This window comes from Manduca sexta, chromosome 10 (genome assembly GCF_014839805.1).
Source record: "Manduca sexta isolate Smith_Timp_Sample1 chromosome 10, JHU_Msex_v1.0, whole genome shotgun sequence".
In the NCBI taxonomy this organism is placed as follows: Eukaryota; Metazoa; Arthropoda; class Insecta; order Lepidoptera; family Sphingidae; genus Manduca; species Manduca sexta.
The window spans coordinates 10,548,343-11,455,614 of record NC_051124.1 but is presented as its reverse complement, the minus strand read 5'-3'; the positions used below and the strand labels follow the sequence as shown (position 1 = coordinate 11,455,614).

The 907,272-nt window shown below is 35.7% G+C and overlaps 39 protein-coding genes, 2 long non-coding RNA genes and 1 pseudogene across 67 annotated transcripts in view; 22 read left to right on the top strand and 20 right to left on the bottom strand.

The window, feature by feature from the left end:
• Positions 1-1,876: 1,876 nt before the first annotated feature.
• Positions 1,877-6,596, bottom strand: LOC119188959 (annotated as a pseudogene).
• A 406-nt stretch (positions 6,597-7,002) lies between these two features.
• On the top strand, positions 7,003-23,257 carry LOC115441898 (GMP synthase [glutamine-hydrolyzing]). Of its 4 annotated transcripts, none has more exons than XM_030166819.2 (16): positions 7,003-7,223; positions 12,464-12,586; positions 15,895-16,081; positions 16,315-16,432; positions 16,638-16,794; positions 17,173-17,319; positions 17,687-17,783; positions 18,105-18,193; positions 18,568-18,740; positions 19,232-19,412; positions 19,648-19,782; positions 20,566-20,737; positions 20,979-21,096; positions 21,509-21,623; positions 22,034-22,225; positions 22,366-23,257. In XM_030166819.2, the coding sequence occupies exons 2-16, from the start codon at positions 12,485-12,487 to the stop codon at positions 22,465-22,467; spliced, it is 2,085 nt and encodes a 694-aa protein (XP_030022679.1). In that variant the 5' UTR covers positions 7,003-7,223; positions 12,464-12,484; the 3' UTR covers positions 22,468-23,257. The 4 variants fall into 4 exon arrangements, with proteins under 4 accessions (XP_030022679.1, XP_030022680.1, XP_030022678.1 ...); XM_030166820.2 differs by lacking the exon at positions 7,003-7,223 and adding an exon at positions 7,290-7,458; XM_030166818.2 differs by lacking the exon at positions 7,003-7,223 and adding an exon at positions 7,496-7,649.
• On the bottom strand, positions 23,248-25,666 carry LOC115441899 (protein MCM10 homolog). The gene has a single exon (XM_030166822.2). It carries the CDS (start codon positions 25,455-25,457, stop codon positions 23,337-23,339), a length of 2,121 nt encoding a protein of 706 aa, XP_030022682.1. The 5' UTR covers positions 25,458-25,666; the 3' UTR covers positions 23,248-23,336.
• A 622-nt stretch (positions 25,667-26,288) lies between these two features.
• Positions 26,289-32,707, top strand: LOC115441897 (protein phosphatase 1 regulatory subunit 7). The gene is made up of 6 exons (XM_037437140.1): positions 26,289-26,501; positions 26,582-26,813; positions 27,340-27,468; positions 27,716-27,878; positions 28,623-28,931; positions 29,680-32,707. Exons 1-6 carry the CDS (start codon positions 26,495-26,497, stop codon positions 29,851-29,853), a joined length of 1,014 nt encoding a protein of 337 aa, XP_037293037.1. The 5' UTR covers positions 26,289-26,494; the 3' UTR covers positions 29,854-32,707.
• Positions 32,708-35,629: 2,922 nt separating this feature from the next.
• Positions 35,630-41,063, top strand: LOC115441896 (fumarylacetoacetase). The gene is made up of 9 exons (XM_030166814.2): positions 35,630-35,885; positions 37,182-37,289; positions 38,125-38,249; positions 38,532-38,672; positions 39,186-39,283; positions 39,390-39,545; positions 39,779-39,985; positions 40,324-40,472; positions 40,796-41,063. Exons 1-9 carry the CDS (start codon positions 35,802-35,804, stop codon positions 40,991-40,993), a joined length of 1,266 nt encoding a protein of 421 aa, XP_030022674.1. The 5' UTR covers positions 35,630-35,801; the 3' UTR covers positions 40,994-41,063.
• A 1,698-nt stretch (positions 41,064-42,761) lies between these two features.
• Positions 42,762-53,104, top strand: LOC115441928 (zinc finger protein 267). The gene is made up of 14 exons (XM_037437208.1): positions 42,762-42,946; positions 43,083-43,257; positions 44,899-45,030; positions 45,719-45,856; positions 46,316-46,741; positions 47,692-47,802; positions 48,341-48,481; positions 49,102-49,232; positions 49,518-49,725; positions 49,941-50,059; positions 50,814-50,985; positions 51,733-51,858; positions 52,174-52,371; positions 52,908-53,104. The coding sequence occupies exons 1-14, from the start codon at positions 42,861-42,863 to the stop codon at positions 53,079-53,081; spliced, it is 2,337 nt and encodes a 778-aa protein (XP_037293105.1). The 5' UTR covers positions 42,762-42,860; the 3' UTR covers positions 53,082-53,104.
• A 438-nt stretch (positions 53,105-53,542) lies between these two features.
• Positions 53,543-65,346, top strand: LOC115441911 (H/ACA ribonucleoprotein complex non-core subunit NAF1). The gene is made up of 5 exons (XM_037437184.1): positions 53,543-54,120; positions 58,168-58,328; positions 60,814-60,920; positions 63,164-63,300; positions 63,828-65,346. The coding sequence occupies exons 1-5, from the start codon at positions 53,729-53,731 to the stop codon at positions 64,438-64,440; spliced, it is 1,410 nt and encodes a 469-aa protein (XP_037293081.1). The 5' UTR covers positions 53,543-53,728; the 3' UTR covers positions 64,441-65,346.
• Positions 65,347-67,009: 1,663 nt separating this feature from the next.
• On the bottom strand, positions 67,010-118,938 carry LOC115441926 (zinc finger and BTB domain-containing protein 44). 3 transcript variants are annotated; one of them, XM_037437053.1, is made up of 12 exons: positions 118,893-118,938; positions 117,854-118,047; positions 117,123-117,450; positions 104,307-104,496; positions 102,077-102,256; positions 80,354-80,470; positions 79,965-80,091; positions 78,332-78,464; positions 76,924-77,287; positions 76,543-76,683; positions 74,765-74,821; positions 67,010-73,357 (listed from the first exon to the last, which is right to left on the bottom strand). In XM_037437053.1, the coding sequence occupies exons 2-12, from the start codon at positions 118,045-118,047 to the stop codon at positions 72,915-72,917; spliced, it is 2,274 nt and encodes a 757-aa protein (XP_037292950.1). In that variant the 5' UTR covers positions 118,893-118,938; the 3' UTR covers positions 67,010-72,914. The 3 variants fall into 3 exon arrangements, with proteins under 3 accessions (XP_037292950.1, XP_037292949.1, XP_037292952.1); XM_037437052.1 differs by lacking the exon at positions 118,893-118,938 and adding an exon at positions 118,330-118,855; XM_037437055.1 differs by lacking the exons at positions 74,765-74,821; positions 118,893-118,938 and adding an exon at positions 118,330-118,855.
• LOC119188904 lies at positions 87,185-88,558 on the top strand. Its single transcript, XR_005112153.1, has 2 exons — positions 87,185-87,222; positions 87,531-88,558. It is a non-coding gene; the product is annotated as an uncharacterized LOC119188904 (long non-coding RNA).
• A 1,321-nt stretch (positions 118,939-120,259) lies between the features above and the next one.
• Positions 120,260-141,356, top strand: LOC115441906 (inositol-3-phosphate synthase). The gene is given in 13 exon segments (XM_030166830.2): positions 120,260-120,379; positions 121,534-121,674; positions 121,676-121,707; positions 121,999-122,111; positions 122,568-122,725; positions 133,832-133,965; positions 134,625-134,745; positions 136,128-136,278; positions 136,867-136,958; positions 137,402-137,510; positions 137,841-138,017; positions 138,399-138,574; positions 138,665-141,356. Coding segments are annotated over 13 exon segments (1,620 nt in total). The 3' UTR covers positions 138,761-141,356.
• Positions 141,357-142,273: 917 nt separating this feature from the next.
• On the bottom strand, positions 142,274-386,262 carry LOC115441916 (atypical protein kinase C). Of its 5 annotated transcripts, XM_037437257.1 has the most exons (14): positions 386,019-386,262; positions 384,600-384,796; positions 383,766-383,886; positions 156,349-156,399; positions 152,721-152,806; positions 152,007-152,206; positions 150,795-150,951; positions 149,997-150,217; positions 149,554-149,734; positions 148,593-148,805; positions 148,049-148,216; positions 147,569-147,684; positions 146,798-146,927; positions 142,274-145,597 (listed from the first exon to the last, which is right to left on the bottom strand). In XM_037437257.1, exons 2-13 carry the CDS (start codon positions 384,756-384,758, stop codon positions 146,840-146,842), a joined length of 1,761 nt encoding a protein of 586 aa, XP_037293154.1. In that variant the 5' UTR covers positions 384,759-384,796; positions 386,019-386,262; the 3' UTR covers positions 142,274-145,597; positions 146,798-146,839. The 5 variants fall into 5 exon arrangements, with proteins under 5 accessions (XP_037293154.1, XP_037293152.1, XP_037293156.1 ...); XM_037437255.1 differs by lacking the exons at positions 383,766-383,886; positions 384,600-384,796; positions 386,019-386,262 and adding exons at positions 351,754-352,396; positions 369,347-369,554; XM_037437259.1 differs by lacking the exons at positions 383,766-383,886; positions 384,600-384,796; positions 386,019-386,262 and adding an exon at positions 179,790-179,956.
• A 145-nt stretch (positions 386,263-386,407) lies between these two features.
• On the top strand, positions 386,408-395,469 carry LOC115455372 (F-actin-capping protein subunit beta). Its single transcript, XM_037437261.1, has 6 exons — positions 386,408-386,646; positions 386,771-387,155; positions 387,623-387,822; positions 389,546-389,657; positions 391,395-391,545; positions 394,789-395,469. The coding sequence occupies exons 1-5, from the start codon at positions 386,644-386,646 to the stop codon at positions 391,520-391,522; spliced, it is 828 nt and encodes a 275-aa protein (XP_037293158.1). The 5' UTR covers positions 386,408-386,643; the 3' UTR covers positions 391,523-391,545; positions 394,789-395,469.
• A 2,639-nt stretch (positions 395,470-398,108) lies between these two features.
• On the bottom strand, positions 398,109-410,882 carry LOC115441925 (eukaryotic translation initiation factor 5A). Of its 2 annotated transcripts, none has more exons than XM_037437071.1 (4): positions 410,647-410,882; positions 406,896-407,143; positions 404,278-404,479; positions 398,109-399,597 (listed from the first exon to the last, which is right to left on the bottom strand). In XM_037437071.1, the coding sequence occupies exons 2-4, from the start codon at positions 407,102-407,104 to the stop codon at positions 399,526-399,528; spliced, it is 483 nt and encodes a 160-aa protein (XP_037292968.1). In that variant the 5' UTR covers positions 407,105-407,143; positions 410,647-410,882; the 3' UTR covers positions 398,109-399,525. The 2 variants fall into 2 exon arrangements, with proteins under 2 accessions (XP_037292968.1, XP_037292969.1); XM_037437072.1 differs by having other exon boundaries at positions 410,581-410,695.
• Positions 410,883-422,132: 11,250 nt separating this feature from the next.
• Positions 422,133-493,782, top strand: LOC115441938 (myb-related transcription factor, partner of profilin). Of its 2 annotated transcripts, XM_037437333.1 has the most exons (9): positions 422,133-422,304; positions 437,051-437,168; positions 443,730-443,821; positions 444,163-444,264; positions 458,932-459,045; positions 459,409-459,581; positions 460,024-460,131; positions 491,069-491,211; positions 491,415-493,782. In XM_037437333.1, the coding sequence occupies exons 5-9, from the start codon at positions 459,016-459,018 to the stop codon at positions 491,654-491,656; spliced, it is 696 nt and encodes a 231-aa protein (XP_037293230.1). In that variant the 5' UTR covers positions 422,133-422,304; positions 437,051-437,168; positions 443,730-443,821; positions 444,163-444,264; positions 458,932-459,015; the 3' UTR covers positions 491,657-493,782. The 2 variants fall into 2 exon arrangements, with proteins under 2 accessions (XP_037293230.1, XP_037293229.1); XM_037437332.1 differs by lacking the exons at positions 422,133-422,304; positions 437,051-437,168; positions 443,730-443,821; positions 444,163-444,264 and having other exon boundaries at positions 458,934-459,045; positions 459,409-459,563.
• Positions 493,783-497,633: 3,851 nt separating this feature from the next.
• Positions 497,634-538,463, bottom strand: LOC115441924 (chromosome transmission fidelity protein 18 homolog). Its single transcript, XM_037437291.1, has 16 exons — positions 538,195-538,463; positions 537,688-538,111; positions 537,181-537,334; positions 536,602-536,781; positions 536,020-536,239; positions 535,529-535,657; positions 534,732-534,891; positions 534,288-534,468; positions 533,496-533,644; positions 533,072-533,303; positions 532,584-532,739; positions 532,048-532,192; positions 529,027-529,118; positions 528,361-528,504; positions 502,641-502,695; positions 497,634-498,197 (listed from the first exon to the last, which is right to left on the bottom strand). Exons 1-16 carry the CDS (start codon positions 538,280-538,282, stop codon positions 498,094-498,096), a joined length of 2,613 nt encoding a protein of 870 aa, XP_037293188.1. The 5' UTR covers positions 538,283-538,463; the 3' UTR covers positions 497,634-498,093.
• Positions 538,464-540,500: 2,037 nt separating this feature from the next.
• On the bottom strand, positions 540,501-558,904 carry LOC115455113 (cyclin-dependent kinase 5 activator 1). Its single transcript, XM_037437316.1, has 2 exons — positions 558,133-558,904; positions 540,501-543,120 (listed from the first exon to the last, which is right to left on the bottom strand). The coding sequence occupies exons 1-2, from the start codon at positions 558,868-558,870 to the stop codon at positions 542,737-542,739; spliced, it is 1,122 nt and encodes a 373-aa protein (XP_037293213.1). The 5' UTR covers positions 558,871-558,904; the 3' UTR covers positions 540,501-542,736.
• Positions 558,905-570,090: 11,186 nt separating this feature from the next.
• On the bottom strand, positions 570,091-575,474 carry LOC115441914 (eukaryotic translation initiation factor 4E-binding protein 2). The gene is made up of 2 exons (XM_030166839.2): positions 575,236-575,474; positions 570,091-571,274 (listed from the first exon to the last, which is right to left on the bottom strand). Exons 1-2 carry the CDS (start codon positions 575,381-575,383, stop codon positions 571,069-571,071), a joined length of 354 nt encoding a protein of 117 aa, XP_030022699.1. The 5' UTR covers positions 575,384-575,474; the 3' UTR covers positions 570,091-571,068.
• A 32,562-nt stretch (positions 575,475-608,036) lies between these two features.
• On the bottom strand, positions 608,037-617,860 carry LOC115441927 (2-phosphoxylose phosphatase 1). 3 transcript variants are annotated; one of them, XM_037437204.1, is made up of 8 exons: positions 617,619-617,860; positions 617,478-617,547; positions 616,757-616,909; positions 615,781-615,919; positions 613,798-613,961; positions 612,674-612,748; positions 612,102-612,276; positions 608,037-611,446 (listed from the first exon to the last, which is right to left on the bottom strand). In XM_037437204.1, exons 2-8 carry the CDS (start codon positions 617,506-617,508, stop codon positions 610,273-610,275), a joined length of 1,911 nt encoding a protein of 636 aa, XP_037293101.1. In that variant the 5' UTR covers positions 617,509-617,547; positions 617,619-617,860; the 3' UTR covers positions 608,037-610,272. The 3 variants fall into 3 exon arrangements, with proteins under 3 accessions (XP_037293101.1, XP_037293100.1, XP_037293099.1); XM_037437203.1 differs by having other exon boundaries at positions 617,478-617,530; XM_037437202.1 differs by having other exon boundaries at positions 617,478-617,860.
• Positions 617,861-618,259: 399 nt separating this feature from the next.
• On the top strand, positions 618,260-622,134 carry LOC115441935 (X-ray repair cross-complementing protein 5). Of its 3 annotated transcripts, none has more exons than XM_037437295.1 (4): positions 618,261-618,395; positions 618,701-619,094; positions 619,446-619,595; positions 619,839-622,132. In XM_037437295.1, the coding sequence occupies exons 2-4, from the start codon at positions 618,798-618,800 to the stop codon at positions 621,504-621,506; spliced, it is 2,115 nt and encodes a 704-aa protein (XP_037293192.1). In that variant the 5' UTR covers positions 618,261-618,395; positions 618,701-618,797; the 3' UTR covers positions 621,507-622,132. The 3 variants fall into 3 exon arrangements, with proteins under 3 accessions (XP_037293193.1, XP_037293192.1, XP_037293191.1); XM_037437294.1 differs by having other exon boundaries at positions 618,261-618,494; XM_037437296.1 differs by lacking the exon at positions 618,701-619,094 and having other exon boundaries at positions 618,260-618,494; positions 619,839-622,134.
• Positions 622,135-622,948: 814 nt separating this feature from the next.
• LOC115441937 lies at positions 622,949-623,666 on the bottom strand. Its single transcript, XM_030166865.2, has one exon. It carries the CDS (start codon positions 623,556-623,558, stop codon positions 623,058-623,060), a length of 501 nt encoding a protein of 166 aa, XP_030022725.1. The 5' UTR covers positions 623,559-623,666; the 3' UTR covers positions 622,949-623,057.
• Positions 623,667-623,737: 71 nt separating this feature from the next.
• LOC115441936 lies at positions 623,738-628,220 on the bottom strand. Of its 4 annotated transcripts, XM_030166862.2 has the most exons (7): positions 627,951-628,220; positions 627,189-627,227; positions 625,509-625,702; positions 624,795-624,964; positions 624,585-624,675; positions 624,301-624,474; positions 623,738-623,948 (listed from the first exon to the last, which is right to left on the bottom strand). In XM_030166862.2, the coding sequence occupies exons 2-7, from the start codon at positions 627,208-627,210 to the stop codon at positions 623,805-623,807; spliced, it is 795 nt and encodes a 264-aa protein (XP_030022722.1). In that variant the 5' UTR covers positions 627,211-627,227; positions 627,951-628,220; the 3' UTR covers positions 623,738-623,804. The 4 variants fall into 4 exon arrangements, with proteins under 4 accessions (XP_030022722.1, XP_030022723.1, XP_030022721.1 ...); XM_030166863.2 differs by lacking the exon at positions 627,189-627,227 and having other exon boundaries at positions 627,951-628,218; XM_030166861.2 differs by lacking the exons at positions 627,189-627,227; positions 627,951-628,220 and adding an exon at positions 625,947-626,179.
• A 114-nt stretch (positions 628,221-628,334) lies between these two features.
• On the top strand, positions 628,335-653,613 carry LOC115441934 (tudor and KH domain-containing protein homolog). Of its 4 annotated transcripts, none has more exons than XM_037437298.1 (13): positions 628,335-628,564; positions 630,680-630,871; positions 638,080-638,298; positions 639,454-639,611; positions 640,105-640,267; positions 642,528-642,691; positions 643,112-643,225; positions 643,811-643,909; positions 645,252-645,362; positions 645,628-645,742; positions 646,191-646,317; positions 646,887-646,981; positions 648,194-653,613. In XM_037437298.1, the coding sequence occupies exons 2-13, from the start codon at positions 630,685-630,687 to the stop codon at positions 648,520-648,522; spliced, it is 1,881 nt and encodes a 626-aa protein (XP_037293195.1). In that variant the 5' UTR covers positions 628,335-628,564; positions 630,680-630,684; the 3' UTR covers positions 648,523-653,613. The 4 variants fall into 4 exon arrangements, with proteins under 4 accessions (XP_037293195.1, XP_037293197.1, XP_037293194.1 ...); XM_037437300.1 differs by lacking the exon at positions 628,335-628,564 and adding an exon at positions 628,573-628,785 and having other exon boundaries at positions 640,105-640,225; XM_037437297.1 differs by lacking the exon at positions 628,335-628,564 and adding an exon at positions 628,573-628,785.
• Positions 653,614-667,437: 13,824 nt separating this feature from the next.
• LOC115441905 lies at positions 667,438-678,106 on the top strand. Its single transcript, XM_030166829.2, has 3 exons — positions 667,438-667,516; positions 674,330-674,531; positions 677,049-678,106. Exons 1-3 carry the CDS (start codon positions 667,514-667,516, stop codon positions 677,276-677,278), a joined length of 435 nt encoding a protein of 144 aa, XP_030022689.1. The 5' UTR covers positions 667,438-667,513; the 3' UTR covers positions 677,279-678,106.
• A 9,377-nt stretch (positions 678,107-687,483) lies between these two features.
• On the bottom strand, positions 687,484-696,553 carry LOC115441922. The gene is made up of 12 exons (XM_037437207.1): positions 696,153-696,553; positions 694,788-695,841; positions 694,204-694,384; positions 693,351-693,970; positions 692,143-692,338; positions 691,785-691,845; positions 691,677-691,751; positions 691,112-691,217; positions 690,524-690,618; positions 689,616-689,738; positions 688,861-688,990; positions 687,484-688,522 (listed from the first exon to the last, which is right to left on the bottom strand). The coding sequence occupies exons 2-12, from the start codon at positions 695,741-695,743 to the stop codon at positions 688,336-688,338; spliced, it is 2,730 nt and encodes a 909-aa protein (XP_037293104.1). The 5' UTR covers positions 695,744-695,841; positions 696,153-696,553; the 3' UTR covers positions 687,484-688,335.
• Positions 696,554-696,732: 179 nt separating this feature from the next.
• LOC115441912 (5-methylcytosine rRNA methyltransferase NSUN4) lies at positions 696,733-703,873 on the top strand. The gene is made up of 10 exons (XM_030166837.2): positions 696,733-696,996; positions 697,072-697,258; positions 697,472-697,706; positions 698,153-698,331; positions 698,688-698,816; positions 699,529-699,712; positions 700,279-700,399; positions 701,201-701,325; positions 702,164-702,301; positions 702,785-703,873. Exons 1-10 carry the CDS (start codon positions 696,910-696,912, stop codon positions 702,930-702,932), a joined length of 1,533 nt encoding a protein of 510 aa, XP_030022697.1. The 5' UTR covers positions 696,733-696,909; the 3' UTR covers positions 702,933-703,873.
• Positions 703,874-704,891: 1,018 nt separating this feature from the next.
• LOC115441909 (sialin) lies at positions 704,892-721,033 on the bottom strand. The gene is made up of 11 exons (XM_037437120.1): positions 720,777-721,033; positions 715,936-716,168; positions 711,445-711,535; positions 711,093-711,241; positions 709,402-709,549; positions 708,706-708,872; positions 708,194-708,343; positions 706,706-706,838; positions 706,146-706,301; positions 705,743-705,828; positions 704,892-705,491 (listed from the first exon to the last, which is right to left on the bottom strand). The coding sequence occupies exons 1-11, from the start codon at positions 720,808-720,810 to the stop codon at positions 705,312-705,314; spliced, it is 1,527 nt and encodes a 508-aa protein (XP_037293017.1). The 5' UTR covers positions 720,811-721,033; the 3' UTR covers positions 704,892-705,311.
• Positions 721,034-722,247: 1,214 nt separating this feature from the next.
• Positions 722,248-744,165, top strand: LOC115441907 (graves disease carrier protein). Of its 2 annotated transcripts, XM_030166831.2 has the most exons (7): positions 722,248-722,832; positions 724,595-724,821; positions 739,341-739,529; positions 740,527-740,683; positions 741,427-741,568; positions 742,245-742,256; positions 742,806-744,165. In XM_030166831.2, the coding sequence occupies exons 1-7, from the start codon at positions 722,769-722,771 to the stop codon at positions 742,981-742,983; spliced, it is 969 nt and encodes a 322-aa protein (XP_030022691.1). In that variant the 5' UTR covers positions 722,248-722,768; the 3' UTR covers positions 742,984-744,165. The 2 variants fall into 2 exon arrangements, with proteins under 2 accessions (XP_030022691.1, XP_030022692.1); XM_030166832.2 differs by lacking the exon at positions 742,245-742,256.
• Positions 744,166-745,685: 1,520 nt separating this feature from the next.
• On the bottom strand, positions 745,686-774,844 carry LOC115441921 (serine/threonine-protein phosphatase 2A catalytic subunit beta isoform). Its single transcript, XM_037437122.1, has 7 exons — positions 774,567-774,844; positions 762,505-762,714; positions 758,194-758,498; positions 752,908-753,093; positions 749,505-749,558; positions 748,982-749,061; positions 745,686-748,834 (listed from the first exon to the last, which is right to left on the bottom strand). The coding sequence occupies exons 1-6, from the start codon at positions 774,666-774,668 to the stop codon at positions 748,989-748,991; spliced, it is 930 nt and encodes a 309-aa protein (XP_037293019.1). The 5' UTR covers positions 774,669-774,844; the 3' UTR covers positions 745,686-748,834; positions 748,982-748,988.
• Positions 774,845-776,239: 1,395 nt separating this feature from the next.
• Positions 776,240-778,348, top strand: LOC115441904 (guanine nucleotide-binding protein subunit beta-like protein). Its single transcript, XM_030166828.2, has 5 exons — positions 776,240-776,483; positions 776,734-776,942; positions 777,376-777,582; positions 777,709-777,960; positions 778,087-778,348. The coding sequence occupies exons 1-5, from the start codon at positions 776,375-776,377 to the stop codon at positions 778,267-778,269; spliced, it is 960 nt and encodes a 319-aa protein (XP_030022688.1). The 5' UTR covers positions 776,240-776,374; the 3' UTR covers positions 778,270-778,348.
• Positions 778,349-778,460: 112 nt separating this feature from the next.
• On the bottom strand, positions 778,461-780,376 carry LOC115441903 (diphosphomevalonate decarboxylase). The gene has a single exon (XM_037437121.1). It carries the CDS (start codon positions 780,212-780,214, stop codon positions 779,054-779,056), a length of 1,161 nt encoding a protein of 386 aa, XP_037293018.1. The 5' UTR covers positions 780,215-780,376; the 3' UTR covers positions 778,461-779,053.
• Positions 780,377-780,899: 523 nt separating this feature from the next.
• LOC115441910 (wiskott-Aldrich syndrome protein family member 3) lies at positions 780,900-816,360 on the top strand. Of its 3 annotated transcripts, none has more exons than XM_037437082.1 (10): positions 780,900-781,119; positions 807,724-807,882; positions 812,186-812,337; positions 812,934-813,202; positions 813,533-813,707; positions 814,075-814,209; positions 814,985-815,147; positions 815,366-815,490; positions 815,685-815,927; positions 816,052-816,360. In XM_037437082.1, exons 2-10 carry the CDS (start codon positions 807,761-807,763, stop codon positions 816,240-816,242), a joined length of 1,575 nt encoding a protein of 524 aa, XP_037292979.1. In that variant the 5' UTR covers positions 780,900-781,119; positions 807,724-807,760; the 3' UTR covers positions 816,243-816,360. The 3 variants fall into 3 exon arrangements, with proteins under 3 accessions (XP_037292979.1, XP_037292981.1, XP_037292980.1); XM_037437084.1 differs by having other exon boundaries at positions 780,900-781,123; XM_037437083.1 differs by having other exon boundaries at positions 780,900-781,127.
• Positions 816,346-818,042, top strand: LOC115455306 (pollen-specific leucine-rich repeat extensin-like protein 2). The gene is made up of 2 exons (XM_037437206.1): positions 816,346-816,359; positions 816,464-818,042. Exons 1-2 carry the CDS (start codon positions 816,346-816,348, stop codon positions 818,040-818,042), a joined length of 1,593 nt encoding a protein of 530 aa, XP_037293103.1.
• A 4,362-nt stretch (positions 818,043-822,404) lies between these two features.
• LOC115455153 (inhibitor of growth protein 5) lies at positions 822,405-825,016 on the top strand. Its single transcript, XM_030183838.2, has one exon. It carries the CDS (start codon positions 822,652-822,654, stop codon positions 823,474-823,476), a length of 825 nt encoding a protein of 274 aa, XP_030039698.2. The 5' UTR covers positions 822,405-822,651; the 3' UTR covers positions 823,477-825,016.
• A 1,820-nt stretch (positions 825,017-826,836) lies between these two features.
• LOC115453141 (low density lipoprotein receptor adapter protein 1) lies at positions 826,837-844,102 on the top strand. Of its 2 annotated transcripts, none has more exons than XM_030181794.2 (6): positions 826,837-827,016; positions 836,368-836,544; positions 837,253-837,358; positions 839,790-839,964; positions 840,712-840,771; positions 843,709-844,102. In XM_030181794.2, the coding sequence occupies exons 1-6, from the start codon at positions 826,968-826,970 to the stop codon at positions 843,790-843,792; spliced, it is 651 nt and encodes a 216-aa protein (XP_030037654.1). In that variant the 5' UTR covers positions 826,837-826,967; the 3' UTR covers positions 843,793-844,102. The 2 variants fall into 2 exon arrangements, with proteins under 2 accessions (XP_030037654.1, XP_030037655.1); XM_030181795.2 differs by lacking the exon at positions 826,837-827,016 and adding an exon at positions 833,299-833,438.
• A 1,470-nt stretch (positions 844,103-845,572) lies between these two features.
• On the bottom strand, positions 845,573-851,642 carry LOC115453142 (lysozyme). Its single transcript, XM_030181796.1, has 4 exons — positions 851,219-851,642; positions 850,723-850,899; positions 849,572-849,645; positions 845,573-845,740 (listed from the first exon to the last, which is right to left on the bottom strand). Exons 1-4 carry the CDS (start codon positions 851,268-851,270, stop codon positions 845,594-845,596), a joined length of 450 nt encoding a protein of 149 aa, XP_030037656.1. The 5' UTR covers positions 851,271-851,642; the 3' UTR covers positions 845,573-845,593.
• A 1,134-nt stretch (positions 851,643-852,776) lies between these two features.
• Positions 852,777-854,344, bottom strand: LOC115453143. Its single transcript, XR_003939543.1, has 3 exons — positions 854,183-854,344; positions 853,758-853,912; positions 852,777-852,923 (listed from the first exon to the last, which is right to left on the bottom strand). It is a non-coding gene; the product is annotated as an uncharacterized LOC115453143 (long non-coding RNA).
• Positions 854,345-859,802: 5,458 nt separating this feature from the next.
• On the bottom strand, positions 859,803-870,998 carry LOC115441939 (lysozyme). Its single transcript, XM_030166868.2, has 4 exons — positions 870,840-870,998; positions 863,101-863,286; positions 862,135-862,208; positions 859,803-860,329 (listed from the first exon to the last, which is right to left on the bottom strand). Exons 1-4 carry the CDS (start codon positions 870,904-870,906, stop codon positions 860,183-860,185), a joined length of 474 nt encoding a protein of 157 aa, XP_030022728.2. The 5' UTR covers positions 870,907-870,998; the 3' UTR covers positions 859,803-860,182.
• An 8,556-nt stretch (positions 870,999-879,554) lies between these two features.
• LOC115454056 (coiled-coil domain-containing protein 47) lies at positions 879,555-886,888 on the top strand. Of its 2 annotated transcripts, none has more exons than XM_030182799.2 (11): positions 879,555-879,795; positions 880,834-880,978; positions 881,188-881,288; positions 881,920-882,024; positions 882,545-882,719; positions 883,064-883,197; positions 883,442-883,600; positions 884,438-884,628; positions 885,033-885,186; positions 885,407-885,541; positions 886,664-886,888. In XM_030182799.2, the coding sequence occupies exons 2-11, from the start codon at positions 880,840-880,842 to the stop codon at positions 886,766-886,768; spliced, it is 1,398 nt and encodes a 465-aa protein (XP_030038659.1). In that variant the 5' UTR covers positions 879,555-879,795; positions 880,834-880,839; the 3' UTR covers positions 886,769-886,888. The 2 variants fall into 2 exon arrangements, with proteins under 2 accessions (XP_030038659.1, XP_030038658.1); XM_030182798.1 differs by lacking the exon at positions 879,555-879,795 and adding an exon at positions 880,016-880,078.
• On the bottom strand, positions 886,885-888,758 carry LOC115455060. The gene is made up of 2 exons (XM_037437088.1): positions 888,608-888,758; positions 886,885-888,521 (listed from the first exon to the last, which is right to left on the bottom strand). Exons 1-2 carry the CDS (start codon positions 888,635-888,637, stop codon positions 888,051-888,053), a joined length of 501 nt encoding a protein of 166 aa, XP_037292985.1. The 5' UTR covers positions 888,638-888,758; the 3' UTR covers positions 886,885-888,050.
• A 582-nt stretch (positions 888,759-889,340) lies between these two features.
• LOC115455363 (sperm flagellar protein 2-like) lies at positions 889,341-894,856 on the top strand. Its single transcript, XM_030184014.2, has 2 exons — positions 889,341-892,733; positions 892,801-894,856. The coding sequence occupies exons 1-2, from the start codon at positions 889,429-889,431 to the stop codon at positions 894,839-894,841; spliced, it is 5,346 nt and encodes a 1,781-aa protein (XP_030039874.2). The 5' UTR covers positions 889,341-889,428; the 3' UTR covers positions 894,842-894,856.
• Positions 894,857-894,913: 57 nt separating this feature from the next.
• Positions 894,914-907,272, bottom strand: part of LOC119188947 (beta-1,4-N-acetylgalactosaminyltransferase bre-4-like) — an 18,563-nt gene continuing 6,204 nt past the window's right edge. Inside the window, exons 3-9 of the mRNA XM_037437234.1 lie at positions 903,547-903,630; positions 903,328-903,463; positions 902,916-903,013; positions 895,960-896,143; positions 895,505-895,627; positions 895,159-895,254; positions 894,914-895,060 (exon numbers count right to left, since the gene is read on the bottom strand). Of these exons, the coding sequence (XP_037293131.1) occupies positions 894,916-895,060; positions 895,159-895,254; positions 895,505-895,627; positions 895,960-896,143; positions 902,916-903,013; positions 903,328-903,463; positions 903,547-903,630 (866 nt within the window). The 3' untranslated portion in view covers positions 894,914-894,915. The remainder of the gene's footprint in view (positions 895,061-895,158; positions 895,255-895,504; positions 895,628-895,959; positions 896,144-902,915; positions 903,014-903,327; positions 903,464-903,546; positions 903,631-907,272) is intronic.
• LOC115451728 (beta-1,4-N-acetylgalactosaminyltransferase bre-4) overlaps positions 904,128-907,272 on the top strand; it is a 22,470-nt gene continuing 19,325 nt past the window's right edge. The window contains exon 1 of the mRNA XM_037437236.1: positions 904,128-904,246. The gene's annotated coding sequence lies outside the window, so the exon portion shown is untranslated. The remainder of the gene's footprint in view (positions 904,247-907,272) is intronic.

Here is a 907,272-nt window from a genome sequence, read left to right as displayed (position 1 = left end):
AGTGAGTGAATAAAGTGCAATGTGATTAATGTTGATCTAATGGTCTTACATTTTCTCAGGCGTTTTCAAATCAAGCATGCTAGCAGACTTGTTCACTGGTGTCTCCTTATCCTTAATACGTTCTTCTGTGTCGCTATGTTGTTTGATACATCTGATAATGTCGTGTAGTTCTTTGGTAAGTCGGTCCCTGTGGCTTTTCGGCAACGATCCAAGAAGTGAACAGCCGAATTCCTTTAAATACAGTAGCCTTGTTGATAAACACCTTCTTGTAGTGCAGTCTAAATATAATAGTAGATTGTAAGCTTAACTAAAGCTTACAGATCTGGGCAGCAGATGTTTGCAAGGCTTTTTTACACGATTGACTAAGGAAGGTAATGTTTTTTCTTTGAGTCTTGCAAGAGTGAGGGTTCACAAAGCATGAGGTCCTGGACGGTTACCTCAAAGATCGTCACTAAAGGTGATCACTGACTAACGGTAGATGCCACAACTATCGAGGTGCTAGTTACGCTTTAGGAAGGTTTTCTTTTAGAAGTAGTAAAACAAAACCTGCGTTTCATGGTAAGACCAAATCGCAAAGGAAAAAACAATAAATAAATAAAAATCTTCAACTAAAAACATACCTTGTCAAGTTGTTTACCGCCAGCCGTAGCGGATACTTGCCACACACCGCTGTTCTGCTGCTGGTTGGTGGCCGGACATGAGCAGGATAAAGCTTTCGAGCACTACGTGAAGACCTGATGACTATAACAAAATCGTTTGGTAAGATCATTTATGCATGTCAACGATAAATTTAGGTGTATGGTAGGTAATCGATGTACGAACACTACTTATTGGCACCCCCAAAGTCAAAACCGAGGAGAGGCCTTTTAGTCTCAATAGGGCTCATGGCACAGAAGTTTGAGGCCCTTTTGGAGCCAAAAAATCTGACTCACATCTGTAATATTTGTTAGTGCTGTCATTTATATAGATTCAAAATATGATAGCAATAAGGACACTTTTGAAATATAGCTACTACTTACTTGACAGTTGATAACAACAGTTCTGACGCCGCCTTCCTGGCTTGCATTGGGGTCGATGGTGTCGAGAGATTTCACACTGAAGCCTAGGCACTGCAGAAGGGCGCATAATTCCACCACATCTGTGTACGCGTCCTAAAATATTATGGTATAAAGCAATTTAATACATAGCTACATTTCATTCAAACTATATCTCAAAAATACTTGCCGTTAGAGACATTTTTGTTTGCACTTGTTGAATTGTGAAATTATTATCATAAATATTGTATTGGACGTAGTTTATTATGCATTAGGAAATCTATTCTTTTGCAAAAGAACTGATTCTAAACATTGGCAAATTTAATAATAAAATCCATATATTTTGAACTACCCACAAAATAATGTCAGATAATATAGAAAATATTTAGATATACAAAGTTGCCATTAATAAATACCGGAATGTTCAAATTGAAATATGATTTTTTCTATAGATATATTTTTTTAACATAAATAATATCCTGTTTTTTAAATTAAAGACCTGGCAAATTTATAAAATCATAACCAATAGAATGTTTTAATTTATAATACAGCTTACCATACTTTACAATACTATTTACCTGAGAATCGTGATAACAAGTTAACGACGTATTCTAACTGTTAATATATTTTTCGAGTAGAAAATATATTCGAACGAAGCTAAAAATTAGTGATACCAAAACTGCTGTTCTAGTATTAGTATTATAATTACTACATAGTTTAATACAAATAGTCAATTCAAATTCATTATACATTAAAATTTAAAGACCCTATAGGAAGAGGGCTTGTATGAATAATGTTAAAAAAAAAGATTAATATTAGTATGTGGAAATAAAAAAAAACGATTTTAAATATAGATATTTATTACGAAATCTTATAATACATCCACAATTTAAAAATCGAACTTAACATTCAACACTGACTGTTACTGATGTTCTTTATTTAAATAATAACGACCAAAGAGGTTTAATTGTAGGTCATGTAGCGTGGAGTGGCGGAGAACTTGGCGTACGACTTGATGACTTTGTTGACGGCTTCGAGGAAGTCTTTCTCCGTGGCCACCTTACGGCGGGCACGGATGGCGAACATGCCAGCCTCTGTGCATACAGACCTGCAATAAAACAGTAATTAAAATAAATCCTAGAATGATGAATTAGTTACCATTAATACATTTTCTGTAATAAGCGCAGCATTTCACTGGCTTTGCTAAAAGCTTCGATTACTAATAGTAATAGTACTATAGTAAAATAGCTAATAGCTAAAATGACTACATGACTTCATTGCTCATCAATCTGACACATTAGATGTCATAACTGAGTCATGGTAATAACTAATTACACTGTGTACAATGTTCTTAACACAACAGAACTTGCACACTGTTGCCTAATAACATAAATAGACAAAGAACTATTACTTGTCTAAACAGACCAACATGGGAATTTTTTGTGTTCTATACAAGATTATATGAAAATATAATGAACATTATATGAGAAGCTAGCTCTCACCTGATCTCAGCGCCAGTAGAGTTTGGGCACAGCCGCGCCAGCAGATCGAAACGTATGTCTCTCTCGACGCTCATGGAGCGCGCGTGGATGCGGAAGATGTGCGCGCGGCCCTCCAGGTCGGGCAAGCCAAACTCAACCTTACGGTCCAAGCGGCCGGGACGCATCAGCGCCGGGTCTAGCGTATCCGGCCGGTTGGTCGCCATGAGAACCTGGTGGAGTTTAGGTATAACATGAATTTGGACGAAAGAAATAAATGTCACACAATAATATGTGTTTTTTGTGATCAAGCAAACACAATTTATCGGCCTCATTCTAGTAATGGCAACCAGTCAAATCCTGGGCCTCTTAATTAACATTGAGAAATCTGTTTTGTATAAGACACAATCAAAAGTATTTCTCATACTAAAATGAAATTATGTACTCACCTTAATATTTCCTCTTGGGTCGAAGCCGTCGAGCTGGTTAATCAACTCCAACATGGTTCTTTGCACTTCATTGTCACCGCCGGCGCCGTCGTCGAAACTGCAATAAATACGTTGTTGTAATTCTAAACTTAAATATTACAAATATAAGGTGCATTTTTCTCTTGTAAGCAAAATGTGTTTTAAAAGGATAGATGATTCTATACATGACTATATTATTGAATTTTGCTAATTTTTTTTTCAAAGGAATCTCCGTTGAACATTGTTAACATGACAAATAAAAATGGTACAAATAATTTTTTCTATTATAATGCTGTATGTCTATCTATATGTAATTGTATTTTTGCGTTGTTCCACTCACCGAGCACCACCAATAGCGTCGATTTCATCGAAGAATATGAGACAGGCTTTCTTACTACGCGCCATTTCGAACAGTTCGCGCCCCATACGGCGCGCCCTCGCCTACGTATTTTTGAACCAACTCCGAACCTGGCAGGCAAAGTAATCTTTAAACAAAATGCTCAATTCCTTTACAAAATAGAACATTTTCCCGTGAAGACTTATAAAAATATGTATTTTTTTTTAAATAATGTTTGACAATGTGTAGCCTTGTAACTAATCTTGATGTTACAAAGTTGTTCATCGTTATTTTATATTGGGGAACTGTATCAGAACACTGTCTATGCTTATGGACAGAACTCTTTCTTTATTCCCCGTATATCAACATTATTTTGTGTTTATAAATACAATTTCGCACTAGTATTTTCGAGTCCATTTCTAGGCAACTCACTTAACACGGGAATTGAACCCGCGACCTTTGGTTTTAGAGGCCGCTTCACTACCTCTGCGCCACTGAAGCTATGCTTAGGTATATCCAAAAATAGAGCTAATTAAACAAAGTACCATTACCAACCATAACTTAATAAAACAAGCATTGTATAGAACTGCACTGTGCTATCACTCAAAGACAATAGGTATCACAATATCGAATCTTCGAATGTAATACACTGGCTACAATGTCCTTAAAACCTCTCAAACTTACCAATAACTCTAATGAAGCAAGCGTCAGTGCGGTTGGCGACGGCCCTCGCGCATAACGTCTTACCAGTACCTGGCGGACCAAACAGCAACACGCCTTTAGGCGGCTCAATACCTAGCTTCACGAATTTCTCAGGCTGTAAATAAAAGTATATATTAGCGAACTGTTTGTGACTAGAACAACGAACAAGTTGCAGGATATATTGTGACAATTTTTAAATTATGCAAAATTTTAATAATCAAGATTATTTATTTCCAGTATAAGTGAAGATACTTTAACGCCAATCAAAACAATTTGAGTAAAAACAAAGGTCTTTATAGCTTGGCTGAAGAGGTAATCAATATATATATATAAAAATGAATCCCTATTTCCCTTGGTCACGCCATCACGCGTGAACGGCTGGACCGATTTCACAATTTTTTCTTGTTCTGTTTGTTATTGTCAGGAGGTTCTTATGAAGCAAAATTTAAGAAAACTTAATGAAAATATTAATTTTATATAACTGTCCATTGTTTAAAATAGCTGTCAGCGATTGACAGAATGCACGATGCAAGTTCATAGTTAAGAGGGGACAACGTCTGTCAGGTCAACTAGTATGGAATAATTACAGTCCTCACATTAGTACCAGAAAAAAGGTCCCCCATGTAGATAAAATTCTAACTCACATGCAACAGGGGAGTCTCCACTACTTCCCTCAGCTTCTCTATCTGTTCCTTACATCCACCAACATCGCTGTATGTTACGTTTGGAGCTTCTCTTCCACCTGCATCATCGTCACTGTTGGATCGATCTTTGGTGGCAGAGGTATGTGGATCTGATACTTGTTACGGTCCACTCTATAGAATATAATAGTTTTTAATATGACACTTATGTCTGTTTGATTTATTAAGTCATATTTTTACATAATATATTTTAATTATGGTATTTTTTATCATTTTATTTAGTAATATTGTAGGTTGTATTGGTAAAAATGTAACCAAGGTAATAACTCAATTTGAAACTCTATACTAATTGAGCTAAAAACTTGGTGCATTTATGTTGAGGTTAACATAAGAATTTGTCTATCTTGAAACAAATTCCACATATTTCTACACCCTCCGATGTTTAAAATGCATTTTAAATAAAATAATTTAAAATCTATAAGCTTTACTTTGTCTGTTCTTGTCCCAGTAAAACACAAACGCCAACTAATCTTCACAAAAAAAGAAAAATAATATTCTTAAGTATACCTCAAAAACTACTAAAACATTACATAAGCAGAAAGAAAAAAAAGAAATAAAATGAAATGCTGGCTGGTTAAAACAATCTATAGTAATAGATAAAAAAGTTTAAAAACTCACCCAACTCTCATTCCTTCTTCAATATCAGTGGGGCAACAGAATCAGCGAGGTCTACCACAAACTTGGCAAACTGCTTCACATTGATTATGTACTTGGGGTCATTTGAGTCCGCATTGATGATTTTTGTGCATCTAGCCACCTGTGAAAAGAATGGTGTGAAACATTTGTTAAAAACAAGAATATGTATTTAGGTTTTCATTGGAACCACAGTTGTTGATACATAATTTTTTTTTATAATCATAAATGTAACTATTATTTTGATATTGTAGTAGAAAAGCAGTTTATAGCAATATTGCTGTTATAAACACACACACTCATGCTTTTTATCCCTGAAGGGGTAGGGTAAAGTGCAACTGGAGCCCCACTTTCTGCCATATGCCCCTTGTCTTGATATGATAGGGGCATGAATATTGCCATATCGAGCACAAATTACAAAATCAGCCGATACTAAGTAAAACGCAATATCACTGCTTGAATCAGGTATCAAACCTGAGATCTAGCACTGTTCTTGTGCCACAATACAACTATGCCTGAGGCAGTAGTTTTATTTATAAAATGACAATACATTTGGTCTCCTTACCACCGCTTTCACAGACTTTTGTCTAGTTTCAGATGAATTTATATAAATTTAAACTAGTAGGTAAACACATTTTAAAGGCACTAAGAATATAATCATTTATAGTTAACCTGCAAGGGCTGTTCATTTTGTAATGTTTGTTTGTCGGCAGCAAGATCCCAAAGAGCTGGTGGTGCCAACCCTGTGTCTGATTCCTTGATACCCGTAAGTTCGTTCACCTTCTTCATCACTGTCTGGATACCTTCCTCCACCTCTTTGATGATTTTTGTATACTGCCCCTGGCCCTAAAAATTAGAACAGCATTATTAGGTTCGAAAATTTGCCAGTCATCGACACCAGAACATACAAATAAGAAGGTGTCTACGCATGACTCTCAAAAGGGCTATGTCGCCCTCGTCAAGAGCTGAAAAGAAAATCAAAATATAACATAGTAATTGGAAATTGAGACTAAACAAAAGGCAATAAAGGTTACTAGCCATTGTGAATAAAAAATACATGAATACATACATTTTATCTCTTTTTCCGGCTCCTCCTTGTCATCTTTAACTTTTCTCATATCATCTCCTAAGTGGTCTGGCATTTTCTAATATTTCTTTGCACTAAAACAGTATTTTACAGATGAATTTACAAATCCAGCGTCCGTCCGTCACCAATGCAAAATCTAAACGTTTCTTTCCACGTCATTTGTTAGTGACATCAGTTATTATATAGACATACAGAATGAACACAATATTTTTTTTAATATCGCGTATAACGAAACGCTTTTTTCTGTATAATTTCATGCAGAAACTTTAAACTTTATAATATCCTTTTTTATGTAATTGACTAACAGTTTATTAATTATTATTAATTAATTAACATCAAAAATCATAAACAAGACATAAAATTAAGAACTAGATTCGTAATAATAAAGTAGTAATATCTTTTGAAAGGACGAATAATGTTTATTTTATGTTACGTAAATTGAAACAAGTGTTTAATGACAAGCATTTTATCGAATGTATGAATTTTGTGAAATCATATACATCTAAATATACAATAATATTATTTTTTTTATAATTAATATTGTAATTTTGGTAGAAAAATGACCAAAATTTAAAGCTATATTTTTAATATATGTAAAATTATAAATATGTCATTGTTAAAAGCAGAATGAACGCGTTCATTGACAAGCACGATGCGTCCGGCGCGCCATCTGGTTGCACATTTTAGTATTAAAATTTTGTATTCGTAGTGCTGAATGGAGAATCACATTTTTTCGTATTTTTCATGAACTTATTCTTCTAAAATATTAAATAATTTCTTTTAGGTAAGTGGAAAACAAGATATATATTTATTTCGTTAGCCCTAATATCGTACTTTGCGCAATTGTAATGGCTGCTATGAGTTTTTTCTCCGGTTATGACCCAGAAATTGCTGTCAAATCCCGGTTTCGAACACGATTTTCAGTGCGTTACGTGCATTTTTCGTGAAATTATATGTCACGGTAATAGTGTGAGGTGTGAATTGATCGGAAAAACATGGAACGCGCGTAAATCGTGGCGGTAAGTGTTATTTGGTTTGGATACGTGATGTCGCGCCGCTGCATCGTTTTCAATATTTCGTGTTAACAAGAATGCCCGATATTATCTACACGTTATCTGTGATGTTATCAACTGATCTCAATCATCTTATTTCTTTGGAATAATGTGTACATCTCGTGTGACCGCTGACCATGTTTTGCATTTTGCGAAAGGTGAGTTGTGTCTTTGTTTTAATGATAACTCGGCGTGTTCGACATTCATTATATCGCGTTAATTCACGCCGCTATTATTTCAGTCCGTACGTTACATCATATCCTACGTAGGTTTATTATTTTTTGTTAAAATTTATCATGGTTTGTGATAACCCTATTTATTTAACCTTTACAATAGAAATACGATTATACCGACAAGATTGATATGCGGGTAACATTTAGATTCACCACTCCGTTGAGGTAAGTTTGTGTCATACTATCCATGTATTTACTTCTTTAAATAATCTTATACTATAGACGGCTTCAAATACATAACCCTAAGCCCTTACATGTGTACACTCAATGTAAATGATATTTAGCCTTCATTTATATAAATATACTCATGTTTACTCAAGTGCCAAAAGATTTGTCATAATCACATGAAATCAGTTACATACTAATATTTCTATTTTAATTTCATTTAAATTTTACATTCGGCTCTAAAGTATAGAAAGCATATCTCTAAGAAAAGTATGTGGTGAATTGTTAACTTCTGCATAAAAAATAATTACTTGTGCAGTATATAGTAGTGTTATATCATATAATCAAAAATAAGTTCAGGTGATGCAATATATTAATTAATCAACAACACTGAAAAAGTCTCCACTGTTATATCAAGAAGCTAATGTTCATAAGTCAAAACTACCATTAAAATATTACTAAATAAATGATTAATACAGATGAGACAGCTTATATTATCTATAAAGTTCCATTGTCACTTTCTTATCTATTAAATACTTAATGGAGAAGTATTATACTAATGAATTACAAGTTTCCGGATCATTATTATTTTATTACATTACTATAAATTCCTATTTTAAATTTTATTTATGTTAGAAAAATAAATTAATAATTTTTTTATTTCTTAACATTATAAAAGACAATAATTCATGGTACCACCTTTAGATCTTTATTATGATTATTGAAAATTTGTACTGAAAGAGATATAGAATCATTTGTGCAAAAATATTGTGTAAAAATATAACATTGATCCTTGTAATAGAAAGCTAAGCCAAGTTGTAAAACAATTACATTTTACCGCATTATATGAAATCTTATTAGATTTCCTAGAACCCAATTATTAATATAACAACTTATTGTTGCCTAAGATCTAACACCGCAGATGCCAAAATGGGCAAATTTTTGAGAGATTAAATAAAATTTTGTTTGTAGTATTTAATAGCTGTTTAAAAGTTAAGTTCATTTAAACATGGAATAAATTGCTTTTCATTGTTTCAAAATTTTGTGTTATAGTTCAAAAGCAACATTTTAATTTCAATTGAATAACGGCTACAAAAAGTATTTCATATAAACTTTGACTTATGACGCTTTTAAAAGTTTAGCAATATTATGTAGTTTATTTTTAAAAAAATGTCTGAAAATTTCAATTATACTATCTGATTTATAAATCATTGTTTAATTCTTTTAAACTAAAACTAATTACTATAAGCAATCTAAGATGGTAACAGAATGAATTAAGTTATTTGTATTGTGTACTATTTTACATAACTTCATTATAATTATAAAAATAATTTAATGTTAGATAAGTCAATGAGTTTTAACTAGTTTTTTAAAGACTAATGATTTATACAATTATAAACTTATGTTGTGTTCAACATATTTTTTTTTTATTAAAAGTGAGCCTAATTAAGGTTCATAGTGTAACTAAACAAATATTGGCAGGTAATTCACTCTAGTTAGTGATTAGTTCTCGCAGTTGTAAACGTAAAATATTAATAATCATGGATATTTCGGCCTTTAAAATTTAATATGACGAAATTTTAAAGGCAGAAATATCCATGATTATTAATTATTTTTACATTTTTATTCAACTGCGAGAACTAATCACTAACTAGACGTGAATTTAAATTCTTTACTTGCCAATATTTGTTTAGTTACCCAGATTAAAGCCGAAACAAAATGTATGAAAATGGACCTTGAGGTATCGCCTTAAATGCAAATTAGCCTATGTTTAAGAGGAAAAGGATAACCAGTTTAGTATTAAACAGTAGAGTAATAAATTTATGTATACTAATATATAAAACTGAAGAGATTATTTGAATGCTCTAGTCTTGGGAACTACTGGTATGAATTAAAAAAACCTTTTAGTGTTAGTTAGCACATTTATCGAGCAAGGCTATAGGCTATATCTCACTATGACCAATATTAAACAATAATAAGAATTAGTTCCATCATGAAAATTATATATTTCTAAAAATATGTTTTATATAGTTATTAATTTGTATTACATTTTATTACGTCTTATATAAAATGTGTAATATATTTTCGACACAGTTTGATGTCTTATCACTAATGTGAGTCAATGTCACAAATGCCACGGACCCCCAGTCTCAAACTTTGGGAAATCAATTATTTCTGTTATCATGCAAACTATAATATTATAATAGAATAATTGTTTATCAATCATGATTGTAGCATGACTTGTGTTCACAATTGCCCTTATTTCTACTTATTTAGCATAAATGGAGGTAAAATTTATATTTTATAATATAATAAATGAGTGCAGAATGTTTCCTATCAATAGCTATTTGGATCAGTCTTGTCAGTTTGTTACATCAATTAAACGAGTTAGGGGCAAAAGTGATTAGGTTGTCTGTAGATAACTTTGTTTTGTTTGTCACTGTTTCCTAAAATTTAATTTGTGGGTATTGAAAACCACTATCACCAGATTAGGGTGCGATCAGACTTGCGTATTTTGGGCGTGCGTTTTCCCCAGACAGCTCATCAACGTATAAGCAACCTACAGGCAACACTCGAGTAAATAAAATTAGTTACGCACTTTAGGAAAAAATAAAAGCGCTATGGTTTCGGTGCATGCACGTGATGCTTACGCTGGTCAAACTTTGGACAAATATTCGGCGAACTGTTACTCCAAAAAATCGTCTTTAATATCTACTCAACAATAATATGCAGATTGTAAATCAAAATAATGTGTGTATACTTTTAAATTCAGTAAATAACGGTAGCTAACAACACACAACAAATTTTATCATTGTTTAGACATTCGCCCATGCAATCATTTATTGATAAGATTTATTCTCTATTATCTCTGACAAGGGACAAATATTTTAATTGATTCGTTTTTTTCTCGTAAATATATGTTTACTTGTTTATACCAAATTTATTACTATAATACTTTTATTACAGAAATATGACCTAAGGGCCTATATGCCGTAACGTATTTACAAAACACGTAACATGCTATTCAATCAGGCCCATCTATAATTCGTCATTCTGATCCTTCATGCCTTCCGTTTATCCAACTACACTCGTGTACTACTTCCATCCGCAAGTTCTATCCCTAGTTTTGTAAACAATTTATCCTCGTGTAAGCTCGTATTTATCGCCGTAGCATCAACGTCAAGGCTAACTTCAAAACTACGAGCGTACACGTGCCTCCACTGTGATATGCCGTCTCAACTAATCAAGGAGACAAAATTAATTACGCATAACTATTATTTATTCATCAGATTCCATATTGCTACTAAATATCAAACTGGTTTGCGTGGACATGCGTACGAACGCGTCATAAGAGCGTCAAATACGCGCAATGTGTACACGCAGCAAATCTTGTTCGACGGTAGACGCTTTTTCATTATACCTTTTATACAAATTCCTTCGTCATCGCTACGAAATGTGTTCGGGGAAATCCAGATGGCGCTGTTTTTGTAAAGGGACATCCCAGGACCTTGAGACCTACAAGTGACTTGAAAATGCACTACCATTGAAACTAAAGTAACAGACTAAAAATATACAGTCCGAATGACAATAGTCTTTGTTTTGAAAATTGCATTCATCTATACGCGAACACATATAGATCCGCACATGTTTACATTTCACGTGGTATGATCTATAAATAAACAGTGTCATACGAAACTACAACAAATACACTACACTTATTCCTCCTTTCATTACACAATCGTGTAGTGAAAATTGTAGTCCGTAGTGTTAATATAGTTAGTGGATTAGTGCGACACCGTGACAATGTTTGTGCATCATGCATCGTTCAGTTGCTATGTTTCGCTTTGTGATGGTCGTATTTAGAGATTTTTTCTCAAGGTAACATCTGTCAAGAAATGTATTCGCGCGATGATTTTTGTTATGTTGTGTATCATAAATAGACTGAATTGGGAATGACTACCGTATTTGTAATATTTTATTATAGCTAATATTTGTCACATTTTTTTAATGTTGTGTTCACGCGTTGTCTACGTTATGAATCTTGTTTTATCTGCGTTTTTGTTTGTTTGAACAGTCTAGAACTGTAGGAACATTTATCACCCATGTAATCTATGCAAATAAATAAAATTTGCGTGTGTCCGTATAAAAATAATATGATAATAGTGTTTATCGTATCTTCATCTTTTAACGGTAGTAAAAATAACATATAAAGTTTTTTGAGTATGTTTTGCACAAGAGGAACTGTATGGTTTTAATTTTAATACTTCTTAAACTGACGTACATATTTCGGGTTATTTTTATTCGATCATCATTATATTGTTCTTATTTAAGTATAATCTGTATAAACACTGGTAACTTTACATACGTTTCTTGTAACCCTGAGGAGAATTCTTTCAAAAATATTAAATTCGCTAGCATTCAAAATGAAAAGTATTATATAGACTGACCTATTCAAGTTTTCAATATTACTACTCCTTAAAAATAACTTCTAGCCAGTAGCAGCCATTATAACTCAAAAAGTACCAAATTATTTATTATTTCAAAATAACGAATAAATCCTTTTTTCCCGCCAGTGCTGCTGGCGAGTCGGCGAGATGCACACAGCGAGTGCAGACGGACAGTTCCGCGGCACCAATGGTTCGAGCCAGGCACGTGACAAGGTCGCCATATTGGACGCCGGCTCACAGTATGGGAAGGTAATCATATTGTCATAATCTTAATCGAAATGGCTCACAAAATTATCACACTTTAGTTGAAGTGCTGGCCAGTTGATAGGCTGATGGTCAGTGGACAAGACAAGTGTTGGAATGGAGACCGCGATCAAGGTAGGGGTAGTTCATGTTACACGATGTATTGGCAAAACTTGACAAAGCCAGTGGACAGCGGATCAATTCGGGATTCTCAAGACTGGGATCGTTGGTGCTCAATCGAAAAGAGCTACGGACTGGATAGCAATAAGATAATGGAATCTTTTTACCTAAAATATTATCAACCGAAGACTTGTCGGCGCACGAACGACCCAATGCTTCCCACGGATTTGCGCTTGAACGTGGGCGCTGATCTTTCGCCTATGGTGGCTTGCTTCTATACTTTCTACTAAAATAATTATTTCCCTGATACCTCGACTGTTAAAAAAAAATAGATACTAATTCCAGTCACCCTTACGTTTAGCTTCATATTAATGTAATCCGAAGAAAAATTGTTATAAACTAACACACCATTATATTATAACAATTATGATACGTAATAATCAAAATGAATAAATTATTTTGATGTTTATAAAAAAAAAACAACATAAAAACATATCCGCATATTTATAGGCTGCCAAAATTTTATCCCGTGTTCGGCTTCTCAATCTTCGGATAACAACACACAAGTCAACATCAAATCACCCAAAAAATACAAACATAAAAAAACCTGAGATAATGCATAATCGTCATGTGGAACTTCTTCAATAATAAATTCATAGGTTTTGGTATATTCCAACTTGATATGAAGGTTGGTAGGCCTGTCACATGAAAGTGTATGACATGTAGGTAATACGACTGTCTATTTCTGCTGCTAAAAACGATGTGCAAACATTTTGTGTATCGCCATAGTCAGGGGGGCAACCAGGACAACAACTTTTCGCCAAGTATGTTCCGTGCCATGATGTGAAACGGGAGCAACTCTTTATAATTAAAACTTCTAAAGCTGTATTGCTACCTTTTTAAATCCACTCGCAGCGGTTAACATTAAGAGCGAGTCACCTGCTCGACTCTACATTTGTATTAAAAAAAGTAAAAACTTTTCTTCGAACTGGCCGGTGCAAAGACAGCAATTATTGAAGACGAGTGCGCGGTCAGTCGACCGGTGAATGTCTGCGGCGAAATCCTTTATTTTCCACGAGTTAAGTTGCCTTTGATGAAAAGATAAGGTTTATTTACTACATATACACAATATTTATGATTAAAGTGGCAGCCCGTAATTGTCGCACTGTTCGCGAAAGCTTCTTTCAACTTACAGTTGATAGTTTTTACAATTACCATCTTCCAACCATCCAATATTAGTAGGTAGATGGATAGAGCCTAATCAATCAATTTACACCGTTACCATATTAAACATAACAATAATATTATAACATGGTTACCGACATGTGGGATGTGGACTCTACAATTATTGTCCCGATTGTTGTTTCTGCGCATGGATTCATACCAAAGAGCCTCGACCAACATCTTCGGAAGCTCTCAATTGGCCGTTGGGTCCGAAGCCGGATGCAGAAGGCAGTATTGTTTGCTATACTCCCGAGTGTCGACATTGGGCCGTAAGACCGGTGAAACCAACATTATACCACTGAACCTCTAAGTGGTGGTAGCGGTAATGCGTTTTTTTTTCGCGAAAAATAAATAAAAAAGTACAGCTCGTGCTGACCGGAATAGTAGTTCCGAGTAACGCTGATTTTCAGGCTCCTAGTCTAAAAGTCTGCACAAACTAAACACGTTCGCGTGCGGTCAACTCCCCAAAGATGTTGATAAGGATGCCATATTAATGGTAATAATTCATACTCGTATAGTCCAACTCTATCATTATTACTCTAATATGCGTCTATTTTTTTTTATTCGCCGTAGATGGTGTAATGGCGATAAAGATCATTTTATCGTATACCAACTTTTGCTCACGGCTTTGCCCGCATGTAGAAGTTTTCCGGGATAAAAGTCCCGCTATATATTTTACCGGCGTAGAAAGCAGCCTATAACTTTCCCAAAGTTTTAAAGTATATCCATACGAAATTTCATCAAAATCCGTTTAGTAGATTTTGAGAAAATCGATAACATACAGACAGACAGAAAAGGGGGCTTTTATATAATATGTATAGAAAGAAGAATGCATTCAGCAGTAACTCTTATATTTAAACTGGTGGATAATTTACTGGTACATTATGAAACAGGGGCTTAGAGTAACTTCTCCATGTTTAGAACAAAGTTATATATAAATAATATTGTAATGAGCACTTATATTTCGAATCAAACCCTTCAAAGCGCTAAATCACCTAAACAAATTAATCCAAGGTTTTTTATATTTTTATATCGGGTCGGGCGAAGTGATATTTGGCTTTTTCTACTCAATATAGGCTCGCCCCCTATCACATCATGGGACGGAACACATTTGGCGAAAAGTGGGTGCCCTAGTTGCGCCTCTGCTTATCCTTTCGTGGATAAAAGCGTGATGTGTGTGTGCGTGTTTACTTCGCGTACGTCGATACTGAATAACTGTTACGTCAATCAGTCGTTAAATCGACGATCACAAATGCGTAGGCGGTAAAAGTTTATTTGATTATCGTAGCGTGAATCTGACACGATGCGGTCCGTAACCGAAATTATCTTTAATTAAATTTATCAATGAGGTTTACTCATGTGTTGCCAAATGTTCGATAATGTTATAAATTACTGTATTTCTTAACTACGTCACAATTATGTTTAGAATAATCAAACTGCTCCGATTTATATCATGTCATAGTAATTTTTAGGGCAATATGGTAATTAGGAAATTACCATTAATCCAACTAAAACCATTAGTTAATTAAAGAAGATCCCTCTATGCGGGATTTGTTAAACTTTATAAGCCTATATCTAAACCGTTCGAAATTAGCCGCATGCATCTTATCTTCTCAAACAAAATTACAGTCAGACACTTTTGTTTTAATGACGATACTGCAAATTAAATATATTACTTTCATTTATCAAAAACTAGGTGACCCGACAGACGTTCCGTCTTAACTATGAATTTGCAGCGCGCATTCTGTCAATCGCTGACAGTTATATAAAATTAATATTTTTGTTAAGTTTTCTTAAATTTTCAAATTTTCCGCGCAATTTTTATTATTTTTTTCTTTCATAAGAACCTTCTCTTGGCAATAACAAACACGACAAAACAGTGAAATCGGTCCAGCCGTTCACGCGTGATGGCGTGACCAAGGGAAATAGGGATTCATTTTTATTTATCAAAAATCATCTCTCCTCCACAGGTAATAGATCGCAGAATACGCGAGCTATGCGTCGAGTCGGACATACTGCCGCTGGACACGCCCGCGTACCACTTGAAGGAAAACGGCTACAGAGCGATCATCATCTCTGGTGGACCGAACTCAGTGTACGCAGAGGACGCGCCCAGATACGACGCGGATATATTCAAGATCGGGTTGCCGGTACTAGGTAAGTACTTATAACAATTAGATCTGATTGTAGAAAAAAAAAAATAGTTATTCCAAATTTGCAAAAAAAATTATGTCATATTTTAGTAATATTATAATGTAAAAAAAGAAAATCATTAATTTGTAGATGATGTCATTTACTTTGCTCACATCGATTTTATCAAAGTATACTATTTATTTTAACTAGTTGTAAAAACAATGAATGATAGCATAGTTTTTGTTTTTATCCTCAAGGAATATGCTACGGCATGCAGATGTTGAACAAGGAGTTCGGCGGCTCGGTGCTCCGCAAGGAGGCGAGGGAGGACGGACAGTACGAGGTGGAAGTCGAGACCACCTGTCCCCTTTTCAAGTGAGGAACTTATTATTTATATGTAGAATTAATTTATCTGGTTTTACATGAACACTTTAATAATATCTAGATCTAGTTTTGGAACTGAAGTCACGAAAAGATGTGGCTATGACGTTTTTTAACTTATTGTTGGCTGGTTATATTGCGAGTAGAGTAGCTGTTCTTGTTCTCCTTTGTACATGTATATTAACATTTAAATTGTCAGTCGCCTAGAGAAACTGCAGCCGGTGCTGCTGACCCACGGCGACAGCGTGCAGAAAGTGGGCGAGAGGTTCCGCGTGGGGGCGCAGTCCTCGAACCACCTCATCGCCGCCATCTACAACGAGCAGATGCGCCTCTACGGCGTGCAGTTCCACCCGGAGGTGAGTCATCATATCCTTACACGTCAACATTGTCTCATTGCTATGTTCAATAACATATTCTTACACGTCAACATTATCTCAATGCTACGTTCGATATATTTTTAATGGTGACAATTGTAAAGATTTATACAGGATGTTTAACTTTTTATCTTTTTATTCTGAAAATAGCACTACATTTTACAAATCTGTTTGTAACGGCAATATTTATATTTTAATTAATTGACCTATTTGGTGCACTCTTGTTAAACTATCCTCTAGTCTTCATGCAGGACTGTCAAGCCTTTGAGTGTATCTGATTTGGCTATGATGTATACTATCGTAAAGTATTATAATATATTTATTAAATCACATTAATAATGAAATATTGTATGCTACCAGGTGGATCTAACGCCGAAGGGCAAGCAGATGCTGTCTAACTTCCTGTTCGACATCGCGGGGCTGTCGCGCTCGTTCACGCTGCGCTCGCGTCGCGAGGCCTGCATACAGTACATACGCGACACCGTCGGCGAGACCAACAAAGTGCTCGTGAGTACAAACATATGGATAGATTATGTATAGTGGGTCTAGAATTGGCCCATGTATGTCTGGTTAGGCCGCCATAATTTCTACGAGGAACGTTGGACAAAATTTTATTTAGACTACACTGTATTTAACTTTAAGGTCGTTGTAGTTATTTTAGTAGAAATATACAGGGTGTTATTCAGTTTAGGTGTTTCAGATGTATAGATTTAAATCATTACAGAGCTTATGCTGAGTTCGTCACCGACTTGTCATGGTATGGACAAGAGGTTGACTGCTGCGTCAATAAAAGTTTTTTGTCTTCTTTTCTTTTATTTAGAATTTATTGACACTTAATAATAATGTTTTATACATTGGAATTTGGTTTTCTTAGGTTTTGGTGAGCGGTGGCGTTGATTCCACAGTCTGTGCAGCTTTACTACGGACCGCGCTTCGTGAAGACCAAGTTATCGCTTTGCACATTGACAATGGTAATTGACATAAAATATCAGGAAAAGATTATTTTGATACTCCAAATAATTTATAGAAATGATACTGACTTCTCTTTGGTTATTAAAAACATATACCAAAATCCAGTCGCGAAATGTCCATACAACCCGATTCCTGCGGACTTGCCTTTATGTAGAATTTCTGTAGAATCGAATTATCTTCAGAACAATCTGTAGACCTCATTTGTGCTTATTAGTACCTATAATATGTTCTGTCAGGTTCCCTTCCAATTTTTTTTTCTTTCGCCACTGCTACGATCTTTCACGTAACTATGAGTATCTAATTGAGTTTTTTCTGTACAGGTTTCATGCGCAAAAACGAGAGTGCTAAAGTAGAGAGGTGTCTCCGTGAGCTAGGTGTCCGTCTTCACGTCGTTAATGCAACCCACCAGGTAACATTTTATATTATATACTTTCTTGAATTGTATTTGTAGTCTACAGGGTGTTTATATTCTGGATTATATTCGGTTATCTGTAAAAATAAATATTATGTATGGTTTAATTATTGACAGATTTATCACCAACCGTTTGTATTTTTTTTTTTTAGAATTGTAGTGTTGAATGTGTCACTAAGTTAAGCGCTTTTTGCTCTGACTAGAACTTTAATATGGATGTACTATAAAAATACAGTTAAATCCAAAAAAAAGGTCACAAGAAAATGTGGAAGCAATAATTTTTCGAGTAACGTGCTCGAATAGCTAAGTCCGGCCTTGATTGTTCACATATACCTTGAATACCTTGATTAATCATCCCGATTCGTCGTTAGTTCCGTCAGGGCAGCACGGTGGTGCGCGAGAGCGGGCCGCCGGGCGTGCCGACGGGCCGCAGCCGCCACACGCCGCTGCTGTGCCACGCCACCGCGCCCGAGGACAAGCGCAAGATCATCGGCGACGTGTTTATACGCGTCGCGGAGCAGGCCGTCCACGACCTCAATCTGCCGTCAGTATTCATACTTTAATACCTATGGTAAAAACACGCCCCCGATTCCATAAGCCATACCTTATTTTCACAATTCATAAAAACAAGCAAAGTGGTTATAACAATTGAATCCAGAATACCATTCCACGTTAATTTCATAAAAATTAAGTATGGCTATGTTAAGTTTACATTGTCATAAAGAATAAGGGCGGATAGTCTGATTATGAATTAATAGTATTGAGATTGTTAGAGTGATTAAGAAAAAAGTAAAATTGGTATGAAATGCAAATCTGATTATATAGGGTGTATAAAAATAATACTATTGCAAAAATTAGCAATGATCACAACCCATTTTTATCAAACACAATATTCTAATATTTCTGCTTACTGATTTTATAGGAAATACCTATTTTTATTAAAAAATACGGTTTAGCATTGCTATATGTTCGTTCAAATTTAAATCGTATTTATTGGACAACTAAGACCAATTTTCCGTGTATTTTTTCCTACAGAGAAGAGCAAGTATTCCTGGGCCAGGGCACGCTGCGGCCGGACTTGATCGAGTCTGCGTCGGCGATGTGTTCGTCGAACGCGTCCAACATCAAGACGCACCACAACGACACCGAGCTCGTGCGGGCGCTGCGCACGCGCGGCCGTGTCGTGGAGCCGCTCAAGGACTTCCACAAGGATGAGGTAGGCAATTACCATTTTACCCTTTGTTATAAATTTTTTTTTATCACTTTGCGAGATACTCACATACATAGTAAAAAATAATAACATTTAAAATTCTCAAATAACGACATTCACATGCAAAATAATACTTTTTTTTTTTTTTCAAATCATACAATCTACTTTGCTAGTATGCTTATTTGAACTTAATACAAGACTACTGTTTCAATAAACTACAATTAGAACCATGTGGTACCAGGTGCGGGCGCTAGGTATGGAGCTGGGCCTCCCGCCGGCCATGGTGGAGCGGCATCCATTCCCGGGGCCCGGGCTCGCGGTCAGAGTCATCTGCCAGGACGAGCCGTACATGGAGAGGGACTTTGCCGAGACACAGGTACGAACTAGGAACACAAATCTGTTTACCCAACACCATGATCCTAAAAGACTATTTCAATACTCGAAAGACAAAAGTGTGATTTATTAGCTTTCTTGAGGTATTTAAATTAACTAAGTTGATTCTAGTTAGATTAAGCATCTCATTTTTTTTATTTATCTTAGTACAGAAAAGTGACTTCTAAACTTGATTGTAAGTTGTTGAAACGTAATGTCGTACATCGAGATTCATAGCATCTCTATTTTGGTCCCTTGTAAAACCTAACAAGCATCATAATGTTGACTGGTGAGGCTGACTCATCTCCCGTCAATCAACATGTGGCGGTACAATCGATGCATACACCGCCATCTTGTCAACATCGCCGGAACTGCAAGAGGATCGATACAGTGACGCAACTACAGTGATATCACACAGCAATCACGATAGATGGCGACGTCGATCCTAAATCACGCTTGCACAATTTGAGCGACGCGTTGCATATATACCATCTCCGAATAGAAACCGTCGGAGGGGCCGCGGCCGGTCAGGCGCAACATCTGCCTGACTGGGAATCTCCCCCTCTATAGAGGAACGCAACCATCTGTTCCTCTACAGTGGCGTTAACCTTTACGCCGCTAAAAACACTATTAGGACCCTACTTCACTTGCTATTAGGTGCAGTAGGGTCACCTGATAAAAAAAAACATCTATCATCGACAATTCTTTGTTAGTTATCCCTTTCCCACTTGTCTGTACTATGGAAGTTTAAATAGCTAAGAGGTAATTGTCACACAATTATTGTCAGGTGATAGTGAAGATAATGGTGGAGTTCGCGTCGATGTGCGTGAAGTCGCACGCGCTGCTGGGCCGCGTGGTGAACGCGAGCACTCCCACCGAGCAGGCGGAACTCAAGCGCATCTCCAGCAAGTCGCCCGTCGCCGCTACGCTGCTGCCACTTAGGACCGTCGGCGTGCAGGGTACGAACTAGATTTTGGAACTATTATGTATGTAGAATTAATGTGTAAATATTTCCGATGAAGTAGTAAGAAATTATTTTTGTATCTCTACTTGCCTCTCATATGGCGTTATTGTCCATTATTTGGAGCCAAGGAGTGTTTGATCATTGCCTTTGAGACTACATAAATAAGACAGTATCTCTTTGTTAATATAATGTAGGTGCTCTACAAGTATGTTTCAACAATTATTCGACATTCTCAGGTGACGCGCGGACGTACAGTTACGCGGTGGCGCTATCGACGGAGCGCTACCCGCCCGACTGGAAGGACATGCACTACCTCGCCAAACTCATCCCGCGCGTCTGTCATAATGTTAACAGGTAACCGTACAATATGTATCTTATATAACATACTCTACCGAAAGTATCTGCATTTTTTTATACTTGCACGCCAAATACACCCCATTGCATCTGATGGTAAATGGAGTCCAATAGAATGCCGACTGACATGAGATGATTACCCCTCGGCAGTCGACAAAATATGCCTGGTGGAGCTGAATATGCATAGGCTAATCGCGGGTTTTAATACCTTATGTAGAGTCTTCGCCATCTGGGCGGATATAAAATATATCCTACAACCTGCATAGTTATCTCCAACGGTGTCGAGAGATGTATATTGTAGTGCAAATACTTTTATTTTGTGCTTATGAGCCTTATCCTGAATCGGCAAGGTGACAATTTTATAATAATGAAGAAACACTTATAAACAGTGTGATATAATATCTTTATTCAGGGTATGCTACGCGTTCGGCGGTCTGATCAAGGAGCAAGTGACGGACATCACGCCAACGTTCCTCACACAACACGTCATCTCTACCATACGCCAGGCCGACGACATTGCTACACAGGTAAGGGCACATCACAAATCTATAAATAGGCGTGCACATCATACATTTCATATAATACTTCTCGTTGTTTCAATTGTTTATATAATATTGTTTTTTAGGGATACTACCAGTTTACTCGTGCCTATTTACTGTTCTTTTCAATAAACGATTTGAATGGCTTTATTCAACCCATCGCGAAAATTGACCAATTAGAACAAAGTTTTATCTGTCATGCTTCCATGTGACGTACTTTGATTGGGTTTCCTCAGAATTGAAGATTGAGAAAGGATCGTTTATTGAAAACGGCTATTAAACGTTATATTTATTTAATTGCACATATTGTTATGTAAAGGAGGACTTAATGTCGGAGGCATTCTCTACCAGTTAACCATTCAGGAATAAGCTAACAACATACTGTATTGTGTTTGTAGGTGTTGCTGTCGAGCGGGTGCGGGCGGCTGGTGGCGCAGATGCCGGTGGTGCTGATCCCGATCCAGTTCGACCGCGACGCGGCCGTGCGCGCGGCGCCGTGCCAGCGCTCGGTGGTGCTGCGCCCCTTCCTCACCTCCGACTTCATGACGGGACTCGCCGCGCTGCCAGGCACTGAGGCCATGCCGCAGGAGGTAACCCCACGCATCTACTAAGCAGTTTCTACATTGATTTGTCCCATCAAATATGTCCCTTTCAAAGCTTATTGGTAGCATAAAAAAACTGGTATTTTATATGTATACATATAAATGAATGTCATCTTTTGTTTATTCAGGTGTTAGACAGAATGCGAAAGGAACTGATGAGCGTGCCCGGTATATCGCGCGTGCTATACGACCTAACGCCGAAGCCGCCCGCGACCACCGAGTGGGAATGATGGGCGCCAACAACACACTTTTATACATTTTTTTACTGAACAACGCACTCAGGGGGCAGTGGTTGCAGTTACATTGTTGATTGTTCTACTTGAAGTCTCGCATACGAATTGCAGAGAACATGCGAAGGATCGTTCCTACAGACCATGCCATCCTCTAGTATTGGGAAATAATAGTTTTGATCGTCATACTATACGAATGACGCCGCCGGTTCATGCAGCGCGCCGTACTGTGGACGACTACATGGGACATTTTGTTTTTATTATTGACTGTTACTTGTAAGTGCCTAGATGAGTAGACGATCTCGTTTATCGATGTTTCTATATGCAATATTGTGTAATCTCTGCACAAAATGTCAATTTCCGAGATCGCACGTAACTACTCTCAACAAGATTCTGTGACGGGTGGCCGCGCCCGCATGATGTATCCCATTTTGTAATTTAATGAATTTTTGTGTTATGAAAATTGTTGTTATAATTTTATTGACCTGAGCAATGATGCTATATCAATTTTGTTATGTCAAAGGTGGCAATAACCAGACCACTGCCCAGCATTGATGAAGTTTTTGTAAATACATTGGTGTCACATGTTAACAATAGCTCCACTGATCAGTTTTGTAACGTAGTAATTTATTATCAAAGGCTGTGTAAAGAAATTTAAAAGCCCATGATTGTTCTGCGCGACAAGGTTGTTATAAATAAATCTTGTATGAAATCGAAGACACATTGTGTTTATGGAATGGTTCAGTGTTATTGACTGGAAGTTTCATAATAAAAATTATATTATGCTTTATTTTTATAATGATTTTTATTTTACATACACAAATAAATACAATCACAACACATACAAATAACTAATCAGTCATGATAGGTTAGCTGTCGGGCACCAATAAATTAATATTTTTTCCTGAAGACACTTGACCACCAATAAATGTTTCTTCTTCACCTCTTATGGATAAGCCTTCTGACAGTGAGGTCACCTTCTTTTCTCTAAGCATGGGTGCCTTTTCCCACCGTGACCCGCGGCAGTTACTGCATGTATGAGTAGGGAATATGTCTAAAGAAACAGTCCTGTTACTACAATCTAAACATTTGAAGAATCTCTTAAAAGTGTCTAAAACTTTAAGAGGATGCCTCTCATCTTTGCATAGTTGAGAAGCAGAGAATGCAGTGTATTTGCACTTAGCACATCTAACTGCTTTACATGCCAGTTTGAAAGTGTTCAACATCTTTTCTTCCATAGCCTCTTTCTTTTCAAGTTTATTAAAATATTTGTCCTGTTCATCCTCTTCATGCTGTTGAATCAAATTCTGATGTGCTGAAGTGGCTTCCAGAATCTTCTTAAACCGGTCAGACAATATTTTTCCATTCTTGCTTTCTACCTCATTTGGCTTTGACCTTTTAGCATCATTCTCATTACCGTCAGACTTGTTAAGTTTCTCCAAAGCCCGTTTCTTTCCTGCTTCAGTTCCTTTTATGTTGTTAGGATCTATTTTAGCTATGCCTCCACTTTTTTGGATCAATCTTAGAGCATTTGCTTTAGCTTTGTCTGCTGCTCTTTGTCCATAAGATATGTTAAGGTCTATTGTCCCACTTCCAGTTAGAGCAAATCCTTTTCCTAATTTTGGAGAACTTGCAACTCTCTCAGCTAAACTTAGCTGTGATTTGTTGTTAACAGGGCTAGAATTGTTGAGCTTGCTCAACCTCTCATTATCACTAGTCCTTTGTGTTGTGGGACTGTGTAATGCTGCTGTATTATTCTTCAACGGACCAGCACCATATGGTGCTTTATTGGACATTAATTTATCCCCTTCTAATTTATTGTATTCACTCAGAGACATGAGTCTGTTTTGATCCCTATCCTTAATTTTCTTACTATTCCCATAAGGTAATGCTGAATACGCCTTGCCTCCATAAATAACAGTATTTTTGCCTAAAACTTTCTTCTGTAAGCTCACAAGACCCTTGCCCATGGTTGAGGACTGAAGCTCTTGTCTTTGAGAATATTTCTGATACTCCTGTTTAACATGGTATATGCAATGTTCACACTGACTTAAATTTACAAATGCTGTACAAGGTTCACCATTCTTTTTCTTACTTTTACATATACCTAGGTCTTTAGACTGGCCTAATATCATAACTCTATCAGTGTTGTCAACACTAAGACAAGCTTGGTCTGTACTATTTTGTGATTTATCCAAAACATTAGGATTCAGAACTGCCACTACTGTTCCTTCTGTCGTCTTCCAAAGATCATTGTAAGCTTTACGGAACAAAAATATTGATACAGTTTTCAAATCATCTCTTAAATCACTGAGAGTCCATATTACAAATTGGTTTCCTTTTTGTGACTTTTTAACTGCACTTTTTCTAACTATAACACCAGCTATCACCCAGTCTTTTGATAAGTCTTCATTTTCAACATGGCGTTTCACTCGCAACATGCTTATTGCTTCTCTACCTTGCATGCGTTCTAATAGAGCGGCGCTTGATATTAACGGCTTAGTTATTCTTATACCAAATGTAGGATCAGTGTAGACATCTGAAGGACCCTTGTTCTTAACTTCTGGGGCACAAAATGTATTTTTACTACTTTGTACTGAGTCAGGTTTTTTAATAAAAGAAGTTTTACGAGAAACTTTAGTATCTATATTTGTCTGTCGTAACCTGGTTTCGAAATCTAGCCTATTATCCCTCTTTTCATGTTCTTCGTTGTCCAATAGTTTCTTTATTTCTGAACCGTATTCATTGTATTTTCTTTCCGTGTAATTTCTTTTTTCTTCGTCGTCGGACGAGTCAGTATCTCCATTGTGCACTGCAGAGGCCTCGTCAGGTTTTTTCACTAAAATTATTTCATTTTGGGGTACATTACTCTCATTTTGAAATATGTTTACTTCTCTCACAGCTGTTTTTTTTTCCTCTCTCTCTTCATTTTCATCTAAGTCTGCACATAATAATTCTTCAAGTTGAGCCAGTTCATCATTCTCGTCCATTTTAAATAGTTTTTTGAAAATCAAATCACAGAGATAGCAGTTATTTAAATAAAAAGATAGGAATAAGAACAATAAACATTAAAAATTTTCATGGTACGTCAACTGCAGATTGGCGCCAAAAACCACGACAACTTGACAAATAAGCTTCGTTCAAAATCAATCGGCAACTTTTGAAGAGAGTAAAATTTTGAAGTAAAATAACATGAGAACTACATTTTTTATTTCAGTGTTTTATGGACTACCTACATTCAATGATATTCAAAAAAATACATCATAATAAAGTGCTCATTGGCTACAATTCTGAATTGAAAATCGATATGCGGCTAAATGTTAAAAGCCCTCCTCCAACTAAACGGCGCGACGCGACGCGACGTGCTATCGTATTTATTAGAAGCTATCTATTCGATAATTATAATTCATAAAGAAAGAAAATTAATACGTATTTCTAAAATATATTATCTTTTCTTTGGCTGTTTTAAACTTATTTCAATATCAGTCACAGATTACTGATTAGTAATATCACTATTATTTCATTTATTTCATAGTGAAAATGCCTCTATAATCGTTGATTTTGTGTATATGATTTGAATTTGCAACCAACCCCATTTGAAAAACAATTTAATCCTCAGCCGCAGGATGTCTACTACTGAACATGGGCCTTCCCCAAAGATTTCTAGATCAACTTATTGGAAACAGCCCGCATCCAGCGACCTCCTGCGGCTTTCCTCCTCCGCGAATTTTCCAAGATTAATTTAGTTGTTGTCATTACTCAAGGCTGTTTTCTAGGGGAGGGGCCTTAAAGGAACTATAGACAATAAATCTCATAGACAGTTCATTATATTTGACAATCACATTTGACACTTGACAGTAGATTATTTTGACAGAAAAAATATTTTCCGGAATTCCAAATAAATTAGAGCAGCATCATTTAGCACCGCATATTTAACTATAAATCAGAATTTATCCAGCAAGTGATAAAAACATCGCTGAAGAAACTTTGCCTTAGTGTTATAAATATATTCAGAAAGTTAGTTAATATGGCAGGTAAGAATATAACTAATTGATATCTATTCTCTAACATTCCTCATATTTTATGGTTTGATTTAATGCATTGTGGTTTTTAGATCAACATGATGCGCCAATGACTAACAACGAAGCAGATGAAATTCCGGCGAAAGATTCTGCGCAGAATGGTAAAGCTGAACGTGATTCGCCGCCGCCGCCCGCGACCCCGCCGCCGGCCGACGAAGACACCCAGGAACTCATCGTAGTGAACGAAAACACTACGGAGTTGGACCTGAACCATGGAAGGATCGGGAAAATCGAGAATCTCGAGCCGCTGAGACGTTTAGAAAGGTAGGTATAATGATTTCTTATGTTTACGCGAATGTTAGACATTGAAATTAAACTAATTTTCGGATTCTATCGCGGTGCTAGTATTTTATTTTCTCCCGACGTTTCGAAGACTTTGCAGCCTTCATGGTCACGGGGGGGACTCCCCGTGGACTCAGTCCCCCCCGTGACCATGAAGGCTGCAAAGTCTTCGAAACGTCGGGAGAAAAAATACATGATAAATAAATAGTTTAATTTTAAGGTAGGTATACTCAATGAGCCATTTGAATGGCCCAATATTTTTTTTCCTCTTACTCACATTGTACTTAAGATTATCACGTCTGTGTTTTCAAAATTACTAATGATATACTTTTTTAGGTTGCATAATAAATGACAGGTATAGTAAAGGAACAAAACAAATGTATTGCAAATAATATTGTTTAACAGTATTTTCCTTTAAGGCTAAATTTGACTTGTGGCAGTCATGGATAAACACATAATATTGTTTATATATCCTAGTTATATTATATATTTCTTTATTTCATTACAGATTGTATCTTAGATGGAACTTGATCAAGAAGATTGAGGGTTTGGACACTCTGAGCACTCTAGTGGAGTTGGAACTTTATGATAACCAGATTGTAAACATTGAAAATCTGGATAATCTTGTTAATTTGGAGTAAGTATCAGTTTAATTTTTTAATTCAAATACAGTCAGCATAAAATACATTTAAATACAAATTTTCAATAGTGTAAAGTAATTGGTCTGATTATTTATTTTTATAAAATGTGTTCACTTTGTAAAAAGTACATTGCAAGGTAGAATATACTTAAAATCCTCTGAAAATAACATTTGTGCTGACTTACTTTCATAGTAATACTTTATATGTATATTTCAGAATTTCTATATAAAGCATTTTTTTCAGGATTCTAGACCTGTCTTTTAACAGAATCAAAGAGATCACAGGCCTAGAAAAACTTACAAATTTGAAAAAACTGTTTTTGAGCTCCAATAAGATATCTGAAATAAAAAATGTGAACCATTTCCCAAAACTGGAGTTGCTTGAGTTGGGAGATAACAGATTGAGGGTGAGTATTTAATGTTTCCTTCTTTTAAACTTTTTAGACTGTAGACTGAAAATGTTTGGACCTACAAAAATGGCTAGGGCTTTCAACCAATACAACACATTATTCTTAAATAACCTGCAATAATATATCAAAAATACTGTAATATGCTTTCAATTATCGATTCAGTAGACTATAGGATTGTGATTAATGTCTTTGAATATCTGTACATACATAATATAGGGTGAGTTGCCCTTCATGCCATGCATCCCATGCCCTCCCCCCTCCATCCCCCTGGTAATAGGTGGTGAGGTTTTAGACTATTTTTATTTCTGAATCCCTCCCCGCTTTCGAGCCTCACGTGCTTAATCGACAATCGTGATAAGTTTGGTACATACAATGTTTCGTGATATGTATTATTATGTGAGGAAATAAAACAAATTTAGTAAAAAATGTGGAACGTCTTATGACTGTCTCACACATTGAGGGGATTACCTATATGAAATTTTGACTTTCAGTCCCTCTAGTCATAAGTCAGCCAATCCATCAAAATTAGCGATTTAACATCCCCCTGAGTTAAAAACTGCCCTCTGTATGTCATATATGGTAATGTAAAGTGGCACAGAAGGAATTAACAATTCATAAAATTGTGTTTAATATTTTGCTGTATCATTTACTACACAAAGTGGCCAAGATTGTAATATCCAAGAGAGCTCTTATTTTCATTTGTTTCAAAATTAACTGTAAAGAACACCTCTAATCTTTCAGGAAATCAAGAACCTAGAAGGTCTGAAAACACTCAAACAATTATATTTAGGAAAAAACAAAATAACCAAAATACAGAACTTGGATGATCTCACTGAACTGCAGATATTGGTTTTGCAAAGCAATCGTATAACGAAAATCGAAAATCTGGAAAATGTGACTAATTTGGAACAACTTTACATATCCGAGAATGGTATTAGTGTTATTGAGAATTTGGATAATCAGGTGAAATTGGAGACTTTGGATCTGGCAGTTAACAGAATAACTGTGATTGAGAATGTCAGGCACATGGCTGACTTAGAGGAGCTTTGGGTGAGTTGGACCTATTTCAGAGTGTTCATAAAATATTAATATTGATATTGATAATTAAATGTCCAACTTTGAATAGCAGTATCTCTATATTATTAGACTTTGAATATCATATATAGGTTTTATGTATTTGAAACACCTTAATCTATAAGTGCATATTGATATTGTGTTTGCTGAGTTTCTCAAATATTTATCTGACATTTTTATCTTGATATCTTCATAGTAATTTGTTATCATAATGAGATGTTTTAGTGATCTCAGTATTACACACAAATACATATTCAAATATTGTCATCTTTTTCGTTAGTTATGCTTAAATTGATTTTTAAATTTCCCTCAATTAAATATGGCAATTAAGTTTCATATCAAATTTAATGAATACCTTCATATTATTTGAAACGCATCTGCAAAAGTGGTTGCTTGTAAAAGAATTTCTAAGATTAGATTGGTTGAGATCAACTAATTTGATATCAAATACTATCTTCCAGAATAAACGAAATATTGCTTGTGGAATTGGAAGTTTATAAAACTCTAAAGCGTGTTATTGTGACTGTTTGTTTTGAGATAAAAATGCTGTGATGAATTATCTCCTTTTTCTTTTATTGCAAGATATTGCAGTTTTTTAAATCAGTGATTAAAGTATTATTTTAACCAGCCCAGCGACTTGCTCGTTCGGTATTCTGTTGTATATATAAAATTGCAGTTCATCGAATGTATGGGTGGTTATTCTAAACATAGTAAATCTTTACAGCTCAACGACAATCAGATAGCGGACTGGTCGTCTATAGAATATCTACAACAGAACAAGAAACTGGCCACCATATATTTAGAGCGTAACCCGCTTGCTTCAGACCCGGCTTACAGAAGGAAACTGAAGCTCACGCTGCCTTCGCTACAGCAGATCGACGCTACTTTGTGTAGATAAGAATTTTATCATTACTTTGTAGCATTGTAGTTTAGTGTTGGGCCGCCGGAATAAATATTTGGAAAACATATATTTGAAATTCTCTTACTATAAACATCTTTTATCGTATCAGTGAAAAGTTTAAATTAATCTCTTACAGCTTTCTCTTTCAAACCAATATGAAATTTTAAACTCTACGACTTTTTGATGCTAGATAATAAAGTTAAAAATGATTGAACCAGTCCATCATGCTAAATAGTATCAAACGTTACACTCATGAGTTCGCCATCGAAATTATAAATCATAGCTGTAGGTATGTAGTGTTTCTAGAAACTATTTTACCTACTGTCGCAGTTCAGGTATTTTGGTTATCACATAGCTAATATTAAAAATAAAATCGCTACTGGTTAACTTCTTGCCTAAATTTCCCGCAGCCCAATGTATTCCGTAACGATAGAGGCAGCCTTTGCAGAAATGTTTGTATTTACATTGATTGCAGTTAGTATGTTTCGTAGATGTCTGCTTAACGTGTTACTCTTCCATTTGTCGACTGATATGTAAAAATCTCAAGTAGTGATGTCATTATTTTAAATGGCTAGATTAGAGGAGGCTGGGTTAATATGGCTTTTATGTTTATTTATTTAATTTACAAACCAAGGCACTGGTGTCTTTATCTAGCAAAAGATATTATATTATAGCAATTTTAACCCAGTCTCCTCTACTAAGGTATCATTTTAAACAAATGATCATCCATAAATTAAATCAAGCGCGAAATTGTGGATTAAAATCTTCCAGTGAGCTCTGTGTTACGACTTTACAAAGCTGCTATTATATTAAAAAAAACTTAATAGTTTTATTGATTTTATATATAGGATTTAGCAGTCTATTTATATTTCACATAGGCGCGCAAAGTTTATGTAATTTATGGATGGTCACTATTAAGTCAACCAAAGCATTCTAAAGTATATTTATATTCAGGTTTATTGTAGCCATTCGGTAATACGCAGAATATTCCTATGCCAATATACTCAATTTTATATATAAAAATATGAACCAACAAGCTGAAACGACTCAATAATGTAAGTGCCTCGAATCATTGTCCAAATTTATCGTAAAAATTAGATCAAATTCTAGATTCTAGATTACGCGCTGAACTAGACTCTTAAGTGATAGTACTAGTATTATGGGACACGTAGTTTAGACGATTGAGTGCCATTCGTGTGTGAATTCGAATCCTGCATAAGAAATATTTGCAATAATATTGAAATCCTGGCAGCATTTAACAATGAGCAGTCTCATGAATTTGAGGTTTCACAAATGGACACTTTTGATTTACATAAAGAAAATTATAAAATATCGTCACTGTGAAAATGAAACGGGAATAAGTTCGGCGAATCGTAAATGCACTCTGCACATCTGCCGGCCCATTCTGGGTTAAAGGTGTGAGGTTATGTGCACATTAAAAAAGGGGAATAGCGTATTTGATTTCATTTGTTTATTTTCAAATTCAAATATTTACCTCATATAAATTCTAACACAAAAAAATAGTAATAATTCCGTAAAAATCAAAAAGTTTAAGCCTTTTAATTTTGATCGATGACGATGACGTCATAGTAAATTACAATGCGTGCGAAAGAATGAGACGGAGCGATATCCCAACTACGCGCCCACTCTTGCACATGGCAGCATTTGAAATAAGAATTACTGCCTCATTTTTAAATCAATTTCAATGGATTTTCCTCAGAAGGTCTTATTTCGTACTATTTGCTATTACATATAGAATATTATAAAAAATAAAATATAGGAAAATAACCTATTGTGTTGCGACTTACAGTAGAGTGATTGTGGTAAGGTGTGGTCTCTGGCTATAATAGTAGTCATAAAGAAAAGGAATAATGAGGCTACGAGTAATTAGAAGCACAACTAGTAAAGCACTATTATAAAATTATAAATTATTATCGCACATTTACATTTAATGTGTGCTTTGAAATTTTAATGTATTAGGCGAAAATGAATTGATTAATATACAAAATGTGTCCCTGTTCATAATTCATGATTAATTTAGCAGCTGAATATTAATTTGTAATTTAACGTTTCATCCAATAAAGTAAGTCGCCAATGACCCTTAATGTAGGCGAATTAAATAACCTTGTAAAAAAAAGATGCAATACATTTATGTACTTTTACGAATTTTCACTATAATACAAAATCCCTAATTGAAATATATACGGTACTATTGAATGTTTATTTATGAGATTTAAAAAATAAATGGAATTGAACATTTTCTGAATAAAATAGTATACTATGTAACATATTATTATATGCATTATATTTAAACAAGACTCCTTCGTTACGTTCCTTCATATATAATCGGTGAGCATGGTCGACTTTCCCAAAAACATACTGTCCATATCATAAATTTTGTCTGGAACATGAAAAAAATTAGAGAAACGTGTCAAACAAAATAAATTGCTCATTACGTAATTCGAAATAGATTTCAAATATATTTTTCTTCTTGGGGTAAATCGGCTGTGGACCACTTATATATATGTATATTGTATTCTATAACAAGTCGACTACGTACCTACATACGTCTACATCGTGCCTTTTTGCGGCAAAAGTATTGCATTTTTAATAACAATTTGTCTAGTGTAACCCCCACGGGCCCACACGCAGTTAGAATAGGAAGAAAAGGGTTCATATTTGTTCCAAATAGGAAATAACTCCCAATATTCTAACATATTCAAAGAATTAGGAGTATGTGTATGATTCTTGTATGTATTTATTTTACCACACTCCACAAAGTTCGTGTTTGAAATGTACAATTGTTGATGTTAATGTGAAATGTATGAAATAAATAACCTTATGAAACATTTGGAATGTTTAAAACCAGTATATCCAGAATCCTGTCCCATTATCCCGTCGACCGTGACCTCAAAGGACCTTTGAACGAGACCTTTATTTGCATGGGCTATTTATATCGCGCTCTGTATAACAAAGGAATCTTTTTCACATTATATGGAGGTATGAAAGTATAACTGTACTTTTCGACACAAGAATAGTTTGCGATATTAAGTATGACAAGAGCCCACTATTATTCCTCGATTTATTAAAATGTTAGCATGACTGCATACGCGAAGCAACTGTTATTTTTAGAGTAAGATATAATAAGTACCAAATTTTTGCAAAAATATTTCATGTATCGACAGAAGAAACACAACGACATGTAGACATAAGACGGCCTTAGGGGGACGCAAACTGGACAATCCCCGGGGCCTCGGGCTGACTGGGGCCGCGCGCAATGCCTTGAAAAACCCTTTTTTACGATCTTACAGACGAGACTGGAAACTCCAGAACTTTTTTTGGTCCACCCGGGGTCTCACGCTTTTTTTTTCACCTGGGCCCTCACGTCGGTTAAGGTCGCCAATATATACAGGCTATACATTTCGGGCAAATATTACATGAAACATAAATGTTTACTTCTTTAAACGTTCAAATAAAATCAAATACGAGTAATTCAGGCCCTCCTTATTTGTCATTCGGCCAAGGACTACAACTTGACGCTGCAGACCACCCATTATTTTCAGGCAGTCGCGGACTCTCCCGACACGCCTGTCCAGAACAAGGTAATTGTTCCCGGAGCGCTGCGGCACGCCGGCCCGCTCGTTAGTAGTAGGGTTGAATTTGATATGTGAATCACGGACTACGAATGTATAGAGGATTTTGTTGTTGGAAAATGTGCTTCGTTATGTATATATTAAAGATTAATTATGATTACGAGCAATCGTGTTTTTTTAAAAGAAACATCGAAGTGAACTCATTTTTTTATAGTTCGTTTGAAGTATTCATTTTGTAGTACCGACATAGGCGCCGGGACAGGGGTGCACGTGCACACCCGTCCGTAACAAATCACAATAAAAATAAATGAATGACAATGGGAACTATCGACCACAGGGGTTTATTATGGTTTAGCGTATACAAATACCTTTTATTAAAAAAAAATGATGTTATGTAGTGTAGGGAGGTGCAACTGTATCTACACAATACAGTAGTTGTGTAGATTACAGTTGCACTTCCCTAAAGATAATCTTGGCCTTGCCCTGAGTACCCACCTCATTCGGAAGGATTAAGCTTCGAATATAAGTTGTTAAACGTAAAATATTGGGTACATTTTGATTCCCTCATTTCTATTTTTATATCATATCATGACTTGCAATAGTTCAATTACAAAACATTATGAAATATGTATGTGAATCAGGACCATTATTTTTTCATTATGGAAATTTCTTCAATACATTTTTCAATAAATCTTATCTCACCCCAATCTCCCCAAAAAAAACTAATAAATATTTATATATATGTATATACCGATCTATGTATAGATAATATATACCCATACAGTATAATTGCAAAACAAAACGAATGACCGTATTTTTAATAATAAAGGTAGAACGCAGTGTTGTTGACTATCCGTTGGAAATATCATTATGCTAATTTATACAAGATGCAAAAACAAACAAACACACAACACGCCTTTACCCCCAAAGGTGTAGGCAGAGGTGAACCAGGGCACAACTTTTCGCCAGGTGTGTTCGGTCCCATGATGTGATAGGGGGCTAGGGGACTGAAACTGAGCAGAAAAACCCTATTTCTAAAAGGGATTCGAACCTTATAACGCTGTCGTCCTGCCCATGCAATACAATTACGCCACCGAGGCAGCTAAGATTGCTTTACGTCACATTTTTCTGTGAGAAGTGAGATCACTGGTCCTCAATAACTATTAATTTATTTCCCACTGGCTCACTGGCTCGATTGTCTTGCGTTTACTGCACCAGCAACTTTTAGAAATATATATTTACAGAGTAAGTAAATTTTTTTTTAATATTATTATTTTTTTAAAATTAGGCAAGTATTTTAAATATTAATATTGTACGGTGTGACATGGATATTGTAGGAAAAAAAAACAAAATTACAAACAAAACAAGGATCCAAACAGAAATGTATGTTACAAAACTAAAAAGAATACTACCTAACTATCTTGTTGCTACTAGCATACGGACAGGTCCGTATTCAGTAAAATAATTCGTAGGTTGATAATTTTGTATTATTATTTCTGATTAGTAAAACTTTTTTATATTCTTAACTAGTTTTCGTTTATATTATTAGGACAATACTGTTTAAAGATCAATATCGATTAATATTTCATCTAAGCCTCTAAAAATATCAACCATTGCATTACCTACGTGTTAATCACCTGTGACCTCTTTACAAGCCTGAATAAGAACCTAGGACTACCGACTCATTTATTCACTGGTCTCTAAGCCCATAACGTGGTTACTATTATATTCAAGGGCCAACCCACTTCCTCAATATAATCTTGTTTATTGAATCATATGACAAAGTCTATGAATGTTTACAATAACAAGGTAAGTATTTTTATGTTCTATGTACTCGTTTTCTGTATAGTTATGTATATCTACATTACATATTATGTACAGCACATAAATAACAAATTTAAAGAGTAAAATGTTTGAGAAACAACTTCATAACCACTTTTTAACTGTGTAATGTGTGTTTTTAATTTTTTTTTATTAAAATAAAAGTGGTCAATTGTTTTTTAGCGATATATTTTTTAATTTTCACCCTGAAACCATGAAGGCGGTACAGTCTTCGAAATCTGGGTAGTAAAAAAATAAAGAAATAATGTCTAAAAACTGATAAGTAGTATTTCAATTTTCAGATGAAATTATACCGCGATGATTGTGTCTTTTCATTCATTTCGTTTTCATATCACCTACAAAGCGCTCGACGACCTTGACTTTACGAAGAATCCAGTCGCTCGTATCGCGCCGGCGACGCAGGCCGGCAAACGAGTTACATCCATATGAAATTAAAATAACCTGTACAACTAGTATCGTAGTCCCGCATACACTTTTCGAACGATATCCACTGCCTGTAGACGTTCTAACATGAAGTCATTTGTGGAATATTCAGGAGAGACAGATTTTCCCATCGAAAATTTGCCGTACGGTGTTTTTACGTCGGCGAAAAATGTAAGTATTACGTTCCTTAGTACTTCTTATAATAAACAATCAATTTGTTCAATACAAAAAATTGCATATAAATTTAACGAATTGAATTTATATGCAATTTTTTTTAAATTATCATTTTTATATCAATGAGTAAGTTAAAACTTCAGTATTGGACTTTAATATGTTACATACTTTGACATTGCTGATAATGTGGCTAAATTGAATAGTCGTGTGAATTGCATTCGCCGCATTTCTTTACAGTGTGTTATCAGACAGACGGTTTATAAGTTTGTTTAGAATGATAGTACATATTGCTCTAGAACGATAAAAGATGGAATTGTAAATATAAGTTGAGGTTTTTGATTAGATTATACAAAATGAAGAGGCAAAGATTGATACGAATTTAAGTTATAAAAAAATATTTTCTTTGTAGTGACCAATGTGTAATTTTTGGTCACCTTCCAATTATAGTCACTAACCATTTCTATAATATTTATTACAAAAAATATACCAGGGACGTATTTCAGATTATCGGGGGACTTTTCTAAAATATTTTAAAAGAAAATATGAAATATTCTTATTTTGTTCAATCTACAAAATAGAATAATAAGAGATATTTAATTAATTCAGGTGACGTGATAGCCTACAAGTTAACTATGGTATAAAATATTATGTAAATTAACCGTGATCAAAATGATGTCGTATTGGTGAATATTTTAAGCTCGTCTATAAATTATATTCAGTACACCGTTCCGGTTTCTTCTAATGAATTCGAGTGATATAATCTATTTAATGTTTTGTATAATATACAAAATAAAGTGTGGTAAAGCTTAAATAGTACAAATTTGATAAAACATTTTATTTGGGATTTAATTTCAGTTATAAAGCTTAAGAGTAGAATTGTAAATTGCATAGTGAGTGTACCGATAAGGTTCCGATTTATCTGCATTGTGATTTATGTAAAAGATGTATTTGATCTAATATCTACATCTATCTGCATCGGTGTAGCTACAGATCATAATCCGTAGACATATCTAGAGAGCTGGCGCTGGTGGAAGCAAATAAAAACGCAGCCGAATGCAAGGAAAAGCCTGCAACACACAAGGCCCTTGTAGGTCTTTTTAGGATGGGCAAAAAGGCTTCTAAGGTAGACGCCGCCCCTACTGTCCTTCCTCCTCCCTAGCTGCATCCATGTTTATTTGTATGAATCTAAATAAAGAAAAATATGTTTCTAAGCATATTGATGTTCTTATATCAGTCAATAAAGGAGAGGAAATAGAATATACTTAATAAGAGATTTTGATTAATTATTTTTAGGTCAATAAACACATCGGAGTAGCCATTGGAGAATGGATATTAGACCTAAACATCATCGCACATTTATTCGACGGACCTTTAATGAAAGATAAACAAAATGTTTTTAAGGTAAGTGATTTCGTTATTTACTTAGCTTGTCAGAACTTTTCCCCATTTAACATGGATTATAAATAATAGGTTTTATGTAAAAAGTAAATTATTTACTGACTCATTAATAACGCAGCTTTCCACAAAATAATAAAAAAATATTTTGACCAATTATTTTTCATTGGGTACTGTGCCCTAGAAAAGGGAGTCCAATGTCTTTATAAGCAGATTTGATAATTTTGGTACTTTGAAAAACTTGTAGTAGTAGTACTTCTAGTAGTAGGCTCCTTCAGCATTCTGAGATGGATAGGAGGTACCCATACAACTTCGGAGTGGGCATGACCCACACTTCCATTGCCCTAATCATGCCTATGAAGTAGGTTATTGCTTCCTTACTGATATCGTACATTTGACTTGGAAAACTTGTTTACAATCTGTAACTTGTAAGTTATAAAACTGAATAAATTATGTAAATTTAAGTTTACGTATTGCACAATATTATTTAGTGATTGTTTACACAATAACACTGATGTGATTTAACTACGTGTTATCTCATTATTTACATTACATTGGCAATAATCATTATAAATATGAATTGTAGATTAGGAGATCCTAAGTTCAATTTCTAGGTCTAGCAACGTATTGTGTACATTTTCGATTTCGTTACGACTCGTCCGTGATTGGACACTTCACAGTACTCAGATATTAGGAAATGAATCCAAACGTTTTTGGAATTTGTTTTTATTTCGCCAAGTCCAACCTCTTACTGGAGTGGAATAAGTTGTACATGCAAGATGTTTTATTAATGATAACCAAAGATGGCTAATTTATTTTTATATAAATATTTTATTCCTAGGAAGAAAATCTTAACGCCTTCATGGGTTTAACTAAACCCCATTGGATCGAAGCCAGGGAAACACTACAGAAGCTGTTAGATAAGTCCAATCCTACAATACAAAATGATAAAGATTTGAGAGAAAGGTATACCATAGTATAATTATTTATAGTGTACATAATATATACTTATAAAGTAAACCCGACTGTTATGGTGAATATAGATATAATTTTAAGACAATTTTTAGGTCTGAACTATAACAGTTTTTACCTTCGCATCCGCTGTTACCTATACCTATATCATACTTTATGTGAATTTAATCAATAATGAATACCTATAAATAAGCAGTTAATATATTTTTTACTACATTATAATCAAAACAATACATTCTACTGTTTATAATGTGTGTTATTTTTATTGTATTTCAGAGCGTTCGTAAAGCAAAGCGAAGCTCAAATGCATGTTCCTGCTGACATCGGAGACTACACGGACTTCTACTCGTCCATACACCATGCCACGAATGTCGGGATCATGTTCAGGGGGAAAGACAACGCGCTGCTTGATAACTGGTATGTACATTTTATTAATAGACTCTATTATTACCTTTCTATTGATTAATTGCCTAGCGGGCTAAATCCTATTAGTGTTTCTAGAGTAAGGTCGAGCTTCACAGCTCTGTCTCAGAATATGCGTCCCGCTGTCAACTCTGGCTTACAGGAGTTGCAGTGGAGAGTGACGGAATAGTTAATATGGTGTCAACTGACGAGAGATGATTATTCCTCACCAGTCGACACTATATGCCGGTCTGTTTGCACAAGATATACACAGGCTTATCCCGGCACGCGACGTACTTATACGGCCCACTATGGCGAGCTTTATCATTTTGTATACGGTGATTTCTATTTGGACGGATACAAAATATATCTTACCAGCACCAACTATAATTATTAAACCTCATATATAGATATTGAGTTTTTAGTTATTTGGAGAAATAAACTTGTTAATTTCTTTATCCAGCACACCCCATCGCCACATAGAGATATATAAATCTATTTTATTCATGATATTCTGTTTTGTTTCAGGAAATATTTGCCAGTCGGATACCACGGTCGTTCGAGTTCAATCGTTATTTCTGGCACACCTATTACAAGGCCTTTAGGACAAACTTTGCCTGTTGAAGGTAATTTTTCAATTACAAACTTTCTAAAATTAAAATTCAAAATTATAAGATTTTAATATTAATTGAGTAAGATTCTTTTTTAAGTTGGTATAAAATATCTGTTCAGGTGCGGCACCTCACTTCGGTCCTTGTCGGTTGATGGATTTCGAATTAGAGATGGCCGCGTTCGTGGGCGGACCCCCCACGAAACTCGGTGAAAGAGTCACGGCTCAGGAAGCTGGGGACAGAATCTTCGGGTTCGTGCTTATGAATGACTGGAGTGGTATGATGTATTGAACAATATTTAAAACTTTACAATACGAATTGTTCTTTTTTTTGGGAAATAATACTTAATTTTCTAAACGTGGACGTACTCAAGGTATCTTAAGCATAATGACCCCCTAATGACCCCCATATGAAGAAATATCAATTAATTTACCGTGGCGAGAAATGTAATATTGATAAAAACTTCAAATATATCGAATCAGTCATTCAGTCCATAATTATTGTTCACAGCACGAGACATCCAAAAATGGGAGTACATCCCGCTAGGTCCTTTCACGGCTAAGAACCTGGGCACGACAATATCCCCCTGGATAGTAACGATCGAAGCACTGCGACCGTTCGTGACGGACAATTTCCCGCAGGAGCCCGAGCCGTTCCCGTACCTCAAACATGACGATAAATTTAACTTCGATATTAAACTTGAGGTTGATATTACACGTAAGTGTTAAAAAATCTGAAATACCTTTCAGACAAAATATATACTGTTTATCTACATATATATTATGATTGTCTATTTTTTATTGCTTTGTATGACGAGAAGGGCTTGCCGTTCGCCTGATAGTAAGCGATACGACCGCCTATAAACGGCAGGAAAACCATCCAACACCTTGAACTACAAAGTATTGTTTGGTATTCCACTGCGCTCGCTATCCTTAGACATGAGATGTTAAGTCTTATTACGCCTATTAGTTACACTGGCTGCAATGTGAATGCCTCCTTATCCGAAATTGACAAAATCATCGTATTTTAAAGGCAAAATTTCATCTCCTTTACAGCCGAGAAAACCCCAGTAGCAACAACAGTTTGCCGCTCAAACTATCGCTACATGTACTGGACTGTGAAACAACAACTCGCGCAGCAGACCGTCACCGGCTGTAATCTCAGGCCTGGAGATTTACTCGGTTCAGGAACTATTAGTGGCGAGGTAAGTTCATATAAGCCATGGCTTAAGACATAGCATAAAATATTTGTGTCCACTACTTTGTTATAGCTAATTGTGAACAATATCAATAAATCGAGTAATACAAACATTTTTGCTCTATAAATCCAGTTTAAATCCAGATATACAAACATTTTCGCTCTGTTAACTAATGAGTTTTAAGACCCTCACAAAAAATCTGAGTCCGTCCCTGGTATAATAAATATCTAAAAATCATTATAGAGTAAAAGTGATTCTGAGACGATTTTCTATATAATTTTTATGGATTCTTGGTTACATTTAACATAATATAAAATATATTTTTTTAGACATCAGACTCCTTCGGAAGTATGCTAGAGCTGGCATGGAAAGGCACTAAGCCCATTCGTCTACTTAACGGCGAAGAAAGAAAATTCATCCAAGACGGTGATACAGTGACGTTGCGAGGATACTGCGAGAATGAGGGTGTTAAAATTGGCTTCGGGAAGTGTGAAGGCAAATTGTTACCCGCCGTACCCTTGGAATGATTTATTGTTGAAGTAATACTCATATATTATGTTATTATATTTCTATAAATAAAATTATTAATCATTTTGAGTATTTTCTTGAAGTCTAATTAATTGTACAATTGACAAAAATGTATATATTGATTCTCCAATCAATAATTATATTTGTCAGCCCTAGCACTCCCTCAAGGGCTGATATTGCTAAATACGGGTCACACCGTCAGTGGCCTTAACGAATGCTAGTTAATTGGCAATTGCCGAAGGAGAGTAATATTTTTTCTCTATTCCTCATGTGTGCGTGTGGTCCTGGGTGGTTTCCCGGTCGCCACTTCCTTAGCCTATCCATGGACACCGTAGTATGGTATCTGAATTCCTCAGATCACAGATCTGCTTCCCCCATTGATCCTCCAATACAAGACATAACAGTAAATATAAATATCAAAATTGGCGGTAAATCACGGTGCATTTTACAGACATATAAATCTTATGCAATGATTTTAATAAAAATAACAATAAAAAGCAATTGTGACAATCGTCATTGTAGTATTCTTTAGGAATGCCGAATAACGTCATATTGCAATATTTCCCTTCCACAAACAGTCGACTGTCTAAAGTCAATTATTGTATCATAAGTCTAGTAAATGGATAAGATTTGATGAGATGCTTTATGAAATCCAGAAGATGCCGTAAGTATCGAGTATCTAAGTGACGGATGAAACTGAAGTGAAAGAACTGTGATAAAATGTTTCGTGTCTATTTAAAAGTTTATCGGGTTTCCCTTACGGGATAGATTTAGAGCATCTAAGTTGATTCAACTCGTCCGGAATTGTTACTTCAAGAGGTTACATTAGCTGCTACTAAAGCTGTAACAAACCATATGTATTCGGTACTGAGAAAGGGATGCTCCATCAAGTATCGAGTAACGAAACGTTACTCACGAATCCATTTCGTTACTCGCATTTTTCGTAGTTTGTACTACTGTATCGGTTCGCGTTTTCTAGTACCGATGATGCGTGTGTTGAAACGGTTTGCTGACCGTGTGTTTCACGCACGCGCGCGCTCTTCGATGAACTTTAGAAACGTACGTACATTGACGTGTATTCTACCGATAGACACGAACTTCCATTTAAACTAGTTGTTGCTTTAGAATTATAATCTATGCATGATGAATTGCGATGTTATTGTAATCTAACATATTGTCACGGGTAAAATTTTTACAACACTAAATCCATTGCAAATTCAGTAGATTCCGTCTACCGTTTCTAAATTTTACTTAATCATACAAAATTTAGATTAAATTACGATTACGATTATGTCTTCTATAAATTACGAATGATGCTACGACGTCCGCGTCATGCCGTATGCGTACGCAATACGACTCGATTCGTTGTTCTTGTCTATTTTATGTTATGAGGTATCAAAAGTAACTAGTAACGTAACGATACGACAGTAACGAGTACTAATTATTGTAGTAACGAATACATACGAACACTTTTTTTCGTTACTCTTACACCACTAGCTGCAAATTATCACTATCACTATCACTAATGATAGTGTGAATAGTCTTAGAAAAAACATTTTTTTATCGTTCGTTCTTATCTTTTACGGTTTTGGATTCTAATGACTGTAGTTACAGCAATAAATAAACATATCATTTTTAAATAATTTTCTTTACTGGATATTTGTATCGATATATCGTTAAAAATATCTTCGCTACTAATATCGATAAAAGGAATTCAAAATATCGATATATGATATATCGATACTTTATAACAAGCCTAGTCTTCAAGAAAAATCAATATTGGCCGCCTAGTTCCTTTGTCTCTGATTGGCCGGTTTTTCCTGAATTATTTAATTTTGTTAAATTTAAAATATATAATAAAAGAAAATGGTTTGCTATTGTTGTGTGAAAGGTTGTAAAAATAATACAAATATCAAGAAAAAAGATCCTAACTACATGGTTTCATTTCATGCGTAAGTATTATATATGATAGTTTAATTTAAGTATTACTTTCTTTTTAAGAACAAAATTATGGGTATATATAGTTAACATAACATCACACATATAACTTTTCCAAAACAGACTTTAAGTTTTCCTTTAATTAAACAGATTCCCAACCAATCCAGAACTAAGAATAAAATGGCTAAGGGCAATTGGAAGGCCTAAGTGGGATCCTCCAAGCCATACGCGCATTTGCAGCGTTCATTTCAATTACGATCAAATAACTCATGAGAGCTCTAGGAACAGGATCAAGGATGACGCTTACCCAGTTAATGGTTTGCCTGTGAGTTAAAGAGCTATCATTATTATATTTTTTTGTAAGAAACCTAATGATGATATTAGTAAAGCGTTCACTAGAATAAGTATAAGAGCCGTGACTTGATTAAAGATGTTGGGAAGATATTAGTTTTTTGATCTGTTAAAAATAAAAAACATTGTATAAGTTTTCTAGCAAAATCTAAAAAAAATCTAGCAAACCAAAATAAAATTGTAATCAGTAGCGGACCTAAAGGCGAGAAGCCCCAGAAGCAAAATTTTGTAAATTAAATAAATATTTTTCATTTATATATACGTAGGTATAATATACCTACGTATATATATTAACCAATTTAAGGTTAAACCAATTCAATGAGTTTAGTCGATCAAAACTTCTTCATTAATTAAATCGATTGTTAAAAGAAATCGAATCGGCAACGCATTAATACATCGCGAATTTTTTTATTTTTATTTTATTAGAAATCGAGCTGTCAAAATGTAAATCAAATGTTGGACGGAATATAAACACTTATCTTACGAGTTACGACAGAGGCGGCACTTAGTACATTGATTTTGAGCATACATGCGTTCAGTTTAGGTAAGATTTTATATCAACGTTGCGCATAAAAAATGACGCAAGGCTGCCAACTTACTATAAATCTGCTCCTCTCTAAGGACGTTCCTTATTCAATCGATAGATAGATAGATATAGATATCGATAAAAATTGATGAGCATAAATCTTACGCAGGTATAAATTATGCTGTTATTTATAATGTAGAATTTTAAAAACAGAACGTCCACAATTAAAAAAAAACTTTATTTAATAACATAATAGGAGTTATATCTCGGAATAATAAGAGCAATTATTTCGTTAACATACAAGACACAAATTCCTTAAAGAAAAATTGAAGGTGGAATCGGAGGAGGAGGCTCAACTCAACGTATTCGACAGAAAACTCAAGTTATAATGAATTAGCATAGAAAGTCCAACAATAACAAATCTAGTGTTAATATTGACAGCTTATTGTCAGCTATAATGATAGCCAACATATTTTCTAGATTTTTAGGTCTATTAGTTATTACTAGCTGTAACCTAAATTTTTGTCAACCTACACTAAACTTAAGTTTTCCAAGAGTTTATTTACTTGCTTTTTTGGAAGCTAGGGTAATATTTTGGGCAGGGTAGAAAATGGTAGATACTTTTTTGACTAGGAGAGGAACTTGGACGAAATAAAACGATCTTGCAATTAAAATTTACTTTTATTTTTTGTACTTAGGAAAAAATTGGGTATAATTTATATTTACAGTCATCTAAGTATTTTTCACGCGTTACCTTTTAACATGGTGCCATTATCTTTAACAATATTATAAACAACAATGTAATAACAATATGTCATTAAAATCGGATCATAAAAATGAATTAATAAAGCCGCGAAATTAAAAAAAGGAACATCCCTGATGATAAAATAAAATTAAACGCAAGTCAGAATAAACTCGAATTCGCAGCAAACTGTGTGTTATCGCTATATTACTACGTAATGTTATGCATGTGCACATAACACAGTAATGATTTTTAATTATTTTATGTTAAATTATTGTACTTAGGAAAATTAACTATAATCAAGTTTATACAAACATATAATGAGTGCGTTTGTGTCGTATTTCAAGCCCAATTCAAACTTCGAAGCTACTGATTTGGAGGTGTGCAGAATATGCCTGGCCACTGATGTGAATATGAACAGTTTACAACAAGGAGTATTGAAATCATGCATGGAGTCTATTGGTGGTTTGAATGTAAGTGTAAGTTTACATGACTTGCATTTTTCATTTCAAAACCGTACAAGCTTTTTGCAGGGCCTTATTTGCAAAAGAAAATGTACTTACAGAATTATGTGTCACTTTTTCAATTCAAAAGTTTAATGTTTTTTTTCTATATAGAAAAAAAAATGAAATATGATGTTATAACCGACTTCCAAAAAAGGAGGTTCCCAATTCGACTGTTTTTTTTTTATGTTTGTTACCTCAGAACTTTTGGGGAACAGCACTGGGTGAACCCATTTTGATGATTTTTTTTTTATTTGAAAGCTGGTGCTTCCCCCGTGGTCCCAAATTAATTTAATTGTTCTTGGACCCTTAACTTCGGAGAACTCTTAAAATGATGATCTCAATGTATATTGAGATTTATTAACACAAAAAGCAAAAAATAACAACTTTTCAACGAAAAATTATACCTTCTTCAAAAACCACTAAAACCAAAGAATAATGAATTCAGTGAGTAATTAAAGTTGCTAGTTAAGATAGATAAATACACGAACAATGTACGAAAACAATGTTTAATTTTTACTCGACACCAACTTCAAAATTGTTCACCAGAATATACTTAGCTAATGAAGAACTATTTTTAGATTTTTGACGGTGTTATAATTTTTTCGTAAAAAGTTCTTTTACATTATATTTTTTTTTATCGCTTGTAAATATTCTTTTGTAGGAAACTCATAACATCGAAGGATTACCACAGTTTGTCTGCAATGAATGTGCAGCACATTTGAAACGGTTCTACAGTATAGTAGAGAAGAGCATTATAGCCCAGGCATCATTATTGGACATATTTGCTCAACATGGCGAGGTAAAATTATATCTTGAGATTTAAAATTAAGGGTAAAAGGTCTTTAGGGTGAAATCCGAAGCACTAGTCCGACTAAGTCCGCTCCGCTCTCGACAACAAGATATACGAAGCTGTCCACGTTGCAGAGAACCGGCACCATTGGCGCAATATGGTCCGGATTAAAGTGATAGGGGGTTACGACCCTCAGCACTGACGACATCGACACAAGGAGGAGGACCTATTTTCCTGATTTATTTAGATGCTATTATGATATATTTATGACATGTATTAAACTAACCTATACTTACTAATAATCATACTTTTCTAATGAATTGCTTCATTATATTTCACATAATTAGCAGTGAAACAAAACACTCCTCATTAACAGAAATGGTCCTACATTACAAGGGTTTACATTTGACTATTACCAATCTTGATTTGTAGTGTTATAGCTTTGCTTATTAAACAATATACTTACAGATAACAAAAAGCTTAATCCAAGGCCTGGACCGAAAACAACTGAACCTGGTCTCATCTCTAAATTATTATAAACAAACTAATATTTATGAATTCAAATACAATTATGAAAATGAAACACCTAGTGATGTCAAATCTGGATCTAACACAACCGATGAATGTAAAACCAACACACAGGCAAAAGATTATAATATATTTGTAGATGAAATTTTTTATGAACCAGCAGCAGAAGACGTTGGTTTAGAATGTATAAATCCTAACCTTATTATGAAAAGTAAAGATGAAATAGAAGCTAATAATGACAAAACTGATGAGATTGAAGTAGCAGTTAGTAGTGCTCAAATATTAGGAAACATAGAAAACTACGATGATAATGCCACTTTTTGGGAGGATTGTGATGAAGACCCTGTGATTATATATAAGCAAAACGTGAGTGTATTCAAAGCATTCGACATTTTAAATAATATTTTTATAACCAGGTCATATGTTTGTTAGCCTGACAAGGGCCGGTCAATACAAACACACCGGACTTTAGTGCGAGTGCTGTAGGAGCTCGCACCCCTTAAAAATTGACCGAAAATGCTGAGGGCAACACACTAACGGGTTACAAACCTCGGCTCAGGACGGTCACTGGAAGAGGATGAGACATCAATTATGGATTATGGATGTGCGTAGTCGTAGCGTACCAACAATCTAACCATTACCGTATTCGTCGGCACGTGGGCTGTATTAGAAGGGTAGGGGAGACGGGAAACGCAGCGAGATCCTCGGCGGCGAGAACGGAACTGCGGTTTTGTGGAGTGCAAGAGTTTCAAGAACTCGTTAGCTACGTATAGCCAGAGTGATATCGTTCTCTTGGTATATAAGAACTAATCGCGGCTGTATTTAGCGCGGTCGAATGGAGAAATAATATATTACTACCTGCATTCTGTATATGAGTGAGGTTGAACCCTTTGTAACACTTTTAAATGATTTATGAAATCTATTTTTTTAATTACAGGTGAATTTCGGTCGCCTGATGGTATGCGATACGACCGCCCATAAATAGTAGCAACACCATACAGAAGTTTGAATTACAGAATGTAATGGCACTCCACTGCGCTCGTCATCCTGAGACATTATAATATGTTAAGTCCCAAAATGCCCAGTAATTATGCTATCTATAATAATCTTACAAATCGGAACATAGCCATGCGTGCACGCTACCGTTTAGTGGTAGATATAGACATTGCGGTGGTACCTGGGGACCCATTTACAAGACTTAATACCAGTAAATTATGTATGAATTACTTTTTAATGCTTGGAATACTCGAAATGGAAAATGCTATATCAATGTTAACCTTGTCTTTTAACGTTCTAACGTATTTTTAGGAAAATGAAATCGTTGCCAAAGAAAACCCGAAAAAAAGAAATTAAAAATAAAAAGAGATGATGGATTAACTCCAGATGAAGTTGATATGCAGGATCACTTCGATATTGTGAAACTGTCTGTAAGTAATTTTAATATTTCATTCAAAGCTATTTTTATCTATGTTAAAACAGTTACAGGTTCAGCAAAATCTTGTGAAGAAAATTTTGTGAGTAAAATTAGAAGAGCTGACAATCACAATTGCGTAAAATGAAGATTTTTTAAATCTGGAAATAACAACTTAGTTACGACTTTCGATCCACCTCTTGTATGTGTATATCTATACATATAAAACAAAGTTCTCTTTTCTGTAAGTCTGTATGTTATCGATTATCTCAAACTCTACTGAACGATTTTTTTATTAAATTTGGTATAGAAATAGTTTAAGACCCTGGGAAGGTTATAGGCTATTTTATATCCCGGAAAACTTCTTCACGCTGGTGAAGCCGCGAGCAAAACCTAGTATATAATGTATATACAAGAGAGCAGAGAAGATTATATGTGGTGTATTAAAAGAATGTCCATCATAGTTCCATCACTGTTACATCACTGATTTCACAAAGTATTTAACTTTCTTTCAGAAGGACATTGTCTTACTTATCTATATCACCTTTCCATAGTTACAGGAGCAAATAGACGAGTGGAAGATATCAGTAACAAAGAGATGTCTTAACAGCGAAACGAAATATCGATGCGAGATATGTACCAAAACATTTGCGCACATCAACACTTACAACATGCACAGCAGTAGCCATGATCCGGTATATACTGATATTTTATTAACTACTAGCATACATACATACATATTATCATGCCTCTATCCCATAGGAACTACTAGCGTTTACGGGTAAAGGAATTTCGTAAAATTTATTAGTAGAACCGAACTGTAGATGCAAATCTTCCATGTTGCTGGTGGTGTATATTTTATATCCGCCGGGATCGCGACCACCGTACCAAGGTGTTGTACCAAATGGCCCACGTAAGTGTGTCGCGTTTTGGCATCAGCCTCTGTATATCGAGTGCTGACAGGCCGGCATAATTGTGTTGACTACCGAGGGATTATCATCTCTCGTCAGCCGTCATTCTATTGAACCGTACTCCACTTACCATTAGATTCAATGGGGGCAGTTTGCGGTGCATAAAGAAAAAATGAAGGTTAGTGTAATTTCAGAGGATCCAATGAATTCTTTCTCTTTTTCGATCACCACTCGTCTCTGAAAGATTTACAGTGCACGTACATTCCCCATGGCAATTACCACTTACCATTACCCAACGGTTTGTTTTAATCTGTCCTTAATATTGACTTTTACCATATTTCATATTTGGAATTATAATTTTTAAACAAAACCCACAAGGGTTGAATATCGTAAAATCTTTGCAGAAACGTGGCAAAGCAGAATGTCCCGTTTGCAAACTGCGTTTCAAAAACTCAGTGATAGCGAAGTCTCACAGAAACAGAATGCACGGAAAGAAATTTTATTGCAAGGAATGCCCTAACGTCTTTAATAATGTGTAAGTCAAACTCTGCTTAAACAATTCACTTTTAAATTATTTCCTTGTTAGACAATGATGAACTAGTATAGAGGTGAAATAGATAGCCTATCTAGGTCATTTTTAGAGAAATATTTCTCGTAAGCTATTTTACAATTTGCGCTCTTTATTTTAATATAAGAACAATACTAATCCTGTATTCTGCCACGGCGGGCGCTGCGATCGCTTTATTATATCCCCATCATGGATTTCACACATAGCCAATAATAATGTTTAAGAAGCCTTCAATTTACGTAATATTTTCAGTGCTATGGCGAAAAGGCACCACCGCTGGCACATCGGGCACGTATACATTTGCGCGGGGTGTCCGTTCACGACCATGCACGAGTCGTCGCTGCGCCTACACGTCCGCACGGCGCATGCGCGTGATATCACGTGCATAACGTGCGGACGCGCATGTATGACTTCGCGGGGACTGATGCTTCACCACGCCACAGCGCATAGGGATAGAGAGGTGTGTCGATACTGTAAATTGCGCAATGTGGAAAGATCATTTTTGTTTCGCTGCTTGAATTTGTAAATTTGTAATACATTTTATGATTGTAAAATGACATTTTATCACAAAAAAATTGTTCCTTCCTGAAACATTGTAGACCCCAGTAATTGTGCAAAGCAAATATATATTACATACATATTTATTACATCTTAGCTATTATCTCACTGTTGCAGAAGACTGATGGAAACCCGGCGTTCAGTTGTGAACAGTGTCACATTAACTTCGAGTCGGAAGGTGCACGACGCGTACATATTTTGACATCCAGTCAGCATAGACAGAAACCGGACTTATGGTCAATATTTCATAAAAATATATATAATTATCCTCGTTTATATAAGCTAGATTATTATACATATCTTAATCTAGGTATTTTTCAAATAAATATTTTGTTTTTTTTTTATAATTTCGGTTACATCACCACATCATAATTGAATATTTTTTTATAAATAAATTTATCAAAACTAAAAGCGGTATCTAATACGCCAGCACTTGTATAAACAGTTATACTTTATTTTATGTTATGTGTTTTTTTTTTAATTTTATGTAACTTCACTATATGCGTGCGTTTCAACCTACACGTAGTTTGCTACTAGTCACAAATGAGATAGTATAGTTATCTCGCCTCTATTGTGCGTGTGCGCACTGTGAAAGCGTAATTTCTTGGAATGTATTTGAGTATTTATTTTTTGGCATGAAAATTGACATTTACAGGCATACATAATATATTATACATTCTTTATCAGTTTGTTACGCATAAATGTGTTTAACTATGATTGTTTGTGTTAATATTTTAATAACTTTATTTTATTTGTTATAATTTTTTTATACTTATTTGCCGACTAGACCCCTGTACGTCATCCGGGTTTCCCATTGAAAACCAGAGCTGTAGTATTACTGCGGCATATAGCTGAATGGGGGCCTATTATAATTGGTGCAATAATTAGAATTTATATGTATTTTTTCTCTTCTTTTTAGTTAAAATTGTTATTATTGTTCTCAACAATAAACGTCTTTCTTACTTCCTTTCTTACTTATCATTGTTACAGTGATCCAGTACCAGTAGATCCTTCCCTGAAGAAGACCTGCAGTAAATGCGGCGTCGAATGCAGCTCCTTGCTAGAGTTGATGGAACACACAAGGGCCGAGCACCGTCGCCCCGCTCAGAAGAAAACCAGTTGGAGTTTACCGGGAGATATGTATCCCGTTCAATGTGAACATGTTGGTATATTTTTCTATTTAATTCTTATTAGGGCTCTGGGTATTCATCGTCATCATCATCAGCCGCAGGATGTCCACTGCTGAACATGGGCCTCCCCCAAAGATTTCCGTTTCCAGATCGATCCATTGGAAGCGGCTCGCATCCAGCGACCTTCTGCGACTTTTATGAAATCATCTGTCCACCTCGTGGGTGGATATTGCCATATTTCCGTCTTGGTGTTGGCGTTAATTTATTACAGCGCTATGTGCCAGGCTGCTGAAATGAACTCCAATAGTTTTGTTGTAGGTTATGGTAGGTTTCCAGAGTATGAAAATATGGTAAAATATATTATTTTGTTGAATAATCGTGCATTGTAATAAGAACCAAATGCATGTGCCAAATGTCAGCACGATAGCTTCAATGGAAGTGGGTGAAATATTGATTGTAATATTACGAGACATTTATTTATACATGTGAAAGTAAATTTGCTGGTTGTAGGATATATTTTATATACGCTCGGATACACAAGGTGTTAAAATCCGCCATAGTAGCCCACGAAGGTGTATTGCGTTCAGGGATCAGCTTATGTATATCCGGTTCCAGCAGGCCGGCATAATTCATTCGTCTGTCGAGGGGTAACCATCTCTCGTCAGTTGACATTCTATTAGACCCCACTTTACTTACCATAAGGTGCAGTGGAGCCACATGTCCAGGTACGTATAAAAAATAAGTATCTTTTGAACCGAAAAACTCAACGGTTATTACAGTGTGGTGAAATGGTGAACAATCGCAAGGAACATTGGCAGCACATCCGGAAGATGCATCCCAAAGAGACGCATACTTACCAGCCGGTCATCACTATGATTTGTGACACTTGCGGGAAAGGGTTTCAGGTAAACAATTACCATACTGTCATGTTAATTACATTTGGAGCTCATCAGATACTGGTTTGAAAATTATAGTAAAAGCTCTTGCAACCATGTGTATCATAATAAAGAACTCTGAACCTGTTGACTACTGATCGCGTATAATATTGTGTAAAAAAATGACAAAAAGTTGTCTTAGAAGAACTCCGATTTTGTATATTAGATCTTAAGTCTATCAAATAATATTTGTGTATATTCTATGTCAGTGTAGCTACGTACACTACGTGATAATGTACTCAAGTTACTTGCCAGCTATGTATAATGTATATGGCTATATATCAGAACTCGACCAAGCTGCACCTGCACGAGCTGCGCCACGAGGGCCCGCGCGTGGCGTGCGGCTCGTGTCCGCGCGTGTTCTACGACAAGTACGCGCTGGCGCGGCACGCCAGCATGCACGCCGCCGTGCCGCGCCCGCACGCCTGCAGCACGTGCGGCCGCGCCTTCCGACTGCGCACCAATCTGCTGCGACACGCACGGGTATGGACATTTGTTGTTTTCTTTGTGACCACTGACCAGTGCAGCATTACAGCCTTTTTTAATTGTACCGCTGCCGCATATAACCTACTATATTTGTCTTTGTTTATTCATGGAAATTTGTAAGGTAATGAATTAAAATGAAGTATAAGATTATAACCCCTTTATTTATAGACGTTATTTATCTAAGGCCGGATCATTACTGTGATAACATGTCTGTTTCTCAGCTTTCTGTAACTGACAGGTTGTTGTTTGTTCAGCTTTGTTTATCTGACAGCCAACTAGATTCAAGTTGTATCTCAATATTAGCCAATCACAATGGCCCTATGTCTCCATGCTGCGAAGGCTGCCATGCCGTCAGTATTGAGAAACAGACTTGTTATCACAGCAAAGATAGAGCTTAGATAAATAACGTCTATGAATAAGAGGGTAAGACTTATATCACAGGCGATTACTATATCAGATTCAAAATCGTTTTTAATATTTTTATTGCGTGAACAAATTTACTGTAGAATAGTAATTAAAATATTTTATCGCAGGTCCATACATCGGTCAGGGCATACGAATGCACGTTGTGTGGAAAGAAATTCAAATATTCAACGGGTGTCAAGTTACACGTGCGCACTGTACATCACAAGTTACCGCATCCGCCCAGGAAGAAGCGAAGCCGCGCCAAGAAAATGAGCTCCGCACCTAATAATGAGAATAATTAACTGAATAAATAAATGTAAATATGTATAGTATTTCATTTAAGTTATTGTTATTTTAGCGCCTTGTGAAGATGATCAGACACAATTTGAAAGTCGCTGCAGATAGAATTACGTGCAGCACACTTCGATTATGTCATGTTTAGTATATAATTATTTTTTCATGAACGGTTGTTCATACTTACACTGTACATAGTATTGTAATTCTTGGTTGTAATGCTCTTTGCTTCCGTATAATATTATCTTTATCCACCGAACAAAAGAAATAATTTTATTTTTGAAATTATATAATTCAAACATTTGTATTTGGTTAGTATAGACTATGTTATAATAATCGACTAAGGTACTTCCCTAACATCAACATAGCTTGCAAATTTATCTATGAAAATTTAATGACGAGGCTGTATGGGCTAGAACCCTTTGCCTTCCCAATAATAAAGGGAAAATCAAAATTAAAAAAAAAATATCTATGAAAAAAATGTCAGTTGTCATTTCACTTCGATTATTTTGTTTCGTCACGTTTTATTCTTTTAATTCAAAATAATTTTAATTCCACCTCGCATATCTCCAGCAGCTGTTACACGGAGTTCCTACATTATTAGAATACTCAAAGACAATATATCAAGTAATTTGTAGAGTCGAAGCATAGAACAATGGAAAGTCCTGCTCACAGCAATAATAAAAACGTGTCGCTAAGTTTGATCGCGGAGTACGGCGCTTCGGACTCGGACTCGGACGATACAGAAACTCGGTCGAATGAGTACACGGGGAATGAGGACTCGGACGCCCCGGAACTCAGTGAGATGGTGTTGAAAAACAATATAATCAATGCTTGCGCCCACGGGCCGCTGTCAAGGCCGAAGGCTCGCGAGGTCGAACAGACGACGCGGCATATGATCATTGACAGCTCGGAGAGTGGTGTGGTGGAGTACGAGGTGACGGAGTATCGCGACCTCGACACAGAGTCAGAGTCGAGCTCGTCCAGCGACTCCAGCGACAGTGAAGTAGACTCGGTGAAAGATGTCGAAGAGGCTTCTAGTAGCGGGTATGTTCATTCGTTTATTATTTAAATTCATGATTTTTCTATTCACCTACATTACAATATAATTAAAAGATATCAAAACATACTGCCAGGATTGTATAAGATCTAAGATTCCAGACATTCTGACTAAGCATAAACAAAATATTAACAACAAAGTCATTGAAGTAAATTAATAGCCTTTTGTAAGTATTCTCTGAATGAAAGCAGTTGTTTGGATTTAACATTTCATATTTAAAATACTCTTTGTTATAAAATAGTTCAATGGAAAGACTAATATATTATCTGAATAAATTTAGTATGATGAGCATGAATTCGTATTTTGCTAGTTGGTAATAATTATAAAAATCACGATGTAATTGTGCTTACAGCATGCTTAATGACGGTAATTGAATAATGTGTTAATGCTATGCTAATATCTCCCCAGCTGTTACAATGGAAAATATTTTTTATCTCTGTATAAAGGTGAGGTTGCCTGTTCCTCTACCTACATGTAAAGATTTCCCGGTATAAATATTTCTCACGATAAAAGTAGCCTATGGCACTCAGGCGTGAAGTAGCTTCTTAGTAGTAAAAAAAAAAAATATTGAGTAAGTTGCTCTTGAGGGGCGGTGCATGTGGTGCACCTCTAGGGCTTGTATAGCCTTTTCTGCTAGGCCTGCTTTGACCTCTTGAGGGGATATTAGTTGGGGGATGCCCTTAATGACGTAGCAGAAGGCAATGTTTCTGGGGGCGGGAGAATGTATAATAATAATAGTTACTATCATCTAGGAACTTTATACCAATTAGAATAGACTTAAGTTATATAATGTAGATGGTATATGTTCCGGATTGGCATTTTAGTATGTTGTATTCTAATGGGCAATAAAATGTAAGAAGGAATGGCTCAACATGGACACATTCAAGAGTAGATATTATTATATAACTAATTACAAATAATAGGGACAGTTTGTAAATTTTTTGTTACTATTAAAAATGTATATCACCTAAAAATTCGACAGAAAAAGAATTTTCATAATCTACGAAATAAATAAGTTATAAAGCTTTAAAAGTTGGCGGAAGGGGTAGCTGTTAAATAAAATTTGAAATCTGTGATGTCATAAAGAGTCACCGGCTATGTTTTGTGTGTGCAAAAGAGATAAAAACATACATCCTCACTTTTGCTCATAATCTTTTTTTTAATTATATTCAATGCAGATTTCACATAAGAATTTCTGTTTAATATTATTTTCTGGGACTTATAAAATATCATGTAAATTGTAAACATAATATTATTGCATGGAAACGTAGGAGAGCTAATTTTGGATGTGAAAAATTAAAAAGTACTAATTATCTATACAGAATAAAATAATTTTGGAATTACTTGTGTAATGCAACAACAAAATAACATTCATGATGATATATTGAATAATATCTTGTGTTAAACTCATATATCCGTATATCAATGATTCATGGAAATTTTGTTGACCTACATGTGATATGTAAATTTTTAGCTTGTTATTGCATAATTTCTCTTGTTTATGAATAATTGAGCATTAGATGTACACATGAAACAGTTTAAAGAAATTAATTATTGTATGACTCCAGTATCTATGTAATTTAAGAATTAGGTTTCCCAAGTTGTTGTATTGAGTTAAATTTCTGATTAGAAGTATATTTTTTTTATGAGGTAAAAATTTATGGTAAAAACAAAGCTAAAAATTTATGGTAAATGAGCAGCCACTAAACCCATGGAATAAATACAAAACAAATAATTATGCTTATTGCTTTTAATATGCTGCTAAAACTCGGTTACCATGAATTCTTACAAAAATACCAGATATTCAGGTATTTCCTTTATATATCTATTAGGGCCAGTAACTTTATCTGAAACAATTCATGTAAGCAGGGACAAGTTTAGCCTTTTTGGCAATCATCAAAATAAATCTTTGTTGGAATCAGAGGTTACTGCACAGACCTGTAACGATTTCCAGATATGAATTGAATAATGTGTTTTTATTCAATTCATATTAGGAATTTCCTTTATAAAATAGTGACATCACAATATAGATCTAGACATGTTAAACAGTGGGTGTATTGCCTGTCTTTCAATGACAAATTCATAAGGTATTTGTTTATAAAAACCAACTAGTTTTATGATATATACCATTAGCACAATAAGTATTAAATTTAGAAAATAACATTGATTTAGTACTTATTTTTTTCATCATTATTTCTGGTATTTCAAGTATAACTTGACTATGTATATCTAGTACTTAGTAATGTCATTACGACCATAAGTAAGTGAATTACAATGATTGCCTCATTACTATGTATTACTAATTCACTGTGTATTACTAATCCCACTCAACAAAGTAATTTACACAATTTACTGGCATATATAATAATATAAACCTGCATTGCTGTGTTGTGTTTTATAGCAAAAAAATTATGTAATTTTCAAATCAAATTTTTTTACATACATAATTTGTTTAGCAAAGTAGTAACAAAATTTATACTCTTTGTTTTTTAACTAAATAAAACACATTTAGCTTGTATGCAGGTGTTGCTTGCAGCATCGCTCGCGTTAAACACTTCCCCGATACAAAAGTTTATAAATTACTCTACTGATCCATAAAGCCATCTATTTAAAAATGAGATTAAAAAGTTCAATTACTTTCCATGGTAGCAAGGTAGTGAAATAAGAAATAGCCTATGTGTTAATCCATGTCTATGTGTGTGCCAAAGGTGACCTTAATCCATTCATTCATTTCTGGGATTACTTCTTACAAAGAAACTTTTAAATTTCTAATATTAGTAAGATAAGAAGACACATTTTCTTTAATCCCCCACCAAAAGTAAGGGTTTTATAATTAACATTGGGCTCCAGGTTTCAAATTGAAGATTGAGTTAGTATTCTATAAATGTATTAGTGCAGTAAAATCAATATGTTTGTTACATACCTAGTATTACACAGAGAGAATAACAAACGCTGACTCTACTGACAGAATCAATGACACTTTTTCCTTTTTAAATGGTACCGAACACAGAGACTGCTACAAACAATACAACCTTTATTATAATTTTTTTTTCCAATAACGAATTTAATTAGAAGTTTATCAAAAATAGCTTTTGCCCGCGGCTCCGCCCGCGTTATTAAGTTTTTCAGGCTAAAGTTTTCCGTTATAAAAGTAGTAGTTTCCCGGGAGCCTATGTTCTTCCCAGGGTCTCAAACTGTCTCCATACCAAATTTCATCTTAATACGTTGGGTAGTTTTTGAGTTTAACACGTTCAGACAGATGCGGGGGACTTTGTTTTATAATATATTTTTTAGAACTTTTTAAGTGGAACAATCCCGTCATACATGATAGTTGCATAACTTTAACCGTTTACGCAGCGCAGGCAACGGAAGCTCTCAAAACTAATAATTTTCTCCGTTTTTGCAACATGTTTCATTACTGCTCCGCTCCTATTGGTCTTAGCGTGATGATATATAGCCTATAGCACTCCAGGAACAAAGGGCTATCCAACACAAAAAGATTTTTTCAGTTCAAACCGGTAGTTCCTGAGATTAGCCACTACTGCTCCGCTCCTATTGGGTATAGCGTGATGATATATAGCCTATAGCACTCCACGAACAAAGAGCTATCCAGCGCAAAAAGAATTTTTCAGTTTGGACCGGTAGTTCCTGAGACTAGCCATTACTGCTCCGCTCCTATTGGGTATAGCGTGATGATATATAGCCTATAGCACTACACGAACAAAGGGCTATCCAACGCAAAAAGAATTTTTCAGTTTGGACCGGTATTTCCTGTGATTAGCCATTTCTGCTCCGCTCCTATTGGGTATAGCGTGATGATATATAGCCTATAGCACTCCACGAACAAAGGGCTATCCAACGCAAAAAGAATTTTTCGGTTTGGACCGGTAGTTCCTGAGATTAGCGCGTTCAAACAAACAAACAAACAAACAAACAAACTCTTCAGCTTTATATAATAGTATAGATAATGTCAGTCACATCACGGGTTTTACTGCTCAAAAATGATATACAAATATATGAGTGTATTGTTACAGTGATGAATTGGAGCCTGGCGGGAAAACCAAGATTAAACCGCTGAAAGTGACAGGGGAGCTTGGTCTGGACGAGTTGCCGCCCATCGAGGATCTTGCCATCAGTCTGCCGGCGCAGGAGTGCACTAGAATAGGCACAATCACAAGCATCGTTGAACGATTAGGTGAGGGATTTTTTTTAGACATAATAAACGTATATCACGCCTTTATAGCCATTGGGGTAGGCAGAGGCATAGGAGAGATCACCCACTATTCGCTATGTGTGTTCAGCCCTGTGATAAAGGGGGAGACTGTCGCCATGAGGAGAAAAATCCAATATCACAGCCTGACCACCGGTATTCGAACCCAGGATCTCAGAGCGATATCGTACCGCGTCCGCGATACAATAAAACTACGCGACCGAGGCAGTTATAAGACTCGATGTCGAAATAAATTATCGGGCAATGTATAACCGTATTTATTTTGCTTAGTATGTAGTCTTTTTCTGTTTTCAATATACGACAAAGATATTATTTTATGTATGTGCGCCCAACATTCATACTTCCAACATACGTCTATTTATTATAAATCTCTACGAGACATCCATAGCACCAAATTCATCATCATCTCATCAAAATAATATACTTTATTAGTTGTTATAAAATAAGCATGCACATCGACGTAGAGCCGTATCGCTAATGGCGTATGGTAAAAGAAAGTAACCATAATTATGTGATCCGGATGTAGATTACGGAGAGAAGCCGCCGTCACCGTCCGCTGAACAAGGCTTTTTTCCCGGCCCTCGTTATCATATTTTTTTGCAATCAATTCAGCGAATGGGGCATCACTTCCTTTGTTACTTCATTTGTGGTTTTTAATACACTATTTGCATCTTTGTATTGGTTTATTTTAAAGGAATTATTACCTGGTAGGGGTTATGGGTAATCGTGTTGTCATTAGGCGAATCAGTTGCTTGTTTCGTTATGCAATAGTTTAAGAAAACATAGACTGATTCTCTCAATATAGTTGTAACTATCTGTTTGATTGTCTCAGCAGAGATGGAACTAAGATAATGTTTCTTTTCTTTTTTATACAAGCTCGGCTAAGTAACAAGATCACGAGAGGTGATCCCCATCCTCCCCTTGCCAGTCGGTACAATTATACTGTCCTATTTGAAACCGGAATTGCATAGATTGATTTCGAACCGCGACACACTTACGTGGGCCACTTTGGCGAGATTTATTGTTTACACCTTGAGTACTGTGTGTGGTCGCTAACCGGTCAGACGCAATCATCCTATGAACAGTAGCAGTCTTGCCACAGTTATAATTAACAGACTTATTTTCTCGACACAGTTGTATCTAACGACTTATCTTGAAAGAGTTGTATGTACTCGTAATGGACTTATTCTCTCGACAGGGTTATATGTAATGGATAGATCCTCTCGACATAATAGGGGACCGGACAAATTTTCAGAAGGTGTTTTAAATTGATCATTGTGGATATAAATAGCCAAGAAAAATAGTATTTTGCACAAATAAAGCTTAAAAAGTGTCATAAAACCATGCCTAAATGTTAAATATATATAATTCCCGCGCAAACGCTACATTATGTCATTTTGTCTCGTGTGACGTCATACGTGGATAAAGCAACTTGTCATTTGAACAATGATTCAATAATGCCAGATTAGGGTTATTTACCCTAGATTTAGGGTAAAACTGAATCAGCAGGGTATTTTTTTATGGTAATTTTTGGGGTAATTCTACGAGTTAAGGTATTAAAGCTATTGTTTCACGGTATTGTAATAAATATTGAGCTTAGAGAAAGATGTTTCCTACAAAAATTGTAGGCCATGAAACAATTATAATTGAATCTCAGGCAATCTCAGGTTACTGTGTAACAACTAGAATTCTATATAAATAAATATTCTATTCCATATCATGTGGCAGCTAAAACATAAATAAATACATCTCATAACCATAACCTCCCTGGGTGTACAAATGATTTAATTAATTGAAATATTCATCGATTTATTTTAAACCGAAACACTATTTTTTATTTACTTACATCAAAGTGATCCTCACAGAACTAAATCGGTGAGTCTGCAGACATTCCGTCGTAGGTTCGTCTTGCTAACTGCAACCACTTTGTTCGTATATTTGCTTTTCGTGGTACATCAATAAATAATTTGTTTGGTAAAGATATAGAAGTATTATTACATTCAGGTACGACGCACCAACGATATTTTTTGCGGTCCATTATGATTAACGATTACACAATCTGTAAACGTTAAGCTGGAAGATAGTAACAACGTCCCGTATAAATTAATATTAATTATTTGAGCAGTTCTGTGTCAAAAAATATCTGTAAAGCATTAAAATAACACAACGCGGTATGACATCCAGATGACGTCTGTTTGTTTACATTTTACCCACGTGTGACGTCATGCGCCGTGATTGGTGTTTCATTTGCCGTAAAGAATAGACTAAAAATATTATAATTATTGTATTTTATTTATTGATTTAAAAATACAAATCACAACTCTTTTACAAAAACAAATATGAGATAATATTTTTAATATTACAAACTTTACTTTAAACTGAATTTCAGATTTTTTGGTAATACCTGTCCGGTCCCCTATTGTAACTAACAGACTTATTCTCTCGACAGTTGTGGTGCGGGCGCTGCCAGCCACCCCCGCAGTAGACATAGACACGGTACTGTTCGTGGACAACGGCGCCAAGGCACTGGGGAAGGTGTTCGATGTCTTTGGACCCGTGAGTATTAGCTGTTTTTGACAATATACCAGTGGCGAAGGGTCCATATAGTCCGATTCCTATCGGCTTCCCTTTTTGAATTTATTTAAAATCTAACTAATTATCATTAGAACGATTTGCAGACCACATTTATGCATATTAGTACCTATATTATGTTGTGTAAGGTTACCTTTCAGAAAATATCAGCCATTGCCACTGCAACATACATATACGGGAATTTGGTGCACTGTCTTAGAATAAGTGTAATTGTAGAGGATTACGTAAGATGTGTTGAGATGTATGCGAGTCAAAGCTACGCCCCGCGTTGTAAATGATAAAACGGCTATGCTTTTATGAATAAAACTAGCACACTTGGGTGATACTGTGTTCCATAAAAAACAGACATTCACAATTTTTTCCTTAATCTTTAATACAATAAAATTTGTCTCTAGATTATACTATTAACTTATAAACAAAAGAATTACCATACTCACACACGAAATACAGCTACGTCATGTACAGTCAACCACAAAAACAGCTGCACAAATTCAAAATTCACATACTGGTTAAGTTGTTAAGAGATTATGATTATATTTTTTTATGCGTCATAATTAAATACAAGAGGCGAAGGGTTCATATAACCCGATTTCTGTCGGCTTCCCTTTATATAGAATTTATGTAGAATCAAATTATAATCATTATAATGACTTGCAGACCGCATTTATGCATATTATTACCTATATGTTATGTCTGGTTCTCTTTCGGAAACTTTCACCTTTCGCCGCTACTAAATACATTCATAAATAAAAAATCTATAAAAAATTATAATTTTTCTTCGTCTAAAAAAAAGTAAATCTTCATTGTTTATTTTGGTGAAGATTTTTTTTTTTATTAGAATTAAAAATACAGTCAGCCTCGAAAGTTGTTTAACGACTTTCGTGGCTGACTATACTGTCCTTATGAAGTAAATCGAAAGGTCCATTTGGCTCTCGCCCAAGCTTTATTGGGCTCGTAATTTCAGTGTGAAGTGAAGACGCTTATAAAACTGTATTTGGCTCGAAAATTGTGTTTTTATTGATGTTACGAAGAAATGCTCTTCTGCTGATTTATTTCAATTTATAAAAATGTTATGATGCAGCGGGTTTTGTGCCTTCGTGTGTATTACTCACGCAAAATATATCATTAAAGTATAGCGAGTTTTGCTAAGACAATGGTGTTTTATCTTTTGTGTAACGGTAAAAGACTCTTATAATTTTGAATTGTTTTTGATGCAGATTTACACTTATTATTCTTTAGATCAGGAGTTCCAAAGTATTTTTAGCCATTTCACCCTGCTTCCCAAATAAAAATGCCCAAGCTTCCCCTTCTCTTTAGTGCAAGGAAGAGGAAGCCAGCTGCTTACTGAGTATCCTAATTATTATGAAAGTATGTTTGATACACCTTCACGCTTTTACTACTCAAACCTTGATGAAATTTTGCTGTTAGGGGCACAGGTCATAATGTCACCTATCGTCTGAAAAAATTTAGCTTCCGAGGGATACAAATTGATTGACAAAATCTATATTAATGCCTCCCCCTTATATATTGCCACGCCCCTACTTTGAAAAGCAATGCATTATATCTTATGTTTTACATGCGAACACTATCTCGGCGTTCTTTATTCAGTAATATATTGCCAATTACGATATCCTTTACGTTTATAAAACGTTTATTTAAAACTTAAAAGGGGAAATCTGTGTCGAGTTCGCAATAAATGGCCGCACGATCGCTGTAAAAGTACACGCGGGAAAAATGTTGCCAGCATTTTAAAATGTTCCCTTTATGGTGTAAAATTACTGGTTGCGACAAATATGGTGAACAATGAAATGTTAAATCATAAATGTAACGAGAGTTTGCTATAAATGGTTGCCGGAAATGTGTATGTTTTTTTGCAGGTCGAATGATTTTATATTTATTAGTTACTTCCATGAGTTTATAGTTTATTGATAGTATTCGGGTTAAAATACTTTTTAATGGCCATTGTACTGCATAAGGATTTTGTTGTAATTTAATTACAAGAAGTACAAGTCAATAGGGCTACCGCAAGTCCAATTGCAGCCCGTGAACAATTATTACATTACAATTTACAAACCTATGCAATTCAATTATGATCGAAACAAGAATTTCTGCAACGTGGCTTGTCAGCTTTAAAAAAACACGGTAGGATTTAATTCTTTCCATACAGAGTAAGACATACCGGCTAAGTAAATTGTGTGGTGTTGCAGGTGACGGAGCCGTACTACTGCGTGCGGTTCAACTCGCAGGAGCACGTGAAGGAGCGCGGCGTGCAGACCGGCATGGACGTCTACATCGCGCCCAACGCGCAACACACCAGCTACGTCTTCCTCTCTGATCTCATGAAGTAACTACTCCAAATACCTATAGAGATTATGTTCTAGTCTCACTTTACACGTGTTTTTGCTCGCGGATCCGACCCTATATGTTATCGCATTTAACACAAATACCTATAGAAATTATGTTCTTGTGTCAAAAGTGACGAGTGTAAAGACACTCGCGGATCGGTCCGTGTGAATACATTTTCCTGGTATAAAAAGACTATGTGCTATTTTAGATTATAATACTCTGTGTCAAATTTCACTCAGATCCGTTCAGCCGTTTTGGCGTGATTGAGTAACAAACATCCATCTCAGCTTTGGCATTTTAAATGATTTGTAGGTTTTTGTTATTTATTTTTTTACATTTTCCTAAAGGTTAGGTTGTAACTACTGGACGGATTTTGAAAATTGTTTCACTAATATGAAGTTTTATTTATAACTTTCTATCCCAGGAAGATACATTTATCCCGGAAAAACATTTTCACGTGGTCGGAACTGCGGGCAAAAACTACTCTCTCATAAAATACCTCAATCAAATGACATTTGTTTCCAGATTAAAAGGCTCGGACGCGTCGTGGTTGAACGATGTAGAACCACCGTCCAACCACGTGGACTACTCCGACGACGAGGAGGAACGCAAAGCGAACAGGCTGAGGAAGGAGAAGGCGTGTCAGAACGCCGAGAACAGCGAGAACGACGACTCGCCCTCCCGCGGCACCAGGAAGCCGGAGCGCCGCGGCACTCGGCCCTCAGAGTCCAGCAGCCGCTTCGGCAGCGGACCCAGCCGCGCCAGGAACCCCTTCAGCCTGGGGTCGCGCCGCTCCGGGCCCAACTTCTTCCCGCGGTTCGCGCGGCCCTGGGGCCCGCCGATGGACCTGCGCACGCCGCCGCCTCACCCCAGCGACCCCGCCGGCTACGGACCCTACAGCGCCCCGCCCTTCGCGTCCAACGGCGCCAGGTTCCTGCCTCCATTCAACCCGTCGACGCCGCCGCCCTTCCAGATGTTCCAGTTCGGGAACGGCCCAAGGATCCACAACCCCGCCGTGATGGGTGTCATGCCCCCCCTGCGCCACAATGCGCCGGTGTTCGGCTCGAACTTCTGCAACGGCGCCGGCCCCCACCCCCAGTGGGCCAACAACGCCACACCACCGCCGCCCGGAACCTAAATGCTTATGTTTAAGGCTTAGCTCATAAATAGTTTATAGTTATGTTAGTAATTGTTTTACGATACTAAAGTGTGGTTATCCAAAAATAAACTTATATTTATATTTAAATAAATGATTATGATACCTCCCCATCTGTTAATTTTATGTCAAAGATGTTCGATTGTAAAGGCATGGCCACACGTTCATATCAAATTAATTAATTCACTGTTTATGTTCTACAGTCTATGAGTTAAAAAAAGCTTGTTTAAAAAATTATAATATTGAATGTGGACGCGCCATCAAAAATATAGTATCATTTCGAAGTAGGGTTCGGTATCCATTTTACTACTAGTCGCTCTTTGTTCCATTCAGATATTTGTATATAGATGTTCAGATTATTCCATGATATTGTTATAATGATTTCATTGTGAATCGTATTGCCGTGAAAATTAAGCTTATTGTTGTATGCACCAACAAAGATATTGTTGCTAATTGATAATATTAGCGAGTGTAGCTAACTAGTAGCTATTTTGGAGTCTTTACGCAAGATTTTATATGCGCAGGCGATGCGCGTTTATCGCGATAAATATTACCACTCATCCACAATCTATCTGTCAAGTAATCTGTGCTAAAGTGTGGACAACTACTTAACTATCCATTATATTTTGCTGATATAGTCCTATGCGCATCTTACCGTTTCCGAAAGGTGCTGCGTCTGCGCATATAAAACGTCAGTGTGTAAAATCCTTACAAATGTAACGCGCGCCAGTCTTGTCCTCGATGGACTCGCGAGTGGAGCGTAACTTAGTCCAGCAACTTAGTTAATGCCTGCATTTGTTACAACATTCAATATCTTATGTCAATAATGAATTTACCAATTTGTTGTCTGTCTTCTATGTCTTTATTATACTTAAAGTATAAAGGGTAGTTTTTTTAATTTAAACCTATACCTGACACGCTTTAACATGTCATGTGCGTATGCGCAATATATACACTTATCACGATTTAACTGAAAACTTGGTACGAGTACAACTAGCGCGTTGAGGTCCTGGGTTCGAATCCCAGGTCGGGCCAAAAACCAATTGACTGGGATTTTCCCTCTAAAACATTACTTAGCCACAGCTCAGTCACGAAGTTGATGTGTTATGATACCCTTGTGCCTTTGTAAGCACGTCAAGTCCTTATTTCTGTGCCTGATCTTCGGCCATGTCGGCTTGCCATCTCACTGGACTATGAGAGTGGAGGAACAGAGAGTGCACCTGTGTATGGCGCACACACTTGTGCACTATAAGATGTCTTCCGTACCTGGCTAATTCCGATAAGATTGGCCGCCGTGACCGAATTTCGGCTAGCAGGGATTCATTCAGGCACTTAATCACTTACCATATTATGCATAATACGCTTCACATGACTGTCGGATAGACGTTTGTTCCTCTGTGTCCTCACTTGAGAGAGAGCGGCTCTATTTTATATCTGTACTGAGCATTTGTAGCAAAATGCTACTAGACATCCATTTAACATTTTATGAGGACCTATTAATCTTGTGTACAAGATTAATATTCTACGATTTAGAATCGTTTTCTCATCTCAATCGGATTCCGAGAATGAACCATAAACCTTTTTTGTAAACATGTCAAAAGAAACTTTTTTCTGATTGGATTATTGAAAATGGTGGTTAATGAACACTATCAAGGCGAGGGGTAGCCACTTCCTTATTTAATGCTAGCCTAGTTTATGACTAGGGTATCAAATTAAAAACAGGTCAGCAGTAGTGGTGAATTTTTGAACATACTTTTGTAAACTCTACAGCCTATCCGAGATATATCTGACAGATGCAACTATCTCAGACAATAACATGCTGCATCGCCTACGCATTGCATGGTCGTCTGAAAACACTACTAGTTTATGCTACCATGGTAGTATCGCAACAGGTTACAAAATTTCTTCAAGTTTCTGCTGAAATAACCCCTTACCTTGTTACCCGTAGAACATCAGCTTACAATCATTGCGTTTTATGCTACCTGGTATTTCACCGGATTTAGGAGATACTGCAGTCGAGACAGCACTGATTATTACCCAGGATAACTGAATTTGTAAGTTAGGTCAGGAGGTTTCATCTATGATAAGGTAAAGTGAAGGCTCTTTTCACACTAGCGAATTGCAAGCGAATTTAATGAGGCGAAGCTTGTCCAGCGTATAAAGACCAGAGATGGTCTCAGAGGAGTAGGCGATTGAGTCGGGAAACCTCCCGGAGCCTTATGTCAGCTTTAAAGAAGTCACTAAATAAGACTATTAACTTCCCTTGACCATTGATGAAACAACATGGTCTAAGCGTGGCACACAAGTAGTTTTACGATTATAATTTACGAAGTTAAACGTCTTATCTAATAATATCTATTTTCTTGTCCAGCGTGGATATCTTAGAATAATAAGTAAATCCATATGATTCTGATGTGAAAATAGAATTATAATATTTGTCACCATCACAGAAACGTCATGGGGCACATTATATGAATAGTTATAATGTCTGTTAGTAAATTATACTCCACACTTCTGAGTAAATTTCTAAGGCATATAAATCAAAGTCTAATAATTTTTGTGATTTCTTTATTAAATATTTCATTGTTAGAAATTAACTAACTTTCGAATTTCGTAAATGTTAAAATAAAAAAAGTTCATAATAATAAAGATTACATCTAAAAAATACTGCTCTCGGACTATGCAGAACAAAAACACATGTTGATTCTGCTGCCCGTCAATTGACGAACCGTCAACCGAAACTGGTTAAAATATAATAATTTGTTTTTGCACTCACATGATCACAACGTAAAATGACATACATTTCACAATACAGGAATATAAGAACGTTTACACTACAACTAAAGTTACGGCGACAGGGGCCGAGCCACGGGGACACACTAGTCTTACATGTTGGCCCGATACACTATATACTTGGAACAAATTGGTAAATTTTCAATATTCGTAATGAGTAGTTTGAGACTGTATATATTGAAAAAGTAACATCAGCTAAATACTTGAAAATTAAACAAAGCAATATATAAATCTTATTCAAAATTGAAAATTGAAAGTAAAGAGTAATATCAAAATTATTCAATCGTGATTTTGTTATTCTATTGGCCTTAAACAACACCAGAAACAGAGAACATTTCTTTTCCTCCAAAAAATAATTAAATAAACAAAAAATGATCAATAATTATTTCCAAATTTGTATCGTATCAACGTGGCTCGTACCCCATCTATTGATACATACGGAGAAGCTTACATATTAGAGTACAATGTTATTGTTGACAACCTACGATTAAAATATTAAGTTTTAAGGGTTCATACATGACACTGCCGCTTGCGTTCTCATCCATATTTCAAATAAATACGACCAAAATTAACGTATAAAAATATCATAACTTCCAACACACCAGAAATAAATGCTCGGAAAATTAAATATAAATCAGCTGTTAATAAAATATAACATTTGTTGACTTAATAAAATAAACATGTTATAAAGCTTTCACATATAATATGAAAATAAATCAATGATTTTCGACAAACAACATTCAAAATATGGATAAACACACATTGATATTAAAATAACCGATACAAATATTTATGGACTAATGCTCCATATATTCCTCTATTCAAACTTACAATAAAACATATTGTGACGCCTACAAAACAAACATACAGAAAACAATATTATAAATGCAATCAACCGATTCAAATACTCAACATGCCATAAATAAGGGAACTGTTGCATTGCCGACCACAACTATCGATTCGCGAGTCAACATCTTTTATGCATTAAAGTACGGTTCTGTACACGACTGCAGACATAGAACAACGATTTTCATAAAAAAAAAGAAGTTTTTTTCTATAGTAATTATATTGCTGCCTTATAAGTAAGATCCGCCATTTTTGAATGCGTACTGCGATTTACAGCTGGTATGGAATGCGTTTTAATTCTTTTGGCTTAAATTTTTAAGGTAATTTAAGGTTCAATTTTGCAATTAAATTTTAGACTGATAAATACTAGAATGAAAATTATGAATTCATTTTGCCATGAGTGATAATTATTAATGTGTATACCTCTTCCATGACATTCCGTCTTTCATCCGAACAAATAAGGCGGATAGTTTTGTTTTGTCTAAAGTTTAACTTATGATTCTAGAAATAAGTACCTTTTTCCTTCAAATCCATATTGTACATGCTGGCTCGCGAATCGACACATAAAAACATACCAAACGTGTTGAATGATTGGCAAATGTTATTTAGTTAATTGTATGCTTAATAGTCGATTGGACGACATTTAAATCATGTATTTGAAAAAAGAAATGAGATTTTTTTTTAAATAGCATAAATTGTTAAAATATGAATAAGGCCACTTGATGTTAAGATCTTCCGCCGAGCAAACGGCCTTGAGCATTCGTTCGGCGGTAATTTGCAAAGGTTAACGAATAATTGCTTTTAAAGAATTAATTTCAGGTCTTTCTGAAAAATTTAAACTATTAAAATGTTTCTTATAAAATTATCTATCTAATGATGTTAATTGTAAATTAATATGTGTACTTTGGACGCAGCATTTTGCGGAGGGAGTACCTTAAGTTATTTCCACTGCCTGTGGAAAGTATTATGAGAAATGTCGTGGATGTGCCGCCGACCAATATAGAAAAGGTTAGGGAAGGGAATATGGTATTTAAGCCGCTAAAAACCATATGAAACGCAGCTACTAGCCATCAATTTACAAGATCAACGTATAAATGTATATAGAATTAGTAATGTCGACAACGTCTCGTGTGAATACACGGAAGCACTTTAAAATCTAATTAGACGCCATAACATTAGTGATATATAAAATCGATTAAAAATATCTTCAAATCACATGATATGCACAAATTTGATACAAATAATATAAACAAATGACATTAGCCAATCAACCAACACGGGAACATAAACTTTAACGATAACACAATGCCAATAGGGCGTCCGCAAACACAACTTAAATATGTAAACGCATTTAAACAAACCAACTGACACAACTAACTGCACGGATGATACGTCGATTACGTGTGAACTTAGCTTTAGTTTTATTATAAAAATACAGATTCTTATGTTAAATAATTCTCAATAAGCTTAGCTTGCCTTCTGAGACTCATAATTAAATGCCTCTTGAGGGCTACCTAAATAAAATGAAATATTAAGCGAGTTAATACGTGGTATCGAGCAGTCTTCCACATAAATACGTAAAGTAATTACTTTAAACGAAATTTATTAGACGATACACGATTATCGACTAAGTCATACAAAAAAATACTTAAAATGATCGATTACAAAATAATAAACTTAATGCTAATAGTCAAACGCAATGTCGCCTTGTTGAAAATATGCAAACAAAGTTCTCTCGTTAGATGTGTTTTGTTATCAAGTGTAATTGTTTTTAAAATGCTGTCCACGACTAATATATGATGATGAAAAAATATTATTATAATTTGAAATGGATATACGCATTAAATTTACGTTTATTTTGAATTACAAAATTGTACATTTACATTTAATTACTTTTTTGTTCATCATTGTTCGCAATTTTTTTTTAGTCAATAGACATGTAAAAATGATTATGTTAAAATATACAGTTTAAATTATATCAATAACTAGAATGGTTGATTATGGTGTGGTACAAAACTCTAGTTGCATATTTCCAATGAATACAGATATTGCGCCGAAAAAATTAAATTACATTCCTAATCTAATATATCAAGGGTTATAATTTTGTATCGATTACAAGTTAGGAACTATACTACTGTACAGAAAATAATGATTATGATTTTTTCCATTATGAAATTTTTAATACTTTCAAAATATTTTTTTTTATAATTGCAATAACTTCGAAAGTGTACGAACTTTACAAATTAATACATGTTTAAATAAAGGAACTGACCATTTTAAAACATTTTAAAAATGCCAATCAATGGCTGTTTGACAGCCACTATTAGCTACAAGCAGCTGTCATACGAGTGGGGTTATTATATATTGCATATTATGTATATTTCGCTCAAAGTTCATAACAATTATAGGCAGAGACATACGGTTAAGGACTTTCCAATCAGTGGCCTGAATGCGTAATATCGCAACATGACAGTTACTGCAAGAAACCTATTGCGAAAAGGCAGTAAATAATTCAATTCAGGGCCTCGATGCGCATTCCTCACTAAAATCCAACCCAAGTCCATTGCAGTTATGGACTTTGAACAAAAACATCTACCATATTCTACGATTACTCATTGCTTTTACAGGCAAAAATGATTAAAGAAATATATTGTTATTACCATATGTTCGCTAAAAATAAGTAGCTAAGTCGTATCACTTGTTCGTGTGGTGTTGCCGAGTTTATATTTAATTAATATTTAGAATATTACGTTCCTAAGACACTACGAAACTACATTCTAGTATTCACAGAGATTGATACATATTAAGAAATGGAAAAGGCGATTATAGCGTGTGCGCAACTACACGTCATTACACTAAATATAAAATTATACGTAGAAAATTATAATTATAGACAGCCAATCAGATGCTACGGTTTAATATGACGCGCTTGCCCTTAGCACCGACCTTGCGTATCGAAACTAATTGAATTTATTACATTTTGTCAGACATTCCTCACATTTCATGTAGAAGTGAGGTGAGAAATCTTAAAATCTAGATATCAAATTAAAAGTAAGAGCCGCTAAAACAGTCAGTACTTGTTTGTTTGCCCTAATTATTGTACAAGAGCTGCTTACAATGACACGTACTTCATACTGGTCGGTGCTAGGGACATTCACCCTATAGACACGACTCAGGAATACTTCGCTACACGCGAGTCAGTCTCTCTACATATATCAGATCATTCGAGACCTTTACAGCTGACGCCAATATTTAGCCGGTTTGGAGTTAATCATTTAACTGTCGTTTGTGTTAAAATAAACCCTTTAACGCCACTTTACGAGGTGATACAGAAATTATTAATCAATAGTATAAATTGTACGTCTCCGTTCTACTTTGGTAGACACATGAGCACTATTGGGTAATTCTCTCAGCTCTGCTTCATTAATCTATCCTTTTCTGACAAGTTTTAGGCGTTCTTAGGATCTACTCGTGGCTTACTTCAGGCCGGTGGTTAATATTAGCGCCATCTTTATTCGCAGATTATATCGAAATATTTCTGAGCGACGTCATCACGGAGATTAAATAGACGAAGAAACAGTGAAGGCAACTTCAAAGTGCACATATGCATTAAACACTGCGTATCTAAATAATTTTCACTGTTCACTATAATATTGTGGTAAATATGCTGCCTCTAATGTAGATATTCGCAAAATATTACACATCTATACGTTACCATTTTATTTTAAAAATATGCACTGCGTGAAAAGGAACCGATTCGCGTTCAGTGTATGCGGTAAACGAATCACAGATTGCAGAGCGGTCGGTCTGTCATGGCGGCCATAAATACTCTGACAAATCAATCGGTTTAAAGCGTTTTTCATCACGTACGTATACTCACACAATTGGTATAAAATTATATTATTTGTAAAAGATATTAAAGCTTTCCTCAGTAATTTCACTGCGTCCACCCAATCCGATTTTTGAAGTCATTTTTTCGTACATTTATTTCGACGTTCATTTTCACGCAGAACACCGACATAATAATATTGTGACAAATTTGTTCTGGTATACAGGTCATCTAAATGAGTATCACGATTAAATTATGTAAAGCTTATGGCATTATGTTACATCGTACCTTCCGATAAAATAAATATCCTCACAAATTTCTAAATGCATTAGACAGTCATTGAAACTTTGAAGATGTTCCATCATTGTAGTAGCATCACGTATTGTGTACCGCAGGAAGACATTTGGACGAAAAAAACGCGATAAAAAAATATGTTTATTAGTGACATTTAACACACCCTTAGAGCGGATTTAGCCGATGTCTTGGCATGCGTTTACACCACATGCTGTAAATAGCATGATGAATAGCATAGTGTAGACTTCATAGCATGCTTGAGTCAATATGTGTTTGACATGAACACGCACGCTATGTTATGCTTAAAGCATCGTCTAAATGAGCTCCGAGTATTACTAACGTGTTCGCTATGTAAATAATTATTTCCATTGCATTTCAGACTGTGACTGTTCAGTAAATGCTACCACAATAATACATTGTCTAACTTCATACCAATCTCAAATACGAATGTTATGGGAATTAGGCACGCGAGATGTTCTTACGACTACCCTCTCCCTGTCAACTCTTACCTCGACATCGTTACTCCGAATCAATTAACGAAACGTGGAATTACTTAACATTGCTTATCGTTTCGGCCTTGTCCTCTGTAGGGAAACGCGATCACAAATTGGGAATGGGCATCAAAACATAACAGGGAGGTTAATCTCGCACAAATTCAACTCACCGCGCAGAGGACAGTCGCTGGCTCCTCGGATTATGTGTTCTCGACGGGCCGTATGGTGCAGTCGCCCACGGTGGTGATCGGAGTGATGGTGACCGACGAGGGTGCGGACGACGTGACGGTGGCGATGTCCCCCGACTGGTCGCTCTTATCATCCTTGTCATCGTTATTGGTGGGCAGCTTGACGATCTGGCAGTCGCCGACGGTCATGATCTGCGTCTCCATGGCGACGGGCGGCACGTTGTCCTCGGGCTCGACGCGCGAGTCGTCGTCGTCGGAGGAGGAGTCGGAGACGTCGATGGTGCGGTCGTGCGAGGCCTCGGTGGTGATGCTCTGGTCGGTGTCGACGTTGCGGTCGGGGTCCACGCTGGTCACGCCGTAGCTGTACGCCAGCGGGTTGTATATCATGTCGGTCAGGTAGGAGAAGTCGCCGAACGGTAGGTTTGATGCGTTGTAGTTCTCGTTCGGTCGGCCGTCTGGGAAGGAAACATGCAAATATTATCATTTATAAGCACACTTTTATAATAATATTCACAATTAAGCGTATGAAAGATTGGAACGATTTCAAACATTTTATTACCAAAATATAAAGAAAACGTATTAATTTAAATTTCTATTGAATGTTTTTTTTTATAAATTGAATTTAACAGAGCTTTATAAATGATATTATTTTTGTTATGAGCATAACTATTTGGTAGATACTCATAACAGTATTTCCATAAGAAATAGCAAACAGATACACACAACTTATCATATTAAAAAATATTAATATAACCACATATTAAATACCTCTTTGAACCAAATAGAAGCAAACGAAAATCTAAAAGCGAATATCGTTTCCACAACCATATTTATAAAGAAAACAAAACAAAGGTCTAAAAAAGCAGTAGCATCATAAACAGTTATGTTAGGAAAAGCGCATATTATCATATGTCATAATATGTTGTCTAAAATCCACCAAGATGTTGGAAAAACATAAAATTGTTAGTTGCTTGGTGCACAAAACACATTGTCAGAATGATGGTTAAATATTAACTTGCACTTCATGGCTTGATCTATGTAACTACGACTTCAATCAATATATAGATTTATAGTCATGAATTACCTTGTACACATTTTATAACTCATTTCGTTAGATGTTTTAAATATTATCACGAAAGTATTATTATTAAAAAGAAGTCGTGTTAAACCAAGTTCAAAATGCTTACATAGACTTTGGCCATATAAGAGTGTAAATTTTGATTTATAATAATTCTACAAAGAATGAGCAAAAAACTTCTCGTTCAATACACATTCCGTAGGTAAATATTAGAATGAATGAGAAACCAAGTCAACAATTAAACTAACCAAGTCATTAATTAAATCAACCAAGTCTCTGATTAAATACTGAAGAAAATTAACTAACAATATTATTACATTGGCAATCATTCTATAATATTATTTAATAGTCTTACAACATTAGCTAGTAAGAAATTAGATAAAAGCATCTTAGCTTAATAAATCTTATTTCACTAATAATATAAAACTGAAAATGTCTTGGAGGTTAACACAGAAACAGCTGAACGGACTTAGATGAAATTTTACACACAGATAGACTATATCTCGAATTAACACATTTTATCCCTGTAAATTGCCTCTATAGGAAATAATGGATTTTTTAGTGTCGTATTATAAATGTAGCTATGAATCGCTTGGTGGTTCCAGGACTTTTATAACGGGAAAAGCTTTTGACGCGGGCGAAGTCGCGAGCAACACCTGTATGCTATAATTTTTGCTCATTCTTTACACTCTTAAAATACCGATTAGTACTGACGATACCCATAATGAGGATATTTATAATATTAATTAACCATGCTTATTTCAATAATTTGGTGTGTACTAACAAATTTTGCTCAATTCCGCGGCTAGCCCGTACTGCATCGGTATATCGATATCTGTACCTAAGGAGAAATAAGTTATTTAGCTTACAGCAATAATATCGTTGCGTTGAACCTATTTTACATTACTAATTGCAATTACTTTGATATTTTAATTAAATAAATGCGGAATGTTAGACAGGAATATAAAACATTTTATAATTACAATTATCATATTTAATTAACAAAATATTAACATATTGACGTATTTTGTCTACGAAGCTGGTGGCTCAGTGTTACCATTTTCAAAACAAATCTCTTAAAAAAAAATCATTTAAATACTTAATTATTGCAATTAAGTATTCATCATATAAAAAAATATTGTGAGAAAATAGATCCAACGCAACAAAACACAAAAAGCAAAAAAAAAATATGCATAAGACAAGGCGTCTACATATACGCATATTAATCAGAAACAAAATCATTAATGTAACACTAAACGCACGTCACTAATTATCAAACACACGCACACACAGACACAAAAAAAACACATTTGCAAACAAAAAGATGTGTAATGATAACACGAAAAAACTCAACGATATAACGTTTATACAAAACAAAAAAAAAATGTTTATGACTCATTGTGAATTATTCCACTGGTTTGAACTCAAAACGAGAATTAATTGCTTTAAGTGGAACACATCGTAAAAACGGCGCGGAACAATACAAGTGGGTAATTAAATACGGTACATGTAAATTATGGTTATTCCCAGATTTGCGGTGACGTCGACACGCGGATATAGGCGAATGACCGGTGGTGCAGGATGGGGACTCAACTAATGAAAATCATAATTTAATTAGATTAACACAATATCTTAGAGTGTGTCCTAATAAGGCCCACCATCAATATCTGCTGATTTTTGGTTAGTTCTTTTATTTTTTAATTTTATATGTAGTGCTCTGTTGAAATTGAATCGAAGGATATTTTTTTCATTAAATGATTTTAATAAAATTTTAATGCAAATATAATTTGACTTTTTGCTTTTAGCATTTACAATAATTACTTTAAGTAATAATTGTAATTCTCATAGCTCTTTACACTCTTTATCTGATAAAATTACTCAAAGATTTAACTACCCAAACTCTTGCATACACTTCTTGCATACAAATGCGAAAGTAATTATATGTCTCTTCGCTTTCACGTCTTAATCACTGAACCGATTTCGATATAATTTAGTTTGTGACACTGGGAATAACATGAGATATATTTATCCTGGACAAATATATACCAGGACTTTTATTTCGGAATTACTTCTTCATGCGGACGGAGTCACGAGCAAGAATTAGGATTTTTTATTTTTCTGCGATATTTATTTTTTAATTATAACTTTATAAAAATAATCTTCAAGTTATATTGTAATACAGCGAAGACATTACACATGTTTAAATTTGCAACACAGACATAAGCCTGACGCGCTAATAATTGTGCACGTACAAACACATGATGCGTCTTAGATTCACGTATAATAACCGCCAAACAACTTGAGGATACTATTGCGTGGCGAAGAATTTTTTGTTCGTTAGTGCAGTTATACTTCACCATCATTAGCCTAATGGAGTCTACTGTTGAACACAGGTTTCCTCTAAAGATTTCCAGATGGACCTCGTGAAAACGGCTTGCACTGAGCATGCATCCACTTGCGTACAAAAAAACCCTACCACACTGTTGTGTGGCCAAGTTGTTTGCCGGCTGTATACGTGAAGGTGCGCGTGTGTGAGTGCGTAAACATGTGCGTGTGGGTTACCTTGCTTGGGCAGGAAGTAGTTCTTCGGCGGGCGGCCGCGCTTGCGCTTGAGTAGCAGCTGCTGGCCCGACGGCGTTAGCTGTGACAGCTGAGCACTCGAGCCCATCACCGACCCGCCCGTCAGCACGCAACCTTCCATATCTGCAACAATATTGTGAATAACTTAGATGATTTTCGCGGCTATGTTCACGTAAGGAGGCTTACTCGCTTCAAAAGTCTCTAAATGTTTATAGAGATCCAAAGCGTTATTTATTTAAAAAAATAGGTTAAATGTTTCCCACGGCAGTAATTCCGAGATAAAAAATATCCTATATGTTAATTCAGGTGTTCGTCCACCCGCGTGTTAAATTTCATTATATGTGAGTATAGTGAGGTATGTACCGAGCGAGGTCTTGGGCGGCCGGCCGCGCTTCTTCTTGATCTTGGGCGTGAGCGGCAGCGGCGTCTTGCGCGGTCGACCGCGGCCGCGGCGCGGTGGCTCAGACAGCCCGTCGCCCTGCTCGAGCGCGGCGTGCGCGGCGTGCGCGGGGAGCGCGGCGTGCGGCGCGTGCGCGGGCGGCGCGTGCGCGGGCAGCAGCGCGGGCGGCGCCTGCGCGCGCGGCGGCAGCATGACGTCGCCGCTGGCGGTGAACACGAGGTGGCCGGACTCGCGGTGCGTGGTGCGCACCATGCCCGACATCACCTCGGACGTGCTCTCGCGCTTGCTGGACGGCAAGTCGTTCGCCATGTCCACCGTTGGGTCCTCCTGCAACACAACAATGGTTCATTGTATATACTCATCAAAATTATAATGACAATTTATCATAGAATATTAACAATTTAAAATTGAAATTAATTAAATAAATCGCTCGGCAGACTCGCCTTATGCAAAATTTTAACACTATAATATTTTAACACAATTATTTGAATTATAAACTTATCCCCATGATTTTATAAACTATAAATATTACAAGTATGTTGCCAGCCTGTTTTATAAATTAACAAAATTACAACACAAACTATAATAAACACGAACTAGCGCAGAGGATGGGTATCGTCTTCTTTCAAAATTATCTTTTTTTTTAAACCTTGGTTAACCCTTTGCTATATGCCCTAAGTACACATAAAAACCGGTCTATAAAAGTGCAGTCCACTTACCACCCGTTCAACCCTAAATACGTTGATTCTTTTTTTATTCAAACGTGGCAGTAACTACAAAACACCTGATGTTAAATAAAACCCTACTTTACTTGAAAATCGGTACAATAATGCCAGCCTGACTAATTGCTCCTTAGAACTCAATCACACAATAGACGGGACTACACATACTTTTAGCATACGCACTTCATGAACATATTATAGTGGAGATGAGCTTTAAGCTAATTGTAAACCAAGAACTAAAGCTAATTTAGTTCATCTTATACGACTAAGCTTACAGAACACAGCTTAGAACACATAGTTTGCGGTCTGTACACTAGCATGAAAAAATAGATGTGCTAATAAAAATAGAAAAATATAGTCGGTCGCTTGGATATGTCATTTCCATGCGTTTTTTTAGCGTTAACGAATGTAAAAAGGAGTCTTGGCTACGGTCCTAGTTTTGCGAACGAAGGTAATTTGACTTAGATTTCTTATTTAATTAACCCTTATGGAGTTTACAAAGCGAGCCCGTAATGTCCTAGCTTCTTTCGATCAATTTCGGCCATACAGATGTCGTGCTGGCTATGTTGGCCAGTAGCTCACAACTCCAGCGTCACGTATAACGAAAACGCCAAGCCACAGCCGTATGTTCTATGTATTAAGAGCTTACCCGCTCGCAGATCTTGGTGTGCACGCGCAGCTTGTCGGAGCGTGCGAAGGAACGTCCGCAGCCGCCACATGTGAAGGGCCGCTCGCCCGTGTGGGTCAGCTTGTGTCGAGATAAGTGAGACGACCGCTGGAATCTGCAATATAAAGTACTTGTGTTAGTCGTACTATTAAGAAAAATTGTAATGTGGACTATAAAATTACAAAATATATAAGCCTATTCCCATCTTACAATAAATACGTCAAAATGGACCCAGTAGAAGCGATGCTAGGGTAGACCACAAAATGAAAATAAATACATTCGTACATAACATACATAAGGCATTAAAATAACCATTCCTTGCCTCGCCGCTGTCGGGCAAGAATTTTCCACCAGAGACAAGCAAACGAATAAACTGATCTCCCTAAATAATATCCGCCACCCATAAACAGTTGCAATCTGTAAGAAACTGGTATCATTCAAACGTAATTAAACTAACCGCACACATGAAAGGGCGTTGCGATATCCGACTAGTCGATAATAGACACTCAAACTGATCACCGGATGACATATGACTTCAAAATGGACACACCGATCTCGCAACAGTTTGGACTAACCAATAGATGGACTGTACGCGTATGTACTATGTTCAGTTGAGGGCAGAGTATATAAACTACCCTCTCTCAAGCATCGTGGCTCGCGGCGATTTTTACGAGACCGTATCTACCTATTATTAATAAAAAAATTATTGACGTTATATATTCCAGATTTTATATGGTAGAGAGATTAGATAGAACAATGTCAATTTTAAATTGGCCGGTATGACCGTAAGCGCCATCTTACAGAAAACCAGCGTAAAAAAGTTTTAACAATGTGAAAGAAATTCGATAAACCGAATAACCACACCCGCCACTTCCGCATTCCACTCTTATTCCCCATTTTAAGCCCGAAAATGCAATCACGGTTCTTTTAGGCTTGTTTTTAGTGCTGCTCCTATTGCTAGAAATTAGTAACATCAAAGCCCTTAACAACAACGTAGACAACAAAAAAAAATGGAGTAACAACTGATTTGTAGTAAAGCATTTCTTCTAAGCCTTCAGGAGTTTGGTTTATTCTTAAAAAAATAGGTTAAGGTCAAGTTCGAAAAGATAACTGTAATTTAGTGCATCTGATTAAAATGGAACATCGAAACATTATCAATATCTACAGTCAATCAATGTTTACAATGAACTCATTTTCATTTACTGCCGAGGGGAGATCCCTCGCGATCGTAGGTACAATAATGTCGAATATTCATAGCTGTGACGCTCGCAAACCGGCTGTGAATGCACTGATGGACCGAGACGTATTTTAGAATTTATTTGTTGTTTGCTAGATTTATACTGCCTAGTTATTCTTCATACCTACAGGACATAAATATTTTAGACACAGTAGAACGAGAAAGCAGTCTGTTACTGCTTTTTCGTTCTTACTGTTGTATGTTATGGGTTTTAAGGTATTTCCATTATTTTAAAGGTCCACTATTCTACCCACCAGGTTGACAGATAACCTCATAAAAGTAGCAGGACAGGAGTTCGCTAATCTTTGGTGGACGTCTATGTTCAGCAGTGGACTTTACGTGGCTGATGATGATGATTTGTAAGCACAGCGTCGTTACCTGAGGTCGCATACATCGCAGACGTGGGGTCGGCCGTCCTGCGCGTCGTTGGTAGCCGAGTCGGACACCGAGCCGCTCGAGTCCGTCTCCTCATCATCGTCCATACATGCTTTGCCGCCAGTTTTCTCTGCAACATAATGTGCAATGTAAGTTGATATTTAATAGGGTAGTTGCCTGGGTTCAATTTTGTACATTATTCATATGTAACAGAAATTAACACGAAAAATATAATTTGTGAAATCGCCATCAAAATTGGTTGAAAAATAGTTTAAAATATTGTTGTGAGCAAGTCTACCCCTAACACACTCTTCCCTATATCTAGAAAATGAGTCCTACTCCACTGTCATTAAAGATAAAATACATAGTTGAAGACTTTAACTTATGCTTACCATCAGAATCATCGTGTTCATTATTGGAAGGTTTCTGCAGTACCGCAAGCTGGACCACTTTGATGCTGCCGCCGATCTTTTTGTCGTGGTCATGTTTCATCGCGTCGTGAGCTGAACCTGCCGACAAAATATGCACGTTAGTTACAGCGTCTGAGTGGAGTGGTATTCCAGTATGTGGATTCCAATATACGCTGGTGGTATATTTTATATCCGCCCGGATAGCGACCACTGTACACAAGGTGTTGGAACCCGCCATAGTCGCCCACGTAAGTGTGTCGCGTTCCGGGATCAGCCTGTGTATAAACGGTTCCAACAGGCCGGCATAATTATGACGACTGAGGAGGCCATATCATCTCTCGTCAGTCAATTCATTATATTGGACCCAACTCCATTTACCATCAGGTGTAGTAGGATGAATTTGCCGTGCCATTTTAAAAAATAAATAACAACACAATATGCCTATAAAATGAGTTTATACTGCTAGAAGAAAGTAGGATCGGTCAATAATTGCTGGCTTGAAGTTAACATCATGATCCACAGCACTTGTCCTATAGTCTTTGTTTCGTATTCCCGAGGTTGGCTTTGACTAGTTATGACTAACTTTAAACCAGTCTGCAGTTCAGATAACTACTGCGTCCTTATTCACCACCACTCTTTATTCAGATGTGACAACTTATTACGTGACTTGATTTGGTTAAACCGGAAAATTGACAAATAAAATATTAAAAATCTAAACTTCAAAAAACCTGTGGCGTCGGCCGCGAACGGCGTCCGCAATTTGCGGTTTACTTCCGAGCATGACCGTTGTTTATCGCGAAGATCTATCGGTAACACTCTCAGACGCTTCAAACTACTTATTCATTTCCCGGATCGTGTTCGCACTCTGGGTTTCTTTGTGACCGAAAGTTTTAGTTTCCGAAACCCACAGGCCACTACTTAAACCTTATTTTACTTTCATTAGAACTATATTTTTTTATACAGGGTCAATTTTACATTGCCTTAATAAATTAAACCACATACTCGTCTTCACCTTTGCCGACATTGTGCCAAAAATCATCCATTAATAACGAATATTTTCACCAAAAATCCTGGTTTTAGTTTTCTGATTTTTTGATCATTTTTTAATTTAATGCGAATATGGCGTGTGCGTGAGTGTATTTCTGGCTGAAAGTATGATGTTGCTGCTGCGACACATTCTCTTAGAGTAGTAGTAGTGGCATAAGGGCGCGTAATATTAAAATTAGTTTTTTATTAATATTTATTTTGTTCAAAACTTACACTTTTTCATTTTGCATCTTCGGCTGAAATAACTTATGGTAAAGTTTTATTTCCAAGTATATAAATATGTGGTTTCATTTAGTAACGCAATATCAAAATGACCCTGTATATTGCAATAAAACCATGTCTGTATATATGCCGACACAAAAATTTGACCCATACGGCTAACAACCGTTGACAAAAACAGCGAGAAAGCACACGTGTCATTAGAACCGAGTTTCTAATATGTTTATAATTTTTCTATGACGTGGTGCGTGAGGTCGCCGAGCCTCGGTCGGTACTAGTAATGGTTTACCTTGTGAGGTTAAGGATAAATGAAATCCTATGTAAATATGTTTATAAGTAATTGAATGGAGAGTTATTGGTTTATTCATTTATCATATTATTTAATATGCAATTTTAATAGGAAAATGATACGTATTTCTCAAGTGGGTACTTATTAAAATGATATAATCAGTTGTTAAAAACACAGCAAAGTCAAAGAAAAGGCTAATAATTATTAAAGTTCCTGAAATTGTAAATGTAAAGTTTCATGACCTTCCTTTTATTTCAGATGCTGTTATTTGAAGAAAAATGAGCCTTATGATCGAGCCTTTTAATAGGTATTGTAATTACGGGGGTATTAATAATATTTGACGGGTTCGATTCCCGCTTTAACGGGCATTATTAAAATATGAATGCTATTTAAATTGTCTTTAAAACCAAAATGATGTCTATTCAGCAAAATTTTCTATCTTTAAGATACTGCTATGTTTTACCTTTGATAACTTCAATCCACAAGATTATACTTACAAGAGAATCTGAAGGTAAAACTTCTGTGATATCAAACATCGAAGAAGGCATATATTACTAATAGATATGTATTCAATACGATCTACATAGCTGGCGAAATGCGGGACCAACACACTTCTAGTTTCCCAAAATGGCAGTCATGATGCTATTCTTTAGAACATTTCTAATGGATTTGATTTAAGGCTAGCTTTTCCGGTGTAATTTAGTATTGGATTGTTAGACATTATTTAGATACAGATCTCCAGTCAACGAAACAATTTAATATAATTACTAAGTACAATTTAATGGTACAGTGGTGAGGAAATGTCATTGTACTATTATTCCCACGCGGCGTTACTTCATTAACACCGATTTGAGACAGATAAAATTCCGATATACAGTTACTTTGATATTTGATTTCTAACTTTTTATAACCGTAATTGATGTTTGATATTTAAATAGTATAAATTTTATTATGCTAGGTGAGATTTTTATAATCTACTAGTTTTTGCTTGTGGCTCTGCTTGCGTGAAATAGTTTTCTAGGATGAAAATCAATAATATGGAGCCTGTATTTTAAGTCACATCTCTAGCAACAGATCGGTTAAAACTGCATTAAGTTTCATAAAGTAGATTTTGCGTGATGCATGTATAAACATACAAACAAAAATTCTAAATAGATTTGCTCTAATGAAAACACGCTATATTCGGTTTGCTTCAATAACTATAGTGTTTATCGTAAAGTATATAATAATATACATAGGCCTGTTAAAATTTTATTACATATAATAAAGATATTGGGACATAAAAGCAATTTTTTATACTAATATAAATGTAAGTTTGTAAATATATTTGGATATCTTTTTACGTGTTTTAGCCTAGCAAGGACGGCTTATACCACACGAGACTTGGCGCTCGCAACCCTTGAAAATTAAGCGACCATGCTGAGGGCAACCACGGGTTCCGAACCTCGGCTCAGCATGGTCACTGGGAGAGGATGATACATCAACGATTATGGTTGCGCGTCTTCATAGAGATCTTTTGGGTATTTGTTAGGATCAAACCTACTAACCTCGGCTCGGAGTCCTAGTAAATTATGTGTTCTATAAAATAATACACATTATTATAATAAATTGAATACAGGTTTTTGATTATTTAGCATAAGATAGTTATTATTCATATTAAAAAAAACTTAATGTCACTGCCCGCGGCAAAATACATTTACTTGTATCCCAAATATACAGATACCGATCTGCCTGCATCCAACGTAAAAACCCATTGCACAGCTGACGTCAACACTTTTTACCTTATCACAAACGAGAACATGTTAAATAGACTATGAGAATAATTGCCATCACAAATTCATCATGCAGAACTTTGTACAATTTCTATGAGAGCAAAAAACATTCTTTGTTTGACCACCGAAGTTCGCACGGGCGGTGTTTTTTACCATTATAATTTATATTAAATAAAATAGTTAGTTGTGGAAGGTGTTTGTGAATCACAAAAAATACGTGCTACATCGAGATTTATCGCTAAGATATAAATAACAGTGTATGTTAATTTTTTTGTTTGTAAAATTAAATATAAAATGGCGTTGACTGTAGTGTAACACCTCTGATGAAGTATTGTATGAATAAAAATTTCGCTTCCAACTTCCACATTTAAACAGATGGCTAATGTATGTTTGTATAAATAGTTTCTCGCGCGATTATGATAGATAACACTCGTCTACACGATTATATCTCATCATATAAAATTTCATTAACGCATTGAGGAAACGGAAGGGATTATAGTAAACGAGAAATACATCCTCGTCTCTGGAGTGCGAGAAACTCTTCTATAAACTCGCGTTATGAAATTAAAGTACACAAATTCGTTACATCAGAACTGTTCGGTTGCTACATGTAGGTAGGTACATCACGTCTGCTTCCACCCCTCGCGGTAGACAGTTATCTATAGTTTTATATACGTCATGGATGTGAGAGATGGCGTGTCTGGCTCAACATTGCTATACAAATTTAAGCTTTCTAGAGAGCTATACGCTGAGCATAACATCTCGTTATTATAGTTAATAAAGAGGACTGTGTAGATTCCATTTAGGGTTCTGATTTTCAAACAATTTGTAAACTGTATCGTAATTTGTGAGGAGCATAGACCAAATTACCTGTTTTAGTAATAAACAACACGCAATCTACAAAAATGTAAATATTACCGTCCGGTCCGGCGGTCCTTATGCGTTATTCATCAATCGTTCACTAAACACGTTTATGTTCCTTCCTTACGTCAAATAAAATAGGGGACCGTCCTGTGTTTGATTTTGTACATTATTCTATATGTACTGGTTAATACTATGAACAAGAAACCCTCCTGCGAAAATTGCATTAAAATTGGTTAAAAAATGAGCCAGTAATTCATATTTCAAATATTACTATGAGCCGAAGTGTGCGCGAAGTGGGGATATCGCTTCATCTCTTTCTTTCGCACGCGTCGTAATTCCCGATGACGTCAAATGTGGGTATTGCGCCTCTTTTCTGTTTCTTGTTACTTACCCCTTCTATTGAAATTGAAAGTCTTATAACTTGTTGATTTTTTACCGGATTTTAATAATTCTTTCTGTGTGTTAATTTATATAACGTAAATATTTGATAATAGTGAAGAACAAAAATGAGTCTGGTACCCTATTAGTTTAAAAGAAGACGCTGATAAATAATGATTTAAATCTTAATTGGGCACATTTCACTAAGATATACCTCTGAGTGATTTCACTAAGATATCTCTATATTTAATTTGTTATAGTACCTAGTTTTTAAAGATTGTTAATATAGATTTAGGGATAATTTTATAGTATAGTATAAGTAAGTAGTACCATAAGAAAATCAACACTACTGTATTAGGTCTACCCTGTAAAAGTAGTTGTTAAGTGGCAAATAAAATAAATAAATATTTTTTTTTAAAAGCAAGGCAATGTGACCCCACAGCACCTGATGGTAAGTGGAGTGAGGTCCATTATAATGACGACCCCTCAACAGTCGATATGATATTGCCGGCCTGTTGGTACCGGATATACAGACTGATCCCGGAACGCGACACACTTACGTGGGCCACTATGGCGGGTTTGAACGCCTTGTACGGCGGACGCTACATATATAAAATATATCCTATCATCAGCATATGGAACTACTGCTTCATAAATACATTACAAGAAGTGAGTTAGTAGGTATTTTTCAAGCCGTGTGTACTCGCACGTAGTAAAACCCATTTCAAAGACAATCTCGGTGTCGTGCCGTTAGTACACGCCATAACAATTTAAATTACTTTTATGGTTTTAATTACTAGATAAACTAATTTAAAACTATGTTAACTGCGTTATGTAGTGTGATTATTATTACCCTTTGGTCTGTGGACAACGTGTCGGCGACGACGAGGTCCCTGTTCGATTTCCAGTTTGTACAATTGGCTATAAAGTTTTCCGATCGTAGACTTTGAACCCAAGCGTTCGGTTTCCATTTCCAATACCGGATTTGTATTGGAATTTATGTATGAACTGTTATTTATGTCATGTAGCCTTTTAAGAGTAACTTCGTATTGACATTTCGAACTTTTTAGGAGAGAGGAGTTTTTTTTATTAAATTATTCATGATATTTTTTTTTAAATATTATTGCTATGTGCAAAGTGCATGGTCGGGGTAACAGTAAAGCGATAAATCGCAACAAAATTTGTAGTGGCTATTTTATTCGAGTCGAAATCAATATATACGCAAGCAAAATTTATTTATTAGTTTTGATCAGAACATGCCGTTGAAATTTTTGTTTTATTTTTAAACTTTCAAAACTGGGTTGTATAATAATAATAATTTCTACTACTGTTTTTAACATGGAATACAATTATTTGTTCTTCTTTTTTATTACATTATTAAGTGCTTTATTTATTAGAAATTAGCAAAACATTCATATGTCATTATTTGACATAAACAGACTAGTTTCAAAAGGTCATGCACATAACCCAAAAAAAAATCCAAATATATCATAAAAATTTTAGAATCAATAAATAAAAAAGTTTCTTTAGTACAAAGTGCGAAATGTCGGTTACGACATTTTCTTTTAGGCTTTAATTATAACAATGGTCGGACCTGTGTCACATAAGTTTTATAGACCGCAGAGGCACTAAACACCACCTTATTCCCTAGGGGATAGAAGCGTGTTTTTATCGTTAAGTTATAACCTTCCCCAGAGGCTCGTGGAATCAGTTCAAAAACATGAACTGGAAATATTATCGACAATTTATATTATAAAATTGTAAAGTTTACACGTCGGAAATCCTTATTTATTAAGTTTTATTTTAATACCGTAAGTTATTGATGTGGGAACACTACTGGCTTATATTTTTCTGATCTTAGCACTGCAAACTGACTTTATTCTACCTAACGAGAAACAGTGAAAAGAGAAATTGCACTTTAAGTAAAATGTTGAACAGCGAGGTTGTATATCTCGCTGTCTTCTTCTTGCTTCTTCACTTAAAGGACTTAATATAACAGGAAAGAGGATATTTAAATATACGTGTGCCGACGACCTGTTCCACAGCTTAATTAAACTTCATGATAAAGCGAGACTCACCGCTACATACATTTAAAACTTTGTTTTCTTATGTTAACTCATTTTACCATTAATTAACAACGCGTGCGAAACATAGCAACAATAATAAACGTAAGCCAGTGTAAATATGAACAAGTACGCCCAGCAAGAACAAACAAACACATAATTTTGTTAATGCGCGACGAGGCGGCCGCACGCTCACAACTTTTGCCTTTATTGTACACGGTAAATGGATATTAATATGATTTCTCTCGGGCCCTCGTGTGTATGTCTACGTATTATTAGATGTAAGCTATTGGCTATGTGCACGTAGTGCGGCTTGCGTAACTTTATGTATAAACTAGTTTTGCGTGCTGTTTCGCGCGTGGATTTCGAATTGTGACTTTAACAAGTATTCTAGACCCATTCTTGGATGTGACAACCTGCTTTTAAAATTCACCTACTATTATATCATACAGCATACCTTGACAAAATTTCAAGTTCCTGGAGCCGCAGGTTTAAACTGTATATTGACAATCAGTATTGATTTGCAGAAGAGCAAGCAACAGAAGAATTATTGGTGTGATGCAGGCATTAACAGAGGAAGGGAGAAGAGATTTATTGCGAGGAATGTGACCGTGAAACGCAACTATTACCACCACTTTTCACCCGTTTTCTGCCAGATGTACTACTTATTCGGTCGAGTTGGCTCACTCACTCCGACAAGCTGTCTGCGATGTATTTCCGCCATTTGAAAAGTGGGGTTGAAATGTGTTATATTTCACTGATATATTGACCATCTTTACGGATGATGTTTGATAATTTAGTGCTCACATATTATATAAGAAACATGCATGCGATATTTCAGGCTTCAAGAGCTAACCGGTTTAAGTCCTGCGCTCTCTGTAAGTGTTGAGAATATTATATCAGCCCTATGTTATAAACTGTTCCACTGCTAGGCACGGGCCTGCTCTAGTAATGAGAGGGAATATTTCTTAGTCCACAATGCCGCCCTAGTGCAGATTGGCAGACTTCTCATTTCCCTAAAAACTCTTATAGAGAACCTCTCAAGTACGCAGGTTCGTCACGACGTTTTTCTTCACCGCTAAAGTAAACAATAATTCTCAAAGAATATACACATAAGAAAAGTCAGAGGTGGGTGCCTTGACTTTTGAACCTGCGGACATTCGTCCCGGCAGTTTGTCCACTCCCAACTAGGCTATCGCCGCTACAAGATGATTTACTAAGTGAAATTTCAGATAAGCTTCAAATCTAGTTCTAGATACTTATTCACCAATAAGCGTTTCAATATCTTTATATATAATAGATGCTCTTTAACTATTTTGGCTATTCTCAGTTAAAATATGTAATTATCCAATACCTTCCTAAGCCTAAAAAGAGACAAATCCGAACCTGTACTGCACACAATTTGAATCGCATGAACATAGCTACAGGTATATGCGACGGCAGACGTGCGCTACGATCGATTTCGTTGATACTACAATGTATTACACATAGGAGTACGTCCGCCGTATCCGTCCGGTTATGAACCTGCGCTTTGATATTTCTGCAACCCAATAATTTAAACTGCTATATTGAGGTGCTGTTCTTCCGCCCTTAGCCCGTAGTAGGTCGGGTCGTTCTGCGTGGTAATGAAATTTAAACTGCTATAAAGAGAAGGTTTGGTGTCTAGAAGAGATTGTTTTTTAGCGATAAAGCCTGTTGAATTTTCTAATTTAAAAAAATCATGATTGTATTCGTTTGATATGTGTACAATAAAGTGTTGTCATTTATTCATTATATGATTGTGCATTGAAGTGAAAACTATTTTACGGATCACGATTTTTTATATTATAATTTTGTCCCGAAGACTGCAGCCTTCATGGTCATGGGGGGACTGAGGTTTTGGTCATATAAAGAGGTCCAAAAGGTCTAAGTTACAATATTATTGCGGCATGCACCATTGACGCGTGCGCTGCGTGTGCTCAATGCTTTGTCCAAGTATTGTATTTTCATGCTGATCTATTGTACTACACTATTATATTGGGTATTACCTGTAAAATAGTTGTATTTGGAAAAAAATAAATATCTACCTACATTTTACAATTATACAAAATATCAATATTGTTTTATTTATTGACGATCCGATCTACGCAGAATGAGCTCACAATGTCTTGCTAGCAGCCGGACTACACGAACAGATTGTTAGTTCTTAGGTGTATAAGCTATTTATCTCAAGTATTAACAAGGACATGGCCGCGAGCAAAAACTAACTTATTATAAGAATTAATTATATTGTAGATGTATATATGAACGAAATGTTATTAAATAACCTTATTTTACTAACTGGTCTACGCCGTTAAACATTTGACATTAATAAAACGCAAAGTTCAAATTAAAATAATTCTAAATTAACAAAATGCTTTAAATTATGTTAAATTTCAATTTTGTTTATTTAAATATACATTTGTTTAAAATGTCTCTTCTTATTGAGTTCATATCTTTTTGACTTATAAACATTTCCGAATTTTTTTATATTCTTAAACTAGCGACCCGCCCCGGCTTCGCACGGGTGCAATGCTGACTATTTAATGGATGTTATTATTATACATATAAACCTTCCTCTTGAATCACTCTATCTATTAAAAAAAACCGCATCAAAATCCGTTGCGTAGTTTTAAAGATTTAAGCATACATAGATAGGGACAGAGAAAGCGACTTTGTTTTATACTATGTAGTGATATATAAGTTTGTTTCAATTTATATTCTAGCGTAATTATGAGAAAAGTATAAATCTTTATAATTCGAAATCACCGTTCCTGAATTAACAGAATGCACGCCCATGCACTGCGGGACATTTGCCGCGGCCCAAGGCTCACAGTCCAGTGTGTATATGTCATGGTTACACACATTAAGGCCTAGGAGAGCTGACGAACATATCCTAGAATTGTCCCCTCAGTCCATCCTAAGGTTCCTTTGCCTTTCCCCACTCTTCCCTTCCCCATATACCTCCTCCTAACTTTCCTCCAAAACCCTGCAGTTACTAAGTCGAGGGTTTCTAGGATCCCATTCGCAAATTACCCCCGGTGTTGACTGTGGGGTCGGGTAAAAATAAAAAAAAAACAATCTATACTAAATACGAAATACATAATTTGAAGAACGGGCTTGACCTGAACGGGAACACAACAAAAACCGAAATGGAGTCTACTGTTTCTTTCTATCATGTCATTGATATCACGCAAAAATCACCCCTATGAATCATCTCTTGCTTCCGATAATGTATAAGGGTTATTCAATTTGGAGGTCATAGAATCCATTGGCAAGTTATGCGCAAGGGCTTTTATGTTTTGATTCGAAGGTAATAGTACCCATTGGTCTTATTGGCCATCTGTATTAGGGTGGCGGTCCAATGCCGTCTAGATGCGGTGTTTTGAGTCGTGGCGGTTGCCAGGCGAGTTACTTGCTCGTCTCGTCGAACAGTTGTAAAGAAACCCTTCCGTCCAAGTCGGCAAGGCATCGCGACTGTCATGGTAAGTATTAGATGAATAATTTGCTCTCATAAAAAATGGTCAAGTAAAAATCTGTCTTAGTGTTCCTATAACCCTTCCTGAGTCCTAAACTCTCCATACCAAATTTCATAAAAATCCGTTCTGTAGATTTTGAGAAAATCTATAACATACACACAGACAGAAAAGGGGACTTTATTTTATATATATAATACGTATAGATTTCACTACAATAAAAATTGTTTTCTATGTTAATTTTAAAAATCTTACAGACGGCATAGGCTTAATATTAGGGTTCCCGCGATCTTTGGGTACGGAACCATGATAAAACAATCTAATATTGTACAAAGTCAGCATTTACCTAAACAGAACTGAATGATTGTGCACAATTGCCGCGAAAGGAAATTATATTAAATTATTGTCTTACGTACTGGCTCCATTGTTGGGTTTCTTGTCCACAATTTTGTTGATCGCTGTATACGATATATCATTTTATTACAACGTGTTGGTATGAACTCGTTTTATGATCTGTTAGGTACATTGTTTCTGATTTACGGTAGAATAGTATGTGAAATGTGGGTAGGATGATTTTTATTGTGTTTATGAGCGCTTTTTAAGGTAATGTACAGGCATGTCGAAGGTATTCTCTACCAGTCAAGTATTTTAGAAGCTATCTATTCGCAAAACATGTCTTAAAACAAATTAAACTTCATAGTTCTACAAAATGCTATCTTAACTTTGGTAGTTTAATTTACTTTTTTTTTTAAATCTGTATCATCTGTTCACTTGACACTAAAATGACACTAAAATTGTTGATTAAGTGCATCTTCTCTTCCTAAAGTACACATAATTTTAATTTACAACTAACACTTTAAAATAGTCCATTTAAGGTGGTAGCTCAAGGTCCATTTTCATACATTTTGTTTCGGCTTTAATCTGGGTAACTAAACAAGTATTGGCAAGTAAAGAATTTAAATTCACGTCTAGTTAGTGATTAGTTCTCGCAGTTGAAAGAAAAACGTAAAAATAATTAATAATCATGGATATTTCGGCCTTTAAAATTTAATATGACGAAATTTTAAAGGCAGAAATATCCATGATTATTAATTATTTTACATTTTCTTCAACTGCGAGAACTAATCACTAACTAGACGTGAATTTTTAGTTACCCAGATTAAAGCCGAAATGGACCTTGAGCTACCACCTTAATAAGGAATATTTTTATACTTGCAAATTTAATAAAAAAACCTAAAATTTATATTTTAATGCCACTGATTTCTCGCCGAAGTCGTGCGTCGAAAATGTATGGAACAAATTCTCAAGGCCGTTTGCTCAGGGCAGTGTCTTAATGTAGTGCAGAGATAATCGTGAGGTGCATCCAAAGTACATTAAAAATATTTTTTTTACTTCACAGATACATAAATATAAAGAATTTTTAGACATGTAATCCGTCATTCGCTCGCACAAGAATGATGTCCAACAAGTACAATAAATATATTATGCAATTTCAACGTTAATATTTGATGCGAGCCTGATGTTTTTTCAGTCCCGTATTGTCCCTATAGTAATTACTTTTTATACCGGAAACACATTTAACGAGGGCTGTCTTACGGGCCAATTTACGTCTAATATGGCGATGTTTGACCTAGCAAATTACAGCTATAAGCGTCTTCCCACCCTGCAAAAAAAAAGACAAACAGGGCTCTATACGTGCTGTATAAGATAAATGCGGAACGGATAGTTATTCAGAAATAAGAATAATTATTCTTATAAATTGTTTAGACGTATCATAAGTGCAACTTTGTTCGCCTACATAATAAATAGAGTATTTTATATTATTTATTTTATTTTACACAAGCATAAGTTAAAGTGCCATTTTCGCGTTTCATGTATGAATTACGGAAAGTGGGTCGCCCTCGATCGAGATTCAATTGTGCCGCGTCTCCCCATCCCCGTCCTCGCGCCTTGTGACGTCGACGATTAGAGAATCGGACGGAAAATATTGATATGTCGTGTAATAAATCGGATGGTTACGATACTAAAACGGTTTAAATAAAAAATATTAATTATATTATTATTACATACTTTCCCACTGCTGGCCTCGGACCTCTTTTACTATTGATAGGGATTAGGCCTTAGTAAAAAAAACTCGCACTTTTTTGTATTGCTTTGAATGACGAGACGATCTTGGCATTCGCCTGATGGTAAGCTATACGACCGCCCACAAACAGTAGAAACACCATACAACATCTTGAATTACAAAGTATTGTTTGATATTCCACTGCGCTCGCCATCCTGAGACGTGAGATGTAACTCTCATCATGTCCAGTAGTTACACTGGCTACAATGTCTTTAAAACCGGAATACAACAGAGACTACACACTGCTGCTTAGCGGCAGAAATAGACATTGCGGTGGTACCTACCCAGGCGGACTCACTTATGAGAGACCTACCATCAGTAAAGTTAGTAGACTTCAAACGCCTTCAAAATTCCTATAGAGAACTTCTCAGGTATGCAGGTTTCCTCACGATGTTTTCCTTCACCATTAAAGCAAGCGATAATTCACGAAGAATATACACATAATTTAGACAAGTCGGAGTTCATTATAAATAGTCAACGTTTTTAATAACCTTGAAATAACGGTTGTTCATAGAATAAGCTGTTGATATAAGGCCAATTTTAAAAAACGAACGTTAATTTTTTTACAAATTTCGAGCAATCAGACTAAAAAATAATTGACATGCTTGCGGATGACTTATTTCGATTGGTTTGTTCTAGGCATTGATCCGTAGTTTATTTTAATTGATAGTTAAAACAATATAGACGAAACTAACGCTTGTCAATGAAAAATTATGACACGGAACATATTTGCCCAATTGTCCCTTATTTGACTCGATCGGGGCAAAATATTCTGATAATCACTAATCAATTGATTGTGAACGTAGATCTCTTATGTCGCGGAAGACTCATATTTTTCTTCATAATGAATTCTAAAAGTAGAAGCGCGTGTCACGAAACCGTTAAACAGTTGAACCATCTTTCTACTCTTAAAGTTCACAATTGTTAAAAAAAATCTCATTCAGTTCATGTTCGGAAGCCAAATAATCATGCTAGATTTAGACCGTAGGCGTTTATAAGCGCTATTAAAATAAAAAAAAAAATCAATGAGGCAATATAAAATAAACGAATTGAAACCAGACTTCTAAATACGTATGTAAATCATGTTTACAATTTTTTTAATAGTTCCAACAAATACAACTACGTGTTCACGTGACGTCAAACGGTTTAAAAAAAACACATTAAACGAACACCAACTATTATGTATGGTAATTTCATTCTTTATTCAAATTAAACGTGTAATATTGTCGTAAGTTAAAAAAAAAATTTTTTTTCGGCAAACGCTTTAACTTTGTTCCGGCTTGCTTGTTTCTAATTTAATGTAGGACGAATTAGTATTTTGAATTTTTATTCACATCGTACTTTTCATATATGATAGCAGACTTTCGCTAGGAATAAATTAAATTTACAATGTGAATGTTTTAAATTATAATTTATCATAATATACAGTTGGCCATATTTCAAAAACTATTATTCTCAATAACAAACAAGCCTATAAAATGTAAATTACTATAAATTATGTATTTCAAAATCTCTATTCGTTAAATGTCATAAAAAACCGAACATTCAATCGAACACACTAGATTATGATATCAATAATACTGTCGATCTGTCCTAATTTTATTTATTATACGTAAAATACTAAGAAATTATATAAAAAGCCACCATAAAAAATAAATTGAAAACGATTTTAATTTTCCGGTTTTATCTAAATTATTTAAATACCTAGCCACTGTTAAACCAGATCGATCAAATTGGGACTGTAATTAAAAACTGGACACATTTGCATACACATTTTTATAATACGTACGAAGGGTGATTTTTATGTAATCAAATCACGCGGCAACTGTACGTTCAAATTAACTCACACAAACGGTTATTGTATTGAAATAAAACTATTGTTTGGATTCTATGGCGGTTTTTTTATATTATATTTTTCTTCCGACGTTTCGAAGACTGCAGTATTCATAGCCACAGACGCAACTGGGTCGGGTGGTCCCCCAATAAAAAAAAAAACGCGATAAAATGTGCAATTTTTTTATTGTCTAACATTCGCGTAAACATAAGTATTGTGAAAAAAAAATGTATATAAATAAATGATACCCTCTAGTTTTGTAGATGGTCATGGGCGGCGACACTTAACATCAGGTGAACCGTATGCTCGTTTGCCCCCTATAATATTATTTAAAAAAATAACACATGCTATATATGTAACACTCTGTTATAATTAAAACGCTGGGTAAGTAAAACATTTTGACTATTCGGCATTGTAACAAATATTTTCAGATTCCACAAACGTATTATGTATCAATTCTAAGCCGGGACTAACCTGTTGCGTCACTATTGGCACGCGTATTTTTTTGTAAAAAATATTATTTCGTTTGATTTCATAATTAACATTTCTGCTTACATTTTTTTCTATTTTGTATGTCTAGTTTACAAGAAACAAACTGCATAATCTATTTTTTTCTATTCATATACATAATATGTATAATTCTATTAGTATAATGTTTCTGAACCTGCCTTGTTTTTCTTGTGATCTTTACGCTATACTAATATTTATGTCGGTGTTTGGCAAGAATTAACAAGATTAAAACATATAATACAACAATTAAAACAGTTAATAAATCTATGAGCGAAGAGAAGCCCAGACAGAAAAATTGAAATAAAAATAATTATAGTAACCTAAATATGCCGAAGTTTCTCTTCATCAAGAATAATGTATGATCTGTCAATTTCCGTGTCTAGGTATTGTAGAACAACATAGGAATTATTTAGTAAAGGTTCAGGACTGCATGTGTTAGTTAGATTTATTTAACTCCTCAATAAAGCAGCTAATGTGTTCAAAATCCGTTAATATAATTAGATAACACAATATATTTTCGCAATAAACGTTATTAACTATTGCGTGACGGAGTTCTGTACCGCAGTGTAATTTTAACATTTCTACAAACTACATCATTACTTCAGATCCACCTACGCGTGGTGCATTCAGAAAACACTGCAATTTGTCTATGGCCGACATTTTGTGTTCATAGCGTGACATTTGATTTTTAAAAGAAATCACGTTGGCCACTATTCTTTATTTATGACAATAATAATTTATTTTATAATGGACTAGTTATTTAAGTAATATGGACCAGTTTGATTCCAATATTTTATAGCTATTTTCATGTCAGTTATATAATTATACAAATTTTTATTGTATTTTTTGCGTCGAAAATGGAATTATAAATTTTATATATCTCGATTTATGCTTTAACGACTTAAATGCTATCATTTAAGATATAATGATCGAATTTGCAATATTTTACCAATGTAGTCCAAAAATAATACAAGCCACTAGAAAATATTTCGCCCAAAGTAAACTCTCTTTTCTCCACACTTATCGTACATTTAAACGGCCTTTAAATACATCTAGCAAACTTATTGAAATAAATAAAAATGACATCTAAAAGTCTTAATAGTGATGTAATGTTATACTTTTGCGTTGTTTAATAAATACTAGCAGACTTATAAAAAAAACCTAAAAAAGACTAATACATTTTACCGATAAATTATTCTATTATCCGTGAATTCACATAAAGCCAAAAAAATATTAAATTAAATTCCCCACGTCATTTTTTATTTACCATCACCGCTCCCATTTTAAGCAATTAAATCAAACCCTCTGCATCTAAAGGTTACCGTAAAATATTTTACGAGACCGTGTTTATTACAAGACGCTGTAAAATATTAAAGCTATATTATTAAATTATGTTAATTAACTTTAAAATATATTAAAATTTTTATCATTTTTCTCAAAACATATTTTAAATATTTGAAAATTCCGGTCGGTTCAGTGTTTGACGCAAGTTCATTCCAATGTGTATGTATGTACTTATGTATATATAATATATATGTATGTGTATATATGTTTTATATCTTAAGTTTACTTAGAACGTTAAAATAAAACAAGTCTCGGATTTTATCTTTTTATATTATAATTTTTTCCCGAGGTTTCCAAGACTTTGCATGCTTCATGGTCACCGAAGGACTGAGGTGTTGGTCGTCCAAAAACTCAGTTACAATATCTACCTACATTTTAAGCGCTTTAAAAACAAAAAAAATTTCAATTTATAATATTCACTTAGAACGCCCAACTCACAGTAAATCAGTCCGACAGCGTAAATCAATCTCATTAATAAATGATACCACAATAGGTTATATTCTAAATAAAAAATGATATTTTTTTAAAAATTCTACAATCGGCTGGAAAAAAAACGTTTAATATCTATGGCCCTATCGTTCATCATTTAGCCCTGTGGAAACAGGCGGTATGCAAATGGTTCTCAGGTAAAAAACTCAACCGTTGCGGGCCCTTTATTCAGAAAGGCGAAGCTTCAATTGTAAAAAAAAGGCCAAACACATCGACCGGTAAGTTATTTTATAATTAAACAAGACGTCCTAGGTAATTTACGTAAATTATAGGAATAAAATAATAATAGCTCACATGTCGTTTATCAAAGATAAATAAAAGTTATATTTATTAAGTTTCCAGATATTGAAATGCCATTGGCGCAGACTCGTTAATTAAATGATAATACTAAAAATAATATCAGCTGTATCTACTTTTATTTTTATCATCCAATTCGGACAAAAATAACGTGTTTAAAATATATGCGTTATGTCATTTTTTTTTCGTCGTCCATAAGCAACCTATGCATTCATTCTTAGATTGAGACTATCATTTCATTTGAATATTGATCGCAAAAAACCTGGTATTTCCGTAACCGACCTGCGTTAATATTATTTTTTTTCACTTGACATTACGTTTATTTCTGTCGTAATTATCATTCAGCAAACACTTGAGATAACAAATAGCAAAATTAATAATGGCATATATCATCTGTCGCATTAACATGAAATCGCGGGCGCGAGTCTAAATGTCGCAGCTGCATTATTCCATTATTCCTCGGAATTTCTTATTAATATTTTTTTATTTGACCTTTTCGATTATATGCTTATTTGTTTATTCATTTATCGTATATTCTAATGTTTGTATAGTATATAACGATGTTCTCATGCATCACACAATAAAAAAAAAACTTTTTTAATTACGTTTATACTACACCGTTTTTGAACACGTAATTTTACCGAAATAATGAACTAGACCGCGACGAAAATAGAAAAGGTTTAAAGCCCTATAAAAATACCGTTGATCTCTAAAGTACCTTATTAATTAACTTTAATTTAACACGATATTTTTAGAAAACTAGATTGAAATGTATAAAAGTAATAAATATAATCCTTAACCACCGGTGGCTTGAGCGTCGCCATCGAATGGTGATTGATTTTTTGATTTTTTTTATTTGCATTCTTTTTATGTATTTGTCTATACTGATGGTAAGCGGGAGTAACGACTCCTGAGTGCCATACTTTTAATCCCGGAAAAATTTAAAGCGGGACTTTTATCCCAGAAAACACTTTTTCATGAGTGCGGAGCCGGGAGAAATAAATAAAAAAATTCTCATTGAATTCGTCATATAAATTATAATAATAAATACTTCACATTTTATTTTAATGAACCAGGGCTAAAAAAATTTAAATTCATATACATTATCCTCATAAAGAAATCTAATTAAAATACTTAATGCAATAAACAACGATAGACTACAACTTTACTTAACAAATAAAACTTCTTATCTAACTTAATTAACTTTTTAATAATTAAACATTAAGTCGAAATATAAAACGAAAAATGTATTCAAAATTATACTAATTACAAAACCGACATCTTGCTTTATTTGTTGCAAAAACAAGTTTAATTCGATCATATTTTATATGCGATAAAAACGAACATAGGTACTTTAATTATTTAGACTGGATCATAAAGCCACTTAACATTTCGTGACGTTGCATCTCTACCGGATCAAATGAAACGATAATTCTTTGTTCCTTTATCGTATACATTATGCCCGTAGCTCAATGCCCTTGGAATAAATAAAAAAAACATTCACAAGGAATGCAACAATAAAGCTTTATTCAGATAGTATTAATATATGTGTGCTAGTGGTGGTATATTCTTTGTCACATACAAAAATCTGTTTTTGGATACTAGACTGATGTTCAAAATTTGAAAACAGAAGCAAAACCAGTTTTTTTTATGCCAGCAATTAAATATATAATGGAATTTATACAAAAAAATCAAGTCATTTATTTTTATAACCGTGAAAAAGATGCAACTACATAATAATATATTATTATATTTCACACAAAAGATATGCAGGTATTTTTTTCCTTATTGAAGGCATGGTCAATGCCGTAAATGGATCTACGTTCTCCAATGTTTTAAGTTTATATTAATTAAATGCAACTTAAAAATAAGGAAAGAATGTTAAATAAAAAGTCCCTAATAATATTTTCGATGTTTTAAAGTTTTAAGACATTCATGAATTAATATTGTTATGTTAATAAGCTGCATTTTAGTGTAATAATTTATTTTGCGGTTCCATTTAAGGAATGTTAATTTTTTTTCATTAACTTTGTCTCGCGGCGACTAATTAATTTTTTAATTTCCATAAATTGCGTGTGCGATGAACCATGCAATTAGTATTCCTTTTTTTGAACATACATGACACAGTTTCCGAACAGTTCTTTTTTTATTTGACATGGCTTCAAAATATATTATATTCAATTTAATTTAAGAATAATTTAGTTTAAGGAAATCGTCCAGATCATTTTTTATTGCAAGGAAATAATATATATCAATATATTAACTAAAATAATAAGATAAGCCACTGGCACATTGAACATCGTGACATTAAGAATAAATTATCGTATAAAATATTGTAAAACCCAAATTATTACTTACGGACGCTCAAACTAATTTAAAAATGTTTTTCTTGCAAAAAATACTTTATTTGCTTCAAAATTGCGAATGCAAAGATGTAAATATAAAAAAAGCCAGACGGCGAGTTGGTTTTGTAAAATAAATCCGCAAAAAAAGCAACCAACGTCGACGTCTGGATTGCAAGAAATACTTATGAATGCATACTTTAAAATTATTACGAGTTAAATCGAAGGACGAGACTCAAGTGTTACTATGTGAAGGTATATTTTTTGTTTAGACGCGTTCAAGTGCAACGACATTAATATGTGTTATTTTTAATCGCGTTATGATTCTATGGCGTGCTTATCGAATTCTCTCGTAGTTCCTGTTTATTCCTTGTGAATATTCTAATCTGACGCGAGGTGACTTATGCTCTATTTTTATTTAATAAAAAAATAAATACCTTATCCAATGTCTATCAAATTGTAGCAATTAAAGTAGACCACTAGAAATGTAAGTAATCTTTTTTGGAAATCTAAATAATGAGGCGAGCAAATTGCTCGTCTGGTAACAAAATGTCACTGTCCATAAACAGTTGCAAATCGAATCGTACTGTTGAACTGCATTGGTTAAAATAAATTAGATGTTAAAGTGCTTTTCACCGTAAAACGGGCTCTAAAACGCATTTTTAGAAGCTATCTATTCGAATTTTATAAAACACTAGCTTTCGCTCGCGGCTCCGCCGACGTGATAACGTTTTTCCGGGATAAAAAGTATCTTATAGAAGGTGAAAGATTTTTTTAAATCGGTTCGGTATTTCCATTGCTTAGCCTCTACAAACCTACAAACAAAAAACTCACAAATTTTCCTCTTTATAATATTAAGTACAAAGAGAGAAAAAAAAAAACATATTTCTACAAAATACTCTCTAACTTAGGTAGTTTATATTTTTATAATTAGCATGTCAGACTTTATGGTAGCCTAAAGTACCTATCTCCAATATTCTATATTACTACCTACCTAGTTTAGGACATCAGCCCACAGTGCTATGTCTATGACCTATCCGTATTAACACAATATATATTATTATAATATTTAGCATACAATACAGCGTTAATTTCCTTCGGAACGTAACCACTTCGACTCAAATATGGCCATGTTTACTAACATGTTCCTTGAAATATACTTACATATTTACATAATACGCTCTTACGCGAAGAAAAACATCGTGGAAAAATCAACACATCACTTCAATATTATTATGTATCGATCAGATTTTATATTTAAGTTTAATTTTCACTACATTTATGTTTGAAGTAAACGGTGAAATCGCTCGAAGGACTTGAAGTTTGACACACAAGATAGACCATACCTTAATTACTATAAGGTACTTTTTGGACTAGTTTTAAGTAAATATTTGTCTAAAAAAAGTGATGTTTTAGTATTATAAGTTAATATAGGTATTTTTTTTAGTTCACCAATCTACTGACAAGGTATTCTATAGAATGCTCCTTGCATTCTCAACTTTACGCGATCGGAGTATACTATAATTTGGCCATCATTTAGTCTGCTATATAATATAATGTAATATTTATTGGATTAAACTGAAAAGCCATGCTGTTTGCAGGTGATAGGATATCCTATATATTTTATATCCGCCCGGATAGCGATCATCGTACACAAGGTGTTCAGCCCGCCATAGTGGCTCACATAAGTGTGTCGCGTTCCGGGATCAGCCTGTGTATATCCGGTTCCAATAGACCGGCATAATTGCGTCGACTTCCGAGGGGTAATCACTTTTCAACATTCTATTAGACTGCACACCGTTTACCATCAGGTGCAGTAGTGGGTCACTATGCCCTGGTCATATAAAAAAGTGGTACATTTGGCCATACCGTTGATTTGCATCTAAATATAACATGCGCCACCAAGTAACTGGCTTTGTATATTATTTTAATTCTAAAAAAAATCACTAAACATTTCGACCTCAACACACATTGCGAATGCTTCTAATGACAGGATGTTTTTTTTACTTTCAAGTGGATATTATAATTTGCTTCTTGCGTAAGCGTCTGGAACACAATGAGACAGAAATGCAAAGCCGTGACGTCACAATGCACCACGCATTGCGAAACACAACAATTTAAATATACCATTGTACTAACGTGGATTTTTTTTTATTTTATGGTTCTTAGTTGTTCTGTGAAAAGTACAAAGTATTATCTGACAGTTAAGACCTTATTCCTCGAATCAATGTTAGGTTTTGTTTTTTTTTCTTTATGGTTTCGCCATATAGTCTTATTTAGCCAAGAAAGGTTTTGTTATAACATCAAGTACAGATTGTGACATTAATCTGACAGATAACTAATCAAAATAATAAATTCTAATAAAACTTGAGAAACATCTTTTATTATTTGTATTAAGACCTTGCGCACTGTCTAGCGCTGATCGCAAAAAATAAGTATTATTACTTCATATTATTATTTAATATTAAGTTAAAATAACTAGCACAGCATTCTGTTGGGACCAATGTTTGCATATACCACAAACATTGTCATATAGCGCACTGTCAAAACAATTCTATGTATACCTCAAACAGCAACATTGTCAAATCGCTCGCTATAGTAGAAAATTACCAATTGGCTCATACATTCAAAGACTCACCGGGCGAAGTGACCTTGCTGATGCGTTCGTCAGTCTTATTGTCTTCTTGAAAGCGCACTGTCATCGGCTTCTTCTTGACGCGCATCTTCTCGTCTTCTGGGGAGAGTATGGACACGCGCTTTTTTGGACGGTCGTCGTCTTCGCGCTTCAAGTCTGCCGTTGTGGACGCGGCCCCGAGGGCTGTGGGTGATTAGCGTCGATAAGTATTATGTGGAAGTGAGGGCTTATTACACAAAGACTTTCAAATAAGCGGAAGATGTAAGTACTTGGTGCGCAAGTTTTTGTGAAAATGTTTGATATGAAGGGAACAGTTTCCAATTGGATACCGTTTACTCTCTTTTGCATTTGAAAAATGTACAGCCTCTGAAGTAGAAAGTAATAGGAAGCAAGAGTTTTAGACGTAATATTATAAGAATCTCTGATTAAGATGCTTTTCCATACCTTGAACAAGGTGTAGTGTACGTTCGAACGAGCAAGCAAATACATTTTGAAAATCAATATTTTAGCAACATCTGGGCTAATTATTTATAGATATATTTTCATAATAATTACCTACAACTTGATATATGCAGCATTTTAAAAACCGCCTCTACTACAAACTAATCCTTTATAGAAAAAAAAAATGCCCAGGCCAAATTCTGAAACTCATGTTTTATTATGATAAAAATTTTAAAGTAAATATTAGATAAAAAAAAACCATTAAGAAACAAGATGCATCAATTTGTGCAGGATATGACATTGACCTTAATTTAGGTAAAAGTTGTCCTTGTTTCAAAGTCGAGCATTAAAATCAAACTGCATAATATTTAATAAATGCTCTATTATAATAAAAATTAGGTCCTAAATGGTAGTTGCTCTTACAAATTTAAGTCTATTTTAGGTCCCAGACTGCCCCATGTTGTACGCCCACGTTCTAATGTTGTTACTAAGGTCGTTTTGAACATTAAAAATAATTGGTACATACCACACACAACGTAAATCAAACAGCTCATTTATGTCGCGTTTTGGTTAATTGTTGCAAGGGTATAGAGTATAGACTACTATGTAAGTTGTACATTATCTATATGTATTTTTACTACAGACTAAATAAATCCAGTACAAATATTTGTTTTAAAATATTGTACATACTCTATGTTTGGCTATGGCTTATGATATGATAGAATTTTAAAATCGATGTCCGCCTTTAAAAAAAATCCAAGCTTTTATACAGGGTGTGCAATAAACCACCCCCAATATATACCTAAAATATCCACAAAGATTAAAAAATATTTTCGTCTACAAAAACGGGATTAATCTAATTAGTATATGATTAAAAAAGTCGACATTACTCGAGTGGAGCGTTGACCTTAGTACAAAGTACGGGCGGCGCGGGTACTACGCGGGTGTTTCGGGTGGGAGGGAGGATTCGTTGCACGTGTAGTACTGATTCATTTGTTACACGTGCTGATCTGAGCACGGTTCATCGACCGCAGATGTTTTCGATTGTCTTCTGATTAAAGGTAAGTATGATAAACCAGTTAAATTTCTTGTTATTATTAGTGTGCCATGTAAATGAGCTATAATCGCCGTGAATAATTATAGATCCCGATGATAAACTACACCCTGTATAGCAATTTGGTTAAATATAAAAAAATATATAGTATTCACATATGTGAACATAGTTGCACTTACGACAGGTCAAAGCACATGATAATAATAAATTATTATAATTATGAGTTATATAACTACAGACATTTAGGCTCTTGTGTAGTTTATTTGGCCTGGTAGGTTGCCTATCTGACCTAACAGGCCAAAAAACTACACACATGTAGATAAACAAATGTGATAATATATAAATATGAAATTACAGATATATTTTTAAGGACTTTTTTTTTAAATTTACCTTACTATTTTTTTCGAAAATCTGATATTGAACCGTCACTTAATCAACGAATTCCAATGTTTACAATGTGTCACACGCTGTATACAACCAGTTACTTTTATTTTATAGATCCCATAGATGGACAATTGTATACTCATAAAAACCGCCATAAATATCTGCACCTATAGCTTAGTCACAATTTCACATACTAGATAGGTTAGTGTGATAGTAAAAGTTACAGTAAAAAATAAAGCCACGAATGCGCATTATCACATCACGGTGCGAAATAACACAGGGTAAAAGTATGCGCACTAGCACTGGTTGCACTCTGCCTACCCCTTCAGGAAATGTGATAATCTAGTGACTCACCCTGATCATGCTCAGTCTGTATGCTGGCGACGACTTTATCACCAGCTCGGGAGGCGTTCCTGGCCTCCTCCATCTCCCTCGCAGCTGCCGCGAGGATGTTGTTGACCGCCGTATGCGTATTCACTGGATCGTCACGCCGTCGCCGTCGAATCTCCTCGGCGCGCATCATCGACTGTTGGTACATGTGGATCTAGCGAGAAAGTATAGTATTAAAATAATTGTTTTTACTGTAATGAACATTGAGAAAATATAGAATATTTTAAATGTTTATTTAATAGACTATAAGAGTTTTGTACGTAAGTATACTTGCACTTTCGTACAACATTGTATTATACAACATAATGATGGAATAAACAGGAACCTGTATATTATGGAGAAAAAAAATAACACGAAGTTAATAACGTCGTGACTTTATAGTTAAACATTTATTCTAGACCCTATATTACTGATTAGTTTTTAATAATACATTATAGCGTTCATTCATTCATTCTTAAATGCCTGATATCCAGAGCTAAAAAACAATTTCCTAAGTAGGTTTCATAAGTTCACTTTAAATAATTGTATATAATTGAAAAATAAACACTAAGAAGGTACTATATTTATATTACTAAAGCTAGCAACCTTAGAAAAGGAAGTCGAGTCTGAGCAAATTAAGTTACAGAGAAACTACGAACGAATAACTTCAGTTATCTTTGAAAAAAATATCAATTTCCCGCCACTACTGGTACTGGCCCCAATTAAACCATCTTTCAATATTTTTTTTTACTTCTTGTGTCTCTTTGTAGATGATAGATTAATATTTATTTACGAAAATTTTCTATAGTTTAAGAAATTATTGTATAATGATTTCTTATGTTTACACGAATGTTAGACATTAAAATTAAACTATTTTTCTGATTTTATCGCGGTTTTAATATTTCAGTTTTCTCCCGACGTTTCGAAGACTTTGCAGTCTTCGTGGTCACAGGGACTGTCCCCCCAGCGATAAAATCCGAAAAATTGTTTATTTTAATTATTTTATACACCAGAATTGCTTTCCATACATTACGGGATGACATTAAAAAGTTATTATTCCGAGGAACCGGTATATGTTTACACAGATAAAAATAAACTGAGTTCACATATTTTCGAAAAGCCAACCTGTCATATTTAAACGATATTTTCGTTTCGTAAAGATAACGTCTGAAGATTATTTCGAGGGGAATATGATTATTCGTTACAAAATAAAATATTGTTGGCTGTTTTTTTTTCTGTTCGTTAATTACTATATGTTTCATATTGTAGATATTTATGCTGCTATCTTATGCCACTGTTTTTCTACGTTTGTCGCCGTGTTAGAGCGGAAGAACTGTTGCATTACGTTTAAAGTATGACTATTGGTCAATAAAGCAAGAGATTACTTGACATCATGAGGTTTGCAACGAATGACTTAGAAGAAAGACTGCCACTATTGCATGCAGATATTCACTATTGAGATCTATGTAGAACAGCTTTTTTTATGAGAAGTGTTTATTTTTATTGCTTTGAATGATGAGACGAGCTTGCCGTTCGCCTGATGGTAATCAATACGTCCGCCCATAAGTAGAAACACCATCCAACACCTTGAATTACTAAGCATTGTTTAGTATTCCATTTCGCTCGCCATCCTGAGACATGAGATATTAAGTCTTATTATGTCCGGTAGTTATACTGGCTTCAATGTTCAAATCGGAATACAACAGTGACTACACACTGATGCTTGGCGGCAGAAATAGAAGGTGCAATGGTGACTTATGCTTTCCATACAATATACGAGCTTATTCAGTGCGCATAAAAATGACCTTAATTTCTACAATTTACGTAGTGACGCGTCTATGCTACGTGTGTAACGTAGTCGTAGAAGTTACAACGTGACAACGATAATCATTCGAAATACTAGTGTTCTCTCTATCACTCCTACAGACTGCGCCTATGGTATACTAAGGGGGAAAGAGACAAACATGTAATAACCAGGACCATTGTACGCTAGATTTTAGCAGATTTAATATAACGGATAACGATTATTATCTAAGGTCGGCAAGATGATTCCGGGTTATAAACTTTCGGCATATAAGTTTACGACCGACCGTAAAACCTCTTCGCAAATATTTTTTTAATAAAACGAATTAAAAAACACATATACAATTTATATTATGAATGACTATCTGTGCATTCGAGTTCTTTATGCGATACTTAACCCTTTTGAAATATATTTCTTGGATCTTTTGTCTTCATGTTTACTATCGGGTGTACGCGATCAATACTACTGTATATGTATACGTCTATAGATTACAAATGATCGAAGAAAGAGCACTTTCACCAGCGTTACCAAAAGTAATAGAATCCCTAAACAAGTTTTGAAGGCTCCTGTGTACTATGTTTGGTTCATTTATACATGCTTTCTACCTGAGTTATATGTTCTTAAATATTTAGGATATGCTCTCTACACTCTTCATAAAATATTATAATTTTGTGAAACTCAACTCAACAAACCTCTGAGGGACTCATTTGCATTTCACTACTTATGAGCTAAATTACGACGATTACCAAAGTTTGAAAAATATTTTTCACAGAAAGAAAACTGACAATGACAAAAATATTTCTCACTTCGTGCTTATCCTAAAAAACAAACACTAAAAAACAAAAATAATTTAACATTACTTATATACTGGTTACCAAATTTGGAATCGGTGAATAATTGCTAGTTAAGCTAACCATAAAAAGAAATCAGTCGTAAAAACCTCCTTCTTTTTTGAAGTCGGTAAACAATAAACTAAAATATTACACTGCATTTAAATATATTTAAATTTAATTACAATAGTGTAAATGCTATTTCCGTACAGCACGAAGGTAATTGATATTTCGACCTACTTTTGTATCGGTTCGCCAACTTGAGCTTGCGGGTATTCGGTTTAGCCACTAGTAACCATTAACAATCTATACAAATAAATTTAAGTGTCTTTCTATGAAAATTAAATGGAATGATTTATTTGAATCCGTAAAATGTTATACATTATTTAGATTCCGTCAATATTGACTCTACCACCAGTTCGAAAAGCAGTTCTCACCAGAGAAGAATGGGCAAGAAACTCTGGTGTTGCACTTTTCAAACTCATTTTAAGGTATAAACTACAGTATAACAATTGAAACTTAAAAAACTAAACGCGTTTTTAATTTATTTTTTGTCCGGACGTATGGGCTAAACAGAAATGACTTATGACAACAATAGCTGCTGGATAAAAGATATTTTTGAGTGCAATTTGGATTAAGTTATTTTGCATAAGTACTAAAGCAGATCCACCAACGAGCGCTAGTCCAAAAATAAGTAGATATAACACATTTCGACGTTATGTGATGACTCGTCAAATTGTTTTTTTATTAAAGCGACCGTCGCGTTGGTCTGGTCATCAAATCTATTTAAGATATCCGATAATATAGTACATAGTACGAAATGTACTAATTTTTGAAAATTCATCTATAGGTAATTGGTGTACCATCAGACCTCGTAGAAAATTATCTGGAGCGTAAGAGGTAAATATAAAGACCTCATTGGACACATTTCTCATGTTAGTACCTTCGCATAGGCCGTTTATTTTTCACTGTTACCAGATTGCTCAATGACATCGCCCCAAAAGTATTTGAAGAGCTTTCAGGAAATTGGGTTCTTACAATATTCATAGAATAGGAAATGTTTCGGTGCTTTTCAGTGTTAAAAATGGGTGTCAAATATGTCGGGATGATAAATACACCATATTTTGCTCCGAAGACTAAATTTCTTCTTCCAAAATTACCCCTATGGCGTTATTTGGGAAGAAGCCCGCTATCTAATAACCGTAGTTTTTTTAGACAAGGTACACGCTTCGGTAATATAGTATACAATATATTTGCCAGAGTTGAAGATAAGAGACAAGAAGCACGACAAGAAGCGTAGAGGACGAATAAGGTGATATTAAAAAAAAAACGAAGACATCTCGCATTTATCCCTGAAGGGGTATGCAGAGGCGCAACTAGATCACCCACTTTTCACCAAGTGTGTTCCAACCCATGATGGAATAGGGGCCGAGCCTATCACCATATCGGCTAGAAAAACCCAAATATCACTTTGTCAGGATTCGAACCCAGGACCTCAGAGCGCTGCCGTACCGTGCCTGCAGTACAACTACGCCACTGGGGCAGTCATAATAATTATAAGGTCAAAAATATTGCGAAAGCATCCCGAGTGTAAGAAGTTTAGAAAACCTCACAAACGCCAACGTCATTCGTTAAGGTAACATCTAAAGGCCTTTCAAAATACACATTCAGTAAGAAACATTTTCGTCCAATAACCAATTTTCCGACCAATTAAATGTAAAAAATATGTATTTAATATAATTTAACACCAATATCATCATGCATTATCATTTCGAAATAATATTAAACAACACTAAAATAAAAGATAAATATTGTAACTAGATAACTTGCGCTACATATTATATAAATATAATAATTACCTGATAAACAATAATTATTCTATATTGCACGATAATGTGTGGAATGTTGTAGAAAATGTGTATATTTTAATTTTATAGCCGCGTGATTTTATAAAATATAATGATTTTTGTATTTGTGAACGACTAAACGGAAATCAATACGCCATATTGTAAGCAACTTGGCAAGACAGTATCAATACCATATAAATAAAATTTAGAGTTTTTTTACACGACTGCGGCAAACCGCGCTGCACCTGATGAAGTGAAGTTTTTATTGCTTTGACTGACGAGACGAGCATGCCGTTCGCCTGATAGTAAGCAATACGACCGCCCATAAACAGTAGAAACACCATCCAACAACTTGAATTACAAAGTATTGTTTGGTAATCCACTGCGCTCGCCATTCTAAGACATAAGTTGTTAAGTCTTATTATGTCCAGTAGTTACACTGGCTACAATGTTCTTCAATCCGAAACACAACAGTGACTTCACACCGCTGCTTGACGGCAGAAATAGACATTGTGGTGGTACCTACCTAGGCATACTCTCACGTATAAGGGACTTATTACCTGCGACTGACGAGAAATGATTATCGCTCGTCAGCGAACTCATTTGTGACTTCCTGAAACAGTTACTGGACTATACAATGCCTATTTTACACCTTATATATGGTGATCGCTATCCAGGCAGATCTAAATATCCTACCCTAAGCTGCAACTGAGATTTTTTATTTTAATTTTGAGATGACCAATTCCTAAGACATAAGATCTGCTAATTCTCATAATACCCATAGACAATGACCTTGAAACTATAATTGTTTACTCTTAGTTTGGCGACAAAAAAATTATCAATTTATCTACCCTGGCGGACTCTGGCTCTACTACCATCTAGCTTGTTCATTAATACATTATGTTAAAGGTCATACATGTCATATGCAAAGATATTTTATTGCTATTGTTGTACAATTGCGCTTTATTTCGAACTATTAAATAAGCAAACATTGTATAAGTAGGTAGGTACTTATTGTTCTGTTCGTTTTTATTCTAGAAAATATTTGTATTCAAATTTTGAATATTTATAAATGGAACGTATGAACGTTATAGTTTTCTACGTATATTACAGGCTTACACGAATTATTTTTTTTAATTATTATTGAGCATAAAATGAGTTTAATTATAATTTTCCCTAACGCAACCTTAAACTCAATACTTAAAAAACTAGCCGGCGAATCACAAAGAAATCCTTAACTTTCTACATGTATGTTATATAATTACGTACATCGTTAGTACAGTCGAGTGCACTAATCACTTGTGAATGCAAATTGTTCGCGGCTATAACAATAGCTCCGTTATAAAATAATATATGAATAACATTTCTTGTTATTACTTTAACATGGTAATTTAATTTTTTAAATTGCGTGTGATCCATGTTTTTACACTTCTATTAAAGCCCATTCACACTGGCGACTTGCAAGTGCACCGAAGCGACTAATGAATATGTGTTCAACTTAACCAGTCTACATCATTTTCAACCCTCATCGTCATTAGGACATGGAAGCTTATAGCTGGAAACGCCTTTAAACGCCGAAAACTAGTCATGGATTCTGTATTTTCGGGCTATTTTCGTTTATTCCTCGGAATATTCACGCTCTTTCTAACCTACGCCCTCCGGGATATCACTCTTTCTTCCCGGATTTCAACATAAACTAAATAAAATTTGATACCATAAATACTATAACATCATAAACGTAGAAGGTTAGAAAAAAATGTAATATCGCATATAGCACCACAATGCCACGCTCTCACAGCGCTAGCGTGAACTTAGCCTTACTATAAAGGCCGTTTTGTATTGTCTAAAATCTACATGTATCGTTGATCTATATTAGCCGACTTGACTGATGACGTCACGCTTGAGGAAATATTATGAATAAATAAAACTACTTCTTTTGTTGTGTCTTGTCTTTGAAGATTGTAACGCCTTTTTGAATGTGATCAAAGCGGCGATACAATCATCCTAATATTTTGAATAACAATCTTCGTATGGTGCGATTGCAGAGCAATACTTTTACTTTATAGTAAGCGTTTCTAGTAAAGCTGCTTTGTTGGTGGTAGGATGTATTTTATATTCGCCCGGATAGCCACCACCATACAAGGTGTTAAAACCCGCCATAGCGGCCCAGGTAAGTGTGTCGCGTTCTGAGGTCACTCTGTATATATTCGGTTGCAACAGGCCGGCATAATTGTGTCAACCGTCGAGGGGTAATCATCTCTCGTTAGTCGACATTCTATTAAACCCCACTCTACTTACCATGAGGTGCAATGGGGGTCAATTTTTCATGCAGAAATAAAAAAAAATGATATAAAAGGTGGCATATTCAACTCTTTGGAGACGCAACAACTCCTGTTGAAAAACCATTTTTGAATGTAGTACTATAGGGCGATGTGGTTACTGTTTGATTTTGGGCCTAATTTTCCAAACTATATAAATTCAAGTACGCAACTATGTTACAGCACTTTCCTCGTAAGACACCTTATAAATCGGAATGCTAGTGTTAAAAATGTGACGCGTGACGAAAATAGTAAAGATATTAAACTATATAGAATACATAGTCTATAAACACACACGAATTTGTACTCACAAATAGGGCTAGTTTTCGTATCCTACTAATATTGTAAATGCGAAAGTTTTTGAGGATGGATGTATGTCTGTTCCTCTTTCACTAAAAATCTACTGAACCGATTTGGATGAAGCTTCACAGTGATATTGGTTATACATCAAAATTACACATAGGATACATATCAAGCAGGTCAGAAAAAAAATTATCCCGTAAAACTCTTTCACGCGAGCGACACCGCGAGCAAAAGCTATTACAATTCTCTTTGGGGCTATTCAAAGAGCATTACAATGGGCTAGTAATACACGTGTTCGACGTAATTTTTTCTTTTTTTATGACGTATTTTTTTTTGCCGCCAGTACTTGACGTATACAAAATAGTTTTTACATATTGTGTTAACTAAACACACGAAGAAAAATATGTTGATAACAGAAATACTTACATAACTCGAAAAAAACAACTATACATACAATAAGGAATTTATATAATCAAATACACTTCAATTAATTTGTACGTTGGTTATTACACCTAACTAGGAAACGATAATTAATTACATTAAAAAATGAACCTATAATATTTTTTACATTAACACTATCGATTTTTTACTCACACAAACATAAAAAAGCCTATTTTTGCTATTAAATTTAAATGTTATTAATTTAACAAAAGTTCACCACACGCTGCGGAAACAAAAAATATAATCATTAATTAGGCATATTTTAGCATAACACAAGTTATTGTGTTGAATTACTTAATGAACAAATAGTAATAATAATATAATTATATACAAGTTCAATCTGAAGTATATAATTAACACGCATAAGTAATTAATAAAAAAGCCCTAGTAAAGCATTAAAGGTGAGACCCCACCTGCGAGCTTCAGAGCGTCAACTAGCAACATATAGCACTTAAATTTATTAGGGAGTTAGTCTACATTAACTTTTCTTTTATTAGTGTCTTGTAGATCGTGAGAAGTCATCAAGAGGTTCAGTGGCAAAGGGACAAATTTTCAAAAGACAACCAGAGGCAAAAAAATTGTCTTAGTTACCACATCGCTGCCAATTTAACAGAAAATAAAATGTAAGACAAACATAAATAAGCTAAAAGGAAAGCCGCTAGGAATCGGGTTGATAGACACTTCACCACTGAAGGAGTTACATATCTTGTTATTGCTTGACGTTTTGTGGAAGAGTTTTTGCGTTTAGACAAACTTTATTTGACATAGGATATGTAAACAAATTAAAGATGCCGGTCATGTTAAAATTCCTGATGAAAATCGCCTAAGACTTAAGCCACTTGCAACGTGCAAACCTAATTCCAATTAGACATTTTAAAGGTAACCAAATAGAGACTTATCTAAGACGATTATAATATGCAAAAGGAAACACCTTAAGATAGTATATGTAAACAAAAAAGTCATTGTAATGTCAAACACAAGTGAGTCAGATACGAAAAATATGAATTACGTCACCGTTTACTTGATGATAAATTGACTGATTAAACGTTTTAATGTATTTTAAATTTAACGCACTGGAAAATGCTACTCTTGATTTTTATATTAGCATAAATGTTCACATGTCCCGCATATAATTAACGTGAGTGACGCGCGCAACGTCATATAATGACCTCTCGTGTATGCGTAGCTTTATCATTGGATCAAAACATGTGAATGAAAAATGACTGATAACATTTTCTACATAACTCGATAAAATATAACATAATGCGCAAATTTTTCTAGATAAATATATTAAAAATATTGTTGAAATATTTACTAAGCGAAAACTAGTTTCAATTTTCGAAATGAATAAAATATATTTTGTAAAATGCGTTAATATTTTTGCTTCATGAAAATTACAAATCAATAATATTGTGTCATCATATATTTTAACCATAAAATGTTCCGTGATCTGGATTATTTCTAAGAACTGATCCTATTATTGCGTGCAACCGCCCACCATAAATATTTAGCTCAATAAACAAAGCTATTAAAATTAAACGTTAAATTAATTATTCAAAGAGCCTTACTGACTATTGTACTAATATAAAAATGACTAATGTATGTACACTATGAAATTGATGAGGCGTCTTCGAGCTCCTTACATGGCGAGCACTGACACTGTCTTAATTTCAATTATCTTATTTCCTACGAGACTATTTTTTAATTTGAAAAATATGACAATCTATCCTGTGACTATTTAATCATGCAATCGTGAGTCAACTATTTTTTTATTGTAATACCGGTAATTATACTGATTCATATTTTATTTTAAATTGCAGATTTGCAATCTTTATAACAAATACCGACACAAATAATAAACAAAAATTGCAGATATAAGAATGTATATTAACGGTATAAAAAAGTAGATAACGCAATTAGAACATATTTTTTCGAATTTTTAATTTCGTGTATACAGGATGTTCCATAAACACGGTATACAATTTATATCACATGTAATTGGTATGCAATTATTTTCTAAAGTATGTGAATCAGTTGCATACAATTTTTCTTTAAGAAAAAGATCAAAACTGTATCAATGGATTAAATATCTTCTTCATAATCATAATATAACATTGCATAACCAAAGACGTGAGCATCTGCAATCCGCAACAACCTTTACCTATTTATTTTTTATTAATACTATTTAGCATATAGCTAATAACACAATTTTGTCTAGTGACATATATTATTAAATTTTCAATAAAAATAATAATATAAGTTGTTATTTTAGGTAGGTATCACTGATGCCAAGTAGTAGAGTCGATACGTTAATGCATCCTGGTATGGTGGACATAGTAAACAATATAATTATTGAGCATTATAATACTTTTTTTTAAACAAGCACGAAAAAGTGACCCCCTGCACCTGCTGGTAAGCGGAGTGGGCTCTAATAGAATGTCAACTGACGAGTGATGATTACCCCTCGACAGTCGACACAATTATGCCGGCCTGTTGAACCCGGATATGTATAGCCTGATCCCGGAACGCGACACTTACGTGGGCCACTATGGCGGGTTTTAACACCTTGTGTACGGTGGTCGCTATCCAGGCGGATATAAAATATATCCTACAACCAGCAAAAATTACCTAACATTTAAAAAATAAAGATATTTAAGTACAATGCAATGTTTCTCACTAAAATTCTAATTGTTTTTCTACTGTTATTGGCAATCGAGATGCCTATCATGAGAAAAACTAGTTAGCTTAGACAATCAGAAGTAAAAAAAAAACATCAAATACACTAAATGTGTTATAAAAATATACAAATAACTATGTATTTTATTACTACAAATATCTAAAAAAAACTGCATTATAATTTAAATCTAATAATACATGTTAAGCATATTAAGTTTGATAGATAATAGCGTAATAAACTAAATAAGCTAATAATAATAACATAATATTATTATTTAATTTGCACCTATCAATAAGATAGGATAGTAAGATTTTTTATCTGAAATATATTTAAATAATGATCAAATTATTTAAATATATTTCAGATAAAAAATCTTATACACATTTATACTGGTACATATTTGTTAATGTTTATTTGTCACATTTTTAAGAAATATAGTTAAATTCTCTTTAAAATGGGGGAAATCTGAGATAAGATTTTTCAGTATTTTCTAATATTATAAACATAAAAGTATATAAAACTACTGAATGGATTTGAAAGAAACATAATGCAGATAAAATAGATCCTAGAATAACATATAAATTTTTTATCCTAGAAGATTTACGCAAGCAAAACCGCGGGCTAAAGCAAGTACCTTATTACTACCAGTCAACATGCTATATAACTTATAATGTAGCTTACATTTAAAATGAAAGTATTTATCTACTTGGCCTTACTTCTAAGATCTAGAATTTAGGCTAAGGATAGATGTTTGATTAGTAAATTCAGAAGATCTGAATTTGACTCCCAGGGGTCAGTTTTCTGGTTTGATTTATCAAGGATTGATCTCCCAAGAGTTTTTGACGAAATTTAACCGATTTTATAAACAATGAATAATTTCTGTAACATGGGACTAAAGACAGCCTATTTTACAGTACGATATAGATAAAACAATGAGCCTGACATTTCCATATTCCTTTGAACAGTCCATTAATAAATCATATTTTGAATTATCCAAATTTTCCTGTCAAGCCCTAAAATGTAAACATTAAATAATTAACACATGCCAAGGTAAGTGATGTCATTATAACAAATTTTCATGAATCAGTGTATAAATATTTTTATAAATTGACAATAAATTGTTTATTTAATTTTCTAACACCTGTACAGGTAAACATCAGACATAGTAATACATATTTGTATGTAGAACTATATTATATACTGAAATAAATATCAAAATATTTTTTTGGTAACACAGGAAAATATATATTCATTGATTATTTTATTTCTACTATATATCCTTTACTCTATAATTACCAAGAACATGGAATTTTAATAATAAAATAATTCAATCTTCCAAATTCTGTATAGAGGTATGTTGTCATCAAAGAATTCTTCTATACAGCTAAATAAATTTAATACCCAAATAATTCAAGTACTGCTTCATTCTTAAAGGTATTCAGTCACAATAGCAACAGGCTGTTATTCGAATGCATTGTTTACTACTTCATGGAAGAAAGTTGCAATAAGTATTGCATGGTTAACAAAATACCTACTTATATATTATAGTAATAGTAACCATATTCATGTGGCATCTATACTGGCAATACAATAATGGAGCATTTGGCAAGAAATAGTGGAAAAATCACCACTTTCTGCTCACTATGAAAGCAAAATGTCAAAGTACCAATATTCATTATCAATAATTTTATAAAATATCATAAATTATTTCATTTTATTGCATGATTTAGTGCGGAACCCTTCACTTTATCTGTTCCTAGAATAAATACAGTGATAATATTCATGTATCCTTGTATAACATCAAATACAACTTTAAAATAACATAATTTTACATTATATATTTATTATTCTAAGAAACAGTACAGCATATTTAAATAGTAAATAAATTGAATTCACGAAATAAACCCCTATTTGAAAAAATACAAAACTATTCTATTGTGCAAATCCACAAGATTATATTAATGGTTTTTAGTACAAATCTCATTATACATGTAATTTAAAATAATACAACAAATTTTAATTCTATTAGATCATTTAACATTAAATGATGTTCAAGAGTAATTACTTTTTTCTCTCTAATCTACAATATATGATAATGTTTTTGTCAAACCCATAAATTAAATTTGATGCAGCCTATCTAATGAATTTTATGCCCAGTACATTTCAACACTACTTGTAGAATGTAAACAAACATGATTTTCAATAATACAGTACCAGCTTCTGCAGTGCATCAATGTTTTATGTTAATTATATTAACAGTTATTCCAGTGTATATTCATTAAATAAACTCAAAAACTTGGCAATGCAATGCATTTTATTTTGTTTGCTGGTGGTAGCATAACCACCTGGATAATGACCACCATACACAAGGTGATAAGACCCTCCATTGTGGCCCACATGTGTTGCATTCCGAGACCAGCCTGTATATATCTGGTTCCAACAAGCCATCAGTCAGCATTCTGTTGGACCCCACTCCACTTACCATCAGGTACAGTGTGGTCACTTTGCTCTTCCCATAAAAACCCTGCCTGCAAGTTGCATTTGAATATGTACTATATAAAATATATGTGCAAAATCTTACCTGTTTCAACCTCTCGACATCAGTTGCTGACCGAGGCTGTGTAAAGGATGACTGTGCAGCTTGTGCCACCTGAGCTGCCTGTGCTGCCTGTACTGACGTCTGAGGGTATGACGGGTACTCCAAGTTCACATTCAACATCTGTGCAGCATTATCCCGGGCCTCGTATGCCAGCCCTCGGATCTCTAACTCTGACGCTGTGTGCATCAGGGACTGCAGGTCCAACTCTTGGACGTCCACAGAACCCTTGTACATGAACTCCACAAGGAGGTTGATCTCTGAGAATGGTATCCCCTTCAAGATCACAATGGGATGTTGACATGGGTTGTCTCTGGTGGAAAAATACACACATTCAACTATTTATCACAATGTTGTAATTTGAATAATAAATTATCTCATGTTTATTAAAGTGGACATAATTTTTTTGTTATCATAAGATAAAAATATTATATTCGTCTTGTATGACTTTTATATAACATTTCAACAACTATTTTGTGATATGTTTAAAAAAAATGTTTATTCTAAGACAGAATGAATTGTGAAAATATTGGCTCTAATACAATTTACAGTGCTAGCATTATAAATAACTTCACTAGAAAAAATAATGATGTCATAATGACTAAATGGTTCAGGTCTTGTAACATGATTCAAATAATATAATAATTATTTTCAAAGCAATAAAATTGAAGATTAAATGCATGGTAATTTTTGATGATAGAATATGATGTACTCACTTGAATATTTGCTCGAAGTAAGGGCTGCAGGCGGACAGCACGAGCTTGTGCGCCTTGAGAGTCCCATCGCGGCAGGAGAGCGTGACGTCCGCCAGCGCCGACGACGAGTAGATGGTGGTGAACAGCTGGCTCAGGTTCTGCAGGTGGTTGTTCCACTTGAGGTGGAACGTTTTGTCGCTCACCAGCCCCTGCATCTGCACCACCACACGCACTTATACAACACAAATCACACCACTTCGCGTCTGATAGTTAATCGACAGAAAACCGACTCTGCTGCGACCGCTACATAAAATTATAATTATTACAACTTATTTTTAGAACGATGCCCGTAAAAAACACTATACGTACGCGGTATGACAGTGTAATATACCGTAGGTACGCGCCGCCGACGGAATTTAGAACTATAAAATTTTATTTATATTATATTCGGCAAAACGAAATTTTTGACGAAACACACGCCGGTCGAAAATTCTTACCTCGTATTCGCTTTACCCACTTCCAGATTTTTCACAAATAACACCGAAACATTTCACAAAATTAATACAATAATTATGTTACACAGAAAGCCGTGTCGTAAAAAACAGAGTGGGGCACGCCGTGGCCCCCTCCTTGCCCCGGCCCCCTCGCACACAATCAATATACGGAATATGAGAGCGCGGCGCGCCCCCTCGCCCCCCGCATGCTTTATTATACCGTAATTAATATACAACTTTATAAATTGTATTATAGACCGGCGCACATACACCTAAGCACAATGAATAATTTAAAACAACTTTCAATGCGCTATAATCAATAGCCGTCTAGGAAAATTTACAACTGTGGGAAATGAATGTTCAATGTACCGCGGAAATATATAACCACCTACACTCTTCCTACCTATAACATTTTTTTTTTTATTTTTTATCGTAAACAGGACTCCTTTGACTTTCCAGGTATTTTTGCATTGTTTATTGCATATTTGCGCCGGTGAATATATTTTATCAAAGAATTCAACCCGCCCGGAGCCCCTTCCTTTAAAATAAATTAGTTTAGTACCTACCTATACACATATTTGCTGTTGTAGTGAATCGTGTGAGTGTGTGTTGTGTAATAAAAGTACCTACTTCACTGTTCATTTCAATCTCTTTTTACTGCTCACGCATACAGACGCAGTTGGGACTCGAGAGAATAGGCTGATGTTGTTTTTTGTTTTTATTAGATTCCATCTTTTCATCTATACATTGCATTAGTATGAGTAATACATTCAACATTGTGGCATGGTTTGTTGGAACAGGAAAGAATGATGCGCGGCAATGCGCGGGTTTCTGGATATTTGAATATTTGATATTTGCTAGGTACTTTTAAGTGCATAAAATTTAGATCGTTTTGTTTCTTTTTGGAAAATATTACTTTTGCTTGTACCCGTTTGGCGCTTAAATTGAACGGTTAATCCGTGGACTTTTAGTTCTACTACACTTAGTCAACGGATTAACCGTTCAATTTACTCAACGGATTTACCACTGTAAATATTCGCTTATTATTATTGTAAAGCAATAAATAATTAATGAAAGTTTGAATTTCTTTCTTGAATTCCAACTAAGATATATACCTATTCCAACTAAGATATATACGTACAAATCTTTTGTTTAATTTTTCCAATTGAAGATTATAACTTTGATAACTTATTATTCGATAGCTATAACGACTTTAGAAATATTATAAACTTTTTTTTGACTTATAAACTTTTTAAAAATAATAATTCTAGATTTCTCTAAAACAAAAAAATATATATTACATGCGAAATATTATTATGACACGTAAGGCCACTGAAGCCTATGTAACTACTTTTTTTTAAATAAAAATTATAGAACTAACACTCAATATTTAAAAAATAACGATTATCATAATTTTAACACTTTTTTTTTAAATATAACACCACTTTTACCTTAGAAACAATGTTTTACAAAAGCTATAAATAATTACCTATTTTGATTGTATTTATGTTCGGGAAAAAAAGTGCCAAATTGTTTTAAAAAAACAATTGGATGCATATATAAAAGGTACAGAGATTGAAACCATAAAAAGAAAAACTACCAATTTAGAATATTTTATAATAAATATTTCACAGTCTGTGATGGTAGCGAGAATAACATTTCAACATGGCATATTTCCGGTTCTGTATAGTCTGTTGCGGTGTTGCTATATCAATGAATTTGTTGACATTTGACTGTCAGTTTATTATAGTTTATTTCCGTCAGTATTTCACGCGGTGCGGTGCATTGAGAGACATCATTTGGTTTGCAATTTTACAAAGATTCACCAGTGCCACGATTGCAAAACTTCGAGAGATTTCCCCATTCAATTATTGTATTCAAAATATAGACTAAACTGAAGAAATTTGGACTGAATAACATTAAATTATACGAAATGGAAAAATCATCGAATTTAGTAATATCAAGCCCTAATTTAAAATACACAGATGATTACATTATATCGGAATACGAATACGAAGAGACATTAGTAACCAGGAATGGAAATGATATATTGGTAAGTGTTTCAAATGACATATACTCTCAACATTCATGCCACCGGCGAGTATCGATCTGTGTACATTCCAGAATTTTGTGAAACGGGATGATTCCACCGCCCTAGGGGCAGGTCGAAAATGAAAGCAGTCGTGTTTTCACGTCAATTGAGAACTATTTTCATTCATGCTTATCATTTCATTCTTACTTTCTACTCATTACGCGTATTATCGCTACGTTTAACATAACCAGTCGTTTCGTCTTATGGCAAGGTTGTATGAATTAAGATCATTTATCTAGTAGGTTGTTGGTATTTATAACCTCAAATACATGGTGGAGAATTCCTAGGTTTTGGGTGTTACGATGCCGGTCAGAAGCGCGTGTAATTGATGTAATAATGTGTGACGGAAACTGCGAAATTACCTCCATTGACGTTATACGAGTGGCGGCACAAATTGAAATCGCGCCATATCATTAGTTTGTCTCGCAATGTTATGGAAATATTGTATGTCATTTACAGCTGTGTGTAATAGGGATATGATATAGGAAGTAATATTTTCCTCACCTATATTTATACTTATTTGCTGATCACGCACACATCTGTTATAATTGAAATTCAAAGTTTATTGCACGCCATTCATTTTATATAAACAATTTTATATTTTAATACACATGACAAAATTGTGGATCTTGTGTAACCCGTCAAAATTGTAAGAGAGGGAGAAACTATATAATTTGTGTGTATAGTACATAGCTAGTGTTTTTGACTGACTTCATGATGTGATCTTATCGCCATATTAAACATAAATTTACCAAACTCCGGGCTGATTCTGAGTAGAAAAGCCCAATACCACTTTGCCAGACCTGAGATTTGAATCCAGACATCACAGGTATAAAAATAAGTATCTTTCAATTCATATACACACATCTCTATAAAAAGCTATGCTTTTATAAGGTGTAGTAATTGTATCTATTAATAGAAAGATCAATAGAATTATCTAGAATATAATCACATTAATAAAAAAAAAATTTTTTTTCATAATGCTGATTCGGTAAATACAGTCTAGTTATAATTACGCACAATGGCCCAACTACTTTACGGGCTAAGTGCAGAAAAAGGAGCCCTTAACCATAACCATACAGTCTAGCTCTCTAAAATCATATCCCTCCCAACAGGCGCGACCCTTCCGCAAATCCATGTCCATCAGGACACAGAAGCGAGTGGGCAAGGTGGGCGTCATGCTCGTAGGATGGGGTGGCAACAATGGCTCAACATTCACTGCAGCTGTGTTGGCAAACCGGCACCAACTCTCATGTGAACACCAAGAACGGCACACTTCAGTCGAACTGGTGAGTGCTGGTGAATTTTAGTCTTTATAGTTAAATTGTTTTAGAGTTACCAGTTTCCTTATCATTGTGAGGCTGTTGAGCTTAAGCCTTTTTGAAATATTGGTTTCATTACTAATTATTCAGCCTTATAAAGTTAATTAAGTAATTAGTACCTTTTAATAACATGTAAAAAAAAATTACAGACCTCTTTATTATCAATAAAATTGACAATGAAACTTACGCTAAACCACACTAAACCAAAATTCTATAACTCCTCTTTAAACAATCCATCTGATAATCTTCTGTCACCAGGTTTGGTTCCATCACGCAGGCCTCGACAGTGCGGCTCGGTATAGACGAGAAAGGTGACGAGGTGTATGTGCCAATGTCGTCTTTATTGCCCATGGTGAATCCTGATGATTTGGGTGAGTATGAGGGCGGTTTATAAGTCCACATAGTTGCGGTCTTAATTTTTGACAATAGATAATTACAAGAACTTTTTAAATTTTAACCATTGCCAAAGGAGAACAATGTTAGTTTTCTTTGTGCTATTTGAAAGCGCGAGGCCCAGGACGGTGGCACTGTTCGGCTTCAGTAGACCTCCACTGAGCCTTCTTAGTTTCGTAGTGGTACTACTGAAAGAACAAAAAGCAATTTTTTAATAATGTAGGTGAAGCTTGCAGCTCAGCACGCGTTGAAGATCATTCGCAGTGTGAAAGTCTACTGTGTTCTTTTCTAGATTAAAAAATCTAAATTTTAATTTACAACTTCGTCTATGAAAGTAATTACATACAAATCATTTCAATAGTTTCTGCATTTACCTATAACAAATGAACATTTGTTAATTCAGCATTTATATCACCAAACGTTTTGTCCGCCAGTGATCGACGGTTGGGACATCAGCCCGCTGAATCTTGCCGAGTCTATGGTCCGCGCGAAGGTGATAGACTTCGACCTCCAACAGAAGCTGCGGAAAGAGATGGCCACGATGAAACCCAGGCCCGCCATCTACGACCCCGACTTTATCGCCGCTAATCAGGTAAGTGTCACACTTCTACGGGAATATAATCCTTGAGGACTTAGAGTGGAGCCTAACTGGCACTCTGTTTGACTATAATATCACGCCTATATTTCTGAAAGTGTAGGCAGAAGTGTACTGTTATAGCCTAGTAAATAAAGAATATTAGCGATTATTACCGGCACTGCCCGCGTGAAAATAATTTCCCCGAAAAAATGTTTGTCGTGCAACTTTCCGGTGTTTCTGGTAGATCTTTTAAGGTTACTGTGAAATATTGTTTTACTAACAGAAAACACATTTGAATAAAATTTATAGTTTAATGAAGTTTTTAGTCCATTTTGTACATACATTGTTTACTACTACAAAATTTGATCGTATGCTTAAGTATATTTAAAATTTTAAGTCACCCATGCGGGTCGTTGATTGGATGATGATGCTATCGTGACTGGCGTATTTTGATCATGATAGACAGAAAACTGATTTGTCAGATTTACGTCAGCAAATACTGCGAATGCGTCCGACATGATGACGAAAAACTTGTCAACATGCTACTCGTATGATTAGAACTGCTTAGTCCGATAAAGAAATGAAAAAATAAAAGGAAAATAGTTTTTAGTACAAGATATGCGAAATTTGGTCCTTCGAGCCACCTTAAACTTCACACCTATTTAGAGATGTTGCCCATATTAATTGTGAAAATTGTGCGTGCGGTTCTTTAAGAATAAATGGAGGTTTTAAAGAGGAAAGTGAATTATTAAGTCGAAGACCTTGTCACTAACACTAAACTGCGACAGCATAACTGCTGTTTTACACTGTTTTCTCCAACGTGGTCGAGTCGACCAATTAAAACGGCTGAAAATTGCCTATAGCTTGGTTCCTAGCCTCCAGTGGCGAAGAGTGACATTTTTCAAAAGGTAAGCCGATGTAAAACAAATGCCCTAGTAATGATATTGAGGCAAATTTAACGGAAATAAAAAACTAAGACAAACATAAATGAAGCTAAAAGGGAAGCCGGTAGGAATCGGGTTCTATGGACGCTTCGCCACTGCTAGCCTCACCTTTAGGATCTTCGCCGCACCCTTTTAAATAATGTTGCACAAATTTATTGCTTCGGCTTGCCCTAGGAAATATAGTTTTTGGAAAATCGTATTAGCAAACTGATCATTCCCATTCTGTGATCCCAAACCTCAGCTTTACCGATCCTCGGCCCACATACTTCTGCCACAATATCAAAGTCTTAATGATTTGAATGATTACTTTTCTTTCTAACAACGCTTTAAGGAATACAATCCGCCGTATAGTTCTACCTAGAAATGTGTCATTAAATTTTGTGTTATATAAGTGAGGAATTTTCTATACTATATCGTTAGAATTTTATCGCCATGCGGTCGTGTTGCGACATTTGGATTTATGCATTGTATACATTTGTTCTAGAATTTTCTCGTTTTCGTTGTAATTCTCGGGATAGAATAGAATGTACATCTCAGATCTAATAGGTTGTATGCGACATTTGTATGTATGCATTGTATACCTTTGTTTTAGAATTTTCTCTTCTTTGTTATAATTCTCGATATAGACTACAATGTGCCTTATCAGATCTAATCGGTTGAAATGGACTTTCGCATCAGATTTGTGGTAGTCGCTTTACCCGCAAGGATAATGAAAACTATAGTTCGATTAAAGGCCTGTTTCCCAATGTTTCAGTAGATGTTATCCGCTAGTTAACGTATAAGACAGTTATTGCTGAATGCATTTTTTGTTCACTATTTATTCGATGGTTAGTTTTTAATAATTTAAAAAATTAAATAGCCGCTATCTTGTTATAACTTTAGTATAGATTTTATTACTTAATAACACATTACTCATCCCTCTTTTCTGGAAAGTCGTAAGAGCTTGAATCATATGACACGATGACTGTTATTTTTATTTGTTATTCGCTAGAAATGTCGGTTAAAAAATGTCTTTCACCTGCTTTAACACTACACGTATAGTCAGGCACAGTATTTTCGATCGTATTGCGGAAAGCACAGCACGTTTATAGCCTAAGCCGGTAAATACCACCTCGCCATATTGTCGTAAAATAGGGAACCAATATCATGTACTCACAATGTTAACTTTAAAACGAAAAACCAAAATGGCGCCTCAAAGCAGGTATTCACCACCAAAACAGGAGTTCACTGGTAAACATGATCTCTAAAGATTTCCAATCTAAACGGTTCTACGAAATTCAGACTAAGCCAATATTTGTATATCACTGAAATATTTTTCGCAATACCGGAATCAAAATTGCTTCGCATTCCAAACCGTGTTCAGCAATAGTTTCGTCCCTCTGTTCTTATCTTCCGAAATAACCTAGTTAATTTGTAAACATTCTTCTTAATCTATTTTAATAATTATTATATATGCTGTAATAAGTGACCTCGGCTATTCATAACTCGCTGACACATCGATTTCTATTACTTTGGAATGAAATGAAATTACAAATGAATCTAGGCACAGTTCCAATATTTGCAACATTGAAAATGTGCAATATAAGTGCGGCGGGAAAATTAGTGCCAGCCGTTTTAATACAATGGTACCAAAAAGACCTACTTCTATTGGTGGTAGGTTTCTTATATGTGAGAGTCCACCTGGGTAGGTACCACCACGATGTCTTTCTGCCGCCGAGCAGCAGTGTGTAGTCACTGTTGTGTTGCGATTTGAAGGACGTTGTAACCAGTGGAACTAATAGTCATAATAAGACTTACTATCTCACACCTCAGGGTGGCGAGCGCAGTGGAATACCAAACAATGCTTTGTACTTGAATTACAAATGTTGGATGGTGTTTCTACCGTTTATGGGCGGTGGTATCGCTTACCATCAGGCGATCGGCACGCTCGTCTCGACATTTATACAAATCCATACCAATACTTTTATAATATATCATCCGTATAAGACATATAAATAATTAATCGTATATTATTAAATCATCGATCGCTAATAGTATTTCCATACGCAAAGTTTCCGCGGGAACCGTGAATCGTTGCCAACAACATTAAATACTAATATAATTGTGAAATTAAATGTCCATTTGTCTGTTCACTAACGACTAAACAATTGAACTGTTTTCGATGAAATTTGGTCCTGAATACGCTTAAACCCCAGAAAAGGATATTAACCCCCTTATTCATAGACGTTATTTATCTAAGGACGGAGCATTGCTGTGATAACAAGTCTGTTTCTCAACTTTGTTTATCTGATAGCTTGCTCTTTGTTCAGCTTTGTTTATCTTACAGTCAACTAGATTCAAGTTGTATCTCAATATTAGCCAATCATAACGGCCCTATGTCTACGCACTGCGAAGGCTGCCTTGCCGTCAGCACTGAGAAACAGACTTGTTATCACAGTAATGCTCCGTCCTTAAATAAATAACGTCTATGAATAAGGGGGAGACTATTTATTTGTAACAGCGCGAATGCCAGGCGAAGTCGCGAGCAGAAGCAAGTAATAAACAGTTCACAACGCAGTTCGTTAATTAGTGTTAATTCCGATAAGCAAGGCATGGCTTCTGTTTCCCATCGCGGTCGCAAATAAACGTCTCACTAGCATCGTGTGTGACGACATCACGTGTTGGGTCATGCATTCCCTGGTCTGTTGGCAGTGTTTAAAGAGCTGAAGGCTTAGCTGTGAGTCCCGGTTAGGACAAGAATTTGTGACCATTTCCGATGGGATCTTACGTACAGGCGGTTGCATAATTAAGCCAAATATTTATTGCGATATGCGTATGTATATTGCGTTTACGTCACGCTTTAGTGGGATAATGATAGATAGAAAACTCCGATAAGGTATCTTTTCCCCTGCGGCTGCAAATAACGCCTCGTCAGATACTACATCGTATGTTCATGACGTTGGCATCACGTGGTGCGTGACGCATTGCACTAAATAGTTCATAGAATTCTCGCGCTATGTTTGTTATGATATGACTAATATATATCATCGTATATATGGATATGAGCGTGCGTTTACTATACTTAGTATCGCGCGTTTTAATTTGGGCAATGTGCTTCAAAAACAACTAAGTTAGGGCCTTAACACGATTCCTATCGGCTTCCCTTTTATAATTTATCTAAAATCTAATTTTCATTAAAACGATTTGCAGACCTTATTCATACATGTTAGTACATATTATATGTTGTATCGGTTTGTGAAAATGTTACCCTTCGCTACTGCTGAATATTCTTGATATATGTCTTTTATCGGGCTAATAATTCGTATTGCGCTATACTGCCGTGCTAAGCTCAAAAAAAAGCGGTATCAAAAAAAAACAATATCTTGTTTTTGTGTCGTCAAATAGCTTAAAGAAATACCCATCCAATGGACTCACCTACGTCACAGTATCTTGTTTAGAACTTGGTAAAAAAAACCTTAAAAGAATTTCTCTATCTCAGTTTTAGATACAAAACTATATTTACAAAACTGCGATTATCTCGAAATAAGGTTTCCCTGACATACCGCTTTTGCGCTTAGCACGGCAGTATATCAGGCAGTAAATTTACTTTGTAGTATAGAAAAAAAGAAGTCTCTTATTGGACCGTCCAAAACGTGAAAAAATAACGCCAAACGTATCCAACGTGTGTGGCCTTGTCCTGAAACATTCCGATCAATTTCACGGCAATCACAAACGGGCATCGACAATCGCATTTCCGCGCACGCGTAGTGCGTACCACACCGCTACTTATGACAAGTACATCGGACATGCATACATTGACGATATTGATCAACGAAGCGATTGCAAGTTCATTGTTGCTGTCTCGCTCTAATGCTCTTGTCTGTGTATGCGTCTGTTTGGCTGTCTGGCTTTTGATTGGGAGCTGTTTGGTTTTGTTTTATAGGTGTTTTGTTTTTATTTCTTGCTGTTCTCGTTCGCGGCTTTGAAATGTGTTCTGTTTGTTTACAGACGATGTTTAAAGCTTTTGAAATATGATTAGTCGTTTTCCAGATTATTTCGTCTTTTATTATACTTGTATAGTAAGTTTGGAGTATACTTCGTGTATTCAAATTAATATTAATATTTAATACTTTGCTGTCCACGCTGAATATGAATTTCGAATAGTAAATGTTTGGTATAGGCTTTCTCTGTATATTTGTCAAATAGGTTCTATGGCCAGCATGCTATTAAAGTTAGCAATTAGGAAAAAGTGTTTCCTTTTTAAAAAAAATAGCGTTTCGCTACAGATTCACGGATAATAAATTGTCTCTTAGACGGATGACGGAAAGCAGATAGCCTATTCTTCATAAATTTATAAGTTTCGCTGTTTGTTGTTCAGCCCAGAGAGACATCTGTGTTTACGTATAGTGTCAGCTCTGAGAAAAACCTAGTGATCCTTTTTAAAGGTTGGTTGGTTGGTTGGGTTGTTTTTCATTATTTCCGAGCACCAAAGCATGTTTTATTATAGCTTTTTGTAAATTCGACCTTGTAGCACGAAGCATCACTATCGTCTTTGATGTTGACATATATTTTATTATTTCATAATATAGGTACTTACAAATAAAATGGAAATTGTACGGATCGTGACTTCGTTTCCCTTTGATGTGTTTAAATCAAATATAGATATTCGCTTTCTGAAAATGACTAACATATTTTTCGTTTAGAACGTATTTCAAAATTTAATTTAATTTGCATCAATATTCGACAATTCGAATATTGATGCAAATTAACATTTTTTTGTATTCATTATGCACATAATTTGTTACAAGTAATTTCTGCCAACTGCGCGTCTTAAAAAGTAAAGTATCACACGTCCGGTGTTAGAAATATTGATCCTTCATTTTAGACCAGATGTGTGTGACCAGATGAACTCGGAATAATCGTAGTACCTATACTAAAACGATATATTACGTCTTTACTTTTTATATATTGTACAGGAGGGAAAATATATACATTTTAAATATCGCAAGCATCAAAGGGAAGTTTAGATTGAATGCTGTCATTAGTAAAGACAGTGTTTGTGCACACCTTCCCTACATTAAACTGCGGCTCGACATATTCACATTGCAGCGAAGAGCTCCTATTGTTGTTTCATATCGCAGAACATTAAATTATAAATATTCTTGGTAAAGGAAATAGTCATAATTCAAACTATTTCATAATATTTTAATATTCATTGTAAAGTGAGGATTTTAAGAGTCGGGTGGAAAGATAATTCATACCTGTTTGCTATTTAATATTTGTTTGATTTCTTATGTTAAACATTGAAATAATCTATTTTACAGATTATCGTGGTTTTATATATTATAATTTTCTCCCGACGTTCCGAAGATTTTGCAGCTTTCATTCTCATGGGGGAAGAGATTTAGTCGCCCGAAAAATCTGTTACAACACCTACCTACATATTACAATTATACAAAAAGCTTTTTTTTTTAATTTTATTCAGTGACCATGAATGCTGCAATGTCGAAACATCGGGAGGAAATCATACCTGTATTTTTTTTAACACGCTTTTATTTTAACTTAGAATTCAGAACTTTACATATTTAATTTTAAACTAATCTTATAAAACAATATGAAGACGAAGAACGCAAGCTGCATATTATACAACAAACATTGTTACCGTCACACAGGACGTCGGTAATTATGTTCCGAAGGCCACTTTATAACTGCTTAGCAACTGACGCTCCAGGCTTCGACGTCAGCGGTTTCGTATTATGCATTTCATGACGTTTAATACATAAACTTAGCATCACGCTGTAATCTCGTTTTAGGGGTAAGCAGAGGTGTAAAACACTGGCGTTTCGCTAGCTACGTTTATCCTATGTTATAGGGGCAACCCTATTCCTATTTACTGGTCTGATATTGAGCAAAATGACCTGATATCACTTTTCTCATTCCGGTTATCGAACCTAAGACGTCTCGATAGTCAAATTACAAAGCAACTACTCTACTGAAGCAATAGGGGACCGGACTCATTTTTGTTCTTTATTATTATCAAATATTTACGTTATATAAATTATAACACAGAAAGAATTATTTAAATCCGGTAATAAATCAACAAGTTATAAGTCTTTCAATTTCGGTAGAAGGGGTAACTAACAAGAAACAGAAAAGAGGCGCAATACCCACATGTGACGTCATCGGGCATTACGACGCTTGCGAAAGAAAGGGATGAAGCGATATCCCCACTTCGCGCCCACTTCGGCACATAGTAATATTTGAAATATGAATAACTGGCTCATTTTTAACCAATTTTAATGTAGTTTTCGCAGGAGGGTTTCTTTTTCGTATTATTAACCATTACATATAGAATAATGTACAAAATCAAACACAGGACGGTCCCCTATTATGTTTTAAAACGTATGTATGTAGTGTGTATGCTTGTTGATGGGTTATCCAATCATATGGTTCGTTAGTAAGGATGTAAGACACCTTGGTGCGAACAATTTTAATTAGAATTTTGTATAGTTATATACTAAGTTATAACGTTATCAATGGCAACGGGTCAATAGTACCCAATAACTACCGGCTTCCCTTTTTGGTAATTATATTATTATTTGTATTCCATACTGCATTTATACATATTATTAGTATATGTATTACGCATAAGTTGTGTGGGGTTCTCTTTAGGAAAATTTCATCTTTCGCCTTTGAACATTATGGCCCCGAAGGACGAACTTAACGCAAACAATATGAAAATGTCTAGTCTCGTGACATTGTACGGAAGGAGCGGGTGAGAATAGAATTAGGTCAAGGCGTTCGCATCGCATCTGTATAATAAACAAATGCATTAGAAGTATATAGCGCGCGTCATTGGTCTTTATAAACGGAATGAATTTAGATAGAAATTATTGTCATATACTTTGTTGCTCTATGTTTGTAAATGATCCATAATAAATTGATTGAGATCATTTAGGAAACGGCTGACTTCATTCACAATTGATATTAAACTACTTTCGGATTCTATCGCGGTTTTTTATATATTAGTTTTCTGCCGACGTTTCGAAAACTTTGCAGCCTTCATGGTCACGAGGGGGGGGGGGGGGGGAGAGCAATAGAATCCGAAGAGTAGTTTAATTTCAATGTCTAACATTCGCGTAAACATAAGAAATCTTCATCCCCAATCTTTGTTTTCGTTATGAGTAGTATTTTTGTTATTTTTACATAAAATAGTTAGTTACCTCATCTAGGAATATTTTTTATATTTAAGATGCGCTGTAGGTATCGAACTTGTATTTAAGTGGAAATTTAAAATAAAACAAATGCATTCTTAATGACATATTCAGTTTAGACGAATTATTGATAAAGGATTTTAATTACTTAAACATCAAAAATTATACGAAGCATAATAAAATGTATGTACTGGGGACATTGAAAGTACAATTTTTTTTAATTCGCGTTAATAAGCACGTACTACGCTCTTTCCTTTATGGTCTGGTTCACCAGATGGTAAGAATCTATTCAAAACATATTTTTTCTTAGAAGATTGCAAAGTTTTTGTAAACTGGCATAACTAAACTCACAGTTGAAAGTTACTGTAATTCAATTTGCATTTATTTCGTTCTACCAGTCCTTATTTAAATGTTGAGGCTATTCAATTTTAAGAATGGCAATGATATGACTTAGTTTTAACAACCGGCTGGCTTCCTGGCATTAAAACCCTCTAAGAATCCAGACTCGCTCAAATTTTGGCTTCAAGTATTACCAGATTTGGGAATGGAATCTAATTTCTCACGTTTCATAGCTCGTAAACGCTGTCAATATACCAAGACACATTCCAGCCTTGCATCGAGTTAGAAAAATAACACAATATAAATTTCTTTCTCATTGTCATACACACACGTGACACCATTGTGTCGAACGATTTTTCCAAAACATACGTCCAACGTGCGGTGTTTGTAATTCCATTGTCTATGACTCGACACCAGGAACGGAGGTGTTTTCCATCGACGCAAGCGGTATGTTTATAAAACACGCGACTTGCTCGACGGTGTTTGCACCCGTGTTTTTTAATCATAACTCGGCATGCAGTGTTTTACAGTAGTAATCTTAACTTAATAATATAATAACTACCACAATGTCCATTTCTACCGCCAAGCCGCAGTGTGAAGGCGCTGATGTGTTCCGGTTTGAAGGACATTGTAGCCAATGTAACTACTGGACATAATGAGACTTAACATCTCATGTCTCAAGATGGCGAGCGCAGTGAAATACCAAACAATACTTTGTACTTCAAGGTGTAGAATGGTGTTCGTAATGTTTATGGGCGGTTATATCGCTTACCATTAGGCGAACGGAAAGCACGTCTAGTCATTTAAAGCAAAAAAAATATGGGCGAAACATCACCTTCGTCACCGTATCAAAGATATGTGTCGCCTTAAAAGGAAACGGAATGAAGGGTTCACATTATGGTGGCGTTTGTGAACGATGATTCAACGTTTTACCCATAACATAGGGCTTCTGGTATTAACTATTGCGGCTATTAATACGATCAAATTACATAAGATATCGGGTTACGACCGTAAACGTTTCTGTTTTTTTTTTTATACATGGACGACTAAGTGCCCCCGTTGCCCCGTGGGGTCCAAAATAATTTCGACTGAAGAGAACTGATTACCCCTCGACTGTCGACACAATTGTGCCGGCCTGTTGGAACCGTATATACATAGGTTGATCCCGGAACGCGGCATACTTACGTGGGCCACAATGACGGGGTTTAACACTTTGTGTACAGTGCTCGCTATCCGAGCGGATATAAAATATATCCTACCATCAGCACACAATATAAACAAGTAAGCAAGGGATCAGATGATAAACGGTCATTTGAATACCCACGCCTGTCAGCGGAAGTGGTTCTCGCTACCAATCTTTGACGGTCAGGAGAAGGGATAAGAAAGATGTAAAGGATTTTTTTTGGCTTCGAAACTGGGATGAACTAGAAATAGAAAGGAAACATCGTACGTTCTTGTCCAATATAAACTATACAACGCAACGAAATAAAGTTGTTTTTTCACTTCATTCAATCAGGATATAAAATATATAATAATATCAGCCCTGTATACACTGCTGAGCACGGGCCTCCTCTACTACTGAGAGGGTGTAGGCCTCAGTGAACCACACTAGTCTTGTGCAGATTGGTAGACTTCACATACCTTCGAATTTTTTATGGAGAACTTCTCGGGTATGCAGCTTGCCTTACGATGTTTTTCTTCACCGTTAAAGCAAGCCATTATTCACAAAGAATATACACATAACTTTTTAGAAAAGCCTGAGGTGCGTTTGGGTTTTGAACCTGCGAACATTCGTCTCGGCAGTCCGTTCCACTCCACTAGGCTATCGCCGCATTAATCAATATCGAGTGTTTTAACTTAATTATAATCAAGCAGAAATACATTTTTATAGCAACTGTCTATAGTTAAGAGGCTTACAAATAGCCCGAGGTCTCACTCCAATCTGCATTCCATTACGATATCCATTAGCTTATTAAATTGCTGGACTAAAGCCGTGTACAGATTTACTACAGGCATGTAATGTAATAATTACTTATTTTTAGAGTTCCATATTTTAAAAAGAACTCTCATGATATGTGTCATGATCCATTTTCGCATATCAAAATAAAATTGATATTAAGTACTCGGGTCTTCGATTTCAGCTGTGAAAACATTAAACTTGAAGTCAACGCGATCAAAAGATATGACCGTTTATGTCGCATTATTTAACATATTTTGCGATTTTACTAGTGAATCAAAACCTATAGGATATTTCCCTTTGACCTAGAATCATATTGGCAAGAAGCTATGTCTTACAGCACATGTCAAGGAAAATATCTGAAAACTGCATATATGTTCTTAAGTAAGAAAAAGGTAGTTTGTGCGGAACCGTCATTATAAAATATATATGTGAATTATTTAAAGACAATTTATACGTATTTTAAGGGCCGGCGCATATATAATGGTGCGTAGCGCGGAGAATTGTTCACGATATTTGTTTTTCGATAATAAATTGCATTATGTTGTTGAGTTAATTGATTTTAAATATTATTTCAATGAAGGGAAAGCCGATTATAGTTTACGAGTAAGAATTCTCTACACTGCGCATCGCCATAGTTCTACTCTACCAATTTGAATCTTTAACAATACTCGTATGTTGTCGGCAGGCGGACCGTGCGACGAACCTCATCCGCGGCACCAAATACGAGCAGTACCTGCAGATCCGCGCCGACATTAAGGACTTCCGCGACAAACACAAGCTGGACAAGATCATCGTGCTGTGGACTGCCAATACTGAGAGGTGAGCACAACATTTATGTCGTCTTTTTAAAGGTCATGCTGTAGACGTGTTTGTCTACAGGATGAATGGACAGTACTGAGAGGACAGTAACACTACCAGAAATGGTGGCTTGCTGTTGCTTTCTTGCTAGTGAGAACTCCGAGGGGCCAAATAGAGGCTTAGCTTCCGAAGGGGTTGGTGGTACGCACCAAGGTCCCGTGCCTCTGACCAAAATACTTACAAAACATATTACGTATAAAGTTAAAACCGGGGACGTTACGTTTGCTGTTGCGTCGTTATTGGTAGTGTTACAGACATTTAGGTGGAATATTTTGCCGCGAGTGAAGCGCAGTTGTGACGCTGCAAATTCGAGGTCCCCTAAAACGGTAACACACTATTGGGTGTGTCCGGCTTCACTGGCGAAGTATCCATACAACCCTATTCCTACCGGTTTCACTTTTAGGATTATTTAAGTTTGCCTCGGTTTTTGCTTTCTTTTAAATTGGTCGCGATATGTTAGCTAAGGCATTTTTTTTCGCGGGTTACCTTTTGATAAATTTCATTTTCCATCACTGTTTGACTCATTTACCAGTAAAGAATAATGCCATAATGACGGGCCTATAAAAAACAATAGTGATGTGAAAAAAAAACTCAAAACAGTAAACGCAATGGTTTAACAGGTTCTGCGAGGTGCGGCCAGGAGTTCACGACACCTCCGAGCACCTGGAGAAGGCGCTGCGGGACAACGACCCCGAGATCTCTCCCTCCACCATCTTCGCGCTGGCCGCCATCGATGAGGGCGTGAGTTACTTCTTACTGATTTATTAGAGGAGTAATTTGATTTGTATTCTTTAGTACGAAAATAAAATATTTTAACAAAAAATTAAACTGCCTTCAAAAACCACTCAAAACTAAAAAATAATTTCACATAATAGGTATATACTGGATACTAATTTTGGAGTCGGTGCCTAATTAAAATTGCTAGTTAAGTGAAGTCAAGTCGGTAAAAAATAAATTAATCTCTTCTAGCCGAATTTCGCCAAAGGACACTTCTTTTAATATTATTACGAGATAAGAAATTTATATTACACATATACATAATATTATGGTCATATCGATTAGTGTTCTGTGTCGTGACTGGTTTGACGAGGTTTAACACTAGTTGATGCTTGCAGTTAAAAACCATTTCCAAATCATAATTATTTATAGTGAGCCTGACTGATCGCGGAATCCCTCGCGTTCAATTCAAAACATAAACAGGACTACAACTTTCTACAATACTATACGTAATTATTTTTACAGGGATCATAAATTAACAGCAGTTAACTATTAAATATTAATATTTGACTCATAAAAAAATTATAAAGGCGTAAAAATATGTGAGATGATTAAATTGGAAGAATATTTTTCTGCACAATTTAATTGTTAATCGAGTATTAATAATTTATCAAATTCATACGTCAGAATTTCAACTGACATTTCTTTTATAACCCAACCTAACCTAACCAGCTAGCAACTTAAACAGAGAAAAAACTTAAGGTTTAAACTATTCTCACTCATGGCACCTTTAAAATTACAATGACGCAAGTGCAACATCGACTTTCGTGTAATTACAGAAAGTCAATTTAATGGTTTTTGCACTTGTTCATTGTAATTATAAAGGTGCGATATATTCTCCAACAACAATAAAATTTCAAAATCCATATTGTACATAACTTGGCTCATCTATATACTATTATATAAAGCTGAAGAGTTTGTTTGTTTGTTTGTTTGTTTGTTTGAACGCGCTAATCTCAGGAACTACCGGTCCAAACTGAAAAATTATTTTTGCGTTGGATAGCCCTTTGTTCGTGGAGTGCTATAGGCTATATATCATCACGCTATACCCAATAGGAGCGGAGCAGTAATGGCTTATCTCAGGAACTCCGGTCCAAACTGAAAAATTCTTTTTGCATTGGATAGCCCTTTGTTCGTGGAGTGCTATAGGCTATATATCATCACGCTATACCCAATAGGTAGATATTTGGTATGGAGACAATTTGAGACCCTGGGAAGAACATAGGCTTCCGGGAAACTACTACTTTTATAACGGATAACTTTAGCCTGAAACACTTTATAACGCGGGCGGAGCCGCGGGCAAAAGCTAGTACTATATATATTAATACTGATCTCCGTGTCGTCAGTGCGGGTACATCAACGGCTCGCCGCAGAACACGCTGGTGCCGGGCGCGGTGCAGCGCGCGGAGGCGCGCGGCGTGTGGGTGGCGGGCGACGACTTCAAATCCGGACAGACCAAGCTCAAGTCCGTGCTGGTCGACTTCCTCGTGTCCGCCGGTCAGTGCACAACTATTGTACAGTACTCGTACAATATTATTGAGTCATACATAGCTGCTGCTTTAACGGTGAAGGAAAACGTTTTGAGGAATCCTGCATAACTTAGAAGTTCTCTATATCAATTTTGAGGGTATGAAATTTACCAATCCGCACTAGGCCAGCGTGCTGGACTAGGGCCTAATCCCTCTCAGTAGTAGTAGTAGTAGTAGTAGTAGTAGTAGTAGGCCCGTGCCCAGCTGTGGGTCAGTATATAATACAGGGCTGATATTATTATTACTATTATATACATGGCAGAGAAAATTGCATATTGGCTTTAAAATTGTGTATCCTGACCTTTACGATAATTCAGTAAATAAGTGTGGCTTCAAACCATCGCTTCAATCCAACCAGAAATATATATATTTGTATCGTAATGGTTTTAATGTAGAATAAATGTCATGCCAATAAGTTTTATACTGTAATAAATATATCAAAATGTATTCAGCAATTATGTGTAAAGCAGATTTTTTTACAATAAAAATTTAACAATAGTTTTATTTACCTTACTAGTTCTTAGTAAGTATTAATGCATATATTTTACCCCTCCAGGACTCAAACCCGTGTCGATCGTGAGCTACAACCACCTGGGCAACAACGACGGCAAGAACTTGTCCGCGCCGAAACAGTTCCGATCGAAAGAGGTATTTTTTTTTAATACAACTAATCCGCACGCTTCATAGAAAGAAACGACCGCTCATAAACAAACACCACCTAGAAACCAGTGATATTCTATTCAGAGATTGAGACCCTAAGTCATAAAGTCGAGTTTAGACTGGCAAGTTCTCTTGCCAATATATTGCGCTCGAACTTCCAGCTGCGTACCTATACACCAATGGCACTATTTTAATTTTAATATTCTATAAACATGCGAATCGCCACAAGGCCTCCAAGTTTCAATATTTGCCGGGACTGTTAGTAAGGTAAAAATCGCTTGCGGAAGATAACTATTGCAAGTTCTCTTACTACTAAAGATTGCCTAAGATGTAAGTTTCATAATGTCCAAAAATAACGCACTGTGCATACTGCTGCTTGCCGGTAGAAATAGACAGTGCCGTTGTTAATCTTGGTACTTTTTGTTTGTCAGATAACCAAGAGCAATGTGGTGGACGACATGGTGGAGTCGAATCAGATCCTGTACCAGCCGGGCGAGAAGCCTGATCACGTGGTGGTCATCAAATACGTGCCGTATGTCGGTGAGTGAGAATATATTTTCAATTGTAGAGTAACAAGTTTTGAATGCAAAATTCTGGAGTTCCAAATTAATAAAGATTGACTGGTCCCTAGCTTAAATAACTTGCAACTAGTAGTTGGTATACAAATAAAAATAGTAAAAAGACTTTGTTTTAGTGGCAGCATATCTAATTAGATATGCTGCCACTAAAACAAATTAAACAATAGTTTTATTGGACAATTGTCCCACGTTGTATACTCACGTTAAATAATTAAAACTATGTGAGTCTTCTCTGTGGTAAAAGCGAGTATATCATGTTGATAGTAATTGGTAATACTCGATGTGATTGCAGGTGATTCAAAGCGCGCAATGGACGAGTACACGTCGGAGATCCTGCTGCACGGCACCAACACCATCGTGGTGCACAACACCTGCGAGGACTCGCTGCTGGCCGTGCCGCTCATACTCGACCTCGTGCTGCTCGCTGAACTCTTCACCAGGGTCGACTTCCGCGAGAAGGACGGACAAGGTACGTGCACAAGCGTTGTAATAGGGAACATATTTTTGGACTCGGGCTGTCGAGCGAATATCATAACTGTGACTTTAAAATAATAATATAGTTTTGAAAAAAAAAACAGTCGAATTGAGATCCTCCTCCTTTTCTTGAAGTCGGTTAAAAATGTACCTGTCCCCTCAGAATATACTAAAAAACGCGATTAATAAGTCGATGTCGTTGGATGTCTGTGATTGGTCGAGAGACCAATATACGTCAGTGACGTGGTAGTCTTCCAGCCTATCACAATAAACGACACGGAGTCGTCTTAGAATTTGTGCTTCATGCTCCCTATATCATTATAGAGCGTATAGCCTAGGGATGGGTGGATAATAATAGTTGCAATATGTCGTGCAGAGTGGCAGAGCATGCACGCGGTGTTGTCGACGCTGTCGTACCTGCTGAAGGCGCCGCTGGTGCCGGCGGGCGCTCCGGTAGTCAACGCGTTGTTCAAGCAGCGCGCCGCCCTCGACAACCTGCTGCGCGCCTGCCTCGGGCTCCGCCCCACACACTACATGCAGCTCGAACATAAGGTACTCCCCACGGCATGAGAAACCACATATTGGTTTCATTTATTACCACAATGTCAAAATGATCCTATATCATACTAATCGTTCCCTCAGGTGCCGTTCCTGATGTCAGCCCTCCACAACGGCTCGATGTTCGGCTCCCCGCCCAACAAGAAGCAGAAGGTGGCGCACACCAACGGTGACCAGTGAACACCCACCGCAAACCTACCCACCCGTAGATATACTGATATACCGAAACGAAACGTTTGCCTGTGATCTGCAAACTTGAAGTATCGCGCCATCTTTATGTACCATGGCATTTTGAAAGTAGTGTTGATTAGATGAATGAAGTATATTGCCTTTGTGAACACACAGTATGAAAAAAACGTAAACAGCGTAAATACTTCAGCAACAGATGTTTGCTGGAAAGCATCATAAATCTAGGACACGTCATATTGTACTTCACGACCAAATTTAATCCTGCTCGGGTTAATCGGGCAATGAAATTTAAAATCTATATTATCACATACGCGAACGATTCGTTTCGGTTATTTAACTTTACCAACACATAAAGTATTATTTATTGTACGTATTACGATCTGAGAACTATTCATATATGTCCGTTTGATGTTCTGATATTGACATTGTATCGAATATACTGCGGTAGCCAAATCGAAATATTTATATCGAAATTAATCATTTTAAGGTACTTAACGTTTATGTATTGCGTTTCCTATTTAAGTATTTTATCTGAACGTAAGCGAGTTAAGTTATATTACCGTTGTGGTTAGTGGTTTATCAAAATATATATTTATTTGGTTACATTCTGTGATAACCGTATCGTTTGTGATCTGAAGGTTGATGAGTTAAGATGTTTAACTTATTTATTTTGTTTTATGCGTTACGCTTAGATCGATGTTACATCCATTGATGGCTTTGTCGACATTCCCGTGGGCTTATATCGTATTGCATTAGGAAAGCGATGTATTTAACCAACGACGTGCTTGTTCGCGGGCGCGTGCGTACTGGTGCGGGCGCGTCCGCCATTACGCGCACGTATACCTAACATAAACGGGTCAGATCTTTTTAGATTATTTACAAAGATTTGTCACAAGATTCACCACGTTATGTTAGTGATTAATCGCTTTGCTATTGTAATGAGCCTAATAAGCTCACCGCATCGCTGAATTCGACCTTTTGCCCTCTAACTTTTATTAAATTTGAATATTAGAATGCCCTAAAAGTGAATTCCAAGTACTAAAGAAAAAGGATCGAATTTCGCTTGGAACCAATGTGGAGATCATATCTTCTACATTTGTTTAAGGTCTGAATGTATGTTTAGAGTTGGATTTTTGGAAAATTTACAGAAGCCTATTGATATCCTTATAATGTTATTGCTCGGGTATAACTGAACATCCACCCGCGACCGTCTTGTTTGCTTACTTTGTTGGTTTCATTATTTATTTTTTTCGTTAAGTTTGAAATTGAAGCAATTTATTATATTTTAATCGAAGAATTATTTGGTTTGGTTACATTTAATAAAATTAATTTATTTTTGTTGCTCCTTACAAAGTTTCCGAACTCGACGGTCGATACATTTGGAGTATATTTACAATATATGTATAAGTGTTAATATAACGTCCGTAAATTCATATTTTATTTAAAACAATAATAGTTGAACCATCAAACATTCCATATTCAAGAGAATCGATGAATTCCGCTTTTAATGTCGATAGTTTCCCGTAGGTATCGAGAGAATCATCCAAGATGTATTTAGTATACTAGAATATAAGGGTTTGAATATCAAACGTACGGGATAGATATCTACCATAATATATCAACATATAATTTTCAAACTAAACCAGAGCGTAGTATTTCCCTGTGAGATTTTATGCATTTGAATCACTTTTCTGTTCATGCTATCAAATATTCTATGCAATCAAGCTTCAAACAGGCCGGCATATTTGTGACGACTGGCGAGTGGTAATCATCTCTCGTCAGTCGACATTCTATTGGACTCCACTCCACTTACCATCAGGTGCAGTGGGGCACAATGTGAGTGCCGGTATAAAATAAAATAGTGTGGCAGCGATCTGTGTCAATTCGTTTATAAAATGAGCGAAAAATAACGAATCTCATTTCTCATGATTCCATATTTATCGCTACACCAAACATTTAAAAAAAATTTAAAATGTTTATTTTCTCTGTTAGTTCTATTTATAGATATGATGTTAATTTCAGTATTCGCTTAGTATTATTTTATGTATGTAAGGAGGTGCATTTATTTAGTGCTAATTAATGTTACGTATTTTTCCACGATGAGGCGAGCGTACCCAATATATTTGTATTAACTACCTTATTAAAACGTTGTGTACATAAAGAAGTTTAATTGTATTTTGCCCCCTATCATGGGGCAGAACACACATGGCGATAAGTGGGTGCCTTGATTGCATCTCTGCCTATCTTCGAAGATAGACGTGTGTGTTTGTGTTCGTTTAAAACAAGTCAAAATATTGTTTAATAATATAATTGTATACAGCGCGTATTATAAGGTCTAAATTATTTACGAAATAAGTTATCGGAGTTTTGTTTGTGATTACGAGATCTGCTCGCTTCATGCACACGAACTATATATTTATTTACATGCAAATTTTATCTCAAATATTAGTGTTGAGTTCGTATTGTATTAAATTTTATTGTTATATGGGTCAATTTTTGTCGTCATTTTAATACCAAAATGTATTGATTTGAATTTGATGTATTAGATGTGCATATGAATTCAAATAAATTTATTTTAAATGTGTAATTGTGGTTTATTTCGTTGTAGTAGTAGCTTTTGTCAAACTGGTATACAATTCAGTAGAGTCAAATATAATTTCTTGCTACTAAAATGGAGTCATTTCAGACGAAAACAATGACATTGACATAAATCTATTTTATTTTTTATTTATTATTATTATTTTTTTGTATCATTACTGACTCTTGGCTCTTAGGCCGGATTGCAGGATGCGGACGGGCCAAAGGCAGATCTGCAGCAACATTAGGCAAAATATTGTTTATAACGAGAAAGGAAGAAACTCAATAGTGGTCTATCTGAATAAATGTTCTCACAATGCGACAAGTGTTGAGGATGACTGCTTTTCGAAGAGTGATGTATAGGAATTTTGGTGGATAAAGTGTCTGTAAGGAGTTGTGGAGCTGTGTAGGAATCACGCCCGTGGTTGACAAAACTATCGGGACTATTACTGCTTTTTGAAGAGGCCATATTCGAGTAACTTCGTCTTGAAGTTCAATGTTTTTGGAAAGTTTCTCAGCTATTGTCGATTGAATGATTCGGTATTGCTATATCTAGGATGTAAGCAGACTTCTGGATTTTATCAATATAATATCTGGTCTATTGTAGTGTATCGTCCTGTCTGTCTGTCGAAGTAATGTCTGTGTGTCAAGTTTTATAACATTACTGCCGGCGAATACTTGTAATAAGGGGTTGACGAAGCTGTAAGTTTGTACTTAAGGGCTAGGGTTTGAAGGATTATTTGTGCAACCTGATCGTGTCTTATTATTATTATTTACTATATTTTATTTAAAAAAAAATAACTTAAATACCTTTTGCTTTTCTACCGATTTCCAAATAGAGGAGTAGGTTCTTAATGCCTGTGTTCTAATTTTTTTTTATAAATGTATTCATGATTTAAGAATTCAGGAGATAATAATATAAACACATAGGATTAATCTTCTTTATTTTCATTTAAGCATAGAATATTACAGTATCCCAAGTTCTCCAGTCTAATTTGACAGTACTCATAGCGCACCAAGCCACGATGAAAACATTAAGTAACAACGGTGTTTACATACAGCTGACAAATTAAATATCGTAAACCAACGTACATTACCTTACAATGTATACCACATTTTATAATCAAGATAATACATGCGAACATAACTAAAAATACTTAAAACTAACGATACACAATATTTGTTCTAGTTTGCGAATGTAACCTTTCAACAATTCCTCTTATCGACTAATTGTTAAGTGTCATTTGTCATGCGGTTAGTATTTATACATATAAATTTTTGGTAATAAAACATCTATGTCGACATCAGAAACATTCGATACGTGCCTTTATAATAGAAATGGAAATGATAATGAACGCAACACTAGCCAGCCGTGGTGACGTATCACTCGCGGATAAGTTGGAATGTTAACTAATTACATCTAAAGCGTAATAGTACCAAAATACTGTAGCTTACAAATAATTAAATACTTTATATAAATACAAATGAATACAGCAAGCGCACGTCTCCGAGCCGCGCGCCGCCACACGCCCGCTCTGCAACGCACTGTATCGACTCACTCTCCCGTTCCCTTCTACTCTACGAACGGAGATAGAGAAAGAGCACAACCCGGCGAAGCGCAGTCGATAAACAAGCTCCAGAGCGAAACACAATAGCACAAAATATTATTCAACACTATAACATCAGCAACACATCGATAAAACACATCCTCCGTAGGGCAACAACATGAATATAAATTAGTTAAGCCGCACTCTCATATGGATTTATCGGAACTCGCAACACCTTATTTGTGATGATCATTTTTATGACTATTTTAGTGCGCTCGGAATTTAATAATTATCGATAAGTAAGTTTATAGGTTTTGCTGGATTCCAATAAATCGCATATGGAGCAAGAAAACACACCGCGGGAAGATATCGAGCGGAAAAATCGACGCGCGTGTGATCACTATAATATAGGTGCAAAATGTCTAATAGATAGTTCTACGCACTATTTAGAATAGTCAGTGGACTGAGAGGGCCGCGCATGCGCCGCCACCTCGCTTCCAATACAATATTTTTTTATATAATAAGTCTTTTCTTCTACATTAACAATAATTTGTTATACTTTTCAATAACAGATGTTTTCAATTTATATTCTTTAAATATACATGATCTTAAATTTGTTTCAGTGCTCAATATTATATAGTTTTTTTATAAAATTCGTTGGCTACCTAAACGAGTGGTGTTTAGCTATGAAGGACAACAGAATCTACTGTAGGGAATATATCTCGCACCCAGCGCTATGGGCAGGCTCATATCAAGTGAAATGAAAGCAAAATATTAAGGCGACTGTTCATGGCGCTGAGAGCATATTAGCATATAGTGGCACAGCGTGCTGCGTACTACATTTCCTGCTACAATATTTATACTTTACTATACACAAAAATAAGTTAATATTTTTTATTTGCACAACATCAACAGAGGATATTACAATCTATTCAATAATATTGTATGTGATTTTACTTGTTATATATTAATTCTGAGCAAGGCGTGATGCGATAAATGTACAATTGAAAGAATATATATTTTTTCCTACACTACTGCACGCAACACACTGCGCACTGTGTTTAGAGATTTAGACACGAATCTAGCTTATATCTAAGCTCTAGAGAATACACTAATCTGATAAGGACTTATAATGCTTTTATTCGACTCGATAGTCGCAAATTCACTACTTTTAATTCCTCACGTGCGTTTCATTTGAGCAGATCGACTGACTCATATTAACATATATAATAATTTCAACTACAATTACAATTTTATTGCTCGAAAAACATAATTATTGATAATTTTGACGTCCACGCACTACTCACTAGTGGGTCATATGTGTCGATAGTTTACTTTCAAATATCGATTGTATCGACTTCCTCTCATAATGTCGATAACATTTTCAGCAATAAATAATAACTTGGTAAGTAATAACATAGACGTGCGACAAAACAGTACTTACTATGTAGTACAAATATTTAGGGGTTTTTGAAATCCCGATAACATTGCAAGTAATTGAAAACTATCGACACTAAAACCTCAACTTATTTGTAGAAATTTGAGTTGTTTATAAGATCTTGGAGACATTTGCATAATTAATATTTTGTACAATTTATATTATAATATCCAATCTCTAATTTCTGCAAGTAAGTGTAAACATCGATACCGTACGTCAAGATATTTATGGAAGTACACAACTCGTTTCAACTTGACAATAATTAAACAGACACTACACTTTTCAAAAATATTCAAATCTTATATCATATAATACATAGACGATTAATTATTTACAAGAAGCTTTATATCTCAAAATATATTTGAGAAGAGTAAGTTAGTGTTTGAAATGTGTTCGCTGTACCCTACCTAAGTGATATAGCTTTGTATGACACGCGCTACAAATTAGGAGCACCAATATTGGCTACACTCTCGAGTTAAACTAAAATTCAATACTAGTTGAGATAAATAGACGGTGGTACTCAATCCCATACGTTTTGGGTTGTGAAAATAATGCACCCCATTATTTAGTAAAATAACAGGAATATGTATTTTGAATACGTACAGACACTACAGTAACTCTGTTATGTACACACATTAGGACATGTTAGTGTTAATAAAATATATTTTGCAATCACAACGACCATATATGAAAGCAATTTATCGATACTTGTTGCTATCTTTTAGAAGACGATTGTAGTGATGAGGGTGTGATATAGTGTGTTGGTAAAATGCGTGGAAAACGAAAGTGTTTGACGACTCACAGTAAGCGGTAAGGTCTGTGTACAGTACAGTGTGCAAAACACACAAACGCGCTGCGATCACCACTCGTTTACATGGCTTCATATACACTTTATCGATATCTTTGAAACGATTTACATAATTTTTCCAATTCTGTTCGATTTTATAAATAAGAACTGGGTTTTTGCGTAATTTTCTCAAGTCCGAAATTATTTTTATGTAATTTAAGAATCGATTATAAAATCGATATTTGCAAACACAAAATATATTTTTTTGCAAGTATAACATGAAGCCATATGAACGCGTGCGGGTTGTGTGATTAAGTCGGGTCGTGTCTCGGCAGTGAGTCGCGCTTGTGCCTTCTGTGGCGGGGTCAGTTGAGCGGCAAGCAGAACATGTGCCGCAACAGCGTCGGCTTGCGGGCCGGCAGCTCCGAGCACACCGAGTCGTAGTCGGACGACGACGACTCCGCGCCGTAACCGTACGCCTGCGACCAGAGGAACGTCACACTCGTGGCGGTGATAGGCCGAGTCAACACTATCCACCGTTAACAATATACGATCCCGATCGCTTCTTTTGATCGTTTGCGAAAATGGATCGATAAGATTTTTTTTGCTAACTAATGACTTATTTTGTTTGGTTAATTCTCGGAATCGGATCGAAGATTAAAATTGGGATCGTTTATTGAAATAAGCTGTAAACGATTTGAATTCTTAACTTCGGATCAATGGTAAGAATTGACCAATTAAAATATGTCATTTGGGAGTAAATAAAATGTATTGGTTCATTTTCGTTATCGAACCGAAGATAGCGACTAGGTTCGTTTATTGAAATTGAACGTTAGGCAGAATACGTAAGGATCAACATCGCTTAAAACTTTGAACAGGGATTGGCCTGATATTGTATTATTGCGTTGCGTTTAGTTATGAGCGATGTTGAGCGTTAAATGTTGCACCTCAACAGTTCAGTGGCACTCACACATTTAAGGCCATACCTGGTGTGAATATGTGACTAATTGGAACAATAGGCAAAACTTTTGAAAATTAAAAAAAAAACATTTACTCCAAGTCTAAAAATTTAAATTGAAATTAGATTGAAAATGGCAATAATTCACACACTTCACAAAACAAATCACAAAAAAAAAAAATTTTTTTCTATTACTCACGAGACAAAAGTTAAGCCGAAAGCATGAGAATGTAACGTAAAACTGAGAGGAATCAATTTTCCATCACATTCTAATATTGTTATAGTTGTGGCAACAGTGAGGTGGCTGTTTATATGGAAAAATTAATTAGTGTATAAAAACGCGTTTATAAATATTGGAATGATAGAGAACACTCAAAGCCAAATAATCTATTAAAAACATGACAGAAAAGATTAGATAAAAAAATACCAGGATATCAGACATTAGCAAGAGTTCTTTTCACAACAAACTCCATATACCTATTCACATCACCCGCGTTCGAGATTCAAATGTTAAATGCGGAATGAGATGGAATATAAAGAAAGAACGAGACAGATGTAGTCATGGAATTTAAATATCGAATCGATAAAACATAGCAACAACCAGCCACGATTTGAGGAGAATAATCGTTTTTATGTATGTTCTCCGTGTAGTGATGCCGGAGGTGTACCACGAGAAGCGTGTTCATAGTAAGAAGTACTCGTCGTTAGTGACGGCGGTCACCTGCGCGGGGTCGTGGTAGGGGTGCAGCAGACAGGCGTGGTGTCACACGCAGTCCTCCAGCGACATCAGCAGCGGGTTCACGTACTCGAAGCCCTCGAACTCCGACTGGTCGATGTCCGCGATCACCGTACTGTAATGTCAATAACGGAATTTGTAATAAATGGTGATTAGTAAATAAACATCTGCAACTAAATGTGCTAGAATTATTTTTTTCCCATGTATGCGTGTTTCAGCATAACTCATTTTATAATGTAGCTGACCCGACAAACGTTGTCCTGTCTTAACTATGAGTTTGCAGCGTGCATTCTGTCAATCGTTGTTAGTCATTTTAAACAACTGACATTTAAGGAAAATTCATATTGTCATTTAGTTTTCTGAAATTATCTAGTGTTCCGTTCAACTTCCTTAATCGTTTATTCATAAGAAGCTTCTCCTGACAATAATTAACACAACAAAAAAAGAATTAGCGAAATTGTTCCATCCGTTCACACATAATGCGATGACCAAGGGAAATAGAGATTCATATTTATATATATAGATGTTGTAGTATCGATTTTAGTTATTTTCCAATTCTAGACAAATAGTGTTAGAAGTATTTAAAAAATCTCCACGAGTGCCGCTGGACATAAAATTCGAACGTAGGAGTTTTATCGTCCGCAGTCCTTGCTACCACTGGATCCTGGTGCCCTGTCGCTCGCATCTGCAATCTAGCCACTATGCTGTATAAATAATATCTGTTGTAACATTAGGGACTATAAGGATAGTACTTACTCGTTGTCGGGCGTGAGATGCACTGGCTCGTCGGTGAACTCCGGCGGGAAGTTGGCGAGGTCGCGTTCGCCCTCCAGCCGCGGCTTGAACGGCGGCACCACTTGCTTCTGCTCCAACTGGAAACACAACAAAACATCTTATTCGTACATATTGCTGTAGTGATTAGAAAATCCCGCGCACTCAGGGACGCCTATAGTATCAACGGCAGTTTGATGTCTATCCAACTATAAAGCTGTATATTCCAGGGAATCCCACAATCTACCCACAATATACAACCTGGCAAACATTATTCTCATGTGGACAGTGACGCTTGTGTTCCAAAGACCAAAAAACAACTACTCCTTTAGCTTTAAAAATGCAGATTAGATTTTTTAGCGTTTTTAGAAATTACTAGATATAGTAGGTTTGGTGCAACATCCTGAGGTGGGCACGGAAGGTGCCTCATTTTTAACAAAATCGATGGTCAGGCCGATATCTCACCATCTCCCACTCGATGCTCTTGAAGAACGGGTGGTTCACGATGTCGAGGAAGCCGTTCTCGCCGCAGCCGAGCCGCTCCACGGGGTTCTTGTTGAGGAAGCCCTTCAGCACCGACGCCGCCTTCACCGACAGCGAGCGAGGGATACGGATCGTCTTCTCTAGGATCACCTGTAAACATACCACACGGAATTAGTTATTGTACTATAGGCCTTACTAATAAACGATGTGTATAGCTATCTATCATAGTAAAATTAGCTCGACGAATTTTGTTGCAGGTTACGGAAACCTTTAAATGTATATAAAACAATGAATTAAATATATCAAAGCAGAGTTCTAACACAAATATACTAAATAGCCATGATTTTTTTTGCTTGTTATTATATATGCTTTTCTATCAAAATCGTACATTGAACTGGATGGCTTCAATTAAACAAAAAAAAAAAAACAATTTTTAAATGGAAAGAACAGAGATTTTTGACCCAGGATAGTTTCCTTACAACTCCTTCGCTGTTCTTACTAGACTACGGCCTATATATGAGCATACCTGGAAGAGATAGTCCTCAGTGTTCTGGTCAGGGTTGTCAGCGGCCTGCGCGATGTCGAAGGGCGAGCGTCCGGCCAGCATCTCGTAGGTGAGGACGCCTAGCGCCCACCAGTCCACCGAGAACCCGTACTCCTCGCCGCGCAAGATCTCCGGCGCGATGTAGTTCGGCGTGCCGCAGAATGTGGACGTCGTGTCGCCTGGCCTCACGCCCTCCTGTAGTTACATTAAAAATACAATATATTATAAAGTGGTAATAGGGGACCGGCCTATGCTTGATTTTGTACATTATTCTATATGTAATGGTTAATAATACGAAAAAGATGCACTCCTGCGAAAACTGCATAACAATTGGTTAAAAAATGAGCGAGTAATTCATATTTAAAATATTGTAACGTGCAGAAGTGGGCGCGATGTGGGGATATCGCTTCATCTCTTTTTTTCGCACGCGTCGTAATTCCCGATGACGTCACATGTGGATATTTCGTCTCTTTTCTGTTTCTTGTTAATTACCCCTTCCACCGAAATTCAAATACTTATAACTTGTTGATTTTTTACCGGATTTTAATAATTCCTTCTGTGTTATAATTTATATTATGTAAATATTTTATAATAGTAAAGAACAAAAATGAGTCCGGTACCCTATACTAGTGGTTCTTTGAAGACTGGGGCTTCCATCGCACCTGTTGTCTTGATGACGGTGACTGTCTTCTTTGCTTTTTATTGTAGTACATAAAGCTCATGGAGAGTAACATTTAGCAAGGGATGTTGTGTACTTTAATGATCGGCATATTAATGGCGGAATGTCTAATTGCTTCATCAGTCATCGCGAGTCTGAATTTTAGTGACTCATGTTGACTCGTACTCACTCATGTTGACTCGTGCTCACTCATGTTGACTCGTGCTCACTCATGTTGGCTCGTACTCACTCATAGTGACTTCTAGTGACGCATGATGACCGTACCTTGCACATGCCGTAGTCGGTGAGCTTGATGTGCCCCTCGTGGTCGAGCAGCACGTTGTCGAGCTTGAGGTCGCGGTAGATGACGCCGCGCTCGTGCAGGAAGTGCAGCGCGAGAGAGATCTCCGCCGCGTAGAACCGCGCGTGCTCCTCCGGGAGCCGCCGCTGGCGCTGCATGTGGAACCTGACGGCCACCACCACCCGAGAATGTGTTTAGACAAATACTTCAACTACTTGATGCTTGCAGACAGGACCAAACGTGAATATGTGATCAGAAATACACAAGAATCACAAGAAGTGACGTCATCGTTTCTTGTTTATGAGCAGTGTGTAGAGTAGATGCCTCAATAAATTATCGATACTTATTTTTAAAATTAATAAGATAATGTATCAAAATTCAAACAGGCCGGCATTATTTTGTCGACTGTCAGTAAAACCCAACTCACATGAGGTCACCGCCGCGCACGAACTCGATGACAAAGAACAGCCGGCTCGGCGTCTGGAAGCAGGAGTGCAGCCCCACGAGGAACGGGTGATTGGACGCCGTCTCGAACACGTGCTTCTCTGTCTGCACCCAGTCGATGTCCTCGTCGTCCGTCACCAACGCCTTCTTTATCACCTTCATCGCGTATATGCGCTTCGTTCGCTTCAGTTCCACCATCAGCACCTGGTATTAACAAATTGTTATGTTTTGCGTTAGAAGTAAACAAGGGACAAGTACATAGGTAGGGGCTGTAATTGCTACTTCTTCTGAATCGTAACCTTAATCTGTAGTACATATTATTATGATAAATGATTTCGTATTGATCGAAATAAATAATAATAAAGCCCTTTCTAATGGAACAATAATTAATTTCGTTTTATCAAAATAGAATATTCCCGCAGTAGTAGCAAAATGACTCTGAAAAAAAGCGTGATCATGGAAGACCAAAAATGCGCTAAAACGACATGGACGAGTTGCTTGCTCGAATTGAAAGCAAAGAAGTCAACACTACAAAGAGTCGCAAGTGTTGGAGGGGGTCTATAGTTAATGGAGGTTGAAAAGGCTGGTGGTAATAAAGACGATAAAAATGGTCTGCTCTCTTAAATGTGAAAAAATGAAATCACCAGAGCTGGTGTTGGTTAATCTATCATGTGATTCACGCGTTGGTCTTTCAACCAAGCACAATCATCTACTCCCACAATTAAACAACGAGTACCATTGTGACGTGTTTGTTATGCCACATCCTACGGCCACTGATTACCTTGGCGTATGAGCCGCGTCCGATGACCCTGATGAGCTCGAAGTCGTCGAGCGAGTACTGGCGCTGCGAGCCGGGCTCGAGGTCGTGCGCAGGCGCAGACGGCGCGGGCGCGGGGGGCGTCTCCGCCGCCGGCGCCAGCTCCTCCGCGCTCACCCGTCTGCATACACCAAGCAAGGATGTTACTTATAGGTAACAATGGTTCTTATGGTGGATAGTAGAATTGAATTTGTAGTATGCATTTCAAATAGCTATTTAATTCTAATCTCAACTAAGTGTACGTTAGCCACACCCGCATAAGAACATATGCATATTTTTAATATTGTTTTGTGTTTGTTTATTAGTATGTGATCACACGCGACATAAGCATAGGTTAGTGTGGGGAATTCCCAAAAATAAAATTATCAAATAATTGAATTTAATAATAATTAAATAAATATAAAAGAGGTAATGGATATATATAGTCCATGGACACAAATGGACCCATGCTACAATCACTAGCGTAGACGAGCGAGTGCAAATTGCGAGCGAAGCGCAAACAAATCTGCGCGCGTGCAGCTCGCGAGCACTATTCAAACACGAGCATTCGTCAGGTTTGCACGTAGACTAACCCTTTATATGCAATTTCTACACAGCAATAAAAATATTTCAAACATTGGAACTGAGCAAAGCTCGGTAATTAATCATGCGGTATCATCAGTCGCCATGCGAGCGGCGCGGATAACGGCCAGCTCGCCGCGAATCTAAATCTGTGCTCCGATATCAGATAGTGCTATCGCTACTCCCACTACACTCACGCTCGTTGCGCTTATTGATTTTATAAAGACTGTGAAATTGGTAACAAATTCAAAACTTCAAATTATGTTTATCTTTGTGTCATTTTTTTTAATCGAATCAATAAAACGGTTTACTATATTTTAATTAAAGAAAAATGTGGCTTTTGACAAATAACTGTTATAATACAGATCCAAGAAACAGTTCGCAAACATCTTAACAATGTCGTAGTCATCCAAAAGGACCACTTTTCGATACCACCAAGTAAGAGTAAACAACATAAGTAGCAACCCATTAAAAATATAACAATTGTGTTGAATAGCAAAGGGTAATCATCTAATGTCAGTCGACATTTTATCTGGACAACATTACACTTACTACTAGATGCAGTGGGGCCAATTATCCGTGCTAATATAAAAAAACATAATTAGGAAACTATACCTGACGGACGAGGCGCGGCCGAGCGTGGACTCCCCATTGGCGTCGTCCTTGACCTCGATGGGGTCGACGTGCTCGTTGGAGCAGGGCTTCTGCACGAGCTTGTGGCACTTCTTGTGCACCAGCAGCTTGCACTGGATGCACTTGAACCCCTGCCGCCCGAGGCCCCATATGCGGTCCTGGCAGAACGCGCAGAACGCACGCTGCAAATGTAACAATGCTGTGTTAGTACTTAAAAAAGAAAATTTTATTTTCTTCTATGAGACGAATGTCCGCAGGTTCAAATCCCTAGGGCACACACTTCTGATTTTCCTAAATTATTATGTGTGTATTATGTATCGCTTGCGTTAACGGTGAGGGAAAACATCGTGAGGAAACCTGCATATTCGAGAAATTCTGTATTAGAATTTTGAGGCTGTGTGAAGTCTACCAATCTAAGGCCTTACTCTTTCTCCATAGTAGAGCTAGCTCTAGTTGTTCTATATTAATATATAGGGAAAGGAAATATTTAATATAATAGATATGTTGGATAAAATGCAGGAATCAAATTATCAAATACGTAAAATGAAATACGAATAAACAATATGCGAAGATGATAAATAAATGTTGCAACATTAAAGGAGAAAATAATCTTCGCTTATTATAAAATTACGCTTTGATTATTTAATCTATTTTTAACATCTCTCCGATGTATATAAGGCGTTGATGTGCACTCACTCTGTTGAATCTCTTAGCCTGGAAAATGTGTCCGTTGACTCGGTAGAGCTTCCGCCACCGGCGCGCGCCACGTCTGTATATGCTTCCTGAAACATTCGACAAACATAACGATTAATATACGTCGATAGGGATATACCTATAGAAGGTGATTTTATATTATTATTTAATATCGATAATTATGCAATTGACATATTGAGTTTTTAGGAACTAATTCATCTTTTAGTGTTGTATGTTCATTTGTGTAGTTGTTTATGAATAAATGAATTATTCAACGAGCAAAGCCAACACCGATGTGTATAAAACTGATAAAAAAGCAAACATTACTTCTCTCAATTATAAATGAACAGCTTCAACGTTTATTATGTAAACGATATAAAGATAAACCACACGATATTACGAGGATAAAACAGAGATGAAAAAATAGAACAATTTAATTTAGTACATTAGAGATAAGGTGCAAAATTATTTAACAATTGTAACGGCAAGAAGACATAAGCACCAACTTCGATTGTATGATTTATTTTGAAACTTTAGAAACATAGCGTATATTAACACAACGCTCCACGTCACACAAACCCACGTGCAATCATTGATATGGTATTTCGTTATTCGACATAACATTTTATAACAGACAAATGTTCATTTAACAATTTCACTTATCGCTTTAATAAAATACAATAAAAATATCCTATCAGAGATTTACAGCTGTTTTTATTAAAACTCGAGATTTCGAGAACGAACCAATCAAAATAACTCATTTGTCAAAATGTCAAAAAAACTTTGTTTTGATTAGTCCATTTTTGAAAAGCGATTGGGATCCTTATTGCAAATGGTGGTAAGTATAAATCATAATGCCCAGATGATTTTAGAATTCAATGATAAAAAATGATCCGAAAAGCATAAAACGGACACGACAAACGTGAACATGTAAACGAAAAAAACAAGACCAACCAAACCTGACCCATTTGTAACTCTTGAACCAGAGCTATAAAGAATAAAAAATACCACCAACAAATCGCTGGCAAGCATGCTTGGTGCAAAAGGATGTATAGAAATGACATGCTGACAGACATCTGTTTCATATCCAGGCTCCGAATGAACTTAGACACGTGAATAGCAACAGCTGACAATACCGAATAACTAACAGACGTAAAGGTTATTACCTAAAGACAGAATCGACCGATACATGAAAACGAACCCATGTAAACACCGAAGAGCCTCGTCTGGTCTTGAGCCTGGCAATCCAGCACAAGCGTCCCGAGCGCCATTCACACACAAACACACACTGGCACTATACGTAACCTGTCAGTAGCTTGGCGAAGTTCACGGCACAAGACATGGGCTACGGACATTGTTGTCTGTTGGTGCGAGCCGCGCTGCGAGTGTCGAGCCCGTCCGCGCCGATACTGAACCGTTATCTGGCTGTTATCTTATCGATTTAAAGCGAAATTTGAAAAGCCCGATGTTTGCGGACGATTGCAACATTTGTTTTGTAGATATAGATTTTTTTATTGAATGCAACTGTTGGTTACATCACTTAGATATAGTGTACAGTGTAGCTGATAATGGTGTAAAAATTAGGCCATCGTCGCTAGTAAAATCAACTGGAAAAATGGTTCAACAAATTCTAAACTTCAGCTTGATGATACTTTTGTGCCCTTACTAGCAAATATTTTTCTTCATTATAAGAAACTATAAGCCATTTAAAAAAATTCACATTAAGGTAAAATTGTTCGATGGAAACTAATATGTATAGATAATTTGAAGTTTTCATTTCAAATCATCTTTTTGTGTTCCGTAGTTTTATTCCCGGGTCGAGCAATAATATTCTATGACAGTTTCCCGGGATTCGTTTTACTTAAAAAGCATAATTATATGACATTCAATAAGCAGTAACCCTTATGCCAATCTCCAAAATAATGTAAGATTATGTTGCCCCCCCCCCCCCCAGATAGACATGGGGTGAAAGCGACAATATGTTGACATTTCTTCATCATCATCAGTCAAAGGCCGTCCGCTACGAAACATATCCCTCCTTTAGTTTATTATAACAAGTTAGAAGCATGCAACCCCCGTTTTCAGGCGATAACAATGGATTCAGACAGTATGAAATCGCTTTACAGATAATAGTTTCATCTGATATGACTAGTTTTGCGCCGCTGCGGTCGCCCATTCACTATTACCAGCAGTTGTTCCCAGAGTGGGAGCGGTAAACTCGGACAAACTCAAATTGAGCTCTACCATGCCACTTACATACCGGTGTTAGGGTTGCCACACAATATAACGAGTTCTAACTCCTTCATTATAGTTTAATAAAATATTATTTTAAAACTATATGAAACACTACAATTGACTGACAAGTATTTTCTATTACACCATCGATTCATACGTGAAAGTACAATACCTACATTGAATACACAAAACTAGAATGATGTGAAAACATGTCTTTATTTATATAAATGCATTGCTGTCCAAAAAGCGGCGATAGCCTAGTTGGGTGTGGAACGGACTGCCAAGACGAATGTCTGCAAGTTCAAATCCCAAGGGCACACACCTCTGACTTTTCTAAAGACATGTGTGTATTCTTTGTGAATTTATCGTTCGCTTTAACGGTGAAGGAAAACATCGTGAAGAAACCGGCTCATCTAAGAAGTTCTCTATAGGAATTTCGAAGGTGTGTGAAGTCTACCAATCCGCACTAGGCCAGCGTGGTGGACTGAGGCCTAATCCCTCTCAGTAGTAGAGGAGGCCCGTGCTCAGCAGTGGGCAAGTATATAATACAGGGCTGATATTATTATTATTTTTATTATTACTGTCCAATGGTAGCATAAAACAAACGAAATTTAAAACATATTGTATGACACATAAACACGTCCATAGGTATGTAAATTTGAAAATGGAACAGAGCAGCAGCCCTGGCAGCATTTGGTCTAACATTCACATGCTAATGCGAGGCGTGTGCGGGGCGCGGGCGGGGGGCGACGATTCACGCAAATATTGGCGCCCAACGCGGTGCCGCGCGTCACTTCATATCGCGATTCACTCTGTTCTTACTACCCTATTCGATAGCGTTTCTAGCTTGTAAACATTTCTAGTTTTATTGGATGGCATTTGGCAATATCAAATCTTTGAACTGTCGATTTCAAATATCGCTTTTGAGTTATGATATTATTTTATACAATGTTAACCGAAATGTATAGAAACTTTCGGTTCTTTGTCTAAAAGACTGCTGTTTGTGAGATATTAGAATAAAGTTCCTTGATGTTATTCGACATGGAATTCGAAGAATATCAAAATAAACAATTTTCTTTTTCAATAGGAGCTTAAAAAAGCTAATGATGAACCAAACCCAAGTAACTCCCAAATATTTTGGAGAAAGAACTGTAACAGTGAAGCTATTAAACCAATTAAAGAATATCCACTTAACAGTAACCACAATTTAGTACAAACTTGCCAGCTTAAACGCATAAATATAATCACAGCATGACAACGGTGAGCACAACACAGTTTAAGATAATGTCCAGTACCTCTAGCGATAATAAATGAGACATAAAAATACAACAGAGACTCAATGGCGCAAAGCCGACGAGCCCCCGTTGAAAAGTGAAGCATGTCGGGGTTTACTTACTGTCTTCGCCAGCGCACGGCATGCCCGGCGCCGCGGGCACGTTCGGGAATACTGAAACAAAACAATAATATCGTTAGCTCTCCGAGTCCCACTTCAGCGCAAAAACCATTGCGTGATGTACAGAGGGGTAGTAGGGCAAGTCGTGGAATAGAATTTTTATTTTGTTTGATATAGCAAATAGATAAGTTTTTTTTTATAAAGAACATTAGTATACGCACATATTTGAAATGATTATTTATTAGTTTAACAAGTATCAAATCATTTTTTAACACAACCTTATGTCAATACAACTAAAAAATCGTTAGTTGATATTGCATTTCAAATTTAATAATAAAATATAAGTCTACAATAATTGATTTTAGTTAGCATTAGAGTCAAAAAACGCTTGACTCGTTTTTGATACCGATTAATGTACTTAACTATTTACAAAAGAGTAACGAATTTTATATTACAAAACACTTTTCATAAATATTGGTTAACGCATACAGTTTAAGTCTACAGGAATCTATAAAACAGGAATAAATGTATACAGTATTACATTGTTGGCGTTATTCTTGATTATGGCAAAAGCGTTTCCCTGAAATTTAAAGTGCTAACAGCCCAGTTAAGATCGAAGTTGGCATACTGTTACTAGTAACATGGCGCACCACTCCCCACAGCGCACGAACAAAAAGAACGCCAACGTCCACCCGCCATGTCCGTTACGTTTATTCTGACCAAACGAAATTGCATTCTAGTGTTGTAAAGAAAAATAAGCTATGAAATTTGATGAGACGCAACGACGCTTGTCTGCAGCGTGGGTGTGGCTAGAGTTATTTTCAAAATTTAATAAACTTTAGGAGTTATGTAGTAGTGGAGAATGCTTTAAGCCCCGCGGCTTCCCTAGCTATACCTAAGGTTTGCAGTCCACGTCGCTTCTTCAAATCCGCGACAACTAATTCACATATTTATGAAGACGTGCTCGTGGCAAAGATTCACTTGAGTGACAAAATTCGGCCAACCAGTTATAAAATAGATAAGAATGTTGCACCGGAGTTATGAAGACGTCTTCAGATTAAGATTATAAATATTTTTATATAGCGGTTAAAAATTAATATAAGTTAGATTTTATTATGGGAAGTTAACAGTGAGATTTTCATGTCTAAAAAGTACTGACTTACTCACTGTTAACTTGAGCAAAATCTAAGAGATTAGTATTTCCCGAGATTAGCGCGGTCAAATAAACAAACTCTACAGCTTTATTTATATATTATTAAAGATTACATTTAGTTTGAATCACTCTATACAGAGTTCTTCATTGTACCGTCCCAAAAAATATATATACGATATTAATAACGATAAACATTTTGATAAATATTTACACAAAATGTAAAAAGAAATAGCGTACTTAAGACTATAAAAAAAGAAGAAATCGGTCTGAAAAAGGACGAGAGACGTCGTTTAGTTCAGCAATTTCGCTACGGTTCACAAGTTGACGTAATTGGAAATGGAATGGAAGAGACAACAATCATTGATATATTTTTGTATCGTTAATAATAGAAATTGAGACGAAATATGTATCACCTATCATTATAATTGATCATTACAATGTAACATTTTGTGTGATTGGAAATATAATAACCAAGTAACGATATATGGGTGATTAGTATTTAGTATTAGAACCAAAAATAAAATTGATAATGCATTCAAGTTTTGAAACATAATTGTATCTCATAAAATATGCATGTATTGAAACTCTGCCAAGTAAATATATTTATTAACATAACATTAGTATCACAAAAGCATACAATATTACTTACATCCAGAGTTCTTTACATTACTTTCAAAATTATCGTAATACATCGTGGCAGTCCTTTACGCACATACTTTCCTCATACATCCGACTCACTACGAGTTAAACACGAGACGCGCTTAACATTAAACAAAAAACAATTCTGACAACGAAAACAAACTTCAGTATGATATTCCATTAAGTTATAACCTTTTACATTGTTCTGAGTTGCAAGCGTACAAAAGAAAAAAATTACGAACATCCAACCGAACATTTGTATTTTTGAATTTCGAACTATTCGAGCCTTGCGTACACATTCGGAACTTTTCGCAAACATTCGGCATCGCTCGTAAATAATCGTGTTTACTCAGTGTTTGAAATTAGAATGTTTTCAAATTTGGAATGTTCTGTACCACTACAGCCGAGCGTACTGGTTCGTTGTTTTTGTCAGTTAGCTTTCGTTCGGTATTGGCAACGTTATTTAGAAGCTTCCTTTTTCAGTTATTTTGGTAGACAGAGTGCACTTTGCAATATGAGATATTTTTTTGCTCTAGTTACTTTGTTTTATTACGTTACATACATTGGATGGAGTATAACGGTTTTCTATTTGATGAAACTCAAGTGTAAACTCTTTATACCTTTTGTGTTTCGTAGAAAAGCTACTATATATTTTACGTCATTCGTTAGAGTCTCATGTTTATTTTCGACAATGTCCATATAAATATTTATTTATAAAAAATGTATATAATAATACGATGGATGGACGTAGCCAAGTTTTGACAATCCAATACCAATATACCTCATCACTTAGGCAAAGAAAAACACCGTAAGAACAAGAAAAAAGGAAAATTATGTCGGATATAAATCAACGGAAAGCAGCAACGGGAATCAGCTAAGAGTAAAGTTAGTCGTTCCGTCGCGTCTGGGCGCGTTGCCGGCCGGGGCGGATGCATTAACTTAACGGGACGGGTCGTGTGACGTCACTACAAAGTATACACGACACGCGGCTCGCCACACTCATGCCCCAGTTACTTCGGGATCTTATAGTACAGCCTTGACTTACTGATGACTAATTTATTGGAATAAGAATTTTAAATAGTTTACATTTAGAAGTTTCTCTTAGAATAAGTCAAGCGATGTCCTTGTCTTTAGACGAGTGATCTAATTGATCTTAATTCCGTTTAATCTTACTTATAATTACAAAGTTTGTGAAAATTAATGGATGTTTAGTTGTTTGTTAGAAGCAAACGTAGAAACGTAAAATTTGGCACACGGACAGAGCATGTTTTGGATTAACACTTAGGGTACTATGGTTTTTATCTCAGTAATTTGTACCCGTGTGAAATAATTAATTTTGATCAAAAAATTTTATCTGATTTTTAAAAAATATGTTGCCAGCATCTTAAGTCGCTGCCGTTACATCTTAGCACCATCTTGATCACATCAGCATTCAAACTAAATGAATATCGGTCCATTCGTAAGATACACACCCCGACCCGTCACCTTAAACTTATATCATCCCTCTTTTTTCCTGACTGTTGAAAATCCAGCGTATTCCTATTATCATAAAAAATAGATGTTGCTTTAAACGTCGACAACGCGACCATTCCAGTGCGGATGGTCTTGGCTAATGACGTACACCGTAAAAAACTCACATTTACCTGAGCTTTTTCAAAGCATTTTGTCACTGTTAGGCGATTCAGTTTGCAAATCCCTCACAAGGTACTAGTACGAGCGCCGGTCGTATAAAACGCTCGTTCACGCCCGATGCGGCACTAAAAGCGTCCGAGTGCGGCTAATAACTTGTCCTATTTGGCACTTTACCATCGCTTATTGGGAGCGAGCTTAAAGCGCTTTGCTACGGAGCCGTGTGCATAAAAGGAACGCTTTGTCTGTGCGTTCTGGGAATGTTTTGGACATTTGGTTAGTTTTTGCAGAGTAACGTTGTTATATAATTGATTTAAATGTTATTTAGTAATAATAACTGTTCCTATAACTTGTTTTGACTTGCAAACTTGTTTGTTTACATGATATTTTTTTTTGGCTAAAGGAAGACGCAAATAGTAATTTATTTTAATCGGTTCTGAAATATAACAGTATTAACGTTACCAAATATAAATACTAATCACTATAGCTACACTCTAAGAGGTAAGTGTTTGGTCGTACACATCGGGAGCTACGAAGAAGTTCGTGAAGAAAAGCCACGAAATAAATATTTATCGCTCAAATAAACATTTGTCTCGGTCCGGGGATCGAACTTGCGTACTTGTATTTAACAGGATTAACTTGCCGTTGCAACGAAAAGCGTCAAACTTACGAAAGTCGATAGATTATTGAAATATTTTACGTATTTTATCGCGGTTTCTTACATTATAATATTCTCTCCACGATAACAACTAAAAATTTTATAAAAAATGTATATTTGTAAAATGTAGCTAGATATTGTAACTGACTTTTTGGACGACCAACACCGCAGTCCACCCCGTGACCATGAAGGCTGCAAAGTCATTGAAACGTCAGGCGAAAGTTAAAATATAAAAATCAGCGGTAAAATCCTTAAAATAGTTTTATTTCAATGTGTAACATTCGCATAAACATAACAAGTCAATAGATTAACCAACGCATTACAAATGTTTTAACTTTCATCGATTTTCAAACCGGCCAAGTTTCTTGAGACTACAACCCGATCAATTTGTAGGGCGTGACCCGGCATACGATAATTTAGGTTGCGCCCGTAGTCGTAAATCCGCCGGCTAATAGTGCCGCATCATTTGTAACGAGGTGCAATGCAGCAATACGAATACGCATCGTATTGTTATATGAACGGCGCAGTAGTATTGAAATAGATGATTTTAAATACCTATATTTTTCTGGGATATTAAATAAAATTTGTTTATGAATTGTAGAAGTAAGACTTTGTAAGTAACGGAGCAACTAAAAATAAAAATAAAGAAATTTTACGTCGAGACTTTTAATTTTTTGTTTTATGTTAATAGACAGTAACAAACCATTCCACATACCGTTGTATAGCTACTTTAAATACAGTCAATCCCCCTTATTCATAGACGTTATTTATTTAAGCTTTATCTTTGCTGTGATAACAAGTTTGTTTCTCAGTGCTGACGGCATGGCAGCGTTCGCAGTGCATAGACATAGGGCCGTTGTTGATTGGCTAATGTTCAGATATAACTCTAATCTAGTTGACTGTCAGATAAACAAAGCTGAGAAACAGACTTGTTATCAAAGCAATGCTCCGTCCTTATATAAATAACATCTATGAATAGGGGGGATTTCTTCATAGTCATTACTTATCTTAAACATACAGCCCTGACCGCACATTAAGTTTCAAGTCAAGAACCTACGAAGGACTTCTGATCCTACACGACAAACATCTGAAACAAACATTTGCGGATCATGCAAACATTTGCGCGAATATGTGGACTCGCGAACTTTTGTTTCGATTAATTTTGAAAATACTAAGCAATGACTTTACCAAATCTAATGAACCATTCAGTATCAAAATAATGTATATTTGAATCTGTAAATATTGTTGGGATAAAAATAGTTTTGTGATGGTATTTCTGATACATTTTGTCATACATTGAGCGTTTGTTAGACCGAAACAGTTGGTCATTGACAGTCCTACCGGTCAGTTGGTTGGTGCAACAATTGTGAAAGTATTTCTGTAGTCAGTAATAGTTCTATTATTTTAATCAAATGGCTTCAGTATCTAAATATTTTTTTTCTTTAAGTCTTCTATCTACATCTACACTCCTAAAAGGTACGAATGCATATGGCGTACCACCTACCTTTTTAATAATATGAATAAATAAATATATAATTAACCGAACGAATGTTGGCAAAAAGAAAGAAACGCCAGGCAAACAAAATAAAAACGACACAAAGCCAACGAGGAACACGGACGGGCGTCAAAACCAATACAGTTCCTTCAGGGCGAGGAGGAAAACACTGGACCACTTGAATTGCACGCCTCGGCTGCGGCCATTGTCGCGCGATTGTCATAACTTTTTTGTTTTTTAGTTGTTTTTTTTTCGAAGAAATATCGCCGTCACAGCTGTCGGGCCTTTGGGCAATTTGTTTAGCTTATTTTAATTTTTAAAGTTTTTATTGCGAGCGAATCTGGTAGGTTTCAAAGCGTTGGGAAATGGTTTCAGGAAAAACACAATATCCCAAATGATTACTTTGGAGTGATTGCAATTATAACTGAGGAGGTGATTAGAGCTATTAGGAGTAGAGTACCAATCACCATAGATATTATAAACACCGTCATATTATTTTAAAATAATTTTAAATTTTGTATACACAATTGCATATTTCCCCAGAATGAGTAATAAATAAATTTAAGCTTTGATTTATTTGTAGCGGAGACTATTGTTAGGTATATGGACAAATACATTTTATTTCTGAGGCGTAAAAATTCATAAATAGATTTTGATAAAATATAACGTGGTATATTTTAAACCCACGCAAACCAAATAAGAGAATTAGGAATTTTGCAAGCTTTTAAATTCCTTTTTTAGCTTAAAAGTGCTACTTTAGTTACATGCCTCGCTAAAAAACTCTGAAAAATTCAAAAGCTGAAAAACCGTAACCCGAACGGATGCTTCGAATATTTTTTATTCACCACTCAAAATTTCCGTGTTGAAAATAATAAAAACCGAGTTTTTAAAAGCTGCGTAAGTTAAAAAAATACAACTTTTATCCGTTTTCCAATGCTAAAACCGTATTCATTTCGCATTTCAAAAGTCACGGACCCCGTGTCAAACGGTAAAGGCCACACTTCGCAAAAGTTATTGTTTTTTTATAATAAAAAGAACATGGTCCGTTTGTTCCGAGGGATGTACTTTTAGGCTTTCGGTGATGCGATACGATTCTAAATGATCGCTTTTAGGTTCATTTTAGCATGGCATTTGGCGATTCTCTGTGATGGAAGTTTATTGTCGGTACATTTTTAGTTATAATAATTTGGGTTTAGTGTTTTGATAAATGTCATTGCGTACGAGTTATTTCGAGTTTTTCCTCTAAAATAGAAAAAAATAAGAGTTTTTCTATTTGAGAAAACACACTGGATTTGCCTTTGATTACAATTTGTGCTCAATATAGTGATGGTTTTGATTCCATCATTTCATTAGACGGAGATATGTAACGAAATACCTATCTAACCTTTCCGTAATAAAAGCCTGAAAGTAAGTTTTATGTATATTAGCTTAATGTTAACATTCTTTTATGAATTATATTTTTGTTTTATTTTACGATTTTTGTTCACACCTTACATTATTAAATATATAAATCCTTTAAACAAAATATTGTCATATCGTATCGTCGTGAGTTCATCGTTTTTTTTTGTGATATGTATAAATTATATACCGTATTTAAACGTGAGCAATGTTTCCAGTTATTGAGGCCACAATATTATGAGTCAATGATAATTTCGCGAGTAGTGTTTACCCATATCTGCGGCGAAATTGATAAGTGATTAGAATGACATAACCGTGCGAAACAGTAAGAGATAATAAATATAATTAAGTTTTTTCTTGAACTGGCAAAAAGCGGCGATAGCCTTGTTGGTGAAACTGCCGAGACGAATTTCTTCAGGTTCAATACCCATGGCCACATACCTCTGATTTTTTTTAAATGATTTGTGTAGGTAATCTTTGTGAATTATCGCTTGCTTAAACGGTGAAGGAAAATATCGTGAGGAAACATGCATACCTGAGAAAGTCTATATAGGAATTTTGAGGGTGTGTAAAGTCTACCAATCCGCTCTAGGCCAGCGTGGTGGACTAAAACGCAATGTCAAATGACCCTGGCGTTTGTAAATGAAACAACAAAAACTCAAACATAAGTTTAAGAATGTACTTATCTTCTGGAAAACAACGCTTTATAATAAACTTCTCGAATCGTAGATGTAAATTATTTTTTTTTTATGTTTAACCAAAAGAGTAAAATAAAATCAATAAAAAAACGTAATTTTATACGCCCAAATTCCACTATTACTATTCTAAGAGAATTCGTCGCAGCGAAAACATCACACTTTCAGTCTAAAATACACTTGCGCACACACGCCATATTCGTACTAAACTACAAATAATTAAAAAACAGAAAAGTAAAAGTGGATTTTTTGGTGAAAATATTCGTTATTCATGAATGATTTTTGGCACCATAACAGACATAAAGACTAGTACGTGCTTTTATTTAATATGAAGGTATTTCGTTCCGAATAACATAATTTAAAGCAATCCTCTAGTGATATAATCTATGCGGACGATACACTCTAGTTTCGCGATAAATTCGGATGGTATAATGCTTAACTTATTTGCATCACTCCAACAAAGATACGCTATAAATGAACTCATTCAAACTTTGATATTGCAAGTGGTGCATTCTACTTAATAAAATTCATAAACTGACTGACTCCCTCATTCGTCATTTAGAGCGGCGGCTTTATATTACTAGATGGATGACACTGGAATTGTTAACGTGACGTAATCGGATAAATATGAAAACTCTATATAATTATATTAATTATAATATATTTTATTATTTAAAATTCTACGTAATTCATGTCAAGTCCCTTGGTATTGCAGATGTTCATGGGCAGCGCCGATCACTAAACATCAGGTGAATCGTATGATCGTTTGACCCCCATATAATAAAAAAAAAAATCCTTTACGTTCCATATCATATATATAAGGAATTTATGACAGTGAAGTGGCATTCCATAGTCTCTGCCTACCTCTATGGGATATGTAGTGCGTAGGTATCACATGGCTCGGTAAATGAGCTCGCTCGCTTATTTGGCGTGCACCCAATCACGCGACAATTAGCCGAGTCCCACGCCAGCCCAATTAGACTCCCGCCCGAGCTACGTGCGTCTTGAAGCACCAGTTTGGGAATTTTAAGTGGTTTATGATATATGATATTTGGATGTTTAATATGAAGTGTTTGAGAAAAGAAAACATAAATGGAATTTAAAAAATATTTCAAATATATTCTAGTTACAATAACCGTATTCATTACTTTTTAAAATGATTTAATAATTCAGTGCAATCGAATGTAAAGATTGATCAATCAAGCTAGATATAATGCAAGGTAAAGTTTTATTTTTAATGTTCAGCAACTTATACTCAATACATACTAACTTTGAGAAACTCAGTTATGAAATACATAAATCTGAAGAGCTACGAACCAAGTCACAGTTCCTAAAAAATTTTAGACATATTATTTTATAATATAATTGACAGAATACCTGATTGCTTTAAATAAGTATTTTGCACCGAACGAACACTTTAGAGAAGAAAAGTAGAAGAATAATTGACAATGTACAACTTAAAAATAGTTTTAAAAACTCCTGACCGCACGTTCACACTGATTAATGAATATAAGAAACAAAAGCATCTCTGGGGTCGACACAACAACGCGCCCCGGCACCGAGGGTTGTATTAACGCGGTAGCGCACCTTAACAAACACGACCCCGGCAAACATCCCCCTTAAACAAATATTGTTAACAATGAGGGAATCGTGCGACTACGGGCCAGCGTATACATGGCGGAACGCAGCGTAGCAATTTCTTTCTGTCAAACTATTATCGACATTGTCTTCATGGAAATAATATTCAAAATCAATTAACACCACAATGTAATGCAACTAAATGAACCTGGATAAGGTTTTTGAGTTACTGTCGTATAAAAACTATTTCCTATGTTGTAACAAATAAAAACAAAAAATAATAATACATGTAAAGAATAAGTACATTACATACAGTACATTCTTGAAGTAGGTTTAGGTTGCTAGTACATAACAGTTTTATGTAAATTAACTGAAATATAACGATTAACGTCGAAGAGATCTCGTGGTTGTAAAAAATCCCGTGGGTCAGGATTTACGCGAAAAAAACTTTGTGACACACTGATTTCCACACGGGCGAAGCCGCGGGCACAGCTAGTAAATAAGAAATTATTATTGCATAAGCGGCGATAGCCTAGTTAGGTGTGGAACGGACTGCCAAGACGAATGTCCGCAGGTTCAAATCCCAAGGGCACACACCTCTGACTTTTCGAAAATCATGTGTGTATTCTTCGTGAATTTATCGTTCGCTTTAACGGTGAAGGAAAACATCGTGAGGAAACCTGCACATCTGAGAAGTTCTCTATAGGAATTTCGAAGGTGTGTGAAGTCTACCAATCCGCACTAGGCTAGCGTGGTGGACTAAGGCCTAATCCCTCTCAGTAGTAGAGGAGGCCCGTGCTCAGCAGTGGGCAAGTATATAATACGGGGTTGATATTATTATTATTTACATGTAAAGATAATCTTGGAATTAAAAAGAGATTCGTCAACCGTCAATATTTAAGCAAACTACAAGGTGGCAATGATAACAGGAAACAAGTGATTATTTCCTACTGTCAGAATTATCATTTTTTTACTGTTATCGGTCCTCTGTACTATGTCAATATGATAAAAATAACTGCGCGAAAAAAATAACTTATTTATACAATAATAAGGACATACGATCATACCTATATCTGTCTAATGATAGGCATAATAGGAACTATTCCACACATAACTTTAACTAGGGCTACCATATTATGAGTCGGACAGAATACACAAATATACACCAAGGTGTAATAGAATACTTAATTTAAAAGGAAATACACAAACCTTTTTTTTTAATAAAAAGGCCTTGGACAAACTTTAACTTTATGATAAATTCAGTATGCAAATTAAAATTTCATAAACGAAAATTAGTTAAAAATACGTTAAACCTCGTATAAGTTATGGACTGTCAATTAACACGGCTGAAGGCAAGTTCCACGGCGCGGTGTAAACTCAATTTATAAACAAAAAACAAATACATTAAATGATAATATGGGCGTAAGTTTCCCTATAAAACATCGAACTAATATCGTAACACGTGAAACCGACGTAGGGATGACATTGTTTTATGCTGATACCAATCAGACGACAGAGTTGCTGGATCAAATTGAATATTGATTGTGACCAGAGACTTCTATTTCAAAAACTTTGTAAACTTTTAAAAGTTTGCAAGTCAAGATTATAATCTTAAAACAGTGGGCCGTGAGATTAGTTTACACATACGTACAATACATAACCCGATGTTATTGTTTAAACATAATATATAATTTATTAATTCTTTTCCTAAGTTATATTTTTTCTATAATCATAAAAGAGAGTCAAGCTTAGGCAGCGGATTTCAGCGCGTAGTAATTCATAAAAACTATTTTCTATGTAGGAATGCAAATTTAGTAAATTCCCGAGAAACCAGAACGTGTGGCAGCCCTAGCTTAACGGCGTATGTCGGCCCACAAACAGATACGTTTGTCTAAACGCCAATTTCCCACGTCTAATAGATTTACTTTTAACAAGTTTTCTTTTCGACTTTTCTTTCAGTTATAGCCCGATTCTATTGTGGGGTAACCACACGTATAATAACTATAAGACAAATGCCTTGACTGGCAGCTTATGAATTTCTATGTCAATGAAATATATCAGCAAAACAAAAAATATAAGAAAAAACACTTTTTCATCGCATAATATTACTATCATAATGTAGTAACAAAGAGTATATAATCCTTAGTCAATGATGTTAAATATATCTAAAGAATTTATTTTATCCAATCTACTATCATTCACGTAGACACATTAATCAATAAAAAATTAAATGCTAAGCCTTCACACGTTCTTTATACATAACATAACATAACATAAGTAAGTAGTAAAAAGATAAGTATATAAATTTAAAATTTCACGTTTTAATTTAGATTAGAGGCTTTAGATCTCTAAAGGAGTGTATAGAAAAGCAGCCTTAGACAGTTAAATTGAAATAAAATTACGTTACGAATTTTTTAGAGCTATTTTTGAATTTTTTAATCCAGACGTTTCGAATACCATCCAGCCTACATGGTTATAAAGATGAGGTATTTCATGTTCGTCTGAAAAGTTGAAGTTACTATATTTGCATTTTGCCTTCATTTTAAACTATACAAAATAAAAAAAATAAATAGTAATAGTCTTGCATAATATTAAATTGGTTAGGTTACCCATTACGGTAGGTTTTACTGAATGTACTTAACTGGATAGCAGACGTAAACATAGTAAAATGTTCATATCAGTCACAATACAGATTCAGCCAACGTACATGGTATTTGTTAACATAATTTGGCAGTACTGGATAAGTCGTAACATCGAACTATCCTCACCGTTAGGTGTATTGCATTAAATTTGCTGTACCAAAATAAAAAAAAGTTAATAACTAAAATCCACAATTTACCGAAATCACAGGGACCCTACGGTGGTTTCGTTATCGCGGCTCGCAAGGGCTCAATTACTTTGTTTGCCAAGCGCACCTGACTTGATCGAATCTGGTAACCTCTGCTAATGAAAATCGACCTAATAAACTATTGGAATATGATTGGACTTTGGCAATTTGGTGTGATGTTATCATGTTCGTTTACTTTATTACTGATAGTGTACGATTATGAAAGTATTTTTGTTAGTTGTCTTTGTCTCCGGAGATAAAAATAAGTTATGTGTCACCGAACGACGTCTAATAAGTTCGATATTACCAATTTTATTAACTTTACAAGGAAAAACAGTAAAAACTATGAAATCGATTTCGTAGCAATTGCGTAGATGGTCTACGTAAGCGCTACGTATCGCGTAGACTCTATTTTCCGCTACGCAACTACGCAACTGCAGTTACTGCACTTTGACTGTAGCGTTGTAGCGAAACTTTCTTCGTAGAATTTACATTAGCAATGCATTAAAACTTCTCTAGCTTTTTGTATTGTAAAACTATTTAAAAGTACATCGGAACCGGGTCGGCGGTCGTGCATTACGGGCGAGTGCGGGGCGCGGGTGGGACGCGGGGTGCGACCGCTTGCCAAATTGCCCGCTCGCGTTGGACAACTTCGCTAATAATCGCAACTTCAAGCCGGCTAAGAGACCGCTTGTTTTTGCCAAAGTGCTTTTAAACATATTTCAATTGTAAATAGGGTTTTTGTTTATAAATTTGTTGCGAGACTCGAATCTCCCGAACTCTACAATTATCGTTCTTTTCCTTAGTCAAACATAGATCATGATTGTTTTAGCATTGGAGTTGTTAATTGATTACATATTTTTTTTATCAGGTGCCTATAAACTACTGTTTGATTACCTTGTTGATATAAGACATCAAATATTTTATTTAGAACAAAGATTAATATTATGATATTTGCAACATAGTTATTATTAGTTAATATACATAACTAGAAACCAAAGTTACCTTTAAACGCTATCATCGATTCCAATATGCATACATTATCAAAGTTCTAACTTGTAACGTTGGAGATTGCAACTAACTTTGAACAGTTCACTGCAAGTATCTCTATCTAATTATTCAATAAACATAAAATCTAAATTAATTTCTAGCATTATAATTTAGATCTTATTCGTTAAGCTTAAAGCTTATTTTTTTACGTAATTTATTCGTATTTCCAGTAAAGTCCATAATTATATTTGCCATAATATTTTAACTCGTCGTTAACTTTAACATGAAGAAGGAAAACTGACACGCGAACACTTAATTAAAGATTTTAAAACATTGATAATGTATGTTTTTGTGGACATTATTTTTAATAATAACATATTTCGCGTAAACTTTTTTTTTAAAACCTTGTCGCTCTACATCTTAACCATAAATTATGATCATATTTAAACCTTTAATTAACAATATTTCGATAGTTTAATATAATAAAGATATATATGTAAATAAGGTTCAAGATTCAACGTTACGTAGCACTCAGTTGCTCTGACAAAGGACTGCTTTAAGACCAGTTCAGTTAGTTTAAACCGAATAGCATACCACCATTCACCACTGATATAAAAAGCTATGTATCAGTGGCGAATGGTGAAATTATCCAAAAGAGAACCCAACACAACATATAGGTATTAATATGCATAAATTCGGTATGCAAATTGTTCTAATGATAATTAGATACTACATAAAACGAAGCCGGCGCGAAACGGTTTATATGGACCCTTAGCCACTGTTACAAATAAAAATACATAAAAAGTTATTTCCAATAGACCTCAGAGCGTAGCTACGTATTAGCGGTTGTTACAAAAAACAAGATGGATAAACACAATGCTTTTGTTATGAGTCCCTGAGCGTGTATTTATTTTTAATATCTGAACGGGAAATCCCCCCCACTGCACCTGATGGTAAGTGAAGTGGGGTTCAATACTTTGTCGACTGACGGGATATGGTTACCCCTCAGCAGTCGACACACTTATGTTGGCCTGTTGGAACTGGATATACACAGGCTGATCCGGAACGCGACACACTTACGTGGGCTACTATGGCGGGTTTTAACATCATGTGTACGGCGGTCGCTATCCGGGCGGATATAAAACATATCCTAATATCACCAAAAATACATATTATATAGACAATATCTCATGCCAAATGGACAAACATAATTCAACGTCATTAAAACACACAACAGTCACATGCACTTCATATTAAAAAAGTCTAGAGATGATCTCGAGAAGAGATGCAGATGAGGATTCAGTACTAATAATACAATCCGAAATATTTATTTACGCCTCATCAATACATCCGTACCAGGGAATCGAACCACGCAGCCTTGCGCGCCAGCATAACAACTTGAATCTTACATTAATACTTGAAAAAGAAACATTATAATAATTCAAAACGTCTAGCCGACGTCGACACGCGCGACGCCGTCACATAAAATCAGGTGCGAAAAATTAGCACAAACTCGCGCAGTACCATTTAAACTTTGCCAATTATTTTGCACACAACACTCGACGTTTTATAAAATAAACAAAAGCGCAATCGTTACTCGCGAAAACAACAGTAACGAATAAATTAAAAATTGTATTATATTTCGTGAAAAAGTTATAATTGGATGTTGGGATCCGTCTGTCGCCGTGCATTCATTGGGGGTTTAAAAAATATATGTATGTTACAGACACTGTGCAGTTTAATAAATTTTGCTTTAAACATGCTACAAATTTATACGTATCTATACTAATATATAAAGCTGAAGAGTTTCTTTGTTTGATTTTTTTGTTTATTTGAACGAGCCAATCTCAAGATTTATTAAACCTGATTTTGAAAACTTCTTTTACTAATATGAAGCTACTTTATTCCTGAGTGTTATAGGCTACTTTTTATCCCGGAAAGGGGGAATTTATCCTGGAAGATCGTTTCCATGCGGGCAGGGCCACAGGCAATTTTATATGTTTGTAAATTTAAAGCGTAGATTAAATATTGTTGGAATAAATCACTTGGAAGATGCGAGGAATAGGTAACAGAATGTAAAGAACAACTATTGAAATTTTTGTCTATTTTTTGACGTATCACACCAAAACGAATCATTGGATTCAATATATAATAAATGAATAATATTGAGCTTTATTTCCTCTAACAAGGTAACTCGGGGACTGATGAACATGCGGGCGAGACGGGCCACACGCGTAAAGAGTGTCTTGTGTTACGAGGAGGTGTATCGGGAGGTTATAACAAAGTCAGATAGACCTAAGTCCACGCAGACGACGTTGTGGGCTAGTAACTACATAATATACTGAAACTGCGTCTCACAACCCTCACAAAACAAACACTTAAGAGTTAACTTTATCACTCCAACGTTCATAACCTAGCCATTACATAGAACATAAAATTTACAACGTGGCTACAACATCAAATTGCAAATTAATTTGTAATGTTACAATATGAATTTTATTCACCAGCGCCATCTGGCGGTAATTTGATTGTTTAATTGCAAACCCACCCACACTTTGAAAATATTTTAATATAACGGAAAATATTTTCCATTCGACAAATTTAGCAATGCAAATAATTTGACTGACGGCGAAACAATATTGCCGATCCGTTTTCAATTAAGTTCATCATACTGCGAATGTGATTTTTGTAATGGAAACATGACAGTTTATTATTCCCCGGCAACTGGTGACCACTTAAATTGCAGATTGTATAATGCGTAATATTGTGTATAGCATTCAGGGATGGAAATAATGAAACGTAAACAATTAGAACTACCTTTTAAAATGATGCCTTTGTTGGGAAGATTAATTACATCGAATAAATCAGAGATAATTTTAAAGTAATGTAGATATTGGATTTGATTTTATTTCTGAATATAGCTTAAATCTATACTTATAATAAATCTGTAGAGAGGTCAATTCTGTACATGAAATATATTTCCAAAATAACTATCAGGGGGTGATTAGGAATCGATACTGATGCCAAAAATGCAATTAGTAAAATTTTTGTCTGTCTGTCTGTCTGTCTCTATAACCGTTATAGAAACAAAAACTACTCGACGGATTTTAACGAAACTTGGTACAATTATTTTTCATACTCCTTAGCTGGTTATAGTATACTGTTCATCACGCTACAAATAATAGGAGCAGAGCAGTGAAGGGAAATGTCGCGTCAGCACTCGGCGCCACCTACCACTGTTCCGCCTTCAAACACCGCGAACAAATATTCTAAGGTTTGCGCCCTTGTCGCGGGCCATACGATTGCTTAATACTATATCTCAGAACTTGGATATATTTATATGTAACCTGTCAGAATTCACTGAAATGGCTCATAGATGTGTTGAAGTAGATTGTTAAAATTAAATCTGTATAACATCGCATTGGTTTCAACTGTTATGGTGTTATAATATATGTATAAATAAATAAATAAATAAATAAATAAATGTTGGGAAAACGGGAGAAGTTACTCCATTTTTTAAGCTTCCGTCGCGTGTGCAACTTTAATGGTTAAAGCTACACAGAAATCATGTATGACGGAAATGTTCTCCTTAAAATTATATAAAAAATATCCCACGACAGCATATGTCTATCTTTTATGGTTGACTCACAATAACACGTGTAACTCCCGATAGCTTAGCAGTTCGAAGCTTTCTCATTATATTTGTCTACTCTTACGTTTATAACACTCTCAGTCATCCCTAATTAAAAAAGTTAACATTATTAAATATTCCATAAAAAGAATCATAGAAATCGGTATAGAAACACCAAAGTTATACATGAAATACGCTAATAATAAGCCATCACGCGTGAATACTGAATCATGCTATATGCTTCCTTCGATTTCACCAGGATCCCATCATCAGAGCCTGCCCGGACAATCGGACCACCTGCATACCATCATACATTAAAAAAAACATCCCGACAAATTGAGCACCTCCTCCATTTTTGAAGTCCGAAATCCACGCGGGCGAAGCTGCGGGCGGAAGCTAGTATTGAATATATGCCAATATTTGAAAACTAGTAGTGATTGTCTTGGCGGCGTATTTGTATCAAAGGCGCGATACGACTTTCGCCCTAAGGTTTCGTGTTCGAATCTCGGATCGGGAAAAATGTACTGGTTTTTTCTTCTCAGAATTAGCCCCAGGTCTGGAATTTGTGTCAGACATGGAGATAAACTCGCCTGTTATCACATCATGGGACGAGAAACACACGGCAACAAATTGGTGCACTAATTTAGCCTCTGCCTACCCCTCTGAAGATAAATGGCGTGTGTTTGTATATTTAAAAGTCATTGTGTATTCGCATGAACTTATAATCATTCGCTTTAATGTTATTTGTCGCCAAGGTTGGATCCAGGGGGGGGACCATGGGGGTCATGACCTGGGGGTCAGCCCAAGGTGGGCCTTGGGCTGGGTCCACGACCTAGGTGGGCCACTAATTAAAATTGTTAAACATAATATTTTATTTAAGCACTTTCAATATTTAATTAATTTTATACAATACTTTGTTTGTTGGCAAACGTATTATTAATAAAATACCTACTTTTTCCTTGTGTCTATTATTTTCAAAATTAAATTAAATTATACATTCTTGTGACTTGACCGCGACTGTGCCCCCCCTCCCCCTCCGGTGCCAAAGCTATAATCTAAAAACAAACATATTCTAGTAACGCCTTATTCGGTTTCGCAAAGATATTTTCGTTCCACGATATGATAAGGGCACGTCTATCGTCATTAGGTACTTATTTATACAAATTTATTATCCGCTATAAAATATCTAACAAGAATTTACTCAAGTCTTTATGGCGGTTATACCTTTGGGTTGTTTTAATCGACAAGTAATTGTAGAGTCAATTTTAGTGATGGGCTGTGTATTGTTTTATCGACAAGTCGTCAATATCGCACAAAACAGCGTGGTGACAATGCGTCGAGTGATGAATACGTTAATATACATTCGCGGACCGTTGTTCTTTGTCGCGTGTCGCGTCATATTTGTCTCTTTACGGGTCGCTAATATGTCACCAAAACCAATATTTTAAGTAATTTTTGTATGCATTTGTTACAACGATTAATATAAATTTAGTTAAGTATGGAAAATACAAACATCGACAAGCATACGTCGGAGCTGCGACCACCGCGTCGAAGTTCGGAAACGGCTGCATAAGAGGATGCGCCACGGCGAGCACCTCGCAAGTGTTCAACCCGCAGTAGAACGTCTGCCACGCACACTCGCGCACGCACTCCACAGTCTGCGTCCACGACACTGTCACCCTCATATCGATTGATCACAACACTACTCAAAACGAGGTCAAGGCACATTCACCATTCATTTCTACACAACACAATATTAATATTTAATAGCGCAACACGTTCGACGCCCGCCGACATCGTATCGCACTGTACACACAGATTAGATAACGATCGAGGACCCAATGGCATCGAGTCGATGATGCGCGTGATTTAACTAGAGATGTATCGATGTTTTTGTCGATAAGATAAACGAGATGAGAGCCCGACCCGTTCACCCGTGCACTTGTAGCGTCGGTTTAAGTTTTCTTAAAGACGGTGCACATTGTGCGGCGGCTTCGTTATCTCTAGTCTATAGATAACATTTCGATAATGTCGATAGCGAATGTAGAGTTTGCGCAACGCCGGTACTATCGAACGATATGGAAAATTGTAAGGAAACATTTGACTTGAAGGTCGCGGCGCCAATAAAAAAGGACCGTTCGTGCATGTCGATTTAATGTACAGATTTTGTGAAACGCTCGTTTAATTATGATTTGGTTGGTTCGTTGATCAAAGCGGTTTCGAAGACAATCGATTCAGGACGAGTCGAGGTTAATCGTTCTTGTTTTTTACAAAGACTTTCGATCACGTACATTTGATAAGCTATTAAAACTCTATTGTAATCTAGCTCTATTATCTTAAACATTAGCGTAAACATAATCACATAAAATCTTGATACTATTCAATTAACCTATATTCAATAAGGATAAAGGAAAAATTGTAGCCGTATTTTCTTCCCAACCCTTAATGGAACGATATTTTCTAGTTATACACAATCAGAAATCTTAACAGTTAGTGATGTTTGCATTGCTCTATTTGTGTGTTATTATTTTAGATCAATTTGTTATTAAATGCAATTCTGAAGTTAGTTTATGACACCAATTGTTATATATAAGGTACAAATTACTGACATAAATATCGCATGAAGTTAGTAGTTAGTTAGGTGGCGGTATTATATTTTTATCCGCTGGGATATTGAACAAAGTACAATACGGTGTAAAACCCGCCACAGAGGCCCACGTAAGTGTGTCGTGGTCCGAAATCAGTCTGTGTATATCCGGTTTTAAACAGGCTAACATAATTGGTCGACCGTCGAGGGATATACATATTTGAGAATACCGTCTGTATACTTATTGTCTTTGACCTAACGTAATTAAATCTCGCGAGTTTCCCGGCACTGACCTCAACAGTTTGTTTAGGACTTATTTGGGGCACGAGGGTTGGTCAAAAGACACACATGCCGGCATTCTTGATGAACTACCCCTACTTAGTGATCTTTCTAGACTTTTGGTTTGTTAATGACTGTCGAATTTTCAACAATAAATTGCAAGTCATATGCCTATGTTGTTTATTAATTATAGCTTTTATACAGGCGAGCATGAGTCATTTTCCGTTAGCCGTTAATCATTTTCCAGCACATAATGTTTCTACATATAAATAATATTATATATTGGAATAAAAACAACGAGTCTTTATCTGTAGCCTGTACCTATCCCTATGAACCACTCCTACAGCCATTCCCACCGAAATCCTATACCCGTTTTCCTTCATCCTTCACTTCCTTTTTCCTTCCTTTGTAACCCTGCTGTCGTTAAGCTGGGGAAATCCAGTATACCGTTCACAGGATTACCCCGATGTTGACATTGAAAACAACCTACCCCTATGAGATGGAGGCATGATATTTATGTATATTACAGTGGCGAAGGATAATTTTTTTCAAAAGGTAACCCACGGCAAAAAAGAAATGCCTTAGGTAACATATTATGCCCAATTTAATAGAAAACAATAACTAAGACAAACGTAAATATACCTAAAAGGGACGCCGGTAGGAATCGGGCTGTATGGACGCTTTGCCACTGGTATATTAAACCATTCATCCACACCTATCTATATTGAAAACGGCTAATCAAAATCAAGGGACGTAGAACTAACACCCAGCGCTATCAATGTTACAAAAAACATTTGCTCACACATTTAGTCAACAATGCTCGGTAGCTGATACCGCTTCGCACACATTCGTATTGAGATGCTTAATGCTGAAAACAACGAGTGGATATTGTAGTGCTGATAAGGTTATTTGATATAGTTTTATTCAATATTCATTGTACAGTCAGACGCGGAAGTAGCTGAACAAAATTAAGAAGCCAAAACGTTTCTACTGATTAATTGCCGTGGGGTGTCCATCTCTCGTCAGTCGACATTCTATTGGACCCCACTCCACTTACCATCAGGTGTAGTGGAGTCACTATCCCGTGCCTGTTTAAGGTTATAGCTTAAGGTCCATTTTTCATACATTTTGTTTCACCTTTAATGTGGATAACTAAACAAGTATTGACAAGTAAAGAATTTAAATTCACGTCTAGTTAGTGATTAGTTCTCGCAGTTGAAGGAAAAACGTAAAAATAATTAATATGCATGGATATTTCGGCCTTTAAAATTTAATACGACGAAATTTTTAATTTTAAATAGTAAAAAATAATTTCAATAAACATATTATTTTTCTATATCTAAAATAAAGAATGAGGTTGATCGTGAAATTACGACCACGTTCCTTAAACAAATATTTAAAAAAATTAAAAACATAGTAAACTATTTGAAGTAAATTTTAGTGTAGTAAAAACTATTGTTGATACGGACACAAAAGTTTAAAGGCGAATCGAATTTCGAATTTGTTTAACTAGTTTTGTGGCTGATTGTACATAGATTTTCGGCCAAAAAGGAATGGTCAATTAAAACATTAATAAGGTGAACCGGTGTGTAATGTGCCAGTGTTTTTAAAGGTGCCACTGTTTTGTCTATTTCAACCGCTAAGCAATATTGCGTCCCGTGGAAACATTATAAGTTTATGACAGTATAATTATCGAGCATTGAGCATGACCTGACGAACGTAGTGTACAACGTTTGTGGTTCAGAGTTTGATTACTATTGATCTGAAGCTCTTTACTTGTCTACTGATGGAATTATACGAAACAATGAAAACTCGTAACAAAGCAACACATTGGAATAATTTATTATCGACCTATCAGTATAAGCTTGTTGATGATTTATTTATGTTTTCCCTCGTTTACGTTTCGATCGTAAATACTAAGCATCAAGGCGACACACACAATATCCTTTATCAAACATTACACTGCACAGTATAAACCTATTTTTACATTTACCTATATAGAGACAATACCACAAATCATCCTATGCATCTAATTTTTCATCGCTTTAATACAAGTTCCCTTTAAGCTGGGGACTACAAAACCGTACAAAATATGATACAATTCTCGTTCTTTATGTATTTATTTTGTACTTCATATACAAATATATATAGGCAGACTTAATGCCTTAGGCATTCTTTACCAGTCAACCTTAGTGGTGCAGAGATAATTATAGTAGGTACATGAAAAGTAGGTTGGAGAACAGTAATATAATTAATAATAAATACATACGGAATATTAAAAAATTTAAACCGCATGTTAATCAGTGTTTACACGAAAGAAAAACAACACACGAGGAGTGCTAATCGAATGAACCGATCACAAAACAGTATGTTTACAAATAGAAAAACAACGTAAGAGGATTCGGCAACGGCTAAAGCCGAATGTACACATCGATACGCTTTGATCAGGCTAATTAGTGTGCGAGCCTATGTACCCGTTTATTACCAATATGGCGGCTTAATATAGATTGCATTATCCTAATTCGATTAGCTGATGTGGTGAATTTCCATCTATCATCTCAATCTCATTAGATAGGTTATTGGGCTTTTGTGTATCAGTTTCGGTTTATAGATAACAGATGGCGTTACTAAACATTGTTAATATTATAATATACCATCATTATAACGGGTGAATGTAAACTGATTTCGCAAAAATTATCTTGGTGTTTGTATAAACAAATTGTTTAAGTATCAACAAAGCAATGAAAATGTTAATATCACCGCCATCTATCGACAGCGTCGTGGAACAAAACAAAACAACAGATGACAAAAACAAAACATCACTAACGATAATAATCCGATCCGTAGATGTCGAAAGGTGACAGCAGGTCCCCGGGCACCGCCGGGCACGGGTGGCTCGCGGCGGCATTCAGAAACTCGGTCCAAAACGCACTCATTTTCGCACATCGATAGTTGTCAATCGAGTCACATCACTATGGACTATTCGAATTTATTTATTAAAAACAATTTAATTCATTTTTTGTCGGTGTTCTATTTCTATGTGAGTACACACGCGGCGTTCGCTCGGGCACTGGGTTGTTATCAGTTGGTATCAGCGCATTGTCTCCGCGCCGTATCGCCTGATAACGCTCGCCCACAACAATTACGTGAAGCAATGATAATACCGCGTTACAATGAATTGTGATTCGCCGGGTTCGATTCCGGTGTAGGAATGTATTATTGGGAAATTGAGTGAGTCATCGCGAGTTGTTAATGATTAATTATTTCGCATAATAACATTCTCACAAGGAAACTAATCAGGAATTGGTGGTCACTGACAACATGCGGATCAATTGAAATGGTATATATAAAAAAAAAAAAAATTCGTATCGCCATGTGGTCTCGTATTTCAGTGTTATCTTCTTTTTTTTATGTAAATTAAAAAATATATACTTATTTCCTTTGGTCACGCCGTAACTTGAGAACGATAAAGGCGAATCCAGGAATAATCTTTTAAAAGTTTTCTCATACGTTGTTTGTACGTAAAGAAAAATTAAGAAAATTGCTCAGAAAATTGGAAAGTTTCAGAAAACTTAACGACTATTTTAACTTCTCGCACTTGATAAATGTGAATTCAGTAAACAGCTGATTGTTTTATTTATTTTTGGATAAATATAAAAAAAACATAGTGAACTCTTCCTATACCGATTCATGAAATTGTTGAATTACTTCACATTCACCGATATTGATGATTTTTTAATGTGTTTACTGGTGGGTCTCCTGATGTTTTAGATTCACAATTGGACTCGGTAGGTGGCGCTGTACTTGGGTTCTAATATTTTATCTCATTTTAGACCAGAACAACGTCTCTCAGGGCGACTAGTTTATAATTCAACGATCTCTTACCTTTCTTTCCATGTCGTTTCTTCGTCGGTTTCTGATCACACAATAATGCCAGCAGTTCCAGTAAACAATCACTCTCTCTGTTTTGCACCATTATTGCATTTTTACGGTCCTTCATTGAATTTAAAACGTTCACACAATTTGTAAGATATAACTTTATTTATTCCCTAAACTATAGAGAGGTCAAAAAGTTTTGCGACAGTTAGGTGCTGAATATTAAATACAATGGCATAGACATTTGATGTCTGATACAGACAGACAATAGTATCATATTTTATGTTTGCATTGCCAATACTGTATCGTGTATTTTTCAACAATTCGTACTCAAATCCCAGCTAATGAAATCCCTACATTTTATGATAGTATTTTTAATCACTTTATATTTTTTAAAATCAATGATATCATTATTAATAGCGATTATTTTTTAAATACCCACAACATTTCCACAACCATATCCTCCATAGAATTTGAATATGCTCCACAAGTTTCACCGTCCACGTACCTTCGGAACGTTTGCCGCATTATCTGCAAGAAGTATTAATCAAGGGCCACGTGACGTCATTACACGAACGTACTGTAAATGTACCATGTTTAATACAAATATTATACGAATCTATATACATAAAATTAAGATGTTTGTTTGTAATTTTGAATTACATGTCAGTTATTCATGTATTACTAATACCTCGATAAATTTTGTTCGTTTCTCAGAGCTTATGTTTCGAACGGCTTAACTAATATTGACGAGGCTTTCATTGACGTACAGATGGGTTGTCAGATAGTATGAAAGATTATAATCCGCGAACGTATTTTCATGTATTTGAAATGTGGTACAATTTTTATTTTCTGTAGAAAGATTAAAGCGAATGAGCCGTGAGTAAAAACTATTATTACATAACTTTTACGTGACAATAACCGTTGTAAGCGATAACTTTATTTAATATTTGTAATCGTTACAATAATTTTTATTCCCGCGCTATGCTCGCAAGCTATATTTTCCATTTAAAACCAGGCCATGGTTATAGCCATTAATGTAAAAATGTAGCAAAATAATGATTAGTTGAACGATGATTAATACCGATAGTATTTTTTTTTATTGATCACCAACACAATGTACACAGATACATAGTAGTATCTCATAATATTATTGATCAGCCTAGCTAAGTGCTATTGTAATTATAGGTGAAGACTGCATGCAAATAATATATACCAAAAAATTGTGTTTCTAAAATTACTAATGTATCATTATACCAGGTATAGTGGAGATTAAAAATAATTAAAATGAATAAATTGAATTGTTCCAATTAAAAAATCTTAATAACATATATTGACTGTGGAATACAGCCTTAAATTAAAAGTTATAATACTGTTTACTGAGTTAATAATACTGTCCTACTGCTGGGCACGGGCTTTCTCTACTACTAAGAGGGATTAGGCCTTAGTCCACCACGCTGGCCTAGTGCAGATTAGAAGACTTCACACACCCACAAAATTCCTAAAGGGTAAAAGGTTAGCTTGTAATAAGTCAATATTAATCTTCTCTTATTGGGGTAAGCAGAAGTTATAGATTTCCAATTTCACGGTGCTCACGCTTTATTATCGCTTCGAACAATTTCATCAAACTCTTCAACTTGTTGGTTTAAAATTGTTCAACCCGGTGAAGTTAGTGGAGGCCATCAGAGGACGGCGGAGTGGTATGATAAAATATTTTTGATCTTATTTTAATATTTGAATAAGATGTGATTCTACAGTGAACATATTGTTAATTGTCGGCAGTCCGTTCCATTCCCAACTAGGCTATAGGCGTTGGATAACTAGTATATTACTAGTATACTATATGTCCTGTGATGTCCAATGACGTAATATCCCTAATGCTAAGCATGCACATTAGTGCTACAAACAAACAAATGGTACCTCCACTCTTGCATGCGAGGTCTAGCACCCACTAAACATTTTATCTTGAGATATGTTTGCGAATACATTGCTCACGTGCGCCGGCCACCTCGGCATATCAGATCTGAGCTGGGGCCAAATGCGCCACAATCGGCCACTTGCGGCCTCACGGAGAGATAAACAGCTATAGGATTTGGACCAACTGTGACCATTGTAGGAATACTCTTTTGTACTATACATATAATAAAATTGTAGCAGGCATTATAGATATAGAAGAAAAATTAATATGAAAGGTCGTTATTAGAATAACAGAAGCGGAAACAAGAGTTTTTAGATGTTTTGTCTATCTCAAAGTCTGTCTGTATTATTGTATATGCAAAAACTATTGCATGGTATTATATGCAGTTTTCTAGGGTTCCAACTTAAAATATAGGCTCCGTTTGATTCTGCAAGAATATAAAATGTACCTATCTATACTATTATATAAAGCTGAAGAGTTTGTTTGTTTGTTTGTTTGAACGCGCTAATCTCAGGAACTACCGGTCCAAACTGAAAAATTCTTTTTGCGTTGGATAGCCCTTTGTTCGTGGAGTGCTATAGGCTATATATCATCACGCTATACCCAATAGGAGCGGAGCAGTAATGTCTTATCTCAGGAACTACCGGTTCGAACTGAAAAATTATTTTTGTGTTGGATAGCCCTTTGTTCGTGGAGTGCCATAGGCTATATATCATCACGCTATACCCAATAGGAGCGGAGCAGTATTGTCTTATCTCAGGAACTACCGGTTCGAACTGAAAAATTCTTTTTGTGTTGGATAGCCCTTTGTTTGTGGAGTGCTATAGGCTATATATCATCACGCTATACCCAATAGGAGCGGAGCAGTAATGGCTAAACTCAGGAACTACCGGTCCCAACAGAAAAAATATTTTTGCGTTGGATAGCCTTTTGTTCGTGGAGTGCTATAGGCTATATATCATCACGCTATACCCAATAGGAGCGGAGCAATAATGGCTAATCTCAGAAACTACCGATTCAAACTGAAAAAATATTTTTGTGTTGAATAGTCCTTTGTTTGTGGAGTGCTGAAAGTTATATATCATCACGCTATGACCAATAGGAGCGGAGCAGTAATGTCTAATCTCAGGAACTACCGGTTTCAACTGAAAAATTCGTTTTGTGTTGGATAGCCCTTTATTTGTGGAGCGCTATAGGCTATATATCATCACGCTATGACCAATAGGAGCGAAGCAGTAATGGCTAATCTCAGGAACTACCGGTTTGAACTGAAAAAATCTTTTGTGTTGGATAGCCCTTTGTTCCTGGAGTGCTATAGGCTATATATCCTCACGCTATGACCCCTAGGAGTGGAACAGTCACGAAACATGTTGCAAATCGAGGACAAAATATTAGTTGTGAGAGCTGCCGTTGCGTGCGCTGCGTAAACGGTTAAAGTTATGCAACAATGATGTATGACGGGATTGTTCCTCTTAAAAAGTTCTAAAAAATATATTATAAAACAAAGTCCCCCGCTGCATCTGTCTGCCTGAACGTGTTAAACTCAAAAACTACTCAACGTATTAAGATGAAATTTGGTATGGAGACAGTTTGAGACCCTGGGAAGAACATAGGCTCCCGGGAAACTACTACTTTTATAACGGAAAACTTTAGCCTGAAAAACTTTATAACGCGGGCGGAGCCGCGGGCAAAAGCTAGTAACTTATAATTGAGAGCCTGATGTTCCACTAGCTTATCTATTTGAGACACCAGTCTCAAACTATATAGTATAATATGTACGAGTATATTCATTCATCTATTCGGTTTATCAACAGATCAATCGTTATACCTTTTTTTTATCGTGGGCACGGCTAAAGGGCTTCACTGCCCATGATGGTAAGTAAAGAGATGCCTGTAAGTATGTCGACCGGTAAGAGATAAATATCCCTGGACTGCAAGTACAGTTATGCTCGCCTCCTTAATTACTTCTTCATTTTGCTTCACTTTGCTTTGCTTTAAGAACCCCGAGTTATAGATAATACTTAATATTAAAGAATTATAAATTCAGTGATATTATTTTCTCAAAATTTATGCTGTTTCGTTTAGGGACGGTAGATTATAGACATCGTTTTTCTACTCAATTACATTTTCCCGAAGAATGATTTCGCTCATCCGATATTCGGCTCTAGTTCGTTGGGTTTGTTGTGAAGTTAAAATATAACATAACATATTTATTATGATAGTTTTATTTTAGTATACCATTTACGAGATCAATAGCTTGTACATTGAATCTCTCCATTGGTTATAAATCGTGAGGATGTGACTTCAATTCCTACATCGGGAAATTAATGTGTGACTTTAAATTAAAAGTTTTTTTATTTGAAGTGCGTTTACGTAAAATTGAAATATTTTATCAGTATTACAGTAGTATTTAATGATTTCTTATGTTTACGCGAATGTTAGACGTCTTTGTATTATGATTTTCTCCTGACGTTTCGAAGACTTTAAAGCCTTCATGGCCACGATTGCACTGGAATAAAGCGCAGTATTAACTTGTGAAACAACCGGTTTCTAAGGCAGTCAGGTTTAGTCCTCGTTACCATAATATTTTACAAACATTAAATTAAACATTTGTGACGCACATTAAATCAGTGAACATCATTTCGCATGCCTCACACTACCTAACCATCGCACCTTAGCTCTCAACTCGTAAATCTTATTAAAAACAACAAATTTACTTTCACATCACACTAAAACAACACCATGTATATCTTTAAAAATCCACGAGCCCACTCAACACAACAGCGCTGAAAACGCAACTGATCGCTGACGTTTAGAATTTATTTAGCGCAAACTCTATCTAGATACGTGGGCCGTGTATCTGTGCCCTAGATTCGCCACCGTATCTCTCAAGGTCTTAGGGGTTTGCGGGGAGGGGGGTCTTTGGTCTAGCCGATAGGCCAGCAAGTTTATCAACCATCTAGCGAAGCGTGCGGCTTGGAACGGGCCTGTTTGACTTTTTGAAACGGGGAAAGGATATCGTTTAGAAAGAAAAAAAAAACTAAATTTGACCGTTGTCTCAGGACCAGATGGCTGTAGGTGTATACAGCATAAGGAACATTACATATATCAGTGTCGTAGGATCCGTATAACCCGATTTCTGCCGGCTTCCCTTTCGTAATTTATGTAAAATCTAATTATCATTAGAACGATTTGCAGACCTCATTTATGCATATTGGTACCTATATGCTGTGTTGGGTCACCCTTCGGAAAATTTCACTCTTCGCCACTGAGAACTGCCGCCAAGCAGCAGTGTGTAGTCCTTGACGTGTTAAGGTTTGAAGAATTGTAGCCAGTGTGGACATAATAAGACTTAACATCTCATGTCTTAGGATGGCGTGCGCAGTGGAAAACAAAACAATACTTAGTAATTCAAGGTGTTGGATGGTGTTTCTACTGTTTATGGGCGGTCGTATCGCTTACCAACGGGCGAGCGGCAAGCTCGTCTCGTCATTCAAAGCTATAAGAAAATATATAGATATTCGTAAAATTTGTTCCAGAAATGTAAATAAATATCTATTATCTTATCAATCATAGTTATTGATACAGTATAGTTGGTAGATTCTGAGAAAGATGCAACGTACTAATTGTTTCTATACAAGCTCTCGCTCGCGGTTCCGCCCAACTTAAAGACTTTTGCCCGGATAAAAAACTTGTTCCCGGGATCAACAGTAGCCTATAGCACTTTGGTCTATTCCAACATCCTCTTACTGAAAGAATTTTCAGAACTGGAACGCTAGTTGCAGAGATAATGGTGTTCAAACAAAACTCTTCAGCCTTATATCCTTACATATTATAAAACAAAATCCCCCGCCGCATCTGTCTTTCTGTCTAAAAGCAATAAATAAACTCAAAAGTACCGAACTAATTTCGTTGACATTTAGTATGGACATAGTTTAAGACCCTGGGAAGGATATAAGCTACTTTTCATCCCGGAAAAACTTTCACACGGCGCAGCAAACCAAAACTAGTAACACATAAATAGATGAGATGGTGGTGGTGGATGCAGTAGGTACATACGTAGTATCACGCCTCCATCCCATAGAGGTAGGCAAATACTATGGGTTACCACTGCAGGATTCTGCTGTACTTCTCTCCCTTCCTCCACCTACCTCAATCTTTTCATGCATTGCGGCTGCAATGCAAACCGGCTGGTTCAGGACACTTTTGACCTGGCCTTTACTAAGAATGTCAGATGGCTGACATTCGAAGGTTCGGTGCGCTCGACCCTAACAGGCTCTTCCATCCACATTCGCCTTATATATCCTCTTTGTCAGTCTCTTATCATCCATCCTCTCCAAATGCCCAAACCACCTTAGCATACCCTTCCCAATTTTAGTTACTACATCATCTGTCACTTCACACATGTCCATCACCGTAGTCTTCCGCACACTATCATTCATAGTCATCCCACACATGCTTCCTAACGCTACCACTTCTCCTTCCTTTTATTTTTCTTTCATGCTTTCACTACCATACATCAGAAGAAGTAGATTTATGTAATTAGGAATTCTCTGGTATTGCAACTATTTATAGAGGGACAACATACCACAACCGGCAAGTGGTCTCCTCATTAAAAAAAACAAGCAACCCTCTTAACTCTTTTATGAGTACCTACCGCATGACCTGTTAAGGAGAGTGGACACGTTTGAAGACCCTTGCTGTATTCTAGCATAGTCATTGCACTAATAGTAAATTGTGTCTGAAGTCCAGCGATGATAATATTGGAGTCATCAATCATTATAAGAGCCAATCGAAGTGTTATAGCGTTACCCATACTTTTGATAAACTTGAACTTTTGATTATTTCCAAAAGATAATTTAGAGCTCTAAGTAATTGTAGTGGTACTTTAATATCAATTTATTTTGTCGCGAGTTTTAAACGATCACTGGTTGCTTATCTTATTAATTAGCTTCAAAATTGTACAGTCACTCACATAAATAACGGAACAAATTAAAAAAATCAAATCGTCTCACGTTAGGTTTAATTGAAACATTTATTTTTCTTTGCGCGAAGTAAAGTAGTTTAATTTTATTTTTGTGAAGAATAGACATATAATATGTCTATTCTTCACAAAAATCTACGGTATGGGGTAGAATATACGTCGAATATACATTTGGTAAGAACACAAAATATAGTTATTTACTATGTGAATAAAAATATGTATATAAAGGCTAGGAACGGAAAATTCAGTGGTGGCAAAGTAGGCTATTGCGAAGTCTATTATGACAAATAGTAATAGAACAATATTATTTTTATGCCTTATTAATTATTATTATTTTCATTGCCTTAGAAACAATTAATAAAATAAAAATATATACTTTCTCACCCTTACGGCAATACATTTTATACGTCAACATGTAGGACGAAGCTCATTAAACAAGCATTTAAATAAAACATTCTAAACAAATTTTGTACACCAAACGACATTTCCATAATTGAACAATTTCACAAAACATATAAAAAGTCGAGGCATTAAAAAGAATAGAAATATAATCACTTACAGCCCATCATAATCGGCACAACGGGCACGCTTTTCATAACCGAGGATTACCGCTTTGTCCCGTCACCTCGAAGTGGGGCGGGCGGCGGCGGGCGGCGTGCAATCCGGCTCGTGCTCACCTCCATTGAATTCAACTAAGGTGAGACGTTTAATCGAGCGTGTAATCCGTCACGGCGAACACGCCGACTCGGCGCCCGCTAGCCAGATCGCGTTCAGTTTCACGCCGCATTTCACGCTCGCTGCAAATACGTATCGTAATAATAATGCGAAAAGTTAACCGTACGCGGCGGGTTACCGTTGAATCTTTAGCGTGTTTAGATTTGCAATGGGCGTGTTTGAATGTATGAGTTGTTTATGAACAAGTTTCTCGTGTTACGATGAATGTGAATTAAGTTCGAATGTACATGTTGACACACGAGTATTTGCGTTGAGTAACAAGTTTAGCGACGTTAATGATTAGTTTTAGGCTAAAGACATAGTAGAGAGAAATTATGTTTTATTTCATAGAGTAAAATAAGTATTTTTTAAATATAACAAAACAATATTTATTCTGGCTAGATAAAAACAAATATAACTGATTGAATATTATTTAAATTAGATGTAATATGTGCACCCACCATTTGCAAATAAAAATTTATACGCCCTGATCAAATTTCAATTACACTGAAACCAGGACTTGGCTAATTTCCGACCTCAGTTAACACTAAACGAAATAAGCTTCGTAACCCTTCGAACAGATACCTATTTAAGACTTAAATTGCAAAATCACTATACCGAATAATTGATAAACACCAAATATATTTTGAAGTACCGCGTCCCGTTCGTCTCAAACGCGCCCCACCGCGCCGTCTTCATAAATCTGCCCGAGAACATCACCTAATGAAAACCTCATGTAGCGCCAGCCGCGCATTTACATAATACCCACGGGGATGACGCAAATTAAAATCATAATGCCGCCATTGTATAAATCACCGTAACGCTGACAGGGTTGTCTTGTGACTGAGACAATGGTGGAAACTTTCTTACTGTGGAAAAGGTTGTAAGACTTATTATTGTAATTAACGCGTTTGGGGATAAGGAAGGCTTTTTATAGGAGAATAGAAAGAAGAATAAGTCGAATTATGTAAGGAATTTGATAAAAGTATTTTACAATTCATGTTTGCGGACATGTCCTTTTTTTGCTGCAGTGGAATGACGAGGCTACCATGTCGTTCGACTGATAATAACTCGATCGCCTATAACTAGTCGTAATACCATACAGAAGTGTGAATGACAAAAACCTGTATGGAACTCCACTGCGTTCTTCACTCTAAGAGTTAAGATGTTAAGTTTCATAATGGCCAATAGTATAATAATTATACTGGTGTCAACATCCTTTAAATCGGAACACAAGAGTGGTGCCATAATGCCAGACGGCGGGCAGACATTAGAGCGATGCCCACCTAACCAGACTCTGTCATACCAGAGATGTATAAACTATATACCTTATTTTTATTAACGTAGAGCACAATATTATGGTAAGTAATTATTAAAAAACGCTGTCTAGTTTTGACAATCACGCTTCGGCCCCGGTGTCACCTGATATAATCTCTGCAAGCTCCTAGGAAACGATACCTTAATACCTATAATTTAAATCTTAAAGTGCAAAGTTAAAATCTATAATTTAAAAATCCAATAAAATATTAGTTGTAATTCAAGACTGGGCTGCATTGGCTGCTCGAGACCAATACTCAACTCAATATTGGAGTACCATCCAACATTGGAACCAATCAACAGATACTCGGATGCTGTACTTGTATGAGTTCACAGATTCGCTCATCAATTAATTTGCAAAAAAAAAATCTCACACGCGATCGTTTCTTCGTCAATCATTTTTCGTGGAAAAACTGTATTTGAGCAACGATGACCTCTGTGGGATAATTGATATGTTGAACAAAAGGTCATGGATCTGTTTATAATTATTGTCACATATATACTCACGCCTTCTATATCCGAAGGAGTAGGCAGAGGCGCAACAGGTGCACCCACTTTCTGCTGTGTTTATTCAGCCGTAGAGGGCAAGTCTATCGCCATATTGGACACAAATTTCAGACTCCGGGTACTGAATTGAAAAGCCGAATAACAGTGCCCGACCGGAAGATCGAACCCAGGATCTCAGCACTGCAGTCGTACCTTAATTTGTACATCTACGCCACCGATGCAGTCATAAAAACAGTCGTCTGTTATCTCCTATAACTTCACCCGATAGTCATGAACTGTCGTCATAGTACATATTCGGAGAACCACAAAACAATATTTCACAAAATAGGTAAAAAAAATGATTATTTTTTTACTTTGAAAGTACAAATTGTGAACTATTTTTTTTTTAAACTACTAATGCAATAGACAACCCTAAGTGCAGAGTAGGCCATAACGTTTTATAGGCGCGCGCGACGTTCACGGCCGCTTGTTATATTAAAATGTTTTATTGTTTGATGGCCGCCGTAATATCTCGAGGTTCCGATGTAAATTGTAAGCGAAACGTGTTTCTTACGTCTCATCCGCGCTAAATATTGTACGGCTGCTCGTAAATGCGAACAAGATGTTACTTTTGTTATCCTTTGGGCTGTATTCTTCGCGGCAGTATGGAGTTGTTACGATTTTTGGCGGATACAATGTCAATACATGTGATTTTATGTAATTTATCGTAAATATTTCAAGTCTTTATACAATGTTTGTTTGTTGAGATATAGATGGAGATATCTTCCTAGTGTAGTTTAAACAAAATGATATATACTAATATTATACTGTCCCACTGTTAGGTACGGGTCTCCTCTACTACTAAGAGAATTTAGGCCTAAGTGCTGTGGCCTAGTGCGGGTTGGCAGACTTTACATACTATCGATATACTAGTGGAGAACTGCTTAGGTATGGAGATTTCCTCGTGATATTTTCGTTCATCGTAACAGCAAGCGATGAATCACAAAGTATACATTTTTAAAAAGTCATAGGTGCCTTGGGTTCGAACCTGCGTACATTCGACTCAGCAGTGTGTTTTACTCCCAACTAAGCCATCGAAGCTTTAAACAATGTTCCACTCGGGGTTAAATAAATTCCATGATACATTACATAATGAACGCTTCGAAGAATTGTAACAAACTTATTACCACACAAGAAAGTAAGCTACATGCATAATATTTTTTACCAGGGTTGCCAACTCCAAATAAGAAAAATATTATGGGGACACGAGGCATGCCTGTTTAAAACCACAAAACATAAAAAAAAAACAGAACATGTCCTGAGAAAACACGTCTGGCAGACCCCTAAACTACATATATAGCACCATCAAATCCTTCATATCTACGTATGCCTGCTCATAAAGTTCCTCGTGGGAAATGTTCGCGTCTAATTTGGAATTCTGAACATTTAACGATACAATACTCGAGTATTAGACAGTCGGAGCCTCTATCGTACAATAGACGGCATACAATACCACACCAATTAGTTGATACGCATCGCTTATGTTCTGACATTAAGTAAGATTCCATAATTACATTCGGTGATATTTGATTCTCGTTTATTACTTTGGTATTTAGTTATTAATAATTGTTATGCTATTGGTAGGTTGATTAAGTAATAAGTAATAATAAGATTTAATTGAAAATAAAATTACATAATGTGTTTTACAGTTAAAAACAGTAGTTTAACAAAACAAATTTCTAAAAACAAAAATAAAGTATTTACCAGGGGTACCCAAACTAGACCGTATCTGTACCTTGGGATACCATTAAAAATTAAATATCGTATATGTCGCCGCAGCACTGGTAAATTTCCGGAGCGATAGTGGCGCCATCTAGCATTACATCGAGGAAGTATTAGAAAAGGAGGCAGGTCGACTGCTGTGAATATAAGGACCGGCCGAACGCCGAGAGCTCAGTCTTGTACCAGCCTTGTAGCAGTCTTGTAGCAGTCTTGTAGTAGTCTTCAGCAGTCTTGTTTCACGCTCGAACCGAGCACATTGTGTATTCCGCTAGTGTTGCTATGCAGTAAATTGTTAGTGAAGTAAAGAAGTGTTTCAATAATTGAATAACTGTCTGGAAAATAAATATAGACCGGTGATACTTTACCGGTCATATAAAAAAATAACCAAGTAAACAGTTTCACTCCGACATATATGATTTGTAATTGCTTGGTGAGCATTAACATGATTATCCAAAAACTTTATATTTAAAGTGTGGTATAAAGCCTTACAATAATAAAAATAAATAATATCAGCCCTGTATTAATATACTGTCCCACTGTTGGGCACGGGCCTCCTCTACTACTGAGAGGGAATAGGCCTTAGTCCACCACGCTGGCATAGGGCGGGTTGGTAGACTTCACACACCCTCGAAAATTCCTAATAGAGAATTTCTCAGGTATGCAGGCTTCCTCACGATGTTTTCCTTCACCGCTAAAGCAAGCGATAATTCACAAAAAAATCCACACACAATTTTTAGAGAAAAGTTAGAGAGGTGTGTGCCCTTGGGATTTGAACCTGCGGACATTCGTCTCGGCAGTCCGTTCCACAACCAACTAGGCTATCGCCGCTTAGCCTTACAATACACGTACACGCACGCACACACACACACGCACATACACACGCACACACGCACACACGTACACACACATATATGCTCCTCTAGAGACACTATCCCACTTTTGACTGCCTGTTATTTAAAAGTGTAAACAAAATGTAAATCCGTTATTGGCCTTAAGATAAGTGTATCAGATTGTGTCACTCTAGTATTAAGGGCTGTGGATTTTTTAAATAAATAAATAAATAAATAAATATCGAAATACAAACGTCTTCATTGTTGTTAAGTTATCAGATCGCATGTATAGCTAAGGTATTAACTCTGGAAGGCCTAACTTTACAACTTACAAGCCTTAACTCTACAAACACTACATTTTGATCCTAAAGTGTCTTGACCATATGTTCCGCCGTAATTTTATCTAAATAAAACCGAAACGTAAAAGCTTCGTCTCGATTAATACGATTATTAATATTATTAGACGTTGTAGCTCTAACATGAGTGTATAATTAGGTAAATAATGCAAATCAAATTCTATGCTGATGAAGTTACGCATTTTTTTAGCTTAGCAGATGAACGAGATAACAGTCCACCAACAGATAAGTGGTTACCGGCGCCCTTAGACGTCGGCAATGCCATGTCACCTAAACCTCTATTTAACATCATTTAAAAAAGAACATATAGAAAACGTGGATTTGGCATTGCATGGAATAAGCTTTGAAACTCCAAAAGGCGACACACCCCCTCTAATAAACTCTATTTATAGCGAGCTCGGAGTTAGAACAATCCGTGACCAGCCACGGGATCGATACGCCATTATACCGCGGCGGCTATACGCGAATAATGAAAACACTTCACTTGTTGAAAACATCCAATGTTTGTTCAGCTTTATTAGTTTCGCCAATATGGTTCGATGTGTTGTATCATATGAACGGCTCGGCTAACTTCGGACGCGTTATTGGATCCAATATTTGTGTTGCGTCTTTCAGTTATTGAAGTTTATTGGTTGGAATACTTAAACAAAACATTTATTGGGTAAATATGCCGTACCATAAATGTTTTGTTAGATGTTACGTAAATTATTTAGCCTTATACAGGATCATTTTGACATCACGTTACTAAATGAAACCACATACATATCTATTTGAAAATAACACTTTACAATAAGTTACTTGAGCCTTAGATGTAAAATAAAAAAGTGTAAGTTTCGAACAAAATAAATATTAATAAAAAGTAATTTTAATATTACGCGCCCTAAAGACAACCAATACTATTAGAGAATTCTTTGCAGTGGCAACATCATACTTTCATTCAGAAATACATCCACGCACACGCCATATTCGCATTAAACTACAAAATGATCACAGAATCGGAAAACTAAAATCAGGATTTTTCGCGAATATATCAGTTATTAACGGACGATTATTGGCACAACATCCGCAAATTTTAAGATGAGTATGTGGTTTCATTTAGTAACGCAATGTCTAAACCCTGTACAATATTGTAACAAGTCTAATAGAAAACTAATTGATAAGTCCAGTGGCGAAGAGTCTATATAATCCGATTTCTCCCAGCTTCCCTTTATATAGAATTTAATGCTTATTAGAACGATTTGCAGACCGCATGCATCCACATTAGTACCTATATCTTGTATCAGTTTCCCTTAAGGAAAATTTCACCTTTTGCCACTGTAAGTCACTAACTTTATTTTTGTGATGTTACACAGAAGAGTTTAGTCCGAGATAACGTGTCAGGACACGTCTGTAGCTGAGATGTGCATCGGAGCGTGGCTGTATCGGCCGGGCCAGTGTGAGCGTCACTGACAGGACATACTATCGATCGCGACACGCTTAACAGTTTAGTTCTAAATTTAAACTTTAACCCCCTTATCCATAGACGTTATTTATCTAAGAACAGAGTAAAGCTGTGATAACAAGTCTGTTTCTCAGTGCTGACGGCATGGAAGCCTTCGCAGTGCGTAGACATAGGCCCGTTGTGATTGGCTAATATTGAGATACAACTTGAATCTAATTGGCTGTCAGTTAAACAAAGCTGAACAAACAGCAAGCTGTCAGATAAATAAAGCTTAAGACTGCATTAGAAAAGAAATAAAACAAACTATTAATAATGATACGGACATGTTTTCCAGGATAACACGTAGTTATATAATATTTCATCATGATTAAACCAGGTTGTTAGATGTAAATACACTTAAATATAACATATAAAATACATATGCAGTCAGATGCTTTGATACTACCATTGCCAAAACAACTAGCTCAATATTATCTAATGTAGCGCATAATACTAAGTATATATACATATTAAAATAAATAAGACAGCATTGCCCAACAAATTCTCTAAAAGTTTATGTTAGTTATACAGAAGATAAACTCAGCCCACACTAAGATATCTCTACGGATATGTACATCATCAAGATTGGTGGAGTCGAGCGGATTGTGACCGCGTGCGGAGTCACTAAGACAGAACACACGATCGATGCGAGCTTAAGAGATTGTTTCAAGCTTAGACGTTAGTGAAGTTAAGTTAAAACTATTATAAATGAGTAGTCTTCGTAGTCCTTTGTCACGTAAAATCGGCTTAATAGACATCAGTTTAAGGTACATTATTATGTGTAAAATTTTAGGAAGAAAGTAATATGTAATATGATAGAAAAGAGCTAAGTATTTTTTTTTATAATAATAATAATTTATTTATTTAAAAAAGTACAGTATTAATACGTAAACTCTAACAGTCTGAGTAAAGCTGTATAAATAATACAATTTTGATAAAATATGGGAGTATCTGTAGCCGAACTAGGAAGAACCTGTATTTCGGTGTAAAATTCCAGACGGATATAGTCGCTTGCGGTGTTAAATAATAAAACGCTGACTGTCCCTGAATTTCGTAACATAGTGGAACTTATTCTGTCTAATATTATGTTTAGAGACTATAAACTTATTCTGTCTCATATTATGTTTAGGTCTTCTTTTGGACTATATACAGATGAAACTATATGTTACAGTAAACTTGTAGATGTTGGCCGCAGTGCGTGATGTTACTAAGAAAGGATAGATAATATAAACGTGATGAAAACTTAATCCATATAAAACAGTGATAGCAGCGTTTAATTTTGATAATTATTTTTTTATTTACTATGCTGAGGTTCCCGCAATTTATACTAAAAAACGAACCGTTAGATAATGCCATAGAAACAAGCTATAAAAATAGAAGTTCCGCTTAGCATTCATTTTAATTTTTGCACACCATAATGTTGTCCCAAATAAGAATTTTAGTACACTCAATGCGTTATTAAGACTTAGAAATATAGAACCTAGCTTCTAAGATACATATTATAGCATTAGAGAAATAACTTTTAAAGATATTTATAATGCAATATAGTAACGTGACTAGACGTCGGATGACGAGCTGAGACTCTGATGGATAATACAACCCGCCCGTTTTATTACGTCTTGTATGGACGCAACGCGACGTGATGCAACGTCCGACACTATATTTCATTGCACATGTTTATGGATTGCGTATCCATCCAGTACATTATATATATCTACACATATTATAAAACAAAGTCCCCTTTTCTGTCTGTTTGTATGTTAAAGATTTTCTTAAAATCTACTGAACAGACTTTTATGATATATGGTATGGAGATAATTTATAACCCTGGGAAGGTTATAGGCTACTTTCTATCCCGCGAAAATATATAGCGGGACTTTTATCTCGGAAAACTCCTTCACGCGAGTGAAGCCGCGAGCAAAAGCTAGTTTATGTTTTTATAAAATAATTACATGATTTCAGGGGATTACAAAGTAAACAAAAAATCATAATGAAAGGCACTTTTACAATGCAAAATGTTCATTGTGCAATGCCGAGTCGGTTGTAGATTTTTTAACTATTTTTTTTTAAGTAAGTTAGTGACATCAGCTTTAGTCTCTCTTCATTTCGACTTAAACATTATTCCTGATGAAATATTGCAAGTGAACAAGGGTCGTGTGCTCGGGTGACGAGTGGGGTCTCCCTGATGGATGACGTGTCACCGCCCGTTATATTACGTCGACGTGATGAGACGTCTCACACTATATTCCATCGAAGTTGTTTACAAGTAGTCAATAAATTATAATTTTAAGGCTGATGTAACTGCGTAATATTTTTTTAAATTATTTTGCTTATAACATATTATAATTCAAATATAAAATATGCAATAAAAAGAAAACAATTGTAATTTTTCTTTTTTCTGTGTATCATGTAGTGTAGTTTATACTTTAGACTGATCTTGAAAAGAGCATCACCAGAGTTTTTTGCCCGTTCTTCTCTGGTGAGAACTACTTTCCGAACTGGTGTTAGAGTTAATATTGACGGATTCTAAATAATGTATAACATTTTACAGACTCAAATAAATTATTTCATTTCATTTAAAAACAAAATACTGGGACTAACATACTTATCCTGTTTAATATGATTCAAACATTTATTGAGTACTTTTTTTTTTAGTAGGCAAACGAGAAAACGTTCCGTCTGGTGGTAAGTACTATCCGCCCCTCATAGACTAAAGCAATGCCAAAGGCACAGCCAAGCCGCTGCCTACCGGGAAGTGAGCACTTTTTCTAAACCTCGGTTTTTTTCTTTTTTTTTATTTATTTGAGATACCATTAGATAATACATACAGTACATTTTTTAATACAAAGATATTCAGTATAAGAGTGTATGATTACCTTTTGAAGATATCTACAGCTTACATAAAGTTATAGTACAGCTTACATAAAAATATTATTTTGAGAGTAATTAAGTATTGTGACCAAAAAATAAAAAAAAGTTTAAAGGACAAGTCATAACGTTCGGGGAACACCGATGCAGCCATTACTTACGTAATCGGCGACGACTTTATCGTACTTACTGTAGATGATTACGGGAAATCATATTGTTCATTGACTGGACTTACCTGCAAAAAAGGAAACAAAATATTAGAACACAGAAAACAAAACCATCAATGTAAATTTGAACTAGAATGAGAGTGTCACTGGCATAAACATATTGAATAGCTGATTACTCCCAAACTAGCTGTGCCTGCGACTTCACCCGCGTGGAAATCAGTGTGTAACAAAGGTTTTACCGCGTAAATCCCGACCCACGAATTTTTTTATAACCACACGATTTCTTCAACAGTAATAGTTATATTTCAGTCAATTTACATACAACCACATTGTACTATTAACCTAAACCTGCCTCAAGAATTACACTATCTTTTAGTAAAAACCGTACAAAAATCTATTCAGTACATTTTGAGAAAATCAATCACATACAGACAGACAGCTTTTGGGGACTTTCTTTGACATATATATAAATCACGACTAAATTAGTTTGTAAAAACTGATAACTGAACATGCCGTGATGCTCTTATGCTCTTACCCTTGTTCCGCTAGACGTCTTTGCACAATACAAAGACATCTGGCACAAACAAGAACTACAATTCCAAACGGACCTACATTAACCACACAGATTATTAACGGTAAATGTGTGCCCTTTGTTTCAAAGGTCACATGACCTGCCCGATGTCCCCAGTAGTACGGTCCATTTCTTGCTCCGATGTACACGGCCTGGAACAGTTGGTCCCCGACGATTAATCATGGCGAAAGTTTAATATAACCCCAACAAAAATGGGGTCACCGCGCAATTACTGTAAATTTTATTAATGTATCTAACGCTAGCGTGCCGGGATTCATTTGATATTATTAAGGGTAAATCCATTAGCGAAATTGGATTATGAAACTGTTTTGTTGTTTAATGTGCATTAAGTCGCAGCGCTTTCTGTTTAGTACAATGCAACCTATACTTTTTAATGGAGTTAGTGTAACCACTGGACATAATAAGACTTAACGTCTCACGTCTGGATGGCGAGCGCAGTAGAATACCAAACAATTATTATTGGGTTTTTCTACTCATTGACAACCCGGAGTCAGCATATCATGGGACGAAAAACATACGGCGGAAACTGAGTGTATCAATGGTGTCTCTATCTACCACTTCGGGAATAAAACGCGTGAATGTATGAAACATAATACCGTAATTATGCATAGTTCAAGTGATTAACCCTTTAACATTTTTTTCGATGAATACAGTAAACGTCCAATGTTCCGCGAAACGGCACAGTATTATGATTTTGCAAATTATGTTGTTTCAGTGAATACAAATCATCAAGGGTCAGTTAGTGCCAATAGCAACATTTGTTATAGTCCTTGCCGGACTAACGAAGTTCGGACAAGTCGATTTACAACTGTTTAATCTATCCGTGAAGTTAGCGCGGAAACTTAGCGCGGGGTGATGGATGCGTTTGTATTCTATTGACAGCAACAGATACTGATTTGACTATAGGGACTAGGGACTTAGGGAGTTAGTCATTAGGTTTCATATATAATATTAGCCCTATATTATATACTGTTCCACTGTTATAAACAGGCCTCCTCTATAACTGAGCGGGGTTAGGCCTTAGTCCACCACGCTGGCCTAGTGCGGTTTGGTAGACTTCACAAACCATCAAAATTCTTATAGATAACTTTTCAGATATGTAGGTTTCCTTCAATGTTTTCCTTCACCGTTAAAACAAGCTAAACTTCTCAAAAAATACACATATAAATGTATAAAAGTCAGTGGTGCGTGCTCTTGGGTTTAGAGCCTGCGGACATTCGACTTCGCAATCCGTTCCAGTCCTAATTAGGCCATCACTGCTTCTAGGTTTATAGGTTTAGGTTTCATAGATGAGATTAATCAAATGCAAATACTTAATTATGCGTAATTAATTCTACTATATTCGGTGAATTAGAGGTTCGAACATTATTATAACAAGGTATCGTTTGTTCATATTTATTTGCTTTGCTTAAGATAATACAGGTTTCCTGCATGTGAAAAGCCATCAGTTAAGGCACAAATTACCTGCCAATTTTAATTGTTGAGTCTACACTCAGAAATTACGCTCACAAACGCTAACATAGAGTTCCGTTTACTATTTTAGTTTGATGGCATACGCAAATATGAGAGCACGAGGTCACCCACATGCATATTCTTCCACTAAGTTATTACAACGGAGAGTACGCAAGCTTCCCACATTTTATTTGCTCGTGCGAGTAAACTACTCCAACTTTACCGACTGTTCACTCAATATTTATCTCGTATAAAATAACTTTTCCATTGTTTTGCACTTGGCACGCGAACGTTTTTTTTAATATGGTAATACTTATGTAAACGTTTGCATTTACTACATTTCTAGCGATGTGGGTTACTTGTATTTGCATACATTCAACAAACTGTCTCAATCTGATTGCAAATTCAATGCATATTAAGTCCACGCTACAACACGGTTGAGGTAAACAGGTAATTAGCGAACCGGGGTCCGAATTGAATCCTGCATGATTTAATTAGTGATGATATTACAGCAATTTCGGATACATATTGCAAATTTTTTGTTGGTGGTAGGATATATTTTATCCGTCCGAATAGCGACCACCGTACACAAGGTGTGAAAACCTGTAATAGTGGCCCACGTAAGTGTCGCTTTTCGGGGTCAGCTTGTGTATATTCACTACTTACTTGTGTCGACTACCGAGGGGTGATCATCTCTCGTCAGTCGACATTCTATTGGACCACTCCACTTACCATCAGGAACTGTGGGGAAACTGCCGTGCCCGTTAAAAAAAAATCGTCGCCAACTATCCTTTTAGAACCTACAAAGGTACACAACTTTATTACCCATTTCAGTAATCGAAGCCAGAACGTCACGGATCACAATCTAAAACCCAAGAGCACCACTCACTCCGTAACAAATTTGGACATACACAGCGAAACGAGTCCCTCGGGCATACATCAGTGTATCCAAAACAATTTCCTTATAACAAGCACGTCCGAGGCCGTCGCAAGGTCGGCAGACACGTACGCTGATGGCCGCCATTTATCACTAGTCACGGTGCGTGACTCGCTCCTCACTCCCTCATCGGCGAGTGAACGAGATCATCTGTAACGCACTCAATATTGTGATACTAGCGGGAGTGACTAGTTGATTACTGTAATAATTCAGTTATGAATTACGATCTAATGTTGTGATTTGTTTTTTTTTTTGAGCAATGGCAATGTTAGGTACTCATTAGTATTATAAATGCGATTTTTTTTTATCATTGTTTCGCGCAACAATTGCGTAATGAATTAGTTTAACTTTATAGAGATTTATTCTGAGAGCTATATTTTGCAGCGACTATTGTGGGACGTATATTCTAGCAAGATTTTCACGCGGTTTTAAAGGGTAGGGTAGGTAGTAATTTGTCTTGATTGCTCAATTGAATACATATTGCCAACTACGGCAAGTGGTTATAGTACAAAAACGGAACACTATACTAATAATATCAGCTCTGTATTATATACCGTCTCACTGCTGTGCACGGACCTCCTTTACTGAGAGGAATTAGGCCTTAGTCCACCACGCTAGCCTAGTACGGATTGGTAGACTTCACACGCCCTCAAAATTCCTATAGAGAACTTTTCAGGAGCGTAGGTTTCCTCACGATGTTTTCCTTCACCGTCAAATCAAGCGATAATGCCCAAGGAATGAACACATATTTTTTGAAAAATTAGAGGACTTTGAGATTTGAACCTGTACATTCGTTTCGGCAGTCCGTTCTACACCCAAATAGGCTTACGCATCTTTATAACTCTGAGTTATCTTAATATAATTCTACAGCACTTAATGCCTCTGCCTACTCTCTTCACAATTTAAACCCCGCACTTCATTATATGAATCATCCCTGCTCGATAGTGCGACAGTAACAATGAATAACGATAATATCAAATCAACACAGTTGAGGTTTCCTCTATCAATAATAAATTTAAATCATAATTAAATTCATAATCTCTCAACAATTAATTAGTGATGTGGTTTCGTTATAGTGATATGTCAACGCGGTTTATAACTTGGATAAAGTCGGATCGTTAATTAAAACTGTGGTGTGTTTCAGTGGAGAGTGAAATTTTCCAAATGTGAACCTTACACATAACATAGGTACTAATATGCATAAATACAATCTGCAAATGATTCTAATGATAGATTTTATATAAATTACGAAAGGGCTACCGGTAGGAATTGAGTTATACAATTTGTTATACAAACAATTAGTTTAGATATGTATTTTCAAATATGTCGTTCCTGAAAAACTGGAGTTTTGTCTGTACACCCCTTCGTTACGAAGCTCTCGATATGTAGGACCGTTACGCGACGAAATAAGATCACACTCGGAGTTTTAAATTCAATACTAAACCGAATTGAAAACCGGCATAAATTGAATACAGCGCTACAAGACGCTTCAACCGCTGAAAATCACTTTAATGCGACACAATTTATGGCTCAATCTGGGTGGATAATGCGTTAAATTCAGCGCAAACAGCGCATTGTGCTCAGCGGGTTTTGTTTAGCTGCAAAACGGACAGAGCCGGAGGCGAGCAGATTGCATAAATACTTTAGTTGACCGAATTTCGACGCAATTGTATGTCAAATAATTGCGCTAACACATTTGGAAGCTGTGTAAATGCAGAGGGATTAGCGAGTCGCCGGTGAATTCAAAACTGATTTAGAAGCAGATTTTGGGAATTAAGTAGTGGCAGCGTAGTGGTTGGGTGTGTGGCGCAATCCGGCGGCAGTGGTGTTGGGTAGGGTGTTTAAATTATGACGATTTTTTAGTATTTTCCCTTTGACGTGTGATGGTAATTTTTATTTGCAAGAATATTATGTCCGCTTGCTTGTATCTTTCTTAATATATTAAGTATGTGGTATAATGACAATGTTTAATGTAAAATCTTTTAAAGTTCTGGGTTCAATTCTTGATCCGATTTTATTTCTATGAATATAGGTATCACGATATAGGTATACGCTATCTCCTACACTAATTGTTTAGGCACAGTTCTATTTATATATATCCCAGTAAAAGATCTAGGTAAGACTAATGTTAGACTGTATGCATTCTATAATACTATATCTATAATATTCTATTTTTCTTGAAGTATTTTATATAAATTGATTTTAGCATTGCAACTACAAAACAATAATCTAAAAACAAAACGTACAACGTAATATATTTTGCGTTGTCGTATTTTGACCTAAATATACCGATAAGATTTGATAATATATTTTTTGTTACATTTAAATTGAAGGTTATCGTAGAAACGCAATGTCTAGGTATTTGTGTCAATACAATAATTGCAAAATCACTTAAAACCAATTTACTCTGCCGATTTTTTCCCCAAAATAATATTTATTTATTTATAAAAAATAAATGAAACAAATTTCTGACAATAATAATTAAAATTACATAACATTAGAATTTGGATCTAATAGGTAGTCAGAATCCAAATAGAAGTGTATAAAGCTTATCAAAAATAGGTGACACGTACAAGTTTGATTAACAAAAAAAATAATTTAGTAATTATTAAGGACGAATCACACTGATAATACATAATGATTTCTTATGTTTCTGCGAATCTTAGATATTAAAATAATACTATTTTGCGGATTTTATCGCGGTTTTTATATTATTATTATTATTTTCTCGCGGCGTTTTCAGGACTGTAGCTTTTGTGGTCACGGGATTTTGGCACTTCCATAAGGAGTGCCCGTAGTGTAGTGGCGTAGTAGCGATGAGCCGACTAAGATGCATACGGCTTAGAGGTCGATTTTGACATTGCACACACACAAAAATGTATGTGTGTTTCACATATATTTGTCTCGACTCTGGGAGATTTAAGACCCAATATCTCGAATATTTTTGACGTTGGAAAGCTGCATAATATGAATTTGACATACATTAAAATACGTTATGAAATGGAAAAAATTAAAAGTAATTTCCAAACATTGCATTTGCATATCACAAATAAGACGAGATAGCGGCATTATACAGCCAATGACCCGATGATCTCGTTTCATGAATGTAGAAGGAGACTTATCATTATTGCATACGGTGAATAGAGGTATAAAGTATTGAAATGAAACTATTTTTCGAATTTTATCGCGATTTTTATATTATAATTTTCTCCCTGGAAGAAAAAACTGTGATAAAATCCGCAATATACTTTTATTTCAATTTCTAAAATTCGCGTAACCATAAGAAATCTATATGAAGTATGTTGATGGAACATGAGCTACAATTCAACAAATCGATATAATATAACTAGAAATATCTATCTGTCGATTATGTAGACTTATCTTTCAAAAAAACATCTCACGAACGCAATCACAAGAAAATCATCAAATATTGCACCAACCGACGTCTACATAATTTACGCGAACACTAACAACCGTCCTAATTCCACGCATTTACATTCGGATCACTCCGTCCCAGCAGGAGATAAGAAAGCGGTGCACAAGCGCTCGGCGAGCCGCACCCGGGCGTGGCATTATCTCGGCCGGTAACTTTACCGTAGATCGTAATGCCGGGTATCTACAGACCGAGCGAACGAACGAAAATGAACGTGACCGAATGACATTCAAATACTTTATGGATTAATTCGCGATAAAAAATTATTTATACAGATCATTATCGCGAAATAATTCGTAATTTTAGTTAAATATCGAACATTTATTTAAACATAAAAATATATTGTCAATGAATGATTCGATGGTCGAGACTGGACGCTCGTGGATATGTTTGTTCGCGTTTGTTTGTTATGATTGGCGTCCATTCAAGTAGAATTGAAGCGTGGACAATCGAAACGGATTTACTTTAAATGTGCGGTATTCGGCTCGGATACAGTTCTATAATAAATGCGTAGTGAGCGAATTAATGCGACCGGATCCTATTCGACTCGCCTCGCTTAAGCCCTGTTCGGACCACGCCAGTATTTTAGTCGATTAACGAGAAGTTTAGTAACTACACATGTCCGAACACCGAAAATATTATCCAGTAAATTAATTCAGACACGTTTAGTAACTAAATCACACGCTACTCTCCTAAAATATTAGCGTAGTCCGAGCTAGGCTTTAGTCGACGCTGGGCATTAGCGTCCGAACGCGTTCATTCGCTTGGCCTGTACGCGGCATAAGCCGACGCGAGTTGCCGGCCCGTAAGCCGGCGCGGCACACTCGGGTAATCCAACTTCGGGCACAATTCCACCGGGTATTAATCACCCGTACGTAGTTTCGGTTAATGTCATATGCCTCCGGGGTGTATAGACGGAGAGTTTGGCTCAACTTGGCTAACTTGGTCTAAATTTGTTACGCTTCGACTTACGTATTGTGAACGAGGAAGTTAGTGTATTCACGTCACATATACATATATACGGTAAATATATTTATATACGAATTATACGGTTTTAATTCATAAGAAAAACATAAAGTTTTAGCGATAAATCCATACGAGAAGCTTCATCGATTCTTTAAAGTTTCGAAATAAGGAATCGTAAATTTTTCTCTAAAGATTGAAGTCTTATGAAAGCTTCTTAGCTACAATATCATTACATTTATTATATATATTTTCATCTTATGTATACGAGTATATATAAAATCTGTGAAGAATTGCCAAATCATTTGTTATCTATTTAATTTAGCTGTTTTTTACTCAATTACGCTAGAACGGCGAAACGGATTTGAATGAAATTTGGCACAAAGATAGATTATAGTGTAGAATAACACTCAGGCTCCTTTTTATTCCAAGAAAATATATAGCAAGATTTTTTAGCCCGAAATAACTTTTCATGCGTGAGTAAATATATATGACACCGGTAAGTGTCTATACCTAATTAGAAAAAACTACAACTGGTGAGTAAAAACCATAGCAAGAAAAAAATAAGTCTCAATTTCAATCGTTAATTACAATTTACATAACGTTTATTAATAAATACATAATTCTTGAAACCAACTACACAAACAAATACCAAAATTCCACCAAGAGTTCAGTATAAACTGCTCACTAACTGACCACCTGTGGGCGAACCGAATGACATTTATAAGTAAGCTATCTACAGTCCGACGGCTTCATGTCCTTCGTCTAATTGTGTTCAATTTGAGCCCTTATCAGATCTGAGGTCCGTTATTTATGGCCGTAGAAAGGCATTCGAGAGGTCTATTTAATTCAATTTAGATATGCTAATCACAGCGGCCGTAGATTGGCAATCTTTTGTGTTAAATACATCCTGGTTTAATTAAGAGACGATTTATTATAATGTCTGAAATCGGAGGTGGGAAAGTAATTCGTGATGTATAAATTACGAAATCTGATTGTGAGTTTAGATTTAAGAAGACATTTTAATAGTCGTGTATTTATATTGATTCTTTAAGAAGGGAAAAAAGACCTAAATGAATAATCTTTTTCTAATGTAATCTTTAATAAGAAGCGGCGATAGCCTAGTTAGGTGCAGAGTCGAATGCCCGCAGGTTCAAATTCCAAGGGCACACAGCTCTGACTTTTCTAAAATTATGTGTGTATTCTTTGTGAATTATCGCTTGCTTTAACGGTGAAGGAAAACATCGTGAAGAAACCTGCATACCTGAGAAGTTCTCTATAGGAATTTCGAGGGTGTGTGAAGTCTACCATTCCGCACTAGGCCAGTACCCAGCAATGTTACAGTATACCTATAATACAGGGATGACATTATTTATTCATATTAGTCATGTCATCTTTTCTGACATTACTTTCACGGGATAATTCTCAATAGCAAGAGATAATTATAAAAATACTGCAAGATATCTATAACATTTCCTTCGACCATCACAGACATAAGATAATATATTTGTAGCTTATAATGTCCATTTTAGTTACATATGTTACAACATTTTTCAGACAGATCACAGCGGAGCTTAGACTAAGGAGCAGTAAAGACTTCTAATTGGTCTACTGGTGGTAGGTTTCTTATATGTGAGAGTCGGCCTGGGTACCAATGCAATGACTATTTCTGTCGCCAAGCAGCAGTGTTTAGTCACTGTTGTTTGAAGAGTATTGTAGCCAGGGTAAAGAATACTGGACATAATAAGACTTAAAATCTCATGTCTCAGGATGGCGAGCGCAGTATCATACTAAACAATATTTTGTAATTCAAGGTATTGGATGGTGATTTTACTGTATATGGTCGTATCGCTTACCATCAGGCGAACGACAAGTTTGTCTCATTATTTAAAGGCATAAAAAAGACATACAAAGTCGTTTTACCACAGATCGACTTTCACAAAATATGACAAAAAAAAGACTGTTCCAGACATAACTTATTACACAACCAGCGGTCCGCAATATAAGTTAGTCGATGAAAATTCTATTCATTTAACAGCAGTTGTGCCGGCCCGGCGTCGGTCCGGTGCAGTAAGACGACTTATAGTGCCCGGCCCCGTGATATAAATAACTTTCGGCGTTTGCGGTTAGTTCCTGTAGGAACAAAACAGAGTTTGTGAATAAATAGTTATAATAATTAATATTACGAGTACCACAGACGGCAGAACAAGTAAGACAAAGAGACAAGTGACAAGAAGTTTGATTTGACAGGTATATGAAAGTCACAATGGATGCGTTCATTTAAATTCTAACAGTTTCCAGTCGCAGGACGTGGTTCTTGTTTTTTTTTATATATCTGAATGTTGCTCACCCGATGGTAATTTCTATTAAAATAGCAACATTATGCAGAACAAAGTACTGAACTGCACGAGTCTTCAGATATGAGATATAAAATCGTATAATATCCTTATTTTCTTTAAAAGATCCTTTAAATCGGCTCGTAAAAATGCTGGCACGATATAGTTTGGTGGTCGAAATAAACATTGCTTTGGTACCTAGTATCTACCTAGCCGGATTCCGTATAATCGCATTCCATCGCATAATGCAACTATGTTTGCTAACATGACGTAATTTTTTTTATTAGATAACTATCGCGTAGTAACAAAATCTAAAACCAATTTCAATCAATATATCGAATCGCTTCAAGCAGAAATAAATTCCGAACTAAAATCTAAATAAACCACTACGATTTCAGCGAAATCAGATTCGAAGATATTAAAAAGTCAGTTTGCAATGTCCCAATAGACGTTGCAACTTGGCCTCTTCAAATTGCGGAATCGTCAACTTTGACCCAACTTGTGTAGAACTCAAATTGAATGAACGAGAAAGATGCGAAGTGATTGAACTATACAAGCAATGTTATGATATATATAGGATATAGTGTTGGCATGATTAGCTTTGTGTATTCTATACTTTTTACACTACTAATAAAATTACATTTACGGTGAGCCATAAAAGAAGCTGAACCATTACAAAATTTCAAATCGCCTTTAAACTTTAGTGTCTTTATCTACAACCGTTTTTTCGACACTAAAATTAACTTCAAATGGTTTACTTTATTTTCGATAAAGAAAAAAAAAATTATGATGGTTTATTTGCACGACCGTTTGATTTTTTTTCATTTGAATAGCTAATTATATGGCAGAAAGTACAACTGGACGAAACAATTATGAATTAAGGACGTTTATGAATGCCTTTACATCTAATAAAGATCATTACCGTCTTCACCTCAGAACAAGAACAAGCATAGAAGGAATCTAAATTACCCTCATATTTATTTATATATACTTATCCTATTTTTTCAAATAGGCCAAAACCGTTGAAAAGAACGAGACAAATATTATGTAGCTAAGGTCGGCTTGCGTACACTTTAAAATAATCAAATGGTTACCTTTGGTCCTCTTTATGATGCCGAATTAAAAAGCAAATAAAATGTCAAATGTTCCAACTTGCCAATCTCAAAACAATGTCACAAACGCGTTCACACAATTTAGTTACGTTATACTTCAGCGCGTACTTTTCTAAAGTGGCTACATGTTGTGTAAAATTATTGTTGTTAATTTTAATAAATACACAGTGCTGTTTAAGTAAAATATAGCCCTAGGAACAAGCAATGGCCTGCGTTATTGTGGGGGTGTAAATCTCATTCTTCTCGTAAAGAAAATGAAACTGAAATCATCAGCTTCCATCGGTGAGTAAACAAAAAACCTAATATATTTGCTTAAACCCTGTACATAAGTGCAAAAGTGTTATTAATTATACTTTATTATGCTCTAGTCATATTATAATCTGCTGTTGGCCATTCGATCCAGTCATTATTAAGTATTTCTCATTTTTACCAATTTACGTAGTCGTGTTCAATAGTGTTGTGCTGCATATTCTTTCGATAACATAAATGTTGGTATATTGTAGTTTACTATTTTGCATAAATTGCCTTTTACATACTTTCAATATACGGTGGTGTAGTGGTAAAAGCCACTTGGAAACCGTGCGCGAAGGCTGGGGTCGAGGAAACTATCTGATTTTCATAGTGTGTTTCATACAATGTGTTTCATTGCAGATTCCCTACAGATGATGCTATGAGGCAAAAATGGATCGATGCCATAGCTGGTCCCAATTGGCATTGGAAAAAACAGCACCGTGTTTGCTCTAAGCATTTCGACAAAGTTTTATTAACATTGAAATAAGTTATCAAACATATGTGACATGAATGATACCGCTGTGTTTTAATTTTACTGTCCCATTTTAGTAGCTTCTGTCAAATCCCACCTCTTGGGTATCTTTTAATGCCTAAGAAAGTCAGAAAAGAACAGAAGGCGTACTGGCTTTCTCCTAGACGAAATTCCGGCCGATTTCTTGTTTGTTACTCACAGCAGTTTCCATTCCTTCCGAAATTTCTAACAGTTTCTTAATTTAATAATCTAAATGCTAAACCATTTTTTGTTTAGTAAATGACGTTTCGGAAGGCATGGAAACTGCTGTAAATAGCAAATGAAAATTTGACAAAATTTAGCTCGAAGAACGCCGGTAGTTCTATAGTTTATTGTAATTTAACAGCTTTTTACCGAGTGCTTTTATATACCCAGACTTTTTTTTGTACTTGAATACCAAATCAGGGTTTTGATATCTTTTTTAGCCTTTAACTAAAATAGCAATTTGCAACGGTTTGTAGTTGACTGACCGAAAAGTGTTTATTTTAGCAGGTCTGTGAATTTACCATAGCCGATAGACAAAGCATCTATCGATATCGATAAGATGTCAGAAGGGAACGCAACACAATTAAATTTCTTGCTGTCTAAGACACAGTACACTCAAATGTGTTACTTCTATGCTTGTCATTGTTCTGAGGTCTTCACAACCTTCTGTATTGTGACATATCACATTATTCGCCACGACAGAGGTTGTCAACATTTACATTAAAATAAAATCCAAGAAAATAAAGCTGGTTTACACCAACACAGCAAGCCGAATTGTGAATACTGGCCATTTATTAATTCGCGATCCATTGGTCCGCATCAAAGGCCATCTCCCCTCCCGCGCCCCGCTGTCCCTCGCCTGTCGAGCTGCAATCGACATCGACGCGTACAAATTAAATTAGTTATTCTGTATATAAGCCGACACCGAGCTTTTGATTTATTTAACGCGAGCGATATCGGTGGCCGTGAGCGGTTATTGGTTATGATTAGAGGATTTCATTTTAATTACTATTTGAATTTCCTTTACTTTTTGATTTATAAAGTTTTCGTATTGATTTCGATATTTATTTATATACGATATTTATTTTGTGTAAGTAATACCAGCGCATCTCAATGCCACGAAAAGCCTACTTAAAAGTTCGGAATGGCTGTACATAAATAGTCGTTGTAAGACAACAATATTCACATTCGTTTTCTCATTTAGCAGTGCTACGAAAAAATAAAACAACGACACATTATTACTTCACAAAATCCCGCACGTCGACGAAAAACAACATAAAGAACAAAATCCTCAGCAACAAGACGTGTCTAAAATAACATTCATACTTTTTATATAAAAAAAAAAAAAAAATACCCGCGCGTGCAATAGGAAAGAGGAAACAATTACAGCCCTCACTTACGTAACGCCAGTACAAATCTCCCTAACTCGTTGCCGTCGGAAAACTAAAAACAGAACGGACTGAAGGCGAATGTCTGTAATCAGTGCAGCGGAAACTGAATAAAAAAGGCACCGGAATGAAATACACTTGCTCGCCGATAGGGTTGGCGCGCGCACCGGGATATCACGTTAGCAGTCGGTACTACAGTGTAGGAGTATACAACAATGTGCTAAGTTTTTTACATTAGCATAACCGTGTATTTGAATTCACACGTGGCGGTGTTCACTTTTTGAAATCCGCATTATAGGCGGGACTTTTATACAAGTTGAGGGAGTTGGTGGAAAGATTTAGTGATAGGAAGTACTCAGTATTTTTTGTTTATCTATATTTCACTATCTAGAATAGTGTTATTTATTTAATGTATCAACAAGAACTGTATATTGTAAGTAGTATTTATGCTTTATGTATGACAATAGAAAAAGCAAAAAGCTGACATATTTCCCGACTAAAACTTTAAGTATACGCTCAAACAGTGACAAACATGCACCAAACTTCCGATAAAAACATTCAAACTTCTCAAACCGGATAGAAGCTCGACCGGAACACGTACCGGGACGCGTGACAACCCTACGCGAGTCCGGGACCGGGAATAAGTTCCGAGACTCACTTGCAAAGTGGCTTTTGTGTTTTGGTTGAATTTTCTTCGGGCAGCACGGCGCGGACCATTCCAATTGTATTGAGGTCGTCGCTTCCGATGGAGCGACAATTAGATTTGTCGAGTGCGGACTGATCCAGAGACGTGCATCGAGTGTGGTCCGTTCTGCGGTTTGGTTGGGAACAATCTTTCCCATTTATATCGATATATTCACAAAACCGTTTAAATGTATATATGGGCCCTGTACTATATACTGTCCCACTGCTGGACATGGACCTACTCTATGAGAGTGATTAGCGTGGTTAGTGCGGTCTAGTGTGGATTGGCAGACTTCGAATACCCTCAAAATTATTGTAGAAAACTTCTTGGTTGTGGAGGTTTTCTCACTATGTTTTCCTGCACTGCCGCTTAGAAAAAAGTCTTTGAAATTTCAATTTTGATTGGATTTAAAGAAGTATGTACCTATTGCATTATGCTTTTACTTAAGTTTTATAAAATAGATTGGATTTTGTAACCTATGCTTATATGTCTCACACGCCACAACGCTTTCGGGATTGGATATTCCTATGTATCATTTTTTTTCTTTTAACATCGAATCCCTGAATTATTTCTTGAAATATACTAATACATTGCAGCTACTTCTTATAGCAATTCAAAACAGCTTATAATGTTAATTAACTTAAATAAACAGTTTTATAAACTTGAACAAGGAGAAGCTTAAAATAAATCCCCATATTTTTTTCACAAAAACCGCGCAAAAGCGCAATTTTTCATGAAATAAAATTCAGAAAATAATAAACAGTAAAATGTGACACAAAAACAAACAGTGAAAAGCTAGAGAAAATTCAGTGAAGCGCGTTGCCGCCGAGGATTTTCATAAACCGGAAGTCTGAAGATATTATAATGCGGTCACATCGCGGGCGGAAAGCGCGTCACTTGAAGAGATTTTACGCTGTTTTAAACAACGCTCACGATTTTATTAAGTTTACATTTGCCAGAAAAATAAATCGCATTATGTTGTTACAAATGGAAAAATTAAGTACACGGTACATGAAAGAAAATAAACGAAGCGAGTGATTGCTTTTTATTAAATTTGGTAGCCGAGTTTTGTCTTCATGCTTATCTACTTAGTGTATGAATATTTAAGTCTTATTGATTTTATTTTTATAACCAATGAGAGTGACATGCTATATCATTTATATTAATTTCATTTTCCCCTTAACGCCAAAAACAATATTCAAAGACATAACCTAGTCCAATCCAGCACTTATATACTGCACTTCCGAGCAATTTCCTTAACTATAGAACCAATCTCAAACCTCAACCTCTCATAAATAGCTACACTATCCTCTAGCGATTGATAACCTTTTAACTTCCTAGGATGTGACTTCCACATAGCCGTCAAGCAAATCTAGACTTTTATTTTATTGCTTTGAATGACGTGAAGAGCTTGCCGTTCGCCTGATGGTAAGCGATACGACCGTCCATAAACAGTAGAAACACCGTACAACACCTTGAATTACAAAGTATTGTTTGATATTCCACTGCGCTCGCCATCCTGAGATATGAGATGATAAGTCTTATTATGTCCGGTAGTTACATTGACTACAATGTCCTTCAAACCGGAACACAACAGTGAGTACACACTGCTGCTTGACGGCTGAAATACACTTTAAAGAGGTACCTAACCAGGTGGACTCTCATATGAGAGACCTACCACCAGTAAGTCAAAAACTTCAAAGATATGCTATCAACCGAAACGCTGGAGTCCACACCGCGTGCCACTACGGGCGCCTCGCCGCCGGCACACGACGTCGCCACATTTGCATAATAATGCTGTACTAGCTACTCCGCCGGGCTATTTAATGAAAATCGCTACACCCGACGACACAAAATAGCGATTCGAAACGCTGTTCCGCCATTAAACTGTTTCACGTTCAACTGAAGTTAGCTAGTCTTGTTGTGACGCGTTCAAATCTACGAATAATATACAGAGTGGAATTTTATTTGCCGTTTTCCAGAAACGTATGCACTCAGTCAATGACATACATTAAATCTACAACACAAAAAATGAAAATAGGAAAAAATGGCTATACGAAGTAAATTTCGTATCATAAGATAGTCTGACTTTCCTGATTATTGTTATTTTTTATTTTGATTTCTAAATGCTTCTAAACTTGATATTAGTTACTAACTACGTATGTTTCGAAAATATAGTGAATATAATTTCAATCTGTATGATTAGATTTTTTTATATTTGTGTTAAATTTACTTCATTAATAATAGTGCATGCATACTGACGAGGAAAATAAATATTGCAAGGGTAGGTATCTACCCAAATCGGTCCTGGCATACGTGACTCCTATCATCTTGTACACTAGAGAAGTTTCCAGTACTTGGTTATAAATGTCAAAACATTTAAATTTTGATATTGTCAATATATTACTGCAATAGCGTAGTTGGGAGTGGAACGAACTGCCGAGACCAATGCCCGTAGGTTTTCAAATGCACACACCTTTGATTTTTCTAAAGTAATGTGAGATTTTTTTGTAAAGTATTTTAAGGCTGCCAATTCGCACTAGGCTAGCGTGGTGGACTTCGAGTAAGCCAGTCCCGCCAAGCTGGCCTAATTTGGCATCCTGGCGAGTAATCCTTGCCGATGAAATCCAACCCAATGGTCAAGACAAAGCATTCAAACAAGGCCTAAATACTTTCAGTAGTGGAGGTAGCTCTTACGCAGCAGTGGCATAGATTATAATACAGGGCTGATATTATTATGTGATGTTAATTCCATCAAAATTTAAGGCCTTAATGAAACAAAAAAAAACACAAACCCGTAATCACCGCCGGATTCTTTGTTCCACGTTATTAATTATTAAAGGGTATTACGTATCCGAGGTCGGTGTAAACAAAAAACAATAAAGTTTAATTACGACATTAATGTGGGCCTCGGAAGATTACACTTTTGTGAAACGCGGCCTTTTTCGCAGATATGAATGTAAATATAATAATCAAATCGTACGTGATGTGAGATTGTTTATGTTATTGCGGGTCGCACACCTCCGTTGGCATTAAAGGGTTAACATTGCCTTTAAGGGATTACCTTGTATTATTTTGAATAATAATTGACTGCCAATAATAAATAGTATTGGCAGCGATTCCATTTCTTATTTGAGTTTCTTTTGTAAAGCTTTTGCATTTCAGACAGTATTTCGTCTAGTAGTAATGTCTTATGAAGATCATGAGACTACGGGTTGGTTTTTTAAAGGTTAATAATTCATTTTGGATTCGTATGGTGAATCCTTTCCAGGGAGAGTTCGCCGTAAGAGGGGATTCGTGTGGTACAGTGGACAGTAACATTCACTTGCCATAATACATATTACACACTCAGTATCTCCAATAATAATAAATCTACTAATATAAATTGTTCATTCGCTAACTGACTGCCTTGGTGGTGCGGTTGTAATGCGTACACGGTACGAGTACGACTGCTGCACTGAGGTCCTGGGTTCAAATCCTCGGTAAGGCTGAAAAACTAATAGGGACTGAGTTTGTTCATCTTAAAAGTTACTCAGTCGTAGCTCGGAGCCAGGAAGTTAGCGGAGTGACACTCCCGTGCCTCGGAAAGCACGTAAAGCCGTTGGTCCTGCACCTGTTTCTCTGCGGTAATTTCGGATTGCCGTTTCACCGGATTATGGTAGTGAAGGGACAAAGAGTGCACCTGCGTATTGCGCACACACTTGTTTATTATAATATCTCCTGCCTACCTGGCTGATCTTCGTCGATATTGGCCACCGTGGCCGAAATTCGTCTAGGAAGGAATAATTTATTCAAAAAATAAAATATTTTTAAAAATTGCTCACAAATCATTGAATTCAAATCAAGAAACACAATTCATGCCAAACTTTGTACTTTATATACAAACTCAAATTGTATACAAACCGACAAATCGTGGACCGGCACGACGCGACGTACCGATATAATCTGATCAACATTTGCCGTCCACCGTCGCTTCGCGGCGGACTCCGACGCTGTCGGACTAATCAAAAAGCAATTTAACACTCTAAACTTGGCACCAAGTTTTTGAACAAGTTCAAAATTAACTGTAAATCTTACGGTGGAATGAATTTGAGTGGAACGCTTGCTTTTCTTGATAACGTGGCTCATTAAAGCGCGCGACGGATTAGATTTAGCGCGGGGTTCGACTCATCGGAACTGGATCGGACGGTGTCGGTAGAATTTTGATACGCAAAATCTTAAATGATAACGTTCTTCTGTTATGGTAAATTGCGGTTAGGTTATGTATAATTTATAGAAAGATTTCGTTGTTGTTGTTTGCGTAAAGAAAACTGTCAACTTGGTCATGATGATTGAACAAGCGTAGGTAGCTATTTGTGTTATCAATGAAAGTTCATGTATATTCGAGCAGACATGCTTCAACTTCCCAGTACTTCCACGTAATACGGTTGCCTGTAATTAGATGGAAAGGTATAACCGCTTTTTAGGTTCATTATAGCGTCACTTGATGCTAAAATGACGTTTCAAAATTAACAAATAAACAAATCGAATTATGTTATTCTAAACTTAAAAAACATCAAGCATCAAGCAACCCTATTTCGCATGAAAATACAGCGCAATGTCATTAGGGGGGGGGGGGGAGAGGGGAGGTGCACACGCGCGAGGGAGGCCGAAGTCCGTATTCGGGCGCGGCGCTGGCCGAAAGCGCCGGACACGTATGATTCATGATGTTTGCCCGACGCAACGCTACGTCGCGCTTCCGGTGCGTTATGCGATACCGCTATTGATACAAATTGCAAATTGGATGGTGGCTTTTGCTTGCTTAATAGTGCAGAGCTACCGAATTACAGTCCAAAATTTAAACGTAAAACATGTAATATCCCTGCATTTCACAATAATTTTTAATGGATACCTCATAATGACAACAGGCTTGATCGATAGACCAATAATTATGTAATCGAAAAAGAGTTTCGAAGTCCGCTTTAAAAAAATCTCTATAATTCCAAATTGAAAAAAAGTCTAACCTCTTTAAATCCAACTATGAGACAAATAAAGGGGTGATATTCCAATAAATTTATGCACACACACCCTTAAACAGTTAACTATTGTTACCAACAACTATAACCCTTATTGACGGCTAAATATTTGTTTTAGGCGCCCGAAATAACCGAATAGTTCGCGCCAGTGTTCGCAGATTGATGCGTGCGGCGCTGGGAGAGGGGAGGGGCGGGAGAAGCGGACCGGGGGAAGGGGTAGCGTCGCCAAAATCAATCTTACGGTAAAGGCTTTGGGAAAAACTAGCACGGAATTAATTCATGGTGAGTTGAAGTTATACTTTGAATTATATAAATAGTAAGTCTCATAGATTTGGTAATTAAAAATGATAGGACAGTAAGTGCAATAAAAAAAATATTGTGCTCGATATGACGATAGGCTCTGTTCCCTGTCACATCATAGGACGTATACAGCCTTGTACTATGTGAGTGTAAATTTCTACCTTTATAATGAATTAATTAATCAACGATTATGTCTCACAATGATTGCCTGCAAAATGCATTAGACTGATTACTTCTTTTCCTCCTACACATATTAAAACCTTCTTTATGTAGCAACATATAGGTATATTAACCCGTCATGACTTGTCAAAATTTTATTTTCAAATATGTACAGGTAGCTGAATGTTTGCCGCCAAACATTGACAGCTACGCGTGTGACGGAAAAATAACCTTATTATGTAGTATATAAGGTTATAATCCCGTGACACACGCAAATGTCATGTAGCTGTCTTGGCTCGCCGGCGAGCCACGAGAGACCAAGAGTTAAAGAAATAATTTTTAACATAATTGTATATAACAAGTCCCATTAATATCACGGCTAATCCACAAATAACAAACAATTCTCAAATAGATATCACATAAACGTATTCCTCGTTTTATCTCAAGACCTCTATCGCGAACCTCGCCCCCCCCCCGCGCCCCTACAACGCCCCCGCAAAGCTATTTTCCCCCATCAACTGTCAAAACCTCTGGCAAGATGCGGTCTCGAATAAAACGTAGAAAAATATGTTCCAAAGTGTTTCCCTTGCTATGAAAATGATATTAATGGTTAGGGCCCTTAAATATGGAATTCTATTATTCAATGCTTTAATTAATTAGTGATTAGATTATTCACTAATAGCACTCATAGCGCTGAGGAACATAATATATAATATAGAACGAACAAGCAAGTAAATCTGTCAACTTCGTAAACAGATGGTAATCAAATAAGTTATATAATATGTATAATATTTACATTAGTTATCAGATTGTTAACTGACGGATACTGTTTACTTAGATATTGTGAAACAGGTACCAAATCTCATGATTCTCGGAAATTCCATTGGTTGTGAATGTGTTTAATGCGAACCCAATAGTCCTTGTATAGAACTGTTTGGTTGCAGAAAAAAAGGAGTGGCAAGCAGTGGCGTAGCGCCCATACAACCAGATTCCTATCGGCTTTCCATTTAGGTTTATTTACGTTTGTCTTAGCTTTTGTTTCCTAAATTGCTGCGATATGTTAACTAAAGCATATTTTTTTGTCTCGGTTTACTTTTTATAAAAATTCATCCTTCGCCATTGGAAGTAAGTCATTAGATGGTCTTTTTAAAAATATATTGATACGATACCTACCATTACTATCTACCATGAGTTATGTTTTATATAATTTATAGAAACAGCAAAATTGTCTGCTACGAAGTGCTGCGCTGAATTCGCGCTGTCGCGTCCCGCATACTTTCCGCCCCGTCATTTGATTTTTCTGTCTAGCCAACTACGTGACTGAGTTTAATATTTAGAAATAGATTGGATTTTTCAAATTCACTACTTGCATTGACTATTAATGTCAGTGGAGTGGAAGTGTGCTATATATACTTAGTATGGGAAAAAAACCGTAAATAGACTATTTTCTTTGTTAACTGTCTGTCTAACCAAGTGTAAGTGTGTCACGTTCTGGGATCAGCTTGTGTACATCCGGTTCCAACAGGCCGGCATAATTATGTCGACTGTCGACGAGTAATTATCCCTCGTTAGTCGACATTGCGTTGGACCCCACTCCATTTACGTTAGGTGCAGTGGGGTCACTAAGTCGTGGACATATAAATAAACAAAAGATATCACCAAAATCTCAAACGATATCTTAAGTCACAGCATAGGATTTTGACAGTTGAATTTTGTTTACTGAACACTGTAATAATGTGCTCACGGCTGGGTACGAGAGTGAGAGTGACCGGCCTGAATTGGTTAAAACATACATTAGCCCCATTTCGGGAGCAGATAACGCGTCCAGCGATTTTTCCAACGCAATAAGGTTTCAATTTGATTGATGCGCGGCCTTGGCAGATCAGTAAAAATACACAGTAAATTAAATAACACCTACCAGGTATTTTGTTTGTATTTTTTTTTTATATTTGCAAGGCAAAGTGCACTGCACCTGATGAGAAATGGAGTGGGATCTAATAGATGTCGACTAACGAGAGATGATTACCTCTCAGCAGTCGACACAACTATGCCGGAATTTTTGAACCGGATATACAGCCTGATCCCGTAACGCGACACACTTACGTGGGCCACTGCAGCGGCTTTTTATACCTTGTGTATGGTGGTCGCTATCCGGGCGGATGTAAAAATATCCTACCATTAGTATCAGCCTGGTGTTTCGAAATCACCCGATATTACAATAGGCTCGCTTTAATATAACATAAGACGGAATAATGCGTGTCGAAATTCGGGTCAACTAGTTCCGCAACTTCCTACCCCTTGGAGAGTTAAGAGAGGCGTTTTTTTTTAGAATTTGGCTGTCGATGGAAAGTTTCTATATAAAAATATTTACATTTAATGACTTTTAAAGAAACAACCAAAGACTTAGTCGCCGACGTTCACACGAACAAACATGTCTCCCGGGGCGTTGCTTCGACAGCATCGACTCGCGAACTTTGCTCGCGCGCGCCGCTCGCCGACAAGAGTCGACCTCAAGGGATAACCGGGGTAAAAGCTTTGTATACGGTATGAAATACGATTATATTCAATTTACTTTGTTTCAAAATACTTTGAATTCTGTTGAAAGGTTTGCAGTGATGGGAATAGAATGTATGGGATACCAATTTTTTGGTTGTTGCTTCTCTGGTAAGGAAGTTCCTTTTCGGAATAAAAATACCAGTGTGAGTATGATTTATTATCTTTCCGCTAATGTTAGATAAAACTTTTTTACGAATTCTGTGTACCTGGTTGATATTATAACTTTGACTTTTCCGATGATTAACACCTCATTCCCCTCGTGTCCACGAAGGCTGCAAAATCTTCGAAACGTCCGAAGAAAATAATATAAAAAACAGCGATAGAATCCGTAAAATAGTTTAACTTCAAGATTAGTGTGCTTTTTAGGGATAAAAGTAGCCTATATGAGAATTATATTATTATAGGTCTGTTCCTTCCGGGTAAAGTTTTATCTAAATATATCCAGGAGCCTTAGCCAAGATGACTTTAAACAATTGGTAACGCTAACGTTATACATTAAGGTTATAGCTTAAAGTCCATTTTTCATACATTTTGTTTCACCTTTAATCTGGGTAACTAAACAAGTATTGACAAGTAAAGAATTTAAATTCACGTCTAATTAGTGATTAGTTCTCGCAGTTGAAAGAAAAACGTAAAAATAATTAATATGCATGGATATTTCGGCCTTTAAAATTTAATACGATGAAATTTACCTTTATTTAGACACACACCGGGAAGTATTGGAGATCCTGGGAGCCTGTTACATTACATGCGAAACTCGACATAACTACCATAACACACAAGTAGCGTCAACAATCTTTCATCCTATTATAATCTATTGTAAAGCATTCGCCTTAAGGAATCCCTTTGTTTTAAAACAAAGTAGGCACATAAAGGGGGAAAATTCTAAAGGAAAATATAAGACGATTTTCTTTAAGCATAAAATACTCTCTCGAAAATGAAGATTATCCACGTTGTATTACGAGTTTTTGGTGAGGAACAAAAATTGAGTCAAATGCAAAGTACTCTTTGAGGAAAATGTTAAATATTCCCACGTTAATTACGATGCACGAGGTATTATATATAACATATTATAAATCAAAGTCCCTTTTTTGTCTGTCTGTAAGTTATCGATTTTTTAATTCAAGGTATTGGATCGTGTTTGTAATGTTTATGGGCGTATCACTTACCATCAGGCGAACGGCCAGCGCGACTCGTCATTCAAAGCAATAAAAAAACAATCAATTTCAATAATCAGTCACCCCCACTTACTACACAGTTTCATTAAAATCCGATATCATTTCATACCGGTATCGGATTAAAATATTTTCAATTACCTTAATTAAAACTTTGTTTAGAATTTTTCTACGCGGACGTAGCGGCATGCAAAAATACACGATAATGCACCCCAGGTATAGAAACAAGGCGTGGCATTGTTCAAGATATAATAAGATATCCCTTACAATACAAGCATAGCACTGCGATCTCACCAGTAGGTGGGCACGGCGTATCGTGTTCAGACGCGTCCACAATGCACTTAAGTGCTTTGTGGTATTATTTTATCAATACACGTCGTGTTATCGTGTACAAAATGGCTTTTATAGTGCAGTTGTTTATGAGACCGCTGTGGCTTGGTTTATTCATGCACAACGGTTTTGGAGTGTAAGGCCGTGTTTCATAAGTTTATAGTAAATTTTATGTGATAGTTATCGTATTAAGACCGGCGAAGCTATGGTGGAGCGCAGCAGAGATTTTTTTGCTGTCAAACTATTATAGACATTGTCATTATCGAAATAATATGCAAAATCCATTAACACAAGATTAAATTGCATTACATTTTTGTGTTAATTGATTGTGAATATTATTCCAATGAAGATAATGTCAATAACAGTTTGACAGTAAAAAATTCTCTGCGCTGCGCTCCACCATATATGCGCCGGCCCTTAAACTGCTAATGTAAATAGTAGTAATTTTATTACCATTTATTTGGGAGCATAGATTAGAGTGTAATTTGTTTTTGGTAGGCTTATGTGACGAGTAGTATTTACTTAGAAGTTGTGAAAAAGGCCCTCATATTTATTATATACTAGCTTTTGCCCGCGGCTCCGCCCGCGTTATAAAGTTTTTCAGGCTAAAGTTTTCCATTATAAAAGTAGTAGTTTCCCGGGAGCCTATGTTCTTCCCAGGGACTCAAACTGTCTCCATACCAAATTTCATCTTAATACGTTGGGTAGTTTTTGAGTTTAACACGTTCAGGCAGACAGATGCAGCGGGGGACTTTGTTTTATAATATATTTTTTAGAACTTTTTAAGAGGAACAATCCCGTCATACATCTTTGTTGCATAACTTTAACCGTTTACGCAGCGCACGCAACGGAAGCTCTCAAAACTAATATTTTTTCCTCGATTTGCAACATGTTTCATTACTGTTCCGCTCCTATTGGTCATAGCGTGATGATATATAGCCTATAGCGCTCCACAAATAAAGGGCTATCCAACCCAAAACGAATTTTTCAGTTGAAACCGGTAGTTCCTGAGATTAGACATTACTGCTCCGCTCCTATTGGTCATAGCGTGATGATATATAACTTTGAGCACTCCACAAACAAAGGACTATTCAACACAAAAATAATTTTTCAGTTTGAATCGGTAGTTTCTGAGATTAGCCATTACTGCTCCGCTCCTATTAGGTATAGCGTGATGATATATAACCTATAGCACTCCACGAACAAAAGGCTATCCAACGCAAAAAGTTTTTTTCTGTTGGGACCGGTAGTTCCTGAGTTTAGCCATTACTGCTCCGCTCCTATTGGGTATAGCGTGATGATATATAGCCTATAGCACTCCACAAACAAAGGGCTATCCAACACAAAAATAATTTTTCAGTTCGAACCGGTAGTTCCTGAGATAAGACAATACTGCTCCGCTCCTATTGGGTATAGCGTGATGATATATAGCCTATAGCACTCCACAAACAAAGGGCTATCCAACACAAAAAGAATTTTTCAGTTCGAACCGGTAGTTCCTGAGATAAGACAATACTGCTCCGCTCCTATTGGGTATAGCGTGATGATATATAGCCTATAGCACTCCATGAACAAAGGGCTATCCAACGCAAAAAGAATTTTAAAGTTCGAACCGGTAGTTCCTGAGATAAGACATTACTGCTCCGCTCCTATTGGGTATAGCGTGATGATATATAGCCTATAGCACTCCATGAACAAAGGGCTATCCAACGCAAAAAGAATTTTTCGGTTTGGACCGGTAGTTCCTGAGATTAGCGCGTTCAAACAAACAAACAAACAAACAAACAAACAAACAAACAAACTCTTCAGCTTTATATAATAGTATAGATAGGAAAAATACGTTTTAATGTACTTTTACGTGGTAGAAGGTTTGCAAACAGATTTATTTTAAAAAATACAACATCAGTTAAAGAACATTTCTACTTTTTATTTAGAGTTATGATAACTTTGTTATGAGACTAACAACTATCTCTCTTGATAGTAATGTAACCGAAAGCATTATGATAATTGTATTATTTACGTCCTTGTGTATCTCATTACATAATAACATTTAATAAATATTATTTATTTATAAAGCTTTAGCATGAAGAAGCAGTTCAGTAGGCCGGCATGATTGTGTCGAATGGAATGAGATAGCCATCCGTTGCCATTCGATACTCTGTTGAAATATAACTATTTTGCAGATTTCATTGAGGTTTATTATTATAATTTTCCGAGGTTTCGAAGGCTTTGCAGAATTCGCGGTCACGGCGCGGACTGAGGAGTTGGTCATCCGAAAAGTCAAATTTAAAAATATCTTCATTACAATTTCATCATTTTATTTCAATGTCACATTCGTGTAAACATAAGAAATCATTATTCGATACTCTATCTGGACAGCATGCATCTTGCTTACCATCAGGTGCAGTGCAGCCACTTTACGGTTCCTAAAAAAAGTCCACTCTTTCTATAATAATAAAAATAATATCAGCCCTGTATTATATACTGTTCCAATGCTGGGCACGAGCCTCCTCTATTACTGAGAGGGATTAGGCCTTAGTCCACCACGCTGGACTAGTGCTAGCTGGATTGGTAGACTTCACACACCTTCAAAATTCCTATAGAGAATTTCTCAAGTATGCAGGTTTCCTCACGATGTTTTCCTTCACTCTTAAAGCAAGCGATAATTCACAAAGAATATACATATAATTTTAGAAAAGTCAGAGGTGTGTGCCTGTGGGATTTGAACCTGCGGACATTAGTCTCGGCAGTCAGTTCCACGACAAACCAGGCTATCGCTGTTTTTTTCTTTTATCCCTTTCTAACACCTATTAAATAAAGTCCACAATATTTATTTAAATTCTCTCGTAGCTTTATGCCTATAAGCCCATGCTGGTCCACGTTATCTATCCATGACGTCACGGTGCGCGCTAAGCCGCAATTTTAATTAATTAAGTAGGAAAACGTTAGCTCCGGCGCCGAATTATGCACTCAAATCCGACGCTACCGTAATTATCGGTAAATCCGGTAAAATTGAACCGGAATTTAATCATCCCACAATTTACTATGACGCGCTAAACGGGTTTTAAATTATAAAAATGTTAATGGATATGGTTCGGGATTTAGGGGTGTTTAATGCCGCCAAAGCCAATTTTGACAAGAATTCTTATTAAGTTTGAAAGTCTTCAAAGCCAGTGTATTTACTGGCTTTGATGACATTTCTGAGGTTGATTAAAACCAATTGCCATACATTACTAGGCATTTCAAGTCTGTAATACTATTTATATATAGTCGTATGGAGGACATGAAATTTTTGTTGATTAATTTATAAGAAATTAAATAGGAATCTAAAAATATACGTGTATATTCCGAATATCTATAACTTAACATGTTTAAGTATGATTTTTACACGCACTAGTCACTCGTCACTCATCTTTACATATATTATAAATAGGAAATTTTGAGTTTGTTTGTTTATAAGTTTGTAGTAGCCAATCTCTAGAAGTATTGAATCGACTTTGAAATTCATAGCTATAGGCTTTTAAACCGGTTTTTTTTTCACGGTCAAAACTTTTTCACATGAGCAGAACCGCCGGCAAAAGTTAGCAAGTCATAACCTTAAGATATCATTTAAGATATTGCTATGATACTTAGGAGCCTCATAGGCGAAAATTACACACACAAATTTAATATTCCAGCCTACACTAACCCTCTCACGTACAAGTCAAAATAATCCCGTTACTCAACAAGATTGTGTGAACCCGGTGCGATTAATATACCGCAAATTGAACGGTGCGCGGGGGGGGGGGGGGGGGACGAAATTACCGACCGGGGGAATTGGTAAGGTGCGCCGTGCGCCTAGACCCCAGCCTCCGACCCAGTCACCTTGATTACAAGCTGAATAATTAAACAACGCGTGTCCCGCGAGGCGTTTGCGCGTAATACATATATACATAGTATCACGCCTCTATTCCATTGGGGTAGGCAGTGATTATGGATTGCCACTTTGCACGGTTCTGGCATGCTTCTCTCGTTTTCTCCACATTCATCAATCTATTCATGCATTTCCGCCGGTTGACCTGGCTTTTACTAAGAATGTCAGATATCTGACGTTCGAAGGTTCGGTGCGGTCGACCCCTGCCGGCTCTTCCATCCTCATTCGCCTTATAAATCCTCTTTGTCAGTCTCTTATCATCCATACTCTTCAAATGCCCGAACCTCTTACGCGTAATGTTTAAGGCCAATATGAATTTTCAAGAGATTCGCGGTCCAAGTTGGTTCGCTTGAAAATTTCAATTAATTGAAGAGTTGTTCAACATTCAAGATAAAACACATCAAGGATGATGACAGTACAGAGGAATTCCAGAAACCCGACATAGAACTTAAACCATAATTTAACTAATAAGCCAAAGAGAACACATAAAAATAATATCAGCCCTGTATTATGTACTGCCCTACTGTTGGGCACGGGTCTCCTCTATTACTGAGAGGGATTAGGCCTTCATCCACCACGCTGGCGTAGTGCGGGTTGGTAGACTTCACACACCCTCAAAAATTCCTAATAGAGAATTTCTCAGGTATGCAGGTTTCCTCACGATGTTTTCCTTTACCGTTAAAGCAAGCGATAATTCACAAAGAATACATACATAATTTTTAAGAAAAGTCGTAGGTGTGTGCCCTTTGTATTTGAACCTGCGGACATTCGTCTCGGCAGTCCGTTCCACAACGAACTAGGCTATCGCCGCTTTTTAACACATACCGGGGCGCATTTAGCAAGAAGTGACGTCCCAAAACGCGTCCACTAAGCGAGGGCTCGCCAGACATTTAGTATGCAAATTATGCATGAAAACGTTGTTCAACCGTGCGCCTAGATTTTTCATTTAAAATTTCCTAACTTTGGCCGGTATCCGGCGCGCTCAGGAGAAAAACTCTCAATTAACTTTCGATTGAAAATTCTCCGCAACGAACACGAGGCGTTTTAAAAATTTTACAGACATGAAAATACTTTTTGTATTGAGAGAATATTTAATACGTGCTCGTTTGTTATGGAAAAGATGATTGCGATACTTTACAATTTACATGTGAAATCAACCTTTTATACTACCAAGCGGCGGCGAAGGAATCTTTCAACAACATTCCCTGTTTAAGAACTTATCATCACTCTTACAATACACTGGATGGGTAGACAGTCGCGCGTCGATTGCACCACACTCAGCAAACTTGCTCACTAATTACGAACCACTCCTAGGAAATTCAGTTTGGAAGCCACACCGGTTTAGCCGCTAGGGTTGGTGGATTCCAAATCACCTTGGTTTAATTCCTATTAAATTTCCAGTATTTACTTATAAAAAGCGTAGATACTTATTATTTAGATTGATTTATTCTCGAGATTGTATCGAAGATCACGATCGGGATTGCTTGTTGAAAACAACCGTTTAAGAGCTATTTATCAAAATATCTGTCTTGTTAATATTATGTGAGCAAATACGAGCTTATAGGAGTATTAAGAAATTCAGATTCTAAAAAAATAAAGCATAATAATATATTGTTTATTTCTGCAATAGATGTATAAAGTTTTTAATCTGTTTGCAGTAATATCTGAAACTAATTAACTGATTCCAAAATATCTTTCATTAATAAAATTTCGCTACTTTCCTCTTGAGTGATAAAGGGCAATGTAGTCTTACACATTTTATTTATTTATTTATTTAGGATTGCAAACTGAGTTTACAATGATAATTTACAAATATATCACACATGCATAACAAACAAAAAATTATTGCAACTCTGATTATATGCAACCACAACATGAGATGTATTTATTACTTTTAATTCGGTAAAAGATTTTCACTTAAACGAAGCCAGGAGCAAAAATGTTTAATGGAAACAGGTTTCCATACGAAGAATATTCATTGGTATTATGAATTAAAAATCCCTTGTTTTTCCCAAAAATGCGTTAAAATTTCGCAAAACTGGTAACCCTAGATAGGATCAAGGCGATCTGTAATTAAGGGTCGAGCTTCACCGGCGCGAGTCAGAACTTCGGAAAGAAGTTTAATGTACTTACTAGCAGTTCTGCGGACGGCGGGAAAATTGAGGACTTACCTGTAGAAATGAAAAAGTTATTAGTATGACGCAGATATAAATTTATCATCTTGGACTAGGTTGGCTGTCTCTGTAGCGTAGTTGTAATATGGTACGATTGCAGTGCTGTGGCCTCGGGTCCGATCCCCGGGTCGAGCAAATTGATATTGGATTTTTCTACTCAGTATACTCGTAGTAGTATCAGGCCGGAATCTGGAATTCGCGTTATGGCGATAGGCACGCCTTTTATCGTATCATGAGATGAAATACACAAGGCAGAAAGCGGGTGCGCCAGTTGCTTCTCTATCTACCCCTTGAGAATAAAAGGCGTGAGTATGTCTGGATAAACACTGTCACTCGTCCTATTTCCGCTGTCAAGTTCAATATCTGAAGGAATTATAGCCAGTGGAACTATTAAGTATTGAAATTGTAGTTCTACGAATTCTTGTGCCTTGGTCTCTGTATAATGTATCGTCTATTAACAGCTATAAAATAATTTAATTATACCGCAAAGTACGGAATTTATACATAAAAAGAGCTCCTTTAAACATGAAAGAAAAGCTTTCTTCCCGATGTGCGTAATTAAAAAATCTCTGGCTCCCAATACCCTGGTAAATACGCGGCTAATCCGTTTAGCCGCGAGGCGGGTAACCGGTCTAATAACCGCCTTGTAACATTCCATCATCTCGCCGCGCTGCCGACGACGATATTTTTCTTTATTGTTAATAAAGTATGAAGTAATACCAAATACAGGGCCATTTTGACATCGCGTTACTAAATGAAACCACATACTTATTTACTTGAAAACAACACTTTATAATAAGTTCCTTGAACCATAGATGTAAAATAAAAAAGTGTAAGTTACGAACAAAATAAATATAATAAAAAGTAATTTTAATTTTAGACGCCCTAATGCCACTACTACTATAAGATAATTAGTTGCAGCGGCAACATCATAGTTGCAGTCAGAAATAAACTCCCGCACACGTCATCTTCGCATTAAACTACAAAATGATCAAAAAATCATAAAACTTAAACCAGGATTTTCGCTGAAAATATTCGGTATTAATGGATGATTTTTGACACAATGTCAGCAAAGGTGAAGACGATTATATGGTTTCATTTAGTTAGTCAAAATGTCTGTATACTGAGTCGAATTGTTGTCGATATTTTTTTTATTACGGTTAAATGATACGAGCTTGCCGCTCGCCTGGTGGTAAATGATCCGACCGCCCATAAACAGTAGTAGCCTCATTGCATGGCACTCTTCTATTCCCGCCACACTGACACATAATCATGTTAATCTCATAATGCCCAGTAATTACGTTGGCTACAATGTCCTTCAAACTGGAACAGCCATGCACGCTAGTGGCGAAGGATGAAGTTTTCCGAAAGGTATCCCTACACAACTTATAGGTACTAATATGCCTAAATGCAGTATGAAAATCGTTCTAATGATGATGATGATGATATTATTACATAAATTAGGGAAACCGGCAGGAATCGGGTTATACGGATCCTTCTGCTTTGTTACTGTTATGCTGGATAAATATTATTTCTTGGCGGTAGAAATATACATTGCGGTGGTACCAACCCAGACAGCCTCACGTATATTTGACGTATTCACTCATTACCTATAAACTGCTGAAGGACTTGGGATAATATTTGGTGCACAGATAGACCATGTGCTGGATTATCACCTAAGTCACATCTTGCAAAGCGCACGCCTAAAGGTATTTACGCTTGAACGACAAATGTAAAAATAAAATAACCTATATCCTTTCTTTCTCTTGCTTCATCAAAATCAGTCCATTTATTAAGTCGTGATAGCATAACGAAAAAATCGTATGTATTAAATTAATAATAATAACATAATAATAACATTAGCCCTGTATTATATACTGTCCCACTGCTGGGCTCGGGCCTCCTCTACTACTGAGAGGGTTTAGGCCTTACTTCACCACGCTTGACTAGTGCGGGTTAGTGGACTTGACATACCTTCGAAACCATTATAGAGAACTATAAATAATGAGGATTTCCTCACGATGTTTTCCTTCCTTCGCCGTTAAAACAAGCGATAATTCACAAATAATACACACATAACTAGAAAAGTCAGAGGTGTGTGCCCTTGGGATTTCAACCTGCGGACATTCGTCTCGGCAGTCTGTTCCACACCCAACTAGGCTATCCCCGCTACGTATTTAATTAGTATGGTTTAAAAGCACTTATAGCCAAATCATCATATTACTATACCCACTATCGCCGTGTTTACCATCTCATTGCCCGATCGCATGTCCAGAGTGTTTTCATTGAAATCGACGTTACGTAATGACCTCGGATACAACTAAGCAATTACAGCACGTGTCATCAATCACACGCGACCTGATGGTGTTTTAAATGTTTCACACAAACTTTACTAGTTAGGTGGTTATTGGATAATGAATTATAGTTTTGTTGTAATAACGATGTTATTTAGATAGCATTTTGAGTGGCGGATGTTTTGTTTTTTGAAACTATTAATATTAGTGGGGTTCAATAGAATGTCGACTGACGAGAGATGATTACCCCTAGACAGTCGACACAATTATGCCGGCCTCTTGGAACTGGATATACACAAGTTGACCCCGAACGTGACACACTTACGTGGTCCACTATAGCGGGTTTTATCACATCGCGTATGGTGATCGCTATCCGGGCGGATATAAAACATATCCTACCACGAACAAAAAAACACTATCCGCATGTTTTCTTCGGACATGATTATAGAAAATTTTAAGTTAATAACAGTTTAACTAGTATAAGCATTATTAGGGCAAGGTAATATTAGTTCAGAATATTGCGCTGAATGACCAGTTCTCAAATTACTCTCATACTTTTTGCATCCACCCTCCCAGTTAACCCTTTCGACGCGACATCAAAATGATAATAAACGAAACGTCAGAACGTTCCATCCACGTAGAGCTATAGCTTGCGTGAAACAAGCCATGTACCGGTGGGTTTTTTACGAGTACCCGTTTACGATACGTGAGGGATCGCGTGTCCTCTCTACGGGTTTATTGCTCTGCGAAAGGTTTTGGGATATATTACCTTTAAAGTATAGTAAGCGTGTGTTGGAGTGGAGACCGCGTCTTGGCGAACGTAACGTGAGACGCCCTCCGGCCAGATGGCGGGACGACTTACACAAGAGGGCCAACGACTGGATGCATAAAGCAGTAGACCGGGCTCTGTGGCGTACCTTAGGAGAGGCCTCATGGCTTATCCAGCAGTGGACGACAGGCTGATGATGATGATGATAGTGGGCCCAAAATTGAGGTGTGTACTTAATATATTTAGAGGTGAGTTCTCTAAGGTTTTGAGACGTCTATCGCCATTTGAGGATGGACTTTCAAGATGTCCATTTACCATAGGCACTAACTTGCAAAAGACAACAATGTTCAGTCGCGCAACGTTGTGGTATTGTGACCACACTTCATTGCAGATGTGGACGGGCTGCGGGAATATCAGGATTTATAGATGCACTAGTCGCCGTGTACAGGAAATACGATAATTTGAAAATGGAAGCATTTTCATGTCTACATTAATATTTTATGTTGTGTATGTGGTTTACTAACATATTTCTTATCTCTACGGAATTACAAATTGGTAATTTGACGTGGGCATTAAGAATACAAAACAACGCAAAGTCGCAATACACTGAGGTGGAGTGGCCACACTTTATCACCAATGTGCACGAGCTTCGGGAATATCTGAATTTATGGACATACTACCCGTATAGGAGATACGGTAATTTGAAAATAGAAACATTTTCATGTACAATTAATGTTTCATGTTATGTATTAGAGGTTTATTAACGGCTCGTATGCCTATTCGAATATAGACATCTGAATTCGACTAAACTAGCTTACAATACGAAATACTGCATAGTCGCGCAACACTGGTATTATGCCCACACTTATCACCGCTGTGGATAAGCTCCGAGTATATCGGGATTTATGGTCGCCCTCGTCGCACAGGAGATACAGTAATTTGAAACGGGACAAATTCTCGTATATTCCGTTATGCAGGTATTCAAGGATTACTAGCGTACTATTACTTTTTACACGGACGATCAGATTTGTAATAGGTGTGTATGTGTGCCACTTTTCGGAAGTTTCTAAATAAATATACTGAAAAAGTAACTACTATGTAATGTTTCTTCGATCGAAATAACGACATAAATATGTAATCAAATTTTGAAATACAACGATTTTTTTATATTATTTTTTTCTCCCGACGTTTCGAAGACTGCATGCAGCCTTCGTGGTAACGGGGCGGACTTAGTGAGACGCAGTCAGCTTAGAGAAAATTATAATATAAAAAACCGCGATTAAATTCGTAAAAATAGTTTTAGTTTAATGTGTAATATACGCGTAAACATAAAAAATCACTATGTTAATCAATTTGTATAATACAAGTGTACGTAACATTATTGAATACCAGCAAACAAGCAAGTTGATTGATGGTAAACGATCACTGATCACCATAGTTTTAACTAATAATTGATTCATTTGATGATGAATTGATGAGGGTGTGTTGCCATACAAAAAAAAGAGATTCTTAAACGACGTTTAAATGAGCAAGAAAACTTGCAAATGTTGGCTAATCTAGATATTGCTATTTTGGTACAATCTCTCAATGGCTTAACCGATTTCTAACATAATATTTCACGCTTTAAGTTTGAGAGATGCTCACCGTCGAGGGGTCTTTGCTACGTTAAGTGGCACTTAAATTAAGGACCTGTTGTAAACTTACTGTACAGAATCTTTTTTACAAACCCAACCGTGACGGAAAAGTGGCCAACTTGAACCATTAGCTCATAATTGGCTTACGCGGGTTGAGCCCCGGCTTAGGCTTAAGTCGTAACGGCTTTAGTTTTGTACTGATGAAATGTGTTATGTCCGTGAAAGTTGATGAAGTGTTGGTCAAATAGTCTCCGTACAGTGGCGAAGGTTGAAATTACCCGAAAGGAAACTCGACACAACTGATAGATATTAATATGTATATAAGCGGTCAGCAAATCGTTCTAATGATAGTTATAGTTTAGTACTGATGAAATGTGTTATTAACGTGAAAGTTGATGAAGTGTTGGTCAAATAGTCTCCTTACAGTGGCGAAGGTTGAAAGTACCCGAAAGGGAAACCGACATAACCTATACGTAGTAATAGTATGCATAAATGCGGTTTGCAAATCGTTCTAATGAGAATTAGATTTTACATAAATTACGTAAGGGAAGCCGGCAAGAATCAGATTATATAGACCATTCGCCACTGGTAGCGTAAAGCGTGTTGAGCTGTGCAACGAGAAGCCGCAAGTTCGATCCGCGTGGAGACTAGGTCTGTTTTAACAATAATGTAATTTATAACTCACCACATAAAACCTATACTATAATTAATTGGAAAATAAATATACGTATATCTGTTAGGCCGGCGCAGCTAAACCTCTTAACCGATTTCAATATGAAGTAAACTTGAACACCAAGAATGGGTCATTATAAAAAATATTTTTCCACAAGGCCGAAGTTGCAAATAGTACCAAGCTTACCCTAATCTAAAAACCTTTCATGTAATCAAACGCAGCCCGACAAAAAAAGTAGTCAAATGAAAAACGTGCGCTGCGGAGGACGTCGGCTCCGAATTTTTTACGAACGCGAACATCGAATAGGCGTTCCAATCACTGACCGATGACGCGGTCGATATAGAGGCTTTAAATAAAACGATACTGAGAATACGTCCATACACGTCGGCAAAGCGGACATCGTTAGTATTAACGTTAGAATTCCACGAAAGCGGACATTGTTGGTATTAGTTTTAGAATTCTAAGAATCGAGTGCCACGATATTACTAATGGGCGAGTAGACTGATTTCTTATGCTTACGCGAATGTTAGTCATTGAAATAAAATATATACTTTTTTTTTGTTGAAATCGCGTAAATTGTTTTGGAAATTAGCGTGTGCCGATATAACACGTTTTTTTTTTATATTATTAAGATTATTGATGACCGAAAATCACAATGCCAGTGTCAGTCAGAATAGTCCATTTTGGCATTTGCTACAAATTAAGGCAATCCTTTCAACCTTTTCTCACGTAACATATTTATGAATTCGAATAAATTATAATTTATTTGTTCAACTTGGGAACACAATCCAAAACCTCACGTCTCACTGCCCCAGGCTATAACTAGATTATTGACACGATATAGAAGCGAGCGATAAGTATATTTATATTTCCAAGCCTTCACAAAATATCACACATTCCAACCCGAGTCCGAGTATCTGTTTGTGTCATGAAAGCTTCGCACTTGAGTACGCGAGACGCAACAATGGCAGCTTTTAGACTCGACGCAGCATCCGTAGACTCACGAGGCGTTTTGAGACTCCTCGTAGGACTCGTTTGAGACGCGGATGACGTGTGGATAGAATAATTACTACATTATGGTATTTGAGACCAAAATTGGAGCCTGTTATATATCCATGAATCGAAATGGCTTTTAGAAATTTGATCTAGACGAAAAAGCCTTAGGCTATAGCTGCATGAGCGTTGCAATAATTATATACTTAAACGTCTGAGAAACCCAACTGATATTTTAAGAGCAATAGGGAGATAGTCCTGAAATGGCATTAAGTTCCAAAATTGTGTGTCATTGATATGAAAACTAGAAGACTTGATCGTAGAAGGCCACAACATAGAAATAATCGAAATAGGCACTATAAACATAACAACATCTAACACGACGATCGACATCATCGATAAAGAAGGTATAACTCAAAAAAAAAATCGTCGACCTACATTATTTCCCTTGCCGCCGCAAAACTCCGGGCACAATAAAGTGATTTTCCCTTCAGGTAACGCCCTTAGAACTAGGTGTATTACTTTTATCGGCATTTAGATCGGGCATTTGAATAATGCCTATTATTTACACAAACGTAACGCGACTTACCTGAGCCCAAATAACTCGTAATGGGGAATAAAAATTGTATTATTGTGAATCATACTCGCTTCGGCGTCGTTATGAAGGTCTGGGTAATGTGCCTTAGGTATTGCGGATTATGATTATTATTAAATGTTTTCATAATTAATGATGAGACAAGTTAATCATCATCATCAGCCGCAGGATGTCCACTGCTGAACATAGGCCTCCCCCAATGATTTCCAGATCGCCCTATTGGAAGCAGCCCGCATCCTGCGACCTCCTATGACTTTTATGAGGTCATCTGTCCACCTCGTGGGTGGACTTCCGACGCCGCGCTTGCCAGTTCGTGGCCCCACTTCAGAACTTTCTTGCCCCATCGGCCATCAGTTCTGCGAGCTATGTGTCCTGCCCACTGCTACTTTAGCATGATAATCCGATTGGCTATGACGGTGACTTTCGTTCCTCTACGTATTTCTTCATTTCTGATTTAATCGCGCAGAGAAATACCAAGCATAGTCCTCTCCATAGCTCGCTGAGCGACTGTGAGTTTCCAAGACAAGACAAGTTCATATATAATATTTAGATATAATAATTTTCTGAGACTGTTATATTTGTCCATCTGCTCCACTATAAGCGAAAAGCATTCGAACATTATATTTGAAATTGAACCTGTAAGTGGATGTCTTGTTTTCTGAAGGAAGCGTATTCCAGAGTATTAATAATTGGTATTAGAAAAATAACTGAATCATATCTCGTTACATTACAAATCGATGACACACGAAATCATTCGACATCGCATTGTTCACAACACATTACAATGCACAGAACCCCATCCATAAATATCGCGCGTGACACGTCCCTTAGTAAGAGTTTCAGTGAAAACATACGCAGCCCTTCGATATTTTATTCAGATACGAATTTGAGGTTATGTCTTTGGAGCAAATACGCGACCTAATGCAATATGAAAATTTATGTGGGGTGTTATTCCGGGAGCATTGTGTGCGACCATCAGGTGATATTAGATGGGAAAATAATTATAGTAATATATCTGTTTTGTCTCTTTATTGGGCACACATCTCTATAACTATTAACTATTGAGAGGTTGTAGCCTTTACCTACTACACTACTGCGAATTGAAACACTCCGCATACCTTCAAAAAATTATAAAGGTCTCTCATGTAGTAGGTAGGATACTTCGCAGTCTTCCTTCAGTAGCCAGCAATAATTAACAATGCGTTACATAACTTAGATGTCAGAACTGTGCCAGTTTGAACCCGCGACCTTCATCTCGCCAATCTGTTCATTAATTATTTGTCTGTCTATTAAACCCATACTAAGGATACGACATAGCAAGCTGCCGTTATGTCAAGACCTACCGTCTAATTAATAGTCCCCGGGTCCCATAGCTCCAAGGGTCTCAATTTTGTCAAGAATACAAGGACTTATCCCGTGACTTTGTCTTTTGTAAAGTACGCGGGACGATACAAACGAAGACACATTCGTCTTACTTATACAGGGTTATTTTAACATTGCGTTACTAAATGAAACTACATATTTATCTACTTGAAAATAGCGTTTTACAATAAGTTATTTGTGTCGTAGATGTAAAATAAAAAAGTGTAAGTTTCGAACAAAATTAATATTAATAAAAAGTAATTTTAATTTTACGCATTCTATTACTACTACTACTATTCTAAAAGAATTCGTCACAGCGGCAACATACTAATACTTTCAGTCAGAAATACACTCATGTACACGTTGTATTCGCATTAAACTACAAAAATATAAAAAAAAATCAGAAAACTAAAAAATTGCAAAATTGTATACTTTTGGGTTTTAAACCTTCGGAGATTGTCCGCAGTTCGTTCCACTCCACACACTTTAGATAAGTATGTGGTTTCATTTAGTAACGCAATGTCAAAATGACCCTGTATATACAATACTAGCTTTTGCCCGCGGCTCCGCCCGCGTTATAAAGGTTTTCAGGCTAAAGTTTTCCGTTATAAAAGTAGTAGTTTCCCGGGAGCCTATGTTCTTCCCAGGATCTCAAACTGTCTCCATACCAAATTTCATCTTAATACGTTTTGTAGTTTTAAAGTTTAACACGTTCAGGCAGACAGATGCAGCGGGGGACTTTGTTTTATAATATATTTTTTAGAACTTTTTAAGAGGAACAATCCCGTCATACATCATTGTTACATAACTTTAACCGTTTACGCAGCGCACGCAACGGAAGCTCTCAAAACTAATAAATTATACCCGTTTTTGCAACATGTTTCATTACTGCTCCGCCCCTATTGGTCATAGCGTGATGATATATAACTTAAAGTATTCCACAAACAAAGGGCTATTCAACACAAAAAGAATTTTTCAGTTCGAATCGGTAGTTCCTGAGATTAGCCATTACTGCTCTGCTCCTATTGTGTATAGCGTGATGATATATAGCCTATAACATTCCACAAACAAAGGGCTATTCAACACAAAAAGATTTTTTCAGTTCGAATCGGTAGTTCCTGAGATTAGCCATTACTGCTCTGCTCCTATTGGGTATAGCGTGATGATATATAGCCTATAGCAATCCACGAACAAAGGGCTATCCAACGCAAAAATATTTTTTCTGTTGGGACCGGTAGTTCCTGAGATTAGCCATTACTGCTCCGCTCCTATTGGGTATAGCGGGATGATATATAGCCTATAGCACTCCACGAACAGAGGGCTATCCAACCCAAAAAGAATTTTTCAGTTTGGACCGGTAGTTCCTGAGATTAGCGCGTTCAAACAAACAAACAAACAAACTCTTCAGCCTTATATAATAGTATATAGAAGTATAGATATAAAAACTAGGTAACATAAATAAAATAATTATTATAGTTTAACTACACAAAAGAAGTGAAAAAAAAAAACATCGCCTTGTCGCAATAAAAGTCTATTTCACATTACATAAACGACATTAAAAGAACATTTCGAACAAAATCGATAATCCCATTCCAAACCAACACTCAAACGACAAAGCGCAACGATGCTACATCTAAAGAAGAAAAAATAAAACAATTGCTAATTGTGAGCACCAACGTGAGCGTAAAAAGCGCAAAAAACCAGCAATCATAGGCTCCCAAGCGATATAAGCACTCGATCGGTGCCGTTCGAGTGCCGTCGAGAATGCCTGTTTTTGTGAGGAGAGTGGGGGCGTTTGTACCGGTGCGATATAAAACAGATACCAAAATACATCTAGTCAATTGATGTTTAGCTATTGCATTTTTTATTTCGTTTTGAATTGCTCTTTAATTTTTGATTGGGTAAATTGTGGAAATGGTTTTGGTGTTTTGAGAGATTTGTATTACAGGTGCTTGATTATTACATGTAGTTTTGACAAACACATTTTTATAAATACGCTATTTACAAAAGAACCAACACAGCGTGACTCTTTAACTTTTTAACACTTAAGCTTAAATCTTTAACCCAAGTTTTATAATTAGATATTTTTAGTTTTCAAATTACAAATAAATTATTTACAATATAACATCCTTCAAGCTCAAAAACCTTATAAATAAATATCAATTACTGAAATGTATGTCAGCGCATAACTTTACAATGGCTGCACGAATCTTTTTTGTTAAGGCGATACCTCAAGGTCCATTTTCATACATTTTGTTTCACCTTTAATCTGGGTAACTAAACAAGTATTGGCAAGTAAAGAATTTAAATTCACGTCTAGTTAGTGATTAGTTCTCGCAGTTGAAAGAAAAACGTAAAAATAATTAATAATCATGGATATTTCTGCTTTTAAAATTTCGTCATATTAAATTTTAAAGGCCGAAATATCCATGATTATTAATTATTTTTACGTTTCTCTTTCAACTGCGAGAACTAATCACTAACTAGACGTGAATTTAAATTCTTTACTTGCCAATACTTGTTTAGTTACCCAGATTAAAGGTGAAACAAAATGTATGAAAATGGACCTTGAGGTATCGCCTTAAATAAATTTAATTACCGGGACAAGGTTGGTACCAAATGATAATTTTGAATCAACAGGAACAGTTGGAAAAATTTAGCAATTTCGGGTGATATTTTTATATTACAATATTTTTTCGTAAAGATTATCTCCGAAAACAACTAACCGATTTCAATCATACTTTTTTGAGAGTTAAGTTAGTTCCAGGTTGAATCATATTTTTAATCCCGATAGGAGGCGCTGTTATCGACAACTTTAAGTAGAAAAGTAGTTTACACAAAATTCTGTAGCAGGACAATGTCTCCGGGGCCCACTAGTCATTAAAAAAAAGACGTTAGTTCACGAAGGCCGCATCACGAAATACATAAAATATCGGCTCAAAATTATCTACGAAAATAATAAATTGCTACGGACCGTTACAATCTTCCACGGGGATATAATGGTTTCTATAAACTATTCATTGAATATAAATTACTTATAAGCCTTTATTTTCAGCAAGGCCGTATTTCACTGTGGTTATTCAGCACATTTTTATGTAATAAAGTATAAAAATGAGCTTTATTTATACAAAAATGGTTATATTATTGTAATTCAGAAAGTTTCATTAAATTTATACGAAAATAAATTCTTACAACCGCTTTTAACGTTTTAGTGAGATCTTTTGAAAAATAAAACTGTTTTAAATGGTTATTAGACACTTTCGGAGACTCGGTACTTGATAAAATTGCTGTATCTCAATATTAGCTAATTACAACATCCCTATGTTTACGCACTGCGAAGGCTGTCATGCCGTTCGCACTGAGAAACAGACTAGTTATCACAGCAATGCTCCGTCCTTAGATAAAAAACGTCTATGAATAAGGGGGTGAGCGTTTGACAGATCGAGCCAATTGGTCATTGACAGTCGTATCGTTCGGTTAGTTGGAGTAATTTTAGTGAAAGTATTTCTGTAGTCAGTGATAGTTCTTTTTATTTTAATGAAAATTGAGTCAGTTTCTACCAATATCTAATTCATTTATTAAGATAGACAGTAAAACAGATTTTGACGGAAAAATCGCAATAATATTTCTTTCGAGAATATTTTCGAGATATACTCATCAAGTAATCGTATTCCCAATCTTGCGTAATATTTACACTTCGATTTTAAAGTATGATCCATATTTACGCTATTACGTCTCCCTGCAATAACCGTTAACATAATGATCACAGTTCTTGTACAGGCTACCATTACCGTTATCGTCCAGTAATTAGCTGTGCCGACCTTCCGATGTCCCCGAGCTCCCCATTTGTCGGTACAGGGTACGTATTCATTAATTTCACTCCCAAGTAATTCCTCCAGATATTTCCAGATAGAATTTTACGATTTCCCCCGGTCCGGAGTCGGAGTTTTACTGTTGTCCCTTTTTAGTTCAAACGTTTTATAATTTCAAATGAAAATTGTTTCAATAAAGTATTTTCGAGTGGAACAAAGGGCGTTTCGCGATGAAATTGAAAATATTTCATCTTGTTTTGTTAAATTTGATATTTTAATTATTTTTAGTTCGAATCGAGACGTAAAGCTATGTAATGAGATATTTGTTTCAGTAAGCCGATTCTTTAAGTAGTTCGCTTTTGTTTAATTAGTATCATTTGAGTAGTACTAAGAATTTGTATTCGCGAAGGTTCAAAATTAATATATTCTTTATTTGTTCTGGTGTAATATTGACTAAATGTTTCGTCCGAAATTGATGATGCCTCATTATAGTTAAAATGTATAAAGGACATGCCTTTAACCGATTGCTATCAACACGTCAATGACACACCAATAAACAACACAAAAATTTGTTTTTGTAATACAAACCATAATACACCAACAATTACGACTCAAATCCATCACCGCACTATCTAAAAGCCCATTCTCTCGAAGAAAAAGCGCTTTTAATTCTCCATAGAACGTTGAAAAATGCCGGGCATTTAATAAATATAATTTATCCCGGGAGGCGTCGGGGAATGCGGGTCTAGTCGCGCCGGCGGTCAATCATGGCGAGCCGGCCGCGCGAACGTCAGTTAACCTAGAATTTATTTACTGGTTAGAATTTATCGCGCTGCAGCGTGCACGTACTTGTGCGGTGCGATATATCGGCATTTGTTATACTATATATACCGATATACACCGTGGTTTTATAGTTGTTTTGGAACCGAAAATTTTATATTCTGTGTCTATAATAAAGTTTTAAAAAATACCAATGAAAAAACAATTTAAACATTAAAATTTCACGTACTACTGTGATCATTACCATCGGTGCCATTCATAACTATGAATAACTGTCGCGACGTTACTATCATTATCAAACTCGAACGAGTGAAAAATAATATGATCAAAAACAATTTTTTAAAATTATCAACAGTACAATTAATTCACAATTTTTTTTTGGTTCTCCTAATTGTTCTAAGTAACCACATTTTGGTTACCAAAACGAGTTACATAAAACTGAATTATCATTAAAAGTATTTGCAGACGGCATTTATGCATATTAGTACCTATATTATGTTGTGTTAGGTTACCTTTCAGAAATCTTTGCCTTTGGCCACTGATATACCTATATATTGGAATTGTATGAGTGAGTTTCGATTAGTTTTATGAACATGCTTAATATAATAAGTTTTAAATGTATGTTTATAGTCAACTTATTTGACATCACTGTAATGTGATGTAAAAAGAAGGCTTTCTTCATCTGTTGATCAAATTGAGTACCTTATTTTCATTGTCAGTAATCAAATTCCGCATATTGAAATAAAAATCCGCTCATTGGCTTTATTTATTTGAAGGTTTGTGAATTATCACTTGCTTTAACGGTGAAGGAAAACATCGTGAGGAAACCTGCATACCTGAGAAAATCTCTTTTAGGAATTTTCGAGGGTGTGTGAAGTCTACCAACCCGAACTAGGCCAGCGTGATGGACTAAGGCCTATTCCCTCTCAGTAGTAGAGGAGGTCCGTGCCCAACAGTGGGACAGTATATAATACAGGGCTGATATTATTATTTTTTTTTAGGTATTTTTTGTCTCAGTGTTTAAGACACTTATTATTATGTTATTATTAAACTTACCAATATTATAAAGTTAAAAAGAGAAGGTTCAACTTGTACGGACCAGGACAGTTGTTCAGAACAACTCTGGTTTTCAAACTCTGCTATTTTCCTCAGGTCTTTCACGCAAGTTTATAAAAAAGTTTATATAATATAAATGTAAAATCAAATAACAGGAATATGTTTGCTAAATGTAACGAAAAACACAATGTGTTTAACTAGACACATGGTTCTAAACAAGTTTTATGCGTCACTATAGTCTACGTCAGAAGCGGAGGTAGTAAACTTTCATGGTACAAACATCGTTGTAAAAGATGATATGAATAAAGAATAAGATGCGATATTTTAGCTTTTAACGTTGAGTGCGGTAACACTTATGATGTATTCAGATTTTCATGGGACGAATTATAACTTATTATATTTTATCATAATATCGTTTCGAAGTATAAGATATTTTATAGCACAAACATACACTGCATTTATGGGGGTAGACAGAAATGCAACTATGGCATCCACTTGTCGCCTTGTGTGTTCCGTGATCCGTCCCACAATCATTATAACAACTTTATAAATATATTATTCAAAATCAGTACATAATATGTCTTATTTCCCTGTCTCCCCTAATAAGTTTTCCCGTTTAAGTCGCATTTTTTGCTGGGTCTCTTGAAATTCGTTTTACTGAATTTTATAGTATTGAACTTAAAACATTTGATGTATATTTTTGATCTCATTGTAGCCACATTTACCCACCCTCCTCTCTGACGTATGACGTAACCCAACTCAGTATGTGCAGTCATCGAAGCCGCAGATTACAGAGGTGACAGCCGTCACCCGACCCACGCCAGATTACATCGCATCGTTAGCGGAACGGCCGGCGTATGTGTGTGACAGTCAATAATCGTCTAGCGCAGTGAGTTTAGGCATACATAATTTACAGTAAAAACAGTATTCGTTGCATATTCTTAGCACTAATTTATGCAACGGAAAATAAAATTAAATGGTCGTCTAAACCAGTAAAAAAGGGACCATGAACATCCTCTAACGATTAAATAAATACAATGCTACAGATTCTACGATCCTATGTCTGTGTCTACGTGACAGATTAGTCAAATACGCCACAGACTTCAGGTCCGCATTTCCCTAATCTCCCCGCACGTAGCGCAACAGCCTACCCGGTGTGTCCAGTTATCGCTGCATATAGCAGAGGGTGACAGCCGTCTACCCGTCGCACACCGGATTACATCGCATCGTTAGTGCAGCGGCCCACGTGTGTGGGTGACACTCAATAATTGTCTATTTGCTTTGTCACTGGATGAATGTTATATGCATATTTGTAGCTCGTATTTGGGTTGTGTAAAAATCAATGCTTTGTGATTTGTCTATTCTTCTCTAGAGTATATAAGTAAAAATATACGAAGAAAGAATAAAACAAGTAACAAATGAATCGCAAACATTTGCATTGATAAAACATTAGTACTAATAAAATGACGGCGCCAACATCGCCGACGTCAGCTAAATGATTATAAATGTCCATAAATTATGTAGATCTGAAGCAATCGAGCACCGAGCTTGTGTCCGAAGTGATACAATTTTAAAATTTTATCTACAATCTCCATTTGGCTGAAGATGATGATTACATAAATCGGCAAATGAGCAAATCGGACGTCTGATATTCAGTGATTCTACGGCAATATCCATAATATCATAAGAATTAAGAATGAGCCGCCGGGCTCGAAGATAGCAATTTGGGATTAAGGAATTACGTGTTTAGCACGCACCTCAGGAAACACAACGTTATGATATCATTTCACATAAATTAAATCACCTGTAAGATATGTGAAACACTGACAAGCAGGCCTATTCACGATGTCGACAAATATCTACACTCTCCCACTATACCTGGTTTATATAAATTTATCGTTCGTAATAGAGCGATAAATTGCTGACGGTCGCCGGCACTTTATTATTAATTTGGAGCGAGCGTGCGACCGCGAATTTATCCCCATCCACTAAATAATGAAGAGCTATCTTCGCGAAAAAAAATACACACAAAAATAAGGAAGCGAGGGCGAGACAAAAGCTGCGGGCGAGGGACAATTAGACCTCCGCCCGGCCGGGCGCGGGGCAATTTGCAAACTCATTTGCGCCATTAATAGGTGACGGGCCGAGTGTTTTTGATGTCAGCTGGAAAATGATACGAGCGGTGTGAATGCACTCGAGTGTGAGGCAAGACCTCCGTGACAATAGCTGGTTTAATGCCAACTTGAAGGGCCAACGGTGAGTATTATTTATATTGTCGATTTTTTTAGTTTGTTCAATTGGTATAGAAAAATCGCTAAGATATTTGAACTTTAAAGGTGTGGGCTCACTATACCGTTTCATACTATGACCGTGCTAGGGCCGTATCAGGCAAAAATATATATAATTTGTGTTGAAACATATGACACTATGCCCAGTACACCGTTGCGTTATCGACTAAAACTATCGCGTGCCATGCACGGTGCCGCTACGCTCCGTGCATAAAACGCGACGTTGCTAAACCGGTGCGCGCAGGCGGGCAAAAGGAGTGCTACGCTGTTAATACGTTCTAGTGGATATAATAGTCCATGTTATGTTTCTTCCCGTGCCGGATACGTTCATAGCACGGTCATGGTATGATCCGGTTGTGTCGACAGACTCTTTTATGAAAAAACTTATGCAGCTGTTTATTTCTAATACAGAAAATAATTTTATTATCTAGCTATGAACACATTCACAATAGTAAAGATTATAAAAAAGGTAAATAAAATAAACATCCATTTACGTTTTTTTACAAAACAAATAAAAAATTATGTAAGAAAATTGTTCCCATTCTCTAACGAACTCATTACCGCTATCACGCTCTTGTCACAGAATTTTGACATTTCCTCTTTATACAAATAACGGCCAGTTTTGTTTACAGCTGCTTTGATAACGCGTTGAATAGTTTTCGCGGCCGTATTGGCCCATTGTGAAGCTGCTCCTTCAGAGATAAAGGCGTGACTGCGACTTTCACTCAGAGCGTTCTCGAAGCCGCGCCTCGTTAGAAGCCTTCTCGTGTAATGTGCTTGATATTTCGCGGCCGCATCTCATTGTTGCCACGGTGTTGTAATGAGTTGAGACTTTTAAATGGCCCCGTTGTGGTATGTATAAAGGTAAAAATATTTTTTTGGCTCGAGCCGCAGTGCTTTTAAAAGTGTGCATTAGGTTTTTGTATATTTTCGTTGCCACAGTTATCTTATGTTAATGGGCGTCGTTTATGAAAATAATGAGGTGTTTTTAACTTTTTATTTTGAAAAGCTTAAATGAGCGCTTTTAAGTCTGAGGATTAATAACAGTGTAGTGAATAGCAATTTATTCAGACATTCATTAATTCCATAGTTGGTTCGCATACTAAATGTCTGTAAGTAGACAATGGTTTGTTGACACAGGCTGGTTTATGGTCGATATTTAATCACCAAGCAGTTAAATGTCATTCTTGCTATAAAAAGTTACTACATTAGATTTATGAAAATCACTAACAATTTAAAAATATTTATTTTATTTATTCGGCATTAGCAGGAAATAACAGTTTACAAATGCAATAACCTCCGACACAAAAAACCTCGAAAAAGTAAAAAAAAAATTATTTATCGTTTAATTTTATTACAAGCACCTAGTAATATTTTAACTCGCACGTCTAGGCGTCTCGGTAGATTGCTAAAGCAGTATTTTCATCTCCCTGGTACGGGGTTCGACTCTTGGGTATCATATTACTAGATTTTTAAAGTAAAGTTAAACGATAAACACATTTTATTTTTTTTTTACTTTTAACAGGTTTTTATATTGTGGATTAGTAAAAAAATAATTAAAAAAATATTTCAAATTACGTATTCTTTCCTCCAGCGTAAGGCTTCGATCGTTATCTATCCATCCAGCACCTACTCATTTAAACCATTTTTATAAGCCCACATACGCTTCATCTGCTGTATGATATTGAGGAGTTGGGTATTCATTAGATTACTTGATGCTGCAGCGTCAACTCAAGGTTACTATGTCTTGACAATACCGCCCAGGTAACCACCAATACGGCAAATATAAAATTAATTGGACTTGTTAAAGTAAGAAAAGAGTTGATGATATTCATAAATTATAGCTAAGAACCATATCGATCATATCAGCTTTCAAACACTAAAAACTCAAAATCCGTCCGGAACGTTCGTTCGTTCGGGAGGTACGATGTCACAGACAGACATACATCCTCTTATAAGATGCCTTTTTGCATCAGGTGTTAAAAAGCACTAGTTTTAAAAACATCACCAACACCGCTACAACGTCTGTAGCACAGCTACGCGCTTTGCTACGCTTGTAGCACACAAAACCTCGTAGCTGAATCAGAACTACATTTACCAACAACGATTTACTTTACTCAGCTTATTTATTTTCAAACTCACTCACAAAGAAAGCAATAAAACTTGTACAAATAAAATTAAATGCAATAACTCATAAGCACACTTCGAAAAAAATATCTTTAAGTTTATTCGCAGACGCTCGAATACTGTTTATATTAAACGTCAAGAACGGAAATAATTTAGTACAAGTAGCCGAATAAAAAATAAACAAACTTTCCTTTGAAATTCAGCTCTCATAAAAAAGGAACGCGTATTTTTCAATACTCTCTGAGGAAAAACTGTGTGCAACATTTCCAAAGATTTATCTTTAAACGGTCCTTGTAAGACGATCAATGGGAACGTGCAAACTGCGATCTTACTGCTCCTTTTATTTAGAACCATTTTCCTTCAGAACTATAACGCCGTTAATTACAAATAGCCATCTATTTACTGCACTCAAAGATGAAAAGGAAAAGTGCTTTGAAATTACTTATTATATTAATTCTCTGTAATTAAAAAATAGTAACCCTCTTTAAGAAGTTGATGCTTTTGGTAGCAAAGAATAATAATTCCTAATACCTCTTTAATAAGTTTGCTAAGGTACCCCGGTGAGAATTATATTATACGGATCCCTCGCCGCGGAGAATAAATGAAATATCAGAACAAGCTTTAATCCTTTAGGTAGCAATAAAGCGCTAAAACATCTGTCTCATACTTAACTCAACTTTACGACCACGGCTCCAGCTTATAAATGGATACATTTGTTACTCTCTTTGCTTTATGTTCTTAGTATTAAGAGTCATATTTTGTTACGCCAGGACAATAGTAAATAAGGTGTTTAAATAAATGTTAAAAAGCGACGTGATTAATGGAGCGAAGCGCTTTACGAAACTAGTACCATTTATTTTTTAATAAAAGTGTTTAACTACCTGGCCAGTTTGAAGAAATGAGTTTTAAACGCCTTCCTACATTAAAAGTTGAGTATGTGTGTGTAGTGGCAATGGGGAATATATATGTGACCTAGCAACAGTGCGAATTCCGTCGTACCGTTGCTAGGTAACAGCGAATGTCGCCGTTGTTCCATTTTCAAATCTTTTGTATTTATACTATTACACAAAGCTGAAGAGTTTATTTGAACGCGCTAATGTCCGGAACTACTGGTTCGAAATGAAAAAATCATGATGATCATGATAGCCCATTTATGGACGAAAGCTATAAGATATATAGCATCACGCTTTGACCAATAGGAGCGGAGCATCAATAAAACATGTTACAAAAACGGGGAAAATTTATTCCTTTCGAAATTTTCCGTCGCGACTTTTACCCTGGATTACTATGACTAAACACGCTCCCGCTAGTAGCGACTACTGTATACTATAAGTGGAATAACTCATAAATCCTTACGAGGAGTCGCATTTTAGGATCAATTGGTGTTTAACAATAATCCAGTCTGGCACAATTCCGCCGATAAGAGCCTAAACGTACGCTAGTTGGCATATTTAGTATTGGTATTTACCACTTTCGCCAGTGTCATAAAAATCACCAAATACATCAAGTAATGACGCGTATGAAAGTGTATCGCACAAGTTGACATTGGACAAGATTATCGGATCACATACGAGACGGCACTCAAAAAAATACATTTTTAGTGTACCCACGTTACGTTCGGCAATAACTGTAAAACGTTTAAGTGAGTACCTAGGGGGGGTGAGAAGAGGGGGGGTTTATGGCTCGTAAATCCTGTTTGACACACGTGTACACGTATGTCAGGAAAATTGATGAATTGCTCGGTGTCCCGCGGGATATGTCTGTGTAAAGAAATATCTTACGTAAGGCGTGTTTTAGCATTTTGGTCTTTATATATAAATTACTAAATGGCCAATCCGTCGTGGTTAGCGCTGCGACTGCTCGTAAGCAAAGTAACCATGGGATTGAAAAGTAGATGAAATTATAGACAAACTTCACGACATAGGCATTCTCTACCAACCAACTCTTTGATGAAAAGTACACAAATGACATGATTATATATAGACGAATTTCACATTATATGCATCTTCTACCAACCAACCAAAGTGCAGATGTAAGCTAATCCAAACAACAAAACGGCAACACGGAGATCGCAAAACAAATTCCAAATCCTCTCGAATCACTCCTTCAAGATCTCGGGTAGAATATAGGCAATACTATAACCGGAGTAGGTATTACGAGTGAAGTACCGCAAGACTATCGGCGTCGAGCACGTATCGAGTGAGGATCCGATCTGTCTATAACGTAAGTACGTTGCTTGAGCGCCGTCGCGGGTCGCCGTGTTCTAAAGTTGTACGGTCGTTTCTGAAATTTCAATTTATTCAGATTTTTGAGTAGGAAGGATAAATCACGTCTGTAGACATATTATTGCGGAAGTGTATTGCTTGTGTTTTTGTTTTGTGCCTAAATAATATTATCTATCTATATTATAAAACAAAGTCCCCTTTTCTGTCTTTCTATGTTATCGATTTTCTCAAAATCGACTGAACGGATTTTTATGTAATTTGGTTAGTTGACCCTGGAAAGGTTATAGGCTACTTTCTGCCTTGAAAAAATATATAGCGGGATTTTTATCCTGGAAAACTCCTTCACGAAGGCAAAGCCGCGAGCAAAAGCGTTAGGATAAATATGCAAAAATGGACATATTTGAATTCTTGCATTGCGTTGAGTGAAGTTTAAGTTCCAAAACTTTGACAACAATGTACTGAACGTTCAAATCAATATCCATACAGCAAATAACCTCTCAATATCAACGCCGTAAATATATCGCAAATTCAAATTTCGAATTTCGAAACGGTAACCCTACCCGCCACTCGCGCCACAGTTCTAGACATGCCGCGGTACAGATGTCGCAGTATCGGAAACTATTGTCGAGCCACTCCGCACGGATGCTAATAACGTTACCGGATTTGTGTTCGAATCGGAAATATTTTCCAAATTCGAAACGTGTTTCTACGATATGTTGTGTACGATATAGAAGGTTATATTGTTGCGCTGACTTTGGGTTATGGAAAGGTGTATTTTTGTTTGTTAGTCAATAAAGATATAAATTATTTAATGTTTTAAAAAAAGAATATGTACAGGAAGCTTTTTATTCAGACAGCGAATTAATATATTCCAATGTCATGGATCAATGGGTATTTTACTTTTTTATGATTTTATCCCGAATTCTAATTTTAAATTTCTTACACGATAAAACGTACACTCATCAAATAAATTATCTTTTGCAAAAAATGGCAGGTCATAAGTATTCTTAAACGGCGAAAATGTATGAGAACAATGAATATGGAAAAGGCGAAAGAAGTGTGACAAGATCGTAACATGTGGCGCTCAATAGTCTACCGACCCCTATTAGGTAAGGGAGTGAGTATGTATGTATTTCCAAAATGATTTGTTTTTTAATTTAGTCATCTGTTTTCTTTTTTATTTTTATAAAATTACTTCGTGAGCATGTCCACGTGTAATGCCAGTAATGTAAAGGTCCAACAAAAGCCAGCATCTCACAAAAAAACCTATCCAATACAAAACTAGGCCATGTTAAATGTTCTGTACGTGAGTGCCAATACCAGTGCGCAGCGGTGCACCGTGTCGTTTGGCACCGCGGCGCGCGGCGCGTCCACACTCGCGACTTGTCTCCGACCCGTACTAGTTAATGTGTTTTGGCAAGGACACTGTCCTCTGGATTTTGTTGCTGTTTCTCGATTATTCTTGTGCAAGGTGTTCTGTTATATAAATTTTAATTATGTTTTTGGCATGATACATTGCCGTTTGAATTAAGTGCTAGTAATCATCGCGTTTTCTACTAATATGAATGTGAAGTTTTTGAAAATGTTTGTATGTTTGCCAGAAATAAAAACTAAAGCATTTGTATGAACTTTGATATAATAATAATAATATCAGCCCTGTATTATATACTTGCCCACTGCTGAGCACGGGCCTCCTCTACTACTGAGAGGGATTAGGCCTTAGTCCACCACGCTGGCCTAGTGCGGATTGGTAGACTTCACACACCCTCGAAATTCCTATAGAGAACTTCTCAGATGTGCAGGTTTATTCACGATGTTTTCCTTCACCGTTAAAGCGAACGATAAATTCACTAACAATACACACATGATTTTTTTAGAAAAGTCAGAGGTGTGTGCCCTTGGGATTTAAACCAGCGGACATCCGTCTCGGCAGACCGTTCCACACCCAACTAGGCTATCGCCGCTTGCCGCCACTTTGACATACAGGTGGATTAAATTCTGGATTAGATAACATAATATTTATGCGGGAAAAAGTGAAGAGTGCAACTTTCATTCGAAAAAAGAACTTTAAAGCTGGCAAAGCCTTACGCCATGCTAGAAGCAGTGAGTAGGAACTAGTTAGGAAAAGCAACGGGCAATGTGGCGAGTCGATATATGTCTTTTCTGGGCGTACATTACGTTAAACGTATAATATTTATCAATTGATGTATTTTGAAAGCGCCCTTACGCTATTTATTAACACTCACTCAAGAACCCCACGCGCGTGGTGGAATTAACAATAAGTTAATTCCACCACGTTAGCATCACTTCACGGCGGCGAGTTAGTTTCCACCCTCGACTCGGTATTGACACCGGCTGGAGGGTTGAAACGTAATCGGGAAGCGTGGGCGCCGTGCCAGAGGCTGACGCGCCCGAACCGCGGAGTGGCCGACACTCGGGGTCGACCAAAAAAAATACGGTAAACGCCTTGACAATACACGGATTAATTTTGGTACGAGTGTTAAATGAGTGAATGAAACCTTTTTAATGTGAGAATGTTACTGGCCGGTATGAGTTTTTGAATATGGAAGCCTATTTTTTTTTAGTCCGGTACCATGATAGGACGATAAGCAAATTGTAAAATAATTCATAAAAAATATCATTAGGCTATTTTTTTACTATGAAGTCAGCAATACGTAAGCCAAGGAAAACAAACTGAATATTTAAAAAAAAAAAACAACATAAAAATGTTTCTCACATATTTTAAACCAATTTGAAAAGAATGATTAAATTGGTTATTGGTACGCTCATAAACTTATTTACTATTGAAATGCACTCAATACGCATATTTAGATAATATTTATTCAAGATTCTAAAAAAACCTATCTTGTTGATGGACCGATCGCATTTTTGCATACTTTAATAAATTAGAAAAAAGGAAATAAATACATTATTCATATTTCTCGGATGATAAATGACTCGTCGCTTAGACGTCTCCATGCTCATTATAATATTTGAGTGAATTTTTTGTAGGTCCGGACAAATCTCATCTCCAAGTATTTCGTTCAAGTCGTAGTTTAAAATACATATTAACGATTGAAAGGCTTAAGCGCCTTTTTTTTCGAAAAAAAATAATTAATTTAAAAGTTTAAAAAAAACGTACTGATTTTAAATACGTATGAAACTTAGTGTCGCTTAAGTCAATTAGCCTTTCAAATGTCGATATAAAATTTCGTGTTTATAATATTAAAGGATTAAAAATACATATCGACAACTGAAGGGCTAATCGACTTAAGCGACATTTATTTTCGAAAAAAATTAACTCGCTTAAAACTGAAAAAAGTGTCAATTTTAAATACGTATGAAACTTAGTGTCGCAAAAAAAAAATGTAGCTTAAGCCAATTAGCCTTTTAACTGTCTATATAAATAATTTGTTTTTATATTATTAAAAGATTAATGAATTTTTTATTTGAAAAGACTTCTTAATATCTCGTAACAACACGTTCAATTTAACAGAATTTTCTAGAATAAAACTTTCATAAAATAAAGCTGCCACAAACCTTAACCGCTCCACTATATAATTCAAGCTCGTCACACGTACTTACCTGAAACAAAATAAAATCAATTACATTATGTACCAAACTGGCCTCACTTCCACTACTTCAGTCAATCTTTATTAACTATAGTACGCGTCCGTCGTAAATACCCAAGTAGTGAATCATGTTTAATGTATAATGACGTCACTGCACACCACGCGACCAAACTTCCCCACGGTTTATCGCCTATTTCGAGTTGAATACGAAAACAGCACGAGTTAGTTATAGTGCGCTTTAAATGTACTATTATAAAGGTTTAAAATGGTGTGAGGTACTAAAATATTCCTTTGGGTGAAATAGTGATAATGCGATTTATGTTTAAATAGTAACATTAATCATAATTATTATATTTACAATAAATGTCAATACATTTTGTAGTAAAGTAAGGATACATATTCTATAATGGACACGTATGTACTTTCGAAAAATATAAATCCCGGTTAATTCACGCGTGTTCTAAACCGGAATTCACATCGAAGTCGGACCCAAAAACTCACAGAGTATCGAGTATACAACAAAAGCACTAAATCACAACGTTACTCTTCGAAAATGGCCAAAGTTCCGCACCTGATCTTGAGCATCAAATTGAACATATGTCTATGAAGTCGCTCCGACGCATTGATATAATTCATACTGACTAGAGTTACCAACTTCTTCCCAGAGAACGCTGTGTAAAATGAACACTCGACTGTGAGTATAAAATATAACTTGGAAACGAATAAGGAGAAAATAGATCTTTATCAGGATATTTACATCGATCGCAAGAACTAGATGTCAAAGAATAGTAATTACTTACTTGTATTTAATAAATAAGTCTTTCCTTGCTCTAGCCTATATTCTATTCTATTATGTTGGCATAAAATGCTTTTTCAAGCGTATTGATAATTTGATTGTTTGCACGGTTGGATGTTTGTTGGTAGAAAAATTATAAACTGGTGAATAGATACTGAAAATGGTCGCAAGAACAAGCTGGATGCAGAACGCTTTTTTTTTTTTTTAAATTAAGGGAGCCTTATATTCGGTAGTGAAATTCATATGGTTGATGATGATGATGAATTGATATGTATATAGATATCAAGCCTCGCGTCTATTTGACATATAGTCATTTTATCACAAAAGTTAAAAAATTTGGTAAATGTCTTTTGCGAGACTACGAATAAATCTCCACTATCTTATGGTTGGGAACTTCTCTGTAAATTCTGTCTCCATACCAACTGCAAACAGCGCAACCGCTGTTATTATATAAATTAGTAATGCTTCGCCTCGCTGTAAGCAAGTTGTGTAAGTCTTGAGTGGTGCATTGCGCGATGTTATTCACTTTGTGTTTACAGAATTCGGTTTGCATTCTAGAAGTTCATTTATATGAGCGTTCATTTTGTGAGAAATGTTAATAATTTTCTCACTAGTTTATATGAATAAATTTCAGACATAATATAGATATTTATAGAATAATCTAATATCTGTCTATTAATGTCTTTGTACGTACGTAAAATTGTGCAGATTTAGATGCAGATTTTATCATTATGGAGGCTGGTATTACAGTAAACAAACATGGATTAAAACTTAAAAAATATGTAATAAAAAATCCAATCGTGAACAGCCGTTGGCACAGCGCGTAACGATATCTGTTTTTCGATGACAGAATAGACGATTTTCAGACGCGCAATTAGCAAATGACGGTTTCTATTTGGCAACAACTCAAAAAATAACAAGTTCAAGGACTAATCATGATTGAATATACAGTATTATTTACTAACTGTGGCCACGCCTGACGTCACATCGACTGTTACGGAGGATCATATTTTTAATTAAAACATGAGAGGCGGTATATAAACATACTTTGTGCGTAATCTTCCAGATTATTTTAATTCAAATTAAATCAGATGTGATGTTTTCTTGAGTATAAATGTATTTTTCCGTGAATTATTAAAGCATTTAATATATAATTATGTTTTAGGGTTCCATAACACAAACACGTCCTACGGCAAGACACACATAGGTACATAGTAAACGTTCATGAAAAACGATAACCGCATTCGCTCCGCAAATAATCCCATTATGCAGTCCTATCGATGCCGCGAACGTCTGGCAAATATTCCGCCAAGATCTCGCGCCACTATCAAAGAAATTTGCGTATCAAACATTCCCTTATATTCAATAAAACGCCGATAAAACTGAGCGCTATTTTTTTCCCGCCGACGCCAGGACATTCCGCTGGCAAGCTTCGAGCTCCAAGACTGGCCTTCGCTTAGTTTTTTTCTCTCTACAGATCTCAAAGAGCGTCGGGTGTTAAATTTGACTCTTGTACCGAGAACTCTAGAGGAATTTCAAGTGAATTTAAATTCTAGCCGGCATCTCTTTGTCGGGGGTCAAATCGTTTTGTGAACGAACAATTTCATTGTTTCGCGTCGGAGTGGATAGACTTGAATGGATTTGATGTATTGTGGAAAGACAATTTTGTGCTTTTAATGAATTGTTTTTAATTTATTATCGTTCAGCTCGGGGTTGGAGCGAAGAATAGAATAAAGACATAGATCATGACCGCAAAACGAAGAATTAAGGTTGCTGGCCTGTTAATGATTTTATATTTTCTAATATAATATTGTCTTTGAATATTTGTTGACAAATTTTAGTTTCCAAATAAATTTAATCAAAGCATATCGAGCCATTAAAAAGCGGCGATAGCCTAGTTGGGTGTGGAACGGACTGCCGAGACGAATGTCCGCAGGTTCAAATCCCCAAGGGCACACACCTCTGACTTTTCTAAAAAAAAAATAATGTGTGTATTCTTTGTGAATTTATCGTTCGCTTTAACGGTGAAGGAAACCATCGTGAGGAAACCTGCACATCTGAGAAGTTCTCTATAGGAATTTCGAAGGTGTGTGAAGTCTACCAATCCGCACTAGGCCAGCGTGGTGGACTAAGGCCTAAGCCCTCTCAGTAGTAGAGGAGGCCCGTGCTCAGCAGTGGGCAAGTATATAATACAGGGCTGATATTATTATTATTATTATTATTCCGAGCCATTAAAATAATCTTCGCCATTTTCTATAACGTAAAGAGACGATCGGTTCTACAAGGATTTATATAATTAATTGCCAAAAGAGGAATTTCAAAACGCTATACGCATAGGAAACTGAACAGTGCTCCAAAAACAATTAAGGGAAAGTATATTATAGAAGATAACACCTAAATCACTTCGACTTGTAAATTAAATTCTACCTTTCCGTGCATTTTGTTTCATCTCTTCTAGTATACGCTATTTAATTAGCTATATAATTTAGTATTATAGATGCCGTTTAATAAACAATGGAAAATATAAAGCTGTAGAGTGTAAGCTGATTATAACACGAAAGGAGTGCGTTCAATTCCTAGAGTGGAAATGATATTTCTTCGTAGCCGGCTTTCAATGAATAAAATTATGGTTTCTTTGATTTGAATAACCATTTCATTGGATTTGCCTTTCAATGCTTTGAAAAATCTTAATAGCATTGGAATTGTATGGCTAACCATTACTGATAGGTTTATTGACTTTATTAGATGTGATAATAGCTTTAATACCCAAGCTAAGACCGGAGAATTTTACATCATTAGCTAACAGAGAAGGTTCTGGAACCGTGAGGCATTAGCCCGCTTTGGACTAACATGATTCTTGACGATACAACCATTATCATGAAAGATTGATAGCTTCTAGGTATTCTCTTATAACCTCATTTTGATTTTTATCCAATTTATAGTCTAGTTTGAAGCAACACGATGAAAACAAACAAAAGCATCCCACCTTTCACCTCTGCCATTTAAATGCCAACTCGATCACCAAACTGGTTATCGAAACATTTTTTTCGCTCCCAAAGCAACATTCAATTTCCTTTCATGAGGGTCGATCGCGAACAGGTCGCAGCACACCGGCCTTTATTAACTTCGGGCCAAACATCGGCGAACATTTTTGAACAAGTTTTTGTTGCAAACATTCGCGTCGAACATTTTGGAACATTATTGTCCCACTGTGATGTCTAAAAAACGACGTTAAGTGGAAACCTTTGGTGATTTTTTTGTGTGTTTATCAAGAACGTTTCAAATTGTTTTTGTCAACTAATCTTATTGGCTTTTTGTTTGTCTGTAGTTGGCTGTTAAAATGACACGTAGATGGATAAGTTGTTTTTAGTTCCTATTGAACTACGAAGGCATACCTATTTCTAAATGTTAATTTATTATATATATTTTTACTTGATTGAATTTTAAACAATGTTATTTGTAAAATAATATCTTGTGTTGGCCGTGTTAAATCTTTTAAAAAATCTATAAAATTTATACAATCAATTTAATAACATTTATGAGCAATTTTCCATGAATCCAACACAGCCATTTCGCCACGACACTAACCGCGAGCACTTCACACGCTGTTTAGCGGTCGCGCGACCAAACTAAACAAACAGAGCAATTACAAAAGCCACCGCGATCACCTAACACGCCATTAGCCAGCCACCGGCCGTACATCCATTAATACTCTGTGAATTTGTTATCAAAATATCGTATTGCAGTGGGCACAGATACGTTCATTATGCGCAATAACAAACGTTCATCATGGCCGCAAACCGAGACCGCTCTAAAATAAACACAGCGCGGCGCTAATGCGTTTCGGTTACGTTCTCTATGCTAGTTATAATGCGTGGTGAAGTGAGGATGTGTGTTCTAATACAGCAGGACAGGCATACAGTGGGACAGTATATAATACAGCGCTGATATTATTATTAAGTATATTATATAACGTGTTTCTATTGTATTATGTATTTTGTTTGAGTAATCGTGTTTTATTTATTTTTTTCATCAAATACTTGTACACCTTGATTTATATAGTATGATATAACGAGACAAAATACCTACTAAACGAAGTCCAGTTTCATAGTCGATATAAATTACAATAAAAAAAAACCATATTCCCCACGTTACATTACAAATTCATCGCATATTAAGGGCTCATTTCGATTGTAAACACAAAACGCACGCCATATCTAAAGTACCGACTACAGTGTAACAATAACTAAACGACTATCTACAACTCGTATGTTTATTTGCTGACCATACTGCTATAATTCGATTGTGTTTAATTGGAGTATTGATGCAAAATAGAGCATTAGCTTCGCAACGGTTCGTTCGATAACTAAACAATACGACAGAATAATCGCGTTTGAGAATTATAATGCACGTAATTAATTAACGAGGGTTATTGCCGATTGCGTTTGCTCGCTAGTTTGTACGCATTAAAGTCCATTTTGGCGATGAAAATGTTCGATTAGATAAAATATTCCCGCGATTACAAGAGATCTTCCTACAGCGCTAAAGGCATGGACATTGAACAAGTTTTAAATACTTAACATTCTCTGCCAGTCAGTCTGAGGTGGTGCAGAGATAAAAACGTAGGAGGTGCACGTCAATATATTTAAGGTAGTACATATAAAAGTAAAAAAAAAAAATCTTTTTAATTGATTTACTAATACATATTGTAAATGTGATATTTTTTTATAACAGTAACGTCTCTTTCTCTCTATTAGAGCAAAGTAACGGTGTGACTTTATATTTCAGAAAGTGCTCTGAACTAGCGCGAATACCAGGATAAGTCTTGCATGCCGCGCCGATGCCATCACTTTTTTTTGTTTGATCTTTATTTAAGGAGCTTGGTCGTTACTTCACGACTATATCGCTCCGTATGTCTGCTTTTAACGGTGCCTACTCACTGTTGATAATATCAAAATATATTTTTTTAATAAAGCCCTAGCCTCTTCCGATGCGGGAACTAACAAAAAACTATTTATATTGCCCCCACTGAAGCTCAAAGTATGGGGTTCACTCACACACTCCGACAAAACATGTTGTACATCATCTCCTATTCTACAGCCAGAGGCAATTTGAGGATTCTGACGCCCGGTGCCATCACTTTAAATTTTAATAATTTCACCAACGCTTATATATTCAAACATAATAAACATACTTCATCTAGAGGCCACACTATTACTTTACACCCTTGCCCATTTATCCTCTACAGAGGTCTCTTATTAAAACTTATGGTGAGACCTTTACGGGAATCACACCCATAAGACGCATAGAGGTCACACCCTTTAAACTTATTTGTGGACCGTACCGTGTCCCTGAGACTAATTTGCGGACGGTACTCAACTCCCGTTGGTACGATTTGCCGCTTTGATTACAGCCAGATTGTCACCGGCACATTAGCAGGACAATGCATGTACCATTGTTTAGGCATTCCGTTTATATTAATGAAATTCTGGCATCCGGCCAAACATATTGTAATGGGTAAGGTGATTCCTGCTAGAGATTGTTATGCGAAGGTTGTTTGGAGGTGATTAAATGCACAATAGGTGGGTAAATGACGGTTATACCTGGACTGTTAGCCCCTAACTTAGTTTGTTAGTGATGTGTACTGAAATGTAGGATATAAAATACATGGGCGCGCATTCTTTTAGAATTAATTAAAAATATTGTTTCATGATTAATTTAAAACGTTCGCTATTTAATCATTAAATGTTATTTGACATAGAAAGCAATTTATTTTAGTGAATTCATTGAAGTATTGCTTTGGTATAAACTGTAATAATATAAAGTTGCATTTTTCCTAAGCATGGAGTTTTTTTTCATAGAATATAAATTAGCTGCATCAATCACATGGTTACTTTACATTTTCTTAGTTGGGGAACAAGTTATTAAAAAAACTCTGTAAAATTTCTCTTTTGTTTTGAATAGCCTTTTTGGTAAATCACACCAATCATATATTTACCTCACAATTCAATTCATCAGTCAAATCAAAAGCTTTTAATCTCAACCTTATTGAATTTCTTTCACAACCCTTGAAACTCATTAAATGAACGCGCGAAGCACTGTTGACCTTATATCTTCATTTAAAAGTCTATATTTGTAAATGGTAAAATTTTCGACGTCATTCGAAAACTCATTTCAACAATAATAAAATTATGTTCATTATGAATTTCCGACGATGCGCATTAATGCGGTTTGCTTTAGCAAATGAACGGATTATTCCGAACAAAGATTTAATGGATGCCAGAGGACATTGTTGTTTTGGACAATACGAGACGGCGGCAATGCAATTCAATGTTATTATTTCATTTAATATGATTGAAACTGTATGACTAATAATATGAATTCACAAAACACATATTTATGCGGAAATAAAATAAATACAATTAAAATTGTTTTTCTCGTCTATAATATCACAAATAAAATATGATGTTGCAATATAGTTCTTATTAACGTATAATATACCTATATCCATACTACTAAAACTATATAATAGAAACAACACGCAATCTATTCAGACCAAACTAACAGATGACGCGAACACGTCAAAACAGATATTTATCAATGTTTTTCTTTATTCATTCTGTTATAAATTACTTATACAACACATTTATAAAACAAATACTTTTACATCACACACATACACATGACCGTTGGACACACACACGATATACAAGAAATCTTGCTAAGTGCGAAACAGATCCGTGCTAGTCGATCTATCCGAATAAGTTCTGTACACATTTTTTCTTTATTAATATTAGTAAGGATATCCATCTTACTGCACACTACGAATAGTATACCTGCTATGGTTAAAAAAGATAGAGTTGTTTGAAAACCATACAAACAGATGGCGTCGTAATCTTACTAATATTCGTTAGACAAACTTAAGGTACGGAACTCTAAGAAAATACTGTATGAAGAAGTAATTCATCATGCAGTTTCAAACAAAGAAACCTCAAACATGCCAAGGTTTTCTTTTTGTTTTAGCAAAGAATACGATCTACCACTATCGTCCAGCCTTCATTGAATGCACCTGGACGGTTATGTTGGATTCGCCGCCTTACGACCTGGTGTTGAGCCGATCGGAGGTGGCAAACGTCGGGTGACCGCCGGCCCGAGTCCCTTACACTATACCAGTAGTGAATGGTGAAATTTTCTGAAAAGTAACCCGACACAACATACAGGTACTAATATGCATGAATGCGCTCTGTAAATAGTTCTAATGGTAATTAGATTGTACAGAAATCTATATATATAAAATAAAGTGGTGTTAGTTACATTATTTATAACTCAAGAACGGATGAACCGATTTGGCTGAAAATTGGTGGAGAGGTAGCTTAGAACCAGGAGACGGACATAGGATACTTTTTATCGCATTCCCACGGGAACGGCACGTGACATAAGACGTAGAATAAGAAAGCAAAATTTGGTATGGAGATAATATAAGACACTGGGAAGGTTATAGGCTACTATGCCGGGAAAATATATAGTGGGACTTTTATCCCGGAAAACTCCTTCATGCGGGCGAAGCCGCGCGAAAAAGCTAGTTCTACATAAAGGGCAGGTAAAAACAAATTCCCCTACTATTACAAAGTAGTGTTGCCCAAATTCAGTCTTGGTCTTGCAGTCTTGGTCTTGTTCTTGCGTTTTTGCAAGACCAAGACCAAGAACAAGACCGCGTATTTTTAGCAAGACCAAGATCAAGACTGACCGTGCAAGACTTGAGCAAGAACAAGACATAGCCTGCAAGACTCTTGCGTCTTGCAGCTAGGACTTAGCGCTATTTCACTGAGTAGTTAGGTGTAACAGTTCGGTGTATAGGTAGGTACGCTTAGGAATTCTATAAGACGCAAAAACTGTATCAAAGAATATGAAAAACTGGACCTATGCGCATTACGACTAATACCATAAACATAGCGAATAAAAAATATCTATTAAAATCAAACTGAGTGCATGCATAGCTATGTTTTAACCATCGGCACTTTGATAATGCGGCATCAAAGGTTTTGTACTTACTTCTCAAAGAAATTTGCCGCTTTTCGGAAGTACATGGTTATGATACACGCGCCGGCGGCTTCTTTTGAAATCTAAAACAATCGTTGCCGCCACGCCGAAATCATAACATTTGACACTATTTGATTGCCGCCATAGGGTGTAGGTATACTCATGCAAAATAATTTCGAATTTTAAGAGTACCTACAGGTGTTCCAAAGAATAAATAAGTTTCAGAGTGCTTAGAATGAAAATGAATACATTATACTGATCACGCAAGTAGTATTATGATTGGGATAAAATGGTAAGGATAGCCCGACTAGAAATTTAAAAGTGCGACCAATGGGGCCCCTCTTGGGCTTCCCTCTTGGGGCCCACTTTGGGATGTCACGCAAAGCCCTCTTGGGCCTCCATTGGGAAATCCCAAATGGGCCCCCATTGGGAAATCCCAAATGGGGCCCAATTAGGGAAATCCCCATCAGATCCCAATCTAAATTTATAAAAAATCTAAAATTTCAAAAAAATCAAAAATAATTTTGAATTACGGACTCTGATGGTACTATAACTTTATATTTCGATTAGAAAGTGAACTATTGGTTGAATGCATCCTTGTCGTCAGTTGGGCTTAAACTCGGGTCCTCTTGATCATCAGTCGTTCACGTTACCACTGGTCCAAGCGGGAATATTACATTCGTCGCTTCATTTGATGTACATCGAATCAACTAGATGATATTACTAATATTGCGGTTAAATGTTTAATATTTGTTTCTGTTTTTCGTTTATCTTAGTTAGATTTATTCAAGCGGAACTATTAGCAATAATTTACTATTTCAACGTTGGGATTTCCCACTTAAATCCCACTCAAGCCCCAATTAGGAAATGTTAACAATAATTTTTCATTTTTACTTTGGGATTTCCCACTTTGGCCCCACTCGGGTCACAATTGGGAAATATTAATAATAATTTTTCATTTTTACTTTGGGATACAATGATAAATCGTAAAACTCTTTTATTAAATTTCTTATAAGTTGAAGGTTCAATCTCTTTCTAGACAGATAAGTATTGTTCTTTAAAATACAGTCAAGTTATTGTAATTAATTTGTTTTTTTACATGTTTTAGCAAATGTAAGCTTATAAATCATAAATGTTTATTAAGAAACAGTTACTTCCATGGAAAACGACATATAGGTCAGTTGATTTTTCGAATTTCTTATCAAATCTTCAGTTATTTATTAATCTGTTTGATCTTTACTATGGCTATGTTAATTCAAGCTCACAATGTTCCAATTCTAGTACGTTTTTCTAAGATTTAAAGTAAACTTTAATAAATAGTAATAGACTAATAGGTAATTGCAAGACTTGCAAGACTCTTGCTGCAAGACCAAGACCAAGACCAAGACTGGGAGCGCAAGACCAAGACCAAGACCAAGATCAGGTGTATTGGCGCAAGACCAAGACCAAGACTGGCTAAGTCTCGTCTTGTTCTTGCATTTGGGCAACACTATTACAAAGCAATGAAGGGCAATGATTTTGACAGCCTATGTATGTATGTATCCAATTTTATATTCCACTCTAGTGTCGTTCTTCATGAACCGATATCGACAAATTATGTATCTATCGATTCGTTGTACGATGGTTATAAGGTATATTTTCCAAAATACGATTTAGTATTTTTTTTTTGCCTGAAAACGTATACAAAGCTTTCTCCAACGGGGAACCGAAATCGACCCTAAAACTTGCCGGCTCACGGCGCTATGTTCGTAGCGAAGGGTGACATCTTGCCAGAAATCGGGTCATATGGACACATCGCCACAGCATTATACACCACTCTACAATAAAAACTAAATGCCGCGGTGGTCATCTTCGGCACATTGGGGACGGCTACGGGCTTCCTGTGAAGAAAGGTGTATGGTTTACGTCCACAACCGCCCTTACGAAACGTGCCTTGCCTAGAACTCAGCTGTCTAGACTGACTCGTGTCAGACAAGAAGATAAATTCATAGTTTTGCGTTGCGTTGGAACATTTGGGATTACTAGGTCCGACATGAATAAATAGCCTCTATTTGCCAGTATAATAAGTTGTGAAAACAAGAAGTTTCTTAAGATAAGGACTGAAATATGAGTATTTCTTTATATAAATGTAAGTAATGAAATAGATTTTATGAAATATTGTCAAGAAAAATTCTGCCTTATTTGTTTGTTTGTTTAATAAATTAGTTGTGTCAAATGATACATAGAATAAATGTTTTAACACGAAAAAAAAAACAGATGAGATGGAAAAAGTCTTAATAATAGTATGTAAAAACTATATCTTTACGTACATTTATAGGTATAGAGAAATAATCATTTCACACTGAGTTAGTATTAAATGAAATTGACAAATATAATATACGTTCAAAACAATAGTGCACGATTCCTTTCATAACACAAGAAGATAAAATATTTTTTTTTGATATCTCAATAGTCAACGGACCTATATCTACTTCACTCAATACAAGACGCAGCACATTGTTACATACACAATTAAAACAAATTCAATCCATCAAGATAAAGGGAGCGTTAGTTAACGAGTTACGCAACTCGCAGGTAACAACGCGATAATCTTAGTAAAACTTTATTCGTATTCAGAACACACCATTCGTTAGGGCCGGGGCTCGAGCGGCCGGCTGACCTCTCAGGGTTGCCGCGCTCAAGTTACACTAATTATATTAGGCAAATTCAACCCGTTATATTTTAACTTTTAACTCGGCCCAATTTGAGTTTTCGCATCAAAGTTGGTTAAGTTTGGCAAGTGGCTCGGTTCTGTAGTGCCTTTTGAGCGTCGGAAGACTTGAAAGTTTGTAAAAATAGTGTTACGAGTTTGAATTTAGGTTTTAAATTCGTATACTTAAGCTCATTGCTGGACAGAGTAAAAACAATATTTTTTTTTTACTTTATTTTATTTATAGCTGAAATTTAGATGTTTTTTTTTAAATGTAAGTGTGATATAAAACAAACTGCTGACGTTAACTTATCCATGAAACTATATTATGCAATCTTTGATTGTACCAATATAAATTCGAACCGGTCTTTTTTTCATGTAGACCTCAGTTTTCATTTCAATTAAAACGAATTAACAATCAGAATCAATTGCTACTGAAAACTGGTAACTAGCAATGAACCAGAATGTTCAATTATAACTTTCACTCAGCTTCATTCGGGTGAATGAATTTCACTGAACAAAATTATACAAAGGAAAATAAAAAAAAAAAATGTTTAAATAATTCAGAACCATTGTACTTCTAGTACTAAAAGAGTTTCAGGATTGCTCACGTAAAATAAATTCACAAACATTAAAAATTTAAACTTTATAGTTTTATGCAGATTGATCAAAACAACTTTGAAAAAGAAGGGAATTATCGTTGCAGTGGACGTAATGGAACCACAAAAAACAATTACTTTCCTCATTGAGAAAATTGTTATCTTTCACACTCACGTATGCAAAACGCGCCATCCCTATCAATTCGCACACGAACCCCGAACTCGAAAAACACCACTTATGTTCTTTAGGATAAGGTTTATATCCATAATAACCAGAGCCACAGTTCTCGCAAACAGTTATAATAAAATTTTATATCTTTCCCAATAACTACGGGCAATGAACAGAAATTGGCTAACACGTACACACATCGGTAATCTAAAGCCGCTGGTCATTCGAGAGTGTAAACACGGCCTAATATAAAGCCTTGTATTTTGGCCTATAATGGCGCAAGAAATGACGCTCGCCATGTTTGGCAATGTTATTGGATGAAGAATATTAACTAGGTAGTAAAATTTCTTGTTTGTGAGAATATCTACGTCTGAATACAAGCAACAGGCAAGATTTATCTCTCAGTAGCTTAGCTCACATAGCTCAGATATTTTCATACTAGTTTGCTGACCGCAAAATAAGCTTTGTTCTATGTGTAATTATCACAACCATGCGAGCTTAAACAAAGTTTAGCCCTTGGCCTGCAAAAAAACAAAAAATTGAAAATAAAAAATGACTCATTACTCGTTTTTTAGGTATAAGCAATGTACTTAATACATTTTGTTGGCTCACCATTACAAGGTTCTGTGATATATTTGCAAATTGCATCAGCACTTATCACATAATTATACGTCATTTTCATTGAAAATTTCCAAGAATCCAGAAAGATTAATAAAGGGAGAAATTATTTATTGTCTTTTTTGTCATTTTTATTAAAATATTTTTTTTAATCTAATTTTGGCAACATAAATAAGTTAACATGGGACCTTGTAATAGTAATATGTAGATATTAATTGTTAGCAAAATAATGCTTGTTTTACAAGTTGTTCAACGTATTCCGAAATAGACTTATGAAAACACGCCGCAACATAACGTAAATAATTACGTTCGGGAATCGGGATGTAACAATTATCCTTAATGCTAATTGAAAGTAAACTTAATGTGTTACAATTTACAGGTGATTTAGGAAAAATAGGTAAGGAGGTTTTGTGGGGTTGTGTTCTTAGGTAATTTGCCCAGATAGTCTTAAATAAATAAATAAGTAATATTTTGTGGGAAGGTTTGCACCATATCTCCCAAATTATTAGGTAATAGTAGCCTAAATAATGCATTTTCTTATTTAATATGTCGCATTGCAACTTGCAACACTAGCCAGACACAAATTGCAAAACACTGCAATTCTATACGGAGTGTAAAAAAAAATATATTGAGGAACTCCTCCTTTTTTAGAAATCATTTATAAATGATACTCTAAAACAACCTTAATCTACCGTCAGGTATAACCCAAATGTAGGGTATATTAAAATTCGGACCGCCTAATCTCGGATACCGCGGTGGATCGCGGTGGCAGATTCTTCACAATTAAAGGATTATAATTAGAAGGTCGGCCACGTCGCGACTTTATGAGCCAATCTCCCCGGCTCGTACCGCTTCGCCCCGTCCTACCCCGCCTCACTCCGCTGTACACTGCTCCGACGCTGTTTAAACGTGCACTGAATAAGACAATTGCTGTAAACTGTTCATATAATTAAGATATAAAATTGATTGCTTTGTGTGTTGTAAAAAGTTTAGATAACAACTACTGGCTAATCTGTCTACTATCTGATGTCTAACATTTTCGCATTCCCAACAGTGTGCAAACACGCTTGTATATTTTAAACGGACCTTCCGTTTTTAAATAAATCACATTCACCACCACATGTTATAACGTAAGATGTTGTTATGTTTTGTCACTTCTTATTATGTTTTATCCTTTTTTGTCTGTTTTAAGTTTCTACTTATATATCTAAATAATATTAATGACAAATATTATTAATTTTGCACGTCACATTGCTAATTGTAAATGCTACGACATTGTTTTTATTATATGCCGTGTATCCTGCGTTGGTAGGTAGGTCCTTAAATAAATAAAGAGTATTTCATGATAAAAGTTACGCTATATATTATCACAGGATAAAAAGTAGCATATGTCCTTTTCAGGGTCCCAAACTATCTCCATACCAAATTTCATCGAAATCCTTTGGGTAGTTTTTTAGTTTATCGCGTTTAGGCAGGCAGAAAGATGTGTTTTTTTTTAAAATATATTTTGTTTTAACTCTTTAGGAAGAACAATTCCGTCATACATGATTATTGCATAACTGTAATCATTTACGCAGCGCACGCAACGGAAGCTCTCAAAGGGTATAAACTTTCTCGTTTTTGACATATTTTATATGGATACTCCGCTCCTATATGTCATAGCGTGATGTTATAACCTATAGCCTTCCTCGATCAACAGCCTATCCAGCACAAAAATATTTTTACATTTCGAACCGGTAGTTCCTGATATTATCATATTCAAACAAATTCTTCAGCTTCATAAGAATGGATAAGAAAAATAATTAAGGCGATACCTCAAGGTCCATTTTCATACATTTTGTTTCGGCTTTAATCTGGGTAACTAAACAAGTATTGGCAAGTAAAGAATTTAAATTCACGTCTAGTTAGTGATTAGTTCTCGCAGTTGAAGAAAAATGTAAAAATAATTAATAATCATGGATATTTCTGCCTTTAAAATTTCGTCATATTAAATTTTAAAGGCCGAAATATCCATGATTATTAATTATTTTTACGTTTTTCTTTCAACTGCGAGAACTAATCACTAACTAGACGTGAATTTAAATTCTTTACTTGCCAATACTTGTTTAGTTACCCAGATTAAAGCCGAAACAAAATGTATGAAAATGGACCTTGAGGTATCGCCTTAATCTCGTAATAACTTATTTTATGTCGTTTCCTAAGTGAGTCATAACTCGTAAGTCTCCATTTAGTTTTGTAATTTACCAACAAATACCTACTACTTTCTCAGCACAACTGTTGCTATAAGTAGAATTTACGACACGAAACAGCACATATAAGTTTTCCTCAGTATCCAAGTAGTCCGCGGACTGTTTTAAAGAATGGAAACAATTTTTGAACAATACACAACAGTTGAAACAAATAGAACAAAAACCTAAGAGTGTATCGTTCCACTATTGTTACCAAGCTATTGATGCCTTATAAGTTTTCCACTTTGTATGAGGAAAGTAACGTTTATATTCACCGTTGACTTCGCGTGAAAGTGTTTTAAGAAAAAATGTAATCAAACGAAAAAGGAATACAGCAGTGGCGAAGAGTGAAATTTTCTGAAAGGTAACCCGGCATAACAGATCGGTACTTACTAATATGAATAAATTCAGTCTGCTAATTATCCTAATGATAATTAGATTCTACATAAATTATGAAAGGGAAGCCGGTAAGAATCGGGTTATATGGACCCTTCACCACTGGAATACAGGTCGTTATTCAATAACAGCGTTGCTTTCTATAAGCGAAGTCTTTTAAATCGGTAGTTCTTGAGATTCTAAAATCATCAACTTATTACCTACATTACTAAATGCCTTTAATTAATATTGCTTTTTGTCGGTATTGTTTTATTATCAAAGAATAAATATTTGTAAATATTGTATTGTTTTATCTATAGAGTTGTATGATAAATAATGAAATTACAAAACATTTTAAACATTACAGTAGCATATTAAGTGTGTGAGAAAGGAAACTTCATAACTTCAAAATTTTAATATACTTTTCCACATTAACTTCAATCCAGATACTTTTTTTTCTATATGAAAGAAATAAAACGTTTAAAATTTATTTTAGTAATGGAAAACGATTATTGATAGAATAAAAAATAAATAAATGTGATTTGAAATTTTAAATCTGAATAGCTACTTTCGTGGTTGACTGTGCACAGCAACCGTCTGAGAGATCGATACTATGTAACTCACGGATATTTCGCCCTCCGAGGAGCGTAAATAAAAACAGACTCGAAAGGTGCGCTCACAAATCATTTTCACGAATCCGATCAGATTATATCCGCGCTGTGTAAACAACATTCCTGTCAACATTCGTATTTGGACGTTCCTCGGATAATCTCCGCTCAGCAAATAACCTGATGTAAAAGAATTCAATTTCCAATGATAATATTTTTACTCAAGACGCGAGGTACTCGCCTCGAGTGCCAGTGAGAGCGGCACCTAACAATTTGCATACTCAAACTGGGACGGCGCGCGGCGGACGATCGCACGGGCCGGGGGCTCATTTTCACAAGTGTTTTCGATTTATAGTAATGATGGGAAGTTGAGTGTCGGAATATCAAATGACTTTACGTTACAGGACTTATGGTTTACAATCGCTTGACTTGAGTGATTTTATTGTTCCTAATATACTTAACTCCATGGAACGATTAGTCGTTCAAGTAAAAGTAGAGGGCAAAAGAGGTTGTGAACCCGCTCCTACCCGTTGGACAGACCGAATTAAATCAATGACACACTCTTCTGTAAACGATTGCTTCGACTCTGCCAAACATCGAGGCATATGGCGACGCATTGCGAACACGGCAGCTCTTTAACTGTTTAAAGAGCTGCTGTATTCGCAATGCTGTCTGTGTTTTGGGCTGTCCCAAACATGACCACAACCATTCTGTCAAGAGTGTACACTACGAGGAAGAAGTATATTCTTATGGTAATCAGCAACAAATATCCTTGTATTGTAGCAAATTTTACAGATTGTATTTTAGCTGTTACTTTCACAGCTTCTGATGAAACTGGCTGATAGTGGTCGTCACACGGTCAAGCAAGCATGTAGAGCAGATTAGTCATGTCGGATTGGATAATCGAATCAAATATATAGCTGCGGGGACAAAAATTGACCATTTCAACAGCTGACCGTGCGTCAACATCCTTACGTTGTACTGAAAAGATAGAAAAACACACGGACGTATATAGCTCATGTTCGTAGCCTCTATTCATGACTCGAATCCAAGACCATTCTCACGTGAGCTCCAACATTACATTCCAAATTCAAACATGTACATACATCGGTCCGATTGGCCACTAATTGGTTCGTGTCAGATTGGCGCGCAAGTATACGATGGCGATAACCAGGGGAAGGGTGAGAAGGGGACGAGGACAGGGGACGTACGGTCGGTGTACAACAAATTACCCTGCTCTTAGCCGCGCAGTATAACCGCAGTATGTAAACTGGGAGTGGCTTACGACCTGTCCCGGTGGTGTAATTTATAAGCATATTGTTACTTGGATCATGTCAAACCTCGTGTTCAAAGCTTGCCAGAAATTTGAGTACCTAGAAGAGGTAACTGAGACTTTATATTTTTTTTTATTTTGCGATTTTCGTATGGTCTAATAATGTATCCAAACTGCAAAACATTAACCTTAACAAGGTCTTACCTTTTTTCCAATACTATAGGAGTTTTTGATCTCTAAAAACAGGATAGGAAGTATAGGACTAATGTAGCCTTTTATGACGGTAAGTAGCGGATTCAAGTTGATGATTGTCTGTCTTTGATACTAAATAAGTTAACAGATGAAGTCGAAGACCCAGCACCTCTGTCTTTGACACTAACGAGACTTTCCCGCCCTCACACCCACCACTACAACTCCTGTAAGCCAGGATCAGCAGTGGCACGCATTTTATGACACCGAGCAGTGAAGCTCGGCGAGTCTCAGGGTAAACTAATATGTCATTATCCCGCAACGAAATTAATCAAATAGAAAGATAGGTAGGAGTTGGAAATATGGTCTTTGACACTAGCTAAGTTTATGATTCGTTCTGTACTTATACGATATAAAATAGTCCAATCACCTCGCTATCCTCCCATGACTTAAACCCGAAGCTCCCGAGTAGTTATCAGCGCCCATCACATGAGCCGGGCGTTATTAACGATTGACGGGATGCGACGCCGCCGACCCGCCGGTGTGCCGACTGCCGACGCAATCTACGGTGTTATCGGGGCCCCGACCCCCCGCGTACCTGACAGGGCCGGGCTCAGCAAACGTGCTACGTGTTAATTTCTGACGTTTGCAGACAATTTGTTATTACCTCGATAGTGTCAGAGCTCGAGATCGCTGGTTTAATTAAGCCCGCTGGACTAATTGGGTGTACTGTTCATAATAAAATTCCACCTCGTTATCATTTGAAGTGTTATTGGCATCAATGTGTATTATAGAGGTAAAGATATGTGGTTTGTTAATTGTTACTAAGCGGTAATGTTTATTAACTAGGTGTTCGCAGCATCGCCTGCGTAAAAACCTTTCCGCTACAAAAGTATCTTAATCATTGTAACGATACAAAGTGCCATTTGTACGACGCCAACGCCATCTGCTTAGAAAAACAGAGAAGTATTTCAAATACAGGAGTAAATTACCAGAATAAAAGTAGCCTATATAATTGTGTCGCGTTCCGGGATCAGCCTGTGTATATCCGGTTCAATAGGCCGGCATAATTGTGTCGACTGTCGAGGGGTAATCATCTCTCGTCAGTCGACATTCTATTGGACCCCATTCTACTTATAATCAGGTGTAATGGTACTATGCCGTGCCGGTAAAAAAATAAAATGTACACCTAGTATTTTTATCTATGTGCTTTTTTATACAAGCCTTTTTTGTTGTTTTATAAGTGAGTGATGAAAAATAAATGAAAAAAAAAAGAAACATAATTCCCGTATCCTGGAAATGTAAGTACAAACGTTTATTCCGTTGTATTATTAATTTTCTTGTCATACGCCACCGACCACGCTCGAGTTCTTGGTATTTCGATGCGAAACGTTTGTATGATTACAGTGGTAATAGAACGGTTGTGGTAATTCCACGAGTCGCGACTACGCGACGGCGAGCGTCGGCGCCACGACCGTCTCGCTAGGTATGTGGGTTTTCAATTGTTTTACGATACAACTGAATGATGTGACTAGTCGCTCGCCTAATAATATTAATATATCAGACCTGTTTCTAATACAGCGAGTTATTTTATTGCCTTAGTGAGCACACGTGCAAGCGATCCACTTGATGGTAGGAGGATGATAGGAGACATTCGCCGACAATGGACTAAAGCAATGCCGGAGACACAACTAAGCCGTTGCCTACTGGGTTAAGAGGTTAGGCCTTAGTCCACCACGCTGTCCTAGTGCGCATTGTCAGACTTCATATACAGGTATGCTCAAAATTATTATAGAGTAGTCGGATGTGCAGTTCCTCAAAATGTTTTCCTTAACCGTTATAGCAGGCGATAATTCGCGAATAAAAAATAACAAAGAATACACAAATCATTTTGTTCCGATTTAATGTAGCATTTTTAAATTTATTAACCACTAACTTTGCCCGCGGCTCTGTTTGCGTGAAAAACGTTTTCGGGAAAAATAGTAGCCTATAGCACTCAGAAGTAATGTAGCTTACTATTAGTGAAAGAATTGTCAAAAGTGGTTCAGTATTTCAAACAAACAAATGTTTGCGCTTTAATATATTATAGTATAGATAATGATATTACTACATAGCCATGCGCCGCCTTGTAACCCTCTCGCACCGTCCCTAACACTCAAGCACGTACATTTTAATACATAATTTGTGCGTAGTTAAATGAATGAATGTACGAGTGGCATGTAGGTCGTCGCCGCTCGCTTGTTAACTTTCATTCGGAGCCAGGTGAATGGGACGCATAATTACATTCGCTGTAAAGCATTCTCGACGTTTCCATTCATTCATTTCATTCGGTGTGTTCATATCTCAGCGTGGGCGGTGCGAATGCGTCGCAGTTTTTCACCACTTTGTGTGAACTAAATGCTTTTTAAATTGTGTTATTCGTTCTCGTGTAAAATGAATTCAGGTCACGATAACGAATTAATTTATAATACATAAAAAAAGACACTAAAAATAGTTAATAAAAACAATTATTCCTTAACCACATAATTCCTTAGTGTACAAACAACTTATACGCATATGAACAGATTCCTCTTTACTTATCACCATGTAACGGATACTGTATCCATTGAACAGCCCCCCACAATCTTCCCTCTGCACATAGAAACATTCCAGTCAAAAGGTAAATCCAATAATTACGCGCCGCACAACATTGCTCAAACTCGTTAACCTGTCCCACTTGACATACACACACAAGCACGCCCTTCAGGGTTGCCACTTATGAAAATATGTATTAATACAAGTGTAATTAGGGTAACCGCAAAGGAAAATGTTAATGTTTTCCTTATAAAAAACTACCTATATTTATATGCCCTGATATTGAATAGAGACTGCCATTAGGTGCTTTTATAAATACTTATATTAGAACGTCTCTCATAACCCAAACCCAACAATGTCTAATTACTATAACAAGGTCATAAAAAAACGTCCTCCCGTACTTTTACAAAAATGACAACACTCCGCACGTCCATACTATATTTTACTTTAGAACGAATGGATTAAGTCACGCGCATCCAATACGGATATCTATTAAACAGAGCCCAAACCACTGTTCAGTATTTTGACTCCATTTTGACGAGTATACTAATTAGTGGACGTTCATAAACCAAAATCAAATTCGAAAGTATACATTTTAAGAAAACAATCAGCTGACAACCTTATAGTATACATACAAAAACGACAACACCCCGCACGGCCATACTAAGTATTGCGTTACGTTGAAACGTACCGAATGGATGAACCGACGCGTACCCGGTACAGTTAACTGTTAAACTATGCCCCTACTGACCGTCCGTTTGACTCCATTGTGACGGGATAGGTTAGTAGATTTAACTTGGTTTGCAGACGGTGATGAACCTGTTTTCGTGTTTGTGAATCGAATTTAGCATAGTATCTGTATTTCAAACATTTCATAGCGGTATTCATAAAAAATATGTAACAATCAGTTCGAGATTATTGAAAACACATTGACACAGATTAGTATGAACTTGTGTGTGTATGAGAGAGACACAGAGAGATATAAAAAGTGTGTCCATGTTTTCATAAATATTAAAGTGCTCTATGATCACGCATTAATAATCCACCAAATATAATCTCAGCTTTAAATAAAATAAATAAAATACTTTATTTATCACATAGGCGAACAAAATTGCACTTGTAATACGTCAAAAAAATTATAAAATAACAATTATTAATTAATTCTAAATAACATTTAAGATCACTTATGTAACTACGGCCATTTCATTTCGACCTTGACATTTTGATTGACCCGCACAACACCTGCGTTTTTCCTTATTTGCAATAAAAACTTACAATATCAAATATAAAGAAACAGATGTTATCGCTCGGTTATTTTTTATGTTAATCTCCGAAATCCCCTTCGAGGTCCTCGGCGAACTGACAAATAACATTAAAAGGAAAATAAAGCGCGCCCGATAAAATCTAAACACTGTTTAATCCTTACATTTTTAAAACAAGGACATTGAGTTGTGTTATTGAATTAAATCTATGATTATTATATCGGATTATATGTGTGTATTCTTTGTGAATTATCGTTCGCTTTAACGGTGAAGGAAAACATCGTGAGGAAACCTGCACATCTCAGAAGTTCTCTATAGGAATTTCGAAGGTGAGTGAAGTCTACCAATCCGCACTAGGCCAGCGTGGTGGACTAAGGCCTAATCCCTCTCAGTAGTAGAGGAGCCCCGTGCTCAGCAGTGGGCAAGTATATAATACAGGGCTGATATTATTTTATGTATATTATTATATATATTTATTATGTGTTATTATATAAGGTAGACAGATATCTTTTCACCCGTTAATTATATGAGAATTTTAAAGCATTAGCGGAAGTATGTTTATTTTCAACTCGCCTTTACCCGCGGCTCCGTCCGCGTCATAAGTTTTTCCGAGATAAAAGGCCCACCTTACATTTTTCCACGATAAAAATAGCCTATAGCATTTAGTCCCTATTTTTATTTTCCAAGGTTAAAAATAGCCTATAGCATTCAGTCCCTATTTTTATTTTCCAAGGTTAAAAATAGCCTATAGCATTCAGTCCCTATTTTTATTTTCCAAGGTTAAAAATAGCCTATAGCATTCAGTCCCTATTTTTATTTTCCAAGGTTAAAAATAGGCTATAGCATTCAGGGGTAATTTAGCTTTCTATTAGTGAAAAGATTATCAAAATCGGTTCAGTAGTATCAGAGATTAATCCCTACAATCGAATAAGCTAAGCTAAGAGTCGAACAGCTAAAATCCACTTTATCATAAGTGTATAACATAAATAAACTTTCCTTTACTGGAGGTAGGTCTCTCATATGTGTGAGTCTGCCTGGGTAACTACCACCGCAATGTCTATGTCTGCCGCCAAGCAGCACTGTTGTGTTCCGGTTTTAAGGACATTATCGCCAGTATAATTACTGGACATAATGAGAATTAACATCTCATGTCTCAGGATGGCGAGCGCAAAGGAATATCAAACAAACTTTGTAATTCAAGGTGTTGTATGCTGGTTTTACTGTTTATGGGCGGTCGTATCGCTTACCATCAGGCAAACAGCAAGCTCGTCTAGTCATTCAATGCATAAAAAAATAAAAATAAAGCCAAGTGAAGCTTTAGAATTAATAGACGGCGCCGAAAGGAGCGATTTTATCTCCGTCGGCTACATACCGCTGTAATAAATAGCTTAGTTTATGTCCAAGCATTTTGAACGAGGCGTTTGTTGACGTACCTTCGGATAATTAACTACTCTATTTCAAAGCTAATTGAGTTCTATTTTTATATGTCAACAACATTAATCATACGTTATGACATGATTCAACTTTGTGTGTAGAGCCTCGCAAATAACTATGTAGTATACGCTTTTTTTGTATGTACAGTTTCCAAACGCCTTTAATCAAGTGCTTTGCTAGATTATTTAAAAACGTTGTGTGCATATTCTAAACTACGATGCATTTTTATCTACAGCATGGAAGCCGATTAAGGTAGTACAATTAGTTTACTATAGCCAAAAGTTCAGCGAAACCCCGTAATGCATCATTAACCTGTCTGTAATAATTACCGATACAGTGCCGTTACATTAGTCTCATTGTTCCACCGTCACAGATATCCCGTCTAATCTTAGCAGATACAAATCTAGATTGTACGCGATCTAGATTGTCGTAAGTCGAGTTCGCGTGAGCCGAGATTCGGTCATTACAGACCAGCGGGTAGTGAAGTGGGCCGGGGGAAGCAGGGGTGTACGGTACATTAGGCGCTAAATGAAAATGCCGCGATAAATGTCCCCGCGCCACGCAGTGTTGCCAACATCACGCTATGAGCACTGAGCGCGTCGTCCCGACGGTTGCTATGCAAATATCTTGAGATGTTTTATTTTTATTTAAATAACTAATACAAGAAGCTTATATTGCATACATGATACAAGTATTGTGGATAATAATAGAACTATTCAACCATATTTTCTGTCACTCTTTATTTTAAACTATGTATATGCAATCACGGCAGAATGTTACTGTGTTGCAATTTGAAGGCATAAACCAACAAACAGTTCCATAGACATAAAATATAACGAAAGACATTTACTTAAAAACATCGCACACGGTAAACACTACAGTTATTAACACAATATCCAATACGAAACAACAGATTAAAAAGGGCAACACCAACACTCGGAATTATGGCAATGAATTAATTAATTTTTTTGATTGCAGCTGGCAACACTGACCGCGCGCGATGAATGCGCGACGGAAACTAGGTCGCTGCGAGAGCTACAAATACATTAACGAAATAAGACGGGAAACTTTTATAATTAATGTAACAAAATACTCTCAAAGTGTAGGATTAATCACTAACTTTAATAAAGATCAAAGTTTTCCGTTTGATTGCTCGCGGTGTACTGTTGGCGGGTTCATAATTTTTATTACAAAACATTTAAATTGTTACTTATTAGTAATATCCTTTTAATAAGAATTGTACACCTACTGTCTTAGGTTGACGAGCGATTTTTTATTTTTTTATACTACCGCAGCCAAATGGCCCTACAACACCTGATAGTAAGCAGAGTGGAGCCACATAGTGTCAATTCAGAATTGACGAGCGATGATAATCCCTCGCCAGTTGTCACAACTATGCCGGCCTCTTTCACCCGGATATACACAGGCTGAACCCGGAACGCGACACACTTATGTGAGCCACTATGGCGGGTTTTAAAACCTTGTGTATATAATATATCCTGCCACCAGCACACCTAACCTAATTCAATCTTTAGATTGTGACTCCATCGATATCAGACGATGATTTGGCCAATTTAAAAATTAGTAAAGACATACAGTTGTAGAGGAGGCCCGTGCCCAATAGTGGGACAGTATATAATACAGGGCTGATATTATTATATTATTATTAAAGACACAGACCAATTTTTATTTGTCTATATTATGTGTGACTGAGCAATGTTTCAACCACACAAACACATTACGCATATATCTCCGAAGGGGTATGCAGAGGCACAACCAGGACACCCAAATTTCGCCAAGTGCGTTCCGTCCCATGATAGGGGGCGAGCCTATCGCCATGCCGGATCATTTTTAATGTCATGAATCAACTAATGACATTAAAAATTATCTAAATCCGTAACTACTAGTCAGTAGACTTAACACTATAAATACTTATTACTTACAGAGAATACCCAGGTATGCAGGTTTCTCGCTATGTCTCCTTTATCCTCCGAGCAGGCGTTAATTAACTATGTACACACGTAATTCAATAAAGTGGGAGGTGCGTGTCCCGGGACGGAGCCCCGAATGAAAACATTCATTTACCTTAAGCTCGTTACTAAAGTAAATTCATATCGTCGTATGGTTGTGACATATTGTGAATGCTAATGTGTTTGCCGGGTTGTTCTTCATCGAACATTATGAAGAGTCCTATATGCTAATTTTATCATGGAAACATATGCAGGTATCGGAGATTTTTTTTCGTGGAAAAAACTGATACAGGCGTAGTCGCGAGCAAACGCTAGTATGTATATAAAATTAAAATACGATATTGTAAGATATCTAATACCATAAAAGGCTTTTGGTTGGACACCGAGGTCGGAAGCAAATAGTTGAGTATCAGAGAAGTACTTGTTTCAATTCTGGGTCGAACGTTACAACCTCTTTTATCTACAACTCACCACTGGCTCATTAAATAACAGCGTTCCACTTCAATATATGTTCCTAAAAAGGCTTCCGTATGTAGTTAATGTACAGTATTGGCCTATTTATACTGTCGTTTCGATAGAAACAAATAAAATATGGACGCCCATAAACCAGTCAGTGCTGGCAACTATAAATTCTGTGACAGATAACGTTTTACGTCCTTCTACCTACAGTGTATCACAATGTATGGGACGTGACGTCACTAACTGCTGCCGAGTGGTTAATAAATCTTCTATTCATGTATATATCTTCAAGAGGGTTGTTGAGGTACTCAAGTCTTCTAGAATAGTGCGGATAGGGCGCTCAAGTACTACGGTAAGATGACCGCATTCCTTAACTTCAAATAACTTACCTGTAGCGTAAGCGGGTTCTAGGTCGTCTTCGTCGTCGGTGTGGTGCCGGCTGGAGGCGTGCGAGTGCGAGTGATGGGGCACGCCCACGTGCACCGGCTGGATCGGCTGCTCGTAGTGTTTGTGGTGGTCGACGTACACGCGGTGGTGGTGCGGGCACGGTGTCGGCGGCAGGTAGTCCGCCAGCGTGCCGCCGCGCGTCAACGTCGAGCCGGCACTTAAAGTCCCACCACCAGAACACGACGCGAGCGCACTTCTCACTGAACCGAGGTCGAGGGACGGCCTCCGAGACAGCTCGCCGTAGCTGTCACCGAACAACGCACTTGCTGGCACGGCATGACGCACTTCGTGCTGGTGGTGAGAGTGCCCGCCGTTCGATGACGAGTGGGGCGACGCGGAGTGGTCTCTACTGTCGCGGGAGGTGGAGGCTGTGTGTATGATGCTCTCGTCGTGGGTCTCCATCACTTCTCTCGCGGTGGGAGGATTGGAGTGCGAGTGTACTGCGGACGTTCCTGCCCGGCGCGGACTCCGCCCGCGGTCGGGCAGCACGGACGACGCTGACCAGTATCCCCACGCCATTTTTACAAGGTACTATCCATAAACCGGAAGACTTGAATGGAACCTGGAAAGTCGGTCGAACGACTTGACAACTTGACCGGGTCACGTAATCCGATAGTGCGGCCGGCCGTGTCGGCGCGACGAGCGGCAATTGTGTAAACGAACCTAATCTCCTTTGACGTCGGCGCTACGCCGGAGCGGCGCACGGAGCTATGGCGCTACGAAACTACGCGCGGCCGGAGACGCCGTTCCGTAACCGCACGTGGTACACGTGATATCGACAAGGTTTTGACAAGTCGACTTGAAACTGTCACGCGATATAGGGAATAGTTGTTACTTTGTAGAAACAATATTCCCTTAAGTTTTAAAAGCATAACAAGATCTTCATTTTGATATTAAAATCATTTCAATGCTTGTTGAAACTCCATTTGCTATACAAAGTCGCTAAACGTGATTACTTCAATTTGCACAGATGAGAAAAGCGGAGATGAAAATGCAACCAGACAGCATTCTCTACTATATTAATTAAACTCGATCAGTCTCTTAACGGAATGTGGACGCGGATAAAATTAGCACGACGCGAGGCGACTGCGAAAATTGGACAATATCCGTGCGGACATCGTAATTGACTAATTGCAGCGGGCTCTGTCCCAATTATTTATAAATTAAATGGGATATTAAAGCGTCGCATCTGCAGTACGCCGCTGTTCGATGACATTGGATCTATTTAGGCACTTGTCACACTGTACACTTCATTAATAACGATGCCAATATTCAGGTTAAAGTTGGTAAAAAATGCTCCTTTTTTGTCGTTTAATTTTTCAACCGCTCACCATTTTTCGTTTGATTATTAATATTAATTATACGATAAATATTAACATTATCTTTCATAGCAATATCAGGTGTAAATAAGATATTATTACGGGATGAAATATCGATTACCGAATGAAAATTGACGTCGGTTCGTACGGCGACCGTTGGGTTTCGATACATATTTTATTGCGTCAATGTTTGTGCGCCAAGTGGCGGGCCGTTTGCGATTCTAATGGAATGCTCGCTCACATTTGACGTTAATGTTTTCACGTAGATTTGTATTGACATGATTTTGTGATATAGAAGTGATTTATCGCTTCGTTTTAATGTTTTGCATTGATTTTTACACTGAGTTGAGTCGTTTGTTATGTTTTTATGTGTGAGATAGCTATGACAGATACGACTGTAAAATGAATAAGGTTCGACTAAAATTATGCTATTGAGTAAAAAATCTAAATCAGTTATGGTGAAAGAAAACAGAAAAATCTACCTATTTATGGAATAATATGGAAAAATCTTAGAAGAGTGGATCATTTACGGAACGGTAAGTAAGTGATCCACTCTTCTAAGATATTTCCATATTATTCTATAAATAGGTATATAACTTAAGCCCCGTAATGACAAACAAAATTTAATAATGCCTTAACAAAGCACTCTCTTCGACTCATCATTAATTCAAAGGTCAAAATCCATCACAAAATACATCAAAGCCGAAACACACCAATAGCTTATATTCGAGATCCAACCGTGCTCACTGAGAGCGCGATGCGAAATTCGGCGCGCGCTAAATGAGACGGAAACCGAGTGATGGACACCGATAAACAACGAGCGATGCGACGCGCTTAGCCGCTGGATTAGACTGCGAATGTATGAATTATATGCTCGGGATTACGCGAACGTTTCGTTTTACAAATATCATTAATAAATTTTGCGCTGCGCGTTGATTTAATGCGATTATTGTGAATTATGTTTGGACTCATGTCAGAGCGTGTGAAACATGTTTTGTTGATGGGTCCTGCCTGTATGCTGAAGCAGTGACGCAACGAATACCGATGGTATTGTATGTATATAGTATAGCTTATGAGCTGTAGGAAATAAACCAAAATTTGACAATTATATTTGTATACGTTTATTTGCTTTAAAATTATCATGTTTTACCTTTAGACCACTAAACCATATTGTTTTTGAATCCTAAACAAATGCCACTTAGTAAAACCTAACTAAAACTATAACCTAAAATCAGTAACCGTGCCCGAAGCGCTGTGCCTAACCAAACAAAGCTTACGCCAACTTTGCCTAATCTGAATCGTACAATAAAAATCCTCTATTCACCGAATTCAATAAAAACCCGTTTATACAGGGTGTATTAGGACGAACATAAGCTTATCCCACCCTTCACGTACAAAGAAAGGGGTAACGACAACAAAACATAAATTAACTAAATTTTATTACTCCAAAACCCGTTATTAAAGGCCATATCACAACAAAACCCTACTCAGAAACAATTGGAATTATAATATTTACCCCAATGACGTCACACAAGGGGTAATAACTCACCGATGCCGATAACTGTAAGCGTGAGGGGCTCGCACGGAATACAGGCGACAGTGTAAGCCTTCGAGACGCAGGGCGGTTTCACAATATGCATATATTTAACCACTTGATTTATGAATATTGAAATTAAGTATTTGCATTTATGTTTAATGAAAAATCGAAAAAACAAATTCATGCCCGCCAGTTACTAGCACGCGACAAATAAGGTAAATAGTTGTACTGAAACATAGATTATTCTAAAGATTACTAGATAATATAAAAATATAACACTATTACAACACAAAAGTTGTTTATCGCAGTACACGTCTTATAAATAACAACACAAATTCGCTAACAAAAATAATTTCGACAAAAGAACGTCGCACATTCGTCGCCGGATTGTTAATAACATCAGCAAATCCAACTTTACACAAAACATAAACTACACACAGTTACAGGCAAAGTTAGCACACAATCCTTTGGCACACTTCGGTAATTTCTTGCGGCAAACTTGTAAAGTACTATATATATAGGGTGGTACAAAAACGACACGGGACGCTGCCCGTGGCGCATTCAACTTATTTCATTACTCTGGAGTTCTTTGACGGCGCATCGTGACTACACTCGGCTGATATGAAAAGACGTTAGACAGGGGTTGATATAATTAAAAGCCAAGACGTCGAGTTTATGCTGCGCAGTTGGTCTTGGCGCGATGCTAAAACTGTATGAGCTTTTTGCGTGTTATTTAGTGATGTATGAATTCAAGTGCATTATTTATTGAACTTTAAACGAACTTATAAATACGTATGTATATAAATAATTATAATTAGACTGCTATTACGCTATAATCGGCTAACAATTGATAGTTTAAAAATTCTGTTCGCAGAAAACCAAATTATTCTAAATAGAGTTTCGGCCAACAATATGGCGGCGTTGAACACTGGATTCGATTTAAAATTTGATACCGTAACGCATTCGCTACAAAAAAGGGAAAATATTTTTAATTTTTTTACAATAACACGTTTGTATTTTTATGTGTTGCGTGGATAGGGTTGTCATGCAGTGTTTGTGCTATTTATTTTCTTGTTACTGAATATTATGTTAATCTCAACAATGTGTTAGGTATAATCTAATATTGAGGAAAAATAGTTGAATTTTATTTAATAACATATTCAACTTGTTTTTGTATAGACAAAGTTGTAGGGAGAACTGCAACTATTTCTTCTCAAGATATTAAAGACGCCTGGCTCATCTCAGTATGGATTATTTCAGTTCTAAGCAATTGCATCACATAAAATTCATACTATAATCACCTAACATATGAATTATTCTAAGAAGTATCACACACATTGCCACTAGAATAAATAAAAATAATTTACACTAAATTTTATTAATTATCACTCCAAAAAGCTTGAGTAAAATTAACGACGTAAATGAAAATTAATATCACGTTTCTGGATTCAGACAGCCCTAGTTATTCACGGCGATGTGTGCTGAATGTATGCACACATTTTATTAATAAAAATACCGGACGGATGAGACGACAGTGACAAATTTTCGTGTTTTGAATAGCGTATTTGTTTCTGGTGTCGCTGTTTCAAGGTAGAAAATGTTTTATATGAAAACTCACGGAAAAATACAGTGTTATTTTCTGTTGCAGAATGTTATAGCGTTGCATTTTTTAAACTTTAATACATATATAATTTGTGAGTCACACGTAAAATTTTCGTGTTATATTTATAAGGTATTTGTATCAGAAGGCGCTACGACGCAATGAAAATAATGAATTATTCAAGGATATACTTTGTGACACTTTATACGTAGACATTAAGTCTCATAATGCCCAATGATTAACAGCTTAACAGTAACACAAGAGTATTTGCGGCTTTGGAAATAGACGATGATTTCTATTTAGAGCTATTATCAGTGTTTTTATCGAAGAGAGAACGAACAGCAATAGTCACAATTTTTTTTTGGTTTAAATGACGATACGAGCTTGCTGTTCGCGTGGTGGTAAGCGATACGACCCTCCATAAACAGGAGAAACACTATCCAACAAGTTTAATTACAAACTAGGTATCGTTTGGTATTCGACTGCGCTCGCCATCCTGAGACATGAAGTGTTAAGTCTTATTTTGTTCAGTAGTTACACTGGCTACAATGTGCTTTAAACCGGAGCATAAAAGTGACTACACGCTGATGCTTGGCGGTAGAAATAGACATTGCAATGATACCTACCCAAGCGGACTCTCACATATGACAGACCTGCCACCATCGGTAATCACCTAAAAGAAACTAAACTTTATTAAATACTAGTGAATTCTTTAGTATTTCGCATAGTCCGATACAAAAAGACAACAATGTCCCAAAACGTAACGCAAACCCATTAAAAACGCAATCGCAACGTTCGATACTCGTATCGCGTGAATAATCCCACGGTTTTACGACACGCTCCCGATCGTAAACTGGCGTGGGACCTCGTGCTGTATCGATACCGTTGGGAGAGTAGTTGTGTTACCGTTTGCGAGTTTAATGCAAATGGAAATAATATCCACGTTGGTCGAATAGTAGACGACTAGTAAACGGTAGGAAATATTGCGTATTTGAGGTAGAGTTATATGAATACTGTTCCAAAACCCACAGATTTTTTTTAGAACTATGTTATTAAATCCAAATCCCGAAAAATGAACTATATACGTATAAATCATAAGGTCCTCCTCCTCTGTTTCTTTAAACTAATTAAAATTTAATGTAGTTGCTACTTTTATTATGGTTTATGTATAGTTAATATTAATACTGGTGTTATTAAATTTTTTTGGTCAATACATGTGACACCTTAAAATGTTGTACATTTAAGCCTATTTACTGTTATATTTTATTGGAGCTAGTTATAATATAACAATTACTGGTTATCCTAATTATAAATAAATAAATCATATTGATAGATACTTCACAAAAACACATAATCTAAATACAGTCAAAACTCTTACCATAACAAAAAAAAAGCATGCATAATAAAATCACAAAGAGACTGTACTGTCGAATTAATAATGCTTGTACAGTCAAAACATCTCAATTGTCATTAGGGAAAAGGGAAAATAAAATTTGTAAATTTGGGTGGAAACGATCGCGGCCGGGTCAAGATGTCAGACGCTACGGTTCGTCGTAATTATTATTGCTTTTTATTCACATTTAAATTATCATTATTAAAATTGCGGCAAATTAGAATTGAGTGTATTTGCGAGACCATTAAATAACCGTTTGAATTAATTAAATTTAATGCAATGAATATAAAATGTTATTTAGAGCGGCGCTGTAGACGGTTTTGTCAATAGCATCGTTTATTTCGATAGAAATTTGCCGCGGTATCATAGAAAAACTGGCGTGATGAGGCAGATTTGCAGTTGCCTACGATTGCCAATGAATTTGCACAGATTTACTGTGTGTTATTAATTGTATTAAAACCAATGCCCTTGAATATCCGAATTTAAGTCTTATATAAAAAAGAAACGAAAATTTTAATTATTGTATAACCAATAACGATCACATTTTTCACAATATTTCTAACACTCACACATCTCGCGTCATTTACAGCATGGCTTCTGTCCTTGCGAATGTCACACTCAATTACTTTAAAACTTGATACAACACACTGTGTTACGTGTCCGTCGGTACTAAATATAAATTTGTTCAGTTCTTTATTGTAACTGAGCCCGTAACCAAGATGACTCTACAATCGTTAACGCTAACATTATGTATAGGAATGGCATATCCTACAATAGACTTATCGTTCCGATATGTATGTCATTCCCATATTTTTTTGTTTTCTATTACCGTTGATGATTCTAGAACGCATATTGGCTACGACCTCTGGTCTAGAGAACAACTCTGCTTTGATATGCTTGGATCTTTTAATATCGTATAAAATATAGTATTTATTAACTTTAATCTGTCTGATTAGAGTGGATACAAATGAGACGCTGTTCGTTAACGTGACAAGGCATTTCATACACTAACCGCTATTTTCAATAAACGAACTCGATCGTTTTTTATAAACCATCATTAAAATTAACCAATCAGATCAAAGTTTTGTTGTCATGATTATAAATTATTTATTTTGATTGGTTTTTCGTGATCGGTTCAAATATTTAGTTCGGGATCGCAAATTGAACACGGTATGGTGCCGTAATAATACTATATTAAAATCTAACAACGATATTATATCCATATTTTTCTACATCTAATAAAGTTAATGGCAAACTCGGAACTTGTCTACGGTCCGGGTAAACACAATGGATGTCACGGTGTCACACGCCGTCCGGTGGCGTGTCGCGGCGCGTCATTCCCCGGTAAATGACACAGTGACGTGTTTACATATAAAAAGAATAATAGAATAAAAAGCACGCTATAATAGCACGTTTAGTTTTATAACAACTAATGACAAACTCTGACATTGTCCGGATATAGTAGACACTATGACTGTTACGATGTACGTCACGCTGACCGGTAGCGTGCCTTGGTGAGTCATATTAACTGATAGAGTGACGTGCTTAATTTTTTCTATTAGAATGATATATTTATGTGAATGTATATTTATGTATCTTGTTTTAAAGACAAACTCGGAGTTATGTCTGGATAGAGTTCACAATGGCTGTCACGGCACACGACACGCTGTCATCCGGTTCTGTGTCACGCAGCGTTATGCACGCTAGATGACAGAGAGCGACGTGCTCGGACCTCTGTGCGACTTTGTGATTAATACAATTTCGACACTATACTGTCTTATGATATTAGAATAACAGTAATTTTTTTGTAAGTGCTAAAAGTTCTGTCGAAATAAATTTAGAAACCCAGTCAAATTATTTCGACGAATTATAAAATTTATTTCACAATTAGATAAATGGAAAAAAGAAAAAATTCAAACCGTTACGAAAACTCTTATACTAATTTAGAGGATAAACATAATCCGAAAGTTGTGTTTAACTCACAAAAGGTAAACTTTATAACCCAAGTTACGCTCCTAATTCTTAAATTAATGATACTCGAAATACTTATTATTGTACCAATAAAAATAATTACACCCAAAGATATCGTAAACAACACCCTAATGACAATAACAATAAAAGGTATTATAGAATAAAATTAATAATTCCAGGTGTATAATAATTTTATGTGCCGGTGTAATATTTTAAGGTGGCGTCGGTGCTAGGGGTTTAAGTGGGCGGGGCTGTTTTGACACAATTATCACCTCGCGCGATGTGAAGTGGCGTCATAATGCGTCTTTAGGAATGTTACGCAATCTCAACGCCTCTTTGTTTTTGTGTAAGCATCGCTTAAGAATAATGGAAATGTTCAAAAAATAATACAACACACCTCTGGAAGAGTTGTGACAATGTCTACCGTTCTGCCGGGCGTATTTAGCTTAGTATTCTTATGCGAATGGCAGGGATAAGAGACCGTAGGGCTTTGTAGAATCCATTCTATTTGTAAAAAAATATGATATAATAAAAACATATAGTTTTTCGTCTGATTAAAGGACAGAAATACAGCAAAATTCAACTCCGACACGGATATATGAAAAAAAAAACGATTAAAATCTGCATCCAGTTAGAACTTCGCGAACAATCCGACGTAGAAGTTGGTACGAAACGGCACAAAGTGCCCCTGCGCGGACAAGACATTGGCCCGAGTGGAAGATTAAATTACAATTTTTAATTTATTCATGCAATAAACCCGGCGGGCCGATGACTTAATGCGATTAAGTAACCACTCTACGGTGCGGCATTTTTTCACCGTGACCGGCTACCGTTTTATGCAAAACTTCGCTCCCCTATCTACTTTAGATTAGGAATGCTACTTAAATACATTAGTAGCTTGAAAGAAGTGTTTTTCTATGAAGTCGGTGAAAGAGTACGTGCGTCCCTTGATAAAACGTGATCAGGACTGCATATGAACAGCGATAATACCAGACTTACTGTGGCTGCTTTGTCGGCTTTTAAGGAAAACACGTTTCATAATCTTACTTCATGGAATTTCATAATCTTACTGATCGCGTGCGAAACTGAAGTTAGCACTACTTCAGTTGCTACAGCAATGCAACGATATTATTTCATGGTTCTTAATAACCAAATGACAATTGAGGTGACACGCAGTTAGCTAGCTCGACGACGGGTGCCACTGTGATTTTTTTTATTTATTCCGGCGGACTGCTGAGATACTACTTCACGCTACGGCGGAACAACCCAGGATTATAGGAACTACATGCGCGCCGGTAAACTACCTCAAAGCTTAATGGTGCGGCAAAGAAAAGAGTTAAGGTACCTACTAATTTAGGACATGATGGTTCTCCATGGATGGAATTCCCATTAAAAATAGCAACATGACCCTGACCTTCGAATTACAACGCACTGTACAATACATAAGGTTTTAAATCCTATACTGCCGGCAAGAACACTGGCTGGAAATTACGATATTCTTCACAGAGCACAATAGTGTTGAGACTACGCCAACGCTCAGCATGCGCTTTAACCTTTACAAATATAAAAACCACAAAGGATTTGTTTGTAAATGTCAACAAGACCGAAGTAATTATGGTTGACCTTTCCTTGTATTTTGCCATTAAGTAATACTCACTTGGAGTTTTATAAATCGGCCAAGTTTTAGTTTTGTAGGTCGACGTAGGGCCCTCTGAGGATGGAGGGACGCGACACCTGCTCGCAAATTACTGGAGTTTCATTGTATAACATACCGGTGGATAAAGGTATTGTTTAACTTACTGCGATATTAGGTAGAAATTTTATTTTACTTATATGGTACTTTAATAAAATCAATTATTGCTATTTGTAATTTAAATAAAGGCGGAGGTTCGAGTATTTAGTTTATTCGCACGTTAGCAGAACGTTCACATGTTTTAATATTTTATTGTCTGTCTTTATGTGCCAATCTCCGAAACGGCTAAACCAATTACGACAAACTTTTCATTGGTAGGTGTCAATGGCGAAAGGTCCATATAAACCGATTCCTACCAGCTAGTGTTCCGTACAAACTTATATGTAAGGTTTCTAAGTAAGTACATATTTACGGTTGTCAGATTTTTCCAATACATGTGATGTAAGAAATAGCATGTTGCCATATTTCACGATTTTAGGTATCGGAAATATCTTACAGGTTTTGATTACCTAGTGCTATCGTATAATATGCGACTTGAACGGTCATAGCTTTTGGTCACACTGACTTAGAAGTTTAATTTTTGTCACAGTTGAAAGAGACTGCAGCAAAAAGAAATAAAATTTATCTTCCTTAATTATGTTATGATGCAATTGAAATAACCGATAAATGAAGGTACTTTTTAGATAACATTAAACATTTCGATTTATCGTTAAGAGTTATTCGCAATAGATTTTAACAAGGTTGAAAAGGTGGTACCTACTTATATTAAGTGGGATAATGATCCGACAGAATGGATGCGGTAATCACTTTAATTATGTATATCATAACGCAAACCAGATGGCTTACATGTTAATTGCTAAACCCTGCTAATTCGCCTATTTGATATAAATTTAAACTGGATAAATTTGAGCAAAAGAGCCTTGACAGACAGATGTATAGAGATACAAATGGACAACAAAGTCATCCTGTAAGGGTTCTATTTGAAATACGGCACCCTAACTAACTCTGTATCAACCTGTCGCGGGACCCCTTTGTTTACAGGAAGGAAAGGCTTTGGTCTACCACTTTACCCTAATAAGGGTTGCTTCCCTTCACCTTCAAAATTCTTATGGGAATGCGTACTTCATATGCAACCCTAATATGCCTTAACCCTTTCGCGGCAAAGAAAATACTTGGCAGTCAAGTATTTTTCATTTGATGAGTCTATTTTAAACAAATATCAAGTCTTTACATATGGGGCCGAATATTTCTGAAACTATATTACTGTTTTCATTCAATCGAATGATTGGCGTGTAATTTAATATTTAAGCCAGTGTTTTAGCGCAAAAATCTCCATCTCTTTTGTGAGAAACGTAAATGCTTTATTCGTTTTGGTTTATTGGAGACAAATATGTATGATTTACTTAAAAAAATAATCATATTATAATTCCGCAAAATAATAAAATTCTGCAATAGGGGTTTCGGTTACATGAAAATAATTGTCTATGAACGATTTTGTTCACTCCAATCGAAGAAGCATTGGGTAAAGAATAACATTTTATTAATTTTCATGGTTTATGTTAATTTTTGTTAATACTGACAATGTAAAACTTCTAGATTATGTGACAAATGACTTATTTTTAGCATATTAACAACTACAAACAGTTTTAAATATTTGCATAAAAAATGTAAATCAACAATTATACGCCCGACTAGGTTTTCACAATTAGAGAATAGAACAGAGCCCAATGTTAACATATACTTAATATAGGTACATATAACCCCGAAGATATACGTATATTATTTAATCTTATGTTTGTTAATTTGAGGAAATCTAAAGTGTATGATGTAGTTGAATAACGCTCATTGTTGCCAAATAGTGATAAGTTTGAATAATATTTACGGACACACCCATGGGACATTAGCTTGAATAAGTAACGGTGTATCTAAATTAAGTAAATGAAAATATAAAATAAATTGATGATTCAGATAAATAGGTATAAGTTAATTGTATAGCAGAATATAATACAGCCTATGTCAATGGGAATATTTTTAAGACTTTATATAACGCCGTAAGCCCAAAATTTAGCATTACTTTGATTATGTCTATCGAAGAGGAAAACCATTAAATCTTAAACCAATAAAAAATCCCGATCAGCAATCCACTAGCGCAAATACGAAATTTTGCGGAAAATTCTCATTTCTGAACTGTCAAGCATCATTAATTAGCGGCAGAGGTCATTAGTGGCGATTAAAAAAAAAGTAAGTGGCCGCTTCGAATATAAATACGCCCAAATGAGCTCCAATTGCAGGCGGAGTCGCGGCAAAAGTATTAATTACGAGGAAGTTGGCGTGTTTCCGACATTGATATTAGGCGATAGATTAATCGAGTGAAATTAACGTGTCGAGTGTGTAACGGAGTTGGTGGTTATTAGAGAAATAAATTATGCGTCGCTGCTGTTGAATATTACGGCTCCCTTTGAATATTAATGTTAAGATTACACACGGAAGCGTATTCAGAGCGACGGAATTAGGACGTGCCTAAGTAAACCGGGCTCACGGCTCGCGAACAATTTCATGTCGCGCCGCTTATCCGCACGGAGAGCGGCCAAGTTTTTCACAGCTTCATAAACAAACACGGTGTCGCACTGGGACTTTAGCGCCCGGCCGCGCTTTTTAAGGTCAACCAGCACTTGCGTACTACAGGGTTAAAAGACCGCGCCCGCGGTCCGAATTACCCCATTAAAAAAGAAAGCCGCGTCTAACCTCGGCGACACTTGGATTCGACGTACTAGTTTGAGCGCCCTCCGCGGCACACATGGGGCCGCGGCCGCATGCCATGGCGATCATAAACATAGTGTGATCGATATTAATGTGCGTTTGTTTTTCTTGCATGTCAATAGGAGATGAGGTTCGTTTTCGGCGAGTTTTGATTTGCCGACTTACGCAACGGGAGGTGCACGTGGACGAGGCGCGTCGGCGACGGGTCGCGCGCGTGCTCGCGAGAGCCCCGGGAGCGGCGGTACTGCGGCGCGGCAGGATCTGTCACTGGTATGCTCGTGGCACAGGCAGCGGCCGAGTCGGGCGAATCGCCGCCGGTCGAGCGCCCGCGGGAGCGATGTGCGGCGGGCAACGCGGCCGGAGCGGGACTGGGCCGGCGGAGGCCGCGCCTGCGTGCCACAGCTCTCTCCTCCCCCGATTGATGTAATATTTATCTTGGATTAAGAACTAGATAAGGAGCCACCGCGAGCCGCGCCACGGCCCGCTCCGGTTAAACTTTAATTATATATATATTTGCTAGTGAGCGGAATGCAACTAGAATGTACATTTTTAGCGTTGGCCAGGAACGTGATACACTTTAGCAGAATAAGCGATTGGTTCATTTTATTAGCGGGCGGCGGAGGCTCGTCGGCCGCTCGGATCAATCCGCGCGGTCGGCGGTTGGCGCTCGTCGCCGCTCGGTGGCGCTCGGCAGGGTTCGCCGGCGCTCGGGCCGGTGTGACGTCACCGCGGGACGCACGCGCGGCGACAGGTGGGCGCAATGCGCCGCACCTATCATATGATTATGACGTTTCCTATTGGATTTGGTGCCGGGACGTTTGGTTGGAAATTGGTTGCGGTAAGTTTGCACACTGCGATCGCCGGCCGACGGTTGGGGCTGTACCCATCTAGCGTCTCACACGTATGCAGTTGATTCGATAGCTGTTTTCAATTATGTGACTATTTTTGTATCAGGTGGTGGCCGGGTTCCCCAGAATCAGCCTAGGTCACAGAATGGTTTCATTAGATTGGTCATATTTAATTCGGGTACTGTAGGGTAGCTTAATATTTTCAATCTTAAATTTAAGTGATACTACATTTTTATATTACACTCAGGTCATTAGGTGCATCGTGACGCGTTACCCCGCTTGCCTACATTTAACTAGGCGCAGTGTTAAACAATAGGCGAGTGTATCGATTGGCACAATATTGCAAAGTGCACAACGTAGGCTTTTTTATTTGTGAATCAGAGCTTACTGAATTCTATTATGAGAGGTTCTACAAAGGTTTGCTAAAAGGAGGATATCATTAGGGATAATTATGGTTTATTAATTGTATTTGGTCATAAACTAGTCATTCAACACGCGGTTGAATCCGCGAGAAAAAGAATTCGATATATTTTGTATAGTAAGCATAATTTCTCCGATAATGTTCAAAGAAAAAAGTATAAGGTCGGACACAGCTCACAACAAATGTAAATTATTCCGGCGAAAACTTTAAAGATATCTTTCAAGTCGGCACAAAGAGAACAACCATTGTGAAGATAACGGAACACGCGGCGACCAATTATTTACGATAATTACTTTCTAAATGAACCTGTCAACAAAACACTTCCTCCATGTTTACATCTTACGGCAAATTACCTTCGGATTTACTTTAAAATTTTTGTTATGGAACTTTAATAAGTAGGCAATATTATAAGAAGTAAAATAACACGCAACAAAATATAACAAATTGCTAATAGGGTATGTAGTTTTAAAAAAGTAGTTTTCAGAAACATTTTATTTTATTTTTACAAAACTTATTAACTATTCTGAAATATGAATATATAGCTGCATTGCAATTGTATTTCAAAGCTTGAACAGAAATCGTAGTTTTTTAATTCTAGAGATTACATAACTTGAACCTTACACTCTGCAAAAACATAAAAATGAGTTGAAAACACAAATTTGCAATTTGGACTAGTGCCAATTAGGAACACTTATATGAAAATAAAAAAAAATATGAAGTAGGTTTAACTACATTTTTTATACCATGAAACACTTAAAATTAATAAGCAACACTTAAATGTGTAAAACTGTGAATAGTGAAAGGAATACTATCATTTCTCTTTTGTCACTTATCATAAACACTATAACGTTAACGATGCAACCTTAGTTTACACTCAGTGGCGTGGTGCGTTTTAAGCTGTGTCTACACGGAATAATAAAACTCGGGGAAATAAATTAGTTGATCAAAATATTATGTAGTGTAGATGAAAGTAACTGTTACTGCTCATGTCCATAATGTTAGAGGATATTCTTAAGGTGTGGCTGATCTGTCAAGAAAATATATGATTGCTTTAGTGGCGTAGTTGTATTATGGTACGACTGCAGTGCCAAGGTCTCGGGTACGATCCCTGGGTCAGGCAGTAATATTGGGTTTTTCTACAGAGTATCAGCCCGGAGTCGGGTATTTGTGCCCGATATGTTGATAGACTCGCCCCCGTCGCAACATAAGACGGAATAGACACGGTTAAAAGTTCATACACTAATTGCACCTCTGCATACTCCTTCGGAGATAAAAATCGTCAGCGCGTGCGTGCGATAATTTAAAGAAAAAAAACCCCTGCCTTTGCAATTTATTGCCTTTATAAAACTTAATACGACGAAGAGCACGCCGCAGTAACTTATAAAACATAGTAATGCAAAAGTTTTCGTGGTTTATTACTGATTTAAAGCTATTACAACAGCTTATTGCAAGACGAAGTAATTCATTAATATAAAAAATGGGTACAGATACGATTGATAATCATGCCTTAACATGACTGGTGATCTTGTCAGTGTGGACACACCTCAACATTTTGTTATTATCGCGAAATGTTCCGGCTCAGTTAATTACCACTCGTAATAGTCCTATGAAAACTTTCATAGTTTCCACGGTAGCGGATGTTAGTTTAAAGTGCGTTCTTTGCCAATTAAAAGCTCAAATTGTTTTTATCTGAGTGTTGGTAGAAATGTTAAATACATTTAATTTTCTTGTGATTTAATTTTAAGAGTGAACTTTATTCAACGATGAAAAAGTATTTTAATGAAGTTTTCTGAGTCAAATGTGTTTTATACCAACTGATCTAATTGAATGGAATGGTATAAAGAAATTATAATAATATAATAATAAATCTTTATTTGGAATAAATAATACAGTTTTTTTAAACATACAATGTTCGAAAATATCTGTATTAGTTGGGTAACTGTGTCGCAGATATTAACGCCCACCTCCGTAAAGTCGAATGGCAAAAGGTTCATTATAAACGGATTCCTACCTGCTTCCCTTCTGTAATATATATGAGCCAACTTAAAATAAACGATATTATAAATAAATAATTAATATTTATAGCATAGTGGGCTAAAATCTAATTATAATCAGTATAAGTTTTGTGTCGGCTTCCTTTCCGAAGATTTCATTCTTCGCCACCGAATTATTCATTCACAAACAGGCAAAAATGAAACGCTAAATGGCCTAAATTTAAAACATTAAAACCTGTAATCAAGTCAAACCTAATTAAACTTCCTTCAGAAACCCATTTAATACGTCCAATCCTGTAGCAGCTTGGCCTCCGTGTCAAATTAGCGAAAAGCGCAAAAAGCGCTGTCGGATTAATCGTTTGAAATCAGTTAATAACTCGAAATGCGATTGGCGGACGCCGTTTTGTGAAACTTCGCGTTCTGTAGACAACCCTACTGTATTGTTATTAATATAAGGTTTAATTATTGACGAAATAATTATAAAAAATATTTCTTGAGTAGTTCGAATTACAGTCGGAATTGTTTTCATTATAACTTAACTTTTTAAAGAGACGATATAATAGGAATGGAAATTTGTATTATGTTTTAATTTTAAAGTATCAAGATTTGCTGAAAAGCAATGCAACTATACTTAGTCTGGCCATAAATACTGTTACACTTAATTATAAAAAAATATTACATTTGAATTTCGAATCTGTCATTTTTATACGATTGTTCATTGTGTTTTCTCATTTTGGCGCCAATACATTGTAAAATATTTTGCGATATTAAAATGGTGTGGGGTGATAAAGAGAACCGAATCGCTGTGATAGCATTACACAAAGTAGGTATGGAGCCAAATGCAATTTTTAAAACTCTCCATACACTTGGTATTAGTAAAATGTTTGTGTACCGGGCTATTAATAGGTACAATGAGACCTCCTCTGTTTGTGACAGAAAAAGATCTGGCCGTCCACGTAGTGTTCGTACGAAAAAGGTGGTCAAAGCAGTAAGGGAAAGAATTCGAAGAAATCCTGTCCGAAAGCAAAAGATTTTATCTCGGGAAATGAAGATAGCACCTAGAACCATGTCGCGTATTTTAAAAGATGACTTAGGACTTGCAGCCTATAAGAGACGCACTGGCCATTTCTTAACTGATAATTTAAAGAAGAATAGGGTGGTAAAATCGAAACAACTACTGAAGCGGTACGCAAAGGGAGGTCACAGAAAAATTTTGTTTACGGATGAGAAAATTTTTACAATTGAGCAACATTTTAACAAACAAAATGACCGTATTTATGCTCAAAGCTCTAAGGAAGCTTCCCAATTAGTCGACAGAGTGCAACGTGGACATTATCCGACTTCAGTGATGGTTTGGTGGGGTGTTAGCTATGAAGGAGTGACTGAGCCATATTTTTGTGAAAAAGGTATCAAAACATCGGCACAAGTGTATCAAGATACCATTCTTGAGAAGGTAGTTAAGCCCCTTAACATCACCATGTTCAATAACCAAGTATGGTCCTTCCAGCAAGACTCGGCGCCGGGTCATAAAGCTCGGTCCACGCAGTCTTGGTTGGAATCGAACGTTTCGGACTTCATCAGAGCTGAAGACTGGCCGTCGTCTAGTCCCGATCTTAATCCGCTGGATTATGATTTGTGGTCAGTTTTAGAGAGTACAGCTTGCTCTAAACGCCATGATAATTTGGAGTCCCTAAAACAATCTATACGATTGGCATTGAAGAATTTTCCCATGGAAAGAGTGCGTGCTACTATCGATAACTGGCCTCATCGTTTAAAGGACTGTATTGCAGCCAATGGAGACCACTTCGAATAAGCTTTTTATATTTTTAATTGTTTTATATTTATGTATTAAACTGACACACTGTAAAAGTAATAAATGTTATTTGCAGTTAACAATTTTCTTTTTTCTTTATTACAATATTTATGGCAAGACTAGGTACTACAGGAGCAAAGCTAGAGAAATTAAATTGCTCTAAATATTCAACTCACTCCCAATTCGAACATGGCTCAGCTGAATAAAGACGTATTGCCATTAGAAAAACACTATATTAAAAATATAATTTACTACGATAATAACACCTGTATAATCTAAAAATAATTTTACTGAACAGTCAGCGCGTGTCAGTCCAAGTCGTCAGCATTCACGTTACCAACACGGCGAACAGTACTGAACCCGCGCAACCCTCGCGGGAAACACGTCTGGTTGCGTTTTTTTAAGCATTTACGCTGTTCCGTTGTTTCCGCCGAGTGACGTCACAGTCGCGATTAAACACAGCCTGTTGCATACCGTTTAAATATACAGAATGTTGATTTATCGCAATGCAGGAATAAAAAGGACGCGCCGTTTTTGTTTTTTATTTACAATACAGTATTACCTTTGAAGTGGACAGACATTGCGACGTCCGAACGGTTCGGGATTTATTGATGTTTTTTTTTTTTAATACAGTGTGTTGCTTGTAAAATTAAATATAACATTTATAAAAGATCCTGTAACAACTTATAATACTTAAAGTATTAGTTTATTTGTCATTATTCAGCAATAACGAGCACTCCTTATGATAAGACCTATACTAGCACATCAGTGGCGACGGGTGAAATTTTTCAAAAGATAACCCGAGGCAAGAAAAATTGCCTTAGTTAACATATCGCGACCAATCAAACAGAAAACAAAAAGTAAATAAACCTAAAAGTGAAGCCGGTAGGAATCGGGTTGTATGGACGCTTCGCCACCGTAGCACATAATAAGTACGCTAAATTGCTAACAATTTATTTAAGCTATTACTAATAATAGCTAATAGAATAGTAAGTATCGACTTCCTTTACGAAAATACACATTTCGTCATATAATATGCTAAATTATTTCACAATGGTGGTTTCAGTGCGTTTAAATACTAATCCACTCAATAAACGTGATCAAAGTAACAAATTTTCAAAACCACTTCCATTTAATTTCAATCATGAATCTACAGAGCCATTTCAACGCTTTCAATTCCCGTTCACTTTGTCAAAGTTAAATTCGATTAATAAAATATTCATATTCCAAATGGTAGGGCACTTAAAGCACTTATCCACTTAGGCGATAAACATGTTGAAGCGTAAATAAATATTGTATGAAACTATGCGGAGTGAGTTAGTAACGATTGGCTGTACCCAGCGAGTGTAGACGTGCTACGAATGCTACGCTGTATCTACGTGCTACGAACGTAACCGCGCTACGATCTAAGACCGCGTTGCTTTTAGCTGTCCAAATGAAAATCTTATAATTAATTTTTGGGATATATTAGTGATATTTCATTTTGAAACCCCTATTTAAAATCTTTTATACTAGATATTTAGCGCGTAAACATTTATGGGAGAATTTAAAATGAATCAATCCGTATGATTGTAACATACGGGCATTTACCTTATACAAATTCAAGCACAACACTACAAAGAGCCGAATAATCCAGTTTCCCGACGATATTCGCAGTGGGCCGATCGTCCGGCGCTGCGGCAACAATCGTGAGTGTAAAAGTGATGCGGCCAAACGGCCCGCATACAAACATTTAGCTAGTTCCAAATACAGCACGGCGCACCGAGCCGCTTTGTTCGCTCCACTGCACCGGAATATCGTATTTGATTACGGTGGTTTGCGGGCATGGGACGTTAGAATGTATTTGCTTATTCCAAAAGCGCAATGCTGTTTTTTTTTCGTGAAATGAAATGTGTTTTCTACATGTTTTACGGATGTTTTTAAAGTTTTATTTAATCATGTTGTACCTTCCTTCTGGGTTGAAATATGAAACGTGTATAAACACGAAATAGCTAATTTATTTACTAAATAAATAAATAAAATTTGCAGTACAAATGGGCGAATTCTACTAAAGTAACATTGTCACGTGACAGACCGATAAAAATTTTAAGCTTTGATGTGGTGAGGGTTGTTTCGGTGGCTCGAAATATTTGATATCAAAGGAGAAAATACCAAATAATCGATTCTTATCGGGTTACCTTTGCAAACTTGTAAAATATGTGACAAGCAGTCTATAACATATAACAAAAATTAATAGTAGGTGTTTACTTTCCCTTAAACTGATCCTCCCACGTGGTTGAAAAACGTATCATGTCTCTAAGCATAAGATAACTCGATAAGTTATATTTAAAAATGTTGTATCATTAATCATAGCTCATGTAGTCAAGTATTAAATACAGTTTAAACGCAATATAAGAAACTTATCTCATTCTCGGACAGAAGAATTTATATGTTTAAATTCTTATACTATTCAATTACAAAACTAGACAGTTAAATTAATCGCACATACAAACCTAAAAAATAGCGAACGAGATCGTAAATTGACTTTGACCACGTACTGTTTTGAGTAACGACCTCTGAGCGACGAGTCTACGACCTTTCGAACACACAAAAAGACGCTCTCCAAAGTCAAAAGCACAAAGCTTTGCACTCTGGAGGTAAATCAATCTGTCGTACACGTAAAGTGCGAGCGTAATCCATTGATTTATAACGTTTCACACGTCCTGGCGGTACGAACAAAGGAATATTGGCTCAGAGAGCTTTCGCTTGGGTTAATTTGCTTATACTGCTCTCTGTCTCTACACAGAGTGGCGATAGAGACACGCTGGGGACAATTTTGTTTGATAGCATGCACTTATAACTTCAATATTTTTTAGTCAAAACTAGATTTTTCTTTTTAAAATTTATATTTGGATTACTTAAAACGACGTGACGTCTTGAGTTCCATGCACTAATTAAAACCGTTACTATACAGTAATTCATAGCGTTTGATTTAGTATTTATTTCCAAAAACACTGATAAATTTACCAATCATACAAATCATGAAACAATCAAGATATAAAAATAGCCGCATCGAAACAAAGGCAAGCGGCGCGCGGGCTGCCCCCTCCCGGCCCGGGTCGGGAAGCTCTCGTCCCCGGACCAAGTTGTGAATAGTTGCGGGCGCGTCCGTCCGTCGGTCACTTGCAGCTCATTTAACTTATCCCGCGCGTATAATGGCCACCGCCCGTCCGCGCTCGTGAGAACGCGCGACGCCTCGCCAGTGCCAGTTTATTGTTGCTTTGCCTGGCATTTTATACTTGACGGAGTGTTTAAATGGTGCAGTATTTTTTTTCGCACTGGATATTTTAAATAAAGAACATTGGTGCTATTTTACAAAATAGATCACTCATAGTCTACAAAAAGGTCAATTTACCATTTTAAAAATAAAATAAAAAGCGACACGGGCCTTACTGTTTTAAGTAAAACAAAAAATAAATAAAACACTAGCGAAATACGAATACTCGATCACTCTTTTGTACCACAAACATATTAAATTGCTATATACATTACAAAATAAGGCCAGCATAATGCGCCACTCTCTCATTTTACCGTGCCCATACGTTCAACAACATTATGATGCGTTCCCGAGCGCTGAGCACTCTTTAGATTACTGTTAAATAACTCGCTGCTTTATAACACTCGTAAAATATGGAAATAGATTTGGAAGATGCAAATAAGAACACGCTCTTATGTTAACGTGTAAATATAACGGTATTTGTTTTAGAGGTGGTAAATACAGTTTTAAAAGGTCGACAGAGTTAGAATATTATGATACCTGCGGTGTTGCAATTATTTATAAATTAATATGATTGCATATCATGAGAAAACAGGCGAGTGCAGATGGTGAGTTATTACCGACCATAATCATTCAAGTTAATAGACAAATCCAAAACCGAACGCCAGTTTCTATATTGACGTTGAAAGGGCAGTATAAAGTGATAAAACAAATATTTTTTTATACCAACGGCACAATCCTCATCCCTCGGGATTCTAATTACATCCAACACACCTGTATCGCAGTTACGCAGCGTACATTGTGAGTATTCTTTCAGGCGGCGTCAGGTGTTAAACCCTGGCGGTAGTAATTATGGAGGCCGAGGGAGACGCGCGCGCGAGTGCGACGAGCCGGCCTTTCATTACGCCTTGTTCATTAGAAAACCCCAGAGACAGTGTAAGTCAATCTCGCGCGAGAAATGCTCCGTGGTTTCTGAGCTGTGGTCAAATGGATTTGGATATTTTGTATATTACGAGGCTCGTAATTGGGATAGTTTTTTTTAAAAGACGTATTCCATGTAATCACTTCGGTAATGTAATTATTTTCACTATATTTTTTTTTTCAAATCGGAACTTGTAAGTACTGCCAGTATAAAATCTCCCGACGTTACCATATTGATTTAATTAATACGAATAATTAATTATGCCAAGGTTGAATATAAAAATATATTTTCAATTTAAGTTTAAAGTGGATCCAAAGTATCCATAACCAGAGACAGTATGTTGCCAAGGAGTTTCGGTGGCACGCTGTGGCCGGTCGCCAACGATCCGCAACTCTGCCAGCGCTCCGCAGGCGTCGCCGCGCCTAATCAAGTTCTTACCGAATCACAACTTTCGCCCTTGGCCGATATCAGTCGCTTGGAATTGCATGGTGTAATTATACAGGAATTTTAAATAAAATAGTATTATAATAGATTCAGTTAGTCCTAACTAGACACACTGTTCGGGTTTCTACCATCCTTGAACACAGAAATAATATTTCAATATCTTGTTCAGATAATAATATCAATAAAAAAGCGCTACACAAGGCGCAACAGTAATACATTCGACGAAAAATACAATTTTAGCAGCCATCTACACCGAAACATACAAAGCAACATACACTCGTTCACAACGAAATAATGTAAACCATTAACACACCCACAACGAAGTACATCGAAAACTCATCGACAAAACTCCTGTCGAACAAAAGCCTTGGCCAATAAAGCATGCATTTCACGTGGCCCGGAGCCCGAGGCGCCAACTAAAAACTTATAAAACACGGGTTTCAGTGGCAATTAACGTCGGCGCTGAGGCTCGGCTCTCGTTAAAACTTCTTCATTACCAGATACCGTGTCGGGAACTTAGCGGTAGCGGTGTTGTCTATATCGTATGCAAATACTTGTTATGATCAATTGAATTATTAAGTTAGGAATGTGATACAGTTTTCGATTGTATGCATATTTTACGGCTGTTAATATTTTAGAAGTCTTATTTAGTAATAATCTTTAATTTAGTTTGCTTATTTCATAAATCGTCTGTTCGGGTTATAAAGAAATCATTCATCAAATTGCCAGCGTCCCATAAGAACTATTTTCTAATAAATATTTCATTTCCAGCAGAACCTAACACTTCATATAGAATTTATTTTCAATTTTTATTTTTCTATTCGCTGAAGGAATTTTCTCTTATAAAAGAGATGAATTGGTTCTTACCTTTATCTGTACGAGCATTGGGTCCGGTCTCAGCGCCGCTTGAAACTACGGTCAGTGAAAAATGAGAAATGAAATTAAAGAAAATAAAATAAAGCGGCTCATCGCTAACTTTTCCAGCTTAAAGTTCTTTAACTTTTCTTTGTGAATTGGATTTAGTGGACTCCTGGGAGCTTTGAGATGTCTCGTAGTAAATGATGACTCGGTAATGTGAAATATTGTTTTTCCTGTTACCATTTGTGATCTTGGAGATTCAAAAACATCTTAAAGCTTCCTTGAAATGTCACAGTGTCAGTAGCTTAAATTTCCTATACTTATATTTTAAAGTATAAGTTGACTAAATTAATGTTCATGACATTGTATATTTATATGTACAGCAGTGGACTTTATGAGTTTGATGATGATGATAGAAGGTAATATCAGAACTATCGTTTTGATTCTAAAAGATTATTAACAGAAAGCTACCTTATCCCTAAATCTTAGATTACTTTTCATGCCAGTAACTTTTACACAAATAAATCTGTAAGTTAAAAACGAATACTTTACACTGTCGTAAAACCTGACTGTGACGTCACCATATCGAAAATATTTAGTCGCCATATTTCCTCGCTCGAAATATCCAATGTTCAACGCAATAACATATTTAAATGCGAATCTCGCCGTTGGTTACTATTCACGAGGGAGGATGCATGTTGTGCGCGTCATGGCATTGTGAAGTTTTTATTTGGCGCATATTGGCTTAGAGGACGTCCGCCGCTGCACTAAGTGATTGTGACACGGAACACGTTGACACACCGATGTGTTATAGTTGGTTTATGCTTCCTTGGATATATAATATCAGTCCTGTATAATATACTGTCCCACTGCTGGACACGGGCTTCTTCTACTACTGAGAGGGTTTAGTTTTATACAGGGGTGGACAAAGGCGTAATTAGTAGGCGCACCAGTAATTATTAGGTGTTGCGTCCGGCTTAATAGGATTCAATCGAACAAATAGTTTGGTAGTTCTAATAATTTTGGAGGAGAATAATCGATTTATTCAGATCAGATCATGGTCTCTGAATATGTGCAACTTTATAAGAGCCGAGTTTGGTAAAGGCAGAATTTTGGATGAAAAATAACATAACTGCTGAAGGGATTTAAAAAAAAAAAACTATTGAACCAATCTGGAGGTATATTCTTTCGAATGCAAAAGAATTTTCCACAAAAAAACAAGGCAAATTAATAACCACCTTCTTTTTTGAAGACAGTTAAAAATAATAGGTATACTCCATAACGCATTGGAACCAGTCGTGTCTATATTTATAAAGCGGAGAAAAAAGTATTTGTTGTCCCTACACACGTTGCGTATTAATTTTCAGACATGTCGCTCTGTGGCGGGCACGCATCATTATTTTAATGACAGGGCTGTATTCATAAAAATAAACACACACATATTTTTTTATAATGAATGTATGATAGGTGACGAATTTTTTTCTATTTTCGCCATGAAAAGTTATTTTACTCTTAATGTTAAGTATTTACAGTGTTGACTAATATAATGTGCATAAACGACACTTGCGTCTCGCGTTGATTGCCAGAGTTATCCCGGTCTCCACTGAATACATAAACTTACGACGGAAATCGACCATTTTACAGTTAGTTTATTAGATACGTATACAAGCACGTAGATCGCTTTATAATAGGTAAAAACTAGTAAAATTCACAAAAGAATTGTCGGCATCATCGTCAAATATAGGACTTACCTTCCACCCTTTGCTGGTACATCGCATGATAAACCATTGCACACATTCAGCATAAAGCCGTCCACTTACCTGAAAAAAAAAGAAAACGTTTTGTGTAAACACGAATCGAGAGCACTCAGGACCAAGTTGTGAGTCGCATGGTTGTCAAGTTACCAACTCGCTCTACATATTTCATTACGTTGTGCTCGAACAAGTTTATGTAAATAAATTCATCACATATTCGCCCACGATTTGAGAATTGTTTCTGTACATATTATGTTTAACTTCTGTTTATTTCTAGCATCAGTTTTCTCTGAATGTTATTTCTTCATCATCTCGTCGAAACGAAGTAACATATAACTGGATTGCTTAAATGGTTCGAAATAAAAATACGAACAAAAACTAAACTTGATAGGTTAGCAATTTTCTTTAACTTAACAAAATAACTCCTAGATCTTTTCTTCCAAGAGGCCTATTCACATAGAAAGTCCTATTGAAAACCCATAGCTCAGACAACAATTTCCTGCACATAATTTAGTTGGAAAACTGTGAGCTCGCGCATCATTAACCCGTCACTCTGTGTGTGGCGCGGCTCAAAGGTGGTAATTTCGCGTGGCGGGTGAGGTCGCCATCCCAGCAAAGGCGGCAGTCGATGCGGCAATTAAAGCGATTGTGAACGGCAGACTTATGCCAGGCAGCTTCAATGGAACATTGCGGTGCAGTCACGCGACGCTCGAGGTCAAGTAGAAGTGGAACGGTATGGTAACAAAACTTTAAGGCTGTTTTTTACATATTTTTATTGCATATGAATGACGAGATGATCATGCTGCTTGCCTGATGGAAAGCAATACAACCGCCTATGCACCAGCAACACCTTACATAACCCTGAATTACAAATCACAGCATAGCAAAATATTAAAAATGCCCTGTAATTATGGTGATTTATTCATTTTAATATGTTAACGCTAGGCATATATAGATCTGTCAAAAATCTACGTTAAACAACAGCTAGGATGTCTTTAAAGTACGCCCCCGTAAGGCTCTATAAGTACATATGGAGAACAATGTAATCCCTTTATTTAACGTCTAGAATGCGGTGTCAATTATTCTAGCATATTATGTGTAAATATTAAACATGTAGCACTGACCAACGTTTTATCCAATCTCAATTATAAAAAAATGTATATGACCAAACAGAGTTTACTTAAAAAATGATTAATAACAATTGATAAGTCACCTCACTGATTAAACCCTATCCACTGCACTGATGTGATAATGGTGTAGTTACATTAGCCGAGGACTAAACTCTTGACGTATCTACTTCAGCTAATCGCCGCAAAGAGCTATCGTTGAACCGAGCTGTGCGTGCGAGTGATTGATTCTAAATCGTTGCCTTGTTTATTTTGTTAGATTACTCTTTGTTATTTACTGTGTAATTATATTCTTTATTTATAAGGTTACAGTGAATTTGTAATTTTACTAATTTGCCCAAATGTTACAAATTATTGCGTATATCCCATGCACATTATAATAAAATATAATAGACTAGGTGTTGCTAATGGTTTCGGCCGCGTAAATGGCCTTCTCCACTACTAAAATGCCTAAATCACTGTAGCGATCTACAGTACCATCTTTGCGATACTAGCACCATCTACTTGAAATTTAAATACTTTCCACGGGAGCAAATTACCGATATAAAAAATAGCCTATATTATGTTAATCCAGGACATGGTTTTAACGTTTGCCAAATTTTATCATTAATCAAAAAACATCCAAATCCATTGGGCTGTTTCTGAGTTAACTTCAAACGAATATCCAAACATTTTAACGTCTGTACATATTCACAAACATTCGCATTTATAGTATAAGCAAGAATAAGTAAGACTAGTTTTTCACTCCTGCTCCAACCGACTCTCGCAAAAGTAATTTAAATAAATGATGCCTGTAGGAACTACTGAGTGATACTGTAACTCTTGAAAATTTAATATCTTCAATAGCAACTAAGACGACGGTATATTCACAAAAACTATACTTTGTTAATTTATTAGCATTGCACTGGCTTCTATGAGCCATCTAAACCAAAATACGCGTACATAAGACAGACACTGCCATCTACCAACGCATCATCATCATCCACAATCTGTAGAGTCCCACTGTTGGGTATAGGCCTTTCTCATATCATGCCATCTTTTTCGGTCGCGAGCCAATCGCATCCTACCAACTCAAGAATACAAATTATACAAAATCACCGCTATTATATTCGCATGAAAAATTGCACCAATAAGTCCAATATGACTCGGTGGCATAGTTGTATCACGGTACGACTACATACATTGGGTTTTCACACTCATTATCAGCTCGGAGTCTGGAATTTGTGCTCGATATGGCGATAGGCTCGCCCCCTATCACATCATGGTACAGAATACACACGGCAGTAAGTGGGTGCAGTAGTTGCGCCTCTGTCTACTCCTGAATCAAATGCGTGTGGCTTGTGTGACAAATCCGACATAAAACTCGAGGTACCAGTTTTTACGACACATTAGTAACTAGTGTGAAATGTTATTTTATTTGCTTTGTTTGAGAACTCAAAATCTGTGACAGTCATAAAATAATTTGGAATACACCATAGTAAAATAGAAATAAAGCAACACCAAATGTTTTGAATGCGTTGTGTTTCTGTGTGGTTAAAGGAAAAAACCATTAACGTATTAAAGATGTTTTTTTAGCAGTGGGTTAAAAAATGAGATACTAAAACACTAATGATGTTCATCAAATCCAAACATTGTACGCAATTATTTGGTCTAAAGGTCAGCATACATCGTTAATGTGTAGACAGTGATGGACCATTAATTCAAAATCATTCTAAATCTAATATTAATATCAGTAAAATGTATATTTCATTGAAATCATAATTTCAACACGACAAACCGTTTATATGAATAAAACTCGAATTCTATAGCAAGTAATTTTAAACCTTTAAAATAATTGAGCTAAAAAAATTGCTTAGCCATTTTGTTTTTTATTCAGCGCAGCACCTAAGCCGCCTATTCATTAGCAGATGGACCGAATCGGATACAAACATATGGATCAACTGAAATCTCATTCGTTATCATTCAATAGAGACAAAACAGGATGACTCCCGCTCCCGGTCCCGTTCTCGTTCCCGTTCCATTCCATTCATCGGCATACGAAAAGTAATAAGGTTGGCATTTCCACGGTGATCTATCTGTATGGCAATTCGCATTTGATGAATGCCCCGGCTCTGATGCGAAATAATTTCTTCCATTCATCCGCTAAAATATTACGCGCCGTCTCTCTGACTAATGAATTCATTTCTATAACTCTTCAGCTAGACAACTGTAGCTATCGATAAAGATGACGAATAGTGGAACTGTCGTCCTCGTTTTGTTAGAGTTTGAATCGAGAGCTAATGCGTTCCACGCGATGGGAATGCTGATTGATGTTATTGACGCAAACACTGTCGCTTTGTTAAGAGTGGAAACGTGTTAGACTTTAATTGATAAACCGTATATTTTAATGTATTGTGGCGTGTTATGTAGAGATAACGCAATCAAATTAAGTGTCTGCCACGAAGCCGTTATAAGTCAGTATTTCAGCGCGATCAATATCAGGCAAGACATTATTATAATATGAAAACTGCGAGTAAAGATAGCCTCTTATAAAAAGCTTGCCAAATCTGCCCCCATTCGGGCGCGATCGCTTAACATACGACCTGCCGTCATACGTCGCAACTGTCGACCGATATTTCACCACTTTCAAGTGCCATTATCATGGATTCTCGAGCCAAGAAAATTTCAAAGCCATTCCCGGCGCTCCGCTATAAATACCGCCGCAGCGGTAATAATTACTCCGAATGGTTAGCCGAGACCCCTAATTGTTGCTAATAAATCCGTACGGTGCATAAGAAAATTCAGCGCTGAAGCGCTTTAATGCACCGAACCGGCGCACCGTGATAAAGGTGAGAAGCTTTTGTGCGGCAAAAAACAATACTGCCGCTGAGTGGGCACTAAATTGTAGCCAGAGGAAAAACTGCAGCGATAACTTATCTGCCGCCAACGTTAATACAAAGTTGGCTCCGGCCGGGGTAAATAATTTGCTAAATAAATCTGACCGTTCCGTTCCCTATCACTGCCCCTTAAGGCGGGTCGGCGACGTGGCCCCGCCGAAACTGTGGACAAACTTAAACAAATACGCTCCCAATTACGAAGCTTGCGGCAAACCGCCCGTAAACGAGTTCGATGCGATATCGCCGCGACGCAGTTACACGGCGCCATCACAAAAACTTTCACGTACAGAGAATAAACTGTAAATATAGTTGTTTCAAATTGTATGTTAAGTTTTCCTAGCTAACTTTTACGTTGCCCGACTGCAATAAGTGCAGTTGAAAAGTCGGTACACAGCGCAACGTAAGCGAAACAATCATGCCATTTGGAACATCGCGGCAATTTATTCGCATGCTGATATAGTATTGCGCGGATACGAATGTAGGGAAAGAATACCGGCTGTTGTGTAAGTTACGATCTGCATTATAAGCCAATATCGTCCCGCTGGAGGTGAGAGCGGAGAATAATGGTTTTTGAATATCCAACGAGGTACCCGCCGCCTAAATACGTGTTCCGATGCTTCGCTCGAACATAACATTTTTCTTTTCGACGGGGAAACGTACCGTCGCAGCGGATCCATAAATGTATCGCGAAGGCGGCATCTTCTTTTTGCGCGGCAGGTGGAGTTTTTAAAAGGCCTTTGTGTAACTTTAAGCGGGTGAGCGAGCGATTAAAGCGTTTTATTCCGGATAAAAGTTTCAATTAGGTAATTCAGGCGTGTAGCGTTAAATTTTTGCAGAAGCCGGCGCTAGTATAAATAGGTTATGCTGAATTAAGTAAGTTGCTGGAAAAAGAAAATTTTATCAGTTTCGTTGTGAACTCTAGGCGTGAGTTTCGGTAATTTTGAATTATACGTTTGTGTTTTTACCATAAAGTGGGTATCGACTTGTAGACAATTTTGAATTTGTGGATTTAAAATTATGATAAACATTTTAAATCAATATTTTACGTAATTATTGCTTTTTAAATTTCCTTTAGTCAAAAAAAGTTAATATTGTTTTGATTATTGATTAATATTTCCTGCTAGGGTAATAGCCTATACATAGATAAACTAAATATCGAGTTTGTAATTTAAACACACCAGTCTTTCTGTAAATAGTAAGTAGTACATCTATCTAGACTACTAACTTTGAACTCTAGATAAATGTTGCTTTAAATTACATACCTTAACGAGGTCTATTTTCAAACTCAACACCGAACACACCGCCAAACCCCACTACAAACACACATTTAAATTCCGTTCGCATAATAATTACGTTGGCACATCTAAATGGCTCGCAAATTGTAGTTGCTGTGATTGCGCAGAGGCAAAACACGAAACAAGTCTCGCCGCAAACAACAAAGTACAGTTTGTCAGAATTAATTTCAATTTAATTAATTTACATGCATGTGCGCTACCATTTAGGGTAGCCTAGGGGGCAGGAGGGGGGCGAGGTTGTATTGTTACCTCAAGCCACGTTCGCTTTGTACAAAGATCACTCTTCACAGTAAACGGATTTACACTTTGGAGATTTCATTTGCATATCGTATTTACTTTAAGACAGGTGTTCCGGATATGCTGGAGATTTTTATGTGGAAGCAAAATTGAAAGAAGGTAGGGTAGGTAACTTATCTAAGGTATTGGATTTTTCTTTTATTATGCATGTTTCTGTATGTTAAGTAGCAAATAGGACTTAATTAAATATATTTCTTTAACACTGTTATCTAAATAATATAGGTATGTTCTTTCTCCGAGTATGTACTACCAATATATCAATATATATAAAATAAATATTTTTTATTTTCAACAATCAATTCTGAGACTGTTTAAGTTACTGAAATTTTGTAAAACCGAACTAAAAGCATCTATAAAATGCCACGTCCATGAAACAAACAGATGAAGGTACCTCTTCTATCGAAGTACCAACTAGATCCAGAGAAAGGCAAACGATCGGGAAGTAGGGAGGTGTGCTGCGGGGACCGACCGGCGGACGCGTGACCAGAATCGGGAGTCACCAGCCGTGGCGTGCACAATTGGGTAACTATTGGCATTTATTAAAATAATACCGGAACATTTGTGTGTAAACTAGTAGAACTAGTGTATGGCGCGCGCGCGTGTGTATGTCTGTGTCTCTCTCTCTATCTCTCTCTCTCTCTCTCTCTCTCTCTCTCTCTCTCTCTCTGTGTGTGTGTGTGTTTGTGTGTGTTTGTGTGTGTAATTGACAAGTTTCATTTGCAGATAGGATGTTAATGATGACGAAATTGAGAAAGCAATTTTCTGTTATGTACATGTACATGTTCTATAATTTCATAATTTCGCTATAGGAGGCTGTTTACCATCCTGTAGCACATATATGATAACTACTTTCATATTAGCATCTGCAATACGCATGCGCAATATTAAATCCGCAAACTCCCTGGCAAACTTCAAACCAAACAGGATTATAAAAAAATTAAAACGTCCAACATTACCAACTTCCAATCCGGATGTATGGTCAGCGCTGGTAGTTTTTTAATCTTTTTTTTGTTAATGCACAAGTCCAATTGGCGTTGGTCGGTGTCCAAATAGGTCGTATCGGTCCTTTGTGAGCGGGCACCGCGCCGCGCCGCGCCGCGTCCGTTCCACGAATCGAGATGCCCCTCGTTGATTTATGACGCTGCCGGCGCGGCCGCCATGCTCATAACGTAATTACAGTACACTCGGACGCGGAATTCTATAGCGATTTGCTTTTACAAATGGCCCCGAGCGTCCCCTGCTCGTATAACTAAAACGGATGTCGCATCTCGCCAGATACTCTTCTGTGTATTTTAGTCTAGACTGTCTAGATTGTTTTAATGCAATATTTAAAGCATGGTTTCCCAAACTGGGGTTATGGGGACAAAATTATAACTGAAAATAATTAAGAAAATAGAAGCGAAGGCGAGCTCTTCGTAATATTGAGTTAAATAAGCTTAGAAATAATGTATATATATCATCATCATATCAGCCACAGGAAGTCCACTGCTGAACATAGGCCTCCCCCAAGGATCTCCACGTCGACCTGTTGGAAGCGGCCTGCATCCAGCGACTTCCTGCGACCCTAGCCAGGTCGTCCGTCCACCTTGTAGGCGGGCGTCCGACCTTTCGTTTGCCTGTATGTATATATAATCTATACTATTATATAAAGCTGAAGAGTTTGTTTGTTTGTTTGTATGTTTGTTTGTTTGTTTGTTTGTTTGAACGCGCTAATCTCAGGAACTACCGGTCCAAACTGAAAAATTCTTTTTGCGTTGGATAGCCCTATGTTCGTGGAGTGCTATAGGCTATATATCATCACGCTATACCCAATGGGAGCGGAGCAGTCCAAGAAAATCTCACGAACAACACGTTCAAATAGAAAAATTCTTTTGTGTGTTCGATAGCCCTTTGGTCGTGGAGTGCTATAGGCTATATATCATCACGCTATACCCAATGGGAGCGGAGCAGTAATAGCTAATCTCAGGAACTACCGGTTCAAATTGAAAAATTCTTTTTGTGTTGGATAGCCCTTTGGTCGTGGAGTGCTATAGGCTATATATCATCACGCTATACCCAATGGGAGCGGAGCAGTAATAGCTAATCTCAGGAACTACCGGTTCAAATTGAAAAATTCTTTTTGTGTTAAATAGCCCTTTGGTCATGGAGTGCTATAGGCTATATATCATCACGCTATACCCAATGGGAGCGGAGCAGTGGTAGCTAATCTCAGGAACTACCTATTCGAACTGAAAAATTATTTTTTTGTTGAATAACCCTTTATTTGTGGAGTGCTATAGGCTATATATCATCACGCTATGACTAATAGGAGCGGAGCAGTAATGGCTAATCTCAGGAACAACCGGTTTGAACTGAAAAAATATTTTTGTGTTGGATAGACCTTTGTTCCTGGAGTGCTATAGGCTATATATCATCACGCTATGACCGATAGGAGCGTAGCAGTAATGAAACATGTTGCAAAAACGGGGAAAATGTATTAATTAGTTTTTAGAGCATCCGCTGCGTGCGCTGCGTAAACGGTTAAAGTAATTCAACAATAATGTATGACGGGATTGTTCCTCTTAAAGAGTTCTACAAAAATATATTATAAACCAAAAGTCCCCCGCTGCATCTGTCTGCCTGAACGTGTTAAACTCAAAAACTATCCAACGTATTAAGATGACATTTGGTATGGAGACAGTTTGAGACCCTGGGAAGAACATAGGCTCCCAGGAAATTATACAGCGTGACTTTTATAACGGAAAACTTTAGCCCGAAAAACTTTATAACGCGGGCGGAGCCGCGGGCAAAAGCTAGTGTATATATATAGAAAGAGTATATTATGCGTAACATATATTCGATTTTGCTGTTGGTAGGATGTATTTTATATCCGCCCGAATAGCGACTGCCGTACACGAGGTGTTAAAACCCGCCATAGTAACTCACGTAATTGTGCCGTGTTCCGAGATCAGCCTGTGTATCTGGTTCCAACAGGCCGGCATAATTGTGTCGACTACCGAGGGGTAATCATCTGTTGTCAGTGGACGTTCTATTGGACTCCACTACACTTAAAATCAGGTGCAATGGGATATTTTGCCATGCCCTTATAGAAAAAATATTAGCCATAGTGTTTTCATATCACTATTCTCTCTCTATTTGATAAAGGTTGAGAGTGACTGACCTAAAGTACTAAATCTTGGAAAACCATTCGACCAATGTCTTAAGACAATAACAGCTTTATGTATATGCCATTAAGAGCAGTTTTCTCTCATTCCATTAAACATCACCGGCGCATACGTTCATTTAGTCAGTCGACCAGTGCGTTCATATAAGCTTAATGGGAGATCGGTTACACTAAATTACAACATATGTTATGATACGAACAATGTATGTTATTCTAAAAGTCTAGCAAAACAAGACCATTTGAAGTAGTTAATGTATTGTGTACACTCACAAAGCTCGCAATTTCATCAAGCAGACGCAACTACTGGGCACATAAAATCCGCATTGTACGCACAAGATAAGCGCCGATTTACAACATAATGTTTAATTAAAGTATTCACGGTACATCAACACGCGTACACTACAATTTAACCCTTCCGCCGTAAAGTTTACGATTCATATTAACTATTCGTACAATGTTACGTTTTATAGCCATTAAAAACATTTACGATGATATCACACAAGTGTGTATGAATGTGGGAACGTAGTGCAAACAATATTCCAAAGGAAATCTTTATGGCGTGGCTTTATCTGGCTCGAAGGACCATAAAATTACTTTAAATAGAATTTGAAACACCGCCTCGGTATTTGAATAGTTGCTGTATTTACTTTCGTATAAAAATTTAATACTTATCACAAATAAATTATAAGAATTGATATTTAAGATATTTACTGTTTTTGAAACTCAAATTCAAATACTGAATAGATTAATCAATTATAATAATGATTACTGGCAGATTACCTTATTTCTCTACACATATCATGATACAGTAAACCATGCAAATTATATATTCATATTAAATGTTCTATATTTCCGGGTTTAATATAAATGCAATATTTATGATAAACAGGATTACACGACCACACAGTGACATTATTGTATTATTTATCCGTGTAAATATAAATAAATAACAATTCATTTATTCCATAGTGTGGTTTTTCATTAACTCCCAAACTAGGCCGAACCTGTCCTGAGAGAATCCTAGCTAAACATTGGCACACTACACACTTACACTTTACACTACTCCTTTATATAAAAAATATATTAAAACGCATATGATTCTTGCTTCGAATTGCTAATTTAAAAACAACTGAATTCACGTTGATATATTTTTATTGCTTTTAATGCCGAGACGAGCTGGCCGTTCGCCTCATGGTAAGCGAATAGCGATATGCATACATACATACATAGTATCACGCCTTTATCCCATAGGGGTAGGCAGAGACTATAGATTGCCACTTTGCACGATCCTGGCATACTTCTATATATATGACCGCCCATAAACAGTAGAAACACCATCCAACACCTTTAATTACAAAGTATTGTTTGGTATCCCATTGCGCTCGCTATCCTGAGACATGAGATGTGAAGTTTTATTATGTCTAGTAGTTGCACTGTCTACAATGTGCTTGAAACCGGAACACAAAATTAACTGTACACTGCCTGCTTGACGATAGAAATAGACATTGCGGTTCTACCTATTCAGGCGTTCTCTCACAGATGAGTGACCTACCACCAGTAAATCAGACCACTGTTTACTAAAACCATCCGAAATGCAATTACGTTGACTCCACAAAACAAAGCTGGAGCGATGATGATCCCGTGCTCATAATTTAAAGAATAAATATCATAACGCAAACACCGACATAGTTCCACGTAACTAAATCCATTTCCGACTCGTAATTTCCACGTAAACTGGCCGTGCAGCACCGAGTCAAATTTTCAACTTTCAATAAAAGCACGAACACTCATGCAGAGCTATTCTGTATTCATATGTTTTATCAGCGATGTGACGAGTTTGAATTTGGAATTGTGGAAAATTCATTCAAATCTTCTGTTGAAGAGAAATGATATTTGATATTTTATTATGTCCGTAACGAGCTCCGAGTTCTCTTACTTTTTTTTTCAATGGGGATAAAGATCTCTCGATTCATGCTGGCTGGTATGCCGACGGATTCAATTATTGTAGTCTCAATTAAGATGGCAGTGGCGAATATCTATATCTATATATCTATAAGCCGATTCCTGCCGGCTTCCCTTTCGTAATTTATATAAAATATAATCATCATTAGAACCACTTGTAGACCGCAATTATTAGTATCAATATGTTGTGTAGGGTTCCGTTTTGGAATATTTCACCCTTCGGTACTAGATGGACTACTCTAACTTATAACTTAGCCTACCAACTACATTAAGTGTAAGGTGAAAATCTCCGAAAAAAGAAAGACGGGTTTAAAGTCTTTAGTGACACATATTGCTATACAGGCCGATTGCAGTAAATTACGATTATGCCAGCCAATATTGTACTCTAATAACGTGGTTTCATTGCATTAACGTAATTTATGTACGTAACAAATTTTCAGTAAATTTTTATCGCAAGCTGCGCCGACCGCGACGCACACCATTGCGACAACCGCAAACTATCAACAATTACTCTGCATTAACTTTTCCTATCAATATTGGGTGTGAAATGGAAAATGAGGCGTTTGTTAATTGTGCGTTTTATTTATCGTTGCGTTTTCGGTAATTAATAGCTTGAAAAACGCCCGACACTGTCGGCAAGCTTGTAATTTGTGGCGTCATTAAATATTAATTGATAAACTTTGTAATGAGGATCGGCTTTTGTTTTCATTTAAATTATCGTATTTGTTACGCATAAATTGTTCAAAAGTTTTTCATTGTGTTTAATTAAATTATACAATATATTGTTTTACTGTTGTGTAAACTTGATTGCTTACAAATATTTTTAATCTCTTATGATACATATATAATTATTAGATATAGCATAAAGATAATAAGGGATGGAAAGATTCATGTTAATGAAACTGGTCGTGTTATTGTTATACAAATTAAGCCTGATTATTGCCAATATTTTACAGAAATGTATAAATCATAAACAACAAATTATCCATAGTGGTCTCTATTAACTTCAAATGATAGTAATATCTATAATAATAGGCATAATATATTTCATAAACAAAATATGTTGATTGCCATGATTTTGGTCGCATATTAGACTATTAAGTTTTAATAGATCATAGGATAAATTCGCAGTTTAGAAACGCTCTGTGAGGCCGTTTTATATTTCACTACCGTATTAAGTTTTGATTTATAGGTTTTAAAAGATTTATACGAGCAAATCTACAATAATATATCCTGCCACATCATAAAGTGTGAATCGTGACGTCACGACACTACTAAAAGATGACTGTTTCGTGCGCACGCCGCGCTCCATAAAACTATTAGCTTAAAATTTGTCGTCCATAAATTTATAATGCTACCAATTTACGGAGGTGGCTGCACACAACAGCAATAGGTGTATCTAGAGTGGCCCTAAATCTGTCCGGTTAGGATTTTATTGGCGCGAAGTTCTCAAGTTAACGGCTGTGGTTTCGACACCGTTTGTATCATCGGTTTTCGAGTTACGTATAAGCTAACTGAATGAACCTCATAACTAAAAAATAAAGCCAAACTACCCGGCAATATGACCTTAAAATAGCTCTATCTTTAATATTTATTTATTTATTTAGTGCACTTAATAAACCAACCATAGGGTGGTGCAAAGATAAAAAAGGTAAGTGCATCACATTAACATGAAAATTGAAAAGATAAACAAAAAAAAATCGTACATAAATGTAAATATACGATAAATACCTACATAGCAATAACACCTTAATACTTAGGGACTAATCATGGACATTCTAATTAATAATGACAAACACTTTTTGAATTGCCTTGAGACTGAAAGTTTTGAAATAAGTTTTGTTGGCGATGCAACCGCCATATTTCGTGCGATGGTTCGCGATCGCGATGACCATTGCTCGCAATTTATATATTCATGTTTACGTTGAAGAGGTAATGGTTTCTGTCGAATCGTAGGCGATACGTATTAGTGTCAGTACGTTTGATAAATAGCTTGGGTTTCTAGAAGTATACATTTTAAATTGGGAAGTGATAACAGTCATATGGGTCCCTAAGAATTTAATTATTACACTTTATATATGAAGAATATAAAGGCGTACTTAATGCTGAATGCATTTTCTACTAGTCTACCTTTAAGCGGTGCAGAGACTAAAAAATATCAGAGAGCTAACGTTAAAATTCTGATTATTATAAATTAACTAGCTTTTGCCCGCGGCTCCGCCCGCGTTATAAAGTTTTTCAGGCTAAAGTTTTCCGTTATAAAAGTAGTAGTTTCCCGGGAGCCTCTCAAACTGTCTCCATACCAAATTTCATCTTAATACGTTGGGTAGTTTTTGAGTTTAACACGTTCAGGCAGACAGATGCAGCGGGGGACTTTGTTTTATAATATATTTTTTAGTACTTTTTAAGAGGAATAATCCCGTCATACATCATTGTTGCATAACTTTAATCGTTTACGCAGCGCACGCAACGGAAGCTCTCAAAACTAATAATTTTTCCCCGTTTTTGCAACATGTTTCATTACTGCTCCGCTCCGATTGGTCATAGCGTGATGATATATAGCCTATAGCACTCCAGGAACAAAGGGCTATCCAACACAAAAAGATTTTTTCAGTTCAAACACGGTAATTCCTGAGATTAGCCATTACTGCTCCGCTCCTATTAGTCATAGCGTGATGATATATAGCCTATAGCACTCCAGGAACAAAGTGCTATCCAACACAAAAATATTTTTTCAGTTCGATGTGATAGTTCCTGAGATTAGCCATTACTGCTCCGCTCCTATTGGTCATAGCGTGATGATATATACCCCATAGTACTCCACGAACAAAGAACTATCCAACACAAAAATATTTTTTCAGTTTGAACCGGTAGTTCCTGAGATTAGCCATTACTGCTCCGCTCCTATTAGTCATAGCGTGATGATATATAGCCTATAGCACTACACTAATAAAGAGCTATCCAACACAAAAGAATTTTTCAGTTCGAACCGGTAGTTCCTGAGATTAGTCATTACTGCTCCGCTCCTATTGGTCATAGCGTGATGATATATAGCCTATAGCACTACACTAATAAAGAGCTATCCAACACAAAAAGAATTTTTCAGTTCGAACCGGTAGTTCCTGAGATTAGTCATTACTGTTCCGCTCCTATTGATCATAGCGTGATGATATATAGCCTATAGCACTCCACGAACAAAGGGCTATTCAACACAAAAAGAATTTTTCAGTTTGGACCGGTAGTTCCTGAGATTAGCCATTACTGCCCCGCTCCTATTGGGTATAGCGTGATGATATATAGCCTATAGCACTCCACGAACAAAGGGCTATCCAACACAAAAATAATTTTTCAGTTTGGACCGGTAGTTCCTGAGATTAGCCATTACTGCCCCGCTCCTATTGGGTATAGCGTGATGATATATAGCCTATAGCACTCCACGAACAAAGGGCTATCCAACGCAAAAAGAATTTTTCAATTTGGACTGGTAGTTCCTGAGATTAGCGCGTTCAAACAAACAAACAAACAAACAAACAAACAAACAAACAAACTCTTCAGCTTTATATAATAGTATAGATGTTACATTAAATTAATGTACGTGCTTGAACAAAAATGGTCTATTAAATTGAGCAGAAAAAGGTCTATGCAATATTAATAAAATTTACAACATTCAATAAATCTCTCGTAAACAATTCGACCTAATCGATTGTAATAAATATCATTTTGCAATAAACTCTTTATTGTATTATAACAATAAAAACAGAGACAATTGTTTGGATATAAAATGGATAAATGCCTTACATTTTCAATTCGCTATATCCGTTTTATATTTGTTCATAAAAAGTTTAATATATTTTATATTAATTTGTATCGTTAGTCCAGATGCAACAGATGGGTGTAAGTTCGGTTCTCAGGTTAGGTAGCTTTAAGTGAATTATCGATTCCGAACTAATTGAAACAGATTTTAGCAAATCCTGATTAGGACTAGTCGTTTCCAATTTCACTCCTTCGGGACTTTAAGAAGAGTTTCTATAAATATTATATTTCCGTCTAGAGGACCTAAGCCCAGGCAATACTTAAAAAAATATTGTTCAATTCGTATTAAAAGAATCCATTGTTGTCCTTGTCTCGGGTTTTGAACACAGCCAATTTCGATTAGATAATAATTCGGCCAAGCAAGCAACCACACATCCAATCAACATTGCATTGACACAAGCGATCTAGACATCATCTCGCTACATGTTATCACTCCGATATCACAAAGGAAACGGCGCTGTGTTGTTGCCTTTGTATCAAGCAAGTTTGATTGCACGATATATTGTGATGAAAATTTGTTACATGTATGTATGTCTGGAGCCTTTGTGACGTAGACAATAGGTTAATCAAGGGAATAGAGATTATAGATATAGTACAGCATCTAGTTAGTGAAGTGAAGAGAGAAAACATTATATTGACAATGGAAAATTTTATAGGACACAGCTTTGCTTATAAGTTGGTAAAGTTATGAACTTTTGGTTTTCCATCAACGTTATTATGAATTTCTTAATAATATTACTTATGACAAAATAATATTAAGCTTATGCAAACGGAATATTGTGTACGCGACAATGATGCACAGTAAACGCAATATAATTATCAGTTATTTCATAATTGTATATATCTACATAAATTATGTGCACGCGCAGAATGCGGGCGTATCAAAAGCGCATGATGTTGCCGAGTATAAAACACTCTTTCTGCATAGACCCTCTCGATACGACATAGCATATTGTGGCCTTCTTTTTATTAAAACCCTAAACTCTCATAACGCAAAATTGACAAGAAAAAAAATGGATCACGAACAATAGAAAACTATAATAAATATAACAGAAGAGACGTAATAATAAATTGTGTGCGGGGTTATGTTTATTCGTCCGGTCCGAACGATGATTGTATTGCTGTGTACGGAACATTGTAATCATACATGGGACCTCGGTAACCGTGGTTAGGTTACTATAATTTATTTTGAGAATTTCTTTGTACTAGGCAAGGATTTGGTAAATAGCCATTTTAAATAAAATAAAATAATAAAATAAAATACTTTATTTATCACGTAGGCGAACAAAGTTGCACTTATGATACGTCAAAACAAAGAATAAGAATAATTATTATTTCTAAACAACTATTAAAATCACTTATATAACTATGGAGATTTTAAATTAGGGATAAAGTTTATACAAAAGACTAGGTACAAACCGAAGTAACCAGCTCGGGCTGGCAAGTAGGGGAAATAGAAGGGTAACGCGTCGCGATCCTCACCGGCGAGGACATGAGCCCTAACCTAGCTAACCTACCAGCCTTTCACTAGCTACCTAAGTGATGACTACCCGAAGAAGAAAGGCAGAAAGAAACTCCGGGCTTTCTTTTTTGTCACCAATTGTTCAGTACTTCTTTTGTATTTTTTCCAAGTCTTTCTTGTACATAGTCACAATAGTTATATAAGCTAATGCACGCACATCACCGTTAACATGGGATAAGATGAAATCCAATCGACTAAACCTGGAGCGGCATAAAATAAAATTAGCGATAGCAAATAAAAGAGAACATAGATTCATACTTAAATAACGGCGTACAGCGTGCATTCGCCTACATTTACAATCATAGTTTTCAATCATGAGAAAAGAAAAAAAAATAGTGATATTGAACAGGCAAACACAACATGATCGGGTGGTCGTCTTTCAAAAATTACATTTCATTAAGATATGATATGATTATGTCAAATTAGAACTATAGAAATGTCATTATTATAAAAAAAAAGCATGTGAGACATGTAACAAAGACATTTTAGGCAGTTAATTAATTACTAATGTGTGCTAACATGGTGGGTCATTGTGTGCAGGACAAACTTTCCAAACCGTCTTATTATTAAGGTAATCAGACACAGTATAGTATCCTTTACACATTAATTCACGCTTAACATAACACTTGAATTTTTGTTCGGTCAAATTGGTAATTTCGAAGGGAAGTTTATTTTATTTACGGACGTTTTTTGAACAGATAACAGAAAATCATTATTGCTGTGTATGGAATGTAATATTGCTTTATGAATGAAGAGATGAATAAGTCAATCGCTTGGATAAGCGAAGACTATTCATAAACAGTTATAATGCCATTCGGAACTCTGAATACAGTGACATGTCATTCAATTGCGCTCATAAGACATTGTATAGACATATATGAGATGGATAAGATATAAGCTGATAATGATGATGATAGACATATTATGCCAAGCCTTATAAAATCCAATAATAATTCTGGTAACAATTTTCTTCGCCTAAAACACAACTGTGTGTGGGTACACACTTGCTCCATACTTACTAACAGAATTTCATATAATTATAACAAAATAAATATATGCACCAAACTTTTATACCGAAAAGATAGACGGAGGCGTAACCACGGCACTCACTTTTTGCCAAGTGTTTTCACTCCCATGATATGACAGGAGGCGAGTCTATCGTATCGCCTATACCAAGATAAAGACGAAAAAAAAATGTATGAATTAAAATTCCACAAAAACCTAACAAGAAACGATACTCTCTAACCGTTTTTGCCAAGTGTGTTCAGCCCCACGATATAACAGGAGACGAGTCTTTCGTATTGCCGATAAAGGCGAAAAAAATATATGAATTAAAATTCCACAAAAAATATATGAATTAAAATTCCACAAAAGCCAAACAAGAAACAATACTCTCTAACCAGTATAAGTAATTACACTAGGGACGAAGGGCCCATAGAACCCGATTCCTATCGGCTTCTCTTTCACAATTTATGCAAAATCTAATACGAACGATTTGCAGTCCGCATTTATGCAAGTACCTATATTTTGCATGGGGTCCCCTTTCAGAACACTTCACCCTTCACCACTGAATTACACTCCACTATATATAGGTATTGACTGGCGACTTCCTGCTTTTATTTTACTTGGCTTTTGTACCGTTCAATTATCATTTATCACAGACACGAAAATGAAACGTCTATAGTGACACAGTTTGAATTTCGACCCATTCAAATACAACCTCGTCACTTAAACAGTCTGTCTCTTTCACGCTTATTATTGCAACAAAATAATTTTCCAACTCATTTACGCCAGAGATCTACTTATAGCCTATGTAATATGTTCTGTTTAAATGTTGGATATATGTATTATGGAAAGTATATAGGAATTAAAATGTATAAGTTCAAACAAACTATAATAAATACTTCAGAATTCAGTCTCATAGTATGTCAATGGAGCAAGTTAAAATTTTCCAAAAGGGAACTCGACACAACATAAAAGTAATAATTATATGCATAAATCCGACCTGCAATACGTTCTAATGATAATTAAATTTTACATAAAATACACAAGGGAAGCCGGCAAGAATCGAGTTATATAGACCCTTGGCCACTTGTGTGTACTCCTTTACCGTATACTTCTATAACTACATTCGCGAAAGTTTGAAGAATTCATTTTCAATTCCATTCCCAATATTCAATCACAAACAATCTCTAGAGATCATATTCGCACGTAACCCCGGCAATTTCCCAGTTACACTGTAAACTTCAAACAGGACCGAAATAGAAATAGCAAATAGCAATTGAACCGTGAATAATCGTCTACGGGCAGGTGCTACGTGTTTGCGCTACGAGACTACGCTACGCATCTGCTACGGGTCGTGTGAAGGATAAGCCGTACTACGCTAGCCAATAATAGATGGCATTTTCAAACTCAACTACCTTCACTAGTGTAGTTCGACAAATAGGTACATTATCGTAAAAAGTGTTTCTCGTAGTGTCCTTCATTCGTTTTGGACAAGAGTGAGCAGTTTGAAAATTTATTCTCAATACTACTTTAAATTTTCGGCAACGTATTTACAGTGGCGAAGTTCAATTCCTGGGTGAGATAATTAATATTTGAGTTAATTTCGGAAAGAGTACTCAAAAAAATTATCCCTACTACATCATTAAACACGTAGCAACCAAATATGACGTCACAATTTTACTACACAAACTATGCTAGTTTCCGCCAACTATTTCTGAGCACAAACACACTGCATCTAAACTGCACACAACCGCCTCTCATATGCATTAGTTGCACTGAATTTATAGTCACAGTGTAAACCAAAAATTTACGCTCAGCGTGCGGCGAGAGCGTTTGAATTAACCAGAACGCCGTTATGCAACGGAGCTTTACAGGAACTCAAATAAATCGCGGTAGAGACAACGCTGGGAGATAACAAGGTGGTGGGAATAATATTTGGGACTTGAAACTGTAACACTTACATATCACTGATTAGTAAGTATCTTTTTCGCTTAAAATAATGTAAGGCGAAGAGATAACATTTTATGTAGCCCACTTTCATTTGTAAACTATCTCCAATGAGACGTTGTCGTAATACACTTTTGGAAGAACATGACTTGGTTTCACATTTTTGGGCGATGACATCGCCAAGCGCATTACCGAAAAACCCACATAAAGTTGCCAAGTTGATCTAGCGCTCTAAAAGTCAAAGATACAACACTATTAACCATCCAAAGCTATTTATGAACCGCTTAAATACATCCATTAATAGATGCCTTAAAATAAACGCCTGGAAGCAGTATTTATTTATGAACATTTTCACAGAAATGCCAAACTTACACGACACATCCATTAAAACAACGTACATATTTCACGTGCAAAATACACGGGCCTGATAAAAGCCTGTACACGCGTGTAGTTCACTATAACCCCATCCGGAGCAAGTTTGAGGCTAAAATTAGACGAGTTTAGTAAATGCGTTAGGTAGTAAGGCCTGTCGGCTGTAAAGTAGTGGAGTTAATATTGTATAGCGGCGGAGAGAAACTCGTAGCGAACGGCTACGTCTGTTCGTATTTTGTCTGAAGTTCGTAGTGACGTTATCGAGGTTTTGTAATATTTCTAACAAATTGTTTAATTAATTGGATGCACTGAAATTGTATTTTTAATAGTTATTTTTTAGTTTTAGTTGTGAGAATAATATTTTCGCGAGTATATCGGTTAATGACATGCATTCATTCAGGTAATACCTACAATAAAGAAATTGTTGGTTAATCTGATTAATAAATTAAACATGATATTAAAGCTGCATTGTATGTGTTATAGACGACGGTTAGTGATTGATCTACTCCATTCATGTCGTACATAAAGCAACTGTACTCTTTAGAACATACCTGCGTGATATTCCAGGAACATAAAATGCAGTATACGACACATACAGCACGGTACGTAAATACACGTTCCCAGCAGGAACTCTCCGCACCGTAACACATAAATTCACAATAAAAAAAAAACAACAACAAAGAAAACGCAAGGCCGCGATACGACAAAAGCCAACCGCAAAAATGTACGCCAGAAATACTAAATCAAACTATGACTGTACCATATATCATCCGAGCCAAAGAAATTCTAACAATTGTTATAGCATAAAGGCTTCGCGACAAAAGTGCGGCCATTGAGCGCGATCTGCGTAGGCCTTTCATCGGCGAATTTCGGATCGTAAAATTTTAATCGCGCCGAATTCGCAGCGGCGTCTGAGAGCGGGCGTTATTAAATTTAATTTCTTCACGTACGTGCCGTCACGTCGGCGGCTGGAATTTTTTTCGCTGCAAGAATTTAGTGCGATAAAACTGTTTTTAATTGGGCGAGGAGTTTCAGTTAATAAAATCGACAAATTCGATTTACACTGTGGTCCTAAGCGACTGAGATAAACAATATTTTTATCCTGCCTCATCTATATTAAGGAGGCAATATAAAAGTGACTACACAGATATGAAATACAGATTCATATACAAAACTCTTGACCTAAAACTAAGACAAAATCTTTAGAAATCTGGAAACAAAACCCTTCCCTTATACATAATAAATAGCCAGCGCGACCTTGTTGTTTAACCTTTAAATTTTACAACACGCTCTCGGAGTCCATTTTGAATAAAATATGCACCGTGTGGTCGCAAAATGGGCAGTACCATTCCGCCGATTACATTTTGCAGAGTGACACATACATTCGCTTTTTCCCTTTGGTGACCTTTAAAATATGATTCCTTCCAAACCGAATTTCGGTTATGGCGGTCAATCTGAATGGAGATCAGCCAGTAATCAGGAGATATTTTAGTGCACAAGTGTGTGCGCAATACTCAGGTGAACTCTGTTTCTTCGCTCTCATAATCCGTTAAGAGGTTAATCCGACATGACCGGAGAGTGATCAGACGCGGGACTAGAAGCGTTACGTGCTTTCTGAAGCACGGGGGTATCACACTGCCAATTTGTTATCTCTGAGCTGCGACTGAGTAAATTTTAAGAACGAAAAACTCAGCCACATTTATTATACTTGTTATAAAGGCGTACAAATTCACCATCGAGGTAGTAAAGTTTTTAAGATTTTTGGAATATATTCGTTTGATTATTACTACAATTACTATTGTGATACATTAAAATTTTATATACGTTTAAAATATGTATATACAATTTAATTAAAATAAGTTTTTTATAAAACCAATAAGGACGGGCAATTTGTTCGTCTAATGAATCTGACAATAAACAGCCAAACGAATGAACCCGTCTGACAATAAAGAACAGCAGAACTATGAAAGTACTTTATGACGTTGCTCTGAACTCGTCAGTTTGCAGCAGACGAGACAGATGTTAAGCCCCGTAATTGTTAGTAATTAGAACCTTTAACAGTTCTATTAAAAGGTTGGTGCGAGGAATAGACAAGCACGGGTATTGTCTACATACAAATCTGACGTAAGATTGACATACTATCACAAAAATAAATATGTAAATCATTTGAATACCTATTCATAAAAAAAATATCTACCGGCTCACATGATGATGACAACATATATACTATTTATAATAAAACCATTTGTAAGCAACCATAACCCTGAAGTGCAAAATAGCTCAAGTTTCAATAGTAACGATTTTTTAATTATACTATATTTTATTTTCGCAATCAATTTATTATTTCATACAATTAACAAACAGTATTTATCAATAAAGCCCATAACATTTCTCATTCACAAGCACATAGTCGGACACCTCCCGACAGTGGCGAACACAGCACGACGAGGGGGGAGAAGAAGGTGACAGGGGCCAAGGGGGTGGGGAAGGGTTCTCGCATCCAACGGAAGCAAGTGACAATGAGCGTGGATGGCGCCGCGCTGAATCCACTATAATGAAGCCTCATTTCACTCGTAACTGACTCAGAAAGGAGCCTAGATGGCTATTCTAGGCGCTGGAGGTATTTTTGATGACGTTATTTAACGCTGTTTGGTTGCCATAATTATTATTCGAGGTTGTTTGAAGATATTTTTTAACGCGAAATTTGGTGAAACAAAATTGCATTAAATGAAATAATTATGCAAAGTTAAATTTAAATATTTAACTGTTTATTTTATAACTTAAACGTATAGCATTGTTGCCACTTTGGTATGGTGACCTCGCATTGCAGTAGGATCAGAGCTGGTGGAAGACAAATAATTATCTTAGAAGTAGTTAATTACTCGGTACAAGGTACTGGGCGACACATTCACATCTTATAATCTTATAACATTTTCAAGTAACAGTCATAATACTATTTATTTTATCTAATCCTATATTATCTAAGTACCCAAATTTGTATTATTACTGTAGACTGAACATATCTCAACAAAACTTTGCTAATATCTCGAGCAACGCATGCTCTTGGCACACAACAAATTCGTCCCATTTAAACCCGTGTCTAATTAACTGCGATAACGTATAGAAACCGCACAATTAATTCACACCCAAACAAGATATCAGGGCTCAAGAAATATGACGTCACACGGGCCGTAAAGTCGGCAACTTAGCTCTGTATTAAATTGTAAATCGTCGAGATTAGCTAGGCGGCGGCGGGGTCCGAATATCCGGGCATGTTTATAGTGGCGCAGACTCAGTCCAAACGGCTCGTGCGGTCGACGCCTCTGGACGGAATGTACGCGTGATGAACTTTTATTGCGAGGCGGAATAGTTTGTCGGTGTGCGCTGTGCTTTATTTATTGCCACGCGGAGGGTCAAGTTAAAGTTGGTTGTAAATTGAATATTACTTTAGACGTTAAACAGCAATATATAATAGTCGGTAGTTACTAACTCTCTCTCTCTCAGTAGTAGAGGAGGCCCGTGCTCAGCAGTGGGCAAGTATATAAATACAGGGCTAATATTATTATTATATTATTTTGTTACTAACTAGTCTTACTTACTTCTAGCCTACTAACATTACAAAAGTTAAAGTAAGTGAATTTTTTTGGATGCTAGTGTGTTTTTTCCTGACAACACTTATAAATTACAACGAAGCGTATTACCTTGCAAATCCACACAAACTTATACAACAAAACAAAGTCTCTAAATAGAAAACGTTACAAGCAAACGAAGCTCAAGGAAAAAATAACTAAGTATTTAGTTAGGGGCAGACGTAAAGCTTCCATCTTTGTAACGCGCAACAAAGACAACAAGATAACAAGATTACGAGTAACCCTCCGAACCGGCACGGATTTGCGTGGAAAAAACTAAACACCCGCATTAAAATAAGGAAAACTGTTTACTTTAACTGATTCAATGCACCGTTAACAAGGTTCATGTTAGAAATTAGGATTTATTTTTAGAGTAACAATATAAATAATACGGTAATAGGATTTTAGAGTAACAATATAAATAATACGGTCATCTGATGTTAAGAAATTTCGCTACACACCCACAATACAATAAGAATCACGCGTTGCTTGTCATCATCATTATCATCAGCCATATGGAGTCCACTACCGAACATAAGCCTCCCGTAAATATTTCCAAACGGACTCGTAAAAAGCGGCCTGCAACTGTTCCTGCGATTTCTATCAGGTCGTTTTTCCGCCTGTTGCCTTGTCGGTGAAAAGGAAAAGAAATTGTATTTGAAAGCAATTACGAAATATAATATTTTAATATAAATTTACGTTAACCCTTTAGCGATCCTAAACGTAAAATTAAGGAAGGGACGGGTGTGAAAGTAGTCTTCTCCGACAGTAAAAATATTACACTATAAACATTTGTTCTGACGTAGAAATCGAAGCGGTAACCTCCTGTTATGATTAATTTGTCAATGTCATTTGAAATAAGTGAATTATTCAATGCCATCACACGTATAAACATCTTATTTGATTTTGATTGTAAAGAAAATAAATGATTTCGGATTTCTGATATTTCTATGAGAAATTCTTTATGTTGCGACTGTTTTATTGACTTTTTAATAACACCATCAATCACATAGATAAACGACGTACATTTTTGTAGAATAAATCACAAAATAAATTATGTAGTTTGTAATATAACTGTCAATGTGTCTATATGTTATTCCATTAGGCGTAAACCGTCAGCTTGATAGAAGATTAACATCGGCTTGGTTAAATAACAGAATTTAATATCACATAAAAAAGATTTATAATTTGTTATTCGAAATCATAACTAGGTTATTAATATTAAACCTACACATATATATATTTAACAAAACACAACATATGAATGTAAATATATCGCGGTAAATTCAATAATTCCATAACATTTAATCAATAAACACGTTTTCCATTAGTGTAATACCCGTGGGTATTGTACCAATTATTATGCATGCGAATGGTTCGACCATACGCTGCCGGTCAGGGTCAGGACAGTGAGATCGTGCGTTGTCAGGAATAAAAGAAAACAAAAATGTGACCACTTTGTCGCTCTATCATCCAGGCCAAAAACTACAGCATGGCTACTACTTTTAAAATTTGTGTAGAAATTATTAAAAAAAAAATATTTAATACTTAAATGTATTCCTGAGTACTCCTGAAATATTACAGGCGTTTTTATATAGGCAATCTTACGTTTGCCACTTGGATATTTCCTTTAAAAAATCCGACAAAGATGGATTCAGGTGCCGACTGTTTTTAACCCTTATCACTTTTTGTCTTAATTATTAATTGCAAAGATAACGAGCATGGTAAACTGTATTCTATAAAAGTTTAAGTTGCTAACAATTATGGTTCAAAAGATACAGCGCCTTAAACTATGTTTTCGCAATCGTAACGATGACTTGCAAAATCGAATCCAAACGAGCAATCATTCACAATTAACAAATCAAATAGAAATTACATTACGCAATACATTTATGTTGCGAAATTCCCAAAAAAATAAATGATTACACATTGTTACGAGCTCTCACGTACGTGAAAGCTGTTGTGTGATACAACTGAAGTTCTTTGTGCGTGTTGGGTGAAGACTTTCTCTCAGCTATTCGTAATATTACTTTAGATTCATATTTAATTATAAATGTAATGTCCTTGGTTTTGTTGCGAAGTGTATATGGACTGTGAGGTTTTTGGTTCAAACCCCAGGTCGATTATTACTTTGTTGATTTTCTGCTATGGCGTCAGTTCAGTAAGACGCACATGTTTCACACAATAGCCAGTGTAACTACTGGACATAATAAGACTTAATATCTCATGTCTCAGGATGGCGAGCGCAGCGGAATACCAAACAATACTTTGTAATTCAAGATGTTGGATGGTGTTTCTACTGTGTATGGGCGGTCGTATCACTCATCAGGCAAACGTCAAGCTCGTCTCGGCATTCAAAGCAATAAAAAAAAACCGTCACAAGTTGACAAAGGGACGATCGTAATAACTAACTAATTTCAAGAGCGTGTGTGAACAAGCCAGTGTAATATAAACTCAGTCACTTGCAGCCAATACCGTGCAGTGCAACTAACGAGGACTTAAGCATCCGCTAATGACCACATCTATCACCGACTGCACTGGTCGCACAAATAAAAACAACTCCAACGACTCATCTACAAACAAAATTGTGATGTTTTTCGCTCTTTTAAATACCATCTAGAGAAATAGATCCATTTATGATTGCTTTAACTTCATTATGACAGAGCTATAGAAAAGCAAGTGAAGGTTTCACCACATAAACAATATCAGATAGATTGAGGTTTGTGTTTTTTTTTTATTTGGAGAAAGCTAAATGCGACCAAAATACTTCTATATCACGAACTCAGCTGCAAAGCCTACAAACTGCCTGCCGAACTGGCATATTCACGGTGTAAGCAAGACTAACCACGGATTATTTACTCTAATATACACAATTTGTATTCAGTAAGGTATAATGATTTCTTATGTTAACACATGTTAACCATGAAATAAAACAATTTTTCGGATTTTATAGCGGTTTTTTATATTATAATTTCCTCCCGACGTTTAGAAAACTTTGTAGTCTTCATAAGAACCGCGATAAAATCTGATAAATAGTTGAATTTCAAAGTATGGATATTATATTACAATAATACCAAAACTTTTAACGTCGTTAGTTGTTCATGAAATTGAATCTACTAAACCAATTATACATCTAAACAGTTAAAAAAAACAACTCATTAAAATTGAACATAAAAATACAACAATAAAATGCGCAACAATAGAACAACAATAGCGGACCATTAACACGAGTGCATCGTCGACATTAAAATTTATCTTTACGATACTTTCATTACCGTATAAACGCGCATCGGCGCGGGCCGGGCCGGGCCGTGTGCCGGTTTAGAATATTCAATGAATAATGGGCACAACACTGGTTGAATAACGTTCACTTTACTTTAGCCATTAGTTTTTGTGAAACCAATAATAATAATAACTCTCGGTCGTCCGCTCGTTCGAACAATTATAATTCATACATTTTTTTGATTAAGTGAATGCGCGGCGACCACTGTATTTCAATTATTACTTATGTTTCGTTATGTTACTCTCATGTAAATTACTTTTTCGAGAGTAAAATTATCTTGCTTTGATTCTTTTTATACTATCCCACTGCTGGAATGCACGTCCTCTGCTATTGAGAGGATTTAGGCCTGACGCAGTATTTTTTTATATTTATGGCACCAAGCAACTTTGTGCAAGCAAGAACATATTTTTTTTTACACTGCAGTAACCTCCCTGCACCTGATGCCAAGTTAGGTGTAACCCTACGCAGTGGGGTTCACATAATGTAGACTGACGTGAGATCACTATCTCTCCCCAGATGACACAGTTATGCCGGCCTGTTTGAACAGGATATATACAGGCTGATCCTGGACCACGACACACCTATAAAAGCCACTGTGGCAAATTTTACACCTTGTGAACGCCAGTGGATATCCGGGCAGCTACAAATATCTTACCACCAGCTTCTTGATTTGTCGGTGTGCTATCGGCTGTTTTGGAATGATTTCTTAATCCTTGACATTATACAGGGTGTAACACGATAGTGTCCAACTTATGCAGATTTATAGAGAACGTCAATGTGCATCGACTTAGTCCCTATGTATGTCGCCTGATATTGCACAGTTTTTTAGATTTGTTTATGTCATATTTCGTATATTTATTTTTAGTAAATATTATAATTTGTAACCTAGCTTAGTGTAGGCATACAAAAATATGTTAAAATATGTATTATTACAGAACTCATTAAGGAATTGTCACTCTTAGCTGATATGTATGTGTAGCTGATATGATATTAAATAACTACCATCGTTATGTCAAAAGTGAAAACGGCTCTTCAATACAATAACTGTTACGTATCTCTTCGTCATATCTGTGAATGAATGGAGAACGTAATGTAGAATAATTAAACAAACGAATACAATGAACTGGCGTTGAAAAAGTGTAATTAAAGCGTTTGATTGCCAGATAGCGTATTGTTAGAACGTGTAGGTGTTATGAATCATCGCTTTGTTAGTTGTCAAGTACACAACCGTGGTTCATAAAGGAGATTCTGCGTGTTATTCATGTCTGAGTCCTTGTAGATGGATAGAATGAATTTATGTGTTTCTAATTAAGATGCAATGTGGCCAGACTAATTGATAAAGGTTGTAGGAACATGCTGGATGCAGGCGTTTTCGTCAGGTCCGTCTGGAAATTTTTAGGGGAGGCCTATGATCAGCAGTGGACTTTATGTGGCTGATTTTGGATGATGTGGAGGATATTGAAATCCTGGTAGTAAATTATAGAGACGATAATGCCGACAATTTTCCACATATAATTTGTTGCTTATTATGGAATAAATACTAGACTAAAAGATTATAAATTTATATGACGAGACGATCGACATATACAGTCAAAAGTAATACAACACTATCCGAAAATTTAATTTTAGGGTAGTGGGTATAGCGGGTCACTGGCCACTGGACTAGACCCTATGAATAAATAAATAAAAACGTATGTAAACACCATGAATATTAAATATATTCTCACATCATAATATCCTGTAATGCGCATTGCGTCTTTACCTACGAATGTGTAAGCAGAAGTCCAACTAGGGCATCCACTTTTCACCATGTTGTCATGGGGGCGAGCTTATCACTAGATCCGGCACAAATTTTAGTCTCGGACTTTAACTGAGTAGAAAATCCCTATATCAATGCAAACATCCTAAATAGTAAGATAAAATATATGAAAAAAAAAACACTTCAAAGCTAAAGTGAAATCTCATTTGGAACAAACCGGGCCCCGTTTTTTATTGTGACAGTCGGTCGTCGGAGTTGGCACTTTGCTAAGTTAGATGTAGCCGGTGCGAAACCCCAGCGGGGCCGGAGGCAGCTGTGAACTTCGCCGAAACTGTCGATTGTTTCTATGGCGCATTTCACACGGGACGTATTTTTTAAACACGACCACATTTATAACCAAAAATCGAGTTGTAGATATTTTGTCTTATTTTTCTATAGCATACATGGACTTTTCTTGACTGGGGCAATGTGACTATGGAAAAAAAGTAGCATTGACGATAGATGACGATTTATTTTGACTGCCTCGGTGGCGTGTTTGTGTTGCGTGTCCGGTACGATTGATGTGTCAAGGTCCTGGGTTCGAATCCCGGGCAAAATGATATAGGTTTTTTCTATCGAGTATCAACTCGGAAGCTGAAATTGTGCCCGGTAAATGGTAATAGGCCCCTCCTTATTACATGGGACTTAATAGCTGGGGACATGTGAATTGTAGGTGTTAGACTTACACGACGTAGCAGTGGCGAAGGCTTCACATAACCAAATTCCAAAGACTTCCCATTCATACTTTATATAAAATCTAATCATTAAAACGATTTGATGGCCGCATTTATACATATTAATAGAACCTATAAGTAGTGTCGGGTTCGCTTTTGGAAAATTTCATCATTTGCCAATGCTACATAGTATAGACTCGAACCAACATTTCGAATCTTTCTTACTGTTTAGGTATAACATGGCTCTTCACTGCGCTTGTCTCTGAGATTCAAAAATTACTATTCGTATTTTATCGTAAACATTAGATGTACCGCCGAAAGTACAATCACAAAAAGGTTGATTCAGTTAAATAGTATTTTATAATTTTGCATAATTTTATTAAATTGTTTTGCAGAATTTTGTGAGCCATGATTGGAGTAATATTTCATTAATTTTGACGAAAAAGATAGCAGATGGATGTGGGCTGGTCAAGACCGGGATGGCTGGCGCTCATTTGGCGAGGTCTACATTCAGCAATGTACGGCGATAGGCTGATAAATGGAATTTTGATACTAAAAACTTTGTCATATTCAAAAGATATCAAAACTAATATTTATGTATATTAACATAAATTATGAAATTTTCGACACGCACATATCCGTTTAGACAGTAAACAGTACGGAAACTTTCGGGTTCTCGTATCAAGGTATCCTTTCCGGTCCGGTGTCGAATCTCATCCGCCGCGTCGTAGACAACGCCCCGAATGCCTTTGTATCGTTATCCGTCGCTCGGATTTCGGATACACCTGTAGTTATTGTTGTTACATGAACACGCAATTAGCTCGGAAGTGAGTTTTCGTTAACTGATTTTGTATCTTATGTTTGGTTTTGTATATTAGGTTTATTTTCGCAAAATAAAGATCATATCCGCGCTATAATACACCAACTGTGTGAAATATAAAAAAATACCACGAAAGGCGGATATAACTACTTTCTACAGACATGCACCATGCATCCAACTACAAACATTATGGTTACAAAATCCATCACGCGCACTTCAAACTGCTCAAACTAAAAACTTATCGCACTTCGCAAACGGAGTTTGTCTTCGCTACTAGATTTACGGAAATTTCACGCTAAAAAAGAACGCATTATCAAACGAGTTTACGACTCACGACGGCTGTAAAACGAGTTTATTTTAGAAAATGTTATATTCCCAGTTCGGGCGACGGGAAATAAGGCGATAAACTATATGTATATATAGTTATGTATACGTGCTATATGTATGTATATATGTGACGTATGTATATTATGCGCGTATTTATGTATATATTATTGGTGGTCAATAATTTCATTTATTACTAGCTTTGGTCTCGGCTTCACCCGTGTGAAGGAGTTTCCGGGATAACAGTCCAGCTATATATTTTCCCGGACTAGAGAGTATCCTATAATTTTCCTAGGGTCTTAAACTATCTCCAAACCAAATTTCATAGAAATCCGTTTGGTAGATTTCGAGAGAATCGATAACATACAGACAGACCGAAAAGGGAACTTTGTTTTAAAATAAGCATAGATTACTTTTTAGTAACCCTATATTATTATTCTATTCACTAAACTACCTTCTCTTTCTCCATTTCTTATTTCCATCCTTTGGTTGTCTGGAAGTTACTGCCTAGAGCGATAAGATCGCCATGTATACTTCTTGTTTTGAATTTAAGTTGGTTAACTTGAGTGCAAAAAATGTTTATAAATAAACTGTGTACGATTTGCTTCTGCCTATGGTGACATATTGTCTTTATGTTCTACGAGCAACCGCTAGCGACTTCGCGCGCGTGAAGAACTTGCTTCAAACGCCGGTAAAACATAACACGTCACTAGCGCCACCTATTAAAAAAAAAAACAACTTAAATATTATACTAATTCCCAAGGGAGCAAATTATCGGCATAAAATAGCCCATGCATTAATCCAGGACACAGTCTATCCGCGAGCCAAATTCATCCAAATCAGTTCAATTGTTTTTGTGTTTACTTCTAACAAACATAATAACAATTTTTTACATTTATAATTTTAGTAAGATTAGTCTATTGTAAATTTAAAACTTGGTCCCGATTGTGTTAGCATATTCAATTATATATTGGTGCAATTTAAATGCAAATATTGTATAATTTATCTAGTTATTTTTATTTTATGCAAGATCAATTTGTTTTAATTAACCTTGTACGGGTTTTAATAATTTGTAATTAATGTAAATATATTTTTGAATGAGCAAATACCGTCATATTAATAACAAAACCGTACATTTAAAGTTCACTCTATATACTTCTCCGTTATAATGTCTCATTCAATACAAGAAGTGATAGAAGGGGAGCCGATGTCCCTTTATAAAGAAGTATCAACCCCGGGCAACTTCGGTTAGGATTCTAACCTCACCTGTGCCACAACCTTACCCCACTATACATTATAAGCTTGCCAAGATCATGATAATATTAAATAACTTTATTGTTAAGTATGCAATACGGGACACGAGTGAAACAAACGCTGGCTCGTAACGCACTCATTTATTAGCCCATCGACAAGGGCGTGTACGCAGCACGCTATACTTATAATTACATACAGATCATTTAGGCTTTGTTTAATACACATAAGGTAACAAACACACCGACCCGGCCTTCACACACACGATACGCACTTTCAAAATCTCATTACCGGCAGCGGTTTAAACCATAAACCATAGCCAAACTAGAAGCAATGAGTCAAATCAGCGAGCGGCCACGGTTGAGCGGCCAACGGGAGCATCCAGTCAAAATGAGACAATTAACACGGCGGGCCACGGAGCGTGCGGGCATCGCGAGGGAATTGCACACGCTAGAGCTCCGGATGCGATGTATCGATAATTTGGGTAGTCAGTACTCGATAGTTGAGTAAGTGACTTCTTCTTAAGTCTGCTTTTATGTCATCCTAATTTTGGGTGTATTATTTACCCTCTTCCTATTCCTTATTCTCTTCTTCTTTTCCTTCCTATTCCTATCTTTCCTATAATTTCCTGCTTGGTAATCCGTAGCTTTTCAAGCAGGGAATCAGAGGAAAGATGAGTTTATGTATTTACAGTAATTCAACAACAAAAAAAAATCATGTCAATCATAAATCTGCCCTTTATAAGTTTTCAGGCTCTCTATAAGTTTCAATAAATAAACATTTATAATGTAAAATACTTCTTTCTTAAAATAATTCTTCTTGGCGTAACATGTTTCGCTTGAAACCTGAATTCTTTTCAGTTGTATTGACAATCTTGAGGTGATGATTTTTAGTATCGATACTCAAGGCTCGTAACTGTATACCCTATAACCGCCCCCGCCACCACCTCCGCCGCGCCGCCCCCGCTCCCGCCGCCGCTCGTGCGCGTTTGATTAAATCTTGTTCAGGTGCCGATTATTTGCCACTACGGAGATTACGTCACGCTGCGCTCTGGTTGGCGCGTTTACTACCACATTGACCATAGATCAGTTTCATATGTTAGAGAAATGAGGCCAGAACGCAAATTAGGTATATCAATAAATTAAAAAAAAAACACACTGAAACTCGATTTTAAGAAACGAATATGAAGTTGGAAGGACATTCAGCTTCACATTTTCAGTCAAATTCCAATTGGGTATTGTGTTAAAGGTGTCTCGGACCTTGGTACCTACAAATATTCACACAACATATATCTAGATCAACAAATTATAACGTATTAAAGGGTAAATTGAGGTGCAATTGGTTACACAATTTGAGTTTATCACTTACTTAGGCACCATTCGTTAATTGCAACTGACATAATATATTTATTAGTAAACAGAGTAAAACTTACATAGATACCTATTATATTTATTACATAGATACCTATATTTTCGTAAGTACGCTACTGTTATAATAATAGAGTTCAATTTATTTAACCAGATGTCTTCGTAAATTAGCTGAGAAAGAAATGAATCGTTTACCGTACGAATACCTCGCGGGACGATTCCGGCGACGCACTCACTTACCTGAAAAAAGGGAAAAAATATGTTAATTTAATACGAAGGGTGGAGAACTTGTTACTTTTCTTTGTTATCTTCGTATAAGTTCGTTGAATTATGATAGCGGTGCTAAGATACCGCTTCGTATACTTTCGTTTCTCGTGTCAGGGTTTTGTCCGTGGTCTATCTAAGACAAAAATAATCACACTTTATCCCCTAATTAGTATTGTTTTTATCATCAATTTCATACAGCTTCTGAATCGTCTAAAAAACTATATTCCGCCGATAACAAAATGCAAGACAGATCAACCGTTGCTAAGAAATAAAAAAACAAACGAAACACACTCTTATTAATAAGTTAAAACAGCAACTAATGTTTAGCACACATTCAAAGCACCTCCAAGTCGCCGGGTATTTCTCAATTAGCTAAATGAAACTAAGGCTAAAGTTACGGCTAACTAAAGCAAGATGTTAGCCGTCTGCCGCGATTAGTTTCTCGTTTAGAGTAAGACGTGTCTGACTAGTCTTGGAGCAATGGCTTTGTTTAGCGAAGATGTAGATATTTCAATACTTTAAGATCCCTGATTCGTTGTTTGGTGTTAGAACATAGTACCTAATGATCTTTACGCGAATTTTAGACATTAAAATAAAACATTTTTTCAGGATTTTATCGCTTTTTATATATTATGACCGATAAAATAGTTTCATTTCGATACATACCTACTATAAATACTTTTTGGTATTATAAATTACTGCCTCCGATTACCTCGGTGGTCTAGTATTGCAGGATTGTCGAGGTAAGGTGTCGTTATTTAACCGGTTTAAATAAGGTTCTGCAACAGTATAGATCGATGATCTAAAACGCGTATAATAACACATTCAAATGATGCGTGTGAACCACAAGTCTGTCGTGACAACGCAATGCTCACACATTAATAGATGAAAAATATAGCATATTTTATTTGCATCTATGTATGTACTTCTTCAATTATAATATTAAACTTTTTAATATACTATGTAAAATCGTATTGATATGAGTATTGTAAAACCCCTTTTTTGGCTAACCGACCTAAACACTAATTTCTTATTTCTAATACAAGAATTGTACTCGAATCAGATATTGATGTGTGTACTCAAAATACACAGTAATTATAAACTACTTATTCGTAGTCTCCAAACAATTAATTTATTAGTTATATAGATTCGATCGCAAACTCAATTGACAATCAAGTCATTCCTACCAAAGTAGCGAGGCAATCAAAATCCAGCATCATACAGAATTAAATGTCACCGCTCAAAGACCCATGTTTCCAAATTAGTAACATTTCCTTGTGAAACGGTATTAAGACTCAATGGACTAAAATTAAATGAGTAAATACATCTAAGGGTATTATAAATAAGAACGACATTTAAAATTAGCGTATCCTTTTCAAACGCGATGTGTGCAAAATCAGAGGCGAAATTCTGTATTACAGACCACGGGGAGTTCTTATGGCGGGAAATAAGCAATTAAATATAAGTTATAAAAGATAAGGCATGTTAAGCGTGATGAAATATGATCAAAAATCTATAATCAGTTAACTACATATTGCTCGCAGTTTTATCTCCGTAAATATTCATCCAGGGATTAAATGTATTAGATTGAAAATTAAATAATATTATAATAATACTGATTGTTACTCTAGTAGTAATATAGTCATTAGTTAATATCAGTTCAGATATTTTTAGAATCGTTATAGAAATTTTACACGAACTGTAATACCTATTTATAATAAAACTGGCAACATTACATTACATAATATAATTTGTACGCATTACGAAGATTCCGCGTGGAATATCATATGTAACGTAGAATAAGAGACCAGCATCGGCGTATCCTTTACAAAACGTGTGCGAAATCGGAGCATTCAGAAATAGCCGCCGGGTCCCATCCTCGGGCGTTTATCTGATATCAAAATAATTTTCTAATTTTACAAACTCAACAGGACCGGATTTGTAATGTACAAAATGTATATTCTATATTCTACCTTACTAGCTTTGCTTTGGATAATAGCTGTAGAAAGGTGAAATTTACCAATACAACATATATGTAGGTGCTAATATGTATCAATCATCATGATCATCATTTCAGTCGGGAATCGTCCACTGCTGGACATAGGCCTCCCCCATTGAGCGCCACAGGGACCGGTTCTGGGCCGCCCTCATCCATCGGACTCCAGCGACTCTCACCAGGTCGTCGGTCCATCTCGTGGGGGGGCCTTTCTACGCTGCGTTTTCCGGTTCGTGGTCGCCACTCCAAAACTTTTCCGCCCCAGCGGCCATCAGTTCTACGAGCTGTGTCCTGCCCACTGCCACTTGAGTTTCGCAACTCTAAGGGCTATGTCGGTTACTTTAGTATATGTATCAATGCGGTTTGCAAAAAAAAAAATACCTGATGATAATTAGATTCTACATAAAGTGAAGCCGACAGGGCTGGGGTTATATAGACCCTTTGCTACTGATAACTGCACGGTCCATTCGCGGTATAAATGCCCCATAGTTTATATTTTATTTATTTAGTAGTCTTTCTGAAATTATTCTTTATCTGGTCTATTTGTGTGTCAGATTCATTCAGCAGTTTATGCGTTAACTTCTGAGATATGTACAAACATCTTCAACTAACTTGGAATCAGTGACGTGGTAATAGAAATGATCACTGCTGCTGTGCCACAGGAAATTTTGATTTTTTGCTGGTTCCACAAACTGCCTACAGAGCTCTCATACAAACCACCAGCATTGTATTCCTGGTTTTGCGTGATATTAAACTTGAATGATCAATTTCCAATTCAAATCAATTCCCAAATCCGTCCCAGTTACCGAACACACGCTCGCCTTTGACACGCGAAAATAGTCCGGTCGGATTCGACACGGACAGGACTAATGCACAGCCGTCGCGTTATAAATACGCTCTACCTGGCCCCCGGCTATGGTTATCATTTTTCCATATATACCGGGACATGTCACCGGATTACCGGTCATTCCGGTCAATGTATTAAATGTCCCGCTATAGATACTTCGTAATAGTAAATGAGTGGAATACATCGCCAATACTCGTACACTATGAACTTCCCCAAGGTCATATCTGGGTTGAGGAAATTTTAAAATGTCCCAAATCGGCTTCAGAATGTGTGGTAACCCTACATCCAGCCGGATATGGCGACGTGATGTACTTATTTATTTCTTATGAGGGTCTCGACTTTAACCTTTCGCTTTGACAAATGGCGCGGTTTAAATGTTGACGTTTCAATATTTCACTTTCCCAATGGACACGTAAGAAGTAGGAATTAAATGTTTTATATTTATAATACTAACTAGCGACCCGCCAGGCTTCGCACGGGTGCAATGCTGACTATTTAATGGATGTTATTATTATACATATAAACCTTCCTCTTGAATCACTCTATCTATTAAAAAAAACGCATCAAAATCCGTTGCGTAGTTTTAAAGATTTACACATACAAAGGTAGGGACAGAGAAAGCGACTTAGTTTTATAACACTAATTAATAACGAGATGGGCGAGACGTTAGGGTTATCAAAACCACTATAACTAGCAATAAAAAGTAACACCAATTTGAATATCGAATCATAAACCACTTCACGGCATTAAAATGAAATAATTTATTTGAATCTGTAAAATGTTATACATTATTAAGATTCCGTCAATATTAACTCTATCACCAGTTCTCAACAAAAAAGGCGCAAAAAAAGGACATTGATAGATTATATTAATCCTCAAAATGTATCAATGTCTTCAAAATAGTCCCCACACCATTTCCCTAAAGTTAGAAACAGACATACTCCGGTAGAGCCTAAATGTTTTCAATACAGTCCCTACACGTTTTCGTTAAAGGTACGAATTAATCCAGGCGGGTTGTCAAAGGAACCTTATCCCGCGCCAAGCGCTCGCGCAGTCCATCAAACAGCGCGCAAACAACACTCAATTTTATACCAATTAGCGGTAAAAGTGACAAGTCACTGTGATCGACAGCATAATTGTTCTAACGTCGCCTGCGAACAATGGGCGAAAGCGGATCAAAGCGTCAAAGTGCGGACGTTTGGTGAACTGCACGCAATTTGGTCACAGTCCAGTTTATTTGGGACTTGTTTTGGTGTCGAACTGGTCTTTGGTGAGTGCGGTGAGTGGTGACACTTGGTAGTATTGTTCCGTTGGTTACGGTGGCAAGAACAAACAATGCGCTAAGTGAGAAAACAATTTTTTGTTTTATTTTTAATTTGTAGCGACCACGTCGCACTTAATATCACGTAGACTTAGATAAGTGATAAGTCTAAGAACCTGAGGAAAAGGCGGCAATCAGTATTATTTTTCCTTACAATGATGCACATTTTTATACCTCCATATCACGTCCATATAACAGTTATCATAGTTGATAGATTACTAGATTAGGCAATGATTTTGTACATTAACTCAAAAACGAATGAAGCTACCTTCGAAAATCTCTTAAAATTTACAAAACATCGCAAGTGAACACCAACTGGCCCCCGACTGCCAGCCAGATCTATCCAGAGCACAATAGTACAAACCCGACGATCGGTCCACTCTCGAGATTACAAACTATTGAAATGTTAAAACTGAGGCGCGTCGCGTCCATGTGGACCTAACGTAGATATCATACGACGATATTGTTTCTTTTGTCGTGCTCCGATAGTTCTGCGTAGAGTTTTTTAAACCTATTTTAATAGTTGGCTAAATATGATATACTTGTATTTAAGTCTGTTTTTTTAAAAATTTCTAAGTAAAAGTTGATTTTGATGAATTTTGTTCTCAACTTAACTATTAAGATAAAAAGATTTCTCATGTTTGTTGGCTGCTTAAGAACCTCGATAAACAATAAAACAACGGGTAATAAACTTTATTATATTACTTTATTAATAAACTTTATTATTAAACATGACATAAATTTTAGCCCGTAGAAAAAACTTATGAAAGCATACTTCACTGCATTATTAAAAAATAAATACACAAATCAAATTAAATTTAAATTTCGTATTACAAATAAAAGAAAACCACAGCGAAACCGCAAAGCAGTAGTCAACGCACGTTTCAAACCGCAGTAGCGCAGTGTACGCGGACATCAAATAGGTTACAAAATAATAAATAAAACGGCAAGTTTCGCCGTAAATCGAATCGCGGGCGGCAATATCCTGTAGATCTGTATCGTCACGAGCCGATCGCTCACAATCCACACCGACGGCTAACAGAGTTAGATTCCACTCCATTTGTGAATAATTGACTAATCGTATTGAGGGTTAGAGATGATCTACCGTCTTAGTATATACAGTTGATTTGTAAAGTAGATACACGGTAGACAGTAGGTAAGCCAAATTTTTTATGACCAAAGTTCTGAGTTGAGTGTTCGTGTCGTGAGCTTTGTATAGGTGGTAGTCTTTACCAAAAACATAAATATAATGTGGGTTTTTCATTCTAACAACATAAGACGTGTTGTTTGAATGTTTAATTTCTCTGCCTATGCTTTTAAAATAAAGTCGTATGTTTATGAAAATCACTCTTCTACTCTTCGGGTTTTATTGTGAGTTTTTTATGTTATAAGTTTCAAAGACTTTACAGCCTTCATGGTCACACGATGTACTGGGGTGTTCGTCGTCCGAAAACACAAAGTTACAATATGTACCTACATATTACAATTATACAAAACGTTGAATTGTTTTAGCTGTTAACAACCGCGATAAACTGCGAAAAATAATTTTATTTCAATGTCTAACATTCGCGTAAACATTAACAATCTTACTTATAAAAAACTCGTAAAACTATGCTTGGTTAAAACACAAATTTACTCGATCAGCTGTAAGTCAAAACCGGCCATCTTGCCTCTTAATAAAGTTTAAACTACGAACCGGTGATGTTTTTGACAGCTATTTAATCAATTCTTAACCACCTCTTAACGCTAAAACAAGTTTATAAATAAGACTGTAAATCTCTCCTATCATAACCAATACATTCAAAACTATAAAACCCATCAATTACTTAATAGATATTACCGTTCATAAATCCAGGTGATACATTAATTAATTCTCCATTACGCGCACGCCCGATTGCTTCACGACAATACGGTTAAATTATATTCTCACACTCGACCGGTCCGCGCAACTGGTACGATCGAAAGCCGTTTTTTTTTATGAGCCTTTCACCATTAGCTGTCTATTTATTTATTTATTTATAATTAAGAAAACCAGTAGTTGTTACATTATTATAGCTCAAATAAAATAAAACAGTAATAATAGGTTTAAATGCACAATATTTTAAGGTTCGCAGCATGCTTTGACAAAAAAAAAAATAACACCAGTATTAATATTAACTAGACATAAACCATTAAAGCGTACTTTTTTACAAATAAAAGTAGTTTTCGATGACTCCTAAGAAAACTATCGTATTCAAAAAAAAATATTCACGTCGAATTGATAACCTCCTCCTTTTTTTGAAGTCGGTTAAACATAGTGATTTTCACTTTTCAACGTTTCATTATGTATGTACTGTTTATTATCAAACCTATTAAAAAAATCTTCATTTATTACCTTTTTTAGAGGGTTTGGAACTGAGTTAGTATATAGAGAAAGCTGAAAGGTGCACATTACAGTACAATAGATAACGATACGCTATAAAAGTGGAAATCACATTTTTTTGCAGATACGATAGTTTACTTAGGAGCTTCCGATGTCTGTTAACTATTCGTAGTTATTAATTACAATATGTATGTAGTTTGACGATAGATTGAATGGATTAGTTAATTGTTCTTGAAAATGTATGCGCTATAAAAATAATGATCAGAAACGATAGATAGTGTAAATGAACTTTTGTACCGAGGCGCTGACACAGCTATTTTGCTTATGAATGCGGAAGTTGGTGACAATATTTGAATGGTTGTATGCGTTTTAGAAGTAACCGGAGAAACTGGTGGTAGGTCTCTTATATGTGAGAGTCCGTCTCCGCTTGTCAAGCAGCAGTATGTAACCACGGTTGTGTTCCGGTTTGAAGGACATTGTAGCCAATGTAACTACTGGACATAATGAGACTTAACATCTCATGTATAAAGATGGCGAGCGCAGTGAAATACCAAACAATACTATAATTCAAGGTATTGGGATGGTGTTTCTACTGCTTATGGGCGGTCGTATTGCTTACCATCAGGCGAACGGCAAGCTCGTCTCGACAATCCAAGGATTAAAAAAAACAGTGATCGCGTAAAAAGATAACACTACCGTCCTACACTTATAATCATTTGTACCAGGAGAGGCTTCTCACGTGAGCAACACCTAATATCGCATATAAACAAACCCAACTCCTCTACAGAAACAAAACCATCGCATTTCCAACACCAAGAGCCAAATCCGCAAACTTCCCAGCGTATATTTAAAATAAATACGAATAGCCAAAAAACTATTTTACATAACAAACCATTTGAACACGAGAAATAAATCTGAAATTAAAAAACCGGAGGTCACCTCCCCCTTTTCAAATAAAGGAAGTCCCCCCCTGGAGTCTTGGAAGTATTTTCTGATTACAGCGGCGGTGAATTAACATGAATTATGTCAATAAACTGTCGCCCGACGGAGCATTGTTTAAATAGTAGTTTTTAACGAGTTTTGTACGACAGGTTTCTCCGTTCTCTTGATAAATGGATTTCGTACTATTTTGCATATCTTTTTTCTTTGGTATATTTTTTTATTAAAGGGATTTGAGCGGGGGGGGGGGGGTTCGGGGGGTTGAAGAAGGCTTCATGTGTTCATATTAGTGTGTGTAATCTCTCCTACGGCGGTAATATATCATGAAGTAAGTATACACATTGTATTTACTTTTATATTGGATAAAATTATTACTTCATAAGTACTTTAATATCTTAATTACTTATTAGTAAATTAATATATCCTCAATTTCTCAAAGATATCAACCTTTAAGAAACCTTCCCATTTAATAAGGACATAGTTAACACGCGTTATGCAATCACGAACTATTCACCATGACTTCAAATCTCCAATCAGACAACCCACACCCACTCAAACAAACAAGGAAAATGAACAAAAACAAACTACAAACTTGATTAACACAAGTACTCCACCATTCACAAAATATAAATACTTGAACACCGACAAGTATTACGATTCAAACATGCGGTTAACCAACAAACCAAATCATCCACTTTCGTACAGAGCACATTAGAGCAATGATTACGCCACGGCCGAATGACACGCACAATTCGTTCTATCAACCGAATCGGTGGCAGAGCGCAGGTCCGTACCCAGATATCAATGCAATAATAATAATATATAATACTATATATACTAATATCAGCCCTGTATTGTATACTTGCCCACTGTTGAGCACGGGCCTCCTCTACTACTGAGAGGGATTAGGCCTTAGTCCACCACGCTGGCCTAGTGCGGATTGGTAGACTTCTTAGACCTTCGAAATTCTTATAGAGAACTTCTCAGATGTGCAGGTTTCCTCATGATGTTTTCATTCACCGTTGAAGCGAACGATAAATTCACAAAGAATACCCACATGATTTGCGAAAAGTCAGAGGTGTGTGCCCTTGGGTTTGAACCTGCGGACATTCGTCTTAGCAGTCCGTTCCACACCTTACTAGGTTATCGCCTTTACAACCACGCGATCTTTTCGACATTGATCGTTATATTTCAGTCAATTTATATAAAAATGTAATGTACTATTAACCTAAACCTACAGAATTGCATTAGCTGTTAGTAAAAACCGTACAAAAATCCGTTCAGAAGATTTAGAGAAAATCGATCACATACATACAGACAGCTTTTGGGGACTTTGTTTTATAATATGTATATATGTTAATAAGTTAATTACATCTGATATAACCTATTTTAGTTAAGTATAGATATGTTGTTTATTATGTTTAATAAGCAAGAATTGGATCGCAAATGTTTGGCTACATAAGTGGGTGTAGTTTTGATTATGTTGAATTTGGTATACGTCATTTTATTTGTACCGACAATTTTTCAGAAAATGTTCACGATAATGCGCACCGTACTCGGTTTAATCATAACACAATTAAAGCAGCGAATCCCATAAGTTCGTTTATCAACAACACGAGTAGGTTTTGGGAGACCGACCCCCAATGACAACACGTTAGTTAGTTAGTTAAGTAGGTTTTGGGAGACCGACCCCCCAATTTAATTTATCCCTATCTCCGGGCCTGGCAAAGGGCGTGCGCGGCTCCACCGCGTCCTCCATCGGTCACGCATCGCAATGCAACATAACTGGGCCCGATGTGGTTTTTGTTGCTCTAATACGCTGGTGACATGGAATAAAGTCTAAATTCGCGTGTCGTAATCGTTAAACAGTTTAATCAGTGTTAAGTCCGTGTTATAAAATGAATTCGATATAAGATTGATGTATGTAAGATACATAATATTATAATCAATAGTTTGTCTTCATATCACACGTTAATTAGCGCACGAGAATAAGTAAGAAATTAATGATTCGTTAAAACGCTAAATGATAAAAATATTTATTTATTGCAGTGCATACAAAACATGTTAAAAGGCGGACTTAATCCCAAAGGCATTCATTCTCTACCAGTCAACCTGAGGTGGTGCAGATATAGAACATAGTAGGTGCAAGTTAAAATTAAAAAATATATATATATTATTTGTTTTTTAATTGAAATAAAGACTAAGACCCGTTCAGAATATTGACAACAAAAGATAGATACGTATATACTCCTATTTCACCAACACCAAATTCCATTACATACAACAATAAACGTTTCTGGCATCTGTTACTATCCGTAGCGCACTCTCCTTTTAAAAACAACTTTTTTCCGTGAAACACGCCGCCACTTTTATATTCACTACAAAATCTAGTTCTAATGTATGAAGCACTTAACTGCACAGATAAAAATGGCTTTAAAATGTTATAAACTTGTGCAAAATGACGATGAGTTTTAAAGTGAAACTAAACGTCGTCCGCGTTGAAGTCGCGCCACGCTGGCGACGTGGCGTGCTGTCGTATTTTCAAAAGGATATTACGCTTCATGGGGCCACAGTGAAGTTAATGTCAACCCCAATAACACCATACATAAGATGTAAACATATATACACGATATAGATTCTAATTTAGAGTTTATTAAATTGGTGAAATTTATTTGCCAACGATGCGTTTCCGATGCAATTTAAACGCGGCACTTTTACGTAAAAATAAGTGCGGTGAAAACGCATGTATAATTAAACGCTGTCTAAATATACCCTTAATGTTTTGAACAGAAACATTTCTATCCAATTTATGCTTCAAAATCATACATTTAATATGTAAGAATACGTCTATAATGTCTCGTACAAATTAAGATTGAGTTTATAAGTGCTGATCTATAAAAAGATCCTTCACAAAAGCGGTGTACTTACACGCAATGACAGAGAATAATGGCTCTTTAATCTTCTACCAAAGTCTGATTGATGTAATGTGATTAGTAGCAAGTTTCTACGTAAAAACTTTATGTATTTGTGAAATAATGTAGTAATGATTTGTTATGTTTGACATGGAAATAAAACTGTTTTACAGATTTTATCGGACGGTTGACAGTGGTCAGTCCGCCCCGTAACCATGAAGGCTGCAGTCTTCGAAACGTCGGGAGAACCTCTATATATATCTATACTATTATATAAAGCTGAAGAGTTTGTTTGTTTGTTTGTTTGAACGCGCTAATCTCAGGAACTACCGGTCCAAACTGAAAAATTCTTTTTGCGTTGGATAGCCCTTTGTTCGTGGAGTGCTATAGGCTATATATCATCACGCTATACCCAATAGGAGCGGGGCAGTAATGGCTAATCTCAGGAACCACCTTTCCAAACTGAAAAATTCTTTTTGCGTTGGATAGCCCTTTGTTCGTGGAGTGCTATAGGCTATATATCATCACGCTATACCCAATAGGAGCGGGGCAGTAATGGCTAATCTCAGGAACTACCGGTCCAAACTGAAAAATTCTTTTTGCGTTGGAAAGCCCTTTATTTGTGGACCGCTATAACCTATATATCATCACGCTATGACCAATAGGAGCGGAGCAGTAATGGCTAATCTCAGGAACTACCGGTTTGAACTGAAAAAATCTTTTTGTGTTGGATAGCCCTTTGTTCCTGGAGTGCTATAGGCTATATATCATCATGCTATGACCAATAGGAGCGGAGCAGTAATGAAACATGTTGCAAAAACGGGGAAAATGATGAGTTTTGAGAGCTTCCGTTGCCTGCGCTGCGTAAACGGTTAAAGTTATGCAACAATGATGTATGACGGGATTGTTTCACTTAAAAAGTTCTAAATAATATAACAAAGTCCCCCGCTGCATCTGTCTGCCTTAACGTGTTAAACTCAAAAACTACCCAACGTATTAAGATGAAATTTGGTATGGAGACAGTTTGAGACCCTGGGAAGAACATAGGCTCCCGGGAAACTACTATTTTTATAACGGAAAACTTTAGCCTGAAAAACTTTATAACGCGGGCGGAGCCGCGAGCAAAAGCTAGTATATATATATATATATATATATACTAGCGGACCCGACAGACTTCGTCCTGTCAAAAAGATTTGTAATATGACAGTTTTTTGTTCCTATCTATTTTATTGTCGGGGCAAAAATTCTCCTGAACAGAACCTTCACCCTGGTGATAGGGCGTTGTGAATAAAAAATAATTATTAAATAAAACAGATATAAGCATTTAAAAGTAAGTAATCGCTTTATTGGTAATCATCATAATTATTAACAAAAATCAGTTTTATTTTCATTGTAGTGCTTTATGATATACAATATTTTTGTTTGATTCCCTGGCGCATAGACAAATAAATCTGATGGTTTTCCAACACGGGAACAGGCAACATACAATTGACCATGGGAGAAACATGGGTTTTCCAGATTAATACCACAAACACTTAATGATTGCCCCTGGGACTTGTTTATGGTCATAGCAAAAGCAAGCCGCACTGGAAACTGTAGTCTTTTAAATTCAAATGGCACATCAGTCGGAATCATTGGGATGTGCGGTATGAGAACATCTTCTCCTTTATACTTTCCTTTCACTATAGTTGCTTCTATCACGTTGTTTAGTAATTTTTTTATCGCTAACCGTGAGCCGTTGCAAAGACGCGGTTGGTTGATATTTCGCAACATTATAACTACCGATCCAACCTTTAATTGAAGATTGTGAGGTGGCAATCCTGGCAAATCCAGCGAGTTTAAAAATCCCGGTGGATAGTTGACTACATCATCTTGGTTAGTAGCCGAATCAACTGATTTATATATCCTAGCGGACCCGACAGACTTCGTCCTGTCAAAAAGATTTGTAATATGACAGTTTTTTGTACCTATCTATTTTATTAGTCACAATGCGATATCACTTTTGTTGAGTTTCAGAACGCGACATTACATTATTATATTCTGTGCTCCAACGCACACTGCTTTGATGTTAGGAACACACCTACATTGCTTAGACAACAGTGAACTTTATACAATAGCAATAAAGCTCAAATTGACTCTACGTATTAGTTAGAAAACGTTTGTATGGGAAATAGAAAAATGCTGTTTTGAGGATTTTCCCGGCAATTATTCGAATTTTTCTCACCTTTTAAACCTTCCCTAGACCTCCACGAATAATTCAAGACCAAGATAAGATAAATCCGTTCAGCCGTTCTCGAGTTTTAGCGAGACTAACGAACAGCAATTCATTTTTATATATATAGATATATATAAATGAATCTCTATTTCCCTTGGTCATCGCATCACGCGTGAACGAGTGGAACAATTTCGCTAATTCTTTTTTTGTTGTATTCATTATTGTCAGGAGAAGGTTTTTATGAAAGAAAAAATTCAAAAAGTTGCGCGGAAAATCAGAAAATTTAAGAAAACTTAACGAAAATATAAATTTTATATAATTGTCAATTGTTTGAAATAACTGTCAGCGATTGACAGATTGAGTGCTGCAAATTCATAGTTAACTACTTAAGACGGGACAACGTGTCAGGTTGCTAGTAATAATATAAATAACCGCGATCAATTTCGTAAAACAGTTTTATTTCAAAATAATGTATTATCAAACTAACGAGGGAGACTAGTAAAACAAAAGGCAACGAGTTCGATTTTCGCATCGACAGAAAATATGATGCGCAATTACCTACATATCGTTGCAGAGAGTACGAGGAAAACACGTCGCGTTCCATAAAAGCAATTTTTAACTGTTATTAAACAGGAATTAATGTTACGTGAGCAGGTTTTCTTGGTGAACGACAGCGATGCGGATGTTGTTTTAGAACAGCGACAGTTTGTTTAGGTGAGAAAGAGTGTGAGACATTTCATATGTATTATTGTGTTTTAGAATACTAATGTCGCGCAAATAGGCTCCATTGACGTCTCGAGTGGGACCGTGTTGTGAGGTATGACCCCCAGAAAGTGCACAAATTAAGGAATTTATGTTTTTTGAAGAATACATATCGACGGTTGAAAGGCTAATTGACTTAAGAGATTTTTTTCGAAAAATTTTGACCATGTTAAGAAAACATAGAAAAAGCTGCTGATTTTAAATTTGTATGAAACTAAGTGTCGCAAAAGAAATGTCGCTTATTTCAATTAGCCTTTCAAACGTAGATATTGTATCTGCAAAATTTTTGTATCAATACTTTTACTTTGTCCAATATGTAGATTAGATCATATTTTCAAAACACGCTCAAATTTCATAACTAATATGATGACTCATTCCCAGCCAAAATAAAACATTTATTTTTAACCCTTATCGTAGAATTTACAACACCGACGCACAAAACCCTTTATGCAGCGAAGCTCCCGCTGATATCGATCCGCGCAAACAATATACCTTCAACACAAAGTTCACCTTCGCCATTTACTAAATGTTTTCTAGAATTTTCCGCCATTTATTCGAACACGTTTACGTTGAAGGTAGTCACGTATCGGTCTGCTAATAGGTTCATCGCAGACCAACGGTTAGGTAGATTGTAAACTGGATTAGGCGAATTTAGACTTGACCCTGGTAATGGAAATACAGAAAGGGAGTCACCTGATACTATTTCATTAGGGAGTTGTTTCATAATGGTCAAGTTAAATTGTAAGCGCCAGTTACGTATAAGACAGGTAATGCTGGATGTACGCTTTTTTTAACCATTTATTCAGGTGCTTTTGCATTTGACCACCTTATATTCTACAAGCTTAGACACTCTGAAACAGGCCCTTGATGTAATAAGAACCGAAGATAAATATATTTTAAAAGGTTTAGAAATGTTTTAGACGTGTCTTTTATCACATTCGGGATTGGGAAGGTGAATTGTTTAACAAACTATAAAGATGGCGCCTTTCATTTGATATTAACATAGTCTAAGTTGTCCATTGGAAAGCATAAGTTTCATTTTCTTTTTATTAGTAATAGATGCTACATTCACTACAGTTGTATTCAATAAACTCCACACTAAGAACTTATTTCATAAGTTTCAAGTAAATTTCAATGTCGATATGTAATTTTATTACCATTTATTCGGCAGCATAGGTTAGAATGTGACGTATATATTAGGACGGCTTATACTACTTATGTTACGAGTAGCATTTAATCAAGTTGTGAAAGATGCCCTAAATCTTCTTAAATTCACCCAGTTTAAAGCACATCATAACTAGTAATTTTGTTACAATGTTGACTTACAACCGAAGCTTCACAATCAGTTTGTAGCAAATCTTATTACATTTTATATCACAGTGACGTAATTCAATAATGCCCGCACAGCAAGCTGAAACAACGGCTTCACAAGAGCGGAGATTTCCTCGGACACGTGTCTACCAGTCCGCTACAAAGGAGATGTTAGACGCTAGACATGTCTCGAGTCTCGACGTACCGCAGGTGTGCAGGAAATGGATGAATCGCTTGCATACCACATTAATCATTTCAATTGATAAACACTTGCATTAAACATGTACTGGGGAATTTCATGCTTTTAGAGATGTTATAAATTAGAAATTACGAAAGCAGGTAAGATAATCAAAATATTACCTATTTATCTATACGGCCTATTGGCTATATTGTGATGTTATATAGCCTATAGCTAAAATAAAGCTTAAAAAGGTTATGCAACAAATCATTTTTCAATTCGAATTTCGAACCAGTAAGTTCTAAGATTAGCGCAATCAAACAAACCAATTCTTCAGCTTTGTATAATAAGTATAGAAGTCTAGATATGTCATTACAAAAAATCATAAGTTGACCGTTATACCAGAAGTGGTTTACGTCAGGTGAAGTAATTATAATTATATTTATGACGTCTTCTTGTAAACGCTTTAAGACTACATTAATCTAACTTTATTATAACATTAATCTTAACAGACTCCAAAAATAACTTACAAATAAAACAAACGAATAACAATTCAATCGACAAACTGCATCAAGGTGTAGAGTGTGCCGAGTACCAACTACCTGAGAATCAAGAACAGAACACTTCGACAGAACTTGCACAACTTGTCCAAACTTGGCGTAAGTACACACTGAGGTGCGCCACTTTGCGTTAATTGTTGTGTACTTTTGCTTCAATTTGCGGTACGTCTGAATTAGCTTGAAGGTATACTATGAGAAGTGTCAGATGTTATCGCAGCTTTATAATATTCGATGTGAAAATAGTTTTCTTTTTGTCTAGTTGTAACGTCTCAATTGCGGCACAACATAATGATGTTTAAATAGAATGCTTGAAAAATACTTGTATTTCCAATAACGTTCTATTGTTATTTCAACGATATCTATTCAGATGTTTTTACGCGCAAAAATAGTAATAATAACCGTTTTTACCTTAACAGGAAAAACTAACCAAGGAATACAGAGTCATATTGGCATTGCGTTAATAAATGAAACTACATACTCGTCTTTACCTCTGCTTACATTCAGGCAAAAAAAAAAAATATCTTTATTTTAATAAGGATGATCAGACATGATCTTGCGACCCTAATTGAAGCAAAAGTTATTTATGAATAATGAAAATTCCAGTTTTACCTTTCTGATTTCCTTATCATCTTATAGTTTAGAGCGATTGTGGCATGTTAACTGAAAGTGCGATGTTGCCGCTCCGACGCATTGTATTACATTAGTACTAGTACAATTGAGGCGTGTAAAAATAAAATTATTTTTTATTGATATTTATTTTGTTCGAAACGAAATTTTACAATTTTTATTTTACATCTACGATTCGATAAACTAATTGTGAAGTGTTATTTTCAAGAAGATATGTATTATTCATTCAGTAAAGCAAAATAACCTTGTACAATATCTCATATATTTTTCTTTAAGCAAAAACTGCCTCTTCACATTTGTCACCAGGTGCCTGATTAACACCAGGTGCTTAATTACACAGTACATAATTCCTGCGAACATAATATTACAATATACGCAGCAATATCCGTCACACGTAGGAGCGTATTTTTTTAAATAAAGAATAAATAGTGTCTTAGTATGTTGTTCTTGTTACACTATAAATGCAATTCCATTTTGTACTCTATAGTTTGTCAATTAAGTTTAATTCACATTATTCAGGCGAATATATTGCCATATACGCAGCAATCTCCGTCACACATAGGAGCGTAATTTTTTAAATAAAGAATGAATAGTATCTTAGTATATTGTTCTTGTTACACTATAAATGCTATTCCATTTTGTACTCTATACTTTGTCAATTAAGTTTAATTCACATAATTCAGGCGAATATATTACAATATACGCAGCAATGTCCGTCACATACAGTGGCGTATTTTTTTAAATAAAGAACGAATAGTATCTTAGTATATTGTTCTTGTTACACTGTAAACTGCAATTCCATTTTGTACTCTATACTTTGTCAATTAAGTTTTTATTTGAAGAACGCAGCATCGTTAGTAAGAGTTTTTGCAAGTAGCCTTAATTCTTCTAAATCTAAGTAATTTATCTCGCTGTTAAAATGTTTCCTCGTAAAAAATGTGGCAGAAAGAAATGGACTAGCTCTACAGTGGCAGTTGAAGTTGTTTTACTTGATTTTTAACATTTCTTAAGTACAGTTAACTAGTTATTGCGGATTATACGGAAAATTATTTAATTTACATTTTTTTTATTAACATTTTTGATTTTATTCCAGCCATGATGGACTATTACAAAAATAGTGTTTCATACGGATATTGAACCTTAAATCCAAATCAACTAGAGATAAAACTGCCACGCTACTTTATATATTTGACACATGCATTTCAACAAAATTGATATAATGTTAAATTTTAAAGCAAATTACGGGGCATAATAAGACTTAATATCTGACGGTTTTATACAATGCAGAGCTTTAAAAAAAATAATGGTGTTTCCACAAGAGTATATAAAGTGTTGGCCAACCTAAAAATCAAATCTCGAAATCGTCAAAATCCAAACGGAAGACACAACAAACCTCATTTACAACAAATACGAATCATTAGTTCCAATAAAAGAAGCCCGCCACGACTTCCGCGGCAAGATTGTCAAGTACAGAGATTTTACGACTTTACGACGGCCATCTCAATCAGTGCGAGGAGCAATTTGCCACAATTGAAAACAAATAAACGCTGCCGTCACCATTCGGCGAGTATCCGACACAGAGTTACAATTTACACTTGGGGCCGGAGTGTACAATTATTTTTATTGGGCTTGCGTGAGCTGTGTTGGTTCGTGGTCTTTATTTTAAATTAACGTTGAGCGCTTCGGAGGACAGGTGCAACTACGATACTTTGCTGGACGTATTTCCGTCCCATGTTATGAAAGACGAGCTTACTGAAATATCAAAAACCCATTCTTATTCCAGGGTATTCACGCATTTCTCAAAGATTCGAACCCAGGCCCTGAAGGTTATCGGAACTGAAGATAAATTAAGTTTACAAGGAACTTTTTATTTTAATTATTATTTCTCCGAACCGTTAATCGGTAATCTTTCTCATGTCATCAATAGTTAAATTTAAGTACTTTTAGTTAAGGAAGTTAAAATTATCAGTAAACATAAATATTCGTGAGATAAGAAACCAAACATCTTTTCCACGTAAAGACATCGTGTACTGATGACTAAATTATACAGTACGTAAGGTTAGTCGAGAGACATTTTTCAGGAGGGGGTATTCAGTGCTCGATGCTCGTCAGAAATATATAATATTGTCCTAATTTTTTTACCAGAATTTTATCACCTATGTACTTACGCCTTTCAAAGCCAGCTTTGAAATGTGAAGGGAACACGAATCATATTTAATGGTCATATTCATACATAATGTCCGGTAAGACAGGCAAAACAATAGCACAACTGTACCCACATGTCGGGAGCCTTTTTACGAAATTAATTTGATTTTTACTCTGTTATTTATCATTATTTTTTCTTGAGTATATTGTTATAAGTTACATGTAAGCATGAATGTTTATGCTTATATGCTTCAGATATGCCTATAGATAAATATAGAAGGAGTCCTAAATAATACGAACTCACCATTCCTAGATATGACCCTGCGCAGCATGTGTCCGAACCGCCTGGCGCCCATACATATCCTCTGCTCGCGCAGCACCTCGTCCGTGCAGTCGCTGTCACTGCTCGCATCGTCCTCACTGTCGTCCTCTGACACGAGGGATCCGCGCGTGACAGTCCCCTCGCCACCCTCGCTGAAGCTGAGGGTCGGCTCGCTCGCGCCCAAACTCTTTGGCTCCGCCGTCCAACCCTCCAAATTATTTACATCGTTGAACAAATCGTCTAGATTAGTCTCTAATAAACCTTTGGCACTGCATATCACTTTACTTTTGGCATCGTTGCGCGTGACGATCGCGTCCACGCTGTTCGAAAGGCACTTTTCCCGTTTCACTGTCTTCGCATCGCAGTCCATCTCGTGCGACGCGTTGATGTTATCGTGCGTTTTCGTTCTGTGTTTTATCCGCAGCGAGTTCTGCGACACTGAGTTCCTCTCCGAAGGCCTCGTTTCCGGCACGCTCACCTCCCTCGGCATCATTTGATTCGGGGGATGACTCGCGCGAAATATATTCGACAACACTAACATTTTCACTGTTTTTAAAGCACCAACACTGGCTAAGTATTCCATCACTGCATTCCTTTTTCATTTCACCGCGCGGCTCGTTTGGCACTGGGGATGTATTCAAACGGTGGTCTCGTGTTAGCGATACGTTTGGGAAGATATAACCGCCTGTTGCAACACAATAACGTATGCAAATGTAGTCTTCACGAAAAAGTAGGTATTATTCATTCGCATAGAATATTTTGATGCGGTCCGGGCTAAGTCGATATTTCGCCGCGGGGCCAGCGCCGACGGTCGACACGAGTGCATAAATAAAATATGTGCAGGGAAACAATCGGCCGCGTCCTCGTCCAAGGCTTTCACTCGTTTCATTAATGCATACGAGTCGGATTTAGAACCGAGCTGTGCCCTGAGCGATATAAACGGCAGCAATAATTTAGTAAAAAGATTTAGGCGCGTCGTTAGGCATTAGCCGGCTGAACTGGCGAGATTTTCTTTATGAGATCGGTTGTGATATCGCATCAGTCAGCCGGGAACAAAGCCACGTCTGGACCGACGACGTGATAACATTTTCAGAACGTAAACGTTATCAACCACGGTGACTTTAGCTTCTGTGCTGAATATAATTTACTCGAGATTAGGTACATTCCGCGCTGTATTTTAAAGGTTATTTACGTCATTTATTTTTCCATTTCTTGTAAAGTATTTTAAACCAGTGACGAACAAAATTGTTCGTTTCGCTGAATACATTAATAGAATTAAATAAATTTGATTTTTTTATATTATTCGAATATGGCTCTTCCCGCAACAATGCTGTCATGTAGTGACATATTGTTTAATAACAACAAATAATAAAAGTCTTTAGGCACACTTAATTGTGTTTTTCGGTGACCATAAATGTAAATTCGTCAACTAATTATAAAAATAGATCCAGGAATGAGGTAATTTTGAGCTCACGTTAAAATTCAAATCTTATGTTCAAGCTATCAGAAATAACGGTACTCTTGTTTCCATTTCACACATATCTCAAAAAATCATGTATCGCCTCGGAATCGAACCCGCGTTCAGCCACTCGTCACCAGGGCCTATATATAAAGCACACCTATCCTTCAATTTAAGCATCAACAAGGCCACAAATTCTGCCGGTAGCATACTATTTCAGACATGGAAATTGAATTTCGTGACTCCATAAAGGTAAAACCTGAGAAGTTCAGAAGCCATTTAGCTTAGAAATAGCGAGGTTTTTCATTCCATATTCTGCTAAAGCATTTTACACAGACATTTGTTCCTAAGTCATGTGTGAGTTCTGTTTTTCAAACCTTTCGAAATCGTTTCCCTTTTTAAAGAGAATACATTCACAAATTCTCTAACATTGCGTTTTTTTAGGGTGTTATTAAAGTATTATGTCTGTGTAACTTCTCATTACGTGATTTTCGTCACAGATTAATTGCCTAGAATATTTTTTGATACGATAATTCTTTACTAAAAACATTTAGTACCCAATATTTCAAGTTCGCATATCTATTTCCATTAATGCGAGTTACCATCAAGGTACCAGGTTAGCATAACTTCAGTAAACCTAGGTGTAGCCCACACGTCCATTATGCAGCGACTTATGGCGCGGCTGGCCGGCTTTTTGCCGTAATCTTGTTCGGCGGACGTGTTTCGCTTACGAAATTTCATAAACTAGCTTTTTTACCCGAATCCCTGGATAACGCTGTAGTGCTGACGTGGCTTTTATCTTATTCAGATTGTATTTAAATGTGTAGTTAAATTTAAACCTGTTTTTTATGAGTTTTAGCTTCTTATGATGTATTCCTATCGGATTTATTGAAATCTCGACTTCGAAGTGGTAATAAGAGCTCTATTATATAAATGGCAAATGTGTAATACACCTATGCATCTGATAAAATAAAAAAGGTTAAATGCTGTAAAAATATTAATTATTTTAGATAAGTCACAAATTCTGATGATAATTATAATTTTCAAAACAACCGTGAAACCGTTCAAGATCCCACGTTTTTGTATCCAGTTATACAATTAGTCAGATTACATTTTCCGGTATAAAAACTTATTATTTTTGATGCAGAGCAAAAAATGTGCCCTCGAACAAGTTATACTTGATTGTTGAGTGGTTAGTAATAAGTTAAGGCTACTTTTTTTTATTCGATATAAAAAACTGGTTCTAACATACATTATGGCGATATGATAATTTTGCCAGCGGGCGGTCATTTAGAATAGCAAACGGTGAATACAAGCAGTTGATAATTTACCCAGAATAATAGAGATAACTTCCTTTTGGACCTCTAGAGAAAAAAGTTAATTATTTGTCTTAAAAGATAAAACATTTTTTTTCAAATCCCACTTAACTACTTAAAAATTATATGGCCGAAAATGGTTTTATTACTTCGCCAAATAGATAAAGTTATTGACCCGCTCGAAAAGGCCATTAGTGCCCAGTGACGTCACGTGACATAACAACAAACATGGCCGACACACCAACCATTTGACTTTTAAATTCACAACTTCGAGCAATAATAGGTATAAATTATTGTCACACAAAGTTGTATTTACCATCACCCAAAACGATGGTCTATAGAAACGTCATAAAAATATAGAGGAGAATATGTTTTTTCGTTCGCAATTGTAAATTTGGCAGCGTGTTCGCACACTTGTAAATATGATGTTAATCGTGTGTGCAATCAAATATTTCCTCTTACGAAAACCTCTCAAGGTCTGATGCAAGGTGAAGGTCGTCTGAGTAGGGACCCCCGGGCAAGCGTAAATGTTTTGGATAATTATATTGAATGTTTTGTATTGACCGCCATGGTCATTCTATATGTATGATAATAATTATGATCAATGAATTTATGAATGGTTATTATGTAAGGAAAGTATAATAACACACTGAATGTATTCTCACCAGATACTTTACGACGACATAATTGAACCCCATTAACCTCAAAGACATTTACATTAGACTATAACGATCGTTTTCTATAAAATAACCCAATTATAATATTATACATAGAACATATTCATATTGAACAAATCGTCGCGCGACAGCAGCCCGTGTGCGATATCTACCACAACCATATATATTTCTTATTATTCTGTAGTCAGTTTGAATAATTAAGAGAACAAGTGAATAAATGCCACTGTTATTTAACAAAAACAAAACACTAACAAGTCAATCCAAATCAACCAATACAAGTATTTAAAAACAAATAAATTCAAACCGTTATAATTTTGTAAAGTGAAATATCGCAGAAGCAATATCTATATCTTAATATATCTATATATATAAAAATGAATCCCTATTTCCCTTGGTCGCGCCATCACGCGTGAACGGCTGAACCGATTTCACTATTTTTTTTGTTGTGTTTGATATTATCAGAAAAGGTTCCTAGAAAGAAAAAATTCAAAACATTGCGCGGAAAATTAGAAAATTTAAGAAAACTTAACGACAATATTAATTTTACTTAACGGTCAGTGGTTTGAAATAACTGTCAGCGATCGACATAATGCGCGCGTGCATACATAGTTAAGACAGGACGTCTGTCTGGTCAGCTAGTCACTAATAGATTAAATATAGTACGATAAATATTTCTAGAATACCATTTGCATATTATTGACGTGAAGAAAAAAACAAACTCTGCGCGAACGAATGAGCAAAGATTTAGGTTAGTGCGAGAAGCATTATCATGTTACTGAATATGTGACGTCTAATAAATTGTGAAGGTTTTGGATTAATTTTAAACCTATTATGTAGATATGATATATGATAGATATGATATGATATACTAAGGATTTGAGTTATCCAGGTAAATAAATAGATAAAAAGTTTATTTTAATTGATATTTATACAGCATACATAATATAAAAATAGATAATATAATTACAATTTAATTTATGTAACATTGTAGTTACAATCAGACTCAACTTAGCAATATGCATCCAAGAAGCAATGGTGGTGATATTGCACGTATGATCGTAAAGTGCGATAAGTAAAAGTTATGAGTTTTTCAATTCCAAAAAGATGTAGGTAGTAATTGCTGAAATTAGAAATGAGGTGAACTGAGACGTGCTTTTAAGATCCAATATCCAATTAAGACAATATTCTGGACAAAACGGTGATAGACTAATTGCATAACATTAATTAATATATGTAGCAAAAATCTTTATAAATGATTAGATACAGAAAATGTAGAAACACTTCACGTATAAAACAACTCCCAATAATATTGTTGGTTCATCATACAATATTGGAAAAGCAAATCTCATCTCTCAAAATACACACATCTATCAACCTTCAAGCAAAACATCCATCTATCTAAATTCTAAACGAACTCCACTCATCCATCTTAAAGAACTTAAAATTTACTAGACGATATCATCTCACAGTTCAGATCACTGAAGAACACTATATTATCATCAAAACAATCGTAACGTATATTGTAGTCAGAAAAGTCGATATCACAATACTTTACAGCATTGATTCCCAAAGTGGTCCCGGTGGGTCTACGTTGGCGTGACCAAAAAATGGGGGTCCACAATTCGTAAGTAGTGGTCCACGAAAATGTATCTGGATTGATAGTAAAGTACTAAAATTTTGCCTTGACTTCACCCATCAATGTAGGCAGATAATATTGATAGGGGTCATAAGAGGCACGATGACAACAACATAACTGTACAGACGCCCTCCGCGACGGCTGGGCGGTAGTTGTACTGCACTCTCTTTGCGAAACAAAAACGACGTTCCACCGGAACCAGCAAAATTTTGAAAGGGGGCTATGAGAAAAAAATGTTTGTGAACCTCTCTTTTACAGTGTGGCCGCGTCTAACACCGCCACGGTACCATTACTTGCTTGTGTTTTGCACCTATAATTTACAATATTGGCCGATGCGAATTACACACTGCCGTTGAAAGTTATGCTCGGATAATGCGCTTTTCCGCGAATATTTACGTAATTTCTATCGCTGTGTTTGTTTTGATTCAGTGAATACGGTAATTGCGCTCAAACGTCAGTAATTCTTGATGCGCAACATGCCGAATGGTAATGATGCACGAAACGTCTTCGTGAAAATTCTAAGTATCTAATCAAAATGTTCGCTTTTATATTATGTTACTCACATGTTGCGCGTATTCTTTGTCCAATGAATACAATATATGGATTTATTACTTTACTAAAAAATTCAAAACTTTTAAGAGTCTTTTTCAAGAATAATGTCACCCAATTAAAAAATCACGAGTCATCTATTATAAAGATATTCATTATTTTAGATATTTTGACTAACTTTGTGACAATTGCATTTCCTTATCTCAGTTTCCTCACGTCTCTACTAGCATGAATTTTAATTCGATTCTACAATCCCGTAATCTTCATAACGCACGCTACCGAACGTTAAAAATGAAACGAAAAGATAATCGATTAAAGAATAATCGTATAACATCATCACGATCTCATTACGAATAAATCGCGATATCGTAAAAAATAATCGCTCTAGACGTGGGAATGATCGCCAAATTTTGTTATTACGGTGGGAACGTTCCAATTTACACTGAATTGACGGGATCGATCGTGACGCCTCGCCGTCTAGCGTGATCCCGGGACGCGCGGGATGTGCGAGATGGAATCGTGAACGCGCGGCATCTCCGCATCCCGGGAGACGATAGCAAGCGGGAAATTGACAAAACCTTACCCCTTCGACGCTTAGTCTTATGTTTTGTTTGGATCTACGCGATGTTGATTTTTGTTGGAGACAACGTTCGGTGACTTACTTGTAAGCGCCGAATAGAAGCCAACTGGTTGTAGCATCGATTCTTTAGCGAAGTTTGTTTACGGATCTAGCCATTTACATTATTTCGAATAAGATTTGTTGTTTCGAAAACAGCATTATACATAACATTATCAATAAAAGAAAACACATAGTTAGACCATGAAATCTGCCAGGAAAAGTGAGAAAAGAGATAGTACTAAATAGTTCTCATTACAATTAAATTAACAGTAAAAAAACTAAATATAAAATTCAAAGGTTTACCAGCACACAATCAAACTGTACCGTTGACAGCTCAGCTGTGGTACAAAAACTATACAAGATTTCCTGCTGCCAGTTATTCAGTTTCAAAACTGTAAATAGATCAAACTTTTTGTACCGACGGCAACAAAAACTGTACGAGTGATCACGTAGCAAGTTAAACAGCATGGAACGCCCACCGCGCCGAACGGCGGAACTAAGAAAGTTGCCGTGTGTGACTCCGTCGAGTGTAAAGATATTTCTCTCTGTAATAGCATTTGTTTGATGAAACTTTGTTTCTGTATTCTGTAGTTTAAGAGTTTTGGCAAAGATTTTAGAGGTTGTTTTTTCCAAGTTGACAAAAAATTAAAATTTCATTTGTAATTGGACGTAGATACGCAAAAAGGATCCAGCCCAAAAATTACACTTTTGAAATAGTGAAGATTTAAGTTTAAATAGTATTTTTGCTCTTTGATATTCTATTTTATATTTTGATACATAATTTGAATAAAATGTTTTTACTGGTAGAAAATATTTGGCATACTGTGCTCATTTTCGACCATACTGTGGGTTGGATCCTTTTTGCGTATCTAAGTCCTATTTGTACTCGGTTCTTCGGCTTTCGAATGACATCGAGTCAACTGATAAAATAAACGAAATGTATTACAAACAGCTACAGAATAATAGATGGTGAGGGTGGCTATAGATATACTATAGCTATGTAGTTATAGTATATCTATAGACACCCTCACCGTATTATAGCTACGATCCATATTTCTCGAATCATACGAAATTGACACCTATACCCAGCACTAAATCATTTATAAAGAAATACTGAAAGAGACACCCAACAGCACACCAGCATTATCATTACAAAAAGAACCCTATTCACTCCACGGAAGATTATAAAATACACTGTTCCCTTGTTTTACATAATTCACCGCACAATAGAACAACCTTTGGAGATATAATCAATTAGACACGAACAGAAAAGCGATTAGCGCAACATGAACGATGACAAATAAATTGCACGTTGTATTTACGTAACAATAAATCAATATAATCGACAGAGCTGTGAATATTGTTATGACACTTAGGTGTAACAAATGGTTGATAAAGACAAATATAATTAATGCAATTTCGCTTTATATAAGATCACAATGTCGGTAAAAAATTATAATTAATGGTTTCACAAGTGTCCAGGATTATCAATCATATGATAAAGGATGCAAGCATGACTTCCGCTGCGACTTTCGTGAAAATATGAGAGTGCGACAAAGATAGCAATATCTTCCCATTAATGCACATGAATGAATGGACACGAAATCAGATCAGATTTTTTTGTATCGAAAATTTGTCAACAAAGGTTTATTTAGCAACACATTTTTCACAAATTAGCTATTTGTATTGTAATCATAATAATTTATGCATCTATAAAGGAATTATTTGAATACCAAATGATTTCATCTACTAACATACTGGCATTTGTATTACCATAAATTATTTCCCCATTAAATACAAACAAAATAAAAATAATTTTATATTAGTCTGTTTGAATTTAAATTGCGACATATGAAATCCAAAATTACGCAAACTAATGCAAATATCATGGGAATAAATCGAGGCATTAATTGATTGGCCGCACCATTTCGAGGCAGACGGTAATGATTGCACACAAATAAATCTTTACAAATTGTACAAATTATATCTAATTCAAGGCACTTTTGAATTTGTGCAATATAATTATAACAAACGAATAGTTAGTCCTATATTTATCGCGAGTTGAGAGTTTAAGAACTAATTAGCTGCCGTATTATGATACATATAATATTATTATGACATACAATAGTTGTAGCTATTGATATCGAAATAAGGGAATAAAACACTACAGTAGTATACTACTGTTATAACACGCACCATATACAAAAGTCTCTACAAAACTACTACGCCAGCGCCACCTAATAAAAAATTGTGATAAAAAATCATTATTTCCTGGAAGCAAATTACTCGGGTAAAGAATTGCCTATGTATTATTCCAGTACATTGTCTACGTATATGCCCAAATGCACCCAAATCCGTTCAGTTGTTTTTGCGTTTAGTTCTAACAAACATCCAAACGTTATCATAAACTTTAACATTTAAAATATTAGTAAGAGAACATTATGATGAATATAACTAACCTTTATCCAAAAGCAATGCTTTAGTCAGACGTATTAGTTCAAAAACTCATACATAGTCCGTAGCGTGATCTGAACCTACATTCAATTCATTTTGTCTATCATAAAAATAAATGTCTCCAATGAACAGGTCATTACCGTAAGTGCGTGTGACCAATAGAATCCGAGTGATGTAATGAGACGTCAAAAAGCCGCCAATCGTACATAACGCCGACGACTATTGTTATTACAAACGATGTATATTGGATGGAAATCAGGAACAGAAGCGCGCAATTGTGACCAATTGTCTTCGCGGATTGTTAAGATAGTAACACAACGGTCATGCTTAGAATTATCAACAATTATAATTACTGTGATGTTTTATGAAATTATCCCAATTATAAAAATATTTTTTATTTTAACTGGACTGAACATTAAAGCATTATAACTATGTTGAATAACAGAAATAAAATATTGATGGTTACATTTTCTATTTGTGACATGACCCGCCCCAGGCAATACTCTTAACAAGAGTTGATTAACCAATGATGACCAATTAAGTATTTTTAACGGCTGATAAATAAGTTTTAAATGTAACCATCAGTTGTTTTCCCGTTAAAGGCTGATTTTGGTAAGATAAAAGTTATCTATCTAATAAATTTTAACACGACCGAGTATAAAACTGAAACAATTGAACAACTTCATTCATACTGCTATCACTTTCAATTTTTTCGCCTTTTTTTTCAATAATATAAACAATTTTAATAGCATGATTGGAAACTTAAGCCTAAGTTAAAAAACGTAAAAGAACTAAACCAAAAAATCTTTAAAATCCTCTAATCTTTTTTCACACATCGCTACACAGAGGTCAAAGGTATTTTTCACACGCAAAACTGAAAATTTACAATGACCATGAACAATAATTTTAAAAACTATTAACGGTCAACGAACCGTCGACGTTATTAGAGGCAATAAAGTTACGTACGTAATACTCATTTATTACGTACTCTACGAAATAGGACGTAAATATAATAAATAAAACTTAAAATTTGTCTCGACCCCGTAACAGCTCATAATGTTGTCGGTAGACATTTTATTAACTGTAACGGCCCGCTCCCGTGCCGTAGTAACGCTAAAATGTTTAATGTTTCAGACTTATTCCAGACTAATGGCGAATATAAACCTAGAATCTAGGAGAAAATGTTTGAGACATTAAAGTTTGTCGACGGTAGAAATTTAATTAACTAAAATGAATCCAACAGACAATTATCGTGGTAACGGAGATAGATAATTAAAACTAGTTATTGAACTACTTTGTAGGCTCCAATTTTAACTAGTAAATTTTAATTTCTAAGTTTAAAAACAAATTGTATAAAATTAACTTCAATTTTTGAATACAAAACCGATACAGTCAATTTTACATTCGCGCCGTATCAACCATTTATTTTTTACACCATTTGTCTGTAACTGTAACATCAACCTGTATTACAAGCCGACCGGCCGGTATTACTGTACAGTGACGTCATAATTGCCCGTGCGATCGGGCAAAAAAACTCGCCCAGCACTGAATCTCGCGCAAGTAACGGTGCCCGCAACTCGGTCACGACCGCCCGGTGCGTCCCGGCCCTAATCGCTCGAAATGCTCTGATATTAAATGGATACATTAGTGGCAAGTGTTATGAGAAACTTGTGACGTCACCGTACATTACCCGGCGGCCGTTGGCGAATTTTTCCATCGCGATGGCGTCATTTAGACAGATGACCCGAATAGACAGATGCTTATAGAACAAATAAATTAATTAAACTCTAAAATTAAAGATGACAGAAATGGTACTAAAATAGATTATAGAATACTGGAGCGCAAAGCTAAGTAAGAACATACATGAAACGAACCGTAGGCATTAGTAAATTTAAATAATAAACATCATGCTGATTGCGTAAGATTAATACGACCCGATACATAATAAATAGTATTGTAATTTAATTTTTTAGCATACAAATAGAAAGTTCTGGAACTAAACACAACTGTACATTGAATATACTGACATTCCTTAAATCTAAAATTATGCTATGAATGAAATAATTCGCATTTCACTCCTTAATAATTTAGTCAATGTCAAACCGTGTATACCTTACCCTGCCTTTTGTCGGATACCTATTTTCAATGATATGTTCATTTACATAATTGACCCCAGCGATTGACCCACATATCGACTAATTTCGTGTCCAAGGTGATTCGCAGAATTGCCACTTTATGCAGCCGTTTATTATACACGTTGCTAACAAAGATATAAGGTATTAATGAAATATAATTATGACAATCCATATTAATTTGTACTGGTAATACTATTGCAAACGGAAAACATGTAAATTAATATTTAGCGAAGGAAAATCTATATTTATGTAAACAAAGTACCATCGTTTGGATCAATGGCTTTATAAGACTACACGCCATTCAATTATAGAATACAATATAGCTGAGAGCGTATCCAGAATATTTGTTAATAATACATGAAAAAATAAATACTTCTACTTTCAAACTAATACCCCTATCACATCATGGGTCGGAACAAACTTGGCGAAAAGTGGGTGGCCTGGTTGTGTGTGTGTGTGTGTGTGTGTGTGTGTTTACTCATACAAATTTCTTAATTCATCTGCTTTTCATTTCAAATTCTCTTACAATTTCGCATACCGAAATCAGTATCGCTTAAGTAAAGGAAATAGGAGCTCGTTACTGTATCGACTGGATAAAAAAACATGAACAAAGTGCAAACACTCTTAAGACACCGAAGAGCGAACCATCTTGAGGCAAAAAGAAACAATGGAAGGACGGGAACAAAGGAAAGCACTACCGGCACAATCTTCTCAAATTGAAATATTTTCACTTAAAACATTAAGAACATTATTTAGAATAATAGATTAGCTATAACCTAATGAGAATGTTAAGATCGTGGATTTTATAAACGATGTGATTTAATTAATATTATGTTAGTTTAATTACCAATTAGCAAAGACAAGGAAAATACAGTAAAAAAACTACATTCCTAAGAATATTCCATAAGAATTTCAAAGCTATGTGAAGTTTGTAACCCGCACAAGGCCAGCGGAATGAACTAAGGCTTTTATCTTCTTAGTAGTAGAGAAGACCTGTGACCGGCAGTAGAACAATATATAATACAAGGATGGTATCATCATAATGCATCAACTGAATCATCATCAGCCACATGAAATTAGCTGTTGTACTTTCCAGACGGGCATGTCAAAAGCGGCCTAAATCCAGCGTGTTCCTGAGATCTATATCAAGTCATCATAGTGTTATGATTACTAATGAGCAATTGAATTAACCCTGTATAAGTTTCTACAAGTGATATTAGATATGTGATAACGATTAGAGAACTATCCAAAATAAAAATACAAATGAAAAGTTCAAAATGAATACCTAGTACTCAACTTATCTAGCTTCAAGATTAAAGAGGAAAACCTTCCATCAACCGTGGCGTCGTTTCGTAAGGATTACGTTGGCGCCATTTTGAAAGCCCCCAACAATCGTATCAGGAATCCATCATCGAATCCCGTACGCGACAGACATGATAAAGATCTATGAACTTGCAGCGTAGAACGTTCAGGTGAATATAGAAATAGGTATTTATAGAATTGGTTTACATAAACCGTGTAAAAACAATAGTAGTTCTCTATTGCTTCATGATATTGCTATCTTACAGATGTTTCCTATGTCTACTTTCTACATGTTATAGTTCTCACGTATGCGAGTCCATCTCAGCGTCTCACACGCATTGTATTTTTTTGCCATCAAGCCATAATCGGTACACAGTACTGTTGTGATGAATACAACCGAAGTTTGAGGGTCATTGTAATTACATACAGTTAACTAGCTTTCCGCGGCTTCGCCAACGTGAAAGTTTTCTGGGATAATAGTCCCTATATAAAATTTCCGGGATAGAATGTACTCTACGTCCTTCGTAGGATTTCAAACTATCTCCATACCAAAATTTATCGAAATGCATTTAGTAATTTTGAAGTTTATCGCGTTCAGACAGATAAACAGGCGCGGTGGGGGATTTTGTTTTACAATATGGAACGATGGTATTTACAATTACATATCTCAGGATGACGTTCGCAGTTTACTGCACTGCACTACTGATTGGTTAGCAACAAGCCCTAGAATTTTAAAAATAATACTATTCAATGCTCTTGGACAAAACAAAAATCTGACTGGATATAAAAAGTGTATTTTTTACAACATGTTGCAAATAATCTAAAGTAATCATAATTGTGGTATAATCGTGTGAATTTTCTCATGCTTGTCCGTTCGTATCAAAAATATATCTTTTTATGTTTTTTTTTATTATTGTTATCTACACTATTATATAAAGCTGAAGAGTTTGTTTGTTTGTTTGTTTGTTTGTTTGTTTGAACGCGCTAATCTCAGGAACTACCGGTCCAAACTGAAAAATTCTTTTTGCGTTGGATAGCCCTATGTTCGTGGAGTGCTATAGGCTATATATCATCACGCTATACCCAATAGGAGCGGAGCAGTAATGGCTAATCTCAGGAACTACCGGTCCAAACTGAAAAATTCTTTTTGCATTGGATAGCCCTTTGTTCGTGGAGTGCTATAGGCTATATATCATCACGCTATACCCAATAGGAGCGGAGCAGTAATGGCTAATCTCAGCAACTACCGGTCCAAACTGAAAAAATCTTTTTGCGTTGGATAGCCTTTTGTTCGTGGAGTGCTATAGGCTATATATCATCACGCTATACCCAATAGGAGCAGAGCAGTAATGGCTAATCTCAGGAAATACCGGTTCGAACTAAAAAATCATTTTGTATTGGATAGCCCTTTGTTCGTGAAGTGCTATAGGCTATATATCATCACGCTATGACCAATAGGAGCAGAGCAGTAATGAAACATGATGCAAAAACGGGGACAATTTATTAGTTTTGAGAGCTTCTGTTGCGTGCGCTGCGTAAACGGTTAAAGTTATGCAACAATAATGTATGACGGGATTGTTCCTCTTAAAAAGTTCTACAAAAATATATCATAAAACAAAGTCCCCCGCTGCATCGGTCTGCCCGAACGTGTTAAACTCAAAAGCTACCCAACGTATTAGGATAAAATTTGGTATGGAGACAGTTTGAGACCCTGGGAAGAACATAGGCACCCGGGAAAATATATAGCGTGACTTTTATAACGGAAAACTTTAGCCCGAAAAACTTTATAACGCGGGCGGAGCCGCGGGAAAAAGCTAGTTATAAAATATTTCGTTTCGGCCGGCCATTTTAAACATTCCTCGGTTATATTATATAATTTTATACCATTGAATTATTTAGATATACGAATTAAGAACTGTATACACTAATTACATTATGTGTATTGGAAAGATTTGCATTAAAGTCCAGGATAATTTTGTCGACTGTTGAGGGGTATCCATCTCTTGTCAGTCGACATTCTACTGGACCTTTCCACCTACCACCAGGTGCAGTGTTGTCAAAAAATAAATGAAGCTAAAATTACATAATTTATCACTAAACCTCACATTGTCTTAACTTCAACCATTTACGTCATTTTGTTTATGTTGTCAGATAGAATCAGTCCTTATTACAACTATAATTATCAATACTATATATCAACCCAGAGATAATTTTACATCTTCTACGACCAGCTCAAAAGACCACGTGTATATATAAATTCAAAAGAATGCACAACACTGCACCTCGCAGAGTTAGCATTAATAACTTTCTCCTCATGAAGTCTAGACTTGGCACGTGAATACATCCCTCTCTGTCGGTCGTAGAACAAGTTCTTTACACCAGAGTGAATCGGCAACAGAATGCACGCACCACAAATGATGCAGAACCGCTGTGCCCCTTATTGGTTATTTTCGGCCTTGAGTGAAAGTCTCTGTTTACTGTTGCAAAATGTAAGTACGCGTTATTGTTTGTTGAGATAATTTTATTTGATATATATAGCGAAAAGGGTGTTTGCACCGCGCTCGTGTTTGTGATGGGAAGTGTTAGGAGCATGTGGTAACCGGTTCGCATGTTTGACATGTTACGTCAAGCAAGCGAAACTGGACCGTTTGTTCTTAATTATAAGCTTCGAAGTTTTGAAAAGCGTATCAAAATATATCATGATAATTTTTGTGGTACTTCTACAGAATGAAAGAGCTCGCTTTACATGACTGTACATTTCATTCCTCCAAAACCTTTTGCTTTCCGTAAAGCCCTAAAGTATCGCGAAACCTCATAGGTACTATGGATCATGGACTTATCATCAGGTAGCTCGCTGGTTCTGGCACCAACTTTATGATGCATGGCACTTCAAAACACGACCCAACTACCAAAGGTATTTAATCTTGACAGTCTCATTGTTCTCGGAATAAATCCACACAACCATTGCTATATTTTGTAAACTTGCTAAGTAAATACGTTGATATCCAGTTATGCATATCACAGATGAAACGTTTCAAGCGATTCTAGCGTCTACAGCAAAGTAAAAAGGAACGAATTCGTGTGCACACCAAAGAGATGGCGTAACTGATTACAACGACCGTATCTACGTATAATAAATTCTAAATTTTACGTCCGTCCGTGAATTCATACAGTTAGATTAAGACTTCTGAGAAGTCTTGGAATACTTAGGTTATAGACAACTATATATAAAGAAACGGAACGGTCTGTTTGGGTATTTGTTACCAATTCTCCGAATTAATATTTGAAAGGAAAAGATATGTTCCGTTTTCATCTGGAGTTAAAATTGATTTTCAGAGTCGAGGTCTATGCTATATTATAATAGACGAGTCTAATCTAGCATATTATACCAGAATAATGTAGGACAAAATCAATTCAGAATATAAAGTATGTTGTTTTTATCATGCAAATTTACTTTTTGCCTGTCTTTTTGGTTTTGTCATGCTTGTATCACAAAAAGAACAATTCGTAAGATTCTTATAAAATATTCTATAATATCTTGATATACAATATTTTATTTTATCACAATTCACAATCGCTCCTCTTAACATATTTAACTTTAAACCTTATTAACATTTAAACAGAGCCCTTTACGTCTCAACGTTAACTTTCAACTCAACGCAGTCAAAACATCAAAGCTACTACATAAATAATATTTTTGGAACGTGTTGTCTGTATTTCAGTTGGCAAGTACAATAAAACTGCGCGAGTATACAATGCCGCCGAGGTGTTCGCGTAATGATATCGTTGAATTATTCCAAACATGGCGCGGGCCACTTAAATATTTGGGCTTTGGGCCGTTACCATGAAAATTTTCACAGTTTACATTTTTATTACGCTCATACGGCCTTTGGAGGATTGGTACTACGTTTGTTGTATATGTTTATTTTATTTATCTGGTAGTGCGGGTTGTTTAGTGCTCCAAATGCATTCAATTTGAATAAGGCGCTAACTGATATTGTCATAATAAATGTCGTTTTATGTAATAAATTCAGAAGGATATTTGACCAAAAATTATTAGTATTATTTTTAAATTTTATAACAGCATTTGAACATTACTGAAAACGAAGTTAAAACTCTTAATAGTTCCTTGAAATTACCATTCTACTTACTACAAAAAATAAGCATATAGTACCTTTTTAAACCAATGTTTTGCTTGCATACTTAATACGATCATCCTAGCGACCATCACAACTGTTTTCTGCCAACTAAAGGCTCTAATAAGCAGCGAACCCAAAAACAGATAAAGCATGTCAATATATCTCCTAAAACTAGTCTGAATTGCAAATACGAAAAAAAGCCTTATAAAAATCCAATGTCTTGGAAAGAAATCCCGCGCGCAAACATTGTTTTACACAAATGTACATGTAAATATACTTGTTACATTGTTTGTGAGTCACCAAATATTTCGCAGCCAGATCAAGGTTCCACGGAGAGGCTATTGGCCTATCCGACTTACTTAAACCAAAACCATATTATAACCCTTAACCCGCACATGATAGGGTTCATAATAAATCGTAATCCACCCAACAAGCGGTGTTGATATCCGATATATTTTATGTCAAAACGCACTCTCGGCGATATTACAGTAAACTAGTAGAGCCGTGTACGACACAACTCTCGGCCACAGTGGAGCTTGTGGAATTTCGTGCTGCGAATTCGTTGAAAGGATTTAATGTTCCGTTCGCCATAACACAGTATAAAGTTTCGTCATATAGAAATGCGTAATGGCCGGAGTTGCGAATGCATCCGTTGTTTTTATGTCAAAAAGCACTCGGAGCAAATGAGGCAGAGTTCAAAACCCAGGGCGATGCGACCGGCGCCGGCCGCGCGCTGTCCGCCGAGTTCAGTCCGGCTAATGCGTACTCACACATGTTTTATTTAATCCAAACTCCGCATTCGAAGCCGGTATCGTCGTACATTTTTTGCACTCTTTGCTGTCAAGAGGAAGGTCAAAATAATACTCTTTATAATGCACCTTGAACGCGACTCGTGAGAGCTTCTATTTGTATATTCATGTCTCAATAGACGTGTCTGTTTTCACCGCCAGATAACAATATAGAGAAATCCTTTGTTTACCGCGGAGCATTGGCGGATCACACACTTATCGATACCGACTCGGAACCGATAGCGATTCGCAATGCGCTAATGTAATCTGAAACACGGCTCAGTAGGTCAGAAAGCGACCGCGAACACGAGGGACCTTCTTATCGGGCCCCGGCGCAATCCGAAATTTCGAAACCTAAACCTCACGCGAACCGCAATGTGGGTCACGACGTTATCTGCCGCAACAGACGGGTAAACAAAGAGCACGCCGGAAAGCCGGGCCCGAATCACCGGCTATTGGCAAAAACTGCATCCGTTACATGGCAAAACAAACACAAAGCACCTCGTGCGCGCGGCGTCGCAGGCGGGCGCGGCGTGCGCCGTGCGGCGGCGAGGTCATCGTTTCCATTCTAGTTCCGCGTAACCACTAACACGAGACGCAACGGAACCGCGCTTGGTGCAATCCAGATTTCGAAACGCGAATTGTCGCGCGCGCAGCTGATCGGTGGCATAGACGCGTGCGCGCGCCGCTTCTCGCCGCGCCACTGCTCGCGGCCCGCGGGCGCAGAGAACCGCGCCGCCGCCACCGCCACCGCCGCGCCAATTAGCCGCCGACCTCCGCTCTGCTCCACGGTCCACCGTGGAACCGACAATAATCAACACTGGCGGACCGCCGCACTGGCCGAACAATGAACCCTGATGAGATGAGACCGTTTCGAGCACGTCACTTCACAACATTCGCGACGAGCCGACACTTGTACACGCATTGTAATGGCAAATTTGAGTTATAATAGTGTTTGTATCATTATGCAAATGTATGCACGAACAACGTCATATTAGCATATGTAGAACCGTCAAACTTGAAGGTAAACATTTTGAGGTAAAGCCGCGCATATGTTACACTTCTCTATCTACGATTCATACATCTGAATTCAGATAAACAAAGTTAATTAGGTGAATTCAATTAAAATACCTCAATAAAAATATTTGTAAGGTATTTCAAAAATATTTCGAATATTTGCAAACATGTTGGTTTCTTTTTGCGTTCATTTAACGAAGCTATTCCCCAAGCTAGTTGCACGTCAGCGGGTAGGAAGGCCGATCAATCACGTATCAATTGGCGGCCAATTTGCAGTCCATTTCTCGGTGCGGCCCACTGGAGTGCTCTGGGGTGGTGTCAACTGCCAATGCCGGAGCGGCTTGCCGCATACAACATGGAATTTTGGAGAGAACTATGCATGGAATTTCACTTAACTATAACAACTGTGGATCTGTGGCATAGCACTGGCCATTTCTACTGAAGAACCAGAGGGTATATATCTATCATAAATATAGATCACAGTCTTCACACAGAAATATATTACAAAAACACTTATGACTCTCGAGTAGCTTTCCATTTCTTGATAAAGTGTTAAAAGACTAAGGAAATTCAAATTGAATTAGACAACTGTTCAGTAAGTTTACATACAAAAAATTGACAGAGATGGACAGTCGCTTCAAAATACTTATTTACTTATTTTTAACATCTTAACCAAATCTGAAATATCACATACGACATAGGATACACAAATTATCTCAAACCACTTATACAGCCATCGCCACACTCCGGACAGTCAGCTGGCGCGCACGCCGGAACCTGACGTCGAGTGGCGAAACGAAATTGACGCTGACCGCCGATGCGCGGGAGCAAATTGCGGACGTTAGCCGATTGCACGGGCAATAACTTTATATTGTTGCAATGAAATCTTCCGCTTTGGCGAATAAACGACTATTTTTATTTTATGAGTGTATGATTTCATGGAACACGGAGAAGTAATATAATCACGATTAGTTATATGTTAGTGACGAAGGTGAAATAATCGTGTCTACTGCTAGATGTAAAATTGTCTGGAAACGCGACCAGCAGCACGTACACGCACACCATTTTCATGAGAATGTCGAAAGAATCTTTGACTTTTCCACTTAACACCATGACAGACGTTTTCGATAAACGATCCCAATCGCAATCTTTAATCCGATTCCGAGAATGAACCAATCAAAATAAGTCATTTGTGAGCATGTCAAAAAACGTTGCTCTTCTTGGTACCATTCTTTGTTGGAATTTTGGATCATTTTCAATATAGATCGAAAAATAGATTGCATGATAAACAATAACATACTTATATAGTTTCGACACATGACAAATTTTGAGGCAGAACTATATATCTATCCGTTCTTCTTTGGTGGAAAATTACTTGCCGAACTGACGATAGAGTAAAATGTACAGAAGCTAAATAATGCTTGACATTTATGGGTTCAAATAAATTATTTAATTTCATATAAACACAATGTTCAATCATGACAAGTGCCAAACGGCACTCAAGGCCAATACAGCAAACAAATCTACATACAGCTCAAAAATGCCATAACGATTGAGTCAATTACGCCCACATACGCGGGACCACTAAATATTATGACGGCTTAAATCAACCAGCGGCTGTCACCAGGGTCCGATCTAGGTATTCAGCCGCTGGGTGCAAAAATATTCGCCGCCCTTTACATTAATCATCATCAGCCGCACTGATGAACACGATCCAGTAATCCAAAGATTACCAGTTTGTCTTACTGGAAGCAGCTCACATCCAACGACCTCCTACGACTTTTATCGGGGCATCTATCCACCTCGTGGGTGCCTCTTAGATCAACACAATATAAATCGTAAACTTATTATTAAAAGAAAATACCTTATAAATAATTTGTAACAAGCTGCCTATCACGGTAAATTTTATATTAGCTTTTCTAGAGAGAAAATTGAGTACTTCGTGGCGCTACTCCCCCCGGAGCCCCCTTAGTTCGGGCCCTGGCCGTCACTATAAAAACTTTATTAGTTAGTAGAGTCGCAATGAAAACTGGCACGACGACCTAGCTCCGACAATACTAGCTGTTACCCGCGGCCATATTCGCTTTATTATCGGAGAATCTTTTCATTTCTTTTAACTGTCGTAATTTCTCTATGGAAGTTGGTAGGAATTTTCAGTTTTATGGCTATTGTGAGGATGTTTTCGGGTGATCGTGACGGATTGTACGTTGAATAAGGCGTGGGAAAAATGGAAACGGAAATCAGAACCTGGATACGACAGAACCCTGTTGATTTAGGGTATCTGCAGTTTTGAAAGAAAACTATTTTTCTTATTTTTGTTACGCAGAATCCTATCTATGCTGAATGAAGTCATAGTATCTTGAAGTCTCGCAACCGGTCTTTTAGTTTCCTATTTAATTAAATTTTATTGTTATTTTGATCTCGATATTTAACATTCGCGTAAGCATAAGAAATTAGTATCTGTGGTGTGTCAAGGTTATTTATATTTTTATATTTCAACGAGACGAGCGAGTCGCTTACCAAGCTGTATGTGACAAGATTCACCACTTTGAATTATTATAATTAAAGAACTGTATAGCACTCACACAAAGCGATTTTTTTTTATTATTTTGTATGATGAAACGAGCTTGCCGTTGGCCTATTGATAAGCGATACGACCGCCCATAAATAGTACAAACACCACCTTGAATTACAAAGTATTGTTTGGTATTCCACTTCGCTTGCCATACTGGGACATGGGAGATGTTAAATTTTATTATGTCCAGTAGTTACACTGGCTACAGTGTCCTTCAAGCAACACTACGGTGACTACATGCTGCTGTTTAGCTGCAGAAATAGACATTGCAGTGTTACCTACCAAGGCGGACTCTCACATGTGCCAGACCTACCACCAGTTAATACAACTGTAAATAATACAATTTGTCTATTAACATCAGTTACTACGAAACATAGCGGATATTCTGTCATTGAAAACCCCAGATATTTACAAAACTGCTGTATCTAACACTCTAACGCATCATCAAAGCCACCACTCCACTACGTCCAGTGTCAAGTCAGTGTCAGTGACACCCCGAACTAGCCCGATCATTACATAGACAATTGTCTCGCATAGCTCCATTTTACAAGGGTTAATTAACGTTAATACGCAAATACACTGCTTCGTTAACCATACTCGTATGTGGAGCTAGGATTCACAAATCCATATTAAACGGAGTGATGACGTCACGTTAGTAACCTTTTTTGGGTCGGAGCCAGAATTGTAACTTCAGTATTTGGCTTAAGAGTTTCCAGATCTTAGCATATTTCGGTCAATGGAATTTATTCAGTGGCCACTTGTGGGTGACATGGCTCGAGACGCAATATGAGAACAAGTTTTATTAGCGAAGAAATATATTAGAGCTCGTTCTGTTTGTCAACTTGTGAAAATGTGAATCCGTATTTTATATGAATGGGGAGTAGAGGCGTAACTGTATGAGGTATAATATCTTGGCTGAGTAGGTGAAATAAAAATGTCATTTGAAACAGTAATGCCTCCATACGTTTATCTTATTAGTATATGTTGAGCTGATGAATTTCTAGTATAAGGCAGGTAGTAGGCATATAATCAACACACCACGCAGATCTCCTCTACTTTTATATCAGCTTAGTTCTCCCATTGTATATGAACAACTCCGAAATTGGTTGAAATTGTTTCAGCTTCAAAAGTGATAATACAATAAATAAAATTCAAATACCCCAGTAGACTAGTAAATATCCTACACGTGATGTTCAAATCTTATTTAATTGACAAGTAGTGAGAGTAATAAATAGAACCAAATAACTAATTTATTAAATACCTAGCCTGGTAGAACAAATTTACCTCATGTTAAGTGATCTGTTGTCCGCAAACACACAAATCCAGCTTAACCTCATCCGCAATCTCCAAAAATAGCGAAAAACACGCTCCCGATACAAACACATTAAATTATTTGTAATCCCACACGACCGCAACTTGACACCGCATTTTCCAAACACACCAACAATGAAATCGAAGAGTTTATTTTGGCTGTACACGTGTATTGATAATTAGAATTAATACGTTCACCAAAGGCGTCTCACCGCGATCCGCAATCCACCTACACAACATCACGGGACGAGAAATTACACCGAAACTCATTAATTAGCATTGGCAAGTTTTTGTTGTTTGAATCTTTGGATGTTTCTTGGTTATGTTGCTACTCGTATGTTTTTAGTCTTTACTAGTTCTTTTGGCGTGAACTGCTGCATTGATTAACGAGGGGTATTTTGTCTTCTCAGCTTTAGTAGCGCCAAAGGCCAGGGAGAAGGAATTGGAGACATGAAGCTGTTTGACAAAGGAAGTTTCGCACGAGAAGAGAAGAAGGAAAACTGCAACGGAGTGTCTATGACTAGAGAAGTAGGCACAGCGGTTTAGGATTCATGGATCGACAGAACCATGAGTTCTTAGGATTTAGAAGTGATGATAGCGTCTATTTAAAATGTACAAAAATTTTATTTTTTTTGTTACAGTCATCTTAGGGATAGCCATGAATGTCTAACAAAGGATTAATGCCTTCACCCTGGATCTACAAAACAGTGACAACCCCACACAAATTCCAGTTAATCCCGAATCGACGTCACATAAATCTGAGTTGACATTTCTATGAATAATAGCGCGGTAGGTACATTCGTGTGTACGAGATGGACTATGCGTATTCGGAGCACGTCTGTCCCGCTCTCCCCTCCAAGGGAATGGGAGGAACGTATGCATGTTTGACTATTTGGAGGAAACACTCCAGCCATAATACATTTTAAGGGTAATAGTGTTGTTTAAATTTATGATTCGATTTCTCGAACGTTAGTAATTGGAATAAAACTGGTTTCTATTAGATTATTTTTCGATAAATATTTTTTTTTTTTATATTGCTTTGAATGACTAGATGACTACACCGTTCGCCTGATGGTAAGCGATACGACCCCCTATAAACGGTAGAAACACCATCCAACACCTTAAATTGTATATTGTTTGGTATTCCACTGTGCATGTCATCCGAGACATGAGATTTAAGGTTATAGCTTAAGGTCCATTTTTCATACATTTTGTTTCACCTTTAACCTGGGTAACTAAACAAGTATTGACAAGTAAAGAATTTAAATTATTTATTAGTTCTCGCAGTTGAAAGAAAAACGTAAAAATAATTAATATGCATGGATATTTCGGCCTTTAAAATTTCGTCGTATTAAATTTTAAAGGCCGAAATATCCATGCATATTAATTATTTACTTGTCAATACTTGTTTAGTTACCCAGATTAAAGGTGAAACAAAATGTATGAAAAATGGACCTTAAGCTATATATAACCTTAAGTCTTTTTATGTCCAGTAGTTACAATGGCTACAGTGTTCTTCAAACCGGAACACAACAGTCACTACAACAGTGCAGCTTGGCGGTAAAAACAGACATTTTGGTGGTGGCAGGTGATCTCTCACATATAGAGACCTACCACAAGTATTTTTTTAAATTAATATTTTTACTTTAAAGTGCACTCGCGACAAAACCTTTTGATTTTCTGCTTTTATTGCCCGGCCCGCTCATGACGACTGTAATACGTGAATCATTCGTTTTATTTAACTGACAGAATTAATTAAGTAAATTCTATAATGGAAAACAAAATTATATAACTCATAATGCTCAAGATACATCGCGGAAAACCGCTTCACGATATAATTTAGTAGGCTAATTTCCTGCTTATTTTTGTGACAATACGTAAGCTACAACATTCATATAATAAAAATTATATTGTCAATTAATACAGATTATCTTTGAAGATATGCAATGTTATTTACATCATTTAGTCCTCGAACGAACATATTGGTCACTGCACGGCTAATATCCATCACCATCTAACGTCAATACTCCACAGTAACAGCGAAATCAAGATTTTTAAGGCCTATAAACTTACAGACTAAAAACACAACAAAAAAATGTGAAACAGGAATTTATTATTAGCACATTGCACAAACTAATATGTCTACATAGCTTTTACTCTATAAAAAACCGTATTCAAGTAGTTTATCCGCAGTCAAATATGTCATTCTCAAACCCTCAATTATCGCAGGGCTCGCCAACTTTTTATAATTTAATAACAGGCTTTTAACTACCGTTTTACAACACGTTGGTCGAAATCAATTAACGCGCGATCGCGGCATTACGAACACCGATTATCCACCATTAGTCCAATTAAAACAACAGCTTTTCATTTTATCCTTTCCTTGTTTCCACCTGCTCTTACACGATTATGCCCTGTTTTAAACTTCCCTTTTATATAACTCTAGTAGATGATTTCGTATCTGCTTTATTGAATTGTTGACAATACCTACCTATATGAAATTTCCACTTTGCTCCTGAACCAGAACCGATTGCGCTGAAATTTTTTGAAGATATTTTAAGCCCCAGGGAAGAACATAGGCTACTTAGTATTCAGAAAAAACTTTCAACCGGGCGGAGGCGCGAGCTAAAACTAGTGCTATAGCCACAAAACTAATGCAATAAGTTAATTAAAATTCCCTTAATAGCCCAAACTACACTGGTTAAGTTGGTCTTACAAGCGCGCGCATTACGCCAACATTGGCCGCAATGTTTGCACTGTATTAGAGCAAGTTGGCCCATGTTTGCACAAAGTTTGTGCCGCTTCAGTTTTATTTGCAAACAGGAGACGCCGCAGTAAATCCTTGCAGAAGGCTATATCGGTTGTACGATGTCGAAATGAACTGAGGTACTTCTAGCTTATGGTTTACTCCGTACGTCAGTTGCAGCCCAAAGCTAAGCAGTTAGTTTAGCTTAGCTCGCTTAGCTGAGAGAATTAGCCATTGTATATGAGTTTATATATTTTGCGGATTGCACATAAGTATAAAAAAAATTCTCAGCTATGCGAGCTACGCTAAACTATGCTTTATTTGCAGCCTGCAATCTGTTTGAAGAAAACGTATGCTATATTCGCGATCAAGGTACATATTGTTTACTCAACGCCTTATGCCGTCAATCCGATACGGCTAAATTACATCATCAATGACTAAATTCTCACGCCAATTATTAAAATTAATTATAACCAGCCTGTTTTGTTTCTTGAAGAACTAAACAGAAGTCAATTTTTAATATTTCATCTCCAGTCACTCAAAAAAAAAAACATAATAGAAATCATTACTTACACGTACTTAATTTGGTGAAAACACATGTTATTCACCGACGACCTCTACTTTATCCGCTCATGTACAACAAAGCCCAATAAGATAAATTAGAAGATAAACATCGCCTAAGACGGCATACTAAAATAGATACAATCAAAACCCTACATGGACACCACAAATTGGATCGATTTACCCCAAATTAAAAGATCTAAGACGCAATATCATAGCATCGGGATATTACTCAATAAATATACTTAGCAATAGAAATATTAAAAAACAGCATCACGCCTTTACCGTTTAGGGCTAGACAGAGGTCTCACATAAGCACATTTCAACAGCTAAGTCCCATGGAACGGGCGAGCTAATTCTTATTTGCTGGGTACAACTCTAAACTTCGGGCTGAGAGAAAAATCTATAATATTTTACCCTAACTAGGGATGGAATCCGAGATGACAATTGAAGTAGCGCGTACAATTATGCCATTACCATCAGAAGATTTTTTTGACAGTTTTTCAGCCTTATACAACACAAAAGAACCCGGATAACGTTGCTCTCAGCGCCAAATAAAATCAAAAATGTACGTCGCCGAAATGCCAATCTGAATATGGAAATGGCCGGCCGGCTCGCAATGCGGGTAGATAAGAATTTTATAGGTAAAGTACGTGGTACGACCGCGGCCGGCAAAACAGAGAGCATGTGCAAAATGGACACGATAAGTGAACAATATACGGCGTGTATCCGCTACTATTTCTCACAGAATATGTATTTGTACGGATACGATGCTGTTTTTTTGGAAGACAAATTTAATTTATTTAGGTAATTTGTAATTTTAACAATAATCTTATAGCTTTGACAGATATTATTACAATTCAGCAATGTGTCTACGTATGTCGAAATATCTTCTGTAGCCATAACTATTATCATTGACTTTTATCCCACTAATTAATAGACAGCAAGTTGCCAGCCTCCAATGAAAAAAAAAAAGATTATTAAAACATATCAAATAACCAACTAGAAGTGTAAGGGAAAAAAGTATTTAAAAATTCCACTCTTCTGGTTTCACATACTTAATAATCATAATTACTGTTACTTTAACAATTAGTTTTATTCCTATGAGGAAAACATCAACAATTACTTCTGCAGATGTATGTGCAGATGAAAAAGCATGCGGAATCCGACCGAAGTAAATTATCGATAAAGACATAAATTAGTTAACATAAGTACCAAGTTTAAGGGCACATGTAAAGCATTAACTTTGTATTTTATTATAAATATCTCCACGACATGATAAAATTTAAAATAATACCAAAATATTTTTGCAATATATGCAATTCAATACATTTAAGTTTGATACACGGTTGTAACTATTGATTCATGAAATCTAAAAAAACAATTAACAATAATATAATAATTTATACGAACACGTTAATTTTTAGACAGTTTTAAAACCAGCTCTAAGTATTAAATAAAATAAAAATCAAAGCAAAATCGCATCTATAACAATATTCTCGGACAAAATGTCCGGATAGAGGAACGTAACGTTTTGTTTCGGCCACGTCGCGCGGACACTCGCAAATAAATAATTTATTTGCGAATAAATTATTCATTTATGTTAATACGTGATTCGGGGGACAAATTTCTTGTATCTCCAATTCAGACGAAATGACTTGCTCTAGATACTTTATTATGTAAATGTCGGATGAGAAAATATTCAAGTTCTGTGATATTAGCTGCTGTAATAACTTATGTAATGGGTGTACATGAATAGTCGTCGTCATATACAAATAAATTCATACTTGTATATCCGAAGGGGTTGGGCAGGGGTGCAACTTATTTGGACAACGTTATCAGGTCGTTGAACTATCTTTTGATTGATGAAATGCCTGCTTATAAACAGGGCATATGCTAATCGTGATTCCACATAATTCAGACTTTTTATAGCCCAGACAGTTAATGAAAGTAATTTTCTATAGCATCTTCCACTTAACTCACATTATTTATTGCTTTTGCCTGCGATGCGTCCGCGTGAAATTATTTTTCCGCGATAACTATTTTCCCGGGATAAAAAGTAGCCTATAGCATCCAGTAGTAATGTAGCGTCCTATTAGTGAAAAAAATAAATAAAATAGGTTTAGTAGTTCCTGACTACCGCGTTTAAAAACAAAGTGTTTATTATATAATTATATATTAGTTATTATATCATCGATACATGTATTATGTACTACGTACTATTACATTAATTCAAACTGACTTTATTATGGTCAATATTGACAGCTTGTGGTTGTGTACGAAGTGGCGCTCATGATATAAGAACTCGAGTCTAAGTGTAAACCTATATTTGAATAAAAAATATTAGTCAAATAAGTAAAATTATTTGTTGTTCAAGTGAATAAATAGGTTATAACAGTGACTGTTCAGATTTTGAACAAATAGTTTATACGATCGTTCGTGTCTATAGAATATACGTCAATGATGAGTATAGATTAACCTTCGCAAACGATTCCACAGGGAGTTATCCACCTTCATCGATAATTATACAACCCATTGTCTAATTAACTACACAGTTTAATACAACATAAAAGCCGCTATAATATAGTCCCGCTTACGAATATGCTAATTAGCGGGAATCGTAGCACGTCGACAACATTATTAGTGGAGTTAGCGATTGTGTATCGAGAGCTGAAGGTCGTAGATATATAAAGGATTGTATGTGGATTAGGAATGCTATAATCAATAACTTAATGCGAAATTAACTATATCTTTGTATGGCTGTTATGGCTAATACTTTGAATAGATTTTGATTAGATTATACGAAGTAAGCTTGAATCCCAGGAAAGAATAGCGATATTATATTTTATATATTAAGTACAAACTGAATTCTAAAACGGCGAGCAGGCGAGCATCACATATTTAATTTAACCCGTCGACACCAACAATGGTCAGGGAGTCAAAATGTCAGAAGACTTTTAAAGCCCCGTACCCCTATTCTAAAAAAAGCGGCGATAGCCTAGTTGGGTGTGGAACGGACTGCCAAGACGAATGTCCACAGGTTCAAATCCCAAGGGCACATACCTCTGACTTTTCTAATAGTCATGTGTGTATTCTTTGTGAATTTATCGTTCGCTCTAACGGTGAAGGAAAACATCGTGAGGAAACCTGCACATCTGAGAAGTTTCTATAGGAATTTCGAAGGTGTGTGAAGACTACCAATCCGCACTAGGCCAGCATGGTGGACTACGGCCTAATCCCTCTCAGTAATAAAGGAGGCCCGTGCTCAACAGTGGGCAAGTATATAAAACAGGGCTGATATTATTATTATTTACTCCTATTTTTTAATAAATGATTTGATGAAGCTCCGTAGTCAGTGAGATTTCTTATGACCAGCAAAATACCAATAATGCAACGATTTAGGTTAACTGCACAATTCCACTAGCATTAGAGAAATTCACAGATGATTATCAAACAAACCCGCGAAATGGCCTACCATTCCTATAAGGTATTGTTCATCATCATCATCCACAATCTGTAAAGTCCCACTGCTGGGTGTAGGCCTCTCTCATACAATGCCACCTTTTTCGGTTCCGAGCCAATCGCATCCAGGTTCGACCCGCGATCCTTACAATGTCGTCCACCCCTCCTGCCGATGGACGGCCCACGCTACGCTTGCCTTGTCTTGGAGGTAGGTTAAGGTATTGTTACGGTAAAAATATTTTTGCGAGGGTATTTGTGAAAAGTTTTGCTAAAAACACAGAACGTTTGACAGACCGAGGGAGTCGTACCGGTCGTATGGTGTGTGTAATATTTGTGCAAATATATTGATAAATATCGCTTCATTTCTTAACAATACAATAAAAAATACTTTTATATGTTCTAGAAGTTACTCTCCCGCGCGTCGTCTGGGGCCAAACAATTGTCTCAAACAGCCACAAGTTAACAACGTTAAGTACACAGCGTACAAGCGTTATATCAGCTAAACGAACTATAATTAGTGACCGCGATGAATTGATATTGTTTGGCACAACCAGATCGGTTTAATTAATAGTAACACGCGTAGTCATCGCTTAAATTGACTAACCTAATGTTTAGTTTGCTTTCATTCTAACAATTGTTTCATATTGAAAGGGTAGGCAGAGACGAAAGTGCATTCACCCTACGACGACGTAGTTTCCGTACCATGATAGGTGAATATTGTGTCGGGAATTTTTCAAGTGCAAATCGTGTATTTTGTTCAAGACGAAAATCTTAAACATTTTTTAATTGCCGGCCTAAAATCTAACCCAAATCTCACAATTACCAGAAGTACACTGCCACCATACAAATAACATTATAATTTTAATTTCTAATGCACGGGATACTTCTCTGATACTTACATTTTCATGTGACAATTATGTTGATTCGCTCGTTAACAAAACATATCTATACCATGTATTAAAATGATAGACCACGCCCTGGAATAACATATGGGCTACTTTTTATCCTGGAAATTCTGGAAACCTGGATTTGAAATCAGATTCGTTATGATAGATGATACAATAGATGGCGCTCCCGTCGTACTGGCGACGACAAGGATCGCTACAAAATGTGAGGGTTTTATGGCGGGAACGGCTTTCACGTGGCGAAGGCGCGAGCGACACCTACTTTTTTCATAAAGAGAATCTAGGCTACATATATAATATTTTACGCTAATAAAATATTATACTGTCCTTTCCCAAGTTCTTTTTGCAGCGGTATTATATAGTTCACTCCGAAAAGGGCAAAGTATCAGTTTTATTCCCATCATATCATTCTTTCTGTGCAAATAATTTTTGCAACGTTCAATAATACAACTACAATGTAAAAAATTGAGAAAGAGTATCACAACATTACATAATAATATATGTATAAGTCCGGTTTGACAATCCGCATTAGACCAGCGTAGTGGACTAAGGCCTAATCCCTCTCTGCATTAGAGGAGGCTCAGGCCTAGGAGTGGGACAGTATATAATACAGGGCTAATATTAATATTATGTTTTTTGCACGTATATATTTCTCCCCGCAATGAAAGGTTATATAAAACCACTGGCGAAGATGCGTTATTCCTATTGTAAATACTATGCATACTTACAGTTAAAAAAAACTCCTGTGAATAACATTAAGTATAACAGCTTATTTTACTATATTATTATTATAAAAGATTGTTGTTATGGAGTTACAGTAAACCTTGAGTAAACCTAATTTATCTAGTACCGCCATCTATCTATAACTAACGGAACCACTTCAAAACGTTTACGTTTGCGTTTGAACAACCCAAAACCACACAAAAGAGCGTTGTGCCGTTTATCAACCTGTCACGACACTCTTTAGTACTAATTTTTACATCCACGTATAAAAGTAGAGTGAAGCAGCGTCGCCTTATCTTATCTAACGATGCACGCGTTTTTTATATTCCTCTAGAGCCGTTTGTAAACAAAAAAAAGGTCAATTAAACATGTAGTTTTAAGCGCGTTGTGTAATGGGTAGGTGGAAATATTTGTAGACTAGTATTGGGTATTTTTAACCATCCTGGACTGAGGTAATGACCCCAGGCAGATATAACTTTGTACCAGTGTACAGACACAAGGCGCTGGTCCTGGAGGGGCGCAGAAATGACACCAGGTTTCGGGTCATGTGTGTGCGCAGTTGTAAAAACTCACACCGGATCCACAAAAGGTTAGATCTAGCAATGACCAGAGTAGCTAGAAAAGGACTAGTTAATTTAGTTACATATGATGAAAAACTCGTCAAAATGGTTGATATTGACTAGACACGTTTCAGGGTTACACCGAAGTGCAGTAAAATAGGCCGACACAATTCTGGCAACCGTCGAGAGAGGCAACGTCCCTCGTATTGACAAATCGTTATATAACTTAACTTCTAAATAACTCCCAATTTTCACCTATATTTTTAGCCGTATTAGTTTTAATTCCTTACTTAAATTATAATACCAATTATCAATCATTCATTATGTTTAACTGCTAAAACAAAACAAAACAAAAAAATCGTATTAAAAACCGTAAATGAAAATACTGCCACCAGCTCGCAAATGTCAATATATCTGGTAAAATATTAGTCAACCTTGAATCCAAGCTGGGGACGAGAACTGGTTCCAAACAGAAAGTAACACAACCGGTATGTCGCGTATACACGACTACCTAATAATACCGCAACGCATTGTAATGCGTAAGTATTATTTTCCCATATTAATGACTAAAACCTTTTTGTACTAATATCTGATTGTCTATGTCTAAAAATAAGTAAGAACATGCTACTAGTTACCGTTATTTTGTTACTAAGTGATATTATTATGCCGAACTACAAACAGCTAATTGAAGTATTGTATGTCCCGCAATTTTTGAAAGTAACATTACCAATATAAATAAATTTGACTAAGGGTATGTAGTTTATCCTAGTATTTCATTATGATTACTTCATATTCACTCATATCTATTAGATATATTTTGACAAAATGCACCGTGAACAACAATACAGCACCAACTGCTTCAATACATTACAACTGCGAAGGAGTGGTACAAACTCAAACACTAACCGGGAGGGAAGGAAGGGGGATTACGTATCAAATATCGGAACCTCCCTCCAACACCTTTGTGAATAAAAACCTTCAATTGTGAAAAAAAAAAATTTTTTTTTTCTCATAAGCTTTGCCCGATACTACTCTACCATCTACATGAAACAACACTCACCATGAACAGTCAGCTCCGAGTCCCTGTTCAGCTCGTACAAGCGCAGCGCCTCGTCCAACTCCAGCTGCGTGGATATGGTGCATGGGTCACCTTCCTCGTCTACCCATTTCATAGTGAACACCTGGTGAAAATCCACAGAATTGACATTAAATTATATTTTATAATTCATACATGTAGTAATTGTTAGAAGCATAATTCTATTGAAGTGTGTATTATTAATTAATATTTTTATTAAAAGTGTTAATAATTTTACTAATGGATGTTTGGATAATAACATTTATAGTATTGGTACAGCTCATTGAAAAGTGTGTCTTATTTATTTATTTCATTAGGTATACATTCTCTGTCATCTCTACTTTTCATAGCATTGATCTATACTATACACAATCCTGCACATATATTGAATATTGCATTCCACTTTTATATGTCAAGGTAGGATTTCCAAAAATCTTTTTACTGTACAAATGTGACTATAACAATACATTTATCAACTAATTGTACTAACAAGCTTAATTTCTTTGTACATAAATATAGATCCTTACAAAATATAAAAATATTCCATGCAACAGGGTGAATATTTTTTTAAAGATTTCAGAATAATAAATACTACAGTAATGCACACATAATATAAATTAATTTCCTTTATAACTTATCTATAAATGTATTTATTTGTCAATGACAAAAGAATATTTATTTTAAAGTAGGTTACAAAGAAATCTCATCTACATTTTTCCCTTTTAATTTTTATCATCACATTTTACTATTCATGAAACATAACATTAGTTTATTACTAAATATAATATTACATAAAAAAATTATATAATTGGATTGTACCTGATCAGGTGGAAATCGGCATATAGCCACCATCTCCTGGGTGAACTCTTCGAAGCTTATATTGTGGTTGATGTATGTGATCATGACATCACCACTATATACTGTCTTTACGCGCACATCGTTAGCATGATTGTCCTGATTCACTAGTGGTGTCGGCATTTTGGCACCGGAGAACTTGTCGACGGGTGATATGGTTCCTGGAAACAGATATCATTTTATGTGAATATATTGTATTCTAGTAATTTTTGAATCTTGGACAGATATTCCATTTAGAATTATAAAATCAATTAAAGTTATTTCTAATTAGAAATGTATTTTTTCTTTGTAGTAACAGTGACTTTCTTTTGATTTTTTATTTATTGGAAATGTAGGTCATACTAATCTTTCATTAATTCAATCAAGTTAGTTTTTGCAGATTAAATATTCACAATATGAGTTCTGCTATCACATCATAGAATAAAACAACGGGCATAAATGCATGATGTGTGTGTGTGGGTTCTGCTATCACAAATAAAAAAAAATACTGATGTATGTATGCTTAGCACACATACTGCACATAGGAAACTTTTAGCGTCCATAATGTGGGAGATTTTTAAAGTTATAATGATAATATGAAGTGAGTAGCGACTAAAGCTAAACCATTTGAAAAAAAACTATCGCCTTCAAATATCTTTGCTAAATATGATAAAATAGCCTAAAGTACAGTCACATAGAAACATTCCGCACAGTTTACAGACAATAAGCTGTTATCAAGTATGTGTACATATTAGTTATTTATATATGCTTCTAAATATTATAGATAAACTTTTAAGATACATAAGACTTTTATAAGTACATATATAACTTAACAAAAGTAGTTTACATGTTGTTTATTATTCCTTTGTTTAGCATAATTTATAATAAAATTTATTAAGTAGTCTACATGAATTTATAAATAATTTACATTTTAAGGAACAGATTGATCTTTAAAATATTATGTAGAAATGCATTTATGGTATTATGAATCAGAGCAAAGCTATGAGAAACCAACAAGCAGCTTGTAGAATAACTTAGAATTTAACATAAAGAGTAATCAAGTTGACCATAAGTGCTACCCTTATAGGGCGAACAGTAGTGTTGTAACAAGGAACTGAGGCATTAGCATAAATTGTTATCAATACACAGCTTAATAGCATTGCAATGCATGCACTTTCCACACCCTATAAGGTTTCTTTCGCTCATAACATGAATATAACCTATCAGCTAATCAGATTATCATATACAACACTTTTGTCATTCAAAAATAATAAATAATTGCGATTCCACCATGCCCGCTTCCTGTTTAGGCCTACATAATAGTCGCATTATTAAAATATCTTGTATAACATTCCCATATAATGATTCATTTGAATAAGCCGTAATTATGTACACAATACAAACCCTTTTAATGTGTCGCAGCGTCACAACAATAAAGTCCTCCAGAGGTATCGTGATAACTGATCACAATTCCATTGATAACAACAAAGAATTGAGTTACACACAATAAATTCTCCGATTAAAACTAATAACAACAAAACTTTGACACACACAACACAAATTCACAAACTGACATATCGTAGGAAATAGTTTAGTTCAACTTGAAATTATAAAGCGAAATTTTGTGCTATAGTTTTGGTTCTTTTCACTACCCTCTACTGGATGAGTGAAACAAAGACAGATATACCGGCGTCTATCAAGGAAGGCAACATAACAAAGTCAGTTAACAGTTATGACGTGCCAGCTGTTTCCTGTTTGACAGTGTTGGTACTACTGCCAATCATTGCTTTGTTATAACACTAGAATGTCATCTTTATTATTCGTTCGGAAACAGACATTAAGTGAATAAAACTGGTGACACCCAAAACTAAAATATTCTAATGAAAAACCTGCATCTGTCAAATTACGTCAAGTTATCATATTCGGGTCGGGACTTCCTATTATTTGTAATTTTTATATTTTCCGTTTAAACACACTGAATTTATTAGATATAATCACCTTACCGCCTTCCTGATAACCTGCATCGAAAATGGTAAGTTATGTCCATCTTTTTCTTGACCTACTAAATGTTCGTGCTAGATTATTTGTTATGATGACTAATACACAAGAATTACCGAATATTTGTAAGCGTAAACGATGTTTTGGGTTTGTTGCAGACTGACCAACAAATGGATTGTGCATTGGATTTGATGCGGAGGCTACCGCCTCAGCAAATTGAGAAAAATTTGACCGACTTGATAGATTTAGTTCCGAGCATGTGTGACGACTTGTTATCATCAGTAGACCAGCCTTTGAAGATAGCTCAGGACCGCAGCAACGGGAAGGATTACCTGTTGTGCGACTATAACCGTGACGGGGACTCGTACCGCTCGCCGTGGTCGAATACCTACGACCCGCCGCTGGAGGACGGCTCGATGCCCTCCGAGCGGTTGAGGAAACTCGAGATAGACGCCAACCATGCGTTCGATCAGTACCGGGAGATGTACTTCGAGGGCGGCGTCAGTTCCGTGTATTTGTGGGATATGGACCATGGATTTGCAGGTAATGCATTTAGCAATAATTAGTGACCCTAAAATCTGAGATTCTTTGTGAGAGAACATTTTAATACCGAATAATGGCTACTTTCTACTTCAATGGCTACAAGTTTAAGGTCCTGACATTATTAACTCCTATAGTTTCAATATTTATTATAATCTAGTAATATGTGCAAGTCCATTTTATCAGTGAAGTAATCTCTGTTTTCTAATGTAGGAAGAAGGCTGTGGATAAAACTATGTTATACATTACAATCACATCAACGGTTGGAAGGTTAATTGACAGTAGCAGCATGTTCCTGCAACATTAAGTTTAAAATGACCAATTTTTTTCTGTTTTTTTAACCTAGTTAAAAGATTTCTACCTTGCTTTGCTTAAATCAATAAGCCTTTCAACCGTCAATATGTTCTTGAATTAAAATTCTTGATGAACCATAGATTACTCATGGTTCCTATCAAAAAACATTATTGCAGGTGTAATATTGATAAAGAAAGCGGGTGACGGTTCACAAAAGATCAAGGGTTGTTGGGACTCAATCCATGTGGTGGAGGTGATTGAGAAGAGCTCTGGCCGGAATGCCCATTACAAGCTGACCTCCACCGCCATGCTGTGGCTCCAGACCAATAAGGAGAGCAGTGGCACCATGAACTTGGGAGGCAGTCTCACTAGGCAGGTGAGGGTAGCAGAGGTTCTTTTATTTATTTGTTTCGGTAACTGCCCTTAATAATACAAGCCCTGATTAATATACTGCGTACTGCTGAGCACAGGCCTCTTCTACTTTAGAAAGTGTTTTAGGCCTTTGTGCATGTTGCTGGCCTAGTGCATACTAGCAGACTTCACATACATTTGAATTTTTTTTGCACTTATACTGTGTTATTTTGACTTGGTGTTTTTTTTTTTTCATTTGTTCTAAGAACTAGGTTCTTAGCAGTAAATTACAACTTTGTCTATAAGACTAATAAGCAATACAAGTCTAACTTAATTTTCTAGGTTATTAAGTTTACTACAATTAAGAATAATAATAATAGGCTTAGAGAGCTTCTTAGAGTCTGGTAACATAAAAAAACACTTTGTTTGTTGTAATTATTCACTACACTTTATTATGCTAGTTCGAAAGGCTTAGTGTTTTGACAAGCATTTATTATAATGCAGTATTGTTTGTATGAAAACTTAAAAATTATAAACTTATGTCACACTTTTCAAATACCCTTTTTCCTGTAAATTCATGTTAGTAATGCATATGTAAATTTCTGGTTCTCATCAACTAATACCCTAAATGTATGATTTTTGCATATTACAACTTAACTACATTTTCAAACTTAATAATATACAAAAGAAGCTTTTGCTTGCAGCCGCCTGTGGAAAAAGTTTTTCTGGAAAAGGAATAATTTTAAGATTTTGCAAGTAAAAAAAAATAGCAGCTTCCTATTTGTAAAATATTTATGCTAATCGTTTTAGTAGTAACAATAGTACCTGAGATTAACACATCCAATGAAACAAACTCTTCAGCTTTATTTATTAGTATAAGATAAATGTATTTTTTTAAACAAGATTTTATAGGAATTTACAATAAAAAAAAATTTTTTTACTAACATTTTTATAGGGTAACAATATACCACTGTAAATAAGTGTAAAAGCATTTTTTAGTATAACTCTCTATGACAACATTTATTTTCTCCTTATCAATTTAACAGCAGTTGATAAATATTGATGTAGCATTACCTTGTGTGAAATGTTATCACTATATACCTTATAAGTAGGGATTTGAGCTGTTGATAATGCAATTAGGAGTAATATTAACAAGTAGGCCCTTTTTAAATATGCCTTTATTTGGAGATGTCATTAGATTAGGATATTTGATTTTGTACACTTTTTTATATGGTTAAATGTAACGCTAAAAAGAAACAATTCTGTAAAAATAGAATCAACATTGGTTAGAAAATGAAGTAAAAATTAATGTATAAACATAAAATTAACAAAAGTGGGTCCATACTGGGACATACCTCCATCTCTTTCTCATGCCCGCATTATTAAGACTGTTTACACTGGTGACTTCACGCCTGTCTACCGTATTTCTTTGATAATTTTAAGTCACCGCTTCTAACAGATTTCAAACACTTGTTAGTTACTAATTTTTGTGCGTATTTTTAATATTTTTTTCTGCATTATAATATGTATTTTTTGCATTATAATATGTATTTTTTGCATTCATTTCATTATCATTTACCCTGTTATTTGAATACAATAGATATTATGAAATATATTATTCTTCCCTGGATATATAGGTAGTGTAAACGAAACTGAAATATGACAGCTTTTGTAAAATTAGATACAATACATACCTATCTAATTTAAAATATATAGACGTTGTGTAAATATGAAAGTGACCATTACAGGCAGAACAAGACTCGGCGGTGAGCGACGTGACGCCGCACATCGCGAACATCGGACGCATGGTTGAGGACATGGAGAACAAAATCAGGAATACGCTCAACGATATTTACTTTGGTATATCACTATATCTAACACTAGCTTTTGCTTGCACAAAGTTTTTCCGAGATAAAAGTCCCGCTTTATATCTTCTCGGGATGAAAAGTAAACTATGGCACTTAGGAGTGATGTAGTTTTCTAATAGTGAAAAAAATCGGTTTGGTATTTCCTGAGATTAGTGCGTCAAACAAACAAACTTTTCAGCTTTTATATCTATACTATTATATAAAGCTGAAGAGTTTGTTTGTTTGTTTGTTTGTTTGTTTGAACGCGCTAATCTCAGGAACTACCGGTCCAAACTGAAAAATTCTTTTTGCGTTGGATAGCCCTATGTTCGTGGAGTGCTATAGGCTATATATCATCACGCTATACCCAATAGGAGCGGAGCAGTAATGCCTAATCTCAGGAACTACCGGTCCGAACTGAAAAAATCTTTTTGCGTTGGATAGCCCTTTGTTCGTGGAGTGCTATAGGCTATATATCATCACGCTATACCCAATAGGAGCGGAGCAGTAATGGCTAATCTCAGGAACTACCGGTCCAAACTGAAAAATTCTTTTTGCGTTGGATAGCCTTTTGTTCGTGGAGTGCTATAGGCTATATATCATCACGCTATACCCAATAGGAGCAGAGCAGTAATGGCTAATCTCAGGAACTACCGGTTCGAACTAAAAAATCATTTTGTATTGGATAGCCCTTTGTTCGTGAAGTGCTATAGGCTATATATCATCACGCTATGACCAATAGGAGCAGAGCAGTAATGGCTAATCTCAGAAACTAGGAGTTTCAACTGAATAATTCTTTTTGTGTTGGATAGCCCTTTGTTCCTGGAATGCTATAGGCTATATATATCATCACGCTATGCCCAATAGGAGCGGAGCAGTAATCGCTAATCTCAGGAACTACCGGTTCGAACTGAAAAATATTTTTGTGTTGGATAGCCCTTTGTTCCTGGAGTGCTATAGGTTATATATCGTCACGCTATGACCAATAGGAGCGGAGCAGTAATGAAACATGATGCAAAAACGGGGACAATTTATTAGTTTTGAGAGCTTCTGTTGCGTGCGCTGCGTAAACGGTTAAAGTTATGCAACAATAATGTATGACGGGGATTGTTCCTCTTAAAAAGTTCTACAAAAATATATCATAAAACAAAGTCCCCCGCTGCATCGGTCTACCCGAACGTGTTAAACTCAAAAACTACCCAACGTATTAGGATAAAATTTGGTATGGAGACAGTTTGAGACCCTGGAGAGAACATAGGCTCCCGGGAAAATATATAGCGTGACTTTTATAACGGAAAACTTTAGCCCGAAAAACTTTATAACGCGGGCGGAGCCGCGGGCAAAAGCTAGTATCAGTATAAATTGAATAATGTTAGCTGGAATCACCCTTCTTCCACACATTATAAATTCAAATATTTAATTTTAGCATCATCAAGAATCGTTCTATTCAAAGGAAAGTGTCGTTCGTTAAACTAAAATGATTTTGGTCTATTTTTTCACAAATCCAATTGTAATTATGTTATGTTACTATAAAAGCAGCAAGTAGTTACATTTTTCAAAAGCTTTGTGCCCTTTGTTTAAAGGTTGGTAACACCAACTCCTCTGGTATTGTCGATGTTTAAACAGTACTAGATTACCATCAGACTACTTTCAGTTAAAATACACTTTAGTTTTTTCTTCATAAGAATTCTGATGTACCAGGGCGACATAGCGTTCGTAGAGTTATCTACCACTATGTGTTGTTATGCAGGTAAAACTAAAGACATAGTGAACGGCCTGCGGTCGGTGGTGCCGGCGGAGGTGGCGCTGCGCACGGCCGCGCTGCAGCACGACCTGGCGCTAGCGCTGCAACGCCGCCACGTGCAGCGAGACGACTGAGTGCATCCGTTACTGCTCTATACGTAAGTAAAACTTACATATTTCCTGTCTCATTAATAAATGTTGTATAATAAAATAATTATAATATCAGCCCTGTATTATATACTTGCCCACTGCTGAGCACGGGCCTCCTCTACTACTGAGAGGGATTAGGTCTTAGTCCACCACGCTGGCCTAGTGCGGATTGGTAGACTTCACACACCTTCGAAATTCTTATAGAGAACTTCTCAGATGTGCAGGTTTCCTCACGATGTTTTCCTTCACCGTTAAGGTGGTAGCTCAAGGTCCATTTTCATACATTTTGTTTCGGCTTTAATCTGGGTAACTAAACAAGTATTGGCAAGTAAAGAATTTAAATTCACGTCTAGTTAGTGATTAGTTCTCGCAGTTGAAGAAAAATGTAAAAATAATTAATAATCATGGATATTTCTGCCTTTAAAATTTCGTCATATTAAATTTTAAAGGCCGAAATATCCATGATTATTAATTATTTTTACATTTTTCTTCAACTGCGAGAACTAATCACTAACTAGACGTGAATTTAAATTCTTTACTTGCCAATACTTGTTTAGTTACCCAGATTAAAGCCGAAACAAAATGTATGAAAATGGACCTTGAGCTACCACCTTAAAGCGAACGATAAATTCACAAAGAATACACACATGATTTTAGACAAGTTAGAGGTATGTGCCCTTGGAATTTAAACCTACGGACATTCGTCTTGGCAGTCCGTTCCACACCCAACTAGGCTATCGCCGCATATATTAAATGTTATATGCCAGAAGAATATTTACTGGAGGTAGGTCTCTCATATATGTGAGAGTCCACCTATGTAAGTACCAACGCAATGTCTATTTCTACCGCCAAGCAGCAGTGTTTAATCACTGTTGTATTCCGGTTTGAAGGGCATTATAGCCAGTGTAACTACTGGACATAATAATACTTAACATGTCATGTCTCAGGATGGCGAGCGCAGTGGAATACCAAACAATACTTTGTTATTCAAGGTGTTTGATGGTGTTTCTACTATTTATGGGCGGTCGTATTGCTTACCATACTACGTATACGTCTTACGATGTCTGGAATTTTTTAGAGTTGGCCATGTTCAGCAGTGGAATTCCAAAAGCTGATGATATCACCTAATATATAGCGTAGGGTAAGCGGACATCGTATGTATTTTGTACCTGAAGGGTAACGAGTCAAATAGCCGCCATATTTGTTTGTTGCTAGTGGTAAAATATATTCTATATCCGCCCGGATAGCAACCACCGCACACAAGGTGTTAAAACCCGCCATAGTGGCCCACGTAAATGTGTAGTATTCCGGGATTAGCCTGTGTACATCCGGTTCCAACAGGCCGGCATAATTGTGTCAACTGCCTAAGGGTAATCATTTCTCGTCAGTCGACATTCTATAAGACCCAACTCCACTTAACATCAGGTGCAGTACGGTCACTTGGCCGTGCACGTATGAAAGAAAATTGTTCGATATTTTGAACTAAAACGAACCGCCTAAACCGTAACAAATACTACCATTTGACACACTCTTACTAGATGAACAAGAGTGTTGTGTCGTGGTACAAATGTAGAGGCATACGGAATCAATTCTACACGCGTTATTTCGCGAGGTCTGAAAATGCTTTACGCATTTGTATAGCAATAGATAGTAGATCGCTGGATGAAGCGCTTAGTAAGATTTTGGTATGCTATTTGCGGAGGCCAAGATCGGCTATCCGGTTTTGGCTGCTTTTGCAGTTCGCGAGGCAAGAATTCTTCACAAAGTGTAGATATAATACGGATTGAAATCGTAATATAATAAATATATATTTAAGTTAATTATAATTCGGAGAAAATTCCAGACTTATTCGTCGAATCTAAAAATGACTACTCCAATATATAATGATTTCTTATGTTTACGCGAATGTTAGACATTGAAATTAAACTAATTTTCGGATTCTATCGCGGTGCTAGTATTTTATTTTCTCCCGACGTTTCGAAGACTTTGCAGCCTTCATGGTCACGGGGGGGACTGAGGTGTTGTTCATCCGTAAAGTCAAAGTTACAATATCTACCTACATTTTACAATTATACAACTTTTTAAATTTTTTTTTTTTTTTTAAATTTTAGCTGTTGGTGGTCCGATCTACGCAGAATGAGCTCACAGTGTCTTGAAGTCTGGCAGCCGGTCTTTTGGGTTCCGATTTAATTAAATGTAGAACTGGATCCCAGGCTTGTGCAAGCTTCCAACCATCTTCCCTATTGAAATTAGGATGTTTTTTAATTTCAATAGCCTCGCGAATCATCCTAGGCAGGAATCGGTGTTCTTTGGCGAGGATTTGTGGCTTGTCTAGTCGCAGATAATGATTGGCGCCTCCCTCAGAGTGTTCAGCGACTGCAGACTTCGTCGAGCGTCGGTGTTTCACGTCAGCTATATGTTCTTTTACGCGGGTCCCTATATTTCTTTTTGTTTGCCCGATATAACACCTCAGTCCCCCCCGTGACCATGAAGGCTGCAAAGTCTTCGAAACGTCGGGAGAAAATAAAATACTAGCACCGCGATAGAATCCGAAAATTAGTTTAATTTCAATACTCCAATATATATTTAAGTTTTATAATTCGAAGAAAGTTCCAGACGTACATAATCATCGAATCTAAAAATAACTACCTCTTACATGTCATTTGAGCCGTTAACTTTAGTTGTCAAGCCGAAACCGATCGTCTTAAGTATATTCTATTTAAATTTTATATCCATACATGTTTGTATACTGCCGTACGTAGCGCAAAAGCGGTATGTCAGGGAAACCTTATTTCGAGATAACCGAAGTTTAGTAAATATAGTTTTATAGTCTTGTATGTACAACTGAGACAGGGAAACTCTTTTAAGGTTTTCTTTAACAAGTTCTAAACAAGATACCGTGACTTAGGTAAGTTCAATGGATGGGTATTTCTTTAAGCTATCTGATACATAAAAATCTAGATTTAGATTTTTTTTAAGATACCGCTTTTGAGCTTAGCACGGCAGTATAATGTGTACAATATATCTAGTAATAACTCATACAGTCGACATAATTATGCCGCCCTTTTGGAACCGGATATACACATGGTGATACCGAAATGCGACACATTTACGTGGACATTTATGGCGGGTCTTAACAACTTGTGTACGGTGATCGGTATCCAGATAATACTTTTGAGGCACCTGCGTTAAAGTGTAACAACTGAACAATCCAAATATTCTAGTAATAAAACTAGTTTTTTTAATTTCAGATGAGGTGGAGATATTGGGTGACACGAAGACAGACGTATAAGGAAGCGACACATTGTGAAATGAACGAAAATACAAAAACTTATGAACAAAAAGTTTTATTTTAAAAAGTTTTTCTCAACCGTTAATAAAATTAGTAATACATCAATGCGCCGTGGTGCTTTGAAATAGTCCGTATATTTATGTAATTACGTCTTCATAGAATGTATTTGGAGTAAGAGTTGTGTATAGTTGTTGAGAGCATCACATGCGCGATACTTCTGGTAAAGAATTTAAAAAGTTAGAAAACATTCCATCTGGTTATTTAATGCTTTAAAATGGCGATTTCAAGCGCTCAAATAAAAACTTGAAATTACTAAAGTATTAAGTAGTTTTAGGACGTTTCAGAAAGTATCGCGCGTGTGTAATAATAGTAACCTATCCAATTTTTGAAATGTATAAGTTTTATTATTAATTCGGCCCAAATATCATCCATCTCATTTTGCATTTTTTATCGCTTAGTTTTTTTTTATTGTAGATTTAAAATTGTATTTTTAAATATAAGATATTATGTTAAATAAGAGATCGGTTATTCTATATGCGCCAAAGGGCGAAGAAAGCAACGCGCCAATTAACAATGTTGCTATTTATTTCACATAGTAATAGATTATAATTGGCCTCTCTAAATAAATATATATTCTGAATGCGTTGTTATTACCTCAAAATTATAAAATTTATATTTTTGTAATTTTGTATTTACCCACCTTTTGCTCGCGGTTCCTTCCGCGCGAGAACATCCCACAATACTCTAGGCACTCTATCCCATATTTCATGGTTTATACGTTTACTTCTAGCTAATATAGATAAAACTTTACAAATAGAATATGTTGATAATTAATTGAATATAGAATGAATACGATTTGTTGGATTGAATGTCACAATTCTCAATAATATAAAAAAAACAAAGGGATATAGTCGGGGGGCCTTACTCCGTCTACGGGGCACATATGAATTGGACAAGTCCCGATAGATTTACCCGCAAGTCGGAGCTATAATATGCTGCAAGCAGTGGGGGCCTAAAGTGAAGTGAACAACACAAAAACCAGGGTGTTGTACTCCAAGGGTTACGAAGAAAAACATTACCTACACTCCTTCAATTGGATAAATCTGGCTAAAGAGGCGTCATAAAGATCTGCAGTCTGTGGCCTCGCATTAGTGAGCCCGCCTCTAGTTTCCAAGTGCTGTTATGGTTTTTGTCGAATATTGCGTGATATAGATTCTGGGTCACGGAAACTGTTATGGTATAGAGCGTGTAATGAAAAAAAATCGCAATTTATGAGCAGTTAACTACATGTTACTTGTGTCTTAAAGATGTAGGCAGAAGCGATAGCGCATCTTATGTTTGTTAAGTCTATTCTCGTGCCTTATTGTGGGCGTAAGCAGATCTAGTCATATATTGTGTAAAAAATATACTACGTAAGTTATATACTCATACTAGACATAAATTTTAACCGGCGACTTGCCATTTTTCCGAATTGAAAAACAAACTGGAGTGGGAATCGAACCCTACACCTTACAGTCAACTAGAAGTAAATGCCTAGTCGCAATTGCTCTTCCAATATTAATTTGTAAGTAGTCTTTTGTCGATTGTTTTGCCTCTTCATAGCCTGCATTGTAATTATTTCGGTATGTGAAATCCTTCTAACCAAATTTTCGGCCACGGCGGCCAATCTCAACGGAGATCAGTCAGGTACTCAGGAAATATTAGTGCAAGTGTGTGCACAATATACAGATGCACTCTCTGTTCCTTCACTCTTATTTCGGTGAGACGGAAATCTGACATTACCAGGAAGGGATTGGGCGCTGGACCAACAGCTTTACGAGGCATCACACCGCCAATACCCAGACTCCGAGCTGCGGTGACTGAGTTAATGTTTTTAGATGGAAAAACCAAGTCACAATTATTATGGTTCCACCCGGGATTCGAACCCAGGACCTAAGCGCAGTTGTCATACTAGTACCGTGTACAATTACGCCACCGAGGCAGCCTTTCGGTATAACTTATCTTTTCCTCAGATCTCTTAAATACTTACTTATCTATACTTACGTTTCTTCTTGAAATTGAATCTAAGTAGGTCTGCTGAAGCGACGTACTGCGAATATCTTCACATTCTTAACTTTGTACTAACATCATTACGTTAATCGTGCTATTGACGCTTAGTATGATTAACTGAATTCAAATTGGCACAAGTCATTTAGTACCTCAATGATATAAAGAGAAACAACGTTTAACGTGAACACTTCCAATTTTGTTCAGTAGGTATATAATACTGATACTGACTAAGTTTTAGATCTATATTTTTTTTTTAAATATTCAGTTTATGTCTAAAAATAGCAAGTTCCTTACTCGTATTTTATACTATAAACATTCTCATAAGCATTTATAGAATATTATGCTCTGTAGTGACCAAAGCAATGACGTTCTAATTTCCTTACCAGTAAGATAGATCGTTTCTATATGCAGTTTCAGATAGTACCTGTCTATACATCGTGCGTACATCGATTGTCAATCAAAGCCGTATCGTCCACAAGCAGTTATCAACCGTAAAGTGCAAATAAAAAAATAAAAAATAACTAAAAGGGTTATGAATCACAAGTCACGGTGTTTTGTTTTGTACAGATTTAATTCGACAGATTGTTAAATACTTATGACTGTTTTACATTAGTTATTGGCGTTTACTATTAAATTCGGTAATGTGTTTGCACATAGACACACACGAAATGTCGACAGATTGCAAGTGGATATCGAATATTAGTTAGGTACTAAGTTACCTATTATCGAACGATTTATACCAAACTTACGTATATACAGAAGTTTAGCTTCAAACCGTCTTCAATTCAATTCTCTTCTAACGACCCGTCCTAAGCCCAATATATAAAAAATAAGTTTTAAAATTCCTAAATAAAAATTCGCACATTTCTGAATCCCGCACCTTTGCAACAAGGTTAATTTGACGCCTTCACTTATCAATTACATCGATATTCGCGGACTACCCACCAGCTATACACAGAACGGGCGGCTCCGGGATGGCGGGCGGCTGGCGGCAAGGCTGGCGTCGAGGCTGGCGACGAGGCTGGCCGGCCGCCGCGCTCCGTATAGCTCGTTTCACAGATTGCACAACACTACGGATACCGTGCGCAAGGAATCAATTCCTATAATAACTTACGGGTGCACCAAATAACTAATTCTAAACGATGTCTATCCATCGGCTCAGACGTCTGATACCCGACACGGATTACACACATTGGGGTATATCAACATTAGATTCACAAAAAGAAAAAGTATTTTTACTAAAGTATTTATTTTACACCTCCCGATGTCTTTACATTATACTTTAGGTTTTTTATAAAATAAAAACCTGATTACAAGCTGCTAAGTATAAAAACTTTACCAACAACAACGATTATGCAATTTCGAAAAAAATATACACTGCCGTTTACCTGTCAACTTAAACTCGTTATTGAGTAAAAAACAGCCTAAATTTTAGTCTACAACCTGCGATGTACGAATTTTGAATGCATAAAAAAATATCATCTCCTATAGGGCCTTACCTTACATTCTTACATTAATTTTCGTATAATCACATCGTCTTTGACAATCTGATGTTGAAAAACTTGATAAGTCCACTAACATACAAGTGAATATTAATCCTATCGAGCCCCTCGAAGGCAACACTTGCTAGTCGCCGCGGCGGCACTACGGTACAGGGACACAGTACACAACATTGAATTAGGCAATCGTAAGCCACTCGGTGATGTGTTCGAACGAGCAGAAGGCGAGAAGGCGACAAGAGAGCAAGGAAAGGCCGACTTCAAAACCTATAAAAAGTAACTATTTGTCCTCTACAAATGCATCGTCATCAGTCTTCGCTGAAGATAAACTGTCAGGAGACGTCTTCATAGTCAGTCTTTATTGATTTCAAACGAACTGCGGAACGCACGGAATGACGCCGCTCGGGCGGCTGCGGGACGTGTTGCACGCGCGGCAGGCGGACGCTCTGCCGCGGAGGCCTAATCAATCACACACCACATTCAAGAATTTTTCTTTATTTCTATTTTTTTGTGTATTTTTTTCGTTTTTTACTTTTATATGTATTAATTAATTTAGCATTAAAATATGGTAATAACTTCAAGTTTGCGTCCATCTTTTCGTCGGATATTGACCACTATGATACAGTATTAGCATTCCCCACGGAAATTTTCCCACATCGACGTCGATCGACAAACTTTCGGCGGTACGCGGAGCGCAACGTAACTTTAACGTTAAGTAGACGTTGTAAGCGAAAAGAGAACAAACAAAACAAAAACAAACGTGAAGTTCCGGCAGGTCGGACGCGGCGCCCGCGATCTCTACTCTACTCTCTCGCACTCTACTGTACACTCCACACCACGCGTGTGGCGCCACACGCGGGCGCGGCGTGTCCCGTGTGGAACACTCAGTCAGGGACCGGCCTCCGCGTGCCCAAGTCATAGACAATGCATCAAGTCTCAGATTCAATTCCATATGAAGCACATCGTGGGACGCACGATGCGGTCGATGTTCAAATACATTGCGAGAGTAGAGGCACCCCGCGACCTCCGCGCCCCACCATTATATTTTAAGTTAAATTATACATAATATTATGTTTTACATTTATGTAAAAGATGTTGATTGTAAAAAAATTATAAGTTTGTTATAACCCTATAAATGCTGAGTTGGTTTATTTGTCGAGAGCTGTGTTTGCTTTCACTGCAATAACGCACTCCTCACCGCAAGACTTCAGCACGGTGCACTGGAACAAACAAAATAATAACTTAATACATTGTGACACAACACTATTATTATAGCAAGCCAAACTTGTACATTACTTAGATCGACTAATGAACCGCTTAAACCGTTCAAGCTCAAAGGTATGAAATTTGGGATAAGAGCTTTTAGTTCACACTGATTAGACGAACTAGAAAGGATTTTTAAATTAAAGTAAATTCGTCCCGTTAAAGGTCGTTAAACACTATAATGAATACGAGAACACAAAATAATAAAGGTTCCAAAACTCACAAACTGAATGCATTAAAAACATATTTAGGTAATATAAAATCTCTGTAATCACAATTTAGAAGTACATAGATTACATGATTACGAATTATCTAGTAGGTTAATGTTTCGCAGATTCTGTTAACATCGAATCGCGTTGACACGATGCATCGCGCCGTCAACTGATCGATTTGACTCGATAATTTACAGCTTACACTATCAATAGCATCGGACCAGTCTGAAACGGTCACATGAATAATTGAATCTCGTAAGTTACGCGATCGATTGGATCTAAACTATCGATGCGATGATATAAATTGTTATGTAAATGTTAATTGATTAAGGCTGTTTGTTTTTGCTTTGACGTAAGTAGTCGACAATACTATCAAGTACAGGTTTTTCTACATTTTATTTCTTTCTGTTATATCTTTGACTTTAAACATTTTGAAAAACTGACGTAGCTGCTCGTTTCGACTTGACTCTATAAACCAGGAAGTTGGCATAATTCAGGTAACCTGCGATACAACATTTATTCCAAGCTGTGAACTTTTTTTATTGCTTTGAATGACGAGACGAGCTTGCCGTTCGCCCGATGGTAAGCGATACGAGCGCCCATAAACAGTAGAAACACCATCCAACACCTTGAATTACTAAGTATTATTTGGTATTCCACTGCGCTCGCCATCCTGAGACATGAGGTGTTAAGTCTCATTATGTCCAGTAGTTATACTGGCTACCAATGTCCTTCAATCAGTAATATCAATCGTCTATCAGAATAGGCATCCACAAACAGTGACAAAGAGGCCGAAATATCAATATTCCCAGCAATAAAACAAGTAAAAATAAGAGTAAGGGAGAACAGAGCTTGTCTATTTATAGCGTATTGATTTATACGAGCCAAGGCATTCGTGTCCTTATGCAAGGTCGCCTTGCACTCAATGAGTAAAATCTAAATAATCATAACCGGCCGTGAGGGGCGATAATTGAGAGTTCGTATTTTACATGAGATATTATCGTTTAATATAATTATAAGCATTATCTAACTTTATAAGCTAAATTATATTTTTAAATAATTAGTTCATTTTGACTGTTCACACTAAAAAATGTTGTCAGAACAGGATCAGTTCGAAAGCTTTACTAGTACGATACAATATACCCTTCTCCATAATACCTTAAGTTTCCTTAAATCCACTATCACTTATATTTACATTGTTCATAATCGGCAATCATAAACAATAACTTTTAACTTGTCATTTATTAAAGAAATCTTTTTTGTTTAAACCTATTTAACTTTTAAAGGTATTTATGTACCGAATGTCCTCTTAAGCCATCATCCATGCGGCTGGCTAGAGCGCTAGCCCAGGTAAAGGCTGGAGATATAATTTACGAGTTGATTTAGCACCGATGCACTACAAAGTGTACCAGAGACTCTATACTCGATGATTAAATATTATTACTAGTGGTGAGTCATCGCCGCACATACATGTACACATTGACGTATATTCTATAGACGCGAACGTCCAAATAAATTATTTGTTCAAAATCTGAACTAAAATGGCAACAAAAACGTCGCTGTTATAACCTATTTATTCAATTCTACTTATTTGAGTAATATTTTTTATTCAAATCTATTTTTACGCTTAGACTCGAGTTCTTATATCATGAGCGCCACTCCGTACACAAACACAAGCTGTCAATATTGACCATACTAGTCAGTTTGAATGGATTGCAGTTCAATCCAGTTGAACACAGTCAATGTTCGGTACGCCAAAACTAATACGTAGTACATATAATATATCGATGCATGTATACGATTTTACAATGTATTTACACTGCAGTATAAATGAGAATGTTTAATCTGGATGATAGTAATGCAAGAAATATTTATTTATTCGGCTGTTACAATTAAATATAGGTTACAACATATGCGCACTACGTTTGAACCATGTGTCGCAGGTCCTTACTAATTAACAAAGATTACACACAACAGACTTAGTTCAAAGCGTACCTAATTGAAAAATACTAAAGAAAAAAAAAACAAAACAATAATCATTAGTTATGTACTACACTTACACAAGAAAACAAAAACCAATACAATACATATATGAGGTATCAAAAAAAATATAAATACTCTGTAATAACTTATAACCAAATTATGAAATCATTAAAAAAATATGGAAAAAACTCTGTCACATAACTAACATTTTCTTAGACCGTGTGAGATTATTGGAAGGTCTAAAAATATAATTCCTTTGTCTTTACAGATCGACAATAAATGCCCGATTCTTTTTATCTCTGAAGTCGAACACCAGAAGGTCCAATACTATTGGACATTAAAGTAGCCCTAAGACCACTTTAATGAAATAAAATGTACTATGTTAGGAACCGTTTAGACTTCAAATTTAGTTAATCAGTTTTTTTTTGGATTTAGCACTTAACTAACACTTATAAACTTGTTTGTAAGAAATGTATTCAATGAAACAAAAATAAATTTTGTTCCGTACTGCCGGTACTCAATTTTAGCGTGACTTACTTCGATTTGTAGTAATTTTCACACTTTTATAATCATAACGATCGTTTTATCGCACCTAATCACGACTGGAGTGTAAAAGTTCATTATCACATTTAAAAAAATATTCTTTGTATAATAAACTGAATATATCAATAATAATTATATATCGCGGGTACATGAAAGTATTCATGTACCGTTTGCGAAGGTATCTGGATTGGTATTCGTCTATTTCTGCTATCAATCAGTTCACTCATATTATCAGCCAAGCGTCTCTTTATTCATCAATAATGTAACCTGTATTATATGTCCCAATGCTGGGCACGGGCCTCCTCTACTACTGGGAGAGATCAGGGCTTAGTTCACCATGCTGGCCTAGTGCTTTATTCATTAGTTATTACCAATGTTCAATTAGAATAAAATTGGTTTACAACGCGCCTGGAGATAAACAATACTGATATCAAAACTAGTATGACAAAAAAGTATTATATCTCCATAAAATGCTACAAAGTTGTCTGTAACAGTATATTCGTATAATGTAATAACTTATCGATATGAAACATTCATCTAAAAATGAGTAACAAGGCAATCTAAATTTATTTTTACCCATTGTTTTCTGAGAAAGGTAACTTGCTGGAAACATTTCCGTTGCCAAGTTTAGGTTTAAAGTGGGATTGATGCCAGTAAATTTATGTTCGTGGGCTCAAATAGGGTGCGAATTGCTCACTCCAATCATTCTAAATATTTTGTATCATCGACAATGTCTAGATAAGGCAATCGTAAATTACAGGATGTCGCGGGTAGTGTACACCTAAGTCGATTTTTTTGTGCATGGGACCCCGGTGTTGGCTACACCGAGGGAAGCCTGCCAACGGTATATAACCTGGTATACTGGTTTCCCCTGACTTAGCAACTGCAGGGCCCTGGGGAAAAGTTGGAAGAGGATAGTTGGTAAGGGAGTGTTGGGGACGAGAAGGGACCATCTTAGCATGAGTGGACAAGCCGAAATGCTTAGTAATATCATAATAATGATTATCAATTTGCTTTACTGTTTAGGTCTTACTGCATCATGTAAATTGATAGGTAACAGGAACAGCATTGTGAAACTGTATGTTATCCAGTTATTTAATGTGTGCTTACAATTTACAATTGAAAACTTCACCTAATTCGGAAAGTTCTATGTGGAATTCTAGTATTAGTAATAAATCTTTAGCTTTCTTTTTCAGTACCATTCTTACAGTGATCGACAGGGTCTAGACGGAGCAATACGATACGGGGTGAGACGCGGGCGATACCTCGAGTCTCTTTGTAGCAACACTACAATATTACTTCAATAAATTATAGACAATGTTTGTTTTTACGTCAAATATGTTTACCGTACGATATTAATAACGAGTTAATTACTTTTCCATATGTTACTTTTTATAGGGAATCTGTCAAACCAGATAAACAATTTATACTGTGGATAGAATATACAAAGTTTCTCGCGAATATAAATCAGCTGAATTATTTACCTTTTTTTGGTTTTTAACTTATTGTTGTTTTAACTAATAAATATATTAAATCAATTATTTTAATGTTATTGTGGTTTGAACTTACGACCATTGCGACAGCCTTTATTAACAAAAGACAATTTTTTTTAATAATTAAAATGTTTAAATCAAAGCAAATTACACATTCACTTGAACATAAATGCTTACATAATAAGCCCTCAAACACTTCTATCTGATAACTTATTGTTGAAGATTTGACATTAGCATGGTACATGTCGTGTTCAATTTCTACTATTTATTTGTCTCTAAATCTTCTTAAAATAAATAAAGGATTGTCAAACTATAACTATATTTGTCTCTAAATGTTCCTAAAATAAATAAATAAACGTCAGGGTTGTCGAACTATAACTAGTCGTACAGTGTAGGTGGTACTCACCAACAACTCTTTGCCGCTGTCGAAGTCGGCGCGCAGCTGGGTGCCCAGGTCGCCGTCGGGTATTTTGAGGTCCTCGCGCAGGTCGCCGTTGTCAGCCATCAGGGTCAGGTAGCCGTCGTCAGAGATGTCCGTCAGCTGGTAGTCCTCACGCTTCACGTGTGGCACATCCATGTTGTGGGTGGAGGGGCAGATATCTTCGTACCTGGATCATGATAATTGACATTTTAGTAGCATTCAGTGGTCATACATGCACACTTTGAATCTGATGTACATTCCTGAGTCTAAGTTCACATTCCTTGACTGTCTCTTTAGTTTACAAAAAAATACAACAATTCGAGAAGCATTTATTAAAAAAAAAATTGTGTGTGCAGAAATAATAGTACTCTCTTTTGTAACAAAGTAGGGGGTGGGAAAGTAAAATACATTTCGATCAAAGGACATTAGCATCACTATTATACAGCTCGCAAATTGAAGTGACTAGCAATTGCGTGAGGTCTATAATAATATATTTATTTATAAAATTTATGTAAACACAATCATTTTTAGTTCGAATATACCATCCCACAACTGTATAAAAAACAATACGTTCCATAAAACGCTGTTTTCAAAATAAACGAAGATAAGTTCCGAACAATAAACAAAGAATTCCATACAAAATGCATTATCAGTATGATAAAGGTGTTTGCATAATGTAATGCGCTCCCGAGTTGTCAATCTTCGTGACATGTCACGTGATCAGAGGACATTCGGGATTAACACGCGACAAGGTCGTCTGGCCATCACAATTTACATGCGGACTAAAGAAAAAGTTATTTATACTATCAGTATTGAATCATTTTGCTTGTAGATGTCCATAATAATTTCTTATGTTTACGCGAATGTTTGACATCGAGAAAAACTAGTTCTAGGATTTTATCACGTTTTATTTTTGTATTTAAACTTTCTACTGACATTTCGAAGACCGCAAACTTAATAAGAATGTATATTTGTTAATTATTGTGACGGAATTTTAGAACGATCAATAACTCATTCCGCCACGAAGGCGCTGTTTTAGAAACATTGGATGAAAATTATGATACAACAAACGTCGATAAAATCCAAAAACTAGTATTTCGTAGATCTACTAATAGCGAATTATCAATAAGACTATGTAAATCATGGCCTATACTATAAAAATTAGTTTCATTATTTTCTTTATGATATTTTATTCAGGAAAAAGCATTTCTGACGAGCGGAGTCGGGAGCAAACGCCTACAAAATTATGGTTAGTAAATTTGTTCCCTCTTTATATAAAACGGCAAACCAATTTCGGTTCAAGTATCAGTTAAACTAAATTTATCACTGAAATTGGTTCAGGCGTCTTATAAATATGAGTTTGAAGGTGTAAAGAATCTCAAAACCTATTTTGAAAACAGAATTTCGTTCCTTCCTATAGAAAGTCAAGATAAAACACGAAAGCATTGATTGATGAAAACTGTATTCTCAGATAAGACAAGATAAAAACGTGATGCCGAAACAAAGAACATGAATAATTACGAAACGGGTGTGCATTATCAACAAGTCTTCATACTGCCAGCTTAACAAATAGTTGGCTTATGACAATAAGTTATTTGCATAATTATTGTTTATTACTAAAACGTGTAACGTTGCCAATCGCCACATCCCCGAAGATGGGCAGATCGAACAGCATTTCCATTTAGTGCGAGCCTAAACCCATTTCAGGTTGAATTAATGGACAATAAGACTTGTTTCGGGTAGAAAATTGCCAAAAATTCAATGTTCAATAGATCAAGTACTTACTACACTGACGCGATTTCTATTCAGTGCGAGCCTAAACCTATTCCAGGATGAATTAAAGGGCAATAAGACGTGTTGGATCGAAAATTTACAAAAAAAATATGTTTGATGGATCAAATAGTTACTACACTATAGACGCGACGAGATTTCGCCTTGAAATAGATAGCTTTATAATATGTAAATATATTTTGTATCCCTGGACGGTGATCCCGCAGCACAGTGATGCAGCGAGACGCATAGTCGGGCCTGTTGTTTGCTGTTCGAGTACCCGCAGCACGAGAGCAATATAGAAACTGCACTCGCGACTCTATGGGCTCGAAGTTTCAACTTTATGAACACCTATTTTCTGCTATCATTTCTATCTCGTATGACTCATGTTACTAATCTCTTACGAATATTTATCATCCGATATGATTAACTTAGTCAAACCTAATTTACAACTTTAAGACCCTGTTTCAAAGCTTTTGAGTCAATGTTACCCACATAAATATAAGAAATATAAAATGGTAATAAAATTAAAATTAGCTGTTTATTAATAAAATTATTTATACTTGTGAAACAGGCGCTAAAAATACTCGACATAACATTTGAAATTATAATAAAAAAAAAGAAAAAAAAAGTTTATTTGTATGTGGTGTACAAATAAAAGAAGATTGTTACTGTCACTGCCTTATTGTTAGGATTTATACGAACGCGACGGTATCCGAACTCTAACCAACTTAAGTAATAAGTAATATGAAATACTCTTGTAAAATTGCAATAAGTGCAAAACCCCGCACAATCAGGGTTAATTCTTAATTCGCTAAGCAAAAGATACTCACTTCTTGCCGTTGAAGATATCAATGCCGACCAGGTGGACCTTGGCGTGGCCGTGTTTGCCAGTTTTGGATGTGGACATCTCGACGATCTTGCACGGGCGACCCTTCAGCATGACGAAACCGTTCTTGCGCAGGGCCGAGCACTGCATGGGGAAGGTGGCCGAAGCCCCGGAGTCCCCGGTCTCGAAATGTGTGTCTTCGATGTCACCCATATTGTTATGTGCCGAGTTCCGACTACGGTCAGGAGTGATCTGAACGGGGAGAAAGTCTATTACAATATATATCACAAATGTTGTGTTACTAACTACTGGACATAATGAGACTTAATATCTCATGTCTCAGGATGGCGAACGCAGTGGAATACCAAACAATACTTTGTATTTCAAGGTGTTGAATGGTATTTCTGCTGTTTATGGGCGGTCGTATTGCTTACGATCAGGCGAACAGCAAGCTTCTCTCGTCATTCACAGCAAAAGAAAGAAATGGGAATTATGGTGATAAATAATAATTTAAAAGATGCCCTTAACTCAGTCTTTAATAAAATTCACGTGTCATAGAAAAAAAAATTGAATCTGATACAACGCTAAACACAGACATCTGACATGAGTCAGCCCTACACACATCACAACTTATAGACTGTCATCGACTTCCGATTTTTGTTGGATATATATAGAATACACCAAAACATGCTAGAACAGCTTCAAGACGAAGAAAATCGGTTAACAATTTTTAAAGACTGAAATCGGATGTTTGAACATAAAATCCGATTCTGAAAAAAACTGGAATCAGCACTCTACACTGGATACTTATTTATTGCCTATTCAAAAACTACAATCACTTAAAAATCTCAACAACTCAACACAATATCAAGTCAGTTATTATACAGATAAAAACACGAATTGACGAGAAATAGAACAAAAATTACGACACAAAAGTACAAATTTAAATGCAATAAAAAAATAAGACAAAATGTAACACACCTTGCTAGGTGCCATATCGAATATAAAATGTGATAAATTTTGCTAAAAAACTAAAATAATATTTAATCCTCATACTAATGGTTGCTATAATCCCTTAATCTAGAATTTTTTAAATTATTTATAAATCTTATCAACCAAAAACTGATTTGTAAAGATTGATGGGTATTTCAAATAATATGTTGTTACATCATTTACTTCTTTTATAAATTGACCTTTAGATTAATTATTATCCTTTTATTGTTTGTTATTTTTGCAAATTGACTCAGTTTGATACTTTTGAAAAAAAAAAACTATTAAAGTTTAAATTATAAGAACTTACAATCGCACACTACATAAAAAGAAACCTTAATCTACACGTTTAAAGATTAAAATCGTGTAGCACTTGCCTCTGCAACGTCCCGCGCGATAATGTCGTCCTCCCTACTTGTAGTACATTGACTACAAACACGAATCAGACAATGTACTAACTAATAGAACCTTGGCATTAACTGTACAGTGATTCACGTGCGAGTGACAAAAAATTTAGCACCAGGTTGTTGACCTTGGGTCAATGAACTCTGGCGCGTGAAATCAAATCATGAAAAGTGAAAATTTATCTCCTGAAATGATAATGTCAAATAGAACTATTTATTAAGAAGTCATTTAAAGTATCATAAAAAATGGGGTTTCGACTTTTATTAAATCTAGCTTTAAGCTATAAAATGAATTAGATGTTTTAAATTAATTGTCTGTTAAATTATTTTTAACAATGATCATAAACTGAAATTAAGTCCAAGACATTAAAACGCCTCCTTAGAAAAAATATATTAAATTTTAAATAGAGAACTATGAACAATGATACAACAATTTAGTACAAAAAATGAGCCAATTTTAATGTTCATTGGAATTGTAATCTCAAAAAAATATATAAATTTTATTTACATGTTTGCAATATTTTACTTTCAAATAAAATAATTTTATCAATCATTATACAAGGTAGTCATGTATTTATTTTAGTAAAACTTATAAAAATGAATGTTGGAAAATAAAGTATATATGCCATGTATCAAATTTAACAGCCATTATAGATTTATTATCCAACCAAATTCTTGAAAACTGTTCATCATGGATAATGTGAAATAACTATCACCTAACTACTAAAACAAAGTTATTGGAGTAGTAAATATCATTGTGTCCCTGGACGGTGATCCCGCAGCACAGTGATGCAGCGAGACGCATAGTCGGGCCTGGTGTTTGCTGTTCGAGTACCCGCAGCATGAGTGCAATACATAAACTGCACTCGCGACTCTATGGGCTCGACATATGCAAAAGGTTTTTTTCAAACATGCTTCAATCATTGCATTATTCTTATGATTTAACTGATGCTTTTTTTTTTATTTTGATATAGAATTTTCAGTTCAAAAGAATGCTGAACTGTGATTAAAGTAAATTAGCAACCAACTTTCACATTTATGATATAGTTTCTAACACACTATGTTTAACACAAAATTGCTTTAATACAAAACACAAAAATTATGACACCAATATGGAACTAGATAATTAACACAAGATTATTTTATTGAAGACAATATACTTAAAATAAGACACCAATGTGGGATTAAATAAAAAGTTATTTTCTTTTTAATTTGGTTAATGAATATCATATACAACTTTGAGAGGTTAAATTGACTAGATTTTCTAGAAGGCATTCCCACTTCATGTTGACCGGGTACAATCACTGTTACCATATGTGATACAGAATAAGCATGATAACCCCAAAAAGCCATGCAGATTAGACAAGTCTAATAATCAGTTTTAACTTATAATCAACATTACATATGAATCTTAATTTGAAAGGGCCATTCACTTTCCTCAAAATCCATGTGCCATAACTTTCTTCACATCTCATATGTCTAATATTATTGTAATTACCATGAGTTGAATAGGAAGAAGCATGGTTTTATGTGTGTTTTATGCATGCTTCCAAGAAAACATTTGGATCACTAATTTGTTGCGAAAATCATAGAAAAAAACACAGTCTACCTTTATCTAGCACACTTCGTAACAAAGAGAATACTCCGCAATCGACGAACGAAAACCAATTTTACTAATGATAAGTATGATATGAATCACTGGAACATTGGAATGGTAAAGCAAGCACAAAAGATGTCAAGTCATACGCTCCTACACCTTTATAACCTATAACTCAGTGCGCCGGACCATTATAGGTATGTTTTTGAAAATTTTGACACCACCTAACCCCACCTACCGCTGCATGCAGAAAACCTTTGTGGGAGTGTGCCCAGATAATGATTTTCGGCACCAGGCACTTGACAAAACGAGATTCTAAGCACAAATACTTAAAAACAAATGATAATAAATGAAACCAGGCCTGAGGAAGACTGGTGACGACCAGCAGTCAACAGTGTGGTGCGCCTAACATGTGGCTTCCCAAAAGGGACATCTTGGGCATGTCTTCCGTATGACAAATTCCACACGATATTCTCCACAAACCATATTGTTGTGTACTCACAAATTAATTACACGCGGATAATATAACGGAACAATGTGAACTTGATCTTTATACCGAAATAGAGATAACGAAAAAAATAGATATTTGACAAACGTGCCGGCGCCGCGGCACATTACATTTTCATTATTTACACTAAAATCACACGGCGGCGGTGCCGCACTTTCACAAAATTATATTCACCATAGAAAATACTTACGAAAACAATAAAAATTACTATTTATAAAGGATTCACGACAAAACTAAGATATTTATCGACACTCACATGTGACCGACGGGTTCTTCAACCGAAAGGTCAATTTGCGCCTGCGTAGCACCTACAACACTCACTTCCTGTCGCGGGGTTCACAAAATGTCCGAAATGCCGCTTGTGATTGGCGGTAAATATGAATTACGATATTAATGATGATATTAATAGTTGCCGATGTTGTGCTGTCGCGTAGATAACTTTAAAAATGACGAAGAAAAAGAAAATGAATATCTTTTGTACCTAAATGCCGTAAAATTGCAACAAAATTAAATTAATTCTGCTTCCCCTTCGTACTGTTTTAGCGACGATAGCATATCGTACTTTATATGTCCAACAGATGGCGCTGTATGAAGGACGTCGATACAGATAATAAAATATATTGAATTATATCGCTGGTGTGGTAAGTTAAAATCCCTTTTTTTAATTTATAAGCACCTTTATATTTTAGTACATTGATAATATAATATACTAAATTACAAAAATAATACAGTACATATTAATAGTATAAAAATATATATAAATTTGTAGAAGTATATACGATAATTTTGTGTACTTCAATAGAGATGGCGTTACATATAATTGAAAAGAGTGTCTTTTGAATTTTTATAAAAGGTTATAATATTTTAGGGGTGAAAAATAAAACGTACAACTTATTAAACGTTAGCCCTTTATTATTTATATGACGAAAATTTACCTTTTTACTTCACGCTGATTATAACATCCCTTTAAAAACACACCAGTATATGTTCCGGCCAAGGAAGTATGTGTATATATTTTATACTAGTTTTTGCCTGCGGCTCCACCCGCGTGAGAAAGATTTTCCGGGATAACGTTTTCCGTTATACAAATTACGCTGTATGTTTTCCCTGTATAGGAACTTTAACCTTTTACTGAGCACAAGCAACGGAAGCTCTCAAGAGGAATCAGTTTTCCTCGTTTTTGCAACACTTTTTATAGATTCTGTGCTCCTATTGGTCATAGCGTGATGTTGTATACCCTATAGTCTCCACGAACAAAGTGCTATTCAACACAAAAATAATTTTTCAATTTGAACCGGTCGTTCCTGAGATTAGCGCGTTCAAACAAACAAACAAACTCTCCAGCTCTATATAACAGTATAGATGTATTTAAGATAGCTTTCGCTCGTGGCTCTGCCCGTGTGGAAATATTTTTTCCGGGATGAAGTCCCGCTTTATATTTTCACAGGATAAAAAGTAGCCTAAAGCACACAGGTGTAATATAGCTTCTTATTAGTATAAAAAAGATTGAAAATCAGTTGAGTACTTCTTGACATTGACACGTTCAAACAAACAAAGTCTTCAGCTTTAAGTATATATTAGTATAGATTAACTAGTCATTACAGTAATGATCACTAAAGTTATAAATTTAAATATCTAAGGTAAATACCTACTTCTTTAAAATATCCGCGTCCTTAGCATTTTGGAAATCGGCGTCACCAAGGAGAAGCAATAGCTTACCTAAGTAGCTATTTCTTTATTTTTATTGCTGAGCAAGTGACGCGTTTAGTTTTAAGTGATGTTCACTGGCCGTTAACACTCACCCCCTTATTCGTAGACGTTATTCATCTAAGGACGGAGCATTGCTGTGATAACAAATTTGTTTCTCAGCTTTGTTTATCTGACGGCTTGCTGTTTGTTCAGATTTGTTTATCTGTCAGCCAACTAGATTCAAGTTATATCTCAATATTAGCCAATCACAACGGCTCTATGTCTACGCACTGCGAAGGCTGCCATGCCGTCAGCACTGAGAAACAGACTTGTTATCACAGCAATGCCCCGTCCTTAGATAAAAAACGTCTATGAATAAGGGGGTCACAATTTATCCTCTAATAATCAATGATGCCTTGCGGGACAAACATGAGGAATAGTTTAGGGAAGGGTTCTTTTAGATTTCACATATTCATTTAGCAATAGAAACCCAATAACGATCTGTCACTTTACATCGGTTTAATACCAGATAATGGTGCTAACCTAAAAATCTATATCAGATACCGCGAACCTTTATTGATTAACGTGACATTAGGTGTTTATAAAAAGAATTAGCCTGCAGCGTGACCTGCGGGTTTGGCTTTAGATATTTGGCGCCTTTTTTGTGGACAAAGTTTTTTTGGTTTTTATTGGCATAGATTGTCAATTATTTTGGCATGCCTGAATTAGTCCGATGCGTGCTACTTCTGGCATCAGTGCCATTGGTTTGCGTTCCTTGATCTATAGAGTTACCGATGGAATCTTCCCATTAATGTTGTAGAGTTAGACAAATTTATGTCCACAGAATGGTTCGATCGATTAGCCTGTACATTTATTTCCAAATTAAAGGAAACAATAACTAGTTTGGACCTTTTCCTATTCCTGTTCAATCATTTCGCAACATCAGCGAATAAGTATCACGATTTTTTTTGGGATATAATATCACCATCTCTAAACCTTCGAAAATCACACCGAAGAGGTGGAATCACCATGCAGCCTGATGCAGTTGATATGAATAAACAAGATCATCTCCATTTTTTTTTTGTTTCTAGCTGAAATAACAGCCTTATAATAGCATTTTTCGTCACTCAGTATCATACAGGGGCTAAGTATACATTTGTATGGAAAACAACTTAATTTTTTTGATTGGTATTTTATAAAACGCCTGGAAACGAATAATTGGGTTATCATGTAACACGCACAGGGCCAACGGAATTATGCGCGTACTTTGTCGTTTGTGACAAATATTTTAGCACAACATAAGGAAAACGTTCAGTTTTTAGATTTATCATCTCTTAGTGCACGTTAACTATTTTATTATTTAGAATGAATAAACGTTATATATAAGTAAGAATTTGATGATTATTATGAGTTTTTAGTAGCGAAACTGAGAACCTTTTGGAATATTTTTGCAGAATACGGTACCTACTACAATTGATGTATTGAAATCGATAATTTACCATAGACAATATAGTTATTTTAACTGTGGCAAAATGAATTCTGAAAATTGAAACCATTAATAGTTCATAAGTCCTGTTGTTACTGTATCAATTGTGAATGCAATTACGTAAATTATATTAGACAAAGGTAATTTTAAATGAAGTAAAATCAGCTTTCATAAAGTATATTGTGAATTTGAAAAAACGTTCTTAATAAGTCATCTTCTACATTTTGCAAATTTTCAAGAAAGGTCTTTATCGGAATATAAGTCTTCTAGTATGCTTCGGAATAAAAAGTAACTTAGTACTTACTTAATTTAAAAAAAATTTGTATTCATACTAATAATATAACTTCAGTAATATCTGAGTTTACTTTAACAATCATCCAAACATCACAAACCTACATTCATGTTATTAGATAAGATTTGAGTATCATCACCATCAAATTAATAGTGCAAATCCGAGCCCGGCCGGTAATGATCCGAGCTATAATAAAAGACAATTCTTCACAATGGGTCGCCACCGCAAGGGTTTAAAAGCTTTCTTCAATAAATCACTCTCGGGGGCCGAGTCTACCCTCCGAGGGTTCGTTCACAATATAGATACAATTACACAATCGTTGATGTAGTTATTATAGAGCGATTAAGTGTTTTCGCGACTCATTGTGGATTGATTTTTAAATAAAGAACGTATTGTCTTTGATTACTTGGTGATGTTTTTTATGTCGCTGACCAAAATGTTTAAAGGAAGCGCATTGCATTCAGCTATAAAAGTAGTTAAACAAATTCGAAGCTTTAAAATGTTTCTTACACATTAACTTCAGTCGAAATATTTTATGTCTTTATCTTCATCATTATTAAAGTTAACCCAATGAAGTTTTTTTTGGTGAAAAACGATTATTGATATTAGAGGTGGTTTGATATTTTGATTTTTTTCTGCTATTTTCGTCGCTGACTGTGCATTCCTAGCACTTTTATTGAACTACACATAATTGTAGTTAGTCCATGGTGTGGCGCAATAGTTTGGATCCGGGTCAAACTGTCTGAAACCGGCTCTTGAACATAAAAGGTTTGTCCTACACGTTACTAATAATTATTATTAGGCTAAGTAATAAACATCAGTCATGTTAGAATATGTAGTTCAGTTCGTGCAGTCTTGACAAAAAAAATAATAATATATAGAATGTAACTGCTATCTTATATGTTTCATTTTATAATCTTCTTTGTCTTTAGGTCTGCTAAGGAAGTATTGCGATTTTTAATGTAGTCTTGATAAGTTGACATACCTACTAGGTAATATATAATAAGAAATAATCGACGTTTTCCCGCCCACCTCGGCGTTAGTTTTGGAATCACAGAAAAGGATTTTTGGTGTCTAGTTTTAAATTTAAACTGTAGCGATATTAGTTTATCTTTCTAAATACTAATTTATTAAATTATTAATAGTTCTTCTATTTCTGTTTGACTGCCTCGGTAGCGTAGTTGTAATGCGTACGCGGTATGAGTGAGCTGAGATCCTGGGTTCGAATTCCGTGACGGGCAAAAAATAATTGTGACGGTTTTTTTTTATCTTAAAAACTTTTTCGTCGTAGCTTCGAGTCAAGAAGTTGTCGGTGTGATACCACCGAGCCTCGAAAAGCATGTGAAGCCGTTGGTCCTGCGCCTGATCTCTCTCCGGTTACAACGGATTGCTGTCTCACCGCAGTATGAGAGTGAAGGAACAGAGAATGCACCTATCTATTGCGCACACACTTTTGCAATATCTCCTGCGCACTTGGTTGATCTTCGTTGAGATTGGCCACTAAAGCCGAAATTCGGCTAGGAGAAATTCATATTACTAATCAAAGTAACAATTATGAATACCATAAAAATGGTCAATGAAAAAGTATTATTTGTGCAAACTTAATTAAGGTAATTCCTAAAACTCATTATTAGTGTACGTATATATAGATTGTAGGTAAGTAGGTAGATACCTACAGTCTATACACAGTCACTAACGCAATATCCTTCATCATCCCATTCGGTTAACATAAGTCCTGAAATAATGAAGGCAATAATAAATTACGACATAAATTTACAATACAGCGTCATTTCATTTCATTTATCAACCGAAAAATAATACAAAAGCGGCTCAATATATCTCGTAAATCCCATCACGCTCCATAACAAAGCGGACAATGTCATCAAAATATAGTTTTTGCAGACAGGATGTTGCCAAACGCATTGAATATGTATGGGCCTGTATAAAGGGCGATAAAAGTCGAGTGCGGCGATACGAGCCGAATAAATTCAGCGCGTAAATGAAACCGGCGCGGACAATGTAGCGCGACTCGTGACGCGCACGGGCCATTACGCGCGCCAGATTACCGCGATTCAAATGAAATCATTTACCATATTATTGTCATTTGGCGTCGCTCGGCCCTCGCACGCTCCGCTCGCCCGCAAACTCCATTTCGCCGCCTAAACTCGTACGCGGCTCAGGCAATTTTTTAAATGTACCCGCTCAAATAAATTATGTAGCGAACGGAGAAGGCGCTGCGGACAAACAAGAAATAAAACGGATGAGCGCGACTCGCGGCTCGCCAGAGTGAGACAGATACGGCTTCCACGCTCCTCCCCATGGTTCCCCCCTCTGGGCGACTACCCCGCGCGCCGCCGCCACCCCCGCCGTTCCACTTGAAGACGGCCCCGAGAGCTAAGCTCCCGTTTTATTGTCACTTACACCTCAGCCAAGATTTGTTTGCCACACAAATCTTGTTACTTATAACTAGGTTGAGCTTATTGCTTAGACGTAAGGTTCAAATTTCTCTCGAACCGTATTCGATAGAGGCAAAGTTAAGCCGGTAGAGTAGTATACAAGACAAGTAAATTTTGAATCAGCGCTCTGATTAAAGAATCAGACGTTGAAACGATTGCTTATAAAGTATTAAGATGGTTATTTTGGATTGTCCGAGAATATTTGATAATAATGTCTTCTTATTGTTTCGTTACGCATTTTGAAAGATTCTACGAAATCATTTTGGAAGATGGATATTTAGAATTCATACCTATAGTACGTTTTACGTTGTTGACTTATTCGTTATATTTATATTTTATGTTAGTGAAAGAAATACTCGTAACTTACCGACTATCCTTTGGGGGAATAACCTGATTGGTGTTGTAACTAATACAGAGTGAATTACACGAATTAAGGAAAAATAACCACAACCACCTGTTCTCGAACCAAAGTAGAGACTTAAATTTGTTAAAAGTATATGTAAAAATGGAAGATACGACATCGATCCGTATCGTATTCCTGTTTAGAACAGTATCAGTTATAATTATATAATATGAAATCCAATTAAAATATTTTCTATTATTCTTTGTAAAATGATACGTAGATATATTTCATATATTTTACTATTGGAAAAACTTATTCTAAGTAGAATTAAATAACAGTTATAACAAAAATTGTCGTACACATATTTATAATATTGCGGTGAACTAAAGGTTTTTTTCAGCAGTCTTTTAATCATAAACTATACCAGGATACAAGGATCTGTATTTCGATTTGTGACAGTTGTCATTTTTAACCAACTTTAAACCTTTATATAAAATAAAAACCTATAGTCAAGTAGCGACTGTGATACCCAGGACAATTTTCTCAATTATTTAGGTTCTTAAAATTTCCAGAAACATTAATATTGTTTTTGATACTTAAAAATGCGACAATTAAATAAGTTGATTCATTTCTATGATCTAGAACAGGGTTGGCCAACTTGGTAAGACCCAAGATCTACTTTTCACTGATGATACTCTGTGTGATCTACCAAGCTACATACTTACGTCTTGAAATCTTAAATGAAACAACATAGTTCAGTACACAATTTATTATTATTTTGATTAAAAAATGGTACAAGACAATGCGTGCAGCAGTTAGTGATTAGGTATGTTGCGCGGTCTGTTCTACGTATTTATATTTTTGCCTTGCCACGATCGACTGGACTTGTTGTCGCGATCGACCAGTCGATCGCGATCGACCGGTTGGCTACCCCTGATCTAGAATATGTCCGGACCAGTATTGAACTTCTTTCGTTTCTGCTATTTAAAAAAAATAAGTACCACTATCCTGATTCGTAAAAATACATATTTTCCGATAAATCAACAGTAAAATTATTTTAATCTGTCAACTACACTAGAAAATAGTTTTTTTTTAATTGAGTTTTTCAATGGGATTTAGCTCGGTAAATTAATTGGCAGTAAAATTAGAAATTAATGAAGAAAATAGGTATTAAGACCTAAGCATTATCATTATCGATCAGGCGAAATCCACTGCTAAACTTAGTCCCTAATGATTTCAAAAAGGATCTATCAAAAGCGGTCTATTAAAAACCTATGCATAGGAGTTAATGATACCTATATTTATATTTTGGAATTGATTATTTACCTTATAAAATTCGCAAACGAGTGGATTAGAGTGGGAGTTAACGCTTATTCATAACGGATTAATGGATGAATAAATTACGCTCTTAGATATCCACCGTTAAAATTTGTAGTCTGATAAATGATTATACAATGTATTCTATAAGATTATTTTTATAATTATAATTGTAATTTTAAATTCTCCACCTCATTTTGTGTCCACTTTGTCTTTTATATACTTAGGTACTATTCAAAATTGCGTTTTGTTTCTGTTTTAAGACATAGTTATAAAAAAAACTATAAATTGCAACTTTTAATTTTGAAATGATAATTTTTTTTCAAACATAATTTAAAATTCAATTTGAGATTAAAAACTCTTTCCAAAAACTTTTTTGAATTGTAATGTTCTATTCCAATTTCGAAAAAGGAACCAATAGTAAGGTGGCGGGTAACTGAGCACCGGCTGAAACAAGAGTTTAGTAAAGGGGTCACGAACAGCATTAGAAGTTAGTTTACTTCCACCGCTAATAATAAAATGACGTCTAATTGGATAGGTTAACTGCTCCGGGATTTGGGAATCGGCTGCGTAAATAGTTATGTTTTGATATGGAAGTTTGTTTGAATGTTTAAATAATTATTATTTGATACTAGGCGTTGTTTGCGGATTCGCTCCCGTAAGTCGCTGTCAATATAAAGTCCGTAAAACACAGAGAGGCGCCAGCGTCATCTATTTAAAAAAAATAATAAAAAATCAGATTAAAAAAATGTTAATTACCTGGTAATAATTAAATAAAAGGAGTCTATAACTAAAAGGAGTCTATGTGTTATTCCAGGACTGCAAAATTTTATTTAAATCTGTTTACTTAGTTGTATTTGTATTTACTTCTAACAAACTTCCAAATATACGAACATTAAAATATTTTCATAAATTTTCGCATTTTTTGTATTGGTCAGGTAAGATAATAGAAGAATTAAAGAGTAAAATAACCTAATGAAGATTAAACAATCCCTCTTTATTTACAAATTTATTTATTAGGTTTTCCAGCTGACTTAACACTACGATCATATTGGCAATATTTTGACTTATACGTGATATATTTCTATCGTTGTAAATTGCAGGAAGGGAGGAAATTATGAAATGAGAATAAATTATTTTTACTCGCTTTTTATCTATCTCTATTGTGTTCGATGTAATCGAAATAAAAATAAAGAAAAATATATAAATACGTTTTTGACAATTCCATTATTCGGACTGAATGTGCAGCATTTTTGTTTATATGCTCTATCCACAATCAAACAACTTAAGATGAGGAGCTTTTATAGTATTAAAACTCTTCAGCTTTATATAATAGTATAGATAATATATACTCTTCAATAACATGTGACCCAACATAGAACATTCAAATTAAAATCAAAAAGCGTTAATAAATAGTATTAAGGTCTCGTGTCAAATCAATAAAAAATATTGTGTAACATGTTTATTGAACACGAGTTGTAAAAGAAAATACTTTTAACTAACTTTGTTCCTAGAGTTTAATCGTGAAATCTACATCAGAATTCGTTCATCCATTTATACGCGACGCGTAGAATTCGGAGCTTAAGCTAGCTAACGAGTAAGTGTGGGTATACCTGGGATTAAGGAATTTGTTCAATGCTCGTTCGGATGATGCTATACTACCGAATGTCAAAATGGGGCCGTAAGGTCTTACGATCCGGTACCGGTCAGTGAAACAAACATAAAAATTCAACTTACCCCCTAATTGGTGGTAGAGATAATGCGTTTTTTTCTTGCAAAAACAAAAAGCTAATGAGCAAATGTGCTGCAACCTGATGTGACTATCTCCCAGAAATACCCATATTATCAAGATAAGTATGTATACTGTACCACCTGTAAAAGAAAGGAACGAGGACCAGGAATCAGTGATGGCCTAGTTGGGTGTGGAACGGATTGTCGAGACGAATGTGAGCAGGTTCAAAACCCATGGGCACACATCTCTGACTTTTCTAAAATTATGTATGTATTCTTTTTGAATTATCGCTTGCTGTAATGGTGAAGTAAAACATCGTGATTTAACCTGCATACCTGAGAAGTGCTCTATAGGAATGTAGAGGGTGTGTGAAGCATATAATCCGCACTAGGCCAGCGTGGTGGACTAAGGCCTAATCCCTCTCAGTAGTAGAGGAGAACCATGCCCAGCATTGGGGCAGTATATAATACAGGGCTGATATTATAAAGATCAGAAATAGGACAGAATTGTTCTGTATTTAGGTGCTCCAGAAATTCTACTTATTTCAAAAATATAGGTAACAGTAAACTACCACTACTCACTTCACGTTGATTTTCTATTAGTGATACTGCCCGGGCCCATTCCTGATGTCAAATATATGTATTTTTACTATACCACTATATTTTACCAAATTCAGACATGAAATATATTAGTAGTATAGATTTTGTATTTAAAAAGACATTCAGAAAAGATTTAGTACTCGTGTTTACATGATGTAGGTATTTCGTTGCATCATCGACGGAACTTCAACTTTATAATAATAAATTAACTTATTTTTTTTATCGGTTACTTGTTTTTGTTAGCCATAAGTGATTGAAGGATTTCTCTTTTTATAATTTGTCTGAATGCGATGACTTAAGCTTGGTGAAAAGGTGCCTGGTCATAAACAAATTTAATTTTATTTTGCTCATGGATATTTTTATTCACCAAGGTAGAGACTGTCATACACGAGTAAAATTTGCCATGGCACAAGTGTCTCCCATTCTGGAATCAGCTAATGTATATTCGGTTTCGAACAGGCCTGCATAATTATGTTGAGTGACGAGTGATCTCTCGTCAGTCGATACTCTATCTGGATGCTGTGTCACTTATCAGATTCAGTGGAGTCACTGTGCCTGCTGTGCCTACCTAAGAAAATTAACCTTGTCACCTTGAATTACAACTTTGAAGTGAGGAAATTCAAGGAAATAGTTCGCAAATACATTGTGATCAGCAAAAACATTGTTGTACTGTTTTAAGGTTGAATTTTGTTTGTATGATATGTTTTAGGTATTTTGCTGTAATAAACTTTTTTTATTTTTAACTTACAAGTACATTATTGTACCGTAGTACGTCACTGCGCTACTACCGTATTTTAAATATCTTTTTTTTTATTATTATCGCCTGTTAATAATTTCCAATTTTATTTTATTGCACTCTACAATACACAAATTGGTATTATAATACTTAGTATTGTCAGTGCATATCTTATCATCAGGTATAGGACTCTCTTTTTATATGTATTCGTAAATCGCATCAATACTAGGCTAAACAAGTAATCGAAACTATGTTCTAACCGCAGTCCTGACCGCGTTAGTAATAAATTGTAATATTGTTTCATGATCCCGACTCTGTTTAGTGCTTGCCTTTCTATTATCTATGGTCAACCTGTCAGACTATACCGTTTTTGTAATACATAAATACCTTGCTTCAACAATTAATTATGGGAGTTATCTACATAAAAATTAGATACGTTTATCGTGGTCAACTGCTGGACGTAGTCCTTACCTGCAGGCCAACCGTCGCGGTCCTGAACCTACATTTATCTCCCAGCTGTCCCTTTTTTTTGTTTTTACGTGATACTGATTCTACAATGCACTTGGTTAATAGGCTTATTAAAAGACCAAAGAAAAAGAAAAAAAAATGTAATTTTTAAAAATATTAGATGTCAAAATGTAATTGGATGTAGCGCGGCGGGTCGCTGGGCGCGGTAATCCATCCGGTCACTCATTTAATTCGGCTCGTTTTGAAGCAATCTTTTTTGGCCCCCCGAGCGTGCCGTTAAAAGTATTTCCAAACGTATAAATAATTTACGAAATGAGGACATAAAGTTTGCGGATCGACCCCCGCTCGCATGCAAATCGAGTTGGAAGAAAGAAGTGTCGGCGGCGGCTCGCGGCTCTATCTCTTTCGCATGGCGCGCGGCGGGCGGCGGAGTGCGCGCGAACAAGAGAGTGCCGCGCTCGGCGGCGTCGCGCGCGAGCGAGAAAGAGCCAGTCGGTAGTTGCGTTCGGTTAAGTGAATCAGTGCCCGCGCTCGCTATTAAATCAGGCCGCGGGAGCGGGGAGGCGCGCGTGCTAAAATGCTCTTTACGGCGGGTGGGGTTTTGTTTGCCGAGGGCGGTTTCGGAGCGATTACTCGCCGGTGGCGGCGGCGTGTCAGTCGGTCGGAGGCGCGCTCGCGAGTGCTCGTGTCGCTCGGACGATGTCGGCCGCGCGGTGACCGCGCTATCTCACACGCGCTCTTAGGCGGGAAAACTTCCCGCCCACAATACTGCAAAATATTTTCGGACGCTAATAAGGTAATTAGTTTCTATCGAATATACTTTATGATGTGATGGTGATTATGAATGTGTTTTTATTTATGGACATTTCCGTAACAAACATAGTTGAGTGTTTAACTAAGAATAATAATTAATTTGTCATTTAGAACTGCGCTGTAGTTTTTGTTTAACTAATTAATCAGTGAGCAATCAATAGTCTCTTAAAACATTTTATGTATGTTTTATCGTTTATGAACTATAAATTGGAGTTATCAAGCAAATACTGGCTATACCGGTTTATCCAATTAATTTGAGTATGTAGGTATCTGCCATTAAAGTAGGCTGTATATATTATTTTTTCAATATTTAAAAATCTTCAAAGTGTTTAATTAAAAATTCTACGAAAAAATATACATTCTATATTAGGACTAGAATTAACTAGCTCGGCTTCGAAATTCGAATATAATATGTATATATAAAAATGAATCCCTATTTCCCTCTGTCACGCCATCACGCGGGAACGGCTGGACCGATTTCACAATTTTTTTGTTGTTGTGTTTGTTATTGTCAAGAGAAGGTTCTTATGAAAGAAAAAAATCAAAAAATTGCGCAGAATATTAATAAATTTAAGAAAACTTAACGAGTTAAGACGGGACAACGTCTGTCGGGTCAGCTAATTATATTTATATTTTTATAATTGGAACATCTTGTGCAAGACTTAGGTATTATAAAAAGACGTTACATACGTACATACTCTTTTTTAAAATCTTTTATAGTTTGTTTTTTAATTACTAAGTTTGCAACAGTTATTCCGGAAAAAAATCCCATACAAACGTCATAAACACAATAATATGATGGAATATCTTCATTATATTATTGGCTCTCTCGTGTGCTAGAATCCGTTCTAGGTATACCTATTTTGTCTGTTTCTTCCACCAAGCAGTCTAATTAATGTGCATTACGATCCCTGTTTTATAATAATTTATTAAATTAAGACGCAAAACAGATTACAATTAAAAGCTATAAAAAATTATAAAATATACAAACATAAAACTAGATTGTATTCCTAAATTATTTAAAGTTCAATTTTAGAAATGACGTAGTTTGCGGGTAGAACAGACCTATATAAATTATATATTTTTTTTAATAAAATTAAAATAGTTTCTGATTAGCTTGCCAGTTAGCAGCACGCTTACTGCTAGCGAACGGCTCAGAGACTGTCTCGCATTGAGATTTTAGATACACTTAATATTTGTTAGATATATGAATGGTCGACATGAATTTTATGTGAACGTCTAATTAGAAAAATAAGGGGATTTGTTATGCAAAATGATGAGAGAGAATAGTTGAAGACGTTATTAAAAAATACCAGGTACTGGATATACTCGAAATTATTGCTTAATAATAATATCAGCCCTGTATTATATATACTTGCCCACTGCTGAGCACGGGCCTCCTCTACTACTGAGAAGGATTAGGCCTTAGTTCACCACGCTGGCCTAGTGCGGATTGGTAGACTTCACACACCTTCTAAATTCCTATAGAGAACTTCTCAGATATACAGGTTTCCTCACGATGTTTTCCTTCACCGTTAAAGGGATCGATAAATTCACAAAGAATACACACATAATTTTTAGAAAAGTCTGAGTTGTGTGCCCTTGGGATTTGAATCTGCGGACATTCGTCTTGGCAGTCCATTTCACATCCAACTAGGCTATCGCCGCTTAAACTATGGCATTAATGTTTGATACACACACTAAGATAATTTTCGTATTTAATTATAGAACTTTCGAAACATATTTAAAAACAACCGAGAAAAATAAAATGCGAATTATTTTCGCGATAATAGAATTTTCCATTAAAATTGGAACCGCTATCTTAACGTCTAAGATCTTTCTTAATATGATTTTCTTTTTTTTTAAGAAGTTCTCCAGCAGAATACACGTTTATTAATTATGGGTGTTGAATTTAGCTGCAGTATTTTGTTAACAATATTGTCAATGTTACCATAAACATGGCGAAAAGCAGTTGGTTGCGCCTGCGAGGGTAAAGGCGTAATCGCGGCTTTGGTTTTTACATCAACTTTGTTAATAATTATCTCTGGATAAAATAGAAATAAGCATTATGATCCATGACAATTCCAAATAAAATCACAATTGAATTAATGATATATAATAATAAATTTAATTGAAATAAAAAAGTTCAAATTAAAATCAGGTTATTGATTTAAATATGTCTATTGTTTTTAGACAAATTTAATGTCTGTTTGTACTTAGTCCGATGCATTGACTATTGCGTAAGAGTGATAGAGAGCTAAAAGTCTCAATGTTTCCCAAAATGAAATCCCTTGGAATCCTATACTAGTTAAAAGTTTTAATATGAATATTGACAATTTTAGAAAGATATTTCATGTGATCTATATAATTATATATGATTCCCTAAAGCTATGGATATACAAAATCTCTCTTAGTCTCACTTACGTTGCATAAAATTATGGAACTCATATTATACGGTATTAATGTTTAATTTAGGCTTCTATAAATTTCCATAAGCGACCTCAATTACCTACTTATCAACTAATGATTGACCGCCATTTGAAATAGATCTGTTAGAATAAAGTTTATTTAACATTATTACAGAATTATTACTTATTTATTTTTTTTATATCTTCGGAATAGATCTGGCAAATCAGCAGTTAATCTGCGTTGTTTGTTATCATTCATTGTAAAGACTTATAAAAGGCCTGTTTCACAAGTTTAAACCAAATTTTATTTGACAGTTATCGTATTATACAAATCCCAAATAGCGACGTCTCTTTTGTAGTCCTTATTCCTTGTTTCATTCCTTTGGTAGGTCTTTAGGCAGCGGCTTGTCTGTGTTATGGCATCGCCAAGTCCATGAGCTGCGGCGGTCGCTTACCATCAGGCGGGCCGCTAGCTCGTCTGCCTATACTGGCAAATAAAAAAAAAATAAAACGAGTCCATGAGCTGCGGTGGCGGCTTACCTACCATCAGGCGGGCCGCTAGCTCGTCTCATATACTGGCAGATATAAAAATAAAAAAAGGTACCCGTGACGAAAGGTCCATATAACCCAATTCCTACTAGCTTCCTTTTATGTAGAATCTAATTATCATTAAAACGATGTTCAGACCACATTCATGTATATTAGTATCTATATGTTGTGTCGGATTAACTTTTAGAAAATTTCCTCTCTCGCTACTGGTAGTTAGTGGGTGTTAGGTGGCTGTGGAGATCACTTATCATCAAGCAAATGGTTCCATCGGTATAGGTTATAAAAGTAGTTTATTTTGTTGTAATAATAAATAGAAAATCCTTTATTTGAAAAAAACGTGGTAGGTACAGTATGGAATCTTAAATAGTCATTTCTGATCAATCAACTTTCATGATCCATGATCCACTTGCTTGTATTTTAATATATGACGTAATAATGAGGTCAACAAATCTCTTAGTTAAACTAAGCGCAGTTTTATGGTACTATGTTTAAAATATTTCCATCCCGAAAAACGCTGGAGCTTTAATTATGGACAAGGTTATTCAGGATAGTGTTGAAGGTTTTATATGTATTATATCAATTTAGCTGGTTGATATAGAAAATGTCATTGTAGTTTCCATAGTGCTGGAAAATAATGAGAACAAAAATGGTGTAACGGTGATACATACGATGTATCGTAAAACTCAGCTAATAGTAAATAAAGTCTGCTCTGTTTATAAATTCTAAGGGCGTTATTACTCTGCAACATATGCCATTCCTAACAGATAGTGGAGTCATGACAAAAACTATTCCTCCCTTAGTCACTTAATTACCCCATAGGTTTACTTATCAATGGCGAAGGGTAACCTTTTCCATAAGAAAACCCGACACAAAGTAAAGGTGCTACCAAAATGTATAAATGGTATCTGCAAATCATTCTAATGAATATTCGATTTTATATGTTACGAAAGGGAAGACGATAGAAGTCGGTTATATGGACTCCTTGCCACTGATACTTATATATAGAAAGGGCATACACATATATGAGATAGATTTATAGTCAATGGACGGCGAACAAGCAAGTACCTACTTCACTTAGTAACAAAGTAAAGTAAATATATTTTTTTATCTTTGGAACTTGATAAAATAACCATTGCACATGGGAGCTCAAAAACATTTCACCGTAAGTCTTGAATCCCAAAGAAAATTCAATCATCCAATCTCATACTTAAATCATAAGTCGGTGTCTCATGATTTGCGTAACTGTGTACAAAGAAAGTGATCACGACGCATAACAACAGCGTCTCAAATCGTGCGCATCGTCCGCGTCGCGTCGACTCAATCACTCGCTCAGTAATACAATAAAGGCCAATAAGACATTGCGTCCAATAAGCTCAATTACTGGCAAATACGAGCATTGTATTGATATGCAATCGCGACCGGCGCCCGCGCAATTGTACGTGGCGCTAGCTTACATATACGCACTACTTACTACAGAGATTTTATGGACTTTTGATAGTGGGACAATAGCAATGGCATTGATGGGGTTGTTGCTACGATGTGCTTCGAAACCAGTGTGTTAATGTTGTAGCACCTGTAGGTCCACGTAGCGTAGGTGCTACGAAATGCTACGTAATGGGCTGTTAATGTTGAATACGCTAATAATAATAATAAAATTTAAAAAAACGAATATAACTTATATTAGCTCTGAGTAGATCTTTTAATTAAGCTTAATTTGATTACATCAAAGTGGGAAGTCTTGAGGAAAAATTGTGCACATTTAATACTTATTACTGCTAAAACAATTTGGTGATCGCGAAACTCAGGAACGCTGTGTAAACCAAACTCCTGAAATTTTATAGTATAACTATTAAACTATGACGTTAAATTTACAAAAACAATAAGTTACATATTTCATCGCTATGACATATTTTGTATATCCGACATTGACTGCTTCGGTGGTGTAAAAACGTACGCGATACAAGTACGACTACCGTGTTGATGTCCTGGGTTCGAATACCGGGTCGGAAAAAAAAAATTGTGACTGGGTTTTTCCATCTTAGCAATTACTCAGACGCAGCACGGAATCAAGATATCGGCGGTGTGATACCCCCGTGGCTCGGAAAGTACGTAAAGCCATTGGTCCTGTGCTTGATATCTCTCTGGTCATGTCGAATTACCGTCTCACCGGACTATATAAGTGAATGAACAAAGAGTGCACTAGTGTATTGCACACACACTTGTGCACTATACTATCTCCTGCGTACCTGGCAGAACACCGTTAAAATTGGCCGTAGTGGACGCAATTCGGCTAGGAGGGATTCATTCATTTCCGATATTCATTGATAACTCTCATTAACGAAACTTTAGCGAAACTAAATATAAATCATCACTTAAACGGGATAAAATAATTTTAATTCATATATTCGAGTTAATTTACGTTTCTTCGATGCAATACGTTTTAATTAATGATTGAGCTTGCCCGTAACTTGAAGCTTAACAAACTCACAGTAAGTTCGCGTTGTTTGTACTTAAGTTGATATTAACTCCTTTGCTTAACCACTTTGGGAAACTCCTTTAACGTATGAATTCAAGCTTTCAAACTATTCTCTGGTAAATAGGAATAGATTGTAGACAAAATAATTCCGTAGATGAGTTAGATTTTGAACATGCTAGAACGAGTTGTATTTATATAAGTTTATTTTAGATGTGGTAAAAAATAGATAGACTATGTGTTCATTTTAATGTGATAAAGAATAGGTAAAATTGGTTAGAAAAGATTATGAAAACATATGTGTGTAAAGTTTTTCCTAAAATATTACATACAAGCGCGCTTTACGAATATTGCAACATGTTCGATGAAAAAACCACACTGCAGATTTTTCAGTCCGTACTCTGAGGTCTTAATTAATGGAAATCAACGACTTTTCCTTAATAATAACATTTTGATTTTAAGAGCATTACCGTAGATACTAAATACTGTTATTGTCTTGTGTCTACTCGCCAGAAAGTTGGAGAAAAGGGAAGCCTTTTAGTTTAAGCCCTTTTTCCCATAATTTTATTATAATAGATGGCCGATACTTGTAAATGGTTCATTTAATGGTAAGTGGTCACCGTTGCTGTCAACCGACTGAAGACTTGAAAAAAAGCGGCGATAGCCTAGTTGGTTGTGGAAAAGATTGCCGAGACGAATGTCCGCAGGTTCAAAACCTAAGACCACACATCTCTGACTTTTCTAATATGATCCGTGTATCCTTCATAAATTTTGAGGGTGTGTGAATTCTACCAAACCGCACTAGGTCAGCGTAGTGGACTAAGACCTAATTCCTCTCAGTAGTAGAGATGGCCCGTGCCCCGCTTTAGGGCAGCATATAATACAGGACTGATATCATATTATATATTAGACTTAAGACAGACTTTTGTGAATAAGGAATATCGTAATTGAGTTGTGTTATGCAACGTGATAGCTTACAATATCATAGGGATATTTGAAGGCAGTACTTGAGAATGCTAGTTATGAAGTACTAGGTTTTACCAACGGCTCCGCCAATACGCCATGGATTAAATATCACCATTTACTTAAGCGGCATAAAAAATAGTATATATTATTGAAATAAAACTACATATTAAATGGTTGGGGCGTACCTCGTGCTTACTTAGAGAACGCTTAGTCTCAGTAAGGCAAGCGAGGTTATTGCCAAATAAATATAAACCAACAATTGCTAAAAGAAATCATAATAGCTCAAAATCCCAATTTATTAACTTTCATAATAAGCAGTCAGTGTTATGTCCTAATTATATAGTTGTTATAACTCACATCTATTTTGCATTAGCTCGCGTGTACATCAGCGCTAACGAGGGGCTTGTGATGAGATATTTGTATCTGTTTGGATGGCATCAACCGTACACAAGATGTAAACCGCCTTAGAAGCCCATGGAACTGTATTATGTTCCGAAATTAGTCTGTGTATATCCGGTTTCAGACCGGCATAATTATGGCGATTGGCGAGGGATAAACATCTCTCTCGTAAGTCAACATTATAATTGGACCCCACTGCTGCTGTGCCAGTATGAAAAAAATTGTTTTTTCTCGGAATTAAATTCTCACAGTGCATTTTTCGTGAATAAAATGGAACTTCAGTGCTAATTCAGAATTTAGTCCCTCTTTATGCCAAACAATAAAGTACTTAGAAAAAACTCTGATACTCCTAAAGTTCTAAAATAACTACTAATCAAAACCATCAAATCTTCTATCCAACAAACAAAGAACTGAAACCAAAAAACATTATGATCTAGTTCTTTTTAGCACAGAGCACTTCACTAATGGAGCACAAAGAGCCATAATTGGATTGGATCCGCGAACTGCGGTGCACCGATACAGTTCGATCTGGCTTATGATGTTACTTTGTTATCTCATTTCATAATTGCTCGAACTTTTCGTTTTGTACATTTACTTCACGGTAGTCTGTGATTTGTATAAGATGAAAATGAGCAAGAAGTGTAACTAATAATAATGGACGTAGGGGAATTGTGTTCTGCCAATATCAAAAAAAATAATCATGTCTGTTACAAGGAATCTTCCGGTTTATTTGAATTAAGAATAATACAAACTGAAATCGTTTCAAGAAGATCTGTAAGGTCCTTTCTGATGTATTTATTCCCTATACATAATAGTAAATTATGCTTTACGCTTTGACAACTAAAAATAACCTTTATGAACTTTCTCAATTTATTCTCATACTCCAAGTAGGCTTTCTGTAGATTCCCAATAGAAATAACCTTGCATGATGTACCTGACTACTTCAATCATGCAATGTAAACAAATTTAAAATTCATAAAACGTCGAGCGTGATCTCTAAAGACGTCAGAACAATATGACACGTTTTTTTCTAAGCAATCAATTGATTTGCGATGTGGCGTCGAGCGACGACTCCTAAGTAAATTATTGTCTATAATTGCTGGACATCAGAGGTCGTGGTTTCATGTAATATAGAGCACTTACTAGAACTAGACTTTGACCTGCGCTATATAAACACTTTTTGTAGGATTTTTTCGTTTAATGTCTGTGGTACTCAGATTGTCTAACTGGCTGAATTCTTGAACTGATATTTAAATTCGATATTCAAAAATGAATATATTTGTTTCTATAAAAATATTGAATAGTCGCATCAGTACATACATGAATTTTATATTTTTTTTCAAAGATAAGGCAACAACAGAACTTTATTCTTCTGATGATAATGTACTTATATATGACAGCTCCTTAACCACAATAAACTGGAGCAACATTATATTATATTTTTTAACTAGTAAGTACGTATAAAATTGTAATGATGCAAAATGAATGATAAGTATCGTGTTTGTATCGCTTTATAAACCGATTATAGGCCAGATATCCCCGGTTACGAACGATGACTGACAGCTACATAGGGCTGATGCCGCGCCAAGCGGTGCCGCCATTTTAATCAATTAGTTTTTTTTCCTACAGTCGTAGGTCAATGGTTTTTTTTAAATTAATATTTAGGAGTTTAAAATAAGTTCATAATTTGAATTTCGAATTAGCACCTATTTAATTTTGATGTGACAAAAATAGATTATAGAGATTCGAAATTTAAAAATATTTATTTTACGGTAACTTGACAAAAATTAATTTAAAATAGTTTTCGCGTTTCTATACGTCCCAAAGGTTAAGTAATTATAATTTGTACCCCACTTACCATAGTTACTTTGCCAAGAAAAAAAAACAAATATAATTATTAATCAATTACTAAAAATAATTCATAAAACATATTATTTTAATGTTATTCAAAAGGCATTTACCTTAAAAGAGCTGCTTTATAAGATAGTGATGGAATTTTGTCTGAGTTGATCCCAGACACTATAATATTTTCTTATTGAAATAAAAAGATTACGTTCCTAACGCGCGCCGAAGTGACGTGACCGGTCTACAAAATACGCGAATTTCTTTATGAAATCATTTTTACAAATTCACTTACTTAATGTACTCTTGGAATATTTTAGAACTTAATTACTTGATTTTAACTTCTAAATTGAGTTTATTGAATATTGTAATAATTTGAGGAGAATTTAGAAACACTTATTTATTTTCAATCGTATAGTACCTATTTGCTATTTAACGGTGTGGAAAATAAACTTTCAAAATGGCGATCTGATTTCATATTCTCTTTTTGTTTTATATCTGCTATTATTACTCGACATTGGCAAAATCACCGATAAATAAACGCTGGCAGCCATTATATAAAAGAAGAAGAACTTTTTCACACAGGCAAATGCTATCTTCTTTTTCAACTTCACGCCGATTATATTCCTTGGAGTCAAATTGTCCAATCCGGACAAAAATGACCAACAATGGGTCAATCTTGCCCACACACGCCACGTGACCGAGTTTTTCCGAGCGCACGGATTGTCGCGCCCCGATTGAACCATTGTCAGTCATTAATAGTTAATTTAAACCGTTCAATTGATCTCCATTACAGTTTATAAAACTCCGATATGAAATGAACGAGTTGTATCCGCCCGTGATTAAATATTATTGATTGTTTAGTACGTGGACAAGCGGGTTTGAATCGTAAAATGATTTGTTTCAATTGTATTTAATGAATTTAACATTACGTGTTGCACTGCGCGGTATCGATTGCAATGCATCTTATGTAAGTATTATATCTTAGTTTTCTATGGGATAGTGGAAAAACGACGTAGCATTATATCTAGCAAGAACTCTTATAATAAAAAGTGTAGTTAACATTAATTGGCAATAATAATATAAAATTAATTAAATATATTCAATGGCGCTATGGATATTGAGAATTCGAAAATAAAATTAAAGTATAATAGTAATTGGCAATAATATTATAAAAACAATTAAACATATTAAATCGCGTTGTGTATATTGAGAATTCGAAAATTAAATTAACGTATAATATCTATTAAATCAAAGATTTATTGTTACTATATTATATAATTACGAGAACTGGTAAGTCGATGTTCCTTTGCAATATTTTTTTCATTGCTCTAGCTTTGACTTTCCTGGAAGAAAAATTTCATTGTGGACTTACGGCATAAATGCTATAGACTTTAAATGTACATTTTACTCATACCACTTAATAACATATATGTGTAATTATTATCTGCAATAAAATTATTCGATTCTATTAAAATGTATCACTCATTTCACCGTACCAGATCGGAAAAACCAACCACTTTCTCAACAAGATTACTAAAAATACGGTAGCAATATCAAAGTAAAAACTCAATCACACGAGCGACGTAAACAAATTTGCGTCGACCAACAGTCCATCGAGTTTCCAAAGTAAACAAGCAAATTCACTGATCGATAGCCAATCAAACTTAATTACCGGCGAAATTATATTTGAACATTTAACTTGGTACAACTCGTGTATTAACTCGTTTAATCGAATTCAGTTTAACGACTTATACATACATTATAATAATGTTTGGTCCGGTTTTATTATGTTTCAAGCACAGTGTATTATCAAATAGATTGATAGTGTTATCCATAAAAAATATTATCATTGATTAATCGATTCAGGTTTCGTCTAATTTTATTAGGTGTATACTCGTCTAAGATTGTTTTTTGTACAGTCGATGGTTTTACAAAATGTCAATTCGAATACTTAATCATAGCTAATTTTATTATAATTTAATATGCTAAAAGCAGCTGGTATTAAAAAGTTCCAACGAAATTCTGATTTGCAGCATTAAATAGCCGTTAATAGAATAAAACATGAAAAGGGTAGTGAGATAAATCAGTTCCCACACTTGGCGGTTCGTCACAAAAGCCCTTCTGGGCTCCGGCACTCGGCGAGTGTTGTACCGGTGACGATAATCTCGCCTTCAAAATGAAGTGCTTTTGCCATCTAAAAAGGTTATGCATTATTGTCTATGGATTCCATTTTCAAACTGATTTTTATTTTTTAATGAAATAAGTGGCTGGTGTGTTTTTGTTTTTGAAGAGTTCTTTTTAAATATAGAATTCGTTCTTTTTATTTCGCCAAAAAGTGGTATGAATTTGTTTTATAATTAGTAAACTAAATAATTCTTTAATCACATAGTCGAATTATATTCACGTGGACTACAATGGATACCTTTGTAAAATGATTTTTAAAACCGCGAATAACAGAGCTCGGGCACGACTAAGGACATTCCATCCACGTTAACGAGAAAATAATCTCAATAGATCCGCGAAGACTTATCCATCAAGCAATAGTTTCCCCCACGGCAAGGTCAGCGTCGGTGCATTGCGGATGCGGCGGCGGCGAGGCGGCCGCTCGGTGGGTGTTGTAATGCGGTAATGACACAATAATATAAATAGGATTAGCCGGATCAGGACCCCACGCGCGCAGACAGGACGCGCCAATACACGCACGGCGCATTGCTGTCGAATGCCGCACGGTAGCGGGCAAATCGTTCAAAACTGAACAAAATGTTAAATTAAAAAAATATTTTATATTGGCTCTTAAAATCAGAGTATTTTTTTTACTATACTGGTCGTAAAAGAAAATTAAAGAATATCAAAAAGGAACTTAACAATCAAAAGGAACATCATTGTATTATTATTAAAATACTCATAAATGTTTTGTACTGTTTACAAAATAGGCATGCTGTGGAAGTTAAATGGTGTTATGAAAAAAATCTTTTAATTTGTGTTTAACATTGTACTTACTACTTACTAATCTATTTATTTTCTACAAAAGCGTTAATTTGTTTTGGTGAGGAGCAGTGTGCGCTGACGTCATGGTCGGCGTCGAATGCGCCCGCGCATCGTTTAGCCGATCCTTTGCTCCATTAATGTGATTCGTACAAACGACCCGTGGCGAATCCACACGTGGGTCACCGCCACTGGCAATGTGTGCAATTGAATTTCATTGCCGTTTTCCTCTCGCAAATAAAGTTATGTCACACGATATTAATCAGATAAGTATCCGCTATCCGCAAAGTTTTACTTCATTGACGATACTGTCCAAGGTCAGTAGGTGCTGCTATTAAACATTTTAAAATAGCTGCTTCCCGTGTATCCGACCACACGGTTCGAAACTTGGCTTAGGATTTCGTAGTTGCTAAAATTTACTTGTAGACCTTTGAAATTAATTTACAATCCTATGTTATATGTTTCGAGCCTAACTTATATTGATGGTTTAAAGTCGGCGTTTTAGGCACAACCACTGTACACTTCTCCTCGTTTTTATATGTTGTCTTAGGCATCACATCTCGGAGCTTTCCTTGGTTGAACTTTATGAAATAATTCGAGTTTGACGAAAATTTAGATAAAATACAGAACTTTTTTTAAGTATCGATGTATTTTATTTGCATTGTAAACTATCTATGCGGCTTTAACACGAAATAAATGGTTGTCCATTGTACCTCTAGTTCAGATCGCTTTCTAGAACATTCCAGTGACAGCATATCAATGTTTACAGAGAACATGAGTGCACGGAACTAGTCGCGCGATGCACTGCAATCATGCAATTTATTCATCGAAATTAATTGATTTATGCCCGCCGTGTCCTTTGCGACTATCATACTCGATGCGGAAGGATTTGTTAGCTAATAAAACCGTCTAGAACTTTGTTACTCATGATAGAAAAATTCTCTACACTTTTGACGTATGGTATAGAACAGTGCTTCCCAACGTGGGGCCCACGCCCTACAGGGGGCGCAATTTGATAGCTAAGGGGGGGCAATTTAAAGAGAATTTTCAGTTTTTCATTATATGTTTTGAAATTTTATTTGCGATGTTTTAATAACAATTTCATAGTGATTTCTTCCTAAAACTTATCATTTATATTTCTAATAATAATTATGTATGTGGTGCATACAAATTTTAGAAATGTTAAGGTGGGGCATGGCCTAAAAAAGGTTGGGAAACACTGGTATAGAATATATGTCACATACCTTGTCCAAAAAAAATTATGAATCGATAATATATATGTATTACGTACTAGATTTTGCGTTCCGAACATTCACTGTGTTCTACTGAATTGAACTGCAATCCATTCAAACTGACTTTAGTATAGTCAATATTGACAGCTTGTGGTTGTGTACGGAGTAGCTCATGATATAAGAACTCGAACTCTAAGTGTGAACCAGGATTAGAATAAAAAATATTAGTCAAATAAGTAAAATTATTTGTTGATCAAGTAAATAAATAGGTTATAACAGTGACGTTTTGGTTGCCATTTTAGTTCAGATCTTGGAACAAATAATTTATATGGATGTTCGTGTCTATAGAATATACTTCAATGTAAATATCCACTGTCATGTCACCTATTATGCGAGCAATTTTATCGCTTCCTCATTCATTTGAACACTAAGCGACGTAGCTTTCTATTATTATAGGTCGATAAAGAAGCAAATGGGTTACCTTATGTTAAGTATTGGCTATAGACTATTAAGTAAGTTATTGTTTACGGGCTATCAAGAAAAATAATATGAATTAGGGCGTAGTAGAATGGTTTATCTTGGATTTTCTATATTTCACTCATCATACGAAAGACAGCAAGCTGTGACCTGATGTTATCTTTTTAGCTGTATAATTGTTAAATGTGTCCCGGAACTTCACGCTCTAGATAAATCACTTGCTCACTATTATAAGGTTCTATGTTAATTATTATTTATGTAGCCAAAAATTTATTTTAATTAGTAATTTGCAGATAAGTCTCATAAATGTAAAATTATGTTTTGTTCATACTGGCTTGATACTGATACAAAAAGATATGTGACTAGTATTTTAATCTCAATAGACGATTAAACTCCGACGGCCTAACATGATGATAAATCACGTGCCGACAGTAATCAGTGCGAATGAGTTCGTACGCGGTGCGCATGCGCAGGTCGCGGCATTAAACGCGGCGCCATTTCTATGCTAATGCGCGATAGTATTAGATCAGTAATTATGTTTCTGAACGATTTCTAATGACATGACGGTATTCTTTGCTATTGTATTGATCGAGATCTCTCGATAATTGGAAGTATGTTCTTGATGCTTTGGGCATGATAATGTGGGATGGCTTAGACCTATCGTACCGCAGACTGGGATTACTATTAAAATATTGGTGATATTTCGGTCATTTTTGGTTGTTTGAAGGGCATTATTATATTTGTTTGATAGTCAGATGCAATGCCTATTCTGCCAAGTTACCTAGTACTTAATGTATCTACGGGTTATGTTTTACATTAAAGGTATCATCAAATTAGTACGTTACTACAAGAAAAAGAACTACAAAATTACGTGCGTATTTTTAAAGCCCTTGAAATTTTCCATAACAGTTTGACAGGCTTCATGATCCATGGATCCTCTAGGATGATGGCCAAGATATGAAACGAGAGCGTAAGAGTGTAATTCCTCCACTAAGTTAAAAGTTTGTGTGATTCATGAACGTTTTTTCAGATCTGAATGCTGAGATTAAAAATTTCTGATGATTTGTGATATCTTAAATATATTATGTATTGTAAATGCCCTGCACACCTTAAACACCTAAAATGTAGAGTCCTAACTATATGTGTGATTGTTTGATGTATTTTTGTACGTGCAGGACAAAGTGACCCTACTGTACCTGATGATAAGTAGAGTGGTGTCCAATAGAATGTCGACTGATGAGAGATGATTACCCCTCGACAGTCGACACAATTATGCCGGCCTGTTCAAACTGGATATACAGGCTGATTCCGGAACGCGACACTTACGTGAGCCACTATAGCGGGTTTTGACACCTTGTATCATCAGTGTTTGTAAGATGATTTTGTTTGTCGTAGCTGGCGAGCGGCGGCGGCGGCGGGCGCGGCCTGTTCTGCTACCACTGCCCGCCGAGCCTGCCACCGCACCAGCATCGCCTGCCCGCGCTTGACTACCCATTCACCGCCTCGCATCCATGTGAGTACCATTACCTACCAGTGGCGAAGGGTGACATTTTTTAAAAGGTAACCTGATGCAAAAAAGCGTTTGTCTTAGTTAACATATCGCTGCCATTTTAACAGAAAACAAAAACTAAGACAGACGTAAATAATGCTAAAAGGGAAGCCGATAGGAATTGGGTTGTATGGACGCTTCACCACTGTTATCTACCCTATATAATAAATGAAGACGTTTGTTGAAATGTTGAAACATAGAGTTATGATTATATAGAGCGGACATTGGCAAGGTTTTCATAATTTTTTTTGGCAAATACGAAGGTTGCTCAAACTACCGTGAAATAGCTAAACGCCAATGAAATACTTCATTACTTTACCATATCGTGATTTGCACGTTTTTTATGAGCATATTAGTATATTTTTTTTAAATATGTTATTTTTGTATCAATATCTAAGGTTAAAATAACTGTAGATTCGGTTCCGATATCCCATTTATAACTAATTATACTGTATAATGTCTTTGTACTGAAACAATCTGAATGATTCGCATACATAGGGACTAATTCTGGATTAACGTAACGACTATCTATTGCCGAATTTTCCAAAAAGTTGAGTTGAAGTATTTCGCGCAAATCTTGACACATGTGAAAATTTATATATAACTACTATGTATAGACAAGATTAAGTATGCGATATTAAAATTTTAAATAATATTGAGATGGGGCGCGACGTAGCAAGTTGTCTTCAGTATGAATGAACTAAGTCAATTGTGTTGTTAACACTGACTTATCCAGAAATGTAGTAGTGAGAGCTCTGAGCTCTGGACGATCTGATGTTCGAAGGACCCAGCTACTCTACAAGTGTGAAGACTATAAAAAAGAGACCATGCTCAAATATTTGTCTCGGATTTGTGTTTTGTGAGACCGAAAATTTTTCATTTTCCTGATAAGCTCTACACGACATAAACGTAAACTATTGAGTAATAATATTATAATCAAATTGTAATCATTTTTCAATTGTATTAAAATAATCAAATGTAAATTTTAAAACATATATAATAGTTAGCTCTTGGCCCATATAGTCGCGGAGCTCGGATTAGTTCACTTAACGGTCGGCAAACTCGGTTAAGCAAGTTTGCCGAAGCCACGGCTCTCGGCCTAACGACATTATTGTCAGTTAAACTTCTTGTCTTGTTACGATTTACAACTCGATTCTCGGCGCAAACTCGATTCAATTTCAATTAATCGATACTCTCTAATGAATCTGGGGATAATTCGTTTTGTTATCGAGTAGCTAGTTATGACGTTGTTCAGATTGGTGTGCCAGAATTAGTGTTAATAAGTAATATAATTGTTACCTAATGTTTTTTGTTCACTAGATTTTTTCCTGAATACATTCCATAAAATTATTTTAAAAAGAGTTTGAATGTAAAATAGTGTATAATGATTTATTGAACAAATAAATTGAATTTTAAATATAGTTTTCGGTTGGAAAAATTTGAGAGCTTATAGCTAAAAAATAATTGGAAACTAAAAGTAAAAGGTAAACGACCCTTGTAACAAATTCACACATTTCTCTACATTTCCGCATCATTGTCATATCAATTTTGTAAAGCTCACTTGTATCAAGATGATAATTCAAAATGATCCATAAAATTAGCTCACAACTTACGTTAATATTTTTCAAATAATACTTAATGTAAATTGTTAAAATCTCATTATGTTTAAAGGAAAAGGGGAATTTTCTCCCATCTCTACATCGGATCAGGGAACGGGTTACTTAAACCTCAAATGGCAAAAATCAGGTTCTTTCCCGCGATCCCGAATCGCGTGCTTGAGGGGTAGTAATGTGCTAATGAATAGAGAAGGCAGGCCACGGGTGTCAGGGTGCCGCGGGGGTGCGCGGCGCGTCGCAGGGGTGCGTCGGCGGGCGGCGGGAGGGGGCCCCGCTCGGGCCGGGGGGCGCCGGGGGCAGCCGGGGGACGCCGGTGGGCGGTGCTCCCCGGGGATTGGTCGCCGGCGGCGCCATCTATTATTCATAAAATAGTTTTTGAGTCGCGCCGCCACCGGTCGCTTTAACACAGTTACATTGACTAACTTAATAAGTATCATGTCACTTTTGATTAGTCCCCGAGCGCGGTGCTTTTTTACTTGCGACGATCAAAGAAGCGTCCTAACTAAGTTAGCCGCTGGCCTTATTTCATTTGGCCCGCCGTAAATGACAGCGAGCAACGCCGCGTAATTGTATAAGTGTATTAATTTTTAAAATCTATTAGCGCGAGGGGTCTGCGAGGGAGGCGGTGGAAGTTTTTAAAAAGTGCCGAGCTAGGTAGATAAAAAAGCGGCTTAAACGAATCTATTAAATATGTAAGGGCAATTTCGCGCGGTGTGGTGGAACGGCGCGGCGCGGGCCTGGCGTGAGCCGACAGCCGGTCATAGCCGACCTGCTCATTAGCTCGCAATCACACCAACTACTTCGCTGCTTCTATCTCTTTATTGGACATACTAAAGGGACTTTTTATCTGTCATCTCTATACCTTTGAATACTTATAACACAGTAAAGAAAATACTTACAGTAGGACATTAAATTTATTGAATCATTTTATTTAATATACTCGATTGAGTACTATATTAATGAGATTTTCTTAATACAAAGATATGATTCAATATTATTTCAAAATATGATTTTGCTGTTTGTATTTTTATTGATTTTAAAAATGTATCTTGCCATTTGAGAACTTACTTACTTTCTTTACAATAATTAGTTTTCTTAATAATTGATTAATTTATAAAAAATAAATGATTCTTAAACCATAAAACCTTAAACCTCATTAATAAATCCCAGACAGGTATTTACGAATTCATATTTAATAAATATTTAATCGCAATTAAAATTATAATTGGAAAAGCTTACATAAATAATAACAATATAAATTTAATAATTTCATAATATAAATTTAATATGTAATTTGATAATTATTAAATTTATATTAACTAAAAATAAATTTGCCCGCGCACGGAGCCAGTGCAATTACCTGCAAGCTAGTTAATCCGCGCGGATTGGTCGAACTTTTTGCGGTGCACTCAAGCTCAGACCGGACCCACTTCCGCCGGACGTGGAACACTTTTTAATTTCCGCCGCGCCGAGGGATTTTTCTACTGCCAACTTGATGGCGGCTCAATTATTAACATTCAATTAATGAAAATATTTTAATCCGTTTCAATCTGTATTGTTTACTCGTTATACTTGTTTTCATGTTTCAGATTAAACATTGCCTTTATTCGATAGTTGATAATTATCTGCTCGGAATATTGTGCTGACAGCAAAGCAAGTCTACTTTATTTAGACTTATTAGTGTCGTGGATCATAAAGTATTATAAAAGCAATACAGAACATACTTTATTATATTCAAATGAATTAATTATTTAAAGAAATCAATTACAATTTAGTTATCCAACACCATATAAATAAAAAACATATTATATACTTACTTAAAGACTTACTAAAAAAACGAAGAATTAAGTAATTCAAGAATTTTTATCACAGTTTACCTAAAGGACATTAAAGGCTATAGGGCTTTGTTAAATACGTAACATAAATGTCTCAGAATGGTGAACACAGCTACACACAGCTACAACAGCTACACTGTGATTAGTGGCTATTAAACTAAATCAATATTAAAAGGCATTCAGAAGAAAAACTCAAAAACACAGGCAAAGACGCAACGAGCGTAAGCCAAATAAAATTAATCTATACAGAACTACATGACACAAATTGGCAGAATTAATTCACTCCATTAGTATCGTCCGCGTCGCTTTGAAGTCGCATGCGAACTCGCAGCGTTAATTATTTATCGTTCGCTTTTTAAAATAACCGCCCCGAAATTGATTTCGGCGGTTGTATGTGATGTTTAAAAATGTTTTGATACTTCTCGCGTTTGAATATGGAACAAAGAATGGAAAAAGGCAATCTATATATATAAAAATCAATTGCTGTTCGTTAGTCTCGCTAAAACTCGAGAACGGCTGAACCGATTTGGCTAATTTTGGTTTTGAATTATTTGTGGAAGTCCAGGGATGGATTAAACGGTGACGAACATAAATAATAAATAACGGAAAATACTAAAAACGACAATATAAGTTTTCAATACAAAATGTTCCTAGCCATGAAACATTTGATGTCTTTTGTCTTTTTAGAAATAAAGAACTGTAACATATATATAGATGTATTCAGAAATAAGTCTGTTTCATAGTTGTAATATGAGGTCCGATTTCTTTGGTTTATTTTGTTCAAATACAAAACATTTCAGAAATAAATAAAGTGTAAAAGTGTCAGTGGGTTCTTAAAAATAGAAAATAAATAAATAAATTTCAAGACTATTTTTAAAATCTATCATCAATTTGTCAGTGCGTGAGAACTTTATTTATCGTTATTGTCGCAAAATGCCACGGAGAAGATGACTTAGATAGTCGAAGTTAATCAAATGTACGACGAGCTACTTCACGTGCAAACTCGACATCACGTGCAAACACAGATAATGATAATATACGTATTGTATGGCAAAATTGTGTTTCACAATAAAAATAATAATAATAAATGTATGTAGGTGATACGAAGTTCACCGGGTCATCTAGTCTCTCAATATATTTGAGTTGTGTTCTACAAATCCTTGTGCATAAAAATAGGCGCGTAAGTATTTTGAAAATGGAATATCATATAACGAAACTGTTAATGTGATTTTGCACATTTTGTTTTGGCTAACTTGTTTAAAGCATCGGTTTAAAGCGTGTTTTAAGTCTAAATATTTCTTGTCATAAAATTGTAATACACCCGTATTTTTAATTGAGTTTTGAATTATTTAATGAATTGGAATCTACCTTCAATTTATTGGATGGCAAAAAACAAATTTAAAATACTAAACTCATTTGATTATAAAATAATCTGTAGAACAAACTAACGTCAATACATTTTTTTTGCTATAAATAAAAAATAGCAACGGCATCTACGTAGTAATTGAAAATAAATAAATTTATTTGGCGCTATGAGAAATGTCTTCAATTAACAATTTAATTTTTTTGACAGAAATCAATAACCCAATTCCTTACATAATTATCAGTAAAATAGGAAGTTATAACTAAAATCAGCTCTGGCTCGATAAATACGCTAACAAATAAAAGTGATTGAGCGATGATTGTCGACGGGTAATAGTTGCTATTAGGGTATTTTCGCCGAGTAATCTATGGAATGACATTATCTTAGGAATAATAGAAATGTTAGGGGCCGGACGAGGCCCGGCATTTGTCACCGAATCTATTACGTCGCATTAGGGGCACCGTGATTTCGGAAATTTGTAGAAATTGTGTTATTATTTTTTTATGTGTATTTATAGACTATTATATAAAGTTGAAGAGTTTGTTAGTAAGTTTGAACGCGTTTATCTTTTTGCGAATAATTCTTTAAGTGTCGGATAGCCCATTTTTTGACGAAGGCTTACATCAAGCTATGATCAATAAGAGTGCATTAATGAAAAATGTTGCAAAACCGGGGAAAAATTATTCCTTTTGAGAGCATCTGTTGCGTGCGCTGCTTAAACGGTTAAAGTGATGCAACAATCATGTTAATCAACGCACGCATTAAAATAAGTTTGAAAAAGAGATTTTATGAAACTAATAATTCCGTGCAAAGCAATACGAATAATTTTCTCCGTTGAACGGAACGCCATATCGGACAATGTTGACACCAGTATGTCCCATTTGTATCTTACAAAAAGTATAAAAAATAATCGTTATTTTTTAAATTTTAAATTAATCGAACAATTCTATTCTATTTTCAAAATCTTTGTTAAATCTCCAATTATTCCCCAAAACAAACGCGTGGCGACCCAGCGCGTTCGCCTCATCAATCGTGACGGATCCGTTGGGCCACGATAACAGCGGGGGCGGGGATGCGCGCGTGTAATGGGCCCAGCTTCCGCACTCCGAGCGGGAGCACTCTTTGTTTTTTAGGGGAATTTGGAGTAAAACCTACTGTATTGATTTGGTATCGAATACTCTGAAAAGAAACTGATTTGACAGTTAACTGAACGATGCGATTCTGAAAGACTTTGAAATAAAAATGACTCTGGACTGAAAAGGCCCTAAGCGTGATTCGGGATTTTCAATAGTGATTGTCAATGTCTGCATCATATTATGATTGCCTTGGTGGCGTAGTTGTACTGCATGCGCGGAACGGCAGTACTCCGAGGTCCTGGTTTCGAATGCTAGGTCGGGCAAATTGATATTTGGATTTTTCTACTCAGTACCAACCCGGAGAATGGAATTTGTGTCCGATATGGTGATAGGCTCGCCTCCTATCACATTATGGGACTAAACACACTTGTCAAAAAGTGGGTGCCCTGGTTGCGCCTCTGCATACGTCTTCAGAGACAAATGCCTGATGTTTGTGTGTTTATATTATTAGCACTGTCAGCCATGTTAATTATGTCCGTTAGTCATTTTTCAATACCTGTCTTACTTAAACCTTGATTTGTAAAAATCGACTTATTAGAATAGAGATTAGAGCTTAATATTGAACATTGTTGCAGACACGAGTTACTCGTACCACCCGGCGATACACGATGACACGTTCGTGCGAAGGAAGCAGAGGAGGAATCGAACCACCTTCACGCTACAACAGGTATACAGCAGAGATATAGCTCCATTTACAATTACCTCTTGTTTATCAATAAGGCCATAATAATATTTTTGTTCGGTAAGAATGTAATATTAGGAGCTTCAGGACACAAAAGGCAAAAGATTCTCGCCTATTTTAAATTGGAGTATGTCTTATGTCGAGTTTATTTGGTGTCCATAAAATAACAATTAAAATTATTTGATGGATAATTTGATTAAAAATGACAATAACATTAGTCAAATCAGAAATAATATCAATCCATGATCATCCTACTCAACTATTAGCGACATCTTGTGAGCATCAAATTCCTTTCAGCCTGATTAATATTTAAATGTTTCTAACAGTTGGAGGAGTTGGAGACGGCGTTCGCGCAGACCCATTACCCCGACGTGTTCACTAGAGAAGACCTCGCGCTCAAGATCAACCTGACCGAGGCTAGAGTACAGGTGGGTTATATTATAGTCCTTTGCAATTCAATATATAAGTTTTTTATGATCGAAAATTGTACTTAAACCTCTTTTCAGCATTACCTAATCCGATTATATATTTTTTATAGAAACAAAACAACGGTCAGTACTATTTTTTAAATTTAGAATTCTCTATTTATATGATTGGATTTAATATGGATAGTTGTTATTACTTAAACCTCTTTTCAGCATCACCTAACTCCATTAAATATTTTTTTATTAAAAAAAAACATAACGCTATTTTTGAATTTGGAATTCGAAATTTAATTTTAAATGACATTCCTTACACGTGTAACATAAAAATCCATTCGCCATTACGCATAAAATCATGATGTTATTCCGATATTACGACAATTTACGCGATAAAAGCGATCTCGCAGCCGTGAAATTTACTGTGTCGTCGAGCGCGCACGACATTTACGCAATGAAAATATGTTTTACGATGTAACAACATGTCGAAGTGACTTAGCGGGAATATTATTGAGACATCCCATCTTGTTTGTTACTTGCTACTCAATATAAGTGCCTTTAGAATACTTTGAGGAAAACGTAAGTGTTATAATAATGATAAAATACCAGTCCTGTATAATATACTCTCAATAGTTGAGGGTCAATACTGTTCACTATTGACCCTCAACTATTGAGAGGGTCCTTACTATAGTCCACCTAGGCCTAATGCGGGTTGGCAGACTTCGCATACTCGAGAAATTCTTATGGAGAATTCAAAGGTATGTAGGTTTCTTTCCAATGTTTGATTTCGCCGTTAAAGCGATAATTGACAAAGAATACACACATAACTTTGAAAAGTAAGCTGTGTGTGTCTTGGGTTTTGAATCTGCGGACGTTCGTCACGGCAATACGTTTCATTCCTAATAAGGCTATCATACACCACACTTTTATTATAATATGTATATTGTTCTGTATCACAATGGGAAGGCGCAGTGGTATCTAGAAGTGCAGTTTTTCACCAAATTTATTTCCGGCTCATGATGATACCGCATAGAACTGTTGTCATATCAGATAATTACCAACCTATCCTATCTCAAGTACGTTTTTTTTATCGAAATCCGATGTATTGATAGCAGTACTTTTGACTACAAAAAATTAGTAAAAAACAACAATGACGCGATGGAATAATATAAAGATTTTTCTATATTTGAAAGCTTTCTATTGAAAGTAGTGTCTAGTCAACAAATAAAAATTCTTAATAAGTATCTAGATCATTAAGGTTTTGTAAGACCTGACAATGCCGAGAAATAGGACAGGAACTCCCGTACATCATCAGATTTCTTAAAAATCATTTAAGGTACGAATTTAATGTGTGCAGATACGACTAGTGAGTGATTACGATACACCTCTGTTTTTGGTTTTAAGCAAATTGCCAGCTTGTTTTATATTGGTACAAAATTCGATCAAATGCAATACCAATGTGCCATGCGGCGGCAATTTAGATATTTGTGGTTTTAAAAAATCTGAACTGTGTGGATTATTTCCGCTATTTTTGTTGGCGTTTTTTATAACTTTGTTTTTTTTTTATGAAACTGATACATTTCAGAGATAATGTTTCCACATCAATAATTGGTACGTGAATTAAAATTAATTATAAAATCAGTGTCGTATACGAAATGTACGTAACTGGAGTAATTTTTCGAGGAAGGGGGCAGTGTTCTAGACTAAAACAAAAAATTACTTCTGAGTAATTGTAGATTTCAAGAAAATTATCGTTTTCAAAATCTTAAGTTGTAGTGGGCTGCCTCAAAATCTTTTGGGTGGGTACTGGGCATGTTAATGTTCATAATATATAAGATATTTTTACGTTTACTTTACTTATCTCGAGCGATAGGAATGATGATATTTAAGACAATTGATACCAAGTATAACACGTTTGGTAGAGTGTAGGCCAATCAGATAAACAAACATTCTTTGCACTGAAGAGTTTATTCATCAGCACTCGATGCACAGTTCGATATCTCCACATTAAGTAACGTCTATCCCAGTCTCACAGACTAGCGTGAAGCTGTCACGTGTCAAACTAGCACAGCAATAACCATCTCCGACCAACGGACACCGCACGTAAGACAATATCCAATTTGGTAACCACGTCGATCCATGAATCCACTTCCATTAGTTAACTGCGGACCATTGTCAAAACGCACTCCATTTGGCAAAACCAGCGAAACAATTGAGGTGCAAGTGACCAATCGATTTTGATCTTTGATAGTTCATTCAATTTGTCCGATATCGTTTCTGTGCGGCGGTGTTTGGACGGGCGGGATGGGTCACGTTATGTTGGTGGTCTGTAACGCGTTTAAGTCGCTCATCTCGGAATGGTATTACGGTATGAGGCTGTTACGCCCCTCCCGCCCCCTCTCCCCGCCGCCGCACACCCCCGCGCACCTTCGGCACGTGCTGCCGGATTAAGGGGTGTCGCAGACAGTGAAATTCAAGAGCTTACGTGTGCTGTTCCTGGTAATTTTACAAATGCATTCAAATGTTCGTATGCTCTTATGGATATTAGTTAAATAGAATATGAAGTTTTATTTGAGGTTAGGAACACAACGTGGTTTTTATGTTCGAGTATAGTTTGGTATTTAGTGATTCACCATAGATAATTCAATACTATAAAATTAATACTTATATTAACTTTATAGCTCCTATTAAAGTAGAAACAACCAGAACAATTTGAGATTTCGAATTATAATATGTATCTGAAACTGGACGATTTGTGTACTTTTCTTATATCCGATTTATTTTCCACTAAATTATATTAATCATCAATGACCTAATTTGAAGAATTAAAAAGAAACACAAATAAATTCAACTACCTACACAGGTTTATTATTAGTACAAAGGTAACGATATAACTGCAACCTACCTAGACAACTGCTAGGATTTTGGGAAGAAATAAACTAGAAATATTTCATAATGATTTCTTATGTTTAGGCGAATGTTAGATATCGAAATATTTTTTTTTATTTCATCACAGTTCTTTTATCTTATAATTTTCTCCCGTCGTATTTGATGTTTTTGTATAATTGTAAAATGTAGGTAGATATTGTAACTTTGACTTTGGACGACCAACACCTCAATCCCGTGACCATGAATGCTGCAAAGTCATTGAAACCTCGCTAGAAAATTATAATGTAAAACACCACGATAAAATCCTTAGAAAAAAATATTTTAGTGACATTTTACTAACTTAGTACCTCTGTCATTATTTTTCGTTGTATATAAGATCTTTTATTTAAAATGTGGTATCTACCAACAAAATGGTATTTGAAACGGCATATTTTTGTTTTACTCATGTTGAAAAGAGCTGTTATTGAGACTAATATAGACTAAACAAAACCGTATCATTCAGAAACAGTATCAAAGCTTATTAAACATGTCAAAACAAGTGTCTCAAAGTGGCATTTTTGACTTTCAAAATCTATCTTATAGTATTTACATAAGCCTACTCAACGTTGGCAGCCCTACAAAGCCGTGTAATATAATTGAGTCGGCTTTCAATTTGATTCGCATCCTGGTCCAGCCGGGGAGTGTCGGTGATAATTCGGCCGAAAAATATAAAAAGGAAGCACCAGAGCAGCTGTCAGCCATATTGGATTACCGTGAGGCAGGGACCTGAGTGACGGACCATAATCGGAAACTATCGATGTTCTACCATTCACTCTTAATTGTAATACATGTTTTAATGCAAAGTTGGTTTTCACGCTTGAAAACTAAGTTATGATTTTGATTGATCAAAGTTTTTGATTGTGTTTTTTTTTATCTAATCGAATTGAAATAAAAATTATTAAAATATACAGGGTCATTTTGACATTGCGTTACTAAATGAAACCACATACTCGTCTTCGCCTTTGCTGATATTGTACCAAAAATCATCCATTAATACCGAATATTTTCACCAAAAATCCTGGTTTTAATTTTCTATTTTTTTTTTTATTATTTTGTAGTTTAGTGTGAATATGGAGTGTGTGTGATTGTTTCTGACTAAAAGTATGATGTTGCCGCTGCGACGAACTCTCTTAGAGTAGTAGTAATAGTATTAGAACGCGTAAAATTAAAATTACATTTTATTGATATTTATTTTGTTCGAAACTAACACTTTTTTTTTACATCTACAGTTCAAGTAACTTATTGTAAAATGTTATTTCTAAGTAAATAAGTATGTGGTTTCATTTAGTAACGCAAAGTCAAAAGGACCCTGTATATTAAAAAGACAACTAACATCATTATTTATCTTTGCAAATTCTTTAGTATGTCGGTTCATAACATTTAATAATTAGGTACATTATACGGAGCATTCCGAAGATTATGGGGATTAATGCTGGCCGCCAAATTCCATTAGCGTGGTGCAAGCCGGTATTTCACCCTTACTATCTACATGGATGGCTTTATGCATTTCCAGGTCTTTTTCAGGGCGTTAGTTCGCGACCTTTTCAAAGCGATATATTAATCTTAAGAAAGGAAGTTCTTTCTGCCTCAAAGACAGGTAACTTATTGTTGATTAGAGATCAGTGGCGAAGGATGAAATTTTCGGAAAGGGAAACCGACACAAAACTAATAATAAATAATAAGAATAATATCAGCCCTGTATTATATACTTGCCCACTGCTGAGCACGGGCCTCCTCTACTACTGAGAGGGATTAGGCCTTAGTCCACCACGCTGGCCTAGTGCGGATTGGTAGACTTCACACACCTTCGAAATTTCTGTAGAGAACTTCTCAGATGTGCAGGCCTCCTCACGATGTTTTCCTTAACTACAAAACTAATGCAAATTATAATTAGATTTTAGCCCACTCTGCTATAAATATAAATTAATTATTTATTAAAAACTAGATGACCCGGTGAACTTCGTATCACCTACATACATTTATTATTATTATTTATTCTGAAACACAATTTTGCCATACAATACGTATGTTATCATTATCTGTCTCTCGCTAGTCGAGAGTACGGTTTGCACGTGAAGTCGTCGCACATTTGATTAACTTCGACGATCTAAGTCATCTTCTCCGTGGCATTTTGCGACAATAACAATAAATAAAGTTCTCACGCACTGACAAAATGATGATAGATTTTAATAATAGTCTTGAAATTTCTTTATTTATTTTCTATTTTTAAGAACCCACTGACACTTTTACACTTTATTTATTTCTGAAATGTTTTGTATTTGAACAAAATAAACCAAAGAAATCGGACCTCATAGTACAACTATGAAACAGACAAATTTCTGAACGCACCTATATATATGTGACAGCCAGGCCAATTCTTTATTTCTAAAAAGACAAAAGACATCAAATGTTTCATGGCTAGGAACATTTTGTATTGAAAACTTAGATTGTCGTTTTTAGTATTTTCCGTTATTTATTATTTATGTTCGTCACCGTTTAATCCATCCCTGGACTTCCACAAATAATTCAAAACCAAAATTAGCCAAATCGGTTCAGCCGTTCTCGAGTTTTAGCGAGACTAACGAACAGCAATTGATTTTTATATATATAGATATAATTTATTTTAATAGTATGCTTATATATATTACAATAGGGAAGCCGGCAAGAATCGGATTATATGGAGAATTCCCCACTGTTAGAGACCTGATGATCAATGATCACATTATCAAGTGACCGAACTACTCATTTAATTTACTTCGTCTACATTAAAAATGCGGGAGTTCAATTTATCTAATTCATTAAACTTAAATAAAAGTCCATAGAGTTCTTAAATGATGATATTTTCTGACTTGATTTCGGCCACAGCGACTACAATCTTTATTTAGGAAAACGAACAGCAAAAATTTATAACATATTAATTAAATACAATAATTTTTACACTAACAAAATAGTCTTCACAAATAATTTTTCCAAAGTGAAGACAGCTTTCAGGGTTTCGAATCGGAAGAGCTTGATTATAAATTGTATAAAAATTTGAAATTAATAAAAAAACGTCTTACAAATACTTAGAAATCAAAACTCACACAATGACATTGACATAGGGCCCTACACTTGCTTAAACAATAGGGTTGTCGCGTCGAGCGTGTAAACACGGCACAACACGACACGCAACACGGCACGACACAATGGCACTCTCGGCTCGCCAGAGGGCGCGACACTCGAACAACAGGGCTGTTATTAATGCTTACTTAATTATTGTTTGTTATGCTGTTTAGGAACATAGTTATAAACTGTTGTTTCAAGCACTCTTCTATGAAGTGTTGATTTTTAATTAAGTATTCGTAAAGACAATAGACTGTTATTAATTTAAAATTCTTTATAAAGTTTGGTGTTTAGTTACTTGAATTCGTAAGCACCTCTTGCTTGAACAAAGAATACGTACTCATTGGATAAATATCTACTAATCAAATACGCCTTTCCATTATTTCAAAAAACCGAATAATTAAAGCTAATAAAATGGTTGTCTGATCGAATTAAAATTTGTTTAATATTGGATCGGTATTGGACTAGATAAAGGTTGGTTAAAAAGACTGGTATAATGACAATTACATTTAAAGTGTAAATTTCAAAGAGTAATATTGTTATGTGTGTTGTTAAAGCAATTACGGGTCCCTGCGGAGGCAACCCTACCGCCGTGTGACAAGAGCTAACGACGCGTCGTGTCGAACAGTATATTTGCAAAATGGACGGAACATACGCGGAAATATATGAGTTCTAAACGTGCGTTTATTAAAATTACCCATGCGTTCTAAACGTGAGTTTATTCAAGCTATTATCACCCATCTGCCTTTGATACGCAATGTATGTCATTGTCGGCAGATGCGGTTAATTGCTTGATGATAATATATTTTTTTGGCTTATAAGGCTAAGTTTCCAAAACAAGTGTAATATCAACAATCATCTGTATTTCCCTTAATCTCGGATTTGTGAATTTACTGTGTGATATCTGAATGAGAACTTACAATCAAAGATGTTGTAATTGTTAATTTTCTTTGATAATTTCGTGTAAGTAAATCTTAAAAGCGACGTCTGACTTCGAAGTTTCTATCGAAAAATAACCGTTAACACATCACAATTAAGTTTAACCTGTATTAAATACAATCATTAAACACTTTGCTGGTAGTAGGATGTATTTTATATCCGCTCGGTAGCGACCACCGTACACAAGGTATTAAAACCCGCCATAGTGGCCCACGCAAGTGTATCGCGTTCCGGGATTAGCCTGTGTATATCCAGTTCCAACAGGCCGGCATAATTGTGTCTAATGCCGAGGGGTAATCATCTCTCGTAAGTCAACATTCTATTGGATGCCACTTCACCTACCAACAGGCGCAGTGGGATCTCTTTAACGTGCATGTATAAAAAATATATGTTAAACAGTCGCAAATATAGTTAGGACTCTACATTTAGGTGTGTAAAGCGTGCAAGGCGCTTACAAAACACAATATATTTAAGATATTAGAAATATTTAATTAGAAACTTTCTTTAAGTCCTATCCAGTTTTACAGAGCGGTCCTGTACGCACTCCAGCCCCGTATGTTTCCATATTTTTTTTGCGTTGGTGTTCGGTTGCACTCGTCGCGCGCCGAGACACTCCGCCGCACTCTTTATCAATCATTTTCGTACTGAAATTAAATCAGGGGTGAAAACGAAATGTGTCACTCTTTTGTTTACAAGAGCTTTGTAATTTCGCGCCGGCTTACACCGTTACAAGTGGCTGCCACTTGATTTTTTATGAAAAATGTTAAGTACATGTTTTGTTAAGGTTTTTTGATAATTGTATCAGTGGTGTGTTGCTATTTATGTAATTTAGCCAGCGAATTTAATGAAGTTAATATGAGCTGTAGTCTAAAGAAGTGTAAGTTATGTTTTCGCATTACTAACTTATTTGATAAAATAAATAACATTGGTCGCTTATATAATCTAGAAATCATTATTTAATGTATACGTTGATATTGTCGTTACATATTATGTATGTTTACATATAACAAAGTTTACAATTATAAATATAGAATTACTTTTTATTTAATTACAAATGAATCCAATTTTGTGCAATCCAATCCGCGTGGGACGTCAGTCGGGTGTTCCTGACCGAGTGCATAAATCGAGTTGAGTACGGCAGGGTAACCATAACCCTTGGCAACGATACTGCTTACATATCAAATATCGACTTAATCATAATTATCTGCTCATTATTTATACTGTGTTTTGGTAAGAAATGCAGAATTATATTTATAGTGTTCGTAAAATGAGAAATTAATTAACCAAGCTGTAGCTCTTATATTTATAGTGTTCGTCAAAGGGGAAAAAAAATCTGATTTTTATCTAAATATCAAGCTGTCACTTTTAGGCTGTTTTCTGTGAGACTTTGACGCTAATCCCATCGAGTTCCAATCATTCTCTAGAGAGAGATGTATGCATTGCCGTCCCACTTTACATATAATTGCTTAAATTACCGATATTTCGTTAGTGCTATGATTTGTTAAATAAATACTCTAATTTTTTTAACTAATATAGCATACTCGTCAGGTAGTTAGTTTTTCTGCTCAGTGTTGGTCAGGATCTAAATGTCTGATATGGCGATAATCGCACCCTCTAATACAAAATGGGACAAACACATGGCGAAAATGGTTGCCCTGGTTGCACCTTTATTCTTTAAGGATAAAGGCGAGATTATGATGATTTTTTGTTGTGTGTAGTACACTTCCATCTAGTTTATGTATAACTAGATATTATGGGCGATGCTACTGGCTCTAGACAGTATTTTAAGTCAGTTACTGAGGGTCTACTTCGGAAAACTAAATCCGTAGTTTCGGATGACGGATGCACATTTTGTTACTACGAAATGTTACGGATCCGATGACGGAGTCGACGACGGATCTGATCCGTTCATCGCAATATTTCAGATATGGAATGTGTAAGAACTTATGGAATTTCGTCATCCCTTTATATACCATCTGCGAGGATAAATTCCACAGCTTTACCCAAAAAAGAAATACGGGAAATTGATCCTACCACTAAGGTAAGCTACAGAACGGTGACGGTCCGAAATAATTTGGTAGTAAAGTTAAATCCGAAGTTCGTCGTTTCATCGTTTCAGACCGATGTTTCGACGTTCGTTTTTCGAAGTAAACCGTCAGTTCTGTCTCAGTATTTGATCGTATAAAGAACATTCAGTACAAACAAGCATTAAGTTTGCAGCTAATCAGCGAGCGAGGTCTGTAAGCCCATATAATTCGCTGGTAAACGTGTTAGTACATGTTCTATTTTGCGAGTTACACCACTCGCGTAGAATCTAATTACATAGTGGTGGATGCGCGAAATTTCGGACTAGGAAATATATGCGCAAGGTTAAGACTTTTGTAATCTTACTAATAAGAAATACGAAAGTTAAAAAAATATTCGTTGTTTTGCATTTAGATAAAATATATTTCAATTGAAATAAATGTGTGAAGGTAGTTTTTGAAATTTGTTGACTGCATTTTACTTCTTAATCCTACTAATATGTACTAATGTTTGTCAGACGAAATGCAAAAACTACTGAACGAATTTGGATGCAATTTGGTACACGGGTAGACCATTTACTAAATTAATACATAGGCTACTTTTTATCCCGGTAATTCACTTACATGGAAAATAACGTATTCTTTAAAAAGGTGGCGCTGGCGTCGTAATTTTTTAGCAAATTTTACAGCAAACAATGCATTTCACACAGACGAAGCCGCGAGCGATTGTTCGTCAATAATAAACCTGTGATAATTAATGTTAGAAAGACGCTGATTTTTTTTGTCCGAGTAGCAAGAACTGGTTGGTTAAAACAGAGTAGTTCAATATTTCAATAAACTGGTAAGGCTATAGCTAATAGCTGCGTATTAGCTTTTACGTTTCGTGTGATCAATATGATCACTAGTCCTCATAAATCCGTTCTACCTAAACAATAATATTACCTAATGTGGAGCTCAATAATACTCAAAATCCCTCAAGCTCTGCGGGTATATATAACCGGAATTTGTCTACTTACAGATTCCAAATGAAATTTGAAGATCATAGAGCCTTTGGAGTTTATATGAAATACCTTACTAATAAGCCACGACATATTTTGGATTACGAAATGAGCCTGTAAATGAAAATCTAGTCCTGAACACCACGTATTAATCAACTAAGTACTAAAATTATAATTAAAACATGCCATATCAAAAGCATTTCGTACATCATTGTTACGAAGGCAAGAAAGCTGTTCAGATGTTAGCCCGGATAAAGAAAGATTTGTCGGATCCCGAGAGTCGGTCGTGGGGGGTGCGGGACGAGGCGGGAGAGGAGGGAGCAATTTGCTCCTAATCATGTGATGAAAAACTTAACGCCACAACTTCTCTCTCATATATTGCGTTATAGCACAGAGCGGTATTCAGGTCGTTTACGGGTCCTAAATAAATGGATTATGATTTATTTATTATGTATATTAATTTGTACGCCTGCGAATATAAATTTTCTATATTTTGTGCTTTTACGAAAATTGACTAAAAACCAAATCACAAAGTACATGCTTATTTTTTAACCAGAGAATTAATTCCTTACATTAGATTCGAAGTAAGGAATTTACTTAAAGTAACATTATTCTGGCATTTAAAATCTTTTTATACATCCGCTAACTTATTACTTGGTATAATATTTATTATTTATGTAATACGAAAAATAACACCGAATCTAAATTATCACAAACAACCAATATAAAATTTCAAATCACCAGTTACATTGCAAGTTAAATGATTTCTAAATTCGTGGTCATGGACCCACCAATACCGCCCGAGTACACCCCTGTTAACGTGATTGGCAGACTTAGAATAAATACTACATTATGTATGATGATATGGTTCGTTGGAAGATTAAGCTGGTAATTTGTTTTGGGAGCATGTTTGTGAATTAGAGCGTAATTTGAAAGTGTAGATCGGCTTGGGTTACACACATTAATGGCATTAAAAGATTAATGAATGTTAAGCCTGGTTTACACAGAAACAGTTTCTAGGGCGATAGAGGGTGGAATACATTCACGCCTTTATCTGCGTAGGGGTAGGTAGAGGTGCAAATAGTGTACACTTAGCCGAGTTTATACATGTTAGAATTTGTTATGTCAGATTTTTCCATGGTGGACGCATTCCTATCGGGACTGAAGCCTGTTTAATAGGTACTAGTTCTGAACTGAACTGACCCTAATGCTTTTCAGCCCAATGATGCTACTATTACAATTCCAAGGAAGCTACAGCAAATTGGAATACCAAACATACTTTGTAATTCAAGGTGTTGGATGGTGTACCTGCTGTTTCCGGGCGGTCATATCGCTTCTTATCGGGCGAACGGCAAGCTCGTTTCGTCATCCAAACAATAAAAAAAAACATACCAATTTGAAATTGGTTATCCTAATTAAAGGTTTAACAGTCTAATTTGAAGTTAATGTACCACATGGTGCCGTTACGATATTATAAGTCACGGAAACGTTTTAAACGGAGATGAATAACTAATATTACTTTGTAGAATTAGGATTAAGCAATTACTTAATTTTACTTTAGTTTCTAATTTAGTAGAGATAATTTACACCACTAATTATAATTTACTAGTTTGGCTCGAAGATTCGTCCGCGTGAAAGACTTTTTCCAATATAAATTCCCACTATATATTTTCTCGAGATATAAAGAATCTTATATGCTTTCCAGTGTCTTAAACTATCTCCATATCAAATTTCATTAAAATCCGTTCGCTAGTTTTTTCGTTTACCACGTTCAAACTTTAATGCTATGGATAGACTCAATCCATTGGATATCTGGCTACAACATGATTACTACAATACATTTCTAATCAAACCACGTTGCATAAAAAACAATGACAACCGTAAAATAAGAACACTTGACTATTGAAAACCTTTTTATATCAAACCAAATAGAATCAAGCATGGTAGGTAGATTCCCCATTACCCCAACCATAACACGCGACCTGTCACTTAACGCGACTCGCGAAACATTCCTGCACTACTTAAACAGTTTCCCTTCGGTTTTCTTAACATATTTTCAGCCGTCGGCAACGTTAACTTTCGCGTTAAGAGCGCGTATGAAGTGTTTTAAAACATTACCGTGCGCTGACGTAATTACCGAGTGCTAACTTTTAAGTGGGTGATGTTGCTTTTTAAGTTGTGACGTGTGCTCGGGGTAATTTTGAATTTTACATGGAGTTAATCTGCCGGTAACTAAGTTTGATTTCAGAGTTTATGCATCAGTTTGCGAGTGTGACTTTCGGTGTCGTTAGTTTTTCTTGAGGGTGAAAATAAAGTTCAATATTGCTTTATAATAAATTACAATTTATGTTAAAAACATAGTGGAGTAGTTATAAAAATATTTACATAATGGGTAAGTTTGAACGATTATGAATTCAATCTGTCATAGCAATAAACATTGATTACGATAATTAAAAGGAGTGCTAGAAAATTGGCTATATTTGCTTATGCCATTTTCAAATTGCACGCCAAGTCGCACTAGTCATTACTCCTAATTGTGAAGTCATGAAAACTGAGCACACATCGCTTTTGTACCCACCATTGTACGACATCAACAAAAGAAGCAATTAACCGACCGCCCGCTAAAGAGTCATTACCATTCTCACTGCTACGCTAAACAATATTTGTTACTATTTAAGCGGAGAGCACACTACAGCGTTGCAAACGCAAACACTCATCTATTACGGCGCACTGTAGGCAATTACCGCGCCCCTACTGTGAAACACCCCTAATAATGAGACTGTGGATAGGGCAAATATCTATTGAGCCACGATTACTTATTACCCCATCCCCTTGTTACTGCATTTAGTCGGTGATACGAGGGGCGCGGCGGGTCAAGTTATAATGGCCAGACAAAGTTAAAAGTGACAAAGTCGTATGTTAACATGTGTTTTAGGAAGGTTACAACTTAGCGGGGGTTGAATCGCTTTGAAAGCTGTTCTGTTGGTTTGAATTGTGATTTTATTGTTTGTCTGAGACTTGAGAACAAAGGATTGCGTTTTAGTTACAAGAATTAATTGTAGGCGTTATTTATTTAAGCTTCATTAAGAATATTAATTGAAAACTATATTAATTTAAGTTTAATTTTCTCTTTGACATTTTGAATTTAGAATGTAAATTTTCATTTGCTCTTAATTATTTAACTCGTTGTTTACCTGGCAGTGCTCTGTATAATGTATTGAAATACGAATATTAGTTGTAATTTGCAATAAATAGGTATCATGACAATTATAATTTCCTTACTACTCAGTACAGTTTCACAATCTAAATATTCTCAAATCATCTGTAAATATAAAGCTCCTTCCAACACAAAATAACACCAGAAAAAATATTATACAATTTTTCACCCCATACCGAAGTTGATAAAGATATAATAATCATTAGATAGCAAGTCAAGGGGCGCTCTCAACACGTTCTAATATTAATTCTACCCTCGCAAGAGATAAAAACTATTAGAGCCCCCGTCGGATTATGGTCGGATTATTATTTTAACTAAATTAGCTTAGTGTATGCGAGGGACTTGCGGATTCGTTCCCAGTTGGGCAAAGAGTATAGAGAGAAGAAGGGATTAGATAGGCATAAATTATGAGACATGATTAAAAACTAGGTGATAGGGTGCCGCGTCTGCGGTAACTTTGTCTGAGATGATAACTCAACTCAGCTTGCTCTTTCTGATAATTTATTGCCCAGTAACAGTATGTAAGCCATGTTGTTTTTTCAATTTAAATAATTAAAAAAATTGTTTAATTATTTGGCATTGTAAAATCAAATTATGTTTAAAGTCCAAGAGTTATCAGCATCAGCAACTTCCGTGTATAAGTAATATTGACGTTTAACATCAGGAGACCGATTTGTGTACACCATCATTAACTTTCATAAAGGTCTAAGACCAAATTCAAGTTACCAATTACAATTAGCATTTTTTCTAATTCTACCTATATCCACATCTCCGTTGTTATTCATTTTACAAATACTATTTTTACAACAGAAGGGCTCATTAAAACTGAATTGCGAAAATTGCAGCGCAAATGTGGCCCTGTCGTATTTTATTAACCGACTTAACATGTCCAACTTGGATGATCTTTGCGTGCGAACATTTGATAAGAAAATCAAGGTCTCTAACTTTGAATTGTAAAACCAATATATCTTGAGCTCTCGTTGATAATAAACTTTATACGGGCTATTGTCAATCTACGATGGTTTTGGAGCCCTTATACTGTTGTATCGAATGATATAATCTTGGATTGGTAGCAAGGAAAGTAGGGTAGTTATGCTATTAAATCCCACAGTGTTGACAGCTCTGTTATTAGGGATTTACTGTGCTCTATGGTTATAGATTTCATGAGTTATGGGATATAAATTATTTCAGTGCTATTACAATAACATTGTAGATTTTGAAACAAAGCTATATGTTCTATGTTGAGGGACAGGTAGGTCGTAGTAGGTCGGGCCGTTGTGCGTAATATGCCGGCTATGGTTCTAGCCAGCCCAACTCCTTCTAGAAGCGCAGGATCTTCTTGGTTCCTTTGATACGAAGCTAATTAAAACTTTGTTCTAAATTTGAAAAAAGAGGAATCATTAATTAATTTAATCTAAGAAGTAAGGGAATTGAAGAAAATAATTATAATTATTATTTTGTTTAACAGGTATGGTTTCAAAACCGCCGCGCAAAGTGGCGGAAAGCTGAGCGATTGAAGGAAGAGCAGAGGAAACGGGAAGGCGCTGAAGTCATGACCAAGAGAGATCCGGCGGATGACAAGGTGATTACTTTAGTATCATAACATCATACTACTGCATGATATTTATAATCAGTAGAAATAAAATATCGCCTCTGACCTCCAATAATTCACTTCTTAGCACTCAGGAAAGCATCAGTTATTGACAATAATTTCCCATTTAGTGACTTAAATGCTAGTTCGCTTTCTGAACCTCAGCTATGAAAAAGCTAACTTGTTAAAAAAAAAAATATCTTATTGTCATGAAAAATATGGTTATCGTTAATGTAACGGAATAATTATTTTCAATAAGCAAATAGAAAATATTTTTGAATACAAAATTTATTAATAGTACGAAAAGCAAGCCAGATAGAAATACAATTGTTAAAGTTGCAGTGTATGTTGCAGGGGTCGTCAGAATGCGGCATGTCCCGCGGGTCAGCCGAGGCGTCACCTGTATCAGGGGTGGCGTCCCCGCGCACTTCGCCGCCCGTGACACCGGGCTCGCCGCGCCGCTCGCCGCGACGTTCGCCGATGCGTTCACCACGCCGCTCGCCAAACAGGTCGCCTAGACTCGACAGGTATCGATGGCTGTATGGTCATAGATGCTGATTCGGACAATGTTTGATGATTTCTTTTAAAAGCTAGTAAAATATTTTTGAATGAGATTCGATGTTTGTATTGAAATATATTCTTCTTAAAGTTGGTTTGTATATTAGGCCAGGCATTTAATTTTTTTTAAACTAAGGTATTTCGTGGTTGAACTAATTACCATTGAACAATTTAAGTTGGATACTGTATGGGTTCTCTATTTTCATCAAATTGCGTCCCATTATATATTTTATTTTTATGATATTTATATCTTCGTCTTTTATTAGCCATAAGAAAAAAAATCTTTAAATACAACACATTTTCCGATGTTTGAAATTCACGTAACAACTACTCTATCACATTACGTTCTAATTACCCATCGACTCAAATGTTCGTGCATTAGTTTATGTTAATGTTTTATATCTGGTTCAGATCGGAGACGAGTTGCGCGTCGCCGGCGCCGTCGGTGGGCAGCGCGGGCTCGCGGGACGCGTCCACCGAGCAGCGCCCTCCGCCGCACATCTTCTCACCGTTTGACCAGTGAGTACTTTACCTTCGATATGAATAATGTTGGGTATTTTCTTAGGAAAAAAATAGTTTTCTCTTAGGTTTATTTAATATAGATTTACGACAGTGTTATAGCCGGCTTCATTGAACCATGTCAGCTAGTATAAGTGAATATGCAATTGCGAAAAGGGTACATGTTTGAAAATGTAAAAATGTTCAGGAAATAAAAAAAATATTTTTCTAAAGTAGTATAAAAAAAATTACTTTTATTTTCGGGTTAGAATTTGGGTTCAATTAGCAATAAAAAATTACAGAAGTTTTGTTATTTGTTATTACATACACATTTCCAAATATTATATATTTATGGTTTTGCCCTTTTCGAAATTGCATATTCAAATATATACGACGGTTGAAAGGAAAATAGGTTAGCTAATATAGATACGTTTTGAAATTGTACCTAGGGTTGCGGTAGATGAGTAATTGAAACTAGGATATAATCATTTTTATTATCATGCTAATAAAACACACGTCCCGGAAGTGTAATAAAAGATTTGGGTCATTTAATTGTATCAATTAGTTTTATGTATGTGTTATTTACGTCGACGGAATTGTGTCTGCAAACACAGATTTAATTGAAAATTTATTCATATACCAAATACGATCGTATTGTTTGGTAATAGAGTAGTATTTCATTTATTTAAAACTTTATATGAAAACAGCGTCAGAAAACTGCTCATCATATTTCGGTTGTATACCTTAACCATTTAAACTTTTATAATACACTTAGAGGTGCAATTTGTGTAGTTGTACCCACTTTCCGCCCTGTGTATTCCCTCGCATGATATGTATGATAGGAGAGAACCTATCGCCATTTCGCACACAAATTTCAGACCCCAGGCTGATACTGAGAAAAAAACCGTATATTATTTTCACGACCCGGGATCAAACCCAAGACCTGAGCACAACAGTCGTACCCTAAAACGCTATCGAGGCAATTTTATACCATCTATACTTATTAAAAGCAACAAATAAAAAACACTTAAGGCGATACCTCAAGGTCCATTTTCATACATTTTGTTTCGGCTTTAATCTGGGTAACTAAACAAGTATTGGCAAGTAAAGAATTTAAATTCACGTCTAGTTAGTGATTAATTCTCGCAGTTGAAAGAAAAACGTAAAAATAATTAATAATCATGGATATTTCGGCCTTTAAAATTTAATATGACGAAATTTTAAAGGCAGAAATATCCATGATTATAATTTATTTTTACATTTTTCTTTCAACTGCGAGAACTAATCACTAACTAGACGTGAATTTAAATTCTTTACTTGCCAATACTTGTTTAGTTACCCAGATTAAAGCCGAAACAAAATGTATGAAAATGGACCTTGAGGTATCGCCTTAAACCTTAAGCGTATAAACTTCTCACTCACCCGTGGCATAACTGACAGAGTTAACCCGACCCGGGCAATTTATTTATCTTAATCAAACCGTACTATTATGCATCATTTGTTTAATATGGTTGAACTGTGGATGGTTGAATCATTCGGCTACGCGAGTCATCGTGTACGCGGGTATGGGCAGAAGCAAAGGCATTAAATAGTATAGCTATAGACCGGTCAGCAGTACCAGGGCACCATAAGTTATTAGTTATTGTTAATAAGGCGTTTTTGAAATATTTGTGTGACAAGACGTCACGGTGTTCCTCATCACTACATAGTATAAAACAAAGTCGCTTTCTCTGTCCCTATGTCCTTTGGTTGCTTAAATCTTTAAAACTACGCAACGGATTTTGATGCAGTTTTTTTTTAATAGATAGAGTGATTCAAGAAGAAGGTTTATATGTATAATAACATCCATTAAATAGTGGATAAATACTGTTATTTTGTTATGTTATACCCGTGCGAAGCCAGAGCGGGCCGCTATGTTTTATATACAACGTTCACAGTTTTTCTGTAGAGTATTTAGTATCGGCATTGCACCCGTGCGAAGCCGGGGCGGATCGCCAGTAGATAATAATACGAAAATAACATATTTATAGAAATTATGCTAATATGCATTAAGAAAGTGAAAATTATGATATAGAAAAAATTTAAGTATTTGTGTTTTACTATTTCCCGGTATATCGAGTAACCATCGCGTGGCCAACCAACCATGAGCGTAAATTTTTTGTATGACAACCATCATAAAGTCCGCTTTGTATAATTTTACAACTCTTTGGATAGAAGGTAGATTATAGGAGAGTGTTTGATCTCAGTTAAGGTAAAATGCTTAGTTTTAAAATTTGAATTTATTTATTAGCTTTAGTTCTCCGAATAAAATAAATTATTGTTTTGTGAGAGATGAAACCACGCTATGGTTTCGTACGTACTTAAGTGAGGAACTGCATGCGTGACAAAAAACGGTCACCAAGTAACGAATTCGCAAATAATTACAGCAACTAACAACGTCGCACTTAGTAATATTACACGAGATTAGATATCTCAAAAAACAGAAAACGCGTCAAATAATGTTCTATAAGTTATGATCTCGTATATTGGATTCTGTGCCATAAGAAAGATATCAGGTACTGGGCAGCGGACGCGGCGGTACCGCCGAGATGAAGTCTGTATAAAGGCAATTACTCGATTAACCAACCGCCGGCCGTACCGCTCTAATGAACTTTAATTATATTGCATTGTACGCGATGTCGTCAAGAAACAATGAGACGATTTAGGAGCGAAAATAAAACCGAATAAAGCCAATTATAGTTGTGAGTTACGATTTAATACGCACAAGTATGTTTGAATTTCGAACGTCATTTCACATTTATGCGTTGTCCAAAGGCAAGCATGTTTCGAATTCCGAATTCAAATTTGGGTGGCTATGCCGAAAATCGATACGAAGTGACGAAGTTAGAAAACGTAACTTCTACAGAATTTTTACTATATATTGTACATATTGAATATATAAATAACAAAGGCACAAAATTAATTATACCTGTCAATACTCATACTGAACGTGCCAATTTTGTTTCATAAAATATGTGATTAAAACACTGCCATTTATGCATTAACTTGACTAAAATAATAGCGTCATTGTAGATAATTATTGGACATTAATTATAATAGATCCAATGTAGAGTTTGGTATTTAGGTCGCAATGAATTATGTATGGATGTAAAATTAACTTAATTAGTAGTGGCATCTCTATGAATTAAGAATAGTGCAAATGTAACACGTCTTATATATACGTACTCTATAAGTATATTTTTAGATTTATAATACTCTGATATACAAAAAATAACACCACGTACATAAGTCGAAGTGCAAGCTCTTCCAAAACTAATATTTGGCCGCTAGAGATACTGAACAGCGTTTAATGTCTTAGTTTAATTATTTTTTTTTTATTTATTTAGGATAACAAACGGTTACACATTATAAAATATAAAAAAATAAAAAAAAATAAAAAACGAATCTGTAAATGCGCAACCAGCACCGTTATCCACAGCATATATAAAAATATTTTTTTTAATTTAGCGAGTAAGAGGGAATAAGTCTGTTTATTTCAAATCCTGGTAATATTCTTAAAATGTGTCTGAAACCTTGATGTTGTGGATCAGGGCGCTACGAAACGTACTGGAAGACATATGAAACAAGTCTATGTCAGAGTCTATGTCAGTGAATTATTCCTACTTTGCCTAATTCTACTGTTAGTGTACAAAACTTTCTGAATATTAGTTAGACGAAAGCCAAGGTATTACGTAGATACTATAAGATTTATTGAACCGATTTGATGAGATTAAAACCCCAATATGTTCTCTTGATCTTATGTTGTACTATCGATTGCATTTTTTTGCTTTGAATGACGAGACGAGCTTGCTGTTCGCCTGATAGTAAGCGATACGACCGCTCATAAACAGTAGAAACCTCATCCAACACCTTGAATTACAAAGTATTGTTTAGTAATCCACTGCGCTCGCCATCCTGAGACATGAGATGTTAAGTCTTATGTCCAGTAGTTACACTGGCTACAATGTCCTTCAAACCGGAACACAACAGTAACTACACTCTACTGCTTGGCGGCAGATATTATGGTGGTACATACCCAGGCAGACTCACATATGAGAGACCTAACACCAGTTCAATTGCTCCTCATTCGAATAAAGAACAACACAAGCTATAGTTATTTACTTACAGTATATTGAATAATAACAGCCCGTTCTTGACTCACGCCACACAAAGAGTTATCGAGCCTCGACTAACTTTCAGTAAAGATTGATTTTAATCGAATAAAGCCGAGTTTAATTGCCGTCAATAATGATCCGGAGGTTAACTCCGCTCAACAATATTAACTTTGTAACTTGTACGTTTACTTTGTCTTGTAACTGAGTGCTATTGAGATTTTAGTTGTATGTTTGGTGATAGGTTGCATTTGTTTATATAATAATATTTATATTAATGTGGGGTACCAAAATTTGTAAGTATTTAAACTAATACAGTGATTGTATAGAATTCTAAACCTATTAGATTGTTCAAGTACGCTCCCACTAAAGAAGATATTGTAGCCAGTGTAACTACTGGACATAATAAGACAACATCTCATGTCTTAAGATGGCGAGCGCAGTGGAATACCAAACAAATTTTGTAATTCAAGGTGTTGGATGGTGTCTCTGTCGTTTATGGGCGGTCGTGTCGCTTACCATCAAGCGAACGGCAAGCGCGTCCCGTTATTCAAAACAACAAAAAGAAATAGACATCTAGAGTATAAAATAAATTTGAACAAAACAGACACATAGCAGAAAGCATATTATTTTTAAATCTATTAACAATTTAACAAGAATTGGCGAAATCCTAACTAAAGTAGGTAGGTATGGTATACGCTAAACTCAACGAGAGCATGGAAGCGTTGGTGTTGAAACGCAAACTAAACCGACCCATGTAAATCTATTTGTCATATTATTCGGGCAATTAGACCGACATGCGGGTACAGGCAAGGGTTGCCGCGCGAAACCGCACAGAACCGCAACGGGGGCTCGGGATAAATATAGGGGCCTTTAGTACACAAAACCCTTAGTATAAAGTATTAAAAAATTAGATATCACTACTTACGCAAAACATTATTTGTAGCGGCTTCGACTAGAATTTGGTTTGTAAAAATATATTAAAATAAAATTGTCTATATACTTTCTTGGTGTTGGAGCTTACTTTGTACTAAATTTCATCGAAAAGTGTTTAGTAGTTTAGCCGTTAAAGCGAGATAGACAGATTTACTTTCTCATTTATGTCGTCTTTGGAAAGTGTTTAGTATTTAAACACTTTCCAAAGACGACATCTGGGATAGAGCGAAGTGGAGAAGAAACGTGGCATGTATAGCTTGATATAGAGAGAGTATTTAACCAAAAATTGATATTTTACCCCTAAACCCGTCGCTCCTGACTGCGGCGCTGCACTCGCGAGTTCATTACACTGACTAATTGTGCCCGCTTGGCGGTTAATCGCACGTTTAATTAGATTTCACAATGATACCGTTTTTGAGTTCTGCTTAATGAATTAAATGCCTCATGCAGACATGAAAATTACTAAATTGGGTTGAGTCATTTTTAATTAAGATCTCGTATGAAATGTGTAAAGTTATGTTTATGTTAATTAAAAAATTACAACTGTAAACGAAAATCAGAATAAGTCTAGCATCTTTGTAGACAGAAAAATAAAGCTTCTCAGTTTATAACAGAGGATTGTATACCTATAATTAATTACAATTGTAATTAGGAGACGTTTTAAAGGTATTTACAAATGATACGTCTTTTAATTTGCGTATTATTTTGTTTAAATGGAATATTAAGACAGTGAATAAAGAATACCAATTTTTATACAATTTCATTTGCTACTCTCATTCGTCTGTGTAAAAAGTAATATAACCTCGTGCACTCTCACTTATACGATCTTCATTATAATTTCGGTTTTCGGCATACCCGTCCAACAAATTAGTATATTTTATCACATTTAGGACATACGTACATCTACTTTATTTAAGATAGAAGGAATTCTTGGTTAAAATCTTAAGCTATAAGTATATTCTGAAATGATAAACACTGAGCACTAGGTGAGAGACTAACTCAACACGCGAAGTATTGTCGCAATTGCCGATGACGCGCGTCGCGTTCATTACGATAATTCAGAGCTCGTGCCAGCTCGACGTGATTGCATCGAGACGACTTCACGGAGGCATACTTGCGTTTTATGCTTTTACTTCATTAGCGAGTCTCTCATAACTGCAATCATTCTCGCTTTGTGAGGTCTGACGTTTCCACAATGTCGCTCACCTTACGATAGACGCTAAGAAAATGAAACAAGTAGCGTCGTCAACCAGAGGCCTAAGTAGTAAAAATTTCTTTTACCTATTCTCTTTCTATAGTTTTTTTTATGTATTCCTTCGCTTTCACTACGTAACTTATAGCTAGTCATTACCATACATTTTTATACTATTAACGCTAATGTTGGTATAAAACTATCTTGTCTAAGGCCCTAAAAAATAACTCACTTGTGAAATCACAAAGCTCAGCAAGACATATAGTGCGTTTCGTCACAAAACATAAGAGTTGTTTTATGGTACAATAATTTACACTGACTACAGTTTCTTTGGAACTAGAATATAGATAACTGCTGTTTTAATATAACATGTAGAATTTACAATTTTTTTATGTAAATAATGCTTTTCATAGACCCATAATCTATATACAGTGACATCGCGTAACTAAATGAAACCACATACTTCACCTTTCTGACATTGTGCCAAAAATCATCCATTAATAACTAATATTATCACGATAAATCGTTTAACTTTCTGATTTTTTGATAAGTTTGTAGTTTAATGCGAATATGGCGTGTGCGTAGGTGTATTTCTGACTGATAGTATGATGTTGCCACTGCAACCAATTCTCTTATACTTTTTTATTTTACATCTACGGCCCAAGTAACTTATTGTGAAGTGTTATTTCCAAGTAGATAAGTATGTGGTTTCATTTAGTAACGCGATATCAAAATTACCCTGTATAAAATAAGCCTTATGACATTGTCGCTTGTACTGTAAAAATGTCGAAAGTATGCCGAATCCGTATTCCAAAAAAAATCCGAACAATTTCCAAATATTAGTGAACAAAAGAATCGCCACTGATCTGTGGGGCGGGGCGCCATAAGTCGCAGGCGTTATAAGCCCGGATCGGCACATATCGCATTAGCGGAACTTCCGGGCCGTCGCCGGACGTGCCGCCATCTTGTTTTGCCACGCCAGCCGTTAGTTGCTTGTTTGTTCGATTTACAGAATTTGTTTAGATTCAATATTTTTATATATAAGTTACCACATTAATTTCCACCCCTGCTCTATAAATACAAATTCACATATTTTGGCGCCAATTCTGATTTCACAAGCCTAAAACAATTACCGAATTAAAGTCGTTTTAGTGTAATAAGACCAAAAGTAGATAATTAACTGGAGCGCATGCGTCGCAGTCGAGTGCGCGGCGTGTGATGTCAACTAAATTCGTTAGCCGACCATTTGTCGACGCGGGCGCGTTCGTTAATTCGCGCACGCCGGTTAATCCCATACACGGAATTGTATTGTCCGCGTGTTCGCGTAATTGTACCCTTTCAGTGTAGATGAAGTTTGAACTCTATATTGGATTCATTGTAACTTCATTTAGATTAACTAAAAGCTATATAGATCTGTTTAAAATAAAAGAACGCACATGTTCAAAATACTTTTGTACTTATTACGTCTAATCACGTTTCGAAGAGAGGCAATTTTCGATAATGGCTAGCATAAATCTAGCAATCGTTGAATATTATAAAACGTGCTATAGTTACTAGGCCGATGCCGTTGAAAAAACAAAGCTTAGACCTTTGCAACATGTTTGAAAAAGAGTGTTGCTCCGACTTTACATTGATACGTTCGTCCCAGCACCGCCTTAGTCAGATACAATGTGACACAATATTTCTGCATAGAAATCTAATGTCTGTTAAAAACATTCATTTAAATAAATAAATAAAACGTTTTACGTATTGCTGCTCAGGAATTCGTCTGCTGGCGTTGTATAACGTAATGCGAATGTATGCAGATGTACTATAGACGTGAATAGACGTTGTGTCGATTTTATTCGAAAAAAAATATTACGGTATTAACCTTTTTTTTGGGCTGACCGTGTTTAAATGGTATAGGTTAAAAATTTCATTGATATTCAATGCCTTTAAAATGAATGTCCAGGCTAATAAAATATCTATCAACACTAATCCACGTATCAATAAATGTTACTTATTTATTTAACTGTTTTTTGTCCCAAGATTAATTTTGGGACAACAAACAGTTACACAATATGTATTAAATCAAATACAATACATGTTAATTAGTGTTGCCCAAATTCAGTCTTGGTCTTGCAGTCTTGGTCTTGTTCTTGCGTTTTTGCAAGACCAAGACTAAGAACAAGACCGCGTATTTTTAGCAAGACCAAGACCAAGACTGACCGTGCAAGACTTGAGCAAGAACAAGACATAGCCTGCAAGACTCTTGCGTCTTGCAGCTAGGACTTAGCGCTATTTCACTGAGTAGTTAGGTGTAACAGTTCGGTGTATAGGTAGGTACGCTTAGGAATTCTATGAGACGCAAAAAACTGTATCAAAGAATATGAAAAACTGGACCTATGCGCATTACGACTAATACCATAAACATAGCGAATAAAAAATATCCGAGTTGGAGGAGTACCTGAGAAAACCAAGAACTGCCAGCTCGGAAGACATTTTAGATTGGTGGAGGACGCATGAGACAGAGTATCCGATTTTATCGAAAATGGCCCGTGATTTTCTCTCAATACCTGCAACTTCAGTACCTGCTGAGAGGTTATTTTCTAAAGCATCATTAGTAATTAGAAAACATAGAAATAGGTTAAGTGATGAGTCAGCCAGATCGTTACTTTGTATTAATTCTTGGTCAAAAAAATTGATATAAAAGTATCATAACCTAATGATAAAGCTGTTGATTAGTGTTGTATTTTATTTTTTATTCAAATAAATGATAAATCGTAAAACTCTTTTATTAAATTTCTTATAAGTTGAAGGTTCAATCTCTTTCTAGACAGATAAGTATTGTTCTTTAAAATACAGTCAAGTTATTGTAATTAATTTGTTTTTTTACATGTTTTAGCAAATGTAAGCTTATAAATCATAAATGTTTATTAAGAAACAGTTACTTCCATGGAAAACGACATATAGGTCAGTTGATTTTTCGAATTTCTTATCAAATCTTCAGTTATTTATTAATCTGCTTGATCTTTACTATGGCTATGTTAATTCAAGCTCACAATGTTCCAATTCTAATACGTTTTTCTAAGATTTAAAGTAAACTTTAATAAATAGTAATAGACTAATAGGTAATTGCAAGACTTGCAAGACTCTTGCGGCAAAGACCAAGACCAAGACTAAGACTGGGAGCGCAAGACCAAGACCAAGACCAAGATCAGGTGTATTGGCGCAAGACCAAGACCAAGACTGGCTAAGTCTCGTCTTGTTCTTGCATTTGGGCAACACTAATGTTAATACAATGAATAATAGCTGAGTGAACCACAACGTTATCCTCTAATTAGTTTTAGACACATTTTGATTTTTTTTGTTTTTAATTTTCCTATAAATTAATGACCAATGATTACTACTAAGTAAGTTATTTTAATTACAATTATTAAATTAAAAGGGACCAACCACTGACACATAAAACTAGTAGAAGTAGAAGCCCTATAACATTAGTAACATCCAAACAACTCAGTCACTCGAAAATAACAACAATTAAAACTTTATGACTCCATAAAAATCATTATGATTAACCTCAATTTACCAACATTTAATTAAACGTCCTTGTAATGTACGCTACAGTACCGCCGTCGTCCATTGGCCAGTGTTCCTAGTAGAGGCGCGTTGATTGTGATATTACTAATTGCATGTCTATTTAAGTCAATTCAACCGTAATTAATGTTGTTAATGAAACGTTTGAGACGCACTTCGTTGCCAACTCCTTCCTGCTAAGCGGACTACGGCGATGTAGTATATGCGAAGTGGGAAGATACTATACCTACACATATAAAATAATTTTGTATGTATTTTGATAATGAATACTCGAAATAATACGTACCTGCGGTTTCGTTAATTAAATAATAAAAAAAATTACAATCAATGTAACATATTTAATATGTCTTGGTAAATACAAGGAAATATTTATTTTATTCACAATACATTATCAAAATTATTTAACAATTTACACTCTACAATTGCTATTCAAGCGGATAATTGACAATTAATGCCATTAAAATAAGCATAATAAAATTATCTGAAAATTGTCATATACGTATTCCATTTGCGTTAGCGTGCGGCGGCCGCGATGCATTATCCAATTGCCGTCCGCTAAATTGATACTCTATTTGGTTCAATTAAACATTAATTAATGCCATTAATGAACACTGAGCCGGTCTATTGTTCTGCGCACTGACTCACTACGCCATTCGCTTTCGTGTCGCATTATTTATGACTGAGCTTGGGTTAGATCAAGATTTTGTGATGGAAAAATTGTGGGAAGAACTAAGTATACATAAATAGTAATAGTCTATATATATATAAATGAATCCCTATTTCCTTTGGTCACGCCATCACGCGTGTACGGCTGGACCGATTTCATTATTTTTTTTTGTTGTTTTTGTTATTGTCAGGTGAAGGTTCGTATGAAAGAAAAAAATTAAAAAAATTGCGCGGAAAATTAAAAAATTTAAGAAAACTTAACGAAAATATTAATTTTATATAACTGTCAATTGGTTGAAATAACTGTCAGCGATTGACAGAATGCGCGCTGCAAATTCATAGTTAAGACGGCATAACGTCTGTCGGGTCAGCTAGTTTCTTATAAATTGATAGACTTGTTGGGAGTAGGACGGACTGCCGAGACGAATGTCCGCAGGTTCAAAACCCAAAAACTTGCATCCCTGTCTTTTCTAAGGTTATGTGTGTATTATTTGTGAATTGTCGTTTCCTTGAACGGTGAAGGAAAACATCATAAGGAAACCTGCATACCTAAGTTCTCTAGAAGAATTTTGAGGGTGTGTGAAATCGTTTTCCATACGGAACAAAAACCGCGCAACTTCCGTTATTTATTTTTTATTACAGAGAAAATACAATATCAATCAACGTTTGAATCACAACAAGAAATAATAACGATGTGATCTTCACCTTCTGAATGATCGGCCAACGACACGCAACCAAACATTTAACAACACCATAAAACGTAAAAACGTCACCCAAACAGCGATTTAATAGCGGAACAGATTCCAATCAACAACCGAATATCGTTCGGACAATAAGCTGCGTCTACACTGGCCATAAATAAACGCGGCGACCCGCCGCGATCGGCGATTAAAAAAGCGGAAAGCCAACGCTCACGGCCGCAGGGGTGTGTCGCCCTTTCTAGCAATTGCTTAACGCTAAATTGACTCGAAACTGATATAAACAAAACGGGAATAAAGGACACGTGACTTTGAACGCTTGAGAACGTCTATTGGTGGCAAATGTACCGTAATTGGATCTTGATTTTGCCGTTAAATCACATTTGATGAGTCATTTACTGCGTCGCGTTGAGTGGGTGTATTGATTCCACTAGGTGGATATTGATTTTAATGTTATACTTATAGAGTAATGCTTTGTATAGAAATTCATTGAACATTTAAAATATTTTTGCGCATGTACATATTTGAGTAAGTATTTTCTCAAGTAGGCGTATCAGATTATTTTAGGATATGATTTTCATTTATGGTTCTTTCTTAGTTTATTAATTAATTGCATCGCTTGTAGTAGTATAAAGAGCAGTAACCTTAGCAATTCACAAAGCGACGCGGAAAGCTACATAAGCAAATCTCCACAAATAAGCCAGCTATTAAATCACATAACCTTTATGAAATACACATTCGATATTTTTTACACAAACTCGGACCAATTTGATGCCGGTGCCAGCGCCCTGCTGCGTCGCTGCGGGCGATTGACAATATTGTGCGATAATACGCGCCGGCACGTGCCGCCCGCGTGCGCATTGTGCACTCGCCTTTATTTTGTACAAGTGGACAACAGTTTAAAGCTCTCAATTCATTGATTTTAGTGGCTTTTGATATAAATATATTTATTCGATACTTTGCATCACGAATACCTGCTATAGGAAAATTTATTGATATGAAAGTTAATCTACGGATTGGAAGTAACAACATAATAAGAGATAGTTATTTGAGTTACATAGATAATAAGGTTGGTAAGGAAAATTTAGTGCAAAAATATGTTGAACTATAACCAAAATTAGAAAACATTGCCAACATAATAAGACGTAGTTATTTAAGTTATATAGGTAATAGGGTTATTAACTATAATGTGGTGCAAAACTTGATAACAAAATTAGCGACCTATCATCATCAATTTTCACAAATATTCGACTCACTTCATCGGCCATTAGCCACGCCTGCATAAATAAATAAGAGGCTATAAAAAATAAATCAGTATTGCGTCAATCCGGCGCGTAAGGATTGAGTGGCGACCTTTCAGTAACCCTTTAATGACCGCTATGCGGGCACAGCGCCAAAATCCTCACAATTGAAGAGTAATTATCCTTTTTTAAATTTAAAATAATAATTTTATATTAATTTTATCCTTTTAGATAGACGATAAGCGCGTGTCGTCGATTAACTAAAAGGTTTGAGTTCATGTAATTAAAATTGATTATTTTAAATTCAAGGGATAAAATGGGTAGAGTTGGAATTTGTAGGTCCTTTTTGATATCTTTTTAAATATTGCTGGTAGGGTCTACTTATATCATAGCATAGAGAATTGTCATTAATAGATTTTACGGCATTCATGCGTACAATATTATCTTTTCAGAGTGGCGGCGTCACAAACTTACAGTCTTAATATGTTCCCAACCAATATTAAATAATAATCCACAGTCTACCTTCTCGGCACTACTACTAAACGTAACAAAATAAAACCAGTTACGAATAGTTTTAGTTAAATAAAGTTGGGCCAACGACGCTCGACCGATCGGGCGGCGCGCTCGTTAACTTAACGCAACTAACGGCCACCGTAACGATATCGTAACGCCGCCGTAATTGCGTTACACGGCGCGCCTATATAGCGGCGTATTTTTTTTTCACTTGCAAAGCGTTGTAATTTCACCTCTGCGTATTTCGTAATTGTTATATTTTTTTATTTGGCATATAGTGATGACGTATTGATTATATTGTAGTATCATATAATTGATTTTATTCATTATTTTATAATTGACAAAAAATAATATAATAAAAAAATATTCCTGTGAACTCAGCTGAAAATTATAACTAATTTAACTACATTATTTTCAATTAATTAATATCATTAGTTGACAATAATGTAGTTATTCATATTTGAAATATTGTTGTAAGCAAAAGTGAGGGCGTGGTAATCGTGCTATCTCTTTCTCATTCATGCAGCGTTAAGGCTGGTGACATTCGGTGACGTCATAGTTTGCTATTGTGTTTTACAATACTTGTTGTGTGACAGCTACCCTATTGAATTTCATAGTTTTATAACTAATTTATTATCGCATGAATTTTGAAGAATTTCTCCGGTATATTTTAGTTTACATATATTTTAGATAAATGTATTTAAAAAATAGTCAATAAAAAACTAATCTATTGAGTTCAAGGTAAATGAAGACATATGTATGTAAATATATTTACTTTAAAAACTACATACTAGATAACGAATCACATTTTAAAAGTTTGAATAATCAATGCTCATGTTAACTAACATTTAATTTTAACCGTGTTCAAGTACGAATGTATGACTTCTTCAATTATTAGAATGATTTATCAAAATCTCCAACTTATCCCATTTGTCAAAATTAATTCATGTTATTACTATCAATGTATAAAAAAGACTAATAAATTTACATTAGCATAAAATATAATTAACAATGCTCATCAATCAATGTCCAAGTCGTAATTCAAAACGAAGTTATTACTTGCTCCGAATTAATTAACAACACAAACAACAAATTAAAATGTTGTGTAAGTATTGTGCGTTTGGAGTCGCTCTATCATTCCTCACAATTTGCATCGAAATTTTGTAGAGTGACCATGATTCGTGATAATGTAGAGACATTTTGTGTTCCTTGTGGCATTATGATATATACGTTGGTTTCTATAAGATTTATTTTTAAAATAAATGAAGATTATCTACTTCTTTAAAGCATAATTCGTAATAGTATTTTATTTAAAAATTTATTCGCCATTATTAATTAATCTCTGTCTTTTAAAAGCTTGACGGTTTAGGAAGTTTTTAAAAAGCCTATTTTGCGTATTAAAAAAATTACAATAGAATATATATTTTTTTTTCGTATACCATTAAAACTTTTTCAACAATTTTACACTTTTATAGGATAATAAATGTAATGCGTGGTAACCCTACACTCTCGGAGTGGCGAGTCACTTTTGCAAACTTGTAATGTTGGAAATGAGAAAGCCTCCCTCCGCGGCGGAATGATTTACCTAATAAAAATTATGCTGACTCATTTTAAACTTTACCAAACTCCTCAACATTTATTGTGTACGGTACTCATATAATTTGTATTTCCTAAAGGAATTATGTTGTTTTTTAATGAACAATTTGGGCACGTATACCTACTTAATATTTATTGTAGTATGCAAAATCTAGAATTACTTATCAATCTATAATTATACCAATTGAATTTAATGCACCTAGTTCTTCGTAGAAGTCAGATAAAGATTGATTCACTTAATTTGGACTATATCGTACTTATCATTGGGTTCTTGACTGAGAAAACACAAAACAATGCTAATCCAGAACAAAATTTTGATCTTTCATAATTCCGATTTTAATCGATAGCAAACAGGAAGTAATACTGTCGTATCGATATCTCTGATAACATATTTATGTGCAGTGTGTTCCACACATGCGATAGGCGAGCCAGGCAAGGCAGGCGAGCGAGGCGGGGAGGCAAACAAGCAAATCTTCAAACGAGGTAGTCGCGCACAACGTCAAAGGCACGAGCGATTCCTTGCAAATTGCATTTTCGCGTCCCGCGGGCGCGGCCTTATCGAGTTTGCTCTCAAAGAGCCGCCATTTTTAAAACTTCCATCGAGTCAGGTAGAGGATCGGTTCACGGTACTGCCAATTGTGGTTCCGCTTTGTTCTTTACCCCCTTTATAGGGTTGACGAAGTTAGGGAGTTTCGGCGCACGAATAATTTGTGTTCCCGGCCGCGCGATGCGATTATGTGAGTTTCCACAGAATCCGATCCGACAGTTTCCAGAATCGAATTCGGCCGAACCGCTTGAGCGGATCGAGTTGGCAGCGAGAACTTGGTTTGTTTGAATCGTAATGCCGGCGACGATCGCGGTGAATTAAACTCGCGCGAGTTTGCGAATCGGCATGCAAATTGTTTGTACGGCGGCCGCCTCCGCCGCGTCCACCGCCGCTAATGCTGTTTAACATAAAGCTCCATCCGCGTCCGCATATAAATAAGAAACAAATAAAGCTCTTAATCCGCACAACACACAGAGCGGGCCGCGCGAAATGAGCTCATTTCTATTCGGCGCGCAAACGAATTCATAACTCGCCGAAACTCATAAAATCATCCGCGAAACACACTTTTATTAAACGAAAACAGAGCTAACACGGTCCGCGCATAAGTTAACATAACATTCCATTCCTTGTTAAAAGATAAATTAGAGCGGCGAGGCGGCGAGCGCCGACCGACGTGGAAATGTATTCGGCGAACCAATCCCGCGCTCCGAGCTCCCCGGAGCAAGCCCGTAATTGCTTAAGAGAAAAATCCAAATGAGAAATGAAAAGGGATTCCCTTTTCAGAGGAAAAATTATATAATTGAATATCTCTTTCCTAAGTATTATGAGGTATAAAATATGATAATTGAGTTTTTGCTTACGGTGAGCGGCGAGCGGAGAGCTGTTCGCCGCGCCGCCGCCGCCTCTACCACGCCTCTACCGCGCCTCGGTTTATTATTTCGGACGAGCTGGATCATCTCCGCGGGCTTTGATGGATACTGCGCTTATTTTCAATTATACTGTTGATTATATTTGTACAATGACGCAATTATGGACTTGTTCATTATTTTACCCTTTTACAATTACTTATCATTAGAAACATTTTATGTTATCCTGGTAGAGCATAGTATATGTATCAGCAATTAGTCCATATATAATATTTGCAAACGGGCGACAAAAGCATGCCAGCTTACCTTATCGATTGTTTAATATCCGTATAATTAGGTAGAGAAATTGGCTTAGGAACGGCCAAACATTGGATCAAATAATACTCGCACACTTCCCTCCTATTTCACTAACAACCAAATCTATAACATTTCCAACCTACCCTAAGAGCTAATCAACACGTTAGGTAAGAGAAAAACGTGAAATCAAATTCCCCGTTTATCGGCACGCGTCGACGTCGCGTCGTCGCGTCGGCGTCAGGCGTCAGGCGCTATCGTGTCGCAATCACGAGTGTTTGCGCCGTAAAGTCGTTAGCCGCGCGACAGTCGCCTCCGATCGTGACTCGATTTCTTATGCCGCCTTCCTTAGGGTGTGCGCACACCGTCAATAAGTTTTCACGAAACGGTTTCAGGCGGATGTATTGAACTAATTGGATAATGCCAGAGTGACTTGCTATGAACAATTCCATAACTAATAATTTATTTTGAGAATAGGTATGTGCCTTTATATACTCGATCTAATAATAATTAGTAGTTACATACCTAAAAAGATCCAGGAACGAATAACGTTTATCGTATAACTTCTCTCAAAAAGTATCAATAGTTTAATAACACTAAAGAGTCCATATATCATAAATAAATCACAGTATATTAAAACGTATATTGCAGACCAATAGAGATAGGTTTTATAAATAAACATCGAGTAGGAGCGTAGTGAGTGTGGGAGGCGGGGCCACTCACCCCCAATAACGGCTATTACACGAAACGAGTATAAATAACACGCGTCGGCGGAACGGAACAGGTACCCAGCACCGGCGAATATCTAAACACTTGCGCACTTGCAGCACACTTTGGGGGGTAATAATGGCCACTATTGGAATTTAACTTGTTAGATGTATGTTATATTAGGTAATAGGTTATAGTATTAAAGAAAACATCCTTTTATATACTATTTATACAGGTGTATGATGATAAATTGTTGCGAAGTTGAAACAATATTGTCATAAACTCCATCAACACTATTCAAAATTATACTTTTATCATAGACCAGCGCATCTAGATATACAATATTTTCAACAATTGTTATTTAAAGGTATAAATAAAAAGAAACATTTTCGTATGAAGAAAATTTATATTTTATAAATCAACAAAAACAAGAACTTAAACGAAAAGAATCAGCTCAAGTTAAAATTGCAAATCGAAAACACATCAACTAATTCATTTTCAAAGATTTATAGTGGGCGGTCCGGACCCCCGAGCTTTAACCAACTACGTCCCCGTAAGGAGCAATTTCACTTCATGAATAATGTAACAGAGTCCGCCCAGTAAACGCGTTACGATTTTTCATAATAGCTCCTTTTGATGTTTCCATCGCGTCGGTTGCTAGCCCGGTTATTATTCACATTTTTATGTTATGCAGTTTAGTTTTATGCTGTTTCCTTAGGAACTATGTTACGTTTCTTCGTGTTAAATGTTTTTCAGTTGCGCGAATGTTTGCAGTTTCCATTTGAGGATTGGATTTGGTTTCCATGTGTTTTTTCGACTTAAATGAATTACTTGTACGTGATGTAAGTCGTATTCTTCAGGAGTCTTGGTTAATAGTTATTTAAAATAGATTGTTGAAGTGGAAGCGTCACACTGCAGAAATTTTTGTCTATAGTATGAATGGGCTGCCTTGAGACTTAACAATATTTAACGAAAAACACATGTGAAGTGACAACTGCCTCTTTTATTTCGCATGCGAAAGATTTCTGGACCTGCAAAAATGTACCTTACGATTCTTCTGACATTATGAGTGTTCTTGACAGGTGGAGACTTAAAAGGTCCTGAAAATATTGATTAATAACTGTCTCGTCATTTGATTCCAAACATCTGATCATGGAAGGGTCAAGATACAGAGTTGACTAGAGTAATTATTGAATTATTCATTAATATACTAAATGTTACTTGCGGCTTCGCATGCGTGAAAAGTCTTTCCCATTACAAATGTCCCTAAAACACTATAGGACGCCATCTATTTAAAAAAAAAAAAACAGATTAAAACTTCTATTATTTTCCACGAGAGCAAAAGAGAGGGATAAAAATAGTCTATGCGTTAATCTAGGACATGATCTACTCGTATGCCAAATTTAATCCAAATCCACTCATCTGTCTACGTTTTTACTTCTAACAAACATCCAAACGCTTTCATAAACTCTGGCATTTATAATATCATTCATTAGACGTCATACTTCAAATAAAGTTTAAAATCGTAGAACAAAAACAAGATCGATATCATCCCGTCAAAAAGTTTATTCGCCGCTCCTAATATTAAAGTTATTAAACATAATAAGAATTATTCAAATGACCCGTATGTAAGCGAGCCGATGATGTGCGAGCGACTGATGCACGTTAATTCGTACAACCCTTTCAGGCGCGCTCTAATTAATACAATTTAAGCGCGTAATTAGAGAACACACGTGTGACGTTGTGCTAGTGATGTGCTGGTATCGATGATTTTATATATTTTTTAAATTGATATCTCAAAGTTCACCGCACTCATTCTGCTTTATAATAGCTAGACGGCTTTTTACTATACATAGAATTATAATATCGGCCCAATATACTGACCTATTGTTGGACTCGAGCACTGTCTACTACTCAGAGGATCGCTTGAGAGGACATTAATTTTACTCTATGGTACGTAATGTATTTTCTATAAAAATAAAACCCGATTTGGATATATTCCAATTAAGAAAATGTATCCAAAATGGCGCTGGGTTTATTAACTCTCACCTCGGCGACAGATAATGAGCTAAACAAGTAAATTTAGATTTTTTTTTCTGTATGAACGATTGCCAGTGTCAATCCCTTAAAGTGAATTCATATAACGTACTATTTAAATACATATTGTTCTAACTTACGTGATGAAGATTACTTTAAAATTAATTATTGTCGTACAGCATGTCGTTTTGTATATTGTATATGAAACAATTCAAATCATTTGTAATAGTTGACAAAATTAAATGTAACATAAGTGAAGTTTCATTTCATAAATATTAGTAACTTTTACAACATGTTGGTAAACTTATAATCAAATAGATAAACTTCAGTAACATTATATAAATTAAATCAATCGGTTTCTCACTTCTTGTATATTACGTTTGGGATGTTTATATAGCAAAATATAGCATCGAAGTATAAGAAATATTTAAGTATGAAGTCTCCTTTAACAATACTGGCAAAATATTTATACATATATCGAGGTTACATAAGATTTCTAATTGCCTAGACGTCTCGTATAAATGAGTCAGTCTAGAAAATTACCATGCCTATCACGCGCATGGAATCTCATAGTCATTTTATGAAGGGTATATTTATCGATAAACACATCGTAGAGCGTCAATCGACAGTCCCCACCCCTACTCCACTTGGCTACGCGACGCTCGTCGCATGTCGTTTTTTTTCACGTCCCGTCTCCGCGTCGCATTAATTTATGCCTTTTTTACGCAATAAAGTTTAATTGGACTTTATTTATCACTTTTAATTTTTCTAATTTGATAACGGTCGGTGTGTTTTTATTAGTATTTATGAGGCGGGGTGACGGGCAACGCCGCGGGGCGAGGTACTGTCTCAATTCACGCTCGTTATGGGAACAAATGAGCTTCGATTGTTATGGGAATCATTCCGTTTGAACACAATACAGATAAATTACTCCTCAATTGAATTCACTCTGATTTTCCAATTATCAACATTAAAGAACGTTTTTGATTTACAATGTTGTAATACTGTTTGTTTTACAAACCGATGTAATAAAAAAATATCAAAAAATCTCCTGATGCCCTGAGGCACACGTTATTCTCACATAAGCTGGAATTAACCTATCCAGTCAATATAGAACGGCAAAATTATAACTACAAATAAGAGACGCAACACACCACGCCTGTACCCGAAAAGGCAGGCGTAGGAAAACCTGAAAAAGTAAAGTCCTACTCAGTTTTCATTTCGAAGATTAAATACGACTACACCAACTAATAAGGACAAGGAGGCAATGCTTTTGCGCTCCGTTTCCACCGAATGCACGCCCATGCACGGGGAGACATGTGTCGTGGCCCTAGGCACCAGTGGCGAAGAGTGAAATTTTGCAAAAGGGAACCCGGCTCAACATATAGGTACTTACTAATATGCATAAATACGGTTTCAAATCGTTCTAATGATATTTAGATATTATATAAATTATAAAAGGGAAGCCGACAAGAATCGGGTTATTCCCCTTCGCCACTGCTAGGCACACAGTTAAGTGTGTATACCTCATGGTTGCCAACTCACATTGAGGCTTATAAGGGTTCACGAACATTTTTTGGCCTTCTTCCATCCTCTCATACTAAGAGGTTTCCCGTGTATACCTCATGGTTACCAACTCACATAAGGTCTTGGGAACACTTTCTGGGTTTCTCTCCTCCTCCCTAAGAAGGTTCCTTCTTTTTCCCCCACACTTCCTTCTCAACTATTCTCTCCCAACGCCCCTTCAGCTCCCTGCGATCGCCAAGCTAGGGGATCCCAGTATACCATTCACAGGATTCCCTCGGTGATGACTGCGGGGTCCGATATACAAAACAGACTCGGGACCTTAACAAAACTTAATATCACATTTGTTCATATTAGTTGATCATTGACACAGCGAAGTTGATCGTATTGCGGTGGCGGAGAGTTTCAATATGTCAAACTTAACTTTAACAGATTGTCTGTTAATGATGTTTATTGTGTTGAACTTCCTTATGCTTTAAAATAGAAAACATTAGACCACCCATTCGATTTGTTTGGGACAGTTGGTAAATAATACGCAATGATTTATCGTTAGTTATAATTGGAAATGGACTCTAAGGACATTTCAAGCAAGCTCATTCAAGTTTGAGAGCTATTTGGTAAACGACTTAATGTTTTTTTACACTTGTGCAACACAATTGTATTAGCTTTTATATTTAAATCATAGGTATTAATGTGAACATATGTTGGTGACCAAATAAAAAAGAACAGCCTAAATCCAATAGCTTTAACTTTGTACCTACGTATTTCCATAGTCGCACATAGATACTATCAGAAACTTCAAAAACCTTTTGTGAAAATCAGACCTGAAACACAGCCGGAACATCACACGATACAAAAGAAACACAATAAAATCATAACATGACAAATACGGTTAACTTTCCACAATTTTTCCAACCCTCAAACATCGATTTTACAATCGATATTCCATGCCGGGTCTTAAGTCCCTCTACAATAAGACCGAAGAACAAACATCTTACCGAAGGGTTCGTCGGGTTTTTAAACCAACATAAGCAGTTTAAAGTCCGCCGGGAGTCGCGGTACATTAGCCGCGTTGGATTTGAGCAAATGTTATTATTTCCTATGGATTACCCGACGGATTCGGATGCAAAGCTGGCAACACTCGCCAGATTTGATTACGTACATCGATTTTTTGTTAACCTTGAAAATAGTTTTGTCAATTATTACCTTTAAAATTATCTTAATTAGGGTAATCAGAAAATTGAATCCAAGACGAAAAAGAAAAATAATTATTTATCTACTATTCAAGTATTTAGTTTTAAGGACATTAAATCGTATCAATCGGCTGTGATATCATTGTCCCTCAGAAGTCGAGTTGGTGTAACGGTCTTGCTTTCTATCATATTATGGTATGTTATATCACTGTAGCAGTGTAGATTATTATTCTAAAAATCTTTATTTTTCCTTCGCTTTCTTCAGAGGTCCAAATGCACTTACGATTTTTTAATATAGAGAATTTCATTGGTGACCTACATGAATGTTTATTGACCAGTTATTAAATATAAAGAAGATATTTCGTTCACTAAAAATATATTAAGCCTTATTTAGGGCTGATTTTCCAATTGTAAGATAAAAGTTATACATTAAATAAATTATAACCTAAACATAAAACTGAGACATTTGAACACCTTTATTTACTCAACTGCCTTATTAATATGTTCGTGTTGCCTTTTATAGTGTGAATATTCTTTACCTATTGATTGAAAAAACAGTCCATAATAGCGAATAATTCACCCAATAACTTGGCAAATAAATATGACTATGAATGATGGGTAATATTTTTTTACGAGAACGGCAGGGACACACTGCACTTGATGGTAAGTGGAATGGAATCCAATAGTCGAATAATGAGAGATGATTACACGTCGACAGTCGACACAATTATGCCGGCCTGTTGGGACTGGATATGCACAGGCTGAAGCCGGAACCCACACTTACGTGGACCTCTGTGGCGAGTTTTAACACCTTGTACGGTGGTCACTATCCGGACAAATATAAAATATGTCCTACCATCAGCAAATACATACGAATGAGTTCTTTACACACTCGAATTCGTCTGATCTCTTAAAGTATCTAACTCAGAGTATATGATTAATCGTGAATGACTTCAATACATCAATATATTCTAAAAATAACTGACTACAATCCTCCCGCGCTTTTTTCTCAACCCAACCCTCGCATTAACTTTGTCTTATCGACTTTTGATATGGCCCCGAGGCTTAAGGGTTGTGCGGTTAATAACAACTGGTACTACCCTCCCTGTCGGCCCCCATTAACCCATTATAAAGGGATCATTTTTATTCCTATTGACACATGGTTAGATAAAGTAAACACGGTTTAATTATTTTTGAGCTTTCGACAAATGTTTGAGCGTTTAAACTTTCGTTGTTGGATAGTGTATTTTATAGGTAAATATTACATTTTTATACAATGTTTGATGCTTTGAATTCTGACAGCTGTGTAATATAGTTTTGAGCTAGAACTTGATACAAATCATAGGTTAAAGCTCTCCATCGCAGACCAGCACTTCTTAAACATATAAGTATATACTACTTACCTAATCATTGCTTTCGTCGTCTCTATGGCGCAATTTTAATCTTCAAGAAGTTTGGATACATTCTAATATAAAATTCAATATCGCATCGGACCAGTGGCGGTGTATTTAACCTTTTTATATAATAAACACCAGGATCATACCGGTTATTCATACGCAGGCCAATGCGAGTTGACTTGTTTTTATGACAGCAGATTTTAGGCATGATTCATCCAATCCTCCAGTCCAAACGCATCCAATTCCAAACGCACCAACTTGACTACATTATTCACTAACCCATAAAACCCAGTGCACCACGCGACTACGGTTTTCTTCGCGTCCTCCATAATCCGGCTCATGCATAATGCGCGCATATAAATTTCAATTTTAAACCTGCCGTTTCGAGTTACTCCCATTTGTGGAATTAGGTGCGGCGCGGGGCGGGATTACTGGAGTATCAAGCGGTTACGCCGACTCCGACTAATCTGGTAATGTGTTTGCGACGTTCCCCCATAAATATCGTGCGTCTTTGGACTGCGTGACCTTACGTGGAATCTTTGGGCGAAGGAACTATGTAAAGCAAATTAAAACCGGTTGCAGACTAAGAAGTAGTTAGTTTCGCTTAGCTGACTTTTTAGAAGTTAGATTTTTATAGCATGCGCTCTGCATACGACTATGAGTGTATCTTAGGTACGTGAGCTAAGCAATTTCACTAAGCTTGGTTTTTGGTCAGACATAATGCATTCACTCGGACTTGACAATTTTTAACATAAGGATTATGTTTACGTGAATGTTGGACAGTGAAATAAAACTATTTACGGATTTTATCGCGGTTATTTATATATATATATATTTTTTTCTTAATATTTCGCAAAATTCTGCAGTCTTCATGCTCAAATTTGCAGGCTGCAAAGTCTTCGAAACGTCGGAATTTTCTACATTTCATAATAATTTTCTTCAAAAACAGCTCTAGATTCGTTTAGATTTAGTTCGTTCTTAGACATACTATCATTCTTATACTTTCATATACATACTACGCAGCCTTGTTTTTTCTTGTTTTTCAAGCTCGAATAAATGCATTTATAGGCACAGTTTTGGCTATACAGCTTAAATCCATAGAAAAATTTCTTTTACATTGCTAAATAATTTTGTGAAAAATTAAAAACAGCAACAAATAAACAGCGTCGGCGTCTTATAATTTCGTGAGCGGCGAGAGACGATTAGGGCTATTAAATATGCATTAACGAATTTTTCTCCTTAAAAGCTAAAAAAATGGCGTAAAGAGAAAATTGCCAATTAGGACCGCTCCCCCCCCCCCGCCGCCGCACCGCACTCCCCCGCCCCGCCCACCTTTATACACTGGAATTAAATTTGTATCATAAAGATGTACACAAATTGAGTGTTACGACGTTTTTGGAATTCTCTCGTTTTGCGCGTCGATGTGGAAAATCCGACGTGCAAGTAAATATATATCTTAGTGTACAGAAATATGGTATACAATTATTATTTTGTGCCTTAGATTGAACTATCGGTATTAACCAATCATGAAATCATGTAATATTTTGACGACTTATATTGTAAACTAGCGTTTGCCTGTAGATCCAGGCGCGCGAATAAGTTTTCCCGAGATACAAAGTAGCTTATAGCATTCAGTAGTATTGTAGCTTCCTATTAGTGAAAAAAAAACGGTTGAGTAGTTCCTGAGATTACTTCAGCTATATGTATATTAGTATACATTAATTTTAGAACATAAGCAAGTTAGGCACCCGATTGTCCCGATCATATACTATGATTTAAAATCTTGTGACATATCATAATCTATCTCGGTCCCCAAACATCTAAACCTGAAATGTTTTGTGGATAATAAAACAAAAATTTACTGGTGGAAAGTCTCATATGTGTGAGAATCCGCCTATTTAGGTACCACCGCAATGTATATTTCTGCTGTCAAGCAGCAGATTATTGTGTTCCGGTTTGTAGAACATTGCATCCAGTGTAACTACTGGACATAATAAGACTTAAGATTTCATGTCGCAGGATGGCGAGCGCAGTGGATTACTAAGCAATACTTTGTAATTCAAGGTGTTGGTGTTTCTACTGTTTATGGGCGATCGTATCGCTTACCATCAAGCGAACAGCAAGCTCGTCCCGTCATTCAAAGCAATAAAATAAAATCAAACCTGCGCTCTCTAGGTTCAATGAGCAAGCTAAGAAGTAGTTAATTTGTTCGTTGATAGGCGAAATCAATATATTTTAACGTCATATCTACACGTCATATTAATACACATATTTTTCTTTGCTATTGAAAAAAAAACTACCTATATACAGTCGAAACACCGCCAAGAATATTAAATCACAATGGTACAGCACTAAATATTTTGAAACTGTTTAGACGTCATCACGTCAATATTAACTTGTCTATTTGTTTACTTATTCGTATAAATGAAATCGATTGTAGAGATATTTATTTCGTATCGATTTGCATTCGGTCGTGCATCACAAACGTACCTGTGATCTTTATTCAATTGTGCGCCGCCTTTGATATTCGGCCTCATGAAATGTATGACACGTAGTTATGAATAAATCATCAAAATATAGTTGCCTCACTAACTAAATATACATTTGACGGCACTCCTCGTCACGATATACGGAGTGATCAGTGACATACCTTTCAACATGCCGGCTATTCGAATGTTTTTGACACGGCATTAACAAAAATATACGTAGTTTGATTAACCTAATAATCAATAAAAAAGGTATTGAAAGTTAATAAATATCCACAAATGTTTGTTTTTATAATTCAGGTTATTATTCAGACAGAAAAAAGTGTTTTTATTGGTTTGAACAGATTACAATAAGATAAGCATATGAAAGTGATCCTGATATAACTATACTTACCTCTCCAGGGACATAAGTACAATCTTATAATAAAATAATATCTAAATCTGGAATGTAAATCACACGGCCTAATTTACAGACTGGGTTTGGTGGGTATGATTTACCTCAAAAATAAAATAATATTAAGAAGATATATCAATAGCTTTTATCGGATTAACGTAATTAAATATTATAATGATTAATGTTTCTAATGGACATCTCATATGAATCGACTTCACTCTCTTATATTGAGGTCATAAAACAATTACATACTTTTTGATAGGGTACGTTGGTGGTCAAAGCATTAGTTTCGAGCCTTAAAAAATGCGACTTACATTTATTTTTACATAATCAACACACAAGAAATGATAATTCTTATAATAATCACTTCATATTACTGAGCTATAATGTACAAATCGAAACCCCAATCAATTGCCATACTGTGCATGCTCATACACGGGCGGGTGGCGCGCACAAATGAAAATTAATTATGCAACGTGATAAATTGACACTAATTACGTGATACAGGGGCGGCGACGTTTACCGCGTTACTGTTTATGTACTGACGCGGGGCTTTAACGTCGTTAACGCTTTGAATGTATAAGTGATACTCGTCCGACTGCGCAACACCTATGTGCGAAGTTGTATGGTTATTGTGTTCGGTGTTTTGTTCTTTATTTGAATTTATTGTGATTTTTCGGAAATGTAATTAGAATAGTTTATTGTGTTTTGTTTTTACTGTATTTTTAATTTATTCTTAAATAAGTAATGTTTTTATGCTGAGTGTTGACGTACAGAAGTTTGTTATGTAATATTCTATTTTTGTACGTTTTCTCCTTTATAAAAATCAGTATACATATTTATTACCTTAACCCAAGACTATTTGTTGCAAAAGATGCCACGACTTTTCATTTTAATAGGCCATATCTTGCCAAATATACCACATCTTTGTATTTAAACATGACCCAAAACTACATAAGATAATTAAAGATAATTTAAATTGCATCAAACCTAAAATAAGAATATTTAATAACATACAAACAATATAACGTTGCGAGATGACGTGCGAGCTACTAGTATCTCTAATGACGCGCTCAATTATTCATGCAATTAACTGATTATAGCGACACTAGCGCCGGTCGGACGACACCCCGCCTCGCCCCACCGCAACCCACCCCCCACATCCGACTAGAGCAAGTGCTTTTGGCGAATTTGAGTGTCGGAATTGTAATTATGTGTTGAACTACAAAGTTTGCGTAAATAGTGCGAGATATGAATGTTAGCAAGTGAATATGTGCTTTAAGTGGGGAAAAGTAGAGAGTTTAAATAATGAAATAAGTTGACAGAAACGTATAATGGTAACCATTGGCGAATATTATTTACTGTCCAATGGTACCGCTTTGTGGAACCCAAATAAGAAATATTATATTTCACGAAGAAGTATGTTGATATATTATCAATTAATATTTTTTCATTAGCTCATTTAAACTTAGATTTTAATACCTAAAGACGTAAAACGCGATGTTATTCATAATTTCCTCTGAAATTTGAAAGTTTTTTTAAATAGGTACCATAAAAATAACGTACCTCATCAATCATTTACATCAAAATTCTTATGAAATATTTTGTCCATATAATTGAATAAAAGCATCGGTAATGTCACTTTGCGGAATAGCGTATTCCTTTTGAAACTTATTTTAGTTGTCACTGATTCCTTTGATTCCTTCAAACTAAACTTACGACAAACAAACACCGCTATAACACAAGCTCCAACAATCCAGCACTCAATTTAAACGGCGTCTTAATCAAAGCATTAAAGATGTTACGCGTCACATTAATTCTCTTTGTTGTTCTCTTGTATTAGTTGAATATTCATATTAGAGTTTGAAGGACCATTTTCCGAACGTCCCATCCCCTCCACCTCCCCCAGGACTCGCAAATCAATTAATAAGGCCATGGTTCGTTAGCCGAGGGACATACTTGCCGGCTTGACATCTGCGCCCGTAATGGAATTTTCGCTTGCAAGGAGAATCATTGATGGCTAACATATCAGGGTTATGTATACAGATAGGTGCTTCATTGGTAATGAGAGATTAGCGCTTTAATTAATTATCTATCATTGGATATTAACGGGTGATTTGTGTTAATTGAATTTAGTATTAATGTGTCTGTATGTAATTTTGTAAACATTATATTGTAATAAATCTTGATCAGTATTGGAAAGCCTACATTGTTTGTAAAATTGTTCACGAACATATAATAAAAATAAGATTTGATATTTGCTTATGCGCACTACATTCAAGGTTCCAAAGCCTTTTATTTCCTAGAAAAAATACTTTTAATAAGTCTGCGACATATCGTTGTATGGCTTACTGGAATTACATAAAAGGTAAACCTCAATTGTTTTCCTCAAACGTGAATGATGTACTCACAATACAGTTATGGGCGGTGATGATTTCTTCATATTAAAAATGGCTTTAACATTTGGCTATAAAAGTATTTATTAAAAAAAACTTTTTTACATTTCGCGAATACAATGTTGTATGCATACTTAATGCAAGGTTCTCTCCACCTTTGGATGGTGCAGAGATAAACGGAGGTAGTTGATTCTCACTCTTCTCGTTTCCTATCAACCAAATGACCAGCCGCATTAATCCCTTTCTATTCAACCTACAGTATCTCTTAAAAAAATGTTTCGCAAAAATCTAGCAAACCAAAAGCAGCGTTGTTAGTTACGAAATAAAGTGTGTCAGTAAAAGCATTCGAGCGTCACCTGCGGCGGGCGACAGGCGGGTGACACTACTGCGCATCAATTATTACCGCCTGTAATGAACGCAAATCCTTTGATTCCATTGAACGAGTGCCACCGGGAATAACAGACGCAAAGCTCAAACGATGGGAGGTTTTAAAGATTATTAAGTATTTATACAATTTTGTTTAGATAAGTTTTTAAAAAGTATGATAAAAACCAAAATATAATTAGCAATATATGATTTTACTTGACTGTTTAACGTGTTATACTATGTTCTACAAAATACAAATACGTGTCGCCGCCTCCTAATACTCAAACAAACATAAACCAGTAGGTTCTTTTTTTTCAAGCATAACCACAAAAACAAAAGTATTTCATCTCACTTAGTTATTAATATTTCTAGGCTTCATATCTGATTTTTACACTAAGTAGTACAGATGTCTTGGGACACAGTGTATGTATTTTATTTATGCCTTTTGTAGCTGCGTGGGAGCACGCCATACTTCAGAATCTAAAGTGACAACTTGACAGATAGTAGTATTATTATTATATAAAAAATCCTGGATAATATTTATTCACTATTTCAGTCATGTCACTTATTCTTATTCTACCTTTCTGTATCATATTCAATAGTTTAATAATGTAAAATAATATAAATATGTATACCCGCTGTCGCCTGTGCCCGGCGCCGGGTTCCGTCGCGGTACATCAAGTATGCACTGAGGGAATGCGAGAGAGGCGCGACACCTCGGCCCGCCGTTCATTTCATTGTCTCCTACTCCACTCACTGTGACTCTAACGCTCGCAATGTTTCACTATTTTACCTACACTGTTTGCTGAATGTTTGAATTTCGTCCACAACTTGAATTGATTAAATTTATCAGCTGGTATTTTGTGTCTGAACGATATGATAGGGTCGAAAGAGATAAAAAAAATTCTCTAAATTTTAAATGACTAATCATTTTGATACAGTGCATGCGGTGCTTCATAATTCTTTTTGGGAAGACATTGCCGTTTATGGGCAATCATTAAGTTAACATAAACAGAACTTGTATATTAAAATTTATAGAAAGTAACTCGCAGTTCCACTCAAACAAAGATCTTTCCACAAAAAAAAAAAAAAAAATTTATACAAACTGAAGATAATGTAGTTTTCTAATATTCATAAAATTTCAAAGTTATGGGCAATCGTTCTATTTACGTAATTTACAAGAAAATCTATCTTAAATTATAAATTTAATCAGTTAATAACGTGCATATAGTAGATGTTCATAATAATAATTCAAGAATATTACAAAGAGGGTATGTTTTTGAGTAACAGAACGCAATCCCCCCGGGACTTGTAATAAAGACATCAACGCGTTCGATGGGGTAAAAATACGTTAGCGTGCAATTATTGGTCTCATTTCATTATTTCACCCTACTGATATTCTTATTTTAATATATAATTTTAGTAAAAATACATATTAAACCACTTTTTCTCTAAATAATTATATATTTATATATGTCACACGCCAATAAAAACAACTAAATACAATATTACGAAAAGCAATCTTACCCCATATATTAGTATATATTTCAAAACTGAAGATATCAAATGAGAATAAACAAATCACATTTAAACATAATGAAGACGCGAGACGCAGGCAAGTAGCCGACGGCTCGCAACGCTTGGCCGCTCACAAACGAGATTTACTATCAGATAGAGGATCAAAGCAAAGTATTCGCATCGATATGCACCCGTCGTCGCTGCAGCCGATTTAAATAATACATCAGAAAAATCAAATGAAAAGTTCGTACATTAAATGTCACCTCGTGTATACATTACCTTAACTGAATATGTATTGCGACAGTTTGGTCTAGACTCCTAGGTTTACAAGTAGGAATGTTGCCAAATGGCATTCTAGATACATTCGTTTATGTCGAGAATTTATTTATAAATCGGATTCGGAGTACATGAGGTTTGATGTAAAAGGATATGTAGATGTTTTTGTAGTTATAGCGAGTGACGATTAAAATATTGGTTACAATTTTATGAGCAGTGTTTCTATCGATAATTTAAAAAAAAATAGCGATATTGTTATATTATTTTCTTTATTATTTTTTAATTTGAATCTGTACTTTTTTTGTCACCCAAGATATTCTCCTTTAAAAATTAGGATATAAGGAAGCTTTGTTTTCTATCATTTTAACATAGTTCGATTTGTTTCAGCTCTGGTGTGTTTCGCTCGTCGCCCAGCGGCGCGGTGAGCGACACTCCGCCCGCACCGCCGCCGCCTCTGTTTTTGCCGCCACATCTTTCACATCTCTCACAGCATCTCAATCACTTGTCTCAACCTTTCTTTCCTTTAAAAGGTAAATAACATTGTTGTCGTAAGTGAAAAATTAAACAAATTTTCCACCTCAATTAGAATTACTTTGACCTTAAATGTTTTTTTTAAAATTAATCACAATTTATTTATTTATAATTTTACCAGTTCTTTAAAATTTTATGACCATGGGTTTCCTCTGCTCATTATGATTTTAACGTTTTCTTTTAACATCATTTTTGTCCTCAGGATGGGGAGCTCCTTGCCCCTGCTGCCCAAAAGAAGAAGCTCGTTCATCCAGCGTGGCCGAGCTCCGACGCAAGGCCCACGAACATTCAGCAGCTCTCCTGCACTCTTTAGCCAGTTTCCAATCACGCGCCCTGCTGCCTTTACCCCTTCACTTACCGCCTTTGCCCCTGGCGCTGTTACCCCACGATAGTACCCAGGCTCCCGCGCCCGCACCCCCTGATCCTCCTAAACATCTAGAGTAATTCTATGTTATGCTCAATTTTTTTCTAGGTTGTTTCTACCCCATTTGTTTACTTGATCAAATTATAGATATATTGCTCCATTTATTTTACAAAACATTCTTGCAATGTAAGTGTGTGACATGCAGTATCATAGAGGTACTTTAATAATTTAATATTTTGAGTTTTTATTAAATAAAATCTATTTGGATGATGGAGAACGGATTTTCACACCAAATATTCTTATTTATTAATTATGTCATAATATTATACATAAATACCTATGTATTAAATAATCACAAAGTGATTTTTTTTTTATTGTTTTAATTAAAAACAAGGTCATGTTTTCTTCTTCTGTCTCGTCCCAAGTCGGTTGTCAAACCATGTGTAGTAATTAAGTGGATTCATACGTGCCATAATAACAATACGTGCCAATGCTATGTGCCATAAGTTTGTTTTTTAGTTTTATTGTATCCAGATTTAATATTATATTTGGTTCTGCTATACATGTGGTGAAATATACGGAGAATCAAGTTTTTAAAATAATCCCAGTTTGGATTTTCTTTTCAGACATTTCACTACATGTATAGCCAATATTTCTAATAAAATTAGTGATTATATTTTTATGTTGTAAATAAACATCACCGTCACAGTATTCGACCAAAAACTGTTGTGAATATTCTTTTTAAATTCTTATAGTAGTAATGGACATATTGTAAATATATAATCCACAGTATTGATAGTTCGGTGTTCGTATGTTGTATGTAGTATACACAAATGTATATAAAACACAATATATTTGATTTTACTAAAAATCTATAGTTGATAAGTATAAATAAGTTATTTGATTATACGACGCGAGGTGCACTTTTAACTTCTTGCAAGAACAGTCACAGATAATATAAGTTAGCTTTGATCAAACTAAAAGGTATTAATTTCTTCATAAAAAGCTTGAAATATTTTTAATACATATTTCTGTACACGATCATGGCCGATTTATTTCTGAAAATAACATAAATAATTGTAGAAATTCCATGTCTACAACTTAATCATAATGAGTTTAAATACAACTATGTATCTGAAATGAATATTGTCAACTTAAAAAAAAATCTCTAATAAAATTTACCTATCATATAAGAAAAATTAAGTACCTATACTTAAAAATATTTTCGTTCAACACAATTCAACTATTTTAGTAATATATACCATCAAATAAATAAATATATGTAAAAATTGGCTCAGTTATTCTTTTCTTTAATTAAATCGTTTCTAAAACTTTGCTAATTTATTACATCCCTATTTTAAGAAACTTGCCTCATTTTATCTGCACTATATTTTATTAGAACAATGTATAATTGTTCTCGACATATAACGGCTGAAGATAAAATTCGAGGCGTGAAAATTACTCTGTATAACTTAAAATATACCTAATAATACACTTGTAAATGTTTGTCATCACGAAATGAATACAATTTTAGTTAATAAAAATATGTAAGCTTGACTAAAACTATTGACAAAACTGTTTAGATCATCATCGCACTGAAGTGATGAAGAATTAAATAATTATGAGATTATTAATAATTGAAAATAGTTGCAGTATACAACGTCAAAAATATAAAATATTGTTATTACTCTACCAATGGAGAATACGAGCGCATTGGAATACCAAACAATACTTTGTAATTCAAGGTGTTGGATGGTTGCAATTATTTATGGGTAGTCGTATAACTTACCATCAGGCGAACGGCAAGCTCGTTTCGTCATTCAAAGCAGTAAAAAAAGTAAATAAATTCAGTGGCTCTTAAAAAACAATCATATCTTCCTATTCCTAATTTTGCATATAACACTATCAAATGGGGTATCATACTGTTAAATTTAACGTTTTACCCCAATACGGAAATGAATTACCCCAAAAGAAAACTGCAAAATGTCTCGGTTTTTTCAAATAATTTTAGTCAAGCTGGAAGGACATTAGTGAGGTCGCGCCATGTTTGTAAATAATTGCGTAAGAGAGGTAGAAACCACTGCATTATGCACAAAGTGTGGAATTGCTGGCGCGGCCGCTCTGTACCATATAGCTAAGTTAGCATTAACTATGTAACTCGACTAGTTGTTTTAATTATTATGAAATATATTACGTACCGATATAATGTATTTTTATTGAATTATACCCTTTCCTAGCTAAAAACATGATTTACATTTACAATTTTTTGTATGCACATATAGTTAGTTCATATTGACATAAAATATCCAATGTGCGTAGTACTTCCAAGGTACCGTACATATCTGAAAGTTCCAGAGATATAATTAGCTGTGGGGTAAAGTCCTTTATAATAATGTAATTCATAATGATATAAATAAAACTTTATAAACAGATAATATTTTTATGAGTTACTCTACATTTCTATTTAAATTACGAAATTATTTTTTTAATCGCACTTCACCACTGTTAACGGTAACAAGTTGACAATTTTCTTCGAAATATCTATCCTGTTTACAATCAGGGAAGGCTTGTTCTTAGATTGGATATAGATAAGTAAATTCTGGCGCAATAATACAGCGTCGAAACTCTTGCAAAATTTTAGCTGGTCCGAATAGCGATACTCTACATGCACTTAGCACACTAAGAAAGCATAGAGCATAAGAAAGCATCCCCTTCTCTAATCCCAGTTGAATTTTCATGCAAAAAAATATTTTTATACAAAATAATAAAAATTGACATTAGTTTATACTACCCACTAGCTGCTTAATAAAAATCATCATAGGTGGTTAGTAAAATTTATTGTAAACGAATACCGACTTAGCAATCCCGAGTATACCTAAGGGCATAGCCAAGATATAGCTTTTTACAATTGTTAGCGCGAAGGGACCAAAAAAAAATATGCGAATGGCATATCTAAGTGTCAGACTCATCGCAAAGAGACATCATACCCATTTTTTTTATCATTCAAATGTACAATATATTTACCTTAAACCTAATACTATATTGTTTCTATTAAATATAGTAACATTTAAATAACACACGACTTAATACTACAATATTTAAACATATAATATCAAGAATATAGATATACTCGTATTATGTATATATTTGTATACGCTTAACATTTATAAACTATGCAATTAGAACCATCTATTTCTCCTGCGGACCAAATCAGACTTAAAACAACTTAAGTTACTTTTACTGATGGTAGGTCTCTCATATGTGAGAGTCCGCCTAGATAGGTACCACCGCAATGTCTATTACAGCCGCCAAGTAGCAGTGTGTAGTCACTATTGTGTTCCGGTTTGAAAGACATTGTAGCCCGTGTAACTACAGGACATAATAAGACTTAACACTTTGAATTACTTACTTAAGTAATTCAAAGTGTTGGATGGTGTTTCTACTGTTTATGGGCGGTCGTATCGCTTACCATCAGGCCAACGGAAGGTTTGTCATTCAAAAAATAAAAATAAAAAAAAACGACTCTATCGATTTTACTCTAAGTACCTGATAATATATTATATGTATAATGTATATCCTATTATTTTCTATCAGCTTCGATTGTAGAAAGGCATCTTTGCTACGGTTCCTTTTCAGAGGCCTTATTACACACTGATAAGAGTAAATAAAATTATAAACCATTTTTAGTTATGGATTTTTTTATAATTCAGCGCATTGCGAGTTGATGTACTGAGTAGGTTATAAAAAATTAATTCACCAAATATTCAGTTATAAAAAATTGAGTGTAAAAATAACGTTACAGAATTTAAAACGTAGATGATAGCATATCGCGTTAATAATAGCAGCTACGTGGCCAGCTTTCACCTTTTATCATTATTTCTCCAATCAGAGTTATTCCTATTTGTTTTCCTTCTCATGATAGTGTAGTTTCGATAAAGCTTGTAACCCGAAGACTCGCATCGCGTTTAGTGTACATTATAAAAAGGCTACGCGAAGTATCACCGAAGAGGAAGGCAGAGGTAAAATAGTACATTCACATTTTGCAAGAAACATACTCTGTATAATGTATATTTGACATTTTCTGACCCGGGTTCAAGTCATTGGGGTCTAAGCTTACCACCGCCAGTGACTGACTTGACTAGATTCATTGGTAGTCATTCTGCTTTGTAGATTTTATCGAACTCCATTTTATATTTATCACCACTTTGATTCGTTGACACTATAGGGAACCCGTGACATAATATAGGTACTACAAATGTGCATTAATGCGGTCCACAAATTGTTATAATGAACGATAGATTTTATATAAATTACGAAAGGGAAGCCGCCAGGAATCGAGCTATACCCCAGGACCCTTCGCCACTGTAAGGTATATGTTGCTTACTTAGATGATAGGTTTCTGAACTACATAAGGGGCCGTCTGGGTGTACGTACCAACGCTCACTATATCTATGTCACCATACAGACTTAGTTCCGCACTTATTCCCAAATCCAAAAGGTAACCATTTTATAAAATAGCGAACCCACAAATCTCCAAACTTAGACACAACATAAATACTAAATACCAACCACTGCACCTCCCTTGCATTACCCTAATTATTCCTTCAAAACTAAGAAAAGATTTACTCGTAAACTGCGACAATTAATCACAATATCCGAATGGAACGAACGCGAACACTCGTAAATATCCGCGCGATGTATTTATGTGCTAAGTTTGTCTCGCAGACAAAACGTTTAATGGTGTATTAAATGGCGCAGTTGTTCTTTGTACAACTTGGTTTTCTTACGACTCTGTATATGAGTTTGTATTTATTTGCAATTTATATAGGGTTTTGATGGAAAGCAGTGGTGAAGGGCGACATATTCTGAAAGTTAACCCAACACATATAGGTACTAATATGCATAAATCGGTCTGTACATCGTTCTAATGATAATTAGATTTTACATAAATTATGAAACAGAAGCCGGCAGGAATGAGCTTATATGGACTCTTCGTCACTGCTAAAAATAGTGTAAATATGGTTATTGATACAAGATGGAACTCTATAAAGTTTAAAATGAAAATCTACCGTTCATAGCTGATACCACTCCTGCTTTAAGATCTTTAACAACCGATACGATAGCGCCGCGCTCTTCTGGACTGGATAAAACTCTGAAGCGTGTTGGACAGCAACAAAAGGGGAAGTTAACAAACGCAATCGGTATTGAAGAGCTATAGACGCGCGCAGCGCCCTTGAATCGGTCGTTAAAGATCTCACTAGCCGTGGCATCAGCTATGATCGGTAGTCGGAGGTCTTTGCGATTTATTTTGGATTCTATAGAGTTCCGTCTTGTATCGATAACCTTATTTATACTAGTCTTTTTACCAGTGGCGAAGAGACCATATAACCTCATTCCTATCGGCTTCCTTTTCATAATTTATGTAAAATATAATTTTCATTAGAATGATTTACAGACCGCTTTATGCCTATTAGTAGCTATACGTCGGTTTCCCATGCCATTCATTAAATACTCTCACCGCACTCAAGTATTCCCATTAGTAAATAGAATTGGTTTCAACGTACAAACACGAACGAGGCAATGCATTAGAGATTTATGCACCAAGTTCCGCGCAGGTGTTGAGCAGACTTGTTAGCGCTTTATTCGCTTATGCGTCTGTTTAGTCGAATAGTTGTTTTTGTTGTTGGTGTTTTTACTTAGGCTGAGACTGCATGAGATGTGGTAGTTTATTCAAACATATCGCAACCACGGGATAATCATTCATATAAACAGATTCCTACCGGCTTTCCTTTCGAAATTTATGTAAAATATTATAGTTTATTCTAACATGTTATGGCAACCAGTGGCGAATCGTCTATATAACTTGATTCCTACCGGCTTCTCTTTTGTAACTTATGTAAAATATAATTATTAGAATGATTTGCAGACAGCATTTATGCATTTTGGTACCTATATATTGTGTAGGGTTCCTTTATGAAAAATTCCATCATTCACCACTGATAGTAACTAAGGTTTTACGTTATATTAGTGGTTAATAAGGATAAATAAAAGCAACTATGCGATTAAATATTTATTTACAAATTAAAATAAACATTATGGTATACAGGCCAGTTGAACGATAAAAAATCATGGGCTTTATTTTCATATTTATAAGATTGTTATTTGCAAATACATATTTGTTCCAAATCATTAGAATCATAGTTCTTTGTAATATTTCTGAAACTTTTAAGTCTAAGGCAGAAGGCCGAGATTTGTAAATTAAATATGATAAAATTGTATTTTTCTTAGTCCAGTTTAAATTAATAAAGTATGTTTTCGAGTTTTCATATCTCTGGTTTTTTACCTTTGCCTTCCCAATAATAAAGAGTAAATGAAAATTAAAAAAAAACAAAAATCTCTCTGGTTTGATATACATCAAAGTAGGCTTTATAGATCTCACTTCTTAAGTGGATAATACTGTTTACAAAAATAAAAAGGTTTGATAAGTTAACATTTTCATAATATTCATAACAATATACTATAACATATCCTTCATGCGAACATTTTTTCTGACTGCATTATTGAATCCTTCCCTGTACTGGTAGAACACGCTGCTCGAGGATATCAGATCGGCCACAGCATCTGCATATAAAAAAAAAATCTTTTAGAACAAAACAATTGCTACAGTATTGGTATATAGAAAAAATATTTAGAATTTAAGAATTCTAAGATTGTATAAAGTGGATATTGGGAAAATTGTCATACAAAAATCTTGCGCTCATGCGATGGTTACTCAATCTATAGTGGAATAGCAAAATACCATAATTCATATCATAATTTCTCCGCAACGTGATTTGTGGCTTGGACGTCTACCTCTGCTAATATCGTACCAAAACTTATAGGTTCATATATAAGAAATTTTTTCACCAAAAATCTCCGTTTTACTTTTATCATTTTCTAGTTTAGTGCGAATATGGCGTGTGTGTAATGTGTATTTCTGACTGAAAGTGTGATGTTACCGATGTAAAGAATTATATTAGAGGAGTGGTAGTGGCATTTGGGCTTATTAAATTAAATAACTTTTATTTGATATTTATTTACTTCGAAAGTTGTACTTTTTATAAACTGTTATTTTCAAGAAGATAAGTGTGTGGTTTCATTTAGTAATGCAATGTCAAAATGACTATATTATAGTTGATTAGGTATCGAGTCATTTCTAATAATTACAAAGATTTTTATAAAAGAGCAAGATATCAGTGGCGAAAGGCCCTTATAGGCGAAGAACCCGATTCCTGTCGGCTTCCTTTTCATAATTATCATTAAAAAAATCGTAGACCACATTCAGTCATATTAGTATCTGTAGGTTGTATCAATTTACCTTTCGGGATAGAATACCCTTTACCACTGCAAGATATCCAGAAATTAACCCACAAACAAACTGACGAGCTCCACCACTCCATATTATTATAGTTTCTAAAACATAGGCCATTAAAACAGTACACAGTCGTTAGAAGATAATCAGCTAAGTAGAACCGCGCGGGCGCTCTGTTTGCGCCTGTTAATCTTACTGCGCCCAGTGTTCTGGAATACTATGTTACCGCGGCGACGACAGCTTAGTTGTTATGTTGCTTTCCAATGACGGTGTGTGGTTTGAGTCTTAATTGATATGTGTATAAAAATAATTGTAATGGCATGCGATATTTCAAAATACGTTTTATTTAAATAAGTGACCGATATATGCAAGGAAATGTAGGTGTAAACGTTAGGCCTAGAATTTAGAAAGCATAAACGATATATGTGAATCAATTATAAACAAAACAGGCAATTTTTAAAATGTATTTTTTTTTTATTTAAAACGATTCTAATGATAAACAAAAAAAATCGAACATCTAATAAATTAATAATTAAAAATAAATAACAACAATGAAACGGAAATAATTAACCAAATACTAACAGAATACACGAGGCTATAAACTACTTTACAACTAATTACACATCGGAAATCAATCGTAAAACAAATTTATCGTACAATATCATTAAAGATCAACAAATCAGATGGTTATTACAATAGAAACTTTATTAAACCGGAGCGGTTAGAGCAAACACGGTGGATTGGATCGAGCGGGGTGCGGAGGGGACGGGACGGAGCGGGGACTGAAGGGGGAGGGCGTACCCGCCGCTACCGAACAATTAGTTTATACAGGCGGGCCTTTATTATAACTTCCACTTGATATTGTGAATGTATACTCGCCACCGAATATAGTGGTTGTGATTTTTTAGACCATCTAGGACTTTCAAAATTGAACGTATAGTCGAGAAGCAAAATCACGATGAACTCAGCTCGATAATTTGCAAAATAAACTTGCGGTAATACCATTGTATGTGGGCAATCTTAGTGAAAGTAGGACGGTAGATCTTTCTAGATAATACTAGATAAAGAACAAGTAACCTTTGCGACCTCCTAAGCGAAGACTGACTGTATATAGTACAGAATAGATAAAAAATTATAATCTTCGGAAAACCAGATTAATTTTGAATTACTGCCGAGTGCATTGAGTTATCCACTTTTGCAACCATTTTTAATATATATTTTATGTGATTATATTTTGTAATGCTATACTTAAAAGTGTCGCAAATTAAGTTTTTTTTTGCCTTGCAACGAATACTACATCGATACAGGCAAAACAAAGTTGCCTAATAAAATAAAGCTGCAACAAAATCGTAGAGCAAAGCGTAGCAAATGAGCTACGACTCCACGGTTCGTCTACGAAAGTTTGCGGGTTAACTATTTTGTTAAATTTATTTTCATGTTTCGACAATATTTGTCCATAGTTTTCCTTACATATTCATATCTCGAATTTCGGGAAATTTTAATTATAACTGTATAGCAAAAACTTAAAAGATTATTCATTTTTAAAACCTTGATTATAAACTCGCTTTTTACGGACTATATTATTGTCAATATGAATTCAGGAGTAGCTTTTTAGTAATGATCTAACGAAGTTAAGGATCGAAACCGTATTTAACACATGATATTTCTAATAAAAATAAGAGTAGCATGACAAACAGGAGGCCTATACTCTACAATGGGTGGATACGGGCTAATTAGTTGGATTTCTAATATTTGATAATATTTATCAAAGAGATTACGATAGGGATTTCAACTATTCAGTCAAAAGTTACCACTATCTATTCATGCTTATATCCGATTCCAGCTGTGATAATACAAAATTAACCCGCCGACTGTACCGAGCTGCAGAAACAATACAGTTGAGACGTCTCCGGCGAATTTCAACTCAATCCCATTACAAATCGCGTTGAGATTATTAAACAGTCACCTTAACGAGAATTGTGACGGCGGAGCCGGCGGGCGAGGAGAGGGAGCGGGGCAGGTAGGGCGGAGTGCGGGAAGGAGGCGTCAGAACATTTTAATTTAAGCCGGATGTACAATGCACGTATGCAGTTTCTAATTGCGGCGTGTGTTGATTGGTTTTGTCTTTGTGGCTTGTATAATTTGGGAATTAATTGGCTGATATTACTTTCTAACAAAGCACATAGTCATGCCTTTTATATACGGGGTAGGTAGAGCTGGAACTGGTGCACCCACTTTGCGCCGTGTGTATTCCGTCCCATGATGTGATAGGCGAGTCTATCGCCATATCGGACACAAATTATAAATTCTGGTCTGATCACACGTGATAGACAATCCTGAATTGCGGTAGCAGAATTTGCGCGACGCGCAGTATATATACCATTACAGGAACCGTCGGAGGGGCCGCGGCCGGTCACAAGCAACATCTGCCTGACTGGAGATCTTCTCTTCTATAGAGAAACGCAACCATCAGTCCATCTACACTGACCATCAAACAAGCGACCAGCTAACCTCATTAATTGATTTAAAATATATATCATGAATAACATTTATTACATAATTTATATAACATTTCTAACCAGCCAGCTAATGACAAGTGTATTCCCTGCTTAAATGCATAGCTCAAAATTCCCGACCAAATTATACTGGATTAATAACAAAATGGTAGACAATCGGCGGATTACGGCCCGGCTCGGTGATCAGGTGTGGCGCGGGGCGTCGACTCAATGAATATTAACAACCCTTTCTGGGCCCGCGCGATAGTAATTGAAAATAATAGGCGTCCCCTTAATTCGACGCGTGATTAACGTCATGCGATAAAACTGCGGATTCCGTGGAGGTTTTTTTTAACCACAGTTTATTATGGGATTGGGTTTGCGTGAGTGGGTGAAGGCGTTCGTGGCGTGTGCGCTGCAGTTCCTGAATGATATTGGCAAACCTTTTATTGTTTTCAGTAATTTTTTTGTCAAACGTACGAGAATTTATAAATTTAATTAAAATAAAATTTGAACAGAATAATTATTTTGGTAAAGTTTTAAATATTATTTATTGACTTGCGGTTAATATCTTTTGTGATTATTTGTACTGACAGAGTACAGGAAATAATATAATTCTAATTAAGGAGTCATGGCTAGAAACCTTATTACCAATGAAAGGCTCACTAGAAGACAACTGCAACTAGTTACTTAATGTAAAAACGGGTATTATCGATGCTTTGCTACATTAAATTTATATAATTTCTTATTTTTACGCGAATGTTAGACATTAAAATAAAACGATTTTGCGGATTTTATCGTTTTTTTTTTGTTATAATAAAAAAACTGCAACTAACGATTACTTTTACCGCGATAACTATTTTGCGGAAAGAAACCGCGATCAAATACACAAAAAAGTTTTATTTTAATGTCTAACATTCGCGTAAAAATAAGAAATTATATAAATTAAATGTAGCAAAGCATCGATAATACCCGTTTTTACATTAAGTAACTAGTTGCAGTTGTATTTTAGTGAGCCTTTCATTGATAATAAGGTTTCTAACCGTGACTCCTTAATTAGAATTATATTATTTCCTGTACTCTGTCAGTACAAATAATCACAAAAGATATTAACCGCAAGTCAATAAATAATTTAAAACTTTACCAAAATAATTATTCTGTTCAAATCCTTCAAAATATTTTTTATACTTAATTTATACTCATTGTTATTAATCGTACCTGATCGCTGCACTTGTGACAGGGGAACAATTCTGCCGAAGAAATCTTTGTGTACCTGAAACAAATTAATTTTATGACTAAAATATTTGCAACTAGAGACCCATTTGGTTCGTGAATTTCTCCTGTAAAACTCTCATATGGAGTTTAAACTGATTATATCTATTTAGAATTTGATGTTTGCTCAATTGCTGCGTTATAACAATAGGTACCAAAAGCATAGTTATTACATTAATGTTACTAACAAGGATTATGTCTATCTATAAAACATTAAAAAACAAACTTATAATTAATCTCTAAATATGTATTCTCATTATGCCGCGTGAAGTACAATACGCCGCACAAAAACGTTTGTAACATGTAGGTGTGACATAGAACTCTTTAGTGACAATTAAAAAAATAAAGCCACGTTGTTACAAGATTGGTGCGCGAAAAAAAAAGGAATGCTCAAGGCATCACGGCCTCCAATTAGACTTGACGACTCTCCGTCGAGCATACGTGTTATAAAGTCTGACAGTATTGCATACCAGTTGAGATGTAGTTCTCTATATACAGGGTCATTTTGAAATTGCGTTACTAAATGAAACCATATAGTCGTTTTCACCTTTTCTGGTATTGTATCAGTAGAAAATGATGATGAACTATACACATACACACACACTCACGCCTATTGGTTTTTGTGTGAAAATTTGTGGTTTGAATAATTAGGGAATCAATTAGATGTTATTACTATCAAATTGATTTTTTTTTTATTATTTAAATATAAGAATGGTACAAAAATTGCTGTGGTTCTCCCATTAGGCTGAGCCTGTGTCTTAAGAAAATTTTACACACACAGTCACGACTTTTATCCCCAAAGGGGTAGGTAAAGGTGTAATAGAAGCACCCACTTTTTATCATATTCCATCACAACATGTAATAAGGGGCTAACCTATAGCCATATCAGGCGCAAATTTTAGACTGATACTGAGTAGAAAAGCCCAATATCACTGACCGACCCGGAGATTGAACCCGACATCTCAGCACCGCAGTCGTAATGTAACACAACTCCCAGACGAGGAGCGTAAAAATTTTAAGTCTAACAGAGCGATGCTACCTGGTATTATTTTTTTAAATAGTTTACGGTCATGTTACGCAACATCAAACGATTTATAATATTTGACCCTTATTGTAAAAAAAATAATTGTCCAATTCCTCCATTGAACTTCAACGCTTTCAAAGACTAAAATCACCGATTTCTTTTCTCATATTTTTTCGACAAAAATAAATTTCCTCATTTTTTCCCACCCGTAAAACATACCCTACTGTTGCATCTTACATCGCACATAAAACACCAACACAACCAGCCTTATCACAAAGTAGTAAAGTTGAAAATCGTCACTCGCACAACAGCTACAATGCAACTGTTGTTTACAACAGTGCGAGACGTCGTTAGCGTCGATTGCGGTGAATATACGTCATTATAGCGATGCGCTGATGGCACACGAGCACGCACTCATACACACGTGCTCAGCTTTGAAATTGTCAAGGATATGCTTACAGCCCGTCTTACACTCAAATATGTATGTAGCAGAACAGATATTATGTTTTACGGCGGAAAAGCGAGTAATTTGAATGCTGCGCTGTTGGGTGGTGTGTTAGTAAAATTGGATAGAATAATAAAGAACTTAGAAAATAGCAGCACAGTTTAGTCGACTTGCAGTTTACCAAAACTAAGTCTTATTCAAACATAAAATTGATTTGAGATTCATCGAATCTCCAAAACGAAGCTACGTTGCTACGTTATTGCGTAGCCTACGGAGCTACGTCGTAGCACCGTCCTACGCAACTCGTAGCACCGTTACATATTTTCACCAATTTTATTTACGTGCATCACATAGTAGCATTTATAAAAGATAAAACATAAAGTAGAGAGGATATATCGGCAAACAGTATCAATGCGCGGCGAGCGGCGCGATAGCAAACCAATTACTAGTTTGTTACACGCGACTCCGAGCGAAACGGGATCGACAATAACGCGGGTTGAGAGTATCGGCGGTTTGCCCTGTGGCGTAAACAATAACCTTTAGGTATACAAATATTTTCGACTTTAAGGTATAAGTAATACTAAATAATGATAATGATGTATATATATGCGCTTTATAAAATAGTAGTCATTCAGCGAGGCGGCAATCAGCACGATTCTGAAGATAGTTGCGGAAGACTTTTTGCCTTGTTGATTCAAGATTTAAGTCCATTTATGTTGTCAGAGCTATCGGTATTTAAAAACATGAATCACACGCATATTTCGTCAGCCATAATATGTTCTACAATAAAGAACGTCTATCAATGGCTAAGGGAGAAATTTTCCGATCAGGAATCCGCCACTACATAGTATTAATAATATGCATGCGGCCTGCAAAGCGTTAATAATTCGATTTTACATAAATTTCGAAAGGGATACCCCGGCTAGAATGGATTACATGTACCTTTCTTATTGACGGTCTATAGTCATTTACCGAGCACAATACAAAACTTCCCCGTACTAAAATTTGAACAAACGCCTCAGCCTTTCGTGACTTGGAACACGTCCTAACTTCGTTCGCCCGCAATATTTCCGATTACGCCGAGCCGGGGCGGCGGCGCGGCGACGGCGACGGTAAATCGCGACACATAGCCGCATAAACACAATTTCGCACTCATAAAAGTTATCGCGCGGATGATGCCACCAGCTTTATCGGGAAGTATTGACAATCACTGTTCAATGTTCATGCTGGGGACATTGTTGTTCGCGATTAGATTTGTAGGAGGAGAGATTATTATTTCGCTGATAAATTGTTGGATTAATAATAGATTCCTTTTTATTTCGCGCAATCATGGAACTAAGTTTAACGATGCTTCGAAACCGAGTTAACATTATTTTGTGTCAAGCATATTACTATAATATCCAAGTTCTATCTATTGCCATTTGAATGAATGCAAACAATCACATGCGTCTTAAAATTACGAAGGTTTTTGACTTCCCCAGAAACAATATGATAAAGACAATTGCACTATTAACTATAACCGTGTATAAAATTATTTCTACTACACTATTCCCACAATATTTCCAATAAACATTAAACAAACATCAGTCCTCGTCTCTACGGACCGCAACTAACATAGTGTACTAACGCAAAAAAAATTTAAACATTCATCCGATGTCAAATATTTATAAACATACAATATTTCACGTTGCAGATAATATTTTTCCGCGCGGTTTCGCCCCGGGGCCGGGGGGGGAGTGTGTGGGGGGGGTTGTGGCGCGGGGGGCATAGGTATCAGTTCGCCCCGCCCCGCAGCAAACAATACAATCAGAGCCAATCTGCCGCACAAATAGGAAAATAGACTGCGCGACGAAGCAGGGCCGCCTCGGGGCGCGGGCCGCACAAATAAGCGCAAGACATAAACTCATCTCATATTGTAGGAGGACTCTTACATCGTGTATTCATTAAGAATAAAGGAATGAGGGTGAGTAAGTAAGTTTGTGTTTAGTATAGCCTGTTGGCAAAATTAGAAAATGAAAAATGAAAAAGTATACATATCTTCATTGATTACTTTACCCGCACTGTCTCCTTTGTATGTTCATACTTCATTGTCTTACAGCTAGAATATGAGTATTTGGAAGATCGTACCTACGCTTGAATGACGCGTACAACACTTATCAGTTGAGTGCAGCTGGACAGACAGCAGACAGCCAGTCTAAATGCAGCTTTACTGTTGTACTTTGTGGATCTAATATCCTAGGAATAAATGCTATCTCCTTCGCAATCTCTATTTTTTCTCTTAAAGGTCGACAAGTATCTAAATTTTTCTGACATTGTGGATGTTTACGAGAATCCGTGACCATCATACTCACATCAAATGCTTCCCTAGAACGCCACATCAAGTCATAACCGGACTATCCAAACTATTATTTGACCAACCGCCTTAGTCAGTCTACTGTTAGCTCACCAAGTTTGAACACATAAAAAATATTAGTCACAACAAAGGTTACATTCTACAACAATATTCTACCACCAGCGAAGTCCCTAAGTGCCCCCCTGTTGTTTTCTCGAACAAGATCGCGGCGCGTCTCGCGGGCGGATCCGTTCGAATCCGCGCAATTTTCCGCCGGTCATTTTTCATTGTTTCGAGTTGGAGGCCCGCGGGCCGATCCCAATAGTTATTTGCGCTCACTCGTAAATACGCTGGGGGTAAGTCGATACTTGCGCCCACTTTGTGTTTATGAGGTGTTTTCGGCGAATCTAGAGCGTTAGAAACTGTGATGGTGTGAAATAGGTTTTATTTGTACCTAACGTTTGCAGCTTTGCGTGGTATACTTTTTCTTTGATAAGTCTTCCTATACATTTTCCCGGGATTTAAAATAGCCCATGTCCTTCCCAGGGTCTCGGACTATCTCTAAAACAAATATCAACAAAATCCATTCGGTAGTTTTTGAGTTTATGGCATTCAAACAAACAGATAGACAGATGCAGCGGAGGAGATAGAGCAATTCGCTGTCAATATAATGCGATTTGAAATAACCATTATAACAACACGTACGTAAGGATTCCATTTTTTTGTTAAAACACGTCGCTCTGTAAGATTGAAAATTGGTCTTTAAATATATCGCACAGACATTTCGAAAGCGTCCGTAGCACCAACGAGCTGGCTAAGAACAAGACATGTCCCTACTTCTTTTATAATACAAACATTTTTATGAACCACACTTGTTTTATTTTTTTTTTGTTGTAACACCAAAACTCCGCCTTCAATCTAAATATTTGAACACAAAACTGACTATCACGCATATTTATTTTATCCAATCCAAAAAATATTTAATCTCAATCAAAACCGTATTCCCACTAAAATACAGAGCACGCGGGGAATATTCGGCGATATGTATAAAACGCGGTGCGCGCCACGAAATATATTTATCGTCAAATTGCCCATTTGTACCGTAATGCCGGCCGTATATCGCCGGTCTAACCTGTGCTGTATTTTTTTAATGGTGTACATATAACAAGTAGATAGGTTCGATTTTCCTGTACGATATTACCGCTTAATGTTATGATTTTGGTATATATTTAGTTTCGTGAGAATTACGTTTTTATTGACATAAATCTTACTAATGTTATAAATGCGAATGTTTATAAAAAATATTTGGATGTTTATTAGAAGTAAACGCAGAAACAGCTGAATGGATTTGGATGGAATATGACATACGGGTAGACCATGTCCTGAATTAACACTTAGGGTACTTTATATCCCGATATTATATTCCCATGGGAAACAATGGAGCTTTTTAATCTTTCTTTAAATAGATGGCGCTAACGTCGTACTTTTGTAAGGGGAAAGGCTATTCACGTGGGCGAAGCCGCGCGAGACACATAGTTCAAATAAATCCTACTAATATATATAAATGACGAAGACAGTAAGAGCATAGACTGATGATTTTGATACGATTTAAGACGTATATAGATCAATTACTGAATTAACTTGGAACATTTTATAGGAAGAGATTACAGAATGGGGACAAGTTTTTTTTTGACACTGTTATTGATAATTTTGTGAGTTTTTCTCAAACAAATGCACGTAACGTTTTTTTTTCGGTCTAAACTATTTTTATTGATTGTGTAACAACAATCATTCTACTCGTTCGTATTATTTGATACAACGACTGTAAAAAACATAAAAACATACAAAGGAAACATTATTATTCGTAACAATACCGTTAAAACTATTTCGTTACTTTCATTTCTTTTGACAAATCCTCATTCTCATTTAATTGGTTATTTCACATAAGAAACACACAAACATACCTAATGTTCAATACTAGTATCCATCCTTTTTGTATATTAAGTATAAAACATCAACAACCACAATACAAGATTCTATAAATCAGAAAACATAATAAATTACAACGTAAAAACGATATCACTGAACACAACATCAATTCCTTTTGTTCCGAGAAATATATATTTGATACACTTATAATAGAAGGTTAAATATATTTCATAGTTTGGTGGAAGTAATAAAAGCAAACAATAGTGTGTCTGCCGAATGGTATCATAACAAATGGACTTCAGAAATATAAAGAATTCAGCGATTCTTTTACGGATAAAGGGAAAATTGTACCGCTTTGTGGTCAAAAACGATTTATAAAATATATACTGTATAGTTTCTTTTAAAAGGTGCATTAGGTCGTGAATTCGATCCCGCGCCGGAAGAATCGTTTGTGTGATACACTTTTATCTGAGATCTAAAGTTTTGTAAATACAAATGATATCTGTAGTTAAATAAACTTTCAAAGTAACAAGCTTGATTTAACTATTAATAGTATTAATGTACGAGTGAGTAACTTGTTCTTAACTATCATTTTAAATATTCAAAATAACAATAAAAACGGTCACTTTGCCGATAAAAATATATACATATAAAGAAGATATTTGAGCCTCCGGGGCCGTTCAAATACCTAAGTAGATTATTAGAATTTTAAACCGCCTTTCCCTCCCCACCAACCCCTTTGTCAGCACAAGCAAGCAAACCTCTAACTCTACCCCGTCTAGGCTTACCTAAACATTGGTATAATGTTTACAATGTGTACAAATTTCTTTATTGTTTTTTTATTTATAAAAAAAAATGAAAAAATATATCTAACGTAGTCACTGTCCAGCCGTTAACGTTAACAAGTAAAGAATAGATCACCCACCCTTTAGCAATTACGTAATATTTAAACAGTCCCTCAGAAAATTCTAATAACCGCAAGTAATATATTGCTATTCTAATAGCAATACTTTTATCTCACATCAGTTTTTACTGACTGTGGCATAGCCCCAGTCGTGCTGATCCATGTAGTCTAAATTATATACACCGAGTTTATACCATAACCAAAACAGAGCTATAACTACTGGAATAAGGAATTGTCTGCAACTAGATTTCCCTTTGTAGTGAAAATACATTAACAAAACAAGACAATACGAAGATTGTTGAATTAAAAATCCCGTTTTCAAGGAATTCACAGAGAATAGCTGTAGCACTTAATAACACTGACTGAAAGCTAAAGTGGGTCGGCGCTGAATGTTGTCGCTGTCTGAGGTAATGTGGAATGTAATAGTATATACGTTAAAGTTTAATTTTGCTGTTTCATGACGTGATTGACGATTGAGTTAGTTGGCCTTTATGTTATCGGTACTCTTTACAATATTTGTCGACTAGTGGACAATAGAATGAATTATTAAAAGGATAGACAATCTCTAGGCTGTGGTTTGGCATTGCTTATGTCCATGGGCAGCGGATGCTGCTTACCATCAGGCGGACAGCTCGTTTATCTACGTAGGCAGTACAAATAAGTATAGGTTCATTTTAACATTAGGTACGTTACGATATATATTTGACGATTAATGGTCAATAGGACGAATAATAAAAAAAAATGATTTTTTAAACCACATAAGACGTTCCTCTAAATAGGACGAACAATCAATTTAATTATTTTTTTAGCTAGCACGTAAGAAATTACTCAATTTGGGACACATGTTATTTTCCCTTATAATAAAAGAAATGTTTTATTTTTTAAACCACATAAGACATTGCTTAACTTTAGATTCAAAGCTAATGTATTACTTCGGAAGCATGTTAATGTCCCTTTGTAATCTGACCACTTGTGACAATGGGATAAATTAAACAAAAAAAAATTGAAATTGAAATTGGAAAATCTTTACAAAAATCATATACTTAGTCTGGCCATAAATACTGTTACACTTAATTATAAAAAAATATTACATTTGAATTTCGAATCTGTCATTTTTATACGATTGTTCATTGTGTTTTCTCATTTTGGCGCCAATACATTGTAAAATATTTTGCGATATTAAAATGGTGTGGGGTGATAAAGAGAACCGAATCGCTGTGATAGCATTACACAAAGTAGGTATGGAGCCAAATGCAATTTTTAAAACTCTCCATACACTTGGTATTAGTAAAATGTTTGTGTACCGGGCTATTAATAGGTACAATGAGACCTCCTCTGTTTGTGACAGAAAAAGATCTGGCCGTCCATGTAGTGTTCGTACGAAAAAGGTGGTCAAAGCAGTAAGGGAAAGAATTCGAAGAAATCCTGTCCGAAAGCAAAAGATTTTATCTCGGGAAATGAAGATAGCACCTAGAACCATGTCGCGTATTTTTAAAAGATGACTTAGGACTTGCAGCCTATAAGAGACGCACTGGCCATTTCTTAACTGATAATTTAAAGAAGAATAGGGTGGTAAAATCGAAACAACTACTGAAGCGGTACGCAAAGGGAGGTCACAGAAAAATTTTGTTTACGGATGAGAAAATTTTTACAATTAAGCAACATTTTAACAAACAAAATGACCGTATTTATGCTCAAAGCTCTAAGGAAGCTTCCCAATTAGTCGACAGAGTGCAACGTGGACATTATCCGACTTCAGTGATGGTTTGGTGGGGTGTTAGCTATGAAGGAGTGACTGAGCCATATTTTTGTGAAAAAGGTATCAAAACATCGGCACAAGTGTATCAAGATACCATTCTTGAGAAGGTAGTTAAGCCCCTTAACATCACCATGTTCAATAACCAAGTATGGTCCTTCCAGCAAGACTCGGCGCCGGGTCATAAAGCTCGGTCCACGCAGTCTTGGTTGGAATCGAACGTTTCGGACTTCATCAGAGCTGAAGACTGGCCGTCGTCTAGTCCCGATCTTAATCCGCTGGATTATGATTTGTGGTCAGTTTTAGAGAGTACAGCTTGCTCTAAACGCCATGATAATTTGGAGTCCCTAAAACAATCTATACGATTGGCAGTGAAGAATTTTCCCATGGAAAGAGTGCGTGCTTCTATTGATAACTGGCCTCATCGTTTAAAGGACTGTATTGCAGCCAATGGAGACCACTTCGAATAAGCTTTTTATATTTTTAATTGTTTTATATTTATGTATTAAACTGACACACTGTAAAAGTAATAAATGTTATTTGCAGTTAACAATTTTCTTTTTTCTTTATTACAATATTTATGGCAAGACTAGGTAGTTTTACCTGACTTAGTATTCGAACCTAAAACCTCCATAACTACAAATCAAATCAGTCAGGCAACCGACCTAGTAGCCATGCTATCCGGTTAAAATCCCACGGCTCAAAAAGTCTCAAACGTTAAAGCACTCGGATGCCTTTACAAATTCATTTTTGTACTATTGACACTTATACCTTATCGATCATCGGCTCGTCTCGCGGGAGTACCAATAATTCACAATTTTAACTTGAGTAACAAATCGTTTTTCGGCCGAATGTAATTTCCTTGAGAGCGTTTGTTTAATTTATAAAGGAAAGTTACTTTCGTTCGCGACTTTTTTGGGATGTCTGAGTTTTTTTTCGCAATAAGTGTAGAGTTTACGTTACATTTTTTACGTACCCACGTCTCTTTTATTGCGTTTTTTTACTAATAATATATTTATTTTTCACAACTTTTAACAATACAAATTAAGTTCACTTCTGAGTTAGGTGCCTGTGTTACAGAAGTCCGAACTTTTCTTCTTGTTAAACCGTATAACTACTCACAAAAAATAGTAATTAAACCCAGAATCGACATAATCTCTGAATAAGCAGTAATTACACCAGTTATACTTTACAACTAAATTGAACACTGTTGTTTAGCAGTATAAATAGACAAAGCACTTCTAAGACTCACAAAACGATCAAAATATAGATTTAAATTATAGTAATACAGTAATATAGTAATATTTGTGAAACATACTATCATTTTTCCTGCAAAGTTATTTTATTGTCAAACAGAACCTATATACTACAAAATGATCGCTAAAAAACATGAAAAAAAACTAGGAATAGACAAACCTTCCTCCTTTGAAGTCGGTTTTATAAAAAGCTGCAACTAAAAGATGTAAGGGGTAACATTGCTTGTAACACTACAACGTGCAACGCCGCGGGGCACACTATGTTTGCGGTAATCAGTCACAATATGCCGCATTACGCACAATGCACGGCCACTGAGCCGCTTATGCCGAACAAATGCTGGTTTTTGAACAAAAGACATTGTTTAAACACATTATGTGCATCAATATTGATAATCATTTATTTATTTACACTTCATACAATACTAGCGACCCGCCCCGGCTTCGCACGGGTGCAATTCTGGCTATTTAATGGATGTTATTATTATACATATAAATCTTCCTCTTGAATCACTCTATCTATTAAAAAAAACCGCATCAAAATCGGTTGCGTAGTTAAATATTTAAGCACACATAGGGACAGAGAAAGCGACTTTGTTTTATACTATGTAGTGATATGGAAAGACTTCCTAAATTATATAGCGACATTGGGAATATTGTCAGATAGTTTTTTGCAGTCATGTGATCGTTGCTAAATTTACCGTGTAATAACAAAACATCAATGTAAAATACTTCATATTTTTTCCATATCGTGATTTGCACGTTTTTAATGCGCATATTAGGATATTTTCTGTATATATGTTATCTTTGTATTAATATCTATGGACGCTGTGAGATTTTGTCACTCGGACATTTCAAATAAGACGACTTATTAACAATTACCAAACTTTTAGAGCACAAATTTTAACCTGATTTCCGGTATATAACTAACTATACTGTTTAAAGTCTTTAGATATGGATTATATTATCTTTTTATGGTATTAACGTCACGCAAGTATGTGTTGAAGAACGAAAGTAAATAATATATTTATTTACTAGCTTTTGCTCGCGGCTCCGCCCGCGTTATAAAGTTTTTCAGGCTAAAGTTTTCCATTATAAAAGTAGTAGTTTCCCGGGAGCCTATGTTCTTCCCAGGGTTTCAAACTGTCTCCATACCAAATTTTATCTTAATACGTGGGGTAGTTTTTGAGTTTAAGACGTTCAGGCAGACGGATGCAGCGGGGGACTTTGTTTTATAATATATTTTTTTAGAACTTTTTAAGAGGAATAATCCCGTCATACATCAGCAGCAGCACTCGCAACGGAAGCCCTCAAAACTAATAAATTGTCCCCGTATTTGCAACATGTTTCATTACTGCTCCGCTCCTATTGGTCATAGCGTGATGATATACAGCCTATAGCACCCCACAAATAAAGGGCTATCCAACACAACGAAATTTTCAGTTCAAACTGGTAGTTCCTGAGATTAGCCATTACTGCTCCGCTCCTATTGGTCATAGCGTGATGATATATAACTTAGAGCACTCCACGAACAAAGGGCTATCCAACGCAAAAAGATTTTTTTTAGTTCGAACCGGTAGTTCCAGAGATTAGCCATTACTGTTCCGCTCCTATTGCGTCATAGCGTGATGATATATAGCCTATAGCAATCCACGAATAAAGGGCTATCCAACGCAAAAAGAATTTTTCAGTTTGGACCGGTAGTTCCAGAGATTAGCCATTACTGCTTCGCTCCTATTGGGTATAGCGTGATGATATATAGCCTATAGCACCCCATGAACAAAGGGCTATCCAACGCAAAAAGAATTTTTCAGTTTGGACTGGTAGTTCCTGAGATTAGCGCGTTCAAACAAACAAACAAACAAACAAACTCTTCAGCTTTATATAATAGTATAGAAGTATAGATAGTATATAGATGTCGCAGTAGTCAAAGTTGCGTTAATGATGAGATGTGTATTCGTCTGCCAAGTTTGAATTTCCCGCCCTCTAAATTCGCCGCCCGGGGCACGGGCCCTGGCTTGCCCCCCCCCTAGATCCGGGGCTGACTGGGAGTGTTATAAACGTAAGAGTAGACAAATATAATGAGAAAGCTTCGAACTGCTAAGCTATCGGGAGTTACACGTGTTATTGTGAGTCAACCATAAAAGATAGACATATGCTGTCGTGGGATATTTTTTACATAATTTTAAGGAGAACATTTCCGTCATACATGATTTCTGTGTAGCTTTAACCATTAAGGTTGCACACGCGACGGAAGCTTAAAAAATGGAATAATTTCTCCCGTTTTCCCAACATTTACCTTCACTGGTCTGCTCCTATTAATTGTAGCGTGATGAAAAGTATACTATAACCAGCACAGGAGTATGACAAATAATTGTACCAAGTTTCGTTAAAAATCCGTCGAGTAGTTTTTGTTTCTATAACGGTTATACAGACAGACAGACAGACAGACAGACAGACAGACAGACAGACAAAAATTTTACTAATTGCATTTTTGGCATCAGTATCAATCCCTAATCACCCCCTGATAGTTATTTTGGAAATATATTTCATGTACAGAATTGACTTCTCTACAGATTTATTATAAGTATAGATATAGATATCGACACGTCCGTATTGCATGCCTATCATAAAACCGCAATAAAATATCGTCTATATTATATCCTTGGTAATGTATTTTTTTCTTAATGATAAAATGCTCGATTCAGTTCAATAGTTTAGGAGATATTTAGCCTTTGAAACTCATTTAATTTTACCATATTTTATGCAATATAATAACGAAACTTGAAACATAAAAACAAGAGAATTTACACTAACAGATACTTTAAAATTACCACTAATCCAAACCCACACAATAATTAGGTGGATTAGCAACCCAATTGGCGTACCCACCCACCAGTCTTGCGACAATGCGATTACAAGCCGGGATCAAACTCAAACAGGCTTAAATAACGCGGTACGAAATTTAAACACGCGTGTAATATCACAAATTGGCAGAATGCACGCCATGTGCGTCGCCTTCGGCGTATTTTTTCGGCTTTCGGCGCCGCGCGGTCCGAAACAGTGGGACCGGTTAAACGTACATTAGGAACGCAAATATATTCTTAGGGGCTGAGGGGGGGATAATAAACGGTTTTATTGGCTTTATCCCGTTGAGACATTGGGTTGGCGCCAATGATCGCTATTAAAGTATGGTGTTAAACTTATTGGTAATTTTTTTTTATTACACATTTCAATTCTTTATGGTGTCGATAATAGACGAAGTTTTTGTGATGCAGTCGCATACAAAATGGCTATTAAAATCACGTGGAAAACAAAACATAAATTCTCATTTCATTACTCATGATAATGTATTATTAAAAGAGCTATCAAATGAATTTATAGGTACATATAAAATATCTTAATTGCTTTTAAGACTATATCCAATAGAGATAAAGAAACAAATCTTTTGTAACGAATTTGTTTTTAAGGCGATACCTCAAGGTCCATTTTCATACATTTTGTTTCACCTTTAATCTGGGTAACTAAACAAGTATTGGCAAGTAAAGAATTTAAATTCACGTCTAGTTAGTGATTAGTTCTCGCAGTTGAGAAGAAAAATGTAAAATAATTAATAATCATGGATATTTCTGCCTTTAAAATTTCGTCATATTAAATTTTAAAGGCCGAAATATCCATGATTATTAATTATTTTTACGTTTTTCTTCAACTGCGAGAACTAATCACTAACTAGACGTGAATTTAAATTCTTTACTTGCCAATACTTGTTTAGTTACCCAGATTAAAGGTGAAACAAAATGTATGAAAATGGACCTTGAGGTATCGCCTTAATATAATTTCATACTCGACACATTTGAAATTTGATGTTCGCGTCAATACATCACGAAGGGACACCACCGCCCTATTAGAAGATTGTTCGGAATCCAATACACAGCCCATTTCATTTGAGAGTTTGGTTACTCTAAGTATTTGTCAAAATTGCTTATAACAAAAAAATAACAATGCATAAATGCATATTTAAATTCATTTAATAAGACGTTATCTGATCAATTGATGTGCGTGGAATATGTAAAGTAACTTAGAATTTCTAAACATATTCTTATTATTCTAAATAAAATTATACTAATTACAGCATAAATCGAACCCAATTTCATTTCAACACTTAAAATCGCACCCAGAGATCGCACAATCAGTACTCGACACGTCTAAATAACGCGCCAACTATATCATTGATCTAATTTCGCGCACAAAGGGGTTGCCAGCGTAAAAACTAGCTAACAAGCGGCGCGGCAGTGCGCGAGCGGCGCCCGCGGCCCTCTAATTCACAATTGCGACCGCCCGACCGCCCGCCACAGTCCGCGCCCGGGGAGCGCGTTCTAAATTCAAATTTTCAGTGTTGCCAGCCACAAACGAATGCTATTAGAAAAAGAAAATTTCGTTTCGTAATAGCATCTCATTGGTTTCGCATGTGGGAGATTATTTTCCTCAAAAACTGAGTTGCATTTTACTTTGATGCAAAATGTTTTATTTAGTTTTATTTTGTTCTCAGTGAAATATGAGTAGGTATACGTCCATTTTAGTACCCAAGAATTAAATTATCCCTGCATTCATACCGTAATACAACAACGCCACCGAGGCAGTAAAAAAATTAATAATATTGTATATTTCAATAAATTAGTAGTTAGTGATATTGTTTGTTATGCCTTCTTCAATGAAACATATTAGTTTACATCATTGAGTTGCGAGCACCGGTGTGTTTGTACAAGCGGACTCTTATCAGGCTAACAAACATAAGACTTGTCGAAAAAAAAAAACAATTAATTACCATAGACTCAATCATAACCTAAGCACTTCCTTCTGTCCAATCAACTTCTAATTAAATTTTAGAACATATATGACACGATACAGATTTGTGGGCAAGTCATCTATATAAATAATTCAGGGGCAGCGCCCCCTATCACATCCCATTTGGAGGGCAACGGGAAGGCTTAGAGGTAATCCGCATAGACGGTGCATGACGAACGAGTCCGCGCCACGCAAGAGACTTGGAAACATCTTACTTTAAGTAACTATTGCTCTACTAGAGTTCCCAGCACCGCTTGGTAATAACTAACAAATATATGCTTATTGAATTTGTATTTATATTATTTTGGAATCATTTGAGTCAATACCAATATTACAAAGATTAAGTTTTTGTTTTTATATTTCTGCTTTGTTTTTTTTTACTAATGGAAAGCTATATTAATCCGGGAGCTCCACTCCATTTTTTATTATGGAAACGAACTCCAAGCACGCGAAGCCGCAAGCAGAAACTAGTATACAGGTATTAGAAATGTGTAGTTAATGAATGCTATCATTTGATGTTCATATTTTCTCTATACTTAACATGAAAACTTATTTAATAACTTTAGAAATCTTTTTCTATTCATTTTTGAAGTCTTTTATCAGTAGTATAATTTATTCTTCATTAATTTAAGCTACGAGTGGGAGCGTCGTAGCTGCAGCTACGATAGCTGCTACGATTTCGCGTAGAACTTATCTCAACAGATATTTTAACGTAGCCAAAGAGCACAGTTCCATTGCTCTATCTAAGAAAATATATTTGACAAACTTATTCACGTAAAGATTTTTAATAGTTAATAATAAAACTGAAATTAATAACAACAAACCCATAAATCAACTCTGCCATCATCACATTTAGGCCCACATTCGCCAATAAAGCATCACGATACTGGAAGATTTTTATCAATTACCACCCCAGTCTCTTTACATAATCCAAGTAACCCTTGAGCGAGGGACGGGGGCACGTCGGGCCCGCTTCCGATTGGCCGCTGCCCCGGAAGGATATAACCTATAGTTTTTCTTCTTAAGAACTTCCTGCGGCCATTGTACGCGTGATTTACGAGCGGCCCGCTGCGGGGGAGCGGGGGTGATTGATGATTGTCTGTATCCGGCCGAAGGCAAATTAGGGTTAGCATTTTTGCGCGTGCCAAATTGTTGGACGCGATTATGTTTATGGTTGCAGGTCGGAGTAAATATATTTGAATTTTTGTGTACAAATTTAGCGTAGGAAGTTAATAAAAAGTCTACGCAATCGGACATTAAGGCGATACCTCAAGGTCCATTTTCATACATTTTGTTTCACCTTTAATCTGGGTAACTAAACAAGTATTGGCAAGTAAAGAATTTAAATTCACGTCTAGTTAGTGATTAGTTCTCGCAGTTGAAAGAAAAACGTAAAAATAATTAATAATCATGGATATTACTGCCTTTAAAATTTCTTCATATTAAATTTTAAAGGCCGAAATATCCATGATTATTAATTATTTTTACGTCTAATCACTAACTTAATTAAATTTACTACTAGTTACCCAGATTAAAGGTGAAACAAAATGTATGAAAATGGACCTTGAGGTATCGCCTTAATTTACAATAGGTATGTTTTTTAATTTTTATTAATTGTTTTACATGACGAGATGAGCTTGCCATTCGCTTGGTGATAAGTGATACGACCATCTAACACCTTAAATTACAAAGTATTGTTTGGCATTCCACTGCACTCGCCATCCTGACACATGAGATGTTGAAGTCTTATTATGTACAATAGTTACACTAACTAGAAGAAAACAACTACAAAGTAATGAAGTAGAAAATATGTTTGCAATCAGACGGTAATATTAAATACTTAATCAGACACAAATAACCTGCGACTTGTGCGATTTCTAAAAACCTATCTTACATCGAACAAGGAATTTCAACTTATTAGGAAAACAACCAATTCTTAAGATAGTTGGGTAAATGCTGTATTTTCCAGTCGCCAAACATCTTTGCAAACCCAAGACTATAAGGTTGCACGCTTACCTTCGTCAACTAAATATGCAACATATTCTCCACACCAATATATCTCATACAACAAACCTCATTGGAATAAAACTATTATGCGGATTTTTCGCGATTTTTAATATAATTTTCTCTCATAATTCATTCATTTTTCGTGAAAAAAAATATAAAATAAAAATCGAAAAACAGTTTTATTTTATGCTTTAATTTCTTATTCTCTGAAATCACACTTATTTTACGATAAAATTTGCTTAAACATAAATGATTACAACAAAACTCCACAGTGGCAACCCTAACATCAATGGCATCTGTTGGTTGGTAGGCAATTTCCCCGCATATTCGTTTACAGAGATACGAGCACTCTTTCCGAGTTTGAGTGTTATTGCCTTTATTACGGACCGAGCCGGCCGCTTAATGCTGCCAATTCGTTACATGCCACGGGCTGTAGCGATACGGGTTTCTTTTACCGGATTGGACGGTTGTTTCTAAGATTTTAAGTGTTTTTGTTGTGCATTTTTAATAACGATTCACCGGTTTAGACGGATTTGTGTTGATAAATTTTATGCTTTTATTTCTTATTCTCTGATGTCACTTTTATGTTACGATAAAATATAGTTTTTTTTTTTTTAATTAGATATTTTTCATTCCAAAAAAAAATCCAAACAGATTAGAATCCAAAAAACGGTAACTCGTGAAAAATTGAGATGTTATCCATCAGAGGGATATTCAAAAACATCAGTATACACAATTTTGAACACTATTTACACACATATAAGGATATAATCTATATGCTCACAAATTCATACCACACACACTCATAAACAAAAAAACAAAAGAACACCTACCATTTCCCTTACATAAAAACACTGGTACCTTTAACTTCAGCGAGAACAAAAAAAAAGAAAAAAACAAACTGGCCAGAACTATTCGGGGGCAATTAACGCGACTGGGCAGCCGTAGTCCGTCCCAGACAACGAAACGACGGCACTTAGCCGCGGCGGCGCCTTAATGGCAAAACCTGGCTATTTATTGCCAACGGTCAGTGTTTAACGTACGTCTAATGCACTGGAAATTATTTTACTTGGAAATCTTTTTAAGCGGTGTTCATGTGTGTAGTTTATTCATTCGTTTCGTTAGTGTGTTTACGGTTTATTAATTTCAGTTTTGAATAAACGATTATTTAGGTTTAATTGAGGTCGATAAAACGGAGTGCTCGGAGTAAGTTTAACTCTCTTTAAATATTATTTACTTTTTAAATTTAATTCTTTTACAGCCTAACATTAATCAACTCGGTAGTGTGTCAGCTGATTTCGCATGTCCAACGCTTCGCAATTGACACGTGTGTACTATTCTTAACTCGCAATAAACCATAATAGACGTGTTGAGATTACGACTGTCTTGGCAATTAAACTCAGGAAAACAACTAACAAAAGCATCAGAAGCATTGAAAGACTACTCCGCCATTAAACTCGGGACAAATGTTTCCCGACTCCTGCAAACACGCATCCCGCTGTGATTACCAATACATCATGTCCACTCAAAACAATCTCTAACAAACAAATAAATCACAATAACATCCCATCACATAACCAATTAAAAAAACTCATGCAGGTAGCCTATCGAATCGAATAAAGGGTTGGTCAGTGATTATGTTCGGCGCTCACCCCTGTATACATTACAATGGGTATTACGTCACGCCCACGCTATAAATCCGCTGGCTGTTAGCTGCTGTTAGCCGCTGTTAGCCGGCCGACGCGCCGGCACGCGACCGGTCCGGAATGGCCGGCCGCCGACGGCCTGCACCCGCCTTTAAGTGCTCTGTGATTTTATGTTCGTCGATTAAGGGCCGATGTGGAATTTGTTTATGTGAATGAGTTTATTGATTTTAATGTGTTATTGTTTGTTAAATGTTATGGTATATTTTTGAATAACAAAAGTTGAATAACAATTGTTGAATATCAAGTATATGTTTAATAGTAAAAAATATAAAATTCACATATTTAAAGTTTTAATTTATTGTACAAAAATAAACATGAAAGTATCCAAGAAGAATTATTTTATTTTAAAATGATCCATTTTATAAATTATTTTGATGGTAAAAGTCTACGAAATGAGAAAACTGATTCAACACGGCCGCCTATACACCATTAGCGGAGAGGAAAAGTTACAATAAAAATTGCAACGAGAACGACGTACTCTGGGTCGACTCAATACAATATTTTATTTATTTATTTTTACATATTATGTTGTATTATAAAAATATTATATTTATATTACGCTATTTATGGGTAAGGTAGGACATACTTAAACTAAAAACAACCAACCCGACTTCTTATATCCTTTACAATTACAATTGCACGAAGACGGTAATCAATAAAAATCTTAGTAATCTGTTTGCAAATTATTTCCCAAAAATAAGGAATAATGTTATTGTTGGAACCCGATATACACAGGCTGATTTCACTTTTCTTCACTTTAGGCCACTATGGCAGGTTTTAACAACTTGTGTACGGTGGTCGCAATCCAGTCGGAAATAAAATATATCACCAGAAAGAATAATAATTATTAAAGAAATTCTCAATCGCCCCAGTGTGCGCCGCCGAAATCCAACCCTCCTGCGGAATTCTTACCGAGTTTTTAATAGAGAGCCGGCCTCAACCCTTTTATTGTGATTAGTTATTGTTTACGCGGGGTGGTCTTAGTGTCCGCCCGCCGCGCCGTCTGTATTGGCACGCTAATGGGAATTAAAAACGCTCCACGCGCCCCGACGTTTCTGCCAGCTATTCTGACGATACCTCTGATTTAGTGCCGTTTTTTGACGGCCCCGTTAAATAATGGACGGGTTAATTAGGATAAGTTTGGAATTTTTGAAGGGAATTATAAAATGTTTATTTTTTGTGAAATTTACTTTTCTCGTAGTAAATAATACCCCGATGGCTTGTATTTTTGTTTTTATTTTTATTAAATAGTGCGAATAATCATCAATGAATAACGAATATTTTTACTGGCAGTCCCGGTTTTAGTTTTTTTTTTTTTATCTTTATAGTTTAATTTGAATATGTTTTGGGAGAGTATATCTGACTGTAAGTGTGATGTTGCCACGCTAATGACTTCTTCTAGATTAGTAGGTACTGGCATTTATGCATATGAAATTAAAATAATTTTAATATTATTTATTTTGATCTCCACATACACTTTTTTTATTTTACTTTTACGGTTAGATAATCTTATTGTAAGGTGTTTTTTTTTTCGATAAAAAAGTATGTGGTTTTATTTAGTAAGGCAATGTCAAAATACCCCTGTACTAGTATGTTCTCGAATTCTTCGTGTCTCAAAAATCATTTGAAATGATTGAAAACTGAATAAATTTTGCAAATACTTTGATAGAGGCAGACAAAGCTACCTAATACTTTATGGTTGGACTCTTCTAGGATCCATGTGGATAGTCGCCCTACTTTATTTCTACTGGAAGCCAGTATGCAATCTACATAGATTAATGTGATTCGGACTGCTTAGGTGGCATTGTTGTATTGCAGTACGACTGTAGAGCTGAGGTCTCGGGTTTGATTCCCGGATCAGGCAAAGTGATATTGGATTTTTCTGCTCAGTCTTATGTCACCCGGGAGTCTGGATGCACGATATGGCAATAAGCCCGCACCATATATCACATCATAGGACGGAATACGTACGGCGAAAACTAAGTGCACCAGTTGCGCCTCTACCTATCCCTTTAGAATAAAAGGCGTATGTAAGATGTAATTCAGTTTCAAATCTATCTCTACATATTATAAAACAAAATCCCCTTTTTTGTCTGTCTGTATGTTATCGATTTTTACAAAATCTGCTGAACGGATTTTCGTACCGTTTTTACTAAAAGATAGTGCAATTCTTGAGGAGAGTTAATGTTACGTATATTACGGTTTTATGTAAATTTACTGAAATCTAACGATTACTATTGAAGAGGTCGCGTGTAAAAAATCTCGTGGGTAGGGTCTAACGCGAAAGAAACTTTTTGACAAACTAATTTACACGCGGGCGAAACCGCGGGCATAGCTACGAGACTTTCCCGCCCTCACACACACCACTACAACTAATATGTAAAAAAAACTAATATGTCATTATCCCGCAACGAAATTAATCAAATAGAAAGATAGGGAGGAGTTGGAAATATCAATCGTCCACTTCCCTCCATAGCAATGCGGATGACAAAATCATGATCTAAGGAGGCGTTTTAACCTCAAGAATCCATATAAACCGATTCCTACCGGCTTCCCTTTATGGAGAACTTTTGTAGAATCTAATTATCATAGTGAGTACCGGCGATAGCCTAGTTGGTTGTGGAACAGACGTGCGGGACGAATGTCCGCAGGTTCAAATCCCAAGGGCACACATCTCTGACTTTTCTAAAATCATGTGTGTATTCTTTGTGAATTTATCGTTCGCTTTAACGGTGAAGGAAAACATCGTGAGGAAACGTGCACATCTGAGAAGTTCTCTATAGGAATTTCGAAGGTGTGTGAAGTCTACCAATCCGCACTAGGCCAGCGTGGTGGACTAAAGCCTAATCCCTCTTAGTAGTAAAGGAGGCCCGTGCTCAGCAGTGGGCAAGTATATAATACAGGGCTGATATTATTAATTATCATCACGATTTGTAGACCGCATTCATATTAGTACCTATATGTTATATCAGGTTCCATTTCGAAAAATGTCACCTTCCACCACTGACAGATAGTCATAGCATTGATATTAAAAAAACAAATCCACAGACACGAACATTCAGCTCTAAAACAAACTAATACTCCCGCAGAATTCAAAAATAACGGCATAAAAGAGTCACATAGAGAGACGATTAAAAACCTATTTAGAAAGTAAATGTTACCCAAGTGCTGTTAACCGTGGGGCGTTATAAACATCGCAGTGGGCGCAGTGACAAGTGACGGTCGGATGGGTTAATTATTTTCTTTTTGTATGAGCCCACGCCGTGAGATTGCCGTGATTACATGAGTTCGCGCTAGGAACTGTTTAGACGCGTTGATTATGTGCGCAGAGGCGACAGTTCGGTTGATTTTGTATTCATATCTAACAACGGCTAAAGATCTTTACATGTTTACTGATTTTATTTATTAATTTATTATGCATATTTTAATATGTAACAGCAATTTGAATAAAAAAGAAATCCTGTGAAAACAGTATTAAAATTCGATGAGAAATGAGGCAGTAATTCAAATTTGAAATATTGATACGTGCAAGAGTGGACGTAGAGTGGGGATAGCGCTCCATCTCTTTCTTTCGCGCACATCGTCATGACGGCTGACGTCACATTCAAGTATTTCGTGCATTTTCTGTTCTTTGACATTCACCCCGACTACTTAATTTCAATGGCTTATAACTTGTCGATTTACACCAGATTCCAATGATTTCTTCTGTTTTAGAATTTTTACGAATTTTTATTTTATAAAAGTTATATAAAGACTCTCACGCTATCAGTGTATTTCGCGTTTAGAATCATGCATTCTTCGTAGTGTTTAGTATTCGTGAGTCATTGCGCAGGGTAGCTAAATGATTATTGTTTTATCAGACTAATATTCGAGACCGCTGAACCAATTTTGGAGGGCTTTCATTCCCAAGTGTAGTGAGTGATACAAGCTATTTATATTTCAAAATATTAAATCACTACATAGTATAAAACAAAGTCGTTTTCTCTGTCCCTATGTGTGCTTAAATCTTTAAAACTACGCAACGGATTTTGATGCGGTTTTTTTTAATAGATAGAGTGATTCAAGAGGAAGGTTTATATGTATAATAATAACATTCATTAACTAGTCAGCATTGCACCCGTGCGAAGCCGGGGCGGGTCGCTAGTATACAAATAACAAAGAACAATTCTTATAGACCACTTCCACGATTTTGCTGATCACGTTTGCCTTATTTTTAGGTAGCGCAGAGAAAGTGCATTACAACTACCGCGCAGTCATCGCGGGGTTTATGTTCCGGTCACTGTGCCACTTACGACTCCTATCATTATTATCTGCCTACATTGATAGGGGTCACCCCTGGGAGTCCACCTAGACCACTTTGAACATCAGTGATCTAGAGAAATGCGCATAAATAGATTCGTTGGAAATAATTTCAATCAACATTCACCCAGACAGAACCAATATCAAAACTAGGGAAAATTAATTCTACCATACCCACCACATACAAAGCAAACGTCCCTTCTGCAACATATTCTTTGTAAAGTTGGCGCAGAGCGCTTTCACGCTCTCACAATACGCGATGCGGATTTAGCAAACACAGTTTTAATTAGCGAGATTCGCAGAGCACTCCCACTTTCTGAAACGTGCTTGTGTGCGTGTGTTATGTGCTCACTGTCTTGGAGATGGTAAATTGTTTCGAATATTCTATGGACTATGGACCTATTTCAAGTCGTCTGAATAACCGCTAATTATTGAATCTATACTAATACTAGCTAACCCGACAGACGTTGTCCTGTCTTAACTATGTATGCTCGCATTCTGTCGATCGCTGATAGTTATTTCAAACCACTAACAGTTATGTAAAATTAATATTTTCGTTAAGTATTCTTAAATTTTCTAATTTTCCGTGCATTTTTTTCGTTCATAAGAACCTTCACCTGACAATAACAAAAAAAACAACAAAAAATAGTGAAATCGGTCCAGCCGTTCACGCGTCATGGCGTGACCAAGGGAAATGTACATTCATTAGTATATAAGATAGATTATAAGTTCTCCAAAAAAAATAACACATGAAATAAATTACCAATAAAAAATTTGGTATAAAAAAATTTGCATCTTGTATCTAAGGAGACACTGCATGCAACACTTAAAGAAAAAAATAAATATGAAATAAATAAATTTATATAACAAAAATTTAAGTAGTTTTAGACAGTCAAACAAGCACTGTATGAAGTAATGTACTTGATACAAGGAATGCTTGTATTTATAAAAGTTATAAGAGGTCTTGCTCACGGCTTCACTCGCTTAATGGTGTAATATAAATTATACAGGGATAAAAAATATATATTTTAATACAGAACTTGGTCAGTTTGTGTGTACATTTTCATGGAAATTAATTTCGCTGTGTAAATATGCGTTTACGTCTAAGTTCTAACAAACATCTGAACATATAAACATCTTTACAAAACTTTTACAATGTTTAAACTGAACACAGTTTTGGTTTTATTTATTTTCCTTTGCCTAGAAATGTTTAGACAAAGTCATATTTAATTGTGATTTTATTAAACTAACATATTAATTCAATTGAATTAATTCACGAAGAACTTTAATTGGATTTTTAACCCTTCCCTGCCATTTTTTAATGCCCGTAAGTTTAGGAAAAAATTGCACATATGGTCCTGAAAAGTATATACTATATCAAACTTCACCTGACTGAGAAATAGGTAAATTTCATTAATGCAATCACGATTACAAATTGTCATAGACACCTATAAACATTACCATCTTACACCGACATACAAAGAATCCACCCAAACCACTCCAAGAAACCCCATACACGGTCACAAAATGACAAACTACCCACAATCCACTACCCAGTTGGCTCATGTCGTAGCAGCGTTAATATATTCCATCAGGCGGGTAAACTTCAATCTGCCGTCCCCTCCCCGCCCCTCCTCTGTCCCTCCCGCTCCCCTACCGCTCCCGCTCCCCCCCTCGTCGCGCATTCAGTCGGTAACGAGCTCTTTTACCGCGCGGCGTACCTTGTTAGCGGCGGCCACACTTTTATTGTGCGCGCGGGTTTGTTATCTTGATTCTGTTATTATGCCGGCCTCTATTCACCGACGTTAGTTCATTTCTATTTTAATTCGATGCTGACGTTGTTGAGGTGGTTTTACGTTGACATAGAGGCTATTTTAAGTCGATATAGAGGCGATTTTAAGCCGATATAAAGGCGATTTTAGGTCGATACAGGAGCTATTCTAAGTCGATATGGAGGCTATTTTAGGTCGATACAGAGGAGATTTTAAATCGATAAAAGTCTATTTTAAGTCGATATAGAGGCTATGGTCGATACAGAGGCGATTTTAAATAGATGCAAAATCTATTTTAAGTCCATACAGAGGCTATTTTAATTCGATGTAACGACGATTTTAGGTTGATATTGGGATGTAAATTCGGTTAAGAGGATATTTTAAGTAGATATAAATGCAAGTTTAAGTCGAAAGTAATGCATTATGAGACGTTAATTACTACTATACTATAGACGTTTATTGTAACTTCATTCCATTATAGCATTCTGAATTCGTAATCATAAGTTATATTTTATTATTCTAATGACAACATGACGTTTATACGTTATTACCTCAAATTTTGAATATAACCCGTTGTTTATAGCAAAGGCGACAAAATCACCAAGGTAAATGACCTCACAGCCCGCAAACGGCCACAGACGAATCACAAACAGACAAAATCAATCACGATCGAGCCGATACATTCATACTGTAGACATATGTACACACAAACAGACGCACACACTCACGCCGTTTATCTCCTAAGGGGTAGGCAGAGGCGAAACACGTGTAGCCACTTTCCGCCGTGTGTTTTCCATCCCATGATGTGATAGGGGTCTATCGCCATATAGAACACAAATTCCATTCAGATTGACATATGAATGACAGCAAAACTGGTATACGTCGGCATTCAATGCAATTTCTACGTCCGAACTAAGCAATCAGTTGTGCTGTAGCCTAGCTATACATGACTATACTTCTATAACAATATATAGTACTTTATTATCATCATCATCAGCCGCAGCATGTCCACTGCTGAACATGCGCCTCCCCCAAAGAATTCCAGATCGACCTATTGGAAGCGAACCGCATCAGGCGACCTCCTGCGACTATGTCATAAGTAATGACATTTATTTCAATAAAATTATTATCATTTCAGTAACCGCAGTCAAAAAAATCCTGCAAACTGTGCAATGATCTTTACATAATAATATAAAAAAACAAAGTCTGTCGCCGCGTTTGTCTGTACCCGATAAAATAAATAACTTCCGATCTGATTTCGATGAAATTTGGTACAGAAATAGTATGAAACCCTGGGAAGGACAAAGCCTGCTTTTTAGCTAGACTTTTAGCTTGGAAAATCTTTTCTATGTGAGCGAAACTGTGCGATACAGTTAGTATTTGATAAAACATACCTGGGGTGCAGTTTTGGTGACATCTTTCGCTTTCAACCTTTGCAAATGGTTGGGAATGCGCGTTTCTTTCGCTTCCTCTTTGCTCGACGTCGCCTTCGACTTTGATTCTTCGTTCTTGCCAGTCCTAGCTGCTACGCGAGTGAGCTAGATAACAAAAAACAATATGTTACTATAAACAATGCCAATTTAAATGATACGAAACCAGCTGTTTTCTTAGTAGTCAGTTGATCGCCAACGTAAAGAGCTTCAGTACAAAATTTCAAGCGTTTTAAAGCCATCGGTTTATGACAGGTATTTTTGTAAATTAATTATTAGTTAACTTGTAGGTCTCTCATATGTGACAATTCGCACTAGGAATCGGGATGTATGGACGCTTTGCCACTGCTATGTATTAATCCAGGACATGGTCTACATGTGTGCCAAATTTTATCAAAATCCGTTCAGCTGATGCTACGTTTACTTTTAACAAACATCCAAACATTGTCACAAACTTTCGCATTGATTGATAACATTAGTGAGTCAGATTATTTAAAACTATTATTAATTGATATATGTACTCATTACGAATTTTATTGTATGCCATGTTGGCGATCCTTATAAAAATAAATAAATCCGTTTTCAAATAATCAAAACAACTATTACTAAGCAAAGGTAAGAGAGTCCCACCATGTCCTCGTTCCTGCGTATGAGTTCAGCTTGTTGTTCCCTCGCGATGGCTTGTCGCACCGGCGGCGGCGGGCGGCCGCGCTCCTCGTTACCTGCATGTTTATTTTATAAATACTTAAAATACATTGATTGATGCCTTCCTTCGCCACGGCAGCCAATCTAAACGGAGATCAGCCAGATATTATAGTGCACAAGTATGTACGCAATACACACGCACTCTCTGTTCCTTCACTCTCACAGTCCGGTGAGACGGCAATCTGACATGACCGGAGACAGATCAGGCGCAGGACCAACGGCTTTACGTACTTTCTCAGGCACGGAGTAACGAAAACTTCCTGGCACCAAGCTACGACTGAGTAGTTTCTATTTTGGCCTGACCTGGGATTCGAACCCAGGACCTCAATGCGGTAGTCGTACTCGTATCGTGTACAATTACAACTACGTCACTCAGGTAAGCAAAAGTACATACTTCCGTGCTAACACACCGTATAAGGTGCGTTGGGGTTAAATCGGACGCTTTTTCAACGTGTTAAACAGTGTTCTCAAAATATTTTTTTACAAGAATTCTATAGAAGTTATAATAATGAATTATTCGTTATCTATATATTATTAAATATACTAAATGGTATATATTTTTTAAATTTCTTAAATATAACAGTTAATATTTTATAAGGCTTTGAAAAAGTACAATACTTTTAGAAATGTGTGAGAAAGATAGGACCTTCACAGGTATAGTTCGGACTACTCTCTAAAACCGTATATGTTAAAAGGATTCTAAAATCCATAAAAAGAGTATATTCTGATCTAGATAGTCATTTATAAACATTCAAAAAAATTAATAAATTTCGTAAGATATTTTTAGAAGCGAACTTTGTTTTTTTAATAGTTCTGGGCATACGATCTTACCCCTCACGATTGACACTGTAGATATTTTTAAAAATATTCGAAGAAATAGTACATACACGTGTAAATAAATCTATACTATTATGTAAAGCTGAAGAGTTTGTTTGTTTGTTTGTTTGTTTGAACGCGATAATCTCAGGAACTACCAGTCCAAATTGAAAAATTATTTTTGCGTTGTATAGCCCTTTGTTCGTGGAGTGCTATAGGCTATATATCATCACGCTTTACCCAATAGGAGCGGAGCAGTAATGGCTAATCTCAGGAACTACCGGTCCAAACTGAAAAATTCTTTTTGCGCTGGATAGCCCTTTGTTCGCGAAGTGCTATAGGCTATATATCACCACGCTATGACCAACAGGAGCGGAGCAGTATGGCTAATCTCACGAACTACCGGTTCAAACTGAAAAAATATTTTTGTGTTGGATAGTTCTTTGTTCGTGGAGTACTATGGGCTATATATCATCACGCTATGACCAATAGGAGCGGAGCAGTAATGGCTAATCTCAGGAACTATCAGATCGAACTGAAAAAATATTTTTGTGTTGGATAGCACTTTGTTTTTGAAATGCTATAGGGTATATATCTTCAAGCTATGACTAATAGGAGCGAAGCAGTAATGAAACATGTTGCAAAAACGGGGAAAATTTATTAGTTTTGAGAGCTTCCGTTGCGTGCGCTGCGTAAACAGTTAAAGTTATGCAACAATGATGTATGACGGGATTGTTCCTCTTAAAAAAGTTCTACAAAAATATATTATAAAACAAAGTCCCCCGCTGCATCCGACTGCCTGAACGTGTTAAACTCAAAAACTACCCAACATATTAAGATGAAATTTATTATGGAGACAGTTTGAGACGCTGGGAAGAACATAGGCTCCCGGGAAAATATATAGCGTGACTTTTATAACGGAATACTTTAGCCCGAAAAACTTTGTAACGCGGGCGTAGCCGCGGGCAAAAGCTAGTAATAAATAAACAAAATTTATCATTCCCATGAGCTATAAAAAAATACATAATTACTGAGTTCAGACGTTTTCGTGTGTAAATTTGGACACAAACTTGCAATATTTTACAAGTGCTAGGTCGAACGATTTTTATCCATTCTTTAACGACAAATAATTGTATGCGTGAAGGTCGGATCTCAGGGAATATAGGTGTTTCGACAAATTTGAATAAACAAGTCACAAGATTTATTTCCTTTATGATACTATATAACTACAAAAGTAATCGAAAACAGGAAATACTAAATTAAAATTAGGCAAATTTTTGCATGGGGTTAATCCGGATCTGCCAGGGAACGACGAAATGCCGATATTCTGTTTGTTAGCACCGTAAAGATTATTTATTTGACGGAATCATTCATGGGAACTAGTGGAACGTAGGGAATAAGATGGGGCCGCAGGCAGTGTTGTCTAAAAACAAAAATTATAACACAATTGCAAGTTATTTCATTTATACGATGTTACACCTCCTACGATCTTACCCCAACGCGCCTTATAGCACACTATCGTAGAATCATTGATGGATCTTTAAAATGAGTTTAAAGACTATTCTATAAAAACTTACAATATAAATAAATATATTAATTTACTCATTTTATATCCAAGCTGCTGTATAAACGATCTATAGTTAAGGCGTAAGGCCTAAATGAACTAGAATTATTAAACACTGACTATTGAATTACTGCTCACAGCCCCATTCGATTTGTAGTATCTGTACTTCAAAATAAAAAGTAACTTAAATTTTAATCAATATCATCATTTATCCATCAACACACATACTCCGCAAAGCATCATGAATTCCCACTTACTCAGTTATTCTAAACTATTTCGCAATTTGTTAAAAAAAACAGGCATACGCAGAGCGAATCAAAAACCCTGAATAGCCTTTAAGATTTTTTAATTATTTTGGTAATATTCACAATAATTTTACGCAAAATACCGAAAAGTCGCTAAAATACCTTTGTTATTGTTTAAAAATAAAAAATCCAATGTTACAAAACGCGTTGTACGACCCCCCCCCCCCCCCCACCGCGCCTGTAACGCATCGTAACGTTTTAAAAGACCCCCCGCCCCCTCCAAATTACGTTAGATAATAATTGAACAGCGCCCCTAATTACCAAAAAACGCGAGTTTGTAGACGTCCGGCTCGAGCACGAACGTGTAGAGTCCGTCGGCGCCGCGCTGCTGCACGAACTGCAGCCCGTAGTCGCACATCGCCGACGCGCACGTCCGTACACTCTTCTTCTCGTTCTCGCTGCACAACTGGAATGTTCATGCACTGGTTTATATAACAATAAATGGGTTGAATAGGGACAACAGTTTATACGTAGTTTTTTTTTGTTATATCGATATGGTAATGATCTAATAGTACCACTCTTACGTTAACCACTAAGACGGGTTTTAACAACTTTTTTACGGTGGTCGCTATGTAGACGGATGTAAAATTTATCCCCAAAAATATATCCCTTAACGGGTAGGTAGACGCAACTAGTTCACTCGCTTTTCACCATAAATATTCTGTCGCATATGATAGAGGGTGAACCCATCGCCATATCGGACATTTTTACTTTGGTTCCCAAAACCCAATATCACATTAACCGACTAGGGATCAAACCCGAAGTCTATTACGACGTGACGTGACGACTAATTATACCTGCACATTAGCAGAACGGAGTGTGGGCGATAGCAAATATGGCAGTAAAGGTAACACATCGACCCGCAGCGTGGCGCGCGACACCGACACGGCGGGCGCGCAGCCGCGCCACACCGACGACACGATGCTGTCCAGCTCTACACTCTTGCGGTACATCTGGAAAAAAAATACAGGTCTCAAGAGTAAATGTGGGGAACCAAAAACAGATTATTTTTTTATTTTTTTGGAGACCTTATCTTTAATCTGGCAAGGTTTCAACGCTGAGAAAGTAAAATAGTTACAAACTTCGGTTTTGAATATCGTACGTTACGGTGTGCGGAACACAATATTAAATATCAGATGCGCGCGCGCCTGTTTATGTACAACCAAGTTCGTTGATGCGAGAAGTAGCTAGAGGCAATTCACCTCTAAAGGGTCATCTAGAAATATTTGGGGAAGATTTTTTTCCTGTAAGCATCCTATTGTCATAACAGTAACTTTCAGCTAACCTCATAACCCTGCGAAGGAAACTTGAGCTTCTGCTGGGCCCTGGAAGCCAGCACTCTATGACACCGCATTAGACAGAGCGGCAGCATGCCATACAGCGAGTAGTTCTGATGCTGCAGGGTCCAGGAGTAGATGGAGTCGTACAGGCGCAGCCACGAGAGAGTTTCACACGCGAGCATGAGCCGCGCGTCCACACGAGCTTCCAGATAGTTCTCGAACACGCCGTCTACTATTCTGAAAATATTTACTGTAAAGTAACCAGTTATGGACATTTTAATATTTTATGCAACTGTTCAATACGAAGTTAATGTTCTCATGACATAGTTAATTTATAAGGCAATAAAATAGAATGTTATTTATTCTATCGCTGGTTCACTATTACAAGATTATCTGTTTATTTTAATTAATTGATGAAATGATGAGTACTTGTCATATTCTCCAGCGGCTTGCACAGTTTTGAGCACGCTGTCCGGCTCCTTGTCGTTAATGGTGAATATCGCTTGCAGAGCTTGCATCAGGGTCTTATTGCAGTCTTTAGTGCCGATCGCGAGGTTCTCTACGTCTTCTACGTTTAACTGAAAACATAATTGGGATAAGATGTAATTTCTAAAATTGTAGTAGTACTGAGATGGCCACTGAGAATAAATTTCAGCATTTATTCACAACTTGTATCTGCAATATTTAGACTGTTATGCTTTCAAGCAACACACAACAAATCATTCACTTGTTCGTTCAATTGCATTTTTTAATTTATTAAATGAGTATTAACGTGATTTGACTTAATGGCTCAAGCCGCTCAGCACCTCCGCCGCCGACACGAGGCTCAGCCGCGCCGCTCGTACTACAGGCACGAGCTGCACACTACCTGCGCCTTGACGAAGCTGAGCACGTGCATGGCGAGCCGCACGTCGCCCGCCGCGCGCGCCGCCAGCGCCGCCGCCGCGCGCGCGCCCAGCGGCCGCGCCTCCGCCGCCGACACGAGGCTCAGCCGCGCCGCTCGTACTACAGGCACGAGTACTACAGGCACGAGCTGCACACTACCTGCGCCTTGACGAAGCTGAGCACGTGCATGGCGAGCCGCACGTCGCCCGCCGCGCGCGCCGCCAGCGCCGCCGCCGCGCGCGCGCGCCAGCGGCCGCGCCTCCGCCGCCGACACGAGGCTCAGCCGCGCCGCTCGTACTACAGGCACGAGTACTACAGGCACGAGCTGCACACTACCTGCGCCTTGACGAAGCTGAGCACGTGCATGGCGAGCCGCACGTCGCCCGCCGCGCGCGCCGCCAGCGCCGCCGCCGCGCGCGCGCCCAGCGGCCGCGCCTCCGCCGCCGACACGAGGCTCAGCCGCGCCGCCAGCCGCTCCGCGCTCGCCACGCCCACACGCACCACCAGCGCTACTGGCCTGCAATTGTATACTGTCCTTGTCATACCAATTAACAATTAGGAAATTATGAAAGCACTAATCAGAACAATTAAGTCTTAACTTAAGTCTTGAACTTAAGTCTTACTTCATATCTTATAAATATGCTGAAAATAGCTGAACGAATTTTATGCAATTAATAAAATGAAAGTAAATTAATAAGTAAAAACACATCATAACAGACAAGTTTACACATATTACAAGAACACAAAAATTATATCTTTAAAAAAAAAACAATAAAATACCTGAGTGGTCTCAACGAAGGCGCGTACAAGTCATTACAGATAGCTATCACAGGCCTGCGGAGAGGCTGTGACTTTCCTTTCTTCTTGCCGCTGTCCAAGGTGGCCGTACACCATTTGACTAACAACTCTACCGTTGGCAATGGCGCGCCGTCTATTTCATCTGAAATAAAATGATAGTAATATCAGCCTTATATTTATTGTCCCAGAGCTAGGCATTTGCCTCTTCTACAACTGAAATGGATTACCCCTAAGTCCACCATACTGGCTTAGTATAGATTGAGAGACTTTGCATACCCTTAAAATTATTATACAGAACATCTCAGGTATACAGGTTTCCTCCGATGTTTTCGTTCACCGTTAAAGCAGAGACTACATACATTTACTTTAAAAAAGTAAACTTTAGAAAAATCACGAGGCGCGTGCCCTTAGATTTTAAAACATCGGACCATCGTCTCGACAATCTGTTCCACTCCCAATTAACTTATAATCTAAAAAATAAATAAGTATTAAACTTACACCCCACAATGCCTTGAATGACGTTTTTCTTAATATGTCTAGATTGCCAATAATATGTCTAATTCGAATTGGACTAAATCTCGCGACGAATATAACCCAAAATTACCTTATGCTTTTACCACAAAATCTGTGTTTGCATGCATCATGATTCTATTAATATTTACTGCAATATTTAGATACACAAATTATTGCTTTTGTAATTTTTTTCCTCTTTCACCCATACCACCATACCCATATGTACATGTGCACACATTTATTATAAACATACATAAAATACAAACCTAGTATAAGGCAGTTGGGTCTCCGATCAGCATCCAACACAGACCGCATAAGAGTGGCATTCTGTAACGCTGTGCGAAAAGCTTCTGTACTGCGCTCGTCTGATGCATTCAGTTCCACTGGCCTGTAACCTGAAAAAGAATAATCAAAAGCGGTTCACCAAGTCAACAGTCCTCAGGTAACAAACATAAAACAAATACAGTCAAATTGAGAACTTCCTCCTTTTTTTGAAGCGGGTTAAAAATTAATCTGCATGTTGTATTCATGCTCGAATTTGTCAAGGATTATTTTTTAATAAACTAACAGCGAGGAGATTGCTTGAGACAAGATATGATTATACTTAAACAGTGTCTCAAAATATACAACATATTACTGATAGCAATCTTATTAAAATGATTGTCTACTTCAAACATTATTCTCATTGGTCCATTTCGACAAGCAATCCATGGATATCATTCAAAATTATTTTGATCCTGGCATTTAACTTTCTCACCAGTCAGTTTAGCCAGTAGATGCGCCAGCGTAGTCTTGCCGACACCAGGAGGTCCGCACAGCAACGCCACCTTGTGGTGGGGGCGGCCATCTTCATCCATCTCCGGTTCGGCCTCCTTCTTGCCTTTCCATTTATTAGTCAATTGGAATTGGCCAGCACGCTTGCTAAAGCTATTGCGCTGTTGAGGGTCTTTAGATTTGTACTCTTTTTTAAATACCACCTGTAAAAAAAAAATTGTCAGTAAATTTGGTTGTAATATGATATAAAATCCGAAGATAATACTTTCAGTATAAAGTAGTTGGAAGATTTTTATTTACCCTTATCATTAACATGTTGTTTCATTATTATTATTCCAGCTGTAGTTTAATTAAAACTTCCAAATGAACCATTGTTTATTACTCAAAGATATTTTAAGTATCTTTCATTTGATAGAAGACCTCATTGATAAGTTTAATAATCAATTTAATCTCTATTATCCTAAGTCTCTGAAGACACTTTCTAACCAGCAGTGTGGCTATAGTGATGCAGTCGCATGGCTTGAAACGGCTTATTTGAAGGAATATTTCACGAATTGCACACTACCTTATCCCACAAGTGAAGCCAATGCAACAGCGCCCTATTCACTGGCTCTTCAGAGAGTAAATCCACATAAGATTCAGGCCTGTACTTGTCCACCCACAGCTCTGTATCAACAGCCTGCACCTGAGCTTGAGTCTGAGCAAGAGTTTCTTGATCTAATTGCCGCTGCAGTTTCAACTCTATCTGAAAATTAATATGTTTCTTACACTATGGTTACGATTTTCATTTTTATTTAATGTTACCTTTGTAATGTAAATTACATGTCTATAATAGTTTTAATTATGAATGTTTATAATTTGTAGACATAATTGCTAAATTAACAATACTACATCATATTTAGCATGTTTTATAACAGTCCATTGAAGTTTCACCTGTCTAAAATGAGTAATGGGTAGCAGTTTAAGGTCTTTCTTTATTGTAAAGATAGAAATAATTTAATCACATCCAATTTTTATCTGTACTACTAATTCATTCCGTTCAAAGCTTGGAGAGAATTAATAATTTAGCCTTTTTCTCAACCACCAGTATTCAAGAAGTAATAAAACTAATTATAAAAGAGTTATTAAAAAATGAATATCTCACAAGTTTCCTAGCTTCATCCCATGTGCTTTTGTATGTTGCATGCAGACTCAGCTGTTCAGGTGCCTCCTCCAATGACTTCTCCCACACATCCTCTGATTCTAGCTTCACATACACCCGCTCACCGTAAGAGTTTGTGAGGGGGAGGAAGGCCCATCTGGAATTAACATGAACATATTAAATTTTTGTATACTTAAACTGTATAGAATATTTTTCAGAATAATTATTCATATTTTATCTTAAATCACAATAGTCAAGTTGGTAAATTGTTAAAATGTGCCCTCAAGATCATACAAAGAAGAATTGCTAAAATAAACTTACAATTTACGGTCTTGATTCTTTTTTATAGAATTTAAAAAAAAATTATTCAAAGATGATTGTTACAATTTTTTTTCATAGAAATACAACTTTGAAAAAATAATGTTACACTAAAGCCTTATCAAATATTGTTACCCAAAACATTGAGATAATCATGTATTAAACAATTCAAAATTTATGTAAACAATTTACCTTGGTATATTCACTGACAAATTCTCTTTATAATCAAACAGGGGTTTCTCATTACTCTGCACCAGATTAGGCTCGGCTAGCATCTGCCGCAGCCTCCTTCCTTCAAGTATCTTATTGATTAAATCTAAATCATTCTCTTCTTCAGTCTTTTGTTTTTTACTTGGCAATTGCAAGTCATCAAAGTCTATGTCTCCAATGTCACCAAATAACTCATCAGCAGTACGTTTGTTTGTAGATTCGTTTTCGATAGGCTGAGATGGAGGTAATGATGTTTGGGAACTTGGTAATAAATGGAAACCATTTTGTGATAGTGAATCGGGATTTGTAGTGGGTTGGCTGAGTTGAATTTTATTCACTTTTGTCGATGGACTAGAGAAATTTAAGCTGCGTTTTGCCGCTGCCGGTTTTCTGACTACATTAGCTTCTGGAATTAAATTATGTTAATAAGTTTAAATATTACTTTTAAACAAGTTTTTAAATTGCTATATCTAAGGTAAATTGTTTTACCAGCGTGCTCCTCTTGTTCATTCATCAATTCCAGTTCATCAGCGTACATTAATTCATATTCTTCGTCTGGATCAGGATAGTCACACATCTTGATAACTTTTTCCTTACAATTAAATAAATTCGCACCAAATACTATTATACTTAATTTAGTTGAAAGCTCGATAATTACGTTTACTTCATTTATGGATAAATAAAGATGTAATTATTTTGTGGTATAAAAACAAATCGGTAAACACAAAATAAAAAAGGCGCCTACAAAATATAAATTTAAAACTGTCAACTTGACACTATATTATGTCAGTATGTGCTGTCAATGTCAGAATGTTTTATGTTGGCTGTACAATTACTAATCTTTTGTCAATATTGAGGAATAAAAAAATATTTACTAAATTACAGAGGTCGTTGTTGTAACATTAAAACATTTTACCTAGTATTTAGGCTAGAAATAATATAGACTTATCCCATGAAGTAAAATTCATAATAATAAATTTTGTATTATATAAATACAAATTCGCTAGAAATAAGATTCCACCATTATCCAATCTGTGTAACCAAAACTCATAACGATTTTGAAAGTGGAATTAAACAGCCCATTATGCCACAAGATGGCATTACTTTATTATAACATAAATGAAAATGTAGGTACCCTACAAATAAAAAGTATTCTCAAGCCAATGACAAGATATCTTGCCACTACTAATTTATTATCGAACCTGCTATTTCATAAACATGCAAGTAATTTTTTTCAGGCTCTGAAGCATCTGATTTTTCTTGAAAAATAACTTAGATGCAAGCGTTTGTTACCTATCATAGTCAGTAATTGAGGTGAGTTACTTTTCCCAGTGAAGCATACCTAATATTAAATATAATTTAGAATTTTGCTTACTCTCTGGGTACTTATGTTCTTTTGGTGGTACGTAATAATATTATTTGTATCTGCAATGATCTGCAGAATGATAAGTAAGAATTGGCATGACTGCCTGCATAGGTTCTTATTTTTTAACTTGTTGGGATTAATCGTTTAGGGAACTTCTAAAATACCATTTTACTTACCTATCAGAAACCCTTTCAACAAATCTTAGACAGGTAAAAAAATAATTTCAAAGTTTACTTATTCAGATGAAAGCTCATTTCCTTGAACTTAGTGTTGTAAGTTGTTGTTAATCTCTTCTTAATCTTAATGTTAATGTCGTAGTACCACTCATGCTTGCATAATCATCCTTCCTTATAACAAAAGTACCAATACAAATTAAATAAATCTGTGTGTGTTATCTAACAACTATACGGCTTTTATTAATGAATAGACTACAGTTTCATAGGTTCAGAAATTACCCCGTACACACAAGAGACAATTACAATAGAAAAGTCATAAAGAAACATCAAATCCAGAGGCGGCGTTACCTTTCGTGCAGGGTGTGCGCTGCACACGGGCGCACTGTGTTAGGGGACGCCGAGCGTCCCTCGCGATACTGGCGCTCTCAAACAAATTGCGCCCATGCTAAAGCCGGCGAGCGGCTTCTTTACTTTACACAATATCTTTTGATTATTATCAAATTTATTAAAGATGACATTGTCTCCTAAGGGGCGCAAGGAATAGCTTGCACATGGGCGGTACATGAGCTCGAGCCGCCTCTGGACAAATCCAGCTTCCTATGTCTACATTTAGGGTTAGACAAAAATAAAACAACAGTTGTATGTATACGAAAGTTTTTTTTTTTAATAATTGGGTATATTTACAGTAGGTTAATTAACAAACTTGAGTTACATGAATCGAGGAGGTACGAGTACCGGGCCAGGACAACATTAATCCACACTCAATATATCTTAGTATAATATCTTACGAGAGATATTTGAAATTCGTTACACCTGGCCATATCTTAATTAATTATTGGATTACCATCATATGCATACCGACTCTCCGTGGAGCGAAATAAATACTTATTGAAGACTTATGAGTAAGGAATACTGAAGTGTCGGACACAATGGGTTCCGTAGCTGCGACGATATTTTTTTAATTTTATATTGTTCCACCGTTTTTAGAATTATAGTTTCTTGATAATATTTTAAAAGATGTTTTTTTTTCTACACTCTTTGAATTTTAGTGAAATATGTATCTTGTTTTACTAACAACAAAACTTTATCAATCAGACATTTTTATTTGATTTTTCTTTATGTATCTCTTTAAAACAATGATAGATATTTTGTTTAAATCTTTAACGAAATTATTAATATGTTATTTCAAAGCATCCTTCATAATTACCATTTCACCTTTCATCACAACGCCGTACAATTCTCACGATAGTCAGTTTTCCAAAATATAGAAGTTTTAAATATCCTTAATGGCTACGGACCCTTAAATGGACTTAAAATCGCAACAACATGGTCATTTCAATTAAGAAACATCCATTAACTACTTCGTACATTAAGAAGACGGATAAAATACCTACCATGCTTACCAAAATAACACGGAAAAAATAAATGACACCACCAATAACCATATATTACAGTAATAAATACAATAATAACAACAAATAGTGATAAAGTAAAAAAAATAACGAAACTATCCATCATGAACGAAACATAAGATTCAAATAACATCACAGACGTCTACTTTCACCTAATATTAATGACTTGGAACATATTTATGAGATTCCTTTTTTTTATATTTTTATAATAAATACCTACGTACACTCCATCTCGTGAAATTCACTCGACTAAACAATTTTAACTTATCTACGGCACTCGGTGCGGCACGCGGCTTCTAAATCTCGTATTTTAAAATTATCATAACTGATAACTAAAATGAATGATTCTATTATCTTTGCCTCTAACTTGAAATGTCTTTAAAACCATGATCTATCTGAAGTGATATCATTTTATTTTATGCGCAAATCTGAATGTTATGATGACTAAGAAACGCAATCCTTTAAACTAGACAACTTCATCAACCACAACAGCAAACCTATGCAGAAGAAATAAATCGCACGACGTCGTTTCGCATTTCTATATTCGAAGCGCGTCGTGGAAGAATAATCACCAACCGAGTGCCTCCCTCCATTGTCTAAACTATACTAACGTTTAAGACTTATGTTATTCGATATTACTGTACAAAACGCTTATTCATTCGCAAAATTTGACCTATTTGTTAATATATTTCATTATATTATATCAAACAAGTCATCCCGCGCTTTAAGCCGGCCATATAATACGTACACTTCATAGAAGGGTTTACCGGAATATTTTCCCATATAGTTGTCGGTTTATTGCATCCTCCCGCCTGCCAGACATTTCACTAGTATCATCTAACTACGTATGTGATTCAAATAATAATGGGATTGCATTTACCGCTCTGTTTCCTCATGAATATGTCTAATATGTCGCATTGTCTTATGATGTATCTAGACGCATATACCTTTATAGCCGGAACGTTTTTGTCTTCACAGCGTAGACAGTGACAAACCACTTCGCCGTTAATATTCATATGGCATCTATTATTGTACTTATTTTCTCTTATGCGTCTAACTGGACAATTCGTATGCTAGATAATTCTCAAAGAGGTAATAATTTGCTTTCTGAACGTGAACCAAGCAGTATCAGCAACCCCATTTGATTTAAATCACTAAATATACGGCAATACGATCATTTCACTACATTTACGAAACTCTTAACACACTAACTTACAGCTGTTCTATTGGACTAAGGGCCGCTACGGCGACGTCCCGCGGCTCGAGAGTACCAGACAAATACTTAATACAAACATATATTAAAGTGCAGCATAAATTATTTAACGTGGGTAACGCGCCACGGTACACTTGACCAACGTTCACTTGGCGAGAGGTAGCGCGTCGGATTGCATAGTTACATACAGTACGTGGACTTCATCGCGGTCGGAAAGCTTCTACTGATGCATTCGACATTTTTTCGATTATTTTTGACTAGATTTATCACATTCACACGTACCCGAATGACGTTTTCGTACAGTATTCTACCGCTTTCTCTTCCCACTATGGTATGTGCGAGCGTCTTGGTCAATCGACTTCTTTGATTTCCAATACGATGAAATTTCCTTGAGCAAACACTTCATTCTACTCTCCTTTGCTAATTAAACTTATATTCTGATTATCTATTGGAATGCAAACGTGGGAATGTAAATCATTTTTTTATTTAATACTTAGATAGTTATTTAAATCGGCACGCATCTTATCGGAAGAATCTTAAAGCTTAGTAACAACATTCAATCCACTTTTATTAATCCTTCGCCGTTACTATAACACAAGTTTAAACAACCATAATTGCGCATACATAATATTCAAACACTACGAATAACAACAAATATTCAACAAATCATAAATAGCTTGCAGCCTCCTTCACAATTAATCATTCCAGCTCGCTGAGCTCCCAGCACACCAGGCTCCGAAACCAATCTATACACAGACATTACTCCAAAAACGTTTGATCAAGACCTTCGCACATGAAAAGCTGACATCAGACACGACTAGGGCGGTCAGTCAATGCCAACCTGAGGACGGCAACCTCCGTATGTCAGGCAGCGGTGAGGGCATGAGGGGGCGCGGGCGCGGGGTGTGCCGGCGCCGGGGGAGGGGGGCTGTCCACCGCGCCGCACGCCTTCAGCTCCGTGAACACTTCAGTGAAGAAACCAGGCTCCGAGTTGATCCTGAGCATGTTGAACGAGAGCCGGTCGACGATGAGCAGGCAACGGTCCCAGAACTTATCTTTAGAGTCTTCGACGAGGAAGGGTTTGAGCGGGTAGGAGATCTCGTTGCCCATGTAGGAGTAGGAAAGATAGAGGCATGTGAGCACCACGGCCTGCAGCTCCTGCGGACGCGCTATCCGCTCGCCGTCTACCAGCTCGCGCACCAGCATATACACGAACACCACGTTCGCGGGGTTAATGAACGCCACATCCTGGAATCACAAAAATATAGATTTACATATCATTTTTATCCCTTGAACAATTATATTTTAACTCTATGAAAGGCATATGGAGTTGGAAATGGTATGCTAGAGATATTTTTAATTTAATGCATTTCTATGTATCGTTTCGTAATTACTTTCTGTGTGTTTTATTTGTTTCGAAATTATCTCGACATTTAATAGTTAGTTGAAAATAATTTGCTTCCAAACGATGCCAAATAGAAATTTGCAATATAGCATTTCGTTATCAAATTAAATATTACAAGTATTATAATATAAAATTTAATTTTAAAATAATTGAAGTCTATTATAATTAACTTACTGGCTGACAAGCATGGAATTCTATTATGCATAGGTTTTCGATATTACAAAATATGTCAATAAGATTTTTGATAATTAATTGTACAACTGGCATCCGACAGTAACAATACAAAACAATAAAATACATGCCATTAAGTAGAAGAAGATAAAATACTTATTACATAATCTCAAGTCTATGTCCCCAAAGCGTTACGCAGAAGCCTTAGTAATGTAACCACAGGGCGCCGAGCGTTTAACCTGCCCCTATAATGTGGCGTTAGTTTATCTCTTTACCTAACATATTTCAGTTCCAGGCAACTCTAAACAGGCCGGCATAATTGTGTCGACTTGCGTGGGGTAATCCCTCACCAGTCGACAGTCTACCTGGACCCTACTCCATATGCAATTAGGTGCAGCGGGGTAAGTTTCATAAACCCGCATATAAAAAAAAAGGATTTTGTCAAATTAATACTTCAGCCAAATTTAAGTAACCCTAACTAGAAATCGCATCCAACACTTCACGGTACGTAAAATGATACCTACGTCACTAAACTGATCGATATCGTTATGAACCATCATTAAATTCCCTCCCATTGCATTTCAAAGCTATCTCGTAACTAGAACAGAATTAATGCTGTCATAATCAAAGCTGGATTGTCTTACAGAGTCCACGACACGATGCAAATCTGACTCCCTTTTATCCGTTTTAACTAAACTTACATCGTTTACATGTTACTTGTTAATTACTGTTCGTTTATTCGTAATCAGTGATTGTAATTTTATTTTATTTAAGGATCGCCAACATGACATATAATAAAATTAGTAATGAGTATTATTGATATAATAGTCCTAATTTTAATAATGTCACAATTTATAGGCGATGCACACGAAGAATAAATGTTACATAGAGTCGAAAATTACTAACAAACCATTTTTAAGAATAATAACAATAAATTTGACGTATCTACTTAGGGCATTTATAATTTTTTGTACGCATAGTTTATTTACTACGATAAAGTTCGCAGAGGTAAAATACTACGCACATGAAATCAATTCACCAGTACATATTTTTAATAAGCAAATATAATTTCGCAGTCATGGCTGTTTGTGCTCATATCCCTTTGCACGGGAAAGTAAAAACGAACAAAAGCGAGTGACGTTTTGAAATGCTCTTGCGAACGGATGGGTAACCTTTGAGCTCTAGGTGTTCTAAACCAGGTTATCGCCCTTCAACGCCCTCTCCCGGCTGTGACCTCGCAGCGACCTGCATTACAACTGTGCTCTTTTCGCACACGATACATAAATACTGTATAATATTTGTCTTTCATATGCGTGGAATCCCGGAAGAGAAGGAAAATCTATAATAATATTGCAAATGCGAAACTATATATTACTATTTCACAGGTTAATTACGGCTTTATGTAAAAGAATGATACAGGCTACAGAGTTAGGTAAAACCTTGAAATATGCAATGAGCTAGGTCATTTTTAAAATGTTGATTACTAACCAATAAACAAAAAAATGAAGAAACGAACACATGCTTAGGTAGCCATAGGCAATAGAGTGATTTAATGGTAAAGACAGTATTGTATAGCAATAGCTTCTTTCCGCTTGCGCAACGGACTAAAAACCTCTGTTTTATTTTGGCGGCTTTGATTGCAGTGTATAAAACACGTAAAGTCGTTGGTCCTGCGCCTGATATCGATCATCTCGGATCGCCGTCTCACCGGTCTATGAAAGTGAAGGAACAGGGAGTGCACTAGGAGGAGTACACACTGTGTATTGCGCACACACTAGTGCAGTATATTATCTTGCGTACTTGGCTGATCTCCGTTGAGATAGACCGCCGTGGCCGAAATTCGGTTAGGAAGGAATCAATAAAACCGTCTTGATTGGTTTAAAATATTTATGAAAATGATTCTCTCGTTTTGAGTGACATTTGCGATGATAAAACTATTTATTGAAGCTAATCTCTGTCTACGCAAAACAGGCTATTTCTTAAATTCCTAGCAACACAATATTATGCTGTCTACAGAACGAATGGCTCGATTCGACCGGCCCAGTACCACTGAAAATCGACCGCAAAATCTTTTTGTAGGGAATCTTATATAAAAAGCATGAACGTTTAATTTTACAGCTTGGCCGGCAAACGAGAAAGTATGTCGTAAAGGTGATGTGGGCCATAAACACCCAAAGTAACCATAAGAGTTATGAATGCGTCACCAATCTTAAGGAAGGTGCCTCCCCGAGGCAATTCTTGTGCGCTTGGTCTCTACACCAAATGCACGCCCATGCATGGAGGCACATTTGCCGCGACCCTAGGCGCTCAGCTCGCGCGTATGCTTCTTGGTTGCTAAATTCACATTGAGGTCTGTCTAAGGGTTCGCGAACATTTCCCTTCCCTTCCTTCCAACCATCCTAAGAACTAATATTGCTTCCCCGTCTCTTCCTTCCCTCTATCCCCTCCCTTCTTCCTCCCGGGCCATAAGACCGTGTAGCTGAAGGCTACCGAGCCTCCAGTGATAGCGGTAGGGCCCACCAACTCATCATGGGGCTGCCGTGGTTGCTAAGCCGGGGGACCGCTTGTACACCTTTAGCAGGGTACCCCCGGTGAAAACCACGGCAGTTCCCAAAAAAAAAAAAAATTGAAAGGGTGTTTAGGCCACAGCAAGCTCTCACTTCACGGTAGTATCTAACAATTTAGATACCCTGGTCTGATCGAGTCGACTTTTTTATGCTGTAGACAAATTTAATATGTTTGCTTGGCTCTACAAGTTTAAATCAGTATTACAACCTTCGGAATTCACACCGAATGCTCTCCAATGCAAGAGGGGATATTTGTCGCAACCCAAGGCACACAGTCCAATGTGTATACTTCATGGTTGTAACTACACATTGACGTCTATGAGGGCTCGTGAACCTTTCCTGGCTTCCTCTCCACCCATGCAAAGCAGCCCCGGATTTTGAATTTTTTCGAGGTGGGGCAAAACCTTGAAAATGGCGCCCTCACCCACCTATATTTTTATCTTTGCTACCTTCATCATCATTTTGCGCCCCGCGGGAAATAATTTTAGTATTCAATATACTGTGGCCTTATTCTCCATCCCGCATGTTATTTTAACAGTGCGTAACACAACGCATCATGTTTAGGACAATTGAAATTTGGCTTACAGAATATCATTCCACGCAAATTTCTCGAAGATAACATGACACGCCCGCGTTTACACTATCATACAGAATAAGGGCCCTGTACGTCTCAGTAGTCAAAGTTGCGTTAATGATGAGTTGTGTATTCGTCTGTCAAGTTTGAATTTGCCGTCCTCTGAATTCGCAGCCCGGGGCAATGGCTCCAGCTAGCCCCATCCTTAGATCCGGGGCTGATCCTAAGAAGGTTCCTTATCCTTACCCTACACTTCCCTTCCCCAGATATCCCTCCAACTTTCCTCCAGGTCCCTGCAGTCGCTAAGCCAGGGGATTCGAGTATTCGCAGGTTTCGCCTGGTGTTAACTGCGGAGTCCGATAATAAATAAAACCTTCGTAATTCAAATAAGTCTCACTGTTTCCAATTGAAAAATAGAGCATAAAAATTATAATGTCAATAAATTCGACCTAGTTGGAAATAATATACTCTTATAGCATTATATCGTTTTTGCTATTCATCGCGTCCGATAATAAATAATCAATATTCTAATAAAAAATCCTATTTATTGGCGTACTATATTTATACCTACCTACTATTATTATATTATATTTGAGTAATTTATATACAGACGTATATAAATTACTCAAATAATTCGCATTATACTATTTCAGACCACTATACCAGTTTTATACGGCTATACATATTTTTTTGTTATATAGGGGCAAATGAGCATACGGTTCATCTGATGGTAAGTGATGATCGCCGCCTATGAACATCTGCAATACCAAGAGGCAAAGAAGCGTTGCTGGACTTTTCCGTGGGAATACGCTCTTTTTCAAAGTCGTTAGGTCATGTTTGTACGTAAATGCTCCTGGCGGCAATTTCTTCCATTGTTTTGTAATACGTGATCTAAAATTTCGGTAGAAACAATGAAAAGAGAATACAATTTTATCAAAAATGTTTGCATGAATAATGTTATTTTAAATTAAAAATAGACTCAAACGTAAGAATACTCAAATAAACCCGAAAACTCCAACCCGATTATAAACTTTGACGACAAAGAACTGAGTTTTAAGGGCCATTGATCTTTTACTACTCAATGACGTAGCGTTATTGAATGACAAGGAAACATCGTGGGAAAAATTAATAGTTAACCACAAAAAAATTGTGAAGCTATGTTTAATTTACGAACTCGGCCAGCGCAATGAACCAAAAGCCTTATCTATCTATTCATAATTATCTGTAGTATATTAAAATATAGGGCTAATGTTATGGAAAAAAGTCAACTTAAAGTGTCAATAATAACATAAATATATAATGAACAAATACTGAAAATCATTAACTACTATAACAGCTATTATTCTTTCTGTTCTCTACCCATGCTGATATTAAAAACTCATTTGCATGCACCTATACAGTAACGATCTTAACCATTGCAAACAACGTGAAAACAAACTTTCCAACGTTCCATTAAATAATAAATAGCTGCGCAGAGCGATGAGTCAAGCCGGGGTAATCGATAAGTCTATAGCCGCCACCGAAAACTCCCGTCGTGTTCTTTATCGCTTAGGGAAGGTTGTTTAGAGCGAGACGGCGCTACTCATTGAAACAGGGGTTGGAATTGGAAAGGCCACGAAACTTTCAAATTCTGACGCAATTTGACATTTGTGTCGTTTAAATATTAAAGTGATTCTATATTTGAACTTCTTTTGTTTTTAAATTAAACGGTGTACCAAACTGTTTTAAATATCGAAGCACTATTCTAAATTTAAACATTTTGATTCCAGAATAAAAAAAAAACAGTTTTTATAAGAATATGTAAATATACACATACAGTTACATAATTGAAAGAATGCTTAATTTAGGCTTCTTTTGTTTCCAAAACGAGGAGTGCTGTTGCGAAAATGCTTTGTTTGTGGGATTGCGTTATTTTGTATAACAACCTGCGTATTTATGCAATGTAAGTCTTAGGTCTCATTATTAAAAGGTTTTGTCCTTGTAGAAAATAGAATGAGTGGCTTATTTAACATTTCATACTGAATGTCTTTTAGGGATAACAATAGTTTTAAAATTACTTTATTTGCTAATAAACAAGCAAGCATAGGCCTTAAGCCAAACCCCAAGTCTATTCATAATTAAATAAAAGTATTTTTTTAAACTGAAGCAAACAATAGGTCATACGTTATGAGTGCTCTTTTGAAGAATTTAAAAAAAAAACAAAATCATTTAAAAACTTTCCGTTATTGAACCCGTAAAGAACGAAAACTATCATGTGAATCCATATGAAAATTGTATTACTTCAGAGACTAGAATAAGAAATATTAGAAAGTGGGAAAGTTTTTACACTACCCATATTTTACTAGAATAGAGAAAGTAAACCGTTCACGGATGAACCGACAAAGTTTTATAACTTGGCTCTGTATATTAGTGTGCCATAAACTTATTTTGATATTACAAGTTTTGTCAACTCAATCTCTTTGATAAATCTATGTCCTACGTTAGGGCATACATTAAAGCACTTTATTGTAGGCGTTTCGCAGCCAAAACCGGATGAAACTTGCAAATAGAAAATTATAATCTCCCAGGGTTAGCGAATACCCGATAAAATGGGGAAGGAAATAGGGGAAGGACGGGAACCTTCTAGAATGGGCGGAGGGGAAAAGGAGGGTAGATGTTCGCGGGCGCTTATAGGCTTCAATGTCAATTTACAGCCACGAGGTATACAGTTAAGTATGACTCTAAGGCCGCAAATGTCCCTCTGTGCATGGCCGTGCATTCGGTATGAAGACCGAGCGCACAAAAATTGCCATGAGAATATAAGTACTCACAATTTACATTTTTATCAAGATTATATAGTTCATTCGAATTTCAAGAATCATTAACATGAATACGTGAGCCAGGTTTACTATTCGTGCTGACCCACATTCGAAACATTTCTAAATAATTTAAGTGGTCCATTTTTGGCTGAATCGATATTTTCCATGTTCTACTTTTTACTTTTGCGCCAACACAACTGATAAAGAGTATTGCTGCTTTTATAAAACTACCTCTGTAATAGGTAATTTTAAAATTCCCCATGTTTTCTTTAACGGTGAAGGAAAACATCGTGAGGAAACATACATACTTACATACATACATAAATACATACATAACATCACGCATTTTATCCCCGAAGGGGTATGCAGAGGCGCAACTAGGGCACCCACTTTTCGCCAAGTATGTTCCGTCCCATGATGTGATAGGGGGCGAGCCTATGGCCATATCGGGCACAAATTCCAGACTCCGGGCTGATACTGAGCAGAAAAACCCAAATATCACTTTGCCCGACCCGGGATTCGAACCCAGGACCTCAGAGCGCTATTGTACCGGACGTGCAATACAACTACGCCACCGAGGCAGTCATACATACTTAAGGTTTTTTAATAAGAATTTCTGAGGCATGCTAAACCACACTAAGGCAGCGTGGTGGGCTAAGGTCTAATCCCTCTCAGTAGTAGAGAATGCCCGTGCCGGGCAGTGGGACAGTATATGACAGTGTGGTATTATGATCATTATAATATACGTATCTTTTACTTATACTGAAAAATATAAAACTATTAGATAAAAATAGGACAATTTCTGTGTTCCTGTATTAAAATTACTGGGTGAAAGACCCATCTTTAGTAGAGAAACAGTGCCCCCAGCGGTGAGACAAGTCACAAGACGCATTATTCTAATACAGGGCTGACATATTAATTCATGTTATTCAAAGAGGTGTTTCATAACGACTGACTAAACATTGTTTTCAAACAACTCCAGTTCCTAACATTGGTTAAAAGAAAATCTTTCCTTCAAAGGAAAACCTAAAAATATACTTTCTAAAGAAATATTGCGAAATATCTTCACATTTCAAAGTAAATAATATTTTATTTATTTTATTTCATCTCTAAGGACTCTAATGGAGCCAATATTAGAAATATTCCGTGAAAGTTCATCATAGGCGTTAAATAGAAGAGAAATCATGTGTGGGTGTGTTTTCTACGAATAATGTAAGCGTAGGTGTTTAGTCTAAACAATTTTTACCTGAAATAAGTAATACTTAGAAACAATTTTTTCTTCATGTCTGAGAACTTAGTATTATAATATTATTTTTGTTTTAACGAATAAAACCCTCTTAGCCGAATTTCGGCCACGGCGGCCTATCTGAACGGAGATCGGACACGTACGCAGGAAATATAATAGTGTTCAAGTGTGTACGCAATACACAAGCACTCTCCATTCCTTCACCCTCATAGTTCGGTGAGATGGCAATCCGACATGACCGGAAAGAGATCAGGCGCAGGACCTACGGCTTTACGTACTTTCCGCGCCACGAGGGTATGAAAGCGACAACCTCCTGAGCCCGAGCTATAACTGTTATTTTTAAAATTAATAAACGCTATCCATTAATTTTGGCCCGACCCGAAATTCGACTCCAGGGCCTCAGTGCGGTAGTGGTGCTCGTATCAAACACACAACACCACGGAGGCAATCAATACATATAATTAAAATACATTCCCACGTGCATTATGTGGACCCTATTTCACTTACCATCAGGTGCAACGGAATTACTTGGTCGTGCTAGTAAAAAAAATATCTGCGATGAAAACTACAGATTAATTATTGATGGAAGATTCTTTTAGAGGATTGCAAGAACCTTTTGGGAAGCAGTAACACAATTAACACTATTTTTTATTATGTTTTAATGGTCGCATTTAAAATAATAATTACGTTAGTAATATTATACTTTATTGGCGGGGAAATATGGCACAGATAATTATTATATTACATAGTCATACAGAAAAATAGGTTATTATAATCGTGATAACGAGCTATAATAGTCATTTACACAGGTCAAAAACCTATTTACACTAGTCTACTCCCCAGTGTCATTAATTTTACAGTACCTAATTAAAACAAAACAACTACATAAATCCAGTAGCCGTTTTTTTTGTTTTTTTTTTTTCATGGGGAAAGTCATCTTGGATTCCCGTCGTGCATATGCAATGTAGACGGGGTATGTCGGATTTTTACCGACTAAAAACCCCATGGTGGTCTCCATCAGCACTTTAGAATGACTCCGGGACCTCGAACCGAACACGCCGAAGCCATTCCAGTGCTAGCATTTTAAGCGCGACTCGGGGGAACATCCTTGGTCCCCCGGCAAAGCTCTTTGGATGTCCAAACCAAGAAGAAGTATCTTCTCAGCGCCTTCTTCTTCGAGTGGGATTAGCTTTTTCGCGTTCCCGCTCTGCAACCTCCTTCTTTGCCATTACTGATTCACAGAAGGAGGCTACAGCGTTCCAACTTCTCTCCCCAGCTAGCATCTTCCGCACGACTGCCGACAAGGAGAGGTCTCCACCAATCACACCCATCAGAGTCTGCCATTCTTCTTCCCATGCAGGACATTCTGATAGTGTGTGGTTTGCTGAATCTTGGCCACTACAATGGTGACAATTCACCGTCGGTTCGCGCCCTATCTTATTCAAATAATCACTAAAGCACCCGTGCCCAGTAATTATTTGAGTAAGCCTATAACTTAATCGGCAGTTTTTGCGTTTCATCCAAGATTGGAAGACTGGCAGGATAGCTTCAACGACGCGTTTATGCACATAAGGCTCCACGTGGAGCCTCGACTGCCCCGTCGCAATTGCAAATTGATGTTCCTGACGTCGAATGGCCACTTCAATGCCCTTATCTCCACTACTTTTGCTAGGCTGGCGGAGAGTGCGGATATGGTTATAGACTACAGTGTCCATCTCCGCCAGGATGTCCAAAGGTGGAAAGCGCGCCAGGATTGTCGCCGCCTCAAAGGATATTGTTCGGTATCCTCGCACGATTCTGATGGCCAACTTGCGTTGCACACGGTATAACTTAGTTCTACAGCGGCGAACTCTCAATCTTTCAGACCAAATTGGTGCGCCGTAGAGGGCCATCGATCTCACGACTCCTGCATAGAGGCGGCGACAATCCTGGCGCGCTTTCTACCTTTGGACATCCTGGCGGAGATGGACACTGTAGTCTATAACCATATCCGCACTCTCCGCCAGACTAGCAAAAGTAGTGGAGATAAGGGCATTGAAGTGGCGATTCGACGTCAGGAACATCAATTTGCATCAAATCAAATCCAGTAGCCTAGTTGGGAAAGGGACGGCTTGCTACGGAAGTAAGTAGGTTCAAAACCCAAACATATCACTGACTTTTCGAAGTTACGTGTGTTTTGTTTGTCAATGATCGGTCGCTTTAAGAATGAATAAAACATCATGAGGAAACTTACATACCTAGGAATTCTATATAATAATTATTTTCAATGGTTTATGGGAGTGTTCCTATCCGCATCAGGTCAGCGTGGTGAACTAAAGCCTTATCTTTATCAGTAGTTGAGGTCCGTGCCCAGCAGTAGGACAGTCATTATACAGAACTGATATTAATTTTTAAAATCATACTTATACATATTATTACTTATCATTAATAATGATCAGCAACATACAGCCTTAACAATGTATTGATAAGCTCTAATCACTTAACACATAGCACCAGGCATTTCTGACTGCCTCGGTGGCGTAGTTGTATTGCATTTCCGGTACAATAGCGCTCTGAGGTCCTGGGTTCGAATCCCGGGTCGGGCAAAGTGATATTTAGGTTTTTCTGCTCAGTATCAGCCCGAAGTCTGGAATTTGTGCCCGATATGGCGATAGGCTCGCCCCCTATCACATCATGGGACGGAACATACTTGGCGAAAAGTGAGTGCCCTAGTTGCGCCTCTGCATACCCCTTCGGGGATAAATGCGTGATGTTATGCATGTATGTATGTACCAGGCATTTCCAGGTATATAGCATGATATTATATCTAAATCGTGTAAACCTCGAGTAAACTTTACTAAAATATGCTGTAAGCGTGTTATTTATTGGAGCTGTTTATCTTAACCCCTCGCACAAGTCACATTTTCCCTGCAATCACCTAAAAGCATTGCTCATAAAATATTCTAGGAACGTTGTTCCAACAGCAGTTTATAATGTCGAACATATTTTATCGCTTGTGGAGAATCAGTAGATGAGTATCCGGGGTTCCTCCTCGATTTGCAAATCGGATAACATTATGTGGTTTATTCTAGCGCGGCTTGCCTGGGATTGAATACCCTTAGCGTTAACGTTTTTCGGACGATATATATTATATTATTTCTGTAACATCATTAAATTAAGCTGAACGTAGACCTCCAATAAACATTTGCACACGGAACTGTCAAAAGCAAACTGTTTTCAACCTAATATAGTTCCTTAATAAAAATCGTAAGATGATTGATAGTCAATGCATAGCCTAAAGCCGGTTGCAGACCCAGAACTAAGTTCGTTTCGCTTAGCTCTCATAGCTGAGTAAATATCACTTAATGCATAATTAAATTAATATATAGTTCAGGGCAAAAAATATATAGTTTATGATCTGCAAACAAGTGTGAAAAAATATCTCAGTTAAACGAGCTAAACTAAGCAAAGTTTAAGTCTTCAACTCGTATAAACCAGAATCTAGTTTCTAGACGAATGAAATTTCTCATAGAACTTCTTTAGGTAGTTAAGAATGAGCAATCATCATAGACTAAATTATTAAAAAACGTGCAACATTTCTGTCTAACTTGACAATAACGTGTGGTCAAGGAAATTAATAAAAACAAAACATGTGTAACCTCGTTTAGATTAGATAACGTTAATTCTTTCACCAAGGACAAACATGCCAACTGGACAATATGGATGCGTGACACGAAACGTAATTCTATTAGTATTAAAATCGGAACTAGTAGTCGAAATTCATGTTTTATTTTTCTATACTCTATGAACTTTAATTATGCCAAATCCCACACTTTGTGCCCGCAGTTTACTTAAAAAGGGGCACAATGGTTTTCTTCACGGATTTATAGATTTCAGCCAAATTTGGATTTGATGTTTACTTTGTTAGAACTAAAAGTGTAAACCATGGATTTGGATAGACTATGTCTTGTATAATATTATAGGCAATTTTTATCCCGGTAAGTATCTAATACAAAACAAAAAAACATACATCATCCCGATATCACCGAAGGGGTGTGCAGAGGTGCAAATTTATTCGAGGAAAGGTGAAACCGCAAGCTAAACGTCGATTCTTCAAGAAGCCTGACATTTGAGAATATCAACGTACGAAACATAACATAAATAAAGAAAATCTAAAATAGGAAACCCTAATCAGCAAGATGACAACATGAAATGTCAGTACTTTGATTTTCTAATGTCGTGAGTAATGTTGACAAAGACCAGCCCTTTAAGGTGGGGCTCCTCTGGCGGTCACTGAGGTCAGTCAGGGTCACTACTAGCTTTGAGTAATCCTGACTCACCAGACAATCAATCAAGGGAAAAACATGAGTACTTATTTGTTTTACGACCTATTTTTATTTGTCATCTATCCACATTTGACGTTGAACAGGTCTGTCAACAACAAAAAAGTTATGTCATGATATCATCCATAAGGGAGCCTGTAGGTAGCAGGCCGGCGACCGCTACCGGGCAAATAATGCCTAAGAGGGTGGCGTAATATTTCCATGCACGCCTGTGCCTATAATATAATAATAATATCAGCCCTGTATTATATACTGTCCCACTGTTGGGCACGGGCCTCCTCTACTACTGAGAAGGATTAGGCCTTAGTCCACCGCGCTGGCCTAGTGCGGATTGGTGGACTTCACACACCTACAAAATTTTTATAGAGAACTTCTCAGATATGCAGGTTGCCTCACGATGTTTTCCTTCACTTTTAAAGCAAGCGATACTTCACAAAGAATATACACATAATTTTTTTTAAGAAAAGTCAGAGGTATGTGGCCTTAAGTTTTGAACCTGCGGACATTCGTCTCGGCAGTCCGTTCCACAACCAACTAGGCTATCGCTGCTTTTGCCTGTGACCTAATCGAGGTCTTATTCCTTGGACTGCGAGAGGGATACCCAAAAACCGACTTCTGCGAGGGTTGCGGTGGCTTGCATAAACCCTATGACCTTTGATATAAGGGAGACAGTAGAATAGCAGAGTTTTAACACTAGGATCGTTTAAACGGGCAAGTTTCGCAGAAATACGTAAACGGATTGCACCACTTTAAAAAAATATATATCGATCACCACTTTAAAAAAAATATATCAGGCATAAAATAGACTATAATATATTGTACCCTGTAAATAGCCCACTATTAGGCAAATAATTATCCCCAAATATATATGATTGCAGTAATTTAGTTCCAAACCATGAGCGTACGCAGAATGGAGTAGGGGAGAGCCTAGCAGACTATGGGCAAATGAAATTATCACCCTTGTTACCAATTTTATTTGCCGTACTTCTTCTACATTAATTTCAGGCTTCAAAATTAATACCTAATTATTAATTTTTCTGCTTTCCCAAAATCAATTTGTCTAAATTGTCCAAGTTAAAAACCAATAGTATTTGTACAGCAATGTATAAAAATTTAATCTCCGTGCCAAACTTGAAGTCTATCTGCATTGCGTCTTTTGCAGGCGGCCTTTTTCGGGTAAAGTATTTGGCAATGTTTGTTTTTGTTACGTTTTGTTTTGAACGTCAGGATTCCGATTCATTATAATATTCTGTTCATTGTTTCCATTTAAAAAAAGTCTTAGAGATAATAATATTAAATTAACACTCGATAACTTGAACATTTATGTAGTTTGTATTATGGTCTTTGCTTAAAAATCTCTACTGGAATAATTAAGATATGCGCCATCTATTGGTAAAACTTCCCAAGTACAATTTAAACGGCAATACCGTCGGTATGGTATCCGCTTTAATTACGGTTAAGGGATTCTACTTGCCAGTTTTTGAATCTTTAGACTCTACTCTCATAATTTTACTTTCAACTATCTATACTTGACAAATCATAGAGATTTTGACTGCAGTAGCCGCCCATTTAGACCCATGCAAATGCCTCTACCAAACACACTTAGCCATAGAGATGTACAAACATAAATGTAGAACCACGTTGTATTATCAACAGCAAGTCAAAACCAAGTGATAACACAGTCCCTCAAAAATAACCAAAGGGTCACAAATTCTGTGCGTTCTGTACTAGCAGCGAATTTGTCGACTTACCCCTAGTGTCCCAACTCATTTCTGATATTACAGGTGTTGCATAAACAAAAAATGCACAAAGCATTTATTCTAGTGCTTAGAGAAGTCCCCATGGCATTGAAGGGATCACCCCTTCGTTCGCTGGTGAATCCCGATTGAAATCTCCGCCTTGGTTTTTAATTTCTTGACATGAAAGGTGTGGTGGCGACGCAAATTACGCGCAACACTAAAATGACTGCGAGTTACCCCACGTTTTGTTCCACCTTTGAGGGTGCGCACCTTAGGTGTGATATTGAAAAAAGGTATTGACTATAGAGGTACGTAGACTGTCTATACTATGTTTATGGAGAGTATTCATTGTTTTTTATAGATGTATATTTTATCAAGATTTAAAAAAAACACCTTATTGAGGAATTTAATCCTCATATCAAGGCTGTATAATTATTTTCTAATAACCATAAGTTTTAACCTGCGCGTTAGAGCCAATCACAGTTCCTGATATCTAAAGACATATTTTAGAGTGAGTTTAGAACTTTATGTATTGACTATTGAGGCCACTAGACCAATGCGAACGATATGTTATAATAAATCCGATCGGCTGCACACGTCGGTCGCACTGGTCCGTCCGTGACACGGTTAGGAGTGGCCGTGAGTCGACGTTATCGAACTGATTGACATTGCCGTCAAAATGATGATTTCATAAACTGATGTTTTATAAGTAGACTATGCTTGGACTAAATGTATGGGGATGATTTTAGTGTTTAGGAATCAACGAAAAGGAGTAAAAGATGTTATTATTTTATGATAGATAAGACAGAGAAAATGTAGAGAGCTATTTAAGGAAGGTATAGTAATCGAGTTGACAGTACTCGTAATGTTCACATTATGTCACAGTTTCGAAGTTTGTGTTATGATCTCACCCTGGAAGAATATTTTTGTGGGGTAAAGTAAACTTAACAATAGATCTAGGGTAATGGTTTTGTACATAATATTAAAACCTAATGCTTTCTATATATTTTCAACTAACTAAATAATGAATACGAATGAAATTTAAACTCATAAATTTAGTTTCCTGAAATTATAACAAATATTTTAACAACTTGACGCATGGGCGGCCGTGTTAAATTTTAATTAACTCTAATCAACCGCGTTCATTAACAATGGCGTATTTCAGCTGGCCTGACTCCCACATAAAAAGGTGTCACGCAGGTCCTTGGATGCTAATCGCGATTTCCACCCGTTCATAATTGCTTTCTTTAATCAGGAACTACTATAAAACACGGGTAGTTTAAGAAGGCCTAGGAAATTACATGCTTATCGATGTGCTTAGGGTTGCGGGATCGTAAAAAAATATTACTGTTTTATATTTCTTAAGGGATAACGATGCGTCGTATCTACTGCGCAGAGTGATTGCGCCCGATTGTTAGCGATGCGCCGTGGTGTTTACCTGCCAGCCCTGCAGCAGCAGCGATCTGTCGACGGTCCGCAGCCACATGACCGCATCACCCGCTTGGAAGTCGCGCAGCCGATGGCACCGCGCGTGCAGGAACATGCCCAAACATTTGAGCAGCTCCGACGTGGATGCCTGGATAACGGTCTTCCGCGGCGCGACCACCGGGCCCACGGTGGCGGCCGGCAACTTGTCCCCGTAGCACACGTTGTTGTTGAGCGCGTTGGTGCGGGCCACCTCGGCGGGCGGCGGCAGCGGCGCCGGCACGGGCGCCGGCCGCGTGTACCCACCGCCTACGCCCCCCACGCCCCCCACGCTCGGCACGCCCGGCACGCTCACATTCTTGTTGCGGTCGAGCGGCGCGTTGTCCGTGAGCGGCGCACGGAACGTCGCCACACTCTTGCTTTTGCATTCCAGCTTCTTTTTGTTGTTGTTGGCGGTCGAAAACCTCTTCCAGGAGAGCGCGTTGATGAACAGCGAATGTTTCTTGAGATTCTTCTCGAGTGCCGTTTTCTCTGAGATAATTTTGGCGGCGTCGTCGAGTGTGGCGCGTCGCTCGTCGCGCGGCGCGTCACGATTCTCGCGGTTTTTGGCGTTGTTGAGACGCTCGTAGGAGTAGGCGAGTGCGGCTCGGTCGGGCGGCGGCGCGCCGGCGGGCGGGCGCCGCTCGCGCGGGCTGAAGCTCAGCACGGTGCCCATGAGGCCCGCGCGCGTGCAGTCGCTAGGTCCCCGCATGCATCACGTTCGCGGCCGGCGGCGGCGAGGGCCCGTGTGGGCTCGATAGGGTGGCGCGTGCGCGGTGCCGGCCCGGCGCCGCGTATCGACCGGTGCGCGCGCACCAGCTGACACGCCACGCCGCCCGGCCGCCCTGCCGCGGCCTGCCAGCGCTGCCCCGCCCGCCCCGGTAAACAAACCCCTGGCTCTTGCAAGCTGAATCGCTGAATTACTTATCGGTTATTAATTTTAATTAAGTCCCAACGCGACGTCGGTGGAGACGTCAAGATAACGGGCTTAATAGACAAGTATTCCGATTGGCCCCCGTAGGCTTTCTACTGCGCCGAACTGCACGGAATTGAAATCAAAGCGTCATTTTGTCAGATCATTGTATCTTATTGCCGTCTAATGGTTAAAGGATTATTGTAGAGATTGGACTGCTTAACGATTATAATAGAATCGAAACAAACTTAACTCAGAGGCGTTTGAAATTGACCACCGTTCATATCCAAACGGACTCTTTGGTGTTCTAATGTATCCAATATTAATTAACTGTATAATCAAAGTAAATTGCAGATATTGCGTAATAATGCAGTGTATGGAATGTGCGGCACAAACGGGCGGCACAATAAGGACCGTTTGAGACGCCGCCCGGCCCCACCGACACAGACCGGCGACAAATAGCCCTATAATTGACGCGTAATAAAAATGTACTCGACGCTGGTAATGGGCGACAGCGGTTCATGTAAATGTAAAACCTTCAAAGGTCGTTAACCAATGGACTAAAGCTCTAAAGTCGTATCAGATGTAGTAGACCTATTCAATGTTTTCTATGAATTAGTTTGTATTTTCACGAGCTTGACTGTATCATTTATTTTATTCAACAAAATTCATTAAAAGATATTTTTAAACAAGTTTATAAGCATATACTGGCAAAATATGGACGGTCTGGCTAATAAAAATAATTAAAACAAAAAACCAACAGATCCAATTCTAAATTCAAAAACCTTAACTACAGAAAATATATTTGTCAATAGAGACCTACACACGATATTCCGTGTTTTGCATTTCTCAGTTTACCCTACGGTTCCATAGCTAGTTGTCACAGCATCGAATGGCTAAAGGCCAACTCCAAAGAACGATGATTCCAAATTAAATATTTCTGACCCTAGCAACAATATATTGGGCTTCACAAGAGACAACTGCACATTTTTCTCTGTTCCTCGCATTTCTCTTGTTACCTGACAGTTCTACGCCTAGTTAGCACAGCGGTTGTTAGCGACTATTCCGAGGCCGGTTGATGCATGACTTTTCTGCTCACTATGGATTTTCCTCGCAGTTGACACGAATAGTTAGAAGACCGCTGAGGTCAAATTTGCTTAATCGTTACCTGTGATTATAGGCTATTCATAGACTAGAGACGGTTAGTGAAGACTTGACTATATAATCGTATCAGCCCTGTATTATATACTGTCCCACTGCTGGACATGGGCCTCCTCTGCTACAGAGGCCTTAAGCCTTAGTCCACCACGCTGGGCTAGTGCGGATTGTTAGACTTCACTCACCCTCAAAATTCCTATATAGAATTTTTCAGTTTCTTCATGATGTTTTCCTTGACCGTTAAAACAAGCAACAATTCATAAAGATTGCACACATAATTTTAGAAAAGTCACGAGGTGTGTTTCTTTGGGTTTTGCACCTACGGCCATTCATCTCGACAGTCCGTTCCACAACCAACTAGGCTATCGCCGCACTACACCTTATTACTTACTATATCGAATACTATACCTCTGGAGAAAAACTAGCTAAATAGGCTCGTACGTAAGGCAGCTGCTATTCATATAATAACACAGACCGTCATAATTTGAGCACCTGTAGAGACGCAATGTCATAGCCGACATATTATAATTTGGGAGTTACTTATCATCTGACCTACTGTAAGACACTTAGCTCGCTAGTTGAAATAAAATTACTTGCTAAAGATCGTTCCTAAATATCTTTTTCAGTGGAGCATTTCGCCTGTGACACAATTGACATTAGTTAAGTTTAATAAAAAAATACTAATTAACCTAGTGCGAAGTTTTACCAGAGTTAAATGAAACTAAAATAACTTTAACAAAACGCAGCACTAATTATCAAGTGCAGGTGTGAGGCTATGTTCTCTTAACACCCTTACTACTACCGCTAGGGTTGCCACAACCAGACTTAATTTCCTCGGTTGTAGGGGTGACAGCCATTATAATTTTCGAGTGACCATCTGCACCATAGTCGTAAATTGTATTCAACTACTTCATGCCTGCCATTAACAACCAAAGAATATGAAAAGTGATTACAATTTATTTCAGCGCTACAGTATTGGTAAAGCCGTATTGCAGTAATGAGCTAAATTAGGGTTGTCATTGTTGGTACAAAATTATATTGTATTTTGCAGTGCCGATGGTTGCATCAAACCGATCCCTACAGGTTGCCCCTTATGTAAAGTTTATGTAGAATCTCATTACCATAAGAACGATTTGTAGATCGCATTTATGCATATTAGTACCTATATGTTGTATCGGGTTCCCTTCCGTACAATTTAACCTTTCACCACTAGTCCTTTGATACATTATTTATGTTTCAATTTCTAATTATTTGCCCCTCTAGTATCTTTCTTTCGATTTATACGTTAATGTTTATTTGGTTGTCATGTGAATATCATGGCCGTTATGAATCTTATTTAAAATGACCGTTTTAGAGTTTAATTTATTATGAAAATGCGTAAATTTAAAAATACTTGAAACGCTTACAATTACTTTTAAAACCACTTTCATCCTTTCATCAATAGATGAGATAGCAATTTATCACGACACATAAAATTTTCCAATAGGTACATATAAAGTTAGGTTATTTTAAACTGCATCAAACATTTCAGCTGAAAAAACCCACTTCATACGATCTGATTCCAACGCCTATTAATTACTCGTACACGTACACAATACGACACGGGTCACTAGTCTATTTCGAGCACTAAGGTGAACGCACACTACCGACTTTTAATCGTCACCGACTTTTTTTCGCAATACAAGTATTCCATCTGGTCGCATACCACAATGGAATAAGCTAAAATTCTATAGCAAGCATATTGCAGGATTTGTTTTAGTTTTTATGATCAGCTGCCTACCTGATCTTTCCCTTTGGAGGACCCAGTCGCGGGTTAGTCTTATTAGAAAATCTCAAGACATCTCTTTATCCAAGTGCAACACATTCCTATTGGGTAAGGCATGAACTGTCGACGAAGGTCCGTCATCAACATCGTCGGCCACATGAATTCTGAACAAAGACCCCTCTTAAAGACTTGCAAATAGACCAGTCAAAAGCTTTATCAAGTTGTACACCTTGCAGGAAGATGTATACTACGCTTCCCGGTACGTTGTTTTCATTCGAAAACTTTCTTATTCCGTTCAGACAAAGATCCCCGGGTTCAAACCAAAGGCACACGCCTCTGACATTTCAAAGTTACGTGGGCATTGTTTATTGATTATCGGCCACTTTCACAATAAAGAAAAATATCTTGCTGAAACCATATCTAAGAATGCTCTATAAGATTTTCCAAGATATGTGAAGTCTGATGCGCTAGATCAGCATGGTGAACTAAGGCCCAAAACCCTCTCAGAATTGGAGGAGGCCCGTACTCAAAGAAGGATAATATATAATGCAGGGCTGCTTAATTTAGCTATATAAAAGTAGCATTGCTCTAGCCTTCAGTGGAAAAATCTTCGTTAAAGAGACATTCAGTATATGTAACTCCAATTTTCCCCGGCATCTGTTAAGTATTTAATGACCTACCTAATAACTCGACTTTTTTGCATGTATTACGGTCGTGTGCGTCCGCACAGGTTGACGTCCCAGCGACCTACATACAATTTTCATTAAAAACAACGCTATGAAACATCGGCCGGTACGCTAAAAGCTTTCCGCTTGTGGGAACGTACCCGCACTTTAACGAGGTATTCTGTTTACGCCAATTTGTCGGCACTCAGTCCGTGAGGCTGCAAATTATGGTGTAAAGTTTCGCATGCATAATTGTTACATGTTGTTTGTTGTAGTCATTAAATTAATGTATAGTATTTCTCCATTATTAAAGACTAGTATGGCATGTGCTCTACATTTTAGAAGGCAAAAATATCTTAGACGCCGCGCAAATGCTGTTAGCTTGTTGCCAAAAAATACTACAGTAAATACGTGTTATAATACTGGTGTTGCAACTAGCTAGCCAATGTTCTCTGGAACAGCTTAACAACGTCACAGCGATTCCTTAGTTGAATGAATCTATTTCGTTTCATACCATTCCTCTTATAAAAAATAAATTTAAAAAGGTAAGTATTTAATTTTCATATTTAGTATTAAAACATTAATATAGTTACATAGGATCGTCATTCAGAAAATAGATAAAAAAGCATATTAGCAATAATGAACCATAACCAAACCTGAATTACGATTGATTTTCGCGACGATGGTAACTAATTCTTAATTCCTCAGCACATGATCTCATTAAAGTAATGGCCTGAATGTGTCCTTTTCTCCACTGTCTGACATTTAGCAAATAGACGCTCACTCGTGACGCTCATCGATTAATATCTCTGTGTATCGGATTGGATCCGGGCTCTACTAAATGTAGTTACCTGTTTTATTCATAAATTACATATTATTTAACCTGAAAAGGAATATAAAAAACCTCGCCATAGCGAAGTTAAAAATGGAACATATTTCTTTTACCGACAACTTTAAGACGAAAATCAAAAATAGCGCCCTAATTCGAATTTTCTTTTTCCTAGTCAGGCTATAATAGCAAATTAATAACACCGAGCGAAGCAGTCTCCTCTTGGTCGACATTATAATATATGAACATACTGCAAAATTTCTAATTGTAAATCAAATTATAACTTATAGTGAGTTTATGATGCTTTTATATCAAATTTAATTTGCATTTGCTTTGATATTTGCAGTCATGGCAATCATATTACTTTATATTAGCCTACAAATAAGTATTAAAATACGCACCTTATATCTAAAATTCTGAATCGACCTTTAAATTCTCCCACTCATTCTTGAAGGTCGTCTGCTAATGCTTTAATTTAACCTAAAATGTTTGAATCGGCCATATCTCCCTACGTCAAAGCGTTCCAACAAAGGACTCCGGTATTTCTTTGGTACGTTAGTGAGGCTCGTAAATCTCTCTTTATGCCGTCCTTGTAATCTGTAATGAACATTTGTCATCTCTAAGAATGTACGGAATACAGAAGAATTTTCTTGTCAATTGAAGCAAAGTACAAAGTTAAAATTCTGTTCATGAAACACAACTATGAAGATGTCTTCATTGATTGTATTTTCAAGAAACTCTATGTAGAGATTCTTGAAAATACATCAATCATTTGATAATTTAATAATTAATATAAACCTGATTGATTTCTTCCTAACCGAATTACGGCCTCGGCTACTAATCTCCACAGAGATCAGCCAACTACGCAGCAGATATTATAGTGCATAAGTGTATGTGCAATACACAGGTGCACTCTTTGTTCCTTCACTCTCATACTCCGGTGAGACAGCAATCCGACATGACCGGAGAGAAATCGAGCGCAAGACCAATGGCTTTATGTGCTTTTAACCAAGCGAAAAATGGCAGTTTGTAAATGACTAATGAAAAATCTATGTAGACAGAAATTCTCTAACAATTCTGCAAGTATTAAAAAGATTGTTGCTTTTTGAAGGCAAATTTACAAGAGATTGGAGACTGGTATGTAGGAAGCGAGGTATAACGCCTGTAGAAGAAAGAATAACAGTAACTGTTTTAACTGTGTATACCTTCCACTGGTTCTTAAATTCTATGGTTAAGTCTACATATTTGGCTTATTACTATAATTATGAATTACTGTTCTGGAATGTACAGTAACCTTTTCTATTTCCTCTCAATGATATAGCAACTAACGGAGATTGATATACCTATACCTACATTATAAAAACACGGCAAAATAGATGCATCCGACCACGCACTCTAGGGTTAGACATAAGACAAAATTTATACCTGACGTGCCCATTTAGATTTATTACTTTTTCTAATAATCGTTGTCTCACATTCTTACATAAGAAAGTGACAAACAAAAGTTATACAAAACAAATCTGATTAATCCTAATGTCGTAGTGAAACAAATCAAAACACGAGCGTTGCCCATGGCCGACGCGAGGCCGTCGATAATTTGTTTAGTCGAAGCCCGGCAAGTGCTGCGTATGCTCCCACTCACTAATCTATTGTTTACTGACATAGGGCTGCTCGATTATTACTTTTCGTGATAGGTTAGGTTAGGTTAGGCTGGCGGCAGTCCGTTAATAAACGTGGTGCGTGTTGAGCACATTATGATAATCCTCAAGAAGGACGGCAGCGTGGAAAGTAGATCTCATGTTTCCTTCGACGCTGAGAGCGTCATTCGATGCGCGGGGGCTTCTGAGCCCACACTGGAGACGGGCTGCACCAAACGACACCATGCAGGGTCGGCTGCGCATAGTATACCGATTTGAATTTCATTGGTACAAATAAGTTCAAGATCCCGATTCCTTTTCGGAATTACTTACCCTGTGTTCTACGCCGCAGTATTAATAACTACATTACGGTATCGTAAAGTATTTGTAAATAATATATAGGAATTCATTACAGAAGATTAGTGTGACTAGTTTATGCGAATAGTTTTAAGATGGTATAGAGTGGATATTGGAAAGATTCAAATTCAATCTATCATGAATTAGCAAAAAACTAATGTAATTGCTAGTTTTTAAAGCCCATATTAGGATATCTTTTGTAAATATATCTTTGAATTAATGTATAAAGACACTGTGACGTCACACGAACATTTCAAATAAGACGAATTTTAACCAATTATAATTGGTAATAACTTGGAATACAAATTTGATCCTGACGTCCAGTTTATAACAAATTATACTGTTTAATGACAGAGTTTATGTATGCAAACACGATTATTAATTCATCAAACCACTAGTCGGATGTACAAAGGGTTGTTGTGGGTACTTTGACCTCTTTATTGCCAAAATAATTTCTGAGGGGACACCGACAGAGGATAGTCTATGGTTTATAGTGCTTGGGGGAATTGAACCTTAGAGCGAACACGCGACGTGCAGTCATTTGCTATAATCCTCAAAAGAGGGTAGATAGTCTAATCTCAACATTTTATAGACGTATAAAGTAGCTTTCTTCTCAATTACTTCTTAGCGATCGATTTGTTTGGGTCTAGTTGGATTTTATTCTATTTGTTATGGCTAAACGCGGCCTTAATTTAATGGAAACGTATAAGCCAATGCTTGGACTGGTACAAATTCCGAACCTTTAATTTACGAACTGTCCCTGGGAACCTGTGTTCGATTCTCGGATCAACAATTAGGCTTTTTGGAACAATTTATCTGGGCCAGGATTCCTTAGACGGAATTATTGAATATGACAGGCAAGTGGGTAATCATAAAAAAATAAGCCATGTGTGAAAAACTGTTTTGCATCGCCCAACATTGGAGTGTTTCGTCCCTACGTTGGAATGCGAGAAGGGCAGATGGATAAATATTGTAGTTACAAAACTTATTCCCAAATCCCATCCTATAATGTAGCTTCAGTTGGGTACTATGATCCTAAACGACATGTTGAGCATAAATGCTAGTGGCAATGACACATTAGATTGATGCATGAAATGGAATATAAAATGCGTAAGCGAAGAAGAATAAATTACTGACGAAATTTGGCAACGATGAACAATAGACATTAGATTGAAAATTTATTAAAGAAGCAACTTGAAAACTATATTATTTTTAACATTTCCCACATTGGTATCCTAGAAAACTCTTATGTGGGTCCTTTTTATTAATTAAAACAGTAATTTTAATTGCCTATACTTGAAACCGAATACAAAACAGTACATCTTATAAGGCATGCAATTCTATGAACGTTAAGAAAGCCCCTTATGAATTAATAATGGCAAAAGTAATAAAAAAACCTTAGTATCATGAATTTAGCAATATATTTCTGTAATTATCTCTCCCCCACTTTTATAAAAGAAACACTCGATCAAAGTTGAATATATGCAAAATTAACTCTCTACCACACATTGCTTTATTTCTAAGAATTCGAATTAGCCAGTCAGGGGAGTGCAACTTCCGGAAATTCCTACGCGCCAATTTACTTTCCAAACGATTTCATGATTTCAAAAAACTAACACACGATGTTTTGATATGTAATTATATTTTTAAGCTTAGGCCAAGGCTTGTCTTATTGGCAATAATTAATGTTTTGACTAATTTAAGATATTTGTCTATTAAAATTACTGAACTATTCGTCCGTAGAATAAAATCTAATTGAAAATCAACCATTAGTTAAGCCCTAAATTCACCAGCTGATTAAAAACGCCAAAAACTTTAAGGGTGTGTTTAACAAGTTTCCAGTACTTTGACAGTTATCGCATGAAACAGCTAATGTAAATAGTGCTCATTTTATTACGATATATTTAGGAGCATAGATTGGACTATGACTTTTGTATTTGGTCGGCTTATACATTTTAGTTACGAGTAGCATTTATTCAGAAGTTATGAAAAGGGCCTTTTAAATATGACGTAATGTTATGCTACTTTATAACGTAAGAAACACGTGAAATGTTTAAATTCTGATCGTATTAATATGATGGAGAAACAAGAGCAAATATCAGAACGGATTAGTTCCAAACGCGTTACAATGACATAGGGTGAGGGTGGAACGGGGCTGACACATCCACGCTACATATTCAACTTTATCTCAAGAGGGTAAGGTATTTAATGCGTTACATATAATTTCGCACGTGCGTCATGTATTTATTCACCTGCCTACGCCCTGCAACTGGTTCATTGACCTCTAGAGGTATTTTATAACGCATTGCTACTGTGATTGTATTAATAACCTATTGTGAGTAACTTTATTTTAATGAAAGTTCAGGTCTGAAAAACATTAACGTCAGTATTAATTGAGCTTTGAGATGTTTACATCTAGGTCCATTACAGTTCGTACGGTTTGACTTTGCAAGTACTTTAGGTTTCTGGATGATGCTAGTTGCTATTATTTATCCGTAGGCGTGGGTAAATATCAGTTAAATGCAGACATAAAAAGTTGTCTCAGCAAAGCACCACCAAATTGACCACTCTATACAAAGTAACAAGGCGGATATGAAGCCAATACCTGCATATTAGCCAATACTTTATTGCTTTATGTATCAATTTGACTACAAGACGTATTAACTAAGCTTTATCTCCCAATTTTTACTTACCCAGTTGACGTAAATAAGATCGAAATGTAGAGTACATTTTCAAAGTCTAAAGCGGGTCGACTACTCTTTGACTTATTTACCGCATTAAAAAAGGCAAAGGATGTTTGTTATAAGCTTTTTTTAACTAAACCTTACTCACGTAGTGTAGGGTAGAGCAAGTGGCTTGCTAATACGGGAGCAACAATTAATTTCTCATAGCGAATAGGTGAGTATATCACAAGAGACAGCACGCAACAAGAGAGGCTGACTTCAATACTATAAGAATATTACAAATGCGTGACATATTATTTATACAAGTGTTGATTGTGCCCAAAAGTGGGACATTTAAAAACTAATTATAATTATAATTTTGATTCTTCAAAGTAGATTCTACATTGTACTCAATAGTACTCAATAACTTTTTTGGGTTACGTAGAGCAGTCTATGTCTTATTTATTTATTATTTTCTTTTACATAATATCTAATGAGATGTGAGTATATTTGAACATATTTTAATTTATGTACACTCTAAGACTCATTTACAAGAGACGAGATTCAATGATAAGTGTGATGACGAGACGAGTAAATCATATACGTGATGTAAAACGCCACGAGACGTCCATAAACATTAGCGACCTCTAGCGCCTATAGGCGTAGATACAAACGCTACATTTTACTCAACTGAACTCTAAATAACCAAACACATAAAACCCATTGAAAATCCTAATCCAGAAATATTACGTGTTTTTTATATTTGTGCATAGTATTTTAATATAATAATAATATTAGCCCTGTATTATATACTGTCCAAGTACTAAGTCCGAGTCTCCTCTACTACTGAGCGGGATTAGGCCTTAACCCACAACGCTGACCTAGTGCGGATTGGCAGACTGCACACACCCTCAAAATTCTTATAGAGAATTTCATAGGTATGCAAGTTTCCTTACGATATTTTCCTTCACCTTTAAAGCAAGCGATAATACACAAAGAATACACATATACATCATTTTAGAAAAATCAAAGCTGTGTGCCCGTGAGTTTTAAACCTGCGGATATTCGTGTCGGTAGTACATTCCACACCCAACTAGGCTACGCAATGAGTATTGTATTTTATTTAATTGATAAATCAATATCCAACACAAATACTCAATTAACCCCATTATATGGTATACAGAACGTCCTACCTAGTACCTTACTGAATTATAATTGATTTTAACATAGAGGACGAAACTCCAAAAGATGGATAGACCAGGTTTCCAATGCGTTGCCTGTCTCTATTAATACAGCTTCATCAGACAGAAGACCGAAGTTGATGAAGAGATGTCACTATAAAGATAATAGAGAGTTACGATTCTCAATAATGAGAGACCGATTGGAGAGAGAAACATAATTCAAAATTAGGTCAGAGGTTGTTTACCTCAGTTCGCTTCGTGTCATCTTCATCTAGCAGGATCAATAATGCGTAGAAATACGTATCTATACCTCGTTCATTAGCAGAAATTATGTTATTTATTTTAAACAATACTTGGTAATTCGAGGTGTTGGATGGTGTATCTACTGTTTATGGGCGGTCGTATCGCTTACCATCAGGCGAACGGCCATCTCGTCTCGTCATTCAAAGCAATAAAAAAAAAAAAAGAAATGCAACTTTACATATTATATACTGCTGGTGTTAGGTTATATTTTATATCCGCGCAGATAGCGACAACCGTACACAAGGTGTTAAAACCCGCCATAGTGATCCACGTAAGTGTGTCGCGTTTCGCGATCAACCTATGTATATTCGGTTACAACAGGCCGGCATAATTGTGTCAACCGCCGAGGGGTAATCATCTCTCGCCAGTCGACATACAGTAGGGTCACATTGCCATGACCATTTAAGGAAAAATATTGTCATAGTATTCTCTTTATAAAAGGTTCGAATAAAAAAACAAAGTTTAATTATTATTTCATTTTTATTGTTATCATACTGGCATTCTGGCAGTCGAATTGTAGTTTTACTTCTTAATTCTCATGCGCTCACAAAAAGCGATCGGGCATCCACTTAAAAGTAGGTTAGAGAATCCTTTTATATAAACAATACTTGCATTTTCACAATAATATTAAATGCTTGTAAAAATTCATCAATAAAGTAATTTATAGTCGTTTTAATAATGAATGCGACTTTAATGAGACCTGTAGGATTATTTTCAAAAGCTACTAAGAGATGGCGCTGAGTACAACAGTCTATTAATTATTTAACTCCAAAATGAAGTTGTGATGTTTGGGAATAAAAACAAAAACTCTACTTATAGTTTCTTATAGGAAAAAACTAATCAATACCAACAAAAAATATATGACAATATCTGTGACCAATACTTCAAAGTAATTTCAATATCTTTGCCTTTATCTCGAGTGAGATTTCATAGCTTCTTAGCAACTCCAATGTGAGAAGAGGAATATAAAAATCATCTTCCATTAAATGGCACTTGCTTAATAATAAAAAATACTACTGCACCTAAACTGTGCGTCAAACGCAGAGAACTAATTTATATTTACAAAAATCCGCCGCCATTCTCCTTTTCATTTTTTAAACACATTCATTGCAGCCTTTCCATTAAAAAGTTCGTGTTATTTTTTTTTATTTATGGTTTTATATTTTTTTTTTGTGTGTCATGGCGGAGGATCGCGTTTTGAACGCATTTATAATGTTCAGTCACGCTTAAAAACCTACAACCTAAAATGTTGCATTACAATAATAATATTTTTCTCTCTGCAACACAAAATCTGCGTACATGATATAATTCCAATAAGCCAAAACATCTAACATTAATAATATCTTAAACAATGAGAGACAGAATAGCTTAAAAATAGAATTTCTAATCTTTATTATGTACACAGATTAAAAAAATAACTTATTTAAACTTAGAACTATTTAGAGATCCATGCTGAATGTCTCCTGCGATTCGTCGAAGACAATTGAATTAGAGGAAGGTTTGGGTGCCTGCACTGGTGTGGACTGAGCATTTGCTGGCGGATTCCTCAGAAGAGCTGCAGGCAGTGAACACTTCGGTGGGGTTTGTGAGATCGGGGACTGTCTAAGCGACATCATGAATGACCGATCGTATACTATCCTGGTACCTGAAATACAGAAAAAAACATAATTAGAATTAATTGGACAAATAAAAATCTACAGGAATATTTAAAAGGATAAACTTTGGAGCTGAACGAATCTAAAAAATTGTTTAATAAGACCAAATTTCTACATGATACCTCTATAACATTGGGTCAAGTATTTAATTTGATTACTTTCACTCTGCAAAATAACTTTTATTGGGGCGCATAAGCCATTTTACTAGCAATTTTAATTCTTAACCCATAAGAAATTTTATTACGACTATCAACACATTGTCTTCGTAAGATACCCGAATGTATTCACAATTTATATACTAAGAGGAAGTGGCGTTAATATAAATATCCTAATATCTCACCTATTAAGAGATACTATAGCCATGTAAATTAAGTGATAAAATTCTCCATGGTGTAACATTTCCATGTCACAAAAGCCATACATAATATTATTTTAAAATAATAATTGGTTACATGTTTCTGTATTTTTTGGTTACTACGTTTCTTTATTACATAAACACGCCCATTATTTCCGTAAATAGGAATTATTTGAAGCTTGGTAATGGCCTTTTAAGAATTTTGTTGTAAACTTTTGTGTGTGTGTTTTTTTTTATTTTCAACATATTTTTGTGACGAAATGTTTCGTTAACAACGTTCTTTGTTAGATTTCGAGACGAAAATAAACTTCAAATTGGTGTGCTCCTTTTATTATTACGGTTTTCACGCTTTACATATCTTGATTATAATCAAATCGAACTCTACGCGACTCTATCGAAAGTTCAATTTTGACCGTAACTATCAATATGTATTTTAGTTCTGAAGTAGGCCAAATTACATGGTATATACGAGATATAGAACACGTTTATCATTCACACACATACACGCGTTTTTTGCCCGAAGAGGTAGGCAGAGGCACAACTGGGCCTTTATTCTGTATGATAGTGTAAACGCGTAACGCGGCCGTGTCATGTTATCTTCGAGAAATGTGCGTGGAATGGTATTCTGTAAGCCAAATTTCTATAGTCCTAAACATGATGCGTTGTGTTACGTGCTTGCTACGCATTGTTAAAATAACGTGCGGGATAGATAATAAGGCCCCTGGTGCAGCCACTATCGCCCTGTATTACGTCCTATAACATGATAGGGCACAAGCCTATCATATCAGACACTAACTCCAAACTGGCTTATTATATCTCATAATATTAATCCCTTTTTCCATTATAGATATGGTGAGACTCAATTTTCTTTTAAAGTATTAAATTTTAATTTAAATAGGAGTAGTACTATTTGTTTACAGAAACTTTACCCATTCAAATCGATTTAGGTTATTACTAGAAAACCGGTGTTTATTAACGATGCGATATCGGAATTATCCGAGGCCGAATGACGTCCGAATTTAATTAAATACACGTGTTTAGTTCACCGTACACCACACACTTCTTTTTGTAGAACGGTCAAAGCACGTGTATTTCAAAATATCTTACATTAATAAGAACGTACAGGTTACAATTCCTCGAGCGTAACTGTAAAATTTTATGTATTATTTATAATTATTTTTACATAATTTTATTCGCGAGACTTATACTAAATAACAATAAAAACATGCAAACTAATTAACCTGCAATAAAACAGTGAATTAACTCGTATAAAACATACTTATATCACAACAACTAATCCTCAATTCCTGATATTTTTTATTTTAATTTAGGAGCTTGGTCGTAAATTGACCACCATGTCGCTCCATGCGTCTACTTTTACGGGTATTCACTGTCTATTCACTATGTCAATAGATTTCTTTATTAAAATCCTAGCCCCTTTCGATGCAAGAACCGACAAAAAATATTTATGATGGCCCACTTCGAAACCTAAGCTATAAAGTCCACTTCCTAAGTCATCGTAAGAAAAAAACATTAACATAGTCACGTGGCAGTGTTAGGTTATGTGGTTATATAACACGAAAGAAGATTGTAAACACGCGGCGTATCCGATAACATAATCTGTCGCCCGAGATATCGAAACAATAATAATTCTAAACGTGAGTGATATTATTATTAGTTGGATACCTCGTTGTAGAGGACCAAAAAATATGTTCTGAATTAAATCATATAGAGAATTAACAACGAAGTTTGTTTCTTACAATATTTTTTTTATATTTTCGGGTTAAGCCCATTATATGAAAACTAAAAATTCGTCTTAGAACCACATAGTTGTTATTAAATTTTACCGCAGAATTAATTTTACCTAGGAAAAATGTTTACAACCTACTTCAGTGGTCTTTCGCAGTTTATCGTTTAGACATACTGTATAGAGTCTTGATAAGCCTAACCATGACCTTACCTGTAGATAATAATATATAACTACTTTGTTTATTTTCGAAAACAAAAGAAAGACTGAGATATTTATCAACAATGGTCTTAGCATTTGATTGGTATACCTGACGCGACGTGTGGAATGCAAATATAATCATGTATTTTTTATCTATTCTGTTGACTGTGTATATTTAAATCCCATTTGGCTACATGTTGCTGGAGTTATATCATAACAAATAATTTCATTTAAATAAATTTGTAGACAGTTTTGCTATCGACTAACGAAAAAATTTTAAGAAATGTTTTTAATTTTTTTTATATTTTATTTTTAAATCTATCCCTTACCAATAATGTAAGATTTAATTTAGCATTCTAGCGATAATGGCTATGCAGAAACCATATTTGTCACACAAGTTAAATTGTAATCAATTTCAATCTAACAGTATAAAATTTAACAATCACATTCCGTCAGTGATTGTCGAGTCCTTCGTTAGGGCTGTATTGTGTGGCTACAACCAGCGCACAATAGGCATTCCTCACCTAAATTCTACACACAATGTTTATCAATAGAACGGATAATTTAGCTGTTGGCTAGTTGTTACCTACCGAAACATTACAAGCATCCGTGATTCTTTTTAAAACTTGATTACCGTTTACCTGCCAGTAACAATCTATGGTTTGGGCGTTTTCTATATAAAAAAATATATGAAATCTTTACCTGCCAGTGACAAGCTATGGTTTAAAAAAAGGTCGGCACTTTATCGTTTTTTTGTTTAATAAAACGGATGATTCTTATTCACGTTGTAGGTACAGTCACCCTTATAAGTAGCTAAAGATATTGAAAACTTCATATCCCTTATAAACTTTTGGGGTCTAAATCTAACCAACATTTATATTATCTTCATATAAACAAAATAGAAGGAATTTCTGTTACTACAAAGACAAAAATACATAAAGTAAACTTAACGTGCATATTTGTAGTTGTGAATTTGTTCAGCTTTTATTACTTATGTGGCTGACTGTACATAACTATTGTTTACATTAAAACGTGAATATGTCATTGTGAACTTCCATGTTTTGTAGAGCGCCTGATAACATTACTATGCTGCCAATAACTTTGTTAAACAAAGCGTGGTTTGTGTTATTCATAACAAATACGAGTGACAAAGCCCTAAGGTCCTCCAGAAAGGTCGTTGTCTCGTCTAAATATAAACGTCATGAGACGTGCGTGGACATTATTATGCCGGCTGGAGGTTAGCGACGAGGGAAGATAATTGTTGAACCGCTTTTAGCCGGTTCCAATCGAGGTTGCTGAACCTAAGGGCGCGTAACATTTACTTTTTTCTTTGGTAAAATTGTCTTCACCGTCTTTATTACGAGGTATTAGAATCCATTTTTGAAGTAAATACTTTTAGATAAACGTTGCCTTACGATGTAATATAGTCTGTATTATTTATTAAAAGTTTCCGAAGGTGGATGCTTAAAAATTTTGTGGTTAAAAATTTATCTAAAATATGAAACACACGTTAATACCAACTCAAATCGACAAATATTACGTAATTAATCGTACGATTCTAAAATTGTTTACTTTATCGATAAGCGAGAACGTTTCAAGGCCAGCACTGGGCATTAATTGGTTGACCCAATTCGAAGAGTTCAATTACCTCCAGGCGTGGTGGAGTAAACAGTGCCTCCGGGAGTGCTCGAGTACACATCAGGCATCTGCGAAGGGTCTGTGATCAGCACCCGTCTTGACGGGATGGCTTGGCTGTGGGTCGCTTGCCTCGCAATAGGTGACGCCGACATTTTCATAAAAACACCACACAAAACACTGTTAATCGGTCAAAAAGATGAAATTAACTGAGCCGGGTCTCCGGGTGCTCCTAAAATAAATAGTGTCGGCTGGCTCACGCACACTTCTGCGGTGTAGTGTACGTGTGCAACACATGAGCTTGGAACATCAAAACAAACATAGATTATTCAAGTAGATAAGATGTTTGTTTGATATATCTAATGTAGTACAAAGTACCTAGGAACTGTTGACAAGATTTTTAACAGTCATTATGTACTTATTTAACGCAGAGTAATTAAGTAATGTTTAGAGATAAAATAATGCTTACATAATATTTTGTTTATTATTATTCATAAAATGTACTATATTTAGGGCATATTCAGCCTCGTAATCTCATATTATTCCGCTACTCGTGCCGAAGGAGCAATCAAACTTCCATATTATGTTATAACATTGTATAACACATGTTTTACTGTTAATTATCTACAAACACATCATCTAACATGCAAATAACCGCTAAAATTATCAGATAATTAATTATAAAGCTAACAATAAACTCCAAAAATACATAATAAAACTTCAATTTTGAGGTTATAAAATCAAGCCACGTGGTAACACGAAAATAAACTGTCTACATAACTGCGTATTACTACTCTTTGCTCACAATCACATACATAATCGTTATCACCCACACAACAGCCAGCATATGCGTAGTATATCTTGATTAATATATTCGTGAATTGTTTATAAATTCACCAGCGGACAAACGTACGCCGAGTGCAAATCCGGAAGACTCTCTTTGAATTTTTATTTTGGATCAAGGTCAATAAAATATTCGATAAATGGAATGTTTAGGCATTATTCTTAGTGAATTTCTGTTTTGGAGGCTTGCTTTTTCGGTTTAATTCCAACACACATGGTAGATGTAACAGACGTTCCGTTTCGGTGAAGGTCAAGGGTAGTGTATGTAATTTATGTTTAATACTCTTTTATACTTATAAATCCTACCCATTACTTCTACAGGTATCAACTACAGAAGTTGGTTTGTGTGTTACTTTTTCACGTCTATCTAACTAATGCGTTTTTATGACATTTAGATTATAAATACCACTGCCGAAGGCGTAGTTGTATTACGGTACTACTGCAATGCTGAGGTCTCGGGTACGATCCCCGGCATAGCAGATCAGGCAAAGTGATATTGGGTTCTTATACTCAGTATCAACCTAGGTCTTCGAAATTTTGCCCAATATGGCAATAGGCCCCTGGGACGAAATACACGAAAGTGAGTTCACGAGTTATGCCTCTACCTATTGCCTACCACTTCGGGAGTAAAAGCCGTGTGTGTAGAATATAAATAATCTGACCTCTGCTATGGTTATACTATAAAATGACTTTCATAAAAGTAAAGCAGCAAACAAAAGGCTAGCTATAACTAGGTATTATGCTAATCTACTATCAAGATATACAAGTATATATTATATACAGGCATTTATAAAACGATCAATTGCATATTCATGTTTCCTCGCCTCTCTATATATTATTAGTTAACGTCGCCATATTGACCGACTGAATAGAACAGCACTCTCAATTGAAAAAGTTATCGGCTACTTTTAATATCAATAAATAATAAACGCATACTATAAATATATTATCACCACTTTTAATGAGAAAAAACACGGAACAAATTTGGAATCTACTTTCCTTAAGCTCAATTTAGACTGGCAATTTCTTGCAGTAGATTATTGAGCTTTTGAAGGTGGTAGGATATATTTTATATCCGCCCGGATAGCGACCACCGTACACGAGATGTTAAAACCCGCCATATTGGCGAACGTAAGTCTATCGCGTTCCGGGATCAGCCTGTGTATATTCGGTGCGGTTGGCTGGCATAATTGTGTCGACTGCCGAGGGGAAGTCATTCTTGACAGTCGACATCCTATTGGATACAACGTCTAGAAGACATACTCTTCACCTACGGACACAACTTCTATTATCTTCTATATAGAACAAGGTTTGTAATGACCATCGACAAAACAAGCAACTTTATATTACCTTTATTGCTTCTCTAGCCGTTCCTCGTTGCTTCACTGGCGCGAAAGAACGTATCCCGGGTAAAAGGTAGCTCATTTGCAGGACTACATCAAAGTTAATTTCACCGTTCGGGGATTAGCTGGGATAATAAAACAAAACAATATCATTAAAATTAATTACGTTATAGTTACACAAATGCCTAATGTACGGACTGTCACATACAAAAATAGCTGAACAAATTTCAAAACGCTTCACACATTAACTGCAATCGTAATATTAAATTATCTTTATCTATAGTAAGTAAACCATCTGAAGTCCATTTTAGTGATGAAAGACCGTTTGTTGACACCGATACAAAAATTCAGAGGCAATTTAAAATTTGTTCAGCTACTTTTGTGATTGACTGTACTTAAAATTTAGGAATAATTTTCTTCAATGCACAAATAAACTTCAATCTAATATATTTAGATACATACAAATAACATAATTGTTTAAAGTTCAAGGAAAATGCATTTTCTTTACCCATTTACTACGACGTATTATTTTTATTTGTTATCTATGTAAATTCATTTATCATGTGTTTAGTATTTCAAATCTATTAATATAGATTGCTTCCAATTTATTTTATATTGGTAATAAGCTATTAAGCATAAGAATAGAATATCTTTATTTGTTTAGCGTATATGGGCAAGGCAGTGTCCTATTAATTCCAGCTTATTTTAAAATTATGACTCATTTCAGAAGAAATCTCTGGTATTAGAATAGCTTAGTTTACAGAAGAATATTAAATGCCAAGATAAAATCTAAAGTCACCATTGCCTCGTCTAATTATTTTTTTTTTGTTATAATATACAATATAATATATATACATTTGTGTTATAATATTCAATATAAAATATGACGTCTGGACCAAAGAATAGAACTCATTCACAATATTCATAATAATATAAGCGAAAAACAAACAACAGTAATAGAAATATTTTAAACAGTACACGAAAGAAATTGTTAAATAAAATACGTATTTATAACCAATTAAAACCTACTTATCTTAAGGAAAACTATGTGAATAACGTCAAGATATTTCACCTACATTCTGTTTTAACATGCCCAAGTCCCACTAGTTTGCCTTGATGCTTAACGTCGCGTTTCATCGATATTTTGAGACATAATGCAGTTTGAATATTAAGCGTTATAGACCATTGTTACTAATACCAGTTTGACAGTTATATAGATAGTTGTCTTGCTCTTAAAAGTGACTTTAAACGACACAAGCAAGACAAAACATTATAAAGAGAAGTATTATAGTTATATTTATATTGATAGAGTTGGTACGTGGTTTTAAGACCAGTCTTTGAGTTTAGAAGTATTATATAAGTTTATTATTATTAATAATTTCGCGACGCAATTTATCCCGCCCTGTGCTTGCTATACTGCTTCTGCTAACTCTATACTGCTATATTGCTTCTGCTAACTAACTGGCAAAAGTTCTGTGATCCAGCAAACCTCATTAGACCAGAGGGATAATCCAAATCATGTTAAGTTAGAACTCTAGTCGCCACAAAAAAGAAATTTAAATGCTAGTAATGCCGTCGTAATATCGGGACATTGTAATGCATGATATGCATTACAATGCATATCATATTATGTATGATATTTTTAAGATTTCAGAGAAAAGCAAGGACTATATTACGATAACATACAACTGACAGCTAAATCTTTATCTCTGTTTATAAATATTGTCATTTTACGCATTTTATTTGAGGTTATCTTTACATAGGTATACATAAGATAACCTCAAAACCTTAGCGGCAAGAATGAGCTCTTGATGCTTAAACTGTATGGATTAAAAACATAGTATATTTAATCAAAAGTGTTTTATTTATTTTTTATTGTAATAATTCCTCCAGCTATTTAAGAAGACCACTGAAGCATAAGACTCACCACAGTCAACAAAATAATGAAGATTTTACAACAGAAAAAAACAATAATTTTCATTAAAAAGTGTAAAACCAGAATAGGTCATATGACAATAAAGTCGACATAAATGTAAATATTTTATATACAAAAACGACTAAATTAAAGAGCTATAAGGCATACAACACATTTAGTTGCTGATGGCACATACTAAAAACTTTAAGGTCTATCAAAAGGTCAAGAACTGTAGGGTCAGCGAGTGAATTCAGGGTTTAAGGCGTCTTTTAATGATGATTTATTAGAGATGTTTTCCTTCTTATGAATTGTTACCGACTTTGGGGGGTTTGTTTTATAAAGGATTCTGTAAAAAAAAATACCAGAAAAACTATTACTTGCAACCTCCAATGCAGACGAAAATACCCCAGAAAAATGTAAAGGTACAGTTAATATTTTTAAATCGGGCACGGAAGAGGCAATTATTTAATATTCACCTATAACGAACGTAGGATTCCGTAAGTTTTATAACAATTCCACTTCCCAACAAGAAATTTGCATAGTATACAATAAATTGCTATAAAAAAGAACAATTCCACTTACTATCATCTATATTCCACCCACGACTTATGTCCATTAAGACGAAAATCAATTATTTATTTTTTTTCTTAATAATACATCTGTTTACCGTGTTCACATATCAAATATCTTACACCATTTTAAACATAACTCGAAAAACTGGGCCATGGTAACCATAACTAAACAATCTATGACGTCAGAATTATCAAGAAGGGGCCCTTTGTTACACCCACCTGCTTACACGAATTATAATAATTAACCAAACATATAGATCTGTTTACCACATAATATGTTACTAATATGTTATAAACATTAATTATTTAATTGTATTGTAATTTGGATCGTATGGTACCCATAAGAAGAATGATTCTTCTTTTATAACTGAACTAAAGGAACAGATAGCGTGATTATTATACGTCGCACCTGGCCCTGAAAAGTAGTGAAACAATTCAAGACTTTGAATTGCAAAATAGTCTAACATTGCACTGCACTCATCACTTTGAAAAATTATAGGTATTTTGAATTTCAAAGTCCTTACAAACCTGAGTTTTGATCAATAGAACTCGTACGAAAGCACAGACTAAGGGCCGTATATGGAACTTGGATTCGCTCTCAAATGCGATTCGGCTAAATCGCTGTCAAATTTAAGTCAGCATCTTAGGATAATCTTTATTTAATGACAAATATCAACAATATAGTAGTACCTTAACAATTTAGTGGTATTTTGAGGTATGACAGTACGGTCATGGATTTTGACACCTATGTTTTGTTTATTAAAAAACACCGACTTAGCTGACTACATGCGCTTAAGTAACACCTCAAGCTTTGCTTATTCAATAGTTCAAAATCTTTAATGTTTACTAAGCTCCTACTCAAAGGTGAGATTGGTTTATTAACAGCCCTTAGACTTGAAATACATTGTGTTTTACAAAACTACGACTATTTTTTTTAGTATAATTACAAGATAGAAAGAAGAAACATTTCATCAGCCATTAGACCGAATGACGTGTTTAGGCTGAATTTATTGTTAATTACCGTGATTTGTAATCTGGCGGGTTCAACGACATAATACGCGCAAAACATAAGTTTGTTTAGATGTTACATTTATTTCTGCTTCTGACGACCAACGCGCATCAGCACGTCAATCTCAAAATATCTGAATGCCGCTACGTGGGATTGTTATTTTAGAATGGCTTAATTTATTTCAGAGAAACAACAACTGGCCGCCAAGCAGCAGTGACACGACATTTTAGCCAGTGTAACTACTGGACATAATGAGACTTAATATCTCATGTCTCCAGAGACATCCAGATGTCGAGTGCAGTGGAATACCAAACAACACTTTGTAATTCATTCAAGTTTATGGGCGGTCGTTTCGCTTACCATCAGGCGAACGGCAAGCTCGTCTAGTCATTCAAAAGAATAGAAAAAGAACAACTAAGGAGAACCTGGATAGATTTATGGTTTCTTACAATAGTCACGCATTTTCGTCGATAACATTGTTGAATAGGTTTAATTCAGAAAATGTTGTGAAACACCAACTAACATAACCTCAATACTTTTACCAATAGAAGATAGTAATCGATTACCATGAGCACTATTTATTGCATGCCTTGTTCTACATTTATCTATACTAATATTAAGCTGAAAAGCTTGTTTCTTTAGACCCGCTAATCTCAAGAACTACTAAACCGTTTTTGTTTTGTTTTCACTAACATGAAATGACATTTTTTATCCCAGGAAAATATAAAGCCGGTTTTTATTCTGCAAAAACTTTTCACGCGGACGAAGAAGCGAGCATTAAAATCATAAAATATTTTGGCTCTGTCGACTATTCGTTGATTAGTTTAACAGATGTAGACAAGTATTAAACCCGCCGTAGTAGCCTACGTAAGTGTGTCGCATTCCAGGATCAGTATATCCGCTTCCAACAGGCTGCCGTAATTGTGTCGACTGCCGAAGGATAATCATCTCTCGTCAGTCGACCTTCTATTGGACCTCACTCCGCTTACCATCAGGTACAGTGGGGTCATTCTGCCTACTCCTATAAAAACAAAAACAACATTCTGTTTCGTTACCGCCATCTTGTGCCGTGTGAGCAACAAGGAAACGTCTGTTTGGCGTCTAATGCAATACTCAAAGTCGATTTGGATTTCAATGTAACTTCGATGAGTCGGGGCTCGAGTCAATTTCCGGTAGAAGATTACGTCATTTCGGAGTCCTCTTTCTCTTGCAAAACGTATATGGACGTACATACGATTTGATATTTTTTTTTATAAAAACGGGCTAAAGAATAATCTCCTGACGTGTCACCGCCTACCAGAGGTTAACGACATTAAAGAAGCGGTTTTTATTTTCCTCAGTCTTTTAGACCACAAACGATCAATATTTATTAATATTGTAGTATTATTACAGTGTAAATAAACATAATTTTGTAGTTATTTATACAATACTAGCTTTTGCCCGCGGCTCCGCCCGCGTTATAAAGTTTTTCAGGCTAAAGTATTCCGTTATAAAAGTAGTAGTTTCCCGGGAGCCTATATTCTTCCCAGCGTCTCAAACTGTCTCCATACCAAATTTCATCTTAATACGTTCGGTAGTTTTTGAGTTTAACACGTTCAGGCAGACAGATGCAGCGGAGGACTTTGTTTTATAATATATTTTTTAGAATTTTTTAAGAGGAACCCTCCCGTCATACATCATTGTTGCATAACTTTAACTGTTTACACAGCGCACGCAACGGAAGCTCTCAAAACTAATAATTTTTCCCCGTTTTTGCAACATGTTTCATTACTGCTCCGCTCCTATTGGTCATAGCGTGATGATATATCGCTTACAGCACTCCAGGTTCAAAGGGCTATCCAACACAAAAATATTTTTTCAGTTCAAACCGGTAGGTTCTGAGATTAGCCATTACTGCTCCGCTCCTATTGGCCATAGCGTGATGATATATAACTTTGAGCACTCCACAAACAAAGGACTATTCAACACAAAAAGAATTTTTCAGTTTGGACCGGTAGTTCCTGAGATTTGCCATTACTGCTCCGCTCCTATTGGGTATAGCGTGATGATATATAGCCTATAGCACTCCACGAATAAAGGGCTATCCAACGCAAAAATAATTTTTCAATTTGGACCGGTAGTTCCTGAGATTAGCCATTACTGCTCCGCTCCTATTGGGTATAGCGTGATGATATATAGCCTATAGCACTCCACGAATAAAGGGCTATCCAACGCAAAAATAATTTTTCAATTTGGACCGGTAGTTCCTGAGATTAGCCATTACTGCTCCGCTCCTATTGGGTATAGCGTGATGATATATAGCCTATAGCATTCCACGAACAAAGGGCTATCCAACGCAAAAAGAATTTTTCAGTTTGGACCGGTAGTTCCTGAGATTAGCGCGTTCAAACAAACAAACAAACACTCTTCAGCTTTATATAATAGTATAGATTACAAACGTCGTGTAATCATGACCCTTTGGTACTTTGGTTACTACTAGAAATTTTTTTATTAAGTCCGGTTTTAAGTCTTAGTAAATGCCAGGTAACAAGTACCCTGAACCGGCGGGAATGCATAAAAAGATTGATGAAAGGGGAGGAAGCGAAGTATGCCAGAATCGTGCAATGTGGTAATCCATAGTCTCTGCCTACCCCTACGCTATAGAGGCATGATACTATGCATGTATGTATGTGAAGTCTAGTTAAAATATCTAATTTGGTTTAATATTTATAGCCCTTAAACAACAGCGAGATCCACCACACAGTTAAGACATTCATTAAATATTTTATGTGAACTTGTGACGCAATTTCCTCCAAAATTATAACACTGCTGGTAGATTGCCAACCAAACCTTTCCAATACATATAAAAAAATCTGCACAAACATATAAACAATAACTCGAAAACAGTTTCAAAAACGATTAATAATAATCGTAAAGTTTATCGCGATATAACTATGCTTTAATTTTTGTTGTTTTTGCAAAGTATCAAGATTATGATGTATAAATGTTACTCAATGTCATAAATATCGATAATTTTTTATATGTAATACCTGCATTAGTCAACAAATAGTACATTTCCATAGAAATGTAAGTGATAAATAAAATATCATTTTTTTTATAATTTTACCTACAAAGTTATACACTTTCATGCCATAAAGAAACAACTTTGTTTAATATCAGGCGTAAGTCTTGGTCGATCTATTTTTCTTAACAGTATATTCCCGTTTTAGCCATTTGAATGGCTCAACTAAGTGAGACAGAATACAATTTCAATTTGAAAATTTTGTCCAACAAAATTTTCAAGCAATTTGTTCCGAACTCTTTCCGCAAAGGTTGGCAAAGTAACCAAGATACCTCGGGCATTATAAATGTTGATTACGTCATACAAAAATCTATACGGATATAAAAATTTTGTTCGTTTTAACGCGCTAGTCTCAGGAACTAAACTAAAGCAATTTTGTTTTGTTTTTCACTAATAGAAAGCTCAGTACTCGTGAGTACTAAAGGCTACTTTTTAGCCCTTGAAAATATAAAGTAAGATTTGTATCTCAAAAAAACATTTTCACGCAAGCGAAGTTGCGAGCATAACCTAGTAATAGATAAACAGTAAACCCACCGTAATTATAATCTAATATTTTTGACAAATGTTTGATCAAACAGAAAGACAACACCAGCACTATAATTGACACGGAAATTTGGCCCAAATTACTGTAATGAATAAACCTATATTTTCCTGAAACTCGTTAGTGTATTACTGGCTAATCCATAGAGGCAATTAAAGCAATATAGGTCACGTCAAACTGCGTGGCGAATATTATTGTTTACTAAAATATTACGCACATTATCAGTCACATGGAGGTTTAACACGTGGTAATGTGTTTAGTTGTTTCAACACAAGTTATAGACTTCAGCGATTACCGTAATATTTATATTATTTTAGCCAATAACTGAATCATTCCTTATATGATTCATAGCTCGCAAGTAAGCTGATATAAGCTATGAGTATTCAAGGATAATATAGCTTATTATAGTGAAAGAATAACAAAATAAAACTAGTCGTTGAACAGAACTAATACATTAAAATAAAAAACTTTAACTAATCAAACTAGGTATAGATAAAAAACGATTTAAATAACACGACCTTCCACAATCTATCGAACAAAATAATTACCAAAGGCGATCACACCACGATTTCGTGACAATACTTACTTTAGTAATAAATCAATAGATAGGAATCTTTGAAACACGTTTTTCAACGAGGGTATTCCAGGAGTATCGTGTTTATGGTAAATGTTAAAGATTAAAAGATTATAAATTCGATAAACACCTTTGTGCTGAAATATTGATAGTGATGAAAAATTCATCAGTCAATACTCAATAAATTTATATATAAGTAACTTTGGAATGAACTTCTTTTGTAGTGTTTTCTCTGCGCTAACTACTTCTTCTTCAAAGGATACTGTATAAGAGAAAGATAGATATTAAGCGGATGGCAACTTGAAGCCGAAGTCCATAGAGAGATAATGGTAACCACACACCATCATTGGTAACTTCGATGGCGATAATAATCATCATTTTAAACTCTAAAGTATTTATTAATACAAACAATACATTTTCTAGCATTTTAAACATGAAATAAACATACCATGCCGCATTCTCATTAGCACATTTTATTGTTTTCATTCAGTAATCTTACTACGCAGTTCGGCGCAGGCAAAAAATGTGTTGTAAACATTCAACAAGAAAGTATAATTGCTATGCCAAATTATTAACGACGTGGCGAGGCATTAAACAGCTGTAGGTATACGTTTGCAAAACGTGACTACTTATTTTTTAGTTCCTTTTTACATTTGTCATATAGATATAAAAAACACTTTTATTTTGTTTTGGTTATACATAACAAGCAACAATGTGTCAAGTTTTCGCGTGAATATACGACTACATTTTGTAATAAACAAGATACTAAGGTATTTGCCTAATGTCTCTCCCACTCTATTTATCTCCCTTTCAAAATCCTACACCGAAGAAAGGTAGGTTGTAGTAGAAGAATTAAAACAGCTAATTTTATCAGAAGACAAACTCATATGATATTAAAATTCAACCAGTACATACTCCTAGATAGTTAGTAGGCGTAAGTTACTCGATAACACCCTCCTGGTGTATCATTTGATGCTAAGTACAATATTCGTACTAAAAATCAAAACAAACATCCAGAGGTCGAACTGAAAGTACAAACGATGATATTTAACGGTGAATGTCACCGCGCACTGATAAGTTATCGAATTATTACGCAATTAAACGTCACATTGCAGATTAGAAACAATAACAATAAATTATAACGAATTTAAAGTCCAAATTATTATATAGTAGTGACCCCGACGGATGTTTTCCTGTCACAGACCGCATTTTATAATATAAACTACCTTTTATTTTTTAGTTCTCAACAAAAGCGCCACCATAGGGTCCAATATTATTCTATGTTTCAAGCTGGAGTAACTATACACAAAAATTTTCATTGAAATTTGTTATCGGATGATTTCGGAGATTATCGTGTGTGAAGAAAAAACACAAATTTCAGTACAATTTACAACGTTTCCTGTATTTCCCGTTGATTTACCAAAATTATTCTTTGATCAAACCTTGTCTTGACAATTAAGCAACAAAAAAGGAATCAGTCAAGCTGGTCGAGGCGGTCCAAGTGCTGTTATATACAAGTGGCAACTAATTTTATTTTATAGATATCGAACTCGGAATACAACATTATATATCAAAGTATGCACTATACATATATTATTACAATCAGTAGTTATAATAAACTTATACATTAACATGGCGACGGAAAGAACGGCAAAAGTAATTTATACAAATACCTAAACAACACTACACGACATCCATACATATATCTAACATAAGTATATAATAATACTTTGTTAGCAAACACTACATAGTCATAACATTTTAATAACTCCAAGGACATAGGGAGTAGGAAAAATATGATGGCGACGCACAGTCGCGCGTATGGCAGTGATGACATCATTCAGTTCAAGGGCACGCTAGTATTTTTAGAAGAAAGTCTAAACTGACACACATCCAGTGTTACTGTTGTAGAACCTCTTGTTCTAATATTATAATTTAAAAATTAAAAACATAAATGTCTTATGTCAACTCATGTAAAACAAGTGCTCAATGATAAAAAAAACATTCTCTGAATTTATCCGTATTTTTCATTTCACGTATAGTATTTCATTATTTTTACTACAGTTACAAGTTATGACAATGATAGATTTTGACATTTCTGTAGAAATATAGAAGGATGATGAAATTCTTGGTATCACGCCATCGATAGAAAGATGTCCGCATTCTTTGTGTGTGTTTTTACGGAAAAACACGACTCAAATGCTGATAAATGTATGAAGTTACACATTAAATTGAATAACTTTAAAACAAGAATTGATACATTTCTAAAAGTACAGAAATTATATACTTAGAATAAAAGTACGAAGGTAGAGTTACATACATACATAACATCACGCATTTTATCCCCGAAGGGGTATGCAGAGGCGCTACTAGGGCACCCACTTTTCGCCAAGTATGTTCCGTCCCATGATGTGATAGGGGTCGAGCCTATCGCCATATCGGGCACAATTTCCAGACTCCGGGCTGATACTGAGCAGAAAAACCCAAATATCACTTTGCCCGACCCGGGATTCGAACCCAGGACCTCAGAGCGCTATTGTACCGGACGTGCAATACAACTACGCCACCGAGGCAGTCGAGGCAGAAGGTAGAGTTGCAATTATAAATTTTAAAACATTATAACCGAGGCCATTTTATGTTAAAATGATTTGCCAGGCATAATGTTCAGAAAAAACAATTCTTAAAAACCTAGAGTAATAAAAAAAATAACACAATTCTTTATAATCTAGAGTTAATAGAAAAAAATAACATTACTGTTTCCGCAAATACGGAGATAGTTCAGCAACAATTTGTTGGTGCGTTGTAAGACATAACTAAGTGTATAACACAATTCGCAACAGCAAAAGGCCTTGACCATGCCCGGCCGTGATTCACGACGAATTATACACAGACATAGCGAACAAAACATCTTGAACTTTATTTAATTGATGGCTTTAAAACGTTTCGGACGTAAACACGCTTCCTTACTTAACACCATCAGATAAATTATTTGTTAATTAATAATACTGTTTTATGTTAGCATTAACAAATTATTAACTGCCATAATTTTTTCAGTAGCTTAAATTATTTTTAGGCAACTCGAGAACAATGAGTTTTTCTTTTAAGACACATACATAATAGATTTAAATAAAATTTGGGTCTACATTTTTAATGTTTCGTAGATTACTCACTGTTTATCACCGTGTAGTTAAGACGCAAAATACAACCATTACATTTCCGTCTGTGTCAATATTTCCACAATTGTTAGAAACAAAAGCTCGACATTGTTTTGTATTTAGTCATACACGATGAATACTCGACTTATGCGACATTTGAACGACACGCGTTATATTATGCATTATTTTATTAAAGTTATATACCGTTAGAATACAATTTCTGTTCCAAATATATTTTTTATACCATTGAATGTAAAGACGAGTAATTTCACTTGATACGCAAGATGAGTGTCCATAAATAGTAGAAGAAACAACTCAAGAACTTCATATTACGAAGCAATGTGTAAAAATATATATGAAAAATACCACCAGGACTTGAAGAATGAAGCACTGTGTGGCATAACAAAAACAGTAGTATCCCAAAATGGGTTTAAACAATGTTGCTTGGTTGGTAAAATAGACTCTACTAGTACCTACCTAACAGGAAACTCGCGAACGAGAGATTTAAAGGAATATGCAGATTACAGAGAACTTCCCTGTTTCACTTTTTTAGTTTCATAAATAAGTTCCTACCTAACTACTTAAAAAAATCTAATCTGTTGTCGAATTCAACTAACGTTTAGGAATAATACTGATAACCGCTAAAACCATGTAAACAAACAGTTTTGGGTTCTTTAAAACAGTCTTAGACTATCATAAATTATCATTCAAATGACCATTCTTTGAAGTCGACGTTATATTAATGTTGATACCAAATTAATTCACAACGCTTATTATTCTGCGAACGGTTCAAATTCGTCGTATGAATTTAAATTGATTCCTTAAATTGATGGTTTATTTTTATAATAATATAATATTATCATGCATAAATCTAAGAGGGTAAGACAGATGTGCGATGTGAATCTAATAAACTAAAAAAAAATACTTATATTAGACTAATAACGCTAGACAGAGTATAAATCAATCGTAACCAATCTTGTGCTTTTCGATTACATTTTCATATTTTGTTTCAAATGTCCTGGGTATCAATCGTCGCTCATTTCACAGGTAAGACAGAAAATAAAACAATGAATCGATGATACTATATGAGTCCTATTCCATCTTCGGGAACAAAGCCGTAGTATTGCAATTAAAGCCTAATCAAAGGTCAACTTTGATAGCCGTATTGGTAACGGATTTTTTGACTTACCTATATGGGTATTAAAATTGTCCTTTGATTAAATCATCTGTAATTGCAAAACGACGACCATGCCCCCGACAGAATAGAATTCTTTGACAATATTTCAAAGTTATAAACATTTGTCGCCGACAATTGATTACTAACGTTTTGTAAGTTAATTATGATAATATAACCGGTCGGATGATACAGCTATTCACAGAATTCCTGGCCTTCCTGCCACGACACGTATTTAGTAACAGCTTGTTATGATGGAAAACATCTGTCATTAAAACTGTTATCGGAATATTCATTTTGAGGTTATGTACATGTGTTTGGTATAATGGGCAAAGGAAACTTAATATTATGATTAGCGTTGTCAGACGTCCCGTATTTTACGCACAGTTTAAAATATCCTGGCGGAACAAACTTTGTCCTCGTGTATGTGACAAACTTCATCTGAACTTAGGATTCCGCATTTACTCGTAATAAAATTCGTATAATCTTTACAATATTAAATAATTTTATTATGTGACATAGGATAGTCAAAGAAGGATATTTATATTTTTAGTAGAAGCCCTTCAATATCAAATAGGTTTGCATGAAAAATATTCTAAGCAAGACCCATTGACTTCTATTAAGCGTACTGGTATAATGAGGATATAACAGACGTCAGTACAATGATCATGGTGTTTCTTATGTATTTTTTGTTATCGGAAGTATTAGAGTGCCAGTTACTATGCAATACATAGGAATGACTAGCAACTCCTGACAAAATACAAATATAATTATAAAAAATCAACTTTGACAACTAGCGCTCTTAGGTTCTGGATTTGAATCTCAAGACAGGCAAAATGTTGTTTGTTGTTGTTGGGTTTTCCTGTTCTGTATCAGCCGAGAGTCTAGATTATGTACTCGATATGGCGATAGGCTCGCCCCTGATTATATCATGGAACGGAATGCGCATGACGAAAAGTGGATGCATGCTCCGTTGCGCGTCTGCCTTTGGGATTAAAAGGGGCGCGCGCGTATTTGTGTGTGTGTTGTTATTATTATTATGTGTTAGGAATTTTAATTTTATAATACTTGGGTACTAAATCAACGTACTCGTACATACATTTTGCATCAAAGTAAAAAGGAACACATCACGAAAGGTGCGCTAGTTCTACCTCTACCTACCAATTCTGAAATAAAAGGCGCGTAGTATGTTTTCTTAGTTTTACAATATACGTGTTTTTTTATTACTTTTACAATCTATTATCAACCGTTCAACCGTGACGCGCTGCACACAAACGAGGCCTTGGACCTGTTTACAACTTAAAAATTCAGTTATATAGCCACCTGAGTCATTATCACACGCAGACACACCTCTTGTTTACAACACGTGAATGGTTCACGCGGTCACATTGTTTTTAATCATTACGGATGACATAAATAGTACGTGCATAATACATACGTAGTAATAGGTCGAAACTTGAGTCGCCATTTTTTTTTTGTTTACGGCTTCGCTTGTGTGAGCAGCCTTTTCCGTTACTAAAGTCCGTATAACACAGAAGCGATCCATCGCACATAAAATCATTTCATTACTTTTGGATTAAATTATATACATGTTCAGTTTTCCTAACTTGGTCTTACATTATAGCAATAAGTTATAATATTTAAATTATTGTAATCTTAATGTTAAGTCTGCTGGAAAACTTATAAATAAATAAAAGACGATATCGCCATCAGTTTAAAAATTTGATTGAAAATTCCGTCATTGACTATGTAACAAAAATAGCCGGGACTAAAAGTAGCTTATGTGATAATCCAGGTTATGATGTACCCGTATGTGAAACTTTATCGTAATCTGTTCAGTTTTTTGAGTTTACTTTTAACAAACAGTCAAACATTGTCACAAATATTCGCAATTATAATATTAATACGTTATTATTGATTTTGGCATGTCAACGCTAGAACACCTGCCGATCAATCAGTATCATTAGCATCTAAAACTTTGAATTACAAAGCAAAGCATCGCAATACACTTGTTTTGAGACTTCAAAAATGTTATTCTTAATGGTCAGTCCCACAAACCGGAACAACATTATTCAAACACCGCATTAAACACTTTTATATGAAACTAAGCTAAACTATGAATATAAAATATAGCATATTTCTAATCTAGCATTTGGTGATTTTTCGTCTCCAACTTCGTTTAAACTATACAGCGGTTCCTTCGTTTACTTCTCAATAGAAATATCTTCTCGTATTTCTTCTTCTTCAGCCTATACATTCGCCCAGTACTGAGTGTAGTCCTCTTGTAATGCCAGGTTGTTCTGTCCAGGGCAGTCCTCATCCAACTTCGTCTCACCACGTGGACCAGGTCGTCGGTCCACCTTATTGAAGGCCTGCCCCGGTTTCTATGACCAGTTCTTGGTCTTCTCGTATTTACATTATCACAAAGTTTATTAATATTTTGTTAGTGTTTGCAAACTTCGTCACTAAGTCAAATTTAGCCAGTTATATTCGTCAATATCTCCATGATGATATACAATTGATATGCTGAAATAAGACATATGTACAGCGTAAAGTAAATAATATGCTTGCCAACATCTTTCAGAGTATATAGCGTGCTAATAATAATGAACGAGAAAGTGTTTCGTGTCACGTAGCCGCTGGGAAGTGATGCAACATTTCAGATGGTAGTCGTGCCGTATTCCACGTGAAGAACGAGATAGCATATAGTAAATAGTAGTGGAAGATATCGTGCGATCGTACGTATATTTATTTCAATACAACTTTTATATAATTTCTCGCTGTACACCAATATTCCGGGATTAAAAGTCGCCCATCTGGCTCTCTTTGCAGACGGCAACGTAAACAACACTTTACGTAGAAACCCTGACCAAATGGATCGCACTTTGCCGGCCACCGACAATGAATGCGGTGAGTGGTTTTGCAAATGGCGAATCACTATCAATTCTATCAATAGTCAGACTATCCAAATAACTAAGAAAAAAGTCCAAGCGCCTTACGCTTCCGTCTAAATGTTCAACCAGTCTATCCCTTGGACCAATAAGGTACTAAGGTTGGACTAATAACGGCAATATGCCGTTAAATCATACTTAGTCTCTCCTTTTGACTCCTTTAAATATTTACTTCCAATTGCCTGGATGAAATGAACTACTTAAAAAATGGTAAATTTACAAAAGGTAGCAAAAAGATTAGATCACCTTCTGAGAATATAAAAACTTATATTTTTGTTTTGTTTGTAATCCAAATTACTCTTAAATTGGGTACACATCTGTTAGCCATTAAGCCTAATTTATTAGCAAAACATGCTATAGATTAGCTTCCACAGTATAAAAAATAGGTACCAGCATATAAACAAACAAAAAAACACTAGAATGTTCTAGTCGTATTTCCTTTGCCTTTTTAATAATTGTTATATTATAACGTTTATTTATGGCATTACGAATTATATGTTAATAACTAAACCGGTATGTATTATATTATTAACTTATTTAAATTAACTATGTACATAAAATGTAAAATAGTGTGGTAGCGTAGAAAAAATATTTTAGAAACTTATTTCTCGTTTGCTGTTTTATTAATATCAAGATTCATTGTAAAAATGCCCCAAATAGATTAAGTAAAAGAACTTATCCTTCCTTATGGACAGATTAGGATCCAAAAAATGTCCTTATTTTATTTCTTAGTTAATAATTCATGAAATAATCATAATGCTTTTAAGTTACAATATCCCTGATCGGTATTTAAATTGAACAACTTGAAAAGTTTATATAATTAAGGATCACTATATTTTGAACTATCCCATCTAATTGCTAGGACGATAAACACGACTGTAGCTTCGCCTGTAATTGATAACTGAAGACTACTTCCTTAATTAACAATGTGATAGCAATTTAACTTGGACCCAAACTTGAGGGTAATGTTTCACTTGCGACAAACTATTCCAAACTAGTTCCAGTATAGCAATATATTATTCTTTGTAAACTATCACTGCTTTAACGGTGAAGTAAAACATCGTGAGGAAACCTGCATCCCTGAGAAGGTCTCTATAAGAATTTTGAGGGTGTGTGAAATCTACCAATCCGCAGTAGGCCAGCGTGGTGGACTAAGTCCTAATCCCTCTCAGTAGTAGAGCAGGCCCATGCCTATCAGTGAGACAGTGTATAAAACATGGCTGATAGTATATTATATATAATAAATATATACATAATATAACATTGTGAAATACGTAGTTTAGTCTTTAAATCAATATTCTTCATTGTTATTTCCTTTAATGAATATATGTAAATACGCAGTCATATTTTGGAAAAAAATAACGCGCAATATGTTTTCATCACCGTGTCATCACAATTTATGATGAAAACATATTTTTGTTTTCGTAAGTCAATAAGGAATCTCGTTAAGGTATTGGAAATAAAATGTCGAACGTTAATATTTAACTATGCCTAAAATAGCATGTATTACGCAAGTATGTTAATGGTGTTGTTCAAATTCACAGAAGAAATATAATGTTATAATAACTAATTTTAAAAATAATAAAACCATTTATTGACATATTTTATAACGTAAGAACCTACGACTACAATTAATTTTCCACATTTTTTCAAGAATAAATTAAGTACATTGATATTTTTCTGTGCTTCGGGTAATGGGTGTCTCATGTAGAAATTTTTCATTTAGTTAAACTTGGATTTCTAATTTAAAATACATTGCAGCAAAAATTTTGGGTTTCTACACTAATATATAAAACTGGAGAATTTGTTTTTGTGTTTGAACGCACTAATCTTACGACCTGCTAAACCGATTTGCAAAAAAATAAATAATAGAAAATTATATTATTCCTGAGTGCTATAGGCTACTTTTTATCCCGGGAAAATATAAAGTGGAACTTTTATCCCGGAAAAACTCTTTCACACGGGCAGAGTCGCGAGCAAAAGTTAGTAACTTATTAGATCATATGTTTGATGACGAACATTGCCATAGGAATAGAAGATAACATGTCGCCTTCTAGCAAGCATTACTCTCTTACCGTCCCGTATTACCAAAAAAAATAACTTTATAATACATCCCGGTACTTTACTTAATCAAAGAATTTTTATTTGCCGTCTCTAACTAACAAAATACTTTTTTTTCTTTCGTTTGATTAGTTATTAGTCTAGCGTCAATATTTTTAAACGTATATGTATGTTTTTTGTTTCTTTGAGTAGGTACATAAATGTAATAGCTATGTTTGTAATTTTTTGGGTTGACACACATACTGGCTTGGAACAAGTTAGATAATTGTAATTGCGAATTTCTAAATCAAAATTACGGGACTATTTATACTTTCCTATTGCTAATTTACCCATAAATATTAAAAACATTAATTACAAAATGAATTATAAAATAATAATTCAATAGTTGAACTTACAAAATATAATTTGCAATTAACAATGAAATGATAATGATACTTTGTTCATAAAATATTCAAGGTAGACATTACCAAATACACAGTCCTAAAAACACTATAGTTTTACTTTAAAGGACGTGCCACGGAAATCTCACATACATACATGGACAATATAATTTGGTTATATTCCCCTAACACATTAAACTAATGGACTCCGGTAATGGTCTCAACTAATAAGACACAACGTTACAAATCAGTTTATATAATATCTTGCCGTAATTGAATTATATTTGCTTGACATTCATAAAAGACATAAATTAGGGTTTAAAGGTGTAAATTCGAGGACAAATGAAGTAAATTAAATAAATAAAATTCCATAATTTTAATACTGTCAGAATAAAGTGTTTGTCATTGCCATGATCGATATATAAGACCGTATATAAAATTGTAGATCTATAGTAAGTCAGTTAAATGTAAGATAAAATTTTTGAATATTGCCAAATTAATCCAATCACTCTACAAGCATGAATATTCTTCATTTTTAAAGTTATAAACATGGAAATCCCATCGCATAAGGCAAATCTTACATAAAAGCATATAAAATCAAGAATTCAAAACAAATGAGCGTATGTTTTGTTGCGTATCGGTCATTGTCAAGGTTACGATTAAGGATTTTTCCATTCGTGCTACTTTAAATCGATAAAAAACCATGAATAAAACGCTGAAGATCGTTTTTACTGTTCTATGCGACAAAGCAACCAGCTGTATACAAATTTGCGTATAGTTGGCACATACGGCAAATAAATAAAATTAGATATAATAAAAAAAAAATAGATTATAATATATCATTACTACCTAATGCATATTATGATGTTAGTTTTAGCGACTTTGACATAAAATTTTATATATTGTAATGATGTTATAACACATTGTATTGTAACTTTTGCATGTCATTCGACTAAATATGGTGAGACGCTATGTTATAAAATACGCCATCTAATAATGTACCCATATTTGCAAAATAAATAAATTGATTGATTGATTGAAATCGGTTTTTACGCTGGTAAATTTGTTGAAATGAAAACAGTGGACATAAACACAGATAAGGATAAATGATAGGTAAATTAAAATATATAATGATTAAACCAAAATTAACTACATTTATTTCTAAAATGGTTTTTTATGATAATAGTCTTTGTATGGAAATTAGGAAGATCGTTTCCATGCTTTAAAGATGTAAAAGCAATCATCTATAACTGAATTCACGTGTCTGACGTTAACAATTTCTACGACGCGACGGTAAATTTGATTATATTAACAACTAGCTTCCGCCCGCAGCTTCGCCCGCGTGGATTTCGGACTTCAAAAATGGAGGAGGTGCTCAATTTGTTGGGATGTTTTTTTAATGTATGGTGGTATGCAGGTGGTCCGATTGTCCGGTCCGGGTCTGATGATGGGATCCAGGTGAAATCGAAGGAACTCCTCTAATATTATAGGCAAACCTATGGCGATTTCGTTATTATTAGCGTATTTCATGTATAACTTTGGTGTTTCTATACCGATTTCTATGATTCTTTTTTATGGAATATTTAATAATGTTAACTTTTTTAATTAGGGATGACTGAGAGTGTTATAAACGTAAGAGTAGACAAATATAATGAGAAAGCTTCGAACTGCTAAGCTATCGGGAGTTACACGTGTTATTGTGAGTCAACCATAAAAGATAGACATATGCTGTCGTGGGATAATTTTTATATAATTTTAAGGAGAACATTTCCGTCATACGTGATTTCTGTGTAGCTTTAACCATTAAGGTTGCACACGCGACGGAAGCTTAAAAAATGGAGTAACTACTCCCGTTTTCCCAACATTTCCCTTCACTGCTCTGCTCCTATTAATTGTAGCGTGATGAAAAGTATAATATAACGAGCTCAAAAGTATGAAAAATAATTGTACCAAGTTTCGTTAAAATCCGTCGAGTAGTTTTTGTTTCTATAACGGTTATACAGACAGACAGACAGACAGACGGACAAAAATTTTACTAATTGCATTTTTGGCATCAGTATCGATCCCTAATCACCCCCTGATAGTTATTTTGGAAATATATTTCATGTACAGAATTAACCTCTCTACAGATTTATTATAAGTATAGATAGATGTAACACGTTTATGTAGTAAACAGCATTCATGAAAGCAACTCGTCTATTGTATTTAAGTAAATTAACATAATATTACCTACTATTCCTTATGTCTGTCCTCTGCGTGTTATTTATTTATGTTGTCATTTGTAAAGCGATTATGAATACACATAATGAGTCAGTCTCATAGAATGTACTACGTACATTTTACAGAAATAATGGTCATTGGCAGCCTTAAGGGGCAAACCGAGCAACACCTGAGGCCCCATGCGGTAACTTGGAGGAACTTTTTTTACCTACGAAACTGTTAATATAGGTCCGGGACCTGGAGTCAGTTTATTTTTGATCCGCAATGGGCCTCGTGTCTATTTTTTCTTTGCTTACGCCCGGGGACCCGTAGGCCGCCACTGATAATAATATTACTTTCTTAGTCCTAATGAGATCCTATCAACGGTTTTGAGCAACAAGCTTGTCCGTGTATTCACAGGCGAAAGACCTAGTGTACCTCAAACCAGTTCATTTTTATGTTCTAAATACTCCTCATCGTCAGAATGTGAGTAGAAAGTATTATACTGTGTAAGTTTAAAAATGATTGATAATTATTTGCTTTGAATATAGATTTTTTATCTCTATTGCCCTTTTTATAGAAATTCAAAAATTCTGGCTGTTTATTATACACTGCTTCATAACTTCGGTGGAAATCGTATAAAAGTAAGCATCAAAACGCAAGTATGTGATTAAAGACGGTTGCATAACGCTAGGTCATTGCCAAGGACGCATTCCTCATCTGTTTACATTATTGCGTAGAAAATCTCATATGTAATTACATTTTTTTATGTTCTTTTTATGTTAGTATAATTCTATGTTACATAATAGTGAACAATTGATCTTTTAAAACTGAACCGTAGAATCTATGTACCTATACATGTCCGTGATGATCTATAGGTAGATTCATCTAAAGTAACTACAATAAGACGTTATTTATACATAAAGATGCCATTTTAAATCTAGTTAATCTATACTATTTAACAATACAATTTTCCTCCTAACTTTTACCCAACCAAATGGTTAAGGAAAAAATATCCTCGCATTTTATATGAAACTCAAGAATTCTTTTATCAAAGTTTATTTACATTTAATTACAGTATATACCTATGTGCTATTTTCTTCGATGGCTCTCTGCCATCTTTTAAGGAGTACCATTATCCTGTTGCTTTGCACTTTTGGAACTTCTGATCAAAAAATGCGATAAGTAGTTTTGGCAGTCCTTTCTTGATGTTAACCTGACACTGAAAGTATAGAATTATGAAGAGACTGAAAGAGGAAATATATGGTTATATGGTGGATGCATTAACACCTCCCAGCCAAACTCTCTTAATTTTTGCTGAGTGGCTAAGGATGTGTGTGGTCTAGCGTTATCGTGATGAAAGACCACGACCTTTCTATTGATCAATTCCAACCGCTTTCTGTCCACTTCTTGCTTTCATTTCATTCGTTTTTGGCTGTAGAGATCCGAATGGATGGTTCTGTTCGGCGGTTAAAGCTTGTAACGAACAATGCCCTTGCAGTCCCACCAAACCCACAGCATCGTTTTATTGCGAGTCAAGCCAGGTTTTGCTACAGTCTGTGAAGCCTAACCAACCTTTGATGACGACATTTTTGGAACGATTTTGTACGTCATGCACTTTTCATCACCAGTTATCAATCTCTTAAAAACAGTTCGGTTTCCTTACGTCTCAATAAAGAATTGCAAATAAGTACACGGTTCATTAGGTTTCTTTCAGTGAGCTCGTGTGGGACCCAAATATTGAGCTTTTTGTGTCCTCTCTTTTTTTCAAATTAGTAAAAACTATTTTTGGTCAATCCTCAGTTCTTCAGCTATATCGTAAATACTTGTATGTCGATCTAGTTCCACTTTTACAAACATGGCATCCATTTTATCCGTAACAGGGCGATCAGAGCGAGGAACATCTTTGACTGCAAAATTCCCGAATTGAAAACGCTTAAACCAACTTTGTGCTTCTCTTTCTGGCACTTTATTAGGTCCAAAAACGACACATTTTTTTTTCGCTGCTTGCACTGCATTTTATGTATCCGAAACAGAACATCAAGAAAAAATGTTGCAAACATGGTGAAAACTCTTATCCCGGGGACCTTTATCCCGAAAAACTCGTTCACGCGGGCGAAGCCGCGAGCAAAGGCTAGTTATTATTTACTTTTTGAATCGGTATTCGAAAACGTACCTCTTGAGATATTTTTCAGTTCACTTATATTTACTAAACAGCACAACGATCAACGTGGACAAATTCTCCTTTCCATCAGATTTAATGCAAATTATTCCACAGTTTTAAACATCGGTAACCGCTCAACCTCAAACATGGTACAAATTATTTATAAACCATCTATTTATGAATACATATTTTTAACCCTTTAACGGTGAAGGAAAACATTGTGAGGAAACCCATAGGAATAATAATAATAATCACCTACACGTTCCTAGATCATAGATTCCAAGTTTCTACCATGGGTATCTGATGGAATGTTGACACTTCAGTATAAAATAATCCTCACATTTGATAACATTTTTACTGGAAAGTATGATAATTTTTTCATAAAAATAAATATGCGTTAACAATTTTTATAAATGTGCTTATAAAGTTGATGTAACCTAATTAACAAGGGTCATATTTGTGAAGAAACCTAGCTAAAAATCACATGTGAGCCACAGAGTATTTGGCAATGAAGTAACGTAAACAGTGGGTGGTAATTCTAGTTGTTCGTAGAATATGTGTGCATCGGCCGTGTGCCAGGTGGGTCGCCATTCCTGGGGCAACACCGGAATGCGATTGGCACAAAGCCTACGCTGTAATCATCGGGTGTAGGATACCGGCAAATTACAACATATTTCTCGGTTCCTTTATAACATTCCTCTATGTAGTTACATTGTAGTAAAACTAAATAGAAAAAGATTAAAATTGGCATTATAAAGAAAGAAAATAAGGGCCATTGAATAAATGATTCCATTTTTAAATTTCAAGGTTGAATTTCTACATTAAAATATTACATTTCAGTTAATTTTAAAATCAACCTCTGGTTTTGTTCTTCTGGATTGTGTCTACATTCTACATAGAAATTCAACTTTGAGTTTTAAAAATGGAATTATATATTCTGTAGCCATTGTTTCCTGGTAATGCCTATTTTCATCTTTATTTACTTACTTTCACTATAATAATGTAGGTAGGTAGTAGATACTAACCTAACAGGATAAACGAAAGCAAAACTAAGGTTTTATGACCGAAGCTGGCCCGGTTCCTAACACAACCTATTGTTTTAAAATCCTAATAAAACTGTGCAATAACGTTTAAATTATGTGGACTTATATGTCTGCGTCCACAAACAAGACTACAACTGGTTTCAAAGGTACTGCCACTTTGTAAAAAGCTGTCAATTTTAATAAGTTGTTATTTCCAAAAAATTAATAACCTACCATCAAATTCTAACAGAGCCCACCATCCATGTTTTTAAAGATTTAATTTTTTGTGTTGTACTTAATTCGTAAAAATACTTCGATTTTTGTTAGTTATTTTAGTTATCAAATATGTTGCAGTTTAATTAAAGGTTTTTATTTATATTCCTTAATAATATCAGCCCTGTATTATATACTTGCCCACTGCTGAGCACGGGCCTCCTCTACTACTGAGAGGGATTAGGCCTTAGTCCACCACGCTGGCCTAGTGCGGATTGGTAGACTTCACACACCCTCGAAATTCCTATAGAGAACTTCTCAGGTATGCAGGTTTCCTCACGATGTTTTCCTTCACCGTTAAAGCAAGCGATAATTCACAAAGAATACACACATAATTTTTTAGAAAAATCAGAGGTGTGTGCCCCTTGGGATTTGAACCTGCGGACATTCGTCTCGGCAGACCGTTCCACAACCAACTAGGCTATCGCCGCTTTTTATATTCCTTAATTAAACGATTTTATGAAGATTTTAAAAGTAGCTCATCAATAGTTCATTTACCTTATACCTACATCGCGGATATACAAAATGAATATGCATTATTATGGAATATATCGTTCGCACAATTACCGTACATTTGATTGTCCATTTATACATTTATAACACGTATCATTATTACCTAACGATTTGAGCGCTTCTTACACAACCCTTACCCACCAAGACAATGATCATGTACAAAAGTTCACTGTCAAAGAGCCATTTTCAACAAGTTCTTACAGCAAGGTTTTGACTGTGCGTATCGTTATTCAAACACTTTTTTAAGATATCACGCACTTTATTCGTGGTATAGGCATGGTTGACGCATATCGGACATAGAATGAGTGAAGTCGTGTAGATAATGTATTAACATTTACCAATACATGGCTGGTCTGAATATCTTATAAGTATCTTAGGATGAAAAGCGCACACTATTTTGAACATTGTAAGTTAAATTGTACCTACATTTTGACAAAAGGCGGTCGTGGCGTTAATGGTAAAAAATTGTTTTTTTTTAATCACATTAGGCAAACGAGCAAGCGATCCGCCTGGTAAGCACTAAACATCATCCGCAGGAACTTTGCAACAGAGGTACGGCAAAGCCGTTGCCAACCGAAAAAAAAGTCACCGTCAATAGAAAATTTGTGAAGTTTACTATTTTTGTTAGCTGTTAGTTGTTTTAAATAAAAACTTGAGTATTTTGTACAATGTAAAGCTATTTACAAAATGATGTTTGTTTACAAACATTTCAAACAACCGGACCTAAACTTTTGATTGATTGACTATTTTCGTGAAGATGTAATGTTATCTTTATGTACTAGGTTAGAGACATCACGTACGCTTTTATTTTATATGCTTTGCTTACAAACATACATAGATAAGACTGATAGATGTTGTTTATAGCGTCTTTACGGCCACGGGACCAGTTATTGACTTGAAAATATAATCAGAACCAAGAAAGTTGATCTGTTCAAAGATAGACCATTTTAGTAGTCGAAGGTCGATCGGATAAAAGTGTAAGTAATTTGTAGATACGATCAGTAATGACGTTTAAAAACCGTCATGCCAAACTCTATTTCACAACTCCTTGAGTATATGCTACTCGTCACATAAATATATAAGCCGAATACAAAAATCACACTCTAATGGCTTTTAAATATATGGTAAGTAATAAAATGAGTACTAAATCCGCACCTTAAGAATTTGGTAAATACACGAAAGTCGATGATTCATTCGATAGTTTGTTATTTTTCAAATATTGTGGATTATCAAGTCAATTTAACGTTTTTGCACTTCCGTCATTGTAATTCTAAAAGTGTGAGATATACATTTATTATAACTGTCAAATTAAATTTACTAAACAGGGCTTTATTTATACCTACATCATAGATCTAGGATACACTATGAACTCTACTCATAGACTTTCATTCGTAATCAAATTGAAGATTGAGAGTGGTATCGTTTATTGAAAACGGCTGTAAATGCGTTTTAAATATACAGGAAAAATAGCAATTCATATGACACCTCAAATGACAAAAATAAATCACAAGTGTGAAATATTTTTAACATCCCTTCCATACTCCAGCCACGGAAAATATGTCAAGAAACACTCATTAACGCTCGAGTTTTGCAATTAAATACTCCGCTAACAACGCCTGCATTACATGTCCACACAACGGACCGACATTACTTTAATGAGAAAAGGCTTTCAACATCTTTAAACACATTGTACCATAAAGCAGGGAACACGTTTGTTTTAGCATTTAGAATGAAGAACACAAGCCTTTACTTCCTGAAGTAGTAGGCATAGGTTAGTAGACTCTTAGCTCAGAGGTGAAAGGAGTAAATCAGCATTTCAAAGCTAGTCAGAATAATTCACCACATATACAAACAAATAGCTGAAACACGGCTGTATTGTATGAGAGGATGCTACCTTCGATACAAATATTCTGGTATGAATTACTTACGATTTCATTATAAACGCGCACTCATGTTTATTATAAAATGATTGTATAATAAGTACGCTTTTACGCTAGCATTCCAACCGATATATATTTTTTTGCAAAATATAATAAATATTATCTTTGTTCGCGTCCCCGTCGTCGATGTCCTATAATATTACAATAATATGTTGGTATATGCTACAGAGCCGATATCTAAAGTAATGTATAATTCCTAGCAGTGCGATAATGGCCACTGCTGAGAGGCCTCTTCTACTGCTTGAAATTCTTTACTGTTACGTAAATAGTCCATTGCATTAGAATAAAGTAACTAGCTCCTGTTTTGAAATATCATTTTCAGAATGGGGCCAATTGTTCTAGAGTTAACATGTAAGGCTCAAAATAATTTATTTATATACTAAGTAAAATAAGATATCACATTGTTTTTATACCAATTGATAAATTTTCTCAGCCCCTTCAGTTTGCACAATACAATAATATCCCATTTTGATTTTCTGAAAGTAAATGCTTCAACTATTTTCAAAGCTTTATCTATAGCAGCACAAACTAAAAGTAAAATGTAAAATCCAATTGAAACGATCCGTGTGGATTTAACAGCCAATTATTTGCGCAAGTACAATCAATATCCAGGTCAACAAGATGCGAACAATTCAAAAGCGCTGGCATGTAGGACAAGCACACGTTCTGGATTATACAGATTTGTCCTAACTTCGGCCGTCCTTTGACTCTCTACTCATGAGTTTGGCAAGCGTTATTGTAGATATAGGGTACCTATCGGCATAAGATTTTCATGAGGAACACAGTTTTGTATTAATTATATATATTGTACATCCTTACATATTTTAAAACTAAGGCCCTCGCCGCGTCTGTCTCAATGCGATAAAATCTAAACTATCGAATGGATTTCGATGAAACTTGTTATGCAGATAGTTTTAAACCCTAGGAAGGATACAGACTACTTATTTTCGCGGGTAAATTTGTACCGGGAGTTTTATTCCAGAAAAAGCAAGACGAAAATGAAAATTTATATTCCGTAAATTATTAAATAACCTAAGCCATAATTTGTAATCTCACTGAAGAACAAAAAAAATGTACAAATTAGGTACTTGACGAAAATTCAGACATAAAACTTTTTTTTTTTCATAAGTGGATTAGACACATGTCCTACGTGGCCTATTAAAGTGATGGTAAGCCTACATGCTAGCCGCGCCGAGTGGGATTGGAAGTTGCAACTACCGTCCCTCCCACGGACTTTGTCTAGCTGCTTATAACAAATTAGTCTAGCCGGCCTATCGCGTGAACACTTAAATCATGGAGTTATGCCGACATGGTTACCGCTTTGCGTTGGCGATTGTTAAACGAATGCCTAAGGCATTATTCTCTTAACATTATTTGTTGGTCTTTTAGTTGGCCACATGTTATTTTATTAAACACGTACTATAAAATATGTTAAAAATAGGTACGTAATTTTTTACTTCCCCCCAAAAAAAACACTTCTACATATAGAAATGGGTCAATTGTATAACTAAAAATTATTGTGTAATTTTGGCCAATTTTCCTTTTGTTTAATGGCTCTGCTCTGCTAGGAAACCCAACAACAACCAATTCCTTATTATTTATTATTATTTTTTATTATTATTGGTTCACCAACCAGACAATACAATTTTCCTTAATTCTAATTACATTTTCGCTACTTATTTATACAAATGTATATCCTAAAATAGTGAACGCGGCGTACATAAAACTTAACTTTTATAAATTATCTTATAAATATGGGCTCAGAATGTTTTAACTACACATAAAATAAATAAGCAAAACAAACCCGATAAAATTTGTTTTAAGAATAGGCAAAACACTTTCAACAAAAACGCAATGGCCTTCAGCTGGATCACCGACCATGTTGATAATATTATCGGCTCTGTGAACCATTACAAAAATAAATAAAAATGTATGAGGTATCTCACGGCCTTGGCTTACTACTGCGTAGTTACACCGGGGTTGCCAAGCAATTTACATGCCTAAATACTAACTATGGACGAAAATGACATTTGTAAATACATATTAAGTGGTAGCGCCATTCGATTCAAAAGTACGCACTTTGTTCTCTATGCCTCAAAAATATTTTGTCCTAAAAACGTTTTAACGCTGTACAAAAGTAAACTTATTCTAATTTCATTATTATTGTATGTGTTACTGTACATTGTTTCATCATTTTTTTTTTCAATAAATGTGTAAGTGCTTCGGAAGAGCTTGGATATTGTGTGCGCTATACTTAATTGATCTTCAGTAATTATTTTTCTTTGTGGATCCTTGCCTAGATTTAGGGCATTTATAAATATTCTGTAACAATTATTCTTCATAATATATAATACAAAAACACGTGTTTTCTATATCATTTAGCACGTGGCAACCCTATACCAATGGAATTATTAGCATAGTAAACAGATTTTGTACCTATCTTCTACAAAAACATTTGGCACATAATCCATCTCCGGTTATCTTCGGAAAGAAAAAGTGACTCGTATCACACATAACCATCGATTTAAATAAAACGCAATAATAAATTCTAAAAACGTAAACATCTTACGAAATAACAGTAAAAAATTACATCATGTTAATGAAGATGATATCCAATCAATAATAAATTTAAAGTCGATTTATTAATAAATGTTCCTTATCTAAACCAGGTGTACAAGGTAAAACGCCGTAAGAAGTATAATATAATTCGCACCCAAAGAACTAAAGTGACCTAACTCAAAATGTAAGTATATATTTTCTGATTTTGTTAAAAAGCGACCTTCCACCTTCCAAAGCATGATCTCAAATAGAGATTCTCGCTTTCGACGACCGCCTAATTCACTGCCTTCTAAATTTAATATGACGAAATTTTAAAGGCAGAAATATCCATGATTATTAATTATTTTTACATTTTTCTTTCAACTGCGAGAACTAATCACTAACTAGACGTGAAATTAAATTCTTTACTTGCCAATACTTGTTTAGTTACCCAGATTAAAGGCGAAACAAAATGTATGAAAATGGACCTTGAGGTATCACCTTAAACGCGTATCTTTCCCAGAATAAAAAATTTGTAGACATGTAAATTTTTTCCATTCCATTCCATATAAAATCCTACATGTATTCCAGGGCATAGCTTTAATCTGTACGTAAAATTGAATTCAAATCTATTTATCTTTTTCTTCATTTACTTATATAAAAAATTAAAACATAAAACATTCGGAAGATCATGATACTTATCTTATGTTTACGCGAATGTTGGACATTAAAATTAAACTATTATTCGGATTTTATCGCGGTTTTAATATTTTATTTCTGGTCCCCCTATTGACCACGAAGGCTGCAGTCTTCCAATCGTCCGAAGAAAATTAAAATATTAAAACCGCAATAAAATCCGAATAATAGTTTACTTTTAATTAGGAAGATAATTATTACACGCTTTATGTGTGTAGTTATACCTAAATCTCGTGTTATAAACCGTGATATTAGATCGATTCCTAAAGAGCACATCACAATATATCATTTTAGCCAAAGTATGGATGTAAAATATTGTATATAAATAAATTCTGTACACCGCTCCACACGTATATAATTCCGTTTCCGAAAAAATATTACCCTATCAATCATTTTATACCAGTCCCAATAATGTAGCTTAGTATTAATGAAAGAATTTTCTGAATCCAAACACTAGCTCCAAAAATAAGTACGAACAACTTAAAACAAACTCTTCAATTTCATTTACAACGCACGATTTTCCTCAACTATAAAATCTATTACGAGCACATTATCTAAATGTCACCGTCAATTACAAATAAATCGCTATGTTATTATGCTGGAATTTACAGATAACTAAAATCGTTTACGTAAGATAGTTTTAGAGTTTATCGCGTTCAGACAGGTAGTCAGATGCGACGGGTTTTTCAAAGCTTTTTAAGAGGAACAATTCCGTCATACATGATTGTTGCGTAACTTTAACCGTTTACTCAGTACCCGCAACGAAACCTCTCAAAAAGATGCAACATTTTTCATTAATGCTCCGCTCCTATTGGTAATAGCGTGATGATATAGCCTATAGCCTTCCTCGATAAGTGGGCTATCCAGCACTCAAATATTTTTTAAGTTCGAACCAGTAATTCCTGAGATAAGCGCGTTCAAACAAACTCTTCAGCTTTTTATATCAGTATATCTATACTTATAATAAATCTGTAGAGAGGTCAATTCTGTACATGAAATATATTTCCAAAATAAAAATAACTATCAGGGGGTGATTAGGGATCGATACTGATGCCAAAAATGCAATTAGTAAAATTTTTGTCTGTCTGTCTGTATAACCGTTATAGAAACAAAAACTACTCGACGGATTTTAACGAAACTTAGTACAATTATTTGTCATACTCCTGTGCTGGTTATAGTATACTTTTCATCACGCTACAATTAATAGGAACAGAGCAGTGAAGGGAAATGTTGGGAAAACGGGAGAAGTTACTCCATTTTTTAAGCTTCCGTCGCGTGTGCAACCTTAATGGTTAAAACTACGCAGAAATCAGGTATGACGGAAATGTTCTCCTTAAAATTATGTAAAAAATATTCCACGACAGCATATGTCTATCTTTTATGGTTGACTCACAATAACACGTGTAACTCCCGATAGCTTAGCAGTTCGAAGCTTTCTCATTATATTTGACTACTCTTACGTTTATAACACTCTCAGTCATCCCTAATTAAAAAAAGTTAACATTATTAAATATTCCATAAAAAAGAATCATAGAAATCGGTATAGAAACACCAAAGTTATACATGAAATACGCTAATAATAAGCCATCACGCGTGAATACTGAATCATGCTATAAGCTTCCTTCCATTTCACCAGGATCTCATCATCAGACCCTGACCGGACAATCGAACCACCTGCATACCACCATACATTAAAAAAACATCCCGACAAATTGAGCACCTCCTCCATTTTTGAAGTCCGAAATCCACGCGGGCGAAGCTGCGAGCGGAAGCTAGTATATAATATAACAATATTAGAGTTGTACACCCAACTGGGCATGGGCCTCTTCCATTACCGAAAGGTTTTAGGCCTAAATTTACCACTCAGAACGATAGGAAAATAAAAGAAACGTACATTTTAAACCAATTTAATATGATAATTGCTTTTTTGATATGTTGTTTTGAAAAGTATACACTGATTACATATTGATAAGTTAATACCGTCAGAAGGTTCTCTATGGGCGTCTCTATCGGGACTTGCAATACAAAGCAAAAATAACTCTACATTGCTGAACTGTAGCTGGCGCACTTATGCCTGACCGCACTATACCTTTAAAAAAATCTGAGTTAAGTTCCATATTTGTGGCGTGTAAAGGTGCCTTATCTTTTAAATTTCTAGCTACTATATCCAGAGCAGGAAAATAAAAACTTGCCTTTGGGGGCGTCACTTTCGCTTTTTCGTTTATCAGTTAAGGTTGACAGTACAAAAAATTACTCCTATATTTACCACAACATAACCAGGTTTTTTATTTTCCTGGTCAGGCATTTCAATTAAGTGATACAAAATAAAGGTAAACCAGGTCGGCACAAGTAACAAGAACAAAATTTTCGTTCAAACTTGTTAGACCTAAATAAATAATATTAACTTATTTCAGTAATAGTTAGCCTTCTTAGCTTCTATAAATGGACGAAACGAAAAACTAAAAACTTATATAATAAATTACAACTACATAAATACACGGTTAAATAATTTCAATGCAGTCTTATAAGTCTTTTCACGTAAACACAATTTTAAATCAAAAATTATTCCAAGTTTCAAATAAGCGATTCCTAAATACTGTCTATAATTGAATATTCTTTTTTTTTGCCGATTAAATACAATAGGGTATTTGACTATGTTTGATTTTATGTATTTTTTAATATGTAACAGCAATTAGTATAAAAAAAGAAATTATTCTGTAACAACAGCATTAAAATTCGATAAGGAATGAGGCAGTAAATGAAATTTCAAATATTGCTGCGTACCGGAGTGAGCGTGGAGTAGGGATATCGCTTCATCTCTTTCTTTCGCACGCAATGTAATGCCCGCTGACGTCACATGCAGGTATTTCGTCTCTTCTATTTTTTGACACACTCCTTCTACCAAATTTTAATGGCTTATAACGTGAACATTTTTCATGGGACTTCAATGATTTCTTCTGTTTTAGAATTTATACGACGTACTTTATAAAAGTAATAAAAAAAGTCATATACCCTATTATAATTCAACACAAGTTATCATCAAAATCGTCATAAGATATAAGTAACGAAAATTATTTAAAAAAAACTCATGCAAAAACCACTTTTTTTATACAATTCAAAATACTTCTTCTATGAGACAGTTGGGAATAACTTCATAAATTCCAAAAAGATCGCTATCACAAATTGTTTCACAACCGGTTTCAATAAACGATCCCAATCTTAATCTTCAATCCGATTCCGAGAACGAACCAATGAAAATGACTCATTTGTAAGCATGTCAAAACAATTTGTTCTGATTGGTCCATTTTTGACATAGATCGAAAAAAGCGTTCGGGATCGTTTAATGAAAACGGCGGTTAATGAGATCTAACAGAACGATATCCAAGTAAATTCTAATACGAAATGAAAAAAAAACTGTTTCATTTGGTTATATTATCACTGGATTAGTAAGGCTTATATGACGGCTGTAAATGAGATCAATTGATTATATACGTAACCGACAAGTACAGAAATCATAGAATTTGATTTAGCGGTAGTAAATAATACTGGCCAATATACTGGCAACACTGATATGTCAAAGGCTGTGTTGTCATCACAAAAGGAATTTGTGCTTGCACAAATAACTTAAAGCATATCATATTATGTTTTTAAATATTTCTGTGTTAATACTTTTGAGCTAGTCAATGTTAAAACTTATTAAACCTAAAGCAGTCTCGCTGAAGTTAATTGAAATAAATGAAAACCTTAAATAAATTTCTATAAAATAGGACAATGGACCCATTGATGATCTAGACACAATAAGGAACGGGGTAGGATATTTTTGAAAGACAACCGTACACAAAGAGTTAAAACCCGCCATACTGGCTCACGTAAATGTGTCCCATTTCGGGATCAGCCTATATATATCCGGTTCCAGCAGGCCGGCATAATTGTGTCGACTGTCGAGGGGTAATCATTGGCCAGTCGACATTCCATTGGACCCCACTCCACCTTCCATCACTTTGTCGTACACTTATAAAAAAACATACTGGCGCTACGATAAAGGACCGGTATTGAAGTTAAATTAAAACAACGGTGAATCCTATTCTGATGTATAAGATATGTAAGACAATGACACATTATTGAGTCAGTACGTGTGCTTACCACTGCCGTACGTCGCACACGCATCCTTATAATTACTCACATTAAACGGAGCGAAATAATCGTCGTGTATAAACCTAACTATATTTTCAATAGAACATAGATATGTATTGTAGATTTTCATATCGTCTATGGGGTCTACGACTTTCATAACAACATTCTGCCTTGACTTACAAAAACTCAATTTATTCGTCACATCTTCACCGTTGTAAACGACACGGAAATAAAAGTCTTGCGCGATCGCTTTCCTCTTCGTAAATTTGAACTCGTCTCGCAAATCCTCCTTTCTGTACACCTCAAAGATCATTCTGGAAGCGTATTGTATATTATAATGTTGGTAGTTGTTCAACCCCAAAGCCAATATCAGTGCTTGTAGGGTCTTATCATGTCCCGAGTATACGACAAATTTCGGCTTGTTCTCCGATATCATACGGATCATATTCTGCACTATATTGTGCATTAACCCGTACGCGACTAGCAAACCGCGCCGTCTGTTGTGTATATTTTTAATTTCCTGCCTATAACTCCATTCTAAATATGCGAATAGGGACATAACGTGTTCCTTTTTGATGCAAAAGTCTTCGGTTTCGGGTGTAGGCTCTTTGTAATCCTCATCGAAATCGGTGTCCATCCGTGCATCGTTGGGGAAGTTGAAATCCGCGTCTAAATTCTTCTTGACTATAACAACATCGTCATAGGAGTCAGCGTTGTCCATATACCTCTGCTGGTAGTACAAAAGTTTCTCTCTCTCCATCTGAGCATCAAAATCCAACGGCGCCTTCTTATCTTTACTATCATAGTATTTCCCTATAATATCTCTAGCCTTCCTCCCAATATCGTTATTGAAATCGACCTGATTGTTTATATAATCGAGTTCCATGTTTAAAGTATCGATATCGATATCGAGTAGGTTTCTAGAGCTGACCCTCTCACCGCGAATTTTATATCGTTTGTCGATAGATAGTTTCGTTTTGGTGTGTTTTGGCTTTTCCGTACATGGCAGGGAGGCGTCGTGACACATGTAGGCTAACAGGGCATCTCTTACGACGTCCGCGTCGGTTCGTTCTTGCGTCTCGAATAGAACTTTCGATAGTTTATCGACTAAGTCTTTTATCGCTGGATGGGAGTCTAGACGGTTTCTTGCTTGTATGTTTATTTTCCTGAAAATAATGTATTTAAAATATTAATCAATCAATTCGTTATAAATTTAAGTGGTTCTATAAGGTTATTGATGATGTAAAAAAATGTTTCAATTAAATTAAATATGTAGAAGTGATTAAGGTTCAGAATTTATTATTGCATAAACCACGTCGATTTATTTTTTATTTTGTATGTGTGTATATTGAGTGTAAATGAAGTTTTGGAAAACAATGACAGGTGATAATGCTGATAATATCCAACACGACGAAACTGTACAAATGACGATCGATTCATATTAATTTTACGAACGAGTTGATGCGTGACGTGTTTGCTCGTGTGAGGTCGTCGACCCTCGCATCAGCTGGTTGTATTATTTGTGTTACATTTCGTTTTATATATGGTTTATTTTTTTATTATTTAAATGATCATTTTATTTTTTTCTCTCATGATGTCAGGTAAATCTAACATCTGTTTTCATTTTAGGAGGGATACACCTATTACACATATAAAGCGGCCCTACACTTAGCGTATTTGTAAAAACATTGGCATAGAGAAAAGCAATATCGAATTTATGTTCTTTACGTACTTACTTACTATTATATTGGCCAAATGCCGCAAATATTCGCTCAAATACGCCAAGTGGTATAGCAGTGAGTAGTATAGCAGTGTGCGTACTTGTTGAGCGCGTGGTGCGCGGCGCAGGCGCAGTCGCGGAAGCAGAAGGCCACGCTGTGCGCCTCGCGCGCCGCCGCCAGCCGCGCGCCCGCGCCCGCGCGCGCCGCGCCCCACCACAGCGCCGACAGCGACTGGAACGTGCGCCGGTACCGCGTGCTGTACGACACCACGCCGCCTGCCGCAAACATATACTCGATCATTATTGTTGTTATTGTAGCTTTCATTTTGAAAATCACGGCGCGATGGCTGTTCTTTTTGGACGGCTTGCGTGGAGATACAGATCAACAAATAGATGCCCCTTTCAGATCCTTTGATATATTTTGCATATATTCACTATGGTAGTACTCATTCTGCAGTTATAGGGGAAATATAGCCAAGACAGAACCTGCAAATAAAAGTCTATTGTAGAGAGAGGCTAGTGATTTTTGTTTGTGTATGAGTTTCCACAGTTAATGGGAGAAATAGGTATTTCCCTACTACTTATTTTGCTTGCTTTCAATCAGTGGTTCATAATACATATACTAAAATAATTCAGATAGAATTACATTATTTTAATAAATAAAGAAACAAACCTGTATCATGTTTCCCCTGTGTGTCTAAGTGATCGAGCCCAAGTCTCTCTCCATAAGCCTCCCTTAATATATTACCTGAAAAGAGTATAAGAAAAATTAAGTTAACACAGTATTCTCCAAAATATGTTACTGCAGTTCGATGATTAAGGTATATGATATGCAATGAAAACCTTTTATTTTATCCCCCATAAAATTGATGCGTTTCTAATATTTTACGAAAGGAATCAATATTATAAACACGGGGTATTTTGAATCTCTGTTACATGCAACAGCAAAACTGCCATTTTTTAGACAATGATAAACGTATCAATTGCAAAATGGAGTATTATTGATATGATCCATGTAATTCGAGTGATACTGCGTATTTGCTGGTAGTAGGATATATTTTATATCCGTCCGGATAGCGACCACCGTACACCCGGTATTAAAACCTGCCATAGTGGCTCACGTAAGTGTGTCACATTCCGGAATCAGCCTGTATACATCCGGTTCCAACAGGCCGGCATAATTATGTCGACCGCCGAGGAGTAATCATCTCCCATCAGTCGACATTCTATAGGACCCTACTCAACTCACCATCAGGTGCAGTAACAAGCGAGCACGTATAAAAAAAAATACAACCTTATTAAAGATATTGTTGAAACAAGCGGCGATAGCCTATTTGGTTGTGGAACGGTCTGTCGAGACGAATGTCCGCAGGTTCAAATCCCAAGGGCACACACCTCTGATTTTTCAAAAAAAATATGTGTATTTTTTGAGAATTATCGCTTGCTTTAACGGTGAAGGAAAACATCGTGAGGAAACCTGCATACCTGAGAAGTTCTCTATAGGAATTTCGAGGCTGTGTGAAGTCTACCAATCCGCACTAGGCCAGCGTGGTGGACTAAGGCCTAATCCCTCTCAGTAGTAGAGGAGGCCCGTGCTCAGCAGTGGGCAAGTATATAATACAGGGCTGATATAAAGATATTGTGGGGGGAAGAAGAAAAAGAGGCTAGGATTAAGGGGATTGGTAATGTGGTCGCTGTATAATTAATAATACCAGGCTTGTTTTATATACTGTCCCATTGTCGACCATGGACCTGCTACTGAGAGGGGTTAGGCCTTCTAGCCTAAAACAGTCGTACCGACGGTGAGCATCTGCAGCAGGCCGCGCGGCGTGAGCTGCCCGAGCGCGCACGACGTGCCGGCGGCGCGCGGCGGCAGCGGCGGGAAGTTGTGGAACGGGCCCGGCGCCGACACCCACCACGCGCGCCCCGACGCGCTGCCGTTCGTCACGTACTCCATGTAACTGGCGACCAGTGCCGGATTTATATTTTTTATGAGTGTACGCACTAAGATGTTTTTTTTACATAGATACGTTGTCCGAGCTCAATACTGGCAAGACGAGAGCAAGGTAATTGCCCGACATTCACTTAGTCAAACTCCAACAACTGTCGCGGCTAGTCGGCTTACTAAATTTTGTATTTTTATAAATAAAATGCCTTTCTGTGTTTTTAGACGATGTACAAATTATACTCCAACTGTCGATGGAAAAAAACGTTTAATTTCACACGTTAGTAATAAGTATACACAATTTAACTTATTTTTTAACTAATAAATGCATTTTATTCGACTGTCATGGCGACGGAGCGCTCAACGCTCGGGCCCACTCGGGTCGTATCAATGCGAGCCGCTAGGGCTGTGACTATAGTAAATACTGCGCTGTTTATATGTGCAATTTTGTTAGTCTATGACGCGTCTATTTGTAAAAAGTCATTGTGTAGGTCATTTTATTTCCGCCGTCCCCTGTAGGCAGGTTTATCAATGCTTGTATGTAAGTTTCTAAAACACTTAATAGTTTTTCATTTGTTTCTATTATGGAAGGCACTAAAGTTAAATAAACAAATGATTAATTAAATCGAGTGAGCCCCGAACTACACCCAGAGCTGGCTGTTACTCGAGAAACATCTTTTTATGGTTCCAAGACTATCGTTAAAGGGATGTGACGCGGGTCTTAGAGGGAGAGTCCAAACGGGGTAAGCGCCCGAGGCCTCGCGCTTGTAAATGAAATAAACAAAAAGGTCATTACCCTCCCTCGGCAATCGGGTAAAACAGCCTACCAAAAATCTGCCGCCCATAGGCGCGGACAAATAAGGCCGTCATTGTTCAAGGAATATTGTAATAAGAGTACCTTCATTAACACGTAACGTTATTAAAATTTATAACAGAAAATATCCTGGTTTCGAAATCAAACGGTTCTAATGGAAACTTGTTTTAAAGCCAAGGTTCTCGGAGTGCCTGACAATTTTGGAGCACTATGTTTTTAACCATAAGTTTTGGACTAAAGCTGACCTTTATATTCCCAATACTTATAAACCAAAGATATAATAAATATATTGTAATTATGACATCACATTAATAAATGAAACCCCATACTTGACTTCTGCTAACATTGTGCCAAAATTTATTAATGAACAACAACTATTTTCACCTTAAATACCAGTATTACTTTCTGATTTTTTCATTATTTTATAATTTCATACGAATATGGCGTGTGCGCGAGTGTGTTTTTGAAGGAAAATATAGTGATGCCACTGCAACGAATTCTCTTAGAGTAGTAGTGGTGGTAGCATTAGGGCGTGTAAAATACAAATTACTTACTATATTAGGAAAATAAGTATGTGGTTTCATTTAAAACAATGTCAAAATGACCTTGTAAATGAAGACACTATTCTTGTATAAATCAAGCATAACAGATATTGTTAAATGATAAAAACAACAATTGTTTTTATTTTCCTAATTCCATAAATTGAATTTCCATGTACAAAGTTACAATCTAATCAAAAGAATGTATCAATATAATGTATTTTTATTTGCAAATTATTTAAGGCATGGTTGCACCAAAATATGAAAAGTCCAATAACTTGAATTATTTGATAATAATTACTCAAAGTTTGTATAATCATGGCACATATATTACGCACGCACGCATTATACAACATTGGAAGCTTCCAAATAAAAATAATAGCAGGATCTTTACTGAAGCTTCGTAAACCTCAAGAAACAAATATTATGTTCTCTACAATGTAATTAATAAGGTTATAAAACAGTTAAAATAACATAAATACCTCTTCAACAGAGGTGAAACAGGGACCGAATCACAGGGCAGCTTATCTCCTCCCTTGAGATGCGTTAGGGGCCCCCTGTCCCCATGCCTGGTTATAACGAGCACTCCTTGAAGTAACCAAGCATCATTGTCTACTGCACCTGAAAAAAGATATATAATTATATGAATAAAATACAGCCGATTAAATCATTGCTGTAGACTGGGTATTGATGTTATTAGTTCAAATGGTTTAAATACTTGACAGTAGGTACATGCAATAAAGAAGTAGTCTTTCAACCAGTGCCAGCCTTAAGTAATGTTGCAAGGGACAACCGCCCAAGGTGTCATATTTGGAATGGACAGAAGGAATGAAACATTATTCTTGTTCTGTAAATCATTAAAACGGACTTTGAAAAAATCAGCAGCATACAACCACATATTAATAAAGGCAATCAATGCTTTCAACAGTTACCATACTAATAATGATTATGCCTCTATTACTATAAGTTGTTTTAAAAAATAGAATTAATCAACATGTGCTAATATTGTTGATTTTTCCCTGAGATTAAAGTTCCCTCTAGTTATATAGGTTCATTTGGTACATATCCCTGATTATCTAAATTTCTATATCCATTGTATAACAATTGACAATAAATAAAAACACATCTATAGACTATGACACATACATTATAAATAGTTTTATCCTTATTGGAAACAGCTATTTATGAAACAATAACATATTAAACATAACACATTGTAACGTTTTACAACACCCCCCTCCTCTCCAAATTGCGTTACGTAATACTTGAACCGCCCCTAAGGAAACTCTTTTTGAAATTCCAACTAAGGTTTTTTTTTTAATTGCGTTAATAACCAATTTGAAAAATAAACATTGCTAATAATTTATTTTAATGCTCAATATTGAAATTAAAACTAATATTTTTTTTTTCACAATACCCTTACTCAATTAATTGTTAGTTTAGATTCATTGCACTTACCTTCGGCTCCTCTTACAATACTATCAGGTGGATGACAAGCTCGTAGATAGATTTTTCTAAATTTTAAATCAGCCTTTGATAATGTGTATTCATTACGAATTATTTTCTTTGGTAGAGTGGCATCCTCGCTCACTGACATATATTTATACATAACTGTAAAAAAAAACTTTTCAATACTACAAATAGTAATATAACACTACCACGAGCATAGCTAAGATTTAATATCAGAAAAACTGAAAAAAAAAATTAAGTTTAAAAACATTCATTTTAATTAAAAAAAAACACAATATTGTCAGTATTACAAAATCTTAAAACCAATGAATTGTTAATTATACAAAATTTATTTCAAGAGGTTTGAATCCCTAGCCCCCTCCCCCCTCCATCTTTCCCCCTGGCTATGCACTTAAACACAATATACAACCGATAGACAATGCTGATAAAAAGAAATAGTGGCCTGCATAAGTGTTAGTAATATTCATTAATTTGGCTATTAGTCATTTATGTAACTAGTTAACATTTAGTAACATACAAGTAAAACTGAACTATATAACTTGGAGTTACATACATAAATAAAATAAGTTAATTATTTACCTTTTTATTTAAATTTATCAACATCATTATCCAATTATGCATTCTCATTGCTTTAACTTCCTACGCACACAGCTTATTTATAGTATAATAGCTTATTTATTGAAATAAAATAAACATATTCTACTCTTACCTGTTATCAGGAAGAATATCCAAATGCTCATGCCAAGGTAGCAGTAAAAAGCCCTGTGATGAAACGAAAACTTCATCATTTCAGTCATTATTTTGCTCTTATTCGCAAATGTTATGGTCATTTTTAATATTTTTGACTCACATTTTACACAGAAAATAAAAATATGTGGCAGTTACTTGAAATCATAAGATTGCACACTTAAATCACCATTGTTTAAACTGCGTTTAATGAAGTTATAACTAGCACAAAATTAAAAATAAATACATTAAGTACAAACAAACGATCGATCAAGCATTCCGTAAAACAGCAAATTCCAAATCAGAGACAAATTAACCTGAAATAAACTATTCCAAAGCCAAATCCGCTCCGGTCTTGGTAATCCCTGTCAATTGTCAGTTGTCAAAACTCAAACGTCAAATGTCAACAGAATTTCCTTATGGCTCTGGTGATTCTAGGCTGTATGGCTAAGAGCCTTTGCCTTCTCCTTAAGGAGTAAATCAAACCAAAAAAAAAATGGCTCTGGTGACTGCCCTTTTAACTCCGTATCCCACAAAATACCATTGTTTTACAATATTACTAGAACAAAAAATTACAATGTTCTAGTTGAACGTACCTATATGCCTATTTTACTTTACTAAACATATGAAATGCAATTTTATAATGATGCTTCCTAAATAGGATTTTTTAAAAATCTATGATGTAATTTTAGGGACTTTTCTTATAAAATCATCTAAATGAAACTCGTAAGTGGAAACACTGATTTGCTGTCAATTTTCATGTTGATATTATTTTATCTGTTGAATTGGCGGGCCGGTATTCTAGTTTATTGGTCTCCGATTGGTCTCGCCGGTATCGCACATTCGGCAAAAGCATTAAATTATTTTTTTTGCAAGTTTATTTTGTGGCTTATATTTTGAGGTATTGTAATTAGTTTAATCGTTTTTTTAATATTCTCGCTGGTTCCATATAGTTACAGAAATTGAATACAGTGTCGGACGTCTGAATAGTGAGTCATCAGTGAGTATCAACACAAAACAAGTGGCGACTTGTTTCACTTTAACGAACATCTGATAAAGTCACTACTTTATATTTATTTTTAAATTTTATGAAAGTTTACAGCTCACACCTTATTGTATAAACTATCTCTAAATCACAGTACTAATGGCAACAATAACACTAAAATTTAATCCGTTTAATTTATAATCCAATTCTTTTTTTTTTAGGTACCTATATCGTGTGAATAAAAAACCACAACTATTTTTCTTATATTTGGTTTTATTAGATACTTTGGTTAATGAATGTGTTACACAACCCATAAAAATGGTGAAAAAAATTGATACGGGTCTTATTATCATTTGGGATGTGGGAAAGAATGTGGCGGAAGAAGATGAAAAAAATAAGAAATCATTTTTTGAGCAATCACGAGAGTGTGTTGCAAGAATTATCGAACGCAAAATATTGACCCAAGGGAAAGACCACCTTGGTATCATATTGCTGGGTGCAAAGGAAACTAATAACAATATGGCAAACCAATGTGAGGGTGTTTTCCGGAACATTCATACATTTTTCCCACTCCAGCCACCAATGTGGCAAATGATAAGGAATTTGCCGAAGTCTGTTAGTATTTGTTTTATTACCCTTTACACTTTTTATGGGAGTTAATGATAAAATAGCAAAGTATATTTTTTTATTGCTATGAATGACAAGACAAGCATGCCGGTTGCCTGATGCTAAGCAATACGAACACCCAGAAACAATTGAAACACCATCCAACGCCTTGAATTACAAAGTGTTATTCGGTATTCCTTTACGCTCTCAATCCTGCGTTACTATTAGTATTTGTTATACATCTTAATATATAGCATCTCTCATAACACCAGAAAATTGGACATCTTAAATTGTCTGAAACAACCCCCACAATTACTAAATATGAAACAATTGATGTCATTTGTTTTCTTTAACTTTCAGGCAAGCAATAAAAGTGGTGACTGGGTGGAGGCTCTTGCAGTAGCAGTGGACCATGTCGTTGAAGTCAAAGATTTCAACTTCACCAATATAAAAATAATACTGTTAACAAACTTTATGAAACCTACTCGCAGCAAAAAAAATATTCAAATGGTACTTACCTTTAAAATGGTTTAATGGTTAAATATTTTAATTATACCCACAGACCAAAAAATTATGCCCTGATAAGGCCTTGACTAACCTTTATGTCTTGTTAGATTCTAAACCAGCATTATATTGGAATATTTTTTTTTAAATGCTCATGTTTATCGGTAGTATTATGTCAAAAATGTTATAAAATAGGGTAGTTCTAATTTTTATATTACTTGAGTAAATCATTTAATTAATTATTTACAGATTCTAGATGGTATCAAAGATGAAAAGAAGATTGAAGTTGATGTAATTGGTCCAGATCTTTATGACACAACTAATAATAGCCCAGACCTAGAATGGGCTAGAGAATTTGTTAAAGAAACTAATGGTGTAGCAGAAACTATTGAAAGCACCATGAATTTCCTTTTATTTCACAAAAAGAAAACCACCAAACCACAACCTTGGAATGTAGACCTAACCATAGGTCCATACATCAAGATACCAGTCACAGCATACATCAGACTGAATGATGACAAAATTGTTGAAAAATGGACCAAAACTATCAAAGATCCTGTTACATCAAAGTCAAGCAGCACAACAGCTGTAGTTCGGGACAAGGGTTATTATGATGCTGAAAAACAAGCTAAAGTTGATGAGTCTGAAGTAACTAAAGCTCATGAATTTGGAGGCCAAACAGTTCCATCATCAGAATCTGATAAATTCCTGCAATACCAACCAGGAGATAAATCATTGTCACTGTATGGATTTACGAATGCAAATAATATACATTGGCAACACTTTGATGGGAAGGGTTTGCATTATGTGTTTGAAAGAAAAGGGGATAAAAAAGCCCAACTAGCAATTAAATGCTTAATTGAGATTCTTCATGAAAATAAATTGGTGGGTGTTGTCAGAAAAGTTCATAACAATAACAATGCACCAAAAATGTTTGCTCTCATGCCTGTCATTGATACAAATAATTACATGTGTTTATCAATGGTTTCTCTATGTTATAAAGAGGCCATAAAGTACATGCCATTTCCTCCAACAAATATCAGGAAATACTCTTGTACGAAGGACCAAGTAGATGCTTTCAAATATCTTATCAGAACAATGGACTTGACTAACTCATATGATGATACTTTTGATGATGCTGAAGCATTCCCTGCTGGTGAAACTGTAAGCCCAAGTGCTCAATATCTTTTGGATTGTATTGCTTATCGTGCACTTAATCCAGAGAAACCCCTGCCACAGCCAAGAGATGAGATTATGGATTTATTTAAAATACCACCAATGGTTGAAAAGAGATGTCAAGATGCACAGGAAAAGATAAAGAAACTATTTCCTTTGAAAAAAGTGGAAGAAAAACCCAAAAGGAGGACGAAACGACTTTTATATCTGAATACTTCAAATGACCCTTCCACTATTGGGAAGCCGCATGATAATACAAATAATTCTGGACCTAAAATTGCACTTCCAAAAGCAGATGATTCAGATTACACCATCGGCACCATTAACCCTGTGAGGGATTTCTCAGCTTTACTGGGGAAAGGGAAATCTTTAGTTGATCTCGCTCCAGATATGACTGAAGTAATTGAAAGTCTTCTGTACTATAATTTAGATGGGGTATACACAAAAGCTATAACTACCATGACACATTTCAGAGGAGAATGTGTTAAGACAGATCCATCTATTTACAACAATTGGCTTCTGAAGTTTAAAGTTGATTTATCCAATCGTAATAGAGGTGATCTGCTCACATTGATAAAGGAAAAAGGTGTTGATTTTATTTTGAAATCAGAGAACAATTTAAGCACTTTTGAAAAAACAGATAGTCATGAGGAAAGTCAATTATATGAAATGGATACTGTTCCAGAGTCAACTGAAGTAGCTATCAAACCAGAAGTTTATGATATGTTTGATGATATCTAATTGTAGTGAAAATGCTTATTTAAAATAAAAACATAGCAGAACATGGCTGTATATTTTGTTTGGGGGCAAAAAGCCATTCTTCCAATCTTAAGGTATTGTGTCTCTTTTCATTCATTGCTAAACAAAAGCCTATAAACGGGACTATATTGCGAATCCTGCAATTCATTCCCTGTGTTGTGTGAAGAGTGAGAGAGAACAACGCAAATATTTTGAACCATGGCCTATAATAATTATTATTATTATATTATATAATTATTGGTGTATGTCTACTGGGAGAGGGCCCAGGGTCTGAGAAATGTCATGGTTTTATATATAATATATTTTTGTCTATAACTCAAAACAAAATAGATATAATAAGGCTTATCACAAGGTTTGTTTGACTAACCAATTATGACTATAAGTTTTGTAAGAATTGTTTATATTTATCTGTGATTCTTGTGTTAGATAACTCTTAGCCCTTTGTATTGTTATAAGATAAATATAATCTACAAAAATTTGAATATAAAAATGAAAATTCTTAGAAAAACAACAAAGCAGGCTTTATTAAATTAAGTTAAATATTCACAAAGTATGTAAATCACTTACATGTTACATAAGTTGGTACTTTAAATAAACATTTATTTTTTAACATTGGTATTTTATTGTCATACCCTGAATAAAATGCATTACCAAAAGCTGATAATCTCTTTACCAAATATCAGGAAAACCACAGTAAAATATTCTTACTGCATAAGGTAGATTGTATTTATGTAAAATGAGGAAAAAGCAGCGAGTGGCAAATTGATGCAGGCTCACTTGGATAGGCCTACATTCAGCAATGGATGGCGATAGGCTGATTGATTGAAATGGTAGACGAAAAATTAAATGCTTTGTGTGCTTATTTTCATTTCCAAATGCTGGCAATGCAAAGTTTAACATTGATAATATTATGATCTGAGATTTGTACCGGAGGATATTTATGTTTCAAATGATAAGATTAGTACTGAACCTGTCACAGATTTATCATTAACTTCCATAACACAATATAGACATCAACACAAGATATATTTAAGAAATGAATGATATGAATAGATCTATAGGATTAGATTAGTGGGCCTCGAAGTCCGATAGTCCAATTATTAAGTTTAGCAAATTAGTCAACTTTATTTTTAAAATTAAATAAAATTTTTAACACAATAAATTAAACTATTACTTGTAATAAGCATAATTGCAGAAATAGTTATGTAGTACAATAAACTGATAAATACATTAGGCATTGATTACCTTTTGGTTTGCTTGCTAAAAAAATACACATTATTTTTATTGATTAAAAAACTTGATACCTATGTATTTCATGAAAACAAGAAATGTGAGCAAAAAGTAACAAACCTTTTGTTATATTATTCTTTATGTCAGAAAAAAAATCATTTTTTTAAATACCCTGGCCAAAATAATACAAGATGCTTTGTTTGAAACTTTAATTGGATATCCAATAAAATCTAATAATAAATTTGCACACAATAAATTCATGTAGATTTTGTCTTATTCTCAATTTTTTATGGTTCTGCACGATCATTGTACGCTGGTGGGGTTTATTTTGTTTTGTGATTGTAGCAACTCGAGGAATTCTTGTAAGGAGATGTCTTCTTGGCAATCTGTGTCTAAATCGTGTTCGAGTTGTGCCTCCAGCGAGTTAGCTTCTGGACTGAGCACTATATTTTCATCGAGTACGACGTGATTCAACCGAGACTTAAGACTCTGCAATATCTCCTCGAGCTCTAAACACTTATTTCTGATGGAAGTTCCGAGGTCAGACGCGGGATCAATATCGTCGATGGTGCCGCTCTCAGACAATGAATTCGCTGGCGTTCTGGTGCGAGGGGGCTGTATCATGTTGAACAAGTTGTCTGGTATACCACTTCCGTTCCTCACCGGGGGCGATCTTGACTCTGTGAACTCTGCCAGTATCTCGTCTATGATATCTTCCGCGTTCTGGCGCGGGTCGATAATGTCTTCCGGCGTCTCGGCGCCGTTCTCACTATTTATCATTTTATTATTTGAATCAAGCTTCATGTTTTCACTTGCACTTTTCTCGGCTATGTAATCGATTCGTTATCAAAATAAATAATAGATGGAAAGTTGTCGACGAGTCAGATGATTGATAGCGACTGGGTTGCCAATATGAAAAATACAGCAAAAAAAATACAAGGAACGAGTAAACAGAAGAAGATATAAAATAAAATGTAAGTTATGATTAGTAAAATATTACATCTACACCAAGGAAAAGATAAATAAATATAATACGATATTAAAAATACTCTAATTGCAGATGCGACGCTGAGGGAAATATAAGTCCAAATAAGCTTCCTTTCTTAGTTTTTTTTCAATTTCTTCAATTTTCATTATTTTAAGGGCAGCTTTGCAGCTATTGTGCGCATGGGCGAAGAAGCAATCTCTCACAGACTGAAAAAAAAAAACAAAAAACTACTTATTTAAATAGCTTTGCCTGTGAATTTGTCGATCGATGCTATATTTCTATAGCATCGATCGACAAATTCCCACTACTTAGAATACATAACTAATAAAAAAAATATGTTTGCTCTTAAATTAAATCATTCCATGTTAAATTATACCAGTCATAGAAGAAAAATGGAGACACGCCTTTTAACCCGACTAGTAGGGAAGGACAAAGTAAGGAAGAGAACTTAATGTTTTATTTTACAGATTTATTATTTACATAATACCTAACTACCAAAATTGCTATGTTCTTTGTATTCTCAGAGTCCTAAAATTATTATATTATTCCAATAATTACCTTAAACTCTGCAAGTTTTGCACCTTGGAATTTAGCCAGACAATGTTTAAATAACCTGGAATAATGTTTTCTACATAAAAATATGCGATTTTCAAATTGCCAATAGTCGCCCTGAGCGGAACAAGAACATCCGCAAACTCCACACGCGTCTAAATTATATGGTACGCATTTTATCTGAAAAAATTATAAGATACACATTTTTTATTGAGTAGTAGGCGCTTATGGTATTAACATAATATATAGATTGACAGAAAAAATAGACAAAACTTGCTTTGAAAATTTACCTCGACAGCGCATTTCAAGGTTTTCTTACCGGAAAAGCTGTAAGCAAATTTCATTTGCCTTTTTTTATATTCTGGACAGTAATCGCAAGGACTGGAATAAAAAAAACATTTATTCGTTAGAACCGTTTCGGCTCAATCAAAACTCGGTAATAGTAAGGGTATTGTCAATAAAATATAAATTATTATCACTAATATGAAAATATTAAATACGCCGGACAGTCCGAAGGTTTGAATATCCCCTTCCTCTTGGATGTGGAGTTGAAGGGTGCGCAATTCTGAGGTATCTTTTGTTTCATAGGTGGCTCCCGCGGCGGAGGTTGATACTCGTGTTTAGCCAGCCATCGTGGCGTCTTCGCCCCCAAGCCAAATTTACTGTAAATCTAGAAACAGGCAATAATAAATAAAGGTCTCAGGGAAATACTTAATAATTTAAAATTTCTCGACAGTATAATCTAAACACGCGGCCTGCTTTGTTTGTTTTAAAGCCTAAAATATTACAGCCTAAGTATTACAGTCGAAAATTGTAATAAGTACCACAATTAGATGAACCTGAATGAATAGAATTGCACAAAGGTAAACTTAGTTCCAGTAAAGTCGAACTTTCTCTAAGTAATTTCAGGTGCTTTTTGTTTGTAATCCTTATCATCGCCACAAGTCTAATAATTATTATTAAACCTCAACCTTTTGAGAATAAGTATATAAGGCCTCGTATCTTATTTTAGAGATTTTGGTGCTAAAAATCACCGCACCTAATAACTATGATCTTGTCTCATGCTTATGGAAAAAGTGGTACCATAAGCATGAGACAAGATCTCTCGTAAAAGTATTTTTTTGTAATTTATATTTTACTAAGATTTTATATATTTTTCTAAGATTCTAGATTTGTATACCAATGATAAAACACACAATAATAAAAATACTGACCCTGTTCGTCACATCGTAAAATGCATCTCGTTTCTGATCATAAGTTCCGGGTCCGACGTTGGGTCTGACTTCGAACGCATTTCGACGCATATACGGACTCATATTTGGACCCTTTGTAGGCAGTACTTCCCTGCTTAAGCTGGTGCCAAAACATATGCGTGGTGGCGCTTTCTTCGTTACGACGTATTCGAAATCTAAAGGAAAAACAACCAGTGATTACTAGCGACTATTTCAAATGGGTATATCGTACATTTTTTTTTGTTTCTAAGTACCTACCTACAATAAAATGTACTTAATAATTACACAAAAGAGTCAATCTAATAGTTTCAGCTATGTGATCCATCGAAATAAACAACAAAAAAATCTTGAAAAAATTCCCAAAAAATCACTGCAAAGTTCCAAACATAAAAACGTTACAAGGTTTCCATAACATTTTACCGCCATGATATGCCTCGTGCATATTATTTGGAGACAGATACCGACGCACGTATGGCCGCTGCATGTTGTACGACTCGTCGACTGCCTACTGAGGTTTCGTGTCAGCAAAGACAATAAAAAATATGAAGAATCCGGCTATTACGCTTTATTTGGCGCACGCTCGGTTCGACGGGTGTGCACAAACGTTGCAGTATTTGGGATATTCTCCTTTAGTATACATTTTATTTAAGCTTACTGCATACTAACAATGTACTCTAAAGGATATATTGACATTACTCAACATAAGTTCTGTATGGTCCCAAAAATTCCGATAAAGAATAATTGCAATAGTTATTACCATGCGAAATTCTGGCTTTGATTGTCTGGGTTTGTGTTATCTTCAGTGATCGCAATATTAATATATCATTATATTTATTACATAGCATAAAAACCTTACAAACAACAAGGGATCATAAATTATGTCGTTGCGTAACTTCATTGTCCACGAGAATATAAATAATATGTAAATAGGAATGTATAGGAAATAAGTTCATAATGCAGGTTAGAATAGCAAACATTGTGACGTTGCCTTATTTTACTTCATAATAAGATAAAAAAGCGGAAGTTTGAGAATATCGAAGTAACTGCTGGATACATTTAGATAACATTAGAAGACACACTATTTTTCACAAAGTAAAAAATCGCAGTAAGACGTTATTCCGGAAAGAACCTAAAATTAATAATCGAATGGCCACCCTAGCTAAACGGTTGTCCGCAGGATAGGATCATGAAATTATTTCTTTATGGCATGATACCAAATAACACGAAAAATTGTGAAATTCCGTTCGATATCATTTTACAGTTGAACTGTTTGTTTTGTTATGCAAATAATGGTTTTAAATTTAATAATTTAAAAGAAAAAGTTACTTTGGATGGACATCAAACCTCATTCAATGTCTACTTTTCGTTGACTTTAAACCTAAATTAATAGGAATATTTATAGCAGTTTTCGCATCACAAATCTTAAGAAAAATTAAAGACAATGTGCTTTCAATATTGTAAACTATAATATTGAGAGGTAAAATATTGTTCTGTGAACATAATACACTATGATCAGTATTTAAATTCATTATGTTGTTCTATAAGAACCTACTGATACTGCTTGCCGGTAAAAATAGACAAATCGTACCGTAATAGTATGGAAACACATCGATACATCAAGTACTTAAAATTATTCTTTTAATAAACGGAATGTTACATTACCTAAAGTAACGTCCCAGGTCATCTTAAGTATGAGAATGGCTGCAAAATTGAAATTGATAATTTCCTTCTCAACTTCTCAATATTCCTAATCGCGGGAACGCTAAATGAGCTGGTTTTTAGGTATAGAATTGCTAAACAGCCGTTACCGTTTTTGGTAAATATAAAACATAAATTGCTTACAAAATTACCTAAAAAAGTTTTTTTTATCAATTGATGTGTTTTATTAGTCAATATGACAGAAATTCAAAAACAATAATTTATATAATAGCATCGATATATCTATACTATATAAAGCTGAAGAGTTTGTTTGCTTGAATGCTCTAATTTCAGGAACTACCGGTTAGAACTGAAAAATTCTTTTAATGTTGGATAGCTCATTTATCTAAGAAGGCTATAGGCTATATATCATCACTCCATGTCTATCACCAATAGGAGGGGAACGGTAAAGAAAAGTTTTGTAAAAACGAGAAATATTTATTACTTTTGATAGCTTCCGTTGCGTGCGCTGCGTAAATGGTTAGAAGTTATGCAACAATTGTGTAAGACGGAATTGTTTCCTCTTAATAAATAAAAAAATATTATTTTATAACAAAGACCCCAGCATCGTCAGTTTGCCAGACTGAACGCGATAAACTCAAAAACTACCCAACGGATTTCTACAAAATCTGATATGGAGATAGTTTGAGACTCTGAAAAGGGCATAGGCTACTTTCTATCCCGGGAAAATATATAGCGTGACTTTTATAAACGGTACCTACTTACCTAGTTGACTGTTTTCACCGTTTTCACAGAATACATTGTGTTACTTGTCAACTTATAAAGAATATCTCAATAATATCTTATCAAAATAAACAAATCCCGATGCAAAGTTCTGACACGCAATTGTGCACCCAAAGTTATTGGCCATGCAGGTTGCAATCAATTAAATAAGATAAGCTAGACGCATTTGAGCTAAAAGGGTTTAGTAAAGCTAAGCATAAAGCATGCAAACATCATTAAAATTCCAATGCAAAATTCGCGCCACTCAGTTAACCGACATTACCAGTAAATAAAATTATATTACTCCGTTCCTAGTCAAGTGATATTTCCAGCGTCACATTAACTTTCTCTTTCTATCTCGCCAGTTACATAATGCATAAAAAATACAAGGAACATCATTCTATCTTGTCAAAATAACGAACGAAACGAGATGAAAATGTTCTGCCAACAAAAATATTTCACAGAACAAAAATAATAATTATGCACATTTTTAAATACGGCAGTGCTTGTTATCGTGTAAAAGAATATAACATTACGTTAGAGTAATCGTGGCGGTATTCACGTGCATTGTGAAAGTGTTTTATTGGGATTATAACAGAGACATTAAAAGTTTGGAGGTAAATTATTTCGTGATGTATCATATTACTTTGTGAAGTAATTCTGCGTTTGATATTATGTCATAGCTACTAATAGATCATTTTAAAGTAAAATCAGAGGATATATAGAACTATTGGATTTATACCAAGAGGGTAAATGCCATAAGATTTGTATGTGCAACATATTTTTTTATGTGTTTGTGTCATCAATACATAATTTATGTGCTTAGTGTTTCGTGATGGCAAGTATACCAACATAAATGTTTCATTTTGATAGCAAAAAAAGAATACTGAGTAGGTATTTAGGGTCTATTCTAACTTTGAAACTGTGGGAAATGCGGATGGGCCTTATTTAGAATACTTTGCGTAATGTAAATTTTATTATTTAAAAATAAATGTATGAGGAAACATGGTGAACCTTGAATATGTGTTATTGGTGTAAAATATTTAACACACATTTTGTCATCTCAAGGTCTTGTTTACATCACACTGTTCATTCAAAAAAGTGTTTGACACCATTGCCAAGATGATAAAATTTGTTTTAAATTACTCACATGTATTTAGGCATATGTATATTTTTATTTTTATATCTTTACCTAAAACCTTTATTGTCTTTTTATTATTAAAAAATTAAATTAAACTAGTTGTAAAATAATTATCTCATAAAATAACAAAATGAATCCAAAATATTCATCCAATAAATACTTTCTTTCTTATACTTACATTAATTTCATGGGAAATAATATTGCGTTTTAGTGAATATATTTCTAACTTTAATTGTAGTAGGTAAATTTGAAAAGGTATAACTTTGGGTAATATCAGCTCTGGCATTATGTCCAATAATACACAATATTATCACGAATATTGTATTGTATATTCTGTTTACAAAAAATTTGCACACCATGATTAATTTCTTTAAGATTATCAAATAATAAAAGATTTGTCCTTTATAAAACTAAGAATAGAAAAATGATGTTTCCAGTATGTTAATGGTTTCATTTCATAAAATGATTTCAAAGAACTTATTAATTTTGTACACATTAATTCCACTGTTGCTAATAGTGTAAGCAAGCCATAGAGATACTAAAGTGAAGCAATTGAATTAAGTGCTCTTATTCCTATACTAAGAAACAGTGTAATTCTGATTAATATATTTGTCAACACATATTTATATTGATCTTTACTCATTGACATAGGAAAAAGTTTCCAACAATATTATGGCAAAGTTAGATGTTATTTCTACAGCCAATTAAGTATTAGTATTGGCTGTAAAAATGGGAAGCATTTAGTTTAAAATTTAATACACAATATTAGCTGTAGACATAATATCTAACCATAATATTGTTGAAATGTGCACTCTACTCCAATGAGTAAAGGTTTTCAATATAAATTGCAGTCAGTGAAACATACATGTTTTTCAAAATTTAGCTATCTCTCACAGTACTTTATCAATGGTAATCCATCAAGGTACTAAATCTCTTAATCTGAACTGCATTATCATGAAATTCTTAAAATGAAGCATAAAATATGCAGTTTTATCTTTTGTTATATATCATGCCATTACATAGTAACTACTCTAAAAACTACATGTACAGTAACATACAGTATAGTAACATGTACAGTAAAGTTCTATTATAATGTCAATTAATGAGAAACATTTCTTATCTCTGGTGTGCAGATATTTTTGTATTATCACAACAATCCGACCCAACCAATCTTGATGGTAAGCTGAGTGGGGTTCACAAAGAGTATTACCTGACGAGACATGATTATTTCTCTCCAGTCAACAACTGTGTGGAACTGTTGGAAACCTTATATATACAGGCTGATTCTGGAATGCAATACACTTAAGTGGACCACTATAGCAGGTTTTATGCATTGTGTACAGTAGTTGTTATTCATTCGCATACAAATACAGGAGAAATAGGTTATAACGATTCGGGTTATTGCCATGAATCCGTTATAACAATACAAATAGTAAGGTCTCTTTAAATAAATGCATACAAAAAGCGAATCCTTTATAATAACTATCGGATATAGCATCCAGATTCGGTGATCCCTTCGATGTCGCTATAACCGTTTATCACTGTATCCCATTACAAATACCTTTAATGAATTCTATTATCTTTGTTACAGGTACAATGGCGGTCAATACAAAACTAGCTCTGCCTGTAGCCTTAGGACTATCTTTAGTGACTGTCACAGCTTTAGTAGTGTACTATGTGTTTAAAAAAGATGAGGAAAAAACAAGTGATAAAGTGGTGAAGTCAGCAAGGGTCAATGTTATTGAAGTTAAGGTGCCTAAAAGTATAATGCCTGCATTGATTGGTGAGTACCTAACAGTTATTTTTGTTAAGAAAATGTTCTTGGTTGACAGCCAGAAATTAGAAAGAAAGGTTTTTTTATTGTTGTAACAAAACAAAAAAAAAACAGGATAATGATTTCTTATGTTTACGCGAATGTTAGACATTGAAATTAAACTAATACTATTTTTCTCCCGACGTTTCGAAGACTTTGCAGCCTTCATGGTCACAGTGGACTTCAAGACACTGTGAGCTCATTCTGCGTAGATCAGACTACCAACAGCTAAAATTTTAAAAAGTTGTGTAATTGTAAATTGTAGGTAGATATTGTAACTTTGACTTTACGGATGAACAACACCTCAGTCCCCCCCGTGACCATTTGTGTTATGAAAATTTATGATATTGTGCCAACAATGGGAACCCTCATTCAGCTCATTCATTCAAACTATGCGTGAAAAAGACTTTTATACTGTGAAAAAATATGTTATTATAAAATAATTCTACTGATGGTATGAAGAAGTAAAGATTTTTTTTTTAAGTAATTTCTAGAAGAAGCAAATTTATCCTTAAAATTAGTAATAGAAAATTACACTACAATTGAGCTATTCCATTTAGATTATTTTTATTTTGTTAAAAGACTAACGCTGGCAGATCGCCATCAAATCCAAGTCCTTCGGAACATGATATTTAAATATTTTTTCCTCCGTTCATCACTAGCAACCGCCATTTGCATTCGTTTTATGAACAATAAACTTGTAAATATATTTATCTTTGTATACCGCTTTACAGTCGAGGAAAACGTAAACGACCAGCATGCTTTATACCACCGAATTATATCAACAAGTGTAAATAGATCTTAGGAATTAGAAATAGTTCTTGTATTGTCTGCGTTAATTTAAAGAGGATTTATTTGAGTTGTCGACTTTTTAAATATTTAATTCATAGCTATTCAGAATTGATGATTCAATTATCATTCTCCATTATTCAGGCTTTTTATAGCATTTCAGGAATTGAACCTAATTCAATATGGTGTACTACCTGTACTATACATACTGATATAGACGACGTCGATCGATGTGATTGTGTACTGATTATAAAAAAAAAAATTGGATCATTAATATTGACTTTATTGGTAAAGCTCTTGATTTTCCTATAGTCATTTATTTTGAACATTTCTAAAAACAAATTATACTACTGTATTTTTCAAGTACTATTTATTAAAGGACAATCATCAACTTGAGAATCTTATCGAGCAATTTATATATGAAAAGTACTCGCGTATGCTTATTAGTACAAGGTCGGCATATAATAAACCACGGCGTAATTTTTCGCGGAATTCGTTGCGTATGCATTCACGATGCATAGATAGATAACAGTACTCTTCTGGTTATCATTTTTTTTTACCACAGCCAAAACACGACAATACGGAAAATGGAGTGCAGATTATGTATAGTCAACCTCAAATTAATGTATACATGGATGAAGACCAAATGTATTAATTACAAAGATATTATGGAATGATTAATATGGAATGTTTTCTTGTCTATATCCATTATTCTGAGGCTGACGGTAGTACAGAAGTTGCACCATTAGAAATTGGAATACAGTTATTTCTTTATACTATTCTGTGATTGTGGTAACAGTATAGATTAGAGGTTGTCAAACTTTTTCGGAGGTTGTTTTCAGTCGAAAATAATAAGTTTATGAATGTTATTACTCTATAAGTCGCGGTGGTATAATATTATCCAATATCCAACACATTTAATCAACTGTATAAGGATCGTTTACATGGTAGATAAACTGTAATGATAATATGTTCGCCTCTCAGGTCGGATAAAACCGGCGAGTATTAGTCGATGTTAATTTAGCATGAGAATTTTATATACATTTTCGAAGGTGTGTAAAGTCTGCCAACAAGCAAAAGGTCAACAAAGTGGTCCAAAGCCTAAACCCTTTCTGCAGTAGAGCCCGTGCCTTGCACTGTTATATGTGGTATATCAACTGATATTTAAGGCAGAACTGTACTACAACCACACGCAAAGCCCCCCGGGGCAAATCTTGTGCACTCGGTCTCCACACCGAATGCAAGCCCTTGCAAATTTGTCGCGACTCTAAGCACACAGTTCCGTGTATATACGTCTTGGTTGTAAATTCACATAGAGGCCTACAAGGGTTCGCGAACATTTCCCTTCCTTCTGCCTTCCGCCCATCCTAAATAAAGCATCTGTTCTTGTTCATCTTCCTTCACCCTTCCTTCCCCAAATTCCCTTCCAACGCTCCTTCTAGTCTTTGCCCTGTTGTGTCCCACAACTCCCGCTCTTGTACTATCTGGCGGAAAGTCGGCGGTATCGTGGTAAAATTATTTATTGTACTCAAATAATTCTACGTGTACTGCAATAACAGCAGAAATTTTGCGGGAAGTAGACATCCGTACGGGTTGTAACAGTTGCCGGATAACGATGTTTTCTAATATATTCGTATGTAGCAAGGTTTGTTTAGGCTTTTAAAATCTAGAGTTACGAACCGAAAATTATTAAAATTGAACAGAGAAGTCGGCATGTGTGTGTTTATTTTCTTTTTTTTATTTACTTATTTATTTTATGACGATTTACATACAAACTACATCAATAGAGGTTAAACATAAGATATAGTGCTATGCTAATTACAAATCTTCGTCAGTAAAAGCTTTCTTTCTCGTTTCAAGCTTTAACTAAACTTCTTTTAATCTGAATTTATTTTGCTGTTTTGTCCATATGAACATGTTGAGAAACTAATATTTATACAAGGACAATAAATGAATATAATTATCTACATACAAGAGAAATGAGTTTAGAAACGTCGCGCGACATTACATCGCCATATACTCGCGCAACCAGCTCTGTCTGATATCAAACAAAATTTCACCTAAATTGCCTAGAAAGTAGGTCTGGTTTTAAAATGTGGTAACGCAAAATTAGTTCTAACTAGCTAACCATATTATGATATAGGTATTATTCTATAGATCTAGAACAAACATGCACTAAAACTTGTAATCTTAATAAGCCGTCACACACAACTTCTATGAAGCGAAACAAAGGAACTATCAGCGGTAAAGTCATTTCAATATTATTTTACCTCACAAAGATACTTTAATAGGCACAACATTTCATATTATGTTACTTACAAAGTATAACGACCAAAGGTGTTCCATTTTTGTCAAGATATTTGGTAAATCATAAATACATAAAGTTAACACAATGTTTTATAGAGTTCATATTGATTATAATAAAACACACACGTAAGTATAACAAAAAGTGCTAGTTATTTTTTAAGAAGGGACAAAAAGTAACATAAATACTTAATTTTTGTGATGTCATCACGAATGAGAGTGGATAATCAATTTACCCAGAAACTCTGTTATTGCATTTTGATGATGCTATTCAATTGCTGTTTTTAAACAGTAAAAAAACACGTCGATTTGATGGCCTCCTCCTTTTTTGAAGTCTGTTAAAAAAAAGGTTGTTCGCAAATGTAAGCCCGTTAATCTGACATCATCAACGGAAAGACTGCCTCGGTGGCGTAGTTGTATTGCACGTCCGGTACAATAGCGCTCTGAGGTCCTGGGTTCGAATCCCGGGTCGGGCAAAGTGATATTTGGGTTTTTCTGCTCAGTATCAGCCCGGAGTCTGGAATTTGTGCCCGATATGGCGATAGGCTCGCCCCCTATCACATCATGGGACGGAACATACTTGGCGAAAAGTGGGTGCCCTAGTTACACCTCTGCATACCCCTTCGGGGATAAAATGCGTGATGTTATGTATGTTATGTATCAACGGAAAGATAAACACTACATGCTGTGAATAACGTTATTGTGTATGAACTAGAGATATGAGGTAAGCGGTGTATCAACACCCATTGCCTGCTCATAAAGTTGTGAGCGACTGTATTCAAGCGTCAACGGCTGTATTTATAAATGGAACAGAGTGCCGCTCTCAAGTACGATATCATATGAGATGCTATCAAACTAAGAACAGCATCTTAAGATGATGATGTCTTCCTGGTCGATTTCGGCCAAGGCTGTAGAAACTGTACAGGCATATTTAACTTGAGCTAAGACTTGGTATCCTCTGGTTGCGCGTCAACCCTTTGATGCTCTCTTACTTGACTTGTATAGTCAATTTTATTCATGAAAGTACGAGCGCACTTTGCACACGTCAATATTAAGATATTTGCTATTTAATAAACCCATATGAGCATCACCTGAATCGACGCAGCTGAGAACAAGCTCTTGAATAACAGCTTGAGCTTGATTTCGATACCAGCAATTAACACTACGCTAAATCGATTTTTGGCTAATTTTCGTTAGAATGCAAACTTATTATTTCTTTATTTTTTATAAGCTTACAAAATCTTTTTTTTTCTTTAAAATGAAGAATTCTTGAATTACACAAAATGCTCATTAAGAAAGCTCTAGTATCATAAAATTTATCTTATTTTTTACTTTAAACATCTCTCCTGTAATGTTGACATTTTCAAGTTAGCATAGTGTCAATTGCGGCTATCGATTTATTAGTTCAATCTGTCTATCCGTGTGGCAAATTTTATCTAAATCTGTTTAGCAGTTTCTAAGTTATCAACAGACATCCAAACATCTTCAAAATCTGTCGCATTTATAATATTAGTAAGAAGTCAGATTACACGTAATAGAACATGTATTAATTTATTATTATATAAAGTAATAACATTACAATGATACCCAGAATTCTATCTCGTTGATTTAAATAACTTCGCGTCAATCATATTTGACATCAATCATATCAAGCCAAAAGGACAAGAAATCGGTATAATATATTAGCTGCATATCGTATTGCAAATGACAATTCAATAGGATAGCCAAATGTGATATTATTTACGGTCGATGACTACTGCGTCTAATGAATAAGACAATTTAGACCTCGCAGAAAATCGATTTCATGCCTAATGTTCATTGCACCATGCTTATAAATATTTAGTAGATAGGTCTCGGATGCGATATTACGTTCACAATGTGTGAAACTCGCCATAGTATCGTAAGTTCGTTGCGGTCCTTAATCAGAATGTGTATACAAGAATGTCGGCAGCCGATGGCCTTGGGGGGGTGGGGGGGGCAAGTTGATACGGAGAATGCGTAATTGAGCGTATGGAATATTAGGAATGAAATTGGTAAATTCATTTGAGTTTCGATGTTCGGGAATGATCAATCAACCAAGTCAAGTGAAAGACTTAGGACATTATAGGGGGGGGGGGGGGCAGGTACCCCTCCCCATGTATGTATATCTTGTTTTGAACAGGCCGACATAATTGTTGCGACTGGTAAATTATCTCAAACTACAATACCATTGCCAATATGTAATACGTTCAAAACCATTACACAACTCGCAATAAGATCGGAAAAACCACCCCGATATATTTCGCCAGACCGCACACGAGCATACCATTACGGAATCCGTCTTGTTGTAACATGTGGGCGTTTTCTACTAACACCAGCCGGTAATGCACGAGATAATATTAGAATTTGACCGCACTCTACTATTGATATCTATGCTTGTGTTAAATCAATGTCTATAGTTATTGGCTATTCAATGATGCAATGATAAACAGTGTTGTTGATGACCGATTCGTCTATACGTAGGTTCTGGTTCTGTCTGGCTGGGTAATGTATGGCCTATACTGTGTTTGGAACACCGGAGTTCTGGGGATTTTAATAATTTATTTTCTTTGTTTCTTCATTTGATAGGGTTGGTAGACTTAATGATTTTAGGATCTTTTCCAATCTAATTCATGTAAGTAGATAGTCATTTTTTTATGACCTTCATTCATCAATCGATGACGTTTTCTAAAATCTAAAACACAAACGACAATTAGATTTACTATCGGCTCTTTGGGTAGAGATCTTACGGGGCGTTAAGGGCATATGGGGGTGCAACAGACTGTCTCCGATGTCATAATAATGCAGTTGCGTAAAAAATACAGTTAACCTAAAAAAAGGCGCCAAATAAATTTTCGCCCGGAGCTGATTAGAATTTAGAATTATTCGTGAAAGTGATGTAACGTAACCCGTATGTCATTGCGCCAAATAGACCCCGCATTTTCGCATCACCAGATCACTTAAATCGAACTGAATCCACATGGAAAAGTGTGGAAAACTCAATAATTGAATCCAAATTAGTAATCGATGGTAATCGACGTCTTTATTTGGCACGGTTGGCCGCGGCGCAAGTATGCGTTTCGTACAGGCATTCAGAAAAGGTGACAAGGCGCTGTAGCGTCGGCCTAAATGCGCTATAAATAGTCTTTATTGTCCGCTATTGTCACTAGCATGGTGCACCAGACGGCATGTGTCACACTTTTAGGAACACGTCTGCTTGTGTGCCAATTTGGACATATTGTGATATAACTTTACCACTTTTATTCCAAAATTAGGTACAGTCAGTAACAAAAGTAGCTGATTATATTTAAAACGCTTAATATCTAAAATACAGTGAAATCTTTGAATTCCATTTAAGTAAAGAAAAAAGAAAGTTGGTACGGACAGAAAGTCAAAGGCGATTTGATATTTTGAATTTTTTCACCTACTTTTGTGGCTGACTGTACATGCGCAATTTTTGCACTCACACCTGTTGAGCTTACAATAAACTAAACGTAAAGGAGGCGAGTGTGCAAAAGTCACGTGTTGTAAATAGGTGCAGCCTGAAATAAACGCTAACACTTACGCAAACAATAAAAAGTTGGTTACGGCTTCACCCACGTGAAATAAATTTTTAGATAATAAAAAGTCCATGCTTACGTCCGGACATTACCTATAATATGCAATAAACTTACACACCTCTTTATAATATTTGCATTAACTATATATTACTAGTTTTTGTTCGCGGCTTCGCCTGCGTGAAAGAGTTTTCCGGGATATTTTTTTTTCCGACTTACTTGATAATATGTATCGCTATTTATGACAAAATTACACAAAATCATTATACATTGTAGCCTATGTTTTACTCTGATGTATAACCAATATCACTGTAAAGTTTCATCCAAATCTGTTCAGTAGTTTTTTCGTGAATGAGGAACAAACATACATCCATCCTCACAAACATTCGCATTTATAATATTATCGCATTAACAAAACCAGCATAAATCATTCAACCTGCGATTCGAACGTGGCCCTAATTGCAACAATTCTCCAGCGCAGTAAATTTACACATATTTGTTTCGTTGCAGGTCGCGGTGGTAGTAACATAAAGGATATAGAGAATAAATCGGGCGCGTTGATCCACTTCAAAAAGTTCACCGACCAGGAGTACGACGTGTGCACAATCCGCGGCAGGACGGAGACCACGCAACTCGCAGAGACTCTTATACACGACTTCATTAAACAGCAGCCGCTGATCGAGCAGGATACAATGACTGTGCCCGGCTGGGCCTGCGGTAGGATTATAGGTGAGTTTACAAGACAAAATTACCGTAATATTGAATATTATATACATTCAAACAGGCCAATATAATTGTGTCGACTGGCGATGGGTAATGGTCTTCCGTTAGTCTACACTTTATCCGGATTCTATGAGCTATTAGGCACTGTCGACTGGTCGACGTGGACTTTGTCGCTCGGCGACCAAAACATAGGCAGAGTCGCTCGGGTGACCGGCGACTAAGTGCATATACACCTATATTAAACTATAGAAAGTTGCAGTCACCGTCAACTCTGTCGCTCGGTGACCAAAACATAGGCAGAGTCGCTCGGGTGACCGGCGACTAAGTGCGTATACTCCTATATTAAACTATAGAAAGTTACAGTCACCGTCAACACTATCGCTCGGCGATCAAAACATAGGTAGAGTCGCTCGGGTGACCGGCGACTAAGTGCGTATACACCTATATTAAACTATAGAAAGTCACACTCGCCGTCTACCGAGTTGCCGGCGACCAGTCGACAGTGCGTAATAGCTTATGAGACGCAATAGGGTCTCTGCCGTGTCAGCTTAAAAAGCATAGTCTAATGCCTCATCCCTATGGCAGAAGAGTTATACACCCACATTTCTCCGCCTATGGTAGGTCCCTTGCAATGGGGCTTAACCTTTAATATTAAGCGGCTACAATTCCAGACTACGGGCTGTTACTGGGCAGAAAAACTCGAATACCATGTATTGGATATTGATTCTTGATATCCGATATTCAGTAATCGATTTAAAAAATCGATACTTTTGACATTAACATTCGATACTTGTTATTGAATATGCATATTAAATTCGCGGATGGTGGCCTAAGTATTTTACAATAATACAATTAATGAAATCGATATTCGATACTCGGTATCGCAAATCATATTTTTTTGTTTTTCTTATTTACGGCCAAGGTAAAATGATTCCACTACACTTGAAATTCATTCGTAAATGGAACGACGTCATAGAGTACCTATTGATTGACGAGACACATCACTCATCGCCAGTTAACAAAATTATGCCAGGCTGTTCGGAATCGGATATATACAGGTTGATGCTTTAATGCAATGTGGTACCATTATATCGGGTTTTATAAATTGTTTCCCGGCGGAGGCAATCATCCTAACACAAAAATGATTCACATAAATTGCAGGCTCTGGGGGTGAAAATATCACCGACATAAGCCATCGGAGTGGAGCCAAGGTGAAAATCGAGTCGATCCAGGCGAGCGACAAAGTGACGCAGCGGCAAGTGACCTTGCGCGGGACTAAAGAGCAGATACAGGTCGCTAAGGGACTCATAGAGAACTGCGTGAGTGGTGTCATCTTATGGCCCAAAAGATCAATGTCCATAACTGACTCTTTTCTAAAAAAAAAGATTAGATCACATTTATGGTTTAGACAAATAATCCACCGTCATTCTGCCTGATATCATAGTAGTAGATTTTAGAAATAAGTTGCAGTTCTTGACGCTGAACTGTCTATTAGTACAGCAAGCGAATAGTTGCTAGTGTTAGGATTGACTTAATGTTTGATGTCCCAGGGAGAGGTGTGCATTACAACCTTATGCATTACATGATATTATATAATTTAAAGTGCGCTTCGTAATTCAGGTGCATTAAAAACAAAATTAATATCCCTAGCAATTTATCACTAATATTTTTTATTACCCAGTCTTCAGCATCCTCTGAATCGATTCTAACCACTTCTATGACGGGTTCCCCTCCTTCGGGGCATAAAAAATATTCTCAAAACTGAAACAAGTCCTGTTATATCTCATGGGTCAATATGTTTTGATGACGCAGGTGGCCCAGGAGAAGTGCAGACGCGAGATCGAGCAGTCCAAACGCAGCCCGCGCCACGTGTCGTCGCCGTCGCAGTCGCCGAGCGCGTCGCCCGCGCCGCCCGCGCCGGAGGACGCCCCAGGTGATACGCACCACAACGCGCATGTCAAATATAAAAGGCCCGGTAAGATTTGCTAACTGCATGCAGTTGTTGGATTGCAATTAGGGCCTGTGCAGACTGCAGTGTTTTATACGTGCGTTTTTGATACTCGGTTGATGCATCACGTTTATGTTGAGAATCGCATCGACAGCGCGTACAAAATATGCAGTCTGCGTAGATATCTAAGGTACAGTTTTGAAACGGCAGCGTTGAATTGCAATTGTAAATTGCGAAAGCTAAATAATACCTACTCAAGTGGAAATGAATACGATAGTTATGTCCACTTTGAGCACGCAAATAGTGGCTGACTCTAGAGTATTGCTGTCCTTTTCAAAATCGATCCTTATGAATAAAACATCGATCAAACACTACTTAGAACTAATTTTGTAATGTAATAATATCATCTACAATTTGGCAACAGCAACTTAAACAAGCTACATTGTTCAGAAATGTTCAAAAAATTTATTTATATTAACTTTATATACGAAACACCCTGTATAAACATTCAGTACATGTTTCCACACATTGGTTCGTATTACATATTATTTGAAGGTTGTTTGTGGAATGAATTAGAGCCGAGGCGCTGGGAGATCACGGTAATGAGTTTTATAAACAACCGTTTGTCAGTTTGAGGTAATTGTGTGTCAGTATGGTTTCATAATATGGGTTACGTAACTTATTTTATATGTGGTTGAGGAAGGTTATGTTCCTGCATAGTCCCTTATGTTGCCCCCCTCCCCCCCAGCAAAACAGCGCGCTAACCTAATTTGTTATCCTAGTTTTGGTAGTTTAATTTTTTTTTTTAAATGTGGATATTGTGTTATTAATTTTACAATAAAAATGCCAATAAAATTGTTGATTCCGTGCATCTATCTCTTAAATTAAACATAATTTCAATTTGATTTAATAAGGAATATTGTTGTTGTTTAATTTTGTTTTAAAAGGCCTAAAATTAATTTTATGAATCTTTTCTTTTTAACTCGTATGCCGAAAATTTACGGAAAGAATACTCAAGGTCATTTTCTCGGGGCAAGGTCTTAATAAAAAAAACTATAATATTATGAACATCGGTTAAACACGGTCATAATTTAAAAAAAAAACATGTTTTGTGACAAAAACGCAGTCAAATCCCGTTTTTACTGTTTTTAACTGAAAACCTGTTTTTTTTTGTTATTTAGTCCATGTGCTTTTAATTCGCCATTTTAAGTAATAAAGTAACATTTAGCCGTGGTCCTTACTCATCATAATAAATCCTATAATTAAATTTATAAGTCCCATGTTACTTGCATTATGTATCAAGAAATAGGGTGTGATTGCCTTATTTATACGTAGTTTGTATCTTTGGTTTGTGTTGTGTTGTTTCTTATGTGATGTCCTTTTTTGTGTCGTATTATTATGTATAAGGGTTTTTTTTAGTTTTGTTTGTGTTTTTTTTATGTGTGTATTTAGTACATATTATGATCAAAATGAAGTCGGTGAAGGGAAACAAAATAAATCATAATTGTGTATAATACTTAATACCGACAATAAGTTAGGCACGACAATTTAATTGAGGAAGATATTTTTTCTTTATTAAGTTCACAAAACTGGTTACAAACACTTAATACTCATAAAATAAAGTTTAACAGTCCAACCTTGAAAATATTTGCAACTTTCTTAAAGTTAACACGACATGCACAAATTCAAAATAAACATAAATGAGAATGACAAATTTATAAATCCATATAAGGTTTGCGATACAAGTTGTACAATTGTACAAGTACAATTTAACTATGTGTTGGGTTGATTTATGATTGAAGCCCAGTGAAGATGTTAAAATTGCATCTTATGACTAATTCGAAAAACTAAGGTAAATTTTAGCCCCAACAATTATAATCAACTGCTTTGTTTCGATATAGTTAAATCGGAGTGACTTAGCTCAATTTCGAGATATTTTTACGCAGCGAAAGAATATATTATTGTACTTTGTTTGGGGACATTTTGTATCCAACTAGGAATCATTTTGCACCCAGCTCAGAAACATTTTGTACTCAGCTCAATGTCATTTTGCACCCAGCTCAGAAACTTGGACTCAACTCAGTATCATTTTGCACCCAGCTCAGAAACATTTTGTCCTCAGTTTAGTGTCATTTTATACAGAGCTCAGAAACATTGTTTTACTCAGCTCAGTGTCATTTTGTGCCCAGCTCAGACACATTTTGTCCTCAGTTCAGTGGGATTTTGTACCTAGCTCAGAAACATTTTGGTCCAGCTCGGTGAAATTTTTATTTTATGTATTAATTAGGCGCGGAATCGTCGGCGGCCAGTATCGAGGTGTACGTATCAGCCATGGCGTCGCCGTCGCGGTTCTGGGTTCAGTTCGTGGGCGCGCAGGTGGCGCAGCTCGACGAACTCGTCGCGCACATGACGGAGTACTACAGCAATAAGGATAACCGACAGGCGCACGCTGTGAGTCACCAACTCACTTTTCTTTTTCACCCGATTATTTTTCAATTTTAACAAATTTTCGTATTTATCGGCTACGAACTAATTTTTTGTTTAAGTTTTGAAGGTCGGTAATATTCCAACCAAGCGATGCTCGTTTGGATTTATAAACAAAAAACTGCATATAAAAATTATTTTTGTATCATGTGAGACTTTTAAAAATGGCGAAAAGGCTGTTCGTAACTGGGATGACAGTACTATTAACATTTTATATGGATCAAGGAGAGGTAGAATTGGCAGTTGCAAAAAATTGCCAGTTTTTCACAGCAACCTTTTACCTTAAAACGCGGTTTGAAATAAAGTCGATAATCATGCCAGAATTTATCTATAGTCTAGTTATTGTCCGATCCAACATCACTAGAATATGTTGATGTTGATCCCCAGTTGCGGCACGTGTCCGTGGGTCAAGTGGTGGCGGCGGTGTTCCGCCACGACGGGCGGTGGTACCGCGCGCGGGTGCACGACATCAGGCCCAACGAGTTCGATTCTTCGCAGCAGGTAAAGTAAACATCATTGTATTTGTTTGTGTTGGATGCAATGATAAATAGAGTGTTTTTTTGTTGTTGCACAGTGGCAACACTGGCTGTGTAGTTGAGTTGTCAATGATGTGTATCTTCTTCTTCCTCTTCCTGACGCCATGAGTGGTTGATTTAATTTGTGTGCCGTTAAATAAAAACTAGTAATATAGTGAAGTATAAGGGTTTTATTTACACTAGAAGACACCAGCATACAAAACCTTTTTACAATAGTTTGTTAAGGCATTAATTGTCTTCACTGCATGGGACATCATAATTGTAAGAATAATTTAATGTATTCAATTAAAACTTTTTGCTCGCAATAGAAACTTTTTGTGAGACTTTCCAAGATATAATTTTTTTAGCACGCAAAGAAAAGCTTAAGGGAAAAAAAATCTAAAACAGACCAACGATTCCAGCCTTTATTGCGTTAAAAACTTAAAGGAAAAAGTACCCAATTTAATAAAAAAAAATCACGCCGAATTGATAACTTCCTCCTTTTTTTGAAGTCGGCTTATGACATACATTTGATTTGTTTTTGTAGATAACATAAAGCCGTGTGTTGCAGGTGGCGGACGTGTTTTTCCTGGACTACGGCGACAGCGAGTACGTGGCCACGCACGAGCTCTGCGAACTGCGCGCCGATCTGTTGCGGCTGAGGTTCCAGGTAACTTTGCTGTATTTCAAATCATTCATTAGTTCATAATTTTATAATATATCTGAATTTGTGCAACATTTATTTCTCACGTGCGGGGATTTTTATCGGCAGTGCGTTCCACTTCCAACTAGGCTATCGCAATACCAAAACCCAAGGGCACGCACTTCTTACTTTTTAATGTTATGCGTGTATTCCTTGTGAATTATCACTTGCTTTAACGGTGAAGGAAAATATTGTGAGGAGACCTGCGTACGTGAAAAAATCTCTATAGGAATATTGAGGGTATGTGAAGTCTGTCAGTTCGCCCTACGGCAGCATGGTGGTCTGAGACCTATTCCATTTCAGTGGTAGAGGCCCGTGCTCAACAGTGGAATAGTACATACAATAGATATGTTATTGTAATTTCTCATTTCTCCTACCTCATTTAATTATCCTAGATGGTATGTATAGGTATGGTTAACCTTTATGTACGGTCTGAAGTTAGTTACGACTGGCATCGCAACTATTGTTTATTAAGATCCGTTTTCAATAAACAATCCCAATCTCAATATTTAATCTGAATCCGAGAATGAACCAATCAAAATTACTCATATGGAAGCATATCAAAATAACTCTAGCCTTGTGGTTCGGGGACATCTAGAGAATTCCCCACGGCATCCCTTGCCTGTCGTAAAAGGCTACTAATTGGGGCTTAGAAAAGTCGCGGGCAAGCAGTGGGGGGCTGCTCGCTCGACTACAGCGACTCCGTGGTGGACGACAATGCGGGTAGTAGGTCTCCCGATGTCGTAGACTCCAAGGACCCCCCTTTAGCGTGTGGCGGCATTTTAGCCCCCTCAATTAGAGAAGTGCCGCAATGCGGTATCGCGCAGGGACGGTTCCGAGCAACTATCTTAGTGCAACAAGATACCCCGGGGCCATCCCGTATGTGCCGTAGAAGGTAATCACGGGTTTTGGTTGGTATGTCGTTGTAGGGTATACATGGGTTAGGGACTCGGTCCAATGCTCGCTCGGATGATGCTGTACTCATGAATGTCGACATTGGGCCGTAAGACCGGTAGGCCCTAAAACCAAAATAACCATTCCACTCACCCTCCCAGTGGTGGTAGCGATAACGCATTGTTCCCTGCGAAAAGAAAAAAAAAGTCAAAATATCTTTGTTCTGATTGGTCCATTTTTAAGATGATCGGGAAAAGGACTTGGGATCGTTTATTGAAAATGAGAGTTAGACTATGTTCCTAGATAAATTTAAATAGACTAGAGCTAGATAAGATATTATGTAGGAGGCACAGAAGGTGGATATGCCGAGATCATTATCCCTCAACGAAACTAATCCATAGTTTGTTTGTTTTAGGCAATGGAGTGTTTCCTGGCGGGCGTGCGTCCGGCCGGCGGCGAGGCGGACGCGGCGGGCGGCGACCGCTGGCACCCGCGCGCCGTCGAGCGGTTCGACGAACTGACACATGTATAGTATATATCTGTATATTGCCACGTTATCGTTACTGCAGTCTACGATGGACAGACAACAGTAAAAAAAGACATATATAAAATTCTGTCTTAAAAACAACGCGATAAAATCCACTAAATAGTTTTATTTAAAAAATATATTTTCTTATAAAATTGTATGTAGAAACGTCCTTTACCTTGAGACGACAGTATAAGACCCCGTTATAGAAATATTTTTGCCAACCCTAGAGGAGCATTAGTATCTCACGCTTGTGTGTCGTCAGGTGGCGCGCTGGAAGCCGCTGGTGTCGCGCACGTGCACGTACAAGAAGACCGCCACCGCCGCGGGGGAGAAGGACAAGGAGATCCCCGGCATCCGGCTCTTCGACGTCACCGATGGTAATGTTATTGTTTACATGACCCCCAGCTTCCTTTACTATTGTTTTCGTACCGTATCGTATCAGCCTATAATGTCCCAATATTGGGCAAAGGCCTCCCCAGGATCCTTCCATGAATCATGACCCTGCGTTATAGTGAACCAGTCTTTTTTGGTCTCCCTCGACGCCTACGAGCAACTTGTCTATTGTTTTACTTGAGTAATATGTTTGCTTAATTTAGTATTATCGTTGTTTTATCCTAAATCGAATTCTATTGTTTGATAAACATTGTCTTTGAATGGTTGGCCCGATTGAAAAAATAATTGGCATGATGTCGGCTACCCTTGTTCATAAAAATGATAGCAAAATCAGGTCAAAAATTAATGAGGACAAAAATATTTTTTGGACTTGGCAGAAGTTCTTTATTTTTTTTTATTAATAAAAGCATTTTGATATGATGTAATATGTAGAAGGCGAGCTGGACATTGGTGCGACTCTGATTGAAGAGGGATGGGCGGTGGCGGGACCTCTGTCCTCTCCGAGACCCTCGCCGCCGCGCGGACGACAAACACCCTTCGGGGACCTCAGCAACTCCAAGTAAGAACATACCCTCAGGAGATAACATTGATTATAATAATAATAGATAAAAAAATTAAATTACTTCAAAGATAAAAAAGTAATGCTGAAGCATTCATTAAGACCTTGTGGCGATACGATTAGTGCATACACCGCCATCTCGTCAACATCGCCGGAACTGCAAGATGATTGATGCATTGATGTAATGATAATGCAAAGCATTCACGCTAGATGGCGATAGACGATACTGGTTTGCGATAGCAGAATTTGTGCGACGCGCAGCATATATACCACGTCCGAATAGGAACCGTCGGAAGGGCCGCGGCCGGTCACAAGCAACATCTGCCTGACTGGAAATCTTTCCTTTCCATAAAAGAATGCAACCATCTGTTCCTCTACAGTAGCGTCTACCAATACGCCGCTTAAACTGAATTAAATAATTTAAGATGAATCTTAACATAGGTTAACAAACACACATTCCCAATTTCCGATCCAACACGCTCCACAAATGCAATCTCTTGTAAGCTTACAAAGTGCCTGGTAGCTACTATGAGATAGAAGTACGAAGTTGACAGTTTTTTGTCCGGTAGGGTGCTCAGCATGATCGGCGGCGGACGGTGTTCATCCCTGCCCAAGGACCACAAGGATTGCGACCAGGAGACGTCTGAGAAGGATACTCTGAAAGGTAATTTCATATTACGGTTTATAGGAGCTAACTCGTACCCAGTAAGTGCATTGCGGCGTCAGCGCTTTACGCCACGCCAATGCTTTTATTACACCTTTACGATCAGTGCGCAAAGCAATCAGACTGCGTTAGGTCGGGCGTGCTCCTATCCTATCATCAGTATCATATCTATACTATTATATAAAGCTGAAGAGTTTGTTTGTTTGTTTGTTTGTTTGTTTGAACGCGCTAATCTCAGGAACTACCGGTTCAAACTGAAAAATTATTTTGTGTTGAATAGCCCTTTGTTCGTGGAGTGCTATAGACTGTATATCATCACGCTATGACCAATAGAAGCGGAGCAGTAATGACACATGTTGCAAAAACGGGGACAATTTATTAGTTTTGAGAGCTTCCGTTGCGTGCGCTGCGTAAACGGTTAAAGTTATGCAACAATGACGTATGACGGGATTGTTCCTCCTTAAAAGTTCTACAAAAATATATTATAAAACATAGTCCCCCGCTGCATCTGTCTGCCTGAACGTGTTAAACTCAAAAACTACCCAACATATTAAGATGAAATTTGGTATAGAGACAGTTTGAGACCCTGGGAAGAACATAGGCTCCCGGGAAAATATATAGCGTGATTTTTATAACGGAAAACTTTAGCCCGAAATACTTAATAACGCGGGCAAAAGCTAGTTATCAATAAGCAAATTATCAATATATGAATTTTCTCGTATCCTGAACTATAATTTCAAATCAACATTATCAACCAAGGGCGTATGGGTCCCGTAGCCCGTACACGGTTCGACTGCCTCGGTGACTTAGTAATTGTACACGGTACGAGTACGATTACCGCGCTGAGGTCCTGGGCTCGAATCTCGGGTCAGGCCAAAATAATTGTGACTGAGTTTTTTCATCTTAAAAATATTATTCAGTCTCAGCTCGGAGTCTAGAAGTTGTCGGTGTGATATCCCCGTGCCTCGGAAAGCACGTAAAGCCGTTGGTTCTGCGCCTGATCTCTCTCTGGTAATGTCGGATGTCCGACCCAGGGATCGAACCATAGACCTCAACTATTTTTTAACTAGTTTGCTCCTTACTTCACTCGTGTGAAAATCTTTTTGGTAAAAAATGTCTCATTGCGTACTAGATAAAACACTGATTGAGTTAATCGCTAATTAAACACTATGCAAACCCAAAATATATTGAGAAAATATTATATTATTTCAGAGGGAGAAGGCTTGACAACGTCGAAATCCCTAGCATCCGGACTCGAGACCTCAAACAAACATCCGTTGTCCGTTTCAAACTTCGATTTATCTAAAGTAAGACCTCATTTGAACGGCTCCAACGACTTCCTAGACGTCGAAAGACAAAACATAGACCGGGAAGCGTCATCAGAAACCCTAGTGCCCAAAACTCCGGTGCCAACCACACCTATTTTATCTAAAAAACCTCTGGACGAGTTCAAAGCGAATGTGACCAGAATTGATTCCCATCACAGTAATTTGGAGGCGCTGGGACGGTCTCAGAATGATTTGAATAAGTTTAACTTGTGAAAATATGTTAAAACGCAGGTTGGTGCAATGATTCAGGTGTTTTGCTTTAAATTAAATTATACATATTTATTAGGCAATTCAAAGTTTAGGTTGAGACGTAAACAATTTTTGGTTATTCGATTTTCGTATCGTCTTTCTATTCACTTATTACTTTTTTTTATTAATGACTGATATAAAAATTATTAGTACACGATATACCTTTTGTACCTTGCCATCTTGGTATAAAAGTTGGTGTTATATCAAGATGTCTCATGCAATCGTCCCCCTATATTAACGTTGGAAAATATAATCTAAAATATTAAGTGTAATTTAATTTAAGACATTCTTACACAAAGAGATCTGTTTTAATATCTTTAGGGAAGACATACTTACTCCAACCTCGCTTTCTAATTGTAAGATGTTAACAAGTATATAAAAAAGTCTAATATTGTGTTAGTCATTGTGTACTAACCGCCATATTCAATAAATGATCCCAAACGCTTTTTTCAATCTATCTTAAACCAATCAGAACAGTGTTTTTTGACATGTTTACAAATGAGTTATTTTGATTAGTTCATTCTCAGATTCGGATTGAAGATTGAGATTGGGATCGTTTATTGAAATCTGCTGTGTGAGATGACATTCTTTAATCCCATTTTAAAAAGTCTGCACAGTCTACCTTTCCTTTATAAATATACCAATGTGTATATCCGATTCTAAAAGCCGGCATAACTATATCGACTGGCGAGGCATAATCGTATTCGGTCGATATTGTCAATTTGCCGTGCATTTCAATAAATCATGGGCGTATTCAAACAACTATTCGTCTATGATCACTCCATATTTGATACCAGCTGTTCCTATTCATGTCAAACATTTTTGATATAACGTATATTATTTGTATTATAGTGGCGAAGGGTGGAATTTTCCCATAGGGGAATCCGACAACGTAATATTTAGTATATTACGCATATGCATAAATGCGATCTAGAAATCGTACTAATGAAAGAAAGAAAGAAAGAAAATATTTATTTGTAACAAGCAAAATTCCCTAATATAGGTAATTACAAATTTAATACACTTAAATTTATTTGCTCGTCACAAAAGCGAACCCAGCTCAGCATATGCTGATAAAAAACCAGCGCTGATCTTCCGCTGGGCCGTTTTGTGATGTCACGGGCGCCAAAGGCATAAACATTACAAAACTAAAAGCTGATGAGCATCATGAATGCCCCGTGCAACCATGCACCAAAATGCATGGGGGAATGAGTAGACATAATGATTAGATTTAACATAAATTATGGAAGGGAAGCCGACAGGAGTCGGTTTATATGGACTCTTCGTCACTACTGTATTATAATGAGATTATAAATGGTGACGAACTTCGTAACGAAACGGTTTGCAGAAAAGTATGACTAAGAGAAGGTGCTATATAAATTTGTTAATATTTTTTATATAGTATAAAGTATAAATGTTCTATTTTCATTAATACCATATTATTTCATTACCGCCATTATTAATAAATAATGCCAATCGTTTTTTTGATCCTCTGTGAAAATGGACCAATCAGAACAAAGCTTTTTTGACATCATTACGAATGGCTTATTTTGATAGGTTTATTTTTAAACGGATCGGTGATTAGGATTTTATTAAAAATGGATCTTAATAAATAAAAATAATAACGTCTGTCATAAATACATAAAAACAGAAATTATTGCCTCTATTATCTATGGTTAGATCATAGATTCAAGGAGATAGCAAAATCTCATTCGATGAATCTTGCGCATTGTATTTATATTCTCATTTCCTTAGCTTATGTTGGTGAGTACAATTTGGTAACATGTGTAGGCATAGTTATGTCCTAGTATTAGTTTCTTTTGCTTTATATTGCTATTGTACAGGCAAAGGACATCACACATACTGCCAACGTGTTGTGATAATTATTATATTAATCGCGTCGATATTCCTTTGTAAAGTAATGCGCCTATTTAGTTTAAAAATCAGAAATCTCAACAACATTGACCTTATTCTATTTTCATATTATAAATTGTAACAAAAAAATACCTATTTAATTTTAACTTGTTGTACCTATACATTGTTTTTTGTCTATCCAATGAAAATCAGTATAATATATCATAAGACCCCGGTTCATGTAATTTATCATAGCTTGACTGTCTACTGATAAGCGGCTGCCGGCAGCCCTTGTAGTCTTTAAAGGCCATGAAATAACGCCTATTTTTGTTAAGCAATTTTTTGACAACCATACAATATGCTAGATTCATATTACCCCAATACACGTAGAAATCTAAAACTTATGTCGTATTTTAATTATTATATTTTTTTGTTTAGAAAATACTGAAATATTCTATGACTAAAATTATAGCCAGGTATATATTTAAAAAATACATCAGTACACTAGCAGTATAAGTCGTCAGAAGCATACGATAGTCTGTGATTGTCAATAACCTTAAGTGTAGTTTGTAAGCGCTAACATAACCGCTTATAGTATGTAAGATGTGTAAATGTTAATAATAAATCAACCGTGTATAAATTTAGAAGAAAAATTATTTTAACCCATTTATCATCGGAATGTTTGCCGGCAAACATGACAGTTATATGACATTACGCGTGTCACGGAAAATTAACCTTATTATGTAGTTCATAATAAGGTTATATTCCCGTGACACGCGTGTTTGCCGGCAAACATTCCGCTGGTAAATGGGTTAACAGTTGATCCAAGATCGCTTGTAATTTGAAATTTTGTTGAAAATGGGCATTCAATGCACACGTCCTTATAAATGTATGAAAAGGAAAATAAATGTATGTTACGGACACAATATATCATATATAAAAGGGTTCGTTATCCTATTGGCCTAATATCGTATCGTAAAGTTCATTATAACATATGGATTATTTAAATTAACGATTCCATTTGCTGACTTCAGACCGATCTCAAAACAAACCAATCAAAAGTTATCAGTCAAACGAACTACTCCAATTGGTCTAATTTAAATATCGATGCGATGGTATCGATTGGAATCGATTATTGAAATCGGCTCACACTGAATGAGTATTGCCTATCCGGCTCTGAAATGAAATATGCGCAAAATAATGTAAGAGAGAAGAAGCAGTCATGCAGCCTGTAGTTGTTTTTTAGAATTCTGATTGATTTTCATCACAGGCTTGCGGGAATGGATAAGTATTGCGCATGCGCTATAGTAATAACGCATCTACACAAAGAGAGAGGGAGTGTTTAATTTTATGAGGTCATTGCTCAGTCTACTCTGTCTTTGTAATACAGTATGATGGAGGTAAAATGTATTTAATATATCTTAAATGTTAAGAATATATTTTGTATAATAATATATAATTTATTATTCAACACACATTATTTACTCATAAAGTTGGTATTTGCTTCAATAATTATATAAAGCTATATTATATTCAGGTCATTACTAAATAGGACAAGTGGTAAATTAACTATAAGATGTATATCAAAACCTCCAATAATACTATGGTGCTTAATATAGTCTGATGTCATATATAACTAACATTATAAGACGCCTTCTGGAACAAAATAGCAACAAGAGTCAGCGCTGGTGGACAAAAGGCAAAATTTTATAACAATCAATTTCAAACCTTAAGTTCTTATATTTACGGCTGACCGAAAAACTACGCATTTTTATCGTATTAATATCAAACCTAGATTGATTGATTGTTATAGAATTGGGTTCGTAAAACTAAGCTAAAGCTGCTTTTATATCGTTATATGTAAAATTGTATATAATTTATCCAACTTACTTCACTAATGAGATTAATTAAATTCCCTCCGTGTATATTGCAGATATCTATTTCGTTACTGAGCCTTGGGAAATTGTTGAGTTTACCTTATATAGTGATAATATCCTTGTATGAGACATTGTAAATGACGTGGTAAAAAGTGACATAAAAACAGTATGATACGTGCTGTCATTTAATGTCTACTTGGAAATGTTGTCACGTGTTGAGCATCAAATTGTGTCTCGTGAATACGATGTATTGAAATGAGATATTTGTGTGTGTTCTCATATTTTAGAGTCAAATTATTTATTAACTGTTTGGCTTGTTTAATGTTTCTTTGCTGGGCTATTTCGGCTCAAATACCTTGCAAAATAAAAAAAAAAATTTGTGCATATGCTTACGATCTCTAGCTTTATAGATTATGACCGCCTTATGTACTTACAAAGTTTCATTCATTTCGTTCATTCAATCTTTGGTGCTGTCTGTATACGGCTTTGTTAAAATTATTTTGTTCCAAATTTAAATTATTTGTTTAAATATAGTATACCTGTTAAATGTATTCAATAAATACTCCGTAAGTGCCTAACGCCTATGTAACAATAAAAAAATATAAGTTTATACAAAAATGTTTAAATTCGCCATCTCGAAAATGCAAAGTCGATTTTGAAAAAAAAACGCACAATGCCCGAATTTCGACAATAATGTAATCTTTGATGTAAGTAAATACTTAATAAATATAAAAAAGTACTAAAAATAATTTTGGTTGATATTATGATTGGATTATAGATATTATGTAATTGGGTGCTTTGATGAAAATATTTTAATATGTTTAAGATCGCAAATTAGTGTAACAAAATAATTTTATTAAAAGAGTTAAGAAATAACTTGCACAGAGAATCCAGTAGAAAAGTCCTAAAATACTTTCGGGACATGGTTTTATTTACAATTATAATTACCGCTGATATCTGAGTGTCAAGAGATGTCATGCGATGGCCCTTGTAATCATTTATAATAAGGTTTAATTTGTCATATCAAGTATAATGATTTCTATAAGGGTAAGAATTCAGTTATTTAAAAAAAATAAAAAAAAAGTTCACTCAATAGTCGATCTCAAATATATTAAAAAATCATATAAGTCGATATTGGTGCCATAACGACCAGTACAAAATTTAGTAGAGGTGTGTTCAAGTGATTTCTTGTCGAATTATTTGTTGGTTGATTTTTGTTTCTGTAGTTATTGCTTTACTTTAGAATTGTTACTCGAATATTCGTTGCGTATTTTGTAATAGTTTTGTAATATTATTTTTTAGGAATAAAAAATGTGAAACATTGTTTTTTGTTTTTCATTGTGTAGGAATTTCCCGCTTCATAAATTCTTATTTCAAAGTCACATTTAACATAAATATCGAAGACTTCTCTAAAACAAGGTGCGTATGAGATACAAAAATATTAATAAAACAATGATTTTATATATATAAATGATTGTATATCAAATATAAGTTATGTCTAGATGCGTGTCCGAAACAGCCTTATACAGTATAAAACAATACATACACTACTTGTGAAGCTTTCGCATTATGTAAATAAGTATTCGTTTTGTATTACGGTACAACTAGTACTGAGGTCTCGGGTTCGGTCCCCGGGTCGGGAAAAGTGACATTGCGTTTTTCTACTAAATATCAGCCCGGAGTCTGCAATTTGCGCTAGATATGGCCATAGACGCCTTCTATCATATGCGATGGAATACGCACGGTGAAAACTTGATGCACCAGTTGCGCCTCTGCCTTCCCTATGGATGAAAGGCGTGAGTGTGTGTGAGTATCCTTTTTGTGATATGCAAACCGAGGTACACATTACAGTATACCTATGTATATACCTCTTGCACAACTACTGAGGCCTGAAGAGACTTGGCAACGTTTCGTTAACCTTACACCTTGCTTTCCCTTCTGTCTTTAATTGTTCTAATGAACACGGGATGCCGAAGAATTTCGGTATATGACATTATCAGAAAATACATTTTTCGTTTCATTGCCACTATATGAACAGTTCTATTGCATAAATGCTTAATAAAGAGATGTTAGATTATCATTTAAAAAAAATACAGCCAAGAAAGTAGTTAAAATACCTTTTACACTTAACCAATTTTCGCGTTCAGAATGGCAAACCATAAGTTCTCACGTGTTGCAATATCGCCCTAGTGGCATTTGACGGTTCGTTTCATTCCGGGTTCCTTAAGTACCCCATATTTACGTGGATTCTGATGACCTTTTGAGAGTACCACGCTGGAGGAATTTCTGCAGCTCGTTATACGTTACCGAAACATGTTTTCGTATTCAGACGAGTAATTGTCTGCAGCCGTCACGATCATTTCTTGTTGCATTGTGTAATGCCGACTAAAGTATTTATTCCTGGTATATTTAAGATCAAAGAACTTTCTCGTTAAACTTTATATCGCAAAGGTTATTACATATTTAATTCAGAATTCCATTCAGTTTTATATTTCCATATTTATATTACTGAATGCATTTAAAATTTATCTGTTTACAGCCTCGTGTTGATTACTTCATATTTGATTTCCTATGCTAATGCTTAATTACATTTGTCTTGCTAAACGAAAATCATTGTGTAATTATACTGTTGCACGATTGCAATTGTTTACATAATAGAGACTTCAGTAAAAGCGCAACAATTACCAAAACTCTTACGTTGTCTGCCCACCGTCAAATTATAATGGTTCCGTGTAATTTCTGTAATCGTTCCAATATTACAGTAAACAATGGTAGAGCACAATGCGTCGCAGAAAGCGTCGTGCTCTCTCCGTAAATTATTTTCTATTTACCTTTAGAAACGGTTTCGAATCGCTGCAGTGCGACTGAAATCACTCGGCGAAGTCGCAAGTAACGGTTGTTAGCGATAAACTTTACGCAATCGTAGAATGAGATAACTTAAAACAGAATTATTTGAAACAACAAACCACGAGAAAGTTTAATTGTAAAAAAATCATGAAATAAGGAAAATAACGCATATAAAATAATCGTTGTGTAATCATTCGTAATATTGAGAGAAAGGAAAAATATCTACGGCTCCTTGAACGACAACTAAGATTTTTGTTGTTTTTAGGAGGTCTAAATATAGTTAGGGGCGTAGGTATATATTGAAAATTATCTTTAATATTAGTATCGAATAAAGACTAGATGGTACGTACTTAACGTTTTGAAAGTACTTTATGTTTGTAGAAATATTTGGATGTTTGTTAGAAGTAAACGCAGAAACAACTGAACTGATTTGGATGAAATTTGGCTCACGGATGCACTAAGCATATCTTGGTCTAACGCATAAGCCAAATCCCGGTAATTTGCTTCTATGGAAAACAATGGATTTGGAAATAGATAACGCTAGGAATCATTAGCGTATTTTAGGCACCTTCGTAGCGGGAAAGGCTTTTAACGCAGGCGAAGATGTTATTAACACATAGTCTAGCATAAATTTGTAAATAACCAAGTCAAAATTACTTCTACATAAAAGTAAGTACCAACTTAATGTTTGTATCTAAAACTTCCATTTAAGCTATTTCATAACAATAAGCGATAGATTCGCAAACATATACTTAACAAACAGAAAAATCTATCTTCATTATTTGGCAAGTCGCGCGTCATCGTTTATCACTTAGACCGTGTCGGATAAACATAATAATTTGTTGCGACAAAACAAAACGACAAGAAAGCGTTATGCAAAATTACATAAAGAGCTATCACCGATCGGCGTTAACTTGACTCGATGCTCGCAAACTACGACGTTTTTAACAAATTATCGTAAACCCATTAAAATATTTGTACATTAAGATTCAAGACGGACATCAGTTGTCTGTTTGTCAAGTAGAGACGATATAAGCAGATAAAATAAAACAAATGCATATACCCTTAATCCCAAAGGGATAGGGGGAGTGGGAGGTGCAACTAGGTCACCCAGTTTTCGCCTGTGTTTTGTCTCACATGGTAGAGCGTATGCCTATCGCCACATCGGGCATTCCCAACTCCGGACAGAAAACATTTATCACTGCCTTTACAGAGATTCGAACCCAGGACCTCAGAGCGGTTTACAATACGAGTAAGCCACCGAGACAGTCATAAGCAGATAGACAGAATATAGTTTAAATTAAGTATATAGCATAAAATGTAAAACTACATTCTTTGGCGTAGGTTAATAATTTAGTTAGTTACTTAATGATTGCATATTCGACTAATCAACGTACAGTTGTAATAATAAAGCTGGAGGTGTTTTTTGGCATTAAAAAGGGTAAAAGAGCTTTTAATATTATATTTTATAATTCTTAAAATAAGTACATTACCAACATTTTTGTGTGTTTTATAATTTGCATGTCGGCATGCTTAGGCCGTGCCGAATACATAACATTTTATAGGTTACGTAGTTTTTTCATCTGACATAATTATTAAGTGCAAATTAGCGTGCATGTGTCATAGATCAATCATGGCAACACAAATGTATTTTCTTCCAGACTAACCTAAATACTTTCCCTTTATAAGGCGTTTAACTATTAGAAAAGTGGAGACATTAATTGTGACTGACTATAGTTAAAATGAAAGGCTTGCTGGTTTCCGAAGCACTTTCACAAGAACTACACAGTACCTAATGTAGGTGAAACAGCCATATCTGGATTGGAAACTAGAGATGTTTGCGAAAGGAAATAAGTAACTTGCCATGCCTTCAACTTGTTAGGAAATGGTGATAATAAATATCAATTATCAAGATTGATCAAAACCAGAAGCGTTTAAAGGCTGATAGTCTGGAAAGATCTTCACCTTTTTTATTCAATATCACATACGTTTGTTAGCCTTATAAGGGCCGGCTTATACAAACACACAAGACTTTTGGACGAGCGCTGTAGGCGCTCGCAACCCTTGAAAAGCGACGTGACCATGCTGAGAGCTACCCACTAACAGATTACAGGACGCGGTTATTGGAAGAGGATGATACGTCAACGATTAGTGATGAACCATAAAATGAGTAGGTACATTTTTGTAAGAACAAGACTTGCGCACTGATGTGCGAAAATGTGGGTGGAGATGAAACGGGGCATTAGAAACGCGTATTTCTCCTAAACTGTGTCTGAAATTCAAGAAAGTTATCTAAATCTTATTTTGATATAAAAAAATAATCATAAACTTGACGGACTGCGTGAATAATACAAGATTAATTGATATAAAAAGGCATTTGATATCCTGAATAAATATCTAAATAAATATCTATATAAAAAGGCATTTGATATCCTGAATAAATAGTGTTCTATTAAAATTAATTAGAGTGATCATTTCATTAAAAACATCTTTCTTTTGTAAGAAATATATTTTGAACATTTAAAAAAGGCATTATTTACTCCCTACGAATTGAAGAAAATCATGTTTCAGCCGAATATAAAGTCATTACAATGGACCCTATGTCAGGATAAATTATAACGTTTTCCGACATTTTCTAAATTTTCTATACCAAAGTTATTTATGCACAAAATAGTCATAATTAGTGTTTTTATTATATTCATTAGCAAATATATTTAGTTTTATTGTATACTGACGTCTCGTTAGTTACTCTTCCCAAAATCGTTGTAATCGACCTGTCTTCCCTACCTATTCCTTAGGTGTCCCCCTAAGCACTTATATTACTTCCAGACTCCCAGTTCTAAGCATATTTTAGTGTTAGTCCCTGAGCAAGATTATTTGATTCATAGGTATGCATATTATACTTAAACATTTTCATTATATTTATGTGTAAAATTTTGATCTCAACCTCAAGGTATAAATACTTTCACGTGCGAAAGTAATATTTACGTAATAAATGATTACTGGCACTTATCTACGTACGTATAGGTCAGTGTTTGAACTTTTCCCTTTGTTTTGTTTGGCTGTAGGCGTGATGTGAGTTGGTGTTATTCTTTAATTTCACACCTGCCTCCGTTTATCTCTACAATATCAAAACATTGACTGGGAGAGAATACCTGAATAATAATACCTATAGCATTAAATTCGCCTGTATACCTTGCCTTTATGAAATAAAAATTATAAAATAATAATTTAAACGGTTGAAAGGCTAAATGACTTAGAAACATTTTATTTTTTCGAAAAATTTAGTGCTGAAATTTTAAATATTTATGAAATGTCGCAAAAATATATCGACGATTAAGTCGATTAGCCTTTAAACGTCGATTTATACCTTAAAAATATCTAAGTTTAGATTTCGCTTGCGGTTCCGCCCTCGTAGAAGATATAAGTTACACTTAATAATCATATGAACTAGGTAATGCTAAGTTTGAAGTTATTACAGCTGTGTAGAGCAATAGTTCTATAGATGCAAACGAGTTGCCGCAACTCCTGCAAGAATTAAAATTTGTAGAAACCAGATTGTTTTGATTATTTATACTTACTCTATATGGTAAAAATTGCTTGCGGAAGTCCACTTCTGAAAGTTCTCTTGTTAATGTAAAAAGTAAAATTAGTGTTGCCAGCAATTAAAAACAATTACTGTTACATTGTTAGAAGACAATAGTTAACCTTATCAGTTACGGACAGCATCGTTATGGTACATAAAATCTGATGTAATAATTTATTATCATACTTGAAGTATTGTGTAATGAAAGCGAAGTACCTAGTCTTGCCATAAATATTGTAATAAAGAAAAAAGAAAATTGTTAACTGCAAATAACATTTATTACTTTTACAGTGTGTCAGTTTAATACATAAATATAAAACAATTAAAAATATAAAAAGCTTATTCGAAGTGGTCTCCATTGGCTGCAATACAGTCCTTTAAACGATGAGGCCAGTTATCAATAGAAGCACGCACTCTTTCCATGGGAAAATTCTTCACTGCCAATCGTATAGATTGTTTTAGGGACTCAAATTATCATGGCGTTTAGAGCAAGCTGTACTCTCTAAAACTGACCACAAATCATAATCCAGCGGATTAAGATCGGGACTAGACGACGGCCAGTCTTCAGCTCTGATGAAGTCCGAAACGTTCGATTCCAACCAAGACTGCGTGGACCGAGCTTTATGACCCGGCGCCGAGTCTTGCTGGAAGGACCATACTTGGTTATTGAACATGGTGATGTTAAGGGGCTTAACTACCTTCTCAAGAATGGTATCTTGATACACTTGTGCCGATGTTTTGATACCTTTTTCACAAAAATATGGCTCAGTCACTCCTTCATAGCTAACACCCCACCAAACCATCACTGAAGTCGGATAATGTCCACGTTGCACTCTGTCGACTAATTGGGAAGCTTCCTTAGAGCTTTGAGCATAAATACGGTCATTTTGTTTGTTAAAATGTTGCTCAATTGTAAAAATTTTCTCATCCGTAAACAAAATTTTTCTGTGACCTCCCTTTGCGTACCGCTTCAGTAGTTGTTTCGATTTTACCACCCTATTCTTCTTTAAATTATCAGTTAAGAAATGGCCAGTGCGTCTCTTATAGGCTGCAAGTCCTAAGTCATCTTTTAAAATACGCGACATGGTTCTAGGTGCTATCTTCATTTCCCGAGATAAAATCTTTTGCTTTCGGACAGGATTTCTTCGAATTCTTTCCCTTACTGCTTTGACCACCTTTTTCGTACGAACACTACGTGGACGGCCAGATCTTTTTCTGTCACAAACAGAGGAGGTCTCATTGTACCTATTAATAGCCCGGTACACAAACATTTTACTAATACCAAGTGTATGGAGAGTTTTAAAAATTGCATTTGGCTCCATACCTACTTTGTGTAATGCTATCACAGCGATTCGGTTCTCTTTATCACCCCACACCATTTTAATATCGCAAAATATTTTACAATGTATTGGCGCCAAAATGAGAAAACACAATGAACAATCGTATAAAAATGACAGATTCGAAATTCAAATGTAATATTTTTTTATAATTAAGTGTAACAGTATTTATGGCCAGACTAAGTATACAGTATTTTTAATGACTTAAGGACATCATAATCGTATTTAGGCACTAGAATTTCATGTTAATTTTGATGGTACCTTACACGTAGGTGCATGTAGATGCACCTACCTACCTACCTGATAGTTTAAATTATTGGACATGATTGGGCGTGTCGTTTTAGCTCCAAACATTTATTTAGGTTTTATTCTTGAATAACTGTATGTTCTATTACGAACATTCTACCTACTTGCAACCGATTTTCAGGCTAATAACCTAATAGGTACCTTTAAATTAAAATGTAGATTAGAAAAAAAGTATGTAGATTGTAGAGCACAGATTGCCTCAGCGGCGTAGTGTTATTGTCTGTGCGTCTCTTCTTCTAAAGTATTGCATTCGAATCCCAGGTCGGGCAATACAATATTAGATTTTTTGACATAGTATTAACCACGAGTATGGATCCTGTGGCCAATTAAACGATAGTCATGTCGCCTTTTACATTGTTCCACGGAACTCGGAATATACATGGCGCTATGTGGGTGCACTAGTTTGAGCTCTACCAACCTCTACGGGGATGAAAAGACGTGTATAGGAAACAATTGCACAATTAAAATGTTCAACCCTTCATGCGACAAACAGTTCATTAAAACCATTGTGTATGGTATACATAGAAGACAAGACAAGTACAAGAGTTATTCGTATTGATGGGTGAAATAACCCTCTTTCGAGATTTATGGGAATTTTGTTATAATCTGTATATTACCTTAACAATTACGTAAGTATTAACCTTTTTTTTTTACACACGTTCACAAGTCAAGGAAACCAAAAATCGATTGAGCAGATCAGATCTAGTAACATTTTTATTTCCGCCCTGCTTGTAATAACAGCTGCCCGACCTTAAATTCAAGTCAAGCTACGGCCCTGTGTCTGCCTCTTCAGGGCTGAAAGGGCGTCAGTGTTAAGCGTAGAATCTCGAATATGTGTATTAATTATTGGTATGGAATGTATTTGTTTAGTGGTGCATTTATCTACCAGTCTAATCGATTGCGCAAGAGTAAAATTGATGAAACATAAAGCATATCCATTTTCGATTTTCCGTGACCATCACACCTGTCGTCGGCTTCGTAATCAGCGATGGATTGATCCACGGTGCAGTCCATCATCGCCATCTATTTATAGATAACACAGTTGTATCCGACACGCGTGGTTGCGGCCGCCTCGCCCATGAATACTAAACCAATATTGGTTCAATAGCTTGCACAATTCGTCACCCGCATAAAATAGGATGTTTATTGTTTCGTGTTTTCTTTTCGATTAGACATTATTCTTGTGTGTTTTGAGCAAAGTTTTAATGCTTAGCCGTGTTATTGTTTAAATATAAACTTTAACTGAATTTAATGCTTTGTACCAATGCAAAGCATTTGAAAGATAAAAATATGCGATAGTTACAAAAGGATATGTTTTAGATATATTATGTAGGGTTTTTTAAAATCTCGCTATAATATCATTAGGGGTTTTAGAATAAATCATTTTTTCGGATTTTATCGCGATTTTTTAAATAATATTATATCATTTTGCCTCGACGTTTCAAAGTCAGTAAATATTGACAAAAAGATGTATAATTGTAAAGTGTGAGTGAATATTGTAACTTTGACTTTTCGGACGAACAACACCTCAGACCCCCGTAACCACGAAGGCTGCCAAGTCTTTGAAACGTGGGAAGAAAATCATAATATAAAAAAAACCGCAGCAATATCCGAAAATAACTTTATCTCAATGTTTAATATTCGCATAAACATAAAAAATCATTATAGAGATATAACATTTCTTCCAGAGAAAACTAAAACCAGCATCTCTTCATGAAGTTTATAATACACCAATAATTTTCTACACAATTATTACCTATATTTACACGATAATTACAGTTAAATGCAGTACATAATTGTAGACATTTGTCGACTACAATTAGACGTTGTAAATTTTATTTTCGTGTATGCTACGACCGTTCCCGCAACTGCTTATGTAACACCACCAGGAGAGTAATCTAATGTAATAGATGTTTCGAAGGCGGTGAGGAAACTGGCTGGTCATTACACTTACTACAATTTTATTTCTAGTCCACACCTGATGATGGGCTTCATAACGCGCTAGGATTGCGAGCTGTGAGGTAATGTATAATGGCTAAACAAATTTTTATAGTTGGTATTATTGGTAGTATTTGCAAACATAAATATATTTTTGGAGCGGTGCGACTGTGTCAGTGGGGTAATTGTATTACGGTACGACTGCACTACTGAAGTCTCGGGTTCCATCCCCGGGTCGGACAAAGTGATATTTGGTTTTCTATTCAGTATCAACCCGGAGTCTGGAATTTGTTCCCGATATACCATACATCTTTAGAAATTATTTTAAGGTAAACGTTTTGAGATAAAGACAGTTCTCTATAATGAATTTCTATAATCAGTGATTTGAATGATCGTTTGCTAGGTAAAACCTTCATACAAAAATAAAAAGACATTAACGTCTCTAGAAATAAAAACAGTTCAATTTCCACGGTATGATCTTTTATTAGGTAATTCAACCTTTGACAACATTTAGAATGGATCACAAAAAGCCAAAACCTCTTAAATGTAATGGTACCAACTGTTTTAAACGCGAACAAATCTGTTCGCACATGAGTCACTTCGAATTCCTGCCGTTAACCCATTATGTGGGATCGGCGTAACCTGTTTCAGTAACATTGCACTAAAGAGTCGGCAAAGACTGGTCGCTTACTGACCTGTATATTTACCAACTGATTCATTGCGTTAAAAATAATCTTAACCCCAATATAACTCTTGATGTATAAGGAACTAGAGACTTTTGGTCTTACAAAACAAAATCTTAATCTATATATATAAAAATGAATCCTTATTTCCCTTGGTCACGCCATCACGCGTGAATGGCTGGACCGATTTCACTATTTTTTGTTTTGTTGTGTTTGTTATTGTCAGAAGAAGGTCCTTATGAAAGGAAAAATTCAAAACATTGCGCGGAAAATTAGAAAATTTAAGAAAACTTCACGACAATATTACTTTTACATAACTGTCAGTGGTTTGAAATAACTGTCAGCGATCGACAGAATGCGCGCGTGCATACATAGTTAAGACAGGACAACGTCTGTCGGGTCAGCTAGTACATAAATCAATTCTGTTCATATTACATTATTTCCAAAGGAATCGAACTCGCGATCTAGTTTCACATACTCATCACCTACTGTGCCATGGAAACTGTAACACAATGGACAACAGCTTCCCACCGATTACGTTTAATACACTGCGGCCCATTTTGCAATGTTGTCCTTTAGTCGACTTTTACGACATACACTGGAAGATACTATTTTATTGTTTAGTCGTCACTACTTACGGCCACATTTTACATTCACGGGTTTTATCTCCGAAGGGGTTGGTAGAGGCGCAACTACTGCAACAATTTTTCTCAATCTATATTCCATCTCATGTAATAAATAGGTGATGAGCCTATCGCCATATGGTGCCAAATTCCAGACGTCGGAATAGTAAAGAGCAGTAAAAGTAATACCTTCTGTCCAAACGACACCGCGTTTTTGCCCGCGAAAAAAACTTGTTCTGTCAACACTGTGTAAAATGGTCAAAATATTGATAATCAATAATAACAACGCTTGCTGTTGCCAGTATCGGGAAAAGGTGCGGCGCCGACGAACAAGTCGAAATTTCTAGGACTCGTTTCCTGTCCGTACTTACATTGTTATCTACGAATTACTACGAATATTACGAAATAACATTGTCTATGTACTCTAACAATCCTTAAGTATTTATATAACATATACACAATTATTGCTTCGATTCCATCCTTCCCGGTAAAGTTTGACGCTTGTGAATTACTTTTTTACTATATCCACAACAGATAGACTTCAAGTCAATATCTGGTCAATAAAATTAATTTACGTTTTGTTTTAAGAAATTATATTAAACGTGGCGTAGGCCGTCCAGCGGCAAGATGGACCGACAACATTGTAAGAATCGCAGGTCGGACATGGATGCAATTGGCTTGAGACCGAAAAAGATGCCACAATGAGGCCTATACCCAACAGTGGGACTCTACAGGTCTGGGATGATGATAACATCACACAGGTACCTATTTATTCTACTGACACCACGATAGAGAAAATATGAAATTGGATCGATAGATCATTGACCACAGACTTTAAAAGGAAGTTTTAAACATTCTCTTACAAAGCGGCATGGCGGACTACATGCATGCCGTGCGAGATACAACTTTTTTCAATGCAATATCGGTCAATCTGTCTGTGCACGCATAACTTACATTTGAATCGATTTATTGACACTTACTAAAAATTACATTTATATCCTGGTGATGTATATGCACGGAATATTTTATAGAAATATATTAAATGCCACAATTTTGGGAAAAATGTAAATACTTATTAACAGTCTACTCTATTTTGAAATTTAAAATGGTTATTTTTTGTTACACCGTGTAGATATAGGTATCTACTGATTGCTGTCATAGACCATTGTGATCTAAAAAATATAAAACATCTGAATATTAACAAAATCGTTATAGGTCTCGCTTCATAATTAACGCAACATCCTCTAATAATCATAAAGAATCGATTTTGAAATATCGCATTTAAGCGGGACAATTTTAATAAGTATATCAAGACCTCTATATATGAAAAATATATAATCTGCATCGTTATAAAGTGAATATTTTTTTTATTTGCATGTCGTTTAAAAAAAAAACTAAGACGCCAATCAATTTTACTGAAAAATCATCGGCGTTATTGAAGAAGTGTTGACACTGGTTTGAAGTGAACAGCCCAAAAAACAACTTTTAATTTATCTCTAAACATCTTTTAATATCTATCGGGATAGGTACCTTCTTTAAATGTCAATAATGTTGTTTAGTAGCTATACTGACCGTCTCTGTCCCGATGCAAAATATAGAATGTCCGATTCGCAAGATACATTCATAAGCCATACACACCTACGAACTCAGCTCCATATTTAGATTTAAAACCTGTGACATTTTGTAGAACAGTATAAATGTAACATATAATGGCGGGACAAGTACAAGACTTGCTCTGAATTATTACAATACGTAACGAGTTTTTGTATGTGGAGTACATTGTATTTCCTGTATAAAAGTGTTAATGTCATAGAGAAGGATCCAAGGTCGCCCAGACTCACCTATGGTAATTAGAACTGTTTCTAGCCGTTGCAAATTAAAGTTCAGACCTAAGTCGTATCTTTATGTCTAGACCATATTTCAACTCACGTAACACGTATTAACATTTTATTTAAACCTATAATATAAAAATATGTATGCTATTATTTCGTTAGATCTGACATATTTTTTGTTAAAATCGTATTCGGAATCTTTTAAACTTATTATTTAAAGTTATGATACATTGCGACATTCTATTTCACAACTAAGTTGATGTATGATTCTAAATTAACATGATAGAGATAAAGTTATCCTATATAAATAAAGTTTTAAAGGTATCATATAAAGAAATACTGTCCCTCACTATCTTAAGTTAACTTTTGTTCTAAAACATTTTTACGCAGCAACAGCCGTGAGTAACAGTTGTTTATAAATGTATCAATTGCAATAAAGTGTGCCAATATTCGTGTATGAAACGAATATGTGGTAGTAGGTAGAGCAACTGACATATGAGCAGCCTCTGTAACTAAGTCCTTTAGAATTTAAATATATCAAAGATTTTAGATACGATGCCATATTTAGGGAACGTAAAAATAAAATGCAAACAAATGTCTATACATTTTTAATCAGGTATCTGTATTGTAGGTATTCAGTATTATTTATAGATCCGGCTTCATTTATACACATAGACACATCACGCCTTTATCTCCGAAGGGGTAGAGCAGAGGTGCAATCAGGGTACCTACTTTTTGCCTGTTGTTCCGTCCCATGATGTAATAGGGGGCGAGTCGTAGCACGAATCGGGCACGAATTCCAATCTCCGGGCTAATACTGAGCAGAAAAACCTATATCACATTGCCCGATCCGAGACTCGAACCCAGGACCTCAGAGTGGTGTCATACCACACACGCAATACAACTACGCCACCAAGGGTGTCTTTATATATATTTCCTTAAAAACCAAAGACCTGTATAAAACCATGCTTAGGAAACATTTTAGTTGGTGAACACCGCTGCTCATGAACCAAAAATCTTGTTTCGTCCTTCTTTCTTCTGGCTGTTTGAGAATTGCTCGTACAAAACTATAGCAAAGCTACCACGTTAGATATCTTGCAATGACAATGGCACCAACCTCAAACGACCAATTTGTGTTATTAACAACAAAAGTACAGAAGAACAATGTGACTACACGCTCGCATAATATGATTTTGAAAAATAAATTTATTTTCCATCTATATATGTGCATCTGATGTCGCGGATTAAACGATACCTGAAAATTATTTAACAGTACAAAATATGTGGTCTGTACCTATTTCTAGTCGCGTAAATTTTTTCGAGCTTTAGAAGTCCCTGAAATAGGATATAGATTCTATAATCAAGTTTATTTGTTTTTGTATCTATGGACGAAAGGCTAAGCTATAAAAGGAAATTTGCTAGGTGCTTAATATTGAGTGAGTCTAAAGTAATATTTTAAGGCTTTGTTTTTGTGGAGTTACTTATTTTGGATGGAGAGGTGCTTACAGCAGACGAGGGACACCCATTATGCTATTGAGTTTTTAAAAAAAATTAAAACAGGAAATAATAGTGGAAAATGAATTTAAAAGCATATAAGCATATATGATTAAAAAAAGTGTAAAAATCAATACTTAGATTCATCTTTTTTCCTTTTTTTCTTCTTTTACACATAATAATTTTTTATAAGTTTTTACAGGGCCGCATTTTTTTCAAACAAGCTTAAGCGTGTCCACAATTATATTTTAAACGAACAATACAAGCATATCATGAAAATTGATTGTAGAAATCTACTCGATATGAGAAACCGGGATATCCTGTGACCCTGCACGCAACTGGAAACATCCAGTTCCTGGCAACATCTGGCAACCGGGAGCCCTTGTGGCGTAGGGTGGAAGTCTTTGTTTACCATAAAGGCTTATCGTTATGGTAACCGTAAAAAAGTGGATCACGTCGGACCGGACCCGAGTAGAAAGTGAAACTGCTTTGTTGAAAGGCTGCTATAAAAATTGTAGCAGCAACTGTAGCGAGTTCAGTCGAAGCGCGCCGTCTGTGCAGTGCCGACAACAGACACAATGGTCAGTCCCGTTCATTTCACTATAGTTTGTGTTTGTTTTTTTTTTTAATCGGTCAATTCGTGTTATCAAATTATCTTACATAGTGCCAGCTCTAAAAAGTTTTCAATTTAAAAAATAAACGTGAATTTAAATTTAGAATTCGACAATTGACACACATGATTAAACCGCTATAAATAATGTGAATTATTGTTCAAGATTTCATATTCGATTACTGCAAACAATATTGGTAATTATGGTTTTAATTAACCGATAAATGAAAGTTAACAGAGCATGAATTGACCGAAATATACAAGGCTAGATACTAAGTAGATTTATAAATTGTATAATTTTAAAACCTATTATTAAAAATTAAACAACATCCAACCTTTACCAAGTTAGTTGTACATTTATATGTGTAAAAAATTGCATTCTATAAATACTTTAATTCAAATTTCAACCGTTCCGCAATTAATACAATAGTCCAGATGTTCACGCAGATTAGTACGTTAAACTTTAATCAAAGGTACAACAACAATACGTTGGTAAACATGAGTTCCCAACATTTAAGTTTATCGCATGATTAAACGACTCATTGTTGTGAATCCCTATTAATTAAGATTGCATAACCTCTTTTATTTTAATAGGATCATTAAGCAGTTACGCTATCATGTTGAAACATATCGCTAGCACTAAGCATGTTAGTTCACTACAAATAATTTTCCGTGAGATTTAATACGTCAAGTAAACATTAAAATTGCTGCGTCTTTTGAAAAACTTGATACCTCGTTATGTAGGTGAATATCTTATAATAAATTCTTAATAGGCAATAGATACCAATTTACGCAACTCCAACGGTTTTAATAAGATTTAATCAGCTAATTTATGCTAATTAATATTTTAGTTATGTAATTATTTTTAATTCTCTCAGAAAAGTAATTTGGTACGGCAGGAATAACATTAAAAAAAGATATTACATTATAATGCCATTACTTTTAGCATAATTCCAAAATAGTTTTCATTAACATAAAAATATTTAAAAACGTGACGTTGAGCTATCTAAAATCTATCAAACCATTGAGTATAAAAACTATTAGTGATGTTGCTTAATGTCATGTAGATAAAGATTATTTTGCTGTGTGTCGAAAGTGCGACCTTGCTCCAAACTTGTATCAGATACTGAAAGTGAAGTGCTTTTAATTTCGGTTATTATTCGAAACGTAATTACGCGAACCTGATTTCTACCGATAAATGCAGTATCATTTATATTACTGTTTTTACTGCACTGTGCTTTCAGTCCGTTTTATTCTTTATTTTATTGGTGTAATGTTTTTGATTTGATATTTTACTTTTAATTTTCTCCAGAAATATCCCTTTATTAGCGTTTGAGCACTATATTACTTATTTCAGACTTAAACGGTTACTTTAATAGAAATGAGAAAGATTTTTAGTTTTTCGTAACTCCACGAAAATGCAATAAGATTCAATAGCCGAATGCCTGAGAAATAGCTTGTCGTAAATTCATTCTTACGTGTTTTTAGTTTTTGATACACAAAATGTTATAAATTTGTATATGTGATTCGTGTGAATATATTTTATAAGAAATGTCCAATATCCATACAATGTCCCTTTTACCAAATCCAATAGAGCTCATTTATTAACTCCCATCGTTAGATAATCATAGATCCTGTAGTTTGAGCATAAAAATAATAAGTAGGTGCTTTGCTAGTATTATTTTCTCAAATAACCTATAATAAAGTATCCATAATTATACAAAATTATTGTACTCCCATTCAAAGTTTCGCATCGTTATGTAAATCGAACGTTTGCTCTTAACCTCGTTCCCAATTGTCTCAATTGCAGTAATGCAATATAATTAATTTTATTTGCCACGTAAAAAATGGCGGCCGTCTGTTTTCCGAATATTATCTCCGCTTAATCTTTGTGGGACCTCGATTTTGCAAGGTTCTTTTTAAGTCGTGTATCAAAAGCACTTTAAATATAATCTTGAAAAAAGTCTAGCGTGAAATTTATACGTGATAAGAACCTATCTAAGTGTACGTACTAGGTATCATAGCAAGATCAGTGAAACCGACATAATCGTTCCTCAAACTCCTACTAGTGGTAGCGATAACGCGTTCTTGGTCGTGAAAAAGGATACGTAGCAAGATATACTTATAAGTAGGTAAACAAACATGTCTTGGCTAAAAGTATTATAACAATAACGAAAATTTTACCCTAGAATCAAAACCATTGATCTCTATTCCCATTTAATTTGTTGAAAACAAAAACACTTATTTTACTTCTGTTAAAGACGCATCTTATAAATAGCTCTTTCTATAGAGTAATGTTTCGAATCAATAACTCAGTACCTAAGCAAAAACTGAACCTTAACAAACCTAAAAGTTCAGAAGGCGTCAACCCACTCAATTTAGTTATGGGTCGACATTGGTCATAACTATTGTAACAGGATTTTGTCCGCAAAACACCCACAACAAGTACTTGCTTACAAAAAACGTAGGCCCAAATGACCTTGTTTGTCAGTTATTAAGTTATGTTACTTTTTGTTATACATAGTGACAAAAGTAAATGGCATTCAGAAACCTTTCACCAGTGCCCGACGAAGGCGAACAGGAACGACCAGCGGGCACACGCCATGCGGAACAAATTTTATATCAACCGTATCCTTATTTGTGTTTTGTTTGACGGTTTTATTGGCCTTTACATTTTGACCGCACCATTCGTCACCTTATTTTGTGGGAGTTACGGTAATGTTTTCAATGATTCTTTATTTAAGATATCATTTTTAATTCCGTAAATAATGTTAATTATTCTAGTCGCGTTCTAGCTTCATTAGTAAGGCAAAAAAAACTATTGATAACTTTCTGAACTATAGATAGGATAACAAATCCATACGACCTGTCACTATAACCTTGCCCCTAAGTGGGTTAAGTTAGCTTAGGTTAGTAGCTTGCTCCCAAATCTTTAGTATATTGCATAGTCTTTACTCTGATTTTTTTCTGAATTACTCTTTTCACTTATCATGCTCTCCAAACTTAAACTGATGCAATATTCGTTGCTGCAAGTCTCAAATCGATTCACGATTCGATCAATCATAGTTTCTATTAAACTCAAACTATTACATAACTTTTTAAAAAGATTTTCGAGCCATGAAATTGTTTACTCTGCTTTCTAGTGAAGCGATCGTTAAGTAAGAAGTGTTAAATTGTTCCGAAACAAATCAGGCGTAAGAATAAACTGGTTATGTAACGTAATATCGCTTTCAAATTGTAAAATTAAATAATGTTTAACATTTTTAATGTATTAATAATATAAGATCTAGAAGTGACCGGAAAAGCTTGAAACTTGTTTTTTTAATACATTTATTAGTAAGTTGACATATGTTTCTTCTGGAAGTTTTCCATATCTTCAAACCAAAATTTTTGTGTTCCTATGCCGTGATGATTTTAAAATTGGTAGGTATAATTAATATGATTCAAATAATAAAATAGCGTAGGTATGCACGATATGTAATTTAGAACACAAATATTTTATCCAAATGTTACCAATTCAATAAAACTTTCCATTTCAACAGGCATTAAAATTTAAAAGTAGCGCTTTATAATTTAACAAAAAAGAAATATTCATAAACAAAAGCAGCCTTGAGACGCGGCGGCAGTCGTTGTTTATTATCATAATTATAACGTGTAAATTTATATATTTCAAGCTATCATAATAACACCTATTACACGTAAACAACAAAATCTGGAATACTTCATAGCGTAATATCCGCTAGTGTTTTCTATCAAATTAAATCATCTTAAATTAATGAGAAACTTAAAAATAATATTCATAAAATAAACTATTATTTCGAACAATAACTTTCATGACTTATCGTTAAATAAAATGAAGTAACTTTCTATTCTTATATCCATTCGAATTATAATTTATGAGCCTTTCATACAAATATAATTGCTTAATCTATTTTAATGGAAATTTCCAATTAAATAGCTTTTACTTATCATATTATAAGTATATATATCCGGCCCGGTCTTCGCAATATCTAGACCAGTTATGACATTTAGCCCAGGAAGTTTTAATAGTTGCAATACGCTGGAATTAATGATAGTTTTTGCGGTGGCCTAATGAGAATCTTGTAAAAAGTCTTTTAAAACAATTTTGATGGTATATTACAACACAAATTGAAATTGAATTGAAACGTATAGAAATAATTTGTTATCATAACTAAATCTTTGACCCCGTAAGTATAACTAATGTCATTTATTAGAAATTTCATTGATGCTCCGCTCCTATTGGTTATAGCATGCTGCTATATAGCCCTCCTCGATAAATGGGCTATCCAACACCAAAATAATTTTTCCTTTCAAACCGGTAGTTTCTGATATTAGCGCGTTCAAACAAACAAACTCTTCAGTTTTATACAATAGTATAGATAGATAGATAAGCAAGCCTGTATCATTTGTCAACAGATTTTTCTCCTATAAATAATAATATTCTTTTTAAGTAATTGCTTTAATTACTATAACTCCTTAGTCGTACTATAACTCCTTAGTCGTCCACATAAGCTGTAAAATAAATGCCCATAAAATAAAATTTAGGTTATTACATGTTACTACAGCAATGTTAACGAGCATAGCACACGGTGTTCTTACATTTATGATATTAATTTATGTCCATTCTACGAATACTGCCCAAGTTGGGAATATTTAGGCTTCAAAACTAGAAATGCGGTCATTCGAACCAAGAAAGGTTAAACGGTATTAGAGGGCTAAGCTGGCGGAATTTTATAAATAATAAAATAAATTCGATAATCACGTGATATATTAACAACATTCCTATAAATGTATATAATACAGAAAGTAAGTAGGCAAATATTACTTATTCTAGGCTTGTTTACGCGTAACACGAATATTCGACATTGAAATAAAACTACTTGAATTAACAGGAGTAAAAATTAAACGAATCATCGTGAAAAAAGTCATTGAGTATATGTATTCATATTATTATGTTATACCTATTATTATAATACATTTCCAAAGTCGTTTTTTCTTCGATATTGATCAGAGCCTTGTTAGATACGATTGTAATATTATATGACTAAGATTTTCAAATTATAATTGCATTAATTTCCACCGCAGTTAAACTGCGATTTTAATTTTTATTCATTGCGAAACTGACATCCATTACTTCACATCATATCTAGCGTTCTCTTCTCAAGTTTAATGCTCTCTAATTATTTATACAAGCTCTATTACGAATAAAAGGAAACGTTTCGAATGGCTGACGTGGGTGAGATACCATGATATGTCCCACGCAAGCTTGTCAAAGTAACTGACGTGGGCAGGCGTTAGTCAGTATAAAAGGTACTTAGAACTAAAAGCGAGACTGACATTCAAGTGGAAATCTAATTACGTCGGTATAAAGCGAGTTGGTGTGGAATGTTCGAAATCGACCGTGAATGTCTACGAAGTAATCGTGGGTATCAATTTGAGTTATTTACTTAAACCGCCATTTTAGGATCATTTTTTTATGGCAGGATTTTCTTAAAGGAAACCTTTTCTCATGGGCCAGGATATAAAAAAATGTTATTAAATTTAATATAAAATTGGCCTACGGCTTTAGATCTTTATAATTCAAACATTCAGCTGTTTTAAAATACGTATCTTGCGTACGAATAACGAAACTACGCAAAATTTATCCGTTGACACGAAAATTATTATAATCAGTTGATTAACTTCCAATGTGCAATAAAAGCTTGCGTTTATAGCATAAACAATGAACTTCTATCGCGGTCCAGTGCGCGTGTACTTGCGACACGGCTCCAATTACCAAGTGTTGCGCAAGCGCAGAGCGCCGCGCCCGCCTAGCGCAAGCGCCACGTAACGGACCTCCGCAATAAACGCTGTCGTTTGTTTAGCAACATATATTACGGATAACTAGCCTATATCGCAAGTGATCAATTAAGATACTGATCTCTATTGCGTGGCACAATGAAAGCGAATTGTCCGGTCTGACATGAAAATTACAGCTTGTGTTTTGCATGTAACAAAAAAATGTATATAAAACTTTTTAGGTTTATTTTATATGCATAAATTATCTAGAACCTAAACATAGTTACCTATACCTACTACAGATTTCTTTAGAGCTAGGAGTTAGGACACATTGATGCAAGCATAGTATGACGAAAGCGATCCTTCGAGATGGATAAATGTGAGCACACGCCATAATCATATCTAATAGATATTTATGCAAACGTTACTAGTTATTAAAATTCATGATTATTTCATAATTTATCTTTCACTGGATATAGCGCCAAGAATTCTTCAAAGGCCGTGCATTCATTAATATTTATAGTAGATTAAAAGAATGGCGAATGCGCGCATTCTCAACGACTAAGCATATTATAAACAAATAAGTTTAAATATTACGGATATGAAGAAATTATAGCAAGTACGGACTGGTGAATCAACTTAATATTATTAATTTAAAGGGATCAAAGTTGTGCCACCACGGACCATCCAATGTTTAATCAGATACGTTTAAAAAGACATCATATGTCATTTATGTCCCAAATGTTACAACTGTTTTACCTGTTATATGGTCTGTTTCTTTTGTTTGTACTGAAAGTATGTTTTACAGCACACAGAAGTGAATTTTTGTAGTAGTTTTGTAATGATTTGAACAGACAAAGTCAAATAATTACAATCTTCGAAACGTTAGAAGAAAATTATAATATAAAAAACCGCCATAAAATCCGATATAGTTTTATTGCAATAATTGTTTTATACTTAGTACTGACAGTATATGTTTTTACAGCATACATTAATAGTAGCTACGCTTGCCGCGGTCGCGTCTGCGATGCCGTCATACATCGCCGTGCCGGCTGACCAGATCGCGTTCGTGGACCTCTCAGCGCTGCGGGTGAGGAGGGTCCCTCGTCAGACCCTGTCGCCGCCGCAACCACAAGCGTTGTACAGCCAGGAGTACCAGCCCATACCCATACAATACCAACAGCAACGTAAGTTCTTATTATTCGTCATGACTGAAATCTTATTGAACTAAATTATAATGTTTCTATATAACCAGAAGATAAAAAATATCCAACGCTAAATAACCTATGCAATTTAAAAATAGGTATATCATGCAGATTACAAATCTATAAATAGTTGTCGAAACGTAAATTAGATTTAGGTAGATACCTATTTTGTAATAATCAAACGTAATAAAAAATAACTGTTGCGCACACAAGTGAAAACGAGAGCGGATTGTCCGCGACGTGAATTTTAACTGGCGTCAATCACGACTATGACCCGCTCACTTTCACCACAGCACAAAGGATCAAGATATGCTTTCTATGCATCCGTAACATGTTTTACATTCAATAGCTTAGTTATCTATTCAATGGCTTTGATAAACATAAAAAACTTAACTTTCTTCGATTCGGTGATTATGCAACTTCGCAAAATTGCCTCTTTAAACAATTTTATGTAATTTCGTCTTCGTAATGTTGACTTGTAATTTTCTTGTTATACGTCTATTAATATTCATTATAAGGAAGCGGTTGTGATGAGTCGGAAGGTTCGTGTAAAGACTCTAACAATTTTGTGTATAGACCAATTAACACGGTAAAAGTTTAAACATTTAACTATATGTCACATTGCTATTTTCCTGTTATGTAGGTAGTTTGTAGGATGCATTGTTATAGTCAGTGGGGCCTATTCCGTCTACGGAGGGAAATCTTTGATAGCCATATAGATAAATAGGATATTTTTTATTCTGTTACCTCTACGGCTATCGAAGCTGTCCTTCAATTAGAACGCTCGTAATTGCAAAAAGACGGATATGCCCTCGTAGACGGAATAGGGCCATTGACTATAGTACTAAATTTCAAGAGATGGCGTCATTGACATTTGGCAAGAAATTGGTCTAAAAGTAAAATAAAGAACATAAGAGGAACTTTATATTGTTTTTTAAAAAAACCTTTCCTACATTTGGGTATTTTTATTTTTGCTATTCACTCGTTAATTAGCATACGAAGTATCATTGACGACATCTTATGTAATTTACTCGAGCGAATTTTTATAGTCGTATTATAAACTGATTCATATCAAATGTTATCCAGTATTCTTAGACTTAGTTCCTGCTTTGTGAGACCAGTTTTTATCATGCAGGATTAATCTAATATCTATTAGATTCTTGGTTCATCTATATTTCATGTCATATCCAATAACGAAATTATATGCATGCAGTCTAGGTACCTACAATCAATGACATTTTACAAATAGACGCGTCATACACTAACAAAATTGCACATAAAAACAGCGGAGTATTTACTATAGTCACAGCCCTAGCGGCTCGCATCGATACGGCCCGAGCGAGCCCGAGTGGTTCCGAATGGGCCCGAGCGTCGGCCGCCCCGTCGCCATGACAGTCGAATAAAATGGATTTATTAGTTAAAAAATAAATTAAAGAGTGTATACTTATTACTAACGTATAAAATGAAACGTTTTTTCATTCACAGTTGGAGTATAATGTGTACATCGTCTAAAAACACAGGAAGGCATTTTATTTATAAAAATAGAAAAGTTAGTAAGCCGACTAGTCGCGACAGTGGTTGGAGGTTGACTAAGTGAATGTCGGGCAGTTACCTTACTTTCGTCTTGCCAGTATTGAGCTCGGATAACGTATCTATGTAATAAAAACATCTTAGCCTACAATTATTTTTGTTTATAATTTGTTTTTTTCTTTACGAGCAAACAGCCTTGAGCATTCCATACATCCATTTATGGCGCTCGAGTTGAGGCGGGAATATACAGATTTAGAAATATTTGCTTCAAAAAATCAATTTAGGTTTTTTGAAAATTTTGAACTACCAAAATATTTCTTATTAAATTTCCTGTAATAATGTTACTTGCAAATGAATATGATGTGTATTACAGGAAGAGATACACACAGAATCAACCATTTTAGTAGCATTGTCATTATAAAGTTAATGAAATAATATCCACAATATAAAACAACCAAAGTAAAGATAAAATGATGTAGATTTTTTTTTATATATTTTTTTCTATACGTTTCATAAATTTCGATTCAATAGCTTCTAAAAATTCACTGGGGGGGAACGTCTTAAGTACGTGACTGTTTTATGATGTAGATAGTATAGAGGTTATAGGAAACGCGAATCATACTTAAGAGTAATGACACCAAGCTTGATGCTGCAATAGATAATCGTTCGTGCAATGATAGTTTACCTACATTCCTGTCTAAACTAGTAAACACTTACACAATTTACATGCATGCATGTTTAGAACTTTTTGTCCGATGAATTTATCAGTTCCGTAACATGGCAATTATTTGACACGCATGTTCACGCTGTTTTGTCACAGTTATTATTTGTTTGGTAATATCAATACTTTTACACGATAATTGCTAACAGAATGTCGTAAGTCATTTATTATTAAAACAAAAAGTATAATTTGCATTCGAGGAATATGTGCCTTAAAGGCTAACAAATAAAAAAAATATTCTTCTGCAGCCCTGGCCCTTGCTCCACCAGAACCAGAACCTGGAAGGCTTGTGCGTCTTCAACCACAGGATCCGGTAGGCGCAGCCACGCTAGGGTCTCCAGGTGCCCACCTTGCAGAACGGCCTCCAGACTTCGGGGAGTATGTCGACTTTGGCGCCCACACCGGGGACCATGGCGCTTTTGGTTGGTACGCTGACTACCCTGTCAATAACCACGAGGATTCTGGATATAGGAAGTAGGCCTTGCGTAGTCTTACACCCAGGCATAGCAATAGACATACCAATATTTTTAAAATGTCTTCTTAGACTTACTAGTTTGAAAGTTATACTATAAAAATACTCTTTCATTTGAGAATAAGTTAAACACGAAATAATTGAATAAATCAGTTGCTTGGGTGAGACTTCTTGCCGCTAACAAAAAGGCACTTAGCAAAGATTCAAAGCTACCAAAGACAGTATTGTTTCCAAGTGATACACTTAATTTTAGGATTTTTTTAGCTGAATTACCGCACATTTGTTAAAAACGGTAGATTCCGCAAATATATACGCACGATATGACAAAGAATAAGTTCCTTTAGATGTAAGTCGCAAAGTACACTGTGATACGTACTATGGTAGTTCAGTAATAGCATTTCTAGCTTCATCTATGTCTTCTCTGCTTCACTCTCTGTCACTTTCACGCTTTCTGTATAATGTATCAATAGTGCATATTAGGTACATTATTCTTTACTTTTACATCGCTTCAATTACATTTTCTTTTCATCGCTGTCTATGTCTTGTGCTTCACATCATAACAATCACATTTTCATTTAATTTATATTGTTAATCACTTGTTAAGTTAAAAATATACAATGTTACTTTCATCTTCGTTTCATTTCATCGTTACATCATTAAGAATTATTATTTCACGAATAATCACTTTCACTTATTTACTTACAACCTTTCTGTTCACATTATTTCTTCCACTTATCACTTTGCTTTAAACTTGATTTTTTACGCACCACTTAAATGTATTAGCTTATTTATCTTCGTCTCTCACCTTCAAAATATTTATATCTGTTTTATGAATTACTTCTTTCATTTATTCACCTATACTCTTGTTTAGTCTTATTTATATTTCTGGCTTATCTACCACTTTATTTTTATGCCTGCAACTTTAGAAGCCACTGCAACTGCTCTACACTTTTTTTTCACTTATTACTCATACTATTGTACAACTTTGACCTTGGTTATACTACTATACGACGTACGTGTATTAAAGCTTAATTTAGCTGGAGACAGTATATGCGACTGTATATGCGGAGGAAGTATCTGCACCAACTGATCAAGAGGAATGATTACCTTATAAGCATTGGACCGTTGCTGAAATATGCTGAAGAGTGTGACAGCTTAAGCAGAATACATTATTTGAGGCATAAGTGCTTCAATTTGTGATCTAGGTATCATTTCTTATATTACTTTGTTGGAATTTGTCAATGCTTCGAAGGATAAAAGTTGGTCATCATTATTATTGTACCGTACGTCACAACTTATTCTATATTTACTTCTCTACTATTCTACACTTCGAACTTTACTTATTATTCTCTAAAATTACTTTTCTTTGAATCCACCTTTTTGCTTAAATCTAATATTTTAGTGCACTGCAAAGATATGGCTTCAATCACCACTTCACTGCCTTCACGTACCTACATTAATATACTTTATTATCACCGATTTTCTTTCTGTCTTTTTCTTTAACTTATCTCAAAACATTGGTGTTTAATTTTTATGATCTCATCATACTATTAAACTCCAAAACTTTATTATTTTATCTTAATCTTCTTTTGTCATATAACTCTTCTTCTTCAATGCATTTATTTCTATCATTAAACACAAATAGTAAGTAAACACTTTCATCTTGATAATTTTTTCTTACTTATCAACGTATAATTCAATTTCTATGGCTATTCTTACACTTATCAAGCTCTTCATCTTAAATATTTAGCACGCAATTATCTTGATCATTTTATCTTACTGTTATATTGTATATTTCCATTTCCCCTTTTCCGTGATGTTCTAAAATTCTATTTCTATTTTCTTGTCTAAATATACCTACAAAACTATTATTTTTTATCTATGATTATATACAAGAGCATCTAGTTATATTACACTTCCTTGTTTAACTTGCTTCTTAAACTTGGTCCTTGTTACATTTTATTACTTTTCTATCAAATTTACTGCACTATGATCTTCACTATTACTATGCTATACACATAAGCATTAATAATGACAAAGTCTTTTTCCATTTCTGATATTTTTTACTCTTGCATTCTTTAGAACCCAAAACCTCTTATTTCGAGCTTAGTATATCATCCATCTCTTTCCTTCTTTGTTTTGTGACTTCTTTTCTATATTACTTAAAATATAAATCGATTTCAATTTCTTCGCATCGAAGTATACTATTTCGACTACACTTTTTCATATCCAACTCGACTATCCTATTCGATTCTTTCTTTTATGAGATCCGTTCTATTGACTTCATCTTTTTATAAACTCATTACTTTCTATTTATATTCTTACATATTTCTTCATTCTATTTCCTTTAGCCTATTTTATTTATTACCTTTGCAACTGATTACTTACTTTACGTCTTTATAACTCTATTCTATTTTCATCTACTTTTTTACAACTTCACTATTCTTTGACTTGATTTTTTATGTTCAGCAAATAAAGAAAATTGCATAGAACTTTTATGGCTACACTATGGTTTACAAACTATCGTATACTACAGATACTTATCTTACTATCTTATATTTCTATCAATCATATTTTAGACTTGAAACTTACTATAATTTATGTTTTAATCACCTGACTTCCTCTATATACTTCAATTCTTATATTTTCAACATTTCTTATTTGTTTTTATATATACTCATATAAAACATATATACTTTATTCTTACTATACTATACTTCTATTCTTATTTATATATATTTCTTCTTTTAAATTCTTTATCACTTCTTTATAGCCGTCTAAATAAAACTTTTTATTTTACTGTCAAATTAAATTTTCTACTTCATACTATTTTCCAACTTATTTTATTTGTTTATCGCAAACCCTACCTTTTTTAGATTTATTTCTAAATATTATATATCTATGTAATTCTTAATTATACTTTCTTACACTTACTATAATTTTCATATTTCATTCTTATATACTTACTATTATTTACTTTAAGTATTTTATCTATTTTTCACACTATACTTTTTTATTTTAAAAAGGAGTTTAATTTTTACTCAACTTTTAAAAAATATAGTTTGTATACTGCATCTTTTTATTTCCTTTCTGATCTATCTTCCATATCACGATAACTAGATAAATTGTTATCCTAAAACTTATACTTGTCTGCTATAATTTCTCACCTTTCTTTTATACTTTACACATACTTTGTCTACGTCAAATATCTTACTTGTTTGTTATGATTTAATTATCATATATATTATTAATTCCTTTTTAACTTCGTGTTCAAATGTTCTTTTTGTCTCTCTTTGAAACTATTTCTCTACATCCTTATGAACTTTTTCAGACTCTCAATCGATGAATATGCGGAGCTAAACCTTATTTTAATTTCTTTCATTCCTTTTCTTTTCTTTCTTTGCGTTTATTCTTTCACTTTTTTTCTTGTGTTTTAATTTTTCGTTAATTCTTATCTTTATTTCCTTCTTACATTTATTTCTTGTCCTATATCTTAATTATTTCATTACTCTTCTCATTTCATCTTTAAATTGAAAAACAGACTTCTTGACTGTTCTTATTCAAACTTAAAAACTATCATTTTCAACACAACATTATTGTATTACTTATCTTACCTCTTATTACTTCTACTTCTTATTACCAATCTTACTCTATATCATCATTTTCAACTCTAAATACGCATCAATTTCCTTCCTTTCCTTCCTTAAACTTATTCTTCACTATTGTACTTTGCCTGCCTTTCGACTTAAGCACACCAAACTTACAGCTATTCTTTGAACCTTATCAATGAGTTATTCAAATACTAGTATATTGCAATGCAATAACAATATTTAGAAATACGATTTTACTACTTATCTTACTTTTCATTACTCTTTTATTTTCTTGTTAGTGTTTACATTATATACCTTTAAGCATTCCAAAATACGCTTTTGTAAAGCAAATGCTTTCTTCTTCTTCTATACTATATTTCTGCTTTACTTATTATATCTTTGCTATATCTTCTCTATGTTTTTTTCTAATCTTCTCTAGTTTCTTTCCTATTCTTGTTTTCTGCTTCTTTACTATCTATTCTTTACTATCTTACTCTCTGCATTCTTCTTTTGCCTTTCACGTTTCTTTTTTCTTGCGCTTGATCTGTCTGTCGCTTTTATCTATTTCTGTTTATGTATTTTCTGCTTCTTTCAAGTTCTTTATTTATACTTATACTAAAAAAATGTATCCTATGAAAAATTTACTTTTTCTGATTTGAACTACCAAGTGCGCTTTTGAACAAATATTGTTAAGTTATTGCACAAATTGTTATATTTAAACTGTTTATTAAAACTGTTTTTGTTTAAATATGTGTATTATTTAACCCTTTAAATAGCAATGGCTACACAATGCATAAATTAAAAAGAACATTCTCATTTTATTTGTTTATTTCATACAGTTAACATGTATTCCGTACAATAATATTTAAAATAGATTTCTTTTGAATACAGTAACAGCAGAGTATAGATGTCTAGAAGATTACGCTTATGAAACCAACCGCGGAGGTTTGAATTCAAAAGAAATTGTTGGAAATGCGTCATGGTTATTATAAAACAAACACCTCCGCTAACATTAATTTCATGTCTACTATACACACTTATAACATATACACGTCTATACATAAATATGGATAGATGTACAAAATTGTTAACCTATAGCGAAAGTTCCGGAGTCGCAGTAGCAATGTTCAAGAGTCCGTGAATAGTATAAAAAGGACTTTGGAAGTAATTAGTAAAATATTAGAAGTCTATACTTGAATATTTCTTATGAAAACGATATAGGTTAAGTACTTCATAGACAAAGTGGTTACTATTATATAATTTCAGGCGCTTTCGCCTTACAGTTAAAAAAAGTTATACAAGTTTCATATCATTTAAAAAAAATCTTATTAGTAAACTTCTAGAATCTTGTAACAAGTATTAGAAAACACGTCAAAGAATTTGTCAAAGGACATGTCTGCTTCGCGTATGGGAGCTAGTTCTTTATTTAACACAAATTCCAACCAACTTCAAACTTATTGGATAATAAAGTGCTACAAATATGGAGCTTGGAATCATTAAAAAAAAATTCTAGATCCCTCCATTCATAAGAAAAGCAATTGGAAATGTGGCAAAGTTCATAAAAATATCCCAAATGATTCGTCTAAAGAGGTGGGATAGGTAATTACCTAGATTTATTTTTGACATAAGTAGCTGTCAGATATTGTCATTCGCAGGTATAAAGGGAAAACAGCGCCTTGCCAAAGAAAGAGAAAACAAAATAAAGAGAAAAGAAAAACAATGGTCATTCGCGGTTATTTTCAGAGACAAATAAAAAAATAATTTAAAATTTTACTTTCCTGGGGATGCGTTCTAACGCAGCAATATCTATATTTCGCAAGCGTCCATTTTAAATGTAACATCTAAAAAAATCGGATTAATTTAAAAATGTAATTATTTCTTTCAATAGATCCGTTTTTAAGAGAGAGAATATAGGTACAATAAAATTATTATCTTGGTTAGAATTTCCGTCGAAAAAAACCGTTTTTGGACATGCCCTTTGTATCGCTTTGTACAACACTGAAATTTATACGCGTTTACATCTAACGAGTGAGAAAGCCAATTCCTTTGGCACATTTCGATAAATTACAATTTACTCCGCATATAGCTTGTTAAAGTGCAAGATCTTAGATTCAGTGTTGCAAAGGCAAAGTGGGTATCAAAATATTTTTATATTGCATTGTACATAAATGGGATTATATGGGATAGACAGAATACGCCAGAACATTCCAGAAAGAAACCCTTCATTTGTCTACTCGCCTTCAGTTCACGAAAACTCCTCCAAATGACGTTCATATTTCATACGACGTATTCAAAAACATGTACTCACTATTAGTGCCATAATTCTACTTCTAGTAATAAAGTCACGTGATCAGCGCTGCGAAGCTTCCAGAAAACATTACACACTATATACACGTTAACTACAGTATCTCATACTGATATAGATAAAAAATCCAACGAACCACATTGAACACACAAGTCATGTTGAGTACTAAAAAGAATTTATTCGAGAAACGTCGGCCATCTTGTTTTTAGAATAACTAGAGGCCGATACATGACATATAGTTAAAAACATATAAACATTACATTGATAATACTGTTAAATCTCACTCAAAGTGTATAAAAAATAAATACTTTGAAATCACAATAGCAAAAATAAATTAAAATAAATATTTGAGATCAAAAGTTCGTCCTGAACATTTCCTTAGCCCACAGATAAAAAAAAACGCTAGTTTGATGCAATATTTAAATAACCGACACATTCGCCATTACATTTTCTCTTACAATCCGCATTATATCGTCGAATTATTTAAATTTAATATCAAACGCCAAGTCGTACTCCATTCGTTAATTTCTAAGTTTGTATCGTCGTACCGAGCATAACGTAGATTTTACAATACACACAACCTAGCAATACGCTGAGCAATACTAGAGTACCATTCAATCCTAGCAATTCCTTCATTTCCCATCCCGTATGCTAATAAGACACTAGTATACAATCACATCCATTATCCTAGGACCATTCCCTAACAAATTGTACACTCGTTGACAAAAGTGTTAAGAAAAATAATAAATATTTTTGGTTTGATACATGTAACATTAAACACTAACATATACACAGACTATACATCAAGTACACAGTTCAAAACGTTTCGTCTAGAATTTAAAATAATAACATCAGAAAATACGTTCTTAGCTTGAAAATTAGTGATATGAGAACATGTTGCGACGTTCCCTGTACAGTCGCAGAATAAAATTCTATCGCCCTTAAATGTAGTTTTGAGAAATAATTACGATCATATCGATGATATAAGCAATGCTTTAGAAAAAAAATAAGATTATACTTTATTGTAAAATGACTTGAATGTACAGCAATATCTAACTAGAATTTCTTCCACAACTGCACGCACAAACTTCTGACGCAATGCATACCTATATATTTACGTATACATAAGCATTATAAACTATATACACAGATTTAATGTTTAAAACCAGCTGTAAGCAAATACAAAAATAATATGACCTTAACCGAGATAATTTGTGGTAAAACGAAATAACAAGCGAAAATAATATAGATTTATAAAAATACTTAAACCGGATTAGATTATTTCCCGATCTATACTCGAAACATTTAAATCCTTTCAGAAGATTTACAGTAAAAAAAACAAACAAAGCATCTATTTGTAAATAAAATGCACTATATAGAAAAAGTTAGACTAGCATTACAGAGCACCATAAAGTTTAAAATGAGCCATTTTGTTACAAGTACTGTTTCGTTCACGCAATCAAACAATCTATGATTTATCGATATTTCATGTAAATGAATAAATAAATATAGGAAATCTAATAACTGATACGTCATAATTTAGTTTCGTGATTATAGAAGTATATTATTGGCGGTAACAAGTACCTAGAACAAGCTACTAATTTACTAATTTTACTCAAAAACTTTTGTTGCTAACTGTACTACTTAGCGATTTATTTAATTATGTATTTATAAAAGTCGTATTGATGAAGAAATCATTATAAATCTACTATCATTTATTGCGTGACCGAAACAATATAATAACACACTTCAGAAAACTATACACAATTCTGAACTACAGTACACATCCTACTTTCTAACCTAAGCATTTAATAACAAACAGACACTCAAAACTATAGCTGTCCTTTTCATCCCTATAACCTTTATATCATAGTTATATATGAAGGAAAGAGACAAAAGCAGAAACCCTTAGGCATAAGATTATACACACGTTATGCGTATACTTAGCGCAACTGCTGTATATGTTGTCTCTATTCCCTATTTTTAGTCTCTTATTTTTAATAAAAGTTCCATTGAATGATATTGTACTAAAGAGTTGGTTAAGCCAGCACTACAAGATCTATGAAATCAATAAACCGCCATTTTCAATAATCGATCCAAATCTCTTTTTTTGATGTATCTCAAAAATCGACCAATCAGAACAAAGTTTTTGACATGTTTATTAATGAGTCATTTTGATTTTTCTCGAAAACGGATTGAAAATTGAGATTGGGATCATTTATAACGGCTGTAAATTGACAATAGGCAATAGAGTATTAGCTGCCTGTGGTTGATAATTGAATTAAGTACATAACTGGATAAATGGGTTAAACACATGTCTCTTAATTTATTCATTAAAAATAACACTACTTTACAAAATTTCGCAACAGAGTAACTGCATTTACTTTCTGTCTAGTTAAACATTACTGATAACGAATATAATCACCAAAAGTCTCCTACACGTCAGGTTTTTTTATAAATGTAAACGTATGGTATACGCCCAAATTAAGTACGATTCGAACCATTTTAATTTCTTATTGAGGGTAGATACTAAAATAAATGTCCATAATCGTTTATTACGATTGTCACTTGTCATTTAACTCTTTTCCGTGAGCTGTTCTCGGTGAATTCGAGTAGCTTTTACTTTTTTAGTTCAAAATGGCTAAAATCGCTAAACGTACTTGTGTTAATTCTGCAGATTCATTTTGTTTTATATGTGGCTCGTTTACAACTTCTACACAAAGAAGAGTAATCAGTGAAAATGTTAAGATGTTATACGAGAGTTATTTTGGTTTTACTATCGGTCTCCAAGACAAAGAATGGGCACCTCACCGATGTTGTGTTACGTGTATTGCAAATTTAAGTAACTGGATGAATGGAAAGCGTTCTTCAATGCCATTTGCTGTCCCAATGATCTGGCGTGAGCCTACTAGCCATGATGTGGACTGTTACTTCTGCTTAACAAATGTCGTGGGCTTTTCAAGAAAAACAAAGGTAACATTGTTTATCCCGACACTTCTTCAGCTACAAGACCGCTTCCACATAGCGAAGAGTTACCGATACCAGTTCCTCCAGTGGCAATGGAAATCGTTTCCGAGGCATCTTTAGATACAGCTTCATCGTTTGTTCCATCTTATGATGATAGAAGTAGAGAACCCCATTTGATAGAACAGCCTGAACTAAACGACTTAGTCCGCGTTAAACTTGGACTCGTTAAAAATTTTGTAAAAGCTCTCAATAAGGAAGGCCCGGCTTTTCAATATTTAAAAACAATTTTTCCAAAACTAAGCGACGCCAAATTAAAGGAAGGCATTTTTGTGGGCCCACAAATACGCAAACTTATGAAAGATACAGATTTTGAAAAAAAACTCAACGACATTGAATTAAATGCTTGGAACTCACTGAAATGTATCATTAGGCAATTTTTGGGAAACATAAAATCAGAAAATTATGAACAAATCGTTACAGACTTATTAAAAATTACCAAAAAATGGGCTGCAGAATGTCGTTAAAAATCCATTTCCTGCATTCTCATTTGGATTTTTTCCCGCAAAACTTAGGAGCTGTGAGTGATGAACAGGGGGAAAGGTTCCATCAGGACAACATTACTATGGAACAACGATACCAAGGTCGATGGGATCCAGGGATGTTGGGAGATCATTGTTGGTTCCTCATGAGAGAAACTGACCTTGATTATAAAAGAAAATCGCCATACGCAAAGAAAAAATCCACCTGATTCTTTGGTTTTGGCTTTTACTATAGATTTGGTCAGGTTTATTGTAATTAATTAAAAATATTTGTAATTAATTTTTTTTTTTTTAATTTTTACATTACCAAACCACAAAATAGCCCTGAAAATAGTAAAAAAGAATGTACATTAACAGAAAATCCTGGCGTGATGGAAAAATTTGGGCATCAGATTTGGCTTTAGCGATATCGGTTTAACCAGAATTTAGTACTCAGCTTTATGTTGCGCTCCATACCCATTTTTTTGTAGAGTAGTGTAATTAGTAATCACACCACATTAACTAATACTTATGTTTGTGTTGCGAAAAAAAAATATTGACAAATCCAAAACTAAATATCAGTCTTTAATATTTATCATGGAAAAAATTGAGATCAAAAATTAAATTAAATAGATGGAAGATAGAAAGAATTAATTCAAATATTTACGACACAAACAATACGTTTTTCTTTAAATCTATAAGAAAATTTTGTATACTTACTTAGTATCAGATCTTTATTTAGCGGAAAACGACACCTAATGGCTGATTACTGAACTATTTTAGTATATTATCTCATTAAATACAAGATTACATTTTCAAAAAGCACATTAATGTAATAGAAGCTCACACTTACGTCAATTCCTTTTGAAACAAGCGTTTAATTTTCGCGTTAAAATATTCACAAAAAACACTATTTCACAGTTGATTTGCAGATTTTTGAGATTTGTTTTGTGAAATACCGTCAAATCGATTATGGTCCATCGGGCCGGATCAAATGCGATTATAACCCGTCTACCTAGGTAATTGAAGGTTATATATCAAAAATATTGACTGAACAATGTTTTTAGATCAATAATGACACGTGAACTTTATGTACATGATTATAAAGTTCAATTACGTATGTTTCGCGCCATTCTTCACATAATTTCACGGTTTCTTTTTGCCTTTTTGTTTTTACGATGCAACCACATCATTGCACTGTAACACTTGTTCCATGCTATATACATTTCGTTCCACATTGATTGAAACCCTACAAAGTAACATATACAATTTTTCACACTAGTAGACACTTCAAATACATATTGGATAACACATGATTTTGTTTCAAACACTCCATGACATCGGTTAATTTATTTTCGGTTAGAGAGCTTTCGCCATTGCAATTTTATGTAGCTTCCGTAGCCATACGTTTTCACCATGATATCGGCCATTTTATATTTAGAAACATTACGTTTATCGTCTTGAACTAAGCTTTTGATTAGATTATTTTCCAGCATATACGCTATACAAATATACATTTACGGGGCTTCTTTATTCAGCCCAGTCTACGCCGGCTTTCCATTTCAATAGCTGCTTTAGTCAGCCGGCCATGGTGATTTAGTTAGTCCATGCCATGGTGCTTTATTCAGGCCAGGCCATGTCGGCTTGAGCCCAGGCCATGTCGGCTTGAGGCCAGACCGTGATTTAGTTAGCCCAGGCCATGACGACTTTGTTGAATGGGACAAAGAGTGCTGTACAGCCCGGCGCGGCCAGGAAGTACCGGCGGCCGCAGTGGGTCCCGTCGTTGCGGATGGCCGCGTGGGAGGCGGGGAGCTCCGTCCCCACCACTACACTGCTGCTCGCTGCACTGCCACCCGCTATGCCCACGTATCTAGAAATTTTGTGAAATGACCTTTATGGTAAGTAGCGTAGATTTGAGTATAACTTATTGTATACATTTTCTTGCTCTGTAATTGGTGGAATTAGCTTATCTGCTGTTCTAATTAATTAAATTATAAAATACATAAAGAATTCTGTATATGTTTGGTAGCAATTTATATTGTACTTAATAAAGTCAAGTTCTATACAATTTATTTTTTCTAGCGATACGATAGCCCCTTGTCAGCACTACGCATCTTGCTAAATAAGTTCTTTGACTTTAGACGACATAACTATATAATATTTTTATCATGCATGTAATGGTAATAAGGGAATCATTTGAGCATTTACCTGACACGTCCGACGGCTATGCGTCCGTAAGGTGTGATCACTTTGACGGTGTGTCCGAGCCGCAGGTGACGCGGCTCTGCGGGAATGTAAGGCTGGCCGGTCACCGAGGACTGATCGCCGGGTTTGTCCACTGCAATAAATATATTTTATGATAAATTTTATTACGATTGTATATTAGATTATAATAAAATAATACCCTCCTAGCCGATTTTGGACATGTTGGTCATTATCAATTTAGATTAGCCAAGTATAGTCAGTCACAAAAGTCACTGAACAAAACAAAATCACAGAAATTGTAGATTTAAAAATAGAAAGAGTTAAAGAAAAACGATTTATTCAGGGAGGTCAGTAGCTACTACGTTGGTCAGTACTGATTGGGAACCGGTCCTGAGGCTTTTAATCTACAAGATTATTCCAGTCTCATTGTATCACTAAAACTAATTTAACAGAAAAAAAAACAATGTATGTCTTTAGCTTGCTTATAAATTTTAACAGCACCTTCACTGTAAGATGTAGCCAAAATTGTTAATACACCTAATCACTACATAGTATAAATCAAAGTCGCTTTCTCTGTCCCTATGTGTGCTTAAATCTCTAAAACTACGCAACGGATTTTGATGCGGTTTTTTAATAGATAGAGTGATTCTAGAGGAAGGTTTATATGTGTAATAATAACATCCATTAAATAGTCAGCATTGCACCCGTGCGAAGCCAGGGCGGGTCGCTAGTTCTTAAATATAATATTGAACCCTGACCATCGAGCGCCGTGGAGCGCAGGTTGTCGATGGAGCTGCGCAGGTAGAGCTCGGCCTCGTGCAGCAGCTCGTCCGTGTCGTCGCGCCGCACGTCGGGCAGCGAGCTGCGCCACGCGCGCGGCTCTGAAGTATAACGGATACTCGAGTTATGCGTCATGATAATGTGCTGTACATTTTGTTACACCGATGACGTCATTAAATAAAATTAATTATGTGTCATGATAATGTCATATTGTAACACCGAATTCATCACTAAATAAATAACTGTGGTGTAGTTGTATTACGGTACGATTGTAGTGCTGAGGTCTCGGGTTCGACTCCCGGGTCGAGCACTGATATTGGATTTTTCTACTCAATATCAAGGTATCAACCCGGAGTCTGGAATTTATGGCCAATTTAGCGATAAGTTCGGTCCCTACCATATCATGTAATGGAATACACATGGCGGAATGGGTACACAAGTTGCGCCTTTGCGTACCTCTTCAGGAATAAAAGGTACATACATACATACATAACATCACGCATTTATCCCCAAAGGGGTATGCAGAGGCGCAACTAGGGCACCCACTTTTCGCCAAGTGTGTTCCGTCCCATGATGTGATAGGGGGCGAGCCTATCGCCATATCGGGCAATAATTCCAGACTCCGGGCTGATACTGAGCAGAAAAACCTAAATAAAAGGTGTGTGTGTATAATATAAATTCGTCCATATTATATTTAATTTTTGCGTAAAAATTAGGCTATTGATACAATATACTCGGTTATAAGTATAATTAGTCAAGGAATACCAGATATACTCCTCTTTAAAATTGGTAACCCACAATTTCCTTAGATAAGTTTACTTAAAGTAATGTTGATGACCATCCGGTGAGCTGTTTGATCCCTTACATTCTAAAATGTATGGATTACCTTTAGACGAAGACGCGTAGTTTGGGTATGGTGTCGAGTCCCCGCTCCTGTCAATACTGAGGCATGGAGACCGGAATGAGCCGCGAGATAAGAACCTGAAAAAAATATATCGAGCTGTAAAAAACATTCTAGATAACAATACATTCACTGGTAAGGTCCCATATGTGAAAGTCCGCCTGGGTAGGTACCGTCGCAATGTCTATTTCTGCCGCCAAGCAGCAACGTGTAGTCACTGTTGTGTTCCAGTTTGAAGCCAGTGTAATTATAGGAAATAATCAGACTTAACATCTCAAGTCTCAGGATGGCAAGCGCAGTGTAGTACCAAACAATACTTAATAATTTAAAGTGTTGGATGGTGTTTCTACTATTTATGGGCGGTCGTATCGCTTACCATTAGACGAACGGCAAGCTTGTCTCGTCATTCAAAGCAATAAAAAAAAGGAAAAAAAAAATATTTTCAAAAAGTTTTTTTTCTGTCTTGTCTTTATTTTTAATTCACGTATAATCACATGTTTGTTATAAAGATTAAGAAAAAAAATTATATACCGATTTTTTTTATGAAATTTTGTCATTGTATAAGGTTCTCACTTGGCTGTGGAGTTAGTGGTCGACTCGTCCACATTGGGCAGCCGTTTGGACAACGCCCACACGGGGTCCGCTGAGCGGGACAACTCCGGCACCATTGAAGTAAACCCTACAATAATAAACGTTTCATTATGGAACTGAAAAGGAACTTGTGGAACTAATTGATGACTCATGTTAGATTAAGGATTCAGAATTTAGGCTTGATAAGTGCAAAGGAAAATAATTTTGATAAATACATAGGTATACTTTGATATTTTTTGTATAAATTGTTAATTATGTTTATTGTTCAAAGGAATAAATTTGTGATTGTCTATGTTGATATCTTACACGCCACATGCCCTGTACTCAGCAATCACCAATCCAATGACAAGTCACTTTTTTTTCGCGGAGAAATCACTAAGATTCCGCATTAGTCTGAGGAACCAAGGCAGGTATGTCGGGGTTGCCAGCACGCTATGTACGTCGGCGTACTGACTAAAACACCGCGGTAGCCTTTATCGACGCATTAGAGGCGGCTCCGGGGAATGGCAGGTGACTGCGCTGCAGTATACATAGTAGTATAACGTACCGATGTCGCTGAGCAGCACGCGCCGCGCCTCGTCGGTGCGCGCGGCGCGGGCCACGTGTGCGCCGCCCGCGCGCCGCGCGCCCCCCGCGCCCGCGCCCGCGCACGCACCCGCGCCGCCCGCACCGCCCGCGCGCTGCGGCAGCGTCGGCGCCGCGACATACACGCCCATCTACACAACACGACTATTATATATAGGGGGTTCTAAAATAAACACTCAATAGTTATACAGGTTGATTTATTAGGGTAATATCGTGATTTGCAAAATGTATAATACTTTTAAATTTAATTTAACTACAATATTTTGCTCGAATCCTGACTCTACTTTTACTTTATATTAACTGACTACATTAGCTTACTAATCAATGGTCTCTAATCAACTGATAGTAATCAATGGTCTCTTACAATACCGAAAGGCCAACACAATAAAAACTTCAGTACGAAACATTCATAATTCATACAAAATTACCTTATGCGCCAAATATCCCTCAGACGTCCATCTTGGTGGCAGTGCTGATAGTTCAGTCTGAGCGCCGTTGTCCCGCCTGGGCGCGCCACTCTCCCTAGTTACTGCGCGCCACCTGCCCGTGGTGGGGCGGGTCCCCAGCCCCCCGCCAGCAGCGCCAGGCCCGCCGCCCCAGCGACTCGCTGGCCTACCGTACACACTGCCAGGGTGATAACATTGAGACCTTAGTGACAAATCTTTAATTTTCATTAAAAAAGAACGAAAAAACGAACAACTAATAAAAATATGAATTAAAAAACATAACGAATTGATTACATGAACACTGCTCAAAAAACGGTACGAAAAAGGAGAAATCACAAATTTAAAAAAATGCTCATTTCACATTTTTAGACCTTACTGTACTCAATAAATGTGTAGACAGTAGTGAAGCCATATTACTGTGCCACGAACAAGCTCACAGGTGACAAAGTTCGAGAAATTACTGAATAAAACGAAAATTGCAACAACTACATAATGATATTGGAATATCGTATCATTATTTATTACTTGCTAGTTTGGTACAATCGAGGACATATTCATAACGAGATCTTTTCATGCAAGCATACTAGCATAAGCCATAATTTTCATTTAGCCGAATGCGACGACGTCACGTCAAAAATGCATATATCAATACAATAGATATAGCAACGATTACCGTTTTATGTCGGTGGCCGATTTGACTCTGGTTTACCTTACGGTATAATGGTTTCTTATGTTAACGCGAATGTCAGACATTGAAATAAAACTATTTACGACTAGTTGACCCGACAGACGTTGTCCCGTCTTAACTATGAATTTGCAGCGCGCATTCTATCAAATATATAACATTAATATTTTTGTTAAGCTTTCTTAAATTTTCTAATTTTCCGCGGTATTTTTTGAATTATTTCTTTCATAAGAATCTTCTCCTGACAATAACAAACACAACAAAAAAAAAGTGAAATCGGTCTGATGTCGAAATGGCGTGATGGCGTGGTACAATATGTAATTTAATTCTTCAATTGAGTTTTAGGTCTTCGACAAAAAAAAAGGTATTGAAATAGAAAATAGTACTCGGAATCCAAACAAACAAACAGAGCAGCTTGAATGAATACAATATATCTTAAACGGTAATTGACTATTATCAGCCTATTATTTCAGACGTCTGCTATAATGAAAATAATTAAACTTACCTATACTGAAAAGGATTTGGGCACGTATTCCTCCTGGCATTCAAATTCACAGTCAAATCATCCTCCGAAGTACCGCACTTGGATATATCCCTCTCAGCGAAAACGGAAAACCGATGCCCCAACCGTCCTGTCCTTTGGAAACAATCCACACTCTCATCCCTGTGTAGGATGTCCATGCTAGACCCAAGTTCGAAACTCGAAGACTTGGTATTGTCGAAACTCAAGCCTCTATTATACTCGCAGGTTAGGCTGTCCACACTATCCAACCTTCTAGTACTGGCGTTAGGACTTTTCCTGTACAACATATTATCTGATTTGTTGTCGAAACTCTTCAAGATACCCCGGCCGGGTAGGTCCAAGCTCCCCTTGCTGTTGAACGCGACATGTCTGATCTCTTTATCGTTGGGTAAAGACACCCGTTTGATCTTCAACGAGGAGTCAGATATGACGTTCTGCAAACTGCTATTTTCTTGATTTTCATTTTCCGCGTTGTCCGTTTCGTGGCCTGGTTGGAAGTCGGGGTCTAGAGTGTGGAACTTTATGAGGACCGGCGTTGAGTTTGTGGTGGACGCGGAATTTGGCGCCCATTGGTCCGTCTCTCGTATTGAGACGAGATCCTCCTAAAAGTGTGCAATATTTGGTGTAATTTTAATTTTCGTAGACACAATTTTAAAAATTATATATTTAACAATTTTTTTTTGCGTCCACAATATTAATGTATCTAATACTACAAAGAAAAAGCTCGTTTGCCTATAAAACGAAAAATAAATAAGTAGGATCAACGGGTTCCAAACCATCAGATTACATCAACTACAAAAACAACCTTATTAACAGTCAATAAAGATACAAATACCTGCAAATTGCTCATATCCTTTGACTCATCAGTGGTAAATATGAGTTCTATATCGTCCACCTCCTCTGACTCATTCCCACTCGCCTCCTGCTCCATTTTATCCTCCCCAGCGCCTGTCCTAGCATCTGCTGGAGTTGTACCACCCTCAGAGAATACTGAGTTATCGCCTTCTGACAAAGATCTGTTACGGACAAAATATTGTTATGTTGGATTGAAGATAGTCTTGTTCCGTTATTGACCGAGCACTGTTAAAATTGGTATGTCCAGTATATGAATTTATATTAAAAATAATTGACAATCTACTGACAGGCACAGGACTCTAGTAATGGATGTGATTGTTTTTGTATTAGAATGTTTAGATCAAGTGTGTGAAAGGAATATATTATGCCTGAATGATATGGTAAAATTATAAAAGAACATTTGTAGGAAATATGAAAGGAAAATTGGCAATAGTTAATTTAAGTAGGTTCTGCTAAGATACAAAATTTCATTTTGGAATATCTATGCACCAAATGGTGCAATTAGTAAATATTTTGCATGAAACGAGACTTAGAACAAGAAATACAATAACATTCCAAACTTACCGCAGGCTCAAATCATCAACATCCAAATTGAGCGTGTCTTTCCTTCGGTTTCTCTCAACATTGTCCTTTACAACAAGATTCTCCTCAGACGTTATACGTACTTGCACGTCAAACTTATCAGTTTTCGACTTGACATCACCTTCATTTGGCACGGCCATTTTAATATTCTCAGATGAAACTGTTTGAAAATGTATCTTATTCCCTTTGGGGTCTTCAAAATCTTCAAAATGCTTTCTCTTTTCTTTGAAATGAAGATTAGGCTTAAAATCTAATTCAGTATCCTTTTTTTCTTCTGTAGAATCACTGTCTGACGTGCTGGGAGCACCACCGTCAGTCAAGGTTCTTACTTTGATTCGTACATCAAACTTTGACAGCAATTCTAGTTTAGTTTTAAAACTTGGCTGTTTCTCTTCTTCCTGCTGTGGAAGACTTGTTATTTGACTGTAATCTTGCTCAGTATTGTGCGCTTCGTCTCGCGGAGTGATATCCGGAGTAACTGTTTGTGATTCTGATGCTTGTGCGTTGTTTACTGCAGAACTATAATTGTTGCCTTCTTCTGATGTTGAATCAAATTCTTGTACCAAGTGACTCTGCTCAGGGACTTCCCTTTCTGACTCAATATTTTCAGTAGCAGTTTTTATTATTATGTCACTACCTTCAACATCAGTTTTAGGACTATAAGTGACTTCCAATTGAATATTTTGTTGGTTCAAATCCTTTTCGCCTCCCGAATCAATTATTTTCCTTCTCAGAATATGATTCTCTAGTGTCAACTTTTCTATAACATCTTCATACTCTACACAAGAGTGCTCTTTGTATTTCTCTTTTAACGCCTTCAGTTCATTCTTAGACACTTCCAATGCAGTCCTCAGTGAGACAACTGTCTGATGCAGTGCTCTCACTGTGTCCAAGTTAACAGTCCCAGTGGGGACCATATCCAGTCGGCCACTATCCATTCCAGCTTGTTGCCTTTTCCAACACAGATCCCATACATGGTTGCTCTTTACGGTTCCACTTAGCACGCAATCACTGCATCATCCATGGTGAGTGGGTCCTAGGAAGAGAGTGAAAGGGATATAGTCTATTGAACATTATTATCTATCAGAGCATCAATAACAATAAGATAAAATTGGATCTATTAATTTACTTATTACTAATATCTAAAGTTAAATACGAATTAAAATGCGATTAATGAATTCGCAATTGTTATAAATTTTCTTTTATCGCAAAATCTAAGGAATATTATAATAATTAGCTATTACTTTTTCGATTCACTCCTATTTTCTGCCACGCATATGTGTTCACTACTTCGCGCCATGTTTAGCACTCGAATTTCATTATTTTTCACGAAAGAAAGCGACTTACCGCTGACCCAGTTCCTCATTTCCAATGACACACATATTCTCAGAGCTCATGCTAAGATCTTATCGAGTTTCAGTAGTACAGCTGAAAACGTACCGGGACACGAAGGGCGTACAATCAATAATACAACTCGCCTTAAACTATGCCAATTAAGCTTTTAAGGCTTTAGAACCCTCGAAAGTATCGCGGAGCCCCGCGCCCCTGGTACCAATCGCTGATAACACCGAGCACGAAAAACGGCAATTAGCTCGCTGTATTATCTCTCAATCATTTGACAAGGTTGCTGGATATACCTATAACACAGGAATACTTGAACCAAATCCCGTATCAGTACTTCTTGTAAACAAATCAATACTGGGATTTTCGGGTTCGCGCGCCACTTCAACGCCACTTGTGTTCATGAGTGCGAGCAAGATGGGTATATTTTGACATCTTTGTCGAAAGCTGTCTGTTTTGACAGTCGCGTTCGGAATTCATCACGCACGTGTCGTAAATTGTTGTTACATTTAAATATATTTTTTACATTATTCGATTTTTTAAGAGATGTTTAATTAGGTCGCTTTTCTGTTTTTTTATAATAACACTGTGTTACCACTCAAGGCTCTTTGTATTCAAGATTATTAAATGTCAAATAAGGCTGTATGAAATATATTTCCTTCAAAAAAATATATAATGTCAAAATACGATCATAACCTCAAAAATCAAGCCATTTTTACTTTGATTATTTTGTGATTGTAGAATTATTCTGTATTGTATAAAAATGTTAACGATATCAAATATCTGTAAAAGTACTTCTATACGCAGTTACTTATTATTACAAGCTAGGCATAAAAATAAAATACATTGGGTATGATAATTCTCTCAAAAAATATTTCTCAAAATGTTTATGCAGACATTGTTTACACTATTATAACTGTTTTAGGCTAAGCTTAAGAAAAAAAATAGCCCTAAGTACAAGGCAATGAATTTATTTGACGATTTCTACGGCTCTATTTTCGGTAATCAATGGGAGTCGATAAAGGAAGGTCTGTTGCGGCGTTCCAAATATGCAGCGGTTATTAATAATTATGGAGATCCCGAAGAAACTATGGAATACCTTACGAATAGAGGTACATTTTACTACTATATTGTCACATAATAAATTGAATCATGAGCTTTCTTAGCCAATTTTTTTCTGAACTTAATGTTAATTTCAAAATTATAATTATTAATTCTTTATCAAAATTCCGTAACCGATCATTTATATATTTTGTAACTAAACTATTGTTATTATTTGAATAAGTAAAATAATAGTTAAAAATAAAAAAAATCTTAATTTACAGGAGCTCACTGTCTAAGAAATTTGATAAAGGTACAAAAAGATTTCCAAAATCAATATGAACCTGAGCCAAAACAGACAGAACCACCAGACCACACAAATAAATTACAAGCATTTGCTGAAAAATTACACTCGGATGAAATTAGCAACATTTATCCACAGAATGGAAATATGCCAGAGAAGCTGGATTATAGTGAAGATAAATTAGATACTGACAAAGTTAAAGTAAAAGAAAAAATGTGAGTATATTTTTTTGCTGGTGATGTTTATTTTATATCCACCTGGTCAGCATCCACCGTAAACAAGGTGTTAACACCTGACATAGCGACCCATATAAGTGTATCAGCAGGTCCAACCGGTGTATTTCTGGTTCCAACTCCCAGCAGGCCAATGTGATTGTGTCCACTGTTGAATGCTGATTATGACTTGTGAGTCGCCATTCTATTGGACCCCACTCCACTTACCACCAGGTTCAGGGGGCTCGTGCTGGAAAAAAGTAAAAAGAAAGTTTTAAGATTATTATGTTATTATTGCTTAAAAAAAACATATCTTGGTTTAGCTACTTGTTCCCTACCTGGTTTTTGAGTCGTATATGAATAGTTAAATGTAAAATTTCAGTTTCAGGTTAATATTGAGTGATATTATTCATATAATAAAATTTTGATAAATCCATGTTTTGTTACAGAAATGTAGGAAGTAAAACCCTGGATCAGTCATTGGCAGAGGCAGAGATAGACACATCTCGTATCATTGACCCTTCATTAGGCTTGGCATCAGAAGCTTTGTACCAGTTCCTACCAGCCACAAAACTGAAGGGCATGGATGAGTGGATACCAGAGTCCACACATTATTCATACTATTCTAGTAAGCATAATAATTACTTAATAAACAAAACATATTCAAATGGATAATTGGTGTGCTAATAAATGAAAAAAAAAATTGAAAAATACTTGGTTTGGGTTCCTAAAGAAATAAAATAATATACTTTATTAATCACATACATGAATATTGTTACACTTATAAGTCAAGTCACTTATATAGCAACTGCAGATATTGAGAATAAAATTAAGGAACAGAGAACAAGCCGCCTCAGGCAATACATTTACGTTACAATTTTAGTTTCAATCTTAAAAGTGGTACTCGCTCAACACAATATTCTACCAAAACATTTGAATCATGATGTAAGCAAAAAAAAATCTTGAATTTATTTAACATTTCAGCCAACACAGACTTTCCACTGGCTATTGAACCTGAATCAGAATTGGTGTATCCGGAACATTTAAAAGTGTTCACTTATGAAATGCACAGTGATTGGGACGACTTTCCAGAACCAAAGAGATGTCAAACAGGTATTTTATTCTATTAATGTGTCGCAAAGGGAATAAATATTAAGCAAAAGAATGAATATTTCCATATTTATAAATATCTATGTATAGATTTAACGAAATGATAATGTAAATTATCTATCGCCATTTCCTTCTAATACTTTAGTGTCTTTTTATTGCTAGAGTTTTAGTAATTTATTTATTTAAATTGAAATATGTATGTTAAATCTTGAAAATGTTTTTTGTAATTTAGATTTTAAAATACCTGACCCTTAGGTATTTTGTAATTAGTATTTCAAATACTTATGGCTCTAAAATACATTAAAACATAAATACATTTAGCAATCTTGTTAAAGGGTGCATTCTGAAAATAATTATTTGTTCCCCAACAAAAGTATGTCTGATAGTGCTTAGCTACATTATAAAATCTATTGTTCATGAAAAGAAATTCTTCTTTACAGGCTGGATTCATTCGATTCTATTTGCATTACCTAACACCTGACTGAATTTTGTATGTTAAACAGACATAATTAAAATACTATAAGTATTTTATATTTCAATTACATGACTTAAAATTATTTTGTATTTCAAATACATGCAAGACAGTATTTTGTAAATTTTAATTAAAACAAATCATGTATTTTGCCCAGTTCTGTATCTAGCTTCATGTCTGACATATCAGTCCATCAAGTTAATTTATCACAATCGTAATATTCACTCCATCTATGTACTCCAGGTGTATACAACTACTACCCACTAGACTGCGGCAGCGTGTTAGCAGTACTAGCACTAGGTCTACAGGCCGGCGACAGGGTCCTAGATCTATGCTCGGCTCCAGGCGGGAAGGCGCTCATAGCACTTCAAACACTCTTGCCTGACATCATTATATGCAATGATGTATCAATATCCAGGTCCAATAGGTGAGATTGATCTTGTATAATAGACATATTTACGTCATGAATAGTGTTTTCTTCTTATTTTGAGCGACTTGAAGTTAGTCATGAGTGATATCACATTATAAAAGTGAAGGTCTAGAAGCCAAGTGAAGTTGTTAAATGTAAAACAACAGTAGATAGGAAATATATAGCAAAAGTATATTTCTACCATATATTAAAGGATTATTCTAGTATGCGCCAGAATTTCCAATACTAGTGAGTTTTTGAAAGGGAAACTCACTAGGTATTTGATTTTATAATAAAAACAATAGAATGATTGACTTGTGACTAACTTCAAACCAGATTAACCCGTCATGACTTGTCAAACAGCTACGCGTGTGACGGAAAAATAACCTTATTATGTAGTATATAAGGTTATAATCCCGTGACACACGCAAATGTCATGTAGCTGTCTTGGCTCGCCGGCGAGCCACGAGAGACCAAGAGTTAAAATGTCATGCTATATGATTATAATTATTTTTAAATTAAATTTTATGCAGAAATGTCTTAGTTTGTGTCAAAAACTATACCGAATTTAATTTATTTTCTAGAACAAAAAAGATTTTCAAAGACTATTTGTTTGACTTCGAAACAAGCAATAAGTGGAGTGAACGTGTTATGTTCAAACGGGTCGACGGACGGGTGTTCACTGACGATTACGGATTTGATAAGGTAATTGTGTAAACTGGGGTAAATAAGGATGATATTAAAATATCTATTATGCAGATATATCTACTGTACTTTTATCTTAATAAATTAGTTTTTGTAAATTAATTTTGGGGGAGGCCCGTGTTCCGAATTGGACATCCTGTGGCTGCTGATAATTATGTAATTTATAATAATCAGGTTGTAATTATACGCGATGTAGCGCACAACAGACGTATGGAAAATGCGAAAAATCGCACAAATAATAACGAATTGCAAGAATATTGAATAATCTGTTAGTACAGCGCCGCTATGAGTTAATTTTATTTCTTTACTAGTTTTTGGTCGCGGTTTCGACTGCGTGATAGAGTTATTCCGGGATAAAAGACCCACCATTTATTTCCTGATGTAAAGAGTAGCCTATATCATCTCAAACTGTCTCAATACCAATTTCATTGAAACATTTTCGAAGTTTTGAGTTCATGGCTTTCAGACAGACGCGGTGGGAGACTTTGTTTCATAATTTCGAAGGATAATAGAACTAACTGACTTTTCTAAAAAATATTTGTGTATTCTTTGTGATTATCGCTTGCTTTGACGGTGAAGGAAAACATCGTAAGAAAACCTGCATACCTGAGAAGTTCTCTCTATAGGAATTTCGAAGGTGTGTGAAGTCTAAAATTCCGCACTAAGCCAGCGTGGTGGACTAAGGCCTAATCCCTCTCAGTAGTAGAAGAGGCCCGTGCCCAGCAGTGGGGCAGTATATAATACAGGGCTGATATTGTAATAAAATTGGACATAGAACATTATAAATGTGTGTGGTTTTAGGTGTTGGTGGACGTGCCGTGTACAACAGACAGACACTCTGTAAACGTGGACGAGAACAACATATTCAGACCGGACAGGATAAAGGAGCGGCTCAAGATACCAGAGATGCAGTCCGCGTTGTTGACGTGAGTTTATAATTTTGCCTGCGATTCCGCCCGTGTGAAAGTGTTTCCATAAATATTTTCCCAGGATAAAAGTATTCATACTCAGCTTTCTATTATTGAAAAAAAATCAAAATCGGTTTAGTAGTCCCTGAGATTGGCGTGTTCAAACCAACAAACTCTTCAGCGGCTTAACTTTATTTTGATTCATCATTCATCGTTTCCGAAATCGATCTAAAAACATGGAGAGTATTGTTTATAAATTTCGCCCCTAATTCGTAATATAGTCACTAAATTTAGTGTAGAAGGTATTTCTATTCATTAACATTTTAATTTTTATTAAAATCCCAGATTGTGAGTATTCAATCAATATATAAATAAACTGTCAATTTTTTTATCTAATGACATCACGTTAACATTTAACAGTTATAGCGCGATGTACTAAACCAAATAGAGATGTTATTTCTCCCGGTATTCGTCACATTTGATGGTGCAGGTATATCTAAAGCATTTTTCCTTTATGGCTCTATAGTATATTCTATATAATATAAAAAATGAATCCCTATTTCCCTTGGTCACGCCATCATGCGTGAACGGCTGGACCGATTTCACTATTTTTTTTTGTTGTGTTTGTTATTATCAGGAGAAAGATCTTATGAAAGAAAAATTAAGTAAGTTGAGCGGAACGTTAGAAAATTTAAGAAAACTTAAAGAAAGTATTAATTTTATATAACTGTCAATTGTTTGATACAACTGTCAGCGATTGACAGAATGCGCGCTGCAAATTTATAGTTAAGACGAGACGTCTGTCGGGTCAACTCGTATATTAAATATTCTCGACTATATTATATTCTCTTTACAGCAACGCCCTTCGGCTAGTGAAAGTAGGTGGCACGGTGGTGTACTCTACGTGTTCCCTCAGCCCGGTGCAGAACGATGGAGTCGTACATTTATCGCTGAAGCACGCCTTCGAATCACATGGCATCGTAGCGACAGTCAAGTAAGTGTTCATTGTATCAAGTTTCGTATATTTTTAATGGCTCTGAAGTTAGTCACGAGTGGTATATTTGATTTCAGATATTAATGATTTCAAGTATGAACAAAGTCTTTGGAAAGAATTTCTTTAAATAGATCCAAATGTTTTCATGTGACTACTGATCAACAGCTGTTTTCATTAACGATCCAAATCTTAATCTTCGATTGAGTCTCGGGAATAAACCAATCACAATAAGTAATTTGGAAGCATGTCAAAAATGCTTTGTTCAAATTGGTTCTTTTGACGACGGTCGAAAAAGTGGTTGTGGTCGTTTGTTGAAAACGGTGGTTAGTAGAAATTCACTGACGATTTCTAAATTACAACAGCAATTCACTTTCGTTGATTTTGGATACTGATGATTTTAAACTCTTCCACATTCAATCACATTCACTATAATAAATAAGAACTTGTATCTATGTTTACCCTTTACAATATAATTTATTACAGAGACATGACGTCATCATTTTCGGGGTTCAGCAGCACGCTGAAGTTAGGCGCGGGTTCCGCCGCACCCAAGTACGGACAACTGGTGCTGCCCGACGTCGCCGCTAACTTCGGACCCACCTATATCGCCAAGCTGGTTAGAGTTAAGTGAATGGTGTATGTTATGGTAGACCCAATATTTTTGTTTCACCTGAAGATAGTCACAAGATTGACAGTTATTGTGAATTTGAAATTAGAAGGGCGATTACATCATAGTTGACAATCCCAGCTTTTTTGTTTGACCTGAAGATAGTCACAAGATTAACAGTTATTCTGAATTCGAAATAAAAAGGGCGATCACGTCATATTTGGTAATCCTAGCCTTTTTGTTTGACCTGAAGATAGTCACAAGATTGACAGTATTGTGAATTTAAAATTAGAAGGGCTATTATATGTGGCCTGAGGGTTAGACACTCAGACAAAAATTGGAAATTGTGATTATGTAGTGTGAAGGAATGAAAAACATGTCTAAGTTCTTATTTTCATTCATTCTCAATTCAAATGTTGATTGCATTTAAAATGTCTGTGGGCTTTGTAAAAAGTGTAAATAAACATAAAATATAATAATACAAATTTTATTTAAAACACGGCATATGTAATTGAGGTAAGTACATATTTGTCTTTGGTAAGCGAACGTCTTACGATATAAATATTGATATTATTAAAATCCACACATAAAGCTTTAACATTATATAGTACTTGAATAATTTATATTACAAAAATACGCCATTTTAGTAAGTATTTAAATTATTGTACAAATTGATTCCGTGTACAATATCATAAGTACAAAAATATAGTTCCAAACTATTGTATGTCTAAAATAAGTTCATAAAATATATATATTTTTTAAATAATATATGTAAAGGTATTATTGATATTATACCGAAAGTTTATAACAAAATATAACTTAAGAAATTTATAGCAGTCTATATAGTATAGCCTAAGGATACATTTATGAAGATCCAATAAGTACTCATTCAAAATCATAAAAGCGTGTTAGTATTAAAATTCGCTAAATAATTTAGTATTAATCATGGCAAAAACCTACCAAATATAATCCTTAATGTTTAGACATGATATATTTTTCTCGCGCAAGAGGTCCTTGTCCGCATTCCAACCGCATTATAGAGACATGACATAATGACCAATACGCGACTGACGCGCGTTTGTGACGTCACAATAAGCACTTTAATGACGTCACACTAAAACCAAGCTCTAATTCTATTTTCAAAATATGTTTTTTTTTTTAAATTAGGCAGTATCTGTTCATAGTAACTCATTATCGCGTCCGTACATAATTCAGCCGTAACATCACACGCATTAAGTTCAACTCTAATCAAATAGTTCGCATTTTATATCAAGAAAAAAGGTTTTTATTTGTGATAATGATATTACTACATTAAAATTATCGCTTATAATTTTTTTTTTCATTTGCATTCAAAACAATCTAGTCTTCATGTACTTATTTCATTGCCAGCAGAAAATTATTTTATTTAAAATTAATATTAGCTGATGGTAGATAAAAATAAAATACTTTATTTAAGTATCACATAGGCGAACAAAGTTGCACTTATGATACGTCAAAATAAAGCATAAGAATAATTATTATGATTTCTAAATAACTATTAAAGTTACTTATATAACTATGGGCATTTTAAATTAGGGTTAAAATGTTTAATAAAAACAAGGTACAAACCGAAGTAACCAGCTCGGGCTGGCAAGTAGGGGGAAATGGAAGGGTAACGCGTCGCGATCCTCACCGGCGAGGACATGATCCCTAACCTAGCTAACCTACCAGCCTTTCACTGGCTACCTAAGTGATGACTACCCGAAGAAGAAGAGCAGAAAGAAACTCCGGGCTTTCTTTTTTGTCATCAATTGTTCAGTACGTCTTTTGTATTTTTTTTCCAAGTCTTGTACATAGTCACAATAGTTATATAAGCTAATGCACGCACATCACCGTTAACATGGGATAAGATGAAATCCATTCAATTAAACCTGGAGCGGCATAAAATAAAATTAAAAACAGGAAATAAAAGAAAACATAAATTCATACTTAAATAACGGCGTACAGCGAGCATTCGCCTACATTTACAATCATAATTTTCAGTCAAGAGAAAATAAAAAAAAGTAGTAATATTAAACAGGCAAACACAACATGATCGGTTGGTCGTCTTTCAATAATTACATTACATAAAGATATAGGTATGATTATGCCAAATTAGAATTATTGAAATATCATTATTATAATATAAATAAGAAGTATGTGAGACATGTAACAAAGACATTTTAGGCAGTTCATTAATTACTAATGCGTACTAACATGGTGGGTTATTGTGTGCAGGACAAACTTTAGCATCTAGTTTCACACCTACAAAACCATTTAACCAAAAATAATTTCGACCATAATAATCTAAAAAAAGATATCATTTTAGCAATAAATATTTTTGCAGTCTTACCAACAAAACTTTATCTAAAACCGATAAAAATATTAAACGTGGGTCTTTTCCACATCATTGTTAAGAGGTTTGGTTTCGATATCTTCTTTCCTTTCGGGTACTCGGTTCCAGGGCTGCTCCTCGCCGGAACCGAATAACGTGTACACCACGATCTCAATGATGTACAACCCTATCGTCACGAAGAATATCACCCGCCATGCTGAGATGGTTTGCTAAAAAAAAGGATTTAAAAAAAAAGTTTTTTTTTAAATGGCTATGACATATGAGTAATTAAAGCTAAGAACACGGTAAATAAATTAAATAAAAAAGCTATTTATGATTCAAAATTTTAAGTAAAATTTTAAAATACGATATTATGCTTATAATAGTTTTTTTTTATATTTTGCATTAAAGTTTCCTTTCCTGAAACTGCATTCCAAAAGAAACAATTTTATTTAAAAAAAAACTGTCGAGTAGCACTTACATTGCCATGAGTCAATATTCCAACGAAAATAGGCACGACAATGCCTGGAATTGTAGCCACTGTGTTGGTGATAGCCATCAGAGTACCTGGAAGATTTCAGTGAAATGTCAATAATATATATTTAACTGTTAAAAAAATATAAACATTCTAATAACATACTTTAGGTAAAATTAGCTAGGGTCGGCACACATGAGAAAAAAGCTTTGTATTATAAAAAAAAAGTAAACACAATAAAAACCAAGAAATAGGATTTCTTTATTCAGTTACGTCTAGAGCGAAGACCATTTTAAACATACAAGGTGTCCCAGAAAGTAGTGTCAAGCGGAGGTCCAGAGATAGAGCACCTCCGCTTGACACTACTTTTTTGGGACACCTTGTATATCAATAAGTTTTTTATAATTACCTGCGAAGTTAGGTGCGATATCGATGTGGTTGGAGAGGAACCCGCAGAACATGCCGCCGATGCAGGTGATGCCGACCGCCATCAGCACCACCGCCGCGCCGCGGTTGCACCCGATGTAGCACAGCGCCAGCAGGCACGCCGCCGGCACCGCGGATGCTGCACAAATCATAATCTAGTTACAGATGATTTAACAGAATCATTATTTTCTTTAATATCTCGGACATTTTGAAACTGACAACAAACACCATTAGTAAAGACAGCCTTTAAATTAGACATTCATTAAAATTAACAAAGACTTTATGTAAGAAAAAGGCGGAGGGAAAAACGTTTCGCTGTCTCGCTTGCACAGACACAGTCTGATGTCTGTGACGTCACTATGTTATGGATCAAATATAAAAATAGCTTTCTACCTAACTGAGACTTGTGAACAAGCGGCTAAAAATTTGATTGATATAAAAAATTTACATTGTATATAATATCATGTACAATGAGTCAATTAAGTTACTTTTGTGGGTGACTGTACATTATACATTTACTTATTCAATATACTTATTAATTACCGAAAAGTGTGCCAATTTTCCTGGCTGTAGTTGTTGTGATAATGTCCTTGCCTCGCAGCCAGTCCAAGGTCCGACTCAGGGCAATACTGAAGAACCACAGCGATAGGAAGGGAAGCGCGGTTGATACTGCGTTCTATAAAATGAATTAAAAAACTTGTCATTACGAATGTACAATTTCCACTAAGTTGTTATGGAAGCGATGTATACGTAGAAAAATAAAATAAATCTTGACATCACATACAACAAATTCATTAAGATGTCATGGAAATATTACGTTGCGTAGAGAGAAAAAATGCTATTTTTAATGTTTTCCGTTATAATCATTGTGTCATAGAAAATTAAATCGACTCATTGTGAATTCCGTAATGAGAATCTTATTTATTAGTGTTTGATGGTAAAAGTACAACAAAATCTTTGATATTCTATTATTCTGTTAGACATTAGTTCTTTTTCCAATTCGTGATTGTTGAAGATAGCTCTCAATTTAAAAGGATAATACATTTGTCTTTTAATCTATTACGGATAACTATTGAAGCTAAATGAGAAGCTATAAATCTATTTGTAACGCCGTCGGACGCAATAAACGGCCTCACTTGGTTGATTTACGAGGAACATTCGCAAATACATTACGCGAACGTTTAAATGGCTAATGATAAGATGGACTTTATAAACTATTGTATTTGGGAAGTTGGCGAAGTGTTACCCCCGGCGTGCCTCGGAAAGCACGTAAAGCCGTTGGTTCTGCGCCTGATCTCTCCGGTCATGTCGGATCTCCGTCTCACCGGAGTATTAGAGTGAAAGAACAGAGAGTGCTTGTGTATTGCGCACACTTGTGCACTATAATATCTCCTGTGCACTTGGCTGACCTCCGTTGAAATTGGCCGCCGTAGCCGAAATTCAGTTAGGAAGGATTTAAGCTCTCCGAACTATAACCATTACCATTTTTTTTCGCGATTCCGCCCACGTGAAATAAATTTTCGGGATACATATTTTCCCGAGATAATAAATAATCCAAGGCACTCCAGAGTAATGTAGCTTTCTATTAGTAAAAGAATTATCAAAATCAGTTCAGTAGTTCCAGTGATTAACCCCTGCAAACAAACTCTCAAACTTTTTCTTTTTATAATATTAGTGTACATATATTTAATTTTAATCACAAATTTAATAAATTACTCATTTGTGATTAATTAAATAGACTGCCGCAGTGGTGTAGTTGATTACGAAACAAATGCAGTGCTGAGGTCTTGGGATCGATCCTCGGGTCGGACAGTGATATTGAGTTTTTCTACCTAGTATCAGCCCGGAGTCTAGAATTTGCGGTATTGCGATAAGTTCGCTCCTATCACATAAGACAGAACATGCATAGAGTAAAGTGGGTACATCAGTTGCACCTCTACCAACCCCTTTGGGGACAAAAGGCGTGAGTGTGTGCTAATAAATTCGTTCTTTATCCTAACAATCTTGAGAGTTCTGCATTTATATGCTTACCTCAGTGATGTTGAACTTGAGCACCTGCTTCATGTAGAAGGGTGTCTCTATGAGGAGCATGTACCAGCCCCAGTTGGAACACGCGTGAGACACCAGGATCGCGAGGAACGCGGGCGACTTCGCCACTTCGCGCCACGGGACTGGCAGTTTCTAGAAAAATATTTTGAATTCTAAACCTTATTTATAGTACGTTAATGGCTAATTGATTGACACAAATGCATAAAGCAATGGCACGTTATGAAATGATTTGGGCACGCCATTAATTGTAATAAGAGGTTACCAGACACGTGGCGCTCAAAGAGTCAAGGCCGGCCCTGGATGGTATAAGCACATTATTAATTTTACAATTAATTATTGCTTGATAACCAATAAAGGTTGACAATCCCTCTCCTTTGTTAATACGTCGTCCTTTGCTTTAAAGTAGAAAACGTAACAACTTCTCGCGATAGGAATATCCATTAAGTGACCCAATTGGAAGCTTTTCTCCTACTCTAAGTATAAAAATCATGTACCTTGTGCGATAGGTCATCAGTCTTGCCTCCCAGGGAAGTGACGATCATGTTCCTCTCCTCAGCACTGATGAGCGGCTGCTCTTGTGGCGAGTCTTGGACCAGGATCACCCAGAGTACGCACCAGATGGCTGATAGACCACCCATCACGTAAAACACGCTTTCCCATCCTGTTCGAAATAAATAAAATGAAAGATAAAATTTTTTTGCAATGTTATTTTTTTAAAAGAAATCGTAGAGGCACTATTCGTACTCTAAAGTAGATATAAATAGTCTGAATGCTGTTGAATAGAAGCTGGCTTTGCATATACAAATAAGTATTTTCTCTATATTTCTATACACATGCGACTTGCCGCAAGTCGTACTGATTTCAAAATTTGCAGCAGGAAACTTGCCGTGCCATTTCTACAAGTTTTGTTACCTATATAAAAAGGCTTTATTAAAGACGACCAGCGATAGATTTTGTATTTTTATAAGGACTACACACTATAGCTATGCTGGCCTGCCTAAATGCCTTCGTTTTTAAAAGTATGTGATTCCCCTTATCTTTTGCATCGTAAACCTACTGACTGACCTGTTCCCCATAAATATCCATACAAAATTCTGATCTTCGAACAAAGTAAATTACCCACACCTTATATAGTAGTGGTATCATTAGTATTCCATTCATGTCCAAGCTATCTCAAAGATTACACTTACCGACGTTGGCAGTGAGCACACCCGCCATTAGCATAGATATCACAGTGCCCAAAGAAGTTCCCGCGTAAACGAGCGCCGCCATGACACTTCGTTCGGCCGGTGGCGCCCATTTTGACAACAACACGTGCATTGCCGGAAATGTAACGCCCTGCATTATTCAAAATATTATGTTTTGCATTATGTACGGATGTTTCCAAATAGTTTTATTATAGACATTAGTCATACTATGTTGAATGTTTAACTTTTGTAGAGCATTTCGGAGTACATATATATTGATGATTTCGTGATTCTATATAAGTAACAACTTTAAAAAAAATGTTTGATGTGTACGAACGTTTTATTTCACACTTAGAGCAACGTATCACGGTAGGTATATTAGTTTTTTTTGTTTTTTAATAATAGGTATACCGACCTATATATAGACGAAAAGGCGTAATTATTTCAGGTTATTTCTCTAAATATAGATATTCAGGCTAGCTTCGGAACATATGAATAACAGTAATTTCATTATCATAGGCTAAATTCAGAACCGTGCAATCGAGTACTTAATATACCTGAACTATCCACCAGCAGTAAGAACCTAAATGAAGACTCAATTTTATTATTACATCTCACGTTTAATGATTAATGTTCAGTGAAAAGGTGAACACGAATTTCGTCCCCTATCAATTGAAAAATGATTGGAAGAAAGTTCATTTTAATTGACACCACACTCATAGATACTTCGATCAAACGATATGCATCAGTAAAACGCAGTCGAATGTTATTATGTCACATACAGGCTGCGGGCCTATTATGTAAATTTTTGATTGCCTTTAGATTGAGAGATTATATATTATGTATATACCTTTTACGGCATTTCGTTTGTTGACTTATTTAGTCATTGGCTGATTTGCAGTTGTATTTGCCTATAAGTTTTTTTCAATTCGCTGTTATTTTATTTGTTATGTTTTGTATTTATCACCTATCGGGTACCGAATCTGGATTTGACCCCTGCACTATTAAAATATTATTGGGATTTTCTACTCAGTATCAGCCTGGAGTCTGAAATTTCTGTCCGATATAGTGATAGACTCGCACCCTGTCATATCATGAGACGGAATAGGCTTGGTAGAGAGTAGCTGCATCAGTTGCGCCTCTGCCTACCCTTCAGGGATAAAAGTGTGTGTGTATTATTAAAAAAAATCTATGGCCAAAATTTACAACTACATACGTCATTCGCTCTACTTCAAGTGCGGGTATTTTGCAAGTCAATTGGAATCAAATGATTTATCAAAACCAGGTCGTTTTAAAATAACACACTGATGTTTCAATTGGGTCAATGTGTGAAGGCATATCCATAAAGATATTTAAAATATGCTGTATTTAAACTCGGGCTGAAAATGACATTGGTTATTCACATATCTTTAAGTTTATTTATATACTATACAAGAATAACCTTTTTATACAACGAAGTTGAACATTGGACATTTCTTGACACATATTACATATGTACTTTAAAAGGAAATAAGATAATTTGTGTAAAATCACGCCTACGTCCCAGATAGAGTAGGTAGAGTTCAATGTGATCAATTTTATGCGTACCTGCCAAAGGGGAGATTGCAAATCATTCAATTTCAGATACCAAAACTATAAGGTAATATTTAATATAGAAAGGTAAGTATAAAAAAATACAATAGAATACTACTTACCCCACCAATACCTTCTCCGATTCTCATGATCATGACGGCTACGTAATGCGCCTCTGCTGTCACGGGGGTAAGCAGAGTGCAAACAACGTTGATGGTCACGCTGAAAAACATAACCCATTTTGCTGAAAAGAGTTCCGCGACTCGAGCACCTGTGGAAAAACAAATTTATATGAATAACAATCAATAAAATCTATTACAAAGAAATGTTGAATATTATCAACTTCAGACTGTTACATACCAATTTAAAAGAATATCCGTAAGAACGGTTCATAAAATATTCCACTATATTTCCATGCCTTTACATCTCTAAGGAACAATTATAGAGCAAAGTAAAACAAATAATAATACTCACCAGGTATTTGAGAAACGAAATATCCCCAGAAGTAACAGCTTAGCACGATGTTATGCACCTCCGATGACCAAATAAACGGACCATCCAGCTCCTGAAATAATTGCGGTTACATACTACTAAATAATAAGAACTCGTTTCTCACCAGGTAGCAATGGCCATCTTTAACGTATGTACGTAGCGATACCAAAAACAAGAAGAATGTCGAAAACCAACCCTTAATTTTAAATGTAACGACAAATGTCCTTATAGAGTAATGAGTAATGACTAAAAATGATAATTACTGAAGCGTGTCAAATCAAGAAATCTAGACATTGCTTCCACATATTTTTAAAATTGGCTCTACCAAGTCAAAGAAAGTCAATGAACTAAAGATAGAGATGTTCTCACAATGTCAAGTTGGCGCCAAAACATTTTTATCTACCCACTTACTGGATCAGACACTATTTAGTGTAACTATTAAATTAATCCATTTGATAGATGGAAAAAGTGTTCAGAGATTTGAGATTTTAATGTAATGAGAGAGTAGACTGCAGAATATGGACACTAAAACAATATCTCTTGAGGAATCACTTTTACTTCTGTCAATGAACTTTGAATTCTTGGTTCAGTTTATAAATAAAACTATACGTGGAATTTACATCGCGTGTTTAAAGTTTAATACTAATTACTTACCTACGTAATTTATATAAGAAACGACGCTATAAATGTAGATTTTATATATCAATTTCCTTTTTCAGTTAATACTTTTTTTTTACCGAAAGCTTCATATTATTTAAAATTTAAAACATTAATATTTATTTCATTCCTAGTAAATGGATTATGGGTGAAAAAAATCTGACTGTGTTAACACTCAAATACAAACCTAATGTGCATGTTATGAGAACCTAATTGATAAAAACGCGAGGCCTAACATATTACGTAAAATAAACAATGTATGTACGTCTGTTATACGTAAAATAACACTTCTTTTATAAAGTGATAATAAAAGGAACTCCCTAGCGTGCTAAACAACGGTTCATGTTTCACGTCGCACAGGCGTGATTGATGCAAATTGGTGCCAAATATAAGTTGTAATTCTACAATACTGTTATATTGATTCGTACTACTTACTTAATAAGTTCAGTCGTAAATGTAAAAGAATAAGATACGGCGCAGACGCCGTCAACTTATTGTCGATAAACAATGCACTACGATAAAACCTGAGGATAAAACTGACAATTGCTATAATAACTTCAGCAACAAGATGACAGACATAAAACACATTTTGATTTGTCTTCATCGTCCTCTTCTTACGTGGTTGAGGTAGATATATGAATATTATTTTGTATTTATTTATAAAAAAATACTTGTGTAGTTAGATACCTTAGGTACTCAATAACTTAAGTGGACTCGTACAAAATACTTATCAAACTAATAGTCAATTACCGGGGAGAACGTTATTTATAGTCTTAGGTCAGGTCAGGTCAGGTTAAGTCTAATTATACTATATTAGGTACTACATAGGTGTTTTAATTTGAAATAAAAAGATGGATGTCTATTACCTAAATTGACTAAATAACTCCACACGAGATCATAGTATACAGAGGTGAATATTAAATAATTGATGTTATATTAATTAAAGCAGTTACCTAATTTCCAAATTTATTTGAAAGGACATAAACATCAATAAAATTTATGTTACAATAATAATTTTCAGGGTAAGAGAAATAATTGTTTTAACTGCCGTGCCTCATAAATTCTTTTTCCAGAATTATTCGCAATTTTGGAAACGTCCCAAAATCATAATCAGCAGTGAAATCACATTACGTGACCTAATTCAAGGTCGATTATTTTGATCTGAACCTTGTTTAGGTCCCGACCGATTGTAACATAGGTTGCGTGAAATGGAACGCAAGGCGCCAGGCAGTAGCCATAAACCAATGCTTTGGCATAGCACAGTAACACACTGCTTGTAGACATAATTAAAAAAAAACCAATGCTTTTGGCGCCAATATATTTATGTTAACACTTATTGATACATTTCATAGAATTATTGTGTTGAGTACATAAGTTCGTCGTTTAGGTGCAAAGTCCACACTGTTACGAGAAATACCTAAATATATTATAATTATTTACATTGTATGTTTAATCCCAAAAGACGGTCTGAATAATAATTATGATTCGCAGTGCAAAATATAGGCTAACGAAGAGGTTTTTCTACTCGTTTAAACTTTAAAATCAAATATTATCTATTAGCTATACCATCTTTACAATCCCTGAATAATAGGGGACCGGCCTGTGTTCGATTTTGTACATTATTCTATATGAAATGGTTGATCATACGAAAAAGAAACCCTCCTGCGAAAACCGCATTAAAATTGGTTAAAAAATGAGCCAGTAATTCATATTTCAAATATTACTATGTGCCGAAGTGGGCGCGAAGTGGGGATATCGCTCCATCTCTTTCTTTCGCACGCGTCGTAATGCCCTATGACGTCACACGTGGGTGTTGCGCCTCTTTTCTGTTCCATGTTACTTACCCCTTCTACCGAAATTAAAAGACTTATAACTTGTTGATTTTTTACCGGATTTAAATAATTCTTTCTGTGTTATAATTTATATAACGTAAATATTTGATAATAATAAAGAACAAAAATGAGTCCGGTCCCCTATTATAAATGTAACATAAACTTCCTTTCGCTTCATCACTTCAAAATATCTGTTTACGAAGTAATATTCTTGGAAATATTATCGATATTGAGTTCACAAACTCAATGTAAATTTGTCATGTAACGGTCTAAGGAAACTTCAAGAGGAAAATGCATTCGTGGAATTCAATTTATAGCAGATGTCGCGTTTATATTTAAACAGAACAAAATGATTGATATCTCACTGAACTAATTAATGAACTTAGTATTCTGTGCTAAATCTGACTTTGGGATGAGATTCGTCGAGGTTTTTCCGAGACCGCTCAATAATCTATATATTATTATAAATAATACGTGACGAAAAAACTTTGTACCTCTCTTTAACCATATTGCGCGCTCGGACGACTGAGATTTGGCATAATTAAAGTTCATACAGAGGAATATAGCAAAATTAAATTGATGTATAATATGTGTCATGCTGAGATCAAAACTTAGACTTACAATAGGTATTTACATATGTACTACATGTACGTTACGTTAACCTAAAATATGTAAAGCAAGTAATTATATAGAAATAAACTTGTTTACTCGAAGAAAATAAATAAAAAATAAGTGACGTTCATGATACAATGTTCGTAACAATCTTTACCGCAGATGACGTAGGCAATTTATCGGCACGACCTAATTGAAACAATTTTCCTGGATATCATTTATTACTTTCGTATAAACAATACTTATTTTGCTTTTGCAATGGTGATATCTCGGATCATTTGTATTTTGATACAACTCTTCCATTTTCGAAGAACATTATCTATTTAAAGTCGCACAGATGTTGATGTGGTGCCGAGAAACACTACACTACTTTTAAACTAACAGTTGCGGAAGGTAATGTAACTGTCATCAGCGCATGTTGACAACGTCTGCCAACACCTTAGTGACATCAGGGCCCTTATTCTGTATGATAGTGTAAACGCGTATCGCGGCCGTGTCATCTTATCGTCAAGAAATGTGCGTGGAATGGTATTCTGTAAGCCAAATTTCTATAGTCCCAAACATGACGCGTTGTGTTATGTGCTTATTACGCACTGTTAAAATAACGTGCGGGATAGAGAATAAGGCCCCAGCTATAAACTTTAAAGCCATTGAAAGAGTATTTAAAATCCCAAATTGAAATTGGCGTAATGTACAACAATTACCATAAAAAACAGAGTATTTAAAACTTGTATTGGGTATACGTCTATTTTGTTTCAGAGTTGATAGTCTAAATTCTATACTCCAAAATGACCACATGATTCCTGTTTTCTTTACATCGTCATGTGATCATGAAAACCTGAGTCATGTGGCTCATCTCCAGACAGTTTCTAATATGTATTTATTATGATAAATATATAAACAAAACTTCTATTTGCCAGTCTCGTCTAATCAATCAACTAGATTACCAATTATTATATTCTGTGTTACGTAAACCTAGAAGTGATGTGATGATTGTCTTCTTGATTAAGTGACTAGGTCTCTTCAAGCTTAAGCATCGCTTTGTAAATCGAAGTTTTCAGTGGTGTTTCCACTTCTTACGGGCAACTCATCATGAGGCAAGTAAATAGCACGATACATTATATATTATTACATAAAAAATATAGACTCTATTTCCTATAATCATGTACACTCTTAGACAAAAAAAAATCCTATAGGTACTTAAAATTGTACACATCTGTGCAATTTCATACCTATTTAAATGTGTCTTCAAATTAAGTTCTTGCCTTATAGTGCTATAACTAATCAGAGTATTTTGTAGATAAACTCAACCTGTCTGTCCTTACCTATTCTATCACTTTTTATTATCCCTCCCATACAATAAATTACTCACCGCAGCACTGCTATTAGATCCTCCTGTTGGCTCACATTCCACATCTCCAGATACCACAGCCGTTACATTATCTACCACGGTTTCCAATGGTGACCCATGAGACTCCATGAGCTTTATCCCAGTGTGGTTGAGCATCCCCACCATAGCAACGGAGAGGTTCACCTTCAGACCATAGACAATAGCCATGCCTATAGACCCTAGTACCGCTAGGATGTAGCGAGCTGGGACGAAACCTGAGGGATAAAATCATAGTTAATAACCGCATAGAATGTCACAGTAAAATCGTGATAAAGTAGTTAACATAAACAAAGTCGCACGCCGCGTCTGAATGCGATAAAATTAAAAACTACCGAATAGATTTCGATGGTGGAGATAGTTTGAGATCTTGACAAGGAGATATTTCCCGGGAAAATATTTAGGACTTTTATCTCAGAAAAACTCTTACACGTGGGCGAAGCCGCGTGCATAATCTAGTGATATATACATTCGCTAAACACAGAAATTCTCTATTATATCTTGCGCCGACTAAGGAAATGCTGGAGACTACAAACCACAGCGCCGCACAAAATTGTATTTACAATATAGCGTCGCGTATATAACATAGAGTTGGGTGATGATTGTATTGTACCTTACTTCTTATCTAAGATTTATGAACATTTTTGGATATTTATATGTTTGATAGAAGTAAACACAATAAATACTAATCGAATTTGGACGAAATTTGGAAGTCGGGTAAATCATGTCCTGGATTAACTCATAGACTATATTATATCTTGGTAATTCGCTCCCAAGGGAAATAATATTTTTTTTAAAAAGATAGATAGATTTAAAATAGATATCGCGTCATACCGTGTTTTAAAGACTTTTGAAGCGAGAAAGGCTTTTCACGAAAGCAACATATTGTACATTATTACATTATATTAAGCGTCTCTACATTATGTGTTATACTTTGCCACGCTTTAATCTTCTCTAAATTATTTAATATTTTGGTACCCAAGACACAGGAACAGAAATCGAGGGAGACAGTTTTGCAGATGGGAAGATGAAATAAAGATCGTCGCAGGGAAAACAAGGACTAGAAAAGCGCTGAATAGAACGCAGTGGAAAGATATGGAGAAGGCCTTTGCCAAAGTTGGGTAAACAGACCAAGTTGTCGGTGTCACCGATTCGTCAGCATCGTTAGTTTAAGCTGTCAAATTAATCTAAAACTATGTGTCTGAATAAAGGCTTATATTATTCTGAATAGTCTTATATTATTATATAGCGACCCGCCGCGGCTTCGCACGGGTGCAATGCTGACTATTTAATGGATGTTATTATTATACATATAAACCTTCCTCTTGAATCACTCTATCTATTAAAAAAACCGCTTCAAAATCCGTTGCGTAGTTTTAAAGATTTAAGCATACAAAGGGACATAGGGACAGAGAAAGCGACTTTGTTTTATACTATGTAGTGATTACATTATTTACCTACGTTATGCTTTGTGACTACAATATCTATAATACGCTGCTCTGCATGGCCTGTGCTCCAATATATCCCCACCATTATCGATAAGTAAACATATCATCGCTTACCTACGCTATTGCAATATCATGAGCTTTTAACTTAATTGCTTTTATTAACAATTTATAGCTAAATTATGTGTCGCTACGCTACAGACATTGAGGTAATCTCGTAAGCGTACCGTCTTCTAGAATGTGATTTAAGTACATTTATACATAGTAGACTGGTTATAATAAACATACGAGGAATAATCCTTTGTTCCTTTCAACCTATTCATATTAAAAATATTAAATTGATGACTCCTAAATTGTAATATAATATTTGTTCTCTCATAACTAACCAACAGACACTTCCTCTAATATGAATACTAATTAACAACGTAACAAAGGTATGTCAAACAATACAATTCCCTAATGATATAATGAATCAACACACAAACATACATTGTTAGCGTGTAGACTACGGGACAATGAAGTGTATTGACGCACAAATCTTTCGGATTGCATAGACTTCTTCGTATTTGGCAATCGTCCGCACGAACAAATGCGATTCGATCGTGCGATTAAAATCCTCATTCAAATATACCTTAAGTACGCAGGTAAGGACCAGACGCCAGATTCTGAAAATTATTTTATTACGCGCACGGCAAAGTGATTAAACTGCACCGGATGGTGATTGAAGTGGGGTATAATAGAATGTCAAATGAGATTATCCCTCGACAGTCAACACAATTATGCCGGCCTGTTGGAACCGGATAGGCTGATGCCGGAACGCGACACACATGGGCCACTATGGCGGGTTTGACACCATGTGTACGGTGGTCGCTATCCGGATGGATATAAAATATATCCTACCACCTGCAAATCAGACAATGATCGTTGAACAATATTTTAATTTTACTGTAAACAACTGTCCTCTGTACTGTAGTAGCAGGACAAAGATTATTGTATAGGTATTTCGCGAGTTCGTACAACCGACAATTCAATTCGTGTGAACGATTGACAATTAGGACGACACTATAGATGCATGCGGATGATCACGTGCGCACCTCTCGATAATAATTCTTGGGATTACTAACATTTGCATGTAATCGGCTATTTATAGTAAACTTTGACTTGATGATCAGATTGACTTTCAAGTTGGATAAAATCATGTTTTTTAAAATTGAATAGGTAATATCCGACAGAGTGATCGTAAAGACAATTTCTTCTAGCTATAAAGGTTATTTTGCTCACCACAGGTTGGTTTGATAAAACAATGACACGCCGGGATTGCAGCGACTATAAACTTACAACAGACTAGTGTAAACGAATTCATCTTTCACTCTAGTGAGAAAAAATATCCTCCTAAAATAAGATGACTAAAAAACTATATTAATTCGATTCGTAGTCCTTTGGTTTGATGTAAACATTTTCACACAATATAAATAATAAAGTTACTGATTTTTTTAAAATTTGGAATGTACGCATTATGCACCAATTACGGACGTGTTGCATGTTCGATGATTCACGTAATTTTATTGTAGAGTCTAGACAGGAAAATTACGACCTAGAATTCAAAATGTTATCCAATACAGATGATAGTGACTAAAACAATAAAATATAGTACATAAAATCTTTTATTTAATATTTTATAGGTGCCTACCCAGGCCCTTATGACTTTATTTTTGTCGATTTTACAAGCATCGTCTAAAACTACGCACGCACCGCGTTGCATCGTAAACGTGTGTGGGTGTCAGATATGAGTTCATTGACCCTGACTCTATGATGTACACGAAACGCGTTTGAATTTTTTTTTTATATAGTTTTGGGCACATGTGTCCCGCAGCCAACCAAAGGCCCTACGTTACTGTCTACTATTCTACTTTAGCACCTCGAGTTGCATCACACAGTTTTTTTTAGGAATTATAAATTTTATTATCTACCTCTAAGAAGATGAAATAGCTCATTAGGTTTTGCATGGCATTTGCATCATCTTCTCAGACATGAGCAGTTACGTATATTTTCCGATACAAACCTCATCCTAAGCGACATCTGGAATATACTTACAGCCATACTCGTGGTTATAGATATGGTCTATATTTTCAGTATAATGTGTTAATTCGTACCCTATTAAGGATAACATAAATTATCTATATTTTCAAATAAAAAATACGCTAACTATTCCTAATACCCTGTCTCATGTCGGACAGCCAGCAATAAGAACTATAAAAAATCTGCAATATAGTCTTTAATACAGGGCCGCATTTGCAAAAGAACGAATGAAATGACCAACAAGACGCGCTAGATTTGTACTAATTGATAACTAAAACTACCTCCGCCGACTTACGTTCAAAGAAGTTTCTCAATTTACATGGACTTCTGCGATATGCAATTATGGAACTATTCAATGGAACTTAACTAAAATTTCATAAGAAGAAGTCTATTGTTACTTGAAGCATTTTACTCGAAAGGATGCAACAGAGATAAGCATTAAAAAATGACGCCCTAAAGATAACCTCTGTGTAATATGCCAAGCACTTACACTATGAAATTATTAAAATCATGTTTTTAACTTCGTCATTATCAGGAGGTCCTTGATTTTATTTCTTATATTGAATCATTAATTCTTACTTATTTATTAAAAAATATTTTTTCTCTATTCAAAACGAGTCATGTTTGCAATTGATATATAAACTCATTAACTAATCAGGACAAACTAATCAAATAAATTGTCCCTTGTTATTCTAATATGCTAAATTAATAACATTTTCCTGTACTATAAATGAGTAGCACACTGATTCATTAAAAATAAATCTTATATGCAAACAAGCACAAATTACTTGCGTATACACAATTTAGCAGAGAATAATCTTAACATTTCTTAACAAGAGAAAGAAAGAAAGAGAATATTTTTTAACATTTCTTAACATTTCAATAAATTAATACATTGACATGGATTATTTATGTACTTATTTTAAAATAAGAACTAAAACTACATATTTGAATTAACAAAATACACAAATCTAATCTTGACCTTTGCATATTTCAAAGGGCGAAAGGGACTACTTCTGAAAATTGACGTTAGAGCGTCCTAAATGTAGACACTGATAAGCTAATTGCAAAAAAGTAAATTTCGAAGTGATCGGAGCCGTGGTGTTATTTTATAGGATTCTTAAGAAATTTCTAAATATGTAACATAATCATGATATCAATAAATTGTAATCTTAAATAAGTAACTTAATCACATTTCAACTTTATAAACTGCACAAGTACACTTTTATTAAAAATATTTAAAAATGTAGGCTTAACGTTCAAGTTGCAACAAATTTCATAATATAAACAATAATTACTTACGTCCCAAAACGTTTCCTTTCGCAGGGACATCCATTTTCCTGATGCTTAATAACAATTTTTCTATAAAAATATTATTTTTCACTAGACAGTCAAATTATTTATCACGCAATTAACGCGGTAACACAACGCATGTGCCTTAGACGGTTAAATAAACGCTACTGAGCGCACAAGTCCACGTAACACCCTCATATCGTGTTGAAATGACTGATCCAGTCGTCAGTATTTACTTTATATATTTGTTGTTGGTGCAACGTGCTTGCCGCCATGTACCGAAATGCTTTACAGTTTGGGCGTCACGCACCTCCCGTTTGAGCTTTCGCGGTACTCCAAGGTGACCTTCAGAAACGAGATCAATGAAATAAGGACTTTTCCTTCATGTGCCCTCTATGAAGGACTTTAAATATCCTAAATATCGTTTTTATAAAAATTTATTATGATAAGTTGCAATACTTATCTACTAAATAAAGATCAATAATAAGTTATGGCTTGTAATAAAATTATATCGATATCAAAATTATTTAAAAAAGCTTTCTATTTGTATTTCCCGCCTACTCAGCATCCGTGCACAAGACATCTACCGAAAGTTGTAAGAACTACTTGGTAAGATAAAATCTCTACAATGTTGTAATTTTTTTTTATATTTTAACCTTTGTGTTAAAAAATATTATGGAACTCCATAATCCATATCAAGTAAAAAACAATATTATCACATACATATTATTATATGCGTAATATTTGTTTAGAAGAAGCAGGATTGATAGGAACTGTGAATAATATGACGTGAAAGCTGTAGGGCTGCCAATTATATAATTAGGTATAAAAACTATAGTATTTTATGGCTGATTGTGTAATTTTTATATTTGACTTTTATCTTTTTAGCACTTTAAATTATTATTATCTATAGTTAAAGTTTTCATTATTAATAATAATAAATTAAAATGTTGTTTAAAAAAAATAAATGTTAGTTGTTTTTGCTACAACAAAATACTATTCGGCAAATTAGTCGTAAATATTATGAATATTCTTTTAGTCTAAAAGCCAATTTTTGAGTATTTTTTTTACATCGCTTATACAATTTAAAATTAATCGCTTCCACCTAAATATCTGCCATGGCGGCTAATTTCAATAGAGATCAACCAGGAACGCAGAAGATATTATAGTGTGTGCACACTATACAGATGCACTCTTTGTTCCTTCACTCCCATAGTCCGGCGAGACAACAATAGGACATGACCGGAGAGAAATTAAGCGCAGGACCAACGTCTTTACGTGTTTCCCGAGGCACGTGTGTGGTGGCCCCGCCAATATCCTGACTCTGAGCTAGGACTGAGTAATTTTTCAGATGGAAAAACTCATCTACAATTATTTATGGTCCGATCCGGGATTCGAACCCAGACTTCAGCGCAGTGGTCGTACTCGTACCGTAATAAATAAAATAAAATACTGGTAACTCTGAATAACTGTCAAAGCGACAACTAAACGCTATGCTGTCAACGGTAATTTTTTGTTGATTTCAAGGTTAATATATTCTGAAATACTGAATTAAATTCATCTATAACATGACAGTAAATTGTTATTATTTGGAAACGATTTAATAGCTGCGAACGAAGTTTGCTACAATACCGCACCTTTACCAAACGGAGGTTATAGTTAAATCATACGATATGTTTATCAGCTGATTTGAAGTTGAATAAAGAATACAGTGCGAAGTCGGGCGTCATCGGCAACAGTCGCCGACTTCCGTGACAGTTTGGCGTTTACCTGCTGTCGAGTGAGGAAAAAGTTTTGTGTGTCACTCGCGCGGTGAAAGTCGGCAGATGTCGCGTGCCGAAGCGCTAACACTCCCAACTATTTGCTTATACCTTGAATAAATTAATCGTACATTTTGGAAAGTGTACCATGGTGTATCCCGCGACCGTTTTCTAATAATACGCTTAATAAGGGCTCGGAAGGAAGTTTGTAATATACTTGAACAATTGTTGCCGATCGAAAATGGCTTTGAAGATGGAGAAAAAGAATGATCTTGACTTTATAATGAAGAACTTATTGGCCGGAGGTGAGTTCCGTTATGTTTACGTTTACATGTTTAGTCTACGTTATACAGGTAACATACATTTCAAATAGAATTTCAATGGGAAAAGACACTGCAGTTGGAAACTAACGTTTTATCACGGCATTTATATACGTTAAATATTAAATTACATGTAGTTTCAATGCTATTTTAATAAATCAATTCATTAAGTAGAATATGTAAATAGTTCAACAGAATTTTAGACAATATTTAACACAAATATATTTGTGATATCTATGTCACTTTCTACTAATTTTAAAATTTCGTACATTGTCATGTAATTCTATAAATTTGTTTAATATTCCCTGAAAATAGATTTTCCTTATTTATATCAGTTCCAATTCTATATGGATATTCATGTTATCCCAATTTTATTATTTCCAAACAAATATGAGGTCATAAGAGGTCATGAATCATATTATTCTTGGTTATTACAAACTTTAACCTAATTTTTAAGATTACTTTCAACCACATATTGACTTAGTTATTGTCTTACTTGGCTGTCAAGTGACACTCCATATTTAATGATTCCCCTTATTTTTTTATGTTATTTAGACATGGTATGTCGAAGGGAATGCCAATGAGAGGATGTAGAATCCCCTGATAATGGGTTATAGTCATAACATGACTGGTATATTCCAAGGCATTCCTTAAAGTAAAGAATGATTTGCTACAAAAGGATTTTAATTCTACATAAATTAGGATAAAATTGAGAACTACAGTAGATTTTTTTATAAGAAGTTTGGTATAGCAACAACAAATAATACATTAATTCTACATTGAGCATTTTTTAAATTATGATTGAGTCACTTATTTTGTTCTCTTGAGATAAATATAAAACTGACTGCTCAATTTTTGATTTGGAATTCTTATGCATAACCAAAGATATCTAAGGTTATGTAGCGCATACATTGGGAAGATTGTCATACAAAAATTTTGCAATCATGCAATGTATTACTCAATTTACTGTGAAATAACAAAACACCAGTGTAAAATACTTCACATTTTTCATGATAATTTATATCAGTATTTCCCAAACTGGGGCCCACGCCCTATAGGGAGGCAATTTGATAGTTATGGGGGCTTAATTTAAACAGAATTTTCAGTTTTTAATTATATATTTTGAAATATTACTTACAATGTTTTGATAACAATTTCATAGTGATTTCTTTCTAAAACTTATTAATTATTTTTCTTAAGGGACCAAACAATTTTTAAAGGTAAAAAATTATAGAAATGTTAAGGTGGGGCATGGCCTAAAAAAAATTGGGAAACACTGATATATATCGTAATCTGCATGTTTAAATGCGGAAATTAGCATATTTTCTATAAATATGTTACTTTTCTATTAATATCTAAGGACACTGTAATATCTTGTCAGACATTTCAAATAAAACAATGACTTATTTCCAATCAATAATTACATTTGGAGCACAAATTTGGTCCAGATATCTGATCTATAACTAAGTATAGTGTTTAATTTTTTTATCTGTTACACAAGAACTGTGTTATATTATGAACTTTAATTTAACAATAGCCTTGTTACTTAAAATGCAAATTTTACTTCAGGTGAATTTTTTTTATTTATTATAATATAAATGTCAAGAACATTAAGCCTTAAATAATTAAAGGTGGAATGTTACAAGTTATGACCAATTTATGTTCTGTTTCCATTGACCAACTGCTACAGTTTTTTTATCTTTGACATTTCCCAATAAAAATTTACTTGTAATACCTTATACAACAGGCATCGCTGGAATGTGTGCTAAGACCACAGTGGCGCCTCTGGACCGCATCAAGATCCTACTCCAAGCTCAATCTTCGCATTACAAACACCATGGAGTGTTCGGCGGACTCATGGCCATAGTGAAACGGGAATCCCTATTGGCCTTGTACAAAGGGAATGGTGCTCAGATGGTCAGGATATTTCCTTACGCAGCCACGCAGTTCACCAGCTTCGAGATTTATAAGAAGGTAAGATATCTGAGTGAACGATGTAACATTCACTTTAAAAGTGTACGAAAATATCGTGAGAAAACCTACACAAGAATTCTACATTAAAATTTCGATGATGTGTGAAGTCTGCCTACCCGCATTAGGCTAGTGGCGGACTGCCCTGCTTTACTCGTTAGTAATGGAGGCCGATACTGTCTTACTCAATAGTAAGAAAGTATGATACAGGACTGGGTTTTTTTTTTATTTGCCACTAAAGGCAGACGAGCAAGCGGCCCGCCTTATGGTAAGCGGCCACTGCAGCTTATGGACTCGGGGATGCCAGGAACATAGCCAAGCCGCTGCCTATTGTAGGGACAATACTCTTGGGGTCATAGCCAAATTAACTTTCTTCAAACGTTAATGTAGTGTAGGGACTAGGGATATTACATACCCGAGCGACGGACTTATTATTAAGATATGCCATTCCTATACATTTATTATGATTTCTATTAGCCGTGACTATTATAGAAAGGCGTCTTGGAAACAGCCTCTGGTATTATTATAAGATAGGTATGAGGTTAGGTTAGGTTTTTAGTAGTACAGCACATTAAAAAAGTAAAGAATAAAATTACACAGGTACTGCAATAATAAACATGTTACCAACACCACAGCTCACAGTTTAACAGGAAAACGTTACAAAGAAGCAACAAACATCCATTACAGATCACCAGTATGAGAAAATCTCAAACCTGTGATATGCAGTTATATATGTTAATGCTAGTGGTTGTAATGTCGTTTCTATGCGATAGTAATTGCCGGTAATGCTATACGGTTTTCTGATCGTGGGTTTGATGGGGCAAAGAGGTCCAACGTGAATTTAGTTGGCTGGTAACCTCGATATAAAGGATTCGGCTCTCCCGACTTCATGCTCCCGACCGATGCCAGAACTCACGCGATATTCGCGCATCATCACTACATAGTATAGAACAAAGTCGCTTTCTCTGTCTATGTATGCTTAAATCTTTAAAACTACGCAACGGATTTTGATGCGTTTTTTTTAATAGATAGAGTGATTCAAGAGGAAGGTTTATATGTATAATAACATCCATTAAATAGTGGAGAAATATTGCACCCGTGCGAAACCGGGGCGGGTCGCTAGTATATTATTATAATAATAAAAATCGAATTGTTCCATATTTCTAGGGTTCCGTACCTTAAAAGGAATCATGTTAGGTTTGTTTGTCAAAATCCTAGCTCTCAGAAACACGTAGAAGTATCAAGTTAAAATTTATATCTAATAGTCGGATCTACGGTCCTTTTCAGCTGTAAATCAAACTTGTAAGTCTACGCGAACAAAACATGAGCGTTTATGTCCTATATTTTGCGACTTCACAAGAAAATCAAAACCTACAGGGTACTTACTTCCCGTAGACCTACAATCAAGAAATTGGGCCAGAATCTATGTCTTACAATACATGTAAAAGAAAAAGTCTGAAAATCATAAACATGTATTAAAATAACAAATAAGCTAGTTTATACCTACGGAACCCTAGGTGTGCGAGTCTAACTTGCACTTGTCCGTTTTTTTTTAGTTCAGGTAATCGACACGATGAGTTAATTATTTCGCCAATGTTTCCGCACATGTTGAAATTCACTTACTTATCTTTATAATTTTTATTGTATTATTCGATACTTATGTCAATGTCTCGATTACGATAAACATTCGAATGAATTAAATTAAGAGCATATTTACAATTCACTTAATTATAATTTGTATCATTCAATCAACGTTAGCTGATAAGAACTTCATAAAGCGAAATTGATTATAGGCATTCTCTTGAATTAATATCGGCCTATTAATGGCCCTATCCTGTCGGAGACTCAATAATTTATTCCCAATCTTTAAGTCAACAACAAACCCATAATGCTGCTAGCATTAAAGTCTTTATGAAATCATCACCTACCATCACTTAAACCAGTATTTTATCCACCAAGGGCCTTATACTTAATAGGACAGTGTAAACTCGTAATTCGTAACACGACCTTGTTACGTTATCGTAGTGAAATTAACGTGGAATTGTATTCCATATGCCAATTTCAATTGTTATAAACGCAAGGAGGCTTGCGTGAGGGTGCGTGTGCGCAGTGTGCGGGCGAGTGCGTGATTGAGGCTTTCAACTAATTGGTTATAGATCATCCACGTAAACACAATTTACTCACTGCCATTTAAGATTATAATAATCAATGGTTGCAATACCTGTCTTTATTTACAAAGACGGAGAGAATTACAAACTGTTGTAGAACCTCTTGTTCTAATATAATTTAAAAATTAAAAACATAAATGTCTTATGTCAACTCATGTAAAACAAGTGCTCAATGATAAAAAAAAACATTCTCTGAATTTATCCGTATTTTTCATTTCACGTATAGTATTTCATTATTTTTACTACACAAACGATTTTTTATATATACTTATTTATATGTATATGGATAAACTTGCCCATTGGCTGGCAATAAATATTTTGTACCTACCAGCCTGAATAGTGCCGCTTTCCACAGACATAAAAATCTAGGCCATACACATTTCTCGAGAAATACTGTAAATTCAAATTAATGGTAAAAAAGAATGGTAGTAGATCAAGTTTAGAAATTATTAAAAATAAAACAGTTATATTAATTGCTTAGATACATAACAGAACACATAATAAAAGGGCGCCATTTAATCGAAACCACTAATATTGTAACCGATTATCAAGTTATTTTAGTTAGTTAATCGATCATCGTTATCATGAGATAATAGTTTCAGTCATCAGCGAGTGCAACGGACAGTCAAATGATTCGGCCCAACCTCAGAACTGATATCAATGATTTGCTTTTAATGATTAAACAATGTAGTAAACGATTAGAAAATCGCGAAATTACAGCTGTCCGATAATAATGTGGACCAAAACAGATGTTTAACTCAAACTGGTGTAACAAAATAATAACACAACCGAAGCTCAAAAGGAGTAAATTTTGACAGATTTTGCAACATTTTTCATTGATTTTTCGCTCCTATTGGTCATAGCCTGATTTTATATATTTTTTTTACTTTTACCTATACGGCTATTAAAGCTGTCCTTCGATTAGACCGCCCGTAATTGCAAAAAGATAAATCGCCTCCATAAACAGAATAGAGCCCCCTGACCTTATTGCCATTTGATACATTTATAATGATACCCATAATAGCACAACTAATACGTCTATGATTGAATATCCAATAAACATCCTTATGGTAAACGTGTACAATGTATCAGGAATGCGAAATGGACTGTCGTAACGAACACACCCACGGAATCTAAATATTTGGACATTTGTTCAAATAGCCACTTCTTTTCTAACAGGATATTGACGAAGGACGGACATATTGATGGATGTCTTGATGTACTAAAATGGTGGTTATTTTTTTTTTTTTAGGGTCACAGCAAAGTCTCCCATTTTAAACATCTAAAATAAAATATGATATTCGAATTTCTTATTGCGTTAGATAAAAAAAAAACAATATTTTCTGAATTTCTTCTATATCATGGGATCAATTAAGAATATTCAAATGTTTTCACTTCCAAGGAAAAGACAAATGCAATTAGCAAATATGTTCATACTCTATGTCGAAATGTATGTAAACACGCCATGGTTGAAAAATCGCATATTGCATTCATTGTTTGGTTTACTCTAGGCGTGTAATTGTTCTTCTATATAAATACATAGTATCACGCTTCTATCCCATAGAGGTAGGCAGAGACTATAGATCGTATCTAATTTTTCATATTACTATTATTATTATTATTTTTTATCTTTTTTACGTACGCTCTAAACTGCCCTTTCGACTATTTTTATCATCTCCATCCAATGATTGTCTGGTAGAGATTGCCTCGAGCGATAAGACCGCCATTTGTACCACCAATGTATTCTTTTCCACCGTCTGTATGCAAATATGTCTTCTTATTGTTTTCTTTTTACATTTTTGGTGTACAATAAAAAGTTTTAAATAAATAAATAGATTGCCACTTTGCACAATTCTCTTTGAAATAAAACTAGTTTTCAGAATTTATCGAACATTTTTTAAATTTAATTTTTTTTGGAACCTTTCGGCGACTGTGCAGCCATCATGGTCACGGGGCGGATTGGGTTTTAGGTCGTCCGAAAAGTCAACAATTCACTTGCGAAATCTTACTATAGTTAAATACCGCTTCAATTGGTTATTTTTAAGTTCCTTGATACCCGAATAGTATTCATTCTTCTTCTTTAAAGTAAATAACGCAAATACAATTTCTCTGGCCATGTAAATCATTGTTATGCCTCTTCTGGATCAATCATTAAAATATTCGTGTATTCGTTTCCCTAAGGTACCTTTGCAATAAAATATACAATATTCTTAACCGTGTACTTTCCCGATATTACGCTAAATGTGGCGAAGCATTGATATATAAAATATATCAATGGACGGAAGGAAATAATTTCGACGAATAGGGTGCGCTGGTTGTAATACTACCTACCTCTAGGAACGTGAGATTATGTTACGTCGATTACTATGCCGTCTACTGCAATATTGCAGTATGCGGATATTGTGTCACAGAATGTTTCGCTACCCGACGTGAAATGCATCAAAATTATTTGTTATTTACTAGTTGACCCGACAGACGTTGTCCCGTCTTAACTATGAATTGCAGCGCGCATTCTGTCAATCGCTGACAGTTATTTTAAACAATTAACAGTTACATAAAATAAATATTTTCGTTAAGTTTTCTTAAATTTTCAAATTTTCTGCGCAATTTTTTGATTTTTTTCTTTCATAAGAATCTTTTCCTGACAATAACAAACACAACAAAAAAATATAGTGAAATCGGTCTAGCCGTTCACGCGTGATGGCGTGACCAAGGGAAATAGGGATTCATTTTTATATATATAGATATAGATTCATAAACTCCACACAATATTGTGTTCCAGACGTCCACTCCGAATTAATTATTTGAATAGAAAAGTAATTGACAGCTTCCCTTTCCACCAAATTTCATAACGTATTAATTATTATTTAGAAAATTCTTTTTCTGATAGATTTTGGATGAAATAGATAGATTTTGATAAATGTATTTTAAAAAAAAGTTGTCAACTACCCTATTCCCTGTTGGAGAGGAATAATGCAAATTCCAAAAATGTTTTTAAAGGACAAAGCAAACTCTATATTCTTCTACAGATATCGTGTAATTGGTAATATTTAAAGCTATTAATTCATTAGTTTTTACCTGAAAAAATAACAAATATGCCAGAAATGTTCCTGAAGCCAAAACTTTTGATACAGAATATGAACATCTGTGATTCACACTGATATGTTGGATATAATGATAATTGTTATCTTTTATTGCATTGAAGCGTTTTTACAAATATTTTATTCTTTAAATTTGTACCATGATTAATGTTTTATAGTGCACAATTAAAATTAAAGAATACATAACGTATTTCGTATAAATTTTGTAATATCCGATATAACAAAATCTGTTTAGGAAAAATAATGTAGAGATGGTTTCTATATATAAATCATTTTTATAGCCATTATAATTTCAACCTTATTTAAAATAATATCCAACTCTAATAATCGAAAAAATAAGATCAAATTTTCATTGAAAACAATTATACGTTAAATACGTAAGATTTTTCCGGAACATCTCTATCGGCGAGTGTCGGTCAAGGTCGCTAGTTGAGCTAATTTTATTCCCCCGCAGTGGTGAGGTCGAATTTAAAAACACAAATTGGCCCATTTTCGTGATCGGCAGTAAAGCAACTAGTTCGGTGGCAGAACCCATCAGCCCATGAACACCAAACTAGTAATCAATTCCATTTATAAAGTAACTGTATTTAATTGCTCTACGCTCATAATAGGAGACCTTCCTGTGTTTGATTTTGTACATTATTCTATATATAATGGTTAATAATACGAAAAAGAAACCCTCCTGCGAAAACTGCATTAAAATAGGTTAAAAAATGAGCCAGTAATGCATATTTCAAATATTACTATGTGCCGAAGTGGGCGCGAAGTGGAGAAATCGCTTCATCTCTTTTTTTCGCACGCGTCGTAATGCCCGATGATGTCACACGTGGGTATTGCGCCTCTTTTCTGTTTCTTGTTACTTACTCCTTCTACTGAAATAGAAAGACTTATAACTTGTTGATTTTTTACCGGATTTTAATAATTCTTTCTGTGTTATAATTTATATGACGTAAATATTTGATAATACCAAAGAACAAAAATGAGTCCGGTCCCCTATTATCAATAATCATACAAATAAAGTATAATATTGGTTTCAAAGTCTTACAACCTAATAGCCTATCTATACATAATTTATCTATAACCTATATGTCTAGACGGCCGTGATAGTATAAAAAAGTTGATTTGTACTAGTTGTTGATACAAGTCCGTCTTACTGACGCGTGCGCAGTTGAACATTACAAATAATTCGTAAAATTCGTGTACACAATCATCCATATTTAATTCATCATACGATCAGTTTTAATATTCCGTTTAAATATTCTTATAGCGGCGATAGCCTAGTTGGGTGTAGAACGGACTGCCGAGACGAATGTCCGCAGGTTCAAATCCCAAGGGCACACACCTCTGACTTTTCTAAAAAATCACGTGTGAATTCTTTGTGAATTTATCGTTCGCTTTAACGGTGAAGGAAAACATCGTGAGGAAACCTGCACATCTGAGAAGTTCTCTATAGGAATTTCGAAGGTGTGTGAAGTCCACCAATCCGCACTAGGCCAGCGTGGTGGACTAAGGCCTAATCCCTCTCAGTAGTAGAGGAGGCCCGTGCTCAGCAGTGGGCAAGTATATAATACAGGGCTGATATTATTATTATTATTATTATTATTAAATATTCTCACGTAGTAATCCATCTACGTTTTGTTGAGGAATGTTCAAGGTACTTCATCTATGACATAGACTATGTAGACTTTGAAGGCCTCGATGGCGTAGTTGAACTGCATGCACAGTACGGCAGCGCTCTGAGATCTGGTTTCGAATCACGGGTTGGGCAAAGTGATATTTCGCTTTTTCTGCTCAATATCAGCCCGGAGTCTAGAATTTGTGTCCAACATGGCGACAGGCTCGCCCCTATCACATCATGGGACGGAACACACTCGGCGAAAAGTGGGTGCCCTGTTTGCGCCTCTGCATGCCCCTTCGGGAATAAATTCGTGATGTGTGTGTGACTATTTTTAAATATTTTAACATTGAACATTATTTTATATTGTTTTATTGGGAGGGCATTTAGGAATACTAAACTGTATATACTATTAATTGTAACAACAATGCATAACAAAGACCAACAGAGTGCACTCGTAATAGAACTCATTTTAATATGTAATTTTTATACACGACGTAGCTTCTTGGCTTGTTAATAAAATAAATATAATCTGGTATTTTCGTTATTCACATATTTATTTTTCCTTCCATTTTAAAACAATTCAATTAAATTCATGATCTCATATTTTTTTTATGAATACAGAATATGGCTTGTGTCTGTCTGTAGCATCGTACCTATCAAAATATACTTTGATTATTTTTTACCAAAAGTTAATTTCATCGATGTACATTCAAGAAGTTTGAATTACAATAAGTCTACGAAAACATGGCCACTTACTTAAATATATGTATAATATTAACATGCAGCATGCATTCGATAGCTCAGTTTTCTATTGGGAAATGACCAGCAGTAATAGTTGTGTAAGTTGTAATTTCGCACGACCAGTACGTTTCCTACATAGACGATACAAGCGGTTGAAATATATTTTAATGAAATTAAACTCGCGAATGAAGTCATGCTATTTATAATCATTTCTACGTAATTTCTTTGGCCTCTACCTATTCATGTTCGTTGGCGTTTCGTTTAAATGTATTATATTGTAGGCATTATTATACTAACAAAAATGCATGAGCATTTAATTCTTAAAACATTATAAATGCAAACGTTAGTGAAAATGTTTGTATGTTTGTTAGGAGGAAATGCAGAAAAAACTTGATGGATTTTGATGAAATTTGCCACACGGCTAGGCCATGTCGTAGAGAACAATATGTATAAATCTGTCTGTATGTTATAAATTTTCTCAAAGTCTATTCAACGGATTTTTATGAAATTTGGTTTGGAGATAGTTTAAGACCCTGGGAAGGTTGTAGACTTTTTATCCCGGGAAAAAATACAGTGGGACTTTTAATCTGAAAACACCTTCACGCGTGTGATGCCGCGAGCAAAAAGCTAGTGAAGGTATATTATCAAGAAGCCACATAATAGAATGAACATGCTAGTGGTCTCATAGTGTGGCGACTTTTCATAGACAGCAAAATCAATAGTCTTTTTCGATATCTAAGTGTGTTATTCAAAACATGATAGAATTTTTTATAAAACACGGTATGACAATTCGCCTAGTTATTGTGAATTTCAAAATAATTGGACAATCTCTGGTGGAGTTATTACCTCTGTTTCCTTTTCGGGTACGCACTAATGACCCTGTATTATGTAATGTGTGTAGGTTTATTGATTAACCGTATTTCAGCCGTAAGTTGAAAACGTGCTTACAATGCTTTTGCGACTGTCCTATTTTAATCCACTGCACTACCCTCTCTTTCTCTTTCTCGTTTTTATATCCATCCCATGGTTGTCTTGAAGACATTGCTTAGAGCGATAAGACCGTCTTTGTACATGTGCCTTTTGTCTCTCTTTCCTTATTTGTATTATTAATTATGTTTTGTACAATAGAGAATATAAATTAATAAATATTTTTAAATGTTCATGTCAATGAAAAACATCTCTTTATATGGACAAGAGGCCGTGATCTTCAGAAATGATGTTGGCAAGAAGCCAGCTAGGATTACAAGAATGCACGTAACTAATGCTTCCATTGTAACTTGTAAGCGCTTGTGTTATAATTACATCAATGGAGCAACACGGGTTGGTGATTATGACCACAATTACGGTGATGTTGATGATTTCGATGCAAATGATAGCGGCATTTGTAGTCGTTAGGAGGTTAACTTACAAATTCCATTATGACATGTTAGAAACAAAATAGAAAATGAAGATATTGTCGAAAACATTTCTTTTTCGTTCTAACGTAATAATACTGAATGTTATAGACGCAAATCTTTCTATTTAGGATTACTTACTTATACGTAATCATGTTCATACAAGATATTGTATATATTTCGAATTCATTCAAGACCGTTCAGCTGTTTTTGTGTTTACTTCAAAGAAACATGCAAATATCTCTACAAAGTATAGCTTTTATATTAGTAAGGTTCACTCACATAGATGCTGATTTAAATAGGCACTTAGTATTATCCGACATTTCTCAAAGTATATAAACACTTAAAGATCGATGTGCATACATCAATATCAATAAATAAATCCAGTATAAAAACAAAACCTTGACAATAGCAAGGAAATGTTGAAAAGGATGATCATAATTTTGCAACGTGGTTATTTGGGAAACCATACGATAAATGGTTGCGAGACGGTGGGGACGGTGTGCGTCACTGCGCATTGCAAGCGGATGACAGCTGGAATGACGCATGACCGTCCGTCACTCTTGCGAATGAAGACCGGATTCTTTACTATTGTGACTGGAAACCTGTGCATACAAAAATAGCTCCATTATTGTTTGGAAGTTATTTAGTATGGTATCGTTTTATTTTCTTTAAATGGTCCAAAATTAAGTCTGGAATAGTAGAAGATGTATGGTCTTTTAGGAAATACCTCGTTACTACATATATTCTAGTACCCAAAAGCTACAATGTCCTACTCTATCATAAATTTTAAGTAACTAATTAATAAACTACTACTGGCGAAAGGGGCATGATAATTTTTTGAAGGTTAAAATAAAAATAACTCGGAAGATATTAAAAAAATTGTGATCGAGTTCAGTTGATTTCATCCGTTCTCAATTATCATGTATAAAATTTTAGACCAAGAAGATTTTTATATTATTAATGCTTCTTGATTTACTTGGCAGCAATATAGCTGAAAGTTAAATATTCACATTGAAAAATATATCATCCGTGCCTTTTCTCATAATCATAGTTCGATCCATTTGTCTCGCATATTTAATTCGAATACCCTTCAATTGTAACCTTTATTTGTTCGATTAATTTCAGCTGATGATTGCTACGTCTTGCATAATAATTAACCTCACATTTTGTTTTGTGAAAAGTTGTATAAATTGTACCCTTGATATCAGCTACCTTGCACAATAAGGTAAAAAACCGCAATATACTGGCTTTCGGTGGATTACGTTCGGCAGTAAGCTGTATGTCGATTACCAAACACATATTAAAATACGCCATAACAGGTTATTCCAGAAACCGCCATTTTCAATTAAAGAACGTTATCCCTTTTTTCGCTCATCTTAAAAATTGAACAATCAGAACAAAGTGTTTTGACATGCTTATAAATGAGTTGTTTTGATTGGTTCATTCTCGGATTCGTTTTAAATATTTAGATTGGGGTTGGTTATTGAAACTGGCTGTAAGTCGTGTTTCGAGTTCTATACTAACATAGACCAACATCGCACTCTTAATAAAATAATGACCTATTTCAAAATTGTTAATTTGTGGCAGTCGGAAAATTTATTGTTTGCTCCCTTTTTTTGAAGTTGCTATAAAATTGAGCTTATTAAAGATAGGTAAAAAATGAAACCTATGGCATTAAACAAAAGGGAAAAAACTAAAAGGTCGCCAACAGAAATTGGTTGTTTGACGATTCCCACAAATCGACAATTTTGGAATGAGTCATTATTTTATTAAGAGTGCGACATATTTAGTTGAACGTCAGTGGACGTCTCGTCTTTCTTTAATTGTTTCTATATTTGGAATTCACTGTATAGAGTTTACTTACCAGCAAGTGCAAATCTACTTTAACGAGATTCAAAAAAACAATCGCGAAGAATGTGGTACATTATCTGTTACGTGTTATGAAACATTTTTCGGATTAAATATGGCAAATTGCATCCAAATCTATTCAGCGGATTCCATGAATAATTCTAACGTCCAAACATCTTTATAAACGTTTTCATTTTTAATATTAATGGGGAATAGAACGTCATTAAACAGTATAATTGGTTATAGACCCGAACATCAGGACCAAATTTGTGCTCCAAAAGTTTTTACCAATTAGTAAATTTGAAATGTACCAAGCCGTCACAGCATTCTGAGATTTAAATAAAATATAACATATTTACAGAAAATATGCTAATATGCCCATTTAAAACGTGCATATCACGATAAGGAATATATATGAAATAGTTTACATTGGTGTTTTGATATTTCACGGTAGTTTTAGTAACAATCGCATGAGCGCATAAATTTTGTATGACAATATTCCCGATGTCCGCTCTATATAATCTTAGAACTTTAAGGAAATAGGATTATTTAAAAAAACATGATCGATCGTGAACATAAGGAACCACAAAGCAGTATTAGTTTACCGTGTGTGAAATCCGGGCGTTGGCCAAAGAGAGAGTGGTTTGCCCTGACACGGCTTCCGGTGTGAACCGGTCAGCGCATCGTTTTGAACTCACAAGATTCATGGCACCCATGATTCATAGTACATAGTATGTATTTGTTTTTTTTTTATAATTTGCTCAAAAATCTTCATTTATTTTTGTATAGGTATTAACTTTTATATGGGTATTTATATTTTGTAATATAATTTTGTCAGAACGGTGCAACTTTTTATTTGTCGCTAATATTATTCGTGATTTATGGATAACGTCTGGCGGCTTGTAGAAAATTACCAAAGTGATTTTGTCAAAAGATATGACGAAGTTGTTTATCGAAATATTCATACGAATTGAGCCGTTTTTATAGCTAAATGGAAAGGCGAACAAATCGCTCGCCACTGAAAACTTTGAAATTCAAAGCACTGTCTGAAACTGCAACATGATCATCATGAAAAAGGAGACTGCTGTCCTAAAATTACAAGCCCCATAATTATATTGACTGAATGTTATTCAAAACACCAACAGGGCTTCACAGCTCTTCACACTTCACAGCTCTGGCAGTAGACTTTCCCGTCCTCATACCCAACACTACGAGCTGGTTTACTAAATGCAACTTAATTTCTCTCTGAAATATCTGCTCTGTCACTGTCAAATTAAAGTCGGTATCTTGTCGCTGTTTAAATAACAGATATCGACAACATCTCTAATGATATCTTAAGTCACAGAGTATGACGAATTTTGACAGCCAAGTTTTGTTTATTTAACAGCGGCAACTCAGCTGAGAACAATTTATTTAATGACAACTTGTGTTGGTGTATTAAATACATCAATACATGAACAGTCTTACTTATAAAAAAAATCGCAAAGCTATGCTTAATTACATCCCGTCTAATCTGCTCTTAAACTTTTAACGAGTGCTTAACTTTTTCTTACTAAAAAAATTGACTACAAAAACTATGAATAAATTATCAAGCAAAACATAGCGAAATTAACATAAGAGCAAATTATAATTATCGAAATCCATTTTTGATAAAAATCACAGTACCCCGCCTTTACAATAATATTTAACCATAAAACACAAATTTACTCAATCAGCTGTAAGTCAAAATCTTGGCTTTTAAGTAGGTTTAAACGAAGAATACGGTGATGTTTTTGACAGCTATTTAAGCAATTCTTTATCACCTCTTAACGCTAAAACAAGTTTATAAATAGGACTGAAAATGTCTAATTAAAATTCCTCTTAAGGTGAGTTTAATTTATCCATACGGCTTTACAACTCCTGTAAGCCAGGATCAGCAGTCGCACGCATTTTGATACTGAGCGGTGATGCTAGGCGACTCTCAGGAAACACTGATCTATCTTTATCCCGCAACGAAATTATTCAATTACAAAGATAGGGAGAAGTTGGAAATATTAGTTTTCCAATGACCTCCATAGCCAAGCGGGAGACAAAATAGTGATTTTTTTCCTGTAACTGTTCAATGCAGTGCTATCTACACCCTGGGCGGGCTTAACTATAATGTGCGTCGGGGCGCGAAAATGAAACAGTGCGCCTCTTGCCAAAAAAACATAAATTTTTTACAAGATTTGGTCAAAAAATTATGCGCCCTTTTGGGCCCTATGACCGAATTCCCGCGCCTCTTGCATCCCCAGGTAAAGACGATATGCTCATAGACTGTGGTGCAGAGAATAATTCACGCATAGCAGACCTAGTAAGTGCCTAGGCACTACTTCTACCAGTAGAACATGATTGATATTATGTTCTCAATCTTGTTAATTTGATTTTCAATTAAAATTAAACCGCAAATCGGCACTTTGTGTTGCAAGTTGTAACATTAGATGCGGTTTTCGCGATAGCTACAGCAACTTGTTACATATGCTTTACAAGGTGTAATAATTCACCTCTCTACTCTTTATGTTAGTACAGAATACAAAGAACCATATTAATAATATTGACAAGATTTAGTACTAATGATTTAGAAAAACCGTAAGTTTTTTGTATTGCTTTGAAAGGCGGGACGAGCTTGCCATTCGCCTGAGGGTAAGCGATACGACTGCCAATAAACAGTAAAAACACCATCCAACACCTTGAATTACCGAGTATTATTTGGTATTCCACTGCGCTCGCCATCCTGAGGCATTAGATGTTAAGTCATTAATTATGTTCAATAGTTGACTACAATGATTCTCGCATATTATGATAGACCACCAGTAACTACTTATGACTTAAAATGCGACATGCATGATACAATCGTTCATATACTTTCATTCCTTTAATGCACTGAATTGCTGATATTATAAAAATAATTGAATGCAAACATTTCATTTTTTTCTTTGTTCTTATTTCATAAGTATCGAATCGTAATAAGATGAGAATCGGATAGTAACTAAATTTATGATAAATAGTTTTCCAAAGCGATTAAGGCTAAATCTTCAAGAAACGTGTTGTCAACAACTTAAATGCTTGGTCACGAATTATACTGGAGCCATCGTAAGTGTTTGTGCGCACAAAGTGACATTAGTTAGACGCCAAAGTTATTGAAAAATACTTAGAAATTGAATTATGGTTTCCCCATAACGAATATAATGATTTCTTATGTTAGACATCGAAAAAAAAATGTTTGATGAGTCTGCCCCGTGGCTAAGGTTGCAGTTTTCGAATCGTCATAAGAAAAATATAATGCAAAAAACTGCGTAAGTAGTAAGTGAGTTTGTGTAAGTAGTTTTATTGCTTGCGTTGTAGGGCTTTTACTCTGATATCTCAGGTTTGAATCTTTGATCTGGCAAAGGGATATTGGGTTTTTCTTCTCAGTATCAAGGAGTGTAGAATTTACGCCCGATATGGTGATTAACTCCCCTATCACATGGGACAGAATACATACAGCGAAAAGTGAGTGTACTAATTGTGCCTCTGTCCACCGCTTCTAGGATAAAAGGTGTGACTGTGCATATAAAGCGATTCTGAAACAGCACAGAATGCATAAAATGTATATTAACGGTATCCAACAATCAACTTTATTTGTCAACAGTACTTAAACGGCATCCACATCCCGGTGGTGCAACACGGCGACAAGTTCTTGGCGGGCGCGGCGGCGGGCGTCACCGCGGTCACGCTCACGTACCCGCTGGACACGATCCGCGCGCGGCTCGCGTTCCAGATCACGGGCGAGCACCGGTACACCGGCATCGCGCACGCCGCCACCACCATGTTCCGCACGGTTGGCTCTTTACTGTATTCTGTTGTATGGTGTGAAGTATTTTTGTGTTATTAGGTCATGTGTACAGCATAATCGTTCCAGAAGAATATACTCTCACTTGTATTGTGTCCACTGTAAAGCATTTTGTGTTATTAGGTCGTATGTATTACAGTAGAATCGATCTAGAAGAAGGCGAGAAGTATCTACTCAATTTTTTAAATATTCTCTTATGATTTTTGTTTGATATTACAAATGATTGGTTATTTAATTTGCTGGCGCTACCCTAAACATTTTATATTAGATTTAGCGCCGAAGCGGTGTTTAGTTATTAAAGGCTAAAGCTAATAACAAATAAGTTTGCTTGTTGACTTGTATTTGTCTATTTGTCCCTTTAAGGATATGCCGCAATTCTAATTTGTATATAAACAAAATCATGATAGAAATTAAATGATTCCTTATGTTTAACTAATGAGTGTAAGACACTAGGAGCTCATTCTGCGTAGATAGGACCGTCAACAACAACAAAAAAAATATATAATTGTAAAATGTAGATAGATATTGGAACTTGAACTTATCGGATGACCAACACCTCAGACTCCGGTGAAGGTTGTAAAGACTACGAAACTTCGCAAGAAAATAATAATATAAAAAAGGTATAAAATTAGAAATATAGTTTATTTATTTATTTATTTGAACAGCCAACAAAACATACACTTTACATAGTTTTTTTTTTTAATTCGGTAAGTAATTTCTGCAGTGCTGTTTCAATTACAGGCTGTCACAGCATGAACATTTTAAATACATGACAATAAACAATTGGCTGCACCATAAGTGCAGTATATTCTAAATATAAGACTGAATATAAAACTAAATTTAGGTTTCAACAAGCGAGTTCAATATTTTCTTTTTGAAGATAGGAAGCGAGTCGTTAAATACGTCAATACAATCAGATTTTTCTACAATTCGGTTATATAATCGGGATAAGCGATAGTTCTAATAAAAATGTGTTGTTTTCCAGGAGGGCGGTATCCGCGCGCTGTACCGCGGCTTCGTGCCCACCATGATGGGCATGGTACCATATGCCGGCTTCAGCTTCTACTGCTTCGAGTCCCTCAAGTTCTTCTGCATGAAGTACCTGCCCACCACGCTCTGTCGCAAGTGCGAGAGGAATACTGGTAAGCAATAGAACTATACTGTATTCTTGTTTCTTTGAACATGTCCTGTAAACTATGTTCAAGACTGTGTTGTACTGATATTTTATAACTTTATCATTTGAATGTTCATCGAAGTTAATTTTTATATGGTAACTGATAAAATCAATTTATTTACGACGGTTTTCAAAAAAAGATTCCTATCTTAATCTTCTATCCGATCCAAATTTTAAACCAATCAAAGTTAGTCATTTTTAACATGTCGAAACCCGAGAATAAACCAATCGCAATTAGACATTTGTAAGCAATGACGTTTTACAAATAGACACGTCATACACTAACAAAATGGCACAAAAAAACGGCGCACTATTTGCTATATTCACGTACCTGTACACATAATAACAAATTGGCTCGAAGAAGGAATAAAAAGATTCAGCACACATTCGTTAGAAAAGAATATATATACATCGACAGTTACGTAATAACGTTAGTGCCGCACGCTTATTGGCCGGCAAGTCGGGCAATTACCTTAATTTCGTCTTGCCAGTATTGAGCTCGGACAACGTATCTATGTAATAAAAACATCTTAGTTTGTAAGCATGTCAAAAAAACTGTGCTCATTGGTGCGTTTTTGAGATAGATCGAAAAAAGCGATTAAGATCGATTATTGAAAACGGCAATGGATTTACCGTAATGTTTTAAATTTATTATAAGGTCAGATTATAATTTAGAAACAATGGCATTTATCACGTCGTCCGTGTTTGCAGGTGGTCTCGTGCTAACTGTGCCGGGCAAGTTGTTGTGCGGCGGGCTGGCGGGCGCGGTGGCGCAGTCCATCTCCTACCCGCTCGACGTGACGCGCAGGCGCATGCAGCTCGCGTGCATGGACCCGCACACAGCTAAATTCGGGTGAGTTACTGTCACAATAGCCGGCAAACAGATAGAGCACACCGTGTGGTGTTTTTTTTTAGTGTAGCTACACTTTGTACTTTGTTTACCGGCTGTGACTAAGACTTTGATGTAGGGTAGATGTTTGTGTTTAGTGTAGGAAGTTATTTTAGAAACGTTAATAACCAGTACTTTAATTTCATTAGATGTGTGATAGTTTCGTATTTACAAGTATTATTTTAGTTGTAGTTTTATGGTTTGACAGCGATTGTATTGACAAACGTGGTAAAATTATGCATTTATAAACATAGAGTTGACGCTTGCAGTTGATTTTATAGTTCTTTTTATTATATACTCTTATGCTCTATGGTTTTATGCGGACATTGACGGTCGAAGATAATGTATATAAACTTGCATCTTAAATAATATTGTATATATGCACTAAAACTGCACAAGACTTATGTTCTTTAGTAAAAATAACTACCCACAAACATTTATTGTGACTAATAGATGAATAAATTCCATAGACGTGTGAACATTGTAAAAATTTAATTAGTAATAATTCATTATTGTTTTGTTGCGAAATTATACTATTTTCATTTATTGAACTGGCAATACTGCACTAGTTATGATTGTAACAATTTGTAATTTTCGCACGACTTTTTTGCACCGAATTTAATTTTACATTTCTTTATAGGTTATTCAGCAGGTAATGGCGAAACAGGTTGATTGTTGGTAATCTTTGTAACTAACAATAAGTATTTCTTTTTGCATGTGTCATGCACGTGGTGTTGGCAACACTAACAGGAGGTTGGTTTGTGTTGATCAATTATTTGTTTTGTAAAAACACGAATGCATTACGTTTTTGTTGTAAAGATAGTTGACGCTATACGATGTTAATTTTTCGGTTTAGTTCCCGATGCTACATGCCAATTTTATTCGGTTGGTCTGAATGTACTGGTCATTAGTCATAGATTTAAATTTAGAAGTAAAGAACATGTGACTGTATTCAGATCGGTCGAGATAAATTGCGCTTTTTTATAGCAATTGATACATTATTTTAAAGAGATTTATACCTTTTTTTTATCTTAGTTTAACATGTTGACTGTTTGTTACTGGTACGATTTCTCATAACGATTTGTCGTGTTAAATAAGAAGTATTAAAACGTTATCAAAACGAAGCATACTTAAAATATGGGTTTGTTTAAAAATACACATTTGTATCATCAAATCAACAAAAACCATTTATTATCCACAGCTCGGGCATGGTGAAGACACTGACGCTCATATACCGCGAGAACGGTATAGTGAAGGGTCTGTATCGAGGCATGAGCATCAACTACCTCAGGGCGATACCAATGGTCGCCACCTCCTTCTCCACATACGAACTGATGAAGCAGCTACTACAACTCGACACTGGCATGAAAGTGTCGTAAATTAAGACCAAATTAATTAGATATAAGAAATTGTGATTTCGAATTTGTGAAAGTACGTTACGTGTTTGCTGGCAAGAATTGGATCAAATAGTTTTTTTTTAAGGCAATATGGACTAATGTTCCTTTGCCCAATGGCACTCCAAAATTTAAAGGAGCATAAGTTATTAAGAGGCTGTATGAACTAAGGTTCCTTTGCTTATAATTTGGACTAATAATAAAATATGTTTTGCAAAGCGCATTGTAACGTACGCTTCACTTTAACTCTATGATTAACGCGGAGGGCCGCAGGTCTCTCAATAACTTTTATCTGATAATTTCAACCGTCTATTACTCGTTCGGTTTAGCCATTTCTATTTAAAATGACTTGCATTCCTCTATAATATAGGAAAATATACTTTTTGGTTCTATTCATCTTGGTTATTCGACAGCAGCTACTTGCATCACCTACAGCTATAATCTGCGAGCCGGTTAGTAGCTCGTCGAGTTTAGTAGTTCTCTCACTCGCTATATCTTGAGCATTACCTCACACCACTCGCAAAAATATTCAGACGAGTCAAACATTCATAATTTGAAAGGTAATTAGGACAGTAGCTGTCTACTATCAAATCGGCCGCTTTTACTTATCTTTCATGTCACAAACAATGTGTCACAAAAACCTTATTCGTTGAAATTAAAAAAATATATTTTGATTCGTTAAAATACACGGTGCCTTTTATTATAAAAGGTTTTTGTTACATATTGTCCATTGATAAATACTCTACGATGCAGTATTTCTCGTAAATAATATTCAGTATTTGAATTTCCGTTTTATAAGGTCGCGGTTTAGATTTTAACTTAGATTTCTGTCTTGTATTGTTGCGTATCGCATTTTGTATAACTAGGAATAAAATACAATATAATTAAGTACAAGCACAGAAAACATAACTAAGTATATTTTCGTATTTCAACTTATATATTTAGGTACGATATTTTTGATTGACAAGATACATTACCTAATACAAGACTAGCAATGAAAAGTGCATAAAACTTATTTATGACAATTTATTAAAGTAAATTCAGTCTATAGGGGCAAATCCGTCTTTTTGCAATTACGGGCGTTCTATTTGAAGGATAGATTTGATAGCTTATAGGTGACAGTAAAAAAATCAGAAATTTGGTGACCGGTGAAGGACATTGTAACCAGTGTAACTACTATAATAAGACTTAACATCTCATGTCTTAGGATGGCGAGCGCAGTGGAATACCAAACAATACTTTGTAATTCATGGTGTTGGATGGTGTTTCTACTGTTTATGGGCGGTCGTATACCATCAGGCGAAGGACAAGCTCGTTTCGCCATACAAATAAATAAAAAAAGAATTACCTCTTTGGCCATTAAAGCTGTCCATCGATTAGAACGACCTTAATTCCAAAGTCGGATATGCCGGTAGACGGAATAGGGCCCATTCACCTTAAACCAATCTATGGTGTTGAGGGAAAGTACGATGTTTAAATAAAATGTGTTATCCATTCCCTTATTAAATAAGTTTTTATTTTTGTGGTTGTTGGCTACCTCTTCGGTATTTTATGTTCACTGCCTTATTATAGCATTCGGCTTTTCAAAGCTGGTTAGGCTTTTCTTAACCATTTAAGACCCGCATACACAAGGCATTATAAACCAACTCAAAATTTATATAGCAGCGCGGACATTCAAAGGTCAAATACACTAAAATAACCAACATGTAAGAGTTAATAATTTTATTACATCTTATTTTGTCACTGCGTAGTGGCAACCGCCTAGCAGATGAGGCTTCAAATCAATCAATTCTACCGATAGAAAAGTACGTTTTAGGTATCCGCCAACGGTAATATATTTACGTCCGTATTCATAAACATTATTTATCTAAGCATTTCTGTGATAATAAGACTGTTTCTCAGTGCTGACGGCATGGCAGCCTTCGCACTGTGTAGATATAGGGCCGTGTGTAATTGGCTGATATGAGATACAATTTGAATCTAGTTGGCTGTCAGACAAAAAAAGCTGAACAAACAGCAAGCTGTCAGATAAACAAAGCTGAGAAACAGACTTGTTATCACAGCAATGCTCCGTCCTTAGATAAATAACGTCTATGAATATGGGGGTTGGTGTATAACGGCTAAAATTTTAGACATTTATAGAGCGAGTGTTTGGGTTCGCGTACGAGCACGTAACTCTTTGTTTGTAACGAAATTTTCAATAATTTCTCGCTTGTGCTGTGAACACTCCCCGCGGAACAAGTTGTGCAAATTTTATAAAACAAGTATACACGAAGCTTGAACGCACAAGAGCGTATATTTTTTATAAACCTGTTTTTGTTAAAATTAAATTCTCGAAATTGGCATTCATATTTTTAAGTTACAATGTTTCATGTTTTATCGGGATAGTTGGAATTTATATTTTAAAATACGTTATTAGTAAATTATTTGTAATTTTATATCAGTTGGATGTTAATGCTAGTATTTTATGTATAAATATGAATTTGACGTGTAATATTTAATTGTATCATCACCAAAGATACAACATTTTCAATAATAAAATTTAAGCCTTAGTGATTTATTTTTTATTTTTTACCTTAGTCAAGACATTATAATAAGTATTACAAAAATGAATAAAGAAATAAAAATTTAGTTTCTTGGATTGGACATTAAACAGCCCGGATCATGTAAGGTCAAAGAAAAATCCATTTTTACAATTATTTTCATTTATTATCTAATTCTAATCTGTAGCATATAGTTGCAAGAATAAATTATCTAAATCATCTTGTGTTTACATTATTGCCATTATGTAGCTATTTTTTCTTGTCTGAATACAACGAACATAAATGGCGGTAAAACAGCGAACGCTCATACAACACGACGCGTACAGTATCCGCGTTTCATTCGCCGGTGTCGATCGACTTGCGGTATGCCAGGGAAGCCTTAATTTAATTTTATACGAGCATCGATCGGGTGAAATAACGCCAGAAGCGGAAAAATCAACCTTGTGCAACCGTGTTACTGTCCTTATTTATTTCACGCTAACGAGGCTCGGCATCATTACATTTTTTTTTTGTTTTTTTTTTGGGCATTATAATTATTTTTTTTACCTATAACTTACTTAATACTTATTAGAAACAAACGTGTGGCTTCAGGTGTCATTGGTGGGGTCTTTGTATTAACAGTACACACGCGTTTTCATTATAATATTTGATCATATAAAATAATTATAACTATGCCAACCATAGATAGTACAGGTTTCGTATCGAGATGGCACCGACAAAAGTGATCAGAGACAGAGTTTCAAGTACACACTCTAAACATTTACTTTTGCCAGTAATTCTATAAATAGAAATGCTTTAGGTAAAAGTAGAACGGGGCGCCTTCAACATTCCCAAACTAACAATTTCACATAACTCCCTTATACGTATGCTATAATGTATACTAGATATTAATTTGTATAAAATAATAATTTTGCAAACAATCCTGTTGAATGCTCCGTTTGTATATTTTCACTTACCTCGGATCAATGTTTCCGCGTACAGAGTATTACAACTACGTGAAACATTAAGAAACTTATTTTAAAAAATAACAACCTATGCAATGCCTTCATCTTTAGGTATTTACAAAATTACCTAAAATTAACAACGAGTCGTGTCGTACAGGTACTGAGACATTAAATAACTGATAATTTCGATAGTACACACTGAAACGCACATTATTCTCATGCATTTGTTTGGAAAGATTGCACTGGGTTATACACTATGTCCTAATACTTTCAATAAGTAGTCACGAGAGTAAAAATAAAACGACAATAATAATTATACTAAACATTACATATAATACCGTTATCTCGTAAAGTTAAATGCCTCGCTCTATCGCTCTGTTATCGTGTAAACTCCACCTGTATACTCATGGACCTGTCTGCGTGGAAAACACTGTGGTACATAAAAAAATTAACTATCCGACGGTAAAAAATTATTTAATTGTTCAGGCGTAAAGTAAAAATATTAGCATAAAATGATAACACAAATTTGGCTTACAAACAAATTAAAAGTTTCAAGTTTATCGCTTTGTATCGGTACATCAACTCGACAAGTGTTGGGTCACGACTGTCATCGTAGTGTCGTCTGTGACGTCACGCCGCGTACTATTACAAATATTACGCATGGAAATTAGCACTGAAGGAGTACCAACAGACGCGACGCCACGTCACAAACGGCACGCCACCGCGACGCTGACGTCGGTGAATGTGTAATAGTCACCAAAGATTATTATGATGGTATGTCCATTGATCAATCGATGGTGACTGACGGATGCGAAATAAAACCACGTGGTGAGCAAAACGACGCCATTTAATAAGGTTTAAGAGTCTGATACATAAACTGTATTGATACAATAGTAATGTCGCTCTCCGGGCGCTAATAATGAACATACCAGCATAAACGGCGCACGGGCGTATGCAGTGTACGGGCAAGAACCTAACGACTGGCACTACGGTCAACCACTTACAGAACAACCTCGCCGCCCGACGCCGCCCACCGCCGCCACGCCTGCCCCATCACGAGACCCTTGCACACGTCACACCTCGGCGAGACAATGGCGCGTCTTCATGGGACCACATCCCTTCCTTGAGCCCACGTATTTTTATTGTAACGATATTAATGTCCCGCTTAGACACGAGATACTACGTGACGTATGCAACGATCGCTACAGTATGGCCGCGGGATGACGTTCGCAATAATGTAACCCCGTGCCGCTTCTCACTCATTCACGCACACAAACACACAATACGCTCAAGCACGCGTCCTATATAACGAACATCGGCGACGGCGACAAACCGCTACTGCTTTTTACCAACTCGAAACAAATGTATGAATGGACCGAACGTTTCCGATGAGCAGTGGGTTTATAGATGTCGACGTCGCCGAGTCAGTCACGAATGACACGCGCCACAACAAATACATACTCGATGATCTCTATACGTCGGCGAATGATTGATATCATGTAAAATTATCAACGCAACTCCCGCAAATCGTATGATAACTTCATTCACTTACGTAATGGAAATTAATTGATTAGCTCTTTAAAATTGGCGCTTTCGATAATTTCATCTATTTTCGTTCAATGATCTTTATCGGTATGAACTGTCATACCTTGTTATGATGAGATAAAATTTATCGCGTTTATTTTGCAAACAAAGACGCATTCGACACATTGACTAGCAACCAATCTCACACGTACGCATACTATGTTATGATTGAAAACAATATTTAATCTGATATTCGCGCACTATCGACATTATATCTCCATCTACAACATGTACATTGAAAGAAAGGGTTTTCAAAATGGCAACATTTTTTTATCCTTCACACACACAAATTTTATTATTTTAAAGATGGTAAATAAAAAATGTTGACATTTCGTGTTCCATTCTTTATTTGTACATGTCGTATTCACTATTACAATACATTTGATTGACGCCATACGCAATGGAGACAGTCGTAGAGTCGCGAACAGATATCGATCAGGCTAGCAAAGTGACGCAAGTTGATACATTTACACAGAGAAGGATCGGGGTGACGGAGGTGGTGCCGCGTGGAGGCGGGAGCGTGGCGGGCGTGTGGCGCGTGCGTGGCGCGTGGCAGGTGGCGCGCGGTGGGTCACACGTTGGCGAGCCACTGCGCCACGCGCAGCAAGCTCTCGAGGCGGCGCGTGCGCTCGCGCAGCGGCGCGTGTCGGCCCGCGTGGCGCGCGCCCGCCGCACGCCTGCGCCGCAGCGCCGCGCCCGCGCCCGCACCCGCGCCCGCACCCGCGCCCGCGCCCGCCCGACACTCCTGCTTGGTGTGCGCCTCCGCTGCAACAACAATGCATACCTCACAGTGACTGACTAATAAACAAACACAATTTTAATTACTGTCATATACATTATACGTTTTACAGTTGATTTTAATATCGTGATTACCAATGAATTATTAACACAATTCGTATTGCATTTACTTACTTGCAGCCTACATGAAGTAATCGGGCGTCCGCCGTGTGACATGCGGCTCGCCACGTCGCGGGGCCGGGTCGAACTGAAGGCTGGAAACATCAAACAATCATATTATTACAAATTATAATTACCACATAAATTAACATTTGATTATGTAAGTAAGCGTGGTCATAAAACTTAAGTATCCATGGTAATACGACTTTATAGTCTGTGTAAGATTTGATTAAAATCAAATTTTACTGTCAACACTTTGCGCTGCTAATCATCCCACACAACTACACAATCGATCAAACGAAACACAACTGTATATACTTATACATAACATTACAAATATAAACAAGCATCAGTCATTAAATTAATTAAAGACAAGGAAATAATTAGTCATTTAAATTAAAACATAAAACTATCTAGCATCATATACTGTATTATTTATACGAGAAAATGTTATGATTTAAACGTGTGGCAATAGCGGCAAAATCCAGAGCGATTTTCCGCTGACAGAATTATAAACTAGTGCAACAGATATACTTACAATGAGTACTTAAGCGCATCATCCAATTCCATAATGGCAGCTTGATTACCACACCTGAAACAAACAAAATCATTGTTACTTTACAAGATTGTAACACACATGCTTAAACCATGTCGTGACGTAATGAATAAAAACATCTAATTCAAAATATGTTCATTTCAACGTTTTATTAACAAAATATAAAATAGAACATCAATGACCAAAAATACAATTTAAACTTCACTATTTCAAAAGCGTATTTTTGTGGCCTGGGTCCTTCTTGCATATTTACCTCCGTATTATGTGATAGTGGGCCAGCTTATCGCTATATGGGGCACAAATTCCAGACCGCGGGCAGATAATGAGTAGAAAAACTTAATATCACTTCCCGATCCGGGGATCGAAACCGAGACCACAGCACTTCAGTCGTACCGTAATACACGCCACCGAGGCAGTGTTTATATAATACTAGCGACCCGCCCCGGCTTCGCACGGGTGCAATGCTGATACTAAATACACTACAGAAAAACTGTGAACGTTGTATATAAAACATAGCGGCCCGCTCTGGCTTCGCACGGGTATAACATAACAAAATAACAGTATTTCTCCACTATTTAATGGATGTTATTATACACATAAACCTTCCTCTTGAATCACTCTATCTATTAAAAAAAACCGCATCAAAATCCGTTACGTAGTTTTAAAGATTTAAGTACACATAGGGACAGAGAAAGCGACTTTGTTTTATACTATGTAGTGATGTACAATATTAAAACGGAATGTAATATATTTGCAAAATATTTCTTTGATAATATCTTTATAGATATTACCGACGATCTTTACGAGTATCGCTCCGATGCTCTTGCGTCGATTTCTCGGAACGTCAGGAGAATTTAGCTATCATTAAATTCACTAGTGATGTGTATGAGCTGAAATGGGAATATTGTCATCATAATTGCGGAATGTGGTCCAAGTTACAATTTTATTTTTCAAATTATCAGTAGGAAGGTTTCTTTTGTATATATCCCTTTTAACATATCCTTCAAGGAGTATAACTTTTGTCTACCCAAGCTAGTTACAATGTAAATGTTAATAATTAAATATAGCCTTGTGCCATATAACACAAAAAGTGCATTCAGGAAACATAACAAATGTCAATAAGATCGATTATAAAAACCTATCTAATATTTAACGTCGTAGAGTTTATGCAAAACAGACTAGTTTCAATTGTCGAACATTAACCAACGACCTTGTGAGCTCTTGCGAACGTACGTTCTACACGTTTGGTGCTAACACTGAAGGTTACCGCAAATAATTCGCTTATAAAAATAATTACACACGCGAAAATAATAAATATCGGTATTTATTCGTGAAACATTAATTGATTGAAAATATTAAGAGTCCCCTGTAAGTTAAGTCATAACATTGTAATTCTATAATACTTTAAGAGATTATGTTACGAACTAAACTATAGTTTATAAAAATAACGAAAACAAACATATTTTTGATTTCGTAAATTTAAAAGGATAATTTAATTTCGCGAAATAAATAAATATTTTTATATACCCAATTGATTCATCGAAATAATCGTAAAACGCAAAACACGTGTGTATGCAAATGCAGTTCTCCACTCGGTAAACTCATCACAAGTGCTCATTGTCAATGTCACAAATGAATTATTTTTGTAATGTGTCGTTGACCTCAGCTCTGTGCAGAATAATAATATTTAGAGCACAGTATGTCTTTTTTTAACGAATTAATTAATTACGACTGTCTTAGTTAAAGGGCAGCGAACACCAAACAAAGTACTAAAAGATTTTTACAAGATTTCTGAAATGTTTCCTTTTTGACTCCAAAACTATTTAAGGATATGATAAAACAGTTATGACCAGTAAGTGATAGTTGCGGCGGGTCCTGCGTGCAAGGCAAACTCGATCCAGTTTTTCCATATTTGACCTAGTAAGCAATCCAGACTGAAGGGCAGTTCAAAATATTCGGGAAAATTCAGACGATTTAGTCATTCAAAATATATATTTTTTCAATACAAGAGGTATTGAAGACCAGGATGAATATCGCTACTTGGGGAGGCCTACGTTCAGCAGTGGATGGCGACAGACTGTTTGAAATAGGTAATAAAAATATATTATTCAGAAGCGACATACATCTAGGGTTTGTTAGTTTAGGTAGATATTTCAATGGCATAGTAAATATATTTCCATTTGTGTAATACTTGATTGACAAATAAAAGCGCTATCATAACCATTTTCAATAAACGGTCCTAATCTCAATTTTCAACCCTAGAATGAACCAATCAAAATAACTCATTTGTATACATGTCAAAAAATGCTTTGTTCCGATTGGTCCATTTCGGAGATAGATAGAAAAAGGAAATGAAAATGGTGTTTAGTGAATGAAAACTAAACTAATAAATTATCATATAAATTTCGCTATTCATTCCACGTACGTTTCTTTCATAGTCAAAACAGGCAAACGTAAACAAATGACAATGCACAACGCATCAATTATATGCGAACAAGTTGCAAGAACATAAATTATTAACATTGTAGTGGCTCATGCACGCTTAGATAGTGACAATGTCGAATATCATTTGTGCTTATATTGAATGAATGTGGAATTCAAGGTGTTTCGCGTACGTTTTATGTTACGAAGTGGAAAATAAAAAGCAGGACTTCAATGTTCATACGAATCGTTTGTTTTACATAAAATATTAGTAGTGCACCGGTGCGTTTAAGAATTTTTATTTCATTGTAGGGTTGGTATCAAGTCATTTTTAGAATTATTTAAGACTGGGTTTTGCTTGCGACTCCGCCCGCATAAAAAAGGGTTTTTCGGAATAAAAGTTACGCTTTATATTTTCCCGGGATAAAAAGTAATGAAGCTAAAGAATAAAGAAGCTAAGCTAAGCGTAAAGAATGAAGCTTCCTATTAATGAACAATTTTTCAAAACCAGCTCATTAGTTCCTGAAATTAGTGCGTTCAAAACAAACAAACTCGGGTTTATGTGTATATTAGTATAGATGGTAGATTTGTGTCGGATCTCATCATGGAACGGTATGTACATGCATAAATCTTTAAACGATTTAGCGATCGCTAAATTAGTGGAATATCCATCGTAGTGACGCGTATAACACCCTCAGATTCTCCAATTGATTGTATGATTTGACATTTAAGTATTTCGGTCTAACGACTATAATCACAAGGTTATGGTTGTATGCCCAGAAGGGCGTAATAGTGAGTTATTTATGGAGCCAATGCGATTTCAAAATGGCAGTTCCAATTCATCTTTGTTTAGGAACATTTTGAACAGATCCTAGTCAACCTGACCGTCCTAATTGTAACATCAATGGCCCATGTTACACCTCAAGAAAATCATGTTCCATATCAACAGTTAATAAGCACTCACCTATAGCAGTAATTGGGCGCTGAGAATATAGTGACGACGTTCCTATCGTGGCACCAGTTGTATCCCTCCATGACGAGCTGATGCGCCCGCGAGACCAGCGTCAGCCCGTTGCTGTGGTTGAACGTCTCCGAGATGTCTTGCCCGAAGGTGTAGCCGGCGCCGCGCGGCGATATACCCCATCCGCCTCTGTGGAACAACACGCTCATGATAAATATAATCTACTTTGATTAAGTTACATACATACATCAATAACATCACGCATTTATCCCCGAAGGGGTATGCAGAGGCGCAACTAGGGCATCCACTTTTCGCCAAGTATGTTCCGTCCCACGATGTGATAGGGGGCGAGCCTATCGCCATATCGGGCGCAAATTCCAGACTCCAGGCTGATACTGAGCAGAAAAAACCCAAATATCACTTTGTCCGACCCGGGATTTCGAACCCAGGACCTCAGAGCGCTATTGTACCGAGCATGCAATACAACTGCGCCACCGAGGCAGCCTAAATAAGTTATAATTAAATATTCTCATGTACCTTGACTTAAGTGCAACTATGTTCGCCTACGTGATGAATAAAGCATTTATTTTTAATATACTGAAAATAATGTGATATCGTGCCTGCCCAATAAGGTGTTGGTGGTTAGGATATGTATCTGTTCTGATAGCGACCATCATGCAGAGGCATGAGAACAACATAATAGTCCTCGTTCCATCAATTATGGTGCTGGTGGTAAGTGATGCCCAAATAGCGAACATTAAGCACAGGTGTAAAATCGGCCATAGTGAACCTTGTAAGTGGGTTCAGGCTGTGCACAACCAGTTTCAAACAGGCCGGCATAATTATGTCGATTGGCGAGTGATCCTATTTTGTCGCCAGTCGCTATTGTATCTATACTGTAGTCCGCTTACCATCAGTAAACTGAGGTCACATTGGCGGTCGGTCACGTGTAAAAACAATTTAGAACCAAAACAATATACCAAGACATAACAATATGGTACTAGTCTCCTGTTTTGAATATCAGGAATTATGACTTTCGGTTCCCATAACAAATATTTTCGGATAACATATACATATGTGTTAGAGCGAGGATCAAACCTGCGGCCCGTCGTTTGACAGCGGACTCAAAATCAATAAAAAAAAAAATTATGAACTATACTCGTAAATTTACTGTATCATATGCCAAATATAACAGACAGTACATGTAAACGTATGAACACAACACGATACGCATTCATACAAAACGCGTCACCTAATTACGTACGAACCGTGACCGGCCGGGTAATAACGCATGTACTAGTATTGCTTTCTTATATAACTCGTCATTAATAACACCGTATAATAACTAAGGTACATGAATATCTTGAGGTTAATTAATACCTGTGAAAATATGTTTACTGTCGAAAGTACCGATAGCCATGGTTGTAAAAACGGCAATTTTTTTTTTTTTTTTTAACATTTAGAAGTCAATTGCTGAACATAGACTTCACCTAAAGATTTCCAGAGAAACCTCTTAAAAGCGGTTTATATCCAGCGAGTTCCTGTGACCTTACTAAAGACTCTGTCCAACTTGAATTTATGTTGGTATAATGCCATTGGCAATAAGATTGATAAATTAAAAGATTTGAGAACGTGGAAGGACTTACAATAATTCTTTAGGGTATGCCCCGTAATATGCTTGAGAAGAAGATATCAGAATCTCTATTATTTGATGATTTACCATGTCTCAGAGATCATTTATTATTAATTATATATTAAGAAGCGATAACAGTTTTATCAACAAACATCTGTATTGTGCTATTGATTCATCATTTATAGCTCGTGATTACGCGCATCGGGAGATTTAACATCATCAAGTAATGAAATATCCCTTTCATCTATAAATTGTATTAAAAAATATATACTTCACACTTCGGTACGATTGAACACAAACCGGAAAACATGCTTCAACTCTGAGCTTATTTGTATGACCTTTTTATGCATTTCCTCCTCATTATCAATATCAATTTGTCCTTAGAACATCTCTTGTATCTCACTCACACGTTGCATTTTACCAAAGCTGACTGATTTTCTGTGAAGTAATGACCGTTCAATAAAGGTATTCAAATCCTATCTGTATCGAATTTCTTCCGCTACTTGATATTTTTAAAGCGTAACGGACGATAATTATATCGTGTACACACGCCCTTACACACGCAATATTATAACGTAATCATTACGATCGTTACAGCATCGTAATAAAATCTTTAAGGACATCAATTGTTAGGTAACTACTCCCACACGTGCTAACTAACTTATACTTACTAACATTATACATTGTGAACATGTTTATATGTTTGTTAGAAGTAAACGCAAAGACAACTGAACAGATTTGGATGAAATTTGCCTCACAAGTAGACCGTCTCCTGGATTAACACTTACACTACTTTGTAATCCGGTATTTTGCTCCCATGAAAAAAAAGTTATTTTTAATCTAATTATTAAAATAGATGGCGCTAGTGTGTTAGAGATTTTTGTAGCAGCAAAGGCTATACACGCGGGTGAAGCCGCGAGCAAAACCTAATATATCATAAGATATGAACGGTGAGACCTTAGCTTTATTAGCGAACGCATCTAATGTTCACGTAACATCCTTAACCTTTTCATATGTGTAATGTCGAGCAAATTAATCATGCAATCGGTTTCCATTTATAATGTACCGTTGGACATTCCTTGTTACATCGGAACTTGTGTTATCGAAAATTACAATAAATTCTTGGATCGTATTTGTGACTTGGATTTTAAAATTACAACTATTTTTCGGATTTTATCACGGATTTTATATTTTAATTGTCTCCCGACGTTTCGAAGACTGCAGCCTTAATGGTCACGGGCCGAGAAGTAGTTTAATTTTAATGTATAACATTCGCGTAAACGTTAGAAATCATTAGTATTAGATAATCAAAAATGAATTAGACGAAGTACCTTTGGTAGTGAGGCAGTGTGCGTGACCCGTGGGAATGCATATCCTGAGTATTATCGCCAGAATAACCGACACTTTGTTTAGGTTTTCCCAATACAACATACGCGGATATTTTCCTCTGTTCCAGCAATGACAGGCTTTAATTGAGGCTAAGTTTCCTTTTTAATCCCCAGAGGACATAACTTCCTCATGCTTACTCTCTTATAACACATTTATTTCACCTCTCCAGTAATAAGACATTCCTGTAATTTTAAACGAAATATCTTACTGCTCCGCCCTAAAATTGAAAAATGTGCCTTCTTATATTGCATGTAGATTCAAATTATGAAATCACACCCGAAAAATTCCCCCGAGCCCTACACCCAGTGGGTCGGAGGCCTCGTGGCCTACTTTTAACAGATAAAGCACAATATTAGACACAACAAGGTTCACTGACGCGTGCATTCATTATCGCATCAATTATTACGGATGACCAAACTGAAATGTAGGGGCGCCCCACGGCCGGAAATAAAGTGGACTTCATTACGCAGGTGACCATCTTAGACAAATTTTCAGGACATCGTATATCGCCTTGTTTGGAGATGATTAATATGATTTTTAAATACTTTATTCTTGTGTTGCTCTATGCAAATAATAAAAGATTTGATCGAATTGCAAAGTGTTTGATCGATTTAAATGCTAATCAACAGGTAAATAACATTGGAGGAACAGGTTTCATGATAAGGGCAGAATTGGAAACCTGTTAATAAAGTTCATAATTTATATACACATTGCACAAAAAGCAATGCATCAAATATCTTAATTATCCTATTTAGTTTAAAACTAAAAGAAATCATAAAATGTTAATTAAGAGAAAATCCTATGAGATAAGAGGAGATCGGGGTAAACCAATTAACTAAAAAGACACAAAAACCGCCAATTAATATGCCTCATCGAAATAGATTGTAACAAGATTGATGAGTGAATGCGGGCTGAAGAAAAAAAAATTGATGAACTGTCATCAATAATGTTAAGCTATTTGCGGAATAAAATAAATGCACAAAAACTAGAGAGTGGACCCGACAGCTCGCCGAGATTGGATCGAATCGGTGAATTAATTAAAATGTTCTCATAAAAACTGCTCCACATAAATCATACACCGCAAGCGAAACGTGTTAATACATATTTTACCCGTCTAAAAAGTACACCGTACATGTTGCATAATGTGTTCGCAATTATATGGACATCGGGTCAAAGATTATGCAAATAGTGAAATAATCTTTCTTATCCTATTCACATGTACACTTTCATTCAAACTTGACTTTCAGAATGCCGTTGTTACTGTATAACCTGTGTCACCATTTTGTTCTATAATTTACAACATATTTATACTATCTTGGTATCTGTTAAAAAAATGTTAAACATAATATTTGTGGCATAACGTTTTTGTTGCCTTCGTCATTTCAATGTTTTTACTCTATGGTTATATCTATTTGAATACAAAAAGTTTGTTGTAACTTGTACGTTTAATAACAGTTCCTAGGATATATCCGTGTTTAATTTCAACAGTATCATATTCCCCAATTTCCTCTCTTAACCTATTTACAATGCGACTTCCCTTCACACAAGATCACGTGGGTCATGTGAACACGGCACATAATTATCGTCACGTTATGTTTTCACACACTATTGCCCCAACTATTAACACTACTTTGCAAACGGTATAATTAGGATAACGTCACACTTCCATGGTTTATTATGAACTGCCCATCGTACGCAACGGCAGAAGTAATTTCCAGCTAATTATTTAACTGATAAATAGCAAAAACCTTTCTAGTCATAGGTATACTCTTTGAAAACGTAAGTTTTAAGCTTTGATTTCTCGTCAAGTATTGATTTAGGACCATAGTTTTTTTTGTACCACAGGGTCTACAACATGATATTGGCTAAATTGCCACTTCAAACGCTTTATTAATCGAATGAACAGATATTCTACAAATATCATGCATTAATAACTTTATTTATTTATTTACACTTTGTACACATTGTATACAGACGGACTTAATGGGACATTCTCTTCCAGTCAACTTTAGTGTGGTGCAGAGAGGACGGAAGCAGGTGCATACATCATCTAATACGAATTAAATTATTTGACCTTTATATAAATTATATTATGCTTAATTTGCTGCGCTTAAGTCACTTTTAGTTTAAATTATGTGCATGTTGAGTTTACCTAACTTGGGCTTACATTATAGCTATAAGTTATAACATTAATATAATCGTAGTGTTAAGTCTGCTGGAAAGCCTAATAAATAAATAAAATAAAATAATAAAAAACAGATTCTAACCTGTCATCGGGGTCGCTCCACAAGAGATCGCACATAGGACCCTCATGCGGCACTTCCTGGAGGCGATCCAGCGCCCTGATGTGGTCGAGCGTGTCTATAGACGGACTCAGCCCTCCGTGCAGACAGAAGATCTGGCCGTCCACCAGCGCAGTCAGCGGGAGGAAGTCGAACAGGTCCGTGAAGTGCTTCCACACGGACGCGTTGCCGTACTTCCGCAGGCACTCGTCGTAGAAGCCGTACACTTGGGTGATCTGGCGAGACTCGTGGTTGCCGCGCAGGATTGTTATTCTCTCGCGGTATCTAACCTGGAATTGCGTATGTTGTTGTAGTTTATATTTATTGTAATTTAAAGCAAATATCCCTTATTTATATAATGTTATTGTACAATTAAATGTGAGGTAAAATGATTAATATGTGACGGGGGAACTGGTATTTCCAAAGGATTATCAAAATCAGAACAGACACACATATACACCATTTAAAAGAGTTTTTAATGTCTCTTTTTTAATAAATACTTGCTCAATATAAGTTATCCCCTATACTCATTGGCAATTCAGACGCTATGAAATTATTTAATTGAAAATTCTTGACAACGAAAGAACGCTGTATAAGACGAATAAAGAAACATTTTATTTTTATTCATGTAAACACACCTATCAGTTAGTAGAAAGACTTCATAAATAATAACGACATGACTTATCATATATTACATATTACCATTTAAAAGTCACAAAACCAGAGAACCTGATTTAATATTATGATGAAATATTCTACGGGTCGGAATGCGACGAAATGTCTTCCAAATCAAAGGTCTTGTTTATTAAAAAAAGGTGTTTTATTTACCTAAATTCTTTTATTATTTACGCAAGTAACTGAATATTATAAAATACTGAATATAATACGAGAATACTGAATATTAAAATCTAACTGCGCATCATTCTGAATTCACATTTCGACACTAAGTCCATCAAGATGCTAATAAATAACAGCAATCACTTTGGAGCTGTTTTAATCAATTACGCAATGAAATTAGAACGACACTTTTGGATGGACTCGAGTAAGCCGAAGTAAAACTTGCCAATCCAAATGCATCGAGAGAGGGGAATATCCCTTTAAAAAATCCATGTAAGAAAATAATTATCAAATTCAATTTTAACATAGTTATATCATTCAAATTTTGAAATATTTGCAAAGACGTTAAGTCATTCATAAATTCAATATCCAACAAACACATACATAACCTTGAGCACACTTGGAATTTTGCTTCAAAATCTATGACAATTTTTTTCAATTATTCATCTTCGATAGATCAACTAGCCTAGAAAATTTTTGAACTGAATTAGATATTTTTTTAATTGTTTTGAATGACGAGACGAGCTTGCTATTCGCCTGATGGTAAGCTAAGCGACCGCCTATAAACAGACAAACACCATCCAACACCTTGAATTACAAAGTAATGTTTGGTAATCTATAGAACAAATTTGGAAGTTTTTTTTTTTTTTTTTCAAATAAAAAAAGAATTGTCCAAGTCGGTTAATAAATTACTCAAGTTCAGAGGTAACAAAAATCAAATTGAAAACCTCCTTGTTTGTTTGAAATCTGTTAATAAACAGTGGAGGGGAAGCCTGCGACCCTGTACGAGCACCTCGGACAGACAAACTGTATGTAAATCGACACAAGTCAACGACAAACGACCGTGGAGATTATGCTAAACCGTTCAGACGATTCAACACGCGAACGATGTTAAAATTTACTATCGCCTCACTGACATACGCATCAAAACCAACTAACTATACAATACGTAGTATTATTTCGGAGAAATTACTCACGTTGCATGGGTTCTAGGAAAAAAGCATCATGATTTTCTTTTTAAATCTTACTAATATTACAAATATATGCTGATATCTGTGAAAATGTTTGCATGTCTATTAGAATTAAATCCAAAAACCCCAGAACGGATTTGATAGAATTTGGCACACGCGTTGACTATGTCCTAGAATAACACGTGGTCTACTTTTTATACTGATAATTTGCTCCCAGGGGAAATATTTTAATTCTTGAAACTAATATTTAAAGAGATGGCGCTGACGTCTTTCAGGACTCTTGTAGTAGAAAAGGCTTTTCACACAGGCGCAAGCACCACCTAATAAGTAAATACGGAGACGATAGTAAGCGACACGACTTCCTATAAACAACATCCATTCAATTTGTCTTCAGTAGGAAACCCGGTGTGCTAATTTGATAGTTTATTATTCTTTTGTATGTATAGATATGAAATGACGTCACGTCGCATTTTAGAAGTAAAGAGAGATGAGTAATACAGGTCACGCTTTCTTGCATCAACATAAGATTACGAAAGATAATAATATAACCATAATTCGATTGAATTTTATGAAATGAAGATAGATAGAAATATGGTTATGAATAATTTATATCGCAACTTTAGCAATGTCCACAGCATTTGATTCTTATTCTCCTTAACCTCTACGTGCAAATTTCGTACGGAAACCAATTACCTTCATTCACAGAAATTTTCCATGGAAGAACATTTCAAGCGTTCGCACACTACGAACCCTTAACAACAGAGCAATAAACGTACTCATTTAATTTCGTGAAAGTATTGTCAGATAAAATGGAAACACAAACAGTGACCGAACTTTATCACAGATAGCGAATGATAACGCGTGTTTTCTACATTTTTTCTCACAACTATAATTCGCTTACAACAAAAGTGCTTATTATTTATACGTACCTAATTTTCGACGGTGCTTCGTCTAAAAAAGGCGAATAATTGTCAAAAATCTGCTTTTTTAGCTACAGTAGCCTAGTAATTTATAGTATATATATAATAGAAATTAAGCCATAAAGTACTCAAGGAAAAGCAAACATAAGTCGATGGATTGCCACATAATAACATCTAATAGGATGTGGTAGCAGATCAAACTAATGACACGTCTTAAGTGCAGTAATTATGCGAAAACACGATCTTGGGTACCATCAAAGGTCGTGCAATAGTGCTTATTTTCTTATTATACATATTATGTAGTGATTTCGCGAACTACACTATTTTGGACAATAACAAAAAGGTTATCAATATATTATCTTCTTTTCTTTTAGATAAGATATAATGAGATTGGACAAAACGATTATGACATTAAGCAGTATTAAAAAAATAAACAATGCATTTAATAGGATTAACAAATTGTAGGAAAAAATCATGTATAAAGCTTGGGGTTAAGCATGACAATTATGGATTTATCGTTGATTTTGAAATACTTCCGACAGACAAGAACGGATACTAAATGTAGACTGGATAGATATTAGACTTGATGATGTAGATTATAATATATTATATTATATTATGTGAAAATGTGTAAGTGTGAGTGAGTGAGTGTGTGTGTGTGTGTAAGTAAAAGAACTAAAAAAAATATTTATTCTAAAGGAATTATCGTAGTAACTCGTAGTAAATTTAAAACCTTGAATGTATAACATGTATACGTTATGGTAAAACAATCTATCTTCATTTATCCACGTTACTACCACCAACACTGTCATTGCTATTGAGACGAGCGATGTTCTCACCACCTAGTCATTGTTTATAAATTATAGGGGCAATTAAACTCTACACGCTTTTGTTTACACCGTAAAATCTGAGTTTTTTACCGATCGAACTAACCCTATTGGATGTATGATACAGCCAATGTTTTGTAGTTGTATCGACGTTATTTATAAACTTGTATAAAATCTATATAAATGGAAGATTTACAATTGCATTCCCAACGGTCAGTAGGATTATTGTAATAGCCATTGTCATCCGTAAAGACACCAAATGGACAATAACTTTGATATCCGCCTTTTATCCCCGAAAGGGTAGGCGGAGGGTCAACTGGTGCACTCTCTTTCCACCATATTTATTCCGTCTCATGCGCCTATCGCCATATCGGGCACCAATTCCAGATTCAGGACTGGTACCCAGTAGAAAAACCCAATATCTCTTCGCCCAAACCGGGTATCGAAGCTCAGCTTGCAGTCGTGGCATTGTCGTACCGTTTACAATTACGTCATCAAAGCAGTCTTTTACTGTGTGTCCAGGTAATGATCAGCCGCCGTTTGCTTTCCTTCTCATATAAAAAACAAGCTCTGCAGCTCTTATTACAATTTCATTAGAGGCGATCGTAATAAACCAGTTATTTACCCTCTGCTATAAAAACCATTGTCCTAGAGCTCTTACAATGACCGTGTCGTCAGATGCATTACTGAATGACCTTCTAGTTCCTAGAAAAATTGCTTGCTTTACAACTCTTGACATACCTTAAGCGCGACGAGCAATGTGACCGTCTCGACGCTGTAGTATCCGCGATCGACATAGTCGCCCATGAACAGGTAGTTGGTGTCGGGCGAGCGGCCTCCGATGCGGAACAGCTCCATCAGGTCGTGGAACTGGCCGTGCACGTCCCCGCACACCGTCACCGGACATTTCACCTCTTGCACGTTAGACTCCTTGGTGAGGATCTCCTTTGCCTGTCGATAAAAAAGCTTGCATTTAAACGGTGCCTTTGATGACAATAATAGATGGTACAAAGAACAAAAAAAAAATATAAATTGAACAAAACAAATAAAAGAGAAGAAATTCTAAAAGAAATCAAAGGGGCAGCATTTATAACACGCTTGCAGAAAGATGTGGAGGCAAGGGGTTCTGATAAGAATCACGACCGTATACAGATTATAAAATATTCATAACATTTTCGACTTGAAATTATGATAAGATAGCAAAAACCTTGAGTAAACAGCTTCTACACGAGACTCCCCAAAATGCATTCAAAAATGATTTAAGGTATCTTTATTCAAAATAAACCCATTTCTCAAAACTACCGCCATTGAAATTCTGGTGCCTGGTTGCGTCATCCCCTTTCGTTCTAAGATAAATGTACCCTATTATGGACAGAATCCGGATTCCAGCTTGCATATCGCTTTGCATCGATCCGCAGCCCGCGGCCTTAATAAAGTCATCGATGACCTAGTTAGAGGTCGCCGAATTATCTTTACATTACGAGTAAATAAATGATAACACTGCAAGGAAATACCAGTCTGTACATTCAATGGTCAGTTGGTCATAATTTCTGTGCTAAAATAAGTCTCATAGGTTTAGTGGCGGAATGTCGCATTTTATCTATGTGGCCCAATGAGCAATTCCAAGTAATGTTATATTGCACATAATTATGCATAGTTTGATTGTTTTTCCCGGATTTTCTTTAGACAAAAGAGTTGACGTTACTTGTAAAAGATGCAACAGCAAATTTTCCAAATTTATTTTAGTGTACAGTATATTAAAAATATTATGACTAACCGCCATTTTTAAAAAACGATCCCAATCGCTTTTTCGATCTAGTACCTCTAAAATTGACTAATCAGAACAAAGTTTTTATGACATCCTTACAAATGAGTAATTTTGATTGGTTCATCTTGAAATCGGATTGAAGATTAATATTGAGATCGTTTATTATTATTTTATTAACTGCTATTAATCAGATAAAAATTGTTCAGATTATAGTAACTCCTTTTATAGCGTGCTCTCCGACGGCATCCAGAGACAAGTAATGCCCAGCGCACACCGCAATAGTTTCCAACAGGAAGCCACAAGTTACTGTCCATTCAATATGTTAGAAAACGTAGCCTGGAATTTGCAGCTGTGACGATTGACTCTCGAGCAACAACCAAGCCACTTGGAATAAAACTCCTAAAACACACATCCTCTCATCTTAACAGCTGTGCACACGTTTTGTATGTTTAAGATTTATGAGACAACGAGACAATATTGGATACCTTTTTACGTTCGGAAATAAACGCATTTCCTGTCGATATTTCATAACTGAAATTTTAAGATTTTCATAGGGTAGCAGAATCTTCAGGAATTCTCATTAATTTCGTTTAAGGGTAAATATTACGTGATTATTTCCAGATATGGTTAAAATGGACGTCATGTGCCTTTCTTTCAGGAGTTGCAGTGTCAAGTATTGGGATAGTAGTGTCTGAACTAATCCGATTGAGTTGAACACAACTTTTCCTATTTCTGTTGACCAACGTTCTTGTTTGAAGGACAATGCTAGTGACATAATCAGAAGACATTATGAGAGTTAGTTTTATCTCAGGGTGAGGTACAGTGTAGTGCAATGCACTACTTTGATATTCAATGTCCTTGGCTTTATACATACGACTTTTGCGCATCGATAGCACTACTACAACGTAAGCGACTTCTCGTCACTTCATTAACATATAATGCTACTGCCGACTAGTTCGCCAAATAATTTGACGAATAGAAATTACTATGAATTATAAGTAACGAATACATCTGAATATGCTGTTTACATACTCGTGTTCGTGATTATTTGTGTGTATACTCGGTAAATATCTAAATTAGGGGTAAGTTCCAACTATTCCTAGTAACTATTAACTAGTGAGTAATTTCAAACACTTTGACCCTTATTCTTTATAACAGTGTAAACTCATGACGCAAGGTGTTATCTTCGTGAAATTGCGTGGAATGTTATTCTATATGCAAATTTCTGTTGTCTCAAACGCGACGCGGAGCGTTACGTATTGTCAAAATAACGCGTAGCATACAAAAAAAGGCTTTTTAAATGAAAACCAAACGCAAATCGACACGTGAGCCGTACAATCAATAACGCTACCACTCAAAATGGCCACTCTCGATACATGAAAACTTACTCGCGACATAAATAACACACAATAGTGTAGGTATTAAATAGGCTTCACAAGTTGCGGGCCACCGATGCACGTGACACGAAAAGGAGCGATCGATTCGATATTCTCGCTTCCGTTGAAACTTGTGCCGACCTATTAATATTATGTGGAACAGACATCAGCCTCCGCTTTCGAGCCTTAGGTATTTGCACCTAAATATAGGTTATAAAGATTGCTATTTAAATCACTGTATCTATAATGGGAGTATTCTTAAATAAATTTGTTATGTGTTACCGCCTAAAAGAATTCTTTTGTATATACACTTACCTATAACAAAGGTCGTGTTGAATAAATTAGCTATTTAAATTAGTAACATAAGCTCACGCTTTCAGCCCTGTAGAGGTAGGCAGATGGGCTACAACAAGCACAGACTCCTGAACTTACTGTAGCTCTATGTGACAAGGTTATAGCTATGTTGGCACAAAGTCTAATAAAGGCAACTCAGATATACATATTTTAAATCTTACACAAATTTCCGTCACCTCATCTGAGATTTTAACCCAAAAAATTATATTATATTAACAAATTAATAATTAATGTATGTTTTTTTTTCTATTTATTTAAGGGGGTTTTTTAATTAATGTATGTTGCATTAGCAAAATATGAAGCTTGCTTTGATAACTGATTCAAGAAATAACCGTAAGCAAGTATTAAGGTAATAAATTACCTCAGCTCAGACATTTATTTTCTATACATTATGCATTCAAAAACATTAATAGCTACTACAAAACTGAATAACAATGCAAACACAAAATAAATAACACAAAAAGAGCCTTGGAAAAATCAATAGCATGCAAGAATCCTTAAAGTTGATATAACGACACGTAACACTGTGGGAAATGCAGACGATGGATTTCTGCTGACGTCACAAGAGACTCACATTCGTAATACGCATATAAGTCTTCTTACAATGAAACACATCATACGTCATAATATTTTACAACTATTTTTACACAGTACATTGATGAGACGACCAAGCCGGCCACCTAAAGGTAAGAGACACCACCGCTCCTAAACAATGGGAACACCATCTAGAATTTTGAATTCCAAAGCTGTGCGTGACATTGCACTGACCTGGGTATCCAGGGCCCTGATTCCATATGCCACTCTTTATTTTAAGTGGTAGTAACAAACACGTAACGCGTCGCATCGCGTTTAGGACAATTGAGATTGACATACAGAACACCATTCTAGGGGCCTTATAATCTAAGACCGTGGAAACTCTTAACACGCCCGAGTTATATTCGAGAAATTAGCGTGGAATGGTATTCTGTGCGACAACTTCTGTTGTCTTAAACGCGACACGGAGCGTTATAGGCTTGTTACACACTGTCAAAATGTGACGTAGAGAATAAGGCGCCTGGCATTGACGTAAATTCTACAGACACGAACGTCCATATAAACTATTTGTCCAGAATCTGAACTAAAATGGCAACCAAAACGTCACTGTTAAAACCTATTTATTCACTTGAACAACAAATAATTTTACTTATTTGACTAATATTTTTTATTCAAATCCAGGTTTACACTTAGACTCGAGTTCTTATATCACGAGTGCCACTCCGTACACAACCACGTAAAATCAGTTTGAATGGATTGCAGTTAAATTCAGTTGAACGCAATGAATGTTCGGAACGCCAAATCTAGTACCTACTACATATATATCGATGGCGCCTGGTTAATTCCACAATGATAACACAACACGGACGTGTTAAGAGTTCCCACTATCAGAAAACAAGACCCACAAACTTATCAAGTCTCATAAGATCCAGTAATTGCACTATCTACATCTCCTTCAAACAGGAACAAAAATGTCCAGATGCACTGCTGCTTGGCGTCAGAACGATTACGACTCCTTAGTATTTTTCATTTAAATTGCAGCAATAAATGACAAGCTGATCATTCGCTCGATGGCCACGTGAAACACATGAAAGCCACACCTGCCCATAACAGTAGCTACGTCATTTAGAACATTGAATTACAAAATACTGCAGGGCACTCCCTGCTTTCGTCACAATGAGAAAGAATTTGAAATACCCAGTAATTTAGTTGACTTTGACCATTCAACAAATAATTTTTTACACAGTGCTAATAGTATTTGGCGGCAGGACAGCTGTAATAGTAACTAGGGCTAGGTTGCCATAATATAGGTTTTACTACATTAGTACTTTGCCGGAGATTCTCCGGAAATTGAAGAAAATCCCAAAATATCCGGAAACGACAATCGTCTTCGGAGCAAGGCTTAAATAAGCTATCGAATTGAAATTTACTTACTAAACTCTTGCCATCCTTACATAATACAATACAAGAACCCCCGCTTGTTCCTTTATGTCGGAACAAATGTCGATGAAATTTTTTATGCATGATCCCAGATTTTCGAGAACATTGATATTAAAAAGTATTTTATCCCGGGAAAACAGTTTCACGCGGGTGAAGCCGCAAGCAAAAGCTAATTTAGAATAAGACGTCATTGGAACAGGTACTCGTCACATCGTGATCTAGGGTGATCTCTGGGTAATTGAGATAGTTGTTAGTAGTAAAGGTTATAACACGTCAGGTTAGGTCAGTATGTCAATGACAAAACGATTCGTCCAAAGCCAGCCCAAGGCTTCGGTCAAATTGTCAATCGATCATATTATACTTATGTTAAGGGCCTTAGACTTGTCAAATCAAACTTCCCGATGCGACGAGTCTATAAAATGCACTGATAAAGAGGTTTAAATAAGTACACTTAATCACAGACGTGGCCCTGACCCTATGACAGTAGGATTGTGACGTGGATTTCACGCAATATTGTCATCCAGATAACCCAGATCCGACAAATAGTTCCAGAGTACAAACGTAGGGTATTAGTTTTGGAGATTCAAACAGCAGCTACTTTATAACAACGGGCTCAAACCCCTTAGGGGACTCGTTCTAAATCCAGAATCTAGGTACATAGCCCTACTGATAGTAATTGCTCTCCAAAGCATATGAACACTCGCAAAACCACAGCAACAGCAAGTATATCGATGTTCTTCGAGAATGAGGGTATAGAAGGTAGCCTATAGGTATTACACAAGAGATGCCACCTTCTTCGCATCATAGATAAAAACATTAATCACCATGGCGACATTTCACATTGTTTATTTAAACGTTTACAATGTTGTTAAACAAAAATATACGTGTACAAAAACGTGACATGCCAATACCGATCTGCATGTTTATTTGTGGAATTAAAAATAGATGAACAAGAAAAACGTGTTAATGTCGCTGCGAAGAGATTGTCGTTGTAAGCTACTTTTTACACTCGTGTATCTCTGTATGGGCCCTGCTTAATTTAAAATCGAACTTGGAACAGTAGAGCGTTTGGTCCTAGATTACGCAGTGATATGTTTGTCCACATGCCGTTCTTATAAAACAAATTAATATCGTCCAGTTAATGGGTTCACTGACTTATGTCTCAGACACTTTCTATGTAAATTTAAAAAATGAGGGTTACAAAACCACATTCCTAAGTTTACCTGAATTACAATACTACTCAAATTATTAAGATCTTTACTAAGTTTGTGCGAGAAATGCCATGGTTTATCATCAAAATGAATGATCGAGCTGAATGGGATTCGACACACCGTTCAGAATTATTTTGCGCCTGTAATAAAAATACTGGTTGCCTCAATAAATTTAAATCATGCCTCGTATATTTGCTTAATTATAGTTCTTCTTATATCGTGGCTGTTTCCTTGCATATCAAAGAAATTATTGTGGCGTGATTTTATACATAGTGTACATATCCGTTCAGACATAATATAGATCGTAAATTATATCAGTCTCCTAGTAACTGTCTTTAAATAATTATTTTTCACGTGTATTGGAAACGCACGTGTTTTTGGAATTCTATAAACATGCAAAATTTTTAATTACTCAGCTCGGGGATGAAACCCTAACTCTCCTTAACTAAAGCAAAGTACGCTGCCTCCAAACCGAGGCAAAAAAACTTGAGCTATGCTTGTGTGATGTAACATACATTTTCAATGCCCTTTACGTTCCACAATTAATAACAAACCATATTTTTTGTTAATTTACAATTACGAAACTACATACGCTGCACATAAATTAGAAGTAATAAAGTTCAAGATCGTTAATCACCATACCAATGCCACACATTCGAAAACAGTCAAAAACAAACGCGAAACTAAATATTTTAATACCGGACCTGAATCATATTCGCTAACAGATAGTCTTTATTACAAAGAAACAAAAGGAAAAGTAAAGCCTGTTGGTATAGTGTACACATGGAATCATTCGTGACGATAATGACGCGATGATAATGAATCACAAATCAACGCTAATGATGATGATTCACCGGTCATCATTCAGTACCGAGCAAATCTTTTAAGGACGATAAGACTTGTTTGTACCGGTAATATACGCCGGTTGTACGGGCCTAGATTATCTGTAACCTTAGGAGGAAATTTACATATAGAAGTTTGGCAACCCGCATTAGACCAGCGTGGTGGACTTGGCTTAAATTTTCTTAATAGAGGAGTTTTTGTTATCTAGTACACACATACAGGGCTGATATTATTATAGCTAAATAACTGATACAGTGATACATTTCTTTTATTTTTTTTAGAAAAACAAAAATCCCTTTGCTCTCCAGTCGTTGCAACTCGTTATCTCTTCACGTACAACGTGACAATGTTTATCACCACGTCGCCATGTTTTCTTGTTAGCGTCTTGAACCAATAGCGCCCATATTTGCTTTGGGGCGCGTTTTGGGAAAAGTGAGAAATTTTCAGCACGAAAACGCACAAAATACGTGCTTGAAAGTATTGAATGAAATGCGTAAAATTTTTATCACACACAACTTACGCTTTTTATTCTCGAAGGGGTAGGCAGAGGCGCAACAGGTGCAACCCCTTTCCGCCGCCTGTATTCTGTCCTATGATATGATAATGGTACAAATTCAAGACTCCGGGCTAATACAGCGTAGAAAAACCCTATATCACTTTGCCCGACTCAGGTATCGAACCCGACACTTAACACTGCTTTCGTACTACGCCACCGAGTTATCAATGGTGTGAATATTAGTACATCGTAGAACGTAGGTGTAGGTCGTGGAAATTTTTACTGAAGCAACGTATAATTGTATGGTTTCTTATAATCAACATACTTAACGCAAACCCGAGTTAATCTACATCATAATTTGTGACAATGGTTACATAAAACAAACGCAGATGTCCTAAAACGTCATTTATTATTTTACAGTCGTCAAAAAGTGTTACATCGCTGTCTAAGTAAAACAAACGATTGGCCAATTAACCGCAGTGGGGGAGCCGCCATAGCTCGCAATGAGTGGTAAACAGTGGTGCTTATACAGTGCGAATCACGTGTGGGCGGGAAAAATACATAAATATTTATGTTACAAGTACGTTTGTGATCTCGAGAGAGCCATTGTATGCTCATTGGTGTGGCGGGAAAGGGTAAAACTATTCCCCGTTGCTTTAGGCCATTTAAATATAAAGAAATCCAGACTAGACTTTTAGTTAGCTTACATTTATATTAGGTTTTGTTAATTCAATTCCCAGTTCGTTGGGAAGTTTTAGCGACTATTCTTGATACGTCCCTAGTGCACAATATCGTGTACTGAAAAAACTTGTTTATTATGTATATCTCAACCCTATTAAAAAACTAATATCCTCTCAGGGAACATAATTTTAGATCTATTATAATTATAATGCTGTAGTATTTATAACTCAAATCTATGAAAATAGCAGATGACACTTTTTAACATATGTAATCTATTTCCAACAAAAACATAATTGTTACTATCGTGACATCACGAAAATAACTCCATACAGATCAGTTTTGCTTATAAAGCGAGCCAATTTGATTATATCGAGTTGATGATCAAAAACGACAGCTAGACATGATAAGTAGCCATGTTCGCGTGAGCTGCATAAGTAATTAGAAATGATATTCAAGTAACATTCGTGTTTACTTATATTATAATGTTATGTTTAGCATTGCCTACGTGGAATCGTATTAGAAGAAAACGATATCGGCTTAATATTACGAAGTTCAGGCGTACTTGTTCCTTACTCTGTCTTCGTATTCATACTATCACATAAAAACATGGTAACGCTATTTTTTATTAATAAATCGAGTCGTGTTCGCATTATCAAAGAACACGCTGAGGCCAAACAAGTTGGACATTTGACAAACCTTTAGATTTGGTTAAATTTTTGCCTGTTTCCGGGAGTACGCAAGGATATGATTTTCCTACAACCTTTGATACATTCTTTTACGATATTTTTAAAAGATTTTCTCTACATTTCAAATAAACGAAACGAAACGACGAATCCTATGACGCGATCGGATCTACGAAAAACTTAAGTTATGCAATTCATTTGAGGTGAAATCAAAGAAACACATTCCTCAATAATCTATTAGAATAAAGCAAAACATTCTATTTTTGTACATAACATGATTCACTTATTAATTCCCTGTTTTATTTCCTTATTTTTCCTCTTTAAAGCATGCATCTATTCGACCTAACATTCAATCCGCAAAGGTCACACATGATCATTTCTATTCAAGATTATTTCCTTGCGTCGAAATTGTATTGGAGGAAGTCATTCTTTTCTACATTGCAGTTTTTTATTCATAAATACTTATAAAATACAACTAGCAACAATAAGGAATCATAACTGTTGCATCCTGTAAATGGGTTTACCAGAAACCATGAAACTATTTTATACTATTTGAGTAAACAATGGTGAATTTTAACATGGAAATTATGTCCACAACACAATAGCCAAGGCAATAAACACCATAAGAAGTACCCCATACAGAGTCAACTGTACACATTTATGAATAACAAAACTTAAAAAAAATGACAGTCGCCCACACCATTACCGTAGCAATAGTAGGAGAGCAAACAATATAAATATTTGCATAACAATTAGAGGTAATTAGAATGCCTCATTTTGACATACCATAGCCACATTCCATGCATAACATATAAGTATATATGTTGTATCCCATACAGTATGGCTAACATAATAAATAATGAGGAAATGTGAATATAAATTAATAAAATTATATTTATATTATAGTTAGCATTAATACTGAACATGTTGCTATTGTATTGGATATGTTTATTTACTGTGTTTAATATATACATATCAATGATTAATTTTCTCTTCTTTTATTTGCCTTTATAAACTCCAGTATCTTGGTATAACACAAACTAGATAAATGGCATTTCCATACATATCAATATTTATACTTCTCCATAAAATTTACTGTATATCAAAATGTATGAGTTAATAGGTTTGGTAAAAAATGATTTCAGTTAGCTCAAGAACATTAATAATTTTAAACCTAATCACAATTGATTGTTAAAGTTGATATTGGAAAATGCTATCAATGTCACTGACCTCTTGACAATAAGGTCAATCAAAGTTGAGCATATACTCCACTCCAGGGTCAAACTGAGATACCGCATTAAACCATTCAAGTGTAAGGATTATAACCACTTTGATCATGCAAAACAAGCAAAAAGGGTTAGAAGCTATATTTAGAATGCCTATTATCATATTATATTCTTATTATAATTTATTGAAGTATATTTTTTTCCCGGTGTTGATACTTTTTTTGCATCATTCTGAGTAAAATAATAAGCAATTTAATATTATATAGTCTCATTAAACCATAACTAATATAAGTTCCAATTGTTTTAAATAAATGATTTACTACCTTAATATATTACAGTGAACTATGAAACATAACCTATAATATAGGTATATGTAGATTTCAGAATCCACTTTTCTATTTAAAGTTAGACAAGATAGCAACAATCTTTCTGACAAAGTGTACACCCATGGGCAGAGATGATCACTTACTGCTGCTAGAAGAAAGATCTATGCTTATAATATTATGGTTGTCATTTTATTCATAATAATGATTATAATAATTGTATACCCAAATTACTTATAATCATACAATTGTAATCTGCTTGTTAAGTGACCTACATACTCATGATTATTTTAACTGAACACTGGTGCCATATAATTATTTGTAATGCATCTTTCCATGTGACATTCTCTGATATAATTTTCATTGGTTCACTAGAATATCAAAGAGTGTTTTCGTGAAAAATTATAAAGCCATTCATCATAACTTGTTACTGTCTAAAACCATAAACAAATATTCAATTGATTGTATTCATAAAATACAATTATACTACTCAATATTTGTTATTCCATCTTACAGTGAACCACAAAAGCAGCTGAACAAATTAAAAAATTGACATAGCTTCTACATGTTGTCTTCAATCAAAATATCCTTTTTTCTTTATCTACAATAAAGTAAACACTGAAGTTTTTTTAGAGAAGAAAAAACTATTGTGGACAAGGACACAAAAGTTTACAAGTGATTTGAAATTTTGAATTAGCTCAAATTCTATGTGACTGACTACACAACAAATAAATTAAATTTTTCTGTGACCTTATGTGTTGTCTTTTTTAACATTACAATTTATTAACATTTTATCTGGTCAATGATCTGTACTATACAGCAAAAAACAATGGTCATTAAAAAAGTACTCTGTATCTGTAGTGTAATATTAGTTCAAACTGATGAAAAAATACTGGATTACGTTATAAAATCCCAAAAGGAATCTCATTTATAACAAACGGCCAGCAGCATTATGCTCCAAATCAGAAATAAATTAATATGATGCAAATCGTCACTATTTATTTCTTTTCATAGCAAATGTGCAATATTAATTGTTTATATTGATTTTAAACTCTTGATAGCCATTGAATGTTAATGAATTATTTTTTCACTCTACAATAAATATGATGATGATCATTGATAAATAATTAATGAGAAAGCAATGTAATCACATCCTACAACACAAACATGCTTGTTATACTATGAAGAAATGTATAGATAGTGATACTTGAAACTGATTGTATCTGATAAGAAAAGAAAAGTGCAACCAATCATTTTCAATGTTTTTGCATATAAAGTATAAAATTATTATACTATGACCTTATATACTACACTTTTGCAAAACTAGTGTTGGTTATATAGTTTGATAGTCCATATTTTAATTATTGGTAAAAAAATTGTCACTAAAAATGCAGATCGGGGAGAATCGCACGCGATCGGATACAAACTACCGAAACTATTTGATCATGTCAATAGTTAAACTATTCGTCGTGTTCGCGCAAAACGCCCGCCGTCAGATGAACACACATAAAATAAATGTTAATTGATTAGTAGAATATCCGCGCCGCGTCTAAAAATATCCACCTACCAATTAGGCTAATATCAATCTAGATTGATATCTGGGTGTGGTAAACACATCGCCGATATTCAAACTACATCTGTCACGTAACCCCCTAACAATTCATCGCATCCCGAAACGATTACCAGCGAGTGACGGCCTGCCTCCACAACCTATACGCCGCTGCACGGACGTTACTACTAACTTGCTATGTAGGTACATGAATCATACAACTTATAGCTACCGACCAAACAAATTTAATCACAACCTAATCAATCCATCTCCAAAATACATTCACGCACTTTTTACTATACAAAAAGATGTACATTACCTTGTCGCATAACGTTTTTACTTGATTTTCTGTCAATTGCTTGCATTCGTTTAGTTGTTCTATCCATTGATCCAGTTCTTTTAACGACGCCTTGTCCTCCATGCTTTGTGTCTGTGGAATTAACGTACTAGACGTTAACTGGGTATTTTGATTGTCTTTATGTTTTAAATGTACACAAAACCATGCGAATTTTGTATTTTACACTGTGCCCAAAAAACTGACTACAGCAGACACTTTACAAAATGGCGTTTGCGTGACGTCAATTTTCAGAAGAGCTCCTAGCGGACATTGGAGAAACTATTATCATGATGCCAATGTTGGGTGCGTTCAATAAAATACGTAAAATACGTTACGAAATGTTGCAATTGAAAAAAATATCTGCATATTTTAATGCCTTGCACTTTACACCTTATTTACACTTTTCTATTGAGAAAAATACGTCAAGGACTGTTGAGAAGGTGTTAAATATTTACTTACTTTTAAAACTTTGGTTTTGGCTATAATTTGAGGCGCTTCAACTATAAAATCCATAACAAAATATACAATGATATAAGATAACGTTCCAAAGTTTCTTTTGACAGTTTATGAATGACATATTTTTTTTACGTTTGGAATAGTAGTACTTTGTAAAAAAAAAAGTATTATTGACATATTATTTTAATTATATAAATACATATTTATATTACAAGTATTCGTTAAATACATCAGTTTAATATTTTATATTCACGGAAGAATATTTTAAGGATTTGTAGGATAAGCACAACACACTATAATAATAATCTACTTGGATTAGTTCGTTGACTAATGCCTGTTTAGTATCAATTTGGGGATTCAATTCCATGATTCCATCGGGGACAAGTTTCATGTAGAGTTACAGAGATATATTGCAGAGTAGAAAGTATAAATATAGGTCTATACCCGAGTATGCACCGCTATATACGCTATGTACGAAATATTTATAGAGAGCTATGGTTAGCCCCAAAATATCAAATGGGATAATTTAGAGGTTGACTACATATTTTTCTCTTAATCCTACTTCCTACTAATATTATCAATGCGAAAGTTTGTAAGGATGGATATACATTGTAGCGTAGGTTCATAGTTTATAATATAGGCAAAACATGTATGTCATGTATGTATGTTTGTTCCTTTCACAAAAAAACTACTGGATGGATTTGGATGAAACTTTACAGTAATATTGATTATACACCAGAATAACACATAGGCCACAATTTATAGGTAATAATTTTATGTAATTTGGTCGTAATATAACGACGATAAATACCAAGCAAGTCGGAAAAAAAAATCTATCTTGGCGAATACTGCCTAAATGTTGGTCTTAAATAGTTTTAAATAAAAGTCCGCGACAGCATATATGTACATATAACCTTTTATGTGGAAGCCACTATGACCAAAATAGTGAGCCATTTCTTTCCGTTTGTATGTTATCGATTTTCTCAAAATCTACTGAATGGATTTTTATGAAGTTTGGTATGGAGATAATTAACCTTGGGAAAACTTCTTTTCATCCCGGGAAAATATATAGCGGGACTTTTATCCCGGAAAACTTACTACTAATATAATTCTGTTCAAGTCGTGAGATTAGATGGTTCGTGCAATCGTGGTATCGTATATAGCCAACATTACATCAATTGTATTAGACAAACCTTATAACAGATTTACTGGCAATTCCATGTTCTTGTCATTTTCTGTATCCGGGTTGCTGTCAAACGGAATTCTTGTTCTTTCTTTTTGACCGTCAGGGTGTGCGGTTGGGGTTTCGCTTGCTTCCAAGCAAATCATCGAAGATGACTGAAACTTTAAAACTCAGGGGTACCCTCTGCGGCCACAATGGATGGGTTACGCAAATTGCGACTAACCCCAAGTATCCTGACATGATTTTGTCTTCATCCCGAGGTAAGGAAATATTTCTTATTCAATCCATTCGCATCACTAAAATAACGTAAAATAGTTTAGTAAAATTATTTCTAAGCGTATACTTTATTTGTTCACGTGTAGTTAATGCGTATATTTTTTATCATGATGACAAACTTTTTTGCCACGCGATTCCTGAGCGGCAAGCGGATATGGGGCTGATGACAATACGATAGTTAACCTCCAATTGTCTTTACTTTTGCATTTCTGAAACGAAGTGTTAACATTTCAGACAAAACCCTTATTGTGTGGAAATTGACAAGAGACGAGACCAACTACGGTGTGCCACAGAAGCGTCTGTACGGCCACTCTCACTTCATCTCTGACGTAGTGCTGTCCAGCGATGGTAACTACGCTCTCTCTGGCTCATGGGACAAGACCCTGCGTTTGTGGGATCTCGCCGCCGGAAAGACCACCAGGCGTTTCGAAGACCATACTAAGGTGTGACAGAACTTTTATTTTTGATAGTGGTAGGGTTATAGTGCCGATGCGCGGCAGAAGAATAGTGACTAGCGCCTTTGCGAGGCAGAAGACCAGTGTTTTTGTGCCTTTGCGAGGCAGAAGATGGAGTGATATGGCTAATGTGCTGTTGAGTCTCCTGAGGTATGTATTTGTAGAAACCAGAAAGCTAACACGTTGTTTTAGAATGCACAGTAAAAGTCCATATTAACAAAAATGTATGTTTATCTCACATTGTTGTTTATTTCTCACATGTAGACCATAAGAAATTCTATCTTAAGTTAAATGCAGTATTTTAATTTTTTCATTACACAAATATACCTATAATCCCAGCATAACATATACAAGTACAATTACTTAAAGCTTTAAACGTTATTCAGTGAAGCAATAAACTAATCACACATTCATTATACAGGATGTGCTCTCCGTGGCATTCTCAGTGGACAACCGTCAAATTGTGTCTGGCTCCCGTGACAAGACCATCAAACTGTGGAACACTCTGGCCGAGTGCAAGTACACTATCCAGGATGATGGCCACAGTGACTGGGTATCCTGCGTGCGTTTCTCACCAAACCATGCCAACCCCATTATTGTCTCCGCTGGTTGGGACAGGACAGTTAAGGTGAATGTTTCAAGTATTTTGCCTGCAATTTCTTAGTGAAATAAAAATTGAGGAAAATACATCCATGAAGTGTTTTCTATAGGATAAAACTATAAGGCACAATTTTAACAAAGTATTTTTCAATAGGTCTGGCACCTTACAAACTGCAAGCTCAAGATCAACCACCTTGGTCACTCTGGCTACTTGAACACAGTGACCGTCTCCCCTGATGGCTCCCTGTGCGCATCTGGTGGCAAGGACATGAAGGCTATGCTGTGGGACTTGAATGATGGCAAACACCTGCACACCTTGGACCACAATGACATCATCACATCATTGTGCTTCTCACCTAACAGATACTGGCTGTGTGCTGCATTTGGTCCTTCCATCAAGATTTGGGTAAGCACATTAATAAATAAGTGAAAGCTATAGAAATGGCAGAGGATTAATTGACTTAATACCTACCATCACAACAACCAGTGTATTGAAATTAATTACACCACTAATCACTTTTTATTTTCACAGGATCTGGAAAGCAAGGAGATGGTTGAGGAGCTGAAGCCCGAGATTATCCACCAGAACCAGACTGTCAAGTCAGACCCACCACAGTGCCTCTCTCTTGCTTGGTCCACCGATGGACAGACCCTCTTCGCCGGCTACTCTGACAACATCATCAGAGTATGGCAGGTCTCAGTATCTGCGCGATAAGAGAAATCAGAAGAATAGTTTCATTTATTTTTGTTCTGAAAGTGTCAAGAGGATAAAAATAAATGGAATTGTATTTTGACTTCAGCATTTTTTTTTGATCTCCTTGTATGTTGTTGATAAGTATGCTAAGTAAACTAGTACCTTGGTACTCTATTCATGTATATTTTGTTATGTAAATAAAAGACTTGTGTAATATTTTTACATAAACCTTTTCTTTTCCCTATGAATACAAAAATATAAAATATTCAAGACATTTCCTGCCACAGATTGTGATGGAATGTTATGAGGCCATGCATACATAAATTATTCATTTTCTATTCAACATACAAATAAATTGTAAGCTTACTTCCTATTTGAACAATCACATCCAAGATAAATATATCATTATACCTATACACTTGGAAAACAGGCAATTTACAAAAGTAGATGTCATGTAGAATTTAGACATGATTGGTAATTTATGAATCTTGTTATTTTTCATACAGTAGATATTGTATTGGTCAGTTTTACATAAAGTATTAAACACCAACAAAATACTGCCACTATTGGTAAGGGTAATACTAATTTGTTGTATTACATCATGCTACAAGATTGTTTATGAAATGAATCTTGTCAAATTACACCATAATGTTTATTTTAAATAAACCAAAGGGGATTACAAAACACACTATTTATAAAACTCCATCCAATAATATCTTCCAACACTTAGACTAATGGTTTTAATGAAACATGATTTGTATGCTGTTAGTAATACTAAATATTATGATAGATCACTATATATGTACTACAGTTCGACAGGCAAACCATCCTCTGAAAGCAGATGTCCACTGTTCACCTCGGTTGGCCCTTCGCCAACTTTAGTATGGATCACATATTTTATCAAATCCTTTGCCTGTGGCTGAGCCAAATTGTTTAGAACCTCTGAACTGAGTGATCCCTCTTCTATATCAAGACCAGTGATAAATCTATCTGGAGTAGACGAAGGGAAGGCATGTTTTATTAATGAAATGACTGTTGGAACTTCGTCCTCTAGAAGATAAAGGCAGGCATTAGGTCCTGCATCAAAGGTGTAGGCAACTTTTGGTTCCCCACAAAAATCATTATACTTATGAACTAATTCAACAATGTAATGAGAGACATCAGTCATATAGACAAATGGTGGATAAGAATCCAGACAGATAGAATGGAATTGGTTACTGTCCTTCATTGTAATTTCAGCAAATTGGGCAAAATTTTTCTCTTTGATAGCCTTGATAATCTCTTCTGTTCTTTTTGGAACACAGTATTCTACTCTATGTTTGATCAAGTCAGATGTTGCCATTGATACTCTCATACCTTTAGTAGAGCTGACTTTCTTTTTACTTTCACCAACAACAAGGATTAAAGCTCTCATTTCGGGCCAGTGTTTGGCATCAGCTATTTGAGTGGCGATAGAATCGCTTCCATCGGGGTTGGTACCCGCATGCCATCGCACAAAGCCTCCATATACACTTCTACAAGCACTGCCCGAACCGAGGCGAGCAATGGAGCTCACATCAGATTTTACTTTATAAAGTTTTGCCAGTGCTGTAACTAAACAAGCATAGCCTGCTGCGGATGACGCCAAACCTGCTGCTGTCGGGAAATTATTCTGCGAGCATACGTGCACTTTCCAAGATAGAAAAGTATCGTCAACAGTTTTTTCTGCAGTGGCTCTCGATTTAATTTCTCTGAGACAGTTCTGTAAGCGTGGGTTTGAAAAAGATTCTTTTTTTCCATTTAGCCAGATCTCATCTTCGTTAAAATCCGGTCTCGCACAGACTGAAGTCTTGGCGCACATAACACTCGTATCCAAAGTGGCACTAACGGAATCATTTAACGGTAAAATTAATTCTTCGTCGCGCTTGCCCCAGTATTTGATTACAGCTATGTTTACAGGTGCAATGACAGTAAAAATATCACTCATTTTAGTTGGTGAACTATAAAAATAAATCTTCACTAAATTGTTTGAATTGTAGAAGCACTACCGCGTAAAACCGCCAAATTTTTAATGACAATTTTTGTAGGGGATTTGACGCAGCCTCTGGTTCCGTTCCATGAATTCATTTGACATACCTATATATCGGTTAGAATACTTTTTCTGAACTAAGAAGTGAATAAATAAATCATCGCTAATTGTAAGTAATTAAATGTTAATATACATAAAGCATCTGAAAATGATAATTGCTTTATAATTGTCATAATAATTGACTTTCAAACCATTATGAATTATTTTAGTTTGTGTTGAACTTGAACGCAGCGCTTTATATTTCCGACGTGGGAGTGCTGCGTTTTATTATTGAAATAATGTCTTTATATACTTATTTATTATTCTTAGCATAATACATGAGCCCATATGAAAAATTGAAAATAATGAGTTTATAATTTCTGTAATGTTTCATCAATTCTTGAGTATTAATTTTTAAATCTTGCCTAAATACTGTCGTTACAAAAACAAAACGTTTTCGACATAAGACCTAGCGGCCGTTTTTCGAACTAATATTAGCCGACCGTGTTCTCATGTTCGGATTTCTTGCTGAGTTGTGCTTCTCTTCCTCGGCCATTATATCTGAAGAGGGAGAGAGAGAGAAAATCCTACTATGCTAACATTTTGTCAGGTAGCACCTCACATTTCGTTTTAACGCTGCCATTTTCGTTTTGTGGCACGGTTAGCGGCAGTCTGATAGTAAATTTGCCGAGATATTCGACAAACATTTATACACGAAGTGCTGAAAATACTTTGAAGTGTGTTTGTTTTTCGTGGCATCCTCAGGACGAGGTGGTTACAGTGTTAATCGCCTCAATAAATTGTTGACTTCCTTGGGTGGAGTGGTGAGTAGGTACTTTACAGCAATATTTCGGGCTTTTACGGCATACTCATCCTTCTTCCTGCGCTTATTAATTATCTCATATTATTAGTATTAATTGTGCAATGAGTTATATGTTTAACTTTGCATATATTGACATCTAGTGTAACAGAAGTGCAGTCGCTAAAAAGGGCGTTGTGGTGCTGGAGTGAAGGTTTATCACTTGCAACTCGTCACCACACCTTACAATGTTATTTACGTAGTCAGGGTTCGTCACAAAATCAATGTGTTATCACACTCATATGAGTTAGTATTTTTAAATATTTTATCAATAATCTACTATAGAATGTGGAGCCACTCAGAGTGCCTACACCCATGGCAATTAATATTATTCACTGTACAAACGTTGGTGAGATGATGGAATGTTGCATGCAGCTCTGCAATTAATTAACTGCAGTCAAAATATTTATATTACTTTTCTAATCAGACACAGCAATGTTGATATGAAACAGTAGCTCAGATGTATTTATAAATTCACTGGTTGATGTTTGTCAACTTTGTTCTTATTAGATTTATTCTTAGTAAATTGCTTAAATAAATTAGGAGACATTGATTGTCACTCTTTTATTGCAATACTGAATAATCTTATTTATTATTGATGCTTTTGCATGTAGTTTGTGGTTTTAATATGTGAATCATCTCATATATATTTAATGGCCTTTAGCCCACATATTATAATGAGTAATATTGAATGAGTAGTATATTAAATTAATGTAGTAACAACAAATAAAATTAAAAGTTACAGTAAAAAGTAATTCACATGTCTTATGAATTCTGTGCAATGTAAGGCTGGCATAATCTTGTGGATTAAAAGCCACTAATCTTATACATTAAACAAAGATAAAAAAATCTCAATATAACGAGTCAATGTTAGCTTTTGAACATTACATGATACCGCAGTTCAAAACCGAACTATGATTTTCAAGATATCTGAACTTCCTGGTTAGATTTTAGTACTCGCTATATAACTTAATTCTTCATTAATAAATTGTAAACAATAAAATATATCACAATAGATTAGACTAAATTTATATAATAATGTTTGTACAATGTTTATAAATTGCTATTTGATAATAACCTTGGACTTAGGTCAATGACCTGTCTTTTAAAGAGTTGAGTAGATTCTTGCTAATTTATCTTAATATTGGTAGGTAAAGTGATCCACAATGAATGTGAACACATGCAAATTAAACACAAATCTTATTTATTACAAACATACCTTTAGAATACTTTATTATATTGATTTCCTTGTATAGTTCACCAATCAGTACATTTTCAAGTCATTCCCTGATCTTTAAGAACACTGCATTAGTATCAAACAAATATTATAATATAGTGAAGAATTTACCTTTATCATTATACTTTTCTTTTAACCAATTATTATAAAAAATACTCTGATATCTTGTAACTTGATGTAATCTTGAAACTGTATTCATTAAACTCTTGTAAACCCACATAATGTTTTAGTTAATGAGTTGTTGTAGTAGTTGAAACAAGTAGGCGGAGGTGCAACCAGAGCACCTACATTTCGCCAAGTGTGTTGTCCCATGATGTAATATGGGGGAGCTTAGAGCTTATTGCCATATGGGGCACAAATTCCGGACACTTAATTTCAATATATTGTATTCCACAATTGTGAAAGTATAGGGTTAGATTAAGAAAAGTAGATCAATCGAAACACTAGCTCCTAATAGTGAGCAAAAAACCCAAATATTACTGCCTAAACCAGGATTTGACTCTGAGACCTCAGTGAGAGTTGTACAGAGTTCGCAATACATTTATGCTACCAAGGGCATTATATTCCTTTTTCAATATTTATAATTTTGCATTTTTACGAGCAAAGTATTTTTTTTAAATGAACATCCTTGTTTTTTCCTTAGTGTTTGTGCATTGTATAATTAAAAAACAAAGTATTATAATCAGTGAACACATACCTGTTAATAGTATTTTTCCTAGTAATTGCTGGTTTCGTTTTGCTATAATAAGTAAAATATTTAGTTTTAATTAAACATTTTTTATTATATTTTGATGACACCAATTAATATAATGTCCCAAATCTCCAGATAGGTTTTTTAACTTTTCCATCCTAGTGCTGACATTATAAGGGACTGTTATGTAAAACTTTATGCTTTAAAAGCTATTGCTTTATGCTGTGCATTGTCCGCCCATCAGTGTTGGTAATTTATTACATAGACAATTTATGTGTCTATCAATATACATAGATATAATACTCTATTTTGTATGATGTGTATACAATACTGAATTTTTTGTTCACATTTAATTGTATCGAGGCCACAAACCTTACAGAGTGTATTATTTATGTATCTGATGGTGTGTCATTCTTAGATAGATGTGAGTCATTCCTTGTCCCCATGCTTGTCATTGTTTTAAGGTGGTAGCTCAAGGTCCATTTTCATACATTTTGTTTCGGCTTTAATCTGGATAACTAAACAAGTATTGGCAGTAAAGAATTTAAATTCGTCTAGTTAGTGATTAGTTCTCGCAGTTGAAGAAAACGTAAAATAATTAATAATCATGGATATTTCGGCCTTTAAAATTTCGTCATATTAAATTTTAAAGGCCGAAATATCCATGATTATTAATTATTTTTACGTTTTTCTTCAACTGCGAGAACTAATCACTAACTAGACGTGAATTTAAATTCTTTACTTGCCAATACTTGTTTAGTTATCCAGATTAAAGCCGAAACAAAATGTATGAAAATGGACCTTGAGCTACCACCTTAATTAAAGGCATTCTTCAATTCATACAAAGCTTGACCACTCAAAGAGGTTTAATGTACAGACAAGATGTTTTATTATAATTATTTCTTCGAAAATTAATGGGTGTAGAATATATATTTTTTTATTTGACCTCATAATACTTGAAAACACAGATAATGCCTTATTACTGTGACAAAATTTACTGATTATGAATATTGTGGATAAGTTCTTCTAATTACTCTTCTTCGTTATTTTTAATTACAGTAACATAGAATTCGCTGTAATAATATATTTTTTTTTAAGTTTAAAAATGGAACAAAACTAATATTTAAAAATTGTCTATGCTATCTGTGCGCTTGATTACTACATGTCCGATCAACTAGACATTTGTAATGCGCACGAGTCGCGACATCCTCCGGCCGGCTCGTGAACGGAAGTGCCCGCGAACGCGCGCCGAGATGCACGCGCTAAGCATGTTATCCCCCGACTAAACTGCTGCAATTTAGCGCCATATCCTTTGTCATGGAACCAGTGGAGGACAAATGTCACTGTAACAAATTACATTTAAAATAATAATTAATGCATTAATATTGTTCTTAGTGAGATTCGTCTACAATAATCTAGAATAGTCTCACTCATATGAGCCTCAGCAATCTTTTTTTAATAGATGTAGTTTTTATATTTTTGCCCATGGTACTATCTTATTCCTAAGATCTTCAAACTACAACCCACATTAGGCTATATAACCTTATAAATACAACAGTAATTTAAAACTAGCGAAACTATTATGTAAATACTCGAAAACAATTAGCAGTGTTCACAACTTCCCACAAAGCGATATAATTATTATGGCGTTGTAATTTGTGAAATGTATGCGCCTTTCTCTGCATTTGATTATGTTTGAGGGAAACGAAACGCTGTTATGACTATAAATGGGATATTAACATAATTTCCGCTACTATAATGATGAATTGAGATAAAATGCATTACGTATACTTTATAAAGATTTATCGTTTTAAATATTATTTCTCATTTTTTGTATTATACTTACTATCTAGTTTTAGTACATATACCATTTGGGATGTTTGATATCAAATCTTATGATCTATAATTTGTCCCTAATAATACCCATAATTCTGTAAAAAAGAATGATAAAATAAAAACCATAATCCTCTCAAATTTCGAGACATAATATTCTGCAATAATAGGTATACACTCAATATTCGTTCGATAAATACAATTTGGTAATATTATACCAGGACACATTTATCCAGGTAGTTGGCTTTCATGTTCCCCTATACGCAACCCTCATATAAATATTCCCCGTGAAATGACACGGCGCCACGTGCTGCTAATGTTATTGTGACCTTCAAATGTCCCTCGGACCTCACCCCAATACGTCGCTCCCTCACAAAACGAAAGACGCAAGTTTTGCGATGTCACCCCGGTCTGTGGTTTATGTTAAATTTTGAACCAAATCGGAGATTTTACGTTTTTGTTATTGCATTTGAATGATTAGATGACTGTGCCGTTCGCCTGATGGTTATACGATCGTCCATAAGCAGTAACATCATGCAGATCTTTGGATTATAAAATACCGCATGATACTCTACTGGACTCGTCATCCTGAGATATAATCATAAAGCCTGATGATAAGGTACTGACGGTAAGGTATATTTTATATTAGCCCAGATAGCGGCCACCGCACACATAGTGACAAAATCCGCCATAGTGGCCCATGTAAGTGTGTCGCGTTCCGGGATCTGCCTGTGTATATCCGGTTCCAACAGGCTGGCATAATTGTGTCGACTGCCGAGGTGTTATCATCTCACGTTATTCGACATTCCATCGGACCCCACTTCAATTACCATCAGGTGCAGGTGCTCAATTTGCTGAGCGCGTATAAAAAAATAACAAGATCTAAATCTCATGATGCCCAATAATTACACTGGCTACAATTTCTTTCAAACCGGAACACAACAGTGCATATCCGGTACTGGTGCTTGACAGCACAAAAACACATTGAGGTGGTACCAACTCAGACGGATCCCCTCTTGAATGAAGATGAAGAAAATGATGAAACGGTGAAGATGCTTAACAGCAAATATATCTGAGGTTCTTTCTGTAGGCTAAAGCTTCTTTAAGCTAGAACTAGAAAAAGTATTTTCGTGGTTTTAAAGATACGCACTTCGTTTGAGTTAAGAGTCAAAATAACGCGTATTGTTTCAAAGCTAGACAAAAAACACATGCAATGTGGTTACATTGCATGTGTTTTTTGTCTAGCTTTGAAACAACAACAGCTTTGAAGCACTTTTAATGGGTTCATTAAAAGTGAAATTTAATGTCCAAAAATAGAAACACGAAATAGATGAGCTCTGCTTAAAGTATGCAATTTGTTAATCTCGATTCATTAATTCTTGTTATGTACAAGATGTGTGTAATTAGGAAATTGTTATCTACTACTACAAGCAGTTCACGACCTTGGAAGTTTGATAGTTTTGTTTACATCTAGAAGTTTCTTTGGCACATAATTGAGATAGACATAGTAATTGAGAATAAATATAACCGCCAATTAGAAATGTGTTGTTTATATAAAACATGGTGTTTTGGCAAATTGATTTTTGTCTCAAATATACTATGGTTCGTTTTATTGATTGGACTGCATACATGAGCATTGAGTTTCTGGCTCAAAATTTGCATGCCGTTCAATTCTTTGACTGACATTGCTTTTGAATTGAAAAAGCCAGGAATTTAGAGCGGATTGATCGGTGCACAAAGCTTTTAAAATCGCAAAAGCGATCGTCAAAAATTCATTAACGAAATCTACTTTTCGTAGGTACGTTGCTTTATTTAAAATACTGAAATACATAAGTTGAAAGAAAGTTCCTTACAGTCGTAATTACAAGGTAAAAAATTGCTTCGATGTCATCAGCACTCTGTTCTCCGGTGTATTCGCAGTTGTCTATTTAGCTGATATTTTTAATAGACGTTATTAATTATTGTAATTAATCACTATTTTATCACTGCCAACGCTAAATAACGACGCTGTATAATTTACTAAAAATGTCAATAACTGATAAAAATACTGCTCATGCCCACGATACCTGTTCTCAATAACATTAGCCGCGATATAATATTTTCTAGTAAACAAATTGATTCGTTCATTCAAGTGTAAAATCAGTCTCATTTAGTTTACCACGACGCGAAAGGAACCGCAGTGCACTTCCTACAATTGTACTACGGAACGGTGAGCAATATTGAAATTTTAATGAAATAAAGATTCCTCCACACACCTTCACAAGCCGCAGACGTTTTCAAAACAGCAATCATATTAGTTTTTTTACCGAATGGAATCAGAGTCCGTGTCTCTTATGCGCCGTGGTCGCACGCCCTTTAGAGCTAAACAGTCCGTATAATGCTATGGAAATCTTTATATTCCTATTTCTAAATGGGCAATAGTATCATCTATATTTTTAATTCCGCGGATATTCCATGAAGATAACACAAACCTACATGAAAATTTGCTTCTTTTGTGTTTAGACATTATCACTAATAATCATTAAAGTGTTAGGTTTCGTCGTTTCTGTGAGCTTCTATCTCATTGGGTTTAGGTATATAAGAATGCTGTTATGCAGTCAATGACCACACCAAATCTAACTGTAGAATGTTCTTTGCCAGAATGCATCAATTAGAACAATATATCAATCAATGTGTCTGATTCGCACGACAAAGGAGATTAACTTCGCGTGCCTGTACATTGTAACGTTATAAAAAACTGTTAATTTTCTATTTGGACCGCTGTAATGGACCGCTTGAGGCTTAACGCCACTCATGCAACTATTTATAAATTGGCATGTCAATTCGTACTGGATTTATTCGATCAAGCAATTCTGTCACCTATTTTTGGCATTGCAGCTAAATTGGTATTACTATTGTCTAATAATTATTTTAAGGTACTATTCTATTATCTGCGTCATAATACCAGAGCGCTTGAGGCTACTTTTTATCTTGTGCACAGACTTTCATACCGACATTAATGCTGGCGGAGCCGCGAACATACTAATAAATAAAAAAGTACCCAGCAATTAGAAAGGATCAAGGATAAAACGGTTGAAGTATACTGTAATTAACACGTAACAGTGCTTGTAGATGTACTATAGTTGTATTGACATATCCAAGATCAGGGAACTAGCACGTTACATAACACTTTGATTGAAGCTAAGTAGAACAACCCACAGCTTCGGTGATAACATCTTTAGCTAGGATTAACCCATTTGAGAATATCATACAAGTATCAAGTATTGTATTCTACTATGTTTAGTTGTTTCCTCATAGAAGCTTCTATGAAAAGTTTATTAAAGATATTTTGTCACATCCTTCAATCATTTTCAAGATAATAAAGTTCAATAAACGGCTTGAAGTTTTTGCGTACAACAAACATGGTGCCAACGCGTTATCGCGGCTTATCTGCTTTCTGTAGTTAGGAACGCATAAAAACTGACACTTTAATTTATCGTGCGAGCACTTATGTATGTAATTGAGGGCGTGGCCGATTAGTCTGTGAAATGGAGTTATCATAACATTTTCTGTTTATTACTCAGAATTTAGAATAAAATAGCTGGTACTTGAATGTATCGTTATAAATTGATGGTGTGAATCATTTGGAATAATTTCCGATTTGCATCATCTTCCTCCTTGACATGACACGTTTCGATTGGGGATATGAAATAGTCCGTCCCGGCAATACGGGTGGTGCGGATGGATTTATTACAGCGATTTGGTCTTTTTTCAATATTCCGTATAAGTGAATATGATACATCTTTAGGTGTGTTGGTGCAAGTGCAGTTATTATGAAGGCAAACTTTCGTTTAGTATGGGCAATTTTAACTAGTAATTCTTAGTCTTCGTCAAGCCATGCGGGTCATTATAATAATAACTGCATTAAATTCCGTTCAGTGATCGAGATTAGTTGTGTCGTCTATTGGAATAGTATTGGAATTTAAATTGACATAATTTAATATTGGTTTATTTCTATTGGATGCTGTGTTGTATTGCAGATTTTTTGATATCTGACTAACTTTAACGACTTTTGGCAACCGGTACGGATAGTTAAAAATGGATTCAATTTTGTCTCTTATTTTTTGGATCACAATTAGTCTAGCCTGGTTTGAAAATTTTAATTTTCTGCAGTTTTTTCTTTTTTCAAAGGTTAAAAACATCAGCCTTTTAATGACAAGAAAATATCAGTTTCACAATGCCAAGTAATAAAATTGAATACAATTTACTTTAATTCGGAACACAACAGTGTATATTCTGCTGTTTGTCGTTAGCAACTGATTAAAAACAATTGATAAAATCAGCTTCCCTCACCTATTGTATATTGTTATAGAGATACAGTTTTAGTATACATGCTATGTGCATATCGCTGAGAGAGCCAGCCGCCAGGTGTCGTACGTGCGAATCTTGCGGAATCTGCAGGCGGGAACGTTCGATTACGAATGCATTAGTGGAGCGGACGAGTCAATTGAGCCTCGGCGTGCTCAGGGCTGCCATCCGAGTTCCGACATACTATCCCCGGATTTGTCATTGTTTCAGAAGAATCTAAGTTGACAAACTAAACATGGAAATTATCTTCATAGGTTAAGCGTAGTACCCTTCGTTTAAATATTTATCATAGTCTTCTAATATCGCCTTACTCTTTATAATCTTCAAAAACCCGAAAGCAATTTTTTTTTCTTTTGTATGATTTTAGTATGTATCTAGGGAAAGTTTGTAATCCACCAAAATTGCCGATTTCTTCGTTTTTGTCTGGCCTTTGCAATCTAATTCCATGCTTACGTACGTTACGGATTTACGGTACAATCAGCATGTCCTTATTTGTGTCGCTACAATCTATTACTTATTACATTTGATGTGCTATGGATGGCGTACCTTCACTCAGAATTACTATTTCATCATCGGCACGGAATGATAGAATTTGTAGGGTAAAATTTATTACTATGTTCTGCACAGTTACTAGTGAGTCTGAACCTCTAAGCTGATCTTAATGTTTCTGACTTTAGGGTCTTTTCCAAATTCTAATCTATAATTCAGACGTCATAACTCATAACGCAGTATACTTACGATATTATTAAAAAAATAGCAATAAAATAACTGATTAATTTCTATGTCCATAATACAGTTTTTTCTTTCATTAACGCCTGTGTCATAGCTTATCTTTGATATCAACCTATTTGGCGATATTGTAGAAGTATAGAATTGATACAATTTAACGTTTCACGAAACATTCTAATATTATCGCTAGGAATATTATAAAACGAGAAATGTTACCAGAAATCTTATCTAACGCTAAATGGAACTAGATTTAGACGGTTTGTTACTTGTTTATTATTTATGTAGAATTTTGTTATCAAACATTGGACACGAAAATGTAGCCAGATTTTCTGTAGATAACATTTTAATGTACAAAAATATTCAGATTAAAATGTTCGTAGAGTGTTTCGTGTTCTGACATAATTTTTAATCTTTTTAAAAATATCAGAGTTGGTAGGAGTTTATTTGTAAAAAGTGGTATTATTTTAGAGTACTATAATCTTAAGGTTTTGGTAATATTACCACGTGCAAACATATTTGTAATTTCATATCTAAGCAAAACAACATTGATAATTACACAAAATAAATTTAGTTTTCGGAGAAAGATCTCCAATGAAGGGATGTCGGTTCCCTAACGTATACTCTATAGTTTTCCAAACACGCTGCACAAGACGAAATCTATATTTGTTTATTACAACATCAGAGGTTATTAACAGGAGCGCGTGTACAATTGTTTACAATTCGCCAGATACTGTACCATTGATCTAATTTAATGCCACTGGCCTTTTCGCAATGATGTCAGCCTGGACACTTCATAACTGAGTTCTCTCGTTTGGAGATGTCCATTATTGCAGAAAGATGTCCATGAAATAGATAGCATAGAATTGATTTTATTACGAAATTTGGAAAGATTCGGGTTTTAAATTTAGTCTTTGTTTTAATTTAGACTAAATTTATAGTAAAATAAAGTAAAAAATCCAACAAACTTTATGTTAAATTACGCAGCTCTGAGAGCACTTCATTCCTCGTGCGAATAATTTTATTTTCTAACTCAATTTCCTGACATCCACGCCGTTTGTCATAAACGTATATTTATTTTTCAGGTTTGTAGGATGTTACTTTGCAATTTTGTTTAATAGCTGCTTCTGTAATTTTTTTGTGTGAAAACGCTGATCGGATTTAGATGGAATTTGATAAAAGGTTACACCATGTCCTGTGATAATAGGTAGGCTATTTTTTATTCTGTCAATTTGCTCCCCTTAGATTTATTAGAATTTTTAATCAGTTTTTAAGTTATGGCGCTGGCCTCGTACAGAAAGTGCTTTGGATTGCTGCAGTGATTTAAGAAATTTTATAGCAAGAAGGGCTTCTCATGCGGGCGAAGCTGTGAGCAACACCTTGTTATTCAATATTTCTTTGTCTGATGATTGAGTATAGTAAACGTAGTAAAGGTCGAAAGCAAAATCACAATAAATTAGGAAAAATAACATAAAACCTGTAAAATGTAGTTCGGAGTCGTACAAATTTATAATAGTACATACATTTTTAGATAGTATAAGCAACATACTTAAAATTTTATCTCAATATTTAATACTATGTTAAGGGGGAATTTCCTGTGACAAACTATCATAGATTCCCCAAGGTTTTCAAACATGGAACAACAGTGTCATGATAAGATGCTTAGGATTATGATTCTAATCACTAAACCCTAATTCAAGAACATATAAATGAGCACACTCTTTGTAATGACTAACCAAATCTTTTAATTTATCACACTCAATGCCGCTGGTTCAGTGTTACAAATTTCCATTAAAATTTTTCATATTCTAGCCTAGTCATAGATTTAATAGACATGGATTTAGTTTCCCCGTATCTTGGGCTGAGATCATTTTTATTACACCCTGCATGTTCCTTAGTAAGGGGACTGGTCCTGTCACCAACAGTCATGATCAATCTGTCATGTGAATCACTTCCGTAAGCCGCATTTGGGGAACATCCCGTGTTTGCTCCTTTAATCTGTGGGTCGTTGTAGCCATTGTAATTTGTGAGTTGCGATAATCTGTAACTATTTATGAGATGTTATAACAATATCAGCCCTGTGTGTATACTGTCCCACTGCTGGATATAGGCCGCTTTTTGCCACTAAGAGGATTTAGGTCAGTCCACCACGCTGACCTAGCGCGGAATAGAGTTTACATTTCTTCGAAAATCTCAAGAAGAATGGAATGTAATAGGATAAATAATGAAATGTCGTGATAGGATTCACCGGCAAAAATATTTACGGAGATTTTTTTTTAAATCTGTATTAACAACTGAAATTCGTTAGCGTATTACAATTATTGTTTATGAGATCATACAATCTTCAATAAAGTCTGATCTAATTGATCTAATTTTATACGATCCCTTTGTTTCAAGGTCACCAAACTTACTGATACACAAAATGACCGATGCCCTCTCCAAGTGAATTGACATTCCTGTACTCGTGTTTATAGTTCATAAATAGTGCGGACAATGTCAGGATAATCTTATCAAAGGCAGGATGCGACTATTTTTGACGTAACGCCACTGAAATAAAATGAGTTTATGTGCTAGATATATTGTCGGTTGAATCATTTACGTTCGTCTCTGTATACAATTTATTTCCTTTTTGAAATTGGAGAATTCCGTTAAATTAACGATAACATCTGATATGTATTTTACACGAAGAAAGTGATTTACGTTTTTGGTGGAATTTGTGTCAACCAGATTAAGTTCGAGGGTCGGATTAGATATGTTTCGTTTGGTAATTAAAAATTATAAATGCAAATTTTATTTCTATCGAATAGAATACACGTGATTTAAAAACTATATTCACAAGTCGTAAAGCGCTATAACACCTCAATTTGATCTCAGTTCAATATTAGTATTTATTCTGAACTCTATTTCCATGCACATCAGGTTTGTTTTGTTGAGCTGCGGTAATGCCGCTGGCGAGACGTCAAAGCCTCATTAATTGTGAAAAGGATGCACGGGGTGCGCTGCACACACAAACTCGATTGCTTGTATGACCTACTTACCTTTCTTTTGTTTCTAACTCTGTCCTGCCACTGTATCTAGCAGTGCTAAGTGAAATTAAGCCTTAATGTTTTGTAACTTATTTCGACAAATTACACATAATACGCGCATCACATCTAAAATACCTTTTTTTTTTAAATAAACGCATCTCGACACTAAATTTGTGAAATCATCACATAGTTTGGTAATCCATTAACCTAACTCAATATGATATGACTGTATGAACATAAAACAAAATAGTTCTGTCTATAATTCATCTAGAAAATTGGTGACCTACATTCTTCTAACGTTTTTACCAATATCAAAAGCATTTTCCATAAAACCGTTACATAAGATTGCCAAAGTTTAATCTCTGAATGCCGGATTATCTAAATAAGCGTAAACGCGACTTGAATAACGGCGTAGTTTAGCATCGGAATTTCATCAGGGCTTAAGATTCAAAATCGTCTGGTAATATGGACAAATGATGCAAGATTCTCTATGTATGCCGGTGATGTCAGTCCTTGTTTAAGGCCTAGACTTGTCGCCTAATGCGCTTCTGCATTCTGATGTTGTTTCGTACGTCTTAAACCTTGTTTTATAAATAGAATTTTCATCTTAAATAGGTGCGCAAAATAAGCCATTGTCATTAACCACCACGCCAGATAATTTACTATCTTAATTAGTTGTTCGAACATTACCTGCTCACATTTTGTGTGATGTTTTTATTGTATTTTTTGCAAACGTCTCTTGTGTGAGTGTGCCTTCTAATAAAGTTTGTCGTCTGAGATGAAATAAAGTGTGCCTGTAGATTTATTTGAACCGAATCAATTTAGGTTATTCCAGTTATTGAATTAGTCTTCCGCCATCTTCAATTTTGAGATCCAATGCTACGACACGGGAATATAAATTCGTAAATGAAGTATGCTTTACGATTATTGAGAGAAAATATTTATTTGCGAAGTTTTTTAAGTATATTCATTCATTTAGTTGGATTTGCATACGATTGTGGAACAATAAAACTTGACTACGACCAAGAGATAAAATACTGTGTGGAATTCGAATCATCCATAGTGTTTATGGAGTATTTAAGGAAGGAACTATCACCAATAAGGAAGGATGGTTCGGACAGTTTCATAATTTATACAAGGCATATTGGATGTAGGCAAATGTGCTATGAAGTATTTTGAACCGTATCGAAGCCATTTACTGAGGCTTCAAGTGCACTTATATAGGTTGTTATTAATCCATCCTAGTTCTGATTACGCGTGGTTTAGCTAAAGTAACGCACTCAATGCTTAATGAAGTAATAAATATCCATACTAATCTAATATTGATTAGTATTAAATATTTAAATGATGTAAAGAATATACTATATGAAATGTAGTTGAATACTTGTAGTGGGCGTATGAACCAGCAAATTTTAAAAACGACGAAGTGTCAATAATTTGTATTAAAATTATGTTTATGGACGTCCATACAAATAGTAACTCTTTAACCGGTGGTACGATCCTGGAACGTGTCTTATTACTTTAGAGACACTTTGGTCTACGCTGCATTAAAAAAATGGAAAAGCTAAAAACGGAGTCTATTCCCGCGTTGAGGCAGTTTGTTTGATTGCAAATATTTATTTAGGGCCGGTTATGAGTCCATATATTGTGGTCTCTGGTACAAATAGGACAGGGTCTTGCGATATATTTAATGCTGTTGGGTTTTCTGTTAAAATACTTTATACTCGCCGAGTTTATTTCTCGTATACAGGTTGTCAAGGTAGATATCACAGCTTTATTTTTTTTCGTAAAGCAGCTATATGCAAGCTCTGTTGTGATCCAAAGTAAAGGACATCGTAGCCGGTGTCTAATGTTAATGCTTGGAAATATAAAACTATAACGCGGCACAGCGCCATGCGGTAGGTACCTTAGGAATTCAAAGATCTTTGGACACAAGGATCTTTCTACTGATTATGGCCAATCAAAACCATAATTAGTAGTAAAATCCCTTCTAATCAAGCCAACGACTCATCTCACCATTCAGTCAAACCATGTACAGTTTCGCTGTCATTAGCTTTATATAATTTATGATACACGCCCATAACCCGGCCGGTATCTCCGGGGCCACATTGACATTAAATATGGTTCTATTTTTTGTTCAGCTGAGGTGTAATAAATATGAAACATGTGGCCGGCTCGGGCGCGCCAGAGACATCGTTAGGACATTAATAGAAACGAGAGCGTTATGACCATATTCTAAACTAGTCAACGCCAAAGATATTGTACTAAGAACTTTAACTGGTAGTAGGTCCCTCATATGTGAGTTCGCCTGAGTAGGTACCACCGTAATGTCCATTTCTACCGCCGAGCAGCAGTGTGTAATCACTGTTGAGTTCCCGTTGCAAAAATATTGTAGCCAGTATAACTACTGGTCATATTAAGACTTAACATCTCATGTCTCAGGATGGCGAGCGCAATGGAATATCGAACAATACTTTGTAATTTAAGGTGTTGGATGGCGTTTGTACTGTTTATGGGCGGTCGTATCGCTTACCGTCAGGCGAAAGGCAAGCTGGTCTCGTCATTCAAAGCAATAAAAAAAAGTGTAATAAGATGAAAATTAGCCCTGGACATAACCTCTCTGTCTGTTTAATAAAATGTCCTAAAATAGTATGGCAAAACATTTATGTACTCCTATACAAGTCTACTGATATAGACGTCAAATGTGATGTATTTATAATTATGTACTTAGTCTCCGCTGATTGTACTATACTATCATCTTAAAGAAAATGGACCACTTTTTAACCCTACTACGGACTTTTATACTTATGAAACTGCAAGCGAAGATAGTGCATTAGAAATAGATTACTTTTCCCGGGAAGGAACCGATAAAAAGGCCTTCGACATCTGTTTATTTATGTAGCTAACATAATGAATATTACAAAGACGCAAAACATTTCTACTGTTAAAATTCAAAGAACATACCTCCCAATTTAGTGCATAAAAGATTAAAATTCTGAAAGATTCCATGCGTAATATGGAATATCGATGTCCGCAAATAGCAAGTCACTTATAAAGTTTTTTCAATTCGTTAAGTACAAATGTCTTACGTCATTCTAAGTTTTTCCTCTCGTTGATTTCGTACTGGTTGTCCTTACGATCTAATATGGCCAGTAATATAGGCCATTGGCAGTAATCGCGTGGAGCTAGGTCATAACAAAAGTTTTTGATTTATCCGAATGCAGCACCCTTGACCTTTTGGTAGCAGACTGCGGTATCTAGGCAATAGATATAAAGGTACACCAGTGCGCATGTCGGCAAGTAATTGAATTTGATGTTAACGTACAGCCAACTAGATTTCAAATATTCACAAGACTTATCGGAGCGAATAGATGTTACGTGGTTTCTAGAGTTGGATACTGTTTTAATACATCATTAGCCTGATTTTCAATGTGCAGTATGCTTTTGATGTAGTTCTCACTACTTAACATAACTTTTGTCATATTGGGAACAAATTTTAATCTTGATCGGCGCAGGTGTTCTACTACATACATTTTTGTTTTTCAATGCCGTTGGGTTTCTAGAAATAGACCATTATTTCTATTCATCTAAGTATTCTCAAAATTAATATAACTTCAAAGAAGAATCAGTCATATTTCGTAGGACTATGGGAAATAAAAGTAACAGCCTAAAACCAACACGCTTCTCTACATTACGTTCAATAAAATTATTGCCAAAATTACTTTGATATAATTTCGTAAATTTCATTGTTGTGCGTGTGATATTCAATATTTTAATTGGATGCGTTAATAATTTCCATTGCGTCATAATTAATTGCACTGACATTTAATCTTCCCACGACTAAGATATTAGACAAGTCTATCAACTGCCATCACTTTCTATTTCACCTCATTATGTTATCATCTCCATTGTTTTTTTCGACTGAGAATCTAATCATTACATCGCGGGATTTTGTTAGGAAGCTATTTCAAATGGTTAAGTTATTTTAGGTTATGTTGTGGTTGTGGGAGAATTAGAGTTACTTATGTCGATGTTTGCCGGTCGTTCGTTAGAGGCCAGTTTTAGGAGATAGGTATTTCATTTAGTTAATATCCACTATGTATTATTAATTATACATTTATTCAGTCAGGTTTTTAGTCGGTCATGCTGGGCCCTGATTCCCTACGCCACAAATTGTTTTGACAGTTGATTAAAATCACGTGACGCACCTCGTCGTGATTGTGTCAATTAATATTGCCGTACAGAAAACCATTCTACGTTTATTTCAAGTAGTAACACAGCCGCGTTAGGAGTTTACATTACTATACTACTTTCTTTCTTTTTCTTTCTCTTTATTTGTAAAATAACTGTAAGCGGCTTGGGTATGAAATACTCTCTAACTGTCTGTACCTGCGGCGGCGTCGTGTGACGGGTCGGCCACTTCCCTACAATATGGTTGAGGAGGCCGATGGCTGGCACATGCGTCATACTCGTGAACGGGTGCTGCTTGTGTGGACTGTTCTGCCCATTTCGCTTACATTTCTAATTTCTAATTGCTAGAGGTGCTGGGAGGAAATAATTATAAGGATAATAGAGAAATTTCATGATTCCTGAGAGGGTTGTGCAGTCATATAAAAATTTAAATTAATTTATTCCTTATTTCACGAGCCTATAAATGAACTGCTCTAAACTTTTTTTTCTCTTTTCACTTTATCATGTACTGTTGTAGTCATTACCCTAAACTGATTGAAAAGAGCAACACCAGAGTTTCTTGCCCGTTCTTCTCTGGTGAAAACTGCTTTCCGAACTGGTGGTAGAGTTAATATTGACGGAATCTAAATATTGTATAACATTTTACAGATTCAAATAAATCATTTCATTTCATTTCATTTCATTTCATATAGAGACTAAAGTATCTGATCTAATTCATTTACTACGTGATATATCTTCGTAATTCTCATTTGGTATGCAGGTGTTCTTACGATATAATTTTACACTTAATGCGAGTGATAATAATTAACAATAATACGTTTGAAAAGTCAAATGCGTGCCCTCAGGGTGAGATCGAATCTGCGACTTTATACCTCGGCAGTCAGTTTTACTTCCCTTTGCGCTATAATTGCAATTTAACTTACAAAATAATTCCATGAGATTTCTTAAAATTAAGTACCAAAAATAGTATTACTTTTAATATTTTTTGCACATATTTTCTTAGCATAAGTTAGGATTGTCAGTCTTTGAACTATGATTAATAATTGTCTGGATAATCAAAATTGTTCTATGTATATCGTCGTTGGCTTTATTTCACTTCCCTTAAAGAAACACTTTGTCTTAGATCCTCCCCTCGTTTAACTTAATACGTTTACCGACTTAACGTAATTAGATGATACGTAATTGCATTAGTGATAATGCATTCCAAAGTACACCTTATTTGATAGAGGCGTGCGTCCACTTTAATACTAACCATTTTACCTTCAATTAAACCAAAGGAATAGCATATAGACATGACTGAATTATTGAATATTAAAACAAACCATTAACTCGCGTAGTAATGCATCATAATGACCACTGATCAGCTACCTGTCAGAATATAAGCATAACATCGCCACACATATGTTGCCAGTACAACATAATTTTATATTTTCCCTAAGCAATGTCATTAACCACCATCCAGAGAAAATGACGAGGTAAACAATGGATATTTAATTAATTAATCGTCTTCATCATCTACTGTCATATAATTGTGAACTTTGTAACTGTATTTTATAATAATTAACCGTTATTCCGCGATTGTTGCCAACTATTACGGAAGCGCGTGTATTTAAATTAAATGATAGCAGTCGTGTACGAGTTTTTAATTTGATGAAAAACTTGCCATTTTTGTTTATGCATCAGAACGCGCGTGCTTCAAATAATACTTAGATAATTACGTTGGGAAGTAAGAATTGTTCGTTATTTACGGAATTTACTGTTTCGATAAAAGTTTTGTCTTTTCATCATTTATATTTAGGTATTGACGACTAATCGGTCGCGTAGTTGTACTCCATGCGCAGTGCGGCAGCGCTCTGAGGTCCTGGCTTCGAATCCCGGGTCAGGCAAAGTGATATGTTGGTTTTTCTGCTCAGTATCACGCCGGAGTTCGGAATTTGTGCCCTGTATGGCGAGTTTCGTCCCTTATACTTCGTGGGATGGAACACACTTGGCGAAAAGTGGGTGCCCTGGTTGCGCCTCTGCATACCCCTTCGCGGATAAATGCGTGATGTGTGTGTATAGTCGGCTGGTCATATTAAAAATATATTTTGACCGAATTGTTACACAAACCTGTCTTTCAAATCATTAAACTACAATTAAAGAAAAAACAATGGTGTAGTTACAGAGTCCGCAAATTAGTGATTATATTAAACCATAACACAATTATAACAAAATTTTACGCTAAATAGTATGTATCTCAATGATAAACAGCAATAATTTATTTTCGGTTATTGCGCATAACACCGAACACTTTCCTACATGGTATTATCTGATATGGATTAATTGTACTACACCGAGATACACTTGTATCAAAGATATTATTATCAACGCGAAATGGCATAATTATTTATAATTTTTATCAGAATATAGATATTGGGGCTGATGGTTTCTAACTACGGTAGCATAATACAAACTGCTGCGAAGTAAATGTGGAAATTGTTGCATCCCAATTTAAACGATAATATAGATAATGCCTATGAGAGAGACTGAGTAAGGTCGCAGGAACTCTATTGATACAGGCTGCTTCTAACGGAATAGTATGGAAATCTTTAATGGAGGTCTAAGCTCAGGAGTGACCTTCTATGTATATATTTAATTTCAATATGGAAAGTCTACTCTCGGATAAGCGCAAAGCAGTAGGTACCCTGTAGTTCTTTTAAACTCAAAGAGGTACACTGGTTTGGGTAGACGCCTTATAATTATTAGCGATCGGTTTGTGTTGAAGAGTAATGTAATAACGATAACATATTTAAGCTCCTTTGTAAAGACTTTTTATATTGCTTTGAATGACGAGACGATCTTGCCGTTCGCCTGATGGTAAGTGATACGACAGCTCATAAACAGTAGAAACACCAACCAACACCTTTAATGCCTGCGCTCGCCATCCTGAGACGTGAGATGTTAAGTCTCTAGATCTTTTAAGTATGCGTTCTATTTATGTATATGTTTTACAAGTGATAGTTTTAGATGTTTTAATACAGAATTATATTTTAATTACTGTAAAAACCTGCGTTTCAACTAATATTTCATTTGTGTTAAGTAAAAAGAGTGTATTATTTTTTTTGTCTGTACCTAATTTGTTAGTTAACGAACGTCTATTGACTAAAACGCGAAATTATTACCTCACATTGTGGTTATACGTCAAGTACGGATTTTGTAACAGCAGTTCACACTTTCCCTTTTGCTTTGTTTGAACGTTTACGAGATATGATGCTAATATGACAAGTACTATTGAATAGTTACACAGCTCGTTATATGAGTAAAAAGACCTGTGTTCGATTATTCGGTCTGTAAGTATAGAATTAATTATGTGAGAAGACCAAACGTATACCTGCAGGTGACTAACATTATATTTGGGTCTTCATGATACAGCATTACATAGTTTGATGACTAGGATGTAACTACTATAAATTTAGTCTTTGATTTTTTTATTTTGGAATTTTCATGTCGTGCTGCCTGCAATATCCATGTGATATTGGAAGTTGGATTAGATTTCCATAGGACGCCAACGACAGCCCGATATGGCCGTATAAATAAAGCCAAATAACCATTCTGCAACGATTTACCGCCAAATTCAAAAAACTATTCCAAACGTTTTTTCTGTCGGTCGCGAAATGGACCAATCGGAATAAAGATTTTTTGACATGCTTACAAATGACTTATTGTGATTGGTATACTCTCGGTATCGGATTGAAGATTGAGATTGGGCTCGTTTATTGAAATCATACCGCGTTTTAATCCGAATTCTTGTTGAAGTGAGATAAGGGTAGGACTATGTTTGGCGCTAGTGCCACGGTTAACGTCGGCTCCGCGTATTTTAAATGCTTAAAAATAGTTAGGACATAGTATAGACGAAAAAGTGAAGTGCATACTGTCTCATACATTTTAAATGTTTAGTGGAGTTATGTAAGTGCAATCAATTGCACTGAAAGTGACAATAATTACCATCTTTACGACTTGGAACTAAAACCGTTATATCTGTTTTAAAAAAAAAAGAAAGTCCAAAAGTCTATTATATTAATTTAACCACCTCCATACGGACAAATTTCAAAATTAACAATAAAACTGTGATAAATAGTGTGAACAGTGCATAATTGTGCAAAAAAGTGCAAAGTAACAAAGTGACGGTTAACCACCTACATTTTAAAATATAAAATCACAGCGCTGTTATTGTTATAAAATCCATTGTTCTAACGTATCCACTTATTTATTTAGACAGATTAGCCAAAACACTTGTTGGCCTCGCGGCACCAACAGAACTCTTGACAAAAACTTAAGTGTTGAGACGTGTCTTCGAAACCCGCTGCCGCTGTAAAGACTTTTTGTGTATTAAAATTTGTTTAAATTTATTTAAAGAATCATTTAAAATGTCTACACCAAGTAATAATAAAAACACAACGCGTAGTGCCGCCCGATTGAAAGGAACAAATTTGTACACACGATCCTCCGACGATAGCGACATCTCTCTTCTTCTTTCCGAAATTCGACAATTGGAAACAAGAAGTACTAAATCTAAAACAACAAAATACTGATATTGGTGCAAAATTAAATACAGTTTTCGGAGACGCTTCATCAAAGGTTTGATGAGCTTAACAATAAAATAAAGGAGAAAGACGATGAGATTTTTGACTTGAAAAACTCAATAGTTCAACTTGAAAATAAACTCAATCAGCGCGAACGCGATCACTTAGCAAATGAGCTGGAGCTAGTTGGGTTCCCGGAGCATCACGGCGAAAGTCTTATTCACATAGCTATGATAACAGCTAAAAAAATCGGCGTCGATTTAAATGAATCCGACGTTGACAAAGTATCCCGAGTAGGACCGAAACAGACCAATACGTCCAAAGAAAAACCAAGACCTATCGCACTTAGGCTTACACGTCGGATTAAACGCTCAGAGATATTAAAAGCTGCTAAAGAACGACGGCCGCTCACTTCACAAGACATTGTTCCTGGCACCAAAACAAAAATATTTATAAACGAACGGCTGACGAAGACCAACAGGACATTATTTCGTGAAGCTCGACAACGCGCTCAAACCCACAACTTCAAGTTCTGCTGGACTCGTGACGGCACAGTTTACGTACGGAAAGCGGAGGGCAAACCTGTTATACCTATCTGGTGTATTGAGGACCTTGACACGAAAATTGGGCTTCCACAAGCAACTGTTGACACTTCAGAATAGTGACATAGTTATATTATTGTTAATATTTAGTTTTTCATTAATTTTTGGTTATTCGTTTTATTTAAACAATTACAACACTAGTCTTATAATAACTATAAAAACTCACGCTACACTTTACACTCACAATAAACGCATTACATTTCACACTCACATCATAGTAAATATTCTAATTGTAGTTAAATATACGAAAATTTAAACATCAAAATAATGGCTAACTTAAAGATACGCTATTTAAAGTTAGGGTTACTAAATGCTAGATCCTTAAATACAGGAAGGGATGAATTTGTTACAAATATTCAAAATCACAAGCCCGATATTATGGCTATTAATGAAACATGGCTAAAGATAGCGGAGGAAGCACCCGCCATACCAAATTACAACTTTCTGCATAGAGCTCGACAAGGGAAAAAAGGCGGTGGTGTAGGATTTTACATTAGACAGGGTATTCAATATCGAGTACGACAGCACCCGTCTTCTATCCTAGAGCAATTTTGGCTCGAAGTAAATTTACCAAAAACGTCCTTAGCTATCAGTACAGCATACAGACCTGAAAGTGTAGCAGTCTCAGATGCATTAGATGCACTCAGTGACTCGATAAACCATATGGCTCGTTATGACCACATTTGCATTTTAGGAGATTTAAATATAGATTTGCGCCAAACAGAATCACCCCATACTAAAGAATTAGTGAATTTTTGTCATCAACATAATCTAGAGCAACTAGTTAAAGAACCAACTAGAGTGACCGATCATTCCGAAACATTAATAGATATCGTGATGACTAATAGCTCTTGTAAATGCTTAGGAGTGCAAGTTATTCACAATAGATGTCTCAGTGATCACGCCACGATATTAGTAGATTTTAATGTAAAAATGCCCAAGGTGCCACGCCAAGTGAAATTTTTGCGATCACTGAAAAATATCAATTTAGATCTCTTTACGCAAGACTTGAACTTAATTCCGTGGCATAGTATTAACAGTCTGAATAATGTTAATTGCATGGTTGACACTTTTAATAATTTTATCTTAACCTTATTTGATGTCCATGCACCAGTTAAGAAAATAGTAGTAAAAGACAAATCAAAACCTTGGGTTACAGATATGGTAAAATTTATGATGGAATTGCGTGACGATGCATTGATAAAAGCACAAAAAAACAAAACAGAAAGTTCACAAAAATACTATCGTAGTCTCAAAAATCTAGTAACAGCAACTATCGAACGGGAGAGAAAAGCATATTATAATACATTTGTAAATGATAATTTAAAATACCCAACTTTGCTATGGAATGGTTTAAAAAACACAACAATGTTCAATAAACCCTGTACAAATTCAATTTCTGACCACCTCAATAATCCTGATTTAATCAATGACCACTTTTTAAATTTACCCCAATACGACGTTGCAGATCTGGTAGACCTGCCATGTGTTGAAACTATAAAGTCACATAGTGACAATTTTAACTTAAAACCAACGACGGATAGCGAAGTTAAAAAAATTCTATATAATATTAAAACTAAGGCATCGGGGTATGATACACTTAATATAGATATGATTAGAGCCACGTTAGACGTAACTCTACCTGTAATAACAAATATTATAAACAGGTCAATTGAAACAAATACATTCCCATCTTCTTGGAAGAGGGCGTTAGTTAAACCATTGCCTAAAAGAACCCTGCAACCCAACTGAAAGATCTTCGGCCTATTTCTATTCTGCCAGTATTGTCAAAAGTGATTGAGAAAGTGGTTCTAAATCAAATTCTTACTTATGTTAATGAGAATAATATTATACCCAAATTCCAGTCTGGTTTCCGTAAAGAACACAGCACTGAATCAGCACTCCTACACATTACAGATGACTTGACTCAAGCATCTGATATGGGTCAAAGCAGTATCATGATTCTTCTTGACTACTCAAGAGCATTTGACTGCCTAGATTCAGATTTGTTATTGAATAAATTACAAAACTATGGGTTCTCTTTAAACACTTGCCAATGGTTCAAATCATTTCTAGTAGGTAGAGAACAAAGGGTAGTTACCGAAGGTCTAAACGGTGAAAAGAAGTTCTCAGCTCTTAAGTCGATACAGAAAGGGGTGCCGCAGGGTTCACTTTTAAGTCCTGTCCTTTTACTCTTTTTACAGCTGATTTACCTAATTGCATTGAATATTGCAAATACCATTTATATGCTGATGACACACAATTGTACTATTCTTTCGATAACAATAATACCACGGAAGCTATTCATAAGATTAATAGTGATCTTCGTAATATATACAATTGGTCTAAAAATAACTCCTTAGTCTTAAATCCAACCAAATCGCAAATGATGGTAATGGGCACAAAACTGCAAATTGATAAAGTCCTTAGTTGTAAAGAGCGAATAACTTTAAATAATAATGTACTTGAATGTGTTACTTCTGCAAGAAATCTTGGCCTCATCTTAGATAGGGAACAGAAATACGTAGAACATGTGAATGCCAAAGTTAAAAATGCTTTTTTAGGTTAAAAATACTGTATAAAATTAGACCATATATTACTGAAAAAGTCCGTATTCTTTTAACAGATTTACTTGTTTTATCCCAGTTTAACTACTGCAGTTCTATATATGGACCCAGACTAAATTCCGAGACAGAAAGGGCAATTCAAAGAGTTCAAAATGCATGTGCGCGATTTTGTTTTAATATTCCACGTCAGGAATATGTTACGCCATTTCTAAATAGAAAAGGTATCCTAAATATGACCTCAAGAAGACAGTTGTTATACGCATGTACACTTCACAGGATCATTTGGAACAAGAAACCTGAATACTTATATGAAAAACTAGTTTGGGTGAAGGACAAAACTAATCGACTTCGTTCAGCATCACAAAATCTGCTTGTGACTCCTTCTCATAGATCTGCACGATACAGGGGTGGCTTTAGGTTTTCTGCAGCGAGCATTTGGAATGACCTGCCTCCTCCCTTGAGGGAAAAAATGAGTCTAGGCTGCTTCAAAAAAAAATATAAAGTAGGTCTTTTAGAAAGACAGCTTATTGCAGAGAACTTAAAACACTCCCGCTGGGGAATTCTACATCTAGGAAATATATTTACAAATATATAACCCTACATATAAGAAAATTGTTCTGTTGTTGATAAACACACGCACACACACATATACACACACACTCACACACACACTCACACACACACACACACACACACACTCACTCACACACACTCACTCACACACACCCACAGACACACACTCACACATTAATAATAAATTCAAGTTAATTTAAAGTTTATTATTATTAACTTTATTCATTTTATAAATTCCTTTGTTATTTGTTTTTTTTTTATTATTGTAACTTATATGTTGTTGCTTCACTTTTTGTTTTGTATGTACTATGTTCCTTTGATATTTTTCATAATTGAAGTTTTCCGTTGTACGCCATTAATTACGCTAACTCCCGCACAAGACCATAGGGAGATAGGAGTGACTGAAAACCAGCGCTGATCTAAACTCTGGTTTCGGTCAGCACACGCTGAGTCATTTCCTTTTGTCTTTCACTAATATTATGTTTGCTTAATTTGTTGTTATTATTTGTTAATTGAAAGGCAATAAATTACTTATTATTATTATTATTATTATTATTATTATTATGTTGATAATCACTTTAAAAAACAATTGCTGTTACAATTAATTGCTCTTTAATCTTTGTATGTGGTTTAATCGTCCTAATATAAAAATATGTCATACCATATTATTAAAACAACAGAGGCTGTTTTTATTTGGCACGCCATTCAAATGGCATTGACATTTTAGTAACAATATGCCAGTTAATGCCAGTGTGCTGTGGCTATCGTGTCGTATTTATATGGAATTAATAAATACGTAATAGAATATTTATGACGGAAATTAATAAAATATGTATTCTTAACTGATTTGTATTGCTTGAAGTTAATTCTGCATCCAATTCAGTGCAATACAACAATGAAAACAACAAGATACACAGATTTACTACAAATCGAAAAACTACTATGGGTGGTTCGAGACTCGACTCACGCGCGTGAGTCATTTTGCCGGGATGTTCTCTGCTGTATTAAGCTTGAAATCTCAAGGATTTTTATGTTTGTACTTACCACCTTCCTCCTCAAGTTTGTTGCGAATTAACGCATCGCCCAGTCCCCATCATTAAGCTGACTTAGTTGCAGATGTATAATGTCTCCCATTAAGTTCGCATTACGTTTATTTACCTCTACAGTTTCTCCGTAATACGTCGGTAGTCGTCGACAGAGAAACTTGTACCTAATTCACTTCCACGACGTATTCACGCATGGCGGCGGTCACGCCACGGCGCGTGCGCATGCCCTAACAACCAATAATTACTAGGAAAATTGACGGAAAACGGAGAAATGCAATAAAAGCGAAACTGTCAATGTCAAAAAATATTTAGATAATTTGTCTATACCTATGGTTTTTTAAGTTATGAATACTTAATGGTTTTCTAAAACATTGTTTTAAAGGATTATAATGTGTATTTTCCTTGATTATTAAGGTAAACTGTGTGAAGGTACGATACATACAGACCTAAATATCGGTTACAGTTTAGTCGTTTCATCTGAACGTATATTTTCTACGTTTACTGCGCACCATCGAGTACAATATTTACTTTGGACCCTGAAAAATTGTATAGGCCTACAATATTTTTGCGCTATAATAGCTAGCTGCCAAACTTTGTTTCACAACGGCTCTTTCCGGGATTTACAGTTGAATGCGCGAATGCATACACCGTTTTACTGAAAGCAAGAACGTATTTCATTAACTGTTTTGGGGCACAGTATTCACGGGTCAGTCTTTACTAATTAATATTCCATGTTTTTTTTTGTGTGTTGTAAATACGAAAATGGGTGAAGTTGCACATCTTTAAGAAGTACTCTAGTTTTGACTTTGAAGGAGGATGAAGTACTCGAGGCTTCGGCAATCCCACTTGATGACAGACAATGCCCATTTATCTATCCGCCGTTTACAATACAATCTCAATCGTTTTATACGATCCATCGTGAAAATGGACCAATCAGAATAAAGTTTTATTCCACATGCTAATGACTTTTTAGAGATACTACTGAGATAGGGTTAAAGATTAAGATTGGGATCGATTATTAAAAACAAAAGACATGCTTGATCTTCGCTAAACTATCTATTAGTTCTTTACAAAATCCATATTTAAAACATTCTACGCAGCAACATCTTCTCAGATGAAAACAATACTCTATGGCCATTGTATTTAAGTGTGTATTGTGTTGTTCCAGTGATGCAGACAAGGTAGCCGGGCGGTGCGGGCGCGCCATGCCGCTGCCGAAGCGCTGCGTGGAGCCGGTGCACGTGTCGCGCGGCACCGTGCCCGAGCGACTTTCCGTGCCCTCCGAATTGGAGGCGGTCACCAACGGCACGCTCGCTAACACTGTCAGGTACAACTGGTTGCTAGTTGCTATTGTTAGTTGCTTGGAACAATGATTTAAGACGTTTAATCTTAAAACAAAATAGGGCTATATCAGACCCGATGGTAGTTATTCATCGGGTCAGTATTTTGCAAGTATTTTATTCTTGTGCATAATTATACCATTCTGCTAATGATGATAAGTGCAGTACAAATGACGGGTTTATGGTATGTTCTTCGACGACTGTATTCGTCTTCGACTCCGATTCGAATATCGCAATGCTTCTTTTCCTCAGTTTTAAATTATTAGCATGCGCATACACATACGACCATCTCTTAATGATCATAACAGATATTCCTGTAATTGATTAACATTCAATGAAACATGGCTGTCTAAAGTAAATAGCTGTAATGATTACCACTTACATGTTAGTCAATGACAATAGATAATAATAATGACAAGTACTTAATAATCAAATGTATATTTATTTAATAAACAGACTGAAATATTTAGGTGCACATCATTTTTCAAAAGCCTGCCTCAGACCAATGCCGGGCGCGCGTCTGTTTAAACCCTAAAATGTCTGTCATAATAACCGAAATCCCTCCATCAAGTGGGATTTATAGCTTAGAAGAGAGAAAGAGAGGGGAGCCGAGAGATAGAGTTTATTTCACAGTGCAATGTTGTGGGAATAAAAACCCGAGGTATTAGGTTTGCACGCGCCACATTGTCGTTAATAAGGAGTTCCTTCATTAGCATTGGGTTTATGAATTAGCTCACATATGTATGTAAATCAAGTGTTGCATTTCCTCCTACAAGCTACCTATACGTATAATGCTTAAATATATTTCATAGACTTGACTGGCTCGGTGGCGTAGTTGTAATTGTACACGGTACAACTACCACGCTGAGGTCCTGGGTTCGAATCCCGGATCAGGCCAAAATAATTGTGACTGGGTTTTTCATCTTAAAAAAGTACTCAGTCGCATCTCGGAGTCAGGAAGTTGGTGGTGTGATCCCCGTGACTCGGAAAGCATGTAAAGCTGTTGGTTCTGCGCCTGATCTATCTCCGGTCATGGTGGATTGCCGTCTCACCGGACTATGAGAGTGAAGGAACAGAGAGTGCAACCTGTGTATTGCGCACACACTTGTGCACTATATGTCCTGCGTACTTGACTGATCTCCGTTGATTTAAGCGGCCGTGGTCGAAATTCGGTTAGGAAGTAATCAATAATATTTCATACGATTCTCCGCAATTCTTTTGAAAAGATATAGTCCGTATAAAACTTTTTCAGTAAAATAAATATTAGTATCCTAACACTTGCCGAAGAAAAGTTATTTCAATCAATCCTTGGTTCAAAGTTATCGCGAAAGGTAAAAGCATTGCGTGGAGTTATTCGGCTGAGTACGTGGGCACCTTGGCTTTAGGAATTTCGGGCAAATAACGTTTTGTGACTTATTCTAATTGTGTACTTTTCGACTGAAAAAATCTCCGGAATAGCCTAATTAATTTGTTATTCAAAATTACTTTTATGTAAGGATATAAAACAGATGTTGCATGGAATAATATGAGTGGACTATTAGCTAATAATATGTGACTTTATTTACTATGTTATTACATACATACATACATAACATCACGCATTTTATCCCCGAAGGGGTATGCAGAGGCGCAGCTAGGGCACCCACTTTTCGCCAAGTATGTTCCGTCCCATGATGTGATAGGGGGCGAGCCTATCGCCATATCGGGCACAAATTCCAGACTCCGGGCTGATACTGAGCAGAAAAACCCAAATATCACTTTACCCGACCCGGGATTCGAACCCAGGACCTCAGAGCGCTATTGTACCGGACGTGCAATACAACTACGCCACCGAGGCAGTCATTATGTTATTATTGGTCAAAAAAGCGGTTCTAAAAAAAAAATGTGTCAATTTATAAACAATATGACGGCTCTCTTTGTCTGTGGTATTTAGGCGTTAGGTCACGAAGGAATAATTGAAATATTATGATAATTATATGTCTTAAAGCGTAAAATAACATTATTAAAGCTTGAAATAAAGCAAGAAATAACCATCCATTATCCTGAAATTGTTTACTCTGCAATTAAACAAATTAAATTTTCCTTATATTGTGTATCAGCATTTGCTCGCGGCTACGTCAGCGTCAAAAAGGTATTCCGGGATAAACGTCCTGTTTTATATTTTCCCGGGATAAAAGTATATAAAATTCAGGAGGAATGTAGCTGCTAATTAGTGAAAAATTTTCAAAGTTAACGATTAACGCGCTTAAACAAACAAACTCTTCAGCTTTATATATTAGTAGAGATCACCTCGTATTCCTTACTTACGTTGGACCGATACCTGACGCTATAATATTACGTTAATAATATACACCACATGACGTCAGCCGTCATGCCTTCGCTGTGCACTGAATAATACATGTAGAACCATTTTGTTTATAAATATGATGATATTTAAAAACAATTGAATGTTTAGTATGTTTGATCGGTAATTATTACAATTAACATTTTAGTCGTTCGGTTATGCTGGTCTGATCGTAATGTTAGTAATTAAATTGTGTTTAATTCGATGTCATAGAGACGTGTTTGGTTTTTAATTATAAAGTTTATCAGTGTTATAGCGCCTTCCTTCGGTTGTATTTAGTGAACATAATTTTTAAATTAAAAAAGAATCATTTTGACATTGCGTTAATAAATGAAACTACATACTCGTTTGTACCTTTGCTAATATTGTGCCAAGAGTCCGTGCGTAACGAATATTTTCACCAAATATCCCAGTTTTGCGTTTCTGATTTATTGATAATTTTCTTGTTTAGTGCGAATATGCCGTGTGCGTGAGTATATTTCTGCAGGTGCACTGATGCCGCTGCGACAAAATCTAAGAGTAGTGTAGAAGTTGCATTAGGGCGTTTAAATTTTGTAATTTCCTTTTATTAGTACTTATTTTGTTCAAAACTTGCAGTTTTTTTATTTGACGTCTGCGGTTTGAGTAACTTATTGTACAGTGTTATTTTCATTAAGATAAGCATGTGGCTTCATTTAGTAACGTGATGTCGCAATTATCCTGTTTTATACGCGATATTTGAAGCGGCGATAGCCTAGTTGACCGCAGGTTCAAAACCCCAGGGCAACACCATTGACTTTTCTAAAAAGTTTTATGGGTTTTGTTGGTAAACTTAATTGGTAAATTATCGCTCGGTTTAACGGTGAAGGAAAACATCGTGAGGAAACCTGAGAAGTTGTGTGTAAGAATTTTGAGGGTATGTGAAGTCTACCAATCCGCACTAGGCCATCGTGGTGGACTAAGGCCTAATCCTTCTCAGTAGTAGAGGAGGCCCGTGCCCAGTAGTGGGACAGTATATAACATAGGGCTGATATTATGGTATAATACCTATACGCTATATACGTTATAAAAATATATTTAATTATAATATATACTGCTATCAACATTGTGAATATCATTGGAGTGTACCAGGAATAGATAAGATTAATTAATCATTTTTTATTACGATACAACTTTTCTCTCTCCATTTTGTGTTTTATATTTATTAATAGGCCACTTTTTATTGTAAGACTATTTTAATATGGCACCTAAATTTTAATGTAAGACTATTGAAATACCTAAAGAAGAAAATTGGTCAGGCTGGTATAACTTTACGCATCATCGTCTGATGTAACATCTGTGGCTAGTTTATCTTACACTAAATTTAGACTAGTAAGTTCTCGCAGCAATATATTGCACAACAACTTCCGAGGCATTTATTATAGCGGCAATATTTCAAATCCAGCTTCCTAATTAGCAGAAATCTGCTTGCCGTGATTGTTAGAGACTATGGCGGGGTTTTATTCAGAAGGACGCTTTGAACCGGCAATTCCGTCAGAAATACCTTAATAGATTTCACCGTGTTAAAAAAAAGAGTTCCATAAACAAGAGGTTATATTCCAACAAGGAATTTATTCATTAAAATGCAACTATTTTTAGGATTTTATTGCGGTTTTAATCTTCTTATTTTACCCGTATCTATTTTTAATAAATACCGAATTCATTTTGCGTAGATCGGACCGGTAATAGCAAAAAAGAAAAAAAATTATAACTTTTGAATGCAGGTAGATATTGTAACTTTGACTTTTTGGACCTCCAACACCTCAGTCTTCCATGACCATGAAAGCTGCAGTCATAGAGTTGTTTGCAGAAAATTATAATATAAAAAACCGCAATAAAATCCGAAAAATAGTCAAATTTTAAAGTCTAACATTCGCGTTAACATCAGAAATCATAATGAATATTCATTTTAATACGGTGCATTGCAGGCAGCTGTCGTCTTTGTCTAAACATGCTGAGGACATGTTCGGCGAGCTGACGCGCGAGGCCACCAACCTCGCCGAGAGGACCAACGTGTTGCAGGCCAGGATAGACAGGCTCGCGATCAAGGTCACTCAGCTCGACTCTGGCGTTGAAGAAGGTGAGGTTTTTGTGTTTTTTACGAGCTTTTATTTAACTTGCAATGTTCGTATGTATGTATGTTCGTGTCCAATCTTGCAGATGTATGTTACAGCAGTTATCCTAATAGATTTAGATGAAATTATACACACACACGTTTAGTTACGATGATAATGGATGGTTAGCTAAGGGAAGTCATTCTAAATCCAATATGGCGGACGGCCTAAGATGATGGACTGCTTATTTTTGTTCACGCCCTTGATATTTTTGTATTCATTAATCAGCTAATAAAGTTATAACAGATTGTAAAGTTGTACAGAAACTACCAGTTGTTTTCTATACTATGTTGTATGTACCGATGAGAAATCATTTTATTAGTACGATTTATACAAATAGTTTTAATAACAATGGTATTTATTTCAATATCACAATTAACTGAATGTTGCGGTATTAGTAATACACAGTTTGAGTTCCGATATTTTATTATGTCGTTAAGTATAAGGCTTGTTAGAGTTAGAAATTAACTTCCTTAATCAAGAATCGAAACATTTTGATTACTTTGTATCTAACATTAAATGGCAACAGAATATTAACACTCATTATGTCCGTGTTTTCCAGTGTCGCTGCAAGACATACAGATGCGCAAGGCGTTCCGCTCGGCGCGTACGTTCCAGCAACAGCTGTTCTCGCGCAACACGATGCCGTCGGCGATGCTCGCCACGTACGCGCGCTGCGACCGCCCGCCGCCGCTCGAGCGGCTTAACGAGTTCCGCGACGACGGCCGCGACGCGAGGAAGTTCTACACCGACCCGGACTACTTCTTCGAGCTGTGGCGGCGCGAGATGCTGCAGGACACGGAGCGCATACAGCACGATAGGGGGAAGAAGGTAAGTTACTGGTGTGAAAAAATAATCAGTGGAATTATGAATCTCGTTCTTTTGTGAAGGTTAAGAAGGAGGATCAATGTGATTACCCGAGGCCCTGGTAAAGGAGCAGTAAAAAAAGTACTAAGTAAACAATATTTCATCTTGTTATCTCGAGTGATTTTTAGCTGCAAAAGAAGCAAGACATTGTATAATTAAGTGAATACAACATTTATGAGTAACGTCTTTAATTTTAGCCACGTGTTACTTGTTAGTTACTAAGCAGTATTTATCAATATATACTCGACCTTGTTCAAACGAAATAAGAGTTATTTAAGATGTGTGGTGTGTCAGGTGCGGCAGCCGCGCGGCGGCAGCGGCGGCGAGGGCCGCGCCACGCGCCGCGTGCGCGCGCTCAACACCACGCGCGAGCGGCACAAGGAGATCGCCATCAACCGCGGCGAGGTGTTCATACAGGCGCACCACCACTACAACGCAGAGATATACCGCCCGGACCCCGTCTACGGCAGTCAGTATCACTACCATACAGTTAAGGCCGCAGCTACTGCTGATACGAGGCTCCAGCGCTTTAAGGGCCCATACTTATGTTAAAATTAATCGGGCGCCCAAAAAATGCACTGCTCTGAAGAGGAGCCCCCAATAAATATTGTAATAAGGCCGACGAGCTACGCCAATGTAAAGCTTTAAGCTATTATATTGTTCTAAAATTCATACAAATCAAAGTGGAAGCGATCAAATTAAAAGTTTATATGGTCCCTAAAAATAACAATAATGGCAAGTATGAAGCTATAAAAAAAATGCAAATATGTAAAGTATTATTTACAATTAATAGAAAGTCAATATGTATATGATACTCAGTTGTAACACGATTGCAGCCACGACGGTGACGGACGGCGGGTACAGAGCGACTTCGCACAACCGTCCGCCGTCCGCGCAGCCGGCGCGACCCAACTCCATAGAGATAGAGAACCAGCAGAACAACAGGACCAGGCTCACTGGCAACGGACACGGTATGCTCACTTCTGATTATCACCATCATCAGTCACATAAGATCCACTGCTGAACATAGGCCTTCCCTATAATAATAATAATAATATCAGCCCTGTATTATATACTTGCCCACTGCTGAGCACGGGCCTCCTCTACTACTGAGAGGGATTAGGCCTTTGTCCACCACGCTGGCCTAGTGCGGGTTGGTAGACTTCACACACCTTCGAAATTCCTATAGAGAACTTCTCGGATGTGGAGGTTTCCTCACGATGTTTTCCTTCACCGTTAAAGCGAACGATAAATTCACAAATAATACACACATGATTTTTTAGAAAAGTCAGAGGTGTGTGCCCTTGGGGATTTGAACATTCGTCTCGGCAGTCCGTTCCACACCCAACTAGGCTATCGCCGCTTTTTAATCCTTATAGATTATGAATAATTCTTCTGATTATGCTAATATTTTAGCAAATCTTTTCTGTCTTCAAATTTATATCTGGAGTTCTATATGGTCATTAGTTATTGTAATGCGACGCGTTACCCTTCTATTTCCCCCTACTTGCCAGCCCGAGCTGGTTACTTCGGTTTGTACCTTGTCTTAAGTATAAATTTTATCCCTAATTTAAAATGTCCATAGTTATGTAAGTAATTTTAATAGTTGTTTAGAAATAATAATAATTATTCTTATGCTTTGTTTTGACGTATCATAAGTGCAACTTTGTTCGCCTACGTGATAAATAAAGTATTTTATTTTAAATGTTAGGAATTTAAGTATTCAAAATTTGTGTGTTGTTGCAGTGGTGGCGGAGGAGAGTCCGTACGGGTCGGTGACGGAGCCGATCTACGGCGGCAGCATGGCGGGCACGCCGCGGCGGCCGCGCCCCTCCGTGCCGCCCCCCGCGCCCCCTGCGCTCGCGCACGACGCGCCGCCCGCCGCGCATGCGCTGCACACTCCCACCAGGTATAATCACACAACGCGCTCATCAACTTGTAAGATGCTTCTTGATTGGTTTTAGACTCATTTCTCTTATATACATACATGACATGTACAGAATGAGGTGTTTCCTGATGTGTTTGCTTTACTGACGTTGCATTAAATCATAACTGGGACACATAAACTGTATTATTATACCTTGCCGACTCGTTCAGACATATTATAAACTGATATTTTGTTTATAGGTCGACGCTGCCACCACCGCCACCTCCGCCGGAGGGTACGTCGCCGCCGCCACTGCTCAACGGTGCCTCGCCGCCGCACCGCACCGCACTCGACGCGCATCTCGACCACATGCACGCCGTTATAGGTACTTACCTAACTTGTAAATTATAGCCTACACTAATCAAAATGGCTCGACTTACTTGTTTGGTGTGTAAATAAGTAGAAATCTAAATAAGAATTTTACCCGGCTAATAATATAGGAGCTAATACACAATGGACTAAAAATAGCTCAAACCATGTGTATACATATAGGTATCTGTATAATGTTGTGTTGTGCAGGAATGATGTCATCGGAGGAGGTGGATCCGGGCGTGCCGGCGGCGGTGGGTGCGCCGCCCGCTCCCCCCGCGCCGCCCGCGCCGCCGTCGCCGCCGCCGCCGCTGGCGCTGTGCGAGGAGGAGCGGCCGCGGCCTCCGTCGCCGGGCGCGCTGCTGCGCGGCGCCTCCGCGCTCAAGCCGCCGCGCCCACATCCCGACCCGCAGCCGGACCCGCGCTCCGACCTGCTCAAGGCTATCCGCGACGGTATGTGCTATCTCCCTGAACCTAAAATAACCACAATTTCTTTCTTGTGGAATATCGTTATTTAACATTTTAATCTGCCCACAATATTATTCCGCCATAATAATAGCAATAAATTATTCGACAGGTATAAAATTGCGCAAAGTAGAGAAGCGGTGCGACGAGAACACGGGCCGGTACGACACGCTCCGCGGCGCGCCATTCTTGGACGTGGCATCGATCCTGGCGCGGCGCGTGGCCGTGGAGCTGAGCGACACCAGCTCGGGCGGCGAGTCGGACTCGGACGACTCGGACCAGTGGACCGAGTCCCGAGCGTGACGTCGCGCCTCGCCGCGCGCCCCGGCGACGGACCGGCCCCGGCCCGCCGCCGCCTCCGCCCCCGCCCCTGTGCCCGCGCCCGCCGATACCGCGGACGCCGATGATGACGGATGCCACGTCAGGAACTCTTCATTTCTCAGCCGCGACATTGAGGCACAAAAGGCGCGGGCGGAGGCCTTTAGGAAAGTGGATGAGCCCGTATCTCGTGTGGGTTCACCAAGAAAGGTCGCTTCGCCGCCTAAGAAAGAGGCATCTCCTCCTAAACATGCGTCGTCTCCGACGAAAGAAGTGCTATCGCCGCCGCTGAGCGCCGCATCATGGAAGAAGGAGGCGTCTCCTCCCAAAGAGGTTGTTTCGCCACCACTTTCTTCACGACGAGAGGAAATTATAGACGCACCTCGGACTAAAAATGTTACTCCCTTAAAAAAGGATCCATCTCCACCAAAAAATCAACGGTCTTCCTCTTTGATCAAATCGGACGCTTTCAAAATTGCCAGTTCACCGACTGGAAAAGCCAACGGATCGCCCCCTAAAATGATGAATATGTCGCCTCCAATGGTGAAGTCACCGCCGCTCTCTAGAGATGATCCCACCCCTCCCACCGAAAAAGCAATTTCGCCTCCTAAAAAGAACAATTCTCCACCGTCAACCGTTTTTAAAAATGTAAAGACGGATTTAAAAGAGGAAGAAAATACTATTACAAGAACCCTTAAAAGGGAAAATTCCATAGTGAGGGAGGCGCCACCGCGTGCAGAAAAACTGTCGCTGGTTGCAACTGAAGTCAATACGCCAATTGATAAAAACGAAAATCAAGATGATGCCACTAAAAACGAACAATTGAATAAGTCAAAAGATGAAGAGTCGAACGGGGTCGGTGATAAGATTAGGAAATTTGAGAAGGCGGCTGAAGATGCAAGTGCCAGTGCAGGTCGTCTCTCTCGGCCCGGGTCCGTGCGCGGCCGCTCGCGAGACGAGTCATCGCAGCCCGCCACACCCTTTAAAGAAGCCGCGCATTTTGATCTCGTACCTCACAATTCGGTGAATTCCGTCGCGGCTCGGTGGCAACGAAATGAAATCCCTACCGATGTCGACAAACCACGTGCAGAGCCCCAGAAAATAATAAAACCAGAATTCAAACCACTCTCATCACCTGCCGAGGTGACGATTCGTTCTCCGAGTTTGGGTGCCAAAATAGCTGACCGCTTCCCTTCGCATGGCACCGCATTCCGAAACGTGGCTTCGCCAGATCCAGCCCGCCCACGGGAACCGCCCAAGTTTGAAGAAGATGGACCCACCGCAAATGATTTCAGGTCCTGTAAATTCCGAAACAAGGAGCGTCATTCGGTAAGTAAAGGTTCAAGCTACTTCACGAGGGGTTCTGAAGAGATTTGGCTCGTGAAGAAGAAGGACATCGAGGAAATAGAGGAAAGGGTTCTCGACTCGTTCAGACGAGCCGGTGGAGCGCTGTGCGTGCGCAGTGAGTCCTCACGCTCCGCACACGAGGCGGGCTCGGGGCCGGCGGCGGCGGCTGTTGCGGCCGCGGCCGTGGGCGGCACGCTGCGCGGGCGTCGCCACGGGTACGCGCGCAGCGAGTCTCTCGACCCGCAGTGGGCGGGCGCGCGCGCGCACACGCTGAAGCGACAGGCGTCGGTTGCATGCACGTGCGGACATGACAAGAAGACGCGCGCCAAGCCCGGCGGCGAGGCGGTGGCCGCGGCGGCCGCGCGCCCTCGCTCGCGCTCGCACGGCGACGAGAACGAGCAGGCGCACGTGCTCGACAAGTACGAGACGCTCGTGTAGCGGGCGCGCTGCCTGCGCGGCCCGCTGCTGTGGTTGTCCTGACACGTGGCCTGCTCGCTTCGGAACCAGAAGCGAGGACGATCTGCCCGATCCAAAATATTAGCTCTATTGGCGAATAAAATTGTGCACACCGAATAATTCGGTCACCGAGGTCGTGAGACAGATAGAAATGCTTGTGATTAAACAATTAACATAGTGAAACAACCTGATAATGAAGAAACGTTGGCTATGAAACTGGCGTCCAAATGAATGAATGATGAGGTTGAGTTATGTTATTGATTACGATGAACGAGCGCGCTTTTAGGAGCAATAAAAGCGCGCACCGTCCGTGTACTCAAGATCCTCTCGCTGAATATTCCGTGCACGATTATTGTGATAATGGGTGTGGTACATTGAGTATTCAACTTGGAAATTGGCTTCCACAACATTAATGGGTAATTAAGGTGCTGTGCACGGAATATTATATGTTATAATTACATAATCAGTATGGCGTGACAAATCAATATTAATGTTAAATCGAAAAAGTTTTCCGATAGACTAGTGAAGAGTTGAGTAGGAATATAATATTTGTTTTATATTAAACCAAAAATAAATATGCAATTACAGTAGTTATGGAAATAGTTAGATTGTAGATGAAAATAATCTATTATCCTCCTTCTAAAATATTTTATAAAAGTATCTAGCAATCGTAATTTTTATGTTGGCCAAGTATTGAAAGCATTGTTTTATGTCAATTACGTGTTCTGTATATTTGTATCGACGGCCCGGCCCGAGCACAATCTGACCCTTAGGTGCTTTAGCTTGGTAGCAACATCCGAAACTACAAAAATACTGTTTTACATAAACGGTTGTGAATTTGTGTTCTGAGATTAATTATAATTTGTGTAAAATTCGAACTAAAACGCTTAACGAAACAGGATAAAGATGTTGCTAGTCGAAGTTAATTTCATTTCCAGGATGCTTGACTTGAGTTTGAGTAAATATTGTTACTTGAGAATTATAATTATACTGCTTATAATATTGTGTTACAATTCAAAAGGTTTCATCAGAGCCAAAAAATAATATTTAGATGCCTGTATCTACATATAAGAGTGCATTTCTAAAATAACTATAAAGACGATTTTTGTAATTTCATATATTGTGACCTGCGTATGTAGTGCCAATTTTATCCATTGTATATTTTCATGTAAAACCAATAACTTCCATATTATAATATTACATGTTTGTATTCATCGCATAGGAAATTATATAATTGGTTTATCATGTATTCTATATAAATATAATAAGGGAAGAATCTCAAGGTGTTCTTTCAAATTGCTCCTTCGTGCGAATGCTTTTCTGTGTACATTTAAAATTATGAAACATTCCGATATGTTTAGTTGCTCACTGGCCCCGCAACTGTGTTGTAATGTGTTTTATATATTAAAATGAGCAACGAATGTGTACCAAATTGTATTTGTATTCTAAATATGTAGTGTTGTATCTAGAAGTAAGTTTACTGGTTTATGTACCTTGTGTTATTTTTTTATAGGTAATGTGCAGAATATTCCTTTTGCTTGGCAAAGTTAAAGTTGACGTAATGCTCGTAAGTTATTTAGTTCGGAAATGTTTGATTACTTGTATAATTTGATAAGTCGTCAATCCCGCCATTTTGTAAATAACACGGCAGTGTGGACAATGCCTGAGTCACTGTTGATACTGATTGATTCGGGTTCCATTCGCGTTCCGCGGATACGTTTCACTTGTGTTGCGCAATATTTCCTTGGAGCAGCGTGTATTGTGTAGTATAGTACGTATATGAACACAATGATTAGACTAAGCATTTGTAATTATAGACATAAGGAAATAAATAAAGCATGTTTTATATTATGTAGATTATGTAAACGCCTTTATATTTTGCCGTAATTTGGCAAATTGCTAATTATTTATTTGCATTTTTTCTTAAATGTTTATAATTTTTAATATAAAAAAATTTGATGCAAGTTGTTGTAATCGATAGTCCATCATAATACGTTTTAAGTCCATTGTTTATGACGGAGTATATAAAATGCATATTGAAACGAATAAGTTATGTGCACACTTATAAATGTTTGTGAATGTCTGGGGTGGTGACTACTTGGCCATTAGCAATACTTGTAAGACCGCGTTGTAAGTAATGGACGTATCACAGGTAAAATGCTTTGTATTCCGGACTATGATGTCATTGTCGTGTAAGAGAATATTTTATAAATTGTTTATTTGCTAATACAATATAAGTTAAAAATAATGTTTGTCGTTTTATTTACAATTTTAGTAACCATAAGAGTTATCTAATGTGTAAATATCAAGGTATAATAAACGAATTTATAAAAGTCTATATGTCACATCATTATGAATTTTGTAAGTTTCGTGATATTTTATGGTACATTTTTTTGGACATAATTTAAGAGATGACATGCAGGAAAACAATTGGGATATTATAATTCTCTTTGCAATTGGGTGTAGTCCTGTATAGGAAGTGATGTTTACTGTCCCAACTGTTTGAGATAGAAGGCTGTCTAAGAGGCTATCTAGTTGATTTCTTGTCTTCGATGACCAGCTATTAATTGGTTTGCGGTTGTATATAAGCATGTTCATATACTTGCGAACCCATTAGCCAAGTGTAAATTTGAATCGAAACTTGACAGGATTTTAGTTTTCAAGCCATAAATGAATTTGTAGGATAAAGATTTACCGCAAGCTGCAATCATTTGAAAGGGCATGTATCTCAAAAGTAATTGTAAAAGGGGCTAGGAAGATTATTGATCACAGATTTATTATATGGATTAAGTAATACCATCACAACAAAATTCAATAGAAACTTACAAATAACAATCCTTAAGACCTGTTTCACAATTTCGAAGTAAATGCTACTCATTACGTAAAGGTAGATTTAAGCCAACCAAATAAAGTCTAATTTATGCTCCCAAAATGTGTAAGTACTATATACATTAGTTGTACTATAGTTACTGTCAAATACATTTACTTATTTGAATTCGTGAATGAGGCCCTGGAATACTTACATAATAATAATATTCTTATTGTATAGTTTTTTGTATAAGCACCTTTTGCAAATATTGTATTTGTGATGTCTGATGATTAACATACAAGTATTTGGTATAATGATGCACCCAGATGTGGCTTCTCCACCTGTACTCTAAAGGCCTGCAACAGAGGCTTGCAAGCTGCAAATGGGATCTTAGTAATATGATATATTTGTGTGAGCTTTGCGCGTATGCAGGAAGAATTTTCGGCAATTATGAAACATTTCTATGAGAAAAATTAAGAAAACAATTTGTCTTGTTTGCACAAATTTTTAATAGTGTTTTTGACCGGTAATAATTTTAAAGTAGAGGATACCCAAATTAAAAAAATTGCGAGGATAAGTAATACATTCTTCTTGATTTCCGATTTTCACATTTTTCAATCCAATCCAATTAATTTTGTTTGGCTGTATCATAGAAAATTTAAATAACAGCCGGCGTGACAATTTGAATTTACATTTACATTTGACAGCACATATTCGCAGTTGCCATTTATCAGTGCTTTTCACTATAGACTTTTTTTTTTCAATAACATCTCTAATTTTAAATATGAACAAGATAAAAGTTGTTTCTGTTTCCTTAGAACAATACCTATAAATAATTTAGAAGTCGGGAAACCGAATCTAATAATCGATTCTTAGATCAATGTTCATAATCGATTTTATGCAAAAATTGGGTTGCCAAATAATAAAGTTTGGACCTAAACTGAAATTTATTTTCTGTAAAATTTTTACTTCAAGGGACTTGTGCTTGGTGATATAATAATAATTTATCTCCTTGTTAGTGGCTATGTCTATACAATCCTTAGATCATAATCATCTTATTCATGACGTTTATGTTACGTTAGAGTTTACTCTTTAGAATTCCATTATCATATACTTAAGGCCCCCAGTATGAAAATATTATAAGAGATATGCAATCGTTACGTTGCGTCTCTGAAAAGCGTGACGTTTTACTGCGCAATTTATTTTATGCACGTTTCACTTTAAGTTTATATTTCTATCTCAGAATGTTACTGATATAATAAATTTTATTCACGAAGCATTATTATAAATACATACACGCTTGCAGTATTTCTTTGTCTACAATATATTCAATTTATGTTTCTCATCTTGGCATGATACTGTGATTAGTGTTTTGCTTCATAGAGTGATATAAGTACTTTGTAAAATTTTGATTTGCGAAATAAGGACATAGTTTAAAAAAATATCTTGAGTATAATAAATGTGATTGTGTGATGTGATTGAAAATGACGACTATTAGATTTTTTTTGTAGTAAAAATTGATTCTTGATTTTTTTTTCTAGTAACACTGGTAAATACGTTCGCTTGCTTGTTGAGCTTGAATGAGAATGCAAGTGCATATTGAAAATTTGCTAGTTTTTGTATAATATTGAAATAAATGTAAAGAAGAGCGAAAGCACTTTTAGTGTTAATTATTTCAAGTGTATATTATTGGCATTGCTGTCTTCGGAAATCGGAATATTAATATTTTCTGTCATATTGCATTGAACTTTCATTTTCGCGTCGTCTTAAAAATCTTGCAAAATGACTTCAGCACTTTATCTGGAGCATTATTTAGACAGTCTTCAGCATTTGCCGATAGAATTGCAAAGAAATTTCAAACTGATGCGGGATCTAGACGACCGCGCTCATGGTTTAATGAGGACAATTGACCTTATGGCCGACGAGTTGCTCCCTAATATCCCAAAAATGGACGAGGAAACGAAGAAAGAAAAGGTAAATACCATCCAAGGATTATTTAATAAAGCCAAAGAATACGGCGACGATAAAGTACAACTTGCGATACAAACCTACGAGTTAGTGGACAAACACATTCGTCGCTTGGATTCAGACCTCGCACGTTTCGAATCAGAGATACAAGAAAAAGTAATGAGTGCTCGTGCGGCACAGCAAGCTGCCGCGGACCAAGAGACCAACACAACGACCGTCAAAAAAGGTAGGAAAAAACACAAGGGCGGCGACAAGACCGCAGCAACTACGGGCAAGAAAAAACGCGCTGGTGCGTCTAGCGAGGACGACGCGGCCGCCACGGGCAGGTCTGCTGCCAAGAAGAAGGTGCAACGGAAGGGAGCCACTGCCACCGCCAGTGCTGCCAAAGAACAAGAAGAAAATGCTGATCTGGATTCGGTTGCAGGCATGGCACATCCTAGTGATGTGCTTGATATGCCAGTAGATCCTAATGAACCTACATATTGTCTCTGCCACCAAGTATCATACGGAGAGATGATTGGCTGTGATAACCCTGACTGCCCCATTGAGTGGTTCCACTTTGCCTGTGTTGACCTTAAAATAAAGCCCAAAGGTAAATGGTACTGTCCTAAGTGTACGCAAGATAGAAAAAAAAAATGATCCACAGTGAAGCCACCCGTTAAACCCGCAGAAAAGACTGTGACTGTTAAGAAAGAAGTTAAGTGATTTCCTATAGCTGTTAAACGAAACCTATACTAAAATATTGTAAAGAAATGTGATGTAATATTTTATCTACATAGATAAGTCTTTTATACATATTTGTACAAAGGAATTATTACAAAGAGGTTTTATAACAAAAATATTATTAGTTGTATAAAACAGTCAGGTTTCCACCTGAATTTCTGTGAATAGCAATGCTGCTAACTGGCTTTCTAAGAAGTTATCTAAAGTAGCCTAGGCCTAAAACTGTATTAATATTGAATGACATGTTGGTTGTTGTCCAATGGTTTTCAATTTCATGAAATCAATTAATATATGAGACTGTGTGACACATGTGGATGGCATTAGTCATTATGTTAGAGAAGAAATAATATGAGAATATATTATGTATTTGAAAAGTGTTTATGCAATCAACATGTTGATATATTGTTAAATAAATTTAATATATTATCCTAGGGTACATAATAGATGATAATAGATATTTAAGTTAGGTGAAATTCAACATTTCAGGCCTTATTAGCATTTATTATGCAATAATTCTATGGAAGATGATTATAATGCAGATCCCTCATGGGTCAATAGAACATTTTTGTTGACCTTTGTGTAAAATGCCTTCATCGAAACACATCTTAATATCATTAAGGAAAAATAACAATTTTATGTAATAAGCAATTATATTTTTATAAAGGTGCAAGCTACTGAAATTAAAAGCAATCTGTGTGTAATTTTTTCATAATTTATTCTTTTTATTGTTTTTTTTTCCAAAATTGCAATGATCAATAAAGTTACATGCCAATATTGAGTTTATTTACATGCAGTTTGTGAACTGGGTCATTTTCGTTATTGGGACATGAATGTAAATTTACTTTCACTATTTATGTAAGCAGTATTATTCAAGGATTTGACATTAATCTATCAGCAGCTATTATATATGGGGCTTCATTTTCTCCGTGGTTTGCAGACAATATCTGTACATACTATAAATAGCTAGAAAAATACATTTTATTGCCACAATTAGTGTTTAATTATAATGTTAATCTGAACTTGAATGACTGAAGTTTGCAATAGCATAGAGTAGATTGATTTTTAAATGAAGTACGTATTTTTGTTTCATTTATTTTTACTACCTGTAAAAGTAAGTAATACTGTTTAATAGCAACAGGAATATTATTCCTTCTTCAGATACTTCAAATAGTTAACCACTCACATTGATTTAATATTATAATTCTTTAGTTCAATAATGTGTTGAAAATGTGTGTTATTTAATTCCAAAAAAAATGATTTGAAACATTCAATAAAATATATGGAAAGGTTCTTAATGTTTTATTTAATGTTGCTCACAATAATGACAATGTGGCCAAGTGCTTAATTAATTAATATTGTTTAGTATCATTAATAAACATTGGGACAGATATTACATGTTACTGTATCTTGTTACATCTAGACTTGTTTTAATAAACATGTGATGTGTAAATATTTTTATGTATTTTTTTTTTTATTATCATTGTAGAGTATATCTGAGAATACTTTTCAGCATTACCTTTTTATTATACCGAGTCGAAATTCTTATTTTATTTTAGATCAAATTTAAACTCATTGCAATAGAGTATTTATAGTTAGAGTACCTGGCATATTGCGCATAACTACTGGCCTGTTTGGTTTAAAACCTGGGTCAGGTAATGATATTACATTTTTCTGCCAAATACCAAAGAAGTTTATTGTAAGTTAATAGGTACACCCTCTACTACATCTAACAAAGCTGGAAAAGTGCCTGAAAGGAGACAAAGGCGTCGCCATACTTATGTATATGTATTGTATGTAAATATATTTAGTAATAGTACATAGTTATTCGGGAGACTAGTATAAGTGATAGATTTTTTTAAATTTTTCCTATAGGGAACGAGCATGACGAAAGCCCTGCCATCTAGTGGCGCAATCTGAATCTTACCATATTGATACATGTATTGCAAAATATTGAGATAAATAATATTTAATTTGTTGATGCTTCAACAGATAAAAATAAACAAATCAGATTTTGTACAATTCAATTAAGTTTCCAAAAATAGTACCTTCTTAAATGCCATGGTTATGCGAAAAGCGACATTTTGTAAATGGTAAAGGAAACTAAGTCTATATTATGGAACTGTATACAATGGGAATAATGGTTGTTTTTACACCTATGGCCCAAAAATCTGCTACCTTACTTTCCTTACTAATATAATATTATACATGCGAAAGTTGGTGAAAATGTTTGGATGTTAGAAGTAACCGCAAAAACAGTTGAATGGATTTGGATTTAATTTGACATACAGATAGATCATGTCCTGGATTAACACATAGGCTACTTATAATTCTGGTAATGTGCTCCCATGAGAAATAATGATATATCTGATTTCTGAAATGGCATTGGCGTCGTATAGGTAGCGTTATGAATCGCTACAGTGACTGAAGGACTCTTGTAGCGGGAAAGGCTTTTTAGGCAGGCGAAGCCGTAGGGAACACCTATTATTTAGATTAATAATGATATTACTAAGTATTTCTTAAAAAAATGTGTCTAGTACACCAGTATACCTGTTGTTGGATAGATTCGCTAGATGGCGTAACTAGTCCGCCATCGTACTGGTGATAACTGATTTTGGTCACCGCGCCGTGCGGTCCGGTGTACAGATCCATTGAAGCTGTATGTTTAGGTGCTCCTCCAGCAAAATAGAAGCTATCTACTCGAAATATATAAAACATCAAGAAAAATTAAATTAACATAATAATTCTACTTTGCCAATTAGTGGGAACAAGACCAAACTCCGGGCCGATACTGAGTAGTAACTAGTAACACTCAATATGATTTTAACCGACACGGGATTCGACCCGAGACCCCAGCAAGGCAGTTGCACCGCGAAAGCAATACAACTACGCCACCGAGATAGTCATTCACCAGCTATTATTATTTTCTTCAAGCATTTCAAATTATTTCTGCAATCACGATGACACAACTTAAGCTGAATTGAACCTTATCTTGGCCCGACTTATCCCCACTAACTAAATAAGCATATTTACCAATTTGAATTTTATCTGAAAAATTACGGATCGTGATTTAATTAAATACTTAATTAATATTGAGCCTAATAATTTAATTACCTTTGCACATAATATTATCTAGTTAAGTAAAGTATCAGTTACAGTAGGTATAGATCTACTTAAAAAAATCATAGAATACATCAATACTTACGGAGCACATTACGTCTAGTACTTAGATACATTTATGACTTACGTAAACAATAAAATATTATAGTTACATCGCATATCGTGTACATTCATCTCGCGTGCCCTCCATATCACAAGGGTTGGTGCCGCGGCGCGCGCAGTTCAACAGGAACGTCGCGCGGGAAACGTTGCATTTTATTACTATTAAAACATTCGTGTACGATATCGACATGACTACTTTATTGAGAAAAATGTGGAAGAACCATTCGAAGCACAAAAGTAAGTATTTTTTGTGTAATAATTATTAGTAAGTTGTTTGAATTGAAACGAGTTTTTAACTTGATGGAAAAGATTTTGAATTTTTATATCAGTTGTAAATTAAACTATAGGGAGGTACGTTATTATTAAAAACAAATGACAATTACTCACTTACCTTGTAAGTAAATTGTAGTAAGTAGTTTGCATACTTTACGCAGATACTTTTAGGTTGTCCGCAAAATTCTCCGTGCCCTTGTTTCAGTTAAGAATATTACAGAAATATACGAAATTTTATTCATTTTACTGCCTAATTGCTGGGAAGAGGGTTTACTTTTTTCTTTTTAAATATTCTCTGTTCAATATATTCGAATGTTTTTTTTAAAACAATATTGTACTTACGTACCTACATTTTTATAAAAAAAGTTTATATTAAAATTGCCTTCCTATAACTTCTATAACTAAAAACCTCTAACTTTTTAATATATTTTTTGCAAGTATACGTAAGTCTATATATCCACACAGGTTAACGATTATTTGAAATTTAGGATATTTAAGGCTTTATCTAAAACTGACGTGTAGTGGCAGGTTTGCTGTAAAGTTTGATACTTTGAGTTAATTTACCGGTGACCCAAAAAAACCCCACGAACAATGTTTTTGGTATTTTTCATTACGTTTTCTTAAAGATCTTTAACGCACTTATAACCCTTATAGCATTTTAGATTACGGCTGTGATGTTCAAATTGGTAGTTTCCTTAGCTTTTAATATACAAAGAATAGCGTTCTCTTTTTTTGTGGTTATTTCAATCCAAATAATTGTTTTCGAAATACCATAAGTTATGTAGACCTAGTAGTATGATTTAATGTCCGGTTGCAAGTTTCCCTCTAATTACTTTGGAATTAGGAGCTCTCGCTGTGCCCTATACGGAATACCTGACGGAATAAAAAGTTTGTTAAGCTAAAGCAACACTCCAACATACGTAGACGCGCGTGATTCCGTATAATAATGAAGATTCTAGTTTACTCACTATTGTATAATAATTTAAGAATGCTTACGGATTGATTGACATTTAGTTTTTCACTAGACCAGTTTTTAGCGTTTATGGGTTTTTCAAATCTTGACTTTCTAAAACCTTTAATATTATGGATAACCGATGAATTAAACACGGTTGAATATTGTATTGGGAAATAATAGAAAATGATAGGTAAGTACCTAAATGATTCCAAAAACAGTAAAGGTATACTTTATGACATATGAGTATACTTAATTAAATTAAACTGAATGATTTTATTAGAAAGTATAAGAGGTACACAGTTTATACTTAGATATAGTAATGATTTTATTAAATAGTATCTATACTATGTACATAGTTCATACTTAGGTGTGGCTTAGGCAGTGAAGCTTTCGTATTATAATCCCCCGACCGTCATTCTGATGCATGCAAGAATATGAACTAAAGCAATATTATGCTGCAGATTTTTTATCTCCTTAATCTTGAATCCAGACCTTATGTATTTATTTACCTTTTGTAGTAAAGTTCTTGACTTTAGTACACTTAATAACTAACAAAACTTTTGTTAAATCTTTACAAAAAACAAAAACACTTCCTTAACTTAACAGCATGTGGAGTATTACCATTTTTGGAAAGCAATCGAGAGAACTGATCGTTAAGACCTTGATTGGCGGCGGAACCCTAAAAACTAGCTTTATAAGCTGCAACAATCTTGATGTCCGTATTTACGCGTTAGTTTCTTCTGGGGCGCGGCTGAGCATCACAAAAACAACACCTTGTCCGTGAAGATCTCTCTTTGCAGACCTTATTTTTACGGACGGACATTTTTGTGTAAATCGACACATATCGGAAATGTTGGACACATGAATAGAATACCTCATTAGGACATATGAATGTAGAGTGTTTCTGTACTTTGACCCGATTTTGCTTTTAGGAAATATGAATACACAACTGTCACATACGACATGCTGAGCGAAAGGATAAAACAAACACACATCACGCCTTAATCCTCGATGAGGCAGGCAGAGGTGCGAGTAGAGCATCCAATTTACGCCATTTGTATTCCGTCCCATGAAGTGATAGAATTCAAGCCTTCCGCCATATCGGACATAAATCTCAGACTTTGGGCTGATACTGAGCAGAAGTACTCTATATAACTGCCGGACTTGGACTTAGACTTCGAACGATAGACCTCGGAGCGGTAAAGCGCACGCAATACAACTACGCTACCGAGGCTATTTAGTCGAGTCACCTTTTGCTTAACCTTCTAATAAAGTATCGGCATGATACAATTTTGAATTCCTTGTAGAAAGTACTTACTTATTTCGCAATTTTTTACGGCCCACCTTACGTTAATGCTTTCTGGTAGATCTAGTTCTGGGTATATGGCGGTAGAGAAATGCATACGAAGCGTGCCAACCGTCCGATCTGAAAATCGAACCTAAGATCTCGAATCCTGATCCGCAGCTTCGATTAAACCAATAATTCAAAATAACTCGTGTCAGTATGTTTACATTAAAGAGCAAGTTTAATCGTTGTTTTAAAATAATAAATTAACAGGTAATTTCTCCAATCAGATTAGATATTGCGTCCAGATTCTAGAAAGAAACTTAACATTTCTCTAAAGGTGATAAATTACTTAATTACAAGATTGTGATCGAATGGAGATCACGTCTCGTCGACAGTACAGCAGCATTCCTTCTAAATAGACGAGCTTATCTGTATAGAGTTAACTGCACACTGCAAAAACAACGAGAAAGTTCTAATGTGAAATGGGTGCAATAAATTTACATGCTTTTTCATAAAATTGATTATCGGCTTTTAACAATTTACGGCATATAAGTAAACGGCAAATCCACGTAGCGTGGGTTTTTGTGGCTTGGGGCCGACCGAAAATTTGCCGCTCCTTATTTCAGTGTCGGCGTCAGCGCGGATTCTTTTCATGTCCCTTCCACGGTCCTTATGCATGGCCCCTCCAGCTCCCCCCTAGTTACGCCTCTGCCTGTCGATTATCGACTAGGCACAATAATTCTAGAAATCTATTTTCCCATCCTTACTTTGTACTTCTTATTCTTTGGATCTTAAGTTTTATGATACACTTACATAAAATAATTGGAAATACTTGTTTCTATGCGATTTGAACGGATACAAAACAATATTGTATATTAAAATCATATTGGTAACGTGGTAGATACTAACTATACGTAACCTATTGAGTTACGCTATTTTTTTAAATGGTGGAGTTTACTTGTGGTTATTATATCCGTATTTATTAAAAATAAATACCGAATTCATTCTACGCAAATCGGAAGGTCAACAGCAAAAGAATTATAAATTTTGTATAATTGTAAAATGTAGGTAGATATTGTAACTTTGACTTTTGGGACGTCCAACACCTCAGTCCCCCCGTGACCATGAAGGCTGCAGTCATTGAGATATTTGGAGAGCATTATAATATAAAAAAAAACCGCGATGAAATCCGAAATATACTTTTATTTCAATGTCTAACTTTCGCGTACACATAAATCATTATGTATCTATTGACTAGCTGATTCGACAGACGTTGTCCCGTCTTAACTATGAATTTGTAGCGCGCATTCTGTCAATCGCTGAAATTAACTTTTCTTAAATTTTCTAACGTTCCGCTCAACTTCCTTAATTTTTCTTTCATATTTTTTTTCTTTCATTACTTCTCCTGACAATAACAAACTCAACAAAAAAAAAAATGTGAAATCGGTCCAGCCGTTCACGCGTGATGGCGTCACCAAGGGAAATAGGGATTCATTTTTATATATACAGATTTTTATCCTAGCATTAAGAACAAAGTCCACTAAATCTCGTGTGCGCAGTGGAGTCAAAAAAAATCTAGAGAATTACTGTGCACTTCCTAGTGGTCATTTCCACAAGTAGCACCCAATATTATAGGAAGGAGACAATAGGTGAGGCAGCAAACTATTAGTTGTGATAAATGTAAACAGTAATCAGTAGGTGTTGCTTGAAATAGATTTTTTGGGATAAAATCACTCTCTACACTTTGGTGTCAGCTGTAAAATTGTAACAGAGGTAGAATTATTTTCATATTTATATAAGTAATATCTGTAAAAGTGTTTTCCGTTGTGGTCTTTTCCGAGATAAAAAGTTTTCTACACGGTAAACCCGGATTTGGCCCTACATGTTCTAGATTTCGTCACATTTATAAAAATAAGCATAAAAAGTAAAATCATTTTTTACATAGTTAATGAGTTAAAGTGACCGAAGATATGTTTTCTAACAAGGCATACCATCCATGAATTAATATACCACGATGTTTTATCGTTATATTATTTTTTTTAAAATTTATAATATGTAGTAGTATTTTACAATTTAATCAATTAAATTGTATAAAGATTATTTAATATTATATTTATGCATGAAAAGATTTTATAAAGATTTTAAATTTATGTCAGACGATAGTGGTTTCGTTTCTTTACTAATTTTATTATAGGATCGTATAATAATTTGTTTATTCATTCATAAACTTGATGCGCATGTTGCTCATAGTCGTTACAAACATCCAAAAGTGCGTCAGTGGGGATATTATTAACATAATATTATGAATTACGCGTCAAAGGAAAACGTATTACAGGAACGAAACTTCCTTGAACCAAGTATGTGTTTTTTCCAATTCCATTCTGAATATAGAAATGCTATGCCCCAGTATGATTAAGTACTTCTTTAGATTTGTTATGTGATTATTGTTTTAAACGTTTAAACGTATTGTTACTTTTTATAAGTTGATGATTGGTGTGAAGAATAACATCCTTATTATAGACGTACTAAAAAATCTTACTCTCTCGCTTTAATAGTGCATGCTTTTCCAGAATACCTACATAAATAGCACGAAGAAGCTTCTTAATTTTTTATTAATTCACGAGAATATTGAATCGGATGGGTAGTGGATTTGGTAATCTAACTTAAAAGATGATATACATTTGATATATTCAATGTGCTGGTACTGCCAGCGTGAAAAATCCGCCATGGTCTACCTTTGCATTTAAATTTTAAGGCATCCAAATTTGGTAATTTATACCTTTCTAAAACATCCTAAACCTTCACTATCTTAATTATATATCGAAGTAAGATTATATACTACAATTAAACTATTATTCAGATTTTTACGCGGTTTTAATATTTTACTTTTCTCCCGACCTTTCGTTTCGAAGACTTTGCAGCCTTCATGGTCACGGGGCGTGACTGTCAGTTAATTCGCGTAAAGTCTAGCATTGTCTAACATTCACGTAAAGATAAGAAATCATTAAGATTATATTAGAAGATATTCAATCAACAACAGCGGATGTCAGCGTGATATAGCCTCCAGATCATATTCCGTAACCACAAGTCACCACTCGCACGTGTATTATTCAAATATACAAAGCTGAAGAGTTTGTTTGAACAAGCTCATCTCAGAAATTATATACGAATTTTTTTCACTAATAAAAAGACATTATTCCTGAGTACTTTACAGAGACTTTACAGCTTTTTATCCCGGGAAAATATAAAGCGAGATTTTTTTTTCCGGAAAATCTTTTTCACGCGGTCAGAGCTGCGCAAAATCATTGATAAACGCGGCAACTATTCCGAGATTAACAATCACAGATCCCATCGGTACAGTCTATTGCGCCTAATAATGACCTACGACCTACTTACACTATCGATAGTCTGGCCTAGATAACGAGATATCGTAATGGCCAGTCTAATTGCGGTCGGTGCAGATAAATGTGCTTCTGTTTGCAAATATTGAAGCCGAGACCTTCGTGTTTGACGCATTTTATGTTTATGTAAACAAACTTTCGTTCAAATATTGTTTGGGATCTTTAATTGATTTCTTTATCACTTTTTCTAGGGTAGAGTGGTAGTTCTTGTGTTTTCGTAAAAGATATAAGCTGAAAACTTAGATTTCATTAGCCTAATTTATTTATTACGTTAATACTTTTACTGCATATTGGCCTATTCAAATATAAATAAATTCGTAAATAACTAATGTTCATGTTTTTGTTTTGAAAATTGCCGCGACTCGTTGATTGATATCAAAGACAATTAAAATAATTTATGAAAACAAAACAATCTTACTGCAAATTTTGGTAGCGTTGGTTTGATAAGATATTCGATGGAATCCATTCAACATTCAATGAAATGTTGTCACTTTTTATTGTTACATTTTCCTCAATAAATATGAGAATAAGTCTTGAATTCTAGAAACATCCAGATAATACAGTTTATGAGTATTTTGTACCTAATTACATTTTCGCGCTATATACAGATTAATTTATTTGGTGCAATCATTCATAAGTGGTTACGTTATATTGTAGTCGTTGATAACCCGTCGAATTACCAGCGCGAGGACATTTATTAGAAGCTCGGCTTTATCAACTGGTTTTTGGGACACTTGAATGGGTAAGACTAATAGCTGAGAGACGTAAAGTACTTATACGTATAGTATAACGTTATTTTATTTGAATTGACATCATTATAATATCGTGGTAGGTCTCTCATATGTGAGAGTCCGCCTGGGTAGGTACCACCGCAATGTCTCTTTTTGCCGTCAAGCAGCAGTGTGTAGCCACTGTTGTGTTCCGGTTTGAAGGACATTGTAGCCAGTGTAACTACTACTGGACATAATAAGACCTAACACCTATGTCTCAGGATGGCGAGCGCAGTGGAATACCAAAAAATACTTGGTAATTCAAGGTGTTGAATGATGTTTCTACTGTTTGTGAGCGGTCGTATCGCTTACCATCAGGCGAACGACAAGCTCATCTCGTCAATCAAAACAATAAAAAATATATATATATTTGCCCTGTATAATATACTTTCTTACTGCTTGCACGGATCTCGTTTATTACGGTGAGGGTTTAGACCTTCCACCATATGGTGTAGTGCGGGATAAAAGGATTTAATTTAATTCGTATTATCAACTGTCTAGTTTCCTTTTTCATTACGTAAATATACGTAGTAGCTATCATTAAGTGATCAGGTTTGGTGCAATTTGCAATTTGTCAGTTCGCAGTTTTCCTGTGCTAGTTTGTAATGACACTAATGGGTGTGAGCTTCAAGAAAATTATCCTTTAGTTGCACCACAGGTTGCACTCGCGAAATTATCGCTCGACGCCGGCGACAACGTCCGTTTTATAAGTGTCCATATCTGTGCGCGGGAAAAGAGCGCAATTTTTATCTAGTTACTTTTGCACTTAATTTATAGAGATGTAAAAATATTATATATACGATATTAAATAATATTTTGTGAAAATTAACAATGGTGGCACTGCTAGTGTTTAACCGAGTACCTATTTTTTTTGTAAAATATCCATCTTTTTGACAAAGTTATTTTAAATCTGTAGGTACTGTACAGGATCATTTTTAGATTGCTATAATAAATGAAACCACATACTCGATTTTACGTCTACTATCATTATGCCAAAAATAATTCATGGAAACAAATATTTTCACTGAGAGGTTTTTGATCATTTTGTATTTTATTGCGAATATGGCGTATGCGTGAGTGTATTTCTGACTGAAAGTGTGATGTTGCCGCTACGACGATTTCTTTTAGAGTAGCGTTAGGACATGTTAAATTAAAATTACTTTTCATATATTATTGTACATCTACGGTTCGAATAACTCATTGTAAATCGTTATTTAGAAGGAGATAAGTATGTGGCTTCATTTAGTAACGCCATGTCAAAATGACCCTGTAATTTTTCATTTTTAAAGATATATTTTTTTTATATTCCGTGTTTAAGTAGACACGCCGAACAACTCATCAATGACCCAAAATAAAGTTACTACAGAATTCCTTAGTTTTATCGCTGCTTATATCCAAAGTTCATCTTCTCGTGTAAAAGTAGCCGACTTTAGTTATCAAGCCGTCCCCGAAAAAATGGGTTAAGGGCGCGTAAACCGCATTTATTCGTGTCATATTAAGAATAGATATATTTCCATTTTTATAGGGTAGGGTTAATATATGGATCGTCTATAGGCGAGACGATTTAAACACATTTCAAGATGCAAGTCATACGGTAGACAAAATATTGATAAGACAAAAATTATATATCTCATGGCCTATTTCACTAGTGTTAAATGACAGATTCGTTAGGTTAAAAGCAATTTTTATTATAGAGATAAGTACGTTTTTATGTTGCATATAATGGCATTCCTTTCTTCTCGGATTTGTTTGCCGTAGGCCTGTATTTTTTTTTTCTAAAACACTTCTCGCCCACGGAAATAGATATCATGGGTACTACTATCGCGATCGACTTAGTATTTCGCATTGCATCAGTTTCTAAAGTAGCTATGTGCAACAAACTGCGTAAAATTCGCGATATAATCAAACTTTATCAGTACGTCGAAAGGAAGCACATGTGCGTTGCGGACTATTTGAATCCGTTTTGAAACTGCGACTTAAATGCGTTGTAGCAGGACGAACTTATCGCCTTCCTTTTTAATTGCACTTTGATTGTTTCGCATTTAACAGATAGTAATTAATGAGTATATTGAGGAAATTGTTTTAGAAATGCGATCAATTAAAAATAATTTAGTCGATTTACGATGTAGGTGCGTAATATTTTGATTTATCAGCGTTTGATGAATTAGGAATAATCTAATGATTGATATAATTATAATCTAACTCTTTATTCTTTTCCTGACCTCGATACATAATATACACACACACACATCATCACGCATTTATCCCCGAAGGGGTATGCAGAGGTGCAACCAAGGCACCCCACTTTTCGCCGAGTGTGTTCCGTCCCAGGATGTGATAGGGGGCGAGCCTATCGCCATATCGGGCATAAATTCCAGACTCCGGGCTAATATTGAGCAGAAAAACCCAAATATCACTTTGCCCGACCCGGGATTCGAACCCAGAACCTCAGAGCGCTGCCGTACCGCGCATGCAGTACAACTACGCCAACGAGGCAGTCATAATATACCTTGGATCAATACAATACTTTGGTATTTCTCTAGATTAAGATCTTAAGAATATACATACATTTTTAAATAGCTAAGAAACTAAACAATTTCTTATATTTAAAAGTACCTCGCACTTATATTGAATATTTAGGATTCCATAGATTCAACAAATGTCTATAAATATCTTGACTGCGACAACAATTTATGAATTATCTTCATTGGATTCAATCTTTCTTCCGTTTTGATTAGCCCCTGACGCGTAATAGGTAAGATTGGTTGTAAACTCAAAAAAAAAAAAAAAAAGTTAAACGTGTGAATTTCTGAGTAATAGTTCACAAATCTCAAACGGATGAAACCGTTTTTTTTAAATACGATTAAATATATGATGATTTTCTTGTATAATACTCTCTAGAACTTTGTGAGGAGTGGGCGCTAGCGGAGTGCGAAGGCGAGGGCTGGTGGCGCGAGGCTCGCGACTCTAGCAGGGAGCAGATGGACGTGCGCTATGCGGGGGCGACGCCTGTAGAGCGGGCCGCTTCCGCCCCCGCTACCGCTATTGCTGTGCGCGCGGCTTTAAACTCAGCCAAATGTTAGTATTAAACAGAGTTGGTTTTAGTGGTTGTAGGTTTCTCATATGTGAGAGTTCCTCTGGGTAGGTACCACCGTAATGTCTATTTCTACCGCCAAGCAGCAGCGCGTAGTCACTGTTGTGTTCCGGTTTGAAGGACATTGTAGCCAGTGTAACTACTGGACATAATGAGACTTAACATCTAACGTCTCAGAATGGCGCAGTGGAATACCAAACAATACATTGTAATTCAAGTTGTTGGATGGTGTTCTACTGTTTATGGGCGGTCGTATCGCGATCTTACCATCAGGCGAACGGCAAGCTCGTCTCGTAATCCAAAACAATAAAAAAAAATATCATCCGGTGCTGCCAACAATAATTTTTCTTTTCCAACTCAAGTAACAAATTCGTCAAAATCCCGTGAAACATATTCCAAGAACTAAATAGCTATCTGTAAGCCACTCATTACGAAACTTATATTTGTACTATTGTTTCTGCATTTTTAACAAACTGTAATTAAATATTATTAATTTGCACGATTAAATCACCAATTAGAATTCAGTTACGCTAAAATTACGTTATGTTAAAATAAGCCCTTTTTAGATTCTTTACCGTGAAGAATTATACGTACCTACCTAACAAAAAAAGCCTGTCAGGATTACACAATCTAAATAGAAACTTAACGAATAAGTATCTAAAATGATTTTTCCTTGTATTTAAATATTTCAGCTTCAAATAAAAAACTACAGAGGGTCAATCTGGACATCAGCCCAAAAGGCATCGTCGTTACCGACGCAGACTCACAAGAAAATGTCATGAGCGTCTCCATTTACAGGTAAAAAATATATCCAATATTTTAAAGAAATAATAATAATATCAGCCCTGTATTATATACTATCCCATTGCTGGGCACGGGCCTCCTCTACTACTGAGAGGGATTAGGCCTTAGTCCACCACACTGGTCTTGTGCGAATTGGTAAACTTCACACACCCTCGAATTCCTATTGAGAACTTCTCAGGTATGCAGGTTTCCTTACGATACTTTCCGTCACCGTTAAAGATAGCGATAATTCACAAGGAATACACATCATTTTTTAGAAAAGTGAGAGGTGTGTGCTCTTGAGATTTGAACCCGTGGACATTCGTCTCGGCAGACCGTTTCACACCCAACTAGGCTATCGCCGCTTATACTTTATTAGCTTCTAAAGGATAATAAGTAAAATATTTAAAATAGAACCACGCTCTCTTCTGTTACTGAGAGGATTTCGATCGGGAAAATAACTCTGGCTTACAGTGGCTAAGGGTCCATATAACCTTCCTGCCGGCTTCCCTTTCGTAACTTATGTAAAATCTAATTTTCATTTAATGTTTTGCAGACTGCATTTATGTATATTAGTATCTTTATGTTGTGTTGGGTTCCCTTTTGGAAAATTACAACATACGCCACTGCCGGCTAAGGCCATGCTTGATCTATACCTAATCGCCAATAGCTTGTTTGATGGCTTTTAAAAAAAATCAACTTATTTTTATAATGTTAAAAAAGTGTCCCGATTCTGCCCAGATAAATTTTTCTTGCCTGAATTCCTGTCCGTGATGGAGTGACAGTCCCAGACTGAATGGATTATGTAGGCCGACTGATAAACGATTTTATAAATATTAAGTTTCTCTGGGGGGTAATTTTGACGCGCTAGACATTTCTGGCTACATCTCGAAAACATAGTAGTATGAATGACGCGTATAAAATTTGCATGAACACTGGGATGAAACAAATGTTCCTTTGCCGAAATAATAAGGTAGCTGTTTTTATACGATGAATGCCAATTTCTTTATTTTACTGGTGGTATGATATCATCAGATGGTAAAACCCGCCATAGTGACCCACGTAACTGTGGTGCGTTCCGCGATCAGCCTGAGTACATTTGATTTCAAAAAGGCCGCCGTAATTGACTTGATTGGCGAGTAAGCAACTCACATTAGTTAACACTCTATATAGACAATACATCTTTTACCTCACGTAAACAATGATATTAAAATTAAACAATTTAGGTTTTTATCACGGTTTTTTAATTTAACAACAGACCCCGCCGTGACCACGAAGACCGCAAAGCCTTCGAAACGTTGGAAGAATATTAAAATAAAAAAAACCGCGATAACATCCTAAAAAAAGTTTAATTTGAATAATATTATTAAAACTGACGCGAGACATATTAAATTAGTCGAAAACTTTTTTTTTTTTTATACCTGAATAAAACCGTGTTGTTTTCGTCTAATTTAATTTGAATGTCTAACATTCGCGTAAACAAAAGGAAACAATGATAATCGTTTTTTTCGATCCACACTAAAATGGACCAATCAAAATAATTTATTTACCCGCTTTGTGAGATTCAAGCGGAACGAAGATTTAAATTAGGGTTGTAATAAAACGGCTGTTAGAAAAATGTCGATTGTGTGAGAATCTCTCCCCTGGCTACCGAGTATCGGCTGCGAAGTCAATGACTCATAAGTCCAGGCGCTACCTATCCATTGCACATTTTTTATAATAATGTGACATTTATTTATTGCGATAACACGTACTTGGTTTGTTAATTACTTACCTATAATGAAATGATAATATTTTTTCCCGACAATGTTGCTAAGTATCGGCATAATGTTTACTCAATACATTCTTTTGCAAGGAAGTTCGTACTAATAATATCTTTATTGCAATATTAGCATAATATTGTTTGTGGTATAGGGCAGTGGCCGGCCGTGGGTATGCTTACCTACAGTTTATAATACTGATATTATAATTACTTGAAATTCGTAATCCAGAATGCTTGTCTCGTCTGTATCTTTTACGTAATCCCATTGCATAAGAGATGATTTTTTTATGTCAGTCATCGTGCAAAAGCTGTCAATTTATTACTGAGAAACCCTACACTAGTATTCATGATAAACGCCAAGATGCCTATGTACTACAATAGTTAACATTTACTTTATGTATGAGAATGATATATCCAACCGATAGATTTATCGTAGGATATGTCATTCTCATATAATACATTTTTTTTTTCATTCTATTAGGGTTAATTCGTTTTGGGTCAAATATAATCGAATTTTGATTGTAGAAAATCATTTTGGCACAACCTCTATACTGAAGGCGCTGAAGCAACTAATGATTCTTGACAACAAATAAACAGCGTCCGTGGGCAGCCATAACATTGCTTTAGGTACAATTTAACAGAAACAATAAAAAAAATGTTTCCATTTTTCTTTACTTTTTACAGGATTTCGTACTGTTCTGCGGACGCGGCGAACGCCCGTGTACTGGCGGTAGTGGAAGGCAAGAGTGGCAGCGGGGCGGGCGAGTCGCATGTCGTGCACGTGTTTGTCTGCACGCGGAGGAAGCACGCGCGTGCGCTCGCGCTGTCACTGGCGCACGCGTTCAATGATGCGTTTCAGGTATGGTTTCAAAAAGAGAATCTGTAATGTATCATGTGTATATGCCTTTATTTGTCAATAAAGCGTGTATGGCCCGCCCTAAGCGGGCTGTCTCTTCTTTTTTGGATTTGTCATCGAGTCGGACATGTTTTATTTACGCTCCATTAAATCCCTTATAAAATAGTGGTGGCTCCGGTATCGTTACGATATATAACAGAATCGAAGCCTATTAAACGGCGGTATACTTAAAGTTCAAACGTTGTTTTCTCTAAAGTGGCTAATTTTTTAACGGCTTCAGTCGCGTTATGATAAAATGGAGTTGTTTTGTTATTTATCTACATAATTACTATATACATTAAGCGTGAGGCTTGTGTCAAATCGAATGGATTTCGCATGAACACCTTTAAACAGATGTTCATTTTTAACAAAAATTTAGGGACTTGAGTAAAGCGCACTTTGTATATTAGTACCTATATGTTGTGTCGGGTTCCTTTTCGGAAAATTTTACCCTTTGCCACTGATAATAGCAACTAAACCTAGCACTATGAAGAATTTAGCTAAAATTCTTACGTTTTTTCAGCTTAAATGTATTTAAGTACCTACAGCAAAGGGTCGCCACATTTTTACCAACATACTTGAAGACAAATACAATGCAATTAATACCAAACTGTGTCACCTCTAAATATAAAACAATAGAGTTGACTTTTATCCAGCAATTTGTTAGTAAGAAACATCACATGTTCTGAATTATTTATTTATAATTTTCAGGAATGGCAATCAAATCAGAGTAGTTCTTTCCAATCGGACGGGAAACGATCAGCACCTTGGGTAAGTTGAATAATACATAAATACACCAGTGAAAAAAATATAATTAAATACCAGTACGTGGTATATGTAAGTACGTATGTCTAGATATCTAGAGGAAGAGATAGTTCTTGCACAAGTTTTGAATTCAGTCCTGGGTTCGAATTCCGGGTCCGGTCGAAAATAATTGTGACTGGCTTCTTCCATATTAAAAATTATTCAGCCGTAGCTCTGAGTTAGGAAATTGGCGGTGTGATACTTCCGTGCCTCAGAAAGCAAGTAAAGCCGTTGGCCCTGCGTCTGATCTCTCTCTGGTCATGTTGGATTGCCTTCCCATCGGACTATCTGTACCTACAGAGAGTGCATCTATGTATTGCCCCCACATTTGTGCATTATAACTCGTACTGAGTGGTCTCCGTTGAGATTGGCTGGCGTGACCAAAATTTGGCTTAGACGGATTCTTTAATTAAATATAGCTTTCCATTATTGAAAGGTGTCTTATTGTCTTTGTCCAATAATTTTATCGTATATATTTGTCGTCACATATATGTTGGTTATTGATAGCTGTAAGCCATCCAAACATAATAAAATTTAGGCACCTATAATTTAATACTACTCAGTTACCGCTTGAAGTATGACATCTTCTGAGACTGTTAAATCTTAAGATGGTCGCTATTCAATATATGTCCGTATTACATAAGCTCATACTGTAATATAGCTTAAGTCCCAATATGTGACAGATTTTGTCACTGGACTTTTTATTTAATAGCACCGACTCAGCTGAGTACACGCTCTTGAATGATATCTTAAGCTTGGATCATTAACTAGTTCAGTATATAAACCCCCTAGACGTTATTTATGTAAGGACGGAGCATTGCTGTGATAACAAGTCTGTTTCACAGCCTTGTTCATTTGGCAGCTTGCTGTTTGTTCAGTGTTGTTTATTTGACAGCCAACTAGATTCAAGTTGTATGTTAATATTAGCCAATCACAACGGCCCTACGTCTACGCACTGCGAAGGCTGCCATGCCGTCAGCACTGAGAAACAGATTTGTTATCACAGCAATGCTCTGTCCTTAGATAAAAAACGTCTATGAATAAGGGCGTAAGTATCTATTTGAAATTTTACTCATATAGGTCAGATGGCTTTATTATCAGGTTTTTAATATTTAAAAGTCTGTTAGTAGGAATCTTCGTTGCATGAATCCGTGCCTTTATTTTTCCATACTATGGATTGGGCATTGTTGGTGTGGCAACTGGCGACACCTACGCTACGTGTCTATTTAATACTATTAGACGTTCGTTTCTAGCATAGATTAGGTTAACTGGTGGTAGGTCTCTCATATGCCCGCCCTGTGGAATGGGGGCATTTGGAGAATTCCACCACGGTATCCCCTGCCTGTCGTAAGAGGCGACTAATAGGGGCCACGAAGGGGGTCGTCGGCGGGCAGCAGGGGGCTGTCCGCCCTAGTGCATTTCTGTGCATCTTTGCACATTTGTCGGTTAACCCCCGAGTTGGACGGCAGTGTGTGTAGTTGGCCTCACGCTGGCGTAGACGCCGAGGGCGTCCTTCGGTGCGCGGGGCTTCTGAGTCGCTTTCTCTGTCCCTACCTTTGTATGCTTAAATCTTTAAAACTACGCAACGGATTTTGATGCGGTTTTTTTAATAGATAGAGTAATTCAAGAGGAAGGTTTATATGTATAATAACATCCATTAAATAGTGGAGAAATATTGCACCCGTGCGAAGCCGGGGCGGGTCGCTAGTTAAAATAATAATAAAAAAAAAAATAATCCAACAATTAGTCGCGTTAATACTAAACAATACCTTCTTTGTAATTCGAGGTATTGGATAGTGTTTCTACTGTTTGTGGGCAGTCGTATCGCTTACCATCAAGCGAACGGCAAGCTCGTCTCGTCATTCAAAGCAAAAAAATAATCAAACAATTAGTCGCGTAAAGAATTTTGTTAGATTATGGTGGATAAAAACCTTGACTTTTCCCATACGGCAAGCCCGGCATGAAAGTAGAACGGGTCATTGTAAGTTCATATAACTTGGAGCACATTACTGCTTTAGTTAACCTTTTATTGGCCTTGGAGTGCTCGAGTCTTGCGACTATCATTTAAGACCTAAATTGTGTAAATATTTGCTAGGCATTAACTTTATAATTATAAATATATATGGTTTGTCTTTGGCAATTCTCTTTGCTTCTCGGGTGCAGCAAGACATGCAGTAGCAACCACTTAAATCATTTTACCAACAACTGGCGGTATTGCGAAAAAATTGTGGCTGCTGAGAAAGCAGTTTTCGACTATTGCTAAGTTTGGATAAGCAAGTCCACGTAGCAATATATTGCACAAGAACTTTTAGATGCGTTTTCACTAGCAGCAATTTTTCAATAATTCTATACATCTGCAACTTCGTGTAAGCCCTGCAAGCGTAAAAAAATGTAGAAGTTTTCCATCACAGTGAAACGGTAAAAATTGCTTGCGAGAATTTCTGCAAGTTTTCTTTATAATCTAAACTCTGCTAGGATTTGGCTCCATTTTTATGACCCGCTATATACCTTTAACTCTCCCTGGCGGATCTACTTGCACAAAGAATACCGTATTAATAAATCTCATACAATTTGGTCTTGTCTCACAACCTACAGTTCATATAATAACTAATGCCTCATGCTGATGAGCATAGTGTAGGCTATAACTGCCTTTCCGTGTATATGTTGGATTTTGCTAGCCAGATTTTACCCACCGCTGGAACTCCTGTATGCCAGGTTTAGCGGTGGAAGGCATTTTATAACACCGAGCTGTGAACCTGATGTGTCTCTCTTTAGCCTTAAGCCTCAATGCAATTAATAATATAGAAATGTAGTCAGAAGTTGGCACTATATTTTTCCACTTCTCGTCACAGCAAAGTGGACTCATTATGAATTATTCATGTGTTTTTATATTTATGATTTAAGGTTCAGTTTCAAGAAGAATCGGACGAGGAAATCGATTCTGAAGACTGGCAGTCATCACCCGCCCCGCTTGTCAGTTTTACTTGAACTCTACATCATTCATTGTTATTTGTATAGGAGTCAATAACGTAGCTATAGTTTTATTTTAAGTTTGTCGTAAGCTGTTGAAAGATAAATAATTATTGATAATTGTAAAATTTTAAATATTGAGTATCAAATTATGGTTACGCTGAGTGTATGAATTAAAAATCAATGAATATGGAATGTCTTTGTGTCAACGTCAGTAATCAAGAAGCATTCAGTTTTGACTGTCGTACATCTTGAATGATAATAATTGGAAAACGAGACCATTTTAGACTTTTGAATGTTTAAAAAAAATAAAGGATTTTTTAAAAAACTTTAATTTTTTTTAAAGAACCATATGAACAAGACATTAAAATGAGACTATTTTTCGGATTTCAATCACGAGGCTGGACTACAAAGGCTGCATAGTCTCCGAAGCCTTAAGAGAAAATTTTAACATAAAAACCGCGATAAATCCGAAAAATATTTTTATTTTAATGACCAATATTCGCGTAAACAAGAAATCAATATGAACAAGATATAATTTGATATTATATACATAATAATTTTAACATATTTTTTTATTGTTTATTGAGTTATATTATTTTAAGGTTTAAGTACAAAATAAACATATCCAATACTTTCAAATATAATGCATGTAAGTAATAATGTAAAATATGACATACGTTTTATTTGTCAGTGTATCTTAGGTTAAGTGGTAAAGTTATATATTATTTGAGTAAGTGTTGATTGACTGATGTTATGGACTTAATAAAGATTTCTATTTTATGTTTAATTATTATTAATCCGCACACTGCGATCTACAATAGGGGACTGGACTCAATTCTGTTATTTATTATTATCAAATATTTACGTTATATAAATTATAATACAGAAAGAATTAGTTAAATCCGGTAAAAAATTAACAAGTTATAAATCTTTCAATTTTGGTAGAAGGGGTAAGTAACAAGAAACAGAAAAGAGGCGCAATACCCACGTGTGACGTCATCGGGCATTACGGCGCGTGTGAAAGAAAGAGATGAAGCGATATCCCTATTTCGCGCCCACTTCCGCACATAGTAATATTTAGAATATGAATTACTGGCTCATTTTTTAATTAATTTTAATGCAGTTTTCGCAGAAGGGTTTCTTTTTCGTATTATTAACCATTACATATAGAATAATGTACAAAATCAAACACAGGACGGTCCCCTATTGAATGCAATATGCTCGCTGGTATATTGACATTTTTGTATATAAGCAGGGCTATAGCACTGTATCTGATGTTTGGTGTAGAAGCGTTCAGATAGAGTTATAACGAGAGATTCAATATACCTCACTTGGCGACAAAATTATGCCGTCCTGTTTGATAGCTATGCATTTATCGCTCTGCTGCCAGTATTCGGGAGTCTGAGGTCACCCTTTGCAATCTGTTTGTAAGTAGTCCATTTGCTGATGTAGGACGCCTACGTCAATAAAACATACTAGTTCTGCTTCCTTCTAATTGGATTTTAATTGAAGACTATTAATATAAAGCTGAGGTTGAAAGTTTTGAGGAAGCTGAGTTCAGTAACTATCTTTGTTTCCAAAAAGCTGATGACATGATTAATTTATGCGTAAGATATCAATATTATGGAAAATAGTTAATATAAATATTAGACTTACTTTCTTTCTCCGAAAATATGACATTTCTTGAAGCAAACAATATCGAAAACGTCTTTAAAATATAACTGTAATATGTTTTTAAAATACATAAAAATCATTATGAATAAATTATTTTTTTTTATTAATGAAAATGACCAAATTCTCAGTAAAAAGGTTGTAATTATTCCTCAAATCTACATTGTTGGTAACGTGACAGCCATCTCCTGCCATGAGCGGTGAGGAACAGAGGGTCGGAGCACGCGCGCCCTCCGTGATAGTTGATCATCATAAAATCATAGCAATTGGTCACACCGTCGCCATTGCAGTCCTGGAAAAATAAAATCTAAGTATTAGAAGTAAGTATCTATAATTTATGGAGGAACCAGTTTCACTTAAGACTGTTTTGAAAACGATGGGTGGCGATGATTACACTATCCGGTGACTGAATAGTAAAAAATATTTCCAACAGATACCTATTATTCATTGAGGAATCAGTTTTACTAAAGCCTGTCTCGAAACAGATGGGTGGCGATGATCACACTATCCGGTGACTGAATAGAAAAAATATTTCCAAAACCTTCCTAATCGAATATTTCGTTGCAGGACAAATTGGTGTTCCCTGAGAGATGCCGAGGTTCACCGCTCGGTGTCATAAAATATGTGGCACTGCTGATTCCCGTTTTTAGGAGTTGCAGTGATGGATGTGAGGGCGGGAACGTCTCAACATCCGGTGACTGCCTTCTTTGAATTTCCGTTTTAGTAATTTCTTATGTTTACGCGAATGTTAGACATTGAAATAAAACTAAAAACTATTTAAACGGATTTTATCGCGGTTTTTTATATTATTATTTTCTCCCGACGTTTCGAAGACTTTGCAGCCTTCATGGTCACGGGGGGGACTGAGGTGTTGTTCATCCGTAAAGTCAAAGTTACAATATCTACCTACATTTTTCAAATATACAACTTTTAAAAATTTTTATCTGTTGACGGTCCGATCTACGCAGAATGAGCTCACAGTGTCTTGAGGTCTGGCAGCCGGTCTTTTGGGATCCGATTTAATTAAATGTAGAACAGGATCCCAGGCTTGTGCAAGCTTCCAACCATCTTCCCTATTGAAATTTGGGTGTTTTTAATTTCAATAGCCTCGCGAATCATCCTAGGTAGGAATCGGTGTTCTTTGGCAAGGATTTGTGGCTTGTCTAATCGCAAATAATGATTGGAGCCTCCTTCAGAATGTTCAGCGACTGCAGACTTCGTAGAGCGTCGGTGTTTCACGTCAGCTATATGTTCTTTTACGCGGGTCCCTATATTTCTTTTTGTTTGTCCTGTATAAGAGGCCACAGTTGCAGTCTATCTTGTATACACCCGGTTCTTGCAGAGGTATATGGCACTTGACGGGTGGTAAAAATTGACTAATCTTCTTAGGCGGCTTGAAATAGGTTTTATTGAAGCACGCTTCGGGATGTAGCCAATCTTGTCGGTGACTCCTCTCACATATGGTAGTACAACCGGAACACGTTCAACTGTGGCTGGTTTCACTCGGTCTCTGTGACGGCGGCGTGGAATTTGGAGCTTGTTGTCTCGCAGTACTTGCTTGACATGTTGTAGCTCAGCGGCCAGGTGTTTCTCATCACAGATTCCTCGTGCTCTCTGAAACAATGATTTGCCCACGGTAGCTAACTGTTTTGGATGGTGGTGAGATTCACCGTTCAGATATTTATCAGTATGGGTCTGTTTCCGATACATAGTATGACTTAAGGTCTGATCAGGATTACGAATGACTAAAACATCCAAGAAAGCAAGAGATTTGTTGTGTTCTAACTCCATAGTGAATTGGATTTTATTATTTATGGAGTTAAGGTGATTTAAAATGCAGATACTTTGTCCGATGGTAAAATTGTGAAAGTATCATCTACGTACCGTTTGTAAAACCTTGGAGAGACCGGTGATGTTGTCAGGGCTGTCTCCTCGAAGTCCTCCATGAATATATCGGCGACTATCGGAGATACAGGGGAGCCCATCGCTACACCCTCTACTTGTACATAGAACTGATCATTCCACAACATATAGCCAGATGTAAGGCAGTGTTGGAGTAGTTCTGCATATCGACAGATCGACACACCAACCTACAGATTGGCTCAGCACGTAGCAAAAGTGCTTTCACCCCTCAGAGGAAACACTAGAGCATCTGTGAAGGATTCATACCAATTTGTCAGCGACATTAAACACCTACAGTTAGCTGACAATGAAACAATGGTCAGTTTTGATGTCCAGTCTCTCTTCACGAGCTTACCATTACAAGATTCCATCAAAATTGTGTCTAAGAAGTTAGTAGATAATAACATACCTGTGGAATATGCAGAACTACTCCAACACTGCCTTACATCTGGCTATATGTTGTGGAATGATCAGTTCTATGTACAAGTAGAGGGTGTAGCGATGGGCTCCCCCTGTATCTCCGGTAGTCGCCGATATATTCATGGAGGACTTCGAGGAGACAGCCCTGACAACATCACCGGTCTCTCCAAGGTTTTACAAACGGTACGTAGATGATACTTTCACAATTTTACCATCGGACAAAGTATCTGCATTTATAAATCACCTTAACTCCATCAATAATAAAATCCAATTCACTATGGAGTTAGAACACAACAAATCTCTTGCTTTCTTGGATGTTTTAGTCATTCGTAATCCTGATCAGACCTTAAGTCATACTGTGTATCGGAAACAGACCCATACTGATAAATATCTGAACGGTGAATCTCACCACCATCCAAAACAGTTAGCTACCGTGGGCAAATCATTGTTTCAGAGAGCACGAGGAATCTGTGATGAGAAACACCTGGCCGCTGAGCTACAACATGTCAAGCAAGTACTGCGAGACAACAAGCTCCAAATTCCACGCCGCCGTCACAGAGACCGAGTGAAACCAGCCACAGTTGAACGTGTTCCGGTTGTACTACCATATGTGAGAGGAGTCACCGACAAGATTGGCTACATCCTGAAGCGTGCTTCAATAAAACCTATTTCAAGCCGCCTAAGAAGATTAGTCATTTTTACCACCTGTCAAGTGCCATATACCTCTGCAAGAACCGGGTGTATACAAGATAGACTGCAACTGTGGCCTCTCTTATATAGGACAAACAAAAAGAAATATAGGGACCCGCGTAAAAGAACATACAGTTGACGTGAAACACCGACGCTCTACGAAGTCTGCAGACGCTGAACATTCTGAAGGAGGCTCCAATCATTATTTGCGATTAGACAAGCCACAAATCCTTGCCAAAGAACACCGATTCCTTCCTAGGATGATTCGCGAGGCTATTGAAATTAAAAAACACCCAAATTTCAATAGGGAAGATGGTTGGAAGCTTGCACAAGCCTGGGATCCTGTTCTACATTTAATTAAATCGGATCCCAAAAGACCGGCTGCCAGACCTCAAGACACTGTGAGCTCATTCTGCGTAGATCGGACCGTCAACAGATAAAAATTTTAAACAGTTGTATATTTGATACATGTAGTTAGATATTGTAACTTTGACTTTACGGATGAACAACACCTCAGTCCCCCCCGTGACCATGAAGGCTGCAAAGTCTTCGAAACGTCGGGAGAAAATAATAATATAAAAAACCGCGATAAAATCCGTTTAAATAGTTTTTAGTTTTATTTCAATGTTCCGTTTTAGTAGTATGAACAGGTGCGTAACACATACATCTCGCCAGTTATGTTAGGATTCTTGTAAGAGGGGCAAGTCAACTGTAATTTTTTAGGTATATTATTTGCAAACTCTTAACTAGTATTTCGTAAAAGTAAAACCCAAAAATAGTTTTTTTTTTCCTCTGAAGGCAGATGAGTTAACAGCCCACATGATAGTATGGGGTCACGTGTGCCCATAGACATAGGTAATGCCAGTGGCACAGTCCAGCCGCTGCATACCATTTTTTTAAACCACGTTTGAAGAAGTATATGTCATAGTGCTGATCGGGATCGAACCTCCAGTGTACGACGTAATTATTATCCAAAACAACTTCGCCACTAAGACAGTCGAAGTTGAAAAGGATAACTACTATGTTATCAATTTATGAAACACCCTTATAAGGATTAAAAAATATTCGTGTTTAGTTTGACCAAAATATTATAAATTTTTTATCTGTTTACCTTTCCATATTTTGTCATGTAGCTCTCGACGATCTTAATAGAACAGTTGTAATCTCTGGCACAGTCTTCGAATGCTGGAAATAATTAAGTATTATAAGGTAATTATTTATTCGAAAACACTAACCCCCTTATTCAAAGACGTTTTTTATCTAACGACCGAGTAAGGCTGTGATAACAAGTCTGTTTCTCAGTGCTGACGGCATGGCAGTCTTCACAGTGCGTAGACGTAGGGCCGTTGTGATTGGCTAATATTGAAATACAACAATAATAACCACTCACAACGGCCCTATGTCTATTTCTCAGTGATGTTGGGCACTGAGAAACAAGCTTGTTATCACAGCTCTACTCCGTCCTTAGATAAAAAAACGTTTATGAATAAGGGGGTAATACGTTATTTATTACTTAAGAATTAATTGAGCAATCACTAAATCAAGATTTTCTTTGGGCATCATTTCACTTAACACAAGATGCAGTGAAGCCACTTAGATCAAAACCAGATCCGTTAAAATACTTTGTTGAGACCGAGATCCGATAAAAAAATATTAATTCTCTGATGAATTTGAATATATGGCATAATTATCTACGTAGATGTCATGCCAGGGACCTCCGGCTAGGTAGTGAGTACCTACCCTCAAAGGCGCCGACAAGGGCGGGCAGGGGGGTGGGCAGCTAGAGGTTCTAAAACACAAATTAATTCACCAATTCCATTCCTAATATTCCGTATGCTTAATTACGCTCTACTATACGTTGTTGTTAAAACGGCAGAGGGGGTAGTGGGGGAGGAACATGTGCTCTCGATTTTACCCACAATTCATACTTTTTTCTCATTTCCCATATCGACTTGCCCCGCCCTGGGCCATCGGCTGGCGACGGTCTTGCCTACCGTTAGCGATTTACCCGGGAAAATTTAAGTGTTGCTTGGTAATTACGTTCTTAATTTCCTAGACGAGCATGGTCAAAATGTTATGCAAATTTCATTGCGTTAAAACTTAAGAAAGTTAATTATTGATTATGTATACTTTTTGTGAGTTAAATAAATATTTTTTTTTGCTGTCTGTTGCGATACCTTACAAAAGGTCATGTTCTTTGCAAGCTTGCAAAGTGCTTTGTAAAACAATAGATGATACATTTATGCAGAATAAACCACTTACCTTCTTGTCTTTCTGGATCATCGTCAGGTAATGTGGGTTTGCCTGCATCCACCCAGTAAACCCTGGATATGTAGAAGGGTCCGCAATATCCTCCACTGCATTTGTGCGACAAATCACACCCGGCCACGTGACATAGACAACGGATGCACGTCTCGTTTAGATTGGAAATGCGCGCACCTGAAATTGGTCGGGTTATACAGCAATTAGATCTTGAAACTTTGTTTCTTTTGGCGGGATTTACGATAAATAAATTGAAAAAAAACCGAACGTAACGAATAAAATTCAAGCTAAACATATTATTATTGTCCATAGAAAAGAGATTTTTGGATAACCACAGAATTTCTACAAGGTCTAAAAATATTTATTGTTGTCCTTGCAATAAAAATGGAAAGATTTTTCTATGTTCCAAATATTCTACTGCAGATCATAAGATCTACAAAATATTTTTATCTTCGCAAACACGATAAAGACCGCACTAATGAAAAAATACACATACCTGTCGTTGTAGACACAGCATACAGGAGCAAAGATATATAAACGACCAACATTCTCCCAGAATGACACTTGTTTTCTTAGGAATAAGTATTATAATTCACAATCTCGCAGGAACATTTCGATAACCTCACGGAATGTCATCGATAACAATAATCCTTTAGTTTTGCTAATACTGACTAATAGACTACAAATATAAGATGTATTCAATACGTATTGTGTCATCCGTTCAAGGAACTAGTTACGCAAAAAACTTAGCAAAAACTAATAAGCCGTCGGTGATGCGACCGCCCTTTCTAACGAACTAATATACAATTATCACGATTCCGAACAGTTCGCTTGTAATGGAATCATTGCCGAGGTTATACCGAATAAATTATATTTAGCTCCTTCTACTTCGTGATTTATATCACAAAATATCACGTCCGTTTGTACAACATCCTGTTCGTTTGTTTAGGACTTTGATTATTTTGCGGTTGAGATGAGAGACTATGTTCGTTACGTGTAAGTACTTGCCTCTTTTTGTATACGGTTTGATTATGGAATTATATTTAGTTTTTTATAGCAGAGGGGCAAAGGATTAACTAGGATGTGGTAAGTAACTCTCGTTAATTTCATAAATGATGTGAGAGAGATCTTAGATGTCATGAGAATCTTGAAGGAAAGAATAAGGTGAGGGTATACTTGGGAAGTAACTCTCATTAATTTCATAAATAAAATGAAAGAGATCTTAGATGTCATTTAGGTAAGGTAAGGCTATCCTACCTACCTATGGTGAGGGTATATTTGGGTCCCCTGTAATCTGACTGAGTGCGATAGTTGCAAGCACTTTGATTGAGTCAGGTTGTTGGTACTGTAAAAGATTTTGCGTCTTTAAAAACAAATAAACACAAAAAAAAAGTCGACGTAAGTGAAATATATTTGAAATCTTCATTATATTTTATATATAATCTTAGAGGCTTATGATCTACATGATAAGCCAGCCTCATCGTATCCTAAAACTAATTTTCCTATTCAATACCAGCTCCGATTCTGGAATTAATGCCCGATATGGCGATAGGCTCACCGCTACACATCATGGGACGGAACACACATAGCGAAAAGTGGGTGCCCTAGTAGCACCGCTGCCTACCCTTTCTGAGATAAAGGCTTGATGTGTGTTTTGTTTGTATAAATAAATATTCGGACAACCTCCATAATAAAGTAATTATCAGATCTACTCAGAATTTGGTGCGTCGCATAGAATCCATTAGGTACTAAGCCTGTTTTGTTTTTCTTCTTAAGCAGAGACGCTTTTGGATCCGGTGGCATTAAACTACAATACTTTTCGGAAATACCCGTGGTCATGGTCATTCAATAATGTTTATCTATTATACAAAAACAGTTTTTAATGTATATACTGATAAGTATATAAAGTTCATTTCGCCGGTTTGGTTTTACCGTGACCCCTTTATAGTGTAAATTATTTGTTTTGTTTCAATGGTTTAATATTTTTTAAGTGGAAATGAAGTCGGAGATAACTCTATATGTTGTTAAACAATAACTGTTATTAAATAAAAGTGTTTTATATATATCTGTTTATTTGATTCTTTTACAAGTCATTGCTTTATTAATTTAACAATACTCCATTAATTGTTCCAACGTGTAAGCTCTCGAACAGTCTTCAGGGTAGCTCCGGATGGATTTGTAAATATCTGCGGAGTTGTCACCTAAAAAGTAGATATAAAATTATATTTTAGACTACGCGCAGACAGTCAAATTATCGTAGTTTATTTTTTATATTGGCACGATAAAGTGGCCTCGCTGCACCTGATGGTAAGTGGTTTAGTTTCCAATAGAATGTCGACTAATGACAGATGATTACCCCTTGACAGTCGACACAATTATATCGGCGTTTTGGAACTGGATATATACAGGCTGATCCCGGAACGCGACACAATTATGTGGTTCACTATGACGGATTTTAATATCTTGTGTTCGGTGGTCGCTATCTGGGCGGATATATAATATATCCTACCATCAGCAAAAGCAGTATAAACCCGACGCCATGATACTACACTACCTTGTTTCCAAGCAATCGATATTATAATATAGAAGAATTGCTTCATAAAAATACTATATTAATCAATTGGAAACTCGAAGACTCAAGATCGCATGCGTCCGACACAAAAAAAAACTACTACGTGACTAATTTGCAAAACTTGACAATGATTTCTTATGTTTACGCGAATTTTAGACATCAAAATTTAACTATTTTACATATCGCGATAAAATCCGAAAAATAGTTTAAATTTAAAACTTGACTAATTACTTACCTATTGTTTTATATTTAAAGATCTATAGATTCCTAGTTCCTACAAAGTCATTTTGTTGTAACGTTGACAAATTAACAAATAAAAATTTGTGATAAAAAAAAAATGAATATGTTGAATTTTTTTACAAGTTTAACGTCGAAACCGGGTTGTTTCACTTCGAAACTGGATGAAGGAGTTCTTTAATGATTAATTTTGTAAATAATGTTGATCTAATGTTAATTTCCTTACCTTCCGAATTGACATTGCACGCAATATCAATGAGATGGTGGAGATTTCTAAGGCAATATAATGAAAAGCTTTGCTCCGGAAAGCATTCTGTTTTTAACACGCCCAAAGCCAACAGCATCCAAAATAGATATTTCATTATAATGATGGGGATTATTCTGAAAAATAAATATTATTATTTTGCGTTCAATTATTGATGACTAAAGTATATAAAGAACAATTAATAAACACGCCAAACATATATATTCGTTATAGAGCTATTTTAGTAAACGAACCCAATTTCAATCTTCAATCCGACTTTGAGAATTAACCAATCAAAATAACTCATTTGTAAGCTTGTCAAAAAGAATCTTTGTTCTAATTAGTGCATTATCGCGATAATCGAAAAAAGCGATCGGGATCATTTATTGACAATAGCGGTTACTCACCAAAAAGTCTTTACTTGTCATATTCTAATCAATGTTTATAGCACATGCAATAAGAACTAAAATTCAACGCTCCAGAAATATCATTATTCTAAACTAAGTGATTATACTTATTGAATTTATAACAATTATATTCTCTCGGTCGTCTTCTGTAGGTACAACTGAGCTTTATTTGAAGATAAGTATAATATATTATCACTATTATATGTTGTATCATATGTTTCATTTAGTATAAATTTGCAGTTCCTCAAACTTTTTTGTGCTATGAACTCTCTTTAAGATTACATAATTTATTTGAGGCGTCAACTTGCATAGTGACTTAGTATGGATAATCTATATATATAAAAATGAATCCCTATTTCCCTTGGTCACGCCATCACGCGTCAACGGCTGGACCGATTACACTATTTTTTGTTGTTGTGTTTGTTATTGTCAGGAGAAGGTTCTTATGAAAGAAAAAAACTCCAAAAATTGCGCGGAAAATTAGAAAATTTAAGAAAAGTTTATTTCAGCGATTGACAGAATGCGCGCTGCAAATTCATAGTTGGCAGGACATCGTCCGTCGGGTCGACTAGTATTAAAAAACGATATTATTTCAGTCAATAGCCCAGCAACCAGTTCAGCTGTCTACCATCCACACACTCAGTATACTTCCCATCTGCAATAGTCATTGCAACTTGTGGACACTGTTTTTGTCTATATTTCCTCCATAAGTACCGACAGAGAGAGTACTTGAAAGTTGTTCACATCCTAACTGGAGTAACATTTTGTAATAAAGCATTCTATCGGATTTTATCGCGGTTTTTTATATTATAATTTTCTAACGACGTTTCGAAGACTTTGCAGCCTTCATGGTCACTGAGCCTATAAAATCCGAAAAAAACATTATGAAGTAATGTATCTTAAAGGAGTCTCTATGAGTTGGATACATATCCTTACGCAAGCCTCCAAAAAGGATCGTGCTTCGTGCCGTGATTTCTCGCAGGAAACATTCATCATTAAAAAATATTATGGCTATAGTAAATAATGTTAGTGAGGTGGCAATTTTAATGTTTCTGAGATAGCAAAGTAAGTCAATCGCGTGAGTGCAGTGTAGTCTAAATATATGCTAACGAAAGAAGTCTTACAAATATCGTTAGGGAGGACTCGGCTTGGATAGATGGATGAAAACCGGCTAGGTCTATCTGCCGTTTCCAATAAATGATTCCAATCGCTTGGTTTTACCTCAAAAATGGACCAATCAGAACAAACATTTCTTTGATATGCTTACAATAATTTTGATTGACTCAGATTGACGGAATCAGATTGAAGTTTGAGTTTGGGGCCGTTTATTGAAAACGGCTGTAAATCAGTTGGTATTACTAGTGGTAGGTCTCTCATATGTGAGAGTCCGCCTGGGTAGGTATCAACACAATGTCTGTTTCTGCTGTCGAGCAGCAGTGCGTAGTCACTGTTGTGTCTGGTTAGAAGGACATTGTAGCCAGTGTAACTACTGGACATAATAAGACTTAATATCTCATGTCTCAGGATGGCGAGCGCAGTGGCATACCAAACAATACTTTACAATTCAAGGTGTTCGTTGGTGTTTCTGCTGGTTATGGACGTTCGTATCGCCTACAGTCAGGCGAACGGCAAGCTCGTCTCGTCATTCAAAGCAATAAAAAAAACATTGCTCGGACTACCTAAACTAAACTTTAACAACGTTCACTTTGTGCTACTCATGTTAAGACTTGGAGCGGTGAATCTTAGCGAGTAAGAAGGCGAAGGGAAAGGAAAGGAAGGAAGGAAGAAGGAGTATTGACAAAGCCAGTTTTTCTTTTTACTACGTAAAATACAACCTATTGTATGGTTTAAACTATAATATTATTGTTGAAATGTTGAGAACTAATGCTTATTTTTACAATTAGGTATAATTAATGTGTTTGCAGTGCTATGTGATAACCTCATTTCGTCTTATTTATTTTCCGTTGCATCTCATGTGGAGTTGGGTGTCGCTATAGGGTTTTATGGATTTTATGGAAAAGCTTTCACGCGGACGAAGTCGCGTGCAACACCTACTTCTCATTATAAGAGGTATTTACCTATTGGCAAAAGAATCGTTTGTAAACAATGGAGACACAATTTAAAAATTGAATTTAATTTATACTTTTTGATTCATTATTATTTAGATCATAGAGTAAGCAAGAGCTTCTTCAATTTCTTGCTACTATACCTAACCGCCATTAGAACAACAATCTACACGAGAAGAAAATTATTTAATTGCGATGTTTCATTGTTTATTTCTTTCTCCTCTGAGTAAGCCTCATTCGAATTGTACCTGACCTATTGTATTGTAACAGAATGTATTCCAATTTGTTAAGTATAGATCCATAAATAACATTGGATATTATTTATATACTTATGCCTAGTGCCCATAGATTGCAGGAGCGTGTGACTCCAGAGTATTATTTATTAACCTCATAGGTTATCGCCATTTGCGGAATAGTTTAGAGCATGAGAATTCCAGTAGATAACGCAATAGAGATTTTTAGAGCAGTCTCCATGGTGGCTTGTTGCAGCGAATCAGCACAGCATCTCTTGAACACGCGTCTGCTTCGCTACTCTTAGATGTTAATCACATTTGGATCGCGCGACAGAAGCTAATCAGTAGCACTTCTGTTATTACTAACGCAGGATCTTTTTGGGCGACAACCACTGAAGAGCAGGAATACCGCGGCAATAAAGCCACAGCTGTCTAAATCCTGAATCGAGGCTACATTGCAAGGTTAGCTTTAATCGCATTAGCAGCGATACAAAATGGTGTTCACGCGGGCGAAAACCAGTGAGAGCAGGGCGGTTATATTGCGGTCTCTTTGGGGCTTTTAGTCTTTTGTCATGCACATTGTACACCCACCCTAACTGTTACCTAGATTCAAACCCCAGAAGAAGTAGTACACAACATTTTGACAGGATGAGAAAAATACATTTTTACATTGTTCTTTCAAGAAGAAGTAATTGTCGTTGGTAAGTTTAATGTAGTAAAATATGAGCAACAACTGAAGCTCTGTTGTTGCTGTATACTTAACGTTGATTGTGTCAGCTATGAGTGGACGGGAGTTAGAATAAGTCAATGTGACTAATGGATGTACACCGGCCGACCATGGATCGTGATTTCCGTACTTGTATAATGTTTTTTTATCTCGGGATTTCCTAGGACAAGTCTCTTTGGCTAGATTTACCTGGAAGTCATTTAGAAACGTGATTTATTTTGATTCACTGAACTCGATTATTTTATATTTATCCGCATTATATACCATGCGGATAGCCGGCATTTTACCATCACTGTGGTTATGCGGTTGAAGTAAACAAGTTCAGTGTTTTGCACTGGTGGCATTGGTTAGCATGATCAAAATTAGGGATAGATATTATGACAAAAACACAAGCAAAATTTAATAAGTGGGTTTAATAACATTTTATTTGTTAACAATATGATAATAATACTTCTTTGTTACAGGTATTCACACAACACTCTTGTATTATTCCTCCGGATGACATTCCGTCAGAGTATTCTGAATTATCTGTAAACAAAGAAATAGTGTTGACTTTTACCCAAGATACACATTGAGGTCCTTTATCGACCTGCTTCAGAACAATCTATCATGCCACATCTGTATATTTAGGATACATAAAATTAGGAGGAAATAAATAAACTTATATATTTCGCAAGTAGCCTGGCATCAGGACTTAAAAATTATATATATTCTTCTGGTGATGGACCTGGTGGCTAGTCTATTGCCGTATCAAGCACATGTTCCAATCTCTGCTAACTTGCATTTTGTTTTTGGCAATTTTCAAGTTTTGGGATAAATTAAATAAATATAGGCCTTCAGTTTTAAGTCAAAATTTAGTAGGTTCTCTTTAGTACTTAAACATAAATATCCCCATATACATTTTTATGCAAAGTTAGACATTTTAATATGAAATAATTCGTTTTAGACTTTAATTCGGCCTGTTTGCAGAATTTTATATGATCAAGGAAAAAACATCCCATCATGTAAAAAATTAGCAGCCTCTTTAATAATATCAGCCCTGTATTTTATACTGTCCCACTGCTGAGCTCGGGCCTCCTCTACTACTGAGAGGGATCAGGCCTTAGTCCACCACGCTGGCCTAGTGCGGATTGGTAGACTTCGCACACCTTCAAATTCCTATAGAGAACTTCTCAGGTATGCAGGTTTCGCAGACTCTTTAGACAATATATTTAGGTGTATCGTGTATTTTGTTTAAGAGTCTTATTTAACAATAAATACCTAATACATTTGATCTAGCAAACTTGTTCCGCCGTTTCGCTCTCGGTGACTCGCCTTAAAAATATGTTGCCCGACCAGAGGGTGTAGCCAAGATATCGTTCTTCAATTGTTAACGCTAACGTTATGTATGGAATGACATACCCTACCGATACACTCGGGTGTTACGATTTTCATCGCCATATATTTTTGCATTAATATTAACTATTGTTGGAAGATATATTGTTTATGACTTCTGGGAATCAAAATTAGAACCAGTGATTCACATACCAACAACGTTTCCCCAAGGCAAATTTAAAAACTAGAAAGACGTAAAATTAATTATTGAATAAATAATTTACTTACTTGCTATTACATAGTCTTTTTCATCTTGCTGAGAGCACACCATGGTCAGTGTCTCCATCAAAGCCCTGCCGCATAATGGTGGGAAAGCACCATTAGCAGACTTTGGTGCTGCCATCAGAATAATGATACAAAGCAAAAGAAATTTGTTAGTTTCCATATTTATGTCTTAAGAGGATCTCGTTATTTAAACTATGTTTGAATTGGAAGCGACTGAATTTGCAAGAAATAAGTAATACAATGGATCCACAAATAACACTTTTTTTATGTTACCGGCTATATATAGCGCCCTAAACGAGCAAGTGATTACAGAGCATTATCTATTAACCCTGGGTTATCGACATTCGCGGAATAGTTCGACATATTATGTTTATTAGGATGTTCGGGCATGACGAAGATTTTTAGCCATTGCATAGGTCCTCTTGGGTACAAAAATGCTGGTAATGTTGAGAAAAATATGGAACCGACGTCCATTACAGAAGTCATATTGCTTAAGTTTTACGCTCAATTGCAAGCCTGATATTAGCCCTCTGTGGAGCTCCATTTACTTGCAATTCGATGTAGAAAAATCTGCACAAGTGATTTGTAATAAAAAACCAAAACACTCTTCTACCAACACTCTGCTATCATTCTACACTCAGGTGTGGATCATCTGGGAATGGTCTAGAAATCGACTGTCCACAGGCCAACTACATTTAAGACCAAGAAAGCGACGAACTTGAGGCAATCATATCCTAGAAAAGTAATTCCTGTTTTTTTTCCAGGAAGGGGATTTAGCGCGCACTTGTATGCAAAAGCTGGTATAATGTCAGACGTTTTAAAGAATAATATAGAAATGTGTCCTGCGTAATTAGAATTAAAATATAAACTCAGTAATATGGAGGCACATTTAATGCTCCTCTAAAAATCTATAAGGTATTATATCATGCGATAAAAAATGCTAATAAGCATATTCATAAACTGAGCAGATTAAAACGTTAGCAAATGATACTCAGTTTTATAGGTTCAGCCTATAAAGACTAGTTTATTAAAAATATTATAAATTATACATCCAATGTAGTTGATTTTGCTTAAAAATATACGTTATATAAAAATTCATCGCAGCAGCGATCCCAGGATCATTAGTTGAAGAAGGACTTTTTTCCATATAATACTTTAATATTTTTCTTAATAGCAAAGTATTATTATCTTAGTTCTTTTTTATTAGTAATAAACTTTTCTAGAATGATGAATTCTGACGAGATTCGAATTGTAACATCTGTATAATATTATTAGAGTTTATAATTTATTGACAACAGATAAAGCCAATCAGTATCTTTGTGGTGTCGAAGTATTTGGCACATCCTTCAACTCTTGATCTCGGTTAGGATGAAGTTCACCCCTGGTGTCCGGCGAAGGTGGCCACGCACTGGTTGAAAACGTTCACGTAGTTGAAGGGGAGCTGTCCGGAGCACCCGTACCCGCCCAGCTTGTGGATTGCCATGTAGTCGTAGCAGTCGACGCGACCATCGTTATTGCAGTCCTGGAAATAAAAATTGACAATTAATTGTGTGTCCTGTTACAGGCCGGCATAATTGAGCCTACTGACGACTGGCGATAATCATTTCTCGATAATCTTTACCTACACTATTTACTACAGATGTCATTTACTAATACATAAATTGAGTTTTTTTAATATGGCACACGTTTTTTGCCTGACAAGGGTCGGCCTATACAAACGCGCCAGACTTTTGGGGTCAGCGATTTAGGTGATCGCAACCCTTTCACATTAAGTAACAATGCTGAGGGCAACCTACTAACGGGTTAGGAACCTCTGCTCAGGACAACAACTAGGAGAGGATGAAGGCATAAGCGATTATGGGATGAGTGTAACTACTATCCTTCGTTAGCAGGGTCGGGAGGACGGAGAACGGAACGAAGTCCTCAGCGGCGCGGAACTGCAGGCTTGTGTAGTGTAGGAGTTTCAAGAATTCGTTTTTACGGCGAATAACCAGAGTCATGTCTTCGTATGGATTGGTTAGAAAAGATAAGAGTAATTTTGCCGTATTTGTAATAAAAAAATCAAACATACAGTTGGTTTCTATACTTGTTACTAAGCCGACATGTATTATCACTAATTTTGCAAACAAGTTTCATAATGGTGTACAACTTTTTATTACTTCGATTCTAAATAAAAATATTCCAAACATTAATCGCTATAAAACTGTGTTTTATAACATTCTATTGTTCGATCTTCTCACCAATATACTAACATAAGGTGGCTATTCATTCAAATTTGCATTTTAACTATGATGGGAATTTTATAATCTTAATAAATTGCAGATGTCGGCCGAAGACAGAAAACGTTAATTGCAGCAGCTTTGGAGATTAAAATAAGAAACTAGTTTCGATACAAGTTATATCCAATGCAGATTATTAACCTCAGTGCTTTGTGCACAAGGCTTGCGTGTTATTGTTTTTGTGACCGAGGTTCCTGATATTTATTTCGGTGATGTCACTATGCGACTCGATATGCAAATTGACAAAGCAAAGTCGTGTCAAATTTACATATATCTACGATAATACATTCACACCCACGGATTTGTTATAGGATATACAAAAAAACATAGTCATGCAAAAAATGGTATTTGAATGTTTATAATTTAGATATTACAAATTCAGGGTTCGACAAGAACTAGTCCAGTTGTTACAAGTTTTAATGAGATTATCTTGATTTCGTTAAAAAAGATACGAAAGCCAATTCATTCCTTTGTTTTTCGTGTGTTATTAGTAAATTTTTTTTATACAGTCGTAAAACATGCCACAGGTACGAACAGATGCATATCTTAATTAGACAATTTAAAATAGATGAAATTCCAATAAATGTTACACTTACATAACATCGATGTACGTAACATAATTGATTTATTTTTTAAATTTAGATCATAATATAATATATGTAAGTACCATAACTATTGGCGTAAATAGATTTTCGTGGTCAATTAAGGAATAAAGTTGACTCTACCATCATTGAAGTTGTAATTTAAGTAAATTCATATTAACTTTACATTGTAAACGTTTGTTTTTTTTTAGATATAATCATATAAAATAATAATAAGATCAGCCCTGTATATATACTGCCCCACTGCTGGGCACTGGCCTCCTCGACTAGTAGAGGGATTAGGCCTTATTCCACCACGTTGATCTAGTGCGGCTTGGTAGACTGCACACACCCTCAAAATTCCTATAGTGAACTTTTTCACATATGATATTTTTCAGATATGGTTATCAAACTCCATTCTTTATTAAAGGAAATATAAACATTATTGATTTAAGTTGTTTATTTACCTGACCGAATTTCTTCATGTAGTTTTGAACAGCGAGAGCGGCGCAACGGGGATCGTTGGTGCAGTTGGGGTACGCTGGAAACAGAAACATATCAATTAAATCATATGTAGGTACTGTGACTCGGAGCGAAAGCAAAGGCAATTCAAGAACGTGCAGAATGTAGAGTCACTGTTGATGCCCTTAGTCTCATCTAGGGGACATAGGACCTGAATGATGAATGATGTTGATGTTATAATACTATATGAGGCACTTTGTTGCGATCGTTTGCGTGTAGCATAGTAATTTGTATTAAAAGAAATAAAAAAATAAACAACCAATCTTGACTTTTAGGGACGAATGAAAAAATGTACGATGTAATCCAATATTTTATAAAAATATTTGTAATTAAGATAAGCGTGTGTTATATGTACGTTTTGTGCGTTAAAGAAGGATTAATTTAAATGCAAATTATTCCAAATATTTCTGTAGTTTTCAAGGTGAGTGGGATTTAACAAGATGACGTACCTAATGAAATGTGAAATTGCCAAATAACTCGATTTGACTCATAAATAATTAGTTATGTATGAATGAATATGGAATGTTTAAATAAAATTATACGCAGATAACTAAAATTGTTTTTCAAGAAATTGGGAACAAAATACGTAATAAAAGTGATTAGAAACATCAAGGTAATTTTTGGTAAATAGGTACGTAATCATTATTTATCTACATGAGTTTAATTAACTTAATAGTCCTTGATTTCGAAGCAAAAACTTGAGATAAAATTACATAGACATGCTTTAATTTAATTTTCATTAAATTTGGTTACTTTTCGTCATTCCTAATCTGCTGTAGTTAACAATATATTTTAATTTCTTTCATTTTCAATTGCACCTTTTTTTTCCCAATTCCTATCTTTAACAAAAGGCACACACAACCTATAGTCTTATAACAATTACCGTCAGTAACTCTTTCAAAATATCTTACCGTCAGGAGCATCAGGGCTCTGGTTGTTAATAGTTGGTTTGCCAGCATCAGCCCAGTAGGCCCAGGTGATGTGGAACAGGCCGCAGTGGTCTCCATCGCACTGGATGCCCTGCTTGCACCCAGAGACGGCCTGGCAGATGCAGCCGAGGCACACCTCTGTCACCGGCGTATTCTGGTACAGGTGGGCTGTGAAAGGAAAGATATAGTTTAATAATAGCTTGTATTAGCTGTTGAAAAGATTCAGGTTTGATTTTATTGAACCAGTGGCGAAGGGTCCATAAAACCCCAGGAAATCGGCTTTCTGTTCGTAATTTATGTAAAATCAAATTATCATTAGAACGACTTGAATTTATGCATATCAGTACCTATATGTTATGTCGGGTTACATATGGAAAAACTTCACGCTTCACCAATGTCTTGAACACATATTAACTTGCCCAAAGTTTTTAGATGGGCTAGTTTTATACAAGTCCCCTTGAATATTTCACGCTTACTATTAAAAGAGAATATAATATAGTAAACCGCATGCGTATGCCACTATTTAGTATTTACTAGTCGGTTCTGTATGCCAACCGAACAAGACAATAAACATTCCTGATTGTAGGAAATGAATAAAAAATGTTTTTATATTGCAGTCGCAGAGGTTTCCAATAAAATAAAATAAAGGTACTAAAAGTCAGTGTGTTCACGCAACAAACATGTCGAAACATTTATGTAAATATGACCGCAGTCCGGTTCGAATCCTGGAGGAGGTCACGCCAATGACCCAATGCATTGACCTTGTGGTAATGGTACCGGACCTCAGGGTCAATGCGGAATTTCCTTACGTCGAATGTATCATCCTTTTTATGAATAAGAAGTTGACCTTTGAGGGTGTTGCACAACCTTTGATTTATTACTTTTTGTTAATTAAGTGTTATAATGATTCATTTAATTTGAGAGAAAATAGAAATCTTTTATTACAGTAGTCGCGTGAATCCTTCTTCTCGGTAATAGAGAAAATGAGATACGACTGAATGAGTGGATTCTGCAAGGAGTCCAAATAAGTAAATGCTAGGCGGCTAGAGGATAAATATTTGGGTTCCCCCAAAATTATATTAGACCATTTAGACTTCATAAATCCTTATGATAGCGATTTGCTACACGATGTCTCATTTCATACAATGGTTGCGGGATCCCGCCTAATCATATTAGACCACTAAGACTTGATAAATACTTATAATATAATGACGATTTTTTACGTGATACCTCACGTATTCATGCAAAAAATCCGATAATAATATTAAATTTTATAGACAATGCATGCTATGATACTAATCTAACTCGTTATAAGTAGCGCCATCATGAATCACGCTGGTTTTTGACCTAAGTATGTAGATTCCCATCAATATTAAGTACGGGTTATCCAGTACCTGCATAGTCAGAACAAAGAAACCAATTTACCATTGTGTAAATTCAAGTACAAAATGTATGCTGTAGCACTCTATTCGTATTTATTACAATAACCAATAATGGACAGTAGAGGATTTTTTTTATTATTTTAGAATGGTCTACTTGATGTTCAGAGGACCAAATCGTCCGTGGTCCTATGGATTATGACTGTCCCAAAAGTGTAGGGAAGCCGCCGTTTACCTAAACATTCTTTTAGCCTTTCATAGAAGGGCAGGTCGCGAGGTAACAATGTGGAAAGAGGCCTATGGAATCTCTAACGTGCGTAGCGAAAAGTCTTTGGAAACGAATTGAAACGTATTGTGAGCAAATAAATGCTGAATAAAGGGCAAAGCAGGTCCATTTATAATAATTGTTTTAGCGCGTATAATATTTATTGGTAGTAGTTTTGTAGGTAGTATTTGCCGACTTCCGCGGTGCAGCTGAGAAGTGCTAAGAAAGGTCAGGGTTTCGATTCATGCCCGAATCACCAATATAAAACTTAAGTGCAATTTTTAACATCAAAGTAAATATGATGTACTTGTTTTACATGACCTAAAAATATAAGTGAATCCGGGAAGTAATTGCGTATAATAGAAATGACAATCGACGATAAAGTTTTATCTATAATAATGTTAATTTTGCCGTAAAGTAACAACTCGTTACGTTTCCAAGAAGTTATTATGTAAAAAAATATACGCGTCCGGGTGGTTTTACCGCGAATACACTTGTTCAGTTTTTTTCAATTATAACAACTTCCTCTACTTATATTAAGATGTTATATTCCGGCATTACATGCATATTACTTTGTTTGGACCAATTAGGTATGATTATGATTTGTGACGTCACAAGGTGACGTTATGATTCATGTTGTGTTTTGGCGCGAAAAGTCTCCTTGACGTTTTCATCTCTTTCTTTTAGCTCATTTAATTTACCGTAACTAAAAAATATTTACCTGCAAGTTATTAGATTATTATGATAGGAAATTAAGCGGTTTTCGTTAATTTTTGGCACTTTTTGAACTGTCCGTGTTTAATGGTACTACTTTAATTAGCTAGTGTTTTTTTTAAGGAAACAAATTTTACTTCCTTAGAAACAAATTGAACTGCTTTGCTTATTTATACTGTTTCGAGAGTTTTATTGATGTATTTATTAGGTAGAGCACGTTATATGTTATTAAGTCCATAACTATTATTTTGGACTACGAGAGGGAAGGAGCATAGAGTGCACCTGTGTATTGCGCACACACTTTTGCATTATAATATTCAGATTGGCCGCCGTAGCCGAAATTCATTTATTCATAGCCTACCATATATTTCGTCGTTTTTTTTTTATTATAACAAAAGCTAAGAAATAATATAGTAGTTGCAAACATTTGCTTCCAAATCACTTATTCAAAATATTTTAATATTCCTAAGTATGCAACGTATGCCAAGTTAACAGTTAATGAACTTCCAAGAATATAAGAAATGAGACTACTTTAAATTCTACCTTGAATTAGATACATGTAATGTAATAAAGAAATCTGCATACATTTGAATTGCATAGAGAAATAATAAAGCTTTGCACATGCGGAAACGGCAAGTACATAGGTAATATTGATCATGACCTATATAGATGATGTAGGAAGTATGCCGTCATTCTGCTAAGCTTCGATGTGCTCGGTTCTAATCATGGGCGTAGCTAGAGGGAGGGTTAGGCGTTCAAATCTCACTGTTGGAAGAATTACAAGATCATTGCCGATCTCCGAGGGAACAGGACAAATCTTACACCCTTCGCAATTCCTTTGCGAAGGGTGTAAGATGATGAGACGGATGGAGACTGGAAAAGAAATTGGGTGTATTCACGTCTAAAAATATGTTGTGAAATTGACTGTGGTAAATTTGTTAAAGATTCAGCAGGCAGATAATAACTCCTCAACGAAGTAAGTCAACTTTAAAACGTGTCAAAAGATCACATTTCTGCAGAACGTTCCCTACTTTTAAAGTTGTTACACATTGTAAACAATTTTCATAAAACAAGCCAACTGAATGCCGATGTGTAATAATTTAAATGGCTAATTCTACAAACCCTAGCACCCATAGGGGGATCCTGGCATGTCGAACAAGTAACCGTATATGTATCACGCGACCGGTTCCACGCCTGTCTCCAACCGGATTACGAAAATGTTAAATAGACAAGGCGTGTGTAACTTCGTGTCGAGCTTCGCGACTAATCATAAGTTCTTTGTCATATGCCGTGTTCATTCCTTGTGCATCAGTCATACAACGTTTTTAGAATAACTATGTATTGTTTTGTTTGCTTTGCAGGTTTTTATAACAGCACTGAAATTGCAGCAGAGTACCCGAGACTGTTGCTTTAATTAAATTTTAATTTCAGTCATGTTAAGTCCGGTTACAACCGGCCGGCATAATTGTGACTGCCGGGGGTAATCATTGTAGTCGACATTCTATTGGATTCACTTACCATCAGGTGAAGTGCGGTCACTAAGTCGTGCAAGTTTAAAAAAAATAAGTATCTATAGTTTTGAACAGCGAAATAAATACAAATATTCGTTCTGTATTAGCCTACATGAGATTCGACCAAAATAATATAGAGATATCACATATCTGAGTTTTAAAAATATCATAACAAATACGGATCTTTTATCTTGGGGCTGCCTATGAATCGCGCGGAAAGCGTTTGATGCTATAAGAAATTTCTACTGGCTCATCTAGATATCTTCCCCATTTCTTCTCGAACACGTCAACGTATCCTAATGCTTTTCGATGTAGAGGTTATAATTGTATGACCTATTTGGACTTTTGTTAGCCGCTTGCTTAAAAAAAAACATTACAGAAGTATGTGTGAGTTTGTAGGCTAGGTACGCGTATTAGTTATGACATAATATTAGCAAGCAGCGATGCCAACATTTCAAGGGTACTTAACCGGATAAACAATAACGCCATCAATTATTCACTTGACATACATCATGAGCAACAAGACTTGTCTTTACTTAGAATTATTCAGAAAATTACCTATACATACATCGTGTAGTCTGCTACTTAGAATTCTAGGTAAAGAATATTACTAAAGAAATGCTGTAGTGAATGTCATGTCTTTGATTATTTATTAGCATTGATTTTTTAATTCTCTTGGGTGGGGTAGTTGTTCTACGGTACGACTGCAGTTAGATCTCGGGTTCGATTCCTGGGTAGGGAAAAGTAATATTGGGATTTTCAAGTTTGGATCAGTCTGGAGTATGGAATTTGTGCTGTGTAAGGGAATAGGCTCGCGCTCTATCACAACATTGGACGGAGTACACATGTTAAAAAATTGGGGCACCAGTTGTGCCTCAGGCTACAAGGCCCGAGTGTGAGCGATTTTCTAACTACGTAGAATTATAATTACATATTATTAATAATTGATAGTGTAACTGAGATAGACCCATAGTTATTTTATGTTTTCTTTCATAACTGTCACGTTGTCTATTCTTGATAACAATTAAATTTGGTGACATCTTCTCAAAATAGGCAGAGTTTAATTTACTTTAGTCATTTATTTTACGATCTGCTTTATGTTTTATTTGGATATAGAAAGATAAAAGTCTTAAAGGGCCTATGCCTTGAGGCGTATACAAGCTAAACGTCATGGTATTGAGAAATCTTTAAATTAATTTTCATGCGTTAGTTTTTAAAAACCCTATTAGTCCAAGATATCTTTTATCGATTAAGTTATTACGGATAATAATGTAGTAACACAGTTAGAATTAATAGAAGCAAAAAAGTCCCTATTAAGAATCAGACACCTCATATAATAGGTAGATATTATAACAAAGTCGATTATCAAATAGGAACAAAAAAACAAGACATTTTCCTCACAATAATCAATTAAATGTTAATTAATAGATGCAACTATTCCTGTTTACAATAATTGGTTGTATCATTAACAATGCCAATTAATTTACAATTATATTTTCATTTTGCAACACAACTATAATGGAAGTCGCATGCATTTATAAGCATTTATATAAAAATATTGCTCTATAATTTTGCACTCAAGTCATTCCAGGAAATAAGGTTCATTGGTTTATGCTATTTACTTGATTTTAATGATTACAGATAATAAATCAATCAAGTTAATTTGTCTCTTAGCATGTCAAACAAACTTTATTCTAATTATTAAATTTTCGTAATCGACCCGTATATAACAGTTGAGGTCGATATTTGAAATCATTCATTATGAACAAATTAAAAAATGCAAATGTCACATTTATTTATATTTCTCAAAATACACTGGTAAAACGTAAATACTTAAGTATTACATACATATTCTTTCGAGTCTCTATCTATCTAGAAGGTCAAAAATAAATCAACTTAAGCTTTTGTTATGACACGTCGAGGAACTTATGGTAAACAAAGGTTAATAATGATAGATAACAGCCCATGACCTATGACGTAAACCAGGCTACGATTATCTTTTATTTACACACGTAAGAGTAGGTCATTCGTAACGAAACCTCTTATGAGGAAAATGGATCGAATGTTACTATGTGCTGAGACTTCTGCTGTTTCTCTATCGGTCGCTTTGAATAAATGATCCCAATCCTAATATTCGATCCGATGCTGATAATTATTTAACTAATTAAAAAGTAATATCTAATGTGGAAAATACTTTGTACTGACTGGTCCATTTTCGCTATGTTTAAAAAAACAATTAAGTAGATCGTTTATTGAAAATGGCGGTATCTGATGTCTCGGGATGAGGCAACGTGCTGCAGTACTTTGTATAAAAAATTCTGAATGATATATTACAAATAAAATAAATTCATTCCCATAAAATAACCGTGTTAGCTTTGTTGGAGGCGCAACTAGAACACACTTAATTGATAGAGGTTATATCGGATAATTTGACTGGGTTTTTTCGGCTGCTAAAACACTTTTTTATTGCCTGGTCTAGGCATTAAAACTTTGTCGGTTCCCAACTAATGAGGCGACTGACAAATAAGGAGTAGTGATGCTACTCCGTATTTGTAGTTATGTCACTTCGCATGAAATAAGTTACTCTTATAAGTAAATAAAAAATATAATAATAAAAACAGCGGTGATTTATAACTATCGCTATTCTTTCACAGAACGGGGACAATTCATAAAGATTTTAAAGTTGGACGTCAGATTCCGCACTAACTCTGTCAACTTGCCATAGAACGAGCGTAAAAGAAAATAAATATATGATATATAGCACGAAAGTGTTAAATATTGTTTATAATGTTGCACTAACAGTTTAATTAATAGATGTTGAACCATTGACCTATGTTGGCTCACGGATGTGTTATTTTTATGTATGTAAGTACTTTAAGTGTGTACATTTTTGCACTATTAGTTAATTGTCATTATTTATTTCATTGATCGCACCCAAATGCTCACTCATTAATAATTAGGCGGAATTGTAGAAGGTTTTCGGATACATTAAAATTGTTGAACAATTAATGCGCAGTCAATATGTTATTAGAGGATGAAATCAAATAGGCAATTTTTTTGTTTGTCTCTCTGTTTCACGAATAGGAACCTACTATTATTTTGTAATGACGCGACGATGGAAAATATCATTTTAGTCCTTTTATAATAACACTTTGGTAAACTGAAAAGAAAAAGAACATATTGCATACCTATTTGTAACACATAGTTGGTAAGTTATATTTAATTTTTTTTTCCGGATTTTAATAAATATTATTTGTATCTATTATCAATTTATTAATGTTTTTATTACATATTAAATAATAATGTAATAATTGAACTAATGCATAGCTAATTTAATGGTGTCGGTTTTTCGTGATGGAGCGCACGTGCATCGTAAGGTTTACTCTCATAATTTTTTTCTAACGTGCCTAAAAAAGGATAACTTCAATATACTGTTTATAAAATGTAATTATAACTATATGGCTTATTTCCAGTATAACATAAAAATCTCACATCTAACCTATAAGCTTAATTTAAAACGATGTATTGAAGAGACACTAGATACCCAGGTATATATCATACTATATGTGTAATAATATATTATGTTACTCGGAATGTGCTGTGCTAAAGGCTGATACCTTCGGTGCTTATTGATCTTAGTCACCCTAGGCGATCACTTCCGCCCTTTGGGATCCTTAGGGCGCAGTAAATTTTCCTCCAAAAACCACATTTGATTAACACAATTTGTAAATTAGATGTTGAAACCATCTTAAGCAAGCCTTTGATATTATATTATAGTAGGTAGGTACCTTGTTTATTGTAAATTAGTTAGATTATGTTAGTAAAAATAGGAATAATAAAAGTTATACTAACAAACATCAGCTACACAGACGCCGATCACCAACAGTACGACACTGAACTTAAGCACGGCTGATGCCATAGTGGCGGTTATAAAAAACTTAATAAAAAATAAATAAGCGACGATGTATGCGCACGCGCAACTTCACACGACTGGCATTGATCGTGGCCTTAGCGCGCTTATATGGAAGCCCCGAGGATCACTGATTCACTGTTTCGTGAAATTCACTAAAATTTGGATGTGTTTTATTTGTGTTTCAATTTGTGTACCAATTATAATCGGCATATAGGTACATGTTTTTTTTTTAAATAGACAAAGGTTAAACATTTTTGAAATATATTTTTATAGAAACTCGATAGGGCTGACCAAAGAGAATTATAATATGGAAAGGGCTGACCGTTTTAAAAAATACTTTGTACGTAGGTTTTATTGCATTTTAATGTAGCATAATATGCAAAAAGTATATTGATTTAAAACTTGTTTTATGTATATTTAATAACTTTGTTTTTAAGGCATACGGCTTCAATTGATCTTCGTAACTTTACTTTTTGGAATAACATAAAATTGAGAGCGTAGTCTTCGATAAGATCAATACTTGAAAAAAAAAAAGATTTCTGATGTTTCAGATTTTTTGTATGTGAGAATTCATCCACATAACGAACACCGTTGTATGCTGTTCTTAAGGTCATTGGAGCTGGAATTATAGACCTCTAAGAGTGACTAATACTTGGTAATGCCATGTTCTTTGTAATTCTTAGGTGTGGCGACTGGCGCTTATCACATGACGAGGGACTTGACTCCTTATATACTTTTATTGTAGATACTTATGTATAAAAAAAAAACTAGTAAAGGTCGAAGTCAACCAGTAACAACTGTTGAAATAGTACTAATGTAAGTAGATATCGTAGCTTTAACTTTTCGGACGACCAACACCGTAGTCTCTCCCGTGACCATGAAGACTGCAAAGTTTTCGAAACGCTGGAAGAAGATTATAATATAATAAACGGCCGTATCTTTTGATTGCGTTAGCTTAGAAGCTTAGCTTGATTTTTTCACAGCTCCAAGGGAGAGTAGACTTGGGTATTGGGTACCTCCACGCGTTCCGGAGAAAGGGTCTTGACAGACGGACGGATGGACGAACGGACAACAAAGTGATCCTATAAGGGTTTCGTTTTTTCCTTTTGAGGTACGGAACTCTAAGAACCGCGATAAAATCAGAAAAATAGTTTTCTTTCAATGTCTAACATTCGCTTTAACATAACATTACAGTGACAATAATTTAAAATCCCTTCTTTGGATATATTTGGTTTGCCTTATTATGGCCATCACGTAAAACCATTGGACCATTGTTAGCATATTTAAAGTAACTCGCGGTACACAACATCCCAAATTCGTATCACCAATGTTTACCTGAATGAACATTACAACATTTTAAAAACATTTTGTTTTTAACACACGATCATATTTGGGGTTTTAATGCTATGGATGTTTATATTATTCTTATTTTCTGTACAATAAAATACATACCGGTTATAAAACCTGATTTAGGTCCGGCTAATTTGAGCGCATTATATTATCTTTTATAAATACCTAAAATATGTATTGGGGACGAAAATCAACTTGTTAAAAGGTTTATATAGGCAATTTTTTTTTCTAAAATTCCTTATGAAAAAAATGAAAAGTACATTATGCTAGTAATTTCAATCTAATTATACTTAGAACGGTTTTCTGACTGCGTTTATATATATCGTATTTATATTATATTGCATCGGGTTCCCTTTTGGGAAAATTTATCCTTCGCCATTGCCTTCTATAGCAAGTATTATCAAGTGTAATTATCAAGATATAGGTAATAATTATATCTTAGTCCCCATCAGAATTTTCTGAATGAACGTCGGAAATATTTATTATTTTATAAATCTTGCTTTGTAGAGCCATGCTGGGTACGTTACCAATCTGCCTAACATTATGAGTTTTCCTAGTGGGTAATTGTTGTTAACTGACCATACAGATTGTTTTTTAAAGCATTATCTTCTGAATATATGCATAAAAATGCATTTATGTTCATACTTTCTCTTTGTTATGAGGTAACGCAGTATAGACAAATTGTCTATTCTGCCTATTGTGAATACAATGGCTCTATGAACGAAATAATACTTTTTTTGCTACTTATTTACTATTCATACGCGAATATTTTATTAACTTAAATATAATTTTTATTAAATTTACACAGGTACAATGTTACGCATAATCATATTTTATTCTAATTAATATCTATTTCTGCCACCGAGCTGCATTTTGCCAGCATTGTTGTTTTCCGGTTTGAAGGACATTGCAGCTAGTGTAGTTACTGGACATTATGATTAACATTTAGTATTTCAGAGTGACGAGTGCTGTGCAATGCTCTGCAGTGCCTAGTTCAAACTATGGATTGTGTTGGTGCTATTAAAGGGTAGTCGAATCGCTTACTATCAGGCAGGGATATTATGGATATGCAATTTCGGATATAGATACGGATATAGATATAGGAATAAAATTATATCAGTTTCGGATACGGTTACGGATATGTAATTATTTCGGATTATCCGTTAATTTCGGATAGTTTCGGTTACGGATATTAGATTAAAGTAAAATAAAAATATTATGTAATACAGTAGGGCGACGATTACTAACTATCGTTCGTCGTCATCGTCGATTATTAATTATCGATGAACTAATTGGGGGACATGGGTGTTCGGAAAACCACTGTGATGAAGTTTCAGTGAAGTAGTGCCACCTCCTTTCCGTGAAAAGTTTTTATCACACTGTTTACATTTTGCAAAATAACCTTTAACTTGATGGACAAATTTTGTCTTTATAAATCAATTTAGTACGTAACACAACACTTTTCCTTCACTTTATTAAATTAAGTACCTACTTACTCCTAAATGAAACAAATACTATTTATGAATTAGGTTATGTTATGATTACAAATAACAAACAAACATACAAGATTCACGTGGCGCGTGAGCGGTGAAACAAAAACCTGTCGGAACATATTATCCGTAACTTATCCGAAACTTTTATAACGGATACGGTTACGGTTACGGATATATTATTGTTTCGGATATCAGATACTTTCGGTTTCGGTTACGGATTTCCATAACATCGTGTGCAAAGTGACCTCTCTGCACCCGTTGGTAAGTTCTGTGGAGTGGAGCGTCAATTGACGCACTTCTGTGGGCCGCAATGGCTGGTTTTATTCTTTGTGCAATGTGGTAGCTATTCGTGCGTATGCAAATATCCTGCCACTAGTAGCTTGCTCATTTCGTAGCAAATCGTATAAAAAAGCCCTTGTGTGAAAACTGAATTATAATTATGTAAGAAATGACGCAGTCATTCCTATTTCAATTATTGTAGTGTGCAGGACTGAGCGTGTAGTTGGGATATCGTTTCGTCTCATTTTCGCAAGCACCTTATTTCTCGATGACGTCATATGCGCGTATTGCGCCTCTTTTCTCGTTGCATGACACTTAGCCCTACAATTGAAATCCAAAGATTATACGTGTTGATTTTTAAATGAATTTTAATGAATCTTTCTGTGTATTAAATGTGGTAAATATTTGATAAACTATAAAATTAGTGAAATATCTTATTGAGAAGTGCGTTGGTATTTACGCTTAGTTTTTTCCCTACGGTAAAGCTTGCATGTTTTGATAAAAAACTGATTATATATAGATGGCGATCGTGAGCGCATTTTTATGTTATAAATACTTCAATGATATGTTGATGCAAATTAAATTGCGTTGGATGCATAGTATTGTCAGCATTCTTGAATGTAATTTTATGACGCCAACTTGTACCCGTTCTGGCAAGCGCAGAACTATACAAGGTTATTAACATTTTGGGGTGGATTTAACCTATCATAACCTTTATTGCACATAAAATAAAGATTAAAAGTAAATTAGTTATAGGTTGGCGAAGGGCGTGAATCGTTTGTTGTTAAGTGATCTTAACACTTAAATTTTTTTATAATATGTAGGTTTATAGATTAGGAAGGTTAAGTTTTTACACGAAATGCGACAGAAAATTTATTGTTAGTTACTCCCCGGTTTTCTGAAAGTCAACAGGACCCACCTATTACTTTAAACGACCCGGCCTATTCATGCCTTGAAAACTGGCTCCAATCTATATTTAGGTCATACCTGATAAAAACCTTCTTATTGCTATGTATGCGTTACTGCTCTACTACATGTTTTTGTTTTAGTTTTAAAACGTAATTGCAGATAAAAGATACGAACTGTTTTTTATTAAATAAATTAAACCGTTTTATATGATTTAAGAATAAGGGGCGATAGCCTAGTTGGGTGTGAATCGGACTGCCGACACGAATGTCCGCAGGTTCAAAACTCAAATGGGCACACCTCTAACTTTTCTAACATTATGTGTGTATTCTTCATGAATTGTCGCTTTCTTTAACGGCGAAGGAAAATATCGCGAGGAAATCTGCATACCTGAGAAGTGTTCTACAGGAATTTTAAGAGTATGTGAAGGTCTAAACCCTCTCAGTAGTAGAGGAGGCTAGTGTCTAATAGTGGGACAGCATATAATACGGGGCTAATATAAATAATATATATAAGTATGATTTAAGAGACATGCAATTAAGAACTAGTTTTTCTATTTTGGCACTAATTCGGTATGAATAAACTGAAGACGAGGTTAACGGTCGCTAAATTGTTAATAAACTATATATTGATGTATAACGGAACCAAAGAACTAACAGTTAGACACAATAAATTCTTACATTTTATTTGTTTATACCGCACTCAGGATTATTTATTGATAAGGATATATTCAACAATTAAGTTAATCACCATGCATAGCAGCTATAATCATATTGATTATTAAAAAATATTATATTTATATAAACAATATCTAAATAATATACAGATGTCACGTAGATCGATTTGTATATGACACCTACATAAACTTTGATTTATTATTGTTATAATACACAATGATTATGTTGTTGAGATCAATGCATTTTAATTATATTAACAGCTCTTGTAAGTAAACAATTTTCCGATATCTGTATTAGAGTACCTTAGATGCCGCGACGGTTATTAATTCGGTTGTAAAATCTGTGACTGCGGCTTCAAATACCTACCATCATAGACGTGTAACAAATAATAATGTTAGGTTTTTTGTTGGAGTTGTGGCCGAAGTTTTTAATACTTTTCCCCTTAAAACCTACCTAAAAATATAATCTTGCCGATTGATGATTCGATCAAGTAAGTATTTCAAGTATTAACATTGTAGTTTCGTGTTAATAATCAATTACATCCGTGCAGTTTAATCTAAAAACAATGTTGGCGCATGGGAGACTGAACGATCTTTCAACAAAAGCTATCATTTTCTGGTTAATATCAAAGAGGACTGACTACTGATATTAAGAGCCGGCTTTAAAACGGAGAATGATTGAATGATTCCAACTTGAAATTGCCATAATGTACAACAATTACTTACCTATGGTTTCTAAAATGATTTTATATTACAAGGGTTATAAAAACAATGGCTTTACAGAGATGGATAAAATTCGTTTGATTCTTAGAGACTTATGATTAATCTTATTGTTTATTTTATTACTTATAGATGTCACCGTTAGGGAAGTAGGTACCATGAATACCGTCATCAGTGGAAATAAAATAACCTTACAAAAGGACTTAAATCTTCGATCAAGTATTGTTGATCGAAGACTTAAATGTCAGTTCATACAAAACGTCATTGTATTTTTATAGTTTTGTACTCTTTATCTTTTTATCAGATAACGCCCCGCCTATTTCATATCTTGAGTATTCTATGAGGTTTATCTAAAGAACTGTAACAAAATTAAATAAGTAAATGTATCGCATCTAGTCACCTATATATCGTAAAAGAATTTCAATGAGTCATGTAAATAGACGTGTGCTCGTAATATCAAAAGATATTTACAACGAGAACCCGGATTTAGACCTGCAAAAGTTACTTCCACGAATAAATAATATGACGGATATTGAATAGTGACGTCATTGTATAGAAATTGAAGCATGTATCTACGTTTACGTCAAATTGATAAAAAAATGAAACAAATAAATAAACAATGACTACAAGATGCAGGATGTGAAAGGAAACTCAACCTTGTACTATTTCAGGGTGGATCAGGATATCAAAATAACTAAATGTGAACAGGTGCTTTTATTTTAAAAATGAACTTGCATTAACGCCATCTATAAATCGTGACAGGAACTTAAATCAAAACAAAAGTAACACAAATCCAAGTTCCCGTGGGAATTGAGGTAATAATATTATAAAACTAGCTAAACTGCACTATATAACTGCCGATTCTTGTTTTAGCTTAAGAACAGGTCGATCTTGTATTGACGAATATAAATAAATAACAGCTCGGCTCAGCTAAATGTTTTAATTGCTAAATAACTGCGTATAAAATTTATAAATATTAACTACTACAATTTGAAATATTGCCGATAAATGACTAAGTAATAGACACCTCGGTAGTTAGTCATGGTAATTATAATAATTAGCTAACATTAAGACGTTATGCACGATAGCCTAGTTGGGAATGGAACGGACTGCTGAGACAATATCCGCAGGTTAAAACCTAAAGCACACACCTCTGATTTTCTTGAAGTACATATGTATTGTTTTTCAATTATCATTCGCTTTAACGATGAACGAAAACATTGTGAGGAAACCTCAAAATTCTATAAAAAAAAAAATCGAGTAAGAGTGTAGCTTGCCAACCCGCACTTGGCCAGCGTGGTGGCCAATGACCTAAACACTCTCAATAGTAGACGAAGCCCGTGCTAAGTATATAATACAGTGTTGATTTTATTATTTTATTATTTATGACATTATATTTATAATATTTCTATAGGTGTAACATACCTAAAGGAGAACAATCGCGGACCATCAAACGGCGAATCTGCTATGAAATGCAAGGTCCTGAGTTTTGTTCTCCAAATTAACATATTTTAAAAAACATTGTACCGACACAATATCTACAGGGCCCTTATTCTGTATGACAGTGTAAACGCGTAACACGGCCGTGTCATGTTATCTTCGAGAAATGTGCGTGGAATGGTATTCTGTAGGCCAAATTTCTATAGTCCTAAACATGATGCGTTGTGTTACGTGCTTGTTACGCACTGTTAAAATAACGTGCGGGATAGAGAATAAGGCCCCAGGTTTTCCTTCACATGTCATGTATGTTTCTATATACTGATCACGATATTAGAAACCTATCGATTATATTTATTGTTGCACGTTTATTAGAATAGGTAATATGAAATGACATTACGGGTTTTCTAAAGTCGTGCTTTGAGTTCGTGGTTTTTACCAAGAGTAATTTAAATTAGTTTCGATACTAATAACACTTTTTCTACATTTGATACCACTGTTTTAGGTTAATGAGAACATAATTTATTCAAGATAGATAATTATATCTAAGCTAGCGATGCTTCGACATAAGTAGGTACTATTTAATATTTTAACCGCCATTTTATTTAGAATTTTAAGTCGCTAATATTTTCTTGTTCTTTTCTAAATACTGTTCACTCTACAATTAGGTACCAGTCGGATGTTACTTGTACCCTCTTCTTTTTATTTAATATAATACCGTTTTAACATCGTGAACAGAATCCCACATTTTTTTTAAACTTTTCTTGAGGTGGCATCTGAAACGATCATTGCAACACTGATAAAAAATCATACATTATTCACATTACTTAGGGTACTTACACAATGGGTTATGATCTATTGCCGTCCCAAACATTTGTTTTACAGTCTGGGTATTATTGGACTAGGAGACTACATAGAGCGGCATACCTACCAACGAAATGTCACCACCTGGCATCTAGATTAAGGACACCAATTCACTGGTGGCAGGTGTATATACATATGTGACAGTCCACCTGGGTAGGTATCACAGCAATGTCTATGCCTGCCGCCAAGCATCAATGTGTAGTCACTGTTGTGTTACAGTTTGAAGGACATTGTAGCCAGTGTAACTACTGGATATAATAAGACTTAACATCTTATGTCTCAGGCAAGCGCAATGGAATACCAAACAATACTTTGTAATTCAAGATGTTGGATGGTGTTTCTGTTTCTGGGTTGGTCGTATCGCTTACCATCAGGCGAACGGCAAGCTCGTTTCGTCATTCAAAGCAATAAAAAGAAAAAAAAAAAAACAAAAATAATATCTAACTGTCTTCCGGGTTCCTTTGGGCCAAAGGCTTGGCAAGCGTCTAAGTCGACGCCATCATTCAAATACATTATTTTAGTTCCCATCGGGATCACAAATAAATCTTTGTGTTGGTATGCTTAAACTCACTTTCTTTATTTGAAGATCATACTATTTTGAATTTAATTGATTAAGATAAGAGATATTCCGTGTCTATGATCCAAACATAATGATAAAAAAAATAATACATAATTCCTTGACGCATTGTATTGGTTGAGATAATGTCAGGCTTCATAAACGGATTTAAGCAGTAGTTGGCCTCGTAATTAGGGTCGATGACGGCATCTTGTATGAGTTTGAATAACTATTGAATTTACATTTTATATCTATATAAGATTCTGTGTATATATGAAAATCGACGATAAAATCTTTTCCACAATGGCAACACTGATCTTCTATGTCATATGACGTGACATTTAGTAAGCAGGTTTTCACTTTCAGCCCCAAATATTTATTTGTTGTCAGATTATATTTGCTGCTCTGATTGGTCCAAATTACTATAAGGTTATTTTAATATTTTTTGAACCAATCGTCATATCGTATACAGTAATCTTATTTAGCCTGAAAACTTAGTAAATTTTTATGAGGTAAATGTACAAAGTGGTGGTGAAGTAATTTAAGAAAAATAATAGAATTTTTAAATTAATGAGGAATTATATTTATTATTAACATAAAAGGATTATTTACAGGTAATTGTATATTTATATACTTATAAAATTAATCGTGCAATTGGCACATAGAGGAACATATAAAAATGCAATGTCACATGGAGACAATTTTATGTAATAAATGCTGAAATATAATATTTAATCATATAAATTTAAGTCCATTTAGGACTGTATGGGTTTTGCTTGCATAATTATGCAAAAATAAGTCAAAACTGTCAGAGATAGTAACTTTTTTTCACCTTCATTTCAATTGCAAATGACACAATTGTCTCATTGCCAAAAGATAAAAAAGTGTACCTACAGTGTGAGTAACATGATCTCTGAAGCCTTACAAATCCTATTCTTGACCTTGAAGCAAGATAACATTTAAATAGTACTAATAATTTGAGTGAATTTAGTGTTATAAATTGCTAAATCACTTCCTTATTAAGATATGTTCTACATTGTTATTCACTTCCATTAATTCCCAGTTGAGTGTAGAACATGAAATGACAAGACTTTAGTTTTTAATAAACATGGTATGCCAATAGCTCAAGGATAGGATAATTTATTTTTGATGGCATATTTTAAGACTCAATAGTTTTAGTTTTGAATTTCCAATTATTTGAGGCAAAGGTTTTTATTGTATACTTACCTGTAATTAATCACAATGTCTTTTTGTAGCAAAATAAAGCTGAGTAAAATTGAAAATCTTGCATAGTAGGTATATTGTAGGATTTATAACTTTCAGTTTACCCATACTTTTAAAGATTTTAAACAAATTAACTCTTCACTTCTTATCTTAACATCTTAACATTTAATGTAATAAATAATCTGTTAAGCTAAACATATACATTATAATTTTCTAATACAGTAAAAACTAGCTATAATGATTCCGGCTATAGCAACGCACCGATTATAACAACTAAATAGTAAGGTCTCTTTAAATAAATGCATATAAAAAGCGTATCTTTTATAACGTCTATTGGATATAGCGTCCAGGTTCGGTGATCCCTTCGCTCTCGGTATTCACTGTATGTAAAAAGATAAAGTGTGCAAGTAAAATTTTATTGATTCCAGTTGATAATGCGGTTGTTGCTAATATCGTTAGCGTTGTTGGTGTGCAGCACGCATGTGGTGAGAGCATTTGAAGACACAACGCTTGAAGATGATGATTTTGCAGAGTTCGAACAGTTTGATGCAGAAGATGATGTACCTATAAATGGTATGCATTTGCCTAGATGGATAAATTTCTGATGAGTACTTTATGATCTGGGATATTTTGATGTTGCAAGCATGTCCATAATGCGGTTACTTATTAGAATGTAATGTGTTTCTAAATACATGTTGAGAAACAATAAAGAAAATATACAAATGTAGATAACACTAATGTTTTAATATCTTAATAAATAAAATATTTGTCTTTCATTACAGATTTTAGCGAGGAAGACAAGGAAACAGTGGCACAAAAGCCAAAGGCACCAGTGAAGGAGTTTGAAGCCACTGTCGAGATAGAGGATGAGATCCTTGTTGAGGTAAGCATGTCTACATTGTTTTATTTATACGACTGCAGTTAGATGTAACTTTTGTATTGGAAGGAAGGTTGTCCTAAAAACATTGAGAGCTTTCAAATCTTTTTTTAATAATCAACTCATTCAATTATGTCAGTTAGTACCATTATTGATCCTTCACATTTAGTTTCAACTTTAAACTTCTTTAAATTAATTAAAAATAGTCCTTATTTTATTATAATAGGGGACCGGCCTATGCTTGATTTTGTACATTATTCTATGTGTAATGGCTTTAAATACGAAAAAGAAGCACTTCTGCGAAAACAGCATAAAAATTGGTTAAAAAATGAGCGAGTAATTCATATTTAAAATATTGTAATATGCATAAGTGGGCGCGATGTGGGGATATCGCTTCATCTCTTTCTTTCGCACGCGTCGTAATTCCCGATGACGTCACATGTGGATATTTTGTCTCTTTTCTGTTTCTTGTTAATTACCCCTTCCACCGAAATTCAAATGCTTATAACTTGTTGACTTTTCACTGGATTTTAATAATTTCTTTGGTGTTATGATTTATATTATGTAAATATTTGATAATTGTTAAGAACAAAAATGAGTCCGGTACCCTATTATAACGTACTTGTGTGTTTCCCAGGATGAAGACAATGAATTCGAGCACTTCCAAGATCCAGAGGAGTTCGAAGGGTTCCAGGAGACGACGCCGCGCACTTCTGAACAGCCAAAGATTACTATTTCTAAGGTACAATAGTGTTTAACTTAGCATTAAATATTATCACCAATAAGAATTTAAAGTGTCCTAAGAGTCTTAAAGTGTCTTACAGATTAATAACAAGGATGAATATAGGAAATTGTTTCGTATTTAATTTTAAAGTATCATTGAGTTATAAATAGGTAAGAGTATTATTTAGACATAACTCATAAGTTTAATAGGTCATGTTGATCACAAAGTAATTACAATAGGGTTTGTGTGTCAATAAATGGATGCAAACTAAAAATACATATAAAATTGTTGTTTAACACATGTCTTATATTTATAATTGCCACTGTATAATGTTCTTTTTTTCATTACATATTATGGTTTCTACCATAATATCTATTGGTGATTTCTACAATGTCGAGTAATAATACCATATACAATTAATAAATATTTTGATTTTTTTGAAATTAAAAACTCATTGTCATGTTTTTTCTATAATGTAAAAGTCTTATTTTTGTTTGAATACAGTATTTGCTAACATTGAATTTTTCTCTTATACCAGGTTCCTATAATGGTGCGACCGCGCTGGGACGCGTACTGGCTGGAGGGCCTGTTGTGCTGTCTGTTGGCGGCGTATGCGTTAGCGTACGCGGTGGGACGCGCCAAGAACACCTCCATCGCGACCAACTTCCTGAAGTTGCACAAGCCGTTATTAGAAGACAACTTCACATTAGTTGGTAAGCTCAAAGTATTATGGTTGTATATCTATTGTCGCTTGTAACATCAGAGGCGTCATTGCGCATCGTTGTTTCTATGCAAGTTAGTGTCTGTTTTAAATTATAAATTACAAAATAACTATGCAAAGTACCGGTACTTGTATATGCAGGAATAGCAGAGGCGTTTAAAAGAACGTATTTCTTTTTTTCTCAGCACTTATGTTTAGAAATGTTACTCGACCTTCGTAGTCCGACAATGAATATGCAATATTTAAAAGAAAATACATTACTTATAATGTGCTTGCATTGTACAATTTTGTCAAGGACACTTTCTACACTATGAAATAAACATGTATTGTTCTAAGGTGAGACGGGTGCGGATGTGGTGTCCGCGGGCGATGAGCGCGGGTGGCGTCGCGAGGCGGAGCACTGCTTCACCATGTGGTGCAGCGGACGGGTCTGCTGCGAAGGGATGCTGCTCACACTTAAACTTATTAAGGTTGATTGTTATTTCACCAAGCTTAAAAAAATTGTTTATAGTTTGATATTTGATATTTATTTAGTGTGTGAATATTCAAAATTTATGATTTTGTGCGTTTTGATGATGCATTGTTTGATTTTTTTTTCGAACACTGTCCGAACTAGGACCATTGTAAACATATCAGGTCTAATAAAAGTCCACACTTCTCTGCCACTCAGATCAGTAATAAATGAGCATTAGAGTAACTTCATCACCATTGCAGCGTCAAGACCTGGTGCACGTGGTGCTGGGCGCGGTGCGTCCGTCCCCGGACACGCTGCTGCTGCGCGCCGAGCTCGGCAAGGACGACTCCGACCCGTTCGTGCTGTGCGTCGCGCAGAAGAAGATCGCCACGAGACTGTCCCGGGAGATGCAGGACTTGGTCAGACATATTACTTATATAAATTGTATTCAGTATAATAGACGGCAAACTTGAGCATATTAGTGTGGTGTTTTTTTTATACGTAAGGGTAGCTACACTAAAAATAACCCACAACGCGATGGTGTGGTCAAATTATTTGCCGTGTTTGTGTTCGCCTTGGGTGATAGATCCTGATTCTAGGGAAGGCATCATGGCTTGGCATGGCATAAGACTTACATAAAACGGCTAAACGGGGACTCTAAAATTATTTTGACTGGTGCGCCCGAATAAGGTTGATTATATCCTAATAGCAAGGTAACCCCAGCGGCACCGGGAAAAACAATGACTATTATCATTCACGGTGTCGATGACAAGACCAAAGCTGCGACATTAATGGGTTTATTATTAATACACTATCGGTACAACTTCAACAAACCTATGTAATGACTTATATAATGACCTTAGAGTTTAGTGTAACTAAAAATAGCGAAACTTATAAACATAAGAGATGTTTTGTTTTTTTTTTGCAAAAACTATTTGTAACATGTTATTAATTACTAAATATTGTCTTTTAAATTGATCATTAGTGGATATTTATTTTGCCAAAGTCAGTTGTGTATTTGTATTGCGTACACAGTAAAACTCCAGTGTTAAGGTGTCGAGTAAAATTATATTCGGTTTTTCTTCGCAGTTTTAGTCCGGAATCTGCAATTATTCTAAACTGAATGCCAATGTGCCTTTTATCACTACATACCTGGCGAAACTTTAATGTATTCCACTTTGGCCTATGCCCAACCGCAACTGGAAAATGGCGTAATGTTATGTATGTACATTCAATAGTCAAATTTTATTACACAGAGCGTGTTCTGCCCCGAGCGTCGTCCGGGCGACAAACATGGGCTCCCGACGTCTCTCTCGGTGATGTCAGAGACGGCGGAGGCGACGGCGGCCATATTGGACGCGCGCGTCACCGCTGCGCTTGCGCTGTACCATCAACACATCCAGTACATACACATCTCCGACAAGTACTCCGGGCCCAAGCAGATGGAGTAAGTTTATGTTTCCCATGCTGACCTAACTCTAATGTGGTCTAGATTGTTTTTATATATGGTGGGCTAAATACTTATTTGATTAAATTACCGATTAAATCAGCTTTTACAACCGCGTAAAGCACTTGTACGAATAAGAACATGAATGCTATTATATCTTTATTGCTTTAGTTTTATTTCAGTACCAGACTCAATGCATGGCTGTAATTTTAAGCGGACTTAGCTTATTGTTAATGTACCCAGAATCTCCATGGAGAATTTAAAGCCATTCTTGGTTGATGTAATTGCAACTTCAAAGACATTATTTTATTATTGGCGACGGTTTCAGTGCATTAATACCTTTAAGAATTCCTATATTAGTTGCTAGTTATTTTAACATTTTAATGATATAAAATTTCTTCCAGGGAGACTACAGTAACCAAGCCCCCAGATACAGAGAAGGTGATGCTGGTGAGCATAGCGCTGGGTCCTGATGGCGGTGGTGACGAAGTGCGGCCGCTGTTACAGCTCGTGTTCCACCTGCTCGACAAGATCAAGCGCACCAGGCTCAGCAAGGAGGTATGGGATATGCTCGATGAGTTGTCCATTATTGGTGCTGCTATTTTAGATAATTTTTTTTTTATTTCAGTCATTATAAAATTTTTGTTTTGTACTTGAGCGGGAGGATATTATTTTCTTATTTGCTTAACGACATTCAAAATTGCCATACAGTATAATTTATTATTTTATAATGTTAAACATAAAGTGTATACATGAAAGGTATTTTTTGTTTGCGCAGGCGCTGGCGAAGTGTGAGAAGCGTCGTCAGAAGGTGGCGGAGGCGTGGCTGCGCGGGGCACACGCGGCGCGCCAGGAGCAGGCTGCCGCTAGGCGCGAGGAGAAGCGCAAGCAGGAGAAGGAGCGGATACTTGCTGTACGTATCACTTTCACTTCACCACACCACCTAATAGCCGCTTGATAGTAACAACATAGTTGCAACTGTCCCATTGTCCACAATACGGTAAATGTCAGCTTTTGGCCCAGCAAGGGGAAAATTTCAACTTTTGGACCAAGAGTGGATTTTTTTATAGGAATATCTATAATACAAAACAAATAATTACAAAACTACCTAGGCACACAAAATTCAGAGCTCCGATACCCCCCCTGAATGTCACATTAGAATTGAAAATAATGTCATTTTTATCATATCTACCTGCAATGGAATGTTTTGTTTGTTTTCTCAATATAATTTAATTTTGCGGCAAAAAATATTATAAATATATTTGAAATTCAAATTATTATGTATAGGAATGTGTCAATATTAAAGAAAATGTTTACAATCCTATAATGAAGCAATGTGTAAACAACCATAGATGCTATGACGACTGTTTCGAATCAATTTTTTACAATTTACTAGCCTTGAGGTGAATGAAATGTGAACATTTTTTAATTCCGATATATTACCTGTTGTGACTTACGAAGGGATTTTACATCAGGTTCCTTCAACACACCAACAAAGATGTTACAAATATTTTAAATGAAAAGACTAAGCGGACGTATGGGGCGACATCGTCGTGACGTAAAACAAAGCTTTTTAAACATTGATTTAAACAAGAAAATTGTATCTTCAAAACAAGAATAATGAAAATTCATTGATGTAAACACACCACAAAACAACTTAATTTTATGGAGAAGCAGTTTTAGATTTAGATAATATAAAATGCTACAGCACTATCCACTTTTTTTAATCTTCTGATATGGTGGTAGTATCCTAGTTTTTTCAGACCTATTTGTGCTATAATAATAAGGCACATAATATCGAAATTTACTTGATTTTAAAAATTTTATTTCAAAGGTGATTACTGTAAATATCCTTTGATTTATTTCTTTATGTCAATCATGTAAAGTAACTGACTATGACTATGACTCAAAAAGGTTATTTCTGAAACACATATTTCTCTTAGGCATCTTAGTTCGTACCATAAAGAAAAACACCCACACACCTTTACTTGGCCAGTGCAAACGAATTTCTGTGTCATACATTATTTCTTTTCAGGAGGACGACCCAGAGAAGCAACGTCGCTGGGAACTAAAGGAACAGAAGCGTCAACAGAAACGCAAAACACCCAAAATGAAGCAACTTAAAGTGAAAGCCTTATGAATGTTCTAAATCCTCATAGGATTCAAGTCAATGCAATATTATTTAAAATACAGATTTTGTTATTAATTAATAAGCGTTAAACATACTCAATGGAAGCGAATAAATGATGTCTTAAGTTCACTTGGTATTTTTATTATTAGAATTAGTAAAGTGTTAGGTATTTTACCATCTTAAATCTAAAACAAGATTTTCGAATAACACAATACATTTCACAAATGCAAGTTTTAGCTATACAAAATATTGAAGATTGTCTTTGAAGAAGTAAGGTAATTAAAATATAAATAGTAACAAACTGCGCGGACACAGTTGCCGTAACATGTACAAATGAAAGACGAAACAGGTGTTTACATCCATGCAAATAATGTTGATCCTATTATTTAATTAAATAATGGTACAATCATAAACTCAATATGTACATTAACATGTTAATATAGGATGGCATGACATTTCTATTAACATGACTACAAGAATACATTCAATATGCAAAATATTGTTACAACATCTATATTAGATAAACTGGTATGTTACGAAACTAGATGTTTCAGAAGTGTATGATGTAACTTAAAAATAATAAAATCAATAATGAATTAATCAAAGCAATATTTATTTCAAATATTTGTTATTTAAATTAATATGAACAAAATAACAAAATATGTTAACAAACATAAGTATCTATTTCTAAGTCACAAAAGCGATGTGTCTGAGGAATAAATAAAACATGTATTCATAAAGACAATTTGAATGAATCTGATTATAATGATAAATGAGATCTTTGCACAGTCTTTTATTACATGTTTATTTTTATCGAAATAATCATAATCTAACAATTAATGAAGGTCCAACAACACAGTGTAGTGACGATGAGGTGCATCTGTGACTTAGGCAAAACAAAATAAATTTGTTCTTAAAAACACTAGTGCTTATTTAGGTAACCATAAAAATCATATTCCACTCACAAACTCATCAAGTTCACAAATATCTAAACATTGATACATCAAGTACCACTAGTTTGTACCAAAAAATTTTGAGCACAATTTTTGCTTAATTTTTCAATTCATTATAGCTGCAATGAGGTGATTAGAATCAATGACGGGTGACAACACATGCAAAATCAATTACACCAAACTAGGAACATCAATATTAAACTACTGCAACAGTACAGACGTACTGAACAATATTCAACATCCATTAGATCACTTGAATTCTACTGCTATTCACTACCCCGTCGTTATAGTAAACATGACTTGTGTCAACACGCTAGATTATGTGGCATTGGTGGATGTCATTCGTCAACTTGTAACTTTTGGATCCTTGTTGATACACAGTCCATTTCTGGCGACACTTCTTGTCCCTGCGGCGTGTCCGCGAGCAGGTTGAGGTTCTCGAGCGACTGACATCGCTTCGCCGGACTCTTGGTGCAGTCGTGGAAGTAGCCACTGGTCGACGGTTCGAACAAACTGTTTTTAAGCTCGCAGCCGCTATCGCTCACGTCACTACCGATCGCGTCCGAGTTTTCACTCTTAGTTCTGTGCCTCATCGGCAACACGTACGGGCAGAGTCTGTTTTTGTTCGCCGCTCGTTTCATACAATAACCCACGGTGACGTTAGACACGTAACGCGTGTTGAGTCTCATCACGCTGTAGTTCGACTTGGTCTCGCGTAAATACTCGCGCCTAGCCTCCGTAATCGCGCTCAGCATGCCCAGCTCGTGCAGTGCTTTGTCTATATTTTCAAGATTCATGTGACGAGTTTTCTGTAAACAACACAATTGAAATTGATTAGAGAAACTGGCATTGTTTTTGCATTTTAGTGCTATTTTAATTTGCTAAAATAACATACACTTTTCTCGAAGTCGTTACATTTCATCATGAATTAGATCTGCACTGAATTTACGAAATATGCGTGATAAAACAGTGAAAATAAACATCACAAAAAAGTCATAATAAGATATGACAGGCAAATATGAATGTTGCCACTTGCTCACATCGCATAACGATTTGTTTTTTAATTTTATTTCTTATGATTCAAATGTTTAAAGGAATCAGAAATAGGAATATAAATACCTATTTTATATCTGGGAAGCTTAGTTCCATAATTAATATTATGGAATCTGATTAGAAAATTGGACCATGAACTCTCATTCCACAGTACCTACCTGTGCGCAGAGGCGGCTTTTGTGGGAGGCGAACCGGGCAACCGCCTGGGGCCTTACGCTTACAGAGCCTTCGCGCGGTGCCTCGCAGGACCTTTTTTTACGATCTTACCGACGAAACTGTTAAAGCAGGAAAACGTTTTTTTACTCTGCCCAGGACCTCGCGTCGTTTAGGGCCGCCACTGCCTGTGCGCCCACTAGTTGATTATGGATGAGGTCTTTTAGGCTATAATCTAGGTATAATATTTAGACTTACCAACATAAATAGTTAAATAGTTTAAAATTTACATGCCGCGTAAAGTAAGATAATATAACTTTATGATAGTTTTGAGGATTTTTGTAAATACCTTTTTGTTTGTTTTAAAGCTTGCCTTAATAAAAATTTTAAAAAATGATTGTCTATATCAAAGAGAATTATAATATAGTCTATATTGACATCTACTGAAATATGCACAGATTTTTTTGTAAATTAATTGTCAGGAAATAATTTTAATATCTTTTTATCACAATGGCCGAAGTATTAAAAGAGTGGCTTACAGAAAGACTGCAGTGTCCAATAAAATGGGAAGCGGAAGAATTTGGAGATATGATGAAAAATGGTTACGTCATAGCCAGTGTCTTGCTGAGTTATAACGTTATCAACGACGAGAAACATTTTTTAATAAGGTCAAGCAATGCAACTGAAGATGTTAAAAGTAATTGGAAGTATCTTTTAGAATGGTTACGACAGTTAGAAATCAATTTAAATACCACCGACCTAAATTTTATTATGGAAGGCAAGGGTTCGACTTTACTACGTTTGTTCTATCAGCTGTTTCTCACTTTAGACAAAAGAGACAGAACAAATTTTATTAAACGGGAAAGAAAAATGGTTTCAAGTTTAGTGGATAAAATGGATAAAAGATTTAAAGTTGATAAAGTTGAAGAAGAACAGGGAGCTTTTGTAGATAATCTCTCGAGACCACTGCTAAATGAAAAACATTACATTGAATGGCAAAGGAAGAAAGCAGAACAGGTAAAGGATACATATGATTACGTTCGACACAAGTACTCTAAAATGCTAGCTAAAATTGAAGATTCTAAGGCACCCATGGATTTTAAAGGAGCTATTCCAAAAATTGCTAGAAACAAAGAGAGAAAGGAAATGGACAAGTTTGCGTTAAGGTATCCGTGTAAATTTGAAAACTACACGTACGACCAATTACTTGAGTTAGAAGAAAAAGCAATGGAAAACAAGAAAGTTCCTATTGATACCGAATGGGCCAAGAGTTACATGGCCAACTTGTACACTAAAATGAATAAAAAATCGGATTCCGAAGAATTTCAGAAGCAACTTAGAAATGTGTTAAGTGGATCTTTATGGGACCTTTCCGTAGCTGAAGAGGAAACTAAACTTGACACGGAATTGGCGAAAAAAGTTATGAAATTATCACAATTTGAGAAGCAAATGTGTACACAAATCATGGAAACGAAACAGCAAGCTCGAAATTTAGTTAAGAACAGGGTTAGGGGTGAAACAGAATTTGTTGATCAAAGAGAACAGCAATTTAATCAGTTTCTTGATAATGTTAAAGAACAAATTCATTTAGAGGTCATGGAAATAGATTTTGAAAAGCGACGACAGAATATGCTTCACAAAAAATTATACGCTGAGAAAATGAAGAAAAAACGCCAACATTACTACGAAATATGTTATGATACGATGTTGTCTATTGTCGATTATGCTACCAAGTATGGTTATTTTAAACGGTTGATTGGTGATGATATTCCTGAACATTTTATTCATGAATGGAAGACTTTATATTACAAACAGCAACCTATTTTTAATATTCTGGAACCAATGGAAAACATTCTTAAAGAACCTGGGGTAGAAGAAGAAATAGTAGAAGAAGAAGAGGAAATTAAGCGACACGAGTTAGACCGCCAAGAAGCTTTAAATGATAGTGAGTTTAAAGAATACCATAACTATTCGGGACCCTGGACTTTAGATTTGTTGATACCCAACTATGATCCGGAATCTGAAGAAAGAAAATACGAATACCTTGGCACGCGCGTCCTTGGTCACGTAGTATATACTTTGCTTGAAATTAAGTACCCATATCCTCCACCGAGGCCACCAGCACAACTCCCACGGTTTGAAGCAAAGGCTTTTTTACGCGGTCTGCCTGATAGGTCCATCACGGTCCCTATGCAAATATTACTTAATTTACGTCAAATCCATGTTGTTCGCATTGAGACAGCTATTAATTTTTGTTTAAGGCGTTTTAAAAATGAAATGATCGGGTGTACTGATATAGAATTATCGTATGATAAATTTACTACTGCGGCTCAGGAGGAGGAAAACAGAGAGCTAATTAAATTATTGAAAGTTGATGATGAAACTACAAATAAAACTAGCGACTTAAACATTGCAACTATGTTAGGTGTTACTCCACCAAATACTAAGCAAACTCAGACACCTAAAACAATACCTGAAGAAGAAATAATGTTATCAACTGCAGCAGAGTTGGGTAGGTATACGTATGAAGCTCTTAATTTTGGAGATTCTTTAACTGACCATCTATTGGCCGCCATGATAGTGGAGTACCTTAAAGATCAAGATGATATAAAGGGTTTTGTTATTATTAACTATCCAAACACATACCGTGAGGCACAAATATTGGAAGAAACGTTTTCGGGTCGGGCTCCACCTGACGAGGCAGATTTGGAAGACAGGGATGATATTTATTTAGAAGAAAGTATCTCAAAACATCGTAAGAAAGAAAAAGACCCGCACAAAGAAGTAAGGGTATCGAAAATTGTAAACGATCCTCATAAGAAAAAAAGTGAAAAACCATTTGAGAGTTATTTCACTTGTTATATACGACTCAAGGAAACTGAAGATATCCTTCAGGAACTGGTTATATGGGATTTAACCGAGGAAAATTCTGAATTCATTGACAGATTTTATGCAATATTAGGTATAAATTATAGTATGTATTACGAAGTAATAGAAAAGGATTTATTGGCGCAAATATGCAAATACATTATAGGTGACTTTTTAACGCCTCTTAAATCGTGTGATAGATTATTTGGAGATAATGTCTTAAGCCTCCTCGAATTCCCCTCGTCAGAAGACAAAAGAACTAAATCTAAGATTGTTAAGCCCGAAGCAAATAATGGGAAATCAAAAGAAAAGTTGCGAAGAGGGTCTAAAGTGAGCAAACAGTCCATAAATAACGAACTTGAAGTAATAAAACCATCTAATTCAATGGAAGAGCAGCCTGATGAAATAATTGCTGTTATAGAAGAAGTAGGTGGAGAAGAGAACATGAGTAGGTCGTTTAGTACAGAAGATTTCAGAATACTAGCGGGTGAAGAGGAATGGGATTATGCAGATATACCCATTTCCGAAATTATCGGTGTTGCATTAGCCACGTGCTGGGAAGAGATTGAAAGGGGTTATATTCATGATATGGAGCAACTATTTTTTAGCAAAAGATTACAAATGAATTGCTTAGTTCCATATGCTAGATTTATAAAAGATAAAATGGAACAAATCATCACATTACCGTCACAAAAACAAGATTTGGTGTGTAAATTTCAAAAGAATTACAACGATTTTGAAAATGATTGGCGAGATGTTCATTTGACGAAAAACGAATGGCATTGTCGTGTAAAAGAATTACAGAATAGATTATACCATATATGCGATGAAAGGAAAATACACGCAGAACAACAGAGGCAAGCACTTATCTGTGAAAATTGGGCGATGGAAGAGTTAACTACTATGGTTAACACATACATTTCATGTATGCAGACTGAACTAAACAGGTGAGTTTAATTTATATCGTGTAAAATAATGTAACAAACAAATTATGAAACCCATTTCTATTTTTAGGTCTATATTGACATTTCAAACTCTACATGATTTCTATTTCGCTATGATAAAGCGAATGCCACCAACAGATAGACTGAGTTCGAAAGATTTGACGAAAATATTTAGAGATGCTGATGACACTTCAGGTAGCAGGAAAGGCGGTGAAGATAAAGTTTATAGACAACTAAAATTAGCATTTCAAGATATGCAACTGCGAAATATTGAAATGGATTATAGTAATAATCCTTTCAATATGATCTTAGAGAATAATGTAAAGTTTGCTTTAAAAGTAATAAAAGATACGAACGATTCGTACCGTTCTCTAATCAGCAAAGAATATATAGAAATTGCAAAGATGGTTCCAACAGTAAAGAAAAAAGATGAAAACAGCTCAGAGGAATCGGTGAATGCTGAAGAGATTTTTAAACAGAATGCGTTAAGGTGTATCGAAGAATGGACAATGGGTATTAACGGAGAGATGTTTCGTGCAAGCTTACGAATATTGGCGCTCCAGTACAAATGCTACAGGGATATTAAATTATTCAATGATCATATTTTTAAAACATTTATAGATGTTCAAGAAGACATAAACAACTATTATTTGAATGAAATTAAATCTGTTGACCGGCTGTGCAAGTATTTGCAAATGGCTGTTGAAGGTGGGAGGAAAATACCTGAAAGCCTTATTCTTGAACACGATACGTTCGTTATTGATCCTAACCTTTTGCAGTATGCACCTCCTGAACCTACTTTTGGTTCGGGAGATTTAACCGAAGTTACAGGAGAATTAGAATTCAAAATTAGTCAGTTGGCTAGACTTCGTTCCCAGTTTAAAATAGTAGCTCCCACTGGTATTTCGTTACAACAAGCTTTCATATACCTATTGCAAGATTTCATTTTCTTTGGCAAAGAGTCATGCGAAGGCCCATTAGTACCGGAGGATTGGTGCCGCATTGATCCCGAGCAAATTCCCAAGCTGGTCTTTTTATTGTTTGGTGATACAGCTTATATTGACTGGAGAGATTTTTTGATTTATTGTTTAAACATAAAATTTCCCACAGTAGAAGAACTTTTGGAAATACGTAAAGAGTTTAGATGCTTGGATTTGGATTCCACAGAATTACTAAGTCGGAAAGAATTTGTGAACACTGAGTTTTGGTTTGACCCAGAATTTGATCCAGATGACAAATATGCACAATTGCGTAGGAATCTAATGAAACATTTTTTGTTTGAATTGTACGAGGTTCAAGAGGACATGATAAATTATTCAGCATTTCTTTTGGCTTTTTGCAAAAGTGTAGATCCTATAGAAGGATTTGCTTCGGCTTTATCCATGGCTGTGGGAAAAAAGATTTGTTTCAATTTATCTGAATGCGAAGAAATTATTAGCAAATTAATAAAGGACAAACAATATAGAGACGAATGTTTAGCGTGTGCCCTTAAATGTACAGATCAATTTCTAAGCACTGTAATTACCAATGTAGTGAACACATGTGAAGGTACAACTATTATAGAGCTGCAGTATACCGAACCATCGGCAGAAGAAAAGAAAGGGAAAAAGAGTGCTAAGGGGGGCAAGGGAAAGAAAGTTGAGAGCACTCAAAGTGCGCGTATCCCGAAAAGCCAAAAGAGTTTATTAAGTCAAAAGAGTAAAACTGTTCAATCTGCGATTGACGTGAAAACCACATTTATATGTCGACCGTGTGAAGAAGGAACCGAAACGGTAGAAGAAAAGCCGCCAGAGAAAGAAGAAATAGAGGAAGAGCATAAAATAGAGCCACAACCGGATCCCAATGTAGCATACGCTGTAAGTCAAAATGCTATATGGAACGTTCTCCGCATTTGTCTCCCCTGGCACTTCAGATTGGTACCTGAAGAAAGAGCAACACCTTATGTAGACCAGGTCAAGGAGATCATGCGGCGACTAGAAGTAGACACAGATAATGGAGATATTTACATTAGCAAGTTCGTGTCTGATCCCAATATTTGTAAGACGCTACACAAGGTAAAGAAGTTTACATCTCTTAACTTAGCGGAGGAGATACGTAAAGTATTCCTTTAAGTTTGTTTACTATTGTTAGTTTTAGTAGTTGTTTTGTTTTTTCTTGAAATAAATTAAACTATTTTTCTTTATATTTATTTTACTTCAATGTTTAAAGGATTAACGTCAGCTACAATATGGGTAAACAATTTTCTATTGGTTTTGTTTAATAGCCTATACTTCACAGATTTAAGTCCTTCCTGCCAAAATCTTCTTTTTGCTTTACTTAGAGTTTTTTGTCTGCAACAATACACAGTTGTTTAGTTCATTATAGAGTTCAAGTTCATTCATCAAAATCAGAACCTGTCTATATTATTTGTCAGAATGAAAGTCTTTACCGATTGTAGTTAATATAATTAGGTTCATGAGGTAAAGCTGCGTATCGTGCAATGGATTGATTGTATCGTCGGACAGGAAACCTTCGTGCTTGCAGTCTGAAATGTGTGAATAATTTTATTCTACTAAACCTAACAAACTCTAGATATCTATTCTTGTTTCTTAACTTACAGACAATTATTACCAATATACTTTCCAATTACTACTACTAAATCGATGAGAATAAATCATTCACTATAAATCTATAAATTGTCAATCAAATTTCATTCTGATTGTACATTTTCGCGTTCTATCTTAAGATAGCGATTGAGATTGTTTATTGATATCGGCTGTAAATTATACACAAACCTTATGAAGATGTCATCGTCTTCTGCACCCCAATTCCAATATTCATTTGAATATCCGTTAATAGCTATGTATTGGGCAGTTGTTAATGCTGTTACACCACCGAACAATTGCAGGTAGGGGGTTCTGTAAGTGAATTTATAGAAGTATAAGTCATTGGCAACGAATTTCTAAAGAGCACTTAGGATAAGGGTAAATTTCATGCAATTTAAGAACAATACTGTGGACTAAAGTTTGTGAACAAATATCTTCTACGTTTTCGGTGACCTTACCTGTGTATTACACAATGACACGTATTGCAGAAAAAGATCTTGCGTTGCATGACTTACTTTTTTAATAGAAATGCGACTGTTTTTTTTATTTTGCTGTTCTTTCGCGAACAGCTTAGAGACAAAGCATGTTTATCAGAACAAAAAGCTAAACCTCAACGCGATATTCAGGCAAAAATGCCTACTTACTGAAACCCATGATTTTCGACAGCAGCAGACATATGAGTTGGGTTCATCGGGCAGTGGTATAATATTCTCTCGTCTAGAGGTATCAGATCAACGTCGTGGAATATGTAGCAGTGCCATGAACCGTAACGTTGACTTTCTAAGAACCCAATGTTGAACAACGTACCTTTGTTGAATTTGTCTTTAGCTGGAATAGAAATTAATGAAAGTAGGGAGGTGACGGGCTTATTTAGTAAAGATCCTAGCGCAAGTGGCTTGTGAATTATTTTTTATTTATTTTATTGCAGTTGAACGAGATTAGCCATACGATTGACCAAACAGTAACAACACCATTAAGAACTAAATACAAAGTACCACGTGAGACACTGCGCACGACATACTAACACATACTTGTTAAGTCTCATAATGCTCAGTAATTATGATGACTACAATTTCTTTCAGACCGGAACATGGGCGTGGATGCCCACTGCTACTTGACGGTAGAAATAGACAATGTGGTGGGACCTACTCAGGCGGCACCTAGCATACAAGAGATCTAGCACTAGTTATTTTTATATTCAAGCACGGCAACTCATTGCATCTGATGGTAACCGGAGTTGGGTCCAATAAAATGTAGACTGACAAGTGATGATTATCTCTCGGTAGTCCACACAATTATGCAGGCCTGTTGGAATTAGGCATTAGGCCAGCGTGGTAGACTAAGGCCGAATCTGCCTCCGTAGTAGGTGAGGCCCGTGACCAGCAGTGGGATAGTACATAATACAGGGTTGATATTATTTTATTACTGATATTTCGGTTCTGTGCCTATGGCCTGACCTCTGAGATTACCTCTCCTATTTACGGTCACGAAGTGGGTGTGTGTGCATATTACCTATCCTTTTCTTTCCCTAACTTACCTAGTTATCGCTGTCTCTCTTTCTTATGCTGTGCTTGGCGGCTAGAGTCGGGCCGCACCGAGGCGGAAGGCCCGCCTAATTTCTTCAGTACGCTTTTGTTTACGCAAGCGAGTGGTGTGTGTTCAAATAAAAAATAAAAAGTCGTATAAACGTTGAGTAACGTTCGAAATAAATTGTTAAGGTGAGTACACTAAAATGCATATTTTGTTTTTCTCAGATACTTTCTTCGTGCACATCTACCGCGTAATACCTACCTACTCATCTCGGTTTCCAACCAGATGTAGATGAACGAATGAGTTTTCCGATCTCGGGTCCTAGCCCAGACGGGTTATCAAATCTCACATTACGTAACATGTACGTAAATGACCAGGAAGAAAACCTGAGTCGACCGGGGCCTGGAGCTTCTTGGTCCGACCGGGCCCAGAGTTTGGCCCGACTGGACCAGAACTCTTGGTCCGACCGGACCCAAACTTTGGGCCGACCGGACCCGAGCTTTGATCTGACGCGACTGTGTCGGGTGGCTGATCCGCCGGGCCCAGTGTTTGGCCCGACCGGACCCGGAATTCGGGCCGACGGCGACCATGTCGGGCGGCTGGTCCGGTCGGGTCCGGAGTTTGGCCCGACCTGCTCCAGATTCTGAGCCAGTCCGACGTGGAAGTCGGATTACGATGATTGTACGGCCCCTAGTAACATTTATATATTACTAAAATTTAAAAGTTCCAATTTTTACCAATCGACAGATGGCGACTTCGCAAAACCTCGTCACACTGGGTGAACTATTTCATCGGGATTGTGAAGAAGACGACGAAGAACTCCTAAGCAAAATTAAAGTAATCATCGAAAACAGTCTTCCAGAGGGTTGGAGAGAATGGGAAGTTGTCGATTGGTCTAAAGAGGACCTTTTAGGAAACAAAATGGACTACAAAGTGCTTAACAAAATACGGTTCGCCATTCCATCAATAGAGCTGGTCCAAGCATTCTATCCTGAAGCAAATACAATCGGCGAAAAATCCTACAAGAATATGAAAATTAGACTTTTAGAGTGGGACATTTGCAGAGCTCTAATCACGAATCCAAGTTTTATAACAGCAAAACTGCGCGGGTCAATGGCAAAGGCAGAATTATTTAACAGAGCAGTCGAACCAATAAGAGCATCTGTTTACTCCAGGGAACAGATCTCGGATACTCTTACGGAAGAATCCCACCAAAATAGGATTAGAAACCGATCTAGATCTGATTCAAGAAACAGAATGAGCCAACATTCAGCTCGCAATATGTCAAAAACAAAACAAACAAGAAAACGACAAAGAATTTCATCATCTTCGTCGGATGAAATTAACTCCCAATACCCACAGTCACTTGACAGAAATAAAGGTTACTCAACACCATCCTCACATGCATCAAAAAGGAATTCCACTGATTCGAGACTAGACCGCATGGAGGGAATGATGCAGAACCTGTATGAGATGGTGTGTGCAAATAAAGAAAATGATAATAGGTCAGAAAACTTGAATTGGCATGCTCCGAGCCCAGTGCTAGACATACCCCTAAGTGATCACATTAATGAACCGAACAATAATTGGGACATTTTTTCACCGGCTACAAAAGAGAGCGAGCCAACAGTTCCCAGACCAAACCCTATTTTGGAACAACAAGGTTTAAAATGCCAAAGGATGGGAGAGCCTACATGGAACAAAATCCGTTACGCTGATTCCCAAAAGAAGCTCCAAGCCTCGCCCGTATTCCACTGTCTACGTGTTAATTCATCTCTGTATCAACACTCTCAGCCTAGTCAACTTAGAGATCTGCTAGGAAAATGCGACTCTACTTACGGCACTATAACACATGGTCTTTTAATGCAAAGGCTGCGGCTTCAAGAGGCCCTACAAAAAATTGCAAGTCAACACCCCGAAGCCACTGAAAGTTTAAAAAATATGTTAGCTGCAGATAACGAATTTCGCTCAATATCTGACGACTTACTCCAGTACACTTGCGGGAAACGTGCTGAAGTAATAGAACTCCGGCGAAAATCATATGAGCCAAAGAACAATTACTACAGATCCATCCTTAGTGAGATCCCTCCTTCTGGAACCCATTTATGGGATGAAGCTAAGCTACAAGAGGCCATTAAAACTCATGGCCTCTCGAAAATTGCTCCGCCCCCTCGTCGAACAATACCAAATTATTCGGAAAAAGACAACAAGAAAAAACAACACCGAGACGTTACCTCTGCCAAAAAGCTGCACCAAAGTAATAAGAAATATAGGAAAATGGAATTCAAACAACCCCAGAAACTACAACCTCTAAAGGACCACAAACGTCAAAGTTTTAAAGAAAGGAGAGGGGGGGAGAGGCGACGTTATCTTTGACTACAAAGGTTTCCGAGCGGGACAACTAGCCGACTACGTATTAGCTTGGAAAAATCTGGGTGCACCAAAATCCATCATAAACATCATAAAAGGCTATGTAATCCCGTTCTCGACAAAACCACCAATCACACCTTTCTTACCAGTATTATTAAAAAGATTCCAAACACCAAGTTCTCTGCCGATGGACAAAGAAATTTCAAAAATGATCGTACAAGGAACCATCCAAGAATTAAAATGCAAGACCGGCTTTCTGTCAAAAATGTTTTTAACACCAAAGCCAGACAAACAATGGAGACCAGTCTTCAACCTAAAAAGGCTGAACAAATATATACAATTACAAAAATTTCGGCTTATAAATCATCGCAAACTACAATTCTTCCTACAAAAAGACGACTACATGACCAAGATAGACCTATCACAAGCATATTACCATATTCCTATAACAAAAAGACACTGGCGTTACCTAGCACTACATTATCGAAACTCAACCTATGCACTGACAGCACTGCCTTTCGGCCTGAGCTCTGCTCCACAAATATTCGCAAAAATAACAAATTGGGTGGCCAAACTTCTCAGAAAACAGAATATGCGATTGGTTGTATACCTAGACGATTTTTTGATTGTGAATCAAAACCCACAACAACTAAGCAAAGAAGTATCAAAAGTCTTAAGAACTCTAAAAACTCTGGGTTTCGAAGTAAATTGGAAAAAGTCGGTGTTAATCCCAACAAAAGAAATCACATTTCTAGGGATCAATTGGGATACAAGATTGAACCAAAAGAGCTTACCATCAGAAAAAATACAATCACTAAAAGTGAATATTCAAAAATTAATAAAAATAAAAAAATGGAGTTGGCACCAAGCAAAATCTATATTGGGAAAAATGGAATTCGCTTCTTTCGTAATACCATTAGCTCGATTACACTGCCGAAAAATCCAAAGAACTATAATCTGCTTGCCAGAGTCAAAACCAAACCTACGCCTCAAAATAAAACCAGAAATAATTCAGGAGTTGCAATGGTGGATAAAAAATTTACAACAAAATTCAAACATAATCATGAAAGAGCCGGAAATTTACCTAGCTACCGACGCCTCGAACACGGGATGGGGAGCAGAATTAGAAGACAAACTAATTTCAGGACTATGGACTACCTCCCAAGAAAAATGGCACATAAACAAAAAAGAAATGTTTGTTGTATACAAAATCTTGTTAAAGTACCAAATAACACTACAGAACAAAAGTATTCTCATACAGTCCGACAACAAAACAGTAGTTGCGTACTTAAAAAATCAAGGGGGTACCAAATCGGCAACACTCCTAAAACTTGCAGGAGACATATTGAACCTGGCAAACCGCAGAAAGATAGAAATACAAATAGAACATATACCAGGTCAATACAACATAATATCAGATCGCCTCTCAAGAGGCAAGAGCTTACCAGACTGGCACCTATCAAAGTCAATACTAAAAGTAATCTTCAACAAATGGGGCACACCGTGCATCGACTTATTCGCAACCCAAGAATCTGCAGTAGTCGCAAGATATGTAACACGATTCCCATGCAAGCAGGCAGAATACGTAAATGCATTCACAAAGATGTGGGCTTACAAACTAGCTTGGATATTCCCTCCACCATTGATACCCAGAATACTACAGCATCTCAAACAAAGTCAAGGGACATTCCTACTCGTAGTCCCCAGATGGGAGAACGTCTTCTGGCGACCGATTCTCAAGAAAAGAGCCCTAGACAGACCGTTCACAATAAGGAATCTACACAATCATCTGATAGACCTTCAAACAAACCATCCCCCCCCCAAGATACAAAATTTATGCTTGGAAGTATGGAAAGTACGGGGTGGGCCAATTTAATAAAAAATTGGTCATTAGAAGATAAACAAATTTTGATAACATCATGGCGTAAGTCATCCCTCAGTACTTACTCAGCAGCATGGAAGAGCTGGTGCCAGTGGACTAAGCAGAGAAATGTCTCAATTAACGATCCACGTCCTATCGAAGTAGCACAATACCTCTGCTACTTACACTATAGCAAGAAATTGTCTTACAAAACGATCTGTTTACATAAGTCTACAATAGCAACATTTTCAAACCCTTTGAATGCTGAGAAAATTTCGAATGACATAATAATTAAACATACTTTAAAAGGTATCTTAAATGCCAACCCTCAAACTATTCGAGCAAAAATCTGGAATATCAATATATTATTATCTTGGATACGCCATAATCCTCCAGATCTAACAAGTCTTTTTCAAGTCTCAAGACACCTAGCAATACTGCTACTTTTGTCATCTGGTAGAAGAGTGCACGACTTAACTCTTTTAAGGATAGATGGAGAGTTTTTAATACAATCAGAAAATGAAGTTGTCTTCTGGCCACAATACGGATCAAAGACAGACAAATTTAATTATTTGCAATCTGGGTGGAAATTAGTAAAAAATGAGGAAGAATTATGGGATATTGTATATTGGGTTAAAAAATACATTGGAATGTCATATTCAAGAAGACAGACCAATGGTCAAGCAGTATCCATTCCTATTCGTTACAACACGAGGAAGAATAGGACCAGCTTCTCGTACAGTAATAGCAGGATGGGTGCGAACAGCTTTAATGTCAGCAGGAATTGAAGCAGGTGCCGGTAGCACCCGCTCTGCAGTGGCCACTTACCGACTTAATAACTGCCTACCATTGGATGAAGTACTGAAGAAAGGAAATTGGCAGGGGCCAAACAATTTTTTTAAATATTATTATAAAGAGATTGATAAATCTCTAGGCTGTGAAAATAATAACACTAAGAACATTGTCACACAAACTTTTGTGCCTTTGTAATACTTATTTGAAATGTGATTCAGTTACTTTTATATGTTGATTTTATATTCGTTAACTAATTATTATTAGCGATAGTAAGATTTAAGGTAAAATATATTAATAATTAAGAAGTCTGTTATTCGTATGTTTATCAAATAGAAAATTTTATTATGTTCATTTGATTATGTGATCTAAATAAGAAGACTGAATTGATCTTAATTACATAAGGATCTACTTGATTTACATTCATATGTTAAACTGGAATAAATAATTCATTTACTAATTCTATAATGTGATAAGTACTGTTTTGTTTGTTTTTAATTAAACTGGATTTTATCTTTATCTCTATGCTTTCGTTTCTTTTCTGGCCAGCAGCCAGAAACCAATGTTGAATGAAAACCTATTCAATTCTATAAACCCTAAGTGAAAAATATCACAGTACGCCGCTGTGCCACTAGCTAGCAGGCCGGCAGATTGAAAACATATCTCAGAGGTCAGGCCATAGGCACAGAACCGAAATAGACCAATTTTCCCCCCAAAGGGAAGAAAATTAGTATTTCGGGTCTTGCCGTAGGCCTGACCAAGGCAATTACTTGCCGCCTTATAGTACTGAAGAAATTAGGCGGGCCTTCCGCCTCGGTGCGGCCCGACTCTAGCCGCCAAGCACAGCATAAGAAAGAGAGACAGCGATAACTAGGTAAGTTAGGGAAAGAAAAGGATAGGTAATATGCACACACACCCACTTCGTGACCGTAAATAGGAGAGGTAATCTCAGAGGTCAGGCCTACGGCAAGACCCGAAATACTAATTTTCTTCCCTTTGGGGGGAAAATTGGTCTATTTTATTTCTTCTTCACGTTGTTGCACTTACCACATTGTTCTATTACGAATATTCTGTATTCCAACAGCTGTTTCATCAATAATGTGTGTATGTAATAAAGAAAGATAATCAGATTTGTTTCTCTATTCCTGAAAACATATTAAGAAAGAACATTATATAGCTATTCGCCTATGTAAGTTCGTTTAAAAAGGTTTTTTGTAACTTCCGTATGGTTTTGTATCCGGATGGCTTCAGTTTTGTATTTAATTATTAGTTCTAGTATTCATACTGATATCATAAATGCAATGTGAACTGTGTTACGATTTTATAGCTAAACCCATTTCGCTGAAATTTGGTACGGAGTAAACTTGAAATTCAAGAAAGGAAATAGCTCTACTTTTTTCTTATAAAATTATATCGCAAACCGAATATGCTATTTTCTTTGGAATAATAAACAAATAACCTGTAGGGCACTAGAATCGCAATCTTGTGTCTAGAATGACAATTATTGGGCGCATAAGAACCACCGGATTTCACTTGGGGATGTTGTTTTTCCACCCATTCTAACTCAAGTCTTGTCTTATTCACTGATATTGGACCTGGCAAAATATACCATAATGTTATATTTTTTAAGTACAAAATCACACAATATACTTTGCATGAGCGTATTCTCAGTACATACCTAGGCTAGACATGTTTAAATAGCATATGAATATATTTTTCGTAGGCCTTGTTGGTATTGCCAATATCTGTACTACATTTTTGCCTGAAATTTAAATAAGATAATCTATTATAATAAAGGAGCTTGTTTTACAACTTCTGAATAAATGTTACTCTTCACATATATAGGCCAACCGAATATATAAGTTGCACTTTAATCTATAATTCCAAATAAATTGTAATAAAACGAATTTGCCTGCATTAACTGTTTACTATAATGGTTCAATCCAATTTACTTGAATCTTGTGAAACGGGACCTATTTACTTTATGTGGTTATATATAAATGTGTTTGCTATGTGAGAGTCCTTCGTTTCTACATAGAATTCGCATTATTATTGAATCGGGGTCAATTGAGTACTGAATAGCTAATAGATATATTTAAACATGTTTAATTTTTATTAGTTCATTATTTGGAAGCGCGGACAGATTCGGCCAAATTAATTTACACACAACACAACACACATAAATATATATATAGTATGTATTCGAATATAAAATCTTTTCGGTGGGGGTAAAAGAAACTGTCAAATATTATTAAAAAAGAAGAATGACATTACTGACTGTTGAAGAAAAAATTACTGTCGGCAAAGAGAATTATAATTTATAAATCGGAACAAAAGGGGCTCCCGGGAGCACATGCATAAAGAAAAGGAATTTGGGGGTGAGTTTATTTAATTATATATTAGTATGTATGTATAAGACCACACAGGATCGAGAAGTCCGCACGTTGGCCGAAGAAAAATTTATGTATTAACATCTATTACATAACATTTGGTCCTAATCGAGCCGGATATACTGGTTTTTAGCGGCTTCCGCTGATGTGCGGGGTTCTCTTTGTACAAAGAAAACACTATCGGTTCCTTCTCGAAGTATTCTGGCGGTGTATGAATACTTTGATAAGGTAATATTTATTCGTGGTTATGCGGATCATAAACACGAATAATATATATATATTGCGGATTTTGCGATAATATTGTTTAAAGTCATATTTGCAGTGATAGCTGCCATTTCTCTTTTCACACTTCACAGAGAAACTCATAATATTGCGGTAGGGCTACATATATTTATTTCGTTTCCTTTATTATAATATGACATACATTACGTATCCAAAGATACATTGCACACTCACAACGAAATTGATTTGGTTCAGTCTGGTGTACGTTTCTTTGTGGAAGAATTAATATTTGTGTAAGTGGTCTAATATACATATATTTTGTGCGGTTATGCGGTTTTAGGGATTATATTAATATAAAACGCAAATAATAATTTATTTTTATGGTGACATTTTTTATTTGCGTGTCTGACAATTGTATGTCAGAAAAGTATTTGAAAAGCGATTTTCTCTTGTCGCTTAGCGGTCTAGCGGTTGGTGCGGTATAATTTCATAGTGTGGTGTGATCTTGGACGCGGGTTCAAATCCACCTGAAGTATTTGTATTCCTTGCTTTTGTATAACAATATAGATATTTTATTGCGGGCCTCCAAATTTGTCTGAGGGGAGTATTCTATTATTTTAATATTTAATAATTTTAAATTTCCTTAAAATGCCTCCTAAAATTCAACTAAGACTTTTGAAAGTGAAGTATGATACAGCGTTATTAAATTTAAACAAGCTTCACGAGATTTCACAGTCAGGGCTAGGTTCTGAGGGGAAAAGAAGTGAATTCAAAATAAGATATGCCGATTTGGAACACATTTACACGGAATTCACTTCTAGTCATATGGAGTACCTAGCTAACTTGGAGGATGAATTTGAAATAGAGAGAGTTTACCCAAAATACATGGTATATAACCAAAATATTATGATGTGAAACGGCAGTTTTTAGATTTATTTCCTGAGGGCAGCTGTCGGTCTTCTGAATATGGCATTGCTTCTTCCACAGATAGGAAAAAGAACGAGCATGCCATTTTACCAAAGGTTCGGTTACAGACTTTTAACGGAAAATTAGAGGAATTTACATCTTTTATGGAATTATTTGAATCATTGGTTGGTAAAGATCCAAAATTGTCTGATACTGAGAAATTATATTACTTACTGGGGTCTCTTGATGACGAGCCAAAGAGTCTTACTAAGCATTTGTCCGTCACAGGTGACAATTATTCAATAGCTTTGGATTTGTTGAAAAGACAATATGGTAACAAACGAGCATTAGCCGATAAATTGTTACAAAATTTGTTGGCAACGACTAGGGTTATCAATAATTATTCTTCTTTGAAACAATTTCTTAACACTTTGGTTGTGAATACAAAAGGGTTAGAAAAAATGAATTTCCCTGTAACGGAGTGGTCTTATCTTTTATTTTATATAAATTTTCAAAAACTTGACTCTAGTTTGAAAAAACGTTTTGAAGCTAGATTATCTAACAAGGAATTGCCTGATTTTTCTGATTTGATTCAGTTTTTGGAGAAGGAAGTTAGGATCTTAGAGTCTAGTGGCGATGGTCAAAGCGGTAATAGTGGCTCTGTGAATTCTCGGACACCATGCCACGTTTGTGTGAACCAATGATGGTTTGCAAGCTATGTAAGCAAGGAAGTCATCATTTATCAAAATGTGTGAAATTTTAACATAGTATCCACACCAGCGGAAGGAGCATGTAAAAGAATTTCGGCTTTGTTTTAGGTGTTTAGGGAAGCACAGTATTGATCAGTGCGTATCGAGTTGGTCATGTTACAAATGCAATTCTAATAAACACCACTACCTTATCCACTTTGATTTGCGGCCGGTGGTTACAGCAGGGGACGTGTCAGGGGTTCCACGATCGGGTGGTGGACCACGTTCACCAAGTGCTAATGAAAATCGGGTAGTTGCACACAAATTGGACACTAGTGGTGAAAAGGCTACTTGTACCACAGCTAGGGTAGGGGGACCTGTTAAAGATCATCATGGGGTAACTGCGTCAGCAGTGGATGATGATATAGCTTTATCTGTCTCTAACATAAATAAAACTATAGGCGGACAGTGCTACTAGCAACAGCTATAGTACGTGTCATGGACAGATATGGGGAGTACCATGAAGTTCGTGCGCTACTAGATGGGGGTAGTCAGACTACATTTATCACCGATACCGTTGTTAAAAGGCTTGGATTAAAACGATTTAAGTCCAATTCTATTTCGGTAACGGGTTTAGGGGGAGGACTTGTGAGTGATTGTAGAGGAGGCGTAAATTTGGTTATGTGTTCTAAATATTCGGAACATCCTAGATTGGTAACAAGGGCAATAGTATTAGGCACTATCACTCATAACCTGCCGACTCAAACTCTGTCTCAAAATTTTGCGGAATGGTATAGAGGTATCTATTTAGCGGATGACCAATTCTTTGTTAGTCGAGCGGTTGATATTTTAATAGGTGCCGATCTCATGGGTGAAATCATGATTGGTGATTGTGTGAAAGTTAATGATTATTTGCCACGCGCAATGAATACGGTGTTTGGTTACGTATTGATGGGTCCAGTAACCCATAAGGTTTCTCAATGTGATGAGCGGTCTCAAACATTTTCGCGGCATATGTTACCACAAACCAGATTTTGGAAAATTTCTGGGAGGTGGAAGATATACCGGAATCGGTATTAGTTAATCCTGAAGATGCGGATTGCGAAAATAGGTTTCGTGAAACGCATCAACGGGATCAAACGGGGAGATATATAGTGGTGGTTACCCTTTTTAGACGATAAACCTGAATTGGGGGAT

What these genes read in the sequence shown, in the direction of transcription:
- LOC115441926 (XM_037437053.1), bottom strand. Translation starts at nt 118,047, where the DNA reads ATGCAGGGGCTGGTGAGCGACAAAACGTTCCACCTCAAGTGGAACAAC. An exon ending in ATGTCGAGAGGTTGAAACAG is followed by an intron (nt 104,497 to 117,122) that starts GTAAGATTTTGC and finishes CTTTCTCGCTAG; the next exon opens with ATCCACATGTACCAACAGTC. An exon ending in GCCGCCCAAGACCTCGCTCG is followed by an intron (nt 76,684 to 76,923) that starts GTACATACCTCA and finishes ATATTGTTGCAG; the next exon opens with ATATGGAAGGTTGCGTGCTG.
- LOC115455060 (XM_037437088.1), bottom strand. Translation starts at nt 888,637, where the DNA reads ATGATGAAATGTAACGACTTCGAGAAAAGT. An exon ending in GTAACGACTTCGAGAAAAGT is followed by an intron (nt 888,522 to 888,607) that starts GTATGTTATTTT and finishes TGTTGTTTACAG; the next exon opens with AAAACTCGTCACATGAATCT.
- LOC115441910 (XM_037437082.1), top strand. Translation starts at nt 807,761, where the DNA reads ATGCCGCTGCCGAAGCGCTGCGTGGAGCCGGTGCACGTGTCGCGCGGC. An exon ending in ACGCTCGCTAACACTGTCAG is followed by an intron (nt 807,883 to 812,185) that starts GTACAACTGGTT and finishes GGTGCATTGCAG; the next exon opens with GCAGCTGTCGTCTTTGTCTA. An exon ending in GCGCTGCACACTCCCACCAG is followed by an intron (nt 815,148 to 815,365) that starts GTATAATCACAC and finishes TTTTGTTTATAG; the next exon opens with GTCGACGCTGCCACCACCGC.
- LOC115441897 (XM_037437140.1), top strand. An exon ending in GATAATCTTGTTAATTTGGA is followed by an intron (nt 27,469 to 27,715) that starts GTAAGTATCAGT and finishes CATTTTTTTCAG; the next exon opens with GATTCTAGACCTGTCTTTTA. An exon ending in TGGGAGATAACAGATTGAGG is followed by an intron (nt 27,879 to 28,622) that starts GTGAGTATTTAA and finishes CTAATCTTTCAG; the next exon opens with GAAATCAAGAACCTAGAAGG.
- LOC115441898 (XM_030166818.2), top strand. Translation starts at nt 7,629, where the DNA reads ATGTTTTGCATTTTGCGAAAG. An exon ending in GCGTGCAGTTCCACCCGGAG is followed by an intron (nt 16,795 to 17,172) that starts GTGAGTCATCAT and finishes GTATGCTACCAG; the next exon opens with GTGGATCTAACGCCGAAGGG. An exon ending in GGGACTTTGCCGAGACACAG is followed by an intron (nt 19,783 to 20,565) that starts GTACGAACTAGG and finishes AATTATTGTCAG; the next exon opens with GTGATAGTGAAGATAATGGT.
- LOC115455372 (XM_037437261.1), top strand. An exon ending in TATGGACCATGGATTTGCAG is followed by an intron (nt 387,156 to 387,622) that starts GTAATGCATTTA and finishes ACATTATTGCAG; the next exon opens with GTGTAATATTGATAAAGAAA. An exon ending in GAGGCAGTCTCACTAGGCAG is followed by an intron (nt 387,823 to 389,545) that starts GTGAGGGTAGCA and finishes TGACCATTACAG; the next exon opens with GCAGAACAAGACTCGGCGGT.
- LOC115453141 (XM_030181794.2), top strand. Translation starts at nt 826,968, where the DNA reads ATGACTACTTTATTGAGAAAAATGTGGAAGAACCATTCGAAGCACAAA. An exon ending in GAACCATTCGAAGCACAAAA is followed by an intron (nt 827,017 to 836,367) that starts GTAAGTATTTTT and finishes AATACTCTCTAG; the next exon opens with AACTTTGTGAGGAGTGGGCG. An exon ending in ATGAGCGTCTCCATTTACAG is followed by an intron (nt 837,359 to 839,789) that starts GTAAAAAATATA and finishes TACTTTTTACAG; the next exon opens with GATTTCGTACTGTTCTGCGG.
- LOC115441939 (XM_030166868.2), bottom strand. Translation starts at nt 870,906, where the DNA reads ATGGCATCAGCCGTGCTTAAGTTCAGTGTCGTACTGTTGGTGATCGGC. An exon ending in CGTCTGTGTAGCTGATGTTT is followed by an intron (nt 863,287 to 870,839) that starts GTTAGTATAACT and finishes TTCCTTTCACAG; the next exon opens with CCCACCTGTACCAGAATACG. An exon ending in GAGCCCTGATGCTCCTGACG is followed by an intron (nt 862,209 to 863,100) that starts GTAAGATATTTT and finishes TTCTGTTTCCAG; the next exon opens with CGTACCCCAACTGCACCAAC.
- LOC115441938 (XM_037437333.1), top strand. Translation starts at nt 459,016, where the DNA reads ATGACCAAGAGAGATCCGGCGGATGACAAG. An exon ending in AGGTCGCCTAGACTCGACAG is followed by an intron (nt 459,582 to 460,023) that starts GTATCGATGGCT and finishes TATCTGGTTCAG; the next exon opens with ATCGGAGACGAGTTGCGCGT. An exon ending in ATCTTCTCACCGTTTGACCA is followed by an intron (nt 460,132 to 491,068) that starts GTGAGTACTTTA and finishes GATTTGTTTCAG; the next exon opens with CTCTGGTGTGTTTCGCTCGT.
- LOC115455363 (XM_030184014.2), top strand. Translation starts at nt 889,429, where the DNA reads ATGGCCGAAGTATTAAAAGAGTGGCTTACAGAAAGACTGCAGTGTCCA. An exon ending in ATGCAGACTGAACTAAACAG is followed by an intron (nt 892,734 to 892,800) that starts GTGAGTTTAATT and finishes TTCTATTTTTAG; the next exon opens with GTCTATATTGACATTTCAAA.
- LOC115441899 (XM_030166822.2), bottom strand. Translation starts at nt 25,457, where the DNA reads ATGGACGAGAATGATGAACTGGCTCAACTTGAAGAATTATTATGTGCA.
- LOC115455113 (XM_037437316.1), bottom strand. Translation starts at nt 558,870, where the DNA reads ATGCGGGGACCTAGCGACTGCACGCGCGCGGGCCTCATGGGCACCGTG. An exon ending in TGCTGCTGCAGGGCTGGCAG is followed by an intron (nt 543,121 to 558,132) that starts GTAAACACCACG and finishes TTGTGATTCCAG; the next exon opens with GATGTGGCGTTCATTAACCC.
- LOC115441924 (XM_037437291.1), bottom strand. Translation starts at nt 538,282, where the DNA reads ATGTGTGACTATCCTGATCCAGACGAAGAATATGAATTAATGTACGCT. An exon ending in GGCTTCACTTGTGGGATAAG is followed by an intron (nt 536,240 to 536,601) that starts GTAGTGTGCAAT and finishes TTTTTTTTACAG; the next exon opens with GTGGTATTTAAAAAAGAGTA. An exon ending in CCTTCGTTGAGACCACTCAG is followed by an intron (nt 534,469 to 534,731) that starts GTATTTTATTGT and finishes ATACAATTGCAG; the next exon opens with GCCAGTAGCGCTGGTGGTGC.
- LOC115441925 (XM_037437071.1), bottom strand. Translation starts at nt 407,104, where the DNA reads ATGGGTGACATCGAAGACACACATTTCGAGACCGGGGACTCCGGGGCT. An exon ending in GATATCTTCAACGGCAAGAA is followed by an intron (nt 404,480 to 406,895) that starts GTGAGTATCTTT and finishes ATCATGATCCAG; the next exon opens with GTACGAAGATATCTGCCCCT. An exon ending in ACAGCGGCAAAGAGTTGTTG is followed by an intron (nt 399,598 to 404,277) that starts GTGAGTACCACC and finishes TGTTTGTTCCAG; the next exon opens with TGCACCGTGCTGAAGTCTTG.
- LOC115441927 (XM_037437202.1), bottom strand. Translation starts at nt 617,598, where the DNA reads ATGACCATAACATTTGCGAATAAGAGCAAAATAATGACTGAAATGATG. An exon ending in GATATTCTTCCTGATAACAG is followed by an intron (nt 616,910 to 617,477) that starts GTAAGAGTAGAA and finishes TTTTTTTTACAG; the next exon opens with TTATGTATAAATATATGTCA. An exon ending in GTTTCACCTCTGTTGAAGAG is followed by an intron (nt 613,962 to 615,780) that starts GTATTTATGTTA and finishes ACTGGTCGCCAG; the next exon opens with TTACATGGAGTACGTGACGA.
- LOC115441904 (XM_030166828.2), top strand. Translation starts at nt 776,375, where the DNA reads ATGACTGAAACTTTAAAACTCAGGGGTACCCTCTGCGGCCACAATGGA. An exon ending in GTTTCGAAGACCATACTAAG is followed by an intron (nt 776,943 to 777,375) that starts GTGTGACAGAAC and finishes TTCATTATACAG; the next exon opens with GATGTGCTCTCCGTGGCATT. An exon ending in GTCCTTCCATCAAGATTTGG is followed by an intron (nt 777,961 to 778,086) that starts GTAAGCACATTA and finishes TTATTTTCACAG; the next exon opens with GATCTGGAAAGCAAGGAGAT.
- LOC115441916 (XM_037437255.1), bottom strand. Translation starts at nt 352,354, where the DNA reads ATGGAATACTTAGCCAGTGTTGGTGCTTTAAAAACAGTGAAAATGTTA. An exon ending in GGCCGCGCCTCGTCCGTCAG is followed by an intron (nt 150,952 to 152,006) that starts GTATAGTTTCCT and finishes TGGTGTATGCAG; the next exon opens with ACGGGTGAGCGCGGAGGAGC. An exon ending in AGAGCATCGAGTGGGAGATG is followed by an intron (nt 147,685 to 148,048) that starts GTGAGATATCGG and finishes TTGTGTTTCCAG; the next exon opens with TTGGAGCAGAAGCAAGTGGT.
- LOC115455153 (XM_030183838.2), top strand. Translation starts at nt 822,652, where the DNA reads ATGACTTCAGCACTTTATCTGGAGCATTATTTAGACAGTCTTCAGCAT.
- LOC115441896 (XM_030166814.2), top strand. Translation starts at nt 35,802, where the DNA reads ATGAAGTCATTTGTGGAATATTCAGGAGAGACAGATTTTCCCATCGAA. An exon ending in TTTTTACGTCGGCGAAAAAT is followed by an intron (nt 35,886 to 37,181) that starts GTAAGTATTACG and finishes AATTATTTTTAG; the next exon opens with GTCAATAAACACATCGGAGT. An exon ending in CAGGAACTATTAGTGGCGAG is followed by an intron (nt 40,473 to 40,795) that starts GTAAGTTCATAT and finishes ATATTTTTTTAG; the next exon opens with ACATCAGACTCCTTCGGAAG.
- LOC115441934 (XM_037437297.1), top strand. Translation starts at nt 628,764, where the DNA reads ATGTGCTTAGTGTTTCGTGATG. An exon ending in TATAATGCCTGCATTGATTG is followed by an intron (nt 630,872 to 638,079) that starts GTGAGTACCTAA and finishes GTTTCGTTGCAG; the next exon opens with GTCGCGGTGGTAGTAACATA. An exon ending in GGTTCGACGAACTGACACAT is followed by an intron (nt 645,363 to 645,627) that starts GTATAGTATATA and finishes GTGTGTCGTCAG; the next exon opens with GTGGCGCGCTGGAAGCCGCT.
- LOC115441914 (XM_030166839.2), bottom strand. Translation starts at nt 575,383, where the DNA reads ATGAAAATGTCGGCGTCACCTATTGCGAGGCAAGCGACCCACAGCCAA. An exon ending in TTACTCCACCACGCCTGGAG is followed by an intron (nt 571,275 to 575,235) that starts GTAATTGAACTC and finishes TCTGTATTTCAG; the next exon opens with GTACCAGGATAGTATACGAT.
- LOC115441912 (XM_030166837.2), top strand. Translation starts at nt 696,910, where the DNA reads ATGTTAACGATATCAAATATCTGTAAAAGTACTTCTATACGCAGTTAC. An exon ending in TCAATATCCAGGTCCAATAG is followed by an intron (nt 699,713 to 700,278) that starts GTGAGATTGATC and finishes TTTATTTTCTAG; the next exon opens with AACAAAAAAGATTTTCAAAG. An exon ending in GGCATCGTAGCGACAGTCAA is followed by an intron (nt 702,302 to 702,784) that starts GTAAGTGTTCAT and finishes AATTTATTACAG; the next exon opens with AGACATGACGTCATCATTTT.
- LOC115441907 (XM_030166831.2), top strand. Translation starts at nt 722,769, where the DNA reads ATGGCTTTGAAGATGGAGAAAAAGAATGATCTTGACTTTATAATGAAG. An exon ending in GAAGAACTTATTGGCCGGAG is followed by an intron (nt 722,833 to 724,594) that starts GTGAGTTCCGTT and finishes CTTATACAACAG; the next exon opens with GCATCGCTGGAATGTGTGCT. An exon ending in CCACCACCATGTTCCGCACG is followed by an intron (nt 739,530 to 740,526) that starts GTTGGCTCTTTA and finishes GTTGTTTTCCAG; the next exon opens with GAGGGCGGTATCCGCGCGCT.
- LOC115441909 (XM_037437120.1), bottom strand. Translation starts at nt 720,810, where the DNA reads ATGGATGTCCCTGCGAAAGGAAACGTTTTGGGAC. An exon ending in TGTGCTCACTGCCAACGTCG is followed by an intron (nt 708,873 to 709,401) that starts GTAAGTGTAATC and finishes TATTTCGAACAG; the next exon opens with GATGGGAAAGCGTGTTTTAC. An exon ending in TCAAGTTCAACATCACTGAG is followed by an intron (nt 706,839 to 708,193) that starts GTAAGCATATAA and finishes TTCATTTTATAG; the next exon opens with AACGCAGTATCAACCGCGCT.
- LOC115441921 (XM_037437122.1), bottom strand. Translation starts at nt 774,668, where the DNA reads ATGGAGGACAAGGCGTCGTTAAAAGAACTGGATCAATGGATAGAACAA. An exon ending in TAAAAACGTTATGCGACAAG is followed by an intron (nt 762,715 to 774,566) that starts GTAATGTACATC and finishes TTTTATCGACAG; the next exon opens with GCAAAGGAGATCCTCACCAA. An exon ending in GCGCCCAATTACTGCTATAG is followed by an intron (nt 749,559 to 752,907) that starts GTGAGTGCTTAT and finishes TGTTTGTTTCAG; the next exon opens with GTGTGGTAATCAAGCTGCCA.
- LOC115441903 (XM_037437121.1), bottom strand. Translation starts at nt 780,214, where the DNA reads ATGAGTGATATTTTTACTGTCATTGCACCTGTAAACATAGCTGTAATC.
- LOC115441922 (XM_037437207.1), bottom strand. Translation starts at nt 695,743, where the DNA reads ATGGATAGTGGCCGACTGGATATGGTCCCCACTGGGACTGTTAACTTG. An exon ending in GTTGATGATTTGAGCCTGCG is followed by an intron (nt 694,385 to 694,787) that starts GTAAGTTTGGAA and finishes TGTCCGTAACAG; the next exon opens with ATCTTTGTCAGAAGGCGATA. An exon ending in GCGCTCCACGGCGCTCGATG is followed by an intron (nt 688,991 to 689,615) that starts GTCAGGGTTCAA and finishes TATTTATTGCAG; the next exon opens with TGGACAAACCCGGCGATCAG.
- LOC115453142 (XM_030181796.1), bottom strand. Translation starts at nt 851,270, where the DNA reads ATGTTGGTCGTTTATATATCTTTGCTCCTGTATGCTGTGTCTACAACG. An exon ending in TGATCCAGAAAGACAAGAAG is followed by an intron (nt 849,646 to 850,722) that starts GTAAGTGGTTTA and finishes AATTATTTCCAG; the next exon opens with CATTCGAAGACTGTGCCAGA. An exon ending in ACATGACAAAATATGGAAAG is followed by an intron (nt 845,741 to 849,571) that starts GTAAACAGATAA and finishes TTATTTTTCCAG; the next exon opens with GACTGCAATGGCGACGGTGT.
- LOC115441936 (XM_030166861.2), bottom strand. Translation starts at nt 626,010, where the DNA reads ATGCAGCGGCCATACGTGCGTCGGTATCTGTCTCCAAATAATATGCAC. An exon ending in AAACCTTCGGACTGTCCGGC is followed by an intron (nt 624,676 to 624,794) that starts GTATTTAATATT and finishes TTTTTATTCCAG; the next exon opens with TCCTTGCGATTACTGTCCAG. An exon ending in CCTTGAAATGCGCTGTCGAG is followed by an intron (nt 624,475 to 624,584) that starts GTAAATTTTCAA and finishes TAATTTTTTCAG; the next exon opens with ATAAAATGCGTACCATATAA.
- LOC115441905 (XM_030166829.2), top strand. An exon ending in CATACAATACCAACAGCAAC is followed by an intron (nt 674,532 to 677,048) that starts GTAAGTTCTTAT and finishes ATTCTTCTGCAG; the next exon opens with CCCTGGCCCTTGCTCCACCA.
- LOC115454056 (XM_030182798.1), top strand. Translation starts at nt 880,031, where the DNA reads ATGACACAATTGTCTCATTGCCAAAAGATAAAAAAGTGTACCTACAGT. An exon ending in CCCGGGAGATGCAGGACTTG is followed by an intron (nt 883,601 to 884,437) that starts GTCAGACATATT and finishes TTTATTACACAG; the next exon opens with AGCGTGTTCTGCCCCGAGCG. An exon ending in GCACCAGGCTCAGCAAGGAG is followed by an intron (nt 885,187 to 885,406) that starts GTATGGGATATG and finishes TTGTTTGCGCAG; the next exon opens with GCGCTGGCGAAGTGTGAGAA.
- LOC115441937 (XM_030166865.2), bottom strand. Translation starts at nt 623,558, where the DNA reads ATGAAGCTTGATTCAAATAATAAAATGATAAATAGTGAGAACGGCGCC.
- LOC115441928 (XM_037437208.1), top strand. Translation starts at nt 42,861, where the DNA reads ATGGTTTGCTATTGTTGTGTGAAAGGTTGTAAAAATAATACAAATATC. An exon ending in TGATTATATATAAGCAAAAC is followed by an intron (nt 46,742 to 47,691) that starts GTGAGTGTATTC and finishes TTAGGAAAATGA; the next exon opens with AATCGTTGCCAAAGAAAACC. An exon ending in CAGCGCATAGGGATAGAGAG is followed by an intron (nt 49,726 to 49,940) that starts GTGTGTCGATAC and finishes TCACTGTTGCAG; the next exon opens with AAGACTGATGGAAACCCGGC.
- LOC115441911 (XM_037437184.1), top strand. Translation starts at nt 53,729, where the DNA reads ATGGAAAGTCCTGCTCACAGCAATAATAAAAACGTGTCGCTAAGTTTG. An exon ending in GAAGAGGCTTCTAGTAGCGG is followed by an intron (nt 54,121 to 58,167) that starts GTATGTTCATTC and finishes GTATTGTTACAG; the next exon opens with TGATGAATTGGAGCCTGGCG. An exon ending in AAGCATCGTTGAACGATTAG is followed by an intron (nt 58,329 to 60,813) that starts GTGAGGGATTTT and finishes TTCTCTCGACAG; the next exon opens with TTGTGGTGCGGGCGCTGCCA.
- LOC115441935 (XM_037437295.1), top strand. Translation starts at nt 618,798, where the DNA reads ATGGTGAAAAAAATTGATACGGGTCTTATTATCATTTGGGATGTGGGA. An exon ending in TAAGGAATTTGCCGAAGTCT is followed by an intron (nt 619,095 to 619,445) that starts GTTAGTATTTGT and finishes TTTAACTTTCAG; the next exon opens with GCAAGCAATAAAAGTGGTGA. An exon ending in GCAAAAAAAATATTCAAATG is followed by an intron (nt 619,596 to 619,838) that starts GTACTTACCTTT and finishes AATTATTTACAG; the next exon opens with ATTCTAGATGGTATCAAAGA.